Source organism: Lycorma delicatula, chromosome 1 (assembly GCF_047948215.1).
Source record: "Lycorma delicatula isolate Av1 chromosome 1, ASM4794821v1, whole genome shotgun sequence".
Lineage (NCBI taxonomy): Eukaryota > Metazoa > Arthropoda > Insecta > Hemiptera > Fulgoridae > Lycorma > Lycorma delicatula.
Genome location: NC_134455.1, coordinates 322,387,822 through 323,462,859, shown reverse-complemented (window position 1 = coordinate 323,462,859; position 1,075,038 = coordinate 322,387,822). Strand labels below are relative to the sequence as shown.

At 31.1% G+C, this 1,075,038-nt stretch overlaps 8 protein-coding genes across 15 annotated transcripts; 4 read left to right on the top strand and 4 right to left on the bottom strand.

Moving 5' to 3' along the window:
- The first annotated feature begins 34,463 nt into the window (after positions 1-34,463).
- mfas (midline fasciclin) lies at positions 34,464-122,334 on the top strand. Its single transcript, XM_075382023.1, has 15 exons — positions 34,464-34,658; positions 59,178-59,434; positions 81,684-81,762; positions 94,265-94,411; positions 97,997-98,094; positions 99,710-99,876; positions 101,142-101,312; positions 103,142-103,352; positions 106,455-106,592; positions 108,492-108,710; positions 110,930-111,225; positions 114,997-115,182; positions 116,505-116,667; positions 119,027-119,208; positions 121,252-122,334. Exons 1-15 carry the CDS (start codon positions 34,531-34,533, stop codon positions 121,339-121,341), a joined length of 2,532 nt encoding a protein of 843 aa, XP_075238138.1. The 5' UTR covers positions 34,464-34,530; the 3' UTR covers positions 121,342-122,334.
- Positions 122,335-125,937: 3,603 nt separating this feature from the next.
- Positions 125,938-176,303, bottom strand: LOC142318368 (coactosin-like protein). Its single transcript, XM_075354951.1, has 5 exons — positions 176,171-176,303; positions 136,472-136,554; positions 132,845-132,962; positions 128,473-128,595; positions 125,938-126,135 (listed from the first exon to the last, which is right to left on the bottom strand). The coding sequence occupies exons 1-5, from the start codon at positions 176,213-176,215 to the stop codon at positions 126,019-126,021; spliced, it is 486 nt and encodes a 161-aa protein (XP_075211066.1). The 5' UTR covers positions 176,216-176,303; the 3' UTR covers positions 125,938-126,018.
- A 21,674-nt stretch (positions 176,304-197,977) lies between these two features.
- LOC142334198 (uncharacterized) lies at positions 197,978-215,233 on the bottom strand. Its single transcript, XM_075382022.1, has 3 exons — positions 215,075-215,233; positions 200,685-200,807; positions 197,978-199,267 (listed from the first exon to the last, which is right to left on the bottom strand). The coding sequence occupies exons 1-3, from the start codon at positions 215,187-215,189 to the stop codon at positions 199,152-199,154; spliced, it is 354 nt and encodes a 117-aa protein (XP_075238137.1). The 5' UTR covers positions 215,190-215,233; the 3' UTR covers positions 197,978-199,151.
- A 5,413-nt stretch (positions 215,234-220,646) lies between these two features.
- SMC6 (Structural maintenance of chromosomes 6) lies at positions 220,647-358,897 on the bottom strand. Of its 3 annotated transcripts, XM_075382018.1 has the most exons (20): positions 358,781-358,897; positions 350,121-350,194; positions 331,907-332,099; positions 326,700-326,861; positions 312,048-312,292; positions 304,657-304,776; positions 299,343-299,473; positions 297,088-297,288; positions 289,173-289,357; positions 281,132-281,272; positions 277,488-277,669; positions 271,312-271,619; positions 260,372-260,645; positions 254,919-255,032; positions 244,432-244,622; positions 240,335-240,506; positions 233,535-233,648; positions 228,741-228,947; positions 227,623-227,759; positions 220,647-220,931 (listed from the first exon to the last, which is right to left on the bottom strand). In XM_075382018.1, the coding sequence occupies exons 2-20, from the start codon at positions 350,166-350,168 to the stop codon at positions 220,904-220,906; spliced, it is 3,153 nt and encodes a 1,050-aa protein (XP_075238133.1). In that variant the 5' UTR covers positions 350,169-350,194; positions 358,781-358,897; the 3' UTR covers positions 220,647-220,903. The 3 variants fall into 3 exon arrangements, with proteins under 3 accessions (XP_075238133.1, XP_075238134.1, XP_075238135.1); XM_075382019.1 differs by lacking the exons at positions 220,647-220,931; positions 227,623-227,759; positions 228,741-228,947; positions 233,535-233,648 and adding an exon at positions 243,361-243,493; XM_075382020.1 differs by lacking the exons at positions 220,647-220,931; positions 227,623-227,759; positions 228,741-228,947; positions 233,535-233,648; positions 240,335-240,506 and adding an exon at positions 243,513-244,210.
- Positions 358,898-375,421: 16,524 nt separating this feature from the next.
- On the top strand, positions 375,422-484,311 carry Sac1 (phosphatidylinositol-3-phosphatase SAC1). Of its 2 annotated transcripts, XM_075382017.1 has the most exons (14): positions 375,422-375,626; positions 415,310-415,407; positions 421,572-421,777; positions 425,677-425,808; positions 429,977-430,088; positions 436,704-436,891; positions 441,935-442,090; positions 451,185-451,264; positions 461,027-461,264; positions 463,779-464,015; positions 470,508-470,609; positions 476,875-476,935; positions 480,988-481,156; positions 483,837-484,311. In XM_075382017.1, exons 1-13 carry the CDS (start codon positions 375,556-375,558, stop codon positions 481,131-481,133), a joined length of 1,827 nt encoding a protein of 608 aa, XP_075238132.1. In that variant the 5' UTR covers positions 375,422-375,555; the 3' UTR covers positions 481,134-481,156; positions 483,837-484,311. The 2 variants fall into 2 exon arrangements, with proteins under 2 accessions (XP_075238132.1, XP_075238131.1); XM_075382016.1 differs by lacking the exon at positions 483,837-484,311 and having other exon boundaries at positions 480,988-483,824.
- Positions 484,312-499,004: 14,693 nt separating this feature from the next.
- LRP1 (LDL receptor protein 1) lies at positions 499,005-972,586 on the top strand. 2 transcript variants are annotated; one of them, XM_075382014.1, is made up of 77 exons: positions 499,005-499,246; positions 622,537-622,656; positions 630,815-630,958; positions 642,909-643,037; positions 645,984-646,118; positions 651,114-651,239; positions 656,323-656,574; positions 658,342-658,504; positions 669,576-669,801; positions 669,956-670,127; positions 672,285-672,428; positions 679,631-679,811; positions 683,262-683,495; positions 689,052-689,265; positions 694,362-694,551; positions 704,454-704,723; positions 705,918-706,169; positions 711,378-711,523; positions 713,833-714,088; positions 718,783-718,989; positions 724,049-724,297; positions 734,405-734,605; positions 738,200-738,404; positions 740,021-740,194; positions 740,471-740,718; positions 744,810-744,938; positions 749,181-749,417; positions 750,789-750,952; positions 753,249-753,414; positions 758,305-758,544; positions 760,374-760,547; positions 772,587-772,721; positions 778,085-778,234; positions 783,100-783,123; positions 785,734-785,990; positions 792,096-792,244; positions 799,529-799,773; positions 802,555-802,788; positions 802,991-803,174; positions 803,984-804,188; positions 811,004-811,193; positions 820,834-821,091; positions 822,699-822,926; positions 825,177-825,317; positions 827,734-827,889; positions 830,425-830,541; positions 831,395-831,594; positions 834,314-834,503; positions 838,045-838,164; positions 839,572-839,832; positions 848,398-848,603; positions 853,896-854,083; positions 858,914-859,131; positions 865,733-865,927; positions 868,127-868,329; positions 874,578-874,739; positions 878,062-878,214; positions 879,299-879,567; positions 881,996-882,097; positions 887,787-887,930; positions 895,401-895,616; positions 901,744-901,832; positions 903,053-903,298; positions 908,949-909,208; positions 911,971-912,149; positions 917,216-917,436; positions 917,702-917,875; positions 921,764-921,891; positions 926,583-926,795; positions 928,381-928,519; positions 939,835-939,995; positions 941,800-941,905; positions 942,883-943,102; positions 944,778-945,023; positions 949,572-949,760; positions 958,351-958,477; positions 962,527-972,586. In XM_075382014.1, exons 1-77 carry the CDS (start codon positions 499,138-499,140, stop codon positions 962,668-962,670), a joined length of 14,199 nt encoding a protein of 4,732 aa, XP_075238129.1. In that variant the 5' UTR covers positions 499,005-499,137; the 3' UTR covers positions 962,671-972,586. The 2 variants fall into 2 exon arrangements, with proteins under 2 accessions (XP_075238129.1, XP_075238130.1); XM_075382015.1 differs by lacking the exons at positions 499,005-499,246; positions 622,537-622,656; positions 630,815-630,958; ... (5 more) ...; positions 669,576-669,801; positions 669,956-670,127 and adding an exon at positions 671,776-671,893.
- A 13,929-nt stretch (positions 972,587-986,515) lies between these two features.
- On the bottom strand, positions 986,516-1,044,179 carry eIF4EHP (eukaryotic translation initiation factor 4E homologous protein). 4 transcript variants are annotated; one of them, XM_075382013.1, is made up of 6 exons: positions 1,044,161-1,044,179; positions 1,019,732-1,019,798; positions 1,004,509-1,004,751; positions 999,085-999,237; positions 988,802-988,938; positions 986,516-986,734 (listed from the first exon to the last, which is right to left on the bottom strand). In XM_075382013.1, exons 3-6 carry the CDS (start codon positions 1,004,749-1,004,751, stop codon positions 986,692-986,694), a joined length of 576 nt encoding a protein of 191 aa, XP_075238128.1. In that variant the 5' UTR covers positions 1,019,732-1,019,798; positions 1,044,161-1,044,179; the 3' UTR covers positions 986,516-986,691. The 4 variants fall into 4 exon arrangements, with proteins under 4 accessions (XP_075238128.1, XP_075238124.1, XP_075238125.1 ...); XM_075382009.1 differs by lacking the exon at positions 1,044,161-1,044,179 and adding an exon at positions 1,043,836-1,043,982; XM_075382010.1 differs by lacking the exon at positions 1,044,161-1,044,179 and adding an exon at positions 1,043,634-1,043,803.
- A 15,507-nt stretch (positions 1,044,180-1,059,686) lies between these two features.
- Mpc1 (mitochondrial pyruvate carrier) lies at positions 1,059,687-1,074,430 on the top strand. Its single transcript, XM_075382008.1, has 3 exons — positions 1,059,687-1,060,301; positions 1,068,216-1,068,316; positions 1,069,905-1,074,430. Exons 1-3 carry the CDS (start codon positions 1,060,234-1,060,236, stop codon positions 1,070,069-1,070,071), a joined length of 336 nt encoding a protein of 111 aa, XP_075238123.1. The 5' UTR covers positions 1,059,687-1,060,233; the 3' UTR covers positions 1,070,072-1,074,430.
- The last annotated feature ends 608 nt before the right edge of the window (positions 1,074,431-1,075,038 follow it).

Here is a 1,075,038-nt window from a genome sequence, read left to right as displayed (position 1 = left end):
TTGAACTTGGATGCCATGAATTTCATCTTGAATTACTTGTTTCATTCACCCAGTGTCTTTGACCAATTCTTATAGAACACACTCTTAAGGTAACCTTACCAGAAAAAATCACTAACTGACAAATCTGGTGATTTTGGGGGCCAGGGAATGTCACTGAATCTTGAGATGCCATGGTACTGAATAATTCTCGCACAGCTGCCATTGATTTCCATGCAGTGTGTGACATCGTACCATCCTGTTGAAACCAGGCTGCTGGTGTAGGAAATTGTTTGATGCAGGTGTAACAGTAGGTTGCAGCTTGTGAACATACCAATACAAAGTGACAGTTGTCATGATTCGCTCCTCATTTTTGAAAAAGTATGGTCTGATGACTCCGTATGATGAAACTGCACACCATACTGTTACACTGCTGATGTGTAAAGGGCATTTATGAACTTCATTGGGATTGTTGTCTGCCCAGTAATGATAGTTTTGCTTGTTCATGTAACCTGTGAGATGGAAATGTACCTCATCTGACATTCACAGCTTGTCCAGAAATTTGTTGTCCTTGTTAATGTCTGCCATAATTTTTTGACAGAAATCAAAGCAAAACTTACTTGTAAGGATGAGATTCTAAGTCGAAATGAAGAATTTGCCAAACACTCTCAGGACATTCCAACCACAACTGTTTACAAATTAAATGCCATGGGCTCTGTACTACAGAAAATGCGGACAGCCTCAATATTGTGTTGAGTATAAGCACTTCTTGGTCATCCTATCGGTTTCATTTTCAAAGCCGATCCAATCTCTTCAAAGTTTTTAATCCACATTTTTATCGCATTTTTTGATGGAACACACCCTAAATTTTAATGCCGTCAGAACTCCCTCTGTGCACCTTTCAAACTATCGTTGGTTTCATAAAACATTTTTATGGTGAAAGCACACTGTTGATTGTTACACTGCTCCATTATGACTGAGTAGCAAGGTTGCCTATGCATAATGAAGTGCTGCCAACTGTACCTGGCTGCCATCACGCATTTCAAAAGTTCCCATTTTTTTGAATCGCTTTGTACGTACATGAAATCATTGTCATTTTTTCTAACAGGCACCCAAGAGTCCCAGCAGTTTAATTGAAATTTTTTTTTTCATCCTGTTATTAACGGTAATTATGTACTTGTATTAGATTTTTAAGAATACAGTTCAGCATAAAAAAACCTGATATCTTTACTAACAGCCAAAACAGGTTTACTTTTTGGTCATAATATTGAAAATGACTATCAGAAAAATTTGAAAACATACTGTGGCAAATAAAACTGTGCCTGAAATATTTAAACCCTAATTTTTTATTTAATCTATTTTTAAGGTGAGGAATGTTAAAGAGTAGGAAGAAAGGTAGGAAATAGTGTATTTTTTACCATCATTTTTTATAATTCTTAGTGGTTTAAATAAATTTAAACTCTCAATAATAATGCAGAAATAACAAGTTGTAATATGGCATAAAACTAAATTTTATTCAGTAACAATTGATTCATGATGTGTAATTCTTCAAGTATAAGTTTTTGAGTTTTTTTATGTATACTACAATGAGTATTTCCATTTGAAAAGATAATACATTACTATCTGTTATTTTATGTTGCATTAATATATACATACCAGTTATTAATAAAAAAATTAGATCGAGGACAAAGTACATGTTCCTCTGTATTGTTGTCATCAGTACTGATATGAAAATAACTAACCCAAACTTCTTTTATCATTTCCTCGACATTATGGAAATTTCTACGTATTGCTAAACTATAGAACAGCTAAAGATTTCCTATTTCTTCTAGTGTAAGATAATAGCAATAAGTGATTATCCATTAAGAATAGGTTTGACATTTCTCAAGGACCGCAATTGTGTACCCATTATTTTTTTAATATGACAATACATTCAGCATTTTTATAACACTAGTGCCATAGGGTTTTGGCCCAACAACTGCCTTGTAAGCTGTGGAATCTCCATCACGTAAGTACTCCAAGTATGTCACCCTATATTGTTCTTGGGAAGGATTAAAAATAGTCATAGCACCAGCAAGTTCCATGCCACCACTAGTACTATGATAATTTGCCAAGCAGTTTACATTATGGTGATTACTGCATTGGCAGTATTTTGACAATATTTCAATATCTACCACCTTTCTAGTAGAAATAGACGTGGCAGAAACAATGCCATTTAGAGGGGTTTGGCCTTGCTTCTGCCACAATCCATCTATTGCAACTGCCAAATCTCTGTTGCCTGTATTTATTTGTACTGTTTCTTCAATAGCTCTAGTCATTGAAGCCTTACAAATTTTCATTGCAGCAGTCCCTAACATTTTCATATTTATGGTATTGAAAAGGTGGCTGAGGCAAATTCATTACGCTACATAATATGTCTGCTGCAACTTTACCTTTACCAATGCTACGCATCCCATAAACCAAACGTCAAAATGTACTATTATTTATTTCATTTATGTCACACCTGTGCAATAAATTTTACAGGCTAAACCTGCATAATTTTTTTTGTTTTAGGGTTAGGATACCCTGTTTATAATTACAACAGGCTGCAGTTATCTGTAGACCTGATTCCAGGAATTTTATATCTAAAATACAATAATCAAAACCATCTTCATAGCATTTATAACTACGTTCAGTATCACCTAATCTTTTTTGTAAGCTGCTTGAGCTTAAGGGTCAAGCTGGGACCCTTGTAAACTGTATTTTCATACTCATACCTCAAAATGTAAAGAATATCTGTTTTAACTCCCCAATCCTACATGCAATTGAAAGGAATACCATACTTTTCTTTGAAAAGTTGTTAAAATGCAGAACATTTGTTCGGCATATCATCCTAAAATTCAGAAAAAATCTACAGTTTGTATAAAATAATCCTGCACTTTAGGGTGAAGTATCACACGTTGGTTAAAGTAAACATAAATTTAAAAAAAAATTGAAGCATGCCTTGAACAGAAAATGATATAATCTACAATTTAACTTAATCCAGATATAAATATCCTTTATATTCTTATAATTGAAAAAACTTCAATGATAACATTTTTTTTCAGCTTAGTCTTTGAATCTACTTACCATAAATCAAAGTGCAATTCATTTAATGTCATATCTTTTATTATTTTTTTTAATTTTCTTTTTGCCCACATCTTTGTAAGATGCTTGATCCTGTCCAAAAATATGTTTTTTCTCTTTTTTATGCCAAACTGCTTTCCATTTATGTTATATTTCTTTTTTTAATGCATTTTGCCTTTCCTTCTTCTTTATGAAAATTAGCATAAAGTATCCTCAAAAAAGTCATTCCACTATGTGTAGTCAGAAAATACTTCTTTAAATATTTTGAAAGACGGGTCATCCAGTGAACTTTTTGTATCAGTAAAATATTGTTATTCTTTTTTGTCTACCAGTTAACATAATTTAGTTATTCTTTTGAATGTATTAGCCAACAACAATACAGCAACTCAAAATTTTCTTTACTGAACCTGCTTGGTCTACAGCTTCACTTAGAAAATGATATTTTTTAAGGAATTTATATTACAATGCAATCTCTCTTGTGTGGTATATGCAACTATGTTGATGCCAGACTATCAAGATCACCAGATTTGTGGAAATTTTTTTTTAATGTAAATTAATTGCTAATTAATGATATATTTACACATGTTGAAAACTGTCTTTGTTATCATGTCACATTTCATATTGTTACTGTTCTCAACTCCTCTTCTCTACTGATATTTTTTTTTTTTTTATGAATAAATATCTTGCAATCATATTTCACGTTTTTACAGGAAGATTTTGCTGTGAGTTTCTAGTTTGAAAATCATTTTTTTTTTTTTTGCTAAATAAATATCTTAAACATTTCATTAAAGTAATTTTTTTTCATCACTTAAACAAGTTTGTACATAATCCACTAAAATATTTGTCTAAGCATGCTTCACAATCAGAGTTAAAATGGTGAACTTACCTGCAAGTAGCCTTCTTAAAATATTACTAATATTTGTTAAACCTTAATACACTTATTTCAAATTTAGTACACTGTAAATTTTCTTATGTTGCTAGAAGTAGCTAAACCCTTATAAATAGGGTAATATTATTCACAAATAGTGTATATCAGTAATATAATAAACAAATGCCTGTAGCTCATTGAATTGGAATAATGTATCTGATAGTAGATTAGTTATGATATGAAGGATGCCACTGTGTAGAATCTTCTCGATGTAGAGGATTAAATGAATTAGTTGGCAGCACTTATCCGCTATGCTACAATTTAGCATGGACATGCTAGTTAATGAGTAATGGAACTTTTTAAACATTTGTGAGATATTTTTGTAAATCTCTTGTATTAATATAGATATGACAGCTGTGAGTAATATCATGCAATTAGAAAAAATCCAGTGATACCAAGCTCTGGATGAAAGCTTCTAAAAAAAGACACTTTCTGTTTCTCTTATTCATTACCCTCTCAAACTATTAGTACTTTATGCAAATATAAAATAATCAGCGATACAACTCAGAAATATGATTTGTATTTTTCTAACAATCCATGTTTTACAGTAGTAGCTTTAGAAATGAACTTACCATTATTTGTTTGCAGCTCAGGGAACTATCCAGGTGATAGGTAGACTAATCAGGTAGCCAGTTAGTTAGAAAACTGGCCAGTTGGAAAGGTCATTTTATCTTAAAATGGCAAAGTATTGCTACAAGCTCAAAATTTTTTTACTACAAAAAAGTTATTTATCACTACAATCTATTTATCAAGAAACCTATTACCAGTCTTCACAAATTTTATAACAGCAGAATAAAATATTAATATAAAAATCTGTGATATTATTAATTGTATATTTTTTCTCGTAATCAATTTACTACTTTATTGTTGAAAAATAATGTATATTCGAGTAACTAAATCAAGAAAAAATTGACAGAAAAGTAATTGTGTTCTTAACACTTAGATTACTTAGCCTTTGGACGGTTAAATTATAGAAATTTTTACTTAAATCTGTTACACACATATTAACACACCACCTGAATAGTTATGATTCTTGCTTGTTTTTATATCACTGATATGTACTTTTTTCTTTTTTTTGGGTGCAAATAATTTTTTTTGTAGCTATTTTTTTCTTTTTGTAATTTTAGTTTTTTAACTTCAGTATGTAAAGAACTAAATGGTAATGGTGATTCATGACAGATATGCTGACTTTAAATGGCTGCCATAAACATACATAAAAGAAAGTTTTGTAAATAGTGATTAAAAAAATGTGAACAAAGTTTTGAATCGTAGAGTTTTAGTTAATGCACTTAAATTTTCTAAAACTTCTTTCTGTGTATTTTATAAATATTTAACTCATTTCCAATGGTTTATTTAAATAATAATATTATACTCATTACCATTTATATAGGCGGTTTTCCCCACCACCTGTTTGTAGCATCTACCTGCCTTGTCACCACTACTATGACCCAACTCTCGTACTCCGCATGACAATGTGCAAGTTACCGCAAAAACAGTGCCATGCTTTCGCTGTGCAGTGTATGCTATGAACTGTATAGAAATTACACAGTGAACAAAACATTGCTTACTGTTTTAAACAGCCTGTGTGTGGGAGAGCATATGTATGAACTAAGATCCTATGGCAGAGACTGTATGCTGCGCACACAACCTGCCAACATTAATGGTAATGAGTATAGTTAAATAATCACAAACCTCATTTACTCAATGGTATATTGCATCTTGTTTTTGTTCTGGTCTCCTGCATCTATTTAGGAAGTTTAGTTTGTTCTTGTTTGTCTTGGTTATAAATCCAAACAGGATTCAGGATTTGTTCTGAGCACAGTTCTAAGTAGCTGTTCTTCAGTCTGTTTTTCCTTCTCATGAGTAGGATCCTGTTCAAGAACTTCATTTTCTGTAAGAGAATTCTGTTTTTTAGCCTTTCTGACAATGTCCATGATTCATCTTATGTGAGTGTTTGAAGAAAAATGATTTTATAAATGTGTACCTTTAATGGAATTTTAATACAGTATGTAATATTGTTATTTCTTAAATATTAACTTTTCATTAATTGTTTCATTGCTAATATTAACCCTACTAATGAATGAAAAAACAATTTTATATGGCTGACGCCAATTTTCTTATAAGTTTATTATACAGTTGATTTCTGTCAGTACTATCTTGAGCTTTGAAGTACAATTGTGAACCACTTACCTGTTTGTCAGTACAAATGGGATGATGTCCATCAGTTTTGGTTTCACAAATTGATGGGTATCATCATGCTCGTTCATATGCATTTGTTATTAATTTCAGATAAGGTACAAATCTCTTTAACGATCCTCTTTATTGCTCACAATCTGTGTATTTTCACTGCTTCTTTAGTAAAATCTGTTTGCTAATTTTTGATTGCATTTTCATCTTTTGATTTTTATGCTTAAATTAGCATAAAATTTAAAATTAACTAGTGTGTTTATGATTAATTAGTGTTTAGTAAACACAAAATCTATTCTCATATATTAAGATATTCATTTCATATTACTTTTGTTCACAAAATAACTTAGTTTAATGATTTACTTTTACATTTAGTATGACATGATTTACTTCTCTTATTATTATTTAATATTTCACACTTATGAACAGCCATAATATTCCATTTATAGAAATAATATATGAGTAGAAAAAAATTAAAAACTGTGCAATGCAACAGTCATCTGTTGCAGTTATTTCCATCACATTGAATTTATTAATAAAGGGTAACAAATTTTATGATTTTAACATTTTTTCTCCTCTTCTGTTTATGTTCAAATTACTATTATCAATGTTATTCCATAAGCTACTGATTAATCTCCCTTAGGTCAAAACCATTCAGTTTTGTTTGTTACTATTATTTTATGCGGAAAATAATGTTATGGAGCTTTAATAGTGAGGCATGCCACTGCTCTAGTACAAAATTATTACCTATATAGAGTAGTAGAAGCTTAAATGGTACTGTCCTGAAATATTGCTTGTATTTAGCTGCAGGCTTAGTTAAATTAGGAAATTAGTAAGAGTATAGATTTTTTTTTTTGTGGAATTTTTTGATATGTGATTGTGTCATTAATTTTAAAGGACTGTTCATTCATGCTGTGAAAGTAAAAAATATTGTTTTCAGGAATAGGATAATGTTTGCTAATTCATAGGATACATTTATGCAAACTTTAATTTTTGTTGTGTCAGTCTTTAATTGTGCATATTTTATTTTATATATATAAATGTCTCATGAGGAAATGAACATATTTAAGGAATGTATTCTACAGGCCAAAATGGAAAAAACATAGGTTCAAAAATGCTTAGTTTTTACAAAACAGTTAAGATAAAAAATTTCATCCTAATACAAAAATTCTGTGGGAACAGATTATGGAACAAAATGAACTTCTTTATATGTTATATGATCAAAAAAACATTTTTGAAGTGGGTTTCAGCATATAACCACAAGTAGTTTCTGAGAAAATTGTTACTAAGCACAACAAATGAGCTGAAATACATATTTTTAAATTTAGAAATAAATTACATTTGTTAAATTTCCAGTAAGCAAGTAAAAGTGTGGAACAGAATTTATGAGAAATTAATTTTGAGAAAGTTGCTGTCAATGAAACAAAAATAAATACGAATTCAACTTTTATTTAAAATAAAACTTACCAAATATAACAGAAAATGTTATGATTTTATAACAAACCAAAAAGCAACCACCATTACTATCATAAGAAACAAAATTCTTAGTGATTATCTTATGGCTTATAAAGTGACTCCTCTGTATATTAATGAAACCCATACTACAGGAATGAAACCTGAAAACTGAGATAATGTATCAACCATATATAGCCTAAACATTACTTCCACTTATACAGTTGCTCCTGATATTACTAATTAATTGTTAGTTTTGATGTATTTTAAAAACTATCTACTGAAACCACTCTCTGTGTGTATACCATCCAAATTAAAACTAAGTTTATTAAAAACAAAGTACATTGTATTACTAAGTTAAAAGCTTAGAATTGATTGGCAGATAGTTTGTTCTGCTTAAATCAGATTTTAGTTGATCAGCTGATTATAACTGACCACAGTTATTTTAACTTTGACAAAGATGTTCAGGGTTAAAGCTAATAAATTCATTAATTTGTATTTATATTTTTCTCAAATTTTAAACTTAGAATTTGTATTTAACTAATGCCTCATTAGGTATATCAACATTTATTGATTATTTTTCAACAATTTTCATGGCAATGTTTCTGATCTTCATTCATAGATTTTCCTAAAAAAATTTCTAAAAAACAGTACTGAAAGTATTGTTTATGTTATTCAGTGTAGGAGAGACATTTATTGACTTTCATCAGTGCAGTTGTTTTTATGACACTGAAACTGCTATACTGACTTTTATCGTACTTATATTACAAAGGATGTTAACAAGAACATCCATGAACAAACCTTATTTAGTGAATTTGTTTTATACAAAGTTACTTTTACTAAGAAATAATCACTTTTCAATGTCCTTAATCTCTCTCTCTCTCTCTAATTTATAGTTTATTTAATTTATTATGGATATTTTACTGAACCTTTTTTAATGCTGTCATAAGGTGACAACATTAAAAAAGTCATGAAGGTGCACTTGAGCAAATGAGTTAGAGTTGTGAAGTTTTGTGAAACATATAACTATAAATTAATGCTGCAACAAGAATTTGTTGCCTTGATCTACCATCCCCTGGTAACAAAGAAAAGAATATTAGATTGCTTCCTTTTTATATATATGAGAACTAAGTATTTGAGACCTCAGGTCTGGTGCTTACACCTCTGTCCCAGGTATCTACTAAACCTATCAGCTTAACAAATTTTATATTTATGCAAATGAAGATTAATAAATAATAATTTATAACTAGGACTTCACTAAATAAACAAAGGAAAGCCTAACAGTGTTAGAATAATTTGTCAAAACATAACACTATGAGAATATTTTTTACTCGGTGTACACAATAATATAATTCCATTTATTAAAATTCTAATTGGAGAATACTTTTAATTTTTTTTTTTATATTTGATAAGATTTTATAATATTTGTTAGTGTTCTAAAACTGATTCTTATTAATTGTACAATACCGTAGACACTGATAATCAATTGCTAATTCTTTAATGTAAATTTCTTTGTTAAACATATTTATTTATCATTATTGAATAAAGACATTATTTTATTTTGTTATTCTATAATTCAGCAAGAATGAAACAGTAATTTGAATATGAAAAAAGAGTTGGGAAGATTAAAAGAGTTAAGTGTGTCTTATTATAAGGATATTGAACATTTATGTACTTTAACATTTTTCTCTTGTTCAGCCACAATGCACATCTCAAGGGAAATTCATTCTTGCTGAACTCAAATCTTAACAAATAGCACCTTCAGTTAAGTATAAATTATAGCACAGTGATCATGTTATATATATGCTGTTGTAAATACAATCAAATTTTAAATTTTAAAAAATTTATTGCCTATTGATTATCTTTTCTTTTTTTTTTAGAGTACTTTGAATATATTTTAATAGCTGCTGCTTTATGGTAGTTTGGTACTTATTACTGGTTAAATACTCATTAAATTCATTTGTAAATGATCATTATTATTTAATATGTTGATAATAATTTTGAAAATGTTGTAATTATTAATTACTACAAAAAAAATTTACATGAGAATAAGAGAATAATGTAAGATGTATTAAACTTTTCTTGGAATAAAATGCTGATTAATTTATGTACATAAAATATATTTGTATTTTTTTTTTTGTAAATTATAATTAAGTCATGGAATTTAATGTATAATATTTTCTAGTCATTTTTTAAAGTTTATGATTTACCATCATGAATTATGTTTATGTATGTAATATATATATATATGTATATATTCTTAAATTATAATTAGTGAGAAATTTTTAATTTATGCTTAATGTATCGAATAAAATAATCATAGTGATTTAATACTATTGTAGATAAACTAAATTTTTATAAAGTAGCTGTTTATAATACTGGTTTAATTGTATTCCTTATGAAAACACTAAAAAAAAAATAGATTTTGTATTTCAGTTAAGTTTTTAAAGTGAGTGTATTTTTTCAATAATTTTGTAATGTGTATTTTTGGCACAAAATATTAGATTAAAATGTATTTTTTTTAAGTGTTATATTTTATGATAGTATATTGAATTATTAAAAATTTAGTAAAATTTTGCTTTTTAGTAGATCAAAAAAGAGTAATTTATCTCTCTATAGAGATCAGTAACATTGTGCACATTTATGTACTTTAGAATTTAGTTATTAAAACCGGTTGCTTTTTAATATTCAGTATCTCATTTATATAATAGTATATTTATTATTATATATTTTTTTTTTATAAAAAAGGGCTTTTAAACTTGTCAGTAATTATTTATGAAGGATCTCTGGTAATGTATGTTTGTTGTGAAAAAACATATTTTTTATGTATAAAGCAGGTGTTAACTTATTATATGTTGTTAAAAGTATATTGAAAATTGTCAGAGAAAAGTTGTGTCAAATTTTAAGAAAATTATATGAATAATTTCCATTAAGAGGTAACAATTCTAAAATAGCATTCCACACTTTTCATTCTCACTCTACTATAAATTCAGTGTTATTTTCATTGTTCAATCACAATTTTTTCAATAAAATTGCATGTAGTGCTGTGCAAAAGGGTACACGTTGACAGATGATTGATTCCACAGGGTTAAATATATGACTGTTTTTTTAATTTCAGGGCTCCCACACTTCCCTCACAGGATCTTATACTCACTTGAAATGTAACTGGCAGTAATGATTAGGAATAATTACATTTTCTTAAATTTTGGGGAAAACAGTATAAAAAACAGTCTTATAACCCTTGTATGCAGTATGATGAATCTTCAGTCATCATACTGCATAGTATGGTTTCATAGTTGGTTCATTAATGCTAAATAAATGTGATCTAAACAGTATTGATTTGCTGTTAGCAAATTAGTAATCAGCCACTTCATCAGCATAATTAATACATCTTGCTGTTGGTGCGATTATGAATTCTCCATGCATTTGAGCAGTCTGTATGTTTTCATGCTACCATAAGACACATGAATTTCAGCATGAGAAGTCAAATCTAGGTTGAAGTATTTGACTTCCTATCTGATGAAAGTAGATTATACAAGCATGCTTACTGCAATTCTTAAGAGAACTGATGTCCATATGCTCTCATAGTTGCTTGTAGGCTGCAGACTAAAGGAAACCTCTTGTTTTCCTATATTTAATTGGTTCTGAAATATTTAATTTGTTGATTAGATAAAGAAAATTTGCAAAATATTGAATCATTAACCACTTTTCTAACCCTCAGCTCTACTTACAAAAGAAATCTGCTTGTAGTTGTAGACAATTGAATATTATTCAGTAGTTGGTCAAATGATAGTCTAATTAAGCCTTAAGATGGTATTTGTATGTTGAACAATTTTTATTAATCATTGAATCAAACGAAAATATCTTCATACTCTGAAAAATACTTTAGCAACAAGTACATTAAACAATAATTTTGAATCAGTTTTCACACCCAGGCCAGTAATGCAATCATTGCTGCGCAGTACAATTTTAACAACAAAGTATGCAATACTGGATTTAAGCATTTTTCTGCCAAATGTAAAAACTGCTGTTTTGCCCAGATTTAGTCTCATTAAGTAGTCTGTGGACCGCTTACTTGTAAGGTCAGTGCCATATTACAAATTATCATGATCAATAATATTCTAAACTACTGATTAACATATTTTCAATCATCAGCTTTTAAATATAACTGGATGAAACTATCTGATATATCACTGATAAACAGTATGAACAGATACAGTCAAATAGAAAACTAGAAGTTGCTAAAAATACAGATGGCAATTTTTCTTCTACCTTTACCTGAATCTGTGGTCTTATAAGTAGGTTTGTAGCCATTCAAGCATTGATTCAGAAATTCTGAGAGCTTGCAATTTATTTAAGTAGGCAGTGTCTGGTTGCTCTCTGCTTTCAATCTCAAGTGCCACAAATCTTTAGTTTATTTAGTCTGAGGTTAATAAAGGATTCAACTCTTTGGGTTACTGTAGAAAGGACATATTAATGCACCTGTATTTCTGTTGTCAGTCTTCATCATTGCATCGAATTCACTTTCATTTTCTGACATATAAAATAAACCATACTTGTAAAGAATTTGACGTTATAATTTACTATAATCATGGATGAAAAGTGAGATCTGCTTAAGAGTAAAATTCTTGAGGTCTGAGGCATTCATGTCTGTACAAACTAGCCTGTGAGCAAAACTTTCCTTCTTTGTTTAACCAATACAGTTATATAGACTGTATTTGTTCTACTGACATACAGTCAAAACTAGTTGCTGCACAACCTCATGTGCTTGTACACTATTACAGACAGGAACACTATCTGCTTTAAGCCAAATGTCATCAAATATTCATCTGATTTAGAACTTTTGTATTAGCATCACTCTAAATCTCAACCATAATTTTTTTTCAGCATTAGATTTTAATATTAAAATCCACAAAGATTGTTTAAGCTACCTGTTTTTCTCATTTGAGCCTTAATCTCATTTTTCTGTGCTACTTTTTATTTTAGTTTGGTATCATTTAATAATATTATAATAATAATAATAATCTAATAGAAATAATATTAGTGATTTATTGCTTCATTAATAAATTGTAATAAATAAACATTTAATAAATGAAAATATATAAATACCCTTGGAATTAAAAAAAAATCGGATACTGTCCTGATTGCTTGCACATAACAGTTATTCTTCATTCAACACAGTTGTCTGGTGCGCTATTTGGCAGAAATCAGTGATTAGAATGTGGTATGCATTACTACATAATAATATGGATATATTGTTGGATACATAACATAAATTGTATTGATAACAGTGTCAGTTACATCGTCAACAAAATGCAGTGGACTTAGCAACAATAAGTTTTCTCTCTCTCTCTCTTTCTGGCATACCTATTCTATCCCATTAGATAAATCTAAACTTTTAATTTCTTTTTCTCTATAAAAATTTTTATGGGAATGAAAATAACTTTACATTTTTTAAATTTTATTTTGCTTTTAACTTTAGTTTTTTTCATGTTTGTAAAAGTTATAATTGTTATGTAATTAATTACTTTGTATTGTAATTATTTAATATTATACCTTTAAACTAGATAAATTATTCATTTAAATAATAATTGTTGAAATATGTAAATGAATAAATTAAATTCAAAAAGTTAGTAAAATACAGAAATAAGTGAAATTATAACTAAAATAAATTGAGCTGACAATTGCATTTATAATCTCTGCAGGATGCTCATTTCTAAGAATTTCAATTAAAGCAATACTTGGCTACTAAATGTTGCCAATTAATGGAGAAAATTTCAATTAAATAATGAGCGTAATTTTTTAAATAAAATAGCATCCAGGTGAGAAAATCACTAAAGATTGTTCTTTGCTAGTAGGTAACTTAAGTGTCCTCTTTGATATATTTTTTAATGCTGTTTAGCCTGAATAAGTGTGAATAAGAAAGGAACAAATCGACATGTGAGTTCATTAAAAAAATAAATTGATTAAAATAGGGGGATGATGCCTAAACAGGCAGTATTATTTTTTATTTTTTTATGAATCTATATATATATATATATATATACAGTAGCGTGCAAATTAATCTGATCACAGATGTTATTTAATAAAAAGTAACTGTATTTAGAAAAAAATCATACCTGTCAATTTTTGAATATATTGTAAACTTCATGTACAAGATTTGGTTTCGATTCAGCTAGTGTACTACATATTTTTATGATTTCTTCATGATGTTATTGATTTAATCTTTAATCTTCCGATATTATTGCTTTAATGAGGTCAATTTTTGTGGTAAAATTCATATTTAGAGTTATTTTTGACTACAGTCTAAAGATTTTCAATTAGGTTTAAGTCTGGGGAATTGCTTGGCCATTAGGGCACTTTAATTCTTCATTCTTCAAAAGATTTTTCCACTTTTTTGGCAGTATGGCATGGCTCCAAATCTTGTTGGAACACTCTGTTACCTTATGAGAAATTGTTTTAAAGTTGTTTGTTTCCCTTGCCCCTGAACATAAAAATGTGACTTGTTGGAAAACATAAAAAAATTAATTATTTATTATTGTAAATTAATTATTCTTCTTCTTTGGTCCAGTTAACATGTGCTTTGGCCCACATGAGCCTGTTTTTTCACATTCCTGATGTTAAAAGCTGCTTTTTAGCTACTCTGTGAGCTTTCCATCCAGCTGCAAGTAGTCTGCATCAAATAGTTGTCACGTGTAAATCTGTTCCACTGGCTGCTAACTCTCAGTTTAAATCCGCAGCAGATAATTTTGGATCAAGTTTACTTTTCTCACTAATAACTGACCCTGTGTTAGAGTAGTTGCAGTTTTCTTTTTACGATCATATTTGCTTTTCCTTTGAGGTGAAAAGGAACCTTTTTAAAGAAACTGGTTTTAAAATAGTATTCACTGTCCCAGTCTAACACCACACTCAGAAGCTATTTGTCATTGTATCATACTGGTATGCACAGAAAGAGAAACAATTTTCAAACACTTTTTTGGTGCTATGTCCATTATTTTACATTCAGAATACATAGAACAAAAAATACGAGTATGATTTTGTAATAAGAAATGAAATACATTTTCATAAACAACTATTTATTGCATTGAAACTGCTAAATAATCATAAAATAATAGAATCATGTTACACAGACAACTTAAAGAGTGGGTGTAATGTTGAATAGTGTGATTTTTATGATAAAATATTGTATCACATACAAGAGCTATGTAGAATGTTAATGGAACAATTAAATTTTATTGAAAAGAAAAAGAAAAAGTCTTTTATTTAAAAGAAATTTATAAGTGATTTATAATTTCTGTAAGTTTATATTTCTTCCTGCTGCAGAATATTTTATCAGTTCCTCTGAAATTATGTTATTTTTCTGAGAGCTATTGAGGAAAAACGTCAAAATCTTTAACATAGATGAAGATATTTTGTACAGTAATACTGAATACCATCAATCAATTATTAACAAAAATCTGGTGAGAAAAATCAGTGGTTTTATTTAACTATGCGAACTGTTAAGTGTGTGAAGAAGTATGCATGCGTGCATGCACGCGCATGTGTGTGTGAATTGATTTCACTTTTGTAGGCTTGTATTTTTTTTTTTATCAATGAATTTACTGTCCGCAGAGCTCATAAGCTTTTATTTTTATTTTTCATTGAGTGATTTCTTGTAACACAAAAGAGATATTAATTTGTTCAAAATATTTTGATCGTATGCTCAATTCCTAGATTATTAAATAACAATTTTATTAATTACTGTAGTAGCTAATTTATTATGGGTAATTTTCATTGTGCTATATCGATTATAAAATTCTAAGTAGAAGTGTTTTAAAGTATAAAGTCTTATGGTAAATTTGCATTTGTAAATTTTATGGCAATGAACTCTCTACCTTAACACTTTTTAGAATTTAAGAGTTGAATTTTGTTGCTGGTGACTGATTAATAGTTATTAAGTTTAATAAATATAATTGCTATATAAATTGGAAGTTTAATTTTTAATTTTGTTCATCCTGATATAATAATTAAAAATGAGGACTCGTACAAATTGATTATGTTTTACTAGAAAGTGAACTGAAGTAGAAGTTATTACCAAACTTAGTTTCTATCAAACCTTTTGTAATATTTTTGTTACAAAAATTGTAACTGTATAATTTAATGTATATTGAAATATAGAAAATATTGTTATTACTATGATCATTTTTTTAAGGCATCTATAGAAGCCAATTAGCCTTATATATATATATATATATATATATATATATATATATATGTACATAGCAAGAGTGTTGTGCTGTGCAATGTATTATGTACTTACAAGTCAAAATTTGACTGTATAAGATGCAAAGAGCCTCATGCAGTGTAACATGGGAACAAACTCATGCGCATGCATACACACACACACTCTTACAGTCAAACTTATACATAATACATACCTCATATTTAATCATTTATTTAATATTTGCCTTTGATTAAAAATTAAATATAATTAAAACTTAACACTAGCAGCACACTTAATTAAATAAAATGCATTGCTTGAAGTATATAAACCTCCTTATACACAACACTTATCACAAATGAGTTGAAAAAATTTTAACTTTAAAACTATTTAGAATATCACCACATAAGGTATATTTTAATTAGTGTCTTATGGAGTGCAGAACAATATAAATAAATTACATGAACAAGTAAAATTGTGAAAAGCTTTTATATGGAAATAACATCATAATCTTCTCAACAATCTTTCCTTTTCCAAGGTCATGTGTGATCTTGTTCTCCATGTTTAGTCTTTGTCTGAGGTCATTATAGATTGTATTCTGTTGTGTTTTACAGTCAGTGGAGTATTGCAATTGGCATGCACAGGTTTTTCTGCTTCTGTTAATTGATACAACTGTGAACTATGCACACCCTTGTCAAAGTGACTTGAAAAGTTCTTGACAAGAGAGGGCGGCATTACTTGAATGGAGTATCTTACACTATATTTAATTTTGTCATTAAAGAGCTCCATTCTCCATAAATTGCAGTTTTGACAGAGTTCATAGCATAATTTTTGACTTTATTCATTCTTAGAGAAATAGTGTCAAACATTTGTTTACTTGCTGTTTTTCTGGCAGCTTCATCTCTGGCCTTGTTCACTGAGATTCCAACAAGTCCATTTTTGTTTAGGACTCCGTAATGTTCATTGTAGATCCATGATTTAGAGTTCAGATGTGAAGGTATTTCATAGGCTGATAATAACATTGAGCGAGCCAGAAGATATCAGCATATTATTGATTTGGTAACATTGGATGAACTTAGTAAGGTTCAGTAATGATATTCATTGTCAACTGCAAAGAACGCCATACTCCATTTTCAGTTTTCGACCCATTAATAAATATGAGGTTGTAATTTTCATATTCTTCTACAAGACACTTGAAATTATATTTGGTAATGAAATTCCGGGTACTAGCATTTGCACTTTATCATTGATTGGGGAATTAACCATGAGATAATTTCTCTGAGTCAAAATATCTATTGGTGGGAAGACAATATAATATTTTACCATTAGTTCCTTAATCTGAATCCCTGCCAGCTTACAAATGTGAATTGGTTCTCAAAAAACAGAGAAATTAATATGATGAGGATGCCCACATATAACTAACAGTAATCTCGTAGGCTGCAATTGGAGGACTCCTGCCTCAAACATCAGATTTTTAACTGGACATGTTAGGAAAGCTACTGTGGCACATCTGATGCCTCTACTGTGAGTGATATTAAGTTTCTTTCACTTCAACTTCCTGATTAGTAGTAGAATAAAACTCAATAACTATATTAATTTCCTAATGATAAAACCTTTCTCTTCTAAATGTCATAAATCTCTAATAATCCATATGCTCAAATATTTTACCAATGGGGCAAGTAAGAGATATTGTATTGCAACTTTTGGGATGTGTAGAATTCTTTTTTTTTCTTTAGCACTGGAATTGTAATTGCTTCTTTTACTATCTAGGATAAACTCCTTTAAGCCTTTAAACTGTAATTATACAGATCCAGAATTCTTTTTTAACTAATATACTGTTGTTTTAACATTTGTTCATATTATTTGCAATGAATGCGGAATTAGTGAATTTTGACAAGGATACCAACCTGAATACTGAAACCCATTTTGTACATTAACATTATCTTGATTTGAAAGTTTGTCATTATCATTATTTATTTTAGCTATAAGTCATTGCAATAGCTTCCTGTCTTATTGACAGGAAGCACTTAATTAAAATTAAGTGCTAAAAGTTCGAGTCGAGTTGTGGATGACACTGCATGTAGATATGTTTTCTGAGCTCCACGATCTTGTGCTTTTTCGATTGGTTTTTTTGTTATTTAATTGGAACAGGACATTGTAAACTTTCGAGGTAAGGATAACGGACAAGTGTATAAGTTTTTATGAGTTTTGGATGTGGATTACTAAAGTTATTAGAGTTTTTTAAAAAAACAAATATTTGAGTGAAGTGAAGTGTTTTACTGTTCTTTTTGACTTTTTGGAGAACAGTTAAGGTCCTTATAGTGGTGTAATAATCATTGTGAGTCATTATGAGTCAATTTAATTCAATACAGCGAGTTAAAAACTATTTTGAATTAGTTTTTTTAGAACTTTAAAGTTATAATTAACTAATATAGAGTAAAATTTTCTAAGTGTAGCGGCAAGCTTTGTCTTGTCTGTTACGTCACTAGTAAAAGAAGTTAACAATGACTTGTAAAATTTTTCGTAGCATTTATACTACGAGAATTTTTCTAAGTGTTGAGACATACTTTATACAGGCAAATCCTTATCCTCTATATTTCCTGTAATTTTAACAATAGAACCAAACTTCCTTGAGATCTATCCGATCCAAAAACTTCCCTACCCTTTGACCCCCTCCCCCCAAAAATTTTGGACCATATTTTCAGATATATACATTACCCCCTCCACCCTCCCGCAAACCTCCAAATTTTTTTGGGGCACTTGACCGTGTGGGGTAACGTTGGATGCGGAATCGCATCCTGATACCAAATCCAAGGTATGAGATGACATGGCTCGCTGCCTGTTGAAGATACAGCCTCGCAAGGGGCTGGACCCTCACGAAGGAACACTGGAAAGAAGGAAAACACTACAGAAGAAACTGAAGGTATGGACATCAGTATAGCTAGTCAAGATAAGATAAAATGGAAAACCGTTGAGGGGAGAGCGGCTAAAAGAGCAAAGCCGGCTCGTCAGAGGAGGAGGAGGCCCCTCTTACCTTAAAAGAAGTTACTTATAAGTTAGGTATGCATTAGTTCAACTGAGACAAATGACTGGTAAGGCGAGTGCAACAGCAATTAAAGCACACGAAAGAGAATTGACAGACATTTATAAGGAACTACTGAGACTCAACGAAGAGTCACCGGATGTGACAAACCAGAGCACACAGAAAATCAGAGTCCTCCGTTTTCGTAATGCCCACCGGCCCGGCTCGAATATTAATTAAGAAAATTGTAATATATTTAATGAGGAAGGGCAAAACCCTCCCTAGAATGGTGCTTCCTAACCTGGGTGATCAGGGGAGAGCAAGGTCTAGATCAGCATCAGCGAGACGAGGAACGCCACCGGTTGTTGAGAACAATACGGTAGTCGTTAAAGCGCCAGGAAAGTCATACGCAGACCTCCTAAAGACCATGAAAGAAAACGTCAAAGCAGAAGAAGCCGGGGAGATACTGTCTATTAGGAAAGGCAGAGATCAACAATTAGAGGTTAGAATAAGCGGGTCGCAAAAAGCAGGAGAGTTCAAACTATCAGCTCGAGAGTTCAAACTATATGGGATATCAGCCCAAACTGCGCTCTGGAGTTTTTTCAACACAGAATATTTAATCTACAACAAGTCATGATGCGGTCCCGTAAGAGAGCAATAGTGGTAGGAGATTTCAATTGCAGAACCACCCTGGCTGGGGCTGCTTCTTCTAACGCCAGAGGAAGAATCCTAGAAGATCTATTGGAGGTTACAGGTGCGATTTGAGTGAATGATGGAACAGCCACATATAGCGCTAGGGGGCACAAATCGATTATCAACCTGGTAATAATAGATAGTAGAATACGTATCGACACAATTGATTTCTCAGTGCTTAATGAAGAGACTGGAAGTGACCACAAGGCTGTTTCGATTACCATTAGAGACCGTCCTTCAAGACTAATGCAGATAAACATCAACCATAGGCTGACAGATTATCAGATTCACCGTGTGACTAGTGAAGCGGCAAATAAGATCATGAGTTGTGCGCGGATAGATCCGGAGATATTTCAAAATATAATTAAAGACGAAATAGCCAATATACCAAAGAATACCAACAGACATCATCCAGTTTATTGGTGGTCTAGTGATATCGAGGATCAAAGGAGAAAAATGCAGAGGAAAAAGAGAATAGCCCAGCAACTACGAACCTTCCATGCCCGAATGGGCATGGAAGAAGAAGGTCGCCTAGCCATAGAAGAATACAGGAATGCCAGGAAGAAACTTAACTTCCTTATAAAACAATCCAAGAAAAGAAAATGGCAGGAGCGGTGTGATGATCTGGATGCTGACCCCTGGGGGAAGGCATTCAGGATCATAACCAAACATTTGGGTAGACATGTGCCGACATTAAGTAACGAAATGTTACAACGAGTAAGAGTCTTATTCCCTAGAGAGGAGTCTGCTAATAGAGAAGTGATCAGATGTGAAGGTGGCAGATTCACACAACAGGAAGTCCTGGAGGCAATTAAAAAACTGAATCATAAAAAAAGCCCAGGACCGGACGGAATACCGGCTGCCGTTATTAAAGGACTGGCAAAGATTATTCCCTGGGAAATGGTAGACATAGCTAGTTATGGTCTGCAAAAATGTACTTTTCCTGATTGCTGGAAAGCATCCAGGCCAGTATTCCTCCCCAAAGCAGGAACAAACAACGAACTAGGAGGTTACAGACCAATCAGTCTCATAAATAACATGGGTAAAGTCGCTGAAAGATTAATAGCAGCCAGGCTGAGAGAAGAATTCAAAGAGAGGGACTGCCTACACCCAGAGCAATATGGCTTCAGGAAAGGACAGTCAACGATAAATGTGATAAATAGAGTCAAGAACTGGGCATTAGCAAGCAGAAGAGGATTGAGGAGGACCAGGAAGCTCCCCTTAATAGTAATGTTAGACATTAAAAACGCATTCGCATGGCCATCAATAATTGAAGCATTACAAGGAATGAACATTAGCGATTACCTGATTAATCAAATCAGTCAATGCCTTCATCAAAGATATATTGAAGTGAAAACACTAGAGGGGAAGTCTACATTCCAAATTTTTGGAGATGTCCCTCAGGGGGTCCGTACTTGGACCCATCCTCTGGAACATCTTTTACGATAAGGTTTTCAGACTGAACTACCCTGAGGGGGTATTCATAGTAGGGTATGCTGATGATTTAGCGGTTTTAGTTGAAGATAAGGATGTCGTGAACATAGAGGAAAAAGCCAATCGGGCTTTAAGCCTAATAGATGAGTAGCTAGAAAGGAACTTACTGCAGATATCCCCTACGAAATCTAGCTGTATAATTTTCTCTGGAAGGTGACGGATAAGGATATCAACTTAGACATTAGAGGAGAACAAATTATAGAGGTCAATAATGCAAAATACCTTGGAGTTATACTGGACAAAAGCCTAAAAATTCGGGAACCATGTCGATATGATAAGTAAGAGGGTAGCCCCCACTATCAAGGCTCTGAGGGGTCTCTTTCATAACCACGACGCAGATTAGGAGGTTGATAATTGCAGCCACTACGTCTGCGATACTATATGCGGCCCCGGTATGGGGAGATGCTATGAACATCCAGAGGAACAAAATGAAACGAAGACTAAGACTAAGACTAAGAAACTAAGACTGTTTCATATGATGCACTGTGTATACTGACTGAGGTCCCCCCTATTGATCTACAGGTCAAAGGGCATACATTAAGATCTACGGGACTGTCAGGAGACGAGGTTGCAGTTTTAATAGATCAGGAATGGCAGAATGCATGGGCTTGCTCAAACGTGGGGGATTGGACCAGAAGACTAATCCCTAACATAAGAGATTGGAAAGGTAAAAGAAGGGGTAACATAGACTTCTATGTTACACAATTATTGATGGCTCATGGCTCCTTTGGTCAGTACTTATATAAAATTGGAAAAAGGGCTACACCGCAGTGTGATTACTGCCAAGAGATAGACAACGCTGAACATACTATTTTTGTTTGTCCCAGATGGGCACGCAACAGAAGTGAGATCTCTGCAAACAGGCTAACATCGGATATTTTAATCAACTGGCTGGTGTTCAGTGATGTAAACTGGAATTGGTTTAGAAGGTTCGCGGGTGAAATTCTCCGATCAAAGTTAGAAGACGGGGAATGTAGTAGGGATGGGAGGACAGTCCCTCTGTGGAGGGCCCGTATGCCAAGGTATGCGGGTTCCTAAGAAGGGAGGGAACTCCTGGGGAGAAGTTAGGTAAAAGAAAGTCCCGGCCGGCAGTGTCGGTCCTGCGGGTGCCCTGGCACTCGGTGGGGTCGGTGCCGCCGGTTTGAGGCGTGGCATAAAGACCGAGACCCGGTTCCCTGCTGAGGAGGTGGGAGGCGGCGTAGCCAGACCTAATCTCTGAGGCGGGGAATTTGAGGCAAGCAAACAAAGAAGTAAAGATCTGAGACCGGGGAGGCTAACCTGCCGTGCCGGGCGTACAACCGTTGGACGGGGGATGCCTCCTTAGAGTAAATGGACACTCTCCCCAACTGAGTTATACTTAATTGGATATCCGGTTGGGGTGAGAAGGGGAAAAAAAAAGAAAAAAAAGTGCTAGAAGTTCAACAATGTCTTTTGAAAGGTGAACTCTCCATTTCGAAGAAGAGTTACTGTATGTAAGTAAGATTATCCAGCTGCAGATTTAACTTTCTTTCAAACCTCTGATGTACAGGAGATATTTATGGAACCTACATATTTCTGCCATGATGTTCTTTGGCATTAAAAATTAATTTCTTGGTATCTGGTCGGCATTTTTTTTTAAATCATAAGTTTTTCCTGCATGTAAGCTTGTTTAAAAGTATTGTAGGCTCCTTTCTTTGCTCACTTAAAAAGGTTACCAGGGAACAATTTCCCAATAATCTTGGGACGATGGATTTCCCAATATTTTTTAAGATAGACTTATATCCTACCTCAGAGATTTTAATTGTTATCAGATTACTTTCTTAATCAATATTTCTTATTGGTGAGGGTTAGAACAACATTAGTGATGAAACTAATCCAGTTAGCTCTTACCCAGTTGTCAAGTATATGGTCAGGAACGGTTGGACTAGAAAAGTTTAAAACTAGCAGGATGTTAGTACAACACTATTCTCCCTTCTCATATTCCTCTGCACTGATGTAACTGACCACAGTGATAACTATTCTGTAATTTCAGATAAATCAACATCGGCCAAGTCATAGCAAAAACAACTTACTTGCTGAAATTAAGTCTCTTATGGGGCTCCACTACTACTCTGTCTTTCCTTAAAAGGTTAGCAGTTTTCAATATTGATCCTCGTTATTTACTTCAACAAGCAGGGCGTCACTCCTGAGCTTTTTAACAGATTTCAGAAACCCACAAGCTGTTCTGATGCTCTTATTTATTAGGAAATAAGAAATGAGACTCACTACATAAAGCCATCCAACCATCATCATGATAGTTTCCAACTTGGGTTATGGTTACATTTTGTAAGGTGTCACATCACCGTGTAAGTGAAAAACTGAAAATGATTTTTCAAATAAACTTCATTTGAAATAAAAAAAATTTGTTTTACTTTTCCATTTTGCGTTAAAATACAAAGAAAGTTTTCTCCAAACCAATATTACTACTATTTACATACAAATATAACTCATAGGTTATTTGTGAATATTACAAGTAAATTACGAGTATTTATTGGATTCTTTGCTTTTTACATTCACTTCAATCTTCTTTTACTCTTTAAAGTGCAGTATTTTTTTTTTTACTCTTGAAGTTCTTTCACTTTAAAAATTAATTTTTTATAATTAAATGAGCAAAGACAGGACCCCTGAGTAGGTAGACTGATACCAATCTACCCTGTAAAATTATTTTCACCATGTGAAAATAACTTGTTTTCATTTAACAATGTTTATATTCAGTCTTACTGTGTTTATAGAAAATATTTATTATTATTTTACTTTTTACTATTATTTTTTTAAGATGTTAATTACCAAATAATTTATTAAATTTCCCTGTCATTATCACTAGTTTACACTATCACTAGTTCTAACATTTAAAGGATCTATTATTTTATCATTTATGTTATCTGCTGCTATAAATATGTATATGATGTATATTTTACCACTAATTAACAGTAGAAATATGATGACATGTCAGTTGATAAAAACAAAAAAGTACCAATGCAGATAACATTCTCACATTCTCTTCAAGGTTTCACAGTAATAATAGAATATTTAAACTGTTTGTAAACTTCCTTTAATTGAGTAAAAAAATTAGTAGAATGTGTAGTAAGTTTATTTCATTTATAGAAAGTAATGATATAATTAATTCTCTACCAGTTGTGTTAATCATACTTAAAATTGAGTTTTTAATGAACATTTGTTGATATACTAATTATAAAGTATAAGAAGTAGTAATTCATTCCATAATGCAAAAGTGAGCTTAGCTTTCCAAACTGTGTCAACATACATACAGACAGTTATTTGTTACTTCCTTGTACGAAGTAATCAAAAAAATGTCAAAAGTAGTCCAAAAAATCTGGTTTTTGGACTTTTTCTTAACTAAAGTCTCATTTAGAGCTTTTCAATGATATATCACAAGTTGTACTTATTTTCACTGGTTCCAAAGTTATAACCAAATTAAATTTTAATTAATGAAATATAGTCTTACAAGTGAAAGACACATCAGTTTGAATCTGACTTCATCTCCTTTTTTTTTAACTTTTCTTTTTTCTTATTTAAATATATTGATTTATTAATAGTTATTAACGTCTGATTGAAAATAAAAAATTACAATAAATAATAATTTAATAATAACAATAAAAAAATATGAAAAAATATCAGACGTTATTAATGAAATAAAATTTTATGTAGTTTTCATTTTAAAAATTGTGTATATGTAATTTAATAGGTGTTCAAGGAAGTTATGTGGTGTCCACATCAGATTTTTTTTTAACTGCAATTAAACCTGTTTTCTATTCCTTTTTAAATTCATTTTAATTGTTAATTTTTTGATAAATAATTTTTTTTATTCCAACTGTGTACATTCCAATCTGTACATCTACTGAACAATAAGCAACCCCCATGCCCCATTGAGATGAGGTTGATACTTATGACATGCAAATGAGGTGTAGTCTAGTACAGACTCAGGCCTACCATTCTTCTCTCTCTTTTTTCCTGTTTAGCCTCTGGTAACTACCGTTTAGATAATTCTTCAGAGGATGAATGAGGATGATATGTATGAGTGTAGTCTTGTACATTCTCAGTTCGACCATTCCTGAGATGTGTGATTAATTGAAACCCAACCACCAAAGAACACCGGTATCCACGATCTAGTATTCAAATCCGTGTAAAAATAACTGGCTTTACTAGGACTTGAACGCTATAACTCTCGACTTTCCAATTCAGCTTATTGGGAATGGGAAGACGCATTAACCACTAGACCAACCCGATGGGTGTAGGCCTACCATTCTTAAGATGTGGTTAATTGAACCCCAATCACCACAGTATCCATTGTCTAGCATTTAAATCCATATAAAATCAACCAACCTTTACTAGTATTTGAACTTCAGAAACCTTCGACTTCAAAAATCAGTTGTTAAAAACTGATTATACCAGCCTGGTGGGCTTGTATGATTCTAAAACAGAAAAATAATATCTTCAAATCTCTTATTGCATCTTTTCATTGATAATACATTTTTTTTAAATTTACATTTAAAATATTTTTGCACTGTATACAGGAAAAAAATTAAAATCACTTTTTTTTATTTATTTATTTTATTACAACCTTAAATATTCATTTGCAAATATTTTATTGAAAAGACAAAATAAATAATAGATAAGTGAACATTTTTAATACTGTCTATTAGTTAACTCAAGATTAACTATTCAAGAACTAGTTGACTAACTGACTAGCCAACAACAATTGGAAAAACAAGTTTTCAAGAGAATTATATCTAAACATTCACGTACTTAATTGTATCAAACCCCTTTAGAGATATGTACTGAAAGTGTATGGTAGATGTACGTTAAGTAGGATATCAGATTTTAGATAGCATGAAAACAGTAGTAGAAAACCCTTGAAACACAAAATGCCTTTTCCTAGATATAAACGATTATAAAAAGTATATAATACAATATTGCCAATGACAATGGCAAGAAAAATGATGGTTGCAAGAAAATACGAGGGTTATTTTTTCAAGGTCCGATCGGTCGCGAAATAAAAACCCACGCAAAAATCGGATGAACCTTTGCGCATATGTGTTGCGCAGCGTCTCTAGTATGGCTTCAATTACGCCGCGTCACTTCATTTAGTTCTGAACACGCAGCTAGCACGTAAACATGTCTACAACAATAGCATCTCCCGCCAAGTGTGAAGTGCGTGCGGTAATTCGATTTCTTCAGGCTGAGGGGTGTAATGCAGCTGAAATTCATCGATGAATAAGTAATGTGTACGGTGAAACTTCAATGAGTGACAGCAAAGTGCGACAATGTTGCAGGAACTTTAAAGCAAAACCTACAGATGTTCATGATGCAGGCGGTTAGGGAAGGAAGCGAATGTCAATCGATGATCTCGTTGAACGAGTGGATGAGGCAATTCGAGAAAATCGTCGGTTCACAATTTCTGTATTGATTGATTCGTTTCCTGAAATTTCAGAGTCAGCTCTCTACACCATTGTGAATGAGAGACTTCAGTACCGCAAACTGTGTGCGAGATGGGTTCTCAAGATGCTGTCCGACCATCACAAAACAATGAGAATGGACGCCATTGGAGAATCGTTAGGGAGGCGTCCTCCCTAACGTTTCTCCAGCTCTACCACAATGAAGGAGAAGATTTTTTGAACAAAATTGTCAAAGGGGACGAAACATGGGTCCATTTCGAAACTGAAGAAACAAAACAACAATCCAAACAGTGGATACATTCTCATTCTGCCAGTAAACCAAAGAAGTTCAAGCGAACCTTCTCCAACAGAAAGTGCATGGCTACTGTATTCTGGGTCTGGAATGGAGTTCTCTTGGTGGAATTCATGGAACGTGGCATGACCATCACTGCAGCCTCATACTGCATGACTCTTCAATGTCTACGAAGAGCAATTCAAAATAAGTGGAGAGGAATGTTGTCATCAGGCATTGTCTTTCTCCATGACAATGCTCGGCCGCACACTGCAGCTGTAACAAAGAAGCTCCTGCAGCGTTTTCATTGGGAAGTGTTTGATCACCCACATACAGCCCGGATTAGGCTCCATCCGATTTTCACCTCTTTGCTTACATGAAGCATTGGCTAGGAGGACAACATTTTGGCACAGACATCGAGCTGCAGACCAGCGTAGAAACATGGCTGAAATCACAGGCGGCTCTGTTATATGACGAGGATATTGGAAAGTTGGTACCACGCTACGACAAATGTCTAAATCGGAGTGCAACTATGTAGAGAAATAGTGTAATTATGTAAGTACTTGTTACAAATAAAATTTTTTTTATTTTTACTGTGGTTTTAATTTCGTTACCGATCGGACCTTGAAAAAAAATAACCCTCGTATTTTAATTTACCTGAGAGAAAATAAATAGAAAATCAAGATAGCCAAGAAAACAGATAAAAGAAAAATTAAAAGATAGAAAAGAAGTTAAGGAAATAATTATAAGAAAAATAAATATAGAATTTAGAATAGTAAGTAACACTATGAAGAAATAAAACAAAAAGTTGCACCAAATATGTGAATGAAAAACCACTCCATAGAATGTTTAGCTTAAGGTTCCAAAAATTAAAAAGCCTGGAGAAGAAAAGAGACTGATAATCTCTTTTGATTATATGTTAAGAGTAAAAAATTAAATAAAAGATCTAAACAAAAATTAGGGAACTTTGACCCTCTTTTCATGTATGGTGACCCATTCCATTTCCATTTCTCCATTTATGACAATAATAATGTAATATAATTTTGTTTCATAAATTCTCTTTCCAAATTACATATTTATTTATGTTTTGAATTTAGATTTTCCCATCATAAACAAAACTTGTATTCATGCATAAGCTTTTGTTTTTAAATAGATATTTGTAACTTTTTTTTTACTTGCTTTTCTTCAACTCAATGTTTTTTCAGTTTTTTTATATGTTTGTCCTCAAATCTTGCATCCTTAATTTAACATACTTCCTGACATGGCCAATTGATGAAATTTTGTACAGTTACTAAGGTCGGGTGACTATACAATATTCCACCATTACTTTTGAAAACATCCCCCATACGAGAGTAAATTAAGGCTGCGGTTTAAAAAATCTTTTGAAATCCAAATTAACCTACTAATTAAACTCATGCAGTGTATGATAATAATTTGATTAAAGTATGACTAAAAAGTATAAAGAAGTTTTGAAAAATCTTAAAAAATTTTTGTAATATTATTTTTAATTAAAAATAAATAAAAACGATATTTCTAGGAAGGGTGCAGGTGACAGAAAATGCCATCCCTTTTTTAAGAATAATAACCATCTCATACTACTAGTCTTTCTAGGGAAAGTGAGAAGTGAATTGATTTCCAGTTGTACTCATCATCAAGCCAATTGTCAGCATGCCAAGCCCATTAAAATGCTGATGATATTAAATACAACAAGTGATATCTTTACTCTGTCATAGGAACTGACTGCATAATGAACATCATTACTGTCATAGAAAGTTACTGGTTACCTCTTATACTACCTCAAATGTTTATATGTATTAAAGAATTAAAATAAATAAAACTAGACAGGTAGTATAAATGAGCAAATTAATTAAACTTTTTCAGTCATAAGACAGTGGATGCATTGCGAATATTGCATCTACTTAGTAGCGGAGTTTAAAATTTAAAAATATAACATCAATTACTTAAAAATTGTAAGAAGTCATACTGAAATTACTTTGTAACTTTATACTGAATTATATCAAATTGCTTTGTTGTACAGTATTAATATACAGAGCAGATTTATTTCTAAATATGATATCATTATTTGTTTAATATGAAATAGGCATAGTATATAAAAAAAATTGATATTATTAACTAAAGAAAAAAAATGTTTAAATATTTATCATCATTTTACTAATCTCAAATTTCAAGTGTTTTCTATTCATGAATAATAATGAATATTAATTATCCTCATGAGTCAGATTACATTTAACAGAACTGTAAATAATGTAATATTAAAATACTAAAAATATAATATAATTTTAAGAATTACTTTTATAATTAGAAGTTAAAGAACTTACATATTATTATAAAATGTGTGTGCGCGCGCGCGCGCGCGCATGCGCTTATTTTTCTAATAAATTACTTGAAAAATGAAAAGACAAATTAAACATCCTGATGATAATTACTAATATGCAACACTATCCATTTTATTTAATATTTATTTAAAGTATTATGTAACTTGAAAATGCCTTTATTAAGAAAAAAGAAAACTTACCACAATTTACTTCCAGTACAGCTGAAATATCTCAGAAAATAGGATTCTGAAAAAGTGAAGTAAGGATAAATAATAAAGATTAAAGGCATGTTTAATTAACCACTTTGCATAGATCATTGAAGTTAAATGGTGCTGGTACAATATCAGTCAGTGCCATTGGCATTTACTAAATGGCCACAACAGTTGATACCAACTAAACTCAGAAATTGTAACTCACCAGGTTGGTCAAGTGGTGAACGCGTCTTCACAAATCAGGAGATTTTGAAGTCGAGAGTTCCAACATTCAAATCCTAGTAAAGGCAGTTAGTTACTTTTATATGGATTTTTATGCTAGATCATTGATATTGGTGTTCTTAGGTGGTTGGTTTTCAATTAACCACATATCTCAGAAATGGTTGACCTGAGACTGTACAAGACTACACTTTACCTTCACTCATACATATCATCCTCTGAAGTAATACCTGACGGTGATCCCCAGAGGCTAAACAGGAAAAAACTCAGAAAATGTTGTTCCATCTATAAGTAGATGCTATCATAACAAGTGAATATTTGTGGATAGGTCAGACTTAGGAGTAGTTCCTGAAAGAGGAGACTAGTCCTTTCAGCAGTTGCTAAGTGCACTAATTTACTAATAATTTGTACAGGCTTAATGGCAAATGATAAAAGCTTAACTCTGACTAATCTTAGGTTACTGGATGACTGAAAGCTGTTGAAAATTACAATTGTAATTTCTTAGGAAATGACAACTCTTTCCTAAACTAAAAATATGACAGTACCATTTTTTGTAAAGTATCAGAGGTGAATGAACTTGATCTTTGGATGAAGACTGGTTAAGAAAAAGTCATTAGAAAGTATATGAGGCCTGACTGATAAATTTTGCACATATATGTGTAGCATGGGAATGAAAAGAGATATTGGAATAAAAAATGAATAAAAGTACAATACCTCAGCTACAAAATGCAGTATTTATTTTTCAATAAATCCTCGTTTACACTGATACACTTTTCCCAACATGTGACAAGTTTTTGCATTCCGTCACTGAAAATTTCTGGCAGTCTTTCTCGGATCCAAGTGGCTACAGCTTCCTTCACCTCATTGTCGGTAGTGTATTGATTACCTCTGAGATCCCTCTTGAGATGAGGGAAGAAGTGGAAGTCGCACAGAGTGAAATCCGGCAAGTATGGTGGGTGCAGAATAGACTCAAACTTCAGCTTGTGGAGAGCCATCTGAGTTTGCGCGGTACCCATTGTGCACGGATTTTACAGTAATCCAATTGCTCGATAATATGGCCTACTCATTTTTCACACATGCCTAACTGAATAGCGATGTCCACCAAATTGTCCACCTCCTTTCGATGTTTCTCATCAGTCACAGAAACTGGTTGTCTGCTGCGAGGTGTGTCTCAATTTTGCTTTACCAGCTTCACATTCACGAAATTTCAACATCCACCGATTCATAATACTCCTGTCAAGTTTCACTACTGTAAACCGCTTTTAAGTGATGAAAAATATTCATAGGATTCACATTTTCTGCTGTTAAAAATTTGATCACTGCACTCTGTTTTAACTGTGTTGACATATTGGCCACACTTGACTCGATTTTAATTGCTATTGAAAACCAATGGAATGTAAACGGATTTTCAATGCATTATCACAGGTTTGTAGAGGGGGATTTTAGCTATCATGTGCTCCCATGCCCCACTCAATAGTACCTTTTGTCTCCGTGTAGCATGCTGATGTGCAAAATTTATCAGCCGATCCTTGTAGAAATACTCTAAACATTTTTTTATATTTATCAGATTTTTTTACATTTATGTGAAAATATAAGAAACATGTCATTCTTTGAGTTGGAGAATGGAATTTCAGAAGTTTAAGTAAGAGTTAATTTAAAACTTGTAGTAAATAGATTACCAGATAGGACTTTACAAAGCATAATGTGGCAAAGTGGGAAGAAGAGCAAATTTTTGATCAGGAAATTGTAAATTAATTATCACAGAATCTGAGATGAAAAAAGTAGAAATAGGAATAGTAATGAGTAAAAAGACATGACAAAAATATTCTGCAGTAAGCATCAAAAGGAGAATTAGTTAGGAAATTCAAAGGACAACTGACAATTACTCAGCTTAAAATGGTTATATATCTCCTGACCTTTTCAGAGTGTAAAAGAGACTCATAGAAAATTAAAGTTTATAGAGATCATAGAAACAGGCCTACAAGTTCTGCAAAAGCAGATACTAAAGAAAAAAAATGGATTATCATGAAAAGGGACAATTAAGGCAGAAAAGGAAACTTTAATGAGGAAGATAAAATGTTGTTTGGGTTAAACTTGGTGAAAACTTAACTTAAAACTTAACCACGATTAAAAGAAGATGCATTAGAACCTACAGGTGAAAACAGAAAATATAAAAATATGAGAGGTGGTAGAAGAAGAAAACTGTACTGACATTCAAGAAATGCAATAACAGAAAGTGCAAAGGAGCAAAGAAAGATAGGTTAAGGGAGTGATATTAGAAATAAAATAATTACAAAAAATATAAAAAGGAATATGTAATAAACCAGAAGAAAGTTTTGAGCATTAAGTAGAAATGTCATAATACCAGAGAAGTGGATGAAAGAATTTTAGGAAGAAAGAGCTAATAGCTGGTAGAAACACAAAGGAGAATTAAACAAGGAAAATATGTGGTGAAGGGCTAGAAGATGTAAAAAAATAGACAATGATTTCAATGAGCACCATACTCTAACTACATTTAATACAGCTACGAGAAATTAAATAAAAATGAAGAAGTAGGTAATGATTTACTGCCTAAATACTTCTTTTAGATGTTATTCTATTTCAGCAAAATAGAAGCTGTAGAGATTGTATAAATAACTATGTAATATGTAATTTGTGAGACTGAAAAAGTGCCTTCAAAAAATTATTAATTCTGATATCTTTGATTATAAATAGCATATCAAGAAAAGCAGAGAAATGTTGCACTGAAATTTTAACATTTATTCATTCTTCTGCAATACTAATTATAACAGTTTGTAAAAAGAAAAGATGAGGAATGGAAGGACACTGGATGAATATAAAATTATTTTATCGGAGTAGAGTTAGCTGTAGTAGGTAGGCAAAAAACCATTTGAAAGATTATAATTATAAACTTACGTTTGTAGTAGGGTTAGATAGTATATTTATTCTTACTCAGATAAATGCGGTTAAACATGATCATACACTAATTAAAAATTACATTTTAAATTTAGAAAGTAAGTTGTAAAGTAAGATATAAGCAAATTTTGATGAAGCATGGTCCCATCAAGGAAAGGTAGCTGATTTACAAGATTTCTTCCTAAGCTATGAAGAGGAATAAAGCAGGATTTTGGGATTTCAAAATACTCTACTAGAGATTTATGTAGTAAGATTGTAAGGTGTAATTGATAAAGTCAACTTTTAACAATTTGCAAGAATCCAGTAGCTGTACATTTTTTTACAGCTGGCCATAGTGATACATGGCCATAGATATTTTTACATGGATTTGAATACTAGATCGTGGATACCGGTGTTCTTTGGTGGTTGGATTTCAATTAACCACACATCTCAGGAATGGTCGAACTGAGAATGTACAAGACTACACTTCATTTACACTCATACATATCATCCTCATTCATCCTCTGAAGAATTATCTAAACGGTAGTTACCGGAGGCTAAACAGGAAAAAGAAAGGCCATAGTGATACAAAATAATGTTTATTTTTTAATCATAAGAGATACAGTTTTTTTTTGAGGATTGTTGATTGTTGTGAATTTTAAGTTCTTGTACTTTTATTTTTTCAATAGTTGATACTAGATAGTGTTCATAATGCATTGTTTCATGACAGAAATAAGGTTTAATAAAATGTTACTTTATTGACCCAGTCTTTGTTATAGCTGTGATACATGTAAAGCATTTAACAAAAAGCACCAGCCAACATTCACATTTTTTTTCTGAGAGTAATGATGTTCATTGTATATCCATCCCTGTAGTGCACTGAGTGACATTTTCAATTATAGGGCTGCATTAAACTGTATTTTACTGGTTTCAACTCATAGGTGTGTATTAGTATATTTGGCTTGAAATACCAAAATAAATGAGGTACCAGTTAAAAAAAAAAAATGAGGTACCAGTTCGCTTCTCAATTTTCCCAGTAAGCTTAGTATGGAATGCTTGTTATGATCCTTGAAAATGATTCTGCTGTACTAGGAATGACTCTTATCAAGTTACTTACAGCGTTATTTTAGTTACATATAATTTCGTCTTTAATACGATCATTTTTTTTCTTCCTATTACGCATAATAATGAAATGAAATTTTTGTGTTGAAATGCGTTTTTCTTTATCCCATATAGCGGTGAATTTTTACAGTCAAATTTTTTATATATGCTTAAACGATTATTAAGGGTAAATTGTTTTTTAAAGTGTAAAAAAATTATAACATTTTTAAAATGATGTCAATTTTTTTGAAGAAATAAATAAATCTAAATCACGAAGACTAAATTACTAAGAAATTCTATGTAAATTACTTTCCATTAAACATTTACAATATTACCGGAAATGTTTTTAAATCAATTTTTCTCAATACAAAAAAAAAACAAATGACAATTTGTCTTTAAATATTTCCAGTGATTAAAACAATAAACATTTAGAAGAAAAAGGAATGTAGAATGATAGACTTATAATTTTTAGTTGTGCTTCCATCCAAAATAATTTTTCCCAAGGCAAAGAAACTTGGAAAATATAGTTAATATTACTTCATTTGATAATTTAACTGATCTATTATTATGAAAATTTAAAAAGCACATTACATTTAATTTGAACCCAGCCTGTAAGATTTTCTCCAAATACAAAGCAGCTTTAAAAATAAATTGAACGTAGTTTTAATAAATCAAAAGGAAAGATTAACCAATCAGTGAATTTCCTGATTTAGGATAGCCTCCAAAGATGTCAGTAATTAAATGAAATATTGCTTCTAGAAAAAAATTTAAATAAAGCTATTTTATTATCTGAATAATTAATTTATATGAGACTTATTTTCAACTCATAATGTAGCGTAATACAACAAATTTGGTTAACGCCTGTTGTAGTAGTGATTTTTCTCGAACTTTCCGTCTGCGTGCGCAACTTCAACTCCGTTATAAAGGGTTCCCTCTTACTGACCGCGTTTAGTTGTTTCACTGTTGTGCTGAGCTGACTGTGTTGCTATAAGCGTCGTTTAAAAATGTTTGCAGTTAACAGCCGCAAGGCTTGTAAATCAGGACTACTATTTCTTATTTTTGGTATCTTATGTTTGCATACTAATGCCGACATATTCAACCCGGGACAATTTTGGAAAACCGTCAAAAATGAGTGAGTATCTGGTACAGGTTATAGAATATGTATTCGTAATATACCGTTAAATTACGTTGCTAATCGGTTGATAAAATAATTTTAACTTTGTGTTTTAATCCGATTCATTTTAGGGTCAGAATAATTCGGTACTATAGAAATTAATTTTTCCAAAAATTAAAACAGAAAATTACGCAGCCTCTGCAGTAAATTCATTAATATTTCTTACAGATTACATGTATAAGAAGGTTTGGTCACCTAGAATAGCGGACAATTTTTTTATGTTTTTACTTTTAGATGTACCTGTATCATCAATAAAATAGCGTGTGTCGCTAAGAGAGGCCAATTGATGAACCCAATTCCGGGTGCTTTAGTTTCCAAGGGCGGCAAATGCAAATCTTTAGATTCGGCTGAAGCTATAAGCGATCTTTGCCGACTATAGCCTAGAATCGGACTACAGACAGTTTTATCAATAACCGTGACTCATTCTAGACAAAATTGTCATTTTTTATGTGTCTGCTGCGCTTTATTTATTCTTGGTGGTAAAACTATTGACACCTTTATTCTTCGGTATAACTTTTATTAATATTTACAAGTAACAGCAATTTAATTATGATAATTAGGATTAAAAGGAAGGTAATTGTGAATAGTTATTCCCCCTACCTCAATTTTTCCCATTTTGCAATATGTTATATTAGACGTCAACATGAAGACGAAACAAGAGAAAAGATTTGCCGGAACGTTCATAGATAACGTGAATGAGCAGTTGAAGATACGAAAAGCACAATATCCATGTTCGGTTATGAGATAAACAAATAAATATATATATAAATTTATATAATAAATAAATTAAAAGTATAAATATAATTTAACCAAACTTAACCTACGCTCGCTAGTCAAGGTTAGCGAGCGAAGCGAGTATAGGTTAAGTTTGGTTAGATTATATTTATAATATAGTGGTAACGTTCCGGCAATTTTTTTCGCTTGTTTCGTCTTCATGTTGACCTCTAACATAATATATTGAAATATGGGAAAAATTGAGTTGGCAGAATAATTTCTCAAAATTACCAAAAGGAAATTAGCTTTTAATGTTTTATAAAAATTATAAAAATACATTTCTTTGATATAAGAATATTATTATTATACTTGTATTATTTAAATCCCACGAATATATATTATTTTAAAAATAATGTGATTTTTAAATTATTTATGATTTTTTTTCGAGTGTGAAATTTTCTGTTAAATTAAAAAAATATGTTCATCTTAGAATATAATATTTGTGTTGCTTGTTAATTATAAGTAAAAAGTAAGAAACATATAGATAATTCGAATAGAAATTGGCGAGAAAAACAATCGTAATATTTTTTACTTTTAATATATAATAATTGAAAAATCACTGAATGATTCCTTAGTCTTAATCATAGATCATGCAGAGTAAAGTTTCACTTTAACGTCTGTTTATAAAAAATTAAAGATCTTGTTTCGGACCGCAAACCCAAACTTTAATTAAGAAATAAATGTTATTAATAAATAACTCGTTTCTTTTGTTACATCCATAATAAAACATTGTTAAATATCCTACTGGGTTATGAAACATTTGGGAAATTTACTTCGATAACCTTTATTTTTAAACCCCTCTGAAAAGGAATTATTGTCTGATTCACTGTGTGAATATCCAAGCGTGTAGCCAATCAACAGATTTTTCTTAAAATTTTATCGAATCTTCAATATTTCAGGGAATGTTTTTCTATACGTTTGCAGTACATTATAACATACCAACTTAACATCGAAATAAATGCCAAATCTTAAATTATTTTGCTCATCATGGCTATTTATTCAGACGATAAGAAATTACTTAGTAGTTAAGTAGAGTATCGTGAGTTAGTTTCTTAAATTAGGACGATTTCCTCTCTTTAAGCGCTGAAATGGTGGTAAAAATATACTAAAATCAGGTTTAAGTTTTCCTATATGTACAGAGGGCAATTATAATAAGTTAATTGTAATTACTATAAGTACTTGTGTGTGGATTAACCAAAACAAAGAGAAGAGATACCGCGAGTAAAGAAGATGGATTGTGTGACAATTTCTATTTATATATTTTCTTTCCTAGTATGCTAATTATTATTATTATTTTTTTTTTACATTTATATCACTATTATTAACGAACAATTAAATGTGGACATTAATTTTTTTTTTTTAATAACCCAGGATACATGACATGTTATATTCCAACTCCATGTAAAATTATTCCAGTGAATGTATCGGCACAAAAATGTATATTTTAGCTCTGCTAAACCCATTAAATTTAACACCTTTCTAGATAAATAAGAATGTGATATATGATATTGTAATAAAAAAATAATAGTTAAAAAGCGAGTTTACCATTACGATTTACGTTCTACACGATTACGAGATTGAAAACACAAAGACGCAAATAAAAAACATAGTTTAAATAAAATGTGATTCAGTTTGATACTCAAAATTAGTTTTATGCCATGAGATGTATTAATAGCATTTACGTATTAGTGTGTTTCAACTGCGTCAGACATCGTCCTGATTCAGAATCTCCGTACCTGATAGTTAAGAATACACCTTTCAGCTAAATTTTATTTTGAAAAGCATCAAAAGTCATTCAAAAGCAAAAATTCAGGCAAAATAATCCATTAAAATCGGTAAAATTTACATGATACCAACATATCATCGTTAGTTTTTACTTTTACTAAGTTACCCTATCCATCCCTCTATTTGTTAGTACGTTAGCGTACTAACGTTGCATCAGCGTCTGCAGTCACAACAATCTTCTTTACCGGCTTAATATATTTATATGTGAGAGAGAATTGTAATATTTCATAAAAAGTGAAAAGTTCTTTAAAGGTCGTTTAATTAAAATTTAGGATCGGTTTAAACCAACTGCTGCACACGCCGCTCCATATGCAAGTGGCTTTTTCAAATGTTTAATCCTTTCATTTGTCAAATTTTTAAAAAGAAAAATGCCTTTTACCTCAAAAGGGATAGCCCTGTCTTACACAGAGTTGCTCTAAATGCAGGCGAATGTATAAAAGTTGTTCTTCGTTGCAGACTTTTACGCTAACGGTAATTTACCTAACGGCGCGACGCAAGCTTTACAGTAAATACATCTCCTCACATCCATACCACAACTGTCGAATCTGTTTCGTGAATTATTCGTGTTCTCTCTTACGGTACGAGTTCACTGTCTTTGCGACACAGGACAATTACTCTTACGTTTAGTTAATTTTATAATGATGGAACCTAATATTTTCTAGAAATATATTTTAAATGCGTTGTCGTTTTATGCACTTGTACTAACTCCAGTTCTCCTACTTAAATGCATTTTGTTTAGAAAAGAATCGCTCTTCTTCCCCTCCCTTGCTTTCTCTTTCTCTTTGTGCACACTTGTTCTTTTGTGTGTTCATACACGGCTTGTCGTCAACGTTTGTTCAAGCGGGCATAAGTTCATTAACCTCTCGATATGTTGCCGGTCTCGTTAGAAAGTATCACAAAAACAAAAGAATAAAACCTTTCTATGAGGATAAGTAAGCACCAAAAAAATAATAATTTAATTTAAATTTGAAAAACAAAACCGTTAGTTAAATTTCTATTCATCCTTAGCGAGTATAACATCCTGTTGTAATTTGCTTAACTAGGGTTGGAATTTCCTTTGGCCTACATTAATGATAGGTTTTTTATCGGCTACGAGTAAAAATTTTTATATATAAATGAAATATATATTACCTAATATTTAGTAATACTCGTTTATTAAAACGTAATAATACTAGTATATTAAATGTTAACCCACCGGGTTGATCTAGTGGTTAACGCGTCTTCCCAAATCAGCTGATTTGGAAGTCGAGAGTTACAGCGTTCAAGTCCTAGTAAAGCCAGTTATTTTTGCATGGATTTGAATACTAGATCGTGGATACCGGTGTTCTTTGGTTGTTGGGTTTCAATTAAACACATCTCAGGAATGGTCGAACTGAGAATGTACAAGACTACACTTCATTTACACTGATACATATCATCCTCATTCATCCTCTGAAGAATTATCTAATCGGTAGTTACCGGAGGCTAAATAGGAAAAGAAAGAAAGTATATTAAATGTTAAATATTGAGGATATTATATAATATTAATATGTATTATTTTGAGTATATTATTAATTTAATATTATATTAAATATTGAGGATTTAATAACCGATAACGATGTATCTGGTTTATTAAGAATGTATTTAAAAGTTAACAGTAGGTTAGAAATTAAATCAGGGGCGAAAAAAAATCGTTTTAAATATTTTAATTTTTATCTCTGCGACATACTTTGCATGACAAAAGAGAGAAGCTAATATTTTTTTAATTGCATTGAGTTTAATCTCGTCTGTAACTGTAGTTCGGGGTTCAAGATTTTCTTATTCGGATATTTCTCACTCTATTCTAAATCGTATTTAATGGTTATCCTATATACCTATCAGGGTATGAACTACATGATATTAATTAGACGTTAAATAAAACTGAATTTTCAACGTAGCTGTGAATCCCCTCTTAGAAGATAAGTTAATGATTAGCGAACAGAACGTAGAATATTTGTAAAAAAAAACTAGATTCATGAACTTGAACGAATTTCGTTAATATTAACAGTAGAACTGTAAATATTCGGTTCAGCTGGATTAACTGTTAGAGCCATCTATCTAGAACGCAAAATATATGATTCATGGATCTTAATTTTAAGTACAATAATCCACTTATTGTATTACGTGTTATTAAATAAATATCTGGAGTTGTATTGCGCTATTAAGGGTCGTAAGCCCTTTTACAATTCAGTGATTAGTCTTGTCCGGGTCCAAATCGACTATTGTTGTGACAACTGTAGTTAATCAAAACCCAGTGCCAAAATTACACTGCTTAAATATCCTTTTATTCATATTTTAAGTACTTTTTTCTTTGAAAAATTATTTCATTTAATAGTGAAAAGGATGCATGAGCTAGCAGATATACTTCTTATCGTTTTTACTTTTTTGAATCGAGCTAGTTTTTGGTGGCTTTAATGACTAAATACATTCGCTAAACAAAACAAAAAAATATTAAAAATATCAGTTTTGTGATTTAGGAGCGAAAGTCTTTTTTATAGTTTATTATTAAAAAAATTCTGCAACAGAATGTCAGCCTCTTCTTAATTGGGGATTTTAAGCTACGATTGAACAGAAGTAATTGTTTTCATTAATCGATCACCGACGATCGAGATTTATTTCTAATAGTCTCATTTTCTTCGTATACTAATTTTAAAAAATTAAGCTGTCTAATAATTTTACGTTACGTTGCTTTTATTTCATTATTATTACTAGTTTATTTATTTTTATTTGTATTAAACAGGTTAAACAAACTGTTTACGGTAACATAAAGCAGCGTTGAATTAGTTGGCCTACTTATGCTAACATAAGAAAAACGGTGCCGCACAGTGAAATAATTACTGTGCACTACTTTCTCGCTGGCGTCGCATTTCGTTCTTATATTTACATAGTTTGCTACTATTTTTATATTCAGTTCATTCAGAAAAGAAACAGCACGACAAAAATATGAGTCGAGTCGTTGTCCTGAATAAAATTTAGCCATTGAATCTTCGGTATCATTACATTTATTTTTATTCCTACATTTACTGCCGATCTTCATCGTTTAGGTTAAAAATTAATTAATATAAATAGATTTTCAAAAAAAATTAACACAGAAAGAACAAAATAAGTCACAAAAGTACGTTAGTTGTTGATTTATTAAGTGTATACAAATCAAGCAACGTATATGTTTTACGAATGTCAGTTTGCGATGTAGACAGAAAATAATTTTTTCAAACTTACTGTACAATATTGTGTAAGAAATTTATAAACACTGATTTTTTTGGTACTGAACCAAAGACTAGGTAAACTCCTTTAGACTATGAAAAGCAAATCGTAATTTAAAAAAAAAATCAAACACCAACCTAATCAAATAAATCGACCAACCACATCAAACCAACTTAAATCAAGTACCATCTCTTTGATCTGTTCAATAAAGTTTACAAATTAATTTATTTGTGATTTCAACTGGGACTTCTTCCAACTTAATAAGTTTCTTTTTTTGAGACGGGGAGATGAGATCGAGAAATAACACTCCCGACTCCATTTCCGAGTCTTACTTACATTTTCTTATGCCAAAATGTAAGTTACGTATGCCGTATCTGTATACGTGGTTCTTTAGGTCATGAGCGGAAAAGTTTGTTCGTGGAGGGTTCCGATCTGTGCTTCTCTTTTTGTGAATTTTAACAGACTTTTAATTACATATATATTTTAATCACGCAGCGCCGCTGTCTGGGAATTTTTGAACTACCACTGGAAGTATAATATAGTGTGAGCGTGTAGATTGAATAAATAAATTATTAGTAAAATTTTCTTTTCGCAAAGAATTTTGTTTTTTTGTTTAGTTATGGCCAAGCAACTGATACAATTTTTACATCTGTCCATCATCTTTATTAAGAACAAGAGTATGTAGGGGTTATCTCATGCAAAAACTGTAAAAAAGGAAACAACCTCTTTAATTTAATCTTTAATTGTAATCTTGATACGACGAAAAGAATAAATGTAAAAATTATTAAATTAGCAATAAATTTAAAATATCGTAAAAACTCATTAGGATCTCACGCGGTAATGAAGTTAGATGTAAATTTATGATATATTTGAGCGTGTACTCGTACATAGCACGAATGAGCTGCAAACAACACGCACAAACAACGTATCATAACAGAAAATCATGTGTAAGCTTATCTGTTTCATCTTTGATGCTGGCCTGTAGATTCTCATTATTACAGCGTGCAGCTCAGTTATTGCTCGCTGTGGAATATTTACTTATGAAACTATTTACTGTTGAAACTATTTTTACCGTTTCAACTTGTTAGTAGTTAGTCGAATAAAGCGATACTGAGTAAGCGGCACTCTACACTAATGATAACTGCAATAGCGAGCGATTCTTTTCCCTAAAAAATGTAGTATTTAACAAGGGTTTAGAAAAGCCGTATGACATGAATCCTTTGAATTAAGAATATCTCGCAACGATAACTTTCAGTAGTTCTAAATATTTGAGTTTTAAATTGTTTATCTAATTAAATAAATTTTGCTTCTTCTTTTTTTCCTGTTTAGCGTCCGGTAATTACCGTTCAGATAATATTTCGGAGGATGAATGAGGATGATATGTATGAGTGTAAATGAAGTGTAGTCTTGTACAGGACTCAGTTCGACCACTCCTGAGATATGTGGTTAATTGAAACCCAACCACCAAAGAACACCGGTATTCACGATCTAGTATTCAAATCCGTAAAAATAACTGACTTTACTAGGACTTGAACGCTGGAACTATCGACTTCCAAATCAGATGATTTGGGAAGACGGGTTCACCACTAGACCAACCCGGTGGGTTAAATCAATTTTACTGTAATAATAATATTTAACCTTTATTAAATTAAATTTTCAAATAGTTATCAACAAAAAAATCACAAGATAACTACGGAATGAGATTTTCTGTGAATACAACGCTTTGTAATGAGAAAAGAGGAAAGAGATAAGTAACCGGACAGTGCAAATTAGAAAACTCTGGGCGAGGTTGAAGCTCGCAAAATAACTAGTTTGTTCATTGCTGTAGCAAGGGTAATAGCTAACAGCGAGTTGCGCGATACGTTCACAAATAAAGATAATTAACTTTGTCTCGACATCCCATGAACACTCGGCGATGTGCCAGCAGCAAAGCTGGAGAATAAATAATCTTATCTTAAGTTTACTCAGCTGTTTTACTCTGCATGGAGCTCTGATTTAAAGTAGGATAGAAAGAAAGTCGGCTGAGAGTCTTGTCTTTCTGGTTGCGTGTTCAATTATATTATGAAAATAATAACTGACAGTTACATAAACTGGCTGTAATCGAATTCTCGGGAAATTATGAATGGTATTAAATCCTTCATCATTACCGATAGAACACAAAACAAGTATCTGTTTTATGGACTATAATATTGTGAAGTTTTTTCTTCTAATATACAAACGAAAATCTACGCTAAACGGTTATTACAATAAATTTTAAAATAGAATCCTCTCGAAACCTGTTTACATAAAAAAAAATATATACTAATAAATAAAAGCTATAAGTTTCATATTATCTCTATATTTTCGGAAATAAATTTATAACTTATCCCACAGATGGGATGTGTTTGTGGTTGTCCAACCGAGTGGGGAGTTTAAACGGTTTAGACTGTTCCTATGACAACGTTTTGCTTTCTACTTGATTGTTTGAAGACACTATAAAGTTACTGGTTACAGTTGTTTTATTGTTAATACGAATTTAAATAAAACGATTTATTACTTTACAAGAGGTAAATTATTAACAAAAATAAAATTGTGTTTCGTTTAGTTTTAAGATCTTGGCTTCTTTACTGGTTTTTTTTTTTTTTTTGTAGAATTTTGATTGACAGTTTGTTAGAGCTTCTGCCAAATATATTTTTGTTACTGCCTAAAAAATATTAAACTGAACGCTTTTTATTACAGTTTTTTAATATGTTAATACGTAAATTTTGATTTTAAATTGATGAATTCAAAATTCTTAGAAAATTTTCATTTTACAAAAAAAAGAAAAGATAGACGTACTATATTTGTTATATTTGTCTAACACAGATGAATTTGAAGTGTTTTTATTTTACAGTCCGCAATATAATGATAATAGGACAAAACAGTAAACAGGATGACGACGATGATTGCCGACAGGAAGAAGTGGCAGATTCGAAACGATGAGGCGACTCCACCGCTCCACCTCAGAACTTAATTATTTGATTGGATCGAGAGCTGATGCATTACCATCATGGAAGTGGTGGAATGCGGGGTAGAAACCAGACTTGGCTGACTGCCAGCTGAATGCTGTCTATCTTAAAAGAATTAGGAAAAAACAATGCATGTCTGTTGCCTGCCAGGTGTATGTATTGAACTTATACAAGGTCGAAATAACAATACAGCACAAAACAATACCTTCTATAAATTTCCTTACATCTACTTTTTTGTAAATTTCGTGCGATAACAAAAGAGTACAATTGTATTTGTTAATCTTTATTGTAAATATTAGTGGGTGTTATCAGGAATAATAGTTTCGTCAGATTGTAATTCAACTGTAATATTAAGCTAATTACAATAACATAATCATTAATAGCGTAGGTAAAAAAATAAATAATAATACTTCGATGATAATAATATAAATGAAAACAAGTAATGACCTGAAAAGTAGAAAAGTTTATGAATTTAAACACTGTATAGACTTCAGTGCGAGGGATTAATTTTCAATGTTAAACCGCTTCAGCGTTTTTCAAAGAATATTTACATATTTTATCCTTTTCTGGTATCTAATGTCTATCATTCCATTACGCCTACATCGTAATCATGTGGAACGAACTACAGTAGTTAATATTTGTTTTAGAAATATCTAAAACGTTTTAATAAACTGTTCACAAATAACAACACGTGGACAATTAAGTAACTAAAAGAAAGAGTTGGAAAATATTTGACCGGATGTGAAATTTTGTTTCGTAAATGAAAAATCATGTCGATGACTTAGACGAATTCGGTAGACTATATCATGGCATTTCGCAGTACTTTTAATAAATTATTTTTAATTCTAGCAACTAACTACATACAGGATCTTATATTTAGTACATTAGAGATCCAAAAATCTGTTACACAGGAAACAGAACATGAAAGTAGAACGCTGGCCTTTCTTAGGCTTGCCGATGAAAACAAATTGTCATCTGTTTCAATTTGTTTTTTTTGTTTAATTTCGTATAATCAACCATTTATATTTCACCTGATCGTTAAGGAATAAATTATTCAATTCGTACGTGACAAAGTACTACAGTCTCATTGATCTCTGGCATAATCCTAGGTGTATACAACTGGATTACTGATTTTTAAAAACCTATTTAACGCCTTGAATAGTGGTTTCGCGGAGTAAAATTAAAAAAAACTTGAAGGAAAAAAAATCTATATTTCCTGTTAATTTACGCATCAATCAACAGTAAAAACTTTTTCTGGTGGATTTTTAGCAGGCATTGTTTAAGTCGACATTTCGGGAAAGCTACCTTAGTTAAGGTGGTCTTCCTGATTCTTATTTGAATTTTGCCGGTAAGCCTCTTATATTGGATAGTTCCCCCACCTTAATCCATTTTCCTTCCGTCAAATGCTTCATTCAGCTACTTTAAGCGAGGCAAAGATTATATTATTCCACAGAAAGTTAAAGCAATTTTTCTGATTTTGCCTAACTGGATCATTTGATTTTGTTCGTTCCAGTATCTTTGTTTCTCAGTTTTTTATTTCACACTAATGATTTTTTTAACAAATCCGTTAATGCCATTAATCCTGCCGTAATTTCAGGATTAATGCCGTTAATCCTGAAATCATTAAAACAATATACTCGGTACATATTTTAAAATTCTAAATACTACTAGTACCTCCTCACAACGAATAATTTTTGCATCCCGTTTATTTTAGCGTTAACTTCCCGTTAGCTTTCCTTTAGCTTCTTTAACGCGAGAGCAGCATCCGGTTGCAGTATTTCAGTAGTTTTTTGCCAGAAACAGGCATTGAACTACCTTATGTTATTCGTATTTTGTGCGTCCTACATTGTTTCATTGTTCTTTATCTCACCGAAAGTGTAACATTTAGATATTTGCTGGTAAAATATTCGTAAAAAATATCAACTGGTTTCTTTTCAAAAAAAAAAAGTATTTTAGATGACAAAGTGTTTTCTGTGGACAATATCCTTGTTTAAGTACTCTAGATTTCCACAATATTTTTCATATCCACCTGCAATAACTAACGCCAGAAACTGTTAGTGAATTTCAAGATTAAGTGTAATAAACTAAATGCCTGCATCTTTCCCTTTTTAATAGGAATTCAGATTATTATTTTAAAAGCTTTGATTGATGTTAATATTTCCGGAAACACACCAATGTATAGCAGTTTATTGTATGTTTTTCACTTGTAACACTAATGTGATGATTTTTTTCTTCAGGAATCGCTAAAATTGTTCCTTTTTTGTTGTCCCATAAAAATAACGGTAGCAGACAACCTGGCAATACATAGATCATTCCCGAAAAAACATAGCCCAATTATCAAGTGTAACAGGACCATATGCCAATCTTGCTGAGGAAAGCGTGGGTTGAGGTGATTTTTCCATCGCCTTCTTCACAGAGGCGAATGTACAGTTGCGTATCGGCATGCCGAGCCCACTGAATTGCAGGCGATTATCACCTTACTAGAAACTCTGCCGAGAATTACTTGAACTTCAGATGTTTTACGCACATTGCAACCGTAAGGAAGACCGAAATACATGGTGTAAAATCGACAGATTAGTACTTCTCTCTAGGGGAAACGATGCATTGTATTCGTTCCCTTCAATCAATAGAGGAAATTGCTGTGAAATGTGAAATTCATGGAGAATCATTACGTATGATATTATCCAGAACTAGTTAGTACATGTAAAGGATTATTTTAGTTGTTTAAAAAATGTTTAGGCTAATTCTTTTTTTTTCCGGTTTTGCCCTTTAATGGGCTAAACCGGAAAACGCTCTCTCTGTCTTATTAAGTTTCATCATTAAGTTGTAAATTATATACATATATATATATCATTAAGGAAAGAAAAGCCTGATTTCTGTTATTTCTTTTCATCATTCTAGCGTAAAAAAATACAGATTTAGGAAAAGTTATTTCCGAGTAAGTTCTGATTTTGTTGGTCTTGGTTATTTTTATCTGATTTGTTTATTTTTTAATTCGCCTTCTCTTTCTACGTATTACTGACTGTTCACTGAAAATGAGGTCATATGAACTAGACTTTCAAGAGTTCTGTTGTAGTGGATTTTTACTTTTAACTTTAGGTAACATGCATTTATTGGAACGTTACCTAGAACTGCTCAGGCCAGTGAGAGGTTTTTTTTCATTTCAACCGGAAATTTAGGTTTACTAACAAAACTCAGCAACCCAAGTACAACGTTTTTTTATTTTACTGTACAAGTTTCCTCTTTTGTATGCGACGATCGTGATAGATAGTTTTACTATAAAGCAAAGTAAATGACATCACGTTTTACTTCCGATAGAAAAAAAAGAGGTGTTGGGATTCTTCATGTTTGTCTAACTACAGCCTTATAAAACGGAAATTGTTTTTACAGAATAGACGGTTATCAAATAGTAAGTAAATCTGCGGCTCGAATCTTTTTTTATCTCTTACTATTTCTTGGAGTCGGATCTGCTTTTGTTGCAAATACAGCCTCAAGGGAAAATCAGAGGGAATTCATCCCTGCACTTCTTCCGACATCACTGTTCAGATAATTGATACCAATATCATCGGGACCGCGCACCCCGCCCGTTCGTTCTGTAGCACAGTCTCCGTGATGTTGTCTAGGGTTAGCACGCCGAATTCTTTTAGGCATACTTTCCTGTGCTGCAAGAACCATTCGCAGTCAAATACGGTGTGTTCTGCTGTTAATCCCTTCCGTAATATTCACACTCAACGGAGGGTCTTAATGCCCCTGTGCAGGGATATTCTTTGATGCAACTGCGTCGGGTGGCAGCTGCCATCTCTAGAGGCCTGGGATCAGCCTACGGGTTCATCTATCCTTCGTGATCCTGATCCCATGGAGTCTCTAATCTATTATATATAACGATTATATATTTTTTTCTTAAAGTTTTTCGACTGTTTCCTGTTAATTTTGATTTTTCTGCTCTTTATTTTATTTAGCTGTTGTAATTCTGTTAATAATAAGCGAGATTGTGAAATATTTGGTGTAACACGCAACGGGGTACGTTTATTAACATGAGAAGACGTCTCGCATGTCGTGATGAACTTGAGTAATATCCTGCTGAAAGCGACATACTAACCTGATGTTATAGTTGAAATATTCTTATTTTGTATATAATTACAAAATGAAGTGAAAAATCGTCCTTACTTCTACTTTTATCAAACTAAATTCGATAAGTATAATCTTAACAGTGTAGAATACAAATATAAAACTAATACTGTTTTACGATGGAATTATTTTTATTTTTGTCGCCAATAATCGGGGATTTTCCTTAAAAGAAACTGATTAAATAATGCAGTACGAACAATTTCCTTCTTTCTTAAAACACTCTCCCGGTACAAGCGGTCGAGAGCAGTAAAAAAATAAAATGAAGGCGACTGTCTTATAAACGATGAAATATTTTCATTCATTTCAGATCAAAAAATGACATTTTTAAACTAATTTTATATACATATTTACTTATTTATTTATTAGCATACTATATGTTCAGGACGTTTCGATTTGAATCCGTGCTGGCAATTCTTTCTCTGTTTCATTCATTAGGCTACTTATCTTCTTTTTTTAAATCTATTCGTTAATCGTTTCATTCATATGTTTTATAATATTAGTATCGGATAATATTTTTTTTGAAGAAGTGCTTATTTATTTTTTCCTTTTGTTAATATTAACTTATTAAATAATGTTACTACTTTAGTAACACTAATTATTTAAATGTAAAATCCTTAAAAAATAAACGAAAGAAGTTATATTATTTACTAAGCTAATATTAAGAACGACGGCTAACTATTACCAGAAGGAAAAAATAAATAAACACTTTAATACTTTATAAAATTATTATCCTAATACCAATTATAAAGTATATTAATAAAACGAGTGGATTTATCAAAGAGAAGAAAAGTAGCTTACTGAATAAAACAGAGAAAGAGCTGCCAGCACGGATTCAAAACGAAACGGCCTGAACATCGGGGTGCTAACAAACAAATCTAAAATACGGTATTACTTTCTGTCTCTTGGTAGGATTTGGAGGGGGGCTGAAATTGAATTTTTTTTAAGTTTTGAGGTATAAGGAGTACAAAAATAACATTTACTTAAAATTTAATTTCCTTACAACATACACACACACAAACACACACGCCTACGTACTATGTATAAAATTTATGGCACGAAAATCTCCATAACTACTAGATTTATTTCACTGAAATTTAGATATGCAACAGTAGTGTATCTGAAGTGCATGTGAAAACTTCATAAAGATTGGATGAATCGTACTTCAGTTACGCTCAATTTATGGTCGACAACAGACCTTCAGAATCTCAGTTCGAGGTTATGTTGACTTTATATTGGTGTATTTTTCATAACCTTTTATGCAATAAGTCACAGTGGTAAGCGAGAGTTGAAACTTAATGTTTGTGTGTAGGTTCTACTCTTTAATCGAACGTATGTAGTGCGTTTTACTCTGAAAATCAGTGCGTTTCTGACTGCGAAATAGTGAGGGCGTCGGAAACAAAAAGTCAGAATTGCGTAAGTGATTTTCTTTTTACAGGAGATGGTAAAAATAACCAATATAGTTAGTAACATTTGTAAAAAATGAATAGGGAAAATAATTAAAAATCTTTTGTTATTAAGTTAACAAAAATTGTTAGAATGGCATAAAAAACGTATTTCATGTATAATTTAGCAGATTAATGTGACAAAGTGAACTAGTTTTCATGTCACTGTACAGTCAACCAGGAGACTGATTAAGGAAAAAATTACAGATGAAAAGACTTCACTGCCTAGAAAACAGGTTACTTAACAGCTTATCAAATTCTTATTCCTTTTGTAAATCCGGATTTATTCATTTTCGTTAACTATAGTCGTATGCCTAGGTCATTTTTGCCTCGATAATAATTTGAAGATAAAACTATAAAGCTATGTCAGATTCTTTTTGAGAATCTATAACGATTAATTAAGAACCGACCCATAAACCTCTACAAGGACATCGACCAGAAATTTTGAAAAAAATGAAAATTAGTTCTTTACCTCGCCGGGATGAAATATAAAATTATAAACTTCTTAAAAATATGAATTTTTAAATTATTTCGATTGAGACTGAACATAGGGAAAACTTTTTAAAGAAAATAATATATTCGTAAGCAAAGCTCTCTACGAAAGGGATCCTATACATTTCTTAAAACGATGCATACTTTCAGCGCTAGAAGCGCAACACCTTTCCTTTCCGTCGATTATGCTCCTAGACTTTAATGAAATAATCGACCTATGTTCTTTTACACCTACATTTCAATTATACTCTATTTCGGTCAAAAACTCTTCTTTTGATCCAGATTAAATAATAAGGTTTTTTTCTAATAAACAAAAATTCAGCGACTTCATCCTAATTACAGTGAAAGGTAGTCTCATCTTGATTTAATTGTATTTTATTTTCAAAATATGCCCGAATAAAATTAGTACAACCATTAAGATAAAGAGAATCGAATCTTGAAATATTCAGCATTTAAAAAAATGCTTTGGCCGCTTTAAGAACAATATAGTAGATACGATGAAGGCAACGCTGACCGAAATGATCGCAGTTAAATCGACAACAGTAAATTACTTCCTGGTCCGGTTCTGCTGTTTCATCATTGCTACTCTTGTTGCGAGCTGATGAGTTCAGCCTGTATAAATAACATAACAATATTGTAGATCGTATCTCGCAAAATCAGATATAAACTATTTTAAGAAAAGAAAGAAAATTTATTAAATGTTTGTCGATAATGATTCCTACGGCTTCTTAAAGCACATTATTTCAGCTTCAGTGTACATTTCAATCGTAAAATGCATTGAATCGTGTCAGAAAGGTGTTTTAATTTTTTTTATTTGTAGTCGCATCAACAATTAAAGTCGTAAGCGACTCATCAATATCTGTGTGAATGTACCGGTAAACGTGTAATTTTGACTCAGGCCGACGATTTCTTTGACGTGTGGTTAATAGTTTCTATATTACAATATAATTCAATAATTATTATTACCTAATAAAATGTTATTTATTAGATCATAATAACCGCTAATATTAAATTAGTAGCAATAGTGAACTAATCTATTTATTAATTTATCATTTGAGATGGAAAGTATTTATTGTTTTTCTGATCATGTTGCACGTGAAATTCATTCTTGTACAACGATGAGGGTTCCTGGGGTGTAATTTTCTCTAAGCTTTGTAAAGGTATATGTTGACATTTTATTAATATCATAAATGTCTATAACCGTAATAAAATTTATTTATCGATGTAGTGAAATGTAATTAAACAGGATACAATAAAATTATTTTCATTGAGCCAAACATAAAAATATTAAGATTTTCATATACTTATGAAAGAAAATGTGAAAAACCCTTCGTATTATTCCAAAAGTTCTTTTAGAGGAAACATCAGAATTGCAATCGCTCCTTTAATTTTAATTGGAATCTTTTGAGCCTCACTTCATTCCTGAAATTTTTTATAATTCTTTTAGATGTTTTTTTGGAAGTGTGGTCCGAGACAATTCATAAGAAGTGGTTATGAGTATCAGCAGTTTGAATTTCTTGTCTACTGTGTTGATGTGCAGAATTCTATGTTCTGCATCTGTTACATTATAGAAAAAGCTGCTGTAAAATTACTATACAAAAATTGTGCGCGGCTACCGACTCTTAAAATCTACGTTTTTTAATTCTTTAATTTTCGACGTGATCGATAAGTATTATATCAGCTTTCTTTTTGTTTTCCTTTAAACTGTCTGGTGTAAAAATAGATTGTATAATATTAAGAATAGAACGCAAATAACTTCTTAGAAAAAAATTCAATATACTACTATTACTACTAAGTACGTTATAAGTAACGATGTACGGTTTGCATAAAAGTGGTAAAAGCTAGCTACTGTTATTGAAATTTAATTTCGTAACTAAAAAATTAATTTAAAATGTCACGGTTCAGAAAATGTGTATTTTGTTTTCACCCGTTTTTATGGCTTTCATTTAAGGGAAATGAAATAAAAAAAAAAAATTTAATCGTTTTTGTTTTCAATATGATCTTTATAGACCATTTTGTTATCCGCTTATAATTATTCTAATTTTTTCTTGTGTAGAAAAAAATTAATATTACAAATTTATTTCCGTATCTTATATAATTAAATTTGGTAAAAAAATATTAATACTTTTAATGCCCTGTGTTTGAGATCTACGAAATTATACGAACGTTACATCTGAAGGCGATTGTAATTTTACATAAAAAACTGTAAAATTCCGTATATGCCGTCGCTCATCGGTTATAATTATGGAACTCTCTTTTCTACTACGAAACAAGTTATTGCTTGTCTCGCAAAAATATCTGCCCATGTTTAGGGCAGAACGCAGCCAGTTGATTTTTCCTTGGGAGAAATAAAGCTCGTTTGCTACTGTGCAATCATTTTATTTCATAGATTTCTTAGTAAACGCATGTACTTAACGTAAGTAATTTTATCGTTCGGCTGTTGTGTTACTGTTAAATACCCGATTAAATTTTCGTTCACAGAATAGAACGGTTAGTAATTCTTTAGACCGACTGTAAATAAATAAAATTATTTTTCTGAAACTTAACTTTGACTCGTTAAAAAAACTGTCTTCACGAATTCACTTGTACTCACGATACTTTCGTTTTCCAGAATTTCAGCAGGCGATTTCGTTTCATGGTCGCCGCTACTGATACGAAGGTTACATAGATTCCTTTATTTTGGGAATAATGTCACGTATACAGAGCGAAGGAAATTTATTGCAAAATTAAATTCGAAGTAATTCCATTTAAAAAAAGAAAATTCACGCTTTATTACTTCGGAAACCGAAAAGTGATAACCGATTCAATATGTAGAATAAGAATAAGAAAGTTGAACTATTTATTACTCACGGCAGCATATTTTTTCAACAAAATATAAAAATAACAAAATAATTTTCGCACAGTGTTTTACACCGGAAAGTAGATAAGAAAAGAGAAGTTAGAATAAACAATATACAACGATAAACAGAGAAGCGGTAACGTTATTTCAAAATGGAACAAAATGAGAAATTAAGTTTCATTTCCAAAACAGATATTTTCTAAAAGCGACTCAAAGTTTAGCGATAATTCACACTGTATTTTTCTTATGACTTCAAATCGTTTAAATTCCTTCTCCGATTTATTAAGTTTACGACGTGAAAGCGTATCCCGATGTTCTAGACCAAAGACTTGGAACTGTAAAACGTGAAGCTAATTTTTTTAATTTTAAATTATTTTCCCGAAAAAAAGTAGAAATATTAATGAGTTTCTCCCAACTGTTTTCTAATCCTTCATATTTTCTATCTTCTCGGCCGACAACAATACCATTATTATTTTTTCAGTAGTATTGCGGTTTTATATTTTAAACCGCAGTACCGTTTCTTGATTCTTTCTGTTAGGGTTCGGTACTGCAGCCTTTAAATTAATGGTAAAATAATAATAACCATCGTCTCGAACGTGAAAAGACGACCTACTGTAATTTATTTTATAATAACAAATTATCTGTTTATTAACGTGGCTTTATTATTCGGATATACTACGAGACGCAGTTTTAAAAGATCTGATAACGAATTAAAATTAATACGATTATTTTTCTATTTGTTTTTTTCTTAATCTCCTGATAATTGTATTACAATATTTATTTTTATAAATTTCTACATTTTATGATTTCAATATATCGTACGATTCCTTCCTGCTACATTGTTACTTCGGTTCAGTGTACAGTAGGTTTATTGCGGTGTGCCTTCCTGTAGGAAGAAACCATATCGGTACATTATATATTGATATCAGGAAATATTATTATTTTCCTTATTTTTATGCGACTATTCTTTATGACTAATAATATTTAACAATTAAATTAAAAGTTGCTGTTGCGTGTTTTTGATCGGATTAGGATAGCCTTGTAAACGTACAACTACAATAGCGGTAGATATTATTATCGTATCAAATTTATTACTATTCTTATTTTTTATACATAATAATAAAGAATTATGTCAAAGAATAACTCAAGCGACGAATTTTTTACCTAGAGGCCTCCTGCTTCTTTATACGCATTCGCATCTATCCGTCCATGGAAATATTTACAACCGACCTTCGTTTCAATTGTATTTTGTTTTTTGTAAAGGCTTTTCGATTTCTCTCGGTTTAGTAAGACATAAGTCGGTTAATAAGCATACCAGTTAAGATTTAATTATCTTAAGATCTTATTGTTAATTAATAAGTATACTATGTTTTGGGGCACTTTGTTAAATCGTTTTTATACAGATAACATTAAAATATTTACCGAGAAAATTCGTTTACTAAAATAAAATGGTTATATACGTTTTCAAAACGCTTTTCTAATAACGATTTCTGAAGAAAGAAGAATTATTAAAAAATAAAGGCAGGTGAATACCGCTTGTTTCTTTGGCTTTGTATAAGGCTAAGTTTTGTCTCTAAGGGTAAGGTACTTCGGCTTCGTGTAAGGTAAACCAAAATAAACTCCTTTGTTGTTTTTGAACCGATTCATTCTTTCGATATAAATTTTCTTGATATTTATAAAATATATAGTTTAATGGGTTTTCTCGAAGGGATTTTAATATAAATTAAATATATAAATAATTTATTCGCATTCATTTACAAGACAGTGTTTTAAAAAAAAGTTATGTTTTGATTAAAAGAATCGTAATTTTTAATTTAATTTTTGTTATTAGGAAGTAATTACGAAATACTTTAAGAAAAACAGTAATAATAATAAATAAATAAATAAATAACCTGGTAGCAGTTTCTAGTATTCCTTTTCAAGGTCGTGACAATGTCGATGATAACGTCGGTCGTAACAGTCAATAATGTTTTATATATTTTGCTATCTATATCGTCTTTTTTTAAATGAATATTTGACGTAACTTAATGTTTTCATTATCTGAACTGCAACAAATAACGATTACTATCAACCATAATAAATTACTTAATTAAAAAGACTATTTAGGCTAATGGTTCTTACTCTGACATTGGAATTTACCGCCATTTTTTAAAATTAATTTACATTAATTTCCTTGATTAATGTGTGATTATTATCATGTATATTTATAAACACATCGCGTATGCGTACAATTTCCAGTAATATGTACACATATATGTATATTTTAGTAATATGATATAAATTACAAACAAATGATGTGTATTAATATTAATAAAAATCAGGCATAACATATTTAATGTAGGAACGAGGTGTAATTATCGTTCAAATCTACTTATAAAATAGGCCCTTTAAGAGTAAAATCTTAATTTTTATTTTATTTTATAACAGCGTAATAGTTTAATGATCAATAGAAAGTTTCTCTATTACAGGAATATACATAATAATGCATTATTTCACAACAGAAAAAAATTATAAATTTATTACTTTTGCGAACTGTCTGTCTCAATCTTTCTTATGGTTGTGATAAATTTTAATCAACCAAGGTTCTCAAAAGGCAACCGGAAACCACTTTACTACAGGCTTTCCTTAGTGAACCTGGCGTGGGATCTTATTATTTTGAGAATGGCATTTCCAGTTTCACGAGCGGTTAGCATTTCGTTTCATATCGCCTACAACCTTTTCGGTTTCGGTACCTAATGTACGACACATACTCGTACACGAATTACATGCCTTATCGCTATAAGGTTCAGGCTTACAGAATATAATCGTACAAACGCGCGCGCGCGCTTAAAAACTTTACCGTTTAAAAACAGAAGTTGTGATTATTTTCTTCAGATCTATTTCTGCTACTTTTCATAGCCGCGACGATTATCGGCGAACTGCATGTAAGAGATAGATTTCTCCCGAATACGGATAACTCTTTCAGAAAAACCCTCTACTATGCCAGCCAGAAATGAAAGTAAGCCGTGAACCTGTCTCATGTAGGCTCCTTTCGAAGTCGATTGAAATGTACATCAGCACGCCATGCCGTTGAATAATACGTACACACGCACGCATATTTCGCCTTACAATTCACTCTTTCATCCTGCTCACTACAGGGGCTACCCTACCAGAAACATAATTACTCTCGGAGAAACCATTTGTGCCATCAGTCAGAACCTTTTGTGTACTAGACACTGTAAATACATCATAGTCATAAGACCGAGGGAAATAGCGTAAAGGAACAGACTGATCTGTCGTGAAGCAAAGTATTGTAACCATTACCTAATTTGTCAGGGAAAACCTTCTACGATTTGAAATTCTCTTACTTGATATAAACAGAGTTTTTCTTATCGACCGATTTAACAGTTGAAAATAGTTTTTTAATATTTATTTATTGGCACATTCTTGAAGACTGGATGAACGCTATTTTTGATAACAAAGAAATTTTTACTCTACAGTTACCATCTATGGACTGTAATGTTTATTTCGGTTAAACGAAATTCTACTTAAAACCTTACTTTACAATTCATATTAATTTATTGCCTTGTAGTTCAAATAGATTACTAGAATATTAAATAAATCGAATATTCGAGTAAAAGTAGCGATTAGAATTTACGGGATAAAGTAAAAATGTCACTGATTAGTCTTTTGACTTTTAATTCTCTCTTATACTGATACAAAACGTGTGTTTTTTGTCCTCTATCAAGCAAACCGAGAATGCTAAATATAATGGCTTTAGTCAGACCTATGTACGTCGATTTAAACAAACTACATAAAGCAGATTTATAGTTTCGAGCGACTATTAAGAGTTCTCTTTAAAAGTCATTTATTTTTACAGTATAATTGTTTTATGACTTAAAACACATTTTAACGTCTGTAATATAACCAGGTATTAAGTTAACATAAAAGTAACTTTTAAGACCATTTATCTTATAGAGGGACTAGATAGTGGTTTAACCGTATTAAAATTTTCGAATATCTCAAAATTATAATTATATTGAAGGAAGTTAATGCTATGTATCACGTAATTTGTTTTATGAGAGAATTTTTATGAGGTGTAAGTTGTAATGAGATAAAAACAATTTCCTTTTAACATTTTAAAATAATTTCCTCCCGTAATACATAAAAAATGACAGTAATCTCATTCAGCTACAGCTGAATTATTTAAATAACGATTGTTTTAATAACCAAATTTAGCCTTTTATATGGTGATTACCTTATACATCGTTTTCAGTATTAGTAAAAAAACCGCTCTGAAATACATTTAAATTTTGTGAGGTTTTATCGATTAAAGTAATTGTACATCAGAGAGAAGGTAATTACACGTAATACTCTGTTTTAGGGCTTCCTGAGCAGCAGAGTGTAATTATTGTGTGAATTTTTATATTATCAGATTCTTTCCTTTTCTAGAGTGCATAATTGTTTCGATAAAAAGTGACTAGACCTTTTTCACTAAATGCTTTCTTACGTATAAAATGTTAACATGCCACTTACTCAGTTTATTTATTTTATCTAAGCAGACAGACGTCCAACATAACTTATCTTTATTATAAACAGAAAGTATGAAACAATGTTTCACCCTTGTTGAAGGCTAGAATTTGTTGAATGAGAAATGTTTGAACATTTGTTAATTAATAACCTAGTCAGAAGCTCAAAAGTCAGCGAGGAGGAAGAGAAAAGCGGGTAGCAGGCCCTTAAATTAATGCAAATATCTGAAATCAGGATATTGTCATCACACACACATACATACATATTATATATATATATATATATATATATATATATATATATATATATATATATATATAATAAAAGAGTTATGTTATTGTTACTTAAATATCGTACTTTTCACGATTATCAAATCCTGAAAAAAAATTCAGGCGGTATTTTCCAGCAAGACAACATACTTGATCTATATTTTGTTATATCTTTTAAAATACTTTGCCTTTGCCATCTTTTGTATAAAGTGATTAGCGTATTCTACAATAAGACGAGGAAAATTACCCTTGATGTTCTGTAGAACAGCAAAACTATTTAGGACGTGTCAGTATTGAAGAAAGTTGCATATCCAATAACATTTTTTTTACGTTAGATTCAATTCTACTTGGGCATCTACCCAGTAGAGCAAAAGAAATCCATTACTTCAGAAAAATTACATTCACTATAGAACTACAAATATAACCAAAAATAAAAGTAATTATTTAGCATACTAATTCGTACAATGAGATTCATTTATTGAGTTTCAGTTTTAAATTTAATACTGGATTCTAACTGCCATTTATAAAATCGCCAACTTTTTAAACTACTGTTTATTCATTTCTGTATCATCATTTATTTACTGTAAGATGATTTTTTCTTTTTAACCTCCGCAACCACCGTAAGATGGTTGCGGAGGCTTACAGAGGATGAATGAGGTTATATGTTTGAATGTAAATGAAGTGCAGTCTTGTACAGTCTTAGGTCGACTATTCCTGAGATGTCTGGTTAATTGAAATCAACCACCAAAGAACACCGGTATCCACGATATAGTATTAAAAACCATATAAACGTAAGTGCCTTTACTAGGATTTGAACGTTGGAACGCTCGACTTCGAAATCAGCTGATTTGCGATGACGAGTTCACAATTAGATCAACCCGGTCGGTTACTGTAAGATGATTATGTCGTATAGTAAATCATTTAAAAATAAAGCGTTCTTTCATTTTGGAGGTTAGAATGCAGGCTTTCTAATTATATCGTATTATAGGGCTCGTTTTCGATTTTCTCGGTACTTCAATATTTTTATAGTCTTGTGCACGAATCCTTTTTAAATTTTAAAGATTTTTTGAAAAAGTTTGCTAAAATTGTATTTAAAGAGCTTCTTTCCTATTTTAAGAGGCAGAGCATCTTCGAAATTCAATTCTTCAACGTGGATTTTAACTTAAATATTGTTAAGGAAAAAGCCATAAAGGATCTGAACATTATCTGTTATCATACCCGCTTTGTTTTCCAAAAAGATTGTGTTTTATGCATTCATTCTATTATGCCCCAACTTTGACGATCAGTCGGTTTGAGGATTCACAATTGTCCTTTTGTCTGTGTATTTACGTTATCAATATTCCGTTAGTAAATTAATCAATTTCCGTTCGCATATAAAGAAATGCTTTCACAATAATCCATTGATTAGTTTACAAGATTTAAGCTCTTTTTACTGGGTGTAATAAAATTCAATTTAAAGACAACTCCCATACTTATCTGTACATGCGTACTAAACTAATGGCAGTATATATACAGATGATGTTATTGTAGTTTAGCAAACGTGATGCCAATGCGGACTTTTTTTATAAGAAATACTCAATAGATGTTCCTATTACGCCTGGTGTATGAAGTCGACTTATTCTTGAGAGTAGATGTGTCTTTAACGAGAATGATTTGTGTATTACGTCTAGAGCTATCGGTCTTATGGCATCTGACTAACAAATGATGTAATATGGGGCGCGTATATTCATCACGTAATGCAAAAATTTGTTGATACGAGTCATACACATTTCGATTCTTCGAATTTATGAGGGGATCGGTCATACGAGACATGTGATCTATATTTGGTATTTTCCGAGTAATTGTGTCGCTTTTCATTTCACTTTAAAGGGATCAGTTCCGGTTCTAGGGACTAAGATGTTTAAATTCAGAGTTTGCTACCTATATTTATAACTCACGCGTTTGTTTAGTCTTACATGAAAACTTAATAATAAACATAAAATACATTATTTCTTACTATATTAATCATAAAATTATACGTACTGTTTCAGAATGCTTGAATTCGAAAAGATGGCTGAAAATGTTTCCGATATGATATCCAGCGAATCTAAAGTACTTCAAAAGGCATTAGAAGACGAAGAAGAAGAAGATGGTACGACCACGGCCACTGTATTTCCATCTGAAGATAACATTCAGTTGAATATAACTACAGCAGGACCGACTTTAATTCCTGTCGCCCCAACGGATGATGTGAAGACAAGCAACGAAGAGATCGACACTGATGTTGACCTAAACCCGTTCTCCGGAGGTTAGTGACATGCGTTGTACATGTTATTACTGATCCGTTTATATTTTACGTTTTTCCTTTCAGATATATATATATTTATAAATTTAATTAAATATAAGTTTTATTTTTACAGATTTATATTTTATATGTTACGGTCACATGATAAAACTAGGTATTATGCATAATGCCCGGGCAATGTGATAAATGTTCGAGGAATCAGGACAATATGAATTAATTAACGAAAATTAATCACTTTTCCCTAGTAATATGCATAGTGCCCAATGGTGTTCGGGCAGTGTGTTTAATAAGTATAAAATATTAATCACATTGCCCGGACTATGTAATTATACTAAGCTCTTATTTATTCGTATATATTATTTATATTTAAAATCTTTATCTAATCTCATCTATCTCTGTGTAATAGTACATTTACAATATTAAAGTTACTACACATTCTCATTTCAATTTAACTTTGAAAGCAATCACAATCTATCAATTATTCAGACCTACTGTTTACTATAATGCTAATCTTAAATATTGTAAACTTTGCCATTTTGAAAATCAGCAGAAGGAAATTACCGTTACATATATTAGTATCCCTGCTTAAGTAACAAATTTATCCTACACAATAGATTATCTAGAGAGGCTCAGCGTCACACAAAATTCTTATTCAGTCGTATTTTGTCAAGTTTGCAGTAGACCACTGTCACTCTGAGGATGTTCAAGCGAGATAGAACATATCTGTAAATGAAATGAAAGTTCGATTTAACGTAAGCTATTAGATATATTTAAACATAAAAATATGCAAATATTTACCCAACCGAATATTTAGTTACGATTGAAAAAGTTAACTATCGAAGGAAAAACAGTCCCCAGAAGTTATCAACGTCTGCGTCGCTATGATGTGATTTTCAAAGGCGGTGTCGAAAAATTAGGTGATCCATTGAAAGAGGATGATTCGTCTATCAAACGCTATGCATACCTTGAGAACACTTTTAGAATAATTCATGATATACACAGATCGGCTGGACACGCTGAAAGAAATCGGATGGAGGTAGAAGTGAAGAATGAGTAGCCAGGGAAATTATTTCGACGTACCTCTTTGCTATTTGTCAATAAAAACGTAGCGCACCTAGGAAAGGTTTAATAGTAAAACCCATCGTAAGCTTAGAAAATCTGAGTGAACTTGAATGCTGTGTAAACGGTAAAGTGGAAAAATTGTCAACGAAAAGAAAACCTGTTGTGTTAATCAACAGCAAGCAAAAACAATGATGTGGCTTTCGAAGGCAAAGTTTTTATCTGCTAATATAGGTGAGACCGTAAGAAAACTCGTACCAGATATTAAAAGAGCGCGGAGTGATGAAAGAAACCTTTTAGCATTGATTTTGGAGAAAAACGACAAGGGCTTATACAAATTAGATAACCGATGCGGCGTGTTGAATCAAATGTACTCTAGAAATCTGTTCACAGTTTGTAAAGAAACCTTTTTCAAACTTGATGATGAAATAACATTAAGAAAACATACAAGACATTCATCCATTTCTGAAGGACAGAGTTACAAATTGTGAAGACGATTGAAGTTCTATTAAGTGCAAGCGCTACAAAGAAAAAAAGCAATACAACACAAGTGGCATCAAAGTTTAAATTGTTGTAAGAAGTGATTAAGTGTTAAAATAATTAGTATTTTATTACTTGTAATAATAAGTGACACATAGTGGAAAATTATGAACGCAAACTTTACTACGCAACTGGTTTTTTTTTAATTTTCGAGACGTTTTATATAAAGTATCTTTTAATAAATCCTTTTTTAAATCTTTTAATAAATTGATTTCATCTTAAATGTTTTATATGTTTATTAGTGTAAAGTGATCATCACTGTGAATTTATAATTAGGTAATAATACTTATATTTTCTAGATAGATAATAATGATGATATACATTTTTCATAGCGCATCAGATTTAACTTCTGACTTCAAATGTTGAATGTGTAACATTAATATTATAAATGAGCTATGTAAAACGATAAAGATTATAAATAAGCATATATATGAATAATCCGTACGTGAGAAATAAATGTAAATTCGCATATATACGATTATGTAAGCATATATATTATTATAAACACTAAGTAACAATCACATTCTCCGGGAAATATGATTAATACTTTGCACTTATTAATTTTAGCTCATTGATCGCAATGTCGAAATGCGTTTGGCCATTAATCACATTGCCCGGGGGTTATGCATAATACACGATTTATCACTTTCCTAACTTATAAATATAATTACGTAAATAACCGGTGTATGTAACTTACACGAATAATTAGTGATTCTTTACGCAAGGCAAACCAGGGACGTAGCCGAAGGGTCACGGCTTCACTTTTTTATAAAAATATTTATAAAGGTAATTTTTTTAAACGATGTGTACACACAAATTTCAGTGCTCACGACGTTTTTCTAGATGTACTCTGTTTTAGACTACCGTTTAGCGTATTTGTGAGTTTGTAGACAAATAAAAATGTAGTGTAGAATATCTACCAAACTATTGTTTGTTTAATTGATTTTCATAATTTATACAAGTTTAAAATAAATCTCAAAGTATTTGGATCGGTACAATTTCGATGCCGAAAAATTTAAAAGTCGAATCTTTTGATCGATTTTTTACATCTTTATTATCCTTTAAATACAATCTTATTGAAGAGCTAAATATGCATATTTTTATTTTGAATTTGACAAAGAAATTTATGAATATGCAAACAATTCTACAGTTTTACAAGTTGAATTGTCATTACTAATGTTGAAATATGAATCTCGTACTTTTTAAATACAGTAAGTTTGTTACGCGATTTTACTGTAATTTAAAATCCCATAAATTTACGCAAATTGATTCGTGAAACCTCTTTTAGTTCAATACTTTTCGTTATTTCTCGTCTATATCGTTTGGCTTTCACTAAACCACCAATAATTCATGATATACACAGTTCGGCTCTAAACCGTTCTTATGAATATAGAATAAACAGAATTGTTTGCCCGATGAAATGAGCGTCATAGATTTTATGATGTGAAACGTATTAAATTCTTTTCAGTATTAAAAAGATCGATGCATATTATTTTTGGAAAACGTGTTTAGTATTCACTTCGCTAAGGGAACTAAATTTTATGAAATATTTTTATAATATTTATATGAAACGTCTGTAATGTAATATAATCTCTACGTATTCGTATGTCGATCGCTTTTAACATAATGATTGTTGTAGGCGGTCTAACATGAGTCACAATCGCTCTTGAAAATAACACAGTCGATCCCATTTATATCTCATGCCAAACTTACTAAGGGAAATAAAGAGTTGTTCCTCGCCTTCTTAACTTAATGCCTTCTGAAATGTATCGCTTTGTATCAATAAGTCAGATTCATTGAATTGCAGTCAAATTCATTTAGCCCTAAACATCTTCATCACGTGGATCGACTGTATAATGAACATTTCTTTCAGAGAAAGCGCTTCTCAACCGGTACTTACGGTGCGGTTACACGCATTACAACCGTACGAAAGACCGAGACAGGTAGTGTGAAGCTACGAATTAATGTAACCTCTTCTGTTGAGAAATAGTGCGTATAACACAATACGTTATTCGACTCGGTTGGGAGAGCGGAAACCGTAAGCTATTAATTTAATTGTTATTATTTTTCTCGATTAAATATTAGTAATATTAATAAAAAAAATAAAAAACGTAACAGTTTAATTTGATCCTTAAGGAGTTTTACCAACGTCTTAAAAATGATTCATATAGTTGGTGCGCAAATAAAGCTAAACGATTACGTTTAACAGAAAAGTCGTAACAGCTAAAAATTACTGAGAAACCACCGTTTACTTTATTTGTGATTGAAAGTTGTTCATTCTCATGGGAAACTACTATTCCACTTGTTTTCTTATGTCTTCTTAGCTTTTATCGTTACGCTTTCGTCGACTTAATAATAGTAGAATTTAACAGATTTTAATTTTTTTATTCAGAAATCAAAGTAGATCTTTGTGCTAAAATTTTACTTATCTTTGAAGAAAGTCATCATCTTCCGAAAGCGCATTAGCCTTTGTGAACGTCTGTGAAGGTTCGCTTTTATGATGCTAGTAAATAACAAATAGCGATTTATTTGTTCCTAGAATCTTCAGCGATTATTCACTGAATTTTCTTTCGATTCTGTTTAATTCCTGGATATCTATCCGTGCTAATGTTTGTTCGTACGTCCCCATTTATAAATTAGACATCGAGAAAGTTGTAATCGGTTGTCGGTAGTTTGTTGGGAAAACTCTCGTTTATCTATAAATGAAATTTTAATCGTAGTCGTTCATCGATCGAATGATCATAATCTAGGCCATATAAAATAATAACTGGCGGAAATGAATGCGCTCTTCATATTTATTTATTATAATTCTTAAATGTATTTTTATTGTACTTGCATGATATGTATACGCATATTCACTCATATTTATTGACATTTTAGTTAGGAAATGTATTTCTTATAAACCGAACATTTTAAAATTAAAAAAGGAAACACGTATGCACACGCGCTCGCATATGTATTTGTCCCAATTATTCCACTTTCTTTCGGATCGATAAATAAGCCTTATTTATCGAATTAATGTAACCCCTTCTGTATATCTGTTTTCGAATACAGTATGTAAATATGGAAGTCTGTATTTTCTGGATTACGTATGACGATAAAATAACAATCTTTCGTAATTCTGTGCCCGCATATTCTGATATCCTGGACATGCTTATGTAATGGACCGATCTGTTATAAATTTTTAAATACACAGTATTATTGATATTTTTTACTACGAAATAATTGTTGTAACAGGGTACTTAAAATTTACCGATAATAATCATACTTATAAACAATACTTTACGGTAGTTACTGGTATCCGTTTACAACAACGGTTTTGTTGACAGTGGTTTCCATTAGAATGTGAACTATGTCGAGCTCATTCACCTCGATAGAAAGTACGGATTTAGAGGTGAATTCAATTTTTCATTTATGCAGGTGGTTAATTTAGAACCTCTATTAATAAATCGCTAAGATATAAATATTTTAAGTGTATAAAAATGTGTTGTAAAAATCGATCCTGAATTTTTATTTATTAACAATAAAATCGAGGTATTTATTAAGTACGTCATGCACATTTTAGGTATTTTTATTAACTCGTTAAAAATAAATCATTTAGCTATTTTACGAGATTCTTAATCGTTACTACCACCTACTCCGTTATTTGCTATTCTCTTCTTGACTCTGCATCGATTTTATTTTTGATGAATTCATTATTAACATCCTTAAAATTTATATGAAATTCGTATAAATGATCCGCACTTTTTATGTTGTTAAGCAACAGTGTTTAATGAAATTACAATATTTTTACGATCTTATTTAGTAATAGGAGCATAAAAATAACTCTAAATATTTAAATTTACTTTACGCCTAAGGGTTATATATAACCCTAAATTAAATTAGTTAAAATATTCCGTTGATTCAATTAACTTTTAAGAGTCGGTCATATCGGTGACTGGTTGAATGAATCATTTTATTTATTGCTCATTGCTTGTGCTACCCTTGCGTAAGTATTACTCGGAAACACTTCTGTACTCAACAATACAAATGTAACTTAATAATAACATTTTATTGCTGAGTTTTAGTACTGTGCACGCGTAGATTTATTTGAGCGCGGCTGTGTTTTTCTCGTCAGCTGCCTGTTTATCTTTGCTTTTGGGTGTGTACGCGCGTGTATTTCTCAGTGGTACAGAAAGATACGAATATTTTACCTTAATTTATTGAAAATAAGAATCTCTGTTGCCGGTTGTAATTCCGGTACTGAATTTCAATGAAATAATGATTATTTTTCTTCGCAATTAATTTCGTATTTAGGCCGAAGAAATGACTTATTAACATCGAAACCGAAATATTCAGGTGTCTGAATCCAGGACGGCCGCGGAGTCCGCATGTATTGTGCGCATTTTTTAATACTTTACTGCCATGAGTTTGTGTATTGTTGTATAGCAATCTTTTCAAAAAAATTTCGTTATTTCGTGAATTTGCGTTATTTGGAAATTTCGAAAATATTCATAAATTACGTAGTTCTTGAGAATCACAAAAAATAAAAATCAATTAAAGTGTGTCGCTGTGTTAGTAAAATGTACCTGACAGATGAAAAATCTATCGATACGCCTTATGTACCCAGTAAAAAAGCCTGTAACAGAAATCGGTAACAGCCCATTTGAAATATTTAAAACATGTTATAGATTTCTGATTATTCAAATTACTATTTAACTTCTATTGCGGCTTTTGAAAAAAAAAATTATATCCACTACGTTTTTTACTAGTTTCTATTTTAACAGATGTCTTCAGCATCTGCGACCGACGCATGAAAATTATCCTTGTTGAAATCCGGGTGTGAAAAAGCGACAAAATGTTTGTCCTTATGAGATACGTTCTAAATCCAAGAATTGTCCGAAATAAAAACCAAAAATAAAAGGTTCTGAAACAATAAGGGAATAATAAATCAACTCATCATCATTTGGTTAGTGTAGCTGAGAACATCTTAGAACTCTTATGACAGTCGTAGGTGATGTGTGTGATACGTGGGTCAGTAGCAGATAATAATCAGGAAATACCCGCCGGGTTGGTCTAGTGGTGAACGCGTCTTCGCAAATCAGCTGATTTCGAAGTCGAGTTCCAAGTTCAAATCCTAGTAAAGGGAGTTACTTTTATACGGATTTGAATACGAGATCGTGGATACCGGTGTTCTTTGGTGGTTGGGTTCAATTAACCACACATCTCGGAACCTACAAGACTACACTTCACTTACACTTTTACATATCATCCTCAAGTAGTACCAGACCGTGATTCCCAGAGGCTAAACAGGAAAAAATAAATTAAAAAATAATAGGAAATGTCGACTGATGCCCGATTAGCATCGATTACTTCGTAAACATTCCCGAAACAACGCGACAGTGTTGCCTTATAGTACGAGTGTTTATTTGCCTGCTTTCTTTAGAAATCGGCTCCTTCAGTTCGTATCATTTAGCGTGAATCTAAGCCCTTTTCTAATCGTACTTTAGCTTCAAATAATAATATTCGTTTGATTGAACTCCTAAGCAGAAAAGTAACAGTACGTCTAAATTCTTTTTCGAGTTTTGAGTTATTTTTATTTAAATTTGAAAATTCGTTCTCGATGATTTACTATTACTCTTTATTTAACTACACCGATTTTTATTATTCAGCACATTAAAAGCCCAAAGGCATAAACGTTTTCAGTGATTAATAAGAATATTAAAATGTTTCAATGAATTAATGACTACAAACTACATAATGATAAATGAGTTATTCTTTCACGATAACGTAGCTTTAAGAACGTATAAACAATTTTTATAACCGTCGCGTGAAAGTTAATGTAGTTCGACGTATCATCAGTACTGCATGAAAATAACGTCGGAAAATATTTCGATGCCTATTTATACAGTATTATATTTAAATTATTTGGATTAATTCATAGTGTACTTGAATTTATTACGAGATTTAATTGAAACGATAAGTATTCGTTTCAGCGTAATCGTAAAGTAATTGAAATGCAATAAAACAATACGTTAGACGTACTGTATGTAGCTTGAAATACAAAATCATTGATAAAATTGAAGAAAAATTAATTTGTAATTAAAAGCGGTACTATTGTCGCATCGCTACAATACTTGTCTTGTTTATTGTTTAGTCCGACTAGAGGGTGTTCTCCATTCGGTAAAAATTTGTCTAAGCCCGATTTACTTTTCTGTATAGGAAGTAATGTATCGGTCATTTAAAAAAAATACTTTTTAACAATTTTGTCCATCGAACTAATGATTATTTTTCATTACTTCTCACTATTCTTATTCACCTTATCAAAACACCGGTTTTTTTTGTCATTTTTTTAAAAATAATTATTCTGACTGTAACAGTTGCTATTTATAAAATAGCTGATAATTCGAATGCTTGTTTCAAAAACTCCCAAATTGGGCGAAAACAATGAGAAAAGGTTAGTTGTTTTCGTAGTGAATACGATCGTATTTAAAAAATAAGTGCGTTCAAAATTAAGTGTAGTTCAAAGAAACTACACTTCTTCCTTTCATTTTTTGAAAAAACTTTTCTATAACGAAACGAAACTACTTAGGTTATTGAAATAGATGATTGGAGTGTAAGATAAGACCGCTCTCGATTTGTCATCGTTTTTTGAAGCGAGTTGTTAAAATTCATACTCGCAGACAAAAATAGAGCCCTATAGGTAAATATATATAGATTGATAAACATAAGATAATAAACCATTCTCTTCGCTACGGTTGTTTATGGGAGCGTATTTAATTACTTGATTAATAACCTTAATTACTTAAATATATAATAATAAAATACTAATTGAGAATTTATAATATTATACAAGACCTGCTTTTAAATGGAAAGATCCATTTTGAAAAAAAATTAATATGATCAAACCTTATCACTTACGTATAAAAACAATATTTATTTACTACTTATAGAGATCGTTGCATACGACTTCAACACATTTCTCATAGCGTTTCACTAGTTCATTCCCTCTTCAAGAAATTCCGCCACCAATGACTTAAACCGTGTTGTAACGATATTTTTGAATTCTTTGTCATAGTCAAACCTTTGTGATGCAAGCCGCTAAGGTGAAGAAAAATAAAATAATCGCTGGAAGCTAAAGTCTGAGCTATTCAGTGGATAACTGAAGATTTTCTAATTAAATTTTTCTTATCGCCTCACTTAATGATTCGTCTTGTATAGCGGGGCATTGCACAAAAACAAAATCCCGCTGGATAGCATCCCCGTCGTTTGTTTTTTATTCTTTTGTAAGGTTTTTTTATGTTCTGAAATAAGTATTGTCATTCACTGTAGTTCTGCAATCTCTCTCTTTGTCTCTAAAAATACTAGTGATAAACTTCTTTACCGAAAGTAACCTTACTTTTATGTACAAGCCTCGTAATTACAGCTATGGAATGGATGACTGGTAAGAAGGTCTCGTTGCTCCTTCTTGTTGTTAATAGATCAAAATATTACATTTTCATTTACATGATATATAGAAACATTTTTATTCATTAGTTAGGATTTTTAACAGAGTATTTCAGTTACTGAATGAGGAAATACGAGAAGATTTGAAATCTATTAATTTCCACTGAAATCGCTTTATTGTACCGAGTAAAATGTCTGTCTTGTTCGTTTAAATAAGCCTGTAGCAAGAGTTAGTAACGATCGAAGTGTAGCGTTTAAGAATGCATTCGTGGCACAATTTTATTACCATAAACAAAAATTGAACATCGTTACTGGTTTTGTCGAGCTACAAGTCATCATCGACTTCGTTTCGATGTCGCGAACCGGTAATTACGCTTCTGATGTCAGAAGTTGTAATATATTATACTTTGTTATAAATGGCTAGAACTTACTGATTCTCCATTGTCTAAATGCGTTTACACGGCGCTGTTGTCATGAACAGTAAATCGGGGTTTTAAGCGTTTTATTAACAACTACGATTTGAACTTTGGGCTTTTGTAAGTTTTGAAGGTTCAAGTAGCAAAGTTTTTTTAAATCAGCTAAATCACCAAATTCACATTCTAATTGTTTACTTAGCTTAGAACACTTATTGGTCGATTTTTTTTAAGAGGGGAGGAAGTTGATATTTTCTGTTAAAAATTACGAGTATTTTAACTAAAATTGACTGATTTGTTAAGGAACGTTTTTTAACCCATGCCTGAATTTCATGCCATCAGCGAGTTAATTTTATTCCGTTTTAAATTTTAATTTAATTCAACTCTTCATTAAAACATGTGTAGATATTCTACTATTTATTTTCTTTCTTATTTTGTAGAGAGATTTCTTGTAAATTTGTTGTCCAGCAGCTCTTTAAATCGTGCATAATTTTGTTTTCGTAAAAATTATTCTTCCGTTATCATCGTGAACGAATATTAAAAGTAGAGGAAGTGGAACCATTACTACTTTTTGGCTCCGACTGAAAATAAAGTAATTTTAGAAATAAAACGAAAGAAATCGGTTATATTTGTTTTTAAATTATAATAGATTATTATAATATTACATAAATAATATTGTATTATCATAGATGCACTCGTATTATAATAAATGAATGTATTGGATGCATTATGATTATCGATGTCATCCACGTTAATGTAAACAAGCGGAAAATAAAAAAAAACCTGCGGTTTTGTCGACAAAGCCTTGATTATGCACTAAATTTCAAATAAAGAACTGTGTTTTTTTATATTATTTTATCCGCTAAGAAAAAAATATATATTATCGATCGATCGACTTTTGATAATATTTTTAGAAAAAGTACTAGGAAAACATGATTTTATCTACTTTTTTGCATTTGCGGTTTTCAAGCTATATAACTTGGATAAAAAAATTATATTTGTAGTAATCATATGTATTTGGAACGATCTCTTTTCCTCATAAAATTTCTCTGCGCATAAACAAACCTCAAAATCTAAGGCACATAAATATTTTAATTGTACGGTCATTTTTGTAGAAAAAACTAATTTGGTGCATCTATTGAAAAGTTTTTTATTTCAGTTTATAAACGTTTCGATAGGATAATCCGGGACGCGGAAACATTTTTTCTAAAGCCTAAGAAGTTAAAACACTTTAACGATTTTAATGAAGGCAAAATGGGAGCATAATGCTCCCATCATCATATTGTTCTATATCGAGAACAACTATTGAATTATTTTTTCCTCAAATCTGTTCTTTTTAAATATATAAAAATGCCCTCGTTAAAATCCTTTCAAGGACGTTTTTAGAACAGCTCCGATGTAGTGTCTTATCTCTGTATTTAAATTTTTTTACTTCAATTAACATGCAGCCGTTTCATACTTATTTGTTATATATATATATATATATATATATATATATATATATATATATATATATATATATATAATCAGGTAACATCCATTCGAGTACCGAACAAAAGTTAAGGCTTGCATCAAGGTCCAAAGAATACTACTTTAAGGTTAAACAAATAAAACTAGAAGTAAAGTTATTACCATTAGTGGTAACTTTTATCGTTATTTTCGGTGCAAAAAGTATGTACACTGAGTTTGAAGCGTTATAAGAAAACCGTTCATCAAATTTCGAAACAAATTGCGTCATTTTCTAGATTACTTTTGCTGCGTTTGAAAATAAATTCTTACTTTTTACTACCGTTGTAAGATAATGATTTCTCGGTGAAAACGGAAAAGGTTCCGTTTTTAGCTTTCTGTTGTATAATTTGATTTTTGATCGCTTTTTACTTAGAAGACCAATCCTTTTAAAATGTTCACACACGCTAGCTTCTTCTATTACCGTATTATGTACGAAATATCATAACGATATCTTTAACCGGATTCGAGTTGTTATTCGATTTGTAAAACAATATTATGTTTGGATCTGCGTATGATACGTCGTACATACACGAAACGACCGTATGTATTTCTGATTTAAAATAAATAAATAATTTAAATTTACAATAACTGTTGCTTTTTCTGTTTATTTTAACTATAGGTTAGGCCTTATGATTCATAACTTTGTTATAGATTCGAAATTATTAATAGCAAGATATATGCAGGATTATTCTAGTGTATTGGTTTTGGGTTAGTGTAATGAGTTTTGGGTTAACGATCTGCTACAGTGAATCACACTTGCAACACTGCATCACAGCCAATGACAAAGCTGTCTGTGACTTTGAACACAAGGATGTGCTAGTCATTCTTTCTGTTACTTCACTAAAACATTGCATTCATAACAAATAAAGTCCCTGACAAATCTATAGTTAACAATACGTTTTATCGAATATTTATTCGTTTTATCATATTCATCAGTTTGAAATAACGATAAAGGTAACGAACCGTGCCTCATGTTATTAGTCTTGTAATAACTTGAGATACGGTTCTATTTGTAAAACTATTATCTAGATAATGTAGTTTTGCAGATCGAATAACTCAAAAACTATTAAAGAGACCGATCTGAAATTTCATAGGTAATATGGTATTAAAATGGCTGGCTTGTGTAAAAATTTTAACCTGATCGATCCAGTGCTTTTGGGACGGAACGGAACGCAAGGGTAGGGGGAGTTTATTATCTCCCTATTAATCGCAGAACTTGGACAAATGTCCCTTGCTATTGTGTCTTTCATTTATCGGACGGGTCATTATTTATTTAGTGGCGGTTATAGATTTTTATGTTTTATTTATGAACGGAGTTGGTTTTTGCGTTCCAGTCCTTCCGATGCTTTTTAGTAACAAGCAATTAACGTACGCAATAGAAAGGTCAGATATGATGCCTTTTTTCGTTCTCAGCGTAATAATATAGTTTAAAAAATTATTTTTTTTTTGTCTTCAGTCATTTGACTGGTTTGATGCAGCTCTCCAAGATTCCCTATCTAGTGCTAGTCGTTTCATTTCAGTATACCCTCTACATCCTACATCTCTAACAATTTGTTTTACATATTCCAAAAGTGGCCTGCCTACACAATTTTTTCCTTCTACCTGTCCTTCCAATATTAAAGCGACTATTCCAGGATGCCTTAGTATGTGGCCTATAAGTCTGTCTCTTCTTTTAACTATATTTTTCCAAATGCTTCTTTCTTCATCTATTTGCCGCAATACCTCTTCATTTGTCACTTTATCCACCCATCTGATTTAACATTCTCATATAGCACCTCATTTCAAAAGCTTGTAATCTTTTCTTCTCAGATACTCCGATTGTCCAAGTTTCACTTCCATATAAAGCGACACTCCAAATATACACTTTCAAAAATCTTTTCCTGACATTTAAATTAATTTTTGATGTAAACAAATTATATTTCTTACTGAAGGCTCGTTTAGCTTGTGCTATTCGGCATTTTATATCGCTCCTGCTTCGTCCATCTTTAGTAATTCTACTTCCCAAATAACAAAATTCTTCTACCTCCATAATCTTTTCTCCTCCTATTTTCACATTCAGTGGTCCATCTTTGTTATTTCTACTACATTTCATTACTTTTGTTTTGTTCTTGTTTATATTCATGCGATAGTTCTTGCGTAGGACTTCATCTATGCCGTTCATTGTTTCTTCTAAATCCTTTCTACTCTCGGCTAGAATTACTATATCATCAGCAAATCGTAGCATCTTTATCTTTTCACCTTGTACTGTTACTCCGAATGTAAATTGTTCTTTAACATCATTAACTGCTAGTTCCATGTAAAGATTAAAAAGTAACGGAGATAGGGAACATCCTTGTCGGACTCCCTTTCTTATTACGGCTTCTTTCTTATGTTCTTCAATTGTTACTGTTGCTGTTTGGTTTTGTACATGTTAGCAATTGTTCTTCTATCTCTGTATTTGAACCCTAATTTTTTTTTAAATGCTGAACATTTTATTCCAGTCTACGTTATCGAATGCCTTTTCTAGGTCTATAAACGCCAAGTACGTTGGTTTGTTTTTCTTTAATCTTCCTTCTACTATTAATCTGAGGCCTAAAATTGCTTCCCTTGTCCCTATACTTTTCCTGAAGCCAAATTGGTCTTCTCCTAACACTTCCTCCACTCTCCTCTCAATTCTTCTGTATAGAATTCTAGTTAAGATTTTTGATGAATGACTAGTTAAACTAATTGTTCTGTATTCTTCACATTTATCTGCCCCTGCTTTCTTTGGTATCATTACTATAACACTTTTTTTGAAGTCTGGCGGAAATTCCCCTTTTTCAAAAATATTACACACCAGTTTGTATAATCTATCAATCGCTTCCTCACCTGCACTGCGCAGTAATTCTACAGGTATTCCGTCTATTCCAGGAGCCTTTCTGCCATTTAAATCTTTTAATGCTCTCTTAAATTCAGATCTCAGTATTGTTTCTCCCATTTCATCCTCCTCAACTTCCTCTTCTTCCTCTATAACACCATTTTCTAATTCATTTCCTCCGTATAACTCTTCAATATATTCCACCCATCTATCGACTTTACCTTTCGTATTATATATTGGTGTACCATCTTTGTTTAACACATTATTAGATTTTAATTTATGTACCACAAAATTTTCCTTTACTTTCCTGTATGCTCCGTCTATTTTACCAATGTTCATTTCTCTTTCCACTTCTGAACACTTTTCTTTAATCCACTCTTCCTTCGCCAGTTTGCACTTCCTGTTTATAGCATTTCTTAATTGCCGATAGTTCCTTTTACTTTCTTCATCACTAGCATTCTTATATTTTCTACGTTCATCCATCAGCTGCAATATATCGTCTGAAACCCAAGCTTTTCTGCCAGTTCTCTTTGTTCCGCCTAAGTTTGCTTCTGCTGATTTAAGAATTTCCTTTTTAACATTCTCCCATTCTTCTTCTACATTTTCTACCTTATCTTTTTTACTTATACCTCTTGCGATGTCCTCCTCAAAAATCTTCTTTACCTCCTCTTCCTCAAGCTTCTCTAAATTCCACCGATTCATCTGACACCTTTTCTTCAGGCTTTTAAACCCCAATCTACATTTCATTATCACCAAATTATGGTCGCTATCAATGTCTGCTCCAGGGTAAGTTTTGCAGTCAACGAGTTGATTTCTAAATCTTTGCTTAACCATGTTATAATCTATCTGATACCTTGCAGTATCGCCTGGCTTTTTCCAAGTGTATATTCTTCTATTATGATTTTTAAATTGGGTGTTGGCAATTACTAAATTATACTTCATGCAAAACTCTATAAGTCGGTCCCCTCTTTCATTCCTTTTGCCCAGCCCGTATTCACCCACTATATTTCCTTACTTGCCTTTTCCAATGCTTGCATTCCAATCTCCAACTATTATTAAATTTTCATCTCCTTTTACGTGTTTAATTGCTTCATCAATCTCTTCGTATACACACTCTACCTCATCTTCATCATGGGCGCTCGTAGGCATATAGACGTTAATAATCGTTGTCGGTTTAGGTTTTGATTTTATCCTTATTACAATGATTCAACGCTATGCGTTTTGAAATACTCTATTCTCTTCCCTATCTTCTTGTTCATTATGAAACCTACTCCTGCCTGCCCATTATTTGAAGCTGAGTTAATTATTCTAAAATCACCTGACCAACAGTCGCCTTCCTCTTCCCACCGAACCTCACTAATTCCTACTACATCCACATTTATCCTATCCATTTCCCTTTTTAAATTTTCTAGCCTACCAACCTTTTTTAAACTTCTAACATTCCATGCTCCGACTCGTAGAATGTTATTTTTTAATTTTCTGGTGACCCCTTCCTTAGTAGTCCCCACCCGGAGATCCAAACGGGGGACTAGTTTACCTCCGGAATATTTTACCAAGGAAGGCGCCTCCATGATTGCTATATGAAAATGCAGAGAGCCACATTTTCTTGGAAAAAAAGCAGCTGTAGTTTTCCATTGCTTTCAGCTGCGCAGTACTCATAGGACTGAGTGATGTTGATATGGCCGTTTAAGTCATTCTGACTCACGCCCTTAACTACTGAAAGATCTGCTGCCCTCTTTCAGGAATCATTCCTTAGTCTGGCTCTCAACAGATACCTCTCCGATATGGTTGCACCTTCGGTCCAGCTACTCTGTATCCCTGAGCACTCAAGCCCCCTCACCAACGGCAAGGTCTCATGATTCATAGAGGAGGAAAAAAAATTATTAAAATATAAATGTTAAATATTATCAAATTTATTATAAAATGATCACAAAGGTGATGCAATTATTTTCGAAGTCTGATGGAATGTCTTATTTTTATAAAGCACATACATGTGTCTAAAATGCACATACTTTCTGCGCCACTTGTAATTATCTACTAGCGTTAAAGAATGGTTTAAGGCATTTTTCGATCGAGTTATATTTGTATTAGAGAACCATTTACCAAACATCTAGTCTTTTTTTTCGTAAATGAATAAATAAGCTTAAAATAATGAACTTTGTCATGTTTAAATTTAGCCGACCAGATATTCAGCCCTCACGTTCGAAATCGTTTTCACAACGAGGATAGTTTAGAATAAATAAATAAATGTTTTATTTAGAATGACTTAATGAGCTACTGATTACATTGATGTGATACATAGAATTTATATGTTTATATATGTAAGACATTAATGTGGACAAGATCACTAACTACACATCAACTTTGAGCATGTAGGATTAACCGCTTGAATCTAAGTAATAATTATTCTATGGAAGAAATTTAATTGTTTAATACATGAGCCTACGTGATTAACAGTAACAAATAAGTATGAGTTTGCCGCACAGTAATTGATTTTAAATATAAATTTAAAAATACAAATGGAGATAGTACCTTGAATTCGTTAATTGTATGCGTGTGTGTGTATTTATATATATTGTTAGGGATTATAAAGGTTGAAGAAAAAGCATGAGGCCTGAACTAGCCACTGTTCTCAATCTGTGCATCCTGCCCTCATTAAAATCGCGTTTAACCCCCCAAGAAACGTTATTGTTGATCGAACAAAACAGAACAAAACCTACAAAAAGTTTGTTTTTCTACACCATTAAAAATATGAAGGATGTTATTTTGCGTCTGTTTAAATTAATTCTTAACACAACGTAAAAGCAGAAAATAACAAGCTTATGATATGTGCAAGTAATAATTTTGTGACATAATCTTTTATTCCGGTTACAAAATTATGACAGCACAAACTCAGGTGTTTTCTTTCTACAGCAAGCCGACAATAATTTTTTGTAAATCTACGAATGTTAATAAGTTACGAAAGGCTCACTTTCTGAGTAATTTGATCAAGAGAATATGTGCATCGAACATATAATATTACAGGTATATACGAATGTTGACTATTAGCACGGGTCTTTTTAGATTTTTCAACACAAGCTTGCATTTTTTTGTTGAGAAATTTTAAAATAATAGGCCCTATACATTTTCCTGACTTTTCCACTGCTGAGATTATGGCTAAAATTCGTAATTTTTGCATTAATTTAGTATATTGCCGGTCTCCGTGGCGCAAGTGGTAGCGTCTGGGCCTTTCATCCGGAGGTCCCGCGTTCGAATCCCGGTCAGGCATGGCATTTTTATGCGCTCTAAAATTCCATATACCACGCTTCAAGCGTATGTAGCGATATCATGAAGAAAAAACTTTCAAAATATGAGTCGCCAGATTCTTGCAAATACCTAAATAAAATCTTTTGGTACCGGTAAGTCGAATACGAGGCATTTTTCTAACTGTATGTTTATAATCTGTTTTCTTTAATTTCATTTGTAGAACACAATTCTAAAATTAATTCTGTTACGTTGTTTTACATTAAATAAATGTAAATATGCTTTTAAAAGATCTCGTCAGCACTGCGATGCAATTCCTTTCTCGGTTGTGTTGCTGTGTTGGCCGAGTCGTTAATGGCACGTTCTTTAGGATACTCGTTTATTTTATGTAGCTCATACTTTATTATTATAATTTACAATATTGTAATCGAGTACATTCACCAAGATGATTGGATTTAATGTCGTTAGTGGTTAACAGTATACGATAAAATTAAATTATGATAAAATATGAATGAAAGATTTCATGTAATTTTTAACTAGAATATAATGTTACATTTGAATAATTTTTTTATTCTTAATGTTAAAATAATGAATAATAAAAATTATTAATATTATTTTCATTCCTTAAAACGATTAGTTGAAAGAATCTTGTAACTTCCAGAGCTGTGTTGGGAATGACAGTAGTTGTTTTCTTTAACTTGTTCAGTTTAAAAATTTACATTAGCTGATGTAGACGATTTCTCCTTTAATTGCTTTGTTATTTTATCATAATTTAGTTCTACTTTTAGACATTACTGACCTTACGGAATAGCTAACATTCCAGAACTGTAAAAAAATCTTGTTTTAATTCATATACATATATTTTACACGCTTAGTAAAATATTAAGGGAGGAAACTTAAAAAACAGGCTGATAAGATAAATAATTGGCTATACATGTATACATTTTTACCTCTTATATATTTCTTACAAGAAATAGTATTGGAAAAAGATTAATCTATTAAAATGTTTACTCTTAGACGATAATGGAATACAGGTAGACTGAATTTTTTTTCCGTGTTTTTGTAACTGACTTTGTTGTTAGCGTATTTCTCAGTCTTTTTTATCATATAGTAATGTTTTTGTCCATAATACTTCTACTGAACGACTTAAATCTCAAACCAGTTCAATAAACAGATTACTAAATAAAACCTTTTATAAACCAAACATTTAAAACTAAGTTCAAAACAATTATTTTTCACGCCTATGTATCTATGTGTACGGTTTCCATCACTTACATTACAGAAGTAATTTGGTACAATGGATGATTCACTAATCGTTCACTTCCGAGATTACCAACAGCAGTGTAACGCTCAACATGTAAATCTTTTTAATAGTCTTTAGTTGAATTTGATTTCCTTGACTAATAATTTGCATCGGCTATTTGTGGTCAGCATTATCTGGAATTTTTTTTATAAGTTCTTTACAAAGTATCTTTTGTAATAATACTTTTATTTTGTGAAATATATGGTTAAGATATGGAAGTTGTAATATTTGGATGAAATGAATAAATCAGCAACATAATTAAATTTTATAACAAAAAGTGGGTACTTACGTATTACCGCCACCGCAGCTACAGCTTTATTTAAAAACAAAGTAGTCAATCGGATTTCGGTGGAATATGAACAGTCTCTTTATTAATTTTAATAAATGGTTATTTATTTTATAAATATAATTTAACCAAACTTAACCTACGCTCGCTAACTTTGACTAATTAACAGGAGTGTTTTGATTATTTAAATAATAAATAATTGCAACGAATTACTGAATTTATTAAATAAATACTCAAAAAATTACGGTGTTAATTAGTGAAGGTTAGCGAGCGTAGGTTAAGTTTGGTTAAATTATATTTATAAAATAAATAAATATAAATAACCATTTATTAAAATTAATAAAGAGACTGTTTTGAATCTATGTTAAATTCTATATCGGTCTATTTTCCACCGAAATCCGATTGACTACTTTGTTTTTAAATAAAGCTGTAGCTGCGGTGGCGTTAATACGTAAGTACCAAAAAGTGTTTTTAGTATAGTTAATGCGTATTAGTTTATAATCTTATAAACTAATTTACTCAGAATGTTGTTCTCTTCTTTGTTAGCATGTTCTAAATCGTCTGTCTTTCCTAAACTATATGAGTGTGTTAGGTATATTCGTGAGAATGCGCAAGCGCGTGTATATAGAGTGCATTTGATTTTTTTTACTCAACTGCATTTGCTGTCTGTTCACTTTCAAAAATGTTATATTACAAACGCATCTGTGTTGTAAAATGAAAGTAATCTTAATAAGAATAATGATATATAGGGTTGTTAAATTTTGTGATTGCTAGGCTTACCACACGTCCGAGATTAGCCTGGACAGTCCTGGTTTTTAGTGCTGTACGGGATTGCAAAATGTCTGGAGTTTGAGAATTTTATGACCGGCGAGGATTTTTTTAACTTTAGAGCTATATGTTCGACATCGCGATGTTAAACATTCTCTTACGGCCGTGCATCTCTCAGTTGACCTTGGAGCAAGCGCTGACGTCGATTTTGACAGGGGCAATGTGTTTATGTTGTTTTCATGAGTGAAGTAACTTGTCTTCACTTTTTTTTATCATTTTATCCCTATTAGTTTTTTGTCTCATCGTTTAGCAATGGGCTAAAGAAAAAGTGTGTTTATTGTTGTTAACCTGCAACAGGAATACAAATTTTCGAAATTGAGAATTGACAGTAACAATGAACGTTTTATCGCACCCTATGTACTGGAGAATTTTCTGTTCCACATAAAGTAAAGGGTGATATGTGGAAAGGCCTAAGGAAAGGAAAGGACATGTGAAAACAGCTAAACATAGAAGTGCTATTAATGCTACTGCTTCAGCAAACAAGAGATTTTTTTAAAGCCAAAGATGGGTATAATAATAACAGCGATCTGGAATATGCTGCAAAAAAACCTACTTTCTCATACCACACTGCTAGACACGAACGTTTCAGAACATCAGACTGTATACCTAAACTGGTTAAAAAGTTATATGACCAAAATTTTCATCTGCTAGAATCAAAACCAATGCAATTATTGTTAACGTTATTTTGCCATTTATATTTGATAATGTGTTGCGTTTTTTGGAAAACATTAATTCTGTATCAGTAATGACGGATAGCTCAAACATAAGTGAAGTAAAACTTGTTCTGACTGTTGTTAGATATTTCAGTCTGGAGGCGGAAATTCAAGTTAACCTTTTAAATTTTGATGAAGTGTTAGGTAAAACTGCTCAAATTTTAACTCTGCATTTTTTGCAGTGTGTGAAAAAATACAAACTTGAAGAAAAGTTGGTTTATTATACTACTGATAACACTAACAGTAATTTTGGTAGTGTGAAAAGAAAAGGGGAATGAAAATGTATTCAGAAAAATTTGAAGTCAGTTAGATTGATCTGCTTTAGGAATTGGTTGTTCAGCCCACGTTGTACACAATTCAGTACAAACAGCATATGATTCTGTATCCTTGGACAAAAAAGTTATTGTCATAAAAATTTATAAATATTTTCACATATATACAGTAAGAGCAACGAAACTTAGAGTTCTGTGAATATGTAGAAACAGATTATAAAAATGTATTATCTCAGAGCAGCACAAGATTCCTTAGTTTGTCACCTGCAATAGAAAGAATTCCTTCCATTTTTGATGACCTAAAATCATATTTCTTATCTTCTGACAAATGCCCAAAATTATTTTTTGATTTTTTTGAAAATCTAGAAAGTGAACTGTTTTTGGAATTTTTATATGGTACTCTACAATTATTTAATAATGTAGTTCTGAAATTGGAAGCTAATTCTATTAGAGCAACAGAAGCAATTCTGACATATTATGAATTAATTTTTCAACTTCAGGAAAGAAAAACCCACAAATTTATACCATCTTCTGCCAAAGAATTGCTATGCACTCTAAAAGAAAGTAATGATGTTCAGGAACAAAACTTCTCAAGTGTAGACAATTTTTATTTCAGTATCCAATACTTAGAGTTGTGGAGAACGAGTTTTGATAAAATTATTAAGTTTCAATGGATAAATTCATGAACTGAAATTGCCTGGTCTGATTTAGAAAACCAGGTAACTCAAAAGCCCAACGGGCAAAGGGTAGTTTGTGGTTCAAGTTCTGAAAAAGTATCAGTATGTAAGAGAAGTGGAAAGCATAAACATTAAAAGCATAAACAATAAGTAATTTAAAAGACTGATATTTCATGTTGCAATATTTCTAAAATGGTTGAGTTTGCGATTCTTTGCCTGGGACATCTGCTCCAGTTGAGAGAGTTTTTTCAGTTACAGGAACACTTGGTCTGCAGAAAGGGGTAGACTTTCAGTATCTATTGTTAAACATCTACTAAATGTTAAAATTAATTCAGAACTTTCTTGTTGTGAACTTTATGATGTAATTAAAACAAACAAACAATTTCTGAAAAAAAGTCATGTTTATTGAAACATACAACTGAATAAATAAAGTCTAATGTTTCAGTAAATTGTTAAGACTTTTAACTAATTTCAAAGATATGTCCTTGGTTGGACACACAAAAAATATGGTAAGCCTAGCAATTGCACATTATTGTACAATAACGGCAGGAATGGTGTGGCGACCAGGATTGTCACGAGGCGGGTGTCTTCCCATACGGGTGTCACAGGATATTTACAATTTATCAGATACGTCAAAAGACTTTATATTCGATATATTTTATATCTTATTTTCAGTAGTGGGCATTGGTTGTTATGCGTGCATTGGTCAGGCTGGAATGCGAACCTCGACTGAAATGGTGGGATTTATCAATACTAGAACAAGAGGATGCATACAGTTTACAAGAGCATGTAATTTTATAATTAAGAACAGAAAATCAGAGGTTATTAAAAATTCAAGATGTTTTTATTTAAGTAAGTGTACAACAATTTTAAGGATTATAGTCGAAGAATCTATTCCGAAAGTATTAATTCGATATTAGTTAGGTTTAATGATTTTCTGAAAAAATAGTACTTTTACACTTTTTGAAAAGTACACTTAAAAAAGTTTTTCAGCAATACAAAGGTAGTTAACATCAGCCCAGTGGAACTCTAAAAATAAGCACGTTTTTATAAAAATGTTAGCAGTTAATATAATTCATTTAATTTGATTTTAATTCTTTCCCATGTCAATTTAACATATATATCTAATCTAATGTTAATTTTTTCAGATATGTTTTCTGAAATATTTGGACACCAGTTCCCGAGCATGTTCAGCATATTGCGAGCTAACAAACCCTGGTGGCATGGGTAAGACTATTTTTTTTATTATCCTCTTTTTAATTAGTTTTTCACCCTGTAGTGCTCTAAATCATTTTTCTTGCTAATAAGATAACATTTATTAAACTTTTAGTATGATACTATGGGTAGAAAAGGATTCCCTGATTCTGCCTATATCTTTAATATAAACAATAATTAATTAAATTTTATTGACTTTAAGTTTAACTGTTTTAATCATCTTATTTTTCTTTAAAATAATTTAAGACATAACTATAAATCATAATTTTTAATACCAGAGAGGATTGCTTGTTTGCAAAAAAAGAGTTTTATTAAATGAGTTTCATAAATTGGCTTCAGATTTTTTCAGAGGGTGCAACATTTAAAAATAGCTTCTGAAATGAACTGGTAGATCCAGATAGCCTCTTTTGAAAGAGTTGAAGTGTCCCTAGTAGGCCTGTATTATAAACTATCTAAACCTGTTGCATACCTCATAGATTTAGATTTATGTTTTAACTGGAATTTAAGATGCTTGGCTATACCGAAAAAGTACCATATTCATCAGTTAGGCATTTCATGTGACCACAGAGGAAACAAAGCACTCAAGACAGTCGTACTGGCAATCATCACCTACTCAGCTCCACTGAACTAGCTGCAAGTTGATGCCAGAATCATAAGAGATGGACTAGAGAAGCACTCTAACACTATTCCTATGTTCAAAACAAAAAAAAAGCAGGACTGAAATTGAAGAAAGGGAAAGAGGTTGATCAGATTGCTTACCATCTCAGGCTAGTAATCGATTCAAATCTCTGTCCCGAGAATCATACTTCATTGACAATTTGATAGAGGCAAGAATTCAGTTTTATTTAAATTTCTGCTGAAAATTAATGCATTTATTATTTGTTTTTTGTATACGAAAAATAAAATAATAATTGACAGTTGTTCAGGAGTGATTTTGTCCCTTCTGTTGTATTTTTTGTTCCAATTTAGAGAACTTTGGATCTAGAGTTTTGTTTTGGACCTGGAATTTTTTGATTAGGGAACACCCAAATGATTATGAAAATTCAATTAATCTCTGATCAGTAAAATAACATATCAAAGAAATTTGTTGTAAAATTAGGGAATATTTTTTTTATTACTAGATATAGATGAGCAACTAAATAAAAAACTGCTAGCTTACGAGTATACATATCAACAAGTCTATAACAGGGAGATTTTCACCTCCAATGAATATAGAAAAAATATAAGAGTTCATAAAAACTTATATCATTGTAAAATAAATATGTTAAATTTTTGGTTATAAAATTTTTTAAGATTCAACTAAATGAAAAGTTACACAAGAAAATATCAAAAGATTTAAAAAAAATTATTGTTTGATAATTTTTTGAAAAGAATGTTATTTTTTATAGAAAGATTTATTTTCTTAATATCAAAGCTCACATTATTAAATGTAATGAAATTTTCATTATTTTTTTATCTGATAAATTGATATACAATTTTTGCTACATGAGCAGATTGTGAAAAAAATTATTAATAAGTATATCTAGCTGTTGACAGTAGAGTTTTATGATCTAGTAATGACCCTTATTTGAGATTTGTTATTCTGATCATGCTGTGAACTGGGAAGTCGTCATGCTCAGTGGAGTGAGTAATTTTTAGTGAGGTCAGATGGCTTTAATGACAACTAAATCATTATCATGATAAACCATCATTAACAAGTGTTCAAGAAATGATGTCATGAAAATGTGCATGCTTTCTTAACAAATAAAAATTAAAAAATATATAAATGGTAAAATTTATCACTGAAACATTTTAATGAGTATGTTACAAACAATATTGTTAAGTCTTGATTATTTTCGTCGTATACTTGTTTATGATAACTTTTGTTATTTTATGGATTTCGTTTATAATAAAGTACATTATCTGCTATGTGTCAAAAATAATCCTTGATAATATTTATTATACTGTATTGATCTGATATTCCTAGGTTATTTATGTTATTGTTTGCTGTTTAAAACACTATTCAATTTTTATCAATTGTCAATGAAGACAGATTCAAAATAAGTTGTATTGATGACCTTTGTTCATCTATAGCTTTAAATCCTAGATTAATTTTATTATATCTAATTATTTTATTGAATTTTTAACGTAGACCAATTAGTTCCAGTGGGATAACATGCGCTGCACAGTTCAAGAAACTTGACATCTGAAATTACATAATATAAATTAGAAAACAGTTTATTAAATATATTTAAAACAACATTTTTGTTTCTTTGGAGTAATAAACATTTTGAAAAAAATGAACTATAAAAAAATCATAGTAAGCAGAATAAAATACAAAACAAAAGAAGTTGTGAGTGGACATCTTATTTAGGACAAATATCAAGTTATGAAGAGAATAAGAGTATATTAGTATTTTTGCCTAACAGAAAGTTTAGATTTATAAAAAATGTTTTTGTTTAAGATATGTGAGGCTTTTAGTTCAGATTTAATTAAAGTAACTTTTATCGTTATTGTATAAAATATTTTTGGAAGTATGGACATAGAACTAAAAATTGAAAAAAAAACCTTCTATTTCTTATTAAAATTCCAAGTTATCTTAATAGAAATTAACAAAATAGATATTACCAAAGGAACTAACCCTATCCTTACCAGTCTTTTAAATGAAAATTTATTGAATAGTTTTCAAGAAATAGTTGTTGGAGGATCAGCGTAGTTTTACTTCTTTTGATTTAGAGTGTAAAAAGTTCCTGATAATATAATGTTTGAGATGTAATCCACTTGAAGTAAGTATTTGTTTATGTGTCTTTGGTACCTCCCCTCTTAGGACACAAATTCTGACTCTTTATATGTATAAATTTTGTTGGCTTTCTCAGTCAGTTGATTTATTTGATGCTCCATTCCTTTCTGTTCTGTACTAATTGATGTGATTATTTCCTTGATTACTTTCAACAGAAAAAAGTAATTAATCTGGAATGCCTATCTTCAGCTACATGACTTTTTTGTTAACTTATATTGTAAAATGTCACATAACATTGCAATATTTTATTGAAACATTTAGCCATCAATCATTGAGACAAGGGCTGAAAAAAGGTTATATTAAAAAAATTAAACATTTAAATTTTTAAACATTATAATACTCAAAATAAGTTAAAAAATCAATTATGTAACATGCTGTGTTAACCAGAAAACAACGACTATCTTGCATGTAACTGACCGATAATTTCTTTGTCAATAAAACAATATTTTTTAACAAAGAAAACATTTCAGAAGAAGGATCTCAGAAATTCTTTTCTGAGATCTCTTTCTGAATTCAAAAATAAAATAATTGTAACTGAAATCATTAATATTAATGCTACTTCAAAAACACAAACAAAAAAATGTTTAATGTTGCCAAATATTCATTGTGTGTATTCAGTGAGAAGGAACTTATGTTACAAAACTCACATTGGAGAGTACTTCTCTCTTTAGTCAATTAATTAGATTTTTAGTTCTGTGATGTAAAGATAATTAATCATACATTCATTTAATTATAAGGGATTTTTTTGTTTATATTCCTTAAAGAAAATAATGCCGGACATTGTATACTTCATCAAAAAACGTTTTACCAGTAAATCCTAGAAACATCACAGAAGTATAGGAAGTGCAAAAAAATAATAATAATAAAAGTAAATAAACAGATTTTTTATTCTAATTGTTACATAGTAATACATTGTATAGATAACATCTATAAAGACATGCCTTATGATGCTTCTTTACCACTTAAAACTTCAAGATAGTTAAACATGATAATTGTGTATACATACAAATTTATAGGTAAAATTTCATTTAGTTCATTGTTGTTAATTAATATGTTTAATCTATATTGTGGTTTATTATAAATAGCTACATATAGTTTATGAGTATCTCTGTAGACTAAGTGACATCTACCTGACAGTTTGTAAGAAATTAATAGAAATTTTAACCTATTGGATGATTGATATATTATCTGTATAATGCTTCTCATCTGATAACATGAATTACACTGCTGAAAATGTTCAACATGTTCTACTGTTGAAAATAATAAAAAAAGTTCATATAAACATAAGTCAAGAAACACTTTATTTTCGAGTTATAGCTAGCAATAGATTTCAGCTGGATTTCACCTCTTGTAATAAAAAGAAGCCCTACTGTAATTTTTAGAACCAAATTAAGTAGTAAAGTTGGTGGTTTCTTATGTAATTGAGCTGGGATAAGACAGGTCGCAGAACTGCAACTCCAGTAGTTTTTAAGATATCCAACGTAAAACACACTAACTTGAAAACAAAGCGTTTCCAGACCTATGTTTATATGAATGTTTTTCATTATTTTCACCACTAGAACATGTCCTGAAAGTTTCTGTGTGGGACAAGAATTGCTTTTATTTTACTTATTTTAGTTTATTTGATTTAATTAATTTATCTAGAATAAATTACAATAAAACTACAAACAAATTCATAAATTTATTTACAGTAACAGATTCACTGTACAATTTTAATGACTAATATTACATATAATGAAATGAAATTGCTGAAATTTAATTACAGTTGTACTGCCAGTTACAGTTATGATCTTGCCAAGTCTTCATTCCACAAAAAAAAATCAGAAAGTCAAAATTTATGAATAATAAAATGTTACTAAATTATTTAATAGGTTCCAAAACAACAAAAAAAGTTAAAAATAAAAAAGTACATAACCTTAGATATGCCATAAAAAAATGAAAGCCTTATTTAAAGATGAAAGTTTGCATGCCAGATGACACAAACAATATTGATGAATGTTTTTTATATATAAAATATCAGGATTGTAATTTTTCTGAATAGTTAGTTTAAAAAATCATTTATAAATAAATATTGGAAAAGTTTATTGTTCATGTAAGTGGTTTGTAAAATGAGACTTCCTTAGTATTTTAAAATTATTACAAAAAAACTGCCACTTTAACAAAATAATAACAGTAAAAAATTCTTTACAGTATTCTTTAACAGTAAAAATGCAGAAACTGCAGTATGAATAACACGTGATAAAAAATTTTGCAGATTAAAGTAAAAAAGGAAAATAAGTATAATTACTGTTCTTGCCATTTTAATTACTATTACTATTGTAATATGACCTACATGTATAATATGGGATGATATATGACTGTTTCTTTTATCTTTTATATTATGAATAATATATACTGTGGGAACTGAACTACTAGCGTACGGTTTGTAGTCCATGTGTTACTTTTTATGTTGTTAACAATTTTTAACTGTTATTTATTGTAAACAAAAAGTAAAGATTTCACTTCTGAAAGATGGGAATAAAATTTGACAATCTCTTTGACTGCTCACCTTTGTAAAATTAAATCCACATTTAATAGAACCACAAGGTTTAATTCTAACAAACTAACTTAACATCTTTATTTATTGTTACTTTTTCAGCACCTACTTGACCCTAGAGTGTTAAAGTAACTCTAGGGTGCCTTTGAAGGCACTAAATTACTTTTTACTAAAATAGAGAATAAACAAACTTCAATTACACATTTGAGCCAAGTTTCAAAATAAAAAGAGAATAACCTTCAATACCTAGTAAGGTGAATTTAGTACTGATTACTGGGCTGAAATAAGTTGCCCTTTAATACAATTTTTAAATCAATTGGTTACAGTTCAGTTAGATTTATTCAGTTTTGTATTATACTCTCACTTGGTTTTAGAAAATAAGTATTAAATATGAAAAGCAGTTTCTGTTGACCTAAGGTATCATATGTGCAAATTGTTTTAAGCCTCTTTTTCATTTTTACCTTAGACATTTCTTGTGCTTCATTGCTCTACTTTTATTATACACTTATTTATTAACAATTATAAATACTTTTTATTACTTTAAGTAATTTCTAACAAAAGAGTGAAATCTTATTTGCCTGTGGCAAATTAAACGATTAATTTATTAGCTGTAAACTATTAATCTTTATAAGCCGTAAGTGTTTTTTATTGTTTGTTATAATTTCATGCAACAGCTAAAACTTAATTATAATAATACGCCCTGAAAAATTGATTTTATCCTATCCACTACAATATGATTTATCTTTTCTAGTGAGTCCTTGAACTAATATTCCATTGTCCTTAATTTAAAGTATTCATTCAAAGAAAATTGGTCATTTGGACAGGTATTTAACCTTCTGTTATCAAGTTTTCAATTGCTAGTTCTTAAATGTTGAAGTATCTTACTTGTATTAGAGTTAAAGAAGTGCAATAAAGAGAATATTATTCTTATAACATTTCTTTCCACTGTTTTCTACAATTTTTTTTCTTTTGTAAATTAACAGCATTTTTTTTTAATCCTAAATTATCTATTTTTAGAGTAACAGACTTTTTTTGGATATTTTCTTATGCAAATTGAATCTGTGTATTAATAAATGATGCTGTAATAAATGAATTGTAAGCTAAAATTGAAATGCATGCATATAAACACACATAACAAACACAGTTAATGAACTAAAAAAAAAAAAACAATAAATTGAAGGTGAATGGTTGCCATGAAGACTATAATTACTTTGGAGTGGAAATCATAGTTCAAAGAAAATATGTCAATCTCTTTAAATATTACTTCTTAATTTATTAAGGTTCTTTCTTCTTGGATCATAGAATTCTTTGTACATTCATGTGCATTTTATTTGTATTAATCAGATAACCATAATAATTACTATTAGTACAACTTTAGAAGGATGAAAACCCAGTTCAACCAGCTAAATCCAAAAATACAATAAGTTCTGCTTATTAGAATAAATTTTACAACACTAATTTTGATTTGATTAACTGGTTTTTTTTTAGGAATTATAAAAATTATGTATAGATCTGAAATTTTAATTTTTGTAACAAAACACCGAACCAAAACATTTAATGATTTTATGTAACAAATCATTTGTATGTAAAACAATCACCAAACACAATACCCTCTCTCTTTTTCTGTTTAACCTCCGGAACCACCATAAGGTATTATTTCAGACAATGAATGAGGATGATATGTATGAATATGAATGAAGTGTAGTCTTGTACAGTCTCAGGTCAACTACTCCTTTGAAGTGTGATTAATTGAAACCCAACTACCAAAGAACATCGGTATCAATGATCTAGTATTCAAATCCATATAAAATAATTACCTTTATTAGGATTTGAACCTTGGAACTCTCGATTTTGAAATCAGCTGATTTGCGATCAGTGTTAACCATTAGACTAGCCGGTGAGCTAAACACAATACCCTTTCTTTTCCTGTTTAGGCTCCGGTAACTACCGTTTAGGTAATTCTTCAGAGGATGAATGAGGATGATATGTATGAGTGTAAATGAAGTGTAGTCTTGTACATTCTCAGTTCGACCATTCCTGAGATGTGTAGTTAATTGAAACCCAACCACCAAAGAACACCGGTATTCACGATCTAGTATTCAAATCCGTAAAAATAACTGGCTTTACTAGGACTTGAACGCTGTAACTCTCGACTTCCAAATCCGCTGATTTGGGAAGACGCGTTAACCACTAGACCAATCCGGTGGGTTAAACACAATACCTTGGAATATATAAACTAAGCTGTTCTGATATAAACTAAACTATGTTCTGCACTGGTCTGAGAGATGCTGCTTTAAACAGTGATGCAGTAAAAAGTTTCCATTGCAAAAAAAAAGTAGACTCAAATCATAAATATCACATTTTTAATATTCTATACATTCAAAAAAAGGTACCACATCTTAACACAGTTGAGTATTATGAAATGCAGAAATGTACTAGTACTAAAACACCCAACTTTTATTAAGTGAGCAGACACAATTCCCATATTTAAAACGTACACACTTTTTGACTGCATTCTTAATACGTGTCTGCCTATGATAAAAAAAAAACATCAGCTGCTACCAGAGTAAAAACAGCAATACCAGTCATTGAGGATATTCACAAAGATTACTGAAAGCATTTTGAAGTAAGTTTTTAAAAAAATTTTATTCTATAATTTAGTTCGGTGTGACATTACAAAAGTTTAAATATTCAGCTTATACAATTATCATCACTGACTGTCATAGAAAAGAATATAGTAAATCTGTATGTACAGTATATTATGCAGTGTATTATTTTTTTAATGATAGAATATAATGATGATGATGATGATGATTAAATATATATTATGATGCTTGTAGTAAATACAACTGTACAATATTTTTGTTTCATAATGACATTAATTAATAAAATAACAAATATAACAATTGTAAAATAATGAGTATTCAAATATATATCCGTAAAATAGCATTTGTGTTAGTCTAAAAATATTAAAAATTGAGTTAGCAGTGTGTGCAGTGCATTGTTAAAAAAGTAAAACGGCTGCTTATAATGTAAAGTGTCATGCAGAATCAATTAGCTGAAAACAAGGTTAATCATTTCATTAATTTGTGTAATTGCTTACTAAGCTTATGTTAAGTTTATATTCGCTTACTTAAGTTTATTATCAGATTTGTTACAAACGAAGTTCTATTAATTACTGAAAACAAAAGTTTTCTAGATGCTGTTATTAAAATTTTTTTAAGATTTACATATAAATTTGTATTTAGGTATACGAGCAGAAATTTGTATCAGGCAGTTAAAAGATGAAAAAAAAATTTATTTTATTTTTTATCTTGAAAATTTTATTTTCATTATGAAGTAACTTTATTTCTATTTATTTAGTAACCATTTAAATTTATTTACACTTAATTTTAACTTCACTATTATGAAAAATTTTATTTTTACTTAAATTCTTTTTTTATTGTACTGACTTTTTTATTTTTCAATCTATGTAATTATAGTGTCATAAAGGATATTTAAAAAATTCAACAGGTGACCTCCTCAGACATTTAAATAAAATAGTAATTTTTACTGAATTATAAGGCATTCAGTTTCTTGCATGCTTTTCATTAGACAAATACAACATAAAAAAATACTCTTGGATAAAATAACTCAATTTTATTGTTATGTTAAGTAAAGTATTTTGATGTTAAATATTCTTGGCCCATGATTAAGTCATACATTGATATACAAATTTGTCTTTGATGTGCTTCTTTTATGTATTTATTATTAAAGAAAGAGAACTTTTTTTATATGCATATGTAGATTAATAATGCTGATTCATATTTTTATACCTTGATTGTTTTAAATATTTAAATTCCTTGATATAATTCATCATTTATAAATATGAAAAAAATAGTTCAGATTAACATAGTTATATTATGAGACAGTATAGCAAAAATTATTGCAGTAATTAAAAAAAAATACATTTCCAATTCCTATCATGTTTCTAAGGGTATGAATTCACAACAGTTTTTAGATTATAAAAATAAAAGCCATAACAGTCCAACACATACATGACACATTATCTGTGTTTTTAAGATGATAAATACAAGGTAATATTGCTTGGTATTCATGATTTATGCTCATTCTTCAGCATAAGTGTAATTTTCATCTGTTTTTAAAAGTTACCTATTTCAATTTTTGTTTTTTAAAAACTATTTTGTAATAATTAAAAAAAACCCGTAGTCTTTATACTATTATTTAAGATTTCATTGTCCTAGTAGTGGTAGTACATAATCTCTGGCAATATTGTTTTTTACCAATTATTCAGCTTGCTGTATTACACCAGGAAGTTCTAGAATGAATCAGCTTCAAAATTTATTTTCTAATGTTTGCACAAGCACATTTTTGCAATTTTGAATTGATGGAAATTCACCTTTTTTATTATTAAAGAGTTTCCAGTAGCTCCATCCTTTTCTTTTGGGATGTTGTAATGTTGCATAATTTAACATCTTTTACTTTTGAGGAGAAAAGTTTTTTTTTCACCCTATCCCTCGAGCCAGATCCGCAACAAAGCTAAGCACAACCCAGGGTGTTGTCTACTCAAACAGGGCTCCCCCATTTCTCCAGTCATAAGTCTAGTCCGACAGGTCAGCTCACCGGTTAGATCTTTTCATTGCCTGCCTCTAACCCATAGGGTGGGGTATCCAAGCCCGATTATGTTGTTCCTGGACTCCACCTCAGAAGCCAGGACTTGGTCTTGATGCCAATGCCTCTAGTGAGAGCACCCAGTGCAGGGCACTCACACTGGGTCTTGGTCTTATTCGCAAAGGGATGAGAGAGTCCCAGTGCTTCATCACTGCCACCCATCCGTGCAAGCATAGATGAACGGCAGCTCCGCAGGGACCGTCCCTCAACCCCTTGCCACCCCACCCTCCCTAGTTTGTGCTAGAGTATCCGTGTCACAAAGTCAGTTACTGCACAAAACCTCTCTGCCCCTGATGACATATGATTGTGTCAACTGTAAGGGGCCCAGTTACCAACTCATAGGAGCGTTGTTCAGTAGCCCACGTCTGGCAGTCGAACACAATGTGTTCCAGTGTATTGAGCTTTCTGCAAGAAAGGCAAAAGGGGTTGTCAGCTCTCCTTCTGGCATGTAAGTACACACAAAACTGGCTAGATAAAAATTGGGTCAACCAGTAGGTGACTTCACCAAAGCCTTGACCCAAGGCTCGACCTGCCAGATCAGACAATGTGTCCATCGCCCCATGGAGGATAGGTCCCAGCAGAACAACAATCTGTGCATATCACTCCTATCAGCTCCTTCAATAATCCCAATCCTCATCCCAGCTAGTTGTTTAATTGGAGGGATGCCCGCAGTGACTAATACTGTCTCAGTCGAAACTGAAGAGTATGCTGAAACGATGCGGAGGGCAATCTGCCTCTGCACACCCTCCAGTACCTGCCGATTTTGATCGAATCCTAGAGCTTAGGCGTACAACTAATCACATGGCCGTACAACTTCCTTTTGGATGACCGGGGGCCGACCATGTTGTTGAGGAGCCTACTCAGTGCCCATACCATCGCGCTCCTGCACAATCAGATGTCTCTTGCACATGAACGGAAAACGTATGCCATCAGTCCAGCCATACCCCCAAATACTTCACCACTTCCACCTGGGGTATTAAAGCTTTAAACAATGTGATCCGGATAGAAGAAAGAGGATGCCTGTCAGCCAGACAGATGAATGTTGTTTTCTCAGGAGGCAAAGTTAGCCCCTTTCCATCAACCAGTGCTGCACTAGATTGATAGCTTCATTGGCCGCCATCACTACATAGTCTACAACTCTTGTCCATGCTACCAGTGCCCGTTCGTCAGCAAAGGCCACTGGTACAACACCTCGAGGTTACCTCAGCTGGAGCATCCCATCAAACACCAGGTTCCATAACGTCGGACTAAGTACTGACCCCTGAGGTACCCCAATGTGACTGGAAAAGAGAGCTTTTCATTGCCTGCCTCTAACCCCCAGGGCGGGGTAACCAAGCCCGCCCTAAAATAAATTGTAAAGCAGACGTCTTTCATCCAAGTACCTTTGTACCATTCATCATACACCGCCGTCCACCTGCTTGTCCCTTAGGGCCTCGAACACGGCATCCCAGTGCAACGAGTTGAAAGCATTCTTTACATCAAGCATCACAACCACGGATGTGTTTCTCATACGCCAGGTGCTGGCAGCCACTGCCGCCTCTACCAGCTAACACACTCATTTTACCACATTGGGGGCAGACCTCTGCTTATGAAAACCATACTGGTTCCTGGAGATGAGGAGAGAAGTTGGAATCTTATAAAATCACAAACCTGATTTTTTTTCAATGCAAAAATTAAAAAAAAAAATTATCAGAATACATCCAAAATTGAATTTAAACAAGTTTATTTTTCAAAAATATGATTTTACTGATACAATGCAAGTAGTAATGTTGTCTTTTCTTTTCTTGTTCTCTCTTTTTTATAACTATGATGTAAGTTGTATACAAAGAATGAAGATTGTGTAAAATATTTACCCAGTAAAATTTTTTATTTTGAAAAGACTTTGCCATTTTTAAAAGAAGTCTGTTTGACACTAAAAAAAAATTGTGTTATGTTGCTAGATATGACAACCATTAAAAAATATTTTAAGAGGTGTTATTGTATAATTTATGTTAGTTTTTTTTTTTTTGTAAGCTAAAATGATTTTTCTAATTTTCATCAACTTGAGTCATAATAATACTTTTTATTTTAAATTAAGAATTTTTTTATCCTTTCATTCGAATATACAATTGAAAAGAATTTCTGAAATCACTTTCTTGTTGGCTCTTTTTTATGTAATAATTTTATGTTTAATTAGTCTGTTAAGACAAGTGATTCCTTTTGCTGTCTTGCCTCTTATGTTATCCATTTTAATAATTAGATTAAACTAACATTCATACAAAATTTGTGTGAATCATTTGAAGTATTTTAACTGTTCACATAATATTTCAGTTTATTATTTGACTTGATTTTTTTTTTAAAGATTCTAATAACTGCTACAGAGAGTAATACGCAATATTATCTCTGATTCACCTAATCAAAAGATGTTTTCATATCACTAGACACTTGTCTTCAGCTTATAATATATTCTTGAAGATTAAATATGTAGCAAAAATATTATTATAGTTACAAAGTTATTGTTACATAAAATCAACACTTTTTTTTTACAGACCCAATGTGTGCGTTGATCGTCAAGAGAAGAATGAAACAAAAGATGAAGCTGAACTAGGATCTGGTCCACAGCATATCATAATGTTTGGAGCATCTCAGTTTACATCATGCAAACAGACACCAAGCAAATACATTTGTACCACTGTGTAAGAACAATTATTATAATTTTTTAATCAAATCTACTTTTGTGCATTAAATTTAGTCATTGTGATTAATTTATAAATGAAGTATCCCCAGCCCTGCCAAGCACTTCCAGTGTCTTTTAAATATAGAAATGAGCATATAGCATAAACAGCTATAAATAGGATTTCATCATAGTATTTATTGAAAATATTAATTATAAATTTTTTGATTTCTTTAAAAGTAACGTACATGAAAATCTGATTTTAAAGAAATAGAAATAAACCTTATTTATAAAATCTTTGAAAATTATTAATCACAAAAAAGGAAGTTGATATCATAAATTATATCAGTTTTTTTTTGTTTAGTCAGGTCTACATTTATAAGGTAAGTGAAGGTCCAACCTTAATTCAGTATAAATTTTCATTTGACAAATAATTCTTTTATCTTTTCCTTTACAATCTTTCAAATCCATAGAAAGACTTTTCATTGCTACTTTACTACATGTTTTGTCAGTATTAACTAAAGTCTCATTGAATTAGAAAATTTCTTTCCCTTTTTAATAATGGCTTTTTATTTCAGTCAGGTACATTGTACACCATCAAACTATACCATTCCTTGGAATTAAAGTACTTTTCTGTTTTGTTTTTGAATTTAAAAACTTAACCTCATGTTATTAGTTTGTATAATGTCATCCAAATTAAATTTGAAATATTTGTAAGAGAAGCCCAACCTTTCATCAATTTTTTCCACATTAATTTTTAGTTAATTGTAAAATATTTTAACATATTTATTAGTTTCTGTTTAGAATTAATACACTGACCACATTTATTTTTTCATACTAGAGAATCCATCTACAATCAACTAATGAAACAAATTATATTTACAAATTATTACTTGTGTCACTAATTATGTTACTGCCAATCTCTATAACAGAGTGGTAAAGTCTTGACCATTCATCTAGATATCCTAGGTTCAAATCCCAATCAAACGTGGTATTTTTCATTTTTCATACACTACAAAATTCCATTTCCATATCCATTGCAGGTGAAACGATAAATATAATGTTATTCTCACACATTCCACATCACTGACATCACTCTCAGTTAAACTGGTACATACTAATATTGCACTTCCCACTGAATGAACAAGCCAACAATAAACAGCATATACACAAGAAGACAGCAATGTTCAACATTGTAAATGTAATCTAGAAATTTATAAATTTTATATAGGCCAAAATATCATTGTAATAAAAATAAAGATTCTTGCACAGTTTTGCGCAGACTTTTCATTATTTTATTCTGTTTCCTTTTGCCTTGCCCAAACACATACCCAGAATCATGATCCTCAAAGTAGGTAATACTACCTGAATATGCCAAACTATATTGCTACCAATAGATACCACCACAAATAAAGAAACATCAACGTTTCAAATTCCAGCATGATAACGAACCACCTTCAAACTTGCCCCACTCAAATTTTTTTTGACCTTAAATTAAGCTTAATTCTAAAATGACCCACCCAATTTTCATTAAATTTTCACATGTTTAAGTTCAGGTACACTACTACAGTATATCTAAATTACAATTAAATTGATGAAGTAGTTTTAGAGATACTTCAGCCATAAAATTTTATTCATAGGCCTATAAATAAATATAAAAGGAAACCATAATTTAAGTGAATGATATTTTCGTACTCCTCATACTTCTAAAGGTAAAGAAGATTCATTTTCATCCCTCATTCCTATCATGCGACTGAAAGTAATATCGTACTTTTCTTCAAAAAGTCTGTAAAAATTGATTCTTATAAAATATATTTTAATTGCTGTACACTTATAAACAAAATATCAACTACAGTATTTTTTAATTTATTGAATGAACCTTATAATTATTTATTTTAAAAGAACAAATATATGATTAATAATATTGTTTTTCAGTATTATTACATTTGATTGAACTCTCCAGTAGATATTAAATGCCAAATAAAATTGCAAACATCAAACAAATTGTTTGATGTTGGACATACATGATTTAATGAAGTATGGGCATTAGATCTAAAACCATTTTGTCATATTAAAACTTCCTTATTTAGGAACCATATTTATAAGAATTCTGTATTATTTCATATTTTGAAAAGAACTGAATATTTCAGAGTTATAAGTTTGTCAGACTGAAAGAATGAATATGAGAAATCAATAATTTTTATTCTTATATTTGATTCCTGTTTTTAGTTGAATATTGCTGAGTAGGTTTTACTATTTTATATCTGTATATGTTTATTTTAGCTCATGTCAGAATGGCTGCATTTATTTTCATGAAATAGGTAACGATGATGTATTTTAGTCATTTGAGCAGCATTTAGGTATATGATTAAAAGAAAAAGTGAGTATAAATGGTATTTTCTCCAAATAAAAAGAAAACTGAAACTTATTATGAGATCATTTATTAGAAATAATGATGAATCAACATCAACAAGATTTTAAATATTCATTGTATTTATTATTTTAATAATTTCCCCTTTAGTTGCTGATTTAGATACAGACTATGTTCCATAGTATTACCTTTTAAGAAACAGTTTTAGGAGGTGAAATTATTACTGCTATAATCTGAGTACATATGTTTTATCTTCTATAAAATATGAATTATCTATTAAAAGTTTTATTCTAGTAGTATAAAATCTTATACTATCTACGATAAAATCTGAATTTACTTGAAATTATTTATTATTTAATTAGCCTAATTAATCTTATCGTAAAGTTCTTAAAGTACTGCGCCCAAAAAATTGTAATTTCTCTGAGAGTAAATGTAGGAAGAAAGGTTTGGTTAAATAATCAGTTTATTAGACTATCAAAGATGAGCAAAGTCTACAGTAGTGGTTGAATATTGGTATAGTCTGTATTATACAACCTACCTTACTTTTGTGACGAAGGGACTTACCCTAGACGAAGGTGGTGAAGTAATCTTTTAGCTCTTAAATAATCAGAAAAAATAAAATATTCCAATGAATAGTTAGTTCTGAGACCAGTTTTATGAGTTACCAATCTGTGTGAACAGATGTGGCAGTCTTATAGCAACCATAATAACTTTGCAAAATGGTATCAGTACAATTAAAACAGCGTTTTATACATATACAGCATTTTGGAAAAATTTACTTTGACGTACACTGCTGTGTTAATAAAAAAATAATAATATAACAATCTTCCTCGGTTACTGGCGTTTCCCAGTTTAACAATTTACATTTATAACAGGGATCATTAATTAAAGGTTTGTTTTCATCTATCTGACAGGCTTAACTGAGAATGAAGTTTTTGAATGTCTTTTGAAATCATAGGCTTAGGCGTGCACATGCATGTGCATGTGTGGGTGGGTGTGTATAAAACTAAACAACATTGACCACCGTATATTAAAATTATTAATGTCTCTTGTCGTGTGTAATGTCTTTAAAAGACTGCGCAAATTTCATTCATGTTAGTACTTGTCATTAGTTATATTCTGCATCATAGTTAATTTTCATTGTACAATATTTTTTTATGAATTATTTAGATTTTTCTCTAAATATACTCTAATTAATATTATATTCTCTACATGTATTTGAATTATTTTTTTCAGTGTTAGTCAACCACGAATGACAAAGACTGTGACAGTAACATACCAGTGTTGCCATGGTTATCGAAAACTAAAGAAAAATAATAATATGTGTTCCAAAGGTAAAAAAAAAAAATTTGACCCACTAGTATGAACTAAGTTTTAAGATAAACATTTGAATTAAGGTGTACTTAATGTATCAACTTTACAGTGAATTACAAACTTTCTTTTCATGCTTTTAGCACGATCTTAGGATGCTAAGAGGATTTTTTGTAATTATACATTTATTTTTTTTACATAGAAGAAAATGTTATTTTGTTGCAGGGTTGTTTATATTATAATGTCTAATTATCATTAACCTCTTCAAGACTGTTAATAGAACTGAATGAATGCAATCCTTACACATGGAAAGAAATTGACAAAAGTCCAGTTTAATGTTAATGTGTGTTATTTATTCCTAAAAAGTGCTTGTTTCTTTATAAGTTTTCACACCCTCTAAACATTCACATACACATATACATAAATATTTATAAAAATGTATTGTTTTGATAGTACATAAAAAATTAAAAACAATTTTCTTATTGATTGCAGAAAGAAACAGTTTTCAATATTTTTTCATAACTTTGGTGATAAAATACTCAGTTTTTTTTTGTGTATAAAAGACATAATAGTGAACAATTTCATGTAATTGTTGTAACATATTGTTAATGCAAGGCAGTATAATAAAAAATTAAAATCAATGAAAAAAGGCTACTCAGCAAGCATTTTTATGTGCAGTGAATGAATTTTCTTTGAAAAGAAAGTAACTATTGTTAATGTCTTATGTTACTTTCTATTGCAACTACTAATCAGTGAATGATAGCATTTTAAATGTTCTGAGGTGTTTAGTAATAGCCCAGAGGGAAAGAAGAAAGAGCTGTAAAGAAAAATTACTGAAGATTGTTCTATCTCTTTGTATTATGAGATGGATTACAGTTGTGTTCTGTAAATAGAGATGACCTATTTATTGCATTTATGTACATTTTATTTTTTAGAATATAACCCAAACAAGCACTTGTTGCTAATAACAGTTATTAAGAAAAGCCATTTTATACAAAATTATATCATGTAATAAACTGATACATTACCTAATAAGAAAACCATCAAGGATCTAATGAATAAATATAAAAATATTGTAATTTTCTAAACAAAACTATGTGTAACTAGCATTGGTAGTTAAATAAATGAACTTAGTACATTTATTTGAAAATAACTATATAAGCAGTCAGTTACCTAACTAACAGGTGAAGTGCATGTCTTTATAGTTATGTGCAGATGTCAGTGGTTTAGAAATAAACCATAACTATAGCCTTCAGTTGTTATTTGAATATGTATTTCTGCATATCACAATCAAGCCTGTAATTCTCCATCTATTGTTAATACAGTAAAATTACTATTGTGCTGTTGTTATTGTCATGGATAAATGTGTATTCAGTTAATATCTTATTAAGATAAAAAAGGATAAAACACCTAATTTTTTAAATATTATTTAGTTAAATTTCAGTATATCTTTCGGATTCATTTTTTTTGTGATTTGTCTAAAATTACCTCTTTAACTGTAATCAAAGAATAAATAAGCAAATATTGTAAACATTTTGTACTGCAATATTGAAAGTGTATACAGATGAATTATTCATAATTTATTTCAACCTAAGTATTATGGTTTTTAATCATAATAATTATTAATTTTATTTTCAGTTGAAATGAAGCAAGCTATTGATGTCTTAAATGATATGGAAGCAAAAGAATTCGTGTCACTGGTAAAATCATCTGGTTTAGAAGAAAAAATAGATTCACAAAATATGACAATGTTTATTCCATCAGATACAGCAATGAAACATTTTGAGGAAAAAATGCAAGAAAGTGTCAGTAAAGAAATATTATTTTAATACTTTCTTTTATATTTGTAATTTTAAAATTCGTATTAGTTATAGTAACTGTTTTATGAATTACAAAGAGTCTGTGTAATATAGGGCTTGTCCACATTACAGCCAACCTACTCACACATCCCTGACATAAAACTAATCCCATCACCAAACAACATAGATTATATTGGCATTCAAACTCAGTTAAGTAGTATCACAGGCTAACTCTTATAACAACATTCACTATCAATAATGAGGTTAAATACTACTTACATAACTGCAGGTTAAGAAATAAGTTATATATTTTGATTGAGTGTCATTTGTTAACGGCCTTCCAAAGTTTCAAGATTTATTTTACCATCTTTGCAAAAGATCAAACTAGGTTACCTATTGACAATTTACCTGAAGTCATTTATTAGTACCCAGCATTATGCCTACAGTATGTAAGTGTTAAACTGCAATCAGCATAATAGATCTTATCTGGTAATTTCCTGAGATCTTTCCAAATTTGTTCATACCAAGTGCAATAAATTATCCATCTAATGAGTTGAGAAGTCTTATTTCCTGCATCGCATAGGATTACTAAATTTGATTTTACCAATCACTTGATCTGAGGCAAAGAGTGTAACTGATCTCCTTAGAACCTTATGATTCTACAACTCATAAAATGCCTTAAGAATGGACATTCCAAAAAAAAAACTTAAGTAATGTTATGTTATCATAACATGAAGTTTTATAACTTCATCTATTTTAAGAATTAAGCGAGTAAATCCATAAATAAACTGGTTTCCAGAAAACACTGATCTTTAAGAGTCTTGTTTTACTTTTTTTTAAATGAAATCGTGTCCATTAAATCTGCTAAATCGATTATTATATTGGGCAAAAGAATCACTTTTGTAAGTAGATCAGTAGTTTAATGAATGAATGTTTTGTGTTTGATCACAACAGTACAGATGACATTTGTGAAGTATATATATTTATAGCCTTAATGATAATATGTGACAGCAAAAATTAATGATGACCAATTTTATAAGACGCTTTGGAGATAAATGAAGAACATCTTCTGTTTATTCTAATATGTTACCTAAATTTTTCACCCTTATTCCCAATTTTAAGTCAGATTTGACCCACATTTGGAGTCAAGTATGAGTAATTTAAATTTTTATTATTTTCAGTTTGTGTCAAGTAGTAAAATTTAATACCAACAGTAAATTATTATTAGTTTATTTTATATTCTATCTTAAAACGGAATTCTCTCCTTACAGAACCAGATTGACTTCCAATCCCGTCGTCGTCGACAATCTGAGAATGACATCAGTTTACCAGACACCTTTCCTGCCAAACAACCAGTCCACACAAAAGATTACAGCAGGGATCTGGTGTTATCCCACATGACACCAGGTCTTATTGAGTTAGCTGACTTCACTAATGAAAAAGTAATTAATTTAATTAATATTTTAAGTTTAATTAATTTTTGTAATTGATATTTTTTTTAAATTTGTTCATTTTAATTTATTTTTCTTGTTTTCAATACGGTAGAATTTTTCTTCATTTGGAACTGGTTTCATTATTTGTATTTATGTATTTAAAATTTTTATTAATGTATTTAAAATTCAATTTTTTAGACTTTTAACTTCTTCCAAGTTGAAACTTCTAGTTTGTAACAAATTTTTCAAGATAAAGATGCAAAAGTGATTTATCTGAATTATATTTTACAAAATTTGTTTTTAATTGCTAGAAAATTATTGCCATATTGATTTTTTGTCTATTTCAATTTTCTGCTCGTAATTATTGCAGGGAAAGTAGTTTTAATAAAATTTGTGTATCTAATTGAAATCTAAACCAAAATTTTGATTAATATCAGAAACTATAAAATAATTTTTTCAAAGACTTGTAAATAAAGCATTTTTACCCTATGTCTAAATGACAATTTTTCTCTCTAAACAAACTTCATAATGCATGAACCATTCCTGCTGAATCACTGTGTATAATTAATTTACTATTAAGAATAAATCTTAAATTCTGTACCTTCTTCACACTCATAATCTTTGCATTTTAAAATTGAATTTAATTAAAATTGAAGTAAAATTATTAATTCATAATGTTAAATCATCCTAGACCTTCAATATTCATTAAAGTAAACTGGAAAATAAGGTTCTCATGTCTAAAATTTAGGACCATTCCTCTTTTGCGTCATGATACAAACCATGTGTAAGCAAGCAGTTATGAGCTTATGTATGCAGGTACATAACTACATAATTCATAATTTTTCCTGACTGATAATGTTGAGGAAAAGTACATTTAGTTTACGTATTGATTTGTTTATATGAAAGTATATCAAAATCATTTAAAGTAATAGTGCATGTTCTTTGGTTCTTTTCTGTTAAGATGCTTAATAATTCACCATTAAATGTTTCTTCAAATCTACTGAAGGAGTCACTGCATATTTTTTCATTACAGAAGAAAACTACTACAGTTCAAAATGATTAACTAAACTTATTGGTATAAGTAACTAACTAAAATACAGTCTACAAAAAAATAATAATAAAATATATTTTAAATTCTTATGGAACTTTTTCATGGAGTTTTTTCATGTGAACCATCTATTAAGATGATTAAGATTGTGTTGACACTGTATCTGAAAATGAAATGTATTTAGTGCTAAGATGCCATATTTCCTAAAGGCCAACTGTTTCAAAATAGTTCTGCATATATTTTTAAAATACAATTATTAAACTTTTGAAGAACATATATATAGGCTGTGATATATAATCCTGTATGGGTGCAGTCATTTTCTAAAAGCCATTAAAGCAAACGGCAAACTAGAGAAATTTACTAGAACAATTAATTATTCAAACTTATTTTAAACTAATATTTATCTTTTTAAAATACAAAACAGAATTATTACGATGTCAGTTAGGTAAGTAGATGATCACTTTACATCCAATGACTTTCTAGACAAAAAATAAATGCTCCGTCCGTGAAGCAAAAAGTGGAAGATTTTTATTTGATATCTTTTCAACAGAATATTAAGTAAAATAGTTAGTCTATATATATATATAGATAGATAGATAAAAAATAAATAACTAATTCTTATAATGGTTAAGTTGGCACAATGGTGCTATTTATGGTAATTTAAAATTATCATTTAAATTTAAGTATCTGGTTAGCATTACTCTGGATGAAGAAGAATAAGTTAAGAAAATCCATCTTGCTTAAAGTATTAATTTTATATGCTAACACAAGTTGTCTGCCTGTTTGTTAGGTTTTATTGACTGAACAGAATTCCACAATGCGTCTGAATGTTTATTATGGTAAACAGTCACCAGTAGTAACAGTAAATTGTGCTCCAATCACAGTAGCTGATAATTATGCAACTAACTCAGTTATTCATATGGTCGATCATGTGCTGCCTATTGTAAATAAAAACCTTCTTCAACTTTTGGATCAACCACAGTTTTCAGAGTTCAAAAAATGTAAGTAACTTATTGTAAATTTCATTACTGAAATGTAAATAACTTACTTAACGATTTAAAGTATAAATTTTTATATTTAAAGATGAAATTCTATTAAATTTGGCAATTACCATTTAATCACACATGAATTTTATTAAAATGGAATGATCTGTGTATATTCAATCTTTATTTCTCTGTCATATATCTTGTTGACTGACTGACTGATTAATCTTGTTAGTCAGAACATGATGGAGGTGCATTAGCTTTTTGGAGTGCATTCTTACTTACTAGCAAAGTAATCACATAAATTGGGAAAGCATATTTTGCAGAATATGCAAAAATAAATAAAAAAATTAATGTTAGTCCAAATATGGAAAAACCCTTCACTGTAAATTATTAGATTATATATATTTTTTTTTATTGAATTAAAAATACTGATTGAAGTAAAAATCATTTTTATGTTTAGTTATAATAATTTAATGTATGTTTATTACAGTACTATTATTAATTTTCAATCATTTCTTTTAAATATAAGATGTAGAAAATGTACAGTTTTGTGAACATGAGTTGTATACTTTTTACTCTTGAAAGAAAATATAGGCCTACAGTTATATAGTTTTATATGTCATAATATATAAAATGTATATATATATATATATATATGAGGTGCGACAATAAAGTAATGAGACTGATGTGAAAAAAAAAAGTTGCTTACCGTTTTAGTTATGTTTAGTGTTGTCTCCTTCAAAGTAGTTCCCCTCTGATTGCACACACTTATTCCAGCGCTTCTGCCATTGATGGTAACATTTCTGGAACTCATCTTCTGTAATATCCACCAAGACCCTCGTCACAGCTTTTTGGACATCTTGTGTTGTTTGAAAATGGTGTCCCTTGACCGCCATTTTGACTCTTGGAAATAGAAAAAAGTCGCACAGAGCGATATCTGGTGAATAAGGTGGCTGTGGTAGTACTTAAATTTTTTTTGAGGTTAAAAATTGCTGTACTGACAGAGCAGTATGGGATGGCGCATTATCGTGATGCAGAATCCAATTATCAGCAATGTTGGCACGGACACGAAGAACTCGTTTACGAAATCTTTCTAAAATTTCTTTGGTTAACTGTTTGTCCAGGAGGTCCCCACTCTTTATGAACAATTCCCTTGGAATCGAAGAAGCACACAAGAATGCATTTCACTTTTGACTTTGACATGCGAGCTTTTGTTGGTCTGGGTGATCCCTTTGAGCACCATTACGAACTTTGGCGTTTTGTCTCTGGATCGTATTGAAAAAACCAACCTTCATCACCAGTAATAACACGGCTCAACAAATCTGGATTGATTTCCGTTTGCTCTAACAGATCGACTGCCACATTTTTCCGTGTTTCTCGCTGTTGTTGTGTGAGATTTTTGCACAAATCTTTCTCATACCAAGATCTTCAGTTAATATTAGATGAACCGTTTGATTGATGTTGAGTTCTTCTACAATCATTTTCACAGATAATCTTCGATCAGATCATATGATTTCACGCACCCTGGTCAAGTTGACATCTGTCCGCGAGGTTGATGGTCGTCCACTGCGGTCTTCATCTTCAACATTCGTTCTGCCTTCACTAAAAATTTTATGCCTCTGAAAAACTTGAGCTCTTGACATAACCTCCTCTCCAAAAGCCTTCTGAAGCTTACCATAAGTTGTCGTCGCGTTTTCACCCAATTTAACGCAAAAAGAAATGGCATACCATTGGGCAATATTTTGCAGTTTCATTTCTGCGACGAGAGACACAAACACGTGTTCACTTATTACAGCACAACTCACGACTGAGCAGTTGCATCAATGTGCCGCTTGGACTATAAGTAGCTTATAGACCAAGGTCAAAGATTGTGTGCCTATGCAAGCGCAGGCTTGCCACATCTTGCAAAGAAAAATCAGTCTCATTACTTTATTGTCGCACCTCGTATATATATATATATATATATATATATATGTGTGTGTGTGTCTACAAAAAAAATAATCATTTGTGTTGGAGTATATGTACATAGCAAATGTATTTATCATACAATAAATTTAAACATATATTTTACTAGCGGCTGACTGCAATAAAGCACATGTATTTGACACGTAGCTTGTACCTGTCAATGCTTATTTGTTTGACCTACAATCTCTGGATGCTGCTCGAACTTCACTTGACAATTTTTTTTTGTAGCCTATATGTTTCTTTATAAAAAAAGATTCATCAAAATAGGTGCAGTAGTTTTTGTACAACTGAGTAACAAGCAACAAACTGTCTGGTTTATATATTAGTATGATGTACCATGCATCAATCACACCAGGTTCAGAAATGTATTTTCTCAGCATTACAAATTGTTTCATAAATAATAAGTGTATGATATATTATAGTATTGTTCAATAATTGTTTCACAAGTAATAAGTCTGTGATGTACAACAATGATATTCAATAACACACTTTACAAATAAAATAATAATGTTGCCTAACGGGAGGAAAAAAGCATTAGTATAGAAGGTTGTATACTAATAATTGTGTAACAGCGAACATAAGAAGGACAAAAATACTCACTAACTAATCAGTTGGAGTACTGTGGAATAACCGCTAAATCATCTGCTTTAGTTAATTATTTGTTTATTTCATATTTTACAACTACAGGCTAGATTGCCAGTTGGAGTTGATTTTTTTTTTGTGATGTATGAAAAATTAATTTTTGTAGCATGTAAATAAATTCAAAACATGACTAAGATCTGAACCGAGAACCTACTAGATAGAAGGCAGAAGTGCTACCACTATGTCACAGAGATTAACAACAATTAAACACATACACAGCTAATTGAAATATATGTATATTTTTTTTTTAACATAAATATTTCCCAAGTGTTACAGGACTTCCTAGTTATACTCACGACGATAGATAAATATAAGATTGATACATATTAGAGTAGTTTTGCCAACTTAATATTCAAATTATTTTCAATCCAGTTAGTCAGTTTGTTTATTTATTTTTCATTATTCAAGATAATAATCAATGATATTGAATATTTTATACATTTTATAAAAAAATAAAACATTGTGATATAAGAAATAATTTAAGTCAATATTCTGTCTTTTTCTGTTTAGTGTTAGAAAACAATGATTTATTGGAAATGTTATCAAAGGAAGGCCCTCTAACTGTCTTCGCGCCAACAAATGATGCTATTAAGAAATTGGATGCAGGTTTAAGAGCTAAATACAATCGTGGTGAAGCATGCATTAAGAGTAAGTTAATTAATTTAATTACATTTTGTTTGTCATTAACTTTGTCATGACTCTTGTTTCTTCAGTTCTAATTTTGGTTTTTACTGACATTGAAGTTTAATTTTGTCAAAACTCAATTAATGATTTGGTGACTGCATCTGTCTGACTAGAGATTTCCCAAAGCATGTTTTTTGAAATTAGAATTTGTTGAGCTATACAAGATCTTACCTAGAGATTTTATGTGTAAAGATTTTGTGAATTTCTAATTATGCAAAAAAAAGACTATAAGTAACATGTACTCACAACAGCATGATAACATCTTTTTTTAATAAAAACAGTCATACTATTTTTTTTTTTTTTTTTATAAAAAAGTAATATGGTTAACCAATATTTTATCATTTAATCTTATGTGGTTCTTGTATGTTATGATGTGTGTAAATTTTATATGTTAAGCTATTGAGCTTATAGCACTATTTGAACTGTAATATTCCCATATTTTTCTTAATGTTAAATTCTAAAAACTATCCTGTATTGATTCAATGAATTGTCCTGAACTACTTTTATTATATGCTAAATTGATGATACACAAAACATTATACTTGATTCTCATCTATATTCTAAACTCATATTAAATATAAAAAGTATGGATTAATGATATATTTTGTTAAATTTATTTATTTTATCTTGAAATCATATAAGTTCCTGTTTTTTTATAAATGAAATTGCATTTTCAAGAGAAATTTTTTAATATGATTACTGATCACCAAGGATCAAATTTCAAATTTTGAACCTTTAAAATTGAAATTTTGGCTAGTATGACCATCAAGCTTTTTCTTTCTTTAACAAAATGAAATTTTTAGATTTAGATTCAGATACTCTGTACTAAAATACATAGAAATGTAAAAGTTAAAAATAATAATATAAAAATGATAATGATTAGTAATCAGCATTCAGGTTTCTACATAACCATTGTTGGATTCAGTTCACAACTAGGATAAACTTATAATATACATTGTGTTATGTAATATCAGATAACTTATGGTTATTTTTAAAATGGTTGCAATACTAAAAGTTTTAGAAAATATTAGCTTAAAGCAAATTTTGTTCAGTTTGTTATTAAAAATTACCTTCCTTGCATGATTTTCATAGCCATTCATCATAGATAAAATCAATGAAAAATATGTTTTTCCTTTTTTTATGTTTTCCTATATTTGCTTGATTATTTATCATCATAACTGCCTCAGTATACTTTAATTTACAACATAAAATGCAAAAAAAAGAATCATTTGATTCATACCTAAACCACTAAAATAAATCCAGTAAATCTTTCATTACTTTCATTGAAAACCAGTTTATTTTCTTTACATAAAACTGTTAACTATTTTCTTTCATTAACTGAATAATGTAGATTAAGAACCATCACTGTACTAAAACGATTAAAGCCTCTTTTAGAACCTAAACTCAGCAGTTAAAATAAATATTTGTTTATTTGATTGTTATATCAATCAAATTAATATTATTAGACTTTTAATTAAATTATTATTATTATATACTCTCGCATTTTAATTGAATTACTTTTTTTTTATTTTTCAGTTTAAAATTTTTTAAATGTAATGTAATAAAAAATATGTATAATTTCATTTTGTCTCGTACCATAAGCAAAATATTGCATTACATCTAATTAGTATACATACAATATACGCTGATATAAACGTATAATCAATGTACAAATTATTTAAATTCTACTACATCATGGTTATGAATCAGCTAACAATCTTCTATACAGTAACATTGTTACTTGTAACAAATTAATACATTTTATTTTTTGGTAGTTTGTAATTTTAATTTATTATTTGCTGAAAATAAATAGATAATTCAATTATAGGAATAAATAATAACTGTAAACACTGTTTTCTGCAGCGGTACTCAAACATCACATCCTCCCTCATAGCTTGTGTACTGCAGCTGTCAATGCTACTAGAATCTCAACTGTTAATGTAGGAGGTGACTGGATTCATATACACACTGATGATGATGGCAGGTTGGTATTAGATGACAAAGCAAGAGTCATTCTCCCAGATATGGTTGCTACAAATGGTATTCTCCATGCTACAGATAAGATCCTTAGTCCAAAAACAGGTTTGTAGATGTTTTATTTTTCCAATTCCTTTCTTTTTATTTTATTTCATTTATTTTTTTAACCATGGTATATTCAATTCTTTTTTTTAAATTTAATTACAATTTATTTTTTTATTTGATTGCAATAATTTCATATTAATGCACTTATCATTTGTATATACTGTGGACTGTAAACTTGATACTCTCATTGTTGACACTCTCATGCACAACTCTTCCATGGACCCCATTACTTAAACTTTTAGCTTTCAAACCATGCCACATAGACCACGTGACCTTTTACTTTACAAAAATACTACCAGAATCAGGTATACATAATAAATTATTAAGCTGAAATAAGTGGATACAGAAATTTTAGAAGTGTAACACAAGAGTGATAAACACTCCTACACTAAATTCAGAACAAAAAACTAGATGAAGCAAAAAAGAACAAATGAATTTATAAGACCCATATGAACAACATTAAAAAAAATTACCTACAAACTGAAAAAAGTTGACTTTACTATTAGGTACAGAATCATAAATAAAATAAAATAAGTTTTATTAGACTAACACTCGTGAACAGTGAAAGAAATTTGATTTACCTAGAGTGTGCAAACTTGACTGCTCAACAGCTGTAATAAGTTCCATTTGCTTTACATAGGGTAAATGGAATGTAGCTTTCATTCTCCATTTTTCTGTGATTTTATACCATACATTAAGCTGATCTTGCCTCTAATTTTCTCTTTCTCCTATCATCACAGTATTATCTGAAAATAAATAAATAATTACCTTGCTTTATCCTCATAATTGATCTGCTTTAGTACCTCATCAATTATGAGCAAAAAAGTTATGTTTACATGGGTGGTTACACATTTTGATCTATTTTCCACTTAAAACTCCTTTATAATATCATTAATATCCTGACCTAATATTTATATTTATCTCAAAGAGTTGTCCATTATTTTTGTGTAGGGATAGTTCTGTAAAAAAAAGACATAATGAAAATCTATTCCTTGAAACACATATTATCAAAGAAGTCAATACCAGAAAAAACTAGTTACTGTATCATGTTTAACATGGGACTTTGTTGCCACGTAAACAAATCAGATAGTATTACTACTGACATATTTAATATATGGAATTATGTTTTCTAACAAATTACAATACAGTAAGAAATTTCTCGATTCATTATGCAAGATGTTCAAAGAGAAAGTCCAGACTATTGTTTAGGTATTAGGTAGTAGTTTGGTAGAAAGAACCCTTCAGTCAGACACTTGGAACAAGGTGCATAAATCCTTACTGTTAACTGAAAATTTCAGCAGTTTCCAAATGTTCAGAAAAGGTTATAAGCCTATTTACAAACAGCATATGTCAACAGTCTAATGTTTAACATGCTTTGTTATATATGAAATATTTCAGTGCAAATATTAAATTTCTTTAATATTGTTTATCACTGCTACTTTCAGTCATCACTGGTATTTCTCTCCTGAGAGAGTAAATATTTGTGTCCTTATCTATGTGACGCTTACTGAATTCAGTCTATGGCAAAATTACACAGTGTTCCAAATGTTTAAAATATTTCATTAATGAAACATTTTTATATAAAAGTAAAATAGAAAAAGAAATTTATTTTAAGTTTTGTAAACTATGGTTTTAAATATTAGGTCTTTAATTATTTGATAAAATATTATGGCATATTTATACAATTATGAAAAAGATAATGTGATTTGTTTTTAATTAACAGTGGTAAATAAATTATTCATTATGAAGTTTTTAACTTTAATTAACATAAATTAAACAGATTATTTGTAACTGAAAAGCACAGTATCTAAATACTTTTTATTTCTTACTATTACTTGCCTGTACAGAGCATCAAAACAATCTTTTCATTAAAATTAATTATATTAAAATAAACATCAGCACTTATTAGTATTCTGTAAAGTTATTGAAACAGTTTGATAATGGTATTAATTTGTTACTGTTTGGAATTAATATTATTTTTCAGCAGTTTTTCTCTTTCAACTGCTTGGATGCAGCCAGGTATAAATATTAATAAAATAATGTAATAATTCCAAACAGTAAATATTTGGTTTTGATTATATAATGCATTTTTTGCTGTTTCTATATTTTTGATTTTTTCTTTAATAGGAGTATTTTTTATATTTATTAAAAGTCAAAACTTAAATTTTTTTTATTCTTAATTTCTGTAAATGATTTTATTTTATTTTTTTAATTTACAGCCAAACCAGTAACTGAATTGCTTTCAAGCACAAATCATACATCCTGGCTTTCGTTAATGGAACGTGCCGGCATTATGGATGAATTAAACAATGCTAATAACCTGACTTTATTTGTGCCTGCTGAGTCTGTCTTTGCAGACAATGCTACACGTAACAAATTGGACACACTTGATGATGCAGCTCTTCGTGATGTCATGCTTTACCATGCTGCACAGCATGGTTGTGGAATTTCAGATGATACTGAAATTGAATCGTTTATACCTTCACAGAAATTACGTATCAATTCATATTCTGCTGTAAGTTTTCACTATTTTAAACATATTTTACTTGATTTGACTGATTTACAAAATTAATTCCTATTTTCTATTTTTATTTTTTTATAATTAAATTTTGATATTTTTTAATCACAAATCTGATTGATAAATAATATAAATTATTCATGAATAAATTGTTTACTTCCATATGATATGGTTAAGATTCTGTGCTCACTCACTCTTTTGCAGTTTTTAGTATACATATCCCCTATACTGAACTATTTTCATTTTTTATACACACATTTCACTTTTGAGAAAAAAATCTATTGTGACTGAGAAAATACTTGCTTATACTTGGCACAGTTGACACTCACTGCATAAAATTATTGGTTCTAGTTTACTCTGCAGAAACTACATGTAGGGTATTCATGTTGCAGCCTGCAACATAAACTGACTTTAAGTCTAGCTAATGAAAGAACCCACCTGAACTTAAACTACAATCATTTCTCAATAAACCATCATAAAATGCAATATATACCAAACCAAACCTTGTTCCATTCTATATTAGTTTTTAAAGCGATAATAAATATGACATTACATTCTTAAGGAAAATTCGCAGGAAGCTTGATTTTTGAAACTTTTTTGTGTACAACCTTTTTTTTAACCTCTGAACTTAGATAAGAAACTTTTGTAGAATGAGCAGTTTACAAATTTTAAAATATGAACTACTACCATGACCCTCATCAAGTTTCAGGTTTCATTCAATATTTTGTCAATGGCTGACCTTTAGAGGTACTATCTTATGGAGTTAGTAATCTTTTTAAAGGCTCAGTATTGCCAAAATATTGAACAAAACAACCCGAAACTTGAAGAGGGCAATAATAGGGATCCATATATTAAAATATGTTAATTGCAGTCTAAATTCAGATGCATTCTTTCATTTATTAGACTATAATTAACATCAAGAAAGAAGTATGATATGTCATTATTCATTTGAAGAATTTATTCCTTTTTAACAATGATTTTTAATTGTTTATTAATAAGGCCACTCCTTACTATGAACAAAAGAAAACAAATTATGTTTGATCACTATTTGTCGTTTAGAAACAAGATGTGTGTGTAATAGATCTGATGAGATTAATACAATAAGTCAACCATTGTTTTAACTGAAAGTTGAAAAGATATGTCTCTGAAGATCAGGATTTGGAGAAAACATTATTAGTCTGGTTTAAATATCAACGCTGAAAGATAGATTTTTTGAACATTCTTTTTTTTAAATAATATTGTCATTTGATTGTGTTGATTATTCTTCATTCCAATCTTTTCTGTTATAATTTTGTAACATCAATACAATTACTATACTCTGTATCCTCAATTGTCTGCTTTATATATTTCATTATTTGTCCTCCTGTAGTTTTTCCTGTAAAAACTACAGGAAGATAAAAACTTGTAATTTTTATCTTCATTCGGCAGCTAATTAACTAAACCTAAATGCCTTAATATAAGACCCACTCACTAAACTTGTTTCATCTCTACTAGATTCTGGCACAAACTTCTGTCCTCTTCTATCTTCTTAGGACTTGACAAAACATGTTATCTACCTACCTACTTTTCGGTATCCTCACATGTTACACCAGATTTCAAATGCATGTGCTGAGAGGAGAGTGGAAGAAGTGTTAGGAGAAGACCAATTTGGTTTCAGGAAAAGTATAGGGACAAGGGAAGCAATTTTAGGCCTCAGATTAATAGTAGAAGGAAGATTAAAGAAAAACAAACCAACGTACTTGGCGTTTATAGACCTAGAAAAGGCATTCGATAACGTAGACTGGAATAAAATGTTCAGCATTTTAAAAAAATTAGGGTTCAAATACAGAGATAGAAGAACAATTGCTAACATGTACAAAACCAAACAGCAATAGTAACAATTGAAGAACATAAGAAAGAAGCCGTAATAAGAAAGGGAGTCCGACAAGGATGTTCCCTATCTCCGTTACTTTTTAATCTTTACATGGAACTAGCAGTTAATGATGTTAAAGAACAATTTACATTCGGACTAACAGTACAAGGTGAAAAGATAAAGATGCTACGATTTGCTGATGATATAGTAATTCTAGCCGAGAGTAGAAAGGATTTAGAAGAAACAATGAACGGCATAGATGAAGTCCTACGCAAGAACTATTGCATGAATATAAACAAGAACAAAACAAAAGTAATGAAATGTAGTAGAAATAACAAAGATGGACCATTGAATGTGAAAATAGGAGGAGAAAAGATTATGGAGGTAGAAGAATTTTGTTATTTGGGAAGTAGAATTACTAAAGATGGACGAAGCAGGAGCGATATAAAATGCCGAATAGCATGAGCTAAACGAGCCTTCAGTAAGAAATATAATTTGTTTACATCAAAAATTAATTTAAATGTCAGGAAGAGATTTTTGAAAGTGTATATTTGGAGTGTCGCTTTATATGGAAGTGAAACTTGGACAATCGGAGTATCTGAGAAGAAAAGATTACAAGCTTTTGAAATGAGGTGCTATATGAGAATGTTAAAAATCAGATGGGTGGATAAAGTGACAAATGAAGAGGTATTGTGGCAAATAGATGAAGAAAGAAGCATTTGGAAAAATATAGTTAAAAGAAGAGACAGACTTATAGGCCACATACTAAGGCATCCTGGAATAGTCGCTTTAATATTGGAAGGACAGGTAGAAGGAAAAAATTGTGTAGGCAGGCCACTTTTGGAATATGTAAAACAAATTGTTAGAGATGTAGGATGTAGGGAGTATACTGAAATGAAACGACTAGCACTAGATAGGGAATCTTGGAGAGCTGCATCAAACCAGTCAAATGACTGAAGACAAAAAAAAAAGTGTTTATTTATTTCTGCTTTTCCTTTGAACAGCTTAACGTATTAAAAATTAATTAGATGAGGATTAGAAAATATTGTGCATGTGTACATTTATTTTCAACGTCATCAATCATAATGTGTATAAAACATTAATTAATCAGTTAAGATTTTTTTAAGTAAAGTAGTATGTCAAATTTACTACATTTCTTTTGTGATTAATTAATAATCAGTCAGCTCTGTATAAATTAAAGAATCAAATATGAGATTTATAAAATATTTAAAAAAATTTATTGTTAGTATTTACTCTTGAGAATAAAGTAAATCAACCTTGGTCTAAAAATTATTTCCTACAGGTATGAGTGTGAATAATGTATTCTACAAAATAAAAACAGTAAAAGTATAATTGAATGTATTAATCACATTATAAGAATAACATTCACTGAATTATTGATTGTGAGGTGAAATCAGATTATCAGATTAGTACAACCATCTTGCTGTCTTCAAGCTTTTTATAAAGAGTGTTGAAATAATCACAACCATAGGCATGTATATTGATACTTTTTTTTCAGAGTCCAGATCTTATCCCGTAAGAGATTAGGATGTTGTAGTTCATCAGGTTCTAAGGGGTAAATATAAACTGCCCTCTGACCTTCACCTTGAAATGAAATCTGATGATTGAAACTTCAATCACTTATTTTTAAATTAGTAACAATTTTTTTTTTTTAATTTCATCAATTTATAATTTAGTAATCTTTGTTTTATCCAATACTAATATATTAATTTTGTAATGCTGGGAAAAATGTATGGAGTGTTTAAACAGAAACATCGGAACATTGGTAAAACAGATCATACGATTTTAAAAATTAGACATCTGTTGAGAAGTGGATATTGTATTTACTCCTTTCTATGTAAAAAAAATAAATGAACTTTTTTTTGGAGAAATTTACTTAAAAGTTTTCTTTTTAGATACCAGTCTTCTCAGGTGTTGCCTCTCGAATGACTGTTGAGTGTGCTCGCATAATGCGAAAGGAAGGTAAAGCATGTAATTCAGCAGTGTACGAAATTGATCGTCTTCTTCTACCACCAAATGGAACTATTCTCCAAGTCATAGAAAGTGATCCAGAGTTATCTCAATTAAATGGAATTTTGAAGGTCAGTTATATAAAAATTTTGCCGTGTAATTGCCTTGCAATTAGCCTTGTAATTGCCTTGCAATTAGCCTTGTAATTGTATAGTGTATTAAAATAGTGCTCATCCAACTTGTGTGTGCGTGCATGTGTGACCTTAATGATAAAAATGAAATAACTGCTCCAGGATTTTATCATGAGTAACAAGGCCTTACCAACAAATGGCATTAATTTAAATTTTTGTGAGAGAATACTTACTTTAGTCCTTCAAACAGGAGTTGTTTAGTGAGACATATTCTCTGGCTGTTGGTTGGAGCTATTAAAACTAGCAGTTTTACTGACAAATAATTTTCCACCCTTCTTATACTATCATGACTCATGAAATTATGAAAAAATTAGATATAATTTGAATTATGTGATTTATCTTGCTTACGTATTGAATACCTTATATTGCAGTGATTCACGTGTAATACAGTATATTATACTGAATGTAATAATTATACTTTTGAGATTGGGGAAAAAAAATAATATTTATTATTTTATTCATCAGTGCAGGATGATGTATTGGACTTTTTCAACATATATCACTGAGTGTCATGCTTTATTGGTTTCACTGGTTTAGCCAATAATGGCCTTTTAGCTTTTCTGATATATTTTCTAAAAATATTACCAGATTACTAACTTCTGTGTAATATAAATAGAATAATATTACAGTTAGCTCACAAGAGATTGCCGAGTCACAAATTACAACAGCAATAGTTTCTTGTGTGCTTTCATAAATTCTTGTAAACAAATTGACATTGAGGTTTATGAATGTATTGAAGTATCAGGTGATGAGATTAGACTTTTTCAGATTGTCAACTCTGAATTGAAGATTGTGTCATTAAAGGATTTGATAAAAGAAAAAGTTAGAATTATAATCTAAACTAATAATTACATTAGGTATCTGTTAAGAAGAACAGTTTTTACATAATTAAAAAAGGCACTTTTACATTTTACTCTTGTTTTGTTTGCCAAAACAAGAGCATCATTTTTCAAGAAAAAAATGAGATGACATCATATCATATCATTGATCGTCTTTTTCTACCACCAAATGGAACTATTCTCCAAGTGATAGAAAGTGATCCAGAGTTATCTCATTGTCATATGATATGTCATATCATATCAATGATATGTCTCAAGGGCATCATTTTTCCAAGAAAAATGATGTGAAGTCAGGAATATTTTTTGTTTCATGCTTTCTATTAGGCATGTAGTACAGATGAGAATATTTTTGTCATTACCTTCCTCATTTATGAAGGCCTGATTTCTGTGAATTTGCTGATATCTGCTTCTATTAAATTTTAGGGTACAAAACTGGAAGAAGAGCTTAAAGGGCTCTCAGAAAACAGTTACACATTCCTTGCTCCAACAAATGATGCTATCCAGAAACTCTCAGAAGAAACTCAAAAAAAATTATCTGAAGATAAAGAATTAGCTGATGTAGTTCTAAGACGCCATGTCATCCCAGGTAAAGTTATTAAACCATTCTTAACACTACTTCAAAATGCATGAATAAAATTAATAATTTTTAGATTTTATTGTTTTCTGTATAGAGGATAAGAAATTATCTCAGTTTATTACTTTTAAAATGAACTTAAAAACTATAATATAACAGACATTTACCAATTATTTCAGAATGCTAACCAGAAATGAATTAATGAAATAAACTGCAAATTAATGTAAGTTTTCCAGTTATTTGTAAACATTTTCAACTGTATGTAGCAGCCTTTCTCAGATTGTTTTTGCAACTATGATCTCTGACTATCATTGAATACAAAATGTTTGCATTATATTGTTTTCTAAACTTCTGTCAGCTATACCATTCTATTTTTTTAAATGATTATTGTAATTTATCATTTCTTAGGCTCTTAGCATTATAATACAATTCCATAATCCATTTCACTATAGACAACAGAAATCTGGGTATACCTTAAATGACAATCTTAACATTTGTTTTAAATATTTTCTTCCATTACCTTCTGATAGAATTATCACAAGATAATGGAACAAAATATTTAATAAAATTAACATTCATGATAAAAATGTGTTTCAGCTCTTTATTCCCTTTCTCCTAGTTGCTGTAAATATGATTTAGATTATTTCTTTGACATCTATTTGCAGCTTTTAATTTATGTTTTTTTTTCTATATTAAGCAATGTATAAGGTAGCATACACAGCTATTGATCATTTAATTTAATCAAGTAGTTTAATATACTATCATCTTTGTAAGTGGTATAATTATTATATTTATGTTATTTTTTGCATTAAAAACCCAGTTATTTTTATATAGAATTAACAGTTTTCTTCAACAATAATCTTTTTTATATTAAATTATTATGTTACAAAATTGAGCAAACATTTGTAATTCAAAGTTGGTTTGCCAAGTTTGAATGACTGAAATTCTACTGTATTTGTTTCTCTACATTTAATTTCAAAATACATTTTTTTCTGTTCATGGTAATTAATAAAAAAAATAAATAAAAATAATTAGTAACGACAAACTAAATCAAATTTATAATAAACATTTAATTACTTATTTAATAATTTTTCACTTGTTTTTATTTAAAATTTCCATATATGGCTGTAAAATATAAATATAAAATATAGATATAAGCATAAATTTACATAAATTTTTAAATTATGGGTGTATTTTTATCACAAAAATAAACTTTACAGCCAAATATGAGCAAAAAACAATTTTCTATTCTAGGCCACACCATTATAAAAAACCAACTAACTGGCAAATAAACAAAAAACTAACAATGGCAGATTCTTTTGTTTGCAGCAGCTCAAACCATCTACCCTCACATATCAGTCTCTTTTTAGAAGTATGATCCAGAGACTACTCAAGACACCAAAAAAAACTGTCACATAGAAGAACTCAAAACTATAAAACATCCAGCATACAGATTAAATTCGCTTACATATTCCAGTATGAAGTAAATAAATACAAATAAACAAAAAATGTGGCATATAATGTGCTACATAAATGTACAAAAACAAAGATTCAAGAGAAAATATAGCAAACCATTTTAAAAATCTGGATACAATGTAGCCTTCAGAACAATATACAAAACAAAACAAATCATTACAAACAAAACACAATGATACAATAACCAGATGAACATAATGCCTCTGGATTATATGAACTGGACAGTTCACACTGCTCATTGTTTTTCACTGGTCAAACATCAGCTTAAAACAATGGTATAGTGAACATTTTAAAGATATATATTACAACATACTTGTATTCAATATCTGTCAATTTTGATACTTTATATGTCTATAAAAAAGGATCACACTTGAATAATATGAACCATGTATGTTAACTGACAATACAAATCCAGTACAATTCTCAGCTGTTTTCGAAATATGTTTGAATATAGCAACACCAATTATGAAAATTGATCACAAATTATTTAAAGCTGTTTGAAGTAAGTTATTAATTTTTTTTATTTGTTATAAAATTTGGTTTCGTTCGTTAATACAAAACTTTATATGTTCTTTAAAATGTACATCCTAGTCTTGAAAAACTGCTTTAAACTAATTAACAACTGAAAAAGAGATGATTTTTTAATCATTTTTGAATCATCAAAATAGAGATCACCTTTATTACTAAGTGAAACAAAAAAATTATATGTTGTAATTTTGTTTTGAGTGGTTCTGATTAGTGTAGTATAGACTTGGTTTAGCAAAAAAATTCTTTGTTTAGATTTGCTATTTGTTATTTAATTCTTTTAATAATTTTCTTTGTCTCAACTAAAATACAATTTATTTATGTAAAACTGAATGAAGGTTTAATTGCCACTTTTTGTATTTATTTGTAGAGGTCGTTTGCTGTTCTGGTGTTGGAGTTACACCTTGGCCATTTACAAAATCTGTTGATACATTGAGCGGCAAGGCTGTTGAGATAAATCGTGATCATGCAAACAGGGTTCGTTTTGCTGGAAATAAAGTCGTTCAGTGTGATAAATTAGCAACAGATGGGCTGGTGCATCATGTATCAAATGTAAGGTTACTTTAACTTGTTTTCATAATTACTCTTTTCTTTTCAGATGTTTTCTAAATTTATTTCCTCAATAAATAAATGTGCAGTTAATATACATTTATAATTATGATATCTTTAAGAAAAATCAATTTAGTTCTGTCAGAAATAGTGATTGTAATCTCTCCACCACACACTAAACATCAGCCGTGTTGAATTTTCCCTCAATCTGGCTTTTTGCCTTTGTTGCATAGTGTGTTAGCTATCTGCAATTTATTTCTTTTTCATACTGTTTTTATTTTATAATATATTTTGTTAATGCACATTTAAGTTGAACATATGTGTTAAAGAAAAATTATACTTTTTAAGGACAAAATTTATCTGCTGTCACATTTGGAAATGGATGAAGAGTACTGAAATATGAAATACATTTTAAAAAAGGAGTGATTTAAAAAAAATGTTAAATTGCTATTCAGGATGGTACTGATTTAAGTGTGTATTTTCTTTCTTTTATTTTTATGTGTGATGTAATATGATAAAATTGTACATGATACAACCGACATGTGTTGCAGTATGAACTTAGTTTTTAGGCACAGATATATTAGGTAAGAGGAGTACCTTATGTTTATGGATCACAACAATGAAAACAATTTAAAATAAAGTATTCATACACAACAGTAGTATGCAAATTTTGCTAATATGATCAGTCTTCATATAAGGATTTCCTTTATGAGATGCAGTTCAGTGGAACTGCAAACTGTGGTGTTGATAATAAGTTTAAATTTAATCTAACTTGTAGTAAGTCTAAGTTTTTGAAGTTAGTTGGTTGATGCGCAGTAGTTCATTTTACATATCTCTGGATATGTGTTAGCATTGGTTAACAAGTGCAGTGAGAGTACATAGAAGGAGGAAGGAAATGAGTACAAGGCTTCTGCTGTCTGCAGAAAGAAACACGTGCATACACACACTTAGTCAAACACACATGTGTGTTTTGACCTACTCTGGTACTGCAACAGTATAATTTTCTCTCACCAGTATCTAAAATATCCCTTCCAACTTGCAGAAAAATTATGTTATAAAACTTAGACTTACTGTACTTCACCATTAATAATTACTTTTTCTAATTCTTTATTTTTTTTACATTTAAAAAAATTTAATCATTTATAGCTTATCTGTTGTAATCTTTCTCTCTCCGGAGAGTCTGGAGCTGAATTTCAAACATATGACCATGAGTATCAGACAATTTTCTGGTAGCTCTGCTTTGAGAAAAATAACTTTAAAATATAGGAACAATAGATGTTGCAGTTAAATTCCTAGAATGGCAACCTAAACTTTGTTTTGTAAATACCAGCATAAAACTAACAGCATCAAAATTGAAATTTTTTGGAAAATGTAAATTTAAAAAACGGCAAAATTCACTTGATTTGGAACTTCCCATGGGTGCTGTTTAAAAATTAGTCTACGTATTTTATGTGACTGATTGTGTATGGATATATATCGCTTTGATTAATATTTTATTACTCTAGAAAAACTTCACTCAAAACTGTAATAATGTAGTAGTATGTTTTTTCATCTCCTGAAAATTTTTGCAGTATGCAGCTGTTTATGGCATTTACTTATTCATTTCTTGGTGCTAGTATTATATTACATGCTCACATAACCATGCATCATAGTGCAAATTTATAGATTCAATGAGTTTATAAATTTATTGTAAATTATTTATGATCCTACTATCTTGCCTCCTCAATTATTCTCTTTTTTATTGTGGCCCTTCTGGTTTAAAGTATCTTATAAATCCTTTTTGATTTGTTATTCCTTCTATTTTTACACTCTCATTGAATATGATTATAATAGACTGTGCTCATAATGCACTAGATGAAATTTTTTTTTACTCATGGTAATTACTTTTTTATTTATAATTTGGAAATAAACATTAATTTATTCATTAATATTTAAAAAATAAAAATAAACAGTTAGTCATTTAATATAATTTGTTACATTAAATATAAGCAAATCTGGTACATTCATAATTAATTTTCTGAAGTTTACAAATTATCTGTGTTCTAGGTATTCATGCCCAGAAGTTCTCCAGTGATTAAATCTGGCACCATTGTATTTGGTAATCCTGGTATGGAGGTACATCTTTATGGTGTATAAACAAATTTGTAGAACATCGCACCATGATTTTGCTACAGTTATAAATTTATAGTTGAATTTCAATAAATAGATGTTAGTGAATTTTATTTTTAAAAATATTTTGGTATTTCAAGTTAGATTAACAATGAATCTCTGGGACTAATATTGAACTGTATGTGATTCCTAATATTTTATCAAAGATTTTTTAGACTAGATTTTAAAGTTTTTATTTGATCAAATCTATATATATATTTCTGAATTTATTTATTTGTATTTTTCAATTAAGCAGTATTAATTTATTATTTACTAAAATTCAGGAGTCTGAGATTACATTCTGTGCTTTGAATTACAGTTTTTTTGGCATCCTAAAACATACGTTTCAATAAAAGAACTTGTTTATCAACATTAGTGTCATTTGTTAGTTCCACCCACTCTTAGAATCATAATTGAAGGATTACTTGTCTGAAAAATGGAAACAGTTATTTCACAATCATGTGGGTATGGTGAGATTTTGTGAAAACATTTTCATAAAATGAAAATTATATTAGATAAAATTGATTGAAATTTTTTTTTTAACATAAATTTTACTTAAAATAATTTGTTTATCTGCTACATATTTTTACTTAAAAGCAATAGGCATGTGTCATAATATCTATCTAAGTTTCCTAATGTAATGAACTGAGCAATTTTATTCTTTTACTGTGATATACTAATATTTATCAATGAAGTGATATCAAATATAATGTAACACATGTATTATCAACTAATCTACTTAATTAGAACAAAAAACAATTTTAAAACTATATGAAATAAATTTAGAAATTGGTGTTTATAATGTTTTTAAGTGCGATGAATCTGATTAGATTATTTTATTTTGCACGGAAATTTAGTTTTTCAATTAGTATTACAGAAGCATGTCAAAAACCTGATTGTGATAATATTTAATTTTTATTTTATTGTTTCTACAAATTATATTTATAATAAATAATTTTTATAAATAAAATATTTTTGTATTTTACTCTGTTACCTTAACCATTATCAGAATTGTTGTGTTTGATTGTCTCCTCTTGAATAATGAAACACCCATCTGGTACTTCCAGATTTTTTAATTCTTTTTTAAAACATTCATAACATAAAATAGACCCTTGAGGATTGGAAGGATTGCTGGCATAAGTGTATCACATCTCTGGGGAAATACTTTGAAGGGAACAACATCAATATAGAAGAATAAATAAATTCTTTTTGATAAAAATTAAAATTCTCATTCTTTTTTATCACACCTATATATAATAAAAATTTGATGTGGACACCACATTACTTCCTTGTACACCTATTAAATTACATATACACATTTTTTTTAAATGAAAAGTACATAAAATTTTATTTCATTAATAACGTCTGATATTTCTTCTTTTTTTTTTGTTATTGAATTATTTGTTGTAAATTTCTTTTACAATCAGATGTTAATAATTATTAATAAATCAATATTTTTAAATTAAAAAAAAGGAGATGTAGTCAAATTCGAACCGATGTGCCTTTCCCTTGTAAGATTAAAATATTTCATTAATTAAAATTTTATTTGGCTATAACTCTGGAACCAATGAAAACAAGTACCACTTATGATATATCGTTGAAAAGCTCTCAATAAGGGCTTATTACTGCAGTTAAGAAAATGTCCAAAATCCAAATCTTTTGGATTTTTGACACCAAAAATCCAAAATCTGGTCCAATTGATTCCAATCAAAGGAAAGGTGCACAACTAGATGTTATAGCAGTCCTAAATCAAAAATTTCAACATCCTATGGCTAATCATTTTTGAGTTGTGCAAGAGACATATGGGCATCGTACAGACGTCAACTCTGAAACCAGTCAAAATAGATTCAGGGATGGTCAAAATGGATATTTCCATTGAAATCTAAAAACCGAAATTTTTCGCAATCACAGGACTTCCTTTACTTTGTGCAAGGAAGTAAAAAAGAATTACTACTTTCAGAAATGCACATAGACTTAGATGATTATTATGTTCACTAATAAGGTGATAAACATTTGCAGTTTAATGGAATGGAGAATTTGAAAAATGAATTCAAATTTGTAAAATAGTACACAAAAATGTGAAACAATACTAAAATTCTTTCTAAATATATTGAATGACATTGCAGAGTCTTAGAGAGATATCAGCTGTACAAGTTTTATGTGGGTATTATCCAGCTGAATCAAACTGATCTCTTAGCTTTTACTGTTAATTGCCTCTCCATTTGCTTGAAGGTAAGAAAAAATAAAAAACAAATTATAAATACTAAATATCTTTTTCTCTTTCAGTTAATCCTATGATTTTTTTACTGCCAACTTTGAATTTTATTAATGTTAATGAGCGCATTATTCACAACATGAATGATAATCACGTTTCTGCTTCTATGAACATGTGAATAAATAAAACTTTTAGTATTAGTTAACATCAACCTTAATGAAATACATCAAGGACCACTGCATGAAATTAGTCACCATATGGCATACAACAGTGAGTTCTGGAATAATCTGTATATAGTTCTTTGAAGACAGTGATGAGAGCGCTGTTATTGTAAACTAAGAACAATTAGTCCAAATTATTGAAAAACTTTTTCTCTTGTAATTTATTTATCTATACTGTGAAAAAAGGCTGATGCCCAGTAACAGTAACTGATGGAATATAATGAATTTTGTGGTATGTACAAAATGCAGTGCCTGACCAGTTCCCAGGACCCAAGCCAAGAATTTCCATTTATAAATAGTTTTAAAAAGCAGAGAAACTTGAAATTAGTCGAGACATGTGGTTTTAACAGGATAGGGTGAACTAGTCAAACCCACCGGGTTGGTCTAGTTGTTAACGCGTCTTCCCAAATCAGCTGATTTGGAAGTCGAGAGTTACAGCGTTCAAGTCCTAGTAAAGCCATTTTTATACGAATTTGAATACTAGATCATGGATACTGGTGTTCTTTGGTGGTTGGGTTTCAATTAACCACACATCTCAGGAATGGTCGAACTGAGAATGTACAAGACTACACTTCATTTACACTCATACATATCATCCTCATTCATCCTCTGAAGAATTATCTAAACGGTAGTTACCGGAGGCTAAACAGGAAAAAGAAAGGGTGAACTAGTCAACCTACTGGCTTGGTCTAGTTGTGAACTCGACATCGCATAACAGCTGATTTCAAAGTCAAGAGTTCTGAGGTTCAAATGCTAGTAAAGGTAGTAGTTACTTTTATATGGATTTGGATACTAGATCATGGCCGGTGTTCTTTGCTGGTTGGGTTTCAATTAACCATACATCTCAAGAATGGTCGACCTGAGACTGTACAAGCCTACACTTCATTTACATTCATATATATCATCCTCATTCATCCTCTGAAGTAATATGGTGGTTCCGCAGGCTAAACAGAAAAAAGAAAAGGGTGACTAGTCATGCTGTTAAGTAATCAGTGAATATAGTAAGCAATTCTTTCCAAATTATCTTCAGATATGGTGATATTCCTTGGTGGTCTGCAAGACAACCATTTCTCAACTTTTTTTTGCACAGTTGTTTGAAGAGTAAGATAATTAGCATCCATTTCCATGAAAATTCAAAGAAGAAATTTATCATAAAGTTATTACAATTCCTGGTGATATGTTACTGAAGATGTTGATATATTGAAGGATATTTAAATCAAAATGGTGGCCATCTTCATAATGTAGAGTCCAGTAGTGTTTTAAGGTATAATTAAATAAGCTGCCATTGTATAGTAAAAGGGAAAAATAAGCTATAAAATCAGATTTCAATGTTTATATCTTACTACCATGATGGGATACTAAAAGGAGATGAATAAAGGAAGGTTATGTAATTACCATGCAGCCAATGATACTTGAGAAAGAGTAAGCCTTAAAATAATGTAAAAATGTTTTATATCAGTTCAGTGGTTTGTTTAATTACCTCAGACAAACAAAGAAACAATTTGTTTTTGAACAATATTTTTTGTAATGTTACTGTGGCTATGTTTTGATGTTATTATTTATATTTGTTTAAAACTGCACCTATTTACTGAATATTACAAAATTTTGTACCTAAAGAGATTTAATCTTTTTCTCAGGAAAATTATGTGATGACATTTAATCTGTTTGGTGGTTTATTAGTTCTTGCTCTAAAGTTTCAATAAAAGTTATTTTGGGCACAGAGCAAGGATTTTTTGGTCTTTTGGATTTTGAGAGCCATCAGATATAATTATTTTTTTAATATTTTGAAAAAGTAATGAGTAAAGCCAACAGTTATATTAAATTATATAGTGACTCCTGGTTTATTAATCTTCTGACTAACATTCAGAATTGCAAGAGAAAATTTTTTGTTTAAAAATCAGACTTAAAGTCATAAAGAAGGAGAGTAAAAAATATATCATTAAAAAGAAGAGTTACCATTGTTGGCTTACAATTAAGAAATATCAGTAACGAGTTATAAATTCACAGAGTTCAGAGTAAGATAAGCCTGTCATTAAAAAAAAAATAAAATTGTTATCTAGTATTTATTTACTCACTTTCTCTTAAGGTCTTAATCACAATAGTATGTTTTTTTATTTCAAAATATTGGAAAATAATAAAAATACACAATTTATAATTAAATAAAATATATATTTTTTTTTTTTGCATAAATTAAATATTATAAGAAATTAGAAAAGGCATTTTTGTACATTAAAAGTCCTTTATTCCTGTTCCATAATTTGCTCCACCAGCTTTCAAGAGTTGTTCTCGAAAATTTTCAAGTGTGAATTCTGAGGCATTTTCAAGCATTACTTCTACAGCAAAATTCTGTGAAAAAAAAATGGCAAAATTAATTGAAAATCAAATAAACAAATTATATAAAGATTAGTTCTTACAGTTGAAAATTAAATCCCCTATTGGATTGTGTGACAACCCTACAAAAAAAGCAGATATTTCTTAATTATAAAGAAAAAGACAAATAAATTTAATAAGGAAAAGAGAAGTAAATAAACATTACCTGTTTTTAAGTGCAAAATAGGAATTTAAATTAACTGGTTACCTTTAATGAAAAAGATAGAGAAATTTATGGTTGGTACATACAATGAGGAAATAAAAATCTATAAAAGGGTGGTTGAACCTGCAAATAGCTGTGGAAACAGTTGAAAAGTAAAAAAAAAATGCAGAGTGAATATCCATAGGTCAAATGAAAATATATAATCAGCTCAATTATTCACTTGTGGATGAAAATAATGAAAATGTTATCCGTAGACTATAACTCCTTCCACTCTTGGTCAAAAATAAATCCCTTGCACAAATTAAAACTATTAGTTGCTATGTTAATAATATAACTTATAATTTTGTATGTTTTCACAATCAGATAAATCCAGAATTTTGTATTTTACTTTACTAATCCAGAAAAATATTTACTTTACTAAAAAATGTGTTTTTACCAATTTTGAACTCTGGTTTTTTGCTGAAATGGTAAGCATTTCTTAACAAAAAAATAACAAAATGGTTATTTTTTGCTGGTTAACTTTTTTTTAAATTGAAATTTATGTAGTCAATATGCAATCAGAAATGCAACTGTTAAACTAGTTGTTTAATGTAAAATTGTAATAATACACTAAAACTTTAATCATAAAGTTTAGAAAAGCAAAAAACTGTCAAAGTTAACTTGAAATTTATTGTCTGTACTTCATTTAATTCATTTCAGATATACAAATTATTTTAGGTCTAATACCTAAAATAATCTGCTGTTATGTAAAAAAACATGTGGTTCCAAATTCAGTTGTTTGTGAAACAAAAGTACCTATTGCGAAATAGAAGTTTGACTCATTTGCACTGTTTTTAGTATGATTTTTTAAAATACTTTTGTATTACTGTAGTGATACAAAAGTATTGGTTATCGGCAACTGGTATTGGTGTTTGTGTTGGATATTTTTCTGCTGAATTTAAAATTATCCAAAACATGATGTACTACATGTAGAAATTCCTCACAAACTCTTTTCAAACTCATTAGATCCTTTAAAGTTATCCTTAATATATACAATATCCTTAATAAACATGGTACTGATCAAACATCACTTTTCAAACTGAAAATTGGATACGTTTCTTTATAACTCTAAAACTTCATCAATTAAAATTATTACCTTCAAAGAAGAGATTAGGAATACGTAGCACAGCTAAGTAAGGTACTAAGTAAATAATAATTAAAAAAAGTACTAACTTAAAAAACTTTGAGTAATGGAAATATGATGTGGTAAATAGTAGATGCCCTGTTCAGTCGGGATTGTTACGAGTAGTCATTAAGTGAAAAAGTCAGCTAAACCAAAGTTATTTTTCCATTCAAGTGGACTTTTCCAGATACTTTTTAATATTTAAAACAAAACACCACTGTTATCATTTAAACCATTTTTGTTATTGATTGCACTTTAATCTTAAGTCTAGCAAAATATATACTACATTAAATTCCCATACATTTTTTCTAAAAATTTGTGATCTTTGTTTTGTGGTTGAAACAGTTTTTTTTCTACTTACTCCCCATTTTATAATTTGAGGATATCACAATACATTCCATCTGGCTACTTTTCCAAGAAATACACCACATGTAAAAAACGTTTTTACCTCTAATTGGTGTATTTTAATTCTTGATGGTACTTCTTCACAGTCTCTTTCATGCTCTTTTTACACATTAATTTTATAGATGCTTCACTAATTTCATCATCATTCACTAATTACATCCATCATATGGGTATTCACCTCATCAATTTATCTGTCTCATTTAACCATTTTTATGAAATTATTTTTCATATAAGGTCAATTTCATTTGTAATAATATGAAATGAGAATTTATTCACATCATCTGATAGTAATTTGTTGTCTACCTGTCTAATTCCCTTAAATCATTTAGCAAAACCTTATTTCTAATTTCTTCATTGTCTGGATTTTATATTTCTTTCACATTATCATAATCTACTGTCATGAAATTTAGCTTAATGAGAGTACAAAATTTAGTAGTTAGTTTACAGAAGTGCTGTAGATTTCTTTGTAATGTGTACTATTCTATTATCTTATAGTTCTAATATAAACTGGATTAATATGAGCAGTAAGGCATTATTAACTATGAAAAGTTAACAAGTTAATAAATTTTATTTGTATTCTTACTGATATAATTGCTTTCACAAGTGCTTTGTCAGTGCTCATCTTTGCTCTTTTTATAACTCCAACATTACTTCCAACCCAGGTTAATAACAAAAATTTTATTCTTTTACTCAGTTCATCCCCCATCTGAAAAAAACAAAAAAACAAATAGATGCTAGTATTCATAACTAAAAACAATATTAAAATCTAATCAAAATTAATTGATATATTGAACATGATAGAAATTTTATTTAAACTCAGAAAAATATTAATCTTACGACTACGATTTACATTTAGGTCCCAAAAATAATTTTCCACAAAAGGTTTATTACAAAAAAAATCTGGTCCAGAGAATCTAGACAGAAATTAGACTTCCATTAGATTTTCATTTCACCAGTAAACTTGTATATTATTTATTCACATTGACAACTATAGATTGATTCCCAATTATAGCAACCTTCTTTTTTTATTTATTAGCACAGTTACATATATTACTTAAGGAGAAATATATTCCATTCTCAGATTTCTACTGATCATAGATATGAAATGTTATTCAGCAATATCAGAATGACTCAGCATAATCCTTTGCACAAAACATGTTCATCTGTCTGTAATAAGACATCTGAAAGACATTCTGGTGCTACCATTCAAAGGGCTTGCACCCTTTGGATGAACAAACCAATGCTTGCACCTTCCAACAGTAGAACACAATCCCACAAAGTGATTTCTCCAGAGCGCTTGACAGGCTCTACCGGCACTGCAGCTAATGTATAACTAGAGAATGGTTCTATGTAGAAGGATGATGTGAGTAAATTCGTTTATCTTTAAATCTGTACTTTTATTTAATTTAGTTCGGGAACTTTTCAGACATACTGTATAACAAAATTTTCAGTATTTAAGTTGAAAAATTTGATCATTAAACTTCAATATACAAAAAGTACCCCATTTATGGGAAGCATAGAATCATTACATTTAAAATTATTAGTAAAAAAAAATATAGTGATATAAAGCCCTACAAAACATTTGTCTCTGATATCTTCTCTAAAAACATACTGTAGATTTTACATAAAAAATATTAGCATTTTTACATGTTATTGCTGTTACTGAGTGTGATTTAAATACTGTATTTTTATAATAAGGTACCTTTTTTTAAAAAACTAAGCTTAAGATAAGTTGGCAATAATTTGGAAATTAGGCTGTAATGATTGCTTGTATTGCATTATCAAGATAACTTGCTCTATGTACTTCATGTAATATACTACAAGAAAAATAAATTTCTCTTAAAATTATTAAAAGCTTACAATTTAAATTAAACAATATTAAAATAAATTAAAGAAATTACACAAAAAATAAATTCAGTTAATTGATTTCCACAATTAATAAAATTAATCTGTATGTATAGTTTAGTTAATCACAATTACTACATTAGACTCCTTTTAACATGTAACAATTTATACCCAGCATTTGTTCAATTTTTTTTTCTGAGACCACTGTTAGGTATTATGTCAGAGGATGAAATGAAATGAGAATTTCTTAGTGCATGAAAATGCACTGACCAGGATTTGAACCTGAGACCTCCAAATGAAAGGCTGAGATGCTACCATTCACACCGTGGAGGCTGGCAGCATCTGTTCAATTACAATATTACATCAAACATATACTTTTGTTAACAAATTAAATTTTTATGGAAGTAAAATAAAAATGAAATATGTTGACTCTATTATTAGGTTGCTATTTTGCAATTTTTCAAGACTTAAAATAATTAATTAATTTTATTTAAAATTTAAAAAAAAATTGTTTTTGAGTGGTAATTAATATTGACTTTAAAAAAAAAAAGATTAAGAAATAATTTAAAATGATATGCATTGTAGACTTTATGCTTTTAACTTACCAAATGAAATGATTTTTTAGAAAATGCATTCACAGTGACAATATTGGAATAACTTCATGTATGCTTAACACAATCAAAACTATTATTTTCTTTAGTAAAATGGTAGAATAAAGTCAAATGAATTATTTAAAGTGGTGCTTATTATTGTGTACATTTTTAATGAAATGTTGACATAATAAATACAACTGCAAAATCTTAACAAATTTTTACTCTACTGGAAGAAAATCTATTAGATAAATATGAAATTACAACTTCTCATATTACCTACAACTGATTTGCATCAATACTAATGATTTGCATCATTAAGTAATGAATTACCCACTCAAGGATGAAAGGAGACCTGAGAATAATCAGGTCACATGTAGCAAATGTAAGGAGCATGATACTCACTCAGTATAATATACTAAATGAATTTATTGTGTATGTAATGTATATATACATATAATGATGCAACAGGAATCTTACATTTTTATTTAAAAATCAAAAAACCGCATTACAGACTAAGAGTCTATCTTCATTAACGTATTAAAATTGATTATTTTAATTTTTTTTCTTGAATTTAAAAAGGATAATAGAACAGTAGTTTGTTATTACAATGAACAAGTTTTTCATGCAAGCAAAGAAAAGTTACTAGAATATAGCGAATAATGTAAGAAAAATCATGGGCAATAACATAGAAAAAGGTCTCATTTTTTAACCTTTTTCTTTCATATTTTTTATAGTGTTAATCAATTGTGAGCAAATATATTTAAATTTTAGAGCTTTTCTTAAATCTTTATAATTTTTTTGAATTTATAATTTAAATAATTATAATCAATACAATCTTATAAAGGATTAAACATAGATTATTTGGGCATAAATTTTTTATTTTTCTGAAAATTGTTATACTAACAACTTTATTGCAGTTTCAGAATTCTATAATTTTGTAACCAATAATTTATTAATCATCTTAATGCAATAAAAATTCTATTTAGCAATATTTTTTTTTACTTTTGCTTATTTATTTATTAGCATTTATTTTTAATTTATTTATTATTACAGTTTTTTTTAAGCTGTTAGGTTATTGATCATTTCAATATTACTGTCTAAGTGGTTTTTATCCATATTATTCATGTTGTAATTCTGTATTTATTATATACAGGAGAAAAAGTCATATAAGTGTCCTAATCGCTTATTATAGTAAGGAGTTATAATTTTACCTGTAATTTTCAATCTAATCTGATACAGTAAAATTATACCAGCATTAATACTTTATATACTAGCAAATAAAGTATTAATATAGATACAGAGCCATCAAAATATGTTGAATCTCTTCCATTCACTGTTTCTACAAATTCGTTACCCTCTGATTACTTGACTTCAAATTAATAATAATTAGAGACACTGCTGTAAAATAAATATTTAAATAAGGAAATAGAAATAAACCAATTGCCTTTCATAAAAAATAGAACCTGAAAATAAAGGAAACTTATCAAAAATGGTTTATTCCATGCAAACTTTCTGTGTGAAATCTTAATTTATTTCATTTTAAATCTGTTTTTTTTTTAAAATTGATTAGATGTTTAAACAAGTGCTTTTATTGGTCTGCTTGATTATCAGTCAAGTAATCAGAATAATAGCAATTGTATTATTTACTCATTAATAATAAATTACAGTATCTTGTTGAATGAAAGTTTCAAATATTTAATTTTAGAAAATTGACAGTTTTAGCAAATATTTACTGCCTTATGTTTTTATGATTACAAATTATTATAAAAACATAATAGTAATTATAAAACAGTAATTATATACTGTTTCTGTTATTAAAAAGATGCTCAGTTATTTTTCTCATAAATCAGAGCTCTTTGAAATTTGGATATAAATAAATGTTTTTGTATCTCAAAGATATTGTTTTATTACCAATCCAAGGGACAGATTTGAAGCACTTTTTCACTCCTTCCTATATCATGCTAAACATTTAATTTCAATATAATGTAACATCCTACATCTTTAATTATTTTCTTTTTATATTATAATCCGTCCCCATAACAGTTTTGACTTTCTACAGTTCCTTCCTTGATGTCTTAGTGTATGACCTACCAAACTAATTCTTCTATTAAAAATTTGCCTCATGTTTGTTTTTTCTGATTTCTCAAAAACTCTTCATTCAAAAAATTCTCAATGTACACAATTCATCATTCTTTTATAATTAAAATCTTAATTTTATTAAAAAAGCCCCTATTCATCAGAGATACTTTTTACTGGAGTTAAATGTTTGTGTAATTGTACGCTTAAGCATTCAGGTTCAATTAAAGGAAATTTAAGAACTGATCATTAATAGAATAAAGGAAAGACCAACTGTTGAACTGTAGTTAAGATGATTATGGCTGTCTTTATTATTATTGGTTTACAGCTTTTTATGAAGTTGGCCAATCTCAGAATACAAAGTTCTTTAAACATAAAAGTGAATAAAAAATAAGTCTGGATATAAATCTTATCTACCTGAAAAATTAAAAAAATTATCACCTGTAAGCGAATGTATCCAAAAGCACGATCATCATCACCAAATTGATTTTTGAATTCTTCAAAGTCTGATCCTTTTGATGAACACACTATTTGCTTATTATCATACTTGAGAACAATCCTAAATAAATAAAAAGATTTAAATCAATTTTAATACATTTTTTAATATAATCATTAAAAATTTCATCTTCAACCAATTGTTTGCATTTGTTCAACTATTTATTTTGCAATCATACATGTTTTATGTGCGAGTTTTATTTATTAAGAAAATATTTAAGTAAATGTAACCTATATCATATGTGGAATATTTTAAACCAGTGCATATTAAGCAATTTAGATAAAAATATTGTTCTGTGCAGTTAAGATGCTGTAGTAAGGATTAACAACAAAAAGAAACGCTTGAAGTACTTGTTAAGTAATATTTTCACAGATGTTTACACCTACCTTAATTTTTTATTACAATTCTATTGTTATAGAATACTATATGTCTAATGATAACACTGAGGCAAGGTTAACAGCATGTACTTTTAATAGTGGTTAGTTAATTGCTTTTTTTTACTTAAATCTTGTTACTTGGTAACAAGATTTGTAAAATATAACATCAGGAATATTTTACAGAATATTGCAAAATAGGAAACGAAAGACTGTTTGTGCAAAGTAAACCACCTATCATTAAAAAAAAGCCATCTATCATTAAAAATCTAACCCAAAAATATCCAACATTGAGATTTTAAATATCACAAAATGCATTTCATTCTACAAACATTATTTTTTTACTCGGTATGAAAAATTGACCTTACACTCAAAAAAATGAATGAAAAAGATTACATTAAAACCATATTTGTAATTCTAGTAGGAAGGGTTGTGCTTAATAACAGAATAAATCAACACTTCAACAGTATTTTTGAAAAATTAACTTTCATTTAAATCATTTGTTTATAAAATAAACAAGTAGTTTGTGAATACTTTTGATAAAATTTATTTACAAACAATCTGGAGGATATTGTCATCACAGCCAAATTAACTTCTTTTAGTTTTTAAGATTTCTTTTGGAGAGTATACACAAAAATATTTTTTTCAACCACAAAAATGACATAATATTCTGAAAACAAAAGAAAAGACTTTTGTCTGCAGCTGTCAAAAAATGTTTAATTGTTGTTCATTATACATAAGCATAAACAGTAATTCTTGATGCTATTTTCCATTATTTTTTTTTTTTTATATGCTAATACATAACCTCAACATAATTATTACATCCTACAATCTTAATCTGTTCTTTTGTTGTTTATGTTCCTCTATAGTTCCCTCTGCACATCCCTTTGTCACCAAATTAATCAAACTTTGATGCTTTAATGTATAACCAGTCAACTACTTTAGTCTCCTAACAAGTTTCTGTCAAAAATTTCTCTCCTCACTTACTCAACTTAAGACCTCTTTATTTCATACACATCGATCACCTAATTTTCAACATCCTTCTGTAACATCACATTTCAAATCTCTTTGTTTTTCCTGGTGCTTGTGTTTCATTACCATTAAGTACTATAGTCTGCACAAATATCTTTTAGAGAATCTTTCTAGTTCTCAGATCAATATTAAATATTAGCATCTTCTTTTCTGAGAAAAAGCCCTCTTTGCTTGTGCTTAGTTTGATGTGAATTTTAACTTCCTTTTTCTATCTTTTATCTTTTATATTTTTACTCTACAGAGAGGAAAATTCTGAAACTGTGGTAGATCTTGTTTCCCTACCTTGATACTTAATTCCTCATTTTCCTTTTTGTTATATTTTATTACTTTTTTTAGTCTCACTTATTTTCAAAGTAAATATCTCTTCTAGCATTGAACGTATGATGTTTAGAGTTTTCTAGGTGATATTTATTTTTAAAAGTTTTTGTCGTTTGTTTTAAATAACCCATTGCTTATAATCAATGTCTGCTCTTGGATAAGTTCTGTCCTCATGCACAGTTCTAATTTGCTTCCAAAATATCTATCTAACCAATACATAATCCCCCACTTTTCCAGATTTGGACTCTGCCAAGCTTAACATCTTCTTCTTGAATCATTATTGTGGAGTAGATTTGTAATTGCTAGTTTATACTTAGAACAAAATTTTTAATTTGTAATTTCTCATTTGTTTCTCTGACCTAGTCCGTTCTATTTAATAATTTCTTTCTCGTCCTAGTCTAGTAAATAATGTGTCAAAAAAACTGTAAAAGAAATATGATCTGAAATACAGAAATAGTGACTTTTTAAAGTATTTTTGTATTATATACAATTAGAATAATCTTAGAAAATTATGACCTTTTTGAACACATTAGTCCATATCTACAATCCAGACACAGTAGGCACAGACCAGAACACATACAGTTAGGTTTCTACAGTACCCAGACAGAGGAAACTTCCCAGAAATTAAGATTTTTCTATCATCCATATAAGTAGGGCCCTGTGTTGGATTTTCTGAGATAAGGCTGAAAAATCATGTACCCTATCAAATTATTTATGGAACATTTTTTCATCTATGTTTTCAGCATCTCAAATAAATTAAGTGTTGTCAAATAACATGTTATTCTAAGGTACATTTCTTTATTCCATGTTGTGGAATTTGCCTGACCCCACAAAAATGGCAAGAGATAGAAAAAATGGCCTAATCCTTAACATTAGAAAATTAAATATAATCATGATACTAGTAAATAAATAATTTTTTGGCAGTAATAATAGAATATTAATTACAGAAACCATTGTATTAGAAGTGTTATTTTTAATAAATAAGACAATTTTTATTTAAGTTTCACCATGAAAAAATCTTTATTTTAATAACATTTTTGGTTCCAGAATCTTGACTTGGAGGTTGGAATTTAAGTCTCTTTTACAACTGCAGTTCTTTGTCTCACACCAAGTTGAAATCTAAGCCTCTGTCAGCTGATGATTTATAGCCAGTTTTGTTTTTGCTGAAGTAGTTGAGTTTTAGCACTCCAACTTTGTAATTTTCTGATTTTTAGGAATTCGTACTTAATAATATAATCTTTATTTAAAAGTTTTGTTAATTATTATGTAATAAATCTATTACATTGTGCTTTATAATATTTGCCTTTTCCTTTATTATGACCGAGACATACATGAAGCATTAGAGATGCAAGTGGCACTAGTTAAACTTCCTTTCTGTGAGAGTAAAGATGTTTTTATACATTCAGTCCTGTTCATAATCACAAGAAGAATAGAGCTATCTGTAATGGTAATAGTACACTCAGCCCAGTAAAGGAGACACTAATAAAGCTATCATGGCATGCTTGTTAGGATGACTATAGAATTTTTGGGAATAATTCTTTTTTACATTAAATCCCTGTATCAGATTGTTATAAACAAACCTGGGACCTCCAGATAAAAGGCCAAGACCAATCCGTCATGGAGTGGTTTTGGCCACTAATTAATAAAAAAATTATGAATTATTAAAAATTACATTTATTATTCAGGTTTTTTATTAATAAATGTAACCAGAACATTATACTTGTAATCCTTACATGTATTTTACTTTCAATCATTTACAATGAATTTTTCATTTCTATAATTAAGATTTAGCAAAAAATAACAATACTCTAGATATTCTTAACTTATATGTTTATTAGTCCTACTTACCACTGTGTCTCTGTTGTGTCAGATCGTACATCTTCATAGGCATTTCTGATGGCCTTTTCATCAATATCTGTTATCATATCAGCCTAAAAAAAAAAAACAAAAAAAAAACGGTGTGATTATTCTTGAAAATTATTGTATTAACGAGTACTATTGCAACAATCAATTTTTTCAGTTCATAATTAATCCTAATAAATAAATACAAATATAAATAACTTCATAATTTCTTATATGAAATTTCTTATATTTGCAAGCCTCGACTTCATGGAGTAGGAAAAAATGGATGTTTTTTCTTAAATAACATATTTTTCATCGGAACTCTTCAATTAAGACCTTTCCTGAAATAATAGCTATATCTTGACGTAGTGATGTTACAGCAAATATTGATTATGAGAATCAGAATCAATTTACTTAATTCACAAATTCTCAACTGCTTTTGATTAAAATTAATCTTTCTGTATTTTAAATTCAATTTTTTTCTTTTGATTTTGACTTAAGCCATTTGATATTGTTTTTTGTGTAGCTAAATAGTTTATTTTAACACGTAAAAAGCTTAAAATTTTGAATGAGATATCTTTACCTTCTAATGCAATCTTAAGAAGAAGCTGTAAGTAGATGATTAACAAGTAATTAAATGTTTCATTCTGATCGGTACATAATAATATGTTAAAGATTGCATTAGAAACAGGTAGGTGTGCTAATCAACAGATAAAACAGAACTTGCATGCATTTACCTGGAAGATCAACATAACTATGGTAAACTGCAGGATCACAAACTGCAGCATCACTGCAGCATCACAAACTAGACAATTAATAAAAAAAAATTGTTAGGTGATTAAAGTCTAAATTAATTTTTAAAAATAATAAATGCATTCAGTAATTGGAAAGTAAATATGTAAATAGAAATGAAAATTATTTTGGTATAGCATTATTTGCACACATTAAATGATTATAGTAGAAAGTCCAGGGATTTATTTTTTTTTTTTTAATTAGTATTATTCAAAAATTCATCAAAAGGAAATATTGTAAAAGAAAATTTTATTTTTATTTTAAATGAAATGGTGGGAAATTTTCAAATGGGTGAGTATTTTACTAAAAACAGCAACGGAAGCATGATGTATTGAATTGCACAAAAAGAATTCTGTTATTTGATTTAGTAGTGGTGAATAGGTTCATACTGGATTTATCTTCTTCAGCTACAGGAAATTCATTTTTTCACATGTAAAATTAATACAAAAAATGGAAATAACTCTATTCTGCTTAGTTCTATGGTAAATAATTGGAATTAAAAATTAAAAAAGGATAAATTTCTTTTCAAAAATAACTGCACATTTTTTTTCATTTGAAGTTACAAAATTGAATGCCAGTAGCTTAGCTTTCAAAAAAGACTTAATAACATTTTTTGCAGATTAACTCTATACAGATATATTTTGGTTAAAAATAGTAAATTAATATTAAAGAGTAAGAAATTAGTAAAAAAAGGTGTAGCCTGTATCGTTTTCTCTTATGAAAAAAATTAAAAATATGTTACCTCAAAGTATAATAAATATAACCTCAAATTTCAAATCTTTAAAATTTTTTTTTTTAGATTTCAGGTTGGTTTTTTACAATTTAATATGATAAATAATCAATGAACTGTTTATGATGGTAAATTACTGAAAAAGCTGTAGTTACAAGAGACTCGATTAGAAGTTGAGATGTAGTTAATCAATTATTTTAGGTGTAGTATTTATACATTATCTATACAAATAGTTATATTTAATAAAGGTATTTTATGTTTTGTTATATCTGTTACAGATTTAATTAATAATATACCTCAGGAACTTCAATTTATGATTTTAATTTGTAAGTTTACGTAGCTGATAGTGAAACATAATTTTATTATTGAACAAACCTTATAGAAATTTTCTGAAAAATATTAGTACTTTTATGTAATTATTGATTTGAAGTCGTACACAGCAAGAGGAAATATGTCATCTTATTACATCAAGTCTGCTTTTGGACGTTAAATAAAAGAGAGAAAATAGGAGACAAGATAACACAGACAGCTTGTCAATGAATTATGAGATTCATGCCATCCTCCATGGTGGAGAGTAAATTTTCTGCCTTTCGTCCAAAAGGTGAAGTGTCAGGATCTCAGTTATATGGTTTTTTTTTTTCATATGCTACAAAATCTCTACATCACATTAAAATGCATGAGCTTTAAGTGCTTATGGTGAATTAATATTTAAAAAATAAACTCATCAGTGGTTCTATCAGCAGTCATTTCAGTGTCAGGTAGTCCAGAGGATAGAGCAAGAGTTTTCTGCTTCAGTAACAAATTAACTGTTGTATTTTAAGGGTTTTAGTCTAAAGTAATTAAGATATATATTATTAAATAAGATTTTTGTTGATATTAAATAATAATGATGCAATTAAACATTAACTTCATACATTATTTATTTTCTCATCAGTGTAACTAATGAGATATCAGAGTAACAATACCTTAATATGCATATTTTATTCCATATTATATACAAGTAGACAGAAATGCAAAATAAACAAAAGCAGCATCCTTTTGGAAACAGATATGAATACATATCAAAGTCAAGTATGAAACCAGTTCTTTTTCAGTTTAAATATGTTCAGTTTTGGTGGTATATTAGTATATATTGAGTATAAAGTATATTGAGTTTAACTAATATCGTTATAAAAAAGCCTACACATTTGCTAATGAATGAAAAGTTAGTGATACACCATTAACTACCTGCTACATATATATCACTTTATGAACAAGGAATTCACATGCCTTAGCTGCATGAAATAATTATACACAAGAGATTACCATATGAATCTCTCAGTCTGTGTTATTTATTGGTTACATACTGAAAACACAAAATTTGTTAAAATTTCAATGGTAAGTTGGTAAAAATGACTTTACCATCTTGTAACATTTTAAACGATCTTGCAACAGATTAAAGAATTACTAGTTTTTTTTTTGTTTGAACGGGTTGTTGGTGATTGTGGATAGTTCAGTTGACAAATCAGCTACAGAGCGCAGCTTAATAACCTTGGTTTTGTTTTATACACAGGCTCATAGTAAATTTCTCTCTAAGGAATCAGCGTTCCTCTTCACAGCCCTATAATAAAATGTAATGAAATCCCAAAAAAATCATGACAAGAAATACAAATCATTATCTCAATTTTTATAGCGATCACCCAGTTAATCTGTTACGGTTCATTTCTTAGTTAAAGAGGTCCTGCTTTCAATTATTAGTGCAATGGTCTTACCTCATAATTTTTTTCCTACTTAATTACAAGGATTATTCCTTTCTGCAGAATAATATTAAATTAAAAGTAACATTTTGTATGAGATTCCAGTGTAAAATCATGATTACTCCCAGTTACCAATTGTTAGACAACAGAGGAAAAGTATATGAATTTCATTGTATTATCCAGTAAATTTATTGATCCATAAATATAAAAATTTATTTAAAAAAATCTTATCAATAATTTATTCTTTATTAGGTAATTCTGGTAGAAAGCTAATAGTTATCAAACTGATAACAGCATACTTAAACATTTTGTACAAAAGTGCACATAAAATTCTCTCAATTACAAATAAAAAAAAAATATATATATATATATATGTGTGTGTGTGTGTGTGTGTGTGTGTGTGTATATGTGTGTGTGTGTGTGTATGTGCAGGAGGGAGGGGTATTGGAAATATACATATTAGAAATTGCAACCCCCCTCCCCCACACACACACAATAACCTGCAATTTGTTTCTGACTACAATATATTTCAATTACAATTAATACTTTTTTTTTGTACATGGTTTTTAATCATTGAGTTTTTAAATGGCTCAAATGTAATATTTAACAGTATTAAAGCACTTGATAATTCAGTTTATCAGTAATTGCAGAAAGTAACACCAAGATTATTAAAACTAAAAGTTAATTCTTTTATAAATTATTAAATGAATCTGAAAATAAGCCTATACGCATAATTTATAATCTTTATAACTTAATCTTTTTTGATATTACAGATTAGATTTTAACGCCTAAGTAACCAGCTGTGGTAATTACTACTATTGGTGTTGTGAGTAAAATGACTTTCTGAATATTATTATTACAATATTGATACAGCATACTACTGTTTTCATACTCGCTTTATGTACTAGATATTATTTTTTTACTTTCTGAATACTATTATTGCAATATCAATACAGTATACTACTGTTTTCATACTTGCTTTATGTACTAGATATTATTTTTTATCTAGCTTTATCCATTGAATGTTGACACTTGTAAATAATACGATAATGTCACTTTTTTTTTCTCTTTTAATAATTTAAAAGTTATTTCTATTTGGTTCAGCATACCATATTTAGTGTATTATCATAAACAGTGATGTACTGTTAAATTAATTAAGGAAAAGGGATACAATTATACAAATTCTTAAAACTGATTTTTAAAATATCTTTCTAATATAAATACTTCTAATATAAATGAAATAGACTGAAAAAATGTTCCATTCAACAATAGAACAAATTAAAGAAAAAGACAATAAATACATGCACATCTATTGAAGATGTTACGATACAGATACAAACACAGTAATTACTGTACTTGGTACAAATTTCATTATAATTTGACATCTCACCTCTAAAGATATTTCTTTCTGTAATTTTATAGAAGAAAATTAATATTTGAAAGTAGTTAGGATGATGTTTGGCTTTATTCCTTACAACCTGATAATTCTACCAATACTTGGAGATTGAAGGATGTGAAATAAGGGTGTTGATAGCAAAAGCAAAGTTAAACTATGTAGTTTTTGGAGATCACTGATGTTCAACAACATTGAAGTTTCACTGCATACTGTCGGAATTTATTAGTGACTAATGATTACACCAGTCGGTCACTTTAAAATTAACTTTTTGCGATATTATTTCACTGGATGAGAAGTAGTGATATTTAAAATTTTATGTAAAAATTCATTGTACCAGTGTAGAATCCTCTGAGTAATAATAAGGAACAATATTTAACAGAAATTTAAGGTAGGGTCCTGGAAATTATATTATCTAATGAAAAAGTTTAAGACTTTTCGCTCTTTGCATTATTAGTATAACTCAGTAAATAGGTAAGCTCTCTGAACTAATAGTATAAACTTGTCTTTAAATAAAAAGATTGCGCAGGATTTTACATCATGTGACTTTTAGCACTCTGATTCAAGCGTCGGAAATTTATTGAACTATGCCGGGTGTAGGTTAAAGGTCTTGTTGAAGTAATAGATATAAGTTTAATCTTAGGAGCCGTTTCCGAGAAATGAGCTTTTGAAAAAATTTTCAGAATTTTCGAGGAAAAAGAAACATTTTTGGAGATTTTACTGCACTCCAGGGCCAAATATTTTGGGCCAAGATCAGAGATCTTTAGAAGACCCGTATTCTGAAGATCCGTATTTAAATTTAATTTAAATTAAATTTTTGGATATTACGATTAAATCTAAATGAAATCGATTCTACAGTCTAACACTCACATCTGAACAGATATACGGATTAAAATTAAAGAAAAATCTACTGTTTCAGGAACCCCGAAATCTTAAGATTCTTTGAAAAATTTAAATCAGAATTTTGCTCGATCATAATACTCTATAATCACATCAGATCATCTGTATAATCATATCTCTCTCATATATTGCATTAGTGAAAATTAGTATTTATACATCTTATTCATCCACCGCCCATGGGTCATGAATTCAAGTTATTTCAATTTACTTATTTTGCGGTGTACCGACCAAGACGCAGAAAGAACAGAAATATGGATGCTGAAAGAGTTCATAAAATGAAATCGTAAATAAAAATTAGAGAATACATGTTCGCAAGCGTTCGGTATCCATATATCAACGATCTTCATCAGTTCCCGTATCCTATGGAATTAGATAAGTGAATCGCGAAATAAAACCCAGAACATAATTATTTTAAGTACCATCGTTGTTAAGGCCGAAACAACAAAAGATAAATAAACAAAAACATAACAAAAGTTAAGTATATCGTGAACATAATTTTTGTATAAAATTTCATTATCTATATCTCTGCTTCCACCAACGTTTTCCAAATCGCTTATCGTTTTTTTTAGCACTTTAAGAAAAAATGTTGCGAAAATGGTAATTCCATTGACACTTGTTCACTACTTCCTTCAATACTCCAGTCGCATCCATGAAAGCATGATCTTAGATTATCTTAAATCTTCCCAGAATAACCCACGAGTTGGTCTAGTGGTGAACTCGTCATCGTAAATCAGCTGATTTCGAAGTCGAAAGTTCTAAGGTTCAAATCCTAGTAAATGCAGTTACTTTTATACAGATTTTTATAGTAGATCTTGGATACCAATGTTCTTTGGTGGTTGGGTTTCAATTAACCACACATCTCAGGAATGGTCGACCTGAGACTGTACACTTCATTCATTAATTTACATTCATACATATTCTCATTCATCCTCTGAAGTAATACCTTACGGTGGTTCCGGAGACTAAACAAAAGAAGAAAACCTCACAATAATTCTCTGTCTTTTGGTGTAAACCGTAAAAGTGGATTTGGGTTAATTTGTTTCATTTTAATGAAAGGACATATGTCCGCAATAGCAGCATATCAGCGCTGCTTATTTAACAGAACTCAAACGAAGAAATTACTCTAGTAACACGGGCTCTAATATCGCTTAAGGAAAAACTTTATTTTTTTACACATAGTGTATAAGTAGATTAGCCTCAAATTATCATTCGGAAAAAAAATTATGCCCCAAAAACAAACACAATTAAAAGAAGTAAACATAAACGGTTTAGAGTCAAAATAGTAACCCAGTTTAAATACATCCGAAAATAATAACAAACAATCTAAACCAAAAAACCTCAGTCAAACAAGAACAAAAAAACTTGCTAAAACACAAAAATTAACCGGTTCACCTACGCTAAAAACTGTCAATCCATAAACGCAAAAATAAGACACTATAACACAGTTATAAAACTGAAAGCCACATATGTAGTAGAAACACAGATATTAATTCCATTGTTCGTTACATATGAACGAACAATCAAAGACCGAGACTGCAGAAAATCGAAAGAAGAATTGAAAGAATCTGCATCAACAAAAAGTAACAGAAGACGGGCTTTGGTGGATCGTGCCCAAAAAAGTCGTGTACAATGAGTTAGAATCCATCACTGACACCATGCGTAAGAGGAGACTAGGATCCAATTCTTTGGATACATTATGAGGATGTTAGATTCGACACTTCTACAACAGCTGGTACAATACAATCTCGATTCGAAAAACACCAAGACAGGATACAGATGGATCAGAGAAATAAGAGAGAATCTGAAGGAAATTGGGCTTGCCAGAAGACACCACCGACAAGATAAAACTAAATGAAAAAATCTGGGACAAAAGCATTCGCTTCACATTCATAAGAAAGAAACTCACAACATTTTGAACGCCAGAAAGAGCACGGAAATCGGAACATATGAAAAGGTACTGGGAGGACCGCAAGCCCTGAACAGTCCCTTCGAAGAGACTTGGAAAATGGACTAACTATAGTGATCCTATGCGATCATAAAAGATGATAAAAAAAAGTATATTGAATATACATATCATATTGAAATAGATAAATCCGAAAGATTACTGATTTTCCTGAGGTTTTCTTTACAGAACTGTCAGTAATATTACATTACCACAAAAAATGTTAGCAGATGATAACATAAGGAAACGTATAACAAAACAGACAGTTACCGCTTCCGCAAAATTTTGCTCGATACATCGCAAAACAGTAAGCAATAAAACAAAAGAAATAATAGTAACCATTAAAATCTAATTTAAAATATAGTTAATATTTAATGGATTTTTAATGACTTTCATACAGTGTTTGTTTTAAACGTAACCCACAAAAAGCACCCAATTTAAAGAAAAATAATGTTCTATATTTAACGCGATTAGTTATAAATATTACAATTGTTTGTGCAAAATAATATTGAAATCAATTTTTTTTTATAATAAATGTTGAAAGTGTCCACCATTTTCATCAATACAAGCCTTTTTTTTTTTTTTGTTTAACCTCCGAGTCCACAGTTAAGCGCATTACTTCAGAGGATGATAATGAGTGATTTGTAGCGTGTGTGAAAATAGTATGCCTGACCGGGATACAAGCCTTTACCCTCTTTTTTTATTCCGTGCAACCTTTCGAAGTGTTCCTTCCAATTTCCAGTAATTTAACCATCTAATTTCTCGTAATTCTTGAGTTATGTTGGTCGACGGTGTATGGATTACTTTAAATACACAAACTTTTCGATATCCCCACAGAAAATATCTGCAGGAGAAAGATCAGATGACTTAGCCGGCCATAAGCCAGTCGACTTTATACTTTCACCAAAGAAATTTCTAAAAAGGTTCATTGTTGCTCTTGCCGTGTGACATGTGGCCCCAAGTTGTTGAAACCACTAATCTCTCTCATTTAATTCTAAATTTTCAATAAATCGCGTCGCAATTTCTTGATATTGGCATTAAAAGTGTTTTCAAAGAATATTGGGCCGATTATTCTTCTCCTGGAAATTGCACATCACACACCAATTTTCTGTGGGTGTAGAAGTCGTGAATGGATGATGTGAGGATTATTGGAGCTCCAGTAGCGATCATTTCGTTTATTAACGTAACCACTCAAATAAACCAAACCTCATTTGTAAAAGATATATTATCCAAATACTATAATTCTCTCCCGAACAAACTGATTAAACATTGACAGTAGTGGAGCCTAGCAGCGTAATTAACAGGGTGTAATTCATTTTTTTGATATATGAATTCGATATGGCTTTAAGTTAAGTATTCGGGTAGTTTTAAAGACACTATAAAGAGATATAGTTAAGTTTTCGTAATGATTTGTTAGATGAGTTTAAAAAGCTTACCCTAACATTTTCCAATGTTTTGTCATTAACTATTGACCGTTTCCGGCTATGTCTCTCATTTCAAGTAAAAGCAGTCCCTCTAAATATAGAAGAATCTCTTTGGAGAAATTACACATAGCGGATATTTCTTTGATAAAGAAATATCTTTATCCAACGATGAATTAAAGATTTATTTGGTACATTCTTACCCGAGAACTGCAATTGAAACGCTTCTTGGCACACAACAAAAGATTTAATTGTTAAATTAAATTTATTTTCTTAAATTTAATACTTCACAATAAAAACCCTTTCCTCGTGTTCAAAGCCATTTCTTCTTAGTAAAAAATACACAGATAAGCAAAAAAAACTAGCTGTTCACAAAAAAAAATTAGAAAATTATATCAGCTGATTATAAAACAATAAGTAGTGCTGCCAACCTCTTCATTCGAAATTTTGTATTAACTTTTCTAAAAAGTATTTTGCATTTTAAAAAACATACACCCAGTATCAGATATTTTGGTAGTTGGGGAACAATTAACGAACCTGTGAAAGAGATATATGCTTGAGGCTCGCAAAATCAACTGTGATTGAGCTTTTATTGAAGCAGTGTGCAATCCTGAAATAATAATCATCATACACATAGTATGTGGCGTACCTAATGCATACCATGAAATACTGAGATTATGTGAATTAAGAGAATCTCATCGGCGGACCATAATAGATGAGAAAACATTTTTTTTTTTTCAGAAGTAGCCCTACATAAATTATCCTCTGGGCTGATATGATCAGAGTAAGTCTTTGTTCCTTTTAATTTTAATTTCTATCGTTTACACTGATTGTTATTTACAACAAAAAAAATTTGGAGGATTTCTTGAACAAAAAGTTATTTTATTACTCGTTTTTTTTGTCTCTAAAAAACGTTATAATCAAACTAAGTTAGATTACAAGAGTATTATTCAATAAAGTAATTTCTTACTAATTACAAAATTAGATTATGAAATATGAATTCTGTCGAACACATTATTAAAATTTCCATACGCGATGAAGTAAAACCGAAAACTTAAAATTTTAATTTAAAGGGTGTAACATATACATTATACATCGTAAAAATTACGAATCAAGACTTAAAGGCAAATCAGGTCAGACTTAAATCAATCAGGGACTATATAATAAAAGAATTCTTACGTAAAAAGTCATAGTACTAGTTTACAATAGAAAGTGTTTATCTTAATCTGATCTGAAATCTTTTTGCGTTATCGATTATCTTTGCGTTATCTTTTCAGAAAATTTTACAGAACCGACATAGCAGAAACTCAAACTTTCTAAAAAAATTAATTCCGTCCGATTGTGTAGAATATCTGTCTTCAAAATTTTAAGTGAAACATATATAGAATTTTTTTTAATGTATAAAAATTGACCGTTTTGTAAATAAAATGATTTAAAAAATATTTATTTTTATGACAAAAATAATGAAGCATGAAACAGTGTTTAAAGAGATTTGACGATTATCGTAAATATACCTAGTGAACATACGGATACTAGTCATATGATATGAATCATAAAATATTGTACTCGTTTCGTTATATTATTAACTTAAACAGGAAATCCACTTAGTCACTAACCGCATAGAAATTTAAATGATAATATTTCACTGTTACGGTTGTTAACTAAAGAATAGCAGAGTAATAGGGAATTTTCCGAGCGAGTTAAAAATTGTAAATGTAAACAGTAGCTTTTTAAAAATTATCTTACATCTAAAATTTAAAAGTACAGTTTTTGACCGCTAGAATTTAAAATGATCAGAACCTCATTCTAACCGGCTTCTGGCTTAAAATCTGACGGGTTGTTTTAAATCCCTTCGTCGTAAAAGATAAGTATAGGTGTAAGAATATCTACCGTTGCCGAAGACACTCCGATAATAAATACTTACCCGCGATTAAGAGTTGAAATTTTTCGTTCAAGTAACTATTTTTTGTCTTAGTAACTTTAATCAGTTAATATTTTTCGTTTTATACAATAGGTGTGATTAAATTGTTTTCACCCGTAGATGTTGTTCTCTATCATAAATTACATACTTTCTATCTTAGTTAAACTTACTATCATAAGTTATATACTTTCTAGGTTAGGCAGTGGTTCCTGAGCAGAAAGGTTTTGTGAGAGGATGTAAAATAAAGACACACAACTCCGTGTTCATTATTTAGATGTAATGTTAATGAACAAGATAGGAAACAAATTCGATCGGTGAGTAAAAATTACGCCTAAGAAATCAGGGGGTTGAAACATTATTATTTACAAAATCTACGATAATTATAACAATAATAATTGTGTATCCACAAAAAAAAGTAATTCGACGTTTGACTTTGAACAAATTACAAATGTTGAGATGATAAGGTAAAAAGTTTCATGAAGTTTAATACCTTTTGATTTTTTGGTGAACTTTATAAAATACTAGGAAAACCGGATGATCTTGTTTAATTATTCATCTACCTCTTTGTACATTTGAAAAAGAGTGAATATTTTTCCGGCTTGGTTGCTTTTTTGCTCATTAATACAAAGAACGAGCTAGCGTAAAAAGTAATTTATGGAAATAGCTAAGAGAAACGCCGTTTCTGTTTGCCGTTTTTGTTCTCACTGTTCACAGATATTTTACACAGCAATCTATAACCATTCCACTTAAACTTAGAACTGATGTAAACAAACTATTTCAGGGAAAGGTTGGCTTATTAAAACTATTTCTACTGTGACCAAAAGACATATATAACATCTGAAAAAGCGGTAAGAAAAATAAAGAAAATATACTAACTTAATATCACATATTACTCGTATGTTATTATTACAAACTATACCAGATGTACATTCTTGTACATTTCCTACCCCAGGGGCACCCTATTGTCCCTGGGGTAGGAAATGTTCAAGAAAATGATTCCAGAAGAAACAGAAATGACTCCAAAGATGAGCTTAACAGCCAAGGAATTAGGATACGCAAGGCAAAGGGAAACAGCGTATTAAATATCTATGAATATCCCGATTATCTGCAAGTAGGATAGAGTCTTCTTTAATTAAAAGTCCGGAGGTAAAGTAGTTCCCCACTCGAATCTTCTGAGGCGGACGACTTGAGAAGTACACAAACCCAAGAAAATGATAAAGAAGATGATATTGGCAACACGGGTAGTTAGAATATTAAAACAGAATAGGAAACTGAAAGAAAGTGAGAAATTTGAATCGGGGAGAAGAATGGAAGAGGCCATCGACTGATTGAATTTTGCACAAAAAACAAACTGGTAATAACAAATACATTGTTCAAGCATTATAAAAGAAGACGTTGCACATGGAAGATGCCAGGAGTTGTAGGACGTACCAAACAGATTTTATTTTAGTGGAGGAATATTTAAAAAAATCAAGTGCACGAACCAAAAGCTACCCAGGTGCAGATATAGATATACTATAACGTAATAGTTATGAAATGCAGTCTCAATAAAGAAAATGGTAAAATGCAAAAACCGGCAAAGTAATAACTTGAAAGATGCAGAAGAGCTAACAATGTTAATCGAAAGAAAATATTCAAAATACTGAAAAACAGGACGTAGATGGATATATCAAATAATTGTTTGGGAATTGTACAGAAAAGAAAAAACGACAGTGAGATTAGGAGAGGGCAGAAAACAAAACTAGAAAAAACAAAACAAAAATAAGAAGAAGCAAATGTGTAAGAAAAGATTGTAATTTATGCTCTCTCTTGTTCAAGTCCTACGTATAGGAAGCATTGATAGAGACAAAAATCAGACCAGGTAAAAATATTCTACGATTCACGGATGATATGTAGTTATTTCTTAAAAAGAACAGGTTTTGGAAAAACATGATAAAAAATGGATGAGATGCTTGCCAAAGAATATAATCTGAAACTGAACGAAACAAAAAGCAAAGTCATTGACGTTGAACAGAAACGTTCAATAATAAAATTAGGAAACAGAGCCTTGGATCGGAGTAAATGAATTTAAATACCTATATAGTAGAATTACACCTGATGAAAGAAGCAACAGAGATCAAATCGGAAACGAGAAATGAAATTGTTTTATCGAGAAGAAGACTACTCTGTTCCAATAGCATTTTTCTGAAGATAACAAATTAATTTCTTAAAACATATATGTGGAGTGTAGCGCTACATGACGCGAAAGCTGGACTATCAGAGAACCAGAAAAAACTGGAATTTTTCGTAATGTGTTACAATGGAAAGACGCTGAAAATTATATACACAGGTAGAATGTCAATAAAGAAAAAATTGTAAGAGCCAATGAAAGGTGAAATGAATTAAAAGAGCTAGTTCTTTAGTTAACTGTTTCTGAAAACCATTAACTACAAGTGACAAAATTTTTAAAAAACGCACGAAGCTGTTTTGGAGAAACATATCTACTGCAGCGCCTCCTGGGGGCTTATAACTGTAGAACTAATCTAAGAATCTGCTCTGAAATAACACCTATGTAATGTAAAAAACCGCATAGAAATCGGTCTAGTAATTTTTGAGGAAAATGGTAACACACACACACAAACTGTTACCCAAACGCATATACCGTCTTCGTTCCGTCGCGGATAAAAATATAAAATAAAAGATTTTTAAAGATTTATTAAAGATTTCCTTTAATCGGTCGCATTTTAAGACATGATGGGTGGCCAAAAATCATTAAGGAAGGAATGATAGAGGGAAATAACCACAGAGGAAGAAACAGAATAAACAAATTATGAATGGTGTTATTTGCTCAAGTTATCAAGAGCTTAAGATAAAACCACAGGTCAGATAACTTCTCGTATATATTCTCTTGTAGTTCAATGTTTTATGATTAACAGTGCGATATAAAAGCTTCTTTTTTACACTAATTAAGAATAGAAACTATGAAACAACTTTATACTAAGCTTTATGTCGTGTATACAATATTTGTTATGTTCAGAACGTACGTCACTTTTTTCTCTAACATCAATTTGTTTACTTTATAGCCAATTTTATGATCAACGCAATATAAAAGTGAATAAGGGAAGGCTTATGTTTTTGTTTAAATAATTCAGAAAAACAAAAATCAATAGATCTACCCCGTAATTTTCTACCGGATTCATGGGAGCAGAGGAGGGTTCCTTGCATTCATTAACTGATGATATAATTCGTCAATATATTTAAGTATAAAGTCAGATACGCCAAACTTCTCCATCCATTTGTACTTTTTCTAGAGTTTATTTTAATTTCTACCAAAGAGAAATTAAAAAAATTATCACATTCTTAATATTTAAATTTACACCCGTTTTGAAGCGGCCAGGAAATTCCTTAATTAACTATCAAATAATACATTTGGTCTATCAAGTTAGTTTGTCAAACTACGAATGAGTACATCAATTACTATTTTTGTTTATGCTGGTCAATGAATTTATTTAAATTCTTATAAAGAATGTAATCCTTTATCAGCAAATATTATCCTTTATTTACTTAGTATGTAAATATTTTAATAAACATATAAGCTATTTTAAAATTAGAGATATTTTATGTTAATACAAAGTGCACTTACTAGAATTAATTTTAAAACAATATCAGACAAATCTCTCCCGCAACTCTACCGGCTTACTCTTCCTACTTGTCTATAATTGTCTACTCGTCCCGAAATTGTCTATAATCTTTCTGCATAACTGTAATTCAGTTTCGTCAATAACACATAGAATCTCTATTTGGAGTTCAAGAATTAATTGTGATTTGTTAACATAAACTCGAGAATTCATACACCCCTAAAACGTCGAATGATGCCAAATCACAAGGCCTTGTTGGCCGGTTCTGCCACCGTCATGAGATGAGAATGTCATGAAATGTTTCTCATCACAAATCAGCCGTTTCGCGCGCACTGAGGCAGGTTACGCTATCCTGCTGAAACCACATGTCTTTAAATCCATATCATCCAACCGAGGCCGTAGAAGTAACACTATCGTTTTGGGTAACGTTTGTCATTCACTGTTACTACATTTTCTGCCTCGTAAAAAAACTCAAATTTGACAGTTTCTTTTCTCGATGTAACGCTCTGCTGAAAATGTGTCTCATCGCTAAAGAAGAGTTTCTTCGAAAAATCACCGTCCACGTTTTGGTTTTCAACATTCAATCGATAGATTCTCGCGTTCTTGCGTCGGTTAATTCTTAAAAATGAGGTGCTGATTTCTTTGAGAATTTAATAATGGTACTTTTCGGTACGATTAATTGTTGTGAACTAGGGCGAGTCGATTTTCCCAAATACGGATTCGAATACTAGATCGTGGATACCGGTGGTTGGGTTTCAATTAACCACACATCCCAGGAATGGTCAACCTGAGACTGTACAAGACTACACTTCATTTACATTCGTATCATCCTCATTCATCCTCTGAAATAATACCTTACGGTGGTTCCGGAGGCTAAACAGAAAAAGAAAATGTGGTATCTTTTCAAGAGACCGATTATTAAGATAGCGCCAAGATGATTTATTGACCGTAATCGAACTTCTTTGTTTGATTTTCTAAATCGCTTTCTGAACTGTTAACCGATTAAGTGAATTTTGTCGAGTGAAAATTTCACGAAGTTTGCGAACCGTCTCCGAGATAACATTATTTGCACGTGTAATGTCTTTTCTCCTTAAAATGCGTAGTTCCTTCGTCTAACAACTGATCGCAACAGAGGTAGATGGCAAAAGAGAACCATCGACTAATAGAAAGACAATGGCGCGTAATTAAAATTTTGCGTTCTATATCTGTATTTTATCACACTGTATATTTTTCTAATGCCTTTTATAACCTTATATCTTCCGTTAAACTGAAGTTCCAGCAATTATTCACTGCAGTATTCTTAGATGCAATTATTGTAGCCAGCAGTTAAATAAAATTTACAATAAAAACATAGTAACAAATTTTTAAATCGTACAAATAGAAGAGGTGGTCATAGTAATGGTAAAATTTAATAATAATAATAATACCTGAAAATATTTTATGTAATTTTAAATTTGCATTTAAAGGAAAAATAATCTCTAAATCCATTCAAAAACATAAAACTATGTTCATAAAGTGAAATTAACCAAACTATAAGTTCTTGTTATAGTAGGTATTTATTTTTCCTTTAACCGGTTCAATTTATTGATATAAAAACTAAAATATCACTTAACACTACCTTTCAGCTTCGAAGATGTTGCAAGTAGTCGACCATCACCGCGATAAAAATTATTGTAGTTATTGGTTACCATATCGTTCATTAATTCAGATACGAGATATCGATAAAAATCTTGCTTAGATCAGTAGATAATTGATCGGTATAATTATCTACTGTTTAAATTATATTAATTTAAGATGAAAAGTAGAAAAAAATAAAACAATAATAATAAACAGACTTTCACTACAAAGTTTTTTTGTTAGTATTGTAAAATCGGAAGAACGGATTTGAAACAACAAACGTCCTTAAAGCGTGACTTAACTAATTTTAAATTACTACAAATAATATGTAATAATTTTCATTTCTAAAATGAGTTCAACTTAACACAGCCACAAAATAAACAAATCGCTCTACAATATGAAAAATTGCTGAAATATCCTTTTTTGAAAATTTAATGCGGTATTTTAACACAAAACAAAATCTATTTGAAAGGTAATGGAAGGTCTGAAAGTACTTCCTTTTCTATGTATAATTCCGGTGTTAGGTAAATAGCCGGGTCTCATAAAAAAATACGTGTTAACGCTGAGCCTGTAAATAATGACCTTGATTGTCGTAGCATAGGTGTCAATTGGTAGTTAACGAGGCGATAAAGAAAAAAAATCGACCTAACAGACCGCACTTAATAATTTAAACAACTAATGAAACAAATAACCACAAATTATCCGGTAGGTCCTATCTGTATGAAATTACAGGCCCTTTTCTATTTCCCACAGTGATAAAAGCGTTGTGATCCGTTCTACAATACATCCTTCATTCTCTTGTTATAAATATAGTATGTATACAAAGGTAAAGATAGCGATTAATCAGCTGTTTAATTCGTGTCAAATCTTTTTATCCTGATTAAAAAAAAATTAATGCATACTGAATTTTACACATCTTACTCCTGTGAATGAGAAAGAAAGAACAAAGACTGACAAAACAGATACGCACGAACCCTTAACCGATGTTGCTATCAGTATAACTGACAAAAATCAGTCTAGGATGACTAGCCTGAACGTAAATGTAAAAATTTAATTAGCGGAAAAAATTAGATTTTTTTTCAATTTTAAATATTCAGCATTTATAAGTTTTATACATTTCGGTGTTTAGAAAATACCGAATTGTTATTGTTTTTATAAATTCGTAACAGAAGAAGTAAACGGACAGCCGGGACGAACGTAGATGTCTACATTCGCCCCGGTTGCCCGTTTACTCGAAATGTGAAATGAAACTATTAATCTGAGTTTTTAAAAACATTAAATTACCACAGAATAAATTTATATTTATGATTTTTTTCTATCTGTTTCCGAGACAAAGAAATTAAGCTGCTCAGCATTAAATAATAAGAATAACATTTTTAATCGGTCAAAAGGAAGAGTGATTCAAATGAAAGCTTTAGAAAAGAGGATAAATCTATATAAATAATAAAAGTGAATTAACCCCCAGAAAAAAATCATCATATAATACGGTAACCTATCAATAATTTCGGCAAACTTTGTCAAAAACTTACCTGTTTCGATTCTACATAGCTGTCTAATTCTGATAATAAATAATGTAATTATTTATATAAATAATTATTAATTATTGATGTAATTAATTAGGCAATTCTGATATAAGTAATGTAAAATACCTGAATCAGAAATCCTCACGTTTATTTATATGCGACTGTGTTTTCTCTACTATATTCGCTTATTAAGAAAATTTGAACCCCTTCATTAGAAAATACGTTGAATTAGAGTTAGTAAAGTTATTATTGTAGAAATTAACGAAAGATACAGTGCATAAAGAAAAAATCAAAACGCTTTATAACAACAAATAACGGGTAAAAGTGACCGACATAAACCTATTTACAAAGAAAGTTAATACTGAATTATACTGTAAAAAAGAAATATACAAAAAGTTATACTTACCGCTTTGTACACAAATTTCAAATTTTCTTAAAAAGATAAATTTGTAGTATATTAATGACGGTTTAGTTTTTCGAAACGTATTTAAATAAAGTTAATTTATATAATTACTGTAAATAAATAAATAGTACATGGAAATATTTATATAAATAAATAAATAAAGACAACCGTAAAAACAGTGTAAGATCTAGAACAGATAATTTTTTTAAATTGCTTTAGTGTGTGTATGTACGCGCGCATGCAATTTAACTTTCCAATGATTAAACGACAGTAAATTTTTATGCATAATTATTAACTTACCTAATAAGGTAAAGAAGGTACTCTAGCCTTCATAAAATGTTATTATGAATCAGTATTATAGGTACAGCTTTCGTTAGATATTATTTATTACAATTTGTGTTAATAATCTAGCGGTAATAAACGAATAATAGAGAATTTGTTTGCAAATAGACCGGATGTAATAATGCCCTATAGGTATTGCATAAACAGTGCACCGCAACATCATATGATCCATCACAGAAACTCATTCTTATCAATTCTAAAACTTAGAAGAAATTCTATGAAAAAAAAAGTAAAAATATTTTCCTCTACGAGATGAAATCAGATAAATTCGCTATAAAGAAATGTATTAAATACATCATTAGTTTAAACAGTTACAACTGTCGCCCAGACTGACAATCAAAGAACATTTTTCGAGGGCCTTTAGATTGCAAAATAAGCTAAACGAAGCGAATTCTCAAAAAATAAATCCTCATTGAAAAATTACACAAGTTTTGCTGTTAATAAGACACGGCATAGGTGAGTAAACGTTTCGATGAGATATTACTGAAGTTATCAATTTATTCTTAAGATCGGCAAATCCATCCGTATGTATCTCATGTCTAAAGACGTTTCCCGTACCGAGAGAAAAAAGTTAACGACACTCGGTTAAAAAATAAGAAAAAATTAAAAAAACACAGTCTGAAGTTTTCTATTTTCAAACAACAGTTTTAACCCAAATCGGTGATTTTGTAGCGTAAACATTTTCAATCGGGTTCCGGTGTTTGTCCTTTGTATTAGAAACACGCATATTTTTTTTGTTTCATCACAGCCTAAAATTACTATAAATAAAACTTGTTTAGAAATACGTTTATTCAGTAGGTTAATTTAAATAAATTCAATGAATATCACAATAATTTTTGTTTTCTCAGTTTGATGTAGAAGAAAAAATTGATTCTTTATCAGAATATGACTTCCAGCGATTAAACTCCATTTTCAGAGCTTAAAATTATTTTTAAAATCTTTCAATGGTTCACTGCTGATACCTGCAATGGAATACATTCGACAGAATAGGGTTGACAGATCATCGAGAAAGTAGAGTCGATCGTATGTAGCCGCTGCCAAGTTTGTGGAACTGATTCTACTATGATAAATGAAAAGAGGCGTTCTAGCTATATGAATAACCTTTTTAAATATTTCTTACATTATTAAACGTTTTATAAATTCATTACATTTGAATAATTAAATTATTTACTTATAAAACGTTTCAACATATGTCTTTAATGATATATTAAATGTTTTTTAATATAAATTTTTCCTAAAGACTTTCTCATTTCTTTTACAAAACTACTTTGGTCTTATCGAAATATGACTAGTGTTTAAATTAATAAACTAGAAACAAGATTTATTGAGTAGTTTGAAAAATGAAAGCAATACATACACATTTCAATAAACATTTTGTTTAGCATTTACGTATCGTATGAAAATGAACAGCTATAGATTATACGTTATGCACAGAAAGTATGCATTAGATGGAAATAATTCGGGAAAATAAAAATAAAAATGACTTTCTTAGTCATCGTTTGACGTTTCATATCAATATATATTATAATTTTCTGTTTGAAAGCGATATTGTATGAAATACTCAGTGACTTAAGTTGCTAGTCTTAAATAACTATTTAAGAAATCTTTTGTTAGTATTTAATTTTTTTTTATGTGTCACCATAAAGATTATAAATGAGTCGGATTGTAAGCAGTTAATTTTAGTTCAAATGAAATAAAAACACGATCCTAGAATAGAATAGAATTTTCCTAGAATAGGAGTTATATTGACGAGAAATAACAAGTTAAACTCAAAATTTAACTTTTTCTTATCTCAGTACGAAGTAAGGTTCTTTTGACCATTAAATAACGAAAAATTCTTATAAATCAAACTGTTTTTTTTTTTTTTTTTTTTTTTTTTATCATGTGACATAAAAAGATCTGTTCTACAAACTGTTTGAACAGTTAGATTAAAAAAAAATTGATGTGGACACCACATAACTTCCTTGTACGCCTATTAAATTACATATACACATTTTTTTAAATGAAAAGTACATAAAACTTTATTTCATTAATAACTTCAGATATATTTTTTTTATTGTTATTGAATTATTATTTATTATATTTTTTTTACAATCAAGGCTAATAATTATTAATACATCAATATATTTAAATTAAAAAAAGGAGATTAAGTCGAATTCGAACCGATGTGGTTTATTCTATATAAGAATGTCCCCTTATAAGATCCAAATATTTCATTAATTAAAGTTTCATTTGGCTATAACTTCGGGATCAATGAAAATAAGTACCACTTATGACATATCGTTGAAAGGTTCTCAATGAGGGCTTATTACCGCAGTTAAAAAAAAGTCAAAAATCAAAATTGTTTTGGATTCTGAGATTTTTTGGACCACTTTTGATTCAGTCGATTGCAATCAAAAGGGGAGGTATACAACAAGATGTTACAGTTAGTCCTAAATCCAAAATTTCAACATCCTACAACTAATCGTTTTTGAGTTATGCGAGATACATACGTACGTACAGACGTCACACCGAAATTAGTCAAAATGGATATTTCCGTTGTAATCTGAAAACCGAAATTTTTCCCGATCACAATACTTCCTTTACTTCGCACACGGAAGTAAAAATGATAAATTACAAATTATCTAATTGGAGTAGCCGCTTCTGTCACCCCCACTGATTACAGTGTTAGGTGCTCCCTCCCCCAGTTTCAGCAAGGTGTTACGTAGAGCTATTCGCTGGACTTTTGTGAACATTTTGATGTCGAATTCATTAAAAATGTCTCTATAGGATCTGTTCTATATGATTACAAATTAATTCATACATATAAGTATACATCAATACAGCAAGGACGAAAGTTCGTCTTAACCTCTTAACAGCTGACAGCAACGCTACTGTCAGTAGTTTATAAAGCCCAGAAAGGACAGGTGTTACATGTAGACAAAAGTGTACGCAATAAAACTAGTACATCTATACATTCATCATGAATTGACTAAAAATCTCTGTTTATCCGTGGTCCAAGGAGTACGTAAAAAATCTGAAACACTGAATACGTAATCCTATACGAGTGCTGCATTGGCGCCTTTAAGATTATTTCCTTCTTACTGAACGATACACAAAGCTGTCTTAGAGTGAATACCCTCCCGCTATGAAAATATGGATTACTGGAAGATCCTGATCACTTCACCGGTTGGAAACTGTAGAATGTATTACGATTCTATTAAATTTTTTATTGTATTTCCGTATATTGAAACCCAACAGTTATCTTTTCGTAACACTCTCCCTTCGAATCAAAACTGCCGCTTCATTGTAAGGATATTCCTATCTGATGGGTTGGTTGCCGGAGTGCGATTGTGAGATCTATCCCTTCTAAGTACACGCTTAAGAAAAGAGTAAGGTATACGCTTAGGCTGAAAGACAGGTGTTGTATTTTGTTATATGTAGTTGATATATTTATCTTAGTTCTCCAACTCTTGTAAAGAAGGTATTTTACACTGCGCCTGACTAGTGTTTCGAAAAATCTTAACTTCTTTAGTATGAAACAAGTAGAATAATACTTTTGTTACACGAAGAAAGAAAATAATATTCCCAACACAAACATTACATGTTATTACACACAAACATTAACACAATGTTATAACACAAACATTACAATATTGTTGACTCGCGTCAACAATATTTAATGACCTGTATTTTCTATCGCATCATATGCTGCAATTTCCTGCCACAAAAAAGCTTGATGAAAACCCTCAAAATTTTGTCAGCTCTCGTAAACAATTCATACATACATATTTAAAAAAAAGGTATATCAACTTTAGACAGAAAATAATAAATACACATAGATACTTTTTATTATAATTCGCGAATTTGAATTATTCCTGATTAAAAAAATTACGAATTTCAATACACGAAAAGGTCGTTCCGATAGGTAATTATAATTAATTAATTTATATTTAATACAACGTCACCGAATAGCTCCGACGGTTCGAGGCACCTTAGAACCTTGTGGTAGTCCTGACAAGGGCTATTTGGGGTCTTTGTAGTAGTGGCCCTGAAAAAGGCCGTTTATGTGTGTGATGAGGTAGCCCGTAGCCTTGAGAAGGGCTGTTGGTTCCGGTCGCTGGCCTCCGGCGATGTCGATTCGGCTGTAGTCGGTGAATTGCGGCTCGTCAACCGGAATCAGACCGAACTTTCCCTAACCGGCAGTTAGGTCCCTATTACAACGTGGCAGTGGTGATCCCCAGAGCTCCGCAATGTCGGATCGGCATCGATCATCTTCCGCCGACGCGGCCGAGGTGATTCTCCCCGAGCGATCCCACATTGGTGAGGCCACCGGCCAGGACGCCTGAAGCCCAGCAAGCTGGGACGGGAAGGTGACGTCCGCGCCCAGCGGCTCCCCGGAGGGCCGGCCAGGCCTGCTGCTCTGGCGGGGATGTTGGCCCGACCACGTAACTTCTTCCTTCTTCTTCTTACTTTACTCCTGGTGTTGGTCCACGAATGAATGTTCTCGCATTACTGGATTGATGCTTATAAAGCCGACCGCTTTATAAATAAATAAAAAATGGCCACTATGGCCACATCGCTGTGGTGAAATGTTGGGTGGTCAGCTGGCTTATTACGAGGGAGACGTGTGATGGCACGTAGGGAGTCTGTGATTCCGGCTGACACTTAACGGCTAGCGTCGCGCTCGCCGATATGAAGCACGGCAAGTGGCAATATACATACAGGGTCATTCACGTGAACCGGATGTTTTTAAAATAATCATAAAAAATTTAATATTTACTTTAAAAAAGTTTTATTGGTACTGAAACCCTTGTTAAATCAAAGCATTTGTTACTTACTCATGAACGAAAAATTATGTCCGGCAAGTGGTATCCATTTTGGGCAATACATTGTTGTAGCCTTTTACGGTAACTCGCCTCAATTCTTTACAGCATGTCTACATCAATCTGGGTGACGTGATGACGAATTGCGATCTTTAGGTCCTTCAATGTACGCGGTTTATTGCCGTACACACGCGATTTCAGAAACCCCCACAGAAAAAAATCACAACTACTTAAGTCGGGGGACCGAGGGGGGCAAGGAATGTCGCCGAATCTGGAAACGATCCGTCCCGGAAACAAGTTACGGAGAACAGCCATCGTTGCCCTCGCTGTGTGCGCTGTAGCTCCATTCTGCTGGAATAACACATTTTGAAAATCGATTCCCCGGTTTCGTAACTCGGGATGAAAAACGTATTCAACATCGCAATGTAACGATCAGCTGTTACAGTTACGGCAGCGTCATTTTCTTCAAAAAAATATGGTCCAATAACACCGACCTTTCCTATTGCACACCAGACAGTCATCTTTGGGCTATGAAGTGGTTTCTCATGAAGCTGATGTGGGTTTCTTTCTGCCCAATACTGGCAATTCTGTTTGTTGACTAAGTCATTCGGATGAAAATGGGCTTCGTCACTCATTAACAATAACAAATTTTCATTTTCTTCAAAAACGGTAAGCATTTGTCGACAAAATTGTAATCGCTGCGTGAAATCTTGCTCGTTTAACTGCTGCACGACGGCTATCTTGTAAGGATGGAAATGCAGGTCTGTGTGCAGAATTCTTACCGTACTTGTGCTCATTTGAAGCGCTGTTGAATGCCTCTGAGTAGAGCAGCGTGGGCTTCTGACAATGGCTTCCCTTACTCGTTCGATGTTCTCCGGAGTGCTAGCAGTTCGTCGGGGACCCGGTGGTTTTTTCTTCAATATTGAACCGCTTGTTCGAAGGTTGTTTACCCATCGCAATATTGTGTTACGAGAAGGGACACTTGCATTACGATGGATATTAAACTGACGGCGGAAATCTGGCTGAACAGCAGTTACGGATTCGTCATTTCGCAAAAAACTGTCATACGCGTACAGGCGTTGGTCTAGCGTCCACGGCTCCATCTCAACGACTAAAATGTAAATGCTATGAACAAAGGAAACGTCAGACACCAGCCACGTGCCCCTCCCACCACGAACGTCCGAGTATAACCCACTTCAAAAACATCCCCGTGAATGACCCTGTATATTCATGTGTATATATTATCTTACAACGAAAATACTCATTTTAAAAACAACAAAAATTTTTGTTATTGAACATAATTTTATACATATAACGTAACTTTAAATATAGATATTACACCCGTGCATATATAATAATATTACAAGGGTCGTTCGGAAAGTTCTCGGTGTGACACAGAGATGGCCTAAGTATGACCAAATGACTATATTTGTCAAGTATGATACTTTAGACGGCGGGCTGCTTAGTTTCATAAGCGCACGTTTAGTTGCTTATTTATTTGCAATCAAGTAAAGCAAACAAGTTTTGACATTTTCGGAAAAATGGATAAAACTGAAATCCAAGCTATTAAATTGTGCTTTGTTTTAAAAGGTTTAACCCCGACGATTATACAAGAAGATTCCATTTTAAAGGATTCTTCCCCTTTTCGTCGGTAAAAAAGTGAAAGTGGACGGTAAAAAAGTCAATTTAAGCGTGGTTGTACATCCTCTTAAAACAATGAACATTCAAAACGCCCAAAAACCTCTGACCGACGAAATCGTCACAAAAATGCACAATATTGTATTAAATGATCGCATTGCAAGATGATTACGTTGAAACAATAAAAATAAAAAAATATTTTTCAGGCCTGGAACTTGCTGAACGGCCTTAGTATATTATTATTAATACGTATACATAATTAATTTTAAAACCAGAGGTATGTTAACGTTTCTTGGACTACTTTAAACATTTTTCTGAGTATTTTTCTATGTGAACAACGTTTCCATTGGTTTAACACATTGTAAGGTAAATATGTATACAAATTTAAATGTGCTCCACATTTTTTTTTTCAATAAGTTTGTATGCTCATGATAATAAAACAATGTATACTTGTACTTTTTACTGACTTATCAAAGAAAAGTAAGGTGTTAATTTCGGTCGCATGGTGGGAATGGCGAGTGCAGTATGCGGTATGTGTTGTTAGAAATATTGTTCGGCGTACTCAGCTAGCGTAGCTTACTTTGAGGGTCATGATGACTGGGTGTTTTTGAGCGGGGCAAACGGAAACAAAATAAAATAACGAAAAGTCAGTCTTATAATTAAGAATTTTTTTAGTATTTATACTGGGTTACAAATATAAATTTTTTAATTTAATTCTGGAATAATCGTAATCTAAAAGAAAGATAATAAATCATTCCATTTAATTATGGTTTTATTGCGCCAATTTAATATCTGTGTAGTACTGTGAACAGTACATTGAACTGTGTTATTTTAATAACCTTCAAGATACCAAAATGATAAAATAATGGCAAATAAACGATTAAGAATTTACTTCCTCCAGGTAAATTTTGTTTTCTTTTACCGAATTAATTTTTCAAAAGAAATTGAATAGAAGTATTGTTGGATCGAACGTAAAAACTCAACTCAGGTTATTCAAGATTGTAACGTGATTTGTAGTACGTTTACATCCACATTCACACGACATTCATACCGTATGCACAGCACAGAAATCTCGATTATACCTGTTGCATACTGAAAATACAGCGAATAAGTACAGCAGAGAATGCAAACGAGCAACAACTGAATAACCCTAATTTTTAAAAAATCCAATTCCTGGAATCTATAACGAACTGATTAAATATTTTATACTTCTAAACAGCTAAATAAAATAAAAACTAAAGATGTAAAGAAATAATTTTATCTATTTCATTTATTTTATTTTTATTAATATTTTATTTTACTTTTATTTCAGGATTTTTACACAAATTTAGATTATATATCTATAATAATTTTTAATGATATATAATAACAATAACTATTATAATCTTCATGATGGAGAAAGACTATGTTAACATACTACATTAGCGTATATTAAAAAACAAAGGAGAATATTAATTTCAGTCTCAAAAAGAAACTAGTTGGCAGAAAAGTTATAGTATTGTCTCCGAATAAAATTTTGTACGACAGAATGAACGATTCCGAAATAATTAAAATTTAGAAACCTTTATATTAAAATTGACAAAAATTAAAAACAAACTGTCGGAGAAAACCAGATTTTTCCATTGTTTCATCAGTCGATTTTTAATGCCTGTTGTTTCTCAAAATCTCCAGAAAACAATTTGAAAAAATTCAGTTAAAATCTTCACAAAAACTTGTCGAAGTAAATATATATTAGTTAAATATCGTTATAGTGATTTGTCACCTTCATGGATGTATTACATATATATATATATATATATATATATACACATAGACACGACATCATAAAACTGATAAATACTATTCAAAAAACATTCAAGCAAAGGTTTAAAATAAATTCTCCTATGCCGAGAATTAATTTTGAGATTAAGATATATTTGAAATAGTTTTAGAGCGTACAAAAATTAACAATCTTGACTTTACATAAGATCGTTAAGCGGTAAATTTTACTCATAATTGGAAAAATTCTGCAACGAATAAATTAATGTAATCAAAATTAATTGCTTTCTTTCCTGTTATAAAATGCGAGAGAAAAAGAATGCAGCACAGCACACATGTACTGTAGTTTGAAAAGCTAATAGCTAATAAATGAAAGTAGTAAAAATAATGCTAAAAAATAAGAAGTAGAGCCCTGATAAAGTTATTGCCAGGATTATTGTTCTGTTATCAAGCTGCAGTTTAACGACGTTAATTGCAGTGATTTAATGCGCACTACATTTGCCAGTTTCTTTAATAAATTATTTTAGGTATACAATTTTTACAAGAAAATTTACTCAAGAATGATTAATGTTCCTTGGATCAAATAAAGAGTTATGCTGAACGATTATTTAATTAAGATCGTAAGCAAGACGTACGATATCGTTTAAGTCGGCCGAGTCGAAGTGAAAAGTAAGTAAATACAATCTAAACCTCATACAGTTCCGCCTGTACTGACTGCCACGCCTCATTCCATGCAATGTATAGAGTAGAATAAAGTAAGGTAAAAATTCAGTTTTTCTTTAAAAATTAGGTAACGCCATTAATATTTTTCAATTATCATAAAAATGATACCTATGTTAAGAAAAATTTAGGCAAGACTATATATACGTTTAAAAATCTTGCGGTGAAGGAATCGCAATAAAAATATTAATTTATTTAAGATTGCTATCTACCGTTATATTGTTATTCAGCGATAAATTTTCTCCCCCGCTGTTAATAAAGTAAACTTTTTAAACGAATAAACCGAACGAGGGAAGTAATTTTAAGTTGTATTATTTTCAAGTAACGCTAAGATAGACAGAAAATTACGAGGATGTTGATACGAGCAATAAACAATCGGTGAAACAGAAACGGTTGAAATTAGAAGGGTTATCGAATCTGAAGACGGTGCAGTAAATCTGTAACCTAAATCGAATCGAAAGAAGAAGGAGAACAAGCAGTTAATGAAATTAAAAATAAGACTGTTTTATTTAAAAAGCCCATAAAATTGTTTTTAAGCGAATTAGGTAAAATTGATCACTATAACAAGGTTCACAGAATTACACAGACGGAACCGTATGTTAAAAATATTTATAAGAACCCTCTTCCCGGTTTTATTTATTAAATCGAACAAGTTATTAATATTTTCAATAGTTTGTTGAGTTCCGAAAAGAAATGAGGGCTAACTATTTCTTATCTGAGTCATACCAAAACTTGTACTCTCCCAAATGTAAGCAATCGAGGTAATAAAATCTGTTTGCGGAATAAATGTTCCGAATTACAGTTTAGAAAAAAACGAATAATTACTTTTTACTGAATTTCCTTATTAGAAGAATTTAATAAATTAACAATTACCACCTTTCAAACGTTGATCTAATTAGCAATTTTAAAAAATTAGATTTTAAAATCGATTAAATTTTTATTTTTTCTAATTTAGCCGAACTCATAATCTCAGCATTCCGATCAAGAAAACAATGTTTTTTTTTTTTAAAGACCGATTATGTAAAATAGAAGAGTATATTACCTTACTTGACACAGGTCTATAAACGAAATTCCTACCTGTTTATGGTAATTCCTACCTGGATTCTGCTCTCTGAACTGATCATAATAACCATGAAATTAAAGGTAGAAGTCAATTCCAGTACAGTATAGTCTGATAACCCTACTTTCCAGTAATCCGAGCCGAATTTTTAAAAAACGACTAATGTACGCTATTTACCAAATAATGTTTTTCAACATCATAAAATATGTTTTTACAGGCCTGTTGTCAAACTGGTTTTCGATTTCCAGCCTTTCTCTATGTACGCCCAACTGCAATCGATTCTTATCGCAAGACTATAACAGAATATCCTACCGTTAAGCGTTCATCTCTCAGTGACTGTTCATAATTACAGAAAATGAATCGACCTTTTACTTATAGTGACCCGATGGAATTTCCAAGAAGTATTTCCACTACGGCATCCGGTCAGCGGCAAAAATAGCGTAATGACGCTATTTTTGTTCTTTTTTTTTACTGTAATTGTACTGTACTATATTGCGTTCCGTGAACATAATTTAACGTCGTTCATCTTATATTAGCTTTCATTTGTGGGTGTTTTATAGTGTACTGCGTTTACCGTATTTTTGAATTAAAAATTAACTTTTTTCGTTATTTTTTTACTTTGCAATTTAATGTAAAATGAGTTCAAACATTTAACATATTTTGTTACCATCAAGTGTATTGTTAGACGCGTTTAAACTCATAGTTAAAAGCGAAACATTTAAAGCTATTTCCCAAGATCTTGGAATAAATACAATAACTGTAGGAAACTGGAGACGCAATCGAACAAAATTGGAACAGTAGAGTCGAAGAAACAATTTTCAGAAATGCTTTTAGTCTAGATCGCGTATGAAGGAAACTGATAAAACAATCGAAGCCTTGTATTTATGATTTTTTTTTTCGGTTTGTGAAAAAGAGTTGCCAACTCCTGGATCAATATTACAGGAAAAGGCACCATATTTTCAAAACCGTCTCCAGGAAGGTGAAAATCTCTCTGTCAGCACTAGTTAATTAGACAAATGAAAAAACGATGTATATTAACAACACATCTCAGGAATGGTCGAACTGAGAGTGTACAAGCTACACTTCATTTACACTCATACATATCATCCTCATTCATCCTCTGAAGTATTATCTAAACGGTAGTTACCGGAGGCTAAACAGGAAAAGAAAGATACCTACTTATCAGTGGAGAAAAACGTTCTGCCGGCATTGAAAGTGCCGATTTATTTGCGACAAAATTTTTAAAAATCTGGTTGACGAAGAACAACTTTCTAAACAAAATTTACAATTGTGACGAGATGGAGGTCTGATTTTCAAAATGCCACCTTATACAAAAATAACTAAAGGACAGGTTTTCAAGAAAAAAATTCATGGAGAATTACAGCTTTATAAATAAAGTTTGTGTGTGTGTGTGTGTGTGTGTTGTATGTATCCAAAAATCACAAATTACGACTTCTACAATAAAAAAATTCTAAAAGGCCCGGGCTTTCAAAAACATTGCTCTTCAAGTATTTCAGGTTTCATAATCCAGTCATAAAAATGTCTGACTGATCAAAATATTTTTAAGGACTGATTTTTTGATGAATTTGTTGTAGAAGTTAAACATTTTCTAAATAAATTACTTCAGATGTTAGTTTTAATTCCCATCCGAATGAGGAAGTACTGTGCAGTGACAACATTAAAAAAATAATTCTGCTACCAAAAATCTACAAACGAAAGATGCTTACGCCTTTCCTTGGAGAAGAAATTCACACGTAGCACACTGAACAGATTTTTAAAAAAAATCTTAAAACATGTCATTTATTGAATACAGGATGCTTGACGTGTCAAACTAAAATAGAAACTATAAAATAATCACGGAATACATTACTTATTCTGAAGAGACAGACGTAACTGTTTGTCAAGATAGTTCTACAGATAATGACTAGATCGCTTTAGTACAAAAAAAAAAAGCTAAATTGCGAGACGGAAGAAGAAATTAAGTAACGACCAGATTCTGACGATAAAGAAGGACTTATGTCTTTTCAGTCTTCTATTACGACGACAAAGACATACAAGAACGGTGGAACACCAAAAGACAAGCAACGCACACAACGGGGAAGAAGATGAAGATGCCGACAAAAAGTGACACACTTGGACGACTCATGTTTTTTTAGAAAACGCACTACATTACGTAGAACAGTAGCCGGAAGTGATGCCAACTAACATTTTATTTCGTTTTTTGTTTTCTTCCAGAAAACAAAAAAATATAGTGGACTATTAAAAAAAAACTTAAGTTTACAATTCTATTTACATAATTTACTAAACCTGCTATTGACAAAAATATTACAAACATTAGTGTTATGTAATTAAACTCGCCTTAAATTTACTGGTAGCTTAATAATCTTAATTTTTTCATTTCCAATAATCCCAGTTTCTCTCTAATCTAAGGTCCACATTAACTCGGATTAAAGATTCTCTATGGTATTCCCCACAGGTATGGTTGAATTTACGTTCATTATATTTGTTTTGACGATTCTCACACCTATTGAAAATTTCATTAAATAAATATAAACAAACTAAAATAAATAAATAAAGCCAAATTAAAAAAAATAAACAATGTTCAGTTAAAATTGAGACTAATTAGACGTTATAATTTTTATTTAAAATTAATTTTTAATCGTAAAGTCGCTTTCGATGTTTACAGTTAAACTTAGCACTTATAACACTGGCATCTATGTCATCAACGAGCCTTTTCAACTTATATACATGGCGTGCTATGTAAAAGGGAGTTTTAAATCGGGTGAAGTTAGGATTTAGATCTATATTTATGTTTTGCTAAATTGAATTCGCATGAAAGGTTAACATATAGGGTGGAAGCTACCGATGCGATTGTTTCATAGAAAACCGGGTATTGTTCGATCTTAAATCTAATTATATAAAGATAGAAGGTTCAAATACAGATGGGGAATCTAAATCGGTAGAAGTTTTGTTCGTGTGCAGATCCTTTATGACAGATCCCCAAGCTTCTGTATTCTGGATCAATCTCTGAATTTTCCTACCGAGAAGTGTAACATAAAAATTTTGTATAACAGATTATTAAGTTCCACAACGTGAAATATTGATTTGAATTTTACTGTATTACTTATACACAAAAAATAGCAGTGTACTTTTTATACGAGATCTCTTTTTTTGTTACACTAATTTTCGTGATATAATAACCCGTAATCTCAACAGTTCATGATTGTTAACAGTGAACGAATTAGAACAGCATAATGCTGACACATTTCGGTTATCTAATCGCATTATTTCATGTTGTATTACACAGTTATCTTCTACCAGTAAATTTTTATATGATCCAGCCAATAACTCGCTCGTTAATTTATTTACTCGTATTTATCTTACACTCGTTTATTTATTATTTATTTGCTTATTTACATTTTTGATTATGATAGACAAGATTTGTACATAAAAATGACCATTAGATTTCACATTTCTTTTCATCGGTAAAAGAAAACGGCGTGCTGCTTAAAACGGAATTTTATATCGGGTGAAATTAGAATTTAGTTTTATATTTATGTTTTACGAAATTAAATTCGCATGAAAGGTTAACAATAAAGTCAAGTATCCGTTACGATCGTTACACATCATTACCCGATGGAGTAACACTAGGGAAACAATGACAAAACGAACACGTTTCCTAAACATGGTTATCGATTATGATGTAATTTTCTCACTCTGTGTACTAATTTCCTTGTAAATGACCTTCTGTATGCGATTCTAAAGAATCAAAAAGCAGAACAAATATTAGTATATACTTTCTGCAAAATCGAATTTGGTAAATGGATTTTTTTCCGTAAAAAATTCTTATACCAGAATTAACTCTTGCTCGTAGCCCTGAATACAGGCCATGACAGCGCAATAAAAATTTCTGGGACATAATCGGTATATTTGTCTACAAACTTACAAAGGTGAAATTACCATAAAGAATTTAAGCACCGATCGAACTTAAAAGCAATAAAAGATGGTTATTTAACATAAAGATTTATCCGGGCTTCAAGCTGAAAAATTATACGTAAAACAAACGTTTTAACAAGAACGTTTTAAAACACGAATGCATATTTTGAAAAACCGATACTCAGACGTTAAGAAATAAATAGATAATATCCTTTACGCCATTATCTATCACTAACTCCTTAAAAGATACAGTTACCTGAATAACAAACACAAAGTAAATGTAATAGAAAAAACTGACTACACAGTTGTAGGACTTGTCCGTCACGCGGCTTTTTCTGATGCACGGCTTACACACACAACTAAATTAAAAATATTTATCATTTTATTTAAATACAATATTTTTTTTAAATTTTATTCAATGATTCTAACTACACCGCGCGCGCATACCGTATTTCATTCGCGCGGGTGTGGCGGTACAAGCGACACTCTAAATAATAAAATTTTACACTTTAAATATTATTCATTTAATTAATTCTACCGCTCACCTGTGACATCACAACATAGCAAACGACTACAGCAGTATCGGCCGCTAAGTGGAATGTGGGGCGCGTAAGGGGCGGTGACGGGGTTAAGACCCCACTTTAATGGGGAACAAATTTGTGGATGCAACGAGATGGTAATAGCAAAACTGCAACGGAAAAGACCCACTGTACTTACTGCCTTCTACAACGTTTCAAAATTAAAACCATTTTTTGGGGTGGGGGTGAAATTTAGCAAAAAAACGTATTTACAAAGGTTGTTTACTTTATTAATATTCAAAAAATTATTTAAAAAAATATATATATATAACCTTAATTATACAAAATCTGGAGATGATTTCGTTTCTCCCTCTGTATTCCCCATCCCCTGACCTGTTGAATTAAAAATTTAATAGCGTCAATGCCCCTAGAATAGAAATATTATAGTGAAGTTGGTGAAAATCGGTCAAGTAGTTCTGAAGGTATAGGGCGATTTACAGGCCAATAATACATACATACGTACGCACATTTTATCGTGGAAATTTCGATGCCATTTTTGTTTTTCTGGTATCCTTAGGGTCAATTCGTCAAGATTCGGTGAAAACCGGACGTGCCCAAATTTGTCCGATCACCATACTTTTCCTTCTATGTAGTTAATAGCTGATACATAGACGGGAAAGTAAAAGAGTTTTTTATTAACCGATTACTATAAAATAAGAAAATTCGACCGGTATATTTTTTTTATATATCTTTAAGCTTTACTCTTTAATAAACCGATTGATTACAAAGATTTATTTTATTTTGTACAAAAACTACTCTGGTAATCCTACTAAAAGATTTTTAGAAAATCTAAGTAAAAGATTGTTTAGATAAAAAATGAATTTTCCATAAAGGCACTTTTCATATTTTTTTGTCAATCGTTTAATAACAAATTTTTATAAGTCAATTATATGCACTCTGATATCATTCTGATTTTGAAAGCATTTTAGTGCAATAATTTTAGAAAATTAGATTAAAGATTTCGATAAATATAGTAAATATTCCTGTAATCTAGAGTATCTTAGCTCATATTCGGTAGCAGTCTCTTCATGTCATTCCTGTACTCCGTTTTATATTTTTACCAAAATTCAAAAGGTTTCTCGCCTTTTCGTTTCTTAAAACGTTTTTCACGGAGTTAATATTTTTGTAAATCTAGCCGTATTTTAAATAAAACGTAACACCAAATAATGTAAAATTAAATAAATTTTAAAAGTATAAAAATAACACTGACTTCTAAAAAACAGCTCCAAAAGTAAAATCGAAACAATCGTTTTTTTCTTCAATTTATCAAATTGCTTAAACATTTTTTTTAATTCTTTAACTTTCCACTATTTGAAGCCGACACTGAAATTAAAACAACTACCAACAACACTTATTAATACTTAATTTGGTGACAACTTCAGAGTTGAAATTTAATAATTGAAAAAGTGTTATTGAAATTAAAATCTTTGATAAATTTTTAAGAAGGGTTTTTTTAATCATCCCAACCCCCGTAGAGGAAGACACCCGCCTTGTGACGCTTCCGGTCGCCACACTACTCCCCCCGTTCCCTGATGGGCTTGAACGGGAGTCGTCTTTCGCCCTCTAACTTTCTACATCTCATAGTAATAAGCCAGGCTTCGTTGGGATACCACCGATGTAAATGCCTCGGTAGACATTTACATCGGTGATTTTCAAACTCAGCTTTTCCCTTCGCTGTAGGTCTCGTCCGGACATCTTGAATGACCTACATCGTTACTCTCTGAACTAGCTAACCGAGTTCGCGGAAGCACGAACCTCGCGCCTAGTTATAACTTTAATTTGAGCCAATTTCTGATAAATGTCTCGAAATACGAGACAATTTAACAAAAACATACCACCAGAAATGTTGTTCGCAACAACGAAATTTAGTCCTGGTTCCCTTAGTGAACTCAACTTCAATTCATACACCTGACTTTGTCTCATTATGGACTCCGATCTGGTCTACCAGGGAGAGGCGGGGTTTTTAGCAAGGAGCCCTACTGTAATATTTCATAAAAATCGAAAAACGCATTCGGCTGTAAATAAAACTGGTTTTTTTAACCGGTTTTATACGGTACAATGTGCAACGATTTTTCATAAAATTTTCACTTTCAAAATGGCGACTATTATTTTACTTTGATACTGTAAATTAGGGGAAGTTATCATCGCCGAACCGCCGACACGCAGTCTCCCCTCCGCTCCTGATGTGACCTACTCCTGACTCATCTCCAGTTTGTCTCAGCGACTAGATAAATAAATATTTGCGTTTTACTCTCTCTGTAAGCTTAACATTTATCTCCAAGACCGTTTTACGGAGCGGGCGGGAAGTCCCTTTTAATAAAAGTGAAAGTGGAATGATAATAGTGTGGCGATCTGTTAATTTCTAAGACCTGAAAATTATAACATACAGTTCACGGCGAGTACGAATTAAATTTTTTTTTTCAAATTAATAATAGGAGTGGTGATAGCAAAGTGAACAAAGTAGCGAGAAATGACGTCAGAAAATAGATATGTCTCGTTGCCTGAATTAGTAATTGTGCGTTAAAATATTCACTCGAGCGAAAATTAAGTAGTAGTGAGATTCTCTCATCATTCGTATTCCTATTAGTAGTTAGTTCTATTCATCTTCCAAATTCGAGCGAGTGAAGAATTAAAAGCAATAGAAAAATTTACTAATCATTGATAATACTAGTAGTATTCGCCTACATTAGTAATTTTAGTGTATTCCAAGCGAGAACATCATTCGAATGATACAGTTAATAATTCGAGATATTTCAATAATCGAATTGTTACTACTTTTTCATTCTAGAGATCCCATCACTACTTAGTCGTAGTCGAGTGTGGAACGATGCCGGATACGAGTGCGTTCAGTGTCGAAGAGCGTTTATTAGCTTGTGTGTGGGACCATGAACGACCTTACACGGGTAAAAAATTAGAGAACATTATGAACGACTTCTTTGTGCATTTTGGGAAATCGTCATGGCAAACGTTATTGGCATGGGAGAAGAAGGCTTTTGGAACGGGAATTTTTCTTGATCCGCCGCGCAGTAGCACTCGAGCTGAGACGTGTGGAGGTATCGATTCAACAATCATCGATGAAATCAACGAGCAAACTTCCTACAGAGTTAGGCATGCCAAGATCGACAATGGGAAACCATATACGGAAGGCATATAGCAGCTATAGCGAAGCTATTAGCTATATAGAAGGGAAAGTATGGTGATCGGCAAAAATTGGGCATATCCGGTTTTCACTGAATCTTGATCAATTAACCCCCAGAGAAAACAAAAATGACATCGAACTTTTCCCCGACAAATTGTGGGTACGTATGTATGTATGTTGGCGTGTAAATCGCCTTATATATCTAGAACTACTTGACCGATTTTCACCAGACTTAACTATATTTCTACATTGAGCATTGATGCTATTAAATTTTTTATTCAACAGGTCCAGCGGGTCTTTTTCGTTGCAGTTTTTTCAATTAGCATCTCGTTGGATCCACAAATTTGTTCCCCATTAAAATGAGGTCTCTTTAATTTATTTAACTAAAATGATGTGAAACGGTAGGTCTTAATCGCTTTTCAAACAAAACAAAAACTAATATAAAATTATAGAACTCTTCTAAAATAGATATTATTTTAATAGAAAATTTACATTCATTTTTTTCTTTATGGATTTACTTAGATAAGATCTTGCTGAAATTCAGGGTCTCCTTAATCAGTTTCCAGCTGTTTAGCAAGGACATTAAACAGCGAATTCGTTAAGTACAGCATAACATAGCGGTACAGATTTTTCATTCGGCCTTGTTCTTCATCTTGTAACGTGTTAGATCATCTGATACAGATGCGGTTAGAGACGGCAACAATCCTCGATAGGCTTTGATATGTAGAGGTTATTTAATACCAAGCAGACTTTAGTTGTTTTTTTTTCTTATTTGACCTTTACCTCTATATAAAACACCATGTAGTCTCACATTCTGAATCACCGACAAGCAATTAGGTACACAGTGGCCTGTGACTATAAAAGGAAGAATAAATTCGCCATATGGTGCGCCAAGGTTAAAGTATGACCTAGATGCCTGACACAGTCACACTCTTTTCTAAAAGGAGGTATTCTACATAAACCTGTACACAAAATATAAAGCCCACTACTTTCTCTATCGTAAACCACCAGACGATAAAAATTTCCCTTTTATTGCAGTACCTTCTACAACGATTGAAATATCTTAAAGTTTCTCTGGATATTTTATGAGGTTATGATTAATATTAAATATCTAGAGAAAATATTTTTATAAAGTTTAAAATAAATTCTCTACTTCAGTTTTGGTTTAGCTTTATTTTGAGGTTCCTTTTGTAAATCTTTGCTTTTACAAATTCAGAGTGTTAAAATGCAGTCAAGTTTTTATTAAATACATTATTTATATATATATATATATATAATTTAGAAGCCGGATGCTTCAAATCAGTAACCTACTAAGATGTAGTAGATGGATTTACAACTTGTAAAATCCACCTCTAATTCGTTAAAAGGTTTTATTAATTTGATGTGCAGTTCATTTAGATAAGACAGGGGCTTTATCTAATAATATTTAAGGTTTTAAAAAGTCTATTATACAATCGAGAAATGTTTATAGACATCTAATTTATAAAAAATGTTTGATACTTCAAAATAAGTAAATTTAAATACTTAAAAGATTTTTTTATTAAATTACCGAAATAACCATTAATTTATTAAAACGGTAAATTATTACGGTCAAAATTAATTTATGGGACCATATTTAGGATTTCATCCACATAATAAAATATTTGGGTAGTTTGAGGATAGAGCAAAAGTTCTATTTGGTTTAACGGATTGAAGTTACCACAAAATATAAATCTGATTAAAGTTATAGATCAGAAGACTTTAATTTCGTTTTCATAGGTACTTCCACCAATTTATATTTATCTTAAGTCCCATCTCAAATCTGATGTAAATTTGCGATATCGAAGCCGGTTATATGGAACCCTAATCGATTCTTTGATTTTTTTAATTACACAGTTAGTTCAAATTCGAAATTAATACTGTAACTTATTACTGATAACTTTTACAATTACCAGTAAAATAATCAGGCTGTTTATTTTTTTAGAAGAATACTGATTTAAATTACAAATTTACTGTACGTGTCAATATATTAATTAATTAAAGAATAAATATACACACATTGTTCGTTTCTCTCTCAACACCTGTATTTTAAGTGTACATGGACTGTAAGGTCACAGTGAATTTACATGAATAAAATAATGTTTTTGTTGTACGTATTGATTTTTATTTCATAATCAACAAAATATAAACGCTCAGTAATGCGTATTTTTAATACACACATATCTGAAGATCATTTTTACTGTCTGATGTTTCATGTACTGATATAAACCGGATGCATGTCTGATTAAACTTTTAACTTCCTATTGATGGTGATATTTTAACATTATATTTTTCCTCTGTTTCTTGTCACACAAATTCACTGATAAGATTAGACATCAAGGCAGTAAAATAGCCTGATTAAATTGTACACGGCCCATTAAAAAAATTATTTTCATTTCGTGGGGTTTATTTTCCGTAATATGAATTATATTTTTGGTTAACAGATAAAACTCGTTTTATACAAATTTATTTCTCTTCTTCAAGTTGCCTCTATCAAAATTTAATACGAGTTTCATATTTTACACTTCGCCATATCCTTAATGTCACTCGCCCAGTTGAGGCGTTCTTATGTTACAGTACTAAAAACGTAAGTGAATGAAAAAAAAAACCATGAAAGTATACTCCTAGCCGAATAGGAAACGGCTCTGAAAAGAAATTGGTGTAGTTTCTGATAAATCACTGTTATTTAATAAAATAATGAATGTTATTAAGTTTGTCCGGTGGTCGTTTGTCAATCGATCAGTCTGTATCCTATCCCTTCTCGCATAGACTCAAGTATTAGTATCTTATAAGATTTTTATAAACGGTGCTAAAAGAGGTTATTGCTACTTTAATTTGAACTTCGGTTAAATGTGAAAAGAAATATTCTACTAAGTCCCATATTCTCTTTTAGGTAAAAAGGTACTCTTTTTTAGAAATACTAGTTTTCTGAAAAGAATAGAAAGTTTTCTGAGGTGATTTAAATTGTCTTCAAATAATACAAAAATGTTTTTTTTCACTCCATCCGAAGCAATTTATTGTATAACCAGATTTATTTTTTGTTAAACGGTAATTTTTTTAAAGTGCAAAAAGTAATCTCCAAACACTCGTTCCCGGCAAAATTGAAAATGTTATTATTACTTGTACGCAAAATTCTACCAAAAGCTTCTTTTCTTAACAAACTATTTAAAATGTTTGTTAAACAGAAAATTTGTCAGTAATTATTAAATTAAATTTTTCTGAGTGAAATTTTATGCAAGTTCACGATGATTTTATTTTAACAATCATAAAACACTTTTAATTTTTGACAGTTCGGTATAAAAACGGGCAAAAAATAAGTGGAAATATGAAGATGGTTACGGAAAAATATCTGATTACTAATATTTATTCGTAAAAATCACATTTTTATGCTAAATTACATAATATATAATCTAATTTCAAGTACATTTTAGTTTTTTAACCTTACGTAATTTTCACAAATTTGTAAGTTTTTAGATTTTACCCAATCCGTAAGTCGGGATAAAAATCTGACAGGTTAAGAGAAATTTGGTAAAAAATTACTATAATGTTGAAAATTGTATTTATCTAATAATAAACGGTGATTACAATTTTTCCATAATTTTTTATCAAAATTACCATTTGGGTATATAATTACGAATTTTGCATAATTTATTTTTTATTTAAATTTTCAGTAAAATTAACATTTACAACAAAATAATCTCAATTGATTCCCCTACCTTTTTTGGACCATCTTGAATGATCGCCTCGTACTCCACTGACATTTTTAGCGATACTGCGTGAACGACTAAACTGTTTTGTAAGTTTATCAGTAACTGAGAATTTCTAAACAGCCACCTAGCAACCGCGCTGCTAATAGTACAGTGATGCCAACGCAATCGAGAGAAATTTCTTTCATGGAACGGAGAAAAACACTAATAAGAGTAGCAATTTAAAATTATTTAATTTCTAAATAAGTAAGTATTCTTTTTAAAAATATAACTATTACTTCTCAGAGCGACTTATTCAACACTACTCCTGATCCGGAGTATTAGATACCTCAATCTAAATTCTTGTAGATTACACAAAAAAAAAAAACAGTGTCCATATTCACCAAATTTTAATATACACGATTACAAAAATGGAAAGTTAAAAAAAATACGTACATCTCGTGATCATAGGTTTCAAACGATATTATATGAAAGGAAAGAAATATTTTTTCCTAATTTCACAGATCAAAAGTGTACGCCGTTATCAGCAATAACAAATTAAAACATTAATTTTAAAAATCGAAATATTTACTTAAAAATTCTCTCTAGTAATTTTGTAAATAACCAGTTTAGTTATTAACGAAGAGAAACATCTGCATTTTAAAAATTAATCATCTCATCTTTTCACATTGAAAATAATTCTCAGGATCACTACAGATATTTAACACTGAAATCAGATATCTTTATTTTTTTTGTTTGCTACACTATTTTATTTACAATTAGTTTCCCAAATAACGAAATTATAAGTAAATCGTACAAACAACAATAACGTTAAAAAGAGGTATCCAGCAATGCCTGCCAAAACAATACAATAAAAGTTTGTACAAAGCATAATGCAATTAAAAGTACAACAAATAAAACATAACTAAAGTTACACACAAAATCAATATCAAATTACATATAAATCAACAAGTAATGAATAGACAAAAAAAAGGATAATGGTCAACACAACACTTAAATTGTCAAAAATTCAAAGAAAATTACGAGATTTATCATATAACACTCTCAAGATCCAATATATACAACATTTCACTTATCTGGCATTCCTAGGTAAACAAGGATCTCCTTGTTCTTCGCAACCATGGCGCCTACGATATTTTCCTCAGCACTTTTGTTCTGGAGCCCTTGGATGATGTCGATATTGTTACTGCTTGCCGTACCCCAATGTTGTATCCCATAGAACCATATTAGCTTTAAAAACGCTTTATACAACAGTTTGTTACTTAACAATAACACGCACTTCCTTTCAGTAACCAGTTCAACTGCATAAGCTTAATACCTAATTGTTTTCTCTTCTTTCTCATGTGATTTTTCCATGTTTGGCAAAGGTCCAAATGAAGTCCTAGGTATTTTATAAATTTTATTATAAAAATGGTATATTTTAATTTACATGTACTGACCATTCATTAAAACTACTTTCGGTATCTTAAAAATTCTACAAATCAGTTACTGATTCTATCAAAGTTGCTGATTCTATTCTTTTCAGCTACTGACTATCAGTTACTGAATAATGCAAAATACAGAAAATCTTCTTAATGGTTTCTTGTAGATCATAAGCTGAATTTTTTTTTTAGAAAATCAAATTAGTGTTCTTTTTTGGTTAAATGTTAATAAATTGAAGTCCATTCTATTTACTTGTGTCTGGAAATGATGTTATCAAACAGAATTTTGTCATCGGCCTTGAGAACTCGCTGAACAAACTGGTATGAGGCACATCCCAGAATTATTTTGCATATATATATGTATGTATATATATATATATATATATATACCACCAAGTATATCTGCAAAAAAAAATATATATATATGCTATATATATTTTTGCATATACATATATACTATTAAAATAATGTATAATCCTAAACTACTTATAAGTTGATTATACCCACTTTCCTTATTACTGCACTCACCTGGTTGAATCAGCTGATAGATGTTGATTTCATACTAAGGAATCAATTTGAAAATCAGAAATCTGTTGGCCACAGCAGGAATATTCTGCTAACCCGACTTGTACTGGAATGGTTTGTTAAAAAAAAACCACTCCAGTGGTTTGAAGGTTTGACATTGTTTATGTCAAAAGAACCATCTGCAGGTTAGGAAACCACAGGAATGCTTTGTGCTTTTTTTATTTTGACTATCTTTTAGTGTAATTACATCAGTAGCATTATTTTCCTTACTGTTGTGCATGAAGGGAAATAACATGAAAGAAAATAACTTTTAATCCACATTTAAGATATTAGTCAGGATATTATTAAACTATATGATCAAGAAGATCACATACATTTATCAGGAGGAAATTCTCTCAGGATTTCTTTTTGTTAGATCTTGCAGTGCTGTCAATTGTTTGCTTGATTTCAAACAATGATCAGACAGAATCAGTGTAAACTAATTATCACTCACATGCTGTGATTTGAATTCCACTGTGGTTCTATCACAATTTGAGAAGGTTTATTTAATTTTCTCTCTTCAGTGGTAAGAATGAAACCATTACAACCCTCTTTCATTGGCCTTTCATCTAGAAGAAACCAGATTTGAATCCTGTTCAAGGTTATAATTTTTCATGTGCTTCAAAATTACCAAATTGTATTCACATGCTGAAGTTTTAAGCTTATGTGGTGAATTAATAATTTTAAAAAAAGGCTTTGAATGAATAACCATTTGAATATTATTTGAACAGAAAACTATATTTAAATGTCATAATTATAAAAAACCTTTTCAGCATATGATCAACAGAACCACTTGTTCCAGCTGTAATTTTCTTACATTTAAATGACCAAATGAAAAGTTTCACTGAGATTTTTTCCTACAATTCATTAATCATTTGAATGAGTTGTCTTGCTTTTATACCTACTACTGAATTTTCAAATTGTATAGCTACATCACTAGAAATCTGTGCATAGACTGGAAAACACCTCAGGCTGTATTATGAAAGACTTTTACATTTTTTATTAAAATGCATGATTGTGTAATAACAATTAAGAAATAAAACCCTGTAAGTCAGTATACGGAAAGCTCAGATTTGCAAATATACAAATAAATTCTGTAGTATGTAATTTCCATCATTTAACCCAGTTTAACTAAAATAATATTTCTTAACTTACATTATAATTAGGAATATCACAGTTTTACTATAACAAACAAGTGATTCAGCCTGTTCTCTTTAATCATGTGACTTCTTCTTCAGTGAAATTAGCAGAGGCATTGTTGTCAGTAGCAACCATCTTATACTAGTAAGGAACCCCTTTAGAAAGTAGTTGAGTAATAATCTAATTTATTTTGGTTCATCTAGTATTTTTTCCTCAAATTTATGCGTTTATAAATTTTATGCTGTTTTTGCATATTGAAATCTTGGTTTTTATTTGCTGTGTGTGAAATTTGTATTTTGCAGTACAAAAAAACCTTGTTACAGTGATTAGGAATACGTGATCTACTATATAAAAATAACAAAATTACAGAATACATTAACAAAAATAACTGAATAACTGATCTAAAAACCAATTATATCAAAATTTTTACATAAATAGTTTTATATTTTGTTTATTTAAATGTATTTTTATAACTGTATTGTAGTTTTTTTTATTTTGTGTTAATTTGTATCATATTATGTTATATTCTTTCAATTTTATGCTAATAAATAACATAAAATACACAAATTTTAACATAAACAAATGCTTCATTAAACAAATACATTACCTAAAACCTATATTAAAAGCATTACTCAAAATTCAAAAAAAGACATACTACAACAACACTGCAGCCTTTGCACATTAGATAGATGTATGGGCAGAAGGATTAAGTCACACTTTATAGTTGAAATAGCTCATGTAAGTTAAAAACACAAGCCACTTATCAGTAAGATTAAGGATATACATGCTCTACACAATTCTACTCATGCATCATTTGATACGAGTAATCTCACAAACACAACTGAATAGGAAATCATCACTGTATTAAAAAAGTCATGAAAAGGAACCTTTCAACAGAATATATAAAAAATTATGTGGTTGTGCCTACTTTCAATTACGCTTACCAATCAATTCACCTAATTGTAATCTCTGGACTGAAATTTTTTATATAACTTAAAAAACACTCTTGTTTTATACAAAAACAAACAAATTGATAAAATATTACACTTGCATCAGCATATAGGTTACATATTTCAAATAAAGGCAAGATTAGATAGCCATACATTTCTTGCTTCCTGATCTGCGTAACAATGCAAAATGTGAACGTAACAAATTACACTTGATTGCACCCACGTCCAAAATGTTTTATCCAGCACATTTTTGAAAAACACAGACTACTCACTTCAAATGACACATTACTTACAATAAGCATAACCACCCCACGTTGAAGATCTTATTGCATTAAAATATCTTGTACAGATTACCTGCATGCACTTACAGGCAACATCTTATGTAAAATACTGAACAATATCAAAAATCAGTTTACTGATGTAATCAGGTATTGCTAAATATGTCAAGCAGTAATCCTACAAAATTGCAAGATTTTCAGTTAAGAAGGTTAGTGTGTCACTTTTAAAACGGTAAAAAAGTTCACATGTTCAAACAGCAAACTAACAAAACATATGTAAACATATAGTAAAAACATATAATAACCCAGAAGAGTTAAAATTAAACAGTGATTATGCTAAACACTATATCAAAGAAACTGGATGAATATTCATCTGTAGACACAGAAATACAATCAAATAGTGAACACAGCACACCAGATAAGCTTTGTAAATACAAGAAATAATATAACCCGTAAGATGCTAATTTTATAGATAGCAAATAAGAACCAATATCTCAATATGCTTGAAAGTGCACAATTTACAAATACATTAAATTTGTAAAAAAAAATTCTAAATGAATTAACATTGGTTGAATACATTATTCAACTAAATGAGTTTCTTGACCATGGATGAGTGCCATTAACAACATTGCTAGAGATAACTTCACTGAAGAAGGAGCTGCATAATTAATCTTACAAAGCATCTGAAAGAACAAGTCTCATGTAGTCTGAAAAATTAATCAATAATCATTTTCATCGTTTACCTCATCAAATCATATGTGTATAAGTAATTGAAACCTAAGTAGACTGTCCACAGAGTTGACATGATAATGTACAAATTAGTTACTCCAACAGTACCACAAGTCTTTCACACTTGTGGTAGGGGTATGAAAATATATCAGATAGGAGAACAGCATTAAAAAGATAATGGATGAAAGACATTTCCAGCAGGATATACGAGGTGTGATCAAAAAATATGGTGAATAATTTTTTATTAAAAAAAGTAATAAGGCTACATAGAATTCGATTTAATCTCCTTCAAAGTACTGTCCTTGGCTAGCAATGCACTTATCCCAAAGTTGACTCCATGACTGGAAGCATTTCTGAAAGGCGTCTTTCTGAAGGGCTTTCAGCTGCTCGGTCGTGGCCCTCTCAATGTCAGCAATGGTATCAAAACGTTTTCCTTTAAGCACAGTTTTAATTTTTGGGAAGAGCCAAAAGTCGCATGGTGCTAAATCCAGTGAGTATGGCGGATGTGGACAGACAGGAACACTTTTTTCGGCCAAAAATGAGAAGCGAGGTGTGACACGGCGCGTTATCGTGGTGAAGAAGGAAGCCATTGGTCCATTTTTCTGGTCGCTTTCTTCGTACGTCGTTTCGCAAACGTTGCAGTACACCCTTATAAAATTCAGAGTTTACAGTTGTTCCCTTTGGAACGAACTCTGATCGCACTATGCCCTCACTATCGAACAAAAACAACGAGCATGACCTTGATGTTGGATTTTGACTGACGTGCCTTTTTAGGGCGAGGAGATGAACTGGTTTTCCATTGGGAACTCTGCATTTTGGTCTCAGGGTCATAGCCATAGACCCAACTTTCATCTCCAGTTACAATTTTGGCCATGAAGTCCGGATCTGCATGAAGACGACCCTTCAACTCCGTGCAAATTGACACACGATTTTCCTTCTGCTCATCACTCAAAAGTCTGGGAACAAATTTTGCACTCACTCGTCTCATTTGCAATTCATTAGTTAAAATGCTTTGAACGGATCCGTACGAGATGTTAAGGTCTTCCGATAGCTCTCGAATAGTCATTCGCCTGTTTGAACGAACCATTGTTTCCACTTTTTGCACATTTTCAACTGTTTTTGAGGTTACTGGACGTCCCGCACGCTGCTCGTCTTCAACAGACTAATTTCCGTTTTTAAATCGGTCATACCATTTGTACACAGTCTTCAAAGTTACGACATTCCGTACACCGATTCCAACATTTCGTGAGCTTCTTTGGCAACTGAGAACAAAACTTAATGTTAATGCGTTGTTCAAAATCCATGTTGCGCGACAGACACGATAAACGCAACCTCACTCTAGCGGCTCTGGCAGCTGACTGGCAAGCTCGAACGTGTTACAACTTGTCCCTGCCTGTCTCAGTTGATCACGCTATTGAACAAATTACAGCATATAGATATAGCGTCGGCAGTTGCCGCTATAAAAATTCATTCACCGTATTTTTTTATCACACCTCGTATACTGTACCAAATACAAGTAGAGTTAGCTTCGAGTCTTATAACTCTGTCCGCAGTTAAGGATTAATTTAAGAAATACTGGGAGAAAACATTAGATTAAAATATTTTGTAAAGCTAGTATCTATTTTCTCTTCAATCACTAAAATGTTACTGGACATGTTAAATGAAAATTAACTAACAAAAGTAACAGGAAAGTTAATTTTATAAACATAATGAAAAGCAACATACTTCTATTCACTACCTACTTTCTCATGGCAGAAGTGCTTTGGAAATAGCAATAATTTTTACAATACAATAATTTTTAAACCACAAAATAGTAGCAAAATTGCTAGACCTGCAATCAAAAAAAATGAAAACTTCATGAATACCTATAATTATTTTTTAATCGACTTCGAAGATGTCGATGTAAATAGTAAATAAAAATACACAAATCAAAATTCAACTCTGTACAAAAGAAGTTTCTTAGTTACTTTGAAACTTTTTCCTTTTTTTTTATAGTGTCTAGGATTCTCTTTCAAAAGAAAAGGGTATTTAATAAAACACATAAACCACATTTTTTATATATTAACATCTGTAAAAATGCCCTTTAATTTGGCTTGAAGGATAGATTAAGGAACTCTATAATGAATTCATTCCAAATGAAGGAATCATTAGTTTTCCTTTAAAGAAATTAATGTTTCATGAGGGTTTTCGCTACCTCATATTCGGCAGTTATGGGTGTTCACCTTGCCACTGATGTGAAACGTTGACATCAGTAGAAATTTCTTGCTGCACAAGTAAATGTATCCATTATTAACACTGGTGGTTGAATTCAGTACTAATGAACTATGTGAGTCAAAACTTGATATGTTTTGCTATGAAATAAGACCTCAACCGAATCTGTAAGTTATCTAAATAAGTTTTTATATTTTTCTAAAGTTGTTAAGTCCTTTTTGAATCACTCGGTATAAAATTAGTACTATTTTCTTGCTTAATTTTTTGTAAGTACCTAAATCTGGCACTTAAAACTTTTCTTTCTAAATTTTTCGAAGAATGAAGGACTTTATTTAAAATTCAATCTATTTTGTAATACCAGTAGCAACTTTCTGCAGAAAAGGACAATTTATTTTCTGTTTTAAATAAAAATCTTCTACTACTTCATCTATTGCTTGTCAATTGATATTAGAGAATTCTTTGTTCAGGGCGTTTCTGATTTTTACTAGTCTTGATAATGTTGTACTTTCTTTGTCGAGCTTCATTTCGTGTACATTTGATTGTTGATATCGAAACATTACTTAATTTTGCATTCGTTCGGAAATCTTGTTGAGAGGAAAATGAAGATATTTTGTTTACCTGTTCTTCACTATATGTTTTACACTTAAAAAACACTTCTTTTCGCATATCGAATAATTTTACCTCTGTTTGTGCAGTCGACAATCACTTGGAATCTAAAATGATAATAATCTAAAGATATGGCAATCTTTATTTACCGTAATAAAACTAATTCATACAAAAATAAGGCAGTACTGCACACTATTAGAAAGGTCAATGTCCTGACCGATGTTAGGACAGCCCTTGTGTATCGATGAAGTATGCACTGTAGGATAAACCCCACTCATACAACACTTTAGTGTTTTTGTGATGGTAAAACATTATATTTTTTAGGGAATTCACAATTATTTTGTGATATTCGCTCAAAAGGATTTGTGCGAATCACTTTCGTTCAGAAGAAATTCTTTCAAATGGACGTCACTCTCGTTTTTGGTGTTATAGTAATTTGTTACAGGCCACTAATGCTCCCAGTCCATCCCAACCATTAAATATCCTTACATCTACACCTCTAGTACAAAAATCAGTAACTCATCATCCATTCCCAGGTTAAATCGGTTAGCAGAGTCTCCAAATTCAGAAAATCTTTCATGATCTTCTTTGAAGTCTAGTCATTATGAAATTTGTAAGTCATAAGCATTTCATCAACAATAATTTGAATCGAAAAATCAATTCTGCCAATTCTTTATAAACTACAACATCCCATAAGTAAATCATCATTTGCATCCTTCAGAAAAGCAGCAAAGCATTTTTAAGAGTTCAGAACCAGGCAAAGACGTTAGACTGTAAACAGGCAGAAATTTCTCAACTGAAAAAAAGATGTTCGAAAGAAAGAGTATCGATAGATTAAATTACTTTTAAAAAAATACCCTTCATTACCCAAACTTTCTCCAGATATTTTAATATGCAATTCGAAAAAAAAATGCAACACGAAACGAAATTTTCTCCCTGCATATATTTACGATCGCCTTCAGTTTACAAATATTTGAATCAGTCTATCAAATATTTTTTTCCTGGTACGTCAAGCATAAAATCCCGGGAAAAATTCATTAAAACAGGTTCTAATAAAAAAATACTCACAAACAAAGCAGTAGTCTATTAAAGACAAAGCAATAAGTTTGACAGCCGACGAAAGACTTTGCATATTAATTTTCTTTGATAAAACGGCAACCAAAAAGGAATATTCTTCAAAAATGACATAATAGAAGGCTTAGAAATTGTCGGATGTTTCAGTCGAGGAGCACTTTTAGTACTGAATAGATACCAATATTTGTGATCCGTGGGCATTACTGCTACTGGAAGTTATCAGTAGGTTATTTCTTCACTCCAAGTGACTTGAGTGGCAGTCAGATCAAGCAGTTAATACTTGAATATATAAAGAAATTGATTACAATAAGTTTAACTGTCAAACCTTAATTAAAGTTCCTCGGCAACGACGGTGAGTTCATCATTAAAGAAATCGCCGTGGTCAGTGAATCTTTCAATACGTTCAATTTACAGTTTCAAAGTCCGAATTGAATCTAAATATAGGCGGATGGTGTTGGTTACAGAAAAACTTTCACAAAATCGATTGGGATTACGGGGAGACAGTGTTTAGCAAAGAAACTGAAAACATTATGTTCGCAATTCGTTAAGGTCTATACCAAAGGATTGGATAAAGCAGAGTTCCTCCGACGTTTGGTCAATACTGGAGAACGCGTTAAAACCGAATTACATCGTCAACTGTTCATTTCACAATCATATTTCTGGTGGAAAATGCTCGTTAAAAGTGGTTGTTCCTATAAGAAAAGGATAATTATGTAAAAAGCTGTGGTCAGGGAAGCGGATAGATTGTGATCGTTTGAAAACACTAGGAAGAATTGGCCAAAAACGGCTTTTATTATTCTTTTAACAACTTGTGTATAAAATTATGCCGGTCCACCGAAACAATTAACTCGTACAATTTGCAATGTATGAACTGAATTAAAGAAAACAAACCGCTATTATTAGACTATTGTTCCGCAAAAAAGCAATGAAACTGTTGGAAAAAGGTATAAAAGTGAAAAACAAAAATTATGATAAAAAAGATTAAAAATACAAAGAAAAAAAAAATGTTTTAAAAATCAAAAAAATATTTTAAAAAAATGGTGTCCCAACATAGGATAACTTAAACCCCATTCGGTAACGTACACAACTACTGATGGATAAAAAGTCAACAACAGTCGCTAGGTGGTTACAGGATGAGAAGATTCCAAGGCCTTTGCTGCGATCTGGTGGTTCTGTATGATATCGTATCACAAATGGCGAGGATGTGTACGATACTTGATCACAATTGCAGTTTAAGATGAATGTAGATATAGCATCATCGGTGTGGTTGGTTAGATTTTTCCCGTTGAAAAGCCGTCGTGTAACATTGTTATAATATCTGTTGAAGATTGTGACTACAGTCTTCCCACACGCTTTAAATATCAGCATGGACGTTGATCGTTTCAACACGGTTAGAGTAATTTTCAATTATAAAACAATCTACGATGAAATTCACAGTCGATTGCAAAATTATCAGGATAGTTTAAAGATCGACACAGTAGATGGTTTGTGCAGACATTATATTAATTATAGTGATGGGAGTAAGATATAATAAAGATGGTAAGGTACCTATCATTCCAACCGAACCAACGTTCACCTCATTCGAGCTGAACCAATGGAGATGTCCGTATGAATGGTGGTCTTACACAACTGAAAGATGGATATTATACCATAATCTTACCGACTTCAATAATAATTAAAGAGACTTACACTTATCCAGTGCACTACTGTTGGGTAAACCGTATCTAACAAACATACAAGATATCGAATCCGACTTATAATCGATTGGATTGTGGTGAGCGAGTGCGATATTTGTATATTTTTGAAGAAAAAATTGAAAACTAAACGATAAAATCGTCAGGGCTAAACGAATGTTGAACGATTACAAGGACGCGTTTTTTTTATTGTACAAAAAATGATCAAACTTTAATTAGTAATGGTGTTCAAAAACACTTTTACCGAATTGAAGTAGATCGCTCCACGAGTGTGCAAACACTGTTTTATGTTACTTGTCACCCATTCTGTTCACTCTGATGAATGCCATTCAGTTGATGTGAAAAATTCGACTATTGCGGTCGCGGGTTACCCGAATACTTATGTGCCTGCGAAATGATTATTGGTAACGTGAAAAACTAAAAGCGAAGGTGACCGAAAATAAATATGGATTATTATGGGGGAGTTCATATGTCTATAAAGTTAACGATAAAACCAACTTTATAAGATATTTTGTGAAGTTTCCGTGGAGAGGGGAAAGAAATAAATATCTATACCGAACGGTTCGCCACTCACTTAAGAGTAAGCACTACTACTCGGTTATCTTTACTAGCGTGGGAGAAAACGATAAACGCCACATCATTCGTTAACGCTTTCAACGACGTAGGTTGTTTTCTAAAGAAACTACGACGTAAGAAATTAAGCGATCTTCATGTTGGTATCGACTACATATTGGAGATGAAAAAGGTATTTCCACATTATGGTGATTTTCGCATTTGTGCCATCTTGTACGACACTGATACGGAAGAATCGTGTTGCAGTCGGCTCTATTTACCGAAAAGATATAAAGTAGATGAATTGAAAATCGTAAGACATCATCCCGATGAAGCTGATTTACTACGCTTTAAAAGATAATTGCATCACTGAAGAATTAGAATTAACTTTGTAAAACATTAATTCGAATGTTTTACAGTATGCCTCCTGGGGAGAGATTTCACCATCCATTCAATAACCAGTACACTCCAACAGTAGTGAACTGGTTGTTAGAAATCAAGACGGAGGCTTTCAACCTCCGTTGCTGAAAGCGTTAATGAATGATATGGCGACCATCGTGATCTCCCACGCTAGTAGAGATAACCGAGTAGTAGTGCTTACTCTTAAATGAGTGGCGAACCGTTCGGTATAGATATTTATGCCTAGAGTTAAAAAAAAATTTCAAGGTGCCTTGTTACATACCTCATTGGTGATGTGGAAATTGTAACATGTTATTTATAATATTTTTTAAATAAATAACCTATTATATGTTTGCAAAATTTAATTATTTGGTCAATATGCTACCGGATGTGTCGTTTCCGGGTGATAACAGTTAGTTTGGGTTATTCAACCGGATGTGGTGGGCGTTTCTCACAAGTGGTAAACTAGCTAAGGCACCGGTATCACGACGACCAAGTTCGAATTCTAGTCAAAGCGAGTTACTTTAAATATTATTTATTTAATTTTCCTGCTCACGTGTGACATCACTAGCAGACAACACCCAGGTATACATCAGTGCTACCAACCCTTGAAATATTAATATTTAGTGTAAAAAATAAATAAGTTGGCAACCCTGCAGAGGAAAACGAAATTTCCAAGATGGCGGATACTATCACGTGACCAAAATATCGTGCTCCGATTGGTTCGTGACGAAAAGGTCCCACTCTACAAGTTTCGTAAATTTCTCGCGGTTGAGGGACAAGTATGGCCTGTTGGTCTAGGGGTATGTTTCTCGCTTCGGTTGAGGGACGAGTAACTACACTATTGCGCGCCAGAGTGGAGCGAAACACATGCGCCCGCCTGTGCCTTTCTGCAGACAGCAGAAACTTGTTTCCCGACTGTGACTACTTATATTTCTGTGATCGTTCTTAAATTTTGTAACGGTTTAACTTGTTTTAATTCTTTGTCATTTATACAAATAAAAATTATTTTTTATTTATTTAAACAAAATAAAGTAAAAATAATATTTATTTCACACAAAATATTCACCCTATATATAATATTCTGCTATTTAAAATTACAAGTACAGAGGTAAAACAGTTTAAAGAAAAATGAATACATAAGTCTGAGAAACAAAATATGTGATCCTAATAGAACTTTTCAGACTGTATTCAATTATGTAAATGGATTTTTTCTACCACCCAATGGTTTTTTGTGATACGTAGTAAACTGAAAAAATTTACTACACACATGCATGAAGGAAATTGCTGCGTTTCATTCTGTTTTGTGATTTACAATTAAATGTGTTTGCTGAAAAAGGATATACTGTTATCAGATTACCACCTCATTATTCCGATTTAATTGCTATTGAGAATGTCTGGGCATGTGCTAAAAATTACATTGCCCAAAAGAATGTAACATTCAATTGGGAAGACACAATATAACTGGTGAAAAAGAAATAAATGTAAATTTCTGGAAAAATGTGTTGTTTGTAAATAAATATGCCAAGGAAGTATATAAATGATGAGCTATTGCTTTCATAGCATTATGTTTGTACCCCACCCTCTGTTAGAAATCACATTTAAAATATTCCTTTATGTACATAAGTTATCCCAAAAAAATGTAGAATTCCGTAAAACCAATACCACAAAAATACTGGGTAATGAAAAAATTCTTGTTGCATTTTTGAATTCGGCACAAAAGTTAAATTAGAAGCACAATAAAACCTTCACGTGCCAAAAACTGTTTATTAATGTAATTTATAATGGTTCAATCCCACTCATTTCTTCTGATTTGTTAATTTTATTCTCAAATTCTTCCACTACTATCAGTCATTCAAAATTATCATCCCTACAGACTACATGTCCATAACCTTGTAATACTTATTGCCTACCTTTAAAATGTGAGCATAACACTTTTCCAAAATTCGGTATCTACTTCTCTAATTTCTGCCCGACCATTTCTTTAGTTTTGATTTCTACATGAAAATCACTTCGACCAATCATGTGATCCTTTCAATTGAATTAGTTGTCTTGCATTGGAAGAAATATACCGTATTTACAAACCACATATTCTGATGATTGAATCATCAGACAGAAAAATTATGAGGCTGCAATTTTATTAATTTAATAAAGTAGCCCACCAGATAAATTTAATATTTCTTGCATGATGTTTAGATTTTAAGAATCACATACTACACAGATTGTAAGATAGGGATGAGAAAAGCTAGATAGCAAAACAAAACTTTGTAAAAGAATCATCAGCTTTACAATTTGTTTGGCCTGTGGTGGCATATGAGCTGCATGAAATGTTAGTTGTGTCAATCCAGTAACAAAGAGCTTTGGTCTGCAAACAAGAATACAGAGAGTAAACCTTCATCTTTGTACAATCGTAGTTAAAAACAGTTGGCTCCATAACTTCACATTCGCAAAGTTCCTTATGTCCCTAATGTACTACACATCAGTAGCTAATCATTAATATAACTTCAGTAAAACAAAATATGCTTAGTTTTAGTTCTATATTTAGCTATATGATTGTGGATGGTGACATTAATTCACGATTATTTTTATTCCTAAGAATCATTACCACATGTCCAACATACACAATGACAAAATACGTAAATCAATCATATTAAAAAAAACAGACTCATAAATCTTAACTCATTTGATGTAAACAAAATCTAATTAGTCAGTGAAACAATAACAAGAAAAAAATCATTACAAAATAATATAATCATGATGCTAATAAAAATGTAAAAAATTAACTTATTAAAAAGCCAATGACTTACTGTAATTACAAAACTAATCACATTATAATATTACACCACTTCCAAATTGGTTCCATAAATAACTTTTACTAGACTCAATAAAGTAATACATTATCTTACACAAACATATTTAATTTCTTTCCAAGTTACACTATTTCTTCAACTCCACTCAGTATATCATCATACTCCACTCTTTGTCGTCCATGGAAATGAAATCAGTTTCATGTAATTTTACAATAAAACACTAGGAAATTTCGTCTAACACTGAATCAAGTTTTAAATAATTTGTCAAAATTTTGCTAACTGCCTTCCAGAAGTTTACATTAATTTCTCTAAATTTTTCTTTCACCAGTTCTATTGTGTCTACTAAACTAAATGTTACATTCTTTTTGGGAATGTAATTCTTAACACAGCCCAGACATTCTAATTAGCATTTAAGTCGGAATGATTATGTGGTAATCTGACAACAGTATGTCCTTTTTAAGAAAACAAAGAATCTATTTTGTACATTTTAAATCGCGGTTTATGCGTATTCAATTCAGATTTGAGCATTTCATGGGAAAATGGTCTCTTGTTTTTAGAATCAGTCAATCATGTCTTGTTTTTTTTATAATACGAATTAGGGGCTGGATTTATTTGAATTTGTGGTACAGTGTGTTGTCAATGACAATTACAGATCTCAGTGACACATTCGGAAGCAATTCAGACACAACCCATTTTTGAAAATGATTAAAATTCATATTATCATGGTTTTCAACCATAACCCGACTTAAATATTATGGGAGCCATCTTCTCTTACTGCATTAACTATTATTGCTCGACTCCCTTTAGAAACAGGGGCTTTCATCTACATATATAATTGGACGATTTTATTCTCTGTACCATGTTAGGGAGTACAGGTAATACAAGCTTTTATCTTGTACAATATTATTCTCAATCAAAATTTTTCTGTTGTTTTCAGTTTTTTCCACTGGAAACCCAAATTTTTCATGACTATACAAAGTCAAATGCTCCCTTCAAATCTTATTTGCACTTTTACTAATGATGAAAGTTTCCTCAGAGAGGAATATTATCCTTGCTGTAAGTGAAACTCGTTCATCATCTTCTGAATAAAACCTTTGTTGAAATCGTCCAGTCAGTTTTCAGCTTCTTCTTGACTGTTTTTTACAAGGAGTACTGAATTCACTTCCACTAGTTTTAAAATGCGCTGAAAGGATCTAACAGATACAACAGTCGCTTTAGAAACACGAGTCTGAATTGCTGCCTTTTCTGCACATTCAATTTCTATCTCCCACCACTGAACAAACAAACTGCACACAAATCTACATTACATTCTCTATAAACCTCATCAAGAAAACTTTCTCACCAAACTGAATGCTCTATCAACACTGTTCACAAATATACAGAAAAGCCGAAGTTGCACCCACATTACATTGAAGAAGTGTACATATTCATGGAATAGATCTCTTGAAAACTAACTTCATTACTCTAGGTGGTTTTTAAGATGATTTGAACATTATGAATAAAGACTTTTCAAAGCAAAAGACATCAATATTGTTTATTTTTTTTGTTAGTCTCAGTGTGCAATGACATCACCAATGACTAATCAATAAATTAATTATTAAACACTAGTATTTATTGACATAATGGAGAATTTGTACCCATCAAAACCATACAATATTTTAAAAACACAATAATTTAAAAAAATATTCTGATTGTATTAACAAAAACTTGATTCATTGTTTCAATCTATTACAATTATAGAAAATATTATCATAATTCACTGGCCAGTTACATTGTTATTAAAGCACGTGTAATATTGTATAAATAGTAATTAATATAGTGAGTGCAATCATAAATGCATCACATTTCTAAAAGCTACATCAGCATCAGTAATAATGTAGGTACTACAACTAATACAATTGAATTGTCTTTAGTGAACTTTATTCAATTTATGGTTCTCATTTAGAGAAAAACTCACAATGGTACTAGAAAAAATATACTTTGAAGTTATCCCTTTTTTTTAAAAAACAAGGTGAATGACCAAATTCCATAACTAAGCCTTCCATTACTATATTACTATAAGCTTGTTTTTTTTTCCTTTTTGTTTTTGTGGAAATGATTGGCTGTTAAAAAATTGTTACGAGCCGTCAGGTTGAGGGAGCACAGGGTTCCAATGACCAGTTTTTTAAAAAGTTTTATAAACAATATGGTACATCCGCAAAAACATTAATTTCTGTTGCTAGTGCTGAGAAATTAAAAAAATTGTAGAAGCATCTTTCTAATATCTATCATGTAGCAAATAAACCTCTTACTATAACAAGTAATATCTGTTAGTAGGAATATAATGATGTTTCTTTGCCTAAATTTTGGAGGATAAGGAGAATTTTTGTCAGAGTTGATATTAAAGAGTTTATACTTAAGCAAGTTTATTTTATACTTAAGCAAGATGCATACATTTAAATTTATTTTTAGAGATACAAGTTTTTGTGCCAAAGGTTCCAATGTATGGGAAACTTCAGCGCATTCTCAGTAAATTTTTAAGTGATTGACATTTTCTTGATAAAGAATAGCAACACTCATTTTTCACAGAAATATCTACAGCTGAAGGTTGAACGTTGTAGCCTCCTTGTCAGTAAGCAAGAATAGTAGCTAAAAATACATCATACTAGCAGTTTAACAACAGTAATGTAGCTTGCTTAAAACTTTCAGCATATGAAAAACATCAGGCACTACAGTATTAATTCAAAAATCAATCTTGGATATAAACAACTACGTTATGAATTTTTTAAATTGTAAATGAGGAAATTATAGAATACAAATTTTCTTGTTTTATTAACTACAGATTCAATAAACAGTGATGTGAAAAAAATTAACTGATCTTATAGTTAACTGTGAGCTGTTATTTACAAGAATAAATGAACATACTAGATCAATCATATTTTTGCCAGATGACACAATTTATAAGGCTGTAAATTCTTCTTTTTTTTTGGAATACTTACCCTACTAAATAACAAACAGGCTTTAAATTATAAGATAAGATTTAATTGTATCTTATGATATTACTGCATACACATTATCATGCTATTAGATTTTATTACTTTTAATTGTAATTCTAGTTTGTTTAAATGTTTTGAGTGTTTTTTATATATCTATATTTTATAAATATAGATTTATAGTTAGGCTACATAAATCTGCATTTTCTTAAAAATTACCATTTTTTTCTTCACTGTAACAGAGATGGAAACAGTGGACAGACAAATAAATCATTAGCCTAGCGAGAGATGGACATCACTGACCCATCCCTTTTCTCTTATTTCTACAATAGTTTGAAAAGGTGTATATGAGCTAAAAAAAATAAAAGAAAACACCTACACATTAGCGTAGAAACTTTATATAAGGTAGCATCATATGTCAAGAAATAGAGTTGCTTCCTTGAATAATTCTTACAGGTGAGTGTTTCAGTACAGGTGAGTTATATTTTTTTTTTTTTAAGTAAAATATTAAGAGTAAAATTATTGTCTGCTTAATACATCAAAGACTACTTACGTCTTTTTTTGTCAGTGAATGAATGCTTATATGAGACATGTAAGGGCTGATGAGTTACAAATTGCAATTGGCAACACTGTTTGGTTCATGCATGAGCAGTAGCTTTAAGTAGTCTATTGGAGAAATATCCGCCAAACCACACTGCCATCAGTTCATTGTTGTTTTTCTTCACAAGACTATTAAATATGAGTGCAGCAATAACAAATCATGCCAATTGTAAAGTTCAAACAGTGATTAGATTTCTAAATGCAAGAGGCTGCTGAAATTCACTGTCAATTACATGAAATATATGGGCCTAACACAATGAGTGAAGGAAAAGTGAGGCAATGGTGTCATGAGTTTATGCAAGGATGTTCAAATGTTCTCGACTAACAAAGAAGTGATAAGCCTAGTGTCTGAATTAATGAGCTTATAAAACATGAAAATGCAAAAGTGAGGGAAAATCATCGCTTTATGATTAGTAATCTTTCTCTATAATTTCCATAAATTTCAAAGACAACGTTGTTAAAAATCATGACTGACACTCTGGGCTATCGTAAACTGTGTGACAATGGGTGCCAAAAATGTTGGTTAGTGTTCACAAAGATCACAGAATGATATCTGCACATGGTTTTCTCAACCGCTTTTACCACAAAAGACAAATTTGTTTCCCATATCGTCACTGGTGACAAAATGTGGATTTTGTACATCAAGTTGAGACAAAACAAACCATGCAGTGACATCAATCCCGTTCACCTAAATCAAAAAAATTCATACAAGCTCAATTTTGAAGGAAAATCATAGCAACTGTATTCTGCGACTGAAAGGGACTGCTTTTGATTGGTTTCATAGAATCTGGATCATCCATCACATCACAAGTCTACAATGAACACTTTGTAAACTGTGTCATGCCATTCAAAACTAACGACAGGGAATGCTGAGATCAGGGATTGCTCTTCTTCACAATAATGCACAAAAGAAACAATTAAAAAATTCAGATGGGAGATTTTTGACCATCCCCTTAGGTCCTGATTTTGTGCCCAGTGACTACCATATTTTCCTATATACAAACACTGGTTGTTTGTTTCAACGATTAAAGGAAAGTGAAGAATTGAAAATCTCAATGCAAAAGTGGCTACAATGCTAAGTGGTGGAATTTTATGCAGTGGATTTGAAGAAGCTCATTTTACAATATCATAATTGTTTGTAACAAAATGGTGATTTTGTAAAAAAAATAACAGTTTATATGTAAATATTGGAAACCATGAATAATTTTTTTATTTTTTTAACTGTTCTCATTTTGTCACTGAAATGCCCTACTTTTAAATCACACCTCGTGCATATATATATATATATATACACGTACACAGTGACAGAGTGTTTTATTTTAATCACTCCAGGCGATTTATCACACAATATAAAGAAATAATCCAAAAAAAAGTTACTCAGATTGGAGAGGGAAACCTCATGGTGACCTTGACTGTAATTTCAAGGTTAAGATGTTTTTTCAAATGGAATGACCTATGTTTGATCCTACCAGTGGAAAGAGAAGAAGATTTTACATTGGAATATGTAACACATATGACCTTTTTTGAAGGTCATATGGTTAACCATCTGAGATAATGACATATGATAGTGTAAAGACATTTTTACGATCTTTCACACAGCATAGTTGGCACAAATGGCCTGGAATATTGTATGACCTCCAAAAATATGTAACTAGTATAACATTATCTCCGGTGGTTAGCCATATGACCTTCACAAAAGGTCCAAGGCCATATTGTGACCACGTATATCTCAATGTAAAATTTTCTGCTCTTTTCATTGGTGTAATCAAAAATAGGTCAATCCATTTGAAAAAATAGTGTTAACACTGAAATAAGTTAAGGTCAAGTTCAAGGTCACCATGAGGTGTCCCCCTCCAATCTGAGTTAACTTTTATTTAGGTCATTTTTTATTGTGCATAGTTTATGAGACAATCACCTAGAGTGACTATATCTCCATCCATGAAATTAAATCGTATTAAAATTCTTCTTAAGGTACAAATTGAGAGGTAGATTTGGTGCTTTCTTATGGTTGTTGAACTAAGAAATTGAATAAAAGTTGTTTCACACCTCTATCTTACTTAGGTTTTAAGAAAAACAGAATAAAACATAAAAAGTTTTGTCAGAAAGTACTTTTTTTTTGGATTTGGAATAAAATAGCTATGTTAATTTGCCAATAAATAAATATTTCTAGTTAACTTTGTAGAGAATTTAAATCTGAGAAAATTGATGTAAATAATATCTATTAAAATTAAAACACAGATTTGAGAAGTTCAACTTTAATCAGAAATAAAACACAGAACTGGATTGGAAAAGTGATAGAATTTTAAACAGAACAATTGCCAATAAATTTGAAAGACATCTTCTAAAAATATTAAAATTTTTATGTTTTAATAGTTCGACAATAACAGCTGACAAAAATTAAGTTTATGTCTAGCATTTGAATAATCATTTGCACGGTGTTTCTGTTGTAACTGTTCAGTCATCATTCAACATGAGTGATACCCCAATTTTTTTTCTATTGGAGGGTTGACAGACATGTTAAAAATGGATTGGCTGCTGTGTATGAATACCAGGAAAATTGTCTAGATTGAAGAGTACCAGATCATAAAGATCATATTTGAGGCTTTGGAGGCGAGTTAGAGAAACAGGTATGCTTAAACCACAATGATTTGATGCTGGTCATGAACGTTTTGTGAGAAATGTTAATGCTGAAAAAGCAATATTGAACGTGGTACAATTATCTCTCACCACAAGTACAACAAGATTGTCACATCGCTTTCATGTTTTGCAATCAAGTGTGTGGTAAATGTTATGAGGGGCAACAACTATACTCATTCCATACATGTAAAAGAGTTACTACCACCTGATTTTGATAAATGGATAAAATTCTGTCGAATTAGATAATGTGAACATCATCCCGATAATTATTAATTTTTTTCTGTTATTGATAAGTTTTCTATTGTTTTCATTTATATTACGTTGTTCAAAGATTGATGAAAATTGTTCTGTTTAAAATCATATAACTTTTCCAATCCAGGTTGTATGTTTAGTTTCTAATTAAAGTTTACTTCTCAAATTTATGTCTAATTTTAATAGACATTATTTACATCAATTATCTCAGAATTAAATTCTCTTCAAAGTTAACTACAAATTTTTATTTGTTTATTGGTACATTAACAAAGCTATTTTATTCCAAACCTAAAAAAGTGTATTTTCCAACAAAATTTTTTTCGTGTTTTACCCTGTTTTTCTTAAAACCTTAAGACAGAGGTCTGGGACCACTTTTATCCAATTTCTTAGATCAAAAATCATTAGAAAGCTCCAATTTACTTCTCGATTTGTACCCCCATAATTTTAGTATATTTTAATTTCACAGAGGGAGTAGAAAGGTTATGGTTAAGGTTAAGGTTATGGAGCAGAGTTAAATGTTTCACAAGCCAAAACTCGCTAACAAACCGTTGTTTATAACTTTTTTCTACTTTTTGGCTACAGAATCATCTTCCAAGAGATTAATGTGCCTTATATTAATATTACATTATTTGAAAATTATTATAGAAATTAAAATTGTTTTTTTTTTTTAAATCTTGTCTTGCTCTTCTATAATTCCTAGTGTCAGTATTAAAACAATAATTTATGTTTTCTGAAATTTATTATATAAATATAAAAACTAACAATTATATTACAATTCTAATATACATTAATTACGAATAATTCTAATATATACACTTATTACGTAGTTATCATCAATACTCATAATTTAATTACAAAAATCAAAATATATATATTATTAAATGCTCTAAACAAACAAATACACCTAAATATTAGTAGATTTGAATGTATAGTATAAATACATTGTAAAAATGTACAAAAACATAAGTAGAGATGCTCAAGACATAATATTCTATTCCCACATAATATATATATATATATATATATTTTTTTTTTTTAATAAATGAATTATATGGTATAATATTTACCCTAGACTGTCTCGTACAATAACATTTTTACATTTATTATATTAAATTGTTATATTATAGTATATCATAAAATTTATCTTATCATTTATTACTTTCACAGTACCTAATCTGTATTTACGCATTCTTCAAGGCCATATAACCAGTAGAAAATTTTTCTGCATCATTTTTGGTTAGATATTAGTATACATCGATGTAACATAAAAGATATTTGAAGTGCTACATCTAACTGAACTTCTTATAAAAAGGAGCACTGTTTCATCTACTATGACTAAATAACATAATAGTACTTCATAGTTCCTAAAATTTTGGTTCAGTATAGCCTGTTAATTTAGTTATCTTTAACGTAAAATTATTTATTAAAAAAATTAACTATTACCTAATATGTTATTTTTTAACCAAATTACTACTTTATTTGAATTTTTATTTTAGGTAACATTGTGATTGATAAAAATACCACAAAAAACTGTATAATAAACTTAACAGATTATGCTAACTTTAGCCAGTTTAAAAAAAAAAAAAAACTTATCTTCAAGACAAAAATTAGTAGCAACTATGAGAGAAAGAGAAGAAATAATGAAGATGGTAATACTGTTATTCAAAAAATGTATTAATCAGTGGTATGTTTCCCTTTTACATTCTCAGAAAATAATTTCAATATTTTTATTAATAAAACAAGATTTTTAAAATAGCTGTGACAATTAACAAGCTACACTTTACTAAATCATATAATAAATATATTACTCTGCTGAAGTAAAACTACAATGTAGAGTTATAAAGAGATTCTTATCTCAAAATAATTGTAGTTTTTCATTTTTTGTAGTTTTTTCTTGAAAGTATTCATTAAACTTCAAAATACTACAGGTTTATATTAAAGGAAAAATAAATTGAAGTAGATTAATAATATGCAGCTTAAATGGTAAATACATTATTACTCATAACCTGATAAATTTAAGTGTGTGTGAGTGAGTGTGTGGACATACGTGTATAAAAGCTAATTGGAATCTTGAATCTGTTTTAATATTTACATTAAAATTTTATACAAATTCTTTGGAATAGATAAATTCCTCTTGAGACACAGGTTTTATCTTTGCTTGTTCTTTACTTTTTTCTTTCATTAATTCTTTTAAAATTGCCTTCTTTCTCGATGAAGCTGAAACAAAAAATAATAAAGCATAAATATATCTTTTGTATTAGTAGGCCACCAAATAATTAAAAATTTATTTACTTTTTAAACCAAATAAAAACAACTAGCTTTAACTTAAGGATTATTGGCGTTTAATTTATATTAAAAAAAAATAACAGGCTATAAATATTACAGCAATAAAATTCTAAACATAATTAGTATTCAGCTGTCATATACATGTATGAAAACAAAGATATTTTTAGACTGACTGTATGATTAATAATATGATTCATTCAATCAATACTGAATATTCTTTTCTATATTATAACAAAGCAAGTTTCTTTCTGTATAGTGATACATTTAATAGAAAATGCACTTTACATCAATTTAATTTTTTCTTTCTTTCATTTGCTAAAATAAAATATATATTTTTTGGAGGAAAAAGTTTGGTAACATAAAGCTTAAGTTTATTAAAATTTTGTTTCTTTTTTGATAGTAATTAATTAATTCACTTCAAAAACCCTGAAGGCTTTTGCTCAGAAATTAATAGCTTGTAAAAAATGTCAAATCAGACCAGCGTTTGAACTCAAAGCTTTGAAAGGCAGAGACATTATTATTATTATACATAAAATGTGAAATATTTTATTATATTAGAGTGTATTGCAAGACACATTTTAAAAGTTTCTTCCAAAATGTAGTTGACTCAGACATGTTTTACTTTATTTTCAGTAAGTTGCTTAAGAGTTTGTGTTATAAAACTACAATTTTATTTAATGAATAGTTGAGGTATTTATAATTTAAAAATTAAAACAACTGGCATAGCAAACGCTGAATATTTATATCTCTATAGTGATTGTTTATAATGTGTACCAAACTTTGTTAAAATATCTCAATTTATGAATTAGATATGAATCTTTATTTTAAAAAAACAGATAACTTAGTGATAGATACAAATTGATTCCAGATCTATTAACATTTTTCTCGGATTGAGGTGAACCAAACTTTCTGCAACAGAATTAAAATGATGAAATTCACAAACATATCACATATATTTATGTGTGATATAATAGTTACACACCCTAATGTGTGTGTGTTATTTGTCACAGTTAATTGTTTATGTTAAAAAGTATGCCCTACAATACCAGTATTATTTTTTCCATCAGAACTGCAGCAAGATGAAAAAAATAAAAATGGAAGAATAAAGAAGAAATACGTATTTTTTGGTTAAGCAATGAACTCTAGGGGTCTACTTGCATATGGATTTGAATTTACGAGTAAATGCAATTATCAGACATGAAAATATTTTAATGAAAGATCTTCAACTAAAAAAATATATTATCATAGAAAAAGTACATACACTCTTAGTTATAAATAAATGCATTCTTATTGAATGATTTCTTTATTGCATTATTACGGCCTTGTATTCCTTAAGCATTAAACCTACCTAAGGTAACTAATTTCGTCTCTGATGGAGGCTTATCCAATGGTTTCTCTCCAATAATTCCAACTACAGCACCAACTTTATAAACTGGCAACGGTATTACAGTTGAAGATACTGGTATCAAAACTGTAACAATGTTATGCCATAAGCAAACTGAAATCATACCTATACAAATTATTAAAAATGTATTTTATATAACCTTTATAACGTTTTTTAAAAGGTAATATAAAATAAAATCTTATAATTACAAGTCATGAATTAAAATAGTCTATAAGCTCTGTGCAAGTGTAATAACTAATAATTTTTAAATATTAAATATTCCAAAAAAGTCTTATCATGTTGGCTCACAATAATTACTCTAAGACGTATATGATTGTGGCTCTTTTTGAAATATTAAAATTCTATTAATGTGTATTCTATTTAATGACCGCATTTAGTCATAAAAAATTCTTTTACTTTTATTTTACAAACATTGAATGATTTGTTCTTTGAACTGAATTTATTCTTTTCATAACTATGAATTTAGGTTATATATTTCTATATAATTTATAAATTTTGCTGTTAGTCATAAAATAACGATCCCTAAAATAATTAGGCTTACTGTATGTCCAGGATTAGCCTGGACAGTCCTGGTTTTCTAGTGCTGGCTGGGTTTTGAGAATTTTATGGCTGGCAAGGATTTTTTTTAATTTTAGGCCTATATGTTTGACATTGCGTTTTTAAACGTTCTTTTATGGCCATGCATCTCTCAGCCAACCTTGGAGCAAGCGCTGACATCGATTTTGACAGAGGCGTGGCTATCGGTCTTGCTACAACTTTTTACTCAGTCATTTTTTACTCAGGGGCAATGTGTTTATGTTGTTTTCATGTGTGAAGTTAACTCATCAACATGTTTTTGAACATTTTATCTGTATTCATTTTCATCTCATCGTTTAGCAATGGGCAAAATAAAATGTGTCTTTATTTAATATTAACCTGCAACAAGTTTTTGAAATTGTGTAATGGCAGTAACAATATTGCACACTATGTACTGGAGAATTTTCTGTTGCACATAAAGGAAAGGGTGATATTGAAGACCACATGAAAACAGCTAAACATTAATGCTACTACTTCAGCATAACAGATTTTTTAAAGCAAAGATGGGAATAAGAATAACAGTGATCTGGAATATGCAGCAAAAGAACCCTACTTTCTCATACCACACTGCTAGATACGAACTGTTTCAGAACATCAGACTGCACACCTAAACTGGTTAAAAAGTTATGTGACCAAAATTTTCATCTGCTAGAATCAAAATCGAGGCAATTATTGTTAACATTATTTCGCCATTTACATTTTACAATGTGTTGCATTCTTTGGAAGACATTAATCATCTAACAATAATGATGAATAGCTCAAACAAAAGTGAAGTAAAACAGTTCCGATTGTTGTAAGATATTTCAGTCTGGAGGAGGGAATTCAAGTTAAACTATTAAATTTTGATGAAGTATCAGGTGAAACTGCTCAAGTTTTGACTCAGTATCTTTTGCAGTGTGTAAAAAAGTACAAACTTGAAGAAAAGTTGGTTTATTTTTCTGCTGATAACACTAACAGTAATTTTGGTGGTGTGAAGAAAAAGGGGAATGGAAATGTGTTCAGAAAAGTTCAAAGTGATTTAGGTAGACCTATTTAGGAATTGATTGTTCAGCCCACATTAAATACAATTCAGTATAAACAGCATGTGACTCTCTACCCTTGGATAAAGACGTTATTGTTATAAAAATTTATAAATATTTTTGTATATACAGTAAGAGTAATGAAACTTAGAGAGTTTTATGAATTTGTGGAAACAGATTATAAAAATGTATTATCTCATAGCAGCACAAGGTTCCTTAGATTGTTACCTCCAATAGAAAGAATTCATTCCATTTCTGAAGACCTAAAATCATACTTCTTACCTTGTGACAAATGCCCAAAATTATTATTTGATTTTTGATAATCTAGAAAGTGAACTGTTTTTGAAATTTTTATATGGTACTCTATAGTTATTTAATAATGTACTTCTGAAATTGGAAGAGCTAATTCTATCACAGCAACAGAAGCATTTCAGACATATTCTGAATTAATTTGTCAACTTCAGGAAAAACACCTCACAAATTTATACCATCTTCAGCCAAAGAATTACTCTGCACTCCAAAAGAAAATAGTGATGTTCAGGAACAAAAATTCTTCTCAAGCGTGACAATTTTTATAATTCTAATATCCAATACTTAGAATTGTGGAGTACCAGTTTTGATAAAGTTAGTAAGTTTCAGTGGATAAATTTACGAACTGAAATTGCCTGGTCTGATTTAGAAGAGAGTGCACAAGTTTTTATTGAAATTATAAAAGATTCCATAAATATTAATGACCTATATGATGAACGTACATTGTTGAACCAGGTAATTCAAAAGCGCAAAAGGTAGATTGTGGTTCAAGTTCTGAAAAAGTATCAGATACTGTTGAAGAGAAGTGGAAACTATTTCTAAAGACTGATATTTCATGTTGCAATATTTCTAAAATGGTTGAGTTTGCGATTCTTTGCCTGGGACATCTGCTCTAGTTGAGAGAGTTTTTTTCAGTTACAGGATCACTTGGTCTGCAAAAAGGGGTAGACTTTCAGTATCTACCATTAAACATCTGCTAAATGTTAAAATTAATTCAGAACTTTCTTGTTGTGAATTTTATGATGTAATTAAAACAAACAAACCATTTCTGAAAAAAAGTCATGTCTAGTGAAACATAAACTGAATAAAGTTTAATGTTTCAGTAAACTGTTAAGACTTTTAAGTAATTTCAAAAATATGTCCTGGGTTGGACCCAAAAAAATATGGTAAGCCTAAAAATAATGTAATCCCCATTTAAATCAACGGTAATCCATAAAATAATGATCCCTAAAATAATATAATCCACATTTAAATCAACTAATATTGTGATATCATTAGACTTAAATAATATAGTCATTACATTGATTCAAACAGTCAAATATTATTCTTATTCTTTTTTTTTGTTATAATGTGAAATTATCATTATTACCATTCTAATAATCTCCCATGATAAATTCCAGATCATAATTTATTTATATAAATGTGAATAATCTGGAAAATGAAATTTGTTAAAAAGATTAAAAATCACAGAAACTAATTCAGAATAAACAAAGGTCAATGCATAATTTTTTATTTGAACAATACTCCTACATATTGTTTTACAGAAATACTGGGTACGTTCAACTAAAATAAAACCATTAGCTATCATCTAAAAAAAATGAATTTATAGATTTATTATAAAAAAATGCACCAATTTTCTCTAAATATTTCCATAGTTTTCATTTACATTGCTAATTATGAAATCAGTTAAAAGTTAACTGAATATTATTGTCTTATGTCCAATTAACATTCTGTTATTTTAAAGAAGATATCTGTTATTTAAAAACAAATTTATTTTATTTTTTATTTTAAAACAAAGATATTATGTATAGTTGTTTAGTATATTTTATACTAATTGTATTATACTTAAAACACACACATTTGCAGGTGCACGCACACGCACACATTTATTAACAAGTTTTGTTTATAATAAACATGTTTGTTAAGTAGAAGTATGTGATTTGTATTCTTAGTTTTGATAATTTTACACCTGATTATACAACTGTAGGCAGGAAGCCTTGACTACACCTACATGAAATACACACCCTAATACAATTCCTACTGGCTTATATATTATTTTATGTGTTAAATGAATTCATAATGTTTGTAAGAAAAATGGCATAAATAACAGTAAACAACTTTGCCTTAACACAAACTGAATTGTTTATCAAATATCACTATAATAAAATATTACTATACTGACATGTATGTTCAGTTTCTCTTTATTTAGTCTAAATGCAATCAGCTAAAAGAGTTACAATTAATTTTAGCAACAAAATGTTATCATTCTTATAGTCATTTTACATTGAAAACTCTAAACTCTGGAGAGAAAGGGGTTAATAAAATAAAATCTTTACTTTTCCATACTCCTAACTAAACAAACAACGATTAATGAAAAAAACTTATTGTTGTGTTTATTTATGTTTTCAGCATCAAACATACATTTAAACTGAATTTATAAAAATAATTTTTACATGATCAATTCTTACGTGATATCAAATTTGTGTTCATGATGCACCAAGAATACAGAAATTGATTTAGCTGAGATTTGGCACACAACTTCCATCAAATATTCAATTAAATTATTTACAGCCATTTTTCAGTCAGTTAGATGTTTAAAAAAAAACTTATTGGCAAAAGACCTACTTGGAATTGGATTTTTGTTCTTACTGAGTTTTGGTGTAAATACCTTCGTCAAAAGAAAGTGGAACCTTCATTAAAAAAGAAATGCACCTAGAGTTTAATCCCAGATAAAATCCAGAAAGTTCAATCAGAATAAAATTCACCCATTTTTTAACTCCCCTGATATGTAGTAGAAACAAAAAATTGGCCTACAAAATAATTTACGTATTGTATTTCACTTGTATATTGAGAGTGGAGAAAAATCAAAAACAAAAATCTCAAAACATAATTTATCCAGGCAGACAAAACATTTATATATATTAGTATAAATGAAATTCTCTTTCTTAAATTAAAAAAAACAACATTTTTTTAAAAGATTATACAATTTCACAAAAAAATATTATTCTCTCATACACAAGAAGTGGTTTTTCAAGTATTGGCATTTGGCTGCAAATCCATAGATTTTATTCTGAGATTTCAGAATCTATATGTTGCAGAGACAGAAATGAAGGTCATTCAATTTACACATTTTACGACCTTGTTTTCCTTTTGTAAACTAGTTTTGCAAATGTCAAACAACCTACTTCCAGTCTAATGTAATTGAGTAAATAAATTTATTTAATAAAACCTCTCTTAAATTTTGACCTGATATTTTTTTATATTTAAAGAAGATTTTGTTTTAAAACAGAAAATTATTAAATTACACCACAGCATTTCTGAATAATAGTTTTTTGTTTTTTTTAATAGTTTTAATAGTTTTTTTTTTTTTTTAATTGTTGTATGTAACGTAATTCTTTTCTTCTGCTGTTATTGATATTAAAGGCAATTTTTGGGGATTTTTTATCACATTATACATCATTCTTTTTCCAATTAATTTCAGAACTAACTACTGTAATGACTTTTTTTGTAATTTTGTAATTGTAATAAACAGATCACCAGAAATCTGTAATTGTAAAGAAATTTTCACTTTTCTTGCAAAGAAAATGTGCTCATGGAAAATTTGTATATGATCAACAAAAGATAATAATTAAAAAAATTATTGGTTTTCCAAAGAAATTTTAAGTTATAGCTTCAGTTCAAGAAGGCTTTTCTTAAGATTTTTGCTTTAGAAAATTGCAAATTTCTAAATAAATCAGTAGTTGCAGAGGAATATTTGTATAAGAAATATATTTTAAACATTGAGAGTCATAAAAACTGTATCGAAAGTTTTATTTAAAAATGTAATACTTTGTAGATTCTGACAAACAAAATAAATCTCTTTTATTATTTAACTATGAATTTGTTCTGTAATTTATTTTACAATTTTTATTCAATGGCCACATTTTGCCATTAAAAATAACCGGCTTTTAGTTCATTTTTTTAAGTGTATCAAATTTTATCTATTTGTATTTCTGTCATTTATTTTAACAGAAAAAGTTTAAAAATTATAAGCAAAACATTTTTTTTTTGTAAATAAACTTTTAAATGTTACCGGATAAAACGTTACACGATTCACATTTGATAGAATTTTAAATGATCTTAGCTGTCCAGTTGGTAGTTGCATGCTTACTTCTTGATCACACGGTTTCAGGTGTGGCCAAAAACTAAATCCTTGCAAATGTACCAGCCAGGTTTACCATCTATGGAGTTGAAGTACTTATAACTACACACAACAAAATTCTGGGGGAGTTGTGACCCTTCCCAATAGTATACAGATTGCATACCAATCTGCAAGAACCTCTTTGTCACAAGATTTTAATTTTCTCAGTTGTGTCCCAAGTATTTTCTATACATATTCAATACATTCAAGTTTCCCTATTTCTGTATTTTTCCGGTATGATTTACTTTCACACACAGAAATATGGATCTTTATGTCCCCATCTCCTAGGTACTGAATGTATAGAATATTGTACAGCCATTCTGACTGTTCAGCATTAGCAACCTCCATATCATTGCTAGTTTCTGGATAACTTGCCTTGTATGTGTTCATTTTTTTCTTTCTATACCTACAAAATTTACTCATAATGGCCACAACAAGGAGTTTGCCAGCATCAACTGATATCAGAAAAACAAGACCATCAATGATGTATCTCCTCATTTATGCCAGGAACCATCCAGAGTAACACACAAATCCTTATTGTTTAATTCTAGAACAGCTTCCTCAACGGGCGTTTTCATAGATAATTTGCATACTGTTTCCATGGCAAAAGAAAATGTAGTATCAAGTTTTTTTTTTTTAATTTGGTTGGTGGAGATGGAGTATTCAAAACTACACCAAAATTTTTGCGCAGTTAAAGTAATATATAGACCCTTCCCAATAATATATAAACAGCATACCATGTTAAGATCATAAAATTTTTTTTATGATTTTCATAACTTTTTATAATTTTATGACAGTTCATGAAACAAATCAAGAAGTTTGTTCGAATTTTGCCAGTAAGAGTCCGCAGAAGAACTGGACGACAGTATGTTTACAGTTCTAAACATGACCTAACCTAAAAGTGAAATGAAAATAGGAAAAAATTAAAAAATAAGCATGAAAACATTATATTTCATTTCAATTAGATTTGTAATAAAGAATACTTTCAAAAAATACCTCGAATTTTGTTAGACTTTTTTTCTTCCATTTGATGAACTGCGGGTCTCGAATATGTCACTTTTCTTCAAAAAAGTGGCTTTATGAATCGCACTGCTAGGTAACGTACAAAAACTTGAATAATGTACTTGAAATAATAAAATTTAAAAGAAAATATACTACAGCTTTTTAATAGTAAATGCTCTTATGAAAATGAAAGTACTGAAGATGAAACATTTTTTTTAATTTCCATCACTTCATTAAAAAAATAAAAATATTAGTTTACAAGAGATTATAGCCGCTAATAAAACACAAAAAAAACACGAATGGTGGGGAAGTGTTGCAAATGTGGCAACAAAGATTTGTTACATAAAACAAAAATAAATTTGAACGGTAAAATTTTTATTCTACAATTAGAACTATCTGAACTGATTGATGGAGAAATAAAAAAAAGTTCATTTAATAATAATATAGAAAGTGTGACCACGGATATGATAAAAATCGAGGGTTACACTTACAAAGTAATAAGTGCAATATTACATCACGTATTTTCGACTCGTGAAGGTCATTATGCTAGTTTTATTAAAAAGGAAAAATGTGGTATGAAGTGAATGATATGAATATCAACAAAATAAATTGGCCGAGAAATTCAAATAATGTATATTTGTTTGTTTTAGATAACAAATCCATAAGATAACAATAATAATAATAAATAAATAAATAATAAATCTACAACAATCAGTTTGGAGTCCAGACATAGGGAGAGGAAGATGAGATGAGATGATGAAATGGGAGGTGAACACCTGCTTCAAAACCATCGGGGAAACAAAGACTGTAGCTTCCCCCCCCCCCCCCCCATGTACTGAATAGAAGAAGTAGCTGAAGGCTATTTGTACGAACTTCTTGTCCTACAGGGAAGAAGTTTCTGATCAAAAGAGATCAGGGCTGTGTTGTTTCAAGAGGTAGCCACTCAGACCTCGGGTGGAGATCTGACTCAGATGCCTGATGGAGGACATAATCAGGGCGACTTACTTGGGAAAAATGTATCTGATGAGGCTCTTTTTCAACTGGTTCAACGGAGTTGGTAGAAAAAAACATTTTGTTCTTCTACACTGGTGACAGATCCTGGACAAATAGGTAAGACCTCTCAGGCAAGGCTACTGTACTTAGCGATGGGTGTTGGCCACTCTCAACATTCTCCAGCCCTTCTTTGGGTACCTTGGGTTGAGAAACTGGTTGGTGAAGGTAGTCTACAGGAAGGATAAGTACTTATTGATAAGTCGAGCACCTCTGTTTTATCAGATGATGTGGTTGAAGCTGGGCGGACCACTTATGTTATTGTTGCTGACTCCGCCAAAGGGGAAGACAGGAAGGTTCACTGCTTTATGAGGGCCATCTCTGATGTGGTGATGGCGGATAGTGGGGTGAGTTTTGGCGGGCCTGCTGGACTGGTCGGTAGCTACTTCTGCTGGTTAGTGGAATATTTTGGCAGAAGAAGTGACTAAATTCCAGGATTTCCTTGATGATAAGGTATCAAGTGAGCAGGTGCTTAAGAATCATCTTCCACCGAAGAGGCCGGTGGGGCCGCCTACCGCGACTGCTGTCGTGAAGACGTTGGGGAGGTCCTATGGGAATCTCCTGCGAACAGTGAAGGACAACGTATCGCTGGGTAATCTGGTGTCCTCTCAGCCCATCAGGGTCAGGGGAAGGCCTTCTCCATTGGATGAGGGCGGAGGGGGATGATGCTGAGTGGCTCCGTAGGGAGATTGCAGAGAAGGTAGACGGTGTTGGGAGGTAGGCGGCTCCATGTCCTTATTAAGGATGTGGATGCCTTAACCACAGAAGAAGAGTTCATGAGAGATCTTCATCGTGTTACCGGTGACTCTGTTACGATTGATGTGCTTTCGATGAGACCTTCCTACGGGGTCACTCAGGTTATGATGCTAGCTTTGCCACCCATCCTGTCAGATATTTTGCTACACGATGGCCAGGTGCAGATTGAATGGGTGGCCTGCAGAGTAATGCGCCAGTCGCTGGAAGAGCGGTGCTTCTGTTGTTGGGATACGGGATACAGGGCGAAGCTGTGTGGTGGTCCTGACAGGACCGGCCAATGTTTTAACTTCGAGGAGGTTGGCCATGTCAAGATGAATTGCCAGAAGGAAGCCCGCTGCACTTTCTGTAAAACCTCTGGTCACGCTATGGGGCGCCGAAGTTGCAGAAATGTAACCGGAAGTGAGGTGTACTCGCTGTGGGGCAAAGAATTATGGTGGCTCCAGCACGGGTTGGTCTCATCCAGAAAGGTGGGATGCTCCGGCTTCTCATCACCGATGAGTGGACGGTGACTCCTGGCTGAGCCACGGGGGGTGGGGGGGTAAATAAGACTGTAGTTCCGGTGGGGATCCCCGATGAGGGGGTTACCTCATTTGAGGCATGGCCACTAATCGAAAGACCGGGTGCTGGCTATCTAGGTGGGACCTTGAGTTCTGCCGAGGTAGTTTGAGGCGATGGCACCCCCCGGAGCTGTATTTATGCTTAATTGCGGTTTCGGCTCTGGGGGGGCGGGGTAAACAAAGTAAAAAAAAAGAAAAACATTGATACTGATATCAAAAAAGGTGAGACTATATTTCTATTATCAAAATCTGTTATTAATTTTGAATTTTATTTTAAAAATAATAATTGTTAAATATATAAACAATAGATATAGAATAATAAAAAATTCCTTTCGGTACACCGGAAGGCGGAGGTAGGCTTCTTCGATGTTAAGAAGGGGATAAAAAAGATTTCCAACTTAAAGTTAAGAAGACTTCAAATTTAAGACGACAATGGTTAAAGTTAAGACGACATTGGTTGCATGTGAAAATAAGTTTCACATGTTTAGCATATGACAAGCCCCATCTTCTTACAATTCCAGCAATATTTTGGTCATCCCTTGCCATAAGGGTTGTTCATATCAAAACTTGTTACAGACAAACGTTTCAGGTAATGTTTACTAGAGGACTAACAACCACTTTAAACGCATTCAATAATGTGCTTATTAAGGGAGGTGTGATTCCTTTTTGTCTTTGAAACCCCCTGGGCCAATGGTTGGTGAAAAAAATTTACTTAAATAAGTTTTAGGCCCTTATCCAAAGAATAGTAGGAACTTTAAACGAATTCGATATTTTACTTAATAAGAAAGTTATAGCGACGTTTTGTTTTTCCGAAAAAGCCCCCATTTCCATCCCCATGATCCGATTTTGGCGGTTAACAAACTAGACCGAGATTTTGGAACGAGTTATTTTTAGGAACAATTTGAAAGTGATTGGCGCAATATTAGTTATAGCAGTTATCGTGTACACAAGAAGGGGAAATATATATATGTAAACTTTTGAGCTGACGGTGGTTTTTGGATCTGATGATGTGAAACGCGAAGATATGTCGAACTTTTCGGAAGTCGAATCATGATACCCATTACAATAGGCAGCTTTCTTATGAAATCTACCTAAAAATGATTAAGCGTTCCATATAATAAGAAAAAAAAATAGAAAAATTTGTTACAAAACACTTACCGGCCAGATTTCATTTATTAAACAACGAATAATAATTATATGAATTGTATTTCTGTAATGTGATATGTATCACATGTCACATTTTTATCATAACACATTCAAAACGACAAAGAAACTACGCTAAATTGTATTTTTATATACAAAAAAAGGTAATTAACAAAGTAAGCCTAAGTAAATAAATAATCAATACATCTGTTGCTAAAAAAACGATCAGAATATGAAAGTAATGTACAACGCATTTAATTGATTTTTTCTATTTACATCCTTTAGTAAAAATATTCCATTAAAACATACATTCAATGAAAAAACCGAATTTTCATCACGTTGAAAAGTTAAAAACTTGAAATAATGTTGACTACTTAAAATAAAGACAATACGAGTCGTAGTGAAATATAAGGTGAAAATTACTTTCAAAACATGTAATTGAAGAAAAGATGTTGTATCAGTAATAATTCAATATGTAATATAAACGCTAATAGATGATAAGTTTTTGATAGCAAATCTATAACTGTCAAATTTAACCAGAATTGTGGTAATGACTTTATACTACCCCCTCCTAATTATATGAGTTTATTTAATAAATGAAATCCGGCCGGTAAGAGTTTTGAAATAGTTTCCTATTTTTTGCTTATTATATGGAACACTTAAACATTTTTTATTATCTATTATTACATGTATTTTTTTTAAACAAAATTCTAAATTCAAACAAATTTTGATAATAGAAATGTAGTCTCCCACCTATTTTTATATCAGTACCATTTTGTTATCTGCGAGACTATTACCGCACGGTTTACAATTTCATTGTATTTTTTTTTTTTCATTTTCACTGAAATTGTTAAACGACAGTTTGAATTCTGTTGCTTGACCCTCATTACTCTTTCTTGGTATTAAATTGTGAAGGCAGTATTTACACTAGCACTTTCAATAACAATTTTAAAAACTTCAACGTCAATAATACCATATGACAATTGACAGTTCTACTGTTGTATAACTCATAATTAAATGATTATTTTACCTTCGATGGGGTTGGTTTCTCATGTTCAACTTACGATGTACATGGTTCCATTATAACCTCACACTGCAGACTTGTTTTGCCAACAATTTTTTTTACTGTACATTGAACTTCTATTTCCCACTCGTTTTTTGTTACACATTGTGAAACGTAATAAATTTCTAGTGTGTTCTACAAAAAAGAAATCAGTATTTACACTCAAAAAAACATTTTACTGATTCTATTACGACAATTCTACACCGAAGACTACACACATAACCACATACTGATTAATCGACAGTGTTGAAATAAGCACTATCGAATAGTCGATAAAACAGCGAGAATTTCGATACCACAATTGCAACATTCCGACGGGAAATACAAAGTCATGCATTGTTGAATCTCGGCAATATCTTGGGTTATCAGTTTCAGAAAAAAAAGTGATATACAATAACGTAATGCTTATATGCCTACAAATTGTACAAACTGAAATACCCCCATAAATAATTATCAAAACACTCAGAAAATTGTTCAGTTTCATAAAATGCTAAAAACAAAAAATGGTTTTCCCTGGTTTACAATACCCTAAGTATCATTAGTAAAATTAAAATTCAAAAATATTTAAATTAACTTCTCTCAAAAGTATATAAAGTTGTGTTGAGAATTAAATCCAAAAAAATTTAATACATTAAATAAAATGCACGCATAATGATTTCCTAACCATTTTGAGATGTGTGCCAATAACAGTGCTCTATTGCAAGACTCGCTTATAAAACTAGAAGAGAAATTAAGTTTGGTGATATCATAAAGAAAACATATATATATATATATATGCACCCAATGTATATATTTTTTTAAGATCAGATGTAGAAATCAAAATCTGATTGGCACAAACAAAAGAACTTCACGTAAAAATTCTGCTGGTATTGAATCTGGAACCAAGAATGAGAAAAGTTTTCTTGAAAACATTTACATAGAATAGTGCTTTGTAATAGCAAAACATGGACATCAGGAAAAGCAGAAATCAAAAGAATAAAAATGTGGTGTTACAGGAGGATGTTGAAATTTAGGTGAGTAAATATGCAAATATAGTATGAAATGAAGAAATTTTAACATGAATAGAAGAAAAGAGATATTTGTGACAGAATAATATTAAAAAGGAAACTGGATCAATCAGTTCTATAGTAAGACATTAAGATTTAGTATTTTAATATGGTATCAGAGGGATGTGTGGAAGGATTGTTGGAGGAAGACAAGGATATAAAACAGATAATGTATGATAACAGTAATGAAGAAAACAGATAACTGAGAATATAGGATGTAATTATGTTGAAGTTAAACGATTAACATAGATCAAAAAGGAACAGATAGAATCAGTTAAATGACAAATGACTACAAAAAAAAAAATTAATTTCTTTTATTTCATTTTTTACTACTTGTGTTTCATAAAAATGTAATAATTTCATTTGCAATTTTTTTTTGATGGCCAGCAATTAAACAACGAAATAAGATTGGGATATATTGGATTTGAATCATGCCTATTCAAACACTACATTCTGAATAGCTTTCCCTATTTCTAAAAAGCACCCACAGTAAAATCAGGTGACAGCAAGTTGAGGACAGCAGCACTTATCACTGAAAATGGTAGCAGAACCTACTGAAAATGTTTTGACAAATTATTAAAAATGTATTTTATAAGCTAGGTTCAGATATTTCATAAGTACATGCTTTAATCATTTTATATCATTTCTCATACAAAATTTCTTTTTATTTCAAATTTGTAAATTTTTGTTCTTTTTAGAATCAATTAGTGAAAAATATACTTGTAAGTACATATGTCCTACAATATGAATTTATTAATTATACTTGTTCTTATTTCAGAAATATGTTACAGTACAAATAACACAAAAAAAATCCAGATGAATTGTTTATTACTCATGTTTTGCCATCATAGATGTGCTACTGTCCATAAAAATGTTTCTAATGACTCACATAGTTTTCTCAACAGCTTTCTCAGGACTCTTTTGATTGAGAGTGAATAAAGTTTAAAACTAAACTTTAATTATTTATTTAAATATTTTTATTTTTTGAAGCAATATAACTTTCAATAGAAAAGTCAGTTGATTTTATTCTGTACAAACCGTATAAAAATTTCAATTATAAGAAACTAAAGCTATAAAAATCTTACATTCATACAACTATAAAGTAAATACAAAGATGAAACATGGACTAAAATGAGAACTTTATAGCTGGAACAACCTATTATCCAATAACACATCTGAAGAAAATAGTAATAAAATTTACTGTATTTTAAGTAGACTAAAAAATTGTTTTAATCTCTTCAGAAGTAATCATTCATTTTTATTGTTAACCTTTTATAACTAAATTATTTTTAAATCATTACTAGATCAGTTACTTAATTTCTGAGCGGTTTGCTTTCTTATAAATCTGTTTTTAGCAGAAATGTTTTATCCATTCTTCAAGTATTATCTTATTGTATGAAAGTTGAATACGATTTTCAATCTTTCCTTTTTTACATTTTCACTTTTTCTGAAGCGGTTCCAATAATAATTATAAATATGTAATTGTTACAAAACATTATTTTAATTTTATTTGTTGAACAAATAAATATACACTTTTTGCACTTTATAATAGTACAGGAGGGTCAGTTCCCCCTTCAGTGCCATTAAATTAAATTAGCAAAAATGGTAATTAAAATTATTTCTAATAATTTTTTTTGTGTTTTGTCTGCGATACAATAAGTACAATAACAAACATTCTATCATAAAGTACAAATACAAATAAGAAAAAATGTCAGGTGTAAATTTTATTATTTTCTGAATTTAATAATTCTGTGACTTAAAACAAATTTGAGATTATAATATGAGTAATGTAGTAATCTAAATTATAATATTATATTTTATTGGAAAACATGTTAAAATTAAATTAGAAATTTAACAATCAAAACTTTTATTTTACTGATCTATAATTTTAAACATCTTGAAAAGAGTTACCTGGTTCTAACTTATCATTTTCATTTTTTTTATAAATTGTTGGTACTCCACTACATAATTGTACAGAAATGTAAAATATTAAAAAAATAGAAACTTGTTTAGCCTCAGACCCCATGCTTCTGCAGATTCTAGTTGAAGACTGACCCACATTTTATATTCTGTAGAAAGTTTTCCCCACTTCTGCCATTTACTCTCACTGTTTTTCTCTGGTTGTATCTCTTTCTTTATCTTATTCTTCCTTCTCCCACTGCTTACTTTAAATTACATTTACCTTGCAAGGTTGTTCAGTTACAGTTTAATTTAAAATTAAAGTGTTTCCTTCAACAATGTATGTATGACCACACCCTGATATATTTTAGGCAATAAAATATTTTTGAACAAATGTAGCAACTTAGTTTTTTAATTTAATTAGGCATTAGAAGAAATATTTTGAATACAAAACTGGTATTGTGTCAACATATTTTTGAGCATTCATATACAAGCATTAAATTTTATTTATCATATTAATATCCAACAGATTAAATAAATATTATTTAAAAGCTCTTTATTCCTCCCAAATCTTTTAACTGTTAACTGCAAGAGACTTAACTTGGAATCTTTTTATAATTTTTATCACTTCTCACAATATTCATATTAGTAAGTATTTTTTTCTTTTTGTTTAGTGTCCGGTTAAAATATAACATCAATAAAAAATAATCATCCTAGAGCCTTAGTCTTAAGTCTGTAAATATTTTATAGTTATATTTACTGAATTACAAATAAAAAGTACTACAGCATAAATAAAGAAATAAATTAATATAAAAACAAATTAACTGCAAAACATAAAAAATACAAACCATAATTCTCAATCAATTTTTGCATTTTAAAAAGATAATCACACACAGAATACCACCTTCTCAAAGTGGTATGCTAATACACAATTATAAAAAAAAATATTTATAATACAAAAATGTTGTATTACAAAACAAAATTTAGTACAACATATCATCATCATCAGTCAATCATCATCATTATTATTATTTTTATTATTATTATTAATAATAATACAGTGGATCAGTGATTCTCAAAAACTTTTTGAATATATAATAATACAAATGATTTTATCATGCTTTGCCTTTAATTTCAGAAGGTAATTTGTTTACATCAATAAGAATATCAGTCATTTGGCTAACAAGTACAAAGACACAATGCTAATGGGTTCTTGTATACCACAGTGCACATGTAGTGACACATGAGCCATGCATGCACTATGTCGCACATGTACAAATAAGTTTGTTAATAAAAAATTGCTACGCTTTCCTCCAGTTGTTAAGTGGAATCAGTTGTGGATATCCTACAGACAAACACAGTTGCCTCTAGTGTTTTACATATTCTATGACGATCAATTTGGAAATGTTATTGTGTTACTTTTTCATTTGATAAAATTGAAGTGATAGCACTGGACTTCGTATCTCGAAAGGGGCTTTTTCTTATAAACATACTTTTAGTACTTTACTTGAATTAATTTGGTTTAGTCTAGTTGATATAAAACATAAATCAACATGGATAAGTGACTTAAGACAGATAAAACATTGTCAGTTAAAAACCCTTTACTGTCAAACTCTATTCCAAAATCAGAATTTGCAGCAAATCAAGATTTTTTGATGGATGTAAACAATGAGGCATGACCTCATTGGGTGAGCTGTTTTTGTGAATTTTTTTAACCAAAGCATGAAACACTCAATATTAAAATGGCACCTTATAGTACTACACATTCAACATTATAAAATAACCTATGAGTTGACAAGAGTTAAAATGCACAAAGAAAGTTATGTCATTTTTTATAGCCAGTACTCAAAAAAACAGTTGAGGCAACATTTTTAGTGAGCTTAAGAATAGCAGTGTTGAAAATGTCATACAATCAGTGAAGAGCTGTTAGCAGAATTTAATAACTTAAGTCAAAAATAGTTTTTTCACCCTACAACTTGATAAGAGCATAGGTGCATTTAAAGAAAAGCTTACATGGTTTTCTAATTGCAATTTCATAAAAGTTTTTTTTTACTTTTTTTAGATTTATTTAAAATGTTGTAGATTTATATGTACTCTTGACATGGATCTAAGAATAATATCAATAATTGCAAAAGTATTAAATTCCTATTTTTATTTATAAATGTAGTGATTCACAAAGAATGTAACAAACTTTCAGGACTTATTCTAGTAGTTAAAATAAAGAAGAAAATTCATATAAACATAGGTGCGAAAACGCTCCATTAGCAAATGCTGGCTTGTGAAAGATTTCACCCTCGCCCTAATTTCTACAACTTTGGTAAAATTAAGATAAACTGAAATTCTTGGGACCCAAAATAAAGGGGTAAATTTAATGGTTTGTTTGGAAAGCTTACCTCAAAAATTAAAAAAAAAAAAAAACAGGTCCCAGAACACACTATTTTATATTTTGTGTAAAATAACTATTAAGTGATTAATAAAGATAAAGTTTTAAACAAAACTTGAAGAGAATTTGAATCTAAGTAAATTGATATGAATAAAAAGCTTACAGAAACTAAATGCAAACATAAGAATTTCAAAGTTTATTAAAAATAAAATATATCAAATTTGCAGATCTTTATTAGCTTGTGAATGAAAAATATTTTTCATTACATAACAAAAGAATATACATTTTAGAAAAATGAACAATAAAAATGAAAAAATGAAAAATCTAATTAAATAACAAACCAATAAATGAATTTATTTAGACATCTTTAAAGCTAATTAAAAAATAACTTTATCTTAAATTTGTTTGAAAAACTAATTCATAAGTTGTTAGTACTTACTGCTGATTACAACAATTAAATTTTTTATTGCATTTGAACAGCAATAAATATTTAAATAAGTGAATGGAGTAATGCATGTATGCCATTATCTAAATGTTTCATAACTTTTACAATGAAGAATATGAAGACGTCAATTTTGTTTATGCACAGTGAGAACATCAAAGATTTCCAAATAGGATTTCAGGCCACAGAAACTTTGCTTCGGTATTTCAATACTAACATTCTCATTGAAAATAAATGGCCCCAATATTTTTTTTCATATAATACTGATATATGGAACCTGTGTTAATGCTGTTTTGATGGTGGCACGTGGATTTTCATGACTCCGTATGCAACTGTTTTTTTAAATTAAAAATTTTAAATCGAGAAAATGTGGTGTCTTTCAATGGTCTCAACTCATCAGGAATACACAATTAAGAAATTTTATTGAATACTGTAAAAAATTACTGGTCTACCGACCATGTTAAGTGGGAAGAAAATTTAGAGTGTAAACGAGGTATTAACAGTGTGAGAATGTTTTCTGGTCTTATCATATGGTCAGGAAATAAATTTTAAACTTTTTAAAGGTAATTTTTGTCCCACCTAAAATATTCTCATTTGAGGGTTTTTTTTACTGTATCTTATGACATACAGGATTTAAAAGATTTTTTTTCATAACTATGGTTAAATAAATCAATCAAGAATTTCTTATAGTTCAATTTATTGATAGAAGAGAAAGATGTAAGTTTTAAGCTAATACAAAACCAGGAAAACTTGAGAAACGACCAGCATAAATTATACAGAATAAAGAATAGGTTTGCTAGTTTAAAAATGTTAGATGAGAGCAACTAGCTTTACTTTTATACCATTAATGAGCCAAAATACAAGTATCATTGTGAAAGTGCAATATACGAGGTGCTACCCAAAAGTTCGGGGAATTTGAATTTCGCGCGCGAACCATTGCTGATATGATCTGCTGCCGCTAGATGTGGCTAACAGTACTCTTTGAGAATCAGTGTTCCAACAGCTGTGATGGTGAGAGGCTGCATTGCTGACATTCGTGTGGTTGTGTGATGTTGAGTTTTACTGCTTCGGTGAAGTTCTAAATGGCAGATTTTAAAGAGCAAAGAACCTGCATCAAATTTTGCTTCATGCTTAAAAAAAAATCGGTGCAGAAACCCATCGCATGCTTGTGGAAGCATTTGGTGACAATGCTATGAGTAAAAGTAAAACTTTTTTGTGGTACAAACGATTCAAAGATGGATGAACGAAAGTCGATGATGATGAGCATTCAGGAAGACCATCAACAAGCGACACAGGAAAACATTGCGAAAGTGCGAGAGGCTATTGTTGCAGAACGTAGACATGTTCTATTGTGAAGTTTTGAAGAGGTTACGTGAAAGCATTAGGCGCAAACGTTCAGATCTGTGGGGTAACAATAGCTGGGTTCTGCACCATGACAATGCGCCCGCGCACACATTGCTAGCCGTTTGAAATTTCTTGGCTTCCAAAAAGACGGTAGTGATTCCCCACACACCCTATTCACCTGACCTCGCCCCATGTGACTTTTTCTCGAAAATTTTCCGAAAATAAAATTTCAATTGAAAGCTGTCATTTTAACACAACTGAGGAGATTCAGGAAGAAACGCAGAATATGCTTCGAACACTTACACCTCCAGACTTCCAGGGATGCATGAAATCATGGGAAAAACACTGGGATCACTGTATCAATGCCCAAGGGGATTACTTTGAAGGAGACAGTGGAAATTATAAGTTATGGTAAGCTACTTTATTTTTACGGTAAAATTCCCCAAACTTTTGGGTACACCTCGTATAATAACAAAGGGTTGATATTGTAAGAGATTTCTTATGAGAATGGAATTACAGATGGGTTGATTGTTGCAAGCTAATTGCACAATTTGGGTGTGATGAGTCCTTGTACAATTAGTAACAGTCAATACTGATAAAAGTACAAAATTTTATACTGCATACTAGAGCATTATAAAAATATAACACAATTCTTCTTAAACGATCCAGTTCTGATAAAGAATAAAATTTAATTTCAAACTGTACAAAAAAGATCTAGATAGTTTTTGAACAGGCCTTGTAGTAGTTCTGAATCCATCATCTTCAACAAGCGTTGCATGAAATGCTTTACCATAAATTACTTTATTACTCCTGAGAAAGATTATCTTCTTGATTTTATTTTGCAAAACTTTACGTGCAACTTTTAATGTTGAATAAACAATGGTTCGACCCAAGTTTACTAATGTGACTTTGTGATTTTTTCTAATCTCCAAGCTTAAGATTTGTGGAAAAGGTTCCAGTTTGAGATAGAATGCATGTTAACTACTGAAATAATTAACCACAAGTTTTTGGTTATAAATTTATAACTCCAGAGCAACATGTCATTAACAAGATTTGGCTGCAGTGTATTAAAATAAATATTTAACTCTTTAAGAAGGCTAGCACATCGTATGGGCTAGCACATCATTAATTTTCTTCATTAGGATTTCTAATAGTTGGACGGACATTCATCTTAAACTTTTCAATTTTTTCCTGACAGCAATTTTTAATGCGATCTTTTCTGTCTTATATGTTATAATACATCCTCTGTACTGTCATATCAGGAGGAACTAAACTGGTACATATATTTCTAGCATTCTGAATGAAGTTTAAAGAACATTAAACAAAATGCAGTTCTAATGTTAATTAGTAAATAGTAAAAGTAATAAAGATAGTTAAATAAAATTTTCAGTCTGTTGTAAAGAAAATAAAACAAATTTAAGTTTCTGTAAATTTTTTTTATTTATAAATATAAAAATCAACAAATGAAATATATAAGAAATCAATCAGATATATGATTAATGTATTTGGTCTTCAATAATACTTCCGAATTGAACCACGGCACTGTAATAACTAATGCTATGTCCTACTAGAATTCATAAGATATATTAAACTGTATAAAAAATGTGACCATAAAAGAATTATTCTACAAAATGCACAAGATATGGATTCTGAGTAAATTGGTGCTTTCAGTTTAATTGGCATCTCTTGGGTGGTCAATGCTGTGAACAATGACAAAACTTTTAAATAAAAAATATTTTTCAGTAAAATATAAACATATTACATGAATAAAAATTACACTAATCTGCAACAAAAATCATACCATCAGTCTTAAACTTCATAATTTGTAATAGATCAATTATTTTTTTTATCTACAAAATTGTTTATTTTTTTTCAAATTATGTTTTAATTTATTTTACATTCTGAACATTTTCATCTGTATTAAATGACAAAACATAACTGGGCTTGTTTATGCCAAGAAATCGGTTGGTCAACAAGCCACTGCAGCTCTGTATCAAATGTTCTGCTCTTCATTACTAAACAAAGAGCATCTTATAAAGTTACACAATTAACAACTTCAAAGAAAAAAAACTTTTTATAATAAAAAAAACACATTTTAACTTTTTGAAGTTTCATTGCAAGACTGGAAATAAAATTGAAATTTAAAAATGCCATGTTACTTTATCAAATTTTTCCTGAACTATAATATTGGTATTGTAGTTGAATTTAAAACCAGTATTATACCACCTACATCCCTATTAGGCTAATTTAAACAGGACATCTCATTTAAACTCCCTGTGAATTCATTACTTTGTGTTCAGATTGAGAGACACCTTTCAACCCTCATCTTATTCAGCTTTATTCTAAATTATAACATCAAAAAATGATTTAACTATTAATGCTATACATATTATTTATAAAGAAAAAGTATATCTTAGGCACAGTAAATATGAATCTTATAATTCTACATCTGATCAGTTACATACTTATTTCATTACTTTACTTAGCTGGATTTTTATAAATACAAATACTGATAACACTAGTCAAAATAAAATTTTGCGTATAATACGTTACACAACTTTTCTCATTGTAATTTGGTTGACGATTTCAACTAGAGCACTGAAATTTTGATATCATATAAGAGTTTTATTTAAAAGGCATATGTGTATTTCAATTTAGCCAATTTTGAAATAAAAATGCATTGTGATCAACTACTGGTTACCCAATTCGAAACAGAAACTGGATTTCTATCTTTGAACAATATGCAAACATGCTTTATAAAAAAAATATTGATAAATTAATTAAAATATGTAGGTCAAAACAATAGAAGGTTAATGTTAACTGGGATAAATGTATAAGTGTACAAGTACGAATATGTCTAATATATACTACATAAGTAACAAATACTATATATATATATATATATATATATATATTACAGATATATACTATGTATATGTCTGTATGTTCTTGTCTTTTCCAAGGCATTTAAATCTAATTTACTGTATGCAGCTGTATTTTGATGAATTTGTTAATTAAAAAAATACTGATGTGCTTTGTATTTGCTAAGGAGATGGATTATGCAAAAATTCATGAATGGGCAAATCATCAAGGTAACATTTATTTTGTCTGCGTAAATTTACACCTAAATCTCCAACTAAGACTAATTGCAGTTAGACTAATATAAATTTTATTTAGATTCTGCATTCAGGAATCAAGATAAAAACTGGGTGCATCACGTTATTTGCACATTGTGTTCAGAAATCAACTGAATATTTGAAAGGAAAGTAACAAGCCATGCTATTTGTTGTACTGATAGTATGGAAGTGAACCTAAAGAACACTGCACTGACATGAATAATTATATATGCTTCAAGAAAATATATAAATTTAAAAAAATTTGTACCAGTTTGTCAAATTTTTCCAACTAACTAACTTAAATTACTAATATTTACTATGATCAATAATCCCTTCATCTAGTTAACCCTTTGTACGTGTAAGTGGAATATCTCGCCAATCATCTCTATCTCATAATGCCATAGGCGGGATACATTGCTCGGTCTTGTTAGTAAGCATTAATATATTTCTAGTTCGTAAAATTTCCACTAGAATTTTTTTCCTATGTTGTTTTGATGCTGACTGCAGACTACGTGGAACTGGTGTCACTGAACACAATAGGAATTATTTATAGCCCAATTGACCAACAGGGCAGGGCAGCTAGTATGCTTATAACAGAATATTCCGCTCCCATTCTGAGCAGTAGACAGTAGACTGTTGTGAGTTGTGGTTGCATAGCCGTTTATATTAGTTGAGTCGTGTGAATGTTATTGTTGAATGAGATTATGTTTACAGTTTTATTTTATTATTTCTTAATGTTGTTTAGTTAAATTTTGTAAATATGAACAGTATTAGTTTTTAGTTGTTTGTATTAGTGTTTACTTTTTCATGTGATTTATTTTACAAATATGGTGCATTCTTGATGACTGACTTTGTACTGGTAGATGGACGCTAACTTTTCACAATTGTGGATGATAATGTGTCTACTGACTTTTCATAATTGTAAAAGACAACCTTTTACATAATTTGAGTGAAGATGGAAGTAGTGACAGTAAGAAAACAGCAAAATATTCCAGGTAGGCCAAACCTATGGAACAATGTTTCAAATAAAGATTCAGGGCCACCAAATACTATAACTGTCTGTAATAAAAAACCAAGGTGCTAATTTACCGACATAAATTGATGCTGATTCATTACAGATTGATTATTTCTATTTATTTTGCAACAAAGTTCTATTGAAAGTAATTTGCACTGAAACAAATTTTTTTTGCTAACAAAGAAAAAAGCACAAAGGCTTTCTCTGCATTCTAGACTTAGAAAATGGGATAATATGCCTATTATTGATCTAAAAGCTTTTCTGGGCGCAGCAATAGATATGGATACAATGCTATTGGCATGACTCAAATCCTACTCTGCTTCAAAATGGTAAAGTTGAATTCAATTTTACATGGACAATTATGCAAAGGACAAATTTTTAAACATTTTTTTGCAATTTGCACTTCAATCATGAACGTGGAGAAGGAGAAGGCAACGGGTAGACTTTCTTATAAAATGTGTTCTTTATGTATGAAAAATGACTAACTTATTTTATGTGCCGAGTAATAGTAGCAGTAGATGTGAGCAAGATCTCTTTCAAACAGAAAGTAAGCTTTAGAGTCTACAATCCTCAAAAACCAACAAAATTTGGAATCAAACTTTTTGTTTATCCAGCTGCTAATGGTGGTTATATTTATAATTTTATGCCATACTTCGGAAAACAGGATCTTATGTCTGATTCAACACTTCTAAAAACAACTCAAATAGTAAAAGAACTTTGTCAGCCTGTAATCTGTAATTATGAAAGATCTAACATCAACTACGACTGGACTACATGTGTATACTGAGAGCTACCTACACAAGAACCTTTAGATCAGAATACTTACCAGACAGGCACAGTAATGCCAACTACGAAAGAAATGCAACTTCATCTAAAAATCTTAACTAAAAAAATTATATTATTTCACACAGCAAAGGACATTTTTTGGTGGTTTCTTGGAAGAATAAGAGGTTAGTGCACAAACTTAGTACCCACAGGAAGGGAAGCAAGTCAGATGTAATTAATTTTTCCAGCAAATGACCTAATAACCACCAGTTTCAAAGCTGCATGCTGTTGTAGATTACACAAAACACATGTGAGCTGTAGATCGGAGCGAACACTTTATCGCCTCATATCAATTTATGAGGTGAAACAAAAAGTGTATCGCAAATTTTTTTTTTGTTAATAGAAGTGACACGGCGTGATTGAAGGCCATAATCTGCAGTTCTCTCTGAGATTTTTATACAAAATTTTATAACAAGTACTATTACGGATACAATATGTAGAAAATATATTGGTCATATATAATTCAGTTATAAATAATTAATATTTGATTATTTTAAATAAACTTAATAAATATAATAAATATTTCAAATTTACAGTCGAAATCAACAGAAAAATACATTTTTTTAGATATTGAAATTGAAACAAACAAACAATATTATAGAAAACCCATAATGAAGAGTATTACAATACATATAAATTCTAATTATCCATGATCACAAAAAATTAATACAATAAAAACCTGATTTTTCAAGCTATAGATTATACAAAAAACATTAAAAGTATTTAATTCTTTTGAAGAAAAAATTATAGAAACAATCTATAAAAAACAGAATATAAAGTACCATGGCAGTTTTACAAAATTACAAGTAAACAACAAAGAAATTAATATTTTTTTCTTACAATACAATTATACAAATAAAGTAATAGAAAAAATTACTAATGTATTTGATAAAAATAAATGTAAAAAAAGCATAAAAAATAAATAACCATATTATAAAATATTTAAGGAATAAAAAATAAAGATAATAAAGATGATCAAAAGGACTTAAAGGAAATATATAAAATTAAATGTAATGAATGTAATAAAATTTATATTGATAAAACTAAGAGATCTTTTACAAAAGATTTACTGAACATCACAATGCTTACAGAAACAGAAAGAGAGGCATGTCTAATGTGGCTGACCATTGGCTGCAATATACGCATAGTATTACAGATTGTAAAAATAATTTTGAAATTTTGAAAATTTGTAACAACTTTAAAAAAATGAATATATTTGAAAAGTATTATATTTATAAATTTAAACAACAGTATGAAATGATGAACCAACAGATCATATTGGAAGGTGATGTTTTTAATTAAAGACATAGTGGGTTATAGCAGCTGGGAATTAATATGGATATAAATGTGTGAAGTTTTAAATTTTCATCATTTCAATAGTGGCAGTGGAGTTTGTAATTACAAATTTTGTGATTGTTAGTGTGTTTGTATTTTTAAAATTTTTAAGTTTTTATTTTTTTTATTACTTGTTTGATGTAATTATAGAACTGCGTACTAACTGATGATGCAGGATCCCACAAAAGTAGAATATTGTGTTTTGGTGGTTAAGTTGTTATTTTTTTAATGTATATATATATTATCACAGTTTTAATTATTTTAAAAACGGGAGATGTAAAGCTTAGAATTATCAGAATGATAGTTTTAATCATGAAGTTTGAAATATAATTAGTTAAAGATACCTTTTTATACATTTTATATGTATTGTATAAAAAAGGTTCACCATTTAATGAAACATATATACTAAATAGTTCATAGTACTACGAAATGATCACTAAATGTGGAAATGTCAGCATAGAAGAGGTATCAATATGATCTTCATCTACCTTTGTTTATCAAACAAAATGTACTATTTAAGTAAGCAAATTAGGTTAAGTTAGTAAAAGACAACTTTTCCTTGGCCTGTGAACTTTGATTGGTAAGTAATCAACGCAACTTTGCACTATGTCACCTTGAACATAGCTAGCGATCTCCTATGTGAGACATGGTCAATCTATATGATATAGACAGGTTAGACATGCAATTTGGGTAAAATCCAAAATTCTAGGTAAGAGTTAATTTTACAGTTACTACAATTAAAATTGTAAGATAATAAAGGGATAATATTAAATTTACTGGTGAACTATATTACTGCACCCTGACTCCAACTGTAATAGCAGTATTATTTCATTCATAACTTAACTAATATTTAATGAGGAACTGTTTACATATTTTTTTATGATTCTTACTTATTTTTAAAAAAATTATACAAATTATTTTTTTAAATATTATACAAAGATAATAAAGTAAACTTACTAATTAAAAATAATAAATCCAAAAATATGTAAAATTTTATACATGTACACAAAGTTATTTACAAAAAAAAAAAGAAAAAAAAATGAAATACATTAATAAAGTCAAATTATTAGAATGCTGTAGATAACATACCAGTAATATAAAAGAATGAGATCACATGAAGTGTGTGAATATATGGATAACAAGCTACATTTCCGATCTACAACAGCAATAAGTACAACCTTTTCAGTAATTATTCATAACTTTATAACTGAATTAAATGAGTAATGATTTTCAACTATCCAGGGCATCCAAATTACAACAAAGTTTACTGGCTCCCTTTTCCTTGGTTGTTGGAAGGGAAGTTCCTCTTTTAAATCTTGAATGGCAGCTTCTAACCTGGCTCTATATCAGAGTAAACTCCATTTAAACTGCTACTTGAAGAGCGGTTCAAGTAGTGTTTTGTAAACCGTAGTCACAGCAGTGGCAGCATTCGAGCAGCAGGCATTCCGGTCTCATAATTGATCTCAGAGTATAATTATTATTCAAATAAAATAATAACCAACAAACATATCTTTTATTCATATTTTTTATTTTAGATCTTTATTATAAACATTATTATAATCATTATAAAAGAGGGTAAGCTATGAATGACATTAGTTAAGCTATGAAAGAAATAATACTGCTATTACAGTTGGAGTCAGGGTGCATTAATATAGTTCACAAGTAAATTTAATATTATCCCTTCATTATTTTACAATTTTAATTGTAGCAACTGTAAAATAAACTCTCACCTAGAATTTTGGAGTTCACCCTCTAAAAGTGCATCAATAAAAAATTTGTTGTAAGCTGACCACCTGCCCATGTAACCCGAACTGAATATACAAACTTTTTTTTTGGGTGATGAAAACAAGAGCATATGTATTAAATTTATGGAATGATTCCAGTCAAGAAATAATAGTTACATTGTAAAAGAAAAAAAGGATTAATTTAGCATTCAGAAGAGGGAAAAGAATATGAAATGAACAAATTAGAATATTATATAATATAACTGAAGTTAAGAGGATAAAGTAAATATATCCCCAAAATAAACATATGTGCATGCCCATGTACATAGTCTTTACATAAATATTATAGTAATGAAATAAAAAAGTAATAACTGACCGATGAATTGAGATCATATCAAGATTTGTATCAATTATTGATAAGTCTAATGGTGTAATAAATATATACTGAAAAAGTGTATTATTTTTAGCATGATCAACCAGTAACTGCATAATTTGTGTTCGATTATTTATATCCTGAAAAAAAAAACAGCAGTTGATATTAAATACAAACATTAAATCTAAAAAGATTCAGATTTTAATAAACATTATGTAAAACATTATTAATATCTAGCCTCTGACAAATGCTTATTAAGATAGCATTGTATAAAGTAATAAATTAGATAGTAATATCAATTAAACAAAAACATTTTCCAAACATTTCAATACAGTATGAAGTGTTAACTGTAACAGTTTTGGTTTTTTACCTAGACATCTAATAAACTATTATTACATGGCTTTATTTAGTTGTTTCAATTCAATAATCTGTTAATTATTATGAATACCAGAATTCCAAGTTTACTAGTCAAATGTATTTATTTGACAAGGTCTTTCATTATATTTCTTGTTTTGAGTTCAGAGAGATAGCAAAATTTAAATATACATACATTTTACTTACTTAATATTAACTGATCGATGTCATTGTAAAGTCACTAAAATGTAGGTCATTCTGTATGAGAGAGTTCATTAATGCTATTTGTTAACCACATTCAACAAAATAATTTTAAGAAATCAGATATTTCACTTGGTGTTCAGCAACAAGTGATTAATATCACCTGGAAATAAATTACACCCAGTCTATAAATTTACTAATAATTCAATAATTGTGAGCATTCATGTATCTATCTCTATTCTCAGCAACCATGATACACTATCAGTTTCTGTTGTGTTCCTAATCCAATGGGAATCAAATGCAATGAAAGAGCCTATGTAGCTGGTAAGGAATCTTATATTCACCTGACTTTCATTAAAAAATCAGATGTTATATAATTACCTGTCTCTACAATTATACAAAAATTTCTTTAACTCATTCATATGAATATAAGTCATGACAACATTCTGGGATTTCCATCAATGAAAAGAATCCTTACTGAATGTTCTGAAATATTCACCAAATTAAAAATATTTAACAACAAATTTTGTTACAATTTACTTAAATGCAAGTAATAAGGAACTTACTGTAAAAACATCAAACTCATCTAAAACATAAAATGGTGCTGACATTGAATCCCAAATTGCTCGAATAAAAGCAGTTGTTGTATACACTCTCTCACCACCAGACAATGAACTCATTTCTGGCCGTTTTTCACTGTCCTTAGTGCTTACAATGTTCGGTTCCACAATAACATTAAGCATTTGCTTGTCAAAATCAAACTCCAGTGTTCCCTATAATTGAAACATACTGTTACTACTAAATAACAAGAACAAATTCTCTTAATGACAACTATTGTTAATGAAAATAAAATAAAATTTTCAAATTCATGAAAATGATTTTCTTTTTTTATTGGCTTTTTCTGGCAAAAAATGCTTCAACATTATCATCACCCAAACACGATGTATATGTTTTAAAAAAACTAAATTTTGAAAATTCACAATTAAAAATTAAATAAAAATGCTCAGAAAACAAAACATGAAATATAAAAACAAAACCAATTAAATTACAAAAATTAAAACAAAATAAAAACTTCAAAACAAAATTAAAACAAACTAAAATATTAAAAACAAACACAAAACAAAAAACTTAAAATGTTAAGACACAAAACATACAAATACTGTAAAAAAAATCCAAAAACACTATTAAAAAGTATGTAAAAAATTAGCAAACTGGAGAAACAAAAACACCTGATCAAAAACTTCTTTATTATTGCCCAGAATTTGACAAAAATTCCTGGGCAATTTAAATTTACGACGCTAGGCCACATAATGCATGCATTCCACAAGAATGTGGTATACAGTCAAGCGGCAGTTGCATCGCATGCTGGTGCGTTTACTGCTGACATCAGATATCTGTGAGTAGCTCTTGTATGTCCTATCTGCAATAGGCAGAGGACTACTTCCTCAAGATGAATTTTCCTGTATGAGGAGTCCCGTGGCAACACATAACATTTAATGTGCCGGAGTTTGTTATCTACTGTAGCTGTCCAGTCATCTTGCCACTTTGCACAAAGAGTGAGTTTTACACAATTAATATAGTCGGATGTAGTAACATGGGTACTGAAGGATGGTTGACTACATGCGTCTTTAGCAGCGGAATCTGCACATTCATTACCCAGAATCCTCACGTGGCTTGGGATCCAGCAGAAACTCACTTGTGTTGTGATGGTTCAACTTGGCGATTGCATTGTAGATTTCAGTGACGACAGGATGCCTGGAATAAAAATTTTCTAAGGCTTGGAGAGTCGCTACAAATAAGGATATGACAATACTTAGGGTTAATGATATTCAAAATCTTATTTATAGCATTTTGTTCAACAGTAGGGACATTTGTAATACCAGGTAGACCAAACATATAGGTTTGGTCAATCATTAACATTAAATCCGCATCCAACAGTATCGTTCTGTTTCGATCCATCTGTGTATATCATTGTGTCTGGGTTTGTCTTGGAGAGAATATGGTGAAACACTTGCTGAAAGAAAATAGGCAGTGCTGATTCTTTATTGTATTTCGTGAGGTCAAAAAAAAAATTTATAAGATTGATTGTTCACATATGAACATGGATAAATAGGAAAAATAGAAGGTGCAGTAAATGTTAGGCATGAATACCTACAGGTTCATGGAAAATAAGTATTTCCAAAAACTGCATCAAAAACCAAGTGATCTGGCTATCCCCTAAGGCGGGTAAAATAAGATGCTAATACCTGGCTCTGTCTATCCCAAAGTGACGGCTCACTGTGGTGAGCCGTCACTACACTGTAGTGAACCGTCATATATACTGTCTGTAGAAAATAAGGTGGCACTTAATACACTTCCTTGAGTTACTCCATTTTCAAAGTTGACACTACATGAGAGAGAATCTTTGACCAATGAGAGAGAAAGAAAGTTTGACCATTCAGGAAACCCCCTAATAAAAGCAAGCATATTGCTCTTGACTCCCCATTCTTTGAGGGTGTTTAGAATAACACATCGCCATGCTGTGTCGAATGTCTTCCTGATATCAAAGAAGATGGCAATGAGGCGCTGGCGTATAGGAAAGCGTTTTGGATAGCTGTTTCCAATAACACTAAATTATCAATGGAGTTTTGTCCTTGTTGAAAACCACACAGTTCTGGAGATAAAAGGCCATGTCTCTACAAGTACCACATAAGTCTGCAGTTCACCATCCTCTCCATTACCTTGCATAGGATGCTTGTCAAGGAGGCAGCAGGGTAGCTTGAGGGGCTTGCTTTGTTGTTATCAGGCTTAAGTACGAGTATGACAATGACTTCTGACCAGATGAGTGGGAAGACTTGTGTCGAGAATAAATCAAAATAACTGTTCAACAGATGTAGTAATGCCAATTGAGGAAGGTGTGACAGCATACAGAGATAAACATTATCAAGTCCAGGGGACGTGTCATGCTAGTTTGTAAGTGCATGTGACAACTCATTGAATGCAAATGGAGCATTTAATTCATTGACTGAATCACCAATGCTCAACAACAATCTTTACATCTATATCTTGTACTTCTGAAATTCATTACCATATGATGAAATGAGAAACACTGATCGGAAAGTACTTGCTAATGTAGTTGCCACTGCAGATGATGATGAAAGTTCTCTTTCATGAAGAAGCCCGAAAATAGAGTGGTAAGGTGACCCACAAATCGTATGGATCTTTTTCTGTACAGTAGACATGGGAGTAGAGTGTGAAATGGTGTCTACTACGTATTTCCTCCATGACTTCCTGCTAGTGTCTAAGAATACCAGACAACATACCGCTCTAGCTTTACGGTACAAATTTAGATGTTCATCTGTAGGCCTGTGGTTAACTTTATGCAGTGCCTGGCGTCATTTTCTAATAATGTTTCAGCAATCATCATTCCACCAAGGAACGGAAGGATGTCTAGGGTTTCCCAACGTTTGTGGGATATATCTAGTAGCAGCCTCAAGTATCATGGATGTAAGAGGAAAGCTGATCAAGGACGCCCATGCCATCGTCGTACTGTGATGGGAAGACTTTATGGTAACTGTTCCAATCTGCCTTTACAACAATTCATCTCTGTGGCCTTTTCCTCACCTCATTGTAGACATTAAAAACAATAATAATTGGCCTATGAACACTGCCATGAAAGTCATCACAAACAGACCAATTAAGACAAGGGAATAAATTCGGCAAGCATATGGAGGTCGATGTTGGACAATGAATCAGATGATAACGTCATGTATGTGTGCAACCCATCATTTAGTAGACAAAGGTCTTGTCTCACTCTGTTTACCACATTTCCTCGAGGAGCAGAAAGTTGAGCCCCAGGAAATATGGTGGGCATTGACAACAGCAACTATTAATGATGGCCATGGGATTTGCATGAAGAGATTTGACACTTCTAGAGCACTGAACTCAGAGTTTGGTGAGAGATACAAATTGCAGATATGCAAGTTGAAGGGAATAGAGACCGTCATAGCAACAACAAGAATAACAGTAGCTAGTGGTATCCTTGTAGCTCTGAGGGCTGACCGTATTCTGCATGAAAACAGAAAATCCACCACTCTCTCTGCTGTCAGACAGTTGTATCTCTCACAGAAAGAGCCTCTAAGTGTTATTTCATTTTGTTGTAAACGATGCATATGATTAGCGATTCATATGTGCACACCAATATTCTAATATTCTCAATGCAGGACCGAAGACCTCTAACATTCCACTGAATAATGTTCATAACTAGAGGTAGTTATAGATACAGAATTTCAGGAAGATATACAAAAATTAGTTGTATGTGATCTGGTTTTTCTTCTTTGTAGTTTTGATTGTAAGGAATTCCAATGCCCAGGGTTCCAAATTCAGGGTTCGGACTCCAGTATATGAGGTGATGGAGAAGAGGATTTAGATGAATGGGATGTTGTAAATGACATCCCAGAGAGGTTAGTAGTTGGGGCTCCCTTAATAGAGCTTAGCAGATGGCTTACTGCCAGCTGTGATTATTCCTGCCCGCACAGGTAAAACTTTAGGGACAGGGACCTTTAGAGGGATCCCATGATTGGATTAACTAACTGCGACTAAAGACGTCTTGTTCATTTTCGTCAGCTCTGAAATAGTGGCTGAAGTGAAACGACCTGATCAGATAACACTTAAGCAAGATTCTTCAGCTCACTGCAGGATCCGTACTGTTTGTTGTCATGAAAATGATAAACGACTTTACAATTATGTGGAGAATGATCTTTAAAAACGCAATTTTGGAGCTAAGTAGAACACACAATTTTAAGTGAAATTACTAGTCATTTCTGTCAATAATTCCCCTGAATTGCTTAATCAGCACCAAAACAGCCTTACAAAGAAAAATTTCTATACAGCAAGAAAGTGAGTTGTTTATAATTTTTAGATGTTATTATTACTGTTCACTTGAATTTTTTTTCAGGAGGGATATTGGTTAAAACATCTTTTAATATTCTTAAGACTTACTTTTGTTAACTTTTTCACTCCATATGAGACAGATGCAAATTACAAGAGATAAATAAGATCAAAGAGATTTTAAAATCGCAAACACAAGCTATTACAAATATATCTGAGAAGTTCATACACTTCTTTAGAGATGAAAATACCTCTCCAGAAGTGTACAAAGGTATACACCACTCAAGATAGTTTCATTCAGTAAAATTATCAGATACTTTTACCACAACCAATTCATGCTTATCAACTTCTCTATCACAGGAAATGTTATGAATGTAAATGGGAAAAAACGGCCATTCTGTAAGAAGCTAGAAAACATCTGGAACTTATGCCCTAAACTAAACACAATGACACTGGTGATGAAAACCATATTATCTTGATTAATACCTTACCCTTAAGTTTCGAATTTTCAACAAATTTTTAAATGCCATTTTTGTCAAACGTGCCTGAAACTTGCTGATTTTAGAGTAATTTTGCAAGTCATTATTTATTGCATGTGATGTTTTCTGAAAAAAAAAAGAAGAGTATTACATAATTATCAATAGCAATTATTATCAGACAAATTTTCTTTTTTTCAGTAGATTTTTATTAAAATCATCCAAGTTTATAAGCACCTTCAGCCACACTAATATATGAATTGCTGTGTAAAACTAATGTTAAGTAACTTCAAGTATGACAAGTATTTCATATTCGATACAAAAGGCCTAAAATGTTCAGGTGCATAAACATTTTTTTTCACAAATTCAATTTTAACATTTTAATTTACTCCCACAATTCCCATTTTATTCACTATTTACATGTCTCATACCTCTCGTATTACTTCTCATTAACTGTACATTCTTTATAATTTGTTGATGATTGTCTTGAATACATTATCACGAATCTACTTGTTAATCAAAGGAAGCTTTCTGGATTCAACTCTGTACTATTAACTCAAAATTTAAGGAAATGAACCCTGCTTTAACTTACTTACAACTTTATTCAACTCTCCTTTACAAACTGTCAACTGTTCAAAAAAATTACACATGACAAACACATCTTAGCATTAGAATGCTCCTACCTCCTGTTATGTAGATTAAATGCCGTAAGTCATCAGAGCAGGTTGGAAGGTCAATAATAGTCAATATAGGACTGCTTATGCTTCCAGTGATCCTTTTTAGACTGAATGTGATCCAAAAAAATGCAAATACAGCATCCCTGGAAGCATTTTAGACAACTCAAAATTGTTTTATACAATCCTCCAAAGTAATCCATTGCTTCCATGCAGAAACTGTTCAGTTGAAAAACACCACTTCATTGCATAAATAGGTTATTATTAGTATTCTGTCAACTTTAAGTTAGTCCATATAGTTAGTGTGTATGTTAATGTAAATACTGCTGGGAAATTTCTCTTTGAGGTTGGCGAACCTGTGTCGTTCATGGCCATGCTAGTAATGTACACACTGCTATGTTGTCTGTAAGTTGTCGCGTTGTAATATCTTTCATTACGTGTGAATTATTATGTTATAAGATGAATAGGAAAATCGATGTTGTCACTGACTGTGAAATACGTGGAGTCATAAATTTTTTAAACCATCAAAACTTTAAGCTGGCTGAAATTCATAGGCAGTTGATTGCTGTGTATGGTGATAATGTAATGAATGGTAATGAATGAAAGAAATGTCTGAAAATGGTGTGAAAGGTTTAGAGATAACAAAATTAATGTGCATGATGAAGAACGTTCAGGGAGGCCCTCGATAATCACAGAGGACTAGTTGAAACGCGTTGATGATGAAATCAGAAAAGATTGTTACTCAATGATTTCCGACCTGGCCCTTTTCCCTGATGTTTCACAAGCTGTTATCGGTTGCATTGTTCATGACCATTTAGGCTTCAGAAAGGTTTGTGCACCTTGGATACTGCACGTCTTAACAGAACGTGTCAAAAAAATGCGAATGGGATCTGCTTTGGAATATTTGATGCTCTACACAGAAAAAGGTGATGAGTTCCTTAACTCAGTTGTTACAGATTTCATATTACATGCAATCAAGTGAGAAAACGGCAGTCAAGTGGATCCTGAATCCCCAATCCTCAATCAATAACCAAACCAACAAAGGTCAAGAAGCCACAGCCATTTGGACGCAAACTGATGGCCACAGTTTTTTGGGATTGGTTTGGCATACTGCTGATTAATTCTACTAATACTGCTAATTTACTACTGCTGATACTTTAATACTGCTGATTAACTCTACCTAAGAAGTTACGGTGTGCCATTCAAAATCGGCAACATGGAAGACTGATTGACACGTGTCGTCCTGCTGCACGATAATGCATGTTCACATGTTGCAGGTCTGATACGTGATTTGCTGAGAAAATTTGGATGGGAAATTTATGATCACCCAGACATATAGTCCAGACTTAACTCCTTCTGATTACCATTCGTTTGGGAAATTGAAAGAATTTTTGAGTGGTAAGCAATTTGTGGGCAATGATGAACTTAAAAGTGCTGTTAATGGCTAAATGGACTGGCGACAGAAGAATACGATGAAGTTTTATTGAAGCTGGTGTATCGCTACAATAAATGTCTTAATTCATGTGGTGATTATAAAGAAAAGTAGTATAAGGAATGTAGTTTAAGAGAAATAAAAAAACATTTATAAAGTTTTCCGAATAAATTTTTTTACAATGAATGTCTTTACTTTAGAGATAACCTCTCGTACATACACATACATACTACTCCAAAACATTACTTCAACTCTTGGCTCAGGTTATTCATGTCATTTTGAGGACATATATGTAGCTAAAAATTCATCTAGTCCTCTATCTTAATTCCATAACTGAATGCTCTTTCAAGAGAATACCCAGCCATGTGGAAATCATAGACAATGAAAAGGCAGATAAAGCTACATTTGAACTTTTCTATACTTAATGATATGAATTTGCCTATTAATTTACTACTAATTAACTGTATAAACTTTACGCTTGTGCTGGGAATATGGAAGTTCATCGTTTGAAAAATATCATGCCTGACCAAAATCTGAACCCAGGAGCTCTGGATGAAAGGCTGAGATGCTGCTGTCCCACCACAATGGTTGGCAGAATGGTAGCATCTTAATGGGTATGTTCTGCACTGCAAGCATTTCTTTTAGCTTTCAAATACCTCACTAGTACAAATAAACAATCACTCCCTTGCCTTAGTTCTACAATTACTTCCTCAATCAAATAAATAATATATTGATAAGAATACAATATCTGATGAAGGAATACCCCAAATATAGCAAAAGTCTTGGAAACATTTTTCTAAAGAAACATAAATGTCTGCTCCCCTTTCAAAACAAATACATATGAACTTCAAAACAAATACATAAGACCTTGTTAGTCTTTACAGGTTTCATTACAGCTTCCAAAAATGAAATTTGACTTTGTAAAATGCTAATTTTTCTAAATTGCTATTTCTGTGTTCCAGAATCCAGTTAGAGAGGTTTATGTTACCTGGGATTAAGAAACATCAGGATGAATCTCTAGCATGAAGATACTGACTCACTTCCCCATATAATTTATATTCCACAAACTAACCTTATTTTAAATAAAAGTCTTGAGTATTAATCATTTTGTTTCTACATTCAGTATCTTTTACTTGTATTTTTGAACCTTTTTTTAGAGTATTGTATATATTAATCAGATACTTTTTTTTATTGCAATCTCATCCAGTAATATTTTCAGTTATCATTTCTTACCAGCTCTTAGTTAAGTTATTAACTGGCAAGTTATACATAACAGGAGATATTATCTCCTTACTATTAAATGGACTTAGTACATCCATTAATAAGCCAAATTTAAAGAAGATAAATGAACTAAAGAAAGCAATGCTGAGGTTAGGGATGAAAATGAATTACAGATAGAAAAATAAAGAGAATTTACATGCCAAAGCAAAAATTAGGTAGGAGTTTATGAGTGTACTGCTACACATACACAAAGAGGATAACAAAATAAAAGGTTATGACAATGAGTAACAGATGAAGGTAGATCTATAAATGTAGCTTCTTCCTTTATAACAATTCTATCATATTGTTGATATTATTGTCCAGTACAGTAAAGAAGAGCATCATGCTATACTTTAACATAATATGATACGGCAACAGTAAGCAACATTGATATTACAGAAATATATTCTTTTTTTTTGGCATTATAATAACAATGAGTTAAACAATGATACAGAAAGCACACAACTTGTAGAGAAAATTTTATAAGAAAATATACGTTGGGGCAATGTGCCAAAATTGGCTTAATGAATTGTTGACATTTACTAAAATTGATGACCACACCACTGAACTATTGAGAATTTCCTTCTTAGTGATTTTTTTTTTAACTAATGTCTCCAAAGAATTATGTGGCTGGAGTCAACATTATAACAGTTGAAATGATGTTTTTTAGTAGATGGACTCAAAGCTTTTGTAAAAGAAAAGCCAGGAAAAAAATGACACAGTCATCAGGATACTGACAGATAAAGATGTGCTACTTCTTGAAAAAAGAATCCAAAAGTTTTTGTAAAACTGTCAGTCGAGTCAGAAGTACAAAATATATCACAAAAAGATCGCTATTATACCTCCAATGAGTTATCAGATTTTCATGTCAACTCACCCATATTAAGACAATGAATAGAAAGTGTACGCCAGACATAATAAAAACAACAAAATTATGGAACTTTATACACAAAAATGTTTCCAGAAACTTTTAATCCTGTAAAACCACCAGTAGCAATGATATTACGAGGGTTATTTTTTTCAAGGTCCAATCAGTCGTGAAATAAAAACCCGTGCAAAAATCGGATGAACCTTTTCACATATGTGTTGCGCAGCATCTCTAGTATGGCCTTCAATCACACAGCGTCACTTTGTTTAGTTCTGAATACGCAGCTAGCACGTAAACATGTCTACAAGAATGTCTACTGCCAATTGTGAAGTGCGTGCAGTAATTCAATTTCTTCAGGCTGAAGGATGTAATGCAGCTGAAATTCATTGATGAATAAGTAATGTGTACAGTGAAACTTCAATGAGTGACAGCAAAGTGCGACAATGGTGCAGGAACTTTAAAGCAGGATGTACAGATGTTCATGATGTAGGCGGTCAGGGAAGGAAGTGAGTGTCAACCGATGATCTCATTGAGCGAGTGGATGAGGCAATACGAGAAAATCGTCGGTTCACAATTTCTGTATTGAGTGATTTGTTTCCTGAAATTTCAAGGTCAGCTCTCTACATCATTGTGAGTGAGAGACTTCAGTACCGCAAACTGTGTGCGAGATGGGTTCCCAAGATGCTGTCCAACCATCACAAAACAATGAGAATGGATGCCTACCTAACGTTTCTCCAGTGCTACCACAATAAAGGAGAAGATTTTTTGAACAAAATTGTCACAGGGGACGAGACATGGGTCCATTTTGAAACTGAATAAACAAAAGAACAATCCAAACAGTGGATGCATTCTCATTCTCCCAGTAAACCAAAGAAGTTTAAGCGAACCTTCTCCAACAGTAAGTGTATGTCTAATGTGTTCTGGGACCAGAATGGAGTTCTTTGTTCAGAATGGATCTTGATGAAAATGCTGAGTGTGCATTCTTTAAAAGATGTCTAAACCGATCTAAATAAAATTTAGTTGGGAAGATTTTCTGATATTTTTTCGCTTTTCCTTGATCAACTTCCTTCATTAAAAAAAAAAACACATTTTTACACATGAAGTAATCAATTTTGGACACCTAATAATAGCATTCTGAGATGCCACCCGCCCACAGTATTAAAGTACAGTACTGAAAATGATTTTTAATATTGTTAAACAAAAAATTATTGGTTAACTTCAGAAAAAATTGTAACACTTAAAATTAAAAAAAATTAAAAACATAATATTTCCTTAATTTTTATGAATAATAACAAGATTTCTACATTTAATATCGTTTATAAGATTGCAGTTATTAATATTAAATTAATGGTATTTAGACATTACTTATCCTCTTGATAAACGTGACAGATTTTAGCTAGGCCATACTAAGATTTGATATTAATAACTTTTAAGAAAAAAAAAAGAGTGTAGAAAAAGAAACTTCATTAACTGATTCAGGACATGAAAATAACAGCAACCAGCCTATTTTCAAAATTCTTAGGTCCAATCAATTTTTTGTTTACTATTTCTGCTTGTAAATTTCTATGTTGAAATCTATCTTTATCTTTCTACTCATAAAATGATAACTTTGATGCCTTAAGAACGCAAATTTGATACCTTCTATCCAACCTAATTAAATTTCAAAACTAAAGATGATAAAAATCACCTAATTGGATGGTAAGGCATAAATTGGTGAGTTCTATTCTAAGCAGTTCATTTATTTATTAATACTGATAATCAATAAAAATGGACAGTATGTTAGATTACTTTTAAAATCTATAGATATGTTGAGAGGAATAATGATATGAATAGCAGCAACAAAGGAATACCCATCACATGACCAAAGTTTTGCATTTTAATCTATCCATTGTTAAAAAAAGGCCTTGTTTCCAAAGATTATTATTTTTTCAGCATTTTCTGTAAGCAACCAGTGGCAGTCAATACAAGATTTAAGATGATAGCTCCTCTAGTACAAATATGCAAAATCATATACATATACAAAATTATCATCATTAAAATATAATAATACTATTAGCTAGAAATTTCATTTAGTTTGGGCAATTATGCAATTCAGTATTAAAAAACCATATAAATTTTTCTTTTAGCAAGTATGAAAAGATATTTATTAAATACAAGGTTTCAGGGAGCCACAGAGATAAAAATTAATTATTCATCCATACTAAAGTTATTTTGTGTCGATGAATTTCATTCATACTGAAATTTTTAATAAAGAACTTGAATAAATCACACAACAGTTTTATTAAATAAATTATAGCATTACAAGAAAGGTTACTGTACACAGAGCATCCCAAGATAACATAATTATATTTGCAGGACAATACAAACATGCTGTAACCTGCAATAGAATTTCAAAACCCCATTGCTGGAATTTCTTGCAGATATATAATCAGGTTTCTCAATGATTCTTTATTAATTAGAAAATGCTGAAGAGTACAAAATTTAACAGATTTTTTTTTTACTTTTGCTTAAAAGTAAAAAAAAAAAAAACAGCATCTTAACAGATGGAAAAAATTATCAAAGTTAAAAAAGATAACTTTACCTCTATACAACTGTCAAGTTCTTCAATTTTCGCCTCTTTATCTTTGTATAACTGATTTTTTAATTTGTAATTATCATCGATCTGCTTGGCACCGGCAGGACCCAGCTCAGTTTTAAAAGCTTTAATATGATTATTTATTTTATTTAGCTCATCATTTATGATTTCCAAACTTCTAAATAATTAAATTAAAAATTGTTACAAAAAAATAAATAAGACTTGAATATAGATACAATTGGTAAATATTAACATATATGCTTATCACAAAGACATCAATTAAGGCTATGTTACTGCACATGATCAGAAATACCAGAAGTAATTACTTTCTGGTTACAGTAAAACAGTTAACTGAATCCAATCTTTTTTTTAAATTATGGTTTCAAAAAAAAAACCAGAAACATCTTGTATAACACTGCTTAACAGTCAGGATAGAGAAGTAAAGAGAAATGCAAATGAACAAACCCAATTAATTTAATATACAGTGATTAAGGATGAAAGGGAATAAATTTGGGAACCGATTCTACAGCTTAAAATAAGGAAAAAGATTCATACAAACATATGTTCAAAAATGCATTAATACAGAGTTGTAGCTAACAAAAGATTTCACCTGGATTCCAGTGTCCCTGATCAAATGAGGTCATACTGAAATTTTTAAGGTGTTATAAAAGCAGAGGGGGAAAGTGGATGAAATGCTAATTATAAAAGTAAAAAATAGACACATGTGATGAACTGATCACTAGCATTCTCAATTCTGCTGCCCTCATCAAAGGACACAAAAGATATTATTAGGTTGGCAACAGAAAATATAATGAAATGAATTGAAAAGAGCATCCATGTCAAAGGTGAAATTTTCAGATATTTATTGTAAATTAATACATTATAAACTACAGTGAGTATTTTTTTTAAAGTAAGTATTTTAATTTTTTCAAAGGTCTAATTTATAGTAATAAAAATAACTGTTTTTATTTAAACAAATTCATAACATTTTTCTGTTTGTTTTTAATAATAGCAATTTTTTTTCATAACTATTGCATCAATTTTCTCAGAATTAAATTCTTTTCCAAGTTTTGATAATAAAATCTACCCATTTACTAATCATTTAATAAGGTTATTTGTTAGTTAGTTATATGTAGTTCAACCCTAAAAAAAACCATGTTTTTTGTAAACAAAAAACATTTTTCTGTTTTACATTGGATATCATGAAAACTGAAGAAGATACAGTTCTGTAGAACCTATTTTATTCAATTTTTCAGGTCAAGAAACATAAGGAACTATCAAGTTTACACCTTATATAACACCTTAAAAATTTCAGTATAACTTCATTTTACCAAGAGAAATTCAGGTGAAATTTTTTGCTAGCCATAACTTTATAACAAAGCATTTTCCAGCATGTTAGTTAGTATGAACATTTTTTCTTATTTCAAGCTCTAGAATCAGTTCCCAAATTATTTCACTTTATTTTGAATCATCCTGAATATGTTACAAAATTCTTAAGTTTTAATAGTTGTCTTTGGTAAATGCATACTGTACACATCAATAGGATAACAAACATACAGCTCTGATCTCATAATACAATTATAACTCACAATAAACCATAACCTCTTTACTTTACTTGTAAATATCATTTACAAGTAAATAATAATAATATAGGATTCATCAGAATTAAATTGTAAGAAAAAACAAAAAAATTACAGAACTTTGAAATTAAAATGCAATCATACATTTTTTATTCCATAATTAAAAACTTCTTATTTTTCTTTCATACAATTTTTTACTATTTGTAATTAATTTGATTTTAGTTCTTCACAGCCAATTATACTGCTTTAATATAGTAATAAAAATGAGATGTTTCTCTACCAAGTTGGAAATAACATGTGTCATTAGTAGCACATTGTATTAAAGATGTAGCTGTATTTAATATGTTGATTATGGTACTAAGAAGTGGAAATCACATGAAACATATTGTGAGACCATGGATTTCAGATCATGCGGATTTCAATCCTTTTAGTTGTATTTTGTCCTAGTGATTCAAATAATCCATAAATTGAAATTTTAGTTAGAATCAAAAATTTATTTTTTTAAAAATAACTTATTCTTAAATTAATTTAAATCCACACAGTGATTTAATATCCTACTGAGAGGGGATGGTGTACAATGTAAGGTGTGTTATTTTGTTTCTATTTATTATTAATTTGTTTTGAAATTGAATCTTTATAAATGGCGTTAATTATCTGTAAATAAATGCTTTGAACAACATAACTGTCAGTAAAACTGACAATATTGGCAGTTGATCCTAACTCATCGTAAGCCTTTGGATGGCATGATACAGATTAAATGTTATTTCATTATTCTCCCTTTCTTCAATAAGACATAGTAGAATCTGCAATTGTCCTTAAGACATTTGGTAACTCTGGTTGAATGGTCACAGCACTCTTTTAATGATGACTGGTAAAAAAACAGTTTTAATTTGTGCGAGTTCTAAGATGTCCGGATGAACTGCATAATTATCAATCGCTAAATTTTTATTTTTTAATTCACTATCCTACTCTTACTTTTTTCTTTGAAGATTTTAGCTATCATCTAGAGGGATATGTTTCAGTACTTCAAAGGTAACAATGTTATTTTTCTACTCAAAGGTTATACTACGGTAATCTTGTTATAAAAAAAACAAATATAACATCTAGGCTTTTCGCAGCCTATATTGAATAACTGTTGTTTCTCAGTTTACATCATACTGCGCTACACACACTAGAACAGTTACACTTTTTTTTTGAAAAATCTTTCTACATACATTAGCTTTAAACTTTAACGTGCTACCCCTACAGGCATTTTAAAAAGTCCCATTTTATCAGCTATCAGAACATTTAAAATTTTTAATATCAAACCTTTCAGAGATTCAGCTATTCAAGTTTAAGTTTTGATTATTGTGCCACTAACCGGAAAGTGTGAATTTTGCTACTGTTGAAACTACTGAAAAATGTTTCACATAGATAATTATATACATAAATTTGTTTTACAAATATTGTTACCTTTGGTGAGACTTTAAATAAATTTTCTTTGTAGTTCCATATTGTTCCTACTGCAGAAGCCAAATTAAAATTACGATAAACATAAACTTGCTTATTTTCCTCTTCTAGTCGCTGAATAATTTTAATTTTCTTTCTTTAACAGAAAGAATTTTACATTTATTAGCCATAATCTCATAAAGAAATTTCAACATAACTGAATAATGTAAATACCAAATCTACAGTACTGTGTAATGTTACACTACATGAAAATACAAAGACTAGTGCATCCAAATCAAAAGGTTCCATAACTTGAAATATGAAAGTTGGATTGAATTCTAGTACTTCCCACTTCTGTGTATAAACATTTCATTGATAACCTCTTTCTCAGTTAAGATATGTTAGCCAGAATCTCCTTCCTCAGCACCCAACCACTAATAGATATAATCTATCATATTCAAATCTTGACATCTTTTTATTGTACAAAATCTTATTCCTCACTCTGCATAATGATGATAATTTTATCTCATTTTAGCTGTTTGTTCAGTCATACGTAGGCACCGCTAATATTACACTCCTTTATTTTTTTAAAACCTATTTATCCTTATTGTCTACTTCCTCATTCTACATCGTCTACTTGCTTAAAAAATATCAGTCATTCATGCAGTTGTTTATTTTTGTGAAGATGTTCACAGTTGAGAATGACTCCCTGATCCTGATCGAATGAGAGAAGTTCTGAGAGATGAGAACTTTTAATTTTTCTATTGGCACTAATTAGAAAAATAGAGAAAGGATGAATTAGAGTATTGTCAAATATCAACAATACTTTAATAATCTTCTTTATTTTCAGATTTGCCAAAAACCTTTCTGACATCTGAAACAAAATTAAAATCTAATTACAATTATTTTGAATAATTCATACAATTTGTTTACACTGAAAATAATTGGTGGGCTCTCCATTCTAGTTTTAATTGTTCTAGGATTAGTAAACTATCCAACAATGACTGATTTTAAAAGTGAGACAATGAGTATTCATAAATAAAAAAAAAAATCATTGCTTAAAAACTCTACTTTTAGAAGTTGTCCATCACTTACCGTTCAGTTCCTGGCTTTCCAATATTATCATTATTAGTTTTAAGTTTGAGCCGATTACATTCTTCATTGGATTCATTCAATTTTTTCTGAAGTTCTTTAATATGATGTTTCCTATCATTAGCCTGCTTCTTCAATTCAGCCTTATTTTGATGTGATTTTTTTAAGTAATTTTTATGATTGAGAATTTCTTCCTGTAAGATTCAAGAACTCATAAGGCTAATTACATTTAAACAGAAAAACGAATTAGTAGACATACAAATGATAATCCCAGATAAATAAAGGGAAGTTTATGTCACTATTGGAAGAATCACTTAATACTGTTGACTAAGAAAAAGCTTCTGATATGACAAAAATGTGGGGAAAGACATATGTAAGTATAAGGCAGTAGATATAAGCTGGTAATTATAATAAGTAATATCACTAACTGAAAAAATTATTCCAAAAATGGTTCAGTGAAGCTGAGAATAGCAGGAATACCATACCACTTTTTACTAGAAAGTAAGGTGTGGTATGGTTTTATGTTGCCTTCTTCTTCAAAAATACTGTTACATATTACCACGCTAAGCCAAGAGATAATTAACAGCAATGAAACATAAAAAATACTCATACCAAAAAGTGACACCTTTAACTCTATTCATCACAGGGATCATCACAGGCATAATAATCAGTATCATTAATTTCACAAAACAGAATTCAGTCTAGTGATACCATATAAAAAAAAAAACAAAAAAAAAACAGATAATGTAAAGCAACGTTTCTCAGTCTGTAGGGCACACCCCCTAGGGGTGTGTGATAACACTAAATAGAGGGTGCGAGCATATCAAAAAGAAAATATTATAAGAAAAATTTATTTAAAGGAAAGCAAAAAAAAATACATTCTGATATAATTAATAATAAAATACACATTTACACTGATATAATACACTAATAAATAGGATTGTATCAGTACTGCACAATATACTGCATTAATAATTAACTTATCAATACCACATTAAAAACAAGTTTAATAATTATTAGTGACTCCCTTGGGCCTGTCTTGCAGAGCAAGGTTCTTGAAGGATATAATATTAGAAATAGGCAATACGAGTTCTTTTTCTATATTTAGCTGAGATCTATATTTTGTCTTCAAAGCAGCCCCCACAGAAAATCCAGTTTTGCAAAGGTAGGATGTTGAAAATGGTAATAGTATACAAAATGCTCTTGTTTTCGGTGCAGAAAACTCTTCATCCACCCGTGCCCAAAACTGAAAGACTAATTTATTACTAAATTGTCTTTTGATTTCACCACTTGCCGTGAAGTCTATGGATATTTCTTCTTTGGCAGTTCTCAACTGCAAGAGGAGTATTTTGGAATGAGTATTCAAAATATGAAGAGTATTTTGAAATGATCCCTAACACACTTGTAACTTGCTACCAAGTTGTCATCAACAAGAAAATACTTATTAAAATTCTTTGCCAGTATGGCTAAATGATTTTCAGTGGTTACAAAAACAACTTTCACATGTTGTTCTTCAGCCTTGTAACACATCTATCCACATTTGCAAACATTTCTAGGTTGTTTGCTTTAAATTTCTACTCCACAATTCCAATTTTCTACAAAAATCATTAACTTTATATCACTCATAACCAACATATGTGTATTTGCTCCGTGGAGTTGAAGATTCATTCTCAAATATGTTGACCATATTTGACTATCTTAAGTCCATAAAAAATAAACCATCTTGAAACTTTTCAGCTTCCGATCGATTTTCCTCTTCTAGAACAATGGCGATATCATCTCTTAATTAATTAAACACATTGCAAAAATTTCCTACGTGACAAACATCTTGCCTCACAATAAAACAGTAACAATGAATGTACTACACCCATGTCTTTACAAACTGCAGAAAAGGTTCTTGATTTTAGGGGTCTCATTTTCATATAATGTACTACCAGTTACAACCATCATTAGCACAATATTCAGACCAGGACATTTCTTTGAAAGCTAGAGCTTCTCTGTGGATCATGCAATGTGTCCAGACACACTGAGAAGATTTTTGTCTCACAAGTGCTTGTATACTTTGGAATCTTTCAGACATTGAACAAGCACTGCTGGTGTACATTCCAATGCAATTTTTCCGCTCCATGTTTGCCTCGTTTATAAAATCATTTAAGATAGCAAATAATACGAGTGCTGTTACCTTGAGTTCTATTGGTTTGTAGAAAAGTAGTTTTTCTGCTGACATTCCATCACAAAATTAAACATAGGTAATGAAATAAGCATCTTTATTGCTATCTGTTGCCTCATCAAGCTGAATTGAGAACAATTTGACACAATTTCCTGAAAAGCTGGAACATCTTCAGCTATATCACCAATTTGATGAGCAATAGTATCATTTGATAGAGGTATGGACCGCATTTGTTTGGCAAAATTATCTCCAAATGTAGTTTCTACAATCTCAATTGCAGTTGGCAAAATAAGCTTTCACCAAATGGTGTGAGACTTTTTATGTCTGGCTATTTTATTTGAAACTTTGTAAGTGTAAGAGGCAAGTAAAGCTTTTTCATTCACTAAGTTCTTTTAAAAATGATGTTTACTTTCCATATGATTTTAATTTTAATTCGAATTCTCAGGTCTTGTTAACAATTTCACTATAAAGTGTTTCCAAATGTTGTTTAAGTTTATTAGGTTTCATGCTGACTGTTGCCAAATGTTTTGAGCAAATTATACACAGGGACCTTTTCTTCTTCATTTACGTCAGTACTGGTAAACCTTAAATTTAAGTATTCTTGAGAATATTTTTTGATTTTATTTTCGGACCCACACTTGTCTGTGCACCTGTTGATGGTTCACTTACATCAGCATTAGACTTCGTCTAATGCTCACTTATATCCAATTAAAAATTTATCCATGATTCTGTATAAATCTACTGTCATGAATATTTAATACTGTGAACTGCAATTAACACACAAATTACAACATACACAGTCATGATAGATTTGATAGCAAGAGAACACGTTCCAGAATGTGTGAGACAAATTGAACTTCTCGCAAAGCCGTGAGAATGTCCAATATGGTGGACATACGACAGAGAGCAATAGAGACATCAATTTTGGTTTTGCCAATGCAGTGGATCAATGTTGCCAAATATCAATAAATTTACTTATTCTTGGTAATTTGTAAGGTTTGTAATTACAGTCATAGTGCAGCTTTAGCTGCAAAATACTCAAAATGCACTATTACTGTATACATTATTATTGTATACATTGTATGAGAGGGGGGCACGATGAAAACTGGGTCGCAAATACAAAAGGTTGAGAAGCACTGGTGTAAAGCAATAATTAAATGTACTTTCTACGGCTGCATTGAAGTAGTTACTTCATTGTACAGCAGTATTACTACATGTCTATTATTATTTCAATTTCTTTCTCTTTTGCTTTCTTTTACTTTGGTTTATTACTGTTTTCTTTTTTAGTTTTATTTCTTAATTATTTTTATTATTATGCGGCATGTGCTGTAATGATTTTTACTTTCTTGTATGTTTTTTTAAAAATTGATAACAAATGGTATGGTCAAACAGAAAATCAATAATAAAATAATCTGCATTTGAAACAGGCTATTTTAATTTTTAACCTCCAGGACCACTGTTAGGTATTGCTGCAGAGGATGGGATGAATGATTTTGTAGCGTGTGAAAATGCTATGCCTGACGGATTTGAAACTGGGACCTCCGGATGACAGGCTATTTATTTAACACAATAATTCTGTGCAGACTCTTGTTTAGTTTCCAAAAGAACGAATGAAAAAATGACCTGTTTTGATGGAAGTAGGCTTTGTACAAACAAAAACTATAGTGTTAAATCTGACAATTTGGATAATACATGTCCTCGTTTCACATTACATTTTTTAAATCTGGTTTACCTATCACCAAAAAATCCCCAAGCAAAAACAAACACGCACACAACTGGTTTAACTGTTAGCATGTGCTACACCAAATTACAGACATACAGCTGAAAGTTTGTCTGTCTGTATTTTTATTTATATGTTCACATCATGCGAGAACCAACCAACTGATTGCTTTCAAATTTATAGGATATATTTGTATTATATCAGGGAAGGACATAAATCAAGGCCCTAGGCCTCTTCAAAGTAAGTTGTCAATTAAAGATATTCTTTAAACAAGAAAAAATTAATAATTAAAAATTATGTTAATTCAAGTGTCTATGCCAACAAAAATAAGTTGCGAAGTTTTTCTTGTCTAAAATTTTTGTGTATTATAGTTACTATACTGTCTTTTGTAATTTAGTTTCTTTTTCAGATTTCTATAAAGCCTGAATACTCTAAATGTTATTCATCAGTATTATTCTCACAACCATGAGGATAACTGAGTGATATACTAGAAAAAATATTATACTAATAAATATAAAAATAAATAATACAACTTTATAAATAAGCAAATAGAATATGATTGTAAAATGCTTAATTAGCAGACCCAGTAAAATTAAATGATTTAATATAATAAAATTACACTTATTACCATACCATGGTAGATATAAAAGGTTTTAATTTATTGACAGAAGTACACACATAATGAAGAAATTCTTATTTTAAATCATTAATTTATTTTTATTCTAATAAATATATAATTTATATTTTTTGCTGATGATGGAGTGGCACTCCCAAAGCACTACAATTAGTTAAGTGTTCTTACTTTTTTATTAACTGTATCTGGTGATTATATTATATATGGAATTTCTATAACTCAAATATTCAAGGAAACAAAAAAAAATTTGACCTACAGAAAATTCGAGTTGGAGAAACATACATGTTATGAACTTACTACCCACCGCAAATTCACTCACGTAAAATGTACAGCACTATTTAAGAAAATATTTCATTTTTTCATATAGTCTTATTATATCACAACAATATTATTAAATGATTTGATTCAGCATTACTAATACAGATACAGTACGTACTACTGGTTAGTGTGTAAATATAGTTAAGTACATTATGTACTTAGTAAGTTAAACTTAACTTACCTGAAGAGTATTCATTACTGCGGAAGACATTAAAAAAAATGTAGGCTAATAAGTATACACCAAAACACTGTATATTAAATCACATTTTTTTCTCATTGATAATCAGTTCATTGCACAAAAATCATTAATGAATGAAAAATACAAAAGGCTATGATTTAATGTTAATAGTAAAATATATCATTGTTGTATATAAAACACGGTTCAATTTTGAATTCAAGGAATGTTTTAAAAGTTTTTCAGATAAAATAAAAACAATATTAAAGTTATAAAAAATAAAATAAAAAGTGAAGAATAATTGGCTCATTTGTAAAAAAAAAAAAACTGAATTTAATTAAAAAAATTGTTGTTTGTTGGCTGACATTTAATCTGATGCAGTGTAGTCAACCACTTTTCTATATCTGCCACAGTGGAAAAATCAGATTCTGGTACATCATTTTTTGACTCAACCAATCGTCAAACAGAATTTATTGTCAAACGTTATCTGTAACTCCCATTAAAGTTAGAGGCGGTACGCAGGGTAGTTCATCACTGTCATTATCCGAATCAGTCTCTATGGTGTCATTTTTATTTGCCTTTGCGTTAATAATATTCATTACAATATCTTCTAAGGTATTTGGCTACTACCAAATCTTCATTTATAGAAACATAATCCCAAAAGTTACGTTGCTGGGTACTTGCAAAATATTGGTAACTGATTCACATTCATTATCATTGTCATCATCACCATTATTGTTGCTATAACAAAGTTTTCACTGCTAGTTTATTCACATTCCGACAAAATAACGGGTTGTTATGGGTTTTTATACCCAGCTTTTTTAAAAGTGTTAAAAATTATTAAGCTCAGTTACATCATTCAAACATTTTTTAAACTTCCCACAGAAGAAGATTGATTTCTGGTAACGTTTTCATTATAATCCTTTTACTGTACATTTCCTTAAAATTTTGTATAATGCCCTGATCCATTGGTTGTAGTTTAGAGGTAGGTAACATTAGGTGGAAAGAAAACGCATTTTATTGATAACAATTCCTAAGGAAATAATATTGGATGTGCTGGGCAGTTGTCGATAAATAAAACAATCTTTCTATTTATTAAACGATAATAATAATCTGATTAGAATAAATATTTTTCAAAGATTTCATTAGTAACCCACCTTTTCTATTGGCTTCATACTAAATAGGCAAAGATTTAATGTTAGCAAAACAACTTGGATTTTTCTATTTACCAATTAAGAGGTTTCATCTTTTCTGTCCCCGACATGTTCGCACCTAAAAGAATTGTGACGCAGTCTTTACTTCATTTCCCACCATGGCAGTTATCACCTTTAAAAAGTAACATTTGTAAAACAGTCCACTTTCGTTAGCGTTAAAAATGTCCATTCGTTGTATTTGCTAATATTCTTTTAGTATACTGTTTATCCACATATTACAAACTTCTTCATCTACACTGGCACTTTCACCACAAACATTTTTAAAAGTTATTCCATGCCTATCTAAACTTATTAAGCCAACTTACACTAGCTTTGAAATTTGTACAGTTGAACTGTCTCGCAAAGTACTTTGCTTTATACATAAATTTGGTCCACTGATAGGTAAATTTTAATCACGACTGTTTTTAAACCTATAAAACAGAATAAGAACCCTTGTTTACAGTAGCAAACAAACCCAAACAGACATATGAAAACTATGCATACGAGTTGAGATGGTTATAAAGACACATTGACTGACATTTTTTATGACGAGTTCCAGTGAATACTGATATTTGATGTATAAGATTTCGCTTCCCTCTTTACTGTATGATGATTCTTCCTTTTTTGTTATCGCATAGTAATGGAAGTGAAACCTGCTAGTTTCATATTTCTGAACTGAAAATAGGATCAGTATTATAGGCCTAGGGTATTTTTATTTTTTGTAATAAACTAATCAGATTTTTTACTTCAACTTACAGGATTTTTGTTCAAGTTAAAGGAATTATATTTCTGTATAACATAATACAATACAGCCAGGAATTAGAATAAATATAGAGTTATAGGTATTCGAGTTACAGGAATTTGTTTAAATTATCTTATTTGATACAGTGATAAATATAATGTTTGAAAAAATATATATAATTATATATTATTTGAGCAACAGAACTGAATAAATGGATTTACCCTTTATTATTTTTGATAGGAGGATTTTACCAAAATAAATGGGCCCACTATTTTTCTTGTTAAATAAACAAATAATATTAAATTAAATAAGGAACCAAAAACTAAAAATGATTGAAAAAGTATGTTTTTATCTGCCATGAATAATGAAACCAGTACATCTTTATTGCCTGAGACAGCTAATAAATAAATCAAGATTATATGCAGACTAAATATTTCTGTAATACAATACTAATCAACCTCCCTTACTAAAATTATTTGATGAGAATCTTTATCAGGATGACGAATATTTTTTTTTTTTGATATTTCTCATAACCAGAAAAATAGTTTGGTCAAAAAAAAATATGTGTTTATAGCAGAAACTTTTTCTTTTTTTTTTAACAATACTAAACATATTTATAACAGTAGGTCAACAACCGTCGTGAAGGGTTGCACTTAATCAAGTCCAGGCAGAGGCTGTATTGAAGTAGTTACTTCATTGTATAGCAGTGCACTAGATGTCTATTTATTATTTCATTTTCCTTCTCTTTTGCTTATTTTATTGTTTTATTACTACTTTCTTTTTTTAGTTTTATTACTTAATTATTTTTGTTACTACGTGCTGTATTCTGTAATGATTTTTACTTCCTTGTACGAAGTAAAGGAAGTGTCCAAAATTTGGATTTTGGATTTTTCCTAACTGCAGTAATAAGCCCTCACTGAGAGATTTTAAATGATACATCATAAGTGGTACTTATTTTCATTGGTTACAGTTACAGCAAAATTAAATTTTAAATATTTGGATCTTACAAGGGGAAGGCACATTGGTTTGAATTTCACTTCATATATAATTTAAATATATTGATCTATTAATAATTATTAACCTCTATCATTATTATTGTAAACAATTTTTACAATAAATAATAATTTATTAATAACAATAAGAAACAAAATATGAAAAAATCAGAAGTTATTAGTGAAATAAAATTTTATGTACTTTTCATTTTAATTCAAAAATTTTTTATTGAGGTTAATAATTATTAATAAATCAGTATATTTAAATTACAAAGTATATATCTATATGAAGTTCAAACCGATGTGTGCATGGTTACAGATCTGAAACATTCTCACTTAAATCGCATAACTACTTGAGCTACATGAAACAAATAATATAATAATATAATGTTGATACAGACAACACAAAAAAATGTGATGCAATGTGGCTGCCACCACAATACAATTGTGTAACTGTCCACTTTATTAAAGAATTGAAGGATTGTATTACTCTCAAATGTCGTAAGTTTAAATGAAGAACAGCAAAAAATGTGTATAGTTACACATTTTATAGTGTGTGTGGAGCTAATTTACTGTAAATTAGCTTTATAATCATTATTGAATACCATTTACAAGACAGCAAAACTGTTACATTATGATCAAGTTAGTAATGACAGATGTTGGCCTAAACAATCATTATTATTAAATTATTTATGAAATATGAGGCACAGTTCAAAAGTAAGGAACGATAGATTATAAATAATTGGTAAGAGATTGATTCGTGCATGCACAGCAGCTTTAAGTGGTGTGTTGGGCATGTAACTGCCAAATTGCTGTCACTTCATTGTTATTTACCTTTGCAAGATGTGAATAACAAATCTTGCCAGTTGTGAAGTTCAATCATTGACTAGATTTCTAAACACAAGAGGACTAATGCTGCTGAAATTTACCATAAATTGTGTGAAACATATGGTCCTATTGCAATGAGTGAAGGAAAAATGGGGCAATAGTGTAATGAGTGTAAGGAAGGCTGTTCAAATGTTCACAACAAACAGAGAAGTGGCTGGCCTGGTGTCCAGACTGACAATCTTTTGAACAAGTAAATGCAAAGGTGAGAGAAAATCGTCACTTTACGATAGCCAGAAAGAAAGCAATCCTTCTTTAGAATTTCTAGAAGTTTCAATTGTTGAAAATTTTGACAAACACTCTAGGCTCTCTTCTTCTGTTTAGCCTCTGAAATCAGTGCAAGTTATTACTTTAGAGGATGATATGTATGAGTGTGAGTGAAGTGTAGTCTTGTACAGTATCAGGTCAACTACTCCCGAGAAATGTGATTAATTGAAACTCAACTACTCCCGAGAAATGTGATTAATTGAAACTCAACTACCAAAGAACACCGGTATCCACAATCTAGTATTCAAAATCTGTAAAAAGTATCTAGACTTCGAAATCAGCCGATTTTGAAGTCGAGAGTTCTAAGGTTCAAATCCTAGTAAAGTTAGTTTTACTTTTGTATGGATTTTGAATACTAGATTGTGAATACTGGTGTTCTAGGCAAACACTCTAGGCTGTCATAAACTATTTGCACGATGGGTTCCAAAAATGTTGGACAAGTGTTCACACATAGAATGACATCTGTAAATGTTTTTATTAACTGCTTTAACCACAAGGGAGACAGAATTTTCTGATAACCGGTGATGTTATGTAGATTTTGTATGTCAGTGATGAGACAAAACAACAGCCCTTACAGTAGCGTCACTCCAGTTCACCTAAATCAAAAAAATTCAAACAAGCTACCTCAAAGGAAAATCATGAAACTGTATTCTGGGACCAAGTGGGTGTGCTTTTGATTGATTTCATGGAACCTGGAACACCTATTACATTAGAAATCTATTGTGAAACACGTTTTAAACTGCATCGTGCCATTCAAAACCAATGTCGAGGAATGCATAGATCAGGACTGTTCCTTCAAGATAATGTACGTCCACATATACAACAGAAATAATTAAAAAATTTGGATGGGAGATTTTTCATTATCCCTCATAGTTCTAATCTTGAGCACAGTGACTACCTCTTCCTTCGCCTCCAAAACTTTCGTTTCAATGATTTGAGGAAATTTAAGAGTTAAAAATCTCAGTGCAAAAGTGATGACAATCCCAGGCAGCAGAAATGTTAAGGAAGGGTATGAAAAACCTTGTTTCATGATATTAAGTGTTTGGAACGAAATGGTGATTATGTAGAAAACTAAAGTAAATGTGTAAGTATTTGAATCCATTAATAATTTTTTATTTTTTCAACCGTTCATATTTTGATACTAATCAGCCCTTAATTTTGAACTGCACCTTGTATAAACTCTTAGTTATCATTAAATAATTACTCAGTTTTCAGAAAATAAAATGAAGTGTACAACAGCTACAGTAAATATACAAGTTTGTAAAAACTAAACTACTTTTTTAAGGATTATGAATACAAAATATTTTCTCAGAGTTCTTTACAGAATAAAATTAAAGGAAAATAAATTAAAAACTAACAACTCAATGAATTAGGTAAGAAATAATGATACATACATTTACAGAATGAAGTTTTTTGTTAAGATTTGTCTTCTCAATCTTAAGATTATTTTCTTTCTTTCTGAATTCTATAATTTTATTATTCAACATATCTACTTCGTTCTCCAACATCTGTAAACAAAAAAACCCCTTGATAAGTACTAAACTCTAATGAATTTTAATTCCAAAAAGGAAAGGAAATTTTTCCTTGGATCGAGCCCTAGACATATCAATTGATTATTTATGTTAATGAATGAAAATGTTAATGTTATGAACATTCTCATAAATTGGACATTCAAAGTTTGTAAATAATAAAGGGTTACTTTTAACATTAAAAGAAAGAAATACAATAAACTACACAAAAAAATCATCTGTTATTACCTGCCTAATAATAAAACAGCAATAATAATAATAATAATAATAATAATAATAATAATAATAATAATAATAATAATAATAATAATAATAAAGGTTTTCACACCTTTCAAAAAAGATATGTATAGTTTACATATAAAAACAGGCTCTTATAAATTAATTCATAACACATCAGCACCTACTGTGATCTTTTAAGATATTTAAAAACTCACACTACTTTACAATATGAAATATATCTACACAACCTCAATGAAACCCTGGAATATCTTATAACAAATACAATACTCAAAACATACGATTCAAAAATTAATTCATGTTTACATTTTCCAAACCTAGATTTTAATTATATAACACAGTGGCATCACAGCCATGTATATATAATATGTAAGAACAGCTTCTTTTTTTTTTTTGTTTTGGGGCGAAAAACACCTGCGTGTTATCGTTCGGAATTTTCTTTAATAAAAAGGTAAAATAACACTAAAATAATAAAACTAAATAAGGTTTAAAATTAATATAAGTTATAAAATAAAAAAATTATTAAAACAGAAGTTAAAATGGTGAAATAAAACTCAAAACTAATATCGCAGATGGAGTCTTTAAAATATAAAAGTTAAAATAATCGAAAAAGGAAACTTAATAAAACTTAACTAATTCTGATAGGGAGTGCAATAGGCTCCCTACTCGGATAATAATATTAAAGACATAGAACCAAAAAAATCAAAATTGAAAGTAAAGGAAAAAATTATCAAAAACTCTTCTAGCATAAAAATATATATGATAATATTAAATTTTTTGTAGTAATCTAGTACTACGTAAAAACAGAAACATCCAGTTCAAAATTTCATTATCATAATACAAGATACCACGGATGTTTCTGGGTAGATTAAACTTACGACGCAACGCCGCATAACATATGCAGTCTATGATAATGTGGTGCACAGTCATGCGGCAGTTGCATCGTGTGCATAGGGGTGCGTATCCTCCTGACATTAGGTACTTGTGTGTGATCCTTGTATGCCTTATCCGTAATCGACAGAGGACTACTTCTTCACGTCGAGTTTTTCTGCAAGAAGAGTCCCGTGGCAACACTGAATCATTAATCCGTCGGAGTTTATTATCGACGGTAGTCGCCCAGTCACTTTGCCACCTTGCTCTCAGTGATTGTTTTACACGATTAATAAAATCAAAGGTAGTAACTCAGGTGGTGAAAGGAGGTTGAATACACGCTTCTTTGGCACAATAATCTGCTTGTTCATTACCTGGAATTCCTACGTAGCTAGAGACCCAGCAAAAATTTACTTTGTTGCGATTATTCAACTCAGCGATTGCATTGTAAATTTCAATGATGACAGGATGTTTGGAACAAAAGTTTTCTAACGCCTGGAGAGCACTACACGAGTCACTGAAAATAAGAATGATTCTATATTTAGGGTTAATGATATTTAGAGCCTTATTTATAGCGAGTAGTTCAGCGGTGAACACACTCATAATACCAGGTAGGCCAAACATATATAAGTTCTTTCACTGACAACAAAAGCACAACCAACGGTCTTGTTTCTATCCATCCGTGTATATCACCGCATCTGGGTTCGTCTTGGTGAGAACATACTGAAATATTTACTGGAAAACAGTAGGTGGTGTTGATTGCTTATTGTATGTCGTAAGGTCAAATGTAAAATTTTCAAGGTTTATTCTCCACAGAGGATATGAGCACGGACATGACGGAAAGAACGACGGAGTGTCAACATTTATATGCTGCAGCAGATGTCAGGTACGAACACCTACAGGCGGAGTACAGCATGGACGGTCCTCATACTTTATTAAATTAGGATTTCTAAGAACTGGGTCAAAAGCCGGGTGGATTTGGCTGTCCTTTGAGATGGGCAAAATAAGATAACAAAAGCTGGTCACATCTATCGCAAAGTGATGGCTCGCACAGTCTACAAGCAAGCTTGCAATAGGGCTTGATCTAAACGCACCTGTGGCAAGCCGAAGAAAAGCATGATGTACACCATCCAGCATTTTAAGCACGGTTTGACGAGCTAAAGAGTAGGCGACACGACCATAATCTAAACAGGAAAGAACAAGTGATAGTAAAAGCGCAATATACATGACCAATTGGCTCCCCAACTGGTGTTACTAAGGCCCCGGATCATATCTAAACGTTTTGAACATTTTGTCTGTAATTCCTTTATATGTTTGACCCTAGTAAGATGGCTATCAAAAAGCAAACCTAGAAACTTGACGTAAGGAGAGATAGCAATAAGCTCTCTGTTCAGAAAAACTTGCGGAATAGAAGGGTTTCATAGCCGAGAAAAGACTACACATTTCGTTTTGTCGGATGAAAATGTGAAACCAGTAGTCCTGGACCAAGTCTCAAGGCAAAATATAGTGTACTGTAGTAGTTGCTCTGTAGTGGGTGTTAACGGCTTGCAATGTAAATAACAAAATCGTCAACAAATAGAGAACATGTAACAGGAGCCTGTACACAATTGGTAAATCTGTTTATGGCTACAGAAAATAAGGTGGCACTTAATACACTACCTTGAGGTACTCCATTCTCAAAGACGACACTATCTGAAAGTGAATCGTCTACATGAACACGAAATGTTTGGTGATTTAAGAATCCCTGGATAAAAGCAAGCTAGAATGAAGTATTTGCTACAGCCAAAGATGACGAAAGGAGTTCTCCTTCATCAATGAGACCGAGAATAGATTGTCTCGGTGATTGGTGGATTTTTTTCTACACAATAGACGTGGGAGTAGTACGTGAGATGGTGTTCACATATTTCATCCAAGAATTCCTCTTAGTGTTCAAGAAGACCCGACAGCATACCACTCTAGACCTGCGGTACAAATTTAGATGTTCAGTTGTAGGTCTATTATTAAATTTGCATAGTGCTCGCTGTCGATTCTTAATAGCATATTTGCAATCATCATTCCACCATGTTAAGGAAGGACGTTTAGGATTATCCGATGTTTGTGGGATATATCTGCTGGCATTCTCAAGTATCATGGACGTAAAAGAAGAATATTGGTCAAGGACATTCGCACCATCGTCATGCTTTGATTGGAAGGCTTTATGATATCCATCCCAATCCGCCCTTTCAACAATCCACCTCCATGGCCTTCTTTTAACCTCGTGGTCCACACCAAAACCAATAATAATTGGTTTGTGGTCACTGCCGTGAAAGTCATCACAAACAGACCAATCAAGATGAAGTAAATTCGGTGAGCATACGGAGAGATCGATGTTAGACATAGTACCAGATGATAAAGACGTGAATGTCTGAGACCCATTCAGCAAACAAAAGTCTAAGTTTTGTCTCACTCTGTGTACTATATTTCCTCGAGTGGAGCAGAACGACGAGCCCCAGGAAACATGGTAGGCATTGAAGTCTCCTACTATTAACGATGGAGATGGTATTTGTGTGAGGAGATTTGAGATATCCAGAGCACTGAACTCAGTGTTCGGTGAGAGATACAGATTGCAGATATGTAACTTGAAGGGGATAGAGATCTTTACTGCAACAGCAGGAACAAGAGTAGTCAGTTGAATCCTTGTAGCCGACACCTCATCCTTCATGAAAATAGCCACTCCCACCACTTTCTCTACTGTCTACTATACAGTTGTATCTCTCACAGAAGTATCCTCTGATTGCTATTGGGTCATGTTGTAGAAGATGAGTTTCCTGGAAACACATGATTATTGGATCATGTACGTGTGTCAGTACTCCAATATCTTCAATGTGGGACCGAAGACCTCTAACAATCCACTGAATAATGTTCATAAGGGTAAAAAAAATATAAACAAATAATAAAAAAATAAATATACTTAGGAAACCCCATATAAAATTTAGTTGTATGTGATTCGGTTTTTCTTTTTCGTATTCTTTATTTTAGATAACTCTGATGCACTTAGGTCGGGAGGTTCTTCAACCATATCCTCTAGTATATGGGGTGATGGTGGAGGAGACTTATTAGAATAGTGGCACCCAACGCTATTGACATCCCAGAGGGGGTGGTTCTGTGGGTTCCCTTTACGGGGAGCTTATTAGTTGGCTTACTGCCAGCTGTGATAATCTCTGCCTGTACCGGTAGGACTTTGGGAGCAGGAACTTTCGTATGGATCACACTGTTGGATTTATTTACTGTGACGTAGGACTTTTTATTCATCTTTGTCAGCTCTGAGATAGTGGCTGTAAGCGAACCAACTTGATCAGAAAGCATCTGAACGAGTTTCTTAAGTTCATTGCAGGATCCGCATTGCTGATTATGAACATTTGTAGGAGTTTGTTTTGACGTAGTGGTGGCGAAAGATACATCTGGTTTGACAAGGTTCCGTGAGTTAACTATCTTTCTATATTCCCTGAATGCAACGGGAAAGATAGCTTCTGCTCAGTACAGATTTTGAGAATTGCCTTTTCTTCCTTAAAACATGGGCAAAGGTTGGGCAATCTCGGGAGCGGGCTGTATGTGAACCACTGCAGTTCGCACATTTTTTACTTTCCTCGCAGTTAGTGTCACTGTGACCTTTGTTAGCACATCGAGCACAGATCTTCGTTCTCAAGATGTTGTAGTGTGACCATACCCTTGGCATCTGAAACACTGCCGTGGACTGGGTATGAATGGTCATACCCGAACCGAGAGGAACCCACTTTAATCTTCTCTGGTGGTAAGAACAGCTGAAATGCTCATTAAAAAAAAATACAATTAAGCAAAATTAACCAAGTTTAATAAATAGTTTTTCTCCTTCAATCCTTTAATTAGTGTGAAGACCTGAAAGTCAGTTCTTTTTTGACAAATAAATATGTTTAAAACAACTAATACAAATATAAAATAAACAAGCACTTGTTTAGTAGTGAAGTCATACAACTGAGAATAATTTAATTCATATTTATATCTGCTTATATTTCTTAAACAATCGCATGGGATATAAAGATAAAGTACTCATTTAATGCTCAGCCATTTAAAATAGCTTGCTTATACGAGTGTTATTTTTCACACTGTTCAAGATTTACCAATAACACATTAAATTAACTTAGGAAAATTATACACAAAATCGGAAAAAATAATATTAAAATTCTGAAACAAACCACTGTCTTTTCAGAAGCATCCTTCTTTCTATTTTCAATATCACTGATTTCTTGATTATACAAATCAATGCTATTAGGCTCAAATTGAACATTTTTTTCTAGTTCATATTTCTCATCGGTTAGCATTCTCTTCTTATTCAATAGTTTTTTAATTGTTCTGCAGCTCTCCTGGTAGTCTATTTGCACTTCTCTAAGATTATTCAGTATTTTTCCTTTTGCAAGTTCAAGTTTCTCAACTTCAGATTTAGATGATTTCAAATTTTCTTCCAACTTTCTAAAAAAACAAATAAATGATACAATCTTAATCAAGTAATTTCCAAATTTGTAAGATATTATTTGTAAAATAATATCCAAATTTGATTATTTGTAAAAACTGAAGTGTTATATTGTTGGAAGAAAGACCTGAAAATCTGAGAAGTAGCTGACTGAAGCGAAAATAAAATAGTAGTAGTAATAGTAATAATAGTAGCGGCGGCGGCAGCAGCCAGTGACGACGACGACGACAACAACATATTAATAATTAGGAACAATGTTAATTATTTATTATTTAGTAGGAACAATTATATTTATTAGGAACAATGTTGTATTATTTTTATATAATTGTAAAATGTATAAATTAAATTTTTTAAATATTATTTTGTATATTAATAATTTAATAAATCATGCTATTTATGTTTAATAAGCTCAATATTTAAAAATAATTTAACAAAGAAACAGAAGGAAAGAAAACATATATATATTACTGAAATTATACTACATATATATATTTATTATTGAAATTAATCTTTTTAAGATTCATATTGTTCCTTTACACTGTTAAAATTATATTTTTAATTCTACCAATGTAATCTAGTACAGACTATTGAGATAAAATATTTATTACCTTAATTTTATCAAGGCTGTATCTTTCACAGGATCCCAATTAACGATTGAATTCATTTTATTAAATTGTGCATTAAAATAAAAATAAACATACTCTGCCCCTAAAATTGAACCATCCTCCTCTTATAATGTTCATTGCAGTACTGTTGTATTATAATGAAATGTATGTATTAATAAGTGCTGCTATTTGCTGCTGTTTTAATAAGAATGACTCCCTCAAATACTGTTTGGTGGTTTATCAAATTGAAATTCTGTTTGAATACTTTTCTAATATATTTCATTTTTTGTCATCTTCATTAATCTCCAATATTTCTAAATTTGCATCAATATTAGAGATGGAATTTTTGTTTATTACATGGTCTGTCATCTAATTTATTATTTTTGTGATTTCCATACAAATTTTTATTATGTTGTCATTAGGGTTGTATGCTGGTTCAAATATTTCTTTATTGTAAATTTTATTAATGTTTTCAATTACATTATTAGTGTATAAATATTTTATTAATCAGAAGCAATAGGTTTATTACCTAACAATAACAAGTATTTACTTAACAAACGTCAGAAAATATTTTTGCAAATATATGTTTGGAGCACAGCTTTATATGGAAGTGAAACTCGGACGATCAGAGTATCTGAGAAAAAGATTAGAAGCTTTTGAAATGTGGTGCTATACAAGAATGTTAAAAATCAGATGGGAGATAAAGCGACAAATGAAGAGGGGTGTTGCTGCAAACTGATAAAGAAAGAACCATTTGAAAAAATATAGTTAAAAGAAGAGAGAGACTTACAGGCCACATATTAAGGCATCCTGGAATAGTTGCTCTGATATTGGAGGGTCAGGTAGATGAGAGAAATTGTGAAGGCAGCCAATGTTTGGAATATGTATAACAAATTGTTAGGGATGTAGGATGTAGGGGATATACCGAAATGAAACGACTGGAAATAGATAGGGAATCTTGGAGAACTGCATCAAACCATTCAAATGACTGAAGACAAAAAAGAAAAAAAATAGTAATAATAATTGAAATAAAAATAATTTTAAACGTATACAGTTTTAAATAGGAGGAGAGAAGATTATGGAGGTAGAAGAATTTTGTTATTTGGGAAGTAGAATTACTAAAGATGGACGAAGCAGGAGCGATATAAAATGCCGAATAGCACAAGCGAAACGAGCCTTCAGTAAGAAATATAATTTGTTTACATCAAAAATTAATTTAAATTTCAGGAAAAGATTTTTGAAAGTATATGTTTGGAGTGTCGCTTTATATGGAAGTGAAACTTGGACAATCAGAATATCTGAGAAGAAAAGATTAGAAGCTTTTGAAATGTGGTGCTATAGGAGAATGTTAAAAATCAGATGGGTGGATAAAGTGACAAATGAAGAGGTATTGCGGCAAATAGATGAAGAAAGAAGCATTTGGAAAAATATAGTTAAAAGAAGAGACAGACTTATAGGCCACATACTAAGGCATCCTGGAATAGTCGCTTTAATATTGGAAGGACAGGTAGAAGGAAAAAATTGTGTAGGCAGACCACGTTTGGAATATGTAAAACAAATTGTTAGGGATGTAGGATGTAGAGGTTATACTGAAATGAAATGACTAGCACTAGAAAGGGAATCTTGGAGAGCTGCATCAAACCAGTCAAATGACTGAAGACAAAAAAAAAAAAAAAAAAAAAAAAAGTTTTAAGAAAATATAAATTCTAATGAGAGTGAAAAATTAGTCATCAGAAATGTATTTAAATTCAACTTAAATGATAATAATAAAAATAACATTATTAAGAACATCATCATAGATTCTGAAATAAATTCCTACAGATAAGTAACAATTGCATAGTAACAGCTACAATATCCAAAAGTTAAAAATGCAAAATTTACTAATAAACCATTTATCAATAAACAAATAATATAACAATTAAGAAAAAAATTGAATACAAAAATCTGTTAACAAAATCAGATAAAACAAGTACACTGGTTATCATGTCTGTTGAAAAGTACAACTTAATGAAACTTACTGCTGAATTACAAGAAATTAATGACCCCACTAACAAATTTCTAAAAGTGACAAGAACTTTAATATAACTATTCAGACTAATCTTTAATTACAATAATAATTTAAAATACCTTGCTAGATCGGATCCTTTTAAACCGATTACCCCTTAGTTGATTGGACTACCAAATATTCATAAATTAAACATCCTATTGTGACCTTTGATTAATTTTAAATCTGCTCCATGAATTTTTTCTATTATTTTGGATATATTATATCCAAAAAATACAAAAAATTCTTAGGAATAAAATGAATTTACCTAATAGATTTAATATAAAATCTGGTTATGAATTAGTAAATAAATTAAATAGTTTAAATGTAAATGAAGAGACTTGAATAGTTAGCTATGACAAAATTAACACGTATTCTAGCATACCTGTAAAACCATAATATAAAAATAATTAAAAAATAATCTACAAAGTAATCAAGATCCAAAATTTATTAAGGGTAACAATAAGAAATATTCATCAACAAAATTATTTTGAATTTAATATCAAATATAAAAACTACCTTACCTATGGGATTTCCGCTATCAGCAATTGCCAGAAATATATTTACACAATTTTGAGAGTTAACTAGCGTCTGGTATAACTCATGTACATACATTTTAATATGGACAGGATACATTGATGATATTTTCATTACATATAACCAGATAATAAATAATGAACATCTAATAATTCTAAAGAAATTAAATTCCTGTAATGAAAACTTAAAATTCACATGTGAAGTAGATGATAATAGAATATTAAATTATTTAGATGTTAATATTGAAATAGATAAGAATAACAAAACTGAAAAATGAGTATAGAAAGCCTACATTTAATAGTAACCAATCATAAAAAATAAAATCACCCTTGGTCTGAACATTTATATAAACATGACAAATATATTAAATATATATTAATTAATACAGGAATATGTACATATATAATAAAAAAGAAAAATTAAATGAAATAAAACTTCATAAAACATATAGCAGTAATAAATATAGAACTACTTTAATTGATAATATTTATAATAAAACAAATATCAAATCACATTAACAAAATAACTACCTTACAACCAATACATAATAAAATACAAAAAAGTGAATACATTTACATAAAATATTTATACAGTAATATCATGAAAACAAAATTAAAGTATTTAAACCTAATAACCACATAAACTATCTAAAAAAAACAAAAATAGTATTAAAATAAAGAATCTGTATGGAATTTATAATATTAAATGTAATGATTGTGGTAGTATCTATGTAGGTAAACAAATAGCTGGTATAAAGCAATATTAAACAGACAGTCGTAAAGAACATGACGTCCAATGTAGTGAATGGAAATGTGGAACAGCAAGTTGTATTGAAATTTCTCATGAATGAAGATGTAAAACCCAATGAAACTTATTTGCGACTTCTTGCACACTACAATGATGAGACTCTTAGTCGCAGTAAATCATTTGAGTAGTACAAACATTTTAAAGAACTAATCATTGTTGAGTGGTGTACATCATTGAGTGATGTTCCTGGTCAAGGTGGTTTGGAGCCTACTAATCATTTCCATGAACATTCAGTGAGTGGAAGAACTGATCCCTTGATAATCAATGGATAACTTGTCAGTAAATTGCAGAAGCAATAAATGTGTCTGTGGGAACTGTAAAGAAAATCATTCACAACCATCTGAAGTTTATTAAGGTTAGTGCATGTTGGGCATGAAGACAGCTTTCTGCTTTTGACTGGCAAAGAAGACTGCAAATCTGCAAAGAGCTAAAGAAACATTTTGACAAAAACTAGCTTTTTCTCGATGGAATTGTTACTTACAATGAAACGCTGGTCCATCATTTCAACCCAGAATCAAAGCAGCGCAGTGGAAGCATGCACTCACCACTTTCCACAAAATTTCAAACAACTGCTTTTGCAGGAAAAGTTATGGTCTCAGTTTTTTGGGATAAAAATGACATCATTCACATCTATTTTCTACTCGATGGAGTCAATACTAACAGTAACTACTACTGCAAAGATCTTCAAGATGTGCACAATGCTCTTAAGAAAAAACAGTGTGGTGCGATCAGTAAAGGTATTCTGTTTCTGCAGGACAAAGCACGATACATACAGTCCACTGCACGACATTCATGCAACATGATCTTGGCTGGGAGTTATTGCCACACCACTTGTACAGTCCAGACCTTGCACCCAGCGATTTTCACTTGTTCAAGCCCTTGAAATTGTTCCTGGGATGCCAGCATTTCAACAGCAATAACATGATAAAGCAGTGAGTCCTATCTTGGTTTCAATGTAATGATAAATATTTCTACACTGTAGGTATCTAAGCACCAGTGAAACGCTGTGATAAATATGTAAATGTAGCAGGGGATTATATCAAGAAATAAAAGTATTTTTACTCTCATAAGTGTGTTCTACGTTTATTAAAAATGAATAGTCCCGGATTGACCTGAATGCCTCTTATATTAGAAAAATATCCTTATTAATATTAAAATGTGAATGTGAGTTTGTTTGTTTGTTTGTTACGCTTTCACGCAGAAACTACTCAACCGATCATCATGAAACTTCGTACACATATTCTCAAAGGTATTGCGAAGGACGTAGGACACTTTTTAGTAAAACGAAAACAATATTTTTTCAGGAGGGTAAAAAAATTTATATTGGTAGGTATGATCATCCGACAAAAAATTTGACCAAATTCAACATCATCTGGTGGTCCAGTAAGTAAATGAAATAAAGTGCCAATCCAACAATGTAATACTGACGGTCAAGTCACTATTCAATTGAGTATAGTGCTTCTGCTGTTTCAAATCCTTCTATATTTACTGTTATTCTTCTGTCACTTCTAAGCAATACTAAAACTTTTCCAGTTTTTGAGGTTAGGTGCCTGTTTATTGTTTTACTTCTAACGCTATTTTCAGTTTTTACTCTGCTTTTTTTCTAAAATGCCTCGGAAGCGCAAATCTAACCTGTCCTGGGATTCATCATGGGCCCCGGCGGCAAAAGTTGCTTGAACTCAAGAATCTTCTGCTCACGCAGAACTAAGACGATGACAACAAGCAAGGCGACAATGTGCTTTGAGGGCTGGTGAAACAACTTCTCAGAGACAAGAAAAATTAGATGAGTAAGCTGAACGCCAAGCTACCTTAAGAGCAGCTGAAACGCCAATTCAAATAAAAATTAGTTTAGAAAGACAAGCTGAACAGCAGGCAGCTATAAGAGCGAGAGAAGCTCCAAAACAATCGGAGGTGAGAAGAATCGTTCATGCAGAAATGCAAATCGCAAAATTTCATGCATAACAATTGGTCTGTATTTAATAATTCTGGATTTCAAATCTGGATTTCTGGTATTCTATAATTCTGGATCCTTCACTTGAATACCATAAGCATTCAATATTCCAGTCATTAATCCAAAACAAGACAGCTAGTTCCCAATAAAAAAGTTTCCTGCATGGATTTTTATGCGTATTACATTATGCTTCGAGAGCACGACTTCAATCTCCTTTCGCAGTCAAGGCAACTCTTTCATCAATTCTTGGTAGATATGTAAATTAAAGTAGAGTGTGAACGCCTTTATTACATTTCTATAAACTAGACAAAATTACGAGCTGAAAATTACATTCACCTACAAGATGCGATTAGCGCAGATGGTAATATTAGACCTAACGACAAAGGCAAAATGGTTATTCTTCCTTCTACTTTTGTGAACAGTCCCTGTTATCTGCATGAATACACTCAAGATGCTTTCGCCTATGTACAAACTTACAGCAGGCCTGACCTCTTTGTAACTTTTACCTGTAATCCTTCGTGGCAGAATGTAATTAAAGAGCTAATGTCCGGGCAAAAAGTCACTGATCGACATGACATAGTTGCTCACGTATTTCGTTTAAAGGTTCACCATGAGCGAAGCCACGGGTAAAAGCTAGTTACTTATATAAATGCAAACAGAATTTCAATTTGATAAATCACCAAACAGTATTTTTTGAAGAAGCATTCAGATAAAAACAGTAACAGAGAGCAGCATTCATATAATAAATTAATATGTAGATTTATTGTAATATAGCACTGAAACCTACATTAGACTATATGCATGGCCTAATTTTTAGTGACAAAGTACATTGTGATTTTAATGCACAATTTAATAAATGAATTAAATCATTACTGAAGATGTGTGATTCCATGAAAGCACTAAAATGATAAAAATTAAGGTATAAATTTGCCAAAGTGGTAACATTGTAAAGTTACTAATAAACATATGGTTATATGAACAGCTGATTTATAGCAGGTGTTAATACCTTTAGTATATTGTTACCACGTGAGATGTAAACAAACTTTTAATGAAACGATTTTTTGTTGTGCATTACAAAAATGAGCGATACAAATTATGAGCAATGTTGTGCAATCAAGTTTTTTGTTAAATTTGGTGAGAATGCTACTGAAACCTTTTGAAACTTGAAAATCACATATAGAGATGACATTCTGTCACGAGCCCAAGTTTTTAGGTGGTTGAAAGCATTTTCAGATGGTCAGGAATCAACCCACCGGGTTGGTCTAGTGGTGAACACATTTTCCCAAATCAGCTGATTTGGAAGTTGAGAATTCCAGCGTTCAAGTCCTAGTATAGTCAGTGATTTTTACACGAATTTGAATACCAGATCGTGGATATCTGTGTTCTTTGGTGGTTGGGTTTCTATTAACCACACATCTCAGGAACTGTACGAGACTACACTTCATTCACACTCGTACATATCATCCTCATTCATCCTCTGAAGTATTATCTGAATGGTAATTACCAGAGGCTAAACAGAAAAAAGAAAGAAGATGGTGGTCGGGAATCAGTTACAGATGTTCTGTGCTCTGGAAGATTGTTAACGTCAAAAAGTGACAACAATGTTGAACAAATCAGGAACTTGAAACAGTGTGACCGGTGATTAACAGGCAGAATGATAGTATAACAATTGATTTTGAACCATACCACAGCCACACTCCATCAAATTTTGACAATGATTTGGATATGAAAAAAGTTTGTGCAAAATTGGTTCCAAAAAACCTCACTGTTAAAAAAAACAACAGGGCGGAGGTGTGCCGTGATCTTCTAGGGTGAATTGAAACTGATCCTTATTTTCTAAAAAAATGTTATTACTAGTGATGAATGTTTGATATCTGAATATGACCCGAAACAAACGCAAGGTGTAGCACACTTCAAACTCACCAAGTTCCAAAAAAGCAAAAATGAGCAAATCAAAAATCAAAACCATGCTAATTTGTTTCTTCGACAGTAATGGCATTGTCCATAAGGAGTTTTTGACTACAGGACAGACTGTAAATTAGTTCGTATACCAAACATTTTTGAAAAGACTGCGGAAAAGAGTTGCCCGTGTGAAACCAGCCACCAAAGACAACTGGATGCCGCATCATGACAATGCACTTTGTCACACTACACTCTCAATTAATGAGTTTTTGGCAAAGAAAAAAAATTCCTATAGTTCCTCAACCACCTTATTCACCTGACTTGAGTCCCTGCATCCTTTTCTTATTACCAACTTTAAAAAAAACCTCAAAGGACACCATTTTGGAACAGTAGATAACATTAAAAAAATGTAACTGACCATCTGAAGGATATTTTGGTTTCTGAGTTCCAACAATGCTATGAAGAGTGGGAAAACCATTTTAAGCGTTGCGTGGCTTCCCAAGGGAACTATTTCGAAGGTGATAAGAATCCATGTATAATTGGATTGTAAATAAAATGTCTTTCTGAATCAGTCTCATTACTTTATTTACAGATGTCGTAAACCAACAAAACCCAATGATTAGATAATTTAAACTTACCATATTAATTTCCAATAATTAGTTTTTGCAGCATCCTGCATCGTTATTTGGTATTAAATTAACACATATTCTTTTAACGGTTTTTTTTAAAATTATGTTTTATATTTTTAAATGTTGAATAACATTATAGAGCATGCATGTAAATCTTAATATCCAGTATTGGAATGATTTAATCTTTCTTTTTTATATATATATATATATATACACACACACATTGTTATATATGCATAAAAATAAATATTTTTATATACATATGATAAAAAGAAATGACAATAACCAGTGTAACTAGTGTTGACAGCAGTGCTGAATAAAGGGTTTTTCAGTCCATAAAATAATAAGATAAAATTTAAAATGAAATAATTAATTGCAAAAATAAGACTATTCTTAAAATTCTATTATTTACATTTTTTTCATAGACTCTTTAAATCATATTTTATTGATTAAGTACACACAATCATTTTATATGAATATTTCCTACACACTAAATTCAATTTATCACTCCATGTATCCTTGAGCCTTACATTCAAGTGTCAGATTCAAAGAGCATTAATGAAAAAAATTACCACAACTGAATACTAAAAAAAAGAATTATAAACAATTTTAAGTATTTCAAGAATCAACTCTGTGCTGTAATAAATACATGTTGCAGTAAATAATTGCTACCATCTTAAGGAAACGTTAAGATTATTAAAATTGTTTGGGAAAATTTTTGTTTTGATCCTTATTGTTTGACCTTTATGTACCAAAAATCTAACATCGTATAAGAGGAAGAAAGATCTAAAAATCACAATTCTATGCTTATGTAATTTATAACGGCCCCTATCATCTCTGATGCAATAGAGAAATAACAACTTTCATCAAACCAACCTAACATCATGATCCAAATCAATAAATCTTATAGGAAACATGTCATCAATAGGATACTATGTACAGCAGAAACTTAATCTGCAAATTTATTCTGCAAACAGGATTTTTAGTAAATCTTGCAACAAAGAGGTCATAAATAACATGACCTCAATGATGCAGTTACAGTTGTAAGTATGGATGCATCTTAAATTGTATGCCAATGCCAAATGTAAAAGATCGGCAAAGAGTAGATGTAAATGATAAAGATAGAATATAGAATTTTATTATTAGATGATTTTTAATCAATTTGGTTTTCAAATTATTATACTATAACCAAACATACTCAACATATGGAACCAAACATACTCAACATTACTTTGATTATACTCAACATACGGAACGAAATCATCTGACGATTTAGAATGAACTTTCTTAAATTATTGTATTATTTATTTTGCACTCCTCCCACATACAAGTATAATGAAGGAAACCAGCCAAGTGAGGTCTAAATGTAAAGATTATAGAAAACAAAACTGATTATGATTCTATATACTGCTTATTATTCTCAGTTTCAAAACTTTGATGCCTGTAACATATTGGGAATACAAGAGCAAGTGCAGATTGTGAAAACAGGCACACACACAATTTGTAGTAGCTTGCTATTATTATGCTATAAGCTACCATCATTGAGATTGAATCTCTCCAGCTAAACCTCTTTTTAAAATACACACTCCTCTGTATTCAATACTTTTTTATAAGCAACTTTTTTTTATTACTGAAAGTAAACTTCTGAGTGGTTTATAAACTGTTATGTAGGTTTCATACTATGACAAATTACCATAATTAATCAATGGAGTTATTTCTCTAGTTTATAATCAAAAGTTATTAATTATTACGTTTGAAAGGTGAAAAAAAGAAAATTTAAAAACTGGATGATTAGTTAAATATCACTTCATAAAGTTTCAGAACAGATTAAGATTATACAAACATGAGAACTGAACTTGCACTTCAGTCTGATGTTTTCTTGTTTTATTATTTAAAATTAATAGGAAGTGAAAGATTTGATAAAGTATTCAAATTAAAGATTAACTATTATTTACACAATATAATGCATCAGTCTTGTTATAACCATTTACTACGATATCCATTAGGTTCGTCAACATCACAAAAGTTACCTATTCAGTACAATCTTGTTTCTAAGACGATAACTGAGAATCATCGGTAATGTCTCTGATTAATGAAATTTGAGGTTAATGAAATTAAAAATAAAATTACATCATCAATAAACTCGGGAAAAAATTTGTTTTAATGAAAAATTAAATTAAATTACTGCACCTTATTTGCTGACTAGAATCCATTTCTAATATTTTTGCACCTTTCACATTTCCAGCATAAAAACGATAATTTGGAGCAGGATAAACATAATCTGCATCTAAGGTGAATGCAAATTTACAATTTCTAGGAACATTATGTTCATTTTCCATAATTTTAAGCACCTCATCAATTCCAGGTACCATCAGTATTTGCTCTATAGCTAATTGATCGATCAAACAATTTGCTACAACAGGATCTGTAATTCTAATATTTCTCAATAGACTGCGGTATTTATTGGTGATCACCTCATATTGGCTAGTGTCATGAACCTGAAAATTAATAACAATTAGTTAAATTGTTATTTAACTAACAATTTTTCTATACTATCAAGTATCAGATTACTTAGATATTCTCTAAGGAAGGCAATGACAACATCAAACTGAAGGGCAGTACATCATGTACTGCAGTATACTGTCATCGTACTACTGCACAACAGTATGCAGTATGTTCTTTACCTGTTGCAAAATATGAAACGGGTAACACAAAAGAAAATTAACACAAAAGATAAAAAATATTGGTACTGTACTACACACTTAAATAAAATCTGATCACAAGAACCCAAACAAATAAACCCAGACCAACTTTTCTACACTTTAATTTCTAAGCCTTTCTAACAGCTTTATAATTCTTCTAAAGTACTCAATTATTTTAATAAAATCCCTTTAGACTAGGTACAATGGTTACCTCATTTGAGTCAAAAATTATTAGTTACATCTTGGGTAACAATAATGTAAAATTATAAAATTATGATTTTGTATTACTAAAATGCATAATGGTCTTGCCCATGATTTAACTAGAGAATTATTGACTCAAATGAGACTACTACTGTACCCCTCTAAAAGGGATTTTATTAGGATCATTGAGTACTTCAGAAGAATAACTGCTGTTACCTGGTAGGCTCTATTTTCTCTTGTTTTGAGTTGAACGGTAACAGAGGAAAAGATGCTCTAAATAGTTTGAACTAATTTCCTGTCTTTATGACTAAATTTTGTGAAAGTAGGTACCACAGTGGTTGTGTGTGAGAATTTAAAAGTGTTTGTTTTTTCTTTTTAGATATGTAGTTAGGATTAGAATATAATAATTACTTATAAATGGAACAGCCTAGTTCAGATCAACATTATGTCTTAAAACAAAGAAAGAAAAAAGGTTAATAATCTCCAGGTAAAAAAATCATTGCTCCTACCCGAGAGTCCTACCCGAGAAAAATATTTATGCTTCTTAATAATAAATTGTGATTAATTAAAAGCATTAAAGTAGCAGAGGATAGTTGTGGTTTGCTATATATAAAGTAAACATTTCTAAACATATGCAAATAAAAAATTAAGGAGGGGATATTCTTAGGTCCACAAATAAAGGACCATAATAAACTGGCCAAAGATGATGATATGTTCAACTTCATACTGAGTGATAAGAGAATTTGCTGCTCAAAAGGTGTAGACACAAACAAAAACTTTCTCGATGTCAATAATCACAAAATTATCAAGATGTTGGAGATGTTGATTACACTGACAGACAAAATTAAATTTTTAATGTTTCTCTAAGTGTGATACCATTTCTTGAAGTGTTTTTTTTTTTTTGCGTACAATACAGATCTGTAAATACAATTTTTCTATCACCCTTAGTTTTAAATATGCTTAAAAAAAAATTAAGGGAAAATATAAATAAAATCTGTAAAATTTACAATTTTGCATGGCTGTACCTGTGTTAAAATGATTTTGCTGATGCTTTTCTTTTATAAATAGCTTCAGGCACATCCCAAATTAATGTCCAACAGCAATCGGCTAGCATGTTAGTATTCCATTTCCCTTTATAGCGGCTTTCCATCACCAAAATGTCTTGGTGGGAACATTCACTGTGTTCGTCACTTACGTCTCCAAGGTTGTCCAGGAAAAACTCCAGATGAGAGTGGAGGAAATGTATTTTCAAAGACATATTATATCCCACAGCTCTGTATGAAGTAAGAAGTTGCTTAACAATATCATTGTAATTGTTGGATTTTTGTTTGCAGAGAAAATTTCTGCAAATGTCTTTAAATGAATCCCAAGTTACACTTTCTACATTATTTAACATAGAGGTAAATACACCATCTTTGACCAACTCTCTTATATCAACTTTGACTAACTCTCTTATTGAGGACCAACAAATATTCCTTCTTTAATTTTCCCTTCACTTACATTCAGAAATTCAGGACTATCCTTCTTCATTGCTTTTACAAAATTAGTCATTAGTCCTACCTTGACTAATGAGAAGAGAGGGGGTAAATATATTTTTTTTGGGTTCAACTAAAGGCTCATGCATGATATTTTTCCCATCTAGAGTTAAGTTGTCTCGTTTCTTCCACTCTATGATAACATTATGTTTATTCCTAGTTCGGCTATCCCATTCACAAAGAAAACACACATACTTTGTATAGCCTAACTGCTTGCCTAACAAAATAGCTACAACTTTCAAATCAACACGTACGTTTTTTACGATTTATTTTTCCAATAACGTCTTTCATCACATCATACATCTCTTTCAAATTAATACCATACGCGACTGGTATCAAAGGATATTTGTTATCGATTTGCAGTAGAACCACTTTTAAATTATACTTGGTCAAATCTATGAAAAGGCACCAGTCCTTAAGGTTTATGACCCCTTGTCCTAAGTGCAACATAAGCTCATCAATGTTTGTGCAATAAATCAAATTATTTTCATCAATACAGTACTGACATTGTTCTTTTTGCAGGCTTCAAAAATCAGAAATTTTTCTATTTTTTTTTAAGTAAATTCCAACCTTCCAGTCTTGATCCTAACAGTTCAACTTCATTTTTTGATAAATTTAAAATCCTAACCAAGTCATTTAATTCTCACCTTGTGATAATAACTGGAAAATAACTCAAAATCATTGTTTTCTTCTTCAGTACTGCCTGATTCTTCATTGCTGCTTTCGAAACAAACAGGTGGCTCAGGAACAGGAATAATTTTACTGTGAGGTACAGGACTGATTGCAGATTGCAATGAAGGATATGTTACAGTAGGTTTAGATTTTTTAGAAATTTCAGACACACTTGTTAAACAAAAGTAACAATCGGTTACATGATCCTTTGGCTCACGCCAAACCATAGGTTCACCAAATGGCAAAGCCTTCCGTGTACATTTCAGCCATCCTCTTAAACACACAGAACAATTACTGCATACTATATGAGAAGCCCACATCTTATCCTGATTACCAGTTTTACGATGAAAGTTCAAATGATATACTTCTTTAGATAAAGGTGTAATGGCTTTTCTATCTGATAACAAGTAACTTCTGATACTTTTCAAGTATCTGGTAACAAAAAATAAAAAAAAATTTTTAAATTTTTTCCAATAAAATCAGCTCCTGAAATCATTCCAGAAGTTTTCATTAAAATACAAACGAACAATTGGTATTCATATTGAGATGGTATTAAGATCAAATGTGACTTCAACCAAAATCTGGCTGACCTTTAGCAGAAATAGACAGGAATCATACATTATATGATTTTCATATCTCATATATATATATATATATGTTTAGGATCGGACTTTGTAACCCTTCTCCAAAATAACAACTTTAACAAAATTTGAACTGAGCCTCCATGAGGTGCGCCTGGATATATCCGGAACAAATAAGAGAAATTTTTACTGAGAATTGAATCTAAACAAACTTCACAGCTTCATTTATCATTAAATCACATCTACACTTAATATCTAGAATAACTCAGGACCTAGTCCCATCACAGATGACCCCTTGACAATCAATCATGAGAGGTCTTTTACAGGATATTCCCATCAGCTGAACCAAGCAACACCACAGTTCAAAGAAGGCAGAATTCTGATATGGTGGGCTGCCAATTAGAAGGTAACGTGCGATCGGAAGCATTGGAATGCCCCAACTTTACACACACAAACAAGAAAAATACAGAGTTCAAAGTCAAACCAAAGCAAACTACTTTCATTTTTATACACAATGTAAACTCACTCATGCAGAGTGGTAAACTAAAAATAATAACAGGCCTAATGGACCAACACATAATTCACATCATGGGTCTGCAGGAAATAAGAAACACTGACAAAGATGCTATGGAATCTCAAGAATATAGGCTCTACAGAGGTATATCTGGGAAGAGAGTGATGAAAAACGTTGCACTACTTGGAACAGGCTTTTTAGTCAGCCTCAAAATAATAAACTCCATACAAGAATTCAAGTCACAATCCCCAAAAATCTCAACACTCACCCTAAAAGCGACTAATAAAATCTACACTATTATAAGTGCCCATGCACCCATTAATAATAATAATAATAACTCTCCAAAAGACCATAAAGAAATAGAAAGGTTCTGGGATCTACTTGACCTGACTATAAATAATAATCTCAAAAAAAAAAAGTTAAACAATTAATCGGAGACTTCAATGCTCAACTAGGCAGAAAAAGAAGATACCGCAACATCACTGGAAAATGGCCCACCCAAAAGAAAACAAACAAAAATGAACAGACTCAATGATCTCTACAGAAACCACAACCTTATCTTGAAATCCACATATTTCAAGAGGAAACCTCAAAAACTGAAAACCTGGAAACACCCCAACTACATTATAGGAGAATGATAACTAGACCATGACTTCGTGGACAAACACCACCACAAGGAGATCTACAATGTAAAAGTCCTCGGAAGAGTAGACAAGCTCAGATTACTATATAATTAAAATTAAATTTACTTGCCAAAGAATGCAACAAATCCAGGCCCCTAAAACTAAAAGAAAAATGGACCCTACCCAATTAATCAAGAATGAAAATTACCAAAAAGGATAGAAAAAATAACAATCACTGATTAACTTGATCTAGTTAACAGCAATTAACAAATTGCAGAAGAATTAGCCTTAATAAAAACCTGTAAAAAACATCAATGGTGGAACAGCAAATATGATGAAACAGTGGTTATACATTAAGCATGGCTATTTCACCAATCCCAAAAATCAGAAACATCCTGCCAAAATCTAATAAAACAAAGAAAAGAAAGTCAACAAAATTCAATTAAAAAAGGACTTCATTACTAAATAGCATCAGGAAAAACGAGTACCTTCCAAAATACTGGGGCAGATTGTAGGTAATCAAATTCATTTTTGTTTACTACAGCCCCCTTCCAAAATATCTGGAATATGGTAACATAAAAACATGGAATTGTAAAATACAACTTAAATTATTTAATTTATATCTTATCATGCACTACTTCACAAAATATTCTTGAAATGAACAATACAGGAAAACTATTTTCTGTTAGTACAAGATTAGGATCTTATCTGTTATGTATCAAATTTATACACATTGTTCAAGTTTAGAAAATTGTCATGTACAATGTAATTTATTTATATATTCAATATAAAAGAACAAACATGTCTTGGGAAAACAAACATTTTCTTTATTTGCAGGCATTAAATTGAAATGCTGGACATTTATTATACAAAAAGAAAACAATAAAAAAGAATTTTTATGTATAGATTTTGTGGATATATTTCTAGATATAAAAATCCATGACAAGCCATACTAAAAAATATTCAAGAAGAATGGAAAAACTTTGTTTGATTTTGGAATCATCTCTTGTAAAGATGGTTCAAAAATTCTGTCACACTGTAAATTACTCTCATTAATGTTTAAACAAGCCAGATTTATGGTCACAAACTACCACTGAAAACAAAGATGACTAATTTTGTTTATAGTATCCATTTTATATCTTGCTAATTAATTAAACAATAGTATAATTAGTAAACATTAGTACAATTAAATATTTTTAGAAATACAGCTTCTTTTACATTTATATTTGTTTTTAATTTGCTCATTATTTTAGAATAGTTAAAATGACTATAAAATTAAAATAAGTGGAATAAGAGAATGAGTCCATGAAATTAAAATTGATATTGACAGTTAAGAAATGGTTAAGGCACTTCTTAATTCAGTGCTTGAACAATTCCTACTTATCTGCTCAAAAAATCATCTATGTAGCAAAAAACTGATAGAAATCAAATAAGTAAACATTTTTTTTTAAAAGGGTCCAGAGGACTCATTCCCTTTTTTCAAGCAGTGACTCAAATGAAAAAAAATTATTTTTACAAAAATTATAAATTACACTTACTTTATGAATGAACTTGCCAATAATAATGTCTGGTTTTCTACCTGACCGGACAGTATTATCAATAAAATCACTCAAAACTTTGTTATCCTCTACACAAGTAACACAGAACGAAAATAGTAAAGATTTAAGGATCGTTTCTACTGCAGGTACCCACTTTGAATCAAGTACTTTAATGTAAGACCCTGGAAACACAAGATTAACTTGTAATTTATGAATGTGACTATGGCAGAACTATATGTAAGTAAACTGAATAATAATCTGTGAAAAACACACTCTTATTGAAAGCAGCTAAAAATTTTATTAACTATATAATTCTACTGAAATATAACTTTTTTTCAAAGTTAAAGAAAATGTTTAAAAAATCTTTTCATACACAAAAAAAAAATTTTTAATGCCCAGTCCAAAGAAATACATGAAACTTGTTACACGTCATCAGTGCATTCTTAACTTGATGCATTGGTTGTTCTTTTCTAAATATATTCACACAAAATATGCTTTATAAAACCTACTTGGGTCTTGAGAGCTGTTAACTCTTTCAAATATAAACCCTTTATGATTAAAAGAAAATATTATAATTACCATGAATTATAGTAAACATTCTTATCTGGTATATATATATACAAAAAACTGCTGCAGTAAATGCAGTAACTTCAATGTTATTTTTCAATGATTCAATTTATAGCTAGCTGTTATTTTCACATATCATATACACATAGATTACACACACATGCTCAGTTATTTACACATGTCATAACTTGTAATTTCAGAAAAATGTCCTATAAATAAAAAAAATATAAAATAGATAGATTAAATTTTGAATTGCAATATCTCTCCTACTTATAATTAAAAACATTTAACAAAGGAAGATGCTGAAATCTGTCTTTCTTAATATATCAGCATAGTTTCGGCCTACATGATCAATCGGTTTAGAATTTACAATAAAAAATAAGTTATTTCTGTTCTTGAGACATTTAGTAAGATAGTTCAAAAACTGTCATCCTTAAAAAACAATGAAAACAATTTCAAAGATAATAAAGTGAACATGACACAGATTAAGAGTTAATTCCTCGAATGTGAGTACAGAACATTCAGAGTATTATATTGTCTAGAAAGAACTACTTGCATGCACTAATAATTTATTTCGGTCTTGCAAATAATGCAAAATATCTAATACCAGTTATATTAAACACACACACAATTACATCAGATATTTACTAATATTTTCTTATTAACAGCTTCATAGAAAGCCAATCAATGCAGCTGTTTCCATAGTTCAAAGAACTAGAACAAGAAAAGAAATTGTTTAAGAATAATTTTAAACTCGTTTAAAGCAATTACAATGCCATTAGATCAGATATGAGTATGTGGATAACAAACATTCAATCGAATGAAAATCTTAACGCACAGATTTTTAGCTGTATAAACTTTTCTCCTGGGCTAAAAGGTTTTTTGTTTTCCTATTCAGATAACATTATAATATTCACTCAGAGTATTCATTTTGTATAAAAAAAAAAAAAAAAAAAATAGTTTGTAGCACAAAAACAGGTGTCACCTCTGACACAGTGTATAAAATTTATACAAATTCAAACTTAGTGTCAACTTGAAGTTATTGTTGAGTATCAGTTATTGTGATTATGTTACGTCTTTAAATTTGCATCAATTATTAATTTGTACAAATTAACTTTAAGCCACAGAATGCATCATAAAAATCAATACTTTTTTTTTGGACATGTGTTAAATGATAAAAATGGCTGTTCTTTTAATAAAGCTATGTATAAAAAAAAACAAATTTTGTTGGATACATAGAACATGTTTTTATGGAACAGAATTTTGAAAAAATGTTTACTTTTATCAATCATATATTCTTCATTTTTAATACATCTTTAGAATTATAAGCATGAATAAATATGAAATCCATTAGTATCTTTAACAGAGATAATTCTCCAAAATTCAGCCAAAATATTAGTAATTACACAAATTATTATTACTATGTTATACAAATACAACATAACAGGTGGCCCATACGACACAGCAAAGTTTAGGATGGTAATAACTTTTTTGATTAATAATTTTTTCTTTTGTCTTAGAAGTAGTAGTAGTCTGAAAATTCATGAAAAAATGTTTTACTTTGAAAACAAACATTCAATAGTTAGAACACAGTGAGCATATTGTCAACATTTTAATGTTACGAGTTGCGTTCTCAAAATCAATGATTCATTGCTTAATGAATCATGATTATAAGATTATGTGCTTATTATATAATTCAGTTGCATTGGTCATTTCCAGCAACTGGGTTCAGTAACTAACCTTCCACATATAGGGAGATCATATTCAACTAGGATAAACGAATATAGAACATGTGAGAAAGTGTAGAAGAACCACCAGAGACATTACCTGGAGATGAGCTGCTCAACCTCACATCTCTTGTAGGTGGCTGCAGTTCATTTTAAATTATCCGTGATGGTTTAACTATGCCATCCAATTTCAAAAATTGGCAAGGGAAGAAAACCAGTATACTCACCATCTGATTATCTCTTATGAGGCTCATTTCCACCTCAACACAGTTTTGTAAAAGGGCAGAACTGTAGAATTTAGAACACAAAAACCCAATTAATAGTATTTTTTAACATTGCACAGCATTTTCGAACCACTCTTCAAAAATGAAAATGGTAATATTGTGATGGTCAATGGAGAACGATATTGAGGAATTCTTCAAACTTTCATATTACCTGAAGTGGTGAACAAACCTGGAATGTGGTTTCAGTAAGATAAACCAAACGAAAAATTTATGGAATGTTTTTGGTGAACGAATAATTTCCAGATCTGCAGTGGATTACCAGTCTCTAGATCTTACAGTCCCTGATTTCATGTTATCGGGATGAGGGTACCTAGAAGAATGGATGTTTATGAAGATAATTCACAACTACAGGAAAACATTCGTGCAAAAGGTTAGGGCCCTATAGCCACATAAATAACAGCTGTTATGGAATATAAAATAAAAAGAGTTCATCTATGCCAAGTCAAAAGTGCAAGACATTTAAAAAATGTAATTTTCCATTTATAATGTTAAAAATTTGTATGATATCTTCTTTATTATAATCATAAATAAATAAAAACATAATAGCAAAAAAAAAAAAAAATTACTGTTTCATCCCACAAAAAAAAACAATCTTGTACAACATTTTAAAACTCAGCATACAAATGTTTTATTAGAAATGTGAATTAAAAAATATTATTACAAAGGCAATTTTTAAAAACTGACCCTTTAAAATCTAAAACACAATTTGCTCCTAGACGAGGGCCTATTAACATAATACACAGTTTGAAATAAAGTAATATGAGAATCACAAAATTAGGAAAACAAAAAATAAGATATAAAATATCTAAAATTTGATATATTATTAGTTTAATTAAAGATAATCAAAATACTTATATTTAAACAAATTTATAGAAAAAATTACACGAACTATTTATTTTGATTAGTAAAACATTTTAGTAATATTTTCTTTAAAAAAATTTTCTAAAATACAAAAAGATTAATTCAACTTAGGAGACATTTTTCTTATGAATAAAATCAATTTCAGCAGAATAAAATAGAGCAACCAGAAGTTGTACATGTTGACAAAATTAATAAATATACTTACCAAGTGGACCTCGTGGTTTCTCTTTAAACATGCCTCTTTGATGAGCATTCTCAATTCTTTCTATTAATCCTGGCATCCAATGACCATACACACCAAAATGTTTACCTTCTCGTACTTGCCTTAGAGAATGTTCTGCCTCTTCTAGGAGAATAAACAACAGAAGCAAAAAAAATAATAATAAGTGTACTAATGTATTTACCTAAAAAAGAGACAAGTTTTTTGCTATGAGGTTCTAAAAAAATCTCATTCCTATCACAGCTTCTTTAAGCATAAATTAAAATTTCATTTAAAATTATAAATTTAAATTAAAATCAGCAGAGCCTTGCAAATTTGATAAAAATGAAAAAGTAAAACGTGTAAAATTAAGAGAATTCTAAGACTTGTTTAGATCTGAACACCAAAAAAGATTTTTGCTGGCCAAACTTCAGCCACCCAAGAACATTCAGATAATTAAGGAATTTCATATACCTGGGAACCTGTTAAAGACAAGTTAGGTGAATTTTGATCAGGCACAATCACCAGAAATGACTGCAAAAGTGCATGCAATCATTCATGAAGACAAAATTCACAATATCCATGAAGCCACAGGTTTTTCTTATAACTCATGTCAAATTATTGACATTGAAAAAACTGAACAAGCGAATCATCATAGATCTCTTGAATAATAACAATTTACTTCAATAAAAGGTTTGTGATAACCTAGATAATAACTGTGGATGAATCATAGATATAAGGTACACCTGGTAAAACAAAACAGTAATCCTCTTGGCAACAAATGTCCCCTTTCTGCAACTAAAAGCAGGTCACAAACTTGATAATTTCAAGTCAATGCTGATAATTTGTTTTTATAACAGACTTCAGCATAACAAATTTGTTTTATACTGTTCAAACCACCAACAGAAAGGTTTTTGCCAATTTCTCAGGCGACAAAGATTTTTGGGCACAACTGCCTAAACAATGATCAGGGGGGGCATGTGTGATGCAATGTGCTTTCAACTCTCTCACTTTAATGCAGTCTCTTGCAAACAACATAATCACTCTTCCCCAACCCAATCATAAAAAAAAAAACTTTAATTGAAAAAGCAATGTTCTAGCTACAATGAAAAAATTTAAGTAGAAACATACAAACTGAACACATTAGCATCATCCAACAACTACGGGTGTTACCATTACTAATTTTTCCAGTTGTTTAGAATCCAAAGGAATTTATTCAAAGATGACTGGAAAAGAAACATTTATGGTAAATGACTCCTGGTTTCGATTTTCAGTTTCCTCTTTTGGAAGTTTTAAAGCATAATACACACCAAATGATGTCTTCCACATATATGTATAAACGAATCTTTAATATTCATATATATGAATGTATACACCAACAATTTTATTATAATAAAATTCAAACATTAGCAAGGTATTTATAATAAAGAATGGTTAATGTGAATACATTTACATAGGTAAAACAAAGTCATTTAAAAACTTACAAAATATCTAATTTAACAAAGTAGCTTTGAAAAAACTATTTAATTCAGATACCATAAAATGTCTAGGAAAAATATATTAACATTTATGAAATAGTACTAGAGTGTTATTACATTAGGTTCCTTCACTGTTCATTTTTTGGGAAAAGTAAACACAATATTGTTCAATCAATTCAAAAAATTCAGATTTAATGCAATTTATTTGACAATCATCCTTAAAAGCAATTACATCTGAAAAAAGCTACATCTTTGCTTACAACTATGATCATTCTACAGAGCATGAAATTTTATACAAAAATCATGTGTTGATTATAATTTACAAAGCAATTGTTTAAAAATTAAATTATACAATTAGTATTCAGGCTGTCATTTTTTGAGTTATTGGTGTTCCTGTATGTTTTCAGTTAAATGTTAAAAAAAGAATAGTTCACGTTAGAATAGAAATAAAATTACATTTAGTGAATACATTAAAATAATGGTAAAAAAAAACTTTTTATGAACAGGAAGTGAGGACAAGATAAAAATATTTGATCAGACCAATAAAATTACATACAAGGTTTGCTCAAACAATATCTAAATATATATATATATATATATATATATATATATATATATATATATATATATATATATATATATGCTGGTAAAACTTGGTACAGCTTGTCCAAGCTGAATTGGCACCGATCTGATGAACAGCATAGCTGTACATATTGCTGCCTAACAAACACATGTTTATAATACTACTTGGTTAAAGACAGAATGTATATAGTATAACTGTTAATTCCAATCAATGAACAAATTCACGTCTTATATTTATTAGTTACTTATTTAATCCTGAGTTTATATATTATTAAATTAATAATTTCTTTATTAGATACTGAAATAGCTATGTTATGCAATATTATGCAGATTAATCAGCTGTTACTGATTAGTGTTTAGGCCTAAGTTATTTATTTATAGTTTAATAATTGTATAAAATATCCAGCCAAACATGCACACGACTGATGTCTACTGTTTATGCTACGCTCTTCACCCTTTGTTCTGGGAGTGTTAGCCTAGGTTATTAGTCATACGTAAGAAAAATTTCTTTATTCAGGTATGTGTAAATAATAACCAAATGATGTGTCATTCTAAACATTAAATCTCTACTTATACAAACCGTTCCTGATTCATTCAGAGACTAACTTGTTTTTGTAAATGATTCTAATTTATATTGTATTTGCAGCTAAAACTTGTTCCAATTAATTGTGTGTATCCAAAGAGTATAAGGTTATCGTTTGATTATAGCACTGAGTTCCAATTTTTGAAAAAGTCTTAAGTGAAATTTTAAAAGTAATTTATTCACATTAAATTACTAAATTTTTGCGCTATTCTTATGGTAGTGAATTAATTTTATTATTTTGCATATTATGTCTAATTTACATGGAAAAGGCATTCACTGCAAAAGGAAAGAAATTATACACAATGTTTTTAATAATATTTAGTATAAAAAGTGACCTCAAAAAGTTGTAGAACATGTTGCATCTGCTAAAGAAGTTTTAAAAAGAACAGTTTAATGAATTACTGCTGAAATAGCTTCGGGAAAAGATTCATTTCTCCTCACAAAGGAATCATGTTTGCACCCTACTCTTAAGGCCATTCATCATGCATATGAAAAATTTGGCAAACATCAAATCTGTAATTTGAAGCTGTGACTTTCATATAATTTTATCAAAGCTTGTTGTCAAATCCATTCTGAGATACTGTTCTAAAATTATTATTTACCTTTTAATGCTTTAATTTGAGTGGTGTTTTAAAAATGTTTTTTACATATTTTTTATTTCTACTTTTTAGTCTTGATAAGTTTATACTTTGCAGCTGCGCTAGCGCACAGGTTTGCGCATATTTAGCAAAAGACTGGATAGGTACAGTTTATGGCAGATGAGTGCAATCAAAACATAGGGCTAAACATTTAATTTCTAGATAACCAAGTTCTGGTTGATCAAAAATGTACCTGACGCATTAAACAGTTAGCACTTTACCTGCTGATACGTACTCCATTTGAATCGTGAAAATCAGACAGGTGGTTGCAGAGATATTACAGTGGTACTCCATCGCTCCCCTCCCCAATTTCTGAATGGAGCACTTGAAAATATTATCATCTGAGAGGTATCATTGGGAGTGGATGGGGTATCATCGAGCCCCCTCTATGATACCCCATCCAAAAAAACTTTTCAGAGCACTAAGACTGACTGATTGAGAATTGCAATTTTCATCCGAAAATTCAGATCTTGTTAAGAAGTACTAAATTTTCCCAAAACTTTGGTCACTACTGTACAGAATTTCTAGTAGCAACTCTATACCCTAATATATATCTCACTTAAAATTTCTTTCACTGAGAAAATATGCATGAAATGAGGATAAATAAGTTTAAGGGGCATTTGTTTCACTTAGCGACTTGATAATGTTGCTAAAATGTGTTATCAGGAGCAAACCTGTATGCAAAATTTCAGAGCGAATGGATAAGTGGAAGTGCTTCAAAATTTGACTGAAAGGTTCTGTACCATGAATCTTCCATACATAGTCCAAGAGCGAGCGAGTTAATATAAGAGTGGTAAAAATAAGTTATTATTAATCGGTTATGAATTTATTTATTTTTTAAAAACATTTATTTATTTTTTGTGAATTTTTTTTTGTCTTCAGTCATTTGACTGCTCTCCAAGATTCCCTATCTAGTGCTAGTCGTTTCATTTCGGTATACCACCTACATCCTATAGCCCTAACAATTTGTTTTACATATTCCAAACGTTGCCTGCCTACACAATTTTTTCCTTCTACCTATCCCTCCAATATTAAAGCGACTATTCCAGGATGCCTTAATATGTGGCTTATAAGTCTGTATCTTCTTTTAGCTAAATTTTTCCAAATGCTTCTTTCTTCATCTATTTGCCGCAATACCTCTTCATTTGTCACTTTATCCACCCATCTGATTTTTAACATTCTACATATTTGTTTACTGATTGGAATTAAGATTGGTATAAAAAATACTAAAAAGAAATATATATTTTAAATTAGTATAAAAAGATTAATTAAATTAAAAAATTACTATAAGATTAAAAAAATTTAAACTGTAAAATTTACTTTGTATACCATATGTATACCATTTTCCATGTGTAGCATATTATAGCCCTGCACTAGCTAGGCAACTGTTGCCTAGATCAGATCTGTGCCAATTCTGCTTGGACAAGCTATAATACCATATGCGTAGTAAAGCAAGCGCACAAATGTTTTTTGTAACATCACAGAATATATCAGTTGTTGTCTAGCAGCCAACGTGTGCATTACTCTATCAGGTGCTTGTGCACATTTATTGTGGATAATGATGGAAATATTGAAGACATTATTGCAACAAGTATTGTCAAAAGCTTGAAGATATGAAAAGCAAAACAACTTGAAAGATTAAGCAGGCTCAGGAATGAAACTATGGGGGTCACAAAAATTAAATAGTGGTATGACTTTTCAAAATGGTTGAACTTCAGTTAAGAGTGACCAGCATACCAACAGGCCTAAAACAGGTACTATACTAAGTACACAATGCATATTTGTCTGGAGGGACTTCTCGGTCATACAGTATAGTAATGTTACAATCACCATACTAATTCAATTTTCTTCTCTTTATGGATACATCACCATGCAACACAAACTACTAATAATAATAAAACACAAATTTTGTTACTTTTCTAAATATGTTTAGTAATTACTGTTTTATATTAAAATCATTAAATAAATAGTAAACTATAAAATAAAAGTAAATTATTAGTTTGGAAATTAAATTTAATTGATGTAAAATGATTTAATCTGTTTTTCTGCAAATTGATCTTACTTGTTGTGCCACATTAATACTGTAAGCTGATGAGTAATTTTTTAAAATTATTTTCTTTATATTTATAATATTAAAAATATTTTATTTATAAATAAATGACCGGGAAGTCACCGTACCCCCTAAAGTTTATAAAAACATGAGTAAGGATATGTGTTCAGAATGTGTAGTATTTTTGTTGGGGTAGGTTGACAACAGTGTTTACAGCTTCACACATTCTGGGTAAAAGGCAGTTGTGCTAAAATGGCTGACACAAGTAGTTAACAGCGTCGAAGAGTGGTTATTGACGACTGTATGGGTTCATGAACAACAAAAAACGAATCAAACAATGAAGTTATAATTACTGATATGTTTTGGTAATGCTTTAATAAGCTGTCACCATCACAAAAAGCAACAATGTTGGCTTAAGAAGAACATGCATTTGAATTAGGCAGTGTTAAAGATTTTATTTACTCACTTGATACATTATTAATTTTAATGTTCCAGTGGGTCTGTGTGTTTGCCCTGATGTTGTACACATAATTCTATACGTCGCCACATCCTCTGTGACATGCAACTAAGCATTTCTGGTACTATGTTACAGAAGGCATCCCTCACGGCGCCACACAATATATATATATGCATGTAAACACACATTCAAATTTTTTATTTACAATTTACTAAAAAATTTGTTTTTATTTACTGAAGAGCGATTACTAAAATTGTTTTAAAAACAATCTAATATTTAAGGGTAATGACAATATTCGGGATACCATAAATCTAATTATTAAATAATATATACAAAAGACAACAGTTATTAATATTGATAATTAATTTTCTTTTATATACTTTGTTTTGAAATAATAATTTTATTTATATTTTTATGATATAATGAACAATATAAAATAATGTAATATATGATATAAATAATCGTAATAATAAAAAAATAAGACATTACTTGTCAAGGTAAATATCAGTCCTGATTTCTACATTTAATTTTGGGACCTATATTTAATTTTGCTTGTATCTCTTACCTTGGGCCAATGGTTAAATCTCTGGCACAATAGTTGTTTTATGTAATCAATTTCTATTTTTAGTAAGGATTGGGAGCCTAGTTGCTGGCAATGAGCACACTCCCAGATAGAGGAAAGGCCATTAGTAAGATGACAGTAAATAAAAATTCTGAATAAGCAATCACAGAAAAGTAATGGACAATACCTGAGCAATGTAGTAATGTTTATGGCTGAAAAATGTAAAGCCAATAAGGCCACTATTACAAAAAGCAGGTATGGCTACCCATAAATAAACATGATGGATAATTTATAATATCCTTACCATGGACACTACAAGTCCATGGTAAGGATGTTTTTTTGTCTATCCTGTTTGCAGGACAGACAAAAAAATATTCAAAAATGGGGCAGCAGCCTTTTCAACAGTTGAATATGCTAATTGATTGCTGATAAAAACTGAACAACAAAATTCAAGCTTATCTATTTCAGCTACTGTGCAGCTGAAACCAATGTAAACAGATGTACAGGTTATAGAAAAAGTTGCAGATATTTAAAAAAATTATATTTCAGAAATTACTAGAGATAATCAAAAAAGTTTTTTTTAAACCTTAGAATGTTTTAATCTGAGCTCCGTTGGTCACTCTGCAAACATCCAGCCAATAATCAGCTTCTGTCCAGGTCCGCTGGATCAGGCATAATTGTGGTAATAGCAGCTGGGAACTGTTGTCTTAAATGTTATATATCCCTGATTTTTTCATTACAGACAATGTTTCTAATGCACCTCCACAGAAAATCATCCAGGGGTGTCAAATCTGGGCTTCTCAGAGGCCAAAGCAAAGGACCAGCCCTACCAATACAAGATTAGGGAATCTTTCATTGGGAGCGCGTTGAATGCCTAGGCTAAAGTGTGGGGACGCACCATCTTATTAAAACATTACAGCAACGTTACTTTCTTGTTCAATTTCATAATATTGTCCGAATTTGGTGGGAAAACGTGAGTTTACAATTATTTTGTCCACAGTTACACCAGTGGACCTGGGCAGAAGTCAATTATATCAGCTGGATGTTTACAGAGTAACCATTGGCGCTCATATTGAAACATTCTAAGATATACAAAAAAACTTTAGGAGTTGGTGAATGTTTTACAAAAATACTTGTCTGATTATCTCTAATATTTTCTGGAATACAATCTTTTTAAATTACTGCTACTTTTTTTGATGACCATGAATTTCTCAAGGAAAGATTTTTTCCCTATACCTTTTTTACATCAATAACATCAAGAGTCGTAGCATCTCAAGTAGGTCATGTAGGCCACAGATTCAAATTCCTGTCTGGCTCAGCATTTTTCATATGACACAAAATTTCTATTCTAAATCCCCACACATAAGTTTAGAGCTTCTAAGGTAAATTAACCAAAAAAAGATAAATAAAAAAATATATATATATATATAAATAAATTACCGAGGTACTGTAGAAAGATGAGTACGATTTTTTTATCAATGAATTTTAGGATAATAAACATAAAATCAAAAAATAGAAATACAGGAATAGGAGTAACAAAGAGATGATGAATAACATAGGAAGATCACATTAGCAACACAGCAAAAATATTTATTTAGTCAGAATAGATTTAATGCCAAAGCCTAGTGCAGTGTTACTTTTAACCATATCTACCAAACCTTATGACACACATCTTGTCATAGTAAATTTATACTTACCCACTTGGAGTGAATGTTTTCTCAATTCAACATTAACATTAGCCAATTGTTGTTCATATTCATCCAGTGTATCTTTTAACTGAGCATTATGAGTTTCAGAAGTTTTAATAATAGCTTCTGTTTCTTCAATTTTTCCTGTCAGTAAATCAATTTGTTGTTTGTGTTCTTGTACTTTAGAATTCAAACTGAAAAACAATAGAATCAGTTACCAGAATACTCAAATCAAAAATGAGAAATCCAAAATTAAAAGAATAAAAATCCTCACAAATAAATGCATTAATTAACAGAATTTTGATAAGCTATCAGCTAATAATACTCATGTTATTATGTAAGTGACATGAACCTCTTAAGACCTTCATATATAATCCTTTTCAATCATGTCAATAGATTAAAAATGAATGACATGATAGCAAACATCAGTTGTGATTAGCAAAGGGATATATCAAAGCAGTACAGATTATAGTAAACTTCAAGTTAAGAATTTCATAATAATAATAATAATTGAATACACAGGGAGTTCATGATATTATTAAAAATCTTCACACCGAAATCACATCCAAGAGTTAGCTCAAGAGAGCTTTATGTACCAAAATGAAAATTTTCTTTAACCACTGAACTAAGAATGTCAAAAGAAAGAATAAGAAAAATAAGATAAAATGTACATTTAAATCATGAATAAAAATAACTGCTAATTCATTCATTTTTATGTCACATATGTCAATGATGTTTATCATAGCCTGCTTTATAGAATTCAACTTCGAACGTTACGTAGGTATGAATTCTAACACATAGTTATGTCCGCCACCACCTAGTCGGCAGCAAATAGAAATGATTCAGATGGCGGAAGACTTCTGATTTTTTCACTATTGCATTCAACTGAGTTACACATGTAATTGAATGTCTTGGTTTAACATTGGTGTATTCATATATAATTTTTGTCATTAAACAGTTTTTTTTTATTTTTGTTAGTAAAATGGCAGGAAAAAATAAAATCAAAACATTAAATTTAGAAACAAGATTAAAAGCTATTGTGAATATCCTGGCTGTGGACTATCACAAAGAAAATTAGTGAAAAAATATGATTACAGTAAAATATAAATCCATAAAATTTAGAAAAAAGGAAAGCTTAAAAGAAAGGTAATTAAAAATGCTAACAAAAATACAGAAAAGGATACTTTTCAATCGTTCAAAGAAAAGAATGTATTAATTTTGGCTTGGTTTGAAGGTGTCCATGCATGAAATTACCTATCAACAGTAAACTTCTTCAAGAAAAAGCAACAAGTTATACACAACTTCTAATCAAGACATTTACTAGAAGCAGAGGGTGGTTGAAAATATTTTGCTGCTGAAAAAAATATTGTTTTAAAAAATTTGTACGTAAAAGTAAATCAGTCTGTGAAAACACAGCAGTAGAGTGGTTGCAACAGCTGCCATTGTTAATAAAAGACTACAATCCCAAGGACATTTACAACATTGATGAAACAGGACTTTTTTGTAGAGCTTTAGCAACCAAGTCATTGACATTCAAAGGTACATACTAATGCATACAGTACAAAAAAAAGTAAAACAAAGAATAACAGTGACGTGTGTCAATGCTGTAGGAGAAAAAGAAGCTCTATTAATAATAAACAATTCACTGCAACCAAGATATTTCAAAATTGTCAATATGTCCAAAGTGAAAGTAGAATGGTATGCAAATCAAAAAGCTTGGATGATGAGTTTGACTTTCACTGATTGGATTAGAAAATTCAATGAAAAATCTAGACAGAAAAGTGCTGCTAATTTTAAACTATGCCTCATGTCACCCAAAATTGTTATTGACGTTAACGTTTATTTTTCATTATTACCTGCTAATACTGCAAGAAAATCGCAACTATCAGATCTAAAAATACGAGGCTTGTTCAAAAAAATACCAAACTTTTTTAATTACGTGCCAGTGGAGATATTTAGTGATGTGCAGTTGGCAGCATTGTGTTCTGCATAACCTTCTGTAACATATTTTTACATTGTTGATATCTTGTTTAGTTTCTGTTACTGTTACTTAGTGTAGCATGTTTAAGTATTAGTAGTGATTTTTGTAATGTGCATTTTTCAAGAGCAACGATACAACGTAAAATTTTTTATTAAACTGGGAAAAACTTTCACAGAAACTTTTCAAGTTCTGAAACAAGCTTACGGAGATGATGCTTTGGGTCATATGCAATGCTGCAAATAGTTTTCACGATTTAAAAGTGGTCATCAGTGAATTGAAGATGACCCTTGATCAAGAAGGCCTTTAACTTCAACTGATAACACACACATTCAGAAAATCAACAATCAGATGCGTGCAAATCGCCGACTGACTGCCAGAGAACTTGCAGAAAGGATTAACATCTCGACTGGATTATGCCATGACATTTTCACTGAAAAATTGAACATGCATAAAATTGCAGCAAAGTTTGTTCCTCATTTGATAACTGAATAGCAGAAAGAAAATAGAGTGTACAATTGTCGGCAACTCCTTGAACATGTCGATAACAATGAAACTTTCATGCAAAGGATCGTAATGGAAGACTAAAGCTGGGTTTACGGCTACGACATTAAGACAAAAATTCAATCATCAAAAAATCGCTACTAACATTTAAACACATTGCACTCAAATAACAATAACATGAAAACTAGATGAGATATCAACAATCCAATAACATGTGGTTATAGAGGAGGTTATGTGGAACACAATACTGCCAACCGCAAGTCACTAAATATCTCTGTTGGCGTGTAATTAAAAATGTTCAGTCTTTTTTTGAGCAAACTTTATATTTAGTTGTTTAAACTTCATTATCCCCATTGAATAATGATTACTTCTGGAGCAATTCAAAATGTAGATGACTTGATTCAAAAAAACGTTTTTGTCAGGTACAGTGGAATATGTAAGTAAATGTGTCGATGAAAACATGGTAAAAAGTATTTTAAGAAAGGTGATACTGATTTTGGATTACCTGAGGAAGAAATTATAAATGAAGAAACTGAAAATAATTCAAACTGAAAATGAAGTCGTAGAACTAGGTCAGCAGATCGGCATTGACACTGATGATCACTTTAATAAAGACGAAGAGATTGAAAATGAAAATGATTGGAAGAAAAGGATATGATGCTACTACTTCTACTTCTAAAGATGTGTTAGAGATTACGATGGAAGATGAAGAAATCCCAGTTGCTTCATTAGATGATGCTTTAAAATTTGGTTTAATTTTTTTCAATATATTAAAACATATAGGTCGTAGTCTTGCTAATAATAAAATTGTAAACTTGCTTTATGAAGTTTAGATTGCATTAGAAAAGGAAGTGATTTAACAAAAAAATAAGTCAAGAAGGCAGACTTCACTGAACGAATACCTTAGTATTAAGCGTTTTTAGAGGTTAGTTAACAGAATTTGTGCTAAATATTGTATTTGGTATTTACAGTATTTTTCAATATGTACTTCATTTATTTAAAATACAAAATTAATTACCCCCTCATTTACAATATTTACTTTCATATTAACGTTTATTACAATATTACAAAATTTATTAATGTGTTCTGAGAACTTTTCATCTTTTTATTAATGGTTGTTTTCTTTTCCATTATTGTCATCGACCAAATTAGCCATGTTATAACTATGTTTCATAGTTTGACTAAATTTGCCCACTACTCAGGCAGAAATGTACATTATTGAAGAAGTTCTTGTTGAAGATTTTCTTTGTAGTGATGATAATGAAAGTATCACTACATCCTAATCCCGTAGGGGAAGACACCCGCCTAGTGATGTTCTGGTAGCCACACCACCACCCCTCCCTGTTCCTCTAGCCCTGATGGGCTTTAACAGGAGTCGTCTATCGCCCTCTGACTTTTTACAACTCATAGTAATAAGCCTGGCCTCATTGGGATGCCACCGATGCAAATGCCTGGGTAGACATTTACATCAGTGATTTATTAAATCACCTTTTGCCTTCGCTGTAGGCCTCATCCGGACATCTTGAATGTCCTACATTGTATCCCTCTGAACTAACTAACCGAGCTCGCGGAACCATGAACCCCGTGCCTAGTTCTACTTTATTGAGCCAATTTCAGTGAATGTCTTGAAATTTGAGGCAAATTAAACACAACATACCACCAAAAATGTTGCTCGCAACAATGAAATTTAGTCCTAGTTACCTTACTGAACTGCCCTTTGGTTCGTACTCCAGACTTAGGTTAAATTATGGACTCCGGTCTAAACAAGGGAGAGGCGGACAGACCTCCTACTTCCACTCAGCTCCATTGCAGAGTCCCGCGTGACATCCGCCTCTAGCATCACTACAAATAAAATATTTACCCTGGTGCTATGTTTTTCTTTATATTTTGACCCTTTTGCATACTGTAAATTATGTTAACACTTTTCAGCCTTAAAAATTATATTAAATAATTCACAAAATGGCATCATCACAGTACATTCAACATCAGCAAATATAACACTACCGCCCCTACCATGTGCTACCAACAATCAATTTCAATATTTAAATAAGGGAATACATTTACTGCATCTAAAATTAGAGAAGAGATTCATAACTCTACTTCTGAAGAAAAACTTACCAAAAGGAATAAAGCAGCATGGCTGAAATGTTAAAATAATTTTTAGAAAACAAAAATGTACAAAATAAAAAATCCTGGTGCAACAGCTTCCAAATCTTTAAAAGCCATGGGAAGATGTTGAATGTCGCTAAAAATGAATATTCCACATTTAATACACACTGATTTCTTTCTGGGAAATCCTGGCACAGTTAGTAATGAACAAAAAAAGATTCCACCAAGACATAAGAGAACCATACAAACTCAATACCATGGCTGCTGGAATCCAGCAATTAAGGAAGATTACTAGTAGTTTGTAAAAAATATTTGACGCCACATAAAAGGAAAAAATAATCTTGAAATCAAAATAAAAGATGAATGGATTGAAAGCAATCAAATTGTAACAAAATACAGTAAATAATGCAGTGGAACAAGGAAAGTTAAATATTTAGAATATATAGATGCAAGCTTAAATGGGAAGTCCGTATACAATATACTGTAAAAAATGTTAAATACTTACTATATATTTTTGCTGTTACAAAGCATTCTATAAGATATGGAATTATAGCTTGGGACGGAGCATATATCAATAAAACAGAAAACTTACAAAATATACAGAAAAGGATAATTAAAATAATTTTTTATAGAAATAAAAATGTATATAAAATTTACAAACAAGAAAATATTTCATCCGTAAAAAAATGTACTATTTTATCAATCTCAGTAACATGTATGAGAAATTAAAAGATGATTTTAGAAAATATCATAATAACAGATATAAAAATATAATATTACCTAAATGTAACAATGAGGTTGAGCAAAAGAATTCTGAATTTATTAGTACTAAAATTTATAACATGTTACCATAAAAATTAAAACACTTGAATATAAAAACAAAAATGAATAAGACTTGTTAATCAAATGGTTTAATATAGAAAAAACTAAATATGATGATGTAATACAGCAAAATCACAAAAATTATAAACAATGAAAACAATATTTTTTGTATAAAGTCTTAGATCAACTTATTTTCTTTTAGGCCTGCATACAAACCCCATTTCTTGGGTCTGAGGTAATCTGGCTGTTTATACTGATTTGTGTCTTTTTATATGATTTTTGTACATTTATGTCAAATATTATCATATTTAGGGTATGTTAATGTTACTTTTTTCTTTTTACATAAGCACGTGCTTATATAGTTGAATAAAATGTTACTTCATGACATAACATTAAGATTCTTAATAAAACAATTGTTCTGAACACTATTTTTGGCACGTTTTTATGATCTGAACAACATTACTTATAATAAAAGGTTTAACATATAATGTTATTTATTGCAATTATTTTTTTTTATTTTCCAGTGCAAAATCCACAAGGAAAATTAATTTCAATGATGACAATTTGTTAATTTATTTATAGACCAATGTAATTGACAAGAAACTTAAAACAACTGTACATATTATATTTTTTACACAATCATGTTGTTTTAATTAATATATAAAAACTACTTAAAATGTAAAGGAAAGAAAATTTCTTAGAAAGAAAATATTTTGAAAGAACTGAGAAAAACAAAATAAAAACACATGAAAAGTAGAGACCTGTATTAAAATGGAAGGTGTGACATATGACATGCGGCTATTAAAAACGAGATTAATGATGTAAAATATAATATTTTAAATTTATACATATTTAGTTATTATCCCTTTCAATGTACACCCCTCCTCTATCCCTGCAAATTTTCCATTGTTCGAAGCAGCACTGGAAGTTACTTCGGTGAGGTCTTTCATGACACATGCCGCTTTTTCTTTCACAGCTTCAATGGTCTACCCACCGGGTCGGTCGAGTGATGAACACGTCTTCCAAATCAGCTGATTTTGGAAGTCAAGAGTTCCAGCATTCAAGTCCTAGTAAAGACAGTTCCTTTTATACAGATTTGAATACTAGATCGTGGATACCGGTGTTCTTAGGTGGTTAGGTTTCAGTTAACCACACATCTCAGGAATGGTCGAACTGAAGCTGTAGAAGACTTCATTTACAAGTCTTGTAGAAGACGACTGCAATTACGCTCATACATATCACCCTCATTCATCCTCTTAAGTAATACCTGAATGGTAATTCCTGGAGGCTAAACAGGAAAAAGAAAGAAAGCTTCAGCGGTCTGATATCTTGTTCCTATTAATGCAGATTTGACCTTGGGGAACAGATAACTCACATGGTGCCAGGTCAAGCGAATAAGGCGGATGGTCTAACACTGGGATGTTATACTTGGCTAGAAACATCTTGACAGACTACAGTGTGAGCCAGTTCTGATGAAGAACCCATGACTTGTTCTTTCACAATTCAGGTCATTTTTTCTTATTTTTTTATGGAGTTGGGCAAGGACCTCATTAATGTTGATTAATAGTTCGACCTTCAGGAACCCACTGACTTCAGTGAATCCATTTTTGATGTGGAAGGCGAATCAGGCGAACATTATCTTCAACATCTTCTTGGCCATCTTGGAAACACTTAAACCGTGCACGTGAAACATTCATTGCCATATACTTTTTTTAATATAAGCTAAGTTTCAATAGCAGTTTTTCCAAGTTTCATATGAAATTTCACGATTCTTTGCTCTAATAAAACATTTTTTAGCAAAATAAAAAAACAGATGTTATCCAAATGAAGGCCATGGACAGACTAATATGTCTACAGAAACTGAGGTGGCAACAATTGAAAAGAGAAAGCTTCACATTACACAGCTGTCGTTCTTATGAATTTGGCACATGTGCAGTTCTTCTGTAGAAGCATTAGTCTCATTATTTAACAGCCACATCTTGTGTGTTGTAGTAGCCATTACATTATTAAACAGGCTATTGTAACAGCATGTAGGAATGCATATACTGTCACATATACTACAATTATGGCACTGATAGTGTTAGCCGATTCATATATTTAGTTAATTTTTTTTTTTAATTTTAATTTTATAATAAATGCAGATTTATGAGATTTCATAGCGTAAAATCTTATAAACCCTCAAATGGATATGGGTTATAAACCCTCAAATATTGTTTTAATAATACTTCAACAAAAAAAGAAAAGTAATATAAATCATTGGAATTTTAGCTGCCAAGTTGTTGACTTATTACTTTTTACTTTCTTATAAATATACGACATGAAAAGCATTACACAATTCCATGCCTATCCAATGATGGGATGCACATGGAATTGTATAACATATATATTATGATCAAAATCATTCCTAAAGTGTACAGAATCACTAATCTGTGACTGCATAATTTAAAAATAAATGCATTAACTAGGACTATCAAACTAATTTTTATTAAAGAAACAAAACAATAAAAATACCTCCTAATTTTTTCTATTTCTTTCTGGAGTGTAGCAATATTAGCATCTTCAGTAGTAATTTTACTTTTATAATATTCTACATCTTGTTTCTTTGATCTCAATTCTTCTTGTTGTTTAAGCATATTATCTGTAGCAGATTTTAACTGTATTTCAAGGGTTTCTATATCTCTCTGTAATTTTATTAAATCTTCCTCAAGCTTCCTATGAAAAGAAAGAGTAATATAATTAGTACTGATTACATATGGAATTTTATAGTATTTAATATCAGATAAATTTCATAACATTAAAACACATTATAGTTCTAAAGGCCTTGTTTATTGTACAGCATCTATAAACAAGTTTACCAGCAGGAGATGATTGAAAAGTAAGTTACTGTTATTTTAAGATAACCACAAGCACATTTTCCAGTAAGATGCACTTAGGAAAGAAATCTAGTGCCATTAAAGAACAGAAAAGAAGAAAAAGTTTTATGCATAAATGTATGCTGCAATCTGTAAAGGATTCCATGAAATATTTACAAATTTTCCATTCCGTACTTATCAACATTTGTACAAGTGGAATGTAATATTTGAAAATACTGGAGAGGTTAAGAAATGCTCAATGATCAGGTAAGCCTAGAACTAGTTGCGTTTTAGAAAACAAACAACTTATTGCAGAAACAGTAATAAAGAGCCCTCAATCAAATATAACCACAAAAATTTCTGCCAGTTTGAAAATAGCCAGAACAAAATTATGAAAGATTCTAAAGGAATTGGAATTTGACTGTTAATGGCCAAGATGCGCTTGATTTTGCCAGGAAATATGTGAGGAATTTATTCATGTTGTGTAACTTGCCTAACAGAGATGGGTTAACTAACGTTATGCAACTCCTCAGCTACTGAGGACTGTTCTTAGAAGGAAAATCAAATGTAACATTAAGCTTGTAAGTAACCAAGTAACAATCACATTATAAAACTGTATGACACAAGAGCCATGGTGATCATATCTCAACTCTCTTGTCAATTGTAATTAATTGACTATTGGTATTAATGACCAGTATTCAGAATTCATCTTACAAAATCCGTAAAAATCAATCCAAGCAAATGATAACTGACAAAAAATAAGCAAAAACATGGGGCTTCTTGTAGTTATTGTCCCCTATCCCTTAATAAATAGGTCAAATGTATATAAAGACGGTGACATACTAATGTAATGAAATCAACTAATTAGTACAAGAATGTGACTTGATCCAGATGTGACAAAAAAAGAAGAAAGGGTTTTTGCCCTCATGTAATTATGGTGTTTGATTAAGATTAAATACAAAATCATTAAGTATCTTAGCTATCCAAGGGGCATTAAATTGTGAAAACTTTACATATCCTTTGAGTTAAAAGTTAAAATAAAAAAAAAATTTTTTTACCTATTATTTGTAAAATAGGTTGTCTTTGAATGCTTAATTAAAAATATGTTGGAGAAATAGACTTAAATTATAAATTCACAAAAATTTTTTTTTTTTGAAAAAACAAAACTTATATTTAGACAAAATATAATGTTTTTTTTTTATATATGATTTGTCAGTACATGAAATCAACATAATCTAACTAAACATAACCAATGCGGCTCGCTAACCTCGTCTAATTAAAATTAAAAATAAAAATGATATACAATTAGTTGTATATAAAATTTTGACTGTGAAATTTACAATATCTTACAGTGTGGAATATTTTTCTTGTTTGCAAAAATTTCACTGATTTCTCAGAACTATTAACATCTCAAACAATTGAAGCAAAAGTCTACGGGAGCCACTCTATTCAGCAATACAACAACATATAAATCACAAGTATTGAGAAGAAAAAAATACCAACACCAACTCTTCACGGGTTATTTCAAGTTATTTTTTGGACTTAATTTATTGCTTCTTAAAAAGTAATAATTCATCTATAGAATAAAAAAATAAATTTAAAAAAAGTGGCTGTCGGATTCCAAAAAAAAAACCAACATTTGAATTACAGGACCCAAAAGTCCTACATACATATATTCGTGTACGTATATACTTATAAAATTTTACAACGATAAAATTGTGTTTTTTGTTTCACAGTTGAGCTCTGTATAACTATATGGTTGAGAAAGTAAAAAATTAAAGTCTGTGAAACCTGATTATTTCTAATACATGGTCTGTATTAAAAAATATATTTTAAAATTAAAATATTAATGTATCATTAAAGTCTTAACCACTGGGAAATGTGAGAAACTTTGAATTTATAAAATATACTTACTTTTTACTGATTAAGGTGTTTTCCTCTTTTTCAGCACTGTCATCCTGACCAGACATAAGTACTCTATTTTCTTCCACAGCTAATTCCAATTTCCTCAAATTTTTTTCTGAAATTGCTTCACAGTGTTTCAACTAAAATAATAAAAAATGCAAAAAAAAAAATATATATATATATATATAACTAAAGATTCTACTGATATTTTCATTAAGCAATTTCCTAATATTGTCACTACATAATATACACATTCCACCAGCAGCAATGTCTGTGGTTATAATTCATTAGTTCAGGAATTATTATCAATCTTATATCACTTACAACTGGATATTATGAGCCTTCTATTTCTTTAGCATTTTATACTGAATAGAAGAAAGACAAAATTAAAAAACATATTCTTGTAGAGTAATGTTAGGATAAGAGTTTAAATTTTAAATGGAATTTATTCATTTTTAGGAAAATTCAATTATTTATCTTTGGTGTATTTGATTTAATTATAGATCTCGCTTACTATCATTGCCTTTGGACAGAGTGGTGCTGGGTGCTTGGTTCTTAGCCATATATAAATGAAAAAAAAATGTATAAATACATTTAATATTCAATAAACAAGTTAACAGGAGTCAAACTGCTTGTAAAATACAAAATTGTTCATGCTGCTTGTTTATGTGAATAACAGCTTAAAAGTTATTTACTTGAAATTAAAATAATAATGGATGTAAGTTTCGTATAGTTATGTATATATTAACAGTGGATGGAGGACATTTATTATTATCAAAGATATTTGTTTGATTTTAAAGTAACTGATTTATGTCAACTGCTAGATGTCATAGATCAAAAAATCAAAACAAACTGCCTTGGTTTCTCTGATTTGGCATTGTTAGCAAATGACATCAACAAAGCAAAAACACAGATATTAGAACTTCAAAATATTGTAAATAAAACTGGCCTTAAAATATCACTCAAAAAGTCAGAAATTATGCCTCAAAAACTTACACAATTAAAAGAAGTAAATATAAATAATAATGAAGCAAAATAATACCCCAATTAAAATACCTCAAAGCAAAAATAACAAACAACCTAAATGAAAAACCTCAATCCAGCCAAACAAGAACAAACAACCAGTTAAAGCACAAAAATTAACCTAGTACACCTACCACAAAAAAGATCTATCCATAAATGCAAAAATAAGACACAACACAGTTATAGAATAGAAGCCACTTATGCAGCAGAAACGCTCTTCCACCTGACCAAACAATCAAAGACCGACAGATTTCAGAAAATCTAAAGACTTGGAAGAACCTGCATTAACAAAAAGTACCAGAGTGAGGCGCAATGGTGGAATGTGCCCAACAAAGTCATGTACAAAGAGTTAAACCCATTACTGATGCCATGCATAATAGGAGATAGGATTCTCTGGGCACATCATGAGGATCCAGGATTTGAGACTTCTGAAACAGCTGGTACAGTATAATCTTGACTCAAAAAATACCAAGACAGGATGCAGATTGATCAGAGAAACTAGAATTCAATAATGGCTAGGATAGTAGCATCTCAATGGTAATAATTAAAGACCTTTGCTAACTATTTAACAATTATTTTTAAAGATAAAAAAAATACATTTCAATTAAAAATAGACAAAATATGCTTCCCAAAAATCTTTTGATAAAAAATAAGAAAATATCAGACTTAATATATCACCTTTGCTGACCTCCTTAATAGAAAAACAGCATCTTCATCTTTCATCCAGAAGGTTCTGGGTCTGAATCTTGTTAGGCTTAGCATTTTTCAGTAATACAATTATTGCAATAATAAAATCATATTCTCGCATGTAAGCTTTCAGCTTACGGTGTTAGTCACTTAACAAAAAAAATTATTTTTACCAATATACGATCAAAACCATTTTTGTTTAGTTCATTCCCTAGTTGTTTCCTAATCACATTGTTCTAGCTGATTTTACAATAAATGGAACAAATTGTTTATAAATCTTGAAGACTGTGATTAGAGTAACTGGATGATGACAGTGCAAACTAACAAATTAATCTAAGGTACACACGCATCCGTCTATAAAACTTGACCTACAGCTATGTGAATCAATTAATGGCATTCAGTGAAGCACTGTGGTTTAGAGAATAGAATACATTAGTGCAAAAGAATAACAGTGAGGAGATAGCACCTCAATGCTATCTGTTTGAGAAATACATTAACTACATGGGTTAAAGTAGGAGATATAATGAGCATATCATCAGATAATAGGCTAAAAATGATCAATTATGTACAAGGATACCCAAAAATAACCAGAATTCTTTTTTTTTATTTTTTTATTTATCTTTACAAAAAAAAATTCAATTCCCTTCAAAATACTCTCAATCATAGCTAATACATTTTTTCAACCTTTTATTCCATTGTTCAAAACATTTTTTAAATTTGTTTGTTGTGAAGCATTTTTCTCATATTTTTCTTGACCTCATCCATGTCAACAAAACGCTTTCCTTTCAGGTCCCTCTATATGTGCATAAACAAAAAAAATTGCATAAAGCTAAGTCAAGTGAATAAGGGATATGCAATGAATTCATTCCAGTTTTTATTAAAAACTGGTGCACAGAAAGTAGTGTAAGCAAGTGTATTGTCATGGTGAAAAAACCTCTAGCTCATCTACCACAAATCAGGCCTCTTTTATGTGCAAACTGTTGCGTAATCTTCTCAGAACCTCTAAATAGAAACCCTGGTTAACAGTTTGACCTCGTGTAATAATTCTGAATGCACCAGCCCTCTCACATCGAAAAAATAAATGAGCATTGTTTTGAAATTTAACTTCACTTGATGAGTGTTTTTTGAGTGAGGCGATGTAGCACTCTGCCACTAACTTGACTGTTGTTTGATTTCAAGATTGTAACCATAGCACTGTGATTTGTCAACAGTAATGATCTTTGGAAAGAAATCTGTGTTGTTTTGGAGCAATTTTTTCAAGCATGGCATGCTTCCAGGTGTCTTTCATTTTGCTGAACACTCATAAGCCAAGGCACAAACTTTGCAGCAACCCTTCAAATCCCCAAATCTTCTGTTAAGTTTTGCTGAATGGAGCTCCAATTTACTCCAGACAACTTCTCGATTTCTTCAATGATACATCACCAGTCTTCAAGCTAATTGTGCAGATTTTTTCAACATTTTTATCCATTCAGGAAGTTGAAGGATGTCCAAAGTGAGGTTGGTAATAAATTGATATTTCACCTTTTATGAAACATGAAAACCATTTGTACACTTTGAGTTTTTCCCACAGCAATATCCTTGTAAGCTGTTTTTAACAAAACAATAGTTTCTGCGGTGTTTTTCCCAAGCAGGAAGCAAAACTTCACAGTCGCATGTTGTTCATTAAAGTATGCCATGACAAAGAAACAAGAAGCAAGTGAAACAGCTTTCCAAAAAAATTCACAGACAACCTTCCCAGGTGACACTGCTTGGCAGACTGACACAGAAAACATTGCTTTATGCTGTCCTATCCTACCCAAACAACTGTGGTCCTACAGAAACTCCACTGACTGTAATACAATTCCGATTATTTTTGGTGCACAAAACCCCTAGCACACAACTTGCAATGCCGACGAGTTAATGAACTCCCTCTACAATCTTCTTTCTAGTGTACTTCTTTTGTATTCCAATGACACAACTGTTACAGTTACTGCGTTTAAAAACACAGTTTTGCTAAATTTTAAATAATTAATGAAGACATAGTAAGTACTGAAAAAAATTTGAATCTAATAATTATTAAATCATAATTCAGCCCTAGTAATTTAGTGAGAAGTAAAATTACAAAATTAAAATTATGTAATAACAAATGTACAAAAGAATAAATTGTCAACAAGATAAAATTTAATGACAACAAATCTCAACAAATATCTTGACTGGAGATCTTATGTAGTAATTTTGGTAAAAAAACTATCCTCAGTTGCTTAAGCATTAAGACCCTTAAAACAAATTTGTTGTGGATACTTTACGTCTATAGCCAATTACAGTATACAGTATTTTGAGGAACTTAAATTAAAATATAAGATCTTTAAACTTCAGGAAAAAACATCAAAAGGAATGTTGAAACTGAAACCCAAATATAATTGTAACCCCAGTTTTACATCTTTGATTTTTACCTTTACTTTCTATTTCTGAGATTTTGTAATTTGTACAAAAAAAAAAAATAGTTTCTACCATAGTCCACAATATCCAACAATTATTCCATTAGCTCAGAAATGAAATTCAGTTTCAACAAAAAATTAATAACAAAAAAAATAGACAAGGGCATCATGTGATAAAGTCAAAGGCTCTACATTTTAAATAATTTATCAATTACTAAAAATTATGATTTAAAAAGTTATACATACAAGTTTTGTAAAAGTTAAAAAGTTAAGATTAATATAGTGTTAATAAATTTTTAGGTAATTTAAATGTTAAAAATAAATCTGTATGTGTAATTTTAATCTCATCAATAACAAAAATAAAATCTAAATATTGGTTTTGCTTGTGGAGTTATTTTCAGTTTGTATTATTTTTTTCAATAGTCATAATATATTTACCACCACAATACATTAATTGTATTGTGGTGGTAAGCTAATAATAGCTTAATGAAAAGCACAGCTTGGTCTGCATTAGTCTATTTTTTAGCTTTATTAATTTTACATAATATTTGTAATTCTTATTCTTACCCTACTCTCATTCTAATATTATATTATTCATATACAAATATTAAATGTGGTTTTAATGTTGTAGGGGCATAATAACAATAATTTTTTTAGAAATTGTAATATGAAATAACAAGAAATGTAATAAGGCATTAGAGAACTCTGGAAAACACCCAAAGGAATGGTCCAAATTGTGCTCCCAATCACAATGGATCGAAGGTAGAATAAATGTAGAAACAAAAAAATTTAACTGCATAATGTATTTATGAAAAAAGTAAATTTTATTTAAATAAATTCTGTCTCAAAATTTATTTTGATGCACACCTTAACAAGGACCTATGCATATAGAATAATTGTCACGATTTCTAAGAATATTACCTTTTTTATTCACATATAATTCTTCAATTACAAGAGCAAGAACAAATTTTTACTTAAATATTTTATACTATTATAAAAATGTGAAATTATACAGCTATATGTATTAGTGAAAAGATTAATGTTAAGGATAATTGTTTGAATTTTAAACTGAACTAAATACTTTTTAAGATGATTTAATTATTTATTTATAAATTAATATCAGATCATAAAATTCTACATAGGCAGGAAATAAGCTGCAATCCCCACCAAAAAAATACTGAAGAATGTATATTTACCAAAGCCCAATTATGTTCATTTTCAAGAGCCACCTTCGCTGCTTCAGCACTTCTTAATTTATCAACAATCTTTTGAAGTTCCTCTGCCTCAATTATATCACTGTAAATCTTTTTCAATTCCTGAAATTAAAAAGGTATTCTTTTTAATATTTGCTTCAACATAAAAATTACAAACTTATTCAGATGAAAACACAACATTAACAAGTATTATCATTGGGTAATATCAGAAAATTCCAACAAAATATCATCAAAACATTTTTGTTAAGGTTCAATATTAATACTAAAGAAAATCATTTCTTTAAAATGGAATTGTATTTTGAAATCATTTTCTTTGGAACTTTAAAAAAACACTAAAAAAGTAAATGACTGATTTTCAAGACAGAACAGTAGCATCTCAGCCTCACCAGAAGGTCCCAGGTTACTTTTAAACCAGTACTTTTTATGTACTTTAAAACCATATAAAATTTATTTTTTTACTCAAAGGGGTTGATGAGTAATGAAGCCAACAAAATCGCTAAAAATACCATTCCTTCTAGCTGTAAGCAATGCAAAAATACTGATATGTATTTTTTTCAGATTATAAATTACAACTAAACGCATTAGAATGAATAAATTGATAATTAATAAATAGCCAATTACAAAATGATAAATAATAATTACAAGATAAACAATTTAAAAGTTGTTTAATTCACTTTTACCTTATTTTACTCCTGCTAATGGAAGTTATGAATAAATCTTGCACTTTCTGATAACAAATTTAACTAATGTAACAACAAACTTAACATAACTTAGGACTCCTGCCATTGTTTTACTGAGTAGAACTAATAAGTCCTCAATCATCTCTGGTGTAATGTTTTGTCCTCTTCCAGTAGTTGATAGAAAAAGCTCTGAAGGCGTGAGAATTTTAAAAATATTTTCCAGTTGAACCCATGTTTGATTACCTCTCAATGATTTCTTGAATGAAATACCAGGACCCTGCAGATTGAAAAAATGTAATCGATATTCCTCTTAATTTTACTGTATTTTGACTTCAATAATTTCACCTAACCGCCACTTGCCATCATATATGCAGCAGACATAATTTTTACATTTTGGCTTTGGAAAACCTATAAAGCAATCAGAAACACTAATGTTCTTGTGTACCGATACTAATGTATATGTTTCTGATTCAGAGGTTGCCTGGACTTTCAGAATACATTTCTCTTTCTTTTTCCTGTTTAGCCTCCGGTAACTACCGTTTAGATAATACTTCAGAGGATGAATGAGGATGACATGTATGAGTGTGAATGAAGTGTAAGTCTTGTACATTCTCAGTTCGACCATACCTGAGATGTGTGGTTAATTGAAACCCAACCACCACCAAAGAACACCGGTATCCACGATCTAGTATTCAAGTCCGTGTAAAAATAGCTGGCTTTACTAGGACTTGAACACTGTAACTCTCGACTTCCAAATCAGCTGATTTGGGAAGACGCGTTAACCACTAGACCAACCCGGTGGGTTTCAGAATATATTTCTGACTTATTGGAACATAACTGTGAAAGGTTTTTGTTTCTTGGACTGTTGTGATTACCTGATAACAAGAACTAAGGTATTCTTCAGTCTCTTGAAAAGAAAATAAATGTTATATTTTTAATATTGTCTTTGTAATAACTGTACATTTAAGGTGTAACACAATTTGATTTTGACTGTCCTTAAAAGGCTTGCTTTAGTCGTGGTCCTTCTTACAGTTCCACCAATATAATTACATGGTCTTTTCAATGGTATGAAGGAAAAAAATGACATTCAGCTATGATTTCAAAATCTTCTTGATGGTAGCACAGATTTATGAAATTTTTTTTGTTTTTATACTGGGCTGAGAAGGCATCAGAAAAATAAAATAATTGTTTAACTTGTGGTAAGAAGGTTTTTAATTTATTTATAATCTACTTTTGGAAGCAGAAGAACAATGTAGTATTGTGCTTCAAGTACTCACTAATCATACAGTAGCTTTGGCTTTGTAATTTTTCCTCTTTTTTAAAATATTTGAGAAATGGATGTACTGTGGCATACCCATTCCTGTATCACAAAAGGAAAATTTTGAGTCTCCCATTACCATACATTCACACTCCCAACAAGTTTTTCTTTTTAATATTGCAGAAATTAGCTTGTTTCTTTGCAACAAAATGAGGCCTTTTTGTAAAATTATTTAAATTTTCAGTAAGTTTGATCTAAGTACTCTTGAAATGGAAGAATTTGAGTAGTTAGTTCACAATGGTCAAAACAGAAACCCACTGTTTGAAGATAATTTCAGAATCAAAATCATCCCAGATCTATTGCAGCAATCTGAGCACTTCATTAGTGCCTAGACATTTTTCACACTGAGACAGCAAGTACATATCATATTCTATATCACATACCATGGTTGAGAGAAGAATTTTAGAATCAAACTTCATTTTAAGGGCAGATAATACATGAGTTTTACATTTTGGTGGGTGACATACTCACAAACAGAGTGAGTTAGTACTTGACCCACAAGTCAGAACATAAAATTTAGGTCTTAAATCAGCAAATTTTGAAAAACCAATTTTTAGATTATATTTTTCTGTGAAGTTTGTATATAATTCTTTTAAGTTACATAAGATAAGCCTTTTTTGAATATTAATTTTGTTCCCATCAGTTTGTCTTACAGAGACACAATCCTTCTTGTCTGGCATCAGTCGGCTGTGCTCTTCATTCTGGTTACAATCTTTGACAGATTTAATAACATTTTCATCAGTTATGTGACTGGGTTTCTTTTTGATGATTTGTGGCAAAATTCCACTTTTTTTAACTAATTGTTTGGATTGACAGTCTAAACACTGACTAACACTAAACTCATTTTGAATTTTTTGAATGCTCCAGCTGCTTGGTAATAAACTTAAAATATTAATTTTTTCCTGGGTTTCATTTTATCCTTTATTTTAATGATTAATTCTCATATTTCCTATCTAAATCAACACAATTTTGTGGTACTAAACTGGTTTCTTTTGAGGAAATATTTAAATCAAATGAATCGTTTAATTTACTGGTAACTGACTTGGCTATTTTTGTAACTTTATTTTTTAAAATTGGTTCCTTTGCACTGCTTGATGATAATTGTTGAACCTTAACGGGAGAAATGCCATGTGCTGATCAAGCTTTATTCACAAACGCGACTATAACACATTGAAGCTCAAATATATTTTGACATTCCAGTTCGCTTTCTGTATTATATTGTGGTTTTTGTATTTTGTTTAAGCATTTTGTACACACAGCTCTGCCTGGAATTAATTTTAAATTTGGATTGCTCGTCATTCATGTCATTTTATCTATCTATTTCAAGTTCTGCACTCAAAGGGCATCGCCTTCCACACTTACCAGCTCCCTAAGGAGAGGGAGCTGGAAGTCGTGATCCGAGATACCCCCTTTGGAGTCCCCTGCAAAGAAGGTGGAAAGAAGCTCTCCTCAGTAGGCTATGACGTAGCATCAGTGAAAAATCTGACCACAAGGGACAGCAGGGAGACCTCCATGTGCATTGTGGCACTTAAAAGAACGCCAGCTGTTCTATTGCCACGCAGGGTGCAGCTCTGCATCACATGTGGTGGGGACCATGAAACGGCGTCTTGCCTAAAGTTGCTGGAAGAGCCCACCTCGTGTGCGAATTGCAAGGGGCCTCACTCGGAAAATTATAGGGGATGTGCTTTATTTATACAAGGAGCAGTTGCCTGACAGAAGAGCACCCCACAAAAGTCCGTTATCACTGACGGACGTTGCAGAGTACGGGTCGCCAGGGGGATACCAAAACCCCAGCGGCAAGAGGTTCAGCCCACAACTACCCAGTGGTGGTGGGAAAGGAGGTGCCACCTCCTCCCATGCCGCTATCGTCTCACCCTGTCCCCAATGACAAACGGGCATTTTACAGATAAACAGACAGGGTGAAAGTGCTGCTGACAAAACACCATGAAGAATCTTGGAGAGATTACCTCATCTCGATATAAGACAACATCTTTTCAGTGTTCAGGTTGAATAAACAACTACATGAAGGAAAGAAGCCTCGCCACCTGCTCGGACAAGGTTTCTTGGCTTATTCCAAGTCAGACCGGGCAGAGGTCTTTGCGAACACATTGGAGGAAGAGTTCACTCCAAACCCCACTGACCCAAACAATGACCAAGCAACCGAGGTGGAGTCTTTCCTCGCGGAATATGTCGCTCAGGTATAGGATGTCCCCGTGAAATAGACCGTGTCACTGAAGCAGAAGTGACAGCGGCTATCAAGACCAGCAGTCCTGATAAGTCCCCAGGGATGGACAAGATCAAGGCATGAGCATACTAGAATGTTCCCCCCACTGACATAGTGACATTGGCCATCCTTTCCACACCCATTTTCTACGTAGGATATTTTCCAGAATGATGGAAAACAGCGAAGGTGATATGCCTGACCAAACCTGGGAAAAGTCTACATTCCCCCCCAAAATTAAAGGCCGATCTCCTTAGTACCTGCATTGTCAAAGTTGTTAGAAAGAAATTTCCTTAAGCTACTTCAACGATGTTTGGGGCCAGAGGTTTGGCCTGAGCAGTTTGAGTTCAGAGGGCCATTCGACGACCCTCCAACTAGTTCAATTGGCGGATAGCCTTGTCGAAGGCTTGAATAGGAAAGTGGTGACTGTGGCAGTTTTCTTGGATGTGGCTAAAGCCTTCAATAAAGTTTGGCATGATGGCCTACTATATAAACTCGCTCATACGATGGTCCCTGGTCACCATATCAAGCTAATAAGGTCTTACCTATCAGGAAGCTAGTTCGCAATATGCATTGGAGAATCCTTATCAACCTACAAGGGCGATAACTTCCGGGGTTCCCCAGGGCACAGTCCTTTCGTCAATTCTGTACACTGCATATACAAATAATATGCTTTTGTTGGAAGGCATCAACACCACTTTATACGCCAATGATGCAGGCAGCATATTTTAAGGGAAAAATACCTTTTGAGGCAAAGTTAAGTATTGGGAGTGGTCCTGGATAAACAGCTTACCTTAGCGAAACATGTAAAATATGTAACTCAGAGGGCAAAGGCCGCTAGGGCTTACCTATACCCGGTGCTTAATCGCGCCAGCCCCATTCCACTGGCAACTAAGTTACTCATATACCAACTCTACGTCTTGCCAATTCTGACATACACCTACCCGGCATGGGGGGCTTTTTTGTGCTCCAAGTTTCAGAAAATGCTGGAGACCATCCAAAACATGGCACTGTGGATGATTTTTGGAGCACCGTTATTGGTCAGAAATGCCATACTTTGCTACAATGCAGACATAAAAACCACATCAGAAGTGAATGTAGCACAGGTGCACGGACTGTTCAGGAGAGCGGCCGTGTCTGAACAAAGCCATCTCAGGGACATCTGCCGAGAGGACTCTACATCGCAAGGTGTGAGGAAAAGGCCTCACACCGTGCTAGATGAACCACCATGAAAAGGCGGGACAAGGGTTTGTGTATGATAAACTAGGCCAGGACCCTCTACATCAGGTGCAGGCCTTTAAAAAATGGCATTAAAAAGAGATGTCTGTGTAGTCACATATTGCGTGTAAAGTTGTTACAGTACATAAATGTATGGACATACAGTTTTTTGTTTTTTTGACCAAAATTAAATCTATTTTATTATTTCTTTTACCCTATACCAGTATCATACAATACTACAGAAAGAGAAAATATAATATAACATCCTAACTAGTGCTTAACAAATAATTGAACACCTAGTTGTATTGTATTTTATTCAGATTAAATGTAAAAATAAAATAAATACTTGAACCAATATTAATATAATCTACCCCATTACAATATCCTACAGCAGTATATATATATATATATAGCGAAGGCTATAGATAGATAAAATTTAATGTCCTAACAAGTACTTAATAATAATTGAACATATGGCTTTGTTGTATTATGGTCTGCAGATGTCCTAAACAGGGAATAAATAAGACGCTGCTACCTGGCCAGACCCTTTTCATTGTCTACGGTCAAGTTGGTGGAAGCCTTCAGTTAAATAAACAAAATAAAATAAAATATCTTTTAAAACTTTTATTCAAAATCCATTGACTAGGCATTATGTTGATTCAATCCTAATTTAATATCCAGTATTATTAATGGAAATATATATTACCTGAGCAGTGTTAACTACTAGTAGAACACTTAATTATTCTTGTTGTTAACTTTCAACTTTTATTGAAAACACTTGAATCTAAGCCCATACCATCCTAACTAATATTTTTCAACATTAGGGTTTTTTCTGCAAGTGCACGAGCAGGAACGTTAAGAGTGATTTTGCCGCGTTTCATAAAAATTAATTTTATGATAATATATGTAGATAGGTTGAAACATGACAAGTTGTCATACTGTCCTTAACGAGGTTTGTTATATCTTTCTTGCATTATAGAACATGCTTCTTTTTATGTCAGGTGAACCAGCACAACGACAGTGGCCACACAATTCCCCCAAATCCTTCCCCAACACACGTGTGTCTGGAAGCTTCCTCCAAACACTAGGACCCCCATGAAAGGCAAATTCCAGTTAGACTGAAAGGCTCTAGCACCGAAAGGACTTCAGAGGAGGGACTGAAGGAGAATATTTCCAGGAGTACAAAGTACATACACACTTAGTCTCCCTGTATCAGACCCAGTCAATTACTTCTCATTGGTCTAAAGGACCAGAACACAAATACCAGATCCGTCCATAAATAAAATAAAACAAAATCAAATAACATAGAACATAAAACAAATAACCCACCAAATAAAATAGAAAGACACAGCAGCAAGGGACTTTTGTCCAGGTTCTGCAATTATTAGGGAGAAAAACAAACTCCCACTATCCTTGCGTTCCATTCCAACTGACTGCCACACCATGTCAATCACTCCACGTTTAATAGTAAATTTCTTTTATTAGATTTGAAAGTTGTTAGTTGAAAATTTCTAGCAAAAATGTTCTGAAAATATGAGTTACACTGTACTACGTCAATACTTTACAGATTCATTTAATTGATTATGTTTTGTTTCACATGAATTTTTTTAGGATATTATATAAATAAATTAAAAATTAAACTGTAGAAAAATGTAATAATTTTCTATATAATGCAAACCACAACTAAATATTTTTACTTAGTTTTGTAATAAAATTAATCTAAAGTTAAAATAATCATGATAAATTAATGATCCATTAATAGGTACGGTAAATGTACATAACATTTTCCAATATTTAGACTTACATACTTAAAAAAAAAAAAACATTCTAGCAGAATTGTCCATTGTACTATTGCCAAAAGAATTGCTAGTATGAGAAAATAATCTTAGAAAGAAAATAACCTAAAAAATAAACTAATTGCATAAAATGCACTTACTTCTGCATTCTTCTTGTTTTCTTTAGTTAATCGTAACAAACTATCCTTGTTTTTCTGGTAAGCGTCTTTAACACTTTCTAGTTGTGTGCCTTGCATAAATAAGCTATACATATCCTTTGGATTACATGACTTAAAAAAGCTTCTAGCAGTATCTTGATTCAGAATGCACAAAGGATTACGTGATTGAATATTAAAATGCAACAACAGAGAATCCAAATCATGATGAGTTAAACGTTCTTCATTTCCTAAAAAGATGAGAAATAACAAAATTTAACCATAAAATTATTTTAACAAATTGTATCCTAATTACAGAAAATATTTTGGCATATCAAAATTTTAATTATGTGAATAGGTTTTCGTGTGAAGATAAAAATGAAACCTTATTCTGTCAAGCCGTGTGCAGTAAAAACACTGCGACTCATTCAAAGGAAGTAATTCACAATCAACGGAAGTTTGAACATAATCCGTGCTGATGTCTGTGGTCTTATGAAAGTTGACTCAATAGGTGGCTCTCATTATATATTTTTATTGAAAGATGACTATTAGCATTATAGACAGGTGTATTTTTTAAAACATCATCATGAAGTTTACAGTAGGCATGATTTTTTTATGAAACTGTGTGACCAAATGTGGTCAGGAAATTAAAATCTTAAGAATAAATAATGGAAAGGTGTTTCTCACTATGCGAGAAAATATCTAACTCATCAAATAATAGAAAGAACATCAGACTACTGTTCGTTGTAATTCCAACAGAATGGTTGTGCTGAATGAGAAATGTGTATGATCATTGAGGCAGTTAGAATGATGATGGCAGCAAAATATTTAAGCAAGCCGTTTTGGGCTGAAGCAGCAAATATTGCTGTGTATCTGATTAATAGATCTGTGACAAGTACAATTAAAGGTAAAACACCTTAAGAATTATGAAATAATCAAACCAGTTTTGATTTAGAAAAAATAAAACCACAGTTTGGAACAGAGAGTGTTTGCGTATGCCAAAAGAGATGAGAAAAAGCTTGATCTTAAAAGTAGAAAGGAAATCTTTATAGGATAAGATGAAGATAAAAATAGACTGAGTTTATTTTCCAGATATGAATTCAGCGTTAGAAAGAGATGTTATTTTTGTTCCACCAAAAATGAATAAATTCTCGTTTTTTGATTGTAAAGAAGAACAACCTAGATCAGAAGTTAAATGAACTGAAAACATTATGTGATTATGTTTTCTAAACAAGTTCCTTGAACATGAAAATACATAATCCTACTGATAAAAGACAACTTCATCCTGGAAATCAGCTGCAGCCTCCAAAATATAATGATTATGAGACTGCTATCTTTGTTCATGTGACTCAACATTGAAAAATCAATAACATATGAAAAAGCTAAATATTTAGTTTTTAATAAGCAGTGGCAGGACATTATTAAAGCTGAGTTGTAGTCATTAGCTGAAAACGATAACATCAGAAATATGTGACGTTATTGACAGTAAATGGGTTTATAGAATTAAACAAGATAATAAAGGCAAAATAATTAATTTAAATTTAGGTTAGTTGCCTAAGAAGATTCATGCAGAAAGGATCATTATATGATTTTTATTCTCCTGTTGCCAAATTAAGTTAGACTGTTAGCTGTCTAACTTCTTAAGTTACAAGTTAGCTGTTAAGTGTAAATTTTGACTGGCCTGTTATGCAAATGAATGTCTGTAGCACCTTTCTGCATGGCAAACACAAAGAAAATGTAATTATATGTTTACCTGAGAATTGTAATTTACCAAATGATAAGTGTAATAAACTTAGAAAGCAATTTATGGTTTAAAAAATTCTCTCAAATGCTGATATGATGAATTTAATGAATTCATGATCTCAAAATTCTATAAGGTCAAATAATGATTATTTGTATTTCAGATTAGCTAATGTTTTAAAAAGTTATGTACTAATTTATGTTGATTACTTAACATGGACTCAAATAGGCAAGAAATGTTTTTAAGAATGAATTGATGAGTAAATTGAAAATGAACGATTCAGGCCAAAATTTCATATTTTTTAGTTATTACTGTACAACAAAGTTTAAAAGATGGTGTGACAACTTTAAATCATAGTAATCATCTAGAAAATGTACTAAAACGTTTCAATATGTCTGATTGTAAAACTCTCTACTCCAATGGAAATTATGGGGTTATTCCATTTTAATTCAACAAATTATCAAAAATTTTATTGCATCACTATTTTTTATTTTGATGATATTTGGTATATGTAAACTACCCACCTTGTAATGGCCAAAAATATCTTTTTTATAAATTAAAAAAAAATTTTTCTTAGTAGTAGACTATTTTCTAACTTGCCAACAGGTAAAAGCAGCCATTTTCGTCACTTTTTCCCTGAGCTGTAGCATTCTTATTTTACATCATACAGAGGTCAAAAAGGGCTTTTTGAAAACTTCAAGTTAGTGTACTCAAAATTCATTTTGTTACATAACTGAATCTTGTAATGTTTACTAAAGTTATGTTTACAAATTGTTTTTTTCAAATTTTGGGCCCAAAATAAATAAACAGCTTAGGGTAACAGACCTGTTTTTTAACTTCTAACTTTTAGGTACTATTATAAAAATAAAATTGGCCACCAAATTGTAAACTTTGAAAATGTATCATTTTTGGGACCTAAAAACCTCATGTGGGATAGGTGGCAAATATCTGAAATTTTTACGGCATTAAGTGCTTTTTATTTATTTTAAAACCACATAAAATTTATTTTGTTACTCAAAGGGGTTGACAAGTTGAAGCCATCAAAATGACAAAAACACTATTCCTTCTAACCATGAACAATGTATCAAAAAAATTCACAGCAGTTATTTTTTCAGATAACAATGTAAGTCTACTATACAAAATATTTTGATATATCCATAATGAGATATGACTCATACACACAAACTCATGTTTAAACACGAAGGAGAATAGGCATGCATGGACATGAATGTTTGCGTAATCCTGAATGTAAACATTGCAGAAGGCTCAGTTACTGTTTTGATTTCAATGTGATATGTTGTATTGTTAATACTGTGGTTAGGTAATGTACACTTATTTATAATTTTATTAGCAGTGAACTTCTCCTTTATGCAATCTTTTATTTTTAATTTTATTAATTAGAGAATTCTTATTTTAGCTGTAGAGAAACTGAAATACGAAAAAGTGAGGTGCAACTGTCATTTTATAATTTATACTAACTGTATTTTTATTGTAAGAACCACTGCATTTTATAAAACAGATTATGGAGTGTTCCATTGGCATTCACACTGAAACAGTATATCACAAACTGATTTAAAATAAATCTTCAATATTGCACAATATTATAGAGTTTACTGAACAGCAAATAACATTAATATCTTTAAGAAGTGATGTACTGAAACAAAAAATATCTGTACTTTTCATCAAATTGAATATTTAGATAAATATGTTCATATCAATGGGAAAAGTTGCTCCGACCCATTTAGCTGTCACACTAAACTGGTTAAGAAATCTCTTCGAGAAATATCTTTGACACTTTGAACAAGCAATAATCTAAAATTAATTCCAGGCAGAGCTCTGTGTACAAAATGCTTTAACAAAATGCAAAAACCATAACATGATAAAGAAAGCAAACCAGAATGTCAAAAAATATTTGAGCTTCAATGTGTTATAGTCAAGTTGGTGAATAAAGCTTGTTCAGCACTTGGAATTTCCCCTGTTAAGGCTCAAAAATTATTATTGCACAGCACAAAGGAACCAATTTTAAAAAATAAAGTTACAAAAATAGCTGAGTAAGTTACCAGTAAATTAAACAATTCCTTTGATTTAAATATTTCCACAGTTTAGTACCACAAAATTATGCTGCTTTAGGTAAGGAATATGAAGAATTAATCATTAAAATAAAGGATAAAATGAAAACAGTTACATCAACCCAGGAAAAAATTAATATTTTTAATTTATTACCAAGCAGCTGGAGCATTAAAAAAATTCAAAATGAGTTTAATGTTAGTCAGTATTTAGCCCGTCAATCCGAACAATTAGTTAAAACAAGTGGGATTTAGCCACAAATCATCAAAAAGAAACCCAGTCATCTAATTGATCAAAATGTTATTAAATGTGTCAAAGATTGTAACCAGAATGATGATCACAGCCGACTGATGCCAGACAAGAAGGATTGTGTCTCTGTAAGACAAGCTGATGGGAACAAAATTAATATTCAAAAAAGGCTTATCTTATGTAACTAAAAGAATTATACACAGTCAGAAATGCATTCTGAAAGTCTAGACGTCCTCTAAATCAGAAACATTTATGTAAGTATCAGTACACAAGGACTTTAGTGTTTCTGATTGCTTTATAGGTTTACCAAAGCCAAAATGTAAAAATTATGTCTGCTGCGTATATGATGGCAAGTGGTGGTTAGACGAAGTCATTGAAGTCAAAATACATTAAAATGAAGAGGAATATCGAATACATGGGTTCAACTGGAAAATATTTTAAAGATTCTCACGTCTTCTGAGCTTTTTTCTATCAACTACTGGAAGAGGGCACAACATTACACCAAAGATGAATGAGGATCCTCAGTTCTACAAAAAAATTCTAAAAAAAAATGGCAAGAGCACTAGTTACATTAGTTAAATTTGTTATCAAAAAGTGCAAGATTTATTGATAACTTCCATTAGCAGGAGTAAAATAAGGTAAAAATTAACTGAACAACTTTTAAATCGTTTATCATTTTGTAATTATTATTTATCATTCTGTAATTGACTATCATTTTGTAATTAACTATTTATTAATTATCAATTTATTCATTCTAATGCATTTAGTTATAATTTTTATAATCAGTATTTTTGGATACATTGTTTATGGTTAGAAGTAATGGTATTTTTAATGGTTTTGTTGGCTTCATTACACGTCAACCCCTTTGAGTAACAAAATAAATTTTGTATGGTTTTAAAGTACATAAAATGTATTTACTGCTCTAAAAAGTTCATATTTTTGCCACCTGTCCTACATGTGGTTTTTCGACTTTAATAATGAGACATTTTCAAAATCTTACGATTTGGTGCCCATTTTTTAATGAAGGACACTTGAATTCAGTAACAGTCCAATTTTTTTTTGTAAGTACTACTAGTACCTAAGCATTAAAAGGTAAAAAACAGGCCTGTTACCCTAAGCCCTTCATTATTTATTTTGGGCCTAAAATTTGAAAAAATAACAGTTTGTAAACGTAGCCTCAGTAAACATTACAAAATTTGGTCACGTTAACAAAATGAATTTTGCACTAAGATGAAGTTCCACCTTTACTCTTTCCAAAAAGCCCTTTTTGACAATCTATACAATGTAAAATAAGAATGCTACAACTCATGGAAAAAGTGACAAAAATGGCTGTTCTTAACTGTTGGCAAGTTAGAAAATAGTTATTTCTCAAGAAAAAATTTTTTTTTAAATATAGAAATATTTTTTGGTCACTACAAGGTGAGTAATTATCATATATCAAATACCAAAATCAGAAATAGTGATGCACTGATTATTTGTTGAATTAAGATTGAATACCCTTTCATTATAATTATTGGTCAAGAGAAAAACCAGAAAATACTGAGATAGAAAATAAGTACTGAAAATTAATGGGTTATATTATGCGATATTAGGCAGCAGACCAGATCTATGTGCAAGTATTAGTATTCTAAGCACATACCGATGTGGTACTGGTAATGGTTTATAAATATGTCTTATATTACATTAAAGGAAATCTTGATTTGAACCGTTGACAGAAAGACCACCAGTGGCTGTTGTTTTAAAATTTTTAATTGTATTGTATCTTTGTGTTAAAAGAAACAATCTTGTGTAGCTCTGTCTTCCACTGAAGCAAAATATGTAATTCTTAATCAATATGTCAGTGAGACTTGTTAGTTAAAAAAATATTTTAATTGAATTAGATGCGATGGGAAATTTAAATGATTTAAAAGTACTTTTATTTGAAAACAATACTTTTTTTTTGTCTTCAATCATTTGACTGATTTAATGCAGCTCTCCCCATCTAGTGCTAATCGTTTCATTTCGGTATACCCCCTACATCCTACATCTCTAACAATTTGTTTTACACACTCCAAACGTTGCCTACCTACACAATGTTTTCCTTCTACCTGTCCCTCCAATATTAAAGCAAATATTCCAGGATGCCATAATATGTGGCCTATAAGTCTGTCTCTTCTTTTAACTATATTTTTCCAAATGGTTCTTTCTTCATCTATTTGCTGCAACACCTCATTATTTGTCACTTTATCCACCCATCTGATACGTAACATTCTCCTATACCACCATATTTCAAAAGCTTCTATCTTTTCTTCTCGAGTACTCCGATCATCTAAGTTTCACTTCCATATAAAGCTACATATACTTTCAAAAATAATTTCCTGACGTATAAATTAATTTTTGATGTAAACAAATTATATTTCTGACTGAAGGCTCGTTTCGCTTGTGCTATTCAGCATTTTATATTGTTCCTGCTTCATCCATCTTTAGTAATTCTAATTCCCAAATAACAAAATTCTTCCCCCCACATCCATAATCTTTTCTCTTCCTATTTTTACATTTCATGTTAACAATGTTAACAATCGTTCTATCTCTGTATCTGAACCCTCATTTTTTAAAATGAGGGTTAACATTATATCCAGTCTACGTTATCAAATGCCTTTTCTAGGTCTATAAATGCCAAGTATGTTGGTTTGTTTTTCTTTAATCTTCCTTCTAATATTAATCTGAGGCCTAAAATTGCTTCCCTTGTCCTTGTTTTTCTGAAACCAAATTGGTCTTCTCCTAACACTTCTTCCACTCTCCTCTCAATTCTTCTGTACAGAATTCTAGTTAAGATTTTTTATGCATGGCTAGTTAAGCTAAATGTTTTGTATTCTTCACATTTATCTGCTCCTGCTTTCTTTGGTATCTTGACTATAACACTCTTTTTGAAGTCTGACAGAACTTCCTATTTTTCATAAATATTACACACCAGTTTGTATAATCTATCAATCGGTTCCTCACCTGCTCTGCGGAGTAATTCTGCAGGTATCCTGTCTATCCCAGGAGCCTTTCTGCCATTCATACCTTCTAATGCTCTCTTAAATTCAGATCTCAGTATTGTTTCCCCCCTTTCATCCCTTTTGACTTCCTCTTCTTCCGCTATAACACCATTTTCTAATCAATTTCCTCCATACAACTCTTCAATATATTCCACCTACCTATCGACTTTACCTTTCGTATTATATATCAATGTACCATCTTTGTTTAACACTTTATTAGATTTTAATTTATGTACCCGAAAATTTTCCTTAAATTTCCTGTAAGCTCCGTCTATTTTACCAATGTTCATTTCTCTTTGCACTTCTGAACACTTTTCTTTAATGCACTCTTCTTTTGCCAGTTTGCACTTCCTGTTTATAGTATTTCTTAAGTGTCGATAGTTTCTTTATCACTAGCATTCTTATATTTTTCTACGTTCATCCATCAGCTGAAATATATTGTCTGAAATCCAAGGTTTTCTACCAGTTCTCTTTGTTCTGCCTTAGTTCGCTTCTGCTGATTTAAGAATTTCCTTTTTACCATTCTCCCACGCTTCTTCTACCTTATCTTTTTTACTCAGACCTCTTGCGATGTCCTTCTCAAAAATCTTCTTTACCACCTCTTCCTCAAGCTTCTCTAAATTCAGATTCATATGACACCTTTTCTTCAGGTTTTTAAACCCCAATCTACATTTCATTAACACTAAATTATGGTTGCTCAATGTCACTAATGTTAAATCAATGTCTGCTCCTGGGTAAGTTTTGCAGTCAACAAGTTCATTTCTATATCTTTGCTTAACCATGATAATCTATCTGATACCTTGCAATATCACCTAGCTTTTTTTATGTGTATATTCTTCTATTAAGATTTTTAAACTGGGTGTTGGCAATTACTAAATTATACTTCATGCAAAACTCTTTAAGTCGGTCCCCTCTTTCATTCCTTTTGCCCAGCCCATATTCACCAACTATAATTCCTTCCTTGCCTTTTCCGATGCTTGCATTCCAACCTCCAACTATTATTAAATTTTCATCTCCTTTTATGTGTTTAATTGCTTTATCAATTTCTTCATATACACACTCTACCTCATCATCATTATGGGCGCTTGTAGGCATAACAAGCGTTAACAATGGTTGTCTGTTTAGGTTTCGATTTTATCTTTATTACAATGAGACTATCATTATGCATTTTGAAATACTCTACTTTCTTCCCTATCTTCTTGTTCTTTATGAAACCTACTCATGCCTGTCCATTATTTAAAGCTGAGTTAATTACTCTAAAATCAGCAGACCAAAAGTTGTTTTCCTCTTCCCAGCGAACCTCGCTAATTCCTACTACATCTACATTTATCCTATCCATTTCCCTCTTTAAATTTTCTAACCTACCAATCTTTGAGAGAAGTAGAGTTGTAGTTGAGTTGTAGAGTTGTAGTAGAGTTGTAGAGAGTGGCAGAGTTATAGTTTTCCATTGCTTTCAGCTGCGCAGTAATCAAAAGATTGAGTGATGTTGATATGGTTGTTTAAGTCATCCTGACCTATACCCTTAACAACTACTGAAAGAGCTGCTGCCCTCTTTCAGGAATCATTCCTTAGTCTGGCTCTCAACAGATACCTCTCCAATATGGTTGAACCTTCAGTCCAGCTATTCTGTATCACTGAGCACTCAAGCCCCCTCACCAACAGCAAGATCTGAGGTAATCGCTTATTTAGAATGATCAATATAATCGAGTCACGAGTATCCTTTTTCTTTTTTTTTTGTTTTACGTAGGAGGACAAAAAAGCTGCTCACAGATAACAACGCACCCATATGCAGTTATGTCGGTTCCAGCCAAACTGACCCAGGTCGATCAAGTAAGGACCAACTAAAAAAAATCCACTGTCAGCAAAATGCCTGATACAAACTTTTTGACATCACTCAGAACGTGCCACCCTGCTGTGTCACCAGACATCAAGAGAAGAAAGCTAAGCCGCACAGAAGGGAAACAACAATGATCCCCAACCCCTGCAACAAGGTGTAGTGGTAAAGAATGTGGCGAGCCACCACTCTCGGGCAGTCCTGGATGCCTTGCGTAAAAAGTGGATGACTGCGTAAAAAGAGGATGAGACTTGTCTCTCGCAAGATGGCTATGGTAGTTGTTGTGGAGAGATGCAGGTTACGTCAAATGAAGATAAAAGTCAACAGGGTTTGGGTAGTGGAGCAGCGTAAAACTAAATACTTAAACGTCTGGATTGATAAATCAGGGCTCTTCACCACCCACCAGCGAGAAGTGACAACAACTTGCGAGAAGACAGTTGCAACCCCTTAGGGAGGCTTATGACTGCGCAGAAGGGACCGAAGAACAGTAAGAGGAAACTGATAATGTCGGCTGCGCTGTCATCACTGACATATGCAGTTCTGGTCTGGATGGAAGCCCTGGACCAGAAACTTAATGTGGAAAGGCTGACTTCCTTGTAACATCGAGCGGCAATCAGGTTGACGGCTGCATACAATATGATATCGGGAATATGGCTGAGGTAATTGCAGGAATCCCCCCAGATAAAGCTCCGCGCCCGAGAACTGATCCGTATGCGGGATGGGACTCCAAAAGGCGAAGCATGACAGCTACTGGAACAGGAGTGGCAATGGACATGGGATGCGTCAGCAAAGGGCACATGGACTAAGTGGCTGGTACCACACCTAGTCCCGTGGATCCAGAGGAAGCACGGTGAGGTGACACACTACTTGACACAATTTCTTTTGAGCCACGAGAAGTGCGGGTCATATCTGTTTAAATCTAGATGACAAAGCACCTCGAGCTGCACTTATTGTGGCCTGGTGGGCACTCCGGAACACAGTTCTACCTGTGTGATAGATGAGTAGGCCTCCAGAGCTCCTGGGTCTGAACTGGTTGACGCCAGATAACACAGTGGATTATATGCTGCAGGGACAAGCGCAATGGGAGAAAGTGTCCACACTGGTCACTAGCATTCTACTGTCCAAGGAGGAAACGGCAGTGTGGGACCCTGAGTGACAGCGAGTTAGCGGTACTTGGCAATGCCATTCACCAGTTTTGAGTTAAGTATTAGCTTTGTTTAAGACGTACTGTACTAGATATTTTACATACGCAAGACAATATGTCTGCTATAAAAATTAATAGATCTTGCATGTAGCCTAAATGGTTAAAGCACATTGGCATTAAATATCTTATTATTCAAGAGAAAATTAAGCAAGGTATAATAAAGGTATGTTACATACCATCATATATTCAAATGGCTGACATACTGATCAAGCCTCTTGCTAGTGTCATTTGAAAGACAAAGAAAGTTAATGTAAAATGAAAAGTAAGAAATGTTGTTTCTAGCATCAGGTAATGATCTGTAAATCACAAGCGTGGTTTGTATCTGAGAATCACTGTTCTAAATTCTTCAGAGGAAAATCAATTAATGTTAATCAAACAGAGAAAACTTTGCTTTATAATGACCTAATTTAAATTATTGCTAGTTTTGAACTTTGTACCTCAAAGAACTGACTTGAGAAATAGAATATACATTGAAATTATACAGTAGTCTACACTTGCAGGAAGTACTGGTGTCAGCTAGCCATATAATGTTACAATTCTTCCATTATGACAACAGGTATAGATGGATTTATCCATTGCATCACTGCAAGTTTCAGTATTAAATTGTTTATTTCACATTATTTATACTGTCTGCTCAGTTGATGAATGAATAAAAGAAACTGAAAAGTTTCTTTGTAGTATGTCAACATATGAAGGCCATTCAGAAAGTTAGCCTGGCAAGACATACAGTTTTTTTTTTTTTTTTAATGTAGTTACCTTGCAATTCAAGACATTTAGATCAATGACTTCAACAACTTTTTTTAATACAATCAGTATAATGCAATTTGTCCAGCTCTGTAAAATAAGCAGTTGTCTCAGCTTTGATTTCATCAACTGAAAAGAATCTACTTCCAGCAAGTAATTTCTTCTTTAATTTGGGAAGAGGAAATAATTGCTGGGAGCCAAATCCAATGAGTATGGCACATGTGAAAGCACTTCAAAGCATAGATTGTGGAACCAGAGACACATGTGCAGGCATATTATCATGGTGAAAGAGTGCTTTCTTTTTATTCATAAGTCTATAGCAGTTTTCAGTTGGTCCATTTGTGAAACATAATACTCCTCAGTGATACTCCAGGCTTTATCTAGTCTATGAGTGAAAATTTAAAAAATCGAAGCTATGACTTTTCTTGCAAATAGAACAGTTTTTTTCTTTCTTTGGTATACTACTTTCACTAGCCCCAGAGACCTGTTTGGTCTCCATACTTTATCTACCATTATAAAATGTTGAAGAAACTGAGCACAATCATGTTTAATTCTAAACAACCTTGAAATGTGTTAAATGCATTTTCGATCGACTGTTAAACACACCAGCCATGGAACAAGATGAGTACCTAGAGATTTTTAATCAGCAAGAGATATTTTATGGATAAATCAAGCACATACATTAGGCCCCAAAGGGGATATAACAGACCCATTATAGCACATATCCCACATGAAGATCCATCTCACATTCTAAAAAAAAAAATTAGTCAACAAACTTAATGTTCATAAGGACTTTTTGGAGAATACTAGGGTGGAAAATATTACATATTTCTTAATATTATTAAGAAAACTGAAAAACTGATTATGGAAGTCGATGAAGGAATACACTAAACCTTGAAGCAGATAGATTATTTGTGGAGGCTATTCATAATATCTAACAGATCAAATGGAACTGAAGGAAACGGAGATTAAAAAATAATCAACACTTAAAAAAGGAATTCAAGATGTTTATTAAAAACTACAACAAAATTGAAGATATGCAACAGAATAGATCAATAAATGTAGAAGGAAAATTGTTTCCTTCTACATTTTGGAACAGTTTCCAAAATTTTATAAATAAATATAACAACTTCTGATATAACTTTTTGAATCATTTGAGCCACGGCAAATTAATTTTTTGTTAAAAATGGGAGTTTTTCAGTGAGCTTGAAGACCTGCTTTAAGAAACTGGGTTTGACACAGTAACTAGAGAGATCTGTTTTGGGTACAAAGAAAAACTGGGAGAATTTCCACAATTTGTTCATTTAGGGAGTGGACATGATAAAAAATAATTTTATGGTTCAGAATTTCACTTAATACCAATGTATTTCAGCAAGGCTTAACATGAAATAGAGGAAGTACTTATCTAAACATATTCTAGCTTCTAGAACAAGTGGATGAAAAAATTTATCTTTGTAGGTAATAGTTATGTCAGAATAGCTTATTTATGATTTCAGGAGTTCATAATCAAGAAGTCCATGATCAGGAACATAGGTCCAAGGGCATAGTATGAAAACGAAAGGATATAAAATAATCTATATATTTTTAACTTTGTGATATTGGATGGGAGGACAAAGTGAGACTAAGTTTGGAAATCTGCTGGCCTCTGTGACATGAGTGGTAGCGTCTCAGCCTTTCATTTACTTACATGGAGGAAATGGGTCATTTAGTCACAGATTTGTATTGATGTTGAATTTTAATGTTTCAGATACAGCAAGGAATTTTGTGGTTTAACAAGATTCATCCTCTGAACACATGTCACTTTGTTTCAAATATTTTTAGTTAAAATAGAGATGAAAACATTAGATTACTAATGAGGATAAATATTATAATTAAACTCTTTTTTGAGCAACTGTGTAAAAAGGGGAGTAAACTTAATTTGAAGAAGGGTCAGATAATAATAATATAATTACCTTAAAATTGTACTACTTAATGTGGTGTATGACAAGGTAATGGAAACTGACATGGGAAAAGAAGCCAGCCATGGTTCGAAGGTAAATATCGTCATGGTAGGACACAAATTGTTTTAAATTCTAAACTTTCATACTGACACAATAAGGTAAGTAAGTAAAAAAATAACTAACATTATGCTACCAGAAAGACTTGCATTACTTTTATAATGTAATAGAAAATTTAGAAAAGCTAAAAACTCCAAGGCTTTCTGGTTAGAGTACAAGAGTTCAAGAGTAAGACTTGAACCTACAGTTTACAAATTAGCCCTAGATTGAGAATGTGAAAGTGGATGGGTCAATTACAATAAATGAATTAAAACTTGTACTAAAAAAGTTCAAGGATAACAGTTTAGATAAAAATTAGATCATTTACAGTCAATGTTAAATTTATTAAATATATTTAACACAGCAGACATTCTGAATTTAATTAAAAATTCAATCACACTTCTTCTTAATACGGGGTCTTTGGTTGTTGTAGTGAATTGCAAAGGAATATAGTATTTTTGATTCAATATATCAATCTTTCACAGATATATTGTAAAAGTATTAGAAAAATTGATTTTAAGGAATATTCTCAATAAATATCACACTGGGTTTCCATACAGGAAACTCTACTCAGAAGTAGGATTAACTTAGTTTCCAGCATCCAGCAACATACATTTAGACACTTGTTCCACTGTTCTGTGAGCTTTCTAATTCTCACAACGTAGAAATCTTTACCTTGCTGTCTGAACCATTTGTGTATGACTATTTGACTGCTTCATTGTCGTCAAACTTCTTGCCGCATAAAAAGTCTTTGAGCAGGCCAAACAAATAAAAATCAGATGGAGCGAGGTCTGGGTTGTAAGGAGGATGTGGCTACACCTCCCAACCCAACTTCTCGAGCGTTTCTCCTGTTGTCTGAGCAATGTGTGGGCACGTGTTGTCGTGCAACAGAATCAAACCTTTTGAGAGAGCACCCTGACATTTTCACCTTATTGTGGGTCTTACTCAGTGTTGAAGCATGTTAGAATAGTACTAACTGTTCACGGTACATTGTTCTAAATAGTCACTGAAAACTAGTCCTTGTGAGTCCCAAAAGACTGTCAACATCACTTTACCAGCTGACAAGTGAGTTTTGAATTTTTTTGATGGGTGAATAAAGATGTTTCCACTCAAGACTTGTCGTTTGGATTTGGGTTCAAAATGATGTACCCACATTTCATCACAGTTTATTACACAATCTAGAAAGTTTACCTTCTGCTTCAAACCATTCTTTGAACTCAGAACAAATGCGAACCCAGGTGTCTTTATAAGCTTGAGTCAACTATCTTGGAACCAATCTAGAACACATTTTGCAATAATTCAGCATGTTATGAATGACTGAATGTATGTTTCCAATGCTAATATTACACAAACTAGCTACTTAGGACATTTTGACAAACCTGTCTTCACAAATAAGATCATTTATGCAAATTTCCAGCGCAGTAGTCGGAACTTATCTTCCAGAGTGATTGAGATCAGTAACTCTCGTTCTACCTAAATTAAACGGTTCCACCCACTTATTATACACATTTCTGCAATTTAAATACTTTTCCCCAAACTGTTTCAACATTCATATTATACACTTACTTTACAAAAACACATAAATCTTCATACGCTAAAGAGAGATTATAAAAACCTTACTGATAAAAATTACTGATACATGATACAGAAATGTAGTCACCTGCAAGGTCTCTGTGGCAATGATGCCAATTATTTAGAATCAACTAAAATATTACATATAATTTCTTCTTCAAGAATACATACAAACAAAAGTAAATTCTTACCAGTTTGCCCTTTAATTTTATACACAGAACATCCATTATCTGAAATTGTTCGAGTCACAGTAATTTCATTACCATAGTCTGCTGGTTTATAAGCATTGTCATTTCCATAATTATAAAGAGTTATTTCTATAGTTGCCACTTGTCTTCCTTGTTTAATAAAACCTAAAAACATATAAGATAAAGGGTAATGATATAATTATTTTATCAACAGATCTGAACAATAATTAATAACAAGAGCAAATTGAAAACATAATGCAAGGAATAAGCAGAAACATAATCCACAAATAGAATGTTTCAATAATCCTACATGAGGATCAAACACTAATTTTTTACATATGAAGAATGTAAACATTATAGTTCAATCACTAAGAACCATTGTCATTATCTCAATGAAGCCAGGAAAAGATCAATGTTTTTTTCTTCTATCATCCTAATCATTACAAATAACAATAAATTTTTTCCATAAAATCAAATAAACACAATTTTTTTATGTTTTTTAACTGTAAAAATAATAATAGTTAATGTTGTAATTTTATTTTACATCAAAATAATTACACAACATTATGCTTTTGATTCAGCAATATATTCTTCAAATGTGATAAAAGAAGAGATTAAATATTTAATTTACACATTTATATTTTAATGTAAATTAGCTTGCTTATTTTTAGAGAAGTACCAAAGAATCAATAATTATAAAGAAATAGACTTCATACTATTAGTCATTTTTTTCAAGAAATAATTATTTTTTTTTTATTAACTGATGACTTCAAATATGACACCTAATTCTGTTGTAAAAACAATCACTACGAGGGGCCAGGTCACACTGAAACCTAACTTGAAAAAGTAGAGCATGGTAATCTATCCTATAGAACAGCTAAGTGGAATTCTTCGGTAACTCACACTAGCCGTGTGACACTAATCCTTATTTAACATTTATGATGGCTTGAATAACATTATATATACAATAATTTCCATGATAAAAAGATTAAGAGTTATTAATGGATAAAATGTTTGGATCTTAAATTAGAAGAATATTCACTAAAATTCTAAAATATTAAGGAGAGTAATGCATAAGGAACCATACACAATGTTTTGAATGATGTAAAGTTTCAAATTAAGCAGAATAATAATTGAGAACAATACAAAATTGGATTGGGCATATTGTTCAACTGAAACAATGAAAAAAGTGATTATCAGAAAAGAATCATCAATTGACAAAATATGATAATCAGAAAAGTAGAAATTAGCATAGAATTCTGTATAAACTGATTTTTACCAAATAAAAGAACATGTCTTGTTTTATAGTAAAATATCTGTCATGGTTGACAACAAAGAAATAAATCATTCTGTCATGTTAGGAGTTTCTGAATCATTCCTGTGATGATGAATCTGTTTTTTAAATGCCAAAAAACATTATTAAAAAGTTATGACTATTTTAAAATCTACTAGGACATGGTATATACAGTTATGTGAAACATAACACAATCACTGGCACATCTACAGGAGGGGCAAACCAATACTGTAAAATAAAATAATATCTTTTTGAATTACAGATATTGGCCATCAGGAATTCTTCTCATGAGATTAGATGACAAAGTTTTATTTGACGTAACACAGCTTTTGAGAAGCCCATGGAAAAACTTAGTCAAGAGGTATGGGAAAGCGATTTTAAGTCACTGACAACAATCAAAAGCTTTTTTTTTGTTTAAGAAACTAAAATCAATAATATTATAAGGCTATTATTATTAATTTATTTTAGTTGACATGAAGGAACAGGAAGAATTTCAGGATATGTTATTCTACAAGTAAAAATAAAAATGTCCAAATAAACATTGGTCTAGAAATACCTTCATTTTTCAGTTGAACCTAGCCTAAGGAACTAAATCATGTCACGTAACATATTTTCAATCAAACTGCAACACCACAACCACCAGCCTGCCCTCAAGTGTGATCTACCAAGTGATTATGAAGTAATAGAAAGCTAGATATAAACAATCTCAGCTTTCATCTTAATAGCCTTCAGGCTATCTTCCTGCTAGCCACATGTTGCCACAGATCACAGTACAACACTTAGAAGTGCTAATCACCAACTGACACTCCTACTTGGAAAAGTCCAGTAAGCACCCAATAATCCTGCCCAAGGAATGTATCAATCAATTCTCCCTCCTCCATTAGGGCTTATGACAAAAGCATGTGATTTTTGTGAGGGCACACCTGAATTGGACCTTCAAGTGACTTCAAAAGCAGCTAAACCTTCAAACCTTGGTGCAATCAATCGAATCGCTCTGCAATCCAGAGCTGCTCCTCTCTAATGAAAAATTGACTAAGATTACTGACTCAAGGCTACCCAAAACACAGCAAGAATGTAGTTTATGACAAAAAATAAAAATCAAGTTTGAGAAAATTGTTGTAAGAACGAGTGAAATCATTTATTCTTATCATCATGTAACTATTTATGATGTAGCTAGTGTTTCTCAACCTGAGGGGCTTGCCCCCCTATGTAGGCATTATAACACTAAATGGGGAGGCACGAGTATATCAAAATGGAAATATTAAAAAGATTTATTAATTTACTGAAAGGAAAGCAAAATACATTCTGATATAATAAATAATAAAATACACATTTACACTGATATTACATAAAATAGGATTGTGTCAGTACTGCACAACATATTTAATATTAATAATTAACTTATCAATAATAAATAAAAAAAAGAGTTTAATAATCATTAGTGACTCCCTTGGACCTGTCTTACACAGTAAAGTTTTTAGAAGGAAGGTTTAATATTAGAAATAGACAATCTTGAGTTCTTTATCTATATGTAGCTGAGATCTATATTTTATCGTCAAAGCAGCCCATGCAGAAAATCAGGTTTTGCAAAGGCAGGATGTTGAAAATGGTAATAGTATTCAAAATGCTCTTGTTTTCAGTGCAGAAAACTCATCATCCACCTCTGCCCAAAATTCAAAGACTAATTTATTGCTAAATTGTCTTTTGATTTTGCCACTTGCTGTGAAGTCTATGAAGATTTCTTCTTCAGCAGTTGAGAAACTTCAGTAGTATTTTGAAATGGATCCCCAACCCAATCATAACTTGCTACCAAGTTGTCATCAGCAAGAAAATACTTTTTAAAATTCTTTGCCAGCATGGCTAAATGATTTTCAATGGTTACAAAAACAACTTTCACATATTGTGCTTTAGCCTTGTAAATTTTAATTCATTCATCCACATTTGCAAATATTTTTGCTTTAAATTTCTGCTCCACAATTCCAAATTTCTACAAAATGCATTAACTTTATCACTCATATCCAAAATATGTGTAGTTGCTCCTTGAAGTTGAAGATTCAAGGTATTTAATTTCTCGAATATGTTTGCCACGTAGCTCAATTCCACCACAAATAAACAATCTTGAAACTTCTCGGTTTCCATTAAGTTTTCCTCTTCTAGAAAAATGGCAATATCATCTCTTAACTCATAAATTCATTGCAGAAATTTCCCATGTGATTAACCATCTTGTCTCACAATGAAATAGCAACATTGAATATACTGCACCCATGTCTTTATAAACTGCAGAAAAGATTCTTGATTTTAGGAGTCTCAGTTTTGTGAAATTTACACTGGTTATAACCGTCGTTCACACAATATTCAGACCAGGACTCATTTCTTTGGAAGTGAGAGCTTCTCTATGGATCTTGCAATGTGTCCAGAAACAATGTGCAGATTTTTGTTTCTCAAGTGCTTGTATACTTTGTAATCTTCCAGAAATTGAACAAGCACCATCAGTCCATATTCCAATGCAATTTTTCCAATGTTTGCCTTTTGCCTTGTTTACAAAATCATTTAAGATAGCAAATAATGTGAGTGCAGTTGCTCTGAGTTCCATTGGTTTGCAGAAACTTAGTTCTTCTGCTGCTGACATACCATCACAAAATCGTACACAGGCAATGTGAAATGAGCATCTTTATTGCTATCTGTTGCCTCATCAAGCTGAATTAAGACGATTTGTCATGCAACTTCCCAAAAAGCTGATGTTGTACATCTTCAGCTATATTACCAATTCAAGAGGCAACAGTATCATTTGATAGATGTAAGGACTGTAATTTTTTGGCAAAATTATCTCTAAAGATAGTTTCTACAATTTCAATTGCAGCTGGCAAAATAACCTCTTCACCAATTGTGTGAGGCTTTTATATGAAACTTTGTAAGAGGCAAGTAAAACTTTTTCATTCACTGACAAAGGATTTTTTAAAACTGATGTTTGCTTTTCATGTGATTTTAATAATTTTAATTTGAAGAATTCTCAGGGTTTGTTAATGTATTCACTATGAAGCATTTCCAAATGTTTAAGTTTATCAGGTTTAATGCTGTCTGCTGCCAAAATTTTTGGGCAAATGACACACAAGGGCCTTTCTTCTTCATTTACTTCAGTATTGGTAAACCCAAAATTTAAGTATTCTTGATAATACTTACTTGATTTTATTTTCGGAACCACACTTGTCTGTGCACCCTTGTTGATGCTTCATTATCATCTAATGCTCGCTTACACTCACTTAAAAATCTACCCATGATTCTATATAAATTTACTGCCATGAATTGCAATAAACAAGCAAATTACATACACATTCACAATAGATTCAATAGTGATAGAAGGATCAACTCAACTGAGATTGGCTGGAATTGAACAAGGTGCAGCATTCATACACGTTTGCATAGACAGTTCAGTAGACGTTCCAGAAAGAATACAAATCAGAACTTCTTGTGAGAATGTCCAACAAGGTAGATGTAAGACAGAGAACAATAAATAGAAAGACATCAGATTCTGGTTTTGTCAATGCAGCAGATTGGTGTTGCCAAATATCAATAAATTTACTTATTCTTGGTAATTTTTAAGGTTTGTAATTAAGATCGTAGTATAGCTTTAGCATCAAAATACATTATTATTGTAACAATAACTTTAATTTCCATTCTCTAACATTAAACAAAATTTAACTTCCATACATACATTGTGTATATATATATATATATATATATACAAAACATATATATAGATATAGATATATATATATATAGATAGATAGATATTTTGTAACAAACTCATGCCTGAATGTACACTTTTTTTTATAAAGTAATTTTAGAAGTGAGAATAGATTAAATAAACGAATTTATATAAAGGCTAATTAGAAACTGAAAGAAATTCTACGATTACCTTTAACAGCTACACCCCTGTTTGTACATGAAGCTCTCTGACCAAAGCCAAGAACCAAAGCTGTAGCAATAGCACTTTTTCCACTTCCATTACGGCCAGTAATAAAATTTAAACACGGATTCAAATCTATCTCAAAATAATCGTGACACATAAAATTTTTAAGAAGTATTTTTTTTAGTTTTCCTGGATAAATCTGTACACAAAATACATAAATTACCAAATTTGATTAAATGGTTATAGGATGGGCATAGTTTCAAATGTGAACATTAAATAAATGACAGTTAAATGAAGAACTAATTTAACAAGTATCTCAAGTATTAGTTTTTTTTTAATGTATATAAAAGTTTTCTGTATTTTTTTCACACCACAAACACTACACAAATTACAACATATACTCTTACACAGCAATACATCTTACACTGTTTCTTCTTACACTCAGTGATGTTGCAACACCTTACGAAATGCAACCATAACTCAAGGTGGAAACTATCATGCTGATTGGTAGGTGGCTCTACAGAGTGAGTCTCAAACTATGTCCTCTGGGCACCAGGGTGAACTCAGTTGTATGTAGCCTTAGATACAATACATGCGTGCTCTGCTGGAATGGTCTGTTAAATTGCGAGTTGGCAGTACTTACACGAACCGAATGTCAGTGCCAAATAGCGATCTATTGTTGGTCACTCGAAACAACCAACAAATCGGGAATTTTAAAAGACTTCAACCAATGTTGTTTAACAAAGATGTGTCAAGAGATAAGGAATCAAGTAATATTAAAGGGGGTTTTAAACTTTCTAGCATACAGTTTCTTATAGCAAGGTATAAAGAGGAAGGTAAATGCTTCTCTAAGGTTTTTTCATTTGTAATAAACAAGTGAACTGTAATGAGTTACGGCTCTTTGAAATCTATTAAAAAGCTTAGGAATGGCACCCTGCTGAGTAAGGTCATTGACGATGAACAGTCAGAAGCTCCTAATCCTAAGGTACACGGGAAGAACAAGGTGACAATGGAACTGTTAACTAAATTTCAACAAGGAAGTGATCTTTTGTCATGATTTGGTTGACAGAATTATCAAAAGAACTATCACCGCAGTCAAGTCACTTCTGTACAGAGGATAATAAGGAGAATAGTGTTGATGTACCATCATCACTTATTTTAACATTTTGTATTCAATCTGTCCCTGAACAAATAAAAATTGGCTACCTCTCTGTGCATGTGCAACCTTATGTACCAAACCCAAGACACTGTTTTCAGTGTAAGAAGTATGATCACAACAAAACTGGTTGCACAAAGGAACAAGTTTTGCATGTTACAGCCACATGGGACATGATGATAGCACATGTACTGAAGTTTAAAAATGTATTAATTGTAAAAGTCCACACTCAACAAGGTCTCTCAGGAATGCCCTTTTTATGGGAAGGCTACACTGAAGATTTGTATCAAGCAGAAACTGATTTTTTCCTGTGGCTCATCAAGAATACAGAAAAATCACTCAACAAAAGAAATCCTGTACAGCCTGGTGTTAAGTTTTGTCCAGGCTCTTTCTAACAATTTGCAAATGGTGAGCAAGTGCTCATCATGCAAAGAACTAACCGAATTGGTTCAGGCTTTGTCAGACCCTCACTTCTACTATTACAGCGTTGAGTACAAATAGGAATATTTTTGGTGGAAAAACCAACAGTGGTTTACTAAACCAACTCAATCAGTAAACCAACAAATAAAACAACCACTGCACCAACTACGCAGCAAATTACTAAGATCTCAAAGAACACATCTACAAAAAAAATTGTCGGCTGTTACAGTATCTCCGGCCTATCAGTCTTCCAAAACTCCTCATCATCTCTGATGGTGAGGGGCCAGTGAAGTGCCCGAAGAAGCTAAGTATTTCCTAAAAGTTATCAATGGCAAAAAGAAAAACCAGATAGTATTTGACAAGTAACAGGAAAAGAGTATTTTTATGGATACAAATATTATTCATTGGAATGTTTGCGATCTCTGTTCTTGCCATGATGAAGTATTGGTTAACTGGCATTTCTCCTGCCACCATCCCATTCAGTCGCCCTAGAGCATAGACCAAATGTTCGTGCCAAGAAACAGCTACTGTGCCTCTAAAAAACGGTATAGCGACCTCGATCCTATACGCTCCTAATGAGCTACCTATCAGCGTGAGCAGATTAAGCAGGGTGCTGTACACCACCCGCTTACTGTTCCAACCGCTCACTTGTCAAAATTAAAACTAAATCGGGGACGTGCACCCCTTGTTACAATTAAAAATTATCGAAGTTAACTTACATTAAAAGACAGCAATTTAAGCTGCCATGCCTAGGTCGCTGTATGCCAGCCAGTACCTGTCCACCAATAACAGCGCTTATCTGGCTGGTGGCCAGCCATTATCTTGAGAAAGGCTTCCCACAGCAGCGCTATAGGAATCCATATTACATTATACTAACCCTTAAAGTTAACAATGACGGTTGAACATCGCAACCTCATCAAGGAACTCCCACACGGTCCGACAATGTGGCTCTCGCCACACTGACTCGCCGTTTGTGAGCGGCCAAGTTTCCCCCTGACCTCTAAGTTCCAGGGTGGCTCCTCGATCTCTGGCCCCCCCAAGAGCGAGGCAGTCGAGCATCATATGCAGGTTCGACTGGACCTCCCCGCAGACACACAACTCATCAGCCGCTAGGCAAAACCGAAACAGATATTGTTTCAAATTTACACGGTTGGTGAGCACCTGGGCACCCGCCGCCCTCAAGAACAAACTCGAGGCATACCATCCCCCCAAATCCTGTATAAACCTATACAAGGATCTTCCCTTAGCCGTGGTGTGCCATTCAAGCTGCCATGCCTCCATCGTGAGGCTCCATAGCCTCTTCCACAGACGGGAGATGGGCGACTAAATGAAATTTAGTTCCGGTGCATTGTGATCACCGTCCCACTCCAGTTCTAGCCCGGCTCGAAACCGCATCCCAAATGCCTCGGCCTCCCAACCTCTTCGCAACTTCCACATGACTGCTCGAACTTTCACCAACAAATCGATTAGGAGAGCCTTTCCCAATACGGTAGTAGCCTCGTAGGAGGTTGTTTTAAAAACACCAGTGCATACTATCATGGCTCTGCGTTGGGCACTCCTTAAATTTTGAAGCAGTGCTCTAATTCTTTCCAACCTAAGTGCCCAAACTGGCGCCGCATATGCGATCATACTCTCGAAGACGCCTCGGTACACAAAGTACATTTGGCGGCCCGACAGCCCGTAAACCTTCCAACAATCCTTCTAAGCTTGTGCATTACAGAGACAGCATCCGCCACAACTTGCTTAATATGGTTACTAAAAAGCAACTTATCATCAAACAAAACACCTAGGTACTAATGAACCCTTACTCGGCTGATTACACAGCCTTTATACTTAATATGGGGGTTACGACTGCATGATAATTTGTCTGCACCCTTCAGAAGCATAAACTTCGTCTTGGGCACAGAAATCTTTAAATTTTGCATGTCCATCCAGCCCTCGGCGGTTGCCATGAGGATATTGAAATCCTACTAAAGGAAGAAAATGTTCTAATACTGTGTCCGCAGGGGACTCGCCTCCATCCCCAGGATGATGGATCCTTTAGCAGACTGCAAAAGATATGACCAACAAATCGAGGGCAGAGGATGTGAAGGTATGGCTGTTTTCCTGCCACTGTTTTCGCCCTTTTTTGCTGCCATGAACAATAAACTTCATCCATTTAAAGACACTGTGTCACCGTAGAGCTCACCTCATGCAGAAATAACCATCTAGAGGAAATTATTATTTGCTGTTTGCTAATTGGGCAGACTAAACTTATTCATGGACACCTCATGAATCACACTGATGCACCAGTCTGTGTTTGCTACAACTGCCAACAGTACACCACATCTCTATGGACTGTGTCTGTCATGCAGCATTACTTTGGAAGTTTAATCTAGGAACTAACATCAGAAATATCTTAGACAACAGTGTATCGACGTTATCTGATGTCTTTCAATTTCTTAAGGCCACGGATATGAATTCAAATTTAATTAAAATTGTAATATATTTTTGCCTTTTGACATAACAATGTTGTTTTATGTTAGATTTTTAATATTGTTTTTACTTTACACTTAGCATACCGAATAGGCATTTTATATCCTTTTAATTTTTAAGGTAAATTTATTTGTTAATTTTTAATTATTTACTACAGTAATTTTGGGTCTGAGTGCTGAACGACACACCTCATTGTGAGTACAAAGAAAAAGACTTTTAATTTAAAATAAAAAAAAGGTTTATTTGTTTAATATAGACACAGAAAAAAAGAATTGCAATAAAAGCCTGTTTTATTTATGAAACAAAATGTTCCTTCCACGTCGAGCCTTCCAGTGCTGCAATCTAGTGGGTGCTAGCACTCACCAGTTCCGCTTGTACTAGCATTCGGCACTTAAATCTGATCAAAGGCGGTCACATCATACTCTTAGTCCGGATGGACTCGATTCTTTGTTCGAATGAACGTTAATGTTTTATTTAATTTTATATTTTTATATGTAAAGTTATACATTATATTAAAATTCATTTCATTAATTGTCAAGATGACAATTCATTAATCATTATTCAACAAGAAACAAGGCGTTGTCTTCATTCATCACCTATGAACATGCAATCCGATCTACTTCTAAAATCTACCATATCGTTTCATGATCCTCCAGATGGCCAGATAAATCAAGCAGATAGCAGGATAGTTACACTGCTGGATTCAACATACGTTTTTTGGTCATTCGTTTTCACATTCAAGAACCAGATGGTCAGGTCACCGTACCTACCGGATCAACTACTGCATCTTTTAACCAACATTTCATCGTCAAGTCGCTGTATTAATGACATGGACTTAGCTACCCTACAGCATTCATTCATGGGTTTCGATACGGTCAAACCAAGTCAACACAGTATTTATAATTTATTTATAAAAAGTGTATCAAAAAATGAAGGTGTATGTTAAAAGTGTAATTAAAAATTAACATTAGTAAAACATTCAAAATTGTATCTATGAAGCTACCCAGGTTTCTTATACCTGGCTAGCTTCATAGATTCCCTTCGATTACCCTCGATTCCAGTTTCACTTTATCAAGGACAAGTTTCACTTTATCACTCTGTTCAAAACACACAAGCACATATCTCAGGTAATCTTTCTATTGTTCACTGATCTGCAAACAAGCAAGTTCATTCAACTTCATGCATAAGCTATACTTTAACAATATTGTTGTATATGAAATTTATCTTTTAACCTTATTTTATAATAACTTAGTTTCATTAAAATTTAATATTATTTTGTGTCTGATTCCAATAAAAATGGAATTCAAGGATTTAATTAAAAGCATTATGAAGAACAGTATAGCCAAATTAAAAACATTTATTGAAAATTTTGATCTTAATTAACGCAATATTTTTTTTTTTTTTTTTTTTTTTTTTTAGGGCGAAAAACGGTAGGACTTTATCATCGCTCGGAAAATAAATAAATAAATAAAAGTAATTAAAATTGTTACATAAAATTAAAACTTAAAACTACTATCACAGGAAACAAAATCCGGAATGGGTGTAAAAGGCTCATTCTCGGATAACAAAAACACTAACATGTAACTTAAAACTACGTTAAAAACTATCATATTAAAAATAAATAAAACTTAAAACTATTATGTTTAAAGTCTTACAACTAATATCACAAAAATCTTACAACTAATATCACAGACGGATTTAAAAAACAAACAAAAAAACAAAAAAATATGAATATATATATATATATATATATATATATTAAAAAAAAAAAATTCCGATAGGGAGTGTAAAAGGCTCGCTACTCGGATAACAAAAACAATACATACAATTACAAAACAATACATACTAATTAAATTTTTTGTATTAACCCTATACTACGTAAAAACAGAAACATCCGGTTTAAAACCTCTTTATCATTACGCAAGATACCACGGATGTTACTGGGTAGTTTAAATTTACGACGTAATGCCGCATAACATACGCAGTCCACAAGTATGTGGTGCACAGTCACGCGGCAGTTGCATCGTGCGCATAGAGGTGGTTGTCCTCTTGTAAGCAGGTACTCGTGTGTCCTATCCGCAATCGACAGAGAACTACTTCCTCACGCCGGGATTTTCTGTATGAGGAGTCCCATGGTAACACAGAATCTTTAATCTGACGGAGTTTATTATCAATGGTAGCCGTCCAATCACCTTGCCACCTTGCTCTTAATAATTGTTTTACATAGTTAATGAAATCAGAAGTAGCAACTCGGGTGGTGAAAGGAGGCTGGTTACATGCTTCTTTGGCAGCGGAATCTGCATGTTCATTACCTGGAATCCCTACGTGGCTAGGGACCCAGCAAAAACTTAATTCTGTGTTGCGATTATTCAACTCAGCGATTGCGTTATAAATTTCAATGACGATAGGATGTTTAGAATAAAAGTTTTTTAAGGCATGGAGAGCACTACACGAGTCACTGCAAATAAGAATTTTTCTATATTTAGAGTTAATGATGTTTAGAGCCTTATTTATAGCGTATAGTTCAGCGGTAAACACACTCGTAATACCGAGTAGACCAAACATATAAGTTCTCTCATTGACAACAAATGCACACCCAACTGTATCGTTTTGTTTCAATCCATCAGTGTATACAACCGCGTCTGGTTTCATCTTGGAGAGAACACACTGAAACATTTGTTGAAAGACAATAGATGATAGTTGATTGTTTATTGTATGTAGTCAGGTCAAAATTAAAATTTATGAGGTTTATTCTCCATGGAGGATATGAGCAAGGGTACATAGGAAAGAATGACGGTGTGTCAACATTTATATGCTGCAGCAGACGCCAGGTACGGACACCTACAGGTGCAGTACGACGTGGATGGTCCTCATACTTTCCTAGATTAGGATTTCTAAAGACCGAGTCAAGAACCGGATGATTTGGCTGTCCTCTGAGACGAGCAAAATAAGATAATAAGAGCTGGTCTCGTCTATCCCAAAGTGATGGTTCACTACAGTCTACAAGTAAGCTTGCGACAGGACTTGATCTAAACGCGCCTGTGGCAAGCCGAAGGAAAGCATGATGTACACTATCCAGCATTTTAAGCACGGTTTGACGAGCTGAAGAGTAGGCGACACAACCATAATCTAAACGGGAGCGAACAAAGGAATAGTAAAAACGTATCATACCTGATCTATCGGCTCCCCAGTTGGTGTTAGTAAGGACTCTCATCATATCTAGAAGTTTGGAACATTTTGTTTTCAATTCTTTTAAATGTTTGACCCAAGTAAGACGGCTATCAAAAAATAAACCCAAAAACTTGACGTAAGTAGAGATAGTAATAGTCTCTCCGTTCAGAAATATTTGCGGAATAGAATGGTTTCGTAGCCGAGAAAAAACTACACATTTTGTTTTTTCGGATGAAAATGTGAAACCAGTAATCCTGGACCAAGCTTCAAGGTGAGATATAGTGTTCTGCAGTAGTCTCTCTGCTGTAGGTGCTGAACGGCTTGCAATGTAGATAGCAAAGTCGTCAGCAAATCGAGAGCATGAGACAGGAGCCTGCACACATTTGGTAATATCGTTTATGGCTACAGAAAATAAGGTGGCACTTAATACACTACCTTGGGGCACTCCATTCTCCAAGATAACACTATCTGAGAGCAAATCATCCACACGAACACGAGCCGTTCGGTGATTTAAGAATCCCCGGATAAAAGCAAGCATATTGCCCTTGATTCCCCATTCTTTGAGAGTGTTAAGAATACCACGTCGTCAGGCTGTGTCATACGCCTTTTTTATATCGAAGAAGATAGCGACGAGGTGCTGCCGATTTAGGAAAGCGTTTTGTATGGCTGTTTCTAGTGACACTAAATGGTCAATAGAAGATCGTCCTTGTCGAAAACCAGACTGTTCTGGAGATAGAAAGCCATGTTTCTCCAAGTACCATGTAAGTCTGCGGTTTACCATTCTCTCCATTATTTTACACAAAACGCTTGTTAATGAAATAGGGCGGTAGCTTGAGGGGTTCGTTTGGTCTTTACCAGATTTTAGTACTGGTTTATACCAGTACATGTAGCAACTGGTATACCAGTACATGTAGAAGCATGTATTATTACATGCTTCTGACCAGCCGGGTGGGAAGACTTGTTCGGAGAATAAACCGTTGAAAATATTCAAAAGTTGTTGTAGTGCCGAATTAGGAAGGTGTGAAAGCATAGAAAGGCGAATGTTGTCCGGTCCAGGGGAAGTGTCCTGTGAATTTTTAAGTGCATGTAACAATTCTTTAAATACGAATGGAGTGTTTAATTCACCAACCGAATCACCAATGTTTAACGATAATACTTCTATTTTTATCTTGTACCGTTGAAAATCGTTATTATATGATGAGGTGAGAGACACCGAGCGGAAAGATTTTGCTAGACTATTTGCCACTTCCGAGGATGATGAAAGGAGTTCTCCTTCATCAATAAGACCGAGAATAGATTGTTTCGGTGAACCGAAAATTGCACGAATTTTCTTCCATACAGTAGACGTGGGAGTAGTGCGTGAGATAGTGCTCACGTATTTCGTCCATGAATTCCTCTTAGCGTCCAAGAATACTCGACGGCACACCGCTCTAGCCCTGCGGTATAAATTTAGATGTTCTGTTGTAGGCCTACGATTAAATTTGCGTAGTGCCTGCCGTTGATTCCTAATAGCATATTTGCAATCATCGTTCCACCATGGAACGAAAGGACGTCTAGGATTACCCGATGTTTGTGGGATATATCTGTTGGCATTCTCAAGTATCATGGACGTAAAAGAAGAATATTGGTCGAGGATGTTCGCTCCATCGTCATACTGAGATTGGAATGCTTTATGGTATCCGTTCCAATCTGCCTTTTCAACATTCCATCTCCGTGGCCATCTTTTAATCTCGCAGTCTACACCGAAACCAATAATAATTGGTCTATGATCACTGCCGTGAAAGTCATCACAAACAGACCAATTAAAATGAGGGAGCATATTCGGTGAGCATATGGAGAGATCAAGGTTAGATACAGTACCAGTTGATAAGGACATGAATGTGTGTGATCCATTATTCAATAGGCAAAGGTCAAAATCTTGTCTCAATCTGTTTATCATATTTCCTCGAGTGGAGCAGAAGATTGAGCCCCAGGAAATATGATGGGCATTGAAGTCTCCTACTATTAAGGATGGAGATGGTATTTGCGTGAGATTTGAGACATCTAAAGCACTGAACTCAGTGTTCGGTGAGAGATACAGATTGCAGATATGCAATTTGAAGGGAATGGAGACCTTTACTGCAATAGCAGGAATGACAGTGGTTAGTTGAATTCTTCTAGCTGACACCCCATTCTTCATGAAAATCGCTACTCCACCACTCTCCCTACTGTCTACTAGGCAGTCGTATCTCTCACAGAAGTATCCTCTGAGTGTAATTGGGTCATGTTGTAGAAGGTGAGTCTCTTGGAAACACATGATTAGTGGATCATGTGTGTGCGCTAGTACTCTAATATCTTCAATGCGGGACCGAATACCTCTAACATTCCACTGAATAATGTTAATAAGTGTAAAAAAAAAATAAAAAATATTAAATTTCGAAAATTATATAAAAATTAGTTGTACGTGATTCGGTTTTTCTTTTTTGTATTTTTTATTTTAAAGAACTCCGATGCCCTAGGGTCAGGTGGTTCCTCAACCATATCCTCCAGTATATGAGGTGATGGTGGAGGAGATTTATTTGAATGGGACGCTGCAGTTGACGTCCCAGAGGAGATAGTTATGTGGGATCCCTTTACGGGAAACTTATTAGGTGGCTTACTGCCAGCTGTGATAGTCGCTATTCGTGCCGGTACGATTTTGGGAACAGGAACTTTCGTATGTATCACACTGTTTGATTCACTAACTGCGACGGAGGACTTTTTATTCATTTTTGTCAGCTCTGAGATAGTGGCTGTAAGTGAAGCTACTTGATCAGATAGCATCTGAACAAGTTTTTTAAGCTCATTGCAGGATCCGCGTTGCTGATTATTAACATTTGTAGGAATTTTATTAGATGTAGCGGTGGCAAAAGATACGTCTGGTTTAACCAGGTTCCGTGAATTGTTTATCTTTTTATATTCTCTACGTGCAGTCGGAAAAGATAGTTTTTGCTCCGTACAGATTTTGAGAATTGCCTTTTCTTCTTTAAAAGTTGGGCAATCTCGGGAGCGGGCTGTATGTGGACCACTGCAGTTTGCACATTTTTCACTTTCTTCGCAGTTAGTGTCGTTGTGACCTTCTTTACCACATCGAGCACAGATCTCAGTTTTCGTACAATATGTTGTAGTGTGACCAAAACCTTGGCATCTAAAACATCGCCGTGGGTTGGGTATGAATGGTCGTACCCGAAACGAGAGGTAACCCACTTTAATCTTCTCTGGTGGAACAGGGAGATTGAATGTTAATATAAGAGACGGTGTCGGTTCTTCTGTTCCGTTCTGCAGTTTCATTATACGTTTCACTTCAACAACGTCTTGGTGGCAAAGCTAATCAACTATTTCCGAGATATCTATATCTAGAAGGTCTCTACGAAAAATTACACCCCGGCTCGTATTTAACGTTTTGTGGCATTCTGCACTTATATTTATACCACCCATATTATGGAGACGTAAGATAGATCGACTCTGTTCATCGTTGAATGTTTCAACCAGAATCGATCCGTCGCGTAATTTCCTGATATTCTTCGGGGAGCCACTTGCACCTGTTATGGTTTTGTTAATTAAGAAAGGTGAAACCTTCTGAAGGGAGCCACCTACTTGACTATTTCTGAGAACAACGAATCTAATATTTTTATATTTCGATTCTAACAAGTTGTGGTTCTCTTCAGTAGGACTTTTATCCTCATCAGACAAAGCTGACCGAGGTCTCTTCACAAGACTGTATTTGGTGGTTTTTTCAGATGGACCACCAACCATCATTGTGTTTATTGTTGGAACTGAAATTTTGGTCCCACGAGTACCGGCGAAAAAAGGACCACTCCAGCAGAGCGCACGCGTACTGGAGCTAGAGCTAAATACAACTAGGTTCGCCCTGGTGCCCAGAGGACATCATTCGAGACTCACTACGTAGAGCCATTCACCCATCGGCACGATTTGTTCCCACCTTGGGTTACGGTTGCGTTTCGTAAGATGTCGCAACACCACCGAGTGTAAATGTAAGAAATATCAGTGTAGGTTGTTGTTGTGTAATTGTGTATGTTGTAATTTATGTAGTGTTCTTGGTGTAGTATATGTGTATTATGTAAAGTGTTCCGCAGCTCATTGTATAGTGGGAAGGAAAGCTGCGGAGGCTAGGCCCGTGGGGACGCCAACCCCCAAAGTCTTAAAGAATAAGACTCCCCGTCGGGAAATTCAGGCAATTACAAACTATTTACCATTAAGTTTGATAAACTGTTAGAATACAAAAAACTATTTTTTGATGCTCAATCTGAAATCGAACTTCATCAAGATGCAACTGATAAGGACCTTGAATTCAGAGACACTTATGATAACCTTAAGTTAAAACATAAAAAATTAAAAAATAGTTTCAAAATTTCAGAGGTAAACGATGCAACAAACATATTCCAATTTCTTTAAAACCTATATAAATTGAGCCCTTTCACAGTAATGTGAAGGCTTGGCATAAATTCTTTGATCTTTTTAATAGTTTAGTTCATAACCAAGAAGAATTTTCTAATGTTGAAAAATTCTATTACCTTACAAATTTCTTATTTGAGGCAATGCTCTTGACGTAATAAAAAATTTATCAGTAACAATTGAAAATTATGAAACTGCAATAGAACTACTTAAAGCTCGTCATGATAACATAAGGCTAATAGCAGCTAAACATGCTTTAGAATTATTAATTTAAAACTATTAAAAAAAATTCTGAAAATTTATCTGTTCATTATCAGATTAACTCAAATATTAATGCATTGAAGAATCTAAATATTGATTATTTCGAATTTATTATAATACAGTTAATTACTCAAAACTTAAATTTAAATACAGGGTGATTAAAAGAACGGGAAATTTTTAAAATTAAATAACGTTAATGAAAAATTTTTTTTAGAAAATGAATTCTATTTCATGTAATTGTACAAATGTTGCCATTTTAGGATGCATACATTTTAGTTTATTTTTAAAGATGACATCTTGCAGGTGACCTCCTCTTCTACGTAAACACTCACGAACTCTCTTCGTTAAATTGTTCATGGTTTGACATAACATCTCAACTGGAATTTCCGCAATTGCTTCTCGGATCTTTGCCTTCAGTTCTTCCGTTGTAGCAGGTCTACTGTGGAACACTTTGCTTTTAAGGTGACCCCACAAAAAGTAATCGCAAGCTGAGAGACCAGGCGATCTGGGAGGCCATCAAATGTCACCATTTCGTGAAATGACACGTTGTCCAAACAATCGGCGTACAGCTGCCATAGATTTCGTGCAGTATGTGACGCTGCTCCATCTTGTTGAAACCGGGCTGTGTTAAGAATTGGTAGAAATCTCTTTTGTTGTTCCACAACAAAAGAGATTTCTACATTAAATTTCCATCTCTTAACCTTCATTTTTTTTAGGGGACTCATTAAAAAACTTAATACAATGGTTAAATTTTCAAAAAATAAATATGTTTTAAGTACTTTCTTTTCAGGATATTTAATAACAAACGGTTGTTATCAACTGAACCCATTTTTTACATAAATATTCAAGCCCTATCAATCACCAAATGACAGACTTCACCAATTCTTTTTTCCTCTGATATAAAACATCTGTAAAGATTTTTTAACAAAAAATATATTCCTACAGAGCCAGTTTGAAGATATTTTTATTTTTCTGTAATCGTAGATTTGTATGGATATTAGCTAAATGCAATTTCAAATTCTGATTCTAGAATTTAAAATATTTCTCATAAAAACTCCAAAACAATAGTTGGAAATTAAAGAGTAAAATATAAAACAAAAAACTTTACAAAAACTGCCAAATTTTTATAAATTAAAATTGGCATAAAATTAGGCGTTCATAAGTTGGTGGTAGTTGTTTTTAACTTGATGCTAACTTCTAAATGTAAAAATTAAAAGAAGAATTACTGAGTATTATCTATAGTTATCAGTGCAATTTTTTAGCCTTATTTTATTGCACATGCAATTTTCAAGCTCTGTAATTTGCATAAAACAATTCTGTAAAATATGCAGTCAAAAAAATGTTAAAATAAAGTTTCATCTATTTTGTCATGAAATTCCAGTAATAGTAACCATTTCTAAAACTATATCTTCACAGAAATTCAAAATATCTATAAATTTGGAAAGTCTTAAAAAAGAAAGTGAAATTACTGAATACAGGTAATCATTCAAAAATGTTAAAAATCACAAACAAACAACTCTTAATTAATAGTAATTTTCTGAGCTATCTAATACAATGGAGTTTCCCATAGTACTGTAAAGATATTTGGAAGAATAAATTCTATTACTCTGAATGTTTTTCAGAGTAATGTTATTTCCCTTGCTTTTAGCATTTGCTGATAATATTGATTATCATATGACAAACACTGTAGAATATGATAAATAAATGTTTGAATATTGTTTAAAATGAAAAATTTTTATTTTTAAGTTTCACTTCAAGGAAAGCCTGGAAGGTATTCCAGGCTTTCAAAATGTATTCCAAAAACTGAAATAATGACCTCATATAAAAGATCTGTGCATTACTCTTAAAATAAAATTATAAGAAAAAAATCACCCTTCATCAAGTTTTCACTGTTGTAAGAATAATAATAAAAAACAATATAACTTATTGTTATATAACTATACAAAATTATTTCTGGACATTTTAATTAAATTTTCAAATTCAAATTGAATTAAGAAATTAATATGATCTAAATTAGCAAAATGTTATTGTAACATCAAAATGATAAAATCATTTACAAGTTTAGTATTGCACAATGTATAAATTGGTTTGAATGTAAATACCATTTTCAGTTCAATAGAAACATTTATTACTACTTATGTTTTAAGAGATAAGATACAATATTTTTTGTTAGACATGACTATCAAACACGATTCCGATTTATCATTTTCTTCTGCTCACCCACTCACTCACTATTTCTCTTTCTCTCTCTCTACTTTAAGTTCACGGATACTTTTCATTAACTATAAACATACTCATGTTTACAGTGAATACATATATACATAAGGTATGTTTCATATAAACATACCTTATGTATGTATGTATTCATACATACATACATAGTGTGTATATATATATATATATATATATATATATATATATATATATATATATATATCTAAAGTCGATCCTTTCAAGAATTGTATTCCTCTGCACCATACAAATTATATTAATCTGATCAACCTAATTACAGAATAAATAAATAAAATAAAATTGGATGAAACCTACCTTAATCCATTATTCATGCAAAAGCAATTTCACGGGTTACTTGCGTCACCAGTTGCTACACATAATTCTTACAAATCATTCGTTATCAAATTACATATTAAAATCACAATTAAAATTGGAATTAAAAATAATGTTATACTATACTTCAGAATTAAAATTAAAAATTGTTAAAAGATCTTTTCCAAATTAAAATCAAATCAAAAATATAAAAATATTTTTTAAATTTTAAATTTAAATAAAAAATTACATAAATATGAAGCCACTTAGTAAAATTAAATTAAAATTTAAAATTAAAATCAATAATAAAAACAAAATAGAAATCCATGTGGACTAAGCTTTTTTTATTTTTTTTACACACCAGCTCCCGCCGTTTGGACATTACTTGGTCGCCTCAGGGTGCTATGGCAGCAGTCTCTGCCCTCCCTATCTTCTCCCACCAGAGGGTCTTCCCAAAAGGGGTCCCCAAGCCTCATAGGGACAAGCTGACCTCATCTTCCGGACAGTAAACGTGCCCCTTCACTGGAGGGCTGCACTCCCCGGCCCTGAGCTACTCTCTCCAGACATGCCTTACGCATATCTTTCACAATCTGCGCCCCCTGCACATACCTTGAGAGTCCCCCATGTCATCATCGAGGAACTCTGACCCACCCACTCTTGCCTGTGAGCAAGCCAAAGCACCCTAGACATAGTGACTACCTCCCTGGCAGTGAATGTTGCCATGTTTCGTATCCCAAATTTTTTTTTCCTTATATACACAATCTATAAAATACGACATCTTTTATCCTCTTGCCTTTCCTGCCATTTCGAGGCCATACCTCCACCAAACCCATACGTAATACAATTTAATATACAATACTATGTTACTATAATATTACACGATATATAATAATCATAACAATGCCGTACAATAGGATAATACTAAGATACTATGTACCAACACTAAAAACAATGCTACACTGTACATGCTAAGAAATACATAACCTTCTTGTAGCACTCCTCGTTCCGAGTATGACAGGGGGCTTGCCCCCCACCAACCCATACAATATACAACAATACTACCCTAATACCATATTACAAAATTATACAGCACAAAATCATAACAGGACAATACAGTACAACATGTTAACATAATTTACAAAATACACAATAAAATAATAATACTACAAGATACATAATGATAATTGTGACAGTGCTGTGTAACAGGATAAAACTAATATACAATGTAAAAATATTGCAATACAATTTACACCGCAATCACTAAGAAATACGTAACATTACTGTTCCACGTGGTACTACCCTTGTTCTGGGTATGGCAGGTATGTTAATACTAACATTATAAATGCACAATACATAATAATAAACATTACACTATTACACACGTAATTATTACCCAAGATATCAAGGTCATGCCCATTAAAGGACAAAGCCCATACTAAATACAAGGGTTATTTTTTTCAAGGTCCGATCAGTCGTGAAATAAAAACCTGCGCAAAAATCTGACGAACCTTTGTGCATATGTGTTGCGCAGCATCTCTAGTATGGCCTTCAATCACGCCGCGTCACTTTATTTAGTTCTGAACACACAGCTAGCACGTAAACATGTCTACAACAATAGCATCTCCCGCCAAGTGTGAAGTGCGTGCGGTAGTTCGATTTCTTCAGGCTGAGGGGTGTAATGCAGCTGAAATTCATCGACGAATAAGTAATATGTATGGTGAAACTTCAATGAGTGACAGCAAAGTGCAACAATGGTGCAGGAACTTTAAAGCAGGATGTACAGATGTTCATGATGTAGGCGGTCAGGGAAGGAAACTAGTGTCAACCGATGATCTTGTGATCTTGTTGAGCGGATTGAGGACCTTGTTGAGGTGGATTTTCACCTCTTTGCTTACGTGAAACGCTGGCTAGGAGGACAACATTTTGGCACAGACAACGAGCTGCAGACCAGCGTAGAAACATGGCTGAAAACACAGGCGGCTCCATTCTATGATGAGGGTATTGGTAAGTTGGTACCACGCTATGACAAATGTCTAAATCAGAGTGGTGACTATGCAGAGAAGTAGCATAACTATGTATGTACTTGTTACAAATAAAAAATTTTTTATTTTCACTATGGTTTTAATTATGTGACCGATCAGACCTTGAAAAAAAAATAACCCTCGTATACTAAATACAATGCAATACCTACAATACTACAACACTACCCAATACCTGATAATAATACATTACGCTACTTTACATGACAATATGCAATGTATCTAAACAATACTACAATATTACAGCTTACATAAACAAATATACACAGCTATATTGTAAAAAACATGATAATATAATCTACGCACTACATGATACAGTACCATACAAGATACTCTTCACACAGCAACAGAATAGCAATAGCATCCTGATACATCATGGTAGGGAACTCACTGGTACATCCTGTCACATAAGATGTTACGTGAAGCAAGACAATACAAATCGACCTAGCACACTTTTCTTTTAGTAAACTTCCTCTTCCACCTTTTGTTTCAATATGGTATGCGCCAGGTTGACCACTTCTTCTTAGCCTTCCTTGCTCCTTACCATGTGCCCAACCACAGTACTCAGCGTGATATTAACAAACAGTCTGTTTCTCTCAGCTTCCCACCTGTCACACTTGAACCAGGTATTTTCTATGGTATTGTCTTCAGTGTAGTATCTGCAGATCGCTGATTTCCTGCATTTGAATCTCTTCAGGTAGCTGCCGAAGTCACAATGGCCAGAGAATAACTGGGTAAGATGGAAATCAACTTCCCCATGTCTCCACCCCACCCAATCTTTCACTGCAGGAATGAGACATAAAGAACAACTTTCCTTCTCAGTTGTCTCCCATCTCATCTGCCAGCTAGCCATGATTCTATCTCTCACCTCTACCATCAACATCCCACCAAAGTGGAGACCCTGCTCTTCCAGCAGCAGAACTATTGGTGGGGTACTCACAATTACACAAATTGCATCATAGGAGACTGTCCTATATAGGCATGTAGTGCACAGGATCAGTTTCCTATGGATATACTCCAGCAGCATCCTGTTCTTTTGAATCTTTATTCCTCTGATCCACAGGGGAAGCAGATATCATCACCTATGTCACTGTGGTACGATGTAATGTGTGAACTAGCTAGCCAAATCCATGTGGCTAGTTAGTCCATATGAATTTCTTATATATATATAAATGTGTTATATATATATATATATATATATATATATATATATATATAAAATGTAACAAATTTATAATTTTGTTAATTTATATATATATATATATATATATATATATATATAAAATTTGTAATTTTAATTCAAATTTAAAAAATTTTTGGTTTAATTTTTAATTTAGAAGAGGATCTAACAATTTTAAATTTTAAATCTTAAGTACAGTATGAAATGATTTTTAATTTCAATTTTAATATGTAATTTGATACGAATGATTTGTAAAATTTATGTGGAGTAATTGATGATGCAAGTATCTTGTGAAAGTGCTCTTGCATGAATGGAATAAGATAGGTGTCATCCTATTTTATTTTATTTATTAATTCTGTACTTAGGTTGATCAGATTAATATAATATGTCTATATATATATATATATATATATACACACACACACACACACACACACACATAACGATGTTATTGTTTTAATAATAACATCATTGCAGTATGTATAAGTTACATACTGATATTTATATTTACATTTATGATTAATATTTATATTTACATACATTTTTACTATATTCACACAATGAAGATGGACATCCTGAATCATTCATTTTTTTGATACACAATTATAACAGCACTGAAACAAAACATGAAAACAAAGATAGTAGTATTTATATATATTTTACAACTAAAGTCATTATGCATCCATTAATTTAACATGTTTTCTAAACTTCAACTATCAAATAATTATAATCAACTGATATAAAATATTTACATTTAAATAATGTTGAGAATTGATTACAGTCCTCTTTTTTGCATAAGCCTGCTACAGAATTGTTTGTAAGTCCTATTATTACCTATTCTTTTTTTTAGTTTAACCTCCAGGACAACTGTTAGGTATTGCTTCAGAAGATGAGATGAATGATTTGTAGTGTGTGTGAAAATGCCATGCCTGACTGGGATTCGAACCTGGGACCTCCAAATGAAAGGCTAGCAACTCCTATTACCTGTCACATCATATCTCAACTTTACTCTAGTAGAGAAACAGCTAAAATATTTGCAGGTAAAATAAAATTTAAGTATTAAAAAGCAATACAAGGCTAATAAAACTAAAGGAAAATTATTTTTTACAGGTAGCAGCACTGATTAACAGCACATACTGAAATTACCAGGTTTTAATCACAAGAGCAGGGGTTACAGTTTAAAATGCAACATCAATTTCAAGCCCACTGGGCTGGTCTTGTGGTTCTTGTCATTGCAAATCAGCTGATTTCAAAGTTGAGAGTTCTAAGGTTCAAATCCTAGTAAAGGCAGTTACTTTTATACAGATTTGAATACTAGATCATGGATACCAGTATTCTTTGATGGTTGGGTTTCAATTAACCACACAACTCAAAGAATGGTCAACCTGAGGCTGTACAAGACTACAATTCATTTACATTCATACATATCATCCTCGTTCATCCTCTTTAACCTTACAGTGGTTCAGGAGCTAGACCATCAATTTCACATCCTGTTAGGTCCAAAATACTCATTTAATTATTTTAATTATTATAATAATAATATTATTATTATATTATATAAATTATTATTATATTATTATTTTAATTATTTTGCATGAAATGTATACAGCTTCTTATGAAATTCAACTTTTGCTTTTTGCTATTTACTTTTCAAATTCAATATTTTTTTATTTTTTGTATCAACTAAGTAGCTGACTTCAATCATTTGGCAAATAATGGATAATATGTGTAATTATATTCAATTAGGAATTCACCTCAGAGTTTGATTAAATTTTTAATATACTTTATTTAAGACTGAAGTTATTCATTACAATTACAATTATTTGTTGAAAATTCCTTTCACCAGAGTTACGTCCCTCATAATTACAAACAAAGGCAATCATTTTTAAATTTGAGATAGTAAAAAGGCCTTTTTTTTTAGACAACATTGAGCAAATACATATACCAAATATTAAATATTCATAAACCAAATAGCTGTTAAAATAAAACACAAGAACAGCTGGATAATGTAGAAAAACAAAAGGTCACCTTCAATATCAATACCTTCATTATGCCACAGCAAAAGATATATACTTATGAAGGTATTCAGGCTTTCAATTGAACCTCTATCATTATGAATCCTTGACTATATCATTGCACAGGAGTTGAATAGAAGACTATAAATAAATACTTATACAACTGAAAGCCTTAAACACAACTCCTCTGACATCACTCTGACTTTACAGCTAGAAAAAAACTACCAGTCTTGTAAAAGTATTAAAGTGTATAATCATACCCATCACATTTTCATAAATATTTCAATCCTCTTAAACACATGCAATAAAAATTAATCAAAGCCAACTGTAATATAAAACACTTTTTTTATAGGGTCAATCCATTTGAAGTGACCCAAAGGTGGTTGCTTGACCAATTCAAAAAAACTTGAAACTTACCCACTTGTTTAAGGACCTAAAACTATCTTTTTTTTTCTTTTTTTATTTAAGTAGTTTACCTGCGGAGGTCATTTTTGTTATGGTCCACACATCTATTTCTGTGATTGTAAGGATTTATGAAAAAAAAATGTAACTAAAAAACTATTGGTCCAGGAAGGATGAAACAAAAAGCAGTTTATTCATATTTTCTCAATGTAAAAGATTGGTTCGGTGATTTATTTACCTATCTCTCTTCTTTCTATGAGAAAATTACCAATAAATTTGAACATGAAAAATTGTAAAATTTTACTTTTGGTAATTTTTTTCAAGAGGCAGGGATGGCATACACAGTTTGAATTATTTTTTTATATGCAAGTAGTTTTATCATAAATAATATTAATGGTGATATACTTACTCCTAAAATTTTGATGAATTTTTTTAAAAATTGAAATTTTGGCTTCAAATAACTGACAGGACTGGTGATAAAAATCTCAAATTTGTACAAGTTGCAGTGTTTTGTAGATGTTTATGACAAATAAAAAAGTTTCTTGTGTATTGTACTAATAAAAAAGTTATAACCTTTCAAAAATCATGAAAAACCTTTTAAAAGTGATACCATTTTGACTCGCTAAATAAGGGTTCCAAGAAGATTTCTTTTTGATACTTTACTATTTTTGTACTTATTACTGTAGTTGAAATAAGACTCTGAACCATTCAACTGCAGTATTCATGTTATAAAAGGCGCTTGAAGTCATTTCCAGTAGTCAGGAAAATTTATATGCAACATGCTCATTTATGCTTGTTACATCATTTAGCTTTGCAGTTACAGACTGGTCAGTCTAACATTAGTCAGTGACCTGTTCACATCTTTGCAGCGTCTCAAATTTCATCCTGTGTTTGGAAGTGTTTATTAAATAAATAAGTTTTACTTAACTTTCAACTGGTGAGGTGACGTCAAAATGATGGCATGCGACTGGTCGCTACGTGATTACTCCCACCCTCGATCACATAATGAAATGTGCTTTGAAGTAGCTGGTTATTTTTTAGTTATAGTTAGATTGCTGTACACTGAGAAATTTTATAGTGTCTGATTTTTCTCAATCGAGTGTCAGACAACAAATTGATGTGTGCTCACCATAACAATTTCCTTTCGTAGATCAAGTAATGCAAATTTTTGTTTAAATATTAATTTCTTTGGATCTAGTTGTTTTAGTTTTACTAGCAAATCATAATTTTTTCCAGTGTAAAAATGAACGTGAACTGGATGGTTGGGAAAGCAAGGATTCGGATATTGATGAACCAATTACAGGTCAAAATAAGGGACAAGGTGCAAATGGTAATCGAGAATGGGCTAGAAATGGAAATCGTGAGATGGTTGCTGTAGGAAATGAGAACAGGCTGTTGATCGGAATGACTATATTGTTAGCGAACATGATACAGATTCTTAGGTCTAAGTTTCACGAGGTGGTGAAAATGAAGGAACTGATAAACATGGGGAAGTAGATCAAAACGTTTATCTGAATAAATCCAATTTTAGATAGTCTAAAGTAGAACCAAGAAGTGTTTTACTGTATTAAAAAGTGGTGTAAAGTATTAAAGGTATTTTAAAAACCTTTATTCACCTAACAATAACTAAAATTAAAAATTTACTTAATAACGTAAAAAGTAACAAAAAATTAAGGGGTGTAAAAATGAGGTCACCCCACCAAATGTGTTTGTGAAACGTCACTTCACCAACTGAAGGTTAATAATATTATAATTGCAAATTTTAAAATCAGTTATATTTTTACATTATTTTCAAGTAATTTCACATAAAACAATGATAAAACAGTGTACAGTACAATGCCAAAAGAACTCATTAAAATTTGTGAATTTAGAGATTAAAACCAACAACTTATTTTTTTTACGTGTTAATTCAATGTTACTAGTGTTTGTAAATATCATGAAAAAAAATTTTTGTTAAAAATTCAGTCACCTGTATGGACAGTTCGATTGTGACCCTTTGAGAACTCATAAAAAAAGTTTAAGAAAAACTTAACATTACAGCAAGCTCATAAAGAACACATTTTTCCAAATTTAAATTTAGTTCCTGGAAAATCTCTATGTTAACTGCTTCAAAATTTTTTTTTTCCTCAGCACAAAGAGGTAGAGGTATTTTACTCAGCAGAACAAGGAACTAGGAAGTACATCAGAACATTAAAAAACTCATCTATTTTACTGATTGTGCTTCAAGTCACTATAAAAATAAAGAATTTTGCTAATTGTGCAATCACAAAAAAGACCTTGAAGTCAAGTGTCACTTCTTTGGACCATCCCATGGGAAAAACCCCTGTGATGATGGGAGAACAACAAAACGAGAAGTGGCAAAGGCTATTAAACAGAGACACTAAACACTGATTAAAATGTATTCATTTTTTGTTATTACAAGCTGAAAAACATCAAGTATTTTTTGATTAAATTAAATGAGATAGCTAAGATTTCAGAAACTGTTTTGACTGCTGAGAAAGAGTTGTTGGTACTAGAAGCTACAAAAGTATGTTCCTGTGTCAGAAGGCCTTTGTAAGTTGTTACTTTACTTCAAACTCTAAGGACTATGAAGACCATCCTGTGTCAAGTATTGTACTACTTCACTTTAGGAAAATGAATATGTTATTTGTGTGTATGACGATCAGTGGTGGATAGGAGAAGTGGTAGATATTAGCCTCGAAAATGACTATGTGCAGGTTCATTTTTTCCACCCAGCTAGACCACGTACATCATTTTAAAAGTCTCAACAAGACAAAGTGTGGGTACTGATCTGTCAAGTCCTAAGAAAGTTGACATTGCTTTGCTTGAACTAACTAGTGACAGGTTGTTCTCATACAATTTCAAGAGAATTATCAGAAGAGATATCACAGCTGTTGGTTAACCACACTAAATAATAAACTTTCGTTTTAACTAAATAAAAAAAGGTATTTTGTTACAATTAAAATTTTGCTAAAATTTATTTTTTCTTCAATAGTGTTTACAAAAATAAACCAAATAAAAATAAAAATGAATTCTTGGAAAAAGATGTAGGCTACTCATTGAAATATCAGTTTGAGTAAGTTTTACAAGCATTTTTGGATCAAAATTGTATTAGGTTACTGGTATTGGTTAAGTTATCATTAGATTATGACCTATCATCAATAATTTTAAAAAAATATTGAAAACGTCAACTTCAACAACATAGGGGCTCAATATAAAAAAAAATGTTAAGTGCAAAGAAGACAAGAAACCCTCTTACAGCAACAACTTTTTTTTTAAACTGAGACATAGTATAGGATTCTTAAATGAGTTCTTGTTCTACATTTTTCCATAGGACTACCATCAAAGTCAATGTTGCTGTAGAGGGTTTTTAAGTGTTCATTGTACCTTTACCTTTGAAACTGATGTTAGAATAATGTGGAATTTAATGTAATTGGAACAGTTTTGTTTCTTAATTCAGGAGTACCGTGTTTGTCTGGTGACTGCTTTTTGGGAATGATTTATTTTATTTGTTGTTTTTAAGGCTACGTTATAACCAGGACTTTTTAATTTATGAGTAAAATTTTCCAAGTTTTTATTACAGATGTTAATGTGATATATTATTTGTTTTGTTTACCCTTACTTTCACCTTTATTAATTTTGTGTAGAATATATTAATGAGCATGGTAGAGTTAATATTAATTTACGTATAAATGGAATACCCATAGATTATATATATATTATGAATATTCAATGTAATATCTATGAAAGTGCTGCTATCTATTGCAGCTTTTATAAGTAGATCTCCCTCAAAATTGAACTGTAGGTTGATAAAGTTGAATTTTTGCCTGTATATATATATATATATATATATATTTTTTTTTTTTTTTTTTTTTTTTTTTTTTTTCTACAATATCTACATTTTTATTTATATTGCCTTTTTTAATTCCAATATTTCTAAATTGGTATTAAAATCGGAGATAGAATGTTTATTGTTTATAAGGTGATCCACAACATTAGAAAAGCCCAATTTTTTGTTTTTATGTCTAAAATGTTGATATTTTACATGAACATTTTAGACATAAAAATATAAATAGCTTTAAACGATTTATTGGTTTTAGCAACAGATAATAAAAAAATATATATATTTATTTGATTTATAAAATATATATATCAAAAACAGTTTACCAGCAAGAGTGCAGAATTCGATAATGCTTCTTACCTCTTATGCTTATTATTTTATTTTTAATAGCGCTTTCGAGTACTGTAAAATACATTACTATATTTGTGGCTAGCCATATAATAAAAAAATTTTTAATTTTTTAATATTTATGACTGCATATTTTTATATATTATAGTTTTAATCATTTGAATTTAATGTGTGATTTGAAAGAAAAAGTTTAACTGGTGATGAGGGAAACCCTCAAAAGCACTATTAGAAAAAGTAATAAGCATAAGGTAAGAAACATTATCGAATTCTATACTCTTGGTGGTAAACAGTTTCTATACTTCTGTCTTTTAGATATAAGTACAGAGGAGAATATGGACAAATACAATAACAAAAGAATTATTTTTGCTAAGTTAAAATATACATATATATATATATATATATATATATATATATATATATATATATATATAGGAAAAAAGATTTTTACCCTTTTTTAGGGTTTTTGGTCTCTTTTATAATTATATATAATAGTGTATGAATATTCTTAGCTAGATAAGTACATTAGTTTGTGCTAGTTATTATGGTTTTGAGTTGTGTTGTATGTGGTCTTCAAGTGACATGCAAGTTCAAATGATTGAATTTAAAACTTAACAGGTTGAGTAGTATTTGTATGTTTTGAACATACAGTTGAACAGCATTCTGTACAGTTCAGCATTCAGTTAAAAGTATACTTCTGTTGACTGTTTTTTGTGAAGTCAAGAAAATTTATTTATTTTATTAATTTGACTGTAAGGTTCAATTTGTGGCTTTTTGTTTTTGTGTTTTTAACTGTTTACATTGTCTTACACGGCAATGGTATGGTGACTGCAACATATGTATGTTGAATATACTTAAGTATGCAAAACAATATAATGGACATATTATTTATTTATATACTGGTATATTATTTTGCAAATATGGGTTTCTTCTATTATGAATCGTTGACTTAAGAAAGATAATGGAAGTAGTGGAACCCACAGGGAAATCCCCCTCAAAATGCAATATTACTTACACATCTTATTTACTTATCTGTTAAGGGTAAGAGCCAATATGAAACGTTATTGGAATCGACAATATGCTATATCTACATCAGTGAAAACAATATGTAGCATGTTTTTTTTAATATTCTGTTTGGCAGAATCATACATAATGACATATTTTTTTTAAAGAATTTTTTTAACATTACTTCTATAGTTTACTTCTAATAGATTATATAAAAAAAAAAATTTTAAACAGAATTTTTCTGTTAAAATCTACTATGTCCAGCAGATAATGTACTATGTCTAGACATTGTTGAAAAAATATAAGTTCCTCATGACTCGCTAGATGGTATTAGTATTTTATACAACCCTGGTATAGGAAAGTACAATGTCTGCTGGGGATATAATATTTTGCTAATATTAGAAATAAAATTAGAACATACAAATTAAGACATTTGTTACTATCCCAGAATTTCATATTTAAGGTTAATAGACAAGGTTAGGTTAAATTTGATCAGATATCATATGAAGTTCAGTACACGAAATCGTTAGTTATCTAACCTTAGCCTAAAATTAATCTTGGTTGATTTATAATAATAAAACATGATATGGCATACTGTCGACTAAAAAACATTGATTCATTACTAGATAATAAACAAGACTGAGATTCATTTGTAGCAAAGACGTAGTACAGTGTCTGCTAGACATATAATGGAGTTTTTTGTATTTTAATCATTTTGCATATGGATGTGAAGAATATAGAGCAGGTTGCTAACTGATAAAACTGTACCTATTAAGACACAACAATCTTAGTTTTGAAAAAAGTAAAAAGGGTACTTTTCAATAACTATTGAAAATTAGGCAAATTGATGCAGAGAAAATCAGAAAAAACAAGTTACTGCTACAACTATACTACGATAACCAAAATTGACAATAACCAAGGTTACTCTGTAACTGAAGAAATGGTTATGGTAAAAATATTATATGGGAAAGTTAGACTGGAATTTACTAAGCAACATCTCTAACAGGTAGACAGACTTCCAAGTTTCAGTTCAAAATCTTTTGATGAGAACAAAAGAACTGTTAAAGGGTATCGATAAAATATAGATACAGGCTAACTTATTTTAAAAGCAGTTAACAAAACCTAAGAATGAGCTACCTATTTTTCCTGTTACTATTTTCAGAGTATTCATAAAATGGGTGACAAGTTACACTGATCTAAGCAAATGGTAAACTTTTTTATAAATTGGCGAAAAGTATAATTAACCACGTAAATAAGTAAAAAATGTAAATCGCTGAAAATCGAAATGTTAATTTTATGAATACGACTACATTAGTCATGTAAGCAAAATCAAGTAACTGAAACTTAGTAGCTAATTTCAAAGCAACATCAGAATACTATGACAATGAATTTCAACTTTTATTCTCTAAATACAATCGTCTTCCATTCCACTAACATAATGTACTGCATACGTAAATTTTCGCATGTCTTAATCGTTAAAACATGAAAGCATCATAAATAAACGTGTACATATTAATAACGTAAATTATTATGATTAGATAATGTAACTGAAATACTAAAATACAGTTAACACTAACATCATTAAAACTTACCTAACAAGAACCAACGGCAGGTTGTTTTCAACCAAAATTAAAGAGTTACATACTCACAATTTAGACAATACAGATATTAACAAGTTAGTAAGGGGAGAATCGTGAACGAGTCGTTCCTTCGATTCGATTCTTTATGCTGAACGAAAGAATCGAGAATCGGTTTGCAGAGAATCGATTCTTTTCAATGTGATGGTTTGGCGACGGGAAACCATCGCTTCGCTTCATAAAAATCGTTTTTATGCATAGCTTGTAATGGGGGGATCCTCCTACCATACCAAATTCTAGCTTACGTTTATTTTATTTATTTCTTTTTCCTGTTTAGCCTCCGGTAACTACCGTTTAGATAATTCTTCAGAGTATGAATGAAGATGATACGTATGAGTGTAAATGAAGTGTAGTCTTGTACATTCTCAGTTCGACCATTCCTGAGATTGTGGTTAATTGAAACCCAACCACCTAAGAACACCGGTATCCACGATCTAGTATTCAAATCCGTGTAAAAATAACTAACTGGCTTTACTAGGACTTGAACGCTGTAACTCTCGACTTCCAAATCAGCTGATTTGGGAAGACGCGTTAACCACTAGACCAACCCGGTGGGTTTGCGTTTATTTTATTTATTTATTGTTTTCCACACGTGACGCGCATAACTTATTACATCACCATCACTAATGCTTATTGCTCTTTTAGGCTGTTTTGAATGTAAAGAAAAAAAGCTATGTTTTATCGTTAGATTATTTGATTAAAGCTAAAAAATCATATTTAAAATTTAAAAAACTCAGTAAGAAAAATAAATAGAAGTTAAAGTTTTATTAATTGAGATTTTATTTTTATATTGGTGCTGTGAAACATAGCTTTTAACATAACTTTGTGTATGTTTCTTCTTTATTCCATATTAAATAAGAATTGACAGGAATTGCAATTGATTGGGAAATAAATGAAAAAATATTTGTATGTGTAACAGATAATGCAAGCAATATGAAAGTCACAATACTATTAACTCAATGGTAACATTTCCTTTCTATTGCTTACACTTATAATTTAATAGTCTGAGTCAATTTGGATCCAATTAAGAGCATTACTCAGAAAGTAAAAATTACTGCAGAACATTTCCATAGAAGTTCTCTAGCCACCAGCAAATTGATCCCCATGCAGGAACAACTGAGACTCGGAATAAAACCAATAAAATATAAAATAGATGTTATAACTCGTTGGAATAGTATGGTAGATATGTTACAAAGGATTTTAAATCTGTAAGAACCATTAGAAGCAGCACTCAGTTTATTACACAATCCTGTCGAAAATCTGTTACAAGGTGAATGGCGTATAATTCCAGAAATTATAAAGATTTTTAAGCCTTTCAAATTATTAACAGAAGAAATGCCGTCTAAAAATGAAGTCACAATACCAAATGTTTTGACAGCCACAATAGCGTATTAAAAATAATGATTAATTTGTTTAATTGTCTTAAACAATGAATTGACAAAAACTTTACTTTAAAAATTAATTTCAGAAATTAATAACAGATTTAAAAAATTTTCGTACAACATCTTGTTGAAAGTGGCTCTTTTGGATCCTAGATTCAAAAGGCAAGAGTTTAGTGATTTGTCTTAAAATGAATATGCCAGACTCTATTAAAGTTGATTTACAAAAAACATCACTGACACGAATGGTGCTGGAAGACCAGAGGGAAGAGCCAAAACATTCAGATGGAATAGATGAAGTTTCCATCTGGATGAGGTTTGACTAGGACAATGAAAAATTCCTCTGTATCCACAGTTGCTGCCAGTATCATGTCGATGAGGCAATATATTGAAGAAAGGTTACTCAATAGGAAAGAAGATCCACTACGTTGGTGGCGTACACAGCCAATTTTATACCCAGAATTTGCTAATTAAGCAAAAAAATTTTTTTTTCTGTTACGGCTACATCAGTGCCAACAGAAAGAGTTTTCTCCAAATCAGGACAAATATTATCCAAAAGACGTGCATCATTAAAACCAAAAAAAATGGAAAAAACATTATTTTTAAACGACAACGGAAGATTATTTGATTAAGTTAAAAAATCATATTTAAAATTTTAAAAACTCAGTAAGAAAAATAAATAGAAGTTAAAGTTTTATTAATTGAGATTTTATTTTTATATTGCGATATTTTTATATTGGTGCTGTGAAACATAGCTTTAAAGTTACAATAATTTAATTTAATTTGAAATAAATCAAATTTGAGGAAAATTTATTCTGAGAAAATCTATTTAAGTAATGTTAACTGAACATGAAGAGTTTATGAAGTTTGGTTTTTATTAAAAACAAAACATAGGTAACCGAAACTTCTTAGAAATATACTGTTACAATTTAAAACTGAAACAAGAATGATTTCAACAATGGAAAATATTGAGAAACTAGGTGTTAAAAAATATTAAAAAGTAAAATTCATTATTTGGAGAGTTTTTAAAAAAATAAATTGAGAAACTTTTATTATGTTAAGATGGCAGTAATAGCAGCTGACCAACAACTGACTTTCATTTAGAATATTTGAAAAGTTTTGCACGATTTCAAAAATGAAGAAAATTACAGTAATTGGTACAATTTTGTGTAAGTATAATTTTCAGTTTTTAAATGGAGAATATATAGATGTATTTTTTTTTTTTTACTAGTAGCGCAATGGAAATACACTAGCCGCACATCGTGGATATTCCCTGTTAAGAAATATTTCTTGGATTACTGTATTTTGAATTTTCTTGGGATTCCATCATGATCTTATTCAGTTGAATTTTATCAACAAGGCCTTTTCAATGAAGAAGGGAACATAATTCAGGAAGTTCAACATAAGCCAGGGCTCAGTACTAAATTAATTTCAAATTGTGTAGGTTTGCGCAGTACAGTATAATGAATACTTTATGAAAAAAATCAACCTGCACCCGTTGCAGTTTATTACAAATTTACTGCTTGCAGACCTTTCGGATCAGATTTTATGCACCTGGCTTCAAGATAATCATAATAAAATATGTACTATTTTATTCACTGAAGTGACAATTTTTCAAGAGCTGGAGTTAATAATTTGCAAAGCAATCACCATTGGTATTTAAAAAACTCGCATTACAGTAGAAAGTTGTTTACAACACAATTCTTAGTCCAGTGTTTGGTATAGTAATATTGGCAACCATATTATTGAATCATTTAATTTCTGTAGATTGCCTTTCAGCAAATGTGTAATTTAAATTTCTTAGAAAATAATTTCTCACCTCTTTTAAAAGGCATCCCACTACTAATGAGACAAAAAATGACCTATCAACATGTTGGGGCTCCAACTTATTTTTGTCAAGAATTTAGTTATTATTTGGATAAAAGTTTACTAACTGGATCTTGCAAGATGGACCTATCAATTAGCCTCCTAGGTCACCTGACCTAAAAATGGAATAACTACCTATGGGGTATATGAAATCATTAATTTACAAACAAAAAATAACATGAAAAGAATTGGTGTCCAGAATTGTCAACCCAGTTGAAATTATACAAAACAATTCTGATATATTAAGAAAAAAAATTCAAGGAATTTTAAATCAAATAGAATACCGAATAAACAATGAAGGATATTTTGAATTATGGTAATAATAAGTTTGTAATAAGCTTTTTTTATTTATTTTAAATGGATTTTCCCTTGAGACCTTATAAACAATTTTTTTTTCTTACATCCTATTAAAAAAAAGTAATAAATTATTTTTGAAGGGCAGAAAATTTTAAAATGTGTTGTCCATAATAAAATAGCTCCTTACATTTAACTACTACATGAAATATACACAAACCCCTTTAAATGCTGCTATATAGGCTAGAGTAAAATAATTTAAAAAACAAAATATTTTAATTTTAAATCGTATTCACAAAGCAATTATTATTGAAATTAAGTTTAGCACATTATTTCACTTGGGTGAACCAAATCATATTAGATTATATATGTTTTGATGCCACAAAAACACAAAATAATAATTAATATAATTAATATGGGTAAAAACTGTTAACATACACAAAAATATTTCATGAGAAAAATCTAACAAATTTTTTCTTTACTTCATGGGCTGTCATTTCATGTTGAAATTGACATAGTTATTAGACCCCATTCATGATTAAGAAAATAGTTTTAGAAGCTCTGTACTATTCCGAAGAATTTTTTTTCATCTATTTAGTTTTTTTATTAAATTCCTGTTAGAAAAGAGCCTTATCACTTTTGTTAATAATGTACATAATTTTTCAGGGACACTCCACCAGGGCATATCAGTTAAACTGTGTTAAATTTGTCTACAGATATATTATGGTAGAAATCATGAGAGGGTGCTATCATTTTATGACTAAATTCACTATATAAGGATATCCTGTATGGTGAGACCATGACTGTACAAACATACTTGGTTTCAGAAACAAAGTTTCAATGTAAGCCCAGAAGAAAATGTTTCTATAATAGTTTGGTCCACGATTTCTACATCAACACAATTTCTCTTTTAAACTTTCAATATAACTGCTAAAGGTTCCTGTAAATTTTTTACTCTGAGGCCTTCCCATTAATTGCACAAAAATTTTTCAGCTTTCACACACTTGAGAGATTGAAATCCTAATACGTAAGTATTTCCCTTTTTTCCCAACTTGAGTCACAGCAGATTTGACCAGCAATTTTGAGTTGTATCTAGCAGAAAAAATTTCTACAAGTTTTTCTCACAAAGATTATTTTCAATGTTAAATCTTGTCATGAGGAACACGCCCTATGAAGCTCTTATACCATGAATTAGAAAATGTTATGATCTGTTAAAGAGACTCTTAATCTTTTTTGTTGTGAGGCCTTATGACAGATTTTGTGTTTATTATATACAACTGCAGTCAAAGCTGTTCTGGGATTAACCATCTGAGTGAAGTTATATCACCATCCTATGAATTTTTTAATATTATTTTTCATTCTGACTGACAACAAAAAATACTTATTACATTGCAGTGTTCTGAAGCTTCCTAATATTTTTATTAAAAATTATGGATTTCTCGCTCTGGATTTCTCGCTCAGACTGTTCTTGTTACAGTTATGTATAATTATATTTATTCTTTTAATCCACAGATCTTAGCAATGTTTCTCAGTCATTCTTTTTTTATAATTTCAACACTTCGGTTTATAGTGAGTTAAGCCTGGCCTAACAAAATTCTTAATGAATTCTTGAAATTATGGAGTACAGTTCCATCTGTAATTTTCAATCCTAACTCAAAATTTTATTTCTCCATTTTATGCAGTGGAAAAAACAATGGAATCTCAACCTTTTCTCTAGCTTCTTACCTTTAAAGATTTATGAGACTTTAGGAACTTGGCTTCAAATATGTCTGCATGCTAGCATTGTGATTTGCTTATCTGTTTCATTTACTTCCAGGCAGGTCAGACCTAAGATTCCCTTGTTATTTTAAGTTCCATAGCCTTCTTTTGCATTTCAAAAATATATACACAGTTGTAACTTCATGGAGGTCATATCATGAATCCATTTAATGAGTTTTCCATTAGTTTCAAATTACAAAAAAGATGCTAACCAATAAATATTATTGGTTAGTTTCAAGATGGAGATAAAATAAAAGTCTTTACTGGTTTACCTACAAGGCCTGTGTAACTATTGTAATTTTTATCTGTTAATCTACTACATACTTAATCAAATTTTAAAGAAAGTGAATTTTTGGAACTGATTCTCACTTCTTTATTTAATTTTTTGATAAACAAAGGTATTTGGCCATTTATTTAGTCATATTCAATAAATAAATTTTCATCAGTGTTTGAATCTCAAGCTTCCTTATTACATAAATATTGAAGCTGTCTCTCTCTCCCCCAAAATGGTTATGGTCACAATTATGGTTGAGACCATAATTGTGATGTGAATTAAATACTTCTACATATTTTAAGGATGGGGGAAAATGATAAATAATTTCTCCCCTGTTTGACTTTTAAACACAAAATTTGTTTTTTGTACCTACTCTGCTTGAGGAGTTGAATCAATCTAACAATTACAAAAGTATAAGCTTAAGGCTAAGTCTGATATAAAAGTCATCTATGAGTTTTTCTCTTCAAGCTCTTTGAAATATAGATCCTTTCTTGGAAATTATGCAATTTGGAGGTATAGTACCATAAATTAAAATATTTACTTTTCATTCGAAATGGGAACTGAAAAAGTTCATTTTGGTTTTATTTTATTTTATTTTATGCAAAGCCATATTATGATGAAATTTGTACATACTATATTCACTTTTCATTTCCAATATTTTTTGCTACTCACCTTGGGAAGGTGAGATCAAAATTTAGCACTTTTTTCTTTTATTTCATCTTGGAAATAGTTATTAATCACTTCTCGATTACTAAGGTTTCTTCTACTTGTATTAAAAAATTACAAAAGAATTGAATCTGAATGTTCCAGACCTAACAGTGTGATTTATCTCTATTCACCCAAAAATGTTGTTGACAAAGCTGTTCTGTGCTATCTTTTTCTCTAAGTTCTCTTCTTTACCAAACGATCATTTATTTATGGGTAGAGTCTTCTGGAGAGACAAAGCACAATTTAGTGAACAGTATTAAGAGTGTCAAAACAAGTACACAATTTTTGTAGTTTTTCTCTTCCTGGGCTTTTACCTTCCAAATCATTCTCATTGTAAATGAAGTGAAGGTTTAGTTGGAACTACGCTCTCCCATCTAGTCGTTAGATTTTTCTGTATTTTTGTCATTTATTTCAAATCACAGTCTGTAAAAAAGGCCCTCATTGAAGCTCAAAAAGAAGGCCTCAAGCTTTCTTCTTAAACGTTTCTGATTCTTGTTCTTCTGTCCTTGTAATTTTATAGCTTCTTTTCAGCAGATGCTCTTAACAGTAGAACTCTATAACTTTTCTCTACTTCTGTTGAGGGACTAAGCACCTCCATAAAGGCTGGCTACCCAGTGTGTTTAATGGTTCCATCAATTTCAATACATGTCAAACTAAAAAGATCCATTGCTAGTTTTTGCTTAGTAGCCTCCTTCATGTCACAAAAAGACTGAGAGGAGTGTGTCCCTCACAGAGGTTACTTTCCAATTTTTTTTTACTTTTCCTTAAATTTTGAATGATGGGGAAAAAAGATCCCCATCGTTTATCGCTGAGACTTGCTTATATTTTAGAATTTGTCCTTAATACATCAATAATTTTCAATGTTTTTTTAGCACTGCAGCCCATTGGGGAATTAGATATCAATTTGTGTTTCTTCTTATATTATTTCCCATCATGTCCAACAAAAAAGGTTCTCATTGTTTTTGTGATCCAATGCCTTCTTTTTATCATGTAAATGTTGTGGACGTTGTTCCTAATGGTGTCATCATAACTGTTTCATTAGATTCTTGGATCTTAAGTAATTTTTTACAGCAAAAAACGTTTAGTGGTTAAACCGCTTATGAGAGATGTAGCCCTGTTTGGCCTACGGTTTTGAGAATAATGAACAGGCTGAATAAAAAATGTTTAGTTTTCATTTTTTCACTCTGAAGCTTCCTTCTACATTCTAAGAAAAGTCTGCGGCAAGTGTGCTCTCATGAAAGTAAGTTTGTCAATTTCTCCACAAGTTTCGGTGCATGGGAATAAGAAAAGGTCCTTGTACCAGACAGTATAAAAACTTTAACTCACATAAAGCTTTGTATTAGTAATTGAGATGGTAAACATACTTCACTCTAGTTGAAGAAGATTTAATTAAATGATATAAAAAAAATATTGTTGTAATGAAATACAAATCTCTGCAGTATTAAAACTTTATCAGTAATTATCTAGCTTTGCATTATGTTCCTTCACACAAAAAAGTTGCATGTAAATATACCAGAGGGTAAAAGGGCTGCATATGGTTAAAATCTCCCAACATGTTATGTTGCACGAGCAACAGTTTTATTTTAGCATGCTTTACCTAATGCAATTCATTGTTTTGTTGGTCTACTTCTTTCATTACACTATCCAATGACATGGATATTGGATTTGATACTTAGATATTGGTTTAAATACTTAATTACTAATTTTATTCATTTAAATTTTACCCTTATTTAAGGTAAGTAAAATTAAAGGAATATAAAAATAGAGATATAGTCACATTCTTGGGTTCGCCCTAAGTTTGTAGAAAGGAAGACAGCGAGTATGGCTCGACCCCCATAGTAGTCAGGCTAGGGTTTCTCTGGCTAGTATAGAAGACCAGCTGGTACCAGTTCGGCCTGGGCGCAAGAGGAGAGCGGAGATATCACCATTCCCCTCTTGCTCGGAGAGTGAGCTCTCTGAGGTAGAGGAAAGGATTCCCATCCGGGAAAGTAGACGAGATCCATTGGTGGAGGATTTTGTGGCTTCCCAGGGTAAAACTGGCAGCTCATGTGCAATGCTGGCAGCGGCTCATCAGAGCCTAGATAACCTCTTCGATTTTATCAAAGGCCCCCGCAGCGACATCGCTGGTGCGAGAAGTAGGACGTTGCCACGTTTGCAGCATATTAAGCTGTCTGCTTTGGCAGATGGCTTTGAGAAGTTGGCCTCCAAGCCCGCGGAGGTCAAAGTTCAGATCCCGACGCCTACTCCGAGACAGCAAATGCGTTATGCCGATGTTGTCAAGGACAAGCGTGAGACTAGTCAAACCTCGAAGCAGCCCGAGGTGATCTTTGTTAACAAGCCTGAGGGGTCTACTAAAACTAGTAGACAACCCAAGGAGGATTTTCATGTCGCTCTTCGTAGAGAGCAGAAAAAACTCAAGATTAAGGAAATCAAAGAGACCAGCAAGGGTCTGGTAATGGTTGCAAACAACAAGGAGACTGTCCAGGTCATCACGGAGTCTCCTGAGGTGCAAAAGCTCGAGGTTAAGGTCGATCCGAAGCGCAAACGTAGGCCCCGGATCATTGTCTACGACATTGACCGGCGGCTATCCGATGAGGAGGTTCTGTCTCTCGTGAAGGAGCAGAACACCGAAATGGATGAGGCCGAATTTAAGAAAGAGTGTAGGCTACTCTTTAACACGGGGAAGCGTGATACCCAGCGGTATCACGGTGTATTTGAACTCGGTGCTGGTCTCTTCCAGAAGTTTGTTTCAGAGGGTAGGTTGTTCGTCGATTTCACTTCCTGTAGGGTCAAGGAGTACATTGATGTGCAAAGGTGCTTCAAGTGCTGTCGTTTTGGTCACAGGTCCAAATTCTGTAAGTATGCGTCGGTCTACGCGCATTGTGGCGAGGAAGGTCACAAGCGCACCGACTGTCCGCAGAAAGCCGAGGCTCCATTGTGCGTCAACTGTAAAAGGTTGCGCAAAGAGTGCAAGCATTCAGTCAACAGTAAGGACAGTGGCTGTTACTTACGTGCGGTAGAATTGTACTTCAATTCCTTGGATAGTTAGTATCCTCCTGAAGCTTTGTGTTTGCACACAGAGTTAGGAAAGTTGTTGTGGGTTTTGGGGTTGTTTTCAAACCGCTCATCGTAAGTTGGGTGATCTGCCAGGTCATGTAGTTGTTCTGTGTTAATATGATCCATCTCATTTCTGATGCGGAAGGCTGTATGTATTGTTTCTGCGATGCCAAATAGCTTCTTTGGCAATTTAATTTCCGACCGCGGGTTTCTGGTGGTAAGGCTCTGCTTGCAGAGTCGATTCCGCATCGGACATGAGTGGGATCCACTCATGTCCACTGGGACTAAGAACCTAAAGACCGGATCGGTCTTTAGGTTCTTAGTCCCAGTCTCAGACTGGGTTGCCGCATTCTTGATGGTGTTGGCCTGGCAGAGATTAGGTATCCTAGCGGTTTGTGCCGCTGTATCTATACTTGACTAGCCTGTGCTTCTCTAACCTGTGTTGGCGTTTGCGGGTGCCTTGTCCTATAGGTTTCTCGGGTGGCTATGGTACCACCCAGGCAGTTCAACTGGCCAGAGGTAGACGCTTTGGCACCGGCCTCGGTTAGATTTGCTTTAGTTTCAATGGGGGTTGTGCCCGGGGAGTTTACTCCCCGAGTACGATTTACTAACTTTAGCATGGCAATTGGTCGAATTGGAGTGCACACTTATTAAGGGGGTAATAAGTAAATGTTGGTTGCGATCAACCTAGAGCTATTCCAAGCGGTCCTCAAAAGTAGAACTGTAGTGGGAGACTAGAGGTTATACTCAGCTCCCGACGGACCAGACCTGAAGTCCTCTGGGACTTAGTTTATGCTGGCTGCATTCCAATCGCTTAAATTAACGATATTCTTTTGCGGTTGACTGAATTTTGCAAATTGATATGCTGTCGTGGCATACTTGATGCATCTACGCACTGGGTGTAAGTTTAGGGCTTTAAAGTAGTGACAGGCGCGGGGTTTTTGATCTTCCGCGAGTTGGCTTTTAGCTTAGTTCCTGAGGGCAACGTGGTAGCTTTAGGTGTCAGTTGTCTTCTTCGGAAGGCATAAATCTAAAATCTACTATCGGGGTGAATTTACTGATGTAGGTGTCCCTCGGGGCATCTGCATCAGTGGCATCTCATGAGACTGGACTGAACACTGTGGCTCGAAAATTGGAAGCGGTCAGAAGGATTCCAATTGGATGGATGCACTGTTGTGTATCAGAGAAGAAGGAATAAAAGCGATGTTACTGATGTGGAGAAAGCGGCCACGTTGCGGCGATGTAAGGGTTCCGGATCGTTCAGGGCTCTGATTTCGGTGTAATGGCGAGGGTCACAAGAAGAAAGAATGTCAACAGCGTGCAGGGAATGCTGGGGGAAAAGAGAGGTCACGCGTCGATGGTAGTGGCAACTGCTGTGACGAAAGAGCAACACGATAATGCATTTCTTGCAGATCAGTGTAAACCGTAGCAGCAGAACCATGGACGCATGCTGAGAAGTCGACATTATTTTAGTTAGTGAACCTGATCAGAGAACGGTCGCGGATATTAAACGGGTGGTGGCAGTCAACGCTGATGCGACGGTGGTGGTCATAGTAGAGATCTTGGCGGTGCATGGCATGAGCGTAGCACAGTGCTATATGTGGATTGAGCTGGAGGAATTGGTGATATACAGTGTATACCTGTCCCCCAACATCGGAATAGTGGAATTCGAGGTGAAGATGGATGAATTGATTATAGACATAGGGAGGTGGAGGAATAATGATGTTCTAGTGGGAGGAGACTTTAATTCTAAGATCAGGAATTGAGGGAGCCAGGTACACGACTGGAGAGGTGTGATGTTGGAGGATGCGATAGCTACAGTGGACCTTCATTGTGTGAATAGGCACGGAGAACTGACTTTTGAGAGGGATGGAAAGGGAGTTTCGGCCCTTGACCTCATGTTTGTGAATGCGAGGGCCATACACCATCTGGTGAACTAGGAAGTCTTGAGGAAAGAGACTCTCAGTGACCATCGATTGATCAGTTTTGAGGTTGAAAGAGTCACCCCTGTAAGAGAATCAAATTTAAAAAGATCATAATTTGATCAAAACAGAGTTGAGCAGTTTGAAGCGATGATTGGTGCTGAACTTGCAGTTCATGAGGTAGTCGACACGAACATCCTGGCCGAAGTGGTGTATCAGATGGGCTGTCGGATGGGGATCATGAAGGATGGGTTCTCAGGACGCAGAGGAGTGTATTGGTGGTTCTCAGAATTGAAAGCACTAAGGAGGAGGTGCGTGGTCAGCCGGCGACGTCTGCAGAGAGCGAATAGGAATGGTGAAGATCTAGAGGAGAAGCTCCACCTTCTACAAACACTCAGGAGAGAATTTAGGAGTACAATATTAATGGAAAAAAGTAAATGGCAATAGTTGTGCGAGTCAGTCGATGACGACTTGTGGTGAGGGTGGGGGGTGATGCCTACCGCATCGTGACTAAGCGATTCGGTAGGAGGCTGTCGGTACTGTCAAAGGCTGATTTGATAAGAAACGTAAGAGAGTAGTTTCCACGAAGCAGGGGCACCTACAGAGAGGAGGAGGTCGTGGCGGATGAAATTATTCCGTTTAAGCTTAGTGATTTAAATGAAGCTGCCCGTGTGATAAGGGGTGGTAAGTGCTCAGGCCCAGATGGGATTCTTCTGGAAGTTGTGGTGAGAACTGTTAAGATGGAGACAGGAAACCTACTACAAGCCATGCACATGGTGCTAGTAAATAAATCGGTACCCGCAAGATGAAAGATGTGAGGCTAGCCATATTAAAAAAAAAAAGGATGGACCTATTGGACCTATACATAAAGGAATGAGAAATTCCTTTATAAAGGAATATCATTTTTTTATAAAGGATAAAAATGTTCTCTTTAAGTCAACAAGAATGGAATAATAAAAGGTTGGTACAATGTCTGTACCCAAAATGGTGGCGAGATAAAATTTAGATTTTGAAAAAAATTCATTTATATTTTAAGGAATATAAATGAATAAATAAATAAATTTTTAAAAATTTGATTAAATGGTTATTATCGAATAAATCCATTAAAAAAAATATTATTAATTAACCATAACGTTTCTTATTTACTTACATTTCATTTTAATAAATGTTTTAAACATCCTTCTTCTGTTGTTTGACAGTGCGCCAGTTGGTTGGTAAAGGATGATACTGCATTATTCAATGATTCCCTAGTGATATTTTGTGCTGATTCTCGAATTCTATTTTTTAAATCATTGATATTTTTGAACCTATTATGATAGACAATACTTTTTAAGTGGCCCCATAGAAAGTAATCCAATGGTTACAAGTCGGGTGCTCTTGCTGGACATTCTATTTGACCCCTTCAACCAATCCATCTTCCAGAAAAAATGCATTTCAAATTTCACCTATCTGAAGACCAAAATGAGGCGGGGCACCATCTAGTTGAGACCAAATGTTTTGGAAATTGGGGCCAACGTTTTGAATATTTAAAATGATGTGGTCAAGAAGAAAATTCTTATATTTCACTGCGTTTAAACTTCCATCAATAAATATAGGCCAATATCAATCTTCCACCAATAATACCTGCCTGTACATTTACCTTCGACTGAATACTATGATACCAGTGTAAACTAATATCATCAGTCCAGTATCACTAATTATGTCAATTTACATTGCCATTTAAAAAAACAAGTGGCCTCACCTCTAAAAATTATGTTGTTTAATAAATTAGGATCTGCACAAATATTGTTCATCATAGTCTTGTCATCATACTATTGCTCATAGTCAAGTCTTTGACCATAGTCATCATCAAGTTCTTGACCAAACAAAATTTTAAGAGGTTGAGATTTTCACTTTTTATTTTTGAATCACTGATCTTTGGCTAATGTTATGTTCTTGTGTTGCTGTTCTGAGTGGAGGAATGAGGAATCTCAATAAATTGTTGCATAATCTCTAACAATTTGTTATAATACTAGGGGTTTCCCCTATTATTAATATTTCCTGTTTCTTTTAATCCTTTGGTTTTGGACACTGTATCTTTTGAAATAGGGTTAATATTATTAAATGTTGCATTGAACGATTCACAAACTTCATTATACAACCTAATTCACCAAAGCCTATTATCATTAAAAGTATGACCTCCTTCTGTTCACTAAGTAATATGTTGATAAAAATGTTAACAGGTAGCACAGAAAATATTAATTCAATTTTTTTTTGTCTTCAGTCATTTGACTGGTTTGAAGCAGCTCTCCAAGATTCCCTATCTAGTATTAGTCGTTTCATTTCAGTACACCCCCTACATCCTACATCCTTAACAATTTGTTTTACATATTCCAAACATTGTCTGCCTGCACAATTTTTTCCTTCTACCTGTGTCCATCCAAAATAAAAGCGACTAATCCAGGATGCCTTAATATGTGGCCTATAAGTCTGTATCTTCTTTTAACTATATTTCTCTAAATGCTTCTTTCTTCATTGATTTGCCACAACACCTCTTCATTTATAACTTTATCCACCCACCTGATTTTTAACATTCTCCTATACTACTACATTTCAAAAGCTTCTAATCTTTTCTTCTCAGGTACTCTGATTGTCCAAGTTTCAGTTTCATATAAAGCGACGCTCCAAACATATACTTTCAAAAATGTTTTTTTGATGTTTAAATTAATTTTTGATGTAAACAAATTATATTTCTGACAGAAAGCTCGTTTCGCCTGTGATATTGGCATTTTATGTCACTCCTGCTTCGTCCATCTTTAGTAATTCTACTTCCCAAATAACAACATAATTCTACCTCCATAATCTTTTCTCTTCCTATTTTCACATTCAATGGTCCATCTTCATTATCTCTATTACATTTCATGACTTTCGTTTTGCACTTGTTTATTTTCATGCGGTAGTTCTTGCGCAGGACTTCATCCATGCTGTTCATTGTTTCTTCTAAATCCTTTTTTCTCTCAGCTAGAATTACTACATCATCAGCAAATTGTAGCATGCTTATCTTTTCACCTTGTACTGTTACTCCAGATCTAAATAGTTCTTTAACATCATTAATTGCTAGTTCTACGTAAAGATTAAAAAGTAACAGGGATAGGGAACATCCTTGTTGGACTTCCCTTTCTTATTACGGCTTCTTTCTTATGTTCTTCCATTATTACTGTTGCTGTTTGGTTCCTGTAAATGTTAGCAATCATTCTATCTCTGTATCTGAACCCTCATTTTTTTTAAAATGCTGAACATTTTATTCCAGTCTACATTATCAAATGACTTTTCTAGGTTTATAAATGCCAAGTACGTTGGTTTGTTTTTCTTTAATCTTCCTTCTAATATTAATCTGAGGCCTAAAATTGCTTCCCTTGTCCTTGTTTTTCTGAAACCAAATTGGTCTCTCCTAACACTTCTTCCACTCTCCTGTCAGTACTTCTGTACAAAATTATAGTTAAGATTTTTGATGCATGGCTAGTTAAGCAATTGTTCTATATTCTTCACATTTATCTGCTCCTGCTTTCTTTGGTATCATGACTATAACACTCTTTTTGAAGTCTGATGGAACTTCCCCTTTTTCATAAATATTACACACCAGTTTGTATAATCTATCAATCACTTCCTCACCTGCACTGTGCAGTAATTCTGCAGGTATTCCATCTATTCCAGAAGCCTTTCTGCCATTCAAATCTTTTAATGCTCTCTTAAATTCAGATCTCTGTATTGTTTCCTCTTCGACTTGCTCTTATTCCTGTATAACACCATTTTCTAATTCATTTCCTCCGTATAACTCTTCAATATATTCTACCCAGCTATTGACTTTGCATTTTGTATTACAAATCGGTGTACCATCTTTGTTTAACACACTATTAGATTTTCATTTATGTACCTCAAAATTTTCCTCAACTTTCCTGTAAGCTCTGTCTATTTTACCAATGTTCATTTCTCTTTCCACTTCTGAACACTTTTCTTTAATCCACTCTTCTTTCGCTAGTTTGCACTTCCTGTTTATAGTATTTCTTAATTGTCTTTTTTAATTGTCTATTTTTAGTTCCTTTTACTTTCTACATCACTAGCACTCTTATATTTTCTACGTCATCCATCATCTGCAATATATTGTCTGAAATCCAAGGTTTTCTACCACTATTTTCTACACTACTTACTATACTATGATTAATACGGGATAAGCAAAAGGAATGAAAAAGGGGACCGTTTTTCATTCCTTTTGCTTATCCCGTATTAAATCAATATAAAACAATTACAAAAAAATAAAAAAGTAAATAAATAAATAAATAATAAAAGTGGCTTACAAATGTGGTAGACAAAATCAGTTAGCCAACCAATCACAATAAATTCTCATAAGAAACCATTGTAGTAATGCAGTGATTCCCAAACTGTGCGTCATGGTGCACCAGGGAGCCACAGCCTCTTCACAGGGCCACTGCAAAATATTGTAAAAGCTTCATAATTAACTGAACCAAGACATTTATAATTATTAACTTAATGTTAATAAAATAAAGAAATAATGAAGATGCACGACTTTTATTTATTCTTATCTCTTACTTATGAGTAGTCATAACTTTTACTTAGGGTAGGGCACCATGGAAAAATTTTTAATGAAAAACGGCGCCACGACTCGGGAAATTTGGTTACCACTGTAGTAATGAAAAACACTAAATAGAATATTACACAATGATGAGTGACCATCAATGATCAGCTGATCAGCATGATTAGGTGACAATATTTTTTTTTTATTTACTCATTAAATTGAAACAAAAACAGTTTTTTGTTAAAAATTTAATTTAACTTTTAAAATAAATTATAGATTAATTTCTTTCTATTTAATTTTATTATTTGAACTTATTAAATTTAGTAATTTTCAAAATCCAAACTTTATCCTGCCTCCATTTCTGGTACAAACATTGTACCAACTTTGTATTTTTACCATTCTTCTTGTTCTAAAGAGACTATTAAAAATATATATCACGCAAAGGATATTACCATTTATAATATTTGACTTACGACCCCTGGGCCATCCCCCAAAAAGCGGTTGAAATTCTACTTCTCATCAAAAGGTAAAAAATTTTGCCGATACATTATCTTGAAAGTTACAGTATTCTATCTGGAACGGTTTTAAAGTTAAGAGATTTCCATACTTTTGAATTACTTTGTGTGTGTATGTATGTATTTTCAAATAATATTTTAACAAAATAATAATTTAAGAATTGAAATATATTTAGATTAATATATTATTAACATTATAAAATTTGAATTTTATAAATACTCTGTTGGTTGTGTTGGACAGCCTTCAATTATACATACATTGAGGTTAAATAAGTTGGTGGTAGTGTCTGTTACTAATGAATCATTTACTTGTTTTTTTTTTCGATGTGTTATGTAGTTAAGGAAGTTAAAGTTTGACTTGTTTCTAGCGTTGAAATTTCATTAATGTGTTGGGGTTTTTTAAATCGGATTCCAATTATGCTTGAAGATTTCTCAGTTTTCGATGAAATAAATCTGTAAGTTTAACCTGTCATTTTTGTGTAAAGGTTTAGTTGGTTTAATACTCTGTATTTATGTATTTTGCCAGTTACAATATAAGTTAAACTAATCTTAACGTTTATGTGTGTCTTTCTGTATTATTACCTTATCGTAGTTGAATTAGTAATATAGTGGTGGTTGTCCAGTTGTTTAAACCTGTTTTCATGGCGTGTAACTTTTTGTAGCAGTGTAAGGTATTTCAGTTTTTTAATTTAGATAATTTTAAAACTAATGATTCGTATGCCACAAAACGGGCAAAAGACCCTTGTAGACACCTAATCTTTCATCTTTTACAAATAATATAAATTAAGTATAATTCAGTTAAGTAATAAATATTAAATTGTATTATAAAACAATGTTAAATTAAGTATGATTAAGTTAAGTTATATTATAATTAGTATTAGGATTACTCCATTAATTATTAATTCTGTAAAAGTGAAAGAAATAAAGAAATTATTATTATTATTATATGTAGTAGAAGTGTTAGCTTGAATAGGTTGATGTAATTTATCTATTTCAAATAAAGTTGTTATGAAAACATTAATGGTTTAATTATTATAATAATTAATTATAAAGATAATCTGGGCAGAATGGACACAAATTCCATTAGTATTTGTTGATCTATCATTCAACTATGTTAATAATTATGAACTTTTTGTTTATATTTTGAAACATCAAACATAGAAGGGTAAATAAAGTAAACTTATATTATAACAAAGCTTAAATACATAAACTAATACAAAGCTGCTACAACTTATTATCCTTAAATTGTATTGAATTGATAGTTTCCTTTTTTTTATTATAAAAATGTCCATTTTCTATTCTTTCCTGAACAACTTCTGTAAAATAAAGTGTAGAAACATATACATTATACCTTGTAAGAATATTCCTTGATTTTTACAAATCTTATGGAAGAAACTGGAAATTCTTACTTAAAATATAAAATTAAAGATATTAAATTTGTATCATGTGTTCTGTTAATATTATTTGTTGAAAGTAATTTAAAATGATATTAATCATTTTAATGACACCACTCTTGACACGTGACTGCAGTATCAAGTTAATCAGTAATGTAGGTAGTTATTTTCATCCTCATTAAGTAATATTTTTCATCCTCTGAAGCAGTACCTAATGGTGGCCCTGGAGGTTAAACAAAAAAAAAAAAGAATAATATTTTATAGTTTCCTTAAACCTAAATTATAAAAAATTACTTGTGTATTTTTGGATTATAATACCTCCCTCTATGAATCATGAGACCTTGCCGATGATGAGAGGGCTTGAGTGCTCAGTGATGCAGAATAGCTGGACTGAACATGCAACCATATCGGAGAGGTATCTGTAGAGAGCCAGACTAATGAATGATTCCTGAAAGAGGGCACCAGCTCTTATAGTAGTTGTTAGGGCACAGGTCAGGAGGACTTAAACAGTCATATCAATATCACTCAGTACTGTGCAGATGAAAGCAGTGGAAAACTACAGCTGTTTTTTTTTCCAAGAAAAAGTAGCTCTCTTCATTTTTATGTAACAAAGATGGAGGCGCTCCTTGGTAAAATATTCCAGAGGTAAACTAGTCCCCTGTTTGAATCTCTGGGTGGAGACTACTAAGGAAAGGGGTCACCAGAAAATTAAAAAATAACATTCTATTAGTCAGAGTTTGCAGTGTTAGAAGTCTAAAAAAGATTAGTAGGTTAGCAAATTTAAAAACGAAAATGGTTAGGTTAAATGTAGAAGTAGTAGGAGTTAGCGAGGCTCAGAGAGAAGAGTAAAATAACTTTTGGTGTGGTGATTTTTGAATAATTAAGTCAAATAAAGGACAGGCAGGAGTAGGTTTCGTAATGAACAAGAAGATAGGGAAGAGAGTAGAGTATTTCAAAAAGCTTAGTGATAAAATCATTGTAAACAGAATAAAATCAAAACCTAAGCCGACAACTGTTAACATCTATATGCCTACAAGTGTCCATGATGAAGATGAGATAGTGTGTATATGAAGAGATTGACAAAGCAATTAAAGAAGGGGATGAAAATTTAATAATAGTTGGAGATTGGAATACAAGCATTGGAAAGTGCAAGAAAGGAAATATTCTGGATGAATACGGGCTAGGTAAAAGGAATTAAAGAGAGGACCAACTTATTGAGTTTTGCATGATATGTAATTTAGTAATTGCCAACACTCAGATTGAATGAAATTCATAATAAAAGAATATACACGTGGAAAAAGCCGAGCAATACTGCAAGGTATCAGATAAACCATATCAAGGTTAAGCAAAGATTTAGAAATCAACTCATCGATTGCAAAGCATATCCAGGAGCAGACATAGATAGCAACCATATTTTAGTGATAATGAAATGTAAATTGGAGTTTAAAAACCTAAAAAAAAGGTGTCTGATGAATCTGTGGAATTTAGAGAAGCTTGAGGAAGAGGAGGTAAAGAGGATTTTTTAGGAGAACATTGTAAGAGGTCTGAGTAAAAAAGATTTGGTAGAAAATATAGAAATGGAATGGGAGAATGTTAAAAAGGAAATTCTTAAATCAGCAGAAGCGAACTTAGGTGGAACAAAGAGAACTGGTAGAAAACCTTGGATATCAGAGATAAGAGAAGTTTCACTTCCATATAATGCGACGCTCCAAACATATACTTTCAAAAATCTTTTCCTGACATTTAAATTAATTTTTGATGTAAACAAATTATATTTCTGACTGAAGGCTCATTTCGCTTGTGCTATTCGGCATTTTATATCGCTCCTGCTTTGTCCATCTTTAGTAATTCTTTTTCCCAAATAACAAAATTCTTCTAGCTCCATAATCTTTTCTCCTCCTATTTTCACATTCAGTGGTCCATCTTTGTTATTTCTACTACATTTCATTTTTTTTGTTTTGTACTTGTTTATTTTCATGCGACAGTTCTTGGGTAGGACTTCATATGCCGTTCATTCTTTCTCTGTAGTCTCTTCAATTAACAAAAATTTAAATATTTGGATACAAAGATTTATTATTTTCAAAATACATTTTAACATTAAAAATAATTATTCAGTACCCCATCCGCTACCTTCCAATGATCTCTAGTCTCCTAGCTCTTCTTAGATAAAAGATATTGAAATGATGAAATATTTCCTCTGCTTTCACTTTTCAAAATGTGTCTCATCTTTCAGAAAAATTTGAAAAATGTATGTCCACAGGAACAAAACGTTTTTCCCCCAGTGGGTTCCAACTGAACTATTAGTAGAACTATTAACAAAACTTGAGATTTTGTAATTTTCAAACTAATTTTTTGTTTTCAATGTGTCAACTCACAAGAAAATCAATTAAGAAACAGATTTTCAAGAGGCATGCTGTCGCCAAGGACATTTATTCTGCATGCACCGTTAATGGAAATTGATAAAAATATGTTTATACCTTATAGCTTCCAAAAAATTATGGCTCTCAACCTCCCTCAATTAAAAAACATTTACTTACCGTAAAATTGGAACTGTTCTTTTTAAAAATTACCTGTAAAAAAATTTAAAAAAGCTTTTTGGCTTTACAACCTTTAGCCATTTTATAAAGTAAAATCAAAAATCCCTAGGGATATTCAATCCCTTTTGCTCAGTATTATGCTTCTTGAGGACTAATAAAGTCTGTGGTTCCGTAAGAAACTTCATTGCCATAAAAAAGGATTTTTTTGAAATCATTCTTTTTCATTTATTACATCCATGTCCAAGAGACCAGGCGAAACCCTAAGCTAACCCAACCCTTCATGTAGTTATTCCAATTATGAAAGTAACAAATATTTCCTTGTTTTAACCATTCTTTCTCTAAACATCTGTTTTTTGAGGTAGTGATCATGTTGATTTTTCCTTGATCCCTCCTGCCATGTACCTTAAAAAAATTATGATGAAGTTTGCAATTAGTATAATATGGATCTTTAAAATAATTAGTAATTACTGAAATTTATGTATATAAAATTAAACTTTTGTGTATGTATTCTCATTAGTAAAGTCTTGATAATTAAATAAAAGTTTGATGCAAAAAGACTGTATTGGTATCCCATTTTATATTTTTGTAAGTTAATTATTTTTATCGTTATAACAGCAGTACCAGTTTTAATAAAATTTGCTTGTGATGTAAATTGTAAACCATAATTTAATGAACAGTATATTCTATCTTTTGACATGGATGTGAGTGTAGATACAATTGGATGATGAAAAATAGTAAGTGTGTAGGGCAAATATATTGTCAGACTGCATTCAAAGAATGCTTTTTAACATTAGCACAGACTAAGTGATATTTTTGTTAGTTTTTTGTCAACATGTTTAATTTAATATAGAAGTAATCATATACAATGCCTAGTGTGCAGACTTGTAAGTTGTTCTCAGTGCCATGTTCAAGAAAATTTTTGGCTACTGTTGGTGAAAATAGTTGGAATAATTTTGGCTATACATTTAGCTTGATCTATTTTCACACTACAGTTTGTTATATTTTCAACATGTTAATTAATTGGGATAAATGCTAAGTAATTTTTAACATGATATAATTACTGAAAGTCCAGGTGTCCACTTAGGCATTGCTTGTCTGTTATAGCCTATCCGATTATAACTAGACTCATAGGATAGGTTGGTCTCAACCCTATTCAAATTTAAGCTTTATATATTTAGATGGGCAGTGCTTGTGATTGATTACTTGTGTTGTAATTGATATAGCTGGCCTGTGTCTGGTAATGATGCAGCAATATTTATGGTAATTCTTTTGCACAATGCAGCATGTGGCCAGTAATTGTCTATTATTGGGCTACCTCACATCACATAAAATGACTTAGCTGCATCCTTTTCCATCTCCTTCAGAAGTGCAGAAGAGAATTTATACCTCTCTCTCCCTCTCTCAAAATTTATCAAAGACCTTTCTGACTATCTTCCATACAAGCTTTGCACAACCTTGCGTCTATTATTGTTTGATTAGATCTCTTATTACGCATGATTTATTCGTAATTTTATGTAAATTTATTTTGCTCTATACTTTTACTTCCTTTTCATTTTTGAAGCAATTTGTTCATGGAAAAATGAGAAGATATTTAACTTCATGAATGCATTTCAATAATTCAGTTACTCCCAGAATTAGAGGAAATGTATTACAGAGATCAAAATATAAACAAATATAGTTGCACACTACTGCTATTAAATTAGACATCAAAATAATTTTTTTTTTTTTAAATAAGGTAATTATCTAAATTTATTTCACTCTTAAAAGATTTATTTTATCGTGTTTACTTGAGTGAGAACATATTTTGTTTTTTTTTAATTTTTATTTTCTTATTAGCACAGTTATGCTGCAATGATTAGAACATTATCATCCATCTTTATTCTTTTCATTATACCAGTCCATTGGTGTAATCATACTGACAAGATCTGTCTTTGCAATCCACAGTCATATGGCAGTGGTTGTGAATATTGCTCATCAATATCACAAAAACAATGCCCTATCATGACATGTACGTATGTTGCCAGTTGTGTTACTGATTTTGAGCATTAATACTGGCAGTATATATTTTTAATTGTCTGTCTAAATGCATGTTATCATCTCAAAAACATAGAGTAGGAAACGGCTAAGTTTTTGCTTATAACGTTTGTCATGTAAAATATTTTGTATAAATTGATCAATTTCTAGTAATTCATGTTTTGCTTAAGGCTGGGGTTGTTATATAGACAAACTGGCTGATATAATAATAATCACAATACCTTAATGAAAAGATTAACATATTCATTATAAAATGAGAAATAAAAATTATATGATTTCTGATGGCAGGCAGAAAATTATGTTGATTGCAGACATATGCTGACATCGTTTGTATGTTGAGAAATGATACTGTATTTATGAAAAATTAAATTTTAGATTTTGTAAAACTATATCTATTTTTATTTGTAATGTCTTTTTCCTTATTTTGAATTGTTTCATAGAGTTTTCAGCAATATATTTTTAAATTAGATGATACATTAAAACTCCTATTAACAAACAGGTCTAAAGAATGGATAGTTTTACAATCCTCCAGTCCTTAAAGCATCGGTTTTTAATAAAATATTTCAAACAGGAGACACTAAACAGTAAACAACAAAACATGTTGACAAATAAATTGCATGCATTTGTTTTCTGGCATTTTATGATTCAGGTGCCCCATGAAGAAACAGAAAAACTTTCAGGATATGTTCTACTGGTAAAAATAATGGAAAAAATTCATATAAACATAGGTCTGAAACACTTGTTTTCAGTTTCAGTTAGCAAAAGATTTTGCTCGGTTTTCAGCTGTTCTAAAAAAAGAAACTCAACTGTAATATTTGGGACCCAAATTAAAGAGTAAAGTTGGTGGTGATTTCTTATGTAATTTGAGGTGGGAAGTAGGACAAAACAGATCCCAGAATTGTATAATTTCAAGATATCCAATGGAAAACACGAAACTTTTTTTTTTTTTTTTTTTTTAGGTTTTTAGTACAATAGCTTTGTTAAATGACTATTAAATGCACAGAAGATTTAGTAACAAAACTTGTAGAAAATTTAATTCTGTAGAGAATTAATGTAAATACTGCCAATAAAAATCAGTTTTTACAGGAAGTATTGTGATCATGAAAAATGTTGGTTTTCAGATTTCAACAGAAATATCCATTTTGACCATCCCTGAATCCATTTTGACTAGTTTTGGCATGACGTCTCTATGTATGTATGTATCTTGCATAACTCAAAAACGATTAGCCGTAGGAAGTTGGAATTTTGGATTTAGGACTAGTAACAGTTTAGTTGTTCACCTCCTCTTTTGATTGCAATCAGCTGAACCAACAGTGTTCAAAAAATTTGAATTTTGGACTTTTTCTTAACTGCAGTTAGCCCTCATTGAAAGCTTCTCAACAATATATAAGTGGGTGGTACTTATTTTCAGTGGTTCCAGAGTTGCAGCCAAATGCTATTGTAATTAATGAAATATTTGGATCTTACAAAAGAATTGGTTCGAATCGGACTTCATCTCCTTTTGTTTAACTTTTTAAAATTTAAATGTATTTATTTATTAATAATTATTAACCTGTGTTTGTAATAACATTTTTACAAAAAAATAATTCAATAATAACTAAAAAAAATAATATGAAAAAACCAGAAGTTATTAGTGAAATAAAATTTTATATACTTTTAAAAAAGTGTATATGTAATTTAAAGGCATTATTACATATGTGTATATGTAATAGATTTGGTGAAACATCTGATTATGTAATATTAATTGAAAATTATAATATATTATTTTTGGATTTTCTAGTTTAATTTCTGTTTATTTTTTATTTAATTATTCTGGAATTTCTGTTGAATTCTATCTACATTAAAGTTAAGAGTGACTGAAAAATAGACTCTCATAAGAACAACATATACACTGAGGCATACGTGCCTGATCTTTAATAAATTGCAAAAAATTCTTATCTTCAGTTTATTACTCCTCTGATATTGTCTGACAATATTTTCCCTAAGTCAAAATTGATCATTTCGTTTATTTGTTTTTTGTGGCCAATCATTCAATCGCTCCTTGATTTGATGTAATTCTTCTGATCTTAATTTGTGTACACGTTTTCTAGTTTTCAAATTTTCTCTCTTTATATTCATCATCCCCTCTTAATCTTTTTATTCTTTCCTTGATCTTAATGTTTTCTTTCTCTTTATTTTTATAATTTCTTAATTTTTTTTATTCTTCTCTTGTTAACATTTTCTTTCTCTTCATATTCATCCTCTTGTTGTTTTTTTAGATATATTTTTTTGTTGTTTCTTTTTCATTTTTGATTATTCACCAAATAATCCAATAATAAAAACTGAATATTTTACACTGTAAGGTCAAAATTAACATTTGTAACCAGTATACCGGAGTTCACTAAACAGAATAGTTTAATTATTAAATTTTATTTATTTTACACACCACAAATTTAAAACTGTTGTTAATCACCAACTTGTGAAGATACGAATAATACTTATCTAATAATACAAGTAATTAAGGAATTTTTGAATTAATAATTAATAATTTTTGTTGAATTAATAATTTTATAAATATTTGATGTTAATAAAAACTAATATTTCAGCAGTTGTGTAACTGCATAGTTTATTAAAGAATTGGATGATCATATCTCATGTTCAAATGAAATAAGTTTAAATGAAGCACAGCAAAAAATGTGTATATATAATTTAATAGGCGTACAAGGAAGTCATATGGTGTTCACATCAGATTTTTTATTGAAGAAAAACAGACGAAAAATAGCCAGATAATTGTATTATCCTTTCTGTACCTAATAAACATTATTCTTAATATAGCATAACAAAAAAATAAACTACATGAAATGATAAGTGGGTACAAAGTCAGTTACAGTAATTGTTCGAAATTTCCTCTTTCACAATGTACATAGCACTCTTCCTGATATAAATTATTTCCGTTGGCCTTCCATATCACCTAAGGATTGTTTCATATAAATTCAATAGCATTTCATATTTTAATGAGTAAGTCTTCTTTAGTATTAACTTCTTGTTAATACTAAAGAATACATATGGCCTTAAATGAAGTAATCTAGTAGCGTTAAGTCAGGTGATCGTGGTGGCCAATCGATTAGGCCACCAGGCCAATCCAGTTTAAGAAATTAGCATTCAAGTGATTTTTAGGTATTAAAGGAAAATGTGGCATTTCACCATCATACTGGGAAATCATTTGCAACCTAGTTTGTCAAGGTACATCCTCCAAAAGAGTCAGCAAATTATTTTTCAAGAAATGAATATGTGAATCTCCTGTAACGTTTTTATTGAAAACAGATGGTCCTAGAATTTTGTCATAAATAATGCCATACCAAACATCAATGTGAGATCTATGTTGGAAGCTAGTTTCCGCAGTACCATGAGGATTATCTGTAAATGACTATTTTATAATTGAAGACTTCTCATAAAAGTGGTTTTATCACTAAATAAAATTGAATTTACCTTATCAGCATTGTCTAGAAGCCAATGACAGATCTTTAACCGCTAGGGGTAATCTGTCGGTTGCAAATTTTGAACCTTCTGCAAGCGAAAAGGATAAAGATTTTCTTTCTGTAGACGTTACTACACTTTGTTTTGACCAACCAGTGGAACATGAAATTCACCTAGTATTAGTGCCTGACTACACTGAATTTGCTGAATCACATGATGTTCATCATTAACAAAATGATTTACTTGGCGTTCAACAGAAAATGAAACTGTTGGAAATGACCCTTTCATTAAAAATGCTTATACACCGAAGAAAAGGTTTTGTATTTGGAATCCGCCATCCAGGAAATCTCTCCTGATTTTCATGTTGAACGGCTTCAGAATTTCAATTAGAAAATCCATAAACAAAAATTATATCTACATATCCTTGTTAGAAAATTGATGCATTTTTACATTGTATGATAACACAAAAATTTTCTTCTTGATAATTTATGTCAACAGATCCAAACAAAGTTCACAATTTTCTTTGTTGACCAGCTGTTAGGATTGCCAACCTATACAATAACGTCTTTAAATATAGTGTTTCTGAAGTAACATACATTTCAATTTGGTTTTTTATGTAATTATTTTCTTATACCTGTGTAAATTATTGAATGTACACAGATAAAATATTGTTTTATAAATCTTATATTTCTTTTAAAATTATTTTCAATAATTAGTATTTTTGTTTTTAAAAAGAGTGTTTATTAGATACAGAAAGAATAATATGATGTTTTGTCCCTTTTGCTTCAATAAAATACTAATTTTTTATTTACTATATATTGGCTATATTTACTTTAATTTTCTCATAATTAAATTCTCTACAAGCTTTGTTACTAAATCGTTCGCATTTATTAGTAATTTAACAAAGCTATTGTACTACAAGCCTAAAAAAAACTTGTTTTTCAACGCCAAATTTTGTGTTTTACATGAGATATTTAAAAAACTACTGGAGTTGCAGTTTTGGGCCTGTTTAATCCTATTTCCCAATTCAAATTACATGAGAAATTGCCAACTTTACTACTTAATTTGGGTTCCAAAAATTACAGTAGGGCTTCTTTTTATTAGAAGAGCTGAAATCCGAGCAAAATCTTTCACTTGCAGTAATTTGAAAAACAAAGTGTTTGCAGATCTGTATTTATATAAACCTTTTTCATTATTTTCACCAATAGAAATTAATCTGAAGGTTTCTCTGTTTCTTCATGGGATATTCTGTATATTTAATTTTAATCAAACAAATTATATTTATTTTATGCTCATTTTTATTTTCTAATTTCTCAGATTCATACGTATGTGGAAGTATTCTCATTATAAATCAATGGAAGATAGAGAACTTATAACATGCATCATCTTTTTAATCATATAAGCATACGAGGTGCGACAATAAAGTAATGAGACAGATGTGAAAAAAATGTTGCTTACCGTTTTGGTCATGTTTAATGTTGTCTCCTTCAAAGTAGTTCCTCTCTGATTGCACACACTTACTCCAGCGCTTCTGCCATTGATGGTAACATTTCTGGAACTCATCTTCTGTAATATCCACCAAGACCCTTGTCACAGCTTTTTGGACATCTTGTGTTGTTTGAAAATGGTGTCCCTTTACCGCCATTTGACTCTTGGAAATAGAAAAAAGTCGCACGGAGCGATATCTGGTGAATAATGTGGCTGTGGTAGTACTGAAATTTGTTTTGAGGTTAAAAATTGCTGTACTGACAGAGCAGTATGGGATGGCGCATTATCGTGATGCAGAATCCAATCATCAGCAATGTTGGCACGGACACGAAGAACTCGTTTACGAAGTCTTTATAAAATTTCTTTGTAGAAATATTGGTTATCTGTTTGTCCGGGAGGCACACTCTTTATGAACAATTCCCTTGGAATCGAAGAAGCACACAAGTATGCATTTCACTTTTGACTTTGATATGCGAGCTTTTTTTGGTCTGGGTGATCCCTTTGAGCACCATTGCAAACTTTGGCGTTTTGTCTGGATCGTATTGAAAAAACCAACCTTCATCACCAGTGATAACATGCCTCAACAAATCTGGAATGATTTCCGTTTGCTCTAACAGATCGGCTGCCACATTTTTCCGTGTTTCTTGCTGTTGTTGTGTGAGATTTTTGGGGACCATTTTTGCACAAATCTTTCTCATACCATGATCTTCAGTAAATATTAGACGAACCGTTTTTTTCGATTGATGTTGAGTTCTTCTGCAATCATTTTCACAGATAATCTTCGATCAGATCATATGATTTCACGCACTCTGGTCAAGTTGACATCTGTCCGTGAGGTTGATGGTCGTCCACTGCGGTCTTCATCTTCAACATTTGTTCTGCCTTCACTAAAAATTTTATGCCACCAAGAAACTTGAGCTCTTGACATAACCTCCTCTCCAAAAGCCTTCTGAAGTTTACCATAAGTTGTCGTCACGTTTTCACCCAATTTAACGCAAAAAGAAATGACGTACCGTTGCGCAATATTTTGCGGTTTCATTTCTGTGACGAGAGACACAAACACGTGTTCACTTATTACAGCACAACTCATGACTGGGCAGTTGCATCAATGTGCCGCAGCGACAAGGGGAGGAAGTTTTGTTTCTGAAAAAAAAATTTGTTTCAATTACAATATTTTATTTTCTTTTTTAATTGATTTTATATAAAATTTAGTTTATAATTTAATTTTTTTTATGTAAGCATGAACCAGATGATTGATCAAATAACAAACAATATGGACATACTGTTATGCACACAATATCCTTTGTTAGTATGGCCTGAGCTAATTTTTATATTGAATAACCATAAATGAACAGCATTGCAGTATTTTACAACATTATACTTGCGTCATAAACTTACTGTTTCTCCTCTTAGCTAACTTATCCTACATTGATAATTGTGATGCAATAATTTATTTTCCCATTGCATTTTAAAGAATTTCAATTGCAAAATCCTAATAAAATGTTTTATGTAGCCTCTAAACTATAGATCGATAACTCCAAACATTTTTTTTTGACTCATTTTTCTTTTTTTGACAGTTACTGTTAGATTTCACAATAATAATCTTCAGATTTAAAAAATTTTTAATATTATGATAATTTTGACCAAATTATTCAGGATATATCTTTTAATTATTGTGCATTCATAATATTATACATTTCAAACCCTCTACAATCTATAAATGCTTATCTGAAACTCGACAATTAAGAAATATTATAACAGGAAATGCAAACTAGCGAAAGAAGAGTGGATTAAAGAAAAGTGTTAAGAAACGGAAATGAACAGTGGTAAAATAGATGGAGCTTACAGGAAAGTTAAGAAAAATTTTGGGGTACATAAATGAAAATCTAATAATGTGTTAAACAAAGATGGTACACTGATTTATAGTATGAAAGGCAAAGTCGATAGGTGGGTGGAATATATTGAAGAGTTATACGGAGGAAATGAATTAGAAAATGGTGTTATAGAGGAAGAAGAGGAAGTCGAACAGGATGAAATGGGAGAAACAATACTGAGATCTGAATTTAAGAGAGGATTAAAAGATCTGAATGGCAGAAAGGCTCCTGGAATAGACTGAATACCTGCAGAATTACTGCACAGTGCAGGTGAGGAAGCGATTGATAGATTATACAAACTGGTGTGTAATATTTATAAAAAAGGGGAAGTTCCATTAGACTTCAAAAAGAGTGTTATAGTCATGATACCACAGAAAGCAGGAGCAGATAAATGTGAAGAATATAGAACAATTAGCTTAACTAGTCATGCATCAAAAATTTTAACTAGAATTCTGTACAGAAGTATTGAGAGGAGAGTGGAGGAAGTGTTAGGAGAAGACCAATTTGGTTTCAGGAAAAGTATAGGGACGAGGGAAGCAATTTTAGCACTCAGATTAATAGTAGAAGGAAGATTAAAGAAAAACAAACCAACATACTTGACATTTATAGACCAAGAAAAGGCATTTTATAACGTAGATTGTAATAAAATGTTCAGCATTTAAAAAAAATTAGGGTTCAAATACAGAGATAGAAGAACAAGTGCTAACATTTACCGGAACCAAACAGCAACAGTAATAATTGAAGAACATAAGAAAGAAGCCGTAAATAACAAAGGGTGTCTTAACATGTATGTTACCTATCCTCGTTACTTTTTATTTTTACATAGAACTAGTAGTTAATGATGTTAAAAAATAATTTAGATTTGGAGTAACAGTACAAGGTGAAAAGATAAAGTTTCTATGATTTGCTTATGATATAGTAATTCTAGCTTAGAGTAAAAAAGATTTAGAAGAAACAATGAATGGCATGGATGAAGTCCTACGCAAGAACTACGGCATGAAAATAAACAAAAACAATATGAAAGTAATGAAATGTAAAAATAATGAAGATGGACCACTGAATGTAGAAATAGCAAGAGAAAAATTTATGGAGAATTTTGTTATTTAGGAAGTAGAATTTCTAAAGATGGATGAAGCAGGAGCAATATAAAATGCCGAATGACACAGGGGAAATGAGCTTTCAGTCAGAAATATAATTTGCTTACATCAAAAATTAATTTAAACATCAAAAAAATATTTTTGAAAGTATATGTTTTGAGCGCAGCTTTATATGGAAGTGAAACTTGGACGATTGGAGTACCTGAGAAGAAAAGATTAGAAGCTTTTGAAATGTGGTGCTACAGGAGAATGTTAAAAATCAGGTGGGTGGATGATGTGACAAATGAAGAGATGTTGTGGCAAATTGGTGAAGAAAGAAGCATTTGAAAAAATATAGGTAAAAGAAGAGACAGACTTACAGGCCACATATTAAGGCATCCTGGAATAGTTGCTTTAATATTGGAGGGACAGAGGGTTAATAATAAAGAGGGTTAAAGGAAACAATTGTGCAGGCAGGCAACGTTTAGAATATGTAAAACAAATTGTTAGGGATGCAGGATGTAGGGGGTGTACTGAAATGAAACGACTAGTGCTAGATAGGGAATCTTGGAGAGCTGCATCAAACCAGTCAAATAACTGAAAAAAAAAATCTGAAACTTAACTTCTTGTTAGGACTATTTTTTTTTTCATTAAGTTGGTTAAATAGATAGTACTAGAAATGAAAGTTAATATTCAGAATAATTTCAATACTCAGAATGAATAAAATAAATGGATTAAACTACTCTTGCTGTAATTGAAAATGTTTGTTTTTGAGTGGATGTATGTTTTTTTGTATGTTATCTGCTGCAGTATGTCTATATGCTGTCTAAAAATTCTTCCATTTAAACAGGAAGTAAAATATTTGTCATAATTTTACAGGTGTAATATTTTGGTACCATCTAGAGACATCATAACTAAAATATCTATTTACAGTAAATACCCTTTATGCATGCCATGAAAAAATTCTGATGATTGTTTAAGTCCATACTACTTGGCTTTATGCAAAGAAGATAGGTAAGAGATGGGAGGAAGATATCGAAGTACTATCTGAGGAGAATTGTTAGATGTTAGTGGTGGAGAAGAAGTAGATCATTGAGTGATACACTTCAATCTGAATTTGAAAGATTTAAAGAAGAATAAGGCAACATGATGTGTTATGTATTATCAGAATTACCATGATTTTTGGATAAACTTGGATTGATTAGCCTTTATAAATTAGTCAAAAACATTTACCAGACAGAATTACCCTTTAGATTCAACATTTTTTATTCAAAGAAAGCAGGATCAGATAACTGTACAAATTATCATATTCAGAGTAACATCTCACATTCCTAAATTATTAAATAAAATAATTAGGTTGAAGTTCTCCAAATAAAGACTGAACTGGTTTTTCATTAAAAGCATTTGTATTTGAGAAACAGTTGTCTCAAGTTATTTATCATTTTTACTAGTAATTACAGGTAGTTATTTGAATAGAAAGTATGGGAGAGCTGCAGGATCAGTATAGAAAGGAATGAGATTTAAGGTTGAAAGGCTGTAAATATCTCCATCGTTTTTTAGTTTCTGCATGGAAGAAGTAATAAAAAAAAAGCTAAAAAAAAAATTAGATGAGATAGTGTTGACCCAATTATAAAATATGTGTATCAAGGTGATATCATTTTGGTTGAACATGGAACAAGTTAGAAGTTATGAATTGAGTGAATTTATTGCCAGTTGATAAATTCAATTTGAACATAAACAAATGTAAAACAAACACAGTGAAATGCAACAGAAAAGAAAGTAATAAGGAATTTAGCTAACACAGTAAATCAAAGTTGTAGAATTTTTCTAATAAAATATTATTTCATATTTTATCAATTTTTCATTCAAAATAATTTATGCACCTACATAGTTATTTCATACACTCCTTTTTTCTGTATAAAAATTACTTGTACTATAAAATTATTCAACTTTCAGTATTTATGACATTTTATTGAAAATTTGTATAGTTATTGACTGTTCGCCCCCTTAAAACATGAACCTCAAGAATACAGACATTAACCTGTTAATGCAATAAAATTAGCCTAAAAATTAATTTTTTGAGGTAATGTATATATATAAATTATATATATATATAAATATATATATATATATATATATATTATATAATTATATAATATAATATATTATATTATATATATATATAAACACAAAGGTGTGTATGTGTGTGTGTAATATAATATATATTATATACACACATACACACCTTAGTGTTTCTTATTAAAACCCTAAAAAAAAGTTCATAAAATTAACTTATTAATAATGAGTGAGTGAACTCAGAAAGAAAATTATTTTATGAATATTGAGGGCATCTTTTTTATATTTTTCATTTTCCAGTCACACACAGTGAAGTTAAAAAGGAAATTGGCAAACATTGAAAGCCCTAGAAATTTTATGTGAAAAGTTTTTGATCAGAGGCATTGTTAAAATGTTATTTGTGTAAAATGAACTAAAAAGTGTGGCCTTTTCAAAGAGAGTTTTACTTCACAGGGTTACAGCTTAGTCAGTTCTGATTATAGAAATCATTCCAAAAAAGGTTTTGTCAGAAATGAAATATATTTTTCATAAAAAATTCAAGGATTACTAGAATTTACAGTTTTTGAGTCATTCATGAAAAACTGATTTTTTGACCTTTCAACTCTTAGTTTAAAAAAAAACCACACTTGGAACTCTTTAGTTTCTTAAATTTCATGCCAAAGCAAACATTTTTTAAAAGTTTTATTTTGTCCTTAATTGTTAAAAATCTGTTACTGTTTGTTATACAGTGTTCATTTATGTGAAATCACAAGTAAGGTGTATCCTTGCTTCTACTCATGGATGAACTGCAGTGCTACATGCTTGTGCCACTGGTTGTGTTATAATTCTTCCATTTCCCTTAGTTCAAATATTTCTGTGTGTAAAACAACAATGTTGTTAACAATTCAAATGAAAACGTAAATATGTTTGGAAAATTATAATGTATATAAGTTAGGGATTATAACCATAATGGCTCAAGGTGACCTAACACAGGTAGAGACCTGTGCCAAATTTTAGGAGCAACTAGAGAGTTGCTCCTAAAATTTGGTATAGCAATAAAAAGAAAACAAGCATCTACCTGTCTTACTTGAGCAAATGTGTTGTAAAGATATTTTTTCATGTATGATTACATTACATATCAGTGTGCTGAGTACACTAAATTATTGGTACTATTCAGTCTTACAAGTGACACATTGTTCACTACAGAGACAAGCTGTTTATATTACTCTTAAAGAAATAAATTATAACTATTGCTTTTGTACCCCGGATGCTGATCTATGAGGCAGAATATTAGGATCTTTACTTTTCATCTGGAAGGTTCTAGATTCATATCCCAAGCAGGCTTGACATTTTGTGTATGCTATGAAATTAGTTTCTTGTGATTCAAGTAAAAGTAGGAGAAAATAATTGTAACCGGGTGTCAACCTGTTAGTTGGCAAAATGAAAAAATAAATGCCACACCATTAGAAAGTATGGAGAGGCTAGAAAACAATATGTATCCTTTCTCTGTACAACAATGTTTTTAATTGTATATACTCTCTACAGTTGAATAGTGAGGGAAATTTTTATCATAATACTGATAATTCTAATTTTCTGATACAAATTTTTCATCAAAAACAGATTCTGAGCTTACATGAAAAATGGTAAATAAAATGTTTAGTGTAAAAGAAGATGGAGTAAGATACTGTCTAATTTTTTGTACAGTTGAATTGCAGTAGTAAAACTTAAAAATCTGCTTTTAAAAGTTTTTCAAATCATTGTATACTCAGTGCCACACAAAGGATTGAAATGAAGAGTACCTTGTTTATGAAAGTATGTACTTCTATTACACTGCCTCCTTTGTAATCAGATAATTGAAAACAAGAAAGTAGCTTTTATTATAATAAAAAAAAAAAAAGATGTGGACACAGATGATGACTTACTTAAATTACATATACACATTATTTAAAAAGAAAAGTTCATAACATTTTATTTCATTAATAACTTCTGATACTTTTTCATACTCTTTTTTGTATTGTTATTATTGAATTATTATTTATAGTAAACATTTTTTTTTACAACAGAGGTTTTAATAAAAAAATATATTTAAATTTAAAAAAAATAATTAAAAAATTAAGGGGTGAAGTCTGATTTGAACCTATGTGCCTTGTAAGATCCAAATATTTCATTAAAATTTTATTTGGTTGTAACTCTGGAACCATTGAAAATAAGTACCACTTATATTGTTGAAAAGCTCTCAGTGAGGGCTTATTACTGCAGTTAAGAAAAAATCCAAATTTTTGGGGATTTTGGACACTTTTGGTTCAGTTGATTGCAGTCCAAACGGGAGGTGCACAACTAGATGTTACAACAGTCCCAAGTCCAAAATTTCAACATCCTACGACTAATCGTTATGCAAGATGTCACGCCTAAACTAGTCAAAATGGATATTTCAGTTGAAATCTGAAATATTTCACAATCACAATAGTTCCTTTACTTTGTATAAGAAAGTAATTATTTCTAAATATAATTTTTTTTTTTGTTTCATTGATTATTTCAATAATTTTCTTCTTAAAATTGATGTGCAGAATTAGTTACTATAAAATAAAAAACCTAATACTCTTGATGTAGATTAAATGTAAACAATTTTAAAAAACTTGGTCTGAATAATTGTGATGTAAAATCGAGAGTTATTTTTGTAACCTTAACTTTAATACATAGTTAATGTTTGTGTTGAGAAGTCAAGTGGACATACGGAGGTATTTATTATTGTCATACCTTACTTGTAGCTAATATTTTTTGTTCATTAATTCAGGGAATGAATTTCAACATAACTTAATAATTTCAACACATATCCCACAAAAAATTCTATCAGTTCTTAAAGTAATTTTAGTAAAAATTTTAATAATTTTAGTTAAAGTAATTTTAGTTCTTAAAGTAATTTTCTTAAATTAAAAACTAGTAACATAAAAATAAAGAAGAATTAATGCTATCAGTACAAAATATCAGCTGTTAACACCATCTTGTATTTCATTGATGCATCAGTCCTTAGATTATATAAAAGAAGACTAATTACATTGTACAACTTGTTATATTGAACAATATTTTCTAGTATTTTTATTTGCATCATTGCAGTTGTTGAAGTAATTTTGTTTGTGTGAAATTAATTTGTACTATTTTTCTATAGTTGTAATAATATGTATTGTTATAAAACATTTGATGCTAGCTGATGTCTGCTCAAACAGATGACCTGTCTCAAGTAAAATCCCAAAAACAAAAGAACATACAATAAAAATATAAGTAAATATACGTTTTCGTATAAAACATTACAATTATTACACATTTATTGGTATTACAGTTATTAAACATTCAAATACTCATGAATGGAGTAATATGCTTCTTGTAACTTAAATCTTTTAACATTTTTTTTTAAACAGTCCTAGAGAAGTAACGTCCTTAATTCTTTTAATAAGCTTATTATAAAGTTTGATACCCATGTATACAGTTGAAGCCTGTGTATTGGATAAATCAATTGGTCATGGTCATGATTTCAGACATCATGTTGATGACGCATCTTATCCCTTTTATATATATATATTTTTTTTTTTTTTTGGCTTGATATTGCCATAGTGCATGGGATATGGAAATGGAATTTTGTAGCGTATGAAAAATGCCATCCCTGACCGTTATTTGAACCCAGGACCTGAATGCAATCTTTCCCCAAACCAAATCCCCAATAATTTTACAGATTTCTCTGATGCAGTCTTCTCACCATCCACATTTACACTAAATCATTAATATTTTTAGAATTAGTTGTAAATTATATTAGCCCTGTTTTAGATTTATTGAGCATTAAATTATTCAACTTAAACCATTGGTACAATTTTACAACCATGCTTTTCCTGAATTTTTTAGGTCTTGTTTGGAGTTATCTTTTGTAATAGCTTAAGCATTATCAGCATATAAAAGCCATCTTACTCTTGAGTTAAAAGAGAGATCATTCAAGTAAATAATAAAAAGAAGAAGTCCTAAAATCGAATGTTGTGGGACCCCAAATTCTACTTTTGCCCTCTCTGATTCATAAACATCTTCTCCATTGTTAAGTATAGTTCTCTGTTTTCTGTTTTGTAAGTAAGAGGATAACCACAAGTGAGGAATTACAATCATCCTTTAATTTAATGACTTATCTTTAAGTACAGCATGACTGACACAGTCAAACCCCTTGGACAAATTGCAGCATATGGCAGCTGTTGATTCTGACCCATCCAAGGCTCTGTATATGGTCTCTACCATACTCAATCAAGCTGAGTCAGTTGAGCGAGACCTTCAAAAACCATGCATGACTGGCAATCCTGACTCCATAGGGGAAGACACCCTCCACCAATCCCTCCATGGGCTTTACTGGAGGTCGTCTTCAAAACCTTGACATGTGACATATTTCAGTTTGCCTCAGCCAGTATGCCACCAATGTGAATGCCACAGGAATATCTACATCGGTGTACTACTACCTAAGGAGAACTCAAAACTTATCAACCAGGTCTTAAACAAGACTGAATGGACTAAACTATAATGACAACGAAGGAACTAAACTACCTACCCAAATAAGTATAAGTGAGTTTAAAACACAACACAAAACAAAAAGATGAATACCGCAATAACACTAAAACATAACTGCAAACAGAACAATAACAAAATTAAAAGTAAGAGCAAAATCCAAATGGGGCTCTATATACCCTCAGCAATCCTTTCTTTTGCTAAACAGACTATGAAATTATCCACAATTGCTCATTTGACCAGGCTTCTCCAATAGCGTATTCCTTTCAAAATAATATTTTAACTGTTTTTCTGTTAATTTCTCAAACGTCGTGGCAAAATTAGATAGAACGGCAAGTGGCCAGTAATTGGTTATAGACCTTTTATCCCCCTTCACATATAAAGATTTAATAACTGAAAATTAAAATTATTCAGTAAGACACCCATTGTCAAGGACTGATTGATAATTTTAACTAAAGGAATAACAATAAAATGTTTACTTCCCTTAATGATTGCTGTGGGTGTTTCATCCCAACCCACTGAATTTTTATTTTGCAGTGAATTTGTAATATTAATTACTTTCTTTTCAATAATGGTCTTAAACACAAGTTGTTATTAAGTTTAATATTACCCTGAACTTGATCAAAAAATTTCATTTCTTCTTTTTCATCACTTTTAGCGTGCAGTTCATCGACTCATTTATTAATAAATGCATTATTGAAAAGATCAACAATGGTTTTTGGGTTTGAAATGGTTTATTGGCCTAAAATCATTTCATTGATATAATTTCCTAAATTTACATTTAATCTTTGTTTGTCCTTGACTGCATGCCATTTAGCTTTACTTTTAGATTTAACATTGTTTATAAAGTTACTGTTAGGTAGTTTCTTAGCCTGATAAACAGATTTATTTGAAAATTCTATTGTAGTTTTTATAATAATCTGATGTCTTCTAATTCCCTGTCTCACCGTTTTGTACAATTCTCATTTAAATATACTCAAAATTCTAATTCCCTTAGTAACCCAAGTAAGATTTTTTGTGGTTTTTTTTGTATATGTTTTACAGGAAAACTTTGAATAAAAATGTTACGAATTTCTTTTAAAAAAATTATTATAGTTAAATTTATAATTAAATTATTATAAAATAATAATTATAATTATTTATTATTAAATTATTTCACTTCATTATAATTAAATTTATTTCACTGTAAAACTTTTAAAAATCTATTAATACTGTTGGTACTAAAATTTCTATTTATTTTATTAATTGTTGCCGGATTGGGATTGATCAGATAAGGAATTCCAATGAATTATGATCAGAAATGGCTACATTATAAACTAATGTAAACTGACTTTATTTGTTATGTTATTGACTAGACATGTTTGACTGATTGTCTTAGAAACTTCACTTATATTCAATTTAAAACTATTACTTTCAACATTATTTTGAAAATTAGTTATTTGATAGTTATCCAAAAGTAGATCCTGGTCCAAATCAATGGGTAGAGGTAGTACAGAACTGTTGTTTGGATGTAATGGTTTTTTAATATATGACTGTTTATATTGAGATAGTGAAGAAAATGTAGAATTAATACAGACGGATTTGAGAATCTTTGTTTAGTAGTAGATATTTAGCTTGGTCTTTAGTAATATTTGGAAGTCTTAATCAGTTCTTGATTCTGGAACTATTATTTTTTATACTTGCCCATAAAAATTCCACGGTGGTATTTTATTGTATCATTTCTCGTAACTTTTCTTGTATTATTTACACAGAATTTAAATAAATGTATCATTAAATATCACAGAATTACGTGAAAAAATTTGTGAGTAAAATTTTCTTTTCATAGAATTTTGAGATCATCAATGAATCACTTAGAACATGATTGAAACTTTTTATTTTTTAATGAATTAGATTTAAACATTTTAAATATTAAGTTGCTTCCCAATTTTCGTTCATTATTTTTCATATTTGTGAAAGTAGCTTAGTAGATATTTTATGAAAAATGTTTTCCTTTTTATTTGTGGAAAAGTTGTGAATAAGATTTTTAATGTGAATCATTTACTTAAAGAGATGTCAGGATATTTTAAAATGAATTATTGTTGTTCAGTTGTGTAATTGTATGTTATTTTGTTCAGTCCTATTTTTGGAACAGAATTTTATTTTTTCTTACACGCCTTTTCATGTTTGCAGGTTATTTTGAATGAGTCAAAAAAATTTGTTTGATATATTTTCATACACTTAACGTAGACTATTGATATTTAAAAATACAGCATCGTTATTACTAATTAAAGAAATTACTTGACAGTATGTCAGAAAAGTCGTTTCCAGTTTTGGCAAAGAAAAATATTAGAAAAGCAAAAGAATTATTGAAAGAAGCAAGGTTGTCAAGTGAGAATTTTAATAAAAAGAAAAAATTATGTTCATATGTACTGAACGATTATGAATCATTAATAAATGAAGAATGGAATGAAACTGATAATCTTATTTTCTACAAAGAATTGAAGAAGGCTGTTTTAAAGCATGATTGGCCTTCAGTTACTGAATGCTTGAAAATCCTTCTTCTTGAATTAAGTGGATATAAAAATAAACAGATCTACAAGGGTATACAGAAAGAAAAAATGTTTATCTTTTATCATGCTCTATATATTCTAGTTTTAAGTCAGTCGAGCGGTAATTCTTCAGTCCATAAGGAATTTTTATTTTCACAGCTATCTGGATTGCATAATACATCAACCACCAAATTTCTGGATACATAGATGCTTTTGAATTTAAATAATACACATTTATGAACGTTAACATTTGTTCTTAAGCTTATATTATTTTTGAAGGTTGTATAATTCAGTTCCAAAGTTTTATATAATGTGATTTATTTCTTAAATAACAACATTTTGTAATGGTTTTTAGGGAAGTTATGGTATACTACTGTATGTCTGGTAAATTATATTTTGTGTTTTTACTTGATCCTTGTATATTTATCTATCGTTATTGGTAATGTAATATCTAATCTAATTTTTACTTAGTTTATGATTCATTTAAAACTAAATAAAAATTTTGAATCATTTGATAGTCTGTTGTTTAATATAGTTTATATTTAAGAGCAGGCTTATCCAGTGTTTAGTGAAAGATTGTTCAAACAATATAAGCTTATTCACATGCATAATATTAGTTATAATATTATAATATTACTTGTAAATTTTGTTTTTATTGCACACTAGCAATTACTGGGATGTAAAAATAATTTTTCATGCAGTATTTGACAAAATCTAAAGATTAGATTGTTTTGTACAGAATGTAATGTTCTCTTAAATATGTTAGAAAAATAAACTATTGTTATTTCTTTCCTTAAAAGACTTAATTTGATTTTAAGATTATGACACCCTGTATGATATTGGTGACCTGATTTGAATCACCAGTCACTCCTAAAAACAGTTGTTCAGAAGAATAATAATTAATCTCATTAATATTAATTAATCTCATATTCGATTTCTAGAGAAAGGCTGGATTAAATTAGTTTTCTGTTGCTTTTATCATTGATCCAAATTTACTGTTTCACATTAGTGTATTGAGCCTGCTGAAATCCAGTGATATTCACTCCTACAAGTGAAATCGTCAGTCTGTTCTACACAAAGACTGATCATTTGAGAACATTATTTCAGATGCTTCACTGTCATATTTTGGGATCAGAAAGGTATCCTTCTGATGAATTATCTGTCTCGAGCAGAAACCATCATTGTAGAAAGGTACTGCAAAATCTTCAAAAAGTTATAGTGTGTACTATATAAACTGTCACGTTATTGAGGAGTAGTCCTAACCCATGAAAACAGACATTCTCACATTGCTCAAACCATAGCAAAGAACAGTTGCAAAAGTTTTGGTGGGAGATATATGACCATCCATCTTGCAGTCCCGATTTGGTGTTGTCTGAGATTCATTTTTTCTGAAATTAAAGTAATTTCTGTACAGAAAATGTATGTACACTGATAATGACATTCAACAAACTGTCAGACTGATTTGAAGAGCATGCAGCAATTCTTCAAGGAGGAGATTGTCAAAATTTTTCTAATCTAAAAAATGATTGCCTGTAGATGAAGATTATGTGGTAAAACAATTGAGGACACCATTTACAAGAGTTCGTGTTTCTTGTTTATTCTGATCACTTTGAAAAATGGAAACTACATTAGTTACACATTGAACATGTTTGTCATTGTGCAGTATTTGTCAGCTTTTGAAAACTGTTTACTTTTTAAGAGAACTCCTTAGGTAGTACTATACTTACTTATGCATTTTTCTGGACACATAGAATAATAGAAACAAGTATTATTGTAAAAATAGTACCTACAATGAAAACGTATATTCAATTTTTTTTGTCTTCAATCATTTGACTGATTTGATGCAGCTCTCCAAGATTCCCTATCTAGTGCCAGTTGTTTCATTTTGGTATGCCCTCTACATCCTACATTCCTAACAGTTTTCTTTACATATTCCAAATGTTGCCTACTTGCACAATTTTTCCCATTTACCTGCCCCTCCAATATCAAAGTGACTGTTCTGGGATGCCTTAATGTGTGGCTTTTAAGTATGTTTCTTCTTTTAGCTATATTTTTCCAAATGCTTCTTTCTTCATCAATTTGCCATAACACGTCTTCATTCTTCACTTTATCCACCCATCTCCTATAGCACCACATTTCAAAAGCTTCTAATCTTTCTTCTCAGGTACTCAGATCGTCCAAGTTTCACTTTCATATAAAGCTATGCTCCAAACATCTACTTTCAAAAATGTTTTCCTAATGTTTAAATTAATTTTTTATATAAACAAATTATATTTCTGACTGAAAGCTCATTTCACCTGTGTCATTCTGCATTTTATATTGCTCCTGCTTCATCCATCTTTAGTAATTCTACTTCCCAAATAACAACATTCTTCTACCTCCATAGTATTTTCTCATTCTATTTTTACTTCCTGCACTTCATGCAAGGAAGTATTGTAATCGGGAAGAATTTTGGTTTTCAGTTTTAATTTTCTTCCATGCAATTCATTATTTCTTCTAAATCTTTTTTTTACTCTCAGCTAGAATTACTATATCATAAGCAAATCATAGAATCTTTATCTTTTCACCTTGTACTGTTACTCCGAATCTAAATTGGTTTTTAACATCATTAACTACTAGTTATATGTAAAAATTAAAAAGTAACGAGGATAGGTAACATACTTGTCAAGACTCCCTTTTTTATTACGGCTTCTTTCTTATGCTCTTCGATTAATACTGTTGCAGTTTGGTTCGTGTAAATGTTAGCAATTGTTCTATCTAAATACGTGAACCCTAAATTTGAATAAGTGTGATGGAATTTCCCCTTTTATGTAATTATTACACACCAGTTTGTATAATCTATGTATCACTTGCACTGCACAGTAATTCTGCAGGTATCCTGTTTATCCCAGGAGCCTTTCTGCTATTGAAATCCTTTATTATTCTATTAAATTCAGATCTTAGTACTGTATTTCCTTTTTTATCCTCTTTGACTTCCTCTATAACACCAGTTTTCTAATTCACTTTCTCCATATAGCTCTTCAATATATTCCACCTAACCTTTTCTTTCGTATTATAATTCTGTGTACCATCTTTATTTAACACATTATTAGATTTCAACTTATATACCACAAAATTCTCCCTAACTTTCCTATATGTTCCATCTATTTTACCAACGATCATTTCTTTTTTCACTTCTGCACACCTTTTTTTAATTCATTCTTCTTTTGCTAATTTATACTTCCTGTTCACAATATTTCTTAATTGTTGATAGTTTCTTTTTACCTTCCTCATCGCTAGCATTACTTTACTTTCTACGTTCATCCATCAGCTGCAATATATCGTCTGAAATCCAAGGTTTTCTACCAGTTCTCTTTGTTCCACCTAAGTACGCTTCTGCTGATTTAACAATTTCCTTTTTAACATTCTCCCAATTTTTTACCTTATCTCTTTTACTCAGACATCTTGTGATGTCCTCATCAAAAATCTTCATTACCTCCTCTTCCTCAAGTTTCTCTAAATTCCACCGATTCATCAGACACCTTTTTTTTAGGTTTTTAAACTCCAATTTACATTTCATTATCACTAAAATATGGTTGCTATCTATGTCTGCTGTGTCTTGCTGCTATGTCTCCCATTCCATTTCTATATCTACCAAATCTTTTTTACTCAGACCTCTTGCAATGTTCTCCTAAAAAATTCTCTTTACCTCCTCTTCCTCAAGCTTCTCTAAATTCCACAGATTCATCAGACACCTTTTCTTCAAGTTTTTAAACTCCAATCTACTAAATTATGGTCGCTATCAATGTCTGCTCCTGGATATGCTTTGCAATCGATGAGTTGATTTCTTAATCTTTGGTTAACCTTGATATGATTTATCTGATACTTTGCAGTCTCTTCTAGCTTTTTCTATGTGTATATTCTTCTATTATGATTTTTAAACTGGATGTTAACAATTACTAAATTATACTTCGTGCAAAACTCAATAAGTCGGTCCCCCCTTTCATTCCTTTTGCCCAGCCCATATTCACCCTCAATATTCCTTCCTTGCCTTTTCCAATGCTTGCATTCCAATCTCCAACTATTATTAAATTTTCATCCCCTTCTTTAATTGCTTCTTCAATTTCTTCAGTTACACACTATCTCACCATTATCATGGACACTTGTATGCATATAGATTTAAACAATTGTCAGCTTAGGTTTTGATTTTATCCTGTTTACAATGATTCTATCACTAAGCTTTTTGAAATACCCTCTTCCCTATCTTTTTGTTCATTATGAAACCTACTCCTGCCTACCCTTTATTTGACGCTGAGTTAATTATTCTAAAATCACCTCACAAAAGTCGTTTTCCTCTTCCCACCAAACCTCGCTATTCCTACTACATCTACATTTAACCTACCCATTTCTACTTTTAAATTTTCTAACCTACCACCCTTTTTTAGACTTTTAACATTGCACACTCTGACTCATAGAATGTTATTTTTTAATTTTCTGGTGACTCCTTCCTTAGCAGTCCCTACACGGAGATCCGAACGGAGGACTAATTTACCTCCATAGTATTTTACCAAGGAAGAAACCTCCATCTTTTTTACATGAAAATGCAGAGAGCTACATTTTGTTGGAAAAGAACAGCTGTAGTTTTACATTGCTTTCAGCTGTGCAATACACTTAGAAAATTGATTGATGTTTATTTATTTAGTGTATGGCACCAAGACACAACACCAATTACAGCCAAAAATTACAAACAAATATCTAACAAATTAATATAAGCTATTGATTCTGGAGTTGCCAGCAGGAAATCTTCAGGATTCCCTTCATAAGCTGTCCTAGGGCAAACTTCTGTGATTTGTTTAACAGTTTTGATTTTCACCACACTAGCAAAGGGGCATGGGTGTTTTACCCCATTTATACAGGAAATAGGTGCACCTAACATGCTGAGTTTGTATTCTGTTTAACGTTGACCATGTCTTACCTGGCAAGTCAAAACCTGGGCCGCCATACATGGGATTTGGTTATTCTGCTTTGTGGTCCTTTCTTGAATCCAGGCATCAGTTAGGATAAATCCTTCCTCTGTGGCAGCAATTGTTGTTTTGATAGGTGGGTTTCTAGATCGAAAGCAACCATGATTGGCATCCTCAGTGTCCTCATGTACTGATAGTTTCAATTGTCCATAATCTTCTTGTACTCTCTTTTAAGAGCATTCATACAGCGCAGATTTGGGGGTGGTGTGTAGCTCAATACTGGGAGCCATTCTACAGGAGTAGACCTGATAACCCCGGCAATCATTCTCATAGTGTTATTAAGTTGAGCATCAATTCTATGAACATAAGGGCTGTTAAGCCACACTGGCGCACAATATTCTGCAGCCGAGAAGACGAGGTTCAGAGTCGATGTGCACAAAGTGGAAGCCAATGCTCCCCACATTGTTCCACAGAGTTTATGTATAATGTTGTTTCTCGCTTTCAATTTCCCTGCAGTTTTCATTAGGTGCTTCTTAAATGAAAACGTAGAATTTTAAGCTCCCTATTAGCGAACTTGTTACTTAGATGGAAGCATGACACCTCTGTTTTACTGGCAATTGGTTGGAGGTGCCATCTTCGGAAATACCTTTCCAGTTTCTCCAGGTCGGCCATCAGAACCTTCTCCAACTCTTCAAATGATCTACATTTTGTTATTAGAACCCAGTCATTGGCATAGCCATGCTTTTTAGATCTTGTCTCTGGCATGTCTGCAACAGAGGCTGAAAAGGAGAAGCGCAAGTACTGACCCTTGTGGCAGGACATTCTTGAGTTTCCTTGGTGAGCTTATATCGGATCCCATGATAACTTGGAACATGCTGTCGTTCAATATGTTATTAAGAAGGCGAGCTGTTAATTTGCATGGGATTACACGAAGGACCTTACAAATCATGCCTTCTCTCCAAACAGTGTCGTAAGTGGCTGATAAATCAATGAATGCAGCAGAGGTTTTATGATTTATTTGGAACCCCGCTTCAGTGTATTTTGTGAGCAAGAGAACTTGGTCGGTGCAACTTTGTTTTGGCCTAAAGCTTGCTTGTTCAATCGGTATAACATCAAATATTCTCTGACAGATTCTGTTGTAGATAAGTCTTTCTAGTAATTTGTATGTCACTGATAACAATGCTATAGGCCTGTTGCTGTTAGGTAAGTTTGCTGGTTTCCCTGGTTTTAAGATGGCTACTACCTTCGATTGTTTAAACTCTCTGGGTACGCTACTGGTCTGCATTATGTCAGTGAAGAATTTGGCTAGTCAAAGTTTTGCATATTCTCCGCAGTTTAATAGGAATTCCGGATTGATGCCATCGAATCATGATGTTTTTCCCGGAGCGACATCTTTGAGTGCCGACTCAATCTCTTCAAGTGTAAAAGAGTGAGCGTAGCGTACTCAGTCTCCCCCCACCTCTCTCCTTAAGTTTCTTAGTTTGTGTTTTATCTCAATTGTGTGCGCCCTGCTTCTTGGTGCTCTGGATGTTGCCACTATGTGGGATGCTATGGTGTTTGGGGAGACCTTTGCTTTTTGTCTCTGAATAGGAGCTCCGGTTCCTAATTCTCTTAGCAGAATCCATGCATGACTCAAGATCTGAAAGTTCAGGCTTCCCACCATTTCTGTTGTCTTGCAGCATCGAGGCTATGGAGAAGCTTGTCTGCCACCTCTTGATCGCCCGTCTCAAGGAATCTTCGGTAGAGAACTTCACTATTTTGGGACCACCCTGGGATATATTCTCTGCGAAACCCTCTATGGATGCACTTCTTAGCGATACTTGTTACTGCTCCAATAAATCTGCTGTAGTTTTTGCTGATGGTATCCAGCCTAGGCATTTATCTAGATCTGTAGAAAAATTTTCCTAATTAGCCTTTTTGAAGTTCCATCTAGGGCGGGGAAAGTTCCATCTACAGAGGTTGTGAAATTTGGCTACCTGCCTTTATAATAACTGGACGTTGCTGACTGTGGGGAAAGTCGCAGAGAACTTTTCGGGTGACTTGCAATGGCCAATTTTTGCTGTCAGTTGAGATGAAACATAGATCTGGGTTATACTCCTGCCTCCAAGCCGCTGATTTAAAAGTAAATTAGTCTTTAGCATCAAAAACAAGACTAAGATTCTCACCCTCAGCCCTCACACCAGAGCCTCACCGCATTACAATCCTTATATTTCTACTGCTCATGGTGGCTATTAAAATCACCCAAGTAGACTGCAGGGTGAGGTTGTATTTGGATTACTGAGGTTGGCCACCAGACAGCTGGTGATTTATAGATATTGGACACTGTTATACTTCCGATTTTAACTACAATATTATGAATTTCATTGCCCACGGTGGTGGAGATGAGAGTGGTGTTTTCTACATCGCATCTAACATAAGTAGTGATGCCATATGCATCGTGGTATGTGGTACCAAGTAACTCATATCCAGGTATTTTGCTCCTTTTCCGTAATTGTTCCTCAGTTTTACAATGTGTTTCCTGGATTGCGACCAGATCAATATTGTCATTCTTCAATAGTTTTGATAAATACTGGCTCTTAGAATAACTTATGCTTTCCATATTTATGTGGCAAATTCGGACTGAAGGTCCAAGATTTCTTGTCGGCAAGTCCTGAAAAGGACTGTTGGGTATATCTAGCAACATGGCCTGCAGTTCGTAATACTGTAGGTTTGTGTCTGGGTGGTCAGGAGAACCTTTCTTCTTGGTTTTTCTGACCGCCAGTACCTGCTAGCTCATTTAGTGTCCAGGGTGCACCACATGGAGGCAAACTAGCTTTACCCTTGATTGATGTTGATATATCATTTAAGTCTTCCTGACCTACGCCCTTAACAAGTACTGAAAGATCTGCTGTCCTCTTTCAGAAATCATTCCTTAGTCTGTCTCTCAACAGATGTTAGTTCAATATGGTTACACCTTTGGTCCAGCTACTCTGTATCATAGAGCACTCAAACCCCCTCACCATCAGAAAGGTCTCATGATTCATAGAGAAAATGAACAATTTAGCCACACATATAGATAAAATTGATATTTAGTTATATTAACTATATAAATGTAATTCTAGTACTAGAATCGTATTTTCTAATTAAAAAGATGATTTAAGGTTTATCTTTAGTTTTAAGAATGTATTTTTTATAAATAAAAATTATTTGAAACCTTAACTTTGTAGTTAATTGCCAATATCTAATACATTTAAGTAGAAAAATCATGTAGTAAAATTAAAAAAAGAAAGCTGTGGTGAACTTTATGTATACGTTTTACACATGTCTTAAACAGACTATGGCTGATCTGAAGTTTTGAAACCATTTAAGTGAGACAGATGTAAAGACTGTTTAAGTACCTAAATCTTTCAGAAAACATTTCATTTCTCTGTATTTGAACATTAATTTGGTTTCCTCAGAAAATTTAAAGTTGCAGCATAAAAAATTAATTATGTTAATTACATAATTAATAATAGAAGATTAAACTGCCACGTGGATGTGGAACGACGCGTCGTGCCGTCTCATCCTGCCAGTCGAAAGGAAAGTAAAAATTAAATTTTTTTTTTTTTTTTTTTTTTTTTTTTTTTTCTCGTGTAGGTGTTCTGCTTCTTTTGTTGCAGATGCCAACAGCCACCACAAAAACAAATGGTTTCTTCACTGCAGCCACGCGGCCCCCCCAACCCCTTCTCAGACACACGCGTGTCTGAAGGTTAATAAATTACGTGGAAAGAATAATTACTGTTTACTTCTTTCCAGAAAATCGCCGCCCCAAAACCGCGATCGCGAATAGGTATCATCATCTGTAAGTTACACTTACAGTAAGATAAAATAACCCAGCAATTGCGACTCCTCCGGAAAAGGGGACACATTGCTCCCTCCTTATAGCTAGTGCCCCGTTGTGGCGTATTCCTGCTAGCCTATTAAAGAGTTAGCACCGAAAGGACTTCAGTGGACGGTCTGAAGGGGAATTACGTCGGGAGGACAGGCTTTATAAGCCTAGCCTTCCGCGGTCGGCCCATGAAATGGGTTCGATAACGCTGGTTTAACAACGGATTGGAATGCAATTAAATCCGTCTTAAATTCACTAAAATAATAATAGACAAACTTGAAAAATTAGATCCGAGATTAAAAAAAATAACCCTTTTAAAAACAAGCCCGATTAGAAAGATCCAGCAGCAAGGGACTCTGTCCAGGTTCTGCGATAAAGTAGGGAGTAATAGACTCCTGCCAACTTTGCATTCCAGTAGATTAAAGAAAAGTGGAAAGAGAAATGAACATTGTTAAAATAGATGGAGCATACAGGAAAGTTGAGAAAAATTTTGGGGTACATAAATGAAAATCTTATAATGTGTTAAACAAAGATGGTACACTGATTTACAGTGCGAAAGGCAAAGTCGATAGGTGGGTGGAATATATTAAAGAGTTATACGGAAGAAATGAATTAGAAAATGGTGTTTAGGAAAAATGAGGATGAAAGGGAAGAAACAATACTGAGATCTGAATTTAAGAGAGCATATAAAGATTTGAATGGCAGAAAGGCTCCTGGAATAGATGAAATATCTGCAGAATTACTGCGCAGTACAGGTGAAGAAGCAATTGATAGATTATACAAACTGGTGTGTAATATTAATGAAAAAGAGGAAGTTCCATCAGACTTCAAAAAGAGTGTTATAGTCATGATACCAAAGAAAGCGGGAACAGATAAATGTGAAGAATATAGAACAATTGCTTAACTAGCCATGCATCAAAAATCTTAACTATAATTTTGTACAGAAGTACTGACAGGAGAGTGGAAGAAGTGTTAGGAGAGACCAATTTGGTTTCAGAAAAACAAGGACAAGGGAAGCAATTTTAGGCCTCAGATTAATATTAGAAGGAAGATTAAAGAAAAACAAACCAACATACTTGGCATTTATAGACCTAGAAAAGGCATTTGATGACGTAGATTGGAATAAAATTTTCAGCATTTAAAAAAAATTAGGGTTCAAATACAGAGATAGAAGAACAAGTGCTAACATTTACCGGAACCAAACAGCAACAGTAATAATGGAAGAACATAAGAAAGAGCCGTAATAAGAAAGGGAGTCGGACAAGGATGTTCCCTATCCCCGTTACTTTTTAATATTTACGTAGAACTAGCAATTAATGATGTTAAAGAACTATTTAGATCCGGAGTAACAGTGCAAGGTGAAAAGATAAAGATGCTATGATTTGCTGATGATTCAGTAATTCTAGCTGAGAGTAAAAAACTATTTAGAAGAAACAATGAATGCCATGATGAAGTCCTACGCAAGAACTACTGCATGAAAATGAACAAGAACAAAGCGAAAGTAATGAAATGTAGTAGAAATAATGAAAACGGACCACTGAATGTGAAAATAGGAGGAGAAAACTTTATAGAGGTAGAAGAATTTTGTTATTTGGGAAGTAGAGTTACTAAAGATGGATGAAGCAGGAGCGATATAAAATGCCGAATAGTACCATTTATGATCTATCATTGAAAAGCTCTCGATAAGCGCTTATTACTGCAGTTAAGAAAAAATTCAAATTCTTTTGGATTTTGAACTTATTTTGACACTTTTGGTTCAGTTGATTGCAAAAGGAGAGGTGCACAACTAGATGTTACAACAGTCTTAAATCCAAAATTTCAACATTTCTACATCCTTCGTTTTTGAGTTATGTGAAATACATACATACATACGTACAGATGTCACACCGAAACTAGTTAAAATGGATATTTTCATTGAAATTTTTCAAAAATGTAACATACTTCCCTTACTTCATACAAGGTAAAAATATACAAGAAATAAAAAAATATAACAAAATAAAATATTAAAAAAGTACAAAAACTTAAAAAGAAGAATAATGGTATCATCCAATACAGTCAACTTAAATATTAATCATTGTGAATAGCCTTAATTCAAGTTAATTCATCTTATAGCCTTTTCTAATATTTTTTTTTAATAATTTCTTGATACTAAACTTTTAGTTTCAAGAAGCAGGTAATTAAAATACATACATGTGTGATACATACATATATGATTTCTTCTGCCAGTTTCTTTATATATTCTCAATAACTGAATGGATTTAATATGAAAATGCAATATTTTATTTTAAATTTTACAATTCCATTTGATATGTTGACTGTGATAATAGTGAGTGTTTGTTTTGAAATAAAACTCAAGAAAAATACTTTTTAGAAAAGTTAATATGATAATTTAGGCTGAAGAGGTGGCAGAATTACCTATTGTTGTTTTACAAGCAGCTGATATAATTTTCTATTTCTTTTTTGTGAATAGTTAGTTATTTTTGGTTATCAGTGATTTTGTTATTAAGAAGAAATTGTATTGTACACAGAAGAAAGAATTTTTATTGTGGAAAATTATTTAACCACTAAATTTTTGTTTTTTGCCAAGAAGCTTTTCAGTTGCAGTTCTCAGGTAAGATTGGACCAAATAAATGTTCAGTTCATCGCTTATAAATAACTATAGAGGAGCTGCTGCTAGGCTGCAATACTCTCAATGGTTTAATCAGTTTGTTCAGGAGAGCATTAATGTGTTAGGTAATGTATTTTTTACAGATGAACACTTGGTTTCATTTGAGTGTTTATGTTAATAGTTGGAATGATCTCTTCTGGAGTTCTAGCAATTCTCGCATATTCATTCACAACCACAGAAAATTGGTGTGTGGTGTGCAATTTCCAGGTGAACAATAATTGGCCCCATATTCTTTGAAAATACTCTACCAAGATTAATAGACCTCTACCAAGAATCTGAAACACAACAAATTGCAAATTTAGAATTAAATTACAAAAATTCATGGCTTCAACAAGCCACGTGTCACTCAACAAGAGCAACAGTGCACCTTTTGAGAAATCTCTTAAGTGAAAGAGTAATTTCAACTGGCTAATGGCCAGCCAGGTCACATGATCTTTCTCCTGCAGATTTTTTTGTCTAAGGATATCTAAAAGGTTGTGTATTCAAAAATAATTTACACACCATTGAAGAACTGAAAGCCAAATTAACTCGAGGATTATGATAAATTGGAAGAGGTAACACTTTGAAAGGTTTCATAGAGTATGAAAAACAGGGTAAAGGCTTGCATTGATGAAAATGCTGAACACTTTCAACATTTGTTATAAAAAAATCTTATCTCAATATTATTCTTCATAAATTATTGGAATATTTACAACTAATCCTATTAAATATAGCACATTATTTTTCTTTATTGGGTTGAATTTTAGAACAAACCCCCTGTATCTAAGTAGCTTGTATAACATTCTCTTAGAACAAATTCATTGCTGATAACAACATTAAAATTAATAGAATACAGACATACTGATTACCAAAAATTAAATAAACACTTAACATTTAGAGCTAACTTATTAGAATCTAACTGTATTTTTAATTCAATACAAAAATAAAGGCCCAAGAATGGTTCTGTGTGAACACCAGTTTTCAAATCTTGCAGGTTGATTTTCATTATATTAATTTTGAAATATTTTTTTCTATTCAGCAGATAGTTTTGAAGTGAGAATAGATAAACATCTGATAACATTTTTTTCAAGCTTTTCAATTAAAATTAAAATGAACTATGAGTTTACTTTTGTCTAGATTTTAGTGTCAGATAAGACAGCAATAAATCTTTAGTTACAAGATCCTTTCTAAAACCAAATTGTGGTTAGAAACAATATTATATTTATTTAGGAAATTCAAGTTTCTATTATGTAACAGAGAAGTAGGTCTGTAATCTGCAGGATTAGTTTTAACACCAGCTTTAAAAATATGTATAACCTCAGCCATTTTCAATTGATCGGGCACATACCAGTATAGTACTTTAATTGTATAAATATGTCAAATTATCAATAGATTTAATATTATTGCTTAGTGCTTTTATCACAGAAGTTTGTATCCCATCAGCCATACCTGATTTATTTTCTGTATTTCATTATTTTTTCAGGTCTAAGATATATAGACTTAATGTTAGTTCTACTTTTACTATATGCTTTTTATTAAGTTGTTAATATTAATTTTTTTGTAATCTTACTACCTTCATTACAAAAAAAAGTTGTTGAAATAAACAGCTAAATTTCTATCAATTTTAACCAGATCATTACTTACAGGACATTTTATCAATTTGTATGTTTTTAGATTTTTTATTTTTTCCTAATTTCTGATTATATAATTCCAATTTTTTTATTTTTCTGTAGCTTAGTAAGTTTTTTTTCTTTAAATTAATTTTTCCTTCTTTCAAAACCTTGTTCATAAGTTTATTACAGATGTGGTGTGTAAGTTTTCAGAGAAATATAATTCTTTATTTTTTCTATATAATCATGTTTAGCAAATATTGTGTAACCCATGCTTTTTAGAACCTTTATATATCATTTTTTTAACGTTTCTAGTTTTAGCAATTAATTTTTGAACTAATTCAATTAAAATTTGCATTGATTCATTTACATTATCTACAAAATATGCATCTTCCCAAGTTAAAGATTTATCTATATTGATTCGGTAATTAGATATTTCCATCAATTTTATCAACTCTGTGCATAAATGTGTTATAATGTTGTATACTAGCTGGCTGAGTGACATTGATCCTTTTTCCAGGGCATTGCTCCATCATGTTTCTTGTCCAAGCGGTGACATACCACTCATTGATGAGGCAACAGTAACTGTTATTGTCGTGGTATCTTCAGAGTTATTCCCATAAGTTTATCAGAATTTGATGGTAACTGCCTTGATTTTCTTTTACACAAATCTGGTTTTGGGAATGGTGCCTTTTCTACTCAATCTGAACATACCATACTTTTCCATGATGGCTATACCATTGCAAAGCATTTATTAGGCAAAGTGACATAAAAAAGTTTTCAAAACGTAGGCTCTATTGTACATTACCACCAATCCTGGAGAAGAGATCAATAACTATTGAACTTCCAACATCCAGTTCCAGAATTGTGTTATCCCATCCTGTTCATGTTACAGGCACCATGTATGGTTTCCCTTTAACAGTATATTTGAATCTGCTACAAATAGCTCACACTTTGTACCCAAAACAAATTGGCTTACCATGCAGATGTTTGGCACCATGTCTACTGATATAAGGCACCACGGATTTGTCAATAGCAAGATATGCAGACCAACCCAGTGGGCTAAGATAGGCATGCCAGGAAAAAATTTATACCATAATTCTATATATTTCACAATTTTTGTATTTTTCCAATACAATCATCATTTTTCAATTTTAAATTTTCACAAAAATGCAGATACCTGATAATTTCATTATATGACTAGAAACCGCAGTGTTTTGTACATGATCTGTCGTTTCCCAGTATATCCATCTTCACGCAAAGGATTATATTCGGTAGTATGCAAAATGGCTATAAAAGGGTAAATTTCATTTCTTGATAATTTAAATGATGTGTTCCCCTTTTCAGTAGCAAAATAAACTGAATTTTCAATTATAAAATCAAGTACTTCATCATCAAAAAATTTATTAAATAAATTTGTGGGTGAGTAATCTTTATTTAAGAAATCTGGATGAGTGAATTCTTGTTGAAATTTATCTTCAATATCACGATTTACCCATTTCAGCTCAGTACGTGTATTTATTTTTGTTTTTGATTGTTTTTCTTTGTAATTCTTGCTCACGACAGCCTTAATGTGCTGGGACCTAAAAGATCTGAAATTTGTTTTTTAAAAAATTTTAACAAGCTAAGATTTCTTCCACCATGAATTTGCACAGGAAATAACCAAAAACATTTTAGAGTATGGCCTCTAGACATTGAAACCCATTGTTGTCAAATGTAGACATCTGATTTATATACCAATTTTAGGAATATATTGTAAGAAGTATAAATGACACTAACTGTATGGGATGATAGAATAATTTATTACGATTATGTAAAAATAATCAAATAATTCAGTTAAATACAAAAATTAAAAAAACAGAGTGGTGTGTCATGTTGATGTTGAGATATGGACTGGATATTTATAGTTGAGGTTACTGATACAATTAGCAGTTAGATAGGAGATTTCACGTACTATCACATTACAATAGGTACCAATATATGATAGGAAAATATTGCATCATTTACTTGGTTAAAATGAAACAAAATATACAAAGTTGACAGTGGGCTCAAATGAATTAAAGAAAGTCTGTAAAATAAACTTTCTAAAATAATTATGATTTGCGTATTGCAGAAACATAAAAAAAGTATTATTTTATTAACAAATAAAGAGATTGATTTTGTTTAGATTCTGCTGTTTTATTGTGGATACCAGTTTTGCTATAGATGTTAGTTTTTTTTTTTTTGGAATTGAAAGCGGAACCCTTAGCTGAAAAATTAAGAAGTTCAAAACTAGTTAAGCTTCTTGGTTTCTTAAAGGGTGATTGGGACTTCAGAGTAACAGAAGATTTGAAATTGTTGGTTTTTACTGAGGCAAATATTACAGAAACAGTAAACATTAGTATGATTAAATGGTTGAAAAGGGGTGATTGAATGATAAGAAGGTGTACAAAGTAAGGAAATTTAAAGAATATTATGAAAAAGGATTTGCTTATTATTAGGAGCAAATGGTAGTATTACAATGGGTTGGTACCTTTCTACTTACACTACAACCTGACTTATTTGAAGCAATAAGGGGCCAGACCAGTTTCACTGACTAAAAAAAATGTTTGATTTGATTCTACATGTCTCAGATTTATATGGTATTGAACTATAAAAAGAAATCTAATAAAATCAGTATTGTTTGTGTAAGAAAACATTTTACATAAATTGAATAACAATTATGTTTAAGACCAGGAAAGTTAAATATCCTTTTACCCAGAATAGTAACCTTCAAAGGTAGTTTAACTACCTTTGAAGGTTTTTTTATATTTCACTGTTTTCCTTTCCGTAATTAGAACAGGTCTTATTAATGATTATAATTGGTGCATAAAATATTTTATTAAATTTTGACGTGTTGGTACAATAATGTAATTCTCCGATGAAAATCTCAAAATAATTAAGATAATTTATCATCTGTTTTGACAAATGAACCATTAAAGGGTGATTCATATGGTGATGGGATGTGATAATAGTAGTAAATTAACTACCAAACCAAATATACCAATGTATAAAATTCTACATTCAAGAGTTAAATCAGATGAAGAATTTTTCTAATATTCAACAGTATTATATTATTCATTACTGTACTAGTAATGTTTGCAAGTTAAATTAAAAAAATCTAGACTGATTATAATCTACGGTTTGAAAGGTACTGATTAAATAAAACCAAAACAGATACTTCATAACTATGATATTTAATTAAAAAAGCACTTTTGTATAAATTTAATTCAGCATCACTTTTTTTTTACTATTATGTGACAGTAGTAAAGATGAATTGATGGTCATATGTAAAAAAAATCATGACCGAATTTGGAATGAATTAAAATTCATCTGATAAAATATTTTTACTGAATATCAGTTATATCAACTTGCCATTTTAAAAAATAAAAGCTCATCCTGATCGTAAACCCAATGCATATTAATCAAATCATACTTTTATTTTGAATTCATACACTTTATTATGGTCATTTAATTTTTTTAATTATCTATTTCACACTTACTTTTAAACTGATGTTTTTGTTTATTTTGTAATATTTTTTGACAATTACCACATTTACTTAGAAGAAACCAATGCATTGTTCAAAGAAAGATTTTTGAACACTTGAGGAGAATTTAAAAATTTTTAAAGTTACTAAAATATAATTTAAAATAAACAAAAAGCTAAGCTAGTTTGCATAATAATTTAGAATTGTCTCGTAACTGTAAAATTGATATGTTTAGAAAAATATTACTTTTATAAATTAAAAAATGAATATGATGTGATTAATGAGAAGAGGGTTACAGGTAGAATAATCCATTTTAAAATGAGTAGTTCGTGCTTTTGTTCTATAGTAAAATATCTTTTCAAATCGATTTTATTTTTATAGGGGTTCACTCATGGCAAAGTTTAAAATGCTAAGCTTATATATGATGTAGTTTAATACTAAAACATAGTATTTTTAAATAACTTATGAATGCAAACGATTCATTTGGTCTTGTTTAGTTTTATTTGATAAGATGATTATTCATATTTTTGTTTTAATTCATTTTATATACTTAAACTCTATATCATTAAATCATTGTATTAATTAAATTTATTATTTACATTGTTTATAGGTACATAACACCAGATAAATTTTATTTAGAACCATTGGGAAAAGGATATGGAAAAGTGTTAGAAATTGATCGTATGTCTCAAGAAATTTCTTTACAAGGTATTGTCATGTAATATATTGTATATTTATGGTGACAGATAGAAAATGACTTGTTTTATACATTTTTACTATTGTCAAGTGTTTCAAAAAAGTATGTGTGTGTGCTTGCAAGCTTTATTGATATGTTGATAAAATATTTTGTTCACTCACTCACTCACCCACTCACCCACTCACTCACTCACTCACTCTGTCTGTCTGTACATATATATAAAATGATAATATTACAATCTGACTTAATTTCTTTCAAGAACAATCAAATTTTTACATTAGTTTTTACCAGCATTCTTGAAATAATGTTATTGTTAATGAAAAAATGTTAATCAACCCACATTTAAAAGTGAAAATCCCAGATCCCTCATATTCAGTAATGAGTAATGATTGCATCTCATGCTATTATTATTTTTTCTTATATTACATATACATTATAAGGCATATAGAATATGAAAATAGAAACAATTTGGTCTTTTGTGATTTATAATATAATTCTTTTTTGTCCACCATGTGAATTGAAAAACTATTTTAAAATATTGGAAATGGAAAAACCAAAAGAATAACTGACACAGTCATTTAAACTGTATTAACATTTCTTGCATTTCAATTTATTTGTTTAAAATCATTCATTTAGATAATCTCTAATTCTCCTTAATTATAATATTAAAATTGAAATATGCAATATGGGATCAGTAAAGCTAAGGATTCTAGTAGAATCATTCATCTGTCAGTGTACTTCTCTTTACTATTCTCATCTAGCATTCAGTTTACCCATCAGCCTTTCACCTAGGTTTATTTTAGCGATGTCTATGTTTGCATGTATTTGAATGTTTGTTTGAATTTGAAGTTCAACTTTTTTTACTTAATTTTTTTTTGTTTCCTATTTTCAAAAAATAGCTATCAGAAAATCTGTAAGTGAATATTAAATGTTTTTAAAATAGACTTACAATTATTATTATTTTGTCTTTTAAGTACTAAGAATAAGCCTGTTTACTTGAGTTGTAGATTCTGTATAGTCATCATGAAAAAAACCAATCTTGAGAAGCATTACTTAACAAAGCATTGAAATTATTGTGCACTATCAAAGAGCAAATTAAAAAATGAATAAAAAAATATTTCAATAAACAAAGTGATTTGTGTAATAAATTAATTCATTTGTTATTATAGGCATTGTAGTTAGCCAAAAAAAAAAAAATAACTAAGAAGCTAAAACTATTTTCAGCCAGAGAATTTTTGAAAGATTATATGGTTTAAATAACTGAAAAATTTTGTTCAGAAAAGAAATCGTATTAAAAGTATCAAAGACCAGTCTTAAGAGAGTTTTCTTAACTTGAAAGTTTTTAGTAGCAGTTGACAAAACCATCAATGTTTTAAATACGTAAGATTAGTTGCTGCTTTTATTTGTGGAGTGAACTCAAATTTTGAGATCATTTAAATTTTTTATAATAAAATAAGTACGTTATAACTAGCAAAGATTCATACATAGATAGAAATTTAGTTAAACAATTGATATTGGACACTATCACAGGTAAAATATTATCAACACACAAATCATATTCATTATTTTATTTATGTTAATGATTATGATATGTAAATTACAGGACATTGTTTTATATATTATAAAGTTATAGAAATTATGTATATGTACGTAGTGGACTTTATAATGTAGTTTTTGCATATTATGAAATTTATAAAAATCTAAAAGCATTTTTCTTAAGATATTGTTTTAGAAATAATTATTCTATTAAAAAATCTGAAATACAAAAGCAATAATAATAAGTATTTTAATTTGTATGTATTTCCAGCATAATTTACAAATCAAGGATCTAAATAGTTTTGAACTCATTTGTATGTACTATTGAATGAAAGATAATGAAGATAAATTTAAAACATTCATCTGAATGTTGAAATTAACAACAAAACTCTCAACTATGCATAATCCTCACATCATTTGATCCTCGGCCAAATTTTAGGAAATTACTTTATTCTTATGTTCATTTATTGAAAGACTAGAATATTTATTACTACATACAAGTGAAGCCACATGATTTCTGGTGATGAGATTTTCTTGACAATTAAAGATGCACTGTCTTGTAGTAACAAAAATTATTCTCATCTGATCAAATTAAGTCAGCTTCAGGAGAACCCTTTAAAATTAATAGCTCGTGAAAAAGCTTCAAATAGTTAGGAGATATTATTGAAATATGATATTTCTACCGAAGGGCTTCTATCAAGGACAGATACCTACAAAAAACCTAACAACCATCGATTTAATACCATAAGATAGAAATATGTATTGCCTAGAATGAATAAGTGTAGAGAAAGATAATTGTGATACCAGATTCCTTAACTGAAATGGAATATCACTCCATATTTACTGATGTGACCAACAAAATTGAATTAAGAAAGATATAAAATTATGGCTTAAAGTAATAATTTGACTAATAATAAATAATCATTTATATAGTTATAGTTTAAATAAAATAACAGTTAATAGTTTTCATTTTGCAATATAAGCAAGTAAATTGTTTTATTTTTGTAAGATAATTGTTTTTGTTGTTAATATGTCTTCATTCTAATGTTTATTTAAGAGAAAAATCCCATTCACTATTAATGCCCAAGAAGATTTCTGGAAATCTTCTTGGGCATTACTAAAAATTAAAAATATCAGGTAGACAATTTACTTTTTGACCAAATAATTCAAATTTTCAACATTCCCTTTGTAGGTTAGTTGTAATTTTAACTCTGAAAAAATATTTAACCCTGGAAAATTGTCAGTGTACTATAAATATGAGAAAAAATTCAATTTAAATTTTTCATTTTTATTTATAAACTTGTGTGCATCACCACCTGTGAAACTATTTATCTACCAATAAGAATGTTTATTGCAGAAGATATGACTTAATGTGTTAAATATCCAGTCAAGATTCTGAGTGATTTGTGTTGTGTTTGTATATTTAATATGTCATTTGTGCTACTTGCTAGTTTCATTATGTGCTATTTATTCTAACAAATAATCATGTAGTATTAAAGAGAGTTGTACCCATTTCAGCCAGATTGTAGTTTCATTAACCCACTTGGTTGGTGTAATGGTAAATGTGTCTTCGCAAATCAGCTGATTTTGAAGCTGAGAGTTCCAACATTCAAATCCTAGTAGAGGCAGTTACTTTTACGGATTTGAATAGTAGATCGTGTATACTGATCGTCTATACTCTTAGGACACCAGTATACACGAAATGTATCTCAGTATCTCAGAAATGTTCAACCTGAGATTGTACAAGACTACATTTCATTTACATTCATTCATCTCATTCATATTCTGAAGTAATACCTGTTGTGATTCCCGGAGGTGAAACAGGAAAAAAAGATGGTAGTTTCGCACTGCTCTTCTCATCTACTTACAGAAGCAGTAGTAAATATTATTAAAAAAAAAAATGCGTAGACCAAATGGATATAGAATTCAATTTTAATTAACGTTTATTATCTGGGGCTTGATTTTATCAAAAATAAATTTTAAGGAATAAATTAGTAAAAAGGAATTGTTTTAATTATCAAGACAGTAGAATTTTAAATATCAAAAAAATGTTTGTGACACGTTCAGTATAAATTTTGTTTTGGTTACATACTGTGAGATTTTAAATTTAAAAGAAATAATTGTAAATTATAGAATTCTCTCTTTTATAGATATAATTACAATATATTTCAATCATGATTAACATTTACTCTTTGTGCAAATTCATTAAATTGGTTCTGCTGTTATATCATGATCAAAAAATTAACCTCAAATGGTTCCACATGAGCTTGATTATATCAATATTTTTTTTGAGGCCAGGTCATTTCAAATCTATTTGGCCTTTTTAATTTCTTTTCAAACGCAGGCGTTTTCCAAAATAATGGTTAGAATTTATTCAATTTTAAGTAATTGAAGGGGGGTTGAAGTTACGAGGGGGTTCTCTCTGACATCATTAGGTTTTTTACGTGACTTTCAAGATGGATTGCATTTTGAAAAGCGTTGGATATCACAAAATTTTAATTTTTGTTAATGAAGAAAGCTAACTTACTGTAGTACCTTAAAGGACAATAAGGTAGTATACCATAAAGTATTTCACTAGCTCCTAGAGCTGAAAAAAAAATTTAACATATCCTAAGAGGCTTGAGATATGTAAAGCAAAGTTTTTCAAACCCCTTGCATATCACTGATTTTGAATTTTTTTGTATTCTTGAAGGTAGGAAACATTAAAAAAAAGATTTAAATTAGAGAATATTTTAGATTTTATTGATTTAAGGCCAGGAGGTTGCAGAGTCTATACAGTAAGGCAATACAAATTTTGTAATACTGTTCAAGAAATCACTTATCTGTGAAAAAAATTCAAATTTAAGTATTGTAATGTTCATTTTTTTCTATATAAATTGGTGGTTCTGAGGGGAATTACATTTACATTTTTACCAAACCTGGTGATCTCTTTCCTTAACACAAACTGTTAGATCTCAGGATTAGGTGCATCTGTGATGTACAGTTTTCTCTTACAGTAATTCTTATAAAGTTTGGTCAGTTGGGAATAAGTAAACTATTAAAGAACAAAGAAATTTTTTAGATCACTTCTCATACCTGAGAACAAATAAATAAGCTCATTCTCCTACAAATATTATTATAAATAGAAATTAAATAACAAACACCATACACGTTAAAAAATTCTCAGAAGCTACAGCAGTCTTACAATGATTAATACTGAGAACGAATTGTGACCTGTCCTTGAAAGGATTCTCTTCATAGATGTAAGAAATCAAATCATATTTAGTGAATCAGTTTTCATACTTTTTTAACCATATTTCTTAACCATACTGTCATTTATTATCATAATAATTTTTTTATTTTTTTTAGACAATTAAATTCATTGTTCTTTTTTATAAACATATCTTGATAATGAAATAACGTTTTTGTGCCAACATGACATAAGAGGAATGAATTTTTTTTATTCTTTTTTTATTTTTTTTTTGGATGATTAATTCACCGTATAAGCTTGGAACTTGTGCATGGGAATATGAAATTGAGATTTTGTAGCCTATGAAAAATCCCATGTCTGACTGGGATTTGAACCAGGACCTCCGGATGAAAGGCTGAGACGCTACCTCTATACCTTTTTTCAACATACAAGCTTTCACATTATGTAGTAAATAATCATTTTCAAAACATAAGGTTGGTTACAGTATGAAACTGCAATATATATTCAAATGAAAAATGAAAATCAATGTTCACTAATAAATCTGTGTTAATTGTTTTTAAATTATGTACTTAAACTATGATGTTCCATTGATACCATAGGTATATTTCCAATTCATAATTTAGATTTTGTTGTGACTGAGGTATTAATTCATAAAGGCTATTGATTTTTTTTTTTTAGATACAGTTTTAATATTAAGTTAAATAACTGTGATTATTATTAGTATCAGTGTAACTTTTTTTTACTAACTTTTCAAAGAAAAGTACAGTATTGCTTATCGTTGTATGATAGGAGTGGAGGCTAATAATGAACTTTCTTTATGTTTTGAGGTATGAGGAATATGAAAATACCATTTACTTAAATTGTTTTGAGGTATGAGGAATATGAAAATACCATTTACTTAAATTGGGGTTTCCTTATATGTATTTATTATATATAAGGAAACCCCAAAATTGTGTGGCTCAAAAAGCTCCAGAACTACTAGATCAATATCATTGAAATTTAGATATGCTATAGAAATGTATCTGAAGTTGTACATGTGAGAATTTGATAAAGATTGGTTGAGTCTTCTTGAGTTATGCTCAATTTAAGGTTGAAAAAATTTGAGCTGGTAAAGTTAGAACCATGGTTCATTATGATGCTGCAAGTTGGAACATTGATGTTTTTTTTTCTACAGTATCTGTTGTTATTAGTAATAAACCAAATTTTTAAAAAATATTAAGATATTAAGGCAAAATTAAATAAATGAAAAGTCAGTTTTCTTGCACAGAACTACGCAAGAATTTTTTCGATGATTTAATTTTTTTTTTCTATGGTGTAACAGAAATATATTCAAAGAGCAGTAGTTTTACTTTAGTATAAGTCTTGCCTTAACTTTAACTTCACTTAAATAAGTGATCATTTTTCTCATATTTATTACATAATTATAAAACATTAATTCTTTGTTTAAAGCAAATTCTGGGCAGATTCCTAGATCTTCTAGTAGAAAGACAGTGTATGGAGTGCTTGGAGTTATTCGATTGATTGCTGGACCTTATCTAGTTGTTATCACTGGAAGAACAAAGATTGGATCGATTAATTCTCAAGAAATTTGGAAATTAGATTCTACAGAATTAATATGTTACCCAAGAACATTAACTCATCTTACAGAATCCCAGGTAATAGTCAATTTTCTCATTTTTATTTGGTCTTTTATTGTTGTGGAAAAATGTTGACCAAATAGAAATTAAAAGAATAAGCACACTAGATAAAATCAGCCAAAAAAGTAAAATATGATTATTCTGGATAAACCAATTAACTATCTGTACACAAAGGCAAATGTACTACTCTGCAAAATTTGTCAGGATATTATATTTATCAGCAAAATAATGGTATGATTTTATTGTGGTACAACAAAACCTAATTTTAATTCCAATATAAATTAAATTAAAAATTATATAATTACATTTTTTTATTGTTAGAATAGACTTCAATTAATCCAGAATAATTAAAAATAAAACAAATTATAAATAAAATTATTTGAAAAAAGTATTTTTTTAAATAAACAAATTACAGTTATTTCATGGTCATTGACCATCTGAAGAGTACTGATAAGAAACTAACAAAAAAGAAAGAAAACTACCCAATATACTGATTTAAAAAAAGATTAATTTGATAAAGCAAGAAAATAGAAGTCAAAAATGTAATTTCTTGATTAGTAAATATCTGTATTTTCACAAAAAGTTCGATTCACAAAAGATCACTTAAATCTCTTATACCATTCAAATAACCTTTAAGTTCGTTTAAACACAAAGTATGTTATTAAAAATTTTAATCTTAATTCAGATAAAATTGTACATTCTGTTATGTAATGATATATACTTTTTTCTGCGCTAGTATTAAACATTGAACATATCTTTTCTAACGAAAAGTTAAGATACAGAAACACTTTCTAGCCTTGAAAAACCAGTTAACTTTTATTCTTGTTAGCAAGAATTGTAACAATTTTCAGAAACTGAAAAAAATTTTTAATTTTCTGTAATGGTAAAGCACTAATTAGCGTGAATCTTTTCAATTAATTTTCACTACCAGTTCATCAGATAGAAAACCAGGCCAGTCCCATGGACTGAACATTTGAACAGTCATTTTTAAATGTGATGCACCACTGTCTCACTGCACCTTCACTCATTACATCTTTTCCATAAACATCATATAGTTCCTGATAAATCTCAATGAATTTGTAGTTTTTTGTCAAAAGAAATTTAATAACCAATTCCACTTAACAATTAGTGGTATTTTCTATAGCAGCACATATTTTAAACATCTGTAAAAAATCAACAAATACGCATCACATTCCTTCGCGTAGAACAGCTTAATGCATACTGAGTCAGGTTAGCAAGACCACCAAGATGGCACTGCTACCACCAGTCCTTTGCAAACAACAGCGAAATGTAAGTCTGGATAGTACTTCTTTTAATTTACTTTTTTTTTAAATTTTAAATCTTAATCTACATTAATGCATGCTAATTTACTGGTTTTTCTCCTGTTTCAAGGCAACAAATAATATTTTTCTTAATTTCAATATTTGTTATTAATCAAGGACCATAATCATTTGTTGTAATATACTCCAAAGTAGAATATCTAAATTGAACAGGCCTCATGAAGGTATACATATCCAGCAGATATATGACCATTACGTATTTAAAAGTTGACACTAGTCTAAATCGTGATGGGTGAAGTATGGCTCGCAGGCCACATGTGGCCCCTGGACTGGTCTAATCCAGCTTGTGGCATGGTTCTGAATGGCTCCTTACATACACTCTTTACCACGTTCTGATCAGTTCTCTTTACCAAATACTTATATGCATTTTATGTCATACATTGCATTTGTGTTATATCACATCGTATCCTTTCTGTGTCTTTATTCTGCACACAGGGTAGTGGACAGTGGTAGGTCATGGAACAGTGCCAGAGCGTTCACTACAGTAGTGCTCTACAGACTGTCTCATGTTATTCCCACCACTCCAGCTGCCACCTAATGGCCTAATACTCTGTTAGTCTGATTCAGTGGCTAGTTTTGCAGTAGTTCTCAATTTGATCTCACATATTCTTGTCTGTTTGTTATTTTGTAGTGACTATTAGCGAGACATTTCTAATTCGCCAAGATGGCAACTAAAAAAGTTGATTTAAGAGTAAAGTTGATTCAGAGTGCCATGTTTTTAAAGATAGTGGACTTGAAAATACTTTTTCACAGCCTTTAAGAAAAACCAATGTGCCTTATTTGTAACGGAACTGGCCATCTACAAAGAATTTAACATTTCCCGGCACTTTACTTCTAAGCATAACAATGCCAGTTATGAAGCCATGACTGAAAATGAAAGGAAACACAAAGCAGAAGATCTATGTTAAAAGCTCCCAGGTCAGCAAAAATATTACAAAGGATTTTGAGACTATCACTTGTCTCAGAAACAATTGTTTCTAGAATCGAAACAATAGATAAACACCTATTGTCATAGCTAGAATCAAGATTTAGTTTAAATTCTGCTCTATAAGGATGAACGAGACTACTAACATAAATGATTCTGCTCAGTTACTATTATTTATAAGAGGTATTGATAATACTTGCATTACTAAAGAACTAGCATGCGTGTGATCATTAAAGAGTACGTCAACAGGATCAGACATTTTTCATGAATTTCAAGAAGGCCTATTGACTTTGAAAATACCCATAACCGGTATATGCAGTATTACAACTGATGGAGCACCTAATATGACAGGGAAGAAATCTGGTTTTGTTGGCATGTTTAACGAAACATACCCTGAGAACAAAGTTGAATTCTTCATTGTGTTATATGTACATCAAGACACTCTGTGTAAATCTGCCCTAGATATGAAACATGTGCTTGATATCATTATGAAGCTTGTTGATATTATTCAATTTCAAGCACTTACTCACAGACAATTTTGAGAGTTTCTTGATTCAGTGGTCTGAATACACTGATGTACTCTACTACACTAAAGTAAGTAAAGTAAGGTGGCTTAGTGCAGGACACTTCTTTGAGCGAGTTTGGGAGCTGAGAGAGGAAATAATTTCATTCATGCATGAAAAACAAATGTTTGAAGGCTGTGAAATGCTGGAAAATACTGCATGGCTTTTGAACTTTGCATTTTTCACAGATCTTCTGTGTCGTATGAATAAGTAGAATGTTAAGCTGCTAGGAAGAAATCAATTTATCCATATTATCTGGCGTCATCTCAGAGGGTTTAAAATACAACTAGTTCTATTTGCCAAACAGCTAGGTAAGAAAGACCTATTCCATATCCAGAGGCTAAAAACAATAGTTCCAGTGATGGAGGACAAACTTATGAGCTATGATGAAAGCATGAGAAGAATCCATGATGAATTTGAACGCAGGTTTCAAGACTTCAGAAGTATTGAACAAGACTTGGATATTTTCAGTATACCATTTAATTTGGACTGCAACACAATGAAACCGGAATTTCAGCTTGAACTAATTGAGTTGCAATGTAACACTGAATTGAAACAGTTGTTTCTCATTTTCCTGAAATTAGAGTTCTACAAGTCCCTGTCATGATCAAGTTTCCCAAATTTGAGATCTCTTGCCCAGAAAATAACTGCAGTGTTAGCATCATATTATGTCTGCAAACAAGTGTTTTCTAACATGAAACTTCAAAAAAGTAGTGTTAGAAGCAGAATGACAGATGACCGTTTAGCTTCACTTCCGAGAGTCAGCGCATTCCAGTTACAACCAGATTTTGAGAAACGTTTAGAAGTACAGTCACAGTTCTATTCATCACACACTTCTTCATACTCATTCAGTTATTAATTGAGTTTTGTAACAGTATATCATAAGATAAAGCTAAATATAAAATATAACTGTACATGTGTTTATTTTTTAATTAATTTTGTTGGCCCACCTAGCTTGTTTTCTCTTTTCTTCATCCCTTTCCCAAAAATGTTTCCCCATCACTAGTCCAAATAGTAGATTTTTCTACAAAGTTGAATTTTCTAAGAATTATTAATATTTTCTTATTAACTATTGTTTTTATCTTGCAGATAAACATGGATCGAGAATATAAAAGTATGGTAAATCTAGTTTTAAATACTCCAGGATTGTATTTTTCATATACTTATGATCTGACTCATTCGTTACAACGCCTTCATAACACTCCTCCTCAGTTTCTTATGGTAATATATTTTTGCACATTAAAATGTATTTATATGTGTATGTGTTTTTTTTTTTTGTTAGCATAGTTAAGAGGAGATTCACATTTCCATACAGTATTAAAAGATGAAGGAAATCAGAATAAGTAGAATTTGTTGGACAAATATCATTTATCATAATTTTAGTAGTTAATATCCTTATTGCCAAATTTCATATCTTTAAAAATTTCCTTTTATTTTTTCTTGTGCGTTAAGAGCAAGGTTGTGCTGAATTGACTTGTATTATTCACACATTTATAGGATAGACCTGTTTGAAAATATATGGACATTTTGGAGGTGGGCAGATCACTTAACTACTACAGAATGGTGTGGCTATATATCATTTTGTCAGCTACCTGACTATTTTCAGTTTCTTTATAAATAACATATTATTTAAAATATTTTTTTAATAACATATTATTCCATCCATTTTAAACTTATTCAGTTATTGTCTTGTGTGTGCATAGTACATGGTTTCTATGTTTTCCTTTAGATTATTATTATTGTCTAATTTTGATCATGTCATTATTAAACAGTTCTATAAACATTACTAATCGCTATTAATGTACTACAATAAAAGATGAAAATATAGCACCATTAGATGTAATAAACAAATTATTTAACCATCTATTTACAATGTTATATGTAACGGTCATCAGTGTACCATTCAGTCTGAAGGTATGAAGTACCTCTAAATTAGTAGGGTCCCTAATTTAAATCCAAAATGTCAACTTCCAACTTAGCAACATTTTGGAATAAACTCCATTTAAAGATTTTCGAGTGGTTCAAGCTTATTTGTTTATCTACAGTTACAGTAGCAGCAGCCAAGCGGCAAGCACTCTATCTCATAATTGAGAGGTCTAGGTATTGTGTCATTCTTTATTTTAACTTTTATTTTTTGCTTTCATGTGTACCAGTGCAGATATTATATTTTAAAATAAATATTTATTGTAATTTTCAGATTAAGCCTGATTGATTGTTACAGGCAAGCTAAAAATTAAAATAAATGTACTTAAGCGTTTTTTTTTTAATTTTTATTTTATAAAGTAAAATTGTTAGGTTAACAATTGTTAAATTTAATTAAAATAAAGTACTTATCGATTATCTGCCTGCAATGCATTTTTCCATTCCAACGAGTTCAAACTGTAGTTAGTTGTTAGATGGTGCCACTGAAACGCTATATTAAAATAAGAAAATAAGTAGATGAAATTATAAATATAATCTAACCAAACTTAACTTGCGCTCACTTTGCTCGCTAACCTTCACTTGCTAGTCAAGGTCAGCAAGCATAGGTTAAGTTTGGTTAGACTATATATTTAATTTTATTTATTTTCTTATTTCAATATAGCGTTTCAGTGGCACCATCTAAGAGCTAACAGTTTCATTAAAACATTGATTTAAACAACAATTGGTAGGCAAATAACCAATTAGTACCTAAAATAATAATCAGCAAACATGAAATTCATTTAATTTTTTTCCAGATTCCTATAAATTATTATTTTAAAACTATACAATAAAAACTCATCTACATGCTATAATGACATAAGAAGAAAAACAGCAGGTGTACTCCTAAAAAAAAATAATTAAAAAAATATCTGCGTTATTGTAATTGTATTAAAAAAGTTATAGTTAAAAAAGGAACATGGTGACTCAAACCTAGAACCTCTCTGTTAAGGGACTAGAATGCTCATCACTTAGCTGCAGTGATTGAGGTATACAAATAAGCTACTTGAACTACTCAAGATCTTTAAATGGAGTTATATCCAAAATAGGGCAAGGTGGATGCTGCCATTTTGGATTTAAAGTAGGGAAACCCTTTCCTAACACGCTACAAAAGGGCATCAATAAACTGTGTCTAGCTGTCAGGGTTTCCCTTGTCAGGTCATTAGCAACATTTTATCTAATAAAGGGCACAGACGATGTATTTTTATAAAGATTATTAAGTAGCCTGAAGCAAATTATAATGCAGCTATTTCAGCCAGTTTACATTATGTTCAATAATTGAAAATAATCATTTTCATATGTTTCTTTTATCTAAACAAAATCATACATTTTAATTTTTATAAATGTGTATTTATGGTTATTTTAAATGCTGTTCACGGCTGAATTATTTGTCAGTAAATTGTGTTAAACAATATAAGCTATGTTTCATTCCTTTAATTGACCTGTATACAAATTCAAGGAACTTATAATTTACAGTGTCACTATTTACTTACATGAGGCAATTCCATTTAAGTTGATTTAACTTAGTTTTTTTTTTAAATTACATTTAAAATCAGAATATTTTGAACTGTTTTTTTATATTAACTTCTAAAAGCATAAAAAATTGAAAGTTAAGCAAAATTAGTAATGATGTGTTATTAAAAATACATCCCAGAATGTAAACAAAGCAACTGCTTCATAATAGAGTCAGTTGACAAAAAAAGTAAATACTTCTGTGTAGTTGATCATGTTTTTATTTTTTTTATGAAGGTTTTATTTTTTAACAGTTATTAAAATTATTGCACTTGATAAGATTTTAGGCTACTTTAGACAGAGTAACTAGTGAAATCTCAGCCTAAAAAGCATTTTGTACTTGCCAGGATTAGAAAAGATTCTTTCCAAAATTTATCTTTCTTTGGTATGGAGCATCTCATTTTACTTGTAATTTTCAACCAGTCACATCGGACTGTTGTCATCTACATATTTGGACTTCTCAGAGATGGTCCATAGTTTCTGACCTGTTCCTGAATGCCTTGTATATTAGTAAACTGATCATCTTTATAAATCTTTGCATATGTAATCTAGTTTTATACAAAATTCAGTAAGATCTTTACTGAGTTCTTTTTAATAATTCTCTTTATATTACTGCTGCATTCTACGAATAATTTTTACTTCTTTCACCCCTTTTGAATTGAACATATCACTGCCCATATTTCTTCCTCAGTACAACTGGACAAAGAAGAACTCATTTTAAATTAACACTCCAAAAATTGCTAACATTGAAACAATATTTACAATGAGCAGACTAAAAATCTCTCCCTTACCTTTTGACTTTCCATGGTACTTCTTTAGAAACTTTGTTTACTGTGGTTTTAGCTAGTATCTTGCTATCTCTGAAGGCTGGTCAACCACAATAAATGAGTGTTTGTGTGTCAATATATATTATCTAAAAAAACAGGTTTAAGCATTTAAGAATAGCAAAAACCTCAGCCTGATGTATTATGACTGATAAGTTTAATCTTGAAAACACAATCAGATTTAGCTAAACCATTAACATAGGAACTGTGCATAAAATTACCAAAAGTTGTTTAGTTGAATGTCATGAATTCCTTTCCTGTTGACATATAGGACAGCTTTGTTTAACCACCCTATTTTATATCAAGGCATGACCATCATTAAGTTGATCATTTGTCCAGTTTCTACCACAGAAGAGTCTTTGAGGAACCAATCTTGCATCAGCTGTAGTATATATACAGAGTGGCAACAAACTTAATTATATTCCCAAATATATTGTAGTTAATGGTTTAGTAATAATAAAACATAAAAGTCTTTTTATGCTTATCAATTTATAATTAGCCAAAATTTGCCACCAGACAACAGCGCTGCTGTTAAACTCTGTTGTGAATTATTTAATACTTTAAAAAAATATAACAGAATGATTTACTGTTTTTTTAATACTTATTTTGGTTAAATCAGATTTTGGTTGATAAAATTGCCAATTAGCAGGGTTACATTCATGTGTGAGTTAAAATTACACAAAATACACCCAACTCATCTATAATGGGGTCCCTCACCTTCAATTTTAAAGGAAATCTAATGGAGTAGAATGATTGCAAGCACGTACAGGTAAGTATCCCTCGTGGTGTATATCCTACCCTATCCCCTTATGAACCACTGGCTGTAAGATGAGGTTCATCCTTAGCCCTATACCTATTTATAGAGTAGAACCTTTAATTTTGAGGATAACCTACAAATATAAAATGTGTATCATGAAGAAACTAATTGTTTTTATTTATTATGGCCTGAATTCTTGCATAATTGTTTAATGACTCATGAAATGATATGAATCAAAACTGTGTGGGTTGAAATGTACTTTACTTAACAATAGGTGTGATGTAACTTCTAGATAACTATTGTGTGTAATTATTTTGTTACATTTTTATTTTTTCAGAACTCAATGTTCAGTCGAGCTGATCAGCGTTTTCTCTGGAATAGATTCCTACTAAAACAGTTCTGTACTTCAGAAGCATGTAACAATTTTGCCTTACCTCTGATGCATGGATGTATCCTTTTGATTGTATGTGAATATATATTTTTAAATGAGTGTGATTTTGAAGCTTAGTCTGTATCTTAATCAGGTATTAATTTTTTTAAACATCTTTTTGTGTCCCAATTCCTAGTTAGTAATAAGAAGATCAAAATTATTTGAATCATTTCTTTCCTCTTGCCTATCTATTCAGTATGACTAATCTAAACTTTTATAGATAATATGGACATCAGAAAAAGTTTACCATTGTGCTATTAATAAAAATATACTATGTTTAGTAAGAATTTTGTTTTCAGTGGCCATATTTATAAAATAATGTAACACGATTATTTCAAGAATGATTAATATCAAAAGTAAATAAATGGCTGTGATGATTTTTATCCTTAACATTATAGAAACAGGTAGGGGTTGCTTTATGTATTGTCACATAAATTCTGCTGTAGTTGCAGGAGAAATGAATAAAAGTTAATAAAGTTACTAATGCCAACAGTTAAAATCTAAACTTAACTGTTGAATGTTTCTAATGCTGGTCATTATACCATTAACTTTGGTGCACTGGATGACTATTCTTGTCATTAGGTCTGATAAAACATCCAGATTTTTGATTTGATGCATTCTTAGAGACAGGATATAATGAAAAGACTTTTAGCTTAGTGTGACCAGAAAAGATTGTTGTGTTATATAGGTGGTTCTAGTTATGTACAAACAGGGATGAAATATGGTGTGTGTACCAGAACTTCCCAATAGTTAAGCCTTTGTAGATGTGAAACCATCTTTCAGGCTGAAATTTAGCTCACTTCATAGCATGTAATATAGTATAGTTGAAATACTTGCAAATTTTCATCAGTATCAGTGTCAGGTAGCATTTGGAGCAGTGAATTCATGTTGATTTAAGTCTGAACTGGTACAGAAATATTATCAGGTCTTATTTATGCTCTCTACCCATACTAAGGGGGGGGGGAGAGTTTCTCTGTATGCCAGGACACTAAACCAGAGAAGACAGTGAGAGAGCTCATGTGTTTGTGAAGAAGGGTGCATTTCCTTTCCTTATGATCCTGTTTTTGGTATAAATTTAACTAATTCTTAATTGGGTCTAAAATAAAAACAATAATTTGCAAGAATATCCTAGGTGAACTCTGAGAAAGCTACTAATTTATAAACATTATAGGCCCATCTCACCTCACCTAACTCACTCCTTTATCAGGAAATGTAGAAGTAGCTTAAGAAATTGTTTTCCTATCTTTCAGTAGTGGTCACCAACCATTCCAGAGGTAGCTGTATGCTAGCTATATGTTTATTATAGAATGATGTCCTGTATTTAGTTTGTTAGCAGTCCAGCAGTTACTAAATACATTATCCTTAATAGAAGGCACTTAGCTAATAGTAGCTAGTTTTTCAAGAGGTATAGATCGCATAACCTGGTTAGGAAAAATCTAGCATTCATAGAGATATAGAGTTATGCAGACTGAGTTAATTTTTTCAGGAGTGCCTTATATCATCTTATAGATAAAGCTCTACTCCTTTCAAAATAAAAATAAAAAAACATTAAACAGTCATTACATTCACAGCATTTAAAAAATCAGTGCAAATACATTTTTAATGAAAGGCTGCTTTTTATGAAGGATCACAGAGTAATCTACTTACACCACATTTGATTTAACCAGTATATTCTGGTAGGAATTTTAGTTGCAAACTATACTCATTACCATTTATATAGGTAGTTTTCCCACTGTCTGTTGATAGCATCTACTTGCCTTGTCACCCCCACTATGACCCAACTCTCCTACTCCACATGACCATGTACAAGTTGCCATGAAAACAGTACCGTGCTTTCACTTTGCAGTGTACGTGTCTTTATAACTATGATTGTAGGAGTGTTTTCTTGCGTCTGTGTGTGGTCCATTGTTAGAAATGTCTGCTGTAGTTTGACCTGATTAAAAGTCATAGTAAGAACATTGTGTATAATGTTTATTGTTATTTTCAACATTTAAAAATTTCCAGTGAATATTTTTCCAACATTCAACAAGCTACAGGAGATGCTTGTTGTGTTTCTCTCAGAACTGTTGAGCAAATTACTGCAGAGGATAAAGAGCACTATCAAAAGGAAAGCTAATAACAAAATAAGTATAAATTTTCTTTCTTGTTCGGAGAAAAAAATGACCACATAATAAACCCTTGACAGATTTGAATGATTTTGATAAGGACATGATCCATAGAATCATCCTTGGTTCTATGAAATGGAACCATTGAGTTCTATGACCATTGGGGATTATCCTACCATTCACTAAGTAAAACATGTTAACATGAGAAAATGAATTACAGTGGTAGCGTGATTTTATTATACAGAATTTTTAAGGATCTTTGATTTTCATTCAAAAAATGTAACGATAGTAGAAGGTTTTTAATAGAAAAACAAGATGTTTTATTACAGGAGGCATTCCTCCAAAAAATGGCATGATATTCAAAATTAAGAAAATTCACGCCTTGTTATGTATTTTTATGAAACTTGGGTAAATCAAAACTGCTCGAAAAATTATATTTGGCAATATTTGTCAAGTACAGGTGACTTGAAAGTTCCTGTCAGTAAAGGTTGTCATTTAATTTTGTGTCATGCTAGATTGGTCAGGTATGGTTTTATATTAATAATGTTCAAACCATTGTTTTAATTGAAGAAATCTGGTGATTTCCATGACAAAATGAAAGCAGAGTTTTTACTGATTGGTTCACGAAATTGCTTTGTGGGTTAGAAGAAGAATGCATCATTGTCATGGATAACGCCTATTACCATTTCAGATGTAAGGAAAAGGTGCTGATTAACAATACAAAGAAATATGACATAAGGAAATGGTTAAAAGAGAAAAATACTTGGTTCTTCAGTCACTAAGCTTGATTTTGTAAATATTGTTCAATAACATAGCAGAAAATACAAAATTTATGAGGTTAACAAGTTGGCAGCAAGTGTGGGTCATAAAGTAGTATGCCTTCCACCATACCACTGTCAATTTAATCCAATTGAACATCTGTGGGCCCAGGTTAAAAAACATGTTGCTGATAGAAACAGTACTTTTAAAATAAAAGATGTTAAAGTGTTGCTGAATGATGACATTAAATATGTAACCACTGACGTCTGGGTTAGGTGCGTTAGTCATGCTGAAAAACTTCAGGAAGATGAATATCTCAAAGAAGGGCTGTGAGAAGAAACAAAGAACCATCGTTTCATTATAAATCTCTGTGACGACAAAGACAATGAACCTGATGATTTGTTAGTAACTTACTTATTTTTATTTTAAGATTGTAAAATAAACTAAATTGTATATTTTATGGAAATCTTGTGGTCAAATTAAAAGTATGTTTACTTTTTTCATTTTTTAATATACAGTGCTGTTTGTCAATCAGTAACATTCATATTATTCAAGTGATATAAATTTAAGTGATCATTTATTTAATCACCTTTCCGTGAATAAGTGTAAGTGATCAACATCGCATTTCTGAGAACTTACATCAATTTTTCCCAATATAAAAAAAACTGTTTTGGCAAGGTCAGTAATTTATTAAATTTATAACACTTACTGCTTGCAAGTTAATATCATCAATAAGTTATAAAGAGTGGTTTTATAATTAAGTTCTATAAACTACAAATGTTAACTTTTATATTTTTTTAAGGCCTTTTTTTAGATGTTTAAAGTAGGCAGTAAATAATAGCTATAAAACATGATTTTTCTGCTTTCTTCTCTAATAATAATTTAAATAAGGAAAACAGTAAAAGAAACTGTATGTGTTTCCGAATAATTATTTATTCTAATGATGGTTTTGGTTTTTCATTAATTTTTTTTCTTTGAATATTGTAATTTAAATACAAAATTCTTCATGGGGATGTAGATTTTAGTTCAGTTACTCTGTAACTCGGCCATAATATTTGTAACCATTAATATTGACTTATAATTATCTAATAATTATATTGTAATTATTTTATTTTTTGATCGTTCACATGAGATCATGTCTTAATGACATTTTTAGCTAATCTTTGCACATATTTATTGCTGTAATTTACACAATGCTCGGTTTGAGAGCACTCCGTTGGTTAAGATTTATTGGTCTTGTTAACACAACTAGAAACACCAGTTTAGCCAGCATACTCCAAAATATTTCCCATGTAGTATCTGGACTGTTTTTAAACTTTCCTAACATGCTGCAAGAAGGAAAGTATGGTAATCAGTCAAAAAATGGGGTGTGGCATTTCTTGATGTTTCATGACCCAGGAACCCCAAAAAATAAAAAAGTGGTGAGTAATTCTGTATGTACGTTTGAAGCTTGATAACTTTTGACTGGATAAAGTGATTTTGATGAAATTTTTACAGAAACTTGTGTACATGGGATAATTTGTTGGTAAAATTTTGGGATCAATATTTCCAATGGGTGGATTGGGGTCTGGGGAATCAATTTCCTCAAAATTGCAAAGATAACCCCACTAAATGTTAAGCTCAAACATACAACATACTTGCTTATCTTACCATTTTTTTAATTTTTCCCAAAATTCTCCCATCTCAAAAATCGAAAAAAGCTATCTTTTATTTATTGCATATTTTTTAATGTCTTCCTAGGCATAGTATTAGTGAAAGCAACTCAGAAAAATACTTCGGAGACAATATTTGAGGTGAGGAGTCACCTCAAAAAAGGGTATTATTGTAGTACACGTTCTACGGCTGTAGTTGGTTAGTTAGTTCTTAGATGACACCACTGAAACACTATATGGAAATAAGAAAATAAATAAATAAATGAAATTATAAATATAATCTAACCAAACTTAACCTATACTCACTTTGCTTGCTAATCTTTGCTCACTAGTCATGGTTAGAGAGTGAAGCGAGTGTAGTAGGGGTTAAGTCTGGTTAGATTATATTTATAATTTTATTTATTTATTCATTTTCTTATTTCAATATAGTAGTGCTTCACTGGCGCCATCTAAGAACTAACTAACTAACTACAGCGATAGATTGCCTACTACATTAATACCCAAAATTAATTATTAAAAGTTTACAATAAAGTTTCATCATAATTCACCCCCCCCCCCCCCGCGTTTCTACCATTGAAAATGAATTCTTAGGTAACTTTTTATTGGTTGTACAGTTTTTAGTGAACATTTTTTTAGTTCCTTCTATTTAACATAAGTAGAAAAATCAAAAAATTCTCTTGGAAAGTGATTTTGGAGGAGGGAGTAGAAAGATACAAAAATACAGGTTTTTTTAATCTTTAACACTTTTTTTGGTTTATTTAAACATATAATGATAATTTTACAATAAAACTTCATTATAAATTACTCCCTACCCCAAAAAAGAAATCTTAGATTACTGTTTTCTTGTATAATTTTTTTCAGTTATATAAGAATAAATAACCAATGCCAGGAAAGTATTACAACTTTGTTGTCAGCTTCCTTTTCTTATGTTTTTAGTGCTATATGTTTATTAAATACAAAAAATACCATTAGTTGAATATTTAATTGTATATTACCTACATTTCTGAATCCACTTTGTACTTATACTTAAGAGCAGCATATATATAAGTTATTTATTACTACTTGCATAAAAAATTATAAATACAGTATTTATAATTTATTATACTGTATTTATAATTTACTGTATTTATACAGTATAAATACTGTATTTATACTGTATGTATAAATACAGTATTTATTTATAATAAATTATAAATACTGTATTTATAATTTTTAATATTTTATCTTAATATAAATAAAACAAACTTTTGGTTTATAATATTGTTCTTTAGTACTTTGCAATAAACTTAAGAAATATCTGAAATTCAAATTGGTAGCCATTAAATTGATTGTGAGACATTACACCCAATTCTTTTGTTATAACATGTTATATAAACATAAGAGTATAACATTTTCCAATTTTTTCCCCACCTAATGTCAACCACAGATATATTTTGTATCATACTATTAAACTATTTAAGTTTCTAATTAATGCATCTCTGTTAAGTGCTAGTTAAATTAAAATACTATTAATTATTATTTCATTATTTAATGAACTGAGTCATTTATGATTATAATTATCCTCCACTTATCTAGTTGTTGTATGTTATGTTATGTCGTGAAACTGAGTTGTTTTATGTTTGTGGTTAAAATATTGGCTTGTTTCAAAACACTTTTTTGCACTTCCCTGGAAATGCTATTTCTTTTTGATAATTTTTGTGTTTAATAAACTATGAAATATTGGAATTTCATAAAAGTGATTCGTGTAACTAGTAAATTTTAACAACATTTAATAAATTTTGCCAATTCCATTTTAAGTAAGTAATAAATATTCCCATTTAGTTCAGATTATTGCTGAAAATATAAAAATGTACTTTCAGGTACAGCTCTAGAAAAAAATGCAATAATTACTGTGGCTCATACCATATGAAAATAAATTATTAAACTATATTTTACCATTCTAGTATCAGTTCCTGATGTAAAAGTGTCACATTATCATCATGTAATTTCATCATCATACTTACACTGAAATCATGGATCATATACCTTCATTGATCATTCCTTCTAACATTTTGTATAGAGTAATGTGTGAATGAGTTATTTTACAATTTTTCTGTTATTCCTTAATATAAAAAACAGTTGTGTCTATTAATCAGTGCAGCTTAAATGGTAAACCATTTACTTTTTCACTAATATCCAGAAGATCTTGTAACAGAGCTGGCACTCGTTTGTTTACTAGAGGTGTTGATCAGAATGGGTATGTTGCTAATTTTGTGGAAACGGAACAAATTGTTGAATCATCTGGTGATAAAAGTTCTTTTGTGCAGGTAATATAATATATTAAATTTTATGTTCAAAATTTTTGCTCTGTTAATTATGGTTTGATTCATTGATTCAAGAAAATAAGTGTTTGTGCCATGACTTATGAAAGATTTTAAATATATTTATATTTTTTTTTTTTTTGTATTTGCATCCCAAAGAATAAAATTTTATAATGTGAATAATAATTCACATAGCTCATTTAGTCCTTGTTCTAAAAATAAGCTGTAATTCTGATTGTAGATTATCTGATATACCTGCAAATAATCCTTGTTTAAATCTTTTAGAGCTATCAGATTTTAACCTCAAAATTAAGTATCCTCTGAGGTCATTATCAATTTCCCTTATCTTTTCCCTTACTCCAACATTTTATCAGGTAATTTTTCTCTACATTTGTTTCCACTATTTATTCCTATCTCTGTCTTCTCTCCCTTACTACAGTCTCCCATCTGGACCTCTGATGTTATATTTTGGCTTTATTTTTCCAAATTGGTCTTCTTTACCAGTAATTTTTTTTTTCTACGAGGGTTATTTTTTTTCAAGGTCCAATCGGTCGCAAAATAAAAACCCGCGCAAAAATTCGATGAACCTTTGTGCATATGTGTTGTTCAGCATCTCCTTCTGCGTCTGTTCAGCGTATGGCCTTCAATCATGCCGCTCACTTCATTTAGTTCTGAACACGCAGCTAGCAGGTAAACATGTATACAACAATAGCATCTCCCGCCAAGTGTGAAGTGCGTGCGGTAATTTGATTTCTTCAGGCTGAGGGGTGTAATGCGGCTGAAATTCATTGACAAATAAGTACTGTGTACAGTGAAACTTCAATGAGTGACAGCAAAGTGCGACAATGGTGCAGGAACTTTAAAGCAGGATGTGCAGATGTTCATGATGTAGGCGGTCAGGGAAGGAAGCAAGTGTCAACCGATGATCTCATTGAGCGAGTGGATGAGGCAATTCGAGAAAATTGTCGGTTCACAATTTCTGTATTGAGTTATTAGTTTCCTGAAATTTCAAGGTCAGCTCTCTACACCATTGTGAGTGAGAGAATTCAGTACCGCAAACTGTATGCGAGATGGGTTCCCAAGATGCTGTCCGACCATCACAAAACAATGAGAATGGACGCCTCTCTAACGTTTCTCCAGCGCTACCACTATGAAGGAGAACATTTTTTGAACAAAATTGTCACAGGGGACGAGACATGGGTCCATTTCGAAACTGAAGAAACAAAAGAACAATCCAAACAGTGGATGCATTCTCATTCTCCCAGTAAACCAAAGAAGTTCAAGCGAACCTTCTCCAACAGAAAGTGTACGACTACTGTGTTCTGGGACCGGAATGGAGTTCTCTTGGTGGAATTCATGGAACGTGACATGACCATCACTGCAGCCTCACACTGCGTGACTCATCAACGTCTATGAAGGGCAATTCAGAATAAGTGGAGAGGAATGTTGTCATCAGGCATTGTCTTTCTCCATGACAATGCTTGGCCGCACACTGCAGCTGTAACAAAGAAGCTCCTGCAGCGTTTTCGTTGGGAAGTGTTTGATCAACCACCATATAGCCCAGACTTGGCTCCATCCAATTTTCACCGCTTTGCTCACATGAAACGCTGGCTAGGAGGACAACATTTTGGCACAGACATCAAGCTGCAGACCAGTGTAGAAACATGGCTGAAAACACATGCGGCTCCGTTCTATGACAAGGGTATTGGAAAGTTGGTACCACGCTACAACAGATGTCAAAATCGGAGTGGCGACTATGTAGAGAAATAGCGTAACTATGTAAGTAAGTACTTGCTACAAATAAAAACTTTTTATTTTCACTGTGGTTTTAATTTCATGACCGATCAGATCTTGAAAAAAAATAACCTCATATATATCTTCAAACAGTGTTTTTTATTAGTTTGCATTTTTTGTTAATAATATTTCTAAAGACTATATCATTTCTTGTCTAAATCATTTGTATTTTTTAACTTTATCCACAATTTTAATTATTTCATATAACGCTGGATGAAATAATAGTTTGTAGAATGTTATGGATAAAATTTCCTTTTTTATTTCAATTATTTACTTTTGTACGATCATCTACCCACTTTCTTCATTGTTTGCCTTTGAATGCATTTCTGCATTTGTTTGTATGGTAGCTTCCAGATTATAACTTTTCATCATTCTCTTTTAATTTACCTCTTTTTCCATCCTTTTCTTTAGTATTTTAAACTCCATCTGATATTTCATCATAATTAAATTATGATCACTATTCATATATGCCCCTTGGTAAATTCTGCAACCCATAATTTGGTTTAAAAATCTGTCCTGTTATGTAACTTATCTGGTAACCTTTCCCATGCTTGACCCATCACTGCTTTATTTTTTGAAAAGGGAGTTAACATTTTGTAATTAATATTTTATGCAAAATTCTGAACCTTCTTCATGTTTTAACATCTCTGCATACATCTTCCATGTTTCATATTCTTTCATGTTTTTGACCTTTGTTATCAAGCAAATGTTTTTGGTCTTGTTTTGCTTGCTATCAAGCAAAGTTTCTTCTTCTATGGAGTTGAAGTCCTATGATTATCAGATTTTCATCTTTTACAAATTTGATTAGCTTATATATATTTCTTTTTACCTTTTTTGTCTCTTATATTTTTTTATTAACTTAAATATTGGCACTAACTAATTTTATAAGAATTTCTCAGACAGATTCCAATTTTGAATGATAGAGATGATAAGAGAGATGTCAATAAACTGATTTCCATCCTCATCATCCTCCACTGAAGAGGATGACATATGTAAGTGCACAATCATTGTAGCTTTGAATCTATTTTTAACTGAAATATCTCTCTTACATATATTTATATTTCTTTTACTTGATTTTATGTTATATTATACAATAATTTTAAATTTTTTTAATGAATTCATTACTACTCAGTTTACATTCCCATCAGTTTGGTTTCTCATATTAAATTTTCTAACATACCTTGTTTGTTTAAACCACTAACATTCTATACTCTCACTTGATACTTAATTCAAATATCATTATTATTAACCTTATATTTTTTTGTATTTATAATCCATGATAAAGGAAAAATTTAGACATCTAGTGAAATCTGTTATTTATCTTTAAAAGTGCTTTGATTATATGCAGTTTACCACTTTTGACACAGAATAAGTTGTAAAAATATTAATTTGGTAACATTAATTATGCGGTAGTTTTTACTATGCATAAGATTCTTTATCTTTGGGTGCTATCATTAAAAAGGTTTATAAAGAAACATTATGGTTTTTTTTAATAAAAGACTTCCTATCAGAAGTGTTAGAAATCACTGAAAGTGACCCCTGCTTTCCAGTCTCCTGTATTAAGACTATAATTAAAAATATAGTACCTGCAAAGTTTAGATAGGTGACTCATCTATGAAACATACTGTGATGCAATCATCAGATGTGCTTTTACCAAGTGTGGAATTATACTTATTTTTCTAGTCATAATGGAGAAAGGTAAGTGTAGGTTACCAAAAATAGATTAAAAGATATTAGTATATTTGTATTATTTATTAATTAAATGGAGATTAGTGCATTATTTTTAGAAATTTAGTACTGTTTAAAAGACGGACTTAAACCAGTTTTGCAATAAATTAAGTGACTTCCAAACATTTCATGCAAATCTCCCTGGTAGAGTAGTAGCGTCTCTGCTTTTCATCCAGAGGTCCTGTTTTCGAATCCCAGTTGGTCAAGACATTTTTCATACACTACAAATTTCCATTTTCACATTCCCATGTACAAACTTCTTCCAAAGATTCTTTGGTGAATTATTTTTCAGTAAAAATTCCTAGTTACTTAACCTGCTTACTTAAAAGGTTTTTAAGTATTCATTGATCTGATTAAAAATAGATTCTGTTTCATTGTCTGAAAATTTTTTTAATTATTAGCAGAATAATTTTATTATAATAAACTCAATAATAGAAATAATGGAATTGAATAAAAATATTTATAATTATGCCAGTTTCAAGTTTTCATTTACTTTTTTTTAGAAAGACAGTTTCATTAGACAAAAAGAGCAAGTAGTGGCATCAACTGTTTTGGTTACGGTTATTTATCATTTGTATTAAACAATGTACCTACTTAATTTTTACTGTAAATTTCATTTCAGTAACAGTACTTGTTTAACTAGACAGTAAAATGATAGATTAAATGCTGCATGAATCCAGCCTTACCAAAAGTAAAGGCTGTATTAACAATCGCAAAGTAATAATTGTTATGTGTATTTTATCAAGTACATTTGCTTGTCTTTTGATGCTAAATATAACAGAGTTGTGTTTTCTAAATGGTAATTTGTATATTATAATTTGCTTCCTCTGTTTGCATTATAAACAATTTATTTACTCTTTCTATAAATTTCCAGTGGTGGGAGATATCTGTAATGTGCAAGATGTCACACAACAGTTATGAGCAAGCATATATTCAGAAAAAATAGGTTTTTTGTTTTTGAGTATCTGTTTAATTTTGGGAGGAAAAGCAGTTTTTCTTGCTGCATGTATTTAAGTTTTTCAGCACAAAGTCATTGATCAGTAATGTGGTGGGACTGCTCTACCTAGGACTTGTCAGGATTGGAATTTGATGCAAAGAACTCTTAAAGCTCTCTTCTGTGTTTCTTTAACTTCTGTTGACTCTTTCTTTAACTTCTGTTGACTCTTTCTAGCTCTTTTTCTTATCTTTGGCTCATTCTCACCTTTATTTTGAATTCTTTAATTGTAGGGCAGATCTCAATTAATCCTGGTTGACGATGGTAGGGGACCTTATTGAGTATTATAGTAGGGGGGAAGCTGATTGTAGGCCTTTCCAAGGTCTTAATTCCTGTCCAGTGACTGGATAATGAGACTGACAAGTATCTATTGGGTAAAGTCAGACTTCCTAAGATACAGAATAATAGCTATGATAATACTAAGTGTAGTGTGAGGATTTTACATAGTTACTTTTTTTTTATCATTGTACTTAATTACTAGTGAAAGATGATTTTCATTATTTTATTAAAAAAAAAAAAACATTTTTTCTCAGATTCGAGGTTCTATTCCACTTTTTTGGCAGCAACAACCAAATTTAAAATATAAACCAAGGCCAGCATTAATGCAAAGTGAAAATCATGTTGAAGCATTTGCTAAACATTTTGATACACAAGTAATAGATTATGGTCGACAAATTGTTGTAAATCTTGTAAGTATTAATGAAATAGTTTAAGAAATTTATTAGTTAGATTTTTTAAAGTGTCTATTTAAATTATTTTTTTAAGATTAAAATATTTAAATGTTATTTTAATAAACATGTAAATTTATCCTTTTATTACTTCTATTTTATAAAACAGAATGCATACATTTTGATTTTAAATAAAATGGAAACAGAACAGTTTGAGAATTTTATAAAAATCATTTAGTGCAGTGTGAATAAAGTACTTCCACCTTTATTCTTCTAATGACCATATATTTCTCTTATTGTAGTGAATGAGAATTACAACTAAGTTCCTCATGTGTGTATATCAATACAGATTATTTTTTATAAAATACTGTTATTATTTCGCTATTAAAATTACCTGCAGTTTATTTACTGAATCTGTCTAAATGTTACTTTGTGTACAGAAATGTCCATATTTTCACCTATGTCATATCAATTTAATGTTATTTACGATGTCTGTTGCAACTGACATTAGCCATCTTATCAAACTACAAGGGTTGTCTGAAAAGTTTTGAGCCCCAACATGAAGATGGCAGCACTTGTCAACAAAAGTTAGGGAATGTATTCGCACATGTGTTGAAAGGTACTCACAAAAATTTCAGCCATTTTGGACGCTCAGTTGTTGTTTGAGTAAGTTATGGTGAGTGTTTTTGGGAAAATGTAAAAATTTGAATATTGTGCTGTGATTAAATACTTGTATTTGAAAGGCAATACGCTTACGCAAATAAAAACCAAGTTTGACGCTGTTTATGAGGACTTTGCCCCATCATATGCCACCATGAAAAGATGGACAACTGAACTTAAGCATGGTCATATCAGCTTGGTTGATGATGAGCGTTCAGGACGGCCAAAAACTGCAACCACCACAGATATCATTGAAAAAATTCACCAAATGGTACTGAATGACTGACAAATTAAGGTTAGAGAAATAGCAGAGGCTACGGGCATATCGAAAGAACATGTTTGTCATATATAAACTGAAGAATTGGATATGCGTAAGTTATCCACGCATTCTTTCTTTCTTTTTCCTGTTTAGCCTCCAGTAATTACCTTTCAGATAATACTTCAGAGGATGAATGGGGATGATATGTGTAAGTGTAAATGAAGTGTAGTCTTGTACAGTCTCAGTTCTACTATTCCTGTCATGTGTGATTAATTGAAACCCAGCTACGAAAGAACACCGGTATCCACGATCTAGTATTCAAATCTGTGTAAAAATAACTTACTTTACTAGGACTTGAACGCTGGAACTCTCGACTTCCAAATCAGCTGATTTGGGAAGACGCATTCACCACTAGACCAACGCAGTGGGTATCCACGGATTGGGTGCCACGTTTGCTCACTTTGGACCAAAAAAAACATTCAAATGAATATTTCCAAGGCCTTGCTGGAGCAGTTTAAGCAAAGCAAGTTAAATTTTTTGTAGACTGTAGACGAAACATGAATCTACCACTACATTCCTTAGATGAAACAACAGTCAAAATAGTAGACTGCAAAGAGTGAATGTGCTCCAAAAAAGGCAAAGACGGTTCCATCGGCTGGGATGGTGATGAGGACTGTTTTTTGGGATAGTAATGGAATTTTGTTTATTGATTATCTTCAAAAAGGTAAAACAATAATGGGACAGTATTATGCATCATTACTTGACAAGCTGAAGGCAGAAATTGCAAAAATACATCTACATTTGAAGAAGAAAGTGCTTTTCAATCAGGACAATGAACCTGCTCGCACTTCGATAGTTGCCATGGTTAAAATTAACAAATTGCACTTTGAATTGGTTGACTACTCACTGTATTCACCAGATCTGGCCCCAAGCGATGTTTTATTGTTTCCTAACATTAATGTTTCACTTGGAGGAAAGAGATTTTCATTGGATAAGGAGGTTATCACATACGTAAACGCCTATTTTGTGGAGAAAGATGCCAGCTACTACTTGGAAGGTTGAAGAGGTTAGAACATTGTTGGGAAAAGTGTATCGACTTGAAAGGAGACTGTTGAAAAATAAAACTATATTTGACAGAAAAGTACGTCTTGCTCAAAACGTTTCAGACAACCTAGGTATATAATTTCTCTTCATTTAACAATAAATGGTGTTAACCATATTGTCACTTGCAACAGAAGGTTGTAAACAGTCTGATACCAGTATGGTACAGTTTCAAGTATGAAGACATTAATAAGAAAAATTAACTTTGGACTTGGCACATTATCAAGCAATATACAAAACATGAAAAGATTTAATTATATAACAAAATGTACAAATGAACTGAGATTATATTTATACACCTTAATATTACAGGAATAACCTTTATATTTAAGAATGAGCTTTGAACGAAAGAAAGGAATGAACAATAAAAGACAAAGTTGTTTAAAAAATCCAACAATAGATGTCGGCAGTAGATTTCATGAACATTGGATTGTGAGAGGTGTTTCCTGGCAAACATGAAACACTAGTGTTGCACCTCTTCCTTTTTTTCTGGGAGTATATTGAAAAAATTAGTCCCTACAGGAAAGATTATAATTTACAAAAACTTGTGATGCCTGACTTGATGAATCACACTTGGATGGAATATTATTTAGATGTTTGCTGTGCAAAAATAAATCTTCTACTGTAAATTGAATTACTGCATTTACTGAAATATTTACAAATATTTGGTTATTATAGTGAAATTATTATATATATTTATAAATGATAAGTCAATGATACTTTAGTATAAGTAAATCAGCAAGTAGATAAGAATAAAATACTGGATGTCAATAAACTAATTAATGAAGACTCAGTTAGTAATGGCAGAAAAAAATAAATAGTGCTATAGTTTTTTTTAAATTCAAATTAATAAAGAAATTAATTGACTAATATTAAAAAAACTTAACAGGAATTAAAAAAGCATTAAAAATAAAAATGCGCAGTAAAAAAGCATTTAACAAGTGGATATATGATTCTTCAATATAAACAAGATAAAAAAATATTTTTGGTTAAAAATTTAGTATTTTTAAAATGAAATAGAAGTTTCATTTGAAAGTACAGTAGGGTCTCCCTTAACCGAGCCTCTCTTAACTGAAATGACCGCTATAGTGTGTTGTGTTATTAACTTGTATATTCTATGTCATGCTTATTGTTATAATGGCAAGTTGTAGCAAAGATATTACTAATACAAAACATAAACGGGTGGTAGTGCCAATGAACAAAAAATTAGAAGCAAATAAAAAATTAAATGCTGGATAATTGATTGATAAATTTGCTTATGAGTTTGGAGGCGGAGAATCAACCGTTGGCGATTGGAAATGGAACAAAAAAGAAATTTAAGAATACTGTTCAAAAGTACCTGAAAAGTTTTTAAATAAATGATTTTTTCTGAAGAAGCCTGACCAGAATGCTGTAGATGTTAATGTTAATGTTTCCTTGTGGTTCAGGGAACAGAGAACCTTTGGGATACCAAAGTAATCTGGCCCTATTTTGCAAGAAAAGGCTATTCAACTTAACAAAAAATTGAACGGTCCAGTTACTTTCTGCTAGTAAAGGCTGGATGGAGAAATTTAGAAACCATCACAGCATAAGACAATTACCATATCAGAGGAAAACTTATCTGTCAATACTGACAACGCTACTAATTTTTTAACAAAAAATTTTCTGCTCTTGTTCAATCAGATTTTCTAAACTAGCATCAAAGGAAGAAGCTTCTGCACTCGACTTTAAAATTAGTAAAGCGTGAATAACTGTTCATGTCTGCATGTGGTGATGACAAATTACCTCTTCTGGTGATAGGCAAAGCTGCTAAACCTAGGGCATTATGAGATTTAAAATTAGATTCATCATCTGATAATTATGGTAACCAAAAATCGGTATAGATGAGTGAGAATTGGTTTAACTACAGTTTCGTCTCGCATGTGAAAAATTAGAAATTACCAGAAAAATCAGTTCTGTTGTTGGACAATGCATCCTGCCATCCACCTGAAGATGTTCTAATTTCAGGGAACATTAAGACAATTTTTTTTCATCAAATGTGACACACATCTGTCAACCTATGAATTAGGATGTCATAGCTGCAATAAAAAAAAACATTATAAATGAAAGATGCAAAAGTGATTAGTGACTATTGATTCTATAATAATAAATTATAATATTGTTACGATCATTTTTAATTCATGGCATATTCTGCTTCCAATTTGATATTTATATTATTTTTTGCCCAAATTCAAGAATGAAACTTGGTCTCTGTTAACTGCAGATTCTGTTATCCAAGCCGGCAACACCCCCAATTACCTCAGTTAAGAGAGGCCTATGGTATTACCAAAACCATATCAACATTAAAAATAAACGAAGAAGTAAATTTATTAAAATTTTATGTTTATCTCTTACTACCTAAGGTATGAAATTCTTTACCAGCTTTTTTTATTATTAGAAAAAAAATTTAGTCTTGATATATTATTTTTTTACCTTGATTTGATCTTTAAATAAATGTTGATTTTCCTACACCTTTCTTTATTTTCATATAAATTTCCTTGCATGAGTTTCATTAAATTAGCTGTACATTTTATTATCAAGGTTATTTTTCATTGTTTAATTTGTTGTTTAACAAATCAAACGTACATCAGACATAATAGTGTAATTTTCAACACAATTTTTTTTGTTTTTAAAATAAATAGTTTTGTTTGAAACTGCTGAAAGTACTTCTGGGATTTAAATTTTTTTCAGCTCATCAAACCTTTTCTAACATTATCTTCCCCTGTAAGTTGTATTCTAAAAATTTCACGTCAGCCTCATTTTATTATTGTTGGAAAAATCAAGGAAAATTGTGTTTATATGAACTTTTTCATTATTTTAATTAGAGAAACATACCTGCAGAGTTTAACAGGAATACTATTATATTAAGTTTCCTGGTTTTTATTAGAATCTTGAGAAAGAAATATTTAAAATATTTTTTTTTTAAATTTGTGAATAAATAACATGAATTTTAACACATATTATTTTCAGTAAGTAAAAATAAACATTAAAATAATTGAATAATAATTATTAAAAAAAAAACAGAATTAAAAAATTAATATGAAAAATTACATTAATAACTTTTATGTCAAAATGATTTATTATTGGAATAGTGATTTACAATTGAAGGTACATATGTTCAAGGTAATTGTCTGATACTGTCACTATCACCATTCAGCATGTTGTGTGTAGAATACAGCATGATGTATTCTTATCTTGAACATCTTATGAGGTCTTTAAATAAAATAATGAGCCTAGTTTTTTTTTTGGCAATCAAAGTGGCAATGCCTTAACGTTACTAGTAAGCATATGGTTATATGAACAGCTGATTTATGTTAGGTATTTTAATATTTTTAGTCAATATTTTTAGTCTATTGTTGCCACATGAGATGTAAATAAACTTCTCATGAAACGAGTTTTTGTTGTGTATTACAAAAATGGGTGACACTAATTATGGGCAATGTGCAATCAAGTTTCATGTTAAACTCTGTGAGAATGCTACTGAAATTTTTTCAAAATTGCAAAGCACATATGGAGATGACACTCTGCAGACCATTAACGTCAAAAAGTGATGACAATGTTAGCGAATCAGATACTTGGTACATTATGACCACCGATTAACTTTCAGAATGATTGCAGAACAATTGAATTTTAACCATACCACAGTCCATCAAATTTTGACAAATGAATTGGGCATGAAAAAAGTTTGTGCAAAATTGGTCCCAAAAACCCTCACTGTTGAACAGAAAAATAACAGGGTGGAAGAGTGCCGCAATCTTCTAGGGTTAATTGAAACTGATCCTGATTTTCTAAAAAAATGTTATTATTGGTGATGAATCTTGGACATTTCAGCACGACTTAGAAACAAAATACCAGAGCAAGGAGTGGCACACGTCAGACTCACCATGTCCCAAAAAAGCAAAAATGAGCAAATCAAAAATCAAAACCATGCTAATTTGTTTATTTGATAGTAATGGCATTGTCCATAAGAAGTTTTTGCCTACAGGACAGACTATAAATAATATGTTTACAGAGAAATTCTTGAAAGACTGCGTAAAAGAGTTGCTTGCATGAGACCAGCCATCAAAGACAACTGGATGCTGCATTATGACAATGCACCTTGTCACACTGCATTCTCAATTAATGAGTTTTTGGCAAAGAAGAATATTCCTGTAGTTCTCACAACCTTATTCACCTGACATGATCCCTGCAATGTTTTCCTGTTCCCGACTAAAAAAACACCTCAAAGGATACCATTTTGGAACAGTAGAAAACAAAAAAAAAGGTAGCCAACCATCTGAAGCTATAGGATATTCCAGTTTCTGAGTTCCAACATTGCTATAAAAAGTGGGAAAACTATTTGAAGTGTTGTGTGGCTTCCCAAGGGAACTATTTCAAAGTTGATAGAGTCCATGTATAATTGGATTGTAAATAATAGGTTTTTCTGAACCAGTCTCATTTTATGCACAGATCCCGTATAGCATCAGAACTATTCTTAATATTTGTTGCTATTTCTATGATGAGATTTCTTAATTTTCTTTGGCACCAATATATGGAAAATAATCCAGTGACTTCATCTAACCTCAAAATAGTCTTATGGCATGAAATCAGGAGATTGTGGTGGGCATTTTAGTGGTTGGTTTTGACCAATCCATCGGGTACTACATTACTAGAGAGGTGGTCTGGTGCACAATCATACGTAAACCCTATCTCTAGCTTTAATTAGATGACATTTCTAAATTCAACCAGATTCATTAGAAAAAATGATAGTACTATACTCCTGAAAGCCTTGGTAGTAAGCAAAAATTACTTGCAAGATTTTCATCAAGAAAACCAAACCAAAACACAAAAAAAAGCATATTGAAAATGAGTTTTAGCAGGCTTATGTGTTTTCCTCTGTTCAAGTGTGGGTGTTGTGAAAATTGACAATCCATATTGTATGAAGCATGAATCATCAGCAATCAGATTGTGACTAAAGATACTGGGATTGTATGCGCATTTTCTAATTAATAAACAGAATTTTGTTTATTTATTATTATCTGGTTGTGATGTGTCTTGTAAATGGATTATGTAATAAATACAGTATTGCACTTATAATGTTTAACATACACTTGGTTATGAAACATTTAAATGATTGACAAGCTTCTTCCTGTTACTTTTAGAAGAGGTTATTTTTTGTAGTATCCAAGTTTTTCCATTTTTTACACACCATTATTGACCAGCATCTACTAGTTTCAGTTTCATACCTTTTTTCTGACCCAGCTGCAAATGTTTTACAATTTGGCTATTTGTCATATCTTTCTGTTTGGATATTTCTGACTGGATATTTGTCATAATATTCTTGAACAACGGTCGTGTTAGTATTCTTTTCTTAACCACAAATTAACAGCATTATGTTACTTAACAGATTAAATTATTTCTTAAATTTCTTGAAACTTACAATTTACTTCAGCCAGAACATGTAACTACCTCTGGAGAAGGGGACGCATTGCTTCCTCCAAAACAACTAGGGCTCCGGTAGGTGTATTCCTGCTAGCCCAATAGGCGCTAACACCAAAAGAACTTCAGCAGACAGACTGAAGGGGAATCATACTGGGAGTACAAGGCTTATAAAGCTTAGTCTTCCACGATCAGCCCCGGTAAATAATTTTTAGATTAGTTCTACCTGAAATGTCTGAAATAGTATCAACACACTATTATTAAAATGGAAGAGTAGTATATCACAATAGGATGTTGTAGGTAGTAAGAAGCTAGTCATTCGTCCAGCAGTTCATCCCAACCCTGCATATTAATTGAGCTCTCTAAACTTTATAAAGTTCAACACTCATTTGTATGAACTATAAAGTAAATTTTAATTTTCAGAATATCCTACACAATATATTGTGCATACCATAAATAATTTATGATTATATTTGAAGAGATTGTTCTGAGATCACAGTTTGATAGATTACTAAAAGATTTAACTGAGTAAGACAGTAGGGATTGATTATACACCATTACAATTATTGTCATGATTAGAAGCTGGATTGAATAGACTTTGTAGACTTTCTAGGGCTCAGAAGTACTCACAATTTAGAAAAAGATTAATTGTTACTGTACCAAAGAAAGCAAGAGGAGATAAGTGTAAGAATTACTACATTATAAGTGAAATGTTTCACTAAGATGTAAGATGTGTGGTAAAAGAAATGATAAACAAATACAAGGCAGACTTTCCTACATAGCATGTAGTGATCTGGAGAAGGCATTGGCAGTATAGGATGGAATAAATATTAAAATTATTAAAAAAAATTAGACTAAAATAAAATAAATTGGTGTGAAAGAAGACATACAATCTGTATAAGACTCTGGTAGCAGTTCATAATACATTAAAAGTGGGAGAAATTTACTGTTTTATGCCATAAATTTTCAAATTGATGAAGTAATGCTGTCATCAAAAGCAGATTGGCACAATCCGAGAAAGCTTTCATGTAAAACAGATGCCTGGTAGTATCAAATGCTCTACCAAGAAACAGAAAAAAAATTCTTGAAAATATTTATGTAAAATGTAGCACTTTGTAGTAGTAAAACATCAACAATAGATAAAGCAGAAAAAAAAGAATAAAAGGCTTTAAAATGTGGAGTTACAGAAAAATGTTGAAATGTAGGGATGTGTAGCAGGTGAAAAGTCTAGAAGAAGTCAAAGTTGTAATTTATAAAAAATAAAATGGAGTATCTTTAGGTTGAGGTTAGACTACCAAAAATAGAAATTAATGAAGAGTAGAATCAAACTAAACAAATGAATGAGATTAAAAAATATATACAGTTTAAAATTAAAATAGTACTTTGCTAAATGCAGTAGAATGAGATTAAATAAAAAATTTTTAGCAAACTATACACAGCAAATTGCTGTGTATAGTTTCTGTCAGGAATATTCACAAAAAAATTCTTTGTCAGATTACTATTATACCTTTTAATAGAGCTGATAGATCAATACATCTAGAGTTTCTATATAGTTTGGCAGTTTCAGGCTGCCAAACTTCATAATTATTGATTTTTTTATTGTTACTAATAAAAAGTGAAATGTGGATAAAGTATTTAATTTAGTTATTTTACTTTTAGGTTGATCATAGAGGATCAGAAGGTGAACTTGAAGAAGCTTATAAAGATATGGTGAACAGGGTTAATAATAATAATGTAAGGTAAGCAGCTAGATTGTTTCAGTATTTACTTTTCTTTTTTTTAACCTCCAGGTCTGCAGTTATGCATTTTTTTCCACAGAGGATGAGATGAATGTTTTATAGCGTGTGTGAGAAATGCTATGTCTGACCGGGATTCAAACCCAGGACCTTTGAGTGAAAGGCCGAGATGCTACAACTCACGCCATGGAGGCCGGCAAAGTAGTTAAAGTATTTACTTTAACTGAGTATTTGAATGTATTCATTTACTGAAACCATTAAAATTTACTTAATTTAGATAAACCTCTTTACTAGGATAAACCTCTTTACCCCAAGGCACTTCATCATGAAGGCTATCAAATAATTAATCAAAATCTAGTTCAACATGTCTATTTCAATATTTGTTATGAGTTGCAAAAATTTCCAAGGCAACACAAGAACAATGTAAACAACGGTTTTTTTTTATAATAACAAAAAATTCACTGAAATACTACTGGCAAGTCTGAATCCAGTAAATAAATAAATTTTCTTGACATTACCATCTCAAATAACAATGAATACATTTCCAAAATGTATAGAAAACTACAATTGACTTCTTACATTATCTTTCAAAATATCTCAAATCAGCAATCTTATATAAGTATCTGTTTTTAGAACCGTGGTTTACAGGCTATTCAAACACCAGATCATGTAGAAGAATTTAACATTATAAAATACCTACCAGATACAAATGTATATATTAACATATTCATACTTATACTTACTGTAAAGAAAATAACCCAGTGATAAAAAGAAATACAGATAAATATCATATAATACATATAATCAGATCCAAAAAAAGTAGTTTGCAAATTAAAATAATCTGAATATATTGCAGCTTTCAAAACAACAATTAAAACAAAACAAATCATTATAAATAGAGAACAATCATCAAACCCAGTGTGTTTAGAATATATAAACTGGATGTTTCTACTTTTAAATTGGTTAAATGGTACAAATATTCAAATAAAAATAGAATTAACAATCAAAATCTCTCCCTAGCAACATAGTCAACATTTGCCAACTGTCTCATGCACACAGATTACAAATAATTCACAAACATCAACAAAAATCTCGATATTCTAACCTATAAAAAAAAATCACATCTTAATACACTTGAACATTAAGAAATACATAAATGCACAATAACATCCTGATCTCCATAGGGGAAGACACCCGCCTTGTGACGATCCCGGTTGCACCACACCATCCTCTCTGTTCCTGCCCTGATGGAATTAACTGGAGATCATTTTTTAGGGCCTCTAAACTTTATAATACAGCACAGTCATTAGTTTGACCGCTGTCAGGATGCCACTGATGCAAATGCCTCGGCAGACATTTCCATCAGTGTATTTACACAACCTACCCTTTGTATGGCCTCTGTAATATACCCTTTGTATACCCTTGTAAAGGCCTTTGTATGGCCTCTTCCAACCACGACCATCTATCATAACTTACAACCATCAACTATCAAATTAACAATTCACAGAAGACTGATTCCCACGCCTTTCTCTAACACAGTTTCACACAAAAACTCTTCCTACATCTAACTTCAATTAGACTGTGCCCTCATATCATTACTTGATTGAATCTTTAAACACCAAAAATACTATCCTCATAACAAAAAATAAAAAATAAATAAAATCAAGTGTTGATTGCAATGGCAATTTTGCCCTGCAATTCAGTTTACTCAAAGTCCTCTTGATTTACTTAAAAATCAAGAAACAGATTCACAAATTTAATAAACTTCTAATGAAAATATACCCAACTTCTCTCTGCTCTGGTCCACTTTTAGGAGCAAGGTCGACACTGCAGCTCCATCACAGAGTTCTTCACACATCCATTCTCATTCTAATTGTGAATATCTCAGCTAACCAGGGCTCAAAGCCGAAACGCCTATCTTGGCAAAGTAAGCGCACCCAGGCAGGCCTCTACTAATCCAGGTTGCTATTCTATCTAGACATTTGTAACAATATCAGACCGCTATAGCCATCCTTCACAGAGCTAAGAATCTAAGAAGAAGCCAGAAATTATGTTCCATTTCCTTTTGGTTTTCCAATTAACTGCAGATCAAAATCAGAATTGATCCTCACAAGCTCTCTTGCTACTTTGGTTTGTTCAGCTTCATACCTGGGCAGACATATAAGACATGGCACACATCATCAGTGGTCATACATTCCAAATACAAGCCTGAATTAATCAAACCAAATCTGGCCAACATTTCTCAAAAAGTGCAGTGTCCAGAAAGAAACTGTGTAATATACCAATTGGGGAAAATCCACCTAACTCTCTGCATACTTCTCATATCAGGAAAAATACCATGCAGAATGAATATTTTCATTATGCTCTTATAAGCCTTTTAACGCTCTTGCCAGTTATTGGAAAGGTATTGTATCTTTGTATTACTGATAGATTGAATTCTAGAAAGTTGTTTATGGATAATCAGTGTGGTTTTCACCCAGGCAGGGGCACAGAGGATGCTATTCTTGAGATTATGAACATTGTTTCTTCTAGTGAGTCTTGAGTATGTCTTGCATATCTTTTTGGATATACAGGGGTTCTTAATAATTTGTGATGGTTCTTTGCCCTGTTTCAGCTGAAGAGTGATTGTGCATAGAATAAGCTGACTGTGTTATGTAGTTATTTCAGCAATCGAGACATTGTTCTTCGAAATGGCATCTCAGAAGTAGGAAAAATGCTATGCAAAGGTTGTCCAGCGGGTATTGATTTAGGACCCATGCTCTGGGTTGTTGAATTCAATTCCTTGATGTGGTTGAGGTTATCCAGTGAGTACCACATCATCACATATGTGAATGATGGGTTTTTGCTGGGTAAAGGAGATTCAAAGAATGAGACTGAATTCAGGGCAGCCTAGGCTTGCAAGATACTCCAGTTGTGGAGTTCACAACATAAGATTGTGTTTACCCCAGAGAAAGCAATGATGATGTTGCTCAAGGGTAGACTAGCTGTTATACGACAACCTCATGTATCAATGGCGGATCATCAAATTAGGTATGTCCCGCTGCAGAAATATCTAGATGTTATCCTTGATGAGAATCTTCGATTCAAGAACCACTTTTCAATATGTTGCCAAAAAGGCTTGTTCTCCTTTCTTTGGTGATCGCAGAGCAGTTTACTCTGATTGGGAGCTTAATTTCAGAACCATGCTGTTCTGTACAAGGGTGTATGCTAAGTTATAATGATGTATGCTGCAACTGTCTGGACTCATCGAATGAGGTACAGGCATTATAGGAATGTTGTTGAAAGCCCGCATCTTTTATTGTTATGTGTTTGTTGCCTACAGCACTGTCTCTCAAGAAGCTTGTTATTTCTGGTATTAAGCCCATTGATATCCTCCATACTTTTTCTCATCTATTTTTATATTCAGTGTTCCATCTACTTTACTTCTACTACATTTCATTACTTTCGTTTTGTTCTTGTTTATTTTCATGTGGTAATTCTTGCATAAGACTTATCCATGCCATTTATTGTTTCTTCTAAATCTTTTTTACTCTCGGCTAGAATTACTATATCATCAGCAAATCGTAGCATCTATCTTTTCAGCTTGCACTGTTACTCTGGATCTAAATTGTTCTTTAACCACTTCAACTGCTAGTTCTATGAAAAATTAAAAAGTAATGGGGATAGAGAACATCCTTGTCTGACTCCCTGTTTTATTATTGCTTCTTTCTTATGCTCTGATTATTACTGTTGCAGTTTGTTCGTGTAAATGTTAGCAGTTTTCATTTTTTATTCTCTTTTTATTCTTTTGTTATTCTTTAATCTTCCTTCTACTATTAATCTCAGCGCTAATTATTTCTCTTGTCCCTATAGTTTTTCTGAAACCAAATTGGTCTTCTCCTAACAATTCTTCCATTTTCCTCTGTATTCTTCTGTACAGAATTCTAAAGTTTTAAAAAGTTTAGAATTATCTAAAGTTTTAAAAACTTTAGACTTAACTTAAAACTTTTGATAGGAGCTAATTGTTCTGTATTCTTCATTTATCTGCTCCTGCTTTATATTCCACCCACCTAACAACCTTTTCTTGCGAGTTATAAATCAATGTACCATTTTTATCTAACGCATTTTTAGATTTTAACTTATGTACCACAAAATTGTCCTTAACTTTCCTGTATGCTCAGTCTATTTTACCAATGATCATTTCTCTTTCCACTTCTGAACACTTTTCTTTAATCCACCCTTCTTTTGCTAATTTGCACTTCTTGTTTATAATATTTCATAACTGTTGATAGTTCCTTTTACCTTCTTCATCACTAACATTCTTATACTTTCTATGCTCATGCATCATTCAAAATATCTTCTGTTATCCAAGATTTTCTACTAGTTCTCTTGCTGATTAAGTTCACTATGCTGATTTAAGAATTTCTTTTTTTAGCATTCTCCCATTCTTCCATATTTTCTACCTTATCCTTTTTACTCTTGCGATATCCTCCTCAAAAATCTTCTTTACCTCCTTTTCCTCTAGCTTCTCTAAATTCCACTGATTCATCTGACACCTTTTTTTATAGGTTTTTAAACCCTAATCTACATTTTATTATCACTAAATAATGGTCACTATCAATGTCTGCTCTTGGATATGCTTTGCAGTTGATGAGTTGATTTCTAAATATTTTCTTAACTACAATATAATCTATCTGATACCTTGCAGTATCGTCCAGCTTTTTCCATGTGTATATTCTTCTATTATGATTTTTAAATTGGGTGTTGACAGTTATTTAATTATACTACGTGTAAAACTCAATAAGTTGGCCTCCTCTTTCATTTCTTTTGCCAGTCGGTGTTCACCCACAATATTGCCTTCCTTGCCTTTTCCGATGCTTGCATTTCAACCTCTATTATTAAGTTTTCATCCCCTTTTATGTGTTTTAATTACTTTGTCAATTTCTTGATATATACACCCTACCTCATCTTCATCATGGGCACTTGTAGGCTTGTAGACGATAACAATTATCGACTTAGGTTTGGATTTAATCCTGGTTACAATGATTCTATCTCTACACTTTTTGAGATACTCACTCTCTGTCCTATCTTCTTGTTCATTACGAAATCTACTCCTGCCTGCCCTTTATTTGATGCTGAGTTAATTATTATATAATCACCTGACCAAAAGTTGTTTTCCTCTTCCCACCGAACCTTGGTAATTCCCACTGCATCTAAATTTAACCTCCTTCCCATTTCCCTTTTTAAATTTTCTAACCTACCAGCCTTTTTTAAACTTCTAACATTCCATGCTCTGACTCATAGAATGTTATTTTTTAGTTTTATGATAACCCCTTTCTTAGTACTTCCCACCTGGAGATCTGAATGTGGGACTAGTTTACCTCCAGAAAATTTTACCAAGGAAGGCACCTCTATATTTGCTATATGAAAATTCAGAGAGCTACATTTTCTTGGAAAAAATACAGCTCTAATTTTCCATCACTTACAGCTGCGCAGTATTCAGAAGACTGGTGATGTTGATTTGGCTGTTTAAGTCTTCCTGACCTATGCCCTTAACAACTACTGAAAGAGCTGCTGCCCTCTTTCAGGAATCATTCTTTAGTCTGGCTCTCAAACAGATATCACTCTGATACGGTTGCACCTTCGGTCCAGCTATACTGATAAATGAGCACTCCAATCTCCTCACCATTGGTAAGGTGTCATGATTCATAGAGGAATACCATAAAGGTCTTTAATGTGGTGATTTCCTGCAGCCTTCCATATCCTATGATGTTGAACTTTTGGTTTCATCTGCCTTTAGGATGGTTTTCCATTCCAAGGGCAAGAGGGTAGGACACCCTCTTGCCTGATAGAAGGCAAGACGCCTTCTATCGCTCCTTCACCCTCTATACAGGCTGCTGGCATTTTTAGAAGGGGATCTCCTTATCCTGGGAGGTGCTCAATCACAGCTTATATTAGCCGCTTACGCATACTACCATAAGCAGTATGTGTAATGGTTGTCCCCTCTCTATCATGGAGAGGTGAAAGTCCAGAATTTCCCTTCCTCGAAATAGGACCACAAGGAATTTCCTGATTTCTCTGGTACTTTGGAGAGGGACATATTAGAAGAGTTCCTTTAGAGAAGAGGTTCCTTTAGAGAGGTACTTTAGATAGAACATATAAATTTATTTATTTGTATGTAACTAAATCATATGAATATAAAATAATAATTAAAAAATAAAAAGTCTGACTACTAATTGTACACATCAACCTGGAATAATTATGAAAAATGAACTTAGTCTTATCTAAGTGGAAGCCATTAAAGTCACCATCTCATGTAGCCTACACAGGTATGCGACTACAACATAAAATGGGTAATTAATATTAATTTCACATCACTAACTAATAATAATGTATCCTGAAAAATGCCTGTTGAAAACAAAGAAAAACTTGTAACTATTTTTTATTGTTTTTCATAATTATTCTAGATAGATATGTACAATTACTAGTTGGGTTTTTTGTTTTTAATAATTATTCTATTTAGTATTTTTTACTTCCATATATTTACAATTCAATATATTAATCATTTAGATATGATTCTGGTATAAATATTTTTTTACGTTTTGTTAGTACGTTGTGCTACTTAAATAGAAATTTGAGTGATAATGTGCATGTGTGTAGCGCATGTACTCCTGCTTCCTTTTGCTGAAAAAATTTTTCACTTTTATATAGAAAACTATGAATTTTTTGAAAAAACACTACAGGCAGTGTTTTTTTATGGGATATCAACATTAAAATTTGAAATAATGCAGGTTATCCTAACCACAATGCATTCCTGCGTCCTTTTGCTGAGAAAAGTTTTCACTTTTATCTTGAGAATGAGAATTTTTTTAAAAAATCACAATAGGCAAAAGGTGTTTGTTTTTTATCATTTTATCGAGTACCATCATTCAAATTGAAAAATGTATCTTTTTAATTTTGTCCCTCCCCCAGTGTAGTGCCCCCCCTTTGTGGTTAAGATAATTAAAAATAGCCTGTGTTACTTCCAGACCAAAGACCTGTTACTGGCCAAAAGTTGGTTGTAATTGGTTGCATCTGTGAAGACTCATTGGCACATGTTGGTGCAGGGCTGAAAGCCCATGTACTATCATCTTACATATACTGGCCTCTCTTACAAGCAAACTAAAAAATATTGTCACTTTCTATATGTCTTGTGGTATGATAATATATAAAAAACAGATTTTTCATAAACTTGCTGTAGCGTATGTAATTGTTGAGTTTTATTCTAAATTATATATTAATGTTTTGATCTAGGCCTACTTCCTATTGTATAGCAACTAATAATAGTAGAATCAATCATTCATGTCTAATGTGCTATTTATGAATTGTTGTAAACACAACACACAATTATAAGAATTTCATTTACTTATTTTTAATGTATTCTAATCATTGCACTGTTAAGATTCATATGTTACATATCACTTGTAATTATGTTCTAAAAGTGGTTGTTACAGAAACATTTATTGCAATGTATATTTTACTTAATGCAGTGAATAGCTGTTAATGGTTTATTTCTACTGTTTGTAGTGTTGTTTTAATTTAAGGCTTTGTCATAAATTCAGCCATGTAAAGTTTTAATATTTCAATACAGTTATTTTCTTTAATACCCAAATTTGGAGGAAAATGTACATTAGTTCAAGCAAGTAGTCAAGCAAGGGAAATTGTATTCAATATTTACAATGTCTTTTTACAAAACAATGCCGGAACCGGAATTGTGAGAAAACTGAAGTGCTGAATACAGTTGTTTAAGTGACAAAAGTGTCAAAACGAACAGTCCAAAGAAGTATAGCAGAAGGGAAATAAAATGATAGTGAAAAGCCATTCGTGTTCATTTTGCCGAGAAAACTTGTAAATCGCCCCAGTGTTGTCCAATTTAGATTCGTTTGACATGGATGCTTTGAGGCTTTAATAAATAAATTTTATGTACCAAAAAATGCATTCTTACTATGAAGTGTTATGCAAAAAAGCTTGCGAAAGTGAATTAATTTCAAAGGGAGTGAAAGATCTTTAAGGAGAATTTTATGTAAAATGGGATTTAGATGGAAAAAACAGAAGACAACCAGAAAATATTGTAGTGAAAATATTGTAGTATTTACATTAAAATGCAAAGAATGAAATTTCTATAACAAATTTCCCTGTTTTGTGAAAAAGGAAGACCGATGGTATACACAGATGAAACCTACATTCACAGTAGTCATGCAACACCAAAATTGTGGTTACACACAACAAATTTTCATGAGGGACTGAAAACACCAGTATCCAAAGGCTCACTGTTAATAATAATTGTTTATGCCAGCTGTAATAAAGGATTCATTAATAATGCTTTACTTGTGTATGAGTCAAATAAAAAGGAGATTATCACAAATTGATGGATTCTGAAAAGTACACAGAATGGTTACAGGAGAAGTGTAAACAACTTACAGGAGAAGTATTCCCAACTTGCCACCCTGGATGATCATTGTACTAGATAATGTATCATGTCACAATGTTCTGCTACAAAAACAGCTAAATTCTAACTCTTTAAAAAGCAATATGATAAAATGGTTAGCCAAACAATGAATTAACTGTTATTCTGCTATGACGAAGACTGAATTATATGATATAAAATTACACAAAGAAAAATCAAAGAGATTTCTAATAAATGACATTTTTGAAAATTATGATCCCACAGTTCTACGGTTGCCACCTCATTAACCTTAAATGCCATTAAAATGATTTGGAATCAAGAGCAAGTAGCTTAAAGAAATGAGTAGAGCAATGTCTGCAAGCATGTTATCAATCTTGAAAAGAAATGTACATCAATCTTCAATGTACATTGAAGATGAACTTTATTTATGTGATGTGCTCATCGACAATTTTGTGATAAATGTGAATTCAGTATCGAACACAATCTCTTTAGAATCTTCTGACAACAGTGACTTTGGAATTTGCTACAGCAATAAAGTGAATAGAAAAAAGTAATTATTTTATTATTACTATGTGTAACTAGTTTAATTAAATAGCAGCATCATATGTATTTTTGGTTATAAATATCATCTACATTTAACTGACAATGTTTTCAGTCAACCTAGTACCACGCCAAATGTTTGCTGAATGCTTGTACTTTTTTGTGCCAACTTATGTGCCGATACTTATGCCACTCCTATGTACATAGTTCAGTAAAAATTATATAAATACACCAAAAATATAAATGGAACATTTGATAAATTTTTCATGTTATTAATTTTTTTTTTCCAGTTACTGAAACATAAATTCAGTTCCATAAAATTAACGTAAATTAAATGTACTATACTGTATAATTTCAAATTTTATTAAAATTCCAAGTTTCCAAAATTTAGGAAAAAATGTTATAACCATTAGATGGATTATCAAACACATTCTTGAAAATTGATTATTTTGTTATGATCCTTAAATTAGTATTAAAGTAAAGTAAAAGTTAACACAGTTTTTGTACAGTAGTTTTGTTTTACATATTGATAGGTTCCTTGGTGGTTAAGTTATTATTTTAATACTGGATGATTGCATAGCTACATGTTTATACTAAGATATCTTTGACCAACTATATTTAATTATAGCTTTAGAATAATTGTTGTTAGATCATACTTTTGATCTTGATTGGTAGTTTATTGCAAGCCTATATGCTGACTTTTGTTAGTAACATATAGTTTTGCATATATATCTTTAATTAATATATGATTTTTTTGTTTGAAATTGTTGATGAAAAATTATAAAATTTGATGATTGCAGATATGAATCGTTTGACTTCCATGCAGAATGTCGCAAAATGCGGTGGGATCGTTTGAAAATACTTATTGATAGGTTAGCCCATGAACAGGATGAATTTTCTCATTTCCTTCTATTACGAGATGGAACTTTGGCATCACTTCAAGATGGTGTTTTCCGAACTAATTGCATAGACTGTCTTGATAGAACTAATGTTGTACAAAGTATGTTAGCTAGACGCAGTCTCAACAATGTCTTGCAGGTTGTTATTTACATAATATTAGTTGATGGATTTTGTTTTTTTTAATTTTATTATTTGTTACTTACTGTCTTGTTGAATTTAGGAATATGAAAATTTTCTTTTAGTTTGAAAGTTATACCTAAGACTGATCTGTACTGCCTATACTTTTCTTTATTTAGTATATTACTAGTTCTTTCTTTTTGTAGTAAGTATAGTGGGATTTTAGTATTTTTTTTTTTTTTTATAATTTTAAACCAAAGAAATTAATTAAAATTAGTAATACTATAAATATGAATAATACACTACAAGGTTAGAGTTCAGCTGTGATAGAGAGCAGACTTATTTATGGTGTTAGAAGTGTGTATTACTAATTATGGTTCTGCTTATATAACTCACATGAAATGTCATCTTGTTATTGTTTGAATATTCATGAATATTAAACAATTTTAAATCTTTCCTTCGTTTTCATTTTTATTTACTTATGTAATTATAATTTTTTTTGTCATTTCTGTTCATTCTTTCAAATCTGTGTTCTATTAAATATTGTTAGTCTTGCTGTAATTTAAAGAATGGGAGATTTTTGCAGAAATTAAAAAAAAATTGAGAAAGCTCTCCAAATAATGTAAAAAGTGACATTATTTGTCAAAAAATCATATCTCATCAGACATACTAACAATTTTGATCTCTCTCTTCTAATAACCTTATAATGAGGATCTATCCTCATTTACTTCTTCCAGCACTTGTTCATTACTTTTTCTCTCCATCCAACTTGTTTTGTAATTTTTCTCCATACCCACATTTCCATGGAGGAAAGTGACACAAACAAGTTAGACGGATACAGAATAGTAGATCAGAAAATGAAAGTTTTAATAATACAATCAATCAATTCCGTTAGAGAAGTGGATAAAGAATCTCCTTTCTTTTCAAACTAGAATTAAGAAAAAGTAATATAAAACTGAGGTGAGGTTACCATCCAAAATTTTAATGACAGTTTTGACAATAGAAATTCTACCAACAGTTAATAAAATCCATGGTTGCACATGGATTTTAACAAGAAAATTTTAATGATTTGATTTTCCACTGCTACAAATGATATCTTAGAATTAGATATCAAGGTAATCCACCATATGTAAATAAAATAGTTTCTGCTGTAGAGACAAGAATGTTTAAAACACATTGATGTGAAATATCATTTTTTGAGACAAAACATTGAAGAGAAAATATCACTTTATTATACGTCAGCTGAAAAGCAAATTGTAGATACCATAACAAAAGCACTTCACAACAAAAATTTATTTTTTTAAGAGAAAAACTGGAATTGATTGAGAATAGAATAAATAATGTCATGTATGTTAATATATATTACAAATTTGAATGTTATTTAGCAATTTTTTTTATTAAATACACAATAGTGAGTTTACAGAAATGAGGGGAATGTTGAAATATGAAGGAACCCGCCAATACTGTTAGATAAGATCTTTATCAAAAACAGATACTTGGTTATATGTGAACATTTATTTGAGTTCAGATGATTTATTGTTTTTTTTTATTGTTGTAAGTTAGTTGGATTGTGCATGATATGAAATATATAAGGAAGCCTTTAGTGTTATTATTTCAATACGTGTAGTATATCTGGTTCATAATAATGATAATATCTATTTTTATCTATTAATAGATATTCTTATCTAATATTATTATCTACTACTTGATTTTCATAACAGTTTCTATCAGAAGTGATTCATTTCATAAGTTCTCACATATCTGCAAATTGACAAATGTCTTTTGTCACATATTTATCTTCTTCTAGTAACAAGTTTTTGTTAGGTATACAAGTATTCTAGGAGTACTCCAAGGAGTATTCTTGCATTGGTGAAATAAGTGTATTACAATTTTAATTTATTTCTATAAAAATTGTTACATTTTTTGCAAGAGAATCTGTGATTTATACCCATCGAGTTGTCTTTTAAGTTATTCTGGAAATCAGAATAATTAAATTTACCAATTCTTTATTTTTAAATTATCTCTTTAAGAGTTCTAAAAATTTAGATGCAAAAAAGAAAAAGTAATAAAACTGTGAAAGTTATTATAGAAACACTGAAAAAGTAACTGAAACCATTTAAATTTATTTCTAAAAAAATCAAACTGTTAATTTTTTTAAAATAAATTGTACTAGAATCATCTGTTTCCAGCAAAAACATAACTGTTAGAGTTATCACATGAAATATTGACAGAACAGTGATTGATTTTTTATGCTTAAGTTAATGTGAAGTTAGCATTAATTTTTAATGCAGAGAATTGCTTTACCTTCTACATACCTTATACTGCCAAGTATAGTGTATGGTAATCTGACATTAATATAATATGCCATAAATTGATTCATTTTCATCACACTGTTGTTTGTCGCTGTTCTTTTATCAATTATTAAATTCCCTTGTGAAAATTTTATTTTATTCAAGATGTATGATAATGATTTTTTTTTTTGTTACTGTTAATAGATTTTTACCAAAATATCTCCATTAATTTTTTACTTTGCAGAGATTGGGAATACTTCGTCCAGGTCAGTTAATAGAAAACCAGTTTGCATTTGAATCTCTCTTCAAGACTGTTTGGGCTGATAATGCTGACTATATTAGTACTCAATATTCTGGCACTGGTGCTCTCAAGACTGATTTTACCAGAACTGGGAAGCGCACTAGAATTGGATTAATTAGAGATGGTTTGAATTCAATCACAAGATACTACAAAAATAATTTTACTGATGGGTTTAGACAGGTAATAAAAAAAAAAACTTTTTTTAAAAGTGTATTAGTGAAAATCAAATAAATATTTAATATTAATCATTTTAAGTTTAACATCTAAAATTGTTTCTTTTATTCTGCAATAAAAAGTAAATTATTTTCAAAATCTGAAAATGTTATGAGTAAAAAAACAGATTTATTAAGAAATATGATTTAGTGGTTTTACTATCAAAAACCAGTTCAGGGAAAATTGAAACAGCTATTAGTTATAGTTATTTCAGTATTCATTTGATCTACAATCAAAGAATACAAAAATACAACTTTAATTATAGTACAGGCAATTTGTCATCAAAATAGGCTGTATTTGAAAATCCTTACCTACCGATTGATCTTTTGTCCATGCGTTAGGGGTGATGAGTGAAGGCTTAACTCCAGATTTTTAACATCCCCCTCCCATAGATTTTTGAAAAACTCGAAATACTCAAAACGTTTTTGAAATGCGTTTTTCTCTGAATCTATGCAGTTTAGAGAAAAGTTTTTCAAACAAAAAATGTAGAGGACATTCTCCTCTACAATTAATGTCTTTGAAGTTATGCCATATAATTTGAAATTGAAATACTAGCTGGGGCTGAAGTTGTAAAAAACGTAAATGAAAGAGTAAACGACTAGACCGGTTTTGAAAATGTGCCCAATTCACAACATTTTCACACTTTCACAAGCTACAGCTCCAAAACGGTAAGTCGTACAAGAAAATTGTTTGAATAAAAGTTGTCTGTTTTTTTGAGATTAACAACTTTTACAAATGCAATACAGACAAAAAAAAATTTTTTTTGGTGAAAAACCGAAAAAACACGTTTTTTTACAACCGCAGCGCCACCTAATATTTCAATTTCAAATTATACGGCATAACTCAAAGACATTAATTGTAGAGGAGAATGTCCTCTACATTTTTATAAAAAAAACTTTTCTCAAAAATGCATAGATTCAGAGAAAAACGCATTTCAAAAGCCTTTTGAGTTTTTCAAAAATCTAGGGGAGGGGGATGTTAAAAATCTGGAGTTAAGCTTCCCTCATCACCCCTATCATATGGAAAAAACATTAATCGGTAGGCAAGGATTTTCAAATAAAAATACAAATTGACTATTCTTTGGATAATCAAAATACCAACATATCTGTCAAAGAAGACATAGAAAGTGGAGCATGTTGCAACAATATATATATATATATTACATCTATTTATTATTTGCAGTCATATATTTTCAGATTGTGAATGAAGATATTCATTAACATATTTAATTACCTCTATTTATTTATAAATTAACAATTTTTCTCCTTAATGTAACCAGTTTTTTTTTTAATTTTATCCTATTATCAGTTAGTAATCAATTTTACCATATTTTCTTCAATGTAATGCACCATCAAGGTGCATCAACCTTTTTGTTACAGAATTAAAAAACACATTTTTTTAAAGAAAATATAGTAAATGAAAAAAAGAAATGAAATAAAAATGTATTTATTATTCAAATAGTACATAGTAGCAACCTGTTTTTAATGCATTTAAGTAATCAAAAAAATTACCTGGTATTCTCAAAAGTTTTGCTGTGTATAATAAAATAAATCGCAGTCTTTAAATAATAAATGTGTACAAAATGATTTTATGTAAATGATGCGCCGTACCAATGTTTTCTGACTCAGGAATGTGATCTTAATCACGCTATTCTGAGATTGTGTTTTTAGAATCAGTGCTATTTTCAGTTAGATCAGTATCATTCCATAGAATGACATCTGTTTCATTTAGTATCTAGTGTGTTTAAAATGCAGCTTTTTTTATAAGATTTTTGAATTATATTTTCTTTGGGTATTTTCCTATGCATCCTGACTCCATAGAGGAAGACGGTCTCTGCCACCCCCTCTGTTCCGAGCCCTTTTGGGCTTTACCGGAGGTCATCTTCAAAACCTCAGCTTTTGACATATTCCAGTCCGCCCCCACCAGGATGCCACTGATGCGAATGTCATGAGTGACATTCCCATCGGTGTACTACTATTTAATGAACTCAAAACAAAACATATCTTACCAAGTCTTAAGCAAGACTGACAATGCCTAACCAAACAAAGGAATTGAACTACCTACCCGTAGAAGGTAAAAGTGAATTTAACACACAACACGATACATAAAAATATTATACGGAATAATAACAACACTAACATTGAAATAAAAAAAAGGACAAGAACAACAACAAAAACATAATTTATAAAACAAAACATCAACAAAATAGAATAAAAGAGAAATCCAAGCAGAGCTCTAGATCCTCTCAGCAATCCGTTCCTTTGCTAAGTATACTACAAAACTCTCCATTATTACTCATTCGGCCTGGCTCCTCCAGTTTAGATGGAAATCCAACGCTGACCCAATAAGATCAAGTCGACAGATGGTCTCGTACGCATTAACTCATATTTTGAGCACTCATAAAGAACATGGCAGGTGTCGTCCAGTTGTCCACACTGAGAACACATCCCAGAATCTGCCAGCCAAATTTCTGTAGTCTGTCCCTAAAAGCACCATGGCTGGAAAGATTATGTCACATAATGCACCCAAGAGGTGTCCTGTAAATCAACAACATTTGGAGAGAGATCATGCGTATAATGCCCACCATCTGTTTCATCCCCTCTGACCTGCCACAAGGCATTGCCATGTTGTTCAATTTCTCAAACTTTATCTGAAGTCAACTCACCGAACTTATTAGCAACATACTGCTGCTGCTTCTCAGACGCAATCAAGTCTTATTGGTTTCACACCTGCAGTTACCAAGACTGCCTCACGTGAAATAGTACGGTAACCACCCGTTACTATTAACAATATTAGGCGTTGAGCCCTTAATAATATGTCCTGATAACTTTTATATTTTAGCCTATCTGCCCAAACAGGCGCTGTGTATAGCATAATAGCCTTGCACATACCTTTACACAGGATGCTCATGGTCTTAAAGTTAAGATCCCAATCAGGATTGACCACATGTTGAATACCAAAGAAGGCATTGCAGGCCCTCTCCGCAACATATTGAGAAACCAGTGTTAGATGATTTCAGGTGAAGTATGCTTGACTTTCCCTGTCGTAGTAGTTCTCTGTTTGGGTTACATAGATATGCCGTATTATTTCATTTTTCAGTTTTTGTCCAGTAATTCAGTACCACCTAAAAACGTTTCATATTGTTCTCAGACTCTAACCTTGAAGGATTTTTTGATGTTGACATCAAGGAATTGTTGAACCCTAGTCATACCTCCTGGTATGATAAGTTTTGTCTTCATACAATACAATTTTATTTTAACTTCATCAGTCAGATGCTCTTAGAACAAGTCTAAATATAGCATCTGCAATAACAATATTCTACAAGAACAATACAAATACAGCTTCTGGACAACAACCCCACATTCTTAGATATTTGTATTAAAAAATTAGATTTCTCCTTAAGTACTGCAAAACTAAATAGCCTTCATTTATATTATTTTTGGTGGAGATTACAATATTGATATTTGAAAATGCAGTTCAACTTTTGCTGAGTTTTTGGATGTAATAAACTGTTACTGCCTTCACTTAAATGTAAATGTTCTAACCTGGATCACACCCGATATTATTTTTGCAATAGATCATTTTGCATCCAGTTTTGACCAGCTAATTGTGAAATTGAGATTCATGACAGTAGTATTTCAATCTATACAGCACAACTACTTAAAATTAGACTTAATATCAGTTAAAAACGTCAGGGTGAAAATTGTAACAAGTAAACTTCTTAAAAAAGAAGTTTGTCAGAAAGTAATGCTTCATGTTTTAATTCATATTTACAGATTGAGAACTGGAACTTTTTATTTAATTCGAAAAAGAAAACAAATTATGTTTTATTTTATTTTTATTTTATAAATTTATTTTATTTTGAAATTTTATTTTTTTTTTAATAAAATTTAAATATTTTAATATTGCTTTCCTCTTATTACTAAAAAAATAACAGTATTAAAAATTATAAAGCTTAGTTCACAACTAGATCCATGTTTCTTGTAATAAGAAAAAAGAACTACATAACTTTTGCAAATCTTCCAACTATCATTCCTTAATAAATTATGTATAATTATATAAAAAAAGATTTAAATAAATGTATTTTGTACTGCCAAAAATTTGTGTTATAGTCATTGGATTGCTGGCTTGGGTAACAGGACTAAGCTGCGTAGAGCATTAAGTTTAAAACGGCCTACATGGAAAGAATGATGAAATTTCTCAACTTCTGCTATCTGACAAACCTCTTAATGACAATTTGCAAACATCTAATGTATTTTTTACATCCATTTGCAAAAATTTATAAGCTAAAATTAATATTGATCTTGCATTAGAGTTTCTTTCAAAATTGGAAAAAACAAATAACCTCTTAACTTCTTTTCTTTGAATCTGAAGTGTTTAACATAATTTCCCACATAAACTCATCAAGGACTCTTGATAGTAAATGATAGTGATAATATTCCTCCATTTCTTATAGAAAGATGTACTACATTTATAACAAATCCTATCACCTTGATAAGAAACACTTCATTTAATACAGTAGTGCTTCCAGATTATTTCAAATACAATAAAATTATTCCACTTTTTAAAAAGAAAAGTTCTGTTGAATTTATTAATTATCTTCCCTATATCAATTTTGTCATCATTTTCTAAAATTTTTGAAAGAACAGCAGTTGGAATAGTTGATCACTTTGAGATAATAAACTATTGCCTGATAGCCAGTTTGATTTACATAAAACTAGAAATATCATCAGAGCAATTAATGAATATTGCATTATTGGAGAGGTATAGGTATATTCTATGATCTCACCAAAGTTTTTGATTGTGTGAACCATTCTTTCCTGATTCAGAAGCTCAATCATTATGACAACTGGTTTAGGGCTGAAGTGGTTGGAGGCCTTTCTAGAACGTAGAATATAAAGGTTATTTAATAGTTCAATGAATTGATCTAAAATGTTTGGTAAGGTTGTTGATGGAATACCACAGGGATCAATTTTAGAAACTTTCTCTTCCTATTTGTATTAACAACCTGCTTTACTCAGTTATGAAGGTTCAGCTGATTAATTTTACTGATGACACCATGGTTTGTATTACTGCTAGGCCAGTGCATTTAGATATGACTGAATATTTAAGTACAGTTCTAAAGATCATAAAGCAATGGTTTAAATGTGATGGTTTGGTAACTAACTTAAACAAAACAAGTTTTGTTAAATTTTCATTTAAATCATAACTGTAGTACGAATCTTACTGGATTTCCATTAGAATCTGGAGTTAGTACCAGATATTTGATTTCTAGGTGTTGTAGATGGACTGATGTGGAAGAAACATATAGCCCAACTTATAAATCTTTGTCTGATTATTTAAGTACTTATTAATGTTTTATTATTGTGTGTATTCATTGTTTACTTACTGTAGCAGTTTTTTTTAGGGTTCATACATGGACAGTCAAAAAGTATTTAGAATAGAAAAAAGATTGTTCATGTCATTAATCATGTCTATTCACAACATTCATATAGCCCAGCTTTAAACATTTAAAAATTGTAACGTTTCCTAGCATTTATTTATATAATAAATGTGTTTGGTAAGTTCAATCCATCTAAATTGATATCTTTATCTAAAAACCGCAATTAGAATACCTTCCATAAAGATGGATTTTTATTTCCACTGCAATGAACTGCTGCTTTTGAAACACTTCTTTGTTACGCTGGTATAATGTATTAACTTCCTGTAAATGTCAGAAAAATTAATTTCAACAATTTCAAAAAACTGTTGAAATTTTTAGGAGGAAAACTATTAAGCAATAAATGAATTTTTGACTGACAACAACAATTATGCTTGTTGATCTTCAAGTAATACATAGATATATATTTTTAATGAATTACCAATAGGAAGTTGTATTGGGTTTTATGTAAGTGAATTGCCAATAGATGTACTGAGTTAGATATTTTGTGCTGCGATTGGTGATCTTGCAACCTACTGATGAGGCAGTTGGTTTCTCATAATTTTGAATTATTTTAAATTATTTTAATTTTAAATAGTTCTTGTATTTTCATGTTCGTGTTTTATTTTTATTAAATGTATTTTATATAAATTGTGTGTATCCTTATGATATTTTGCCTACTGTCCTTGGGGATGAAAGGTGTTGTGTAACAACGATTAGTAAGAAATAAATATAAGTGTGCTTTAGTAATTGATATTGTTCACAGAATTAATAGTACCAAGACTGCATAAACACAATTTTCTAGTTCTAAATTGTGTTTAGAGAATGTTGAGAAACTGTATATTTTCAAAATAAAATGACACTGGAGGTTGTTGTTAAAATATATGAGTTTTATATGTAACAGCTTGGACATTTTTAACGTATATTAGTTTATAATCTTTTTTTTTAAATAGCTGTAGAATTTTTTCAAATCAATTCCATATTTCTTAAAATTATTTTTTTAAATTAATCACAATTTAATTACCTCTTTTGTACTTCAGGATGCAATTGATGTCTTCCTTGGTCATTACTTAGTCGATAACAATGAAGGAGTCACTGTTCCATGTCCATTAGAAGTAAACAGAGGATGGAAATACATTACAGTATGTACTTTCTCGTTATTTTTAAGTTCCTGTAATATTATTTAATATGCTATACTCTACACCAGAAAATAGTATCCATTTTAAAAGAGTTCATCACTAATTAGTTAATCATTTATTGACTACTCTATTTCTGTCTGTTGAAACACTAAGTACTTTATATTTAGGTCCTATGGACTAAGGACCATGGGACTTAGGACTTTGTTACAAACTTTGTTTGTTGATAATTTTGCTATATATGTAGCATCTTGTTCAACAGCCATGGCAGAGAGATTACTACAGAACACTGTATCTTGCCTTGAAGGGTTTACCGGCTTCATATTTTCACCTGAGAAGACAAGATGTGTAGTTTTTCTCACCTGCGGGACCCCTTTATTCTGCAAGCCTTTTTTGGTGGAGAGCTAATTGCTGTCTCTTCTTCTATCAGATTTTTAGGTCTATTTTTTGATAGCCGCCTTACGTGGGTCAAACACATCAAAGAATTGAAAACGAGGTGTTCCAGACTTTTAGATATGTTGTGAGTTCTTAGCAATACTCATGTATGTTGCGTTTTTACTATTCCTTGGTTCATTCCCGTTTGGATTGTGGTTGTGTCGCCTACTCGTCAGCGCATAATACCATGCTTAAGATGCTAGATCCTGTACATCATGCTTTCCTTCAGCTTGCTACAGGTTCCTTTAGATCAAGCCCTGTCATGAGCATCCTTGTCGACCGCGGTGAGCCAGCACTTTAAGATAGACGGAACTAGGTACTAGCATCTTATTTAGACCACCTTAAGGGCCAGCCAAATCACCCGGCTTTTGACACAGTTCTTGGAAATACTTACTTTCGCAGGTATGAGGACCATCCACATTCTACTGCATCCAACGTTTAATACACCTTATGAATGTGGCCACACCTATTTTTCCTATTTATCCATGTTCATATCCTTCGTGGACAGTCACCCACATACATTTTATGTTTGACTTCGCGAAATACAAAAAAGAATCAACACCACCTATTTTCTTTCAGCAAATGTTTACCATATTCTTTTCAAGGCAAACCCAGGCACAGTGGTATACACAGATGGATCGAAACAGAACGATACTGTTGGCTGTACATTTATTGTTATTGGCTGAACCTATGTGTTTGGTCTACCTGGTATTACGAGTGTCTTTACTGCTGAATTGTATGCTATGAATAAGGCTTTGAATATCATTATTCCTAAGTACCATTGTATCCTTATTTGTAGTAACTCATATAGTGCTCTCCAAGCCTTAGAAAATCTTTATTCCAAGCATCCTATCGTTACCAACATCTACAATGCAATCGCCGAGTTGAACCATCGCAACACACAAGTGATTTTCTGCTGGATCCCTAGCCATGTGGGGTTCCAGGTAAGAATGTACAGATTCTGCTGCTAAAGAGGCATGTTGTCAACCATCCTTCACTTCCTGTGTTACTGCATCCGACTTTGTTAACTGTGTGAAACTCACTCTTCGCACAAAGTGGCAAGATAACTGGACAGCTATGATAGCTACCAAACTCTGGAACATAAAAAGGTTCTGTGTTGCCATGGGACTCCTCATACAGGAAAATTCATCGTCCAGAAGTTGTCCTCTGCCGATTGCAGATAGGACATACCAGAGCTACTCACAGGTATCTGATGTCAGCAGTAAACACACCAGTATGCATGCAATGCAACTGCCACTTTACTGTATGCCACATTCTTGTGGAATGCATACGATATGCAGCCTTGCATTGTAAATTTAAATTGCCTGGGAATTTTCATCAAATCGTGGGCAATAATAAAGAAGTTTTAGACTGGGTGTCTTTATTTCTTCAGGGTGCTAATATTTTACACATTTTTTAATACTGTTTTTCTTTTCTTTTTTTGGGGTAGTTGTATGCTTTTGTGTTTTAACATTTAGTTTAAGTTTTTGTTTTCTTTATTTTAATATTTTAGTTAGTTTTGATTTTGTTTTTAAATTTCTCCTTTAAGATTTCATTTTGTTTTAATTTTTTTTTTATACTATTGTTTTTGTGTTTATATTGGATGTTTTGTTTTCTGGGCATTTGGTTAAATTTTTAATTGTGAATTTTGTTTTTTTTTTGACTTAGTTTTTAAAACACTTACATTGGCGATGAAAAAACAAAAAAAAATGTGGTAAACCGTTGACTAGTGTGGTATCTTGAGAAAAATTCCCAAATTACTCCCAAACAATGTGGTTTCCACCAAGGTAGATTGGTTATTGATCATGTAGTTGCCCTGGAATCTGTTATTTAAAATGCCTTCCTACCTCACCAATGCCTGGTTGCAGTAATTTTTAATATGCAAAAGGCATACGACATAGCTTGGAGGAGAGGAATCCTAAATAAACTGCATGAATGAGGTATACAGGGAAATCTCCTTGCATTTATCAGGGGTTTCCTCAGCAGTTGGTCCTTTCAAGTTGAAGTTGGAATGACAGTATGCAAAAGTTCACACTAGAAAATGGAATACCAAGGGAAGTGGTATTCGTTATTACCAGTAGCCATAAATAGCATAACTTATTTGCAGTAGCCATAAATAGTATAACAAGCTGCATGCGAATATATTATTTGTTGATGATTTCTCAGTTTACATAACATCTAAAAGTTTAGCTATTAGCGAGAGGCTGCTCCAAAATACAATAACCTGTTTAGAATCGTAGTGTAAAACAACTGGATTCATGTTTTCTCCAAAGAAAACAAAATGCGTTTGCTTTTTACGCTTGGAGGAAGATACTGACCCTCAAGTGGTTTTATATGATGGACCAGTTGAAGTATGCACATGGGTTAGAATTTTGGAAATGTGATTTGACCAACGACTAAGTGGGTAACACATTTAAAGGAGCTGAAGGTAAAATGTTTGAAAACATTGTACATGCTGAGAGTTTTATCTAATATTCTATGGGGAACTGATTGCACTTCACTACATGTTGCACTTCTACAGAGCTCTAGTTCGTTCTCGTTTGGACTACAGATGTGTGGCCTATTCATCTGCTCGGTCTGCCACTCTTAGAATGTTAGATTCCATCCATCATTCATTCATCTGTCTTGCTGCAGGTGCTTTTCATTCAAGCCCTGTGATATGTATGCTGATGAAAAGTGGTAAGCAATCTCTTTCCAATAGATAGAATCAAATGATTTGCACTACATAGCTCGTATTAAAGTGAAATGAAATCATCTGTTTGATGCGGTGTTCTCTAACCAACATCTGATTCTATACCAAGAACAGCTGATATCTACTGCTTCAGTAAGCATCAGAGCTCACCACCTATTCTCAGCTCTGAATATATAATTACCTCCGGTTTTTACTGTTGCTCCACATTATTCCTCCCTTGCCAGCCTTCTCTTGTTAATTACTGCTTTGATCTTTGTCAATATAATAAAAAGAACACAAATCCAGTTATTGTACAAACTGAATTTTATAATATTAGAAATAGCATGAATTCTGATGTTACAGTTTATACCGATAGCTCTAGAAATATTGTTGTCGGTTGTTGTGGTTTTGTGGTTGGCCACAGAACGTACATGTTTGGCCTTCACCGCATCACCAGTATTTTCGTTGCAGAATTTTATGCCATTAATAAGGCCTAACGTGTGGTTAGCAAAATTTCAATATGTTCTTGTTTGCTCAGATTCCATGATTCCCTTACAGACAATTAGTGACGTATACTTCAGACACCCTGTTTGTGAGATTTATTGTTTTATTTCACAAATGATTAGATGTAATACAACAGTGAGCTTCTGCTGGATTCCCAGGCATGTAGGAATTTCAGCAATGAGCATGTAAGCAGTGGCAAAAGAGGCTTGTTTTCAGCCTTCTTGTACAAGTTGTGTTGCTTCTAACGATTTTGCTGTTTTCTGAAGAGGGTAGTTCAAAGTGAGTGAGATGGTACCATGAACAAACTTTGCCCAATTAAGCACACTGTTTCACCATGGAACTCGTCATACAGAAATATCGTTGGGAGGAGGTTATTATCTGCCATTTGTGAATAGGGCACACGAGGCTCACTCATGGATATCTGATGACTCAAACAGATGCACCAGTTTGTGCTTGCTGCAACTGCCATTGCACCACAAATTTAAGCTAAGGGCTAATATGCAAACTATTCAAGGCAATAATGAAATGTTTTTATCTCATGTTTTACAGTTTCTTATGTCTGTTTGTTTGTACTCAAATATTTAAATTACTGTAGTGTGTTTCAGCTGCTCATGGAAATTTCTGTACAGAAGTTGGAAATTGTATTGTTTTAATTGATATATATAATGTGATGTATGTTTATGATTACATATACATCATGTCTGGGCAATGATATGCAGAAGCATTTTTTGCACACAAAAAGACCGACCAAAAAAAAAATTGATCTTTTTTGTTTCATGTCATTAACAGAACCTATCTCTCTGAATTTAGTCACTTTCATAAATACTGATGATGTCTTAATAGGAATTGATCTACCTTGGTATTTACAGCCAAAGGATTTTGCACGACAATCACTGATTGCATACTGAAGTATGATTCAATAATAAAAACACATTCATGTTGTAAAAATACCTTTTCTCATTAACAATGCACTGAGCATTCTGGTCGCTTTAGGATAGAAGTTACTCCATTGGCATAATAGTTAGATGTTGGACAAGTTCATTGCAGTAAAATATGGGAGAGTAATGAGTATTCAGTTTAAATTTTATTGTTGGGTTAGTTTTTTATGGGACATCAAATACATACATTTAATTATTTGCTTCATCAGTTATACTCATAATGAATCTTTAGTCATCATACGTGATGATCAGCCAGTCTGACAGTATAATATAACATATAATTGTGTATGTGTGTGCACGTGCGTGCATACAAATTACGTGCATGCATGAATACTTATTGTATTCAGCAGAGAAAGTATCCTGTATTTCTCTACCTATATTTCTGTTCATGTATAATCTATCACTCTTAAATAACTAACTTGTTTTTAATAAAACTTGCTGATTGATTTGATATTGGGTGTGATTTATACTTGCAGTTTGTACTATTTCATCTTGCCAGGTTAAACTGGCCCCCTGTGGTCAGAATTTCTGAATGATATTAGAGTAAAATAGTGAGAACATAACTTAATCTTTAAATTTTAAACCACTTTGTTAAAAACAATTTTTAATATTTTTCTACTTATATTTGCAACTGGCACTCATCATATTTTCCTAACAATATATTGAAGAGTAACAAGTTATTGAAAACTAGAAGTTGAAAATCATATGATTCATATTAGTAGGATTCTCTGAGCCAGTAATGATTGTTTGGACTAATGAAGATTGGATACTATTATGAACATTATTGAATTATTATTTCAAATTATTTACTTTAATTAAATTTAATTATTTTAAATCTAAATAAAATCCACATTATTCATAAAAATAATAATTTTTTTTATCTTAATTTTTTTTTAGTAGTTCCCTTTTGAGTAGAAGAATAGTAATTACGGCTGGAAGCAGTTAAATATAAAATAAGCAATTAATTTCAAACATACATTATTCATGTATATTAATTGTTTTTGCCTGTGATAATATAATTCAATATTTTTAAAGGATTTATATACTAAGTAATAATCCATGCTGCAGTTTTGATTGCCTAAGCTGGTAACTGGTGGGAGTTAAAAGTTAAATATCTTTGTAAACTGCTTTAATGAACATTAAAACAGTTTTAAAATAAATTTGTTGTGGTACTTGAGATTTGGATCAGAAAACTGCATCACAATGGTTCTACATCTACATCATCACAAGTAGTAGCATCTTGAAAATAAAAGCAGTGGCTGATTTCTAAATAGGCTAGCTAGGTTATAGACTATGGCAGAAAATTTTCAAAGGCGATAATGGGCTGCATGATGGCGGCTCAGCAGCAGCACTGGCCGGTCGTTCAGTCTATAAGCGGCACATCTGTAAATCTGCCTCTCAATAAAAGCCTAAGAATTAAGGTTTAAATGATAATAGTCAAAGCTATATCTGGTCCCTATATGTTGCAGAAGTTAAAAATGTTTGGTACAGTATGAAATGCTGCATACTTATTGTATTTTTTTTTTTGCTCATGCTTTTACTTTAGCATCACATCTGTTGATCGCACAAATTAAAAAAAAATAATAACTGTCTTATTTTTTATAATGTTTCACTTCATTACTTAATGTGATCTACATTGTATTTTTTTATTTTAAAAAAATTCTTAAAACTTATATTCTACATTGTACAACAGAAATTAATCTTGGTTTTCCTTTTTTTTCAGTTTCCTATGATTTTATGTGTTGCAGTTGCTATGTTCTGTGCAAATGTTATCACTCCTTCAGGTATGTTCAGCAAGTGTTTTCTTTTACTTAATTCTGTTCCTCTATAACTAATATAAGTACAGTAGTATTGCAACAATCTAAACACTCTTGGAGAGTGGTCATAAATTTGCATTTTTCAATTGAACTCCTAATATTTTACATTGATATGGGTGCAGATGGATCAGTTGGTTCCTGATTTGATTCCCAGCTAGAGTCTGTCATTTTTTCATCTATCTAATTTTCCTTATTAAATACATGTGAAACCATGACTGCAGGAAGACCCTCCCTCATTGAATTTTTTATGTAAAATTAAATTAGAGTATTTAAATTGAACCATCAGATCCGTATTATTGTGTTAAAACTATATCTGTATAGCTTTTTATTCCATTGAACCAGGTGTAGCTTTTTTATATTTTTTTGCTAAATATAACCACATAAATCTCTAATAAAAGCCTGTTTCAGTGTCAGAATATTTCATCTATTTTTTTTTCATGCTTTAATTGTATATATCTTAAAACAATTATTATTACTAACCTTACAACAGTTATTATCATTTATTAGAAATGACCACAATTTCTTCAACTATTACCAATGGAAATTATTTTTCTGAAAAAGATACAACTAGCACTTCGGAAAGAATCATGGTAGGAATTTTATGTCATTAGCTAATCATACAGAACATTTTAAACAATAAGGTCTTATAATTACAGAGAATAAATGTTATTACTTAAACCTTATAATCCAATAAATGCCTGTACAAACTTCCTCATTAACTTAACCAATAGACATTTGGATTAATACCCTCTGTACATTACCCTATCCAAAGCTGATACTTTAAAGTAGACTTAATATCAAACTAACCCTGGAAGAAAAAATGATTGACTTAAAATTATGATTCAGTACATTAAAAGTGTTAGTACGAGATAATCAAAATTTCTTCTTACTTCTCCACCTATCCTGCTACCATTCTTCTTATACTGTAAATATGTTTTATACTAACCATATATTCTTCCTTCTTTTTATAAGCAAAAATTTGAACATGTTTATTTAGTAATTATTATAAATATATAAAACTTTGATCTGTTGAAAGAGAGATTGCTAAGGATAAGTTATTGATTCATAACAGATAACTCTTAATAATTTTTTTTTGAATTTTGATTAAAGAATTCAGTACTGTCGCATATTTCCCATGTCAGGGATCGAATGCCAGTGTCATACTTCATAGCTTGAAGTAATGAAAAGTAAGACATACATAGTACAGGAAGGGAAAGACAACCTGTAAGTCTATAAAATATATGCTAAACACCCTGATTGCCCAATAGTGTAATCAACATGGCTTTCCCATTTCAGATTTTTGTCAATGTAGATGCCTTACATCTGGTATTTTACACCTTTCTTATTATTGACAAGAGAAGTTTTATTAGGTTGTGTATTTTTATACGGAATAAAGGTTATCTAATCAATTTTATGAGTTAGCTTGTTACAGTCAAACATAATTTGACTACAACTAACCTATCCAGTTTTAAGTTAACATCCGAAGTCTTATTTGAATAATACTACAATTAATCATTCACAAACGATCTAATTTTCCAACTCCACCAACTCACATAAATTATTAATAAATATATTAAAATAATACTGGACCCAGCTCTCAATTCTGGTACTTTATGTTTAATTAACCTGAAACCAATAATTTAATTTGCTCTCCTCATCTATTATAACCAATTTATTAAATAACTGCTAAACCATTTTGCCCTGTGATGATTACCAATTTTTTTGCAGAAGCATTTCATGAGAAGTAGTATCAAATGCATTTGCAATATCCAAAAAAAAAATTGCCAGAATCCTATCACCATTATCCAATGATTCATACAAATCACTAACCAAATTTACAGTAATAATGTACTCTGTATTTAATCCTTTTTGGAATCTACATCAATTAAATAATAAAATGTTAAATTTCTCTAAATATTGGCCTAAGTGTTTAAGAAGCATTTCATTTGTTTCACTGCTTAATGAACTAAAAAAGTACAATGTACTTTTTTATAATCTTACTAACATTGGAAATCAGCAACATTGAATGTTAATTATCCATACAGACTTACCCATTTTTGTAAACCAAAATAAACATAGTTTTAAATGGTTCTTTTATTTCACTTTTAAAGTTTTATTATTACAATAATATATTATAATATTATTACTACATAGTAATTTTTATATAACTTTAAAGTTTTTACATCTATACCATCAGTTCTCAGACTTGAACTTCTGTTAGATTATTATTAAAGAACTTCTTTTAGAGTTCTATTAGATTATCGACTACAAGTTCATTCTCCTCTGAAAATAGAACAAATTTTCTCAATCACCTCATGAAGTAAATTAATTCATTGCCAATTTTTGGTTAAGAGTAGCTGTTAGACTTTCACCCACAATCACAATAATGATAAAAATTTTAATAAACTTATCTGTATTTAATCTCTTTTTGTCATTAACAATTACTGTATCTGAACTTAATGCTTCTCTACAGTCTGTAACAACTTTTTACAATAATAATAATTTGCATTTTATAATAATTTTTCAGATTTATTTCACGAGTTATACTATGAAGATTCATTTATGATTTGTATATGAAGTTTCAGTTTATATTATGATTTATATGATGATGTTTATGTTTTATATATATATATAGTTTTTTTAAAGATTCATATTATTGCTCTATGTTATTAAATTTATATTTTAAATTCTATTATATTTAAATAAGCCACATAGTAGGAATATTGAGATAAGACATATTTTAACTTACCTTAATTTTTCATGAAAGTTCGTGGGATCTTGTGTCCTCGGTCATGAATGAAATAATAATTTATTGCATATTAATTTACACAAATGTTATCTGTTGCAGTTCTTATAAGACAATCTCCCTCAAATACTGAATGATGGTTTATCAAACTGAAATTCTGTTTGTAATTATGTGTAATATTTTTCTAATATATTTTATGTAATCTTTATTAATTTCTAATGATTTTTAATTTCTCTTAATATCAGATATAGAATGTTTACTGTTTATTAGGTGGTCTCCCATATTAGACACCTAATTTATTGTTTGTGTAATTTCTATAATGTTCAATAAATCTAATTCTAAGGATATATTTGTTTTTCCTATATAAATAACATGACAATCATAAATTCCACACAGATTTTATATTTATTAATAAATATAATAAATAAAAATTCCTCACTGCTGAATATAATATTAAACACAGTCACAAAAATTTTCTGTTAGCAAATCAAGCGAAATAAGAAAAAAATTATTTTAAATCTTAAATCCCTCTCCGTAAAATAATATTCAAGTTAAAAAACTTAATGGTGTGGCGGGGGAGGGGGGGGTAATGTACTGAAAATGAAATGAGTTAAAACATCTATTAATTTACTATTCAACCAGAAAAAGGAAGAACAAGTTTTGAGTCAAGGGAGGTAACAAAGAGTTGTGTAGTTGCAAGGGCATAAATAAAAAGAAATGAATATCCCTTTTCATTTTTCAGCACCTCTAGTTACTTATTGTTTTAATAATTATTTAAATTAATTGTTTTAAAATTATAGTAAGTGTTTATAAATCAGGGATGTATTGTGTACAGAATATTACAATACTGAAAAGTAATTGTATACTTTTCAGTATTTCAAAAATAATTTGATATACCTAATTTCTTAATATAAATTCTCATTCACACACTTCAGATGTATGGAGCAAAGCTCATAGGAATGTCTGCTCCTATGAGCTTTGCTGATAGTGCATGTAGTGTATACACTATCCTTGATTTCTTTAAATTGTTTTTTGTTGAACTTAGTTAATTTGAATAAAATAGTATTTTCATTCTCTGATTATTTCACCATTGCACATTTTTTGACTGATTTGCTTTATAGTATTATTGTATCCTATCATTTTTTTGACTATACTCTTGCATTAAATTAGTGTTTTTCTAGCCAAGTTTATCCAGATATCTCACTCATTTTTATATTTATTTATGTTATTCTTCATTATTTTTATGAATTTAAAGAATTAATTTTTTTTTCAGAATATACGACCGGTTCATTGCTTTGCCTTCTCTTCTGGGGTTCTATGGTTGGTGTTACATTCTCTTTGATCATGTATTATGGTCATGAGTTTATTGATGCACCACGTCTCCGAGCTGTGTATAATATTGCACTGGTCCAGGCTTAATTCATAACCACGAAAAGGAAGAGGCAATCTTTATATTTTTAAACTCAATTCTTTTATTCATATTTATCAATACATTTAAAATATTTTATGAAATTATGGTTTATTCTAGGGCCTTATTTATGTACAATTTGTTTGGTTTTTGATCTTTGAATTTTAAAAATTTAAAGTTTACAACAATTGTTAGGTTACATTATATTAACTGTTAAATGTATTATATTTTAATAGGTACTAAAAATGATAAATTAGTAGCTTAAGTCAGCTATGTTTACTATTATTTATAGAATATAAAATCAAGTGCATTATTATTGTATAATATTCTTCATTCCTAGTTTGTATGTGTATGTGTGTGTTTATATATATATAAACACACACACACACATACATATACATTCACACAGACACATATGTTTACTTATAATAAAATTATATATGGATGGGTTTTTTTTTTATTTTACATAAGCCTGAATTAACAATTTTTTTATAATCATTTACGTAAAAGTCAGCCTTAAAATATGTTTTAATTTTTAAATGTGTTTTTAAATAAATGCATATTACCTGCATATAAGCAAACACTGGAAGAAAAAAAGCAGCAGAAGAATCAATCAATAGGCATAATGTCATTTCTTATCTTTTTGAAAAGTAAGGAAGCAATTCAAGATTATCCTACTGTAATGTAAACATATATTTTTGTTTTTGTTTTCATTTAATTATTTGTCCCTTTTTCATTATCACTTTCTATTGGTAAAATAGACTTATATATGTATAAAATCTGAATTTAGTTTATTATGATTTTAATTAACATGTCTCATTTTCTAATTTCTTTAGGCGTAATTCTGTTGATGTTTACCTACTATGAAAGGTTATCTCTAAAGTAAAGATTGTTTCATTATAAAAAAATCTATTTTGAAAACTATTCAAAAAATATTTTTTATTTCCCTTGAACTACATACCTTATACTATTTCTCTATATAATCGCCACATGAATTAAGATATTTATTGTAGCAATGCACCAGCTTCAATATACCCTCGTCATATTCTTCTGCCACCAGTCTATTTAACAGCATTTTTAAGTTCATCGTCACCCACGAATTGCTTACCACTCAAAAATTCTTTAACAAAGGGTAATCAGAAGGAGCTAAGTCCGTACTATAAGGTGGGTGATTGTAAATTTCCAATCCAAATGTTCTCAGTAAATCACGTGTCAGACCCGCAACATATAGATGTGCATTATCATGCAGCAGGATGACAGGAGGACTATCGGTCAGCTGCCCACGTCGCCAATTTTAAATGGTGCACTACAACTTGCATAGAGTTTGGCAGTAGGTTTCTGCATTTATAGTCGTTCCACATTGTATGAAATCAATCAGTAGTATGCCAAACCGATCCCAAAAGACCTTGGCCATCAGTTTGCGTCCAAATGGCTACCTTGTCTTGTTCACCTTTGTTGGTGATTGATGATGACACCATTCACTTGACTGGCATTTTCTCTTTAGTGTGTAATACAAAATCCATGTTTCTTCGCTGATAACAATTGAATTAAGGAACTCTCATCACCTTTTTTTGTGAAGCACATCAAATATTCCAAAGTAGATCCCATTTTTTTGTGACGTTCCGTTAAGACGTGCGGCACTTAATGTCCACAAACCTTTCTGAAGCCCAAATGATCATGAACAGTGTGACCAATAACAGCTCTTGAAACATCAGGAAAAAGAAGGGCCATTTCAGAAATAATTGAATCTTTTCTGATTTCATCATCAACACGTTTCAACAAGTCCTCTGTGATTATTGAGGGCCTCCCCAAACTTTCTTCATCATGCACATTAATTCTGTTATTTCTAAACCTTTCACACCATTTTCGGATGTTTCTTTCATTCATTTCATTATCATCATACATAGCAACAAACTGAATTTCAGCCGGCGCAACGTTTTGATGGTTTACATTTTATGACCATGTATTTCACAGTCAGTGGCTACATCGATTTTCCTATTCATTTTATAATGTAATAACTCACACGTAATCAAAGACACTACAACGCAACAACTTACAGACAAAAATGCAGTACGTACATTACTAGTGTGGCCATGAATGACACAAGTTCACCAATGTTAAGGAGAGAAATTTCCCAGCAGTCTTTACTTTAAGAGATATCCCTCATATTATAATTTATAACATACAGCATTTTAACTTTTTAACATCATATATAAATCTATCTTACAGTAGTTCTTTGTTAATAAGAGTCTGTGAAAATAAGTTATAATGTGCTTACAAGAATTTAAAAATAGATATACATATCATTTTTTCGTGAATGAATGGCATAGGTATAGTTTATGAAAGTTGTCTTGTCCACCTTTTAGGATGAACGAATCATTGTATAAAAGGCAAAACCTGACTGCAGCCATTCTTCAAATAAATAAGATCTTTTTTTCACATTACTGCATTCCATTTCTTTAAATATGTAGTTTTAAAAAACCAAAGATTTTTTATTTAACATAATTATTTGGATGTAAAATTATGATACTTCCTGTTTCATTAAGTGATACTTAAGTAATTAAAGTATATTTATTAATATTATATATTTTATTAATTTTTTGTTGTTTAATTGATATCTGTATTTTGTTGTTAATAAATTTAGAAATTTTGTCATTATCTAAATATTATAAAAATTATGCTATTGGTGTTTAATTCATTTAATTTTGTTCTAGGTTACTCCACAAATTATCATCGCTGATTGTTTACATAAAAATATATATCTTTTAAAATTGTTTCATTTTTAAGGGTAAGGGTATATTATTTTGAGATAGTTAATAAATGAATAATAAAGTATATGATTTTTTTTTGTCTTGATTCATACTTAGCTTACTATTTTTTTTACTATGTTTATTGATGTAATTTTTTTTAATTATAATTTCCACACTATTAAAATTGTATTGCTTTTTTTCTTCGGAAATTTTTCCCAAGTTTAGTAGGAAAAGAATTTACTATATGTTATGGCCAGATAACGTTTTTGATTCCCATGTACTGGAAGATGCCAGTAGCACAAAATATAAATGTACATTAATATTATTTTCTAATAATTTACAGTATTTCTAAACTTTGAAATTTATAAAAAATTGTTTATTATTTAGGTTAAGATTATTAACTAAATTTATGTTTCATTCTCTTCACTGAATCTCAAAACTAAAGAATAATATAAGAATAATAGTGTAATAAACATGTGTTCTCATAAAGATAATTATGTATTATATTTACTGTAAGACCCTCTACAGAGTGAAACCCAATTATCTAAATTTTAATTAATCAAAGAAAATTTTTGAAGACAATTCAAAAAATGTAATTATACTATTTTACAAAACTAATTTATAAAATTAATTATTTTTACTTACTGCTTTGTTTTTCTTCTACATTTAGTACTTTCACAGACACTTCTGCTTCATCAAAACATTTTATTATAGAATTAAATCAAAAACATAAGTTAAAATATGTTAAGTTAGATGTATTTAACTCAATGTTAAATAATGTACAAATTGTATATAATTATTTAATATTTAAGAGACAAAGCTTCACCAAATCAACACTCCTTATAATCTCTTCATTGGACACTCAATCTACCCGTTGGACTTTCATCAATTTATAGTAGCATCACATTTCAAAAGCTTTAGAGCCCTCTTTTACACTTCAACCACCACTATCTACATCTCACTCCCATACAAAGGTCTTTCTAAGCAGTCATTTTCTAAGGTCTTTATTAAGTTCATTGGCAGTAAAAAGGTCCCTCATTTTATTAAACCCATTCTTGGCCAGGCTTACGTGATTTATCACTTCCTTCTTCGATCTACTACCATCTGCCATAATTCTGCTGCCTAAATAAAAGGTGTCCACATTTTCTAACTGATCTTTATCCAGCATGCAATCCGCTTTTGATTGCTGCTGACTAACCACAAGAATCTTTGTCTTTGTTTTATTGATTCAACATACAAACTATATATAATCCTTTTATCCCTATATTTCACTCCAACTATCTTTAGCATCCTGAAAAGCCTTGCCCAATTTACTTTATCGAAAGCATTTTCTATGTCTAAGAAGGCTACATATATATATATATATATATATATCCTTGTCTCTTATTCGAGGATAAGAAGATGCAATCCCAATATAGCTTCCCTTGTTCCTGTGCCTTTCCTGAACCCAAACTGGTCTTCAGTAAGCAGCGCTTCTATTTTTCCTCTCAATCCTTTTTATTATTATAGAGGTCAGTAACTTAGCTGCACACAGCACCTAACTTAATGTTCTAAATTGTTCACAATTCATTGCTGATGCTTTTTTTGGTAGAGATATTATGACACTTTTCCTAAAGTCTAATGGAATCTCTCCTGATCTGTAAAGTCTACTGGCAAGCTGGAAAAGAACATTAAACAAATTACTGCCAGCATTCTAAGACTGAAAAACCTTTGGTTACAATCTCAAATCAGTATCACATTCCATTCATATAAATTCAAAATACTTTCAGTCTATTTATTACAATTAATTCATACAGGGATGAGGACTAGTATCTGGAAGCACTCATTTAATGCAATGTTTAATTTTTCTGTAGTCACCACTAGCTCTTCCAAACAGGGAATCTTAATTCCAGGAGACTTATCAACAAACAACAACTTTTTAGTTAAAATAAACATATTTTTAAATTGTGATACTATTTCTTCATCCTGTATAAACATTTCATGCTACAAAAATATTTTATTACTTTATAAAAAATTAAGAAATTACAATTGTCTAACTTATTTAAAATCTGTACTCCATTATAAGATGTAGTGTTAAATTTCTTATAAGCTAGTTATCACAAGAACTAGGCCTTTTGAACCATTTTAGGCAAGAATGTTTGGTCCAAAAGACTGATCTGTATTTGCATTTTGTTTTTTTCCAGTGATTCTTTTTCTTATGTGTCATTTTTCTCATCAGTCTTTTGACTAACTTCAACCTCATTACCACCTACTCTGGTTTCAGTAATTACAGAGTAGTTAGTAAACTTCCAATCCACTAAAAGTCTGGTTTTGGTCATTCTAACAATACTTCCCTACAGTCATGCATAATTTTTTATTTCTTCAGACCAGACAACAGAACTTAAACAATTATTTACATCTTGCTGGAAGCATTGCCCAATTTTGTGACTTAATTAATATCCACTTACTTAACTCAGTAGGCAGGAACTTGTCATACAGATCCATTATTTTGTCTTTTAATTTATTCATTCCCTTTTTGTTTATCTTCAGGGACTGTAGAAAACCACATTAATTTCCCTCTTGATAACATCAGTTACTAATAACTGACTTTGTTCATAATTTTCTTTATGCAAATCATTATATTTTTATTTTGCTCTTCCAATAATGATGATAATATTTAAGTTGCTTATCTCTTGTTAAATAACTTTCTCTGTTTGGATTAATTAAAATTTTTAGTTTATTAAATATTACTGATAGTCTTTAAATCCACTTACATTATTTTGTTCAATACAAAATATAATCTAAAATCTAGATCATTGATTTGGAAACAGTTACTCAAAAAATATGTTATTATAAAAAAAAAAAAAATAGCAACAGATTTTTTCTCTTACTCTTGAGAAAATGCACATAATAAAATTCAGCAACTAAAATGTAATTAATGAAAAAGTAAAATTTACTAGATTAGTAAATAAACATTTACGTTGATAATTTAACATAAATGTTTATTTATGTTATAAGTTGATAATTTAACTTATATTTAAAATATACAGATTATGGCAGCAGGAGAAAAGTTCATTTTATACTAGTGGTTAAGATACTTTACTTCATTATTGTGTTAAAAAATGTTATTTCCCTAATTTGTTTTCTGCTGGTTTGTTCAGTTGTATTTTATTGCTTTCAATACCGAACAGTAAAATAAATTTCAGAAAAGTCCCCTTTTGTGAATACATTTAAAGAACTGAGTTTTATTGTAAATAACAGAAAATATTCTCAATGAACTCTTTACTAGCCCTCATTCTCGTACTCTTTGTTCAGTTTGAACTTTTTCTGGATCAACAGTTTTCTAATTCAAGCTGTTTTTAAAATAAATGATATTCTTGCCAACAATGATTATTTTTTAAAATTACAATAAACAGTCGGTATGTTTATTTTCTTGAAAGTTGAAATTGAAAGTATAAATAGTAATCAAGATCTACTATTATTAAAATGGAATGAGGTGTTATTTGAAAAGGAGTTACCCTCAAATGGCTTTCTGTGCTGAAGCGAAGTCCGTTGCACCATATCTGTCATGACTAAATTTTCAAGTCTATAACTCTTCTATTCCCAGGAAAACTATTGAGTTCTTGATATTCTCCATTTTCTTTTAGATCATCTGTTGTGGTTATTCTTTTGTCTCCTCTTCTCTGAACGATATACTACTTTTTATAACATGTTTAAAAGGTACCTTCTCCTCTGGTAATGTGTCTGCCATTTGCTTTTTCTGTTCCAGTTAAACTACTGTTGAAATTATTTCTCCTCTCGAATTATTTTCACCTTGCCTACCTAATTTTCTTCAGTTACCATGCCTACATTTTTAAATATCTAGCATCATTTTTTCGTCCCATTTCTTTAATATTCAAACTTCACATATACATATTGAAGTACCCTTCAAACATAGCAATATTTCCTGTAATTTTAACTATGTATTTAAAGTGCATTGATGTAGAGATTAGTTACATCAAATGATGTTAGTGTAGAGATTTTGGTTTGTGTATCCTTAACACATTCACTGCTGATGACACCACGGTGTCATCATAGATGGGGTTTGCCCTATGCGCATGACACACTGCCTATGTGTCAAAGCTAAGAAGGTATTTTTTATTCTCTCCTACTCTTTGTCAGCATCCAGTAAGGGTTTCATTATTGTGCATTAGCATGGAGAAATGATTCTTTGGTTTGGTTGTGTAGGTAATTTTTACTTTTTGGTTGTTTTATATTCGTACAGCTTTGTTCAACATAGCAGGTGTGTAAATATGAAACCAGAAATTGCCCATAGATGGCCCTAGCTGTCAATGTAATGTATGGTAGGTACTGTAAAACTGCATCATTAGCATCATTTTCTTTCTTTCTTTGACAGCTGACAGATTTTCAACTCATCAATACAAGTTTCATACAACAGCATAGTTTTAATTAGCTTTCTACAAAACTTGATGATTTACAGACAGCATTGATTTTCTGTTACAGTTTAAAGAAAACTGCTGCAGAATTGCATCAAATGCTTGTCGAAGCTTATAAGCTTAAAATCACAGTCCTTTGAGTGGTTTAAAAAAAAAATTCAAAAGTGGTGATTTTGATGTGAGAAATGAAGAATGTGGAAGACCATCGAAAAAGTTTGAAGACAGCAAATTGGAAGCATTGTTGGATAAGGATGGCGCTCAAACACAACAACAACTCGTGGATCAATTGAGCCATAGGAACGATCCAGAAGATGGGAAAATGGGTTCCCCATCAATAAGAGACAGCAAGAAAACGGAAAAAAACCACTTGCGAAAGCTGCTCGCCAGGTACAAAAGAGAGTCATTTCTCCATTGAATTGTGACAGTTGATGAAAAGTGAGTATATTTCAAGAATCCTAAGCGTAAAAGATCATGGGTAACTCCAGGCAAACCATCAACATCAATTTCAAGGCCAAATCACACTGGAAAGAAGACAATGCTCTGTGTTTGGTGGGATCAGAAGGGTGTGATCTACTATGAGCTGCTAAAACCTGGCGAAACCGTTATTATTGAACGCTACCAACAACAAATGATCAATTTGAATCAAGCATTGTGTGAAAAATGACCAGAATATCAAAAAAGGCAATACAAAGTGATGTTTTCTACATGATAATGCACTATCACACACAGCAAAACCAGTCAAGGAAACGATTGAGGCATTCAGTTGGGAAATACTTTCAGATGTGGCTTACTCACCAGACTTGGCTCCATCCGACTATTATTTATTTATTTATTTTTGTTGATGGAACACGCACTTGCTTAATAGTGCTTCACTTTTTATGAAAATGTACAAAAATGGCTTGACGACTGGTTTGCCACAAAAGAGCAACATTTTTTTTGGCGTGGCATTCATAAGTTGTCAGAGAGATGGGAAAAATGTATAGCTAGCGATGGACAATATTTTTAATAAAATATATTTTATCATATTCATACAATAAATGTGTATTTTCTATACAAAAATTCTGGTTTCATATTTACACACCATTTTTTACAACTGCTTGGAGATTGTTTTACAGAAAATCAGGTTAGTACAATTTTTTAAAAATTCTATTATTTTAATATTTTAAAAATGCTTAGAAAATTTTTAAAGATATTTAAAAAATATTTCGAAAATAAATGAAATTAAAAAAAATACTTTTTTAGTATTGGAATTAATTTCTTTTATTATTATGTTGCAATACCTTTTTAAGTAGTAGAACCAAATTATTACTTCTTTCAACTATATTTTTAATAACTATTTCTTTCAAAATATGTTATATATTTTAAACACATAATGTGATCATTTATTAGAATTTAAGTATTTTAAAGAATAAAGTCTTTTAAAAATTTTTAGTAAATGCTATATTTTTTGACAACCTGAAAAATAATTGTTAAGAGTATAGTAAATTAATTTACCATTTTTACAATAAATACAGGCTGCTTGTAATAAACTTTATTAGTTGGTATAATTTTTGCCAGTTATTCTAATAAAAGCTCTTTTCTCATAACTAATGGTAGGCCTATATATACTGTAAAAGATGAAAATTAATTACCATTTATCTTTTAATATTTTTGTAATTTTTATTGATAATAAGAAAACTATTACTCTGAAAAGTAGAAATCTCAATGTTTTTGAGAAATTAGAAATTTTTTTTGGAAAATTATAATTTCAGTAAATTATAACGTAAGAAGACTCCCTGACATTGCTATGAAGGAATATTAAACCATAAATTTTAAAAACCATTGAATAATATCCACAAATGAATGAAAAACTATATGACAAGAACCTATGTAATGGGCAGGTTATGAAATTCATAAAATTAAAAAAAAAATAGCTACATTGCTAGTGTTGTACACTATAATACAATTTATTAAAAACCAAATCAGCACAGCAGGTAAGTAGCAGAAAATAATTTTGTCAGTGAGATTGTTTGTATTCTTTATGACTGAAGTGTTTTCAAGCATTATATATGATATTGCTAATGTCCTTGATAACTATTTCAATTAGTTAATAAAGTGTTTATCATTATTAAAACCAAAAATCATGATTGATCATCACCATCCTTGAAAGATTCATGTAAATTACAATGGATGCTTCAAAAGGGATGCAGTTATTAGAATCAGAATGTTTAACATACATGCAGATGAATTTCAGATGTGTGAAAGATAAATTTGTGTTAACGTTACACAGTGTTCAGTTACCACAGTGTCTGCAAATGTTTGTTTTATACATAAATTTAATAAGACGAAGTGTACAGTACCAAAAAGTCCCAGGCCAACCCCATCACCATTAACCTTGATATGATAGGTCTCCCTCGCTTATCAAGGGTGTCGCTAGCAACCCCTCTGGCAAGTGTGACAGCAGTGACACTACCTCTGTAATCTTTAACACTTTCAGCGCCAGACCTATGATGCAAGTTTTTATCTTCAACCCAACTGTATATTTAGTTCTCTCTGCCGGATCATATTATCAATTTGATACATTCCTAAAGATTTGCATTTACCATGTGTATCAAATTGATACACATGAAATGGTGTATAAAATGTGTATTCAAATACACATTGAAATGGTGCTACTTGTTCTGAGCAGCAGTAAAAGTTATATACCATTGGGTCATAAATTTTGTGTTGGAAGTCCTGGCAATCAGCTGATTTTTAGAAGGAAGCATTTTAGAGATTTTAGCTACTTATTTTATTTTTGAATTTGCTATTAAAAAGCAAGATTTGCAGCTATGCGTAAATGCATCAGTTGACCATAAACTGATCCAACTGGACAAAAGAGGAAGATGTGTGACATGCTATGCGCTCTAACCAAAATCCAACAATGCTGCTGGATTTTTGATCGAAAGCTGGCTGACCAGAAGACACCTGAAGTTCGATTTAAATGTTCAGTGTGTGAAGAAAAGTTTATTTGCATGGAGTGCTTTTTTAAATCCCATAAATCAACCAAAAAGTAATTGAACCAGAGAACAGTTTATTAGACATTTCATATTATTGTAAGAATGTATTACTCATTTGAAAAATATTGCTATCAAAATCACCATATTATTATAAATAATGTATTAATAGTTGTAGATGAATTCATTAGTGTATCATGAATAAAATAATAACAAATTTATTAGTTTGTTTGTTACAAATGAAACAGCTGGTTTTGCATTGTTATTTTGACTAAATATTTTCCAAACCTTTTCTCATGGACCATATGTATATGACTGATACATACTATAAAATTTAACTGAAATGAGTTTTATGTATGTTAGGAGTACTAACGTTAAATAGAAATTTGATTTTTTTCAGAAAAATCATATCTAGACCAAGGTGAAAATTATATCAAATTACAGCTGGTCCAGTAGGGGCACTCATATCAACTTGATGCATATGGTACAGAAATAACACTATGAATCAAAATGATACACATGGTGCTGAAATTGTTAAATAAGGTTTTTGACACCCTCCTTACCTTCAAATTCATTTTATTTATGGTTATATTAATAGTGTTTAAGAATCCCGAATAAAAATGTTATCTTATGTGCAAAACAATTTTTGATTAGCAGTCTTATTTTTTTATTGGAGCGCATCAAATTCCCACAGTAACTCCTCTAAAAATCTTCAAAATTCAGAAGCGGGCTTACTGAGATCAGCTGATCCTGATCGGTCAAGAACGATTCAACCAATTTTCATTAAATGTATAACTAGCATTTCACATCATGTGAAAATCATGTACATCTAAATTTCATTGAAACTGATACATGTAACACGTATATCAATTGTATTAACATGTATATCTAAATTTCAATGAAATTGATGTAGTAGTTTGGAGATTTTTGACTCAAAAGTTTGGAGTCTCAAAATTTATACATAGGCATATATACGAGGTCTGTTCAAGAAATATGTAGACTGCTTGAATTACTCGGGTCCAGTTTGTTCCAGTCAAATTCAGTTGGCGTCGCCATGTTTATACAGATCAGGTGATTACAACACAGTTTTTTTATTGCAAACATCATTATTGGTTACTTAGCTACGCGGTTGTTTGTGAATTGTTTTTTTCATTTGACGGATTTTAGAATGAGTGACTTGAATGAGCTAAGTGTTGCTGCAAAATTTTGTGTTAAACTCTGAAAATCTGCAAGTGAAACTTTTGATATACTTAAGACGGCTTACAGGGCAACATTGCTATGAAGCATGCGACATGTTTTAAGTGGCATGGACATTTTAAAGATGGTCGTCAGTCGATTGAAGATGATGAGTGTCCTGGATGACCTTCCATGTCAACTGTCGACTCACACGTAAACAAAATCAACACCTGTTTTGGGCAAATCGATGTCTGACCATGAGAGAGCCTACTGAAGAGTGTGGGATATCAGTTGGATCATGTTACAAGGTTTTGACCAAAATATTGAAGATGCACCGCGTTGCTGCAAAATTTGTTCCACGCCTGATGACGGACGACCAAAATGCCCATCGCGTCCAGGCTTGTCAAGAATTGCTCGAACGTTCAGAAGAAAATGAAAAGTTCTTGTTGAGGATCATAACAGGTGATGAATCTTGGGTGATCGAAACAAAGATTCAATCGTCCTAGTGGGTGGGTGAAACATCTCCCAAACCAAAAAAAGCTCGCCAAATTCGTTCCAATGTGAAGGCGATGTTGACAGTTTTTTATGCTCACAGCGTAGTCCACCACAAGTACCTCCCCCAAGGCTCCACAGTGAACCAGACTTACTACATTGAAGTTCTGAAATGTCTACAGGACGCTATCTGGCGGAAAAGGCCAGAAATGTGGAAGAGTGGTGACTGGTTTTTTCAACACTTCAGCCCATTCAGCTCTCAGAACTCGTGAGTTTTTGGCCAAACACTCGATCACTGTTCTTCCCCACCCACCCTACTCCCTTGACCTCACTCCTTGTTCCCCAAACTCAAAAGACCTTTGAAAGGAAGAAGATTTGAGACGTTCCTGAGATTGAGGCAAATGCCATGAAGGAACTGAAGAACACCCTAAAAGAAGCGTTCCAGGACTGTTTCCAAAAGTGGAAACACTGTTGGGATAAGTATGTGCATCAGGGAGGAGAGTACTTTGAAGGGGACCCAGACAAGTAACTTATAAATAAAGCACATTTAGTTTTATGACGTTAGTCTACATATTTTTTGAACAGACCTCGTGTGTGTATGTATTTATATATATATATATATATACATATATATAAAACACATTCCGTCACGCTGTTTCTGTTGATGCTTTTTCAAAACATAAATTTGTTTCTGAATTTATTTTCAAAATAAGTGATCATTCTCTTTTTACAAAAAAGATTATTTATGAGCAAGTATGATTTCATGGTTCACACTAATTTGTGGATTAAAATTTCATTTGATAATTTGCCTGCTACATAAAGTTTCTTTTTCATTTCTACGTAAGACATTTTTATTAATTTTATAGGAAACTCTATGGACAATTCCATCTTCATCTCTATGCACAACATCTAATGTGGACACCACATGATTCCCTTGTACGCCTATTAAATTACATATACACATTTTTGCTGCACTTCATTTAAACTTATTCCATTTGAAAGTGAGATGCGATCCTCCAATTATTTAATAAAGTGGACAGTTACACAATTGCTGAAATATTAGTTCAAACAGCAGTTAATTCAGCAATCTTACATGAAGTATTAGGATAGAGTAAGAGTCCCTTTATTACTCGTATTACCAGATCAGTATTATTCTTATCTTTGTGAGTTACTGATTAACAAAAGTTTCAGATTTCTGGTGTGTCGTATAAATAAAAGTTAATAATAATTAAACTATTCCATTTAGAACTACTGTATACTGATTACAAATGTTAATTTTTACCATACGGTGTAAAGTATTCGGTTTTTATTATTGGATTATTTGGTGAATAATCAAAAATGAAAAAGAAACAATCGTACAGGAAAAATAAAGATAACATGAAGAAATACATCTAAAAAGAAATGACAAGATGAAGAGGAAGAAAATGTTAAGAACAAAGGAAGAATAAAAAAAGTTAAGAGAAGTTGATAAATATAAAGAGGAAGAAAATGTTAAAACTAAAGAAAGAATAAAAAAATTAAGAGAGGATGATGAATATAAAGAGTGAGAAAATGTGAAAACTGAAGAATGTGTACACAAATTAAGATCAGAAGAATTATATCAAACTAAAGAGTGATTAAATGATTGGCCGCAAAAAACAAACTTAATATGATCAACTCTGACTTAGGGAGAATATTGTCCAACAATATTAGAGGATTAATGAACTAAAAGATAAGAATTTTTAGCAATTTATTAAAGATTGGGCATGTTTGTCTCAGTGTATATATGTTGTTCTTGTGAGGGTCTATTTTACAGTCACTGTATTTAACTTTAATTTAGATAAAATTAAACTAGAAAATCCAAAAAGAATATGATTCTAGATTATAATTTTCAATTAATATTAAATAATTATTTGTTTCACCAAATCTATTACATATACACATATGTAATAATGACTATTAAATAACATATATACATTTTTTTAAATACATAAAATTTTATATCGCTAATAACTTCTGATCTTTTTAATTTTTTTTATTGTTATTATTAAATAATTGTTTTTTGTAAAAAATTGTTTACAATCATGTATTAATAATTATTAATAAATCAATACATTTAAATTAAAAAAAATAGGAAATGAAATCTGGTTTGAACTGATGTGTCTTCCCTTGTAAATTTTTTTTGGCTATAACTCTGGAATCAATGAAAATAAGTTTCACTTATGACATATCGTTGAAAAGCTCTCAATGAGGGTTTATTACTACAGTTAAGAAAAAGTTCAAAATCCAAATTTTTATGGATTTTGGGATTTTTTGGTCACTTTTGATTAAGTCGATTGCAATCAAAAGGGAGGTGCACAATTAGATTTTACAACAGTCCTAAATCCAAAATTTCAACATCATACGACTAATCGTTTTTGAGTTATGCGAGATACGTACGTACAGACGTCATGCCAAAACTAGTAAAAATAGATATTTCCTTTGAAATCTGAAAACCAAAATTTTTCATGATCACAATCTTCCTACAAGGAAGTAAATATAAAATCAAAATATATGCTCGTCAAGTACAGTCAAAGTCCCATATGTTTTCAATTGAAAATAAATCTAGTAATGATCTGGGTTACTTGGTTGATTCCATTTTTTGTATTGGGAAAATATATCAAGGTATATCCTTCAACAAATTCTACAGAATGAATTCAGTAAGATACAAAAGACTGTTTGGGATACTATTTAAAAATAAGTTGTAATACATTTTGTTCATCATATCTCTTTTGTTGAGATCTAATTAGTAAATGGTTTGCAAAAAATATTAGCTCTACATAAATATGTTTAGGCATAGAGTTGTAAGTAGGAAAACATATCTTATATTGAAATATAAAAAATAACTTCATCTAGGAGGCAGAAGATGATCAAATGAAAATAATTCTTGACAGAATATGTTTTGATTTAATTTTTTGCATAGAGTTGAAAATGGAATGAAAGTTTAAGTTCCGTGAAGTAGTGCAGACCACAAAGTGTGGTCTTGGTCCTAAATAATATTTAAAAAAAAAATGATCACTGATTTTAAAAATAAATTCAGAGACAAATTTCTGTTTTGAAAAAGCATGGTTGTATGGGGTAACAGTGTTCAATAAAAATATTAAATAAATCATGAAAAATACTTACTTGTTAGAATGTGTTTTGATTTCATTTTTTACGCCAAGTTGAAGATGGGGTTGTACATAGAGTTTCATGTAGAATTAATAAAAATGTTGTATTTTGAAATGAAAAAGAAACTTTATGTAGTAGGCAAATTATCGAATGAAAGTTTAATACACAAAGTAGTGCATACTATAAAATCATACTTGCTCATAAATATTTTTTTTTGTGAAAAACAAATGATCACCTACTTTGAAAATAAATTCGGAGACAAATTTCTGTTGGAAAAACTATGGCTGTATGCAGGAAATAGATAAATCATAAAAAATACTTGATAGAATACATTTTATACATATATGGATATGTATAAAATTTTGAGGCACAAAAATTTCTAAACTACTACAACAGTTTCATTGAAATTTAGATGTGCATGTTAAAATTTGATGTAAATTGATTGAGTCATTCTTGACCGATCAGGATCAGCTGATCTCGATGGAACCACTTATGAATTCTGAATATTTTTTGAGTAATTACTATGGGACTTTTATGCGCTCCAGTAAAAAAAAAAAGAATGCTAATTGAAAAACTGTTTTGTGCATAAGATTACATTTTTATTCAGGACTCTTAAACACAATTCATATATCCAAAATCATTCTTATTTATTTAATAAAATGAATTTGAAAGTATGGAAGGTGTCAATAATATATTTCAGCATCTACACAGTATATCCATAAAAATAAAAAAACAAAACAAAATAGTAATTTTTACATAAAAATAAAATTCTCTTTGTACATACTGTTTATTTTATTTCTTCTTTTCTTTATTTTCTTTCACAGAAATTTTAGCTTTGTTAAACGTTTGAAAATGTGGTTAATAATAGTTAAAAGGTTAAAAAGTAGAAATGTATGATTATCATTTAGTAATCCTGGAATACAGGATTACTGATTGGTCACCTATCCTAATGGTGCTTTTAACAACATTCTTCAAAATCCAGTGTTGCATTATAATGAATATCTTAACATAAATGGTAACTATAATGGAGAATTAATGAAAAGTTGGTAACTAGTATCCCCTTCTTAGCGGAGGCAATGTATAGAATGCCCTACAGGTAGGAGTGTGTTAATTTTTCCAAGTGTAATTTGTACCAGCCTTTCTTATGGCTGAATCATGTATAAGAGGCATCAAAGTTGCTTTCTTTGAAAATAATGATGTATTCATTTAAACAAGAGCCACACATTCCCTGTGATTAATGGAGTAAAGGTGCCACTTCTAGGATTAGTAATGCAATTGTTAGGTTTGGCATTCTGATATTCAACTCTATCAATGGGAAGCAATTTTTCTACTCGCCTTCCTTATAAATGTGATATGGAACACATGTTTCTAATTCCATTTGCAGCTGGTGACACGTATCAGTTTGCCAACAAATGTGGTGGTTATGGCACTTAATAAACATGCACAAATTCATTAATGTAAATTTCATTTACAGTCTTACATATCTACTGAAATATTACCTTATGTTGGTTCCGGAGGCTAAACAGAAATCCCAAGAGAGGTAAAACTAATGGAATATAATTGAAAGCAAGAAAGTTTTAAATTAGATTTTTCCAAATTTATGATGTTGATGAATATAATCAATATAGTGGGAGATGACAGTATACTGGATAATAGTATAGTGTCACTTTGTTATTTAGGCAGTAAATTATAAACAATACATGATGTCTATCATGACAGTCTTAAAGTGTGTGAAATGAAAATTAGAAATGTAGTCCTGGAAGCCAATCAGTATTCACATGCAAGTTGTATTGAGATTATGGTATCCAGTCTCCTAATAAATCCCTCGAAGAGTGATTGTTTTTTACCTTACATTGTGAATCAAAAACAATATTATTGATCATTTCAGGACTTAAGTAAGAAGAAAGACATCAAGGGACATTTGCCAACAATAGAAAAATAAATAGGTACTCATTTTATTTCTTTTGACTATAAAGAAAAAAAATTCTCAAGAAAGAATATAAAGTGGTGTAGAGTTTTACTCCTTTCTTCCTCTGATCATACAATGGATACATAAAATTACATAGGGAAAAACTAATTCATTTTCAATTATACAAATGGATCAAATCCTCTTCTACCTCACTGCAATCAATCTTTAATAAACTTTGTCAATAAATTTACAAATACATTATTTTTATGATGAGAGGAGAAAAAATTCTAATGGTGTGAAACGACTTTAGTACTTTCACAAATTACAAGTAACTAACATCTTTAGTTAATTTTTTTTATTGTCATTTGTAATCATAGATAGAATCATAATCGTAGATTTGTAATCATAGCTTGTACCAAATTTAAGACTTTAATTATGAAAAACTTTTCTTATAGGGAATAAGTATATAATCCAAATGTATTTTTCTCCATTGTAGTAGTCGGATAAAAAAGGAATTTTTAAAAATATGTCACAAATAAATATTACGTTTTTTCTGAAACAGCAGTGGTGCTGTTAAAAGAAACTAGATTATCAGGTCGGCCCGCCTCTGTGGTGCAAGTGATAGCACCTCGGCCTTTCATCCTGAGGTCCCGGGTTCAAATCATTTATCTCATCTTCTGAAGAAATACCTAACGGTGTTCCCGGAGGTTAAACAAAAAAAAAAAATTACTAGGTGGATTTTGGGTGTATGAGAAGAAGTAATCATTTTGTGTATTATTTTTTCTTATTAGCGATACTTAACTTGGGTTTTTTGCAGTAATACATTAGAAGTGTACATATCTTGCACATATTATTATAAAATTTAAATGTTATGTTTTTACCATAAACTTGTACGTAGCGATTCAAAACAATGCGGTAGTTCTGAAAACGTAGTTCTAAAAAATGCCGCCAGGTTATATCATCAGTAGAAACAGAAACAACCCTATTTTAGTTTAAGCGCATGCGCAGGGCAGTGAGAAGAGCTTCTCCCACAGTGGCGTTCGGCTGATCGGTGTTGAAGTGTTTTACTGGAAGCTGGTTATTGTGTGCTGGTCCTTCGGAAAATGACAGTGAACTTGGTTACTGTAGACCCGTAGTTTCAGTACCTTTGTGTAGTGAATTTTTATAAAATGAAACATAATTTAATAAAACAATGCTTGATTATAACTTTATGTTTAGCTATTTTACCATCGCATCAGGTCGTGTTAGAAGATAATTTTAAAGGAAATATTTCGAGTGGTGAGTACCTGGTCGATTTACACGGCTATCTATATTTTTCTATTGAAATGTAAGCCATTTTATAATTATAAGTAAAAAAATAACTGAATGAACAGAAAATTTGATGAAATCAAAATTTGTCGTGATTTCAATGTTTTAATTTAATGTATATTTTCAAACCGGGTGCAGGCAAAAAGATGGAGATATGGGGTTCAACCCTTACGAATGAATTTCATTTCTTGAATTAGTAGGATATCTACCTACTATAGTGAGAAAATTTTGATTTCATTCCATACACCTGAGTAATTCGAAACTTCACCTTCTAATTTTTTTCTTTATTTGTATTTAAAAGTAAACATTTGTTTGTATTTTTATTTTACAAAATGTAGAATAAAAAAGTAATTTATACTGACATTTAAAAAAAAAGTTTTTACAATGGTGTTTCATTCATGAATCAGATGATTTTCTTATTTACATTTATCGTATCAGCTTTTACTTCACGAGTTTTATGTTGCTAAAAATAGAAGGCAACCGTTTCTAACAAAGTTGTTTTGTTTATTCTGCTTTTGTCGTACTGATGTTTTATGATATGCAGGGAATTACTGGTTATACTTGTGTTGAATCATTAAAGTGAATCTATATAGATTATAGTTTTTTTTTATTAATAATTTTTTCAATGCGCTGCTGAAGCTCGAAGCACATGGGATTTTTTTTGCTGTTATGTAGGATTGTTTAATAGAAACAATGATTTATGATTTTTTTTCTTGTGCCAAATTTTTTAATTGTTTGTCGTCAGGATTTTTTTGGTTTTATTATGCATCATGTACCATAACCAGTGTATATTTTTTAAAGTTGCACTTTCAAACTATCAATCACTTTATATTATAATTGCTACCAGTTTGTGAAGTTAATTACTATTCTCGTAAGAAACTGTTCTTGTAAGATACTATTTGATTATAGACATTACTTTTTTTATGATTGAATAAGTTTTCTTTGAAGTATAAATTTGGCATTTATCCGTTTTATAAAATTTTATAAATCGCAATTGTAGTATCGGCTTGTTCATCTTGTAGAAAGTACGAGTAAAATTATGTAAAAGCCACAGAAATCATCAGGAAACTGCTTTTACTTAATTATATATCTAATTTGTTTTCATAAATCACTTTTTCAAGCTCTGCAGCAGGTTTTTTTATCAATTTTATTTTTGATTAATATTAAAGCAGCTGATTTATTACAATAGTAGCAATTACTAAAACTGTATTTTTGAGATGTGATTGTGGACCTTATTGCGACAGATAAAAAAAAAGGCACCTGAGTTTAGGTTTTTAATTATAGCTTACATGAAAGAAACGAATTAAAGCCGGTTATATATTTTTAAAATTATTTTATGAAAAACTCGTTGGAACAACGAGAAATGAGTCATTTATAAAGGCACGGGAGATTGAGTTTAACTATACATAATTTTCGAGCTCTGTAATTTCCACTAAATGATTTGTAAAATACATGAACATATATTAAATATGAACTTTGGTCTTTTTCTTACAGTTTTCAGGTCATTTTTATAATTATTTGACGACAATTTAAAAAAATTATCTTCATCTGTTATCATAATGAAGTAATTTTTTAACATTAATAAACTGTTTTATAACAGAAATTCGAGGAAGTAATTTTAATTTTTACTTTATATTCTGACGATTGTTCAAATGAGGGAGGAAATGTGTACATTTCTTGACTGTTTAACTATACTCTATGATTAGCAACTTAGCTGTCCTTTGGAACAATAATCAGTTTTGCTTTAAGAAACTTAAAACTTTTAACTTAATGGGGTAATATAACTTATACTTCATTTGCTTATAGGAATATTAGGATCATATTTTGATTACTGTAATAAAGGACTATATGTTCTGTAATGCCGACATCAAAAACAGATATGCAAATTAGGTTTATTTTTAGTATTAAATGTTACATTTGCTGTAGTAGTGCGGTAAATTTAACACTAGCCCCCGCTACAGTGTTATAACACGGTTTACTACAAATATGTATGCTAAATTGAATGTACGTATGAATTTAGATTATAATTCGTTCTAAACGGTTGCATAAATTTATCATAACCAATTATGATTTCAACTAAAATTTGATCTGTAGAATTAAATTTATTAAATTAATTCTGTTTCAACTCAATCAGTCTTCGATAAATAAGCAAAAACTTGTTGTTCTAATGATTTGTCGACTTTGGTATAGCAGTGTCTCTATTGTCCTTTACAACATAAACGTTTGTGTACGATTAACAATATTTGATATAATAAACTTATATTGATATATGTTTTATGGGAAGATGTTTGAGTTATTAAACTGAAATTAAAATATGAATGTAACAACAAATTTACTTGCAAGTAGCGGTTAAGTCATATTTAGATTTCAAATATTGAGTTTTTTAAAAGTTTTATTATTTCATGAAGTAAAATGATAAAGGTGGATAACGATCTTGTAAATCTAGTTACTTTTGTTTTTGCCATCGGGAAGGGATTGTATTTTTATCATGAGCTGCTGCGCCGATTCACAAAGTAAGTTGAATGTTTTAAAATGATTTTTTGGTTCGATTAAATCCGCTTCTTTTTGAACAACCCATCCAAGTTAATAAACAGTGACGTTTTGCATTTCTGTTACAGAATTATTTACGTTGTCAAAACGCTATTTAATTACCATTAATTTAGATAACCTTTCACCGCTTACCAGGGCCAGCCCTAGCGTTTTTGCCCGTAGGCAAACCCAAAAGATGCCACCCCCTCAGCTTCAAAAACACTTTAAAATTAAAAAAAAGGATTATAAAAGAACCATGTTTACCAGAAACTATTACTTCGAAATAGTTCCCATGGGTAGCCACGCAACTCTTCAAATGGTTTTCCCACTCTTCATAGTATTGTTGGAACTCAGAAACCGGAACATTTTCAGATGGTTTGTTACATTTTTTAAAATGTTTTACTGTTCCAAAATGGTGTCCTTGAGATGCTTTTTTAAAGTCTGGAACAAGAAAAAGTCGCAGAGACTGAAGTCAGGTGAATAAGGTGGTTGAGGAACTACAGGAATGTTTTCTTTGCCAAAAACTCATTAATTGAGAGTGCAGTGTGACAAGGTACATTGTCATGATACAGTATCCAGTTGTCTTTGATGGCTGGTCTCATGCGGGCAACTCTTTTCTGCAGTCTTTCAAGAATTTCTCAGTAAACATATTGATTTACAGTCTGTCCTGTAGGCAGAAACTCCTTATAGACAATGCCATTACTATCGAAGAAACAGATGTTTTGATTTTTAATTTGCTCATTTTCACTTTTTTGGGACGTGGTGAGTTGGAAGTGTGCCACTCCTTGCTCTGGCGTTTTGTTTCTGGATCGTACTCAAATAAGACTCCAAGATGCATCATCAGTAATAACATTTTTTTAGGAAATCAGGATCAGTTTCAATTCGCCCTAGAAGATCGCGGAACACTTCCACCCTGTTATTTTTATGTTCAACAGTGAAGTTATTTGGGATCAATTTTGCACAAAACTTTTTCATATCAATTCGTTGGTCAAAATTTGATGGACTGTGGTACGATTCAAATTCAATTGTTCTGCAATCATTCTGACAGTTAATCGCCGGTCGTAAGGTATCAAATCTCTAATTCGCTCAACATTGCCGTCACTTTTTGAGGTTAACGATCTTCCAGACCGTGTATCATCCGCAACTGATTCCTGGCAATCTGAAAATGTTTTAAACCACCTAAAAACTTGGGCTCGTGACAGAGCCTCATCTCCATACCCCTTTTCAATTTTGAAAAGTTTTCAGTTGCACTCTCACCGAGTTTAACACAAAACTTGATTGCACAACGTTGCTCATAATTAGTATCATTCATTTTTGTAACTCACAACAAAAACTCGTTTCACGTAAAACTAAAACTAGTACCTACTATTTTCAGAGATATACGTTTGAAACAATAAACAAAACTAGTACAGTAATAATATTATTGTACTAATAAATAGTAAGTAATATTATTTTCTAGATTCAAGTAATCGAAATAAATTTTTTTAGGTTGTGTTTATTTTTTTGCGTTCTAGTTCAGGTGGTTTTGCCGCTCATGAATTTTGGCGCCGTAGGCTACTCCTTAGGCCCTGCCGCGTTCTATCCCGTAATAACTGAAACGACCTGAAATTTGATGCGGATAAAGATAAAAGTCGGTATTTTAATATATATTAAATATTTATTTTCCGGAATCGTTTTACGAAAGATATCAGAAATTAAATACACAAAAAAGGGGTTTCCGGCGGTTTTCTGCACATGTAAAAACGTGTGTATTGTTGTTTAAACGACTTTGAATAAAAAATGAAAAAAAAAAATTAATTTGGTATCTATTATATTTTTATCAACTTACGAAGTTATAACGGTTAGAACTGCTGTTCTTCTTTCGTTTAGGCGGTCTGTATGTAATTAGATCATCAATCTAATACTTACCTTCATACTTATCAGAACGTGCCTTTTTATTTTTGAAAGATTATTAAGCTTTCTGTGTTGTGCAGTGGAGTCTAGGTCAGCTATTTTCAACCTAAAATCGTTATCGGGCCAATAAAATACTGGAAATGTGAAGTGAGCCGCACGCCGCATAGACAAGAGATACAAAGGACCGGCCGCCTGTTATATAAATTGTTTAACTTAATCTTATTATACAATTTTCAGTGTAATAAAACAATATTTATCAAAAAATTAAAAAATTTTTATTTTTTAATATAATATTTTTTTATAATGGTGGTTTTTTATCACATTCTCTAAATGTAACTAAACTTATTTATATTTTGTTTCAAACATAATTTAAAAAAAAAAATATTTAAACATATGTATTTTATTTTTAAATCATATTATTTTAAAAATAAAAATCTTTTACAGTGTGTATCTTTAGCGTCATAAGTTAAAAAACTTAAGACTATAAGAGCCATCTATAAGTGCCGTAAATAGTTTAATATAAAAAACAGCCATGAAAACTGTATTACGCTGTTAAGCAGTCATAGCCAATATACATAGATGTTCAATTACTTGTATAAAATATATTATAATTTTTGTTAGATTTTCAATGCATAAAAAAGTACTTATATAAAAAACTATAAGGGCCACACAAAAGGTACAACTGGGCCTCGGTTGGACATAGCTGGAGTCTAGGTAATCGGTTGGGAAATGTGAATGGAGAATGCGAATGGATCATGTGATAATTCGTTAATAATGCCTCGAATATTCGTAATTACAGTCTCTTCAGTCTCTACATGCAATCGTATTTATTTTTTCATATACGAGTTTATAACAATAGTATCATGAATTGCATTATAAGAATCAAAATTATCAAATATAGCTTTATTTCAGTTTTGATTTTGAATTCTGTATTCGTCGATTAAATTTAGTACAATATATTCATTTCAGTAACGTTTTTTTTTTTTATGTCGACTTGCAATTACACTTTTTTAAATCTTTTGCCTATATTTATCTATATTAAATTCCCGATCTCTGCTAAAAATAATAGTCGTTTATTGTTAAAAATAACAGTATATTCTCTCAAACAACAGAATCGTTTTCGTGTAATACAATACCTGCTTACGAGAAAGGGATTTATTTTGCTTTTATGCCATTTTTAATTAATAACCGAATTATATAAAATACATTTTCCCCGATTTATTTAAAATAATATATAATTAAAAAGAAAAAACTTAATTTTCTGCACTTTCTGTAACGTATACGTAAATACTTCTTACTTGCTCAAGTACGAGTAATTTTCATTAACGCCTTCTGAATTATGAAATACATTTGTAATCTTCATTTATTTATTTTAATATTATCTGATGTTTACAGTTTGAGTTTTTTTGTCTTCAGTCATTTAATGGTTTAATGCTCTTCAAGATTTTTCCATCTAGTGCCAGTCGTTTCATTTCGGCATCCTACATCCTTAACAATTTGTTTTACATATTCCAAACGTTGCCTGCCTGCACAATTTTTCCCATCTACCTATCTCAATATCAAAGCGACTATTCCAGGATGCCTTAAGATGTGGCCTATAAGTCTATCTCTTCTTTTAGCTATGGTTTTCTAAATGCTTCTTTCTTTATCAGTTTGCCGCAACACCTCTTCATTTGTAACTTTATCCGACAACCTGATTTTTAACATTCTCCTATAGCACCACTTTTCAAAAGCTTCTAATCTTTATCTCTCAGTACTTCGATCGTCCAAGATTAACTTCAATATAAAGCTACGCCGCAAACATATACTTTCAAAAATGTTTTCCAGACATTTAAATTAATTTTAGATGTAAGGAAATTATATTAAAAAAAATTATATTTCTGACTGAAAGTTCATTTCGCCTGTGGTATTCGGCATTTTATATCACTGCTGCTGCTTCGTCCACCTTTAGTAATTCTACTTCCAAAATAACAAAATTCTTCTACCTCCATAATTTTTTCTCATCTATTTTTATATTCAGTAGTCCATCTACTTTATTTCTACTACATTTCATTACTTTCGTTTTGTTCTTGTTTATTTTCATGCGGCAGTTCTTGCGTAGGACTTCATCCATGCCATTCTTTGTTTCTTCTAAATCTTTTTTACTCTCGGCTAGAATTACTATATCATCAGAAAATCGTAGCATCTTCTTTTCACCTGGCACTGTTACTCCGGATCTACATTGTTCTTTAACATCATTAAATGCTTGTTCTATGTAAAGATTAAAAAGTAACGAGGATAGGGAACATCCTTGTCTGACACTTTTTTTTATTACTGCTTCTTTCTTATGCTCTTCGATTATTACTATTGCAGTTTGGTTCCTGTAAATCTTAGCAATTGTTCTTCTATCTCTGTACTTGAACCCTAATTTTTTTTAAAATGCTGAACATTTTATTCCAGTCTACGTTATCAAACATCTTTTCTATGTCTGTAAATGCCATGTGTGTTTGTTTGATTTTCCTTAATCTTCCTTCTGTTATTACTCTGGGCGCTAAAATTGCTTCCCTTGTCCCTATACTTTTTCTGAAACCAAATTGGTCTTCTCCTAACGCTTTTTCCACCCTCCTCTCAATTCTTCTGTACAGAATTGTAGTTAAAATATTCGATGCATGAGTAGTTAAGCTAATTGTTCTGTATTCTTAATATTTATCTGCGAATAATTAATATAACCCCATCTCTTTGTTTTCTTTATTAATTGTGTATTTTGTGATTTCCCTCTGATCCAAGGTTTTACCTCGAGATTTAATCTCGATTCATCGAGTCGAAAGCCGGAACAGTTCCTTTTTTCCTCCATTCCAGAGGCGATAAATATATAATTATGTATCGTTCAAAATAAAAGATTTGCTTATTTGTCGTTCGTATAATCTTCGCATTTTCAGTTCGGGTTCAATTAATTAATTATTCTAAGAGTTCTTTGTAGCAATACCATAGACCATATTTTTTTCTGCCTCAGTGTTTTATAATCCAAAACGTTGATGTGATCTATACATAGTATTTTGTGTTTTTGAGGATAAGCTTATACGTATACAACTGTTCAAATGAAATTCTTTGCGGTTGTATTCTTGGAAAACAGATTAAATAAATATATATCTTTTGATATTAAGTACATAATATATGATTCGTTGTCCATTTTAACAACTTAAAACAATCGTACAAAATTTGTGTTTGGGTTATCAATCTTTTATTCCATTTTTTATATTTATTTAATACGATGATCTGGACCGGTATCTATCTTTTATGAAATATACTGTTACTTTTAGTCGATAACAAACGAGTATTAAAGAGTTTTCCTGGGTTTTTATCTGTTCTGTTATTTAATTGTATTTTTTATTTTAATAATTTATTTTAAACCGCTCTTCGTTTATTTAGGTTGAACCGATATCTTATCGATTCATTTTAAAGTCCAGTGTTTAAAGGTTACACAGACTTTAATGCGATACACTAATGAATTCTGTGTTTCTTCGTTGCGTATATTTTTTTAACAATTTTTATATTATTCTTTTCGCGCTTTAACTCTTAAGCGTAAGATCTATTTTTTTAATGTTATCGATTGAGCGTGTTATTACATAATAACGAACCGGTGCATGTCTTAGTGAGAAATTGTATTCAAACCGTTCGATCTAGAAATTAAACGTTTAACTTGCTAGCTTAACTACTACCGAACAAATATAGAAAACTTAATAAACATTGCTCTTTTGTAATTTTCCTGTTTTGAAGTAGAATACGTCGACTGTCCGTTCATCCGGCTTCGACCATGTCGATCTACGAGCGATATTAGTTGTATGGAAAGTAAAATGACGGATAGTAGGAATCCTTGATAAACCCGTATTGACGCGATATACTTAACAGTATTAATATAGTAATTGTAATAACTAGTTACGGGTCGATCGGAGGGTCTATCTGTAACCAGTTTATATGGTTTAACATGATAAGGAATAGTTGTATCCTATAAGCTATGAATGATATCTGTTCAGAAACAGTCGTCGATCAGGCGTACCTCAACCGCGGTTGGGGTACGACCGGAGATGAATCCTACGGTGGACATCTCTCCCCTCTTTTGGTTTTATATATATATATATATATATATGTATAAAAATATTAATAAAAACAATTAAAATAAATTCGAAAAAACATTTGAACGCATTAATAATTCTGAAGATAAAAATGTAGATGTTCCGTATACGAAGATAACGAATCGCTCGCTGGACATTGTTTCAGATTAGTTTTAATAGATAATAAATAGATGTTTAAGAGAATATAATTTTTTTTTTCATGTGTAGGGAATCAAATTTTACTCGTTCCTATGAACAAGATACCAGTTGAATTTTAATAAAAATTGAAAATACTCCTTATACTTGTATAGCATCAGGTTTTATCAATACAGAGATTTCTGGTACCAGAAGTTTACTTTCTCTTATTTCGAAATAAGTGTTTTATTTACTCTTCGTTGTTATAACTGATATATTTATGGTGGTGGCCGGTGTTGTAGGTTTATATTTTTACCTTCTATTGTAAGCGGAATACGATTAATAATTAGTAAAAAGTTTTACATAGAATGTCACTCAAACCTTCATAAAGATTAAATTACGGTCTTGTCTAGGTTTTTTTTTAATCTTTATTAAAATGAAATTCAAGCGATGAAATAAATTGCTGAAGCTATTTTACCAGCATTTTTGTATTTCTAGTTTTTCGTATGAAAGAAAGTTTAACGAGTTACAAATAAATCGACAATTTTAATTTTCTCAGAAAACTGATCGTACATTTCTAGTTTTCTGGAATCTATTTAATAATTATGAATGAAGCAAAATTACTGAATGTATGTGTAACTGATCGGAAAATCACATCTTACGTTTCTCGCTTAATCCATGGTGATTGCGATGCGTATAGAATTAAAAACACAATTTTTTAAGGGGATTGGTGCTAGCCCGAGGGTGTTACTGCTTACCGGAGGTGTACCAGAGAACAGTAACTAAAAAAAACTATGTTCCTGGGGAGATATTTTTGTTCTCGTTTTACGGTTTGTGTACCGTTAAAAACGTAGTTTAAAAAAGGAAATAAAATAATAGTAAATAGAAGGAAAACTCTTGAAATCGTGTAAAATATATTCCTTATAGTAATACGCATTTACGCGTGTCGTATGTTTTTTTTGCAGTTTTTAGTGATTGATTTCTTCGGAATGCGAGAAGAATGCATTTTTTCATTTTTGTTGAAAGATTATTATTTCTGTTGTTGAAATGGAACATATTGTAATCGAAGATAAGAGAGCGATAAGCAATGAATATGTGAGCAGTAAATGCCATATTTATCGAAGGGTACACAGTGAGCACGATCATTCAGTACGGCATATTTAGATTGGATTGTTCGAGTTTTGTATATAGTTACGTCTTGTTAAAATTTAAAGAAGTTTAGTCTACACGGTCATTTTAAAGTTGTGTATACTTAAAAATCCTTTCGTGATCTCTGCTTACGCGCCTCTCATGATAACGATATTGTCGCGTGTTCGCGGTTCGACAAGGATGTTGATAGACTAACAAATGTAAAAATTTCTTACTAATACAATTTATTTCCCTAAAAACATACAAACAAAATATATAATAAAAATAATAATAATAAAACACACACACACACATATATATATAAAACATAAAAAATAGAAATTCAGATAAAAAGGACAAGATTTGTTTAATGATAGTTAAATTATAAAAACCAGAATAGAATGAAATTTATTAAAAACGTTATAATGACTGCTAAAAGTTAATATTGCATTACAAGATAACACTAGCAAAGCCTGAAGTTCATACAATTCAATTTTTTGCAAGTATTATTACTTTTACTGTTTACGATAGAACTACCCTACATTTAATGAATGGATTTCTGTGACTTTCACTACTTTTCTTTTTCCTGTTTAGCCTCCGGTAATTACCGTTCAGATAATACTTCAGTGGATGAATGAGGATGATATGTGTGAGTGTAAATGAAGTGTAGTCTTGTACGTTCTCAGTTCGACCGTTCCTGAGATGTGTGGTTAATTGAAACCCAACCACCAAAGAACACCGATATCCACGATCTAGTATTCAAATCCGTATAAAAATAACTGGCTTTACTAGGACTTGAACGCTGGAACTCTCGACTTCCAAATCAGCTGATTTGGGAAGACGCGTTCACCACTAGACCAATCCGGTGGTTGTCACTTTCACTACTGTTTACCAATAACTCACCGAACAACTTTCTGTATTCAACCACTGTCCCTGCTGGAATACTCGTGACGTACTCTTCACTCGTTGTTACCACACCCTTACTGATATAGCCGTCACCGCAACCGCGTCGAACTCGGGCTTGCAAACCTACTCACTATTATCACGACTGCGCCGTATACGGCCTCGCAGAACTACTCCTGTTTGCTGGTTCTTGGTAGTATTTATATCCCCCGCCCTGCAGAACCAGTACCGGCCTCACCCCTCTTATTGTTGAAGCGTAATAATTTTCATCGTCCGTGTCCTTACGTTTTTTTTTTATTAATTCCTAATCCGGTCCGGTATCTATTCTGGTCGAACAACAGCTTTTGTAGATGCCATTGTCTGTATTACAAGAACAGATTGTTAAACGGACCCGTTAGCCTGAGAAAAGAAACCCTTTTAGTTCCTTCTGGATTCTTTTTCTAATTATTATTTTCTCTTTCTTTCTTCTTAATTGGAAGAAATCTTTTACCCTGGTCCATTACACTGGTCCTGATACAATATTTTATCACTTAGGATGTATATTAATTTCCGAGATTAAAATTAAAGTTTGTAATATTAAAACGTTTGTTATTTCCATTCTTTTTCAAATTTGAGGGAGTCACTCCTTTCGGTGGGAAGTGCTGTTTTACGGGTGTAATGGAAATAGTCGGAGGTAAGTCGGCGGGACGATCGTAAATAATAACGATAGTGTTAAAACATTTAATGCCGATGAAGGTCCATACCGATTCGCGGTCACTCCGCGTAAAAACATGAACATTTGCCGGTTTAATAAACATTTTGGAAAGTTCTTTACCATTTCCCACTATTAAATTTTTTCGGCAGAACGTATGCGAAGGGGAACTTAATAAAAGTAACTTTTGTATAGTTTTCTATGTTGACTAAATATTGGACAGAGGAGTTTGCGTCGGCCTCTTTTGTTATAAAATTCTGTTTGTCGATTAACTTAACATGTAATTTTAGACGATCGGTAACAGAAGCTATTTAAAATAATACTTATTTTTATTAATAATAGTATGAGTTTGTTTTCGTGGGAATAATACAGGAGTTCGGAAATTTGCTGTACTGAAATTATGGAAGTATAATGACGAAACTTTCTTAATTATTACTTTGTATTTTTATTTCATTATTTTATAGAAACGGGTATTAAAGTAACTGAAATAATTTATAAAAGGTGTTGAAAATGACCTTCTCCAACATCAATATAACGTTGCACACGTTTCAATTTGTTTTCAAACACTTTAACCAGCTGATGTACTGGAATATTTCGTACATATACCGTTATTGCGATTGTAGTTCGTCAGTCATGCGTGGTATGTTGCGATATACTGCTTGTTTCGCTGGACCCTCATAGAAAGTAATCTGGGAAAGTCAGATCGGGCGGTCGTACAGGCCACAAACCCCTCGAAATTATTCGTTCACCAAAGGTACTTCGTAATAAAGTCATTGACCTGTTAGTTGTGTGCGCTGTGGCGCCTTCTTGTTGGAATCAACCGAAATTGATTTCCAATTCTGTTAACTGACTAATGAAGTTTGTTAAAAAAAGCACAACAATACTGTTAACTGTATTTCCAAAAAAAGATTAGACCCGTAATGCTATTCACTCCCATCCAGACCCCAATTTCCGCTTTGTGTAAAAATTGTTCGTATAATTCATGGGTTTAGTTGTCGACCCTAGTCGTATATTTTGTGAATTAATACGTCCTTCCAGATTAAACCACGCTTCACCTGTAAAAAAAGTAATGTCGAGAATAACTACGGAATCTTGGTCAATAAAACATTTAGACCGTTAACAGTAATTTAATCTTTTGGCATGATCTGTAGGTTTCAGCTCTTGAACAAACATTACTTTGTAGGGAAAAAGTTTCACTTTTTTCTTTCAGCTTTATGTGTAGTAGCAATTCCGATATTTTGCTGCTGTGCTAACTTTATTGGACTTTCGGCCGTAGCATACGAAATATTAAGCAGGTTCTGTTCGTTTAGTTTAGGTGGTTTTCCACTTCGATCAGCGTCTTCAACAGAGCCTGTTGCCCGAAATTTTTTGATAAGAGTTCAAACTGCGTTGCGATGAAGAACAGGAGTATATGGAAACTTTTCAGAAAACCTGTGCTTACTAAATCAGTATACTTGTCACCACGAAAGACCTGTTCAACGAGAAAAATGCGTTCCTCTACCGAAAGAATTATTAAATTTCTAAGACATACTGCACAGCGACTTTCCGAACCTTATGTATTTACTAGGCTGTGAAAAGACACGGTGGTGTGGAGAGCCTCCCAAACTCCCATGCCCGGACTAAGCCCGATAATACAGTTTGCTTTTAATAAAAATTTAGCTGTGTGTTGAACGAATCATTTCTTTGATGATAATAATAATTATGTGTTTCCTAGAAATATAGTTCATTTATATAATTAATTTATTCATTCATATATGTTATCGTTTTCTTATATATTTATTAAAAAAATTCATTATCGCTTAACCTTTGACCGCTGATTATTTACATGACTGTGAAATATGTAGCCGTCATTCATTTGTGTGCATTATCGCAATGCATTATGAGTTCATTCATATTTTAGTTGATTTTGTAATAGTTTAGCAAGTGATAAATATTTTACGTTACAAAAAAAATTACTGTGAGATTTACTGCAAGCTTCTCCCCTCTCTTGTTTAGTGTAAAAAGTACGTGGTACATACATATATATATATATATATATATATATATATATATATATATATATATATATATATATGCACACACACACAAAATCAAATAGGTTATGTAAGAGAAGGTGTCCCTATTTTATACGTTTTTTATTATCGAAAATTATCCCTTTAATAATAATCTAATTCAGTTAAGAAACTTTACAGTTCGATGATTGAAAGTTTGATCGTAGACTATTAAACCTTATCATATTTGCGTTTATTTAAAAAGCTTTATTAAAGCATCTTAAAGCTTTATTTTAAAACTAAAGCTAAAGCTTTTTTTTGCAGGCTTAAGCTCGCCTGATGCTGCCTCATTGAACGTTTTTTTGGCCGTGTTTACAAAAAGGTGGCAAAAAGTTTTTATCTGACGAACGTCAGAGTTCTTCGATGGAGATTTTTTCGTCGTTATTAACGTCTTGATAATCAGTTTCGCTATCGTCGTTAAATCGTTACATTTGTGATAGTGGTTGTTATCAGTGTAGCGGTTAACGATGATTACTTCCCGCGATCTGTTCACTTTTTTAAATTTCTCATTAAGTCCTGTCGATATCGAGATATCGTCGTTTTATTTCGTTAAGAGTTCTTCCGTTTCGTCTATGTAGACGAAACGACACTATGTAAATACAACGAGATCATTTTCAATTCTCCGGCCTTACCTTCTCAATAGCGATCCAAGTCGCAACGGTCGGGGTGCGTCTCTACACAGAACGTCCGGTGTTTGCAGCCGCTTATCTACTCGATATTTCTTCACTGATGCTCAGAATGGTTCTACTTTCTTCAGAAGTTATGCCACAATGTTTGAAATCGATCAGCCTATTCCCATTTCTGTCAAACAAAGTTAAAAATAGTTGCTGGAAGATTTAAACTCGGCCGAACGGCACGGCATAAATACTGTTTTGTTCGTGTAATTAACTACATTAGGTCCTATTTTTATAAATATGAAAAATTTCAAAGTTTCTACATTTTAACTGGAGTTAGCGATGAGATGAATTAATATAGAACGACAGACGAGAGGGTGATCGACCCTTCTAGCTAACTTAACTTGAAACGGTCTACGTTAAAGACTTATTTTAATAAACTGTTCGTTAAGGATTCTGTAGGATGAAAATTATGAAAGCGGTTGCTGCCTGTCTACGTTTTCGCTTACTGGAATCCTATATTAATATATTTATAACAGGCGAGATTAATTTGTGTATTAGCCTTTTATTTAATAATGAAATTTGGTTACTGAATATTAAGGGTATTATTTTTTGTCGATTATTGTTGCTGTTTTACACTTTTTTTCTCTTAAATAGCGTATCGATTTGTAACAAAAAATTCTGTGTCGTAAATATAAAGATTAAATGCTGTGATTAAATAATAAATGCTGCAGCGGAAAGAACATGTGTCGAGCAAACGTTCAAGTTTCTAGTTTTTTTTATGGGGATGTATAAAGACACATTCTTGTTGAAGTTATCTTTGAACTAGTTTAATTTTCAATAATTACAATTTTTTCTACAGATATCTATAATATAAATTTGACAGAGTTAAGCGTTTACTAAATCCGTATTGTATCACCGATTGTAGATGTTAAAATGTTTAATTTATTGCGCCTGTGATAGGATGGATAATGAATACAGAGGAGTTCAAGAATAAATTTCTTATATCAGTTAAATTATTCTCTACTTGATGTTCAGTTGTCAATCGATTATTTAAACAGCTTTTTCGTCTTACCTTTCAGGTGATTCTTTTATAAAATTACTCATTTTTGCTTCACCGAATTGAATCAGAATCGAGGAATTTTCAATTTCTCTTCTGGTTTGAGTAATGGTTTTTAACATTTCAAAATTCTTGAAGAAATAGTTATTAATTAACGTCAATTAATAATAAGAATGAGAATCGACAACCACAATCATACTATAGCTCAGCTTCTGGGCTAACGGTATAGTTTTAACCTCTTAACACCATTTATACTGATCGGCTGTTACAAAGAACTTATAGGCAGAACTAGAGATGTTTAAGCCGATAGGTAGATAGTCTTTCGTTCTTGATATATGGTGATACTAGGTTGGTGTGCTAACCGAATTATAAATATTTTTTTTACAATTAATGTAGCTTCTCCGTATTCTACGAAATTATTATTTTTATTGTGGTTTTTCATCTAATAGCGTCAACTTAATTTGATATACAAATGCTGTAAAGTTTTCGTTTCCCTTGAGCGATTTCAGATTCAGCGGATTTCACAAAAACACGTATGTGTTTATGGGTTTTGAGTTACTGGCTTTGTGTCAGTTTCGACTTGCAAATACTCTGAAGTTTGAAATTCAGTAAAAAGCAAAGGTCTATTAAGACTGGAATTATTATTACTCAGTGCTGCTAGTTCCAGTAAATTAAACATTCAGTTTCTGAGTTTGGTGTGCAACAATTCCTGTCCAAACTGGATTGATGAATATAATTTTTAAGAAAGGTATTTATTTACAGCGATAAAAATTAGAAAAAAATTATACTTTGTCGATTTAATTTAAATTGTATTAATTATTATCATTTTTTAAATCCAAACCTTATCGGATCAGATAGTGTGATAAAATGTTTTCTTCAAAACATTTTCGGTCTTTGCGACCGTCTTCAGGGATCGCTATTGCTGTTTTCACTTTGACATCAGCTGATGTGCTAACAGGATGAAAAAAATTAACCTCTAACCGAAGGAGGTTAGAAGTTAAAATACCTGTACGTTCTGCTGGTGGATAAATATTGAAATAATTGTAATACACTTGGGCATTATTCATAATGTGGTAAGATGTGGTCTTTTTTTATATCAAGATTTTAGTCAACGTCGGTGGTTTTGTGACCTCAGTTCGAGGCGGTTAGCAAGTTTTGATTGTGTGCTGTGCAGGGCCTTAATGTGTTAATTTTACCTTTCTTTAAAAATGCGTCCCGTTTGACCGATCATTACCCTTTTTTAACAAGTAGATCTTATACGATTTAATCTTTAAATAATGATTATTTAAAGATTAAATTATACACCAAGATCTTATTGTGTATGGTTTTATGTTTGATAGCAACTGCTTCACAGCTTTGGGTTTTGATATCCATTATTGATGATATATAATGTACTTGGTGAACTGTTTTTTTTTTCTAATAGCAGTTATATTGTTTTAAAAAACAGTAATTTCCTGTAATCCTTCTAAAATAGTTCAAAGACCGATTTTTTTATTCTGAATTTTTTCTTTTCTTGTTTATTATTTACAACATTTTTTAATTATATTCTTTTACGTTTTGCTATTATTTTTTTATTTTTTAATGTATCGATTTTGTGGTTTAGTATTATTTTCCGTTATTCGGTTTTTTACTTATTGCGATCGAAAATTTTTTTACGAGTTCTTGTTTTGCCTTTTTTATTTATTGATGCCAGGTTTCTAATTTCTGTCGTGTTAAAAGTACATCAGATTAATTTCATCATATTTACACACACACACACACACACACACACACATATATATATATATATATACATATATATATGCGCGTGTATTATTTTAAATATTAACCATTATATCGTTGTAATTGAAAAAGAGAGAAATTTCAGATGAAATTTGAGTAGTGGTAAAAAGGTAAAATTGAGACGATAAGTGTTTGTAGTAGTGTTAGTTTATCATTGGCTTTGTAAACGCAGTTATAGTCAAAGAAAACGCCATTTTGTATTGCTTAATAATTAAATAAACTAGAAGTTTTGTAGTGCGAGTGTTTTAATCGGTAATAAAAAATGAAATAATATTTAGTTTCGTGTCAATTTTATGTTGGTATTTTTTTTTTTAAATTAATTACCAGCTGCTGGTTGATCTAATGGTTGTAAATATATGTATTTATGTAATCTCTTTTGTTCGATAATAAGCTTATATATAATTAAAAAAAACAGTTTTTTTAAAAACGATGTAATGATTGATTTGTGTAGAGATTATTTGTTGCTTGAGGCTATATGCAGTGGAAGAAGCTTGCTGGATGCACCATCATATGGTCTTTTACCCCATTGAAGTGTAAAAAATGTCTAGTTGTTATCGAGCCGGATTATACCGGTTTACCTTGATGAGCAAAAGTTCATTCACTTTACTTATAATCCCTGCCATCCCTTGTATACTGGTTTTTCTAGCTCTTCCCCTCAGTTGTTGCGGGTACGTTACTGTGTAGATCGCTTAACGAACTTCAATTTAATGCCATAAACCAGATACTCGTTTTTTTTTTTGTTTTTTTTAGAAGTGCATTTCTAACACAGAAGTAAAATTGTACTTTAATGCTAGCGACTGGTTTTACATTTCAATAAGAAATCATACTAGTAAAATATCAGATCACTGTATTTTTTTATAATTCAAAAATTACAAATAAAAAGAGATTTTTCATTTAACTATTTTATTAACAGGTTACAATCTGTTATTAAAATTATTCTTCTCTAAGAATGATGATATCGGAACTACGTTCAGTTTCCTAAGAAAGCATTTTTGTTATAGACTAGGAAATTCCATCTATTAGTTCTAAGATTTTTTAAGAAATACTTTTCTTTTGTGAACTATTTGTGCTTCATTTATAAAACTGAAATCTAACTTTTGGTTTTCTTTGTTTCTTTTTTTGTAATACGTAATTTCTGTAAATTTTATAAAATATAAGAACAGCGTACATTTTTATTTATTGTGAATCCATTCTCTTCTCGCATCACTTCCTTTCTTACTGTCTTTGTTGATCGTTACTTAAAAAGACATTACTTAAAACTTTTATTTTAAGTAATGTATTTTCTTCAGAATTGTGGTTCACATTAATTTGATTATAAATTTTTAATAGCTATTGGATTTTTTAATATGTCCGTGATTTTAGTTGAATTTTTTTTCAGCAAGGTAGTACCTTTCGGAAATACGTCTTTACGAAATATCTTTAATTAATAAAATGTTTGTGAAACATAGTTTATGTATATAAATACACACACACACACACACACACACAAATACATACATTTAAAAATGTTAAACATTTTTTATTGCATACTGGTTTACATTTTGTGTTGACATTAAAGCATTCGCAATATTTCTACAATAAACATGTTTCATTAATGCGATGGAACAACGATTGTGGCCGAATCAGAGTACGTTTTGCAAATACGATCTGATGTTTTAATATAGTAGCCCTTTAAGGATCGTATTGTTTACTGCATAAATTCATCGGATGTTACCTTAATTTCTTGTTAAACTTTACTTGTCTAAAACGTTTACAATTTATTCGTAGTGTTTTGTTTTGCGGTTTAAAAATGTTTAATTTGTTATAAAATATGTTACAAGTTTCATATTATTTTTTAAATTGTGCTTCTCGGGCTGTTTTAGGCAAAATGTTTACGAGAGCCGCTTTCTAATTCTTAGACGTATATTTGATAGCAGAACTTTTTTTTATGAACGTTTTCCTTGCTTCTTCCAGTCCGCTTTTCATATCGGTATTATCACGTTCATTTTTTGTAATTTTATTACGTAATTAACAAAATTCGTTCCTGATATCTACATTATATCTTAGCATTTAATCCTTCTTTCTGTCATATTTCATTACCTTTATTGCAGTCATATTTATTTTCGAAGCGGGTCTCTCTCCTAGCAATAAATTCGTAACAGCTTTCCCTGTTATAACCGCTAGCCGATACGTGTTAAGTATTATAAATAATTGTTCTCTCATTAGATTTAGGCCCGAATTTAAACAAATAAAAATAAACATTAAATTACACCCAATTTTTATTTAAAGAGTTATTTTTTAACAGATCTGCTTACAGTGATTTATAATGCGCATCCATAGTTATGTTTTATGTATCCTGTGCATCACGATGATTAATCGTGTTATTAAGATTAACATATGCAATTTTACGGCTTCTATGCTATCATCATCCGTTTGGAAAGGTCGTCGTCTTGATAGTACGGTTCTTATCATTTATCTTATCGTTAAGTCTAAAGAAATTAAAAAATTTGTCGTACCGAAGACAGTCTGTATTCGTTCAACGTTTAACGACTTCTACCGGGAAGAAATGATTTGAAGAAATGATCAGTGAAAAATGATTTATTTTCTTATTTTATTATTCGTGGGCAAATAAGATACCGCATCGGTCGATCTCTGATTAATAAATTAAGATTATAAGATATAATATTGAATTTAAACATTTTTAGCTTACGTTAGTTTCATTTGTCCTTATTTACGAAGATCGTTATTATTTTTAAGAAATGTAATAAGTTAGAATAAGAAAGATACGGTTTTGTTGTCGTACGAGCGTGTTTTATTTTGTACATTTATTAATTTAATGCGCTTAATTGAAGTTAACCCCGAACAAAAAAGGTTGACCCTGTAAATGGAATGCCGTCCTATGTCCTATTTCTCGGTCGGCTGTAGGAATATTTTTACAAAAGGCGTTGCGAATTTCAGTTAGTTTTTACGTATAATACCGAGCGATTATAAAAGAAGAGAAAAGCTAGTCGAATATTTTTAATTTAAATAGTGATTTATGTGAAAGTTAATTATGTTATAACGCCGATTAATTACTATAATAAGACCAGATATTTTTTGTTTTGTTACTTTTGTTAGGACTCATATTTATTTTGTCGTTATCTTTAACCTCTGGCCTTAATTCTTTTGCTGATTAATATTAATTGCCGGTCAACGATATTTAGAAATACATTTGTTCTGTGGTGTTCATTTTTTATAATAGTTTTTGCGTTCTAGAGCATCGATCGGTAGGATCAGGTCTCTACTCCGTTATCTCGTACAAAAGGTTAACGTTTCTCTTCTTTATGCAGAGGGATGGATGTTCCGTTGAGATTTTGGATGATAGTTGTTTAGAAACTATGTTAAACGATAAGTATAGTACATTTTACGCGCGATGTTTTGTTTAATTTTAAGTTCTATTTCTTTCTTCTTACGCGAACGTCAATGCTTTCGCTGTTATGTGTTACTTTATGAAGAAGTATTTGCAATCTAATTGTAATACTTTCCTTCGTAATAGTGGGGCTGCGTCGGAATTATGGATTGAATCAGGCAGGTATTGAAATGAGAATAACACTGCGCCTGAATGTAGCTTCGTATGTTATTACGATATTATTTTTCATTTATAAAGGTTTTTTGCGATTTTTTCTAATCGAAACAAATATTTTATTCATTAATATTCATATTATAGGGAATGGAATGGAATGGAAAGTTGGCGGGAGTTTATTTCTCCCTACGGATCGCAGAACCTGGACAGAGTCCCTTGCTGCTGGATGATTCTATCGGGCGTGTTTTTAAGGTTTATTTTTAAATGACGAGTCCAATTTTTTCAAGTTTTGTCTTTTTTTTTAGTATTTTGTGTTTTAAGGACGGATTTAATTGCATTCCAATCCGTTGTTAAACCAGCGTTATCGAACCCATTTTATGGGCCGACCGCGGAAGGCTAGGCGTATGCAACCTGTCCTCCCGACGTAATTCCCCTTCAGACCGTCCACTGAAGTCCTTTCGGTGCTAACGCTTCATAGGCTAGCAGGAATACGCCACAACGGGGCACTAACTATCTGGAGGGAGCAATGCGACCCCTTCTCTGGAGGAGTCGCAATTGCTGGTTTAATTTAATTTACATGTAAGTGTTAAAGGAGAGGTTAGGTAGAAGTTCTTCATCCACTTCTGTTATGGCTGCCTTTCAGGACGCATCTCTGCTGGGCTCTGTTCCGGACTCCAGTCCGTGATGTTGAGACGAGTAGAGGGTCTTCCTTCTTCTTCATCTTCTTCTTCTCCCTCTTCTTCTTCCGATGACCTCTTCATTCTTCTTTGGCCTGCACTTTCCGAGAATTGGCAGTAACCGAAGTTACATACCGTTAACCTTAGTATTCCCGTGGCCCCGAAGGGCTGAACGGGGGAAAGTGCAGGTTTCTTCTTTCTTCCATGCTGTCAGTGGCTGCTGGGCTCGTTCCCTCATTCTTCTTTCTTGAAAGGAAAGGTAATAGGGAACTTACAAATTGGTGATACCTATTCGCGATCGCGGTTTTGGAGCGGCGATTGCCTTATCAGAAGCAAACAGAGATTATTTACTATACATAATATTAATCTCCAGACACACGTGTGTCCGGGAAGGGGTTGGGGAGACCGCGTGGCCGCAGTGAAGAAACGCACCATTTGTTTATTGTAGTGGCTCTGGGTATCTGCAACAAAAGAAACAGAACACACACACGAAAAAAAACCGCGTTTTTGTGGTAATCACGACTTACCGCGTTTTGTTGTCCTGAGACCGTATGACTCGCAGACTTGACTTTCACTCGAAAACCATTCACTCGCGACCCCTGAAACATTTCTGACGCGTTTTTCCGTTTGTGGCTCATGCGATATGGAGGCCCCTAAGCCTGGTTTGTCGATTCTCGGCTCCCGCACCGCACCATCACGGTGGTTCGTCCAGTACGGCGTGAGGCCGCTTCCTTACAACTGTCGGGGTTGGGTCCTCTCGGCAGATGTCTCGAAGATGACTGTGTTCGGACACAGCCGCTCTCCCGAACAATCTGCGCGCCTGCGCCACCCCCTCCTCGGACACGGATTGCAATCTCGCATCGGATCGGATCATATTATAGATTTACTCAGAGGATGGTTTTACAAATATTAGGAAATTGGAATTCTGAACGCTATAAATCGTGAAATTATGTATCGTTTCAAGGCGTAGTAAATGTTTTTAAAAGTACCGTCATGAAAAAATAAAACGCTTACGAAAACAACATTTTTAGTTACTGATGATTAATTGTCGGCATATTTCAGTGCTACCGATCAAAGTCGCATATAAACATAATCTGCTCGGATGAAGAAATTTTCGAAGGCTATATCCGTTCATTCGACTCGTAATTTGTTATGAATATTTACAGTAATTAAAACAGAGGAGGATACGACATCCGGTTGTTTAATTCGGTAATTTTTACTTTATAATTTTCCGTAAAAATATATGTAGGACATATCAAATTTTTAATTATTTTTTTATGATAATAGGTTGAAGAAGAATTTTCAAACTGTTAATCGACTGAAATTATGTGAGATTTATTTAGCCGTACCCAACATTCTCTTTACTTTACAGAGGATTGTTATCGGGTGAGAAGTCCTGAGCTTTACTAATTCGAACGAGTATTAAGCATACGATCGTTGTTTTTTCATTACGTTGTTTTTAGAAGCGAAATTAATTAATTTTGTTGTTATTAATAGCATAAAATCGAGTAATTTATTTTTAATATTTTTTCGTTAAATATCAAATACGAAAATATTTTAATACTTGCTTTTCAATAACATATCTTTTTATCTAATGACAAGAAGTTTTTAAATAACGAGATAAGGTAAAACAAATATTTTAATTTATAAAACAAAAAGTGCGACTGTATTCGGCCTAGTTCCCGTAATATCCGATATCTCGTTGCACGTTGTTCAGGGTCGCATCTGATTTATTAAAGATTTCTTCAGAGATATCTCGGGAGTCGTTACTAACGTGATGTTTTGTCGTACAATTCTAAATTATTTACTACAATGAGAATTAGCATGTAATTTCTTACGATAGCATTTACATAAATTAAATACGAAATGATCACCTGCTGCACGTTATGATTCGGTGAGTTTTCCTTTATTCCCGTTTTTATTGTACAAAATTATCTTAAATCCTTAATTTGATGTTAATACCGGTAATTGAAATGATCAAGTGTTACTGTGAAAGCGATCGGAAAAATTTTACTCAATCTTTGTTTTATGTTATAATTCCTTATTTTAGGAATTCGATTAATAGGTGAAATTGTATCATGTCCGTGCGTATTCAGATCTGATGGTGCGGATTTGTCATAAATATTAATACAAGCTCGGAATCGTCGCATAATGATTATTGTAGCGTATAAATTACGTAGAAATAAAAGAAGAAAAACAACATCGTTTGTTATTGAAAAGTGTGTGTCTTGGAATATAAGGGTTTTACGTTCTTATTTAAACAGATAAAAAGATAAAAAAACTTAATTTTTTTTAATGTCTTTTTAAGGGTAAAAAGTAGATGCTATTTTAATTTTATGATACAGTTTTTAATTATACTCAATTTAAAGCTTTTAAAAGTTAAAGCTTTTAACAGTCTGCTGTGCAGGAAATATAGATCGATAGTGAACCGTCTTCAAGAATATTATTAGAATAAACAAAGCATGTGTTTGTTAAAATATCTACTATATATATATATATTGCGTATGTGCGCGCGCGTGTGTGTATTTATTCGATATTTTCGTAAACATTACTCCTCTTTATTAAAATAGGCTTTTACAAAAATAAAAGATACGCTACGGCTAAAGAGAAAATTTTGTAAAGTTACTTTCTATTAATGTTTTACGGTTAATCTTACCATAATTTCGAAAACCGTGTGAAATATCACACAATCTTATGTAGTTAAAGGTTAAGTTTTATGTAGTTATCAAGTAAAATTATTACCTTTTTCTCAAAATCTGGGAGTTTAATAAATTCATGAAATTATTTTGAATTGTTTGTTCGCAAACAAAGGGTTCAAATAGTTTGGACTGTAACTCCATAATTAAATTTAGTGTTTAATATAAAATGCGCCGAACATTTTTATTTCCCATTACAGTTTGTATTTAGGTTTCTTCTTAACCGTCAACTTTCCATCCGCTTTTACACCAAGCCACTATTTTTCCTTTCGAGAATTTTTCATCCACAGTAGTAGGTTTGGGAGTTTTAATAATTTTTACATTCTCGTAGTAATTTTTTTTATTGTGCTGTAAAAAAAAAAAAAAAATAACTAGTGTTATGTATATAAACTGAAATAATCTACTGATTATCAAATAATTAAGTGTAGTATGAATAAACATATTTATTCACAGAAATGTATCTGTTAATATATTTAAGATTATATATCTTGATTAAGATTAAAAAAAAAAAAAAAAATACAAAACTGAAAATATATTGCTTTAATAAAAATGTCTACATCATCATTTACATTATGGAAGTAAAAGGTATCCTTTTATTGTATATGGAATATTTTTTATCCGTTTTCATACTCGTTACATTCTTCTTTACCGATGAGTTGGAAACTTAATAACCGGGTATATTAAAAAAATGGTCTTATTTTACTGTTCGATCTCTTTTCCGTTAACTCAGCTGATTTCATTTCGTTACTGATATTTTTCTTCAAAAAACTAAAGAAAATTTCTCTTTTCAGAATAGATTTTAACCTAACTCGATTGTAAGTCCGTATAAAACACAAAAAAAATCTAAATAAAATAAAAATTGCCGTTAACCGCGAAACGATTAAACTTTTGTTATTAGAAAATTTTTACGTAGCTTTTAGAGTGTAGTTATTTCATTTTTTTATATTCAGCTCAGCTGCTTTTGGAGCAATAATTTTCCATTTAACGATCATTTTCAAGTAACAGCAATTTTATTCAGGAGGGGTTGTTTTTATTTGCTTTATTTTAACTCTATATGTTTTCAATTTTGTTTCATGTTTGTCCTCAAATCTTGCATCCTTAATTTAACATACTTCCTGACATTACCAATTTATGAAATTTTGCACAGTTACTAAGATCGAGTGCCAATACAATATTCCAACGTTACTTTTGCAAACATTTCCCAGTACGGGAGTAAATTAAGGGTGTAAAAAAATGCAAAATGGTTATGCGGGGTTTTAAATCCAAATTAACCTAGTAATTAAACTCATGCAATATATGATAATAATTTGATTAATGTATGACTAAAAAGTTATAAATTAATAGTTTTTAAAAATTTTTATATTTTTTATTAATAATAAAAAAAATTGTACTTTATTTGATACTGTGTATAATTGTAAAACATCATTATCAATGTGACAGGAGTGAAATGTTATTAAAATAAAATTTAAATAATCGGTGTAACCTAACTGCAGTAAAGAGATAAACCATTACGTTAAATTTAGTTGTAACCGATACTTTTTACAAGGCGCTGGTCAATCATTTTGTTACGAGTTATTGTACATATTTGCCTTTAGTGACCCACAATTTCATTGTCAAATGTCACTTAATTCACGTCTGATGCGGTTGTTGTAAATTATCGTTCACAATTTCTTTTTGTTTTATTTATCTTATTAAAACGAATAATTCACTAGTGTTTTTTGCTAGTAAGTGGAAAATCATCTTTTTAGGAAGTTAATTATTAGTTTTCACGATTTTTTACTGATTACTTGTGGACGTAGTTAAATTACAACTTAGTCAAAAATGAGTACTTGAAGACAACTCGGTTTTTTGAAGACAGTTTTAGTAATGATATTTACGGCTAACGAGTATTCTACTTAGGTTATCAAAAAAGCGATTAGAAAGTAAAATAAGACCGCACTCGATTTTTTACCTGTATTATTATGACGAGAAGTATTAAGTCTCAAAGTGATCGGTAAAAACATAGTAACTCATCCCTCAACCTTCTGCTCCACTCGAGGAAATATAGTACAGACAAGAAGTATAGTGTGAGACAAGACTTAGACCTTTGTTTGCTGAATAATGGATGTCACACATTCATGTCTTTATCACCTGGTACTATGTCTAACATCGATCTCTCCATATGCTCACCGAATTTACTCCCTCATCTTGATTGGTCTGTTTGTGATGACTTTAACGTCAGTGACCACAAACCAATTATTATTGGTTTCGGTGTGGACCACGAGATTAAGAGAAGGCCACGGAGGTGGATTGTTGAAAGGGCAGATTGGGATGGATATCATAAAGCCTTCCAACCACAGTATGACGACGGTGCGAACATCCTTGAGCAATGTTCCTCTTTTACGACCATGATACTTGAAACTGCCAGCAGATATATCCCACAAACACCGGGTAATCCTAAACGTCCTTCCGTTCCATGTTGGAATGATGATTGCAAATGTGGTATTAAGAATCGACGGCGAGCACTACGCAAATTTAATAATAGACCTATAACTGAACATATAAATCTGTACCGCAGGGCTAGAGCGGTATGCCGTCGTGTCTTCTTGAACGTTAAGAGGAATTCATGGACGAAATATGTGAACACCATCTCACGTACTACTCCCACGTCTACTGTGTGGAAAAATGTCCATGCAATTTTCAGATCGCCAAGGCAATGTATTCTCGGTCTCATTGATGAAGGAGAACTCCTTTCATCATCTTCGGCTGTAGCAAAGTCTTTCCGCCCGACTGGTCAGAAGCATTTATTATACCAGTACTAAAGCCTGGTAAAGACAAAACCGATCCCTCAAGCTACCGCACTATTTCTTTAATAAGCGTGTCGTGTAAAATAATGGAGAGAATGGTAAACCGCAGGTTTACATGGTACTCGGAGAAACATGGCTTTCTTTCTTCGGAACAGTGTGGTTTCCAACAAGGACGATCTTCCATTAACCATTTAGTGTCAATGGAAACAGCCATACAAAACACCTTCCTGAACCGACAACACGTTGCTATCTTCTTCGATATAAAAAAGACGTACGACACGGCCTGGCAACGTGTTATTCTTAACACCCTCAAGAGACGGGGAATCAAGGGCAATATGCTTGCTTTTATCCAGGGATTCTTAAATCACCGAACTTTTCGTGTTCGTGTAGACGATTCACTTTCAGACAGTGTCGTCTCGGTAAATGGAGTACCTCAAGGTAGTGTATTAAGTGCCACCTTGTTTTCTGTAGCCATAAACAGCATTACCGATTGTGTACAAGCTCCTGTCTCATGTTTTCTGTTCGTTGACGATTTTGCTATTTACATTGCGAGCCGTTCAACGCCCCGTGCAGAGCGACTGCTACAGAACACTATATTTCGCATTGAGGCGTGGTTCAGAACAACTGGTTTCACATTTTCATCCGACAAAACGAAATGTGTAGTCTTTTCTCAACTACGAAACCCTTCTATTCCGCGGGTTTTTCTGAACAGAGAGCTTATTGCTATCTCTCCTTACATCAAGTTTCTAGGTTTGTTTTTTGATAGTCGTCTTACTTGGGTCAAACATATAAAGGAATTAAGGACAAAATGTTCCAAACTTTTAGATATGATGCGGGTCCTTAGTAACACCAATTGGGGAGCCGATCGGTCATGTATGTTACGTTTTTACTATTCCCTTGTTCGTTCCCGTTTAGATTATGGTTGTGTCTGATCTTCCGATAGGTTGTGCCTTTTGCACAACCTATCGGAATTAGGTAAGTTTTAGATAGTTTCTTTATTCTATTATTTTAACTTTTATATTTTAAAGACTTCGTCTGCGATATTAGTTTTGAGTTTTATTTTACTTTCTTGACTTTTGTTTTAATAAATTTTTATTATATGATTTATATTAATTTTACAACTTATAAGTTTTATTATTTTGGAGTTATTTTACCATTTTATTAATAAAAATTACGGGCGATGATAACGCTCAGGCGATTTTCGCCCCCAAACAAAAAGAAAAAAAAACTCATCCCATCGTGTTCTAAACCTCCTGTACCATTTCTCGACAGGCATGTAGTTAGCCATCCTGAATTTTATTCTGTCGACACAAATCCGCAAACATGATCCGGGATTGAGCTTATGATGTCTATAAAATCATTAATATCAACGTACGTATAAACAAGTCTTTTTAATCACTGCAGTTCGCCAAACGTTAACGCTTTTGATTCCTGTTTAAATCAGATTACAATCTACATAGGTTAATATTTTTTTAGTAGATCGAATTAATGCGTAGGCCGTCTATCGTCTCGGCAAACATAGCTAATTTCTTATGCGGTATCGATTTACAAATATAATAACACGATGTCGCCCACACATCTGTGGCCGTGAAAATTATACAGCATGTAGTTTTGAATTGTATACAGAGTGACAGATTTCATTAGCCTTTAAAATAATGTTTATGTGCTTTTACAATAAAGTCCTACACAAAATTGCATTCGTTATTTTAAAGCGAGTATTTTCATTATGAACTACAACGTATGCTTTACTCACAAAGTAGTTATAAATGACACATTTCCGTATTGAAAATATTAATTTAGTTGATCGGGAATAATTCATATTTGCGGACTACAAGGCCCTTACTTAACGATTAACTTATGTCTACGCCACGCCACAATTAATATTAGCAGTTAAATAACTGTTACTAAAGATCGACTCGCTTCCATTCCGCATCCAACCGGTACGAGTAACACAAAAATTCGGTCCACGCCCTCCACATTCTGTCAACTACCGGCAACAGTCGGTCACATCTATTAGTATATAAAGACGATCCGGTTTTCGACTACTGAAGTCATTAAATACAGGTATTATTGTTATAGGTAGTGATATTTGTTGTAGTTGGAATTATTTGTAATCTATTAACAAAATAAACGACTTTCAAAAGAAAAAGAACTTACTGCATTATATGAAATTTACAATTACTTTAGCATAATACATTTAATTTATTAATAGCTGATATACAGCGATTTAATTATATTAACTTAATTAATACATTGTAATATTTTAATTTGTAATGAAAGTACTCATTTTATAATTACGATGAAGTTTTGTGTATATTTTTCATGGCCGCTGATGTGTGGAGGAGTTACTGTAATCATTTCCTCTAATTGGACATCGAGCATGAGATTAGCTTTGTTTTCTCCGAGCGAGAAACGCCTTTCTTTACCACGCAATCGTGGTAAACTAAAATATTTTTATATATTTATTGTTATCCTAAGTATAACATGTACACGGTAGAAACAGAAGCGTTAGATAAATTGCAGTTTTATGATAGGGAAGACCTGACAATACTAAACGTTTTGTAGACAACATACAAACCATATCTCTTATTAAATAAGTATCGCGCGGATTTATGCCACGGAAAACAAAAGAAGTCCTGGCTGTAACACTGCCCAGTAATGACCGAAGAAAATAAAAATTTTCTTGAACACCCCAAAATGGAAACCACCTTCTTTACAAATATTATGGAAGCGATTTATTAAGCTTCAAATTTTTGCAAACATATGTTTTCCCGTATTGTAAATCTTAATGTTATATTTTTTTATTAAAACAATTTTTGTTTCGGGTTTTTATATTTTTATTATTTTTTTTATCTTAACAATATTTTTTTAGTACTATTTATTATGGTTAAAAATTAATTTATTCACATATATTTAATTAATTATTTAATAGAGAACCCGTTAACTCAGTTAAAATATATTCAGATAATAAAATATGTTCATCGATAACTTAGAAGTAATATAGAGTTAATAATTAACTGAAACCGCCAAAGACGGTGTGGTGGACGACAAGTTGTCATACGGTAAAAAAAGGTGGGTGATGATATCGACCGTTAACAAGGTGAAGAACTTTTATACGGATTTGAATAAGCTAGATAGTGGATACAGGTGTTCTTTGGTGGTTAGGTTTCAATTAACCGCACATCTCAGGAACGGTCGATCTGAGACTGTACAAGACTACACTTCATTTATCATTGACATATTATATCATTTACATATCATCCTCTGAAGTAATACCGTACGATGGTTCCGAAGGCTAAACAGAAAATGAAAAGATGAAAAGTAAGTCACTGTCGGTACGCCGTTTCATTATTCCTTAATTTGTTTTCTGTATTACTTTTTTATTGAGCTACGTTTATTTGTCGTATATTATTTGTAATAGTTTTTACACGAGTGAATTATCGTAAAATAACAGTTAGACCTCGATGCCGATATTATTAACATGCTTGTTTGAGATCGACAGGGTACTCCATAAACCACGAATAATTAAGATATTGCCGAAAATAAATTATTTGCAAAATATTAAAAAAAAAAAGCTAAGAAGATTTACCTATATTCATAATTTTTATTCTAAAGAAATCGTGTTACATGTGATACATCCCTCCGATTTCTTTTACGGAATAATACTAAGTAAAAAGAAGGTTCGCGTAAATTCGTAAAACTTCTGAAGTATGATGTTCGACCTCTACCGCTTCAGGTAACTTCATTAAATTCACGCAAAAAAATCGGTACAAATACACCGACTTAAAAAAAAAATGGACCAAAACACGGGTAAGGAGGGATGATATTTCGTATTTAGCGATTCCTATACCGTTCAGTGCCATTACTCGTGATGAACGATCAAATATTAACGAGTCAATCGCTTAAAAGGTAAACCCGTTGTGCTTTCCTTGCAGCGGTTCTTTACTTTGCATAGCCGTGTCACCGAGTCAGAGTTCTTTCATCAGTCTTAGAAAGCACGCGAAATGAACTGTGTACATATACTTTTTTATTGTGATAGCATCGAAAAGGAAAAATAAAAACATAGAACTTGAAAATTTACGCTTTTATTTGTTCAGCGTAAAAAGAACTGTTAGCTGAGCGAACAACTCGCTAATTTTGATTTATAGTAGCAAATAGAGAGACAGTTTAAGATAAACAATGGCGTATAACTGTTAGAACCATTCACTAATCTTAATATTGTATTGATCATTTACTTATATGTATTAATTATAGCAGGTAACGTTTAACGAAATAAATTTCCACACCGCATCGCTCTCTGTATTGTTTTTTAAGCAGCAAAAACGGTATGAGATGACTATTTTGTTTCCTGATTTCCGATATCTATATAACTTTAAAAAATTCCGTTATTTTTTGTGTTTTGTAGATTTGAGAATTTCATTATATCATACTTAATACGGTGTATTATGGACAATCCTTGCTCTTAATTTGTAGAATCTTAATAAACGATTTATCTGGAAGTAATACCTATAACTAAATGACCATCGCATAATAATTTGCAGAAAGATCTGTAGTTTAAAGGGTCTTTAAACTACTTAAAATTATAAAGTTTATTTTTGTGCGGTTGCTGTAAAATGTTTGTTCCTCGATTTTGTGGAAATTTGTTATCTAGAGTACTTTTAATAATATTTAGTAATCATTATTATTTAATTAGAATTGAGTTAGAGATATTTCCGTTTGGAGATTGGAATCGCACTTTAAGGAATTTACTTAAATTTGAGATAGCGACGATTAATGCATTCAGTTCGTAACCGATAGACCTGCACGGTTGATTTTGTAACACTGTCCCTTAACTTAACGCAGGTCTGGTTTCGAATTAACGCGGTAAAATTACTGTATATAAGGTATAAAATAATATTCGTAAAAAGGGTTTTCGGTAAAAAATATATATGGACTTATATACTCATTTAATGCAATAAATAATGAAACAGGTTTTCCCTTTCAGTAATAGTATACTGAAGTGTGTAAGGTTGGTAATATTGAAGTGTTTGATTTATAAACATTTTAATGATCACAGTCAACCAGCCATTAACTGTTCAGAGAATATATTCTCTAGTGTTATTCTGTTTTACGTTATATTATTGTGCAGTATATAATTCTGATCGGTTTGTGTTCTATGTCTGTTCTTAAAAGTACGGGAAAGAAAACGAAAACTATCACTCGTGGGACAAAGTTGGAGATAAAAAGACATGATGATGGTTTACGTAACATTGATCTCGAAAATCATCTTGGCTTTGTCGAATCAATAGTTCCTTCAATAATTAAAAATAAGGATACATTTTTGATTGCTAGAAAAAATGCAGTTCCTCTTCAGGTTTCACGAATATCTTATTTACGATCTCCTTGAACTTGAAAAACTATTGAATATTTTCATAGAATATTACACTCAACGTCGTATTACCGTGACACCTATTATTATACGTGAAAGAGCGTTAAATTTTCGTGAACTATTAAGACCTAAATATCATGCTGAAGATATCAACCCTATTCAATGCAAGCAAAGATGGTTTGAAAATTCTAAAAAACGTTCAAATCTACATAACATTCTGATTCAAGGTGAAGCAGCCAGTGCAAATGAAGAAGAAGCCGAAAAATTCAAAAAAGATCGACAGATTATCATGAGAGAAGGAGGACACTCGTCATAGCAACTATTTAATGTTGACGAAACGGCGATTTTTTTTGGAAAAAGGCGCCTAAACGTACTTTTATCGCAAAAGAAAAACACCATATGTCCGGTTTTAAAGAATCGAATCGAACGTAAAGATCGATTCACACTTTTACATGGAAAAAACGCGAAGGGGAACTGTAAACTAAAACCCTTGCTCGTATATCACTCAGAAAATCCCCAAGCTTTTAAAGGAATTAACAAACAATCTCTTCCCGTGTATTGGACATCCAACCAAAAAACATGGGTAACGAGGCGCATTTTTTGTGACCGGTTTAAAAATTTTTTTAGTCTGCAACTCAAAGAGTTTTGCACAAGAAACAATATCGCACACAATGCCGTTCTGCTGCTCGATAACGCTCCTGGATATCGAAGCTCCGAGGAAATGGAAGCAATTAATTCACAAGTAAAAGTCGTTTACATGCCTGCAAATACGACATCACTGATACAGTCATGTGATCAAGGATCGATAGTCACATTCAAATCTTACTATCTTAAAAGAATATTTTCTCAGGTTGTTTCTGGGGCTAACAGTTCAAGCAATGAGATCTGTGATTTACAAACGTTCTGAAAAAAAATATAACATCCTTCATGCTGTACGCAATGTTGACGAAGCTTTGAATGAAATCAAAGAGTACGCTTTGTGGAGTGTGGCACAAGCTGTGTCATACAATAACCAAATCCCAAGTATTACTCAAAAGCCGCCGGGTTTTGACTTGCCACGTAAGACATGGTCAACGCTAAACAGAATACGAACTCAGCATGGTAGGTGCGCCTATTTCCTGTATAAATGAGGTAAAACACCGACGCCCCTTTGCGAGTGTGGTGAAAATCAAACTGTTAAACACATCACAGAAGTTTACCCTAGGACAGCTTATGAAATCTTCAGGAATCCCTATTCCTGAAGACTTCCTGATGGCGACTCTAGAATCAGTAGTTTATATTAATTTTTTTGATGTTTGTTTGTAATTTTTGACTGTAATTGGAGTTGTGTCTTGGTGCCGTACGCTAAATAAATGTGTCAAGATCAAATTCCATTCGATGATTACGGACAAGGAATTACAGGTACTATTAAAAATGAAGTTGTGCAACTTGCCATCAGTGTAGGGTTGAAAGTTGGTGCTGGAGATGTAAATGAACTTGTGGAAGGAGATAAAAAACTTTTAGAAAATGAAGACTTGTTAGCACTAGCCGAGTCGCCAAATGAGCAGCTAGATGACGATTCGAGTAGCAATGACCCATCATTTAAATCAGGGTCATCAAAAATCGACATACATCCGAAAAATTTTGTGATTATGTGACTGAAAATGATCTGATCGAGAACGAAGTACAAAAGTTGTAAATGGACTATTAGTTGATATGAAATGCTACAAGATAGTGTGCTAAATCAGTTGCAACTATCAGTAAAGCAGATTAAACTGGACGGTTATTTTAAGAAAACAAAGCTGAACTAAATCATACGTTTTTTTAAAAAATATTCCTTATTATATTTAGTCCTATATACGTTTATTTTAAGGTAACTATTTTTTTTAATAATACTGTACTTTACTATGATTTTTATTTTGTACTTAATTATTCTTATATTTTTTACTTTGTTTCTACAATACTGTATGTGTGTAATCATATTTAATGTGCTGGATTCGATTTATATTCTATTAATTTAAGTACGATTAGCCTAACTGTCTAAAACTTCTTTGTCCTACCTGCGAAAAGAATTGCGAATTTAGCCTAGTAAATATGTACACTTACAGATACTACACTGTACAGTAGTACAGTGCTGTACAGTATACCATTTTTGAGAAAACAGTTTTGATTTACGCGAAAATATTCAGCGATGAATTAACCGCGTAAGTCAAGGGATCCCTGTACTTTAAAGTTGTACATGTACAAACTCTACAGTACGTGTACGCGGATGTTCATTTTAATGTGCATCCGTGTAAGCACAGTTTGGTATTCTTAAAGCGTATCATTAAAGCGACATAAAGATTGTAAGCAGTCACATGGACTCTGCTAAACATTATAATGAAGTCGAGTGCAGTGAAGTGGACGATTATATTTACTGTGGTTGATGTGTAGTAGTTAGAATACATTAAACATTATTGGTTCGGAGTACCCCTTTGCTAATAAGGAAGCTGTGTACAGTCGGTACTCGTAACTAACAGACTTTTTTATACTCTGAATCACGCATATTTTGTGCTTCTTTGAAAAGATTTCGCAGAATAATATATATACATTTATTGATAGAACTATTAAGCATGCTCATAGGTGGTTTTTAGGATTTTGTTAAAATTAATTAGTATTAATGGAAGACCTGCTGAGTAATTATTTGCGCCAAAAACCGGAAGTAGCAAATTATGATTGAAGTTAAATGGTAAATGTAAATTACTTCTTATGTACCTTGATTGTGTTTCTTTACGGCTTTGTGATCGCATTATTGGTAGTTAGTTATTAGTTTACTTAACTTCAACATTTACAGCCTGTTATTTAAAAGACACTAGGATCGACGTTATCTATGAACATTGTGGGTAGAATGCTAAAAAAATTAAAAAAAATGTAAAATCATTTGTACGGAGTTAAAAGCGCTTTATTGTGGCATGTATTAAAGCTTGCTTTTTCTCATTGTAATTTTTTTCAGCTCCATAGGCCGTCCTTCCCAGAAATTCAGAAATTGTAGGCAGATACGTTCACTTTACTCGGAGAAGTCTGAAGTACTCCTTTAGACGATTTGTTTGTCTCGTTTTGGTTCGCTCTTCTTGCAGTTATTCCGTTCTCGCTTTCTAAGTATTTATTTTATTTTTTATTCCTTCTTCCCTGGCGTTCTGGGTTCTGTGGGTTTTCGGTTTGACGCCGAACGAATCTGCGATGAGTTTCTGGAGATCCGATAAGTTACTACCTCTTTGTTATCGTATGTAGTACTGCACAGGCCTCCCTGAGACTATTTCCTGATCTGGAGTCATACGAAGTGCTTATCCTCTATTCGATGTAATTATGGGTTAAAAGTGTATCCTTTCATTTTTACCACAAGAGTACCTTTAATTTATATAATAATTTATATATATATATATATATATATATATATTTTTTTTTTTTAAAGATTTTTATAAGATTTAAAATATATTTTTAAATCAGTTCATAGGTGATTATATTTTATAAAATTGTATTTTATATGATAGTCTATGAAAAGTAGTACGCCAATTCTGAATTTGAAATATTTAGACTCTGTTACTTTTATATAATTCCAATCCCAGCGATCCGCTAGCAATTTTTTTGTGGCTATTAAAAAAAAGCTTAAATTTATCACAATATTTTAAACTAATTCTTGCTGTATTTTTTCCCTTCGTTTTTTTCTGTTTTTATTTCCTACTATTCTTCGTCTCGCTTACTCTTTTATTATGTTCTTTGTGCGTCTTTTTTATATGTAACTTGTAAGGTTTTTTCTTGATATATTAAAATAATTTTGGTATAAGAACAACCTTGTAAAATAATGCAAAACCGGTAATTATTTATTCACGTAAACACTAGTCGGACTAAAAAGTGGTCCCACTTTTATGTTTGCTCCGTCTGTTAATCTATAAGATTGTTTTATTATTGTGATATAAATGAAACGGCAACTTTTTTTTGTTATGTAATTTTTATTTAGCTTTATCGAGTAACAGCGAAGTTCTTGTTTTCTTCGAAGGATTGTGAAGTAGAAGAATAGACTAAAGGAATTTGTACACGCATCAGGGTCGTCGAAAAGCTTATTTTATTAAACAAAAGAATTGTTTACTATTGATCGGTAGTTTGCATCACCTAAAGTCTTAACCGCTCGAAAGTGTGACTTGTCCGTTTCATTCATTCGTTAAATTATTTTGTTATCTTTTAGTGGAATTAATTACAAATTTATTAACGGGAATAAATATCGAGTTTTATCTCATTAGCTCGTTTAAGACTACTTATTTTGCAGATTTATTGTCCCTTCCAGATTCAGCGATTGAAGTTTTTGTTTTTTGTCGGTTATATAACCTGCTATTTATTTTTTATAAAACATTCACGATTTTGTAAAATGAAAGTATGAAATAACATTGATAATTTTGGAAAGCGGTTTTATATAAATGTTTTAGGAAAGGGGCAATTTTATCCTTACCGGAACCGGTGTTTTTATGACAGATACTAGTGAAATTTTAACCCGTAATTTTGTTTTTGCGAATTGTTGATAAGTTACTAAGCTCTTGCGTTTCCTGATCTTTAAGGAAAAACTCCTCCCTACTGGTCATAACTTTGGGAGCATCTACGAAACTTTTGGTAGCGTATAAGTCATCTTTACAATAATTATCAATTATAATAATTATAACAATAATGACATAATTAATAACAATAATAGTAATTATCACAGAATTATTAATAATTATCTCATTATTACAATAATTATCATTTTTATCTAAAAGTCTTTACGCCTCTATATACGATAATATTACAAGCGATCGATTAAAGTCTCATGATAATCATTTAGAAATTAATGTGCGTTATGTAGTGCGTGAGCTGCTTGACAAACCCGTAGCACGAGTTCTTTGATTTTATCTAATTTTACTTCGATAATAGAACAGGACTATTTAAAAATAAAAACTGCTCGGAATCGAACTACAGCTACTAGAAAAGTACCGTAGAATTCTTTTACAGAACCGTTTACTTAAGTGAACTATTACTTTTTGCCAAATCGAAGCCGAACGATTTTTATTTAACTATTTTTAACAATACCTCATACCGGATCGGATTGTTAACGGTCATATAAATTTAAAAACACTTTAGTTCTATAATAAATCTATGATGATATATTACCGGAAGAATTAGGCGGGTGGATGATCTAGCATCATGGGTTTGTTAATCGTCGGCAACGGAAGGATGTTCAAGGATTAGTCGCTAGATATACCGGGCGTTGCTGTTGATATCTAAAAAAATATCGTTTTTTGTGTTTTTGAAAAAATTGTTCTATATTCGTACTACTAGGATATGAATCGGCTGAAAATAATTTATTTACAAGCAACTTTTTTTTAAAGAATGATCGTGGTGTACTTACACAATTCGGAAATGAGCAATTTATGTGTACCGGAGCAGAGATAGAATGTCGGAAATTGTTAATAGTAGCGGATTCAAGTTACGAGTATCATAATTCTTTAATTTTGTTGCATCTAAAAATGTTGACGTATGAATTTATTAATTTTTGGGGGGGGGGGGAGGGAACAGCTCTGTAACCGCCCAATAATTTTATTACCCGATTGTTATCGGCAGTGTCTTACGATATGTCTTTTGTTTGGGACGATGCCACCCACCACAATTCGAGAAACGCTAGCCCGCAAATACCCGTAGCGCATTTGTAATTTTTTGTCTGTTTAGGCGATTTTTATTTTTTATTTTTATCTGGATATATTACGTAGGTGGACGGTGTTACATGTTACCGTATCGTGATTGCACGACACGGTACGATTAATCGTGTATCGTATTTGTATTCTTATTTTGTTGTACCGAATAAAGTAATAAGGTTCTATTAACACTATCGTGTATAGATTTTTTTATTTTCACTGCAACGTATTTATTAGAATTTTGTTTGCTTTCATCGCATAAAATAGCGTATACTTAATGATTTCGTAACGGATGTAGCAGCTGTGTTATTAATAAATCTATGAAAATTTATCTTAAAAGTACTAAAGAATGTTTCTTCCTTTAATATTTAATCGTTTGTGTTTCCTCTTCAAGCTATGTAATGTTAACTGAAGTACATTTTATTTCATTTCATTTTAGGAAAATATCGACATCGTCGGAACGATGGCTACATTTACACAATTTAATTCTATACATTAAACCAATTTACATTAGGATTTACCTAAACTGTCTTTATTGACTCTGCTTAATGTATTAATCAAAGCAAAATTTCTGTTTATGTTAGAATTTCTGTCAAACTTGACATTTTTTTCATACGTTACAAAATTCATATTCCATCCAAAAACCCGTACGACGTTTGTAAACGGGAGTCGATCTGTAATAACTTGTGAAAGTAAATAAATATTAATCATTTATAAATTATTTTTAAAAAATTAATGCGTTTGAAAACGCTTGTTAATTTAAATGAAACGTATTCGTTTATTTCAAGCTCGTTTGTTTAATTAGTTACTATTTGTAGAAAAATCCAGTTTATAAATCGCGGATAGTGTATCTAAAGTCGGTCTAAACGAACGAACTCACCGACGAAAGTGAAATTATCTTCGATAATGCTATAAAGTAGAACATCGGCCGATATAAACAACTGTTCTTTTTCGCTCGCCTGTTAAGAACCGGTCATTATACAAAAGCTATTATATTAGCTTTTACTCTTTTTTGTAGATACTATTTTTATGCAGCACCTGTTAAATGTAATTGGTTGATGTTTACACCGTACTCGGAGGTTAATGTTACGAAGAATATCGAGCGCGAAATTATTTAACGTATTCTTTTCCATTAACGATTAATAAATACCCTTTATTAGCGAAATTGATATTTCCTCGTAGTCATATATTTATTATAAAATTCCATACTCTGTCCAACTTAGGGATAGGCGGTTTTGAATATTAATTTCTCAACTAGACGGGCGACTGTCATCGTTCGCTTCTTTTGGCGGTGTTTGTTCTTATTTAACCAACGAAAGAAAACTATTATTTGGAATGGATTTAAAATTTACCTTTACGGGATACGGGTAATATGTGCGTTTACGTATAAACAGGTTATACTATTTTTTCCCGCAAAAAAATCCCAGCAAAAGTCGGGTTCTGTATTTGTGAAAGTAGATTGGAGTTTTGTATACTAACAATAGATCGGAATAACTGAGACATTAAATGGTCAGTAAGCTCTTCTGAAAATTACTTTTGGGTTCAGTTACTAGCAAGGGTATAATATTTTTTTCACTGGCCATTCAGTTCGTCTTATTTTTTTAGTTAAAATACCTACATTAATAATTCACAAAGTGCTAATGGTAAAAAAAAGGTAATGAATTTAATAACTTCAGAAATTATAACTTTAACTGAAAGTTTGACGAGTTAAATCAAAATATTATAGGAATTATTGCCCTGTTAAAGTTAATGTGCGCCAATAGTAATTGTGGTGGTGGTGGAGACGGCGGCAGCGGCGGCGACGGTGGTGGCAATGATTGTTATTATCTTTAATTGCCGCAACTTATTCAACAAAATACAGTCTTGTGGTGTATGCGCACATACCGTCAGCGGATATGAAATTCAATGTCAGGTGCATTGAAACTGCTAATCATTATGTAGTAATGAAGGTACCGTACGCTAAATAGTACTTACCTATCAAAACATTATCAAATTTGAATAATGCTTACAACGGTTGCTTTTTATTTATGAACGAAAGTATTTTCTAATAAAATTTTTTAATAATTTGTACGATGAATTCATATGAAAACGTTTTTTACTGTTATATATGAACAAGAATAAATTTTTAATAAAATAAAATTTATATTTAATAGATTTGATTCGCTTAGCAGAATCTTTAAATCGTGTTGCTGTTTAGAAATCAGCAGTGTGGAGGTTTTACAGATTTCTAATGTACAGATGTTAATTTACAGATGTTTGTCCATGTAAAAAATGTTTTATTTGCTTGGACTATTTTGATATCGTTTGATATTTGATAAGAGGTCACACACATTCGATTAATTAACAAATATGTTTAAAGAAACAATGCATTAGCATTTATTTGCTCGATATATTTTTATATAGGAAGATAACTTCTTTGTGTCTTGTTAATTGAGAATCAACTTCATGCATCATATATATATATATATATATATATATATATATATATCACTTATCTATAAATGTGTACTCGCAAGTCACCATGAAGAAACATCTAACATGATGCGCAGCTCAGAACTTTACTTTTACTGACAGGTTGCTATTTAGTTCGATCTATTAAAGTTGAAGCTATTTCTAGTATACGTTAATAATATTTATGTTTATTTTTAACAGTTTTTAAATTTTATAAATTCAACTGATCATGACTATTGGATGATAGATTGCAATTTTTTTCATCGATTTACAGCGTGAAGTGACGAGCTGTAAGCTCAATTACGGTTTAGCAGTCAGTCAGTCAGTGTACTCTGCTCAGGGCCTACCACTCCTGTTAAAATGTCTGTCGTCAATTTAAAGATCGAAGTCCCTATTATATCGTAACACGAGTATTCACACCGTTAACTAAATTCAAACCGGAATCGTTAGGCTCACGGACGAATTTTATAAAATAACAGTTAAATTGGAGTTAGTGTAGGAACAAAATTTTTGTAACGTACGATCTTAAAAGAACGCAAAAAAAATTATTGCGTTCTCATCTCTCACAGATGTTTAAATACTAGAACTATTAATAATTAAGCATATGGCATTTGTTTCTCACATGATTCCTGCTGGGAATGCGTATCGCTTCGTTTAGGATACTGTTCTTAATGCGAGCGATCTTCCGCCATGTGTATGTATTTTTTTCAGTTTAGATGATATTAATATCGGATAAACACAGGAGCTCATTGTTTTCTGTACACGGTTTCAAAAATAGCGGTTTAATTCCATATTATTAGTCCTCCTCAGGCGATAAGGCATTTATTTGTTGATGAAGTGCGTTTTTAATCGAATTCGTATTATTCATCGACGAAAGCGGATAACATTTAGCGCCAGCGAGGTCAACTGTTGTTACGAGTTGAAAAACGTCGCCTCACGATCGATGTCCGTTTTTTGGGAGGACCTTCCATCGATTCACCATCATGGTCACCATCATTACGGTATAACTGTCCTGTTCTACCCTTTTTAAATTGAATTCGCCTCTTCATTAAAGAAAAACGCTTTATGAGTTTACAAAACGTCGCAGATCTCACAATTTCATTTCGACGTATGTGCTGCCATAAGTTAAGCACATTTTAATTGTCTGACACAACGTACTTTATAAAATAACATCTTCGGCGCAGCTGTTACTTTCATCAGTCATAATGAATACAACCTTTATCTTACGTTTAGTCCTTAAAAGTCACAGGTATCCTTATTATACTGTTAAAAAAAGTACATAAATAAATATATTTTTTTATACCTTTACATATTGTGTATCTTATAAAATATTTCCTTGTATTACTGGAAAATTGATCTTTCTTCTCGAGTTCAACAAACAATGCTTTCTTTCCTTTTCTTTTATTTTTCACATCTGAATTTTACTTTTTTTCGTTAATATTTTATCTGTAATACTGTCGATGTGGTTCTCTCGTTTTGGTTTTTACGGGAGACTTAATATAATCGGAATAGATTTTCTTTCAGACTGATTTCTATTTTACTTACTTACTAGCCAACTCCCGCCCTTGGCTGTTGAGCCATTTAGCGTCGAGCTGACCAATAAATACGGTCTTTTGTGAACTCCGGGCTCTCATCCAGCTCGGTGTGGTCCAGGGCCGGACAATCTCTCAGGTGATCAGCATCCCCTGTCCCGCAACCACACAGCGGACACTCAGGAGACGGCAGCAACTAGATGCGGTGTAGGTGACAATCAAGCTAGTTGTGGCCAATTTTTAGTAGGAAGGCAGCTACACTGACAGCGCGCGGTAGGCCGGGGTTGATAGGACCGTCAGTGACCAAAGTCTCCCATCTTTGCCAGCAGCTGTCTCGGAGAGGGGGGTGTTTGTTCCTTCTGTCGACCGCCGCATCGACCAGTGTCCTTACTGATCTCTATATAACTGGATAGGGGATCCAGGTGTTGGAATTAGTAAAATTTGAAGCGTAAACTAGCGTCACTAAATGAATGGTAGAACCGGTAGAAATAAATAAAATGAAACGGCGCATGCGTAGAGGTAAGTATAAGAGTAGGGATAAAACCACGTTTTAAATTTAAACTGATGCAGTAGAAGTGTTCTGATTTGGTATTATGAAAAGTGATCTATTTTTATGGCATTAAAAAACAACCGATTATGATTATGAATAACTGTAAATTGAAAATAAATTTGTGAGTAAAAATCATGCGAAAGTGTGTGTTTTGTAAAATAAAATATACGAAATTGAACAGTTTATCTTTCTTTTAGTAAGTACAACGTAATATATGAGGTTATAACAATGTAAGAATCGCAAAACATGCGTAATTATTGTGAATAAGTTGTTTTTCATAAATAATAAAAAATATTTTATATATTATACAGATGTGCTAAAAAACTGAAGGTTATTTTTTGAAATTGGTTCAAAATATGTTGCGAGACATCGGTTTGAAAAATTGAACATCTTTTATTCTGTTTTGGTTGTTCAAATTGGCTTAGAAAAATGTTCATATATTGGCTGTGTATAAATATTATCTATTTAATTACTTTTAAAAATTCTGAAATTTTCTACAACTGTCCGTAAATTTCTGCTTGTCTTCCGAAAATGACCGTTCTTTTGGTTATCTGACTTGAGTAAAATAAATATTCCTACCATCACGATTATAGTCGCGCAAGCGTACAATCGTTTTATTTAGTTATCCAGTTATACAGAGATCAGTGAGTGCTCTGGACGAACGCAAGGACGCGGGGCAACTAGGTTGTAGTAGAGTCGTTCCTAAATTGGGCAGTTTCTCGTTCTCCTCATTTCCACGTATGTTGATATGACTGAGTATCCACTGAAACATCAGTGTCCACCCGCGATTCCCAGGCTTTCCAGTCTTCTTCTACACTCAACCGTCCTCCGGCAGTCCGTTGAGTGTTGCGCGATAGATTATATATAGCGGCTTGGGAGTCGACCAAAAACACTGCTTTCAAAGGAGATACTAGCGTTTCCAATTCGGCCGCAGCGGCGTGCATTGCTCCCAGCTCCTGTTTCTCCACTGCCTGAAATTGAAGACTCGTCAGTGTAGACGTGAATTCGCTCGTCCTCCGGAAATTCCTCGTGGATGGTTTTTAGGGCGGGTTGCTTCAGTTAATGTTGTATGGAAGCGTGTTTTGGCATCGAACTCTTCTCGAGTTCGTAGCGAGCTCGAGGTAAGTGGTTGAAGAAGTCCTGTCTCGTGCACGGGGGTTCAGTGCCCACGGGTGGAATCCCATATTTGTTGATTTCTATTACATCACCTATAACTTTTATACAATAAAACATTTTCCTGATTTTTATTTAATTCACTAATCCAATTCAATTATCGGGGAAACACCGTTTCTCTGTTCGCTTAAGACGGGCGACTCCCGCGATCGGTTTCTAACGCTAGTAATCCTAATTTAAGGAAAGTGACGTGATTCATTAAATTTCATTCTGGACAAACCTTTAACAAATTTAGAGTCTTGTATCGTTGACATCATACTCCTGTACGAAGGAAACATAAGATAAGATCAGATATTCCTCGAGTTCATCGACCGATTACATGTTCGGTACAAAATATGAACGCAACAAATCATTTAATTTCCTTACCTTGCCGAAATCGTTAAAAAATTACGATTTTAAAATAAATAAATAGCTACTATAATGTATGATATCGGAAAGAGTATTAGATCTGTCGTGAACACACAATCATCTTTCTTTTTCGTATTACATCGCCCGATATGCGACCCTGTGCCGGCCGACGACTGTAGCGAGGACGATCCGATAAAATGTCCAACACAGATTAATGGCTTCCACCTACACTTACATACTTACATTAGACACGTTGCAGAACGAAATACAAAAACTCACACTTGTAATGACAGAAGTATTCGATACCAACAAACACACATACACACACACACACACACACACACATATATATATATATTATGTATATATATATATGTGTGTGTGTGTGTGTGTGTGTGTGTGTGTGTGTGTGTGTGTGTGTGTGTGTGTGTGTGTGTATTAGATCTCTATATGGTGGGTGTTTATTAAGAAGTCCATGGTCAGTAAATAAAAGACATAATTTCTTCTGTCAACTAAAACAAAATTCTGATGATAAGAACGGTAAAGGATGTATGAAACAAGCCGTTGAGAATTTTAAGTATAAGAGGTTGTTGAGATGGCGCGAAAGTGCCTCACGTCGTCGAACGGCAAATAAAAGAGAGATGTACGGCGATTGTCGCCTCGAACGCCCCTCATCTTGGATTTAGCATCTAAGTCGGCCTACGGTGCTTCGGTGTTGAAATTAAGGTCTCTTTTTTATACCGGTTTATCTACTTCGATGAAAATTTTTTTCACCGAATAAAGTAACGTGTTTCGTAATGAAGTTATTTATTATACTACGATATCGTTTTCTATTCTTAGAGGTGTCTAAATTCGCTTAGAAGCATTATTATTAACGTAGGAAGTTTGTAATATGTAAATATAATGTAAAAAGTAAACTTTGTACTATATGTAACCAGTAACATAAATCCAGCGGCTTCATATAAATGCCTGTTTTGTACGGTATTATTTCGTTATCGTGGTAGGATATTGAATTTGACCGGATTGCTATGTAGAATGTCTTTTATTTTGGCATTCTATTGTATTATTTACGAACGTCTTTTCAACGGAGAATTCTAATTATAAAGTATTTTATTTATTTCTCTTTTCATTTATCTTTTGACTTTTATAAACACAATTAAATAGGAAAAATATATACATATAATTAGTCCTCGATATGTGCTAAAAATCGATTACGTATAACTTGTGTGTACGTATATGTGTGTTTTTACCGCAGAAAATATAAGAAAATACGTTCATGAGTTTTAAATTAGAAAAAATATAATTTAATAGAAGGTACCGGCACATTAAAATGAAATTGTATAATCCGAGTCGCCTAACAGTTTTTTTACTAAAACAGGTGGAAGACATAAAGAATTGTGAAATAAAAAATTAACCCGATATTGTTTGATTTATTCGACAGGAATACTGCAAAAGTGAACAAATTTATTATAGGAGCTGGATAAAATGTACTTATTCAAACACAGATAGCGTATCCGCAGTAAACGTGGTATTTCATAAGCTATTCGGGCTATTAATTAATCCAAACATTTTTTTTAACGAGCGACTTGCTTTAGTCAGTTCAACAAACTGTTTTGGAAAAGAAAACCTTTTTAAGTTTATATATTAATTCGTCTCCTTTCATCGCTAACTGAATTAATAATGTAACCGATCGTTCATTTCTTCTAAAACATGAAAGTACTGAACCTGAGAAGTAATTACTGTAACGATCGCGTTACAGTCAACTTCATCTGTAATTGTGGCTCACGTCTTACGAGTTCGTCTGTAATTGTTCTTCAACTGCTCGTAAGACGAAGTGTCGTCTATAATTATTATTACTTCTACCGGAAGTTACTGTACACCGTCCGCTCTGGCGCAAAATATTTAATCACATTTTTGTTTAGCAAGTTCACTTTATCTACATCTATTAACGGTCGCTTTTAATTACTATTCGCATTAAATATTTAGCTTATAAAAGGGAAGATACCGTTATTTTAAATTTTAACAATAATTATTCACAACCTGATTATTACGTTTTCTGTCGAAAAATGTTAGGTCCAAAAACACCCAAATCGTTCGAGTTGATTTATTCGCGATTAATAGATTATATTTTGTTTTTTCCATTTTGGATTTTTCATACGCACCTAAAGTACAGCCAAATTTAAAAATAATCAAAAACGGGTAATTTCCTTAACCTTTTCTTCATTATTTTAACTAATATTTAGGTTTCAAAATTAAACTTCGTACTTTAAAAGAAAAGTTATTAAGGAGTAAAAAAGACCTGGATTTTTTACGGTTGTTACGAGTCAAGTTATTTAAGCTTCAAACTTCGGCGAAGTTATAGGCGCAAGAATAAATATAATGAAAAATATAGAGCTCTGAATCGTAGTATACGCGTTGGGGTAGCAAAAGGGAGCTCGTTAAAAGTAGAATTGTACATTTTTTCAACAGATAGTAGTTGTATTTATCGATCTACTTAATGGAAACTTATATTTTTGGTACCGGAAATAAGTATCTTGAAATATTTACTGACGTAAAAATTATTTTTCAGTATTTCTCGTGATGCTTTAGATTAAACACTTATATTTGTTTACAGTGTAGCATTCGAGAAATCTCCTTTTAATAGAAACCAGGGATTGCTGGGTGATGAATTGAACTTCAGTAACGAGATTGAATTTCAGTAATAAAACCTTTGTTCTTGTATTTCGCCGTGAAGAACACGCAATCTTTCTTTTTACCTTAAAAACGTTTACCTTTCAGATTTAAATGGAAATACAGTTTTATTTGATTTTTAAATACGTTTTAAAGTAGTTTTATTCTAAATTACCGGTTTTCAATACGGTAAATATAATAAATTTTACTCTTTAATATCGTCAGTTTTATTTGCACCGACTTTCGTACTGGAATCTGGATTACGTCTTTGATAACGTGGTTCGAACCTTCAAATATTTTCGTTGTAATTTCTCAATAGTTTTTGTAAATTTGATATTTTAGAATCGGTCATCGTTTGAAACGAAAAGATTTACTTTACACGTATTATTATCATCTGCTCGTTGCTATCGGTCGTCCAAAGTTCACTGTTTAAGTATTAAATATTAATTTTATTTATTACTCAGCGTTTTGTAACGTAGATAGGTCTTATATAACTGTGATTCCTATTTTTAATTCTATGCTTGGCTTTTTTAAATACAGTGTAGTACCGATTTGTTAATAAAAGTAGAAATTCATTTGCCGACACCAATGAGCAAATGAATTAGAACTATTTTGATAAAACTATTTTTATTCTACGTTTTCCAATATAAATAAAAAATAAAAAAATCTGACCTGGACTATATGATTTCCTTGTACGTCTATTAAATTACATATAGGTATTTTTTGCTACACTTCATTTAAACTTATTCCATTTGAAAGTGAGATACAATCCTCCAATTCTTTAATAAAGTGACAGTTACACGATTACATTGTGCGTCCGTATCATCATTTTATATTAGTTTATACATTAATTTTGTTTCACGTTGCTCAAGTTGTTTCGTATCCGTAACCATGCATGCACACATCGGTTCGAAACCGATTTCATATACATATATATTTTTTTATTTAAATATATTGAATTATTAATAATTATGAACCTATGTAAACATTTTTGATTTAAAATGAAAAGTACATAAAATTTTATTTCATTAACTTCTGATTTTTTCATACTTTTTTTTATTGTTATTGAATTATTATTTATTGTAATTTTTTTTACAATCAGAGGTTAATAATTATTAATAAATCAATATATTTAAATAAAAAAAAGTTAAAAAATTAGGAGATGAAGGCTGATTCGATCCAATGTACCTTCCCCTTGTAAGATCCAAATATTTCATTAATTAAAATTTTATCTGGCTATAACTCTGGAACCAATGAAATTAAGTACCATTTATGATATGTCGTTGAAATCTCTCAATGCGGACTTATTAATGCAGTCCAAATCCAAATGTTTTGGATTTTGGGTTTTTTAGACACTTTTGGTCTAGTCGATTGCAATTAAAAGGGTTAGGTGCACAACTAGATGTTACAATAGTCCTAAATCCAAAATTTTAACATTCTACGGCTAATCGTTTTTGAGTTACACGAAATACGTACGTACATACTTCACGCCGAAATTGGTCAAAATGGATTCAGAAACTGTCAAAATGGATATTTCCGTTGAAATCTGAAAACCGAAATATTTCACGAATACAATACTTCCTTTACGTTGGACAAGGAAGTAAAAACGACTACGATGAAACGACACATTTTATTCGTTCTTTACTAAAATTTCAACACATTTATCAAATTTCAAACAAATTCTTTTTATCGTGAAAGAAAAAGAGGACGAAAACTGTACGGTTTCTACTACCATTTGAGAGTAACACCCGTTTAGATGGGAAAGACTGATGAAAAATGAAAAGCCTGAACGGGCTTCTAAACCAGAACATTCCAGCTGAAAGGAAGAAATGATGTCAATTTGCCAAACTTGTACTGATGTTAAATAAAATAGTAGCCGTAAGACTTTTTCCTATTTAATATCCGGGAATCACCATAGGTGTTACTTCATAGTATGAATGAGGGTGATATGTGTAAGTGAAGTGTAGTCTTGAACAGTCCCAGGTCGATCGCTCTTGAGACGTGTAGTTAATTGCAACCCAGCCACCTTTACTAGTAATTAAACCTTAGAACTCTCGAGTCTTGTCTGGTCCGCCTCAAGCTTATGTTTCACCTCCGTCAGATCATGAGATACCCAGCAGAGGAGCTATAGTCTGCGTCGATCTGGACTTGTCTGTATGACCGCTTGCAATGGAACCGTACTCTAATGCGAGCTATTATAGTTTGTTGTATAAATTAATCAGCGGTGTTGTGCGATCAATAGGGACAACGAACTGTAAGAGAACTGAGATGCGAAGAGGGGGGTTCTTCGACGCAGAACACTAGAGCTCACAAGCCAGTAGACAGTCTATACTGCGGAACGCAGTACAATAGGGATATAGATCTTCCACCTGGAAATACCCACAAGTTTCATCTTAATTTTTAAGAAAGAAGAAGCGCTTCGTACGCCAGCCAATTCAAAAATAAAACATATTAACCAGCAAATATGATAACTAAATTTAAAATTACTTACTCATATTTATTTGTTGTTCATCTGTCTGTTAAAATTTAAAAATTATATAATTTTATAATTTTTTATATTGTTTATTATGTTTTTATGTTTGTGAATTATGTTTTTAATTATATTTCCACGATTTTTCCAATAAATGATAACTTTTTAAAAAATATTATGACTGTTCGTTCTTTTAAACGTAATTTGATTAAGGAACCCTATAAGATATACATATGTTTGATATTATATTTTAAACTATTTTATTTGATGAAGTTTCAAAAAATTTTGATTTTTGATTTGGATTAATTGCCATCTTTTTTCAATGTGTCATGTACGAATTACGATGGGTACAGATTTCAATTTTCGATCGTAAAAGGCGGGCTATGATTATTTTAGAGTTGCAGGAGCACATACAAACTACCACCTAATAGTAAAATAATGGTAATTCATCGGACCAATAATCCTTGGCATTCGATTTTTTCATTAAATTTGCATGGTAATTATTTATTTTTAACCTGCTATATTACAGGGATTTCGTTACTTTAAATGTGGCTTAAAAACTAATTAATTACCTTTTACTTAAAATTCTTCTAAAACAGCGTAAAAATTGTGTTTTGATATTTATTTATCACGTATTAATCTATTAGTAACAGAAAGTGTTTTTGTTTATCATGTTGCTGCAAGTAATCGTCATGATTCAGCTGACCTCATCGGCCAAGTTTCATTGTTTACTCGTGTATCGTCTTTCAACTTTCCATCAGTAAGTAAATATTTCATTTAGAAATCAGACAAATATATAATAATGGTTATTCGTTATTTCCATCGTATTTGTGGCTTAATGGTTGATATGTATTCCGTATATTACAATTTTTTTTATAGTTCATTAATCGTAATTTTGGTTAATCTTTAAAACTCGATCGATCGATTTTAAGCATCTTTACTATTCCTTGAAAGTCTAAACCTTGTTAGGGGATGGTAATTTCTTTATTTAATCTTTTTTATTAGTAACCTTGTCCCCCTAAAAACATATTTCATGTATCGAGTGATCTTTGAGAAAGATCTTCATTCCTTATAATAAAAACAATTTATTTACATTCTGAATAAAATGTTAGCATATGCAAATAATTTACAAACAAATTTCATGAAAAGTCAAAAATGTGATCTGCAAGTTATCGAGACTTGATATAAGAGAAACGGGTTGAGCCAAGTCCAGGCCTTTTTAAAAAGCTTTTGAACATTAAATAAAATTCTAACTTATTTTCTTTTACTGAACTTATCAGCTTATTGAGAAAAGTATACTGAACATTTTATATCTTAGCCGTTTAATTTGATAACTCGCTTCTTTTAACAATACAAAATTAGGGTGATCCTGTTTTATACCCTTTTTCTTCCAGTATCTGAAATTTGATTCCTAAATTATTTTTTCCAGAAATCTCAAGCAAAACCGAAGAAAAGTCTTCTATTGATTACTATATAAGTAGCTTAATAGCAGGAGTTAAATTGTTGTTTTTATTACTAAATTAGGAATGGAACACATTATCTTAAAAAATTTTCACTTTCAATTTTATTTTTAGTAAGTGGCTGCGCCGAACAATCGACTGTTGCTCAGTTTTATTTGTTGAATTTTAACGTTTTAACGTTCCTGACACGTGAACAAAGTCTGCCATACAACAGTTTTAACGTTTCCTGACGTTCTTTTTTTAACGTTCCTGCCATTTATAAAAAGGCGAAAAACCATTTTATAATAAAATCTTGGATTTTGATTTTATTCTATTTATTGCTATTTCAAGCAAAGAAATTGATTTACTCTTTAGCGACTGGTGTTTCCTGTCTTTTTTTTAAACTTTTTGGCCCTACCTAAAGGAATCTAAACAAATTTTATATCGCTTCAGAAATTTTGTATTTTACGAACGAGTGAATCCTCTTATGACGGCACGTATGGAAAAGCCAAAGCCCGGAGACTGAAAGCAAGAGTGAATTAAGGAGTGCTCGCTTCAGTTGTGATGCTTATTCCTCTAGTTGTAGTATAGCGTGACCCAGGTGAACAAATCAGCGGTTTCTTTATTTTGAAATCCACATATCCTTTTTATTTAAGTAATATAATGTTTTGTAAATTTAAATTTTATATTTGAGTCTATTATCAATAGAAACGGATTAATCTAAACATAGTATGAGAAATGGAAACATTTCAACCTACTTTGTAAGTGTGCAGATGTGTAAAAATAATTTTGAAAGCTTACAGTAAATATTCTGAACGCTTATATTGTATATGCTCTGTTAGATGTAAATTTATATTATTCAAATTGAAGTGAAAGAAGTTTTGCAAAGCTTATTTTTTAAAGGTTTTTAATTAGAAAATAAGTTTTTATTCTGGATATTTTTCATAATCTGTTACGTTTTATTCTTTTCCAAAAAGATTTTACATTTATTCAAATTCTTGCGAACTAGGTTTTAGACACGAGAATATTTTGCGAAAAGTTAAAATTTCGTTAAAAAGGTATCAAAAGATATCGCTAATGTGCGCAGCGAAAATCAGTTTTTATCTTACCTATTCGTCCGACGTAAAAGTGTTCGTCCAGCCGTGCGTATTTGCGATAATCTCCTTTTTAATAAGGAATTAACGGGACCATGGGTATACTCGTATCGTCCTACCGTAACAAGTACAAATTAGTAATGCTCCTTACGATACATCAAGTTGTTTCAATAAAAGTTGGAATTTATTACATATTATGTTATTTTAAATTTATTTGTAAAATTCGTTTTTCTTTAAAAATATAAATATTATTCGTATCGATTGTTGAACGATTTGCTGATTTCAATGTTAAAAAGTCGGCGAGCACAGAATAGTATGGCGTAAATACATTTAAAGGAGAATCATTTTTACTTGCTTGTACGAAGTAAAAGAAGTATTGTGACCGCGAAAAATTTCGGTTTTCAGATTTCAACGGAAATAACCATTTTGACCATCCCTGAATCCATTTTGACTAGTTTCGGCGTGACGTCTGCACGTATCTCGCGTTAACTCAAAAACGATTAGCCGTCGGATGTTGAAATTTTGGATTTAGGACTGTTGTAACATCTAGTTGTGCACCTCCCCTTTTGATTGCAATCGACCGAACGAAAAGTAATAAGCCCTTATTCAGAGCTTTTCAACGATATATCATAAGTGGTACTTATTTTCATTGGTTCCAGAGTTGTAGCGTAATAGAATTTTAATTAATGAAATATTTGGATCTTACAAGGGGAAGGTACATCGGTTCGAATCAGCCTTCATCTCCTAATTTTTTTAACTTTTTTTTTAATTTAAATATATTGATTTATTAGTAATTAACAAATATTAATAAATTAGTATTAATAAACAAGTATTAATAAATTAGTAATTAATTGTTAAAAAAAAAAAAAATACGATAAATAATAATTTAACAATAACAATAAAAAAATCAAAAAAAAAATCATAAGTTATTAATAAAATAAAATTTTATGTACTTTTCATTTTAGAAAAATGTGTATATGTAATTTAATAAGCGTACAAGGATGTCATGTATTGTCCACATCAGATTTTTTAATTTGTTTTGGAAAGTGACCGAATATAAGGATGGTGATTAAACCCGAGCATTTTATACATATATAGCTTAATAAGTTGAAAGTCTCTTCTCTGATCAGTTATTAGAAAATATTTTTAAATACTTTAGTCGATAAAAATTTTACCGATTTTTCAAAGAAAAGTACGTTATATTACTTTCGGTCGCACATGGGAATACGGGTTTAGATTGAATTTTCTTTACGATGAGTCACGAAGATTACGAAAATACCATTCATATATAAAATTTTGTTGCCTGAAAATATCAAAAACTGCTAGATCAGTTTCATTGAAATTCTAGTATGCTGTACTAGTGTATCTGAAGTTGTGCATGTGAAAATTTAATGGAGATTGGTTGAGTCGTTCTTCAGTTACGCTTAATTAAATTCGACAACAGTCAACTGAACTTCAATTGCAGGTTATTTTTTACCTTTTATCGGTGTACTTTTACGTGCTTATGCAGTGAGTCACGTGGTGCGTGAGTTGAAACTTGATGCTTGTGTCTAGGGGTTTACTAATTATTTTTAATTCATCAAATGGGACGGTTATAATATATAATTTTCTTATAAACAGAAAATATATTTTAAATAAATATATTTTAATATTAAATAAAAACAATTGTGTTTCTTCTAGTTTTATCATTTAATTTATCTTTTAAATATTTCTTGCGCAAAAAATTATACTGAATAATTGTACCGAAAATAATATACAAAATAAAATAACGAAAAGTCAGTCGGTCTTCTTGTGCAGAATTGCGCAACATTTTTAAAAGCCGTCTTTATTATATACGATATGAATGCCGACGTTATCGGTGTAAATTTGTTGTTGGAATCAACGTAGGGATTCTTTTTTTCATTATTAATGGTCCGGATCTGGTCTAGACCGATTATAAAACTAATTAGCTAATGGCGCGTGTAAGGCGATATAGCCGCGATAAGAATTATCGCTCGTGTAATAATTATTTAAAAGCCCGCATTGACGTAACGGTAACTTTTTTTTTTATAATATGAGCTGAATAGACTTTTACGTTTTGCATATTTTGCTAAGTACAGTGAGGGTTGTCGGATGTGTTTTCATGCTTGATCAATTTTTCTTTACACTTAAGAATATTTTAGATAAATGTATTTACTTATATTCATTCTCTCGACTGGAATTCTTCTTACATTTAATGTTAATCTCCATCTTATTTGATTTAAAAGTTTTTATAACGGTGATGCCTTGTCCAGCTCTCATTGAACTTATATAAATTTATTTTCATTGTTATAAATGCTAGATGATTTTTATGCGAATTCAAATGCCAACAGCGTGACAAATATTTACACTCTGAGGCTTGCCTAGGCTATCTTTTGTAATTTGTCGATTGATATTGCTTATTTCACTTCGTCCGAGTCGTACCTTGCCTCATAGAAGAAAGAATAAATATCCGCCAAATTTTTGTGGTGAATCTTTTCCGAACTTTGTCCCGAAGGTGTAATAACTTTCATCAATACGTCTGAAGAAAGGGAATTTGAGTTCTTCAGAGTTTAATATTTCGTAATTTATCGAGGAAATGCGCAGGTGTAGCTGTCAAAATAATAATATAGACAAAATAAACAAAACATTTCCTATGAAAAAATGTCAATTTCACCTTCGTTTTCCTTCTGTCCGCCATTTTGTATTTCTAAAAAAAAAATATTTCTCAAGATCGGCTTGAAGAATCACGATAATATTTAACACACATTTATTCCAACGTTACCTAATAAATAAAAAATCACCGTATAAACACATCCACAAATTTCAAAATGGGTTCCATGCCAATTTTTCATTTCTTTATATCTCGGTATCTTCATTTTTATCAACTGCATTTTTGCAAAAATGTTAAGCATATTTTTTTTAACAAAATGACATTAGTTTTGAAAATCGGTTGATAAATAACAAACTTATGACAGAAAATGTGACATAATTTTCTGCTAGATTTCATCATCTCTATTAAACCAGGAACTTGATTTATTATGCTATTAATTAATTAATCGCCTAAATCGGGTGGCATGGAGAAAGTCTCAAAATAGAATGACATCGCGTTCGTTAAAATTTTATCTACTCTATAATCGGTTTCCTTTCTAATGACTTAAAAGTTTTAAATCTAATTTAAAACTTCCGTTTTAAACGGAAATTTTTCTTCTGAATCCAATCTTGCCATTTCCGATTTCGGTATATTAAAATTTGAGAATTACTTTAGAGTGCGTTGTGTTTTTCTTTTTCTCCAGAACCACCGTAAGATGGTTCACTTCAGAGAGTGAATGAGGATGATATGTGTGAATGTAAATGAAGTGTAGTCTTGTACGGTCTTAGGTAGACTATTCCTGAGAAGTGTGTTTAATTCAAACCCAACCACCAATGAACAGTGGTATCCACGATCTTATATTCAAATCCGTATAAAAGTAGCCTTTACTAGGATTTAGAGCGCGTTATCTATAACCTTTTTCTATGACGCCGTTTTGTGTATTTGTTAAAAGCCATTTCGTTACAGTAATCTTCTGTATAATGACCGAATAATGTATAATGACGTTTGGAATAAAACCCGTTTCATCGCCTGCGTATGTAATAATTAATGGATTAATATCTAGAAATCAAATACAGGCCGTATATTCTCCGGTTTTTTGCCTCATCCCTTATTTAGAACTCATGGACACGGATGTAAGATTCATACGTATAAATTAGTCACGTTGAGCTGGTATTATTTATTATTAAAAAAAAAGTTTTATGTAAGGTTCTCGTTTAAATATATTTGTTATTCTCCGCTTCTTCTACTGTAATCTTAACTAAAATTTTTCTGAAGCTAGATTTCTTCAATAACACCACTACAGAAAAAATTGGATTGTAATTTCACTGAAGATGGAACACATTTTTCTTAAAAAAAAAAAAAAGTATATATATTTATTATTAGATCGACGAATGACTGATCTGTCCAAGGAATCTACATTATTATGACTCTTCTGAAGTGTGACCGATCGGTAAAGCAGTGAGGCAGTTTTGTCTAAATATCTACCCTATTTTGTCTATCTGTACACTGGCTGCTTATAGCCCATGCAACCTTCTCTACCTTTCTTCTTCTTCTTCTTCTTCTTCTTCTCTCTTTCTTGATCACCTTTACTCCTTTACTCTCTCTATATTCATCTACCTGAAGAAGGTTCTCCGTACTTCTGAATATTATTAACCCATGTTGTTTAGTAGAAAAAAATCCGTATAAATTACGGATACTTTCGTAGACTGTTAACAAAATTAATAGTAAATCCGTTGATATTGTTTGAAAGAATTATTAAATTAGTTAATCTTGTATATACTGTAACAATGAATACTGTTTGCAACGCGGCATTTAAAAATATTTCGTTTACGCATTCGGATTCATAGTTCTGTCGCATGTCTCTAAAGCGATAAAGTAATAACGTATCGAAGAAGTCTTTAGTGGCTGCTTAATCTTCGTTTTCTGTGTAATGACTTATGCTGAAACCGAAAGTATAACTTTGTTATTTACGGGCGTGGTAATCGACTACGATCATTTCAAAAGGTTTATCATAATTAACGATTCAGAGCTAAAAATTAAAAACAAATCTTCACTTTGAAATGGCGTATTATCATTCTATTTAAAGACAAAGTTGGATTCAACATGGTGAATAGAAATTTCAAAGCTACCTATCGCTGAAGATGTTTGTACCTGTTTGTGTCTTCTAAAGATACTGGGTGTTTTAATTAGGTTGTTGCCATTCTCGTCTAATATTATTTACAATTATTATGTAGGTAATAACTGCATTTAAATATTTAGAAAAGTTAATATATAAATCAAGAGAAGATGGATTTCAGAAAGTTAATTTTATTATTTGAAATTCTGATAGTAGTATGTTTATTGAGTTTAGCTCTATTACAAAAGTTATCTAAGATGTATACAAGTACCAGTAGGTAGAAGAATCAATACTTTAATTTTAAGTATAAAAATAAATATTAAATTATTAATTTATGTGTTTTTTATCTTTTTTTTTTTCAGGTAAGTCGCTAAAGATGCTTTTACCAAAATTAAAGGACAACGTATTATGTTATTGATAAGTATTGTTTTATTTTTGTCCGTAAAATATATTATGTCCACTGAATTTTAGAGAATAAGAACCTAAAAACAGTATCTTCCCTAATATTAAAGTTATATTTAATCTCTCGGCCTATAAAAATAGGCTATGAATACAAATTGAAATATTTTTTATTTCTGCACTGATCTACGCAAATTTATGTCTTCAGATGAAACAATAAAAAGCAGATAGAAAAGAAGAAGATTTTTTCAGATATAAAAGAAAAATGTAATAGCATATAAAATCAAGGATCAGTTGTTCTTACTGTTTAGTCAGTCAAATTTTCCGCTTCTAATATTAATTTGTTAGGTTAATGGCGGTTAAAAAAAATGTTTTATTCGTTTAAATCTGATTATCGGTTTTGCGTATTACCGAATTCTACAAACGTCGAGTTAAATTTGGATTAGATATCGCATAATAGAAGGACGACTCATTATTTTAATTTATTACATTTTGTCCGGGTGAATTAGCTGAAAAAAAGGAAGAGTTTAGATTTGTCGTAAGTGTTCGTGAATGCTGTTCGTATTTTGTACATGTCTTATATATTAAGAGGTCTATTCCGCTCAGGAAATCATCCTCCGAAATACTGACTAAGGTCAGATTTTATCAGAATTTTATTTGCGTTAGATGAAAACATTTTATTTAGAGAAGGAAGTAAACATTGTCTATAAAAGCCATAACAGTCAACTGTTATAAGTAGCCTGCTTTTTTAAAAAGTCTTTATTTAATCCCCATTGTCTGTTCTTCCGGAGCAAATTTTTATTCAGTATTTTATCCGTTTCCCATTATCTTATCGACTTGAATGAAATTTTCCGTCTGGTTTCATTATTTGTTACAATTTGATAATCGATCATTAATAATTCGATAATGGATAATTTGTGTTAGTATGATTAAATCAACTTTAACATGTAACTACACACATGATAAAATAAATTAACGATAAATTAACATGCAACGACACACACACACACACACACACACCAACACTAATTGTGGTATTTTCTAAACTGAAACTGTGATGTAGATTGGATGCTTTTTTGTGCATATTACACATGCTTTATTATGTGTGTCAATAACATCACATATTTAAAAGAAAAGAATAAATGTTAAAAAATCAAAGAAAGCTTTTTAATTTGCAATAAAATTACACACGTATAAAATTACACAAGAAAAAAGGTTCTTTAAAGCACATTTCATAGATTTATAGTTTTTTGGTTCTTTTTTTGTTGAACTGAACTGAACTGGTTGTACGTATTGCGTTGATTTATTATGGACCGAGCCTAGTTCTTCCTTGGTCCCATAATTTGTATTGTATGTTCGAATATTTTACGTTGAATATTTCTTGTTCTGTATATCACTGGGCGTAATAATGGTTAAAACTATGAAATATATCCGTACATTTACAACTTCCTTGCCACTGTAATCCCAATAAATTTTACAACTATACTTCCAGCAGAGCGAATTCATAAACATTTGCTATGTGTTTGCCTTAAAGCTTGTGTATTTTATCGTATCGAGATAGCATAATAAAATGTATTTATCCATTTAAAAAAAAAAGTTTCGTAATAAGGAAAAAAAAAACGGTACGAAATTTTTAGCTCCTGTTCTATGCATTGCTTACTGAAGACCATGTAACAGGTGCGATTTACACGATAGAAAATTACCTTTAAAAGGCATATTCTCTTTTACAGAGTACATTATTTACATTGACATTTTATTTTACTGATCCATCTGGTTTATTACTTTACGGATATTCTTCACCCGCGATCGAACTGCTACATTTAGAATATACCTTGGAGCAGCGAGCTTGACCTGTACTTTAGGTTTCAGAAATCCCTGAGGTTTAGGTTTGTTGTCGAAACAACAGCTGACTGTTTTGTTGTCGATTCAGTTAGTAAATTCTATTTTGTCTTTCACTTTCTTTACATTTGGAATTAAATTCAAAATCTTTTCCGCTTTTCCTTTTGTTAAGTATTGTTTGTTCTTTCATTTATTTTTTTTTGTGGCTTTATCGCTGGAAGGCTGTTTCTTGTTAATTATATACAAATATTACAGTTAAAAAAAATTACATTTCGTTTGTTATCTAGATTAAATTAGTAGCATGAAATGATTACAAAAATAATAGTTACATAATTGTTTATTACTAAAAAATCATGTATGTAATGTAGATACATATCAGAAAAAATGACCCGCTAACCGGTAAGTTATAAAAATTGGTAATTTTCTGTTTGACGTTTACAGAATAGATTAATAGATGTTTGCAGGTATAAACTGATGTTAAAAATGAGTATAAGTCGATTTTTTACTATTAGAATTTTTATTTTTCAATTAGAAGAAAATACTATTTTGTGTGTACAAAAAGAAACTTTGTATAGGAAATATAATACTAATTTTGAAAGTTGCTGTCTTTATTATTTATTAAGTTCTTTTCAATAGAAACTGTTACGAAATTTTTGTTATTGAATGCAGTGAAATCTTCATGAACTGTTATTTTATTTTTTTGTTTTGGAATTCTTTGCATCTTTCATCCCGTTTAATGGGACTTTTATTTTCTTAATAAAGAAGTCGTTACTCAGATTACTATAAATTTTGATATCAAAATCACATCTGATGCATTTGTTAAAGATTATTTTGGTTGAACCTCGTTCCTGTTTCAAATTAAGATTTATATAAGATATTTGCCCGGAGGCTTGTTCGATTCTTTTACCTATCCTACTCTCAGTTTCTATAATTTGATTTATTTCTTATTTCTATTAATGGTTTATAATCGTTCTATTGTGAGATTTCGGTTGATACGCCTATTAACGGTGCTTCAAATGTACATAAATTGTTTTTAAATTTGCAAGTCTAATAAAAAATTTCCGTCTGCGGTTTATTTTTAACGGTTGCATTTAATGTATCTATTAACAAATATCTTAATTTCTCTGTAAAATTCTTGTAAATTCAAGTATAACTTGAAGAGCTATAAAATCAGTTGTGATCAGAATGATTTTATGTGAATTTTGTGTAAAGATTGATCAGATGTTAATTGTAATCGACCTGTTTATAATTATCATATAAAGAATTTATTCCTCCGGGTATTTTTTTTTATCAACATTTATTTTGCTTTAACGCAATCTAAAACTCCAGGGATTGAATGTTAGAATACTATTTATGATGTTAACATAAAACATTTATTAATTAATTGAATATTTTTTCCCAAATCCTAGGGGATTGTACGCGGAATCTAGTCCTTTCTTAATCAAGTTTAAGATTACTTTTTAAATTTAATTAAATTATTATTTTAGATTATATTAATAGAATTAGAAGTACTAGGAGTACTTCTTTACTTCAACTAAAAAGCCAATACGTACTGGTTATTTAAAACAGGGAAAAGATGATGTTAGATGTACAGGGTGTCCCATATAAAACGCAACCCAACCTTATATCGGTAGGTATTGAAATAATAAAAAGGCATGTGTAAATGTAAATGTAATTTTTATTATTACCATCCATTACCTTACATTTAGACTAAATGTTGGAAGTGGCCGCCATCTTCTTGAATACAAGCTTCAATTCTTTTTACAGCGTTTCTTGCAACTTTTTTCAAAGTTTGTGGCTGGATATTTAATACAGCTTGTTCAATATTGACTTTCAAGTGTTCGTGATTTGTTGCTGTAGGCTTTTTCTTTGGGGTAACTCCATAGAAAATAATCCGCCGCAGTCAAATCTGGAGATCTTGGTGGCCACAAGCCTCGACCGAACACGATTACCAAAGAATTCCTCAACGAAATCAGAAGTTGTGCGTAGTGCGATGTCGCACTGTCATGTTGTAGCCAGCAGTGTCTGTCTTCCTCTTCCAAGAGTGCAATGAACTGAAATAAAATATCCTGATATCGTTCTGCATTAATGGTGTACTCGAAAAAAATAGGACCGATTATTTTCTTCCGCGATATCGCGCACCACACGCCCAACTTCTGCGGGTGTAATTGTTTTTCGTGATAAACGTGGGGATTTTCAGCACTCCAAATTCTACTGTTTTGGCTGTTTACGTAGCCATCCAAATGAAACCGTCCTTCATCTGTGAAAAATAATGAATCCATAACATTAATTTCCTCACGCAGAAATCGACGGAACCGTTGACAATATTGTAGCCATTTTACTTTGTCGGGTTCAAGAAGTTGATGAACCGTTTGAATGTGATAAGGTCGTAATTGTAATTGTTTGGTCGCCCGATGAACAGTTGATTTAGACAAATTAATTTCAGACAAAAGTCTGATCGATTTATTTGGCGAGGCGAGTAATCGGTCTTTGATTTCAGTGACTGTATCTGTATTCAACACTGACGCAGATCTTTTGTGTTCCTTGTTATTAACAGAACCGGTCTCTCTAAATTTTGCAACTAACCTTAATACTGTTGTTTTGTTAGGAGTTGGTTTATCTGGGTACTTAAGGCGAAACAAATCTTGCACTGCAACCACTGATTTCGTACTGAAGTACGACTCAACAATGAAAACACGTTCATCTATCGAAAACACCATCTTGTCTCTAGCAATACACTGAACGTTATGATTGCATTGTTGTTACTATCGGTAGTGTTCTACTGCGTCGCCGCGATGTTCAGATGCTGGACGAGTCCATTTCAGTAACGAGTAGGGGAGTAAGCTTGACGTCTGAAATTTCATGGATGAGTGATTGATAGGTTGCGTTTTATATGGAACACCCTGAATTATTCTACATTTCTGTAAAATACTTCGATGTTTCATCTTTTATTTATACAGCAGGATTTTTCTAAATTTATTTTTAATGTATATTTATTAAACGTTTACTTAGGAAATCGATTTTATTTATTTTTGTTAATTTTAATTGATTTCACTTCATTTTTATGGTAAACGTCTAATGTAAACTATTTTGTTTATTTTCTGCCACTGATACCCTGTCATCAAATTAACATCATGATTAATTTTTTTTTTTTAAGTATAGTGATAATCTCTTCTTGCATTTTATGTTCTGTTGATATCCTGCGCATAAATTTTGGATGTACTTTATACCTTCTTTCTCATAAGGTGTCTTTACACTTCACTCCATAGGGCTTCAACTTCTTAATTTGTACATTTCTTCGGCCATCGCCTTTACATCGCACACGTTCTTTCCCCGACTCCCGTTAATTCGTCCACATGGTCCTTGCATTCGACCTTCGATCTTCCTCTAATTCTCTTTCCCTTCGGTTTCGCTTCCTTAATTGACCTCGGTCTTAATATTTTTTTTTTCCAGCTTGTCCTCGACCTCAGACTCTTTTCTGGTAAGAGAAATTACATTCCTGAAATCATTCTTCTTCCTTATTGTGAAAATCATTTGATTCACTTTCGGTCGGTTTTAACTAGTGTTAATAACCTGCCGTAGTAGGCTACGGCACAGCTAGTTTTGTCGAGGACCTGCCTCTGTTAGGATCCCTAATTTCCCTGATTTGAGGATTAACCCCCATCATTTCTCACTTTATCTTTTTTTTGGATTACTTCTTTCTGAATCCACTGAGGCGGGTGAAACCAACGGTTTTTAAGGAATCTATTGAAAATTAATTCTCACTAAGCCACAATACAACTTTTTTACAGACTCGGTTATGCGTTGGGCCCCGAGTTTAGCTGAAGCGCTTCTTGTTAGGTTAAGTGTTGGAGTTGTAATGACACAAAGTAAGAGAATTAACGTGGATTTATATTATTCGGAATTCTAGCGTCATTACATATTACCTGCATTCAACGTAGCCCAGACTCCCCCGAATCTATTTCGAGGTTCATACCCTTTAAATGCCATAGATTTTTCTTCCAGGATGAAAAATGTGGCTTAAACATTTTTACAAGTAATATTTTTTCTCTTTCTTTTTTATATCGATGGTTTATTATATTTTACTGTAACAGAGGAGAGACGTACACTATTTATTTTATCATTTTTATTATATAAATCCTTGCCGATATCAGTAAGATGAGCTTACATTACCGGCAGTAATGCTAGCCTCCTTAGTAACTTATACGGCTAAAAAATGATACACAACACCTAGATGGAAGTGTATATGCCAGAAAAATAATATACATCGATGTCTAATTAAGGTATGCCTTGACCACGGGAGATAAAATACACTACGCTGAAGTTGTTTTTTAATAGTATATTTTGTAGTACATTATACACATACCAGTAAGACATTGTGGGAGTTCCGCTTCAAATTAGAAAATAAAAATTGTTTATACAATTTTTATTACACACAGAATACGGTGTTATTTTATGTCACTAAATCGAGATCGATCGCCTTCTAGGCTAGAAGACCCTAGACGCTAGAAGACCCGGGTCTTCTAGCGTCTTAATCCGGTCCTGCTATTCGCAAACGCTAACAATCACTTGACCGATGCTATAGATCGATGATGTATATTTCAATATATTTCTTCTTCTTCTTCTTCCTTTTCTTCTTACACACAAGGATTAGATTAGGCTTGTGCCTGATCCAAGCACAAAATGAGCTATTGCCATCTTTTATGTGGTTTTTCAATGTTTCTCCTTCCGTGTGGCTTATAATTTTGTAGTTGTACGGGAATCCTATTATTCAGTCATTCTCTCCAGGTGTCGCTTCCATCGATTGCGGTAATCTGTCACTCTTTCAGTCTAGCTGTAAATAATCAATGCGGTTCTTATTTCTTCATTTCGTACCCGAACTAACTGTGTGACGCTCATCAGCATCCTTAGAAATCTCATCTCCGCTGCCTGAATCTTACTTTCTTGACTTTTTGTGGTATCCCATGATTCGCTTCCATAAAGAAGAATTGGGGTGGTCATAATCTTACAGAATTTCAATTGTGTCTCTTTCCTTGCTGTGTTATTCAATATTGCTTATGGTATCATACACGGTTTGGAATTTATTTACTTTCCTCTCTATATCAAAACTGATTTCACATCCCAAATAATTGCAGCGTTCAAGCACTATATTGTCCAGTACTATTTTTGAACGAACCGGACACTTATCCCTGAATGCCATAATTTTTGTTTCACTTACAATCGTAAGATTATAAGTCTTGCATAATTCTTTTAGTGTGTAAACTGATCTCTGCAGGTCATCTTCGGCTTCTTGTATTATCCATACATTGTCTGCAAACAGTAAACTATTCCGCTATTTCCTTACAATAATACTATATTAGAACTAATAATACATTTCCATTTCTTGAAAATGTAATCTCTGTCTGTCTCTCTCTCTCCCCATATATATATAAAAGTAGGGTGAACTGCACCCTTATCCCTCTCCCTGATTAACAGTTATACCATCCAAACGATTCCTGATAGTATTGATCACAATCTGCCTGATATCATACTTTTAATCGCTTTGATTAAATGAAGTGGGTATCCGTTGTCCTGTAAAATTTGGCAGAGTGAAGCGATTGACTTTATCAAAAGCCTTATCCAAATCAGTAAATGTTATGTGTGTCACTAGATTATATTCACGTCGTTTTTCATTAATTCTTTTTACAAAAAAAATGTTACGGTGTTTGAACGACCAATCCTAAAGCCATTCTGCTCCTCACACATGATTACTTCTGCAATCTTTCTTTTTCCTGTTTAGCCTCCGGTAACTACAGTTCAGATAATACTTCAGAGGATGAATGAGGATGATATGTATGAGTGTAAATGAAGTGTGTAGTCTTGTACATTCTCAGTTCGACCATTCCTGAGATGTGTGGTTAATTGAAACCCAACCACCAAAGAACACCGGTATCCACGATATAGTATTCAAATCCGTGTAAAAATAATTGGCTTTACTAGGACTTGAACGCTAGAACTCTCGACTTCCAAATCAGCTGATTTGGGAAGACGCGTTCACCACTAGACCAACCCGGTGGGTCTTCTGCAATAGCCTAAATTACCTCCGCCGAACACCATGTATTTGGAATCTCACAGCTCTTCCAGGATTCGTTGATCATTATATTCATAATGATTGTTATGAAATCATTACAATCGATTCACTATTATTCATAATGAATTTAATATACTCATTACATTCATTATATTTAATTGTTAATAATCGATAGCAGTCGTTTTTGATATTTTCAATAGTTTAGTTTGCGTACTTGATCAATCGTTTAGCTTTTCTTAAGGGTTTGATCGAAAGTAATTCCTATTTTACTTTGCTTCGAAAAAAAACATGATGCGTTTATTTTTATTACTTTTTCTTATCAATAGCTAAATGTTATTGTAATTATTAGATTCAAGAGATGTCTGTGACTTTTAGAATTTGTAAACATTACGTGGAATCAGATCGGCCACTAAAAGGTATTATAATTCGTACGTTGCCTGTCAGCGGTCTTAGATCGTTAATGCACCGTTTCTACTATAAGTACGAAAATTAAATATAACATTTTACAAAAGTCAGTTAACGAATGATGTTCGTCGTTATTACGTGTTGGGGCCCTGCAGTAGGGTTACCGTCAAGAAGGAAATTTGACCTGCTAATTCTACTTAATCACTTACGTAATAAAACCGGAAAAAGTGGGCTTAAATATACCGATAAAATGCATAAAAAATATTGTTAGGGATTTGGTGTTAGTTTTAGCTAAAGATCGTGTAAACTATTTGGTAGATTACATACATTTAAGAGAAAATGTATGTACTATAACGAAATTACAGCGAGTTCGATTCGCAAAAGCGGTTTTGTCTATAAAGATCATCCGAAAAGAACTACTTTCTAAAGAAAATCATTCATCTGGCTTCTGAGATCGGGTAAACGGCAATATGAACGATGTGCGTCGCTTACATTAAGAGGTAGCTGGTTAGGAGGACGTCAATCTTCTAAAAGGCGTTCTGTAAAGGAACATTAATGTTGGGCGAAGGGGTCTCACACATCTAAGGAATGGTCGACCTGAGTCTGTACAAGATTGCACTTCATATATATTCATACATACCATCCTCATTCATCCTTTGAAGTAATACCTTACGCTGGTTCCGGAGGTTAAACAGAAAAGGAAAGAAGGTGAAGGGATAAAAAAATTGTTAGTTTTAGAGTTCGAAACGATGTAGGAATCAATCAAAGAACCGGATTTTACTTTCAATTCGTGTGCGACATGAAGAGTACAACTACCGATACTATTTAATATCTATCTAATATTTCTAGATGTAGATGTCAAGTTTAATGAAACGGCCGACAGAATTTGCCAAAGCCGTTTCTTCATGTAATACATAGTAAAAGAGGTAGATGTTATTCACGTCTTAAAAACTAGAGGAACTGCTGTCTATTGTACTACTAGTCTGCTATGTTTGCATTTTATTTATAAATGTGTCGTTATTAGTAATCGGATGACGTCATCTGGTTAGATAGTACATAAACCCTGCTCCCCGTCCTGCCGATGCCAGCTGACAGTTCGGTTGACAAAGACAGGAGCAAACCTTCAGTTCACTTATAAAAATAGCGTACACGCTACGGAAAACCCGCTCGGTACCTTCCGCTAAACAATGTAAAGGATTATTCCGTCGCACTCTTAGTCCCTTTGTCGGTTTGGATCAAATAGAATTAAATATACAAAGTTAGTCTTGCTGAATTAATTTCTTTTTTTTATATTGTCCCACTAAATAAAATGGAAAGTATAATTTTAGATGTTATTAGTTATATATTTAATTTAAATGATTTTTAATCTGAGATCCTTTTAAATAAAGCATCGTCTTAATCTTGATTAACAATTAATAAATTAATAATTAGTAATTGCCGAGTAATAAGCGATACGTTTGTGTTCATATTCGGATTAAATGTAGTTCTGAGAACTAAAATATTGTAATAATCTGTTTTATCATCGTCAGTCACCAGTGATGATAATTTTGTTCATTATCAATGATTTACTGATGCCGCAGAAAAGAGAATGATAAAAAGTCACTAGTTTGCACAATAATCGAGTATTATGCGGTTACGGATCAAACGTTTTTTTTTTTTTTTTATTTAGCCTCCGGAACCAACGTAAAGTATTACTTCAGAGGATGAATGAGGATGGTATGTATGAATATATATGAAGTGCAATCTTGTACAGACTCAGGTCGACCATTCCTGAGATGTGTGGTTAATTGAAACCCAACCACTAAAAAACACCGGTATCCACGATCTAGTATTCAAATCTGTATAAAAGTAACTGCCTTTATTAGGATTTGAACCTTAGAACTTTCGACTTCGAAATCAGCTGACTTGCGATGACGAATTTACCGCTAGACACCAGCTCGGTGTTCGTTAGAAAGCCGGAAATTCGTTGGAAAATATCCGTTTGAGTTCGACTTGACTACATGAACGTACGTGTTGCACCATATCTGTTCACACGAAGAACATGTCTCTACGTATCAGTAATTTTATTTCAGTTGACAAATTTTTCCCAAAAGAGGGCATAAAAAAATTGTTTAAAGAATAATTTATTTCACGTTTGAAACGGTTAATGGTTTTAGGGCAACATAAAAAAAAATTAATGTGGACCGACAAAAATGGAAAAGTTAAATTCTGAATATTATGAAATTATTTCGTATATGTTTCAGTATCGAACCGTATATTCGGCTGCCAAATATAGTATTATTATCGGAAAATATTTAATTTCGAGATTTCAGTCAAATAAGAAATTTAATTACAGCTTCGATCTCTAAGCTGTTGTTTTCTATGTTTGTCACGATTTGTCTCTTCTAATTTTCCATTTATATCGTCCTGAATTTTATTTTGTGCCGGTATGTCTGTCAATAAGGACTCTTTAATTTTAAATCTCATGAAATGACGAATAGGGTTTATGATCGTTTTATTTTTTTAGAATGACGTTAATTACTCACTTTTATTATTCATCATATCATCGAGGAAGTTAATCATCAATTGCATTATATTTGTTAAAATTGCTTACTGCTGCGTGGTCATCGTTCACTTGGTTTCACACATGCGTATTTATTTATTTTTTTCTCTAATTGAATTTTTTTTTAGTATCGCTTTACTGTTTTATCGTAGATTGTGTTATAATTTTCTAAATCGCTAACTTGGTCAGCAGTAATGTTTATTTTTTTGACTTCCATGAAACGTATTTTTAATTACAAAAATTTCACATTTTAATTAATTTTACATCTGTTAGCTTCGACTTCATTTCAAGCTATTTATTTCGTCAACGGTTAATAGCAGAATATTGCAACATTTCTGTCAGCTGATATAATTTGAGCGACCCTCTTCGTTAAGTAGTTCAGCTAAATTGTTTTATATTGAGTTCTAGTGCGTTCTTTGCGTGTATATATATAAATATATTTATATATACACACACGCACACACACACACACACACACACACACACACACACACACACACACACACACACATATATATCCATCCACCACAAAGATGTATTCATAAGCTATGTGTATTGCATTATATCTTATATATAATACCGATTGTTTGTTTGTTCTCGTATCACGCGAGAACCAGCCAACCTATTGCTTTCAAATTGGCAGGATACATTCGTGTTATCCCAGGGAAGTTTTTTAGCCGTAGACAGGACCGTAGAGAAAGCTTCTAATTAAAGATATTCATTAAATAAAAAACGATTAATTCTTTTACTTTATTGTTTTATTTCTTTCACCGTAACAACAGAAATAGGTTATAAATTTTTCCTCGTCAAAGATGTATGTAATCTACTTACCGTAGTTACTACTATTCCGTCCTTTGTAATTTAGTTTCTTTTTCAGGTTTTTATAAAACCTGAATAATTGTTACTTATCAGCATTATTCTCACAACCTAACGAACACGGCGGGGGTTCAGGGGCGGAGCCCCCCTGAACCTGAGTCTAACCAGAGGGCTAGACGGCAACAGCGAGTTCCGCGGCCCTGGGGTAGGCTCCATGGAAACCCTGGGTCAGTTCCCGGATTTGCCTAGGCCGACATGGGGTCCAAGTCCGAGTTAGACGGTCGGGTCAGGGAAGTGAGGCTCGACCGGCTGGTATGTGTGTGTGTGTGTGTGTGTATATATATATATATATATATATATATATATATATATATATATATATATATACACACAAAGAGAGAACAAAGAAGCACTTATCCCATTAAATTTGTGTAAAACTTATTTTCATTTTCTGGCAAAATATGAAATTAGACCCCAATAAAAAATTTTTTTTCTCGTAGATTAATTTAAAAAAATAAAATAATTGTCTTCGAAAATGAGAATTAATAATACTATGCGGTAGGGGTAAAGTTTTCATAATCTTATTCATCTGATGAGATTATGGACGCTTAACGTAGAAATCCTATGCTTTCGTATATTTTTAAACGGTAGCAATAAGTAGAAATATTAATCAGATTACGGAAATTTAAATTACGATAATTCTGGCCGAAACAGCATCATCGGCCTTAAAAACAACAGTATTTAACGGAACGGTTTTCCTAAATAAATAAAATAAATAAATAAATAGGAGTGAAACGGACATCCTAAATAATAGCTTACATGTCAACTGTTAAGTAATAAGACATTATAATATAAGATATTATCTTTTGTTATTTTTTGGGGTAATAATTAGAAGTCAGTATTAAGACAGTAGCTGCCTTAATTCAAAGTTATTAAATTTCGATTACTAACAGCGTTAAATTGTAAAAAGGAGTAATTCGCTAACATTGTATACTTACCTTTCAAATAAAATAAACCACAAAATTATCAGTGTTAGTATTTGTTGACCTCTTTCATACTATTTAATCCTTATCACCTTATCTCGGTTTAAAGACTGATAAGCTAATTTAATTTAAGTACTTCGTAACATACTGCGAAAACCTTACTGGCGGTGCGTTATCAGTTGTAAAATCTTAAAACGCTGATTACTACTACAATTTTTAAGTAAATTTCATTTAATACGGTAAGGTGTAATTCATAACTGCGATAAGGGAATAAGTTGTAATCGTAGTCTTCATTTTATAACTTAAAGGTCTATTTAAGAAAATTCTTCGTTATGAAAAGTATTAAATAATAATGTTATTTATTATTATTTTTTTACTGAAACATTGCTATTATGTAATTTAGTTTCCTCCCGATAAATTACTGTATTTAATGTGATTCAGAAAGTACTGTATCTTATATATATATATATATATATATATATATATATATATATATATATAAATGTGAAGGTTATGGCGGGTTCTGTTTGTTTGTTTGCATAGCATCACGCAAGAACCAACCGAACAATCGGTTTAAAATTTTTAGAATTCATTCGTGTTACCCCCGGAAGGTTTTAGCCGTTAATCGAGGACCTAACACCCTTGGGATTGAAGTTGTAAAGGCATTAAAGATATTCTTTACTTCCATTACATTTCTGTTACCATAACAGAAACGTTTTGAACGGAAACGGAATGAACGGCAACGGAAAAAAATCTATATATTTTAATCATCTAATCTAACTTGTAAAATATTTAATACTCGTATTTTAAATAGTTAAATATTTTATTAGTTTGTTCTTTTATTATTATAATTACTGTAATTGTTATTAGTAATAATAATTACTGTAATTAGTACATTTAGCGAACTTTCGTAAGTCTGAATGCTTTGTTATTTTTCAGTATTTTTCTCACGACCATGATAACGAACACAATGATAACGAACACAACGGGGCTCAGGTGGCTCCGCCTCCTGGTTAGACGGCAAGGGCGAGCGAAACAATCCCTGCGGGATCCTAAAACATACTTACACACAATCTTTCTCAACTCTCAACACATAATCATTCTTTTTTACATGATTGTATTACCTCCTTAATTCCCGCAACCCCAAAATAGCCACCGACCCCGAAAAAACTAGCGTTTGTACAAGTTCGTTTCGTTCGGCCTCGAAATGCTAGTTTTATATATATATATATATTTTTTTTTTCATCCTTTCCGAAGAAACAAAAATGACTTCCTTATTGTGACGGTCGTAGAGATAAATTGTTTGTAAAAACATTCAATCGTCAGATTTCTGAAAGCAATACACCGATATTTTCCTTTATTAGCGTTAATATTCGTTAACGTTAATGAAATAATACATTTTCTATAACAGCATTGCCGAGAATAATTCACCTGTTTATATTATATTAGTTTAAAATAAACAATACTACGACTAGTTTTATTTGTGCGATTACGCGATTGGTTTATGTATTTTAATTCAAATCATGTCTAACGCTTGTAAAGCTTACATCGGGCGAGAATACCCGTTGCAAAACTCCGGTATACTGCACACTTGATACTTCGTAGGCATCAAGAACACTGTAGAAACCGATGCGCATTGGAGTTTTCACGATACTTATGAAATGAAAAGTGTTTGGTTCAGGCTTCTTGTTTATCTTAGATCTACTGACAGTAGATCTACGGTAGGGTCTATTCTACCCTACCGTAATCTGTCGGCTTTCTCCTTCTTTATGTTTTCTTAATGTTTTAAAACATCAAATCGTTACGCTTCATAACTATGCATAAGCTTTCAGAAGAATGTTGTAAGACAGAATTGTAAACCGTTCTGTCATTTTTTCAATCGATTAGTACTCTATCATGGGATACACTCGCCTATAACATCCGTGTAACTTTCTCGGCTACAACCGCAAAATTTGGTTCTTCAGCCGTTGGAACCTATTATCAGTGTCCCTCTACATCGTGTTTCGTACGTATTACACCCGATATTGTAATTACTTCCGATTTTGTAATTATGTAGGCGAACAACAGTACGGTTATGTAATTAGACATGTATTTGAGCAATTAACCACACATCTCAGGAACGGTCGACTGAGACTGTACAAGATTACACTTCATTTACATTCATACATATCCTCATTCATCTTCTTAAGTAATACCTTTCGGTGGTTCCGGAGGCTAAACAGAAAAAGATGTGTTTGAAGCTTCCAGTAATTTTTGCTTGTTTATCAGTAATAAGTTGTATATTATCTTGATTCATAATAACTATAAAAGATTCAAGTTAGATTTTATTTTGAGCCCGAAAAGTGATTTCGAAATAAAATTAATAAGAAGGTGATCTTTTTACTTGGGAGTAACTTAAGATTGTTTTAAAGTAAAACTGAAAGAAAATGAAAATGAAATCATTTTTTTTTACTACTTCCTAAATTGACTATTCCTTTTACATCCTTGAAAAACGTAAGAGAATAGTTCTAAAATATTCTTATTAACTTCCAAATTTCTAGTCTTTTCTCATTGTCCTTTTATGCATTTCAATGGACGAATCAAATTTTATGTTATCGATCGTATCAATGTTACAGCTACTTCAGTCAGTAACGGCTAATTTTGTAAATTTAAAATACCCGGTGTATTCGTTTTCATGACTTGAATTTCTCAAATATAATACCGTTGAAAAATAAACATATTTATTTATAATGGGAATAGAGAGGTATTTGAAAGTAAAAATATTATCGAGTGTTCTCTTACGGAATCAGCTAGAAAGTTATTTTCCCTTATTCACATTTTTGTTTAATTTCCTCGTCCGAACGAGAAGTGGATAATGAGACTTTTGAATCGCTTACGAATTTTTGTGTAGTTTTGTAATGGATTGGTGAAAATAAAAGCCAAAAACAGAAGGTACAAACAATTGTTGGGCCCAAAATCAAAAGGAAGAGATTAGGACTGATAATCACCTTGAAAAGTTATGTAGTATAGTAAAATTAGCATAAAATAATAATTAATAAGGTATTGCTTATGGGGACATGAAACTTTGGGTAAATATCTGTTTCGAACTGTTATTTAAAAAACTGAATTATCGAGTACCCGATAGAGGTGATTTTTTTAATAGTTGAAAAGTAAAAAATGAAGGAATTTTCGTGAATAACTCAAAAAAACTATAAATTCTAGGTAATTACCTATCTTTTCTGAAAATTAGATCAAATTCGCGGCAAACCTTTTTTTTTGGAGTGAACAAAATTGACCAGTTACAGTTTTTTGAAGCATTATCCCTATTGAAAAAAGTCACATTTTGCACTCATTTTTCGCAAATAACTTTTTATTTTGAAATACTTTTACGAAAAAGGATTTCATAATAAAAATTCTACAGATTTTAATTCTGGACGGTTTGCTTTTTGTTGACTGTACGATCGAAAAATGAGGAAATATTAAAAAATATCTACCCCCAAAAAATTATTTGTTTGAGTTTGTCATTTAAACTGTCGTTACGAACGGTAGGATAAGATTCCTCTCGTTAATGAGGAGACTGTTGTATTTTATACAATGACTTCATATTAGCGAATCGAAACATAAGCGTAAAAGTACTTTTTATTCACGACATATTCATTATAGCCGTACAACTTAAAGAAATAATGAAATTAAAGATTTAAAATACAACTTAAAGAAATTTTAAAGAAAATTAAAGAAAATTTTAAAGTACAACTTAAAGAAATAATGAAATTAAAGATTTAAAATTAAAACATTGAAATTTTTGAGTATGTTTCCGAAAAAAATTCTAAAATAGTTTTCAAAAGTCATATCTGAGCGAGTAAAATGTTAAAAATCATTTAGATTGTTACATAGGAATGAGAAGTACATTTCGATAAAAATTAACCGTTTTAAAAATAAAATTCGTAGAATTACTGGTCAATACTTAAGTTACTTAGGAGCAAAATAAGAAATAAGACGGAAACGATTTTGTCGAGTGATTTGTACTTTATTGTAGGTTGGCGGAATATGACTCTTGACTTAGAGAAAGGAATGAAAGGTGGAGTTGAAAAAAGTAAGGAAAGGGATGCAGCCATACAGGAATTCGATTAATTGTGGCTCGCGTCATCATATCCAACCGAATTGATGAACGTGAATTTAAAATTAGCGTTTTTTTTTGTCGATCCGGAAATATAAATTATCCGGTAGAACAAATGTCAATTAGATTGACGAAAAGATACACGAAAACGTGTCTATCCGTTGTGACTGTTAAGTAAGGAAAAAAGAAGGTTATTTAACTTTCTCGTGAACTTCTTCAGTGCTTTACTATAATACTTCTAAAGTATGTTAGTACTTCTGCAGTACTTTAAATAAAAAATCAACTAGAGGCTGCAGGATAAAAATGTACGTAGTTCCAGTTTCTTACGTATGACTATTAAGGATACGGCCGAGTACTTCCTATTCAATAATTGTCTTCACTGTCAGTTAAAAGCTTTATTTTTTACAGAATATTGTAATTAGAGCCCGACATTATAGGTGATTTTTTTTATTTTTGTTTCGTCGTTATATTTTCCAGGTTCCCAAAAAGATGTCACTTCAACTGGCTTTAATAGTTCCTTGTAGACTGTCATATGCGTATAGTTAATTTTTTTCAAAATTCAAATGATATTTTAAATGATAGTTAATGGAAAACTACGGATCGTAAAAATTTAGCTCCTTTAGCTACTATACAGAATCGATACAGAATATCGGAAACGTTCGGAAAGTTGCTGTCCATGGAATTATGGAAGTGTAATAGCGAAACTTTCTTAATTATTACTTGGTATTTTTATGTCATTATTTTATAGAAACGCGTATTACAGTAATGGGAATAATTTATAAAAGGTGTTGAAGACCTCCAACATCAATACAACACTGTATACGTTTCAATTTGTTTTCAAACACTTTAACCAGCTGATGAACTGGAATGTCTCGTACGTATGCCGTTATTATTGCGGGTTCAGCTCGTCAATCGTGCGTGGTCTGTTGCGATACATTGCTTGTTTCGCTGTTCTCCATAGAAAGTAATCTAGGGGAATCAGATCGTTAGATCGTGCAGGCCATAAACTCCTCGAAATGATTTGTTTACCAAAGACATTTCGTAAAAACGTCATCGACTGTTAGTTGTGTGCGCTTTGGCGCCATCTTGTTGGAACCAATCGTGATTGATTTCCACTTCTGTTAACTGACTAATGAAGTTTGTTAAAAAAAGTTCAACAATCACTGTTAATTGTATTTTTAAAAAAGACTGGATCCACAATGCGCTAATTATACCGACCCAGACTCCAATTTTCGCTTCGTGTAAAGATTGTTTGTGTAATTCATCGGGGTTAGCTGTCGACCACAGTCGTTTATTTTGTGAATTAGTATACTCTCCCAGATGAAACCACGCTTCATCTGGAAAAAATGTAATGTCCAGGATACCTACGGAATTTTGGTGAATAAAACGTTTAAACATTGATAATAATTTAGTATTTTGGCACGATCTGTAGGTTTCAGTTCTTGAACACACATTACTTAGTAGGGTAAAAGTTTCAGTTCTTTTTTACAGCTTTATGTGTGGTATCAAGTCCTATATCATGCTGCTGTGCTAACTTACGGATTGACTTTGAGGGAGTTTCAGCCATAGCACACGAAGTATCCAGCAGCTTCTGTTCGTTTAGTTTAGGTCTTTCAACAGAGCCTGTTACTCGAAATTTTTCGATAAGATTTTGAACTGCATTGCGATGAGGAACAGCAGTATTTGGAAAATTTTCAGAAAACTTGTGCTTTGCTAAATCAGTATACTTGTCACCTTCACGAAAAGCGTTTTGAACAAGAAAAATGCGTTCCTCTACCGAAAGAATCATTACGTTTCTATTGATTTCTATAAACGAAACAACACGGAACGAAGCATCCTCAATCACAACTAACAACTGACGTCATGGTCTATTACTGAGTAACGTCCAACGAACCCATAGGGCAATCAACGTAACGCCGAAAAACAGAATGCTGCACCATATAATTCTGCACAGCGACTTTCCAAACGCACTGTAGAATGGAAAACTGAAGGTATTCAGTTGAGGAAAAAACTTGTGAGATATTATTATTTGTTCGTTTTTATTTTAATTTTGTTTTTTTTTTTGAAGTATTCAACAATTTAAAAAAATGTCACGCCCTGATAAGGAAATATCTATAAAAAAAATGTTTAGTTTTATGAGCAGTCTGTATTAATAAAATGTTTTGTTTTGTTTTGTTTGTAAAATGTTTTAGGAAAACGCCATTAAAAAGAATTATGTGAATAGTTGCAAAAGAAACGGTTTTTATATTCCTTCTACTGTGGTTTTGGAAAAACCGCGTTGAATTTTATCGTGCGATAATGACGAACAAGTCAGTAAAAGATTAGATTTTTATTTTCTAATTAAATTCTTATATTTCTTATTTTCATTCTTTATTTGTTCGGAACTGTCATCTAATCGGTAGTAAATTAAGAATAGATTGTTTTAGATTAAAAAGTTTGTTTTAGAATTTAAAGAAATTTTAATCTTTATTTTTTCTTTATAAAAAATTAATATTTATCCTTAAAAAGGGTACGTTGTTAGGATTACGAGTAGATTTGTTTTCCGTGGTGTTATTGTTTTACTAAAAAAAATTGTTATAATTATTGAGAAATCGTATTAAATTAAATCTTTTCTTATGAATCCGTGCAGCAGATATAAATAAGAACTCAGCATGTATGAGTAATACGGGATGGCTCAAGATACTGTATTTATACAAGTAAATGAAAGACAAACCTACTTACATGGGTTCCTTCGTCTCTACAGGTACTGCTGGAAATGTTGTCCGCCATGGTCCCGGCATTTTTTGGCCAGATGAATCACGTTCAGGGCGACTAGCTGAATCTCATCCTGTTAGATGTTGGTGATGACAATGTGTATATTCTGTTGCAGTGCGTCAAGGGTTCGTGGATTGTTCTGGTAAACCTTGCCCTTCAGGTTACCCCACAAATAAAAATCACAACTTGGTAGATAAGGCGACTGTGAGGCCTAGATCCTTCCAGACAGTCCTGCCAGGTGTGAAAACTGAATGCACTGCTTCTAAGAAAGCGTGTGCTGTCGCGCCGTCCTGCTAGTAATACGTAAACGTCGTTCGTTTGGCGTCAGTTGCTCTATAAAGAGTTGTAAGATGTCGGCCATGTAACGTGCTGAGTTCAATGCATCTCTGAAAAAAATGGATCCAATGATTCTCTTCCCCGGCACAGCGCACCCACTGCAATATTTACATCATGTAACGGTAGCTCGAATATTTTTCGTGGGTTTTCGACAGACCAATTTTACGAATTAACGTAGTCACTTAGGCGGAACTACGACTCGTCCTTCATGAAGTTGATTGGATCGAGTAAACTACTTTCGATTACGTGCAGTAGCCGTGTGCAATACCGTACACGTTTATCACAGTCTCTGGGCTTTAACTCTTGTAAAGTCATGACCATATATTGCTTCAGGTTTAGGTCCTTTAGGGTGTGCCTAGCATGTTCGCTGACGAATGTCTTCCTTCTGCGTCTCTGTCCTTTTCACAGGTACTTCTTGATGCTTCTTATCAAGCATACATCCAGTTAGTTCAAACTTCTTTATGAGCTTGTGTATGGATGACTTGGCGGTTGGATCACTGTTGAACCCTGCACGGAAATTTTCTTCGATCCTTTAATCGATCTATCGTGTACGTAATATTCCTTGATTATGAATAATCTGGTATCCTTCGTCAGTGGCATATTCGTGTGTGTGCAATGGTGGTTGGCTTTATCTCAATTGCGTCACAGCTATAGGTCGTGTTCTTCCACCTCCTATGCTTTCCCTTCTTGCCGTTCAAGATCAATGTGCGTCACAGCTCGCTGCGTGGCATTCGAAATGTTATTGCTTGCTGCTACGTTGATTGCTTTAACGCTTTTCGGTTTCTCCTCTTCCATGTACGGTTTGGTTTATATTGGGCCGCCCAGTACTTCAGTAGTTTAGGTTGAGTCGTTCTGTCACTTCCACATTCAAGTTCAATTATTGTTTTACGCATATAATAATGTACTGTAAGGTATCACTTGTCTAGCGCCGTGGCATGCCGATGATAAGCAACTAAAAATTTTGTTTAGTTTTTGTTACTGATGTTTAATAACGACAACATCATTTGTATGTAATGATTTAAACCATTATTCAGTTAAGCGAAAGAAAGTATTTCGGTCTATGTTATCTGTTCGTTTACGGTACGATAGAGTTTTGTATGGCAATTATATTACAGTTTTATTCAGTGTTATTTTCATTGATTTTAATTTATCCTAAAGTTTTGTGCAAATTGGGAAAACCCTTAAAAAGCTCCGAAAAAAATAATCAGCAACGTATATATAACCTTAAAACAAGATAACTTTGAAACTGGAGTCAGAGACATTGCTTGGAAAGCAAGTAATGCAACAGGCTTTAGCGAAAGAACTAATTTTAATATAATAAAGAAACACAAAATTGATGATAAACATGTTAGCCCTAAAGAGATTCGAAAGCGTGTGGAAACGATTGAAAAGTAGGACGATTTTATTAAAACGGCTATCTGAAAAAAGTTCATTTGTTTTATTTCAGTAACGAGCTTCCTAACTCGAAGAAAATATTAAATGCCGTGAATACCGATTCTGCCAAATTTTTCTAGAAGTACATTAAATCGTATTTTAAATTAATGAATTTTTATTTTATGTCCAGAAAAAATAATTCTTTATTGATTGAACTGGAAGATACTATTTCATGGAATAGGGAATATTTAAGAGTGATTAAGCGATTTCGTGAAGAGGGTAAGACAGTACATTATCTAGACGAAACTTGGTTTAATCAGAGACATGTACGGGAAAAAATATGGGTGGATAAAGAAATAAAGAGAGCAAATGACGCTTTTATGAAATGTTTGTCAACTGGGGTGAAAACCCGAACTGAAAAAGGTAAACGATTAATAGTAACGCATGTAGGAAGTAAAAATAGGTTTTTGAAGGTGGTTTATGGGTATTTGAATCGAGATCTTTCCAAGAGTATCATAATGAAATGAACGCTGACAATCTTATGCTGTGTTTTAAAAAAATTGTCGTTATTTTTCCTAACGGACCCGTTTAATAATGGATAATTCGCCGTACCATTGCCCGAAAACTGAAAAAATTCTAAACACTTCGACCCGAAAATCGGAAATTGCCGAGTGGCTGAAGTCTAAGAAAATTGCGTACACCGAAGGTATGTTAAAAGTAGAACTTTAAAAAAAAGTAAAATCATTAAGTAGATGAAATCGAAAAATCAAAAAAAAAAAAAATTGTGTCGTGTTGCGTCTTTCTCCATAACATTACAATTTTAACCCGATAGATTTATATGGGCAGATGTCAAAGGCTACAGTTGAAGTAACAACACAATATTTAAGTTAAGTGATGCAAAATAATTTACTGATAGAAGAAGTTAATAGAGTAGATGTAAATCTTTGGAAAACTTGTATTCAACAAGTAATTAAAATAAAAAACAAAAAAAAAACATGGGAAGCAGACAGTTTGTGTGAAAATATTATTAAAGGTACCAATTTAAATATCGATATCATTTTGGAAACGATGACAATAGTTCAACAGACGTTAGCTGATCGGGTACTGAAGAAATACATTGAGGTAACCAATATTTTTTTCTGTTTTACTTGATGAAATTTTAATATAACCGTAACGTACTTTCTTAAAATGTTTATTTTTAAGGTGAAAATATCGTTTTATTACAATATTCTAATTTTTGGGTAGCGCTAAATTTAATCAGAATCATCATACTATTATTGTTTCGATAATAAGTATCATCATACTGTTATTATGAATCAGAATACTATTATGCTGCACGGTTTTGTGAGGTAATGTTTAGTACTATTAAATAGAATATGATACTTTACAACTGTAGAAAACGGTCTGTATGATTTCTAAAGCTGTAGTAGTCCTTATAAGAAAGAGAATTAGTTATGTCATCATTCATCTATGGAAGTTGTGTTGCACAACGCTTATTTGTTAAGCATCTTTATACGTGCCTCCATCACTCTCATCGAACGGTGTGTAATTTAAAGCAACTTATTCATCTTACTGAGCAGCGCGGTAATTCTGCTTTTAACACCCCGACGGCTTAGTATCGTGTTACGGCGTACTTTAAACTACATTCACGCGCTTCATAAAAAAGAACGTAGAGCCTCTAGTACGTACAGACTCTTATTAACTCAGAACTCAGAAAGAGTAATAATTGGAAAAGGAAAGGTAGTTCGTCCCAGAAGAAATAGTCAATAAAACAAGATCGTTTTATAAAAGTGTACCTAACATATTTATAAAAAAAAGGGGGTAGAAGCTCCTGCGAGAAAATACATTCACGTAGTGATGCCTTACGTCGTCAGAAGTTGTAACACAAAATTTATCGAAGCGGAAAATGTAATATGTTTGAAAAGTACTGGCTGTTAGTCGATATTAACAAAAAACGAAATTACATAGGAGGTTGTATGCGGAAAATAAGCCACAAGTATCGATATTCTCAATTATTAGGCGGTAATCATAAGCGAATGTATAATAATAGATAATAACAAGAAAGATTTATTTACGTCTTATTTTGAACCAGAGACTCTGCTTTTGGATGATATTGAGTCGCTATATATATAATTTAAAAGAAAAATAATCTTTACAGTCCAAAAAAAAAAATATATATATAAAAAATTACATCTAATAAGAAGAATGATTTTGACTTTACAACTACCACATAATACACTACATTAAAAGTCAGTAGAGTCTTTTTAAAAATGTTGACCATACCATTACGTTTCTCGGTTGTGAATACCTCAACACATCCGACCTTTCCTCTATTTTACTCTTCCATTTAAATACAGGTCTTCCCCTCCCTCCTTTTTAATCTATGGGAATCCATTCTTACGTACGTTTGCCCGATCCAATTCATCTTTTCTGCCCACATGACCAGCCATTTTCTACTTCAGAAGATGTGCTTCTTTTGCTAAATTCCTCAATCTAAAACTTCTTATCATATTTTTATTCCTTACTCTTGTCATTTCTTCTAACACTAAGAATACTTCTAATCCACTTATGTTTTGTTACTCCTAGTCTTCTGTCTAACCCAGTTGTAAGCTCTCCAGGTGTGGCGTTCATATAAAATCATTGGATATACGCAACTAAATATATCTTCAGTGTTTAATTATCTTGAGAATTCCTCTTAACGTTTTCCACTAGAAACCAATACTTCTTTCACGCATAATTTATTCTGCTGTTCACCCCCGTAATATTACTCTGTTGAAAAGACACAGACTGACCTAAATATTATAATCATCTACATAATCAGAATTTACATTGTCCACCATTATAAAGCTTTTTATCTGAGTTTGTAATCCTTTTGTCTTATCAGGGTCTAATAATAGGCTTTTCTTCCTAGTTATTTACGCCAGTTCCTTCAAAATCTTTTAAAGATCGGCACTGACATTTGCTACCCACAAAATATCGTCAGGGAATCTCAGATTAGAAAATCAGAATCCATTTACGTTTATTCTCTAATGAAGGTGTTTCAACTTCTTGAGTATACTATTTAGGACATAGTTAAACAACAATGGTGAAAGTGGTCAATCTTTCTTCGCTCCTCTTCTTATCTTAAATTTCCTTCTCCTCTTTTCTAACTTAATAACTTCTTTAGTCTCATTTCCTCCATAATAGATAAATCAGTAGCATAATGAAATTCTTCATTCCCCCCCCCCAACCGTGCTTCGTAATTTCAGCCTCACTCTCGTCGGTTCGGTCACTGTACAGATCCTCTTAAACCCGCGTTATTTTCTCCACTAAACTTTCTCCCCATGAATCACTATTTTTTTGTTTTTATTTTTTGAATCCATAATTTCTTCATGTAAGCTAATTGTTTGTATGTGTAATAAAGATCGATAATGTTTATTTAAGAAGTAATCTAATGTGTAACACTTTATGATTTGAAAAGCAAGGTAACAAATTTAGAGTTTCTAAAAAGGTTTTATATCCACCTTAGATATAAATCATCGTTCCATTCCCACTGTAACTCCAAAAAACAACAGATGGATTTATAGCAGATTATGTGCGGTGCGCGGGGGACAAATATCAGCAAGTACCGGAAGATGTAAACAAAAGAGTTTGTGTGCATATTTCATTTACTTTTATACCATAGATACCGAGTCATTACCTGTGCTCGTACGGAAAAGAGTACATTAACGCAAGAATTACCGTAGCACAGGTTTCCGAGATTACAAAATGAATGTGTAAAAATGGAAAACCCTGCAGCAATTTTACCGTGCACACTGGAATATTCAATTATGAGTTTCATTTAGCATTCCTCGTACCGAAAAATGGCCGATCTCAACATTATGTTTTTTACGAAAATGCGACTGAAGAAAAAAAAAATTATAGAAATGTTGCAACTTGCACACAGGAGAAAAACATTTTAGAAGATAAGTAATAAAAGAGAATACATTATATGATATATAAGAAATAGGACAGTTTCTGTGTACGACTACATGTGTCATGATTGTGAAGGGAAAAAGGTTCTACAGAAATTGCTAATGTTTGTTAAAATATTTGAAAGAGAAGGCTGTACAGTATCTGTATCGAATGATTTGAAGATACAATTGTTATTCCCATAATTGTAGTAGACAGCGGAAAAATAAATGTATTGTCAGCGCTTATCTAAACTCTGTAGCTAATTTAAAATTAAAATCACTAACTCATAAATAGCTGGTAATAAATCGCAGTGTCAATGCGGATAGCCTAAAAAACGGTCGTCCCTTTAAAGTCATCGAGTTCAGACATAAACTTTATTGGTAATTTAAAACATTCAACAGAATGTACTGCTGGAAATTCTAACGTAAATACAAGTGAGAGAGGTTTAATTTTAATATTTATTTGTTTATTTCGGGTTTCAAACTTTAAAAGGAGAATATGGATGTTTTCTTTTAAAAATTCCCTTCAAAGAAAATGATTAGAAAATAAATAATAGAGATTGCTGAACCAGAAATTCCTTAAAGGCATTTCAGAACTTGGAAATTAGGAATGTTTACTAGGATACTATCTCCACACAAACAATGTTATTTGATTTAATTGGATGGTTGACAGAGTTTACTTTAAAAAATTATATTTACACACACACACACACACACATACACTCTAGCAGACCCGTCGCGCGGTTTCGCCCGAATGGTTAACTTGGTTTCCCGTCACGGTCAGGGCTTGCTTCACTTGCCCATCTCGTATAGCCAGGGGGCTCTGCCTCCGGACCCCTCTGTGTTTATTAAACTCACGCTTATGATAATAATAAATAAAAATTATAGCCTGTTTAATTTATAAAAAATAAATAAATATTTAAAAAAATAAAAAGTATTGTAATTTCTTCTGAGAAACAGTTTGGTCAGTACAGGACCCGCAACTTTCGCCGGCCTCCGTGGCGCCAGTGGTAGCGTCTCGACCTTTCATCCGGAGGTCCCGGGTTCGAATCCCGGTCAGGCATGGAATTTTCATACACGCTACAAATCATTCATCTCATCCTCTGAAGCAACACCTAACGGTGCTCCCGGAGGTTAAAAAAAAAGACCCGAAACTTTTAATGATCTACAGTGTAGGTTACAAAACAGTCGGCCTCCATCTTAAAAATATGAGTTGTAACTGGTTACCCGTACTTCGCACGGGTAAAAATGTATTTTGCCCGGTTCTTAGCGATACCCTAGGAGGTGACCTACGAGTACTTCGTTTCTCATTTTTTTTAATTACTTTTATTTTATGTATTTTAGTCAGTAATAACAGGCAGATGCAGCCAATCCCGTCGCACAGTAACAGTGGCAACAGTGGCGCCACTGTAATAAAAATATTTATTTATTTTTTATAAATTGAACAGGCTTTAATTTTTATTTATTATTATCATAAGCATGAGCTTAATGAACACAGAGGGGTCCGGAGGCAGAACCCCCTGGCAAGACGGGAAGGGCAAGTGAAGCAAGCCCTGACCGCGACGGGAAACCGAGTTAACCATGCAGCACGGGCGAAACTGCGCGTCAGGTCTGCTAGTGTGTGTGTGTATATATATATATATATATATATATATATATATATATATATAATTTTTTTAAAGTAAACTCTGTCAACCATCCAATTAACAGTGGCTGTGTTGGTTGAGCCGCCGTGCCATTCACGTTGCACTCTTTAAAAAATCGAAATTCAAAAAAATCCGAAAATGGTTTTTAGATATTTATCTGAAGAATATTTGTAAGCCCAAATCTATTGAATATCTCGTTTAGTATAGTCGGAAATAGGGAAGATTTGTTATAATTTTCTTTACTTTCTTTACCCCTTTCAAGGCCGAATTTCGAAAAATCTAGACATTTGCTTTTAGATATTTACATGAAAATTACACACACCAAAAATCAAATTGATCTCTTCATTTTTTTTACCAAGAAATTAAAAAAAAGTAGTAAATTTCATTTTTACTCCATTTTAACCCTTAGAACTCGGAACTTCAAAAAATCCGTTCTTAGTGTGCACTTAAACCGTAGGAAGAACATTGTATACAAATTTTCATCAATTTCTTTTCAGTAGTTTTTCCGGGGCGTTGATAAATCAGTCAGGACAAGTTAGTTTGTAGGTACAGTTACACACACACATACACACACACACACACACACACACACACACACACACACACACACACACATATATATATATATATATATATATATATATATATATATATATATATATATATAAAATAAGGAAACTCGTACAGCCACTAGATCTAGATTCAGTTTCCTCTTATTTCAATAAATATTTTTGTCGTCGGTTGCATTAGAGGCACAAATCATAAAACGTTAGTATTGAAAAAAACAATAAAGAAATTCAGTACTTTGGGAGAGATTTCTAGTTCATCCCAGAGGGTTTTGTTGAGATTAGATCTAAATTTAAAAACACTGAAAAAATATTGAAATATGTTGACCGTCTGTCACCGATATAAAAGCGACTGTTATTTTATTTATAGAAAAAATGAAAATAATGCAGCAAATGGAAATATTAAATTTGTAAATATATATAATATTTCTTGCATTATTTTCTTACTTTTTTTTGTACGCATAATTTTATTACTTTTATTACATATTTCAGGAACATTTTCCTTTTTTGCATTAATGGTTTCTTGTGATTGCTCGCTTCATCGTTAGATACTTCAGCTTATCGCATTAATTTCGTTTACATTGAAACTTCTAACACCAAACATACATTTAAATAATTCTTTAACTGCTGTTTACCGATCGTAATTTTTTTCCAGATTATATGAAGGTTTTATACTGGCACATAGTATCCTGTACACCGCTCTATTAAATTATTATTATTGCCGATTTCCGTGGCAGAGTGGTAGCGTCTAGACCTTTCATCCGGGGCTACCGGATTCGAATCCCCCAGCCAGGCATGGCATTTTTCATACGCTATAAAATTCCATTACCACATTCCCACGTACAAGCTTCTCTGTAACCTTCTGTGATAAAAATTAATTCATGTAGCAAAAGAAATTAATGTTTTATATTATTTTTCATAGCTTGCTTATTTGTTTTTGCTCGTTTATAAACTGTAAATGTATAGGCCTTCACATATATTCTTTTTATTTCTGGTATAAAAATACGAGTAAGTAATTGAAATGTGTGTTAATCATTTGAATTCTTGTTTTGAATTCATGTGTGTGTTTTCTAAACAATCAGTAGCCGTGATTTGTATATATTTCTGTTATTCATGCGTTGCTATTATTGGTTTTTATTTGTTTATTCTGTGCATTATTTTGAGCACGTTAAGTAGTGCTCTTTATGTATCACGTTTGTAAGGGTTGGAGTTGATTTAATGTTTTTTTAATTTTATTGATTTCTAAAATGATTTTAATAGATTGTATCATTAAATTTTTTCTCTAAATTTGCGATTTCACTCATGTTAAAATGTTTTATACAAGGTATTCATTCCATTTATGAAAGTTATGTTTGGTTTTTCTTCCCTTTCGTTATTTAAAATGTTTTTGTCATTGAATTTAAAAAAAATTATAATCGAGTTTTTTGCCAGTTTGTTGTATTATTTCCTTTTATTTGAAAAAAATAAGGTTTTAAATAAAACTAACAATTAACTGCTTGAAGAATTTTTACGTAATTTTTCTGTAAAGTATTAAAATTAAAGTATTTTTACATATTTTTTTAACCGTAATTTTTATACTGTTTGAATCGTTTGGTACTATCCACAACTGTTTTTGTAAAAAATCCATTTAAATTGAGCTGTCCTTATTTAATTTGTTTCTTCTTATGACTTTATTTCCGATAATTTGCTATTCAGCGGATTTTACTATTTAGCTGCCGGTATTATCGTTCAGAATAAAATTTTTTCCTCTGTAAAGTAGTTTTGGTTTAATTGCCATTTATTTAATCTGTTTCACGAATAAAGTCTTTAAATCTTTGTTAGTTTTAATTTTTTATTTATAATACAGTAGTTTGTTTAAAGGAAGGTTTGTGTAAAACGTTATTGTTTTTTCCTGTTAATTTTAATTTCATTATTTCGATGAATATTTTGCTAATTTTTACTAATAAAAAAATTAATTATATTTTTAATTTAGCATTGTACTTATCGGGTTTGAAATTTTGTAAGCCGCTGGTTTTTTGAAATCGATAATAGATCTAACCGGTTTATTTACTTATTTATTTTGCTGTATTTTAATAACAGGAATTGAAGGTCAGAGGAGTTTATCGGCATTTAAAATATTGACGTTTATAATTCCTATTGATATTATTATTTTTTTTTAATAAATGGCTTGTTTATGAAATTTTCCAATCAGATAAGCAGCTATCGAAAGTTTATTGTGAATGAAATTATTTTGCTCTTTAATTCATCTTTGGCATTGTTATTATTATTTCACTTTTATCTGCTTTCAAATTGTAGTCTGCTCGTTCTATAAAGATACTGTTCTTTATTCATACTTTTTATTTTATTGAAATTAATATTTTTACATTTTATATTAAATTTAAAATTTCATTTCAGGCTACATCTTGTTTTTTCCTATGTTAATTAATAACGTTATGTGATATTTTCATCGGTTTTAGTTAATTTACTCTTCTATTTCTCGAAGAAATTGAATAATTTTTTTTCTTTAAACGTTTGCTGTTTTAAGTAGTTGTGCTCTTTTTATTTTTTTAAAATAAATTTTATGTTAATTAAAACTATACAGTAAGACAACGTAATATATATTTTCATAAGTAACTTTCCAGACGACTATCAGATGTTTACAATTTGTTAACTGTAGATGTAAATCATACAACAGTTTTAATATGTGTATATGCTTAGTTTATGTCATTGTTATTACACGACTTCCCAAAAAGTGTGATTGTATTTAGGGTCTACGTATGTATGTATATTTCACCGTAACAGCTCAACGGGTAAACCAATTGTCACCCATTCGCTTCTAATTATCCTGTATTAAAAGCAATTTTTTTTTTGGGGGGGGGCAGTCGTGTTTTTTAATTTTTAATATTTATCTCCTGTGAATCTACGCATTCAGATTATAAATGTTATATTTTATACTATTTGCTGGATGTTGTAAATACTTTTAGAATCTGCTGCTCGTAAGCGCTTATTAATATTTTATTCATAAATGGGGTTTCGGGGAAACGAATATAAGTGATTAAAACAGCATTTTAATATTTCGCTTACTTTTATCGCCTTGAGAAAATGTTAACCGCGTTCCTTTCTTTTTTCCAATAAGTTTTTGATTTTCACCGTACGGATACCTCTTATTTTTATATGAAATGTTTTTAGTGTTTTGTGGCGCGGTTTGTTTTTTCATATTATGTTTAGATTTTTTTTATTATTACATAATTATATAAATTACATTCTGAGCTCTTACATTTATTATTATTATTATTACATACTGAAACCTCCTATAATATGCAAATATGTTAAATGCATAAAATTTAAACAAGTATTTTTGTAACATCAACAAACCGATACGACAGAATACATTATGCAGTATCACTTGTTATTAGGATTGTACGATACCGTGGATCGGAGGGGATTTGTCGAGTTGGACTACTACCTCGCCCAGTTCCTGTCGAGACACGGTGAAGTTGTATTGTTCCTTTATAGGTTTCACAGAAAGGAGTCCCCGCAGCGTCAGTACTGTGGTGCGGAAGAAACTCCATAACATACGTTTTATCAGTGTAACAGATGGACTCAAGTAAGGCGACGCTTTAACCTGGAGGGTTTGACCCCCGGACAACAGCATCGAGTACATGCTGAAAGGTCTCCGTGATTGGGAACTGAGTAATGCTTAATTGCTGAGCAATTAATTAATTACCCGGGGCTGAGTAATGCTTAATTGCGGGCCGGTCCCTGTAGGGGAGTGGGTGAGGTGGTTAGGTTTAATCGGTAGGACGCAGGCATACGTACGCCATAAATAACAACTTGCGGAACCTGTTGCGAGCCCGACACTGTCCCCTAGGGGGCGTACGTAAATGGTATTCCGCCACCTCACCTAAAAAAAAATGAAAGTCAGATAGCAAAGAAGCAGATGGAAAGACGGCGTCGTAAAAACAACAGTTCTGAAGTGGATGGAAAGAGCAAAGGACCGTGACAAGTGGCGAAACCTGGGGAAGGAGCCCAAAAATGAGTTCAAGTGATTTATAACAGTTAAAAATATTTGACAATTAGAGGACAGTAATGTCCTCCAAATACAGGGTAGATAGAGCTTTGTAAGCTGGAGAAGAAGCAGTCTGTGTAGAAGAATGAAACTCTTAGAAGAAAATCCACTGGTCCACCATTTTGGGCGGGGGGGGGGGGGGTTTGGATCTGGTGTTAGCAACTCCACCCTGGAAAACGAAAACTGCTACGAAACCTAACGATGAGCCTCGGATCAGGATTGGAATTACGGATAACAGAAACGGACATTTCAGAAACAAATAAGATCGGGATCTGACAGCGATGTTAGTGAGAGGATTGAGAGTGGCGGAGAGAGATTGGGAAGATTGGAGGCGAATCGTGAAGAAGGCCAAAGCCCACGCCGGGATATAGCGCCAGGATACATACATAAAGGACATTAATGTAATTAATTATAAACTAGATAATAAAAAGTTAAATATTTTAGATTTTAAAATTTATTATTTCCTATAAGTACTCTTATGTAGAGCTGATGATTAGGAATATCTTGGAAAGTGTACTTGTATTGATAGTTGTAATCTGCTAATTAAACAATTACTATTCGTGGAGCGCAGCACTGTTGTAGTGTTTGGCTATAGACAGAGATGGAGACATAACACAACAGTATAGTCTGGGTTTAGTACTACTGCACAAAGTGATATGCTTGTAATTCCGTTCTAAACTGTAATAACACAATTAAAAATATTATTTTACATTACTGTATTCATAAACACGTTCGAGCTTGCCAGTCAGCTGCCAGAGCCGCTAGAGTGAGGTTGTGTTTATCGTGTCTGTCGCGCAACATGGATTTTGAACAACGCATTAACATTATGTTTTGTTTTAAGTTGCAAAAGAGTGCAAAAGAAGCTCACGAAATGTTAGAATCGGTGTACGGCGATAATGTGATAACTTTGAATTTTGTGTACAAGTGGTATGACCGATTTAAAAACTGAAATGAGTCTGTTGAAGACGAGCCGCGTGCGGGACGTCCAGTAACCTCAAAAACAGTTGAAAATAAGCAAAAAGTGGAAACAGTGGTTCAGAGTTCGTTCCAAGGGGAACAACTGTAAACTCTGAATTTTATAAGGGTGTACTGCAACGTTTGAGAAACGACGTACGAAGAAAGCGACCAGAAAAATGGACCAATGGCTTCCTTCTTCACCACGATAACGCGCCGTGTCACACCTCGCCTCTCATTTTTGGCCGAAAAAAGTGTTCTTGTCTATCCACATCCGCCTTACTCAGTGGATTTAGCACCATGCGACTTTTGGCTCTTCCCAAAAATTAATACTGTGCTTAAAGGAAAACACTTTGGCACCATTGCAGACATTGAGAGGGCCACGGCCGAGCAGCTAAAAGCCCTTCCGAAAGACGCCTTCCAGAAATGCCTCCAGTCATGGAGTCAATGTTGGGATAAGTGCATTGCTTGCCAAGGACAGTACTTTGAAGGAGATTAAATCGAATTCTATGTAACCTTATTACTTTTTTTAATAAAAAATTATTCACCGTATTTTTTGATCACACCTCGTACATAGGCTTACGGAATCGCAACAAGTGGATATAGTTGCGGTATAACAAAAATAATATTTACAAAAAATAATATTAACAAAAATAATAATAACAAAATAATATTTTTATATTAATTTACTAAATAATTAAACGATCAGTTTGATCTACAGTTTCCGTAGCACTATCTTCTGTGTTACGCCAACAACCCTCGATTTTTGAGCTTGACTAAGTTTCACTTCACCGGAATTAATTTCCAATTCGTCTTCACTACCTGATGTTTCATCATCGTCCATCCCCATGTTTGTTGTAATTATGCTTTCAATGACATTTTCTATTAACGCCTGTTACAGTAAGAGTCCATTACCTCCTGAACCTTTGACACTGATCTTTTCCAGTCTTCTACAGTAATTGACGAAATTGCATCTAATGTAACGGCTCTCAATTCTGTTAATGACATGTGGGACATTTTGCGGTCTCGAATTTTTTTAACTAGATTCCAAATAAATTCAATTGGGTTAAATTCTGGTTGGTAAGGTGACACTCTAAGCACTGGAATTCCTTCGTTATTTAGTATTTCGTCTCATTGATTTTCAATTTTTTTCGCCCACCGTCCACATTGAGAATCAAACATTTTCTAGCGCCTCCCAAAATTTTTAAATTTACTATCTGTTAAAAATAATAATTGCAATTTCTGTTTTTAAGATGCGCCCTTAAAAACAGCAATTGCAATTATTGTGTTTAAATGTGGCATATCTTGGGTTAAGCAGAGTGCGGGTGATACATGTTGCAGTCTCAAAATTTCAAGATTTCAGTACTTCGGCACAAAATGAACAAAAGCAAAAAAAACTTTAAGCTACAGTAAAGACCTCACAATTTGTCATTAAAGCTAGATCGAAACCCATTAATTTCTATATTTATTTGTATCAATCAATACGTTGCTTATATCGGGAAATATGCAGAATTAAATACAGAAGTGGCCTTTTCTCTTTAAAGTGGAATATTTCGGTTCAGAAAAATCTTAGAGATATAAAAAAGAGAAACTAAAGGTCTTAAGCTTTTAAACGATTTTAATGGAGAACTGAAAAAAATTCGTTTCCCCATGCGCTCGAAGAAAAACTTACAGATTTTTAAAATTTTCTTCTCGCTGATTTTTTTTTATTTGATGACATTTGAAATCTGAAGTATACTGTCAAAAAGTAGAGTATTCAAGCTTCAATATTTTTTTTATTCATCTCTCTAAGCCTCTTGGTTGCAAAGTTAAAGTGGTTTGAATACAATAATTTTTATCATAAAATATAGGTGTCCCTTTAATCTTTTGTACTAGTGAGGTAGGTATTTAATTTTAGTTTGAAATATCAAGAAAACATAATATTTTCCTTTTTTTAAATCAGCAATCGCCTTCCTAGACCGCCTGAACGCCCCCAATTTTCTGTGGGCCTTATACCGACCCCTGAAGGCTTCCAGCGCCCATAAGGGGACGTTATCGCCCACTTTGAGAACAAATGGTCTAATTCATATTGTGGTTCTGGGCGGTGTATTTTGGCGATTTCTAACGTTCTTTTTTTTGTTAGATCTGGGCCATTAATTTTATTTTTTTGAAGCCATTCTTGAATATCTTTTTTCAGTGAATTGGATGACGAAGGTTTATTTCTTTGTTTACTACAATTTTTCGGTAGTCCTGAGATAACTTGCTTTTCAATACATTTCAAAAACTTTTCATGTTCATCTCATTATGATAGTCTTCTCTTTTATTCTTGGAATCGTACATTAGAAACGACTACTTTTAAGTAATAACTATTGCAATTTCCAATGCAAAGAACAGAGAATATTTGTTAGTAATAACACGCCTACAAATTACGTAATGCTTATAACTTTTTCTTTTTCTGTTTAGCCTCCGGTAACTACCTTTCAGATAATACTTCAGAGGATGAATGAGGATGATGTGTATGAGTGTAAATGAAGTGTAGCCTGGTACAGTCTCAGGTGGACCATTTCTGAGATGTGAGGTTAATTGAAACCCAACCACCAAAGAACATCTACGATCTAGTATTCAAATCCGTGTAAAAATATCTGTCTTTACTAGGACTTGAACGCTAGAACTCTGACTTCCAAATCAGCTGATTTGGGAAGACGCGTTCACTACTAGACCAACCCGGTGGGTTAATGCTTATAACTACACATCTATTGTAAACTTTTAACCCGTAATTGTATGACTCCGCGTCTCTGTTCGTCATAATATCATTACTTAAATCAAAACAATTGATGCAAGACATTTATATACTTTATTTACTAGTAATAATTTTTTTGGTGTACGATATATTTTTATCGTGCTTGTTTTAAAAGCACTTTGACTAAGAGAACAAATTGCTCTTATTACAAAATAACAGGGCAAAAGATAAAATTCATTATTTATTTTTGAAGTTCAAAAATAATTGCCGTAATTAAGCAGAAGAAAAACTTATGTTTTATTATTAAACATTGAAATTAAAATGACATTAATTCATTAATATGAAATTAATAATTATACTTAATTATATATACTTAATTATAGTGTATGTAATATCTGAAGGCGGGTCCGCAGTAAGCTACGGCATGCCCTCCATCGCTCTCGTTGACTTCTCACCCCAGCAGCCAAAGTAATGTATCCCAAGTCACATCAATCAATTTGCAATGCCCTGCACCGTAGAAAGTACTAGAAGCTTTTGTTTCTGAATTTTACGCGTGTTTAGTCTTACCTCCGGAGATTAATTTCCATGGTAAGGTAACATTTCTTAAAGCACATTGAAAATCTCCCGATATTTTCCAGAAAATATTCCACATTTATTTTATTTTTGAATATTACATTTATCATGGAATACCATATTTCAGCATTATTTATATCGAAGGCTTTTCAGTCAGAAATTTATACGTTTTATAATAATCAGGTTTCAGTGGGCCGAGCAGAAAAATAGTTAATAAAAGTCGATAATTTCCCAAATGAAAGAAGAAAATTAGGTGACCTCTCAAAAACGAGTATATTTTTCTTTTTTTGATGTTGTTTAGGGCGATAATGTGTTTATTTGCGTAAAAGTTTGTAAGAGGATCTCGAGTCTGTCCCGGTTTCTATCGTTTGATCATCTGTACCTTTCCAGGAAAAATAATGACAAGAGGCAAATATGAAGTCGCGGATATAAAACCGTTTTTAAATAAAAATTCTATTATCTTTAGAATCACTAATCCGACTGGCAAAAAACTCGAGTGGGACCTGTTTCAGTCGGAGAATAGATATTTTAGCTGGATGTGGTGTCTGCAGTGCGTGCAGACACCACTTATTATTTATTTCGGTGCCTCGTTGTTTATTGTAGGAGTCTGGTAAACCGTTGAGCTCAAATATATACGAGGCGCTTATACATTGTGTGAGTGTGGCGGTAACGACGTATATGTTAAGGGATGACGAGCAGGTAACTACAGTAATCCGATACTGTTTATTATGAATTGAATCCTTGCAGCGTACAACTGAACATTGTTTTACGTTGACAGGAAAAAGAATCGGTATAATTAAATATTTATTTCCTCATTAATCAGTCAAAACTCTGCAAATTCGTGCAATTTTTTTTATATTTATATTTTTTTAAATTATTTACATTTAAATTATTTATTTGTTCGAAAAGGAATTCTTTTTGGTGAGTTTTTCCTGAAATTTTTTAATTTCGTAAATATTTCGTACGAATATATATCAAGTTAAATCTAATTCGTTGAAAATTTGTCCACAATTTAAAATTATTCAACTCAGTCAATTTTTAAATAATAAATCTATTTTTATTTGAATCCGATGTGTGAAATTTTTCTTAAAAGAATTGCTGCTACTTATATTATAACCTTAGAAGTATTACATTATAATTAATGTTTAAGAAAAAGCTTTTTGATATTACTGACTGAGTATCTCTGTATTACTGACAGATATTGCAGAAAAATAATTATCTTTTCTTTATTTACACGATATTAGATTTGATCGTTCATATAATCGTATTGATAAACCTTAATGGTAAATTATTTGGAACTGTAAATAATTTACTGATACCGAGTTGTTTTTTTAATAAAAATATGATGTGTTTACTGCAGCGGGTCAGTGATGATGATACCCCTTTAATTCAACCGGTGAGTTTTTTAATGGAATCGTAAACAATCGCGTTAAGGAATGTTACGTCAAGCGGGTTTTATCCGTTACATTACTATTAAATACCTTAATAGTAATGTAAATTCGATAATTTTACTTTTACGTTAGTAAATAATCCGTTGTTCTTTGATTTTTATAGAAAATCAGAATCAGACTTTTTTCTTACTTTAAATTCCATTATTTTTATTATACCTTATATTATTCATTTAATGTTTTAGTGATAGTTACAGAGCGTTATCACTGCGAGTAAATTGTTTCTTTTATAAAGAACGATAAGTTAAGTTATCGTCGTGTTTAAATTGACCCACTATACGACTCTGTAAAGCGTACGATAAAATGGTGTTGGAGGACAACGTAAAAAAATTCAGATCCAATTTTAAAGGAAAAATTTTTTGATTTCTTTGTTCGGTTGTTGATTTATACGGCGTTCCTATTCAGCATTAGAGGTGACAGGCAGATGGAACTTGTAATCAACGGTTATGATTAAACGCGCGCGTGATTGTGCGCATGTTGTTCATGTGAAGGTGGAGTGAAGGCTTAGCTGTAATGGATGTAAACGATGAAAATTTCGTCTGTTTAGGTACGTCTTTCTAAATAAACTCTTAGAATAGAAGATAGGTTATCGACCTCGCTGTTAGCGAGGCCTTGAAACATAAGTAATAACAGATAAAATACTGTTAATGAAAATTACTTCGATACACTATACACTATATTAGAATCTTGACATCATTATCGTAAAGATTTATTTAAACCGTATTTTTCAGATACGATGTAACTAAAAACATTTAAAAAATAAAATAAAAAATAAAACCGATTTCCTGTAAGTTGTATTAGATATAACAGTTGTACTTAAATGTCTACGAGATCTTCACTAGCGTAGGCTAGTTGATTCCAAAACTATGCAGCCGTGGGTACGAACAGAAATTTCGGAATAATCTTTTACTGCTCCCTTTTGTTTTTTCTGTATAAATATTTATAATGTGACTTAGCTCGACGAAGCCGAGTCGTTTTCCGTATCGGAAGATCCACTGTCACCTTTTTCTTCCACACGAATTTTCCTCGTCGGAACCGTCTAAAACAAAAAGGAAAAAGTAATAAGCCTTCCAGAATGCTTTTCCGTATCCTTCTAATCCGATCGATCGTTAGCTTTTCATAAGTTAAGGAGCTTTCTTCAATTCGTTGATTTAATTCGAATTCTCTTTCTTTCTGAGATGGCAGACAGTAGTAAGTCCACATATGTATTTTGTTTCTAATCAAAAAAGGCTTATTTTGACGGCCTTACCAATTTGTAATATAACAGAAGGGTTTACTTTTTATACATTATTAATTTCAGCTGATAAATAGTTTGTCCGAGTAATCCGCGACTTTTATTTACGAAAAAATTGTTGTTTTCGTAGGAAAATCGTTTCGTAAGTGTAACTTCGACCTGTACATGTCTTTAAAACTAACCAGGAAGTATTTTAATATTTGAGTTTTTCTAAAGTCGGCAAAGCATTTTATGCGATCATGTAGTTGTTTTCGATGTTCAGTGCAATTACGAGTTCTTTATTTAATTTTGGTTATTTTTCGACATTGGATCACACTAAAACAAACTTATCACTAACGATATTTTATTTTCGCCATTAAAAATTATTTTCGGTTACAAAAAAATACATGCTTTATTTACTCATTTCTAGTGTTACAACCAACTTGATAATGCGCGGCATATTTTGACAGGTCCGATCGTCATTTGGGTATGGAAAATATTTCGGATCAGAATACACGCTTTCGGTAAAAATTCCGTACAATAAATGCGCACTTTTGAAACTATATAGATAAGGTTGTGCGTTTGATATACCTTTGGTGTATCACCGGATTGCCACCAGATTATAGAAGGTCGGCCTCAGCTTTTTTTGTTAAGCAAAATATGCAGATATTTTGAAAAAAAATTGAATCACTATTTCTACGAAATTGTGTAATGTCTTTTTAAATATTTTTTTTTATTTTTATGTGTAATTTAAACTGTTGTAACTTATATTCTTGTTCATTTAAAGCGTATTCGATGTAATCTACAAGAGAAATAATTTACGAGAGTAACTAAACTATTCGGTTTTTTTTATAATATCACACGGTTAATTGAAATAGTTAAGGTGAATCGAAATAAATTTTTTCGTCTGGGACTAGCGATGTGATGCCAGGAATGTAACCTTCAGATAACGTATCGGGTAGAAAGGATCGTTTTAACGTTTAATCTTTTTGTGATGTTTTTTGAAGTGTTCCTTCCTAGCATTTCTTATGTTTACATTTTTTTAACCGACTGTCCGCGCAGCCGGACGTCTACCCTAGACAGTCACCATAATGTACATCCGATGTATTTGAATCTGTTTTTTTCCTGACAAGCTTCGATGACATTCAGTGGAACCGCTGTCGTATAGCGTTTTACATCGTTAATCCTACCGCCTACAGAAAGAAATAAGCGAGTTATTATACAGCCCACGTAAAACTTCATCATTCGTGTTACCTTGCGTCCAGTAATGAATATTATTCATTGATAGCTTGCGGCTATTCTTCATTTGCATTCGTTGATTTATTACAACGACCGCGGAAAAGAATTACGTTAAAACTGCAAATGCTTCTTGTGCATTTTAATGAAACTGGCTGCGCAGAGGAAACAAAACATAAATAAATAATTGGTTATCACGCTGAAACATCGATTATTTTCTCCTCTTCATTAAAGAGATGTCCGTTTCCGCTGAAGTTATTATATTAAGCAAAAGTATCGCATATGGTTTTTACATTTTTTGTAATATGAAGTTACTGAAACGGTTTCTGCTCGGTCGGTCTGAATCGCTGACATAGGCGTTGTAAAATTTGTATCTTAATAATAACTTTTATCAGTAACGTTCATTAGGTCGTTGAGACTATCTAGGGGTCTATCCAGAAGGATGTATTCTGAGAATGAACACTTATGCGATTCCTTTTGAGTATTGCGGGGTAAAAATCCCAAAACTGTTTCGATGCCGGTAAAGATGAATTCCATAAATTGTTATCGCGTATTTAAATCTCCTTTAATAATGTTATTAAGAAGGTCGATAAAAACAATTTAACGATAAATTAATATAGGTCAGTTAACCGACGGTTTTTCCCGAGGAACATCGTTTTCACAAATGAATTGAAACGTAGCCGTACGTTGAAACGGCGATGAGGTGACTTTTCATATCATTTATTACGCGTGTCCTCAGTTACAGTAACTTCTTAGACGACCTAGACAAAACAAATTATGAATTCAGGCAGTACAGGTCTAGAGCTGATCTTTAATTTGCAGTTTGTAAATAAAGACAAATAAACACTTTATTTTAGTGAACTATTTTATTTATCGTAATATTTTCATCTAATTACTACGGTATCTTTCTCGCGACTTGGCGAGAGTAAAATGTAAATTTATTATACACTTGTATAGATAGGTATGTGTGTGTATGCGTTCCCTGTTATATTTTGATTTCCGTTGTGTTACAGTCGCTTTGTCTGAACTCCCAATATTCTGATTTTTTTAAGTTATCATAATAAATAAGTGCTCTTCATGTTGGCTTCTGCTGTTTAGAATTCACTTCCTGTCATAATACGTGCTTAGAATGAGCGACCGAAAACGAACCTGATAAAAATGTTATTTTTAATTTTAAATGTCATAAAGGTGATGTAAGCAGTCATTAATGAAATCATTTCCGTCAATAAGAATTACGCCTGTTTTTCAGAGATATAAAGCGCTTTTTAATTCAGTAACCGAAATAAAATCAAGAAAAAAATTAATTTAGTCTTTCTCACACAATTTTGATACAAAATCTTTTCTTTTATTGGAGTCGTACTAAATGTATAATGATAATGTTTTAATGTAATGATAATGACAATAATAATTTTAATGATGATGTCTTAAACTAATGTATAAGATTATTGTCTGTTTTTTTTTTTTGTCTTCAGTTATTTGACTGGTTTGATGCAGCTCTCCAAGATTCCCTATCTAGTGCTAGTCGTTTCATTTCAGTATACCCTCTACATCCTACATCCCTAACAATTTGTTTTATATATTCCAAACGTGGCCTGCCTACACAATTTTTCCCTTCTACCTGTCCTTCCAAAATTAAAGCGACTATTCCAGGATGCCTTAGTATGTGGCCTATAAGTCTGTCTCTTCTTTTAAGTATATTTTTCCAAATGCTTCTTTCTTCATCTATTTGCCGCAATACCTCCTCATTTGTCACTTTATCCACCCATCTGATTTTTAACATTCTCCTGTAGCACCACATTTCAAAAGCTTCTAACCTTTTCTTCTCAGATACTCCGATTGTCCAAGTTTCACTTCCATATAAAGCGACATTCCAAACATACACTTTCAAAAATCTTTTCCTGACATTTAAATTAATTTTTGATGTAAACAACTTATATTTCTTACTGAAGGCTCGTTTAGCTTGTGCTATTCGGCATTTTATATCGCTCCTGCTTCGTCCATCTTTAGTAATTCTACTTCCCAAATAACAAAATTCTTCTACCTCCATAATCTTTTCTCCTCCTATTTTCACATTCAGTGGTCCATCTTTGTTATTTCTACTACATTTCATTACTTTTGTTTTGTTCTTGTTTATTTTCATGCGATAGTTCTTGGGTAGGACTTCATCTATGCCGTTCATTGTTTCTTCTAAATCCTTTTTATTCTCGGCTAGAATTACTATATCATCAGCAAATCGTAGCATCTTTATCTTTTCACCTTGTACTGTTACTCCGAATCTAAATTGTTCTTTAACATCATTAACTGCTAGTTCCATGTAAAGATTAAAAAGTAACGGAGATAGGGAACATCCTTGTCGGACTCCCTTTCTTATTATGGCTTCTTTCTTATGTTCTTCAATTGCTACTGTTGCTGTTTGGTTCCTGTACATGTTAGCAATTGTTCTTCTATCTCTGTATTTGAACCCTAATTTTTTTAAAATGCTGAACATTTTATTCCAGTCTACGTTATCGAATGCCTTTTCTAGGTCTATAAACGCCAAGTATGTTGGTTTGTTTTTCTTTAATCTTCCTTCTACTATTAATCTGAGGCCTAAAATTGCTTCCCTTGTCCCTATACTTTTCCTGAAACCAAATTGGTCTTCTCCTAACACTTCCTCCACTCTCCTCTCAATTCTTCTGTATAGAATTCTAGTTAAGATTTTTGATGCATGACTAGTTAAACTAATTGTTCTGTATTCTTCACATTTATCTGCCCCTGATTTCTTTGGTATCATTACTATAACACTTTTTTTGAAGTCTGACGGAAATTCCCCTTTTTCATAAATATTACACACCAGTTTGTATAATCTATCAATCGCCTCCTCCCCTGCACTGCGCAGTAATTCTACAGGTATTCCGTCTATTCCAGGAGCCTTTCTGCCATTTAAATCTTTTAATGCTCTCTTAAATTCAGATCTCAGTATTGTTTCTCCCATTTCATCCTCCTCAACTTCCTCTTCTTCCTCTATAAAACCATTTTCTAATTCATTTCCTCCGTATAACTCTTCAATATATTCCACCCATCTATCGACTTTACCTTTCGTATTATATATAGGTGTACCATCTTTGTTTAACACATTATTAGATTTTAATTTATGTACCCCAAAATTTTCCTTAACTTTCCTGTATGCTCCGTCTATTTTACCAATGTTCATTTCTCTTTCCACTTCTGAACACTTTTCTTTAATCCACTCTTCTTTTGCCAGTTTGCACTTCCTGTTTATAGCATTTCTTAATTGCCGATAGTTCCTTTTACTTTCTTCATCACTAGCATTCTTATATTTTCTACGTTCATCCATCAGCTGCAATATATCGTCTGAAACCCAAGGTTTTCTACCAGTTCTCTTTATTCCGCCTAAGTTTGCTTCTGCTGATTTAAGAATTTCCTTTTTAACATTCTCCCATTCTTCTTCTACATTTTCTACCTTATCTTTTTTACTCAGGCCTCTTGCGATGTCCTCCTCAAAAATCTTCTTTACCTCCTCTTCCTCAAGCTTCTCTAAATTCCACCGATTCATCTGACACCTTTTCTTCAGGTTTTTAAACCCCAATCTACATTTCATTATCACCAAATTATGGTCGCTATCAATGTCTGCTCCAGGGTAAGTTTTGGAGTCCACGAGTTGATTTCTAAATCTTTGCTTAACCATGATATAATCTATCTGATACCTTGCAGTATCGCCTGGCTTTTTCCAAGTGTATATTCTTCTATTATGATTTTTAAATTGGGTGTTGGCAATTACTAAATTATACTTCGTGCAAAACTCTATAAGTCGGTCCCCTCTTTCATTCCTTTTGCCCAGCCCGTATTCACCCACTATATTTCCTTCCTTGCCTTTTCCAATGCTTGCATTCCAATCTCCAACTATTATTAAATTTTCATCTCCTTTTACGTGTTTAATTGCTTCATCAATCTCTACGTATACACATTCTATCTCATCATCATCATGGGCGCTTGTAGGCATATAGACGTTAACAATCGTTGTCGGTTTAGGTTTTGAATTTATCCTTATTACAATGACTCTATCGCTATGCGTCTTGAAATACTCCACTCTCCTCCCTATTTTCTTGTTCATCACGAAACCTACTCCTGCCTGCCCATTATTTGACGCTGAGTTAATTACTCTAAAGTCACCCGACCAAAAGTCGCCTTCCTCTTCCCACCGAACCTCACTAATTCCTACTATATCCACGTTTACCCTATCCATTTCTCTTTTTAAATTCTCTAGCCTACCAACCTTTTTTAAGCTTCTAACATTCCACGCTCCGACTCGTAGAATGTTATTTTTTACTTTTCTGGTGACCCCTTCCTTAGTAGTCCCCACCCGGAGATCCGAACGGGGGACTATTTTACCTCCGGAATATTTTACCAAGGAAGGCGCCTCCATTATTGCTTTTGAAAATGCAGAGAGCCACATTTTCTTGGAAAAAAAAAACAGCTGTAGTTTTCCATTGCTTTCAGCTGCGCAGTACTCAGAGGACTGAGTGATGTTGATATGGCCGTTTAAGTCATTGTGACTCACGCCCCTAACAACTACTGAAAGAGCTGCTGCCCTCTTTCAGGAATCATTCCTTAGTCTGGCTCTCAACAGATACCTCTCCGATATGGTTGCACCTTCGGTCCAGCTACTCTGTATCCCTGAGCACTCAAGCCCCCTCACCAACGGCAAGGTCTCATGATTCATAGAGGAGGATATTGTCTGATGATATTAAAATACATGATATTAATAATCTGTTTCGTTACTTACGGTACATTAGTTTTTAGGGTGAATTGACGATAGTTTTTCTAACTGAAAATAAAATAAACACTACAAATAAGCTTGATGGTTAGAAAATTGAACGAATCCGTTAGCTGCGTGCTCACTTTACCCGTAATTACAACTTTACGTGAAGAAAAATCGTTAGGTTTGTAAATTCACAAACATGGGATAGTTAGCGTTTTGTGATGAGCAATATTTTCTTCCTTCAACCCGCCTGTCAATTTTTTTAATAGAAATTAACATGATGGTGTAGCGTGATTTCTTTTGTGACAGGAAGAAAAACTATATCCACCTTTGAACGAATAAAGGAAGAAATTATTTTTATATTTTATGGTTGCTATTATTAAACTCCCGTTTTTTATTTCGATTTAAAAATCAAGCCGCGGGTTGTTTTTATTTTACGTTTAATTTACCGAATTTGTATAAAAATTTGAATAAAATAGCAACGTCTTTGTGAGTTTTCGTTCTAGTTTGAAGTAGATCTATAGCCATATTTATTTTAGATTTATAGTCTGTTAACTGGCTCACAAGAAAACATATGTTTATTAAAAGATATCTTAAATATGTTTCTACATATTTACATAATTATTACATTTAAAGAATTTGTTATTTTGATTTATTTTATGGTAGGCCAAAGTTTAACCGTGCTAAATTTTTTACAATTGAAGTAACTGGAGACGCTTGTGGATAGTCTATGCTCGTATGATTTTAAAAATGATGATAATTAATCTCACTTATCGTAGGGATGTATTTTTTCCACAAAATTAATCGAGGGTCGAGATCCGGTGAATACTGATGAATTTTGCTGTATTCGATAGCGAAACGAAACGTAACGTAACGAATTTTTTATAATTGTATTTTCACGTATGTTTTTGTTTCAATATTGAAATTTTTACGCACAGTAAGTAGGCAAAATTTGAATACATGAATTGTCATTGAATTTACAGAAATATGTGTAGGTTTTTGTTGTTTTTCCGTATATATATGATGTCTATGTGATTGGATTCCATATAAGTCATAATTTCATTTTTTTTCTTTTTAAGAATTGGGAATTACGATAATTATATAACTATGTGTTATTTCTTAAGTTTCTATTATTAATATTATAATTTGATGTATTAATTCACACGTTGATGCCTTCTTTCTTTATGAGTTTGTTGATATTTATGAATGCTGGAACGAAGCCAAAATGTTGTGCATTCAGTCTTTCCATACGAAGTAAAACAGCTTTAGAAGGTTATCTACAAAATTTTGTCATTATGTACATGATTTCATCCGATCTGTACAAGTAATTTTATTGCGGCATGTCCAGTATTAAAATGGTTTATATCGGATTGGCTGTCTTCACTTCAATAATGAAAAAGAAAAACATTTAATTCACATTTTTTTATAGCTTCTTAATAAAAAAACCAGCAGAATCATTTTGGAAAACTATTTATAGAAAAAAAGCTGATGATTCATTAATTTTGTTATGATTATTAATTGTTTCTTGGATAATGCCTCCTTTACGCAAATTGTTGAACGATCAGAATTAAACTTATTAGTTCAACTTACTCGGTTAAATTAATTAATCTGTAATTAATTTTAAACTTTATACGTCGGAATGGAAAAGAAGTTAATTCTATAAACCGTCTTTCTTCTACAGATTCTTATAGATAATTGTAAATACCGAACATTGATAGGTTCGTCAGTAAAAGTTAATTTTTTATTTTGCTTTATGAATGAAGAGTTAAGGTTAAAGAAACGGTCAGTCGACAGAAGAAGAAAAAACGAAATGCTATTACAAGTTTGAATGTTACCAGGTGTCGGATCTTTGTTTTACTTTTTTTTTATACACACTGAGCAAATAAATATTTTACGTAAGTAGTATTTATAGATTTTATGTTACAAGAATCTTATGATGACATGATGTTAGTACTCTAACGAACGTATTACTTTTTAGCAATAAATATAATATTGTAACAAGATCGGTATAACGGATCTGAGTAACAGATTCCTACTTAATTCTTCCTATTAAGAAGAAAGTAGTAGAAAATATAATAATGAGAGGAATCCAGAAAGGGACTAAAAGAAACCCTTTTAGTAAAGGTAACAGGTCCGTTTAACAATCGTCTTTTGTAATATTGACCACTGACACTAAACAGTTGTTGTTCCGTGAGAAGAGTTACCGGATCAAGGTTTGGAATTTCATGGGAAAATATGAGGGCGGTCGATAATTCTCTCGCTTCGAGTTGGGTCCGGTCTGGTAGGTAAAGAGGATAGGAGTATACTTACTCCGGGGGAGACCAGATAAAAATCAGTACTGCGAATCAGTCTTAAGCGAGACGTTACGACGTCAGTCTGCGAGATGCGAGTTTGCGATGTCAGTTTGCGAGATGTCAATCGGCGAGAGTATTCTGCGAGGAGGTCAGGGAATAAGCGAATTTATTTTATTAACTTAATCGCGTCGAACTTAATCCAAAGTTCGACGCGATTAAGGTGACGTTACTAGTAATTCCAGTGTGGACAGTACACGAAAACAAGAAATGGTTCGATGAGTTACTGTAAGGTTATAAGTGAAAGAGATAATGTTCTAAATTTCATTCATAAATTGTTAGGGTAGTTTAATTTCTAAACCGGCAAAGGTATGTACAGTGAAATAACTTTACAGTTGTCTTATCTGTTGTACTATTTTTGTTAATACAAAAATGGTGGTTAAACGTGTTAAGACTAGCGGACATGCTAATGTCTTTTTTCAGTAGGATTAAATTCTGGTTTTCATTATTTATCTAACTGTGAATAAATCCTGACTAATACTTTAAATTCTGCTTTGTATGTAATGACTGTTTATTATTATTATTATTATTATTACTATTATTATTATTGTTGTTGTTGTTGTTGTTGTAGTTGTGATTACCACGATAATTATTTGTTTGTTTATTGTTGTCATTATTCTAATTGTTATTGTGAGTTGTTTATTATTGTCGCTTATTATTATTATTGTCATTGTTATTGATTTGTCTTGTTTTACTTACGTTCTTTATTTAATATTAGTAATTATATAACATTTTCAATTGTCAATCTCTCAATATCCTGATCGAGCCCGAACAAGCGACAATATTTAAAATAAAAAATTATTGAGAAAATAACTGCAGACTGTATTAAATCCCAGCGTCCTGCATCTGATATATGAAGAGTGGTTTCTGTTTTAAAGATTTTGTCATGTAAAACTAAGACGGTGAATTTTATTGGGAATACGTCATATCGGATGAATTATTCGGTAGTTGATACTATTTCTAAACCGGTGTGAAGACTTCGGTATCTCACCGATGCAGTATTTCTTACAGAAATATTCGTTTTCTGAATTAATTTAATTTCGAGCTGTTTACTAGTCGGTCTGAAAACCGAAATCTTTCGTGATCACAATACTTCCTTTCCTTCGTACAAGGAAGCATTCAATATATTACACGAATTTTATTTTTATTCTCGTTTCTTCAAAATATCTAATCACTAAAATACATGCATTTTTAATGAATTATGATACTGCACAAAATTATAAGTAAATATCGTTTAAAAAAATATAAAAACTTTGGAAGGGGGAAATTCTGAGAATACCAAAAATTCACTCAGGAGCTTAAAAAGAACAGAGAGATATTAAGCAAAAGGTGACATATTTAAATAAAATAAATTGAAATAAAAATATATGTGACTTTCATAAACGATAAAACATCTGCAAGATAAAGTTTTCTCAAGTAAGTAAAGTATTGAAGTTTAAATGTACTAAAAAAAAAAAAATACCAAAGTGGAGGTTATATACCCGAAGAGTGGCTCAACCTTCTCGATCTGGCGAACCGATCGGTACAATAGTTAGGATGTCGTCTTAAAAATCAGGCGGTCTCGAATTTGGTTCACGGGTAAGGTCTGGTACGTTTTCAGTATTTACAGAATTTCATATTTCTGATTAAAAATACTTTTGTAAATGCCTGTCCGTGATCGTAAAACATATAAATGAAAAAAAAAAACTTCCCATTCCTGATTTCGTGGCATAATGCTTCTTTATTTCTTGTAAACTTTATTAACGATATAAAAACTACTTTAGCCTTTTTCAAAACATTATTTTGGATCTATTTCAGAGAAAAATGACCTTGTTTTTTAAAAAATAGCTTTTCTGAATCTTTAAAAATACAGAAAAAACATTTTGAACGAAATTTTCTTCAAACAAAAATGTGTATCGTTTACGTTTTCCATTTTTCTTTTTTAATCAGTGACGGTTTCAAAGAAAATTTCCATCAAGTTTAAGACTTCAATACGTTTCCTGAACTAGACTCTTTTTCAGGAAGCCTTTCTCTCTTTCAGGATTCTCATCATACTTATCATCTTATCATTCTCATCATTCTTTTCATCTGTTTGTCAGGATTTATTCTACGATCAGATGCCTTAGTCTACCCTCACCGCTCGTTTAAAAGAAAGTCAGTGAAATCAGAAGAATAATTCTCAGTTTTAAGAGCTTAAGATATTATTTATATGTAAGATGTTTTTTTTGTCTTCAGTCATTTGACTGGTTTGATGCAGCTCTCCAAGATTCCCTATCTAGTGCTAGTCGTTTCATTTCAGTATACCCCGTACATCCTACATCCCTAACAATTTGTTTTACATATTCCAAACGTGGCCTGCCTACACAATTTTTTCCTTCTACCTGTCCTTCCAGTATTAAAGCGACTATTCCAGGATACCTAAGTATGTGGCCTATAAGTCTGTCTCTTCTTTTAACTATATTTTTCCAAATGCTTCTTTCTTCATCTATTTGCCGCAATACCTCTTCATTTGTCACTTTATCCACCCATCTGATTTTTAACATTCTCCTATAGCACCATATTTCAAAAACTTCTAATCTTTTCTTCTCAGATACTCCGATTGTCCAAGTTTCACTTCCATATAAAGCGACACTCCAAACATATACTTTCAAAAATTTTTTCCTGACATTTAAATTCATTTTTGATGTAAACAAATTATATTTCTGACTGAAGAGTCGTTTCGCTTGTGCTATTCGTCATTTTATATCGCTCCTGCTTCGTCCATGTTTAGTAATTCTACTTCCCAAATAACAAAATTCTTCTACCTCCATAAAATTTTCTCTTCCTATTTTCACATTCAGTTTTCATTATTTCTACTACATTTCATTACTTTCGCTTCTTGTTTATTTTCATGCGGTAGTTCTTATGTAGGACTTCATTTATGCCATTCATTGTTTCTTCTAAATCTTTTTTACTCTCGGCTAGAATTACTATATCATCAGCAAATCGTAGTATCTTTATCTTTTCACCTTGTACTGTTACTCCGAATCTAAATTGTTCTTTAATTGAACATTTTATTCCAGTCTACGTTATCGAATGCCTTTTCTAGGTCTATAAACTCCAGGTATGTTGGTTTATTTTTCTTTATTCTTCCTTCTACTATTAATCTGAGGCCTAAAATTGCTTCCCTTGTCCCTATACTTTTCCTGAAACCAAATTGGTCTTCTCCTAACACTTCTTCCACTCTCCTCTCAATTCTTCTGTATGGAATTCTAGTTAAGATTTTTGATGCATGACTAGTTAAACTAATTGTTCTATATTCTTCACATTTATATGCCCCTGGTTTCTTTGGTATCATGACTATAACACTTTTTTTGTAGTCTGACGGAACTTCCCCTTTTTCATAAACATTACACACCAGTTTGTATAATCTATCAATCGCTTCCTCACCTGCACTGGGCAGTAATTCTACAGGTATTCCGTCTATTCCAGGAGCCTTTCTGCCATTTAAATCTTTTAATGCTCTCTTAAATTCAGATCTCAGTATTGTTTCTCCCATTTCATCCTTCTCAACTTCCTCTTCTTCCTCTATAACACCATTTTCTAATTCATTTCCTCCGTATAACTCTTCAGTATATTCCACCCATCTATCGACTTTACCTTTCGTATTATATATTGGTGTACCATCTTTGTTTAACACATTATTAGATTTTAATTTATGTACCCCAAAATTTTCCTTAACTTTCCTGTATGCTCCGTCTATTTTACCAATGTTCATTTCTCTTTCCACTTCTTGTGTAACTGTCCACTTTATTAAAGACTTGGAGAATGGTACTCATAATTATAATTACTTTTATAAACACAATACTTATTTTACTAAATATTATTCTATATAATTTGTATATTTAACGTTAGAGAGCATTATGAGGTTAGAGAGCATAGGTTATGTTGATATATGTACGATTCGTTTGGAGGGAGAAATTCCGAAAGAGTACCGAATTTTGATAACTTAATGAGATATATTGATAACATTGCCTTATTTCTGTAGTCTATTAACCGACTTTTTGTTTTTCATCCGAACGGATATTTTAAATAAATTTGGGATGAACGGTTGAAACAAAACAAATTATTACGAATTTCGTAACATATTTGGGGGGTCGGTAGAGTAATAAAAGTAAGATGGAAATGTGTACATGTCTGAATATTTTACGATTTAGGTAAAATTAAGTTATAATTTACGAAGAGGTTTTAGTAATAAATACGAAAGAATTCGCTAGGCTTTTTTAATAAATCCCTTAATTAGTTTTCATACTTTGCTGAAAACCAGTTTTTTCACTCTTTTCTAATAATTTAACATTTTGTACTTTTTGCAGAAGATTCTTTTTATAAAAATTTTTAGCCGCTTTTTTCACAGCTAAAATTTTTTTGTAGCCTGGTCTTAATCTTTTTTCGGTTATTTATGCTCTGATATGAAAGTTTATCAATCTATATAAATAAAAATGTAAATGTTCGTTTGTTCAGAATCTTAAATCTCCGAAAGTTATTCACCGACTGCTTTGAAATTTTGTGATACAACGTTGCATTCGAATATGCGCGTGTTTTTATTTGCTTACTGTTTATATACCTAAGATGCCAGACCTGTGACACGTAAAAACATGCTCTTTTTGAAAAACCGCGCTGTACTAAATATTTTACGATTCAATTTCAATGTTTCCGAAATGTGTGTCCGCTATAGACTAAAAAACTACGGGACCTATTTACGCGCGGGGTAAAGGGAGAAAGGGAAAAATCGGAAAAGTGAAAGAGGGAAAAATTGAAAAGGTAAAAGGAAAGAAGGGGAAAATGAAGAAAGGGGAAAGATGAATGGAAAAGGGAAATACGGGAAAATAAAAAGGGGAAAGAAATGGAAAAATGGGGAAAAGGAAAGTGGGAAATGGGGGAAAGTATTAAAACTGGAAAAAAGAAAATGGGGAAAACGTAAAAATAGAAAGGTTACATTTTGTGAAGTTCCGTAATGTTAATTTTGTTAATGTTTTATTATCAAACTTTGAAGTGTTATTTTACTCAAATCTAGCAATAGCGAAGCATTGCCGGGTCGCTAGAACTAAAATAAAATAAAATTGCTAATATATTAAGTCTCGATAGTTTTATTTTTATTTAAATATATATTTCAGTAATAAATATAGCATGTTATGCTTTGTTAGCCCCAATTCCTGAATACTAAAGACAGGCGGATTTGCGATATATTTTCTGAAACGAAACCTCTGTTGTAATGAATTCTCTATTTTTAATGTTGTATTAAAAGAATAATCTTCTTTTCAGGAAATCGATACCGTTCTTAAATATTTAATTACGTGTTACATTCTGTAGTTGAATTTTATTGAACTGTTTTTTTAACAATTCTTTAATGTTTCTGTAACTTAATGTAAGAAATAATCGATGCCATTCTATCATTTATTTAAAGTAGGAAATACCGTGTCACGTGAATGTCCACCTCATATTGATTTTCGTATTCTAAATTAAGAGAATACTGGCGAATACTGCATTATAAATAAAGTATTTATTTTCTTATAATAAATTATTCATTACATGCAATGTTTGTGCGATTGTGAATTGGCAAGTACTGTAACTTAATTCTTTAAAATTATTAATTTTTTTTATTTTTTTATTTTTATATTTGCCCGTGCCTTTGTTCATTTGCAATTACAATAAATTTATCGAATATATATATTAAATTATTGTTATTAATTAGTAGTCAACTGTTAAGTTCTCCGTTAATATAAAAATAAGAAAAGTGCAATCGATAAACCTTCGTGGTTAATAATGACACTCTTAACCCTGTTTCTCATAAATTCACATTAAAAAATCGTAGATCAAATTCTATTACGAAACCCGATAACATCCAAACAAACCAAATTTGCAGAACTACAAATTTAGTGAATAGCGTTAGTAATCAGATATGATTTACTGTTGTTGGTTTTTTACAATCGTATTCTCTTGAAATTTTTTTTTTGCGTTATCGTAATTTTATGTATAATACGTTTTTTTTTTGTAGAATAATTTATTAGGTATTTTAATATAGAATATATATAAAATGGTTATTTGACATTTATTTTTTTTATTTGAAATTAAAAATAATTTGTTTTTTCTGTTAGTAGACTTATTTAATTTTTAGTTACGTACCTCACTTTAAAAGCTGACTTGTATTAATTTTACGGTGAAGTATTAATATCATTACTGATACTGCACGTTTTGTTAACGAGTGATATTTCGGATATAAGTGATAATTTTAGATTAAGTGATATTAGTGATATTTAAGTGTGCATATGTTTACTTTCGTATTTTTACTTACCGTAATCGACGTCTTTTGTATTATAGAAGTTAACATTTTAATACGGCATGATGTAGTACGTTATTATAAATTCTTTCCCTCGTTAAAAAGCTCTTGTGGACATCACATGACTTCCTTTACGCCTATTAAATTACATATACACATTTTTTTAAATGAAAAGTACATAAAATTGTATTTCATTAATAATAATAATATATTTTATTATTTACTGCTTCATGAGCTCGGACATTTGTCTGATCTGTCTGTAACTAGTGCTCTTCTCATAACCGATCCAGCATCGATCTTGATTCATTTGGTTTAGAGGAAATTTTCTGTACTTGTAATTTAATTTCTTTTAATTTATTTCAGTAGGCTAAACTTAAAAGTCGGCGATATTATTGCGCGGAAAGTTCGTATTAACCCGTTTAAAGTGGAAACGAATTTATTCGTTTTTATTAAAAGTTCGTTTTATTATACAAAGTACCGAATTTTCTTCGGGCATGAATTAATTACAGTACCGATAAATATAATTTTTGGTTCTTAATGTATTATACTTGAATTTAGTGTATTTTTTATTACTTAAAACGAATCTGACGTGAGAATTATTCCGTCACCCTTCATTTGTTGTGAAAGATTTCACAATTTAAGTTGGAAAAATGGTTGATATAATATTATTTATTTTTATTTTGTGCTTTATATGATACTACATTTATTTATTTATTTGAACTATGTAAGTGTATAAATTGTACGGGAAGTTATTTTTGTGTTCGGTGTGTTTACTACAAAATTGCATTAAATAAAATTATACTTTTAATTAAAAGAGCTTATCGGATCAATTCTGGCACTAAAATGTGAGACCGAGGTGAGACGTGAGCTCGTCATATAATACGCTAACGATGCAGTCCAATTAAAGAGGATGTCTTAAAGTGTTCGCGTGTTCAAGTAAATGATTCTCACGATGTTCTTCAGCCGCTCGGTGTTCCTCTGTTTTGGAGAGAACTAACAGACGAAATTACCCATTATTATCTTTTGTGAAACAAATGTATCTGGAATTTCTACGAAATGTAAGTGTTCACTAGTTTTGCATCCTTCATTACATTTGCGATCAGACTTGTACATCGTGTGAAGTCCGATTTCCACAGTTACATAATACGTTTTATTGAGAATAAAACTGACACAAAATTAGGGTTGAGGAAAACGACGACGAAAACAAAGCAGACCTTGAAATACAGTACGAAGAATGAAATCTTACTTCGCATGGCGAGCTAAACGATTCGGTTGGCGATGTAAACTTATCAAAATATCAAAGTAAACTTTTTAAGATCAAGTTTGAGTGTCGGAATTTATTTAAAAAAAATAGAAAACTCTCAGTATTTGTTTATTCAAAAGTAAAGAAAGTATATTTCTCATTGCTTTGCGTAAATAAATAATTTTGGTTTTTTTTACAGAAAACGGGGACCTTATGTTATAATTGCGACAAGGTCATAAACTTAATGACCCCCAACGTCTATTCTTATTCTTTAAGACTTTGAGGGTTGGCGTCCCCACGGGCCTAGCCTCTGCAGGTTTTCTTACCACTATACAGTGAGCTGCAGAACATTTTACAATATACACATGTACTACACCAGAACATTACATAAAATACAACATACACACTTACACAACTACACAACATCCTACACTGATATTTCTTACATTTACACTCGGTGTTGTTGCGACATCTTACGAAACACAACCGTAACCCAAGGTGGGAACAAATCGTACCGATTGGTGAATGGCTCTACGTAGTGAGTCTCGAAGGATGTCCTCTGGGCACCAGGGCGATCCCAGTTGTATTTAGCTCTAGCTCCAGTACGCGTGCGCTCTGCCGGAGTGGTCGATTTTTCGCCGGTACTCGTGGGACCAAAATCTCAGTTCCAATAATAAATACAATGATGGTTGGTGATCCATCTGAAAAAACCACCATTTCTAGTCTTGTCAAAATACCTCGATCAGCTTTGTCTGACGAGGATAAAAGTCCTACTGAAGAGAATTGCAAATCATTAGACTTGAATTCTAAAAATATTAGATTCGTTGTTCTCCGAAATAGTCAGGAAGGTGGCTCCCTCCAAAGGGTTTCACCTTTCTTAATAAACAAAACTATAACAGGTGCAAGTGGTTACCCGAAGAATATCAGGAAATTACGTGACGGATCGATTCTGATTGAAATATTCAACGATGAACAGAGTCGATCTATCTTACGTCTCCGTAATATGGGTGGTATAAATATCAGTGCAGAATGCCACAAATCGTTAAATACGAGCCGGGGAGTACTTTTTGATGAGACCTGTTAGATATAGATATCACTGAAATAGTAAATGAGCTTCGCCCCCAAGATGTCGTTGAAGTGAAGCGTATAATGAAACGGCAGAGCGGAACAGAAGAAACGACACCGTCTCTTATTATACTGACATTTAGTCTCCCTGTTCCACCAGAGAAGATTAAAGTGGGTTACCTGTCGGTTCGGGTACGACCATTCATACCCAGCCCACGGTGGTGTTTCAGATGCCAAGGATATGGTCACACAACAACATCTTGCTCGAAAACGGAGATCTGTGCTCGATGTGCTAAAGAAGGTCACAATGACACTAACTGCAAAGAAGGTGAAAAATATGCGAACAGCGGTTCACATACAGCCCGCTCCCTAGATTGCCCAACCTTTAAAGAAGAAAAGGCATTTCTCAAAATCTCTACTGAGCAGAAGCTATCTTTCCCGGCTGCACGCAGAGAATATAAAAAGATAATAATTCACGGAACCTGGTTAAACCAGATGTATCTTTTGCCACCGCTACATCGAAACAACCTCCTACAAATGTTAGTAATCAGCAGTGCGGATCCTGCAACGAACTTAAAAAACTTGTTCAGATGCTTTCTGACCAAGTTGCTTCACTTACAGCCACTATTTTAGAGCTGACAAATATGAATAAAAAGTCTTTCGTCGCAAGTGAATCCAACAGTGTGATCCATACGAAAGTTCTTGTTCCCAAAGTCTTACCGGTAAGTGCAGGGATTATTACAGCTGGCAGTAAGCCACCTAATAAGTTCCCCGTAAAGGGAACCCATATAAACACTCCCTTTGGGATGTCAACTGCGGCATCCCTTTCTAATAAATCTCCTCCGCCATTACCTCATATACTGGGGCATATGGTTGAAGAACCACCCGACCCCAGGGCATTAGAGTTCTTTAAGATAAAAAAATAGAAAAAAGAAAAATCGAATCACGTACAACTAATTTTTGTATAGTTACCTAAATTTATTTATTTTATTACCTTTTTTCCACACTTATGAACATTATTCAGTGGAATTTTAGAGGTCTTCGGTCCTGCATTGAAGATATTACAGCACTGGCACACGCACATGATCAACTAATCATGTGTTTCCAAGAAACTCATCTTCTATAACATGACCCAATAACACTCAGAGGGTACTTCTGTGAAAGATACGACTGTCTAGTAGACAGTAGAGAGAGTGGTGGAGTGGTTGTTTTCATGAAGAATGGGGTGTCGGTTACAAGGATTCAACTAACCACTCTCATTCCTGCTGTTGCAGTAAAGGTCTCTATCCCCTTCAAATTCCATATCTGCAATCTGTATCTCTCACCGAACACTGAGTTCAGTGCTCTAGATGTCTCAAATCTCCTCATACCAATACCATCTCCATCGTTAATAGTAGGAGACTTCAATGTCTACCATATTTTCTGGGGCTCAACCTTCTGGTCCACTCGAGGAAATATAATAAACAGAGTGAGACAAGACTTGGACCTTTGTCTACTGAATACTGGATCATACTCATTCACGTCTTTATCATCTGGTACTGTATCTAACATCGATCTCTCTATATGCTCACCGAATTTACTCCTTCAACTTAATTGGTCTGTTTGTGATGACTTTTACGGCAGTGATCACAGACCAATTATTATTGGTTTCGGTGTAGACCGCGAAGTTGAAAGAAGGCCAAGGAAATGGATTGTTGAAATGGCGGATTGGAATGGATACCATAAAGCCTTCCAATCACAGTATGACGATGGTGCGAACATCCTTGACCAATGTTCCTCTTTTACGTCCATGATACTTGAGAATGCCAACATATATTCCACAAACATCGGGTAATCCTAGACGTCCCTCCGTTCCATGGTGGAATGATGATTGCAAACATGCTATTAACAATCGACGGCAGGCACTACGCAAATTTAATCGTAGGCCTACAACTGAACATCTAAATTTATATCGCAGGGCTAGAGCGGTATGCCGTCGAGTATTCTTGAACGCTAAGAGGAGTTCATGGACGAAATATGTGAGCACTATCTCACGCACTACTCCCACGTCTACTGTGTGGAAAAAAATCCGTGCAATTTTCGGATCACCGAAACAATCTATTTTCGGTGTTATTGATGAAGGAGAAGTCCTTTCATCATCTTCGGCTGTGGCAAATACTTTAGCAAAATCTTTCCGCTCGGTGTCTCTCACTTCATCATATAATAACGATTTTCATAGGCACAAGATACGGATAGAAATTAAACACTTCATTCTTATTTAAGGAATTGTTACACGCACTTAAAAACTCACGTGACACTTCCCCTGGACCGGACAACATTCGTCTTGCCATGCTTTCACACCTTCCTAATTCGGCACTACAACATCTTTTGAATATTTACAATGGTTTATTCTCCGAACAAGTCTTCCCACCCGGCTGGTCAGAATCATTAATTATAACAGTACTAAAATCTGGTAAAGACAAATCAAACCTCTCAAGCTACCGTCCTATCTCTTTAACAAGCGTTTTGTGTAAAATAATGGAGATTTTTAAAGACTCAGTCTTTAGAAATCCTAATTTAGGTAAGTATGAGGATCATCCACGTTGTATTGCTCCTGTAGGTGTCCGTACCCGACGTATGCTGCAGCATATAAATGTTGACACAGCGTCATTATTTCCAACGTATCCGTGCTCATATCCTCCGTGGGGAGTAAACCTTATAAATTTTACGTTTGACCTTACGACATACAATAAACAATCAACACTACCTACTGTCTTCCAGCAAATGTTTCAGTGTGTTCTTTCCAATATGAACCAAGACGCGGTGGTATACACTGATGGATCGAAACAAAACGATATAATACCGTTATATAATACCGTTGGTTGTGCATTTGTTGTCAATGAAAGAACTTATATGTTTGGTCTACCCGGTATTACGAGTGTGTTTACCGCTGAATTATACGCTATAAATAAGGCTCTAAATATCATTAACCCTAAATATAGAAAAATCCTTATTTGCAGTGTAGTGCTCTCCAAGCATTAAAAAACTTATTCCAAACATCCTATCGTCATTGAAATTTACAACGCAATCGCTGAGTTGAATAATCGCAACACAGAAGTAAGTTTTTGCTGGGTCCCTAGCCACGTCGGGATTCCAGGTAATGAACATGCAGATTCTGCTGCTAAAGACGCATGTAATCAACCTCCTTTCACCACCCGAGTTGCTTCTTCTGATTTTACCAATTATGTAAAACAATCTCTCAAAAGTGGCAAGGGTGACTGGATGGCTACCGTAGATAATAAACTCCGGCACATTAAAGATTCTGTGTTGCCATGGGACTCCTCATGTAGAAAATCTCGGCGTGAGGAAGTAGTCCTCTGTCGATTGCGGATAGGACACACGAGTATCTGATTACAAGAGGACACGCACCCCTATGCGCGCGATGCAACTGCCGCATGACTGTGCGCCATATACTCGTAGATTGCATATGTTATGCGGCGTTGCGACGTAAATTTAAACTTCCCAGAAACATCCGTGGTATCTTGTGCAACGATAATAAAGTTTTAAATCAGATGTTTCTGTTTTTGCGCAGTGCTGGGTTAACACAAAAAATTTAATATAAAAATTTAATTTTTGTGGTTCTGTGTTTTGATTTTGTTATCCGAGTAGGGAGCCTTTTACATTCCCTATCGGAATTTTCCAAATTTTGTATAGTTTTTTTTGTTTTAAAAAACTTCATCTGTGATATTAGTTGTAAGATTTTAGTGATATTAGTTGTAAGTCTGTAAATATAGTTTTAAGTTTTATTTCACCTTTTTAATTTTTTTTTAACTTAGTTTTAATTTTTTATTATATAATTTGTATTAGTTTTAAGTTTTATTTAATTTTACTCTTTTAGTTTTTAACCTAGTTTTAAGTTTTATGTTAATGTTTTTTAGCTTTTTTTCTTTTTCTTTTAGTCTTTTTGTTAACCGAGAATGGGCCTTTTACACCCATCTCGGACCTTGTTAAATTATATTTACTTTTGTTTTCGTTTTTACCTGTGATATTAGTTTTAAGTTTACTATTTATCCGTTAGATTAGTTTTTAATCTCTTTTATTATATTTTCATTAAAAAAATCCAGGCGATGATAACGCATAGACGTTTTTCGCCCTCAAAAAAAAGAAATTAAAAAAATAAACTTGATGAGTAACGACTTTTTATAGATTTATACAAATATATTTGAAAAGCGGTTATGCTTCGTAACAATAACAAAGACCCCTCTTTACGGAAGTAATACGAAAAACATACTATATTATGAAAATTGGTGTTTAAAAGAATTTAATTATACACATACAGGTGGTATTTGTATATATATTTAATAACTCTATTTTTAGCGATGCAGCTGGGATATAAAAAGGACTTGTAAAGGTTGTAAGGACTTTAAATAAGTGACCCGAACGGGTTGAAACCTGTTATGGTTTAAAACGGTAAATTCTAGGATAAATCTTTACTCTAAAACTAAACTCCGGGTAAAAAAATCATTGTTTATGAGCCCCTAATTAAACCCGGAAAAAGCATTTTTGCCGCCCCTTCATATCGAAGGGGCGATGATTAATTAGAAATATTTCAAAAGCGATGAAGAAGAATAGTAGTGATTTCCAGCACATGAGGCGGAAATTTCCTAATTTTAACGAAAGAAAAATTAAAAAAAAGATGTGTTCATCGGTCTAGAAAAAAGGGTACCGGCCAAATGTGGTGCACTCCATGCCGAGATGAACTTGTCGATCGTACGGCGATTAAAGACAAGAGATAATTTTTTAGTTGTCGGTAATTGCACTATTGTCCAGATGTGGCTAAACTTATTAATATATTCAGAGTAGCGGTATGTGCCGTTTAGCTAAAAATTAATTTCCTACATTCAGTTCTGGATTTCTTTGCGTTAAATTTTGGAGCGGTAACTAATGAACTAGATGAGCATTTCTACCTAGATATTTTGGTGATGAAAAACCGCTACAGTGGTAAATGGAGTTTTACTATGATTGTAGATTAATGCCGGACATAATTTGGTGTACATCCGAGGCTAACGACAAAAGACCATCAACTAGGAAGTTTTAATTAACATCATTTATAACTTTGACGCTGACAATTTTTCGGACAGGAAAAATTACCTCCGCGTGTAATTTTTAAAAGGACATCTACCGAGTGGTGAAAAATTTCCATCCGATATTTTCAGAAACAAGAAGAGGGATGATGAATAATGAATTGAATCCAGGACTGGATTAAATACGTCTGGAAGCGACCAAGCGCTTTATTACGAAAACCTTTCATTCTTGTAATGGACAGTTTTAAGGGTCATACGATCTCTTATACCGATGATGTAAAGCGGTGACTGATTGCTGGAATGAGGTTATATTATCTGGAATCAGGTTATATTATTCCTGGTAGATCGACATTTATTCTTCAACTTCCTAGATACCTGCGTAAACCAATCATTTAACACCAAAATCTGTAAGTACTACACCAACAGATGCTCAGCGCGACACACGAGACTACATCATCTGGTAAAAGTAAGAAACCGTCTTAGATACAGTTTCTGAGTGAATTATTGCGGCTTGGTCGGAAGGACCGGATGATTTGATGAAAAAATCGTTCAAGAAATGTTGTCTTTCGAATGTTCCCGATGGAAGTGAGGATGGTTATTCGTAGTTAAGCGATTACAAAGATGATTTCAGTTCTGCGGGTGACGGAAACTCGAGCTCTGATGACAGTATGAAGGTCCTACTACGATTTCCATGCTTGTAATTAAATATTTACATTACAGACTGATTACTGAGATTTTGAAAATAACGAATACATTTACCCTGCTACGGTGATTATTAAAAAAGTAACAATATTTTTTTACGCGATTTAATTTTCAAAATCTAGTTAAGCGATTACCTGTGTGTGTTTAGGTATTTAATAAAAAGGAGTAGTAAGGAAAGAGCGTTATATAATATACGTATAATTTATGTATGTGTATATTACATATCAACTAATAATGAGTCAGCTACATTATAATCTATTAACTGGTCGATGACTCGTTTATTATTTGATCGAAGCAATAATAATACGAACTTTTATTTGTAGCATTAATAATATTCTGCAATAATAATATATAATTCTCAGAAGGCTGCAGTTTACGTAAACACTGAGTGTATTAGAATCTATACTGCGTACGACCAACTCTGGGCACCTATACAAACATTTTTATTTTATCTTTTCTATACAAATATGATTCTCCTTTAAGAATAACTTTATTATTCAATTTCTATTATAAAACTATTTATTAATGTGATGAAAATCATTCGATAATGCAAATTGACATGGAAGTAGGAGTTGTTTTTGAAAGATCAACCGTTACCAAAATGGACAAATCACAAATTTCAGATCGTTTTGGTATTGCATAACGAGTGGGTATCGATAAGTGTATGCCTTTTTAAGTGACTTCCAGTTATGAAAACCTTTTCGTTCAACTATAAATATGAAGCCTGATTTTAAAACCATCATTAAATCATTTTAGTTTTATGATTAAAAAAAAAAAATATTATACATTAGGACTAGTTTAAAGGGTGTGTTTTCTTAGTTCATTAATGTATAATACACCACATAAAATCTATTTGTTAACCTTAACAGCTCTTAAAAAAAAAATCTGATGTGGACATCACATGACTTCCTTGTACGTCTATTAAATTACATGTACACATTTTTGCTGCACTTCATTTAAACTTATTTCATTTGAAAGTGAGATACGATCCTCCAGTTCTTTAATAAAAGTGGACAGTTAACACTATAGCTAAAGTATTAATTTTTATTAACATCAAATATTTATGCAATTATTAATTCAACAATCTTACCTGAAATATTATGTTATAGTAAAAATCCCTTGATTATTCTTTAAATAAATTGTTTACCAAATAATCCAGTTATAAAAGTTTCGATCCAGTTTCGAGTCCAGTTTCGATCGCAATGCTTCCTTTACTTCGTACAAGGAAGTAAAAAGAATTAAGCTGCTACTTTTAGCCCTTTTTTAAGGAAGTCTATTTGAGAAAAAGTAGTAGCTGTAATTTGCACTGCGAAAAATTGGCCTTCGGAGAACATGCTTGTATTTCGTGTATTTTTGAGTTTGTCATAAACGTTTCTACGTTATAGCAGTCTGTGAAAATGGTTATTTTCGTTTCCAAGACAAGCAGTTCAGTCAGTATAGTGTTAATCCATCATTCTGGTATTAAAAAGTATCTGGAAGAATATTATGGAGATCCTTCAGATTATGAATGGTTCACATTATAGAATTCGTTTACAGAGGTCCTTCGTAATTGAATTAGAGGAACAAAAGTTAAAAAAACATATTTTTTTGAACTTTGCTATAAATAAATTCATATAAAAGTGTAGTCCGGAATAGTGCAGAAATAGGGCTACTGCGTCAATACTACCCCTGCCTACCGCCAGGAGCGCTATTGTTGCAATCCGCAGTGTTGGAATTTTACTTTTCCCAGTTGAGATGTAGCGGGAGATTTGAAATTTCGCAGGGTTGCCAACCTTGTTATTTTTTTCCGTTCGATTAGTAATTATTTAATTAATATATATATATGTTGGTAGCGCTGGAGTACAGCTGCTTTGTTGTTATATGCTGAGGTGTGGTGACGTCAGACGACCACACCTCAGCAGATTATTATTATTTATTTATTTAGAATTAAATGAATAAATAATATTCGAGGCGAACAAAATTAACTGTTCCGGCCAGGACTCGAACCGACGTCGCTCGAGCGACCGCGCGGCGGGCGACTGCGACGACGCCTTAAACTAACCGGCTACGGCGGCCCCCTGACCCTGTGCGAGTTTTGGCGCGCGGCTGAAGGAACGGCTGGGCGAAGCGACCCGAGCTCTAACCGCGGTTGCGTCGGTGGTATAAGCGCGAAAACCGCTACCGCCACGCCCTGCTGTCGGCCAGTCGCAGCGCTCGAATTCCGAAGTTGGGGCGCATGCTTACTAGCGAGTCCGTTACGCAGTTGCGCGCTCACACAATCTGAAACAGAAAAGTAATAACACGCCCAACTTGAAAAAAAAAGTATTTATGTGTTAAACACTCTCTTTCCACCATTCCCTGCGAAATTCGAGACAACAGATGGTGGATCGTTGGTCAGATTACACCGCAGGCCTTGGAACCATCCATCTAGTAATGCCAATCGACTACCAATTTAAAAAAAAAAATACAATAGTCTTAAATTGCTGTGTGGGGGTTTAGAGTGTGTGTGTTCTGTGTATTTATGCGGTTGTGTTGTTTGTGTTAAGTGTTGTAGTCCTGAAAAGGACATTTTTTGATTTAGAGTTCGATTTCCACTACGCCTACATAACTTGCATAACCCTAGAATACATAAGTTGAAGCTTGCGACAATTCGAATATGTCGTCTTCTTCGATATTCGGTTTCGGCCAAACACATACGACAGTAAAAGTTTTGGGTAGCAACGAACCATTTCTAACATTTATACGCTTGATCTTCTTCTGTATTTCGTAGTCGTCTATTCGAATCGTAACGCTCTGCGATACTGCGCATTAAGGTACCGTTAAGAGTAGTTTGCAAACTCAACGATTGCAAAGACCGAACACTGATCGCGTACGCCTGCATCCTTTCTTCTTCTTCGCTACACATCATAAACTGCTACCACCAGCACCAGCAGCAGCAGTAGCGAACGTCGTTTGAAGTATAAATTAAAAAATTCCAATCTGTGAAACCGAATCGCGGTTTTCTTCTTTTTGTCATCTTTCGAATAATTTTTATACATTACGAAATAAAGAGAACCGATATGACGCTCTCTTATATACCGATCGCTTTTAATGTAATCGATATCTGAATTTTCATCCGCGACGGACGCGACTAGCAGCGCTTGCTTATCACCGTCACCTTTGGCAAAATAGTCGGTCTCATCGCACGCTCTAAAGAACAGTTCTCCGTCGGTTGCTACATGAGAGGTTAATCTTCTTTATTCGTTTTCTATATATAGGTTGACGGCAAGTACGTCTTTTCCGACAAGATTTAGTAAGACGCGTCAAGCGCCATATTCGGCGAATCGTAACGCCTTCCAGTTACCGTCGCTACCGTAGAATCCGGAAAAAATAACTTCATTACCGCCTATAAGGGCGATAGCGTTTTCAGTGCATTCAATTCGAAATAATATTTTCGTTCTCTTCTGTCGTAAAACTAACTTTACGATCACGTTATCACAGCTTTAATCGAATACGTGTTCGGTTAAATGAACAATGTATACGTAACTGTGTTTCAATTTAAAACACGTAGGCGATAGATGCCGGCTACCGACGCGAATATCTACTTCTCTAAGCAGATCCATAATATTAACAATTACGTTTACACCTCAGACGTATCTCAAGGAATAAACTACTTCATTCGGTTACGTCACATTTATAAGCTCCGTACCTCCCCACCTTCTCCTATTACCATCCTTTCCATACTCCCTACCATCTTCATGCCATCCATTCCCTCCATACTCACTACTCCTAACCCGACCTAATGTCCCCCTCACCATTTATATCGAAATTTGATGTTTGCGTATGTTTGAACACATTTTGGTAAAGGCCTTGGGACCTATTCATTTAGTTACTCGTGTAAACTATTGTGTAAAAAAAGAATAAATACTTTTTTAACAAAGAGTAGTCATACGTTGCTGTATGGGGGTTTAGGGCGGCCCTGAATAGGGCCTTTTAAGAAATAGCTTATTTTTATTTGATTTGTTCATTTTTATTCGAATATCACATCGAATTCGTTTCCAACGTGACCTTTAAATACCAACTTCAACTGCATCTGCACCATTGCGTTGAACTCGTCTTCCTTAATGGTAGCGGCGAACCGCTTAGATATATTTTTGTTGAACCGTAATATAGCCGTTTTCAAAGAATTTATGTTGAGCCAGTTCAGTGATACTAATTAAAGTACAAGCCAACAAATATCTACATACATTTTCCACAAATTTCTGTAACCTTTGTGTGTTTTTTGATATAAGGTTGTCTTGAAACATTGAAATTTGAAAACACCTGATACCCAACATTTTGGTAAATTTCTATACTTTTCCTTTGTAGCTATGCTACTGTAGCAGCAGTAGAGCTATAGCCGGGAAAGTAAAATTGTTAACCTTCATGGTTACTCAAAAGGTATTGACAAGTATTTTTTTGTGTTACTTGTTATTGTTTGTGCTTATTTTTTATTGAAATTTCAGATTCTGTTTTAAACTTTGTAAACTTTTTGGTATTCCTATGTTTGTGTGTTTTCTTTCTATTCTCTTATCACGGTTAATAATTTTTTATTGAAATTCTCTTCTAGTTCTTTATTTCTATTTTATGCCATATAGAATTATTTATTTATCTAATTAATGGTTTTTTTGTGTTAAAATAAAGTTTAATAAAAATATAAAAACTTCTTTCTCTTTCTGTTTAGCCTCTGAAACCACCATAAGGTATTACTTCAGAGGATGAATGAAGATATTATGTATGAATGTAGATGAAGTCTAGTCTTGTGCAGTCTCAGGTCGACCATTCCTTATATTATGGTTAATTGAAACCCAGCCACCAAAGAACACAAGTACCCACGACCTAGTATTCAAATCCATATAAAAGTCTTCACTAGGATTTGAACCTTAGAACTCTAGACTTTGAAATCAGCTGATATGCGATGACAAGTTCACCACTAGACCAACCCGGTGGGTTAAAAACCTGTAAGAATAAAACTACACTTGGTATTTGAATTTGTAATTGGAAATAGAGCAGTGGTAGCAATGAATTGCAATTCATATGTTTATTTGCATCAAAACAGCAGCCATATAATACACAGTATGTCTACCATAAATTTATAAAATTATTTTTCCCGTAATGCTATTGTGTAATTGCCATATATTCATATTGTACCGATTTCAATATGAATTCAATTTATTTATTCACCAGGGGTTTCTAGTAGTGTAATGATATGTAGGTCCTCATAAAAATTAGTTAATAGTACTCTTAAGAATTATTGTTACTGGATAATGCCTTGTTTTTATAATGTGTATTCAAGCCATTGAAATCATCTATTTTCTACCACTATTGTTACATTTTGATTTTATATTTGTCAGCTTTTATTACTTCTCATATACTTTACTTTCTTACATTGCAAAACTTTTCTTAGTTTCTTGTTTTCAGAGGTTGCTAGATATTTTTCTTTGACTGCTGACTACTTATATTCTGCTGTGTAGCTAAATGTATGTATTAGTACTTTTATACATTATGGAACGGTATCATGTTGTTATCTTATGACAGCTGACAGATGTTTAAATCACCTTTTTGATATGTAGGATTTTTTGCTGGGGATTAGTCAACTTGTAAAAACAGTTGTTGTTCTTTTAGCTATTATGCCCAGATATTTAAAATTCTCCACTCACTGAAGCTTTATATTTTGAACTATAATACCTGTATGTTATTGATTATAAAACAAAAATAAAACTATACTTGTAAATTATATCTATTCATTCTAAAGTTGGACGAATTTTTTTTTTTTTTAGATGGAACATGCGGACCACATTTCTTCAGATGTGAAATGACAGGCCGTTGTATTCCACAACGATGGAAATGTGATGGTACTCCTGACTGTGAAGATGAGACTGATGAACCAGCAGATTGTGGTATTTTGTTTTACTTTAATTAATAAAGTGAAGTTAACTGCTTATTTCTAATGCCACATTGGAACAATATCTTGTTATGCTTATTTCATTATTATGAAGTAGTTCTTTCTTAATATGATAACTTGAATATTTAGACACTGTACTGATTACAATAAAAAGGGTATATTTGAGTACTGTGTTAAAGCCATAAAAATAATTTTTATATCTAGTAGGATGTTTGATGAGTTCGCATTTATATTTTCCTGTTTTCATAATGTTTACCTGATAAAGTATTTACAAATATAATTTTGATTCATATTGTACAAAAGAAAAAATATTTATGCACTATAATTGTTTTAAAAAAACTGTGTGAAGCCACAATGACTGCCTGTCACTGTATCTAGCGTACATTTGAAACTAGACGTGATTATATCATACTAATTATTTTTAAACAATATTGTGAGTAAAGGTTACAGCTGAGCTAGATGATCTTATAAACTGTATAGTAAAATGCCATTTGATAAAACAGAAAAAAACTGTGTAGATACAATCCCAGTCAGCCATGGCATTTTTCGTATGCTATAAAATTTCCATTCCATAAACCTTCCATAAGCCTTGAAGCTTATATGTAAACTGTGCTATTAATTAACATTCTTTTTTTTGGCACATGTTTCAGTCCAGATACTTTCATTCTTTTAGGTATTATAGTGAGTTGTATTAAGAAATATTGTTGAATATGATTTGTATAAATTCATTCTAGACCTCTTATTCTTTTTTCGCCTCATATTTATTCATGCAAGGATTTTTGTGGAGTTGACTTCTGATTGATTTTCAAATAAATTAGTTTGTTATAATGACATGATGTATGCGTGGTTATCATCACCACTCTATAATCCCTCTAAATTTCTATCTACTATTCATTGTGTTTATTGCGGGTATAGTGGTCATGGAGAAATTGAATCAGTTTGTCTTTAACACCAATTGTACAGTATGTGTCATGATTTATTTGTGTTTTTTTTTTCAAGTTTAAAAGTTCAAAAATGCTCTGATGATTGAGTGATTGAGTTCGGTTTATGTTATGCACAGGTTAATGTTGCAAGAAAGGGAATCACTATTGTCAAATCGTTTTCAAGGCTGTTATATTTAACAGAATCTATTTATTCTTAATTCTGGAAAGAATTTGGTACTGCTTACGCATGTCTCAGTCACATTAATCAAATTATAATAAATTCAAAAAATTGAAATTAAAAATTTTTTCATCATAATCTCTTTTTACTATTTTTCCTGTCATACAAAATTTGTAATGAATCTAACATAGTATGTTCCACATCTTAACTAGTTTATTTGTGAATATGTCACTTCTCCATTAAAACATAACTTTCACAAATTATAATCAGCTATGGTATGACTTTTAAAGTTAGATCTCTAAAACAGGATATTTTTTCACATTCCCTAAAAATGCCTCAAAAAAATGTAAAATTACTTAATTTTTCTAAAGATAATTAATTTAAAGCTGATCTAGCTAAATATTATTTGCAGCTTATGAAAACCAGAGGGTCCATTTTCTCAAACTCAACTTCACATTTTATCGGATAATAGGTAGGGTTATTTGGTTTCTCCATCAACCTTTTTTATCCTCCATCCCTTTTATTTCTTCTTGATCTTTTCTTTTCCACTTTGGTTTTTGCATGAAGGTTCATGATCAGGTTGCTTGGACCGGTTGAATCATTGCATCTGTGGATTGAGAGAATGTGTCTTCTATCCAGTGTGTATACAAACCCTAATGACTGAAGATAAAGGTGGGGCTTCCAGTTTCTCCTAAATTGCAAACAATTTATGTTTTGTTAATCTATTTTCTGAACCAGAAATTCATTATATGAATTAAATTCATTATATTCAGTTATTCATTATATGTTATATGACAGTATATTTTATTGATATTTAATTGGAAAAAATCTCAAAATTCAATCTTAGAATAATTGTATCAGCTTAAATTAATAAATCATGAAAAGATAGTTGTTTGTATGTATGTGTGTGTGTGTGTATATATATATATATATATATATATATAGATCAACCCTAAGCACAGAACAATTGAAATAGGATGACTTATCCTATTTTATTACATAACAGAAGTGCTTTCACAAATTTTATTCACATCAGCTGCATACATTATTTATATATAAACTTGCAAACCATTACACCATACCTCTCATTCACTTATAAATTTTATGTTAAAAATATATTTTTAAAAAATTTAAAATTAAATTTGTCTTTTCATAACTTAAAACCATATAAAAATTTAAAACTTTTTATTTAAATTAAAAATTTTAAATTATAATCCCCACACGAGATAAAAACATAAAATATAAACATTTTAAATATTTAAAAATTATTTAAAATTACAATTTTGACCTGGTTGATTAAAATTAACCAGGTCAAAATTTAATTGTGTAATTAAAAAAAAATGTAATTAAACATTTTTACATTTTCATTTTGTCTAGGTAATTTTAATTAATTGATCTTTGTAATTTTAAACAATTTTTTTTATTTAAAAAATTTCTATATTTAAAATATTTTTATATTTTATGTTTTTATCTCTTGTTGGGATTATAGTTTTTAATTTTTAATTTAAATAAAAGGTTTTAAATTTTTGTATGGTTTTAAAGTATGAGAAGTTAAATTTAATTTAAAATTAAAAAAAAAATTAGTTATTTAAAAAAATAATATTAACATAAAATTTATAAGTGAATGGAAAGTATGGTGTCATGGTTTGCAAGTTTTTAATGGTTTTGTAAAATATATATATATATATATATATAAAATGTATACAGCTGATGATGCGAATCAAATTCACAAAAGCGCTTTTGTTATGCAATGAAATAAGATTTTCAATTGTTCTGTACTTAGGGTTGATCTGTTAAATATAAATTAATTTGTATTGGAACAGAGAAGTATGGTTATTAAAACATTTGTTTAAAAAAAATATATGTGAATATATATTATTTTTTTAAAAACAATATATATATATATTTTTTTTTTGTTGAAAATTCAAATAATTCATTAACATTTTGACCACTGTGCTATTAAAATTTAATATTAAATTCATTTTCAACCACCAAAACTCAGTAAATGGTTAAGTTTGTTTTATTTATCTATTTACCTTGTTTTGTTGGTTTAAATTTCATTTAATTTTATAACAATTATTTTTCTGTTTGGTTTTGAATTAAAAATGAACAATGTCTAGTGTTATTCTAACATCTAGAAGTATTACTTTGTTGTTTGCCTTTTTTTGATTATTGTTAAGTGTTGAAAGTTGTGTAATGTTGCATTTGTATGCAGTATATTACATTTGTGCTACCTGACTTGTTTATTTTAATTTCCAATACATTGTTCACTTAAAATGATTAAAATTTCATTTATTATTATGATTGACCTTTTTTTTTTATCTTTTCTGCTAGTGTTATTATAAATATTTTTTTATGCACACAATTAAAATGGTTATTTTGGGTGATGAGCTATCTTTTTGTAAAAATTTACATAAAAAACTGATTTTGTGTTTTTAGTTAAAATATCAAGCCTTAAATATTTACTGAAGCAAAATATTTTTAAGTACAGATGGAATGTCTTTCATTTTTCTTTTTGTCATTTTTCAAGTGTGTCAATGGGTATATATTTGAAATCTTTTTGTGATCTGTTTCTTACTGACTGGTAGATCACTAAAATTATCTAGATCATTAAATACAATATTCACAAATAATTATTCTCAGTCAATATTTATTATATTTGAGGAAGTTTTTGCTGGTTCTTGCAGTTTTTTTTGTAGGTGCGGGATGGATATAAACTACTGCCATAATCATCCATTCTAAGTTTCAATTTAAATAGTTTCTTCCAAAGATGTATTTAGTTATAATTTGATAAGCTTTTCTGTATTTCATGCATGCGTGCGTGCGTGCGTTTTACTGTACTCTTAATTATGTATATAACTTTTTGCTATCAGTTGGAGATTCTTTCTTCAAAATCCATAAATATATATATATATATATATATATATATATATATATTTTTAGCAGCTCTTACGTTCACTCCTATTCAGAAAATAACTAGCCGTTAAATTGAGTTTTATTTTTATGAACATAAATTCTATTATAACTGTATACTTCTGTAATAATAATAATAATAATAATAATAATAATATTTGTCGTTATTGTTAAGGTTACTAAACTGATGAGCTTGTTCCCAATATCTTTCAGTGTTATTCAATACCAAGATTAGATAAACTTTTGAACAATACATGTAGTTAACTGATGCTTCCGCTTATGAAATAAGAGTCTGTAATATTATTGTCTTAGCAAAATAAAATTTAGAACTCTTGCTATAAGTTATCGATTAGATTTTTTTTTTAGCCTTATCATCAGATAGTGTTTGTTTTATAACTTGCTGCTACCGTGATATCTTCATTCACTAACACCTTTATCATCAGTTTTATATTCAATTACAATTTGTGATTTCTTCGATTTTAACATCACTTTTCCATTTTTGGTCTTACAAACATGGTTTTTGAGGCCTATACTTATTAGTCATTAATTTGGTCATTCTTATGAGATCAGTACTCTATCCACCGAGATTAGTCATCACTAATTTGTTTACCAAAGGATTTGTAATTATGAGTTTGCAAACACAGTATGGTTTCCATATAAATAAACAATGATCACATAAGACAGGCAATTAGATAATAAAAGTAATAATTGATGGATGAAGTCATTATTTGATGAAAATCCATCATTGTGAAATTCAAATAACATAGTTGTTTATTTTCTTTTTTTTAATAAAAGTAACATTAACTTTCAAGCTAAATATCAGTTTGATTTTCTATCTCTTTTAAATAATGTTTCTGTAAACTGTTTCTCAAGTACTACTTGTAAAGAGATACTTCTCTTTTTTCTAAATTTTCTGCAAAGATGACTGTGAATTTTAGTGGTTTATGGTATGTATCTTATTGTTCTAATGATGTCTTTTACGATTTAAATTAGCGATCAGACATCTCCTTGTACTGGGATATGTTGATGTCATTTCTTCTGTTGGTAGCTATAGCTGATTGTCAATGATGTATTAGGGCTTTCACCTGTGACTATGAAAAAAATATAGGTCTGAAATTGTTGCTGCAAATATTATTTTTTTGTAGTTCTCATTTCTCATGTCTTATTGTGCACTTATCACAACAGTTTTCATATCCAGTTTATCATAGTTTTTCACACTCATACATATCATCCTCTGAAGTAATACCTGACAGTGATTCCTGGAGGCTAAACAGGAAAACTTAGAACAGTTGTACTTTGCGCATGACAATGAGTCACAACATGTCAGTATAGTGGGAAGGTATTCATTAGCAGTCGGTAAATGAATGCTGCATTCCAATCTAGTTTTCACATAACAATTTTCATCTGGTTTAAAAAAGTAGTGTTCTTTGTTTAGTGTTTAATTGATAATTTATTAAAACAATGCTCAAGCCCTCACAAGAATGAGCAAAAAACGATCAGTTGAAGAAAAGCATCGTACTTGTCAAGAAAACTGGGAATTATAGTACTTTTGTATTCAAGGAAAAAATAAAATTCTATGTTTGGTATGTAGAAACTCCATAGAGGTTTGTAAAGAGTATAATATTAAAAGACACTATGATACAATTCATAAAGAAAATTATGACAAATATGTAGGGAAACTTCGTAAAGACAAATTGTCAGAATTAAGGTCGATACTTCAAAAATCAACAAATCATATTTGCCAAACCTATTGAAGATAATACAGTTGCTGTAAAAATGAGCTTTTTGATATCATATTTAATTGTAACCAAGTTGAAACCATTCATTGAAGGGGAATTTATTAGCAAATATATGATTCAGGCAGTGGAAATATTGTGTCCAGAACAATTAAAAAAATTAAAAAATGTAAGCTTAACAAGAAATACCATTGCTAGCAGAATTGATGATGTAGTTGAAAATTTATGTAATCAACTTAAATCAGTAATTCTAACACTTGAAACTTATTCCATTAGAATTGACGAAAGCACAGACGTACAAGATAAAACCCAGTTAGCTGTTTTTATTCGTGGGTATGATGCAAACTTGAAAGTAAGTGAAGAGCTTCTTGAGATTATCCCAATGCACGACACAACGACTGGGGTTGATATTTTTAACACAATGATGGATGTTCTGAATAAATATATTTATCATTACAAATCTAGTTTCTTTTGCAACTGGTGGTGCTCCTGCTATGACTGGTGTTATTAAAGGAGTTATTACAAGTAAAAGAAAAATGCACAGAAAAAGGTAATAATTTTCTTCAACGCTTTAATTGAATTATTCATCAACAAACATTATGCTTCAAAGCCCTAAATATTGGGCATGTTTTAAAGAATAATACTAAAATTGTAAATTATTTTTGTGCCCGCGTGGACTTAATCACCGTCAATTTAGTAAATTTGTACATATAGGAAGTGAATACACCAATCTACCTTATCACATAGAAATTCTATGGCTTTCCTGTCATAAAGTTTTAAAGCAGTTCTTTCAATGTTGAACAAAATTATTTTTTTTTTTAGAATCCAAAAATTATGAATGTGAAATATTAGAAGACTATGAGTGGATAAAAGATCTGGCTTTTGCCGTTGACATTACAAATCACCTTAGTCAACTTAATCTCAATCTACAAGGCAAACAGCATGTGGTTACCACCTTATTTGATAATATCAACGTTTTCAAACAGAAATTATTACTCTGGCAAAAATAAATTCAAAAAGAAAATTTATCTCACTTTGAATCTTGCCAGTCATTATTACAAAAATCACCACAACTTAATTTTTCAGAATATGTCAACGAAATTAAATTGTTAGAAATGAATTTGAAAGAAGATTTTTGGAATTCAAGAAATGTGAAAATCAATTTCAATTATTTATTTTTCCATTGTCCATTAATGTTGAAAATGTGATGAAATTTTCAACTGGAACTAATCGAAATTCAGTGTGATTCCGTATTGAAACAAAAATATATGGATGTTGGGATTCCACATTTCTATAATTATTTATCACTGGAATAATTATCAAATTTTAATTAAAAGGGGTTAAAATTTAGGCATACAATTTGAAATTAAAATACCTCAAATTTCCATACATAAATCTCAAACATTCTTAATGACCTACATGCTTTAATTTCTTTTGATCTAAATTTGAAAAAACTGCGCTTCTGTTGATTTCTTTTAATTAATTTTTTATTGAATTAGTTAATGTTATAATAAATGAATTTGTTAGCCTTCCTTGTATCCCTCAGCCTCTATTGTTATTTTCTTTTTATTCATTTCCTCCTTTTGGATGTACTTTTTTAAATTTAATATTCACTGCCAAGAACCTGTGGTCCCTATCCACATGTACAGGGGTGGAATCTTTACATTTGTCTTTCATGATACAATCTTTTGATTTCTATCTCGATATTTTACAATGACATGTTCTCCTTTTTTAAACCAATTATTGGATTTTTTTTATTACTCGTATTTCTCTACCACAAATCCAATAAATGTAGTTTTTCAATTCCTTCACCTTACCCAAAATCCCCATAATTTCTTTGTAACCAATTTTACTGTTACCAATTTAGGAAAATTAGATGATTTTCATATTTACTCTGCCTTGCATTCTTTCAAATTTTGCATAGAAAATATCTCTCTTTATGAGCAGTTTGTATAATTTCAGTAACTTGCTGTATATTCTTGAATTGCCAGCAAAATTATCCTTCTGAATTATATTTCATTCTTTACAAAGCATCCATAACTTTCTTCTTACAATTGCTACTCCATTACTAGATAGCCCATTATTTACAATAAAGTAACTTATAGATTATTGCATTTATGGTTTGGTATAATCGTAAATTTATACATAAATGAGGTGAATTTTGAACTAAAAAAATTTTGTATGGAGTTTAGATTTTCCTGTTTTTGTTAATAAAAAAAGAATGTTTGCTTAATGATATACTTGTAAATAATTGTAGAACTAATTACTCCAATTCTTATTCTTATTCAACTGTTTTGTAGACTTCTTTTAAAATTTTAGGACTACATCATATATTACATTTAAGTAATGATCTGAAATTTCATATTTGTTGTATTTAATTTTATTCACCATTTTTTGTTGCAGCACCTGTAACATGTATACCTGGTCAGTTCAAATGTGCAGAAACACATAAATGCATCCCACATGGTTGGGTGTGTGATGGTGAAGCCGATTGTGGTGTCGTAGACAAACAAATTATTGATAAATCTGATGAAGATTTATCAGTATGTAAGTTAGTTTTTCAATTAAATTGGTATATTTTCATAAGTCTACATATTTTATTGATGTTCAAATCTTAAAAATCAATATCTTGCTGAATAATAACATAAGATAAAACTCTCTTGCTGTAGGGTTAATTTTTGATTTAAATCTGCTGATTATTATTTTATTTAGTTTGACTAACTTTACTATATAAAATCTGTCATTTTTTGACTTAAATTTATTAATGTACATTTTTTTATTTATTACCTTTAATATTCCGGAAGGTACAAATGGTGGACCGATTACTCCAGAGCTGAGGCAGGATTGGAAAAAGGATCATGCTTTCAATAGATAATCCGAGACTATAGATACTGTAAATCTAGGCCCCTACATTCAGGGAAATATGAAACCAAGTTAATATGAAGGGAAAATGAATAAGAGTTTTTCAAGTATAAGTTGTTTGTATTAATTAAGAGGACTGTTACAATAATGCACCTTTATTCTTATGTATTACAATTTTAATGCTTGTTCCCAATTGTAGTTGCACACTGATTTAATTTCACTATTTGAAGACATGATAATCTTTGTCAGTTGCTTTAATACATTCTGCAAAATATGTTACTTTAAGCACAGAGTTAATTTTACTGAAAAGTCACAAGTTACCAATTCTGGTGAATGTGGAGATGTTTCAGAGCAATAATCTGTTTGTTGGCCAAAAACTGTTTCACAGAAAGTTTTGTGTGAGGAGGCACATTACCCTGATGAAGAGTGAAACTATTTTTCCATAGTTCTGGTCTTTTCTTTTTCGACTTCTTTTCAGATTTGCCAAAAAAACTTCCATAATAATAATCCTGGTTCATATTATGCCTTCTGGAACCCATTATACTAAAATTATGCCCATAACATAAAAAACATATTGAGCGTTGCTTTGAATTTGGATTTTCTTTGATAAGTTTTCTCATTCCTTGCTGTGATGTTGGTGTTTTCCAGTGTATTGACTGTGAGTCGAGTTGTGGACGTCGCTGTGAACAGACGTGTTGTGTACCGCTCCGCGCTTTTTAGTGTTTTAGATTGGTGTTTGGTTTATATTTCGGATACGGCATTTAGGAACTAAAGTGATAAGGATAACGGACAAGTATAGTAAGTTTTTTTGAATTCGGTCACGGACTAAAAAAGTTATTAGAGTTTTTTCAGCTTTATTAGTGAGCTGTGGATATTGTGTTTTTTACCTTCTAAAACTGAAGATTTATAACAGGTGAATGCGTTTTTACGTTTCTAGTGCATCGTACTTTTATTGGATGTTACTTTAAGTACGATCAAGTGAGTTAAAACTACTTTTTTAATAAGTTATATAGTGAATTTGAGGTTAGAATTATTCAATTCTTAGCAACATTTTTCTAAGTTAATACACAGGCTCATACAGGCGTGTTTATTGTAGTAAACAAGGACTTGTAATTATTCTCTCGTATTACCGTCGTACGAGTAGAGATTTTTTCTAAGTCCTCAGAGCTTTTTATTAGGGAATTACATTTCTACTAATATCTCGAGAACTACCCACTCGATTTCCTTCCTACCTGGACATAAATTCGTCCCAAAACCTTCCCTAACCCCCTACCACCACGCCCAAATTTTTTGACCCCATTTTCGGTCACATGCATTTTTCTTACCCCCTCAACCCCCCCCCCAAATTTTTTTTGGGGCCCCTCCCCCGAGTGGGTATTCGTAGAACTTGGGACGGCCCCCTAAGTACAGTACTATATCATGCGAAGACGTGGTTCACTCCCTATGGATGGGACATCCGCCCAAATTAGCAGCAGTATGACAAAATCGGCGACGGTCAAGAAAACCGATCTAAAAGGGAAGAAGAGGCTCCGTCAAGGATCTTCCGAGGAGGAAGAAGAGGCACCTGATACAGTGAGCAGTCTAGCATACCAATTGGGTCTGATACTGATATCGTTGAAACAGCATTTAGGCCTAGGTTTGAATAAGTACATTGCGACCCATGAACAGGATCTAAGGCGAGTATACGAGGGACTGAATGGGCTTTCCGAGCTGTCCTCTCCAGACACAAAGACTTCCCAAGCTACCCAAACGGACCCTATTGTGGGTGACGATTACATGGAGTATATTTTGACCAGCGATTTGGGTGATGAAGAACTCATTGAGCTCCTCCCTAAAAGGTGGCCTAACTCACTTAGGGGCAAGCTAAAGTTGGTTACTGACCTTCCACCTGAAGTCAAAGACACTTGTACTCTTAGAGATTTAAGGAGAGTAGGTGAGCAGGATATGGGTAACAAACTCGCAGCTGGTGACATCATAAAAGACGAAATAACTCTAATAGGAGACCAAACCGTTGAAGAAAAGAAGAGGAAATTTAAGATACATTATGACTCGGGAGCCCCGGAAAAGGAAACCCTTTCTTGTTTATTGAAGGCGTTCAAAAAGATAGCTATACAGTCACCAAATTCAGCGTACATACTGCCTTCGGGCAGTATGGGAAATTTTGCCAAGAAGATCATATCCTATATCTTCAGAGCAAGGGAAACACCTGTATATGTGTTAACTCTCCAAGGGGATGGTGGGACCAGGCACATCGGTAATAATCAAATCCCGATAAAGAAGGCTACTCCACCGGCGGAGCAAAGCCGAACAGTGATTGTTAAGGCAGGAGGAAAAACGTACGCGGAGCTCCTCCGGTCCATGAAGGATGCTGTCACCAGCGGGGAGGCAAATAACGTCATCTCATTGTGAAAGGGCCGTAACGAGGAAGCGGAACAATTTACATCTATCCTGAGGGACAAGGTTGCCGACCTTCACGTTGATATAAAAAGCAGAGCTGGAAGGAGAACTGTTGTGCACATCCGAGATGTCGAGCATAACACAACAGAGCAAGAGGTTATGGCCGACATTATAAATCGCGTGGGTTCTAGCGAGGAAGTCAAGATAACATCCATGAGGAAAGGTTTTGGCGAGACACCAAATATTACGGTCATGACCTGTTACAGAGCGGCATGCAAACTGGTCGAGGAAAGAATAAGAATTGGATGGATTAGTTGCCGGGCGTACATCCGGGAAGATAAAGACAGGTGCTACCGTTGTTGGGGCACGGGCCATAGAAGGCACGAATGTAAGGGCCCAGATAGGCTCGATTTATGCTTCAACTGCGGTAGCAGAGGTCACAAGATAGCGGATTGTCTTGAACCTAAGCAATGCCTCGATTGTAAGAGCGGTGAACACAGGACTGGAGCATGGCAATGTAAGAAAAAATTGCATGATTAGGACTATGTTAGCGAATGCCAATAGGAGTATTCTCGCTCACGACTTAATTAGTCGTGTTGTTACAGACAAGAACGTAGACCTCCTTGTGGTCACCGAACCCAATAAATATGAAGCTGCCAAACTTGGATGGAATGTTGATATGTCGGGAGATGTTGCCATTATGGACGTAAGTCATAGTATACAATGGAATTTCAAGTTTAGAGGTAGTGGCGTGGTGTCTGTTGAGACCGAAACAACTGTATTCGTGGGTGTGTACATTTCGCCCAACATTGCGATCGCGGACTTTACTAACTTCATCGACACTTTACAAGGTGTGATTACCAATTCAACCAAGAGGTTCGTAATGTTGGGTGATTTTAACAGCAAAATGGTGGCGGCTGGCAGTAGACACACCAACAGGAGGGGGACCTTGCCGATCTCCTGGAAACTGCCGGCTGCATCTGCATTAATGACGACACGCCCACGTATGTAGCGAGAGGTCATCGGTCGGTGCTTGACCTCACCATCCTGGACTGTAGGTGGAGGAGGAATCAGTACCAGTGGATGGTTCTCTCAGAAGATACAGCGAGCGATCATCGCGCCTCTATCTTGGATCTGAAAGACGTAGATTTCAGGCGTGAAGTGCACTCCCCCCACCGAGATTCTCATCAGTACAAATAGAGCAAATCGTCAACAGGACTGCAAGTAGACTGTCTGATAGACATCAACAATCACCTGAGGCTTTATCTAATATAATAAAGCAGGAAATGGACAGAATGGCAGCTAACAATACAAGGAGGCGCTCCGTTTATTGGTGGACTGCTGAAATTGAAGCAATGAGACGAGCTCCAGTCCCTTAGGAGAAGGAAACAACGTATTCTTAGAAATAACAGAGAAGGGTACCAGGAAATAGCCAATAGATACTTTGAGGCAAGAAGAACGCTCAATAAGGCTATTAAGAGACGTAAAAAGGATTGATGGATCAGGCTCTGCGAAGAGCTTGACAGCAATCCCTGGAGCCAGGCATTGTTGGTTAACTGGCATTTCTCCCGCCACCACCCCATTCGGTCGCCCTAGAGCATAGACAAAATGTACCGTGCCAAAAACGGCTACTGTGCCTCTAAACAGATTAGCGACCTCGTTATCCTAAATGCTCCTAATGAGCTCCTATCTTGCGTTAAGCTGGGCGCCGTACAGCACCCGCCTATGTGTCCCTACCGCTCACTTGTCACATTAAAACTAAATCGGGGAGGCGCACCCCTTGTTACAATTAAAAACAAAAAAGTTAACTTAATAAAAAGACGGCAATTTAAACCGCCACGCCTCGGTCGCTGTTTGCCAGCTAGTGCCTGTCCACCATTAAAGCGCTTGGAGCTTATTGGCTGATGGCAGCCATTATTTCCAGGAAGGTTTTCACCGACACGCTACAGGAATCAATAAATCCCCATTAAAATTAAACTTAAACTACCGATGACGGTTGAACATCGCAACCTCATCGAGGAACTCCCACACGGTCCGACAATGCGGCTCACGCCACATTGACTCGCCGTTTATGAGCGGCCAGTTTTCCCCCTGACCTCTAAGTTCCAGGGTGGCCCGGTCTCTGGCCCCCCCAAGAGCAGGGCAGTCGAATATTAGGTGTTCGTTCGACTGGACCTCCCCACAGACGCACAACTCATCAGCCGCTAGGCGAAACCTGAACAGATATTGCATCAAATTCACGTGGTTGGTGAGCACTTGGGCACCCGCCGCCCTTAAAAATGAGCTTGAGGCATACCATCCCCCCAGATCCTGTATAAATCTATACAGAGATCTTCCCTTAGACGTGGTGTGCCATTCATGCTGCCATGCCTCCATCGCGAGGCCCCAAAGCCTCTTCCGCAGGCGGGAAATGGGCAACTGTTCGAAATTTAGACCCGGTGCATTGTGATCACCGTTCCGTTCCGGTTCTAGCCCGGCCCGAAACCGTATCCCAAATACCTCGGTTTCCCGACCTCTTCGCAACTTCCACATGGCTGCTCGAACTTTCACCACTAAATCGATTGGGAGAGCCTTTCCCAATACGGTAGTAGCCTCATAGGAGGTTGTTTTAAAAACACCAGTGCATACAATTAAAGCTCTGCGCTGGGCACTCCTTAAATTTAGAAGCAGTGCTCTATTTCTGTCCAACCTATGCGCCCAAACTGGCGCCGCGTATGCGATCATACTCTCGAAGACACCTCGGTACACTAAGTACATTTGGCGACCAGAAAGCCCGTAGTCTTTCCGAGCAATCCTTCTAAGTTTGTGCATCACAGAGACAGCGTCCGCCGCAACTTGTTTAATGTGGTTGCTAAAAAGCAACTTATCATCAAACAAAACACCTAGGTACTTATGAACCCTTACTCGGCTGATTACACAGCCTTTATACTTAATGTGGGGGTTTCGACTGCATGATAATTTGTCTGCGCCCTTTAGAAGCATAAACTTCGTCTTGGGCACAGAAATCTTTAAATTTTGTATGTCCATCCAGCCTTCGGCGGTTGACAAGGCCGCCTGCGCTCTACTTTCTAGCTGTGGTCGTGAATTTCCACGAACTAAAAGGAGACAGTCATCGGCGAAAGCCTGGGCCGTGACTCCTTCTGGGAAGGTCAACCCCAGAAATCCATCGAACACCAGGTTCCACAGCAGGGGACCGAGAACGGAACCCTGCGGGCTTCCCCTGGTGACGGATTTTTCCACAACTAGGTGCGCATCTTTAAACAGGGCCGTACGGTTAGACAAATAGTCTCGTACCACGGCCTGTATGGCTTCGGGAACATCGCGGCGTTCCAAAGCATAGAGGACAGAACTCCAACACAAGGATAGAAATGCTGCCTCTATATCAATAAAAATAGCCAAAACATATTTGCAGTCGGCGCTTTCCACCTCGGTAAGAGCATTTAAGATGCAATCCTCGGTGCCAACCCCTTTCATGAAGCCATATTGGCCTCGATTTAGAATACAGCTCATATCGATGCCTTCTTCGAGCCGTTCCACAACCAGCCTTTCCAGCAACTTGCCGAGAACCGGCAAGAGGCTGATGGGTCGATAACTGCCGACCTCACCAGGATCCTTTCCAGGTTTCAGGATTACCCTTACCAAAGCCACCTTCCAGCAAGCCGGAAAGCAGCCCCAGTTTAGGCATCCCGTGAACAGTCTGCCCAGTGGCTCTCTTATGACAGGCAATAAATGATGGAAAATATCCGGGTCAAGTTGGTCAATCCCCGGTGCCTTCCTTAGTGCCATTCGGGAAACCACTCGGTCTATATCTTCGGGTTCCACGGTCCGAACGCCAGGGAATGGTGTTTCACCCGCCCTAACGCCGATTTCCGCTTCCCCCTCCGGAGCATCTGGAAACAGAGTATCCAGGAACGCCCGGTAAGTCGCCACAGATGTTAACGTGTGGTCACGACCACCTAACCCGCACCGAACACTGGACAACACGTTCAATGGCTTCGGTCGGTAACAAGTCTTCGCGAGCTGCCAGGGATCGCGCCGCAATTCCCGCATGGAGTCTTTCCAAAACTTGAGTTCAGGCATATCGTATTGTGACCAAAAAGTTCGGGAGACGTATGCCTATCCTCAATAAGACCAGTGTTGCAAGGGAGGTAGCCAGGTTATTCCCGCATACAGTGCCTGACATCGTGAGATCCACACCTTGTGACAATAGAAGATTCACCATGGAAGAGCTACAACTTGCGGCGAGGAGTTTGGCAACCAAAAAGAGCCCTGGCCCGGACAGGATTCCCGCGGCAGTGATCAAGAGGCTGGTTCAGAAGGCTCCCTGGGAGATGCTCGAGATTGCCAGCCACGGCATGGAGAACGGAGACTTCCCCGACTGCTGGAAGGAGGCCAGAGTGGTATTCCTACCTAAAGGCACCTCTTCGGAGGAAGATATAACCTATAGACCCCTGAGCCTCCTTAACATGATGGGGAAGCTAGTAGAAAAGATGCTGGCTGGCCGCATCATCAAAGAACTAGAAGAGGGAGCTGGAATCAGTCTTAACCAGTACGGGTTTATGCGGGGGCGATCCACCGTGCAGGCTATCTGCCGAATTTCGGGATGGGCCGACGAGGTGAAGAGAGGCACTTGGCGAACCAGGAGAATTCCACTGATGCTGTCACTAGACATAAAAAACGCGTTCGGGGCTATTGGTTGGGGTCACATTAATGACGCAATTGCGGCTAGGGGCCTCAGCCCCTACCTGCGTAGGCAAATTGAATGTTACTTGTCCAACAGAGGATGTCTGGTAGAAACAGTACATTTTCAAATGCACGGTGGAGTTCCGCAGGGCTCTGTTCTGGGGCCGTTGTTGTGGCTGGTGATTATAGATGAACTCCTTCAGAAGGAGTTTCCTGTCGGCGTCCAGATCCTGGCTTATGCAGATGACCTTGCAGTCCTCGTAGAGGGAAGGATGGTCTTGGAGGTGCAGGAGAGGGTGTATGCGGCCATCGACACTATACAGGAGTGGTTGAGGTCCAGGGGTCTGCAACTGTCTACGGAAAAATGCCGGTGTATTGTCTTTACGGGTAGAAGAGTGCTAGAACCGTTCAATATTTCCATCAACGGTCATGCTATAGAAGAAGCGAATAACATCGAGTACTTAGGAGTTATCCTCCAGAAAAACGGTAGATACACCGACCACATAGTCAATGTATGCAACAAGGCAGAAAAGATGATAAAAAGTCTAAACATCATTATGTCATCGCAGAATGCCCCTCAGGCCTCAAAGCGCCGTTTACTGGCGACCACCGTCGTGTCTTCGCTTATGTATGCCGTTTCGGCCTGGTGGCGCTCTATCGCCATCAGGCGCAACAAAGAGAGACTGGCGAGGACGCACAGGTGTGTGCTCCTAGGTGTTGTGTCTGCATACAGGACAGTGTCCTATGCCGCCCTGTGCGTGTTATCGAGTACACCTCCTATTGACCTAATCGCAAAAAAGAGGGTGGAGAGGGCACAAGGCAAGCCAGAACAAGAGGTCAGGGATGCTGTTTATAATATCTGGCAGGAAAGATGGTCGCAGGAAGCTGTGGGTCGATGGACGAGAACCCTCATCCCTAACATCAAGCCATGGTTGTCGAGAAGATTTGGTGAGGTTGATCATCACCTATCGCAGTTTTTTACAGGACATGGTTCCTTCAATAACTACCTGCACAAAATAGGCAAGAGAGAAGAGCCAATTTGCAACTACTGCAACGAGATAGATGATGCTGAGCACACCTTTTTTGAGTGCAATAGGTGGGACACACTTAGACATAGTAAGGCACTCACAGGTATAACTCCAGAGACAACAATAGACTACATGCTAAGAAGCGAGTCAAACTGGAATAATTTTGCTAGTTTTGTTAGACAAGTTGTTGTACAGAAATACTTCGATGAGAGAAGACAAGGTGTTGGCTAGAATAGGACTGGGTGGACAGCCTTGCTGGTGAGGTTCAGCATGCTGCGGTGTGTTGGCACTGATGAGCCACCAAGGACTCCACGGGTAACAGTCAGGTAACAGCACACTGTATACTGAAGGGACCCGGCGCCATGTCGTGGCGAACTGGGTCTGGCGTGGTGTCCAAAAGGGCAATATTAATAAAGAACTCTCAAAAAGAGCTAACCGGTAGGCCGACCTGCCATGCCGGTATATAGCCGGTAGGTGGGGAGGCCTAGCCTATTTGAGTTTAAAGACACTCCCCTGGGCGGCGTAATACCAACAAGTCGGTCCGGCCCAGGGGAGCTGAGAGAAAAAAAAAAGAAGAAAAAAAAGTGTATTGACTGTTTCATTTTAGAATCATTCTGGAAGATCCAGGTTTCATTACAAATGATGATTTTTTGGTAAAGGTTGAGATCAGCATCAAGTTGCTACAGCATACCAGCAAATGTTTCCTTTTGGTGTTCTTTTTGTTCTGCTGTGGGAACCCTAGGGATCATTTTTGGAAAACTGTTTTCATGTTAAGATCCTTATGGAGAATTTTCTATGGTGTATCTTTGTCAATGTTCATGGCTTTCAGCTATCATTCACACAAGTTGGTATTCTTCTCAAACAATCTGGTAATTTTTTTGGTTCTTGAAGTGGAAGATTGTCCAGGGTATTCAACATTTACCACATTCTAACATACTTCATTAAATCTTTTGTGCCATTCAGATACATGTGTATAAAACATGCAATTTTACCCATATACCTCAGAAAGCATCTGATAATGTTCCATTGTTATTTGAGTTTTACTAAGAATTTGAAATTGACTCACACGCTATAAAATGTGTTTCTCTTCAACCTATAAATTAAAATTGGTAACTGTGATCAGGTGTTAAGTAAATAAATAATTACTAATTAATTAGGTAGGATTTTTATTAAATCTGATAAAATTTATGTCTGTTGGATAGTTTTTTTTTTATTTACCAAGCCTGAAATTATTATTCAGAGAAATTGTTGTTACAATTCCTAACAGTATGTAATTAAATTTTGTAGGTAATTCATACTATTGTGTGAATGTGTAAGATTTATATATGTATGCAAATTTTTGTGATGTACAAGACATCCTGTCTTCATAATATGGGGATTATATTCATTTAATATAAAAACACAACTATTTTGGAAAAATGTCACATTTATGAAAATAATCCACTATTCAGAAATCAGAATTTTTATATAAAAAATTTTGAAATACAAATTTATGTTAATGGAATTAGGAGATGTTATACCTAATATTTTAAATTATTATGTTTGGTTCAGCAAGTCATTAGAATTCTTGTTCTAGATAAATATGTTATATATAAAGTTGTCAATTTCAATTTTTCATCCATACATATGTGTTTCCTAATAACATTTTACAGTATGATAAATCACTTTTTTCATTTGGTATCGTATAAGTACTCCAAAAGGGTGATTTATATTAAAAAATCAACTGTTTTTTTTTTTTTTTTAATATTTGAAAGGGAAGAACTAATATCTGCAAGTTAATTGAAATTTTATTTGAGGATATGGTATGTCTTTACATGCTTTTCTTTAACTTACAATAGTTTAACTGTGTCCTCAGATCTTGCAACTTTAATTAAACTCATTTCCTGATGACATACAATGGCAAAATTAAATTTTACACTGCAGTTAAGTTGTGTGATAATACAATATTCCACTGTTAATTTCATATATTTTATATATAGAGAATTTATGCGTAAATTGTTGGAAATGCAAGGGAAACATCTTGAAGCTAGCTGATTTGAGGAGATGTATTGATCTGATTGATTTTGCCTTTGATTCAGTATGAGTAGATCAGGTGGCTATAATGCCATCAAGGTGATGTCACTAGTATACTGTTTCTAAATAAAGTTTGAATTTTTCTAACTTTTCTTTGTATTATTCAACTTATCTTAAATAATTTTTTTCAGAATTAAATTCTTTATAAGTTTTGTTTAGGTTTTACTTGTTTATTACCCATTTAACAAAGTTATTGTACATCAGACATAAAAAACAGGGTTTTTTTTACATCAATTTACATGTTCCACCCCAAATTTCTCAAAAGCTACTGCAGATACGGTTCTGGGACCCAATTTATATGATTTTTCAGGTCAAAAATCATAAGAAATCACTAATTCTGCTCCTCAACTAATGTCCTAAAAATTTCAATATGACCTCATTTCATCAGGGTAGCTGAAGTCAAAGCAAAATCTTTTACTAGCCCTAACTTGCAAATTAAACATTTTAGGACATATTTTTTATATGAATTTTTTACATTATTTTCATGAGTACAGTTGGTTATGAAATTCCCAGGAGAACCAGTGTGTGTGTATATATATAAAACTATATAACTATTACTAATGTAAAATTTGCTAACAATTTTATTTATTACTAAAAGTAAAAAAATCTGATGTGGATCCCACATGACTTCTTTGTATGCCTATTAAATTTACATATACACATTTAAAAAAAATGAAAAGTACATAAAATTGAATTTCATTAATAACCTCTGATACTTTTTCATTTATTTTTTTTTATTGTTATTACTGAATTATTATTTATCATAAATCTTTTTTTACAATCACAGGTTAATAATAATTACTAATAAATCAATATATATAAATTTAAAAAAATTAAAGTTAAAAAAAGGAGATGAAGTCTGATTCAAACCAATGTGCCTCCCCTTATAAGATTCAAATATTTCATTAAAATTTTATTTGACTATAACTCTGGAACCAATGAAAATAAGTACAACATATGATATATTGTTGAAAAGTTCTCATAGAGGGCTTATTACTGCAGTTAAGATAAAGTCCAAAATCCAAATTTTTTTTGGATTTTGAGCTTTTTGGGACACTTTTGGTCCAGTCGATTGAAATCAAAAGGGGAGGTGCACAACTAGATGTTACAACACTCCTAAATCCAAAATTTCAACATCCTATAGCTAATCATTTTTGAGTTATGCGAGATACATACGCATGTATAGATGTCATGCCGAAACTACTTAAAATGTTTTCATGGATAGTTGGAACGGATATTTCCGTTGAAAATTGAAAATTTTTGTGATCACAATATTTCCTTTACTTCGTACAAGGAAGTAAAAAGCATTTCATTATTTAATTTATTTAATTAGATATATGTACTTGTTTTACCATTATAAATACGTTTGAACCATATCAGATTAATAAGTGCTAAGTGAAAATTTTATCATTAGGATTACATTAAATTGAATTATATTAAATATTTTTTTACAGGTGAGTCAGGAGCACCTTGTCTCTGGAATGAAGCTAGATGCCCTGATTCAGTTGAATGCTTACCGATTGTAAAATTTTGTGATGAAAAACCTGATTGTCCAAATGGAACTGATGAAGGCTCATTTTGTGGTATTTATTTCATAATTTCATTTTGCAACTAATTATTTTTGGTGTGCAGTTATTGAGAAGCTACATAAGGTGTATTCATAGTGAGATTCTGGAATAGTACCCTGAAAATATTTGCAAATAATACCTAACAATAAACATAGTGATAAAAGATATCAATTAGGAATATTAAAACTTTATCTTTGTTGAAAAAAGAAAGATTATAATTATTGCTTTTAATATATATCTTATTATTTGTTGCTTGTGTTTTATTTCCATTTGTTTTTAATTTACTGCATTTTAATATATTCTTCTTTCTTCATCTCTGTATCATCTTAATTTTCTGCTGATGGTTGTATCTTTTGGGCTGTCAAAAACAATGGTCTTTCTTTAGCATTTTCTACTTGGGATAATAAAAACAAATGTTTCCATTGCTTCTTTACACTGATACAAACTGATTACTTTATCAGTGTATTCTTTGAAAACCCTTTGCAATAATATAATTTTCCTATATAAGCTCATTTTATTACATCTTGTAAATTAAACAGTCCATTTTCTTCTGGCTTCATTTGTTATGCCTAAATCACTTATGAGTTCTTTTACTTTCAATTTGAATTGAAAGTTTCAAATTCAATTGAATTAATACGAGAGTCTTTCAATACTTAAACAGACAAATATTTTTAGTGAAGGAAACACTTAATGCAGACAATTGAAACTTTTTTAAATGTTAGTTGGCAACCTTGCGAAGAGTGAGTCAGCTGTTCGATTAATATTTATGTAAACATAACCTCTAAAGTCTTAGTTATGATGGTATGTCCTCTCAAAGAAAGTATTTTTTAAGAACAGTGTTCTGTGATCTGATTTTTACTTCTGTAAGGTGTACAACCATCAGAAATATTCTCTAGGATGAACAGTCAATTTGGCAATAGTTGCATGAACTGTTTGAGTTTTTATGCGCAGCTAGAAAAGTTTAAAAGTGGTCGCAAATGTGTAAACAACAAGCATTGCTCCCGACGTCTGATAACAGTGTCAATCTTGGCGTTAGATTTTCATATTGATTTACTTATACAAGGAGACTGACGACTTGCAGTTGAATAAATTGCTGGAAAATGTCGAATAAGTGTTGGCGCAACTCATTCCATCATTTAAAACAAATTGAACTACCGTAAGACTTGTCTAAGAGAGCTTATCGTTCATTACAAAGCCAAGAGATTTCACATATGCATTGAACTTAAAAATTGTTTCAATAACAAAGGTGATGCATTTTTGGACAAGATTTTAACCTGTGACGAAACTTGGATACATCATTTTGAACCAGAGTCCAGGCCTCAAAGCATGCAGTGAAAACATCCTGAATCGCTTGTCTGTAAGAAATTAAAAATGCAACTATTGGCTGGTAAGGTCATTAACCATCTTTTGGAGTGCCCATGGTATAATTTTCTGTGATTATTTGGAGGAGCAATGCACTTTAAACAGCCTATACTACTCAGCCATGATTGAGAACAAAGTCAAGCCCGCGTTGAAGAGGAAGTGCCTGGGATGGCAGAGGAGAGGTGTGCTTCTTCTTCAAGTCAACGCTTGACCTCATATGGAACAACTGACACTGGAAACTATTGGTAAAGTGGGTTGAAGCTTCTAGCTCATCCTCCTTACAGCTCTGACCTTGCCTCTTTGAATTTTATCTGTTTAATTCGATGAAAGAATCTTTGCATGACATCAACTTCAACAACAACAAAGCGGTAAAGAAAAAATGACAAAACTGGCTTTGAGATCAAGGTAAAGAATTCTTTGCTGAGAGGATAAGAAGATTCATGAAAAGGTAGGACAAGTGCAGAGAAGTTGGTCGGGATTATGTGGAAAAGTAGAAAAGAAAATTGTATTTAATTAATCACTTTTGCTGTACAGCCATACTGTACATACAGCTAGTCTGTTTAATTACTAAATGACCCTCGTATTGGGATTGTTTCCTGATTTTGGTCCATGAAATGAGGGCATTGTAAACTTAACTTATAAGAAGTTATTAGATTTTTCATCTCACCAATAATGAATCGGTTTTGGGTCAAAATTATATTTTCTTCCTGACATTTTACTAAGTAAATATAAGTAATATAAGAAGAGAAAGTAGACCATCTAATTTGTTACAGCAATTGAATTTAAAAAGATGAGTATGTATCTTTCAGTTGGTGTCTGTGATACTTCACATAAGGTAATTGAATCCAGAGGATAACAATGTGTGTACTGAATCAACTGATTTAAAAAACTAGAAAAATACTTTATTTTGTGTGAGAATATATTTACTTTTAATTATACTTATGACTTGAACATGTACAAAGATAAAGATAGATTTGAAATAATGTATAGGTAAGTAGCTAGCTATAAACTTATATAAATATAAATAAAGATATGTGCAGGACATCGCAAAAAAGAAATGTAAATAATGTCAGGATGTATTCTACTGATGAATTAAAGAAGGCTCAAGTAAAAGTAGTTGGGAAATATTTTGTATTTGAGTTATTATTAACTTATAAAGTATTGAAATCATGGTTTTTGGTTAAGCATAAACTTGAAATTACTGAAAACAATTTGAAATTACTGTTAACAATTAAAACTTAATTTACAGAGATTTCAATTACGAGAAAATTTATGTGAGTAAAGTCAAATGAAAATAAATAAGTTTAAGAAATTCAACTTTTTTATAAAAAAAGAGGTGAAAATGTGTTAGAAAAGTGTTATCATTTAAACTTTTAAAAATTTAAACAATTTTTTTAACATTTAAACATAAATCTTTTTATAACTGCAAATAAACTGTTGTATTTCTCACTAAGTTGAGCATATCTACTCAAAATAATTAAAAGAGGGAAATAAATTAAACAGTGGAAAAAGTGGTTAATGCTAAAAATATAAAACTACACAATAAATTTTATAATTATGGAAGTTATTTGTGATTATTCTGTTGCTATGCTGTTGCAGGTGATTTAAGTGGATGCCAGAAGCTTGACTGCTCACATGATTGCCGTCCTGTAGGAAAACCATCCCATGAAGCACCGACTGGATCACTTTGTTTTTGTCTTCCTGGTCAACAGCATAGTGGTTCATCTTGTGTAGGTCAGTTTATGTTATTTTCTAGAATTAGAAATTGATAATAAAATTTAATTCTTTGTTATGGATTTTTTGTATCTTAGGATTAATTTTATTATTTTGAGGTTTTGCACTTATCCAGATATTTTGCCTTAACTAAGACTGAAACTTAATATTGATGTTTTGAGTATGCAAATAATAAATGTATTAAATGTATAAATAATAAATGCATATTAATAAGAATTAAAATCATGAGCTTTTTAAATGACAAACTAAATCAAATTTGGTTCACTGACTTTCATGGACAAAAACAGTATAAGATATTTAGTGTATATATTAGTGCAGCACAACCTTTTTATTAATAATTCAGGTTTAAGAGGATACCCAGAGATAAATTTACATGTTTTGAGCCCATGAGTCCAGGGCTATTCCCCCTACATATACCATACCTCCCCCCTCCCCAAGCTACCCTCTGCCACTATCCAATTTTTAACCAATGCTATTCCAACTATCCTACTAAATCATCTTTATATATCATAAAAGTTTGTAATCATTTTTTTTCAAAATTTTAAAACACGTTCCTGTGTACTCATATTAACTATGTTATACTTTTATTATACTTTTCTACCGTAATTACAAAGTTGTAAATTTACTTTCAAAACGGTATTAACGGTTAATCATTTTCAAGTATAATACACAGTATGTCTGAAAAGTTTCCGAACTAAATTTCTGTAGAGTAGCGCCATCTCTCAGAAAACCAAGGAACTATGTAGTATGATGTCTGACGAGTGTTTTTACAAAATTTCATCATGTTTCGTCACTCCAGTCTCGAGTTATATTCAGCCGCGTACGTTGTGTTCATGTGACCTTGGCTGAGCTCACGAATGAAACAGAGAAGCACAATAAAATTTTGTGCTCGACTTCAAAAATTTTTCGTTGAAACTTATTCTATGATACAGCAAGCTATGATGAAGCCGCATCTCATACTACAACACACGTGATGAAAGTGATTTAAAGACGGTAGAGAGTAGGATGACGACGAAAAGTGGGAGGTTATCAATAGCTGTTCATGATGAAAATGTTGCGAAAGTGTGCATGCAACTAGCCAAACTATCTCAACTGGTCAAACCATGAATTTTAAGATCTATTTGAAAGTAATGAAATGCCTGATGCGTTGCATTCGTCGAATCTGGCTTCAGGTACAGAGATCTGGGCTGTTGGACCCTCTTGCATGACAATGCCTCAGCAAACATGGCAACAGTTTTAACAAGTTATTACAGCGCAAACCAAATCACCATCTTATTCTATCCGACTTCGCTCCAGCAGACTATTTTTTGTTCCCGAAACTCAAGTTGAAGCTGAAAGGCTGCTTTTTTGACGACATTCCGGCCGCCAAAAGGGCTTGCACTGAGCAGTTGAAGGTGATCCCACAGAGTGATTGCTCCAGAGCATTTGACGGGCTGTACTGGTCCTGCGGGTATATAACTAAAGAAGGGTTTTATGTACAGGGCTGATGTAAGTAAATATGTTTATTTTTAAATCTGTATTTTTATTTAATTTAGTTTGGGAACTTTTCAGACATAATGTGTGTAGAGTTTATATTATATATAATATTTTTTCAGCCTCCACAAAGTACAGAATTAGAGAATACTCCTCTACCTTTATTTTTTCATGTTCAAAATGTTTTTGGCCCTAAGTCCATCTTCAGTGATGTTTTTTTTGTTAATTCTTATTTTTTTACATTTACACATTAATTTATAGCTTTTTATTTTTATTTTGTAAAAATTGTTTATTGATAAAAAAATAAAAACATTTAAAAAAAATCGTTAAATTCAGAACAAATTTTGTTCAGTAAAGAGTATAAAAAAGTATTACACTAACTATTGTTAAAAAAATGGACTATAAAAAATTTAATCTAAATAAATTAATAAGAGCTTATATTATCTAAAAAGCTGAAATTTCTAAAACACATGAACAGTATATCAAAATTGCTTACGTTTTGCTTTGATCAAAATCATTAATATCATTATGAAAATCAAGTTTCATAATCAAGTCTTTTTCAGTTACTAAAACATCTAGATGAACAAAATCTCTTCTTAGAAGTAGTAGATCTCAGATAATTTTTGATTCTTGATAGTGTGGAAAATTATCTTTCAGCAGCACAGTTTGTTGCTGGTGTACATAAATACACTTTAAGACAATTACTTATGTTAAGGATATAAGTCCTGAAGATAAATTTTCGATATTATAAGTTTGTTAAGTTACATTAGTGACATTTGTTCAGCACTGGCATTGTCTAATTTGCCTTGAGTTAAAAGTACTTTTAAATGAAGACACTCGACAACAAATGAAGATTCTTCATTGTCAGTTGTATAAATTTTCTCCCAAGAAGATGTTGCTGTGGTGATATCCTCAGCATCTAAGCTGCATAGACTTGTTAAGAAGGAGAATATGCTGAAAAACTCAATGTAGACAGTGATTCTTTTGTTCAAGTCTGAACAAAGCTTATTAAGGATCATATCAAGCTTTCTTGAAAACTGTGGTCTGTTTTCTTCTTCTCCTCCTTCTCTCCTGGTTCAGTTGAGTCAGATTCATCAATCAAAGAAAAGAACTTCTTCCTTTTTCTTGATCTTTTAGACCTATTTTTTCTACACATTCACCATCAAATTCATTTTCAAGAACAGTTTGGACGGTTTTTATTTTCTTTTTACCAGTCATCTTATAGAAGTTAAACAGACCTTTCAGTTCATCCAGAAATGCAATTAGAGATTTGTACAGCATCACAATTGTAGCTACATTCATGCGGTGTATTTGTGTCTTTTCATTAACAGAGTTAAATTTATTGAGAATGTTAACCCTATAAGTCTGCCACAGATGAAATTTAAGTGTAAGCAAGTGAGGAGAGGTAATCACCAGGCTTGAAAAATGATTCTAATATAGTAGTGGAGATTTGCTGGTTGAAGCACAAACTTTAATGAATTGAATTAATGAACTGTGAGTCTCTATCACTGTATGAGTTGAGTTTGAACCGAATGATTCAAATCAATTGAATGAATAATATTATAAAAATAATAGAATTAAATTTACATTAAATAAAATAATATTAAATTTTTAAAAATTTCTGTTTAATAACATTTGGTTTCAAAAAATTGAAAAAAAAATGTATATAAATACTACAAACAAAATTGTCACTGTACATACTTTAATTATCCTATATTAAAAAGCAACTTTTGTCAATAATGTTTTTTTTTTTTTGGCAGTTGTGTTTTTTAATTTTTAATATTTATCTCTTGTTTATTTTTATTAGTGCTTTCACTGTGTGCACTTCTTCATCAGATGAATATAATAATATACTGATTGAGTTATCAGTTTTTCTAAATGTAGCAAAAGAATGTGATGTTCTTTCTTCAGTTCTAAATTAAAATTTTGTCTTAAAATGTATATGAATTAATAAACAGTGACGTAATTCTTATTTTATGTTAAAGAAAAGTCATCAATTTATGTTTTATAATTATTTATTCGATACAGCAATGCGCCATGCAAACATCCATCCATTCATTCATTCATAGTGTTCTACCATTAGGGCAGGTTCTGTCACATCTGCTGTTCTCCATCTTGTTCTGTTCTTTGCTAACTTCTTCGTTTCGGTGTAGTTTATCTTTTCCATCATCCTATTGATCATTTGAAATCTCTTCCTTCATCTTCCTTTCCTTCCAATCACCAAGTATTCTATTGCATCCAAAAGAAATGTGAAAAAGTAAAAGAAATGATTCGCTAAGTATTATATTAATTATTATTCTTGATTTATCTAAATCAAGTCAATAAATTTTATATATATATATATATATATATATATATATATATATATATATAAAACGTAACAACAAAAAAATAATTAACAAACAATAACAGAACCTAGAAAACTAATACCAAAAGTCGACTTTTGTGGGATCCCATATCATCAGTTGGTACAAAATTCCAAAATCACATCAAATTAAAACAAAAAACAAATAAATAAAAACCAAAAATTTAGATACCGTAAACCCTAATAACCACAAAACTTGAACAACATAACGAAATGCCAACTGGAATGATAATAAATTTAAAACATCACGCAGCTACATATGTAAGCACTGCTGCCACTTGCTACAATCAACTATGTCTTTAATTAATTATCATCTTCAAAAACGATCTGTTGATTAATCATTTCATACTTTTGTTTAAATTTGTAAATATAATGTTTTTCAAGTATAGCCAGTCTTCTACTATTGTTACAAATTTCCAAAATTTCTAAATTATTTTTGTAACCAGTAATACTATGTCTTTTCTTTTTCCTGTTTAGCCTCCGGTAATTACCTTTCAGACAATACTTCAGAGGATGAATGAGGATGATATGTATGAGTGTAAATGAAGTGTAGTCTTGTACAGTCTCAGTTCGACCATTCCTGAGATGTGTGGTTAATTGAAACCTAACCACTAAAAAACAATCCACGATCTAGTATTCAAATCCGTGTAAAAATAACTGACTTTAGTAGGACTTGAACACTGGAACTCTCGACTTCCAAATCAGCTGATTTGGGGAGACGCATTCACCACTAGACAAACCCGGTGGGTTAGTAATACTATGCCTACACAGCAACAAATGGTCGTCCAATTAGACACACCTGTCTTTCCATTACTGTAAGTATTGTAATGAAACAGAAGTGCAAAACATGAAATGTTAGAAAACTGAGTCACTGACATATATATATATATATATATATATATATATATATATAATTTTTTTATACTTTTCAGTGAACTTTATTTATTGGGATTCAAATCATGCTATTGTTTTAGAAGTTGTTTATCTGAGCTGAATAAGCCCAGTTAATTTGGCTTGTAGACTGCTGTGACATAGCGTGATCTGAAATGGGTAAGAAAGTGGATTTTTAAATTAAAGATTCTTCTTTAAAAGGGAAATCACATTTTTCTGTTGTTAAATTGTTTTGCATCTATATTTATTTGTGTCTTATATTACAGATGCTGATGAATGTCAGCTTGATGGAACCTGTGATCAGATGTGTAAAAATACAGTGGGTTCATTTGTTTGCTCTTGTGTTGAGGGATATAAGAAAGAAGGACAATCTTCATGTAAAGCCATTAATGGTAAGTGATTTTACTCTCTAGAAAATTGTCTTAATTCATATAACACATAGTTAAAATCATTTCTTTGATTTTAAAATAAAAAAATTATTGATGGTATTTATTAACAGAACTTAAATAAATATTTTTATTGATTAAAAAGAAAAGAAATTGTAATATATTTTAAAATTATTAAGTGCTTTCCAGTTAGAGAAAAAACTTGTTAAAAATGTAATTTTTGAGCAGAGTTTCTACGTAATTAAAAAGTAACCTAATAAATAATTTTTAACAATAAAAAGAAATTGTGTCACAGTGAAAAGATAAAAGTAAAAGGCAGTCATTAATGTAATTTTTCTTAATACCAGAAATAATTCAAATGTAGAATTCAGGTTAAATATAAGAAAAGAAATTAGATATATAATTGTTATTTAGAAAAAGAAATTAAACAAGAAAAAATATTAGAAAAAATCAATAATTTAAAAAAAGATATTTAGAATAAGAGATTAGAAGGAGTGCTGTTATGATTAAAATTTTCATTTTGGAAGACAACAAAAAAATTTTAATGCTTAAATGGAAATAGAGAAAAAAGAAATTGTTTTTAAAATTATTTACGCAGAAAACTTATTGCAAAACATAAAAAAACTCCAAAAATATTTGGAAACTTCTCAATAACTTCTTAAAATATTAATATTCGAGAATAGAATGTAGCAGTCAGTCCGTAATTTTTATTTAACATATTAACAGTTATTCAAATATTTATATTTAAAAGATTAGTTGTCAAAATATATTAGGTTTTCAAAATAAATGTAAACATTGTGTTAAATTTTTTTAAGTGATGGGTGTTGTCTGCAGCAGGAAGATGAGGAAAAGAATAAAAACAAAGATATCTTGAGAAATGCAAGTTGGTGTGATAGTTACTATTCTGACATATTGCAACATGGTTTATAGGGTTACAGGTGGGTGGAACTATGCTGAGCTTACTAGGAGATTAGGCTCTACATGTTACACAGGTTTTTGCTGTTAAAACAAACCATAATAGATTAGCTCCAGTAAAAATAAAATAAAAAAATAAAATAGAAAAGTAGATTGACTGGTTTTTAAAGTTTTTGGATTAGTGAGATTGTCAAAGACACAAATGGATTAAAAAAAGTCTTAACCTAGGGGAGCAACATCAGCTAGCATTCAAAAAGAATTGGATAACTACCTGATATGTCTGAAGTTGGTGTTATATTAGAAAAAAAATATTAATTATACAGCCAAAAGAAAAGAATTTAAGTCAGTAGAATTAATACGTTTTTAATTTTTTCAAATGTATATAAAAACATGACGTAATACTAATTCATAACATTCTGATATTAAGAAGCACCCCAAGTCCATTTGATTATATGATTGAAGGATTTTTTCTCTAAATAATATATCATTGTAGGATAAACAAAGTGCAAGGTGCAGTGAGAAATATAAAGAGGGGAAAAAATTAATCAAGCATCTTGAGATGCTTGATTTTATAATAATTTCTAATGAAAATAATATTTTATAATAAATTGTATCCTCAACTACAGAATTAAATTTTCTACAAATTTTACTTAAAAGGTTTGTGTTTATTATCCATTCAATAAAGTTATTGTCCATCAAACATAAAAAAGGGGTTTTTATCCCAATTTATTGGTTTTCACTCCAGATTTTTCAAAAACTACTGTAGATAAAGTTCTGAGACCTATTTTATTCAATTTTTCATGTCAAAAACCATATGAAATCACCAATTCTGGCATTAATTAATGTCCTAAAAATTTCAGTATGATCTCATTTCATCAGTTAGCTGAAATCCAAGCAAAATCTTTTACTAGCCATAACTTACAAATGAAGGATTTTAGGATATACGTTTATATCAAATTTTTCCATTATTTTATTAAGTAGAATAAGTTATAAAAATTCTGGGACGGCTTTGTGATGATGCAATGGTATAAGGTGTAGAAAAAAGAATATGAGGACTTTAAAGCTATTTAATATCTCTTAACTTTGATTTACAGTAGTGAATCACAAAAAAAATGAAAGAACAACTTTTACAGTTTTTCCCTATAAGTGTTCAATGAGGTCTTTTGTCATGTGGCTCACATCCATTCAACAGTAGAGTTTGTCACATATTTTAACCATCGTGTCTGAAGTGACAGTTGCATCAATTCTGTGCCTGTAACTGAGCAGATTACTAGGTAGCAAAGGCACGTATAAAATATCCTTTACAAAATCTGAAAGGAAAAGAATCACATGGGTCAGATAAGATGAACTTGGAGGCCACTGCAAATAAGCTCTGTCATCAGGTCCTTGGTGACTGATCCAGCGGTTATAGAAAATGTCATTCAACCAATCCCATACAAAGTTATCCCTGTGAAGAGGCTCACCATCTTGGCAAATAAAATTTTCTGGTCCATCTTGCATTTGAGGAAAGACTCATAGTTTCACAGTTATATATGGTTTAGCACCTTCAAGTTTTCTAGCTACAATATGTTATATCAAAATTTCCAATCAAACTAAAGCCTCTTTTCCTCAAGCTTGCCAAGTAATTAAGCAAGATTTGTATGTCGATGATCTGCACACTGGTTGTGACAACATCGATCAGTTGAAACAGTTATATATTGATGTTTCATTATTGCTTAGCAAATATGGACTTTCACTACATAAATGCCATTCCAGTGTTCCAGATGTGTTTGACAATTCTGATTCTTTCTTCAAATTAGATAAGGATGAAAATATCAAGACACTTTGATTATTTTGGAATCCTCAAGGCAATGATTTCATTTATCAATTCAAACCAAAAGATTATAATACTTCTTACAGCAAGCGCTCCATTTTGTCAATCATTTCTTCATTGTTTGATCCTTTAGGACTATGTGCTCCTATAATCGTTCCATTTAAAGTGTTCATCCAAGAGTTATGGTGCGCTAGCCTGCAATGGGATGAAGTTCTTCCCACTCCGTTAGCAGAAAAATTGAATTTTCTGTGATCTCAGCTCAAACCTTCAAGTAATTTTAGGATTCCTAGGTTAGTTAAAATTAGTTTTAGTAAGAGTTATCAATTACATGGATTTTTTTATGCAGGTAGTAGCGTATACGGTGCATGTCTTTTCATCAGGTCTGCTGATAGCAATGAACACATTGAAACCCACTTATTGTGTTCAAAATCTAGAGTTGCTTCAGTCAAGAAAATTTCTATTCCTAGGTTAGAGCTGAATGAGGCTCTTCTATTATCTCATTTATTCAATAAGGTTAAGTGTATTTCAGGTGTAAGATTTGATTCAATCCATTTTTGGTTGGATTCCAAAATAGTACTTTACTGGTTGTCATCGCTTCCTAATCAATGGAAGGTATTCGTCGCAAATAGAGTTTGCGAAATTCAAGAGCTAACTAAGGAATGCTTATGGAAGCACGTTCCTTCAAGGGATAACCCCACAGCATCCTGTCACATGGTTGCATTCCGGATGCATTAACCTCATCACAACTCTGGTGGAATGGTCTGTCTTTTCTGAAGCAAAAGAATGCCTGGCCATCCAATTCGCCTATCATTTCTATGATTCCACCAGATTCGCTGAAGGAAGAGAAGAAGCTAGCAAAACTAATGTGTTTCCAGCTGCTCTTCAAACTACAGAAGCTGTAGAATTTTCAAAACCAATTTCTTCATTCACACGAACATTAAACATATTTTCACATTGTCGTTGCTTCATTTATAATTTAAAAAATAAAAATAATCATATAATGTCAGATCTTTCTTCGGAAGAAATCAATTCCACGTTCCCAATACCTATCCATCATGGTGGGCGGCATGCATCTGATCCTACTTTACTTACTTCTGGACATTTTTTAATTTTTGTTCCATACCTGACTGATTTCTCAGGCATTAACATAATTATTTTATGTAATACTCTTTGTTTGTATATTAAGTTTCATTTCATGTAAGGTATCACGAAATTATAATTAAGGTAATTACAATTGGTGGGCGGTGTGTTCCGTTCCACGGTGAGCCATCCAGTGCTGCGATCTAGTTGGTGCTAGCGCTAGCAGGAAGGTGAGGCTCGTACTAGTATTCTATGTTAGAGTCCCACCCAGTGCGGTCACATTTTTCATTTCGTTTGAATGGACAATTAGTGTTAGTTGTATTCTAAGTCAGGATCCCACACAGTGCGGTCATGTTTTCATTTCAGTCCAAGGGGGGGACTCATAGTGTCTTGATAATGTTCAAGTTCAATTATGACTAAAGTCATACATTCTTAAGTTTAATGTAACTATTGTAATTCAGTTAAAATGTCAAGGGTGACAAGAAATTAAATATAACAATTCAAGAAGAACATAGCGTTGCTTCATTTCATCATCTACCATTTGATAAAAAAATACAGTCCACACTAGTTCTACCAAGTACGAAGAATCAATTTACACCCAGTGCACAACTAAAACTGTTCTTCTTCCCCCTTTGATTCTAGCTTTAAACCAACACTGTAATTCTCATCCAGGAGATATTATAACAAATTAAAACCTCAATATTCTTTTTTAGATTATATAGAATGTACTTGGAATATATTTTGAATTTGTTGTTTAATATGTTAAATGACTTTTTTCTCCCCAGTTAAGTATTTTAACCATTAAGTAAATCTTTTTTATTTATTTATAAATTTTAACATTTATTTTTAAAATTAACTTGATAAAATTAAATTTTACTGATCCAAGAAGAGAAATTTTCTGTAGTAGAGTTTCGTAAAAAGAAAGAAAGGCTCTTGGGTCACATATATTTAAGGCATCCAAGAACAATAGTTCAAAAAGGAGAAGGAAAAGTGTGGAGCATATAAAAAATAAAATATGTGAAAAATCTTTGAGGAAGTAAATGGAAAAGTAACTGTATGCCATGAGGAAGTAAATGGAAAAGTAACTGTATGCCATGCTATACTGTTAGAACTTTTTGATTTTGATTTTTTTTTTTTACTTTATTTAGTTTTTAGATTTTAACATGTTATTTTTGCATTAAAAAAATTTTTAATATGAATAGTGATTAGGTGATTTCATAGTATATGAAATAGTTTTTAATACTGATTAGTTAATTTTTATTTTTATTTTTGATATTTCAGAACCTCCTGAAGAGGAGCCTAGTTTAATATTTACTAGCACTACTGAAATTCGGCGGATGCATTTAAATGGAAAAAAGTGGGATGGGAATTCAGTTGTGTATCTACAGACACTAGCACTTGAATTTTATCATCGGAACAAAACAGTTTGTTATATTCAGCACAACAGTAGTAATGCAGTTCTTAGTTGTGCATTCATTGATAGTCTTGATAAACCATGGCAGCTTCCATCACCCACATTATTTCCAATTGCCTGTAAGTATTGCTTTTTTATGGTTATAGTAATAAATAATTATTACAGGGCTTAGGAGATTTATTTTTGTTGAGTATTCTTTTTTTACATTTAAGATGAGTGATCATTCATAAGTCCTATGATTGATAGAATGTTTTTAAAGAGCTAGAGTTAAGCAAGTATTTTCATGTTGATTGAATTATGACATTTTTATAGAGATATGGAGTGGCTATAAGTCAACAAAATACCTGTGTTTTAGATGTTTTTTTTTTGTTTCACTCTTCAGGTAAATTTGTAGCAATTGTGGGCTACCATTATGAGTGCAACAGATATTCTCTTAGCACTCTTTCTCACACAGCTTGTTAATTGAGCAGCTATCTCTAATAAAGATGTATAAAAATACAATTTACTAGTGTATTTCTTTAATGTTGAGAGAATCTCTTTCTTTCACATTAATTTTTGTTACGTAGGGGATGCTATATTTACAAGGATAGGAATTAATTATTTTGTGTTGTAGTTGCAGATGACAAGAATTTATATGATGTTTTTATGGATTTCAAACATATAACAAATTTCTTAGAAATATTTCCATTGGATGTTTTTCTTTTTTTATTTAATTTCTTTATAGAAAATGTGCTTAGTTGTAGGGAATATGCAGTGCTCAGGTTGTGTAAAGTTTTTATAAGTAATGTTTGCTAAAAGTACAAATTGGGTATTGTAATTTTTCCCTTTTGTAAATTCATTAATTTATAATTTAAAAATAAAATCATCTGGAGGTTTAATATTGTGAATTTTTTTGTGTTTCAGGGATTTCAGACTTAAACATAAATTAATTCAAATGTAAATTCAAAACTTAGGATTTGTTACAATGTTAAAGTATTTCAATTATTATTTACCCTTATTTTCTGTCAAATAACTTGTTCTTTTTTATAAAGAACATTTATCTGAAAAATACATCCCAGTTAATGCACATAACACACATTCACACTGACAGAGAAGAAGGAGATACATATACACACCACATTGTGTGTATTGTACACTATACTTTTTGTAAAGACTCACTCAGTATAATAAATGTTTACCATTGCCTTCACATTTCTGCATGTCATTATTTTGTTTATTATTTTCAATGAGTTTGACTTTTAACAATTTTTTTGTATTAAACAATCTACTATTTTATAATTCAGAAATAAAACTTAACGTGAAAAATTTTGTGGAAATTGTAGCAAATAAAAAAGTGTTTAAAAACTATTTTATTAGAAAAAAATTATATTTGACTGATATTCTGATAAAACATGTACTAGTGAACAAACAGTACAGAAAACTATCAATTATTAATATACACTTTATTCTGCTGAAAAGATTTTACTTAAAAACAAACATATTTTGATAGCTAGTTTTTTTGTATTAAATGCTGACTAAGGGTAAAGTTTGTTAACTGCTGTTATTTTCATAATGTTTTCCCCATAGTTCTATTTTTATTTATTTTTTTAATATTCTTGTGACATAGTTACTGCATGAATGTATTCACTCTGACGATCATTCAGTTATTATATGTCTTTTCAATCCATTTGTAGAGTTGACAGAATTTTTATGTTTCTTATCGCATCTTAATGTTTTATGTTTTAATCTCCATTTGAAATTGTGTATCTGCAAACCATGTAAGTTATGTGTTTATGAAGGTTGTATTTATTGCTAACTACACATGTGAACTAAATTACTATGTTGTATAATTTTTGTGTTTATGAGAATTAATTATAAGTGTTAATGGTTTTATTTTGATTTTCCAGCTAATACACATATAGCTCTTGACTGGATTTCTGGCAATTGGTATTTTCTTGATGATCATCGTGAAATGATATTTATATGTACTCAGACAATGAAACACTGTATGATATTGATTGACGTTAATCTGAGCAAGCCAAGAGGGATTGCATTAGATCCTACTAGAGGGTATGTTGATGAGTACTTAATTTATTACAATACATGATTGTCACATTAGTGCTGTTAAAAAAAAAGGTTGCGTATATTTTTTCAGGTCTCTTAAAAACTTTTAATATTTGCTTTATTTTGGTGTTTTGTTTTTCGTTATAAGAAATCAAAGTAGCAATTAAGAAAGGTAATTATATAACTAACTAGATAAAACAACAATATAATTATCCTTATACATGCAAATTAAAAAGTAAATAAATCCAATAATATAATAAAAATAATTAAACAGATCTAATAGGAATTGTATCTGACATCATTGACTTACATTTTATGTTATTATTTCATGAATATATGGACTGAAATAATATCATTGTTATCCTGTTAAAATTTTAATTTTACATTCATAATTTGGTTTATAAACACTCTGTGACTTTATATTTCACATTTCAATTAAAATTCTTTTTTTTTTTAATGTACTAATTGTTTAAATATTGCTGTGCTTTTTTATAATTGTGGATTCTAGAGATATGAATCTTCCTGTTACAAGCTACTATCTTAACTATTATTCATAATATATACTATCATAATTGTATTTTATTGAGTGTCATTAATTTGATAAAATATGAAAGACAACTTTATAAGGTTTATAAAGAAGAATTAAATATTGCTGCTGATTTTCCTCTCCATCAGACTGAAAGCAGTCACAATGCATATAATTACTAGTTTATTGCTGGGATAGACATTTTTGCAAAACATTGCTGATATGTGTAAAAACTGGTTAATGAACATTTGAACATTTGAAGTTTGCTTTTACAGTAAGAACCTGAAAGGATTCAGAAAGTATATAGGATTAAGTGTAACGTGTGTTTATAAAATGGATAAGTAACAAAAAGAATAGGTAATCACATTTTAGAAATAAATTTGTTGTCTGTTATAGTAAGGCATAATATTTTGTGAGAGGAACTTAAAAAAATGCTGGTGTGAGAGTAATAATAGGTTCATCAGTTTCCTTTCTAATAGAATCCAGTAGAGATGAGTAGGAATATGAGTATATTATATGAGACATTGATATAATGCATACTTTTTTATCATTCTAAAAGCAATAACAAAAAATAACACTGAGATTTTATTACCTCTAAGTTTAATTAGAACATGGAGTCTTCATCTTATTAAAAAGATACTTTAAAAAAAGAATTGATTATTCTTGTTGTGAATAACAACCAATTCAAATGTGTATGTATGTGCATGTGTTGATATATATATATATATATATATACTGGTGGACCCGACAGACGTTGTCCTGACGTGGCACTGTTCTGTAATAAATGCACAACACATAAATATAAGTAACTTATTTAAGTTAAAATTTGCAGGAATGTGGACAAAAATTCATTAATTATTACTAATTATTGAATAATTATGTGTGTATTGATTAATTATGTGTAGTATGGTTAATATTTATTTTCACTAAATATTGAGATGTCTGACGAAAATTGAATTAAAAAATCGAAACGTCGTAAAATTAATAATTAGTGTAATTAATAAATTTTCATCCACGTTACTTCTAATTTTCACTTAAGATCATTTTAAAAAAGTACCTCCTGCATTTTTTTAAATTTAATAATTTTGAAGTTTCATAACCATGTGATAGCTTAATTAATCAATTAATAAAAAATTAAAGCATTGTAAAAAAAGCAACCTAGTTAAAATTTTAGTAGAAATTTTTATCCTTTTTCTCATTCTTTATTTTAACATCTATTTTACCAAATTTTAGATAATTGTAAATTAAAACCAATTTTAGAAAATTTTTTACAAAATTAATCAGCTACAAAAATTATAACTTCAATTTTTTAAATATACTTTAAACTATAATTATTATACGTACATTATATTTTAATTTTATAAATGTTATAATTTATTTTACCAACTGACATTTTTATTTTCAAAGAGCCGTTCAATACTTCATAAGTTGCATAGAATCAAATAAGAACTGACAATTTAAATTTGTAGATTAAGTTGATTGTTATTGAATGCACAATGAATGATGTGTATACATCATTAAAATTCATGAAAAGTCATGTAAAATACCCACTTCAATACTGCATCTTACAAATTTGCACAATGTATATTTTTTAATTACACTTTAAAACGTTATTTAAATAAATAATATTCTCAATAAGCGCGTAATTCTAGCAGACTCGGCAATGCTTCGCTATTGCTAGATTTGAGTATAAATACAAATTAAATGAACACAATTGAAAGTTTCATAAAACCTTAAAAAAACTGAACATTCAGCAAAAAAAACTTCACAAAATTTAACCTTTCACTTTATAAAAGTCAGAATGTAAATAAATTCAAATGGCAAAACAACAGCACTACCTATCGTATTTAATTCACACCACTCTCTAATCACAGTATTCGGTGGAAAATAATTTTTTAACGAAAAGGGCTGTGGCTGCAAAATCATTACAATTAATACTGAACATTAAGAAACTTACAAAACATTACGGAAATTCATAAAATTTAACCTTTCACTTTATAAAAGTCAGAATGTAAATAAATCCAATTGTCAGAACAGCACTACCTATCGGATTTAATTCAAACTAGTCTCTGTTTAGAGAGTAGTTTGAATTAAATCACAAAATTGACGTTAAAAATACAAATTTTAATGTAATAATAACATTAAGCAACGATGCAAGTAACTGATATGCGAAAAAGCAACAAAATAAAAAAATTTCCTAGAATCCGATCGCACCACCAACTACCGGTTCTGATATGCCAAAAATTAAAAAAAAATTTTAAAACCGGATTGCAGCACTGCCTACTGAATTTAATTGTGAACCTTAACCATCCCAAGATCAACAACAACACATTAAATAAATTAATTAAAAAAACATTTTCCAGTGGACCAAATTGTGAATCTAAACCATTCTCGAATCCCCTTGAACACACACAAAAAATTTCATCAAAATCGGTCCAGCCGTTTAGGAGGAGTTCAGTGACATACACACGCACACAAGAAATATACATATAAAGATATATATATATATATATATAAATTTTTGAATATTCAAACAATTCGTCGACCACTGTGCTAATTAAATTTAAAAAAAAATAAAAACTTAACTACCAAAACACAGTAATAAAAAAAACCTAAAAAAACTAATACCAATAGTCAACTTTCACAGGATTCTGCATCATCAGTTGGTACAGAATTCTATAATTACATCAAACAAATAATAAAAAGAAAACAAAAACTTAAAAATTTAGAAAACATATTGTATATAAAATATAAAATTTAATAAATATGTTTTCTAAATTTTTAAGTTTTATTTATTTTTTATTTGTTTGATGTAACTACAGAATTATGTTATTGACTGATGATGTGGGATCCGCAAAAGTACATCAAGTCATAAAGTTACATCAAACAAGTATGATATATATATATATATATATATATATATATATATATATATATATACATTTGCTCTTCATTGCAGTTTTGCCTGCACTATATGGTTACTTATGTTTCCCTGTAGCAGTTAATTCTTTTATTTTATGCTCTTTAGTCGAGTAACCGGGGATAGGTGCAGCCAGTCACTCATACAGTTACAGTGGCAGTGGCTGTGTTGGTTGAGCAACAGTCGTATATCTTTGCATCCCTTAAAAAGCCAGAATTAAAAAACCCTAAAATGGTTTTTAAATATTTATCTGAAGAATATTTGCAAGCCCAGATCTTCTGAATATCTTGTTTACTATAGTCCAGATTGGGCAAATTTACAATCATTGTTAAAAAATTTCATTTCCTTTCAAGTTTGAATTTCAAAAACCTGGAAGTTGGTTTACTGACATGAAGATTACATTTATCGAGGTTGATTTCTTCATTTGTTACTGAGAAATTAGAAAAATGACAGGTTTTAAAAAAGTAAAAAAATCCATTTTAACACATTTAATCTCTGAATTTCAAAAAATGTACAAGTAAATTTTTAGATATTCATATTCAGATTGCACACACCAAAAATTAAGTTGATATCTGTCTCTATTACCGAGAAATAAAAAAAAATAATTTCATTGTTACTCCATCTTAACCCATTAAACTCAGAATTTGAAAGTGGATTTTCTTAGTATGCAATTACACTATAAGGAGAAATTGTATAAAAGTTTTCATCAATTTATCTTTAGTAGTTTTTGCTGGGCATTGATCACTCATGACATGTTAGTTTATATATATATATATATAGCATCCTCAGTCTCGGCTTCGCCAGAGATTATAATGTAGCCAGCCCATTTTCTAACACTATAAATTGGTAGGACTTCTGAATATATGATAGTTTTTGCGGTGTTTTGATTTGCTGGTAGTAGAATGTATTGACATTCTGAATTAAGCTGATTGAGCTTATGGAGGTAGAAAGCCTGCACAATGAGAATTCAAAAATTCTGGAGGATGGTGGTCTGCATCTTCAGTATTGATTACAGAATCTATAGATAGATATTCCTTGTTTGCCCTTCAACTTTTTCAGAAATGTAACCAACATTTCCAATGTTTAGTAGTTGTAAGAAAGTTGGCATCGCCTTCTCCAAGATGAACCTTCATATTAGTTATTAAGTTATTAGTGAGGAGAAATTTCCATAAGGGTGATGATTTAAGGCAACATCAAGCCCTAGTTCCTCTTGTGATGACAGGCAATGTTTGCCAAAAGTCTTCAGCAAACATGAAAGTTATACCACCCATTAATTTACCTCATGATGTAATATCTCAAAGGGTTTGATCCAAGTGGATCATTTTTACAAATAGAACCAACAGCATATATATTAAGATCAGTTTCGTCAGGTTGTATTTTAGTTACTAACATATACCAATATGTGACAATGAGATAAGCCTCGTTTTTGCCAATTGACACTTAACCCATAGCAGTTGACCAAACCAAATATTTCTTTTTTGTTATTAAGGCCTTGGAGTTTTTTATTTTCAAATGGAAAACTCTGTTTATAATATTGTGTTTATCAGTAGATTTTTAACCAGTGAATAGTTCAATTTTACTTTTGGCCATTCAGGATTACACGTAAAAGTTATAAATAAATATGGACGCCCATGTTTATGCATGTATTTCATAGCATCTTGTGATTTTTCATACATATACCATGGTGAACTAGCAAAAAATGAGGGAAGTATAACACATTGACCCATGTTGTTAGCATTAACTGTCTTGTTGTATAGTATCTTGAAGATGTTCAGCACATAATTGTTTTTGTTATTGCGAATAAAGGCTAATCTTTCAGTGATCATTTTGGCCATCATGTCAACACAATGTTGATAAATAAGTTTCTGTAATAATGTAAAAAATTGTTTATATTATCTCGAACCATAAGTCGATAAGCATAAAATTATATGCAGAAAACTGTTTTATTTTATTCATTATTATTAACTGGAATAGTTAGATAATAAAAATCTTTGGTGCCCTTCAAAAACATAAGAGGATATTGTAAAGGATCATAAGAGTGATGAAGCTCAGACGCATGTTGAATTTGACCGTCACGACAATGTAACATTATATCTCTAGGTCCTTTATCTTCATTGACCAGTAAAACAGTAACTTCATTAGTAGTTGGAGCAATGTAGAAACCCCTCTGCTGAAGGTACACTATCAGCATGAGTTATTAATTTAAAATCTTCCACGTTCCCAAAGGTGTGTTGTCAATATTGGATTTATAAACTCTCTGATCAACTTATGTTCCAGCAAAACTTGCTGGAGTGCTGTTATTAGTTCCTTTTTCAAGTCTGGAATAATATTAATATGAAGAGAAGTTTGATTAGCAAAAGAAGAAAGTAAATTTTAAAAGTTGGTGATTGACACCAGGTGCTGGCAATAAACTTCCTATATGATGGTAAACTTGACCTTGAATTTTAAACATAGGCATAAAATTCCTTTCTACAATTTGTGTAGCACCGAAAGAAGTCATCTGAAATAGTGTTGTATTTTCCAACGAAAAATTTCCACCGAGAAAATGTTTTGACAAAGGATGAGATCCTAAAACTAAACTGTTGATTGGTTCTGGTAGCTCATTAAGTATAGTAAGTGAAACTTTTCCACCAGAACAACAGATGCCAGGTGCTTCATCTTTCCATTTTTTTGCAAAACAATGATTGCATATTTTAATCATTGCACCAATTTGTAAATGTTTACTATTAATATAATCCAAATGAGAATCATATTCAAATGCAGATCTGAACATTAAAGTGGCTTTACTCTATTGCATAAGATTGTAAAATAATATATCCTCATGCTCTTCTATATTCTAATGTAAACGGATGTAGACATTCACCTTGCATCTGTAGATTTTTTACCAATATTACGTCTCTTCCATTTCGGCATAACTTTAGAAGAAACTCAACAAATACTCTCAAAATAGATAGATAAATAAATAAATAAATTGGAATAATCAAATATTTATCGCTGAACAAATATTGCCGAAATCATTCTTTATAAAAATGATGGTGCATGGTTTGTTTGTTTGTGGTATGTACTCACATTTTTATTTTAGTTGCTATTGGTACAGGGTGAAGCAATGGTGATGCGCCAGGTGGCTGCACACAGCTCCAGGCAGCTGCACATGGCTTCCTCCATGCTAAAAGCAAAGCTTTACTATATGGTCTCTCCCACTAGAAGCCATCCGTTGTCAATTAATTTACAAATTATTTAATCTAATTTCTAAGTGTAGATTATTTTTATTTATATTTTATATTTGTGTTTTTATTTACTTATTATATATTAATTTTATTTATTTAATTGTATTAATAAATAAAAAGGGATTATTAATTAATAAAAAAAGGAAAATTTATTTAGCATGGGAGAGCCGTTGCACAAGGCTCCATCCATGACTCTCTCCTGCTAGAAGCAATTCAAGCAATTGTCAACTAATTTACAGATTACATTTAATTTAATTTCTAATCATAGATTATGTTTATTTATATTTTATAATTGTATTTTTATTTACTTATTATTATTATTTATTAATTTTATTTACTTAATTTTATTAATTTCAATAGTCAAATATTTATCACTCAACAAATACTGCCAAAATACATAGATAAATAAATTAAAATAATCAAATATTTATCATCTATCACAGAACCAATATATCATATTATCTGATAAATCGAATACAACTGTATTAATCTATACGTGGATCAAAGAAACTTATTAAAATAGTCTGATATTCAATAATTAACAATTATCAGCAGTTTTCGCTTTTATAATTAAGTAGACTGAATTTAGTGCAATATGTTCGCCACCCAGCGGAGAGCCAATATACTATGTAAAAAGTTGTTGCCTGAGCACAACGTATTAGCCACCAAGTGGAGAATCAACATACTACATATGGAGGCATAAAGTATTTTCTTTTTAATGTGTTTTTTTATTGTTGTTTTTAATGTTGTTTTGAGATGAAATACATCTACAAACCGTCTCAGTTATGTCAAGAAAGATGGGTTAAAATTTGGTTGCGATTGATCAGGTAGTTTTTTTGTTTATCCTGAACAGAAAAACACCTTTCTATTTATTTAATAGTATATATATATATATATGAAAACTTAAATATCAATTTTTTCCTTTATATGTATTTTTTTCTTATATATATATATATATATATATATATTAATTTAATAAAATAAATGATCTTTTTTGTCTAAATCTTCCTCTGTACCAATTACTATCAAAAGCATGAAAAAAATTGAGCACAATCCACCAAATTACGGAATCAATAAGGGCTCACCTTATCTTATTGTTTTTTGTTTTATCTTTTCTTTTTCTTTTTTATAAATCAAAAGTGCTTTCGAGGAATTTCCTCATCATCAGTTGATTAAAATTAAAATTTGATTTTACATTAAAACTATTAATAAAATATTAAACATAATATTATACATACGTACAACACTGTACAGTACTGTATTTACTGGCTGGCCACTGTTGAGACACAGCTCCTGATGGTTCACTCAGCTTTGTACGGCTCACTCAGCCTCATCCACACTATAAAAAGCTGGCTTTGCACTAGAATAAGTCAGTCTCTTCCCATTATTTGAAGACTAAAATTGTATTTTTTATAAATTTATAATTAATTTAATAATGATATATATGTGAATTACAAAATCAAGATTATAATAAATATAATTTATATTATAAATAAGTGAAATCTTTTATTTATTTTAAATGAACCAGTGAACCATAAATATTTGTAATAATTAAACCTAACCAAAGTACTACCCCAAGGCAGCAGTTATTTAACAACCACAAACATGTATAAAAAAATGTTAATGTCTTAAAATTAAAAATTTAATTATTTTAATTAATTATTTGACTACATTCATTATGTCATGTTTGGAGATAATATTATGTTAAATATTTTATTAATGTTTTTAATGTGTAATCAAATTTCAATTTTAATCAACTGATGATGAGGAAATTACTTGAAAGCGCTTTTGATTTATTAAAAAGAAAAAGAAAAATAAGATAAGGTAAGAGCTCTTATTGATTCTGTACTTTGGTGGATTGTGCTGAAGTTTTTTGTGCTTTTGACATATATATATATATATATATATATATAGAGAGAGAGAGAGAGAGGTGCCTGTAGAAAATGGACCTAATATAAATTAGTATGATCAGGATCTAATAAAAAATTGCTTCTAAAATTTCTCAATCCTTCAAAACTGTTCAACTTAAAATTATAGTGTGCTTGTAGAGCAAAGCTTTTAATGTCTTAATTTACATGAAGAGCAACATTTTTTAAGGAAAGCTCATATTGATATAAACATATAATAATGAAAAAAACAGAAAATTAATTGGAGCATGCTCATTAACTAATGTTAATTGTTCTAATGAAACAATATAAAATGAGACAATATTAAATAAGAAGTTGCTGTGTGATCAATCTTTTTGTAAGAAGAAAATACTAATTGTCACATAATTGTTTATTTGGTACTAACTCTAATTTTAGATTTCAAATAAAAATGGTTAGTTTTATTTCAATCTTTGCATGAAGCATGGTCTAAGTTGATAATTTCTGCCATGACAGAGCATTTTATACAACAGTTAGCAAATTTTCATTTGATCAGTTGATTATTTAGCTGATGGGATAAAAGTGTAAAAGAACTACAGTATATTTTTGTAATATTGATAACATTTATTTAAATTAAGAAGTAATATCTTTCCTACTTAAAAAAAAAACAAACCAAATTTTTTTTATAAAAAAAAGTAGTGTGGGAGAAAAAGTAGGAATTAGATGATTGAAAATGTATTATAGTTATAATTCAGTAATTATATAAAGTTTTAAACAAACATTATAATTTATAAATCAATTTCAGTTTACTGTTTTTAAAATTTGTCCACTGGGTTAGCCAATTAATTTAAAAAATGGCATTTGAGAGAGAGAAAGAAAGGAAAGAAAGAGATTGAGAGAGAGTGCGTGCATATGTGTGTGTAGACTTTAATATGTCAGATTTTATGGTTTTAGTGTATTAATGTGTTGGAGCTTTTATAAACAAAAAATAATAGTAGTTTATAAATGGAATATTTACATAAGCATTTGAACTGGGAAATTAAAAAATATTTTTAAAATTTTTTGTCGTGCGTATTCCTATTTGCATGATTGTGGTTACAAATGATTTGTAACCATGATCAAAAATAAAATAAAATCATTGTTATTTTTTATCAGTTACCTGTAGTATAGATAAAATTAAAAAAAATTAATATTAAAGATAAAAACAAAATTTAAAACTGCTTACTAATCATGCATTCTAGCGGTAAAAGAATATTAATAAGAAAAAATTTTATGCATGGAAATGGAATGCAAGAGAATAAATATAAGGTTAGCATTTAAGATGAAACTGTATGATTCACTGTAAGTCATGCATTCACATACTGTCAAATATCTGTGTTTTTGTGGTAAGGATTATATATATATATATACGGGTAATATTTGAATACAATAGGAGGTAATGACCCCCTATTGTCATATTACCTCCTAAATAGGAGGAGGTAATGACAATAGGGGGTCATTACCTCCTACTGTCTCCTAAATTTGTCACTGCCAACTTCTTATTCTAAAATAAACTAGCCACTAGCCCACTGAATGCAGTGTATATATGCAGTATATATATATATATATATATATATATATATATATAAAACAGATAGATCTCAATATATACAGTTTATATATACTGAATAAATCAGTGTGTCAAATTATCTCAAATGAATATTCCATTGGATGTTTGTTCATAAAACTTTTCTGAACAGCTTTTCTGTAATTTCTGTTAGAAAAGTAACTTGTTTCTGCATATTTGAGTCTGTGAGTGCAAAATATTTAAATAATAATATGCTTCTTTAATTTTGGATATAACTACCTTAGCCTCCCAAGGAGTTGCAGCTGTATCATACTGGTTAACTGATCAGCTAGTTTTGGGTTTGATTCTTAGCAAGAATATTTCATATCAGGTCTTTTTTATTTATCACTCCACCCATCATCTTCATTGTTAAAATTGGTGTAGAAGTATGTGCAAGATATTAAAAATAAAAATTAAGTTGACTGTTGCTTATAGAAAATATGAAGTTCTCCTTTGGGTGTGGCCGTTTTGTTAAGCTGTGACCCCTCCTTGAGTTTGTTGTGCTTTTTACAGCCACCTCGTATTACAATTCTAGGTCCCTTTATCTTCAATTTTGGTTCTATGGGTCTGATTCTCTAGCAGTAAACTTTTGTTAATGAAAATTGTTATAGTATCTTTTAATTGTTGAATTGTAACTTAACTGGTAGATTAAAATATCACTGCTAGTTTTTATAGAATTGATGTATGTAGTATAGCATTTTTACATAAAAACCTTCACTCAGTCAGTTAGAAACTCCCTTGGTAAAACTTTTTTTAAATGAATAAATTTTATTCCTTGTATGGCGTTAATTAGCTTGGTAGTTTGTTAGTGTCTTCATAGTTAGATTTTCTATTTTTATTACAAACATAAATTTATAACTATAATAGATTTATAATAGATTTTTCCTTCTAATATCTTAAGGAATAATATTTGTTTTTTTCCCGTGATTACAGTTTTATGTTTTTTACAAAATGGGGTGTTACAAGTGCCATGTTAGAGCGTGCCAAGCTTGATGGAACAGAAAGAATGACTCTTGTTCACAGCAAAATAGTCTATCCATATGGTGTCACCGTTGATTTTCCTAACCAGCATGTCTACTGGGTCGACACTTATTTAGATTTTGTAGAACGAGTAGATTATGATGGCCAGAATCGTCGAACTGTTCGAAAAGGATTCCCAGTAAGTGATAATCATTTTAATGTTTTATAATTATGAATGTAGATATATAAATTCAGTTTTTATGTTGTTTTTCTGATAATGGAGGTAAATGTATTATAATTTACTTTCATTTTATCATATTTCATTTTTGAAAGTTTTTATGTTATTTTTCTAGGTACAAAATCTGTATGATATTACATTATTTGAAAATGACCTATATGTCACCAGTTGGAGAGAACAAAGCATTATACGCTTGAACAAATTTAATTCACAAGATCATGAAACTGTTGCTAACTTCAGCCGCCCTTTTGCTATTCATGTTTATCATCGTCAACGTCAGCCAGATGGTATGGTAATTATGTATTCCAGTGTTGTGATTTCAATTATAGTATATCATTGAATGAAGTTCATAAAGAAATATGAGCGAAGTTATTTTGTTAACTACTTGTTTTCTTACTTTGAAGTTAGTCCTTTCAAATGATTTCCTTGATACTTTTATTGTAACTTACGTTTAACTTTGATATGCTTAATAACAAGTTACTTTTTATATCATACTGTTTAATTAACTAGTTGTGGATAAGTATTTTTAAGATATACACAATAATTCTATACTTTTATGACCTTGAAAAATATATGTAGGTCATAAATCACGTATAAATAGTAACACATTTTCAAAGTGACTTTCTCATATCGTTTGAACAATGTTATATTGAGAAATAAAGAAGATCAAATACAATTAGGCTTATTAAACTTTTAATTATTTTTTAGTTGCCTATTTTTGAGTTTTAAATCCAGCTACAATTTCAGCTTATTATGGAATTCAGATGTGAAGCCTTAAAATAAACTACCTCATTGTTCCCATTCATCACTTAAACTAATTGATGCATTTAATGAAATTTACACTGTGTCTGAGGATCATCTACATAACACATAGGATTGAAAACTGAACAAGATTACAAACAGCCCTTTGCAGTTGTTTATTAAAAGTAATTACAGTTGCTGGGTAAGGATGTTGTTGGTGATATAATTTTTTACACCAGTTTGTTGAAAAATTTAATGTCAATAAATTCATTTCAAACCAGTAGACAGTTTTACATTATTGTAAAAGTCTTCAAGTTTGGATCTTACTTTAGCTTAAATTGGAATTTTAGAATTTTTTATAAATTACATAAAAAACTATACTATTTAGATACGTTATATAAATTTTATATAAAGAATACTAATAAAATAAATTTAAATTAGTCCCATCATCATTTAGTGAGTACAAATTATATTCTTATATATTTTCAATTAATGTCTTCTAAATACTTTCTTTTTTTTTTTTACTGGCTTATTTATTTATTATTTTTATACATTTCTTCACAGTTATTTTATATAGTAATAGCAATATGTGTGTATTAATTTTTTATTTAACCCTGTTCTATTTTTTTACCATCTTTAAAAAAGGAGGCCCTCATCAGTTAGAATTTTATTTTTTTTTGTCTTATTTCTTACCAAATGAAACATTTTCAATAATTATTTTATTGTTTGGCAGAGGACTCTTTTATTAATTTCCTCAAATGGTCTCAGTTTCTTCCAGATAACTTAAAGGAAATATTTTTTAACAGAAAATACACAGACAATTTTAAGATATTTTGAGCATCATTATTGCTTAGTTACAGATTATGTTACTGTAATGATATTTAACATGATACCATTCTAACATTCAAAGTACCGTTTTTTGAAGTTTATTTTATTACTCAAATTATTCCATTTTTCTGATCTATGTATTTCTACAGTTTTCTTCACTTTTTCTTGCAATAGGGAAGTTCCTATTGTTATCTGCGGAGTAGCACACCTGCTATTCATCTTGCATCTGCATATAGTATCAAATACTAGTATAATTACATTCTCATAAGAATAAAATAAATATTTATTTTATTACTTTTTTATATGGTGTTTGCAATTTATGTGCAGAAAAAATGAAGAAATAAACATTTTTAAGGCTGAGTCAAACAGATTTGAATACTTCCAACAAAACCCTTACCAAAGAAACTTTATTGCATGATCTTTCGCAGTTTAAGAATTTTCTGTTTAGTTCAATTTATATTGAAAAGCTGGTGTGTGTATTCAGGTACTTAAGAACTATTTATTTGGTATTTTACTAGATATTTGGTCTTGTTTCAGTTAGTTTGAATAACATAAATAATTTTTTTGTAATAAATCTTTAATAAAATTTGTAACTAATAAGTAAAATTAGCAAAAATAGCCTTGATTTTGCTGTAATTCTAATTTAACAACTATGTTAATGTTATTTTGTAACTGTTACAAAATAATGACTAGTAAATAATGGGAACTTTATTAATTATATAACTATTAAACTGATTGTTGAATCTTATAATTAAGTTACTAAGACTAAATTAATTTATTACATTTTTAATCTACTTTTATATACTTTTACCAAATTTAAGCCATTAGAAAAATTTAATTTTCATAATAATGAAAAGCATGTTGTTTGATTTTAGTTGATCATCCTTGTAAGATTAATAATGGAGGCTGTCAGCATTTCTGTATTCCGAGTTGGCGTAAAAATGGTGAAAAGTTGATACCATTTGCTCATTGCCGTTGCCAACCTGGTTACCGGCAAGTTCGCATTGGAAAATGTAGTGGTAAGATTTTTTGAATTCAGTTAGAATAAGTAATCTCAAAACTTTAAATTTTGATCACGTCTAAATGTGAAGTTTATAATAAAAATATAACCACTAAACATAGTAAAATAGCTTCCACTGACTGCAAGACATTATTTCATACAAGCTGTAGAAATATGAGCAAAGATGACATGGAATTGTTGATATTCAATAATGAAATTTGGAGATGTGAACATTGCGCCTTAAGCAAAAGAAAAGATCTTTAACTAGAAACTGCTGTACAAAGAAACAACTTTACACTTGATGACGTGATGTCCGCTATAATTGAATTAAAGAGAGCCCAGAAACGTATGATAAGTGATATGAATGAATCGTCAGACCTCTTACACAAAAAGATTGATGATAACTCAAAAATAATTGCTGACATTAAAATTAGAAGAGTATGTTCAAAAAATTGAGAATTTGACAGCTGAAAACCATAATCTCCGTCAACAAGTTAAACAGCTTGAGTTCAGACTTGAGGATGCGGAGCAATATAGTCGTAAAAGTATGATAGAAATTCATGGTATCCCCAAAAAAGATGATGAAGATGTTGTTGATACAATTAAAAAAGTGGGAGATGTAATTGATGTCCAAATTATGGATGAGATGATTGATGTTTGTCACAGATTGCCAGGGAAAAATAATATGTCCGACTGAATCATTGTCAAGTTCGTCAGAAGGCGGGATAAGGAAAATTTCATGAATAAGAAACGAGATAAAAAATTTATCACTACATTAAACATGGGATTTACAACTGATACTCCGGTTTACATAAACGAGTCGCTCTGTCCACCAAGGAGACGGCTGTATGCGCTCGCTTGGCAGGCCAAAAAGTCTAAAGGTTACAAGTACATCTGGCTATGAGATGGGAAAGTACTTATGCGGAAGAATGAAAAAGACAAAGTTGTGCAGATTAGGAATGAAGAGGACTTAAACAAATTACCGTAAGCACACTTAGTTATGTTAAAATAAATTTTTATTTCTAATGATCTCTACAAGTTTTAATAAATTAATGAACTGTGAATTTAAATTTCTGCACCAAAACATTAGTAGTCTAAGAAAGAACTTTGATGAATTATTAGTTATTTATCTAAATTTAAAAACATGCCAGATTTAATTGTTTTATCGGAAATTTGGATAATGTCAAATGAAGTATCTTTATACAAAATAAAAAATTATGATATGATAGCTAATTGTAATGAAGGTTATAGATCAGGTGGAATAATTGTTTATATCAATTCTAAATTGAACTACCGAAGGGTTTCTTTATCTCTGTCTGCATCTGATGCAATTCTTATTGACCTAGTGCACAATGGTATTAAATATACAATACTTGCGCTATATAGGTTACATAGTAAGGATAAGAGGCACTTCTTAAATGAATTTAATGATGTGCTGTCTAAAATTAATTCTAATAACTGCATAGTAATCGGTGACTTTAACTTAAACCTACTTTCCGAATCTCACTTAATAGATGAATATAAAACTATTTATAACTGCCATGGATTTGAATCATTAGTCAATGAATCCACACGACTTACAAGTGGAACATGCATTGATCACTTATTGTCAAGAATAGAAAATAAAAATAATTATGAAATAGTTTCAACTGTGAGTCATTTGCAGATAACAGATCATAGTCTTATAGGCGTCAGGATATCGCATCTCGCTCTATAGGCTCTCATATATCGCATATCGTATCGTCGCATTCCAATACTATTAAAAATGAGAATAATATGAATGCTATTAAAATTGATTATCATAAATTCATTTCCCTTATTGCTAAAGTAGACTGGCGTGATGTTTATATACATAATGATGCGTCAGCAGCTTTTGATATTTTCATAAGAAAAATTACTGAAATTATAAATGAATCTAAAACTCAATTAGTCATACAGGGTAAGCAATTCAAAAAATTAAAACCATGGATAACAGATAAACTGTGTGAAATGATATCAATACGCAATTCATTATACAAAAACGCACCCTAATAACATACATTTAATTAAACATTATAAAACATATAGGAATAAACTTAAAATTAAGATTACATCGGCTAAACAAAATTACTACGATAACATGTTTGACAGATGTAAAGGAAATCCTAAAAAGGAGTGGGAAGTAATTAATTCTTTAACCGGTCAGAAAAGAAAAGATAAAGTTATTGAACTAAATAATGAAAATAATAAAAATATCTCTGAACCATTTCAAGTAGCTAGCATATTTAACTATTATTTCATAAATGTTGTAAGTGACTTACGTAAACAATTAAATGAAAGTTGTAACGATACAAATAATGATCTGGCAAATATAAAATGTGAAGCGTTATCAATGTTTGTTGGCCTGTCCTTAATGCTGAGATTGAAAATATTATCAAAAATCTCAAAAACAATAAATCCCCTGGTATCGATGGAATAAGCTCAAAAATTGTTAAATTAGCGGTAGATCATATATCACATGTCTTAATCTTTCTTGTAAATATAAGCCTCCAATCTAGAAAATTCCCGGACGCTTTAAAAAAAGCAGTAGTAATACCTGTCTTTAAAAAAGGAGATAAAAAATCTGTACTTAATATAGACCAATATCTCTACTCTCTATCTTCTCTAAAATCTATGAGAAATGTATGAAGAACAGATTAATATCGTACCTCAATAAAACTTCTTTTTTTAGTAAAAACCAATATGGATTTATGGCTGGGAGCAATACTGAAAAGGCGCTCTTAAATTTTACTACCCAAGTATTTCAGGGCATAAATGATAAGAAATGTGTGAGCGGTCTATTTTTAGACATAACAAAAGCTTTTGATTGTGTAGACCACAATGTTCTTCTATGCATTCTGTGGATTTTATTTTTTAAACAAACTATCCCTAAAAATAACCATGAGAAAACTTTATTTTGCTATTGTGCATAGTCAACTATACTACGGCATCAGCTGTTGGGGAGGAATTTATGTTACAAATTTAGATTCCATAATCAAAATCCAAAAAAGATTCGCTAGAATGATAAGTAAAAAAAGAACTACGGATCATTCTTTGCCAATATTTAGGGAATTGTTTATATTACCGCTACTTTATTTATATGTTTATAAAGTAATGAAAATTTTCTTTATCAGAAGTAGTCATAGAGATAGTATGATAACCGAGTACGAACTTAGAAGTAAAAGGAATGTATATGTACCCAGAGCAAATAAAATGAGTTATATGAAGTTCTTTTCAAGTACTGCTCCTAGATTGTATAACATACTTCCTAATCATATAAAGACCAGTAGGAACCTAAACACTTTCTTAAAGCTACTAAGACGATGGCTAATTAATATTGATGGCGCTGAAAGTATGTTCCATGTAATTACATGATTTATGATTACATATATAATTAATTATAATGATTTATACTATTAGTCTTAACATAGTAATAGATTTTTTACATATATAACTTAGCGGGTAGCACTGGATGAAAGGTTTATTAGTAAACGTAAATATTTGACGACGATTGATCTTCTCTATACTTAACTGCAGAAAAGATAAGTTTCCACCAGAGTAAATTATGAATTAAACCAAAACTAATCCTCCTATATAAGATAAAACTGTTTACTTTTTCCCCTTACTCTAACTAAAAAGATTAATAGAAAAGGGATGGTGCCACAAAACAGGCAAGACCCTTGTGGACACCTAATCTTTCATCTTTTACAAATAATATAAATTAAGTATAATTAAGTTAAGTAATAAATATTAAATTGTATTATAAAACAATTAAGTAAATTAAATTAAGTATGATTAAGTAAAGTAATATTATAATTAGTATTAGGATGACTCCATTAATTATTAATTCTGTAAAAGTGAAAGAAATAAAGAAAAAAAGAAAAAGTTCCAGTATACACTTTCCTAAGGATAAAAATTTTAGTAACCAAAATATCAACAAAGAATGCTTAGACCATATGTCTTTTTGTATTTAATTTAGTTTTAATTATATTAATGAATGTAAAAAAGCCTTTTCTAAATTTGTCTGAAATTTTTTCAATTACCGCTAACGTCAATATACCTGTTCAGCAAATGTCCCATGAAAATTTTTCCTATTGAATTGCAAAACAAAATCCCTGTAACCTGTTACCTCATTGATACAGCCTTTCTTGCAGATTTGGAAAATAACTACTCCTTTCTTAATATTCATTGGTATCTCACTTCTCAAATATTCCATTATAAAAATTTAATAATTTGTTCAAGAACTCTATCTTCACCTAGAGCTTTATTATTTTTAGAGTATTTTTGCACTTTCTCTAAGTCATGCAAAGAAAATGCTGCAGCCAGTATTTCATTAGCAATTTAGAACTCTCTATAAGATGTTCTACTTAATTTCTGGTGGGGTTCAGAGGACTTGCATTGTAAATTTGTTACTTCTAATAAACTGCTTCTTGAAACATTGAACTGCTCTCCAAAAATTTCCCTGCTTCTTTTACATTCTTCATTATTTGAACATTTGTTCCAGTAATTTCTCTTTTTTATTTTTTCTCTTTTTTTTTACACAGCTTCTCCATATTACTAGTTGTTAAGTTTCTCTTCGTTTAATGATGTCTGAATTTATTTTCCTGCGTACTCTCACTAAATTGAATAAATCAGTAAACAATTTATGACATCCAAAATATCAAATCATTCTTGACTGAAAGCTTTTTATTATCATTAAAATTTATTTTGGTGGATCTCATCAGCTTATTTATCGACAGATTGATATTACTATGCTCACTAACTTCTTTGTTGTGGCGGGGAGGGGAAAGTTAGTTATATTTCCTGAAGAATCTTGAGTTTAGCTTTGGAGCTCTTTTTATTTTCTTGTTTTCAGTATTTGACCTGATTATTTTCTTTGAATTCTGCACTTTCCCTTTGTACTTTTATGCCATTCTCTTCAGTATCGTATGTGTCAGTTGCTTCCTCGTATTTGAGGTATCTCCCATTAATGACCAAACTAGTTCCTTTCATGGCCACTTTCTTGCTAGATTTGATCACACTTTTTATTCAGATTAGCTCATTATGCTTATTTATCATTTCCTTACACTGGCAGTAAAATTTCTCTTCCTTATAACTTTCTTATGCATTTTTAATTTCATTACTTTTTATTATTCAATATGCATGACTCAAGGACCATCTGAGTATTATTCTCCTTTTCCCCCAGTCTTCTGACAAAATTAATTTCAGTATCTTTCAGCTCTACTTTAAAGATATTTCTACACAGATCAGTGACAATCCTATTTGAATCACCATCGTTTTGCTTATTCATATTTTTGAGCCTGTGAAAGGTTAAATTATTTTATCTCTTATAATAGTTGAAATTATTTCGTTTTATTAACAACCTTCATTTAGTATATAAATAATGAAAATTCAGCTTACCAACAATTATAAAATGTTTAAATGTATTGTAGTGCTTTCGGACCTTCATACATCCTCAGGAATATCCATGTAATTAAGTATAAACATTTTTACAGTTATTCATTTTAAATAGTATAAAAGAGATTAAAATGAAATAAAATAAAATAAACCAAAATTTTATATATACACAACAATTGTTTGTTATTGTATTAGTATAGTAAGTTGTATTAGTCAAGTATAGTAAGTTGTACATTAAAGTAAAAACATGTCCTGTTAGTAAAAGAATCTTAATTGTTATCTACCATTAGAACTTCAGTCACTGAATATGCAGTATTAGCACTATGAGAAATACATTAATTACAAAATAAATACAATAACCTGATGCTGCTGAATCATCTAAATATCTTTATTTTTCTATTTTATGGCTAATTTCAATAAAACACATTAAATTAAATTAGAAAAAAGTAGTTTGAAAAAGTATTTTAAACAAAATTAACTAGTAGACAGTTCTTAAAAGCCAAATATTGGGAATGTTTATAAATATTTGAACTTTTCTAAAGGGAAATAAATAAACAAAGGTATAGCACTAAATATGTACAAGTGGCCGAAGAAGCTAATAATGAAAAATAATATCAATGTCAATTAAAACAGAACATCTGTAAAAAAAAAATACAGAATATAATAAATAGACAGTTTATGACACTTCAACATAATATACTGTTAAAACTGTAGGAGTTGGTTTTGAGCTATTGAGGTGCTTCGTGTCCTAGCTAAATGACTGAATCGTTAATTAGTTTAAATATTGTTGAGGATTTTATTATAATATATTATAGTTTTATTTTTTTCATATTTGTAGTCCCATTTTGTAAAATTACTTTCTACACTTTATAATTGTAATTAAAATAACTATAAAAAGTATATATTAAAAAAAACTACATATATTGTATCTTTAATATGTGGCTAATAAAGAAAATGAAATCTTAATCTATTTTTTTAATATTATTTAAACTTCTAGATTTTAGGATTAAGTGCACTTCAAGTAGTGGGGATTCAGGGTGTTAAGGATTGGTATTCTCAATACAAGACTGAATCCTGTATAAATAAAAACCTACTGTAAATCCTTTTGGTAGCATCTTGATGCCTATATTTTGGGCTACACAGTTGCTAGAGCTTAATCAACATCCCTGGCTACAAATAGGGCTGGCTTGAGTCTGGAAAAGATATATTACACATCATCTTTATTCATTAGATTAGCTGAAATACTTAGCTGCTATTGTTCCTTTGTATCAATAAAATATAAATTAATCACATTATGCAGTGAAATTTTGTCTTTAAAAAAATCAAAACTAACTAGTGAAATTTAAACTTTGCCTTAGATTTATTGCTAGATATGAAATTAGATTATAACTGAAAAATAGTACAGTATAAAGGAAAAAATATTGATATAGTGTTATTACATTGATGTTAGAATAATCAAAAAGGTCCTGTGATACAATTTGTGTTACATTCATTTGCATAGAGCGAAGTTAAAATTCAGAATGTTAAAAGTAATTGGTTGTCTGTGTGTATGTGTGTGTGTGTGTGTGTGTGTGTGTGTGTGTGTGTGTGTGTGTATGTGCACATGCGCGTGTGATTTAACTTATGATGATAATAAAAGTCATACTGTAGTTTAATTAAGAATTTGGTGTTGAATATTTAGCTAAAATATGAGGAAATGTTTTTTCCCAATAAAGTTACTTACAGTTTTTGTTAATGATTGTAATTTTTTTATAAATAATCCTTTTTTGTTATTATTGATTCTTTTTGTTGTTTCTTTTTTATTAGTTGCAAAACGATCTTCCTTTTTGTTGTATGGTAAGGGTAGACCTGGCATGATAAAAGGAATTTCTATGGTATCAGGTGATAAACATGAAGAACAAATGATTCCGATTACAGATCTAACTAGACCGACTGCATTAGACTATGATGTTCGTTCTCAGTATATATATTATTCAGATGGTCAACGGTAAGTGACTTAATTGAAGTTTATTCATTGCCTACAAAAGTAAAAGCTCAAATTTTGTGGATTGTAGATTAATTAATGACATGAATGTTGCAAAAAAAAATTATTAGAATGTTAAGTAGTACTCATTTTTTTTTAAAGATTTCTGAATGTAGATTAGTATAAAAAAAAGTTATCAAAACAAAAACTGAAATGGAAGATCTGGGTGTTTTTTATGAGTCCAATTCTTTTCTGTACATTAAGTTTTTTTTTTATAGATCATGGATTGAAATAATTTTGAATCAGATACTTTATGAATCAGATACAATGGTTTGCATGAGCAAGTTAACTCATGTCTTGTAAAAAATATTATTACCATATGTGAGTAAATTAAAAGTTAAAACTAAATTCAAGTAGTAGAAGGGTAAGTAATAAAATGAATTGACTAATGAAGTAATAAAACCACTTCAGTTTAACTGAAGTAATACTGAATTATTTGATATATATAAATCTTTAAGTCCAAATATTGCTGATATAGTAGTGACCAAACTACGAGGTCTGTAAATAAGGTAATGCGATTAGTTCAGAAAAACTTTTTATTTACAAAACAATTATACATGAATCACCTTCGAAATAGTTCCCTTGGAAAGCTACGCAACATTTCAAATGGTTTTCCTACTCTTCATAGCAGTGTTGGACTTAGAAACTGGAATATCCTTCAGATGGTCAGTTACATTTCTTTTTGTGTTTTCTACTGTTCCTAAATGGTGTCCTTTGAGATGTTTTTTAAGTCAGGAACAGGAAAACATCGCAGGGACTCAGGTGGTTGAGAAACTACAGGAATGTTTTTCTTTGCCAAAATTCATTAATTGAGAGTGCAGTGTGACAAGGTGCATTTTCATAATGCAGCATCCAGTTGCCTTTGATGGCTGCCCTCAGGCGGGCAACTCTTTTCCGCAGTCTTTCAACAATGTCTCTGCAAACATATTGATTTACAGTCTGTCCTGTAGGCAAAAAATCCTTATGGACATTGCCATTACTACCAAAGAAACAAATTAGCATTGCTTAATTTTTGATTTGCTGATTTTTGCTTTTTGGGATGTGTTGAATTTGAATTGTGCCACTCCTTGCTCTGGTGTTTTGTTTCTGGGTCATACTCAAATATCCAAGATTCATCTCCAGTAATAACATTTTTTTAGAAAATCAGGATCAGTTTCAATTTGCCCTAGAAGATTTCAGCACACTTCTACCCTGTTGTTTTTCTGTTCAACAGTGAGGTTTTTTGGGACTAATTTTGCACAAACTTTATTCATGTTCAATTCGTTTGTCAAAATTTGATTGACTGCGGTATGGTTCAAATTCAATTGTTATGCAATCATTCTGACAGTTATCGCCAGTCATACCATATCAAGTCTCTGATTCGCTCAACATTGTCGTTACTTTTTGACATTAACGGTCTTGCAGAGCGTGGATCGTTCGCAACTGATTCCCAGGGATTAAAAATGGTTTAAACCACCTTAAAAACTTGGGCTCATGGCAGAGCATCATCTCCGTATGGCCTTTTCATTTTTGAAAACGTTTCAGTAGCATTCTTACCGAGTTTAACACAAAACTTGATTGTAAAACGTTACTCATAATTAGTATCACTCATTTTTGTATCGCACAACAAAAACTCGTTTCACGAAAAGTTTGTTTACTTCTCACGTGGCAACAATAGACTAAAAATATTAATACCTAATATAAATCAGCTGTTCATATAACCATATGTTTACTAGTAACTTTACAGTGTTGCCACTTTGGCTGCCTAAAGAAACTAGTCTCATTACTTTATTTACAGACCTCGTAAGTATTTAAAATAAGTAAACAAAAGGAGATTGATTTTGAGTTTAAAAATTGATAATGATCAAAAATGTGAATTTGTGGCTAGTTTTAGACTATGTAACCTCCGGAGAGGTTAATTTGTTGTCAGAGAGACCTATAACTGACAACAGTTATAGGTCACTCACATGCACTTGACAACGTGTAGTAATTTGTTTGTCATAGTTTAGTTATCACTTAGATCAGATCAAACTTTTCAAATATGGATGAATAAATTAAGATACACAATGATATTGTGTATCTTAATCCCTTTATATTACCTATATTATTTGATTATGATTAACATTTTTGAATATCAGCTCACTTTATTTTTATAAAAAAAAAAATTATGTTTGCTGAAAATTAATGATGCTATTCATATATTTTGCTTACACAAGGAACAAAATTTTGTTTACACCAGATGAAAATTAAACAAAAATGTTATTGATTTTATTATAGACTGTATCATTTAGTCTTATTTTATGTTTGATTATAAACCATAAAACAGTCATAGGTATAATTAACTATAATCAACTACAATGTATAACAGCTTTGCAAAATGCAACTTCTTTTATTTCTTATAGTAATCTGTGATTCTATTTACATTAAATAAAAAGGAATTTACTTATTTTAAATTTAGTAAAAATAGTTTTTATTTCCTTAATTTGTTTACAAGCAATAAATTCATAGTTTAAATAATTTTTAAACATAATTCTTACTGTATAAATTTGTTCCTGGAAACAAATTCATATGTGGAGCTTTTTAAAAAAAGTCTGTCTTTACACTTTATTTTTTACATTATTCTGATACATGGTGCATACACTATGTGGTCTCAAACAGAAACTTGAACATTTTGAACTCTGAAACCAAAACAAAAATTGAGACAAATTAAGTTTGTGTAAAACTTGATTAAGATTTCTAAAAAATTTTTGTAAAAATTTATTAAGTGTGAAACTATATTAAAAATATTGGCATATAACTTATCTGATGCTTTATTCAGATAACAATATAAGTTCAGCATTCTGCAAACTTATATTCTATTCAAAATTTTTAGGCAATGTATCAGCAGAAATTTTAAATTGAAATTTATAAAAATCATCATTTAACCATTTTGTTGTGTAATTTGTCTTCAGTAGAATGAATGGCTATTCATTTATTAAATGCTTTTAAAACACCGTTTTATGCTTTAAAATTTTTTAATTGGTCTTAAAAGTAATTTTTTATGCTCTTAAGAAAATATATCTTTTTATTGTTTATTTTGACTAGTCTGATATATTAAAAAAATATAAAATTTTTCTGCAAAGTTCTAAAATCGTGTGATGAATTTTCAAAACACTCATTGTTCTCAATTTGATAGTTTGCATGTGGGAGATACCTTTTGTTAATTTTATTTCTACATTGTCTTTTCTTCACAGTTTTAATTAACTGATGAATACGTATTAACTGATGAACGTATTCAAACTGTTCATTTTGACAAGAAGCAGTCAGGAATTTTTTAGGTAACAATGATTTTTGTTGTAAATGAATATGTATAGTGCACTGATATCATATTTTTTACTCATCATTTTGAATCATAGTTTTTTTTTTGTCAGATAAACATGTATTTTAATATTGCAGATATATGATCGATAGGCAAAAAATTGATGGGTCGAAAAGGGAGACAGTTGTTGATCGACATTTGAATAACTGTGAGGGTCTTGCAGTAGATTGGATTGGAAGGAACTTGTATTGGACTGATGAAGGATTGAGTTCAATCAGTGTTGCTAATCTTGATAATGTTATGTATAGACGCACGATTATAAGAGATAACATGTTTCATCCTCGAGCTATTGTACTCGATCCAGAAGAAGGGTGAGTTAAACTGTTTTATTCATCTATGGTTAAATAAAATTTATCATACAGCTTTTTTTTTTCTTTAACCTTTGGGACCACCATTAGTTATTACTTCAGAGGATGAGATGAATGACTAGTAGCATGTGAAAATGCCATGCCTGACCAGGATTCAAACTCGGGACCTCTGGACTAACTGTTTAGAATAAAATTGTATAACTGTTAGATAGAACTGTTTAGATTAGTGACCCTCCACAAGAGTGGGTGGTCAGAGTTCCCCAGTGATGGTATAGAGGACTCTCAAGGTGTGAGAGGTTCGTGGACAGCAAAGGACATGTGTAATGTACGTCTGGAGCTTGTACAGTAGGGGCGAGGAGGGTAGCTCTCCAGTGGAGGGGCGTGTTGGCTGTCCAGAAGAGGAAGTTGGCATGTTCCTATGAGGCTGGAGGTACCCCGTTTGGAAAGCCCCACGAAGGGATAAGTTAAGGAGGGCACAGACTGCTGCCACGACACCCTGAGGTGACTGTGTTTTGCCTAACGGCGGGGGCTGGTTGCTTTGGGATGTTGAAAAAAAAAAAAGATTAGTGATTTTAAATTAATTACAGGTGTCTTAAAATGTATATAGAATTCTAAGCAAATTATTGTGGCCATAGTATATCATTTATTATTTCATTAACACACTTTTTAATAAGCCCCAAAAATCCATATTTATACATTTACTTCAATCTATTTACAATGACTGTTGTATAGATCCTGTCAACTTATAATAAATCACTTATTTACTTTGTGTAATTACAAGTATCTTCAGAAACATAAAATATGTAACACAAACAAAAATCATTCATAGAATAATAAATAGTATAGCTTTAGCTCTGGTGACAATATTTTTTTAGCTGAGTGATGAGCTGATAGTTAACATAATACACATAATATATACAAATTCTAGTGATTATGGAGTGTCCAAAAATTCCTCCTGGTAACACCTGGTAGCACCTAGTCTTGTAAAAATGTAATAAGTTCTTTCTTAAATTTTTGTTTATTTTCTAATTTAATGCACTGACAGGCTTCGGAAGGATAGCATCAATTATTTTTATACTAAACAATGATAATCTGTGGTGTAGAATGTCAAAATGATTACCTGATCTCATTCAGTGTATATGGATGTTTGCTACAAAATTTTTTTCTAGATTTATCATCTGTAATGTAATATAAGATGTATGTTAATAGAAAAGTTAATACATCAAGATGTTTAATAAGTATTTAGAGTGAATTGCTACTCTTTTCTTCTAAAAAATATTACATGAAATGCCTTCTTTTAATATGTGATCATTTTTTCATTGTCTCATTTTAGAGGCATTACCCCAAAAGTATATTCTGAGTTTCTATAAAACAGTCTAATTACATCATTCTTAAACAGGTAGCATTTAATTTACTAAATATCCTTGGACTCTTGTGAATCATGGATATTGCTGAACAACTTCAGCATCACAAATTAAAACACACCCTTCTGCAAAAAAATAATGCTCATGCATAATCTCGATGTTTTAGAGCTTTTTGTTTGAAGTGCAAATTTATTTTATTTTTCGAAAACTTGTACATTTTCATGTCACTTTATCTCTTGTCTGTTTGTATCTCTTACGTTATTCCATCACTTATATAATTTTGTTTTCTGAGTCTTGCTACCATCTATCTTCTTTTTTCTTGGAGTTTTTCCTGCCTTAATGGTTTTCTTTTTTAAATTATTCCATTCATCTCTGCAGTACCTCAGGTAACAGGTTTCTAAATTATGCCTCTATGTTGTTATCTTTTCATATAACAATATTCTATGTCTTGGTCTTAATTTTTTCTCTTTTCTAAGATTTTAATCTGTATTTCAATATAAAAATTAAGATCAGCATCTATGTCTGTTCTTGGGTATGTTCTACAATCCATTATTTATTTTAAAATCTCTTCTTAGCCAATATGTAATCTAACTGATATCTCCTGGCTTCATTTACAGTTTGTGTATCTACTTTTGTATGTGTTGTAACTGCCATAAATATAATGATTGCAGGCACCCTAATATATTTTTGGACTTGTATCAGTCTGAAAAATGACACATATTCTTACAAATAACAAGACCCTCCTCCAGGCTTTCTAGGAAAGGTAAGGAATGAAGTGGTTTCCCACTGTCCTCACTACTGAGCCAAATATACAGTTGAATGTCACTTTAAAGCCCACAAAATTTCATGTGTTGATCAGATCTGCAATACCAACACTCTGTTCAACATGGTGACTGGGTGTATGCAGAACTAGTGATGGTACCACTTTTATTTTAAGTACTTTATGTGCGTTACAACCCTATGAAAGTCTAGGAGAGATAACAAAAATAACAAATTAGTGTGCCTTTCTTTTATGAAACTTTGCCTTATATACATTCCATTTATTCAGAAGAAAAAATAGTTTTTGTATTAAAAATTGTGTTTGCAATCAGTAGTCCATATTTTATATAAAATTCTGAAAACTTATACGCTCTTGTTTCTTTGACCACACCCAAACACCTTGACTATTTTCCTTTTCTGTTCTTCCTGTACAATAATATTATTGTCTCTCATTATTATTATTAAATTATCATCACCATTTACATATTTAATTAAATTTTTATTTCAACTTGCATATTCCCTATCACCTGCTGCTGAAGTTTTTTTAGGCAACCTGTAATGTTGAGCTTGGTTTATGTTTATGCTGATGAAATTATTCTCTCATAATATTTAAATTAAATGATCAAACAGTGTGTTCAGAAAGTTTCTGTGCACTGGAAATATGGAAGAGTAATGAGGAAACTTTCTTAATTATTTGTATTTTTATTTCATTATTTCATAGAAACTGATATTACAATAATTGGAATAGTTTATAAAAGTTGTTGAAATGAATTCCCCTAACATCATTACAATACTGCAAACATTTCAATTTGTTTTCAAACACTTTAACCAGATGTCGTACTGGAATATCTCATATGTATGCCATTATTATAATTTTTAGTTTGTCAATCATGTAAGGTCTGTTGCAATACACTGGCTTGTTTCGCTGTCCCCCGTAAAAAGTAATCAGGGCAAGTCAGAACAGGTGATCGTGCATACCACAAGCCCCTCGAAATGATTTGTTTACCAAAGACATTTCATAAAAAAGCCATTGATCTGTTAGCTGTGTGCTCTGTGGCACCATCTTGCTGGAACTAACCGTAATTGATTTCCACTTCTGTTAACTGACTAGTGAAGTTTGCTAAAACAACAGAATAATAGTCACTATTAATTGTATTTTCAAAAAAGATTGGACTCACAGTGCAATCCACATCAACCTAGACTCCAATTTTCACTTTGTGTGAAGATTATTCATGTAATTCATGGGAGTTAGTTGTTGTTAGTTGAGTTAGTTGTATTTTGTAAATTAATATACCCTTCCAGATGAAACCACGCTGCTCTCATAAAATAATAAAAACCATGCTTTTATTGTTCCCATAAAAGAAAATCTTTTAATTATAGTTTAAATAAATTGGTGGGAAAATTTTTCAAATGGTTCATCAATTTATTAAAAACGATAGGGGTAGCATAACAAGGCCCTTTCTTGTAAGCTGAAGTGTTATGTTGAGTTATATAAAAACAGTTTCATTTTCTACCTCACTGGGTTAGTCTAGTGGTTAAACTCATCAACGCAAATCAGCTGATTTTGAAGTCGAGAGTTCTAAGGTTCAAATTCTAGTAAAAGCAGTAAGTAACTTTTATTCGGATTTGAATACTAGATTGTGGATACCAGTGTTCTTTGGTGGTTGGGTTTTAATTAACCACACATCTCAGGAATGGTCGACCTGAGACTATGCAAGACTACACTTCATTTATATTCATACATATCATCCTCTGAAGAAATATCTTATGGTAGTTCTGGAGGCTAAACAGAAAAAGAGAGTTCCATTGTCTGGTTTAGTAAAGATGTACGACGGCTATTCAGAAAGTAAGGAATGTTTCCACCTGATGCCGCCAATCTCATATATATTGATGTGCTCGTGCTCGTGCTCGGCACCTCAGTCAGCATCCAGCCGTGACAACGGGAACATCTCCGCACTGCCCGTTTTTTTATATACAAATTTGAAATGTGTGCTGCAATCGAAAATCCCGCCAGTTGTGAGGTGCGGTCTATGATTAGTTTTTTGTTGGCAAAAAACTTAAACCAATAGAAATTCATTGGGATCTGTGTGAAGTGTATGGGAACAACGTAATGAGTGAAAGTTCTGTCAGGAAGTGGTGGATTCAGTTTAAAAATGGGCGAACAAACGTTCATGATAAAGAGAAGAGTGGACGTCCGAGCATTGTGACTGACGATCTGGTCTCGAAAGTTGATGAAAAGATTCGTGAAAACCGCTGTTTTACAATAACTGAGCTTTCTCTATGTTTCCCACAAGTTTCACGGACTTTATTGTTTGAAATTGTTTCACAGAAGCTAGGCTACCACAAATTTTGTGCAAGATGGGTGCGTCACTGAGTGGTTGAGATCACAGGCGGCAGAATTCTATGACACAGGAATTTCAAAGCTTGTCCACCGCTATGATAAGTGCCTGAATTTATATGGCAATTATGTTGAAAAGTAGTATTTTAGTTCCTCTTTTACATGTATATAATAAAAAGTTTTTCTTGTACTTGGTTTTTTAAAATTCCAAAACGTTCCTTACTTTCTGAATAGCCCCTCGTATATTGTTATTTTTTTTAAGAATTCTTTTTAGAAAAGATAGCATATTCATAAATATAAACACAAGGATAAATTAGAATACTTAATTTTCTAAATGTAGGTTAAACAATGCATATTTATGGGTGCCAGAAAATGATATGACACCTCTCTTTTGAATTTTAAAAACTCCTTTAGACTTTTTGATGGTGCCTCAAGAGATATCATTGAACTTTATATGAGAATATATGTAGGCATTATAAGTATTTAATAATGATAGCAAGCTTAGCATTTTATTAAGGTACTTTAGAGTAAAACATATGATATGCTTGATTTTGTTACAAATAAAATCAATTTGATCATCCCCTTAAACTTGTCATCTAACAAACACCACAAATTTCGTTTTATGAATCTACTGATTTTTTACACATAAACAGGAATTTAACTTCTATACCTCTCTGTAATTTCAGGTTATTGGTGAAGTGTGCTTCCTAAAATGAAATTTAAAACAGTGGCTAGGAATTTTAATAGTTAGTAATGCTACTAGTGGAGATATCTATATCAGGTGGCTTGGCTTTGTTATTGTATTCATGTTTTGTTGTTTGGATTTTTTTTTTAACTTGGATGTTTAGTACATTTTAGTTAGACCACTTGCTTTAAAACTTGTAACTTTCTTAGGTCAGCTGAGCAAAAATTCTGATTCATTATTTTTTCTAAACATTGAGTTAGTAGTTTTATACTATCCTGATTTAATTTAAAACAACTGCATAAATTTTCTGTAATTGTATTGTTTAAAGTATATATTATTTTATTTTCAGTTTTAATTAAATATGCCTGTATTCTGGAATATGTTATAATAAAATTTGTTTAAAAAATTTCTAGGTATATGTATTGGTCTGACTGGGCTCTCGGTACAATAAGACATGGTAAAATAGAACGAGCATGGATGAATGGTTCTAATAGGCAGGTATTTGTTTCTGCTGATTTACAATGGCCTAATGGTTTAACTATTGATTATGTTACAAATCACTTGTATTGGTGTGATGCCTACTTGGATAAAATTGAAAAGATACGTCTTGATGGATCAAGTCGTGAGGTAAATTGTATTTGTTTTTAAAACACGAATGATTAAATTTTAAATATGATTCATTGATCATCATGTCAAAATGTTATAAACAGCTAAATCTTTGTTCAGTGAGTGAAATTATTTTTGGAATAAGTGTAAATGTTATTTCAGCTTGTCTCGTAAAACTAACTCTCTAAAATTAGACTTTTTTGATTTAATAGTGTGCCTGTATTAATTCAGAATTTAATTATTGCTTTTATGTGATGTGAAATGTTGCATTTATAGTTATTTCTGCTGATTAAAAGTTGTTATGAATTCCAGAGAATTCATAATGGCTTAATAGAATAGGATACTAAATCGCAATTAAGTATTCTGGTGTGGAACGTTATAAGTTAAATTATTATTGTACTATTATAATTTTCTATGTTGTATATTTTCTCGTTGTGGTTTTTATTTTTTGCTTTCTTAGTTTTGCTTGTTTCTAGAGATAAATATATGATAAAGAAATTTTCTAAACAAAACATTGTTTTTTTCCCTGTCCATGTGCTAGTATTTCTCTACTCTAAGTGTATCTCTCTGTCCAAAGCATATCCTGGGAGATCAGTGCTGAGGTTCAAATCTGATTATAATTTCCTCCAACATTTAAATGCCTTCCTGGATTCTCCATTGTTCCTGTGCTTCTAGAATTTTTCACTATTCACTTTACTAATTAGAATTTTTGTTTGGCTTGTATAATAAGGGATTTTTGAATTAATGTGTAAGCATTAGGCTAGATTAGTCAAGAAAATTTGACTAAACTAGCTTAACACGTTGGCTGCCGTGATTGCATGGGCGTTACTCAGGATTGATTTATGTAAAAGCCATAAGATGCACTGGCACTACTCAAGATTCTATCACATACAGCTTGGCTGGGAAGTCACAGTGCTTCCTAAAGTTAGAACTAAAAATTTATAATGAGTTATAAATGAAAAATGCGTTATAATAATGAATTATTTTATTTACTCACTTGATAAATAGTATTAATTTTAATGGTGGGTGTTTGTGTTTGCCCTTATGTTGCACGCACAATTTTACATGTTGCTACATCCTCTGTGAAATGCGACAGAGCATTTCTGGTGTTACGTTACAGAAGGCGTCCCCCTCACAGTGTCACACAATTCTTCATTTGTGGTATAGCAACATGCAGATAAATGTGCCTTGATAATTCCCCATAATGAATTGTCTGGTGTGGTGAGATCAGGACTTTGTGGTGGCCGTGATAACAGAGCTGGTGATGCTGGAATATTGCAGCCAATCCAACGTCCTGAAAATTTTTCATTCAGAAACAGAAATAAATAAGGACCAAACAAATGATGAGTTATTATTCCAGCCCATATCATGATGTGTGATGGATTTCTTTGCAACTCCATCGCATAATAAGAATTTTCTTTCACCCAAAATAACACATTTCTGGCATGCAAACTGCAATAGATTCCACATTTGTCAGTAAAAAGTACCTTTCCACAGTGCACTGCAGCGCAGTGGAGAATTTTTCTAATAAAGCCCAGCAGGATGCAGCACAATATTCCTTGTCTGCATCTGACACTTCATTGAACATCGAACGAATTGGCCTAACTTTCAAGTTCTTTTTTATATGGTCTTGTGTTGTCTGCGGTGCACGAAGTTCAACTGTGATCGTTTGCTAGTTGATTTTATTGGGGATTGTTCAATGGAAACTGCAACAGCAGCACATGTTTCTAACTGTGTTAACTTTCATCTACTCTGCAGTCTATCTTTAACACTGCCTAACTCAAATGCATGTTTTTCCCAAGCCAACATTGTTCATTTTCGTGGTGGCAGGTTTTTAAAGTATTGTTGAAACACATCATTACGCAGCTTCATTGTTTGATTCATATGTTGCTGTTCATGAACCCATACACTTGTCACTAACCACTCCTCGATGTTGTAACTACTCGTGTCAGCCATTTTACCACAACTGTCATTTTCTCAGACTGAGTGATGTAAAAACTGACCCCAATAACTGACTTGTTAACTGACCCCAATGAAAATACTGTATGTTCTAAACACATATCCTAACTTATATTTGTTGTTAAGTTTAGGGGTACAGTGACTTCCTAGCCATATTGTACAGACTGTGAGTAGCCACGCTGACGTCTCAATCCCACCTTTATGTTATATACTGTTAATATTTCGAGGTCTGTTCTGAATGCTTTGTTATTTGTATGTGACTTATAAGGAATGCCATACAATGTGATTGCACCCTGGCACTATCTTTTATCACTTCATTTTCCTGTTTTACGAACTCCAGTTGAGTGAGGGAGTTATTGTTTGTTATATACCAGGAGGCTATTTTTTTTAGTATTTTCTTAAGTTTTTTATGTTATGTATTTTTAATTAGTTACTTTTCAGTTATATGAATGTTACATTTAATTATGAGTGAAAATAGCATGAAAATTTTCATATTAGCTATCATATTTAGTTATGAATTAGGTTAGTTTTAGGTTTTGGTATGTTGAATATTTTATTACTTTTTAAAGAATGAATTAACATTTTACTAAATTTTTTATCTTCAGTGTTTACAATTTAAATATTTGCATATTCTTTATGGTTAATCAGCCTGGTTGTAGCAACTTCAAATCATGTAGACTAACATAAAAGAAACTGAATGATGAAGAAACTCATGCCATACTTTTGAGTGATGATGAAGAAAGTATATTTTATTTGTCTGAATTTGAGTATAAGCCTGACATTTCAAACAAATGAAAATGTGGTTCCAGAACACAATTTAAAAATGGAAAAAAGGAACTATAGAAGAGGTGGAGCTGTCAGAAGATGAGTGGCATAAAGTTGATAAAGTCAAATTACCTCTTCATATTCAGTTCATAGGTAAAGAAAAATGTAATTATTACAATACGTACCCTCAGAATAAAGAAGCTTTAAAATTTATTGAAATATATAAAAAAATTTCTTGATGATGAAATTTTAATTATGTAGTGGAAACAAATAGAAATGCTAAAAATTTCATGATGAAAAATAGAAGAAAATATTTGTATTGCTGTAGTCAGTTGTTTGATGCAAGTCCTAATAAAATGTGGAGATTTTTTTCTATAGATATACATGGGGTTAGTGAGATATCATAAAATTTCTGACTACCAGAATACATCAATTCTTTAGAGTAATTATTTGGTACCTAAAATTATGAGATGGAATTGGTTTCAGATACTTTGAAATTTGTTCATTTTGCCAGCAGTGAAACAGCTAACAGTGGTAATCTATATAAAATTAGGGATCTGATCAACAAAATTCAGGAAAGATTCCATGAAGAATATGTATCTGGCGAGTTTATTACCATAGATGAATTAGTGATTCCATTTAGAGGGAGATTATTCTTTAGCCAATTTGTTCCAAACAAAAGCCATCAATGTGGGCTCAAGATGTTTAAACTTGTAATCCTGTAGGTTACACCCTCCAAGTGTTTGTACACTCTGGAAAATCTGACCTAAATTCAACTGGACTGGCTGAAAGAGTTGTGCTTCAACTTGACAATAAATATTTGTTTCTAGATGAGTAATTATTACTGATAACTTCTATACGTCAGTTCCATTAGTGATTTCATTAGATAAAAATATCCATTTACTAGACACACTCTGGTGAAACAGAAAACATTTTCTATCTGATGTGATAAAGAAAAATATTAAAAAAGGCAAAGTAACTGGAATGCATAATAGAAAAGGTATTGTACTTGGAAAATGGAAGGGTAAGTGAGAAGTCTTTGTATTACAAAACACATTAGGAAAGATTACCACAGGGGAAAAAGATAGGTTGGGTGAACTAGTAAGAAAGCCAGCGGCAATAATTGATTATAACAAGTGTAAGCAAGGGATAGATCTTTCTGACTAGTTGGCCTGTTACTTTACACCTCTGCGATGAACCATTAGATGGTACCATAAGGTTGCATTTGAATTATTACTCAACACTTCAGTAGTAAATGTTTGGCAGATTTACAACCACTTTCATAATAATGAAAGTCAGATTATGACATTCAGGGAGCAGCTAGTTTTACAGATGCTCAGTATAGATAAATATGAAAAGCCTATTAGTGAACATAATATTCCAACTGAATGGAAAGTCAAGAAACAGATGTTAGAAGCTACTTCAGAAAGAAATCTACAAAATCTAAGAATTCGACGGCGATGTGTGCATTGCTATGCAGGTATTGCAAAGGTTTGGGGACGAGCTATGGAACAAAAAAAATGTAAAATTTATATTTACCAAGTGTAATGAATATAAAAGGTTTACTGTGTTTTTCCAAACATCACCAACAGTAAAAACAGATTTTGGAATAAAAGGACTAGTGCTAATTTTGTATTATTTTTTTAACTGTTCTCTTATTACACTGGTTACTTAGAAAATGTTTAATATAAGTTCATTGTAATTAACGTTAATAAACAATTACATTAATAAAAAATTTAATTTTATTAGGGAAGTAATGCCAGTGATACTTATTTGAATATCATTAGTATTACTTCCCTAATAAATTGGGATTACTTCCTTAACTACCAGTGATACTCATTAACTGGCATTCAATGAGAAGTAATGGCACCCATGATGTGTGCATCAGTATGAGGCTGTGAGAAGCGCTCGTGCACTCACTTTTTTTATATTTGACGTTAACATTCAATTTTAACTATATATACACACAAAAATACGCCTTAATAATTTAAAACAGTTGTAATTTATTATGACCTGACAGGCAGGTTTTCCCTTGTATATTAGGCACCAGAACTATGTTTTTCCTTATACATTACGGCAGCCAATGTTTTAATCAAATTGTAAAATTTATGTGCAAGTTCTAAGGAAATTATTAGGAAGGAAATTTTGCGTACTTGGAATTGATAAATATTATTATTGCTTTGTAAATGATATTTGGTACTGTAATTGTTGGATATATATAGGTCGTGATAGCTAATCCAAACTGGTTTAAAAAAAAATATCTAGTAGAACTCAGTGTAACTTCAATTATTACGTTAGAATAATACTTAAAGTTGAGAAAAAATTAAAGTTAATGTAAAAATTAAAAGTTTTCTATTGTGTTTCTAATGGTTTAATTTGTGATTTATATCCAGATTGTATTCCAAGGACAACAGTTGGATCATCCGTATGGATTAGCATATTATGATAATTTACTTTTCTGGACAGAATTCCAGAAAGGATCTGTTCAACGATTTGATCTTCAAAATAAATCCCTTGTTACACTTGCTACAGAAAACCCACCTCTATTTGAAATACGAGTCTACGATAGTGATTCACAGCGAGGTGAGTTATGGTAGTGAATAGTAAAAGTCAATGATTTATTTATTCAGGAAGAGATGATATCTGTAGACCCTCTCTCTTGAGCATTAATTATTATATATATAACAAATACCATCTTAATACACTATTACACGAATAAAGTAAAATACTTTTACAAAAATATTAAATACGTAAAATAAATACTTTAGTAATATATAGTGAAAGTCTGCAATAAATCTTAATAAATAAAAATAAAGTAAATCTTAATGATATGATATATATATATATATATATATATATATATATATATATATATATATAAATATATATATAAAACAGAGAACAGCAATATTGCTCCCATTATTTTTGTTCTAAAAATTTACTATATTAATTCCAAGAATCAATTTTTGTGGGATTCCGCATCTTCAGTTGGTATTTAATTCTATAATTACATTAAAATAAATTGTTTTTATAATTTTTGAATTTGTTGAAAATATTACTGTTTTATAAATTTTGACGTTATTATGGACAAATACACAAATTTTGCTGCCCAGTACTGAATGATATGTAATATTTAAAATGTAATTTTCCTTTGTTCTAATGACATTACTGCCAAACGTTAGATTGTATTTTATTATGTTTTTAATTAAATCATCATCTTTGAATGTAAATGCAAAGATAGTATTACTGATTAACATAATTTAGAGAGTTTGGAAGTTTTTAATAATTATAAAAAAATGAATATACTCAAAAAATGTTATTATGAATAGACAAAAATATAAATTGATGAACCATACAAAATACATTTAAAGTTGATGATTTAATTAAAAACATAGTAAAATGCAGTTTAAATGAATGGCAGTAATGATAAGAACAAAGGAAAGTGCATTTTAAATATTATATCATTTCTGTAGTGGACAGCCAAATTTGTATATTCATTTATAACATCAAAATTTATAAAACAGTAACATTTTCAACAAATTCAAAATTCACAAATTTTAAAACTATTGATCATAATGTAAAATTAAATACTAGTAGAATTAAATACCAACTGAAGATGCAGGATCCTTTGAAAATTGATGCTTGAAATCAATATGGTTAGTTTAATTTAAGTATTTACTGTGTTTTGGTGGTTTAAATTTAATTTAATGTTAAATTTTATTAGCACAATAGTCAGTATGTAATGAATTACTTGAATTTCAAAAATATACATATATATATATATATATACAGAGTGTTTCTAAATTGGTGAGCTAGGTATACTTTTTTGGATTCTGCTTGTAAAACTAAATAAAAATTAACCTTAGGAAAAATGGCAATCTCTCCTTCACTTTCCCCTTGTCCACATTTTTTTTATTTTTATATAAAAATTTATATCTCAAGTTTAGATAGACAAATCACAGTAACATAATAAAGTTTTAAAATTAGCAAAAAATGAGGACTTAAATACATTCGTAAATTGCAAAATGGTGGCCATGTTTATTTTTCAGTTTGTTATATCTCCATAAATATCAATTTTATCAAAATTTATGTTATTTACTAAAATATTAAGCATCTTATTTTGAACAAAATGACATTTTATTTTTGAAAATTGGTTAAGAAATAGTCAAGTTATGGCAGAAAATTGATGTAATTATGTATCTGTTTTCATGTCCTCCACTTTGTATTCAATTCGATGAAACATTAATTGTTTTTATTTGTTGTTAATTCTAGTATTATAAATAAGTATCAAATTAAATTATAATTTTCTCGCAATTATAGACCTAATAATTATGACACAAAATTACAACACCAATTTTCTCCCATAACTCAACTATTTGTTAACTGATTTAAAAAAAATAAAATCGTTAAAAAGTCTAAATGGATTCAGAGATGGTCAAAATGAATATTTTTTTTGAAATCGGAAAACTGAAATTTTTCATGATTACAATACTTTACTTTGTACAAGGAAGTAAAAAACAACACTATATCTCAAGTAGTTTCCAAAGAAATTGTTATAAAGTCAAAAAAATTTGGTTAAATTTAAAAAACATACCAGCAGACTAAAGTATGACAGAAAAATGCTATAATTTGAAATCATACGAAAAATTTTTTAAATCTTGCTAACTAATTGAAATTATTTACTTTATGTATCTCACGAAGAAATTGAAGTCATATTTTAGTTTACTTTCTCACATAAATTAGTAGGATATATAAATTTATATAGTTGACCAAAGATTTGATTTCAAATTTTCATTGGAAAATTTGTTTTAGGGGTTCCTGAGTTCAGAAAAGTGGTTTTCATAATGGCTTCATCTGTTTCTATGCATGGAGCAATTGGTCAAACCAACAAGGTTTTAACCTTGTTGGTTTGACCAATTTTGATGAAAGTTTGTTTTGAATACATTACTAAATATCACCAGCTATTTTTTTCTGATTTTCTTCAAAATTTCTTATTTAGGTAGTTTACAACTCAAAACCACCTGAAATGTAAAGACAAACCATTTGTCTCAAAAACGCCTGTAATAATTTAAAAAAGATTTGCACCTGTAGTATTCTATTAAGATAATGTAATTTGACATAAATGCCATTTCTGGGAAAATCGCATGTCATGTGGTCCTGTTGCAATTATGGTAATTTTTTTTTTTTTAATTTTGTAACAAAAGATTTGTGTGTGGAGAAGTTTGATTCTTACATACTTTCTTGTATATGGTTTTGTTTATGAGAAAATATGAAATGGAACATTTTTTACTAAAAACATTGCTGTACCTAATGATGTGGATGCAATTTTCACTAAACTCTGTAATCTATAATTTAACTTCCAGTATCAAAGTGAGAAACTTCTCGAATATATATACATATTACAACCATTGATTTAATAGTTAAGTCAAAATAAACCTTTTAATTTCTTTCTGAAAACATAATATTTATCATTAAAAATATCAATCTCTGGATTTTTATTTACTTCATTAATTCTTACAACACTTATTGCCATTCATGACAAGGTTTCTTTCCTTAAATGAGCAATCTGTGCCATCTGTTATTAACATAAGACACTCTGTACTCAATTTAAAAGATGCCAAAATCTATACGACCATGCATCATCTTGTACATATATAAAGCTTCTTGCTCACACCTTCTACTCTCGAAGAAGCAATATCCAAGTGCATACATTCATCTTCATATGACTGCAACATCTCACATAGTCCATGGTCACGCAAGTTGTAAAAAAATGTTCACTAAACAGCTTCAATCTTCTGAGTAGTGTGTATTCTACTACAGCCCCAGACAACACTACAGAACTCCATAATTCAGTGTTTCTCAGTCTGTGGGGCGTGCCCCCTTAGGGAATGTGATAACACCACATGGGAGGTGTGAGCATATTAAAAAGAAAATATTATTAAAAAAATTTATTAGTTTACTGAACGGAAAGCAAAACAGAATACATTTTAACATAATAAATAATAAAATATACATTTACACTGATATAATACAATTATAAATAGGATTGTATCAGTACTATACAATGCATTTAATAATTAACTTATCAAAAATGTTAAAAACAAGTTTAATAATTATCAGTGATTCCCTTGAGCCTGTCTTGCAGAGCAAAGTTTTTTGTAGGGAGGTTTAATATTAGAAATAGTCACTCTGAGTTCTTTTTTATATTTAGCTGAGATATACATTTTGTCTTCAATGCAACCATTGCAAAAAATCTGATTTCGCAAAGGTAGGATGTTAAAATGGTAATAGTATATGAAATGCTCTTGTTTTCAATGCTGAAAACTTATCATTTATCCCTGTCCAAAATTCAAAGAGTGATTTATTACTAAATTGTCATTTATTTTGCCACTTGTCGTGAAGTTTATAAAGATTTCTTCTTCGGCAGTTGAGAACCCTTTGGGAGTATTTTGAAATGGATCATAACCCACTCATAACTTGCTACCAAGTTATTATCAGCAAGAAAATACTTTTTTAATTCTTTGCCAGGATGGCTAATTGATTTTCAATGGTTACAAAAACAACTTTTACATGTTCTTCAGCCTTGTAAGTTTTAACACATTCATCCACATTTGCAAACATTTCTAGGTTTTTTGCTTTAAATTTTTTCTCCACAGTTCCAGATTTCTGCAAAAAGCATTAATTTTATCATTCGTATCCAACATATGTGTATTTGTTCCTTGGAGTCAAAGACTCAAGGTATTTAATTTTTTGAGTATGTCGACCAACTAGCTCAATTCTATCACAAATAAACCATCTTGAAACTTCTTAGCTTCTTGTTGTTTTCCTCTTCTAGAAAAATGGTGATTTCATCTCTTAATTCATAAAAATGTTGCAAAAATTTCCCACGTGATAACCATCTTGCCTTGCAATAAAATAGTAACACTGAATGTACTGCACCCATGTCTTTATTAAGTGCAGAAAAGATTCTTGATTTTAGGGATCTTATTTTACATAATTTACTACAGTTACAACTGTCGTTGGAAAAATATTTAGACCAGGACTCATTTCTTTGGAAGCCAGAGCTTCTCTGTGGATCATGCAATGTGTTCAGACACACTGTGAAGATTTTTGCTTTAGAAGTTCTTGTATACCTTGGAATCTTCCAGGCATTAAATGAGCACCATTGATGCATATTCCGACACAAATTTTCCACTCTATTTTGCTTCGTTTATAAAATCATTAAGATAGCAAATAATGCGAGTGCTGTTGCTTTGAGTTCTATTGGTTTGCAGAAAAGTAGCTCTTCTGTTGTTGACATACCATCATAAAATCAGAGGCAATGAAATGAGCTTCTTTATTGCTATCTGTTGCCTCATTAAGGTGAATTGAAAACAATTTATCACACAACTTTCCGAAAAGTTGATGCTGTACATCTTCAACTATTTCACCAATTTGACGGACAACAGTATCGTTTAATAGATGTATGGACTGCAATTGTTTGGCAAAATTATCTCCAAACATAGTTTCTACAATCTCAATTGCAGCTGGCAAAATAAGCTCTTCACTATTGATGTGAGGCTTTTTACATCTGGCAATTTTATGTGAAACTTTGTAAGAGGCAAGTAAAGCTTTTTCATTCACACAGAGTTTTTTTTTAAATGTTGTTTGCTTTTATATGATTTTAATTTTAATTTGAAGAATTCTTGGGGTTTGTTTCATACTCACTATGAAGCGTTTCCAAATGTCGTTTAAGTTTATTAGATTTCATGCTGTCTGCTGCCAAAGTTTTTGAGCAAATGACAAACAGGAGTTTTTTTCTTCATTTACTTCAGTACTGGTAAACCCAAAATTAAAGTATTCTTGAGAATATTTTCTTGATTTTATTTTTGGAATTACATTCATCTGTACACTTGTTGATGCTTCACTATCGTCTAATGCTCGCTTATGCCCACTTAAAATTTTATCCATGATTCTGTATAAATCTACTGCTATGAATATTTAATACCGTGAATTGTAATTAACATGTAAATTACAACATACACATTCATGATAGGTTTGATAGTGGTAGAAGGATCGATTCAACTGAGACTGGCTGGAATTGAACGAGATGCAGCATTTATACACATTTGTGCAGACATTCCAGATTGTTTGAGACATATCAGAACTTTTCGTGAAGCCATGAGAATGTTTGATATCGAGAACGTAAGACAGAGAGCAATAGAGAGGCATCGATTTTGGTTTTGTTAGTGCAGCAGATTGGTGTTGCCAAATATCAATAAATTTACTTATTCTTGGTAATTTGTAAGGTTTGTAATTAAGGTCATAGTATAGCTTTAGCATCAAAATACTCAAAATACATTATTATTGTATACATTGTTATTGTATTTGAGGTCACAATGAAAATTATGATTGAAAATGGTCGCAAATACTGAAAGGTTGGGAAATGTTGCCATAACTGGTCTTATAATCAGTTATCTGATACACTTGCAAGATGGTATTTGCTTGGTGAAAGTACTGGCTTACTCAAAGCAGTAGCCCAAAGTTCCTTCTTGCTTTAGTTTTAGTATTATCTATGTGCTTATTGAACAGTAATTTGGCATCAAAGATAACTCCCAAGTTACAAATATCATCAACACGTTGTATTACTGTACCATCTGTTTGGTAACCTTATTTAACCATTAATGTTTTCCTGGAATAGGTCAATAAAAAGAATCTGTCTAAGCTGAATTTTTGACATGTTATGCCACTCATGTGATACTTAAAATAAATATAATATTTATATTCATAATACCCATTAATTGACCAGTGATGTATCTTTTCAATTTTCAATCTTTTCTAAAGGATGACAGATTCCATATATGAATTTATTGAACCGTATACTTTCACATCATTTTGAACTCAGATATTCTGGAAAGACATTGGTCTTTTCCGATGTTGTTAATAAATAATTTGAAGAACAGAGGACCCATATTCAAACTGCAGAATGCCTGAAGTTGCTATGTAATTATTAGAAACTTCACCAAAAACCTTAATTTGAAATATACTGTTTGTCATGACCTTATCCATTGCAACATGTCACCTCTAATGCTGTGTCCTTCTAGTTTATATAGTAAAATGTCGATAGGCATAGAATCAAAGGCCTTCCAGAAATTGAAATAGATGGTGTCAACCAGGTATTAGTTTTCAGCCTTCTGTGTAACAAAAAACAAAAACTTACTGAGCTTGGTAGCAGTAGATCTTTTGGCCATGAGACCATATTGCGAATAATCAATAAATCTATATATTGCAGAATACAAATATCGATTGATCACGTTCTCGATTACTTCAGCCACAGTATTAACAACAGAAACAGATCTATCATTTTCAATATCAGACATGTTACCTTTTTAGAAACTGGTGATACCAATGCCCTCTTCCAAAATTCAGGAAATACTCCAGATCTAAAGTTAAAATTAAACATCCAAATAAGGACCTAAGCTATTATATCAGCAATGCCCTTAATCACAAATGGAGGGATCAGGACCAGGCGCAGATCTTACTCATAACATATCAATGCTGTTAAGGACATCCATCACTTCCATAACAGTAGGTATGTCAACAATGTCACATACTTTATCAAAATCAAAACCTTGCATTGTTGCCTATTACAGTTAGCTGGACGATTGATTGAAAATAATCTCCAATCACTTCACACATCAATCTGGCATCTGTCACAACACTCTCATTGATCCTAATTGGGCGCAATCTGTGAGACTGTCATGAAAGATTAAGCATATTTCAATAAATTTTTAGGCTTAGTTCTTAATTAATCTTTGACTTTCATTGCTCTTTTGACAGTATCCTGTTATAGTAGATAATTGACTCTTTTTTTGAGTAAAGCAAGTTCCTCATAGTACTCAGGCAGTCTTTTGCTTTTTACCTTTTGTGTGCAAAATTTTTGATCTTTAGACAAGCTATCTACTCTCTAGAAAATCAAGTAGAAAATTTACTTCACCTGAGACAATCTTTCTAGAAACATTATCTGCAATTTTGGCAGTCAAAATGTTCATAAAATTATAAGCTGCTTTATTAACATACTTCACTCCAATTTGCAATTTTAACTGCTTGATAAAGACCAAGATAGTCGCCTCTCAAATAATCAAACTATACTATAATACAGTAATAATCTGGAATAATATAATTATCTTATATAATAATAATAAAAATATAAATTTTTATTAAAAAATAATTACCTTCCTGAGCTTTCAAACTTAGGGTCTTGCTCTTCTGCTATTTTACTTAAAAGAAGCACCATACTAACCTCCTTACCATAGCTTAAGTATGCTTGATTTTATACCTATTAAAAACTACATAGCCTATAATTAAACCTGAGAAATGTTATATTGCTCATTTATTATTTTTGAGAATGTTGCTGCATAGTCAGCTAAAGAGATATTTTTAGATTGTAATTGTTTAGCTGATTTTGTTTTAAGTTTTCTATATATCTTTCGATGCATTGGTTGGCTCCTTTGGGGTTTAGAATTTGATTTTAGCATCATCCCACATTCTATTGTGCGAATAGTATTAATAAAGATAGAACTACAACTGTACTAAGAAAGAGGAAAAGACAGTGCATGATATGCTGCGCTTCCTGTGATGGCACTGTATTGAAATCAATAGTGATAATGCATTTTAATTTCTTTCTTACTCTTTTGTATCCACCTGTTATGTTTGTTGCACCCTATCTAAGACATTTTTACAATCTAGAATCAATTTTACTTTAATAATTTATAATGTTAGATGCTAAGCCATATTTTTTTATTACCGTTTGCAAAATTGCAAAATCGATATATTGACTGCAGGAAGAACAATTAAAGTGACTTTAAAAATAATTGTGGTTTTGGTAGAGAACATCATCCAGGAAGATTGTAGAATTCTTCTCCTGTTTCCAGGTTATCCAAAACTTCATTAAACATTATGAATTGAAGTTTCATAAAATATTTATGGATTATTATTTTAAAAAGCAATGACCACTTGTCAGAAATTTCCTTGTGAGGCACTGCTATCAACCTTCTACACTGAAAGGTCAATGCTGATTCTATTAAATCAAAGACTTATTCAAATTCCATAATTTATTTTAATCTGTTTTACTTTTTTTATGATTAAATATGGTGGAAATAAACTATTTTCAAGGCGAGTTTATGTAACACAAATCTGGGGAATTTAAAAAAACGTTTTTAAAGAGTATGTTACCTGAAAAAATTGGTTTACAAGCTCATGCTTGCAGTTCTTAGATATTGTTTTGAAATCATATTAGGTAATATATTTAATCTAAATTACTTGTTATTTTGTAAATATTAAAAATAAACTACCTTTGTTATATACTTAATGCTGTATTTAAAATCGTAATATACATTCTAATTATGATAAGCGAATGTAATGCATCTCATTTTAGAGGGAATCTAATCATTTTGAAATAATTGTTAACACATAATATGTTGAAGACATTGTTAACCTTTAGGGTTTAAAATAATCCCTGTGTTCCGTTCCATGTTGAGCTGGTTGGTGCTACACTCTAGCATCTACGACTGCTGGCTGGCGAGTTAATCTAATATGACCATTCTATGTAAGAATCCTGCACAATGCGGTCGTGTTTTCATTTCAGTCTAAGGGGACTCATAGTTTCTTGATAATGTTCAAGTTCAATCATGACTAAAGTGTCACACATTCTTGTTTAATTTAACTATTGTAATTCAATTAAAATGTCAAAGGTGACAACAAATTAAATATAACGATTCAAGAAGAACATAGTGTTGCTTCATTTCATCATCTACCATTTCCTAAAAATAAACAGTCCACACTAGCTCTAAATTCTACCACCCATCAAATAATAACTACTATGTGCTGAACATGATAGTGTTTAGAGTGAAATATTTTCTCTCTAGATAATAGAATTTTTGCTTTTCTTCATGCTTTTCTGTATCTTGTTATACATTTGATGCATTTATTATAAATGAAGGATTAATTAAGATCATTATATTTATGTTTAGGCAAATTTTTTTCGGTTTGAACAAAATTTTAACAAAATCACGTTTTGAGGATCTTTTATCGAGACGATTATTTTCTGCGGTTTGATTATTTCTTTTTAAATGATATTGATTGCCATCATTCCTACAATTGTTTATTGCTATCAATATGATATGAAATTGCACCTCATGTTGTATGTGATTTTATTATATATGTATTGTATGCAGCCAGTTTAATAAAAAAGGCTAGATATTAGCATTTCCTTTCTTCAAATCCTCTAGTTTGCATTATCTTGTTCCCTGAGATGATTCAAGTGACAAAGATTTCAAAAAATATAAAGAATTAGGTTTACACAGGTCCAACTGAGGACTTAAAATTAATTAGAAAAAAATTGTCTGAAATAAATTGTACTTATAGGAATGTTAAACTGATGAAACTTGCAATAGATTTTAAGTTAACTTGTCATTGGTTTTAACTTTTGTAATTTTTTTCTCTAGAATCAACCATTTGTGGCAAGGCTGCTCAATGTACAGAACTATGTCTAGTAACACCAGAAGGAGCTAAATGTGCTTGTCGTGATGGTTGGAGAATGAATTTAAATAATACTTGCTCACCGGATGCAAATTATACAGTTCCTTCTAGATGTCCCAGTACGCATTTCCAATGTTCGAAAACCCTTAAGTGTGTTGACAAATCTTTTCTTTGTGATGGTGATAATGATTGTGGTGATGGAAGTGATGAAAATTCTGAACATGGTGGTATTTGTGGTAAGATTTAAAGCCTAATTTGGTATTATTAGTATTAACAAATTTGTTACATGTAAAATATTTAAAAAATTTGTTTTTCACCCTTATAACACAGGAGCGTTTGATTTCATCAATCTATTTTTTGTGCATTACATCATTATTCAATAGTCAGATATTTCTAATGGGGCCTGTTAGCTAATTACAATTTTTACAGCTGTCAAAAATCTGTAAAGTACAACACTTTTTGAAAGTTGGCATGTAATTTATAAGAATTTAAACATTTTTTTACTTATGTCAATTATTTTCAAGTTGTGCTGCTAACCTATCCAGTCTTGTTATGATGATCTGAACGACCATTTTTCCCCATGACATCTATTTGTGGTAAGAACTATTATTGAAACAGCACCTAGTTAAAAATAAGTACTTATTTATTTTCCTTTTTTCAGTGGAATAATTATTATAATTATAGTGAGATTTGTTTCCTAATAATAGCATTTCTCAAATTATTTTCCCATATTTGGGAAAATGTGAACATGTTTTTTAATCTGTAACAGCTGTACTTCTGCACTCAGAAATACAAGTATGAAATTATTTACTTTCAGGATGTACTGCCATTTTCTAAGATATGTTTGGTAGCCCGTTAATAATGCATTCATGTTCTCAATTTTTAATTTTCTTTGTTATTAAAATTATTAAAACTCTTTATTATTAAAATGTTCAGCATTACCAAAATCAGATTAATTTTATTATTCTTCAATTTCACTGTTTCAGTGACCTTGCCTGCAACATTTTTGGTTAGTTTACTGAAAAACTTAGTAAATGCAATAAATATGTTTTGTAAAATAAATTAATGATACTCCCTAAATTTCTAAAAGCAAAAAATGACATAATATATAAATTGATTTAAAATATACAATATACATTGTTGATAGATGGCAGATTAATCAAATTAAAGTAGTATTTATAAGAACTATGATGAAGCTACTGTGAATATGAATCTGTTTTTAACAATTGTTTGCTAAGAATGTGGTGTCAATTTTACAATAGTATTTAATTCTATTGCTAAAAAACTATCTTCCTTTTTCATAATTTTACTACTTGCTTCAGTTTAAATATTAATTTGTTTTTTATAAATATTTAATTTTAATGCATCATTTTACTTATGTATTTATTTAGTTGTTAACTAAACTAATTTACCTTTTTCATTGTTGGCAGAACATAGGGAATGTAAAAAGAATCAGTTCCGTTGTGATGGAAATCGTTGCGTCAGTTTATATTGGGTGTGTGATGGTGATCGTGATTGTTATGATGGTACCGATGAAGAACTTGTTCATTGTGCTAATCTGACTTGTGCTTCTACACAGTTCACATGTCAAGCATCTCACCGTTGTATTCCATCTTCATGGGTTTGTGATGGTGATCCTGACTGTGGTGATGGCGATAAATCTGATGAACATGAGAACTGCAGTGAGTAAAACTGAGCTGGAAATAAAAATATTAATTTTGTTATCTTTAGTTCAACCGATTTTTGGATATTTTATGGTACTTCTGGAGTAAATTTTTGCTTACTTAGTTCTGTGTTCTTTTAATTAATTTATTAATGTCATCTTATAATAAAAAATAAAAGTGAATGGACCATTTTATGAGATATATTATTTTGTACTTATTAGAAAAGATGTCTTACATTTGAATTTTTCATCATAAACTTAATTACTTTTCACTGGAATTTAAGAAAGGTACTTTTAAAAATTTTTTTTCTACTAATTAAGATAAGTGTTCTTCATTTTTGGATGGTGTTAAAATATTAGATTAACTGGATTTTCTAGTTGCAAGCTGAGATCTACCTCCCACTGTTAATAGCAGATCCAAAAAGTTAACAGGTGGTATCTTCAGAGGTTAACAAAGTCCTAAAAATAAAAACTTATGTTTTTAGTTGTGACTAAAACATCATGAAATCTAAGTGTTGGTTTTGAAGATTAATGAACCTGTAAATTTGATATAAAAACATATTTTTTCCATACTGTTCAAGGATTTTTTAATGCAGAATATGAAAATATATATTGGCACATCTTGAGATTGTTTTGCTCTTTAATGCTTATCTAAAAGCTGTCTCATTCATCTTATCAGATTAACATCATTTCAACTTATATTTCATCTTATTTTTACATTGACAATTTAGAATTTTTAAAAAAAGCAATATATGTATTACAATTTCTTCAAACAATATGTCCTTGGAATTTGATTCTTATAATTACAATAAATATTGTTTATAATTGACCTCCAAGGAACTGATGATTTTAGGTCATTATAACTGGTAGTCACAATTTAGGTAGCTTAGTGGTTCTACTTTAATATGCCATCTACACAGATATTGTAATACAGTAAAATAATAATTAAAAATAATAATTTATTTCTGTAATAAAATAATATAAAAAAACAAAAATATGCAATAATAAATACAAATATGGTAGAGTAAAAGAAGATATAGAAAAATTGTAAAACTTACTTTTTCTACAAAAATTCTGTTATTTTACTTTGTTTTGAACATTTTGAGATGTAATACAGTTTTTAAAAATGCTTTTCTAAATCAATCCAAACATTCTTTATTTTTTCATTAGTAATTTCTGTAAACTGAGTTTTACAGACAAACGATTTTTATTCCCACTAAAACTTCTGGAAGATTTGGAGGGTTGATGTCTTCATCGTTGTTGCTATCTTTACCTTTATTGTCATTACTTACGTCCCTGACTATTTCTGCTAGTACTGAAGCCACTACGTCATCATTTGTTACAGTTTCATGCGTTTCTAAATCTTTGTCAATATCTTGATAATCTTCAAACAATGCATTTGACAATGATTGGGTTTGCAGACTATTGCTTAATTTGCTAAAGATTCTTCTTCAGATGCGACGTCAGTAACTTTACCAGCCTATGGTAAAAATCCTGCATGTTGAAAGCAATTTTTTACAGTCAGCAGAGAAACCTAATTACATGATCTTTCTAACATAATTATAGCATTTTGAATAGTTATTTGTGTTCCCTTTTTTCGGTCTAAATCATGTATCAAATGTAAAGTTAGGTGTTTTTGTAGTGGACTTTTACTGACTTGATCACGCCTTGATCTAAAGGTTGTAAGACTGCTGTTGTTTTTGGTGGTAAGAACAATAACTTTATAGATGAAAGATTTTCAACGTGTGTTTGAGTTGGACAGTTAAGTAAGTCAAATAAGTCAATGAAAAGCAGTATTTTGTTATTTTCAATTTTTAAATCATGGTCCCATTTTCGTAATCAAGACGTAAAGATATCACTTGTTATCCAATCTTTCTTGTTACTTTCGTATATCACAGGAAGTGATTTAAAATTTTTAAACATCAGGGTTTAGCACTTTTCCCTATAACCAGAAGTTTTTTTTGTCAGTTCCAATCATATTTGTAACAATTAGAACAGTTAGTCTTTCTTTTGATAATTTTCCCCTTGAACACATTTCACCTTTAAACCAAAGGGTTCTTTCTGGCATCAGTTTAAAAAAAAGACTGGGTTCATCAGCATTATAGATTTTTTTGTTCGAATACCCCTCTTTTAATCTTGGCCAAATGGTTTCTAGCCCTTTCTCTGACACACCAGTTGAAGCTTCTGCGATCTCACCAGTTTTTCTCCCTGACACAATATCATGACGCTGATGGAACCGATGTATCCAAGCTGAAGTTATTTCATGTGGTTTACTGAATTTTTCAGAAACATTGTTTGCCTTAGTTTGCAATATAGGGCCGCTAATTGGGATATCACTAGCCCTCTGGTATTTAAACAATTTTAATAGCTCTTGTTCTACATTATGTTGACTAGGCCATAATTTTTTTGATTTCATAGAATGTGTTTCAAAATTTTTCTTAATTTTTTCATGGTTCTTCCATATCACCGATACTGACAAATGACCTATGCCTAATTCTTGGGCAATGTCCTTATTAGTTTCACCATTCTCTAACTGCCAGATAATGTGCACCTTTTCCTCTATTGCAAATGTTTTTTACGAAGTCATAATTAAATTATTATTAAATGAATTACACGGGATACATAAAATAAAATACTGTACTCACATGATATGATACGCTCACAGCAAAAGATTAATAACAACTGAATATATCTGCTTCAGTTTACAATAATCTGGTACAGAAAGAAGATAAGAAAAACAAGAACTATAGCACATATGCAGGTAAAAAGGTTGAAGGTCACTCATTTTAAACGTCCAAATATCTCTGTTGTTACAATGTTTATATACTACGTTACTGATGAGTCACTTCTGTCTGTCATTATAAGCCATAAAATGATAAAATGTTGCATTGCAGTAGCAAAAATAAGTCATACTAATTGATATGTCACTAAAACCGATGTAATTAAAAAACAATATACATATTGTATTTATGTATTAACAACATATCAAATCCATGAGGCAAGTTTTTGTGTACTATTTCTGATATGTCATTATATCCGATGTCACTATAAATGATACTTACTGTATATTAAAAATTCAATATAACTTATTGAGAAAACATAAATGTGTTTTGTAAAAGAATATTTGAAATTGGATTGAGCCTAGCGTCTAAAAGATAAAACCAAAGGTAAAAGATAAAACACAGCCTGGTGTGATAAAACATCAAACACAAACAAGTCTATTTCAATTCTTGATTATTCCTTGTGCTAATTCTTTAAAACATGGCACTGGACAAAGGCCAATCTTGTTGTCTTTCTCATCTGTGCAAGTGTCTTGCTAGTAATGCATTGCTTTTCTCTTTTTATGTTTTGTGGCAGTGGTTATAACTTATTTTTTGTTCCCTATTGGAAATCAGTATTTCCATTAGGATGGTAAGTAATTAAGTTTATTATAATGCATAATTAAGTTTATGATGAAACCATGGCCTCATCTGATGACAAATGCTTTTCAAGGTTATAAGATTTAGTAAAATTACCCAACAAATGAATGCTTCAGGACATTATTAACTTTATGTAACTTATCATTTGTAGATTCTGTCTCAGCGTCATCAAAACAAAGACACCTGAGTATTGCCTCAAACCTATTTCTGGGAATGCTTTTTCTGAAAATTGGATGTTCATAAAAATTCAAAATAGACAAACAGTGTTTCAAGCTGGGGAAATGTAAGTTGCCTGTGAGCATCCAAAGGCCTAAGAACTTTTTAACCTAATCTGATGTAACAGGCTTCCTCGATTGCATAATCAAATGTTTGGTACTAGGATTTCATTGGACACTAAGACACAAATATTTATCCAGGTTACAATTTTGTTAAAAAGGGCTTTGTGAAAAATGTTGTAAAAAATTTCTATAGGATTTGTGGATTGAAAATGTATATCTTGTCCAGAAAAGTTGTGGATGAGAGGATTGTCATTTGTATCGTCTATATGGCTTGTTGGTTCTGGTAATTGTCATGGATGTGTTCCGCAACAAACAGAATGTTTGGATTATTAGAATGTTTTTGATATTCACTGCGCCGTTTTGTACTTCAATTTCAAAATTTAAATCATCTGGCACGGGCCATTTGGATTTAAGTCTACATCAAAATCTATATTTATTAGTTCAAAAAGCTTATTCTCGCCTTCATCACTTTCTTTGTCCAATTCTGAATTACTCACTAACACTGTTAGAACTAAATAAGAAACTTTCATCACTGTAGTTACAGTCAAACCAACGATCAATTTCACTCTTCATACATTTTCTTCATTTTTTTCTGTTCAGCTGAGACTGAATCAGATTGTGTAGAATGTAAACAACAAGTCTTTCAACTTTCAGTCTGCAATAAAAAAATTGTCTTGTCGGGTTCTAGCGATAGACCGTCTGGCCTTTGAGAGTTCATTTAATAAAGGAAGATCCCAATCACACATGTGTGACAGGCTGTGAGTCACTATCCTAGCATTACATATGCATGACGCTGGTCTTCGGGTAAAAAGAGTGCGTCAAATTACATGATGTCAGTCTATTTTGAATGTCTGTTTTTACGAACTTGTAGTGAACATGTTAAAAGAAGAATTTTGAAAGTGTTAAAAAGAGTTAATATAAAATGAAGTAAATGCCATTAAAGAATTAAAAATATTAATATTGTAATTTATACAAAGTAATGGAGTGAATCCTAATTGCTGATGTTTTTTGAAACATATCTTCAAAATGGATTGTTAAACAAGCTTTTACTTGTAGATTAGTGAAATGTCTTTAGGATTTGCCTCACATTTGATGGAGAGCGATTTCTGGAATTAACAAAATGGTATTATAGCCTGTAAATGTTAGAATCAAACATGTAATGGTAAAATAATGTGAAAATAATTAGTAAATACAGATTTGTCTATGTTTTCATTAAAACATACATGTATAAAATTTAAATATTAACAAAATATAGAGGGGAACTTAGCTTTTGTATAAACTCTCAACATATACAAACATAAATACCCACAGCAATAATTGGGTCAAGCAGTTATTTTTGCACTTCATGTAAAATCTAGGTGTTGCAGTGAATGTTGATAGCAGAAATTTTTATTAATTATTGGCGTATACATTTATTTTGTTAAATAAAATTAAAATAATTTATATATAAATTTATAAAAGGTAATTGAATAATAAAAGTTCATGATTTTATCCTTAAGGAACAGTAAAAATTAGAAATAATTTTTTCAGAATATGGAGCTGCAGAATGTACATCACTGGAATTCATTTGTACAAATAAACACTGTATTGCTTTAGAGTATGTTTGTGATGGAGATGATGACTGTGAAGATAACTCTGATGAAGTGAATTGTAAAGATATTTGCACAAAATCGCAGGTAATTTATTTGTTTTTAGGGCAGTTTTGAATGTGTATTAAAAATGTGTTAATATTTTTTATGGTTTTTCTATGTATTTTATTGTAAAATGCTTGTACTTACATTTTCAACTCAGCCTCTTCTACTTTACTGTTGTCTGTTTTGAAGGGCTGCTTGAAGGATCAAACAGGGCCAGAGGTTCCAAAGTCAGTATGTTTGTGATTGGTTCATTAACTTTTCAAATCACAAAATGGTCGTTAGTGATGTTTTGTTTCAAAATCTATAAAAAACAGAATTCAAACAGAATTTTTCTGCCCTAATAACTTAAAAACTACTTAACCAATTTCACTGAAAATTTCACAATTATTATTTGTCGTGGGAGCATTTACATGTTATTACTTCCATAATATAATGATTTAATTAATAACATATTATTTAATCACATGATAACTGTCTGAGGAAGTAAATACTGACATAGACAAAGATCGATATAGACAATGACAATCAGGGTAGACGATATCTCTCGATATATACAACATTAGATTTAGTAAAAAAGGTTTTAGGTTATTTATTTATACATTTTTTTAAATGATTTGTATAAACTGGTGAGGTTTAATTGTTGTAAACATTCTGGCAATAGTGAAGCATTGCCGGGTTCACTAGTAATGGGTATAAAAGTACAGAGTTTGTGATGCGTTAAATAGAGTTTGTAGAACATTGAAAGAATCATTGCCAGAATTGAATTTTGTTATTTATCTCTTTATTTTTTATTGGTATTTTCTTTTTTTCAAATCCTTATACTGAAAATAAATTTTATTTTCAGTATAATGATAATTAATGGCTATGTCAATCTGCTAGTCAGTTTTCAGGTCTCGTCATGAATGTTTAATTATATAATAATAAAGTTTCCACTTATCAACAATTGTGAATATTTTCTATTCAAGCGCTTTTGGATTATTCCTCCATCATCAGGAATTACAGATTAATTATGAATTTTATAGTTGTGCATGAATTTCTTATAAATGGGAATTAAAATGACATTATTTTAGATAACAGTTGTAAACATCTTACTGACAAGACGTTTTTCTTTTAACTGTTGAAATTCAACTGTTATGAGCATAATAATTTTTATTTTTATTTTCATTTTAATTTGCATTTATAAAAATTTATTTGCACAACTATAAAATTCATAATTAATCAGTTGATGATGGAGGAATAATCCAAAAGCACTTGGATAGTCAATATTCACAATTGTTGGTAAGTGGATACCTTATTTTTATATAAATTGTATAATACCAACGGTGCCAGATGTTAAGAAAATGTTAATTAATTTTGTATTGCATTTTGTATATACTTGATGTCAATGAAGTGAACCTGATTATTATATGATTACATTAAGGACTTAAAGCTTAAATAATGTTGAATGATAATAATCAGTTTGGACTAAATGTTTCTTTTTTTGCACAAAAAAATATTTACACCCATAAAAAGAAAAATATTGATTGTCACCAAAACTCAGTAGATATGATCAATGGAAATTTTTATAGATCCTATCAAATCATGTTTGAGTATTCAGCCTTAAACTCATATTTAGAAACTTACATTGACATTAATGTCAGTCATTTTTGTTAGCATACTGGAACTATATGTCATTACAGCAGAAATAAAGACAAAATGAAGTGGATTACGACTAATTCTTATTAAACAAGGATTAGAACAAAATCCATGAAACATCTAAGAATTCAGAACATAGATAAAACATTTATTTAAAAGACTAACAGAAAAAGAAATTGAAAAAAAAACAAAAATATAAGAAGTCAAGCCATCAGATTGTTTTTAATTACAGTAACTGATAGTACTCAGATGATTGAGCTTATTCCATTATAATTTGGATTGAGTTCTAAAAATTTGATTTATAAATTTTAGTCACATAAGAAACTGTTATAAACAATACACATTGAGCGACTGGGTAGTAGATGAGAGTTTTATCTTTTTAGAAATGAAAACTAATAGTTGTAATATGAATCTCAATCAAAGCAATTCATATTTATGATAAATATTATGTGTTAAATTAAGGTGTTAGCACAAGTTCATTTAGGTGTAGGCAGTATTTTCATTCATTAGATCATTTTAAGTTTTTCTTTTACGTACAGTGCACTTCGAAGCTTGCATTTTAAAAATTGTTTAATATAACTTCTATTTATAGTACTTTCTGGTTCTACTACTGTTATAACTAGTGTAGATTAATGGGGCTGCAGATTATCAAGATTGTAATGCAGTTTTATTGAATATAGAAATGAAATTAATCTCTTTTATTAATATATTTTCAGTTCTACTGCATCCAAGATTCATTTTGTATCTCAGAATCAAAGGTTTGTGATGGACATCGAGATTGTTCTGATGGGTCAGATGAACACTGCTCTACTGAAACTCGTAAGGATGAAACAAAACCAGAAAAACTGCCACCTTCACATTGTCATGCTAATGAGTTTGATTGCCGTGATGTTGCTGGTACTTGTATTAGAAAGCAATATGTCTGCGATGGATTAATCGATTGTTTGGATGGTTCAGATGAATTTGGATGTGGTTAGTATTTTTAAAGGTACTCTGTAAATTAAAGTTGTGTATGGGAATATTTATATTAATCATAAGATAATAGATATAATGTGAGTGAAATTTTGTGGTGGTTTATTAAGGAACAGATGCAAAATGAAATATATGTTTATTAATCCATAGTAATAAAATAATTAGTATAAAATGAAACATTAAATTATTAGTATTAAATTGTATAAAATAATTGAGTAGTTGTTATTAAAGAAAAACCACATTTACCTCATACAAATCTTGTACCTTAGATTTGATGAATTTTGTTTATTGTTATGAATCCAATTTGTGTTTAGTATTAAAAAGGTACGTGTGTGTGTGTGTGTATGTGTACCCATGCACACACACACACACACACACACACACACTAACTCACTCACTCACTCACTCACTCACTCACTCACTCACTCACTCACACACACACTCACTCACTCACTCACATACTCACTCACTCACTCACTCACATACTCACTCACTCACTCACTCACTCACTCACTCACTCGCTCACTCGCTCACTTGCTCACGCTCACACTCACACTCACACTCACACTCACACTAACACTGTTATTATTAGCTGTTTTAAGGCTGGTTTACTGCCTCTATATCTCATCAGCTCCAACCCAAATTTGGAAAGTGGCTTATGGCTTTGAAATTCCCAGATCTTATCTAAAATTTCTCCATATAAATTTAAGTATTATTTTAATGAAGTTATCGAGATTCAGATATTACAAAAATTAAATTTTTTATTTACACAAAATTATTGTTTAAAAAAAAAAAAAATGTTTATTATAATGATTTTACTTCAAACCAAACCAGATTTAAACTTTATGATTGTTTTGTATATGTCAAAGATTTTCAGCTGTGTCTGTAATCATCAGAAGTAATGTTAGTGAGTTTTTTGTGTTGTAATTTTAGCAGAATTCATCGTTGACTGATTTTTGACCTTGAAATTTGTGTTTAAAATGTAGTTTAAAGAAAACTCATTTCTTTTCATTTAATATTTTTTTGTTGTGTTTTTTGTATTTTTGTAAAACTTTTATTTTTTGACTAGATTCTTGTTTGATTTATTTCTAGTTTGTTCGTGCAAAAAATGTATTGCCGACATGTACTTAAAACTTTTACTATAACTAATTAAAGGGCCTTTCAGTGGTTCCTTTTAATGTCTTATGTCAAGAATTTAGTGAAGTCAGTGTCAAAGTCTTTAATCATAAAAACAGTGCATGATTTCCTGCACACAGTTCACAAGTAAAATAAAATTTACATAACTTTAGTTATGAGTTGCATTCTTTGATTGTGTTATTCATTATACTGCTAGTCCCTGTAAGGAACAGAGTGAAAAAGTTACACATAGAACTGAACATATCTTGTATTTTGGGCTGTTTGGCATGCCAATGAAAGCGCAGTTGTACATTTGGCTCAGTAAAGAAGGCTAGGAAACCATCTCTTCTTACTAACAAAGACTGAAATCTGGGAATGGTTACGCCTGTTTCTCTCCTTGAATCAACCAATAGGTGATTTCATTTGTTCCTTAATCACCTGACTTCTTTATCTACTTTTGGAAGTAGATAAAGAAGTTATTCTTGTTAATATCTTCTAATGACTTGTAGGTTAAAATTTGGAAATTATATAGTTTTATACTATTTTGTGTAGTAAAATATATAGTATAAGTCTTTGTTTTCCTGTAGTCTTTGTACACTTCATGCTCTATTTTTCTAATGCCTCAAATTCTTCTGACTGTGCTTCTAAGTGTTTCGCATTTTTTTAATTGAAAGTTTACTATTACATTTACAGAAACAGAAGTAGATTACAAATTTTTTTAATACGAGTATCTATTGTTTATGTTGGCGACATAAACATTAAATTTTCTACAATTTTGGTAGCAGAGATCATACAAGTAGCTGAATAACACTGAATATGTTGTCAGGTTATCCCAGCTTTGAAAAATCATGATTGTTCTTATTGCAGATGATAAAATACTAGTTTGTCAGCTGGTCATTGGACATTTGATTGAAACTCATCCTGGAGCTGCCCATTAGGTTAAAGTCAAGCCTTCAGAGGATAAAATCAGAATTCTTACCAATAGGCATGTCCATTCACAAATAGAAATTGAAAGCATGACCTTAGTTGAAACTGACCCTAGACTATCTGCAGTGGACTTAAGTTGTACTTAGCAGGCAGTAAAAAAATATATCCAAGACAAATGTTTGATGTAGACTGGCTGGCTAAAAAGCAGCTCTTAACATCAGTAATCTGCAGAAAATAGCTCATGTGAGTGAAGCACATAAAACTGGATCAAAAAAGACAGAAAAGTGTTATTTTCTACTAAATCACACTTTTATGTTTGTGTTTAAGGACTAAGAGTTGCATATAAGAACATTAGGAAGACATCTAGTGAAAAAAATTCCCAGTTCATTATCAACAATTAGTTAAATTTTGATTATCCCGTTACTGGCTTTAGCATTTGAATATCTGGTTTTCTTCAAAGTCTGTCGTATGAGTTGGAAATCTGTTTGCACAAGGTAGCATTTGAGTTTGGCAACATCTATGCTAAGAAACGTGAAATATTTAAAAAGAAAAAAGAACTTTAAAATACCCAGTGACCATCCAACCTTCCCGATAATAAAAATGATTAACTTAAAAACCTGGGCTAATTTTTAAATAAAGGAATTGCAAAAATTAGTTATAATGTAAAAACTGATCTTTTAAATCATTTGAAAGACATCCTTGTCTTTCATCCAGAAGTTTCTGGGTTTGAATCTTGGCCAGACTTGGCATTTTTCATTCACTGCAAAACTTTTATTTCATAAGTAACTGTATTTGAGTAGTTAGCCTATAATTTATAAAATAATTAAATAATAAAGATATGCTTTCATGACAAAGAAAGTAAAGTATAGCACATTAAATTAATTTTGTTTATTTTTATGTCAAATAATTTATATGAATTAATTAAGTGAGGAAAAATTAGTTAGTAGATATTTACAACATAATGAATGCACATACACCATTTCTCTAATTAAAATTACATTTTTTTACGTAACTAACCATATTTGGACAAATTTGCACTCTATTGTAATACTTGTATAATGTAATTTCCTTTTCTTTATTTTTCAGCATAATTACCTCATTGTATTTATACCTACCTCATTGAATTTATTCAGCTAAGGATCAGGTTTCTTGATCACTGTGTCATAGATATCTTTTGGTTGCTCTCTTAACCATGTTATTATTATGCCTTGAATCTTATCAAAATAAAAACTTTTTCCAACCAGGTGTTTTGTTAACTTTGTAAACAAGTAATATTTACTTGTTGAGGTTTTAGTTACATGAAGAATAGAGCAAAAGTTCCTGTTTAAAGGTCTGCAATTACTTTCATCTGATTTGAGCAGTGTATGGACAAGATTATTGTATAGCAGTCAGACTTTTCTCATCAGCATTCCTTGCTATTTGTTTTATTTCATCCAGAGCTTTTTTTAGTGTTTCTCTGTAACCATAATTTATGTGTCTGCTTAAATATCAGTTTATGTTAAGTGTGAAAATGAATCAATGTATTGTATCTGAGATCAAAAGTCAATAAGGAATAATCGCTTCTTGTTCCAGAAGACAACTGCCATGATTGTTTACGCGCTGATTTTGAATTATATATAATTAATTTGTTGATGTTTTCAATTATATGTGAGTAAACACTCACATTCGTGTGTAGAACTATATGGATTTTTCAGGAAAATAGTGCCCACATTTCATCTCCTGTCTCAATGCTTTCCAGATTGTTTTTGATACTTCAGTATAGTTCATGAAATTTGATGTCAACTATGAAAAAAATTTCACTTATATTTTTATTTTCTGGACATCCTTGTATTATTGTATTTAGTTCTTAAAAGTAGGGTTATGTTAATAAGTTTTTATTTATTTTTTATTTCTATTTTTTAAATACTAAATTCTAAAGTCTTCATAAGTTATGAATTCATCAGATCTAACAATAACTAATAGTTATTGTAAGTTACAACAATTCTGTTAAAAAAAGTTTATATTTGGTATGAATGTAGATTACTTATAACTGCTGTATATATATATAGTTTTCGTATGTGTTTGTAGCCTTCTTATTTCTTTATATTTTTTCTTTTCCACCTTCAGTGATTACATTTTTATTACTCAGATGATTCTTGTTATAGTAAATGAATAAACAGATTTACATAATTTGAAATGTTTCTTCATCAAAAAATATATAAAGATTATATGGTTTAGTTTTAAAATAGTACCCCATTTTTTTTTTTTATAAAGAAAGCATAACAAGGGAAAGTATGAGAAATGATTACGTACTGAATAATCATAAGAATTTACATTAACTACATTATACGGATATGGTAGGGAACTTCAGTTATCAGTAAGTTTATCAGTTAAGTATCAAACTTATCACTACTTATGTAAATTTTAATGTAATATTTGGTAAATTAAATTGTTTACATTAGTAGTAGTATAAACAGGCATTGTGCAGTTCAATATTAAATAAGCATTTAAATCTAAAATTTGTTCAGCTAATATAAAATAATATAGTTTTTTATTAATATCTGTTCTGTGAAGAGTTTAATTAATTTTACGCAACTATATTTTTTTAAACTTGTTTTTCAAAAAATTTGTTATTTACTACCTTGGATATTATGATAATTCCCTTTGTTTAGATGTGAAAAATTGTACTGATGAATTTTGTAAGAAGAAGAAACCATCTCTTTTAAGTACTACTCCTTTACCATCAACAGCTTCACCTCTTCCAGAGTGCCATTTTCCAAATCGTTCATGTGATAATGGAAAACGATGTATTGATATTGAGCAAGTATGTGATGAAAAAATAGACTGTCATGATCAATCAGATGAAGGTCTTCGTTGTAGTAAGTAATAATAATAACTTACTTTCATATTACATGAAATAATATTTATAATAAATTGTTTGATTTTTCTCAGATATTTACTTATTATATACAGGATTTAGAAATGTCTGGAAATAGTCTCATGTAACAAAACTGAGTGTGACTAGACAGTAGAAACAGTTGGACAAATATTTTCAGCTAAAAAAATACTATTTTACAGGTTTGAAATTTTTATCTGCAATTATGAATCAGACTTTAATTTTACATAAAAAATTTGAAGAGGAAAATAATGGTAAAACTTTTTTTTAATAACATTTATTTTGGGATCTAAGAAAATAAAAAACGCTAGAAATGAAATGAGGGAAAATGTGCTGTATGACTACTTTATTTTGTTTCTCCTTCAGAAGTATTCAATAACATCTTTGTGTAAGTTATTGTTGTAAAACAGCTCAAATGTTTTACTCAATCAATAACAATGTATGTAATTACAGATACTTTACAGTATTGTTATATAATTAATAACATATTACCAGTATACTTATTTGAAGCAGTATTACAAATTAAAATTGTAAATTAGTTATTAACTATTAATTCAGCTGTTACTTCTCTATATTAATTTCTTTTTTTTTAATTTTATACTCTTACGTAATATAATTGTGATGTAACTGTTAACATATGAAACCGAAGAATTATGTAAATTAATTGCATATTAAAAGGTAATGTAATTGTAATTTATCTTATTTATTTTAATTTTATCTTATAATTTAGTGAAAATTTTATTTTTTAAATACTGTTTCTGCAAAAATAAAAAAAGGACTTTCTTTGTTAATGATGTGTGGATATGGTGATAGTGCTGTAGTATAGTCTTTACAAGAGGTGATAGATTTCTCAACAGAGTACAAATAGCTAAATCAAATGTAGGCGTGAAATTAAAATACTTTGAAGAAATTGGTATTGATCTTTATGGATGGGCTATTATCTGCCATTAATGAGGAAAAATCATTTATATATATATATATATATATATTGCTGACATTTGTTAAATACCCGTTCAATTCTTAGAAAGTCCTTAAAAATAATGAATTATATCCTTTTCTGCTAAAAATTGTGCTAGAACTTTCAGAAGATGATTTTGATAATTGAGTTGATTACTATGAAATATGATGCAAACATTTAATACAGTCTAATTTTTTTTTTAAATTCAGTCATTTTCAGATGAAACTTCATTTTTATTGAGCGACCATGATAAACATAACAATGAAATAGATAGATAAATAAATATAATTATCTACATTGGAGCATTAATAATCATCCCCAGTTGATTATAGGTCAGAATATAATAAGGATAGCATTTAAATGCTACTTTTCAGTATTTTAATATCTTATTGCTCAGTAAAAAAAAATAAATGCTCAGTATTTTATTTATAAATTACACAGTATTTAAAAAAAAAATTGTACAGCAAAATATTCAAATTGTTAAGTAAACAGTACATATTATTAAATTGAATGAACCTAGCAAAATTCATTATTTTTTTTTTAGTAAAAAAAGAAGTAATTTTTAAAATAAAATTTCACTTGTAAAAAGGGATTTTTGTTGCAACTGGTTTGCAACTATAGTTGTAAAGCTGTATGCACCCAAGGTTTGGTGTACACCAAACCTGTTGCTGTTTTCTCTCACTTATATCTGAAAAAATTTTTAAGCTCAAAAACTTTTTTATAAAGAAACGGTGATTAAAAATTTAAAGCCATAATGAACTAAATATCTAATTACATGGATGATGGAAGGGAAAGTGACTATGCAGAAATTACAGTGGAAAATAGACAAATTATAGAAAAAGAATGAGATTTCCCTAACAGGGCTTCAGTGTTAGAAGTTGTAAAGAAAGAAAGTGTGTAGAGTTTTCATTATAAGAATACGGAAGGAAATATAAGTTAAATATCTAGTTACAATCAGGTAAAATATCAAAGTCAACAATGCAATGTAACCTAATCTAACCTGTCCTAAGTTGGCATTATAAGGTGAGTATTAAATACTCACTTAGTATATTTTTTTTAAATTAAAAGTTCAGTTGTATTATATTAAGTTAAAAATTCTCATCTTTTTTTTATTTTTGTATATATGTTTAGCGAAGGAGCCACTTTGTAATCTTATATATATATATATATATATATATAAAAATGAATGTTTGTTTTTTTGTCCCATATGCGTTCTTATGCCATTCATCTGATTGCGATGAAACTTTGGTGAGTTGTGCGCGCACCCACAAAGGTTTCTGAATTAGTTTGGTGGCGCTGGGGTCGAGATATTTTGAAAAATTTCTCATTTATTGTATTTATGGACTGATTTGGCTCATAGCCAGAATATATAATAGTTACGTGAAAATAAAAGTTTTTGCAAAAACTATACCTGCTAGGTGAAGCCAGTGTTGAGATATTTATGAAACGAACGAACAAATATACAAACAGACTTTCTTCTTCTATATATATAAAAGGCAATGTTCATATCTGTGTCCGCTATAGACTAAAAAACTAACTAATAGACTAAAAACTGGACTGATTTACACATGGGAAAAAAGAAAAAAGGGAAAAATTGAAAAGGGGAAAAGTGAAAGGTTACATTTTGTGAAGTTCCGTAATATTCAGTTTTTTAATGTTTTATCAAACTTTCAATTGTATTCATTTAATCTATGCATATATGTATATACTCAAATATAGCAATAACAAACCATTGCCAGGTCTGCTAGTAATAAATAAAATAAATAAATATTATATACCTACCTGGTTTAAGTTTTTCTTTGAGGAACATAAAGATTTTTTTTACTACATGTTTAATATTTTTACTATGCATTTAGTATTTTACTGCGCATTTTTGAGTTTTCTGAGCATTTAGTTTTTATACTGATTATTTTTTTAAACTGGTGTCTAATGTTTTACTAATTAAATAAATTACTGTGAATTTTTGCTTTGTGTTTAGTTATAATACTGGGCGTTGAATTTGTAGCACTTCAATAATAGAATCTTTGATGACTAATGATTATTAGTCACCATTTTATAATTGGGCCTTTTACTTTAGATGTCAGTGTTTATTGTGACATTTAGTAACACTGTGACTACGTGGCATATTTATTGTAACATATTAGATGAAAGTTTTGATTCTTCCAACCATCTAGGAAAATGTTAGATAACTATTTAGCAATTTATGGTTTCGGGAAGAAGCTGTAAGTTATTTAATTGTGAATAATCTAGTTGTAAGTTACAAATGTAATGCTTCAGTGCCATTAAGTTGTGTATCAACACGTTTGAAAAATTTTAAATGATGTATATCCAGACCATGGATAGATTGTAGAGGAGTATTAAAGTGGCCTTTCAGGTCTCCAGTTCTATCTCCACATGATTATATTTTTTGCAGGTGCCTGAAAAATAATGTTTATAAAACCAAATCTGAAACCAATAATAAACTAAGTTAACAAGTAATTGAAAAAGTTGCTCGTAAACTACCAAATATGATATGAGTATTAAGTAGTTGAGATTAGTGTGCTGTAAAACTGCAGAAGGGAAGTACTTTAATTTATTATAGAAAGGTGAGCTCCCAAAATATATTATATAATTTAGAGATGAATATATTTATGTAAATTTTTTAAATTTAATATTGTTTACTTTCTTATAATGCTTGAAATGAATAATGTTAACTGGTCTTTTATGTGTATGTTTTTAATTATATAATATTGTGGTAAAGTATCTGTAATTTTGAATGTTATTATGTTGTTGAATAAATTATTGAGTAGTTTTAGGAATAATGGTTTATTTTATAATAGCTGATTGTTAAAAATAACATGATTCAAAACGATCTAAGGAAAGATAATAAAAAAAAATCAAACAGCACTTTTTCCCTCGCTTCACTTCAACATGATTTTAAATTTTTAGAGGTTTTGTTGATGGTGTAAAAACAAGAATAGTAGTAAAAAAATAGTTTCATCATTTTTCTCATAAATGTAAAAATGGATAAAAGTAGATTTCTTAAACTATTTGTGGTTTTCAGTTAACTTTACTTATGTCAGTTCTCTAAAATTAATTTCTTGACAAACACACCAAACATTAAAAGCAAGTTATTTTAATTTACTTTATTTCATGTTTCATGAAGCAAATGGTGTTTCATGTTTGTAGAACATAAAAACCACCAATTTTGCCATGTAATTTGGGTTCCAGTTATTTTAAAGTATTTTCATTTTATTAAAAGAGTGGAAATTAGGTTGAAATTATTTGCTGGTACACCTAAAACATGAAGCATTTCTAGACCTTTGTTTATGAATTTTTACACATTTTCATCAGTTGATTCAATCTTAAAATTATATCCTTTTCTTCATAAGACACTGTTAAGTCTTAATTCTTTTTATTAAAACCTGTGTAATACTTTGGTAATGTATTTTTTTTATTTTCACTTTTATTTTCAATATTTGTTGGGTTTTTTTTTTGTTATTTAAGCTTTGATAATTCTTCATAGGAAGATGTACATCTCAGTTTCAGAAGAATTTCTTTGTATTTTTCAGAAAAATGTTTAAATAATTCAATAAAATTAATTTAAAAAAATATTTGAAAGAGATCTAAATTGATGATAAAAATAAAGATAATTAGTTAATTTCCAAACAAAATTATTTTCATTCAGTGTATCAAGTGCTCCAACACAGCTGTAGATGAGGTTATAAAGCTAATAAAAATAGAGTATGTCCTAATTTCATAATACTAGTTATTATTATTGAGAGTACATGTGTGCCAAAGTATTTTGAATAAAATTATGGCTTATATTTTCAAATTATTGAGTTGCAAGTGATGTGCTTACTGTTGTTAGTACTTCTGTCCAAAAAAAAAAAAATATAAAGTATGGGAAAAATTGTGCGCTAGATGTAGGAGATATTGTGATGTAATAGTTTATGGAACTAATTGTCCCATAAATTTCAAAATGTGATTTTAAAAGAGTTTTTTGAATAAGATTATTACTCTTATTTTTAATTTTCAGAACTGAACTTATTTTACTTATAAATCATAAATATGCTGGATTATCAGTTCATATTCTTCTTTTCAGTTGATAAAGTTTGTGATGAGACACTGGACTGTTCACATGATTGCCACAATACACCTGAAGGTTACATTTGCAGTTGTCCTGATGGTCTTCATCTTCAGCCTGATGGTGTTTCTTGCTTGGAAACTCATTCCTGTGAGCAGTGGGGAACTTGTTCTCAAGATTGTGAACAAATTGGTCGTCATAAACATAAATGTATTTGTCACGAGGGATATACTCTTCAGTCAGATCGTTTTTCATGCAAGAGTAATGGTATGATATCTTTTCTTCAATTTTAAATAGGTTTATTGTTATTTTGAATTATAGTATGCGGCAATTTTAGATTTGCATGAATAAATACATGGGACACATCTACTGTATGTTCTGACATTTTTCAGCCAGAACAGAAAGAGGAAAACTGAAAGAGATCTTATACAATTTCTAATATTATGGAATTTTATTAATTGTATTTTGTCATTCCATAAATATTTCTGGTGACTGATAAATTGCAAAGATGTTTAGAAAATTAATAAGCCCTCTATTTTATGTATTATTTTCAATTTTCAGTAACAAAGAATACGTATAGAATCTCTTTTTGCTTTGCTTGATAGGAATTATACTAATGCTAATTGACAGTAATTATGCTCAAATTGATTTTTGCAATTTACTGAAATAATCTTAGCTCTGATAAGTATTGTAATGTGATCTTCTTTTATGAAAGTGGTATGATTGAATTGTGCATTTTTATTTCACTTTTTTATTATTAGTTGTAGATTGAGGGAATAATTTATTGATCAGAGAAGCCTAATTTGAGGTATTTTTTTAGATTATTTGGGTAAAATCCTTTTGCTTTTAATTGTCTTTATTCTACAAGTGTTCTTCAAGTTGTTATTATGCATTCATTAATAACTTTGATATATGTGTCTTTATACATAATGACCTGAAATTTAACTGTTTGGTAACTGATGGTAATGACAAAGATTCTGGAAATTCAGTCATTCCTGTTTTCTTATTGAAATATTTTTTTATGATTACTTGTTATTATGGTGTCCATACAAGGTGTTTTCAGTGCAGATCATTTCATAGCGGTTAAAACATGGAGAAGCAAGAAACTGACAGTAGTTTGGATGGGAAAAATGTAACATTATAAATATACCAAACACACAGTAAGGGGGGATTTTGTTTCTTATTGTGTTTGTATAGATAAGCAATTTGTATATAATAGTAATTTCAGATTTCTGTGATGGAGTGGGAGCATTTCAGCCTTTTATCTGGTGGTCAGGTTCAAATCCCAGTCAGGCATGGCATTTTTCATGTACTACAAAATTCCATTTCCATATTCCACCTACAAGTTTCAAAAAGCTTCTGTGTAATTTCATCAACCAAAAGTAAATATTAATCAGATGAGTGATATATGTATATACTAGCCAGAACCTGGACCCTTGGGGATCAGGTCACCCAGGCGAATCCCGGAAACAATTTATAGACTCTTAGGGGCCTTCTGAGGCGGGCTTACCCCATGTTCGCAGAGCTTACTTTGCTCACCATTACCAATTTGCCAGGGGGACCAGTGCCCTGGACACCCGCACAGCTTGCTTCGGTTACCATTCCAATCTACCCAGAGGACTGTACCCCCACACTGTACATTATCCTCATGGTTGTGAGAATAATAATTATAGTATTCAGGCTTTATGAAAACCTGAAAAAGAAGCTAAATTACCAAAGATAGAATAATAGTAACTATGATAACTAAAGTACACACTCCTTTGATGATGAAAAATTCAAAACTTATTTCTTTGCCATGATGGCAGAAATATAATAATGAAGTAAAGGGATTAATCTATTTTTTCCTTAATGAATATCTGTAATTCACAACTTCATCCTCCTTGAGAGCAAAGAAATTATGAATATTTTTTTTATCTTAACCTTCAAGAGAGCTAGGGCCTCAGTTGATGACTTAAAATCTTCCCTGGAGTAACATGAATGTATCCTGCAAATCGGTCAGTTGGTTCTCATGTGATGCATAATAAACAAATTTGGCAAACTTTATACATATTTACATTTCCAAATAACTGTGATCTGTTAGATCAAGATAGTACCTGATGCATACAAAAATTAGCCTTCAACTTACTAACAAAATATGCCATTTGAATTTTGAAAATTGGACGATTGTTTGCAGAGATATAAGACCTCCCCATTGCACCTCCTAAAATAGCACCCCCAGGGTACCCTGTTTGTTAGAAGTTGATGGTGATGATTGGTCTAGCCTCACACCTAGTCCCCATGAGAACCCCATTATTTTAACCAGAATTTTTTTTAATTTGTTTAATATTATTTTATTTAACATAAATTTAGTTCTATTAATTTTGTAATATTATTCATCTGATTGATTCAAATTATTCAGTTCAAACCCAGCTTACACAGTGATAGAGACTCGCAGTTCATTAATTCAATTCATTAAAGTTTGTGCTTCAACTGGCAAATCTCCACTATATTATATATATATATATATATATATATATATATTATTCTATAACATATATATTCTTTTTCTGGGAAGAAATGTGCCTAAAACTTTCTCAGTTATCCCAAGAAACATGGTTAAATTCTTAGTTACGATTTATCCTGCAGTTTTATCTTGAACAAACAAAAACCTTCTTCCTATACACACACTAAATTTTATTATCAGAAAAAAGGGGAAGTTCCGTCAGACTTCATAAAGAGTGTTATAGTCATGATACCAAAGAAATCAGGAGCAGATAAATGTGAAGAATACAGAACATTTAGCTTAACTAGCCATGCATCAAAAATCTTAACTAGAATTCTGTACAGAGGAATTAAGAGGAGAATGGAAGAAGTGTTAGGAGAAGACCAATTTGGTTTCAGAAAAAGTATAGAGACAAGGGAAGCAATTTTAGGCCTCAGATTAATAGTAGAAGAAAGAAAAACAACCAACATATTTGGCATTTATAGACCTAGAAAAGGCATTTGATAACGTAGAATTGAATAAAATGTTCAGCATTTTAAAAAAATTGGGTTCAAGTACAGAGATAGAAGAATTGCTAACATTTACAGGAACCAAAGAGCAACAGTACTAATTGAAGAACATAAGAAAGAAGCCGTAATAAGAAAGGGAGTCCGACAAGGATGTTCCCTATCCCCGTTACTTTTTAATCTTTACATGGAACTAGCAGTTAATGATGTTAAAGTACAATTTAGATCCAGAGTAACAGTGCAAGGTGAAAAGATGAAGATGTTATGATTTGCCAATGATGTAGTAATTTTTGCTGTGAGTAAAAAATATTTAGAAGAAACAATGAATGGCAGGGTTGCCATTCATTGTTTCTTCTAAATGGCATGGTTGAATCCTAGGTAAGAACTACCGCATGAAAATAAACAAGAACAAAACGAAACTAATGAAATGTAGTAGAAATAATGTAGATGGACTACTGAATATAAAAATAGGAAGAGAAAAGATTATGGAGGTAGAAGAATTTTGTTATTTGGGAAGTAGAATTACTAAAGATGGACAAAGCAGGAGTGATATAAAATGCTGAATAGCACAGGCGAAATGAGCCTTGTTTACATCAAAATTAATTTAAAGATCAGGGAAACATTTTTGAAAGTATATGTTTGGAGTGTATCTTTATACTGAAGTGAAACTTAAAGGATTGGAGTACTAACTTTTGAAATGTGGTGCTATAGGAGAATATTAAAAATCAGATGGGTGGATAAAGTGACAAATGAAGAGGTGTTGCGGCAAATCGATGAAGAAAGAAGCATTTGGAAAAATATATTTAAAAGAAGATACAGACTTATAGGCCACATATTACGGCATCCTGGAATAGTCGCTTTAATATTGGAAGGACAGGTAGAAGGAAAAAATTGTGTAGGCAGACCACGTTTGGCATATGTAAAACAAATTGTTAGGGATGTAGGATGTAGGGGGTATACCGAAATGAAACCACTAGCACTAGATTGGAGAGCTGCATTAAACCATTCAAATGACTGAAGACAAAAAAAAAAAATAAGGAAAAATGCTGACTGATATTTAGTTTAAAATTGCAATTGAAGTAAACTATCGGTTGAAAAATTTCATATTAACCAAAGTTCTCCCATCACTTTCATAACCATTCTACTTGTGAAAATAACGGAAAAAGTTCATGTAAGTTCATGTATGTCCTGAAATGAATATAATAGGTTATAAAAGTCCAGGATACACCCCTGTAGATGCAAGAAACATAGTGTGAAACAAAACAAATTATTCAGTTTGGATGAAGATTTTGTTTTAAAAATTATGATTGTGGTTGTTGGGTAAAGTTAACAAAAAGTAAAAGAACACACAGCTCGTATTTGCCAAAAGAAATTGGACTTTAATTAGAAAGAAAACAAAAGAACTTATGTTAAATCATAACCTTAAAAAATAAAAATAAATTATGAAATTAACATACTTAATGATACTTAATAAATAGCAGCTGAATCAATATAAGAACAATGATATTAAATGAGAAAATACATGAATATACATTTTTCAAATACTTATTTTGAAATATATAATTTAATAAAGCCTGAAAACAAGAGAACATAAAACACCTTATTTTCAATTAGATCCTTATAAACATAACATAATAAAAATAGTGTAACTGAAAAGCTGTTACGTTACTGACTTATTCTGTAATAATGAAAATTAGCATTGAACAAATGTCCTTAACTTAGAAAAATAAATTACAACAATTCTTTATATTGGCACTGGCCTTTCCTGATTTATGAACAACAAACTTAGCATTAAAAATTCAAACATGTAATTCTAGTTTAATGTAGAAAAAAAGGCCGCAATAATATTCTAGTACAAAAAGAGTTAATTACAATAATCAAATTGAAATAAATAAACATATAAATAGAGTTCATTTTGGTAAATAAGCATTCTTGAAAATATAAAATTACAAAGTCCTAAAACATAACTGCACATCAGGAGTAATTTGCTTTAGGTTAATTTACGAGAAGTATTATGAATGCAGTTTATGAGTAGAAAAGAATTAATCTCGGCGATTAACAAGTTACAAGAGTTAATTACAATAACAACAAATTATAATAATTAAGCACATAAAATAGGTTGCAGCTGAACAATGACACAACCTTATATAAGTCACCTGTCGTGACTGCACTTAAGTGAATAAATGGTTTTTAAACTAAACTTGAAATTGAAAATGCATAAGGTACGATGAACTGAATGTTCCACAAATTTTAATGATAAAATAACTGTTTAACGTAATAAATAATGAAAATTGAATTTGCCTGTAGCACACAAATATTAGCAAGAGACGAACTCGTGAATGAAGGTAAATGAATACACACAGTAATCCTGGGCGTAGTCCGCAGTGGTGTATCAGGAATACAGGTGAGACGTGATTTAGAGGTTAAACAGGACGTGGCGTCTCAAATATGTAGCAACGAGTTTGGAGAGATTCTGCATCGATGAAAATTGTAGTAAGCAGCTGGAGAAGATTCGGCATCAATAGAATTGGCAGTTTGTAGTGATTGGCACACATTTCACAGGGACGTATACTGAATTGGAAGATTAACTTAACAAAGAGACAGGCAAAAAAAAACATAGAGAGATCGATGAAATCACGCAACACTGACGAGTAGAACTAGAGAATATTTCGACAGAGAAATACTACAACGCTTATAAGAGTATGAAGACGACGAAAGTATCAACATTATACGAGAGAGAGAGAACATCGAAGCCTGGTCCTCCAGCTGGGGGACCAGGATCCCCACAACGTAAAAGTCAGGACTAGAATGACCAAAGCTGGCGTGGTGAGAGGTAGGGGAAGCGAACAAAGCAATGGACAGAAGAGTGTGTGTGTGTGTTGACAACAAGAGTAGTGTCTTAGTGTTAGTATGAGAACGATTAGAGAAAACATGTGGAATTCGGGAACGAAGACATAACAAAAATAATTTACAAGCAAGCAGACCACTAAAGAATTACGTAAGGCTGATAAAATAAATTTCTGAATACGCAAGTTGAAGAAATGACATCAGGGCAGACAAAGAGAAATAGACTTCTAGGAACTATGACAATATTGAAATTGGTGAGAATAAAAACACTTAAGACTGATATATATATATATATTAAGACTAAACAGCAATAAATAATGCGAGATATGAAATAAGCTAACACCAATATGATGATGCAACAGTCAGTCAAGCTGGAGCCTGAGAGAAATGATATCGAAAACAAACCAAAACAACCTATTTTAAAAATACACGTAGATAAGCCTTACAAAAATGCAAAATAAAATTACCAAGCCTGTAAACTACAAGACTTGACCATAACCTTGAATTCATTGGAATAAAACAACTTTACGTAACGGCGTAAACAGTGGTTGAATTCACATATATAAAATAACCACACTATTTGTAACAGCTGTCAGTCATAATATTACATTATCAAAATTTCAGATTTTAGCTGCTGTTTTTTTTTTATTTTCTTTTGTATTCAGTTCAATAGCATTACTGTAGTTATATTAATTTCATAATTGCTAGGTCATGTAGGAAATCACATTAGAGAGTGGACCGTTAGCTGTTTTCTGTTTTGTCTCTATACTGACTGATAGAAGATATTTATTCTGGATCCTGTCATTCGTTGTTATTGGAGATACTGAATATCACATGATCGTAATACAACTAGTTGTATATCATGTCATGGACAAATTGCAAGAGTACAGCATACAACAAACATCACAGATAATACAAGCCACATAACTGCTGTTGTTTAAGCAGAAACAAAGTATATGAAGTAAACATATTTCATTTGGTTCTGCATGTGAGATGCTAGCAGATGCAGCTATATACCCAAAGTATAATTTTGAGTTGTGTGCAAAGAGCACGTGTCATGACATTTGGGAAAGGAGATATGACCAATAGGTTGAATTTATCTAGAAACTCATTCACCAGGTGAATACACATATATTTGGATTTTGACATATGCTTGGAGCCAGGTAAATAAACTGGTAACATCCCCCAACCTACCTCTACTCTTTTTTTTTATGTGATTAAATTCACCATATAAGCTTGAAGCTTGTGCATGGGAATATGAAATGAAAATTTTGTAGTGTATTAAAAATGACTGGGATTCAAACCTGGGACTTCTAAATGTTGCATCTAAACAGAGGGATAGGCCCAAAAAATTTAAAACTAACAGGAATAAAGCCATCAAAAATCGTAAGCTTACTTGAGCAGCTGAATCTGGACCTACAATTTTTATAACATAAGCCTAAAGAATTAAAGAAATACAAAGATCATAAAAGAAAGATACCTACAAAATCAAGTAAGCTGAAAAATTAAAGAATATAGAGACCATAAGAAAGGAGAAAAATTGGAATGTGGTGATGATGATGATGATGCAAGAACTTAAGTTGTTAAAACACAAACTCAACTGAATAAAGAATATAGAGTATAAAACAAGACAAAAAGATACAATGACATTTTCACCTCAACATATTCTAATTAAAAATTTGGTAATGACTTGATTATGGTAATAAAACTGTGGTGATTACCGAATCATGTGGAGAAAAGTGGATTAAATAAATAACAAGCTATAATTATTGCCTATATATCCTTGAATACTAATTTACAAAAAAATTAAACTTTTCTTTATCAGTAATTTATTGTTATTTATTCCAAGAGTAGCTGATTTATTTGAAGAGTTAACCCAATGATGTCACATTTAAATGCCTACACAGCTGACAAGAAATCCTATTTAAATCCCCTGGCAGTATGTTGGGAAATATAGTAATACATAAAAAATCATATAAAATCAACCAATAAAGATTTTTCACTGAAAATGTCTCACAGTTTCAGTTACATTTGTGTTTTCTCTGTTAGCCTTCGATATAAATCTGGAAAAAAATACCAGTTATCTAAAAACAATGTATGACCTCGGTCCAACAATGGTGCACACATGTCGATCACATTAGTACTGGCAGGAAGAGTAGGATTTATCACATCATCATCTACATAAATTTTGAAATATAAACAATAGCCTGAACTAGATTCACAAATTTTGTAAAATTTTATTCCAAATCTTGATCATTTATGTCTATTACATTGCACAAATGAAAGGTGACCTCTGCTTTGTACGAAAGTCAAATGAAATTGACTTTCGTACAAAGCTATGTCCTGAGAAGGGAGATATAATTTGAAAAATTTTGTGGTAAAATGTTATATGATAGGCATAATTTTTCTTAGTTTATCATTTTCATTGTTTTCAGTAGTGAAATCCAAGAAACGTGAAATTAGCTTGAATCTCTCTCTGCTCATTGTTTTGCGAAATATGGGTGTGTTAATGCATCTATTTTTCCTCCAATACAATTGGATACATGATTTTTGCAGCTGCAACTTCAAAATTACTAAAGCAAATAAGCCTTAATGCAGTAGTTTGAAACCATTTATCTTCATTTTTCAACTTTTTCCTAATGGGATTGTTCAGTTGCTTTGTAGCATATGCATTAGTTTCATCACAAATTTTATCAAACAAAGGTTATATTCCTAAAAAATTTGACGTTCTAAAGGTGGACCTGACTTAAAACTTATTCAATATATCTTCATAAATGCTACTATATTTGGTAAATGAATATATAATGGGGTTATTTTAAGTTTTTGTCCAATTCCAATCACTTTGTTTTTTGTGTTGCAGTAGATATGTGCTTAGAAGGCTTGGTGCGATCATTATTATCATCGCTTTCCTCACTAATTTCAACACTAGATTCGATAGAATTATCACTACATACAACTTACTTCAGACTTAGTTTCATCAGAAAAAATCACTACATTCATTATCACTGTTTAGAACACTTCTGAACCCTTTGTCAATTCTTCCTCATAATCACCACGAAACCTTTTCTCTGCCTTGATGGCTACTCCGGTCAACAAAAAATTATGAACAAAGAGATTATTTTATTTCCATAAGAAGCAGTGAGTGAGTCTAGAAAGAGAGATTTACAAAAATCACATGTCAGCACTTCACTTCAGAATATATTACGATGCCACCTATGAGCTATAAACTGAAATATATGCATGTATATGGAGCACTGTTGCATTGTGACCTGAGGTCGTCGTATGACTTGTGCCAAAAATTGCGTGACAATCTCTGGGTGTATATGATTTGAATGGGTTAAGAGAAATGCATTGTGCTCAAAAATTTACATTAATTGGGAAATTGTTCTGGGTGGAAATTTTAATTTAGATCTGAGAAAATAATAAAACCTCATGTTTATTGATTTCACGAAGGGAGAATTCACACCAAAAATAGAATCAAATCCTTTGATAAATTCAGCTGACAATCTTAATTTGACATGGCATTTATAAAAAAACCTTTAAAAAAATCACTTGCAAAAAGTACAAAACATACTTTAATTATTATTTACCAGTATTAACAATTACATCTGGAACATAAGAATACTGAATACTTATTCATAAAATCTTTGTAAATAAATTATGTAATCTAAACTTTTCAGATTTCAAACAGAATGTAGTTATGTGGCTTTTAACTTTTATAGAATAAAAGACCTCTGTGGCCTTGCTGGCCTCCATGACATGAGTGTAGTGTCTTGGCCTTTCATCTGAAAGTCCTGGGTTTGAATTCCGGTCAGGCATGGCATTTTCACATGCTACTTGTCATTCATCTCATTCTCTGAAGCAATACCTAACGGTGGTCCTGGCGGTTAGATAAAAAAAGCCCTCATTTATTATTATTTTTAGTTAACTTCACTTTTTTTTTAGAACAAAAATAAATTACTGTTTGAAAAGAAGTTATATTGTAACTTTATGTTTTGAAAAAAGTTAGTATAGGGGATGAAGATATTAATTTTTTTTTCAAATTTAGTCTTTGAAATAATATGATTTAGTCTAACTGAAATTAAATAATAATAGTAGATATTTAGTCTAACTGAAATTTTATGAGGGTTAATACTTTGTACTTCTATTTTAACACATTCTTTTATTTATTCAATTTGGTTTGTTTATAACCATACGTGATTTTGCGGGTTAATTGTGTTTTACAGAATTTTATCATCATTTATGTTAAAATACTTTAACACATACTTGTGTAATCAAATATGAGTGACATGTTTTGTTTTGGTTTTTTTGGAATTAATTGCTGAGATAATGAAGTTTTGAAATTGTATTTATCAAAAATTGTAAAAATTAGATTTTCTGTGAATTTTAAAAAAATTAAATGATAATTTTCTTGTTTTTTTCTTTTTAATGAATTCTTAATAAAACAATGAAAAAAGTACTACACAAAATTATTATTGTTATGAGTGATTCACATTTTCTGTATTGTGTAAATGATTTTTAAAACTATTTTATTTCCAGATGGGGCTGTTCCATATCTAATTTTCAGTAGCAGACATGAATTGCGTAGTGTGGATTTGATGACATTTAATGTGAAACCCCTTATCTTCAATTTAAAAAATACAATTGCACTTGACTTTTATCATTCTAATGATACAGACATGGTATTTTGGACTGATGTTATTGATGATAAGATCTATCGTGGATCACTTATTGGTGGTTGTGAGTATTTACATTATATTTATATTTTATTAGCATTAATATTAAAATTGTATTTACTGTTTCCTGTAGCTTATTTATATTGCACAACTATAACTCAATGTTTTTCTAAAATACAGATGACAGAATTAATGTTATTTGTTTATTGTAGATTGTATGTTTTATCGTTATATATCCATTTCTCATTTAACCCATAGATAATATATAAACTAGTTTAATAACGTTTGACACTATGAAACATTTTCTACAACAGTTAAAAACTATTTATTGGGCTTTGTGCTGATGGTAGTTTAAGGATTTGTTGTATGGATAAAAATATGAACAGACTAAAAAAAAAATTGGCAATGATTACTTGTGAATTTAGAAAGTTAATTCTTACATGTTACATTAGTTTTTTCCTTTCCTGCGACTAGACATCAAACACTTGTAACCGCTATGATCACATCTTTTGTCATATTCTGTTATACCTAATCTTCCCACCTTATGTGTTGATCTCTACCAAACCTAATAACCTGGAGAATCAAGCTCTCCAACTTCATAAGAGACAAGGTCTGCCTTCACAAGATAAAATATTTTTATTTGTGGTCGTTGGAAATTATAAAATGTATTCTGTCTGGTGTCTGCCTACTGTTGGTAATGTCTGGCACTTTCCATATGAGATTTTCCCAACTTCATGTGGACCTAATAAGTTCCTACTCACTTACTGCATAAAGAAAAAAAAAATGTCTTTGTCTAAGACCAAAATCGCTTCCTAGACTGAGGCCTTGTTCTCTTTTCCCATAATTCATCACTCCCCTTATGATGCCTGAAAATATTGTGGATCAACTAAAGAGGATCTGTACCTTGTTCAAAAATATATTTTACCATTTTTTATCAAAAATATTATCAAATCCAGACACTTAAATAAGATGAACACTGCTGATGTCGTTAATCAGTTGATTTAGGGTCACAATGCAGCCTTGAACCAGCCTTAAATTCCATTAATACACTTCAAAGCCTTCAAAGCTGCCGGACTGAAGGGTATAAAAAAGATGATGTTTAGACCCTTTACAAGCATTTATTAAATGTTATTCAAGATTCTGTAGCAAGGACTAATGTGAAAAACATTCCACTGAGCCTAGATCCTTCTTATAAATTAATACCTAGCAAATAATTACTCTCATTCTATTTCCTTACCAACAGCCATCAGTATAACACAAGAAGGAGCCACTCTTTGACTAACTCCTTCATTTTTCAGCTCCTTATTGTAACCTAGGAGTGCTTAAATTCATATAATCTTGATGAAAAATTAAAAGTATCTGTATTATATTTTACATCAATAACATCAGTATTTTAATAACCATACTTGTTTCAGAAACTACTTTAAAATCTCTGTATGACTGTCAACCCTTAAGGTGTCTTTATTGCCTCCTTTACCCTTTAGCCTGAGGGTACTAACGCTTGCCCCTTTTTTAATTTAAAGATGTATTAGGTCAAAATCTCACAGTACTATCAGGAACATGTTTGTTGGTTACAAATTAATAATTTTTTTTGTGAAAGAGTATGTAAAAATCTAGTAATCGGATATTAAATTTATTATAGTTATAGTATGCTAGTTGGCAGTAAAATTTTAATTGTGATTGCAACTTGCAAAATATGTATTACATTACCTAAGTTTTATTGAAGTGGTTTATTGAATTGAACAAAATGATTTTTGGGAAAAAAACTGTGCAGGAAATTCCTGATTATGCAAAGTAATGGCTGGGACATGGTCCATGGACTACATAAAATTAGAGGTAGCTTATTGGTAAGATCTGCTACATTTCCAAGAATCTATGCAGTTTAATTATTTGAACATAAACCACTGTAATAACATATTTATTTTAATATTTCTTAAGTACAGTAAAATTAAAAAGTATATATTAATATTTAAAAATTTGATTATTAAATAAAAACACTAATATTTATTAATCATTGTTTATTAAATTAGTCCATAAAGTCTTGTTATAAAATAAGTTTAATATATATATATATTAGATTAAAGTTTAAAAATCAGTTAAGATAAATGGTGTCTTCTGTATCTTTGTATTAAAAACCTCTCTTTTTAGTGGATGTCATAGTCTTTGTATTCACATTACAGTCTATGTTGTATTAATTAGTTGTCTGATAAACTTTCTTGTGTCCTGTAAGCATTTGGGCAAAACTTCCATGTTATTCAGCTCTGAACCATTGGACATGTTGGGTTAACATTATTTCTTTTTATTTTCGTATTCACTCATTAGAGTTGTTTTCATTCCTTGTTAAAAGTTTCTTAAATGGTTTTACCATCATCTCATTTAGTCATTAATTAGTATTTCTGACATCAGTATATTCACTGCCTGTAATGTCATTTTTTTACTTACATCAAATGAGATGTAATAGCTTTGTTTGAATGCAAATTATAATCCTTACTGATGACCGGTAAAATGTTTTTTCCATGTCTAATCAGTGTATAAATTAAATTTTTCTCCTGCAATGATGTAAAATGTTAAAAAATAATAAAATCTGTTTAAAATGATTTCAGAACTTTTCCTTTTTCTATATGTTTCTGTAAACAATTTAAGTAGTCAAAAGAACTGTTTGAGAGCAGTCATATTAGGTGGTAAATATTTTACAAATATTTTTCCATTATTAGACTATAACCTATGTCTGAAAGAGAGGTCTGTTTAAAAACAGTATGGCTTTTACAGATGGTTAAACATAATATATTATAAGATATATGGTTAAATTTAATACTGTAAACAGCATGTTATATTGACGTAATTTCAGATGTAATTTTAATTTTACTATACCTGTATTTTTTAATAGTATTAAAAAAAATAATTTTTATGTAAAAAAAATAGTGTACAATATCTTGGTTATTCTTAAAATTTATTCTTATTTTCTTAAAAATGAAGAAAAATACTTTTCCTGGTACAAACTGGTTAATCCATTGCTGGAAGATATCAACTGCTTTTTGTGTAACCATGTGCATAACATATTTACTGGAAATATGTGTGATCATACACATAGTTGTGTATTTGTTATTGATTGTTGTGGAGTGTGAGCTATTTAAAAACTTTCCTTATCTGTTCTAGAATAATGTGAGTTATGCTGTTCACTGAATTATTTGTTATAATTTTCATTTGTTTTTGTTATGGATGATTTTTTATCTATGTTAAGATTTTGCTAGCTTGAAGGTAATTGCAATAACTCCCAACAAGGCTCTGGAGATTTTATGTTATTTCATCCATTTTATTAAACTGGCTGTAAAGCATGTCCAGGCTATACTAAAAATAAAAAATAGTGTTACAATTGGTGAAAAGAATTTCTGCTTCAAGCCAGGAGTTGAATTCTGGACGTTTAGTAATCAGTTTGTTACTTTACTAACTACAGTAAAGTCAACAGTTAGTGACTTATTTAAAGATTTTTTAGTTTTTTTTTTTGACAAAGCTTTCAGTTTTTTATTTGATTATATTTTGTGATTACTGTAATTAGTAGTTAGCAGAACAGTCACTCAGAATAGAATGCTTTCTGCACATTTAAACAAAAACTTCTGGAATAGTGTAAATGTCATTATTTTTGAATTTCTGTTCACAGCACTGGCTAATATAGAAGTCGTTGTGCGGACTGGTTTGTCTACTGCTGAAGGATTGGCTGTGGATTGGATTGGAAAAAATCTTTACTGGGTTGAGAGCAACTTGGATCAGATTGAAGTTGCAAAACTAAACGGAAGCTATAGGAGAACTTTAATTGCTGGGGATATGGAATCACCTCGTGCTATTGTTCTTGATCCACGATTTGGGTAAACATATTTAATATGTAGCTAATATATTAAGCATTTACTAAAATATTAAGCTTAGAACAATTTAGTTGAGCTTCAAATATATGTATCTGTTAGAAGTGGAGATGGCATGTGAAGTTTTTAGTTGGCTCTGAGAATTTTTTTAGTGGTAAAGGATTTTTTGGCTATTTTTTTAAGGTGGAAAATATTTTTTGTTTTTTTTATTAACCTTCGTGCCTGTGCAGTAGTTAAAGTCATACCTACCTTCTGTTTCCATAATCTAATGAAAAAGAAAAATTTCTGATGCCAAAGAAAGGAAATATAGATTATTCAGATTGCATGAATGCAAGTTTTAATTGGATATCATATCAAGCAAATCATTGTAACATTTTACTGCAATGTAAATGGTGCTTTGATGACGTAAGGAGTTAAATGACAGAATTTTAGATTTATGTAATAGAATCATGAAAACAGAATTAAGGGAAACTAAAATTAATTATTAAGATGACTTTTGCTATATCTGATAACAATTAGCTGCTGTCTGCTTTAAAGAAAATGATTTTGCAGAATTTTAGCAAAGCTTATGGACAGCAAAATATTATGTCTACAGGATATGATAAGAAACATAGTGAAAAATGGAGGACTCTAGGCGCGAAGGGAATTATTTGCAGAAATTTAGAAAGGTAACATAAATTTAAGATAAAATAGACTTTAAGTAGGTGGGAAGTTTTATTATTATGACAATCCATAATTGCATAGTTACTCAGATGATCTTGTTATTAAGGAAATTCAAAAAGAGAAACAGAGAACTGTACGGAAGGGGAGAATTGCCAGTAAAAGTGTACTTTTGTTGATTCTTTAAATGTGTCAAAAATTTCACCTAGGTCCTTTAAGTGGATCTTTGTCATATGGAAAAGCAGTTATTCCCTAAATATTGTGTCAGAAATAAATATTTTGACAATTCATTGGTTTGAATATTGTTTTTTATAATGTAGCAAGTACTAGATTATTTAATCTAGTACTCCCTTTCAATCTGTTCTTCACTTGGGGGGAACAGTGTTACATAGAGCAAGGTCAGGATTGTGAGGAGGATGCTCTAACACTTTTATTCCAGTGCTGGTCAAACACTCAGAGCAAACTTGGATCAGTGCATTGGAGTATTATCATGGTAAAGAAAACATGTTTCCATCCTTGAGTTCAGGGCAACTTCTTGAGAGCTTCAACAACTTCAGGCAGGCATTCCTCAATATACCACTTCCCTGTAAGTGTTCTTTGAGTTTTCAACACAACTTTCTCTAAAACTCCTCTCAAACTAAAAAATATGGCCACCATTCTCTTTTTCACTGATCTGGATTTTTGAACAACCATGGGCGGCTCTCCTCATCTTCAAACAATCACACTTTATTCTGAGCATTGGGTAAGAGCCTTGTCCTTCTCCATTACAAGTGCAGCCTGTTTCTAAGTGCAGTTAAAATTTAATTATTAATTTATTTTTGTTAATTTGGAAGCAGTTGTGTGCATTAATATGATTAATGGAAATAGAAAGTTCTGTATTGTTAGTGTTTGCTACTGTATTTATTTTCAGCTTGAAATATTTTCTGTTTCATAATTCATTAGTACTTTACTATTTGTTTTAGGTGGTTGTTTTGGAGTGATTGGGATGCTAATTCACCTCGCATAGAGCGTTGCAGTATGAGTGGTGATTTCAGACAGGTTATTGTGCATGTTGATAAAGTTTCCCTTGATGGGGCTTGGCCTAATGGTTTGACATTGGACTATGAGTTGCAGAGAGTCTATTGGATAGATGCTAGGTAAACTACACTTTTTTTAAGTTATTTTTTTACTTTTATATTTTTTTGTGTGTGCAAAATTGAATCCTTTTCTGTTTTTAAATATAACAGTATCTTTTAAAAAGGTGTTTAAGTTTTATTTGGTTATTACTGTCTAGATAGATGCTCTTGAAAGAAGGATATTCTTTCAAGAACATCTATCTAGCCAAAGTAGGATATACTTTGGCTAGCTTAAATTAAATACCATAAAAAAAACACATTTACCTAACAGGACATAAAATGGGTTTTATTTTTCAGGTCTGATTCTATTCACACTGTGACATATGATGGAAAAGATTATCATGAAGTAATTAGAGGTCATGAAAGTCTTTCCCATCCATTTGCTATTACACTGTATGAAGGTCATGTATACTGGACAGACTGGCGAACTAATTCAGTTTTGAGAGCTAACAAATGGAATGGATCTGATGTGACAGTTATGCAGCGCACTCTAACACAGCCATTTGATATTCAAATCTTACATCCAAGTCGGCAGCCAAGATCAAGTTAGTCTTGTTACTTACATTAATAATTTTTTTTTTAGAAATAGATAAAATAAAATTAAGACTGAATGTTAAACAAACTTACCATTTAATTCTGTTTTTCTTGAATATAATTAAGATTTGTAAAACATTCATTTTACAACATTGGCATGTTTTTTTATAATGATCAATTTAAAAAATATTTATTTATCTGTTATGAAAATAATTTTTTTATTTATAGCCTCCATTTTATTAGTGAATTGTGTAAGGTAATATGAATTAATTCAAATTACTTTTAAATATTGATAATGTGTTTAAAGTATGCAGCTATGTCTTTATACATATTATATAAGGGATGGAGGGAGGGTGAGGAAGAGGGAGTGAGTGGGAGGGGGAGATATATATATATATATATATAGAGAGAGAGAGAGAGATAGATAGATAGAGAGAGATTGAGAGAGAGTGTGCGTGTGCATTATTATTCTTAATAATTGGACTATTATTTTTCAACTTAAAACATGCATACATGCGTGTATGCATGTTTTAAGGTTGATATCCTTATGAAGAAGAAGAAGCAGAAGCAAACTTAGGCGGAATAAAGAGAACTGGTAGAAAACCTTGGGTTTCAGACGATATATTGCAGCTGATGGATGAACGTAGAAAATATAAGAATGCTAGTGATGAAAAAAGTAAAAGGAACTATCGGCAATTAAGAAATGCTATAAACAGGAAGTGCAAACTGGCGAAAGAAGAGTGGATTAAAGAAAAGTGTTCAGAAGTGGAAAGAGAAATGAACATTGGTAAAATAGACGGAGCATACAGGAAAGTTAAGGAAAATTTTGGGGTACATAAATTAAAATATAATAATGTGTTAAACAAAGATGGTACACCAATATATAATATGAAAGGTAGTCGATAGATGGGTGGAACATATTGAAGAGTTATACGGAGGAAATGAATTAGAAAATGGTGTTATAGAGGAAGTTGAGGAGGATGAAATGGGAGAAACAATACTGAGATCTGAATTTAAGAGAGCATTAAAAGATTTAAATGGCAGAAAGGCTCCTGGAATAGACGGAATACCTGTAGAATTACTGCGCAGTGCAGGTGAGGAAGCAATTGATAGATTATACAAACTGGTGTGTAATATTTATGAAAAAGGGGAATTTCCGTCAGACTTCAAAAAAGGTGTTATAGTAATGATACCAAAGAAAGCAGGGGCAGATAAATGTGAAGAATACAGAACAATTAGTTTAACTAGTCATGCATCAAAAATCTTAACTAGAATTCTATACAGAAGAATTGAGAGGAGAGTGAAAGAAGTGTTAGGAGAAGACCAATTTGGTTTCAGGAAAAGTATAGGGACAATGGAAGCAATTTTAGGCCTCAGATTAATAGTAGAAGGAAGATTAAAGAAAAACAAACCAACATACTTGGCGTATGTTGGAAACCTAGAAAAGGCATTCGATAACGTAAACTGGAATAAAATGTTCAGCATTTAAAAAAAATTAGGATTCAAATACACAGATAGAAGAACAATTGCTAACATGTACAGGAACCAAACAGCAACAGTAACAATTGAAGAACATAAGAAAGAAGCCGTAATAAGAAAGGGAGTCTGACAAGGATGTTCCCTATCTCCGTTACTTTTTAATCTTTACATGGAACTAGCAGTTAATGATGTTAAAGAACAATTTAGATTCGGAGTAACAGTACAAGGTGAAAAGATAAAGATGCTACGATTTGCTGATGATATAGTAATTCTAGCCGAGAGTAAAAAGGATTTAGAAGAAACAATGAACGGCATAGATGAAGTCCTATGCAAGAACTATCGCATGAAAATAAACAAGAACAAAACAAAAGTAATGAAATGTAGTAGAAATAACAAAGATGGACCACTGAATGTGAAGATAGGAGGAGAAATATTATGGAGGTAGAAGAATTTTTTTATTTGGGAAGTAGAATTACTAAAGATGGACGAAGCAGGAGCGATATAAAATGCCGAATAGCACAAGCTAAACGAGCCTTCAGTAAGAAATATAATTTGTTTACATCAAAAATTAATTTAAATGTCAGGAAAAGATTTTTGAAAGTGTATATCTGGAGTGTCACTTTATATGGAAATGAAACTTGGACAATCGGAGTATCTGAGAAGAAAAGATTAGAAGCTTTTGAAATGTGGTGCTATAGGAGAATGTTAAAAATCAGATGGGTGGATAAAGTGACAAATGAAGAGGTATTGCGGCAAATAGATGAAGAAAGAAGCATTTGGAAAAATATAGTTAAAAGAAGAGACAGACTTATAGGCCACATACTAAGGCATCCTGGAATAGTCGCTTTGATATTGGAAGGACAGGTAGAAGGAAATAATTGTGTAGGCAGGCCACGTTTGGAATATGTAAAACAAATTGTTAGGGATGTAGGATGTAGAGGGTATACTGAAATGAAGCGACTAGCACTAAATAGGGAATCTTAGAGAGCTGCATCAAACCAGTCAAATGACTGAAGACAAAAAAAAAAATCCTTATGAAGAATTAATTTTGTTTAATTAATTTTATGTTATGTATAGCCGACTGAAGACCACTAATACTGATTAAATAAAAATTTAATTCACCAGAATTTGAACTACCAAAGTTGGTTTCAGATTAGTGACTTTTTGGAAAATTAATTTTTCGATAATAATCAGTGCTCAATACGATTTTTTCAAAGAAAGTAGAGACTATTTCTATAAGTGTGTGGACTTGTGTAGTTGTTAATGGGTTCTGAGTTCTGTTTTAGTTACAAGGGTAAATCAATTATAAACTGGAATTTTTGTTTTATAATATATTGAACCATAATAAAAATTCATACAATATTAATTTCCCACATAATTTCCTCTTTTGAAAACATATTTTTCCCAGCAGATAGGTAGATTTTTATCCCAATATCATAAAGTATAGGTGGGTGTGAAGTCAACAAATTGCAAACAAACGCTTCAACAACAGCATCGTCTTCAAATTTCTGTCCTCTAAGTGCTTTTTTTAGTGTCCCAAACAAATGATAAGTCTGGACTGTATGGAGGGTGTTCCAGTGTAGTCCAGAATAAAGATGCAATTTTTTCTTGAGTTTGAGCCATGGTATGAGGCCGAGCGTTACCATGAATCAGAATAAAGTCTTGGATTGGAAATTGACTTTTATTTTGATAATATGCAAGTCTTGCTTCATCTAAAAGTTGGCAGTAGTATGCAGAATTCTCTGTACAATGTTCATGGAGGAAATCAACATGCAAAACTCCTTTGAGATCAAAAAATACTGTGGCCAGAACCTTTCCAGCTGAGTTTTGGCTGTAACGGGTGCAGTTTCTCCCTTTTTTTGCCAGTCCATACTTCCCCTATTTTGATTCTGGGGGTGTAATGGTGCACCCAGATTTCATCGCAGGTCATGATTCAATGTAAAAAAAAAAAAATCTCCTTCAGCTTGGTAACAACTCAACAACCGCTGGCACACCTCTAGCTGATAGCTGACAGAGCTTCTGACCTTTGGTGAGAAGACAGAAGTGCTATCACTTTTTTAAATCCAAGGTAATGATTGCCTGAGCACTGCTGTAGCTTATTCCGATCTCAGAAGCAATTTCTGCAATTGTTAATTGACGGTCGTCTTTGATAATGCGACAAACCATGAGAACTTTTTCAGCAATAGCACTTTTCCTTAGATGACATTGGTGACCTTCCTTTTCAACTAGTTTTCATCCTTCCAAAAACTGCTTATGTCAATCATACACTTGAGCATGTTTAAGTGTGTTGTCCCTGAACTGTGCCTGAAGTCTTCTCAAAATTTTGGATGATTTCCCACCCTTTGCCATGAGAAATTTAATAATAATATGTTGTGCAACATACCTCTTGCTCTGACATTGTAATATTGACTAGAAAAAAGTAGTGAGCTGGCTTTCTGAGAATGGGATCCCCTTCATGCATCCCTATGTACAACTCTGAGAAGCCACATCCCTCTCCATTAACTGTGCATTAACAACAAAAATTCCTGTTTATATTTGATTCACCATCATATTTGTACTAAATGTTAATGCTTTTTTTTCAAAAAGATATTTTACATTAATATTTATACTGTGTTCTGTTTAGATGCCAGTAATCCCTGTACTGAAAATAATGGAAACTGTTCTCATCTTTGCTTGTTAAGTATAAATGACACATATAAGTGTGATTGTCCTCATGTCATGAGACTCTCAGAAGATAATCGAACATGTGTTGGTAAGTTGCGATCTGTTAATGTACATTGCTAATGTATTTCACTAGTTTTTAATAATAATAATTATATTCTGTAAACTTCTTTTATGGATAGAAAAATTTGTTAATTATTATGGCTTAATGTGATGTTTGGATAATTTAACTATTTGTTTTTGTGTAGCTTACTTTATGTACTAGATCGTTAATACCAGTGTTCTTTGGTGGTTGAGTTTCAATTAACCACACATTTCAGGAATGGTCGACCTGAGACTACACAAGACTACATTTCATTTACATTCATACATATCATCCTCATTCATCTTCTGAAGTAATACCTTACATTGGTTCAGAGGCTAAACAGAAAAAGAGAAAGCGTACTTATTTTTAAATTTTGCTCTCAATTAAAACTATGGGTGTTTTTTCTTACTATTTCATTCTCTTAACATTTGACCCGAAAACAGGAACCTATTTCTTAATCAGTTGGCTTGGTCAGTGTATGGTGGGGTGACCTTGCCTTATCTTCATTCATTCCAATGACCTGATGTAATCTATATATTAAAAAAATTTTGTAAACAAAAAATTTAGCTTTCTGCAATTACTTCGTAATAATTTAGTTACAGACTTCATTGGGATCTTAAAACACACCACACCTTATCAGCATGTACTGAAAATATTCTCATTCAATTATAAGAGGAGTTTTAATTAAACATAGGTTTTATCATACTCAAAGCCTTAACTCAGTGGTATTTAAACTGAGATATTTTGGCAACTAATTAACATATAAAATTTGTTTGGGTCTTGAAATACTTACCATGCAAGCCCATCAATGAGCTCATACCAACCTCAATTATTCAATTTTAATAAACATTTTGGGGAACATTTAAATTAAAATATTTAATAATAATATTAATAATACATTTAATATATTAATTTATATTTTGAAATATTTTAAATTTAAATGTACTCTCAAACCTCTCTACTCAGCAATTAATTAATATACAGAATTTGTTTGGGTCTTAAAACAGTCACTACATCAAGTCACATCAAATGAGCCCACAATGACCAAACAGGCAGAGGAATCTCGGTTTTAAAATTTTCTGTTAAAAATTAAAAATTGTAAATACCTGTCCATCAATGATGATTGACGTGCCTACCTCCATAATTTTAAACATGATATTGTTATTGAAAAAACAATATTTTAATGGACTGAGAAATGATAGAGAAACTGCATTACTTTAAATATAAGAGTGTATGTATATATGATCCAAAGTTTAAATGATAATCGATATATAAATATGCATAATTGAAAGTGGGAAAGAAGAAATACAAACCAGTATTCTTGTTAGTTGCCGAGTTAGTTAGTTCCACGTTTTCTGTAATTAGTTTTGTGATTATGGCTGGATAATAATTTGCCATCTGAAAGTTATAACTTGTTAGCAATATACCTGTTTAAGTTAGCAATATATCTACTTGCCATTGTTGTGCAAAGTCATCTGTTGAAATTGGTGATTTAATTTTATTATTCTTTCAATTTTATGTTATATATTTGTTCATTGTTTAAGGTGGCCCTTGGTAAAAAAACACAAAAAGCTAATAAAATATTTAAAAAAGAAAACTGGTAAATAGTGAAAATAGTTCCACTTTAAAAAGTAGTTCCACCGGTAAAAGAGAAGCACTTCCATGACGGAGGGTATTGGAATTAAAAAATTTCTGAAAAAGGAATAGAGACTCAAGTTCTGACACTAAGGATCCTGATGTTCTGAAGTAAGACATACTTTAGTCATAGAAGAAGTATTTGAATCCACTTCAACTTATAAGAACATAACTCATTCTGTAATTCGTATGAAAGGTGATGGAAACTGTATGTTCCGAGCACTGTTGTTTTGTAAATACAAAAATCTTATTTCAATCCAGCCTTATTTAGTAAAGTATCCAATCGTAATTCAGGGCCAATCTTATTTCAGTAAATTATGACAGCAAGTAGTGACATATGTTAAACAGAATTGGGTAAGTTATTTAAATTTCATTACTGTCCGGTGTGATATGTCAGTCAGTTCGGAGGCTGAGTATGAAAATTATACATTGAAATATAGAACCTACTATAGTCGATAAAAGCCATCAACTCTCCATGAATCTACTTATTGAAAAACTTCTCTTACACAATTTCAGAAACACTGTAACTTCATGGTTTCTCTCTTTCATCTTTTGATTTACCTACCATAGATGTATCATTACCAGTAATTACGAATATTGAGAATAGAGAAGAAATTTAAATTTTGGATTTAATGTAGTTGATAACTAATGCAAATCCCGAACAAGGTGCCATAATTGATGAAATTCTCAAAAGTGTTAGCAATGCATATTTTTTAGATGAACCTGGTGTTATAGGAAAAACATTTGTTTATCAGTGTTTGCCAATTTTTTTGTTACAAATCAGATATGGTGAGTAGAAGTCCAACAATGAAAAGCTGATTGACCTGCCTACCTCCATAATTTCAATCTTGCATATTGTAAGTGTAATATTATAGACATATTAACTCCTTTGTAAATAATTCAAATCTTGTGAATATTGCAATTCTAGCATCAAAAAATCAACAGAAAGATATTAGATCTTATGCCATGAGAATCAAGAAGTTACATGAGTGTGAATATATTGATAACAGAGGAAGAGTGAATTGTTGCAGTTTCCTAACCACATAAATATCCTTGAAATTGAGTGGTTTGCCGCCGCACATGTTAAAATTAAAAGAAGGTAGCATTGCCGTGAAATTTAAATCCAGTGAAGGGATTGTCGAATTCAATGAGACTGATAGTCTGAAAAATTTATAAAAACAGCATGTACATGGAAATTATAACAGATGTACATGTTGGACAATGAGTACTTCTGCCTTTAATTGATTTGATTATATCTGACAATACTGCCCCATTTTCTTTTAAATGTAAACAATTTTCTACGAAGTTAGCATTTTGCATGACTATCAACAGGGCACAAGTGCAAACTCTGGATCGAGTAGGAATCTACTTACTCGAACCAGACTTTAGCCATGAACAATTCTACGTTGCTCTATCATGTGCAAAATCATTGAAAAATGTGAAAGTGGAGATTAAATCAAAAGGTTGATGATCAGCTAATATTGTCTAAAAGGAAGTCTTATGAATTACACAGTAAGTTATTTATGTATATATTAAAATTATAACTTTATTAATTTATTTACTGATGCAGCATCAGTAAATAAATTAGCAGTTTACTGGGGCTGCCTCCCCTTTCCACTGCCATTCCATAGTGGCTTGTTTCGACTGGGAAATGTAGTGGCAGACCCATGCTTCATCACAGCTGACGATCCAATTCAAAAATGCATCACCTTCTTTTGCAAACCTTGCTGTAAGCCTCTGGTAGACCTCCAGATGTCTCAGCTTCTGATCTGCAATCAAAAGACAAGGGACCCACCTGGCACACACTTTACGGAACTGTAGGTTGTTTGTGATGATCGCTTGACAGCTCCCATAACTTATTCTGACCTGTTCTGCAGTTTCAGATATTCTCACCTGTCGATTGTCTTCAGGAATGTCTCAAATTGCGAGAATATTTTTGTCTGTAATGCTGGTCCAAGGATAGCGATTATGTTCCTGATTTTCCATGCCCTTCCTTGAACACTTTATGTCAGGTAACCACACAAGTTCTTGAAAATGTTTGGTCCCCAAACTGTGTAGTCAATCTCCAGAAAATTTCCATTCCTTGAACTCCTTCACGAGCAAGAAATGTTGTAATTATGCATTGTGCAGTGAAGGGGGCACCTGTTGCCCCAACATCATGAGCGTTACTGAGAAATTGGATGGAATGTGGAATGTGGCCAGCTCTCCCCACTCCTAATGACCCCACCCAAGCATACTAGAAGCGTGGGCCTGGTCCTACCAACTGTAGACAGTCAGGAACAAAAGTCCCGTTTATATTTGATTTACCCTCGCATTAATTTTATATTATAATATACTTTTATCATGCAGTATACTTATATCATGTAATTCTTTGGTACAGAAATAATTAAAAAAAAGTAGTGTGTGTATTTACAAAGATAGGATATACTGAAAATGAATGCATTATTATACTATATTTTTCTAATGTTTACTTTAACATTTTTTAATTTTTTTTTTTTAATTTTTATCTTGAGTTTTTTCTTCTTTTTTCTCGTAAGGAGGTACCTTTATTTTTTTAAGGGTGATGTACTTGTTTTTGGCATGCAAACTTTTTTTCTGTTGCGATTGTTGCAGTGAATGAGAAAGTTCTATTGTTTTCACGAACAAATGAGATACGTGGAGTTGATTTGACCCAGCCTTATTATCATACTATTCCAACTATTAGTCTTTCACCATCACAGCTTGCTTTGTCACCATCACAGCTGGATTATCATGCAAAAAGCCGAACAATCTTTTGGACAGATATTCAGATCAATGAGGTGAAGAAGTCATTACTGATTGGAGGATCTACTCAAAGTATTATTGATACTGGTGTGTGTACAACTAATCTAATTTTTAATCTTTTGTGTGGAATTTCTGTTTAAAATCTTTTCTGTTGTAAATCTGAATTTACTTTACTTACATTATTTCTGTATGGTAACATAGATTTTAGTGGAAGTGATCTCAATTTCTGTGTTATATAATCTTTAATATGAGTGTAGGCTTTCATTTTTATGTGAAAGGGAGCATAAGTTAATGTAGTCTTCTTTTTCATAAAAACTAGCGCAAATCTTTGTATATATTAATCTAATTATTACATATTATTTGTCTAACCTTTTTTACAATTAGGAATTATAAAAGTATAAAGTATGTGATAACTGATATGCTTCTGAGACAGATAAGAATATTATTTGATTTGGTAATTTGTCTAGCTTGTTAATGAGTTTTCTTGTTAGTCTTGCTTATAGAACATCAAGAGAAGGATAATGTAACTATGGTTCTTAATTTTCTTAATTACTTTTTTAAACAGAAATTCTTAAGCTATCAAATTAGAATAATATTTTTACTTTTAGATTTCTCATACCCCATTTTTACATATTACTATCTTTGTGTTTTCTTTCAGCTTATTAGCAAAGAAGAGATTATATTAAACATTTAAAGAATGTGTGTTGTGTGTGTGTGTGTGTGTGTGTGTGTGTGTATATACATATATATATATATATATATATATATATATATATATATATATATATATATAACATTTATATATATTAAACATTTAGAGTTTTACAATCAATACTAAAGAGATTCATCACTTTCTTTTCAAACATCATATTAAAGAGATTGTACTAGTTGATTAAGATTCTATTGTCAGTATAAAAATTATATATATTCAATTTTAAAGCTTTAAAAAGTCTAGTATATATCATTTCTGCACTGACATAATGTGTTTGTAGTCTTTTAGCTGATTATATTCAATCATTATTACTATATTATTTTGTTTTTTATTTAAAAAACATTTCATTTATTCAAGATATAAAATGATTTTCTGGTTTATTCAGCGAACTATTTTGAGACAATACTTGCAATGTTTTTGATTATTACAGCATAAATTCTATCTGAAGTATAGTTTGAATACTTAACTGCTGTATGATCCATTAATAACTTTCTTTATAATGTTCATCACAAATATTGGCCACTAATTATTTTGAAATAAATGTAAATAGCTCATTTTCTTATTTATCTTTGGAGAGAATTCTTTTAGCATGCAGGTTTGTTATTTCTGTATCATTGTATCAAACTATGACAATTGATATTAAAGCATTCTTCAATTATTTATAAAAAATTAACTCTTACTTCACATTTGTGGTCTATGTCTGCTCAAAATTTCTTTTCTAGATATTTGTCACTTTCATTTTTCAGGTATAAATCATCCAACTGGTTTTGCTGTGGACTGGATATCTGAAAACATGTTCATAACATCTTCTAACAATGATAAGCATACAATCTTTGCCTGTACACTAAATGGTGAATTCATTACTACTGTATTCTCTGGTGAAGAAGTTAAGAATGACTCACACTGGGAGGTATTAACATTTTTGTTAACATTATCAATAAATATATTATGAAATTTATTAATTTCAAGTAAGTATATTTGAGTTGAATTAGATAATAAGTGTTTTTTGTTGGCCAGAACATCTTAATTAACTACTATTTAATGAAAAAATGCAGGTGCAGGAAAGAACAAATGTGGGAAAATTAGTAAATCTTTTTTAAAAAGCACAATCATATTTCACTTTGTCTATCTGCTAGTGAGCAAATTTTATGTGATAAAAACGGTGATTAGAAAAGAACACATCAGAGTCGGTACTTAAACTTAGCCATTATGATGGAATGTATGAAAATCTACAGATGTATATGTATAACTCCCATCTTTATGGCCAGTGTTTAAAATTTTATTTAATACTAAAATTGAAAGCTGAAATGATTTAAAAAAAAAGCTTGATTAATTAATCTAATGGAGTATAATCCATTAAGATGACCTGCTCAGGCCAGACAAAAGTTGTCATACTACCAAGAATGTTGTAATTACAAGACTGTCAGTTGGCAGCCAGAAACTTGACATCTTCTGTCTTGAAAGTTTGATTTTTCAAGGTACTTATGTCTTTTTTTTAAATATTAATTTTATTATTTTTTTATATGTAATTATATTTTTTTTAAATCAGTGCCTTATTTTTTTCTTTACTGCAAATCTGATGTAATTTTAAGTTTTATTTTTAAAATAAAATGATTCTTATAAATCTTTTTTTCTCTTTTTTTTTGTTACATATTATGTATTAAATACGTAACAAATTTGAACAAAACTTTATAAGTACATTTATTTATTTATTTTCTAAAACAACCAAGTTTTTTGTCCAAATGGTGAGATAAAGGTTTCTCACACTCAGTTATGATAAAACGTTTTGTGTTAATTACAGGAGTTCTTAAAACTTCTTGATGTTTGAGTCATGTGCTATGGCTTTAGTTTTGTTGTCCACACGTTTGTTTAATTTGCACTTCACAAAACTATTGTTGATAATCTGTAAACTGAATGTTTCAATAGTAACATCACTTGAAAAGGTGCTTTAGCTTCAACCAGCCACAAGTTTCTTCCATTCTCAGTTTTGTCTTTCAAGAATAGTATTTCGTCTTTACCTTTCATTATTTCGTTCTGAAATACTATATCCATCTTCATAAAACAGTAATAGACGTTATATTTTTCCAATATAATGCAAACATGTCATGCATGTGGACAAGGTATCATATGTGATATACACATGCTCATGCGTATATGTATTCATGATCATTCTTTAAAATATCTTTATTCATTTATTGATTTCTTAGCTAGTTTTAGTTAGTTTCTTAGCTAGTTTTTCTAATGAAATCTTTCCTCAAGTCTGTTTTAAGAAAATTGGTAACTCTTAAATCAGGAGTCTACAACTTACTGGTTCAGTTAGGTAGAAAAGGTTTTGCAATAGTGATCTTCCACTCTATTTAAAAATTTCTCAAGAATAGTGATTTATTCATAATATTATTTTTCTCTTATTGGCCTCGTTCAAGTAACAAGTGATTAAGTAAATGGTGAAAAAAAAAAAATAGTCATGTATATATATATATATATATATATATATATATAGTCATATAGTTTATTTTTCAAGTACTTTTTTTAAGTGGCATTGATTATTAGTGGTAAAAAATTCCATTAGTTTTTAGTGGAACTGCATTCATTACTGTTCAATTTTGGTGATCTCCAAGAATCAGAAGCAATAATTACTGAGTTTAGCTTTTGGTTATCACCTTTGTAGTAGTGTGGCACAAAACATACATGATCAAAATCTAGGGTTCAAGTTTCTTTCAAAGCATTGCATGATTTATTTCTAAAAATCTCCTGTGCATGTTGATTTTTTTTTAATTGTATTTTTCCAATGATTTCCAAATAAATAATGGTAAAAATTTGCTGTTTGCTAAATAATAGTTGTTTTGCTAGAGTTAAAGTACAATTAAAATTTGACTGACAAATTCTGATCTCTGTATTGTAATTTATTGAGTCTTAGATTGCAGTAGTTAATCGCTATAGATTGTCTAGTTCCAAGTTATATTAGTTAATTCAGATTTATCTGGAATTACTGGAAAAATTGTATCATTAGCTGAGTAAATTATTATTAGTTCAGTGTCACTTGCAGTTTAATATTATAACATTATGTGATTTCTTTGTATAATTCTTTGATTGAACCTTTGTTAACCGATATGGCATTACAGTTCAGAAGTAGAAAGTGATAGGACACTTAACAGTTTGTTAAAATCAAGATGTAATTATGGGTTACTGTTGCTTTAATTTTATAGATCCATCAGATTAGATCTCTTGCAGCTGATCCATATAAAGGAAAATTATATTGGAGCCATATTAAATCTGGAGGAATGAGTGCCATTGAAGGAAGCTATATGGATGGCAGTGGACGGCATGTTATCACAACACAGAGAGATAACCCTGAGCTTGCAGGTGTTACGAGTAAGTAAACTAATACTGTTAGAAATACAGTTAAAATTAGGAATGTGTATTTTACTTCTATTATCATTCATCCTCATCCTAATCCTTTTTATATTTTACCAGTAACTTTAAAATTTAGACTTTCTTCTTCTCCTCTGATGAATTTGCCTTTTGATAGTTTCAATGGAAAGTCCCCTATGTTTTTCATTTCTTAATATTTCTTTTTTTTAAATTATTTTAAAAGTTTAGTATTGTTAATGAGGAAATGCAGGATGAAGTTCCAGTGTTAGCAGCTGAAATAGTTGGTGATTTTTGTTTACCAGTTACTAAGAATGGTTGAAGATCATTAATTATATTTTTAGCTATTATTATTCTCCACTCAAAATTATATAAATCACTAATATATTAATTTGATCACAATAATAGATTAGAATTATTGGTAAATAAACATGACATTTTAATTAGCAAATTGTAGAAGAACTTTATGTTTTAGGTATGAGGTAAACAGAATTGGAAGATTGTATTATTTCTTTAAAGGAATTTATTACTAAGTAAATAAAAGATGACAGTTTTGATTGATACAGAAAATTGCATAATAAAACACAACTAAGTAAATTAAAGGAGAATAATTAACTAATGAGGACATCTTAGCTATTCTAATAAAACATAAATGAAAATGATTGTTTTTTCAGACTATCATAAGCTTGCATAAAATTTCCTACCTTTAATAGATCACAGTGTGACATATAAACATACAGATATTTTTACGTTTCAGAACTCACACAATGTGGATCATTCTATAATTCAAATTCTCTAGCTTAGTTAGAGAATAGAGAGTGAATTGACTTTCATAGATTAGAATTTAAAATCTTTTATCACTCATTAATTTTTAATTTTATTCATTCCAATAAATGAGTGAATAAATGATTCATTTTTATTCCAATAAATGAAATAAGTGTAGTAGTAAAAATATGGCAAATTTTATATTATTATTATTGTAATATATCAAAAACCAATTGTAAATACTGTGTCATTTGTTTCTGATGGTACAAATATGAAGCATGGTTCAAAAGTAAGGTAACAAAATGAAAACAGTTGAAAAAATGAAAAACTTATTAATGGTTTTAAGAACTTACTTATTATCTTTATTTTTCTACATAATCACTTCCAAATACTTTTGATATCGTGAAACAAGCAATTTCAAAGCCACTGCATAAAATTCTGCTGCCTGGCATTGTAGCCGTTTGTCTACTGAGATTTTCAACTCTTCACTTTCCTCGAATCATTGAGACGCAAGCCACTTTTTAAAGTGAAGAAAGAGAGAGTCACTGGGTGCGAGATCAGGACATGCATTATCATGAAGAAGAACAATTCTTGATCTTGGCATTCCCCATCGTCATTTTTGAACGGCATAATGCAGTTTAGAAAGTGTTTCACAATAGACTTGTAGTATGATGAGGTTCCTGCAACCAATCAAATGCACCCTTTTGGTCCCAGAATACAGTTGCTATGCTTTTCCTTCAAGACTGGGATTGTTTGAATTTTTGTTGATTTAGGTGAACCGTAATGATGCCACTGCATGGATTGTTGTTTTATTTTGCAATTGACATACAATATCCACGTTTCATCACCAGTGATGATTTAGGAAAAAATTCATCTCCCATGGGTTAAAGCAGATGAGAAAAGCATGGGCAAATGTCGTTTTGTGATCTTTGTGAACACATGTTAACATTTTTGGCATCCATTGCACACACAGTTTACAGTAGCCTAGAGTGTCAGTCACAATTTTCAACAATGTTGTCTTTGAAACTTCTGGAAATTCTAGTGTAAAATTGCTAATCATAAAGCAACGATTCTTTCTCATTTTTGCATTCACTTCTTCAATGAGATTGTCAGTCCAGACACTAGCACCAGGTCTGCCACCTCTCTGTTAGTCATGAACATTTGAACGGCCTTCCTTAAACTCATGACACCACTGCCTCACTTTTCCTTCATTCATTGCAGTAGGATCATATGTTTCACACATCTGACGAAGAATTTCAGCAGCATTATGTCCTGTTGTGTTTAGAAATCTAATCACTGATCCAACTTCTCATCTGGTAGGATTTGTATTACCGCATTTATTTTATCATTGCCTTGAAAAGGCAAACAACAATGAATTGACAGCAATGTGGAGGTTGCATGCCCATCAGAATACTTAAAGTTACTGTGCATGTGTGAACCAGTCATTGTTTTTAGTTGTTATTTATAACTCATTAGCCCTTATGTGTGCTTGTGTGCGTGCGTGTGTATGATTCAACATGATCCACCCAAGTACAGAAAATAAAATAAAATGACACTCACCCACTCACCTTATTTTTTCGTAAGGGGTTACCGTCATTTTTTCGCAGGTTACTGCAAAAGTACTTCTGTAGGAATCGTATAAAAAAATAAGGTGAGTGTCATTTTATTTTATTTTATTTTCTGTACTTGGGTGGATCATGTTAAATCATGCGTATTTTAATTATTAGTACAGAGGTGATATGGATCTGAAAGGATCAATTTTAGAAAAACAAAAATTTATATCTACAGGGGACATTCAATAATTAGAGACAAATTGGTGTAGAAATGAAACAGTTTATAGGATGAGTTTTTTTCTTTCAAGACTTTGGGTTGGCATTACTGGGATGAGCTGATGGATAAAAATTGTTTTGTTTATAACCTCAATATTGCATTTAACAATGGCATGTCTGCTTGAAGTTTCCACATTAGTTGAATAACGTTCAGTTTTGCTTTCTGAAGGTGAAAAACTGGCTAAAATCTTTTCTCGAATGATTTTACAGTATGATGAAAGTTGTATGAACTGCAGAAATTTTTATAATTGGGTAGAACAGTTCAAAAACGGTTGAACCTTAGTAACTGAAGCAACATCCTGGCCGGACGTTGCACCTCTTCCTCATCATCAGATGTAATAACTCTTCTTACCCGACTCATCTGTTTTAAAGCCAATTTTTTATTTAGAATAGCTTTAGTAAGGGATCATATATTTTTTTTAAAAGTAATCTTTTCAACTTCAACAATTAGTAAATAAAAAATATGATGTGAAAAAATAAAAAAAAGAGGCTGATAGACAAATACATGCAGCAACAAGTTCGATGTACAAAGTATGTTTGAAATTGCCAAACATATACAATCGCATACAATAGCATGCAAAACTTCAGATAATAAACCATTTGCCCTTAAAAAGTCAGACTGGACAAATTTAGTCTACAAAGTTTTTGGCCGAATAAAAATAAATATGAATATGGCTGAATAAAAGGAGTGATATTGCTACACAACAATGCTTGCCCTCTCACCGCCCAGCTGACCCCAAGAAACCATTTGAAAAATGGGGTGGGAGGTACTACCACATCCTCACTATAGTCCAGATTTGGCACCCTCAAATTTTCATTTGTTTGGTCCACTTAAGGAGGCATTACATGGAAAAAGGTTCAGCAATAACAAGGAGGTCAAAGAATTTATGGGAAAGCGACTCAAACAAGACAAAGACTTCTTTCCATCAGGTATAAAAAAACTAGTTCATCATTGGGGCAAGTGTATTAATATTGGTAGGGATTATATTGAGAAGTAGTAAAAGTCTCATTTTGTAAAATACTAATTTTCATTTTCATTCTCTCTTCTGTAGGTTGGCATCAGGAAAGGCATTTGGTCATAAAAATCCCACTATTTCTTTCCTTGCTAACCTCAGAAATATATAAAGAAAATAAGAATGGCATTAATAAATGTGTAGCACATATGATGTTAAAAAGAGTAAAATGTGACTTAACAGCAACAAGAAGTTGTAAGATAATTAGCTGCTACTAGAAAATAATGCAAGTTTATAATAATATTGATGATGATGGTGTTTTGATTCATTAGCAGTAGGTCTCATTCTTCAGTAAGATTCAATGCATGTAACCCAAAAACAGAACAAACATTAAATAAAAATAACAAAATTAAATCCTACTGTTTAGGTTTGAAGTGCCTTAATAAAGTATTAAACTTGTCATCATTATTAAATATTTATTATGCCTACACATGTTTCCATTTGTAGTATAATATTATTTCTTGGGCTACATTAAAAATTCAGAATAAGCTTTTAAGAAGATATAAAACTCGGCTATTAAATCATTTGTTAGGCCTCATAAATATGACTTGTGTAGATCATATTTAGAGAATTAAATATGTTAACTTATCCTTGCGTTTATATTTATAATGTGTAATCTTAGTTAAAAATAATAGTTATTTATTCTTTAAAAATATTCATATCCATCCCTTCCAAGCCAGAGAATGGAACTGTTTTTATAAACTCAATGTAAACTTTAAGCTATGAGAAAGGGCCTAATTATGCTTCCATTGCATTTATAATAAATTAATGAACCATTTGAAAACTCTTCACCAATTTATTTAAAATACAATTAAAATATTTCCTTTTGTAGAAAAAATATTACTCTGTAAATGAATTTTTAGATAATATAATTAAAAAAATAATTTAAAACCTCCTGATTTTTCTGCATCCCATTCAACATGTACACAAATATGTGCTCAGAATAATTTTCAGTAGCACCTTCTGAATTGTGAACTATCTTGTAGTAATTTTTTATGTTTAAATCATTTATCCTATCATTATTTTATGTGCTTATATTTCCATAATTAAATAAAGTCCATAATTAATATCGATTTTAATCACATCTTTTTTAATTGATAATCTGTTTTTATATTTATAATTTACCTTACAAAACTTTGTAAGGTATATATTTATAATATATTTTCATTATATTTATCCCCTTTCCAAGATACATTTCTTTGTATGATGTAACTGATAGTTGCAATGTGCTGTCATTATGTAGATATTAATTTGTATAATTTTAATGCCTTTTTTTGTTTAAATAGGTTTGGTCGTTGATTATGATGACGGTAGGCTTTATTGGGTTAACACTGAATCTCGCACCATTCAGTACTATGAATTTTCTACAAAAAAAGTTACCACTGTTCCAATAGAAGATAACCCCAGTCCAACTGCTGCAGTTGTTTACTTTGGCCTTCTTTATTATGCTAATCAAAATGATGGTGCAATACATTCTGTAGATAAAACATCTGGGCGCAATCATGTGATTGTTCGTAATAATACAGGTATGAATTTGTTAAACTTCATATAAATGATTGTGATATTATGTATTTTACTAATATAGTCAAATAAAAATATGTAGATAAATTTGGGAACTGATGTAGTTTAATTGGTTTAGAACCAAATGTAAGCCACCAAATTATATGATTTTTATTTGGATTGTTGCATTTTCAGAATCCAGGAATCATTCTTGTTTATCTTACAACTTGATAATTTTTCAGTGCTTAAAACATTTATCCTAGGAATTGAAAAGTGTGAAGTAAGGATAAAATGTTTGTAACCAAAGGAATGCATTTAATAATGAGCATAGTAGTTGATGCAGCTTAAAAAGAAATTAATTAAATTAAAAAAAAAAATGAATTTGTATTAACTATTGAGTTAAAGCCTTTAACTGATACTTTTCATTGTGCAGTCCATGATGTTGCACAAAAAAAATTGTGTTGATATCAAAATTAAAAAGAATAAATAAAACAAAATATCGTGATTGTACTGTACAGTATCAAAAATAATTTTTTTTAAAGCATGTTTATAATTGTATGTATGAATTAATAAGACCTTAGTTCAGGTTCTTTGACAACAGGATAGAGAAAAAGAAAGTGGATGTATCCATAAGCAGGGTTACTTTCCTTTTTAACCCAGATAACTGTCATGAACACAGTAATTTTATACCCCCTTATCCTTAGTGTAGGACCAGTCAGTAATGGTCAGTGAAGCCTGACGCTTTCTCCCTTTTCTTTGTATCTGCTTAAAAGCTTATTGTTCTATAAAAATACCATTATTTTGTACAAAAAAAATTAGTTTGTATCAATCTAAGAATTATATAAATAAAAGATATTCTATATATTTGAATAATGAGATAAGTTTGAATATTGAAATCGGTTCTTAAATATATATAGAGAGATAGAATTAGGCTTTAGTGTTCTCAGTTTCTTCAATTTCTTATTCTGTTCACTGAAGTTTACTGAAATGTAGGAGCCTACAAAGTCAATTGGGATGTTAAGTGCAGATGAGACATCAGGAAAGATTAGCAGAAAATAATTTGCAAGCATAATTTAATTCCCACTCATGGATTTGTATTTCTTAACTTGGTCCAACAGCACACCCGGAATGAAATTAGTCAATGGGAGTGTTAATTAACTTTGAAAATTGTTCTTTTATAATTTTTTCACTGAAAAAAATTATGGATGTCTGTAAATTCTAGTTCCTTTTCCTTCGTTTATTCCTGAGTAGCTTAAGTGGAATGGGCATTGAAACAGCCTAAAAGCTAAGAATTAACATGCTTTTATCCAGCTGTAGTTTATAGTATTATAAATAATTATTTTATAATTCAACTAATATTATAAACCAGTTATAATAGTAGTCTTATAATAATAGGTTAGGTTTTGGATCTAAATTTTTTATGTGTTGAATGTACATAATACTAATGCTTGGTGTTCTAATTTTAATATTTAATATCATTAAAATTAGAATGTTGTTAAAAGTTATCCTACAAAAATTTTAATTAATAATTAATTAACTGGATATTAATAATTAATCATGTTCCTAGAGGGTCAGACTTATACCCTTAGAACTGAAAATAAAAAGGAAGTTATGGACAAGACAGAGATTGCAACATCCTTCCTCATAATTAGGTTGGTAACATTAATAAATTAGGTTACTGTCATTATAGCAAATAGCAGTGTGCATATGATAATGGTAACTTAATACCCTTGTTATTTACAAGTATTGCATCTTTATTAAGTTCAAAATAAACATTAGTATTTTTTCTATGTATTCATTTACATTATAGCCTTTCTTCTGCTTATTATTGTGTTTTTGTGTCTTCTTGTTTTAGGTAATGTAATGTCACTTAAGATATACAATCCATCTATACAGACTGGTGAGAATGCATGCTCAGTAAATCGTGGTAACTGTTCACATTTGTGTTTACCTATCTCAGAGACAGCAAGAGTTTGTCGTTGTGCAATCGGTTACTCACCTGATGCAAGTGATCCTACAAAATGTATCGGTTAGTATATAAATTATTTATAAAAATAATAAATACATTGTCAGTTGAAAATATTCAAATGTCAAAAATACCAGTTTCAATGGAGTAAATTTCTTCTATAAAATACATAGAAATGTATTTTATTGAGGTCAAAATGAAGTTATTAATAGTTTAAGTAAAAGTTTTGTGTAGCCAGTAAGACACATTTCATTGGCTAAATGAATATTATTACTTAAGGCTTGAATTTAATTCTTCGCTTTTTTATTTTTGTAACTAGCTTTTATTTTTTGTTGCTTACTTACAGAGGTCTCTTTTAAACAATAGCCATTAACTAAAAAGAAGTTACAACTCTAATATGATATTGCTTAGGACAACTTAGAACAATAAGTAGCATAACGAATTAAAAAAAAGGAAAAAAAAGATATAATGACTTATACGAGGGTCATCTCAAAAGTAAGTTACACTATTTTTTTTAATTCTGTGCAGTTGGGAGGAAAAGTCTGGGAGTTGCAGGGAACTTTTGTCTGGGTATGGTGGCAGCACTGTAAAACTTCTAGGTGTGTCTAGCTTTACTGCGTGGACAGTCATCACCAGCAACCATGGAGACTCCACTTGCTCCTATCTCTGATTGCAAAGTTTGTGCTGTTATTAGTTTTTTTACGGCAAAAAAAAAATTATGACTTCAATTCATCGTGAGTTGTGCAGTGTGTATGATGAAGATGTTATGTCAAGGCCAATGGTTTATCATTGGTGTCACTCATTCATTAAAGGGAGAACAACGTTATATGATAAACAACGAAGTGGCTGACCTTCCACTTCCCGTGCTCCAAATGTTGTTGACGAGTTCCAAAGGGTCATGGACACCGATTGGCACCTTACATTTGATGAAATTCTTTTTCAATTTCCTCTGAATATTGAGATAAGCTGTGCAACACTTACGATCATTTCTGGGGATCCAAAAGTGTCTGCAAGATGGGTTCCATGCCTGCTTTCAGAACATCACAAAGAGCAGAGTGTTGATGCTGCATTGCAATTTTTGCAATTTTTTGAGGAAGAGGGACGGTTTATTCAATCAAATAGTGATCGGAAATGAGATATGTATCCATTACTGGACACCTGAATCCAGAAGGCAGAGTGTGGTGTGGAAAGGACAAGCCAATGCCAAAAAAGGCTAAGGTTGTGGAATCTGCTGGCAAGGTCATGGCAACAGTCTTTTGGGATTCTAAGGGAGTGTTGTTGATTGATTACCTATCCCGAGGACCAAGATTACAGCTGCTTGCTATTTTGAGGTGTTGAGAAACCTCAGAAGGGTGATTCAAAACAAAAGAAGGGGAAAGTTGAACAGAAGAGTCTTTTGTTCCACAATAACGCTTGCGCACACACTGCTTGTGAGACTTAAGCCCTGCTTGAGCAGTTTTGATGGGATATTTTCAGTCATCCACCTTACTCTCCTGACCTTGTACCGAGCGACTTCCTCCTTTTTCTGCAGCTGAAGCAACATCTTGGGGGAAGACCCTGTGCAAATGAGAATGAATTAAAAGAAGTGGAAAAATGGCTATTCAGTTTGGCGGGAGAGTGGTTTGACGCTAGATTAAAAAATGTATATTGAGATTCAAAGAGATTTTATAGAAAAATAACTATTAAATGTACTTTTCAAAATAAACCCTTTTTTAATTTTTTGAATATTTTTTGATTTTTCTAAAAAATAGTGTAACTTACTTTTGGGACGACTTGTAAAATTAATTGCATCTATTAATCTACTGTCATTATTGAACTGACTAATAACTGTCAACTATTGACCGAATTAATTAATATTATTTTCTAAATTAGAAGAAAAGGGTTATTAATCATGCAATCCATTGCTGTAAAAGTATAATTATTTCTTTAAATTTCACTTTAAAGTGTAATTTTCACTGTAAGAAGCCTTCTTAAACATCTCTTGAGATTTTATGATGCAATTTATAACTCACAGTCATAAGCATTTTTTAAAACAACTTAATTGATTTAGCGATATCTATGATTAATGTCTCAACAACATGCATTGTATTTGTATTTTAGGAGGGATCAGGAGCCTGGTTTTACCCAGTAGGTATTTCAGCCATTAGGCTAATTGTGCATCTACTGGATAACACTTGTCATGTCCATTTTATCAACACCTTCCATACTTTCAAATTCATTTTATTAAATAAATGAGAATAATGTGTTTGTGAATGATTGTGTTTAAGAATGCTGAATAAAAATGTAATCTTATGTGCAAAACAGTTTTTTTGATTATCATTCTTGTTTTTTTTATTGAATTGCATCAAAAGTCTCACAGTAACTACTCTTCTTTCTTTTTCTGTGTAGCTTCCGATACCACCGTACTATATTACTTCAGAGGATGAATGAGGATGATATGTATGAATGTGTAGTCTTGTAAAGTCTCAGGTCGACCATTCCTGAGATATGCAGTTAATTGAAAACTGCTCTAAAAATATCCAGATTTCAGAAGTGGTCTGACAGATCAGCTGATCTTGATCAGTCTAGAACAACTCAACCAATTTTCATCAAAATTCAACATGCATATCTAAATTTCAATGAAGCTGATATAGTAGTTTGGAGGTGTTTGAGCTTCAAAATCTATAAATATATAAAAGGAGTTATTTCTTTGAAATGCAAGATTAAGGACCCCATAGGTATACATAAAAAATCTAATTCAGCAAATATTTTCTATTTATGGCGAGGGTGGTTTTTATGTTTTTCTTTTATATTCTTGATTATTCGGTTATCTGGTTATCCAATCATTCTCGTATTCTGAAATTCAGTTATATCTCTGGAAAGGTATAGCCAATTTAAAAAAAATTCAAACTACGTATTTGCTAGCAGTGCAAGAGCTAACATTTGCATACAAAAGATATACGCTTGATCATCCGGTTGTTCTGTTAGGAATATTCATATCTATATCTTCTAAATACATAAAAAAAAGAGTTGATTTCTTAGAAATGCAAGATTAAGGATCCCATAGGTTCTAATCAAAAAAATCTAATTTGGCAAAATTATTTTCTATTTATTGCAAGGGCAATAATAGAGAAGTTTAAGAAGTTAAGAAGAGATTATAAAAGTTTAAGAGCTAATTTTTTCGATGTGACTGCTCATGCGGCAGTAAACCACACATTTCTATTGTACAAATCTGGCTACAAAACCTTTTTTCTGAAATAGCAAAAAAAATTTGTTTTTTATTATTTATTGATATACCAAATAAAAAACATGTTGTCGATCGTTATTTGAAGTTATTGGTTATCAGAGATGCTAAAATTTTTATTTTTTTAAAATTACTTTTAAATGAAACATCATATAAAAATAAAATCAGGACAATGATAAATCTCGATTTTTAGGAACTTTCAAAGTTTTTACAACCTTTCTACATCGAATATTAAGGCTGTAAACCATGAAAATTTACTGTGCAAGTGCTGTTGAGTACATCTCGATTCCCCCCCCGAGGGGAGAAGAACCCACCTTGTAGCGTGTCCGCTCGCTACACCACCCCCTCCGTTCCTAGCCAGTAGTGGCTTTAACAGAGGAGAGTACAGTGAAATGCTAGTATTTATTTTCTTAAATGCTAGTATTTATTTTCTTAAAATATTTCTCTAAAATACTTAATATTCTCATAAACATTTTGAGGGTCCAAGAGACAGAGCCCCCTGGCTAAACCGTCATGTGAGTGAAGCGAGTCCTGACCGGCTAGTTTTATACATAGGCATATATATATATAAAACACATCTTGTCAAGTATTTTTCATGATTTATTTAATATTTATATTGAACACTTATCATGTACAACCATGCTTTTTCAAAACTGAAATTTGTCTGAATTTATTTTCAAAATAAGTGATCATTCTTTTTTTTTTTCAAAAAGATTATTTATGAGCGACTGTGACTTTATGGTCTGCACTACTTTGTGGTTTAAACTTTCATTTGATAATTTACCTACTACATAAAATTTCATTTTCATTTTATTTGAGACATTTTTATTAATTCTAAATGAAATTCTATGGAAAATTGGAAAATTCCATCTTCAATTCTATGCAGAAAATGAAATCAAAACACATCCTGTCTAGTACGTATTTTTCATGATTTATTTAATATCTATATTGAACACTGTTCATGCATACAACCATTCTTTTCAAAGCAGAAATTTGTTTCTCAATTTTTTTTTTAAATTAGTGCATTCTTTTTTTTACAAAAAAGATTATTTAGGAGCATGTATGACTTTATCTACATGGAACTCTGATTCAACTCTATGAAAAAAATGAAATCAAAACACATTGTCAAGTTTAAACTTTCATTTAATCATTTTCCTACTACATGGAAGTTTCTTTTATATTTCAATATAAAACTTTTTTTCTACATCCCTCTAACTCTATCCCTAAAATATTTATGTTGAGTTAATATTTTTTGTAAACCATTTGTATATTAGATCTTAATGAAAGAGATGTGATGAAAAAATGTATCACAACTTATTTTTAAATAGCATTCTTAATAGTGTTCCATATCTTGCCAAATTCATCCTATAGAATTCATTATATATATATATATATATATAATGAATAAAAACAATATGTCTTGTATTAAAATTGAATCCCTATGGAAAAAATGTAATCGACCAAGAAACCCACATTGTTACTAGATTTATTTTCAGTCAAAAACATAGTGGCCTTTGACCATACTTGATTGGACTGCTGAAAGAGATTAAAACATCTAAAAAATAGAAGATTTATCCAACTTTTCTTAGTGTTTTTTTAATAAATTACTAATTTTCATTTTTATTTTGTTTGAATAATATGAATTTCTTGCATAATCAGATTAGATGAGTTCTCCCAGTAACACCACTTCAGTACCTTTTTTAACTTCAAGAAGATTTAGACTGTATATTAGAAATGCACTCATGGAAAAAATGCTTTTTATTCAGTTAATTTAGATTGCTCAGCATCCTGTGCATTTTAAATGGAGCTGTAACGATCTGAAGTTAAAGGACGAATATTGGTCCAAGTGAATATACACAAACTTTCATGCAATCTGGAGATAACAGAGGTGACAAGATTGGTGTCAGCTCAGAGTAGATGTTTTAATCTAATTTTTTCCCATATTTATAAGTTACACTGCTAAATGAAAATATAAAATATATACAAGAATTCTAAAGACTTACTATAATACAGCTACTTTACATGTCCAAGCAGCCCAATTATTTCCAAATAAGAGTATATTTTACTTTGAAATCTTTTTTGGCAGACTGGTCAAAGTCCCGTGTGTTTTTGATCAAGTAGCAATATGGGTTACTTGGTCGATTCCATTTTTTCTGTAGAGATCCAATTTTAATATGAGACATATCGTTTTCCCAAAATAAATTCTACAGGAATTCATTTTAGGAATGTAGTATTAAGAAACACAATTAAGAGTACTACTTAAAAATAAGTTCTGATACATTTTGTTCATCACATCTCTTTTGTTGAGATCTAGTATATAAGTGGTTTGCAAAAAAACATTAGCTCAACATAAACATATTTAGGCATAAGGTTGTACTTAGAAAAAAGTCATATATTGAAATATAAAAGAAACTTCATGTAGTAGGAAAATGATTGAATGAAAGATAAGCTTGACAGAATGTGTTTTGATTTCATTTTTTGCATAGAGTTGAAAATGGAATTATCCCTAGAGTTCATGTAGATAAAGTCATACTTCATTCTAAATAATTTTTTTTGTAAAAAAACAAATGACCACTGATTTTGAAAATAAATTCGAAAACAGATTTCTGTTTTGAAAAAGCATGGTTTAATGTGTGTACGTATAATTATTAAATAAATTATGAAAAATACTTGACAGGATGTGTTTTGATTTAATTTTTTGCATAGAGTTGGAATTTTCCATAGAGCTTCATCTAGAATTAATAAAAATGTATAATATTCCAGATCCCATGCTCTATTACAAATGCAAAATATACAAACTCCATCTTAGAATCCTTTTCTGAGTTTACTATTGCTGAAAGTTTGGATATATAATATACACATTAATTATTTATTAATTATATACGATTAATTATACCATTAATTATATACGAGGTGCGACAATAAAGTAATGAGACTGATGGGAAAAAAAATGTTGCTTACCGTTTTAGTCATGGTTAGTGTTGTCTCCTTCAAAGTAGTTCCCCTCTGATTGCACACACTTATTCCAGCGCTTCTGCCATTGATGGTAACATTTCTGGAACTCATCTTCTGTAATATCCCCAAGACCCTCGTCACAGCTTTTTGGACATCTTGTGTTGTTTGAAAATGGTGTCCCTTGACCGCCATTTTGACTCTTGGAAATAGAAAAAAGTCGCACGGAGCGATATCTGGAGAATAAGTTGGCTGTGGTAGTACTGGAATTTGTTTTGAGGTTAAAAATTGCTGTACTGACAGAGCAGTATGGGATGGCGCATTATCGTGATGCAGAATCCAATTATCAGCAATGTTGGCACGGACACGAAGAACTCGTTTACGAAGTCTTTCTAAAATTTCTTTGTAGAAATATTGGTTAACTGTTTGTCCAGGAGGCACCCACTCTTTATGAACAATTCCCTTGGAATCGAAGAAGCACACAAGCATGCATTTCACTTTTGACTTTGACATGCGAGCTGTTGTTGTATGAGATTTTTGGGGACCATTTTTGCACAAATCTTTCTCATACCAAGATCTTCAGTTAATATTAGACGAACCGTTTCTCAATTGATGTTGAGTTCTTCTGCAATCATTTTCACGGATATTCTTCAATCAGATCGTACAATTTCACGCACCCTGGTCAAGTTGACATCTGTCCATGAGGTTGATGGGTCGGGTCGTCCACTGCGGTCTTCATCTTCAACATTCGTTCTGCCTTCACTAAAAATTTTATGCTACCGAAAAACTTGAGCTCTTGACATAACCTCCTCTCCAAAAGCCTTCTGAAACTTACCATAAGTTGTCGCGTTTTCACCTAATTTAACGCAAAAAGAAATGGCATACCGTTCGCAATATTTTGCGGTTTCATTTCTGTGACGAGAGACACAAACACGTGTTCACTTATTACAGCACAACTCACGACTGAGAAGTTGCATCAATGTGCCGCTTGGACTAGAAGTAGCTTATAAATCAAGGTCAAAGATGGTGTGCCTACGCAAGCTGCAGGGTTGCCACATCTTGCAAAGAAAAATCGGTCTCATTACTTTATTGTCGCACCTCGTGTATATATATATTATTATTATTATGCTTTTACGGCCAACATGGGACCACTTAAGTCAATTTTAGTTGGATCTTTTCTGAGAAAAGCGTGTTATTTTACTCTTCCGAGCTGCCCAGTATTTCTTCATCCGTTCAGATCTTGCTTTCTTTTCTTCATCCGTAAACACCCTCTTCGTTGTATTTTGTCGTTTGTCTGTCTTTTGTTTAAATCTAATGCTTTTATCTTTTAGCTTTGTAATTTTTCCAGTTTTATTCTGTAGGTCAGTCAGGGAAATTCCCAATTCTTTCATATCTTCTCTAATTTCTTTGATCCATCCTACTTCTAGCTTTTGGAACCAGAGCTTTTCAATGATATTTCTTGACAGTCTTGTTTCCGGTGTCCTTATGAGATGACCAAAGAAAGAGATTCTTTTTTTCCGCATAGTATCAGTAACAGGCTCTATTTCTCGATACACCACCTCATTTGGCACAATCCACCATTGGCCTTCTTTTTGGTGTTTTTTATTGATACACGTTCTGACAATTCTCCTCTCTATTTTCAGAATTTTTTCAATTCGGTTTTTCTGAGTGATTTTGAAAAGGGTCTCGCTTCCGTAAGTGACTTCTGGCTGTACTACAGTTTTATAATGTTTAAGTTTTGTTTTAGCAGAAAGGCATTTTTTGTTATATGTTGACCAAGTTAATTTTTGGGATTTAATCATTTTATTTGTCCTGTTTTGCTATGTCACTTTTTCATTTAAATTATAAGTTATTATTTCCCCTAGATATTTAAATTGTTTTACTATTTTAATTTTCTGATTGTTTACCGTAATGTGCTCTATTACCAGAGGATCTATGGCCATTAGTTCAGTTTTTTCGAAAGAGATATGAAGCCCTATCTTTTGTGCTAGGTTTTGAAGGCTCATGATTTGTGTTTTGGCTTCTTGAATATTATTTGCTAAAAGAGCGAGGTCATCTGCAAATCCTAGGCAATTTAGTGTGATGGAGTTTTTCTTAGTACCCATTTTTATATTTTTGGGATTTATTTCATACCATTTTCTCATGACAAATTCGAGGGCGCAGTTAAAAAGGAGTGGTGAGAGGCCGTCTCCTTGCCTCAACCCAGTTTTTATGTAGAAGGGTTGAGAGAGTTCAGCTCTGAATTTCACTCTGGACTGGGTATTGGTTAAAGTTAATTTTATCATGTTTACGAGTTTAGGGTGAAGGCCCAGGTTTCTCAGAATATTCAGCATGGATGGTCGGTGTATACAATCATAGGCCCTTTTAAAGTCGACGAAGGTGATTATTAGTTGTTTTTTCCGTCTTTTATATAAGTCCATCATAAGTTTTAGGGATATTATTTGCTCCGGGCAACCTCTCCATGGCCTAAATCCCCCTTGGTATTCCCCAAGTTCCAGTTCAAGTTGGTCTTTGCATCGGTTGTATATGATTCTCGACAGGATTTTGTATGTGCAATCCAGGAGAGATATGCCTCTGTAGTTTTCCGGATTAGTTTTATCCCCTTTTTTATGTAATGGATGAATGAGGGCTGTGGTCCAGTGTTCTGGAAGTTTTTCTTCGTTCCATATTTTCACAAGGCATAGATGTAGGGAAGTTTTGACTGAATAAACTGATGAGTGTTTCCAGAGTTCTGCGAAAAGCTGGTCTTCTCCGCTTGCTTTGTAGTTTTTTATTTCATTTAATGCTGCGAGAACTTCTTGTTGGCGGGTTGATATTTACTGGTGAAGTTTTAACTGGAGTTTCAGTGTCAATCTCAAAAAGCTCTGGGGGGTCGTCACAGTTGAGGAGTCTATTGAAGGTTTCTGCCAAAATTTCAGCATTTTCTTTATTGGTGTGGGCCATATTTCCTTTTTTTCCTCTCAGCATAAGGGTGGGTGGTTCATATCTTTGAAGAGCCTGACCAAAAATTTTATAATAGTCTCGGAAGTTAGTTTTCTTGGAACTTTCTTCTATTTGCTGAATCAAGTTTTTTTGGGCTTGTCGTTTGGTTCCTCTTATAATATATATATTATATTTATATATATATATATATATATATATAAATATAAAATATTAAATGAATATAAACTACCAAAATACGGTAAATAATTAAGTTAAACTTAACATATTAATGCCATGATTCTGTTTTGCCGGATCCCACATCTTCAGTTGTTATTAAATTATATTAAAACATATTTATTTATGTTTGTTAATTTGTTGACATTTGACGTTTTAAATATTACATCATTCTAATACTGGCCAGCAGAATTTGTATAGTCACCCATAATAAATTTAAAAATTTTCAAAAAACAGTTTTGACAAATTAACAAATCTTAAATATGTATTAATATAGTTATAGAATTTAATAGCAACAGAAAATGTGGCATCCCACGAAAATCAATCCTTGGAACTAATATAGTAAGTTTAACTAATTTACCTATTTATTGTGTACTGGTGGATTATACTTCATTTAATATTAAATTTTATTAACACGGTGTTCAGTATATTAATATGTAATTTAAATTTTCCAAAAAAAGAAAATATATATATGTATATATTCACTGATTCTGAAGAAATTAGATATTTTATTTTTAGTCATTCTATGCCTTGCAGGTGTATTTAAGGTTGGAAGACAGAATGTAATGGATATTTGGAATTCAGATGGAATATGAATTGGATTACTATACACAGTGTCTTACAACAAATTTATATTTTTTGTTGTTCTATAACATTTTATTATATATATAATGGAAATGCACAATGTGATGTTGACATCAGCAGCCATCACAGCCATTTTTGAAACATTTATAAAAAAATCAGAAAACATTTGTTCCAAGCTTGTATCTAATTATTATTAATGAGAATTTAATTGCACTTAGGAGAAGGTAATATTTACTTCAGGCAATATTTACTGCCAAAACCTAAAAAGTATTGCATCAGAGGTTTTGTTTTTGTTGATAGTAAAATTACGAGTAGAATTAATTTGGAGACTAACTGGAAAACAGCTCGATGGGCTATATCAGCTGAGTAACTCTATCAAATATTGTGAAAAGACATATGGAACCAGTGGAAAACAACAGAAATATTACATTGCACTGATGCTTTCCAAATATTCCTTTGAGTATAGGTTTACTGAATGAAAAGGAATTGTAATTGTAGTAATTGTAGGAACTTTAGAAAGGAATTTAAAATAACTTCTGAATGACAAAAAAAATTAAAAAAAGACCAATTGGCCATTAGCCTGTTTGGATTCCAAAGCACTAGTATTGCTTGACCAAAAAAATTTTTTGGTAGTATCCAAATATATCATGCATTGTAATGATTGTATTTCAATGCATCATGACCAGGAAATAGACAAACATTCTAAGAAACTATAATTAATCTTTGATTTTAATAATTCAAAATATGGTGAAGATTAGTTGATAAAATGAATATGCTTTTCAGTGTAGCTAGGAACACAGACAACAGCCTTTGAATATGTTTTTCCGTATTATGAATATAGCAGCTTCAAATGATATCAATCTATACTCAGCAAACAAAGATTATGATCGCATTATTAGAACAGTCTTCTGTTTTCACTGACAATAGATTTAACAAAACCGGTAATGTCAAAGATTCACGATATAAAATATTCCTAAGAACTAAAATGGCTATATTACTGAATGTTGAAGATATGGCAACATCTAAATTCATAGAACCACCAGTAAAGGTATTTTACGATGTAGAGCTTTGTGAATTTGGTTAGTGAGTAATAGTATCTATAATGTCATCGAGTATAATGAATGACCTTCAGCAAGTAGTAGTACATTTGTGAAAATATGTTAATTACTCTGTAGTTGAATTTTATAATATTTATTTTAAGTGTTGTGAAGTATGTAACATATGCTTTTAACTAGTACAGTAGTTGAAATTTTCATCCTCACTCTGCTGATTCAATCAGTGCTGTCGATCAGATTCTCAGAGCTGATTGTCAGACAGTAGCTAGGACTGGAAAAGGTATGTTGCTATATTTTCCCATGAATTCAGAGTAAGAAAGCATCAGTTCTCTGCATAAAATGAAGTAGATGGACATGTAAAGCCCATAAAAATATCATAGTCACTGTGTGTGTGTGAGTGACAATTTTCTGAAGAAAAATTTTCTGATTAGTCTACTATAATTTTGTATTTATAGATTTAAAGTGAAACTTGATCAATTTCTGTTACAATAATTATTTTGCATTTATTTTTTTTATTAAATTGAAAAAAAAAATGGTAGTTGAAGGTGCAGGACAGGATATTGTTACAAAGAAAAAATAAAATTATCTGGTAAGTTTAAATATCTGGGTATTATTCTAACATCACATGGGTGGGCAGGTAGTGATATTTTGGAAAAAATTGGTGAAGGTAGAATGATCACCAAGCTCCTAAATCTATTTTATGAAATTCTCAGTTACCAGAAAACAGAAGGATGCTTAGCTATTTTGTTGAAAATTGTACCACACGTGGATCCAAAGTATACCAAATTGTACCAAGTGGATCCAAAGTATTAGAGGGATCCAAAGATCCCTCTAATACTTAAAAAGTAGAATGACTGCTAAGGAGATGAGTTTTAGAGTTAAATATTTATGAGTTAAATATTTATGTCAATTAAAAGTAAGAATTCAATTTTTTTTAAATATTTAGTATGAGGTAATAATGTTTATGAAACATATAAGTCATTTCTTGTGTAAAAGTCTGATTTTTCACATTACAAAAGTTGAGGTAAGTTTGGAGTAAATCCAAGAACTTGTAACTAAAAGTGGACTTGTTTTGAATAAAAATACTAATCTTATTGAATAAAAAATATGTAAACCTTATATTCTTTATAGGCGTTGCAGAATTTTTGCTGTATTCAATTAACTGGGAGGTAAAAGGGCTGTCATTAACTGAAGGTGAAAATGGTAGTCAGGTGCTTGGTCCAATATCCAGAGTATCAATGGCTACTAGCGTTGACTTTCAAGCTGGTAAGTGTTTTATTTCCCTTTTTTTATAAATTTTTTTTCATATGGTTAATTTTTGTAAGATTGTTCTGTCAAAATTTGAGTTTAATTATATTTTTGCAACCATTTTGGCATTCAGCAGGCCTGTGTAATATAATATTGCTTGCTCTGTGATAATTGTCTGCTTTGTCTTCCATACCATCTGTATTAGCTCTGTATGCATGTAAAGTACACTGAATAATTAGATTATACATCACCTATGTAGTAATAAATAATGCTTTATATTCAGTATTGGATATATATATATATATATATATATGAGTTAGAAGAAGTCTTTCAGGGCCATCAGATGAGGCAGCTTGTTGAGTAGATGTAAATGAAGCTTCAATATTAGCAAATGATTTTAAAGAAAAGTCTTAAATATTGTTTACCTGGATTAAACTGATAGGCTGATGTAACTATATTTTTGCACTTGCTTTTTATCTAACAGAGCCACAGTTACAATTAAGGAATCAGTTTCAAAAGTACTGTATTTGTGTATAACATATAACGACATATATGCATAACAAGCATAGCAGTAGCACCAGTGATACTGTAGAAAATATGCTTTCTACAAATAAGATTGATCCTTAAAGCATTATCTTATTGTACAAGGCATGTTTTTAAAGTAGGTACCGTTTTGAAATTCTGCCGCTGCAGAATTTCAATGCAGTCGGCATTCCACACATGCATACTGTGTACTCGCATCTGTTGGCAAGCCACAGATCCCATTTCAGAAATATTTGACTGTGAATCCCGAATGTGAAATATATGGTGCGATTCGTTTTCTTAGTGCTAAAGGCACGGAAGCAGCTGAAATTCATTGTCAGATCAGTGAAGTGCATGGATAAAACATTATGACATTGGAATTGTATAAAAATGGGTTAGAGCTTTTAAAGAATGTTCATGATGAGGAATGAAATGAACGACCTTTTGTCATTAGTGAAGATTTGGTGCAGAAAGTTGATGAAAAGTGAGAGAAAACAGATGTTTACAATTTCTTCGCTATCTGAGGAGTTTCTTCAAGTTTCAAGAAATGTTGTCTATGAAATTGTGACTGAATTCTTAAATTATCAAAAATTGTACTCACTCTGGGACCGGTGTCAAAGCGACCGTGTTGCAGTGGTTATTAAATCAGGTGGCAGACTTCTATGACGACAGTGTTCAAAAGCTGGTTGCACAATATGACAAGTGCCTTGATATTGGTGGCAGTTATGTAGAAATGTAGATTAAAGAACAGGCTTTCATGTAAAAATAAAATTGTTAAGAATAAGTCACTTGTTTTTTTTATTTTTTTATTTCAAAACGGTACTTACTTTAAAAACATGCCTTGTAAATAAAACATCCTAAATTTTACAGTATATAAAGGAGAATGAGCATTGCTAATAACTAAGTATGAGATTAGTATTAAGTAAAATTAAATAATAGATTAATAATTTGGAGTACAGTGATCTTGCAAAAACCATCATAGAAATCAGTAATTAAGCAGGTGGGTCACAAAAAAGTAGCTCTGCCAACATCTACAGTAACCTATGTAAGATTGATATTAAAAATTAATATATCTGTACTAATCATCAGAGGAAATGTTGAAAATGAACTTGTGTCCTATCCTATCTTGTAATTGGATTAGAACTTTTCATAAAGCTTTAAAAATGAAGAGAGATTAATTATAAAGGAAATATTGACATTAGTAAATAAATAAATAATGCTTAGACTTTTAAATTATAACACCATTAAAAGTGGGATTGCATTAACAGATCCATTTTTGAGTAATCTACAATCCTTGCTGGATTCTGGAAAATTTAAGCTAGTTAATAAAATTTGGGTTGATAAGCTATTATATAAAATTTAACATTAGGGGATGTTTTTTTAAGTTAATTGCCTATACAGTATCACTTTTCATTGTAAATTTCTGAATAACTTTATGATTTATTAATAAACATGAGGTTTTAATTTAATATTTATAGATCATCAGAAATTATTATATATCAAGTAAAATGACATAGTAATTAAGAAGTGCCTTCTTTGTATTGAAAGAACATATTATGTTATAACAATATAGATTTTGAGTCACTACAGCCGTTAATTCCATTACAGTTCCAGTAATTCTAAGAAAAAGAGCTTTATGCAAAGTCTTGATAAATAAATTTAAAAAAGTAAGGTATAAATGCACTTTTAGGCATATTACATATGTATATATATTATGAGCCCAAAATTTATAGGTGCTCCAATATGACATTGGATAGCTATGAATTCATAAAATTGAAACAAGTTCAAAAGGTTGAAATCAATACATGTTTTTGTTTAACGTTATCCTATTTTACTGTATATCATTATTAAGTGTTGCCTAAATAATGAACATGCAGTAATTAAGGCAAAAATATTTTTTTTATATAAAGTCACTGGTGTCAGTATTAGTATTTCTGGAAATATTGTTTACAGCAATAATAAGGAAACATTAAACATTGGAAAGGAAACAAGTGGATTACTGGATTTTTATTAAGTTACTGAATAAATTCTACCATCATATACCCAATAAAGATTTACAAGCAGTAGAACAAAATCTCCAGAAAGAAGAGATAGTTGAAAGAACCATACTGTCTAATCAAAACTGTCTTGTTCCCAGGGCTGTGGTAATATAGCAATAAAATTACATTTGTGAAATGAAAATTTTGATAATATATCAAAATATAATTATCTGTATCAGCCGAAGTTGACTCAGGTTGGTTTTGTCATCCTGATTGCCGTTGTTCAGAATCCATCAGGAATAATGATGAAGTTATGGACAATCTTAGGATGGCCTAGACTGAAAGTCTGAAATAGAGTCTTGTGAAAGAGTATTGGAGATAGTCTGAGGTAGCATCTTGTTCCTGGAAACCGCTAGGGCTTATATACACTCAGGGTCTTGATGTCATATAGAGTATTCTTAAAACGAATTATTTAATATTGCATTTATAACATACCTTCTAAAACAAATTTAAATGTGAATATTTCTTAATAATTGTACACCACCATATTTTTACATTAAATTTTTTTATTAATTAATATTAATTGTGTCAGTATTGATATTAATTAATACAAAAATTAAAAAAGTAGTGATAACTTTGGTTTTATTTAATACAAGACTAATTAGTAACATTATTAGCAAAGATATTTTTTATTGTAATAATAAATAAATACATTTTTTTAAGGATAAAAGGTAATCAAGTTCTATAATGCATGTACTTGATGTATGTTTGTGGAATATTAAGTGTGAAGATTGATTAAAGTACAATTTAATAAACAAAGTAAAAAAAATAGTCACTAAATAAAAATGAATAATAAAAAAATGAGAAAAATTAAAGGAAATATTAGTCCCTTTGCTAACTGCAAATTAAGTTTAACAAGGTGTCCTATGAAGAAATTAAAGGATTCATTCCCAGTTGCTACAGACAGACAGGTGAGTGTTCTTATCCTTCATTGAATTGTATCTCGTGGATTTAAATATTTGTTAATAATTTTTTTATATATTGTTATGTAATGCGTTTATAATACCAATGTAGAAGTACTGCTTAGTACTCCTTTTTTTTAAAGATGTATTCTTATTTAATAAAATAAAAATTTTCTGTTATGAAAGGTGACATACATTTATGTATCATTTCTAAGTTTTTAGTTAAATAATCCTTTCAGTGTGCTGGTAGATTCTCTTTTTTATTTAAATAAAATAATTACAAAAACGTTTCTTTCAGAATATTTAATATAAAATTGTATAGCTGTTACATCATGCTGAAAGGCATAATCCTGCAGTTCAGTTATCTAATTTAACCCTTTAATGTGTTAGTTATGCAGGTAACTGTGACCCCTCCTATCTGCGTGGGTTTTATTTTTTTAAGTACAAAAACGAGCTTGTTAGTTGAATTTATTTTATTTTAACTTCTGCGTAAGATATGTATATAACATTTCAAACTTAAATAATAAACATTCTAGAATACTGATTAATAAATGTTATTCTATGAAAAAGGAGGTACACAGTTAGCTTAAAAGGTTTTGTTAGTGTGATACATCTAAAAACATGGATTTACACAGCTTCACAGTTATACAAGCCATCAAAACTTAAACCCCAAGTTATTACTGTCAGTGACTTGTTATTACAAGTCACTGACAGTACTTGTTATTATAAGTACCCAGAAAATAAATTAAGTTTATTTATTAAGCAAATAAACTTAATTTAAAAGTTTAAATTCTCCAGAAAATAAATCAGTCATTCTATTAAAAATTTCATCTTGTAGGTCTACTACATCTCCAGAACCATTATGAATTATACTACCAAATTCATCCTTATCATCAGTCTCATCTGATGTAATAATATCTAAATGTTCAGTATCAGAGAAATCAGAGTCTGATGCTAAGTCATCTAATAACCTTGCTACTTCATTATCAATCACAGAAGCACTATTTTCTGCCATGTTTAAACTGTTTACTTTCTACAAAAAATATCCCTAAAACACAGATTGAAAACAAGAAATCAAGTGTTTACAAATTAAAAAAACGGTAAAGAAAGAAAACTCGTATTAAAAACACAATGTTTTTATAACCATTTTTGGAAAAAAATAGTTACATAAACACAGTATTACTAAAAAACAAGATAAATTACATTATCGAAAGAAAACATACTCAAACACAGTGTTTTTATAACAAAAATTATGAAAACATAAGTGTAAACTGAATAGCAACATTGAACGACGCGGTGGAAATCGGAATGATGGCAGCGTGGTGGGAGGAATAAGGTACAGTAAGGGATATTCAAAACAGCTGTTTCTCTTAGCAGTTGTTATAGACATTAGACCTATGAGTAACTTTTTATAACCTAGTGATACTATTCCCCTATATTACTAAATAAATTGAGCCTAAATCATTTTACACAGCAGTGGCTGAAATTTACACGAAGCATACTATTATGGCAAAATGCTGTGGGACTGAATGTTCACTGCCAAGATAGTACGGCAATATGCATCAAAAGGTTAAAAGTAGTAAACAGTTTAATAGGATAAGATGTCTATTCATATATCTATTGAATTAAATAATAAAATTATCATACCAAGTTTCAGTTTCATTTGTGTGCTAGTATTACTAAATAGAGAAATAAAATTAACTTAATAATAACCTAGACATAATAATATTACAATTAAGATAAGAGAAGAAGTTAAGAAAAATAAAATAAAAATCTTTTGGAGCCCTCAATCAGAGTCAAATTCCCATTAGAATACGTATATATATATTTTTTTACTTATGAAAATTTATTTGCACTTTATTATCAGTGTTTTTTTGTTCTTAATCATTATTCTGTCATCAGTTTACTTTTTTTTCAGATGATGATTTTATCTACTGGGCTGATAGTGATCATGGTACTATCACTAGGATTCATCGTGATGGTACAGGTCGGGAGATTGTGGTTCAACCATTTGAATCTGTTAAGTTTGACATTCTTATGGAGAATATGCCTATAGATCTATTGTCTGGTTGGTTTATTTTATTGTATACTTATAATTCAAATAAACATGATTTTTTTTGCGCCAAAAATAGTAATTCTTACCTCAAAAAGAATAATGTATTACATAATAGAGGAAAAATGAAGTGGTGTTATATTGTTTTTGGAGGAAAAACAACTGTAACCCAATAAATTGATGATGTAAAATTTTTCTTAACTAATTGTTGTTTCTTATTTACCATAAGTTATGCCACAAAACTTGCTCAAGAAGTGTATGATTCCAGGAGTAATATTTTGTAATACACAGTTGATCAGAAGTTGAGATGTGTAGGAAGGTACTTGAGAATTTTAAATTTTAGAAAGGTGCTTCCTTCTTAGATAAGTGGATTGGTAGCTAGTACTTTCTATAATTGCTTTCTGAATAACAGAATGTAAAGATTATTAATTACAATCAAAAAATTGTTTTGAATATAGATCACTTGAGTAATGGTAATTAAAACTGGGCACAAAATTGTTGATACTGATTTTATTAACAACAATTTTATATTTTAATCTTCAAAATACACTTAAAGAAATTTATAAAATAATTTGTTACCAACAGAAATTAATGAAATGTTTTATTTGGAGTTGGAGTATGATGCTGAAACATGGGCAATGAAAAATGAATATAGATAGAAAATGAATTAGACTTTTGAGATGTGGGTGTGACCCAGAATGATAAATGCCAGATAGCAAGACCATGTAATAAATGAAGTATTAAGGATAATCAGAGAGAACAGGAAAATGCTAAATTTGATTGAATGTAGGAAAAGGAACTGACTAGGACATTGTATAAGAAGAATGTGTTTATTACTGGATATGGTAGAAGGCTTGGTGAATGATGGAAGTTAAGGAAAAAGGAAGGAAGAGATTTCAAATGATGGCTGGGATTATGGAAAAGGAAAAATATGCAGAAACAAAGAGGTTAGTAAAAAATAGAACAAGGTGGAGAGCAGCAGCCATGACAGGACCTGCCCTGTGATGACAGGGCAGGTAAGGTTCTGTAATGACAGAACATTATAAATGAATGAAATATAAAAAGCTACATGAGAGGTATGAAATTCCTACAAATTTAATAAAAAATATTCTACCCAAATACTAGCTTATTGTTTGAATTTATTCAACACTCCTTGAAAAAGAATATTCTCAGCAAAGGTCAGTTATGCTTTGATTAAGCCACTTTATAACATATAGAAAGAAGATTGAGTAACATAATTACAGATCTTTATATGCACTAACTATATTTTAACTTTTTGAACAAGTTTTTTTACAGTTAACTTTATAACTGTTAGGAAAATAACAAAATATGATTACAAAATTGGTATGGTTTTAGGAATAATCTCAATACTGAAATGGCTATCCCAGTTCATTTGTATTACTGCATTTTTTGAAATACTCAAAAAAATTGAATAGTTGTATTTTTGTGATTTCTTGGCATTTTATTGTGTAGAATGTTTTACAATTCTTTAAATATAGTATATCAGAAATTTAAATTCCTTTATAAGCTATTTGTTCAATAAAAAATAAAGGATGTAATTATGAAAAATAATTCACAGCATTTTTCATGATGGAGGGGTGTAAGTGCCCTGGAGTCCTTCAGTCCATATTGGGTCACTTGCTTTTTCTTATCTATAGTAATGTACCTTTCTTAATCTACATTCATCAAATTAATCACTTTTATATCCACTGATCCAATAGACTGATGTACACCACTATAATTTAAAAAAAAAAAAATTTAATTTAAATTGTGAAATTTTTGACTTTCGAACCTAATTAAAAAAATATATTTGATGTAGCCTCCAAATTTTAACAAAACTAAAATTGTTAACTTTCAGCTTTTGAAGTGTAATCGATGTAGTTGACTGAGCTAGGTTGCTAAACTGACTGTTATATTTTAGTTTGAACTTGAGTATTTCATTTTAGTTTGAATAATTAAGATGATGAAGTTGCTCAGTTAGTTTAATATTTCTGTTGTTCTCCTCCATAAGAAAGAAAGATTCTCCTCTTGATTTAAAAAATTATAGACCAGTTTTGTTAATTTATTATCTAATATCTTGAAATATTTTTCTAAAAGACTAAAAATTTATTGAAAAAATATCATATTATCAAACCTCCAACATGATTTTAGGAAAAATTCTTCTGCTGCATACCATTCCCAGTTTTTAAAAAAATGTTTTAAATTGTGTAGATTACAAAAAAAGTCCTCTTTCAGTGTTTTTTATCCAGTAAAACTTGATTTAGTTCTATACCTCTTACTAATGAAAAAACCTTATTCCTATATTGTCAGAAGAGCTGGTAACAATAACAGTCATATGACATGTATTATAAATAGCTCTGTTTTCAAATGTAAGAAAACATAACATATGTATAAAATGTAGGTCCTCATTTAAGATATAGAATATAGGTGCTACAAAGAAGAATGTGTATTCAATCCCTTGCTCTTGTAATTATTTACTAATGACTTTCCTCAAGATTTCAAACAATTCACTATTACTCACACCTCAGGTGATACCACTCTCTTTTATTTCTGAAAGTTTCAAGGATTATTAATTAATTCAAAGACAGTTTAAATTTTATGTTACAGTTGAAAAAAATAATTCACTTGATATGTTGTCACATTTAGTAAATATCACTGCATTTAAAAATGTCTTCATTACCTTAATTATTATTTTGTTTAATTAGGATTTACTTATTTTTATAAAACAATATTAATATGTCAGTTAGTTTTATTAATAATGATAAATTAAAGGAAAACCCCTGAATTTTCAGCATCTTCATTTAAGATGTACAAATAATATTTATTAATATCCCCAAGTGTTAATTTTTATTCTTTTTTTGTGTTTTTAATATTTTAACATAATTTCTTTTATTATTCCATATATTTATTAGTTTTACTTATTAATATGTATTTAGATTACATCTGTATTTTTTCTCAAAATGTATAATAAGGTACCAAATGATATAAGTATAGGAATAGTCTTAATAAAAAAGCTGATAAAATTACTGATTGAAAATGTTTTACACAATGTACAATGTCTGATTTTCTGAACAACCCAGTTTTGCAGTCCAAAATTTTGATGTCACCTAGTTGAATGTAATGTTTCTAATTGCACTGTTATTACCCACTGAATATTTGTTTATTATTATTATTATTATTATTATTGTCAATTTGCCATTGAAATGTACTGAGAAATAGTGTTACCCACCCATCTTTACAGTTGACATTGTAAAAAATGATTGCCATGTAATAATTAATACCTAAATAAACCTTTGTAGCTATGGATTTAGCATCCAAAATTTAAGTTTTCTGTAATCTATCCCAGCCCAGAATTGTTAATTTAAAGATTTCACAATCAATTCATAACTTATTTCTTAAGTTTCTACTATATATATATATATATATATATATATATATATATATATATAATTTACTTCCATATGTAGATGACTTCTTTTGTAGTCAGTTCATAATGTTTTCTAATATTGTTTTGAGTTGAAGGAAAGATATTATAATTTTAAACATTTATGATGGTTAAAGGAGTTTTTAAGTTCAGGAGAATGAAATCTTACAATCCTTAATTTACAGATATTTTATCAATTATCTTTCTAGTGAAAAATTAAATGTACTGACAGATGTAGTATGTAGTCATAAATATTGTCAATGGTTCCAATTATTTGCAGAAGTAATTTTAACATAACATACTATGTGTGAATATGAAGTACTATTCTACTGACTTCAGTTTATAAGGTTAATAATAAACTTCAGTTAAAAATGATAGATAAACTGATCCTCTGCTCTACAAAAATCTTCTAGGCTGTAATGAACTTTGTTAATAATGCACTTTATAATTATTAAAATTGATTCAGATTATTGTCAGATCTTTTCCTGTGTTAGTAACGTACACTAATCCATAAAATTAATTGAATCTATTCATCTTATTCTAATTGATTATTGTTTTTATTAATGATTTTATGCATAAACTTAGAATCTTTCTGTACCTTATATATTATATCTTACATATTACTATTATGTAGTATATATTATATCTTATTACGTTGTGTAGAAATTTGCTACCTACAGTGTCATTCAGTATAAAAGGTTTTTTGTTCTTAAGGATATAACGCTTTAGATTTCTGAACATTTTTGTGGTTGTAAATGAATGACCTTGTAAATAATTTATAAATGATTTTATTTATCTTTAAGATGTTTGAAACAGAGAGCAGAATGGCTAAGACAACCAAGAACTGAAGAACTTTTAAGTTCATTCTGTTGATTAAAAATCTGTTTTTGTTTTTGATCTATATTCAAAAATGTATTCGTGTATTAAATTTAAAAATATTTAAATAATCTATTTTGAAATTTATGAGATTAGTTTGATTTTGAATGATTTAAATGGACAAGTCTTTGCTTTGCTTTTGAAGTCAGGAATACATTGCAAAATTATAAGATTCAGTGTTCTGATAATGTTTGGTTTTAATAAGAAATACGTTTCTCCTTGTGTGTTTAATGTTGTTTTTAAAAGTTGAAAAAACAATTTTTGCTATGATAAAAAGTAATGTAAAGTTCAAGAGAATTTTTGTTTAATTTTTAATATTTTTCTATTTGCAGAATTCTTAGAGAAAAGTTTTTTTAATTGTATAAAGACGTTTTGTAAGTCAGGTTGTGAAATAAAAAAAATAATAACTGAATTGGAATTACTATTTTACACAAGCAAATTTGAGCACTTTTCTTGAACTTTAAGTTATTTTAAATACATACAGTTTGCATTTTATAAGTACTTTTTTTATTTCTTACCAGCTATTAGTTTGTAATTGTCAATTGGACATTATCTTTATACACAATTTTTTTTTTTTCAGGATTGGCAGTGGACTGGCTGGCTGGTAAGTGGAATAAAATTCAATCAGTGGTATACACAGGTTGTCTAAGGTCTTAATGTTTCAGAACAGATTTCAAAATTACTGAAATTAATTATCTTGCCTAAAATAAAAAGTATACACTCATTATAAACCAGACTGAACTTAGAGTTACAAACTGTCAAATCCAAATCTTTTCTAGGATTTGAATTGTTACTTACATAAAGATTTTCTTGACTTCTTCTTATTAAACCAAAATCCTTTCTCTCAAATTATAGAATTTCCTCCCTTGATGAACATCATTATTTTTTAGGAGGAGAAAAGGTAATAATAAAGGATATGTTTCTGGAATTCAGGGATATCAGCTTTACTCTTGTAACTATACACAAATCTTATTGTCTGATCTTTTATATTTACTCAGATTAGAATTCATTTTATTCATTTCATTGCAACTTGAACCCTTTTTTTTGTTGAAAAAAATACAGAGTTGACCAGTACTTATGTAATATCTCAAAATCTGATCTAAGGCTGTTACATTTATGATAATATTGCTTACTAATATTTTAGAAAAAAAAGGTAAGTATAATGAAACCTTGTTTGTGGGGAAACATGAGAGCTTTTGAAAAGTATGTAGCTTTACATAGGTGTAGCTATAATGAATGGCTAAATGTGGGAAGCTAGAATATGATTTGACTTCTGAACTGTGGCAGTAATAGCACTTTCTTCAGTTGTCTTCTAAGTAATGTCTGTTATGGCCTCAAAAACAAAACAATATTAAACAATTAGTTTTGCACAATTGGAAGAGTGGAAAATTACTACTGTGTTTTCCAAGGAAGTGCATTCTTTATTACTCTGTTATATACTATATGATGGCTTCTGCAGTATAACTCTCGCTGGAAGCTCTAGGTGGAGATTACTGGATAGAAGATAATTAGACATTAAGAATCATAGTTTTAGTGAATTTCAAAAGTTAAAAAAAGATCATTAGATTAGATAATTTAGAATACAAAATTGATTTGTATTAAGGTTAGATATTGTTAACGTTAGTGAGATAAAGAGGAGAAAAGAGTAATGTTTTTTATATGGTGATTGTGGAATAATTAACATAAAATAAATTAATAGAAATTCAGGACTTAGAATAAAAATGTATAAGTAAAACAAGTATGCCATCACAAACACTACATAAAGAGAATTATTTATGATAGATCCAAACAATAGATCCAACAATAATACTCCAGGTTTACATGTCAACAATCTCTTCTGCAAAATTAAAGATGTAATAATTGAAGAAATGGATTACATAGTATGATAAACATATGTTAAAGAGAATGAAAATCTAATAATAATAATGGTGAAATGAAATGTCTTAATGGAAGGGTGGATTCAAATAATAATTGGGATTATTGACTCTTTCAAGATTTCTACAAAGGTATTTACAAAGCAAAGTTCTTAAAAATATATGAGAAAATATATAAAGGGGAGGATGGGAAATACTTGGAAGGTATCCTTAATAAAATAGGTATTCCAAAATATACCTTTTGAAGGTAAATAAACTATACAAAATGTAAAATGAATCCTGAGGAGACATGAAGTCTGAGCACCGTTAAGATAAAATGTAGGTTGTTTATGAAATAAAAAAAAATAAAGTTGACCGCATAGAAATAAACAAGAACAAAATGAAGGTAATGAAATGTAGTAGAAATAATGTAGGTGGACCACTGAATATAAAAATAAGAAGAGAAAAATTTATGGAGGTAGAAGAATTCTGTTATTTGGGAAATAGAATTACTAAAGATAGACGAAGTGGGAGTGATATAAAATGCCAAATAACACAAGCGAAACAAGCTTTCAGTCAGAAATATAATTTGCTTACATCAGAAATTAATTTAAACATCAGGAAAACATTTTCGAAAATATATGTTTGGAATGTAGCTTTGTTTGGAAGTGAAACTTTGACGATCGAAGTACCTGAGAAGAAAAAAATTAGAAGCTTTTGAAATGTGGTGCTATAGGGAAATGTTAAAAATCAGATGGATGGATAAAGTGACAAATGAAGAGGTGTTGCGGAAAATTGATGAAGAAAGAAGCATTTGGAAAAATATAATTAAAAGAAGAACAGACTTATAGGCCACATATTAAGGCATCCTGGAATAAGTCACTTTGATATTGGAGGAATAGGTAGATGGGAAAAATTGTGCAGGCAGGCAACATTTGATATGTAAAACAAATTTTTAGGAAAGTAGGATGTAGGGGTTTACCAAAATGAAATGATGCCACTAGATAGGGAATCTTGGAGAGCTGTATGAAATGAGTCAAATGACTGAAGACAAAAAAAAAATAAAGTTGAAAATTTAAAACTAAACAAGGTAAATTTATACCTTATATCAAAAGTTACATTTTATTTGTTTTACATAAAACTTACTTATATTTAATCTTTGTCAATTTGAAAGTTATTTGAACACATGAAACAGAAATATGTAACTAGATCTTTTGTTTCTCAATTATTAAACTCATTTATGTTTTTAAAATATATTTGCAAATCATTATCATTCTTGTTTATGTTACCAGACAAAACTGTGTCGTTAGAACTCAGTGGTAGTTTGTCCTCAATTAATTAAGTTATTATTGTCTTAATAGGAAACTTGTATTGGACAGACCCTCAGCAAAATGTTATTGAAGTCAGTAGAACTAATGGTAAACATCGATATGTTGTTATAAGTGATGGATTGGATGCCCCACATTCTTTGACTCTTGATCCAGAAAGAGGTCTTCTGTTTTGGGCCGATGCTGGAAAATTTCCTAGAATCTCAAGAACTGGTTTAGATGGCTCTAACAGAATGCTTCTTCTTAACATGACTAGTGGCGTAGTCAGTGATATTGCTGTTGACTCAAAAGTAAGTATTTAATTAATCTAAATGGTTATCTGTTTTTTGCTAAATTGACAATTCAAATTTTAGTGTTAGGAATGTTTGCAATAATATATTTTTTATTTAAAGTATGTTAGAAGATGATGCATATAAGATGTGTTTGGTTATAACCTTTCATTTTTGTCAGGACAGTGATTGAAAGATGATACAATGAACTTCAGGAATTATTCTACAAAAGTATTTGCTTCATTAGAATTATGTGTATTTTTTGTTATCAAGAATGGTCTTTAAATACTAAGGTTATTTATAAATTAGCCTCTGGTTGAGTAATAAAAATAAATGAAAGACACCTGCAAAGTACCTATCCTTTCGTTGACTCCATCCATGAGTTTATCATTGCTTTTAAAGTATTGATTAACCAGTCAATTCTTCAGTTTTGTAACAGCTGAAAATCAGATGGTGCCTGATCAGGGGAATGGTAAACTTGTTTACCATTCCCACCATTACCATTCACCACCATCCTTAGAGCTGGTGGATCTTGGCTGCAGATATTTCATCTGCTTCCAAAAAATGAATGACACTAAGTATCTTGGAACTGGCGATAGCCTCCGTATTTTACCACATACTGCTTCAGCAGAACAGAACAATTTGGCAGTTGACTGTATGTGTGACATATTAAAGCTTACATGATGACTACTGTGCATGCATGTTATTTATAACATAAACTGTAAACCAGTTTGTTAGTAATGCCCTACCAGAGGTTGAATTGCAAATATCCTATATATATCTATGTATATAAGATCTGTAAATAAAGAAATAAGACTAGTTTTTTTTTGGCAGCCAAAGTGGCAACACTGTAAAGTTACTAGTAAACATATGGTTATATCAACAGCTGATTTACAAGTCTGTAAATAAAGTAGTGAGACTGGTTCAGAAAAATGTTTTATTTACAATCCAGTTATACATGGACTCATATCACCTTTGAAATAGTTCCCTTGGGAAGCTGTGCAATGCTTCAAATGGTTTTCCTACTCTTCATAGCAGTGTTGGAACTCAGAAACCAGAATATCCTTCAGATGGTCGGTTACATTTTTTTAATGTTTTTTACTGTAACTACTAGTAACTTTACAGTGTTGCCCCTTTGGCTGCCAAAAGAAATTAGTCTCATTACTTTATTTACAGCCCTTTTATATTAGGTATTAATATATTTAGTCTATTGTTGCCACGTGAGATGTAAACAAACTTTTCGTGAAATGAGTTTTTGTTGTGCGTTACAAAAATGAGTGATACTAATTATGAGAAACGTTGTGCAATCAAATTTTGTGTTAAACTCAGTGAGAATACTACTGAAACTTTTTCAAAATTGAAAAGGGTGTATGAAGATGATACTTTGTCCTGAGCCCAAGTTTTAGGTGGTTTAAAGCATTTTCAGATGGCTGAGAATCAGTTGCAGACAATCCACACAGGAAGACCCACACTCTAGTAGACCATTAATGTAAAAAAGTGACGACAATGTTGAGTGAATCGGAGACTTGATACGGTATGACCGGCGATTAACTGTCAGAATAATTTCAGAACAATTGAATTTGAACCATACCACAGTCCATCAAATTTTGGCAAGCAAATTGGACATGAAAAAAAATTGTGCAAAATTGGTCCCATAAAACCTCACTGTCGAACAGAAAAACAACTGGTGGTAGTTTGCTGCGATCTTTCAGGGTGAATTGAAACTGATCCTGATTTTCTAAAAATTGTAATAACTGATGATGTGTCTTGGGTATTTGATTATGACCCAGAAACAAAACGCCAGAGCAAGGAGTGACACACTTCAAACTCACCATGTCCCAAAAAAACAAAAATAAGCAAATCAAAAATCAAAACCATGCTAATTTGTTTCTTTGATACTAATGGTGTTGTCCATAAGGAGTTTTTGCCTACAGGACACTGTAAATCAATATGTTTACCGAAAAATTCTTGAAAGACTGCAGAAAAGAGTTGCTCGCATGAGACCAGACACAAAGACAACTGGGTGCTGTATCATGACAATGCACCTTGTCACACTGTACTCTCAATTAATGAGTTTTTAGCAAAGAAAAACATTCCTGAAGATCCTCAACCACCTTATTCACCTGACTTGATCCCTGCGACTTTTTCCTGTTCCCGAATAAAAAAACATCTCAACGGACACTATTTTGGAACAGTAGAAAAAAAAATGTAATCGGTCATCTGAATGATATTATGGTTTCTAAGTTCCAACACTGCTATGAAGAGTGGGAAAGCCATTTGAAGTGTTTAGTGGCTTCCCAAGGGAACTATTTCTAAGGTGATACAGTCCAAGTATTTGGATTGTAAATAAAACGTTTTTCTGAACCAGTCTCATTACTTTATTTACAGACCTCGTATATATATACATAAAACTACAGTAGCATATAAATACAAGCATAGCAGGTTTTTTTCTTATTTCTTCATCATGAAATCAGTGCTTTAATGAGGTCAGTTTTTTGCTACAATTAATTTTTTAGTTTTTTTTACTATTACCTATAAATTTTATAAATGGGTTTAAGTCTAGGGTATTTCTTTGTCACAGGAGCACTTTAATGTTTCATACTTCATAAAGTTTTTCCACTTTTTTGGCAGTACGGCATGGCACCAAACTTTGATGGAATACTCTGGTGCCTTGTAGGAATTTTTTAGAAGCTTTGTCACAGCTCTTTCCTTCAGAATTTTGGTATATGCATCACTTTTCAACATACCATCTACTGGAGGTAATGAACAAAATGAACAAGGGCCTTCAAATGTGAAACAGTCCCCAAATATTTTTTCTGGGGATGTTTAACTGATTGTTAGATATGAGCCAGTGATCTTTTTTCATTTGATGCTTTCCTATTGAATGCAACCCTTTGCCCCTGAACATAAAAATGTGACTTGACAGAAAACATAATATTTTTCTAATCTTTTTTGATCCAGTTAGCAGTTCTTTGCCCATAAGAGCATTTTTTGCACATTACTGGTATTAAAAGCTGCTTTTTAGCTGGCTGACCTGCTCTTTGTCCACCTGCAAGAAGTCGATTTCTAACAGTTGTCCTGTGTAAATCTGTTCCACAGGCTACTGATCAGTTTAAATCCACAGCAGATAATCTAGGATCAAGTTTACTTTTTCTCATCAATAACTGTTATATTGGTGTAGTTTTTCTTTTAACACCACATGTGCCTTTCCTTTGAGGTGAAAAGTAACCAGATTATTCAAAATTTTTTAAAATAGCATTCATTGTCTCTAGTCCAACACCACACTCAGAAGCTATTTGTCATATCATGCTGGTATGCTCAGAAAGAAAAACAATTTTTGAATACTTTCTTGGAGTTATGTTCATTATTATATATTCAACACAGACAATAAAAAAATGTAAGTATGATTTTGTAATAAAAAATTAAATAAACCTTTACAAAATACTACTTATAACATGAAAATTCCTAAATAAACAAACAACAAAACTCACATTACATAAGCTTAAAAAGGAAGGGTTTGGTCAAACAGTGTAGCCACAACATAGAAATAAACAAAATAGTTAACTGTCATAAAAAGTAATCTCTTTTGCATTTGGTAAAGTCTACTTATATTTAGGTTTGGTAAAAATGTTATGATTATTGACCAGCTTGATTTCCTTTGTGCTCATTCATTCCTTTTTATTTAAGAATTGATCTTTTCTATGTGTCAGAGTGGGAAAAAACACTTACCTTCTTGTACAGAAGGTCTACTGCATGTGACCAAGCCATTAATAAATTAATTAAGCAGTTTTTATTGTCTTATGTGAAGTATTTTATCTATATAAAGATTGTTAAGATTAATAAATAGCAACTACTTATTTTGCTTCATTGAGGTTACAGTAAATAGTTTTGGAAAGGTGTACTAAAGTATAAGCCCAAAGGCTAAGGAGGTATGGTATTGTATGGGTTTAAAATTAAATAAAAGAATTCAGTTATTAAGAATTTTTTATTTAAATAAATTAAAACTTGTAGTACAAGGTGATCAACTTAAAACCAGCACATCGCTGATAACCTGCCCAAACAGTTAGTCACTGATTAATTTTATGAATAAATTAAACAAAATGAAAATACAAAAACTTAAATACTTGTACGTATATTTGCAAAAGAATGGAAGTCCTGCTCGAGTAATTATGTTGAAACATCCAATGCAAAACATTTCAGTCAATGGCTTTGATAACACTTAAAATATATGATCTCTTCCAAAGTGTGGGAATTAGTTTCATAAACTATATCCTTCAAGTAGCTTCCAGCTAAAAATCACAAGTAGAAAAATCTGTAGTACATGGAGGCCACAGACTTTTGCTAAAAGATGGCTTCAAGCCATGTAAATGCAGGCCAATGAATTGTGAAGTAAGTGACATATTGCTTCAATTCTTGTTGAAAGAAGCAGTAACAGAGTTCACTTTCAGTAAATTGAGAAGATTGTGAGGTATTCTTACAAGATTATTAATTCTTCAAGAATTGTGATGTAAACTTGTGTCGTATCAAAAAATATTGGCCCCCACATACAATTACAAGACACAGTACACTACGATGTATTGCACATCATTAAACTATGTACTGTGTCAAAATCATAATATGTTATCATTTTCTCAACTTGAAGTGGTTTTTTTTTATACATATTGTGAGAGTTACCTGTGATCCAAAACCATGTATTTTGTGAGTTGACATGCCCAGCAGTCATAAAATACAGCAGTGGGTCTAATTCACCATTAGCAAATTTATTGAGAAGCCAGTTACAATAACAAGACATTTCGGTTTGTTTGCTTTCTTAAGTTGTTGCACAGATATTTTACAATATGCTCTTAAATTTAAACAATTCAGAAACTTATGTCATGGTGTGTACTTTACATCATTTTTTTGATTTCATAGATTTATTTGAACTTGCAGAAATTTTTTATTAAATATTGACTATGGCCTCTGAAATCCTAATGGTTGGTAAACTATTTTGTTTTGCATTTTCAACTGAATCTGTTATACATTTTTTAACCAAATCTTGTCTGGGTTGCCATAGGAAAGCTTTTCACCAAGTATTTCACTTATTTCTTTAAAAAATCCTGAATGCACTTAAGGATTGATTAACAATCTTTTTCTGCTCAGAACAAGATATTTTGATAAAACATAACTGTGAGACAAAGCATACTGTACTGAAGCATGAACAGTGATCAGCACAAAACAATAGAACTTATTAGTAAAAGAAACAACTGATCTATACTGATATATACTGTGTAGTTACTATACAGGCAACAATCACAAATAAAAATTTGGGATTTTATGTTGTTCACTTTGTTTAAGTACATAATGCAGTAATGGTCAGTCATATATATATATATATATATATATATGCAAATTTTTCTGTTTGCATCAGATGCTGTTGGTTCTGTTGCGATGCGCAACAGAACCAACCAACCGATTGCTTTCAAATTTTCAGGGAATATTTGTATTATCCCATGGTAGGCTTTAAGGCATAGATCGAGACCCTTGCCTCCTGGGGGGGGGGGGGGGGGTTAAGATATTAAATATATTAATTACATTCATTTAAGAAAAAATATTAATATATGTGCCCCAATTGACATCAAACTGACAATTATATGAAAGAAGAATAGAAAGTTACTGCATTAGTGTAGTCATTCCAGTTTAAACCGTATTTATAATGATTTCTTTCTGGTTGGACTTGTCTTATGTTGTATGTTTTTAATATTAATTTGAAAAGTATGTAAAATTTGAAGACTTCAGTTTGTTTTAGGTTTCACAAACTGTGTTTCATAGCAGATAGTGGTGAATTTTTTTGTGGATCTGTCTTTTGATTATGTTTTAGATAGCATAATATATTTTAAATTAGAATATAGTAATAATTTTATCTTGTTATTTGATGTAGATCTGTTCATTTGTACTCTCCAAATTAATTATTTTTGAATTATGAAATTTATGACTTAGAATTTTAAATGTTAATTTTTATTATTGTGTTTATTGTTACAATATTTATATTTTAAAATTACAAAATGTATATGTAATGCATGATGTCAGTTTGTCTTATTTGTTTTATGATGTTGATTAATGAGTCAGTTAAATTTTTTTTAAATTTAGAATCAAAAACTTTACTGGTCTGATTCGTCAAAGAATACAATTAAAAGGATGAATTATGATGGTTCAGGTAAGGAACACCTTCTGGACCATTCTCTGGATAATCCCTGTGCTCTAACATTTTATAATGACAGGCTGTACTGGATTGACATGTAAGTAAAACTGATAGTGCAGTGAAAATAAAGATTAGATATAAACATCAGATATATATATATATACATTGCATGCTAATAATTTTTGTACAGCTTGAACTATAAATTTTTTTTTTTGTTTTTACAAATAAAGGTAAAAAAGAAAGGAGAAGGGAAAGTCAGGAAAAACATTCAAAATATATATTTTTTAGTGTTCTTTGGCTAAAACTTCTGCTAATGGCTCTTCATTGTCGTTACCACCATCATCCTCTTCTGTGCTGTCACTATCTTTGTCATTGATTTGTATAACAAAATTTTCCATTAAGTTTTCAATCAGTCTGTCATTTTTCCAATATTCTCTTTCTACCTTCTCTAACTTTTCACAGAAAATTCCCCAGTCTTCTTTCAAAATGGATGAAATTGCTTCATGTGTTTTGTTATCAGAGCAGTTTTACTCAGATCTCCAGTAACATTTTCATTTCTTATTAATCCTTTTATTTTACCCCAAATAAATTCTATTGGATTTAATTCACACATATACAGTGGAAGGCCACAGTGCTATGTGACTTTTTAAGAAAAATTTCATGTACACAGTAGGTCTTCTCTTTTTTGTGGTGATCAGTTAATGACAATAATTCGAATTTCCTCAAGTATTCATTGACTGGAACATTGTTGCTAGCCAACTAGTTCATTTCATTTTTTATCGCATATTTTGTAGGTGCCTTGTTTAGCTGGACAGTATGATAAGGTGCGTTGTCTAGAACAATGACACACTTGTTTGGCAGGTTAGGGATTAATTTTTCTTGCAGCCACTTTTCAAAATTTTCAGCAATCATCAGGCCATGATAATCCCCAGATGCTTTTTCTGCCTGAAAAACATGTTCTGCTCTGGTTATGAAGCCATTTTCTATGCCAGCATGAACAACAATTAATCTGTTTGCAGTTATGCCCATGACTTCATTACTTTGCCAGCATTTTCCAAACCTAAGGTTGTTGTACATCCATGTTTTGTCAATGTAGACAATAATTCTTCTAAGTTCTCTTTGACATTGAATGGACTGGAGATACCAAGCGCGCCAGTTCACAACATCTGGTCTTTCTATCAAAATCTTTCTCATATTTTGACATCTTTCCATTTGAACCCATTTTTTTCAAAATTATTCTGAGTGTATGCTTACTTCAAGGAAAATTAATTCCTTCACAAACAGCAGATCACAATTTTTGTGCTGTAGTAATTACTTTTTTGTTTATGTAGAAATCTCTACTATTAAATTATGAATTATGTTTCTATCGAATTCATCGACGGATGACAATGTTCTTTGATGTTGTGTTCTCTTTTTCCCTGGAGTTGTAAGAACACTTTATCCTGCTTCTAAATCTTCCTTCTGTACCTTAGATATGGTCTGCTCATATGATCCAGGATATGGTTCAGTGTATGTCGATGCTCTCAGATTTCTTTTCCAAATGGGTTGCTCAATTTTATCCTCACTGTACTGCTCATCACACTTATTTATAACTCTACGAATTATTTCTCGGGCTTCACTATGTATTGTTTGTCCTTGTTTCCATTTGGATCTCATTTTTTAAAAAAAGTAATACTTTAAAGGCTTGCTAGTTACAAAAAAATGTATTTTGGTAGCTATTAACTAATATATTTATACAAACATTAATAAAAATATACAATAAAACTTTACTATTTAAGAAAAGATAACATTTTTAAACAATGCTATGCAGAACTAAATGAATAAGAAAACTACTGGAGTAAAAGTGACTCAACAGTTAGAACACTTCCTAGTGAATGAACAAAGTAATAATACGGAAGCTGAAATAACAAGGCACTTGCAACTGCAAACACAATGTTTTTGTTTGAACTAGTAACTATACCGTTGCTATAGAAACCACACCAAGGACAGTAAATGCCCCTCTGCCTCACTACAAATGAAACTCGCATTCTCGTTTGCAACTGACAGTACATTATGAATACATTTCCCTTAAAATATGATTTATAAAAAAAATAAAACAGTTCTCTTGCAATTGTTAAATTTATTCAACATCTCCCGGTGGGGACTACTAAGGAAGGAGTCACCAGAAAACTAAAAAATAACATTCTACGAGTCGGAGCGTGGAATGTTAGAAGCTTGAAAAAGGTTGGTAGGCTAGAAAATTTAAAAAGGGAAATGGATAGGGTGAATGTGGATATAGTAGGAATTAGTGAGGTTCGGTGGGAAGAGGAAGGCGACTTATGGTCAGGGGATTTTAGAGTAATTAACTCAGCGTCAAATAATGGGCAGGCAGGAGTAGGTTTCGTGATGAACAAGAAGATAGGGAGGAGAGTGGAGTATTTCAAAACGCATAGCGATAGAATCATTGTAATAAGGATAAAATCAAAACCTAAATCGACAACGATTGTTAACGTCTATATGCCTACAAGCGCCTATGATGATGATGAGGTAGAGTGTGTATACGAAGAGGTTGATGAAGCAATTAAACACGTAAAAGAAGATGAAAATTTAATAATAGTTGGAGATTGGAATGCAAGCATTGAAAAAGGCAAGGAAGGAAATATAGTGGGTGAATACGGGCTGGGCAAAAGGAATGAAAGAGGGGACAGACTTATAGAGTTTTGCACGAAGTATAATTTAGTAATTGCCAACACCCAATTTAAAAATCATAATAGAAGAATATACACTTGGAAAAAGCCAGGCGATACTGCAAGGTATCAGATAGATTATATCATGGTTAAGCAAAGATTTAGAAATCAACTCGTTGACTGCAAAACTTACCCTGGAGCAGACATTGATAGCGACCATAATTTGGTGATAATGAAGTGTAGATTGGGGTTTAAAAACCTGAAGAAAATTCCTGTCAGATGAATCGGTGGAATTTAGAGAAGCTTGAGGAAGAGGAGGTAAAGAAGATTTTTGAGGAGGACATCGCAAGAGGTCTGAGTAAAAAAGATAAGGTAGAAAATGTAGAAGAAGAATGGGAGAATGTTAAAAAGGAAATTCTTAAATCAGCAGAAGCAAACGTAGGCGGAATAAAGAGAACTGGTAGAAAACCTTGGGTTTCAGACGATATATTGCAGCTGATGGATGAACGTAGAAAATATAAGAATGATGGTGATGAAGAAAGTAAAAGGAACTATCAGCAGTTAAGAAATGCTATAAACAGGAAGTGCAAACTGGCGAAAGAAGAGTGGATTAAAGAAAAGTGTTCAGAAGTGGAAAGAGAAATGAACATTGGTAAAATAGACGGAGCATACAGGAAAGTTAAGGAAAATTTTGGGGTACATAAATTAAAATCTAATAATGTGTTAAACAAAGATGGTACACCAATATATAATACGAAAGGTAAAGTTGATAGATGGGTGGAATATATTGAAGAGTTATACGGAGGAAATGAATTAGAAAATGGTGTTATAGAGGGAGAAGAGGAAGTTGAGGAGGATGAAATGGGAGAAACAATACTGAGATCTGAATTTAAGAGAGCATTAAAAGATTTAAATGGCAGAAAGGCTCCTGGAATAGACGGAATACCTGTAGAATTACTGCGCAGTGCAGGTGAGGAAGCGATTGATAGATTATACAAACTGGTGTGTAATATTTATGAAAAAGGGGAATTTCCGTCAGACTTCAAAAAAAGTGTTATAGTAATGATACCAAAGAAAGCAGGGGCAGAAGATAAATGTGAAGAATACAGAACAATTAGTGTAACTAGTCATGCATCAAAAATCTTAACTAGAATTCTATACAGAAGAATTGAGAAGAGGGTGAAAGAAGTGTTAGGAGAAGACCAATTTGGTTTCAGGAAAAGTATAGGGACAAGGAAAGCAATTTTAGGCCTCAGATTAATAGTAGAAGGAAGATTAAAGAAAAACAAACCAACATACTTGGCGTATGTTGGAAACCTAGAAAAGGCATTCGATAACGTAAACTGGAATAAAATGTTCAGCATTTAAAAAAAATTAGGGTTCAAATACACAGATAGAAGAACAATTGCTAACATGTACAGGAACCAAACAGCAACAGTAACAATTAAAGAACATAAGAAAGAAGCCGTAATAAGAAAGGGAGTCTGACAAGGATGTTCCCTATCTCCGTTACTTTTTAATCTTTACATGGAACTAGCAGTTAATGATGTTAAAGAACAATTTAGATTCGGAGTAACAGTACAAGGTGAAAAAATAAAGATGCTACGATTTGCTGATGATATAGTAATTCTAGCCGAGAGTAAAAAGGATTTAGAAGAAACAATGAACGGCATAGATGAAGTCCTACGCAAGAACTATCGCATGAAAATAAACAAGAACAAAATAAAAGTAATGAAATGTAGTAGAAATAACAATGATGGACCACTGAATGTGAAAATAGGAGGAGAAAAGATTATGGAGGTAGAAGAATTTTGTTATTTGGGAGGTAGAATTACTAAAGATGGACGAAGCAGGAGCGATATAAAATGCCGAATACCACAAGCTAAACGAGCCTTCAGTAAGAAATATAATTTGTTTACATCAAAAATTAATTTAAATGTCAGGAAAAGATTTTTGAAAGTGTATATCTGGAGTGTCACTTTATATGGAAATGAAACTTGGACAATCGGAGTATCTGAGAAGAAAAGATTAGAAGCTTTTGAAATGTGGTGCTATAGGAGAATGTTAAAAATCAGATGGGTGGATAAAGTGACAAATGAAGAGGTATTGCGGCAAATAGATGAAGAAAGAAGCATTTGGAAAAATATAGTTAAAAGATGAGACAGACTTATAGGCCACATACTAAGGCATCCTGGAATAGTCGCTTTAATATTGGATGGACAGGTAGAAGGGAAAAGAAGGGTGTGTAGGCAGGCCACGTTTGGAATATGTAAAACAAATTGTTAGGGATGTAAGATGTAGAGGGTATACTGAAATGAAACGACTAGCACTAGATAGGGAATCTTGGAGAGCTGCATCAAACCAGTCAAATGACTGAAGACAAAAAAAAAAAATTCAACAGCTGTAAAAATGCTGGTTAATTTCACATGAAGTGAAACAAAAAATTAAATAAAAGATTGTAAATAGTTGCGTTTTATTACAGTTCAATACATATAAATTAAATTTCCTTTGTGTGGGTACATTTGATATCCTTAAGAGGATTGATAGATTGAAGTGCAACATGAGAATAACCCTTATGTCATTCAATGTAGAGTGAGATTGGGTAACAGATATGAGTTAGGTTGAATAGCAAATTGTTCGCATGGTGTATTAGATCACACTTTATATCTGATTACAAATTGTGAGTGTAGTCTGCTTCACTATAGAACATCGTCACCAAATATGATAAATTAATACTTTTATGTCAGAATAGTTATTTTGCTGTAACTGTAATATTGTTCTGATTTGTGAAATTTCAGTATCATTTAAGTGATCATTTCAAACATTATACTTGTAATAAAGGCAGTAATGAAAGTAAAATTTAAAAAAATACATATATTAATTGTGAGACTAACCTCATATTTATTTTTATGTTTACATGTTTTATTTATTAAACATAATATTAATATTCACCAGTTGAAAAGCACATTTTTCAAAAATAGTATTGATTATTAAATATTAAAACATAAATTAATGAAAATATAATTATTATCAAATAAATATTTTTATATTAAAGTCATTTAAAAGATAGGAAGGTTATATTTAAGTTTCTTGTTGGACTGTATTCTGAACAAGTTACTTTATATATAGTTTATTTCATCAATATGGATTTTTGGTTGTAAATTGTTATTATTTTTTGGTAATCATTGAAGGCAACCAAATCCCATCCTATTAAAGGTAAATAAAACTATCTTTAACAAAGATAACTTTCATTCATGTTTTTTGTAGGAATCTATTTTTTTTAATGAGTTATGATAATAGATTTTAAGGTTAGGTTTTACAAGAAAGGTTATGAAGGATGATAATTTCTAAACATTAGATATATTAGTCAGGTTTTTTTGTGAAGTAAAATTAGAATATGGGGAATTTTATAATCCTTAAAAAGTTATCTTAATGTATCATAAATACGTTAAAAAGTTATTATTATTACTATTATTTTTTTTTTTACTATTTTATATTTATTTTTGTTATATTAACTCTTATAGTGTCACTTTCTTTTGAAATTAACATGAACTGTGTTGACATATCAGAAATCTGTATTTGTTAACATTACTCTTAACAAACATTACAATTTTATTTTGATGCTAATTGGATAATGGTAGTAGCTATGTTTTCAGAAGTTGCATTTTTATGTAATAATTTTTTTATTTTTGTTAATTCTTTCTGAAGGTTATTTTAGCTATTAAATTTTAGGGGAAAAAATTAGTTTTGTAATATTTTAAAAATTTAAGGAAAGTTTTAAACTGTAATAAGGGTGTATTTATTTGAATATGTTAAGTTAGTATTCGTTAACTTAAAAACAAACTTTTTTATAATTTGTTGTGAAAAAGTATTTTTTCTCAAATCAGAGCCAAAAAGATGTCATGATATTCATATTGTAAAAATGTTTATGTGTTGTACCTTGTCTAGAGTATAAATTAGATAAGAAATAAATAAATTATTATTATTATTATTAATAAATATAATTATTACTATTATATACTAATTTGTGTAGTTATATGCACTAACTTAAGAATGATGCAGTATGTATTCATTGATTTATTTTCATACTCTTTTTATTAGCACCTCCAGGTAATTAAACACATGAGCTTTTACAGTTATTAAGAATCAATTTTTAAATATTTTCATTCAATAATTTATTATAAGTTTAACAATGTTTAAGTTTAAAAAATCAAAAAAATTGAAAACAAAGTAAACATTCATGCGTTATTCTCTAAATATAGCAGCTCATGCGCTATTCTCTGAATATAGCCCATGAATGTTTTTACTCTGTTTTTAATGTTTTTGATTTTTTAAACAAACATTGTTAAACTTATAATAAATTATTGAATGAAAATATTAAAAAATTAATTCTTAATTACAGAGAATTATGTTAGCAGGTTGAAAAAATCAATGTTGAATGTGAGTTTTTGTTTCGCTTAATTTTTAAAGTAGATTTCTATTTATTGTTTTGTATTTAAATGTGAAATAAGTTCTTGTTTCATGCTATTAGTATCACATTAAAAAAAAAAATCCAGATATTTAAAATTTGTTTGTACTTCATACTATTTATACGTTTGTTTTTAATTTTTTACTAGTAAACTATTTCAAGTGCAGTGGATTGTTTAGTCCAATTTTACCTAATTATTCATTTTTACATAGATAAATTTATTTTTGTGGTTTTAAAAATGTTTCAGAACTCATGAACGTGGAAGTATTAAGGCAGCTCCAAGTTCAAACCTTTCTGATTATACAGTGCTGTTACGAGGTGCTGGTGATTCTTTAAAAGATCTTATAGTTTTCTCAAAATCAAATCAGAAAGGTACAAATGCTTGTACAGTTAATAATGGTGGTTGTGCAGAGCTATGTCTATATAATGGAACTCATCCTGTTTGTGCATGTGCTCATGGAGTTGTTGCAGATGATGGCAAAACTTGCAAAGGTAAATAATAAAATGTTTACTGTATACAATATGTATAAAATTTGTAATTTATAGTTAAGAATTAATGTAGATTTGAGAACCTAAATTACTAGGTTCTTAAGTTATCGTTTGTTTGGTTTGTTAATTATTGATTAATTTGTGTTTTGATAATGTTCTTGTGTGTTGTTGAAAAGAATTGGGAAGAAAAATAATGTGTAGGGAAAGAGAAATACAGGAAGAGCAATAATGTGTAGTTACTATGTAGACCGTTCCCATTCACATTGAATTTTGTGCAGTCTTCCTTATAGCTAAATAAGAAATTTAAAAAATAAATGGTTTTTAAATTTTAAACTGCATAAATTTTAATGTAAAAGTCAACTTCTGATACTTTAACAAGCAAATAATTCATTGGGTGACTAATATTTATATTTCTTTAGATTTTTTTTTTGTAAGAAAGAAAAAAGTTCATATTTGTAATTATAATAAATCATACATATTATTATTTAAAGGGAATTTTTAAATCCTGTGGAGAGAAAATTTTCAAACGTTTAATTATCTATTTACAGGCAGGATTTGGCAGGAAATTAATGATTCCTTTTGATTTGTTTATGACTTCTGCTATTGATCACTAGGTCTCCCTGAAAAGCATTTGTTCTTGTGCTGTGGCTGCTGAAATAATTAATCGAATCGTGATCAACTGTAACCCGTCCCCTTCAAAGTACTCTCTTTTGGAAGCCACAACCGTTTTCCACTGATGCTGTCATTTCCAAAACGACTTCTTACATCCTTTTTTTGAACACCTAGTAGCTGGTTCATTGCATCCTTTTTATCCTCTAAGTCAGCAAATCTCTGTTTTAAAAGATTTCTCAATTTAGGGAGTAGCCAGAAGTTCCAAGGAGCCAGGTCAGGGGCTGATGACATAAAATTGTGGATAAAAAGTTGAATTGGCAGGTGTGTTGTTATGACAAAGCACCCAGTTATCACTTTTTCACAAATCAAGTTGTTTTATTCTCATTGCATCATGTAATCAGTTTACAACTTCCAAAAAAATGCTCTTTGTTCATTGGCCTTTTAGAGAATATTCATGATTTATAACACTTTCCTGGTCAAGAAAAGTGAGCATTGCTTTGATGTTCCTACTTTGGTGGGCTTTCTTGGCTAGATCTTCAGGTTTCTTCCACTGTGAAGTCTCAGAGTCATAACTTTGAACCTATCACTTATCCCTAGTAATAATCTTTTTGAACATTTTTGGATTGTGTCTGATTGCTTCCAAATTGTCGTAGGCAGATTCCACTTGATAAATTCTTTTGTTCTTCCATCACTAACTGTGGATAAATTTAACAGCAACTCATTTCCAATTCTTGGCTCAAGATTTCTAAAACTACAGTTTTTGGAATTCTGAGGTATTTTTCTAACTCTTGCACTGTCAGATGGTGATTTTTATTTATTAAAACTTTAATATGTTCCACACTTTCAGAATTGTGAGTTAAAGTCACTTTCAATAGAACTTTGATCATTTTTAAATTTTGCAAGCCAGCGTTTAATTTGTTTATCCTTCATAGATTCATCAGCATACACTTTGCATAAATAACATAGTGATTGTTTCTGAATAAGATTTCAAAGTCTTTTTTGCAAAATTTAATGCAGACTCTTTGTTCCATGCATTCTAACATGGAATGCAATGAACACAAATGCATATGGTTACACTACTGCTGACTGAATAGCTTGAACAATGTGCCATGTGGTAGGGATATTTATGGTGATCCAGCCAACATTGTGAGCACTAGTGCATTCATGTGGCACTTCTGTTCGAAGTTACAGTACAGTGTTGGATATTTTTTTGGACAGATCTAATATTTCATTAAGAATAAGGATATCCTAGTTGAAAATACTAAGGTTAAATACAGTCTAATTGATTTTAGGAAAGGTGTTTGTTCATTAACATCAATCATCTTAAGGATTTGTAAAATACTTAATCAGTTATTGCCATTTTGACTTTACTGGGAAAAGACGTCTTCCTTCATGTAATTCAGAACGCTTTTGCTGTAGTGAAATTGTTGATCATGTATGACCTAAGTTTAAAATGTAATTTTTATTTTTTCCTACATTTATTTTTTTTTCTAAATATTTCATCTCGTAAAGTAATTGTCCTACATGATAAGTTACCAACATATGTAAATTGCATTGTTTTTAACTAGTCTGCTACTTTTTACATTTATTATACTTATTTATTTTTTCTAGTTTAACTTCTGATAATCTTTAACTTGGCAGAATTAATTGCGAAAATGTATATATTCTTTATCGTCGTCTATCAGCCAGTACACATTCATCTAGAAAGACACTTTTGAACTCAGGAATAAAGAAATTATTACCAGAGGATGCTTATATTTTTATTTTTAATTGAATAATGATCATATTACATGGGAGTCAGTTTTGAGTAAAATATTTGTTGTCAAATATTTTTATTTGACAACATTATATTTACAAAATTATATTAATTCTTTTTTTTTTTATCTTACTCTAGTAATTTTGAAGCCTTTGTGAAGCCATTGTTTTTAATGCAAATGTTGAGGACATTAGAGGCTTAATATTTATTGTGCATGATATATGGTGCAGACATCAGAGTCCCCTATTGTTAAATTCTAGTTAAGAAAAAATATTTGTTCGTCTCATTTAAAGAAATCACATATAAAATATTACCTATAATATAAGTGGATGTTGTTTAATAAATATATGCACTTGTTAAAATCATACTGCTTATGAATCTGATGTAAAATTGGTTTGTTAAATGCTTGTTTGCAGAACATACTAGCTTCTTAATGTATTCAAGAGTGGTTCGTATTGATAGCTTGCATATGGAAAATGGACAAAGCCTTAATGCTCCATTCCCAAGTATACAGTCTAAAGAAATGATAAGAAATGCAATCGGATTAACATTTGATTACGCACGGCAGACACTCTTTTATTCAGATATTCAGCGTGGTGCTATTAATTCAGTCAATTTTAATGGATCTAATCATCATCTTGTAGTTGATCGTAAGTGAAATTAATTTTCTTTATAGTTTTTTACAGTTAATGGAAACGTTGCCTTAAGAGTGAGTAAATTACACTCCTGCTTCTAATATTTAAACTTTTATTAAATTAGAATTTCACACTTCATTGTATTTATTTATTTGGAAGATTGTATTTTGTTTGATTTTTATAAATTGTTGATTAATAATTGATTGTATCACGGCAGGACAGGGCTCAGTAGAGGGCATGGCTTATGAAGTTATTGATAATGCTCTGTATTGGACTTGCAATAATGATGCTACTATTAACAGGGTCAATCTCTCAGCTAGCAGTCCTCTTAGGCCTGAAATTGTCATAAAATTGGGTTATACTGACAAACCACGTGGAATTGCTGTTGACAGTTGTGATTCGTAAGTATGCATTCTATTTTATATTTTGTTTCTTGTTTATATTTTTGTTTTTGTAAGTTATTATTGAGGTCAATAATAAAAAAATTGTATTACAGAATAATAATAATATACTATTATAAATAATTATTTATGGGGGCATTTTAATAATAATTTTCTGTAATATATTGTATGATTATTTCAAATTTACTTATATTTCTTTATGAGATTCAGAAATTTAATTTAATTTTTCTAATTTTATATTCTAACAAATTTTTAACTTTTGCTGCAATTGAAGTGTAGATGAAAATGAGATAAAGAAGTAATGGCAAATTTAGGAATGAGATAAGTATAAAGTCTATTAATTATTAATCTTTTATTTATTTGTAGAGAAAGCAATAGAAAAAAGATGGAATAAAATATAAAAGAATAACAGACATAAAACAAAAAAATATTTATGATTTTTCAGTGATATTATTTTTTGTGCACTATTCTTCACTTTGCCCAATTAATGCTTAACTCAGACAGCTCAGATCTGCTAGTTAAGGATTTCCATGCCTTTCTTTACCACAAGAGGTGATTTGGTTTAGGGAGTTCCAGGAAAATCAGGATTTAAAAACAAAAGTGTTATGGCTGAAATTTTTATGGGAAAGTGTAAAAAAAGAGCATGTTCCTCGATACAAAAAATGCTTTTAACGATGATAATACAGAAAAATAAATTATGTATTTATTCATATTGAAATTTATTTATTTTTTTTAGTTTGTTATTTTAATGCCATCTGGCTGCATACTTTAAACATGTATGTTGTACATAAAATTAACTTCTTTTTTAGACGAATGTATTGGACCAACTGGAATATTCACCATCCATCTATTCAGCGTGCCTTTTTTTCTGGATATGATCAAGAAGCGATTATAACAACAGATATTCGAATGCCCAATGCGATAACTTTGGATCATAAAGCACAAAAACTCTACTGGGGTGATGCTAGACTTGATAAAATTGAGCGGACTGAATATGATGGAACAAACAGAATTGTGAGTTAATTAATTTTGTTTCATTTTATATTGCTTCAAATCAATTATTATATTTTAACTCTGATATTTACTCATTAGTATTTAATATGAATTAAGTAATTTGAATACATATTATTTAAAACTGTAAACTTTTTAGATTACAAACTTAATCAAATTTAATAAATACAGAATTTTTTTTAAATTGAATGATAATTTTTTCAGTTGCTCTTACACCCATCTTCAGTGTTTAGTGCTGTTTTCTCATTCTGGCATCTGATGTTATTGGTTATAATTTTTTTGAGTTATGCTGGCACATATTTAGAATGCAGTTGAATAGTGTGCTGTATTTGCACTGAGGATGTTCATTTAATTTATTATTATTGTGCATTAATGTATTTTATAATCTTAGGATATAGCTCTTTTCTGTGTTTGTATAAAATCAAGGTTGTATAGGTGGGTTAATGATTTGGATCTATGAGATGGTTGATGGATATTGACATGTTGTTTATGGAGGGTCTTTAAAGTATTCAATATATTTTTGTTTGAAGCTGCAACCCATTTCAGCAACTTAGAACAATATGTAATCACAGCAGTTAGTTTCTTATATTCCATGTGCGTTGTATTCAGAGTATTGGCTTGTTTTTTTGATTGTTCTTAATGGCCACATCATATTCAGATTTTCTAAATTTCTGAGGTATTATATTTATATACCACTGTACTTTACAGTATTTTTCATTGTATGTACTGTATTTTTTTTATTGAATTTATACTGTATGTTTTGTTTTTATTCATTTTTATTTATCTTATGCAGGAGTGTGTGAATGATGAGCTGTTACGATTGTCTTTATGTTCTGGGTGTTTTACAGTGATAAGTTCTTTTATATGGTGACATGAGTTGTTGAATAGTATGTGGATCATACTTCTAAAACATGATTTGGCAGTGTAAGGTGTTCTGGATCTCCAATAACATGAATTGGTTGTGTTTTTTATTTTGTGTTGTTCAGATTGTCTTGGGTTTTCTGGTGTAATAAGATGGATCATTAATGTGTCTAAACTAGGACATTGTTTTGTGAGTGGTTTTTTTTTGTGGATATGTATGTTTGTTTTGTATGATGAAGAAAACATTTTGTGAGGATGATGGATATAAGAAAATCCATAGGAAGGCATACAGAATCCATAATTCAGACTGGATATAATATTTATTTTGGAAAATATGATTTTGTTTTGTAATGTTAAGTATATTTATTATTTGTGCTTTTTTTTGGTAATTTGTTGCCTTTTTTTAAAGACTGGAGAGTATTTCAGTTATTTTGTTGTATCAAATGATGTTGTGATTAGTTATATGGTATGTTGATATTTTTTTGTCTTTTATGAGGTTTATGTATTTTTTATGTTCATAGATTTTTTTGATATGCTTGACATGTATGGAAAATTTTGTTCATGTGAATGTAATTAGGACCTTATTGTCAGTTGTTAATGATAACTATTGCATTACGCTTGTCTGATTTGAACTTCAGTAATATAATCTTTTTTTCTAATTCTTTAGCATTATTTTATATAAACATTTTTTAATCAAGGATTTTTGTAAAAATTGATTAATTTAAAACACTTTTTCAAACTTTATTTATAATTATTTATGTTCAAGTCCTTTGTTATTAGTTTCATCTCATTATTTATTTACATTATTATGAACAATATATTTGTAAAACTTGTTATTCATTCAAAAATTTATGTTGAGGGTGTAAATGATGTGTTTGTTTTTGCTGTTTTAGTTGTTTGTTAAGTTTTTGTAATGTTTGATAGATATTTTTGAGTTTTGTTTCTGCAGTTGTACATTCAATGAAGTTTTTGATGCAATTACTTGCAAGTTTAAGGAGTCTTTTTTACATGCTCAAAATAAATATAGAAAATAATGTAGAAATGTGCAAGTTTGTTAACCATAGTGGTAATAAAAATGATAGATTAAAAAAAATTAGAAAATCATGTTTATAATAATTCAAAATTAATGTGATAATGCATCTGCAGAAGAAAACTGGTTCTAAAATAAATCGCTACTGGATTATTTATATTCCTAAGTTATTACAAAAAATAAAGAAAATTTGGGAAAAAAGTTTTCAGAAAATATGTATTTGCAGATTTTTAGTACCAATAATATTTAATAAAGCCAGGCTTGGATACAGAAATATAACCTGGCTTACAATTCTTATAACCTGATATTTCTGTAATATTGGAATTTCTCAAGGAGTATCATCCTCAAAATTAAAGTTTAAAATATCAATGCTGAAGCAGTATATAATAAATTAATTTCATAATCAGTAAAATTAAACAATGCTAGATGCAGTTACATTATATTTTGAAGGCATTTAATAGTGGCTAATGAACAAAAATAATGTATTTGAAGGTTATTCTATAAATAATCTTAGTTAATCAGTAAGTCAAATAACTATATTAATTGTTGCCATTAAAACTATAAGATTGTATAAAACACTAAAAAATTAATTCTCTAAATTATTATAAAATGCCATTAATAAAGTTTAAAATTTAGAAAAAAGGTGAACTTGAAAAATTACCTAAGAGTAGTACACGTTTTATTCAGTAATTATAGTGCTCTAACATTATATCTAAAAAAATTGAAGTTTTGCTGTACCTTAAACAAATGATGAACATTATAATTTTTTAATTACGGATTTCATAGTTTTAGTTTTATAGAGTTGTAAATTTCTCGTTTTTTTGTTTTCATGAGTACAGGTAAATTTATTATGTGCAAAATGAAAGATGTAATCTGCTTTTGAAACCACGTCTCATCAATTAGAACTTAAACAATTTGATTCATGACTCACATTAAGCTTTTTCTTTGTGATTTATTTTTGTTTCATACCAGCTCATATAATTTACAATGAAAAGCATGTTCCTTTAGAACAGAAGTTTTGGTAATAGATCAAAATTTATTACCAAAATTTCTAGAGATTAAAATCTGTTAACAAAACTTGATTCCTGTTGTGTCTGGGGTTCAGGAGTTAATTTTTAAAAAATATAATATGTATTACCAAGGCATAAAACAAAATTGTTTGATTACTGTTACCTTTATGATAATTTGAAAGTAATGAAAGTTAAACAAAAATAGTGTATTTGAAAATTATTCTGTAAATAATCTTAATTAATCAGAGTCAAATAATATTAATAAGTCCAAAACTGGTAAATGAGTTTCCTATCATACATTTTGAGTATGAGCTGTGACTATAAAATTATACAGTTACAATCAGGTTCAGAGAGCATATATCTGGATCATATAGATATGATTCAGATATGATCCAGAATATGTGTACATTAATGTACACTGCTGAAATAAAACTTTTCCAACTTTTTTATATTTCATATTCAAAATTTAATTAATTGTAGATTTTTTATATAATAATGCTTTTAATAGTACATAATGAGCGTATAATGGTAGTCATTGATGTACGAGTGCGAAATAAGCTACAACACTCCAAGGCTTGTGTCGTAAACTTCACAAGAGTGCATTAATGGACATTATAGAGAGTTGCATACCATATTTCCTCTATGTTTGAGAAAATATTGGGATTATTAAATTAATCAATGATAAAAAACATTTTTTAAATATTTTTTTAATTTAAAAAAATACTTTTCTGTGGCAATAGGTTATTAGTTATAAGTTCTGCCTTTCTTTAATATCAAACGATTTTAAAGACATTTATTTCTCAGTATCCGACATAATTAGCAAAAGGATAAACAGTGCAATATAGATACTAAATTACCTATTGGTTTACTTGCAAATTAACCTTTGCTTGGTAACTGCTAAATTGATTAAAATAAAAAAAAAAAAAAAAAAAAAAAAAACAGCCGATACATTATTTACCCACTTCTGGTTGGTCAGTAGTTAAAAAGAGTAGGCTTTTGATTGGTGGAACATCTGTATTATAATAATACAGGTCATTATTTATATGGATTTGAGTAATAGATCATGGATGCCTGTGTTGGTGGTTGGGTTTCAATTAACCATACATCTCAGGAACGGTCGACTTGAGACTGTACAAGACTACACTTCATTTACATTCATACATATCATCCTCTGAAATAATACCTTACGGTGGTTCCAGAGGCTAAACAGAAAAAGAAAAAAATACAGGTCATTAATTCATTATGATACGGGTACCAGCTGCGTAGTACAAATGTTATAATAAGCTGTAGAAAAAATATCTAACAAAATCCTAAATATTAAGAAATTTATTGTATGTCTAATTATACTTACCTAAATTTATAATTAAATCTCCTAGTTATAATAGGATGATAAACAACAGAAATTAAGTAAAATATATACAAAACAAAATAATAATGTAATTAAATTAACTGCAATATTTATGTGAATTCTCTGGTAAAAAACAGAACTTGATTTAAAAATCATTGTTTAGTTACTTTATAAGTGGCTATGTATTCAAAATAATGTACTTTGTAGTGTTTACCCTGAATCATTCTTGTTATATGTTTTATTTATTTTTTATCGTTTTTTATGTAAATATAATTTTTAGTCAAATATTGAAATTTATTAATGTTCATAACACTATGGAATTAACTAAAACCATATAGCAAAAAAAAAAAAAAATGCTTGAAAGTTTAAAGTAAATTCTGTAAAAGACTTAATGAAATAATAACCATATATTTTATTCATTAATTTGTATTAATAGGATACTTAGTTAAAACTGAAACTTATTACAAAATTATCCTGTGTTCTTCCAAGTTGTTAATTATCATCAGATATGTTGGTAACAGGCATTTAATATGTCATATATCACAGCATAATGTAAATTATTATAATTATAGATGCAAGTAATAATAGAACCAGTCACTACATCATCCAGGTGGTGCGTTCTACTCTTCTAAAAACTTTAAAAAACCTATACCTCTTATGTTAAAAACTTCTGAATGCATTAAAATTTCATCCAGAATTTCTTTATCTCCTTATTAACACAAGAGGACTGTTGGAAGAGTTTCACAGTGAGCTTTGGAAATTGAAATACAATTTTTTTTTTTATACTTCTCAAAGAATCCTTTCACTGCACAGTTGGTTTGCCAACATAATAAAAAAATATGCGAGATTGTCTATTTTGAAGGATAATTTTTTTTTTATTTTATATTGCACAAGTGTAATTTATAAGGTGACAAAATGAAAAATATATTAAAAATTTTGTATTTACATTTCTTTATAATAGCTGAAAGTGGCCTGATTATAGATATTGCTCGTAATGATATTGCTCAGAACAATTAGCTTAACTAGTCATGCATCAAAAATCTTAACTAGAATTCTCTACAGAAGAATTGAGATGAGAGTGGAAGAAGTGTTAGGAGAAGACCAATTTGGTTTCAGGAAATGTATAGGGACAAGGGAAGAAATTTTAGCGCTCAGATTAATAGTAGAAGGAACATTAAAGAAAAACAACCAACATATTTGGCATTTATAGACCTAGAAAAGGCATTGGAATAAAATGTTCAGTATTTTAAAAAAATTAGGGTTCAAGTACAGAGATAGAAGAATTGTTAACATTTACAGGAACCAAACAGCAACAGTACTAATTGAAGAACATAAGAAAGAAGCCATAATAAAAAAAGGGAGTGTGACAAGGATGTTTCCTATCCCCGTTACTTTTTAATATTTACATAGAAGTAGCTGTTAATGATGTTAACGAACAATTTAGATCCAGAGTAACAGTACAAGGTGAAAAGATGAAGATGTTACGATTTGCTGATGATATAGTAATTATTGCTGTGAGTAAAAAATATTTAAAAGAAACAATGAATATTCCATTCATTGTTTCTTCTAAATGGCATGGATAAAGTCCTAGGTAAGAACTACTGCATGAAAATAAACAAGAACAAAACGAAAGTAATGAAATGTAGTAGAAATAATGTAGATGGACCACTGAATATAAAAATAGGAAGAGAAAAGATTTTGGAGGTAGAAGAATTTTGTTATTTGGGAAGTAGAATTACTAAAGATGGACGAAGCAGGAGCGATATAAAATGCTGAATAGCACAGGCGAAATGAGCCTTCAGGTAGAAATATAATTTTTTTATATCAAAATTAATTTAAACATCAGGGAAACATTTTTGAAAGTATATGTTTGGAGTGTATCTTTATACTGAAGTGAAACTTGAACGATCAGAGTACAGAGATTAGAAGCTTTTGAAATGTGGTGCTATAGTAAAATGTTAAAAATCAGATGGATGGATAAAGTGACAAATGAAGAGGTGTTGTAGGAAATTGATGAAGAAAGGAAACATTCAGAAAAATATAATTAAAAGAAGAGAAAGACTTGTAGGTTGCATATTAAGTCATCCTGAAAGAAATTGCTTTGATATTGGAGGAACAGGTAGATGGGAAAATTGTGCAGGTAGGCAACATTTGGAATATGTAAAACAAACTGTTAGGAAAGTAGGATGTAGAGGGTATACCGAAATGAAATGACTGGCACTAGATAGGGAATCTTGGAGAGGTGCATCAAACCAGTCAAATGACTGAAGACAAAAAAAAATAGATATGGCTGTGTTGTGAATCAGTATTGACACAAGGAACATGACTTAGTAGAAACTTGACATAATCATTAACACAAATACGTTTGTTTATTCTTCATTCTACAAGCTAACTGAATACAGAATAATTAATAGTTTTTAGTATTAATAGTTTTATTTTTAAAGTATTTTATTAAAAATGAATATGAACTCATGTGAATAAAATTTCTCATTATGACATCTTCATTATCTTTTATAATTCATATAACTGAATAAAAATTTTATAAATTTTGATGAAATATTTGTTCCAGGTATTACCAAAAGTCATGCCTCAGCATCCATTTGACATTGCAGTTTATGGAGATTATATATTCTGGACAGACTGGGTTCAGCATGCTGTTATTCGAGCAAATAAATATACTGGAGAAGATATTGTTTGGTTAAGGAAAGATATTACTCGACCTATGGGAATTGTTGCCATTGCAAATGATACCAATGATTGTAAGTATTAAAATGCATAATCAAAACAGATGGCTATGCTTGTATATTCATTTGCATGTGATACATTTAACCAAATGTATTTAGATTATTAAATTATTTTGGTAATATTCCACAGCAGGCTGTTGCATAAGCTAGTGCAGAAGCATTTAAGATAGACATTTTCAGTGTTGATTTATAAAAATCTGTTTCCTTCCCATCTACTGTTCAAGGAGTGTAAAAGGCAGTGAATATTGTGCAGTTGGAAAACTTATTAATTCAAGCCCTTTATTATCTATTTAATGATTTTCCTTAAAAAAATACAAAATTCACAACCTGATAAGTGTTTCTCTCTTTCAAACTTGGCAAAATTTGAAAGTAAATTTTACTGAGTTTAAAATTGTTTTATTTTAGAAATGTTTGGTTATTGCCACTGTTAGTAGGTGTGCTCTGGTACGAGCGGTTATTGTGGTAACTAGTGTTAATTTACTAGACCAGTAGTGTGTGTGGTGTGGACAGAGAAAGTCGGCTTAGTGCCTTTCCCTTTACGGATCATACGAAAATTGTCATAATGTGTACTTATAATTAGTTTTCTGCTTTCATTAGCTTTCTGTTTAATGCATAATAATAACGTATTGTTGTTTGTAATTAAATATAACTGTAGTTCACACATCCACTGATTTTTTATACCAGTACCTATACAATCCATTTAGTTAGACCTTCACGTTATGACCATTCATTTTGGTCCTTTTCGCATGCCAGATGTGTGAATATTCATTGTGTTTTTACAATATACAATGTGCGTGAGACATTTCTAAGTACAGTTTTTTGATGGAACAATTTTTTTTTAACTTTTTTCATTTAATATATGTGCGTATGCAAATTACATACCATCGTCTTGTTACAATTTAGCACAGTCTTATCAATAATGGTTGGCAGCGTGCAACAAGCATGATTCATCGTCTACCAATGCTTCACAATAATTGTGTAACCTTCAGACGTCTGTGATTGCGAGGAAAGTAAGCACATTTCATATTTATATATTAGCAGCTATCGCTCAGTGTTGTTATCACATAATAATATTCCTTATCATCAATATTATTCTCAGTATTCCATTAATATATTTTATTCTCATTATTCAATGTTTTTGTTTATTCAGCATTTTTCCTTGTTTATTTTTATTGTTATCAATGCCTTGTTAGTATGTCCATATCCTGTACTAATGTTTACTTTGATTATTTGTACCTCATCCTACAACCTATATTGTTGACATTTACCCTATACATCTTCATTATTTAATTAAAATTCAAGTGAATTTACCTAATTTATAATGGTTGATGAAAATAAGGATAAGGGAGATAAAGATTTAGAATTAAGAACTCTCGTTCATCAAAGGGGAATTTTAAAATAAAGGTTGACTAAACTTAATAAAAGTGTAGGTGCTTTAAAAGCTAAAACAAGAAATGTTGATTTGCTAATTCTTAAACAAAATAGATTGCTTACAGTTTCCCAGGAATTTGAAGAAATTCAAAACAAAATAGAAGTAGTTTCTCAATCCACTGATATAGACCTTGATTATCGAGAAGAATTTGAAAGTACAGTTGGTCAGTGGTCCATTTAACCATTAGGCTGGATTGATCAAAAAAAGGTCCTTGTTCTAATTCCTCTAGTTCTAGGTCCAGTTAGGACGGGAAAATTAGATCAATGAAGTTACCTACTACAAGCATTCCATCATTTCAAAATGATTTCAAAGACTGGGTCCATTTTAGAGACACCCTTGAATCATTAGTTGTTGTAAAAAACGAAAGTTTATCTGACATTCAAAGATCCCATTACCTATTATCTGCACTTTGTGGTGAAGTGCACAGGTTAGTAAAAAATGTACCAATTATGGATGCAAATGTTAAAAATGCCTATAAAATAGTCTGTGAGAGGTATAATAACAAATGAATAATTGTTACAAATCATTATTAAATTTACCTTCAGGAAGCAAAAATAATCCTATTCAGTTGTGGAAATAGATCAATGAAGTGTCAACTAATTGTGAAGCTATTACAGTGCTAAAGTTAGAAGTAAATTTAGAGGAGTTAATATTGGTATAATCTATATTAAACAAAGTTGATCTGTCAATGAAAATAAAATTTGAATACGCTTAAAACAGAATAAATAGCTACTTTAAAATCTCTTATTATTTTTCTAGAACATAAATGTCAAACAGAGCAGGTAATTCAATTAACTAGTGAACCACATCAGGTACCTTCAATTTCACTAAACCAGCCAAATTCAAAGTTTTCCTATAGTAAATCAAATAAGACCAATTCTGTGGTAGCTACTAGTTCATCTTCTTGTTTTTTTCTATGTAACGGCACTCATAAATTACACAAATGTATCAAATATGCCTCGCTCAATTAGTCAGAAAGACTGAATCGAGCTAAACAGTTCCATTTATGTTTGAATTGCCTCAAACCAGTTCATTTAGCCAAACATTGTTCTTCTTCGACATTGTGCTTCAAGTGCAATAAAGGTCATCATACTTCCCTTCACTGGGATAGAACAGACAAGTCACACAATTCGACTGTAAATCAATCTCCTGCAGTGAGTAAACAAATCCTGAAAATAAGGCACCTGATTTGTCAGATCAATCAATTAAAAGTTGTTATGCTAGCCCAGGCAATCAAACCCAGGTTTTACTTACTACAGCTTTAGTTAGTGTGCGGGATGACCATAACAATTATATAACATGTCATGTAATCCTTGACAATGGCTCACAAGTTAACTTTTATAACCGAATTTGTAGTACAGAAATTACATCTTAAATGTTCAAGAAATCTTTTAATTTATTGAATCTTTTAATAATTTAGCATATGAAACCAAATACAATGTTAACATAGAAATTAATTCTTTGATATCAAACATTTCCATGAAGATAACCTCCAACATTCCTCTAAAGGTTACCACAGATCTTCCAGCTAGCAAAATTAAACATGACTCTTGGAACATCCCTTCTGATATTGAGCTTTCATAATGAGCGACAAGAAGCGATCTATCCTACAGCAAGGTCTTCTAGTACGATAATACTCAATTGAAGATCAGCTTCAAAGGTTTTGGGAACTTGAAGAGGTCAGTGCTCCAGCTTAGTCAGTTGAAGAAAAGGAGTGTGAAACTCATTTTGTTGCCAACACATCGAGGATAAGGAAGGACAATTTATTATCAAGCTCCCTCTAAAGCAGGACATTTCAACTCTTGGTGAATCCAAATCAGTAGCTCTTCAATGCTTACAGTGTTGAACATTGACTTGCTTCAGATATGAATCTGAGTGGATTTCTTAACAAATGTCTTAGACTGGGACATATACAACTTGCTTCATCAACAATTCAACCATGTTGTTTTTGTACCATATCATGCAGTCTTCAAATGTGGTAGTACACCAACAAAAACAAGACTTGTATTTGATGCATCTTCTAAAATATCAAACAACATGTTCCTAAATGATATTTTAATGATATTTTGGTCCCGTTATACAGCAAGATTTGTGTTCAGTTGTTTTATGTTTTTGCACTCGCCAAATTACATTTATTACAGACATTAACAAAATGTATCGGCAGGTGAAAATTCATCCAGATGACTATGACTGCCGGCAAACACTGTGGCGAAATTCACCAAGTGAACTTGTACAAGAATATCAACTTGCTACAGTTACTTATGGCACATCATCAGCTTTGTACCTCGCTACTCAATGTTTACAGACACTCGCAGATGATGAACAGACTAATTACTCCCAGCAAGCCATCAAATAATTTAAAAATGATTATTATGTTGATGACTGCATCTCAGGTGCAGATCAACTGGATAAGGCAATTAAACTAGTCTCAGAACTACAATTACTTCTCAAAAGTGGTGATTTCAAACTCCGCAAATGGGAGTCAAACAATAGTCAGCTCTTGGAAAAAATCCCTTCCAAACTTCAAGACTCAGCTCAGTCTTCAACTAGATGGAACTGAAACAGTGAAGGTCTTAGGACTAAGATGACAATCATCACAAGATCGTTTTCAAATCATTAGTGGAGCTAATTCAACAGATCAACAGTTTCGGCCAATGACTTTTACAAAAAGAAACATTCTTGCAACTATTTCATCTGTCTTTGATCCACTCAGTCTTCTTGCTCCAATAGTAATTCTTTGCTAAATATTTATGCAAAAATTATGAACTTAAAATCTCAACTGGAGCGACAAACTCCCATCAACTTTACAGCAAGATTGGGAACTCACTCAAGAAACCCAGTCACATAGAACTACATGGCTTCTCAGATGCCTCTGAGGCTGCCTATGCTGCTTGTGTTTATCTCAGAGACTAATAATGAGGGTGAAACAATTGTTAAATACTTTGTGCAAAATCTAGGGTAGCACCACTCAAGCAAGTATCATTGCCCTGTCTTGAATTATGTGGCCTAGTACTACTAGCTCATTTGATTACCAAGGTAAACACCAACATTGATTTGAAAATACATGATACTCATCTGTGGACAGATTATAGTATTCTTTTCACTTGGCTTATCAAACCTCCTTCAACTTGGAAGAGTTTTTTTGCAAATCATATCTGCGAAGTGCAAGAGTTAACGTGCAACTGCAAGTGGCACCATGTGACGTCAGCATCAAATCCTGATGATATGGTTTCATGTGGCTACAAAATTCAGAGCTTCCATTTGAAAAGCATCAAATAATCTTGCCTCCATGGCATCACCTTACTCGGTTATTAATTGAGCACAAGCATAAGTGACTTATGCATGCAGGTGCACAGTTGTTAATTAATTCACTTTGATCTACCTATTGGATTCCTACAGCTAGAAAAATTGTTAGAAACATCCTACATAAATGTATTTGTCGTTTTCGTTTATTGGCAAAATCTTATACTCAGCTTATGGGAAGTTTACCGACTAAACGAGTTGTACCTGTTCAACCTTTCCTTAACACTGGAGTGGAATTCGTAGGTACAGTATACATAAAGTCAGGCTCTCATCCCACTAAAATTCGCATCAAATGTTACATTTCAGCATTCATATTTGTGCACGCCATTCATTTGGAACTTGTTAGCGATTCTACTTTGGAAGCATTTCTTGCAGCCCTACACCAGTTCATGTCTCATCAAGGAATCTATGCTAATATCTAAGTGACAGTGGATCTAACTTTATTGGTGCTTCTAATGAGCTTTGTGATATTCATGACATGATCAAAAACAACTCTATATCCATCTCGGAAATACTGTCATTGGACTTCTGTAAGTGGCATTTTATCCCCCCTAGTGCTCCCCATTTTGGAGGTATTTGGGAAAGTGCTGTTAAGTCAATGAAACATCATCTTCGCACTGTTGGCAACAGCTCTTAACATTAGAAGAAATGGCAACATTACTAACACAGGTAGAAGAAGCATGTCTAAACTCATGGCTACTGTCTAAATTATTTGATGATCCCACAGATCACTCCTACTTAACACCAAGTCATTTCCTTATAGGTGAATCCATCACCAACCTTCCTGATCCTGATCTGAGTAATACACCTGATAATAGATTAAGTAGGTGGCAGCATGTGCAGCAGTTTACTCAGCAACTATGGCGAAGATGGTCAACAGAGTATTTAACATCTCTTCAGCAGCATAATAAATAATCATCAGTGAAGCAAAATCTCCAGAAGGGCACAGTTGTTTAATCAAGGACAATCAACTTCCTCCCATTAGATGGAAACTGGCAGTCATTGAGGATCTTCATCCAGGTGCAGATGGTCTCGTCTGAGTAGATTCAGTCTGTACTGCTCAAGATGCAGCATATAAACGAGTCATTGTTAAGATCTGCTCACTTCCAACAGTGGACAGATATGAATAAATCTTTGTGTGATGTTTTCTTGTTATTGTTTTTATGTGCTATTATTGGCAGTGTCAGAGTTTGTGTTATTACATTGCTGAATTTATGGTGTGAATAATTTTTTGTAGTTATTACAAGTTTGCATTGATTATTTGCATATGTATTTTTACATTGATGAATTTGTTGATTTCTGTATTTTTGTTTCTTTTGATAATTTTGCATTATGAATCTTGAATGATAAATTTGTTATTTTCCATGAATTATTTTTAGGTTTCAGTTTTGATTTTGTATTTTATCAGTTGAATTCTATTGTTTAACAAGTATTAGATTTTTATTGTTCTATTAATTCTTTTACCAATTAGTAATTTACATTGTCTGATTTCTTTGTATTTTTACAAGGATGTAATTGTGTTGTTTACTAATGTTAATATGCTTCTTTAATTCATTATTTTGCAGTGACTGTTTTGTATTTTTTATAATGATTTATTCGTATTGTTTACTGTTATACAATTTATGTTGTATCATTTATTATTTGCAATGTAATCTTAGGTTATTGATTTATTTTTGTTGCTTTGGACATTATTAAATACTATGTATTTTGGCGGGCGGTATGTTTGGTTATTGCTGCTGTCAGTAGGTGCACTCTGGTGCAAACAGGTGTTGTGGTAACTACAGTTAATTTACTAGACCAGTAGTGTGTGGTGTAGACAGAGAAAGTCGGCTTAGCGCCTTTCCCTTTACGGGTCGTACAAAAATTGTTGTAATGCATACTTATAATTAGTTTCCCATTTTCATTAGCTTTCTGTTTAATACATATTATTGTTGTTTGTAATTAAATATAACTGTAGTTCATGCATCCAGTGATTTTTTATACCACTACCTATACAGTCCACTTTGTTAGACCTTCACATTATGACTATTCAAAAAAGTCAAATGAATGTTACCATTCTGTAAATCCAGTCGCTGTAACTGATTAAAATCTACCTGATTCTTATAACTAAAAAAAAATACAAATTTTTAACTTATTAAATTAAATATTAACTTAAATCCTTATTTCTAGCCAAACCAGAATTTCTGCTATTGGCTTCGTTACAGCTTGAAATTTGTAAGGTTGATATTAGTCAAATAATTCCTTACATACAGACTACCTTTCATTAATTAACATTAATAAATTTTATTGAACATACAGTAGCTTTTCCTTAAAAATTCTACAATCAATACTATAAAAATAAGTGCGTATATGTAAGCTGCTATAATTATAATGGTTGTAGGTGATGTGATACAAGACAAAATTGCTCCAGAAAATGACAGACAGCCATTCCAGTGAATTAAGGTGAGGGAGTAATGAAGTAGTTTTCTTTATTCATTTGTCTTATGAAGTGAAAACACTTCTTCAGAAGTCTCTTCATGTCATAAGTGAAACTGTTCTCTGGCTGAATATCTTTTGCATAACAGTTTGCCAAACTCACTAAAATGCTGGTAATATTATGCTTCACTTTACTCATTAGACTGGCTATATGATGAATATCATTACTCTTAGGGCTGATCTCCTGGATGTATAACATTGCCAGTCTTTGTGATGGAGTGATAGCATCTCATCCTTTCATCCAGGGGTCCTGGGTTTGGATCCTGCTCAGGCATGACATTTTTCGTGTACTACAAAATTCCATTTCCATATTCCCACTTAGAAGCATTCAACAAGGAAAATATTTTTTTTTAAATATAAAATTAAGTATGTAAAGCCATTATGTTTACATTCCTATATATGTGAATGAATGAGCAGTGTTTTTAAATTAAGATCCATTTTGAATTTGCCATCTATATACAGCATGTAAACAGGTGGCACTTGTATAACTCAGTTATTTTAATCAATAGTCAGCTGTTAGCAACAATAGTAAAGTCATGTTATTGTTGTTTATAATCAGTGCTGCAACTTGTGAAGTAATGAGTGCTACAATTCCAAGTGTGAATTAGGAAAGAATAATCCAGTATTTGATGGCAAAAATCTGTAGCTGAAATTCACTAGCAAATTTGTGATGTTTATGGGCCAAACATTATGAAAGATTCTAAAGTAAGATAGTGGTGCTGTTAATTTTGGGAAGGGTGAATGAACGTTCATAATGAAGAACATAGCAGCTGACCGTCGGTGGTAACAGATGATTTGATTGAAAAAGTTGACCAAAAATTTGAGAAAACTGCCACTTCACCATGTCTCAGTTGTCTTTGGTGTTTCATGATTTTTGATGTCTGAAGTTTGACTGAAAAATTGGGCTATAAAAATTATATTCTGAAAATGTTAACTGACATGCACAAGGGAAACGTTTTGCTGCAGTGCATGAATTTTTGCAGCATTGAAAAATGAAGGTGATGAATTGTTTGTTCACATTTTTACTGAAGATGAAACCTGGATTTCTTATTCAAAGGTAAAAACAAAGCAGCAGTCAATATGATGGTGGCAATGTCCTAGACCAAAGAAGTTCACAAAAAAGAATGCTCAGTAAAGAAGTGTATGGCTACTGTCTTGTACGTCGAATTTAATGATTGCAGAATTATTGTGGTTGCTGAAAGGTAACGCAAAATGTTAAAAATTTTTTGAAGAGCTGTAAAAACTAAACTATCTGTGATGCTATCATGTGGCAGTTTGCTTTAGCATGAAAATTTCCATACCGTATATGGCAAATCAGACAGTGAGGCAATTAGAAAAAATTCATTGGAAAATCTTTGAGCATCCATCTATAGCCATGACATATCCCAGCAGTTACATTATTTTTTTTCATCTTAAACAGTGGCTTTCATCACAAAGGTTTGATAATGACTACGAATTCAAAAATGGCATAACTACATGGTTTAAGTTACTGGTATGGGAATTTCTTGAAGAGGTAATGAAGAAGCTATGAAATTCTATGAAAAATGTGTTGAAGTTGAAGGCATTTATGTAGGAAAGCCTTAAATAAATGTAATTTTTATGTGTAAGTAATAAAATTTGTTTGTATTTTTCAATTATATTTTTATTTCAGAAAGGACCTTACTGTTGAAACACACATTGTACGTTTCACTTTTTATGTTATAAAAATGTACCATCTGTGTTAAATTAAAATCAAAAATTTTATATCATACTGTAGTGGTATCTAAACAAAAATTAACCATTCACTGTTTATATTGATTTAAGGTTTTTTTTTCAACTCTAATAATATTCATCAGAATTTTACTCAATTATATTAAATTGTTCAATTTTTTTTATAAAATTTTTCAAAATAATCCATAGGGAAAAATTCACGTTGTAATAAATATGGAAAATACACTATACTTAATTTTATAAAAACTATTTTTGTTCAGAAATTTTATTGAACTGTTTTGGCTAATAAAATCATTCTTTCATTCTGACTTTTTGCATATAGTATTGAAAAAAAGAAATGGCATGATTACCTCATAGCACAGTGACTGTGTTAAGCACCTGCAGCAATGGTTACCCAACAAGTGTGGTTAGGATTGATGATTGAATTTATTCTAAAGATAATTAATGTCAATTTAATTTTTTTTTCTTTTTTTTTATAACCAGTTTGTTCATGATCAACAAATTATAAGCCCAATGTAATGAATTGCCTGCCATTCTTGGCAACATCATAATTTATTTTTTCATGTAATTTCCATATGTAAAAAAAAGTTGCTAAAAGTACCTTCTTTATGGATAAGTAAATAACTGCACCTTCTGTAAGAAACATTGTAATTGAAAATGTAATTATAATGGTGAAAAATTATAATATTATGGTTTTGTATAATATTTATTGACAACTTAATAAATTTGTTACAGGTTTCTCTAATCCTTGTCGAGTTCTGAATGGTGGCTGTGAAGATCAGTGCAGTTTGGAAGCTAATGGACATCAATTCTGTTCTTGTTACCCTGGTCGCATTCTATTGAGTGATGGCAAACGGTGTGCAACAAAAACAGCTACAAACTGTACGCAGTCAGAATTCCGTTGTTCTGATTATGGATGTATACCATACCAAATGACCTGTGATGGTATAAACCACTGTACTGATGGATCTGATGAAGAAAGTACTTATTGTGGTACGTCTAGTCCACTTTTATGTTGTAGTCTAGTATTAATTATTTATTTTCATCATTTCTGTGTAAACAAAAGTAAGATTTTTAAATTACTGTATAAGTTTTGGGTTTTACCAGTCTGTTATTGTGTAATATAAGTTTTGAATATATTTTAGAATTTAAATGACTGATCATGAATCGATACAGTGGAAAAAAATCTTATTATCTAAGTTAAACTGAGTTAGTTATTAATTTGTGGGTTAATGATGGTTTATATTGGCAATTATACATTTTTTTATATTGGAGCAAAGTAATTTCTTTTATATTGTTTATTTCACTTTTTATTTCTTAGGAGTGTAATAATGATAACTAGGCATTTAATAAATTACACTGTAAATTGAGATCATGTTTATATTATAAGAATTTAAAAATGTGTTTGACAGAACTTATTAAAATATTATTTTTTGTAAAAGGTAATCTTAGTACCTTCAAAAAGTGAAATAAACTTAAAAAATGATGCAATTATGCAAATTTTATGATATTTCCCAATTATAGTATTATCAATAATGTTTAATTAAGTTCTCTGATGAAAATAATCCATAAAAGAAATATATCATCAATTAAAAAGTCATTTGATGGTATTTAATTTTTATATTCATTTACACTGAATGGAACTTTTTTATTAAGTTCTATTAATGACATAGTATTAATAGTAATTTCAAATTAAATTGTTCAATGAGACTATTGGTTGGTCAGTTGGTCTAATAATAGTTAGATGGTGACTCTCAGCTGTACTATGGTAATGGTAACCAAGTTAGCTAGCCTTGGTTTGTTTAAGTCCTGGCAAATCTAATATTTTCACTTTTCGTTTCATCCTTGAAATATGTGTGCTGCAGATCCAAGGTTATTTTACAAAATAATAAAGAATTATCCTAATTTCCTGCAATAACAAGTGAAACATTTTTATTTTTTGGGTTGATGAGATTTTCTGTATGAGAATTAAGTGTAATATCATGATCACTTAGATAAAATGGAAGAGAAAACACTGTTTAAAAAACATTTAACAAGATGTTTTTATTAATTGTTATTAGGCATTTAATAAATCTTTGTTTTATACTAGTTGCAAATGCATTTTAAAATTTAAATGGAACTCATAAGAACATCTTGGGCTCTACATGAAAGTAGAAATGAAAATGTCTAAACTATGATTTTCATATTTTAGCTAAATTGATTCATGGATTTTTATTCTGCATTCATAAATATAAAATTTAAATCGCTTGTTACTTATTTAGCCTTGTAATTTGGTATTTGTCTTGAGTAAGTTGATGGTACTATTTATAGATATAAAAAGTATAAATTTTGTTTCTTTATAGCTTTGAGTCTTATGATTAATTAAGTTTATTATTATTAGTTGGGTTAACTATTTTTTTTTTTTTATAAAACCAATGTAGTCTTGATCGATAAAATGTACATTCAATAGTAATGCTACTTTGGCCCTAAAAAAGGCCATGTCTGAAATTGTCAGTTTTTGAATGCAGTTGTATTTCTAATTCTTATATCAATATAATAACCATATATTAAAATAGCGTGGTTACTGAATTTTTGTTTTACTTACACTATTATTTTTCTAGCTACAAGACTTTGTCGTCATGGCTATTTTCGTTGTCGTAATAACAGATGTCTTCAAGCTAGCATTCTATGTAATAATGTTAACGACTGTGGTGATGAATCAGATGAAGCTAACTGTTCCTGTAAAGAAGGTGTACACTTTCAGTGTGCTGATGGACCATGTATTTCAATTAAATTCCGCTGTGATCATGACCCTGATTGTCCAGATGCAAGTGATGAAGTGGGATGTCGTAAGTATCAATAACTTTAATATTTACATAAATTTTTTAATTTGAAAAATGAATATTCTGATTTTTTAAAAAAGAATATCAGCAAAGTAACTACTTTTAGCTTAGCTCATCTGTGTTTGTAATTGTTTTCATACTCTCACCTTTGCTCTAATTGTTTATTTGAATTATTTGTATATGTTTATAAAATTAATTTTTCTAAATGGAGAGAGATTCTATTAGAGAATCTTTTTGTTAAAATTATTAAGTTTACAAATTATTATGTTGGAGTAAAGTTGCTTGTAATTGGATTTGGGGTGCTATCTTTTTCCCCCTTATTGGAAAAGTAAAGTTATCAGCTTCCAGTATTAAAAACTGCAACTTCATTGTTTTAACTTTATTTATTAGCATTTTCATTTTTTTTTTCATGTTGAGAATATATTTTTTTACAACGTTGTAATACTTCTTTTAACATCTGATATGCTCAAAGCAAAGAGGATAAGTCGCATTCTGGTTTTTGTCTGCTCCATTCTTTCTTATCATATGTTTTTCTGTGTTTTGAAACTTTAACAAAAAAAAAATTGTGGTTGCTACTCATTTTTATGTATTCAGACAATCAGACATCAATGCTTTGTATAAATCGTTTTCCTTCCTTTTTACAGGCAGTTGTTAACTTTTAGTTATTAATATTATAATAATAAGTTTTCATTTATTTTTCTTTTGTCATATTAAATGTTTACTTATTTATAATTATTTTATAATACATTTATTTTAATCTTTTTTGGTAGACTTCATTCAACTTTCACTTTACAGCATGATTAATGCTGTTGTCAAATGGTAGGGTGAAGAATTTATTATACATTCCTTATTTCATTTGTTTGTTATATCTGTATAATATGAAAATAATTTTTTTGTTATAATTTAACCTTTTTTTCTCTTGTATAAATAATGATAAACATATTTTCTACCTGTCTTAAAATGAAGTATACAATTTGAAGAAAAAGCTGAACTTGTATAACAAAAAGATTTAAAGTTATATTTACATATGCTATAGGAGCTTGTTCTCTTCAAGTTAGTCCCTGTTGCTGGCAGCATATAGCTTTCAACATTTCTTTGATTTTTAAATTGTTTCCTGGAAAGCATTTTTAGGATGGTTGTACAGTTGTTATATTGTATTTCCTTAAACTCATTCATCTATGGTTTGAAAACAATGTCTAATGAAGGCTCCTTTCAATTTGGGAAACTGAATATATATGTCGGGGTTAAGTCTGGAGAGTAGGATGGATGAAGCGCAAAAGTTGTTCTCATGTTTCCCCAGATAATGGCAAATAAGTGATGAGTCGGTGCAATGGCCAAGCTGGTGACTTAATGGTTCAAGTTTGGTTTTCCCCACAAATTACTAATCTTTCTGTGTATACCATTCCTCAGTCACCACAAAACTTACTTGTACATGTAGAACACTTTTTTATTCTCTGACCATGAGGAACAAATTCATAATGAACCAAGTCTTTTCATTAAAAATATTCCACCAAATCATTTTCATATCTGACTACTCTTGAGCTGTTTTTTGTTAGGGTGATCCTTTACCCACTGATGCAACAATTGCATATTTATTTCACATCATAGCCATAAATCAAATACTCTTCTCCTGTTGTAATATATTTCAAAAGGTTTTCATTGACATTGGCACGCCCAAGGTTTTGATTGATCTTAACTTGATCCTCTTTCTAATCATCAGACTGCAAACATATGAATTTTGCAAAAATGTGATGCATGTTAAGTTTTACCACTGATATCCTTTTATTGCTCTAAATTAACATTTGCTAGATAACATATCTACAAAGTAACTATTAATAATAATATGTTTTAGTATTAATAAAATATAATATGTTTATGTTCATAATCTAAATTTTTCAGCCCTAGTTACCAGTATATTTACTAATTTCTAAAAATAATTAAATTAATTCATAAAATTAATTTAAAAACCTAAACTTATTTTGTAAATAAGTATTGGATTTGTGAATTATAAATCTTGGCAGTTAATTAAATTATGGATACAGCTTCACATAAAGAAAAACGAGAATGAATTTTTATATCTTTGACTGGTTGTAGTCATCTGTTAAAATCAACGTAGGCAGACTTGGTAATGAAAATTTATTTACTTCTTTTTGTATTTCTGCAGAAAAATGACATAATCATGATTTATTTCTAACTTTCTCATGAATCGTTAGAATCAGGTAAATCAAAATTTATTGGTAAATGATTTTTTTTCAGCTCCTCGTAACTGTTCAGCAGATTTAGCTCGAGTTCAAAACTGCAATCATACAACAGCCTGCATTCATGCAAGTTGGATATGTGATGGTCAAAATGATTGTTGGGATAATAGCGATGAAGAAAACTGTGAATCCCAAACTGGTCAGTTTTGTTTCATTTTTTTAATTCAGTGTTTATAGAATTATCATGTATGTATTGGCTATTCCTCTTTTCTGAAGTGGGCATTTCCATGTTTCCTGGAAACATGAAATTTGATAGACTGCCTTTGTTTATTGTGATGAAAATAAAAATTTAGACAGTTTCACTTGGCTGAAAAATTGGTTTAATTAATTTTGCGTATTTATATATTATACATTTTTCATATAAAATTTATGTACTAATATAAAATAGTAAGATGAATATAGTAAGAAATGTTTTAAGGTATAGAAAATAACAGCCTAGCAGTCAAAAAGTACAATTTTTATTTAGGAAACAAATATATTCATTGATTTTTCTCCAAATTGTAATAGACAGGAGCAAGCCTAATGACTGAAATGGCTATCTGGCAAAGCCAGATCTGCTAATCTTTTCCTGGTTATCTAATATTACTTAAACTCAAAGGAAAATAAAATAAATAATTAAAAAAAAGAATAAGTTTAATTATCAACAGAGCATTTCAATTGTAAGTATGTTTATTATTCTAACAATTTAGATAAATGGAAAAATAATGATGATACTTTAAATCTTGCAAACAAAGGTGAATGCAAACTATTGTGTATTTTTGCTGTTATGTTTGTGTTATGCTTCAAGATAAAATGCCCTTCTTTTGTAGCTGTAACTAACTAATATGAAGTACATAACTTTACTGATAAACTGAGTAATTACCCACAGTTAATTTTATATAAAATACTATTTAATTTTTTTTTTAAATTCATACTGTTTAATTTAAAAAAATTAATTATAAATAATTTTAGTATTACATAAACTTGCCCATTTGTATTGTTTTTTTTTATTGTTTTGGTACTACTTAATAAATGAAGTTAAATGAAATTGCTAGCCAGATATTTCTATTCAAAGTTTACAAAGCATAAATGCACAGATATGCAGTTGTTGTACTTGGGATATTGTCACCGCTATTAGTACAGTGGAGAGAATAGTGTACCACAATAGGATGTCATTGGTACTAAGATGCCAGTGCCGATCCAGTAATTCATCCCCATTCTCTGCCTGAACTGATCTTTCTAAACTTAGATGAGTAAAGTGATTGTTTGTAGATAACTCCCCTTATCTTAAAATTCAAGAAAATAAAGTGTTTAATTCAAATTCAAAGAATGAATGTTCTGAATAGATCACAATTGATTAGTATACATTTTTCTTAACAATTGTTCTTATTTTATGTTTTTTTTTGTAGATAATTTTGTCTTCTTTTCTATAATTGAGATTAGTTAAAATACTGACAAATTAATCTTAGCAAGTTCTTGGAAATAAATTGAACATATGACTATTTTTTATTGTATACTGTATATATATTTTGTTGTGTTAATGCTCAGTTCTTACTTATTTTCATATTACATAAGTATAGTATACTTTTTTACCTATATTATTACTACTATTGTTATTATTATTGAGACCCTTGGTGTATTACAGCTTGTTTACTATTTAATTTATTCATAGATTCTCTATGTTTCACCTTAAATTCATGTTCATGTAAAAATATTTGGTAAAAGTTGTAATATTTATTTTATTTTTATATGTGGATTTGTTACATTTATTAATTATTAATCTTAACAGTATACCAATTGATTTCATTTATTTAATTGATTTTTTCCAAAATTTATACTGAGTCCCAAAACTTGTTTAGTGGCAACAATTGTTAAAATCCCAAACAGTTGTTAAGTGACAGTCTCCTCTATGGCACCTTTTTTGTGCAGTTTGAGATATCACTTTAGAGAAGGTTTGCTGTGTGTGTATATAAATATCATTTCACAATTTATCTTCTTACTTTTGACATTTTACTTACAAATATTTACAGAATAGTTTTTATTCAGAATTTATTTTTGTGTATTCAAGATTTTATAAATATAGTTTTTATAAAATTTAAAAATCATTTTTCAGTGCTTAGTACATGCATTAGTTCTATCTCCGATTTTTCACAATGAGTAGTCTATTATTCATCTAATTTTGGCTATTAAATGATCATTGAAAAAAAATTATATGGTCATTGGAAGCATTTCAAAATTTTATTATAAATTACAACAACTGGGAAAAATTTGCTTATTCAGATTTCATCAGGGCGACATAAACAATTGTTTATGTTGACCATGTTTAATGTTTTCTAAAAATATTCATGATGTTAATTTTATATTTTTTGTTCTAATCCTTTTTACAAGAATTCTCATGTAAATTGATTGGTCAAAAGCAAATTTCATGGTTTCATTTTTATTGTGCTTTATTCATCTTAATCTCTTAACACTGAATACATTCAAACACACTTTTCAAAGAATGGTTAATTATTTAACAAACAAGATGAACTAATTGATTTATTATATAATCTGCTAATCTTTCCTCTGTGTAATAGTTACTGTGCCACCAGACTGCCCTGCAAATAAATTCAGATGTTCTAATGGACAGTGCATTACAATGACATGGCGGTGTGACGGTGATGATGATTGTAATGATGGATCTCTACCTAATGTAACTCCACCAATACTTAGCTCTGATGAAAAGGATTGTGGTAAGGACTTTTTGTTATATGTATAAGCCTTCATTTCACACACTTATCTTGTGTATATATGTTTTCTTATACAAGTTTGAGTTCAGTGGTATCAGTCAGGGAGCAGCCAGTTAATTCATTCAAAAGTGAAAATACATTTGATTAATTACTTTTATTCAGCATTCAGTTTAATGGCATTAAAAAGAAAACTGAAAATACAATAGAAAAAGGATGTGAAGCACCAATTGCAATCGTAAGTGTGTCTGGACATTCATATCAAAATCAAAGAAGAATTATTGTGCTACAAAAAAAAAAAATAAGATCAATAACCATATAAAAATGGAATAATCAGAAGATATTGGTTGGTTATTGATTTGATTAGTTACTGTTCAGATAAGGATGTGGGGAAGAATGGAGAAAGTAAGATGGACAGATAAAGTAAGAAATGAAAACGTAATAAACAAGATTAAAGAAGAAAAACACTTTTGTATAGAGTGAACAAAAGAAAAGGAAACTAGTTAGGAGGTGTGAATAGGGGAAGTGGAATATTGACAGCTGCATTAAAAGAGTAAGTAGAGGGAGAAAGGAAATGAGGAAGATAAAGGATGAAGTTAATAGATGAGGAGAAGGCTTAGGACAGAAATGGATGGAGCCAGTGGGGCTATAAGGAATCTGCCACAGGTAGTACACTGGATAATGATAATGATCTTATATAAATAAAATAATAACTATATAAAAATGAATCAAATATCTTTATATTTTATTGTTCTTAATACTTAAGAAAATAAGTAAGGATTTCTGTTTAAAAAGAATTTGATCTCAGTATTCAACAAACAGGATATTGATTTGAAACATGGCAACACCATGTTTTAATGATTAGGGGAAAATAAATGAAGTTCCCTGATCGTACAGTTTAAAGTTTTTTTGTAGTTCTTAGTTTCAGAGATACTAATGGAACACACTAGAAATGAAGAACTGTATGTTTACTAATTTATTTGTTTATAATAAACTATAATTTTTACTTTAATATACATAAAATTACAATATATTAATTTCAGCTGTGGTATATTAGTAGTCGACCACTTTTATTTAACATGTATTTTTACTTTCAAAATCTAAACCTATAAAATGGGATTTATGAAGTCAGTAAATAAAGTAATGAGACTGGTTCAGAAAAACATTTTATTTACAATCCAATTATACATGGACTCTATCAGCTTTGAATTAGTTCCCTTGGGAAGCCACTCAACACTTCAAATGGTTTTCATACTCTTCATAGCACTGTTGGAACTTGGAAACCGGAATAGCCTTCAGATGGATGGTATATTTCTTTTTATGTTTTCTATTGTTCCAAAATATTATGATGAGGTGTTTTTTTAATGCCAGGAACAGGAAAAAGTTGCAGTGACTCAAGTCAGATGAATAAGATGGTTTAGGAACTACAGGAATGTTTTTTGCCAAAAACTCATTAACTGAGAGTGCACTGTGACAAGGTGCATTGTCATGATGCAGCATCCAGTTGTCTTTGATGGCTGGTCTCACACGGGCAACACTTTTCTGCATTCTTTCAAGAATTTCTCGTTAAAGATATTGATTTACAGTCTGTTCTGTAAGAAAAAACTCCTTATGGACAGTACCATTACTATTGAAGAAACAAATTAGCATGGTTTTGGTTTTTGATTTGCTCATTTGCTTTTTTGGGACGTGGTGAGTGAAAGCTGCCACTCCTTGCTTTGGCGTTTTGTTTCTGGGTCATACTTAAATACCAAGTTGCATCACCAGTAATAACACTTTTTAGAAAATCAGATCAGTTTCAATTCACCCTAGAAGATCGCGGCAAACTTCCACCCTGTTGTTTTTCTGTTCAACAGTGAGATTTTTTGGGACCAATTTTGCACAAACTTTTTTCATGTCCAATTCGTTTGTCAAAATTAGATGGACTGTTCAAATTCAATTTTTCTGCAATTATTCTGACAGTTAATCACCGGTTGTACCATATCAAGTCTCTGATTTGCTCAACATTGTCACTTTGTAACGTTAATGGTCTTCCAGAGCGTGGATCGTCTGCAACTGTTTCCTGGCCATCTGAAAATGTTTTAAATCACCTAAAAACTTGGGCTCGTGACAGAGTGTCTTCTCCATATGGCCTTTTCAGTTTTGAAAAAGTTTCAGTAGTATTCTCACTGAGTTTAACACAAAACTTGATTGCACAATGTTGCTCATATTTAGTATCACTCATTTTTGTAACGCACAACAAAAACTCGTTTCACAAAAGGTTTGTTCACATCTCACATGACAAAATATTAATACCTAATATAAACCTGTTGTTCATAAAACCATATGTCTACTAGCAAATTTACAGTGCTGCCACTTTGGCTGCCAAAAAAAACTAATCTCTTTACTTTATTTACAGACCTCGTACAATGTTTGTAATGTTTCTTTTATTATTTTTCACTGAAGTTTCGGTGACAAAACGTTTAATTATGAACATAATTGATTGACTCTGTTTCATTTTATTGGTATAATTCCTATAGAAGTATATTTATGTTGTTACAGTGCATCAGTGTCGATCAGATCAGTTCAGATGTAATAATACAGAATGTATACCGGGTACTTGGCAGTGTGATGGAACACCTGACTGCTCTGATGCTTCTGATGAGTCTGATCTTTGTAGTAAGTAACCTTATAGAATCTTATTTATTATCTTTTTTTATTATTAGCATCTCTAATGAATACTGTAATAAGCATAAGTCATAAAAGATAAGCAGTGGAAAAAAAATCATTTTGTTCTTGATAAAAATGTATTTTTTATAAAAAAAATTAATTTTTTTATAATTAAAAATTCATCTTAGAATTTAGAGTGCATATTACTCAAACATGTATAAAAAAAACTAACTGAAACTTTTCAATAATTGCCCAAACATAAAATTAACATAGTTACCCACTAATATATTTGGATTAGTGATCACTAATGTAAGTATATTTGTTAGTTTTCAAGATCATATGTTGCATATTGCATAAGTATGTTACTGTTTAAGTTCAAAAAATCAAGTAGAATACTAGTACTATTTATGAAGCAAATTGTAGATAAAACTAATACAAATTTTGTGTTCATCACTTGCTCATATTTCTTTTAAATGTTCATAAACACATGTATCACAGAATTGAAACAGATTTGGTGTAATAATTCATATTTTGTAATGTTTGTAAACAATTAGTGTGATTTTTATGAAGCTGTTAAAAATTAAATCAGTAGTTACAGTAATACATTACTATAGCAAGGTTTGGAAATTCAGTAAGGTCGTTAAACTAAATAATCATGTACTTGTTAAAAAAGGTTATAATTATAGTCACTCGTACCTCATTTAACACTTATTGTTTTTTATTTTTCTTTAACTGATACTATTAAAAAAGTATGTATATGCTTTATGAACTGTATGAAACATTTAAATACGTATATTACTTGTAAGTTAAGTTTTAAGTATTTAAGTAATAATGATTCATTATTAATGTTTTATAATTTCAGAGACCCGAGTATGTCATGAATTTGAGTTTAGGTGCAATTCTACAGGTCGGTGCATTCCATGGGCATGGGTATGTGATACTGAAGATGACTGTGGTGACCAGTCTGATGAAAACTGGCGACAGGATTGCCTGCATTATTCTCCTAGCCCCTGTCAAGGTTCGGATATGTTCCAGTGTGTCAACATGAAATGTATTGCCAAGGTAAGTTATCAGGTTCTATTTATGTTGACTTAATAGCACAGATATGCTCCAAGTTACTGGGTTCAAGAGAAGTTAACTTTCATTATTAGTTGCTTACATCAAGTCGCTATTATTATTGTTTTATATGTAGTATATCACTGTTTTATAAATATTTATTCAATCTTTTGGTTGATGGATTAATTAACCATAGAAGCTTACAGAGAAGCTTGTATGTACGTGGGAATATGGAAATGGAATATTGTAGGATATGAAAAATGCCATGCTATACAGGGATTTGAACCCAAGACCCCTGGATGAAAGTTTAAGATGCAACCACTCCATGACAGAGATTGGCTTATATACATGAGCTGATCTTGGGCTTATACATGTTTATATATTTTTTATAGAATTTTATTTATTGAATGTAACATTTTTGTCATAGTTCTGTTTAAGGCTGTAAATTGTTAAAGTTTGGTTACACTTACTATCTGATGGCAGGCTGTTTTACTATATCAGATGGCTGGCCTTCTGGCCATTAGTAATCATTACTTGTGTTACATGTATTCCTATCAAATAAAGAAGAAATAAAATAATATTAATAAATCTATAAAGGGAAACAAATTTTCAATTTGTTGTTTAATAAATAAAGGTTTTATAATTTATACATAAGTTTGAAAAAGAAATACATACTTGAAAATTAACATTTTATAAATTTACAAATGTTTTATGTTTCACTGTGTGTGATGTTTGCTCTTTTGTAATGATCATACTTGATAGCCAAAAAGTTGATAATAGCCAAAAGTTGTGCCTTACAATTTGATATTCTGTGTACATCTGAATATTACATCAGGATAGTAAAAGGTCTCTAGAAAATAACTGAACTTTTTTTAACCTTTATTATTAATTTTACAGATTATTGGTCTTTTTCTCCTTCAAAGTAGGCCCTTCCTCCTAATTCACACACTTTTCTGTGTGGAGTTTTCACTTTGCAAATCAGTCCTGGATAGCTTCATTTGAAATGGCCTTTAAGGTCAATGACAAATTTGCTTTAATGTCATCAATAGTCTCAATATGGCATGTTTTTCATCACTGATTTTAATTTTGAAAATAGAAAAAATCACACGGAGCCAGGTCTGGCAAGTAGGGAGGCGAAGGAAAACAGTCGTCTGATTTTTGGCACAAAACTGATGAATTGAAAAGCTGAGTGTTTGGGCACAATATCATGAATACCTTAGAACCCATTGAGCATTAATTTTTCTAAAGCCAAGATGATCAGTGATAATGGATTGAGCACTCCCATAGCTGATACCCACTTCTGACATGATTTCTTCAACAGTGAACCGGTGATCACCTTCGATAAATTCCCGAATTGCACAGATGTCAGCTGTGAGATTTGACATTGGGCATCGATTATAACTTTCATTTTCTACACTTTCTCGCTCGTCCTTAAATTGTCTGGCCCACATATACACTCGGTTCTCGGCCAGTGTAGCATCTCCAAACTGTACCTTTAAACGAGTTAAAATTTCTGGGTTTAACACCTTTATTAGTTAAAAACTTTATGATTATATGTTGTGGAACAGATGACAGAACCTCTTGCTCACTCATGGCTGCACTGATGACAGAACAGAGCGGAGAAGCTAACCAAGCTGGTTTCCCCTCTCTAACATACCGAACATTATCCTCCCCACTCCATCATCCAGCTCAGAACTGCTTGCTGCGCAGAACAGCAAAATTACTGTTTAAATTTATTCATCTTCATAGCATTAGAAACAAGGAAAATGTGAAATTAATGCTTTTTAAATTTTTTTTTTTTTTTTTACTGAAACCATCATAACTATATTACTTTATTTCATTTTAGGTTAGAAAAAAAATCTGTCAATGCAGAATTCTGAACAGCCTCCAGTTTAATTCTAACCATTATCCAAAAATAAAAATAAATTATAAATCCTAATAATCAAAGAAAGATACTCTATTTGATTACTTTTAATTTGATGTAATAAATTGATTTATTCCTCTTTAACAAATACTCAGTTTTTCTTTTATCAAATCTTCAGCTTTATTAGATGATGTAAAAATCATGGTTTTGCATAATTTTGCATTGTTTTTATTCTTTTTTAAAGTTTTGGACACGAAATGTGCATTTACAATTTGGTGAAATAGAATTATTTAGACTGTTTCTAAAATATGCATTATAGACTTTTGTTGGGTTCATGAATTTTAAGGAGAATTATACTATTGAGGGAGATGATTGAAGCTACCTGAATTTGCTGTTGATCCTTGCTAAAGCATATTAATGACTAAGATGGAAAATTAAAGTTAAAAATATTTTTTCTTGCAAATTTTTGGCTTGATGTAATATAGGGAATACATTTAACCAGAAGTAAAATATAACTTATTTTTAGTTTCATGGATAAGTGAATTTTAAGAAGAAAAATAGGACCAAGAGATAAAATTTTAAGTTTTGACAAATTTTGTGAGTACTTTACTCTCATGATAATAGTATGTTTAATACAGCATTGGGATGTAAGTTACATCTCAAGATTGAGAGTTACATCTCTTATAAGATTGATGTAAGTTACATTTCTGATCTTCTCTAAACATTTCATAATTTATTTAAAATCAAGAGAATATTTTTCACTCATTTGATTCTGTACTGATGTTTTCCACTTTGATTTTTTAATACGTAAAAACTAGTTTTCATTTTATTATGTTTATAATGAGTTATATTTTGCTTTAGGAATATTATTGTGATGGTGAAGATGATTGTGGAGATAGAAGTGATGAGCCAGCTACTTGTGGTCATACAAAATGTCCTGAAAACCATTTTCCTTGCCGTAACGGTAAATGCATCATTACACCTCTTGTATGCAATGGAGTTGATGATTGTGGTGATAATTCAGATGAAGACATTGATAATAATGAATGCAGTAAGTTTATATTTTATTTTGCTCTCTGTTATTACTTGATAGAGATATCTTTAAGCAAAATAGGTAAACATCAATGTTTATCAAACCTTTTGCTACTTTAGTTTGCTATTATAGTTGGCCACAACCATTGTAGGAAAATATATGTATTTATATTTTTATTTTTTAAATATTATTATGAGTACTGATATTTTATAATTTGATATTATTATCCAAATTAATGAACTCATCTAAGCAATAAAAATTGAAGAAACATGATACCATAATGATTGATTCTTTCTTATTTATATTGGCATTTTTGAACAGTGTTACTGTTTTAACACATTCATTTATGTCGTCGATTTGATTGTATGTAGATGAAAGTATGTCCTCTGAGAAAAGGTCATGTAAACATTCAGTTTATAATTCATCATGAAACAAAATATCTCTCAATTTCAGATTTCAGTGACTTGAATTCAAGCAGAAAGTGAAGGTAAGCATGATCGGATATGTAAACACAATAAATTACATGTAATCATATTTTGTACACAATTTTCATATTATAAAACACATAACAGTAATTTATTATACAACATTGGTAACTGTATATTCCATACAACTGGACTGTAACCTCAGTTTACTACTGTATATCTATCATAAAAAATAATGAATTTTTACAATTGTATGAATCGGTATAATAAAATTTTAAAGACATAAATAAAGTGTAAAATTTTGAAAATAATAAAATGCTTTTAAATAGAATTACATGTAAACTTTTTTTGACAAAGTAATACAGACATCTTTAAATCTTAACTGTATTTGTATTTTTTTACATTGACACTTGTGTAATTTTTGTAATATTTCTTATGAAAGAACTGGCGGTTAAGACTTTCAAAAATACATTCTTTAGTGTAGGAAAGAATAGATCATAAACACAAGGTATCTTTCTTAAATTACACTATTTAGGTGAGTTCAATAATTTGAATTCTTTTTTTCTTTTTGATTAGTTCTATATTCTGTTTGACTACATTGAAACTACCCAGCCCATCTTAATTTATCACTCAAAAGGCATGTGTTCATTAGTTTAGTGGTAATTTTTAACTGCACAAAAATTGGTATTCAGAATATCAGTTAAGAGTTTTTTAATCCTTATTGCATATCTAAATTACCTATGCCTTTATATACTATAACCACAGTGATTTCTTTTGATATGTTAAAATTGCTTATTATTGTATAGATTAATTTAACAGCTAAATAATGGATCGATGAAGAACAAACTACTGACAGAAACATTATGATAGTAATTTACTGTTTAAATACTTTTGAAAATTTTTATTAATTATCCATTAATTTTATAGACTAGGTAATAAGATGATTTGTATAAATTAGTAAATACTGTTCTTGTAGATAGTTACTTAAAAAAGTGTTTTTAACTGATTTTTTTATTTTTAAAATGCATTGAATTCATATAAATACAAAAATCAATTTCAGTGTGTAAGATTCATTGACAAATCTGGGAAGTTTATTGTGATAATATGGGTGAATCAAGAGTATTAAAGAGTATTAAGATGATGTTAAATTTTCGAATTAACTGTTGCCAACTAGTTTATTATTATATTTTGTAATCATTTTTGTATGACCCTTGTTGTTCCACATGTTTTGCTAATGAAAAAACTTATTTACCACAGTCTCAGAGGAGCAGTTTACAGCTGGTTAATGTCATACCTTACAGAATATAAAAAACTGATTGAAATTTCATTTTTTGATTAGAATACTTGTAAAGAAGTCCTCCTGTTGATCATCAGCTGTTGTTCTTTGCCCTTTTGAAATAATTTATCCCTTCGATTCATAATTTTCACCAAAACCTCAAACTGTTCATAGTAACCCTCTTCTCAGATAATACCACTGTATTTGTGACCAAAAATAATTAATTAAAAGATGAAAAGTCTGCATTAACTATTAAAAAAAATATTCATTGACTGGATGTAAGTATCTAACTTTAAATGTGGATAAAGCCATTGTAAGGTGCTTCTGAAGTAGACATACTCTTGCTAATCATGTGGATATCTCTATCCATGAAAATGGTAGTATTCCTCTGTACAATAATGCTATGCTTTTCATCTTTATTAAATATTTATTTTGCTGTTATTAAGATAATTATTATTTTCTTGTAAGAACACTATGTTTTCTATGTTGAGTACTGTTTACCTTTCTTAGCTTCATTTTTTTATTATATGTTGATGTGCTTTGGAATTATCAAAACTTATGTACTCTTATTGATTATAATAAATTTTGACAATGGAGTTCTGAAATGCGTCAGCATATTTATTTTGCCTTTGTATGTTACCATCTAGAATTAAATTTAGTTTTCTGACTCCCATCAGAAAATCAAAAAAACATTCTTAAAATAAAAAAATCAGTGGTTAGATTGTTATCAGGGACCTGCAAACATGAATCATTCATATAAATCATATGAATTATCAGAGTTATCATCACCAGCAAATATGAGAGACTTACAGTACATTTGAGTCGACATACTCTCTTACTATCTTTCCTTTTCTTGAAACATAGAGTAAGTATCTGGAAGCAGCCAGCCCACTAACTTTCTACTGGTGTAGAGGGAAAAGATGGAATCTGGAAGAGTTATTTTACTTTTTACAGCTTTGTGATGAGTTGGTGACCCTTCCTTTGTACTTATTTAGGATAATATTTCCTACTCTGTAGTTTAATAGAATGCCCAATACTAACTTAGATCCCTACAGTGCAGAGCTGAATTTCTGTTCTAATTAAAAAAAACCTTGTCAGACATGTTATCTTTAATCTACATGAATGAACTCTGCTTCCAGATAATTTTGAATAAAATGTTTGGTAATATATTTCATACCAATATGTAAAAAAAAAAAATAATAATTAAAAAACTTATTTGTGTGTGTCTGGTCTAAGTAATATTTAATAGCTATTTTGTCTGCTTGCTTATACATCTCAAACGTCAAACAAGCATATTTTTATTGATGAATTGATGCTTTATTCACTTAGAATGAAGAAAACTATATAACAATTCGAAATGTTTTTCAGTTAAATAAGTTAGTAAAATTATTTGAATAAACAAATGATTAATTAGACATAAGAAGTAATATTTGCTTTTTTGTGTATAATTTTACTACTCCATCTCTCTGCTGAATTTATGTTGCACAAACAAAAATAAAACGTTACATTGATGTATATGTTTACATTTAACCTTAACCCTGTTACCATCACCAAGTTGAGGAACTGGAAAAAACGTAGTTTTTCATTACAATCTGATTTTAAAAAAATAGCAGGGAAAGATTAATTAATTAAAAACTGGGACTATTCTTTTACATGTTAATTTGAAAAGTCTTATACTATAACTTATGTATGTAATAGAATATACCTTACATAATAGCAATGGATTTTTTGTATAACCAATCAATAAAAAATAACTTGATTGCATAAAGCACTTCTTAGATAATTTTCTGTTTTTATTGCTACTAAATCATAATTCCTGAGTACCTGTAGTAAGTAATACTTGCATACTTTATTTCAGAGAGTGCTAGCTGTACAGGTCCATATGTATTTCAGTGTCACAATGGACTTTGCATAAACAATACTTTACTTTGTGATGGATTAAATGATTGTGGTGATTTCAGCGATGAAGATAAATGCAGTAAGTGATTATATCATAGTAGTGGTTTTCTATACTCAACTTAATAAATGTTATATTTAATACAAGTAGCTTAATGAGATTTAAGTAAACATTTTATGATACTGGTCAAATTTATTGGAACTTTGAGTACTACTGATTGCAATGCTATCAGTAAAAAGGGATAACTAAAAGAAGTGCTCACCATACTGCATGAATTATCATGGAAACAAGAGACACATAAAGACATTAATCACAACATCCAAATTTTTCATTACAGCCCATAAAACCAAGATCTTTATTGGAGATAAACACCCTTAAACAATATGAAATTCACAAACACTAAGTAAAAAAGATTAAATATGTTATTCGATTATATACTTAAGAAATTTCCTAATGTTTTTATGATGGATGCTGCTGGCAGCAGTACTACTGGATATTACATTGGTGAGAAAGCTCATCAATATAAGCTCATCATTTTAGAATAGTTCTAAAAGATTCCAAAGACCTTGTTAATGTGTTTGAAGGGGAAAGTTTTTTTTTTTATTTGAAAACAGATTCTTTAATATTTAATAAATTTAACCAGTGTAATAAAATATTACTTCCTCTTCCAGAACAGCAATCTGTTCTTAACCTTAGAATAAAGCTAAAGATGTATATTTTTCTTCCAAGTATCGCCTTCTTTTGTCTAAACAAAAATTAAAATGATAATGAAAAGTAAAAAAAGAAATTGTGTCAGTAAATACATAGTGTAATTTATGTAGTTATGTAACAGTGGTTCACAAGTGATGTGTTTGGTATTATAAGAAATAATACAAATTGTTAATTTTTCCTGAAATATGTACATTTTTAAACATATCAGTCAGTTCTAATTATTTTATTCAAAAACTGTAAATAAATTTGTCAATAGAAGGAATGAGGACATACATAATTACTGATGAATGTGTTAAATGATTGATTCTTTATTTCTTTAAAACAATGAAACTCTTTTATCTACAGCAGTTAAATTTCATGTGTAATTTGCTGTTCGTATGATTATGGAAAAGTGTTTAAAAACCTTTTCTTAAAGATCATCATTAATTTTGAGCCAAACTTATTGACATATTATTTTATTTAAACAGAACTCTGAATGAAAACTTTGCAAAGAATTTAATTGAAAAAAAAATCATCTCTTTGAAACATTTAAAAAATAAAAAAGTTAACTTGTTAAAAAATGTAAAGAATTTGCTTCTTTTTCTTTTAAAATTTGTCTTAAACTAAATTTGAGGATGGATATAAGTTTTAAATTGAGATCAATAATATATTAATAAACGAACTAGTTGGTTTTAATGATTTCTTTATATAAATATAAGTGTTGTGAATGAGTAGTTTAGTTGTAAGTTTGAAGTCAGAATTATTAGAATCATATGACAGGGCTCCATATCATTACAGATATTAATGAATGTGAGCATCAGTTACCATGCGTCCATATATGTCGTGATCTTAAAGTAGGCTATGAATGCGATTGTTATACTGGATACCGACGCCATGCTCAGAATCCTCATCTTTGCCAGGACATTGATGAATGCACTGATATTGATGTAGTAAAACCGTGCTCTCAAAACTGTCGTAACACACTCGGTTCATATGTCTGTTCATGTGTGGAAGGATATGCATTACGCAGTGATAATCATTCATGCAAAGCAGTTTCATGTAAGTACATATCAGTAAATAAAAATATTTCTGTAGCTTTATAAACATAAAAAAATTAAGTTTAGATTTAAGGCTTGTTACATTTGTTTGTAGTTGCTGCTTCTGATGTAAGGAATATATTTTAAAACCTTCATTATAATAAAAGCCATTTGTGATCTTTATGTATTATCAGCTATGAACAAGATGTATATTTGAGATAAAATTGCATTCCCTAGTGATAGAATGATGAATGTTGATTCCCTAGTGAAACCATTGCAACTGGATCATTTTAAGAAAAAGAAAGCTGAAATGCTTGAGAATATGATTTAAAAATAAAATATCAATGACAGAGATATTTTAAGTAAGAGTCAATGATCTTAATATGCTGGCTGTTCTAGATTAAATTAAGAGCTTTTGAATTTGATTCCTGGCAAGAATTTAGAATTTTTTCACCAAAAAAATTGCCAATAACTACTTAATATAGATTTCTTATGTAAAGTGGTATAAAATTTTTTTTATAAAACGTATAATCTAAAAAGGGAATTTTCTGTTTGCTTTCTTCTAAAGTTAAGCTTTTCACATGTGGTGATTAAAAATCTACAAAAAAATGATAGAACACATGCTCACTATAAAAGAAGCATGCATGTATACAAAAGTAACTGTCACTAGAAACAGAAATCAAACTTCATAAAACATCACATCCACGTTGTGCTCAGAAAATAGAAACATTCCTGGTTGCATTATAACTTGTACAAATGTAATTAGAGTGCAGGGTATACTAAAAAAGTACCATTCCTTGAATTTCAACAGACCCTATGAAATATACCCGATAGTTATTTATAATAACTTTAACTTATCTAATTTATATATTACCATAATAATCTTGACCAGTTCTGCTTACTTGATATGCTAAAGTGTTAATTTATTTATGGTGTACATGTGATATTCAGACCAGTTTTTCTGCATATATGTAAGCTACTAATTTTTCTGTCTTCTTCTGTCAGTTAATACTGCATCTTGAGCCTTATCTTGTTTTCTTCTTAAATTTATTATTTCATTTGTGGATAATCATTTTCTAAATAGATTACAATTATTTTTACGTTAAATGTTTGTGAACAGTTAACATTATCTCTCCTTAACCTTAGTCAAATTGTAGCTTAGCTGATACTATTAATTATTAAAATTTGAAATCCATTGTAAAAAATAAGCAAGAGAAGCCACATGACTACTGAAAAGATATAAGAAATATTTTTTCAGTTAAGAAATGATACTCAGGTATAGCCATAAATCAAGAATTATGCTGGAAAATAGTACAGGTTTAGCAATCCTATTGTTATTAATGTGCTGAAAATTTAAATCTCAGGGGGGAAATGCTACCCAACTAAGACAGGAAAAAATAAACAATTTTGATAAAAATGTCATTCTAAGAAACAATCATTTTTTACTTTTAGACATTTAAAAAAAAAAAAAAAAAAAAAAAACATTGTGAGTTAAAGAAAAGCAAGTAAAAAAAAATACTCAATAAAATACTATTTGTTCATATTAAAGAAATTTTTATATGAGTATTTATTTAAATTGAACTAAAAATAAGTATTCATTTCAGTTATTAAAACAATTATCATCAGGAAATATAAGGAAATTTATTGCAGGTCTACACAAACTCTACGTAATGTACAATGCATGAGTACGTGTGTCAAATAAATAATGAGGAAATTAACATTTAATAAAAATAAAAGAAAGTTATACTGCTAAAGTAATAATTATTGTGCGAACGGTTACTTTGTAGTTACGAAACTACAAAGAATATTTTATTTCTACTTGTATTTATGAAATAAAAAATTAATAAAAATTATGTCATTTTAGACAGTCCTATTGAAAAGAAGAACTTTCCTGTCTTAAGATAAAATATTACCTTTTCTTGTGATAGAAAACTTTTATGAACCCACCGGGTTGGTCTAGTGGTTAACCGTCTTCCCAAATCAGCTGATTTGGAAGTCGAGGTTACAGCGTTCAAGTCCTAGTAAAGCCAGTTATTTTTACACGGATTTGAATACTAGATCGTGGATACCGGTGTTCTTTGGTGGTTGGGTTTCAATTAACCACTCATCTCAGGAATGGTCGAACTGAGAATGTACAAGACTACATTTACACTCATACATATCATCCTCATTCATCCTCTGAAGAATTATCTAAACGGTAGTTACCGGAGGCTAAACAGGAAAAAGAAAGAAAACTTTTATGAAAAGAATTTTAATTAATTTAAAATTTTAATATTAAAACTATACAGCAGGTATTCTTTCCATTTCAGTGTCAAATTTATCATCTAAAACTTTTTGAGATGTAAAATTATATTATAAATATAAAATTTATCATTAGTAAGTGATGTAGTAAACATACCTATCTATAATTTTTTATATTTTTATAACTTTTTACCAAATTTTATTTAAAAAATAAAAGTTTTAATGAAAAAATTTGAAAATATTTTGAATAAAACATGTAAATCATGAAAAAAGTTATCTGCAAAAGTTCTAAATATGGAGAAAACAAAACCACTAATGGAAAACAATTAATTTTTTAAATAATTAAATTTTACTACCAGCATTAAATTTTCTAAATCTGTGTTTTTAATTTTATAAAATGAAAATAATTTTTTTAGAACCAGAGATTGAAGTACATTTTTAAATTATTTCGTAGATGATTATTTATGTTAATTATTCAGTTATCAATTATTAGTATGATTTTTTTCAGTATTATGTTGTGACGTTTTTTTCCATTTCACACTAATAATATGAAAATTATGTTAGGTAAAATAATAGCCTACTACTCAAAGGAAGATGTAAACTGTTAAACAGTGTAGGAATGTTTTGTATCTGTTAAGCAGTTAATAAGATTATCCTAAATAACAGATGCCATCTTTGTACAGTAATATAAATTACCAGGAATACCTGGTTATATTCAGGCAATAGTCAAGTACTACATCACTTACTCATAGAAGCACATATGTAAAAAGATTTTGTTTCATAAAGAAATAACTATTTGAATGTTTGCTCAAATAACTATTTGGATGTACAGTCTCAGGTCAACCACCTCAGGAATAGTCGACCTAAGACTGTACAAGACTGAACTTCATTTACATTCATACATATCATCCTCATTCACCCTCTGAACTAATACCTTACATTGGTTCTGGAGGCTAAACAGAAAAAGAACAAAAAAATGTTTGCTAAACTATGACAGTTTTGTTATTTCTACTTAATTTATTATTTTTTCATAATAATTTCCTATTAAAAGTTTTTGTGGTTGGTTTGTTTTTGTTCTTTATTTCAGTGTTTTGTTTGTAAATTAAGATTGCTGTATATTTTGAATGTTGTAATATATATTTTGAGATTTATACCATGTGTGATATAAAATTTCAGACTGCACAATTTCTTTAACTTCTGCTTCTGAGCAGTCAGGATTTCCCTAAATTATTTCCTGGGTTATTTATATAAAATACATTCTACAGGTTCTTGAAGAGCTGCATTTTGACATCATGACATTTTAACAGTAGTAAATTTATTATATTTTTCAGTGTGTCTATATTCAAAGATTTGTCATTTTCAAAAACTCTACTGTACTGGAAATAAAAATCAATTGTGGATCATCATCATTCACTAAAGGCTATGCCTTGTCGATTTAGCCATGTCATTCTCATCTCCGCTTCTCTCTTCAAGTTTTATATGAACCAAGGCCCATCTCTTCTTTAACATTATTGATGATGGTTGCTGTCGGTCTACCTCTAAGTTTTTTACCCAAAATCTTGCCCTCAAATATATTCGTCAAAAACTGGTCATGTCGTAGTACATGTCCTATCAATTTCGCTTTTCTTTTTCATATAAAATTTAGCAAGGACCTCCTGTCACTCACTTCTGCTAACACTTGATCATTTCTTTTCCTATCCACCCAGCTTGTTCTTGTTTTTCTCCTTCCAGTCTTCTTCGTTCTGCTTCCCCAAGCGTGTTAGAACAATCCAGACATAAGTTTTAGCGAACTGTTTCCTTATTTGCATACTCATATTATTATCACTCAGTAAATTCTTTTTATCCTGGAAAGCTCGTTGTGCCAACACTCTTTTTCTTTTTACTTCTGTGACATATTTATTATCGCTAGTGACGGTGCTTCCCAAACAACAAAACTCTCAACCTTCTCTATAACAGTACTGTCTAATTTAATATCATCAACCTTTGGACCTTCCTTTTCATTTTCAGTTTAAATTTTGTTAATACTTTAGATAGTATTTCTAACATAATCTCCATTCTCCTTGCTGATTCTGCCAGTAACACAATATCATCTGCAAAGCGGATACAATGTATGGATTTTCCATTAATTCTGATTCCTTTTGTTTTTTCTTTCATTTCTATGATAGCTTTTTCAATAAATAAATTAAAAACGGTAATAGTGGGCAACCTTGTCAGACTCCCCTTCTTATTTTGGCCCCTTTCTTTAAGCCATTGATTTCAATCTCCATTTTCTGCATTTTATACAGATTCATAATTAATCTTCTATCCCTCCAGTCAAGCTTTATTTCCCTCATTGTTTGAAATAGCAGTTCCCAATTCACCTTGTCAAAGCCTTTTACTAATTCTATAAAAGTCAAAAAGGTTCCCTATTAACCCCAATTCTTCTCTCCAATAACACTCTCAGTGCTAGTATTGCTTCTCTAGTTCCCTTCCCAAATTCTTCCTTAGATGCAGGTGGTCCCATCATGTTTTTATCCACTCTATTTTCATCTTCCAGATATTCCCTACTGTTAACAGTATCCTTTCCTTCACATAGCTCCTCATTATATTCTTTCCATCTGTCACCTACATTATCTAAATCAAAAAGAAGATCCCCATTTTTATTCCTTACCATACTTGTTTTCATTCTCGGTTTTATCATAATTGACTTAATACTCAAGTAAGCTCTGTCAATTTTCCTCTTTCTAAGTCTTTCTGAATCTCCTCATTTCTGTCTTGAATTCACTTTTCTTTTTCCAGTCTGCATTTTTTAGTAATTATGTTCTTTATCCTTTTGTACTTCTCCAAGTCTTTTCTCTTAACTTGTTTTGCTCTTCAATGAGGTCCAATACTTCTTTGGTCATCCATGGTTTCCTTGGTTCTAACTTGTTTAGCCCTCTTATTTCCTTAGCCGTTACTGTTATGGTTTCTTTCATTCCTTCCCATTCTTCTCTGCTGATCAATTCATCTGTCATTATTTTCAGCTCCTTAACTATTTTCTTTTCCTTGAGTTGGCTAGCTCTTTTGTATTTCTGAAATCTAATATCACACTTTGCTATCACAAGGACATGTCACTCACTATCTACATCATATCCAGGGTACGAATGACTAAACTTTATTTGGTTTTTATACTTATCCTTAACCAGAATATAGTCTATATGGTACCTCCTGCCATCTCTTGGCATTGTCCAAGTATACCTTCTTCTCTTTGGCATTTTAAAGCATGTGTTAGTGACATTCATTCTACACTGTTCACAGATTCTAGCATTCTTTCACCGCTCGCATTCATCTTTCCTAATCCAAATTTATCCATCCATTTTTGTTTAGTGCTTTCACCGATTGATGCATTGAAATCACTGACTAATTAAATTATCCTTGTCTTTAACGAACTTCATTAAATCATCTATATGCTCATATATTTCCTCCACTTCTTTGTCCTTACAGTTGTAGGTAGATAGACTACAATAACACATAAATTAACAGGTTAGACTTTAATTGTAACCATGATTACTCTGTTACTATGGTGGTATGTGTTCAAAATGTTGTTCTTCCATTTCCCTCTTAAGACTACTGCAACTCCATTTCTTCTTGATCTGGCACCGCCACTGTGAATAACTCTGAAATCTTCAGACCAAAAATCTCCATTTCCTGTCCATCTAGTTTCGCAGGTGCCTAAGATGTCCATTTCTGATTTCCTCATCACTATCTTAACTTCCCAGTTTTTAAAAGTCTTCTTACATTCCATGTTCCTATTCTAAAAAGTTCCTTCCGACATCTACTCTTTGCAGCTTTATCCAAGACATTCTCCCCCTGAAGATCTGAATGAGGAAATTGAAGCTACGGAAAATTTTGAATTGGACGCAGCCATATTACTACTTGGGAATTCTATATGTATCCTCCTGCTGTTGATCATGTTACGATTCCTCTGCCTTTAGGGACAATTTCTCATCTGTGGGACAAGGGGTTGCCCCATCCTTTCCTTTCCTGCTCATCTGCCCTTGACAGACTGTTGCCGCTTGGTAAGAGGGGGCTCCTTATACCAGGAGTCATTCAGTCGTCATACCCTTGCTAGTATAAACAGGGTGCACCAATGCAATTAATCTTCTATCCCTCCAGTCAAGCTTTATTTCCCTCATTGTTTGAAATAGCAGTTCCCAATTCACCTTGTCAAAGCCTTTTACTAATTCTATAAAAGTCAAAAAGGTTCCCTATTAACCCCAATTCTTCTCTCCAATAACACTCTCAGTGCTAGTATTGCTTCTCTAGTTCCCTTCCCAAATTCTTCCTTAGATGCAGGTGGTCCCATCATGTTTTTATCCACTCTATTTTCATCTTCCAGATATTCCCTACTGTTAACAGTATCCTTTCCTTCACATAGCTCCTCATTATATTCTTTCCATCTGTCACCTACATTATCTAAATCAAAAAGAAGATCCCCATTTTTATTCCTTACCATACTTGTTTTCATTCTCGGTTTTATCATAATTGACTTAATACTCAAGTAAGCTCTGTCAATTTTCCTCTTTCTAAGTCTTTCTGAATCTCCTCATTTCTGTCTTGAATTCACTTTTCTTTTTCCAGTCTGCATTTTTTAGTAATTATGTTCTTTATCCTTTTGTACTTCTCCAAGTCTTTTCTCTTAACTTGTTTTGCTCTTCAATGAGGTCCAATACTTCTTTGGTCATCCATGGTTTCCTTGGTTCTAACTTGTTTAGCCCTCTTATTTCCTTAGCCGTTACTGTTATGGTTTCTTTCATTCCTTCCCATTCTTCTCTGCTGATCAATTCATCTGTCATTATTTTCAGCTCCTTAACTATTTTCTTTTCCTTGAGTTGGCTAGCTCTTTTGTATTTCTGAAATCTAATATCACACTTTGCTATCACAAGGACATGTCACTCACTATCTACATCATATCCAGGGTACGAATGACTAAACTTTATTTGGTTTTTATACTTATCCTTAACCAGAATATAGTCTATATGGTACCTCCTGCCATCTCTTGGCATTGTCCAAGTATACCTTCTTCTCTTTGGCATTTTAAAGCATGTGTTAGTGACATTCATTCTACACTGTTCACAGATTCTAGCATTCTTTCACCGCTCGCATTCATCTTTCCTAATCCAAATTTATCCATCCATTTTTGTTTAGTGCTTTCACCGATTGATGCATTGAAATCACTGACTAATTAAATTATCCTTGTCTTTAACGAACTTCATTAAATCATCTATATGCTCATATATTTCCTCCACTTCTTTGTCCTTACAGTTGTAGGTAGATAGACTACAATAACACATAAATTAACAGGTTAGACTTTAATTGTAACCATGATTACTCTGTTACTATGGTGGTATGTGTTCAAAATGTTGTTCTTCCATTTCCCTCTTAAGACTACTGCAACTCCATTTCTTCTTGATCTGGCACCGCCACTGTGAATAACTCTGAAATCTTCAGACCAAAAATCTCCATTTCCTGTCCATCTAGTTTCGCAGGTGCCTAAGATGTCCATTTCTGATTTCCTCATCACTATCTTAACTTCCCAGTTTTTAAAAGTCTTCTTACATTCCATGTTCCTATTCTAAAAAGTTCCTTCCGACATCTACTCTTTGCAGCTTTATCCAAGACATTCTCCCCCTGAAGATCTGAATGAGGAAATTGAAGCTACGGAAAATTTTGAATTGGACGCAGCCATATTACTACTTGGGAATTCTATATGTATCCTCCTGCTGTTGATCATGTTACGATTCCTCTGCCTTTAGGGACAATTTCTCATCTGTGGGACAAGGGGTTGCCCCATCCTTTCCTTTCCTGCTCATCTGCCCTTGACAGACTGTTGCCGCTTGGTAAGAGGGGGCTCCTTATACCAGGAGTCATTCAGTCGTCATACCCTTGCTAGTATAAACAGGGTGCACCAAGCATCCTCACCTCCACATGAAGGTGAGGTTGACTTTTGAGTGAGAGAGGCTTTAAGAGACGTATTACCACCCCTTACACCCCTAATTGTGGATAAAGACACTAAAATTAAAAATCTTATTTGATCTTATTAAATAAATATTATTTATTGAAACGGATTATTAATTAAATGTGTATCTGTGTTATAGGATTTTACTTTATTTTGTTTGTCAGTCAGTAATAATTGACTTGGATTTGCATTATCTGATACACAATTTTTTTTTTAAGCTTAGGGTAATAAAAAAAAATTGAAATGATAAAATACTTGTACAGTTAAAAATTAAGAATTATATGCATTTGTTAAGTAGGACAGCATCTAAGAAAAAGTAAATACCAAAGTACCAAGTAGAAAATCAATAATTATATTTACTTTTTGCAGCTACAGAACCAATGCTTATTTTCTCAAACAAGTACTACATCAGACAGCTTGATCAAAGTGGCCATGTCACACTGTTAGCCAATAATTTAACAAATGCAGTGGCATTAGATTTTGATTGGGAAGAACAGTGTATATATTGGTCTGATGTTACTGCGCTTCGTAGTTCTATTAAAAGATTCTGCACTGGCAACAACACAACTTATGAGGTAATAATTTGCTGTATTCTTTCATGAAATGTATATTTTACTTATAAGTTAAATGATAAACTGAGAAAAACGTTGATAGTTTTTGTCAGATCCTTCCACTGAACATTTGCATGTATACTGTGTAAGTGAAAGATACTACTTGTTATGAACCTGCCATGTAATTAATTCAGTTTTAATATCTTTTAATCTTCTCCTTTTTGCATAATGCAGATCGTCTCAACATTTAGAGAGGAAGTATCTACTACTATGAGATTTGAAATCATGAAATGTGATACCATAAATTACAACTTCCTGATAAAGAAATTAGAGCTGGATTGCTTTTGCGGCTTTCCTTGGTTTGAGGCTGTTGAGCATCCTAATATTGTTTTAGAAATAAGGACAGAACTGTATTCACGTAATATCCCTTTGACAAATGGTGGACCATAACAATGTTCTAAGTCGTATTCTGCTTACATTAAATGATCTACAAAGATCAATTCATGATTAAGATAAAATAAATCTTGAATAAGATCAAATGCATCTTTAACCCTGTTTGTGGATTAAACAAGCATAGTTGCTATTGTTAATAAAGACCATGTAAATTAAAAGAACAATTTCATATTTTTTTTGTAAAAAAAATAGTTACAATGGTTTTCAGTAAACAGTTTTGAAGTTTTACTCATCACATTAGTCTCTTTATCTTGTATGTGAGCCTCCTCACCTTTCCTTCATTCTTTTACAAACCCTCACATCTTCCATCCTGCTCACATGTCCAAATCACTTTACTATACAATCTTTTTTATCCTGTTAATATTCAGTACATTTCTATACCTTTACAGTTCCTCTCCCTGTATTTGTTGTTTTCTCCTCTACTAATCCCAAGAATTTTATCTCTAGCTTTAATGCTACTCCATCTACTCTGATATTACGCAAATTTCTGCTACATAAATAACTTTAAGCCACTGATACCTGGTTTACATTAGCATTCTTTCCTTTAGTAGGATCTATATCACAGTCTTACAGAAGATGCTTTATACTTTGAAAATATCAGCTTCCTTCTCAAACCTATTAGTGATCTCACAACCCTTTTTTTACCCATTCTAATCTCTATACAAAGTAAGAAAAACTCTTCCACCTAGCTATATCCTCTAAAGTTACATCACAAAATAAATATTTATCTTTATCCACCATCATCACCTCGTATTTCTCCTTTTGACAGCGCAATTAAATTTACGTATTTCATGAATCCTATTGTAAAATTAGTATTTTCACCCCAGATTATTTACACCAAAAACCATTGAATCGATTCTCCTTTCCAACAGAATTTGCTTTACTATTCCATGCTATAATTTCCATTTCTGTATTAGGTAAGGTAGATAATGGGTGGAATCAAGGAAGTTTCTTGTCTCCTATCTTACTTAATGCAAACTAATAGAATCTATTCTCCTCTCCACTAGAATCTACTTTAACATCCTTGTTATAACTTTCATTTCTGGATTAAGTAAGGTAGGAGACAATAAACTTACTAGCTTCTACCCCATATCAATATAGATGAGGGATAGATAGCATCTATCCCTCATCTATTGTGCTGCTATATTTGTTACCAGCAGCAGTAATTGTGATAATGTGACCATATCCTTACCATACTCCCAGTTCTTCTCAGCCAGTTGACTTGTTACAAGTATTAAATTGACAGAACTTCTTCAGTTTATATAATAATTAAAATAATATAATATAATAATAATTAAAATATACAAAGCATTTAAAGTTTTTCTCTATTAATTAGGAAGGAAATTCCTATAACACCCTCAGGACCAGCAGAATGTTTCCCTTCATACATCTCCACGTTCATCAAGCAGACATTCTGAGAATCCTGAGTACAAAATCTTATTTCTGTATTTAACAAGCTTATTCCTCAGAAATTGGCAAAATTAGCCTGCTATAGAAATCCATAAAACCTAATAAAGAAATAAAACTCTATGAGAGCTTAAAACTCCTTTGTAGTTAAATTTAGTGTTTTGTAGTACTAGTGTATTTCGTGTATGTTCTACGATTTTTTGTCAAGTATCATTCATGTAAAACATTATTACACTTTGAGTGATGTGTTAGCGCACTCATGCAACCAGCATAAAAGTTTATAGTAATGTTCTGGGATTTTGTTCATATTCATCATAGTATGGAAGACAAGTAATCCTTTTCATTCTGTACTATTTTTCCTGCTGTAGTTATCTCTCTGATTTAAAGAGATATGCCATCTTTAGAAGTTGAACAATTACCCTTATCTTCATTGCTGTTATCAACCTACAACTGTATTATGATTTCTACTACACATTTTTACTTTTTTGAGACCTACACCATTTCAAACATTGGTAAATAAATTCACCAATTTATTTACTTTTTTGGGACTGTGATCAGAAAATACAATGAATGTCTAAATAAAGAACACAAAACATTTTACTGGATTAAATTACTCACTAACACTAGTCTTCCTCAAGATTATCTTGCATGTACTAGTGTGCACACATACACAAACACACATTGCACTGTTCCTGCCAATTTCTAAGTGAGTTCTAGAAATACTCGCATCAGTAACTTTAGTTGCACTGCTGTGGCTTCTTCCGTATCTTGAATCAATTAAGAATGTTTTTTCAATGTCATTTTGATTTTAGAGATGAACCAGAAGTAGCACAGCACCAAATTCAATGGATAAGGTAGATGAGGACACACTGCAATGTTTTTGTTTGATAGAAATTACCGTATCAGAATGAGTGGCACAAATTGTCACACATGATAATGAGAAAGATAAAACCATTTGTTCATTTTTCAAGTCGTTTTCTATTCTTATCATTTCTTAAGTGCTCTAAGGCCTAATATAATATCCAGAGTTTTCCTAATAATCATTCACCTGTTTGAATGATTATTAGGGAAATAAAATACAAAATTTCCATGGATAAAAGATTTCATGTATCTGTTGTTCATGATCTAACACATTTTAAAACACACCTTTCATTCATAGCTTACAACCAACTCACTGCACTGAAGAAGTTGAAACCTGTCACACATTGTTAATATGGAAACACATCACTTCCCATATATAAGTTCCCACCTTACCACTGGATGGTGCTCAACAGCAACATTCATCGTATTGGTTTACATACCTCATATTCTGACTTTAGTTCATCAGTGTGTGAAGAGTCCAACAAAATTTCATGTCAATCATCATATAAAGACAGTAGATGTTTTTGTCATTTTTTTACTGCTCATTTGACTAGTTTCATATATCACTCTATTACTCCTTATTCTGCTCTATTTTAACTTCATATTATTTGCTTATCAAGGAATTTTCTATACAATAAATACATGGATAAAAGAAAAACTGAATGAGAAAAGATTTATTTTATTTTTTCAATTTTTAAGGTTTATATTAACTTAAAAACAGGCTAGCATACAATTTTCATGCTTTTGCAAGAAAAATAATGAGTAGAATGGAATTGAAGGAAATTGTTAGCAGTTGTAAAAACCATGTCTGTTGAATATGGTGAGAGTGCACCACTCTCATCACCTCACTCATTGCACCAATGTATGGTGACCAACTCTAGCTTGGATAGAAGAGGGGAACAGGGCTTCTAGCTCATGGCAAAAATAACCTGGTAGATAAGTTGTTTTTTTGTCATGTGGAGAGAGGGCCATGTTTATGAAAATATTGTAACAAGACTAGTATAACGGACCTGAGTAACAGATTCCTACCAATTAAGAAGAAAGTAGTAGAATACATAATAATGGGAGGAATCCAGAAAGGGGCTAAAAGAAACCCTTTTAGTAAAGGTAACAGGTCTGTTTAACAATCGTTCTTTGTAATACTGTCTACTGACACACCTAAACAAATGTTGTTCCATGAGAAGAGTACCGGACCCAAGTTAGGAATGCATGGGAATTAAAGGGCTTGGTCGATCATTCTCACGCTCAACTGGGGTCTAGTCCTGCAGGTAAAGAGGATAGGAGTATAAATGCTCTGGGGAAGACCAGTTGACAATCAGCATAAGTGAAATGTTATGATGACAGTCTGTGAGAATATTCTGAGAGGAGTTCAGTGAAGGAGCAAATTCTAGTGAATTAAGTTCAATGTAATTAAAGTGATGTCACAAGTAATTCCAGCACACAAAAACAAGAAATGGTTCAGTGAGTTACTGCTGGACTATAAGGGAAAGAGTTAATGTACTAAATTTCATTCATAAATTGATAGGGTAGTTTTATTTGTGAACAAAAAAGATATTTGCAGTAAAAGAACTTTATACTTGCCTTATCTATTGTCTATTGTTGTTAATATAAGATTAGTATGGTTAAAAGTGTTAAGACTAGCGGTCATGCTAATGTCTTTTGTCAATGAGACTAAATTATATTTAACTACCTGCAAATAAATCCTGACAATTAAATTTGATTTTGTATATAATCACTGTCTGTTGTTATTATTATTATTATTGTTGTGGTTGTGATTACCATAATTACTGTTTGTTTATTGACATTTATTATTTTTTTCTGTTGTCATTGTTATTATCCTGATTATTATTGTGAGTTGTTTTTTTATTGTCGTTTATTATTCTTATTGTCATTGTTATTACTGATTTGTCTTATTTTATTTATGTTCTTAATCTAATAAATTGTAATTAAATAAACATTTTCAATTTTCAATCCCTCAATATCCTGATCAAGCCACGAACATGCGACAGTGTTAATGTTCAAAAAATTAATTGATATCAGAATTAATTAATGTTCAGAAAAATTAATTGGATATCTAAACCCAGATGTTATCAAGAAATCATGCTCTTTAACTAGTATTCTTAAATTCACTATGGAGTTAATAATTTATATGTTAAAATCATCAGAGATCTTTAAACAATCTTGGAGAATGGATGATCAAGGCATGAAGCAAGGTGAAATTGAGGTATAAAAGGTTAACTGGGTTGTTAAAAGAGATGAAGAGGCTACTATAACCTGACTAGGAAATGATATGGCCATTAGTAGCATATATTACATTGTTAGCTGAAGGATTGACCAGTTCAAGTTAAGCTTGTACTTGTAACATAACAAGTTAGAAGTTATTAGTCAGTTGAATTAATCTTACTAGAAATTAAGGAATGAAACAAATATAAAATTTTCAAGTTCTGCAATAATCATCAATATTCAATTAATTATAATTTAGTAGTTAAAATATAAAGTAAACTGCATTTAATTTATTAGTTTTATTAATTTATCAATTCATTAATAGATTATTAATCTGTCATAAATTCTGAATCGTGTTTTAATTTTGTTCAGACTCTCCATTCTTCAACACTTCAAAATCCTGATGGATTGGCAGTAGATTGGGTTGGACGAAATTTGTACTGGTGTGATAAAGGATTGGACACTATAGAAGTATCCCGTCTTGATGGAAGATTCCGTAAGGTTATACTTAGAGAGGGACTTCAAGAACCTAGAGCGATTACTGTTCATCCTCAACAAGCGTAAGTATTCTGTTCAGTTTTATTTATTTTGTTTTACAAAAAGACTTAAAACTTGTGAATCAGACGTCAGTGTTATGTATCATTTAAATCTTTTACACTGAGTTAACTTTATTACTTTTTCTGCATATAGAATATAGAGTATTTTATAAATATATATATTTGTATATATTTAGCTAAAGTACAAATGAGTAAAATTTAAAAAAATATTATATATAAAAATGGAAATACCAATACTGTTAATGTTGATAAAATTGCAAAAAAGCTTTCTCAATATGAAAAAAGAAATTTAAATGAGATAAAAGGATGGATCAATTGTGATGCTTTCAGCTTAAATTTTGAAATGCTCTGTAAAAAACTGCTTTGATGTGGAGAGATAGAGAGGGAAAATTGAACTCATAAGTGAATTCTCGAGGTATTATAATGTCTACCTATTGTACAGGATATCTTTATATCCTGTAAAAATACCTTTTGTACTTCATGAGACAGGGGGCTATATTCAGGAATTTAGTTCAGCTAAAAGTTCTCATCTGGTCATCAGTGGCACAAATTTCAATAGCTGACTGCCTGGAGTTGCAGTAAAAATTGAGAAGTTGGAGTATACAAGTTAATGTTCAAGGAAATATGAAACTTATTTTTTTAGAGAACTTATTTTTTAAAAATAAATAACAGATTACTGTGAAGTAAAACTTTGAAATTTTCTCTTATTTTCTCTCGCTTACATTTTACAGATATATCTTAACTCAGTTTTTTAGCAGGGCGAAGATTTTACCTCTGGGGAAGAAACAAGCTGTTGTTTGATCTAGAATTCAAGTCAAGCTAAAAAATTTGAGTAAATGCCTAGAATGTCATTGTCAGATACAAGAAATAAGTTTAAAAACAAATATTCAGTTTCATTAATAAATGAAAACTGAATATTATATCTCAGTAACTGAGATACAACAAGTAAAGTTTTGGGTCAGTAAAAAATGTTTTTGCCTACAAGAAGATTGGCAAAGCTAATTTCCTTGGGTGAAATCTTGTGGATGTCTCTGAGTATTGTGTTGTTGACAGATTGTTTCTATAATGTTAAGAATAATTTTGTCTAGTTAAATCATTTTAACATGGGTTCAAAATATTTCTAAAACTTATGCACATATCAGATTTGTATAATTAACAAGCATTGGCAGTAACAAAAAAATGTGTCAAATAATCTTAGATAACAAAAACACTATTTTAAAAGATTAATAACAATAAAACTATGACTAATCAATTATTAGGAAATAAATTAGAATAAAATATAACAATTAAAAGAATGAAAATATAAAAAAAAAAAATATATATAATTTTAAACGTAATTTATAAATTACTAGCAGATCCAGCAATGCTTTGCTATTGCTAGATTTGAGTATATTTATAAATTAAATGAAACAATTGAAAATTTGATACATTAAAAAACTGAACATTTCAGAACTTCAGAAAATTTAATCTTTCGCTTTATCCCTTTTTCCCCTCTTCCCTTTTTCTCTAATCTCCTTTTTCCTATTTCCCTTTTTTCTTTTTCCCCTTTTCCTTTTTCCCCACACATAAATCGATCCAGCAATTTTTTAGTCTATAGCAGACACACATATAAACACTGTCTTTTGTATATGTAGAAGAAGAAAGTCTGTTTGTATATTTGTTTGTTTGTTTCATAAATATCTTGACACTGGTGTCACCTAGTGAGTATAGTTTTTTTGTAAAAATTTTTCTATTCACGTAATTAATATATGAGTATATTCTGAATATGAGACAAATCGGTCCATAAATACAATTTGTCTAAGTATCTCAACCCCTGCGCCACCTAGCAGCTCCATTTTTTGCAGAAATATTTATTTTCACATAACTAATGTATACTCTGAATATAAGCCAAATCGGAACATAAATGCAATTTTTCCAAACATCTCAACCCCAGCGCCATCTAGCGAGTCTATTATTTGCAGAGGTATTTCTTTTCATGTAAATATGAGGGTTATTTTTTTTCAAGGTCCGATCATGGAACCACCTTTTTTTTCAAGCATGGAACCACTTTTCCAATACCAATACCCTCGCCATAGAACGAAGCCATCTGTGTTTTCAGCCATGTTTCTACACTGGTCTACAGCTCGATATCTGTGCCAAAATGTTGTTCTCCTAGCCAGCGTTTCATGTGAGCAAAGAGATGAAAATCAGATGGAGCCCCAAGTCCGGGCTGTATGGTGGGTGATCAAACACTTCCCAACAAAAACGCTGCAGGAGCTTCTTTGTTACAGCTGCAGTGTGCGGCCGAGCATTGTCATGGAGAAAGACAATGCCTGATGACAACATTTCTCTCCACTTATTGTGAATTGCCCTTCGTAGACGTTGAAGAATCACGCAGTATGAGGCTGCAGTGATGAATTTCAGCTGCATTACACCCTCAGCCTGAAGAAATCGAATTACCGCATGCACTTCACACTTGGCGGGAGATCCTATTGTTGTGTAGACATGTTTATATGCTAGCTGCATGTTCAGAACTAAACGAAGTGACGCAGCGTGATTGAAGGCCATACTAGAGACGCTGCGCAACACATATGTGCAAAGGTTCATCCGATTTTTGCGCGGGTTTTTATTTCGCGACCTATCGGACCTTGAAAATAAAATAACCCTCGTAATACCTTTTCTGAATATGAGCCAAATCTGACCCTAAATACTATTTTTCAAACATCTCGACCCCAGCGCCATCTAGTAGGTCCATTTTTTTGCAAAAAATATTTCTTTTCATGCAATTAGTAATATACTACAAACAAACAAACCAAATGCAAACAAACATTCATTTTTATATACTCTTATAAGAGTAATTAAAAATTTTGTTAAAAAATTACAATTTATCAACTGTAATATTTTTCAAAAAATAGTAAATTTCCTTCCCATTGTACAGTTGTCAAACTAATACAGTTGCAAACAAATCATAAATATTATTTGTTCAATACCTCAGTTAGGTTTAATTATTCTAAATATTTTAATACTCACTGGTTAATTCAAATAAATAAAAGTCTTTTATTTCATTTATAATATAAATGATTTTTATTTTATACTTTGAACTAGTAATTTATATATATATATATACAAGGTGTGTGAAAAAAGTAATGAGATTGGGAGATTGGTAACACTGCGAGCGATCTGGCAATGCTGTGTCTACCGGTCTGCTTGTTCATCCCTTCCACAAGCTCAGTACGAGTTTCAACTCTGTTAAGATTATTTTTGACAGCGCCATCAGTGAAGTTGTGTGTTACGAAAATGGAACATTGTAATTTAGTGCAACGTTATGCAATCAAGTTTTGTGTTAAACTTGGGAAATCCACAAGTGTGACCTTTGAAAACTTGAAACAGGCCTACAGGGAACATTACTTATCAAGAGCACAAGTTTTCCGCTGGCACAAATCATTTTTGGAAGGCCGAGAACACGTTGAAGATCCTCGCTCAGCGAGACCTTCAACTTCAAAATCTGACAAAAACGTTGAGCGTGTGAGGGTTCTTGTGAGATCAGACCGTTGATTAACAATAAGGATGATGAGTGAACAGTTTAATTTAAACACTTTCACCATACATCAAATTTTCACAGACAATTTGGACATGTGAAAGATTTGTACGAAATTGGTGCCGAAAAACCTCACAAAGGAACAAAAGGAAAATCGAAGAAACGTGTGCATTGATCGTCTTGAGAAGATTGAAGATGACCAAGAATGCTTCAATCATGTGACCACAGGTGATGAATCCTGGATATTTGATTACAATCCTGAAACAAAGTGGCAAAGCGAAGAGTGGCACACCTCTGTCATCTCTTCGACCGAAAAAATGTCAAATGAGCAAATCAAAGATCAATACCATGCTGATTTGCCTTTTTGACAGTGGGGTATCGTGCATAAAGAATTTTTTCCTCCAGGACAAACTGTCAACCAAGAGTTTTACAAAGGTGTCCTTGAAACCAAGGCTAAGGAAAAGAGTGATTTGCGTGAAACCAGACATTGCAGACAAGTGGATGCCTTATCATGACAATCCCCCTGTCACACGGCCATTTCCATCAGGGAATTTTTGACCTAAAAATGCATTCCTACAGTTCCTCAACCCCCCTCCTATTCACCTGATTTGGATCCTTGTGACTTTTTCCTTTTCCCGAAATTGAAACATGTCTTAAAAGGACATCATTTTGGAACTCTGGAGAACATTCAAAAGACTGTAACTGACCAGTTAAAAGCCCTACTTGTTGAAGCCTTCCAGCGCTGCTACCAGGAGTGGGAACAACAACGCCACCAGTGTATAGCTGCCCAAGGGAACTTCTTTGAAGGTGATAATATTGTTGTTTGAAAAAAATAAAAACTTTGGTAAGTAAAAAGTCAGTCTCATTACTTTTCTCACACACCTCATATATATATATATATATATATATATATATTTCATTATACATTCATAACAAAAAACATGTTGCATCTTTGAAGGATGGAAGAAGACTGACTAAAAATAGGACATTAGACTAATTCAGTTAATAAGAGTAACAAGAAAAGTGAGAAATTATAAAGAGTAAGAAAAAAAGTGAAAATTTTTATTTTAAAATGTAAAAGTCCTCCATTAATAAAATTTAAAGTTTCTCCTTTTAATAAAAAAGGAGCAAATGAAACCCGAGTGTTAACAAATGGCTACAGAGTATTTTGATTATGTAAAACTGAATTATTTTTATCTAGGCTACATATATATTAATTTATAAATTTATTTTAATTTTCATTAATTTCTTCATATTCATAAAAGTTTAATTTAGATTTTAGAGGCTGCTGACACATTTATTTCATGTTTTTGTAGATATGTATACTGGACAGATTGGGGTGATTTACCACATATTGGAAAAATGGGCATGGATGGAAGTGAACCTCGAGTTATTGTAAATAAATTCCTTGGCTGGCCAAATGCACTTACTGTATCTTATGAAACGAGTGAAATATTTTGGGCTGATGCACGTGAAGATTATGTAGCTGTTGCAGATTTGGATGGAAATAATATGCGCATTGTTATGAGCAGAGGTAATTTTTAAACTGCTATTCATAATTGAAAAGTCTTAGTATATTACCTTACTCTTTTGTAAAATTGTATACGAGTGTAATGTTACTAACCTTGTATTTATATTCTGTTCATTATAATTATATAAAGTGTATAGAAAAGAGGCATGAAGTATGATTGATGATTGTTTACAATCAAATTTTGAAAAATAGATAAAAAGGAAGAAAATTTTGAATTTGACATTATTGAAAAATCAAAAAGTTGTTTTGGACATTATTAAAAAATTAAAAATTAAAAATTGCAAATTCTTTTATAACGTAATTAAATTTTTGTAAGAACTAATTATAAATAGTAAATTAGTTCCAAAGGTATTTTTAGTAGATTGGCATCTGGTTGAGATTTAAGTGTTACTGAGAGATCATTAACTAAGGTAATTGAACAGTAGTCCTCTAAAATTGAACATATTTTTGTTTTTAATATTTTTTTTTTTTATAAATTATATTCTGAAAAAGTTGAATATAATAAGTACTTAACTTCTGTATTTCTATACATTTACTTGAATTTATAAGAATAATTAAATACTTTATTTGCTCAATATATAGTTAAACATTATGCAGAACACATCATAAGCAAGTAGTGTCATTAACAATTAATGCAAATTCCTTATAGTAATGATAAATTTTATAATTACTTTAGTAATAAAGAAGAGAAATATTTCAAAGAAATCCATTTAAGAGAATGAAGAAAATTATACTGTTTTTCAACAAAGCAAATAATATTTTTATATTTTTCCTAAGCTGTTTCTGACATAAGGTTCGCAAACTTTGATTGAATCTTTGTTGATCTGGAAGATCATAAACTCCAGAAAGAGCCAAAAAATTGGACCATGATATTTAATCATACAGGATTCGGACTTAATTTTCAGTGTAAAGTTCAACTTGATCAATTTTAAATGTTTAAATGCAAATCTTAAAGTTAGTTTAATTATTATTTTTAAAACAAAAAACCAAGTTTGATGGATAAAAAACCAAAGAGCATCATTTTATTTAAGTTGTCATGAATAGTTTTATTAAAATTTCTTTATTTTTGGCAGTGCAGATTATTAATTTGATTTATCAGATTGTCAAAAACAATATGGTTTGATGGGAGCAAAATGTACTCCTGTTAAACTTGGATGATTTCACTGTAGTAGGACATCCCATCGATGCACCTGGTCCTTAGTCATGTGAACTGTTAACACAAAATTCCCTGGCGCTATGAGCTACTTCTATTGCCTGTGTGATATCTGTGGCTAATATCTACAATGTTATTTATATTAGTCTCTAAGTTACTATTGACTAATTTTTCCACTTTAGCTAATCTATCCTCTAATTTATTAGAGTCTATCGTAAACACATCGAAATTAGACAGCACTTTATTAAGATTCTTCTCTAAATTCTGTACTGACTACTGAGTTATTCACAATATGATTACCCAGTGTATTAAATTTTTCATTCATATTTTTATCATATTCTTTTCTATTCTATTCATATTTTCATTTAGTTTGTTAACATGTTCATTCATATTTTATTAATATCTTCCCTCATCTTAGTTAACAAAGCAATAATGTCTTCCATAGTGGTGTCCATATTATTAATAAATTAAAATTCATAGAAAAAAATAAAATAAATAGAAAAAACTTATCAATAACATACAGAGCGTACTACCTGGTATTGACAATTTAACAATACATCAAACATCAACATACAAGCATAAATCAAACAATAAGCAATCAGTACCAATAAAATAAAAATAAAAATTGACCAATATAAACTTTAAACTAACATAAATCGTTAACAAACAAAAACTGTTAAAACTTCATAACACTCAATATCCCACTTCTGACACCAGTGTCGTCGCATGTTAGCAGCTCGATCGGGATATTGAGAGATGAAAAATTTAAAACATTTATGTAATTACAATTTATTGGTTTAAAAACATAAGTAAAACAAGACAAATTAATAATAATAATAATAATAACGATAGTATTAATAATAGTAAACAATAATAAAAACAGTAATCACAACCACAATAATAATCAGAATAATATAATGACATCAACAAACAATAATAATAATAAATTTCAATAATAATAATAAACAGTGATTACATACATAATAGAATTTAAATTAATTGTCAGGATTTATTTACAGGTATTAAATATTGAAAAGCAGAATTCAGTCCTGTTGACAAAAGGCATTAACAAAACCGCTGGTCTTAACACTTTTAATCATTAGTCTCATATTAATAACAATAGTACAACAGATAAGATAAGTACAAGTATAAAGTTCTTTCACTACAAACACCTTTACTGTTCACAAATAAAACTACCGTAACAACTTATAAGTGAAATTTAGTACATTATGTCTTTCACTTATAGTCTAACAGTAATTCACTAAACCATTTCTTGTTTTCGTGTACTGGAATTTTTTATAATGTCACCCTAATTGCTTTGAACTTAATTCTCTAGAAATTCACTTCTTCACTGACCTCCTTGCAGAATACTCTTGTTTCAAACTCACATAACTCCTCTATCATAGCACTCTCTTGCAGAACTCATATCTTGCAGACTGACATCATAACTTCTCGCATAGACTGACTCTCGCAGAACTGACCTTGCAGACTGACAAGAAGAGAACTGATCTTGCTGACTGACATCTTGCAGAACTTATTTTGCAGAGTCTCATCTCACAAACTGACATCATAATGTCTTACTTAGATTAACTTCAACTGGTCTTCCCTGGAGTATTTATACTCCTATCCTCTTTACTTGCCAGACTGGGCTCAACTTGAAGCGTGAGAATGTTTGACTTAGCCCTTTAATTCCCATACATTCCTACCCTGGTCTGGTAACACTTCTCACGGAACAACATCCGTTTAGGTGTGTCAATGGGCAATATTACAAATGACGATTGTTAAATGGACCTGTTATCTTTACTAAAAGGGTTTCTTTTAGCCCCTTCCTTGATTCCTCCCATTATTGTATTTTCTACTACTTTCTTCTTAATTGGTAGGAATCCGTTACTCAGGTTTGTTATTCCGGTCTTGTTGCGATATTAATTTTAAAGAACAGTTTAAATTTTGTTTTAGTGGAAAAGTTAATGTACATAATGTCTCTTTTTGGGGATCAGAATATCCCCATGAACTCTCAAAAGGGACTCCCCAAAATTAAATGTTTTCTGTGTAATGTCCTGACGGCAAGATTAAATAGATTCCAAATGATTTAGCTAGTCAGTGTAAGAGACATGCAGAGTGTACAAAAAAGAATATTGGGGAATTTTGATTTAGTAATGAATTACAAATAAAATGAAAGCGTAACTTATAGTTTTTACATACAACTGTTCAATCTGAGCACTTTTTGTCACGCAGCACAAATAATAGGCAAGTTCATCCCAAATATTTTAACCTGAATGTCTAGAATAATGGAAGCAACAGTTGCTGTTATTACCTTATGTCTCAAATTGGGTAGATGAGTATGTAGTGGAGGCACATAACCAAGATTTTTTATAAACCCTAAACAAAAGATCACATGGGGGTCTCATCAAGAGACCTTGGAGACCAGTGCTAATAAGCTCTGTCTTCAGGCCCATGCCTACCATTCCAGCAGTTGGAGAAAACACCATTAACCAATGCCATACAGTTATGCCAGTGAGGAGGTGCACAATCTTGTTGCCAAATAAAATTCTCTAATCTGTCTTACAATTGAGGAAAGAAACATTTATGCCGCACATCAGTTAAGCAACTCCTGCTACATTTGTTTTAGCAAAAAATTAAAAAAAAAAAAAGGTTTGTCAACTTGCTGTCAGGATTTTGTACAGAAAATATTTAATTTTGGGAAGTCTCTTTCAAGAGTTCATGGGGATTTTTTCTGATCCCAGAAAGACACATTATGTGTATTAACTTTTCCACTAAGATGAAATGTTGACTCATCACCAAACACAATATGATCAAAAAAAATTGCTTGCTACATTTCAATTCTGAATTCAGCAAGCACAGCCTAGTCAGTATGCTTCAAAACATGCTACAGTTGTAAACATATGGTAGCATATTGTAAGCATTTACTTAAAACAATCCACGCTTTTATTACCAACATTGCTAATTTGCAGCTGGCCTCACCAATAAATTTGTTTGAGATACGTAGGCAAGACTCCATGACATACTCATCATTTTCTTCAGATAGTCTTGGTCATCTAGTACTTTTTATAAATATCTAGTTGTTTTAAACTGATTTTGTCCTCAATGAATGCTTACTGTCACTTAGAGGATCATAATTAAACTCTCTATAGAATGCATGTTGAACTGTAACTACAGATTCACATTTTCCTAGCTGCAAAACACAGAATCCTTTTTTGTTAGGAGTTACCGTCTTTGCTAGTGGCACTGTCAAGTGAAAAGATAGGAAATCGATCTGTGGTTGTGTGTGCCACTAAAACTGTCCTTTTTGCTCTTTGGTTCAGCCTTAAATCAACACTGTACACATCATTCAAGAGATATTGGAATGAATTAAAACACCAATAATCTTTTTTGATGTAGCAGGTAAGTTTATTATTTCTTTAAAATAGTGAAAAACAGGCTTTAGGGTGCAGTCAGTATTTCAACTACTAGTATTTGAAATTGTGTAATTAAATAAATGTAAGTAGTAATTAAGATTTAATCAATTTGAGGTGATTTTTTTCATTATAATTTCACAGACTAGTTTAAATATAATATTTTTAATAGGAACAGTGAAATTTGCCTTGAGTCTGGCAAGCAAACCCAAAGGATGCCTATCACTTATTTCTGCCATAAGGAAGGGAATCTATGTGCTCAACTAATATGCTGTAATCAGCCTGCATAGTATGCCACCTGTGTTACAATCAGTTTGATACTTAATAGTATTGATACATCCAAAATTATTATTCTACTGTGTAAAGTAGAAAAATACATTACCTCCTTTGCAAAGACATAATATTAAATTTACAAAATACTGCATTTAATAGGTATAGTGTTGTTAAGATGTAACCACTATATATAATACTATGTTTTTAGAATCATAGTCATCTTTGTTAGATAATATATTGCATCTCTAGAATTCTGCCAAATATGATTCTAAATAATGTTATGAAGTACCACAGTGAGGCTTGTTTTGTCACTTTACACTACCTCAAATATATTCAGTCTTATGAATGTAGGCCCCTTCCTGGGGTAACATAATTATATGTATATTGACTTTGAGGTGTGCAAATCCTGCTTCTGTCACCCTTGAACCCAAGGTATGAATCCTTGACACGTACGTACCATCACTACAAAACTTGTTTCTTTCCTGAGATATGCCACAGAATATCCGCTTGCTTAATACATTAGTACACACACTTCCCGCATAGGTGCGGGAAGTATCTATTATTGTTTCAATCTATTGTTGTTTTATCATATATTTTGTATTGACAAACCAAGACGTGAGGCCTTTGGACCAACAATAGATGAAGTGCACAGTCATTACACGCAGAATGGATGAATTTTTTAGCCTGTTATCAACATGCAAATTAACCTTACTTTGGCGTGGCAACACTGCTGTTCACATTCTCGAAAGTAAAGCTTCATATTATGATTATTTTTACATTTCTTAAGAGCAGGAAGAATTCTATGATGCTGAAGAGAAGTACACAATTTTTCTTTGCTGTTAAAGCAGACTCTGGATATCCATCTTATGCAACAACAAAGGTTATTAACAACATTATTTTGACAAAACGTACAGTAACATAATACTTGTAATGAATAACAACAACCTGCTGAACTACGACATAAGGCAAAGAATTTATTCATTGCAGATAATAAATAGATAATTGTGTAAATGGAATGGTAGTTGTTATCTATTAAGCACTTTCAATGCAATAATTATCAATTGAAATATACTAAAGTTATTCCCTTTACCTTATTGAAAGTGATTCTGTAATAAAAAATTAAAGAAAAATTGGGAAACTCAGGTGGTCCTCGCATTAACAAATAATCCAATAAATTTAAAACTTTCCACTCAACATTTACAGTCATAATATGCAAAAATTAAGTGGATTACATTACAAAAAAAGCAAATTTTAGGAAATTGCTGTATCAAAACAATTTTAAGTTTTAACATTTTTTAGTCATTTGAAAAATGTGTCCATTGCAGTGTCTAATAATTCTTTTGTGATGTTATACCCAATAAAAAAATGAATTGTACAAACATAAATAGATAATATATATCCATTAAAAATATGCTACTGCTTGCAGATAATGTGAAATGATTGTATGGTAGCATGCTTTGATCACCCACAAAAGGAAGATTAAGGTGAGAAATAAGATATCTTTAAGGTTATTGAAAAATAATTCTAACAGTTACATGATGCTGTAGATAGGAGGCTTTCTAAAGGATTATTAATCTTTTCTGAAGTAGGTGTATATTTCTTTTTTCTTTTAATTATTCTGGAGATTTGAGATACATATTTGATTCTCTGATTCACAGATTGTTGCAGTAAACATTTAATTGAGTAATATTTATGCCACGAATTTTTTTACGTAATATCAAAATGTTTTGAGTTAACTAAATCTATTTATTTTTGTTGTTAACAGCACTTAATCCAACATTACAATTACATCATGTATTTGCTCTGGCTGTCTTTGAAGACTTCCTTTACTGGACAGACTGGGAAACTAAAACAGTAGAGAGGTGCCATAAATACTCCGGTAAGCACTGCAAGACATTGTCAACTGCTGTACATCGACCAATGGATATACATGTTTATCACCCATATAGGCAACAGAAAGGTAGTAAACTTATGTTAATTTGTGTTTTTGTATGAATTTTTTAAGTTCTTGAATATTGTAGTGCGAATTTTTTTTGGAAAGATCTAACCAATTTGTGTATGTTCTTACAGATAAAGGATTATTTTAATCTATCAGGGTCCATTTAAGTGATCTGAATTCTGACACCAACTGTGCTACTGTTGCCATGATTGAGGCTCTTTCTTTTCACAGTGTTTTTGCACAATTTCGTAAGTAGCCCTATAAACATGTTGGTAAGCGATAGAGCAGCAGTTTGTAAGCGGCATTTTTTCTGTTGCTATCATGCCGTTACTGAGGTCGTTTAGACGAGAGCTTCTATGAAAGCATTTAAAAAATATTTTATGGTAATACACCCTGAAAATAAAAGAAGACATGGAGTTCATCCCATAAATAAAAGTTGCTCTATGTATGGAGAACATCACCATCTTTACCGTAATTTCGTAATTTTCTGTATTTTCTTCGTAGTTTTCCTGTATCTATATATGTTGGTGGAACGCTTTGATTCACTACAAGTAAAAGTGAAAAGGAAAATTGAGAAATGGCACAGAAACTGGCAGGTATTGTTAAACCAAATACCGGATAGAAATATTTCAACTACTTATGTTATTATTTGATTATTCTACAAGGTGGTAGCATATGCAGATAAGAAATTTATTGCTGTAGAATTTGGTGGAAAAGGAAAACAAAGTGATGAGGATACATTTATTGCATTGACTCCTTTTTGACTTTTGGAAAGCAGAAAGTTCAATGATCCTCCCCCACAAATGTTACCAGGACCTGCTGTAGCCTATCCAATGTTTTAATAGGTGATGAGGCTTATCCACTTAAGCCGTATTTGATGCATCCATATCCAAGGAGAAGTTTAACTGTTCAGAAAAAAATTTCAAAGATTGACTCTCTTCTGCCAGGAAATGCATTGAATGGGATTTGGAATTTTATATAGTGAATGGTGCTTCCTTGCAAAATAAGTAGAAAGGTTGTCTGAAAGAGCAAGTATTTATTTTAAATATGGAACCATCATGCACAGTTTTTTACAAGAAAGAGAGACAAAAAGAGAGAGAAACTGTGAAAAAGACACCAATTACATTGAAATTACAAGAATTATGAGTAGCGATGACAATCATCCAACCAGCAGAAGGGAAATCAGAATTAACAACAACCACATTCAAGCAGAGTTTGCCATTAGAGATGTATTCACTAAGTATTTTTAGGATCTCGGTAATTAACTAAACAAAAAACTTAGCCTGTAGTACAGAATTTGTAATACAATATATCTACTGTATACAATATTGCATTATATTTTGTACAAAATTATACAGATGGTAATAACATAGATGAAATAATGGTACGACATATAGTAAATATAATAATATATATATATAAAAAATAATTGAACTCACCTGTACAACCCAGATGGGTTAATTTTCTCACTTCATTCCAAAATTTGTTACATTTTTGTTTTTGTACTCTTTTCTATTAGTTTGCCACAAAATTGGTCATGACTGAACAGCACAGATCAGACCTTCTATAAATAACTTTCTGTAACACATGTTCACTATTCAACATGACTAAAACTAAACTAATTCGACATAGAACTAAACTAAATTTTTTTTATTACTAAAGGTTTTTATTATTTTCTAACCCCAGCAATCAAACTTCCATCACACATGTTCACTGTTTTCTGCTCATGAATGAACTAAAATATTAAACAAAACCTGTGTCCCAGCCATGACTCTCTGCCGCTGAGCGTTACTACTCTGCCTCTTATGTCCAGTATGGCCAACGCTGAAAGTACGTACCAGTTTGAAATATTTCCTTGGTGGTGCTTCACTGCTTACTGCTCGCCACTTGCCACTCACCTTTATGGACATAGTTGTATGCTTGCATAATCTTAATATTAACAAATCTTACTAATTTCAAATGGGGTTTTCATTGCAATTTCTTTGACTATTAGCCAGAGAAAAGTGATGAATTTCTTTATTTGATTATTACTTTTTATGAAACTAAATAAAATTATAAAAAATGTTTAATATTTTTATAACAAAACACTTTTTACTTTAAACATAGTCCTCAGACATAAAACGTATGAAATGGTTACAAGCATTGTGATAAATAATTCATCACTAGTGACCTAAGATATTTTATTATTGCCAATTCATTACTTGCTATTATTTGTTTCAGTTGATCCTAATCCATGCCAAGATAATGGAGGATGTGCTACGTTATGTCTGTTATCACCCACTTTGGGCCATACCTGTGCTTGCCCTGAAAATTTTGTTCTGAAGGAAGACCAAAAAACTTGTGTTGCAAACTGTTCTTCAGCTCAGTTCTTATGTAAAAATACTTACAAATGTATTCCATTTTGGTGGAAATGTGATACCCAGGTAAATAATATGTATATAATATATGTTATATATAGGATAAAACATATATAATATAATGTCATTAAAATCAATTTAGGTAATGATTGTGATGGTATTTATGTAGGAAAAACAAACAGATGCATACATAAAAACTAGATTTTTTTAACATTATAGAAGTTAAAAAATAATAAATTAGGTTTGCCTGATATGACAGACTTCCTAATAAACAACAAACATACATTTTTGATATTAATATAAATTTAAAAATGATTAAAGATGACATAAATTAAGTATATTAGAAAATATTACATATATAAATACAAACAAAATTTTATTTTGAAAGCCATCAGAGAATGTTTGAGTGAGTAGGTCTTATAAAAACTGCAACAGATAGCAGCACTTTAAATTAATATGCAATTTTAGTATTTTTTGTTTAAAATTTTTATTATGCAATAACGGAATTATTTCAATCATGACTGAGGATGCGGATCCCACAAAAGTACTTTAAAGAAAAATTAAGGTAAGATATGTCTTATCTCAATATTCTGTAATAAATGTTTTTTTTTTAATAAATTTAAATCTATGTATAATATTTAATTATATTATTTTATATACAGAACTTAGAATTGTGTATATATATTGTACTATCAATTAATTACTGGTTGTAGTTAACTACCTGAAATTTAATCACGTTGATTAATAATTTCAATCAATAATAATTTATCACCAGTCAGATGACTGATGATTCAAAAATATCTCTGTTTCAAAATGAATATCAGGATTTTAAAGTGTTGTAATATTTATTAAGTTTTGCTTTACATTGATAAATTATACATGAAATGAAAGAGCAGCTCAAACAGTTTTTCCTATAAGTGCTTAATGTCAGCATCATTTTTCACACGACACATCCAGGCAATAGGAGAGTTCATTCCTTACTTTAATCAGCAACTCTGGAGTAATTGATGTGACAGCTGTTTTAATCTGTGTCTCATGTCGGGTAGGTCAGCTGGTAATGGTGGCAGATACGAGGTCTGTAAATAAAGTAATGAGACTAGTTTTTTTTTTTACAGCCAAAGTGGCAACACTATAAAGTTACTAGTAAACATATGGTTATATGAACAGTTGATTTATGTTAGGTATTAATATTTTTAGTCTATTGTTGCCAAGTGAGATGTAAACAAACTTTTTGTGAATGGAGTTTTTGCTGTGCGTTATAAAAATGAGTGATACTAATTATGAGCAACGTTGTGCAATCAAGTTTTGTGTTAAATTTGGTTAGAATGCTACTGAAACCTTTTCAAAATTGAAAAGAGTGTATGGAGATGACTTCTCTGTCACAGGCACAAGTTTTTAGGCAGTTTAAAAACATTTTCAGATGGCCGGAAATCAGTTGCGGGCAATCCACGCTCTAGAAGACTATTAACGTCAAAAAGTGACGTCAATATTGAGCAAATCAGAGACTTTTGGAGTTTTTGTTTACAGGACAGACAGTAAATCAATAAGTTTACCAAGAAATTCTTGAAAGACTGTAGAAAAGAGTTGCCCGCTTGAGACCAGTCGTCAAAGATAACTGGATGCTGCATCCTGACAATGCACCTTGTTACACTGCACTCTCAATTAATAAGTTTTTTGCAAAAAAAAAAACATTCCTGTAAATGCTCAACCACCTTATTCACCTGACTTGAGTCTCTGTGACTTTTTTCTATTCCTGACTATAAGAAAGCACCTCAAAGGACACCATTTTGAAACAATAGAAAACATAAAAAATAATATAACCGACCATCTGAAGGATGTTTCGGTTTCTGAGTTCCAACACTGCTATGAAGAGTGGGAAAACTGTTTAAAGCATTGCGTGGCTTCCCAAGGGAACTATTTTGAAGGTGATAGACTCCATGTATAATTGGACTGTAAATAAAAAGTTTTTCTGAACCAGTCTGATTACTTTATTTACAGACTTCGTACAGTTGATCCTTTATAAACCTCCAAAGAAAAAAAATTGTATGGGGTCAGATAGGGTGAATGTGGAGGCAACGGCAAACAAGCCCTGTTATCTCGTCCCTGGAGAAAGATTCAGAAGTCGGGGAAATTTCCATTCAACCAATCACATACAGTGTTATGACAGTGAGGAGGCACACCATCTTGTTGCCAAATAAAATTCTGTGGTTCATATTGCAGTTGAGGAAAGAGCCATAGTTGTAGCCTATCAAGATAGTTCATTCTACACACACTTGCTTCTGCGAAAATAAACAGCCTGTAAACTTGCCATTGGGATATGGCACAAAGAACATTCAATTTTGGGGAGTCTCATTCTTATTTCAATATTTTGTAAGGATTTTTTGATCTCCAGATACACACATTATGTGTGTTTACTTTTCCATTAAAATGAAGTGTTAATTCATCACTGAATAGAACACAATAAAGTCTTCATCATCATGGTGCATGATTTCATTTGCAAAGATAGCATGCAAACCATAATCTGTAAATTTTAGATTGTAACAGCTGTAGACAATAGAGACACAGTTGTAAGTGTTTTCTTAAAACCCTCCATGTCACTGGAATTTCTAATTTGCAGCTAGCCTTCCTATCGGATTTCCTAGGACTACACATAAAAGACTGTCTTACATATTCAACCTTGTCTTTGGATACTTGATCATCCTGTACTCTTCCCTTTACAAATGCAGCCAGTGGTTTCAAATTGTTTATACCATTTATGATTGTTATTGTCACTCGGGGCATCATGACAGAATTTCAAAGGGAACGCATGTTGAACGGTAATTACAGATTTACAATTTGCAAACTGCAAAACACAGAATGCATTCTGTTGGGGGTCACCATCTTTGCTCCTATCGCTTTCAAGCAGAAAATACAGGAAACAGTTTATTATCTTGTACCCAGCTAAAAGTGTTTGAGTTGCTGTTTCATTTTGTGTATAATTAATCAATACAATATATGAAACTTGAGAAATATTACATAGCTTTAAATCCTTGATATTCATTTTGAAACACTTTATATTAATTTCTAATTATTAATTGCGTAGATAAAGATCTTCATAATTAACAAACTTAAATTTACAAGATCTTAATCATAGAAGAGGCAACAAGTAGCTTTTGACAATTGGCTTTGATATTAAAGCAGTTCTTGCAATTTTTTGACTTTTGGCTTTGCTCTCCTAGAATTTACTTATTAGTTAGATTTCTCTCAAACAAGTTGTATTGCTATTTTGTTTTTGAATTTTCCATTTTTATCAACTTAAAATCAGTTACATGTATAGTCACTGATTGAAGCTCAATCTATTGAAGCATGTTTACTGTTTAATCTTTACTGTTGTGTAACTGTAGTTTTGTAGCTATGCTTTAGTTTGCATAACTTATTTTAAACACCTCAGTGTTGATAATCTTTTTTTGAGTTTGCTGATACATTTACAGTTTTCTCTGCATTTTGTTTATGAATTTATTATTCTATTTACAAGACTTTCCTGTTATTCCAAGTTTGAATTACAAGACTGCTGATCCTGTTGTTGATTTTTAGGACCTCAGAATTTTTTTTATTATCTTTCTGTTAATTTTTAATTTGCATAAAAAATTATACAACTTCATAATATTTTAATTAATGATGATAATATTAAAAATCAGCTCCTATTTTTAATACTGACTAGAAATAATGGTCATTTATTTATTAATAATGGAATTTATTTAGTTGCTATTAAGATTAGACGAGTATAATAGAAATCAGACTATTCCTTTAACGGTATAAAAATTGCAGAAGAATGTACAGAAGAATCAACTGATTTAGGATGATGAGTTCATTACTAGACCAACCCTGTGGGTTAAGTGGGTAAACCACTAGCCTGGTGGGTTCATCACAAATCAGCTGATTTCTAAGTCGAACAGTTCTAAGGTTCAAATCCTAATAAGGCAGTTACTTTTATATGGATTTGAATGCTAAATTGTGGATACTGTAGTTCTTTGGTGGATGGGTTTCAGTTAACTGCACATCTCAAAAATGGTCGACCTGAAACTGTACAGAACTACACTTGATTTCAATTTATACATATCATCCTCATTCAGAAAAGAAATAAACAGAATTCTCATAAACAGAAAAAGAAATAAAAAAAGCATATAGATACTTTAACTATGATTAATAAAATATGTTCATAAAAGACTAATAAAGGAAAAAAACAACGCATATTTTTACTAGCTGCAGTTGTAACCAAAAGTCAATTTTTTAAATAAAAAAAAAAAAAATGTTGATACACCTATAACATATCTGCTGATCATTGTTTACATTTATCATATTTTATAATTATAAATAATATAAATTCAAGTCTAGCTTGTAAGTAGTACATTTTCTTGTATTGGGATATAAATAAACAATTGTAGTACTGTTACATGTGTTTTATATTTAACCCACCGAGTTGGTCTACTGGTAAAATTGTCATTGAAAATTAGCTGTTTTTTAATTCAAAGGTTTTGAGGTTCAAATCCTAGTATAAACATTAAGTAAAGATAAATAAAGCTAAGTAACAATAAATTTTGTTGCAAAAATTGAAAAATGAGAAAAATATTATTTCCACCATAAAAAACATGCTGACTTATGATAGTACATTCAGATATTTAGATATCTCTGAAATTTTTTACATAGATAGAAATATATTTATAATGTCATCCTTGTTTTTTGACATAATTATCAACATATAAAATAGAGTCAGTTATTCATTTTAAATAGTTTTAGAATTACCAGCAAATTAGTATATGATTTTTTTATTATTATTCTTGAATGTCTTCAGGCCTTATTAATATAAATAATGATTTAAAACTTTCTTCATCAGTAGAAGCTGTAATTGCATAGCTTTTGTGTTCATTTGATCACAAAAGTCTGTAAAAAACCCAAGTTTTACCCTAGTCAAAAATTGTACAAATATGCAATTCAGTAGAATATTTAATATTAAACTTTACATTTTCATTGAAGTACCTTAATATACAGCATACAATCCTTTAAATGATGTCAATGATTTAGATTTTTTAAATCAAAGCCATAATGTAATTACGCAGAAGAATCTGCATGTTAGTGAAAGCACAAGTTACATTACTGAAACCACTGTCACATATTAATCTAAAATCAGTTATTAAGCAAGTGACACAAAATTTTATTTAATAGTTTCTCATGCAATGACTTGAAATTAATATTTGTTTCACCCATGATTTTTTGTAATATTATTTAATAAAACAAGTAGCAGAATATTTAAAAGAAACATTGAAAGAGTATATCTTCACCATAATTAAATCATTTTTATTGAAGCAAGAACAGAAACTACTTTAGGTAGATATAACATTCTCAATAAAAATTGTAACATTGTGTAGCAAAGCCTACTTTATTTGAATTATATTACGTTTTTCTTGATTACTTTAGTGTAGAGTATGTCTACACTATGTTACATGATAAATTATGTATAAAAGTAAAATTACATTAAAGAAATAAGTAAAAATGGATTGTCATAGTCAAAATAAAATTTTAAAAAATCAGAATAAAAAAAGATTTTTTTATATTATGGATGAAACAGCAGTTGCTTGCATCTTCTGATAAGCCTGATTTAATAAGTTTTCAGGTTACCAAATAAAAACGATTCAAAGTCTTGATCTAGAAAAGAAATAATTTTAGACACATAAATGTAACTACAAAAAATCAAACCTACGTTATTGCTAAAGAGTGATTTTCCAGGCGGGTGGGTATAATTGGATATCAACCTAACTGCTGGAGTGAATAAATAAATTATTCTTTAAAATACTTAAATCTAGTCAACATCAGAAAATGTTCATTTCTTATAGCTTTCTAAAAATACATTATATTTCTAATGATAAAAATATTTTAATCAGTTTTTATTCAGGTATTCCTTTTAATGTGGAACATATTTTATGTGTTATCTAACCTCTAACAATCACTTTTATTTATATGTATAAATAAAAGTGATTGTATAAAGTGATCTTGTAAGTTACAGGATATGTATCCTGTAATATACAGACCTTCACTATATGTTTCATACTGACAATTTTTTTCTCAGATTACATTTTAAATACAACAATGATTTAAAATGAAACTGTATCAGAGGTCGGTATTAGTTTGAAAGCCATATGACATTCGACATATTAAAAACACCCAAGGCAATAGTTTATATTGTATTGTATGTTGTACAAGTTGCTTTCTGCTGATAAGTTTCATGAATCATTTTATTTTATCATTATTACATTTTTTTTTTGTCTTTTCTTATGCAGGATGACTGTGGAGATGGTTCAGATGAACCTAAAGGCTGTCCAAAGTTTGAGTGCTTACCTGGACAGTTTCAGTGTCAGAACAAACGTTGTGTACATCCATCACTTTTGTGTAATGGAGAATCTGAATGTGGGGATGGATCTGATGAATTGGACTGTAATCAGGTATAATTGTAGTTGAAAGCATGGTAAATTAGCGTTGATTATTTCATATTAAAATAAACTATATTTTATTAGGAAACCCAGGTTCTATTCAAACTAAGAATAGGCTGTAAACCACACCTTTATAGTGTAATACAATTGTAATTTTGTGAGCCCTATGTGTTGTTTTCTGATGAGAAAAATTGCTCACTAGTCAACTTTAACATATATGCTCATGAATTTTAAAACGCTTAATATTTCATAGATTATAAAAAAGAAACAAATTTTTTCTTTTCATAAACAAAAGAATGGTAATAATATTTCCATAAAAAAGTTATTTTAGGAGATTTATACTTGTTAAGATGATTTTTAATTTATTGAACTCAGTTGAAATAAAAATTCTTTCACAGTCTGAACAATGAAAGGTTGTATGAACGAAAAGAATAACAATAAAAAATTCCTTTGGCGTGCCGGAAGTCAGAGGTCGATTTCACCGGTACTAAGCAGGGGATAAATACATCCACCTTATCCACCTTAAAGTTAAGAAAAACTTCAAATTTACTCAGTATGACAATGGTTGCATGTGAAAAAAGTTTCACATGTTTAGCATACAAGTCCCATCTTACAATTCCAGCAAAACTTTGGTCATCCCTTGCTATAAGGATTGGTCATATCAAAAATTGTTTTAGACAAAAGTTGTAGGTAATGCTTAGAGAACTAATCACCACTTTAAACAGATTTGATACCATGCCTATTAAGGGAGGTATGATTTTTTTTTCAAAACCCCATTTTTCCACCCTCTGGGCCAATGATTGGTGATATCAAAAACCTTTACTTAAATAAGTTTTAGGCCCTTATCCAAAGAATAGTAGGAGCTTTAAATGAATTCAATATTTTTCTTAATAAGAAAGTTATAGCAATATTTTGTTTTTTCGAAAAAGCCACCCCATTTCTTTCCCCATGGTCAGATTTTGGCCGTAACAAACTCAACTGAGATTTTGGGTTGATTATTTTTAGGAAACAATTTGAAAGTGATTGGCACAAAATTACAGCAGTTATCGTGTCCACAAGAATATATAAATTTATATATATATATATATATATATATTTATATACGAGGATTATTTTTTTTTCAAGGTCCGATTGGTCACAAAATTAAAACCACAGTGAAAATAAAAAATTTTTTATTTTTATCAAGTACTTACATAGTTATGCTGTTTCTCTACATAGTGGCCACTCCGATTTAGACATTTGTCGAAGCGTGGTAGCAACTTTCCAATACCCTCGTCATAGAACGGAGCTGCCTGTGTTTTCAGCATCTTGGAAACCCATCTCGCACACAGCTTGCGGTACTGAAGTCTCTCATTCACAATGGTGTAGAGAGCTGACCTTGAAATTTCAGGAAACGAATCACTCAATACAGAAATTGTGAACCGACGATTTTCTCAAATTGCCTCATCCCCTCGCTCAACGAGATCATCGGTTGACACTCGCTTCCTTCCCTGACCACCTGCATCATGAACATCTGTACGTTCTGCTTTAAAGTTCCTGCACCATTGTCGCATTTTGCTGTCACTCATTGAAGTTTCACTGTACACTTTATTTATTCGTCTATGAATTTCAGCTGTACTACATTCCTCACCCTGAAGAAATCGAATTATCGCACGCACTTCACACTTGGCGGGAGATGCTATTGTTGTAGATATGTTTACGTGCTAGCTGTGTGTTCAGAACTAAACGAAGTGACGCGCCGTGATTGAAGGGCATACTAGAGATGCTGCGCAACACATATGCGCAAAGGTTCATCCGATTTTTTTGTAGGTTTTTATTTCATGACCGATTGGACCTTGAAAAAAAAATAACCCTTGTATATAAATGTATATATAAAATTTTGAGCTGACGGTGGTTTTAGAGTCTGGGGGATGGGAAACGCAAAGATATGTCAAAATTTTCCAGAAGTTGAATCATGGTACCCATTACAATAGGTAGCTTTCTTATGAAATCTACCTAAAAAAGGAAAAAAGGATTGTATGGTTGGAACCTCTGAAAAGATGTTCCATATTTTTCAGAGGATCCTTAGATCCATATAATACATTTGTTACAACAACCTCAACAGGTGTTCCTGTGGATCAGATATGATCCACATCATCATTGATTTATATACAAAAAAACAAATCCTTGAAGTAGTATATGTAGTGATGCTCTTTCCTAAAGATAAGTAATATCTTCTCTTTGCTTAATCAAGTAAACGGACTCCCATCCATTTTAATAGAAATTCTTTTTTCCTTTATAGAATTTGTCTATTATGTTAACCAAAATTTTATCTGTCTTAATAGTGTTATTAAACCATGCAATTCATGCAAAAAATTTTATCATTACTGAGAATTAAAAAAAATGGACTCAAATAACTGGTAAAGTTCTATTCTTAACTATACTTACGAATATTATAAAATTTATAAAAAATAAATTACAGAATATTGAAATTGTACTAGTGCAAAAAAGGTGTTATTAATGTGTGATTTCTAAATTCCTGGAAATTCAAGAAATTAAAGCTTCAATGTTAGTGCAGAAAAGAAAAAGGCTAATTAATAATTAATCCAACCAAATTGCACTTAAAAAAAAAAAAATTGTTACCTAGACTTTTATAAGTGGAAATAGTAAAGGGGCTTATAATAAACGTAAAAAAAATAATAAATGCTTGAGTGGAGGTGTTGGAGGGGTGATTTGGGGGGTTGGGGATGGAAAACAAAAAATTTCTAATACAAAAATTGTAGATCATGCAAAAATCTACAACTACTGTAATTTCACTTTTTAACATAACCCCAAAATTTCCGAGAAAAATACAAAGATCTTTCTTTTTTTAGTTTTTTATTTTTCATTTCCGTAAAAATAATTTAATTCTGATGAAACTTGGTGAAAGTATACCTTTCTGTTTCTTAAATAACCACAAATTTTTTGTGTCAACTTTCGCTGGAAATCGCAATAATACTCTTTTTCACCCCTTTTCAACCCTCCACTATCCTTGCTCACGAATTTATTTTTTTTATGTTTATTATAACACCCTTTACTATTTCCACTTATAAAAGTTCAGGTAACAATTTTTTTCCTTCTAAATGAGTTATTTCGATCAATATAAATATCATATACAACTAATCCTTTTCCCATCGACTGATTCATAACATATTAACTCTTGTCTAAAAGACAAGAATTTCTTTGGATGCATAAGTTTCTTAGATAAGTTTTACTAAGTTCAGAGAAAAATTAGAGAAAATGTATATTGAGGTTTTATTTTGTAGAATTTTGTTCCTTTTATTTATTTCAACATGAAAAAACTTTTTTTGTGCAGTATACTTGTATGGATACTCAATTCAAATGTAAAGGAAACGATACTGTATCAGATTTTTGTATCTCTCAATTGAAACATTGTGATAGTAATCCAGATTGTCCAAATAAGGAAGATGAAAAAAATTGTCCTCCTAAAACTTGTCAGTCGAATCAGGTACGTTAACTTAATTACATAGATTTAAACTTTTTATTGTTATAAATTTCTCATATGATAATATGTTATTGTGTCATTGATAATTTAACAGATGATTCAAGTATTTTTAAATTTGGAATAGCAGGTTTTATCATAAAATATGTAAAACTAAAAATAATTTTTAATGATCTGCACAACTATTACACATACATGTTAATTGTTGGTAAATATACATAATGGAGACAGTTTTCAGTTGTAACATCACTGTACCAGTTTTAACATTTCTATTGTAAACTAACACATCTTCATAAACCAAGCATCCTCATCACAGAAAGTAACATACAAGCCTCTTTAGTTCTTCTTTCACTATATAAGTTGATTAACCAAAGTTCCAGAAGATGTGGAAAGTTTTTCTAAAATTTTCATTCCATTGGCTTATATATCTTTCTTTGAGAGTAGCTATGTTTATTTAGATTGAGAACATAGATAAACATATACCCAAATAAACATAGATGTACATAGATATCTATACACAGATAATCATATATATAGATTGAGAATTACTCAATTAAAGAATAAAGCAATAAAGATCAATTACTTTTTGTGACAGAATCATATAATTAATGCATATTTTTACAGGTAAGTTGAATTTTTACTTTTTGAGAGAGTAGTTGATTAATTTAAAATCTCACTTATATTGTGAAAACCATGTTGCAGTGGTTATTAAGTCAGGCAGCAGACTTCTATGACGACCGTGTTCAAAAGCTGGTTGCACGATACAACAAGTGCCTTAATATTGGTGACAATTATATAGAAAAGTAAATTAAAGTGCAGGCTTTCATGTAAAAATAAAATTTTTAAGAATAGTGTACTTGTTTTTTTTTTAATTTCAAAACGGTACTTACTTTAAAAACATGCCTCGTAATTGAGCACTTTTGGTTGAGGTCTACCTCAAATTTTGTGTCTGAATGTTACCTACCTGGACTAGTACTATCATAAAAATGTAATTGAAATAAAATTTTTTTTTTTTAAAAATCCAGTCGATTGCAGAATGAAAAAGTTTTTTCATAAATGATATTTTACTGTTTTTTGTTTTTATTTACAGTATTCTTGTGATAATGGAAAGTGTGTACCATCAGTTTGGGTGTGTGATGGTGATAATGATTGTGGGGATTTAAGTGATGAGGGTCATATCTGTGCCAATCGTTCTTGTGTTGGTGACCAATTCTTATGTAAAAATGGTCGATGCATTCCTGATTCTTGGTTGTGTGATGGAGCAGTTGATTGTATCGGTGGAGATGATGAACCACCAAGTTGTTCTGATCCCAAAATACATACTTGTGATCCAACTTACTTCAAATGCAGCAACAATAAGTAAGCATTTTCTGTAACTTTCTTTAATTTGTTAAAATTTTTGTATTTATTTGTTAATATTGACTGTGAGGTGTAAAATCTTATATTAGAAAGTTATTTTAAGGTAAACAATTTTATATAGTACATTTATCTTGGCTGGCGACAGGGAGTATTTTTTTCTCTTAGTTTTCATTTTATCTATTTATATGTTTTTCTGGACATTATCTAAAGTTATTTGATATACTTATTATTTTGATTTTATGAAATGAAACTGATATTGTAAAAGAATTATGTATTATTTGATTAGCTAACATATACGAATATATATATATATATATATATATTTAAAATGATGAAATAATAAAAATCAGAGAAATACTTTTTAACAGAAATAATGAAAATCTAGATTCTATAAACATCTGTTAATAACAATACAAAATTTTTGTTAACAGAATGAGTTTGAGTTTGAAGAAAAATTTTATCAGCATGATATATGTATATAAACACACATATACAGAATGGGCCACAAAAAAGTACCCCCCTGCCAACATCTACAATAACCTATGTATGATTAGTATTAAGAACTAACGTACCTTTACTAATCTTCAGAGTAAATGTTGAAATTGGTCTCCACTAACAGCTAAAAACTTGTGTGCATGGTTTAACAAATAAAGATACACATGTGTCAGTTCCACCAAGTTAATACTGTTATTGCATGTCCTGATATTCTCTTTCAGTTAATTTACTGTGTGTGGATTGTTTTGATACACTTGTCCTTTCAACATTCCTCTAAATAAAAGTCACATGTCAACAAGTCTGGTGACTATGGCGGCTGTTTACTGTGCTCGCTGTTCGCTCAGCAGTAAACAGTTCAAGAACTTGAGCAAATGTCCTCTCAGATGTGTGAAGGTGACCCCACCCTGCTGGAAAAAGCAGAACTTACATTCTTTTTCTGTCAGCTACTGAGCAAAGTCATCCAAAATGGTCAAGTCGACATTGACTGCGGTGTTGAAAATTATTGAACCAGTGACACATTTGACAAGCATGGTACATCACTCGCTTATCTTCTAGTCATTTAAGGGTACCTCATGTATTAGGTGCAGATTTTAGATAAATAAGATCATGGTTCATCTGACATGTTCCAATCAACCATCTGCAACCATATTCAACAACTAGTGACAAAAAGTCACATGTTTTCCCTTGATCGGTTCCTTCAATTGTTGCTTAACTTTGTGCATTACGGTTTCATCTTCACTCTTTAGAACAGATCTGCTGGTTGTTCTATTCACCCCAACCTGTTGCCTTAGTTTTCTGTTAGACTTCAGAGGACTACAAAGCATCACTTTGGAAATGCGTGCACAAAGTTCAAGAGTGCGAACAGATGGCATCCTGTACTTTGGTGCATTTATAATAAATCCGATTTGGCACATTTCTTCACCAATTGCTGAATGTTGTATTTAACTAGGATGGAGCAATTAAGAAATGCTTTATGAAATAACTCCTGTGTTTGTTTCAAAGAATCAGTTCTTATATACAATTTTACTATATTCACTCTGGTATCAAATACATTGCTGATGCTCACACATCACAACCCACCTCACCATCTCAATCTCAGCAAACTGGTCGGAGGGGTGGGAGGAATATCATGTGACTCACAAAAGGGGAGTTCTTACATAGAAATTTACATCCCCTTCCTTCCCACTCTGTATTATATATATATTATATGTGTATAAAATACAAGCAATCTGAAAAGATTTTACAAAAAAAAAGAAGAAAACTATTCAGTTATGTGAAAATCATTACAGTTTATGTTACACACTACATAATACTTCAGGTGAAATGTGTTTTGTGATCTATATTGAAAGTATAAAATATGAACACCAATTTATTAGCAATTAATTAAACAAAAATAATACAACATTTCTAAAAATAATTATACCATTCTCAGGAAAAAGTATTCTATTCAAGGGTTATTAAACAAATATTACCAATGTAATGTTGCAAATCGGCATGCCAAGCCCAAAATAATTGAAGTACATGATTATAATGTGCCTATAACTGTCATCTTCTCCTTTTAACCATAAGTACGAGGTGAATAATAAACATCATGACACTGAGAGATATAAACATTTAACTAGTACCACATATACCTCAGAGTGATTTGGTTGCACCAAAATCAAATTATATATATATGTTTCTACTTGCTGAATTTACAAATATGCGTTGTAAATTACTTATTAGTGTCTAATTATCATAATACTCTATTGCTCTTAAACAAATTACTTCCTGCATTGTGCAACCTATGCATTTTGTTTGTTAAACCAAGTATCTTAAGGTGAGCCAGTGATTCACTGGACATTCATTAAAGTCCCGATACCTCCTGTGTGCTTTAGTTTTTATTATATCAAAAATAAATTGAGTTTTGTGTTAATTGCTTGGGTTTTTCCAGATGTATACCTGGCCGTTGGAGGTGTGACTATGATAATGATTGTGGTGATAATTCAGATGAAGATGATTGTGTTGCAAGAAAATGTAGTGAATCAGAATTTATGTAAGTTTTTGTAATAAAAATCGTTAATTATACTTTCAACACATAACTAAATGTTGTAAATCTGCATGACTGAATATTTGTTTATTTTTAAGGAACGTTCTGCAATTATATCATTTGCTTTAACATTTTTTTACTTTATTTATGAAATTAATTTTATTATTTTAGCTGTTTTTCATATAGCTTTATATATTTGTTCAACCCTTACTTATCAAAAGAATTATCCTCTTAATAGTTATTTTAATAATAATATAGCAGTCATTACAAAATAGGATTCATTATTATGTTATAACAAATCCATCCCTACCCTTTAATTAATCCTAAAAAGAGATTCCATTGATATATAAAGTTATTGTACCAGTGTAATTTGTATGTTCAAAAAAGCTTTTCTACAATTGCAAACATTCAAGTATGGAGTAATTTTTTTTTACATGAAAATTTCACTGTTTTTATTTAGAAAATAAATAAAAAGTATATATATATATATATATATATTATATAAAAATCTATATAAAAAATATTATAAAACATTTGTATAAAAAACTGATGTGAACACCACCTTGTACACCTATTAACATTACATATTTTTATTCTTATTATTGAATTATTATTTATTGTAAAAAATTTCTTATAATGAGAGGTGAATAATTTAGAGGATTAATAAATCAATATATTTAAAGGAAATGAAGTCGGATTTGAACCAATGTGCCTTCCCCTTGCAAGATTCAAATACTCTATATCATTAATTAAAATTTTATTTCGCTATAACTCTGGAACCAATGAAAATAAATACCACTTATGATATAACGCTGAAAAGCTCTCAAAGAGGATTTATTACTGCAGTTAAGAAAAAAGTCCAAATTCCAAATTTTTGGATTTTGGACACTTTTGGTCCAGTCAATTGCAATCAAAAGAGGAGTGTACAACTAGATGTTACAACAGTCCTAAATCAAAAATGTCAACATCCTACGGCTAATCGTTTTTGAGTTATGCGAGATAAATACGTACATACAGATTTCACACTGAAACTAGTCAAAATGGATTCAGGGATGGTCAAAATTGATAATTCCACTGAAATCTGAAAACCAAGATTTTTCGCGATCACAATACTTTATTTACTTTGTACAAGGAAGTAAAAAGAAGAAAGTATAACTTGCCCAAGCCGAATTTGCACAGATCTGATCTAGGTGATGGTTGCCTAGCTAGCACAGGTCTATAATAATCAACTCATGGAAGACAGTATATATATGGTATAATAAATTTTACAGTATATATACAGTATAATTTTTTTTTATAGTAATCTTTTAACTTAACTATTTTTTTTAAACTAATTTACAGTATATTTTTTTTTTTAGTATTGTTTATTTTAATGTTTATTCCAATCAATAAACAAATTCACATCATAGATTTTTAAATTATTTTTAGTCTTATATTTATATAAAAAAGTAAATAAATTCATAATGGAATAAAACAACACATAAATATTTAAGGTAACTTATTTTTAAATACTTAAAGTAAAAAAATATAATTATTACCTTGAAATGTAGGTATTTCTTGTTTTTCTGTGTTTTTATAATTGTTTTTACTAGCTCGACCTTTGGTTTTTAAGTAGAACTTTTACACTTTACGTTATAATGTATTTCGTTATGAATTTTGTAACTAGCACTAGCATAATATAAATAACTAAAGTAAAAAATTACTAAGTTGTCAAATATAAAGCACTTCACTCCATACTACATGTTTTCATCTTCTGACGATTCTGGTAACTCTCACTTCCCAAATTGATGATGACAACTTCAATTTGTTGTTCTGGAGATCCTTGCAGCTTGCTACACTCATTTTCGTATTTTTTAACATGTTTGCAACATTTTATCCAGTCCTCGACTGAGAGTTCTGCAAACTTTTTATAACAGATTTCATTGTTGCAGCTGTCATAAGTTGTACATTTTTGGCTGCGATGCAGTTCTTCATCCGTGCCCGTTATCATCTCAATGGAATTCAAATTGGGATGATATGGGGGTAGACATAAAACATGGAACTCATTTTTCTCCAATATCTTATCTATCTTATATGTTTTCTGATGATCTTTATTTTTTTTTTATTTGTCTTGTACAACAGAATTTTTGTCAGATTTTCATGGAATGGCAAGCTGTTAGTCCACAGCCAGTCAATCATTGATTTTTTTGTTGATGCTGAATTCAGTGCTCAACCTTCTTCAGCATTATGATAAGAAGCATTATTTAAAATAACAACACTGTTTACTGGCAAGTTAGACATTAGAAATTGCCATCTTATTACTGATTCTCTTCCATTTGAAGTCCATGCTTAACAGAAGTGTCCATAAGCTACTCTTTTGCCCATTAAAGACCCCATCACTTTTTAGTTTTGCTGTAAATTTCCTTAGAAAAGGCAAGCAGCCTTTGGTTAAGTAATATTTTAACACTTTTCATCAAACAGAATTCTGATCAAAACTGTCCGGGTTTGTCACTTCCTTTTTGCGTTTTATTCCTTTGTGAGGAGAAATGAATTTTTTTTCTGAAGCTATTTTACCAGTAATTCAATAAACTGTTCCTGTGGCACATGCAACACAACTTTTTTGGGGTCACTAACAAATATTCCAACTGCAGCTTCTCCTGTCAAGTAATTAAAAATGTTGGTGTATAATTTCTTTCCCTTGGCGGTGAATTTATTTTCCATGTAAATTAGACATAATATGCAAAATAATAAAATCAGTTCACTACCATAAGAATAGAGCTGACAAAAATTTACTAATTTAACACAAATAAATTACTTTTAAAATTTTACTTAAGACTTCTGCCACTTTCAAGAATTGAAAGTCAAAGAACGCACCAACAACTCAAAGAATTGAACAACAACCTTACTCTTTGAACACACACAACTAACTGGGCAAGTTTTAATACATGTTGGGTCTGATGGCTGGTACTAGACTGAATGACCACATTAGAAAAATTCATTAAATAAGAGTAACAAAAAAAGTGAGAATTTATAACGAGTAACAAAAAAGTGAAAATTTATTTAAAAAGATTTAAATTTTAAAGAGAAACCTAACTTAACTTAACTGTCTCCCAAAAATCATATGATTTATGTTATTGTTTATAATAATTTAATTTATAATATAAAAAATATATATATATATATCATTTGCAACTGCAATATAGTATAAATTAGAACGGAATCATTTACAAAAACAAATTACGCTTATAAATAGAGATTTAATATTTCATTTGAACGTTTAGAATGACACATCGTTCAATTATTATTTGCACAAACCTGAATAAAGAAATTTTTCTTATGTATGACTCATTGTCTAGGTTAGTGTATGGTTGTATGCCATTGCCAGAACAAAAGGTGAAGAGCATTGCATAAACAGTAGACATCAATCTTATGCTTATTTAGCTTGGATATTATATACAGTTACAAAACTATAAATAAATATACTTTGGCATAAACATTAATCAGTAACAGCCAATTAATCTGCATAATATTTCATAACATATCAATTTCAGTATCTAATAAAGAAATAAATTATTAGTTTAATAATATATAAACTCAGATTAAAAAGTAACTTATAAATATAAGATTTGAATTTGTTTATTGATTGGAATAAATAATAGTCATATCGTATACATGCTGTCTTTAATCGAATAGTATTATAAACCCATGCTCATTGCATGATCTGATAAAATGAACTAAATAAACTAGTTGCCAAAACAACATGACATGTGATGACCAGCGATCTAATATGCCTGTTTGTCATCCATTCTGTTCTGTGCTGATTAAGTACCAGCTGATGAAACATTATTACTCCTACCAACCATGAAGTATATAGAATAATTTTTTTTTCAAGGAAAATGCCAACAAAATGCAGAGAATTATACCCAGCATTCTTAATTTCGGAAGAACCAATTCATTGAATGAGGTTTGGGATGCTGAAGTTAGGCCACATCCTTCAGTTATCAGGATTCTATATCTGAAACATTTCAAGTGTTGTGGAATTTTGCTCAGAATTCAAAGTCGTAGAAGGTCCTAGGAGCAGTAGAAAAAGTTTCTGAAATGTTTAGTATGCACACAGTGCTCTCAGTTAGTCTGCCATTCTTTGTAGCAGTACTTAAAATCTTCCTATGTTATTGTGTTCAGACCCTTTGTCACACCTTTTGAATGTTTTCACTGTGCTGAAATAGTGTAAATTAAGTTTTCAATTTGGGGAAAAAAATTAATTTCAAGCTGCCAAGTCAGATATAGGACTGCAATAAATTTTTGACCAGGAACTCTTTCACAGCTAGAATGAATGACTTGATGCCAAATGTGATGGGGTTCCATAGACACAGTTTAAAGATACACATACAGTACTGTCTTTCTTTAATGTTCCAAAATTTCTACGTAGAAAGTTAATTCACCATTTGGCCTTGAGGTATGAATGCTCTATGGACAATCCCCTGAGAATCAAAGTAGATATGATCATTGATTTGCTCATGCATACTTTCTTTGGATGAGGTGATAAGTCTCTTGGTCATATTCAAATATCCATAATTTGTTTCCTGCTATAACTCAATCTAATAAATCAGGCTCAATTGTTAAACAATCCAACATTTCCTAGCTGGTGTACAAATGACTGTTTCTCTTTAAGAGTTAAACGTTTTTTATGTAATTAGTCTTGTGTAAATTTTCTGTATAATAATTTCTGTCACAATTTTGTGGATTGTTTTAGGAAGACCTAAGACCTTATAACCTTCTATAATCATTGTGACTTCATTCATCAGTTACGGTTCAGCACCAATATCATTGCATTCACTTTGTCACCATTTTTTTTAAGTGGAAGGGCATCCAGAACATTGTTCATTTTCAATATTGTCACCATCCAATTTGAAACACTTTTTTCACTAATGTATCTAATGACAAAGAAGCTTGTCCATAAGCTGGCTTCAACATTTGAAGTGTTTCTAATGGATTTTTCCAGAGCTTACTAAAAATTTGATGGTGTAATTTCATGTTACAAACTTGCTTGCATTTTTTTTTAATATTAGGCAATAAAAAAAGATAAAAACAGTAATACTAATCTGGCTGAGGTCATAACAAAAAGGACACTTTAATATACCTTATGTCTCAACCTTGATGACTTGAACACCCACCCACAAGTTCATTCAAAGGAATGTAGTTATTTCATTTTAATTACTCTCAGAGCAGAACTCCATATTTCTGCTGTAAAACAAAAACCTGTACTGAAGTTAAATGCAAAAATATAATAATTATAAATAATATAATTCTATTTTCAATAATAATTATCTCATATAAAAATTCTTTTATTTTTTTTTAAAGGAGCTGTTCATTAAATTCCTTTTTTTTGTGTATTCTAGTTTTAATAGTATTTGTACCTTTTATAAATTCTGTGAAACATTTTAATCTTAGATTCTAGGAAGGATGGTTTCTGTTTGTGATGATAACTGATCCCAATTTCAGTAACTATCTCTTTTGTCTAACATGTACAACTGTCTAATATGCACAACTTGTGCACCAGTATACTAGTTTATACATTCTTAAGTTGTAATAATATGTGTCATGAAAGTTCACATTAGAAACATATTATCACAATGTATATTTAATTTTGACAATAGTCACATTGCTCAACATATTCAGAAAAAACTTATCTCCTTTTTCATTTTTATTTCCTCAGGTGTAATGATGGCCGCTGCATTAGAGGTAGTCATCGTTGTAATGGAGAATATAACTGCCTTGATCATAGTGATGAAGATAACTGCAATACAACATGTTCTTCACAAGAATTTCTCTGCCAAAATCCTAAACATTGTATTTTTATGTAAGTAATTTATACGTTCATGTCATATTCACGCTGATCAATTATATTGATCAGCATTTACAATAAAATGTGGAAATATTTATTTTATTACTGGATCTTCCAGTTTTCCAGCTCATATTTAAGTCTACGTTAAGAATAAAAATTGTTTGTAGAATGGTATAATAAGCTCTTAAAAGCGTGCACTCTTTAAGTTGTTAATCAATTTAAGTTCTTTTTTGTTCTTGTTCGGTTCATTTCATGTTTATATCTTGAGCTAAAAAAGAAAGATTGAGAAGTAGTGTATTAGCAGATATTGTTTTTACATATTGTAAATGTGAGTTAATTAAAGGTGCATAGATACTTCTGCATAGAGTTGTACGTGCAGTACATCTAAATTGGAGATTTATCAGACTGAATCTGTTATGGTATTGTGTAGTTCAGTTTACCTCATATTTAGCTAGATTCAATATATTGCTGTTGCATTCTGAAATTCACAGTGCATTTCTGGTATCTACTGTATCGGCCACCATTTGCAGTAACATTTTCTTGCTCTTGAGAAGTTGAACAGGTAGCAGTAGCATGACTCGGTTTTCAGCTTGATATATTAATATAGAGATACAATGCCTGTAGTCCCAGATCTCACACCTCTATTACAACTGAGAATGTTCAGGAAAGATTTCTCTCATGGTTAAAGAGGAAGTTTCATTTCTTGGCATCTATCACAAAAAAATGTATCCATAAGAAATTTGACAGAATCTTCTTTCTGACAGAAGATGCTTCTGGATTGTCCTATATTTTTATTGTCTTCTCCACAGCAAAGTAGAATAAGAAATCGGAATTAAAAAATTGTTCAGTTCCATCTAAAATCCGATTTGTCATCGAATGAAAGGTGTATTACGGTAGTTATTAATCAAATCAAAATATGACTGACTTCTTTGATTTCAATGAAAATAAGTCCAAGAGGCTCCTTCGTGAGAAGCTAAAGTGCATGAAGCATTTTTCTTTCCCGTTTTATAAATAACACTAGTCAACAAAAAATTTGTACCTAACATGTTACACAAGTTTTATCACTGTAATTTGAGTGTTGATTTCAAATCTGCTATTGAAATATAAACTCAATTCGATCAGCTACTGGTTACAATTAAGAATAGTTTCTGTTTTTTTACTTTTAAACAATATGCGTACATGCTTAATAAAGAAAATATAAATAAATATATACACTGTATCATGAGAAGTAGAAATGTATAAACATGTTTGTATGTTGACATCATACAAACATCTGTTATTGCCTACTAAAAAGAAAGGCAACAGAAAAGATGAAATTATGTTTTTTTAGTTAATAACCGTTAGAAAATCACAAACGTTTAGGATGTTTAATGACATCCTTGTCATTAAAAATTCATTCCTACACTCCCACCTAGATTTTTTCCTGAAAATTTGGGCTCTATCAGAGATGAGCAAGCATTTCTATCAGGATATTCTGATCATGGAGCATCGGTACTAAGGAAGATCAGATCTTGGTGACTGTTGTTGGTTTTTGTTTAGAGAAACTGATCAAACATCGTAGAAGTAAAAAAGTTTGGCAGCATATTTTAAAAATTAAAGGTAAGGCAATTCCAATGATTTCAACTTTCAGAAAATGTTATTTTAAAATTGTATTAACGTATATCAATTTATCTTTGTTTGAATTAATAAAAATTTATTTGGTTTAACCAAATTTTAAATGAATACACATAAATAATATTTTTTTAATAATATTGATTTCACAATGATTATGCATTTATTGGTAAATAAATGGTATGTATCCAAAAAAAAAGTATTGCGTAGTACTCAAACCTGATAACAATTTTGAATTCAGGATCCCAAAATTAGTTAAAATCACCATGTACAACTCCAGATAGATGAAAAGAATTTTTTTTTTCGTTGACTCGTGTAATTTGTTTTGGGTGGGGGATGTTAAGGCATCAACTACTGTGGTCATTAGCCCTCTTTTTCCCAATCAAAAAGAAAAAAATTCTTTCTTTCCTGATAAAGTAACCATTCATCAAGTCAGAAGACTAGTCTTGTCAGACAGATCATTCAGAAATAGACTTAAGATAGGATATTAAAACCCCATAAAAGAAACATATGTATAGGTCCTTACCATTTAAAAACATATTCCACTTTATAGAAATGGTGTCATTTCTGTCAAAAATAGGTGTAAAACTCCTGCAATTGTTAAAAACTCATACTTAAAGAAAATTCATCAAAAAAACTTATAAAAACTTCAATTATATACATTTACCGCCTACGTTTATCTTTAGGCCAATTTTTTTTCTTTCTTTTCTCCATCCTCCTGATGGCCTCCACCTCTTGTTTCTAGGTGTCTTATGCTTCAGAAATGGAATCTTCTGATTCTTCACTGTAGATCGGAGAATGTTTTTCTGTTGGCATCAGGTGATAGCAACATAGGTGGTATGTTGAGTATTGCATCAGAATCTTAAGCTTGCTGTACTCAACTAAACAGTAGTGCTGGGGCAACTAAACATTTTGTCCTGTAATTTAGCGGCCTTCAAGCTTTTGGGGGCTTTATTAATGCTTGTCACCACTATCCTTTCCAACCATCATCTTATCACCTTCTTTGCTGATTCCCTAAATGGGGATTTTCTCTATTTCAATTTCTACAGTCTGTGAATTATGTTCATACTTCTACAGTTTTTTTTTTTTTTTTAATCTGGTACCACCATTAGGTATTGCTTCAGAGGAAGAGATGAATGTCAATTTTGTAGCGTGTGAAAATGCCATGCCTGACCAGGATTCAAAGCCAGGACCTTCAGATGAAAGGCTGAGACACCACCACTCGCACCACAGAGGCCGGCTTCTACAGTTTAGTTTCACTTACCTTCACCTTTTGACTGGTTGAAGGCTCATTCCTGAGTTGTGCGATAATCTTTTGTTTGGAGACATTTGCTGTTTTCTGCGTTGACTTTGGACTAGCATCTCTAACTGGTTGATTTTTCAATTTGTCATTAATAATACATTTGATCTTGTTTGCTAGAGCTGGTGCCAGTTTAGAGATTAATTCCCTAGCTGCAGTAGCTGCAGCAACCTGTGCATAAATAACTTTTGGTGATCTGCTGAGCATGATTTTTTTAGTGTCATAGTAGCTGACCTTTTAAATAGTCTTCATCTCTTCGATTGCTACTTTCTCATAAAAAGTGGACAATTTTGCAATCTCGCAGAGTGATATGTATGGTGGTTGACACAAACCGGCGGATCCTTGTACATCCGGATGTAGTGGGTCACCTGAAGAACAAATCTGTGTCCTAGTGCTTTGCCTTGCTGTATGTTCAAATTTCTGATATCCAAAGCATTCAGGATGAATGGACAAAATCCAGTCTATGAAAGCCAGCCTTTATTTTTTTTGGAACACTTGGGTTTATAAACGTCAACACATGCAACGCAGAGGTTACAACTTTCCATTTCATCATGTGTTTAGTTGTTGACATGCAAAACTCCTTGTCCATGGAGCTCCTCAACAATTTCATATTTTTTGCAGTTCAGCAAATCCTTACATTAAACTATCCCTGAGGTATTTAGTGTACCATGTGATACAACCTTAGTGTCTAAAAGTTCAATCTTCTTGGCTTTGAGTAGCTGTGACAATTGTAGGTTGTTGACAGGTTCAACAAACAGTCCCATAACAGTCTTCCTTGTCTCCTTAACAGGATCTCCTGCAGCTTCTGTGATCCCTTCAGTAATCTCAGAAGGACTGATCTTAGCAAAATTTCTTTTCCTATTTATCACCAAATATTTTGGTAACACTACACATTGGTTAAAACTTAGTTTGATGCTTCTTTTCCATGTCACTGAACTTGATGCATTTCCATCTCTTCGTTTGTGAAGACAAAGGCTCTCCTAAACTAAGGTTTTTATGTGGATCAATGAAATAAAGTCACTGAAACAATGGAAGTTGAAGTTTTTATGAGTGAAGTAACGCCAGTCAATATGATGCAAGGTGTGGATGGAGAGGTGGTTGGGCATGCGCCAGATCACTAATCCTGCCTGGGTTCCCACAGTCAGAAGCCTCCTGCAGATTTAATCCAAGCTGTGGAGTCAGGTACTACCAGACCCACTATATTGACATCCCAGGACTCACCCTTAGCAGTAAGGGCTCTGATACCTTTACCTACAGAACAATCCCTCCCAAGGGCCAAAATAATGGACACACGTTGAATGGTGCAAGACTTTGACAGAGCAAGCTCACATCACTCAATCACTCATCCTTATCCTGGTCACCACCACCATGAGGAGAGATAACTCCTCATGGTTTGCAATTCGTGGAGGTGGGTTTAGGTTTTATCTGGGACATTTTTTTTTTTACTGTTAAGGACATCCAACTACTCTGGTCATTAGCCCTTTTCCACAAAAAAATTTGTTCCTGATAAACACTAGTGACTTAGTCACTAGACTAAGTCCAGATCAGAAGACTGATCTTGTCAAACAGATCATCCAGAAAGACTTGTCAATAATGTTAGGCAATTTTTAACACCTGCCACACAAATAGGGATTATATCCATATTTTCACAAATTGTTGTCATACTGGCAGCTTCATCTACACTTTCATTTCCTGAGATATCAGCAAGCTGTGGAGTCCATACAAATATAAATAACTGTTCCCATCAATTTAATACATATAGAATGGACACGATGTTTGCAATAAAGACATCTTCAATAGTTCTTGTTTCGAATAGCAGTTAGTGTGCTTAACAAGTTTGAACATATAAGCATTCTCTCTTCGCAGAAATGCTCTAAGTAGCGAACAGCTTTCTATAAAGCAATGAGCTCTGCTGCATAAACACTAGCCATATCTGGCAGTTCCACAAGTGGGCTTCTCCATTTATGTATATAGAACATCCAACACTGTGTTCAGTTTTAGAATCTGAAAATATCTAATATGTTGTCTACAGAGTGGAACGAGAGAACGGTATATAGTGAATGCAGTCACTAGTCCTAATCAATTACTGTTAATTGCCACTTATACGGGCTATGAAATATTGAGGAAGAACCTCTCATATTGTTAACACAATAGGAGATCTAAAAACTATATACTACCGTTGTATTGAATTGGATGGTCATCCACAGTCAAAACAGGACAAAAATGAGGTGTTCACAGAATGTTTTCTCTAGTGAAAATTTGAAACCATTATTCCTTACAACTTCATTAAGGGCATTTATCACTTATTGCAATTTATACTTCACCAGAATTGCAATGTTACTGGCACATATAATTTCCAGATCATCGATGTAAACATTTTAGCTGATTTCTGCTAGAATGTCTAATATCAGTTTATTGATGGTGATCCTGAACAAGGTATTGCTCAACTCCTTGTGGTATAGCATTTTCTAATTTTTATTTTCTGTTATTATAAACACATACTTGAAAAATGTGATTGTTCATGTTGTTGGCAATTATTACCGGTAGATTGTCGCATTATTCCATCACAACAGATCATGTCAAAAGCCTTCTGCAGATCAAAGAAGATTCCAACACAGTTTTCCTAGTGATGTGACTGATGTATATATATTATTTTCTAGATCGTTTGGTTAGTAGTCAAATGGTTCTGTCAAAATCCTGCTTGATGTAAGGATAAAATACTTCTCTTTCTAAAATCCAAACGAGTTGATTATTTATTATTTTTTCAAAGATATTTCCAGTAGCACACATCAAGGAAACAGGACAGTAACTATTGGGATCAGTCAAATTTTGTTATCTTTTTTTTGGAATTAGAACAATATATGCTTTCTTCTATTGCTTCAGGTACATTCCATCCCAGATACCTGTATCTGGTAATATAGTTCTAACAATTCAAGATTTGCAGCGGTCCTTAGCTGTCTGTTCATAACGTAGTTTATTTTGTCTGCTGTATTACCTACCAGTTTTCTCCAACACTTTCAGAAGTTTTATTTTTATTGGTATATTATATGAAAATTCATTTTGGTTCCAAAATCTAGATGATCCTCGAGTTTTGTTTTTTGAAGAATTCATCACAATTAGCGGATTTACTGGCTTCTTCAAATTGATTGGCTAATATTTCAGCAGTTTTGTATGGAGGATCTATACGTTCATCATCATATTGAAGGCAAGTTATGAGAGTAAAGTTTGTATGCCCACAGATAGCCTTCACATTCTTCCAAACGTGTGATGCAGTCATGTTTCTGTTAATAGTTGATATGTTTTGTTGGTAGGATCTTTTTTTTTTAATCTGTCATAAGTCTCTTCGCATACATCCTGTGTTTTTTAAAGCCAATTAGATTTTCCAGTGTTGGACATTTCTTGAAAACATTGTATACTTTTTTTTGTATTTCATCACTTCACTTATTTCATCATTCCACCGTGGAACAGATGACTTCTTGAGTTTCCAGATGTTTTGGGAATGTATCTAGATACCAAATATAAAGATAACAATGTTTATAGCACATCATAATTTTTTAATAACTCCAGTTATTTCAGGGGTTATTATTAATATGTTAATTTGTTATTAATAGATTGTTGTTATTTATGTTTATTCATATTACTTGACTATATTTGTTAATGTTTGTATACATGTTTTGTATTATCTGTGTTAAATGTGCAATATAGCAAGGCTTTTAAATAGCTATTCTTTTGTACAAAATAAAACCAAATAAATAAACTATTATTCCCACTTTTGTGAAAGTGATGAGAGTGGTAGTGTCTCTGCCTTACATCCCAAGCTTTCTGTGTTCAGGATTGGAATTTTTCATAGATTTGAAAATTCATCGTAAGGTAAATTGTAGCCATGTTTAGCTTTGAGAATAAATAAATAATTATTACTACTATAATTGCTTATTTAATTTTATATTTTTAACTCTTATGTTTTGTAGAACTAGGTATTTATTTTTATATTCTATCCTACACTGTCCTGTTAAGGTAATTACTTCTAAATGTAAAACTTTTAGTGCTAAATCTAAGATTATTAAAGAAGATATTACTACTTCATAATAAAAAATTAGATGGTGTCATTAAGATTACTTTGTTTACTGTTGCGTTGTTGGTCTTTGTTTCTGCTTTCAGCATTTTATTTAGTATGAGAATTTTGTGGCTAATTTGCAAAGATGTCATGAAATAATGTTAATTAAAAATAGAGAACTTGTTAAAGAATTGATAGACACCGTTTCAGTAATTCCTCACCTAGTTACTAGCTTTTAGTATTTCATGGAATTTTATGTACTGTGGTAAAAGAAATATCCAGAATTTTGAAAATTGTGGTTTTGTTATTCATTTAGTAAAACATAAGTTAATAGAATTCCAATTAATTTTTCAATACTAAATTGTGGTGATTTATTCTATTTTGTGAACATAATCACTCTAGATTAGAGATTATTATAATTGAATATTATATAAATCTAGTACCTATTTCTTAAGAGCAAATGACCTTTATGAGGTATATGTTTTTAAAACATTTTAATATAAGTAAATTTACATTTCAGAGATCTACGGTGTGATGGTGACCCTGATTGTTATGATGGATTGGATGAGCAAAACTGTACAGTTACTTGTGACCCTGAAACTGAATTCAGTTGTGAAAATTCAAACCAATGTATATCAGTCTCATGGCGATGTGATGGAGAAGATGACTGTGGAGATAGTAGTGATGAAAACTCAACTATGTGTGCTCATCTGTCTTGTGAACCAGGCCGATTCAGGTAGCTGAATTCATTCTGTTTTTTAATACTTTTTAGTTAGTTTCACATGCATTAATTAATTTTAACTTCATATTTTATATATTGCAAATATTTTTTCAAATATTGTTTTTATCTACAATCTTAAAATTTGTATGGTAATAGACTTGTAAAGCTATTATTTTTCATGTATTTATATGCTTCTGAAAGCTTCTCTTTTTTAACCATAGTGACCATATTGACCATTACAGTTAATATCCCTGTCACGTTTTACCTGAATTAGTTGATCAATGAAACCGTCTACTCTTCCCTTTCTGAGTTCTTATATTCTGAGTCTAATCTTATAATAATTAGGTTTCATTCTTTAATTCTAGTATAGCAACCCAGTATAAAAAATTGTTGAATGTAATGCTAATTGGCAAAAGGAAATTAATGAATACTACAAAGAGAAATATATTATAAATCACAATAACTGATTTGAGCTTTTATTTAAAAATTAATATTCATTAATTATCACAAAGCAGTGTTTATGTGTGATTAAATAAATGTGTCTACATGTAACAAGTATTTTTTTTTTAATTATATAAATAGAAGATATTAAATTGAAATTTTTAAGCGCACAAGAAATTACATAATTGTACAAGTTGTTACAATTACTCTAAAAATATTTGCCTGTTGTTTAGTAACTATTAATTGCAATAACCTACAGCTAGACATTAAAAAAAATGATTACACTTTTTCGTAGTGCTTTCATTGTTACTTGCAACATAGTCATCTAATTTTTTAAAATACACATATTTAGGAAATTTAAAAAATCTGATGTGGACACAACATGACTTCCTTGTACGCATATTAAATTACATAACACAGTTTTTTAAATGAAAAGTACATAAAATTTTACTTCATTAATAACTTCTGATATTTTTTTTTTTGTATTGTTATTATTGAATTATTATTTATTGTAAGTTTGTTTTTACAGAGGTTAATAATTATTAATAAATCAATATATTTAAATTTTAAAAAAGTTTAAAAAAGAGATGAAGTTTGATTTGAACCGGTGTGCCTTCCCCTTGTAAGATCCAAATATTTCATTAATTAAAATTTTATTTGGCTGTAACTCTAGAACGAATAAAAATAAGTATTTCTTATGATATATCATTGAAAAGCTCTCAATGAGGTTTTCTTACAACGGTTAAGAAAGACCCCAAAATCCAATTTTGTTTTGATTTTGGGTGTTTTTGGACCTTTTTGGTTCAGTCAATTGCAATCAAAAGGGGAGGTGCAACACTAGATCTTAAAACAGTCCTAAATCAAAAATTTCAACATTCTACGGCTAATCGTTTATGAGTTATGCAAGGTCCATACGTACATACAGATGTCATGTCGAAACTAGTCAAAATGGATTCAGGGATGGTCAAAATGGATATTTTTGATGAAATCTGAAAACTGAAATTTTTCATGTTCACAATACTTCCTTTACTTTGTACAATGAAGTAAAAATAAAACTGATTCTCACCATGATCATCCATAGACTGAATCAATAATTAAAATCTTACCTAAATTATACGCTAATTATCGTCTACTTATACTAGTGTTAAAATTTATCTTAAATTTACTTAAATGATACTTACTCAGGCAGTAAATTCCTCTATTGTTTTACTCTTTTTTTTTTTTTTTTTTTTTAGTTTTATTACCTGGGAAAGTATTACATGTATGAATTTATAGATAAATTATTAAACAGAAAATTAGTTTATGATGATTTTATGAACTAACTAGACTATAATGAATGTGGTAGATGTATTTTTTAAATATTTAACTTTTGAAATGAGTAACAACAAAAACACTTATCTTGTTGAATGTCATCATTTTAATATCTTAGTGGTTTATGTAATTAATTTTTAATAAACTGCTCACGTATTTGTAACTTTTATAATTTACCAATATGTGTAAATTAAATGTGTAATGTTATAAAACAAATTTGTAATAACTTTATTTTATAACACTATTTGACTTTGTATTTTTTATATTTTTATAAATAACTTTATAATTTTTTATATTATTGACATTTATTTAGATTCATATAATTATTTCTGCTTTTTTATATTCCACATTATTACATGTACATGTTTCCTATGATTTATTATTACTCGTACATGTTTTCTGTTATTTCAAAAGTACATCTGATTGTTCTTGTTTATGTTATTGTGTTCAGTTAATGCAGTATGAAAACAGTTATTTTTTGTGGTCATCTTGTTGTTGAAGATAAGAAATTTATGATTTCCTGTGAGTGCTAATTAAGATATTGAAAGTAGGATAAGAATGAATATTTTAGATGGATGAAAATTTAGGTGAAAATTTTGAAAATCTGTATTTGTTTCTAAATCCAAACTCTCACTTTCATTTTCATCCACACAATATATTCATTCTTATTTTTATCTTACTTTTAGTGTTCATGAACACTAAAAGTAAGTACACAAAGTGTACAGATATTCCTACAACCAAAACCGGCATAAACTGGCTTATAATCAGATTATTGAATATGATTTTTAAGGTGATCAGACTTTATAACCAAAACTTTGTTGTTTATAATTCATTGATTGAAGCATAAATCCAAACCTACTCTTAACCAAAAAATCTCATAAAATAATTATTTTGTAATATAACATTAATTCAATTCATAAAACACCAAACAAATATTTATTTAATTTATCATTTAATAATATTTCTTATCCAGATATAATAAATGTTGGAAATGGAAAAACAACTTGTGTAGAGAAAATTTATACATTTTTAGGACCTTACTTTCTGGTTAATGGGACCTAAAAAAAATTTTAAATCTAAATTATTGGTAGACTGACAAAATGATAGAACGTTTTTTTTTTTTTTTTTAATTAGAAAATGATAGAAACATTTTTTTTATAAAATTGTAATGAGATTATAATATTTTTTGGGAATTTTACACTTAAGTCATCTTGTATTACCAATAAAAAAAAAAGCTGGCAAAGTATTGCATGACTTCTGGCTACACCAGTCAAGTCGTGCAAAATTTATTTCATTGGCAATATTATATTTATTGGCATATTTCAGCAATTCAATCGTTAAAAAGCATTACTCTAACCTTTTTAATGAAGTATCATCTTATGAAAAAAATTACTATCATAGTTAGGTAACGTTTTTGACAAATAATTATTTATGTATAGAAATTTTTTAATCTTCTAGATTAGACATTATACATAATCTTGTGCGTAAATTGAATAAAAAAAATAAAAATAAATAAAATAAAAAATAAAAATAATTGTAGAAAAAAATCTCCTTCAATTATTAGCAAGTTAGAAAACTGGTTTTTAATTTATATTTTTATTTCCTCATAAAGGGGGCTTTTTGTGACTTTTGCTTTGAAAAATAAGCTTTAAGCATTGATAATTCGGAATTGAAAAAAAATTTGATTTTGGGAGCTCCCTTATTCCAGGGGAATTAATTGGATAAAATTGATGTTAAAAAAAAGTAGTCCCACAGTGGCAGAACCAAATTTAAAAAAAAAGTTCAAAAATATTGAAAACGAAAGATACAGTAATAATTTTTAACCCTTAACTGTTTTCTTGTTTCTTTTTTGTTACAGAAATGAATGTTATGTTGTTCAATTTTTTTATTGGTTTAATGTATTTATTTTGATTAATGATGACCTAATATGTAATTTAAAAACAATTTTTTTTCATGAAAACATATTTTATTACACACACACACATTTGCTACAAGTAAAAACTGATAGTTATCATGATCGACTGAATTATATATTAGTTACAATTAGTACTAGTAGTATTGGTTATTAGTACAAGTCTTTCAAATATAATTTTGCTGCACAGGCCGAGGAAGAACAGTGAATGGGGTGGGGGTGCTGTGGGTAGCTAGTTGGATAAGTATGGAGGGGAGCGACCAACCAGCCATGCTTGTATGTAATGTTCCCATATTAGTAGCAGAATGTCTGAGTCGAAGGTACCATCGTCTGTAGCACAACTAGTTATAATTCGATTTCTCACCAACAAAGGTGTCAAATCCACTGAAATTTTGAGTCGACTACTGACAGAGTTTGGAGATACTACTCTGACAAAAACTCAGATGTTTGATTGGGCCAAAAAATTTTGAAGTGGCCATGATGCAGTGGATAACAAACATCATCTGCAGTCAAGCATTAGTGATGACACATTCAGGCAATTTGTCACCTTGTGGAAGGTGACCGCTGCATAACTGTCGCTGAAATTGTATCAGATGTGAGCATAAGTGTTGGGAGTCTGCATACATTGTAGTTAGAGACTTTTCAGTACAGAAAAGTCTAAGCAAGGTGGGTTTCACATCATCTCAATGAGGCACAGAGAAATGTCCAGAAAGACATCAGTCAATTGTTTCTGAATCGCTTTGAGGTAGAAGGAGAGACATATTTGGACCTGTGGGGAAACATGGGTCCACCACTACACCCCAGAAAGCAAGAGAACAAATATCGAATGGTTGAAAAGTGGGGAGGAGGCACCGATCAAGGTCAAGAAACATTTGTCAGCTGGATAGGTTCTGGCAGCTGTGTTTTGAGACTCAAAAGGTTTGCTGCTGATTGATTCCCACGAATGAAGGAAAGTAAAGGTGACATACTACTGCCAATTGCTGGATGTCATCAGAGCTACTTATCTCAGCAACCAATGCTGGCAACTGATTTGCCATGTCTTCCTTCTCTATGATAATGCATAGCCATATACAGCCACTCAGACTCGCAATAAGCTTGCTAAAATTCATTGGACACCTCTTAAACACCCATTGTACAGTCCAAACTTGTCACCGTATGATTTCCACACGTTTGGTTTGCTTAAAAAAGCTTTAGGAGGTGAAAGATTCGAAGACATTGCTGCAGTCAAGCATTATGTTGCTTGCTGGGGCATCCATCTTGTTTTTTTGATGAGCTGTTCAGGAAGCTACCTATCTAGTGGAGAAAGAAAATATATTTCTGTTGAAGAAAACTACGTAGAAAAGGTAATAAGGTAATTTTATCTAATATCAATAAAGATATATAAAAAAACTCCGATTTGCATTTGAATGGTCCTTGTATATTTATTAATTCAGGTGTGCCAATTTAAATGTTCATTCTTTAATGTTGGTTTATATTTGTAAATATTTTATTTTTCTAAATATTCAAGTCTGTAATTAGTATTATATATTTTTTTAAATTTCTAGATTATTCTTTGTTAGCTATTATATATCTTATGCAATAAAAACACCTGAGAAATTCTTTCTTTAAGTTTTGTACGCTCCTAAGGTTTCAAAAAATTTATTTTTGAAGGATATATTAGTTTCGTAGATTGCATATTTGTGAACAAACGTTACAGTTAATTCTGTAAATACTACTACTGTTAAATTTAACTTCGAAAGTAATTTTTAGTATGGTATAAATATTTGTAAAATTATTTATTGGTTTAGAAGGTATATTATAATTTTCACTATTGTAGACATTAACTTTACATTTTTATTAATATATATAATACATTATGTGGGTTTGTGTTTCATTTTTTGAGTGAAATTATTAGATTTTTTTTTGTTTTCATTGTAATATATATTTTATTTATATTCTCTATAAAAATATAATTGTATATCCATTTTGGCTTGCTGTAAATTTAATTTAAATAAAATAATGAATGTACACAGTCAGTTAGATTGACTTCTTGTCTTGAAGGAGAGGTTTTCTTCTGAAAGTAATTTTGTACTTTGTTTGATAATACTCAGTTTGAAAATTGAAATTTTTATTCTGGTTTGAATTTAAAAGTTATTAATTTATTATACCTACAAAGGTTTGTAATGAATAATTTCTTCTTTATCCTATAATTTTTACTTGTAAGAACATGTAGTTCATGAAAAGGAAGAAAATCATTGCTGGTCAATCATCATGTATTGCTAAATTTTATTAGATATTTAGATATGTTTGAGAAGTATATGCATTTTATTTTTATCTGGCTGTGAAGTATACATTAATTTAGTAAATCTGTTTCACTATGATATTACTGAAAATAATCATATTTTTGATGTGTTTTCTTGAGTTTTTGTTAATTATGTAGATTTTTTTAAATTTAGTTTCATTACTGGGTACCTGATTCACTCATATGGTTTATTGCAGATGTTTTAATCACAAGTGTGTTTCCCGTATAAGTGTATGTGATGGACATGATGACTGCGGTGACAACTCTGATGAACATCCAAATGCATGTAAGCCGAAATTTTTATTTCTACATGTATTTAATCCAATACATGTAATCTAGAATGTTGTAAGTTTTAATCTTTATTTTTTGAGCATACTTTTATTATATTCCATTTTAATACAGTATAGATCTCTTGATTTACAACCAACCTGATCTATAACCATTCTTATAAGAACCAACTCATAGCAGTTACCTTTATTTACTAAAAATAAGTTGTTGACCGACTAGTCACACAAAGGTAGAAGCTACTTGTTACTTTCTATTTACGAATTCGTTCAAAGGTACTGAAATAGAAAATTTTCTATCAAATGCAAATAAAAAAGAAGTATGAATTGATAAAGTTTAATAATTTTATCCTACCCTACTAAAGGGCATTTGTATGTGTGTGTGTGTGTGTGTGTGTGTGTGTCTCCCTTAGCTTAGCACATAAAACACTGGTAGTCCAAGTGATGTCATTCTGTACAATAAGTTATAATGTGACCAGATAACAGGCACTGGAATGTACCTATCACTAGCAGAAAATCCTGATTCGTTAGTACATGTATTATGGTGTCAGATGTATACTTGTTATATTATTATATATTCATTACTCGTACTTGTTATTATTTATATTTGTAATATATATTAATTATATTTATTTTTATTTATATGATTGTTTTTCTTCATAAAATAATGAACTATAACCAAAAAGTAGGCACTGGAATGTACTGATCACTAGCAGAAAATCCTGATTCGTTAGTACATGTCTCATGGTGATCAGGTGTATACTTGTTGTATTATATAATTATTACTTGTACTTTTTGTTATTATTTATAATTGTAATATATTGTATATTGCTCTCATGAAATATTATCCCCTATTGAAGTTAGCCTCTTTTGAAGCAGGAGTGTAATTTAAAACACCCCATCCAGCTCATTACTTAATTGCTGCTGAGGAATTTTATCTATTGCCATTTTTTCAAGTTTAGCCAGAGTTTGATGCTTATCTGTAATCAAGTTTGAGTTCAGTAGTGAATTTGAAAGCAAGCAAGTATATATAAACACTGATACATAGATCCTGATGTGCATAGTACAATGTTTCTTGACGTACTGACTAGAAGATTTATTGCTCACCACTACGTTTATCTAACTGGGACACTCTTGAAACTGCTTAATTTAGTAGTATGTACAGTATAATGTTTGTCATGGAATAATTAATTCTTTAAATATGAATGGTCTCTTTTTCTAGGTCAGATGGCAGGTTTATGTCTCGCTAATCAGTTCCAGTGCAGCAATGGCTTCTGTATAGATTGGAAATTCCATTGCAATGGAGACAATGACTGTGGTGATAATTCTGATGAAAGAAATTGTGTCCACCTGCCATGTAAATTTGGTGTTTGCTCACAGATCTGCTATGAGAAAAAGAAAATTGAAGAATATTCATGTCACTGTGCTCATGGATATTCGATGAATAACGAAACATGCGTTGCACATGGTCAGTTGAAAAAGAAAAGTGTTTTGTGTTTATTCTATTATTATTGAGTAATGGTTATCACTAATAAAACAAAACTGTTAAGTTGATTGTACCATTTATAAATTACTTTATGGTAAATTTAAAAGAAGAAAGGAAAATGCTATAAACTATTTTTAATTACAAACCTTATAAAGTTTAAATTTGTGAAGTAATGTTTTGAAGATGTGTTTTCTCAGAAACTATTGCCCAATTTGTCACCTGTTTCAAAGTTTTTCATTTTCACATTGTAACAGTTTCTTTTAAAAAAATAATAAAATATTTTCATCAGAAATTTTTACTGCTTAAGAAACCTGATTTATTTTTATTATTCAAAGAGAGGTGTTCATGCAGGTGCCCAGTTTATTAAACATTTTTAATTAGATATCTACTGATATTACATAACATCAGATACGTAATTTCAGAAAATTTTAATTTTAAATGTAATAATTCAAAAAATTGTTGTGAAATTTCAGTGCATGTGAGTTAATTGCTTACATGAACGATTGCTTGTAACAAGGACTCACACTAATGAAAATTTTAGTTGTTGCAGTGTTACAGAACTGCTTATATATCATACCTTACTAACTTTAAACAAACTGTTGAAATTTCAGTTTCAGGATAAACATCCTTATCAAATGAACATCAGATTAGGTAGGAGTCTCAGCCTCCTCAATCTTTTGCTCTTATTATTATTGTTATTATTATAAGTCGAGAACTTCCCAATGGAAGACATTAAGCATTCATGATTCATATTTCTTTCACTTGGCATTCTTCTTTTCCCTCCAAAATTCTTTCTTTCTTCTTCTGTTCTTCAAACCATTTTGGACGATATTGTTTAGGCTTCAGTACTTCTAGTTTAACTTCCCATCTATCTATTTTGTTTATATATGTGTTTGTGTCTATGATCCTCTTCAGCGCAATTCCGGCGAGTTCTAAATCTTTTCATGTTTCTGCGAGCCAGGGCATTGCAACTTTTAATGATGTTACATAGACGATTATTCTTTTGGTCAGTCGGTTTTCCAGCAGCCTGCAAAGGTGTTCAACGAATTTCATTCGCCTTTTCCTTATGTCAGTTTTGATGAGTATGTTTCAACAATTTGTTTGGTATAATCTGTATCCTTCTTCAGTTTGTTTCGGTCTCAATATTTTCCTTGTAATCTTCCTTTCCTCTTTCTTTATTTCTTCTATTTCAGTTTTCTTATTTAAGGTCAATGTTTCACTGGCATATAATGCTGTGGGTTTAATAACTGTGTTGTAATGCCAGATCTTCGTTTGGCATGAGAGGGATTTCTTGTTGTAGAGATTTTGCACCAAAGCTAGAGCTTTCCTGACCTTCTGCAGATGGTCCAATTGATTTGGTTTCTCAGAGCTGTTCAGCGTAATAAATTCTCCAAGGTATTTAAAAAGTGAGGGACTTAATTTATTACTCCATGTTTTGTGTTTAAATTTGGGATTTCTATTCTGGAGCAGATGAATACTGTTTTTTCAAACAAAATTTGTAGTCCCACTTTTTCTGCACAATCCTTGAGTGTTTCTATTTGTTTTATCGCAATCTGTTCATCTTCCGTAAGGATTGCCAAATCATCTGTAAATGACAGGTATGGGATACTTAAATTTAATTTCGTGAATCCCAATGAAATTGGTTTCCAGTATTTTTGTTATTTGAGTGTATCTTCCCACTCTTTCATCACTTTGTCCAATGTGATGTTAAATATCAGGAGGGAGAGTCTATCCCCTTGTCTCACTTCCATCTTAATTTCAAAAGGTTCTGAGATTTTGCCCGTAAATTTTATTTTAGATTTAGTTCCAGTTAATGTTTGTTTTATTAATCTTTGAGTTTTCTAATCTAGTCCTCTCTCTTCTAGAATTTGGAAAAGAGATGTCTGTTTACGGAGTCGTAGGCTTTTTTGAAATCTACAAATGTGGAGATCATGGATTTGCTTCTGTTGTTTTTAATTTTGATTATCGTTTTCAGGCTGAAGATCTGTTCCGGACATGACCTGTTAGGTCTAAAGCCTGCTCAATATTCTGATAGGTATGGTTCCTGCTGTTCTTGTGCTCTAGTTAAGAGGCAGGATGATAGGATTTTGTATGCAACCGGTAAAAGGGAAATTCCTATGTAGTTGTTTATGTCTGTCCTATTGTCCTTCTTATATAATGATGAATTAAAGTGGTTTTCCAGTCTTCCGGGATCTTTTCTGTTTGCCAGATGTCTTGAGTAATTTTTCTGATTTCCTTCATAGAATTAGGTCCTAAATTCTTCAGTAGTTCGGCTATTATTCCATCTGCTCCTGGGGCCTTATTGTGTTTGAGTTTTTGAATATGGGATAAAATTTCATCTTGAGTTGGGGAAAGGGAATCTTTCTCTGTAGCACTTGCTGTGACTCTCAGAAATCTTTCTTTTGGTTCAGGGCAGTTTAACAGTTTCTCAAAATATTCTGCGAGTTCCCAACAATTTTCTTTGTTCGTGACAGCCAGTTTACCGTTTTGTCTCTTGAAGCAGAGATTCTGTGGGGTGTATCCTTTGATTCGTGAAGCAAATGTCTTATAAAAGTCGTGCATGTTGTAATTTCTAAAATTTGCTTCTATCTAACTGGTTATTGACTTATTTTCTTTTGATTTTTTTTATAATTTTGTTTGTTTGCCTTCAGATTTTTAGGAATTTCTCTAGAGTTTCCTCTGTTTTATTTGAATTGTAGTCGTTAAACGTTTTCTTTCTGTTTTCTAGGGCTATTCCACATTCTTGATTCCACCACGGGTGTTAGGTTATTTTAGAAGTGAAATCTGCATTCTGGCTTTTTGAATAATTTTAAATCTAAATTCCTGCCAATTTTCTGCAGGTTATTCCTCCCATTTCTCCGTGATTTTTGATCCTTTAATCTTCTTGACATCAAATCTTGGGATTATCAATGGTTTCTTTGTATGTTACAGCCAACAGTAAATTTAATCTTGTTTCTTGTCAGGTTGTGATCCGCGTCAATGTTTGCTCATTTTTTACCTGAACGTCGTGTATTTCCTTTTGAAGGTCATAGGTTATTGCAACGTGGTCAATCTGATATTCTCCCAAATGGTGCACAGGGGATCGCTAAGTTTTTTGTTTCGTGGGTTTTTCCTGAGGGAGGTAGACATGATTTTTAAATTGTTTTGTTGACAGTTCATTTAAGCAGGTTTCGTTTTTGTTCGTGGACGTATATGCAGGGTACTTGCCAACTGTCTTTCTATATTTCTGCTCTGTACCAATTTGGGCGTTAAAGTCTCCAAGTAGAACTTTTACATCATTTTTCAGGATTTTGGACATCTCGGTTTCGAGTTCTCCCCAGCATTTGTCCATCATTTCTGGGTCTTTCCTAATTTGTTCATTAGTTGGGGCATGTACATTGATAAATGTAATTTTTTTTTTGTGTGTTGGACTCTCATTGTCATAAGCCTGTTACTTATTGCTTTTACTTCTTGTACAGAATCCAGAACTTTCTTACTTACCAGGAAGGCCATTCCCAGCATATTCGCCCCTTTGCAGACTTTCCTATTTGTTCCACTTCTAAAAATTCTGTAACCGTTGTAGTCCATTGTCTGTGAGTCTGGAAATCGGGTTTCTTGAACTACAAGAATCTGGATTTTTTGTTCTGCTAATTCGTTGGTTAGATTGTGTAACTTGCCTGCCTGCACTAATGTTTGTATGTTAGATGTTCCCAAGTACGTATGTGTTCTGCTAATAATAATATATTATTATTATTATCTAATTGTTATTTGTTAAGGATCTTCCTCAAAATCTCAGCCCATTTGTTATTACCCAATGTGTTGGTAATACTGTTACATCTATATCCAAAGATAACAACAGGATTAGAAAATTCTACATTACCAGTTAAAAAAAATCATTCATTTGATGGATATAAATAATTTTAAATATGAATAAACTTATGTTCTTAGATTGAAGTAACATTGTTAATTGTATGAATTTGTATTTCATTAATGAAGATAAGTTTCCCATAGTGTGAAAATTCTGTGACTTGTTAGTGAAAAGGTTTTGTTGTATAAACAAAGTGATTTGAGTATTTAAAAAAAAATAAAACTACTCTGCCTTGTTTTGAAGCATCTTGGTAAAATACTAACTTTCTCATCATTGTTAAATAAATTAACATCTATTGTGAATAAATAAATTATACATATATTCCTATCTATGAGGGCTGTTTTTTTTTCCACTTTCGATCATGCATCTAAATAAACAAGAGATAGGCGGGAGCCAGGTCTGCATGTTGTGCGATTGTGCCCCCCCCCCCCCCAACCACTGACATTGCCAGCTCCATTGCATCAATCTGCTTGCATCAATAAAGCTTGCTTCACAATATCAAGAGTGTTTGGAATTAAATGGTAATTATGTAGAAAAACAAAGGAAATGTTTAAGCATTTGAAACCATTAATAAATTTTTCATTTTTTTCAAATGTTCTCATTTTGTTACTGATCAGCCCTTACTTTTGAACCGCACCTTGTAATATGTATTTGAATAATTTTAGTTAGTGCCTTCCTGTTATTTTTTACTGATTTTATTTATTTATTATCTTCACACATTTATTTTTAGTATTATTTCTATTGCTTATTTTATGTTTTAATAAGAACTTACCCTATTTCTATTTTTTTTTTTTTTTTTTTATCTATATTTTGTGTCCACTCTGATTAAGTTTTTTTCCACAATTTCCTTGAGCTTGCCAAGCAAATGTTATGTATAGGAGTAACTTACCCTCACTTTTCTAATGTAATTTGTATAATGTACAGTCATGTACCAATCTGAATAAAATATCTATTGCTAATTTATTTTAAGTAAAAAGCAATATTCTTCTTACAAAAAGTAACAAATAAATGCTAAATAAATGTTTTCAGTTGAATTTTCTCACTTTTCGCCCCTCCCCCTTTCTTATAGAGAATTTGAGAAAGTCATTAGATATAATCTGATTATTTTCTTCATGCTAATGTGTAGCCTGCAAATCAGTTTAGAGCTAGAGAAAGTCTTCTGTTAATGCATAAAGAAAAGATGACAGTAAATATGACATATAATAATCTTGACTTTATTTTATAATATTTTAATTGCTGCTAAGATAGATTTATTAATTTCATTTATTTTAAATATTACATAATTCTTTATTTCATTGTTTTAAATTGTTGATAGCAGTAGTTTTTGGCTCCTGAGTTCTTAGCTTTTGTGTCAGTTGTTTTTTCAGATTCATTCTTGTCTAGTATAATTTGAATTGAAATCAATACTTTATTAAAATGTTATAAAATTCTTACAATCCACTAATTTCAGTTTCTGATTGTTCTTTCTTCTGTAGTTTATTATTTAGTTTTCAATAGGCCTGTAAATGTACCTTATAGATGACTGATGGCATTCTATTTATAAGAATGTTTTCAGAAGCTGCTATTTCTTCAGTAGTGAATTATAAATTGTTTTGAATAAAACAATTTAATAAAATTGTATGCAAAATATAATTTTATTATATAAAATTCCAATTTGAAAAAATTTCACATTATTTACTTCAGATTTCTGGTTGAGTTGACACCATTTGATACATAACAATTATTCTTTACATTTTACTTTATATTATATTTAACTTATTTCTTAATTGGTTTGTAATGTTACAGGAGAACCAGCATATTTAATGGTAGCAAGTGATAATGATGTTAAAGTGCTTGATCCTTACAAACCACACGAGGGCTCCTTAAATCAAATTACTGTAACACCAACGCATAAGGTAGAGGCTATGGATGTGCTATGGAGCTCAAGGGAAGTTCTTTTCTTCTGGACCGATTTGCATGCAAAAAGGATTCAACGCATGAAAGTTATAGAGAGTGAAGCAAGAGGAAAACGAGATACTTCATCAAATCGTAGTGTCCGTACAATTGTAAGTTGATAATTTGATAAACCTTTTTTGAAAAATTTTAGTACACCAACATTAGTTCCTGTTCATTTTGCTCACATACATGCGAGGTGTGGCCAAAAAAAACACTGATCGAGCTACAGACAAACAGCATGCACGTGAAGGTCAAACGGCACACATGGCTGAGTCACATAACATCCTCTCTCTATTCCTGTTGCCAAGTCAACTGTGGATTATTTGGATCATGGCCTTTGTTTGTATCAGACCTTGCATCTGCAGCCAGTCTGAAAAATGTTAATTGTTTTAAAAGTGCAACACGTTAATGTAGAATTTCTTGTGAAACCTGGAAAATCCACCACAGAAACTCATTCTTTGTTAAAAGAAGTATATGGTTATGAATGTTTTATCATGTACTCAAGTTTTTGAGTAGTTTAGACAGTTCAAACAGGGACAAGAAGAGATTGAAGATTATCCACATCTAGGACAACCATGTTTTTCAACATCCATGGAGTTGTGTACATAAATTGGGTACTTAAAGGTCAAACTGTAAATTAGTAATACTATCTTGAGATCATAACTACTCTTTATGAATGAGTAAGAAGAAAGCAACCTGAATTGTGGAAAAACAAGTCATTGATTCTTCATCAGGACAATGTCCCAGCCCATACTGCATTGTCTTTCAAGACTTTTTTGAATCCCTGTGTTGGAACATCCACCCTATTCACTGGACCTTCCCCTGTGTAACGTTTTTCTGTACCCCAAGGTGAAGTCAGCATTGAAAGGAATGAGATTTGAGATAGTTGAAGCTGGGAAAGACAGAGTGACAGAGACCATGAACATGTTTTCTGAAAATAACTTCCAATACTGCTTTGGCCAATGAAAAATTCACATGGAGTGGTGTAGGAATCGTGGAGGGGAGTGTATTGAAGGGAATAATGTTAAAATTGTAAAAAATAAAGGTTTTTATAGCATTAATCGGGTTTTCTTTTAGCCACACCTCATATAAATATATCAGCATACTAATATATAGTCAGTATGTACAGACAGTATCATTTAACTTACGTTAATTTCATACTGATAATATATATGTCTATAGCCAAAATCATGTAACATATACTTGCATAATATTAATATAGATATATAAATAGAAATATCCTTTCTTTATATGGTAAAATTTACTTACAAGATAAATGAATCATATTTGCTTATTGCTCCAGGTCTTGAATTTTTTTAATATGTATTCACTACATTAATATCATTAGTCTCAAGTTTAGGACTATGGTATGGAGGGAGATTCTGTTATCTATGGTAAAGATTTAACCTGTATTTGAGATCTTGTAGATGAAAGATTAAAATTTTAATGTTGTGCCACAAAGGTTGACACCGTCTAGGTAATTCTGATCACATTAATTAATACTTATAACTATCTGAGGATGTACTTGTAAATTTATGGCATAGTAACCTGCATTTCACTCGTTATAATTTAAGCATTTTATAATTTTAATAAATTCTTTTTTAATTGCTAAAAAATATTATGTAAATTATAATTACCTTTTTTTATTAATTTTTCATCTACTGAATGAATTTTCCTTTTAATGCCTAGTATTATATAAACTTAAGAACATATTAGATAAAATTAAATACTTTTACAACTGTAAACTACTATAAATATACAGTAGCAGTAACAAAAACTAAATTTATAATTATTGGAGGAACTATTCAGACCTGATTCAAGATAAAGATCCACAGTATAAAATTTCAGTTAGTGAAGGTACAGCACTGTAACATACTCACATGAATATACTATATCATTATATTTATATTGTATTGTTGTTTATACTTACATGAATATAATATATTATTATATTTATATTGTATGTTCCAAAGTTGTTTAGTGTCAGTAAAAGACAAACTATTGATGTACTTCTTAAGTTTGTTTTGAAAAAAATAACTGGTAAATCTGAAGAAAAGATGCTTTATAGTAGTATCGTAGTAGGATGTGATACTATCCTGATTGTAAAACTGCATTGTGTATACCAAGCAACAAAGCAATATTTCTTTGATCAGATATCTTTTCTCTTTTTTCCAAATGATTCAACCTTTGGATTATGTGGATTTCAGGTACTAGACCATTCTCTCAGAGAATCTTAAACAACTACTTGTATATTTACTTATTAAATAATTTAAGCATTGTATCCACTCTGTTTTATTTTCATTGTTATTAATGATTATATTATTTGAAGTAATAATACTCTATTGGTATTTTATTAATGGTGAAAATAATTTTTTTAATAATAGTGGTTTTATAGATAACTTAGAATTAAACAATGGAATATGCTTGTCAAGCAGCTGTAATAAACCACTACATTAATACACAGATTAAAATATGTAAACCAATAGCTAATACTATATTCAATAAAACATTTTATAAAACATATTTATCAATCAATTCATTTCTATCATATTTTTAATAAACATTCCAGTTATTTTATCTGTCAATTAATGATAAATAAATGTTAAAAATGATTTAAAACTACACGCTTAAAAATCTGTACAGAATATTTTAATTATTCTGTGAAGTAACTATCTTCTTGCATTGCCAGTCAGGTGTATTGTATGATCTAGTAACTCCTATTGAAATTAATTAATTAGTCTATCAGTTAATTGGTCTATGTACTTCACTATGAGAATTTCTTACTATGAATTGAGAATACAGATAATGTGAATAAGATCTGTATATTAAGTTTATACTTATATGATAAATGTTAATTAATGTTATCTTTCAGATCTCAAACCTTTCAGAGCCAAAAGGTATTGCTGTTGACTGGGTATCAAAAAACATATACTGGGTGGATACTGGTACTAAAAAAGTATCAGTTGCTACAATAGATGGTAAAAAGATGCGAACACTTATTGAACATGACCTCGATCAACCTCGTGATATCGTTGTTGATCCTAAAACTGCGTAAGTACTTTTTTCTTGGAATATATTGTGAAATTTTACACGGATTAATTAAGAATTATTTATAAAACTTATTATTTATTAACAAAAGTAACAATGGGCTTCACTTAGATGGTATTTCCATATTACAAACACTAGCCTGAAGAATGAATCATATTATATTAGTAATGACAATTTATCGGAAAACATGCAATCATATGACATCATCAATAATATAACATGAAGAACGCCATCGGTCAGGAAGTTAACAAATATAAACAAAGTATTTAAGTAGTCAGCATAAAAAAAATTATGAAATATAACACAAATGTAATTAGAATATATTTATTTCAGAATTCACACCACTGCTACTACTATAACTATAGGTCTCACCTTTAGCAAGTCAAAGTTAAACAAATTTTCTAAACTATCCAGATAATCATTAACTGAAAAAAGAGGTAGTTTAAGAATTATAAAATTAAGCATTTAAAAACTTATTAACCTCTGTTCCATTATATCTACTGCAAGTTTGTTACAGCCTCAGGTGTATATTTGCATTATTATTATAGTTTACATCAAGTGTAGTCTTTTCCTCACAAAATTTAATCTCAATAATATTTGATCATGAGCTAGTTTCATAAATCATTTCTATGATTTGCAATTTATTAAAGATCAGGCATGTATGCCTCGGTGTATAAGTTGTTATTATGAGGATCTATTTTTCAGTCACTCTGTACTTAACTTTAATGTAGATAAAATTAAACAGAAATTCCAGCATAATTAAATAAGATTAAACTAGAAATCCAAAAATAATATGATTCTAAATTATAATTTTCAATTAATATTAAATAATCAGATGTTTCACCAAATCTGTTACATATACACATATGTATAATGCCTATTAAATTATATATACGCATTTTTAAAAGTACATAAAATTTTGCTTTACTGATAATTTCTAATTTTTTTTTATTGATATTGAATTATTATTTATTGTAATTTTTTTTTACAATCACAGGTTAATAATTCTTAATAAATCAATATATTTAACTTAAAAAAAAAATTGAAAAAAAAGGAGATGAAGTTTTATTCGAACCGATGTGCCTTCCCTTGTAAGATCCTAATCTTTCATAATTAAAATTTTATTTGGCTATATCTCTGGAACCAATGAAAATAAGTACTACTGATGATATATTGTTGAAAAGCTCTCAATGAGGGCTTATTACTGCAGTTATGAAAAAGTCCAAAATCCAGATTTTTGGGGATTTTGGACTTTCTCGATACTTTTGATTCAGTCAATTGTAAGCAAAAAGGAAGGTACACAACCAAATGTTACAACAGACCTAAATCCAAAATTTCAACATCCTATGACTAATCGTTTTTGAGTTATGCAATATACATACGTATGTACACACATCACGTCGAAACTAGTCAAAATGGATTCAGGGATGGTCAAAATGGATATTTCCATTGAAATCTGAAAACCAAAAATTTCGCGATCACAGTGCTTCCTTTACTTCATACAAGGAAGTAAAAAAAAGATAATTTAAATAAATTTTAATCACAGAATTAGATAATTTTATTTTTAAAGTTTATTAATGTAATGTATGACAGTGTGTTTTCCTTTAATGCTTTTAACTATGCAGCTGATGAAATCAGTTATGTACACTATCAATAAATTGCTTATTCTGTGCACTTTTTTAAACTATTCAATATTGACAGTGTTTTTGTTTATATAATTGAAAATTCTTTTTTTTAACTGGAATGACCATTTTTTTATAAGAGATAGTTGAACTGATAAATGAGACTGAGAATGATTACCTACTCATTAAAATTTAGGACTGTTCTTAAAACATGCTACTATTTTTATTTGTCAAATTTTGATTTATAAAAAATTAATATAATTTTTAAAGATATTATGAGTTTGTACAGATAAGGAAATATTTTTATTCTTTGTATGTTGTTTGTTTTACATTAGCAACTGTGTTTCAGTTTAAATTGTCTATTCAGCATTGTATGACATTTAATGCAATTTTTTTTCTGAAGTATCTACTCATAATCATAATGAAATATTTGGTTTACTAGTTCAGAAAATATGAAATAATATTACCATAAAAATGTTTTCAAACATATTTTTTTATTGTAAAAAGTTTGTCTCATTGCTCATATATGTATGTACCTATACTATAAATAATAAGCATTTTACTGTGTGTCAAACATTCCTGTCATTGAAGATTACAAACATTTATTTAATTGACTAATTCATTTTTATTGTTATTTAACTGATTAAAATTATAGAATAATAAATATGAACAACAAAAATACTGTGATTACTATGTGTAGAGCTAACACCTGGTATAAACAAGTGGCTTTGTACCTTCACCAAGCCACTTGTTTATACCAGGTATTACTGCTGCTGATAGTTACCAAACCTTTAAATCGTTACTACTCTTGCAGAAATGTAATTTGTTAGTGTACTATTTTAGTTCTCAATTTTTTTGGGGGAAACAAAAATTTCAGTGTGGTATTGAGAAACGTTAAAAAATAGAAATTATTGATTTTTACCTTTGGATAAAAAATGAAGTTATTGAAAGAAACAATATTAATTAAGGCATAAAATATTAGTATTATCCTTATGGGTTTTTTGTGGGACAGGGAAAAATTGTTGCTACAAGCAGCAAATAAATAAAAGCAGAATCAAAAATTAGTTTAATTTTATTTATATCTGCACTCTTCTTTCCTTTACACACCAAGGATTGTCATTTGCATTTATTACTGCTTTATGGAAAAGATTAAATGAAAGGTCATTTGTCGGCAGTAAAAAAAACAAAAAGCATCCAAGTACAGAACTCTAAGCCACTACTGTTTTCACTTCAAGGAGATAAGATAGCTAATTCTTTTTTTTGAAATTATTTAAAAACAATGAATTAAGCAGGAATGGAAAACTATCAGTTAAATATCTGTTACCCTACTAATGTTATAACATAGCCGTAACTTTCTTATATCAGAGACAGAATCAAACTCGTACAGAGGTCATATTGTGAATAGAAAGAATGTGCACTTGAGTTTCAGGCTTTATAAAAATAAAAACCTCCACTAAATCTCATAACAAATTCCACCCTCCTTTATATTATTTTATTCTGCATTTGATAATTAAGCTTTATTTTTAAGATATGTTATGCACTGAAAACCAAAAGAGCTGCCATTTTTTAACTTTCTTTTGCATACCTTAACTTTGATTGCTTATTACTAATAAACTACGGTACTAATCATGTTAAAATTTTTACACAATCTACCCTTCTTATTACCTTATAACCTACAAAATGTTAAATTGTTCTTTAACAAAGAACAATGTTTGAATTGTTATTCGATTGCAAAAGCATATTATCTGTGAATCTATATGATGTTCAATCAAGAGAAAAGGTTCATTATTTTCATTATTGTTTTAAATTAATGATTATGTTTGACAAAAAAATATTTTTATTCTTTTAAGAATTCATTGCTTTGGAAAGGTTACTGAGAAAAGGGAAAAGCATTTTGGGTTCAAAGGCACAGGTAACTTTGTCATTGGACATAGCAGTAGTGTTGCCATTCCAGATTCAGTATAGCAGTCTGTACCCACAACCAATGCCATAATAAAACTATATTTATTTCATTATTAGTCATTTTGCAATCAGGATTGTAAACCATTAGATCCAATTTGTAATTGAATTATAAAAAAAGCAACAGTTTGTTATAAATTTAAATGATATGCTTATTTTAAACAAGTGATTCAATGATTATACAGAAATGAACACTTAAATAGATTAAAGGATATTTATAAAAGTATTCATGTCTTATAAAGGTACGAAAACTTATCTCTATTATATTTAGATTAAATTTAATATCTCTGAAATTTTATTTTTTACATTTCAGTATAAAAAGGGACTTCCAACAAAATAAAAAATTTAAAACATACCATGTTTTAAATTAAAATAAATCAAGGGTATTTATTGGGATATCATTAAAACAGTATAGTTCATGAGCAGCTGTACAAACTTGTTGAAACAATGTTTCATTTTTATTGAATAATTTAGGTCAAATGCCAACTCATATGTCTAATGGATGCTCACATTGTTTAAATAATTGTTGTGTACATTACTGAGTTATCTAAATACTATTGCCATGCCAAATAATTTGGATGTGAAGGATTCTACTGTATTTTCAATAAACATTTCCTATTAGCTTTTCTTGTGAAGACTATGGAGCTCCAATGACAGCTTTAAAACCTTTTTATTCTCTTCAGTTTTTTGGGGGGATAAAAATGGCACTGGAAGTAGAATAAGGTCCTTTACTCATGGTCAAAGTAATAGTTTGGCAATACAAAAATAGAACTATTTGATGTGATGGAACTGGACATTATTTTTAATGAATTAATAATAAACTTTATTCCACAAAATAAACAGATTACAAATGAAAATAAAATTATTTACAGTTATAAATTCTTAATACATAAGCTCAGTAGACATACAACCAAACAATATAAAATAGAAGTAAAATAATAAAAGTAAACAGTTATTACATAATCTAGTGGAACTAGGTACCCCGTATAGTAATAACTGTATTGGTGGTTACCATCCATTATATTTCAATGAGTAAAATAATAAACTAACCATTTATGGAATAATGGTCAAGTATGGATCTCCAAGTAGATTTAAAAAATAATTACACTATAGAAGTCTTGCAGTACTAAAATTTCAGCTGGTGACAAGATAATATATACATACATACAAATTAAATAAATCAGAACCATAAATACAATACAAGAATACAGTGATAAAATTGAAAAATGAAATTAATCCTAGATAAAATTGAATTCCTTTATTATGTTAGAAAGTTCATTTAAAAAATTTGTTGCAAGTTTATGTTGAGATTTTTTTTAATTACAGGGATATTTATCTAAAACAGATTCCCATTAGCAGTTTTTTTATTTTTAAAAATCAGTGATAATTCATAAGCCTCTAAAGTATTGAATGGCAGAGCACTATTATATTAATTCTTATGTCTAGTGATATATTACTTCTTGCTATAATAAAATTTTATTTCTATAGGACTATATTCTGGTCTGATGGTGGTCGTAATGCAAGGATTGAATCTTGTGGAATGGATGGATCCAATCGTAAAGTACTTGTCCGTGGAGTTCAGCGTCCTGCTGGTCTTACGATTGACTATCCTGTTGGACGACTCTACTGGGCTGATGCTAAATCAATGGTTATTGAATGCATCACTTTAGATGGACGAGATCAACAGCTGGTCCATAAATTTACTCATGGTAGTATTATTTTCCTAAATCTTATGTTATGGAAGTAGGAGTTTTTTTACAGAAGCTTAATATGGTATTTTTGTAATTTGAAAATATTATTATCATATTAGCAATATTTCCTACTACCAATTATTTCTTAAGCTATTTAAAACAAATCTAGTGTGGCTGGAAAAAAAAGGTTTTATTTGTAGGGCAATTCTTTATATATTTTCTTTATTTGAGTGAATATTTTAGTTAAAAAAAAATCTTAAATGTAATTCAATTATCTGTGCAGATATGAAGCCATACTCAATTGAAGTATTTGAAGATTGGTTGTACATTAGTACATATCATAATAATGATGTACTAAGACTGAAAAAATTTGGTAAGGAAAACGTGACTTATCTTGCTCATGGACTGAGTCGTGCATCTGATATTGTTATTGTTCAAGAGGCCAAACAAGAAAACTGTAAGTAATTCTTTCATCAACATACATTGATAAGTTGAAATTATGTTCATCTAAAAATTGGATTGTAACTATAAAATTTACATAATTTTATAAAACATATTCATCATAAATATTGCTTCCACTGAATCAGTTCCTTTAGAAAGATTTTTCTTTGGTACAGTAATTTCTTTATTTCAGGATCTCTATCTTTCTCTCTCTCTCCTCTTTCTTGACTACAAAATTTTACAATATTTTTGTATATGAGTATGTGGGGTTTCTGGTTACGATATTTCTCACCACCTTAAATTCATGTGCAGTTATTTATAAAAGAATCTGCTGTTTCAATTGCAATCTTATTTATGTCAAAATGTTATTAGTGGAATTGGTACTGTGAAAGCTCATACTGCATCATTTTTTCTGAATCTTATAAACTTAGTGACGTACCTTCTGTTTGGATTTTTGTTCATGCCATATTTCATTTCAGGGGAATTTTGTTGGATCTTTCATGAACCAGCTTTCTTTACAGCAAATTTGAAAACTAACTAGCAACTTTCATTCTTCCAAGATCTTTCCTTCTGTCTTTGTTTTCCACTTGATCTCTCACAAATGCCTGGTTAACCCTTAGCTATCTATTTTGTAATCCTTCTTTTAGTTTAAAATTTGTTATTCCTTCTAGAAACTGTTCCTAAATCTTTGAGTTCTCATCCTTTTCTTTCAAAGTTCCTGACAGCCTCTAGATTTATGATAGCCAGTAGTTTTCAGTCATTTGTGTTTCTGATGCAGAAGAATCAGCAATTATCTTAATCTTCTATACCTATTGTAGCTATCTTCTTACATGTAGTCTATTTCTATCTGCATCTTTTTAAATCATGTTGAACCAGCAGTCAAACCAATTTAGAGATCATCTTATTCTTTTTCTTCCTCATTTGATTTACTATAGCCATAAAATATCAAAATTCCTGTTCACAGTGAGCAAGTTCTTATTTACATCAGGTAATATTATTGCAAATGTCTGAAGTTAATATAAGGGTTATTTTTCTAAAATAAATTTTCACAAAATCACCAGGTAAAAAATTTAATTAATTTTCTACCTTTCCTTAATGAGGTCTTTCAAATAACTTTGGTAAAGGCCTCTTTGTTATTAGAAACGCTAGGTATATGCCCATCAGTTCAATGTAATGTATAAAAGACATGTATTTATTCTTTCAGTGAACTTCATCTTCTTTTATTGCAGTATATTATCTATGTACTTTCTCTGATTTACTTCACAGTTAGTTTATGGCTTAAATTATGAGCCAGCACCTGCAGTTTGAATTTTAAAATGTTCTTATCATTCAGAAAGTGCTGTTGTCTATCTTGTAGGATTGGTTTTTAACCAGCCATGCAAGTATTTTTTCAGGAATCTGTCACTTTTAATCCTTCCTTATTTTATATCTAGACTGATACTAGATATCAGTCTGCAAAAACAAATTTTGCCTCAAAATATGCACAATGTGAGAGAACAGAAAAAGAAAACTTCATTGTCAAGAATCATAGGTTAACCAGTCACATATTATTTCAAGACTTTTCCCAAATTAAAAAATGTCATAAATATACCTGTAAAATTTAAATTTTAGGTCATGTTTAGAACTGTAAATAGTTTGTTGACTTCGTTGCCTCTTACTGATGAAGTTCTAATGAACTCCATGATAAGCTTTATTAGTCTTAGTTTTAGATCAATCATTTTATAATTAAATTAAATGCAAATTGTCAAAGTAATAGTAAAACATTTGTTAATTATATCTGCTACTCACATTTTTGTCTGTTATGACTATAAAAATAATTGGGATAAATTTCTGTTTATGCCTCAATTGATTCCTGTAATGTATTATTTTATCCATATTTATAAAGTATTTTGCATAATATAATCTCTAAACAGATTTTTGTGTATTAATAAAATCAATATTTCAAGTGTACTAATTGTGATACAGTATCCACTGTTGCAATACATTAAATGAATGAAAGGAATTATTGTTTAATAATTATTATTGGTGTCAGTAAACAAAAACAAGACAAATAAAAAGTAAAAGTGAAGTGTTGCACTTGTGTACAACATAGTTTACTCATGTGTTTTTTTCTACTATTAGATTTTGAAAAATGTAACAAATGATTTAGGAATTGCATCTGATCATATAGCCATGCATACTTCTAAAACACACCAAAATGAGACATTTATTAAGCAGAAAATCAGTCCTTGTGGTTAAGAATAAATGATTTAATAATCTTTAAATATTTTTGTTTAAAAGTATCATTTCAAAACTTTAAGTATTACATAAATGGTTAATTTACAGAATTAGCAATAATATTAACAAAAATACAACATAATCAGCATGAAACAAATTATAAACAAACTGGAATAAATACCATTCATCATTGTGTTGTAAACATACAAATAAAGTAATAAAAAAAAGAAAATAAAAGAATTAATTTTGAACTATAAAACAAATCTAAATGAAATACTTTAAATGCGATTTTATTGCACAATAAATTTTTTTAAAATGTTTTAGACTTTTTTTATAGCAGAAATTACAGTAACATCAATAATTTTATAAAAATAAAAAAAAACCAATACAACATACTCAAAATTTTTATTAATGTGTTCAGGCATTTGAAACATATAGATGGCTGTTTGAAAGAAGTATCATACATGATGAAAATACACAGTAAGCACCATTTTGAGATTCAGACAATGAGAATGCTGTCTTAATTGTTTCCTCATTACATAATTCCAGTTGGCAAAATGTAGTATACATTGGGATAGTATACAAATCTCCTCAAAAACCACTCTGTCAACACTTTATCAAGTGGCAAAATTTGTCAGAGAAGTTCATTGAATTTCCAGGTTCCTAAAGAAAATCTGAGTTAGCAAAAGAACTCTGTCAAATTGAAAGTTAATGAAGTTACTTAAGTTAGTTTTACTCAAATCTGGTTAAAATTATCTTGTAACCAAATAAAATTCTTATGATATCAGTTAACCTAGTCTGTCATCATTATTATTTGAAACACCATTGTTGTATTGCCTTTGTACATCAATATATCTGCTCAACCTAAAACCTTACTGTAGCCATTGATTTATATGAGAATGAGAATGGCCCATTGTAAACTTTCTACGTAGATGTTCATAAATAATCTGTTTGTCTGTTTTGGTAGAAGTCAGAGTCTGAGTTGACCATGGTTCCCTGCTTATATTCACACAAATTGAAGTACATTATGCTGAATCCTGAATCCCCTTAAATTTCAAAAATGTCATTTCTTCCAAAATGTTTTTAGATTAATACAATCAAAGCCTTTGATAAATTGCAGAAAGGTCTAACTGAAAACCGTTCATGTTAATAGCTCTGACGCCTGATCAATAAAACTAAAAATTTTGTGCTACTTACTACATCTCCATCTAAAACCAAATTGCTGTATAATGCTATGTGTAGTTTTGATTTTATTAATGTGAGAATTTTCTTCCATTTTTTGTGTAAAAAGTATAAAAGGACCTTTAAGTTCCTGGAATATAGTTTCCAGATTAGTCACGTTTTATAATAAAAAGAAGCTTCTCAATGCTGTTCTACATCGCATTATTTTGTTCTAAAATTTCTCTCTATTCAATATTTTATTTGATTACTGTACCATTTTTTTTTTTCAATTTTATGTACAAATTAATTAAATTATACATCCAGAGTTACTGTATAATCCACTAAAAAAAAACAATAATTAGCTTCAAAATGCCTTTGGTAGAAAAAGTTCCATTATTTTGAGAGTGTAAGTAATATTAACATATTTTTACTCTCTGAAAATTTGTTATATAATTTTATAATTATATATAAGTAATTAACATATTTATCTTTATCCAAAGTTTACTAAATTTATTTCTTCTTTCAGTAACAAATCCTTGTAAACCAGAATCATGTCATGAGAGTGCTTTATGTGTGACATCTCAAACAAGCAAAGGATTTGACTGCCTGTGTCCTGATGGCCTGTTATCTAATGAAACCGATAATAAACATGAGGTAATTATATATTATTCTCAAAACAGAAATAACATATATTGTGTATTTATATCTAATGAATGTGTAAGATTATCGATGCATTTTTTTTTAGAAGGAACTTAATGAAACAATGTTACTAGCTTTTATTAATTTGTATCATACATCATATAGAAAAGACAAATACAGTCAATATTCTAAATTTAATTCCATGAGTAAGTAATTCAGAAATTTTGTCAAGTTTCTTTTATTGATAATAACCTATGATTTATGATTTTTTTTTAATTTTCTTGAATTTTCTAAATAGTTAACACAGAATTAGTGGATAGATTTATTTTCAGTGTAATAGTGTATTTAAAAAAACAACCTACTTATCAATTATCTATAAGTCATATTTGTCTTATTAATGCATGGTAGTGTGTACTATTATAATTATTAAACTGTTTGTGTTTGTTGTACTATGATGAAAATATGATGAGGCTTTAAAATTAATAATTATTATAAACTACTTATTTTTAAATTACTTGAAAATTGTTTTTTCAAAGGACCATTCAGTGTTAAATTAGGCAACATCTTTTCTTCAGTGTTGTTATCAGTAGTAACCAAATCATCTAGTAATTCCATCAAATAAGCTGATACTAATTTCCTCCAAAAGTTTATTGGAAGAACAGTTTCTCCATTGAAAATAAATCTGAAAGTGACTTATTTATAATTTTAAAAAATAAATATGATTGTAAAATTATGTTTAATTTTCTATGATACTAAAAAGGAAAAAGTTATTATATATTTACTGGTGTATATAATTATTCTGGAGTTATTACTGCTCTGGAAATCTCTAACTTATATAAAGGAATAATTTAGTTAAAAGTTGAAATAGGATATTTTATTTAGAAGCTATTTTAAATTGATAATAAAGTAATTTTTTACTTATAAAATAATTACATGAAATTGTAAATATATAGTCACACAGAATTCTGCTAAAAATGAATTTAAAAAAGATTTATAATTCAAACAAAATCAAATTTTGATTTAAAAATGTTTAATTATGTTTAAAAATATAAATTACTATGTGCATGAATAATAAGACATAACTAATTACAATATGAGTATTTAAATGAACCCTATTAATGAATTTTTAAATTGGTCTGTAAGCCAATTATATGAATTTGTGAAATCAAATTTTATTTAAATTGGTATTAAATTTTCATCACCACTTTTTGAATTGTCATTAGTTGTTTTCAGGCCTACTATTACCTTCATACCCACATCTTCTTTTTTTAGTATTTCTTATACCTACATATAGGTAACTTCAGTTATTGATTTTAGGAGAACTAGGAGTTCCAGCTTTACTCTTCAAGTAATTTACCTACAAGTATAAATTGTTTTTTTTTTTTTTTTTTTTTTTGTAAAAAAACCAACCTTACTTCACCTTTTGAGAAAAAGAAAGTAGCCACTTCACTAGTTAACAGCTATTGCTAGCATGATGTCACAGATAGAACAAGTGTAATTTGTTTTCCAAGTCTCATCTTTCTATCCAAGGAAAAGGAAAATGAAAATGAAAATTTTCCTTGGATTGATCTTTCTTTTCCTTGGATAGAAAGATGAGACTTGGAAAACAAAAAGTTGATGGAAGAGGACAAATCAACCAGCATTGAGTCATATTTTAAAGGTTATAATTTGTATCTTTCTTAACTTACAACAAATATATAAAAAAAGAAGCGTCTGATTATAGTATTTGAAATGACAAATGCTGAAACCAAAACAAAACAAATAAAGATAAACATGCCAGAATGTGGAATTGACTTTTGTGGTATCAAAACTCATTTTTTATTTCATGAAATAAGTATAACCAATCCTCATCCCTCTTTTTGAGAAAGTTGTATTTACAAAAATTATCTCCACAGCAGCAGTTCTTTATCATGAGCAAGAAGAATTTTCAATGGCCCACTACTGGACCCACCCTCTCTAGTTTTTATATTCAGTATAGTATTACCAGTGCTTTCTGAGCATTATTTTCTACTAGTGAAAATAATGAAAAACGTTTTGGGTGCAGAAATTCTCTGTTAGCGAGTCATGGCTACCAAAATATTTTGCCCTGATTCCTGGGCAAAGAGTCAAATAAAACTATACTGAAAATCTAGGAACCCAAATTAAGGGTTAAACTTGATGGTTTTCTATTGTTTTTGCCCCAACAAATTAAATAAAACAGATTCCAGAGCCATATCTCCAGTAATTTTTATATTCAATGTAAAACAGAAAAATTTTTAGTCTACAAAAACATACTTTTTTATGTTTTTAATACAAAAACTTTGTTAAATGATTAATAAATACATAAAATTTATTATCAAAACTTGAAGAAAATTTAATTCTGAGAAAATTGATGTAAAATAGCTCAACCAAAAACAAATACAAGTTCAAGAAATTTGATTTATTGCTAACACTTACCATATAAAATTAAAATATTAAAAGTACAAAGCATGTTTGCTTTTCTACAAAGTGCAGTGATTTAAAAAGTAGCGTTGTATTAAAAATTAAAAAGAAGCAGTACAATAAAGTTCATATTTCTCAAATGCACTGTCAAATTGAAAATTTGAGAAATTTTTATTTTGTAAACTGGTAACACAGAAGAAATCAGCTGGCCAAATATGTATTTTCTATTGTGTCATCAGTGCACAACACGTTCTGCATTACTGCTGTGAATTGTTACCAGTACAGTATAGTTTAATTAAGTATGTGAATATATTTGTTTTAACTGGTGTCATATGCCACCAGTCATTTACTACTGAGGAATATGCAAACATGGTATTTATCTTGCATGATGGAAGTGTAACTGCTGTTGCTGCAATACCAAAGATGTTTTTCTCACTGCAGAATTCCAAATCGTAAAACAATTAGTGGAATATTTCACACACTACAAGAAACAAGTGCAGTTCCCAGCATTAGTACTCATTGTGATCATTCTGTCCATGTTGATGTCGTTATTGATGAAACCACTATCGAGTCTATTCAATGCAGTCAGGTGTTAGTACACAACCCCTTCCCAGCAGTTCAGATTTTTTCAGTCTATGGTATGAATGACATTTTGTAACAAACTGTATCTTTACCATAATAATCAACGATTAAAAAATCTTCAACTAAGAGATCTTCCTCTTTGTTTACAATATCATAACTGGTTGAATCTGAACCATTGATTGCACAGGTCCATTTTATTTACTGATGAGGCTCAGTTTACTCAAGATAGCATCAATAACCTTCACAACAAACACACTGGCAGAAGTCATTCCACATATACCAGTAGAACATAATTTCTTACACTGATGTGTGGTGTGGTCTAGTTTATGATCAACTGATTGGTCTATTCATTCTTCCAGGATGTCTAAATTCAATCATTTACTAGGAATCCTTAAGAAACTATTATTATTGCTATTAGAAGATGTTCCACTAGCATCAAGATACCACATGTACTTTCAGCACAATGGTGTGCCTCCCCATTTCTCACATACTGTATCAGCAAACTTAAATGTACAATTTTCAGAATGATGGATTGGCCATGATGGGCCATACTCTCCTGAACACCAAGATCATCTAAACTAACACTGTTAGATTTTTGCGCGTGGGGTTGGATGAAAAGTATTGGGTACAAAGTAAGAAAAGTACATACACGTGAAAAGTTGGTTGCTCTTATTACAGATGCCACCACACAAATTAAGGAAAGTCATGCAGAATTGTGGTGAACAACACCAGCAGTTCATAAACATGCAGCCAAATGTATTGAATTAGAAGTAAAGATTTTATTTTAAATTTACCATAAACTTTATTAAATGTATCAATTATATTTTTATTTTTTTAACATTATATCAGTTGTAAGTTAACTTCATTTTCTATAGTTGATAGCATCTAAATGTTTTCATAAAATAAGTATTATTAATAAAATTAAATTTCTTGAACTTGTATTTGTTTTTTATTGGGCTATTTTACATCAGTTTTCAAGTTTAAGTTTTTAATAAAAATTAAATTTTCTTCAAGTTTTGAAAGAAATTTTACTCATTTATAGGTCATTTAACAAAGTTTTTGCATTACAAACTTAAAAAAAAAAAAATGTGTTTTCAGACAACAATTTTTTCTGTTTTAAGTCAGATATTATGAAAACTACTTGAGAAACGGTTCTGGAATCTCTTTTACTCAATTTGTTGGGGAAAAAACCATAGAAAACCATCAAGTTTACCCCCTAATTTGGGTTTATATTATATGGTTTACCCCCTAATTTGGGTTTTCAATATGGTTTTATTTCACTATTTGCCCAGGAATCAGGGCAAAATTTTTCACTAGCTATAATGCACTAATGAAGCGTTTCCTGACCCATGTTTATATAAATTTTTTTCATTATTTTCACTTGTAGAATGAGCTCAGAAAGCGCCAGTAACACTACATGAATCACTTTATATAGCTGTTAATTCAGTATATTAATATCAGTTATTCAGTAACAGAAAAAAACAATTAATAACAGGTTGTTCGATTATTACTCGAGACCTAGAAGGACTAGATTCTCTTTCAAAGTGACTGATTTTAGTTGATCAATAATAATCCTTTTAAATCATAAGATAAAAAAAAATGCTTAAAATTGAGATAATATTTAATTAATGGTTACATAGCGGCATTAATTGTACTTCAAAAATTTAAGTATAAATCAATAATTAATTGTTTGTATTTTTCAGGTAGTTTGTGATATTGTTGTACCTTGTTTGTTGAATTGTCATTCTGGAACCTGTGAGTTTGGTCCATCTGGTTTGCCTCGTTGTGTATGTCCACCACTGTATGAAGGTGTACATTGTGAACACTATCGCTGCTCACAGTTTTGCAAACATGGAGGAAGTTGTTCAGTCGTCAATGATTTACAAGCTAATGCCGGCAGTCCACCTGCTTTAAAAGTAAGAAGATAAAAAATAGTACGGCAAATTTGAGTTTCATTAAAATAAAAACTTATCTATATTTTGATGATTCAGATAACAAGTTATTTAACTAACCCTTTTTGAAAACTATTCCTCTTGTGCTCAGTGCAGAGAAATTCTGCTGTGGGTATTTCTGTTACAAGTTACATAAAAGGCTACAACTGGGTATGTCACAGAGAACTCTATAACTTTCTTTATTGTCATCATGTTTATTAATTATTTTATTTTATTTTTATAGTATGGTAGATTATTATTATTATTTATTTATTTGTTTTTTATATATTATTTATTATTATTATTAGAGCAGTCTGTTATTATCAGTTTATACTGATGTTAAGTGATATCTATAATTTTTCTTTTATAATTTATTATATCCAAAAAAACCAAATCTTTGTACTTTAAATAATAAAAATTCTGTCTGTTGGGAATGATTTATATGAACTCTATAGTTTATTTTTCACAGCAATTTTTGTTGATAAATAAAATAATTTTTTTTCCTTAAGTACTCATTAATTTTCATAAATATTCTTTTGAGTATTTACATAAATTTAATTGCATGCTGTGAATGCAGAGGATAGTAAAAACTATCATAATTAAAAAATGTACCACCAGCTGCATCTGCAAACTAGTTTTACATTACTTTGATCCCAATCAATAACTTTGTTTCAGTCAACAACAATTTCATAAGTAATTTAAATTTAAATAAATCTTTTTCTTTTTAAAAAGTGTAAGAAAATTTTTTCAAAGCAATATTGTTAAAATATTGCAGCTGCTAACATATATATATATATATTTTTTAAGTAAGATTTGTTTCCAGAAGGAATATGCATCCTCTAAAAAACTGCCAAAATAGTTTAATTTGATAAAAAATTAAATATTAGGAAACCAAAAGGAAAATTAAAAATTATACTTCTGGAATTACTTGTACTGTACAGTAAAAGAAATAAAAACATATATTATAGTAGATAATTATTGGATTCTGAAATAAGGGTGTATACTGTATAAACATTCTGAAGTTTTATGTTAATTAATTATGTTTCATGTTATTCTGTTCATAATCTATAGTTTTATTAAACATTTTGATTATCTTTGAAATGATAATGCAATAACCAACATTATTTAGTAATTGTTTGAAAAATTGTTTCCCTATTGAGTAGTCAGTCTTTATGCCTTTTTTTTTTAGAGAATTGTATAAAATAATTTGTTGTTTTGTATTATTGGCCCTGGCCTTTTTTATAGTTGTGATGCTTAAGATGAATAAGTACAGATCAGAAATCATTTCTCTTTGAATAATGATATTTTTTCCATTAAAGAGGTAAATAGAAAGAAGGTATTATCTTTGAAAGACCATTATGGTTATGGCATCTAAGGCAGAGATATTTAATGCGTTTCAACAAACTAAAAAATTAATTATGATGACACCATACAATATTGTTGGTTGTTTTTTTACTCTTAAAATTTGTCAGAATTACACCTTATTATAATAACCAATTCTGAAAGAAGACATCTTACCTGTAGGTCAGATTAATAGCTAGTTAATTGTAAATAAAATTGTGCTTTACAGTGTCACTGTCCACCTCATTGGACTGGAGAACGGTGTGAGAGTGCTGTAATTCAATGTGATGAGCGCTGTCTGAATGGTGGAACATGCTTAAGCTTACAACCAGGTCATGGTCAATGCAGTTGTCCACCAAATTTCACTGGTATGATTAGCTCGATACTTATTTATGTGTAGAAATTTGTGTGCACCTGCATGTGTGTGTTTTGAGTCCTACCTTTCCACAAGACTTAAAATCAGGAAATAGCATTTTAACACAGTCTTATATTAAACTGAGGCATTTTTTTTTCTGTCTGACTTATGAAAATATACTATAAATGACATCCAGTTTCTAGACTCGTAAAAGTCTCTGGCTTCATTAAGTTTTGGATGAATCAAGGTCTAAGAGGAAGACTATATATACATTGTGTGAGGAACCAGTCAGGAAATACAGTCACTACTTAAAATATGCCCTTTTGCCTATTTGCCATTCACTAAGCTCTTATAATAAATTCTCTTGTCTGTTACAAAATTTTAGGCTGTCTTTTGTGTGATAGATTTACACTGTACTCTGTGCACATTTAATGATTACTGAAAAAAAAATCAGCTCATATGTAGGTCTTCTGGTCCTTAAGTCCCTATGCAATGCAGAGTCCACAGGGGTATTAATTTATGTCCTTGATCAGCTGATCCCACTTTAAATTTATTTTGAAGTCTGCAAGCTGGTTTGCAACAAGAGACTTTTAGAAATTTATTCAAATGTTAAATTTAATCAAAAGAATGATTTAATAATATAACCTGATTTTGTATAAAATAAAGGTTCCACTTACCAACAATTTAGCTTAGTAAATTAATCTGATTTTGCAGTCAGACCAAGTTGTGTTCTTTAAGGGAAATATGATCTGCAAACGAACTTTTTATAAAATTCCAAATTTAATGATTTAAGTTATTGAAATCATACATAACATTTCCAATTCATTTAAAAACATATCAATGAAATTTAAAGGATAATAATCTGGTATTTTATTAGAATGGTATTATACTCCTTTACTCTAATTACCTGGATATATACTAAAATAGTTCTATCTTTCTATTTTTTTGGGAGTAGGACCACTATAGGTGGCAAGTGGAGAATGAAGTGAGAAGACTCAAGTTAAATCCTGTACTGAGAAAGTGTAATTAAAAATGTTGTCCAGAATGTAATTATATGAATGTATTTACTCTTCTTTAATATATATATATATATATGCTTCATATTAAAGTAGTGAAGTAGGTTTTGGTATAGGTAAACACCTAAACACTATAAGAAAAAGTGACCATGGAGCACAGCCCTGTAGCATTACTCACACAAATATATACATGAACTCATTTGGGATGTTCTGTATGAAGTACATACAGTATTATATTTGTGGACAAAAAAGGTAAATAATTATACTCAGTTCACAAATTCTTATTAACATGTTCATATAGATTCATCAGTATTCAACATTGATAAAATATGTCCTTGATAGGCAGAATACCTTTCTTTAAATAAAATATTAATCAACAGTAAGCTGCTACTATTCATAGTAGCAGATAAGGCAAATTATTATTATATTAATATTAATAAGGCAAATTGAACAAATATTGTAGCTAGCTCTAGGGCTCTGAATGGCATTTTTCACCCATATATAGAGTATTGATAAAATATTCGGATTTTAATAACATTTTCTAAGCGTTTATATTCTGTATCAAATACAATTAATAAAAATATAAATTTATAATTCAAAAAGGATGAAAACATAATGAAGTAATGAAATCACAAAGACCTTATTAGTCTAGAAACTGGATGTCATTTGTATTTATATTTCAATAAGCCAGACAGAAAAATGCCTGTTCAGTTAAGAATGTGTTAAGTATGTGTTCAATATAAAAATGTGTTAAAATGCTATTTGATAATGTATGAAATTTATTAAATAACACTATTACAGTAAGACTTTTTTATTATTAGTTTATTTTTTATACTCATTCATTTTGTAAACAAAATATAAAGACTGTCCTGACCTAATTATTTTGAGAATAAATTTTAAAGAATATAATAGCCTGTTTATTGGATAATTATACTTAACATATGAATTAACATGAATCACTTGAAAAATGGCAGTGAAGGGGCCTAGCTTACACTATTGCAACTGATATTACACTAACAGCTAATTATAATCTTCCTAATCATAAATAATATGTTAATCATAAATATCTTCCTAATACTTATGAATACTAATACTAATTTGAATATAAACATATTCAAATGTTTATATTTTGAAACAAATGTATCCATAAAGTCAATGATGATTCTATTAAAATAATTTTGATACATTATTTTCATATTAATCAAGTAGCTTACTCTAAGTTATTAAGTCAGCTTTACACAGTAGTCTGTAAAAACAGAGATTTCTGAATTTTTTATATGATTAAAAAGTTGAAGATATTTATCGATGAGTGTGACAGAATGTGGTTTGCACTTTATATAAAAGGAGTATTGATTTCTCTATTGAGGAAGGCTCTGCATTTTAGTTCTGAAAAGCATTCACCCAGTTCTGTGAAAAGTGAATTGTAATTAGTATTGTCAAAGAAATTGCTCGTTTTATTTAACAATGTCAAGTATTCACTTTCAAAAATACAAATATGAATTAAAATGTGTGGATTTCAGTCCTTGCAAAAATAATTGAAAGTCATCAGTTATATGTACAGTGATTGCCCTCTTTTTGCCAAAAAGTTTAAATGGATACACATACTTTTTAATGAAAAAGATAGACTAGTCGTCTTAGATAACAAGAATTTATTTCCATAAAAACCTTATTTACTCGTGTAAAATGTACACCCGAAACACAATTGTGTAGTTTTTGGGATAAACATTAACACAAAAATAAATACTAAAATATGCACTTTAAAATTAAATTGTCATTAAATATTACATTATATACAAAAATCACAATACGTTGATAAACACTGTTAAATATACAGAAATACACATATGCTAACAAAATAGTTAAACATACATATGTAGGAAATCATACAGTCATTTTAATAGACAAGCAAGGTAAAACAATCTGAAGAAGGATTCTTACTTGTTTTTTTTTTTAATCTTTATCGCTGTGTTTGAATCACCATCTTCAGATGTGGCATGATCATCTTCATTAACCCATACAGCAGAGTGAGTCTTCACTTCCATCTAGATTATTAGAAATGCAGTATTTCTTTAAGCTCTTCACAACCAAATCATTTGAAGTTACTCTAAAACTGGAACATTATCCATGTATCCTTTTTCCTAACAATGACACCAGCAGGTAATTTTTCATCCTTTGGAAGGGTTTTACTTTTTTTATGTAAATGTGGGAAGCTTTTTTGCTATCTGCAAGTTCTTCAATATGATTATACATCACTGTTTATCATAAGTAACAGTTTTATCACAGACAGCATTAATTTTTGAATCTAATGGCATGTTGAAGTAAACTGGTTTGATTAGCATTTCCTATCTCTCCCATTAAGAAGTTATTTTCTTGTGAAAATTCAATTACATATTCTAGAAGGTGAATAATTTTTCCTTAAGGCATTCGGCAAACATTGACTAATAGATGTATGTTTTGTTATTGTTCATACCTATTCATAAAATGATTTAAACATCTTTGACTTACTTTAAAATTCATTATTTGAAGTTCCCTCATGATTTATGCAGTTTTAATTATGCTCTGTTGAAAAAGGAAATCCTTGCTTATGTTTGTCTTGAATGTAAAAAACTACTGTTTTTCTACTTGAGGAAACTTTCGAATTCTGCTCTGAAATGTTCTTCTACTTTTACTAATATTCATAAGCTTTTCTTTTTTCTTTCTCCAAATTCTTAAATATGATTTCTGGAATATCATATTTATGGCCTGCTGCATGATTACCGATGTCCTCAGCTGAGCAAGTAACTTTTAATTTTTTGTCTACTATAAATGAATGCAAATGTTTTACAGAACTCATTTTTTCTAGATTGCTTAAAGTACAAACAGGAAAACTTAGTATGAACGGACACAACATACAATCTACCTTCACTCGACTAAAACAAAATTAATAATATGTGTTAAGATGAGACGGCTTGTGTGCTATACAATAATGTTGTAGGATGATGAATTAACATACAGGTTACATTTTTTTATAATTGAAACATTGTTTGATAACCTATTTTATGTATTTTTGGATGTTGAATCCAAATATGACCTCAATTTTTCTCCATCACTTAAGGACTTTTTACGGAAAGCCTTCAAAATATTTTTTTTAAAATATAAATCCAATTTTTAATTAAATTTAGAATTTATTTACAGTTGATATGAAAAATAAAATTAGTTAAAACAAAATACCATTAAAACTAATGAAAACACAGTGTAAAATACTATTTATGTCTTACAAAATACATTTCTTTTTGTTTCAATACTCATTTTGGTGCTTATTCTTTTGTGGTCTCATAGCAGGTCATCCCTTTTTAACATCAACGTAGTCAGTTATCAGACTCACATGTTCCATCCCCCTTGGTATTTCCTCTCCATCTCTTTCATGTCTTGGTAGAATTTATCCCCTTACTCCTCACTTATTGCTCCAAGATTTTTGGGAAAGTAGTTGAGATGCAAATCTAGAAAATCCACCTTTAGGATCATTTTACAACCTTAATTTTTGAACTTTTTTATATATATTATATAACATTTTTATAATCTTCTTTCTTGTTTCCAAGAAACTTTGTATTTATATCCTTCAAGCCTTTCCAAGCTTGTTTCTCTGCTTCCTCCATTTTAGATTCAAATATTTAATCATTCCTTATATCCAGCCTAATAAAAATACCCTCTGTTAACTTTATTTCTGATAAACCTGGAAACTGATTGCAAAGATACTTGAAAGACTTTCTATCTTTTTTAATGCCTTTACAAATTGCTTCATTAACCCTAGTTTAATATGTAACAAAGAAAGCCAAAATTTGCTTGACTCTACCAAACTTTCTTTTTCAATGTGTTTCATACCAGCTTTTAAGGTTTGTCTTGATGGTCATTCCTTTTTAATATAGTGCTGCTTTCTATCACAACCATCCCACTCACCCAAAAAACATGGATATTACAGAAAGTAATATCCATGAACAGTGGTATTCTTTGTTACAATGGTAACAAAGAAAGTACCTTTAAATCGCCACAAATTGTCCAACCTCAATCCTTGTATCGAAGGTTAATTAAAAGTAACTCAAGATTTTCATAACACTCCTTCAAGTGAATAGAATGCCCCACTGGCAAAGAAACATTAGTTACTTCCACTGTGCAGAAGAGCTACCTTAACACTCCTTTTCAACAAATCAATGAATAGGTTTCTGAATCATTCAAAAACCTTGTAGGCAGTGTGGAATTGTTCCATGAGTCCAGGTACATCATTATAGTAACTAATGCATCTTATTGAAGAAATTATTGAACAAAGACTTTTTCTCTGTTCCTAAACCATTAAAAACTAGTACTAAACAAATTTTTTCCTTCAACATTGAGCCTAAAAGTTCAGAGTAGTCCTTAGGAATTTTAAAACCTTCACCAAATCATTTAACTGGAATAGTTTTGGTTCATCACTTCCAGGATCATAATCATCATTTACATTATCCAGTTATTAGCTCAAGCCTGTGAAACCATTTCATCACGTATATCATTAATTTATCTGGTAGTGAAGGAACAGGTATTTCTGGTCCATGAAGTACAGAATGTATCACTGAATAAAACATTTGTGTTTTTTTTTTTTAAATGATTCCCTGTATTATAAATGAACAAAAGTAACAGTCATCGCTATGATTTGTTGGTTCTCTCCAAAGCAAAAAGACTATTTTTTTCTTTGGGAACACTGGCACACACATACACAGTATTTTTCAGAGTGTGTCTTCAACACATGCTGAAACCTTATGATGGCCCAAGATTTGTCTTGGTCTCCTAATTCACACCAAAATATACTTTTTTTTACAAATTCTGCAATGTTTCTTTTTTTTTTTTTGACACTAAAATTTCCACACATACAGACAAAGAGTCAGGTGCACTGACACAACCTTTTGATGACATTGGAATTCAATTTAATAAAAACTCATAAAATATAAGTTATTTTTATTTAGTAAACTTCTTCCATTTTTATACATAAAAAATTATGATTGTTTATTTAAACAACATGATTGTTTATTTTTAAAAAATCCAAGGATATTTACAAAATGATCCTTTATAATAAGCTAACATCTATTGATAGAACAAATAATGACAAATTGTGAAAAAACCTTAAGTAATGTAATTTTTTTTTAGTATCTTTCCCATTTTCAGTGCCAAAAAATTATTGAAATCACTAGATAGATTTCAGACAATTTTACATTGCAGAAGGGTTTAATAACAAATGCTTTAATAATTGAAAATGCGGAGTTAACCAAAAATGCGTATAACAAAAATTTATTTATAAACAGGCAACTACAATATAGCCTACATGACAAATGTGAGTCAGCATTAAGTTGCTAATGTGAAATCAAAAGTAATTAGAATACACACTATGATTGTTTACATTACTACCATATATTAGCATTTTATACCACAATATGTAGCACAATGGTAAATACAGATATTGGACCCTTGTGTGGAAATTCCTGTGTATCATGCATACCATAAATTTCATGTTTGTTTTTAAGAATAAAAGTGTGTCTTGTACAAGAGTAAATACAGTGTGTATTAATATTATATTATATATTGTCACCAAATGACTTCGATGGCACTTGGCACATACTAACCTTATGGTAGCCCTGAAAAGGGCCGTTTTTGTCGTCAATTGGCTTCGACAGCTTATTGTAATTACTAACCTTATGGTAGCCCCAAGAAAGATTGTTGTTGTCGAATGGGTTTGACTGCTTGTAATTCATAGCCTTGTGGTGACCCTGAAAAGGGCCATTTTTTGCGTTAGCTCTGAGAAGAGCTGTTGGGTCCCAAAGCTGGTCTCTGGCAAAGTCGGGGAGTTGCAGCTCGTCCATTGAATTCAGACCGGGCTTTCCCTCAGCAGCAGCTGGGTCCCCACTACAGTGTGACAGTGGTGGCCCCCAGATCCCTGCAGTTTCGGGTTGGCGTAGGTCGTCCTTCACCAGCGTGGCCAAGGCAGTTCTCCTCAAGTGATCCCTTGCTGGGCCAGCTACTACTGCTGAGTCCACCAGCCAGGGCGATTGAAGTCCAGCAAGCTGGTAGCATCTGCATCCAGCGGCTATCTCGGCAAGCTGGCCAGGCCTGTTGCTCTAGCAGGGATGTTTGCATCTGCTGGGAGCTGCCATGTTGAGCCAGCAAGGGAACTTCTTCTGTCTTTTTTCATCTTTGTCTTCCTCTTCTTGGTCTTCTCCAGGTGATGGTCGACAATGAATTGAAAATTTGGAACGGAACACAAAAATGTTGGGAGTTTCAATATTTCTCCCTTCAGATCGCAGAGCCTGGACAACATCCCTTGCTATTGTATCTTTCTATTACTGGGCGGGTTTCATGGGTTATTGAGTGGCAGTTATAAATTTTAAATTTTATTTATGGACAGATTTGGTGATTTGCGTTCCTATCTGTATGGACCAGCGTGAAAATTATTTACTGGGTCTGACTATGGGAGACCCTCGTGCTCCCAGCGTTATTCCCCTTCAGTCCGTTCGCTGAAGTCCTTTCGGTACTATCACCTTGTGGGCCAGCAGGAATAAGCCTACCGGGGCCCTAGTTATTTGGAGGGAGCAATGTGCTCTTTTGTCCAGAGGGAATCACATGTGCTGGTTCAATTAAATTGTAAGTTTTGATGATGGTGGATAAGAGGATTGTAGATCTTAATCTTCTTTTGTGGCTGCCCTTTGTGCTGTTTCTCTGCTGGGCTCTTCTACCGGACTCCAGTTCGTGGCTGTGAGTTGTGTTGTGGGTCTTCTTTCTTCGTTTTCTTCTTTTGTTAACCTCTTCTTTCTTCTTTGGCCTACACTTTCTGTGAGTTGGCAGTAATCGAATTACACGCCACTAACCTTAAAAAGTCCCGTGGTCCTAAAGGGCTGAACGGGGGAAAGTGTAGGTTTCTTCTTTCTTCAGTCTATGGCTGGTGGCTGCTTGATTGGGCTGATTGATTGGGCTGGTGGCTCATTCCCTCTTCTTCTTCTTCTTCTTTCTTGAAAAGTAAAAGAAAGTAAGGAACTTACAATGGGTTTTAATTTCACGGTCGCAGTTTGGGAGCAGTGATCACCTTGATGTTTGAAGTAGTAAGTGGCGCACTTACATAAACACAATTAATAGATCATCCAGATACAAGTGTGTCCGGGAAGGGGTTGGGGGGACTGTGTGGTTGCAGTCAAGTGCTTGTGTTGTGTTGGCCGTGGAATCTGAATCATAGAAACAGAAACACAAAAAAAAGGTTTTATTTTATTTTTATTTTGTTTTATTTGGTAGGATAGTAAGGGAAAAGGCAATATTTTCCCTAGACGTGGGGGTTATACAACTTATATTATAACAAACTATCCTGTGGTTGGGTTGTATGTAGTTTGGTGTACATTATTATTCTTTTTCTTCTTTGGGGTACCTACTGGGATTGTAACATCGCGCATCGCGTAAAAAAAACAAAACAAAACGCTTTAATATGCCAAAAAATGGCGTTTGCTCATTGTTTGTGTTACTTTGTGGCTGGTGTGTAATCGCGGTTATTTACTTACCTTTGTCCCATTTCTGGGGCAGATTTGAGACAGGGTTCCTTCTTCAGTGTTAGGTTGGTTAAAAATTCTAGGATGCCCAGTTTGATTCTGAAAAAAATAAATATAATATATAATATATATATATATATATATATATCTGAATAAATATATACATACAGTTTGTGGTCTCTTCATGGGATTATGTGGGGTGTTGTAATGGTTTTTATAATTTTGACAATTTAATTGTGAAAATGGTTACTTTCGCGGTGGAATTTTCACGCAGCTTCTGTTTATAGGTTATGCAATATAGAGGCTCCTAAGCCTGGTTTGTCATTTTCCGACTCCCGTACCGCCTCTTTACGGTGGTTCGTCTAATACGACATGAGGCTGTTTTCTTATGCCCTGTGGAGTAGGATCCTCTCGGCAGATATCCTGAAGATGGCTGTGTTCGGACATGGCCACTCTCCTGAACAGTGTACGCACCTGCACCTCCCCTACCTCAGATACGGTTTGTAGTCCCACATCGTGGTGAAGAGTGGCGTTTCTGACAAACCACAGTGCTCCAAATATCATCTGCAACGCTATGTTTTTGACAGTTTCCAATTTCTTTTGAAGCATGGAGTTCAACAAAGCTCCCCATGCCGGGTAAGCATATGTTAGAATCGGCAGGATGTTTAGCCGAAAAATGAGCAGTTTGGTCGCCAGTGGATATGGGCTGGCACTGTTCACTACTGGATATAGTGAAGCCCTGATGGCTTTTACCCGTTGGGTCACATACTTAACATGTTCTTCTAAGGTAAGCCAGTTGTCTAAGACTACTCCCAGGTACTTGACTGTTTTTCCAAAGGGGATTTTCTCTCCTGGGATTTCCAGCTGTCTGGCTGGAACATGTGTCTTGTATGTGAACATCACAGCCACCAACTTTTCACCATTAACCTTGATTCTCCACATATCAAGCCATAGCTCTACTAGATCCAACTGCCTTTGGAGTTCACTCTCTTCACTTTGGAAAAATCACTCTTGTGCACACTCTTTTATTGGAGCCTTAGAATGGTGGGGCTGCAGCACCGCTATGGTGGAAGTGATGCTTTTATCAGCATGTATGTATATTGGGCGCAAGCCCAAATCATTGCTACCATGTTCACCCGCCAATATTAAATTAGGATATATGTGGTAACAATATACAGGGTGTTTCATAATGTTCTTCGGAGTTTCGAAAATTCATTAACAAAAAACTCATGAGAATAAAACAAGTACTGTACGAAAGAGTACTTCAAATAGTTTTTTCCACATATACTAGGCAGTTAGTAAACCATTTGCTTACTATGCGTCGACAATAGAGAAAATGGCTGCCACGGGAAGCAAGAAGTCATTTTGTGTGTTAGAATTTCACTTGTCAAAGTCAGTAATCTCTATGCAACATGCGTTTCGGTTGAAATTTCATAACGAGCCACCAAGTGACATTTCAATTCGTGCATGGTATAAACAATTCAGTGAAACTGGTTGCTTGTGCAAGCGAAAATCAACTGGTCATCCATCAACCTCAGAAGTCAATGTCAAACATGTGCTTGCAAATTTCATTTGCAGCCCGTCAAAATCGACTGCGGCTGCAGGCAGAAAATTAGGAATTCCGAAAACAACAGTGTGGAGAGTTCTTCGTAAACGTTTATTATGCAAACCGTACCATCTTTAATTAATCCAGCGTCTTTCTGATAGAGATAAAACACGTAGGCTCGATTTTTGTTTACAGTTACAGGAAAACATGTTGTTAGATGAAGGTTTTCTAAATAAGATAATTTTCAGTGATGAAGCTACTTTCCATATTAGAACCAAAGTAAACCGTCTTAACGTGCGAGTTTGGGGAACTGAAAACCCACACGCTTGTGTAGAACACAATTGGGATTCTCCGAAAATAAATGTTTTTTGTGTGATCTCTCGTGAGGCAGTGTATGGGCCGTTCTTTTTTATGGAAACAACAGTAACCAGCATGATATACCTGGATATGTTACAATTATGGCTTATGCCTCAGCTACTGAACGACTTCATTTTCCAGCAAGATGGTTGTCCTGCCCATTTTCATAACGAGGTTCGACAGTACCTTAACACAACATTACCTCGGTGCTGGATAGGACGTGCGTCTGAAGAAGACCAACACATTATGCTGTGGCCACCAAGATCACCAGACCTCATGCCATGTGATTTTTCTCTGGGGTTACTTGAAAGATAATGTGTTTATTCCACCAATGCCACATGATATCGCTGAGCCAAATCAATGCAATCAACTCTATCAAAAATTACATGTTAGAACAAGTTTGGCAAGAGCTAGACTTTCGTGTTGATGTATGCCGTGTCACCAGAGGAGCACATATTGAACATTTATAGATTTTAAAAACTGTTTGAATCCCTGCATCACCTCGTACAACTTTCATTTAGGTAAGTGAAATACTTTTTTTGTACTGAATTTTTGTAACTCCTAAGAACATTATGAAACGCCCTGTATATATAAAATATATATAAAAATGATGATTATATTGTTATATATTACTGCTTAATCTTACTGTTAGACTAGCAAAGTTTATACATGATTTTTTCTATTCAAGGATGTGAATGTTTAATAACTGTAACTGAAACTTATGATTTTCAATAACTTTTTCCCTTTTTTGTTTTATGTATTATGTGTATTACTGGCACTTACTTATAATTTGCTTTGTATATATTCTTTTTTTTAATGAAAAGCAGTTGAGATTTAATTTTTTATTTTTTGATCATTATTTATTTGACTTGCTTAGGAGCACGTTGTGAACACTGTATCGATCTAACTTGTCATAATGGTGGAGTATGTTCATTAAATACTACTATAGCAACTAAACCAGTAGCAAATTGCATTTGCCCGACTGGGTACCATGGAGAAAGATGCCAAAAGTCTCAGTGTGATAATTATTGTGTGAAGGTAATAAAAATTCTTTTATAAATAAATTATATACATTATTTATAGCAGTAAATTTTTGACCAAAAAAAAAAACAAAATCCATTTGAATTAGGTAATTATTTTAAAGCTCCGTTTTCTTAGAGGTAATATTTTATTATTATAATAATGTTTAGTAATAATATCTGTTATGAAATTTTATTGTTCACTCTTTACTATTATCATAAAATTCTAGAAGCATGAGCAAAACAAAGTTTTTTTTTGCATTGTTGTAACAAAACTTACCTCGGTTATTATAATACAAATTACAATAATGTTTCTTACTTTCCATTAAGTGTGAAATTTTATTACTGTTTAAACCATAACTGAATCTGAGGCATTTTGAGGACAGAACTCATGCCAATTTACACCTCACATTATGTTTAACTAAAATATAAAAAAGAAAAAATTATATAAACTATAAATAATTTATCTTAATGCTATTTACAACTTTTTCGCCTTCAATACTTATCTAATATTTTGTTGGTATTAAGAAGTTAAAATAAAATGCCTTACATGATGTAAAAATGTAAGGTAAAAAATAAAATAACTTTAATTTTAGAAAAGTAATTTGAGAAACAGATTTTAAAAATAGCAAAAATGATGGATTACATTAGGCACTAGTGACAAAGGTGAGCTTACCCAAAAGAAAGCAGGTTGGATTTACTAGTGTTACAAAAATTATTATAAATCAGAATGTTTGGTAACAAAATAAAAATAGATGTATAAAGTAGATTCTCCTACTGATAGATATTGTATACTGATGATTGTTTCCTATATAAGGCATCCATTAATTTGTGCTTAATATCATCTGTCCTGGTGTTTCTTAGGGCAGTGTGCATTGAGATTAGTATTATTCTGTAAGACATTTATATTTCTTGCTCTGAGTAATTATCTTTATTGTGCAGCCAGTTCCTGTGGTGAGCAGAATGAAGATGTCAGTTAAAGAAATAAACATACATTTCTTACATAAATTAATATGCTATAGACAATTCAGCTTGGTGAAGAATGTGAATGAAAATGAGTAGCAAATATTTGTAAGAATGCTTATTTTGCTATATTCGTGACTGACTGACTTGTTTCTTCTACCAGGTTTCCAATAAGCTATTAATTTGTGATAACCAATATACTTGTCATGGAGTGAAATAGAAAAATATCTGAGAAAAAAGTTTTAGATGAGTAATTGTTACTTTTGAAATAGTAAATATTGCTAGAAGCAGCAGGAATGTAAAAAGTGGCCTCTATAAAGTCTAATTTCAAAAATTTACATCATACAACAAACTGCTTTCATAAAGAACACTGTATGCTTTTCTTAAAAACAAGTTTTTGTATAATTGAATAGAAGTCAACAGGATCAGTAAAGTCAGTCAGTCACTGAATTGCTGATCTTCTACAACAAATACAGTCTACTTTGTTCAGCAGTAGCTCTGTTCCATAGTTTTAGTTGTTCATATTTCACTTAAAAACCTCCTTCAACTTTAATGTCAGTTAAAGAAAGAGTTATCCATTTACTGACAAATTATTTTCACGATTTCTATAATAATCTTTCTCTGCCTTATATACATGTTAAATTTTTTGAAAGTAAAAGGTATGATCTTGAGCTTAGACCTCAGCACTTTAGTACCAGTATCCTGAAAGCAGTAGATATGTTGACAATTTGGAAGACCCAAAGATATCAGAAATGCAATTCAGTAGTGCCAGTTCTCAGTACATGGTATCATTAATAAAATTATTTTACTACCTATTTTGTTGTTTTGTTCTTATGCATGCATTTTTTTTTTATTTTTAGGGAATATGTTCATTGGGAATAGAAGGTCCACAGTGCTCTTGTCCCCCTGGGATGTCTGGAAAGCGATGTGAGAAAGACACGTGTAAAGATTTTTGTCATAATGGAGGTAATAATAACAGTAACTGAATATTTAAATATTTTGTCAGTTGATTGTAATTATTGCAGTTGCTGTACTATATATATTATTGTAATATTACTGTACTATATTATCTTTAACCAGAAATTTCTAATGCTTCAGTACAGTACATACACAAGTATCTTTTATTAATGTAAAACAACTTTAATCTTAACATTAATGATTGTCTCTATATTTCTGTAATGACAGTTTGGCTTCCTCCACTTTTATTTTACCTTTATCATTTATTTTCCATTCATGTTGCAGCATCTAGTTCTACATAAGTATCTTGCACTCAGTGATGTTTTTGTAAGGTGAGAATATTTCACCATTAGGTATTGCTTCAGAGGATGAAATGAATGACAGTTTTTTAGCGTGTGAAAAATGCCATGCTTGAACGGCATTCAAACCTGGGACCTCCTTTCATCTGGAGGTCCTGGGTTCGAATCCCAGTAAGGCATGGCATTTTTCACACACTATAAAATTATCATTCATATCATCTTCTGAAGCAATACTTAATGGTGATCCTGGTGGTTAAAAAAAAGAGAAAAGTACTTCACTGTATAAAATAATTAACTTGATATGTACAATGTCAATAGTTAAATTATACTTCAGTTAGTGGAATTGTGAAATATGCTTGTTTTTTCTATTCATCTCTATTGGATTTTTTATGATTTTGATATCTGTTCATGTTCAATAAAAAAAAACTCAGCAGAAGATAATTAAAGGAAGAAAACTATTTTTATTATGGAAATTTTCATTTTTCATGTTGTGCATCGTTTCCTGTAAGCCTTCTCATACTTCAATTAGTATCCTCTTTTGTTTTCTTACATTCAATGAATCATTTTTCTGTAATCTGTTATCTGCTTTCTCTCTTTATGTTGTTCTAGTATTTTTATTCTGGATCATAATCTTAGTATTTATATATATTTTGATCCTTTAATAAGATGATTTTGTTTCCTTTTTAGGTACTTGTCATACTTCTTCCAAAAAAGTTCAGTGTCAGTGTTCAGCTCTTTTTACTGGACGAAGATGTGAGGTGGATATTTGTCAGTGTAAGTGCATGTCAGGAGATCCTAACTGCATTTGTCCTGTAACTCCACCTCCTGAATGTCACACTAAGTGTCGTCTTGGTATGTGTCGAAATGGAGGTTCTTGTGTCATTATACGTGACACTCCAATTTGCAAGTGAGTATTACATATTATTAAATACATATTTTTGAAATCAATATGAATACTACAGTACTTGTAGTACTTTTCTTTCTTTTTCCTGTTTAGCCTCCGGTAATTACCTTGCAGATAATACTTCAGAGAATGATATGTATGAGTGTAAATGAAGTGTAGTCTTGTACAGTCTCAGTTTGACCATTCCTGAGATGTGTGGTTAATTGAAACCCAACCACCAAAGAACACCAGTATCCACGATCTAGTACTCAAATCTGTGCAAAAATAACTGACTTTACTAGGACTTGAACACTGGAACTCTCAACTTCCAAATCAGCTGATTTGAGAAGACACATTCACCACTAGACCAACCCGGTGTGTTAGTGTTTGTAGTACTACAACTGTGTAATAATCTTATTGATTGATAATAAATATCAGTAATAAGAAATACTGTCGTTCAGTATGAAATAGTTGACTTGTAAGACTATATAAGAATGTGCAGCCTTAACCATTCACATAGAGAATATAAGTGCGATATAGATCAATGCATCAGATTTTAAACTATTAACATTTTTAGTTTTTGTCAGGAATGGGAGATAAGAATTGATGACTAAGTTATGATTATTTTTTAAAGTTGATTACATGTTTTGTGAAGTCGTCTTATGAACATATTTAGACCTTTATATAATTGTGGTTTATTAAGATTTGCCAAATGTAATACATCCAATACATATTTAGAGATGATTTGAGCATCATTCATTTAGTTGTAGACATTGTTGGATAATTTGACACATGTTGATGCAATAACCAAACAAAGCATACTATGTATTTGTTAGTATTGCCATATGTAATTGTTAGTGTTGTAATTCAATTTTTAAAAAAAACTTGCATTCTAACTCTAAGTCTGTGTAAACATGTAAAATGTATTAGTACAATTTTTCAGTTTTTAGTATTACAAAAGTATATTCAGAAACAAATATTACAAATAGATGCTATAATTGCTCATTGTAAAAGATGGTATTAAACAGATACCAAAATGTTTCTATTAAATAAAATTGCCTGTACATTGAGTTACATTCACTAGTGGTACAGTATCCTGAGAGTCCAAACAATGATGCCATTGCTTGTTTCTATCAATATAAGCTATTGAAACTCATTTACTTAATCCTAAAATGCTGACATAACTTCCATTCTAGCTAAAGTTTCAATAGATTTAAAAGTATATGTATTTGACAGCAAATTGCTGAAAACTTAATGGTTTAATCCAATGATCATTACATGATATTGACTTTGAGATCTGTAAGTATCAAATGTACTCTATGATTTCATGATGCTCCACGTGCTGTATGGAACATCAGATAATTCAGAATCTTTGTAAATAATTTTACAGATTCTTAAGATAACAAAAGAATTATATTTCTCTCCATTGTGGGCATGTTAAGCTACTGTGCTTTTATCTTTATTATTTAATTAAATATATATATATTTTTTATCCATATGCTACCATAGTATGATTTTGGACAAAATTTTATATTATACTTCTAGTAGATGAATTCAAGTTTTTTTTAAATTTATTTGTTTTCCTTCTTTTCCTGTGTTTTTTACAATGATAATTGAAGAGAGTAGCTAAACACTACATTGTTAATGTTAAATTAACTAGTAGTCATAATTAAGGTAAAACTTTGTCATATTTGTTTAGATGTACTACAGAATGGGGAGGGGACAACTGTGATGAACTTGTTGATGGTGTTAATTTATGCAGTGGACATTGTAAACAAGGAGTTTGTACTCTAAAAGATAATCAGCCATCATGTACATGTTACCCAGGGTACGGTGGTCCACATTGTAGTGTTACAATTCCTACATCGTTCTCTTGTCGTAATTTCTGTTTTAATGGAGGAACTTGTCAGGAATCAACTGATAGTGATATGAAACCATCATGCATGTAAGTTTAGTCAAGGTTTCATTAATTTATTCTGCTAATGAATTTTACTTGTAACTTTGTGGTTTCAAATTTATTATATTAAATTGTAAAAGATACAAAAATCAAATCACTGTCCAGATAAATAATAGCCCATTCAGGTTTACATTTAAAGGTTTCTTTTAAAGAATTTTTTGTTTCCTTGAATGAAATTTTTTAGGTGAATTAAAAAAATATACCAATTTCATAGAAAAAATTCAAAAAGCTGTAATTCACCTGATTGTAACTGGAAAATTCCAAAAAAAGATTTTTGCAAATTCTGAAAGCTCATAGTTACAATTTTTTAAATAGATTGTCAAATTTCAAAGTTTAACTTGTATTTTTCAATTTTTTTTTTCTCTTGCAAATAATAGAGATAGTTTAATCGATTCATTATCAGCTCTGTATAACAATTAAGATATTCAAATAAAAAATTAGCAATTTTAAAAAAATAATTTTTCATTGTATTATTGGTTCCAGCTAAGTCAGGTTTTTACATTTTTCAAATGCTATAAATTATACAAATCATACTTTCATCCACAAGCATAGAGTTTATGTGGTAAATTATTAAAAAAATTAACAATTCATTAAAATTATATTACTTTTAACATTTTTATTATATGAGAGTATTTAGGTGTGTGAGATGTATATATTATGTTTTCTATTTTTAAAAGATGTTTATTTTTTTAATATGATCTCCATAGTTTGATTTTTGTTCACTATGTTTGTGTTCTGGAAATAATTTTTTAAATTTCTAACTTCTATCACATTATTAATTTTTTTGCATTTTTTCACACATTTTTTTTTTTTATTCACACCTGCTTTATTAGAAGTGATAATGTTGATTTTATATTTTTATATGATCGTTTATTATTTGTTTTAAATATTATTTTGTAAGCAAATTGTTTTTTTTTTTTTTTTTTTAAGTTAAAAATAAACATACAACAGTATTTTTCAGTTTAACATGAAAGTAAATTTCATTTTTCTGAATTTGCATACTTCTGGTAGATTCATCTTAATCAGAAAAATATAACCTCTCTTTATTAAATATGATGACTCAGAATATAGCAGTTAAAATTGAAATGAAAAACATAACATTTAATCAAAATAAAGTAAACAATATTCTTTCTCATATTCTAAATAGACTATTTTAAGAATATCACAATGGAACATTTTAAAACTTTTGGAATGATGTTTTTTTACAACTGTAAGATGGTCTTAAACGTATTTTTCATGCTGATTTCAAATCTGATTTTAGTTTCTCTGTATCATGTAAGGTTTTTATCCAAATCACTTTTGAAGTTTTTTTAACAAAAATTGCATTTTTTGAACAGGGAAAATTATTATTTTAGTTTGATTTAAAGATTTTGTGTTTTGTAACCCTGTATAAAATTACAACACACTGCATTAGAGTAGACAATGGTAAATATTCACTTAAAAAATGCTAATATGACAATTTAATTCCTCTTCTTCGCTGATTTCACCGCTTCAAGTTCTTTCTGATATGGGGTGAAACTTCTCTTCCGTAATTGTCTCCCTTCATCAGTGCCATCTCTGTTTAGCATAAAACAGTAGTCAGCCATCGTGTTTGCATTCCACCTTCCCTGGTATCTTTTTTCCATCTCCTTGATGTCCTGGAAACGTTCTCCTTGTTCTTCACTGACATCGTCGAGGTTTGCAGGGAAGTAGTCAATACGTGAATGTAGGAAATGAAGCTTCACATTCATGTTACATCCTAATTTTATGAACTCTGCAACATTGTTTTAACCATGGTTATGTACTTTGGATGTTTGTTGTTGGCCACAACTTCTTTAAACAAAACCCAAGCACATTTTTCCACTAGATTCATTGTACTCTCAAACAAATTGTCTTTCATTAAATGTCTGATCTGCAGCTCCACAAAGATCCTTTCTTTAAGTTTCTCATAAGATACTTACAGAGATTTTGTTGCCAAGTACTGGAAGCAGTCACCATCTTTTGGAAGAAATTTAGTGAACTACTTCATTAATCCGAGCCTGATGTAGAGGAGGTAATACTATCTTGCTTGGTTGAACAAGTGTACATTTGTTATGTTCTGTGAACCAAGTTGGAGGGTTTTTCTTTTGGGCCAGTCTGTTACCTTCCAATGCTTGTCTTTGGCTCAGCTGTCCTATTCACAAATGAAATACGACAATTTTATGCAACCGGATTGTTGTCCAAGTAACATACCAACTACTTTTAAATCGCTAAATTATCCAAGAATGTTTTTCATAGTTCACATATTTCAGCAGAGCTTTGAAATTTTCATACGTCTTCTTGAGATGTACTGAATGTACAATGGGTATTGAGCCAAACAAATTTCCATTATGTAAAATTACATCTTTGAGGCTACATTTTGACGAGTCTATAAATAGCCTCCCACTGACTTGGTTTATAAGTGACGTTAAAGAAATTCAATAAACCCTGTGTCACAACAAAAAACCAGAGAGTCTTCTTCTTTAAAGAATTGTATTAATTCCTTCTCTTTGGTCCTGTACCACAAGAACGAAACTCCAGGTAGTAGAAGATTTTTTTGCTTTCAGACTTGACCCATGCAATTGGGCACTATCTTTATCAGATTCAAGTCACAAGTTAAATCATTAAGTTCATTTTGACTGGATAATTTTAGTGCAGAATCTTCTGGCTTGTAATCATCAGCATTTGTTCCATTCAGTTTCTGAGCTGCTCTCCTGTGGCACATCTTCAAGAATGGGAGGTGGAACTGGGATAGGAAGAGATTCATTGTGCGTAACTGGTTTTAACGCCGAAGGAATGTTCGGATATTGTATACCTTCTTACTTTTTGTGTTGTGTCCTTGAACGTTAAATCATATGAAAATAATAACCGTTAGCATGATTTTATGGTTCCCTCCAAACCATTGGGATTACAAAATGCATTGATTTTTTCGCATCATTTTTCAACAGTCTCAGTCCCTCAACATATGTATGGCATACATTGTATAGTGCCCAACTTTTGTCTTCATCACCAAGCCTTATGCCGAAGTATGCGTAATAGTCATTTCTCACAAAACTATTAATATCCAGTCTTTGCTTAACAATTATATAACTACCACAAATGTAAAAGAACCCTTTTGGGTTATTCAGACACTTGTAGGAATTCATTTCTAAAGTAACTAAATTATATATGACAGCACAAACATAACCTCACAGCACTATAGCATGTTAACAATGAACTATGTTTCCCGCCTAACAGCCAGCTGGGTATAACAAGTGTAATTCCTCTTACTAAAATAGAATTTCCCTCTCAATAAAAGTTCCCTTTGTGGAATTTATGTTTAAATAAAAAATGAGTTCACTTGCAAAACACTATACATGATCAAAAAAACTAATTACTGATCTGAAGTCAGCAAACAAAAAAATATTTTAGGAACATATAAAATAACAGAAACATTTTATGTTTCTAAATTTTATGCAGCTTAACCACTAAACTCATAAGTCATTTAGTCATTAGTTGTCAACAGGACATGGTGAAACTGAGCCCAATATCTTTTCACTTGGGTAATCTGCTGTTAGTACTATAATGCAAGTTCAGCAAGCTAAGCAACTGACAAGAGGACAAGATTTTTGTTTAAGAAAAAACATTAATGCTTGAATTACTTATATATTTTGTTATTATGAAGAAAAATGTTTAATTTAATAAAAAAAAATAAACCTTATTTTGATCATTTCTATTACATATTAATTCATATTGGATGGAAGTTTAAATTGAGAAAGTTTACCTGTATTTATTATCACTAATAATTGCATTTTTTTTTTTTTAATATTTATGTTAAAAAAAAATATAAAATATTATATTATATTATTATATAACATATTATATTATTAATTTAATTATAAGATCATGATATTATAATTAAATTAATTCGTTACTTTATTAATGCAGGTAGGTATTTTTCTGAAAATGTAAGAAACAAGATATCCTTCAGTATTATTAATTGAATTTTGCAAAAAGTGTCATTTCATTATAAATTCTATGGTGTATATCTTCAACATTTAATATTTTTCGAGATTTAGAGATAATTTTTGAAATTATTCTTAATAAGTTCTATATTACTGAAGTCAGTCATCAGCATTTAGGTACTTAATTTTAATTTACAGGATAGATTTATTCAAAAAGTGAAAAAATAATTTCAGAAATAATAATCAGAATCCTATTATTTTATAACCTATATAAGCTGAGATTTCAAATTAAATTATTACTTATGAACTGCAACTAATTTCAACTCTTATCAGAAATATACTGTAAACATGAGATGCATATGTAACATCCATATATGCTACTTTAGTCAGTCTATTGGGATCTTAATATTCATTTCTTAATCCATATTACATCTATATAATAACCCATTATCTTTATGCTAGTTTAGGTGTTAGTCTCAAACATCCTTCTTTTGTGATGTGTGATTTAATTGAAATGAACTTACTTATTCTGAATCGGGTAAATCTTAAGGTGATTTTGAGATTTTTTTTATTATACTGAGTTTATTGTTTACAGTTGTCCGTCAGATTTTGTCGGCATGAGATGTGAAAAATCATTAAAACATTACCCCTCTGAAGCTGTAGATTCAACACGTGTTGAAGAAGGACACAACTCATTATCATTTATACTGATAGTTGGACTTATTGCTGTTCTGCTGTGGGTTGTTGGTGGACTTTCCTACTACATATTCAGGATACGTAGAAGGTAATCAGTTGTCCATTTTATAATGTTTCAGTTTGTTGCTGATTATTTTATTAATGAAGTTTTAATAATACCTGTAAGTAATTTATGATAGTATTACAAGTGCTATTTTGATTTATAATAAGTAAAATGTATATTTTGTTTGGAAATTTTATGCGACTTGACCACTAAGCCCATTAGTCATTAGCCATTATTCATCAACAGGGCATGGAGAAACTGAACTTGATAGTGTTCACTTCTGTAATCTACTGTTAGTAGTATAGTGTCAAGGTCAGATAGCTAATGTTATGGTGTCCACAAGATTGCTTTAATTACAACATATTCATTCAGCAATCAGAGATCACCCTGCCTCTTTCTTTATAACTAAAGATGATGAAAAAATTATAGCTGTTTTTTTTTTTTTAAATTATGTTGTAATGAATATTTAACAAATTTTTTTAGTGATATAGTTTTGAAAATTATAAAGTTTTATTTCCAATGAACAGTATTAGTAGTAAGGTATTACTGCCAAGGATTGTATTATGCTGTTAATAAGAATATCGGATTAATATTTTATCAAAAATAAATTAGCAATAGCCTTAATAAAAATTCACATAAAGAGTAGGTAAATGTATTAGACTAAAATCATGTATCAACTCTAGACTATGGAATATTGTCAAACGTATCTTAATAGCCCATCATGCACATTTGATTTAATGTGTGTATGTTTCAGAATGAATATTGAAGTTTTAAAGTTATGTAATATTTATTAACTTTTACTTAGATTGATAAATTATTCATGAAATGAAAGAGTAACTGAAATAGTTTTTCCTGTAAGTGTTCAATGTGAGGATTTGTCACACGACACACAGCCAGCCGATAGGAAAGTTCATCCCATACTTTAATCAGCAAGTCTTGAGTAATTGATGCGACAGCTGCTTCAGTCCTGTGTCTCAAGTTGAGTAGGTTATCTGGTAACAGTGGCACATACACTTGATCCTTTATAAACCCCTAAAGAAAACAATTGCACAGGGTCAGATAAGACAAACATGGAGGCCATGGCAAACAAGCCCTGTTATCAGGTTCCCATCAATTAATCCAGAAGTCGGGAAGAATTTCATTGAACCAATCATGTACAGCATTATGCCAGTGAGGAGGCGCACAAACTTGTTGCCAAATAATGTTTTGTGGTTTGTATTGCAGTTATGGAAAGAGCCACAGTTACAGCAAATGAAGATACTTCATTCCAGACTCGCTTGCTTCTGCAAAAAAAACGGCTCGTAAACTTGCTGTTGGGATACAGCACAAAAAAATTCAGTTTTGGGGAGTCTCATGCACACTGCAATATTTCAAGAGGATTTTCTCTGATCCCCAGATACACACATTTTTACTTTTCCATTAACATGAAATGTTTATTTGTCACATACGACACGATAAAGAAAGTCTTCATCATGGTGCATCATTTCATTTGCAAAGCTAGCATGCAAACCATAAAGTGTAGGCTTTAGAGCTTGCTCACAGCTAAAACAGTTTGAGTTGTTCTTTCATTTCATATATAATTAATCAATCTACATGAAATTTGAGAAATATTGCATACCTTTAAAACCCCAATATTCATTTTGAAACGCACAGTATTTTATAATATTTTTTGTTACTAATAAAAAGGAATATATTTAATTGTGTTTAATATCAACTTTTACAATTTAATAAATAAGTTTTTTTATTTTAATCTACACAAAATAATTATATCATATAGATCACTTCAGGAACGAGTAGGTATATTATCCCACAGATAATTATTACCCCAGCATTTTTCTGAATCAATTAAGAGAAACTATGGTAAAACCTTGTTAGAGTACCATTACAGAATGCACAGTTAATTATGAAATAAAGTATAAAATAGGTTAAAGCCCATGTTAATAATTAAAAATATAAATACTAAATATTAAAGTAAATACGTGAAGACACTAACTATAAAATAACTAAAAAACGAAAAACGATCCAGAAAGCATTAATGAAAATTATCTGAGCTCATATCTATATATGTTAAAAGAAGATGCAGAATATTCTTGTTTATTATTATTCTTAATTAGTATTATTTTAAAAATCATCCTCTCAGTGATTGTTTCTGTTAAGGAAAATCTTTTAATTTTATTTTAAATAAATTTATGGGAGTATCTTTTAAATGATAATAATTTATTATAAATGGCAGTAGAAATATAATAAGGCCCTTTCTTGTAAGCCGATGCATTGTGTTAAGCTAGACAAAAACTGTAGTTATATCTGAAGAAGTTTAATATAAGTAAATAGTTACTTATTGTTAAATATAACAGTAAACGACTGATTATTCTTTTTAGCAAAGATTGCGTATTCATAAATATGAACACATGTATATACATATGATTTGAAATATGAGCATAATTACACTGATAAGCATAATATTTGTTTCCAAACATGTGATAGATGATTTTAACCTGTTTTTTGATGCTGAAAACGAATATAAACTCAGAATCTTTCTATCATCTACCATTTTTGAAAAATTTTTAAATTTTAATTAAAGAATTTTTTTTTGTTTTACAACATATAGTTAGCATTTTAAGCTCCTATATTATATTTTGTTAGCTCATTTTTTATTGTTTAATTTTGTTAACATAATTTGTAAGCTATAAATAAACAATTCTAGACAAAGAATTAAATCATATCATATTCATGTATTATGACATCATATCTAATACTAAAAAGTGAGCCTTCATGGATAAGATTAATCGTGTCTGTGCAGGTCAAAGTCTGTGCAGGTCTGTGTAGCTGAAAGCACAGCTGTGTTGTTTATATTAAGCACTGGATTTAAGAATGAATTAATTTTGTTCAGTCTTATTGCTGTCTTAAGTTTGTTAACAGTACAGTGTGATAATGCCTTGAAATTGTGTAAATGATGTGGATGTCTTTTGTTATATATGTGGTAGTTTACTGTAAAATCAAATAGAAAAAACATTACACCTTTATTTAAAACAGTACTTTCACTGTAAAATTGGTGATCAGGATAAGGGATAGGCTCCTCATATGTTATTCACTAATTGTTAATGTGTATTTAAGAGGATGGCTGAAAGCTACACAGAAGGCTTTGCCATTTGGTGTACCTATGGTTTGGCGTGAACCAATCATGTAAGCGATTGTTACTTTTGTTTAACAAATGAGTCTGGAATTTAAAAAAAATCTAAACATACTGTAAAATATCCTTCACTGCAATCTGCAATCAGGCCTGTACCTAACAGTGAAATTATTCCAGTTCCTGAGCCACCTTTGAATGTATGTTTAGAAAGCAGCGATGAAGAATCAAGCAGTACTGAAAAAGACAACAATGATTTTGATTTTGAATTATCTTCCAATAAGCCACATCTTGTATCACAAGGTGAATTAAATGACTTGGTTACCGATTTAAATTTATCAAAAAATCAAGCTGAACTGTTAGGATCAAGACTGCAAGGTTGGCATTTACTTCAAAAAAATACAAAAATTTGGGGCTTTCAAAGCCGACAAAAAGAACTTTCTCAGTACTTTATTGATGAAAATAATTTGGTTTATTGCTTAAATATTGATGAGCTTATGTTGCACTTAGGACAAGTTCAATAAAACCTGAGGACTGGTACCTTTTCATAGATTCATCCAAGTATAGTTTAAAAGTGGTTCTACTATACAGTGGTAACAAATGTCCTTCAATACCAAATGCTTATGGTATTAATTTGAAAGAGACATACTATGTGATGAAAGACATTCTTGAAAAATAAATTATAAAAATCATAGCTGGAACATATGTGGTGATTTGAAAGTTATATCTCTTTTGTTAGGTTATACTAAGTACATGTGTTTTCTGTGCGAATGGGACAGCCAAGCTAAAGATAAACATCATGTTACCAAAGAGTAGTAGAAGAAACGAGACAACTTAACTCCAAATGGGAAAAATATTATTCATGAGCCCTTAGTTGAAACCAAAAAAATATTTTTACCCCCTTTCAATATCAAGATGACTATGAAAAATTTTATAAAAGCAATGAAGAAGGATAATCCCGGATTTTTATACATCAGACAGAAAGTTCCAGATGTAAGTAAAGGAAAAATTAAAGAAGGAATATTTGTTCTCTTATTTGGTCCTCAAATAAGAGAGTTGCTCAAAGATGATGTATTTAACTCAGTGTTTAAATAATGTAGAAAGTGCAGCTTGGGCTTCATTTAAAGACGTTTGCAAAGGTTTTCTCATGAAACAAAAATCTGACAATTACCACGATATTGTTAATGAACTTCTTACTTCATACAAAGCTACAGAATGTAATATGTCTTTGAAAATACATTTTCTTCACTCACATCTGAATTTTTACCTGGACAACCTTAGAGATGTACGTGATGAACATGGTGAATGTTTCCATCAAGACATTTCGGTGATGGAAAGCATAAGCATAAAGGGAAATGAAATACTAACATGCTAGCCGATTACTGTTGGACATTAATTTGGGATGTGCCTGAGGCTATTTATAAAAGAAAAGCATCATTGAAATTTGCATTATTCTAACACAGGTTTGGCCATGCAAAATTATAAATTTTACAGATTTTAACTATATTTTTCCCTAACTTTTTTTTAAGTGTAATTTATTTAAAACTAAGGATGATAAAAAAATTGTATTTACAGATCTGTAATATACGCAAAAAGACTATTCAAGAAATGGTATCACACTTAGAGAAACATAAAATTTTTTTTTGTCTATCAGTGTAATCAATATGTATGTCCAAAAAACAACTTAACCACTAAACACATTAACAGAAAAACCCAAAAAACTAATACCAATAGTTGACATTTGCAGGATCCCACATCATCAGTCTGTACATATTCTATACTTACATCAACAAATAATAAAAAACAAATAAAAACTTAAAAATTTAGAAAACATAAACACTCTAAAAGCCACAAAATTTGTAACACCATAACTTCACTGCCATTATTGGAATGATGTAAAAACCATCATTCCATCATTTGCTCTAAATATCATGTATTTAGATGTATTGTAATATTATTTGTTGTGGTTTTCTATAAACTGATATTTCTATTATATTGCTTGTTAATTTCAAATTCAATATCTAAAAGAAGTATTTTTCTATTATTTTCTATTTTGTGTGTAAATTTAAAGTTGTTATTGTAATTTTTAAATTTATTTGAAATTATCAGATGCCCATTATTTATAGTTTGATTATATATGACTAAAATATCATCTACATATTTTATCCACAATAATATTTGGGGTGTATTTAATTTACCATTAAGTATTTTATTCTCAAAATCTTTTATAAATATTTCAGACCTAATAGATTCCGGTGAATATTTCGGATTCAGGTGATCCCATTGGTAAGACTTCTGTTTATAAATAACAGTTATTCTCATACGTAATTGTGAAGACAAACATCTCTTATAACAGTGATTAAAGCATAGGTCTATTCTGGTGTTTCATTTAATCTATTTTTTATTATTTCTATTGTCTTATTAATTGGTATATTAAGGTACAAGGTAGTGATAACATAACTTATCATGTTTGTGTTATAATTAACTTTATAGAATTTAATTTATGACTTCGTAACCTTTTTTACATTTTGTTTATGGATAAGATTCATCTTTATTCTAAGTATTTTAGCTATGAAGTATGCATGTGCTATTTTAAAATTTATTAAAGGTCTTACAGGATTATTTATTTTTTGTAATTCTGTTAGTCCGGCTAGTTTTGGGGGAGATGGTATATAGGGATACAATCTTGAATGGTAATTTAATTTATAGTACGTAAATATTGGTTTATATTTAGTTATTAAACTTTTAAAATTCTGAAATATTTGTTTGTTGAACCTTTTTAATTTTTTTAAAATTATTTCCTTCAATGAAATTATTCCTAAGTTCTTTAAATTTGTTTTTATGCATAATAATTGGTGAATTAGTTTCCTCTGATTTCAATTTAAAGATTATTTTTTAGGTTGATAACCTCAAATTTTGTAATAATTTTTTATTATTTATATATTTTTTATATTATGACTTAATTATATTTCTTATTTGATTCTTATCCAGAGTATCCATTTTATCAATATTACATTCAGTATCAGTTGTATTGTTCTTGAATGTATTATACTTATTACCAACATTTAATTAAACTTGAAAAAATTTTTGATTATTCATTTTTCTTTATTATCAAAAAATATATTAGAAAAATTATTCAGATTATTTGATTCTGCTTTTGTTTTTAATAATTATTGTTATGAAAATTTAGATTCGTTAAAATTCTTATAAGTTGTGTTTTATTTTATTTATTATTTTAATTCCTCAATTCATTTATTTTCTTATCAAAGGTTTTATTTAATTTTTCTTTGTCTATTTATCTTCATTATCAATTAAATCTCATATATACATTTAAACTGTAAATGCTAATTCTTTAAGTATTTATAAAAGTATTATATGTAATTTATTATTAATATTAACATTATCTTTATAAGCTTGTTTAATGTCTTGTTCAATTCTGAATCTTTTTGAGTAATGTTTTTTCTGAAGAATTAAGAGCAATATACAAAATTAAGTGCAACATATAGAGTAATATTTATACTGGTAAAAGTAATATTTAAAAAGAGATTTATAGAACATTAATAGCATATAAAAACAAAAAAGAGGTACTTCTAATATAGATGACCATTGGTTAGAATGCAAACATAGTATTACTGATTGAAAAAATAATTTAGAGATTTTGGAAGTTTTAATAATGAAGTTTTAATATAGAATAACTGAACAAATTAACCATTTTTGCATCATATATAACATAGATTCGAAGTCCTCACTTATTAGATTTATTTTTATTACACTTTTTAAAAAGAATACGTCCTTTGAAATTTATAGTAGACTCATCTGCAGATAAACATTTAGTTGATGAATAATAATCTAAAAATCTGGTTTTTATGTAATATAGAACATCTTTTGCTTTACTTAACCTTGATCTAACTTGTTTTCTTAATCCTGAATTTGCTTCTGGAGTAGGAGGTGACACGAAGATTCCAAAAAATTTGGAAAAATCTTGTACAAGAAAATGCATTTGAAAAACATTCAGATGAGTAAAACCATTGAGATGAAAAAAACTCTTGTAACTCTTTTTTCCTTTTCAGAGCCATATTCAGTAAAACACCACGCATAGCAATCATTTCTTTATTTGCAATATCAATGAATTTAGACCAGATTGAATGCTGTCTAAGTGGAAGTCACCTGTTGAATTTTTCCTTCACATACTGATTTGTTTCAGAAGTTACCTGATCAAATAACTCTGGTGAAAAAAATAACATAAAACTTTCAACTGGTAATATTGATGTCTTATTCCTACGAGGGAGTCTATAACCTGTATTTGCATTATTAAATGTAAATTTAGAAAAAACAGCGCACAAACTTTAAGCCTACCTTGGGGTTCATCTATTTCATCATCACTACCTTCACTTTCACTATAATTTTGTCCAAAATAGCATTTTCGTGATCATTTTCTTCAAAATTATAATCAGGATCCTCATCATTATTACCATTAACTCATTTTCAAAATCAGAATCAGTTAAAAAACTACTAAAATGACTCGTAGATGCCATGCTGACTCATTGAAAACATAACCTCACATTGAGAATGTAACTAAGCATAAAACAATCTATTTTCAATTCTGTCAATATTGAATATCGTTATTACATGGATTTTATGATCTTACAAAAGATTTCACTTCATTTTTGAACCTCAGTGTTTAAATTAGTTGCAGTTAGTTTAAAAATTTCAAGCCATACTTGACAAAGTAGTGCTCATATAAATTTCATTGTTGAGTTATACTCAACAAAGGAGCAGTGCTAGTAAACTATGATGTTGAACTGTATTCGACTAAAGAGTGCAAAGGGTTAATAGATAAATATATGTACAAGATTCTCTTCTTAGTTGTCTTTTTCAATGTGCTTACAGATACTTTTGAAAGTTCTTCATCGAAGATTTTTTGGGATTTAAAAATTTTCCTTTCTAAACTTAACTGGTCATAAATATAATCAAATTTTTCTTACATTGTTTTCAGATTACTTCACTTTTTTACAGTCTGGACCTTTTTATATGAAAATAGATTATATTTATATTCCAAAAAGTTTTTATCACAAAAAATAAATAAAATGACATTCACATTTATAATGTAGTGTAGCCTATACACATACTTCAAACAATTTTAATTAAGCTATCAGTATAGATTCATTATGTCTCAATGAAGCAAATTTATTCAATGAATTAACAAATTATACTGGTGTGTTAAGCGAAATCTTCATTCAAATATTTAACTGTAATTTCAATAAAATTCGTTACAATTTATTACAGTCCCAATGACATACTTCTAATGTTGTCTTTAAAGGCAGAAATTATTATTTCCATAATAAAACAAAGAAAGCAGGGGACATAAATAGTAAAAATAAATATTATTATATAGCGGATAATATGAAAGTAACAACATTAAGGTTTATAATTACAGCAGTTTAGCAAAGTTGAAGTATTTCTCATGCTTATGATAATTTTTTTAGCTTAAACTTTTGTGCTTTTTAGTGGAAAGGGATTCAGCCATATGCGCATGCAGGAAAATGTGGAAATCAGCAACCCTATGTATCAGAGTCAAGATTTGGAAGAAGATCCAGACACAATTACAAGAGATTTTCCTCTTGATCCCGAACAGGTATGAAAATCAAATTTTTTCATGAAACTGAAAAAATACTTTGTAACTAAAGTGGATTATTCTTTCATTATACATTTTATTTAAACTATTCATTTTGAAGGTTAACTTGATATTTAGTATGTACATTTTCATACGTATATTATCAGATTGATAAAGTTCTGAATTAGATAGTTATTTTAAATTTATAATTTACTGTTTTTTAACTGTAACTTTACAATGAAATCACTTTCCAAGTGATGGTATCAAGAATTTTTTAATAATTAAGTTGGTCCAAGAATTTTAATTATCAAGGAATTTCCCCAATCTTTAATTGATAGATACAGTTATTATGTTTTACCATATTATTTATCTTTCTTAAATGCCATGTTGTAAAACTGATCTCTTAACTTTATGTTCAGTGAAAGATTTTATCTTTAAACTCAGTAATTCTGTTTGCATGTATGATACATTACATCTACATTATACTTTGTTTGTGACAGTTTGTTTTTTATCATAATTTAGTATTACATTAATTTTTTAACAATTAACATATTTATATAAAACGTTTGTTGGTAAGATAATTGCTAACTTAACAAGGAAGTTGCAGGTGGACCTAAAAATCTCATTTACTTAGGGTTACACATTGAATTTGAACTGACAAGGAATTTTCCTGTTTTCTATCTATAACTGATTGGTACATTTTGTTTAATAATTACCTACATATTTTTTTAATAAACTTCTGTTTTGAAGATCATCTGCTATATACAAGAAGTTTGCATGTGTTTGGTTTAAAAATCCCTATATAGTGATTATCATTATTTTTCTTTCATTGATTCCTTCATAAATTCACTACTAACTGAATGTCAAGATGTTGGTGAATGATTTTCTTCAATACTGGAAAAATCATAATCGTAGTAAATTTAAAATAAATCCAAATCTTCAAGTCATAAGTAAAAATTGATAAAAGTAAATAAAGGAATGCCTTTAGTGATTTTTCTTTTCAATTTAATCTTTAACTGTTGGCTAAGCTCATTCCTGATTTTATAATTGTCAGACCTCGTACTTAAGAATAATCTCAAGTTTAAAATATTTTAATATTTCATGTCAAAATATCCCATTTGCTAACTGAACAAGGAAGTTAGCAGATGGGATATTAAAATTTCAAGTAATTAAGTTTCTATATAATTTTTTTACGGACCTTGATATTTAAAATTTTTAATCTATAATTTAACCTTACATTTCATTGTTTTATCATTTAACTTTTGTATTTAAAAAAAAAATGTATGTTATGTTATTTATTACCTTCTGCCTCCCCATAAGAATTTATGTAATTATATGCAAACAGAATTACTTGAGATTAAAGGTAAAATTTAGCGGATTTTATCTTTAATCTCAAGTAATGGTCCACAAGTATAGCTCATTTCTCCATAGATTTTTTTTATATGAGAATAGTTAAAAATTAAACTGCAACATTCATTGATGCTTAACAAAAGGAAAATTCTTCAACAGTTAAAATTCATGTACATATTCTGCCATCTAAGATTTTAAGGTTTGAAAAGCTAACGTGTATTTGTTCAGCTATGAATTGATATTTTCAACATGATTTTTTAAAATATGAGAGCATTTAAAAAAATTAATTTTACTCATCAATTATGATTAAAAAACAGAAAATTCTTGGATGGTTAAGATTCATGTTCAAGCTGTCTTATTGAAGATTTCAGAGTATCATCTGCTAACTTCTGTATTTAGTCAGCGGATGAGCTTCGATACATGATTTTATTTGTATCCTATGAGGACAATAAACTATAATTGATTGGTAATTGTACTGATCAATTACAGTTAAAAATTTGGAAATTCCATTATAATTAAATTTCATATGAAAATCTTATTACTTAAGATTTTAGGGTACTATCTGTTAACTTGTGAGTTCAATTAGCAGGTGATTTTTCAGTGTGAGATTATTTGTAAAATATAAGAGCAAAAAGAAATTTAATTTATCCATGAAAACTGTACACATAAAAACTAATCTAATGTATACATAAAAAACTGTAAATTTCTGGAAAGTTAAAATTCATTTGCAACCTTAGAGATTTGAAATACCATCTTCTAACTTCCTTGTTCAGTTAGCAGAATATATTTTCAACGTGAAATTTTTTAAAAAGTATGAGAGCAGTCAAAAAATGAATTGTATAAGAGGTTATTTCTAAAGTAAAGACCGTTTCATTGTAAAAAAATTATTCTGAAAACTTTATAAAAATTTTTTATTTCTCTTAAACTACATACCTTATACTATTTGTCTGTATAATCGCCACATAAATTAAGACACTTATCGTAGCAATACACAAGCTTCAATATACTCTTGTCATATTCTTCTGTCGCCAGTCCATTTAGCCGTTGATTAACAACATTTTTAAATTCATCGTCACCTGCAAATTGCTTACCTCTCAAAAATTCTTTCAATTTCCCAAACAAATGGTAATCAGAAGGAGCTAAGTCCGGACTATATGGTGGGTGATAAATTTCCCATCCAAATGTTCTCAGTAAATCACGTGTCAGACTCGCAACATGAGGAATGTGCATTATCGTGCATCAGGACCATCGGTCAGCTACCCACGTCACTGATTTTGAATGGTGCATCGTGACTTACGTAGAGTTTTGCAGTAGGGTTCTGTATTTATAGTCGTTCCACATGGCATGAAATCAATCAGCAGTATGCCAAACCAATACCAAAAGACTGCGGCCATCAGTTTTCATCCAAATGGCTGTGGCTTGACCTTTGTTGGTCTGATTGTTGATTGAGAATGACATCATTCACTTGACTGCCGTTTTCTCTCTGGCGTGTAATATGAAATCTATGTTTCATCCCCGGTAACAGTCGAATTAAGGAGGTCATCATCTTTTTCTGTGTAGTGCATCAAAAATTCCAAAGTAGATCCCATTAAAATTTTTTTGTGACATTCAGTTAAGACGTGTGGCACCCAACATGCACAAACCTTTCTGAAGCCTAAATGGTCATGAACAATGTGACCAATAACAGCTCTTGAAATTTCAGGAAAAAGAAGGGCCAGGTCGGAAATCGTTGAGCGATGATCTTTTCTGATTTTATCATTGACGCATTTCAACAAGTTCTCAGAGATTATCGAGGGCCTCCCAAAACATTCTTCATCATGCACATAAATTCTGTTATTTGTAAACCTTTCACACCATTTTCAGATGTTTCTTTCATTCATTACATTATCACTGTACACAGCACCAACTGCCTATGAATTTCAGCTGGCTTAACATTTTGATGGTTTAAAAAACATATGACTCCACATATTTCAAAGTCAGTGGCAACATCGATATTCGTATTCATTTTATAATGTAGTAACTCACCCGTAATCAAAGATGTAACAACTTACAGACAACAATGCAGTGTGTACATTACTAGTATGGCCCTAAAGGACACAGGTTCACCAACCTTAAAGAAATTTCCCAGCGGTCTTTACTTTAGAGATATCCCTCATACAATTCAGTTATGGTTAAAAATCAGTAAATTCCTGAAAAGTTAAAATTCGTACATAAACTGTATTATATAAGAATTCTGAATACCACTGGCTAACTTTCTTGTTTAGTTGCAGATTCTCTTTCGACATGGGTTTATTAGTAAAATGTGAGGGCAGCAGAAAATTTTAATGCACCTATTAATTACTGTTAAAAACTGTAAATCCCTTCATACTTAAAATTCACGTATAACCTTAGTAACTTGAGATTTGAAAATATCATTGTTCAATAACTTCCTTGTTTAGCTGATAATACTCGCTAAATTGCTTAATAGTCTTCTAAGAGACATGGTATTCACTAATAACATTTTATGTTATTCTATGGTTATTCTGATCTGAGAGTTGAATTAAAATTAAAATATAGCTTTCATATTTACCTGATTTCAGAATTATAATATTTATTACCTCTTGGTACCTTAAAAATGAATATTTATGTATATTTTTTTATTATTATTGTTGTGTGTGTGTAGAGGTAAGCATATTATTTTTCTTATATTTCCAAGTAACCAGTTTATTTTGTATTTCTAGGGAGCAAATTTTGGCAATCCTGTATATGAGTCAATGTATAATGCTAGAGGAGTTGCCTCAAGTGAGGAAAAAAAAGGGCTTCTTAGAGATGATGTAGTTTCAGAAAAGCACAGTTCATTAACAGGAAGTCAAGAAAATCTATAGTCATAATATACTGAAGATAATTTCAATTTATCGATTGACTGGTTAATTCGTTAATAATTGAGGACATTTAGTCATTTGTATTATAGTTAGCTAATTTTTTTTTCATATACACTATATATGAAAAGTGTAATTTTAATTTTGTAAGATAAGATTAATTTGTGTATATTAATGCTGTCTATACTTTTTTTAGTTTTATTTCAAATTAATGATAAAAATAACAAATTTTAATTTAAAGTTAATAAAATTGTGTTATTTTCAACTCTAGGAAGCATCCTTCATAAAGCAAACAATCGTTTAATAACTTCTCTTGTATCATTATTGAGATTCAGTTTATATATTTTAATCTTGATTATTTTTAATTGTTTTACATTTTAAATTTAAGATTTCAGTTCTTTCTATTCACTTTGTGTTAGTGTTTTATTTAGGTGGAAATTAGTTTATAATTAAACTGTTGCAAAACTATTATTGTTTTTAATGACAATTTTAATCAAATTTGTTTAATGCATTTTTATACATCTGTTAAAACAAGATGGTCACTTCTGTGACCTTCTTGGTGACAGTAGGGCTTTAATGTAAATAAAAGTGTCTGTTAAGTATAAGATTGATTAGATTGTCATCTAAACAATTACAAGTTTTGTATAATCTTCACTACTAACTGTCATGGACAACAACATATTTATTGTATGTTTAAACCTTTTAACATTGCCTGTTAGTATTATAAGCTGAAATATTTTTGGAGTACAAAAAAGTTCAGACATCAAAAATTCCAGTTACAGATGCTTTCTAAGGTTAGATTTTAAAAGATGGTTGAAATAAATAAACATATCTTTGTAAATTCATGTATTTCATTAAGATTGTGTAAAAATGAATACAGTAAGGTAGGTTTGTTAATTAAAGAAAATAATAATAATAGGAATAATAATTTTATTCAAGAAAATATTAAATTCTTTTCCTAAGAAGATACAAACAAACTTTAAAACAAATAAAAAACTTAAAAAGATAAAAATTGCTGATTAATCTCATTCTCTTGGCCATCTAAGAAGTTAAGTTTACAAGAACTATTCTTTCTTTATAAAATCAACATTTTCCAGACTTGAGACAGACTTCCTTCTATCATCATGAAATATTATGATTTTAGATGTATTAAAATCGTCTAAGAGATTGCTCATCATTCGGTAGCCTTCAAGAGCATCAGTATTTCTGCGATGACACTTCTCTAGTTCTTAAAGTATCATGACATCAAGATTAGCTAATATCTTATCCAAGTATTATTTTCATTGACATCAATTATTATTTAGTAAATAATGAAAATAATATCGCACTAACAAGTTTTACTTAACTACAACATGTTTCATAATACTATGATAACCCTTTACACTTCCATAAGGACAGCTTTTGTACTTTTGATTCTTGTTACCAATTGTAACCTGTAATAACATTCATAAGAGTAAATTTATATATACAGTGGGATAGAATTTTCCAATTGTAGGAATTGTTTTAAAAAATTTTGTTTTTCCCACTATTTGTTGTAATGTGTTTGATATTTTAACTCATTGCCATTAATATTGCTAAAGAATTCCTTTAAAATTGGTGACCTCACTTATATCATAATTTTTTAAGAAAAAAAATATGGCAGGTGTTTTAAGACTTTGACACATTTTTATTACTCTCATAGATCCAACTAAATGGCAAATTCTCAAGAGAATTATTCTGCACATTTATTTTTTAAATACTTGTATGCTATCCTGTCTTCTTCCAGTGGTTTTTTTACAGTTTTTTATATTCTTATTTACAAATATTTTTAATAATAATTTAATTAAAACTTGTGTTAAGTAGTACAAAAGATATCTTATCCTGACTTGTAGAGTAATAAAGTGGGGATGGTTAAATTAATGGGAATGTTAATTATTGATAAAACAATCTTTGTTGTAAACTAAAATGAACTTATATAATATGTTCACAGAACTTCTTTGATTTTAGCAGTTTCATCTTGAAATTTCACAGTACTCTACTTATATACATGATTGTTCACAAAAGTACACATTTTCTTTGTATGTATTGATTCTTTATAGTATCAGAATTTGTGTTTGGTTCATCAATATTTTAAAGATTCAAGTATGGCCTTTATTGTATCCAATCAAAATCAAACCAATTCTGATTGTGCATTATTGTAAAGAAAGAATCACATTTTGAAGAACTTTATAAAAATTGTCTATTACGCAGCTCATGTCTAATTCTATATCTGGTATTAAATCCTTTTTTCTTCTCAAACATGAAACATTTATCAGAATGCTAAATCTTGGCAGTCACTTCAGCTTTAATAATAATGATTTTATGTAACTTTTATTTTAAATAAGCTTATTTTTAATAATATGAAAATTATTTTTGAACAAATCAGTGCAAACCTCAAAATTAAAATTTAACCTTGAAAGATTATCTGAAACAAAAGAAAAATCAATCGCACGTGATTCTTATTGGACCACAAACATTACCTCATCATAGATATCACTGGTAGATCTCAATGTAGATCAGCTAAGCTTAAAGTAGTTGAAAATTTTCAGCAGCTGATATCCAATAATATTAGGTACATTATTCTTAAAATCTTTACAATTATGCAAGACTTCTTAAACAATGTGCATTAGGTACAACATGCTTTGAAATCATTTGGTTAACTATAATTCAATAATTAAAATCTCCATTAACTTTTATTCACAGCATTAGTTCAACTAGTGACTCAAAACATTTGAAAATTATTCCATTTGTTACAGTTTAAATAAACATGTGTATTATAATCAGCCTTATAACTGGACCAATAAAGCATTAATGAAACAGCAAAATCTGGTTTACTAATTATTTTTCTTTTATTTATTTAAAATATTATTCCTGCTGATAGCTGTACCATAGTGTGATCATTAATTTGCTTGTGTTTGTTGTGAATTACAATTGTGAAACTAATAAATAAATGAGTTATATAAAATTTACTTTTGTAATCATGGTATTATTGTAAGTTACAGTTTCAGAGCTATCTAAGTTGAATTACATTCTTCAGAATTCAATGGAACCAGGATGTATTCCTGTCATTAAGAAAAAATCAATTATGGTTAATAAGGCTGATCTCTTTTCTTTTACTATTTTGCAAAAGGCATGCTACACTTTTGCCGATACCCAAGGTAGACCTTGTACAGTTTCTCTTTTTCAGTTTTCATATTCATAATATAATATTGTCTGCCTAGAGATTATTAAAATTAAAAATACCTTGCTATTAGTATTAATTATTTTAAATTTATTTAGTACTCCATTAAACAAAAAATACTAACTTGTGCTTAAACACATTATATATTAATTTAATGTGAAATGTTATCTAGACAGTTGTTTTGTTTTTTTTTTTTGTATTAGTATTTGTTTATCCTATGATTTAATGAATAATAATTTGTGCCAAATAATTTAGTACCTATTGATTAAGTAACAGTAAGATTAAAAATGTGTAATTATTGTATTATATAATATTTATAGGTTGTATTATAAAAGTGTTTTTTAAAACATGTTCGTGAAATCTGAAGTATTTTAATAAATAATTTTTGTTAAAAATTATTATTATTGTTTTTATTAATATGTGATAATTTGTTTTTTATCTTGACAATATTATTTCAAAATTGAAAATGGAGAATATAACTCGCCCAACGTTAACTGTTATGTATCTTAAATAATTTAGTTATATCACTTCAATTACTGCAGTTCAAATTTCCTTTTTGAATTTGAAAAATGAGCACTAAATGTAATATAATAAATTAAGTATTGTAATAAAATAATTCAATATCAGAATTATGGGTAAATTTTTTTTAAAGACTATTAAGTTTTACTATGATAAAATAAATTTGTGAAGTGTGTTTTATAAAATGTTTCAATGTTTATCTATGTGTAAATGTATAAACAAATCTTTATTTTAGTGTAAATCCTTGGTCTACATATATGTTTGTTCAAAGCGGACCTACAGTGAACAAAATTTATATTACTGAATCTTTTTTGTATTGCTATTGAATTAATAATATTAGACGTCTATTTGTGTCTTGCTGTACTGTCTGTGTTTTGTTGTAAATTTATTACTTGCATTTTGTGTTTATTTAGGAATTAAAAACCAATAGTTTTATACCTTGGTCAAATTTTGCTTTTGATGTATGTTTATTTCTTATTATAAAATGTATTTATTATTATTATTATTATTATTTAATACAAAAATTGTACTGAAAAGGATAATAGAGAAAATCCAAAAATTTACTTATAACATTTGTGACATATTTTATTTAGGCTATTAGAGTTTAATTTATTTTTCAGTATTAGTTCACATTTTAAATGAAATCATAAATTTTAAACTTAAGTCAGTGCTTAAAAGTTTTAAACTAAGAGAAGATTTCAAACCTACTGATTTTTTGCATTCAAGTAGCATTTTATCAGTAAATAAAAAAAAAATTTAAAAAGCAAAAAAAGAGTAAAAATCATGACAAGCATGATCTTTTGGGTTTTTCACAAATATTTCTAAAAATTCAATAAATTTATAAAAACTGATGTCGTAAAGAGGTATAGGAGGGAATTTTACTTAAAAGAACTTCTTGTTACCTTTGCAAATGCAGTAGTTTTTATGATAAATGCAGTTAAAGAAGTAAGGCAATGATAGCTAAAGAGAATGAGAATTGGCAAAAAAGAAGCCAGTTAATTAAAATCCTTTTGATTAAAGAATGGGTACACAGAAATAAAAAGAAAGCATTTGAAGAGGAAGTGTATGTCATTTAGTCGTGTAGCTTTCTTTTGAAGATACAAAAACTGATTTTTTCAGTTTCAAGAAAACATTTTAAATAAAAAAAAAATTTGTTTGGCCCATGGACCCCTTAACGAGTGTTCTACTGAAGTATTCTACTGAGTATTGTGGAATTTAAAAACTAGATGTTGAATTTTCGTAAAATATTCTCAGATGATTACAGCAATTTTTATTCAGTTCATAAACACACTGCTCTTTTTTTAAGCAATGAATAGCTGGAAGAAATGCAGTGAATTAAAACAGAAATAGTGTAGGGTATAATGTGTTTATATCAGTAATGTTTTACTTCAACTTGCTGAAAAACACTGCTATGTGTAGACATTAATTAAAAGTTTAATAATTTTATTATTCCAGCACTAGCACTGTTATGCATTTTCAAGACATGTTAGTAATAAATATGTACATTACTGTACAGGTACATGAGGACTCTACTCGTTTACTGTATATGTGTGCATATAACATTCTGTCATTTGATTTAACAGGAACAATGGGATATGAAAATCAGTGTTTTGGCATAAGAGTACTGTCACAAATTGTAATAATTTTTTTCTATTAGAAAATATGATATCATTTATACTCACTGAAATGATTTAGTTTGTCATATCAAATCTACCCTGTTTCAGTAGTAGTCATGAGTAGAGGATATTTTATGTCCAAACCCCCATCATTTTTTTATGAAGCTTTGTGCCTATTACCATTATTACTCAGAAAAATACTGAGCTGAAATTTATTTTATTAACTGAAATATGAAATATTTTAATAAAAAAAAAAAAAATTGTCCAATTTTGCACTTCTAAAATAGTTGATGTCTAATAACTATCTTAAATCAGAAATATCATGATAAAATGCTAACAAATGAACATCAAATCCCAAAAATATAATTTTTTTCAAATATTAGAATATGTATTGTTCTCAAACTTGTATTATATTACTTAAAACTACTATCAATAATTATTAGTTCACAAAAATCTAACTTAATGCAAAAATTTTGCTCTAGTATAGGATATTCATTCTCAGTTATTTGATAGTCTTTGAAAAACTAGTTGATGTGTTTCAAACATAATGTTTTTGTTTTAAGCTGCAGATAATAGCATGGTGTTAAAATAACATTTTGATTTTCATACCCACCTATGATAATATGTTTTAACAACCGATAAGTTTTTATGCAAGACATTACTAAATTAAAAATATTGATGGCCTCTAATAACTTGTGCACAAACTTCTGCAAATTTCTAAAAACTGCAAACTTCTGCAAATTTCCCACTAACTGATGTTCCTAATTAGAATATAAAGTACTCATCAATAATTTTACAGCTATTATAAACTTTTAATTTTGTCACAGCCAGATAAATATATAAAAATCAGTAAGAATTTTCTATTAAAATGTTCATAGGAGGTTTGATAACAATGTAAAATCGTTTACATTTTATGCATTATATGACTAAAATTATTGAACCTATAAAAGCTGAAATTTTGCTTATTAATTTAACTGATATTATGTGAATGTGTAAAATCATATAAAAATAATAAATTATATTCTGTCTCTACACAGAAAATATGACCTAATCCAAACTACAGTCTCATGTTTTAAGATCAGAAATTATGTTTAAAACACTAATGCCAACCTGATTCTTGCATACTATTGCAAAAAAGCTACTGAATAAAAGAACATTTTTTAAATACATTAGAGGGTTTTTTGTTATTTTATTTTTTTAACAAAGAATTTAAAAAAAGTAAATATTGATGAGAAACGGAATTAATTGGTTCATGACAATATTGAATTCAACTCTTTTTCTTAGTCAAAATATAGAATATGTGTAAAATTTACTCTTGTATAAGTAGAAACTGGTTATATATAGGCAGGCTGAATAATTATTCAGAAAAGGAGTTGAATAGAATCTATGTAAAAATTTAGATTTATTTTAAGTCCTAGACTCATTAGTTTTTTAATCCTGCAATACTTACATATTTCTTTCACAAAAGTTGAAACTTAGCTTCAGTGGTAGTGGTAACAAATTGAGTTTCAACACAATTAAGTAAAAATGAAAAGCAGTTATATTTTTAAAATTTATGTTTACATTTTTCATCGTGCATAGATTTTTATATAGTCAATGTCAATGCATGGAGCCATTTATGAATTTGACAAATGTTCACCTCAGAATTCAGTTCCTATACATACATTTTATGATCTAGCATATTTATTATTAAAATTAAAATCACTTCCTTAATTTTCTCCCATAATTAATTAAAGTTGCCTACTTGTATGAATAAATTAATTTTTGAATGTATAAAGAATTTCACAAGAAATTTATTTATATCATGTTTATAAATGTTTTTGGAAAGTCACAAGATGGACAGACAGGTCTGTACTTCTTTTCTTTGGAGGATAGAATATGGGACCACTTTGATAGAATATCCACTTCTCAGGAAATTCTTTTTTAAAGCCTAGCAAACTAATATTACTTAATGCGGTGCACTATCCAGTAGAATTCATTTGCATTTTGAGATTAATCCATTTTGGGGAAACAATATAAACATTACCATTCTTTTTTTTTTCAGTAAAGAAAAAAATCCAATTACAAGATTTTTCATTTAACTACCGACTGCAGCTAAATTATAACATGCTATTAATTTTATAAAGAAGTGAGATGATATATATTAGGGTATACAGTTGCTACTAGAAATTCTATACAGTAGCAACCAAAGTTTTGGGAAAATTTATTACTTTTTAACCAGATTCGAATTTTCAGATGAAAATCGCAAACGGTCAACCCTACCGCTCTGAAAATATTTTAGACCTCCATCATCCGCACCCTATATGGTCCCAGTGGTACCTGTCAGATGATAATATTTTCAAATGCCCCCGGGGTGCCATTCAGAAAATGGGAAGAGATGGGATGCCACCGTAATATCTCGGCAACTGCTTGTCTGATTTTCATGATTCAAACGGCGTATGTATCAGCAGGTCGAGTGCTAACTGTTTAATGTATTGGGTACACTCTTCATGAACTAGATCTTGGTTATTTGGAAATTAAATTGTTTAGCCCTATGTTTTGATTACACTCGCCCACCATAAAACGTAGCAATCCAATAATTTGTTAAATATGCTCAAACCTGTGCACTAGCGCAGCTGTAAAGTATAAACTTATGAAGACTAAAAAGTATAAAATAAAATAATATAAAAAACCACTCTTATATTAAATGCACTAATAAGTAGAAAATAAAAGGATGCAGAGGACGCTTTGACTCCTTCATATGCAAGAATGAAGGTCAGTTGGGGTGCTCCGATGATGCATTTGGGACCCTCAAGTGTGAGAGGGGGACGCGGCGGTTTGCCGGCTTTGCGCAATGCGTAGCCGGCAACCTAGTGTAGGGACGGGAAGGGTAGCCTCTAAGTGGAGGGATGTAGTGGTCGTCCAGAAGGGAGGGCTGCTGCATCTTGATGAAACTGAGAGGACCCCGATGGGACGCCAAAGAAAAGGCAAGACACTCCAAAGAAAAGGCAAAGAAAGGGGCAGTCGACTGCCACGACACTCCGACATTCCTGCGCATAGCCTAACGGCGGAGGCCGGGGATGTTGGGGGTGTTTAAGAACAAAAAAAAAAAAAAAAAAAAAAAGTAGAAAATAAAAAATGTGTAAAAAAATTTTTGAAACACCACTCTTAAATTAAACACTCTAAAAGGTAAAAAATAATTGTAGGATGGTATCTCAGAATGGATTTGATAACAAGCTTTGATGGTGATATATAAAATTATGTGAGTCATAGCTTCAAATTAAAAAATTTATATTTTTGCCTATTTTTTCATGTGCATGATGAATGGCTTAAAGAGTAGGGAGCAAGGAGTTGTACTTTGACATGAGCTCCCCACTCTTTAGGCCATTCATCACACATATGAAAAAATTGCAAAAACATCAAATTTTTAATTTGAAACTGTAGCTTTCACATAATCTTACATATTACCATCAAAACCTGTTGTCAAATCCATTTAAATTAAATTAGAATTAAGTGGCTTCAATTTAGAACTAAAGAAGCCTACTTTCATTTGAAGAAATTGAAATATCTCTCCTATGTCACCTTTAACTTGTTTTTTTTTTAACTTCTATTCATTATTTCCTAGTACTGAATTAGATCTCAGACTTACACTCTAACTCCAGCTGCTTACTTTTACTCTCATATTATTAGAATTTACTCAGTTAAATGCTTTAGTAAGATCCAAAAGTATTGAAATTATATACAATTAGTAGTTTGCTTTCACAGCCTGAACCAAACAAGAATTTTGGTTGATATAAATTTTAATTAACTTAATATTAAAATAAAAGTTTGCTTGATTATAAACATTAAACTGTTATGTTGTCAGAATTGCTATGGCTGGTTGTATTTGTATTATTGCTACATTTTTCCATTGTATTTGACTGGTTGTGATGAAAAATAGTTTTTTCCTAGTTTTATGTATTTAATGACTTTTTCTAATATTTTATTAATTTTATTGACAAATTGTTATAATTAAAATTACACTAAAATAAATTTTAAAAAACTTATCTCTTTCCTCATCTTTGTTAGAAAAATACAGTTTTGGAACTCTTGTTTTACATCTAAAGTTCTCATTTTGTAAATATGTATCATGTATCAGTGAAAAAATATATAACTAGAAAAATGTAGTTAAAATCTGTATTTAATTTGTTGTAGAATTATAAAATTTATTAATTATTCATATCTGACATACTAGATAAAAATAAGTATAGAATATCTCTTCAGCAGTGTGACAAGTAAACATGGCCTTTTTTTATTTTGTTTATCTAATAATTAAAAGTTTATTCACTGATGTGCAATATTTATTTTACAAAGTAGAAATTTGAAGGAAGCAAGAGCTGTGAAAATGTATTCTTTAATATAATGAGACAAGTTCCACACCTTAATTGTTGTATTGAATTCTTTATGTTACAAATGTATTAAACACGTTAATTTTTTTATAATTTTTATAATACTCTTTTTCTATTTAATCTTTGAATAGAAACTTATTTTTTTTACATCTGCCCTAACTGTAAAATTTTATCATTTTGTACAAAATAAAATATAATAAAAAGTATATTTTATTATAGTATTTGAGTTGTTATGCTTCAACCTGATTACCTAAGAGTAAGTTAAATGTAATAAACTATAATAAAGTGGTTCTGCAGCTACTTCAGTTTCTTGAACTTTGCAGAATGTTTTTATAAACAAAGTTTGTTTTTTATAAACAAATATGTATGTATTATTTCCTTGATTTAAAAGTAAAAAAAAAAACATACATTGTATGAACACAGTTTTACAATAAAAGACAATATATTAATCTTTTGCTTTATGTTGCCTATCAAAACTCTTATAACTGTGCGATACAAGAGCCACACACAATTCAGTGTTGCTTTCTGTGAGAGGAATGATGTTCATATGTAGCCAATCCTGTGGTTAACAGTGAAAGTGTCACCTGCATTTCTGTAGGCTTGACGTACAACTTATTATGAGCTCAGTGAAAAAGGCATCGGGAAATCACTACATTCTTTCCTTTTTTGTTGTATGGGATTTATATCTCATACAAATTGCAACCTTGATATGGGATTCTTATAAAATAGCTGTGATTTTATTTTAGAGTGAATTGTGACTTATGTCAGGTAGCCTACAACCACTACAGTGATGGCACTTAAAATACATAATTAAGATATTGTAAAATAAGAATAAACCAAAACTGTTAATATCCAAGCTAGTAATAGCTTTATTTAATGTTCTACAGTTGTTCAAAATAGTCAAATATATACTATATACTCATTAGCAAATTACCAAGTAATAGTTCTGAAATTATAGTCGTTAATTATCCTGTAATTATGAGCGCTTTCTGAGCTCATTCTACTGGCAAAAAAAAGAAAAAAAAAAGTCAAATAAACTTGATTCCGGAAGTACTTCATTAGAAAACTACAGCTAGTAAAAGATTTTGCCCTGATCCTGGGCAAAGTGAAATAAAACCATACTGAAATTCTAGGAACTCAAATTAAGGGGTAAACTTATTATTTTAAGTTTAAATCAGTCTCTGATTTAAACAGTGACTGATTAAAATTCACAGTGATGTGAATTTTACTACTAACGAGGGATGGTTTACAAAATAGAAAAAAGACACAGTGTTCATGTTTTATAAATTTGCAGAAAAATGTTATCAGCTAATCAACCAGCTGCTACTAATTTTTCGAATTTGTTAATAAAACTGATAAAAACATGGTGGCTTATCAGATTTATAATATAGATGAAACAGGTCTAAATAATAAAATATTTCCACGTGAGACAGTTGATCAACAAGCAGAAGTAAGTACATCAGATCATAAATTGTCTAAAGACAGAATTACTGTTGAAGTTTGCTTGAATGCTTTGGGGTACAAAAGTACCACTTTTTGTTTTAGTAGTATTCCATTGAAAAATGTACAACTAATAAAAAGTTAACTATGATTTCTCTTTTTGAGATGGGGTGAACTATGATAAGATTTTGTCATAATAATATTAAAACTAAATAAACCAAAAGCAGTCAAAAAATTCCAAGAATTGATATTAAACTTCAATCAGCTCCCCTCCTCCCAAAGTATTTTTTTGGTTCTTTACAAAAAGAAAGACAAAATGTTCAGTTAAAAATATGGAATAAATAAAAATATAGTTTTATTTGATTTTGGGGGAGTATTTTTTTTTTCAAATGGTAAGATAAGCATGTACATATAATGTATTGAGCTTAATATAAAGTGAGGTTATGTTTGCCACATTTTGAGAAAAATGACCCCCAAAGAAACTAATTCACCCAACCCCTGGAGATATTAACCCCAAAGTTTTACTAACAAATTGCCCTGTGGTAGGTCATTGTGCCAAATTTCATCAAGATTGGTTTATCTATTCAAAAGTTATTAAGCTTCAAATGCACCAACACATGTACATGCATTATATATAAATATTACCCCCTTCCCACTTTCTTTTTGTTTTTTAGAGTCCCTGGGTTATGAAACATTGAGAAACACAAAAAAAACCATACCTCAATTTTGAATGATTACTACACTTTCCTTTTAGCAGCACAGTTCAAGAAGTTCGTGAAACTTAATTTCAGTAAAATATGTTGTTTTTTCTTTAATTCTGCATTTTGAAATTCTCCAAGCAAGTGTATTTGTATTTTAATTTCTTCGAAGCAACAGTTTGATCAGTACAGGATTCAAAACTTTGTGTGATGAATGTAGGTTTCAAAACAATCGACCTACATCTTTAAAATATTACTTATAACTGGTTACCCATATGAAGTACGGATAAAAATATATTTTGCTTGGTTCTTAGCATTACCCAACAAAAGTGTATTTCATTTCTCATTTTTTTAATTTTTTAATTATTTTTATGTTTTTTAATCAAGTAACCAGAGGCATGCGCAGTCAGTCCTGTCACACGTACAATCACAGTGGATGTGATGGTTGAGTACACCATCGCATCCCTTAAAAACCCGAAAGTAGTTTTTAGTTATTTATCTGAAGGATATTTGCAAGCTTCAATCTAATTAATATTTCATTAAGTATACTCAAAAATGGGGAAAATTTATAATCAATGTTCAAATTGTTTACCTTTCTTCACCCCTTTCAACATTGAATTTCGAAAAAAACTTGAAATGTGTTTTTAAATATTCCCATGGAGATTTTACACCCCAAAAATGAAGCTGATATATTCATTTGTTACCAAGAAATTAAAAAAAAATAGTAATTTCATTTTTACTTCATTTTAACCCTTTTACCTCAGAATTTCAAAAAACCTTTTTAATGTGCACTTACATTGTACGAAGAACTTGTGTACAAACGTTTATCAGTTATCTTCAATAGTTTTTTCTTGGCCTTGTTGAAACGGTCAGTCAGTACAAGTTTCTTTATAGGTACAGTTGAATGGATTTTTTTTAAAAAACCTTTTATTATTTGTCTGTCCATTATCTCTCCAATGGTGCAAGAGTTTGCTGAGAATCTTACATCACTATTTTTATTTCTTAATTTTGTACATTTAATTATTCATTTTTTTTTTACTTATCATAAAACTGAAAGAATTACATAGCAAACAAATACTTAACATACTTCTACCTTTGATTGCTCAGTCTATAGTCTTCAATATGGGCCCGTGTGTTCCAAGTGCTCTGTACCCAAGAGCAGTGAAGCATTTGAGGATATTTAATGCCACCCTAATATTTTTAGATACTACAGTAAATTTAAATAAGTTTTAGATAATATACATTATTTTATACATAACTTTATAACAGTAACATTTAGTATATGGTTTAAAAATTACAACTTTCAGATAATCAGTTGTTGTACATTGAGGTTGCATAAGAAAAACCATCATTACTTAAGTTCTGCCAGCCTTTTTAAAAGACTGTACATGTGCCTTTATAGGACTGTAAACAAGGCTGACTGATAACTGAAGGTACAGTGTGCTGGAATAAGAGAAAAAAAGAAATTGAATTAAAGAAGAAAAAACTTTGTCCTTCAGCCTAAAACCAGAGAAGATGTAATTTCTGTTAGTTTTTATCTAGGAGTTTGAAGTCTTAAGCTATTGCATAGTTTGGCTGGTATAAATTCAACTGCAACAAGATGGGTGTTCCAGCCTTGAAACTTTGACTATTATGAGGGGCACTTTGAACAGATGGAATAGCTTATCAAGATGATATACTTATCCTTAATTTCGACCTGTTGTCAAAGTTGTACTTCTTCAAATCCATCTCCATCTTCTCCAATAGTGTGTTAATTATTTCTGTTGCCATGTCATTTCTTGGAACTGAAATGGCCTTTCCATCAGTTATCGCAGATCTTTTGTCTCCAGATTTACTTAACCCAAAAACAACCTATTTAAGCATTCACCATCAGTCATCTCTAGTATAACATCATTCTTCTGTAGTAGCAACTTGCCCTAGGTCTTCTTAAGTTAATTATTCCCAGATTTTAATAATTATTTTAAATAAATTTTCTGTTTTTTCAACTTAGGTTTTTATTTTCTTGCCTGTAGCATTATCCACATCCAATACTGCACTGCTAATTTCTATGCTGGTGATGCCATTTAGTGCCAGCACTGGTGATCAGTACAGAGTCAGATCTAGACATTTATTTTCTAACTTACTAGTAGCAGTGTTTTTCTGGGATTCACATGGAGCTATAGATAGTTCATATAATGTAGATGGTAAAAATAAACTAATATTGAAGCAGAGAATTGAAGTATGGATGATGCAGCCTACGCTGTTTAAATTGAGCATGTAATAAATTAAAAGAAATGGTTTTGATTGCTTTGCTAAGCTTACTTGAGAAATGTTTTCATAATTATATCAAAGATAATATTTAGTACAATGCAGTAAGAATTGGCATTATAAAACAAAAGGAGAAAAGTGACAATAAATGCTACACAGAGGAAAAAGGCAAAGTAATAATTACATAATGTGGATTGCACTATTGGTTTCATGGACACAAGACATTACTCACAAAACAATATATCACCTATTTGTTTTCTTGGGAGACATTTCTCACCCTAGTGCAAAATATCTAATGGCATTTTCATTCATACCAACAAATAATCATTCTTTATTTTTATTACAGGTATTTTATTTCTCATCATATGAAAATAAATATATCAGTATTAATATTTATCAGTATTTTTTAATATTCTTTCTTTACCAAGATATTTATTACTTGAAAAGCTGACGATATTAATAATACTGTGGTCACATCACACGATATCAATTACTTGAATTTGAGAGTTTATAAAAATAAAATCTTTTGCAATTTCTAAACAAATTGCATTCCTTTTTGAGTTTTACTATTATTTTAAGATATTATCAAATAGAGAAAAAAATAGGTACTGTTTTTTGAAATCTTTTAACTTTAACATCATTCTGATTTTCTTGACTGTAGAATGAATTTTGTAAGCCATAGTTAATGCTAATTAAAATTTTGTTAAATTTATTATTTGAAAGTGATTTTTTATTTTGCTTATTCTGTAACAATTTTTTATGCTATGTAAGAAGGCTATTTCTTGCTGGATGATAGAAGATAATTTTTTACATGTTTTTAGATATTTTAATAAGACCTATTTATATTTTAATATAGCCTATATTGAAGTAATATAAATCTTATAAATTAGTACAGTATCATTGTGCTCATTTCTCTGAAATAAGTAGTCATTTATTAATGACAATTAGTAATGTAATTATTACTAATTTGAATACTGAAATTGAGGAATTTCTTCCTATTTACTTTTTTTAGTTATAAAGATATGACTCAACTATTAAGTTATTTGGAATTTTTTTGAAAAACTGAGAAAAAGACCATTTCTGTGGAGAAGTTATATGATCCCAGCCTGTTATTAATCATCAATGTTCTGATTCAGAAATCATGTTCAAAGACAGAGAAATAAATGATGACATTTCAGATTTTAATGCAGTACAATTCATTGTATGTATTGTACATAAAACACTTGTAAATAAAAATTAAATGAAAATACACAACAAACTTTTAGTATTAAAATATTTAATTATAGACAGAAGTGTATAACTTCTATTAGAATTATTAACAGATTCCAAAAAATAAATACAGTATTATTATAGTATTGGTTTAGATCAATATGAATGGATTAACACTGTTAACAGTTGCACTTAACAACACTAATTCTCACGGTCAATGAAAAAATTACCCTGTGTCTTTGAACACAAGGATGTTTCCCTTTTAATTAGAGGCTAAAGCCCGAAATGATCTCTTAAATAAAAATCTCTAACTTGGGTACAGTTGGTATAGTTGGATAAGATGAAATGTAACACAAATCAAAAATACAAGCATGTACAAATGGCATTTTTTTTTTAGTTTTAAAAGTAGTAACAAAACATGGCTTCATTTATTAAATATTGCATGAATCAATTTAAAATAATGGTGAAGTTAGCAAAGCTTTTCTTGTTTCTATGTCTCATAGATCCAAAGATATGGTTTAATAACATTCAAATGGTTAAAGATACCTACCTGAAATTTTAGAGAATACAGTAATAGAATGGGCTGGCATTTGTAAAATTTTTAATGCAATTGGTTAAGTTTTTAATAACAAGTGATCAAAGAAGAGCTATATGACAAAAACCTCAAAAAAGTAGTTCATTTTTTCCTTCTGATAACTTATTAAAAAATTAGTTATACTGCAAGTTTCTAACAACTATTACAAAAAAAAAAAACAAAATCAAAAGGGTGATGTAATATCTTTTTTTAAATCAATTAGACAGTTTTATTTCTACAAAGCCTCAACACAAACTTGAGAGCACATACTTTCTGTGCAGATTAACTGATATATGATAGGAAATCAAGATTAACACACACAGGAAGATGAAGCTCTCTGTATTTTAAACACTGGTAAACAAAACATTTCACAATATTTTTTTTATCAGTGATTCTCAACCTTTTTAGTTCCACAACCATAAAAAAGTAAATAAATATATATATATAATGAATATTTTGCGATTTCCAACCCCAACTCAAAGAAACCTAGTTAAAACTATTTAGCTGCACTGATATCAACATGTATAAAGTGTATATAGCAATTTACTGTTCCAACTTGATGCTACTGGTAAATTTGTCTGCTTATACAATATTTGCTGAGAGAGCGTTGTTTGAACATGCACATGATACATTTGAACACATCATGCTCTCAGTAGTACAAAAGAGAAGTAAGGAATTGCAGAACATCAGTTTAGTTTTGAATGCAACATGTGCATCTACTGCCTTTTTTAAAAACTAATTTCATTGAAAATAATAATATTAATTGAGATTTCAGTTTTTTATGTGTGATCAAATGGCGTAACTGGTTTTTTTTTTCAATTAGATTTGTAAAAAATGGATAAATTTGTGGAAAAACAAATGAACCATCTACCTCAAGTATAATTGATTGGTAAAAGCTGACAAGACTGTACGTACAGATAGTTCACTATAGTTTTACCTCATTAAAGAAGTAAAGCCACATTTCATTGTTTGCTTTCAAGTTCTCTCCTCCAATAAAAGCATGAAGCCATGAAAATTAATTCAACACTTAACTAAACAGCAAGATCATAAAAGCAAACTTCTGTTTTTTTTTTTTATAAGAAATTTACATACTTTGATATATAAACAAGCTTCTATTTATAAATCAAGCCTTACTGATAAAAGTACACTTGAATCATCTAAGATGTCCAAACCCCATACAATTGCAGAAAACCTCATATTGCAATTGAATACGGTTAGTGTTTTAATAGGCATGGAAGAAGCAAAAAAATTGAAAAAATTTGCTTTCTAACGACACAGTATTAAGGTGAATTGATGACATGGCTGCCGATGTTTGCAATAGCCAATTCAACAAGTGAATTTTTTAGTATTTAATTTCATGAAACAACAGATGTGGTAAACATTTCTCAGTTCTTATATTTTTTGTGAGACATGAATGCAATAGAGACAGATCAATCAAAGAAAATATATTTTGCAAATCAACACCTGGTTATGAAACAGGACAATGTCATTTTGATATTTTTTATGAAGCTACTAAAAACTATAACATAGATTGGACCAAATGTATTGCAGTATGTAGTGATGGTGCAAAGGTGATAAAAGGTAAATGGATAAAAGTAAAACAGTGGATTTCTGAAGAAATTAAGATTGTTTTATACTAATGGCAGAATACTCCTACAAGTACTGAATCTTCCAATTCAATCTCCATTATTCCTTCACTACACCGATAAGCCCTCCAATCCAATCTGCTGCTGACATTAATGGCGACATCTCCCTGCACATCAGCACACCAATGACTTGGCAATAACATTTCTATTCAGCTTCAAGGTCACCAGAAAATCAACACCTCGACTTCTTGCCAACTCCCCCATAAGATCCTGGGAGAGAATGCTTCTGTTGGCATTTGATAATACCAATTTAATCATTCTTGTTCATGCTGCACAAGCCTCCGGTGCGGTGTTCTGTACTATCATAATTAATGCATCACTTTGGTTCACGACATTTCTTAATTTTATGTCCTTTGCCACCACAGTTGTAGCATAAATCAGTCCTGTTGGAACCCTAGCACTCAGTGCTCCTTCTCAGAGGTGGTCACGTCTATATCTTTAACATGGACAACCGTGCGTCTATCTCCACATGAGTGTAAATTTACTTACAAATCCGCAGCCTTGTCCCCCAGAGTAGCAGTGAACTGTCCTGCTTTCACAGCGCCCTTGATTCAGACCTGTAGTTTGTCATTTCAGCCTTTTCTTAATGAAAGGACCTCCCCTGCCTCGTTTCTCATGACGGAAGACTTAATGGTTTTTAATAAATCTTCATACGTCTTGCCCTGTGCTCACACAACCACCACATGGCTGTCCTAGATTAAAGGAGTCAACCACCTGACAGAGGCTGACCTTGACCTAGATTGTCTGCTCATCTCCACAGATCTTGGGATCACCACCACCACTGGACCATTGCCTTCCTTAAATAAATACACCAGAAGTTTCCTTATGCCAGAACCAATGGAACCAACCCAGTGTTTGTGTTACCACAAACACTGGGGACGCTGACTTAATCAGAATGCATCTAATTGATTTGAATATTACGGCAAGTGTCTCGGTTGCCAGCAGTGGAACTGAAGTAGTTATTAAATTTGTTGCGCTGAATTGGTGTCATCCCCCATGAGGGATGAAATGTCACATATAACACTGCCCTGTTTGAATCTGATATCTCAAGGGCTGTCTTCCTCATTTCTCCTTGAGCAACAATGTCACTCAAAAGTGGCAAAGTAGCAGGTCTTGTCGTTCTTAGTCAGATTTTTCACTTGTCTCACTCTGTTTATGATTGCATACAACCACCTACATGGGATTTAATCCAGAAGCTCTTCATCAGACATTTCACCTGCGAGGATATCTCTTAATTCTGGCTTCTTAACCGGCTCAGTCTGTGTCACCTATGTGATGACTGTCAATCCCATGCTGAAGTCTCTTGGTTGCTCAGTCTGGGTTTCAGTGCTTTTCACCATCCTTGAGTAGGCTAATTCACAGAATAACCTCATCACTACCTCTACGTCTCTATCCAAAATAGTGTAGGTACATTCTTTAATTTCCTTTTTTGTATTTACATTTTTCTGTATTAAAATTATCATTCTTCCTATTTCTTCTAGTAGATGATCCATGTCTAGATCATAGGGCACAGATCATCAGTAAGTGTTCATAGGGCCACATTTCTTGAAGTTGCGAATCCATCGTACAGGTCAATAGATCCTGATCCTGTTCTGAAGTTGACTGCACAGCAAGCAGTGATGGTAGTCATAAATTTGACAAGAAGGAATTCAGCTAAACCAAATGTATTGCAGAACATCATGAAACAAGAGACTGCCTACCTGCTGCTTGCAGGAAGAAGACACAAGCTGGCCTATTGATGGTCTCACCAAATAACACAGCTTCAGAGAGAAAAGGCAAAAACAAAGGCTCAGATAAATAGGTAGAGACACTTATGAAGCCACCGCACAGTGATATGTTGAGTGCCAAAGACTGTTAAACAGAGAGTTTAAAAAATCAAAAAATGAACACTGGCGAAAACTATGTAATGAATTGGATGAAGATCCATGGCGATCAGACCAACTGTATCATCACTAAATGGCTTGGTAGGCATCTGCCAGTTTTGATGAGCGCACAAGCCAAAGCTCAGATCACAGGACTCTTCCCCTGCAAACCAGAGAGTGTAATTGACATTATAGGCGTGAAAAAAGATTTACATTACATGAAATGACAGTGGCAGTGCAACAACTTTGTGATCAATGAAGCCCTGGCCCAAATAATATACCAGCGGCAGTGTTGAAGGGGCTAATCAAGCAAACCTCCTGGGAGATGGTAGAAGTAGCAAGCTATAAAGTCGAGAACACTACATTCTCCAGATGCTGGAAGGAGGCTAGGGTTGTCTTCTTGCTGAAAAACAAGAACACGGATGAAGTAATTGAATATCGACCATTGAGCCTCATCAAGAACATGGTGAAAGCCAAGGAAAGAATAAAGTTTCACCAACAGTAAACGAGCTTAATACTGGGGCAGGTATTCAGGCTAACAAATACGGATTCTGGAAGGGCCGATCAACACTACAGGCACTGTCTTGGGTTGTGAGTAGAGCCGCTGAAGTAAAGCAAGGAACCTGGTGGACTAGGGGAATTACTGCTCTTGATATCAGTAGATGTACGTAATGCATTTGGCTCTGTGCCTTGGAGCGTAATAATGTCAGCTCTCAAGAACAAGGGCATAAGTGAATATTTACATAGACAAGTGCGAGAGTATTTGTCGGAATGCTGGAATATGATGGATATGCAGGATGGGTGAATAAGTTTTCAATATTTTGGTGTAGTTTTGCAAGGGTTGGTGCTGGGACTTTTACTCTGGGTCCTGGCATATGACGGAGTGCTCGGTTTGCGATTGCCGAGGGCACAGAGACACTAACATATGCTGCTGATTTTGCCATTCTGGTTATTGGAAGGAAGAAAAATGAGATCAAACAGCAAGGCAATCAGGTGCTGCAGTTGTGAATGTGTGACCATGGTCTAAGGCTCCCTCCTAACAAATTTACATATATCACATTGACTGGGAGAATGAAGGTAAAACCCATAAACCTGCAGATAGAGGACCAAAGAATACAGGCTAGCAATAAAGTAAAATACTTAGGATTGCTGATTGACAAGGGATGTAAATTTACAGACCATATAGTAGTGAGTTGTAGAAACACTGAGAATATAATTAAAGGTCTGAGACTGTTGATGTTGCAGCGAGCTCAAAGAGCTTCGAAGTGACGATTATGTCAGCAGCTATATCCTTGTTGTATATCCTAGTTTGGGAATTAGCACTCAAGATAAAATGAAATCTGACCAGATTGCAGCACATACACAAGAGATTCCTGCTGGGAATAGTATCGGTGTATCGCACAGTATTATATGAGGCGCTGTGTGTCATTACTTCTGTACCCGCAATAGAGCTACAGGTGGCAGAAAGAACAGACATGTGTAGGGGGTGAAGATAAGACTGAGGCCTGAGAAAAGTGAACAGGAGTGGTCTCGCAGTGGACCAGGCAGGTCACTCCTGATATACGAGCATGGTGTAGTAGCAAGAATGCTGAAATAGATTTCTATCTTTCGCAAATTCTTACCGGACATGGTAATTTCGAGAGCTATAAGCATAGATTCAGGAGGAGAAATACACTGTGTATTGCATGTACTATCCGGAAGAAGATACTATTGAAGACACTGTTTTTCATTGTCCGGAATGGAGGGTGCAGAGGATGAGAGCAGGCATGGGGGACTTTACACCGGACATTCTGATCAATTATATGCTAGCGTCGGAAGATCATTGGAGATGGGTGCAGAAATTTTCATCAGAAATACTTCGGCTAAAAGACCAGGAGGGATGGAATCGAGGTTTTTAGCATATGGCTTGGGTGGATAGCCCCAGTCGTGAGGTCCAGTATGCTTAGATGTGTCGGCACCAATGAACGGCACCAAACTCCAAGGGAGAATGAATATAAGAAAAGACCCAGAACCGGTGGGGTGTGCTTAGGCACTTCCCATTAGAGAAAGCATCTAAAAAAAAATCCAACTGGCAAGCTGACCTGCCATGCCAGTAGGTGGGGAGGCTTGTTAGAGTAATGGACACTCCTCTGGGTTCGAGAAAAACCTACCAGTCAGACCGACCGAAGAGTTGAGGGAAAAAAGTGGCACTAATTGTATTATTATTGTTGTTTTTCCTGGTAGTACTAATTTTCATTACCCCAGTCCCTGCAATGATATTCTAATAAATATCATTTTATTTTGGCCTCTGAATGTGGAGCATAAACATTGAAATTAATGTTGAAGTCACTTAACTGATAACAAGAGTTCTATTACAAGATTCCATTTTTTGATTGAAGATCTTTTTCGAATGAAACATAACATAGTTGATTCAGAAATGTTTCATATAAGAAAGTCAGGATTCACATATTTTTTTTTTATTATATAAACTGCTATTTTGCATAGGATGCTGCCTGTGCAAAATAAAAATAACACAGGAGAGTTTTTTTTTTATATTCCTACTTGACATACCACAAAATATTTTCATGTACTTCACACCAAAAACTATTAACTCGGTAAGTAATTCTATGTTTCAACAGATAATAAAATCAACCAGATGTTTGTATAACAGAACAATATTAGTAAATCATTCATCGCCCAGGCTTTGTTGGGGTTTCTGAAGCTTTTTATGGCTACATTTTATCTTAATGTCATAATTTTTTATTTGCATTTGAAGCACTAAACCTTATATAAATACACTACATATAATATAATTAAATTGCATAAATAATACAGTTTAAAAATTGATCATTTTAATAACCGGTCAGTCAGAATCGAAAAATATTTGGTGGTGTATATGTTTACTAAGTAGAGATGTAAGATACTTAATTACTCTATGTATATAAGATACTTAATTTTCATTACATAATTTCTGAATAGCAGAAAATTCTGCCTTTTTAAACTAAATAAGCAAAATTAGCATGTAATCAAATTACATGCTAAATTAGCATTTATTAAATTATATTTTTTTAAATAGTACAGAACATAAACGGGTTGAAATTCTTCAAGCACACAGTATATTTAATTTTCACATAACAGCAGCTCATCATGTTGTAATTCTTTTACTGGAGCTTTATGCTTAATTACGTGAATCCAAAAGTAAAGGTAGTTAGTGAAACCCAATTACAAATTAGTGTACCTTAAGTAAAAAGAAGGTCTGATGTTATAATGTCAAATCCACACATTTTCATGAGTGCATATGAAAGTTTCTTTATAAGCAAGGTCCTATTGACCAGTGCTCTTTATTCTTAACTTAAAGTGATTTTCTATCCACATCAACACATACATCCAGGTTCATTTTCAAAAATATTTTCTTCATATATCTACTTTTCAGTAATTACTTTCTTCTTTACATGACTAATTTCTCAATCAATCACTCTTCCTTGTATTTTCTGTTAATTTAATTTTTGAAGAGTCTACACAGAACTTGCTCCCATTTTGCATTTTTTAAAAATATTGTGTTCATCCAACACTTGACACCCAAATTTTTTTTTAACCTTTATTTTCTACTAAACATCTTATCTCTTTACTAATTTCATTTTAAAGTCATCAATTGATTTTCTGCAATATCAGCATTTCTAGTTGTTATTTTAGTCTAGGCTTTCCGCTAATTTCTCTTTACTTGAAATATTATTTTTTAATTTTTCTTCATTCCCATTTTTTCATTATCTCTTAAAAATTTTACTTAAACTAAAATTGTAGTTACTATCCATGTTTGCATCCTGATAAGTTTTATAGTTTATAATTTTGTTTGGGCATCTCCGCCTAACCTTTGAATTCTTGAACCTACTATAATATTGTTGATACCTCTCTCTTATATTTACATTGGTGTCAACTGTTGTATCTAAATGAAAAATAACTAATAAATATTTACTGTATGTTTACAATATGTAATACCATATATATAGAATCATCAACAATTATGATAAGTGAATGTTCATATAAACCAAAACCATTTATTGTAATCACACTCTAACGATTCTGTTATTTCATTTTTATATTCACTTGGTTTTTAAAATGAGAAATTTCTTCATACCTGCTACTAATTCTCCTCTATTACAGTAACCCAAATTTTGTAAAATTTTCTTCTGGTGTTTTAAATACATAGTTATTATTTTGATTTTCTAAATTATTTAATTACAAATTCCCATTTTATGTACATTTGTATTTTAAAAATAATTTTTTTTAATATTTTTAGATAGTGACACTAATGCAAAAATAAATATTATTAGAATTTTTAGCAGCAAATGATTATTTTTGAAATACTATATTTGGCTCCTTAAGAATGCAGCAGGAATTCACTTTTCCATATATACCAGGTATGGGGGTCTTGCTATTCTTGGGAATGGCTTAATCTGATTACAGCATAAAAAAAGAAACAAATAAAAGATCCCACTCAACATTCATACTTATACAGTTTTATTATCTTTAAAATAGTTTCTTTTTTATAAAATAGCAAATAATAATTTATACAGATTAATCAGTTATAACAATATGGTACAATATAGTTGAAATTCTAACAATGTGATTGCTAGAATATGATCTCTTTCTAACACAACAGTAGATGACCTGCTACCGAGTAAATACATCTGTATTTCTGAAACTGGAGTTATCTCTGTAAAAAAAAAGAAGTAAATAAATAAATAGAAATAATTATTTCTTTACAAAAGATTCTTACTATTTGTAGGACTTTTTTTAAAAAGATAATTCAAAAAATCTCTTGTATTTCTTTGTTTTTTCATGTTCAAGAAAACATTCAATCTGGAGATTGAGACGGAATTTGTATAATGAAGTCAATTTTGGAATTCAATCTATAAACAGAATGAATGAATGTAATTGTTTAATATTATACTTGCTTTAGTGAAATATATATATTGGTTATATACTACAAAAAAAAAAAATTTTTCCCAGTTTCATCCTCTTAAGGTTAAAGGGAAAAATAAAATATGCTTTACATACTTTTGTACCACCAATGCTAATTTTTAAAAATTTCTGTTCAATGCATTAAAAATCCACAGAATTATGGAACCCATAATGATCCCTTTTTCTATTTTGGGTCACATGCAAAAAATCTTGTTTAGATGTAATTCCCACTTTTGTTTTCCACCTCTACATCTTCCTGAACTTTCTTATATAACTCATTCATTAATAACTTAATTTACAATTTCTTCTTTCCTTTTTTCCTGTTTAGTCTCTGGTAATTACCATTCAGATAATACTTCAGTAATAAAGTACTCAGTTTTCTTTCTGACTCCTTATTTTGAAAGATATCCTTTCTTCATTTTTTAAATATTCTGCCTCAGATATATTCTAAATGTTTTATTATTACCTTAATTAGTAGTGGTTATACATATTAAAAGTTGTAAATGTTTTTAATAATATGGTTATTAATTTAATATGGTTTTAATTTATGGTTTCTTTATCAGCATCAACACATCCAATATCCCTTCCTTTAACTCCTTTTCTCCTACTCCAATCTACTTAACTTCTGATAGAAATATCATAAAATCCAGTAATCTTTTGTATTTCTGTTCAATGTCATAATTTTAACTGTTGCAGTTTAAACTAATTTCTTTCTTTGTCCAAATTCTTTCACTTTTCTGTTATTCATAACCTTTTTATAGTAACTTTTTTTTTCTGTAGATCACTAACCTGTCATTGTACCACAGAAGACAAAACTATAAATTATTTCTAAAGCATTTTCTAATCATGGTCCTAATTTACATATAACTTCCACAATTAGGTTATGATGAGCTCACTGCAATGAAAGGGGATTATTTTGCTACCAAATTTTGTCAAATACTACCATTAACAACATTCAGTTTCTCCACCACTGCTAATAAGAATGTGAGAGCTTGTTTTAGCAGTGGTCCTTACTTATTGCATTAAAAATTTAGTACTTTTTAAGGAGTACAGCAACAGTTCTCAGCCATACTTTGCAAAGCTTCAAGTTCCACACATTTCAACATCCTTGTAATATCTTTAATTATAAATGAATGTCTGTTTTTTTGCTTTTTGAACTACAATAACTATGGAATGAAAGTTCCCAGTTTCTCTATTCTATATATTTTCTAAATCATCCTTAGAGTTCCAAGCATGAAGAATCATCCAAGTTCTATTGATCTTTCAATAGTTTTCATCCTTTATAAGTGCATGAATATGTGTACCAATAAAAACACTAAGAATGAAGGGAATTTTAAGTCATTTAGTATATCAACAGTTACATTATATTCATCATGTGAAGTACAACTTCACAAAGCAATATTTATAGGTACAACATGATATATATTTTTTCACCAGTAATTATGGTAGGATTATTTTCAGGTTTTATATCTTTGTTAAATTAGTAATGGCATAAGGCTTTGGGTAAAGCAGTATAAAATACAGAAAATAAAATCTAAAGAATAAATTGCTCATTACTTTTCAAAAGAAGTTTTAATTTATGAAAATATATTTTTGGCCAATAACAGTTGATATTGGCCAAATATCAACTGTTAGAAGTCAGCTAATCCCTAAAATAATTCAAATACCTATATGCTATTTATCCCACTAGTTTTTCACACTTTTTCTATGCGATTCTCATAATTCTCTTAATTTATTTTAAGATAATTTTTTATATCTTATGCAACTCACCTTTAATCATGAAGGAAATAATACAGCAAAAAAAATTATAAAAACTTACTTGAGGCTATCAACATGTGTTTTATACTCTAGTATTGTATTTGGAGGTAAGTTCAGAACTCTTTTCAGTGTATCTTTTATTCTGGCAGTTGTAATTTGATCTGATGCAGTCTTGTTCCATACTGATATGATATCTTCCTGAATATAAAAAACACAAAATAACCACTCTTATAATATGAAACAAAATAACAGATATTATGCATCACCAGAAAAATATGAACTTGGCAACTGCTTCTCAAAATAAATAAATAAGCAAATCAACATAAAACATACAAGTAAAAAATGTAGTTTCACTTTTTTGAACAGTCAGAAAGTTGTTTGTTAATAATTAAAACAAAAAAAAAAGTAAAATAAAATCCAACCACACATTTGTGCAATAACAACTACGTGTATGTCCAAGGCAAGCAACAACAAAGTACTTCAGTACCTTCACTTATGTCGACAATGGGGCAATGGTCTTGCTCAGGAGCTTCTCTGTGGTGTACAAGATTGGCAGTCCTGACCTGGTTGCAGTAGTGATTTTTGGTTCAACTGTTTGCAATGGGGCTGGGAGGCATAACTGTGATCTGGTTTTGCTGAAGCTGGGTAGAGTGTGGGTGGGGTGTGCTCATCCCTCCTTCCAGAGCTCAGCCTACCCTCAAACCGGGTTGAGGATAGGCAGATGTGAGCTTGTTCGGCTAAAGTCTTGCATCACTCAGCATGAGTCAGTTACTTTGCCCCTTGGAAGGAATTGTCCCATAGGTAGGTAAGGGTATTGGAGGCCTTACTGCTATGTGTGAGCATTGGGATGTCAGTATAGGTAAGGCAATCCCTGACTAGCCTCTTCAGAAGTGAAGAAGGGGAAGGGTGCAAAATTTAGTACATCATGTGGGAAAAAAGGAGCAAACCAAGTTTCAACCAAAAGTTAGTGAAGTGATACAAAGATATTTGGTGATAAAGAAAAAGAAGGGGATTTTACCAAAGTAAGTCCTTTTGTAATTGCTCATGGAATCAGGAAGCAGCAGGACGACCTGTTAAGGAATCAAGAAAGACAGCAATAGAATTATTTGTTGTGACCGTCAACGACCTGCACTTGTCACGGCTACAGCAAAGAATTGCTGTAGACATTGAATTGCTGGGACTCATCGACATTGAAGTTGTCCCACATAATATTTTAAATACTTCCAAGGGTGTTGTTGTGATCAGGGACCTGGTGCAAAGAGGAAAAATCATTGAAAAGCTTCATCAACAAGGAGTTGTACATCAAAGCTTGAACACACGACTCAATGGAGAAGTCGTATCCTCCGCGTTGCATGTTCTGACGTTCAACCAACCTAAGTATCTGAGAAGATAAAAGCTGGCTTTTATTGATTAGATGTTTGTCATTCATCCCAACTTTGTTGAGGTATTTTGGGTATCAGAAATTTGGACACACAGCTGCATGATATACAAGGAAAGAAATCTGTGTGTGTGTGGTGAGCCATCGCACTCTGATGACCTGTGCAGGAACCCACTGGTGTGCATCAATTGCCATGGATAACATTCAGCAAGATTGTGTAACTGCCCAGTTTAAAAACAGAAGCAGTAATCTAGGAAGTGAAGACTGTGCAGAAGGTCAGCTACTACCATGTGAAGAAAACTGTGACTAGTAGATCGCCAAAGACTGCATCTTATGCTCAGGTTACTGCAGCTACCTTTAAAACAGGAAAAATTATATCAGAACTGGCACCAGCATTAGCAAAAATAGTTAAATGGACATCATTAATGAGAAATTGAAAACACCAGTAAAAGGAACAAGTTGTAAACTGCTATAGAAAGTAGCAGGTGTTACTAAAACAACAATTTATTCTAGGCCAAGGATTGGACCTTTAACCAGTTCTAAAGTGAAGCGAAATGAAGAGAAAGCTTAGGGAAATCCTGAACAAACTAAATCACAAGTTAAGTTCACATCAAGAGAATTACCATTCAGGAATCTGAGAAGCCAAAAGTAAAGATGGTAGAAGAAAAGGATTTTGAAAGACCAATAATCGAGTCTCCTAAAGCACACAGGCCGACAAGGCCTGTGTACTTTAGGAGGCTCCATTAAAGTACAGTGCCTGCTAAAGCAGGCACCATGCTTTAGTGTGGAATGCATCAAGTCTTGACTCTGATGCACTGCTGACTGCACCATTTCAGTTAGCAGCAGAAGATACTCTGGATCTATTACGGAGAATCAGAAGAATCCATCTCCGAGGCCTCCAACACCCTGGAGTTCAACATCAAGGAAGATGGAAAAAAGAAGAAAGAAAGGATGCCTATAAGTAAACCTAGGCAATACGAAGTTAGTTATATGATCTGATATAATTTTGTGATTTAACATTTTAATTTATTTTGTTAGTTTTTGACAACACTTACATAAAAATGATTTTATTTTAAGTATTTTTAAGTCGCAAGGGCCCTTTATACTGTTGTCATCTTATGTTTTCTTTGGGGTTTTTAATAACCTTTTGATGAATCTGTTTCTGTACGAACTGTCATGACATGGCTTGTCTACTGACTATGTTACTAGTGTTTTTAACAAGAAGGGGAAAGAAATTTTTTCTTTATTTTTCTATTTGATATGGAAATGGGCAGGCAAATGACCACAGTAGTCAACGCACCTAAAACTTAAAAAAAAAATAATACTTTGGTATCCACTAATATACTGATTGTAATTTAATAATAGAAGTTAAAAAAAAATATATAAAGAATCTATGAGTAAAGAGGCAGGACACAATACATTAACACACAATGACAAAGGCTAAACTGTAGAAACAGCTTTAGTTATCAAAACAAAAGCAGAAACTACAAAAAAAATTAAAAATTAATAAAAAATTTATCCTATATTTAAAAAAAGTTTTTGCAGGGGAATAAAAGGTATATGCTAAAGGTGAGAGACAAAAAGATTATCAACTTCTCAAAAGTTGATCAACTTTTGAGAAACTGAATAAATTAAATAGCCAAAGTAAAACCCTAAAAAATTGGGAGAAGACATTCTTGTGATGCAAAAAAATAAAACAGTTTCAGGAAAAGGTAGTTGTAGCAGTAAAATAAGGTTTTCAAGCATTCCAAAGAAATAAAAAAACCTTAAAATGTTTTTAGAAATGGATAAAGAAAACCCCACATACAAGCAAAAAAATGGCTGGTAGATGGTAAGAATATGGCAAAGGAAATTTAGTAAAGCAAGTTATTGTTTTGGGAAAAGAAACTAATGATGAATTCAAAGAGGTTCTACATAATGAGTAACGTTTGATACAACTTTAAATTATTTAGATAAGAAATTCTATCCTACAAGGTAGTAGGGGTAAATGAAATATCATGGTGATTAAGTGTAAAATAGTACTGAAAAGGATGTGCAAGTTAGTACACAAATCATTTGAAACTGGAGAAGTTATAAGCGAGAGAATTACTATGCTAGCAACATTATATGTAATGCATCCAAAATGTTTATTTTGGAAGGCAGGCTGAAGGAAAAGCAAATTTTTAAACGGTGGCTGGTTTGTAGACTTTGAGAAGCCATTTATTTGTTAATATACAGTGGAATAAAATATTAAACCAGGTCTGATTATTTATTTCATAACTGTTCTAATTTTTTAATAAAAAAAAAAAACGTATGATATGAGTGTACATTCTCTTCTACTATTTTCATAATACTACTATAAGCACAACTCAGTTTTATAAGCTATGTACAATTATTTTGTATGTAAATGTAACTATTACTATTTTACATTTTAATTTTTTTTTCAGGTGAAGTAGTTAGTCATTTTCTTTTTAAGTTTTTTAAATAATGCATCTGAAGTATAAGTGTTTTATTTTTTGTTTTTTTACTTTTACTTTCCCACCTAGTACCCATACTTTCCTTATCAGTCCAATTTGGGCATATGGAGTTTTCATCAGATGTTTACATTTTGACTTGAGGAACCTAAAAAACTAACCTGGGTTTTTGGAAATTTTGTATGTATGTGTGTGTGTGTATGTGTGTGTGTGTGTGTGTATGTGTGTGTATGTGTGTGTTTGGTGTTAGGTTTCGCACACTAAATCACATTAATATCTCCAGAACTACTTGACTGATTTTGACCAAACTTGATCGGATTACTTCTATACAGGGGCACTGAAATTTGGGCCATTAAATTTTCAACTTAAAAGGTCAAGGGGTAAGGCTGTAGAGCAAGGTCACCCTCAGTATCTTGAGATTTCACCTAGTTAGGGTCTTATTTTTCTTAGGCACATTTGTTAACAATTAAAACATAATAATATTTCCAAAGAAAAATTTTGCAAAATTGCACCCCACTCCAAAAAATGCTCTAAATAAAGTAGTGGCTAAGTGGGTATAGTGTGTCATTAATACCCCCTCTCACCACAAGGAGCACTAGTGTAGCATTAATGTACAGCTGCTGTAGTCGTCAGCTGTGTTGTAATGTCACAGGTGAGTGGTAGAATTAAATAAATTAATAATATTTCAAGTGTAAAAAGCATTTATAGTGGCCGTTAGCACTGCCACACCTGTGTGAATACACACACTTCAGTTAGAATCATTAAATTAAATAAATAAAAAAATATTACATTTAAATAAAATGATAAATATTTTATATTGTGCGAGTAAGCCGTGCATTAGAAAAAAACCCCATGGCATGAAGTCTTACACTGTGTTTATTTACGCAATGTTATAACATTTTAAATGTTACAAATTGTCTTCATATCAGCATCAAATTGCATAATTTTTCAGCAAGAATAAAATATAATTAAAAAATTAAATTAAAATCATCAATTTAATTTTTTAAAATAAATTAAATAATAACTGACATGGAAAATATGGTCTACTTAAAGACAACAACTTTTTTATTTTATTTTATGAAAATACATATTTGTTTTTACACTAATTTATTTAATGCATCATACAGCTTTATTTTTCTAGGTACATATAAGTATATTTTTTTTCATTGTAAAAAGTAATCTTTGATCACTTAGTAAATGAATACTATTTGATATAAAATAACTTAAATTTTGCTACTTACAATAACTTTTTATTTTGTTAATGAATAATTCACTATATAAGCTCAAATCTTATAAGAGGGAATTATAATATGAGACACATTGTTAACATGTGAAAAATGGAAAAGAAAGGATGCTATGTATAATCTACTCTTTCTGATTTTCTTTTTAACTTGTATATTGTAGACATTAAAAATTTGAAAAAAGAATCTAAGAGCAGAGTAATAACCGAACGAGAAAAAATAAAATGTCAAGATATGTGATAATAATGCTGTTTTTGTTAACTAAAAATGAGTAAGAAATACTAAAAGGTTTGAACACATTGAAAAAGAGAACTTGTAAATAAGAAAGAGTAGCTTTTTCATGCAATGAAAAAGCCTTTTTCTTTAACTATTAGCTGGTCATCTTCTCATAAGACCTCTGTGACCTTGTTGTCGCTCAAAATTTGGTACTCTGGATCATTGTCTTCACTGATTATCCATTCATTAACACAAAGTGATGTCGTAGTCTGTACAGCCTTGTATCTCTTCTGCAAATTTCCTTATATTTTCAAAATCTTCACAATGCATTTAATTAGTCTCTCTGCGCATTGTTTATTTAAAATTTTGTTCCTTGCTCTTGTCAATGCCATGCATTTAACATAATTCCATGAATCAGCCACCATATAACAGCAGTCTTTCAAATTAATGTCTTTGATCACCTTAATCATGCAAGTTACATCATCATTACCAGCCAAAAGAATTTTTTTCATAATTCTCTGCAGTAAAGGCATTTCAAAAAAACAATAACCCTTTGATCCACTGGTCATTGTAAAAAGGATGTAACATAACTTTGAACTTTTTGCTCTCAAGCAGCCTGCTGAAGGTCTATTTCTAATATCAATAGAAAGTTCCTATTTTCACCTATAATTTGCTGGTATTTTTAACCTCCAGTATAAAACAATTTTCGTACCAATCTGAAAATTGTAGTATGTCATTCACGTTTTCTTTTAGTTTTTGTATATAACTGAAGATTTCAAACACCTTTAAAAGCATGTGGGTCTTTTTGATTTGCCGATCATCATAGGATTTAACCAGTGATCTCCAGTTGCATTACTAGCAATTAATAATCACAGATTCTTTAGACATTTAGCAGCCTTGAGCTGATTCTTCTTTATGGGGAAACAAAAGGTTTTTTATCAAAAATTTTACATTCAATGCCCATTTTAACAACGTAATAAAGTGTTTATCATAATCTTTCAAAAAAAATGATCAAACTGCTGAATAAATCCATTTGCTGCTGAGAAGTTTGCTGATAATCTTTCTCTTGGAATTTCAAGTTGCTAAATTCCATGATCCTGTTTAAAGTTTTAAAGCCACCTCATATTTGCTTTACAATTTTCATCTCCAATTAGTTTAATATTAAAAATAATTTATTTCTCTGCTAGAATTGGTTCAGAAATTAGCTGACCCAATGATTTCTTTTGAATAAATCATCAGAAAAGAGCCAAATCCACCTCTTTGTTTGATGCTTCTTTCATTGTGTTCCTGGAAAACTTGGAACAAATAACAATAAAATGCATTTCCTGATGAAGTATTTTTAGTTTTTTAAAATTACCTAGTTTGGACATAATCAGACTGGATAGTTAAACATGTGAAAAATTGGCATTCAATACCGCTATACTATTATATAAAGAGGAAGAGGGTTTTGTTTGTTCGAGATAAACAAAAAACTAACCAATTACAATGAAATTTTTACCCATGTTTCTTGGGATAACTGATACGGTTTTTAGATATATTTCATCTCGCATGTATGCAGTAGTGGGGATTTCCTAGTTGAAGCAGAAACTTCAATGACTTGTGAACTGTGAGTGCCTACCACTGTGTAAGCTGGGTTTGAACTTTGATATGCATATCTAAAAACAGCTAAAGTTTCAAGGGTTAAAAGAGATTTTGAATTTTTTTAAAACCGTTATTTTTTTAATTTCTCAGTAACAAATGAAGAAATCAATCTGATTTATGGCGAGTATAATTTTCATGTCAATAAACTAATTTCTAGATGTTTGAAATTCTACCTTGAAATGGGATGAAGAAAGATAAAAAAAATGAACAATGATTGTAAATTTTCTCAATCAAAACTATAGTAAACGAGATATTCAGTAGATTTTGGGTTGCAAATACTCTTCAAATAAATATTTAAAAACCATTTTAGGGTTTTTTTGTTCAGATTTTTTAAGAGTGCAAAGGTGTATGGTGCTGTGGCTCAACCAACACAACCACTGCCACTATAACTGTATGTGTAACTGGCTGCACCTACCTCCAGTTATTGATTAAAGAGAACATAAAATAAAAGAATTGACCGCTATGGGAAACGCAAGAAACCATATAGCACAGGCAAAGCTGCTAGGGTGAACTACTATGTTACATTAGTGTTCATGCCATTAAAACTTGTACAGTGTAGACAATATAAGCAACATATTACAATCAGCTTTAGAATGAAGAAATTTAGATAAAAAAAAAATTTTAATTATTATTATTTATGTAATACAATATTTATATATTTTTATGACACACATGAAACTAGAGAAGGCTGACCCAGTTTCTCTGTTAATTAGAAACAAAAAGCCCCTAAGTCAGTCATTGTAGATCTGATCTACCTATTGAAATCTAACGACAAACTTCAGTTGTACATATTTTGCATACTATATTGTTCAGTTCATTCAATTCTAGTTTACCTAGGCAGGCAGAGATTCTGATTATTTCATATTATAGAGCCCTTCTGTCTTATTCATATTTAAAAAATGTAATTTAAAGCTCTATCACATTCTAATCTTAATATAGAGTACTTCTTCACTTAAAATATAGATTTTGTTTTCTTTTAATACATCAAGTAATTTTCCCTCTGAATAATCCTTCACCTATTGTTCCCACCTAACAGCTCTTTCTTTACTTTTCTAACAGTTATTTTCATCTTTGTCTTTGATAGTAATACTTTTAGATTTCACTTCTTTGAAAAGCTTTTTTTTATTTTTCTTCATCTACCTATATAATAATCTGTAAAATTTAAAAAAAAAATGTTTGATTATGCATAGTTGTTACAATGAAAGATTATTTCAATTAACTTTAATTTGAAGCCTAAGTCCTGGAGAAGATGTGTATAATTTATGATAGACTTTCCTATTAATAAAATAAATTCTAGGCATAAGGAAACACAATACAAGTTAAATAAAGTATGGTTCACATCAAGAAAAAGTTACTACTAATTTTTTCTTGAGGGGTTGCCTATCTCTGTAAGCACTATTGATTTTAGTCCAATTAGAATTTCAATTTTTTTAATGTTGTTTTCTTGAAGTTTGTCAATAATTTATTGTTTTGCATTATAATGTACAAACAAAATGATCTATGATGATTAGGAAGTTCCTTGCATGGTAATTGCATCACAATACATCCCCTTGACATAATCCAGGGTTTCTTGTTCAAGCACAAATTCTTCAGGTTTCCCAGGTTTGTTACTCACCAGACATGGTTTCTTGTGATTTCTAGTTGCTCCCTGAACTGAAGGCCAGTAATCTGATTTGACAGCTGGGAGAAGGAGATAATCATGAATGCAGCAGCAAAACTAGTGGCCATTCCAAAAGAGGACTGAAAAATGTTTCCATCAATGGAAGGACCACTGGGCTAATGTGTAGTGACAAGGGGTTCTTTGAAGGAGACTAGAATTTTTTAAGGCATCAGGTAAGCTATTTTTTTTTTCACCACCTATGAATGGACACTTCTGGAACAGATCTTATAATATAACGTCTCAAAAACACTTATAATAACCCTCCTGGCCAGTGACTAAGCTGATTTTACTAGTTTCCTTGCTTATAACTGAAAAGACCTTTAAAAGAAAACAGTATCATCAACAATACAATATAAAGAATTATGTAGGTTTCAAAAATGTTTTCCATGACTATTTCCAAACATTTTATGAACACTAGAAAAGTGTGATGCTACCAAACAAAACTGCTTTCAAGAAAAAATAATGTAAAACATAATATAGTTTTTGTAAAATAAATAATGAAGCTGGTGAAGATATTCAACAACAATTGGTTTCAAAAATGTTTCCAAAAAATCTAATAAGCATGTAGCTTATCCGATTATAATTATGTAGCTTATTTGCTGAAGAAAATTATTTTGAATCTGTTCAAAAAATTAACTTTAAAAAACATATATTATATATATATTAACATAATTATACAATTTTAATCTCCTTTCCATTATATATATTTTTACCAATATCATATCCCTCTGAGAAGTAGCTCTGGAACATATTTTTGTAATAGCTTTAAGGGTATTGTACAAATTTTCTTTTATGTACTATACTGTTTCAAATCTCTAGCCTTCTAAAGCAATTTTAATTTTGGAAATAAGTCAGCAAGACTCGGTTGGTTGTGTACAGTGGATAAACAATGACACTAGATGAATTTTTTTGGATAAAATTAACAAGTTAGCAGCAACATTTAAGCTAGCACATGTCAGGCTGAAGAAACCACCAGTTGTCATGCCAAAGTTCAGGTATCCTCTTCTTCGTATTTTCATTGAGATGTCTGATGATTTTATCATCATCACTTTGTGGTAGTTTACTATCAGTGCAACTCTTTGATCATGTAAGAGACTCGCTGCAAAATTGCCTAAGACACCAAACAACTCCTACTTCAAATGATCACTATGCAAAAACTAATTATCATAGGAATACGCAGGAGGTGGGAGATTAATCCTTAGTTTCTACTCTGCACAGTGATGTTAAACACACATTTCAAAATATTTTTATAAGCACAAGGAAAAACATTTGATTATTTTAAAAACAAACAGACATAATATTTTAAGTGCAATGTAAAAATTATTAAAGAACACAGTTTTTGTAAAATATGTTTCCCAGGAACTTTTAGAAGTTACTTTATATACTTAATCAATATAAAGTTGTGAAAATACGTAATTTTTTATGCGTTTTTTATTTTTAATTCAAATGTAATTTCCTTTATAACATTCCAGAAAGATGATGTAGCCTTTTGAAAATTTAAATAATTTTTTTTTAAAACCAGGTCTTATACATTTTGAGTGGATGGATAAATTTCCAGTTTATTTTAATTGTATACAAACTGTGTTAATGTTTTAATTCTATACATTTATGTTTAAATTTTAAAAAAAATTTATAATAAAAAAAAGCCACATAAATAAAGGAGATTAAACATTATAAATAAACATTATTCTTGTCATAATTTCCTGAAGTCATAACCTAATATTCCACTATGTAGTATCCAAGTAAACATATTACCTGAAATCTAATTGAGACCACTGCACCACATATTTCTTGCCCAACCATAAACTGTTCACCAAGCATTGCCAAAACAAGATTTTCCCAACAACGAGATGCTATGCCTTTTCTTAACCTTACAATCCACTTTCCACCCCTTTTATTGGCTTCATCCTGAAAAAAAAATCGTATGGAAAGATATACTTTTGTACCAACAAGGTGATCTGTATTATAGCTGTACCTCTGTATACTTCCACATTCATTTGTTTTAAATTTTACAGCATAACTGATAACTAAATACAATCAGCCTTGTTTCCTTAATCATTGTATATTAATCTATCAATCTGTGCTAATAAATCCATTTGTATCTGAAATGACCACACTTTCCCTTAATCATTATGGAAAAAAAATTTCAAGCATTGAAAACAACTGTAGGTAGTGCACAGTAAGTTTTATGAAATATAGAATAGTAGATCCTTCTTTATGTGATTTTCAAACGGGGGGGTGAATTTTGGTAAAAGATTTCACAAGGACAAAAATGAAAGGAAATGACATTTGAATTAATTTTTAAGTAAAGTTTTTCTTTTTAGTTCTGAAAGGGTTTTCTTTCATGTAATAAATATCATAATCAAGGGAGACAGGGTAGTGCAGCTTTTCTGTTTTTAAAAATATTGTTACCAGAGTCTGATTAAAATTTAATAACCACTTTGCTGAATATTCTATAATTGTTTAACTTTAAGGTAGGTGTTAGGCGTATATTTATCATATAAATCTAACAGTAGGAGAGTAGTAAGGATTAAATATATAATGAATGTCATATTTTACAGCATCATTTCTCATGAACATTTTTTAATCTGCATGCTTATTATGCAGAAAAAAAAAATTTGTTAAAAAAAAATTAATTTGAAACAACTTATGAAGAAAGTTTTTTTCTTAATTTAAAAGGGGAATGAGGACTCCATCCTAGTTTTGATCTGCATCTGTGATTTACTTGTTGGGATGTATGTTAAATATTTAATTGAGAAGAATTTAAGGAAATAATATTTGGACAATTATCATACAATTTTTGATAAAATTCTCTCCTGAACAATACATAAGAACTGCTATCACCCAGTTCAGCAGATATAATTACAGAGTACAATATGTGCAGTGTGTAATGTATATAATATGAAATTATATATGCATGTAATTTGTGGTAAATGTTTACAAAAATGTTCAGGATAAACTGAGCAAAACATCCATTTCAATGGTACTTATATTAAGGTCTAACACTAAACACCATAAAATCATATGAATGAAACATTCCTAGACAATAGCTTAAATTATAACTTCACAGTTTAAGCACACTTCTCATTTTAAAAAAATAAACAACTGAACTGGCATTTTCTATTCTGCTCACTTCTCCAGAAATCGTACCAGTCATCATTCAAGCAGCATCACAATTATGCAAATGACTATTTCATACATTGAAGTTGAAAGTCATACACTGATGTTGTGATTTGTACTCAACAGTAGCTTCTTTTAACTTTCTATATTAGTTGAAACAGTCTCTTCATGCACCCTCATTTTGATACTATACCTTCTTACCTCCAATATGACAGTTTATTGGTCCACTTAGAATCTGCTGATTTTTATTGTAATATTACCTTCATAATTCCATCATTTCAAAATCCATCATGTGTGTTAAAAACTGTGTGTTTCTATAGATACTTTACTAACAACAGATCTTAAATTCAGCTAACTTTCTTCAACTTCCTCGAGTTTACTACATGGAATTTCTCTTATCTAAAAATTTACAAGCTTTACTCACAGCAATTTCAGTTCTAGTATGATTCAGATAAGATTAAATCTTAAAAATTGATTCTTCTTAATTCTTTTGAGACAAATTCTACTCTCCAACAATAAGTTATAATCTTATGCAAGCAGGCAATTGAACAAGGAAGTGAAGCATTTACTGAAGATAAAAGATCTACTACTATCTGATTACATAATGTGTGTGATCAAGTTTGAGGATATGCATTTCAGGAAAAAGACTTAAATTTTCATAAAATGTGCATCAAAATTTAGTCAGTTCAGTTTTACAGTTGCAGTTTTTCACACAGTTTATAGATAATTATTTATAACATTTTTTAAAACAATTCTGTTTTTAGAGATCTTATTCCAAAGACCTTACTACTTTACCTGATCATAACTTGTGAAATCAAAAACAAGATTATTTCAAGTTTTACAGCTTTGTTTATGATGTGTTCGGTGAATCATGAATTATTATATATTAAAATTTTTTATGATCTTTATGAAGATGTAACATCTACAGCTACAATTCATCGAGATAAGAGGTTCTCTGTTCAGTTTTTGGTTTGAAAATCTAGGCCTACTAAAATCTTTGTTTAGTGACTGTTATCAGCTGATGTTTTTTGTTTTAGAAAAATGTAAAATCTGAATTGAAACTGTTAATATTTATTTATTGTATAGCCACTGTTACATGGATTGCTTTACAAAGAACATATTTTTACCTTTCAGATGTGGCTCTTATATTGCTTATCGCAAATAGTTCTCAGCTATAATGATGTTAAATTGTTTATGGTGGATTTTTGTTTAAATTTTTTTGTGGACTATCTCTTTTTGTCACTGACTATTAACGGCCTTTCTTTAATATTATTTTTAACGATTAAAAACTACAATAACATGAATCTAAATTGGATTGTAATTTTGAATTGTTTATTAATATTGTTTATTTGAATGTAAAACTGTGTGGTGTTAATAAAATGTATACAACTTTGGATCGCCAGTTGAATGATGTGTTTTATTATTTTTTCCTTTGTAATTGCTATCCAGTCCCAGACCCTCACATCTTCTCAAAACATTTTGGTCCTCTGGTCCAGATCTGGCTGGTGAATTTTGTGGAGAGTTATTGTGAAATTGGAAATAGAACACAGTTACCTGAACGTTTGTGTATTTGCATCATCGCTAACGTACTTGCTATGTTGTTCGCTGGTCGGGTTTTGTTTCAACGGAGTTGGGCATCATTTACTGAGTCCGTGGCCAATGAAACCAAGTCAGTCATCTTTCTCACCATGGAAGCTTGGAGTACCAATCCAAATTAGATCTGCGGAATCCACGTGGTCTTGATTTGATGACCTCCATGAGAAATTGCTCCGTTCAATCAATCCAGCTATCACCAAGGATGCTTATGTCAAGGACAAGGTCTACAAGACCTGAATGCTTAATTATTCATTTGCTCTGGCCTCACTCATTCAAGCTATCACAAAAAAGGGTGAGAATGTTGACCTCTCACATTCGTTTCAGCAGGATAACACCACCACTGCTCAGTTCACATTGCTCTGCCTCAGTTCTCAGAGGAGTTCTCAGGATGGCTCTCTTTCTGGGACCTTTTTAATTCATTAGTGGCCTACAACACGGAACTGCCCAGAGTTGTAAAAATGCAGTATCTAAGGATCAGCCTCAAGGGCAAGGCAACTCAATTGATCAACCATCTCCCGATCACAAATGACTTATTTAATATTGTCTGGGGATTAGTCTCTGCTCGCTATGACAACCCACGCCTGCTTATCTCCATTCAAATCACCAGGATGCTCGATGCTCCACCCATGGCCACATACTTATCACTGCTGACAGCTTGCATCACCAGGTAAGAAGGACTCCGGTTCAGAACTTGCTCTAATTTCTCAACAGCTCGCTAAATGCTTGAATCTTCCTCACATGCAGTCCTTGGTGTTGATCACTGGAGTTTGTGATGTCTCTTTTGGGTGCTCATCTGATCTGGTTCAGTGCACTCTTCAATCCTGCTTCTCGGACTTTTCTCTCATCTGCACAACGTTCACTCTTAACAAGGTCACTTTCTATCTGCTCTCTTTCTCAGTTTTACTCTACCCAATCCCAGACCCTCAGATCTTCTCAAAACATTCTTAATTCAAACACACACATGTTAACTCTTTTTTTCTTTTACCATATTCACACTGATTTACAAACACACTGATTTTGATTTATCTCTCTTATTTTGTGGAAGAATTTCCTCTCATAATTTCATATAAAGTTTCTTTAAGATAAGTTCTACAGAGAATTTTTTCAAAAATTTGGTAGTCTACATAAAAAATTTTTTTCATTTATTTTTCATCATATTGGTTTTTCATCATTTTTCTTAATATTGGATAGTTATGGAACTACTTATACATGGGTCTTGTTATTTTTAAAATTAAAAAAAAAAAACTTACAAAAAAATTAATAAATATTGACATGATCCAGATAGAAGCCTCAACTCATGTCTTATATAATTATTTTTTGAAGTATACAACAGTTTTTTTTACAACTTTTTAATCAGACATAACCAAAATTTGTTGTTTATAAGTACATTTTTATAATCTAAAATAATATATATTACATTTCATTCTTAGTAGGTTCTGACCAGCTTCTACCGTTTTAATGACAAATCTTTAGAGGCAAAGTTGTAAAATAAAAAAGGACACAGAAATGAGGAAGGTCAAAAATCTTCACAGATAACTATATCCTAATAATATATTGTAAGTTTTTATTTTTATCCACCTCTCAATAGAGATACTGATTATTAAAAGCAATGAACAGTTTAACAATTTATTAATGATTTTACATATGTATTTGTGTAAGAGATAATTTATTTATGTAAAATGTTGGATTTCATGTACAGTTCCTTAGGCTTGGTAACCATTAACTTTTTCATTATGTGACATGTAGTAGCTTGATCATGATAATAAACACAAACATCTTTGTTAATGATTTAAGGTATGCTTTCAATAAGGTAGGCCTATACAGTACTTATCTTTCAATTTTTACTTATTTTTTGTTGGAAAAAACTTACACATCCATACTGCTACTATTGACTGCGATGTATTCAATCTTAAATAATTTGAAAACAAACTTTGTATTGATCATTTGCTAGAAGACTTTTATTTAGAAAACATATTACAACAGCACGTCTTAATGTTAAATATTTTTTATCATTATCATGAAACAAATACGACTGGGTCTCAAGAAAATGTTAGTTTATAAATTTTGAGAACTAATTTTATACTTCCTTAACCAAAAATATATCTAGGAGTTATGCGTTACTAATTGATATGATTTGCAGTTTTTCTTTAGTAATAAACATAGCAAGAGAAGTAAGAGTAATTTGTTAAATGTATTAAAAAAATGTCCAGAATAATCTCAAAAGTTTTAATGGTATTATAATTGGTAAGCAGATCTATACAGGTTACAATTAGCATTTCACTGAACTTGCACGGGAAACAAGTTTTACAGTAAATGGTCAGTTGGTAAACCAACTCATTCAAAAATGAAAAAAAGCAAAATATTCCATGTTGGGGATGTTAACACAAAGGTCCAAACTCTCTAAGTGAATTTTTTTATGGGACACCACTACTTCCAACTTAACTACACTATATATTAACATACCTCCCACATAGGCTTAATGCCAACTTTGAAAAGATGAAAGTCGCTGTGGCTTTGAAGTTCAGATGGTCGAACTAAGTGACTGTAAACTGCCCAGAACTGTTCAACAGAACCAAATTTTCCAATTAACTTTAAGTTTTGGTCAAAACTCTGCACAGAAGTCTGTTTTCCAGGTGATCGTCTACTGAACCACAACCAGTATGAATACTGCAATTTATGATCATTAGGTGGTATCACCAAAGGCATCTGATAGGAGAAAAAAAATACTAGTTAATATAAACATGATTTTAAAAAATAAATAACTTTTTAACAGCAAAAGAACACTTGCAGATTTTTTTTAATCAGATCTGAAAGTATAAAAAATTAATAGATCTGAAATTATCCTGAGGAACCAATTTTTTAGTTAGAATGGTGTGCCAATCAGGTCTGTAATTAAATACACATTAAGCTGTGATGAACATTTGGTGCAGATCTATATTCTACTGACCAGATATTTTCAACAGATTTCAAAAAAGGAGGAGGTTCTCAATTTTATGAATGTTGTTTCTTTTATATGTGAACATAGATTATTTTTGAAAGGCTGGATGGATTTTATTATGTCTCATTTGAAGAGAGATGATCTCTAATCAGTTCCATCCAAATTTGGTTTACATGAGTATTTTTCTAATACTGAAGTCATTCAAAATTCAAGCTTGTAGATATAGGTGGTTAAAAATAATAATAATAATAATTAGAAAAATCAATTCATTGTGTTAGTTTTTTATTATATATCAGGAATTATTTACTTACAACAATATTTACAATTCTTGTAATTTAAAAAAAAAAAAAGAAGAAAAATCTACAATTATCTTAATCTCTGTATCTTAACGCTTTTTCAATGTGCGGTTCAATGAGTAATTTATTTGGTTCTAAATCACTCAGAGCTAAACCGTCTAATGTATTGATTTTACTAAGAGTGACATAAAACTTGTCCTTTGGCAGAAGTTTTCTTTCCAAGATCAATTACAGCCTTATTAAAAATGATGCCTTGAAGATTGTGTAAAGTAACAGCCCAGATTAAAATTAACCGTAGCATTCTTCATTCAAGATACTGAAGCCTTTTATAGCTTGAAATGTTGAACGTACTGATGATATTGAAACTAAACCATCACTGTCTTTTAATCTTGGTCCAGTCATTTCATCCTCAAATTGAATATATGCACAGGCAGTTCGCCAACTTCTAACTGATGTCGAGACCAAGAATGAGCCATTTGAATACCAGTCTGTCATCACACTCAGTCTGTTTAATAAACAAACATACCTCAGTCTGTTGTAGGCCTGCCTGCATTAAACTTTAATGAAGTTACAAAACTAATAAGAGTAAAATAAAGATTTTTTTTTTAAATTGAACTTCCAACAATGTTAAAGTTTGTTTGTAATAAAAAATAAAACTAAGCAAATATAATTTATATCTCATAATCAATTAACAGAAAATTTATTATAAAATTACCAGAACACAAGATATGGATTATAAAATATGTTTAAATTAGGCACATACTTCAAAAAAACAAATTTCAAAGACTATATTGAGAGTGTAGCGGAAAAATTACTTTTCCTTTTTGATGCAATTATTTTTTAAAGTTTTTTTGTAGTCTATTCAAATTAAAAAAAAAGGTAATATTTTTGAATGTCTTTACATAAAGTTATATGAATTTTTTTTTTGTGAACAAGTATAAAATTCTATTCAATACAATACCAGAATCGGTGCCTTAAATGATGATTAGTGTTTTAAATGCAAATAATAATTATTTCAATCATGGATCAACCTCAAAAATCAACAAAATTAATTTTTTTCAGTTTCCAATTTTGTATTTTAAAAAAAAAAACATGTTACAATATATCAATTGATCAACAGATCGACAAAACAAATTAAAATAAAATGAATCTTATTTATAATGGAAATGGTAGTAATGATGAGTTACTACCTTATTTATAATGAATCTAATGGTTTATTAGTCTATCTGTCCCAATTTAAATGATTTAATGTTTTCAATACATTCAAATAATGTTTTAATTAAATATGAACAGCACTAAACTATGATTCTAACTAAAAAAACAAAAGAAAATTAAAAGAAGAGTTTTAAACTTTGAATAAAAAATAGTTTTTAAGGTAGGCTTTTCAAACAGGTGTTCCTCTTTTTCACAGAGTGGAATCGTGATAATATGTAAAATGACTAAAAGATTGAACACTCATACAAAAATGTATGTATTCAAATAAAACAAATTGCTTCTGAAAGAAGTGATTTTTTTTTTACCTTAAATTTAAGCTAAAAAAGATTTTAATAGGTTTAATAATTTCCCAAATAATTGCATTAATGTGCATTATAGCAAAACTCATATCTCCGAAGCTAATTAACATTATGGGCTGAAATTTGGAGGGGTGATTAAGTAATGTTTAATGTACAAGTTTAGTAAGTTTGATTTAATGTACATTTCAAATTGTCCAAGAAACAGCAATGACAAAACAGCAAACTGACTGTATGTTCAAGTTTGCACTAGCTTCATAGCACGAGTTCATACGTTAAGTATTCTTTCACATCCTCTTTCATTTCAATTTTCAAAATTATCCTTTGAAATATGAGGAATGGTTTGATAGCAACTACATTCTCCACCCCTACTTTTAGTTCGTTATTGACTACTGGTAACGCCAATGCCTGGTGTACTTCTCAGTAGCTGTACTATTTAAGGCCTTGTAGCAGTTGCTTGTGCACTCACAAGCGTTAACTGCCAGAAGCACGGGCTGCTTTGTACAGATCTTTGTTCTGAATGCCATGGTCAAGATTGTAAAAATTACTGAGACATGATGATGATGATTTGGTGAGCGAAAAAGAAGATGAAAAACGAAGAAGAGTCAGTAAAAGTGACAGAATATAGAGACAAATCTGAGGAAAAAACAGTGCCTTTAATACATTTAAATTTCTATAAATGTAATATTTATAGAAAATGTAATAAAATATTAAAAAATCTTCAATCAGCAGTAACAATATTTTCATTTTATACTGCTTCCATCCAGTGTGACATTCTTTAAAATCATTTTTTTTTTAATCTCATATAAAAATTACATTATTAGTAACAATGGATTACATCATAAAAAACAAAGAGTAAGTGTAATACATGCTGCAATTTAATGGTATACACGTTCAGACATATCTATTAATCGGTCTAAATGTAAATATTAAGAATAATAAACACAACAGTACAGTTTACAGCCGGTGTATAACATGATGATTGCAAATATTAGGAGTGCATACTTAAAAAATGACTTATTTCTTGAAGAAAATGTTGTAATTTATGTATTTTTATGATGCTTTTTCCTACTTAGCTCAACGCACTACCTCATTTTAAAAAAAGAATCACCAATTTTCAATGATTAGAACCAGAGGTATCAACAATCTCTGCAACAGTTTGAAGCTCCATTATCACTTATTTGGGAGCGCTCGAGAGCCGTGAAGCAAACAACGCTGTGCTACACTACTTGATCACACAGTCGGTTGGTTCACTGTTTTGTCATCACTGTTCTTGGACAATTTTGCATTAAACAATTTGAAATACACATCAAATCAATGTTTAAACATTACTTAATCAATCTCCAAATTTCAGCCCTTAATGTTATTTAGCTTCAGAAATATGAGTATTGTAATAAAAAGAATATAACTGCAAATATCTCGAACTACTAAACCAATTAAAATTTTTTTAAGCTTAAATTAAAAGTAAAATCCAGTTCTTTCAGATGCAATTGGTTTTCTTTGAATTCATGCATCTCTCACCTAAATATTGTGTTTTAGAATATTGCAAACTGAATAAATGTTAAAAGAAAATAGAAAAATGGGCTGAAAAATAATGTTTTTATATGAAAAAGTCACAATTTGTCTCTTTTTCAATTTAGCCCAAGTAGATCCAGAAATCTTTTTATGCTCAAAAGTTGTTGACACTTCAATAACAAATTAATGTACACCACCCAGCTCAGGGGTCTTTTTGGACAACATTGGGGCAATTTTTTCTCAAAATCTTAAGTGTTTTGAGAAAAAAAATAAAAAAGCTATGTCAGGTTACTTTTTTGTGCTTTATTGTGTATTGCACATGACCTAATTATGGAATTATTATCTGGAATGTCTTAGTTTATAGTTTAAGCGATTACCTAAAACTTGTTTTTAAGTGATCTCCGGCCGAGTAATACATGTTTTTCACAGGTCATTCAGGTCATTTTTTCAATTTTACCCACTTTTCCCATGTTAATTTTTTGTTACTAATTTTTGTTTTCATCGGTAACATCATCATGCTAAATTACAGTGTAGTACAAATTTTTCTGAAAAATCACCTATTTTATGTCTAATGTTCCTGTCTACTGTGTTCAGATATGTTTTACATTCATTCTACTTTTGCTTGAAAAAGCACAGGATGAGCAACATAAAACCAAGCCCATAATGAAACCGCTAACCAACACTATTTATTAAAGACCCACAAAACTAGTGAGACTAGTGGATGTATATGTTACTACTGATTGTTGCTACAGTTTGTCAGGTGGTTACGTGTCAGTGCAGGATACGTTTTGCTGCAATGCAGTATTATGAATGCAGTTGTCTTTGTGTAAAATGCCTTATTCAATCCAGAAGAGGGTAGCTATAGTTGAGGCCAATATTCATTCTGGACCGTTTGAAGAATCGGGTTAAGTATTTGTAGAAAAAATTTCCAAATGCCTGTATCCCAGCAAAGAGTAACATATACGATTTAGTTAAAAAATGACGTACAACAGGTTCGGTTTTAAACGAAATAGGCAACCTACCATTGGGACTTCACAGGCCATTGCTGATATTGGAAAAATTACTGCCAGTCCAAAAAATCACTAAGCAAGTTATTCCAACAATGTGGTGTTAAATACACATTCTTGTTGTACAATTCTTCATGAATTAAATTGAAAACATACCACGTTACAACTGTGCAAAAACTGAAGGAGATAGACAAACTGAAACGACTTTATTTTTGCACTGGCTTCTTGAAAACACTTTTGGTGGACTGATAGACCTGATGCCATATTTTATGTCAGACCAGGTATGGTTTAAGTTACCGGCCATGTTAATTCACAGAACACCAGGTATTGGATGGCGAGGAATTCTCACGAGATATTAAAGTGGCCACTTCACGAGAAAATTGGTGTTTGGTGTGCCGTTTCTGGTAATCGTATAGTGGGACCAATATTTTTTGACCGGACTCTCAATACACAAGTTACCTCACAATTTTTTAAGAATTCTATGCGCAATTAACTTATAATGAAAAAGAATACAACTTCTTTCAACAAAACGGAGCATGTGTCACACATCAAACATTTCACTGAATCACGTTCATGTAGCTTTCACAAATGAACAAGCTGTCAGCAGAGGACAGTGGCCTTCACGTTACCCAGAGTTGTCTACTTGCGATTTTTTCCTTTGGAGCTATTTAAAGGAGAGAATTTATGTAACATAATATGCATCACTCCACAATATTGATGAACTGAAGGTGAACATTCAACAAGAAATCAATGCAACTGACAACAACGTTTTGCATCAGACGATTCTCAATATGATCACTCGAGCACAAAGGTGCATCGATGGCCAGCGTGGTCATTTTGAACATCTTTGTAACAATAAGGTAAATAAATGCAACATTTAAATTACATTTTTGTTTTTTCTTATTTAATTTATCCATATCATTCATAAAATTTTATTCCAACACAACCCTACCGATTCTGCAGCAGTTACGTTATGGGTTCGGTTTTATGTTACTCACCCTGTAAAACATTTATGAAAAAATTTTTCTTATGCTGGAAATGTAAAACCTAAAATTATTCATTCAAGAACCAGAAGTAGCTGAAAATTGAGCAGCGGCAGAAAAACTGTACAACTCCAGCAAAAGTTCTACAGGACATTACTGAGAGGTAAAAACTTATTGATACAAACAAAATTTAATATTACTTCAGAGGAAAACAGTACACTTTCCTAAACTTGAAGAAACATTAATTACATTTTATTCAACTAATGTTATTGTGAAACCACAAAAATGTGCAGGAAAAGTTTCAAAAATGAAAGAACTTAATGTATAAACATTTTTAGGTTAGCTAAAGAATTTTTTCAATCCCAACAAGTTTTAGTGTTTGATAAACTATAACAGTGCAGAACCTTCCTAATTCATACCATGATAAAAATACTGATAATCCAACAGAATGTCATTAAGAAAAGAAAGAGAAAAAATTTATTTTTTAGTTAGGTAGTGCTGACTCCTATTTGGTTTAAAATGTCCTATACTACAACAGCTAAAAATTAAAAAAAAAGAAAAAATTGTAATTAGGTCAGGAGGAAATGAGAAAACTGTAATTAAGTATGAATGCAAATAGAAAAAAACCTCTTACAAGTTTCCTAAACGCTTCCTCAAATTGATGTAAAAGGTATTATATTGTTAAACACCTTTTACCCGGTTCGTAATACTGGTATTTAATTTTCTTAATACCAGAACAGTTAAGATTAGTCAGTGCTTAGGATATGGTAGTAGTAGTAGTACATCTTTTGGCATACATTATAAGAATAATTTAGCAGGGTGCTAGCAAAAATGAATAGTGTACAAAAACCAGTAGATCACAGTTCATACTTGTAAAAACTTGCTAGTGAAAGTTTCAAGTTCTTGAAACTCAACAAAAGAGGATTGCATGAATCTTTAGATGTCGCTTCTTATGACTGTAATTATTCTTTATTGAAGGACATGAAAGCCCTATAATGAACATAGTTAACCCAAAGTATTTAAATCCATAACAAACAACTTTCAGTTACTACTTAGGAAATCAAATTCTTCTTCAATGGTATGAAATACACTATGATGTACTTAACTAATTTTTCAATCTAGAGGTCCCACGGAAAGAACCGAGAAATATAAACCCAGAAATTGAAAATTTTAAGATATATAAATCAAATTACTTCTTGCTAGATCAGAATGCTTAATTTTTGTGCATCTCTATTAGATGTTCAAAATTTTTTGTAGAATTCAGCATCTCTTGTAGATTTAAATTGATTCAGGTACAGAGTATTACCATTAACTAATTATTCATTATAAAAATAAAAAAAAATACAATATATTACACACACACACACACACATATATATATATATATATATATATATATATATATATATATATATATATATATACTTTTTTTTTCTTGGGGTTATTTCTAGATATTAGAGCCGCAGTGTCATCTGAAATAAGTATAACATCTGGTATATTTTTAGGGACACACACACACACACACACACACACACACACACACACACACACACACACATATATATATATATCCTACTGTTCTATTCAGTACCATGGCTTACTTTTTGTTTGTGTAATATGGTTTGATGTTAATCATTTATCTTGAATAATGAATCCTCCATCGCTAAGCAGAGCTTTTCAAATACATTTTAACCATAATCACCATGACGCTGTCTGAGACAGAAAAACATACCATTGTGGGTTAAACATTTTCCAATTATAGATTCAGCAGGGAGACAAAAACCACCCTGATCATGGAGTATTTGGACCTGAAAATGTTGTTGTTGTTGTTGTAAGACAGTTCATTTTGCAATGTTCCAAATTTTCAGCCCATAACATGCCTAGGCTTAGGGTACGTTAGATCATATTGTTAGGGTTTCGTTTGCTGATTTTAAATTTCATCCTTAAAAAAAAACAATATGGTGTTCAATAGCTTAATAAACATCATCAGATGAACCAAATGGGATGTGGTAAGGTCATCTATAAAAAATAATCCTGCCTATGCTGTTCTGCTCTCAACAACAAAACTCACTTTCACTTGTATGGGTCTGTTAAAAAAGCACAATTCCCATCATCAGGCAGAAATCCTCACAGACTTCATAAAAGATTTCTGCAGAGGCTGAATGATACATTTTGGTGGCTTTTCAAAAATTTGTTTCTTACAGTCCTTAAAATGTCTGTAATGGTTACAGTGAAATCTTGGTTTAAGATTTACCGTTACCTCTTTCAATAAATCTTATTTGAAGATTGATTTACAAGTTTATTAGGATATAAAAATGTAGCTGTTTTGATAAATCTATGAAATTTACAGCACATCTTATAATAGTCTGCAAGTGCTTTATTTTATTTTAAAAAAACTAATATTAGGGGTAATTTTTTTAATGTAGACTTTCCATGAATGTAAGAGACAAATGAAATGATTAAAAACCGATTAAAATGTTATTATCTAAAATGTCAAGTAAAATTGAACATCAGAACAACATCTTTGATCATTACCCAAATTGATGATATTCTGAAAAATAAAATTATGATAAAAAAGTTTACACTCTTAACTCTGCTGTTAACTGATTATTCAATTGTTTATTTTAGATTTTCTGTTAGGCTTTTAGGGATAACCTCCTTAAGATATGACAAGTAAATATTAAGCCACTGATTACATCTTTCATTTGCATCATAAACTACACATTTTATCTGGTCAATATTCATTAAGATCTAATTTAAGTAATTGATCAAAATTTTACATGAAAGCTCTTCTAGAGTTTTCAATTGTTCCATTTAATAAACACTTTTTAAAAATTTCACTAATTTTTAATTCCAGAACAGGATCTGATCGAAGTAGTCACAAATAAATGGCTCTATCATGAAGATCTTAAAAAAGATCTCAAATTCTAATAACACTTCGTGTTATTAGAATTTGTAGTATCACTAATTTGGGTAACAGTAAAAAATATTAATCAATCTTCAATGCGATTTGTCTCTTGTATTCAAGGAAATGTCTACATAAAAAAAAACTTGTAATAATGAAATTCTTAATACCAATTTTTTTTAAATTATGGATGAAGATGGCCAGATTGCTTTCTAGTCCTAAAGACATATTTTATATCATTGCTTTCTCTAATTTTGAGCGATTAGTCTAGGAAATAACATTAAACATGCTTCATATGAATACATTTCAATATCTTTCCTTATTCTAGCATTTGGAAAGGAATGCAAGAATGGCGGGAGTTTCAATATTTCTCCCTACAGATCGCAGAGCCTGGACAATGTCCCTTGCTGCTGTATCTTTCTATTATCGGGCGAATTTCATCGGTTATTCAGTGGCAGTTATAAATTTTAAGTTTCATTTATAGACGGTAATTTGCGTTCCTATCCGTATGGACCATCGTGAAATTTATTTACTGGTTCTGACCGTGAGAGACTAAGCTTTTGAGCCTAGTAATCCCGGCATGATTCCCTTTCAGTCCATCCTATGGGCTAGCAGGAGTGCGCCTACCGAAGCCCTAGTTATTTGGAGGGAGAAATGCGGCCCATTCTCCAGAGGGAGGCGTATGCTGACTAAATGAAATTGTGGTCTCTTCGTGGGATGGTCTGGAGCGGTGTTGTCTAGCTTTTTATAGTTTTATCAATTTAATTGCGAAAACGGTCACTTTTTTTCGCGGTCGGAATTTTCGCGCGGTTTCCATTTATATGTTACGCGATATAGAAGCTCCTAAACCTGGTTTGTCATTTTCTGACTCTCGTACCGCCTCTTCACGGTGGTTCGTTTAATACGGCATGAGGCCGTTTTCTTATACCCTGTGGAGTACTGTCCTCTCGGCAGATGTCCCGGAGATGGCCGGGAACAGTCTGCGTGCCTGCGCCATCCCACCTCGGATACGGTGTGTAGTCCTGCATCGTAGCGCAGAGTGACGTTTCTGACGAACCAAGGTGCTCCAAATATCGTCTGCAACGCTAAGTTTTGGACGGCTTCTAATTTCTTTTGAAGCGTGTACTTCAACAAAGCTCCCCATGCTGGGTAAGCATATGTTAGAATCGGGAGGACGTATAGCCAAAAAATTAGCAATTTGGTCTCGCCAGTGGATATCGGCTGGCACTGTTCAGTACTAGGTATAGTGAGGCCCTGACGGCCTTTGCCCTTTGGGTCACATATTTAACATGTTCTCCTAAGGTACGCCGTTTGTCCAGGACTATTCCCAGGTACTTGACTGTTCTCCCAAAGGGAATTTTCACTCCTGAGATTTCCAGCTGCCTGGCTGGAGCACGTGTCTTGTATGTGAACATCATTGTCACCGATTTTTCACCGTTGAGCTTGATTCTCCACATATCCAGCCACGGATCTACTAGATCTAATTGCCGTTGGGAGTCCCTTGATCGCGTATTCTACACTTCCGGATGCATAATAATATGCCGTGTCGTCTGCGTATAGAGCTGTTTTGACTACTTCCGACAGCGGCATATCGTTAACGTAGGCCGTGAACAAGAATGACGAAAGCACTGCTCCTTGGGGGACTCCAGCGGCTACGTCTCTGGTGGAGGCGATTTTTCCCCCTACGCGTACAACAAATTGTCGGTCTAATACATAAGACCGTATCAATCTGACATAGCGACAGGGAATCGTCGTATGTGCGAGTTTATACAGCAAGCCGCTAAGCCAAACTTTGTCAAAGGCTTTAGCCACATCTAGAAAAACGATTGCATTTACCACTTTTCTATTTAGGACTCCGACAAGATTGTAGATTATTTTAACCAGTTGGAGGGTCGTCGAGTGGCCCTCCCTAAACCCAAATTGCTCAGGCCGTACTCCTTTTCCCAAATATCGCCTAAGTCTCTCCAGGAAAATCCTTTCGAATAGCTTTGACAACACTGGTAATAAGGAAATCGGCCTGTAATTCTGGGGAACGAGCAGACTTTTCCCAGGTTTAGGTAGGCATACCAGCTGTGCAGTTTTCCTGCAATTCGGAAAATATCCACCGTACAAAATTGGCGTGAATATTGTGGTTATGGTCGCTATAAGAGCGGGTGGAACATTCCGGAATGCGCGGGTACCGATCCCACACCCGGAGCCTTGTGGCTTTGATTGCAGCGGAAACCTCCGCCTCAGTGACTTGGTCTATTTCTAGTGGAGCGTCCTCCACCTGTGCTAAATAATCTACGAGGAAGGAGTCCACCTAGGTTGTGTGGTCGTCCTTCGGGTTGGAAGGGGGGTTTGGAGTAAATTGGTTCTCGAGGGTGTCGGTGAAAACCTCTGCCCTGCCCGCCTCCCAATATGCCAGGCCTCGTTGCCCCACAACCGGGTGGCGGGGCTTCTTTCTTTCTCGTAGTTTTTGGTTTAGCCTGAACACCGAGGAGTGGTCGTCTGAGACCGAGGAGTGGTCGTCTGAGACCGAGGCGAGGTATTCATTCCACGAATCCTATCGAAGTTGTGCCAGCAGTTATTTCACTTTGTCCGTTTGAATATAAAAAGCCCTTTTATCATCGGGGGATAGGGTAATTCGGTATCTCCACCTCAGTCGGCGCTTTTCTGCTATAGCATCAGAGACGTGAGGTGGGAGATTATTACTGATAGGCCTCGTGGTCTTTTCCGTAGAGCTGTTTGACAGAGCCTCGGTCATTGACGGTGTGACGCGTACGACCGTGTCGTCGATTTCCTCCGGTGCGGTCAGGAGTTCAGGATGCGCTGGTCTGTAATCCCGTTGGAGAGTTTCATAGAACCTTTTCTAATTCACTGACCTTCGGGGTATAGTTGGGGGGTCTCGGCCGTCCGCTGCTTGGCCCAACTCCAATAAGACAGGAGAGTGGTCCGAGCTGAGGTCTTCATCGTTTCAATCATGACCGGAGTTGTTACCGCCTTCATGATTGCATTGTCGAGTGCATCAGGTCTCGATCTGCCCGTTCGATGAACGAAGGTGGGCACCTCGGGGCCTATGAGGACTAACCGGCGTGCTTGTGCCCTTTCGTATATCAACCTGACATTTGCCCTTGTCAGACTGCTATTCCAAGACTCGTGCTTAGCGTTGAGGTCACCCATGAATATCATGGGTCCATCCAAATTTTCGCCAGGTACTGCTGAGTTTGGTTTATTATACGCCGAAATAAGCAGATACACCGTGCCTAGATGCTCCACATGTACACAAGTCTGCTCCATCACGTTAGTGTGAAGATCGACCGGCGTGTGTATATGGCGTCTGTGGACTAAAATTGCGGTTCCGCCGCTGGCAGTGCGTCCGGGTCGTACTGGCCTATCCGTCCTATACGTAAAGTAATTCCGAATGGTCAGTTGTTTGTTCGCGTTCAGACACGTCTCAGACAACAGTATCACATCTATTAGTAGATCCTCGGCCAGACGGCATAGTTCTGCCGTCTTGCCTACTATTGAATTGGCGTTCCACTGTAACAATCTGAGAGTTTGCCTAACCACACCCAGATAGCAAGTTCATGAGGCACTCTATGATGGACTGAATGCAGTCCTTAAGAGATTTAACTTGGAGCAGGCGGGGCAATATTACTTGAATTTCCGGTAGGACATCCTTAATTGTCACTTGTGACAAGAAATCCTTGCCGGAACTCCGGTTATATTTATTTTGCCGCTGGAGGGACCGGGAGTCGTTAACGCCTTTTTGGTGAGGCGTGGGGCTTCTGGGACCTTGGTGTGTTTGCCAGACGTCATGGGGTTGGCACCCGCCCTCTTTGATTTTGCCGATTGTCCGACTGCCTTTTTTTCCTGCGGAGCAGGCTTGTTCGGCTTTTTTGCCTCCACCTGTCTTGTAACTATTGCCGGTTTAGGATTTGTTGGTGTGGGGGTAGGTAGTTCCCCTTTTTCCACAGTCACCGATGCCGCCGATAAAACTACCTGCGGCTGGGGGCTCGTTTTCCCCCTCCGGCGACTCGCGCCCAGCTACGATGTTTTCTGGGTGCCCTTTTGCTTGTTCAGCTGCTCCTTATAATAAGGACAGCCCCTGTAATTGGCCGGGTGCGGCCCCTTACAGTTTGCACACGAGGCAGGCTCTTCGCCGCTTCAGACACGTCGCCGTGTCGTGGTCTCCACCACATTTCACGCAGAGCTGTGCCCTGCGGCAATAGTTCGACGAGTGGCCGAATTTTTGGCATCTGCGGCATTGGGGCGGACCCCCTCGAGACACAAATACGGTCACCTTAATTCTACAATAGAATAAGTTTTCCGGGTCATAAACGCCCCTGGTGACTGACGTTCGTTTTAAGGCGACGAGGTACGTGGGTGTCTCCCTTCCGTCCCTCGTCATCAGCTTTTTAACTGAAACTGCCTCGTAACCGAGCGAGGTCAGCTCCTCTTTTATTTCTTCCTAGGTGGCCCCATAAGGTATGTCCCGGATAACCACTTTGAGTTCCCTATCTTTTGGGAGCTGAAAGGAGTGAAAGGCGACTCCCTTGGAATGCAGAAAACTCTCTGTACTTCCCTGAATTCGCCTTCGCTGCTTAGCTGCAGTCTTACAGAGAGCCCGGTACTTTTGACTACCAGGCGCTCTCTTATAATAGTGGAGATTACTGTCGCCAGCGTTGGCCACTTCTTGGGGCAGTCCAACATAATAGGTGGGAGTTTCTCCCGCCTAGTGACCGGAGCTTGCGAGGAATTTCCATCGCTAACCTCCATCGTGGCAGCTGCCGTTTCAGAGCTGCCCCTCGTAGTGTTCGGCTCCTCAGAGGGTTGATCACCCGTGGTTACCGACCTACGCTTTAGACGTTTTCTTGTTCCCACACTGTTATCCTCTCCTCCAACAGAAAACTCAAGTGAGGGAGAACAAGGGGGAGAAGGACGGGTTCGGATTACATAGCTTTCCATTAAGAAAGAATCGTTCGAAGAGCACAGCTAAAATTTAAATTAATATTAAGTTATTTAACTATTTTTGACTTCGAAGAAAAGTCTGTCGTAGAAAATTTAAAATAAAAAGTAAAATGATTAAAACTAGAAGTAATTAATATAATAAAATTATTTATTATATTATATTTAATTTACATAAAGTCCAATTTAATGGCTTAATTAATTAAATTTAATTAAAATTAACTTATATGAAGTTAAATTAAACTAAGTAATATCAATTTAACAAAATTTAATATCAATATTCACAAATTAATTTAAGAATTAGGAATAAAATTACTTGTAAAAGTTTAATAGTATTCACTAATATATTAACTTATAGAAATAAATTAGAAAGTTTTTAAACAAAGGTTTAAAACTTATCCGCTCGTTGACAATAGTTTTGGTATGTAGCTGAGGGCCTGGATAGGCGTCCTAACGAGATGTTGCTGACGTCACATGGTTATGGACACAGGTAGCCGGAAACGAAGCAGAACACCAACACACAAACACTAGTAACACACACTAATGCAGGAGCACTATTTAACACCACCTTTCACGTTCACTTCTCAACAGAGACACTCCTCTAGCATTTACTTTTTTCCTTAATAAAATACAACAAAACACTTCTCATTATCATATTCAGCTAAAGAAAATGTCTTAAAATCTTTAAAAGCTATGGACATTTTCCAAAATAAACAGTCATCTACCTCTCCTTTCCAGTGTACTGTAAAAGACAAAATTGTAGGAGCACATTTATGTGAATCTAAAACCAAATCAATTTTATTCATTTTGTTCTGTTCCCTAAATATCATATCAACATGAAAGTATGACACACTGTATTATCACACAGCACAGGCTAGACAGTGTTTCACTAGAACTACTAATTTAACATTTTTACTGGAATCCATACAGCTCAGCTCAAACATTTCAGATCAATTTGCTAGTTTTAGTAAAGAATTTATGCCAACTAAGATCATTTTCAGTGTAGAAAAGTGCAACAATTTCAGGACAACCAAAATCACTTTCGTTTATTAAATATTAAAAAAGATTACTCCTTAGATCTAGGCAATTATTATATGAATAAGAAAAACTGTTACTTTAGGATTCATTTTTAAAATTTGTTGAATTATTCCTCACACAGAAAAACGATGACGGTTAATGGTCAGTTTCTGGACTGATCTTTTTGCAAGGCAGACAGTTAAACAGATTATTTTCAGGCTTCCGTTGCAATAAAGGGTTCATGTTAAAAATGTAACAAATGTTTTTAGATAATACATTAATTCGTCTCTGGGATCCACATTATGAATAGTAGACAAAAAAATGTTAAGTTATTGATAGTCTTTCTTCTAAAAAGGTGTCTAAAAAACTTTGGAAAGATTTGGAAAATAACCTTTTCAGTTCCTCTAGAAGTCAATCATATAGGAAGATTTAAAATCTGAAAACAATGTGATGAAAACTCCTTGCGGTGCTAAAACTGCAGTTTTAAGTTGTGTATTTTTTTCTTTATTATTTTATAAAATCAAATATACATTAAAAAAGCATACATTTTATTAACATTAATACCTTTTCAGCACTCTGCAAGTCTTTACATGTAGACTCTTCTTCACCGCTATCATCACTATTCTTCAGCCTGCAACACAGAATGTACATGAAAAACAAAACATCTGATTAAATATTCTAAAGGTCAATATACATTAAAATTTTCATTTCCTTTTTTTTACAATTTGATTATTTCTACATCAACAATAATAATAAAAAAAAGAAATATTACATGATTTAACTTCAAAACCTTCTCTAATCAAAGGGAAAATTTCTGTTAAAAGGAAACTTTCTCAACCAAAATGTTTTTGAAATAGCACCTTCTACGTAGGAGTCTTATAACCTATGGCACTTTTATTATTGGTGCCTGTTTTAAAAAGACTAAAAAAAAAAAACCCTAAATAAATAATAAAATAACACATATTTTACTATGTTGTGTTTGTATTTGTTAAAGTGTTATTTTCAACTTTTTTGTAGTAAATAGCTTAAATTGTTTACTTTTAAATATCACATTATTGTTTTTATGTATTACACGTTATCGTTAATTTCATTGTACATGACACTTGTTTCTATTGGACGATTTGCAAAATTTCACTTTTTGTTGAGGGTGAATTACCTATACATATTTCTTGTGGTCTGCAGGTGAATGAATCAACAAAATGTCCAATGTAATATTAAATTCATTGCTTTGAGACAGAAGTAACCTTATTTTCTGAAAATGTTGTCAAAATTACATAATTTAAGCTTATATGAAAATTATACATGTTGCTAGTATTATCCATTTTCCACCATTGGATGTGTTTTTTATTTATTCTGAATTTTTTTTTATCTGTGGATATGGAAGGGTGGCTATTAACATACATATACTGACAAATGATGCAATCCAGGAGAATAAAAATTAAACTATAGTAATTACATTAAATATTATACTGTCTTTTTCCTGTTTCGCTTTCCTGTTTAGCTTCTGGGAATTAAAGTTCAGGTATTACTTCTGAGGATGATGATGATTTCATTTACACTCTTATGAGTGTAAATGAAGTGAAGTTTTGTACAGTCTCAGATCAACCATTCCTGAGATGTGTGGTTAATTGAAACCCAACCACCAAAAAACACTGGTATCCATGATCTAGTATTCAAATCCATGTAAAACTAACTGCCTTTATAAATACTATACTGAGCAAACTCAATGCAACATTTGCCCACAGACACAAGAAAAACATATAGGAATTACAGACAACAATCAAATTTGATAAATTACATTACAGAAATACACACTCAAATACATTAACAAAATGCAAATTTTTAAAACAGCAAATAAAAACAAAAATTTCAATATACTACAATAATAGGAAATTTAGAAATACAAAATTTGATAACATATTAAAATGAGCATAGACAACATAGAATACATTACACTATTAAGAAACTAACTTTTTTTTGGCGTTAACAAACGTGAAACAAGTAACTCCACACAAGAAATTAGCTTCAAAAGTTCTTTGAATGAAAAAGTTTCAGGTATTTTGGACAAGTTAATTTACATTAAATAATTTTATGATGTTATAACATTCTGTTATGCTGTTCAATGTACTTCTATTTATATATTTTATATTTACTAATTTATGTATTTATTTATACTATTTTTTTATTACTTCTATTAATGTGTAATTACATTTAATTTCTATTCTCAAATAAGTAGGTAATGCAATACACTTATAAGTTTAAATTATAATAAATTTAAAATAATAATTTCAGTGAAGGACCAGGTTGGGTTTAGCATTTTCATTAGTTACCATTCCATAAACATATAAAAATTATTCACAGAGCTTACACAGAAATTACATTTTCTTTTTAACAATAAAAACAAACAATTTAATTTATATTAATCAACAGAGCTAAAAATAATAAATAACTTCAAATAATTATTAAAACTGTTGAGTGCAGGGATATCTAGAAACTTCAAAAGGTGATTTCATTAATCTATTTAACAACTGTGTGAATGATTAGAATGAAATCTCAAGTGTACAAGATCTATTAAATCACAATATTACTGATCACATAATCACTTGATCATTAACATCAACGTATATAAAATCTGTTACTGATATTCCTAGCTTGTCATGCTACATAACTTGTATACTGCTACTCAGTAATTACTCCTTCCCCATTTTCATTAATTCTAATCTTTAGAAGTAGAATAACTCTTTGTAGTTATTAAGCCATTCCTGCACAATAAATTTCTTTGAAAACAGGAATAAAACAGGACAGGTTTTATTCTTTTTTTCTAATCTTCTATTCTCTCTTTTCACATTAACCTCATCATCTGATAGAAGGTCATTTTACACTCAATTCACACATTCTCATCGTAAACCACTTCAGTGATCCAATCAACCTGCTCAAATTTTATTTTACTTTCTCTCTCCGGGTTGTAACCAACTACTTCTCCTCCTCATCCTCTTCATAATTTCTTTACTTATGCAGTCAAACAAAATACTTTTGCAGCTCTTCCAGTTTTACAAACTACAATCAGACACCTTTCCTTCATATCGTTCACTTTTCTGACTAACTTGGATATAATAGTTCTATTTAATTACTACTCTTCCATATAATTGGTCAACTCATTTGCAGTTTACCATAGATTAATCAACTTTTTTATATTTTTCAAATTTCTTATAGTAGACATCTTTATTGATATTCTTGAATTGAAAAAAAATCATGCAACATAATGATCTTGTTTGTTAGTATAAAAATGATGTAGAGAAAGTTTTATTTTCTGAAAGACTATAATAAGATAAAAGTAATAATATTTAATGTGAATCCCATATTTCATTTTCCCCCGTTTCACTGCCCCTATAACCTCAAAGATGAAATATTAGGGAGGTTTGTATGGTAGTGTCATTTATTTTTGTGCGATAGATCTTAATTATAACAACGATGAATAAATAGCAAAATGTTTATAAGCCACTGCCCAAATAACCTCAAAAAATCACTAAGATTTACCTTTGAAATCATATTGTGAAATAGTTTGCACTTTTTTACATAGGCCAATATAGCCTCCACTTATTCCACTAAAAATTAATATTAATTACTATTTTTACATAAAGAATTCCTCACTGGAATTTAGCTTTTAAACTGGTATCAAACTTAAAGGTGTAGTAGATATCCATGGTTGCAGTACCCTTTCAGCAGGTTGGCAAACTTCTTTCTATGTCTGTTTTTACATTATATTCCATGTGAACAATTATTAATTAATAGTTGTCACAAGATATCAGTATTTTTTTAAACACTAATTTAAATAAAAGGGTAAATAATATTATCTTAAAAGAGATTTCAGCTTTATTACTCTTCTAACATTCTTCTTATTCATATATTCTTTCATTGCTTCATTTTAGCAATATTTTGAAGTCAATTATTAGGGAAGTTGAGGTGCTTCATTTCTTTTTTAGCATTACCACTAAATATCAGTTTCCTCTCCATTCCCCATCCAATGTGATACCCTTTTCTCTTAATTAATTGAAGGAGATAAGTAAACCAGATAGTGAAAAATCAAGAAAAGAAAACATATTTGGATGATGTACAAGTCTGTGTTCTCCAATATGGAAGGAGAATTGTAGGCACTTTGATGGAAAAACAGTAATACTCATGTTGCTTTAGGAAACTGATTATATAGAAGCAAACAGGGATCAGAAGTATGATAAATCAGAAATGACGAAGGTGAGAACTATAAAGTTCTGTTGATTGTTAGATCTGTTAATTCTTGGGAACATAATTAGAAGAGGAAAGAGAACTGCAAAATAACATAGTTCAGTAGTGATTCGTCCATATATTTTCTGATAGATTACAACCTTTTTAGTGAGAAATTAAAGACGACAGATCAATTCATCAACAACGATCATTAGTTCTTAGTGTTGTACCACAGAATGAAACAGGAAAAGTTGAGAATTGTAGAAAATGGTAATTTGAAGGTATAGAAATTAGAGGGAGTTATTGAGGAGTACCAGATTGTATGAGACAGTGTATTTGTAAATGTCCTAAAAATATGAGCAGAAGAATGATGATGGTTCCAAAGGGATTTGGTTGGAGAAATAGGTTTATTGCAGAATCAGTAATAGGAAACAATTAAATGAAAAAACTTGAGAAATGGTGGGTAAATTAATTTGTGGAAAGGATAAGAATGAGGCATTCAGAGTGAGATATTTTTAGTGGTGATCAGCAGGAATCAAAGGGCAGAATGTAGACAGAAGGATGATAGGACGGTAGGAAATGTTAGATGAGGAAGTTGACTAATTATGCAAAAGGTAACAGTAATTGAAATAGGACTATTACATTCAGGTTAGTAATAAAAATGCAAGGGATGACGGTAAAATGTCTCATGTACTGCAATCACTAACTTGGTTGAATCAATAATAGCTCCATTTAAATAGGTAAATATATGGAGTCACGCAGCAAGTCCAGAGAATCAAGACAGTCTACTTCAGTTTGATATAACCAGGCTCAAGGTAGCTCGTAAAATAGCAAATTGCACAGGAGACCCAGTAAAGTAAATATGAAAAACTTTCTGCAGTCTTTACATCGAGATGACCAACAATATCCAGAGGTAGAAGATTCTTAGATTAAACAAAATGGTGAGTTTGCTCACTCTCAAGACTTCAAAGGGTATTGTGGATTGTCAAGATCCACTCAACTGTTCTGAGCAGGAAATCGTTGAGTTATCATCGTAGGGAGTAATAGTGCCGAAGGCTGAACATGAAAAGGAATGGTGAAGTTCTACCTTCTGCCTCTGATGTCCTCACTTATAATAGGCCGAATCTACCAGAGAAAGTATGCGCTGGTATACACCATCTGGATGCGCGAACTTTTGTGCCGCAACCCTTACATTGTATCAGATTCCAGCGATTTGGCCACACCATGGTTCTATGTGAGAAATCGCAAATATGTATTTGAGATGAAGTGACTCACAAAGGGGAACCATGAAAGGATCCTCCATTCGGCATCAACTGCAAAGGACAGCACACATATTGGTCAAGAAACTGTCCTGTTTACAAACATGAAGTAGCTGTTCAGGAAGTTTAAATCTTATAGAAAATCAGCTATTTTGAACCTAAAAAACTTGTAAACAGTTGTAAATCGAGAGGAACTACCTTGCTTCAACGTAAGATACAATTATAGGGAGAATAATCAATAATAAAATTAAATTTCTCTCACAAGGAAGATACCAGACCATCCAGTCTGGAATCTTGCATTTGGTATCTGCATTATCTGTGCACCAGATAATGCATTGAGTAAGAATAAAAGTGCATCTGAGTTGAACAAGAAAGAAAATAAACCTGTGGTTCAACTTCATCTACATCTCCTATAAGATAAGCCTGTTAAGAGGGTAATTGCTTCGGAAACCCCTAAAGAGGTCTGAAGCCACATACTTTGGAGGTGGTTTCCCAACCAAAGCCACAAACTACCTAAAATCGCACAGGAGACATGTTTCTGCCTTGCCAAGGTGGTGGCTGGTGCAAATCCTGTTGTGGTATCTCTCCGATTCCCATTGTTCAGTTTCACGTCCTCCTTATTAACGATAAAAAACTATGTAACTCTTTTCTTCTTACTTATGTAAGGCATATAAATATGTTAATCTAGTTGAGCTAAACACAGCTGTTTTATAATATACATTTCGTCTGTATAATACTATTGTTCATTGATTCAGTTCAGTTAAAATTGTAGTTAAAGTTAATTCAGTTCTGTTAAAGATGTAACTTAAGCTCAACAATGTGAAATAATTTACGAATAATACAATATTAAAATAAATGAATTGTATCTAAATCTATTATAAATTACATATAATAAAAATATAATTGATCACACTAACAAGGTATTTATTGAAAGACATTAATGATCCAGCGGCATACGTTCCAAATACTGTAAGGTGCATTTAGGCACAGTTATTCAAACTTTTTTTTTGTCCTCCATGCCACAGATTTGTGAAGATTTGATTTATTGTGGCATTCTTCAGTTAAAGACAATCTATGTTGTGTGTTACAAATCGTTCAACATATCAATTTATGGTTTATCAAAAAAGAAGCTATTAAATTTGCCACTTAATTATTCAATGAAATACAGCCTACAACGTTTTCTTCATTACCATCAAGCAATTTCATTTAATTATATTTTATTTAATTCTTATATTTATCATTGTTAATTAAGGCTGTTAATTCATAATGAACAAAGAACAATTAATTAAACATAAAGGATCAATTAAATCCATGAAAAATATAATGTCACTCAAATTAACATTCATCTTTTGCAAATTAAATTAAGAAACCTTCATGAGTTGCTAGGCAAATATGATACCATTCAAACGCAACTTGAAATGGAAGATAATTAGGATATTTATTCAGATCGCGTGCAGGTTGAAGACGAATCTTCTTTAAATGTAAATTACAATGTTTAATAGATAATATTAAGCAAACAATAATTGTTCAAAAAATTAATGTAGTTACAGCAACTAAGCATTTGCTTAGTTGCCAATTAATTTCATTTTTCAGAGGTATTGTTCTTGACTGGCAACATTATTACACTTTATTTAGCGATTCAGTACATAATAGAAATTTAAGTAATTTACAAAAACTCCACTACTTACAAAAAACCTCCTTAAAGGGCAAAACATTGGCTATTATTAAAAATTTAACAATTACGAATGAAAATTATACAATTGCACTAGATCTATTAAAAACGTGTTTCGACAATAAATATTTAATTGCATCTCATAATGTAGATTGTATTTTTAAACTAAATTCCATAAAGGAAGACTCTTTGGATAATTTATCCAAATTTATTATTGAAGTATCTTCATATGTCAGTGCTCTTGAAGCAAGGCATAATCCAGTCAATACATATGAATTTATTGTTGTTAAGCTGTTAACATCAAATTCTGTTAGATACAATACCTCCAGATTATGAAAGGTGAAACTTTCAACTCAAAGTATCTCCACTTTCAAAGATTTCATATAATTCATTTAATTTAGATGCAAATATAATTCCTTTAAAATAGTAATGCAAATAAGTCAAACCATTAAGACATCTCAAGACATAATTCCAAGGGATGACAACAATGGAACTAAATCCTTCAACTTGGCGACTTCCACTGCGACGACTGCTGCTTAGTTTCAGGGTGATACCCGTACATCCATGTCTCATCACCTGTTATGATGTTGGAGATGAAGTTAGGGTCATCTCTTGCTGAATTTTTCAATTCACTGCAGACAGCTACGCGATTTTGTTTCTGGTGGCTGTTCAACAGTCTCGGTACGAATTTTGCAGCAATGCGTCTCATGTTCAAATTGTCCGACAAAATGCGTTGCACAGACCCATATGACAATTGTACGATTCCACAAACATCATGGATTGTTTGTCTACGATCTACAACAATAGCCTCTCACACTTTCACGATGTTTTCCGGTGTTGTGCTTGTTGATGGTCTTCCTGAACGCTCATCGTCACAGACTGTCGTTCATCCATCTTTGAATCGTTTGTACCACAAAAAGTTTTACTTTTACTCATAGCATTGTCACCAAATGCTTTCACAAGCATGCGATGGGTTTCTGCACCAGTTTTTTAAGCATTAAGTAAAATTTGATGCAGGTTCTTTGCTCTTTATAATCTGCCATTTAGAACTGCGCTGAAGCAGTAAAACATAACATTACACAACCGCACGAAAGTCAACAATGCAGCCTCACACCGTCACAGCTGTTGGAACACTGATTTCACAAAGAGTACCGTGCCACATCTAGCGGCAGCAGGTCGTACCAGCAATGGTGCGCGCGCGAAATTCAAATTCCCCGAACTTTTGGGTAGCACCTCGTATTATTCTTACAAGCTAGATGCAAATCAATATAACTATTACATCATGTTCACATTGCTCTATAATTTTAAATGATTTACAGACTGGCTATTATACTATATACATGCACACGCACAACATGCATACATATACACATACAACACAAACATGTACGTATATACAACATATACATATGCTCATTGTATGAGATTATTGATCCCAATCAGTGTTCATTACAGCGAATGAACATTGTTACGTAAATATCGGATATATTCCGATATTTACATATTACTTATTTTAGCGGATTATCGATCCCAATCTGAATAGATTTCTGATATTTATGCATTATCTACACTAAATCTTCATTGGAGTGAGATAATACACATGGACGTCATAAGGACTCACAAACACACACAAAGAAATCCTAATATCTATATCAGTTAAGTACAATAAGAGGTATCGATTACCCAATTTATAAGAAAAATTATATTAAGATATATATACACTAACTTGTTACAAAGGAAATATAGCTGATAAGCAACTTATTATATATTCGAGTTGTATGATGATTATTATTATTCATTACTATTTATTATTGTATTATGTACAACCAATGTGAACATAATTTAAACTATTGATTCAACAATTTAAGTATAAGTGATATGTATAATTAATTTGTTTTCTCTGATTCTCTGCCGTCATCCGCAGCTTTCTTGTTCTCAGACTCGGAGGCTGGGAGCTACACGGGTAATGACACACTTCTAGAATATGAAGCTGTTCTGAAAATGTAAAAGAGAAACAAGAGTTGGCCAAAAGGCAAACCCCAAAATTAACTTTCAATATAAAAAAGTCGATTCGCCAGTCGGCTCAGGAGCTTATTTTAATGTCAGACAGATCGACGTCCTGTATAGATTAAACTTTTATAAGTGCTTCAATAGCATGAAAATACTGTTTTAAAATTACACAAGACCTTCGCGGAAGTGACCATTATTGGGTGCAAATTACAACTGATGTTACAATAAAATGATAACCCATCTCCAAAAGATAAGATAGATTGGACGAACTTCACTGCTGATACAATACTCCCCGAAACAACTGTAGTTATAGAAAATTTGGACTTTCTAACCAATGTTATTTGACTCGGTACCAAGGTATAATCCTAAAACACCCCTTCTATTGTGAAAGTTCTGATGAAAATAGTGAAGCAATAAAAAGTAAGAAAAAAGCTTATAACGCTTTCAAGAAACGTCCAACATCCGAAAATTTAATTGCCTTTAAAAGACACAGGGTATATGCCAAAAGACGTGTGACAGATTAAAAGAAAATAATCCTGGCAACAATACGTGTCATCTACTAGCAGAAAACTTATCTGTGGACACACAAACTTTACTCTCATAACTTGCTTTCAATATGAAAACGATCTAATACATACTCCAAACGAAATTGCCCAATTATTAGTCAAAAAATTGGAAAAAGTCAGTAAAAAGACTAATTATAACGAATGCTTCAAAAATAAAAAAATAAAACAGAACTTGAGGATCACCTAAGTTTTGGAACCATAAAGAATGTTTTTTACAATGTACCTTTCAAAATTGAAAAACTTGTGAAAGCGTTGGGGAAATACACCATCTGGTCCAGACGAAATAGATTAATCGTGATCGGAATTCTAAGCACTGGTGCAAAACTTAGATTGCTACAACTATATAACAAGATATGGTGGGATGGAATATACCCGCGGCAGTGGAAGAAAACATACACTGAACCAATCCCAAAGAAAGATAAAAGTGACCGATCCCAATAGTTACGTCCGATATCTTTGGCCTGTGCTATTGGAAAAAATTACAAATAGACTCGTTTGGATTTTGGAAAGAGGTCTTTTATCCTCGCATCAAGTAGGATTTCAACAGTACCACTCAATTATGACTCAATATTCAATTTAGAAAACACTACATACAACAGTTTCATAACTAGAAAACACGACGATGTTTCCCAAGTCTTCTTTGATCTGCAGAAGGCTTTTAATAGTTGGCGTCATGGAATAATGATTGAATGAATGATTGATGAAGCTACATGAATGGGGTATTCACGGCAATTTATCGTTATTTTGGCAACTACATAAACAATCGTATTTTTAAGTACGAGTTTATAAAGAATTCTCGTCAGAAAAAAGATTGGAAAATGGCATACCACAAGGTTAACCGCTGAGAGGTACTTTGTTTATGATCGCTATCAATAAACTGATATTAGCTAATCCAGAAGAAATCAGCAAAAGCGTTTACATCGGTGATCTGACAATCGTATTATTAAACGTTTATTGAACATCAATTGGGGCTCAGAAAAGAGATATTACTGCTACTATATTGGTTTAGTAATCGATGCTAGATTTCGGGTGTATAGCATATTCATCCGCTAGAAAGTTGCATCTAACAAGTTAGACGTCACGTAACAACGGAAATTTGTGTTTGAGCCCTTTACACCCTGTAAATGTTGTGTGCATTTTGTTTAAATGTTTCTGTTTACTTTTGTTTTATTAAAATGTAAGGACTATATAATTAAACTGACTATATTGCTAGTGATTTAATTATTTTATAAAGAATGTGACGAAAGCTAATGACCTTATTAGAAGTTAATGTTCATAAAACGCAAAAAAAAAATGAAAATAATGCCTGAGCAAAATTCCACCTCCACGTCCATGCAATTTCATCTACGCACATGTCATGGACGGGCAACAACATGGGACTTCGGTATTTTCACTTGTCACCAACGGGACAATGGTTTTGCTCAGGAGCCCCCTGTGGAGTGGAGTAGGGGATTGGCAGTAACGAGCTGGTTGCGGTGTGCTTCTCCGTTTCGTTGTTTTCGGCGGTTGGAGGGGAGGCATGATTTGTTTTTGCAGACGCTGAGCGGATTGCGTACGGGTAATGCTCATTCCTCTTCTCAGGCTTACATCAGCTCACCCTCAACCAGGTTCCCTCAAGTCTTGCGCGGTTCAGCGTGAGTCAGTCCAACTCTTGGCAGGGACTGTCTCATGGGTGAGGGTATCGGAGCCCTGGGATGTGGGTATAACGGGTCAGACAGTACTGACTCCCCGACCCCGGTTAAATTGTGGGAGGCAGCTGGGAGAACCCAGGCAGGCTCAAAGATCCGGGACACGCCCAAATGCATCTCCGCCCGCAACTTGTGACATATCGACTGACGAAACCCTTTTATGGAAACATATACTTTCATAACAATTTCTATGGAAGAGGGTCCACATAAAAATGCTCATCCAGGAGGATCTTTCTTTTCCTCCAATGTAAATTCATCCCTACATCAAAGGAAAACAACTTTGTTCTATGTATACACCCCAAGGTGTATTAATGAAGCTCGATAGTCTGTCTATGTAGATCATGCATTTGCAAGGACATAGTTCAATTTCATTTACAGAATGAACTCTTCTGCATTATTTGCTGTACGTGGCAACTTTTGTTACTGGTAAATGGGATTATTCTGATATACCTGAACAGAGTGATTGATAATGGTAAACACAAACTGGCCACCTGTTCAGTAAAGCAGAGGCAAAGCACTATATTGGCACATCTGATCATGGATTCTACCCTGTCATGAGAGGATGTCTTGTGGGATGGTCAGGTAGACTTGGGATACAGCAAAAACCATTATTTTAACTTCAAGTAGACTTCAGTCTATCTTTCTTTCGTAACCCTGACATTTGAATAGGCATCACAGAATGTTTGCCTTCCATGTGGATAATAATATACACAATGGATAATAATATATAATGGATATTATATATATATTAACTACATCTTCTCCAGATGTTGTACAACTATGAGGGTAAACAATATTACCTGAAACTTCTTTTTGATCTCCCTTCTGTTAACTAAGAAAACTGCTGAAACAAAAAGTGAAGTGAAACTTCCATGCAACATTTAATTTCCAAAACGAAGCAATCTCAAAGATGGGTTTTAAAAGTTAAGATCTCTTGATATTGAGACGCTGTAAAAACTGGAACTCCTACCAATAACTGAAAGAACTGCTTCAGATTTGTTCATCAAAAAATTATGTTCAATCATCAAGAATGCTTGACTGAAGAAATTTTTAGATTTAGATGTCACATTAGAACCTCATGACATTTTTCAAAAGGTGATTTGTGGTATGTCAATATCTCCTTAATCAGTCAGAAGAACAAAACTGTCAAAGAGCTTTAGCAAAAGGGGCCATAAATTTAAATATGGAAAGCAACAGATAAGTTTTAGTTGATAATCTCCTTTTTTAACCTTTAACAAGCCTTTATTACCAGTGAATATTTGTGCTGGAATATGATGCATTTATAAGTCATGTACATAACTTATAAGTCATGTCAAGAGGACTTGCCAAATATGCTTATGAGGAACAGTACCACAACAATTTCCTTAAAAAATCTACTCAATTTTTTAAATATAAGTTTTAACAAATCTGACAAGTAGTGATGACAATTAGGATGATTGAATTCAAGTTCACAAATTAAAGTTTTTACTTAGTAGAGAAAGATTTTAAAGAATTTATATATTTCCAAACTATAACTTCATATTCATTTTGTAAACAGAAGGTAGAAATTCCTGTGTAGGACAGTTTGAATACTCTTATCATCTTTAGTTCTCATACTGATTTCAGGATCATCATACAATTCTAACATTAATTTTTTTTTGTAGATGCTATTCACAAAAATTTTAAAAATGAATAAACCAAAACTGTTTAAGAAATTTATGAAGTTTATCTATTTAAAAATATATCACTATTTTATAACAATGTGTACAGTAACATAAAGAAATTTTTTTAAATTCTACTGATCAGTCACGTAATTTATAAAAGCAATAGTTGTATACAATCTAATGATAAAAGAGCGAGAGCCTCATACTAGGGTATAAAAAGCAGTTCTAGATAAAATTGAGGCAGGAGCTACCTCAAGGGTCAGGTGTTGAAAGTCAATGGGAGAGTATTTCAGGATCCAACTTTTGTCGTAGTATTTTTCTGTCAGTTGCAAGTACTCCTGGATTAATTGATTTCCTCCAACAAATCCTACACATGATGATGTCAACATAAGTTTAGATTCAATTGAATCATTTTTTATAATCACTACTATTAAATGTCTGAATAACAGAAAAACATAAGACAAAAGTTATCAGAAGAATTAACAAAATTAAGCAAAATGTTCTGAAATTGTACTAATCCTTACTCACCTTAGTCAATAGAAAAAAGCAAGAACAATTAATGTCAAATCTTTGGTCATGTCAACTCGAATTCCAAGGGAAAAAGAAATTAGTTTGACTTATGTATACTTTCGTTACAAAGATTAATTTTCAAACTTTTTTGACTTACAGAGGTTATAAATTATTTTGAGATACAGAGGAAAATCTTTTGTACTATACTGTTCTTTCTTATAGCAACTACTAGTAGCTGCTATATCTATAAGCAATGTAAATTTAATGATAACATTTATTAATAAATATTACTGTGTGAAAATTAACTTAATTAAAAATGCATTTAAGTAAACCAAAATAAACAATAATGTGAATGTTATTATTGATTTATAATGTTGTAATAACTTGTTATAAAAAATTAAATTCAGTAATGTATATTATTCACTTGTAACAAAGTCTGTAATTATACAATGCTTTTGGTTACTGACAATATTTAGGTCAATCATGTTCTCAATAGAAACAAACTGAAATAAAAGCAGAAGATGGAACAGCAGAGCGTATACTCTGGAACTTCATTAGTTTTTTTCTAAGAAAATGAGCAAAATGTTTATAGCACTTTTAGCGTCCTTAACCACACATTTATATTTTTTCCAAACTTCATCATCATCAGAAGCCTCATTTCCATCATTATTTGATGATGTTACAATGTCACTTTTTATCAGTTATGTTTCTGTGACTGCAAAATCCTCATCTACTCGAATAAATTCTTCAAATGCAAGGTCTTCTTTAGTGCAAGGTTTAACTTCCACCTCATCTTCTTCCAAAGCGTAAAACATTTATGCTTTTTTTGGCGGAAAAACAAAAACTTTGAGAACTGTTATCCCTACACTAACAGTGTAGTTAATACTACACTCTTAATCCTCTTCAATGCACAAGATATATTTTCATAAAACTTAAATCGTACAATATTTTGAAGTTCTTAATATTACATTCTGGTCTGGGGGCTGGAGATTTGTGTCATATTAGCTGGTAAAAATTGTACTTTTGATCCATTTGAGAGGAGGAATCATACTGTGAGCATTAAAACTGTTAAAAATAGAATAAATTTTTGTTTCTTCGGTCAACCAAGAACTGAAAATTTCAAATTTAATATATGTTTTTTTATTGTGAGTATAATGAACATGATTTAGTATAATGAAATGATTTTACTCCAGCAAAACATCTCAGATTTTTTTATTTACCTGTAAGGAAATTAATTTCTTTGTGCCTGCCATATTTACTGCCAACAAAAGAATGGCCCTTTTCTTTGCTGAATTTACCACCTTAGCATTTCTCTTTTTTAAATTCATAGGTCTTGTCAGGAAGAAATTTGTAAAATAAGGCAATTTCATCTGCATTAAAAATATATTTGTGTCACACGTTTCAATCATCTCTGACAATGAAACTTACAACACACAACTTTTGTTTGCACTTTCATCACAATTTTTCTTAAAAATAATGTTATGCTGTTTTTTTTTTTTTTAATTTTCTAGGCAACTCATTACTCATCTTAAATTGTACATGACCAAAACTTTTAGAAAAATGTTCTTTTTCTTTCAAAAGTGGGGCCTCCCAAAGCTATGTTTTGTCTCTGTTCAACATCAATCAATCATACACTTTTCAATATCAGGAAACTCAACTTCACTTTTCAGCTGACATTGTAAATTACATTCAATTACTAGTTTCAGAATCTTTGGCATTCTTCAAAGTTGTATCATTTCCTTGCTAAATCAGTGAAATTGTATGCGTTCATTGCTTGGATAATTTTAAATTTATCTTCAACTGTTCACCTTTCTTAGTAGTCATTGCACTGTATTTAATTTCAATATGTTGCACAGGGTTCCATACTGAGGAACAATCTCTTGATTTTACAGAGACAGAGGTTCGTCAGGTGATTGTGACATATCACAATCACCTGATATGCTCTGTCTATGCCGTGCCTATGGCACGGCATAAACGATATGGCATTGTGATATGGTCCTGACTATGATTGCATTACCATTACATTGGAACTCCTTGTTCACTCATTACCAGTGATTCTGTCACCTGACTAGTTTATAATAGTTTGCTTTCTGCTGGATATTTCCCAGCCTGTTGGAAGCATGGAGAATTGATACTGCTTTTTAAGGGTGGCGACAAAGATCCCCAATATGATTGGCTGGTAAGAAGAACCAATGTTCTTACCAGCCTTTGATGCTCTTGCTTGTGATTGGTAAAGTTTTTGAAAAAATTTTGTATCTCCGTATTAATAGTAGGTTAACTTCTGAGCATTTGTTGATGGACAGCCAATATGGCTTCTGACCTGGCAACAGCACGGAGGGCGCTATACTGAGAGTAATGAATATTGATTCCTGCAGTGTATGTAAGTACGTGCTAGGTATTTTTCTGGATATATCCAGGGCTTTTAACAACTTATAGTGGCCCTCTGCCTTGTTTCAAATGCAGAAGCATGATTGTACACGGAATGAAATAGAAACTCTCTCAAGTTATTCAGCCATCGGACTGTTGCCCTTCATGATGGCAGCTCAGAAATGGGGGAAGACCCTGTCCAAAGGATGCCTGCAGGGCAATGTACTGAATCCGCTTCTTTGGATTATTGAGTTCGATCCTATGTTGCAGCTGAGACTGCCTAGTGGCTACTGCATCATTGCTTAAGCAGATGATTGCTATTGCTGGTTGAGGGGGACTAGCAGAATGAGATAGAATTTAGAGCTAGCTGTCCATGCATGTGAAATTCTGAGGTTGTGGAGTCTCCAGCATAAGATGATTTTCAGTTTGGAAAAAACCACAATGATGTTGCTGAAATGGTCAGCTGGCCATTTCACATTGGGCGTGAGTCTCAATGGCCAGCTTTCCTATAAGATATGTTTCTGCTCAGAAATACTTGGGTGTAATCCTTGATCAGAATCTTTGAATCAAGGAGCACCTTCAATAAGTTGTCAAGAAGGCCATTGATACCTTTTTTGAATTCACAGAATTATCCATCCTGATTTTTCATATCATGCATACTGTTTATAAGGGTGTCAGCGAGGCTATTACGTTGTATGCTGCACCTATTTGGGCTCATCGCATGATCTTTAGGTGTTATAGGGGCTTTTTCTTGAAAACCCAGCGCCTCCTTATTTTTGGCTGTTGTCCGCGGTTTCTGCCACTGAACGTAAGGAACGTTATATTTCCAAGAAGAGATTGAGGAACAAGGCTCTGCATCTTGGCAGGCCAGGTGGAATGACTCACCTACTGGTCATTGCACACATGGTATATTCCCAACTGTGACTGATTTGCGTACGGTTAAGTGGATATTTCCCTAATCAGAACATTACACAATTCCTTTCCAGGCATGGTGTCTTTACGGGCGGAAGTTTGGCTAGGTTTTATTTAATAGATTGGGCTTGTGCCTGGATTGTGAGGTTGACACAGTGGACAACATTCTCTAAGTCTGTCCCTGGTACGAAGCTGAACGTACCAGAGTAGTTAAGGAACTTGAGAAGGTGAACTCCTTTCCGGATCTCAGAATTAATTGGAAGGTCCATGGAGAATGGTTGGTTTCCTTTATTTTCTTGCATTACATAGGTTGGTTGAAGGTGTTTAAACGGAGTAGGTTCCTGGGTGGCTAGAGTTTCATCCGTGACACTTGATTGGTCGGATGTAGGCGTATTGGCAGCAAGCCTCGGTCAGTTTGGTTAGAATAGCAACACTACTGAGGGCATGGTAATCCATGCAGCCATGAGGTATGGCACTGTCTTGCCAAGAGTGATCTTCGAGTGTGATGAAGTAAATGTCATGCAAGACTCTGAGATGGAGCTGGGTGAGAGTAAAAGGTCTGTCCTAGACTCCCTTGTAGACCAGATTGGAGTCCATTTTTCATAAATCAGTTAAATGGTGTACTTTGTAGTGAGTGATGGAATGTAGGTCTGAATTTCATTGTTACGTATAAAAAATTTTGAGTGGCGTGAGTTTGGCATTGCATTTGACTCGTTACTTAGTCGAGTTTGAGACATTTAGTTATAAGTGTTTCTATTGTAACTGGGCTAGGTGCTAGGTTTGTGCTTTAACGAATTCGGTTAGCTAGTTCAGAGGGTGATACTGTATGATAGAAAAACTGAAGATGTCCGACAGAAGCCTAAACTGAAGGCATTGGTCGAGTTATTGGTTTTAACTGATGTAAATGTCTGCACTTGCATCAGTGGCATCCCAACTGAGGCCTGGTTGGTGACTGAGATGTAATCAGTTAGAGGGTCTGAAGACGACCTCTGGTAAAGCCCTTCAGGACTAGGAACGGAGGGGGTGGTGTGGCGATCGAATCACCACAAATGATTCGTAGGGGAGGTGTCTTCCCCTACGGGATTGGGATGTACATCATTATGCCACAACTTTATTTATAAATGAAGTTAACAACCCAAACAAGAGGGCAATGATCATTCACAAGTGAGAACATGCTACACTGGCAACTGTTGGCAGAAATTTTAAAGTTACAATATGCTTGTTTACCAGAATAGGAATTCAAGTTAACCAGGCTACACGACAAGAACTTCGAGATATAGAGATAATGTTTGAATAACAGAGGTAACACAGTGTAAGGATTTGATTTAGAGATAGATTTTAGAGTCACAGAGGTAATTCTTTGATTACTTCAGACTTATAGAAGTCTCACAATTATATTTTTGAGTTATCCACGGTTTTTTTTTTAACACGGCAAGTTTTCTCTTTGAAAACAAAATAAAAATCTGCATTACCTGCATAACTCTTTAGTTATTAAGGTTCATGTTATCAAGGGTCAACTGTATATGTTACATTGAATGTCAATCAATCCCATTATCACCATATTATTTTTAAAAATTACAGGTGATTCAGGAAAATGGGAAATTTTGAAAATTAAATATTCTAATGAAAAAAATATACTTAATAAATTTAATTATAACCTTTAAATAGAAAAAAACATGATTATGAATACATACACAAAATCTATTTTATATCTTCCAGTTATGATCACAACACAGATCACATCTGTCTGCGAAGATATTCTTGCAGTCTAATAGTGAAACTCTGCATGATTTGATGAGACATAACAGTAATTTCAAAAACTGCAGTTGAAATCTTGGCTTTTAGTTCTTCTGTCACAGTAGTTCAACTACTACACATTTTGCTTAAAGGTGATCCAAAAAGAAATCTCACACTGCCAAATCAGGAGATCTGCAAGGCCATGGAATTTCACATTTCTCAAAATTATATGGTTGTCAAACAATTGGCAACCAGCATACCTTTGATATTCATGCTGAGTGTGATGTTGATCCATCTTTTTGGAATCCAGCGATGTCAAAAATTTGCAGAACTATCTGCAGTTTTTATGTAACAATGCTTTTCAGTACGGCAATGTATTGATCTGATATGATTATAATCATAAGACAATAATTTTCAAAAAAAAAAAAAGGGCCTATTATACTATACAATCACCCTGCACATCACACCATACATAGCTACATAGTAGGCACTGGTATGGCTGTAGGATTCTCTTGACACAAAAACTAAATTTTGTTTATTAAAAAATCCGCTAAGGAGGAAATGGACTTTGTCTAACGTGCAGTTTCTTAACATAGTCACTACTCTTATTTATATTTACATCCATTCATTTATAGAATTAATAGTGCATTATGTGACGATGGTTTCAGTTCCTGGAAATCTACAACTTGTACGAGTGGTAAAATCCTGCAACAGTATTCATTAAACACCTGAACTGTGCAATGCACAGTTGTGGGCTTCTTATGACAGTGACTCAAAAAGTCTTGCTATTTTCTGCTTATGAAATACTGTTTCTTTTCCTGTTTTGCCTACAGGAATCAGTCACGTATTACACTTCAGAGGATGATATATATGAGTGTAAGTGAAGTGTAGTCTTGTATAGTCTCAGGCCAACCTTTTCTGAGATGTGTGATTAATTGAATGTGGTCTTTTCCACTGCGATACACAATCTGTTCATCTCCATTTAGCTCCCGATGATGTCAAGCGAGAGGTTGCCGGCGTCCATGACATCCTGCTTCGTCCTCTTGCAGATGACCTAAGCCAGATCATCTGCGAACACAAATAGTTGCACCCCCCTCAGGAAACCTAGCCCCCAGGACCCCGTCACAGGCTATATTCCATAACAGGTCCTTCTGAAAAGTGTCCTCACCACTTTCCTTAGCAATTGAGGGCCCAATATCAGCAGTTTTCTCCCAAACTTTTTAGAAACTATCTTGAAGGCATTCTCCCACATATCTCTAGCTCATTACTCAAATCCACCTCCATCGCTTGGACTCTTTTATAGCCCGTTTCAATGCAGCCTTGGCCTGCAAATGCCTCCTCTCCCGCAGGGCATCCCTCCTCTCGCCATCCCTTGTACATCTCTGAAAGGCCCTCCTGGCCTTCCAGCACAAACTCCTCAACCTGGCAATCTCTGGTGTCCACCATCAGACCACCTTCCTTCGCAGGCCCTGTTCACTATTCCAGGACTAGTCAAACTCTTCCTGGAAATTCTTTACTATTGCAGACAGCAGTTCCAGGATCACACATTATTCCCTAGCAAACCAACTGGAAATTGCCCACTCAAACCCTGTGATTCTGGTCTCCATTAATGCTGGCTTAGGCACCCACCTTCTACGCAGGTCTAATTGTGCTTCCATTACAAAAACTATCGCCCTATGGTCACTGAGAGATATATCTTTTGTAACAAACCACCCAGTAACACAATTTCTCCACCTGCTCACAAGGGTGGCATCAATGACTGAGTAGCTGCCACCCCTGTGAAAGGTGGGCACCTCACCATCATGCAGTTCTCCAAAACCGAGCCCTGTCATCACCTCCATTAGTGCATAACCCCTGCAGTCAGTCACTCTCCTCCCAAGAGTGACATTTTAGCAATAAAATCCCTTACAAAAACATTCTGCCCATCCAACAAGAACTCCTTTCAATTCATCCAAACTATCCATGAATAGTGGTTATCCAAGAAAACCTCCTTTTGCTAACTTCTCTTAACAATTCCTATAGCACCTCATCCTCCAACCCTTCAAGTGCTTCTCTAATTGCCTGTGACCTGTACATCACAGGAGTCTGTGTCACCACCTCCTGAGATGGTTCCTTCAATGCTCTGATCAACAGTCAGTCGCCACCTTCTGAAATGGTTTCCTCAATGTTCTAATTGATAGAACTTCCTAATATGCAGAAATCTGTTCGACCAGTAGCAATCTCCCACTGAACCTGTTTTATTTCCCTCTTGAAGTTTCTATTGACAGCCCCTTCTGAAGGATTCCACTTACTATGTCCAGGTTTCCGATCAGTGAGACCAGCCCATCATCCACAGCCCTTTCATCATTGCTTGACAACAGTTTTCTCTTCCTATCCTCCTTTTTCCTTTTTTCATCTAATTCTTTTTTCCTGGCCTCTGTTGGGGTAACCTCCACCACCAACCACTTCTCTTTGTCCGATACTATCATGGTAACCTCCCCATTGGTTGGGGAACTCACCAGAGATCGCTCCCAGGCCTTAAGAGGCCCTGAAAGGATTCGCAGGTTTCATACCAGTATTTTCTCCTTTATCTCCTAATTCAGTATCAAAAAACATATAATTTGATACTCCACCCGATAGGTGTTGGGGGAGAGAATTTGGGCCAGCCCACCAAACAATAGGAAATGACCCAAAATGGGGATGAGAAAATAGAATGTACTGAAAGGGAGTTATAATGAAAATAGTTCCCCCTAATAATCTCTATTAGGACTTATAAAAATTCCCAGATCACCAGTAAAAGTGATAGACTTGTTTACAACTAAAGAGCCACAAACAACTCAGCCACACGTACAAACCTGCAACACCACGGAACACACAAATGTGAACCTTATTGTTAACAGCAATACGGATGAAGTCACAAAAAACTAAAAAAAATATAGTCCATTAACCAGAATCATATAAAACACAAACACAATATGAAAAAATTCCACTGACACTTACCAACCGTCCAATCCAATAGAAAACCAAAAACCCAAGAAAAAACACAGAACGATCAAACACATGTGTTCACTGTATGAAATCTCCAACTCGACTTATCCTAAATTAAACTGGCAGTGGAATTCCCTATGCATAGTCTCCACTATCATTATTTTTTTAAATGCTGTGATATCAAAAGCACGTTACACGTTAATCCAAGTATCCATGATAACTAAATGATAAGATGGTGTGAGCTGGCTCCTATAAGTTTTTCAATGCTGAGACTTACCCAAGGCTGCCAACACAAATTTCAGAATTCCCCATTTCCCTGATCATCTTGTACTAGATAATTATTGATATAAACACATAACTTCTAATTCTTTTTATTTCCTTTGGTTTTTTATTTAACTGTTCAAATTATTTTTAACTTCACAGCATGGAGAAATAAATTATATACAATAGTTTTTTTATTTTATTATTATTTTTACGAATCTGCAGTAGATATTTTATAAATAATGTTGGTTACCTTCTTAACAATAGGATTCTGAAGAATCCTTTATATCTGACAAATAAATTTACTGATTGGTTAATAGTTCTCAAGAGTATTTGGGGAGGGGAAGAACAGATTTTAACTGATAACTTCCATTTTGTAAAATTCTGCTAGTAACAATACCTTTTAAGAAGTACACATAAATAAGGTGAATCTAAGAAATGAAATCTATTTCTACTGTAATAATTTCCAAATTATTCATGAAAATGATCTTTTCAAGCCACATTCACTGAACTAACTCTCATGCAACACACAGGTTAAGTAACAATGGGTGACTTTTCCAATCGTATATGTAAACCAATCTTTAGTGGGTTTATTAGCTTATGCTATTAGTTAAAGATGTTTTGTGTAAAGTAATCATAGGTATTTTTGAAATAATTTTTCACAGCAATCTTTCAATGCGAAAATTTAGTAAATAAATAAATGTGCAATCTGTTCTATATTAGATTACATCATAAAGCTTTAAAATCTGAGTTTTAATTAATTGAAAATCCTTTTGTAAATTTACTGTTTTGCATTATGTTTTAAAATCTTTAATTCAAGAGAATTTTAAAACATTGCTTCCCTATGTAAAAATAAAAATGACTTGCGACCTTCAGTATTACAATCATAGATGAAAGACTACTCAATCTCTTATAACACAAAATTGTTTCTTCCAACTACTGTTAAAAATTCATAGTGTCTTAGGCTGAAATTTTATGAAAATTTAAATGAACTTAATGATGAATCTGTGAGTTCTGTAATGAAGCATATTCCGATACACGATATGCAAAATACTGTAAATCAATTTGTTCACACGTAATCGCACAACAGTTGTAGCTCACATAGATTTAAACATCAACATACCCTGCATAAATAATATGATCAAAATATTGGTAGTAGCAGTGGTTTTTGTTACACTGACATGAAGCAATGCAACAGTAATTCAATTTACATCTCAATTACTTGACAAATTGACAAAATTCTAAAAGCACATTTTGAAGGTACATTTTCTTCTTTCTTTATCATATCTAGTTACACTGAGCTGGAGTGTAAGCTTTGTTGTAAAAAAATAATATTCTCCAATACCAATATTATTTAGGTCTTTTTTCACTTCATCAGATGTCTTTTTTTACACTTCCATATTTTGGGTTTACTTTGATCCTCTATTCTATTTAAGTGAACACATCACTTCTACATTTTCCTATATTTGCAAACCCCAAACTTTGTTTAATATCTATACTTATTTCATTTTGATCCTATCCTCTCTTGGTTTTCCTAAAATATTTCTGAAGATTCATCTTGCTTAATTTTATTTTCTTGTACCGAATTGTATATGTTTCTGATGATCTTCCAAACAGACAAAACCTGCAATTTTCTGAGTCCAATAAGATGAGGAAAAAATATATTTTAGACAGAATATTTTTCAAAGTTTATTTCTATTTATTGCATATTCCCTTTAATATAATCTTAAAGCTATCAGTTTTCGTCAGCCAAATTCTTTGATTACCTTCCCACCTTCTGATAGTTCATTAACCACATATAAATGTCCAAAATCTGTCATTCCTGTATACTCTTTAAAAATAAAGTAAAAGGCAAATTCATGAAATTCAGTCTAAACTAATGTCACCTTTACGGCAGGAGTCACAACATTTCAGACTGGTTTTGTTAAAGAGAAAATTTTTTAATAATTCCCTTACGGAAAGTAGTCATAAAGTCTAAGGTGAATTCTCCTATGCTTTACTTTCAAACTCCAATCTTTTTCCATACAAAGGTTTCAAAAACTTTACCAAAAATAAAAACACATACTGAATGTTACTATTTAAATTAAATGTTGGAAAAATGCAACTCCCAATCACAAAACATAAGGGTGAAAATACATGAATTTCTCACTCTTAACTGCACAATGTAGAAAGAACATCAACCACAACCTTGGTTTAATAGATACTCTTTGCAAAAGATCTTATTAAAAGATTTTTTTAATAATTTTAAAAAAAGTGTCCGTTTTCTCAATCATTTTTCATTAGTCAACAATTATTTATCAAAATTCTGCTTCCTCTTACTTTAAAACAAAGATATGGAATTGCCAAAAACAAAAATTTTGGTATCTTGCTTTTTGTATTTCTCAATATTTTTAAGTTTCTTAGGCCAAACTATTGCTACACCATAAAAACCTACAACTATAAAAAAAACTCTTCCTGAAGGACTTTAATATTCTTGATAAGCATCCGAAACATACTTTTCCAGGAAGTTCTTAACAATACATCAATGTATACCATGGAAGTACACACTGCAACCAACGATTGATTTTATAAGTGTTTACAATGGATAGTTAAATAAAATAATTTTAATACAAATCACTACAATTTTATACTATATCAGGTCAAAGCAACTTACCTGATTTTTTCCATATGGTTAGTTTTTCAACAATAAAAAAATCAGTTTTATAAAGGCTATGTTGAACACAACCATCAAAAACATAATCTCCTAAAAATAAAAGGTACGTAAGTCCAAAACCTTCAAAATAAAAAAAACGACATATACAACAACAATTCCACGAAATAACTTAAACGATGAGCATCCAAAATTACATACTTACGCTTCAAACTTATTCGTCATGTTCACATCCAACACGTAAACGAACACATAGGTTAATTCAACACCCAGGTGAACATCAGACAAGGATACCAATGTAGTATCATCTATAATCTTGGAACGAAATAATCTCGAAAAGCTGCCTTATAATTAAATTCCATCAGCTACAGATGGTTAATTTTTCTATATTGATAAATAATAATCGTAAACTGTAGTTATTTTAATCATTTTATTTTTTAATCTGTTGACATAAAAATAAGTAAAACAAAAACCTTATTTTATAACTCCAAATAATGAGACATAAAAAATATTCGTAATTTTAAAATTACCTTCTTTAATTGGCGTTAAGACGAATATATAACACATTTAGCGTATAAATATCACACGAGGCATATTCCTTATTGAAATGTGGTAATTAATTTATAATTTGTAATAGCGAATCTAGCGGTTAATTGTAAAACAAGATTGTTCCTCAAATTTTTTTGTGTGCGCTCAAACATGTGGTATGGTACTTTAGTAGTCCATATTTCTATTGTTCTAAGGTTCTGAGCAGTGGCGGCTCGAAGCTAAAATTAGTGGGGTTGCTGCTGCAGAAAATTTTTTTCTGGTTAAAGTTTTTCTGTAAAATAAAAGAACCGAAAAAAATGAATCAAATAGAATAGCTGAGAGCAGGATAATAATCTAATTCTACAAAATACATTGTGCTTAAATACCATATTCGGTTTTACCGAATAAAAAATAAAATGTCAATGCAAATAATATTTTTTAGTATTATTAGATAATAACTTAATAAAAATGTCCGCTTAAAACACTGTAGTCCAGTGATGCTTAATTTAAATTTCTATGTACACAGAAACAAGTACATAATTAATTTTTGCTAATTACCTTCTCTTTCGCCCTTCCAGCAGATTTTGAGCAGATTTGGCAATCAAAGAGCATTGCTTTCTGCCATCTTCTGAATATTACTGAAAAAACAGCTAAACCACTTTCATATTCCTTCCATGTTAGGGTCGGCACTGCGGGAGCGACCTCTGTCGCAGCCTCGCATGCAGCTTCCTATGTGCGCATGCGCACAGCAGCCAAACACCATGCCACTGTAACTGTAAAGCGAACAGTTCCATACAAAGGTTTTTTTTATTTCTCTTATAAACTTAGGGATGGCTACTGACATTAAGCTTAAGGATTATATAAAGAACAAGTACAAGTATAAAGAAAGAAGGACTCATTATATAAAATTTTATCAATAATATCAAATGGAAATAGGGCTGCTGCAGTTACACAATGCCTATACATGAGCTGTCACTGGTTCTGAGGTTTGAATAGTTTTAAGTGCTAGTTGATTTAATACAGATTTGAACACTAGGTAGTGGATATAGGTGTATGTCGGTTCAACTAACCAAACGTCTCAGCAATGATCGACCTCTCTCTTTTGTGTTTAGCCTCTGGAACCACAATTAAGGTATTACTTCAGAGGGATGATCGACCTGAGTCGATCATCCTCAGAGTACACCTCATTTACATATCATAGATATCATCCTCATCTCATTGGGACGTGGAGGGGTTGCTTATTGTTCACTAGTTGAATATTGCATTGTAAACATTAGAAAAAATAAAATAAAAATATTTCTATTGTTAATGTTCTTTTCAAGATTTGACATTATTTATCAGTAGAGTTGTTATAATTTCTCTTATTCAATTTCACTGTTTCAAGCTTAAAAAGATTTTTTTTTAAACTGATTATAATTTTGATTAATATTCTATGATGAAAGATGTAAAACTTTACATAGCATGAACTTACAGAAAAGATAAAGTTAATCTTTGATACTGTTATTAAACAAGATTAAAAAACAAATCCATTACCATATTCTTTGATTAACTACAAAGAAATTATAGTTTGTTTACTAAATTCACCATGTTATTTTCAAAAAAAACGTTAAGAAATTATTGATTTCTGCATATTTTATCTATAATTCAACCAATTTTGTTAATAAACTAATGAAAAAAAAACGAAATTGTAAGATAATTTTTCTAAAAATTGTTGTTTAGAGCATGTTTTTCTTTAATTCCTTTATTATAAAATTAATCACAATTTCTAGCATATGAAACATTCTTTTTCATGGAGGGTGCAAAAACATTCTTTTTCAATAAAGCAATGCAAAAACTTAAAATCAGATATTTTTTATTATACAAAATAAAACAAAAAATTAAATGTCATGTAATTTTGTAACCAGTTAGGAAGAATGGTAACATATTTTGATAAATTCAACTATTATTGAGATTAAACACTAAAAAATTAATTTTACCATCTTTTCCCCTGTAAGCCTTCTGTTATTCATTCTACCTATTTGTCAAGACTATAGATTCTTAGTGAGTAAAATGTCTATTTTAAAATTATGTCAAACAAAAAAGTCAATTAGCTTATTATTTCCTTATTTCACCTATTTTTATTGCATTATCACTCCAGAATAACTTATTTATTTATATATTATTCAACTGAAACCAAGTAAACTGAAAGTGGGAATAGATTCTGCATATATTATAGCAACGTATTTTCAACAGAAAACATTGCAACCAAAGAACCTACTTCACTCACTAATTTAACACTAAAAAGAAAGAAAACAAAAATTTTAATTCAAGTGAAATTGATTTTCTTTGATAACACTGCAATATTTGAAGAATGAGGATGTGGGTATCCTGATTCTGATGTTTAAGGCAACAATGGAGTATTTTATAAAGAAATGTATTTATATAATTTCTTTCTAGACCAGTGTTTCTCAACCTGAGGATCATGAAATTAGTCTACAACTTTAAATGTAAACAATAATGAAATCATTTTATGAGAAAAAAAAATTTATTATAAACATTTTACTTACATTTATAAGTGCACACGTAAAGAAAATAAATGAATGAGATGGTTGCATTTATGTTTCATTTAAAGGTTTCTTCATGAATGGATCGAAGTTAGAAACATAAAAGTAAATTGTTATCAAGTGATAAAAGACAATATCTATATTTAGTTTTTAGCACAAACGTAGACAAAAAGCCCTTTTCACAGAGGTAAAAAGGGATTAATATTTTTAATCGGCAGACATTTAAAATGAGTGATCATGAATCTCAACTTAGCAGCTACAACATTGTTTTCACTAAATAGATTCAGTACTCATCTCTTCAAGAAATCATTTTCTTGAAGAGAAAATGATCTTTCCAAGAAATACTCTGCCAACTGAATTTTTAGCTCATGCAAATCCATCCTAATGCTATCCAAATTGTTTTGAGTGCTATCCAAATTGGAAGTGAGTCGAAACATAAATTTGTAAATTTACATAAATGTAATTTTTTTTAATATATTGTACAAGCAAGTATTGCAAAATAAAAAGAATAGATAAACCTGATTGCAGAATTTGTTTATTTTTTATAATAATTATACTTTATACACTTGGCCTTTGGAAACATTGTTTGCTTTCAAGTCCTCTCTGATGAAAGCATGAAGCCATCAAAATTAATTCGACATGGGAAACTAAAAATCCAGATCATAAAATCAAACCCTTGGAATATTTTAAAAGAAAATTACATACTTTGAGAAATCAACAAGCTTCTATTTGATAATAAATAATTATCTAACTGCAAGTTATGACACACCTAATTAGCTATTCATTAGTTCCATTATCACCTGACTAGCAAGAGCCCCAGTTGCATGCAAGTGGTGCCCATGTGCTAAAATCACTTACAGAAATGGTAAATACTGTTAAATACTAGTGATATATATCTCATAAACACCAAATAGATAAAAAGAAATGTATATAACTTTTAATATGCCAGAAGAGACCATTGAAAATTGTAAGATTCTCAAGTGGGAATGTCCTACAATGTATTCTATCCCATGTTAAAAGAAACATTTCAGTAATAGTTTATGATTAAATTCACACAAAAATTTTATTAAAACTGGCACTGCTGTTACATAATAAAAAAATGTTCAGATATAAATAATATAAAATTAAACAAGAAAAGCCTTGTTTGCATCAGGTATTTTGATGGACATTTTATGTAAGCAGTTGTCAACAATTATTGGTATTTTCAAATGCTAACTTAGTTCTAACTGAAATATTTTCACAAGTGAAGGGTACTTTGAGGTTGGCCAAGGAGAGTCTACCTCCTTTCCATGTCTGACTCAGACATGATTTGAGGAGGCTGAAAAAGAAACAAGTACAATGTAAAACCAACTCACGCCAAGAATACAAGCATTGAAAAAAATGATTAGAAGATTAAACTTTTTTAATTTGAATTTAGGAAATAATAATAAATTAAAATTTTAATTAAACAAGGGCAACAGTTACAAGTGGTTCCCGGCCTTTGATATTAATAAGGTTTTTAAATGTCCTTGAAAAATGGTTGAAAATAGAGTTTGAATATTATAAAATTCCTTATTTATTGATAAAGTAACTTAAGAGTGCCTGGGTAGGTAAGACGGATCAAAGTTTAAATATCATAAACTTTTTACTGGCTTTCAAGAAATTACACACTTTGAAAGAGGGACTTTTCCAAACTTTTAATTTTGAATTAAAGGGAGTTGGAAGGTTTCTTGTTGGACAGGAAGGGTCAAATTTCTTGAACAACTTTATATTCTTTTTTAATTTTTTTCAGAAAGTAGAACACATTTTAAAAAAGAGTGGTTACAATTTTACATTATATTTTGGCTAATTGAAAGGATGGTAGAGGCCCATGAGGAAAGGAAGACTAAAACATCTTACACTATATGTATTTTTTTCTTTCTAAACAGTAGAATGCATTTTCATAAAACAAAAGAATTGAAATATACAATATTACAGTAAGTATATAGGTGGTTGAAAGAGGGTTAGAAACATATGAGGATAACAGTCTAATACTGGAGTTGAACATACATATTTCTTAGGATAGAACAAATTTTGAAAAACAACTTTGAATATAAATATTCTTCAAATTTATTTAATTGAGGGAGACAAGGGCCAGTAGCCTTTCAGAGGGCAAGAACATGTGACCTTCTTCTTTATTATCTGACATTTTTTTTCAATATGGAAGATATTTTGAAAATTAAATGTTCAAATAGTGTAATTTTTCAATTTTTTTTTTAACTTGGGTGGCTGAAGAGGTTGGGCGCACAAGAGGGAAGGAACCCTGAAAAACATAGATACCATTATTAATTCTTTAATTTTTTTATGGCAAATCATACTCAAAAAAAGTTGTTTGAATAGATTGAAGTTTTGATCATTTTGGGGGTTAGGAGGCATGAACCTTTGGAGAACAAGAAGGAGTCAATCTATTTCTCACCTGTATGATTCACTTCTTTTTTTTTAGATTGATTTTTAAAGAGATAAAATTCATCTATTACAATACATCAATTTTTGTTAATTTAGGTGGCAATCTCAAGGAATAACCCTTTTTCATTGTTATCTTCTCTTTCATCATGCCCACACAGTGATTTTCCTCTGTTGGCTAAAGTACAAACAATATCAATAAATTTCTTGATGTAAATAACATTTTTGTGAGCTGCTTTTCTCTAATTTTTAATTCAGTTTCTCTTTTCTCATCAAGTTGAAGGTCCTTGCTTGTTTTAAAACAAGCAAGGCAGTCGACGAAGAAATGAAAGCATTCTCTGTCAATCCACAGTATATCTGTAAGTGTTCATTCCAAAACACTGGCAAGTGAAACAGTAAAAAGCGTTTTTTATTGGACTATATTCCAGCAATTTCTAACTATCATACCAAATAGAGGTAAAAGACTTATTTCTGGCATTGTCCCCCTTGCCCATGATTTTCACAGGATACTGTTCAAGACAGAGCTGATAAGGACCTTAAAGAATTCTCATAGATTTTTCCACTCGCTCTATTGGTAATTTAAAGGAAGGGTCATCGAGTTCAGCATTATTGTTCCTCTGTAAGTGAGTTGTAACACCATCCTCTGTAACAACAATGGGTTTGCAGATAACATAAAAGTGACCATGAATTTATCAATAAGAGAAACATAGAATCATGATAAATTATTTAACAAAAGATTTTTCTAATGTAGATCTAAAATTTTATGAACCGAATTCAGGCTGTAAAAAAAAACTGGAACAGATTATTAAGTGATCCCCTAGTTAGTTGAATATTTTACTTTAACTGTATCATACACATGGGTGATTATCAAAGAAGTGCTTGTATAAAAAAGTGCTTATATAAATATAATCTGCAAATATAATGCAAATTCAATGGTTGTTCCATATAATAAACAGAAATTTTAAACACTATGGGGACGACCGAAAATCGCCTAAAAAGATGTTGCCTCGATCGTGTCGTTGAAGCGCCCCCCTAACTTAGAGCCCTAACAGGCCCTTCCATCGGGGTCCACCCTGAATCATAAGAATATTCCGACCCTCCCTTCTGGAATGTCGAGATATCCCTTCCCAGGAGGGCTACCCTTCCTAGCCCTACCATACTCCAGGGTACAGGTATGTCCCATTCATATCCCCCTGTCATGCGCGCCCGCCTTTCACACCATGAGGGTCCTTAATGCGTCATCGGAAGCGACCTGACCCAGCCACTCTTGGTGTCGCTGAACCAAGTCGTCCTAAGGCTACCTCCCTAGCCCTACACCGATTCCACGTTTCGACCCCAGTGGTATAATTTTTTTTTCTTTTAATCGCGCAATGTCCTAAATGTATGCGCCGCACCTTCAGTAAAAACACAATTAAAATGTATTTACAGACCTACATGCAAAATTTACAAATGAAACACAATTAAGATATATTTACAAACATGCAAGAAAAATAATAAATGAAACACAACTATCTAAAACTAAAAGTTGTCCACAAAACAACGTCTTTGCATATGAAGCACGTGAGCCCAATAAACGTACATACTACGGTAGTAACAGATATCGCATCTCATGGCATGGCAGAACCATTGGAAACCGTACTTATTCACACGATTATTTGCCGTTGAAACTATTCATGAACTGGAGCAGAGATCCATCGATGAGAGTGGATTCACTTCCCTAATCCACGTACTTGCGTGCGCAATACACGCTACACAACCAATAAAAAAAATGATAAAAAAAGAAATACACTTGAAAATAACAAAATTACAATGTACAAATGACATAAATATGGCTCGCGCGTAACATCCTGCACCCCGTGATATGCGTATGCCACACCGCAGGAGACAGTGCAAGTAACTTAGAAACTAACACAAAATGAATCATAGAAATCCTACATACTAACACGAACAAATTTAGGCAAAAAACAAATTCAGACTAAGACTACGAAAGGACGAGAAAACAGCAGTTATTCTGATCCACGGTGTCCACAAATCGAAGCAGGCCGATCTTACTCGGCTCTCCATATCGCCGCCTCCTCAGCTTTGGTCCGCAGAATGCCTGTGACCAACGAAGAAACCGCGTCCCACTGCGTCCTTCCCCGCAGCATGTGATCGACAATGGTCTCCGGCGTCAGTTGGTGGATATCTATCATTCTCCGGTGGCCGGTCCATCTGTCACACTCGAAGAAGGTGTGCTCCGGCGATAATATACAGAAATTAATTTATAATTTTCTTATGCACGTTAATACCTAAAACGTAGGTATCGCGATTTAAAGCTTTTTTCAATTGATTCACAAAGCTACTCTGTAATATTGTCAAATGTATATGCATGAGTTGAAACGAAGATGAAATATAAATATAATTTTCATGCACGACTTGTAAAATAATCTTCAAAAATGCTCTTAATATAACCAGAGAATTATCGAGTCCACTTTTTCGTAATTCCAATGGTTTACTATACTATCTACATAAACTTATGAAAATATTCATTATTCCATAAGGGCCACCTTTGCATTACAATATTAACTGCACTTTCTGAATTTTATTTTTACTTAATTTAGAAAACTGACAGTGCGGAAAGTTTGAAATGGAGTTGGCAGGTATCAGGGTGACAGGGTCAATGAAGCTGACTACAAGTTCTCCATTCGTCAAACTAATTTTCAATTAGGTGCAAACAATATTCTTCCAAATATCGATTCCAAGCAAAATATTTTGGCACATTTTTGGGTTCACTTTTATGTAAATCACCTAAACACAGGTGAAGTTACTTTTTTTAGTAACTTCAGGCTTTGCTGCTTATCCCAATTTTTCAGTTAGTTAAATCAAAACTCATTATCTCGTCCCAAGAATTTTGCAGATGTTTGAATGTTAAAAAGTCCTTAGAGCATTAAAGCATTTTTTGTTCATTATTTATGAGTACCATAAAAATGGTAAAAAAATCGAAATATTCATAGATTTCGATTAAGCAAGTATCAATTTTTCGAATTAACTAAAATCAACTTTAAAAAGTAGTTCATCAAATCGAATTTAGCACTAGCACTCACCAAGAGGAGGACGCTGACTAGTAAATTCATTGACAAATTCAATTGACAGTTTCCTGTATCTCGTCTTTGGATGTTGATGCAAGATCATCAGTAAAAAGGAAGTGCTGATTGCAAGCTATCACATCGATAGCTTTCTGAAACTCGACATTGGGTAATGACGCAAAATTATCGGACAGGTAAGCCGCTGACTGGATACCTCATCGATGGCTTCCTCAATTCTGACTTTATAAGTTGTCGCAACAACATTAATAGAAGTGGCTTGCAGCTCTTTTACTTATCGCCGCTTTTTGCACTTAACTTGTGCTTCTTTTACATTTCCTTTACTTTCCAACCATGCAGGAAACATAAAAGAACTCTTTTATCTTTTTTTAGTGCTTTCTATATTCAGACCACGATGGCTTTTTCAACATATTCACGTTAATCAATAAGTTACATAAATGCGCAACACTGATATGAAAACATAAGTGTTATAATTTATAATATATATTGTATTAATTCAGTTAAAAAAGTAGGTGACAATTGCACTTTACACTCCACCGATCACCGGCTTCTTCTATAATATGCAACTTATATGCAGTAAGAAACAATTACTCAGTTAAAGGTTTACTCCCTTATAGAAAAGAGTCCATGTAGTTCATCTATTTTTCACTGGAGGCACTGTGGACTAGATCGCTTAAAATTCTTTTTTAAAGAAGTAAAGGTGTAAAGTAGAGTTTTAGTATTATTGCACGAAACTGAAATGCCACTGTTTCTTTATGCCTGATGGAGATTACAAAAAAGTGCATATGCTGAAAAGCACCTTTGACTACTTTTACTCCTGTGTTCCATTCTATAATGACTACAATAAACTTTTTTTTTCTGTTACTGGTATTTGATACATATCAAAACAGTTATGTTCAATGTTCATCAAGTCTTACATAAAAAATCACTAGATCAATTTTAATTTATAAAATCTTATGCATACTTTGCTTGTTTTTATAAGAAATTGCAACATCCATATTCATCATTGCCATAAATATTAAAGAAAAAAAATTTTAACTTGCCATTTTTTCAACTTTTTTTCATAGTAGAGCAGTACCCAGTACCTAATTTCAGCACCCGTCTGAGAACGAATGTGGGTGCCACAGCACCCACATTCACATGGCATGTCCACCCATTGTGGACATGCCTAGATGTTAGTTATCAATTAAACAGTCCTAAAAGCTCTACCCATAGTGTTGTTGACAGCGATTGAAACATTATGCTTATAATCCATAAAATTAAACCTAACAATAAGCCACAAAGATTTCAATTTGTAACAACCATGTTAGACCTCATTTCTACTTATGAAACTACCTACAGCGAGTAAATTCTATTTTCTGATGAAACAACATTTCATTTTCATGGAGTTTGAATAGTCATAATTGTTGAGAATGGGCTAAGAAAATCCACACGGAATTTGTCCACAACTGTCCAAAAGTAAATGCCTAGTATGGTATGCATAATCAAATTCTTGGGACATTGTTTCCTATAAGCAGACTATTTTGACCATAGTAGGGTCTAATTTTCCAACAGGATGCATCCCCTCCACATCATGCAGAAGATGTGTAGACTGGGTGCTCTCAATGACAAGTTCACAGAAGACTGGATAGCCAGAGAAGCTCCCATTGATTGGCTTCGATCGAATCAGAAGTTTCAATTTGACACCAATCGATTTTTTTTTTGGGCTATGTAAAAGTCATCATATATCAAGAAAAAATCCAGTCACTTGACCTCTTGTACCAAAGAACAACGGCAGCCACAGAAGCAATTCCTGCAGACATGTTTGAGAGTGTGGAAATAAGTGGAATGTCAGTTTGACATCTGCAGGGCTGTAAATGATGCTCATATTGAGTTAACAATAAGAGGTAAAAAAAACTTTAGACTTTGTGCTTTCATGTAATAAAACACATACATTTGTAATTAAATGTAATAAATTAAATTTAATCCAAAACAAAAGAGTTCTTTTTAAGATAGTATAACTTTCTTCTTTTATAAATCTTCCAGTTTACAGATGTGATTATTTATATATAGTTACTTGTACATAGATATACATAATCTTTTGAGGCTGTTTGAGAATTTTTCACCAACGGAATTTTACTCTTACTTCATTTCCTTTTAATTTTTTTTTTAAATGTGAATAATTCAACAATAACTAAAATAGTTCATAAAGTTGTAATGATAGAATTACTGAAATATTTCAGTTGTTTGTTGTAAAACATAATGAACTGTTGTAAAAAAAAAATAAATAAATAAATACATTATTAACTATGTATAGTGTATATACTACTATAAAACATTACTGAGGCTTTTTTTGTTAATAATATTTTGTGTGTGTACAAGTTGAGTTACACTCAACCTGGCCTACCAGTGGATGTACCCATTTCTTATATCTTGATCTCACCATAATCAAACAGATTATGCTTTAGATTTTAAAAATACTACAATTAACAAATTTATCCACAATACATCTAACCACCTCGCACAGCATAAAAATGCAGATTTTTCACATTTTTCATTGCATGGTTGATATACCATGTGGCTGCCTACTATATCGAATAAAACACAATAAAAAAACTGGCATAAGTTAATGGTTGCCCACTATTAATAGAAAACACATGCCAAAATATAGAATAAAATCACAAACATGTCAGATAATACTTAACATAATGCATATCAACCAACAGTGATATAAAACTGCCACAAATGTTTAAGAAAAAGGTTACTTGTATTTCTTTCAAAACAAAGTACATTAGATCATATAACAAAATTACAAACACAGTTAACCAAGAGAATAAAAACTAAGATATAAAATTGCCATTATTACTACATCGGGTAGATTGGATGCACATTCACTCATAGATACAAAGTGTATGTAGAGGTAATAACAAAACACAATCAACTTTTGTAAATAATCTTAAGGAAAAGGTCACATATAAAATTACATTAAAAGCAATAAGTACATTATATATAAAATAAAAACAAAGTCAACACACTTGAAAACATGAATTTATAAACTCATTTTCATAAAAAAAAATTATTTGCCCAATTATTAAAGAATTTCTGAACTTTTTCTAGGATGGTTGACATAAACACTAGCAGTAGCGCTACCAGTAATTCTATTAAACAAGGAACAGTATGTTAGTAATTAGCTTTGAAATGTCCTCTGAAAGAACAATCTTCATGTTATCTACACAAAATGATCCAATAGTTGTTTTGGTAATAATTGTTTAGGTTAATAATTATTGATGTGTTTCATATTGGCAGAAGTGACAGCGGTTCATAAATATTAGTTTCTTCTCTTTCCCAGCTTGTTGTTTATGTATTGTTCCAAGATGGCTGACAAAGGAAGGCTGACTGTTGAACAGCATGTTAAGACTGTGATGTATTTTAATGAAACAAAAAGTATGGTGCTTATACAAAGACGGTTTATAAACATTTTCAAACTCAGTGGTTGCCCTCATTTAAAACAATACATACACTTTACAAAAAACTTAATAATGATAGTTCAGTATTTGAGAGTAAGTGCAAATAGCCTGCCAATGTTTGTTCTTCACAGAATGTTAAAGCTGTCAGAGCAGTGTTGCTGAAAAGCCCGGGCAAACCAACAAGAAAAGCAGCAGTACAACTTGAAATTTGTAGGCGATCTGTGCAGTGAATTTTAAAAACTGATTTGCATTTCTATCCATAGAAAATAACAATGTTGCCTAAATTAACGATTGACAACAAACATCAAAGAATGGCATTCATTGAATGGGTTGTGAACCATGACATGTTGTTGAACAATGGTTGGTTTTCAAATGAGGCACATTTTCACCTAGACAGGGTTGTTAAACAAAATGTGCGTTTTTGGGCTTCCGAAAATCTATACGTGCTTCATGAAAATTTGCATCCCACTACAAGAATTACAGTATGGGCTGCTATCTCAAGTCATGGTGTAGTAGGACCATTCTGTTTTGAATAGACAGTGGACATTATTTGAACATGCTGCATAATAATTTTGTTTCTCGGCTTCTTGCAAAAGGGTTTCAGTTAAAAAACTAACAATTCAAGCAGGATGGAGCCAGACCACACGCACAGCTAATGTTGTTTCAGGCTTTCTACATGAAACTTTTAAAGCAAATGTCAATTCAAACCAATTTCCTAATCGTTTTGCGTATGGACAGAACTGGCCCCCAAACAGCCCTGATTTGAATTTGTGTGATTATTTTCTTTGGGAATTTCTTAAGGAAAAGATTTTCCCCAAAAATCCTTGTACAGTGATGGAACTGATTATTGAGGTGCGCAACTACATTACCAAGGATATGTGTAGTCGAGTTATTAACAACATAGGAGTTTGTGTTGAAGAAGTTGCTAGATGTGATAGTGGTCATATTGAACATTTACAAGGGACAATCAGAAAGTAAGTTACAGTCTCTCCATGAAACAAACACATTTTTAAGACAATATTTTTTTTTATTGAACAAAAAATTACATATTTTTATTTATTTTTCGACATAATCATCAAGTTTTTCTAAACACTTTTCATACCTTGTGACAAGTTTTTCAGTTCCATTCTCATAAAAAATTTGTCCAATTTCCTTCAACCATTTAAGTAATGTTTCCTTCAGTTCATCATTAGCGAAACGCTCCTCTCCCAGGTCTAGCTTGAGATGATCATACAGGTGGTAGTCGCAGGGTGCTAGGTCAGGGCTGTAAGATGGGATGGATGAGATCACACTTCCCACTTGAATTTTTGCAGTAATTCCTTTGTCACATGAGCTGAATGAGGAGTAGCATTGTCGCGAAGAAAAACGACCCCATCGTTCAATCTTCCGGGTCTTTGATCTTTAGTGGCTCTAAGCAATTTTTAAAGTCTCACAGTAAGGTTCGGCATTGATTGTTGTTCCTCGGGGCACAAATTCACTTTAAACAACTACCTCAAAATCGAAAAAGATTGTCAGCATAACCTTTAGAACATGTGGGAATGTTTTCACTTTTTTTGGCTGTGATGAATTTTTGTGTCTCTGTTCATGTGATGCACGTTTAGTCGGGAGTGTAATAAAGCACCCAGCTCTCAACCCCTGTGATGATTTGTTTTAAAAACTGTTGATCGGTCCTGGAATAACTTTGAAGAAAAAAACAGCAGACGCAAAACGTTGATGTTTGAGGTTGTCGGTCAACAGATGTGGCACCCATCGTGCATACATGTTACGGTAATCAAGCTGATGGTGAATAATCGCAAACAAACTACTATAACTGACGTTAAGTTCACTTGCAATCTTTCTAATTTTAATGCGCCGGTCACTCAAGATCATTTCATTCACGCGTTTTGTGTTACCCGTTGTGTTTACATTTGAAGGACGCCCAGCACGCAGTTCGTCACTCACATTTGTTTTTCCGTTTTTGAACATCTGGCACCATTTTGTGATCATAGGGAGTGCCATTGCATTCTCACTGTATTCCTGAACATCTTGGTGATGTATTTCAAGATTGTAATTTTTTGCCGACAAAAATCGGACTGCTGAATGCACTTCTAATTTGGACGAAACCCCTAGAGGACAAACCATATTGACAACGACACTACACACGTACTGAATGTCGTACAGAATTGCTGCTGGGAAAGCGTAAAAACAACACAACCACAGTGCTGCCAGTACAAGACATTAACATATACCTTTCAGTTCAAGAACACAGCAAGAATGTAACTTATTTTTTTATTCGCCTCTCGTAATAAGCAGAACATAATTTCCACGTATATAATAAACTCGTTGTATTTTACTTTATTGTATTCCGATTCAAATAAACATTGACATGAAACGTCTTTATAATCAAACTGAATCATACGGGTACCAGAACAGAAATTTTTAACAAACGAAAAGATCTATAACGTCCTGCCTTAATAACTTCCGAACTATTAGTCTCAGAGACGTAAATGCGGTGTCATTTAATAAATTACATGGTCAGCTCAACGATACTACTTTGAGTTTGTGTCACTGTCGATTTGGTTGGCGGGGAGTGGGCACAGCGCAGATCGGCCAAAACTGGCGCCCTCGCTAATTTCCATTCAGTATAGCCATGACTTGATAGCGCAGCGATTCGTGTTTTTGTACTTAAGAGTTTGTCGAGATATATCGATTTAAGCAATAATAAGTGTATTCAGACAAAATTTATGTTTAAAAAATTAATGTAAAAAAGTATAAAAATTCAATATGTAAGCATCAGCCTGCGCAAAAGCCAGCCGGAAATATAAATTACGCATATCGTTGGAAAGGGGAGGTTATGGGTCACAAACAGTTATCCCAATGTCCGGTGCCGAGCGAGCGAGACAGTTTCGGAAGCGTTGCAAAGCTGGCACGGCGCGCTCAGTGAACGACGCTGGCGGCGTGAGCACATCTACCTCTGCTTATTATGCCTTATATCTTTTACTTCTCAGATCACAGATCAATGTTGAACAAAATTGTTGTCGAATATTAATCGAAATAAATATCATGTACCATTTAGGTTAAAGTTAAATTTAGTACACAGTCAATATTTCGATTTTATTTCATTCCAATACACTAAAAGTGACTCGCTGACATACGGACCGACCAATTTATCTGTACAGTTGGCCAAATGAAGGAACTAAAATTTTCCAATGGAGACTTGCAGTTTTGTTCAAAAACACGATGGTGGCTCTCCCATTTAACTCTAAAGATAAGTTAGTCGGTCTGTAGCTCGGAGGAACTTCATCCAAGGTCTGTAACGTTTCACGTTAAACCAACATCCGTGCCCCTGACACAGCCCCAACCGATTCTTTTTTAACAAGTCAAATGTTGGTACATTTCGTACACCATTCTGTATAATTTATAAATTACAGTTGTTGAACTAATTAGGATTAACCTTTGCTCAGGATATATTCAGCTGAGTCCCTTTACTGGCTCCTGGACCTAGTAAATTTGATGAGTACAAGTTTAGAATATTTTCAACACTCAATTACTGTTGGATTAAAAAAAAAATTTGAAATGTAACACCACAACAGAGGTATTACATTAATTTGTGTAATTATGATACTAAATTTTATTTAAACAATTCTTATTATTCTAATCTATCTCACTTCTATACGCTGATATTTTTGACTCCAAACATTTTCTTAGTTTTTCTTTCACCGGGATAAAAAGTATATAAAATAGTAAAGAACACACATTAGTATTTTTGTTTGTGTACAATTTCTTTTTTCTTAATATAATTCTCTAATCAACTACCTATACGATATATTTTTTCAATAGAGATTTGAAATTTGTATTAATATATTAATTCTGTAAATTTTTGCGTAGATGAAAATTATTATTTTATGAAAATTACATTTTTTCCAGTGTGGATTGCTGTATTTAAAAATATAATAATTGAATTTAATTTTTTAAATAATCTAAAAAATAAACGGAAAAAGGTTAATATTTTAAAGATATTTTTTTCTTATGCTGTTCAGAACAGTAACAGATGAAAAAAGTATTATTGTGGTAATACGCAAACCGATCCACAGTAGTTAACATTTTTCCTTTCAGTGAATTGCTGAAGAATTCAAATTTGTAGTGATGAATTCTAGTGATTTATTTTTGTACAGTAGCTGAAAATCCTGCGACATTTTTACACAGTACAATATATATTTATTCATCGGAAATAAACATTTTTACGAATGAGTTTTTTTGTAGAGAAATGTTTTTTTTTATATTTTAAAAATTCACTTTTTTGGTAATACATTTGAAATATATCAGGTAATAGTTAGTGAAATTACATAATCACGTTCTGTAGCTACTGGCAACGAATTTTCGTTTTTGTAAACTAGCACACAATGGGAGCGCGAATTGTAATATGTTGAGAGTCATTTCCAAGGTGACAGTCTCTTGTAGGTTATACGTCTGACCTCTGAATTTGGTTACAAATTCCTCTTTAGATCTATACATTGGTTCGGTGAAGGAAAGGCGTTTCCTACAGCGTTCAAACGAAAACCTCAAAATTTCAGTTATTGAATAGTATTAAATAAAAATAATAATGGCAGCAACCGGGAAAAAAATTATTGAAAGCCTAAAAAGCAAGGAATTCCGCAACTATCTCACGAGGTATAGTACGATTTAAGCGTGCCAACACTTAAAATAATTACCTTTATTAAAATAACTAATATTATGAATTGGCCATCTGGAAAATGTAGTTCTTGCACGGAATAACAAACACTTTGAAAACAGGTTGTTTTAGGACTTTTTTTTTCAGTTTCATGTTATTTTCTCTTTTGATACAAATTTTGCATATTTTTTCGACCTTGAACTAACTGTTAAGTGACTGCAGTTCATTAACTTTCAAACAAGTCACTGCTGATATTTCCATTTATTTTCTCACTGAGGTAGTTAAAATGTATTATTTCAATGTTTAACAAAAGTTTTGAAATTATTCACATTTCTATTAAAATAATTTTTTGTTAGTTTTTCATGGCTACAATTACACAATATTAATATTTGCCCCGTGTTTGTTACTTTTAATGAATGTTAATTTTTCAAGTTTATTAATTTGTTGTTGAAGTTCAACATTAATTGTTGAAGTTCTACAGTAAATAATGTGTCTGCATAACAGATAACATAACCTGTACTGTATATTATTTTAATGTTAATGTTTTAAAAGTTTACATGTTTTTGTCTAGTTTTCACGCTTTGTTCAGAGCTTAAGCAACTTTAAAAACTATGTCAAGCGCTTAAAATGTTATCCTGTCAGCATGAAAGCTTGTTTTGGTACAGATGAAGTCTATAACTTTGTAATTTACCCAATTATGCTTATAACTTAATATAATTAAAATTAAAGTGTGATCATTATTGAGAGTTTTTCTTTTATTTGTAGTCAGTGTCAGAATAGTTGAGTTACAAAATTGAGTTGTGTGAAATTTGCTTATCTATTTCCCAAACATCATGCCTTGGGACATAGATTAGCAGGCTGTAAGTAAAGTTTAATGTTTATACTATTATTTTGTCATATTTTTTAAATAGGTTAGTCCAGATTTAATATAGTTTCTGATTGATTTATCTTGATAACTTGTTATGAACGTAACTGATAATTTTATGCTATTCGAATAAATTTCTTTTGATCATTATAAAAAAATATGAAGCATTTATTTATTTTTATTACTTGGACATGCAAACCCTCTCAAACTATGTACTTCTTGAATCACAGACTCTGTTTTTAATTCTAATAAACCATCTGAGTAAGTCTAATGCTAAATATGGATTAACCCAATATTTACATTGTGTGTTGATCACCACTTATAAATACATGTGAGTTTGATCACTATAACAGTGTGCTATGAGAAAAAAAACAATTTTATACTTATAAGTTGATTATGCATTTAAGATTACAGTTGTAAAATTGGATCTAACCTCTTAGTGTGTACATTAATACAGAACTATGCTTAATTTATTGAGTTAGGAACCCTTTTCCATGAATGCCCATTGCATTCTTAGATTTTTACTTAAAAGTTTAGACTTTCACTATTTATTCTGATTCCAATCTGTAAATCAATAACTGGCTTTTATTTTTTTCTTTATAACTTTAATTACTCAGAACTGTAACTGGGACACTAGTACCAAATTTCTATGTCTGTGCTCATATTTGGAAAGGTGGTGTCTTACTTGCCTGTTTCCTATAGTTCTTCTATCTGATTCTTCTCCAATTGATTCACCAAAAAATAAAGGTCACCTGTGAACCACTTCTGTCTGTTTAATTAGCATGCTGGTTAAAAATAGGACTTTGTTCTAGGCCCACTGTACAAGTCATTTTATTTCAGATTGGTAAATACGTAAAAGATATATCTTGATGAGCCCTTAACTATGAACAAATCAGTAACTTATTTACTAGGAGAGACTATTTATTTACTAGCTGGTCCTTCCTATCATTGAATATTCCATACAATACATCATAGACAGTAGAAACCCTCTTTTACTAATTTCTACTTGGAATGAAAGTACAAATATTTACATTGGAACTAGTTTTCTCTGAGCAACGTATTCAGTTGTAACTAAATATACAATAAAGTATTGGGTAGACGTTGATAGTGTATATAATTTAAGTCCAGATGTAGAAAGCAAACAAAGCCTTTTTAAGAAGAAAAATTTGCATTCCTTCATTACATTTACATGAATGTATGTTAGTTTGTAATTCTGTGATAGTTTTTTAGTACAAATAAAAGATTAAATATTTCCTTTTTTTAAGGACCAGTAATTTTCTGTTTGCATAGTAAAGCCATAGAGCTAAATGCAATGAATTTAAAAAGATTAAAAATATATTTATAAATAGCTGATTAATGAGTATCTGATCTAATTATTAAATTATGTGTATCATCTTAAGAAAAAAGTAGGTCTGTTCTAAGTATCAATTAGCATATCTATTTTATTTATGTATGTAATAATTTTATAGCATTTAAATTCTTTTATTGAACACGAGATATGTATACATTAAAAAAAAATGTTGGAAGTTAATGAAAGGTTTTACTTGTTTTGGGTGTTTCAAGCAGGTGGCCAATATTTTTTTAATATCATTTAACTTTATTTTCAAGAAGGTTAGCATTTTGCTTTCTCTGCATAAATTCACACAAGTAAGAATTTAGAAGATTCCTGCTTGTGCTGCACTCAGCTTTATTTCTTTGCTTGCAGGCATGTTTCCATATGCTTTCAGTCGCTTGTGTGTGAACTACATTGGCTGGTTTCACAAAATTGTAGGTCTAATGGGGGATACTATACCAATAGATGCTTGTCACTCATCTTCAGTTATTATTGTATCAGGAATAACACAACCCATCAGGTTGGTCTAGTGGTGAATGCATCTTCCAATATTAGCTGATTTAGAAGTCGAGAATTTCAGCATTCAAATCCTAGTAAAGGCAGTTACTTTTATATGGATTTGAATATTAAAGTGTGGATACCAGTGTTTTTTGGTGATTGGGTTTCAATTAACCACACATCTCAAGAATGATAGAACTGAGACTGTACAAGACTACACACTTCGTTTACACTCATACATATCCTCTGAAGTAATACCTGAACGATAATTCCCGGAGGCTAAACAGGAAAAAGAAAAAAGGAATAAAACATGGTTTGATCAATGCATGATGACAGTTTAGCTGTTTGATCTTCTTTGGACACAAAGGATTCTTTCATCTCCTAACAGTAATCCTCCAGACACTGCTGCTTTGGTAAATGTATACCACCCCAGTATACACATATGGTTTTTTCTGCCTTTTAAGTATTTTGTCACCTTTCGCAGTCAAATTTGGGCTTTTGATTTGCTCAAGATTGTTAATTATATCAGAAATTATAAATCTCATGAAGATAATTAGCTCAGTCAATAACATATACAATGATTCATACCTCATCTTCCTTCCAAAATTTTATTTTTGCATAATACTGACTGCACTATGTATAAATTAACCATACAATTTTCTGGAAAGCTAAAATCTTAAGCTATAATATCCTTGGAGCTGTGTCAACTTGTAAAGAAACTGTACTGCATCTTCTTTTGTTTGAATAGCTTTGGCCAACACCAAAAAGTTCAAAGCAAAAGGCAAATAATAGCATGATGTGAGTGGAAGTGTTAATAAATGATACTGATGCCACTTACAGCATATTGTGTTAGTGGTTGGGAGACACTACTTCAATTTTTATGTAGAGGCAGTGATTTGAATAAATTGCAGTTGGTAGTCATAAAATACAATAGAAAAAGAAATTATTTAATTTAAAAAAAAAATGATTGTATTGCCAAATTCAAGGCTTACATTAAACTAAATTAACACTTTTGAAAACTTTTTTTCATATACATTACATGAAACGTAAAACATACAGTACAGAATAATAAAACATATACATAAAAGTATTACAACCCAAAATTATATAATTTAAAAATAATAGCATTAAATACACCATTGGAAAGATTATATACATTTCAGCAAACAACTTAACACTACCAAACACAGTAATAAAAAACCTAAAAAAAAACTAATACCAATAGATATTTTATTTTAGGTTTTTCTGTTACCATGTTTTGTGGTTAAGTTGTTGTTTGCTGAATTTAATTAGCACAGTGATCAATATGTTGATAAATTATTTGAATTTTCAAAAAGTTATATACATTTATCTACAAACTATATACCTTTACTAGTACTGCATGCAAGATCAGCCTGGTTGGATGCAGTTAAAAATTATTCCACACTACAAGATAGCTCACAAAATTTTCCTTTTTGAGCTTCCACAAATAATTTCTGAAAACCTCAATTTTATTGGGTCTTATTAATCTTAAAAGAACTTCCATACATTCTTTAATAGTTAGCATCTTGGGTTCAAGAGGTACAATGGTAAATGAATCTTTAAGGACTGTGATTTTGGTAATGGATCTGGTCTCTTTTACTGATAGAAATTGCATAAGCATAAGGAACTAAGGAATTCACTAGTTAAAATTATTTTGTGCTTATAAATTTCCAATTTTGTATAAATTGTACATGTTTGTTCTTATATAGATTTTACTTTGCATTACTAATGCATATAAATTATATAATATTTACATTTTAATTTTTTAATTTATATAGACTGACTAGCTGTTTATCATTGTAATGATTTGTTAAAAGTTTATAAAGCTATTATACTGTTAATAAATGATAATGATTGAGTGTGATCATTTACAACACATATTGTTTATCTTTAGTACACAATTAAATCCATAAAGATTAGTTTATTAGCTTTAATGGCTGAAGTTATTTTTTATTTAACCATTTAATCATTATTTTGCGGCATGTTGTTATTTGGTGTCAAATTATTACACGTAGTTGTCAAACAACTAAATTAATGTATTTGTCAATAGATATATGCAAATTTTGAACTATCTATTGAAATCATATTAAAAACTCTATAATTAAAATGGGCTTGTTCTTCAATAGAAAGGGTTTGGCTGCAAGATTTTGAAGAAACTATAAAAATTTGATAGTAAAATGTGAAAAATCAGTTATAAATGAGAGCAAAATGAAAACATGCAATTAACATTACTACACTCCAACTAAAAACATTTTTCCAAAAAAAAATGTATATAATTAGTTTTTTTTATAGTAATGACAGGTAATGGAGCCTTGAGCCAATAGTACGTGTAATGATTTTCAGTCATCATTAATATTTAGTTTTTGATGTTATTTCACATTGAAAATGAGAAAGTAAGTTAATTTTTTGATTATGAATGATTTTAATGAAGTCCATACAGCTGTTCAGTATGAATATGTAAAAATAAGAGGTTTAGTAATTAAAAAGGTTTGAGAAACCTAACATTTCAAAAGTTTTCTGATGTTTAACAGAATATGTTATGTAGGAGAGATTACTAAAAAATTAGGCTGTTGTAAACTTTTACAGACTGTAGATGATAACAAGTTACTGAGGAATATATAAATACGCATTCATCTCTTTCTTTATTTAGTGGAATAAACAGTAATGCAATTACAATGAAACATCTTTATTGGAAATACAGTATCACACCTCTTACTACCACAATTTTGTCTGATTTTCCCTTACAACTAATCTTATTTGGAAAGCTTTCAGGTCATAAAAATTTAATTTATCTTGTTTAATAAGATTATGCAACATCCTTTCCAGAATGAGATCAGGATAGTTCTTATAAGCATTCTCTGTTTAAACCTGACTAACATTTTGTCATATCCTGTACAATCCAATCCTGTAACTACATTAACTTTTTGCAGAGAAATAGCAGACTGAAGACCAAATTAAACTATGCTGCTGCTGATTGGGATTATTGTTGTTGGCAAGTGTATGTTGCTTCACTTTTATAAAATAAAATTTGAAATGCCTTTATTTTATAAACTTTTAACTGGCTTTCCATGCTAGCCTTATTTCTGAGAACCAACTTATGTAAATTGAAAGCTTAAAGTCACATCAAACTCTGCTAAAATTAATTGCAATTATGTGTAGGTACTCCCCATACCAGTAAGTGTTTAGGTACTCCCCATATATTAGCGGTCATCTTTACTGAGTTCATGAAATTGTTTGAAAAATTAAATAAAATTACTTTTCTGTTGGTGGTATTAATTTATATACCACAACAAAAATGTAGCTCTTTGTAGTATTAATCTTTATGCTTCAAGAAAGAATTGATTTTAATGCATTCAATGACACCTTTAGTGAAAATGTTTTCATAATTATTTTTTATTAATGAATTTAAAAAGTTTCCTATCTCCCTTCCTTGAATCTTTACTGAAATGAGAAAGAAACTGCGTAAATCTCAGAAAAAAAATTGAAACACATGGTGAGTTTGTCTACAATTGAATTTATTATCGAGACTATCTCCTCCTAGCATTTTCTACTAACAATAACAGAATATTTTAATTCATTGCCATTATGTCTTTGATTAAATTACTTTTACTACCATCATTTTTATTACTAATTTTAATGTTGTAATTATAGTCTTATACAGACTCGGGCCAGCCATTCCTGAGATATGTGGTTAATTGAATCCCAACCACTAAAGTACACTAGTGTCCACTGTCTAGTATTTAAATCTGTATAAAAGTAACTAGCTTTTATTATGATTTGAACCTCTTTGAAAATCAGCTGTTAACAAGTGATTTGCAACAAGTTTACCACTAGATCAGCATGAATGACTCAACTACCATCATTAGCTACTGATTTTTATAAACTGCTATTTTCAATTTGTGCTTATATCCATTTTATTTTTTTTCTCCGACTCATCTATGTGTTACCACTTTTAATCAAATGTGAAAAATGGGAAGAAATTCATATTGCAAAACTATTTAAGATCTGGGAGATATGAGAAGCATGTTTTAAAGATGTACTATAGCCACTTTTCACTAAATGAAAAAAATTATTAGAAGTCTTATTTAGACCTATGCATGCAATTAATTTTTTTATTCCTTTAATTGTTCTATTTTAAAAAATAGAATCATAATCATTTTCACAAGTCTGTAATTAATAAACTAAGAACAAATTAATATGGAACTGGATATGGTACATTTTGGTCTTAATTGGGATATTGTATTTCATGGAAAAAAGAAAATGGATATAGAACTTACTGTACTGAATTATTGCTTTTTTCCGGAAATTAAAAACTAGTGGAATTTCTAAGAAATTTATTTTATGATGCAAATAATAAAAGTTTACCATAATCTTTAAAAATTAAAAACCAATTAATTAGGTTGGTAATTATTTTACTATGTTAAAATTGAAAATAAACATGTAACGTTTAACATCGAACCATTTGACACTGCTTCTTGGACTAGTACTCAACTATTAGAATACTATTCACTATGTTCCCAGAATTTCTAACCATCTTGGTTCATGTGTTATTGTTTGCCAAGTTTATTAACTTTTTAATGGCTCTGTTGATAGCAAGTTTCATTTAAATCACACTTATATTATACATATGGCGAAACACTTTTACAATGATGAACTTTGAATAAAAGTTGACACCGACATTATTTTGTAATTTATTTAATTACAAAATAGCACCTTGGGGTATATTAGATATTTTGTTTATGATAATTTATTTTGTTTCGTCATAATTTTGGTTTCTATCAGATTAGTTTTAAATTGAAGATAATTAATGATGAAGCTGTTATCATAGGAGTGCTGAATGTAAAAAAAACTTCAAGATGTAGTAAAGATCTATAATTTAAAAGAGTGAAGGGCTAGTGAATTGTAGAATATTTATCAACCAAGATATCAATTGTAGTGATTGCTGGTTAGTAATTGAAACAATAAATACATTTGAAAAATATAACTTTCATTTGATTTTCATTTAATATGCTGTTGTTAGCTGATCAGTGTTGACTTTATGAAATGCCATAAGTAATAAAGAAAAACCTAATTAATAAATTTGTAATTTACTTAACATGTCACAAAACTATAGAATGATTTGAAATCATTATTTCTTACATTTGGTATACATAATAACTGTATTTATCAAAAGATGTTTATTTATCATTTCTTTAGTACACACTTCTGGGGACCTGTTGCAAACTGGGGTATTCCAATAGCTGCAATTGCTGATGTAAGAAAGAGTCCTGAATACATTAGTGGAAAGATGACATTTGGTAAGCAATATTTATGTGTAAATCAGAATGTCTGTACTATCAATTTTTTCTTAAAATGTAGCAACTTTGAGGTCAATGTAAATGATTCTTTACTATTGTTTATTGAACTGTGAGAAGATTTTTAGTTATAGATCTATCTAGATAATACTGTAAGTAAGAAATAAGCTTTAAATTGAGATCATGTCATTTTTCACTTAATAATATTTCAGTTACTGACTAAATCACATTGTGTAAGAGATAGCTATGTGGTTCCTCCAAGTAACATTCTCCAAATAAAACCGAGCTTTATTTGAGTATTTCATACAATATTAGCCAAACCATCTCAAGCTATCTACAGCGTATAAGAAAATTTTACTTCTCTGGAAGAGGGGACATAATTTTCCATAATAAATCTGATTTAATAAAATCCAGTTTGTTTATATATTTTAGTAGGGAATTAGGAGGCTGCTTGACTAGACACCTTGGTCTGCACAAGTAGTCAAGTAGTAGTAATTGGTCTGGCCTTTGTAGTCAGTGGGTAGGAAACTGATTCCTGGAATTGGACCACTGGCAGCAGCTGCCCTACTGGATACCTAGGTGTACTGGCATTTATATCACCTTTCACTTTTTTTTGACTTTCATTCAGTTGCCTCTCTGTAGTAATTTGTATTTCTCTTATGGTTGTGGCTCTTTCACTTCCTAGCATCCTCAGTATTAAAAATGTATCAGTTAGAGCTGTGTCCATAGAATGGCGAAGAAGAGAACAAGAAAAATGAAAAGAGATTGTTGATAATATATATCCATCAGATATATGGGAAAAACCTAACCATCTTGCTCTTGATGAATACTGTTCTTATCCTTGAAGTATAATTTTTAGAAAGTAAACATTTCAAGTATTATAAATTTTTTTGTAGATTACGTTGAAATGTTTTGGCTTACATTTTTTGAGAAAACTTCATAATTAGTTGAACAATGCGTACTAATTTTAGAACAGATTTTACTAGAATTAAATTTAACATTTTATGTTGTCACTTTGTCACAATACATTTTGAGTCATTGACCTAACCACTTTTTATAAATTTAGCTCCTAGGCGATTCCAACCTAGCGGGTTTAGTTTTTGCAAAAAATATTTCTTTTCGTGTAACTAATATTCATATTTTGAATATGAACCAAATCGGTCCATAAATATAATTTTCTAAATATCTCAACCCCAGCGCCATATAGCGGGTTCATTTTTTGCAGAGATAATTCTTTCCATGTAAGTAACATATATTCTTAATATGAGGCAAATCGGACCATAAATACAATTTTTCGAAATATCTCTATGCCAGCACCACCTGGCGGGTCCAAACTAATTCAGAAACCTTCCCTGGCATGCGTCCAACCATTTCGAAAGTTTCATCACTATTGGATGAACGGTTTAGGAAGGCATAAGAGACATACAGACAGACAAACATTCATTTTTATATATATAGATTATAAATTTAAAAAAATGGTAATTTCATTTGTTTCATCAAATCTATTATTATGAATTTGTTAATAAAAACTTTTTTGACACATTCATTTGGTACCTCTCTGCAGTAATTTGTACTTCTCTTTTGGTTGCAGCTCTTTGTGTTTATTCAATGATGTTCATGAGATTTGCATGGAAAGTTCAACCTCAGAATATGCTTCTTTTTGCTTGCCATTTTACTAATGAAACTTTACAAATTATTCAAGGAGTGAGGTTTGTGAATTATAATTATTTGGGAAGTAAAGAAAAAAAAGAATCATGATGAATGATGATTAAGTAAAAAATAGAATTTAATTTACTAAATTAGTTCCTAATATTTATTTGGAGTTATCTGATTCTATTTTTTTAGGAAGTATTTTTCAATGTGTTCTTGTAGTGAAATGTACAAACGTTTTTACTATGAGTGTGTTTATAATTAGGCTTACTTTGATCTTAGTCATTTTAATTAATCTTCTGAATTCTTTTTTTTATGATTTTAATTCATTTTTAATATTTCATAATATATATTTATATCTTAAAAAGTAAAAATATTACAATAAGTGAAGAAAGGGTTTTATATAATAAATTGTTATTACTGATAGGCTGTGATTTCTATTTATAAAATGTTAATGTTATTAATTCAGTGAAATTAAGAATAATGTTTGTGAAAAATATAAAATAAATCAGGTTGTTGATGTATGTTAATGCTGTTGTTATTTATAAGGAATAACATATATGTTTAACCGATCTACTTATTTTCTTTATAAATCATGTGATATGAAACATTGTTTACTACAAATGATACTATTTTATTCTATTTGTATATTAGCAGTAAATAATCAAATTTTCTGAATTGTAGCAATTGCATTTATAACCCTGCAGTGGTCATGCCAAAAATGCTACCTTAGTTGGCACATGGTGCCACTAAAACAGTAAACACAAAAAAAAAATCATGAATGCTAGCAGAAGGCTGTAGTATACAAGAAAAAATATACAAATAAGATTAGATTAATATGATGAATGTTTTTACTGCTAACTGCAATAACATTGTAAAAAGACATAAAAATTTATTAAAAAATATATATAGTTATACAAATGGTCTACAATTTATTTTTTAATATGCTTCTTATAACTTGAATTACTGAAGTTACTTTTACGTCAAATTATTCTATTAAAAATGATTAACCAAAACCAAAAATTAGCAATTATGAGTCAAACGATTATATTAGCCTTTGAAAACGTTTACAAGTAGCACAATTTATTGCTTTTCAACATGCTGAATTGTAAAATTAAAACACCAATTTTGATTAATTTTACAATTTAAAAAATGTTGCAATTTCTTTCTAAAATTTATTTTAAATTTTGTGCTTAGCACTTCCATTTTATGCTTGAAAATTAAATTTCAAGATTTTGCTAATATAGAGTAGCATAAAATTAATATGTACTAGGGGTTATAGTTAAATTTCTTTCATTTCCAAAATTAACATATTAGCAGAATATGAATTCCTTTTTGTGTTATGATATACAGTTAAAAAAAACAACTATGTCATTTTATTAAATATTTTGTGGCTTTTTACAAAGCCATGCTTCACTGACAAACAGTAGACAATTGATATATGAAAATAAACAATGACAAATAAGCTTTTAGAATGCTGCTATAAATGCCTGCCTGACTCGCTGACTAATTTCTGAAGATTATATTGCATATTATTTTATATATAAAAGAAAGCTAATCAAAAATTCATGTCTAATTACCCTAACTGTTGTCCAGTACCATATTTGTTACATAAATGATACTGTATTGTCAGGAACGTTTTTGAGAGGTCTGAAAGAAACAAAATATGCAGATTAACTGTTAACATGAATATTATAAACATTACCGAACTAGAATATGTAAAAATTAACTTATTTAAAATGAAAATTTTAAAACAATAATATGCAGAAATTTTTTGGAAAAAACTTGTAAGCTAAGTGGTAAAATAAAATAAAAAACATGAACATAATATTTTTTCTCTGTATTAAGTTTTTAAAGTATTAAATATGTGAAACATTTAAGAAAAATAAAAATTAAAAAAATGGGACTCCATCATTTGCTGGAGTCATTTTACATTTTTTTGCTAGGGCAGAATTGACAAATCTTCGGTTTTTCAGAATTAGAACATCTGTATTACTTTTTGCTCTTCTGGAATTTCAAGTATTCTAATAGTAGGATGTATTTCATGTGGAATCCACATACTTGTCAAATGCCTTTTCATGTGATCTTGTACAAGTTCTTAAGTATTAATAGATCTTCATTTATACTGTTGCTTTAAAAAGAAAAATATGTTTAATGTTCAAAATTTATGTAGCAAACAATACCTTCAATACTGGATAAGATTTTATTATCTGATATTATTAGTATTAATACTCAGTAAATGTGGATGCAGTTCTATTGAAGCAATGTGACTGATTCAATCAGAAAAAAAAGTTAAGTAAATTGGCATTGATTTGTTCATGTATCAATCTACCAGAATATGTGTGTATTCTATACATATATTTGTTGCCTATATATATATATATATATCTGTTGCTGATGAAGAACCTGTGAAAGATGAGATGAAATTCAGTAATTTTATATAATAATGCTAACATAACATTTGTAAAGCTTGTGTTAGAATTTACACTTAAAAAAACTAATAGCAGAAAGAGAACAAGTTAAAGAAAAAAAGCATGGATGCATTGACTTGTTTATTGTATGTGCTCACATTTTTATTTTGAATTAAAGCATAAACTTTAATGAATTGAATTAATGAACTGTGGTGACCTCTATCTCTATGAGCTGGGTTTGAACTGAATGATTTGAATCAATTGAATAATATTACAAAAATATGCTTTATATTTTTGGAAAATTTCCTTTTTTCTGTTGAAAAAATAAAGCAAATTTATTGTAATTCTTTTTATTCTTTTTTCATTGCTGACTCAGTTTTTTTTTTAATTATTGAAGCTGTAAGCTTTGTGCTTATAAATATTTATCTAAACTTATATTTGTTTTGGGATAAAAAAGCTTGTGGAAGAATTGGGGTTAGAGCTGTGTTTGAAAATCAAGAAATGGCTAAAAATGATTTTGAAGCTTTTCATTGTAAAAGTTTTTTTTTGTTAGTACGCTTGGCTTAGTACAATTGGCATAAATATTTATCAAAATCATGTGATGAAACATAAATCATGTAATATTTTCACAGTTGGCCATAGGCCCATCATTATTCTAATATTAAAGAAAAGTTATTAATTGATGTGAGATGGTTCAAAATGTCTTTTATTGAAGAAACAAAAAGAAATTTATAAAGAAGTATTATCTACTTAATATCTTGACATGAATACTAATTCTGTTCATAAAATTGCTATTTATATTACATCACAAAAATACAGAAAATAATGCTGTTAGAAGTTACTTTGTGATCATGTCAAGCTGCAAGGTTATAAATTATTGGAAGATTACTTAATTGTAGCAGTGATAGAATTATCTAAAATTACAGGTTCATTATTTTTAGGATACTGGCAAGAAGCTTTTTTGCTTGATTATATACAATTAGCATTAGCTTGATGAGAGAACTTCACTAAAGCGGTTGATATAATCAACTTTATTGTTAATTTGAAATCCAGAAGAGATTTTATTTCTGAAGGAAGATTACTTGATTTATTCTAAAGTGGAATTCTCTCTTTATTATATATATATATATATATTTTTTTTAATGGTGCTAATTCCGGTTACAGGCAGTCTGTAGTAGTTGATTAAAAAAGATTTTGCTTTAGGGTCATACTTTTGTCAACCTTTGGATATTACAGGAATTTTATGTACTGGTCAATATATTTTACTGTCCAATTGGTTAATAGTTTTTAATTATTGTATAATTTTTTCCAAAATAATAAAAGTGTCATCTTAATCTCTGTAATTATTTTTTTGTGTGCTATGTTAGCTAAGATGATGCTATGTTCTTTCTGAAATAGTGTAATTAATTTTATACATATATTTAAGAAAAAAATAAGAAATTGTATTAGGAGACTTATACTGTATTAAACATATTTTCAGTTGTGTATCTGTACAACTTGAAGAAAAGGTTTATCATAAAATAAGTAGTGGAAAAGAAAATTCGTTTTTACTTAACTAGTAAGCCTAATTATAAATTAAGTTTCTGATTTTAATTTTTATTGTCACTTGTATGTGATTGAATAAAATTACAATTTATCAAATTTATTTTTTTCAGTTTATTAAACTGATATAATCAAATATTTATAATACATTTTTTTTTAAGTTTGGTAGTTGGGACCAAATTAAATGTAATTTTAATTTGATATATTGTTTGTATATTATACTTTTTATGAATTATATTTTTTATAAGTGTTTTATGATGATGGATTTTATTATATAAATATATTTAATATATTAACATAAAATATAATTTTACTGTTTAACATAGATTACAATGTGAAAAAAATTCATTTTAAAATATTGAATGATATGGATATTTATTTTGTGATAATTTTAATGCAAATTTACTTTTGTTATCTATGAATAAGATCTATATTTATGTGTGTTAAACATTTATAATATTTGTTATTTGTCTGTTATAGAAAATAATAAAACTGTTGTTTTAGTTTTTGTTTTTGCATTCTCTAATGTATTAACAGGTAGTTTACATGGTCATGGAATCCCCAAAGCTAAACTCAATCCTCATTCATACATTTTTTAAAAACTATTATGCACATTTTATTTCAGCTATAATGAAGCAACTAAAAAAATCTAATGATTAAACTTTGCAGAAAGAGAATAACAGACTCCTACATCCTTTATAAACACAGCTGTCAGTGAACAGATAAATTACAGAATTGTAATTCATAATAGACAAAAAAGAGAGATGTTAAATTAACATTTTATCAGTGTGATTTACTGTTGGTCACCTCCAATCGTAGTTAATTGTGCTTTGATTTACTTGGAAATCAAAAACTTTGCTTGGATTCACTTGAAAATTTGAATGTTTTCACAATTTAAGTGTGTTTGCTTGTTGCAGTTATGTTTTCTGTTACACTGATAATTTTTATTGATGATAAAATTAATTAAATAATTACTTTCATATATTAACAAGATTTAAAAGAAATGTCTTTAAATCTGTCCTATTATTCATTCACAGACTACATACATTTAATAAGTTCAGATATATTCTGCAATTACTATTATTTTGATATATTTACACATATATGTGTAAACATAAACAT

Excerpts from the sequence above, each read along its gene's own strand:
- Mpc1 (XM_075382008.1), top strand. The coding sequence starts at position 1,060,234 with ATGGCAGCAACCGGGAAAAAAATTATTGAAAGCCTAAAAAGCAAGGAA. Across the intron at positions 1,060,302-1,068,215 it reads TTCCGCAACTATCTCACGAG|TACACACTTCTGGGGACCTG; the intron begins GTATAGTACGAT and ends TCATTTCTTTAG. Across the intron at positions 1,068,317-1,069,904 it reads TAGTGGAAAGATGACATTTG|CTCTTTGTGTTTATTCAATG; the intron begins GTAAGCAATATT and ends TTTTGGTTGCAG.
- mfas (XM_075382023.1), top strand. The coding sequence starts at position 34,531 with ATGTTTGCAGTTAACAGCCGCAAGGCTTGTAAATCAGGACTACTATTT. Across the intron at positions 34,659-59,177 it reads TGGAAAACCGTCAAAAATGA|AATGCTTGAATTCGAAAAGA; the intron begins GTGAGTATCTGG and ends GTACTGTTTCAG. Across the intron at positions 99,877-101,141 it reads AGGAAAAAATGCAAGAAAGT|AACCAGATTGACTTCCAATC; the intron begins GTCAGTAAAGAA and ends CTCTCCTTACAG.
- eIF4EHP (XM_075382009.1), bottom strand. The coding sequence starts at position 1,043,855 with ATGACGAATAAGTTTGAAGC. Across the intron at positions 1,004,752-1,019,731 it reads ACTTGCAGAGTGCTGAAAAG|ATGCCTTTGGTGATACCACC; the intron begins GTATTAATGTTA and ends TTCTCCTATCAG. Across the intron at positions 986,735-988,801 it reads ACACATGTTGATAGCCTCAA|AGATAACTCCAGTTTCAGAA; the intron begins GTAAGTTTTTAT and ends TTTTTTTTACAG.
- LOC142334198 (XM_075382022.1), bottom strand. The coding sequence starts at position 215,189 with ATGGGGTCTGAGGCTAAACAAGTTTCTATTTTTTTAATATTTTACATT. Across the intron at positions 200,808-215,074 it reads AAATGATAAGTTAGAACCAG|TTTTGATACCAGTATCTTCA; the intron begins GTAACTCTTTTC and ends ACATTGTTACAG. Across the intron at positions 199,268-200,684 it reads GACGAAATTAGTTACCTTAG|CTTCATCGAGAAAGAAGGCA; the intron begins GTAGGTTTAATG and ends TTTTTGTTTCAG.
- SMC6 (XM_075382018.1), bottom strand. The coding sequence starts at position 350,168 with ATGAATGATTCAGGATGTCCATCTTCATTGTGTGAATATAGTAAAAAT. Across the intron at positions 332,100-350,120 it reads TGTGTGAATATAGTAAAAAT|ATTTATCCAGGAAAACTAAA; the intron begins GTATGTAAATAT and ends TTTTGTGTACAG. Across the intron at positions 240,507-244,431 it reads GGAAAGCCAGGAACTGAACG|AAGTTTGGAAATCATAAATG; the intron begins GTAAGTGATGGA and ends TTAATTATTTAG.
- LOC142318368 (XM_075354951.1), bottom strand. The coding sequence starts at position 176,215 with ATGTCAGTGGAGTACGAGGCGATCATTCAAGATGGTCCAAAAAAG. Across the intron at positions 136,555-176,170 it reads TTCAAGATGGTCCAAAAAAG|GCTGATATGATAACAGATAT; the intron begins GTAGGGGAATCA and ends TTTTTTTTTTAG. Across the intron at positions 132,963-136,471 it reads GACACAACAGAGACACAGTG|GATTGTTCTCAAGTATGATA; the intron begins GTAAGTAGGACT and ends TTATTTATTTAG.
- LRP1 (XM_075382014.1), top strand. The coding sequence starts at position 499,138 with ATGAAACATAATTTAATAAAACAATGCTTGATTATAACTTTATGTTTA. Across the intron at positions 831,595-834,313 it reads ACATGAAATGTATTGCCAAG|GAATATTATTGTGATGGTGA; the intron begins GTAAGTTATCAG and ends ATTTTGCTTTAG. Across the intron at positions 939,996-941,799 it reads GTGATAATTATTGTGTGAAG|GGAATATGTTCATTGGGAAT; the intron begins GTAATAAAAATT and ends TTTTATTTTTAG.
- Sac1 (XM_075382017.1), top strand. The coding sequence starts at position 375,556 with ATGTGTTGGGGTTTTTTAAATCGGATTCCAATTATGCTTGAAGATTTC. Across the intron at positions 464,016-470,507 it reads TTACTGATGGGTTTAGACAG|GATGCAATTGATGTCTTCCT; the intron begins GTAATAAAAAAA and ends TTTGTACTTCAG. Across the intron at positions 476,936-480,987 it reads AAATGTTATCACTCCTTCAG|AATATACGACCGGTTCATTG; the intron begins GTATGTTCAGCA and ends TTTTTTTTTCAG.